Genomic DNA, 1,063,659 nt, shown 5'->3' on the forward strand with positions numbered 1-1,063,659 from the left:
TCTTCTTGACTTTCGCTATAAACAATTTGGCTTCACATTCTTTGATAGCCTTAGGATTCATTTTTCTGCAGCTCCTGCATTCCTCGACGTTGTGGTCCGAGGATAAACACCACAGGCAGTCATCATGCGGATCCGTGATAGACATGTGTCCGCCACACTCTCTGCAGGGTTTGAATCCGGTCTTCCTAGAAGTAGCCATTCTGACAAACTACGAGATACAAAGTTTTTCACGATGAAAATGGAGAGCCCTGAAAAAGCCGTTGAGCGTCGACGGCGCGGAAAAAAGGGAACTGACGTCAGCACGCCTACGAGATCTTTATGTGGCTCCAATGACGTCATAAGGTGCCGCATGCGGAGCCGTGCTATTGTGACGTCCTCGCCGACGTGGGAGCGCTAGAAAATAATTTTCCCGCGGAATGCTGGCGCAGGGGATATTCTAAAGGTGAGGAATCCACAGGCAGAAGTAACCATCAGAACGATAACTTTCATGTTGTAAATCTCAAGTGCCGGGCTGATTGGCTTTGTGTATGAGGTATTATGTTCCGTGTGCAACACCCCCGACAATTGCCTGTGTTTTAGGGATACCAAGTCAATCTGATGATTCCATTTCAGGTCATCCTGGATATTAACCCCTAGGTACATAAACTCTTTAACTTGTTCTAGCAACCGATCATTCATTTCAATACCCCCTTTATAGACCCTATGCTGGTTAAAGGCCATTAGTTTATTTTTCGACACATTGACCTCCAAGCCTCGCTACAAGCAGAACTCCTCAAAGATTGTTAGAGCTCTCTGGAGACCACCTGGGGTCTTGGAGATAATCAATGTGTCGTCTGTGAACATTAGTATATGGATTTTTTCACCTGCTAGTATTGGGGCATCTGTAGGGATAGAACTCATACAATTCACTATTCCATTGCTGTATAAAGAGAATAGCGTCGGAGCCATCACACATCCTTGGCGCACACCTCTTTCTACAGGGAAAGATTCAGTGACTTCGCCCTGCATGCCCCATCTGATTTTTGCATTGTTGTCCTTATGCAATCTAATGGCGAGTGTCAATAATTCTGGTGGCATCCCCATTTCTTGTAATATACACCATAGTTTGGCTCGAGGTACGAGGTCGAACGCTGACTTAAGGTCAACGAAGGCAGCATACAAGCTACCCTTGCCCAAAGTCACCGTCTTCCAATAGAGCAAGATGAAACTAAACACCTGATCAATGGTGTTAGTGAAAGCCCTGAACCCTGCTTGCAGTGGAGATAAGACCTTAAACTCGTCAATCCATTCTTGGACTTTATTAAGCACTAGTCTCCCCATTACCTTTTGCAGACAGTCTATTAAACTGATAGGCTTGTAATTCCCTGGGCATGATTTGTCCCCTTTCTTAAAAACCGGTATAATTTCAGCTCCTTTCCATGAGTCTGGGACTAGAGCTCCCTGGGCAATGGCGTTAGTCAGCAATAGAATGTATCGAGACCATCTTTCCTTGTCGTGGAGAAATACATCCCCAGGAATATCATCAGGGCCAGGTGCCTTTCACGCCTTTATAGATCTAAGTGCCACTTCTACCTCAGCCCTGCTAAAGTCCTTGTCCTGATAGAACGATCTAATGATATCACCCTCTTCTTTAGCTACATTTGAGGCATATTGGGGTTTAAAGTGGTTCACCCAATCCATCTGTGAAACATGATTTTGGGGCTGTCGGGCGTGCTCTCCTCTGTCTCATTTGTATACATTCCAAAACTGTTTGGGATTTCTCATGGCACATGCCTCCCTAAGTTCCTGCCATTTTTATCATCCCATATTTTCTTTGCCCTTATCTGGGTACCCCTATAGATAGACCTGGATCCTCGATCTACTAACTGGTCACCTGCTTTGATGGCTACCCCTAGAGCTACACGTGCCTCTTGACACACTTTGTTGAACCATTGCCCAGCTTTCCGATTTGATGCCTTTTTATATCTGCCCTGCTTGAAAAAATGAGTATGCAGGTGAGCAAAAAAATTGTTGTGGATGCAATTTGATTGCTCTAGGGCCAGGGAATTTGCTACACTATCCTAAAGCTCGCTTATAGGGCTATCCATACCCTTTTTGATGCTATCTAGCAATTCTGGAATCTCTAATATTTTTACCCCTTTAAGGCGTCTTATATCATTAGATGGAATAACATCACTAGGGGAATATTCATTTCCTAATTGGGTAAGTACCTTGTGCTTAGTTAGTTCCAGAGTCACACACAAGGGGTTATGGTCATTTTCTAACCTATCTCTAACCAACATATCTCTAATGGCATGCCATATTGCGAGACTAATCAGTACATAATCTATCCTGCTAGCACTATACCCATTATTAAAAGTTTTAGCCCCGGATCTATATGAAGGTGTACGGCCATTAACGGCCCGCAAACCCTTCACCATGCAAATGGAATTTGGATAGCCACATCAGTCCACTTTATTATGGGGTCAAGCTCCAACTTTGTGATGCCCCACTTAATATCTTCCTCTTCTGTAAGGTAACCCTCCTCCTTTGTAAGGGGCTCAAACGTTGAGTTAAAGTCACCCGCAACTATGTTCGAAACTTCCAGGTATGAGTCAATAAGATCGTCGAGAGCCGTCAAAACCCCTAACTTCTTCCCTCTAGTACCTCTCACATAGACTTTGTAGATGTCTATGTTCGAATGAGAGCCCATGGCCAATCTAACTGCCTGAATATCGTGACTCTGGGTTGGAAGCACCTGTATGTTTAACCCTAGCCGCACCCAAATTGTCAAGCCCCCCGATGGCCTCCCTTTTGCACCTTTTAAGGCCGGAATATAATAGTTTAAGTAACCTACACAAAAAAGAGGAACCTCTGCCCAAGTTTCTTGAAAAAGACAGATGTCATATCCCTCTATGAAAGCGTGCCACTCGGGAGAACCCATCTTCGTGCTCAAACCTGCGATGTTCCAGGACAGCAAGGAATCCTTGATCTGGATTATACATGAAAACAGTGGCCCGCTAAGTGTAAAGGGTGGTATACTGCCCACCTCCAACACGCCATCTGAGTAGAAGAATCAGGAGTAGTCTTTGGGGTGTGAACCTTCCCTACAGTAGAATGCTTAGGGTTCGAGAAGCTTTCCCCAATAATGGGACTGGCTTGTATGTGTTCTTTTTGCTTTGGGGGCGATTCTTTCCACAGTCAATCATTATTTTCAAGAGTAGAACTTCCCTGCATACTGGATAGCCTGTGTCTTGGCAAGTGGTCACTCCTACTACTCGGGGGGGACGTCTAAACTGGATTGATGAATGTCCTGGTGGAGTAGTACAAAACTCCAGTGCAAAAAGCTTTTCTACTAGATCTGCCCTTTTCATGGTAGGCTTGATACAGTCTTGATGGTGATCTGGTGAGGTTAACCTACAAGCTTTTACTATGTCTTCCCTTATCACTGAACGAAATCCCCTAACATGCCGTATCCAGTGATTAGCTTTATTTGTTACGGAGTCCACGTTCTCTATACCTCTGCTTGCATCAAACTTGGGTACATTTACCATAAAGATTCCATGGGTGCTAGGTAAATTAGATGGGTACTGTTCTCGATGCCCAGGCAGGAAACCTATCTGCGGTTGGTCGGTGTGAGAAAAAGTATTTCTAGTAAACAATGTCTGGTCCTCATTACTACTGCCTTATAGGGGTTGGTAGAGTTACTTACTACATAGTGTGGTAAGTGCTTGGTCATCGGTGGTGGTGTCTTTTTTGTATTTGACATTGCCTTTCCAAGATGAAGTGGTAACCTACTGGATGTGGCGTTAATGTCTATGGTAGAAGTAGCCGATGCAGCCAGTGGAGTAACAGAAGTGGCACCTTGTGGACGGACTAGGTGGCTACTTTCCTTTATATTTGCATTCCCTCTTCTGGTTGGATCAGATGTTAATAACTTAACCAATGAGGTTAGGTCCTCTATCATACCTCTCATGGACCCCATTTCATGCCTTAACATAGTGACTAATTGAATCATGTCCTGCCATTCCATATGATTACCTGGCACTACGTCTTTGCTTTGTATAGCTGGTGTCGATGATGTCTGGGCCATCTGTGACCTTCCCCCACCCCCACCCTCACCCTTCTTCATTGTTAGCTTGATCTAGCAAGGACTGAAATCTATTAGGCCAGGTGATTGTAGGGTCTATATGTTCAGTGTTAGACTTAGGCTTAGTCGGGCTGGTGTTTGAATGGAGTGCTCCCATAATATAGCATTCCCTGTCATCATTGTTAGTGGCCGGTCTTTTGTTATTTATATTGCGAAACATTGCAGGGATAGCGAGATTAGAGAGTTGGCTCGGCCCAGGTGTGTGTGTGGGGGGGTGGTTATTGCAGATAGGTAGTGTCATGGGTGAAGAATCTAAAATACCCTCACACTCACTGATTAGAGTATCAATACGATCCATTACACAGTTACTACGTGCACGTTTTTGAAGCTTCCTAGCATTTTTTCCCCTATTACCTAGACTTGCTCCAGTCCCTCCAACCTCACCCCCTTCCCCGCTTCCTTCTGGTATCTTTCTTTTCCCCATGGTCCTAGGTTATACAGCCAGGCCCCTTGTGGTTACTCGTCTCACCAGCACGAATGCTAGGACCTCGCTTAGCCTCAGGATGTAATTTGACTTCACGGGCACCAAACTAAATGCAATAATGAAAGGGGAAATAATAAAACGTTTAGGGTCAAATAAATCCAAAAAAGTCCAAACAGACAGTCCGTCAATATTTTACAAACTCAATAGGGGTCACGAGTTAAAACAGTACCTTCAAGTTCATACTAATAGTCTGGACGGTCCCAGCTCGGTTCCACTACCAAGCCACAAATGAAAGAGGGGTGGCCCTGCCCCTTCCTGTCAATGACGGCCCGCCCTTGGCCCGGGCACGGCCCGCGCCGCGGAGGGAGAGGCAGCGCTTTATGCGCACTGGTGGATTAGCGCCTCACCCTCACTGGCGGCACCTGTGAAGGCAGCAATGGACGCTGGGACTAGTAGTCCACTGCCAGATCAATGGATGCCTCAAGGGTGCTGGCGGTACTGACGTGTGTGTGCCCTGGGACTCCAGTCCCACCAGGGCTCAGCAACGAAGATGACAGGTGGCAGGTCGGCAGAAAAGCAGAGCAGGCTTATTATTGGCTGACTTTGTCACTCATTTGCTTGCTTCTTATTTGATAGCTTGTCTTCCTGTTCTTGTGTTTGTTCCTCTTCTTGTGTTTGTTTCTTCCCTGGAGCATAGCCTCTTTGCCATTTGTTCAATTAGTAGACTTGTATCTAAGGGTGAGCGTAACTGACATAATTCTCTCTAGCGTAATTACTTGTAATTACCGCAGAATTACTCATAATTATGCGTAATTATGTGGGAAGTGTATTCCAGCATTTAGCACTATTTTCTTAGTACAAAATGCATCCCCGCGTCCAGAATGGGCCCGATGATTAATTCTGCGCTAAGAAAATAGCACTGAGTGCTACAGGTTGCGAACAGCAGTAGCTAGCAGCTGCTCACTCCTTGTTTCTGTGCTCCTGCAGTAGGATTTCTGCCCCAAATTGCTCTTAATTACTCAAGTTGGCTTAATGAACGTTTCACACAGGCCTACTTGTATCCTGTTCACTTTTATGGGGCTACTTTTTCTTTTTGGTTAAGCACTCCATGAGCTGTCTCTATCTTGTGATTCTTTCCCTCCTTCCCAGTAGCAGTCTCCTGTGCTCTGTGTTGCTTTCTCCTTTGCATTCTGCTCACTCGCTGTCTTATGTGTTTCTCTCTGCTTGTGTGTGTACTTCTCCCCCACCGATTTTGCTGTCCTTCACAAGCTGGGTTTCCCTTCTTCCACCCGGCTTTATTTTTATTTTACCCTCCTGCCCACACCCGGTGTCTCATCCTCATCTGCTTCTCTGCTTTTACCAACCCCCTAGTCTTATTTTCTTCTTTTTTATATATTTACTTTTTGTTTTGTGGGCCAGTTAGAAAACGGCTTCAGGTTCATCACACCATTGTATTCCTTTTCTTTTGGCTGATGAAGCACAGCATTGTCAAATCCAATATGTCCTAAAGGTGAGACCTATTGGCTTTGCCAATGCTTGTTGCGATTGTATTAGGATCGACTAAAACAAAGATAAGTTTGACCCATGACTTTCAGGCTTTACCACATTAGCCCTTTTAGAATAAACCTTGGGTATGAACTTTCAGTTCTCTCTACTTATTACATAAGTGAATTACTTTGTTGGTGAAAGATATTGTTGGTTTTCCAGTGTGCATGTCTTATAGATTCTCCTACTATTATGCATTATTCTGCATACTATAGCAGCAGAAGATCAATCTCTGCATCAGGAAGACTGTCAAATGAGAAAAGAATGATGATCGAGGAACCATGCGAAAAATAATTTCTGAAGTCCGAGGACAGAAATGTGGTTGCTCGTTATCAACCATGATGTCACTTAAGACAGGAATTTGACCACGAGCAAATTGCAACCTCAAGGAGAGGAATTTATTTTCACCACGACCGCAATCCAGACCAAAAGTAAATATGTTTTTCTTGGGAGACTTTTAACACAGTGGTTCCAAGATTGTTTATTAGGAGACCATCTGAAATCTCTGGATCAACATTCCACCCCGGTAAACAATTAATGCCCAATCCTGCAATGTCGCAAATGGAAAGTCCTTTCAAGGGCAGGGGGGTCATCTTAGCAGGGAAGGAAGCTCACTCAGTGCTGAAAGTAAAATAATTGGCAGTCAGAGAAGCAAATACAACCCTCTCGGTTGAAGGTAAAAACACCAATCTGGACAAACCATCACACTATTTCTTCAACCTGGAGGGTGATCATGATAAGAGAGATTGAAAATAAAGACACTCCACCGCCTCAAAAAAAAAAAGTGGCTCTTCACCCAATATTAAAGCAATTTAAAAAACTATTCATGTTGAAAAGGGAAACCAACGCCTCTAGGCAGTAGTAACCCTAATACAGAACAAGCATTTGCAATGCAATAGGTCTCGCATTTGCGAGAGTATGAGCTATTGGAATTGTAAATGACAATTACTTTTTATTTCTGCGTTTGAAAACCTGCAAGCTGTGCGTAAACATGCACTTTGTACTTACAGTCCTTGCTTACGAGAAGCAAGGCTGGCAGTCTCTTTTTTTGCCAGCCTTGCTTCTCTTAAGCAAGGACTATACAGGTCTGTAAGAGAATCTGCCAACAGAGAATGATGCCAGGAGCCATGGGGTCCAAGTGGTAGCTTCCAGGAGGTCTGTAAGAGAGACCCTCTCACCTCAGATAGGGCATGATGCCAAGAGCAATGGGGTCCAAGTGGTAGCTTTCAGAGGCTGGGTTGGCTTTGGTGCCGCAGGCATGACAATGTTTGTTGGCGCACCCCAAAGACCTCTGTCGCTACGGATTCCCTCCCTACCACCCTTTAACAGCGCCCCTCAAGTGTCCAAAACCACTCTCTCTAACATGCATTTCTTTTGTTTTATAGCACCACTCATGCCAGTGTAGGGTGTCAGAGCACTTTAGATCAAACATACACACACTACACAGAGACAATGAATCTTACATGTGTAATAAGACGGGCGACTACAAGGTGTAGGAGTCACATGTCATCCATACTGGAAGGCAGTATATTTTAAGAGTGCTTGGTCTGAAGAAGCACAAACTCAGGATTTAAAAACAGAACACTATATTTGGGGGTTCTCTTTAATAGTAATAATAATCAATTTTTACCCAAATTAACTCTTTTTGTGACAATAGGATAATGAAAGGCTGGGTAAGACAACAATGTTCTAACCTATATCTTGCAGCGTGCATGCTGCCCTTTGATGACAGTTCATAGGTCACTGTGTTATATTAGGATTTTACCTTATAAACTCAAGTAACAAAAGGATCTCTGTGACAAACGCAGTAACGCATTGAACTATTTACATTATATGCACTTCTGTGAAGTGCATGGTATACGTTCTTTGCAGCAGGCATATTAACCCTCTGCGCGACCTTCTGAGCAATCAAAACTTCTATTAGACAACACTCCGATCTCTCTCCACCATGAATATTAATCACAGCATTATATTGAAATTTTTACTGTTGCCTGGAAATTGCCGGAGGCAAAGAATCTGCAGCAGGTGCTTTTACATCCACAATATATCGTGGAAACATGGCTTCCCCCACCCGAAGTCAGCGCCCGGTGCAGTGGCACCATTCGAACTACCCTAGTGCCGACCCTGGATTCAGAGGTCTACCTGGATACACACAGCATAAGTGAAGCACACAAGCTGTGGCCGATTGGGAGAGGGGGGCACTGACAGAAGCAGTGAACTGCGGACACAAACGCGCAATCCCCCTGCAATCCCTGTGTGACGGATAGCGCTGCTAGCATCACCAAACACCTTCTCCAGGAGCTAGCTTATTGCCAGGGGCCCTCTGGAGCAGCCCTCGCCACACTCGGGTCCTTGACCCCACACCCAACCCTGGCCGTCTCTCAAGACAGACTGGGGATTCGCCTGGCACCCTACTTCTAGCGGCCCCTCGAACACCTTACAAACATTCTTTAACAGACATGGTCTGTGGTTGGTCTGTAAAAAGACCAGGCTGTCGTAGGCTCTCAGCTCAATCAGCCAGTGGCCCCCTGAGTCGATGAGACTGAGAGGCCCGCTTGTGCCAGTGACGGCAATGCACCACCACCCCACTGCACGACACAGTGCCCAGCACTGGTGCCACCTAGGCACTCACACCGCTAACAGCCCGGGTCCACCAGCCGCATCCTCTACCAGAAACCGGAGGCCACTTGTACTGCGCCAAGAGCAAGGGGAGCAAACTAGCGCTGCCGGTGCTATTAACCAGTAAACTGGTACTTTTGTTACTGACCGACCTTGGAAGTATAAAAAGCTGAACTGGCCCAGCCGAGATCCTCCCTTCTAGATCAGTAAGAGAGACATGCACAGTTTATTAAGTATGTACATGCACCACTCACATTCGCAAGTATGCACGCACGCCAATACACTGAGTACTACCTGTGCACACACATTCTGACGTGCGCACACACGGATCATTAGCCACCCGCAGTGCACGTACTCAGTACTGAGGCAGCATTCTCGGCACGCCCACTCTTCAGAGGTCATGGGGAGTATACTCATTGTCCTCGTTTGTGTGCACACGTTCTTAGGAGAAGCATAAAAAAGGTCAGAGAGCATCATTGCGCAAGTGCATTACGCAATGCACGCACATTCACAAGTGCATGTGCATATGCCTGGATGGCTAAATGTGTGGATGTGTCTGAGGGTGAGTGGGTGGTTGGATGGGTGGCTGTCTGACGGTGGATGGATGAATGCATGAACGTGCGAGGGTGGGTGTGTGTGTGGATGGATGAATAGATAGATGGATGGAAAGACGGACAGATGGATGGATGGATGGATGGATTTATAGATAAATGTGTGTGAGGGTGGGTGGGTGTTCGGAAGGGTGGATGAATGAATGAATGTGTGTGTGTGTGTGGATGGATTGTCGGGCGGACTGGTTTGGTTCAGGTTCACCCACATCCCTCTGCACGCACTCAGTGCCATTTAGGATATATGGTTATGAATGTTATTTCCCCAGCTACTCCCTCGCTGTGATTTTTCTATAGATGCCTATTCCTTCCGTTGCGTGTTCACTGTAAATCTTCTCCGAACCCCACTGATGCTGGTGAGTCTTGGAATTTCCTGCATGCGCGGGTCCTACATTTGTAGGGCGCTGGCCCCAGACATTCCTAAGAGGTGCTATCTCCTCACGGCTCTTAGTCGGGCCCATTGCAGCTCACAGGTTCCAATCTTGTGCTAATATGACCACTTTCACATGACTCCTGGAAAGAATGAGCCGATTTCAGCGCTTCGCTTCCGCGTGGTTTGTCGCCAGCGCCCAGTACCGGCAGCCAAACAGGCTTTCTGCCTGAGGGCGAAAAACTGTAAGGAGAGGAGTTTTGTTGGGAGGAGGGGAGGTGAAACCAGAGGAAGTACAGAGGAGGAAGGGGGACACGAGCGTGAGGCCACGACAAAAAGCTGTTTACCGTCCAGGCGCGTGCACATCTCCTGTCCGAGATGATCTGGAGCTGACTGAGCCGTACACGTGCACATCGCCTGTCCGGGCGCGCACATGTCCTGTCCCCCTTTGCCCACCAAACCGACGACAATAGTCTCGCCAAGGCGAGCAGCGCATGTGCTGCGTCACTAGGCGAGACCTAAAAAGGAGGACTTTAATGACATCCTTAGTTTATATAAAAATTCAGCATAAAACAAGGCATAAAGGACGGGTCAATTCACAAAGGTAAATATACATACATACAACCTTATCTTCTTTGCTAACCGAAGAGCCCAATGGAGAAGAGTCTTTACTTCCATGTTTCGTTCCAAACCAATAAAGAACCACACACCTCCAGAATAACCATAATGCCCTCACCAGACTTCAATGCTGAACTTGCTGTGTCCATATACAACAACGGAAATATCCTTATACAAGCTTCGGACACAAATCTGGAACAATTTGACAAAACATCCATGTAGAATAGAAACACTGTAGCTAACAATGTACAGGCAACTCAGACTAATCAGAGTCCTTCTTCCTGGTTGAACTCTCCAGCCTTATCTACCGTCCCTACCTCCTCCCCCATTCCTACCACACCTACTAGGACCCAACACGACCACTCTCCTTCCACTATCACTGACCCCCATTTGGTAGGAACAAAACCTTGGTCCACAATGATAGAGTACCCTAGTCCATACGTTGGCGATTTTTCCCTCACCGCTCCACATCCGTCACTGACACTCAAAACTTACACCCCAAAAACGTACAGCAACAACAATGTGGATATTATTAGTTCAGCTTGCATCTCTTCCCCTACTTCACCCTCGTCCCAAGAAACACTCCACCCACCATTATGCTCACCAACACTCTGGTTTCTAAGGACCCTCTGCAGAAGACACCCAGAGATGAGGGCAACCTGACTCCTCGCTCCTCCCATACCCAATCGGTCACCCCTTGTACTTCGAACACTAGCACCCAACCTTCCAGCACCTCCCCATTGATCGACCTCCCCTACTACAAGGTATCCACTCAGTCGGTCACAGCTCCCTCCGTGGAGAGATTTCAATCTCTATCTACCCCCAGCACTGCCACCCACACCTTATACCCTTCCCCATTGAGAATAAGTTGACAGACCTCAAGAATGAGCTACAACTAATAACAAGCATTTGCAATGCAAATAGGTCTCGCATTTGTGGGTTAGAGCTATTGACATTGTAAATGGCAATGTTTTTTACCTACACATATTATTTTTGGAGCAAATGTATGTAGTGTGCAAAATCCCTTGGAAAGGTCCTGCACTTCATAATAAATATATTGAAAAAGATGCAAAGTGTGGATTGTGTCAACAATTGCTTGGCACGTACCTCATGGGTGAAGTGTCACCACACATACACACTGTGGTGCTTTACTAATGCGAAACTCATTAATAAATATAGTGCTTACAGACTAACCAACGCGATAGAGATTGGAGCATGTGAATCCGAATCTTTAATTTTCTAGACTATTTGACTCACTCTCCTGCGTCTTGGTTATCCTCCAAACACTGGGAGGCAATGAAGTTTGGCGAGGGGCAGAGGGGCTTCGGGGGTACATGAGAATGTATTAATTGCCTAGTTGTCAAATGTCACCCGGTGCTATTAGTTAAAATTGTGCAGATTTCATTAAGATATTAAGAGTACTTTACTCTCATCTATGAGAAAATCGACATTAACTAAACAAAATGCCAGAATGCGTGTCAGTTTTCACAGTGTTTAGACAGTACTGGTTGCTTATTTTCATTGCATTCATTTTTGTATTTACTCTTTTACACAGCATCCAAAGTAGGTTACCTAACCCAAAAGCCCCGAGTTGTTAAATGACCCTTAGAATGGAGTGTTTACAGTTGAGCAAATGTGTCCAAATGTAATTTTGTTAGTGCCATGGAATGATCAGCCAATGACGTACTCAATGAGCAGGTATTTACCTACACATTCAAAACGTACGGTATTGTGCCTGTTGTTCGTTTGTACACAACCACCTCTCTGTGTTTATTAACACAGAGCTTCATCTACCAGACAGTGCTCACAGAGGGGCGACTAAAGCACAGAACAAAATGTATTCATTTATCCTGAGTGTGAAGGCACCCGGAAGGCTTAGGTGCGTGCCCGGAGAGGCTAGGGATCGCAGCGCTTCTACAGACTCTGCCGTGCTCCTCTGCACCAGCAGGGCACAGCTTAGAATCTGCCGCTTTTGCTACGAATAGGTGAGGGGGATGAGGTCGAGGCATGCGGGAGTCGCCGGCAGATTTTCAGGTTATTGAAAGTGATGATTCTGACTTGAGACAATGGAGACTGACTTTGCCTGTTTGTCTGCAACAGTCTATTTCTCTACCATCTACCAGGCTCACTGTAATGCATCCATTCATCTCTCTTTGTTAGAGGTGCGGGAGCCAATATATCAATTAACAGGTAGAGCCAGCCGGAGAAGAGCCAAGCGTATACGAGCCAGTGGGCGAGCCGTGAAAACGATCGGCATGTTAATCATACAGTAAACATGATGTAAATGTGCGATAATGTCTCTTCAGAATTCCAAAAAGTGCATTTCTTTTGCGCATCACCTCAGTACACAAGATTATAGCACTGAACTGAGAGGAAGTTATTAAAAGTGCTCGTTTTAAGCATGAGTTAAAACACTGCCGCTCCTCCCGCCCTACAACAATGCTATTTGTGAACTAAGAGGTGTCAGTTGCCATGCATACCCCAAATTTTGCCTAGAGTCTTATTATATTTAGAGTAACATTAAAATCTAGTTCATTAGACACGAGAAGTTTTTGTAAAGCACGCATCTTGAACTCGCATATTTCAAGGTGGCAATAATAAAGATGAAAACGGAAGTGCCGGCAGGCAAGAAAACACGAACAGGAGTGGGGGGGGCGGGGGAGGGTGAGGGTGAGAAGTCACAGACTGGTTGAGGGGGCGGTGGGGTGGGGATTCAGGGAAGAAAATACTGTTAGGAGTAAAGGGGCCAATAACCGTGGAAGGATACAAATGATGAATGAGAAGGGACTAACAAGTCAGCATTTACGACAAAAGCCAATGGGCAGAGAGTGGGCGGAGCTTCCACAAAGCTTCCACACTACATTATATACTGCATGCCTCGCAAAGCGATGGCAGCGCATTCGCGCTGCAATGCTACGCGAGACCTAAAAATGTTTTATAAACCCTGGTGAGGGAAAAACTGCTAATTTTGTTTTTCCCCATTGTAGTGCATTAGCCCCATAGTCTAACATGGGAAGGCTTTATTAAACTTTAATAAAGTCTAACTCTTGACAGGAGTGAGCTAAATAGTTACTTTAAAGTGTCTAACTAATATTTAGAATAAATCCAATAACTTGCAGAGGTTAGATTTATTATAGCTGTGACAGAAAATAATTTGCGCTGAAATCCATCCTTCTAGGAACCTCTCCTGATTGGCCAACCTTTGACAGGCTGAGTCAAACTGTGCTGATGAGGTGTGAAGTTGCCTGCATTGAGACAAAGGAGACATCTGGTGGGATGAGAAATGCTGCTACCAAGCACAGGACAGGAAGGGGGTGGGTAGCCAAACTGGTCTTCAAAGAGGAAATTACAGTTTTGGGTAGGAACAGGCCCACCCCTTTTTCCTGCCCCCTCAGCTACATGGGAGCTCCAGTAATTTAATTAGTCGAGGGGCTGGAAGGGGAGTGCTAGAGAAAGTTAGTAATATCTGTAGGTTGGGTTAGCCAGACCTTAAGCTCCAGGAGAGATTTTCTCTGTTTGGGATTTTAAAGAATAGTGCTTTCTGGGACAAGAAAAGGCCACACTTTGGAGGAAGTTGTTGAATTGTAAGAATATTCTCTTTGCCCATCAGATTATAGAGCCCTTCATAGATATCCACCTTGTTACCCTTAGTCCAGCCATCCAGTAATTTTACTGAAACATCCATAAAACTCACCCATGTCTATGTTGCCTCTTATGTGTATTCCTAAATTTCTATTGATACTCCTCTGGGGTAAGACCAAATAGCTCTATAAGTGCTGACTTCATGTGAGTGTAAGATTCTGCCACCTCATCCTCTAGTATCAGGAGCCTATCTCTTCCCACCACTGGAGCCAGTTCCCACAGTAAGGAACCCCAGTGATGAGCACACACCCCTCTACTCCTAAGGGCATCCTCATAAGATGCCACACCCCTTGGCATATTTAGGGACAATTCCTTTGGGCAGTCTAGAATCATAGGCACCTACTGCAGTTAACTTATGTTTTTGTTGCTGCCACCATCCTCTTAAGATGTGAGGACCAGCTTAACCCTTCTCACCCAAGGGTATGTCTCATCTCCTCCAAGGCCAGTCTCCTTGCCTTCAGTCCCAGGAGACTTATTTGGGCCTCAAGGTTTCTGATGTTGTGCTCCTCTCACTGTCAAATATTGAGGTGAGCCTCTGGCGGATGCTAAGGGTCAAGGTGTTATCGTCCCTCCATCCACATCATTGGTGACCCTCCTGTCATCATCTTCTTCCCCACTCTCTAGAGTAATCTCATTCTCCAACAGTGCTTGGGCTCTGCCAGCCTCTGTTTTAGGCCGTGTTGGCTCTCTCAAGATCCTCTTTCTTTGCTGAGGCCTGCAGGTTGATCTTACTATCCTTGCACAGGATTCCTAAATAACTGATCCCGAGAGTAGACAGGGTGGTCAAGACAATCTCCATTTTCCCGACTTGTGCAAACTTTGCAAATCCTTTGACAAACCTTCACAAACTTTTTCAAAACTTTGTAAAAGTTTGCAAACTTTTAGAAACATTACTTATGATACTCCAGAACTTGGCAACTCAATTGGAAATTGCAAGAACTTCCATCGCGGTGTTCAACTTGGTGGATTCTTAATGTTTTTGACAGACTACCTCAATGGTACTGTAAAATACAAGTTCTGGAGCTCACCACTAGGCACCAATTTGAGAAAAGGGTTTATTATATGAGTGGTTGTTTGAGGTCACTGTGTAATATAAATTCACTAATCCTGTTGCTCAATGATGATTTTGCCTTAAATCAATGAAAAGACAAGAAGTGTTTGGCAAAACAAGAACAAGTGGGGTTAATTAAATGCAGCAGCTGGCAGAGTCTCGACAGAGTGCATCTGAAGAAAGTCTCTTGTTGTACAAGTTTCAGTTGACAATATATACATTTTGTGAGGTATAATAAATAAATTCTGCATTCTTGAAAAAGCATCTCAGTCATAAATTAACAAGTTTGGGCATCTGGTAAGGACACAGATGGCTCTCGACCTCGGGAAGAGCTAGTGTGGGCCAGTGTGTATGTGTCCAGATGTGTGGTGTGCAGAGCGTGTGATCACTGCATGTAGTGTGCATGTCATGTCCTGACTGGCTGAGTGTTCCTATCTACAAGTGGCATCTAGCTTTGTTTTATTTTTGGGGATTGCTCCCCTTTGGCCAAACATGTTTTATTGTGGTCAATTTCCTCAGATCTGTTTGTGGTGCAACTATCTATCTATGGGATTGATCAGGGTTTTCCCTAGGTTCACATATGTCTCTGGGCTAAGTGAGACCCCACTGGTGATATGTCACTCGATAGGTTTGGGTTGAGGTGGCAGGACCTGTGTTACCACGTATCTCTGACTCACGGTTGATGGGGAGGTCACCTTGGGTGAATCCGACAGCAATGATACACGTTCATTATAACTTCTGGAAATAATATGACAGCTATTGATATCATTTTTACCGACATTCTCAACATTGTGCTTACAGTTGTCACAGCATACATTGTCCTTACTGATACTGACATAGTTATGTGTGCCTAGAGCATGGTGTACATGGACATTGTTTCTACTGGTAACAAAATTGTTATGCGTGAATGGATTATGGCATACATTGACATTGTTACTACCGGTATCGACACTGTTGTGCGGGCATATATTATGGCATCCATTTGTATTGCATTTATGGGTATTGACATTGCTATGTGGGCACAGGTTATGGCATAAGTTGACATTGCATTTATTGGTATTGCCGTTGTCAGGCCTGCACATATCATGGTATTCATTGACATCGTATTCACCCATTTCAACAATTTGTCTTGGATCCAGTCAGACTTGTTTGCAAAATCTCAGCTCAAACCTGGGCAGCAATGGCTTCGAGCAGTCAAGCTTTCTCAATGGAACAAGTGCAAAGACTTTAGAAGTTCCAAAACAGTGGAATAAGAAAGAAACATAACACAAAGGAAATATTGCTCTATCTTTAGGAATTTTTAGACACCAAATTGAACAAAATCCACTAGAGAGTTCCAGAGATGTAAATTAATAAGCACATCATAAATCACTGATTTTCATTCAAATTGCAAACAAGCATTGGCAACTACAGCGGTTAGAGATTACTTAGAAAACGTTTGTAAAGTTGTAAACTACTACTCTGTCCCACTTGAGCAACCAGTTCCAGCAGGAAACAATTCACATGGGCCAACAAGGCTTTTCTCTATGTAGGCTGCTGCATGCAAGCTACATAGAGAAAATGGCACGGCTGGGGCGCTCTCCGCTGCGCCTCAGCAATCACAACACTGCCATTGCAGCGTTGTGATTGGCTTAGGGGAGCAGGAGGAGGGAGGCAGCCTAAAAGGTGCCAGGAGCAACAGGAGCTGAGGCGGCGGCGCGGAATGCAGTCGCGGAGGAAGGTACGTTTTTTATTTTAATTTTATACAGATTTCCACTTTCCTCCCCCCCACATCCCCCCGCCCCCCGTGAACCCACCCGCCCATTTTGTCGGCCGCGACTGAATAATTAACATGAGCCCTCATGGGTATTTTGAATGCCTTGTTAAAGCGAAGTCAAGTGTTTAACAAGCATTGGCATAGCCAATAGGTCTCGCCTTTGGGACCTTATAAGTGTTTAGCCACGCAACAGTTGATGTGGTTGCACCAAGGATATTGTGCTGCATAACTAAATACTTAGAAGGTCCCAAAAGTGAGACCTATTGGCTATGCCAATGCTTGTTTTACTTTCTTACCTAATCAAGCGACACAGCCATTGGCCTGCAAGTCATGACTCTCAGCATTTAGAATCTCTCAAAACAATAAACAAATTTCTATTTCTATCCATATTTAAAAATAAATACAGATAGTGAAATATATCGTTTTCTGTCTGTGTTCATCTGTAAAAATGGAAAACTGTCAGCCGTAATCATAATGCGACCTTTTCTCTTGCATGGAGACGTCAAATGACTAGGTTTAGTAACCCTACAGCAAGGCACTGGAACAGTGCGGCACTGAAGAACCAATCTGGGTGACGAAGCCACCTCAATGGTCCCAGTAAAAGCAAAACCTTTTCAATATTGAAGGAATAAACATTCTTTTCGCCCTGCTGAAATATCCGAATATTAAGAGTGTTTGGTTTCTGCTCAAGACAAAAGATAGAGGACATTGGGGCAAAGCTCTCTCTTATCTGCACACATCACTCAACAGAAAAAGAGTGACCAGCGAACTTCTGCAAAGTGTCAGGGGCTGCACTACAATCCACAGCCAGCACGAGAAGTCACTTTACGTCCATCTGAGCAAGGACCTTACATGAAATCTGTAGGAATATTTAATGGAGGCTGAACCCAGAGACGTATTAAGGCATGGGCAAATCAGGGCCCCCTGATAGCCAGCTCTGGGGCATATTATCAAGATAGGCGATAAAATTATCTCCACTTTAGCGGCAGAAAACTGCCGCTAAAACGGCGATAATGTGCTTGATAATATGCTCTATGGAATTCCAATCGAGGCCCATGTTAGATATGAAGGACATCTAACATGGGCTTCAATTGGAATTCCATAGAGCATATTGTCAAGCCCATTATCACCGTTTTAGCGGCAGTTTTCTGCCGCCAAAGTGGCAATAATTTATCGCCTGTCTTGATAATATGCCCCTCTGTTCGGCAAAGGTTTGTCCTGGTGACCTTGAATATTTCTTTAAGAGATTGTTTTAAATACTTTTTCTCAGTGATTTATTTATTTATGAAAGTCTATCACAGACATTTTGCTGAGAAATTTTGCATGTATATTTCATGCAACGCCCATAAATAACGTTTCTTTTAGATTAAAACAGGACTTCATATATGAGGAATGGGAGGGTGCCCGAGATTATTGGTGTAATATTAGTGAGCTGCTGCTGTTCTACAATATTGAAAACACGCATCAGTTTCCCTGAATATTAGATGTAAACACATTTAGTATTTGGACGAGGGCGCATGTTCGCTGCCAGTGGCCTAGCAAAAGAGGGCATGAAAAAGCTGCAAATGGATCATAAATTTAAAACTGTTCTGAACAGGGGCCCTCAAAATACAATTGGGTTCTGGCCCCCCAAATCCTTAAGATGTCCCTGGCTAAACCACTTGAGAACCCCCATAAATACATACAAACACTGCAGCCACACAATCACATAACTTCAGTCACCCCGAGGCTACAGCACCTTAGCCGTGGTACTTATTCCACAGCATAAATAATGAGTTGTTTGGACCAAAAATGTGAACATGTTACCAACAACAACTCCCAACCTAGGAAGGGCAGTGGGCTACATTTCTGCTACACACCGGTTGCACATAAACCTATCACAGCGCTCACTAGGTTGATACATTGTGTGTTGCGTGTTAAGATGTGATGTTGGTACTTCATAGAACAGCAGCACTGGAGCTTATAAAATAATTCAACTTGTATTTAAAAATATTAATAATACTAATAAAAACCTACAGACGATTCAGTACACAGCGTACCTTTTACGAGCTAATGCGCTACCTCCAATAAATCCAAGCAATGCTCTTAAACTCAGAGAGTACGGAAGACACTGTATCAGGGAGTGGTACAAAGCTAGCAAAGACTGCAGGGTGTCTTTGAACTATTCAAACCCGTGCCCCCGGTGGGTTAAGCGCTGTCGTTTACCAAACTTCAAAATATTGGTCAAATAGACACATCAAGGTACATTTCAGTTCGGTGTGTTCTCCCAATAGAAGGAGGGGAGGGGCTATTCCTCCTGTGTGAGTTCGAACAGGGCGCCGGGATCTGTAACAGACTTCTCTGTACCTGTGTACCTGTCTTCGAACAGTGGTGAGCGAGTGAGTAGAGACATGTTCTAGGAAGGTGGCCTAGTTGAGAGTTTAAATTGCCAAATGAGGAATGCTAGACCGGAGATTGTATTCTAATCTTTCACCACTTGAACACTCTGTGTGATCTTGGGAACATCCCTTCATTTCCCCGCGCAACGGAACACAAAGAAATAATAGGCGCTATGTGAATTTGAATAAAGATAATTCTTCCTAATAGTGATGTCAAGTTGCCCAAAGTTATCCAGTAACACATTCGTTATTTGCGTTTGCTTTGGAGTTGTTACTCGTATTTTTGACTCTACTAGTCCTGGATTACCTGGTGCTTATCGTGAAGAATGCACGGTTCTAAATCCAAAGCGAGCCTTCTACTCACCATGGTAATGTAGTTAAGTCAATTTCGTGCAATCATTGACACCAAAACTACAACTCCCAAAATGCATTCGTTCTCCCAAGCCCAGAATTTGAAAATTTTGCACCAACCCCTTACCCCTTAGACTCTCCTCTAAGAAACGCACCGAAAATTTGCTTCTAAGCAAGAAGAATTTATTTATATGTTTGCAGTAAAAAGATGACCTGGTACTGTTCACAAGACGGTGAAAGTGCAGAAAGTTTTCAGTTTATGAAGATATCAGCGGAACGTGACTCATCTGAAGTTTCCCAGTAAGTCAGCCCTCCAGGTACCTGCTCAGCGCCTCCCTCCCTCCGCCTCAAGGAGAGATTTTCCAAGCAGTTTACCTGCCAAGGTGTACTGAGAGTAAGAACACGCGATCAAGAACCTTTGTGATTACTCCAACATTTCCTCTTTTAGACGTGAACAGCTTTGAAAACCCAGGCAGGGAGAAGCCTGGTGTATTTCAATGGGGGTAGGTAAAATCGAACAAGCATTGGCCACGAAAGTCATCGCGATGATGCGCTAAAACACGCAAGGGATGCGCACGCAAGCGCACGTGCTTGCTGCACGTTCTAGCAAGCTGGCTAAAAAGCTGGGGGGAAAAATGCTTCCGCCGGCTACAGCTTGCCTGCGCACATGCACTGCAAGCTGTAGCCGGCGGTAGCATTTTTTGAAGCACTCTCTTACTCAAGTCTCTCCGAGCAGCGCATGCGCGCGGACTCAGCGAGACCTAAAAATGGAGCATCTGAAAGAGACTATTAGTTCCTTACCTTCAAATTACCCCCAGGCATTAGACTGGATCTGGAGAAGTTTTTTCGTAGCAGTACCCATGCGCGTCGGTAGGTGGCGTCGGTTGACTCCGCGTTTGTCGTCGTGATTGCTGGGATCACGTTGCGGTCTCTACTGAGAACGCCGCCCCTGCACGCTGATATCAATTCTTTCTTTCCTTTTTCGCGTCGGCCAGGGCAGATCCGGAGAGAGCGGTACCCTTAGTAATTTTTTGACTGGAGTTTTTTCGACTTTAGTTGATTTCTTTTTCCGAGTCGACTCCTGGTGCACAGAGGGATGTCACATCGACGAACCGGCTTCAAACCTTGTGACTCCTGTCATAAGTTGAGGTTGGTTACGGACCCACATCTCGTGTGCATTTGGTGTCTGGAGCGCGATCACAACCCGAAGTTGTGCTCCGACTGTCGGGCCATGAACCCGAAGTCGTTGCGGGAGTGATCCCGAAAGCTTCTCGAGGCCCGGCAGTCGGCTCCGTGCAGCTTGAGGTCCCGGTCGAGAGGTTGTGGGACCGGTCGCAGAGTCACCACCATCATTCCTTATCGAAGTCTTCGGGTAAGTCAACGCACAAAAAGAAGGCGAAGAAGCACCGTCGCTTTTCTCCTACTCCCTGTCCGTCTGGCGATGTAGGATGCGGAAGGTCGTCGTCCTTCGGCTCCGCCCACGGAGCCTGTTGGGTCGGCTCTGAGCGTCCCTCCCTTTCCAGGAGCCGGAGTGACCCCAGCCCAACTTTGTATCTTTTATGAAACACCCCACTCCATATTTGGGCAGCCTGACTGCAGGCATGCCTTCGGGCCCCGCGGGCTCGGCTGGGGGTTCTAGTCTTTCGATGCCGGCGGCTTTGGCCCAGCACCGCAGGGCCCCCAGGGATTTAGGTCTGGATGTGGATCGGCGCCGGTCGAGCTTACGACACCTCCGGCGCCGATTCCATTGACTACACCTCCGCCCCCTCCGCCACCGGTTGTGTCCCCAGCTGGCGTTGACCCTGGCTTCCCTCTCGACTTGTACACAGGGCCATACCGGGGTCGACCGACGGCGGTACCGGCGCCGACGGACTCGGGTACCAGCTTCGACAGGTACTTTTGTACCACTGTTCTATCCTGGCATTCCTTATCGCCCTGAGTGGCAGCCAGAAGAGGGTGAGAAGGACTAGGAGGGGTCTGTTGACCCTCTGGCAGACCAGCGTGATGAGTCGGACTGGAGAGAGGAACTGGGTGAGGCCAGTGGTCTGGATACATCCTCAGACCTTGGTATGCTTTCTCCCCCTACCGTGGCTACGGAGGAGGGAGCCTCCTATGCTGTGGTGTTGCATAGGGTAGCTCAGGCCTTGGGCCTCGAGCTTCCTACGGTGGCAGTCAGGACCAACCTCCTGACTGAGGTGCTTCAACCAGCAGCAGCCTCGTTGGAGCACCTGCTACCTTTCAATGAGGCCCTCACAGACATCCTTCAGGGCACTTGGTCCACCGCCCGGCTCCAGGCGACCCGACTTTCCTCTCCCAACACCATACCCCGGAGGGCTTGGTTGTCGAAACCTCAACTTCCCAGGGCGCGTTCCCTACTGCTCCACCAGCTAGGGAATCCAAGAAGCTGGACCATCTTGGGGAAGTTGTTTTCTTCCGCCAGCTTAGGACTGCGGTCGGTGAAAACGGCATGTCTCTTGGGCCTTTACACCCACTCTGTGTGGGACACGGTTGCGCAGGTGCTGCCACAGTGCCCGGAGGAAGCCCGGGCAGTACTCTCCTGTGCGGTCGCAGAGGGGAGAGATGCAGCAAAGTTCGCCATTCGATGTGGGCTTGACACTGCCGACTCGCTAGGTAGAACTATTTCAACGCCAGTTGCCCTGAGACGCTACGCCTGGCTGAAGTCCACTGGCTTCTCAGGCGATGTCCAATTGACCCTTATAGACATGCCCTTTGATTTTTTTTTTTTGTAAAACCTTTATTATTCACAGTTTCATCATCCTATAGTGTACATTCACCATCCAAGGTGTCGAATCATTTAGATAATAAGCACATGTTTCCAGTCAGTATGATTCAGCCGGCAACCCGGGGGTCCGGCGGCGTTGTACATGGTGGCATGCTTACAGGAGATTAGGTGTGCACTCTGTTAAACGGCAGGTCCCTGTTGCTTTTTGGTGTTTTGTTGTGGTGTTCCTTATTCGTGATATCAGCGACAAATAATGGGGCTGTATTCCAGCCCGCACCGCGGCCATCGCGGTCGCCGCCCAGGCCCCTATCTGGAGTTGTGCAGGACACCGTGGTTAGCCTCAAGCGTAAGGGCCTCCGGTCAGCACAGCGTCAGTGTCGTGCTCGCAATGCGGGCCGGAGCGCGGCAAGGATGTTTCGGTATAGCTCACTGAGACATAGGCGCTAACGTTTAAGTCCGGCGACTCCAGTCTGCAGTTTCGCAAGTCGGGTCCATGTGTGGGCTACGTGGCGCGCATCCGTCCCCCCAGCGCTTCGCCCCTCAAGCTGCTGATTAGCGGGGCACGTCTGGTATTCCATGCAGTGTGCCCTTGGCAAGATCTTGCTGCGCGCTCCAGACGTGCCCGTCCCTGGCAGGATGTGTGTGCCATCGCCGCTCCGCTGTCAGTGAGCGGGGCACGCTAAGTAGGGTAGCGCTTCGGGGACGTCAGACGACGCATCCACCGTCTGTCATCTGTGATTAGGTATGGATCTGGTCAGGGAACTTGACCAGTAAACAAACTGCTCCCTAATAGACATGCCCTTTGATGGCCATCACTTGTTTGGTGACGAGCCGGACAACATGCTTGAGCGCTTCAAGTATTCTAGGGCTACGGCCAGATCCTTGGGCCTCGTTACCACCTCTCGCCCCGCGCAGTCTACTTTTCGCCCCTTTCGTGGCTATGGAAGGGGTGCCCCACCACATTCCACCCAGGGCCACAGGCCAGCGCAAGCTTCCCAGCCTCTGCGCGGCCCGGGACGTGGGACCTAGTGCCGTGGGTCTCGGGGCCAGCGGGCGGGCCAGTCCACCAGTGCCCTCTCTGCAGCAGCCTCCAAACCTTCCTAGTCCGACCTTTCAGGGCCCCCAGTTGCCAGAGGGCGGCAGGATCCGCCATCACCTCCCCCACTGGCAAAACATCACGTCGGACAGGTGGGTTTTCAGATCGTCCGAAGGGGATACTCCCTCCCCTTCGAGACTGCCCCTTCTTCCATGCCACCTACACTCCATCGCATGTCGGAGGTTCACTTGGCCATTCTCTGTCAGGAAGTTACAGCCCTTTTGGCCAAGGGGGCTATCGAACGCGTCCCTCAGCCAGAAGTAGTTCATGGTTGCTACTCCTACTACTTCCTGGTACCCAAGAAGGTCAAAGGCCTGCGTCCTATCTTGGACATTAGGGACGTCAACGGCTTCTGCTGGAAGAAGTACTTCAAAATGTTGACATTAGCTCACGTTCTGTCTGCTCTCAACCCTGGAGACTAGATGGTAGCGTTGGACTAGCAGGACGCCTATTTTCACATCCCCGTCCTGCCAGCCCACAGACGTTACCTACGGTTCATGGTAGGCCACGAGAATTTTCAGTTTACCGTGCTCCCCTTTTGGCCTTACCAGTGCCCCTCGTGTGTTCACGAAAGTAATGGTAGTGGTCGCAGCTCATCTGTGCAGATCCGGGGTCCCAGTCTTCCCCTATCTCAAAGACTGGCTGTTGAAGGCGAGTTTGCCCCAGGCTATCGTCTTCCACCTTCAGACTACGGCAGACCTCCTGCACTCGCTGGGGTTCACTGTCAACGTGCCGAAGTCACACCTGATTCCCTCTCAGAAGCTCCTTTTCATCCGAGCGGTTCTGGATACAGCGCAGTTTCGGGTTTATCCTCCCAAGCAGCGAGTCTTGGATATTCGGGCTATGATTCCGATGTTTCAGCCTCTATCCCAGGCAAAGGTGAGAATGACTATGAGGCTGCTGGGCCTCGCGGCCTCCTGCATCCTGCTGGTGTATCATGCCAGGTGGCATATGCGGCCTCTGCAGTGGGACCTAAAGTTCCAGTGGGCACAGCATCAGGGGAATCTTTCTGATTGCATCCAGAACTCGGAGGGCGCTGCACGCCAATTGCATTGGTGGCTCACGAACCAGGATTGGGTCAATTGGTCCCTTCCCCAACCAGACTTCACAGTAGTGACAGATGCATCACTTTTGGGATGGGGCGGCCACATGGGAGAGGCAGAGATCAGAGGCCTCTGGCTCCGGCGGAGTCCGGGCTCCACATCATCCTTCTGGAGCTCCGGGCGATTCGTCTTGCACTGAAAGCATTCCTTCCCTCTGTCAAGGGAAGAGTCGTGCAGGTGTTCACAGACAACACCACCGCCATGTGGTAATGCAACAAACAGGACGGGCTGGGGTCATGGACCCTATGTCCGGAGGCTCTTCGTCTTTGGACATGGCTGGTAAATCAGGGCATGTCCCTGGTGTTTCAACACCTGGCAGGTTCCCTGAACGCCAGGGCAGACTGACTCAGCCGCAGGTGCATGAAGGATCACGCATGTCGTCGTCTCTCGGAGGTGGTGCAAGGTCTCTTTCAGCAGTGGGGAAAGCCTTGGTTAGATCCGTTCGCCACCGAAGAGAACGCGCAATGTCAGCAGTTCTGCGTGTTGGAATTTCCAAGGCGACACTCGCTCTACAACGCGAGTGGAATTGCGGTCTTCTATGCGCCTTTCCGACTATACCACTTATGCCCCGCGTGCTGAAGAAGATCTAGCGTGACCGGGCCAGAGTCATTCTTGTGGCCCCGGATTGGGCACGAAGAGTCTAGTATCCTGAGCTATTGAACATGGCCATCGATCCTCTGATCAGACTGCCTCTTCGGGAGGATGTTTTGTTGCAACAGCAGGGGATGGTCCTCCACCCGAAAGTGTCCAGCCTCCACCTCCTTGCATGGAGATTGAGCGGCGACAGTTGACAGCTTTCGACCTTCCTCCCAAAGTCTGTAATGCAATCTTGGCAGCCAGGCGTCCCTTCACTAAAACCGTATACACCTACAGATGGAACAAATTTGTAACATGGTGCACAGCAAAGGCTGTAGATACCCCTTCTGCCCCTCTATCAGAGGTTCTCCTCTTTTTTATTTCTTTGGCCCAGCAGGGCTCTGCTCTGGGCACCCTCAAAAGCTATCTTTCAGCCATTTCGGTCTTCCTTCGCCTTCCTAATCAGCCTTCTCTTTTCAAGTCCCTTATTGTAAATAGATTTCTTAAGGGCATTACTCACCTCTTTCCTCCTATTCTTTTCATAATGCCCCAGTGGGACTTGAAGCTGGTCTTAACTTACCTTATGTGTGCTCCTTTTGAGCCATTACATAATTGTCCTCTCAGACTCTTGACTCTAAAGACTGCTTTTCTGGTTGCCATCACCTCTGCTCGCAGGGTGAGTGAACTTCAGGCTCTTTCTTCTAAACCTCCTTTCCTTGCTGTTCATCCGGACAAGGTTGTCTTTAGAACTAGACCTTCTTTTCTTCCCAAAGTGGTTACCTCTTTCCACATAGGACAGACCATCACTTTGCCCACCTTCTTTCCGCCCCCGCATCCTTCCAAGGAGGAGGAGAGACTCCACCATCTGGATGCAAAACGTTTGTTAGTCTTCTATTTGGATCGCACAAAACAATTCCGGGTGGACGATCAACTCTTTGTCGGCTATGCGGGCGCCAAGAAAGGTCGGGCCATGCAAAAACGGACCATCTCTAGATGGGTTGTCCTTTGCATTAAGATCTGTTATTCCTTTGCGAAAAAGGAGCCTCCAGTGGCACTGCGCGCCCATTCCACCAGGGCAACGGCAGCCACTACTGCTTTTGGACGTGGAGTCGCCCTTAGTGATATCTGCCAGGCAGCCACGTGGACATCTTTGCACACGGTCACTAAACATTATTGCCCGGATACTCCAGTGCAGAGAGACGGCTTCTTTGGCCGTTCAGTTCTCCAGGACCTTCTGGTGTGAACTTGGTTTGCAGACCCACCTCCTGAGTTGGTATTACTGGGGTATCTATTCTAAGGTAAGGAATCTATAACTAATAGTCTCTTTCAGATGAACACGTTACTTACCTTTGGTAACGATATATCTGTAAGAGACATATATTAGTTATAGATTCCTCACCACCCCACCCATCCTCCCCGTTCTGCGAACTGACTTCTAGGGTTAGGGACTCCCTTTCAAGGCCCTAGTTTTGTGCACCAGTGGTCAGTGTCTTGCATGGCTCTGCGCTTCTGCCGTGGAATGTCGTGTGAAGAACTGACGACGGCGCGCAGGGGCAGCGTCTAAGTAGAGACCGCAACGCATCCCAGCGATCATGACGCCGACGACAAACGCGAAATCGAATGACGCTACCTACTGATGGAGCAGGTAGTTCAAAATTTTGTATACCTCCTCTATTTTGCACGAAAGTATTAATTGAATTACCTACTAATAATAATTTACTAATGGTGTGCTGTGATTTATTATAACTAATCATTTGCATGCACAAATTACACGTGGGAACTTGCTATTTGCATGGCAAAATAACTCTAATAACTAAAATACGTACGCATATTAATAGTAGTATATGTGGTAATTAGATATCGCATGATTTATGTTGCTTTTGTGATGTTTGCATCTTCGTAGAGGACCGTAAAGGTGAATATATTGCTTTAAATGTCGCTATATGCTAGGAAAATACTAATACATGAAGGGATTAGTAAGGGTATAACATTGGAAGTATCATTTCTTTGTATTAATTATCCTTTTGTGTTTGTTTCGCTTAAGCTGACATTTGGGCCTATCGAAATATGGCGGCAGAAACCGAGTTCAGAAGTGGCCACCGTCTCGTGAAGCGCGAAGTCTACTGCGCAGACTCGGCTGGCTCCGTGAACTTCCTAACGACCTCTATACACCCTGTCCCTGTCAAGGATAGGATATTGGTGGACTGCCAAGACCCCGAACTCCAGAAACTGGTATAAATGAACAATGGACTCTTACAACTAGAAGTCGAAACTTTGCAACAATCATTATTGGATCATCACCGGAAACGTATCAGCAAAATCCATGTGAACGTGGACTAACCAAAAATCAGACGTTTGCCCCCAACCAATAGAAATCATTCTCCGCCCAAAAATGTGTCATGTTATCCCAAAATTTATTATAAAAGAGTAGTAGAATAGGGAGGGGCTAGCTACTTTTTCACATTCGGCGGTTACTATGACTGCACACCCTCTTTGACCCCACAGACGATGACGGATGCTGGCATAACTTCTGGTCCTTTGACGATCTTCGGGACTGTACCGTGCTGAGCGAAGGACTTTCGGACTCAGCGTTCTGGCCTGCTTATTTGGACAATTTAACGACAAAATTCGGTTATGCAGAGCAAATGAATTAGAGAAAACCCAGATAGCCAGAATAGGTAAATATGATGTTCTGTGATTTAACTAAATTGATCTAGAAATTCTAAACTTTGAAGAGACAAATGCTAATATTAATTACAATGACATTTTAGAAAACAAATATTGATTAACAGAAATTATGAGTTTGTGGTTCTTCGTTAAAGAGAATTAAGGATTCTGAGTCTTAAATGTGTTTTAGCTGGTTCTAAATCACCATCAACCAATCCAACTAACTGGTCTGTCGACCAAGTGGGCAGAGTGCCTTGATGTTTAGGAATCTATAGGTGACGAATGTTAATGTATATTTTGTAAAGTAACTTTTCTTTCCCTATAGGTTATAAGGTACCCCACCCACATGTCCAGAGCATCGTTCCCCCTCCTGTGTGCATACATGTGAAAGAGAACGTGCAAGTGTTGGTGTTATGGGCCCTACCAATGAATGCGTGTGTGAATGAGTTAGTGTGACGGCGGGTCTGCGACGCAGGGAGGATAACTGTTCTTTCTATTTCTCCCGGCTTTTGCGCTGGATCAGTTTTTCTGGTAGCAGGATGATGGTTTTATTGCATTGGTTTGGTGATTATTGCTTATAGATTTGATTATTGCTTATAGATTTAGAATATGGATTATTGATTTTGGATGTTGGATAAGTATTGGTTTATGTATTAACACTCTATGTTGAGTCGCGTTGTGTTCCATGTTGTTTGACGACTTCTGGGATGTAGGAAGTCGGAAGTTTATAACGATTCCGTAGTAGGGCAGAGGTAAGCGCTGCTCTCTGGAAAGACGGGATTGTTGTTGCCCTGTAGGTACACGGGGAAAACGTGTGACGATTGAAGTTGCACAACGCATTGTCTGGGTTCGATTCGGGAACATCGTCGTGTGTTGCCATTAGGGATATTTTCTGTATGAGAGAAGTGTATGAAAGCGAAGGTCATCTGTGAAATTTTAGTCTTAAGTACCAGGAGTCCAAAAGGCACTCAGATTACGCTTATCACTGGAAAGGTAATAGGTGTTCTCTAAGCTTGAAAGAAGGGTAAAGTAGAGGGATGTGCTACTTTATTAACGAATGAAATAATTCTGTAGTAGGGCAGAGGTAAGCGCTGCTCTCGGGAAAGACAGGATTCTGTGTGAATGAACTACATTTTCCGTATGAATGTGTGTAAATGAAATAGCATTCAGGTTAATTGTGAAACTCTGGTTCTAATTCTCAGGAACATTGGGTCTCCAACAGGTGTTTTATTTCTGGAGAAACGGTTAGCTAATGCTTGCTAGGAGGGTGAAGTAGAGGGAAGTGCTACTTTATCAACGAATGTAACTATTCCGTAGTAGGGCAGAGATAAGCGCTGCTCTCTGGAAAGACAGAATTCTTGTGAAAAAGGTCAAGACTATTCTTTGTTAGCGAAACAGACTATGGTGACGTTTTTATGTCGTTACTAACAGAATTTTAGTAAAAGTGAATGTAAAAGGTTTGCCGATAAATTTTGTAAAGGAGGGGTCAGCAGAAGCAGTAGCAGCAAGAAAAGCTGACGTCAGAAAGACCGCGCTGGGATTGGACAGTCAGTAAGTGACATAGACGCTCCGGATTGGTGCGTTAGTGAGAGTCGCGCTGGGATTGGAGAATTGAAAAAGTGACATAGATGCTCAGGATTGGTGCGTTACTGTGAGTCGCGCTACGATTGGATGAAACAAACAGAACAGTCGTAGAAGAAATCTAGCGATACAGAAAAGAGAAAATGATGTATTACGATCCACCAGAGAAGGAGAAAAAGTCCTGGTTCGGTAAAATCAAGAACTTATTTAAAAAGGACAAACCGATTGTGACTAGAGAGGGACAGTTGCTCCCTCCAGCGAAATCACCTGCATCTTTTATGATTATGAAATATGGTTATCATACATGTATTTGGTTAGACAATTGCGCAAAATATACAGCAGATGGAGTTTTGGCATGTCCAGAACATGGTTCATTTAATCTATCCGATTTGAGGAATTTGAGAGAAAGAATGATGAAATTAGAACCGAGACCTAGACCTACACAGTTTGAAGCATTGACAGAAAGGAAAGATGAGATGTATGACAGAGAACGGCAACGAAGTGGCGGAAGGTATAGATATATGTTTGGTAGATCATATGGACAAGAGAATCATGATGATAGAATGAAGAGATGGCGAAGTGCAAATATGACCGATGGGTTGTTTCCTATGAGAAATGTTGAAGAAACCACTAGTAGAAAATGTACGGAAAAGAGAAATAATACAGGATCAGAAAGTTAAAAGTATGGTGTGCATGAGTCGGAGGATGATGTGCTGGAAGACATGTTTTATAAAAATCCACCCCGTATCAACCAAATTCCACATTGACACCGTGTGCCCCAGTAAAAGAATCGCCACAGAGTATAAAATTTGAAACAGTACCACATTAGGCAGGAAGAAATAATCCTTTCAGAGAAACAGAAAATAACTCAAGTAAAATGGCTAATGAAAATTCGGATGAATTAGCTAGAACTACTTTAGACTTGACTGAGATTAGAGAATTAACACAAAATATTGAAGCTGTAACTGTTCCTGTAACAACAGGACCTGTAAGGCCGATTTTTGATAAACAGAAGGATAGTGAGCATTGTCTGACGATTCCTTATAATGGAAACCGAGGGGGGCGTGGCCAAGAGGGCGGCGAAGGAGGACGCATAGTTTAGAGTTCCTACCTGCCGCCTGCCGAAAATAGCACCAGCGGGCCTCTCCGGGGGGCGATATCTTCCTGGGTGACTGCAGTGGAGTCTTACTGGCAGAGGGCTGTTGGAGCGGGCCCTGCAGCCCCGCGATAGACGCTGAGAGCTGCAGCACCAGTGCGGCCTCGTGGGCGGCCCTGTCCCTCGGCGCGGCAGTGGGTGGCTTCTAGCGGTGATCTGGCGTTCAGGATCATCGGGGCCAGCCTCTTTCTGCCCGGCTGCTACGACGGCAACCCAGACGACACGCGGGTTGCCCGCGGCGCTGCTCAGCCGCCTCCAGAAGCAGGATTGCCAGAGGCGCCGGACTAGAGACAGAGCGTTGGGCCCTACCGGTGCGGCTGCTGGGACTGAAGTGGTGACCGGGACTCTGCGAGCCTGGCTGTGGTCCCGTAGGGGCGCCTTTGGATGGCGGCGGGCGCTCCCGCGGCCCGACGGAGGGGAGCGACAGCACAGTGAGTACCAGCGGCAATCGGGGCACGATCATCTGGGGCGCGACACCTCCGGCCTCTGCCTCGGTACGGAGGAGGCTCCTGGGCGCAATCGGTGTGGGACCCCTGGATCCAGAACTGACGGGTGCAGCGAGGTCTGGGCCTCACCCGGGTCGCCTGAGGAGGGATAGAAGCCTGTGGAGCCCCGCATCTGGAGGGGGGAGTGGCAGACTCGGCGACCGGCGGCCGCATCGGGAGACGGCCCTCCTGGAGACGGCGTTTTGCCCCTATGTCCACCGGTGGAAGTGGTCCAGACAGGAGGGGCGGTGCGTGGCCTGGAGAGCTGAGGCTGCTGCTGGTGCTCCCCCTGCTCCTTGGGACAGCCTGCGGTCCGGTGAGTGGATGCTCCTTGGGACAGATCCGGTGTTGGTCCTGAGGCGCCCCCGTTAAGACTGATTGTAAGCACTCTGACACTGAACCTGGGGCCCGGGGCAGTCCACTGGTTGCTGGTGGGGGGCCTGTGTCCTAGGGGCTGCTCCAGCCGCCAGAGCACCTGACTTTGCTGCGCCCGGGCCCGGACTTTGCTTACAGGCATGCTGTGGCCCACCCGGGGAGTGTTGAGAGGCGGCAGGATAGCCATGGGGTCGCTGACGGCTTCGAGGGCTCCGAGAAAGAGCTCCACTTGGTTCTGGAACGCTGATCGCTGGGCCGGCCTTGGGACATCTTGTGGAGTGGTGACCTTGGCCGCAGCTTAGGACCGTGCCTCCTATTGGGGAGGGGAGAGAACGGAGCGTAAATCAAGGAGATCTGCAGCGTCCGGTACTGATCAGCGGTGGTTTCGCTTGCTGGACACCCAGGGGACAGGCGGGGGCCCTCCTAGCACGAGCCTCTTTCTTGTTGTAGCGCTGAAAGTGCAGGGGCATGTCCACATCCAGGACACAAAATGGGAAACCTTTGACAGACATATTTGGCCGCTCGTCCAATCCTAACATGGCGGCAGCAGCGCCTGGGAACGTGACCCCCAAACCCCCAGCGTCTGCAGAGGATGAATCGATAACGAAGGCGTTCTTAGAGTCGCTGATTCGCACTCCGCGAAGACATTCAGTCAGTAAAAACAGAGTTCGCAGCAGAGGTCAAGTAGATGAGAAGGGATATGGATGCTATCGGAGAGCGAGTGGCCACTCTGGAGGAGAAAAGCAACACTGATGTGACAGAGATCACAGCGCTCCAGCAGGAAGTCATCAGGGTACAGGACCAACATATGGACATTCAATCACATCTGGAGGACTTGGAAAATAGGTCCCGTAGACATAACATTAGGATCCGGGGGTGAAGCCAGCGGACAACACCACGGATCTGTTTGCTTTCTCCAACAGCCTCTTCCGACACATCCTCGGTGACTCCCATACATCAGACATTATCCTGGTCAGATCACACAGGGTTGGGCCGCCTAGGGCACCCAATGCCCCGCCAGCAGACATATTGGTCTGTGTACAGGACTTCAGGATTAAGGAAGCCATCCTCACTAAGGCATGGTCATTGCACCCTATCTCTTTCTGCGGTCACTCCACGGTGCTATACCAGGACTTAGCTCTGATCACCCTGCAACGCCGCCGACAATTCCGCCCTATAACTGAGCATCTTCGGCAACTGGGGATCCCATACTCATGGGGTCACCCCTTCCGCCTCATCTTCCGCTATAATCGAAAACTTCACCAACTCCGCTCCCTGATGGACACTTGCCGGCTGCTGGGCATTGCCCTATCGAATGACGACGACGCACACAGCGCTGGATCAGGACCGGAGGTCTCTCCGTCGGGATGGCAAAGACAGAGCAGGCGGAGACGCCCCCGTAAACAGCATCAATCTGAAATTGCCAGGAGCCAGCAGGCGACCATCACGGCTGTCTCGGAGGCCCTCGCGGGCGAGGGATCTAGCAATAAGTGACACCCAGGGGGATATGTGTCTGCTTTTTCTGCCTTGGTCCGGATCTCTTGCATGCTTCCACAGGGAGTGTAGGTGGGCGGTGGGTGGAGTGGTGCTCTTCCCCTTGGCCACAACACGGAGCCCCCTCTTTTCTCTGACCAGTCATCTCAGGATGGCGGACAATGTCAACTGACTTTATACAATCGAACTGTCCCCAAATGGTTGTTGTATTGGAGCCGAGTTTCAGGGAATTTTGGGGCCTTTCTATTTCCCCCCTTTTTTTTCTTTTTTGGTTGGGTCCCCTCGTCCACCCCTTTCCCCTGCGCTCTGCGTCTTAGCTATTTGGAGGGATGGATTATCCTTCCATATGCCCACAGTTCTTGGTCTATACAACTGTCCACGATGTAATAAAGCTCCCGCCTTCTGCTACATTTCATGTCACGCAACCCAGTCTGTATCTTGACGTTTAATGTGCGCGGCCTAAACGACCCCATTAAGCGCAGGGCAATCCTCCACTACCTGGAGCACTCTAACTCCGACATATGTCTCCTTCAAGAGACGCACCTTATCCCCAAGGACCACCATAGAATGAAGTCACATGCCTTCTCCACACAAATGTTTTTCTCTAACTCTACTAAATCAGCTGGGGTTGCCATACCTGCTTCCCGCTCCTTCCAGCGTAGGGTGGTACAGAAAGAGGCAGCACTCAAGGGTCGTTTGCTCGCATATCAATTTCAGGCGGCAGGTGTTTCCTTTATAGCAGGCTCCTTCTATGCTCCCAATGAGGGGCAGGAAATTTTCTTCCACAACGCTCTTACTGAAGCGATGGCTAACTCGGAGAGGTGTCTATTGCTGGGGGGGGGGGGGGGGATTTGAATATGGTATTTGATAACATTCGCGACCGCTCGTGTCAGCGCTCAAGTCAGGCTGGTGCTCTCTCCTCGGCGACCTCGGCGCGTCTCCAAGACCTAGGCATAGTTGACATTTGGCGCCACTTTCACCCTTACAGTCGAGCATACACCTTTTACTCGGGAGCACACAAGACATACGCCAGACTAGATTATCTCCTCGGCTCTCCCCAGATGCAAGCTCTTGCGTGCGACTCCGAGATCCTGACGTTACAACAAACAAATGATGGACGGAATGCTGACAATGCAGACATTCTCCCCCAGTCAAGAGATCTGGGTTAAATCCATTGTTCTTTTGCCCACTACACCACCCCAGTTCAGACATGGCCATATGCAAATCAGTCTTGACCCTGTGCCTCATGGGAACAGTCCAGCCCGAACTGCCAAGCCATGTCTTCCCTGGACCGGAATCAAGCATCCTAGGACCGGTTTCTGGCTATCAGCCGTCATCAGCCAGCATAGCTTGACTCCAGTGGCATAGTGAGCACGGGTCCCATGTCTGGGAATGCCCATCCCACTTAGGGCGAAAAGCGTTACAACAAACAAATGATGGACGGAATGCTGACAATGCAGACATTCTCCCCCAGTCAAGAGATCTGGGTTAAATCCATCGTTCTTTTGCCCACTACACCACCCCAGTTCAGACATGGCCATATGCAAATCAGTCTTGACCCTGTGCCTCATGGGAACAGTCCAGCCCGAACTGCCAAGCCATGTCTTCCCTGGACCGGAATCAAGCATCCTAGGACCGGTTTCTGGCTATCAGCCGTCATCAGCCAGGATAGCTTGACTCCAGTGGCATAGTGAGCACGGGTCCCACGTCTGGGAATACCCATCCCACTTAGGGCGAAAAGCGTTACAACAAACAAATGATGGATGGAATGCTGACAATGCAGACATTCTCCCCCAGTCAAGAGATCTGGGTTAAATCCATCGTTCTTTTGCCCACTACACCACCCCAGTTCAGACATGGCCATATGCAAATCAGTCTTGACCCTGTGCCTCATGGGAACAGTCCAGCCCGAACTGCCAAGCCATGTCTTCCCTGGACCGGAATCAAGCATCCTAGGACCGGTTTCTGGCTATCAGCCGTCATCAGCCAGGATAGCTTGACTCCAGTGGCATAGTGAGCACGGGTCCCACGTCTGGGAATACCCATCCCACTTAGGGCGAAAAGCGTTACAACAAACAAATGATGGACGGAATGCTGACAATGCAGACATTCTCCCCCAGTCAAGAGATCTGGGTTAAATCCATCGTTCTTTTGCCCACTACACCACCCCAGTTCAGACATGGCCATATGCAAATCAGTCTTGACCCTGTGCCTCATGGGAACAGTCCAGCCCGAACTGCCAAGCCATGTCTTCCCTGGACCGGAATCAAGCATCCTAGGACCGGTTACTGGCTATCAGCCGTCATCAGCCAGGATAGCTTGACTCCAGTGGCATAGTGAGCACGGGTCCCACGTCTGGGAATACCCATCCCACTTAGGGCGAAAAGTGTTGGCCGATGGATTTAACCCAGATCTCTTGACTGGGGGAGAATGTCTGCATTGTCAGCATTCCGTCCATCATTTGTTTGTTGTAACGCTTTTCGCCCTAAGTGGGATGGGTATTCCCAGACGTGGGACCCGTGCTCACTACGCCACTCAAGCTATCCTGGCTGATGACGGCTGATAGCCAGAAACCGGTCCTAGGATGCTTGATTCCGGTCCAGAGAAGACATGGCTTGGCAGTTCGGGCTGGACTGTTCCCATGAGGCACAGGGTCAAGACTGATTTGCATATGGCCATGTCTGAACTGGGGTGGCGTGGTGGGCAAAAGAACGATGGATTTAACCCAGATCTCTTGACTGGGGGAGAATGTCTGCATTGCCAGCATTCCGTCCATCATTTGTTTGTTGTAACGCTCCGAGATCCTGACAGCATCTCTCTCAGACCATTCCCCGGTCATCGCCTCCTTTCGGTTCCCCCCTGCGCGGCCGCCGATGAGACACTGGCGACTTCGCGACACACTGCTCCACCGGGTTTCCACTGTTGATCAAATCAAAGTCGCCATCACAAATTACCTTGCCCTCAATAGTACCCCGGACACCTCCTTGGCAACACAATGGGTGGCTCTCAAGGCGGCATTGCGAGGGGAATTTATAGCTATTTCCACTGCTGAAAACCTAGAACGTAGTCGCAAACGAGCCGAGCTCACCCAACAGGTGGCCGAGCTAGAACAGATGCGCCAACGCACGGGGGCAGCCAGGGCTTGGCGCCAACTCTGCGTGGAAAGGAAACAGCTTGCGGCACTCAATCAGGACCGAGCCGAGTATGCAGCTCTCCACCTCCGTCACTCCTTTTATATCGGGGGCGATAAATGTGCTCGCCTTCTCGCACACAAGTTACGAGAAACTAGGCAATGACAGGGAGTGCAGACCATCAGTTCCTCCCGGGGGGAGCGCACCACTGATGACACGGCAATTGCGGAAGCCTTTAGAGACTTTTATGCAACACTGTAATCAGGCGACACTTTAGATGTACAGCACTGCAGCGATTATCTGCAGACGGCAGCGACACCCGCTCTCAACAAAGCACAGACTGACTACCTCGACAGGGACATAGGCACGGAGGAGGTTATTGCAGCAATTTCCCGAGCTTAAGCTGGGCAAGTCGCCTGGGCCGGACGGTTACACGGCGGCCTTTTATAAAACTTTTTGCGCACAAGTAGCGCCCATACTGCGGGATTTGTTTAACAGCTTCGCAAATGACGGGGCTATACCAGAGGAGATGGTGGAGGCATCGATAGTAGTTATTCTGAAGCCCGGGAAAGATAGGACACAATGCAGTGCGTACAGGCCGATTTCCCTGTTAAACGTTGACATCAAGTTGTACACCAGTATTCTCGAGACTCCGCTGGCGCCATATATGGCCCAACTGATAGGACCGGATCAAGCTGGCTTTATCCCGCAACGGCAAACGAGCGACAATACTAAGAGAATCCTCCACCTGATAGAGAAGGCGTCCCGTACTACAGGGGAATACATGTTGTTGGCTATTGACACCGAAAAAGCCTTCGACAGAGTCCATTGGCCCTAACGAGAGCAGGTCCTGATCCGATTCGGCTTTGGTGATAAATTGCGCTCTCGGATACTCACCTGTTATCGCCTGCCCAAGGCGACAGTTCGAGTAAATGGCCAGATGTCCTTGCGTTTTTACATAGGCAGAGGCACTAGGCAGGGGTGTCCCCTTTATCCCCTCCTGTTCGCGCTCTATATGGAGCCGCTGGCGCTGAGGGTTCGCAGCCACCCCCTCATTACAGGCATTAGTTTTGGAGGCGACACCCACACCATCAGCCTCTACGCTGATGATATTTTGCTCTCCCTCTCTAGCCTGATCCCGGCAATGCGCGCTCTCTTCGTAGAGCTGTATTGCTTCGCGCGGGCTTCCGGCTTTAAGGTCAACATTGATAAATCAGTTGCATTAGATATATCCCTCACCACTGGCTCGTTTGCAAGAGGAACACGCTCTCCAGTGGTCGATTCCGGCCACCGCTGCCGTTTACTACTCCAATCTTCGCTCACTCCTCCGCGAGGAATTGGGAAAGTGGAAACACCACACTTTATTGTGGTTAGGTAGAATAGCTGCCATTAAAATGACCATCCTCCCCCAAATCCTGTATCTCTTCCAGACCCTTCCCCTTCGGCCTCCCTTAGGGTGGATTCAACTGACACAGGCTGAACTTGCGAATTTCATCTGGCAGAGCCGTAAGCCTCGGTTCAAACATGCGATCGCGGTTCTCCCACCGGAGAAGGGGGGCGTCGGGATTCCGGACTTACAGCTTTATTTCAACGCTGCACAGCTCCGCTACCTGGTGGAATGGTACCGCCTCGAATTGGAGAAACACTGGCTGTTTCAGGATCAAGCGGTGGCAACTATGCCCCTACAGGGCATCCCCTTTCTTTGGGAAATCAGGTAGACCGCCCAATCTATATGCTTCATATATCACGGGGACGATTATGGAGGTTTGGGACCGCACTAGCACTGCCCACGAACTGACTTCCTTTTCCTCCCCACTGACGCCCCTCTTTAATAATCCTGAATTTCACCCTGGCACTGATCCTAAGGCCTTTGCTGCATGGCGTTCCTCCGAATGTCGTTCCCTTGGTCATCTCTTTGATTTAGATGGGATCCTCTCATTCCCACTGCTTAAGACACATTACGGCATCCCTGAATCGGAACGTCTACAGTACCTACAATTTAGGCATTGGGCGCTTCACCCGCAAATGAAACCCGGTGCCCAGCACCTACTGACTCCATATGAAAAATGGCTTATCACCCGCACCTCTGATAAAAAGCTTATTTCTGACCTATATAAACAGCTGCTACTGAGCGCTACTTACACCTATAACGCAGGTCGATTGTGCTAGGAGGGGGAATTGGGACGCACCCTTAGCCATAAAGAATGGGATGGTATCTACCACAGGGCACGGCACTCGGCATACCACATGGGCCTCACAGAGACATTGACTAAAGTAGCTACCTACTGGTATTACACGCCAGAACGCCTACACCAATTTGACACACGACAAAGTGCCCTGTGTTGGAGGGGTTGCGGTGAGGTGGGCACACACACATCTTTTATGGAGCTGCGATCGTATCCAGCCTTACTGGTCTCACATATTAGATGAGGTGGACACCCACTTTGACACACAAATCCTGCAATTCCCTGCGCATGTCCTCTTGGGCTTACCTAACCCAATCATATATCCCCTAAAATCTAGGAGGGGTCGGTTGATAGCTATCACACTGGGGGCAGCCACTCAGAATATTCTCGCGCACTGGAGTTCTACTCACCCACCTACACACTCCGGATGGCTGCAGAGGCTTTGGCAGGTACTGGGCATGGAAAAGCTCACCCTCACTCTTGCGGGCAGAGGGTCTGAATTTCCGGAATTGTGGCGACCTTTCTTGACACTACTCACGGCCGAATTCAGAGAACTGACATGCCCCCGTTATCTCAGACTTCTCCGACTTGCTGACACACAAATCCCGCAAGCAGGCCCCTCACGCACCCTCAGACAGGCGCGCTGATTCTCGGGCCATTTTTCTTCCTTACCCCCTTTTTTTTTTCCTTTCATCTGTCCGTGGAACGGGAGGAGGAGGTAGAGTGGGTGTCTTTAGGTTTGTTCTGTGTTCCCTATCCCCATTCTTTGTTTTTCTTTGTAGACCCGCTCCGCGCATCTTACTTTTGTAATGTTCTTACTTGCAACACTAGATGTCCTTATTGCACTGTCTACAGGGAGCTGGGGGTCTCTTTGTTGTTTCTTCAAAACTAATAAAAGATTTAAACCATAATGGAAACAGAGAAAATGAAATACAAAAACGAGATACAAGAGAAAATTTGTGAGGACAAACGGTAGGAATTTCTGAACAAAGTACTCTTATAAATTTGACAGTAAATCAGAGTTTAGTAAATAGAGCAATAATGACGACAGAGTCAGTACCAGGATCACCAAAAGGATTAGAACAGACACGAAATGAAATGATTCCTTTAGGTCCTACTTCTGATGAATTAAGTGAATGGCTAAGAAGTTTACAACAAAAAGATGCTGAGCCTAAACCTTTAGATATGTCCAAATTAAAAATAGTATTAGAGGAATTAATAGTAGGGACTATTCCTACAGAAAACTTAAAGAGCTATCAGGATGAAGAATTAATGTTTCTATGCAAAAGCATAACATGGAGAGCCAGAAATTTACATGAAAGACTAGAAGTGGCAAATGAAATGGGAATTGATTTTGAAAAGGTAAAGTCATTACAAAAACCATATAGAGTAGATTTTTCTGAAAAAGACATTGAAAATTTAAATACGACAGGACGAATGATTCAGATTAAAGATTTAATCATATTACTGAGAAAATGGGGCGATGTAGCCAAATGGAAAAGTAGATGGTTTCGAAAACGAGACGATGCAATGAATAAAATGTTTGCAGCTTACCCAGTAAGAGAAAAAGAAAAAGTAGTAACTGAATGTCCCATGAGAGAGATTCTAGGTGGAGGTACGCGTCCCCTGGACTAGACAAGATATTTGGTCATTTACCAATGATTTTCCCCGACTGCGCGAAAAGCCAGTCGAGTGGTATAGGCAGGTAGACAGATTTGTAAAATTATCAAAAGTTCTATGGATTGACTTGAATAGTCTTTTTGATATAATAGTACCAGCAGATTTATGGACAGAATGTAAGGTAATGATTAGCTGGCCTACACAAGAATACCCTAGAGTTCCAAAAACAGGTGCCCCTGATTAAGAAGTAATGAGAAAATATGAACAAGTAATCACTTTTCTGAAAAATAAAGTACCTCCTAAAGAAACTGATTGGGTAAAAATTGATAGAACTCATCAAGAAGCGAAAGAATCGGTACAGGCTTACTATGAAAGGTTGATCCTTGCCTTTAAACAGTATAGTGGTGATGAAAACTTGAGTGAAAAAGATTTGAGTCATTTTGTATATCGATTTGTGTACAGGTTACGACCTGAAGTAAGTGAAATGATTAACCAGCATACAGTAGATTGGCAAAATAAAAAGATAGATGACGTACTAAGACATGCAAAATATTTTAGTGATGACATTGAGGCAAAGCAGCGTAAATTAAAAGAGAAAGCCATGTGGGCTCAAGTAAAAGTGGCAGAAAGAGAAAGCTCAATTGATTGAACAGGCAACTTGTACGGGTATGAAACCAAAATTTAAAATTGGTAAAGGGATAGGACAATTTAACATAGATGAAGCCAAAAAGAAATGGCCATGTCATAATTGCGGAAGAATAGGGCATTGGAAATCCGAGTGTAAATTTCCCCCGAGTGCTAATGGTGATAATGCATCATTGAATTCACAGGTGCAGAAAGAGGTGAGTTGTCAACCGGAGCAACAGCAGCAGGTTGTTCCCCAACAGAATCCGGCGCCAAAACCGCCTTTTCCACAGAGCGTAAATCAGCAGAAATACAGTAATGAGACAGGATTCTTCAACGAAGAGCAGTTAACTAAGCTGCCGCGCTCTAGTGCTGTTTCGCAGTATTGGCTACGACGCGATGAGAGTGAGTCAGAAGAAGGTTATTGACGGTGCCGAGGGGAGGAAGAATAGTGCCTTCTTGGCGCAACTCTAGAAGTAGACCACCATTTGTGGATGGAAAGGTAAATGACGAAATCATTACTTTCATAGTAGATACTGGTGCTACTCGTTCAACTGTTAGGTCAGCTGATGTTAAAAATCTTCCTCTCTCGGACGAAACAATCCAAGAAGTTGGAGTATCCAACAGACAGATAAAAACATATCTCACTGATCCAGTAAAAGTTAACTTAGGGAAATTTTCTGAAATGCACCGCTTTGTCGTGTGTGATTCAAGCCCTGTAAACTTACTAGGGAGAGATTTGCTGTGCAAGATGAATTGCACCATATTTTGTACTCCCGATGGTATAGCATTTGAGACTCCAGATGAAGATGTACTGTATAAAATGACTATGGCTAATATGGAACCTGAGATTACCGAGGCATTTGCTGTATTTAACCCCGAAGAGCTGCCTCAAGAGTTGAAAAAGACAGTAAAGGCGGAGGTATGGGATTTCACAGGAGAAGATGTGGGATTAATGAAAAATGTAGATCCCGTAAAAGTTGCTGTAAAAGAAGGAGTAAGTTACCCAAAAAATCCCCAGTACAAATTGACACCAGAGATAATTGCAGAAGTTACTCCTATAATAGATAGAATGATCAAACAAGGTATTTTGAGAGAAATAATGAGCAGTCCATGTAATTCACCAATTATGGGCCTGAAAAAGCCTAATGGAACATTTAGAATAGTGCAAGACCTGAGAAAAATAAACAAAATCGTTGTCATGTTGTCTCATTGTACCAAATCCATCTGTGATTTTGTATCAGATTCCCCATGATGCAGAATGGTATACAGTAATTGACCTGTGTCATGCTTTCTTTTCCATCCCATTGCATCCCGACAGTCAACAGATTTTTACGTTCCGGTTTGGCGAACGTATCTTGGCATGGTGCCGAATCCAACAGGGGTACACAGAGAGTCCCTCAATATTCAATCAGATATTGAAAAAGTATCTAGAAGATTTAAAAATGCCTAAAAGTTCAGTTCTGGTACAATACCTAGATGATCTGCTTGTGGCATCAAGAACTCGAGAAGCTTGTGTAGTAGATACCATTGCACTGCTGAATCATTTGGCAGATGGAGGGCTTAAAGTATCCCCATAGAAATTGCAATTCTGTCAGAAAGAAGTACAATATTTAGGCCTCAAAATTGAAAAGGGACTGAGAAAAGTAACCGCAGATAGAATCAAGATAATAAAAGGAGTGAGAGCCCCAATGACGCAAAGAGAAGTGAGAATGTTTCTTGGAATGGTTGGATATTGTCGTCAGTGGATAAGTAACTTTTCCCTGATTGCAAAACCTTTGGTACGCTTAACGAGACGTGATGTAAAAGACCCCATTGAATTAAATAAAGAGGAATTAACGGATTTTAAACAATTGAGAGACAGTTTGTGTGAAGCACCAGCACTTGGTATGCCTGACTATGATAAATAGTTTGAAATCTATTGCAGTGAAAGAAATGGATGTGCACTTTCTGTATTAATACAGAAACATGGAAAACTAAGGAGACCAATTGCATATTTCTCAGCAATATTAGACCCAGTAGCTGTAGCATTGCCAGGTTGTTTGAAAGCTGTAGCAGCGACTTGCAAGACTTTGGAACAGAGTGAAGGAATTGTGATGGGATATCCTGTGAGAGTGTTTGTACCTCACGATGTGGCAATCCTTTTAACAAGGAGCCGCACCCAGTTCATGACGCATAGTTGTCTGACTAAATATGAGAAAAGCATCCTAGGTGCAACAAATGTGAGCCTGGTGAGATGTCTGAAAGTGAATCCTTCAACATTACTACCTGATGCTGAGAATGTGGAAGTCAGAGATGATTTGGATCACGACTGTTTGGAAGTGCTTGACTTCTGTACCAAACCCCGACCTGATCTAAAAGATGTACCTTTGACAGAAAGTGACTATGTGATGTTAATGGTTGGTTAACGCTTGAGAACAGATGAGGGAATTCTGAGTGCAGCATATGCAGTATGCACAGTACCAGCTGTATTAGAAGCATTGTGTCTGAAAGGAGTAAAATCAGCCCAAGTTGCTTATCTATTTGCCTTAAAAAGAGCATGTAAGTTGGCAAAGAATGTGAGAGTGACTGTGATAACCGATAGTCAATATGGCTTTGGTGTAATGCATGACTTTGGACAAATTTGGTCCCAAAGAGGATTTTTGACCGTGAGTGGAACTCCTATAAGGAATGCTGAAGTGGTTGGAAAATTGATTGAGGCGATACAGCTGCCTAAGCAGTTAGCTGTTGTGAAGTGTGCAGCCCACACAAAGTCCAACGATTACATATCGGCTGGCAATCAGTTTGCAAACGATATGGCTCAATATTGCGCACAAAATCGGAATTCCATTAATAGGGGAAGAGAAGGAGAAATGAATTCATGCCCCTTGTTGTTTACTAACACTGTGAATACATGGGAAGAAGTAAGGCAGTTGCAGGAAGAAGCAGGAGATGAGGAAATGGGTAAAAGCAGGATGTGGACCACGGGAAACAGATCATGTGTGAGTTTATCGGGATGGAAGACCAGTTATGCCTGATAGCATGGTGTCTGCCATGGCACGGATGTATCATGGACAAGCACATGTAGGAAGAGATGCGATGATCAGACTTTTAAAAAAGACATAGTATAACGCAAAATTTAGACTTGTAGCTGAAAGTCTTTGTCAGAGATGTCTTACATGTCAGCAGTTCAATCCTGGAAGAAAAACAGTGGTAAGACTGGGAACGATAGGTCGAGAAGGAGGGCCTTTCACCAGAATGCAGATTGACTTTATTGAAATGCCCCCCTGTAACAGGTTGAGGTATGTTTTAGTGATTGTTTGTTCTCTCGATGGGTGGAAGCATACCCAACGAGAAGAAGTGATGGAATTACAGTAGCCAAGCTATTATTGAGAGAGTTCATTCCTAGGTTTGGTTTTCCAGTCACGATTGAATAAGATAGGGGAAAACATTTCCATATGAAATCATGAAGTTAATTTGTGAAGCATTGAATGTACAACAGACACTACATTGTGCCTATCGCCCAGAGGTTTCTGGTGTGGTGGAACAAGTAAATGGCACCATTAAAAACAGACTGGTAAAAATGTGTTTAGCCACAGGTTTGAAATGGCCTGATGTCTTGCCTCTGGTACTCATGATTATTAGATACATTCCAGATAGGAATACAGGTCTGAGTCCCCATGAAATTGTCATGGGAAGAGCAATGTGACATGTTTTCATACCAGTCAACAAGCTTTTGCCTATATCTGATGACTTGGTGTTGGATTATTGCAAGGGGTTGACTGATTCCGTTCATTCTGTGTTCCATCACGTTGGATCGAATGCCACCACTCTTGAAAAGAAGCCAGCTCATGATTTGAGCCAAGGGGACTGGGTGAGAATAAAAGTGCACAGAAGACAAAACTGTTTGGCCCCACGTTGGGGATAACCACGTCAGGTGATCTTGACTACGACAAAATCAGTAAAAGGTGCAGGAGTGAAGAACTGGATTCATGCTAGTCACCTTGCGAATTCCAAACCCAGTGGATAATAAGGAAGGAGGATACTTTGAAGAATCAGATACAAGCTCTGAATCAGATACTGAAGAAACAAGAACAAGACAAATTCCTGAAAGGGGGGAATCAGAACAAAGCCCAGTTATTGCACCAGAGAACTTTCATTTAAGAAGAAAGTTACAGATTTCTGACACCAGCTCAGAATCAGACACTGAACCTGTTCAAGCACATAAGAATGAGAGTAAAAACAGTGAAGAAACTGTAAAGGAAATTCTTGATAACACAGTCCCGAATGAAAGTTCAAGAGAAATTCCACCGGAAGTAATAAAATTAGATGGTAAGGTACCATATACAGAGAGTGAGAGAAAGATTTTTGCGGAAGACCCCTGAGGAGTTGTAGGGAACTTACACATCCAGTTAGAGGAAGGGACGGTTAGTCAGCAGGAAGATTGTGTGGAAGAACCACAAGGAGGGACAGAAGTGGGTAATAAAACAGAAGTTGTGGAAAGAACTACTGAAAGTAAAAGTCAATCAGAGGACAGTGATGAAGAAGTACCAGAAGGTCGAGTCCTGAGAAAGAGAGCATGGAGAACTGAGAAAAATAAAAAAGGCAGTAAGTTGAAAAGGCCAGCAAGGGATGAAATTTGGCCCAACAAGATAAAGAGATTAGGATACAGATTGACACAAGTAAATTCATCTAGGGCTGAACAGGTGAATGAAGTGTCTAGCCAAGAGAAATTGAAAGAGGTGGAACAAACAACGGCAGAAGAAAATAAGAGAACGAGAAAACCTAACCAGAAGTACAAGTCGCCGGAATGGTCATATGTGGCACTGCCTGAAGTAAAAGAAGAGGCAGACAGTCAAGGTGATCTAGAGGTGACTGTACCAGGAGTGGTTGAGGAAGACGAAGAATCAGAAATCCTGAGAGTTATCTTGTCCGACATCGGAGAAGAGACGGGGATGTTCAGGAAATTCTGCAACAAGATTAAGAAAGAAAAGTGAAAGACGATCAAATGCCAAACTGAAAAGATTAAAAGTGTTCAAAATGGTGAAACAATAAATTACTGGAAAAGACATAAACTGAAAAGAACCAAGTAGGTGCTTAGAGCCTTAGGTTAGACAAAACTAGTAGTGAAGTAGAAGAGGCTAAGTCAAAAGACACTGTTCATTTTTCGAAATGGCAAACACAGAAAATAAAAAATCTAAATGTGTGTTCCTTAGAAGATGGTTCAAAATGTGTTGTTGTTGTTGTACAGAATTACTAATGCTTCTGTGGAGTGTGCTCGCTTTAATGGTTTCATTTAAGGTTACATTAGAAACAATAGAAGGACATAGTGAGAATAAAACTAATATAGAAAAGATTCAGAAGGTATATCCGACTAAAATAGATAGAAATTATTTACATAAAGACAGGTCTATAACTGATTTTTCTAACAATATATTTTCAAAATATTATACGAATATGTGAAGACGATGGACGTGAGGGATTGCTACGTCTGCATGCAGTTGCCTGCATCTGTATCTGAGGGAGTGACTTACCATCACCTCCCAGTAACATATGGAATAACATGTAGTGTACTAGCAAGTTTATTTTACAAGATAGGGAAATTAGAATATTATTTTTCAGCTGTAGATAATGTATTTTCACAAGTACCTGTAGTTAATACGTTGAATAAGGTTAAGCCTGCTAAAGTGTTAGGAGAATTTTTCTTAGAAACCAAACAATTAACATTAGAGTCAATATTTAGAAACAATCTAACTTGCAGTTTAAAGAAGGAAGAGAATGTTTTCTTGGATATGGTTGAAGAAAGGAGATTAAAAATGCAAAGAAAGGTACCTGAGGGAAAAGAGGAAAAAACAGTCTGGGATGTTCAAAGAGAAAAACATTTAAAAGGAGAAGCTAGTCAACAATGGCTTTAGATTGGCCTCAGAAAGGGAAGTTGTGTATTAGAAGAAATCAAACTGCATATGATAATTACTTTGTAGGCACAAGTGATTGCCATGATACTTATAGAATCATGGGTGGATGGGGATTTAAAGGAGGAAATGATCCAGTTTTTCCTGGACTATATTTTATCTACGGGAACAAAGCATATTATCGATTGCCAGACCACTGGTATGGCACATGTTATCTAGGCCTGGTTTTCCCAAAGATATTCGATGTGGGAAGAGGAAAAGATGGTGCACATGAGTTAGGTAGTCAACTAACATGTAGAAAAAGAGAATGTTGGTCAGAAATTGTAGGAGAAGGTATTTGGGAAAAGATTGGGAAAAGTTTTCTACTATTAAGAACTTTTTATTAAAGTTAGGTAGTACCTTTATTGGTAAGATATTATTTCCAGTAACGTGTGATTATTTTAGTATTAATTTTAAGACTAGGATGTTTATGTAACAAGAAAATTACGAAAACACATAAAAAGAGAAACCGTAAAAAACAAAGAGAAAGAAAGAAAAGAAAGGGAATTTGAAGAAGTAGAATTAGAAGAGTGGAAAGACAATATGTATAGAAAAACAGTTATGTGAACTAACAAAATAATTAAGAGAATTGAACTAATTTCTTATACTAAATTTTTTCAAAATTTAAAGGTAGTGTGGTGATGTTAAAAATCACCAATGGGGGATTGATGGAGCAGGTAGTGCAAAATTTTGTATACATCCTCCATTTTGCATGAAAGTATTAATTGAACAACCTACTAATAATAATTTACTAATGGTGTGCTGTGATTTATTATAACTAAGGCTCCCTGTTTTCCGTTTTTACTGATTTTTACAGATAAATACAGACAGAAAACTTTGATTTTTTTGTCTGTATTTATCTTAAAATGTGGATAAAAACGGAAATTGGGTTGCTTTTTGAGTAATTCTAAATACGGTCTGCCATGACTGCCATGCGAGTAGATGTATAGATTGATAGGTGAAAGGGTTGAAAAAGAAAGACATTTTAGTAAAGAGGCTTTAAAAGCAGTAAATATGCACATGGTTGATACTGAAATGTGCACATTTTCATATAAGTGAATAGATTTATCTTCTGCGTGTGTTCACAGCACTGAAACCTGGCAGGCATTCAAGCATATTTATCGGGTAAATAAATGCGGAAATACACCAGTTTCAGCTTAATTTTTCTACAAAACCCAAATAAATATGGATAAATACAGATAAAATTAGCAAAAATATAAATACCATAAAACCGGGAGCCCTAATTATAACTAATCATTTGCATACACAAATTACACGTGGGAACCTGCTATTTGCATGGCAAAATAACTCTAATAACTAAAATACGTACGCATATTAATAGTAGTATATGTGGTAATTAGATATCGGCTGAATTGTTGCTTTTGTGACGTTTGCATCTTCGTGGAGGACGTAAAGGTGAATATATTGCTTTAAATGTCGCTGTATGCTAGGAAAATACTAATACATAAAGGGATTAGTAAGGGTATAACATTAGAAGCATCATTTCTTTGTATTAATTATCCTTTTGTGTTTGTTTCGCTTAAGTTGACATTTGGGCCTACCGAAATATGGCGGCAGAAACCGAGTTCAGAAGTGGCCACTGTCTCGTGAAGCGCAAAGTCTACTACGCAGACTCGGCTGGCTCCGTGAACTTCCTAACGATCTCTATACACCCTGTCCCTGTCAAGAATAGGATATTGGTGGACTGCCAAGACCCGAACTCCAGAAACTGGTATAAATGAACAGTGAACTCTTACAACTAGAAGTTGAAACTTTGCAACAATCATTATTGCATCATCACCGGAAACGTATCAGCAAAATCCATGTGAACGTGGACTGACCAAAAATCGGACGTTTGCCACCAACCAATAGAAATCATTCTCCGCCCAAAAATGTTTCATGTTATCCCGAAATTTATTATAAAATAGTAGAATAGGGAGGGGCTAGCTACTTTTTCACATTCGGCGATTACTATGACTGCACACCCTCGTTGACCCCACAGGTGATGACGGATGCTGGCACGACTTCTGGTCCTTTGATGATCTTCGGGACTGTACCGTGCTGAGCAAAGGACTTTCGGACTCTGAGTTCTGGCCTGCTTATTTGGACAATTTAACGACAAAATTCGGTTATGCAGAGCAAATGAATTAGAGAAAACCCAGATAGCCAGAATAGGTAAATATTGTTCTGTGATTTAACTAAATTGATCTAGAAACTTTAAACTTTGAAGAGACAAATGCTAATATTAATTGCAATTACATTTTAGATAAACAAATATTGATTAACAGAAATTATGAGTTTGTGGTTCTTCGTTAAAGAGAATTAAGGATTCTGAGTGTTAAATGTGTTTTAGCTGGTTCTAAATCACCATCAACCAATCCAACTAACTGGTCTGTCGACCAAGTGGGCGGAATGCCTTGATGTTTAGGATTAGGAATCTATAGGTAACGAGTGTTACTGTATATTTTGTAAAGTAACTTTTCTTTCCCTGTAGGTTATAAGGTACCCCACCCACATGTCCAGTGCATCGTTCCCCCTCCTGTGTGCAGACCTGTGAAAGAGAACGTCCTAGTGTTGGTGTTATTGGCCCCACCAATGAATGCGTGTGTGAATGAGTTAGTGTGATGGCGGGTCTGCGAGGCAGGGAGGATAACTGTGTTCTTTCTATTTCCCCCGGCTTTTGCGCTGGATCACTACCGACGCGCAAGGGTACTGCTACGAAATTCTCCTGATCCAGTCTGACGCCTAGGGGTAATTCTAAGGTAAGGAATCTATAATATGTCTCTTACAGATGTATTGTTACCGAAGGTAAGTAACTTGTTCTTCAGAACCTATCACTCCACTCCATAAAATTGGAGAAGTGCTGGAACCTCTTCATATCCTCCATGACTAATCAATCTAGCCACCCTACCACCGCCAATCATCACCTGAGTAAAAACTTGTCAGTAGAAAGCAAGTTAAATTTACAGTGGAAAACACGGCCTCTTCCTAATCACCGCTCTAGACCACTTAGGAACATTGAACATCTGTCAGAGAATGATATGCACTCCCTTCTGTTATCTTACAACGCCTTGCATAGCAATTCTTCACTTGAAACCCATTCAGAGAGGCTAGTGTCAATCACAGAACCTCGAACATGGTCAATTTACTTGCTATCACTACCTCTCACCTTGAAGCACTAGTAACTAAATCCCACATCAAATCGATGCTTCTTAACTGTAGGTCGGTGGTAAGACATGCTGCTGATATCGCCGACCTCATTCGCCCTCATTCGCCCTCAAGACCTGGACCACCTAATCTTAATGGAAATCTGGCTTAATGACTCCTCTTCACCAGTTTTAGACATCTGAGTTCCCCCCGTGTATGGCATCATTAGACTAAATGGGCCTTTTAAAGTCGGAGGGGGCTTAGCCTTCATCTTTCGATCTCTTCTCACCCTAAAACACACTAAAACTGATCCAATGTACTCTTTTGAGAACATGGGCATAGAACTCTGGAACAACAACAACTTAGTTTGTATTCTACACACGATCTATCAACCCCCTGGTGATAATCTTCTCTTTGTAGAACAAATAATGGAGACCATATCCTCCTGTTCTGAAGAAAACCCGATTCGTATCTCCCTGGGTGACTTTCAATCTTCACTGGAACAACACGAATGATCCCTTACTGTGCACTTTAAAGGCCTCCTCTCTGATCTAAACCTCACCCAATCCTGCAATGATCCTACCCACATCAAGGGATCCACCCTAGACTTAATCATTGCGAAAAACAACGTTATTCAATTAGATGCCATCTCACCCTGTGGCCTGTGGGATCATTACTTAATTTCATTCAGCAACTTGGAAAGGGTGGCGTTCAGGCAAGGTCAACCTCGTAAGTCCAAACAATGGTCAAGAGACTGGAGGAACATCAATTTGAATGAGCTAACTAGCATCAGTAAAAAACTACTTCTCCCGCCCCCTAACCAGACAAATCCCGAGGACCTCACCGATCACTACATTCATTCCATGACTAATATTTTCGACTCAATTGCTCCAAACTCAAAAGCATTCCCAGCAAAATATCCAAACCCTGGTTCAATTGCTCCTTTAGGGCCTCATGTAGGTAGCGAAATACCGGTCGGTAACGGCCGATTTTCGGTAAATATGCCGTTACCGACCGGTATTCAGACAAGTGAGATGTAGGAGTCCAAAAACCACTTTTCGGTAAATATGAGGCGGTAAATACCGATTCATAGTTACCGAATTCTAAAATACCGATTCATATTTACCGAATACATAATTAACGAATCGGTAAATATGAAGTGGTAAATATGAAGTGGTAAAAATTTAAAATGACATGTAGGAGCAGTCGGTAATTAAGAAATCCAGGAAAATCAGTAAATAAGAGTCGGTAATTAACACGGATTGAAAGCAGGTGGTAACCATCAACAATGCACATAAGCAATCCCAAAATGCAACAGCGTGGACAACATGGCCGCCATGTACGTCATTGCAAGGCGCCTACGTCTACAGGCAGCAGGACTGAGGGTGTGGCGACGGGAGGAACAAATCTACAGACAGCGCATCACACTATTACAGCTGACTGATGCAGAGATACATGAGAGGTACAGGCTACACCCCGAAACCATCATGGACCTGATAAGGGACCTGCACCCACTCCTGGACCAGCCAACAAGAAGGGCGCACGCCATACCACCACATGTGCAGGTGCTCTGCAGCCTACATCTACTGGCATCCGGCAGTTATCAGGTGGTGATAGCTGCGGTGGGTGGTGTATCCCAGAGTTGCCTGTCCCGTTTCTTCAGGAAGTTCCTGGATGCCATGATGCAGAGAATGCACCACTACATAAGCTTCCCAAACACACAGGCTGCACTGCAGAAAACAAAAACAGACTTTTATCACATGGCACAGTTCCCCCATGTCCTCGGCTGTATTGATGGTACACACATCCCAATCTGTCCACCAGCTGATACAGAGCACATCTACAGGAACAGGAAGTCCACCCACTCCATCAATGTGCAGGTGATCTGTGATGCAGGGAACATCATCACAGATATTGTTGCAAAGTTTCCTGGGAGCACCCACGACTCTTACATCTTCCAGAATAGTGGGATCTACACACGACTGAGTGCCGGCGAATTCGGAGAGGGATACCTGCTGGGTAAGTAACAGTGACGCCCCTTGAAACCTGCAAATCAGAGTGTATAGAGGCATGTAACAGATTGTTCCCTTTTACTCATCCAGGCGACAGTGCATATGCATGCCGTTCATTCATCCTCACTCCCTACCTACACCCAGCAACCCAGAGTGAGAGACGATACAACGTGGCCCACAAAACAACACGCAATGTGGTGGAGCGCACGTTTGGACTACTGAAGAGCAGGTTCCGCTGCCTCCACAAGAGCGGAGGCGCACGCCAGTACAAACCCATCACCTGCTGCAAGATTATTGCCACTTGTGCAATGCTGCACAACCTTGCCACGAAAAAAGGTACAGATGTGGAACTAACATATTTTGAGGACAACGAGGATGAGTCAGGCCAGCCAGAGGGCAGCGCAGCTAGAGTGCCAACTGCAATCGATGGGAGAGAGAGACGGGCAGAGATCACATGCAACTATTTCTGAGTAAGTGAGGGGACACAGCGAGTTGTGAGAAGTCATGACGTAGTTTAATGTGGCACCACGCCATGAACACATGAACAGGCCAATCTGGCAATATACCATCTATACAAGGAGTATGTCCAGGGTTACGTCACCCAATGGGAAGTGGCTAAGCAGGGCCACATCAATGTTTGCGCATACGCGCTGCAGTGGTGGATTGCACGGCCTGTGCATCCTCACTAGAGCCAACCCCAAGCCGCCTGCTGCTCCTGCGTGCTTCGGGGACGGGGGGTGTGATGCTGCTGCTGGTGTCGATGCTCTCCGCAGCATCCCCTGCAGCAGTTGTCGACGCCTGACTAGTCAATAGCACCCCTAGTGCACTTGTCACCTGCACCATCCCCCGAGACAGGTCGCTGCAGCACTGTGTTAGGCCCTCCTGCATCGTCACAGAGCGCCGGCAAAGTAGGGAAGTCGCAGTTGCCAGACGGTTGAGTGCCCTGCTGGTAGTGTCCCTTCTCTGGCGTTCCCGGCGCCGTGCTTCGATGTCAGCATCTAATTTGCTGCACAACTGCTGGATTGACTGGGACATGTCCCGAATGCCCGCAGCCATGCCGCCAATGTTTGTGTCCATGTTGACTAAGCTTGTCTTCATCACCCGCATGTGCCTCTGGACTGACATAACTGCCTTTGATTGCAGGCGCTGTTGCTTCAACATTTGGCCCTCGAGCCCCAAGAAGACACCATGGCCGTCAGTGGGTGCTGGTGGACTCTGGACACGCGACCTGCGGCGCCCTCTTGCTCCCGTCTGTGCTGCCTGTGAGGTGTGGGGCACAGTGGGATGGCTCCCTTCCTGGGGCCCGGTGCGGTCTTCTGGGCCCATGCTGTCGTCTGACGAGGTGTCGAAGGCTCGTAGCCTGGCTGCTGGACGCCTCCTCATTCTCACACCTGCAAGCGGAGATGTGGCCGGTGATTCGAACAAGAGTGGCGATGCTGGCTGTGGTTGTGGTGATGCTGGCTCTCGGTGAGGTGATGCTGGCTCTGTGTGCGGCGAGGCTGGCTGTGTTGGTGGTGCGGCTGCCAGTGGGCCTGCTCCCTGGTCTGAACTCGTGCTGGCTAGAGGTGATTTTTGTGGCCGGTGTGCCGTCTCCCCTGCAGCATGCCCTGTACTGCATGATGTCACATCTGTGGACAGAAAAACAACATTGGCTCAGTGTCCCCGAAGGGCTGCATTGCAAGCGTCACAATAAATCATTTCACATTCCAATCTGTCCTCTGTCTCCTTGTGCCTCGAGTGCGTGACATGCCTTGTTGCCCTGTGACATTTACGTCATGGTTAGTGTTGCCCTGACTACATCTCCCGGAATGCATTGCCTGTCTGCACTGACACGTGTGGACTGCAGTGTGATTCTCGTTTCACAATGGGGGATGTGGGATAGGGGTAGGGGAGGCTACATTGCTGTGCTTTCGTCTTACCTTGGTGTGTTGCGGCTCTGGCAGAGCTGTCGGCGTCCCCAAGACCCACGACGCTCTCTTGCTCGATTGTGGCCGCCACCAGCTCCTCCAGTTCGGTGAGGGCAGGTGCCCTGTTGGTTCCACCTCCGGTCTGGCTGGCCTCCTTCTGGATGTCGCCCATCTTCCTCTTGGTCACAATCCTCAGGTCATACCAGCGCTTTTTGAGGACCTCAATTTCCCTGTGGGTCACTCCCACAGCATTGACCTGCGCCTGGATGGCCAGCCATATGTTGCGCTTTTCGGCCTCAGGCACTTGCAGGGATTGCCTCCCAAACAGCTTCTGGTGCTGCTTCACCACCTCCTCCACCAGCACCTGGAGTTCCTTGGGGCTGAATTTGAGCTTCCTCCTCCTTTCCCCTCCGTCTTTCTGTGTTCTCTGGCTGGACATGCTGTTCGTTTCCCGCTCGCACATGCAACTGCTCCCTGCCTCTCCTCTGCACTCCAAGCCTCTCCAGGGTCGGCTAATTATGTACACCTGCCTGGGTGTGGCCACTTCGGCTAATTGTGTACACCTGCCTGGGTGTGGGCAGTTCCTGGTTGGGTGGGCTGTCGTTGCACAGGATTAGCTGTTTCGTCAAGTCATGTGATGTTATTTACCGAATCCGTACATACCGATTCGGTATTTTCCGATTCGGTAGATACCACCTCGGTATTTTCCGATTCGGTAGATACCACCTCGGTATTTTCCGATTCGGTAATTATCACCTCGGTATTTACCGAATCGGTGAATTCCGATTCGTATTTACCGACTGTTACCGAATCGGTAACTGTTACCGAATTTTTACCTACATGTAACTTACCGATTCTAATTTACCGATTCGGTACGGCTCGGTATTTAAGAACCGGTAAAATTTATTTACCTACATGAGGCCCTTAGTGAGTAAAGACGCATTCTTAGGATGGAGGAGAGATCCTGGAGAAACTGGCCTTTTGTTGCAAACCTCAAGCAACTGCGGATGACAAAAAGCACGTACAACAAACATATCTATAGTGCCAAGATCGATCACTTTAGATCACAGCTCGACCTCACCATAAATAGGCCAAGAAAACTCAAACAGCAAGCCAACCACTCAGTTGACCAACAGTCTGCACTCAATGACTTAACCCCAAATAGCGAGGAATTCTATGCACACTTCCTGGAAAAGCCAAGAAAGATTGAATAAGAATTACTACACATCACAACAAATACACATTGGGTGTCCCAGTCGACTACCTCTCCCTCACCCCTGTTGATTTCCCCTCTCTCCGATTAATTGTATTGCTCGCCTAAAAACCAAGTTCTGCGTAATACCTTCAGACTCCCAGGCGACATTGAGATATATAATACTATTACTTCATTAAAACCCTCAAATCATTTCAATGATCCTCTATCCACCAATCTCTTCAAAGATCTTTTATTCTCTATGCTACCACTCTGGTTGCAAACCGACCGTGAATCTCTCCTGCAAGGATTGGTTCCAATTGGGTCAAGTTTTCCCCATCCCAAAAAAAACGAATGCGGACCTAACGGATCCTAACAACTTCAGACCAATTTCCAACATAATGACTTTAGCCAAACTACTTGAGAAGTGTGTGCACACACAATTATGAAATCACATTGAACGATTTCAACTCCTCGACCTTCACCAATCAGGATTCAGATCGGGACATAGCCATGAAAGTGATCTGATGCATATCGTTGACGACACCTTGAGACTTTTAGACCAGAATGAAAGCTGCCTTCTTATACTTCTAGATCTTTCCTCGGCGTTTGACATCATCGAACATGACCACTTTATTGCTCTGCTGGAAAAAAGGATGGGGTTAGCAGGCCCAGTCCTAAATTGGTTTTCTTCATACCTACACAGTAGAACTCAAAGAATTAAAATATGCCATTCCTTTTCGAACAGTGCCCAAGTCTCAATAGGAGTGCCTCAAGGTTCAGCACTTCCACCCGTGCTCTTCAACCTGTTCATGTAACCGCTCACTGAAATTCTGAATCATTCAAACATACATTACCACATGTACACAGACGATACTCAATTGTACTTAAAAATCTCTACTCCGGAGGACACCAAAACATTTAACGCTACCCTTGTGAAAACGCAAAATAGGTTAGCCCACAATCATCTTATGCTAAATACTCTAAAAACTGAATACCTCCTGATCTCCCCTCGCAATCACTCTACCACCATTCATGTCTAGCTCAGGCAACTAACGGCCCTCAATGGTACTCCTCTTATTGTGGACTCAACTAGATCATTAGGCATAATTCTAGACAAACACTTAAATATGCAAGACCACATCAGAGCAACAACCAGAGAAGCTAATCACCAACTCAACACCTTAAGGAAAAGCAAACCCTTCCTTCCTCCCTCATGTAACGCAACTTATGCTCCTGTAAAGCGCTCTGATACCCGATACCTGTGGGTCAAGTTTGCGCTATATAAAAAAAACTCTGTATCGGCCACTTCAGATGGAAGCTCAAAATCAGTCAGTTGATACCGCTCAGTCTCCATGTATGGAGCCTGAGCATTTGAGGTTTTGGATGAGGGTTCTAACTACCCTGCTACAACTGCAGTAGATCTTCTCTGTCCAGTTTGAGAAGAGTGGGCCTAACACTGATTCCAATAGTTCAGCATACAAAATCCTCCTTCTCCAATCCAGGGCAATAATGATTACCCGAGACCCATCTCTTTTTGAGCCTTGCTACAGAAAGTGCGGAGCAAAAACGAGAGATGCTTCCATTTGAGGAAAGAAGCAAATAGGTTGATGCATAGGTGCGCCATAAAACATTAAAAAAAGACCACTGCTTTCATGTCAGGCTGTAGCTCTCATTCTTAGTCCTCCAATAATGACCTGCTCAAGTCTTCAATCTGGATGTTCAATGCTCCTATTAGGTGTGTTGCAGCTGGCAAACCCTGAATATCTAGAAGTCACAGGGAAAGGCCTACATTCAGACAGTGTTTCTTATCGCTCCAATGGAAAGGTACACTGTGTTGGAATGAGATGGCTCATGTGATGAGTCCGAGAGAACACCAACTGACAAAGGCATTCCAGAGTGTATATCAAGTAGTGTGCAAAGAGGTTTAGGCTACCTTCATCAGCCTATTATCTAAGTACGGAAATATGTGGATACCCGACCTGCTGAGGAAATAGGTCACAACTGACAAAACCTTGGTGAAAACCTACAGAATGGTTGTGAGGCCAAAAGGCAGTACTTGCAGTGTTGGGATCCCACAGGGAAGGCAAACAAAAATGCTTGTGAGTAAGCAAAAGTAGGATTTGAAAGTAGGTATCCTGTAGGTCAAAGGACACCATCCAGCCCTGTCACTTGAGAACCAAAAGAATTTGGCTAAGGGACAATATCTTGAAATAGTCCTTCCTGAGCAAAAAGGACCTCCGGCCCCCATGCTTTTGGGGATCAGGAATTAATGGGAATAGGCTCATGTTCCACTCTTTGCTAGATAAACCACTTATACAGCACGTTCTGGTGCAGAGCATGAAATCTCACTACCAAGCTTGAGTCATGCTCTGAAAAGCAAGTCTGATTTGAGGAAGAACGGTTCAGAGGAGTTATCAAAAAGGGGAGACCATACCCCTTGCAAATCAATTGAATCAACCATTAATCTGTGGTAATGATATCCACCAATGGTCCAGACAGGCAGAAATCATCCACCAACTGGAAGATGACCCACTAAAGCATTTTTATAGCCAAAACACTGGCAGCGGTTTAGAATGTGTGACTGCTGCTGTTGATGTCTGCTTTTGTGTCATCACTTTTCACATAATCAGTGGAAGAACTGCTGCATTCTTTGCACCAGTTCAGACAGTGGTCTCTAGAGGCTCAATTCTTGAGAAGCCACAAAAGGAGATACTGCTGACAGGATTGTCTCTCTGGAGAAGCTAGCACCAGGGTATGAGCTGCGGGTCTACTAACCAGGAAGAACTCAGAGGAGGATTCTGCCTTTTCTCCCACAGCAAAATTCTTTACATTTAAATAGCATGTTCACAGGGCAGCATGGAAGCTACCAAAGAAGGCTGTACATGTACATAAAGATGCCTTTGCATGATCATGGCCATGAACCTAGAGAAAGCCATGGCATCAGCTGAATCCAGGCTGCATTAAAGGGGCTGTTTCAAGGCATCGAGGCCATCTCATACCAGTTGTGAAAACTATTCTTCCATATGCTCTATATGCTAGTGCTAGTTGTTTTAACCATCTGCCAAACAACACAGCAGCTGCCGGAGTGCAGAATGAGGCTTCCTGACACAAACACCTTCCATCCCGTGGTATCCAAATACTTGGACTCTGGATCAAGTGGGGCATTGGGAAGAGCACTGGGGTTCAGTTCTACAGAGGGTGCATGAACATCAAAGGCTTTTCAATGAACACAGATCCAACAGGAATTTCGGATCCGTCGAGGTAGACTTCGGTCTGCATTCAATCTTTCAATGGATTATGGGGCTGAAAGGTTTTTTTCTCCAAGCAGCAGAAAAAGGGTTCAAAAAGGTCGTTCATGAAAGGCACAAGAGGCTTCGAAGTTTTATAAGAAGGCTGTAATATTTCAGTCAGAAAATTGAAATTTTCTTCAAAGCATGCCTGGACTTTTTTTCTGGCAGAAATGAGTGATGTGCAAAAGTTGCATGATTTCCTTTTGTGTAATTATATGAATTTTTAGAAAATTTTGCAAAATTACACAAAATGGAAATCCAGCCTTTATTGCCATATTTAATATAAAATGCATCCCCACATCTATAGCGCTAAAACAGAAGAGCCGTAAATAACAGCCACTCGTGTTTTGGTAGTTTACGTTGTTCCTCTACTCTACAAGATTTTTGTTTGAACGGTCTTTAATTTCCTGACCAGGCATATTGGTCTAATTTCTGTAAATTTGTGTAATAACATAAGGCAAAATGCTGGAACTTATGTGAGATTGTGCTGGCCTAAATAAAATTTCACCTGGGCCAAAGACGACAACAGGGTCTTATGGGCTGGCACTCTCACACAGATGGAAAAGGCCCAAGAGGAGGCGGTGCCAAGACCAGACCCTGAGGTGGTGTGGAGTGGAGAGGCATTGAAACTGGAGTTGTCCAAGGTGCCATACTGAAGAGATCAGAAATGGTTTGGCAAAAGACCTCCACCTGCATGGGGTTGACCAAAGGAGCTGGAAACTCCATCCTGAGTTTCATTAGAAGCGGAACTAAAGAAGAGTAATCTGGCATCAGGTAATGGCACCGCCAACTCTTTAACCAGTCTCGATAGTGAAAGCTTTCCCTGGAGGAAGAAGTTGAGGAACCTTTGGAAGATCGCTTTTGATCCTACAGTTTATCTGAAGAATGTGAAAGAGACCATTTGAGAGTCTCATTAAGGGCTTGGGACAAGAATACCTTGGCCTCCTGATCCTGAAAGGTGGCACAGCAAAGGGTAGTGACCCAGCGCCAGACCCCACATTCAGATGTTGTAAGTATCATGAAGAGACATCTGTTTGTGATGTATTCTGCAAGGTATAAACCCTGACACCTTGAGAGGTGACAGTTGACCTAGGCCTGCAGGGAAAAGTTATTGTAGAGAAGTTATAACCGAAGAGGAACTTCAGACCAATGCCAGGTAGGGAAAAACAGGAATTGATACCAGTGCACCAGGTAGCTTCATTTATACCCCAATTTCACCATGTCCAGAAGCAGTTAAAATCACGACAAGAGTCAGCCGGTATTACTTGGCTATGCTGGATAGCTATTTTTGGGAGAAGCTTTCTGGATCAACTAAGGCATCTGAGATATGTATAAGGTGAAGAATTTGCAACTAGAAGTATCCATCAGAAATAGTAAATAGACTACCAACCCTTTCATATGATTATAGGGATGATAGCTAGTATCGGGCCCTCTTCTAATGCAACTGTACAGGAAGATGTTCTGGTCTCTGCATACCTTTAATCATGTGACCCTGAAAACTGCATCTTCAAAAATGGGGTAGAGAGCAAACCGCTGATGGAAAGGGAAGTATGGGTGGAGGAGGCCTAAAGAAGTTATGGAGTTATCATGAGAACATATGAGGTAGAAAGGGTTTGGGAAAGATTTCTGGAAGAGGATCCCAGAGCTTGAGAAACCTACAATGGCACTTTCCCGGGCATCAAGAAAGCAGGGAGGTGAAGGAGGAAGGGTTTTGAAAGGAAGAAGCAGCTGAAATCACTACAATGGGACAGCAATAGTAAAAGTATCAAGTATATGTTCTCTACTACACATGGGGAGGAGCAAAAGAAGATAGCTGGGATCATGAGATAAACCTCCAGGCATTAAGTTCATGAGAAATTTGCCACTTCCTACGGTAAGGCTTTAAGGTGATGAAAAACCAGCCATTTCCTATGGTCATGTATAAGGGCACACCATTAGTGAATCTTCACTTTCATCCTTTTTTAATTATTGTATTCAATTCATACTCTTTCATTAATGATTGTTCATCACCAATTTTCATTCTGTTACTTCATGTTTTTTTTAAAATGCAAATTGCAAACCACTCAATATGGTAAAAATTCCCTACACGTTTGGGGACGAGTCCTCCGGCAAAATCTGATTCACCACTAGAATTTAAACTAAAAATAAAACCAAATCGGGGGCTTCGATGAAAACAATATACTTCATCAAAACACCAAATTTCCCGTTCTACATACCATCACAGTCTTATTATACGATTACATCTGAAGGTCCATATTCTACTTTCCTCCACTTGCATATGTAAGCAAGTATGGCCTTTATGCAGCCATGGTCTGTTAACAAAACATAATTCACATGCTCTACCTTATCATACCTCACTATATCCTTCCTTTGCGTCAATCAGTCTTCCTCTTTTGTCTATTTTAGTTCCCTATACATTTTTTCTATGACCTTACTAGACCTCTCATTGTTAGTTGGTGAAGCCTTCATTTTCAAAATTCACTACAGGTTAAATCCAATGCTTTCAGATTTATGTTCTGAGTCTGAGTCTCATTGTTCTCGAAGTCTGTCAAACATAGATCTTTCGATGACTATAGGAAGTTTTCTATAACAATAGAAGGCCTTCTGGGTACTCAACAAGTCCATTATAATCATAATTCGTTTTTTAGTCGTTCTCTCTTCAGATCTGCCAGAATAGTCAGTATTTTCACCGCACAATAGAGACAAAATCAGCTCAATGAGTGAAAACACAAGCAGATTCAACACGAAAGTGTATCATTCTGTGGAACATGTAGCATAACTAAAATACATTTCTTTGTTTAATTTACCAAATTGTCTCTTTGAAAAAGTTGCCCATCTTTTTCTGTAGTTCTTTTTTAGGTCTCGCCTGAGACAGCATATGCCCTGTTGCTTGTAAAACATTTTGTTAGCTTAAAGGGGGCTTAGATCCTGCCCATTGCTTACCACTGGTTAGCTTCTTTGTCACTTTTATTTGCTGCGTCCTGGGTGGTCCAGTGTCCTTCTGCTGCTTGCGCTTTCTTTCAGGTGCGTTTTTAAAAATGTAATTGCAGCATGCGTTTACAGGCCGTATGCCCCCGTTCCGTGTCATTATTTCTCCATTATTTTTGCTCTCCTGATCGTCGTTTACCTCTTTGTCCTTTCTTGCCCGTTGTGGCCAGCACCCTCCCACATTTTTGCTTGCACGTACACGTCTACCATTGTTGTTGCTTGCCCCCTTTCCCCCTCCCGTCGTTGTTGCTAGCCCCTTTCCCTTCTCTTCCCATTGCTGTTCTTTGCCCCCTCTCTCTGCTCCGGTCATCGCTGCTTGCCTACGCTTCTGTCAGAGTTGCTTGCCCTCCTCCTTCCCCCGCCAGTAGGTGCTGCTTGCTCCCCCCCATCCCACCCCCACCCCAGCCACAAAAAAACAGATGTGACATGTCCTACACTGGCTACACTTCTTTTCTTCTAGTTTTCAGCCATGATGAATAGCAACCACATTGCTGTGCAACATGACCCCCCAGACATCCCCTTGCAGGGAGGTGCAGTCACTGACTGCACCCTTCGCCTGCAAGGGAAGCTCTAATCCCCATTAAAAGGGAAGGGGGTGAAAACCCGGAGTGGCTGCAAGTCCATGAATGCGCTGCCTGGGGGCAGCCCATTCATCCTAATAGGGCGCACTTTCATTGTTTGCACCGGGCGCACCTTTTAATAGGTGCGCCCGGCGCAAACAATGAAAAAACATAATACGGCCCCAAGTTTGCATTGCCTATAATGCATTCAAAGCATTGGTTTTCTCAGGATATGACCGCCAGTACCATTGGGCAGACACAGCAGTGTTAAACAAATAAAACTTGATTTCCTGCAGGTGTTGTACTAAAATGTTAACTGTTTTGATATAGGTTAACTGCAGTGGTTTCCGAACTTTTACAACCTGCGGCTCCCTTGACCTGTTGGATGTTGGGCTCTGCACCCCACCATGTTACTTTTTGTAGACGGTGGGGGGAGGTGGTGCGTTGGGGGGGTTGGGCAGGGAATGTAAGCCCGGACTCGGGAGTACTTCCATTTTTCTCCTTGAAAATAATTGGGATGTAGCTGATGAAGTTATTATGATCATATACTCAGGGTGTTTTGTATCACTAAGCCTCCAATAAAATATTCCTAGTTACACTTCTTTGCCCATGCCTTTTTTAAGGAACCCACTTGAACATTTGTATCCCACTTACAGTACTAGATAGCCCCCCTATCCATGTAGGCCCTATTGCCAAAGTGTTTCTGCACTAGAAGAATATTTGCATGCACTTCCATTTCTACTTAGGTCATATGTGCCAACACACCTGTGTCAGCACGGTGACTTGACTTTTTAAACCAAATACAGCTTTATTTTTGCGGTCTCCTCCCAAAACACGCCTCCAATTCAATGCAAGCCAAATAAATGCCTCAGATTTCTTTTTTTTAAACGCCCCCTCTTTCTTGCTTTCTAATGCTGGCACTATTCTGTATATGATATTTTACTTCTCTGTGGTCATGGAGCGAGCAGGCCTGTCTGGAAATGTGTGTGTACTGGAAGAAATGTGTACTGGAAGTACCTATGGTTCAAGTACATGTGTTAATACTTAATAACACTTAGTATGTTTGAGAGACAGGTCAACTTTACATTCCTGTTAAATTGCATTGGTGTAGAATGCATTTGGAAAAAAACTAAACTACTGCTTACTTTGGGAGTGTTGGAACATGGGGATCCAGTGAAATATGGAGGTCATCTCCCTCGACTTGCCATCAATTGAGCACTAAGTTTCCAGCTTTAGGCATGTCACTTACAAATTATCGATATCATGGGTTTAAGTGTTATTAGTTTAACTGAAGCCAACAAACCCTTCAACATTAAATGCAATTAAGTGCTGGGTGCGTGGCTCCCCAGGCTAGTTTTGGTGGCGCACCAGGGAGTCACGGCACACAGATTAAGAACTGAATGCAAGCCTCAGACAGTCACAGAGAACTTGTAAGCAAGTTAACATTTCCTCTGAGATTTAAAAAAATTAATTGGTAACGTAATAATTCAAAGTAAAACTTTATTTGTGCAAATGCTGCAAAGTACAGTTGCAATGGTACTTAAAACATGAAGTAGCCCTTTTTAAATATATATTTTATACATTTTTCGAGGCAATACAAGAGGTAACTTATACAAGACACTTTAATGTTAGCATTTACTTTTCCCATTTAAAGGTGTTATCTATTTACAAAGGTTTAATCATTGAACATATTCAATATTTTGATGTCAAGGCATTAACTCAAAAATGAAGCTTGCCAGTCAAAAAGTTAACAATGTTGATTCGATATATATGTTCCTTCTGCCTAAATTCCGAGTGGGCAAGTAATTCAGGTAAGGAAACCAACTGATGGAAATTCTGTTACTGCAATTATGGAATAACTTCCGTTTTTCTGCAAGGTAAAACAGAAGCTTTCCCTTCTGCTGCAAATTTCACACAGGGAAATATCATGGGTCAGTGCGAAAACACAGCTTTCGTGATATGATATGCTTTTTTCGATACAAAAATATATCATAAAAGCAGAATCAGTCCTTATACAATTCATAAAAGCAATTTGACATAGAACTAACAGTAGCAATTCATTGCAAATTGATAATTAAAAGGTAAAATTCATTTTATAAAAAATAAATGAAATGGGGAAAAAGTATCTTAAAAAGTAATACACAGCAGTATGGTACAAAACAGTTCGTGTAAGCCTAATCCATATTTTTTGGTGTCAAAAACTTCGAAATTAACACCCATGCACATCCCAGGTATTTAGCTACCCCACAGATCACAGTGAGGGAGGTAGTATCTGTCCTGAGGACACGTAGAACAGACAAATAATTTCTTGAGCCCAGCAATATACAAACAGGTTTTAACCACTAACTTCTTATGTGTCTGTATACTGGGCAGGCAAACATAAAATGGGCAATGGATTCGGTACGAGCTCCACATCCTGGGCATGGCGCTGCTGCTGTTACCAACGCAGATCGGTCGATCCCCCTCCAGCTCGCTATTAGGTCATTGATGGGGAGAGTTCCAATTCTCAGTTTCATATACAGGGACCTATCTCTAGGGGTTTGGATAAAATCGAGATATGCTTCCAGCTTCCAAACAGGCTTGTTTCCATGAACCGCTCAGTCAGGGTTCCCCTGTCCGCATTGGTCTCTTGAACCACCTCCACCCAATTCCAATAAGCTTTTTTTATAACCTGTTTGGGAGGCGGGGTCTGGCTAACCCATGCCTTCCCTAGACCTATGTCAAATAGTAGACCCCTAAGATTTAAAATCCATTTGACCCTCTGGCCTATATCCGCTTGGATGATATCGCTAAAAGCTGCTGCATAGTAGGAAAGCTCTGGGGTCGATCTAATACGGGCCCAAAAAAGTAAAGGGCGGAGGCGTACAATATCTTTGATTGAACGTCTGCCCAGATCTAAATACAGGGGCTTTAGTGGAGTAAAGATTGGGAGGGAAACCAGACCTCTAAAAAACTTGTTCTCCGATCTTACTAGGTCAATGATGTTCTCAAAACCCCATAGTTCGGCCCCATACAGGGCTGAGGGGAGTGCTTTACCTTCATAAACCACAAGGGCCGGGGATATTGGTTTACTTACAGAGAGTTGTTGTTCTCTTAAGATCGCCCCGGATACCCGCTTGTGGTTTAGGAGCATTTTTGTCAGGTGGGAACTCCACTTCATTTCGCTGGTGACCCGAATGCCCAAATAATCAAAAGACTCAACTAAGTCTAGTGGTTTTCCTTGTAGGGTGATGTTATTTCTAAACCGCTTCGAAGGGGATATGGTCAACAATTTTGTTTTGACGGTATTAATGATTAGGCCTCGACCGGAGCAGAACAGGCTAAATCCATCCAACAGCTTTTGGAGACCACTTGGGCTTTTTGACAGCAGGAGGGTATCGTCGGCGTACAGGAGGGTCGCGATTTTTTCACCCGCCAGGACTGTTGCGTCGGCCGGAAACTCCCTCAAATGGTCTACCACCCCATTCACAAAGAGGGAGAATAAGGTCTGCGCCAATACACAGCCCTGGCGTACCCCCCTACTCACCTCGATCCTCTCCGTTAGTTGTCCCTGAGTCCCCCACCTAATTCTGGCATAGTTGCCCTCATGGAGGCGTCTAACGAAATCCAGGACCATGGGGGGGGGGGGGGGGGGGTACCCAACTCACGCAACACCTGCCAAAGCCTGGGGTGCGGGACCAGGTCAAAAGCGGTCTTCAGATTGATGAAGGCCAAGTACAAACTGCCTCTCCCTAAGACCACGGTCTTCCAATAGATCATAAAGAATCTAAAGACCTGATCCATCGTACCCACTCGCCCCCTAAAACCAGTCTTGAAGTGCGACTGAATATCACCTTCCTCCATCCACAGTCTCAACCTCATAAGGAGCACCCTACCAACCACCTTTTGAATCACATCGATTAGACTAATCGGCCTGTAGTTGGCAGGGTCCTCCCTATCCCCCTTTTTGTAGATCACGACCACCTCCGCCCCCTTCCAGCATTCAGGGACTGCATGGCCTCTAGCTATAACATTCATCAGCCATAAAATAAACTGTGCCCAATATTTTCGGTCATAAAAAAGGAGATCACCAGGTTTGCCATCCTGACCCGCCGCTTTGCCCGGGCTACCTCCTGTAGGTCAAAAAGTTCTACCGATAACGAATCTCCCAATGTATAGGGGTGATGCTCATCACCTGTATATGAAGCATCCGCCTTACCAGAGTATAGGTCATAGAAATGATCAAACCATTGTTGCCCCTTAATATGGTTAGGTATCGGCTCAGATCCTTTACGAGTCCACTTATTGATTATCTCCCAGAACGGGCTTTAACCTGAGTTGACAATTATCTTTCTACTCAGAATGAGGATCTTAGTGTTTAAGGTCACAATCAGCTGCTAACATTTTAAAGAAAATTTACCTTTTGATCATTTGTCTTTTAGATTACACTTCAAAAATGTCACACTTCTGTAGTAAAATGATTTCTTTGTTTGAGTACTTTATTGAGATTGAGATTCCGTGTCACCTCAAGGGTTCTGCTTAGTCACTAGTGAAGGCAACCTGCTCCTACCACAGAGAGGGGTAACGAAAAGAAATATCTTTATTTTTTCTTGTTGCTTCCTATTTCCATGCGTAATACATTCTGCATCACTCATAGAAAGAGGAAATTGCCTCTAAGGATTGTTTTTGTGCTGGAAGGTACTCCAGGAATTTTATAAAGAGAATGATAAGTTCTCAGTAATTAACACTTCACAGAAAGTCTGGCTGCGGAAGTCTTCAGAAGTAGATTGAGGGCACACAGGCACAAGGGCTACCAACCTTTAACAAGTGCATATAATCAGTCTCTGTGAAATATAAATGTAAGTGTATGATTGAGATATGAGATGTTTATTGCAGAAAATTAACGTAAATCAATAAGTTTCATTAATAAAGAGAAAATTCCCTAAGTGGCCACAAAGCGGATGAGTTAAAAACCAGGTCTGCAATAAAGAAATTAACCAGGAAACAATGGAGTTGTGGCTCTATCAAGAGGTGAAGGCTGCTAAGCGAAATTTCTGCCCGATTGTTCATGAAAAATATGGTAGTTGGTAGGGAGCCACCAGGAATGAAGGATGCAAATCTTAAAATTTTATTTAGGAATTACTGATACAGAAGATAAACCTTGAAGCCCTCCATGAGGTTTAAAGATAGAATTTCAAATCTGAAGGCAGTAAGGTCAGAGGTCAAACACTGACCGTTGATTGGGAGGGGGGTCTAGGAGGAAAATTTCAAACAGTAGAAATAACGACCTTTTGTGACAAACTAAGGGGTATGTGTACAGGCCCCTATTGGCATCATGTCACTTTCAGTAATGTTGTAATGGCGATAGGGCCCTCGCCTTATTTACAAGGCAGCGTTAACGCGGCTTAACGCTGCCTTGTAAATAAGGGCCCCTTTCCATCCATCAGTTTTTGTACTATTTAAGAAATATTTTTCCCATGGTTCCAGCATGGTGGAGTTTCACCCACTATTTTTTATATATTTTCTTGACTTCTAATCAATTGTTAATGAAATAAGAATCATAAGCCCCTCATAAGGACTTGGGGACTGCAGTGTACAGACATTTCCCTATCTGTACTTGAAAAAACTGTTCGCCAAATTTGTTGCTGCTGCAAGCTCCAGGGGAAACTGGATTGTACAGAGCCGGTCGGGCCCAATGAACACCTATGTTGATCATATCTTAAATATTTCCATTCAATCAAAAGGATGGCATCAGTCTACAATTGGAAGCTATAGTTGAGAAGAGTTATCAGTGCAGCACTATTCACTTCAAAATATATTATAATTGTTGTGTTTTCAAATGTAAAGTTAAGGTACAAAACATTTGGGCCTGGTCAGGCAGAAAAATGCACTCAGCAGCTGGTGGTTTCAGAAGGCCGGTGGCTTCAGTTTGGAAAAGAAAGGAAGCATTATGGATCAAGACACTATGAGACCGAGGTCATTAATTTCTGCATCCTTCTGTGTGGTTAAGCAAGATATCATTGCCGGTAAGGCCTATTTGACTTTGGAAATAGATGCTTGCAGTTTGATTATTGCAGAAGAGTCGTTTTACTGAATACAGCATGCTCAATGCAAAGGTGGTGTTGGGAGCACACCAACTTTAGAAACAGATATGCTTTGAAGTATGTCTAGGTTACGCGCTGTAACAGACGAAGGCATCTTTGAAGTTTCTAGCAGGAAGATAACTACATTTTTGGAAGACTTCTTATATAATAGTTACTTTAGAAACTGTTCAGAATTATTTGGCTGCCGCATTGCAGTCTCCATACACATAAAATCTACGGGGACTTCAGCTCAAGAAAACTTCTTCAAGACACTGTAGGAAACCTCTTGGGTATTATGTTGCATTTGTGCGTTATTTGTGTATTGGTACAGATGTGCACTTCAAGTCAGCCATTGTTGCCGTTTATTTCAAAATGAATAAGGCCCAAAACCATTGTAAAGATTTCCTCTCACCTAGTATTATCATTCTAATGTAAGGCCATTACCTGGTGCCTCCTTCATTTGACTAACACCTGACATGATGGTTGAGAAGCAAGTACAATGCTATTAAACTAGCGAACCTATTGTGGTAGACAACTCTTTAAAATGAACTGATTGAGTGGCGAGGCATCAATACTTTTGAAGGCAACCAACATCTTGCACATTTAAAAAACATTAGCTAGGATCACACTCTACAAATACCAACAACACATACATACATGCCAGTGGTTAAGCAGGAGAGTACAGGCATCACAAGTGAGGCGCAATCTGCATACGAGCACTACAGCTTATGTTATTTTCAGATCCATATTTGGATCCTAAGACCTTGTTATGTCACCTATATAATGTTGGTGTATTTTATTAAGTAAGTATTGATGATGATGATTAAGTAAAAGCAGGAGTAGTGCAAAACATTTTTTTACATTTAAAGTGCATGAACATTATTTTATGTAAGCAGCAAATGGCATCACTTCTCTCTTTCATTAGATAGAAAGTACATTTCAATTACAATTTGGTAATTTAAGGTTTATGCTTCAATGTACCAAAAAATATTTTAATTATAGTGCAAAACACTTAATGGCACTTATTCATTTGCTCATCATGCTACGTTTATCCATGGTCAAGTTCTCCATGTGGTAATATTGCAAAGGAAGAAACATGTCAATTTAGTTAGACCTGATTTATCGTTGGGTGTTAATTCTGTTCCAAAGGGAAATTCCTGTTTTCATTCAGAACAGAATTAAAGGTTTCCAGGTTCTACCACACCTGGAATTACTGAGTGTGGTAAATGCTGCATAGTTTAACCTGCGAAAACCATGTGGTATATTTGGCCAAGAAAATGGTCTGGTTCAATGCAAGAAGACATGTGGACAAAAATAGGACAATTTTGCACCAACATGTTATTCTCCATCTCATATATGCACAGCAATCGTACAGTGATACCACATGCAAACTGACATTTTAGGTAAAGATTTACCATCATACAATTGTAGTGCAAATCGAAATCAGGCCCATAATGGTGACAGGATAAACATGAAGGATAAAATCTCAAATGAGCACATTTCCAGTTATTCCTACACAGGACTCTTCTGTAGCAATGGAAACGTATGAATAAACACATACACCAAATTTCAGCCCCAGATAATTTTGATTCCTACATTTGTATCCCTACATGAATCCATCACCCTTTCTACATTGTTGAGGAAAGTGTGGACATAGTTTTTGGATTTGTTGGGGGTCTAAAGGGAGGTTGGTACTGCCAATGGAGAAACAACTTGCACTGTAAGAACTGGGTCCAAAATAATACAACATTTATAATGAAAAATAGATGGACCTGCACCGAAAGCAGAAAAATAGAATTTATAAACCTAAGAATGCAGATCTAGATAATCATAATGTTTAGACAAACATATTTGGAAATAAATATGAACAAATACATCATATAGCAGAGATTAGTTGTGTCTGGGCCCAGCTCCGATTTCAATTCACCAAAAATCACAATAGTACATTTTTCAATGTCCGTTGGAAATAAAATCTCTCAAACTTGCATGCTGGTTTTCTTTTTTTAATTTCCTTCAATGTAGAAAAGAACTCCAGTACGGAAACAGAGAAAATTGTCTCCCTGAACAACATATTATTATTATTATTAAACTTATATGGCACAACAGCTACCCAGAGGTTTCCCGGTGCCTACGGAAAGAGAAAGGGCAAACTCTAGTGGTTAAATAACCATGCTTTTAGGCCTTTAGGGAACTTGTAAATAGCTTCGTGGCGGAGTAGAAGTGGGATTGAATTCCAAAGTGAAGGAGCCAAGTAGGCAAAGGACCATCCGCCCATACGTGCTTGTTTGATTCTGGGGACTTGAAACTTTACCTGATTTGAGGATCGACGAAGACGCGTAGGGAGGTACGGGTGTACCAAAGCATTGAGATAGAGTGGTGCTGTACCTGCTTTAATCCTATGCATGTAGCAAAGGGCTTTAAACCTGGAGCGATTTTCCATCCGGAGCCAGTGGAGGTCGCGGAGTGGACCTGCAATAGAGGCCATTCTAGGTAATTGGCATAGAAGTCTCGCCGCTGAATTTTGGACTACTTGCAGCTTCCAAAACACCTCCTTATTTGCACCTAAGTACAGGACGTTGCCTTAGTGCAGTCTGGACACGATCAAGGCCTGGAAAACTGTTTCTTGTGTAGAAGGTGGCAGCATCCAGAGTATTTTTTTGAGCCATTTCAGAATTGTAAAACAGGTTGAGGCGACCTTAACCGCTTGCTGTCGCATAGATTGTTGATCATCTATGATTATGCCGAGGTTGCGGACAGATTGTGACGGTTGGGGGAGATCACCCATTTGAGGTGGCCAATGTTGGGGGCCCCAGAGAGCTTTATTTCCACCGAGGATTAGGAGTTCAGTTTTTCCTCCGTTTAGTTTTAACCTATTAGTATGCATCTAGCCAGCTATCTTTTGTAGCCCTACCTGGAGAGAGGACACATTGGAAGTCTCCTTGGTAGACAAGGAAAAGATCAGCTGGGTGTCATCCGCATATGAATCTATAATTAGCCCAGCCTCTTCAGCTATAGTAGCCAGGGGGCTAACATAGATGTTGAAAAGTAACGGGCTAAGTATAGAGCTCTGCGGCACTCCATACGGGGAATCATGGGCCTTAGAGCTTGCCGTCTAAGAAGAGACCTGAAAAGTCCTGCTTGACAAAAAGCTTGACAGCCACTTGAGTGCTGATCCAACAATGCCCCTAGAATGTAAGACTTGTAGAAGGGTAGTGTGGGACACAGTGTCGAAAGCGGCACTCAAGTCAGGTAGTATGAGTGCCACAGTATCTCCCATATCAAGATGTTGGCGAATGGTTTCAGTGACTCCCAAGAGCGAGGATTCAGTGAAGAAGCCCGAACTAAATCCTGATTGAGATGAGTGTAGGATACTTTGGGAGTCAGAAAACTGCGTCAGCTGAAGGTTGATATGTTTTCCAAAATGTTGGAGAAAGCTGGGAGTAATGAGATCGGGCAAAAGTTAGATAGAACTTCCGGATCAGCATTTACTTTTTTTTCGCAAGGGAAGGACCATGGCATGTTTCCAAGCCACTGGTACAGATGCTTCACGTAGGAGTTCCATAATGACATTAAGTGTAGGTAATTCCAATTTTAGAAGAATGGGAATGGGAAAAGGATCCTTAGGGGAGCCAGATTTGATGCTCGTTAGAATGCGGCAAAAGGAAGGAGTGTCAAGAGGCAGCCAATTTTCAAGCGTATTGCCTGGTCTATCATTGTTGTCCTGTATCAAGGGCAGGGGAGTACAATCTGATGATGAGGCGATCGTCTTAGGTAGCAACTCCCCATTAGTTGTCTTAGTGTTGAATTCTAAATAGATTTTATCGATTTTATCTATAAAGAACTCTGCCAGATCTTCGCATTGCCCTTCATTTAACCCCGGTTGCTCTGGTTGGCAAGTTGCGCCTGACAGTTCTTTCACCACTTTAAACAGGATTTTAGGGCTGTTTTGCGACAGTAAAATGATGTTATTAGCATGCTCAGCGCGAGCGGCGTTACACAGGGCATGATAGCCTTTTATTGCTAGTTTATAAGTATGTCTTGATGCCGGTGCATAGTCTTTCCTCCAGCGTCTCTCCAAGGCTTTACATTTAGTTTTTTCAGCCTTTAGTTTTTCAGAAAACCAGGGAGCAGGAGGTCGATGATTGCTCATTTTCTTATTAGACAAAGGAAGACATGCATCAATAGACGACGTCAGCCAGTTTTGAATAGTGTCAGCATCTGCTGTATTGACTGTGGTGTTTACAGGAATGGTATTCTTTAGATGAAGATTAAAGCGGTCAGCATCTAGCTTTTTGCAATTTCTGAACCCCGCTTTGATGGAGGAGGAAGAGGAGTTCTCACGCCACATTTCCTGTTTCACCTTAAAGCCAACCGCGAAATGATCTGACCATAGTATAGGGAGAGCTACCTGGCATGAGATATTAGCTAAGTTAGTAAAAATCGGGTCCAATAGATGACTTGCCTTATGGGTGGGGCCTGAGTTACAAAGAAGAACATTCATGGCAGCCAAATCAGTAGTGAGAGTGGAGCTGATAGTGCAAGTGGGTTCGTTAAAATGTATGTTAAAATCTCCTAAAATAGGAAAATTAGTAGCTTCTAACAATTGAGGGGCGATAAGATCTGGGAGCGCAGCAGCCCATGCACCTGCTACTGGGTTGCAACCTACTGGGCTGCCCCAAATTTTCTTTCAACTTATTGGGGCATATTTACAAGGAGCAAATGCCACCAGAACAACACTTTTTCCAACGTTATGGTGGCAGTAAGTCCTTCAAACACAAAAATTGGCGTGTTACCCTCAGAAAAATGCGGTTTGTTTATTCAGAAGGTCAGCAGGTTACTGCCAGAGAGCCAATAAGTTCTCTTGGTGCTGCTAGTTGCTCTTTACCTAAATTCAAGGCAATTCCACAAATTGGACGACGATGGCTCACTCACATCATGTGACATGCTTCATCATTTGCCACCTCATCCCACCCTGTTGAGATATTACTACCAGGGCGGACTGAACCTAAAAATGGGGTTTTTCTGAGGGAGTTCTTAGATATTTCTTCTTCAGGACAATGATTTACGCCCAGTTAATGAATTTAAAAAAACAGAGGATAAACCACTAAAGTATCCTTTAATTTGGTGGTATCCCCGGTTAGTTAAAAGATTACCAAGGGGTAAATACAGGAGGCATACTCGGGTATAATGGCCTGTATGCGTCACTGTACAAAACTTATGCCAACATGTTCCTGCCTCTATTCAGCCGCATGTCTAAGGCATTCATCAGGGCTGTGTCTATGCCCCCTACACTGCAATTAGTAAGTGCTGGGTAGGCTTAGATGTAAAAAGGAGGACCTACCTCTCAACTGGTATCATAGTTAGTGATAACCTAGAGCCATTTAGCTAGGTGCTTCATGGTCTGTTCGGTGTGGGTCTCTCCTGTAGTCACACTTTTGTCAAGGTCAAGAACCCACTCATCATCTCACCTGCCCCATCGAACAGCCGTCTGGTGCCGTGGCATTAAGTCCTTTGCCTTATTTTCAAGGCGGCGCCTTGTAAATAATGTCCCTATTCCCGCAGCACTTAGCATGAAAGGTGCGTGCAATGGGTGTTGCAGTGGGCATTCCGTCACAACACCCATTGCTTTTTGACAGGGCCTCATATTTACATGGTATGGGGCACCACCAAATATATCGCCAGGGAATAAATGCCTGGTCTTAAGCAGGCGATACGAGGAGAAATGTCTCATTTCTCCTCTTAATTTGCTTTTTTCCATGTGTGCTGCATTCTGCAGCACACATTGAACAACAAATCACCTGTAAAGATTGTTTATGTGCAGGGGGAGGTGTCCCTTCTGCACATTAACAATCCTTCCTGCTGTGCATGGACACTCTTGCAACATGGCGCAAGGGTGCCGGCACTGGTGATAGGCAACTTTTTTAGCACCAGCGGAAACACAGAGGTGCGCAGCATTCTTGTAAATATGGCGTATCCTTGCGTTTTGAAACTGACAGAGCGCTGCGTTACCAATTTTGGCATAACACAGCGCTCTGCCAGTTTCCAGTAAATATGCCCATTTGTTTGGTATTCATATTCTCAGAGTGTACTGAGAAAACTGTACCGCGATCTATGTATGCTGTGGTTGTTTGATAAACAAGACATCAGTCTGCCAAACTTCGGGAGGAAGTCGGGGATACCAGCGTTGAGGGGAGGAGTGTAATCTGGTACAGGAAACATGGTTTGAGACCAAAAATTATTTATTAGGAGTAATTAAATGCAGGGTGTTTGACATGTACTTTTAGCAAAATTCTGTGAGGGGTTATCACAGGAAATGATGTAGAGGCAGGGAGGCGAAAACTGTTCATTTCATTGTCTCTAGTGTAACGGAATCCTGTCTTCAGCGGGGGTACTTTGGGTGAAGACTAGTGTAATCTACGTTATTGATGCCAAAAGGAGCCTGTGTTGTAATCCAGCAGCATACTGTTAATCTATTTTTGGGAGTCTAGGTAAGGGCATACAGCAGCCATTAAGTAAAAAAAACATGTAAGTCACGATCACTGAGACTCTATCAAGAACGTTTAGAGAAGAATGTTTAACAAATGGAGTTTAAAGATTGAAATATTAAGACTTTGTTGATATGAGGTGTAATGAAGAGCCACTGAGGAAAGATCATCTCTATGATATACTCTTTTGGTGACAAATCTATGGTAGGGGCCTTAAGTAGGATAGGACACACCCAAGGCAGAGGATTTAGTCAGTGCATACTAATACATATTAGTTTGATTTCTTGTTGTAGTGGCAAATTCAATCTCAATTTATGCACTTCGGATTTTTGGGGAAAAAGGTTGGGAAGCACTTTGCATTTGGGTTGGCACTTTAAAGTAAAATAGATCTGGGAATTCCTCACATTAGAATATTCCCCCAGGTGCCAGCCTAGATCTAAAGATTCTTTGTAGCTGTGCTCCGTGCAATGCTAGATGGCATCATGCGGCTCTGCACTGACTATACCGCCATGTAAGTAACAAAGTGGAGCTGCATCAATGCGTCACCTCTGCGTACAGATGTCAATTTATTTTATTTTCCCATTCTGCACACTTAGATAATGAGTGTGAACAATTGTTGGTAACAGCGTGCCAAATACTAATTTAGGACCTTTCCAATTGCTAATAAAGTCCACTCCGGAAAGCGGAGGTGGGAGGACAGTGGGGAATCTGTGGCTAAATAGCAAATCCACGAGAAAGAGCATCATTAAAGGTAAGTTACTTGTTCTTATGATGGATAATTCTAACTACAGATTCCTCACCTTAGAATTGATACCAAAGCACTAAGTTGAAAGGTCTGTAGAGGAGCTTAGACCAAAAAGTCTTGCAGAGTCCGTGAGGAGACCTTTCGGCTAGACCTGGCTGTCAAGGCAGTAGGAGTTCATGAACGTATACACGAAAGCCCACATGATAGCCTGGCAGATGTCAAGGCGACAGTCCTCATGCCAACGCAGGAGTAACAGACTTGGCCTTGGGGGACTGGGCCGTCAGACCTTCCAGGGCCTCCTTCTTGGCCAGTGCATATTGAGGACAAGGTCCTCTTCTGCACAGCCTTCCTTCTGTTTTCTCCAGAGAACTCAACAAAAAAGTTAATAATCTACTGGATAGTCCTTGGTATGAACTATGTAAAAACTTAAAACCCTGTTGGGGTCCAACTGATGTAGCCTCTCCTCCCCTTTTGAGGGGGTGAGGGTGAGCAAAGAACGCTGGTGACTGCCTAACATGGAAGGGAGTCACAACTCTTGGGAGGAAGGATGCTTGAGTCCTCAGCACTAATTTGTATGGGGAAAAAAAGTGTTGTAAGACGGTTGCACTGACAGTGCCTACAGTTCACTCCTACGACAAGCTGATGCAATTGGAACGAGAAAAACAGTCTTCAAGGTCAGGAGATGCGGCGAACAGCTATGCATAGGGCTGCAAGGTGTACACACGAATAATGTCAGGACCAAGTTAAAGTCCACTGTGGAATCGCAAAGGGCTTTTGGAGGGAATAGTAGAGGGCATTCCCGTAGTCCAACTTGCTGGTGATGAGGGCATGAGTGATGGTCGAGAGCAATTTTAAATGTTTTCTCAATATCTCCATGGTGTGGAAGCATATCAGATGTGATATGCGGGATGTGATGGATCCCCAAACTGGGAAGAAGTGCAGGATTCTGCCTTCCACTGGGCGGGCTGAGGGCAAGCTAAGAGGGCTGAAGTCCCTGCCAGAGGGCACATTGTTTGCCAGATCTGTGACAATGGCCTCGAAAGGACAAGGTTGTCTGCTGCATCACTGGCTGAGAAGAGTATATCAGCAACAGAAATAGAGGGACTGGGAGAAATGAAAGTCCAGCACAAGCTCCTGACTTATAATACTCAAACAACAACGTGCTGTTTCTAAAAATGATACAGATTAACACCATTTGTGTACCCTAGTTGTTGCCAGGTTAAACAGAATATTTTAATTATCGGAGCAAGAGCCCTAACCCACCCCGAGAAGTAACATGCTTCATCATCAGGCTAGCTCCTTGATGGGCCGATGATGGAATGCTCAACTGGCCCCTATGTACAGGCTCTTTGCCCTCTCCTTACGCTGCTGCACTTTAGGCAGCCATGACCCAATGCACACACCCCTGCACCAAAGTGCAAGGCTGCTTGCGTTGTCTGAAGCATAGTTTTGTGCTTTAAAGTGGTCCTTTCTATTAAAAAAGAACCCCTCTGACATGAGGCTTTTCCCAATTTGTATTAGTGCTGTACAATGCAGTACACGAGGAGCAATGAAAACATTTCTCCTTGTTATGCTTGCCTCGAGAAGGTGTTGAATGTTAGCGAAAATCCCTGTCAACAACTCTTTGTAGAAAGGAATTTGCATCAAAACCCATGGGTAGGTGCAAAACCATAGGTAGGTGCATGGGAACGCCCATACACCACCCGAGGAATGCCCCTTTGAAGCAAACTAACGCCAGGCAACACATTGCACAACTTTGCGTTACTTGGGGTTGCTATCTAGTGCAAACTGAGATTTGCGCTGGATTGTAAAGCACACAAACCTTACATCTGGTTTGTGCTAGAAAGTACCTCAAACCCAGCTCAAGCGTTTCTACATCTGGGCCTCAGTGCGCCTCTCTACAGCTTCTGTGCCTCTGCGATTATTTCTGTAATCAAGCGGCGCACAAAAGCACACGAGGAACCGACCCAATGTGACCCCTCCAGCGCAAAATGTGCTCCGCATGCAAGTTCTATTATTGAAGAGGCCGCACAAGCATTCACGGTGCTTTGTAAGATAGCAGAGTGCCCCGGAGGCCCAAAAGGATGGTGCAAACACCCGTTGCGCCCATGGGCACTTACTGTAATACAGTGACCTTGTGACCAGCTCCTATGAGGCGCGGGCTGGAGCCTTTTACCCTGGGATGGACCTGCTCAGCAGCTCCTCACATTCTGCCTACAACTGAAAACCTAACAACTACACACTCTTCCTTTCAAACCACTCCTCAATATTAGTCTACTGCAGGCTTCATCAATCACATGAGAAGTCTTGACGAGCTCCTGTCACGTCTACGCTCACTCCAGTCTTCCATGTCCCTCCTCCTTGAGAACTCAATCTTAAAAACTGCCTGAAAGGCTCAACAGCACACTGCATGGACAAAATACATCAGAAATCAGGGAACTTGTTATCCTCCTCTCTATTGCATGCCCAGTGGTAGGGCAGAGGTCCATATGTAATCTATGTAAAGATGCACCGATTGAAGCAAAATAGAAAATTATCAGCTATCAACAAATAATTGAGAGATTTTAGTTCAGTACCCACGTTATTCACTGACATCATTTAAAAATGCAAAGTTATGCAATGCAGATGTAAAGGCTTGTGACATGTACCAAGGCCTCGGTAATTTATATATTTTCAATTGATTTTTGGGAGATTTTTAAAACTACTTTAGCTATGTAGATATGTGGAAGCCCTTAGCATGTTTTTACAGACGTCGGCTCCCTTTCCGTCAAGCTTGATAGTATATCTTGTGCTAACGGTCTCCTCGTTGGCGTTTCTGAAAGCATTCTCTGGAGCAATTTCACCTGTGAAAAGAAATAGTATACATTTATTGTAGAAATCATGACACGGTATACCAGCATTCGAATTTTGATAATTAGTCCCAAAACCCGTTACCTCCTTTGGATACTTTGCTTTAAAGTCATCACTGAATTCTCCGTTTCGTACACGGTCCCAATCCTAAAAATAGAAAAAAAAATTACGATTGTGTTACTTTCCAACCAAAACTGTCTCGTAGACTATTCCAGGAAGTGGGATCAAATGTTGCAGCGTGAAATAATCGCACCAAAGCTGACCGCATATGTATTGCGCAAATTACACCCTAACTATATTTTCACGTTTATTCCCATGTTACTTTTACCCAACTCCGGTAAGGCTAAGCCAATTTACAGAGTTAAAACGGTAAATGAAGTGCATTAGCCCACTAAACTACAGACAAAGGTAAATACCAGTGGCCTTTCAGCCCTACAAACTATTTACAACTAACTGAGCTCTCCCATAAAATATATAATGTTTGCGTCCATCATGGTAAAATCACGGACATTGTGCTGTTATTCAAATTTAGATTGCTATACAACTGTACATTCTGATCATATTTGCATCTGAAAGACTATCACATTTAAGGCAATCCATGATCTGTGATGAGTTAATTAATACAATTAAAAACATACATCATACAGGTAGAGAAAAACAAGTGAATACTCAGGCAGTTATATTTAGGTAAGTTGCTGACTGTTCCTTACTGCATATTCAAAAAGTATTTATTTCTACAAAAATAAGTGTTAGGCAAGAACAAGTTATAGACCTACAACAACAGTTTTCCAAAATTGGTACCTTTAAATGGTGATGCAGGCAAGTACCCTTACGCCCAGGGGTGGGTTGACACTGATTTAATGCCAGATATATAGATGTGTTTCTGTAATGCTAATCTTGGAAGCCCATGAGCAAAATACTCTAATGGTGTTTGCATATGGAGATTTAGGGCCTTAGTTATTGTTTAGATGATCGGGCACTTTGTCAAAACGTGGTGGCTTTACCGTCTGGAAATATCTGAAAGAGACACGTTAGTGATAGATTCCTTACCTTAGAACTACCCCCAGGCGCCAGACTGGATCCGGAAAGTTTTCCCCAGCAGTACCCCTGCGCAACGGAAGGTGGCGTTGTGCGGCTCCGCATCCGTCGTAGGCGTCGTGCTCGCCGGGATGACGTCGCAGCAGCCACTTAGATGCCGCCGTCGTGCGCTGACCTCAGTTCTTTCTTTTTCCGCGCCAGCAAGCGCAGATCCGGAGAGAGCAGTACCCCCAGTCAATATTTGACTGAGTTTTTGGGGACTTTTTTCTCTGTCTTTTTTGAGTCTAGTGACTCCTGGTGCTGTAGGGATGCCCGGTTTCAAATCTTGGGAAGTTTGTTCCCGCATGATGTCGGTGATGGACCCGCACGGCGAGTGTCTCAACTACCTGGGGCACGACCATGACCCCACGTCGTGCCCCGACTGCCGGGCTATGGCTCCGAAAACTTTGCGGGAGCGGTTCCGAAAATTGCTTGAGGCCCGGGAGACGGCTCAGTGCCATTCAAGGTCCCGGTCCCGTGGGAAGTCGAGGGACCGGTCGCGGAGCCGCCACCATTGTTCGACGAAGTCTTTGAACTCGGGGTCAGGTAAGACGAAGCACAAGAAGTCGAAGAAGGGACGTCGCTCTTCGCCTTCCCGTAGTCTGTCGCGCGACATGGCTGAGGGTGCGGGCGGTGCCACCCCGCGGCTCCGGAGGAGCCTACGCAGTTGTCGACGGTCTACCCGCCTTTCCCAGGTCCGTCTGCGACTCCGGCCCAGCTGCAGGGCTTTCTGTCAGCCAAGGCTCGCCTATTTTGCCCATCGGGCCCCGCCGGCACGCATTCGGGCCCCACGGGTTGGACTGGGTGTCCTCTCCTCTCTTCCGTCGATGGCTCCTGCCCCGGTGCAGCGAGACCCCCATGGATCCATGCATGGATCCCAGCCGACGTCGGTTGACCTCATATGACCTCCACCGACGTCGACGTCTACTGCACTGCCGCCTTCCGCCCCCCACCCGGCCGATGTCGTCTCCGGCTTCCACCCCGACATGGAGACGGTGCCGGACCGGTGTCGATAGATAATTTCTATCCCTTTCTCCTTCTTTCTCCTTCTTTCCCGCCTGCCCAGTAGGTTACGGAGGACGGGAGGACTGGGAGAGGTCTGAAGACCCTCTCGCAGCCCAATGCGAGTTAGACCCGGACTGGGCAGAGGATTTGGAGGACGCAGGTGGACTGGATTTTTCTCCAGAACCTGGCGCACTGTCTCCTTCTACCGTTGCTACGGAGGAGGGTGGTACTTTTTCAGTGGTGTTGCGTAGGGCAGCCGAGGCTCTCCGCCTCGAGCTCTCTACTGTGGTTGTCCGGACTAACCTTCTGACAGAAGTGCTTCAACCGACAGCTTCCTCTGCAGAGCTGCTGTTGCCCTTTAATGACGCACTTTCGGACGTTCTTTTGGGCACCTGGTCCAGTCCCAACACAGGGGCTCCTGTGGATAGGAACATGGCACGACGACATCACCCGGCCCGAGCGACCCCATTTTCCTCTCCCAACACCCTACCCGTGAGAGCTTGGTTGTCCAAGCCTCTGCGTCCCTGAGCGCATTCCCTTCCGCACCTCCGGACAGGGAATCCGAGAAACTGGAACAGTTGGGAAGAAGATTTTCTTTTCCACCAGTTCAGGGTTGCGGTCTGTGAACACCGCATTCATCTTGGGCCGCTATTCCCACTGTGTGGGATACGGTGGCGCAGGTGTTGCCTCAGTGTCCGGAGGAGGCCCGGACAGTGCTCTCCCAAGCTATTGCTGAAGGGAGGGATGCAGCCAAGTTCACGATTCGTTGTGGCCTTGACACCACCAACTCGCTGGGCAGAGAGATTTTCACGACAGTGGCGCTACGCCATCATGCCTGGCTGAGGACAGGGGATGTCCAGAACACTCTGATGGACATGCCTTTTGATGGCACTCGCCTTTTTGGTGACAAGGCAGATTGTCCTTGGAGCGCTTTAAGGACTCGCGGGCTACGGACAAGTCCCTGGGCCTTTCGGCCATGCGCACTCCTTCGGCTTCTGCTTTTTGCTCCTTCGTGGCCATGGAAGGGGCGCCCAAACACGTTCGTTTCAGAGCCACAGACCTGCGCAGCAACAGTCTCAGCGCAGCCGCAGAGGTGGGACCCGCTGAGGTTGGTCAAGGGGCCAGCGGGCGGGTCAGCCCACCACCACCCCTGCCACCCAACCTTCCTAGTCCAGTGTTTCAGGCCCATCAATCGCCAGTGGGCGGCAGGATTCGCCATCACCTCCCCCGCTGGGCTCCATCACTTCGGACAGGTGGGTTTTACAGATAGTCCAAAGGGGCTACTCCCTCCCCTTCAAGACTACCCTTCCAGCCATGCCACCTCAGTTCCACCGCATGTCGGGAAATCACTTGACATGTCTCCAGCAGGAAGTTGCGGCCCCTTTTGGCCATGGGGGCCTTTGAGCACGTTACGACGCCAGAAGTGGGTCATGGTTGTTATTCCCACTACTTCCTGGTTACAAAGAAGGACAAGGGCCTGCGTCCTATCTTAGACCTTCAGAACGTCAATCGCTTCCTCCGGAAGGAGAAGTTTAAGATGGTCACACTTGCTCAGGTCTTGTCTGCCCTAGACCCGCAAGACTGGATGGTAGCGTTGGACTTGCAGGAAGCTTATTTTCATATCCCCGTCCTGCCGGCGTTACCTGCGGTTCACGGTAGGCCACGAGCACTTTAAGTTCACCGTGCTCCCTTTTGGCCTTACCAGCACCCCTCGGGTGTTCACGAAAGTAATGGCTGTGGTCGCAGCTCATCCGCACAGATCAGGGGTTTCAGTCTTCCCCAATCTCGACGACTGGTTGTTGAAGGCGGGCTCTCCCCAGGCAGTCGTCTCCAACCTCCAGACTATGGCTGACCTCCTGCATTTTCTGGGGTTCTCCATCAATGTGCCGAAGTCGCACCTGATTCCCTCTCAGAAGCTCCTCTTTATCGGAGCGGTTCTGGACACTGCGCAGTTTCGGGTTTATCCTCCCGAACAGCGAGTCTGGGACATTCAGGCTATGAGTCCGATCTTTCGGCCCTTGTCCTGGGTTTCGGTCAGGATGACCTTGAGGCTGCTGGGCCTCATGGCTTCCTGCAGCCTGCTGACCAATTATGCCAGATGGCATATGCGGGCTCTGTAGTGGGACCTGAAGTTCCAGTGGGCGCAGCATCAGGGGAACCTGTCCGAGTACGTCCAGATCTCGGAGGGCACTGCAGGACAATTGCAGTGGTGGCTCACGAACCAGCATTGGGTCAGCTGCAGATCACTCTCCCTTCCCCAACCGGAGCACACAGTGGTGATGGATGCGTCCCTCCTGGGATGGGGCGGTCACTCTGGCGGAGTCCAGGCTCCATATCAACCTTCTGGAGCTTCGGGCGATCCTACTTGCACTGAAGGCATTCCTTCCCTCTGTCAAGGGGAGAGTAGTGCAGGTGTTCACAGACAACACCACCGCCATGTGGTACTGCAACAAGCACGGTGGGGTGGGGTCGTGGACCCCTATGTCAGGAGGCTCTGCGTCTCTGGACATGGCTGGAACATCAAGGCATTTCCTTGGTGGTTCAACACTTGGCAGGTTCTTTGAACTCCAGGGCAGATGAACTCAGCCGCAGGTGCATGATGGATCACAAATGGCGTCTTCACTCGGAGGTGGCGCAAGGTCTCTTTCAACAGTGGGGAGAGCCTTGGTTAGATCTATTCGCCACCGAAGAGAACGCGCAATGTCAGCGGTTTTGCGCATTGGAATTTCCAAGGCGGCACTCCCTCGGCGACCCTTTTCGTCATGAGTGAAGTTGCGGTCAATTGTACACCTTTCCGCCTATACCTCTTCTACCCAGAGTGCTGAAGAAGATCAGGCGCGACCGAGCCCAAGTCATTCTTGTGGCCCCAGACTGGGTTCGAAGAGTTTGGTATCCCGAGCTACTCAGTATGAGCGTGGATCCCCAGATCTGACTGCCTCTTCGGGAGGATATTCTGTCGCAGCAGCAGGGGATGGTCCTCCACCCGAACCTGTCCAGCCTCCACCTCCTTGCGTGGAGATTGAGCGGCGATGGTTGATCCCATTTGACTTGCCTCCTGAAGTCTGTGATATCATTCTGGCAGCCAGGCGTCCCTCCACTAAATCGGTATACGCCTGCAGGTGGAACAAATTTGTGGCATGGTGCACAGCAAAGGCTGTAAATACCCTTTCTGCTCCTCTTTCAGAAGTCCTTTTGTTCCTTCTTTCTTTGGCCCGGCAGGGCTCTGCTCTGGGCACAATTAAGGGCTACCTTTCTGCAATTTCAGCCTTTCTCAGGCTCCCTGATCAGCCCTTTCTTTTCAAGTCCCCTGTTGTAAGTAGATTTCTCAAAGGCATTACTCACCTTTTCCCTCCTGTTCATTTTGTGATGCTGCAGTGGGACTTAATCTGGTTCATACTTATTTGGTGTGCGCTCCCTTTGAGCCACTTCACAACTGTCCTCTTCGTTTATTAACTTTGAAAACTGCTTTCCTGGTTGCCATCACCTCCGCTAGGCGCGTGAGTGAGCTCCAGGCTCTTTCCTGTAAACCTCCTTTTCTGTCTGTTCATCCGGACAAAGTTGTGCTCGGCACTCGTCCTTCCTTTTTGCCAAAGGTTGTTACTGCCTTGCATATCGGGCAAACTATCACCTTGCCTACTTTCTTTCAGCCTCTGCACCCTTCCAGAGAGGAAGAGAGAGTCCACCGTCTGGACCCAAAACGTGTGCTTTCATTTTACCTGAATCGCACCCAACAATTCCGGGTGGATGACCAGCTCTTTGTTGGCTATGTAGGCGCCAAGAAAGGCCGGGCTGTACACAAAAGAACTATCTCCCGCTGGGTCGTCTTGTGTATTAAAGCCTGTTATTCTCTGGCAAAAAAAGAGCCTCCGTGGGGCTGTGCGCCCATTGTACCAGGGCAACAGAAGCTACAACTGCATTGGGACGTGGTGTCCCCCTGCAAGACATCCGTCAGGCAGCCCCGTGGGGTTTACTAAGCATTATTGCCTTGACAGCCAAGTCCGGAGAGACGGCTCCTTTGGCTGTTCTGTTCTAAGTGACTCTCTGGTGTGATCTTGGTTCGCAGACCCACCACCGGGGTTGGTATTGCTGGGGTATCCATTCTAAGGTAAGGAATCATCACTAACGTGTCTCTTTCAGATGCATAAGTTACTTACCTTTGATAACGATATATATGTAAGAGACATTAGTTAGTGATAGCTTCCTTACCGCCCCACCCATCCTCCCCAGTCTGCGGACTGATTTCTAGAGTTAAGGTCATCCCTCTCAGGGCCCTAGTTTCAATGCACCAGTGGTCAGTATCCTGTATGGATCTGCGTTCCTGGCGCGGAAAGTCATGTACAGAACTGACGTCAGCACGTGAGGGCGGTGTCTAAGTAGATGCCGTGACATCATCACGACGCCTATGAAGGACGAGGAGCCGCACGACGCCAGCTTCCGACGCGCAGGGGTACTGCTGACAAAAACTTTCCTGATCAGTCTGACGCCTGGGGGTAATTCTAAGGTAAGGAATCTATCACTAACTAATGTATCTTACAGATATATCATTACCGAAGGTAAGTAAATTGTGCATTACAAGTACCATAGGCTATAATGCATTTGTTATACAGTGGACAGTCCATCCACTACATTTGTGATAGAGTATCCCTTCCACCAAAGTGTAAATAAGGCTTTTAGTATTGGAAACGTCTACCGATTATGAATCTCTGAGCTAAACTTTTAATCTCAATTGAGAACATAGAGCCAGAAATTGCTTCCATCGAGCTGCTGTAGCAGGGAAAACATCCTGTGTGAAGAAAACCTTATTGCCAGACCACTGAAGATTTCCAACTTTGTTTGCTGCTGAAAGGACTTGCATAAGCTCTGTGAATTGGAGATAAAGGATAATGGATGTAAATTTGAGGAGATGGAAGATCTGGGTCCAAGATGATGAGCCTGTTAGATAGTTAAAGAAGGCGTAGCTGGTAAGTTCACTATTGAAGGGATTGCTATTTGCAAGAAAGTACTCATGTTGGAGCCCTCTAAACCTTCTGGGACATCAACATGTCTGGGGTTGTTCCTATTTTCCAAGTTTCCTGTCAGTCGTTTAAGCTGATCAATGTTTTTTACCATTTGAGTCACATCAGGGGTAGAATCCTCAATATTGCTCACCCGTTGTTCAAGCATACTGATCCTTTGATCGTGAGAGGACCATTTGTCCTCAGTTCTTTTGCAAGGAAGCATTAGTGTCAACAATAAATGGTTTTCCTTAACATCCACCAGAGTCAAAGGGGGAGGTGATTTAGGAGGAGAATTGAGATCTTTTTTAGGCCGCTCGACAGACATAGAATTAGTGGACATCTCTGCGATAGCTCCATAGGCCTTTGAAGAAGGCCAGCACTCCCTCCCATGTTCCGAAACACCCTCCATGAGTTCTGATTCTGAGGAAGGTGTAATGGTAGAGACTAGAGTGGGCTGTTGAAAATTGATTTTATTCACAGATTTAAAAGGAGAAAGAGATTTCTTGCCACCTTGCGATTTGTGAGGTCTCCCCATGCAAAGGTTCAAAATATATCTGATGATATGAGGGGAGAACCAATAGCACAGCAATGACCAGGATGGTATGTCATGAAAATAAATAAAAATATCAACAAAGGAAACTATGCAGCAAACCTAGTATCTGCATAGCATTAAACTGTACTCAACAGTAGCAAGCGAAGTAAAGTAGTAAGAAAGTCAGTCACATCTTCCGGCAGTAAGATTAAACTTGCATTGAGCGGTTACGAAACCGCCCTAAAATATTTAGAAATTATTCAAGGGACCGAAGAGGATGAAGATATAAACATTAATTTAAAGTGCTTGTGAGAAAACAAAAGCCATGAAATAATGCAGCAAGAACGAAAAAAGCCATCTTCCCACGAAGGCGCCCAAGCTTCGACGGCTCAGATAGCAAAAGGCATAATCTGCCTTTTTCCCTTATAGACACCAGAGCCGCTGAAAAGCTCTAAAGAGCAGTGGCCATCTTTTATGGCATCTTGCCACGCTCCCTGAAGCAAACCTTTTAAGAAAGCATTCAGCTCATTTAGAGGCATAATCACAAGGAAAATGGCGAAGCGTGTCGTTAAGCCAAGAAGGCTAACAACATGCTCACATTAGAAACGCAGGGCTGCACCATATTTAGATGAATATGGTGCAGCCCTGCATTTACCCCTGCACTGGCGCTAGATTTAGCAGCCTAGTGCCAACGCAGACACCCTTGCACCATAGTTGCAGGGGCATGATTGTTTATGTTCAGGAATATGTACCTTCCTACACATAAACAATCAAAGGCGTTTTGCTGTTTCCATGTGTGCTGCACAACGCAGCACACATGGACACAGCAAAAATGAGGAGAAATTAAATATTTCTCCTCGTTTCGCTAGGGTAAGACCAGGTGTTTCCTGGTCTTAATTTTGGCACTGCCCCATATTTAACCTACCCTTGTAAATATGGGGCAGCGTCACAATCAATGGGTATTCCGATGGAACGCCCACAGCAACACTTATTGTCCTTCCCTTTCACCCTAAGTATAGCGTGAAAGGGTGCCTTATTTAACCCCTTCGACGCTCATGTCGGTTGCGCTGTGCGCATGACGGAACCGCTCCGTCATGGCCCCGCCCGCGCTCAGAACCTTCAGCACGGCGCGGAAATCCGCGCCGCGCTGAAGGGGTTAAAAGGCAGTGTTATGCCACGTTAAGTGGCTTAACACTGTCTTGTAAATAAGTCAAAGCCTGTATCGCCACCACAACGTCTTTAAAAGTGAAGGTGGGGTGGCGATAGGGGCTTGTAAATATGCCCCTTAATATTGTTGGAGTGGAAGAGATAAGAATTGAAACAGGACTGCCAGCCTTGTAAGCTGAAATATACATCTTGAGAATTTAGTTTTTGCCAAGGCTCTTGAATTGAATCATAGAGTTCCTTCAATAGCAGCCATATGCTTGGGTGAATATTTTATTGATAAGCGATTAAGGCTCAACATCATTACATTATGTAAAAGTGAAGTATTGGTATAAGTATAGAACTGTTCATTAACAGGGAATTTGCACTTGCTCTCAGGAAGGACATATAAAAAGCAAAGGTTGACATGAACCCTTTTGCTAGCGACTTACACTATTAATCTAACAAATCCTAAAACAAACTCACAACTTTACCTTTCACTTGTACAACTGCACTGGATAAAAGGAAAAAATATTCAAAATCACTATTTAAGCAAGTTGGCATAAGGACCATGGAAAATGCCTTTATCTATTTACTCGTGACATAGGAAAGGCTGCTGTAGGCGTAGCACTGTTTAAAAATATATATTTAGTTAGGATATCCGAATTAAAAAGGCTCATATATATTTTATGGTAACAACAGAGCTCAATCGAATAATATAAGTGTATTGTAAATAAGTTCAAGTATAATTTTAATTTGTTAGGTGATGCTAATATGTTAGGTGATTAAAATCTGCGTATGCTTATCCTACTGGTAATAATATGCATACATTTTATATTGTAAAAGGATTTAACAAAGTTAACAATAAAGGCAATTTTAACTGGTTCACAGAGCTGCATATATCCCTTATGTAAAGCAAGGATCTGAATCTGGATGCCATTCAACAGCTAATAATACCTGAATACCTCAAATAATAGGATAAATATCATGATGTGCTGAAAAAGCCCTGGACCTCACTGCCTCCCTCCCAGAGCATGGGGTAGCAAAACAAGGACAATGGTAATGAGACTTTGTCCAAGCTTTTGAGCTGTGGCATCTATCATGGCCACCCATGCCTCTATAGTTTCAGGTCTCAGTGCTAGCACCGTTGTGTATCTAACCTTTTGACTGCACTTTTACCATCCATTACTGCTCTCATGCACTAACGTGCTAACAACTGTGAAGAAGTGTTACGCTGAATCTTCTGTACTCGTGTTCAGGACCCCCTCCAAACTCTTACCTCAACCTTCCTTGACATTTTGATCTGCTGCTCCAAAGCTGGAACTCTCCCTTTTTCTGGTGTTTGACCCAAACTGATTGTATTTATTTGGCTTTATCGTCTTGGCCAGCCACGTGTCATCTCCCCATACCCTAAATATGTCACTTATAATCATCATATTTTACTGACCTGTACTAAATTTTGGATTTAACCGCTAAATAAGAAACAGCGCCTCTTAAAATCAGATACGGTGTTACAGGCAAATACAAGGATAATTGAAGTGTAGAACATTGCAATTAAGAAAGGAATAGATAGAGGAGGAGCCAAGATGGCGACCGGGACGGCAGCGTAGGCTCCCGGCTCCGTGAACCTCCACATCCCGCACAGATATCCTGCATGTGTTCCTCAGCCTGCGCTACATGCCCGTGTTGGTGATCGAGAGCGGCAACCGATCGTGTGATCCTGAAGCTTCCAGCGGCGGTACCGCCCGAGAAATGCTCATTTGAAGTTTGCGGCCTGTGCAGCCCTGGAGCCGGGACCTCGGGTGGACAACATGGCCGGGCGGCAGTTCAACAACAGCGGCCATTGGTGGCCGGGTGGAGTCGGACTGCCGAAGCGGCGCGAATATTGGCCTGAATCTCGCAGTGGTCGCTCCTATCACCGAGAGTAGCGTGACGGGTGCATACATACCCGGGGTGACGATTCCAGGGGTTTATCGGCAATCGCCTGGACCCTCGCCAGTGAACTGATCGGACGCGGCCTGTGGCTCGTCCCGATTTGCGCGGGCTGCTCCCGGTTTTCGCGGACACTGGCCCAGGGGGAGAACGACTGTTGCCTGTGGCCGCACACTGTATACACATTTTGCCTGCCTCCGGACCTTTGTTTGCAGGGATATGGAACTTGCTGCGCCCGTGCCTGAGACCCGGTCCCCATCTGGGATGGCCCTGCCCTGCGGCCATCTTGATGGGATGGACTCTGTCATCCTGTACACTGGGTCACAGCAAGATTGGGAGTGTGTGGCGCAAAGGAGCGTGGCGGAGCGAGCGCGGGGGACCGTGCTGGGGTACGGTGACCTTCTAGATGCTCTCGGAGCCCTTCATTCCACCCTGATCCACGGCGCCCTGGTATTGGGGAGGAAGCTGGATGGTATTGCGTCAGCGTCGGAAAAGTTGCGGTCTGCCTGTCCCCAGGTACATAAGGCTCTGTCTCACCTTCCACAGGAGGAAAGTACCGTGACCGCCTCTGTGGATAAGGGACGGATGGAAACTTTGGACACTGTGGCAGCGTGTGGTCGGCTGGCTGTGGGGTCGGTCTGTTCCGGAGGTTTTGGACTTGAGCAGACGGTGGTGACTTTGTCCCATGCGCGGCCTCCGGCGACCCAGGCAATCTTCACGCAACGATCGCCTGCTCTGGCCGATTTCTCCTTCCTGGACCTTGTGTGCGGCGCGGGCCCTGGGGCAGTACTGGGAAAGGTGATCTTCCATGACGATGACTGTGCTGATGTTTCGAAACGTCCTCCCCACATGTGTGTGTCCCTTCCTAGTCTTCTCTGGACGCTCCTCTTCCTTGTAACTTTGGACATGATGGTGGGTCGATGGGTATGCACTGGTGGATTCGCAAAGAGTGGCCAAGGATAAGGTTGATCCTTCCGAGGTGGTCAATTAATAGGCGGGCGGGCTGGGGGGTTGTGTGCTTTCACGACGTAACTAATAGTGTAGCCAGTGCATAATGCTCCCCATTTCTCTTAGATGTGGCCGAATTTTTGCTGTTTACTGTTTGCGCTGGGGAGGAATATATTGTGCGGGAGGGAGAAGCCGGGGGCATGGTTGAAGGCCCTCCTCTAGTTTATTATTTCTCTCTCCCCTTTTCTGTTAGGGGGGGTTTCCTCTCTTTCCCCTTTTTCTCTGTTTCTTCTATATTTCGGGTCTGGTTCTGGGGCGACAGGCACGCTGCGGGGGGGGGGCCGTAGTCATCTGCAGAGGTGCAGGGTGGGGGGGTGGGGGAGGGGATTCTTTAGTCCTTTACTTTGTTTCTATGGCCTCCTTTTTCTTTTCTTATTCTTCTTTGTCTTTCTTTTTTCGGGTCAGTACGGTAGGTTTCCTTCGTGGCCAATCATTGTTTTTTCATTTGTGCCTCATTTCAGTGGGGTTTTCTGGGTCCCAGGGCAGGAGACTTCAGGCGCAAACGGCTCGTGATATTCCTCCACATCCTGAACCTTCTGTTTCTGCGCCATTGACTTGATAGCTTGCCATTTATTGTTGACGTTCATTATTCTGCCTGCCTTTTTCGCTGCTGAGAACTTGATTGGCACCTGATCCTTCTATCCCTTATTGTAAAATGAAAACCTTTTATATCCTGGTTCCCCTCTTGGGCTATTCGGTGGACAAGAGAATACTAGCATGGAAAATCTGCTTCCCGAGGTGCTACATGTGATTAAAATCTGTTTGCTGTTATTTTCACTGCTTAGCGGCCGGCCCCGAGGGTTGTAGGCCCATACTTGTCTTTATTTGCAATGTCAATAAAGGTTTTCAAAAAAAAAAAAAAAAAAAAAAAAAAAAAGAAAGGAATAGATCTGAAAGTAGTTCAACATTCCAAACATGAAAGAAACACAATGTCAAGTTATCAGAAAAAGTGTTACCTATACCCAGGGTTGATGAACTTTGACTTAACTGCAGGGTACTGGCAGATTGGCATGGACCCAGGAGCCAAAGAAAGGTAAATGCTACTTACCAGTATGCATCTGTTCTTGGCATGTAGAGCTGCTGCAGTCACATTATTGCATTAGATCGCCGCCTAGTGTTGGGTCCGGATGTTGCACGTTGTTGTCTTGGAAGAGTCTTCGGGATCTCACGAGATAGGTGACTCCTCCCGTGGACTACAGTGCGCATGGACAGCTCCTCCATCGTCAGATTGTTTTTTCGCCATTGTGGCAAAGATGGAGGATAGTAATAGAAAGAAAGGTGTCCATGTAAATGTATCTAAATAAGATAGTACTGCAACTGTGCTCAGCACCAGGGAGGAGGGTGGGCATGTGACTGCAGCAGCTCTACATGCCAAGAACAGATGCATACTGGTAAGTAGCATTTACCGTTCGAGGCATATGAGCTGCTGCAGTCACATTATTGCATAAACTGTATAGCAGTTCCTCCTCTAGTGGTGGTTACCGGTGGCAGTTGCAGTAGTTTGGAAAAGTGTTTTAAGGACAGCCTGACCTACAGAAGCGTGTTGTTTGGCTTGCACATCAACACAATAGTGTTTAGTGAAGGTATGTATGGTAGACCATGTAGCTGCCTTACAAATGTGTTCTAAGGGGATATTCCCTAGAAAAGCCATGGATGCCCCCATTTTGCGCGTGGAATGTGCTCTTGGGGGAATAGTTAATGTGCGTTTAGCTTTTTAGATAACATATTTGTATGCACTTAACTATCCATCTGGCTATCCCTGCCTTTGAGATTACCCTTATGAGGTTGACAGAAAGACACAAACAACTGTTTTGTCTTTCGAAATGGTTTAGTTCTGTCTATGTAGTAGAGTAGGGCCCTTCTGACATCCAGTGTGTGGAGTGCCCTTTCCGCTACTGACTGTGGTTTTTGAAAAAAGACAGGTAACTCAATTGATTGGTTAATGTGAAAACTAGTTATGACCATTGGTAGGTATTTAGGGTTTGTCCTGAGAACTACCTTATTTTGGTGTATTTGCATGAAAGGTTCTTGAATTGTTAGTGTCTGCAATTCACTTACTCTTCTGAGTGAAGTAATTGCTATTAGAAATGCCACCTTCCATGTTAGGAACTGTAATTCGCAAGAATGTAGAGGCTCAAAGGGTGGGCCCATAAGTCTAGTAAGTACAATGTTAAGGTTCCAGACTGGAGAAGGTGGAGCTCTTGGAGGGATTACTCTTTTGAGCCCTTCCATAAACGCCTTAATAGGTGGTATGCGGAAGAGAGACACGTGTTGTCTGTTTTGAAGGTATGCTGCAATAGCAGCTAGGTGTAATCTTATAGATGAATATGCTAGATTACATCTTTGTAAGTGTAGCAGATAACAAATTATGTTTTGGACAGAAGCGTCTAGAGGATTGATTTGATTATTTTGGCAGTAAATAACAAACCTTTTCCATTTGTTTGCGTAACAGGCTCTGGTAGTGGGACGTCTTGCCTCTTTGATGATATTCATACAATCAGGAGGCAGGTTAAGGTATCCGAACTCTAAGACTTCAGGAGCCAGATTGCTAGGTTCATTTGATTGGGGTCTGGGTGTTGTATCTCTCCATGGTTCTGTGTGAGTTGTTTTGGAGAGAGGTGTAGTCGTTGATGAGGGACGACAGAGTTCTAGGAGTGTTGTGTACCATGGTTGTCGTGTCCATGTGGGAGCAACCAGGATCATCGTAAGTGTTTGTTGCTTTAGTTTGCGTACCACTAATGGAATGAGTGGGGTTGGCGGAAAAGCGTATGCAAATCTGCCTGACCAGTTCATCCATATTGCATTGCCCTTCGACTGCGGGTGTGGGAACCTGGCGGCGAAGGATGGGCATTTTGCGTTTTCTTTTGTGGCGAACAGATCTATGTCTGGGTGTCCCCATGCTTGAAAGAACGGGAGTAGGACTTCTGGGTGAAGTTCCCATTCGTGGATCTGTTGACTGTGTCTGCTCAATAGGTCTGCAATCTGGTTGTTTACTCCTGGGAGATGTTCTGCTAGAAGATGGATGTTTTGTGGAATGACCCATCTCCATATGCTTTGCGCTAGGCGTGAAAGCTGCAGAGAGTGTGTCCCCCCCCTGTTTCTTTATGTAGAACATTGCTGACATATTGTCCGTCCGGACTAGGACAGTCTTGTTGGCTATGTGTTTTTGAAAAGCCTTCATTGCCTGAAATATTGCCAGTAATTCTAGGTAGTTTATGTGGTGTATCTTTTGGTGCGGTGTCCATAGACCGTGCACTGTATGTTGAAGTAGATGGGCTCCCCACCCTGTGAGTGATGCGTCTGTTGTCAACACTACCTGTGGAACTGGCTCTTGGAACAGTCGTCCTTTTGAAAGGTTTTGTGTGTTCCACCACTGCAGAGAGCGATGGGTACGACTGTCTACCAACACTAGGTCCTTTAGTTTCCCGTGAGCCTGGTTCCATAGTGTTGCTAAGCATTCTTGTATGGGACGCATTTGTAGCCGAGCATGTGGGAGTATGAATATGCAAGATGCCATCATGCCTATGAGTTGCATTAACACTCTTGCTGTCAAGAGAGTCTGAGGTTGGAATTTTTGGATCATTGCTTGAATGTTCTGTATCCTGGCTGGAGCTGGGTAAGCCTTTGCTACTGTGGAGTCTATTGTTGCTCCCAGATACTGCTGTATATGGGAGGGTTGTAGATGGGATTTTGGGTAGTTGAGGGAAAAACCCAGATTGTGTAATAGATGGATTGTGGTCACAGTGTGCTGCAGACATTGGTGATGTGATTTGGCCTTTATCAGCCAATCGTCTAGATATGGAAACGCATGAATATGTTGTCTCCGTAGATGTGCTGCCACTACTGCTAAGCATTTTGTGAACACCCTTGGTGCTGTTGTTACCCCGAAGGGTAGGACTTTGAATTGGTAGTGCTGTCCCTGCACTACGAATCTGAGGTATTTCCTGTGTGCGGGATGAATGGGTATATGAAAGTATGCGTCTTTGAGATCGAGCGTGGCGAGAAAGTCGCCTTGCTGTAGTAGTGGTAGTACTTGTTGGAGTGTGATCATGTGAAAATGATCGGAGTGTATATAGTGATTGAGGGGACGAAGGTCTAGAATGGGCCTGAGGGAGCCGTCTTTTTTGGGAATTAGGAAATAGAGGGAGTAAACTCCCTTTCCTTGTTGCTGCAGAGGAACTGGTTCTATAGCGTGCTTTTGTAGCATTGCTAAGACCTCTTGTTGCAATAGTATGGTATGTTCCTCTGACATTGGTCTGATTTTGGGTGGTATGTTGGGTGGGGTAGATGTAAGTTCCAGACAGTAACCAGAATGGATAATTTGCTTCACCCACCTGTCTGTTGTGATGGATTCCCAGACAGGTAGGAACTGTGATAATCTGCCTCCGACTGGTGTTAAGTGGTCTGGAGGCAGGTGTAGGAGGTCACTGTTTAGGAGTGGTGGAGGTACGGTTGTTGTTGTTACCTCTGCCTTTAGAATTGTTTCCTCTATATCCTCCTCTGCCTTTTTGAAATGTGTTTTGAGAGGTAGTTTGGAAGGGTTGAGAGGTTTGTGTGTTATTCCCTCTCCCTGTACCTCTATAGGAGGATCTACGAAAGGAACGTTTGGATTGGTAAGACTGCAGTGCACCCATAGATTTAGCGGTGTCAGTGTCGTTTTTCATTTTGTCTAGTAGGACATCTGTTTGAGGCCCGAACAGGAAATCTTGGTTAAGGGGTTGATTGAGAATAGTGGTTTGCACCTCAGGTTTGAAACCTGATATGCGAAGCCAGGCGTGTCTTCCTAACATTACGCTTGTATTGACTGTTTTAGAGGCTGTGTCAGCTGCATCTAGAGCACACTTTATCGAGGCATTAGTGATGAACTTTCCTTCTTGGATAAGATCAGTTGCCTGTTGTTTATATGGGTCAGGGAGATGTTGTAGCAGCTCCTCTAGTTTGTCATAGTGTGCCCTGTCATATCTAGCTAACAATGCTTGTGTGTTAGCTATTCTCCAGGTGTTGGCTGCTTGTGAAGCCACCCTTTTCCCTGATGCCTCTAGTAGTTTGGACTCTTTTTCTGGTGGTGCAGCATCACCAGTGGTTTGTGAGGTTGCCCTCTTTCGTGCGTTGGCAACTACTAAAGAGTCCAGCTGTAGTTGACCCTTGATGTATGTAGGGTCGGAGGGTGCTGCTCTATATTTCTTTTCCAGTCTAGGGTTGAGTATCCTAGCCCTAATGGGGTCTTTGAATATTTCTGGTGCATGTTTTAGAACCCCTTTGAGCATGAGTAAAGTGCGGACACTTCTTTCTGTGGTTGGGAAGGTGTCCAGCAAGAAATCCTCTTCTAGAGGGTCAGCATGCATATCTACCCCGTGGGAACTAGCAGCCCTGTCCACTAACTGATGAAATGCAATGGTGTCATCAGGAGGGGATGGTTTTGAAGGGTATGGTGTGGGGTCTAGAAGAGGTGTGTTATTGTCTGGTGAATATGGGTTTCCCCATGTGTCCAGATTGGGATTTGGGTCATCAGGATCGTTATAAGGGTCCTGTGGATCATTATATATGTCGTCATCTGGGTCCCCAACGGGCTGTGGAGGCATGGGGGGTGTGTATGGCACATAAGGCAGAATAGGAGAGAGAGGAGGAGGGGTGACAGGCCTAATAGGAGAAGTAGCAATGTCCTTCCTTTTTAGAGGAATAGGAGAGGGTAATGCAGGATGAATTTTCCTCTTGTGGAGCACCACATGACCTGTGTTAGGGTCTATGATGATTCTTTTCTGTTTTGGATCGATAGGATCCGGAAAAAACAGCTCCTCCTCTGTATTTGGTGGTTTCGGCACCGAAGATTTTTGGTGTTTTTTGCTGGGAGTGGAAGGATTTGTAGGCTTCGGCTTGGACTTATTTGGCTCGGGAACCTTGTTTTTGTTGGGTTCGGGAGCTTTTTGACTTCGACGTCCTTTTTCGGATCGACCATTTTCTTGGGTTCGATCTGTTTTTTAGGCTCGGTGACCTTTTTGGAGTCGTTAGTCTTTTTCGGGTCGATTTTTTTCGACTCGAGAAGCTTCGGCTCGACGTTCTTGGGAACGGTCGATTCTTTCGGCGCCGGAGCCAGATGTGTTTTTCTCGGCTCCGAAGGCATTTTGGGTGTAGGGAGATACGGTTTGCTTGGTCCCGAGCTACCGGAAGACTTTTCTGTTATCTTCGGAGCCGGGCCCGAGGGTGGGGCTTCCGAAGGGATGTTTCGATCGTGACGAAGGCCTTGTGGAGATGTCTTGACCGGAGCCTTATGTGGGGTGATAGGGACAGGGGCATCGGTACTCACGTGCTGTCCTGATGGGATTGGGTCATCTGAGTCCGATTCTTCGACTGTGACGAGCTGTAGATCGTCCGAGTCCTCGGCATCCGAGGGGTCGTTGAAGATATCGTCCGGTTCCGGTGCCGCTGCTTGCTGATGCATCGCTTGTCGATGGGCCCTTCGGTTCCTGATTGTCTTTTCAGAACGGAAGAGTGCGCAGGCTGAGCAGTCTTCTTCTCTATGCTCCGGAGATAGGCATCTGTTGCACACCGGGTGATGATCCGTGTGTGGGTATTTAGCACCCCACTGGGGGCATTTTTTGAAGGGGGTCCTTTCCATGGGCCCGAGGCCCGAGTGGCGTCGATAGGCCCGGAGGCCTGCGTCGATGGAAATATGAGAAAATAAAGTCTCGTAAAGTTCTAGGGTATCGACCGGAGAGCAATCCCGTCGAGATACTTGGATTTGCTGTGAAGAAAGTTGAGAACTTCGGAGTCGTAGTTGGCGTCGCAGAAGTACATCCGAACCCGATGGCGGAAAAAAACAATCTGACGATGGAGGAGCTGTCCATGCGCACTGTAGTCTAGGGGAGGAGTCACCTATCTCGTGAGATCTCGAAGACTCTTCCAAGACAACAACGTGCAACATCCGGACCCAACACTAGGCGGCGATCTAATACAATAATGTGACTGCAGCAGATCATATGCCTCGAACAAACAGCATTCCCCACACCTTATGGGCATTATCAGTTCACTGTTATGCCCTTAGGTTTAAAGAATGCCCCTGCCACCTTCCAAAGGTTGGTGAATCAAGTCCTTGATGGGTTGGAGAACTTTAATGCAGCATATCTTGATGATATTGCTGTCTTCTGCTCCCCCTGGCAGGCTCACCTGGTCCACCTGGGGAAGGTTTTATAGGCCCTGCAATCTGCAGGCCTTACTATCAAGGCATCCAAGTGCCAGACAGGACCGGGTACTGTTGAATACTTGGACCACCTTGTAGGTGGAGGCCAAGTGCAACCATTACAACCCAAGATCCAGACAATTCTGGGAAGCTCCAACCACCCAGACACACCCAAGGCAGGGCATTCCTTAGCTTGACTGGGCATTACAGGAGGTTTGTGAAGGGGTATGTTGTGCAAACTGATGCCTCTGAGCTAGGGATAGGAACGTTCTTATTCCAGACCAATGATGATGCCTAAGACCAGCCTGTTGCTTTTATAAGCAGGAGGTTACTCACCAAGGAACAGCATTGGAGTGCCTTTGAGAGGGATGCCTTTGCTGTGGTTTGGTCCCTGAAGAATGTGAGACCATACTCGTTTGAAACTCACTTCCGTATCCAAACTGACCACTGACCTCTCAGATAGCTAATACAGATGAAAGGTTTGGACCCAAAACTTTTGAGGCGGTCCAGCTCCCTGGACTTTACACTGGAACACAGAACTGGGACTGCCCATGCCAATGCAGATGGACTTTCCAGGTTCTTCCACTTTGACAATGAAGACTCTCTTGGGAAAGGTTAGTCTCATCCTCTTTCGTTTGGTGGGGGGGATGGTTGTGTAGGAAAGTATCTTTTATTGCATGGTTACCCCCCACATTTTCCTGATGCACTTTAACTGAGTAAACACTGGATCCCTGCTAATCAGGTGCCCAGTGCCTGTGTTCTTCCCAAAACTGTACCTGTGATTCCCCAACTGGCACACCTCTGGCTACCTTGTAAGCCCCTTGTGAAAGGTGCCAGTGGTACCAAGGGCCTTGTGACCAGAGATGTTCTCTAAGGGCTGCAGCATGTATTGCCCCATCCTCAGAGACCCCTCACTAAACACATACACACTGTCATTGCAGACTGTGTGTTTTGGTGCAGACAAAACTTCATAGTCGACATGGCACACATCCCTGGGTGCCATGCCCACCAAACACGGCCTGTGGCATAGGTAGGTTACCCCTCTAATAGGCCTCACAGCCCTAAGGCATAGGCCTGTAGCTAGGTAGGTCAACCCTCCAGCAAGCCTCACAGCCCCTGTGGCATAGGTAGGTCACCCCTCTAGCAGGCCTCACAGCCCTAAGGCAGGGTGCACAATACCATAGTCCAGGGCACAGCTTCATGAGCAATGTGCCCCTACAGTGTCTGTGCCATTCCTAGACATTGTAAGTGCAGTGGAGCCATATTGAGTAAATGGGCTGAGAGTCTGTCATTATGAACTCCACCGTTCCATGATGGTTTTACTGAATGCTAAGGAGTTTGGTATCAAACTCCTCATCATAATAAACCCACATGGATGCCAGTGTTGGATTTATTAGAAAATGCACTCAGAGGGCATCTTAGAGATGCCTCCTGAAAAACGACCAACTCCCTTGAGTCCAGCTGACTGGTCTGCACCAGCCTGCCACACACAGACATGTTTCTGACCACCTGAGGTGGGCGCTCCTGTGGTTCAGGGACAAAAGCTGCTTGGGTTGGAGGTGCTTAGCATCTACCAGGAACAGCATTCAGGGTGGTGAGCCTCAAAGGCTTCCTGCCCTTTGATATGCTAGACAGGGCCTCTTCAGCTAGTGGAGATGCCCACCTTGACCAAGTCCCACTTTTGGTGGCAAGATCAGCGGGAAAAGTAGTAGTAAGGAGAAGTGTGTCCATTCTCTGCCAGGACCACCCCTAAGGTGCCCTGGACCGAGCTGACCCCCTCCTTAGGAAATCCTCCATCGTGAATGGGAGGATTTGACCCAATTAGGTTAGGGGGATGCCCCCTGCCCAAAGGTAGGGGCCATTTTAAGGATGTAGTCACCCTAAAGGCAAGTTGCCAATATGCTACCATCTGTCAGTGCCTGTAACACCTCTAAATTTGGTATTCAGGGGCATCCCTGAACCTTGATCGTCAGATTCCTGCAGCCTAAGAAGAAGACGGACGAAGGTGACGCTGTGCAGCAAAGCAAGAATATACCTACTGCCTTGGCCCCAGCCCAACAGGTCTGTCTCCTGCTTCTTGAGCCTGCAACTTCCAAGAACCTGAAGAAGACTGCCACTCTTCAATAAAGATCAGATCTCCCGAGGCCCTGTCCAGAAAAACTCCATCCTCAAGGATTCCTGATCCTGGTGGATCTACGACCACTGCCCACTCTGCACCCGACGACCACTGACCGAGTTCGAGTGGCTCACCCGTCCTGGGAAGTCTCTCCAGCAATTTTGACATCATCTCCATCGGTGGCTGACCTCTCCCGGACCCCACGAAGTCGCCTGCAGCCTCAATACGAAGGGTCCCCCTGAACCAGACCGGCTTCAACCCCGATCTGATACCAAAAAGTACCCCTGCATCCTCAGCCCTCCTGCCTTGGGGAGCTCAACCGACGGTTCCTTGACCTGCCCCAGACCTCCAACTTACCTGTCCATCTGGTGGTCACCTTCAACCACCCTCCTGGTCCGAGCCTGCAGCCTCTTTGAGCGACCGACAACCTCCATTGAAATGCATCGGGTTGCCAGCTGCTGATTTTGTACCCTGCACCCGGCAGCTCCTGTGCCGCTGGTGGTGTAGCTTTGGTGCAGCCTTGTGGCCCCCTCCTGTGCTGATCTTAACCCTCCAGGGCATGTGCCCTGAAACTACGGGTACTAACATCACTTACTTTTATTTTACCTTAACCTTTCTGGTATCCAAGTGCATGCAAGGACCATGCAACAGTTCTTTGGTACATGTTTTATGAATAGGATTATTTTAAACTGCATGAACTTTGGAATTGCCGCAAGGCAATTTTATTTCATGTTTCAGAGTCCCACAGGTGTAAGCACCTCCCATCTTTCACCAATTATCTTTGTTTTATTTGTACACAAATGAGATACAGTGAGAAGCCGATACATCTTGGATCTTTACGCGGAATGCCAATTAAATCTGGACCTTCATTGTGCTTGACAGAGCTAATGGATGGCTTTCTATCATACCTAGAGGACCTTATGAATCAATTTTGGAAGCATGTAACCTACGTCGGCCTGGTAATATATAATCGTGACAGGAAAGCCCACTAGCACACTCATTTCATGATTATGATTTATTTGGAGTTGCCCTTGCTTCCTTTTGAGAAGCTAAAACGAAGAGGGAATTTTTCTAGTTGGAGCCCAAAGTGCTCAGGTGATCGTTAACCTCTCCTTTTTCATGAAAAGGACATAACAATACTAGTATCTTTATATATACTACATCCATTCCAATCTATTGTAGTTTGATATACAATTAACTGGGTGCCAAGATATACGATTTTATAGACACAAGCCAGGCAGAAGTGCATTCTACCTTATAGCGGTTGCCACTGAAGCTTTATTATGCTCTAATTTCTTATTGCCTTTAACAATGCTAGCAGCTTTATGAAGTATAGCTTTCAGAAGTGCTATGGCTGATTTGAGCAAATCGCATAGTAGTCCGTTAACTTCATATAGATGAAAAAGAACCACTGCTTCAACAACTGGTGTGAAACTTGTGAGAGGAACAGAAGAGCTATGGTTCCTTAGAAAAAGGAGATGGATGAATCTAGTTTTGAGAATTTTGCAGATATGATGTGTCATACTATGTTCCTGGTCAATTATGTAACTAATAGGGGAGAGGTACCAATCTCTGCAAGAACTCCATGCCATTCGTAAACAGTACACAAAGCATCTTTGGAGTGCATTAGAAAGAATTTAGGATTTAATTTTAAGTAGCATGAGGCCAACAAAATTATGGTATTTTCTAGTATGATTTTTAGGTATAGAATGCTAGTGTGATTGGAGACTTTGAGGCATAGTTCTGTAACATCTAAATACTGGCAACAACTGTCATGTTGCCGTGCAACATTAGGCTTGGTAGCTCCATCGAAAAGTTAAATGAGGGCGGTGTAGAGAATTGAGCCTGAGGGAACACCACATTTAATTAGAAGAGAAGGAATGCGGAAGAGATTAATTTTACAAACTGACCCCTCGATGGAACCAAGGAAAATAAGCATTTCAGCACTTTACTCTCAATCCTCATTCTGGATGAAAAGATATTTAATATGATCCTAAGGTTGATGGTGTTTAATGTTGATGAAAGATACAGTACTAACTGGAGACAGACATATTGTTCATTCAGAATATTTAGAGTATTTTTAATAAATTGAAGAATTGCTCTTTCTGTGTTGCATTTGGGGTGAAATTCAGATTGAAAAGAGTTGAGTAGGTTGTTGGTAGTGATGTTCAAAAGTTGTACAGAAATATCTTTTTCAATGGTTTTTACAAGGGAAGAAAGTTTGGAAACTGGCCTTACTTAGGTTTTGGAAGATTGCCAGGTTATGGTTTTGTTCCTAAGCAGGAAGGGTTTGTAGACAGTTTTAGGTTGAATAGAAATGTATTTTTTTCAAAGGAGTACATGCAGATTCTCAGAATGGGGTGCAGAGGGCTAAAGCTTAGGGGCATGCTTTATGTTTCCCCAAATCAGATTGTTACCGTAAGAGTTTAATGAAAGTGATGATCTGTAAGAGAGAGTGGGTAGCCCGTGGTTTTAAGAATGACCATTTTGTGATCTTCCTTCTTGAAATGGTAAAGGAGTAGAAGGTATTTTTTTTATTCTTTGTGTATGAATTATTAGTAGTTTCTAGGACAAGCAGATAGCCAAGTGCGAGGCGAGTGTAGCTAAGCTTCAAAGTTTGGGCTTTTTTTGGATGGAAGCAATGACTATTGGTCAGAAAGAATATTCCTGGGTGGTTTGAAGTATTGCTCATTGGTTTCTTGAAATCTCTATAACTTAGGTGCTGGTTATAGAGAGTGTATAAACTGTTCTTGACCATAAATGTGGGCAAGTGTGAACTTGACATTGAGTAATGTTTATGGTTAGTATGACTAGTTTCACTTTACCAGCTGAGCTAGCTCTCAACAAAATGTGTCTTGAAGACTGACAATACTACCGGATTGGTTCCAGTTTCCATTAAGATTAAGATGCTCAGAAATCACTACTTTCTTCTTTTAAGCTTATGCTGGAAAAAATTTATTTTCCTGCCATTTAGCTTCAGCAGCCCTAAGTTTGGTGTTTAAGTGATCTCGTTTGTAATTATATAATCAGTGCCCTGGTCTTGCTATTTTATTGGCTCTGAATGCCTTAAGTGCCACTAGCTCTTCTGCAATGGGAGGCTGGAAGGTGTTACAGAAACATAAAAATGCTTAACCTGAGAGAACGAGGGGCATTCTTCTGGGATTCTAGTAACACCTTAATATTGTGACCTCAGAGTCTTCTGGTTTGACATTAGGATACTAATTAAACAGACAATTTGTGCCAGGGTAGATGACTCCTGAAGTTGAAAAAAGTTAGGTAAAAGGGCTTGGCTATACCCTTATCTTCTCAACACATAGCAAGTAAAGGGCTAAAAGTCAGCCGTCAGTTTGATTCAAGTCATGTGTTGGAGAGATGACCTGTTGCGTAAAGACTAGTGCATTGAGGTGGCTTAAAAAGGACACTAATCATATTCAATATTCAGCCTACATATTAAATGAATCTAGAATGTGAACCTTGGGATCAAGATCAACTACTGAGTTTATAAAGTCATCCCCAAGACCTTTCCATTGTCAGGGAGTCTTGACATGGAGATAAACAGCAGTGATGTGTTTGGGGATACAATATACTATCATGTGACTCCCACACACTGCATGATATTTGCCCAGCAGAATAGGTTTGCTGGTTAGATGTGTTTAATACCACCACTATGGCTACACCCTGTTTAGGGAAAAGAAAAGAATAGTTACATACCTGTGCTGCATTTAAGTCAATGCTCGAGTGCTCTTTTACCAATGCAGGTCATTACATCAAAGGAGGAGCTCCTCCCTAAATATTAATTCTCACTTGAGGTTTAGTTTTGTGTTAACTTTATTTACCACTATACATACACACACATCACCGATTGACCAACTGGCCATAGGGACTTCCTCCATAGTCCCCTCAAGACCTGTATAGTGGAACAGTGGTCCTGATGAAAGCCCCAAACCTTAAAGACTCTTGGTAGTGGGCTGAAACAGGTTATTCTGACTTTTAGGTAGGACTATTCCTCTGACTTTTTTAACTTTACTGACTGACGAGATTTTGAAGTTTCTGGTTTGCTATTAGGAATTCTTATTTTTTATGATTTTGGTGCATCACGCTTTTCTAGTAACTGAGGCTCACCACTGTGACAATGTTTCCCACACTTAGGGGGATGATGTCACAGAGTCTTATTAGCAAGAGAATGAAGACTCATGACCATATTTTGACATTAACCAACTGAGGGAAGTACATTTACCTCCACTTAGGGACAGTGTTAATTGGAGTATTGGTTCATAATTTTCCTTCCCTTGACTCAAATTCCTCCTTAAAACAAAAATGGCTTGAGATGTGAGCTTGATGGGCTCTTTGTACGATAAAGGAGTGCTTGATGCAATGGGATGATGGTCAATGATAAAATAGTTAATAAGATGCATTCCCTGTCCCAATATGCAGCATGTGAAGCAAGGCGCCTCTGACCTATCCATGCCATTGAATCACTTTGCTTTTAAATCAGCTGATACATATCTGTTTATATTAAATGACCTGTGATGCAAACCCATCTTGCCCAATATCAGACGCAACCATACCGCTTACCATCAAGCAAATCAATTCTGTACCCATAAATTGGCGTGTGCGCAATCACACACATACTAACTCAGACATAACAATACCTATTGTGCAAACATCCAAAACCTACATAGAGAGGTCGGCAAACAGAGAATTATACACACACACCACTCAATTTCAAACATAAACAGACAAATATAAAAACCTATCACCATTATGGGCAAGAGGCCTCAGCGAGTTAAGTGCTCAGTCCTGCATTTTTTTTTAACTTGTAGGTCACAGGTTCCTTTTAGTTTTAAAAGAAGATTATTCTATTCAAACAAAATACCTCATGATAATGCATTCAAACTGGTATACGAAATACAATTTAAGGGAAAGAAGAAGGAGGGGAAACAAACAATAAGGATGATGTGATAAGGAAAGCATACATGGTTTATAGTAAACGAATCGGATAAAAAGACAAGACATTTGTAAGCATTGAAAGCAATTTATAGATAAGAATAAATCACTGTTGTAAAGCGCTCCGATACCCCCGGGTCGTGTCAGCGCTATATAAAACTCATTAAATAAAATATGGACGTAGGGTCAATGTTTTCCCCTTACGTCCATGTTGCTCATGTTGTGGGACTTGGGTCACGGTGACACATTGCCGATTGCGGCACAGGTGGCGCCGACACTACAACGGGGACACACGCATTAGTTACTTCCTTGCCCAGCCCAGGACGGAACCACGCCCAGCGCCCTGGGGTCATTGCCCACACCCTTACGCTGGACTGGCATACGCCAGGCCAGCCCACTCGGCTTACGCTCACAGGGGGGGGGACCACAATGCTACATGTCCCAGCTCTTCCCTGTTGTGATCTGCTGCCCACAGGTCTAGTTGTCAGCATGCCACAGCCACTCCCTCACGGCTGGCTTACACCCACACCACACCCATCCAGCACAGCCGTCACAGGACATGTGACCCTGCCAATATAAAGGGCCTGGCGCACGTGCTGGACGCCATTTCCACTTGGTAATTGGGTGTCTCTGTGTGCTTCTCATTTCTGCATGAGGCCCTAGGGCCCTGCCACAGCACATTGCACAGTGTCGGGGGTGACATGATGGCGTCCGCACCACGAGACTCAATCATAAAGGGTCCATGTCTTGCGGTGCACAGACTTGGTGGCACCGGATAAACTGCGCCAGGCACAGGCACACCGCCACGGGACGGTATCTTTCGGTGCACTGAGGTAGGGGCACCTTAAGTGCTGAGTGTGTGTGCAGCCTGCATTGATGCGCCGTCCTGGCGGTCCAGACTGGTGAGGATTAGTGTGCCCCCTGCTGGACCACAGTGTAGACCTGAGCCAGCAGGCAGTGCGGGCCTCTCGTCACGTGGCGCTGCTTAGCGGTTCACAGAGTTAGTGGCACCTATAGGGCTGAGTGGGTGTGCAGCCTGCGATGATGCCGTGTGCACTGATATGGTCTCTGCCATTGCGTGATCAAGACCCAGAATCAAGGGTGTGACCTGTTGGCCCGCGTGTGGGGCTGCATGATGTGGAGGGTGCCATGGTCGCGGGACCCAGACTTGGTGCTCCCACCAGCACGTGGTGTGCCCTCTTGGAGACACGACGGTGTTAGAAGGTGAGCAGTGCACGGGCGGGCAATCACCACTGGGCGGCGGGAGGGGCTGGGGTGCGGCAGCCTGTGTGCGCAGGGGCGGGCAAGCGATGATGGCATGTGCAACTGTGTGGACTCTGCCATTCATGTCTCTGTGAACTGTTGCAGACAAGGGACCTGGGGGACTGCAGTGTATACCGGCACGTGGTTGGAGACACACCGGTGGCAGCAGGTGAGCAGTGTGGCGTGGGTCCGCAGTGTCGGCACTCCCTTTCTCTCTCACTCTTTCTCATTTCTCTCTCCCTCTCTTTCACTTCCTCTTTCTCTCTCCCTCCCTTTCTCTCTCCCCCTCTCTCTTTCGCGCTCTCTCTCTCTGTACTTTGATGTGCGCATGACACGCCTTCTTATCTGTATTTCTGTCTTGCAGGATGTGCCTTACAGAATGCCCAGAGAAGACCCGCCGTGCCTCTTCAGAATTGTTGTTTTTTGTTTAATCTGTAATAAACGTTTTATTTGGCTCATATGATATGAATGTATGATTTCCCTTTTTCTGGCCACACCTGTATATTAGGTGTTGTGATTGTGTGACTTCAGGCGATTTGTTTGGTTCATGGTTAGGTGGAGTTGATCTATATCATCTACGTCCAATGGGCGGGGGGGGGGGGTCTTGGGGGTGGTGGCTGTGGGTGTTGTTGCCCTATTGGGGCTCCGGGCTGCATTTTCAGTTGCTTGGCGGCATCTGTTCTTCATGTTTGGCTATGGGCTGTGCTCCCTTGGCTGCTGCCGGTTGTCGTCCGACTTTGCACCGGGTCAGAGCAGGTGTTAGTTTCTTGCTGCTAACGCGCCTTATCGCCTGTTTTATGATCTTTTCACAGATCTGGCTGGTCGTTGAGAATGTTGAGGTATGGTGTTGTCACAGCTTTTTGCTCGGGAACGCCTACTCTGCATCTAATTAGCGTTAGTTGCCGGAGTCATCCGTGGCAATGTATTCTGCGGCTGCTATCGCAGGTAAACGGGTGTTATTGGCTGTTTGCACCAGCTTGTGAATGGGGCGATACATTTATCACGACTTTGGCTGTGCTAAAGTGCCGATAACTCGGCGATAGGTCCTTAAGAATTTGCCCCAGTGTTCGGAAATTGTTAGCCTGCAATGTAAACACTAAAGAGCAGACTGACTTCTCAAAATACAGTCTAATACTCCTACAATTTCTCTGCACCCTGCCCCCCCCCAGTGAATCAATTATTTAAGCAGTTGGTGCCCACAGCACCCTACATAATGCACCTAAAGTGTTCCTCATTTTAAGTGACATCTACAACACCCTATGTCATACATGCAAGGTGCCTCCCCCTCTTTTTAGAGACTGCTCCTAAACACCCTGACAATTGTATTCCAATGATATTCCCTGATAACACCCACCCTAAAACCCACAATGGCATTTCAGCACACCTGTCCCAGCAGCTTCTTAATCCCATGCAGCTTTTGGACCACCAGATCTGGCTACAAATAATCACCCACACAACTTACTGTTGGGCATCACAGTTCCCTCCCCGAAGGACAGGACTATATCGACATTCATCTACACAACCAGGAGAGATGGAGATGGGATCCTTATCCATCAGTCCCATATCAAATTACCTAATTCACCTCATGAGACATGCTCCAGTCCATTAAACACAGGTGTAACCTTCACAGCACTATTTAATTAACAAGTCATCGTAATGTGCAGGCTATCAGAATTCACTGATAGTTTCTTTGAAGATATTGATAATATTCTCGACTCTGCTGATCATTTCCACACCCCACCCATGATCATTATCGACTGTCGACCCTGTTTGGTCAAACCTCAAGCTGTTCCCTTCAAAGCAGACATGCTAAGCACCTTTTCTGATAGTAAACTACCAGACCGTTTCATTGTCTCTATCCCGCTTACTCACTCTCTAAACACCATTTACCATTTGCTATCCAGTCTCTCCATCCTCTTTCTCACATTAATTTGAATCTCCACAACACAACCAAATCTAAGACTATGGCATATGTACTGAACCCACAAGCACAGGCACACAAGCACAGGTTTATAGCAAAAACTTTATTTATAGTAACATGCAAGACATCCAAATCAATAACTTACAGTACCTCTTCACCTCCCTCAATCATCTACTGCATAAATTACCTCATATCAAAAACTCTCTAATGAATCCTCCACTCAGTACTCACGCTCTATTATTAATCACATTCAATAACCGTTTTAACCGTAGACTTATCAAAAAGCTTTACTTAGCATCTAGGGTTTTAAATTGCGTCCAATATTATTGCTGAAAATGCGCGCAGCTGAACCCAACTCCCTATCCAACTACCAACATGTCTCCAATCTCTCTTAAATATCCAGTGCTGAACAAACTCAATAACTAATTCACTCTGCGGAAACAGCTGTGTCATATATCTCCCGGCGCCCTTCCCTCTGCAAGCTATTGCCACTTCTCCTACAGAGTCATCCAACTTAACCACTAAGCAGCGTTTGGCACAGTGGATCACTCAACCTTCTTGTGACTCTTGCATTTCTAGACATCATCGGAAAGGCAAACGTTCACCTATCACTATACCCTTTAATTCTCAGCTGCGTGGTGTGCCTCTAGATGAAACAGAAACCCCTGCCTTTCGCTGTCTTGTTAGGGTTCATCCAGGACCTTGTTTACGTTTCATTCTACATCACCATTCTTCATGAGTTCACTCATTCTTTGGCATTTAATATCCCAGCTACACCTTCTCCTCAAATAGAAAATTGTTCACTTCCTAATGGCAGTTTGGTATACCCTAATGATAATTCTTCGAAAACTGAAATTATCTACCTCCCTATAGTGCATATCTTCCTTCATCTCCATAAAGACTAACATCTTGACACATTGCTCCTCAGGAAGTAGCTTAGACTTTTCCATCATTAATAGCATGAGGCTGGAGTCATTGATCAGCTACTCATCAAAAGCGACCTGGTTCCAAATGCTTAACATGCGCACAATCAATAATCATTTACCATAAACAGCCACATCCCGTATCAGCAAGAATGTTGTGATCAAATTGAACTATTAACAGATTACCAGAGGATCTCTCCCCAAATGCTTTTGCTACCCTCGATAATACTATGAATTTTGCTACTCACATTCATGAACTCCTCCCTCCCAGCACCTTTCATACTCATCAACAGATTATGGGACTTCTGGTTACAGAATGAACTGAACCATCATAATCAATAAAGCTATAACAGGAGTGGAGACCTAGATGAACCATCTTCATCAATTGCTTGGGACGAAGAAATGAAGACACAAAGAAAAGTTTCTTGTCCTATACTGAGATCACTCTTCCCGCTTAAGACATCCTGGATACCCTGCTCCAAACCTTTCTACTTGCAAGCAACCTACCATGTGATACTGCTCTACATGTGTAGTACTACTGGCTGTCATGACACTTTTATTGTCCTTAAGGAGGTCAGCTGCTATTGCCATGATTCATACAATGCTTATTTGTACATTCATGGGCATGATTTCCTATTTTTGTATATTGTATTTATTACTTAATTTAATTCATGAACATTTGAATGTGCTATGGTGTAATTTATAGATTGTACTATTTTTTTAGCAGTTCGAGCATAACAGTGTCTCAGAAGATAGTTGGCGTACAATTAATATTTATTTGTTAACTTTGAACACTGTACTTGCCCTTCTGTTCGAACACTTGTTTTCCACTGACTTACTACCTTTTTCTTTCTACCAGGCTTTGGGTGCCATATGGGATTCAGGTGCATGCTCAAAGCCTGATGACAGCATAGGCTCCCAACAACTTGAATCAATATCTGCTATATTATACCACACTACCTATTTGACAATACCACCCATAGGCCTTAATTAGTTGAAAGAGACTTACAATCTTGACAATCCAATGAAGGCTATGACCTTGCTGTCACTACACACCCGCAGGGCATCTAGAGAAGGTTCCTACAATGCAATTAAATCTGAGGCACGAAAAAACATAAACCTTTACATACCGGAGGACCAGCATCAACCCTTAACCAGACTTCATAGTCATGTTAGCTGACATCAGACTGAATGGGGCAGTTAAAAAGAGAAAATATTTCCAAAGTAAACCCATTTATATGTCAGCAAAATTATTCAGATTTTAAAGGTGAGGCGAGTCATATTTTCTGCGCATCACAGGAAAAACTAATTTCAGAAAACCACAGTAGGAAGAAAAAAGAGTTTAGCAAGGAACAGAATATAATCTTTCTGTACTATATGTGTCAAGCGTAAAACGTAGCCATCTGAAAAGGTTTCATTCAACTTTCTAAAGATCAAATTATGTATGTGGCCATAATTGCAAAGCTAATCCTGAGAAAAGGATTAGAGATAGTACAAAAAGATAAAAATGTGGCACATAATGAACTGTTTGGCAGAGAATATCTGTGGCCTATACCACTATAGCATATTACACTACCATCTCAAATACCTTTGAGTTTTACCAGTGCTTTTTGTTTTGTATTTCTAAAATAAGGACTGAAACAAACCTACCAAGCTGTACTCTGTTCTCAGAATATCTCCTTTCCTGCTTTTAAACAGTGGTAATGTTTCCATGAAATTTAGAGGTACAGTGCACAAGGCAGTTAGTGCAAGGAACTACTCACCTTATATTTTTCAGTATCAGTTGAATATAGCCGTAGTAGTTCAAATAATATTAATCCTAATGCAAAAATATCAACTTCCGTTCCATATTTGCTTGAACAGTTCTGAAAAGCGATAAAGTACAGTTGTTAATAAGAAAGTGTCTCTTTGAAAGAATGTATCTATAAATGTGGAAATATTAATCAATACATCACATTTACTATATATGTTATTTGATCTATACTACATGGTGAAATCACCATGATTACAAATACAAGGGATCCTGCAAGAGCAATGCAACTTTAGTCTTCATGAAAGGCAGGCGGTTCTGATGGAAACTATAGAGAAACTGCATGCAGTGAATGCAAGAGACGGGGCTCAGCTGCTGCAAATGTTCAGTGGCAGAGCAAGCCTGGATTAAAGCCAGAATCTTGAAACTTAACACAGTTAAAGTGAAGGAAATTGAGGAGTCAGGGGGAAAAAAAGATCCTGGGGGAACAAAGTCCATGCAATAATTTGCTAAGCATGAGGTGAGTCACCAGGTGATGCAAGTGTACATGTGTTTCTCTGCCATGCACAGCTATGATTCAACAGCTTTTGATACCGTTTATGCTCCCAGCACTGTGTTTCAGAGTACACAAAAAGCTGAGAATGGGAAACAGACAGACCATAGGAGTAACTGAATTTATTTGCACAACTTCAGCTTCTCCCATTCCTGTGCAACAACGGCTTAAGTCAATGTTCTGACTCAGCATTTAACCTTCACATACATTCAGTACTTAACTTTTTATTTGAGTTTCTTGCTCTGCAGCTAGACACAGCACTGTATCATCAGCTATTTCTTTTGCTAGGTTGCCAGAGAGGCTTTTTTTAACCTTATAATATCTCAGACTAATAGCTATTCCTTTCTACTTGCTCATTAAAGAGAGCACAGTTGCGTAGGGATGGGGTTGAGGGCTCCTTGCCATAACGCACCCCACTGCCTCATTCCTCTTCAGATGCTAAGCTGAAGAGAAATTACAAAATGTATTCATTACAAAATCTGCTGGCCAGTCTGAAGAGAACCAATGAAGTGGGAACGCTGCCACCCTCTTCACCACTACCCACAAATCCCCTAGTACACTAGGTAAAAAGCTTTCTTGGCATCAAACAACAAAATCTCTGGGAGGATTCATTGTATATTGAGCTTGGGGTATTGTCTCAATTGTAAAACATGTTAGGAACTAGCTTACTTCACAGAATGAACCCACCATGATCTGAATAGTTGATTCCCTTTATAACATTGTCCTGTGTTAATGATCACATTTTCAAAAGTATATGATCATCTAAATTAAGCAAATTAATCAGTCGATATGCACTGTACTGAAGTTGACACTTAATTGCTTTTAAAAAGACTACCAGATTCCCTTTCTTGAAAAAGGCAGAACATAGTCTACTGTAGAACACTAGGGTGCCGATTACGATCCGGTAAAAAAATTGCCCGTATGACTCGTATCCGGTCTTTTTACCGTACGAATCGTACAAGTGCCGTACAAACTGCCAACTACGATTCGCATGGGAAAAAGTCCATACGAATCGCATTGGGAATTATTCCCCACACGTGCTCGGGTCGGAAAATGTGTCCGACACGTCCTCGGACGATTTACCGTACAAATGTGAAAAGTGAAGTCCGACCGCGGAATCACGATCCATCCCGTGCGTCCGATGTTACAACCATATGGAAAAAACACCGTCCGCACCGAACTCCCATAGCAACCATGGAGACATGTGCCCGCATACGCGCCGACCCCCCCCCCAGCCCCCGTATGTACGCGCCGTACCCCCCCCAGCCCCTGTATGTACGCGCCGACCCCCCCCAGCCCCCGTATGTACGCGCCGACCCCCCCCAGCCCCGTACGTACGTGTCGAACCCCCCATGTATGTACACCCCTGTACGTGTCGAACCCCCCGTGTATGTACACCCCTGTATGTTCGAGTCGTACCCCCACCCGTGTATGTACACCCCTGTACGTGTCGAACCCCCCGTGTATGTACACCCCTGTACGTTCGAGTCGTACCCCCACCCGTGTATGTACACCCCTGTACGTGTCAAACCCCCGTGTATGTACACCCCTGTAAGTTCGAGTCGTACCCCCACCCGTGTATGTACACCCCTGTACGAACCCCCCTGTATGTACACCCCTGTACGTTCGAGTCGTACCCCCACCCGTGTATGTACACCCCTGTACGAACCCCCCTGTATGTACACCCCTGTACGTTCGAGTCGTACCCCACCCGTGTATGTACACCCCTGTACGTGTCGAACCCCCCGTGTATGTACACCCCTGTACGTGTCGAACCCCCGTGTATGTACACCCCTGTATGTTCGAGCCGTACCCCCACCCGTGTATGTACACCCCTGTACGTGCTCTCAATTGGTATTTCACACTCAATGGCAATTAGGCAAGACAGTGAGATACAACTGAAATAGTTCTCTTTGACCTGTCTAGTTTTGCGGACTACAATGGCATGTCATTCTGCAGATATAAGATTTTACATTTTCCCAGATTAGTGGAAATATGTCAATGCAGTCCCCTATTAATGACAAAGGATTCCAATGTACAAGAACGTGTTCAAGAACTGTAATATTCTAATATAAAGTTGTATTTTCAATTTAGCTGAATGTTAACCACAAATGACGACAGCGCAGGATTTTACACTATAAATTCCCTCTATGCCTCCTGTACAACTTTAAATCAAATACAGCGCAAGATATGAGCTAAATGTATTTTCTACTTATATTTCCTTATTTTAAAATACAAACCTGACTAGACTCAGAACAAAAGATGTGAGTGTTTAAATAACAGGACAAAGTTAGCAAAGCCCTCGATATTAGAATGCAGTAACTGTATTCAAAGATGCAACATTAATGCTCAAACACTTTTTAATGTCGAATGCACCCAACATTTTAATGAGAACAAGTGAAAACAAGTACCTTTTGTTCAGGGCTCATGTAAGTTGTTGTTCCAACGCCTTTGGTCCGATCCCGATCAATGCTAATTGTGGTTACAAGGCCAAAATCACCTATTTTAATGTTCATTTCCTCAGATAAAAATATGTTTGAAGGCTAAAACAGACATTCAGAAAAAGATTTTGAGATTAATAGAATTCATTGAAATTAATATACATTTTTAATTGCATAGTTTGTTACAACATTGAAATTTATTCTGCGACGTAGTAGAGCTAGAAAATTAAATTGACGCTTGGGACTGACAAGTGAAACAGGCATTGGCAAGGTCAATAGGTATGGCTTTATTTTCAGTGCATAGTAAAATATTGCAACTGCATTAAACAAACAGCAAAAATCTATTGCTTTGTGTATGCAATACATCTGTGAGATCTATGAGATAAAGATTGCTATGTGTGATGATTCAGAGCACCTTTACAATGTCTACCAGTCCCCCATGCTTTTGCAACACAAGTACCTGAAAGGAGGCAGATTGATACATCAAACAGCATGAGGTGAGAGAAAAATACGCCTTTGAACGGATCCAAAACAGACTCTGTATATTTTAAATAATTGACAACTAAAGATTTTGCAGTTTAGTTCTGGCAAAACTGTTGAGTTCAAATGTGTTTACAGAAGGCTGTTAAAGTGAAATGACCACACAGCCTGACCAGATTAGTTCATTATAATCAAATTATTTTATAGTTTGCGTTCAAATATTATCATATTACATCTTATTTCTTAGGTGCCTTCAACACAGACTTCTTCAGCACATTATCCACGATTCAAACTTTCATTCGAACTAATGTTATGTTTGAAACTCATTCCACCTCCCTTGGCTTAACCACTTCCACTCTCCAGAGTTGTGTGGCATTTTACGAAAACTAAATGTTTTTTAATTCTCCCATCACAATCGTGCATTTGGCGTCCTATTTCCTGCCACTTCTTTCAAGATATCAACTACAGAGATAGAAATGGTTGGCCCACAAAATTCTCTAGGGTAACTTGTGTAATGCTCTTAATTTTGGTGCTGAGAGCATGTAAGAATTATCCTCTATGGAGAAACTATTCAACCGGTCGTTACCACTGTTTAGTAAATGTATGTTCATAAGTATTCAATGCATGTCACCTTATCCACCACCAGCAAGCTCCACATATGATATTGGAACTGCAATATATAACATTTTGCTCCATTAGCAGGTGACCACTTCCTGTGATGCCAATATACTGGTGTGATTAGTTTGGTTCTGAAGGCTATCCGGTATTATTCGCCCATGATCAGTAATCATAGTAAACTGACCAACGTTTCCTTGGAGGCGGAGGTCAACACATTTCTGCTTAGGGTGTGACATGGTAAGACTACCTAATATGCATCACATGTCAGCAATTTCATCATCTCTTACAACTACTTGACCTACTAGAGACAATTCTCGTGAGCCTACCCTCTTGTTATGCATTTAATGTCCATGCAATGTTGTAGGGAGCTAGCCTGACCTTGTCTAGGACTTTACAACACAATGTTTCTCTCCAACAAATAGGGGCCGACTTATTTTTTCATTTCATATCTTATTATATTTGTTCAGATTGCACAGATGTTACAGTAGGTTGAGAATCTGAAGTGAAGAAACATTCAAATACTTCAGGTTACTACTGCCAAAATCTGACCCAAAACACTTGTATATGTTCTCCAGCCCAGCCTCGGAGTATCATTTGATTAATCTTACCTAACTGCCGGGACGCTGTGGATCTGATCTTCGCTGCTGTACCCTGTGACGCTTTTGAGGCGCTACACCTCGCCGGACCCGCTCCGCGGGTCCCGCTTCGTTGCTCCTTGCTTGGGACTTGGTCGGAGAAGGGGCTGGTTTACCAGAGACTGCTGTGGGTGGCTGGGAGCTACTGCAGGGCTGCGAGTGGTGCAATCAGGGACTCCATTTCCCAGGAGTCCCTGTAAGCCTGACCAGAAACACCTGGCCCGCTCTCCCTGCTTGCTCCGCCCCCACCTACGGAGCTAAAACCCCTTGGCCCAGGAAGCCTCTTTGGGACATTAATCTTACCTAACTGCCGGGACGCTGTGGATCTGATCTTCGCTGCTGTACCCTATGACGCTTTTGAGGCGCTACACCTCGCCGGACCCGCTCCGCGGGTCCCGCTTCGTTGCTCCTTGCTTGGGACTTGGTCGGAGGAGGGGCTGGTTTACCAGAGACTGCTGTGGGTGGCTGGGAGCTACTGCAGGGCTGCGAGTGGTGCAGTCAGGGACTCCATTTCCCAGGAGTCCCTGTAAGCCTGACCAGAAACACCTGGCCCGCTCTCCCTGCTTGCTCCGCCCCCACCTACGGAGCTAAAACCCCTTGGCCCAGGAAGCCTCTTTGGGACATTAATCTTACCTAACTGCCGGGACGCTGTGGATCTGATCTTCGCTGCTGTACCCTATGACGCTTTTGAGGCGCTACACCTCGCCGGACCCGCTCCGCGGGTCCCGCTTCGTTGCTCCTTGCTTGGGACTTGGTCGGAGGAGGGGCTGGTTTACCAGAGACTGCTGTGGGTGGCTGGGAGCTACTGCAGGGCTGTGAGTGGTGCAATCAGGGACTCCATTTCCCAGGAGTCCTTGTAAGCCTGACCAGAAACACCTGGCCCGCTCTCCCTGCTTGCTCCGCCCCCACCTACGGAGTTAAAACCCCTTGGCCCAGGAAGCCTCTTTGGGACATTAATCTTACCTAACTGCCGGGACGCTGTGAATCTGATCTTCGCTGCTGTACCCTGTGACGCTTTTGAGGCGCTACACCTCGCCGGACCCGCTCCGCGGGTCCCGCTTCGTTGCTCCTTGCTTGGGACTTGGTCGGAGGAGGGGCTGGTTTACCAGAGACTGCTGTGGGTGGCTGGGAGCTACTGCATGGCTGCGAGTGGTGCAATCAGGGACTCCATTTCCCAGGAGTCCCTGTAAGCCTGACCAGAAACACATGGCCCGCTCTCCCTGCTTGCTCCGCCCCCACCTACGGAGCTAAAACCCCTTGGCCCAGGAAGCCTCTTTGGGACATTAATCTTACCTAACTGCCGGGACGCTGTGGATCTGATCTTCGCTGCTGTACCCTATGACGCTTTTGAGGCGCTACACCTCGCCGGACCCGCTCTGCGGGTCCCGCTTCGTTGCTCCTTGCTTGGGACTTGGTCGGAGGAGGGGCTGGTTTACCAGAGACTGCTGTGGGTGGCTGGGAGCTACTGCAGGGCTGCGAGTGGTGCAATCAGGGACTCCATTTCCCAGGAGTCCCTGTAAGCCTGACCAGAAACACCTGGTCCGCTCTCCCTGCTTGCTCCGCCCCCACCTACGGAGCTAAAACCCCTTGGCCCAGGAAGCCTCTTTGGGACATTAATCTTACCTAACTGCCGGGACGCTGTGGATCTGATCTTCGCTGCTGTACCCTGTGACGCTTTTGAGGCGCTACACCTCGCCGGACCCGCTCCGCGGGTCCCGCTTCGTTGCTCCTTGCTTGGGACTTGGTCGGAGGAGGGGCTGGTTTACCAGAGACTGCTGTGGGTGGCTGGGAGCTACTGCAGGGCTGCGAGTGGTGCAATCAGGGACTCCATTTCCCAGGAGTCCCTGTAAGCCTGACCAGAAACACCTGGCCCACTCTCCCTGCTTGCTCCGCCCCCACCTACGGAGCTAAAACCCCTTGGCCCAGGAAGCCTCTTTGGGACATTAATCTTACCTAACTGCCGGGACGCTGTGGATCTGATCTTCGCTGCTGTACCCTATGACGCTTTTCAGGCGCTACACCTCGCCGGACCCGCTCCGCGGGTCCCGCTTCGTTGCTCCTTGCTTGGGACTTGGTCGGAGGAGGGGCTGGTTTACCAGAGACTGCTGTGGTTGGCTGGGAGCTACTGCAGGGCTGCGAGTGGTGCAATCAGGGACTCCATTTCCCAGGAGTCCCTGTAAGCCTGACCAGAAACACCTGGCCCGCTCTCCCTGCTTGCTCCGCCCCCACCTACGGAGCTAAAACCCCTTGGCCCAGGAAGCCTCTTTGGGACATTAATCTTACCTAACTGCCGGGACGCTGTGGATCTGATCTTCGCTGCTGTACCCTGTGACGCTTTTGAGGCGCTACACCTCGCCGGACCCGCTCCGCGGGTCCCGCTTCGTTGCTCCTTGCTTGGGACTTGGTCGGAGGAGGGGCTGGTTTACCAGAGACTGCTGTGGGTGGCTGGGAGCTACTGCAGGGCTGCGAGTGGTGCAATCAGGGACTCCATTTCCCAGGAGTCCCTGTAAGCCTGACCAGAAACTCATGGCCCGCTCTCCCTGCTTGCTCCGCCCCCACCTACGGAGCTAAAACCCCTTGGCCCAGGAAGCCTCTTTGGGACATTAATCTTACCTAACTGCCGGGACGCTGTGGATCTGATCTTCGCTGCTGTACCCTATGACGCTTTTGAGGCGCTACACCTCGCCGGACCCGCTCCGTGGGTCCCGCTTCGTTGCTCCTTGCTTGGGACTTGGTCGGAGGAGGGGCTGGTTTACCAGAGACTGCTGTGGGTGGCTGGGAGCTACTGCAGGGCTGCGAGTGGTGCAATCAGGGACTCCATTTCCCAGGAGTCCCTGTAAGCCTGACCAGAAACACCTGGCCCGCTCTCCCTGCTTGCTCCGCCCCCACCTACGGAGCTAAAACCCCTTGGCCCAGGAAGCCTCTTTGGGACATTAATCTTACCTAACTGCCGGAACGCTGTGGATCTGATCTTCGCTGCTGTACCCTGTGACGCTTTTGAGGCGCTACACCTCGCCGGACCCGCTCCGCGGGTCCCGCTTCGTTGCTCCTTGCTTGGGACTTGGTCGGAGGAGGGGCTGGTTTACCAGAGACTGCTGTGGGTGGCTGGGAGCTACTGCAGGGCTGCGAGTGGTGCAATCAGGGACTCCATTTCCCAGGAGTCCCTGTAAGCCTGACCAGAAACACATGGCCCGCTCTCCCTGCTTGCTCCGCCCCCACCTACGGAGCTAAAACCCCTTGGCCCAGGAAGCCTCTTTGGGACATTAATCTTACCTAACTGCCGGGACGCTGTGGATCTGATCTTCGCTGCTGTACCCTATGACGCTTTTGAGGCGTTACACCTCGCCGGACCCGCTCCGCGGGTCCCGCTTCGTTGCTCCTTGCTTGGGACTTGGTCGGAGGAGGGGCTGGTTTACCAGAGACTGCTGTGGGTGGCTGGGAGCTACTGCAGGGCTGCGAGTGGTGCAATCAGGGACTCCATTTCCCAGGAGTCCCTGTAAGCCTGACCAGAAACACCTGGCCCGCTCTCCCTGCTTGCTCCGCCCCCACCTACGGAGCTAAAACCCCTTGGCCCAGGAAGCCTCTTTGGGACATTAATCTTACCTAACTGCCGGGACGCTGTGGATCTGATCTTCGCTGCTGTACCCTGTGACGCTTTTGAGGCGCTACACCTCGCCAGACCCGCTCCGCGGGTCCCGCTTCGTTGCTCCTTGCTTGGGACTTGATCGGAGGAGGGGCTGGTTTACCAGAGACTGCTGTGGGTGGCTGGGAGCTACTGCAGGGCTGCGAGTGGTGCAATCAGGGACTCCATTTCCCAGGAGTCCCTGTAAGCCTGACCAGAAACACCTGGCCCGCTCTCCCTGCTTGCTTCGCCCCCACCTACGGAGCTAAAACCCCTTGGCCCAGGAAGCCTCTTTGGGACATTAATCTTACCTAACTGCCGGGACGCTGTGGATCTGATCTTCGCTGCTGTACCCTATGACGCTTTTGAGGCGCTACACCTCGCCGGACCCGCTCTGCGGGTCCCGCTTCGTTGCTCCTTTCTTGGGACTTGGTCGGAGGAGGGGCTGGTTTACCAGAGACTGCTGTGGGTGGCTGGGAGCTACTGCAGGGCTGCGAGTGGTGCAATCAGGGACTCCATTTCCCAGGAGTCCCTGTAAGCCTGACCAGAAACACCTGGCCCGCTCTCCCTGCTTGCTCCGCCCCCACATACGGAGCTAAAACCCCTTGGCCCAGGAAGCCTCTTTGGGACATTAATCTTACCTAACTGCCGGGACGCTGTGGATCTGATCTTCGCTGCTGTACCCTGTGACGCTTTTGAGGCGCTACACCTCGCCGGACCCGCTCCGCGGGTCCCGCTTCGTTGCTCCTTGCTTGGGACTTGGTCGGAGGAGGGGCTGGTTTACCAGAGACTGCTGTGGGTGGCTGGGAGCTACTGCAGGGCTGCCAGTGGTGCAATCAGGGACTCCATTTCCCAGGAGTCCCTGTAAGCCTGACCAGAAACACCTGGCCCGCTCTCCCTGCTTGCTCCGCTCCCACCTACGGAGCTAAAACCCCTTGGCCCAGGAAACCTCTTTGGGACATTAATCTTACCTAACTGCCAGGACGCTGTGGATCTGATCTTCGCTGCTGTACCCTATGACGCTTTTCAGGCGCTACACCTCGCCGGACCCGCTCCGCGGGTCCCGCTTCGTTGCTCCTTGCTTGGGACTTGGTCGGAGGAGGGGCTGGTTTACCAGAGACTGCTGTGGGTGGCTGGGAGCTACTGCAGGGCTGCGAGTGGTGCAATCAGGGACTCCATTTCCCAGGAGTCCCTGTAAGCCTGACCAGAAACACCTGGCCCGCTCTCCCTGCTTGCTCCGCCCCCACCTACGGAGCTAAAACCCCTTGGCCCAGGAAGCCTCTTTGGGACATTAATCTTACCTAACTGCCGGGACGCTGTGGATCTGATCTTCGCTGCTGTACCCTGTGACGCTTTTGAGGCGCTACACCTCGCCGGACCCGCTCCGCGGGTCCCGCTTCGTTGCTCCTTGCTTGGGACTTGGTCGGAGGAGGGGCTGGTTTACCAGAGACTGCTGTGGGTGGCTGGGAGCTACTGCAGGGCTGCGAGTGGTGCAATCAGGGACTCCATTTCCCAGGAGTCCCTGTAAGCCTGACCAGAAACACATGGCCCGCTCTCCCTGCTTGCTCCGCCCCCCAGCTATTACCTCTATTTCACAGACCCTCCTTACCGCAGCGCGGGAGCGCGCGGGAGCAGCCCGGGAGAAGCCCGGGACAAGGGCGGGACCGTTCTTACCCGTTCCTGACCGTTCAAGACCGGACCGGGCCCTCCCTCTTGGTCTCAGGACACTAAGGTGCCAATTTGTGACTTTGTTTACCATGTCGGGACGCGAGCTGAGAAGTAAAGCTTCTCTTGTGGGGGGTTCTATTGCAGGAGGTATGGATACATTTCTAATTAGGGCCAACAATTTGATTGAAAAGGAAATTTCTGTATTAGAAAAGCGTTTATCACATGAACTAATTTCTAAAAGATCATCCCAAGGAGCGATCGCCCTAGCTAAAAGCCCAGACAGGAACCCAATCCCAGTTATCACAGTAACACAGCCAATAGAGCCCAATACTACCACAGGAAGGGGGGGAAATGACTCGCAGGAGTTAGACATTCTAGTGAACGAAATTTCGCCTGAAATTGATTCACTCCTGTCTAATCATGGCGTCGCCCCTGAAAAGGATACTACACGGGCCCCTATTGTTAGCATTGTAAAACAAGGGACCATTCAAGGGACCAAAGAAGGGGCCATTCCAAAAAGAAAACGGGTTTATAACAAAAAAGATAGGAATAAACCTAAACTAGCTAAGCTGCAAGGTGGTAGCTCCCAACCACCTAGGCCGATCATAGAACCAAAGGATGCAGGGATTGGAATGGTCGATTTAACCGAACCTATCTCTAACAATTCTAGGCCAGCACCTCTGGACCCTGGACTGTCTATAGAAAGCCTGGGAGCACTATTTAAATCCCTTTTACGACCTCTTGAGGTTAAACTAGAACAAATCGACCTTAGATTAAGTAACATCGAGACAAATGCAGCTGCGCTGGTGGCAAATCCAAGTGTGACCTCCAAGCAAGACGTTGCTACCATCCCAGTCTGTGTAAATAGGGGGACTATACCATCTATAGATTTGAGTATGCCTAATAATAATAAAACTGGACTCCCTGGGCCAAATAAACCGGTGCCACAGGAAGTCCCTAAGCTGACTGTTGCTTCTTTGGTGGATGGGTGCGTTATTTCTGAGAATAAAGCGGATGGTAAGGTGGTTCCTCCAGCCTTAGTCAGAGAGTGTAGTAGGAACAGACCCCGATATCCGGACCTCCCACCCGATTCTAACCGTTTCACGGTGGTACTGGCAGGAGCACCGGCACTAGAAGAGGAGGAAGGTGAATCTTTCAGCTCCCTAAAAAGTAAAGTGATCCGCTGGCTAAATTGGAATAGACCTTTGCCATCCCACTTATCTAGTGAGATCCTGATGGTAAGACGGATATCTTGGCTGGGGAAATCGCCTAAAACTATAAATGGGGACTGTATAATAGTCAATTTCAGGGACCCTAGAACTGTTGCCCATGTTTGTGCTGGATTTAATAGGTCCCTGGACTCTACCATTCAAACCCTACCACTGTCTTTTTTCTATCCACCAACTAGCATGGAACACGGGAGAGGCCACGAGGAGTGGACGAGGGTTAATTAAAGGGGACACCGTAGGAGATATATTAGCAGGCCTGGTCCTATGTTTGCCCATGATCATTTCTGCGACTATAACCGCTTTAGCTGCCTTGACGCAGTAGATTGACTGCCCTCCGATAGTCAAATCATGGGTGACTGCTTTGATCAGGATAAAGGGCCCCTAGCGAGTAGCCTGGATAAAGTAGATGAGGTTCTGGGGGAGCAGATGCCTTTAGAGACCGCACAAGTTGAGAGTTTACCCCAGTCGGTACCCACTAATTCTTTGGTACTTAATAAATTCCAACCAAGAGATGAGCCAGTCACCAGGTTATCGCCCCCTCTTCCCGTGAGAGAGCATATTGCTCCTAAGGTTAATACCCTAGGTAAAGGTTATAATTTAGTGAGTTGGAACTTCGCAGGATGGCGGAAAAAGATAGAATCCCTAGGTTGGTAGGAGTTCATTACTATGCATGATATACTCTGTCTGCAGGAGACGTGGCTTACAGAAGAGATCTATCTTGATGGATATGTCACTTTTAATTGCCTGGCACAGAGCTCAAACATGGGTAGAGCAAAAGGAGGGTTGGTGATTTTGCTGTCAGTAAGTCTCCCGGTGCGAGTCAAATTCTATACCACAGTCGGCTCACACTCTCGGGTATTATGGTTGCAGCACAGTGGAGGGCGTAATGTCCTAATCATTAACCACTATAATAATGTATTTGATCAGGCCACTACCCTAGTAGTTGATGAACTCGACTCAGCAGTCGACAGATTATGTGGGCTAAATCGTGTCTCCTTTGATATTCTGTGGGGAGGGGATTTTAACATACATATGTGCCCTGATTCATTTACGAAGGTGTGTGGCTTTGAAGGGGACGGAGGGGTGGACCGGGCCCATTTTGTGCATACGGCTTATGGGGAAGCTCTTAACACTCTTATGCAAAAACTGGATGTGTTAATACTTTTGCCAGGTAAAGATAATGAGGGCAATCAGGTCCCAACCTTCGTAGGAAGGAATTCAGCCACAATTATAGACTATCTATTAGTCTCAGAAAGTATTAATACTCTGTGTAGCATCCCGGAAATCCTAGATTTGGCCCTTAGTGATCATAATTGCATCACGATGCAATTGTTCTTCTGGGGGAGAAAGGATAGAGTAGTGTGTGGGACTGTTGGGGATATTATCCCCCATAGACCAAACGGCACAAGGATTAAATGGGCCAGGCATAACGCAGAGCAGCTGTTGACTAAAATTGTGGTTGCCTGTCTCCAGGAGTTGGAACGCTGCCTCGATACTGATGTGGGTACCACTAGAATCCTTGTTGGGTTTGACAAAATAAATGAGATAACCAAAAAGATCTTGACAAACAACAAGGCTAAGGTACCAAGGGCTGCTATAGGCTGGTTTGATGGAGCATGCACAAAATCCTTACAAGAATTAAAAAAAGCCCTCACTTGCAACCCCAGGGATAGGGATGTTGTCAGTTCGCTAAGGTGTATTTATAAGGAGCACTTGATCCGAAGAAAGCAGGAGTTAAGGGAAGAAGCATGGGAAAACTTGTCTAAGGCAGCTGTGCTCAAGGATACTAAGTTATTTTGGAATACTGTATATAGTCCCTTTCTCCAGAATGAGGTTTACCCAGTATTATCTGCCCAGGTTAGCGAGGAAAACTGGGTCTCTTATTTTTCTAGTATTTTTAATCCATGGGGGTCAGCTCTGGGGAGTGCCGTGCCTACTGATTCTAGTCCTAACACTTTCCTTAATATTACCATCGCTGAGGTGGATAATGCCATCCGGTGTAGTAAGGGAGGTAAGGCACCCGGCCCTGACGGGGTTCCGATTGACCTTTACAAAGCTGATGTACAGCTATGGAGTCCTTTTTTGACCAAGGTCTTTAATGCAGTTGCCATGGCCACCTTCCCCCGGTCCTGGGGCGAGTCTATAATCATTCCAATATACAAGAAAGGAGAGAGGGGCGAGGCTAAGAACTATCGCCCAATCTCACTTCTTGACTCCTCCCTGAAAATAATGAGTAGGGTGTTATTGTTGCAACTGGAGGAATGGGCAGAGGTCAATGGAATCCTTGCTGATTCCCAGTTTGGGTTTCGCAAGGGGCTGGGCACGATTGAACAGTGCATTAACCTAGATTAGATTATAGGTAAATATACGCGTGCAAAACAGGGCTCTTTATTCCTCTGTTTTGCGGACCTTTCAAGTGCATTCGATCTGGTGGACCATGCATTACTGTGGACAACCCTACTGGATCTGGGTGCACCATCTGAAATTATTTATTTCCTGGCACGACTGTATAGTAAATTGTCGGCTAGGATTCGTTTTGGTCAAGCGGGAGAATGTACCCCCAATATTAGAGTGGATTGCGGTATTAGGCAAGGCTGTGTCCTTGCCCCCCTTCTTTTCTCCCTTTTCATTAATGCCATTGAGTCCGAGTTGAGACTGGTTAATGCTGATGCCCCAACCGCTGAAACACTAGCAATTCCAGTATTGCTTTACGCAGACGACACAGTGCTTCTATCTAGAACCCCTGTCGGACTGCAGAGACTCATGGATATATTTTTGGATTTTATTAAAGGGAGAAAGCTTAAGATTAACAATTCAAAAACTTTTATTATGGCCTGTGGGAAGAAAGTAAAAAAATTAAGATCCTTTGTGTTTGATGATCAAACTATCCAAGTGGTTGAGAAATTTTGTTACTTGGGTATCACTTTTAATAGTGGTGGTATATGGGCTCAGGAGATGTCTAATGTTAGGGCAAAAATGCGAAATGTGCCTTTGGTATCTTTAAATTTGCTTCCAAATTGGGAAGTAGGCGCATATATGACATGTTGTATATTTATCGCCACAGATATGTATCTTTGGCCCTTTATGGTTCAGGCGTGTGGGGACATTGTCGCCACGAGGCTTTACAAGTGGAGGAAAATACATTTTTAAAAAGGCTCCTCTGTCTACCATCCTCAGCCTCTACCAGACTGACCCACCAGGAGGTCGGATTGGAACACCTGGCAGACCTCACAGGATTAAGACCCCTACTGGTTTGGAGATCTATCTGGTCTAAGGAACAAACTGGCTTTACGAGGAAAATTATCAATGATTGCCTCCGTTTAGATAAATTTAGACTGATCCCATGGCTTAATTATACTATCACTACGTTTAGAGATGTGTTTAATTTGAACGTCTTTGAAGACCCTGCCTGCGCTATTGATATACCGAAGAAGGAGTTAAAACATGTTTATTTGGGGGGTAAAGTTAAACTACGTAGTGATGCCACATGCCAGTTCTCTACCCATATATATTACCATTCTTATAATATGGCTGAATTTGGCTTCTCAAAGTATCTAAAATTGGTCACTAAACACTCTCATCAGCATGTCCTTACTAGACTGCGACTAGGGATAGTTCATAAACTGGTAGCTTACCCTCAAACTAAGAAACATACCTCTACTCCATGCCCGTGTGATGGGATTTCGAAACAAAGTCCTGAGCATTTTTTGTTGATTTGCCCATTATATTTGTGTTTTCGTATCACTTACCTGAAACCACTTTTTAAAAAATATTCTGTGCTCACTGCGAAATCCGCTATGAGCCTTCTATTTGCACTTGATGAACCTGATGTGTGTTATTTTACTGCTGTATATATTTTAAAATCTGTATCTGCAAGAAAAAGTATGTCCTTTTTATCTTAATGTGTTTAATCTGTTTCTAGTCAAACCCATTGGTTTCCGTCTTCCCATTGTCATGAATTTTATTGTGCTTTTATGATTGTTTTATAAAATGATCGATTAAAGTTTTTTTGAATTGAATTGATTAATCATTTCCTTTCTTTAATCAAATGTCAGAGACAATCAAAGATAACAGGCAACTTGTATTCAATACAAAATACATAAAAATCTATACAATAATCTTAGAAATTGGGTTTCTAGTTGGCTAGGGTATGCACCTAAGCCAGGCAGAACTCACCACTCTAGTAAAGGATAAGTCAGTTATACACACCAAAGATAACCTGTGCTCACCCTCTGGTAGCATGCCACAGAGCAGTCAGGCTTATCGTCAGAGGCAAAGTGTATAGCATTTGTGCAACACACTTAAAAAGCAACACAATGAATACACCACAAAAGCGACTCCACACAGGGGTATGAAAAATATCTTATTGTATTATAACCACATTAGGACCAAAACTTCACAAATCACATGAGTAGTGCAAAAAAAGAAAGACTCCTATGTTGCAAACGACAAAGAACATAAGTAAACTTTTGGAAAGACGCTAATATCACTTTTCATGCATGCAACCCCTGAATACTTTCCCAGTAAGTTCTAAAAGCAAGTAACACCCAAGTAGTTTTCAGGGTATGCATGTGTGAAGTAGAACATTTGCGGCATCCATAAAACATGGAGGACCTGCGCTCCTATTACCCTTTATACTGTAATTTTCCTCTGAGTCCCATTGCAATGATTGCATTCACAAACAAAACGTAGAGCACGGGAGCATCTGCACACCTGGTAATCTCTATGAAGTCTCACAGAAGTACTTTGTCAATTCAAACAGTACCTAGAACTAGCAGTGTTAGCACGGGTGTAATAAGCGAAATGGAAAGGTTTCAGGCACTCCTATAAGAAATATCCACATTATCAGCCAAAACAACTGTGGGACCAGTGCTAGTGCATGTCAGGGACAATAATTGCTCCTTTGTGCTGTGGCGCTAAACTTCAGGGGCACGCAAAAAACCTTGCTCGGTCCCTCGAGGTACAGTACCCAATTTCCAGAGACACTGAGTCAAGAAGCAGGTGATGCTATGGCACCCTTCTCCCCTCCGAGGAGTAGGCGGGGCTCATCGCTCCTCGGCAAGTCGACCACCCAGCACGCGGTGTATATCGGTCAAAGCTGGCCTGGACTGAGAATGACCAACAGGTACCTGATCTCCATTCTTGCACTGAGTGGGTTGAACAGGGCACACCTCTAACACGAGAGGCCCCCAGGCTCCTTAGCAATGTGTACTTCCCGCAGCACTGGTTTAGCTAGCGCACCGGCTCGAGGGATGCGCTTGTTTCACAGTCAATTCACTGTTCGGGAATGAAGCACTGCTCTCGCCGAGAAAGCCTTCCATGAGCGCACCTACAACAGGGAGGGAGGGGCATGTCGCCACCCAAGTCCTTATGTTGTGCTACCTCTTCAGGGGGAGCGCTGCCTTCGTGGGGCGAGAGGCTCTGCTGCTCTGGGGATTGTATAAAGTGCTCAGCCCATGCAAATCTTTGGAGCAAGAGAACTGCTCCACACACTGGTTGCACTGCGAGGCGCAGTCAATCACGGCTCCCAGTTTAGGACGCACTGCTACTGGACACAAAGGCAACAGATTCCCACGGCAGCGGTGTGTAAGTGCAATCTTTGAGGGCCCTGAGATTGTAAAAACTGGGGGCATGCCAACTAGCCTTTGGAGAACACTTGGGGGCGCATAAGGAAGCAGCAGTCAGCATGCCAGCACATAAGTCCTATTGCAGAGTGGCAGTCCCCCCAGCAGGCAGTAGGACAGCACAACAAAGCAAGCAGTCCAAAGGTGGTTGCTCCTGGCAGCACAGCAGTCCTCTGGCAATGTGCAGTTTGTAGAGCCAGCAGTGTCTGGGTACAAGTCCACGCAGTGTCTAACAACATGGGGTCAGAGCCCCTGTACTTGTACTATAAAATGTCTTTGATCAAGGGGTGACCTCAAAGGAACCCTTGGAAGCGCGCAACAAAAGGTGGTTGCTCCTGGCATCACAGCAGTCCTCTGGCAATGTGCAGTTTGTAGAGCCAGCAGTGTCTGGGTACAAGTCCAAGCAGTGTCTAACAACATGGGGTCAGAGCCCCTGTACTTGTACTATAAAATGTCTTTGATCAAGGGGTGACCTCAAATGAACCCTTGGAAGCGCGCAACAATCACTTTCAGTCCAGCCCTGCCCCAAGACAATCAATAGGGGGTAAATCAGCCCTTTGTGTGAGGACAGGACACAACCTATTTAAATGTAAGTGCGAACCACCTCTCCCAGCACAGGAAGACTATCAGTATGTAGATGAATGCAGATGTATCCCGTCAGACCCAGCCGTTCCTGTGGCTGTCTGAAAAGTATGCGCCAAGAGTAGCTGTCACCCATCCAGATGAATACTGGAGTCAGGCGGTAAAGTACAAAGTCATAAGCACAGAGAAATGCCCACTTTCTAAAAGTGGCATTTCTTAAATAGTAATGCATAATCCAACTAAACCAGTGAGTAGGATTTATCATCACTATTCTAAATATATAACAAACATTACAACGCCACTCCTTTCTGATCAGGAATTACCAATTAAAAGTATATAAGGGTATTCCCAATGCTAGCCTATTAGAGGAGTAGCCCTCCCAGCAGTGAAAACCAAATAGGCTGCTTGTCACTACAAGGAAATGACACACATAAAAGCACATGTCCTACCTTTTACTTACTCAGCACCCTGCCCATAGTGTTAGTTAGGACCTACCTTAGGCGTGACCTATGTGTAGAAAAAGGAGAGTTTAAGGTTTGGCAAGTAGTTTCAAATGCCAAGTCAAAGTGGCAGTAAACTGCGCACAAAGCCCAGTCGGTGGCAGGCCTGAGACCGGTGTGAGAGGCTACTTCTGTGGGTAGCATAAGCAGTGCTGCAACTCCACTGGTAGCATTTCATTTACATGTCCTGGGTATATGGGATACCATTTTACAAGGGACTTACAATTAAATCAAATATGACAAACAGGTGTTAACAAACCATACCTGGTTTAGAGGAGGGAGCACATGCACTTTAGCACTGATTAACAGTGGTAAAGTGCCCAGAGTCCTAAAACCAGCCAAAAGAAGGTCAGAAATATAGGTGGAGTAAGTCAAAAGGTTTGGGGATAACCTTGCAGAAAGGGCCATATCGAACAAATAACATACACATTTGCCTCCCTATTATAAACAAAATACTGCTGATTTGAGAAAATGACCCAATCTAAAACATACATCAGTGCTAGGAAGTAATTGTAGAAGCGAAGAGCAACTCTGCATTGCTTAAAATTGCATCTCCTAAAAGAGGTAATAAATACAAAATCCTAAAAGATTGATAAAACTTACAACATAGAGTAAAGTGCATTGTTATCAGAGGTACATTTAGTCCCTTCAAGTTTTCCCTCAGGAAACATAGCATTTAGCAAATGGTACCAGCTCTAAATCTCAGCAATATAGTTCTCTCCCAATTGTTGTGCACGTAAAACAGGTACGGTTCAGGGCCTAGATTTATTCTTAAATATAGTTTTGGACTAATGTCTTGTTCATTTCCATGTTTTTTCTTTTGACGCAACGTCTGTCCATAAATAAACGCTTCACAGAGTGTTTATCATTTTTACTTATTAACATAGAATTGTCAAATAGGGCACATTTTCCTGAATCCATAAATCTTTGTTTCACATATGCAAGCCAGGGAAAACTCTAATCTGATCACAACAAACACAGTCATTGATTATATTATGACTAAAGGAGGCCCTATGAATTGCTCCACACAAAATGTCCTAAAAGAAAAGGTCACATGATAATGATATCTTAAAGACAGGGCAAGGCCAGTTCCTTGTGACAGAAATAGTGAGGGGATGATTGGGGAAGTGAGAGGAGACATCTTCAAAAGCGGTTCTCTTCTGCATGTAACGCGTGACAATCTCCAAAACCCCAAACGCTACTGCCATTACAGGCAGTAAGAACACATTGCTTAGTGTATATTTCGAAGAGAGATACATGCCTTTGTATTAAAAGCCTAAATACAAGGCTCATCTATGGAAAACGTCTAAATAATCACTATGATGGAAATATAAAATACATCAGAATATGTACATAATGCTTTGACTTATGAATTCTCAGGTGTTAATCATAACCGTATATGTATACATTATGACTGCTGAGTACGAATGATGAGATGGATGTGGTGTGTATGTTGTTTGTTCTAGTTTTAATGATGAAATATTGAATATATTATTATCAATAAATAACAACTTTTTTACTTTTCAATATAAATTTGTCTCTGTCTCTCCTTGTTTTAGAATTGTATTGGTTTATTGTGATATTCCTAAAGGAATTTACCCTATGTATTATTTCCCTTCCTAGAGGAACTTTCTATTAGTACCAGGGGGCCATTTATCTTTACGCAAAATAATTATAATAAAAATTAATCATAATCAGATTCAAACAATGAGCACCAGTCAACAATAGTGCTTGTATCCAAGGGCAATTAAAATCCAAGGGAACTACCCTTACTTTGATCTCTAGATTAATTCATATAGATAAGCTGCCTTTAGGATACCCAGATATAGAGGGAATTGCAGAAACAGAATAGCAGGAATAACTACTAAATGCAAGTAGGAGTGTGGATCAAGTCTCTTGCATAATGACAAAATCATGCTGCTCAATCAGACTCGTTCAGTCATTCTCGGTCAGTGTATTATGTATACCTGCAACATAAAGTCAGAGAATTGTTCCTTGGAATTAAGATTTATTTGTGATATACTTAGATTTCAAAGAATTACAATTAGATAAAGTGACAGAAACAGCCATTTTGAAACTACAATATATATCCATTGTAGTAGTAACCTTCTCAGGGCAAGATGTTTGACGGACCCTGCTGTCCAAGGTCTTAACTCTAGTGTAAACTGAAAGTCAATCACACCCTATTGTACCTCGAAAACAGCAAATTAGTTGGAGAGAGGCCACCTAGCAGAATTGGATACAGTGTGCAACGTATGCAACCAAGGGACGGGGACCTGGACCAGATTAGAAACATAAGGAAGTAAAGTAGGAGAAGGCTTATAAAAATAACCCAGTGGAAGTGGAACTATCTGGGAACAATCAGAATAAGAAAAATTTGGACAAGCTAAAAGATCATACTCAATGTTAGGGTCTCTAAAATTCATAACAACACAATCTCCAGGTAGTGCTTTAGGGGATAATCCAATCTACTCCACCCTCCTAGCCACAAGTATATCATTGGCAAACAAAAGATTAAATCCCATATGTTTACATAACCACCGCAGCACCTTGTGAATCAACTGACCAGTAGTCTCTTCCTGATATACCTTGAGTTTTGAAGCATTAGACAAGATTAAAACATATGGGCAGGCTGACGGGGGCAGATTCAATATCACCTGAGAACCCTCTAAAACGTGCCTATCATATGAATCCTGTTGGGAAGATGCAGCACAATTGATACTAGTGGAGCGCAATGGAATAGCAGGAGCAGGTGTTGGGTAAGGGATTTAGGGAGGAGGAAGGCATTTAAACATTTGAGGGAACACAACAACTGTGGAGTTGGAACTGAAGTCATAGTATTAACAGAATCCTTCAACTGAGAGCCAGATTGTACACCAGACATGTTACCTTTGACACTGTGAGAATCAGCTAAAGGTTCTGCATGGGGGTTAACAAAGGCTTGATGTGGAAACAGTTTAGCCGACCTAGTTTCAATTCTTTCCAAATGATCTGATAAAGGCCTAAAATGAGCTTTCACAGTAGATTGAAGTCTAGCACATTTTTCATCTAAATAAATTGGTACTATCATACTATCCACAATATCCACAGTAGATCAAATATTACTAGTAGTTTTACAAGTCCTAGCCTTTCTCTTCTTCGTAGGACCACCTCTTATCTTTTTAACTGGAGGTTCATTAGGTGAATGGAGGTCATTACTATTTGCTCAACTACTTCCCAGGATCTCCAACTGGGCAGGCGAGTAGATCTAATCATTGCTGGCAGGTGCACAAGGTCCTACTACATCATCAGGCTGAGCACAAAGCAGATAACCACGCCCCCTCTATCGATAACCATTGTTCAGTTCATGCAATCTCCTTTGAAATTACCCCTAGTACATGCTCAACATAGGAGTCAATGGTTGCAACGGCAGCTACAGGGGCAGCACAGCTCATAGTATTCCTCTAACCCATGCTTACAGTATGCCTCTAACGGGGACAATGGTTGTGGATACTTGGATGTGAAGCTTGGGCATTTTGTGTTTAGGTGTGTGGCGAACAGGTCTATGTCTGGGAAGCCCACATTTGAAAGAATGGGAGGAGAACTTGAGGGTGTAGTTCCCATTCGTGGATTTGTTGTGTCTGATCTGCCATCTGATTGTTTACTTCTGGAAGGTGTTCTGCTTGGAGATACATTTTGTGATGTATGGCCCATTCCCAGATGGTCTGTGCTAGCTGTGACAGCTGGAGAGTGTGTGTTCCCCCCTGTTTTTGTATGTAGTACATTGCTATCATGTTGTCCGTACGAATCAAGACAGTTTTGCATACTAGATGAACTTGAAACGCCCTTCAGCGCTAGAAAAATTGCTAGCAGCTCTAGATGAATTATGTGAAGCTGCTTCTGCTGCAAGCTCCACATGCCCTGAATTGGGTGGGTTTGGAGATGAGCTCCCCAACCTGTCAGTGATGCGTCTGCTGTTAGTATTATCTGTGGAACCCGGTCGCTGAAGGGCCGCCCTTTTAAAAGGTTTTGTGTGTTCCAGCACTGCAGACAGCGATGGGTGAACGTCTACCAACACTAGATTTGATAACAGACCCTGAGCCTGGTTCCACTGACGTGCTAAGCATTCTTGTAGGGGACGCATTTGAAGTCTTGAGTAAGGAACTATTAGAATGCAAGACGCCATCATCCCCAGTAACTGCATGAACACTCGAGCTGGTAATGACTGTTGAGGCTGAAACTGAGAGAGCAGGACCTGTATATTACAGACTCTGGCCGGAGTGGGGTAGGCTAGAGCTTTTTGTGTGTAGCTCCAAAATATGGGCAACATAAATCAAGAATTCGAAAAAATTTGCAAACTGCACCGCTAATGAATCATTGGCATTTGAAGACCCATACAGAAAAGGAGCTAAGATGGACCATCATTTTAAAAGTAGAACAAGAATACCGAGGTGGAGACCTTGATTTGAAAATATTGAAACGTGAAGCGATGCTCATTATGAAATTCAATACGGCAGTCAATGGGTTGAATGAACTTTCAGAAATTTATGAACTTTAATTTGCACCACTGTCGGGTCAATTTGATGGGTCAAAACCAGCTGAGTCACTTGTTCATATTTTCATTTTCCACAAACTCAAGAGAACAATACTACTCATAGAATGTCAACTTGCGCACATCATATAGATGTATGTATATTAAGAAGAGTAATATCAATATGGTAATTCTTTGTGATCTATTTACGACCACTACATAATAAACGCATTTTAATAACGTAGTACAGACATTCAAAAATTGCCAAACCGGGTCCGATATTACTTTAGGATATTTATAAGCTTTAAGCACTATTGTAATAATTAGAGAAGGCATTCCGCTTCCTCTTCCATTTCATTTATGCCACATCTCTTATAAATTGATAACGAGCGCATACATTTTTGCAAAAAAAAGCGGGCCAATTTTTTTTTTTTTTTTTTTTGAAACCGTTTATTGCAGTTTGTAAAAGTTACAGGTATGGGCCTACAACCACCCGGCCGGCCGCTAGAATGACGAAAGCATATTGCATACATACAGTAAAAGTCTCACGGCAGTGCAGAGTAGTAAAACAGGAGTAATCAATGGTGCAGGCCACACAGCTCCATGCCCACAGTGCGGTTCCCTTTTCTTGGAACAAAACAACACCAAAAAACCCACACCCGCAAGGCAACCCGCGATCCAAAGCGACAGCACATGCTCCATAAGTGGGGGATCCGAACCAGCAGCAGAACTCTGGAGAGGGGAATGGGAATAGATCAGGGACTGGGGGACCGCGCGCCCGCGGCCGAGGGAGGGGGGCCGTCTAGGGAGACGGAGCAGGCGAGGCAGCCGGTAGCAGTGGTGGCTCACAAATACCCCCGCGGTAGGCGTTCCAGGGGCCCCAGAGTTTCACCCACGCCCCAGGCTTACCCCTCGCCACATACACCACCTTTTCACGAAACATACACCAATCCATATGCTCTTCCCAGGCCGACACCGCAGGGGGCCTCTGGGATCCCCACAATTGAGCAATGTCACGCTTGGCTATCATGTATCCCAGAGTCACCCACCGCGTCTGCGGGACCGAATAGTCATTCGGTTCCCATACATTCAGCAAGCATCTCCTCGCTTCAGGCAGCAGCGCGACACGCGTAACCACACGCAGGACCTCATGCACACCACGCCAGAATCGCTCCACCCTCGGGCACTCCCACAGTATATGCATGAAAGTCGCCAACGCACCACAGCCACGCTTACACATTCCGTCACCAGCAAAACCCATACGCAGAAGCCTTGGCCCCGTCACGTAAACCCGGTGAAGGATCTTGAGCTGGACGAAACGAAGGCGAGCCGGGATGGCCACCTCTTTCGGAGAGGCCACCGCGGAAATCCAATCCTCGTCGTCCAGCTCCAGCCCGTCGGCAACCCAAGCCTCGCGGAGACTAGTCAGCAGGCACGATCTATCGTTGATCAGTTTTTTGTATATGAGGGAGATCGTGCTGTCCGGGACATGGCCATCTAGCACTCTGTCCTCCAGGGGGGAAGACTCCGGAATGGATGCGACATCCGGGAAGACGGAGCCCAGCGCATGGCGGACTTGTAGGTACCGAAAGTACTCACTGCCCTGCAGCTGAAACTCCGCCTGCAGCGTCTCAAAAGTTTTGAATCCCCCCCTCGTCCAGAGATCTCCCACCGTGCTGATTCCGATCGTGTCCCACTTCTCGAAGCCCTTCGACGTCCACAGGGAGCCCAACCTCTCAGACGCATACAGCGGTGACGCCCGGGTCAAACGGTCCTTCCACCCCATAGCTGCATTAGCCGCGTGCCAGACACGCACCATGACACGCGTCGGTCCCGTCAAACGGGATTCGGGCGTGCCAGCGTAAAGCGCTCGATTGTAATCGCCACCGGGCAGGAGCATCTTATCCATCTCAAATGCCGGGTTCAAGGCGGGCCCGTAAAGGCCATGATTAATTGCAGCTAGTTGGGAGGCCCAGTAATACCGTTTAATGTCCGGGAGGGCGACCCCCCCATCGTACCACGGGAGCGTCAATTTAGCCAGAGCAATGCGCGGCCTCCCGTCCCAGAACAGGCGCCGCTGGAGGCCCTCCACCTCACGGAAATAGCGTGCCGGGACCAAGTCCATAGTATTCTGGAGGGCGTAGAGGAAGCGCGGCAGGGACATCATTTTAAACAAGGCCGCTCGGCCGAGCGGCGAGAGCGGCAGACGCCGCCAGCGCACCACGTCCTCCTTCAAGCGCCGGAGGGGGGGTAGCAAATTCCGCTCATAGCGGGCCTCCGGGTCAAGAGTGATATAGATACCCAGGTACCGAAAACCTTGGGAGGCAATCTGAATCGGACAGTCCCGTGGTAGGACCGGAGCCTCCCCGGAAAGCACATAGACACAGGATTTCGCCCAGTTGATGACCAGGCCTGAGTTGCGACCGAATGAGCGCAAAACATCAACCAGGACGATCAGTGATTCCCGCGGGGAGGCGAGATACAGAAGGATATCGTCAGCATAGAGGGACACACGGTCCTCATGCTCGGGGGTCCAGCGGAGACCACGGATAGAAGGGTGCCACCGCAGCCACTCCGCCAGGGGCTCCAGGGCCAGGGCGAACAGGAGAGGCGACAGGGGGCAACCCTGTCGCGTGCCCCGCCCCAGCGCGAATGGGGCCGAGACTCGCCCATTCACTACCACCTGCGCCAATGGGCCCGAGTATAGCAATTTGACCCAGCTAATGAAACCCGGGCCAAACCCAAATTTCGCCAGCATCGCCCAGATGTATGGCCATTCAAGCGTATCAAACGCCATGGTGGCGTCCAAGGACGCCAAGATGGCCGGCTCCCGCACGAATGGGACACGCGCGAGCACCCCGTGCAAGCGCCGCAGATTGAGCGCCGTGTTGCGGTGCGGTATAAAGCCAGATTGGTCTTGGTGGACCAAATCGCCCACCACGCCAATCAACCGGTTGGCCAACACCTTGGCGAGGATTTTGGGCTCCGCGTTCAAGAGCGAAATCGGCCTATAGGATGTGACCCGTTCACGGGGCTTCCCCTCCTTGTGGATCACCACAATTGTGGCCAGACGCTGGTCCGGCGGGAGGGAACCCTGCGAGTGGGCCGCCAGGAACATCACGCGCAGGTGGGGCGCCAACACATCCGGGCGTAGCTTGTATAGCTCGATGGGAATACCATTGGGGCCCATGGCCTTGCCGGATGCAACCGAGCGAATAGCCAAGGCAATTTCGTCCGAGGTGGGAGGGGCGTCCAGCGAATCCCTGTCCTCCACCGTAAGGGAGGGCAGTGCGATGTCCCGAAGCAGGGCATGGGAATCTTCCTTCGAGCAGGGGGAAACCGGGGAGTAAACTTCGCGGAAATAATCCGCGAAGCAGGAGACAATGGCTTCCGGCTCAGTGACACATGCACCATCCACACTCTCAATCAAAGGCACCACGCGGCTCGCTCTCTCCCTCTTATCCAACCACGCAATCAATTTGCCAGCCTTATCACCCACATCATACAATCGCCCCTGCTGCTCTCTACTGAGGCCCCTGGCCGCCTCCGTGACGAGGGCGCGATAGGCCGCCTGCTTTAGGTGTAGGACATGCAACTTGGCGTCTGTTACCCCGCTCCCCAGGTCACCCTCCAGTTCTGCAATCTCGGCCTCTACCCGGGTCACCTCCTCCCGCTCGCGCCGCCGGGCATGGGAGATAAAGGAGAGGGCCTCCCCTCTAAGAACTACCTTGAAAGCCTCCCACAGGGAGATGGCCGAGGGGACCGACCCCACATTCTCGTCGAAATATCGCTGTAAGGATTTAATCAAATCGGCACGAATGGTGGGGTCGCGCAAATACCATGCATTGATTGGGGCCACCCTGCCATCCCCCCTCGGGAAGACATCGAAATGCAACAACAATGGGGAGTGGTCTGAGATACCCCGCGCCAGATGGCGCACCTCCCCCACCCTCCCTGCATGGGCCGCCGGGACAAGGAGGTAATCAAGCCGCGAGAGGCTACCATGGGCACCCGAGTGGAAGGTGTACTGTCGCAATGCGGGATGCTTTAATCGCCAGCAATCCACCAGGCCCAGCGTGTCCAAAAGGCCGGGCAGCCACGCCTGTGCCCGGGGGAGGTCCCTAGGGGGATGGCGATCCATAGACCCAGAGGCTACCGCATTAAAGTCCCCTCCAACCACCAGCAGGCCACTCGGAAGGTCCAGAAGGAGGCGCCCCAGGTCCGCAAATGTGGTGGCTTGTAACCCAGGCGGGACGTACACTGATATAAAGATAAACACTCTACCCTCCATTCTTCCCACCAGAACCGTGTAGCGTCCCCTCTCATCATGGCGCACCTCATCAATCTCCAACGGGAGTGAGTTCTTAATCATAATACCCACCCCCCGCGAGCCCGAGGTGAAGCCGGAATGGGCCGCCAAACGATATCCCCGCCGATTCATTGCATGAAAGGAGTTACCTATAAGGTGCGTCTCCTGCAGGAAGACAACATCTGGTGAAATACGTTTTAAGTACTGCAGGACCACACCACGCTTAATCCTATCCCCCAGGCCGTTAACATTCCATGACAACACAGTCAAATCCCTACCCCCCATCATACGTCGAAACAATCGGTCGTCCCCCATCGAGCATTCTAAAAACAACAACACAGTAGCGGGTTTGCCTTGCGGTGCTAACAAACAACACACCCCCCCCACCCCCCGGTCCCAACAGAACTCCCCCCTCCCTGCACCCCTGCATGAGCCCAGACAGCCCCCCCAAAGTGCAGTGTGCCTGTCGCCCCATAGCTAAATACTAACTAGTCCCCCAGAGGAGGAGGGAAGCCCCCAACAGACCCCGCACGACCTCCATAGGAGGGGAACATACGCAATCAATAAATGGTGAAGGAACAATGTCCAGAGCAAGGCCTATTCAGTCACCCCTCAATTCTGATCCGGCGGGCCCTCCTCGCCAGCCGCGCCCCCCCCGCCCCCCCGGCCCCGATCCCCAGGCAGAGTGTCCAGCCAGTCCCCAGCCGCCTCGGGCCGGTCGAAGAAATGTGTGCGACCATCCACCTCTACCCTCAGCTTAGCTGGAAAGAGCATTGAGTACTTGAGGTTCAGGTCCCTTAGGCGACGTTTAACACCAAGAAAGCTCTGTCGCTGCTTCTGGACCGCCGGAGTAAAGTCTGGGTAGAAATGTACCTCCATGTTGTCAAGCTTGACCGGTCCCTGTTGCCTGGAGGTCTGGAGGATAGCATCTCTGTCCCGAAAATTAAAAATCCGGGCAATGAGAGGCCGCGGCGGGGCACCAGTCTTAGGTCTGCCCCCGGGGACCCGGTGAGCACGCTCCACCGCAAAAAGCTTACTCAGCCCCCGGGGCTGGAGATGGGTCAGGATCAACTCTTCCACGAAAAGATCCGCCGCCTCCGCCTCTCGTCCCTCCGGCACCCCCACAATACGGACATTATTCCTCCGGGCCCGACCCTCGGAATCCTCCAGTCGCCGGTCCATCAGGGCACTCGCCTGTCCAAGCCGGCGCACCTCCTTCTGGAGGGCCACCACGTCTGTCGTGAGGCTCGTTGTGGTGTGGGCCAGGGAGTCGACTCGTCGTTTGTTTTGGACAAGTCTGCCCTCACAAGGCTCACATCCACCAGGACCGAGTCTATTTTCTGCGCTAAGGTGTCGAAACGCTGGTCCACCGAGGCCTTCATCTCTGCGATGGCGCCCATGACGTCCCGGAGGGTCAGATCCACCGGATGAGCAGATGCCTCCGTCGGGCCCACCGGGGATGCACGCGATGTCTCCGGAGAACCCTTCTGGAGCGTGTAGCGGTCCATACTGTTAGCCTGGTGCGCCGTGCCACGGCGAGTCGTCTTCACCTTCGCCCGGTCGCCATCTTGTTTGGTGGACATGCTGGCTCTTCCACCGTCGTGTCAAGCTCCCCGAGCGGGCCGCTATACCAAGTCACGGGTGCTAGGGGGGGGGGCGGGGGCGACCACCGAACCGCGGGTCAACCCACCGCCGGCGGGTCAGCTGGGCTCCTGGACAAGGCCACACCACCGCACCCCGCTCCGCCGCCCAACCCCGCTTGAGAGCAAGGAGGGCGCAAAAGCGAAAGTGCGGGGTACGCGAGTCGCACAGCCCCGCTCGCCGCTGTTATTCACTTTGTCCCCGGATCGCCCCACTACTCCAATCCGGGGGGCCGGCGAGGAGAAGGCCGCAACCTTCGATCGATGCTCCCACCGGTGTTCGGGGTCCGATTCGAGCCCAAAAAAAACGGGTGGCGCCTCAGCTCGGGTTCCCCGACACAGTCCCCTCAACAAGGACAGGATATCGCCAGGATTAATTCAGGAGGTCGCGGAGGTCCTCGGGAGCCTCGCACCTACGCGGCCATCTTGGTTGCGCGCTAGGCTCCTCCCCCAAGCGGGCCAATTTTGATACAAAAATGCCTTGCGATCGAAGTGTGAAAAAAGCGTCACAGTATTGACAACATTCGAGTTACATTTATCAAGATAGATGCTTCACACTACATCTCCCATGATTCTTGAGAGTTGCGTTTATGACGCGCCTCACGTAAATAGAATGCCGGCCATGTTCGTTCTAAACCAAACAGCCGGGTAACATTTGCGATTCCCTGGTGCCGCGAGTGATTTGTTCACCTTAAAGGTAAGATTACTTCACTCTAGTGGCCGTGTAGCAAGTAGATAGGAAGGCAAACAAACTCGCCAATAAATATAAATATCGGCGTCTCTCTCTCTCTCTTTCTCCCCCCAGACCTTTGAGGAAAGCTTGCTCCGTGGTCTTAAATCAAGTCCTATCGACGAAGACAGATTATTACAAAAGGTATTTCACCGGTTCTCACATCGTTAAGCCACCATGAACCTCTTCAAATAGCTTTACGAGCTTATGCTAAAACAAGCTTTTATATAGTTGCAGATATAATCGTTCAACATAAAGAATTGGTTCTTCACTACCTTCAGTGGTTCCAAGTAAGACTCTCAAAATTCCATCTGACATTAAAATTCCATCTGACATGACTAAGACATAGTTAATTCCTGTGAGAGAGGTTTTGTTGACGTTATTACAAATATGTTTTTAGGTCAAGTGTTCTTGTGAATCACCAGTAGTGCCTTTGCAAGGATTTTGATGCAGGTAAGGATTTAAGCGCATGAGCTACGGCTGCAAATAAGGTGTTTTGCAGTCATTTAGTAAGACAAAGTTATGTTTATGTCTTCTCAGCTACTCTCGTCCTGATGAGAATCCCCGCAAGAAGAGGGATTCGAAACGCGTAGACCTTGTTGTCTTAGGCCAATCTATATAAAAAAACAAAAAACAAATGGTGTATTTTTCTCATTTGGGATAAATTGATGTTTTTGATGGCCTTCTTGTTCAGTTTTTGAATTCAACATTTGATATGTAAATATGTTAATATGATATAAATGCTGTGTATATAGTGTGATTGGTTAGTGAGTGTAGTGTGTAGTGAGAAAATGTGGGATGATTGAAAGATGTGAATGGGGGCACTGTTAGAATGAATGGGTTATGAAGAATGTATAGAGATTCAAAGCAATATTTTTTGTGGTGTGTGTGAGAAAAAGGTGGCTCATTTTGATTTAAAGATGTCGGTTTGTATTTTTGGATAAAGAATTTTTGATAGAGAACTAATGTAGTCTGTGAAAAGCGTTTTGGATTAAATCCAACTGAAAAAGGCTAAGTATACCTTTAAGCATAGGAAGTGGTTGGGTAGCCCTCTGAGAGGAACTTAGGGTCTCAAACAAAAAATCCTCTTCTAAAGCCTCTTTATGCAGCTCTACCCCATGGTACTGTGCAGCCCTGTTAAGTAGCTCATCTGGAGGAGAAGACCTGGACAGATATGAGTCAGGGTCATTATCCGGCTGTGGGTCACTGTCATAATGGTCCCATGGGTCAGTATCCTGTGCGATATACTCATCCCCATCTCCATCCCCTGAATCCTGAGGGTCAGGTGATAGTTGTGGTGGTGAATGTGTGGGTGTGATGAGCAAATTTGGATCAGTGGGTGAAGGAGGCAGAATATAAGGTAGAAAAGGGTTAGTATCCACATTTTTCTTCTTTAGAGGAATGTGGTAATCGTCTTGTAGGCCCAATTTCCTTTTTTCAGGCAATTTGGCATGAATATGTCCAGTTTCTGGATTAATCCCCAGTTCTTTCTGTTTTGGATCCGAGGTGGTACGTCGGACCGAGGCTCTTTAGTTGAACTGGATTCTTTAGAGGAAGGTTTTGGCGTCAAAAGTTTTGGCTCCAAAGGTTTTGGCAACGAAGATTTGCTTTTTGATAACGGTGGAAGGGTTACCAGCACATGTTTCGATTTTGATGCAGAAGGTTTCAGGTCTACACCGGTGTGAGGATGAGTAGAGCCCAAGCCGGAAGTCTTGTGTTTGTGTTTCGGCGCCGAGCCGGAGGGGGGCGTGCTCGAATTTCTTTTTTGGTGCAGACCTTGGGCCGAAGTCAAGAGCGGGACCAGAGCCTTTTTGTATAAGAGATGGTAGGGGAAGGAAGTCTCTGTACTCCCGATCTGTTGGCCCGGTGTTGGAGTCGACTTCAGACATGGAGACGTGTTCTTCTTCCAATTCGGCTTCCTGCACGTGTGATTCTTCATCATCGGAATCGTCTCAGACTAGATCTGATGCGGACCGGCTTTGTTGGTGCATTTCGCGACGTCAAGCCCAACGGTCACAAAGCAACTTCTTCAATTGAAACGACCGACATGCGTCGCAGTCTTTCTCGTCGTGTTCCGGGGATAGGCAAAGGTTGCACACTTCGTGCAAGTCGGTGTGCGAAAACTTAGCGCGACACCCAGGACAGAACTTGAATGGAGTCAGTTCCATTGACTGCTATCGACACGGACGCGGGTAGGCCCAACGGCCCTCCACGAATCTTCCGATCGAAGGATTACGAGTGTAAACGATACGCAGAGAATGGGAAACGCAATCGATAAACAATACAGTCGAGGGTAGTGGATTGCGCATCAAAGGGAGCCCAAAAAACGGAGCCGAACCGGAGCGCGACAATTCACATACGAACCCGATGGCGGAAAAAAACAATCTGACTATGGAGTCGATGTCCATGTGCACTATCACAGAAAGGAGGAGTCACCTACCTCGTGACTGGAAAGACTTCTTTGAAGAAAAACAAAGTGCAAACATCCAGACCCAACACTAGATGGCAATCTATGCACAGCATGTGATCTACACCTCAAATGCCTCGAAAATGAAGTTATCCATCAAGATTAATAAGGTTTCATGAAAGTACGACAAATACATACTTTAACTCGACTGTTATTAGGTACCATTGATATGGCCAACACCTATAAACTTCCACTGGCAATACTAACCTTTGATGTGGCCAAAGCTTTTGACCGGGAGCACTGAGCTTATTTGTGGCTTTGCCTAGAAAAATACTTAAAAACCTTTGCTAGAGAATTGGTTAATTGTGGTTTAACAGATTGTTTTCCTTCATTTAGAGATACTCAGAAGGAGTGCGGAAGGGAGGACCAAGATATCAGCCTGTTTAAAATACACAGATATGCAAAAAAGATTAGCCTCTATGCAGATGATTTGATAATATACACGTCTGAGCCCAATACAGATTTGCGAAGATTAGAGAAACTGGTCATCAAATTTAGAAAAAACTGAGATAATGGTTTGGAACTTGGAGATACAGAATAACTTAGTAAAAGAGAAACTGCATTATCTATGCATTCTGATCAACTGTGAGTTAGATTGAATTGCAGAGGTTAATCTGAAAAAAGCTTCATCTGAGGAAACCAATCCCTCAAAAGGTGGCAGAATTTATCCCTAACAATATATGGCAGTGTAAATCTGGTTGAAAATAGTATTTTCCTTAAGCTCACTTTCCTATTTAATTGTATCCCGTTAACATTTTCGAAGACACTAATTCAAAAGATACAGGGAACAGTAGCGTTTCTTTTTGGGCATCGAGAGGGGTGAGAATATAATGGAAGAAGTTGAGACAAAAGGTTAGGGAGGGAGGCTTACAGTTAACAGACATTCAATTATACTGTATGACTTTCCAACTTAAAGTCATTTAGGGGTTTTCGAAACACAGTGGTAGACTCAGGCAATGGGGATATAGATATGGTGTTCTGAGTTCTGTTAGGATCCCAGGGTGACGAAGCTGGTTATCTATGTAAGTTTGGTGAACCAAAATACTTTATCAATATGCGGCTGCTGGTTTTAGCATCTGCTGTTGACCTTTGGACTAGCCTTTGGAAAACATGGTTAATATCATATTTTTCTGTTTATGAACCGATCTGGGACTTTCCTGACATGCTGGGGTGTTTACAAGTATGTCCCGTTGTGTGCCACAGGAATAAAAAATGGGGGGGATCTGCTGGACGGTAACTAACCCTGGGAGTAAGACTACGCTACGCTAGCATAGTTTGCGCAACTACGCGCTACACGAATTGCACGTAGCACAGTGCAAAAACGCGTAGCATAGCGGGCATTTTTTGCTTGCTCGCGGTCCTCAACGTCAAGTTGGCGACCGCGAGACTGTTTCCTTGTTCGCGATCAGTACCATCAAGTTGCCGCTCGCGAGCGTGGAAAATAAACCTCTCAGCGAGATTCTCAACGCGGGGAGGTCAGGTTTCTCATTGCGAGTGGTCGCTTATGCTCGCGACCGCTTGTGATGAGAAACTACCAGTCTGCATTGAGAAAACTGCCGCTCGAGTACAAATCTACTCGAGCGGCAGAAAATAACCACTTGCACTGTGCAAGATGCCGTTTGCAATGATTGCACTGTGCGGACAAGCATCCGGCACTGTGCAATCAGTGCGAACAGCATTTTCCCTACCGCACTACGCAGCTCGCGTAGCTTGCGTAGTGCGAAGTGCAATTTGTGTAGCGTAGCGCCACTACGCAAACTACGCCCAGGGTTAACATGCTAAAATCCTGGCCAAAGCTGAGCCTGAAGACTGGGGAAAATGTGTCCAAATTTAAATATCTACAATTATCATTTTATGTAGTGGCAAACAAAGATGAGCTGCAAGTTCCAGTTGATATCGAGGCCACTCTACAGCTTTTAAATTGCTAAATGGTATGGACTGTTGTGTCAAACTGAGGATCTAAAGTCAACACCGCCTTTTAGAATATGGGAAGGATGCCTGCTGATTGACAAGTTGGAGACCCTATGGCAAGTATTCTTTAGCAGTTTATATGACGTTGTCAGTCCCACAGCACTTAAAGGAAACCATTTGTTTACACTGCACAGGGCTTTTTGGACCCCGCATAAACTCTTGAAGATTTCCAGTATGATCGAGAGACGTTGTAAGAAGTGCAACTTAGCCAGAGTGGATGATTTGCACATGTATTTGGAATGCCCCTGGGAAAAACATTCTGGGGTAAGCTCAGTGGTTTCAGAAATGGCTAGCACATAAATCAAGGTAAGTCCCAATTTGGTCATGTTCAGAAAAATATAGGAGACAGAAGAAGAATCTGCTAACTGGAAGGGAAGAAACATAATTCTTTTTACTTGATATTATTAGTGAGACACACTATTTGTACAAAATTGATTGACCCTCACCCTCCTAAGCTGAGGGATTTGTTAACACAAGTGAAGAATGTTGCTCAATGGACTTATGATGTTGAGGGTTTAAGACTAAATCTAATTTGTGGTTCCCTGTGACTGAATGTTTTAGAGCCAGACATAAATGGGTCCAATGATTATTAATACCAGCTGTGCTGTGTCAGAGCAATGGCCTATGACCCTGCACAAAAGGAATAGCCCCACCACCTTGGCAGTGTGGTATAAATGTTTGAACGGCTAACACGGTCTGTTGGGTCAAGAAGGCTTGGTAATGAGAACAAAAAAAACAATGCATCAGTGACGGCAAAATATCTTCCTGGTGAGGCCAATGTAATCGTAGACTGGACGTTTAGACATATGGTAGATTACAACGACTGGAAATAAGGTCCACTGGTTTTCCAGTATCAGAAGACTATCTAGTGCCCATGCAAGATAGATTTTGTTTTCGCCTACACACTGAATTGCTAGCTAAATCAGTTTTACAATTAGCTGCCAGACCCGTACTCACAACCTGCAGATACCAATTGACAGGTCCCAGGTAGGGTAACACTTCATCCAAGATGACCTCCCCATCAACTCCGAGTCAGAGATACATGGTCAGGCATACCCTGCGACCCAAACCCAAGTCTACCGATTGAAATGTCACAGGTGGGGTTACACTTAAAACATGCCCCCAGGGAAAACCCTGATTGATCCCACAGATCGGCAGTTACACCACACACAGGACTGACGAGATTGGCCCCAATAAAACAAGTTTTGGCCAAAGGCGTATGTTACCAAAATTCCAAAAAGTTAGATGCCACATGTAGTTAGGAACACTCAGCCAATCAGGATATGACATGTACACTTCATTGGGTGAACACGCGCTTTCCACACAGCAACTGAACACGTACATACTGGCCCAAACTAGCTCTCCCCCAGGCCGAGAGCCATCTGTGTTCTTCTTATCATATGGTTGTACTTGTTGTTTATGACTAGGATGCTTTTCAAAGAATGTCAGATTGTTTTATTGTACCCCACAAACTGTTTATATATGCAGCCAAGACTTCTGTACATGACTTCTGGTACAAATATATATGTATATATATGAGAGACAGAGAGAGTGAAAGATAGACAGACAGAAACCGAGAGACAGAAACTGACAGCGGTTTACACCCAGGTTACCTTGAACCATTGCTTTTACTTACCTCTATATGGACCTGATCATTATATCGACCAGGCAACACCACCTAAATTGCTAGAGAAGGAGTAATGCATGTTGAATAATTTATCATACTTAATAAAATGGCCATGGTTGATGTAAGGGGCAATAACGGTTCTGAGGGTTTTTATCCCGACATACATATATAAATAAATGTAATAATTTTTTTACCTTGAGATCTCTGTGAATCAAGCATTTCGAATGAACATATTTCACTCCCTCGACGATTTGCTGAAATATAATCAATGATTCTGACTTGTCACTGTCCTTACCCCTTCTTTCATCAATCCAATTTTTTAAAGTTCCCTTTTCACAAAGTTCCATTTGGATGAAAAGTGCTTCACATAATATCCCACAATTATCACTGGATAAAAAGTGAAAAAATGATTCAAAAACATAAAGTACAAAAGTTGTAAATAAACATCTTTCACAAAACGTCTGCCACTTATATTGAATAAACTCTCAAAGAAATATTTTGGCAATATGCGTTAGTGTTTTTTTAAAATGCTTGTTAATGCTCCATTCTCTTCCTCATTCAGAATCAGAATGATTCACATGCAGTTCTGACCCCAAGCAGGTCATTGATAATAAACAAGTTACTTACCGACCACTACAGTTGTCTAGCATTGGTATGTTTCATCATGGATTCAAATGTTTGAATCATTTCCTGTTGTCGAGCTATGAGTACAAGAGTAACCTTTCAACAATAATAATTTCATTAAACTGCCTGAAAGGCATACAAAAGGTGGCTAGTCACCTAATCATCTCATTTAAAAAGGTAAAAACGTTGACAAAGGAATTGAAACTTAACTAAACTACACTACTGAATAACATAAGCTACCATACATCAGTTTTCGATTGCACAAGTTTGAAAGATATGTACATAGTGAGCCCCTAAAAGGGAAGGAGGGAAGGTTGCATGTGAATCTATGAATGATACCAACACCAAAGAACTGTATTTACAAATAGTTAAGTAGTTTCTTCTACTGTATTTGATCTTTCGTAGAGTCATATGCTTGAATCAGAATAGCACACAGGAGATGAACACACACATGCATGCACATTCTATGGTTGGTGAGAATTAGATAATGTTCACCTTATTGCTCATTTCCCTGTTTACTCTGGTGTAGCTTCAATCTCCAAACCGTAGTGCTTTATGAAGGTGTGGCAGTTCTTCTGTGTAGCTACCTTGCCTATGTCCTCAAGAGGTACCATGGCATACAGAGCCCCTGTTGCAGTGGTGCCTCTCACTGAGAGTGCTGTAAGAGCCCTGAATGGGGCCAAGTAAGTTTTGCATGGCAGAAAAATGATGGCTGCTGCTTACCCCCTTGCGAGTATCTTTGGAAAGGGCACATCTCTTGCAGGGTGTCACAAAAGGTACGAAAAACTCGTCAGTTTTTTCCAAGCACCTCAATTCTCTCGATGTACAGTTTGAGGTACGTGAGAATGGTAAGAGAATGATGGGATATATATGCAAGAGCAAAATGATCTAGGAAAAATGATGGTTCATTGGATGTGAAAGTCGAAGCGTATCTTCGGGATAAAATCTGGCTTAGTTTAAAGTAATTTTTGTATAATTGTAGAAAAGATTCCATCTATTTTTGTAAATGTCTGCAGTTCACTAAGCCTTTAGAGCAAGTGCGTGCATATCCCGCGGCAGGTCAGATATTTCAAAACCAAAGGAGAAGGCAGAGCAGTTGAAGTAGTTGGGGACTGTGGGTTGCCACCTCAGCACCAAAGTGGAAGGCAGAGCAAAAACAATCGTCACACCAATGGGGTTTTTGCCTCAGTGCCACAAGAGAACATGGCAGTGGCAGTGCTCTCAAGCTTAGCAGGCATGAGTTCCCCTCCCAGTCCAGGTACTTCCTTTGCTTTCTGATAACTATGGTCTTGTCTACATCACTCAAAAATCAAACCGGAATGCAAAGATAAATCCTAGACTGGGTTAGTGTTAGTGTAAGTGTCCCCAAGGTGGGATAGAAAGACAGCTGAGTACCAAAGTCACTGGTCTTTAAGGAAGAGGAAGCACAAACGCTTGACTCTCCTCAAACCAATAAGTTAACATCAATCCATGCCTCTTCCATCAGAACCTTAAGTTCAGTGATTTTTCACTGAACTTGGAAAGGTCCTTCTTGGGATTTTTTCTGGCATATATCAGCCCAAAACCTTAAAGAATTTTGTATTGAATCTTCAAAGCAGTTTTAAAACAGTGTTGAATGAAAGAAAACACCATCAAATCTTGAGAAAATGCATAAGTCTCTTTTTTTTTATAGTTCTCTTTCTTACTATTGGTTAAGAATTTTTCTATCAGTCTCAGAGATCTAGGCATTTTCTTTATATGGAAATGCTACTCCAGTGCCTTTCCTCTATTTTGTATGTTCCTGAGGAGAAGAATGCAGGGGGTCATGGAGGTCAGATAAACTCATTTACGGAGGTACCGTATAGATGTGCCTTTTTCTCTAGTTCAGGACAGTGTCTGAAGCAGAAATTGAACACAGGATTTAGATACGTAGTGCATGTCTCTTTTCAATGTACATTTTTTTTTAAAAGAGGTGAATGCTGTCACAGTTCTGCGGGACCAAGAGAGCCCTCCCCCCAAAAAACAAATCACAGCCTTCAGGCTGTACAAAGCTCTTTACAGTGTGGATTACAATACACTATGCAGTCCCATCAAATGGGCGAGCCCCCTACAATGCCCAGTCAGTGCTGAGTGCGCAGACTGTGCATAGAGGCCACTCCTTACAGAGACCTAAGTCCTATTAGGTAGGCAAGCCACTATTACACACAATGTGCGCTCGGTGTGCAGACTGTGTGAAGCGCCAACTCCCCCTAGACATGCAAGTAGATTTATCTGGGCAAGCCCCTAATATGCAGAGTTTGTGCTCAGTATGCAGACTGTGCGAAGAGCCCACTCCCGCAATAGATTGAAGCCCCATTAGGTGGGAGGCCCCTACTATGACCAATTGACAGTGTACAGCCCACATACTCCAGGCACCCAAGCTCCCTTATGTGTACAAGCCCCCACTACGGGCAGCCTGCACTGCCTACGGTGCGCTTCAGGGAGAGCCCACTCCCTCAAGATACCCAAATATTATTAGGTGGGCGAGCCAATGCTACAAAGATATGAAGTAATGCTGGTTCTGTAGGGAGAGAAAGTGATTTCCTACCAACTGAATATAGGACAAAATTAGCAAACAAAAACAATTATTCAAACATATGTGTCGTAACAGTAAATGGAAAAAGGGGAAACAAAGAAAGAACATACCAATTATGATTCAGTCAGAAAGAGTATATGGAAAGAATTACTTTTTTCTTTTGACATTTTATAGTGTATAAGTAACACTAATAGGCTGTCAAACGTAAAAGAACAATACAGCGCAAGTGCTGCGGTGAGAAGGTGCAAAAAGTGCTGGTTGTGAACAGGATATGTACAGTGAAGCATTTGCTGGTTTAAAATGATCATTTCCGAAGACATCCATCCCTAGGTACATAAATCTCTGCGCCACTTGGGATTAGAATTTCCTCATGACGTGGAGCAGGAAGAATGTGGTCAGGATTTTAACAAGAGCGTCGACGTTTCGACCCAGGTGTGTGCAAATTGTCAGTAGTCACGGCGGGTCTTCTTCAGGACAGAAGGATCACAGGGACAGCCCGAATAAAGGTGGATTGAAAATGACCGTCTTCAAGGTATGATCCACCGTGTGGTTGGATTCATAAATGCAATGAATCATACGAGATCCTGGTTGTAATTAATGAGTCTGGGGTAGCGAACAATCACTTCCAGAAGCGGCACAGCTGAAAACTCTCCAGGCGCTGCTCGTGCAATGAACCGCAATGCTACAAAGAGGATGGACTCTCTGCGCAGCTCTACCAGGAGAGCTCACTCCCTACACATAATCATGTCTACTTACGTAGCGAAGGGCCTTCTTCATACAGTTAGGTATGTTAGTAATTTTTTTTATGTAAACAAAACCCTGGAAATTCACTGGAAAAAAACAAGCTTAAAGTGATGTTGTAGTTAGGTGATAATGTCAGTCATAACGACACATTTGCAACCTGAACAAGCATTGGCATAGGCAATAGGTCTTGCCTTTGGGACCTTATAAGTGTTTAGCCATGCAACAGTTGATGTTGTTGCACCAAGGATATTGTGCTGCATAACTAATACTTATAAGGTCCCAAAAGCGAGACCTATTGGCTATGCCAATTCTTGTTTTATTATTTTTTAGAGGGCCTGCCAACTGCAGTTTGCTGCAGGGTTGCTCCTTTTACACAATGCATTTTTGGAAAGGTTTGTTTGAAAACATCTTAATATTAGCCATACACATCATGTACACAACTAAGCCGAATGGCAAATTTTACAGGACTGTCAATTAGGTAATATAACCGAAGGAAATAAACCTGATTAGCAATACAATTGTGTCATAAAATACATGAGCGTTTTTCACAAGGACAAATTAAAGTTTTCAGAGGAGCTGAAAAAACTGACATGAGACAACTGTGATTATCAAAACAATGATGGACGCAGACGACAGATTGGTCTGAAAAACCTGATCGCTTGTCCCCTGCTGCTAGTATGATACAGATAGGAGTTGTGGTTTGTAATCGCAGACACATTTAACCAAATATATTTACGCACACCATTAGAGAAAATAGTTTCCTCCCACGAATGTCGGCTAAACTAGTATAACGTGCCAAGCCAGGAATGTGTATCTTGAACTAAAAAAGTGTCAGAAATGAAAAAGGTCAAGTGATTTATGACTGATTTGTTGTTTATGCGGAAACATTCTCGAATAGAAGTCACAGAAAACCGACCCTTGCCCTTAACGACGGATGTAGTGGTTATTTTGGGGGGGAACAGAGAGGGTCCTCTGTGAAATACCATTTGTCGTTGACGATGTTCAAGGCAGGAAAACCCTGAGACCATAAGTGTTGGGAAGCCGAGGCATGCAACAGTGGGTGCAATATCGGAGCTCTTACCTTCATTGCATAGAATTTACCAGTGGCCTTTCTGCAAGCTAAGTACACCTTGCCAAATGCCCCTCGGCTGATGGGCTTCACAATGGCAAAGTCCTAGATGGGAGGTGGCCTGGGTACAGTGATCTTCGTACCCCCGCCTGGGGTCGCCATTCTCACCCCTGTCTCCTCTATGTCAGCAGCCACAGCTCCCATTATACAAGGGACCACTGTGTGCTACATACAACAACAAACCCCAGCGAACACCAATGTCTACCCGCCGAGCAGTTCAAAGCTCAAGGCACTGCCCATTGCACACTAGCCTATCAACGGGAGCCAGTAAACACAGAAGAACAATGCTCATAGGCTTGTATGGCGGCCATGTTCAACTGCTACTGGCTTCGCCAAAGTTTATCTGAAATTACAGAGACAAAGCAATAAGGTGGTTTTGGGAACGTAACCTAATTACACACATTAAGATTTAAAAAGCATGCGCTAAAAATAATTATGCTCCGATTTCTATATGAAAAGGTATTTAAAAACTAAAACCTTCTTTAAAACAGTTCTTGTTTAATTTAAATAGAACATTTTCAAATTCGTTTTGATTAGGCACGTCATCCTTCTGAACTCGCCGCTGCCCTTACCGAGAAGTCTCCTAGAAATCATATGTTTAGCAGCCATGGTCACCCTCTTCCTGTTCTGAGGCCTATGTCCTCGGCGAGACGCTGCTGATGTTGTTCGAAGTGGAAATTGCGTAGTTCAGTCAGTCTCAGTAAATAAAGACGCTGCCTGAGGAAGAACTATCAAAAACCAGCTCGCAAATGGAGTACATGCCTGGACGGTCAGTAACAGTTATTCTCAGTTAAAGCGGGCAAAGTATCAGGCTTGCATTTATCCGTTCCACCTGAAACTTAAGCTGTTGCGGTGCCACTTGGTCTGTCCTCCCACACTAGTGGAACAAGTGGGAGGGGTGGGGGGAGTGCACAGAATAGAAGAGACGCCCTGGGAATGCTTCCGGACGCGCAAGCGCGCAAAATAAACAAGTGTGGTTAATGACTGGAAACAAGCAGCAGCTGTTTTCAAGCACACTCGTGTTTGTGGAAGCATCCGCCTTGAGGGTGTGAGCAGTGTCAAATTAGCATGCGCGCCGCTGCCGCAAGGTGGATGCCGCCACAAGCACGAGTGTGTGCTTGAAAATGAGCAGAGCGACGGCTAAAGGCCCTCCTACGCAGCACATGCGCGCTGCGTAGGCGAGACCTAAAAAACACTGAAATTCACCCATAGTTTACTGAGATAACTATAACTTGCATCCCCGCTACATACTGTTTATGACCTCACATAATACATCACTCATGAACTGTTCAATGACCTCATGTATGACATTACTGATTACATCTCAAATGGTATTGATGGAGCAAGGACTCGTAGAAAAGAGACTTGCTCGTACGCAATCTGCTCTTTACCTAACTAACCAGTTATTAAGTTTGTTTTGTGTAAAACTAAAGCGCACCACATAAACACATGAATTAGTGAAGCTTGCCTATGTGTTTACTAACGTTAACAGAATGAACTAAGGGCTAAAATGCTTTAAATGGGGAACCTTTACTGTGCATGCGTCAACTGCATCTACGTATTATGACGTTCTAACGCTTGGAGGGAAATTCTTGCGCATGAGCAGAAAGCACTAATGTGGCGGCTTGAAGGCTCGCGTGCATGGCTTCTGCTTTGCTGAAAAGAAAACAAGCTATTATACTAATGCTAATGCGGAAAAAGTAATAATAAGTAAAAGGGAATTGAGTAGAGGTGGGTGGTATACAGTGTGACCACTTTATTCTTGAAACTAATATTGGTCTTTTGACTTTATCGTTAGTGCGCATTTGGGCCTCTCGTGTGTGTCTGAGCTGAGTCAGGTGGGTTTTGCGCATGACAACTGAAAGTCAGCCCGGTAGAATGACAAGAATGTCGGGAAAAGGACAAGGTCGCAGTATGCCTGAGCCTGAGAACCGGCAGTGATGAATCTAAATGAATGAGTCTACATGCTTAATTTAAAACATTTGTTGCAGATGAAATGTGAATGCGGGTGGGAAAATAAAGTTTGAATAAAGAATTAAGGGGATGGGTTTGCGAACAATAAGTTAATAGGAATGATGTTGTGTAAGCATGGTGTGATGATCAGCCTCCCCTTGCCTGACCAATTAGATTTTGAATTTTTACGATAAAGAAACATTAATGGGTGGAACATCCCGAACGAAAGGTATAATTGAGGTGACTTTAGTTAGCACAATAGCACAAGAAATGAAGAGTGCAAATTACTGAATGCTGCAGAGCGGAAATGCTGTCGGTGTAGCAGGTGATGCTGATGCTGGGAGGAATGCTGTGAGATGCTGATGAAGAATCAAATGCAGAATCTGAAGCAGAACTTACTTTCCTAATTTAATTGGGTTAGAAGAAGACTTTGCGGAAGAATCTCGAGGATGAATAGAGTGTCAGAGAGGGGTGAGGTGCAATCGTCGGTGTTGGAGAGGTAACTATTCCGTCCTAAACCCTGTCCTGAAGTCTTTGTCGCCTGAGCTATCCCGGGGGACCCTTACCAGCCCTTTGGCCAGGGGGTTGGTCTTCACACCATTCTTGGTAACTATCATTTCATGTATTGGCACATGTTCTTTTCTCTCTGTCATCTCCCTTTCTGAGTACAAGTCATTGCAAGAGTTCGAAGCATGTGTTTATGATTAATTGAATTTTCTCTCCTAACGAATGTCTGTGTTGTACTTTTGAAGTGGTTCACATGCTCAAAGTTTAGATAAAATTTTAAAATGCTAAAGGAGTCTGTGGTATTTCAATTTTAAGTATAAGTAAGTTAGCTTTATGTCATTATCACCATTAATTAGTTCAACTAATGGTCCATCGACCAGAGGAAATACATTTTTGATCTGTGAAGGGTTAGTGAAGGTGTTCTAGACTAATCATAAATATTTGTAAAAACATATCAACTTGACACCCAGCGGCTTTACTCAAATTGTGTGTTTGATGGGCCCAGGTGAGTATATGGTAGTAGAGTATCTGTTGTTGGTAAACCGCTGGATCAGTTTTCTGGTAGCAGAGCTTTGGTTATTATTGACTAGTTTGGTGATATTGATTATTGATTAATGATTTATGTTCAACAAAAGAGTTAGCGTCTTGTTTTATGTTGTCCAGAATTCGCAGGAAAATTGAATAGCGGGTGGCGACAGAAACCACACTGCAGTGAGGTTACTCGTCTGTTGGAATAACACTGAGAAGCTAGGTAGGGCTGGCAGTGTTAAACTAGGAACTATATCGTGTAACAGTAGAGTGTGAGTGATAGCAGAGAGTTCGCTGGTGAAACTTCGGTCTTATATTTCCTAGTAAGGGTAACACTGAAGGAGTAACAGGTTCTTCTGAGCTTGGATGAAGGGTAAACAGAGGTTTTTACTCGCAGTGAAAGAGGAGTAATTCTGAAACTCCAGAATAAGTTGAAATCTATCCTTTTGTTTAGTGGAACTGGCAGAGTAATGAATGTTTTTATGTTGTTATTAACAAAGAATTTAATGTAAAAGTATTTAGAAATACATTTTCGTATTACCTTGTGAAGGGAGCGTCAGCCGCTGGAGTTGTACTGACGTCACAGAGAGCTGCGCTGGGATAGGTTGACAGAGCAGGAGTGAGACAGAAGCAGCTTTGTAAAGGAGGAGTCAGCAGTGAGGAGCAAAACTGACGTCACAAAAGGCCACGCTAGTATTGGTTAAAACGAAAAGCGTGAGCTAGAGCCTGATCGGTTCGAAAGATACAAGCCGCGTTAGGATTGGTCGAAAGAAAATTGTATGTTGGATTCTGATTTGACTGCTGGTGTGAAACGCGCAGATAGAAGATTTTCAGGGTTTGCGGAATACAACTTTATATATCGTTCATCCAGAATGTATGGAGAAAAGAGAAAAATGTCGTTGATAAAGAGAATTAAGAATTTCTTTAAGAAAGATAAGCCAGTATTGACTAGAGAAAGAATTCCTATTCCGCCACCGAAAACACCTGCTTTCTTTATGATGATGGAAAGAGGATATCATACTTGTGTATGGTTGGAGAATTGGAAAGAGTATACAAAAGATGAGGGAGTGCTAGCTTTTCCTGAACATTGTGCGTTTAATGGGAGAATTCTTCAGAATTTGAGAATGAAAACGAATGTTTTGGAACCGCGACCTAGATTAACTCAGTATGAGGCTTTAGAAGAATGGGAGACTGAATCATATGAACGACAGAAGTGCATAGGTGGGAGATATAAAGGATTTTTCCCAAGATATTTGCATGAGTCACGTGAAGGTCAGATGAAACAATGGAGAAGAGCCATGGTATCAGAAGGGTTATATCCAGTGTTAATGGCTGAGGAATCGTCTGGAAGTAAGTGTAAGGAGAAAACGAAACACCCGAATGTGACAGAATATGGTGAGTCAGAAGATGAATGGATAGAGGATATGTTAACTAAAAATCCTCCCCCGTACCAAGAAGGACCCAGTAGAGTCACCCCAAGTGCACAAGTATTAGAAACACCCTTAGTTCCTCAAATTGTACACAATACCTCAGTCAATAGGGTACTTCATGAGAAAGATTGAGAGGCATTGAATAAAAATAGAATTTAATTATTACAGAAAATAAATCAGTTGAATTTAGGTGCTGAAGCTTTGACAGTACCAGTGACAATAGGCCCAGTCATTCCATTATATGGAGACAAAATTAGTTGTCCAAACCCACAAACTGTAAATAATCCTTTAAGTAATCCCAGAAAAGAGACCGTAATATCCGAAGGCCAAGTCAGTGAGTGCGATTCAGTCATTTCATTAATGGACCTTCCGATAAGGGAGCCTATAATTGAAACTCCAAAAAGAGTCACACCTGAAAGTTTGAGAGAAAAGGAGTCAATGGTAGCTATGAGGACCAGAAGCTTGACTGCGGTCACTCCAGAAGATTTGGAGAGGTGGGCACAGGGAATAGAAAGATGAAGTTCAGTTGGAAGAGATGATAGCTGAAAATAGACAGGTTGAACCATTACAGTGAGGAAGAATTGTTGTTTATATGTAGGAGTATAACCAGAAATGCAAAGTTGTATCATGAGAGATTGACAGAGATGGCTTCCGAGATTGGAGTTGAAATAGGGAGATCAAAATTATTGCAGAAACCATACAGAGTAGAATTTACTGATAAGGATTTGGAGAATATGAATGTGTCTGGTAGAAAACTACAGATAAAAGAGTTAATGACCATTTTGCAAAAATGGGGAGACATCGACAGGTGGAAAACTAGGTGTATAAGGGACAAGCATTGAAAATGCAATAGGTCTTGCCTTTGATTAAGTTAAAGCCATTTGCTTTGCCAATGGTATTGTATAGCAAAGCAAATGGCTTTAACTTAATCAAAGGCAAGACCTATTGCATTATGCTAAAGGGGACTAAAAATGACTTGTTTTATAAAGTTATTTCTGTCATGGCCTTGCAGCTTTACAGCGCAGTGATTCGTAGGTGCTATTGAACTACAACACAGCGATGCACATGTTATCGACTGAGAGAATTTCCAGTCTGCAAATCTTCTATAATATGTTGTCAAACTCCAGTATAATCCGCATTGATCGAGAACAATTAGCTGTCTTCCTCATTGATCCACAAGTGGAGACTCCCCCCAGTAGAAATGACGCTTATGGAGAAGATTACATGGCCACTGTTTTCAGAGGATTATCCATTCGCATCATTCTCTGTACGCTCTTTATTGTTTGACTGTATTGCATTACACATGTTGCTTCCTGCATCCCTCAGTATTTGTAATTCCTGTGCCTAATCAGACTACCAAAAGGGGAATTAGTGGGACTTTAGAGAGCATTTGGCACATTTCTGTCGATGAATGGGGTGCTTTAGCAGCAACGTTTTGGGAGATTGTTTTAATTGTATGTTCTCCTCCACTTCTCTCATGCCAGTGTAATCCCGCTTGTACCCAGCATGTACTTTAACATCGTTTTCATTATTGTGAGACCCATTATATTTTCATTCAGGTGGTGTTTCCTCCAAGTGATGCAAAAAACTAGTTACTGCAACAAAAGTGAGGTGACATCAGAGATGACTTTGTGTACCCTCTCCTCAGAGCAGACTGAAGGGTGGAAGAAGTAGACAGTAGAATATATGGAGAGGTTTAGGTATACATTCAATGGCAGAGAGTTTCAATCAAGAGATTTGTCTTTTACATCATTGGGATTCCTCGTTTAACATTGAATTACTTTGGAGCAATTAACATTTTACTGTGGAAAAATTGTAAAAAAACACACATTTATAACTGAAAATGAACAAAGTGATGAAACGCAACACAAAAATAGGGAGAGTTGTGGCGGGATGTAGGATTTTTTTTTTAATTGTGTGGAGCATTGCATAAAAGAGGAACTTGTGCGGTAAATAACTCTGACATAGCAATCACGAGACTGGAGTTGTTTGAAAAGAAGTCGCTTTTCTTTTTGAAGGACAGGCACCCCCACCATCCCTTTTATTTTCACACAGTTCATGAAACTGGAATTACAGGCTCTGAAATCTTTGTACCTCACATGTGCCTAATGCACGGTGTCAACACCCAGAGCATGGCCACCTGAAATAATACCATTACAAAGCCAAGCTAATCTTTTCAACAAGAAAAGGATTATTTTATCTTCTTGCAGATATAGCCATGACTATCAATCACTAAAACCTCCAGATAGAGGAAAACTAATATCAAAGCTAATGATTTATTTTATGTTAATGACTTTCTGTAGCGCACACAATATTGTTGATAATGGACTTTCTGCGTCGTGTGCAGTTACTGGGGCTAATAGAGAAATCTCTGCTTTACCAGAATGCACCTTTTTGAAGTAGATTATACTGTTCCTCTCCATGCCAAGAGTCAACAATGCCCAGCTAGAGCCAATCAGGGGGGCGCAGCCTATGATCTCCGTATAGAAGAAGTGAATGCCAGACAGCACATTTCCCACCCTTTGGAATTGTTAGACGCCTTTTTAGTTCCTTTAGCCTGCTTACACATTTATGTCATGAACATTGACTTATTGCTTTTTTTTGTAAATACGAGTTTTCAGTTTTGTTCGCAGGTTTTCTCCGCAGGCAGATTGACTTTTCCTGTGTTGTGTCTGTGCTTAATTGCAAATAAATACAAAATGAAAAGGCATTCGTCAAATGACAGCAGGTGCCTTATCTGCACTATGAATTTTAAGGCCATGTTTTGTGGAGGCAGTAACTTGTAACATCACATAACAATAAGGATGATTCCCTTACTAAAGTTCACCTAATGTGCTAATCACGTCCAGTGGTTAATAGAGGCCTCCCATACCACTCCCCTGATGGCTATAAAGGGCTATTATGTTTATGGCAGCAGTTCAGGTACAGCTGACGAGTGTTAATAATGCATCATTGTCCCACTAATAAAGGTCAGCACCTCAAACACCCAACCACCAAACGAACCTTGTTCCGGGTATTTATTAAAGCTCTAAACATGTATCTGCCCCTCTTGGTGTCTCCGGCATTACAAAAGCACTTCTGACAAAGGTTACAGAACCTTATCGGGTGTGTGAAAAAATGATCAGATATTGATGCAAATCTTTCCCCTGTAGCTTTTGGTGCTGCGTCAGTTGCCGATGGCCTCAGTTTTCATCCTGGTCACACATCTTAGTGACAGAATACATTTGTGAATCGATTCACCCTGACACTCAAAATTTCCATACTTTCTGTAGGGGCGGATGCAGAATATTTATGACAAAATGCTTGTTTAAATTTTGGGGTCATGTTTAATGCACCTCATTGTGGGTTGAAGCAAAAAGAGAGTTCTAATATCCCCTAACAGGACAAAATATATATATTTACATTTAAAACTGCATGGTTGTTTTTGAAGACAAAGTAACAGTGTGTTAGGCAACAGGAAAGTGATTGGAAGTTGGACACAGCAACCGACATGAGCAGTATGCAGAATTAATCAATTGTTTTTCCCAAAACTTAACTAGCCACGAAAGCTATAGGGAATAAACATAACCAAACGATACACTGCCAGGGGATTACGTCTTTCCAAAATGCTAAATAATTATGAATAAAACAAAAACAAACCTTATGAACTATTGACAAACTGAGGAGACGGGATACTTAAGAACATCCCAGTGAATGATAGGAGGCACGGTTACATTGACTTTAGCGCTAAACTATTATGAGAATCAAGAGGTAAACTAACAAATAACTTCAAAGAAGAGTGCCCCAGCGCAAAAAGGAAAATAACTGACTACAGCCCCATAATTTCAAACGGAGCGCGCAAAGATACAGCCAGACGTGTCACCGCATAAATAAGTGAAAGATATAAGCGGCAGATAAACACGCAAGTCAAGCCAGTGCGCCTAACCTTAGGGGCATTAATGGACTGTAGCCGTTAAGATTTCACACGGCACACGCAAACACATAACCAAAAGTAACATCGTAGCAAAAGAAGATTAATTCCCTACCTTGAAATCCCCAATCGTGAATCTTGATCGTATTTTATAACCAGTTACCATGGGCCGTCCCAAAAGGCGAAAGGGCGGTAACAACAAAGCCCGATATCCAATCACGCGCCACCGTTTACCATAATGGATTACGCAAGCCAATTGGAAAGAGGGGCGGGGATTCAAGTCCCTTTCTAAAAGTTGTTTACTATAGCTCTCACAGGTGAGGAGCACATGCGCGCTCCAACGCCAGGCAAGACCTAAAAAGGAGGAAGCACAAGCAAAAGAAACACCATCCAAGTTTTTACTAAAAGAATCAGGAAAGGCCGAAAGATTGTGTCCGATGAGAGAAGTTCCAGGAGGTGGAAATGTTCACGTACCAATAAGTAGACAGGATATTTTGTCATTTACAAACGATTTCTCTAGGTTAAGAGAAAAATCAGTTGGATGGTATAAACAGGTTGAAAGATTTGTAAAAGTTTCAAAGGTTCTGTTGAAGGATCTGGATGGTCTGTTTGATATTGTGGTACCTGCTGATTTATGGACAGAATGTAAGATTGTTACAGCAAATAAATGATGGATGGAATGCTGACAATGCAAACATTCTTCCCAGTCAAAAGATTTGGGTTAAATCCATCGTGAATGTATGAAATTGTTCTGCATTCTATCCATCAATAGTTATTTTTGCATTTGTCACTCCGAGTGGGACGGGCATGCTCAGACGTGAGTTCCGTGCTCTCCATGAAATGAAATGAATTTGTACTTGTATAGCGCACTTATACCCCGAACCGGGGTTTCCTGGCGCTGTACTCTTACCGCTGTGGAACCCTTCCTGGCTTTTCCCTGTGAAATGTCCACTCCTGTGCACCCCCAAGGTGAAGCCAGGCATCCCAGCGCTGTTGGGGCCGTTGTGGAGATTAAGCAAGCTATTGCCCAGAGTTGCAGAGTGGGACCCATGATTAGAATAGGCACCGAGGCGAGAATTATCAGGTCCGAGGAAATTGAGCCCAAGACCCGCCGAGGCGGGAATTGAACCCTGGTCCCGGGCCAGACCTCTGCATCAGGGTCTGCCGCTCTAACCATTGAGCCACACTTCTCCATGCCACTGGAATCAAGCTATCCTGGCTGAAGAGGGGTGAGACCCCGAAACCGGTCCTAGTATGCTTGTTTCCAGTCCAGGTAGGACCTGGCCTGGCAGTTTGGGCTAGACTGTTCCCATTGGGCACAGGGTCAAGACTGATTTGCATATGGCTGGGTCAAAACTGGAATGGCATGGTGAGCAAAAAAACTGTGGATTTAGGCCCAGATCTCTGTACTGGGGTGAATAAATGACATTGTTCTGCATTCTATCCATCAATAGTTTTTTTTGCATTTGTCACTCTGAGTGGGACGGGTATGTTCAGACGTGAGTTCCGTGCTCTCCATGCCACTGGAATCAAGCTATCCTGGCTGAAGAGGGGTAAAACCCCAAAACCGGTCCTAGGATGCTTGTTTCCAGTCCAGGGAGGACCTGGCCTGGCAGTTCTGGCTGGACTGTTCCTATCACCAGGCAGGTCGCTCTCCTCACCGCCACGCAGCCCCCCTGTGTGACCTGAGCACGCTGCTGCTGCTGCCGCTCGTATTTGGTTTGTGTCCAGCTTCTACTGCCTGCATTTTGCTCTACTGTATTTACTGTGCTTCTTTGGTTATTTTTCTGTTGTCCACCCTTGTGCCCCCATTTTTCCTTGTGTCCCCTTTTGCCTTCTGTGACCCCAGCCCGCTCCCCCCTTTGTGTTCCCACCGCTGCGTCCCCTGCGTCCCCGCCCCCCTGCAATCCCATTTGCCACCCCACCTCCCAGCTGCTCCTTCCTCCCACATCCTCTCATATGGAGGCCGCGCAGCGGTAGAGAGAGCGACCCTTGACCCTGTCACCAGGCAGGTCGCTCCCCTCACCGCCACGCAGCCCCCCTGTGTGACCTGAGCCCGCTGCTGCTGCTCGTATTTGGTTTGTGTCCCTCTTCTACTGCCGGCATTTTGCTCTACTGTATTTACTGTGCTTCTTCGGTTATTTTTCTGTTGTGACCTCCCGTTCCGCTCCCCCCTTCATGTTCCCGCCGCTGCATCCCCTGCGGCCCACCCCCCTGCAATCCCATTCGCCACCCCGCTCCCTCCTCCCAGCTGCTCCTCCCTCCCACATCCCCTCATATGGAGGCCGCGCAGTGGCCGCGCCGCTGGCTTGCCTAGGCAAGCCCATCTGCGCCCGTTCGCGCCTGGACCGCACCCAGCGCCAGGACCCCACACACACCACCACGCCTGTCTCCGCTACGACACCAGCACCCTCCACGCACTCAACGCCGGACGATCACGCACCTGCTGCCTGGCCGCCCGAAGCGCCCCCAAGGACCCTTCTCCTGCCGGAACTGCAGCTTCACCAGCATCCGACCAGCCAACCCACCCACCCACCGAAGAACCAAACTTCCTCAGATGCATCCTGCTTAACAACCGCTCCGCCCGCAAACAAGCCGTCGAACTCTGGGACCTACTCGACACCAACGCCCCAGACGTCGCCTTCCTGACGGAGACCTGGCTGACCCCCTCCTCAGCACCCGACATCGCCATAGCCATCCCGGAAGGCAACAAAATCACCCGAAAGGACCGCACCAACGGAGTAGGAGGAGGAATTGCCAGCGTCCCCAGAAACACTCTCAAAATCTCGACAGACGCCGACGACAACCTCAGCACTGCCCAACACCTGCACTTCCAGATCCACACCGACCCCAACACCACCCTCAGAGGCACCGTCATCTACAGACCCCCCAGACCCCGACCGCAGTTCAGCGACTCCATCGCTGACTTCATCAGCACACACGCCCTCACCTCCATGGACTAAATCCTCCTTGGGGACCTGAACTTCCACCTCGAGAACAACAACGACTCCAACTCTTCCACCCTGATTGCTAACCTCGGACTCAGACAACTCGTCACAACTCCCACCCACTCTGCCGGCCACACGCTTGATCCCATCTTCTCAGCAAGCACCCACGTCTTCTTCAACCGCACCACCAAACTCCACTGGACCAACCACCGCTGCATCCACTTAACCTTCCGGAAACCCACCAAACACCACGGCACCCAGCAGATGCCTCGCCGCAGCTGGAGCAAGGTCACCGAGGACCAGCTAACCACCACCCTCGCCCAGAACCCACCCGCAGACCCGAAAAACCCCGACGCCTCAGACAATGGATCGAAGACTGCGCCAACACCCTCGCCCCGCTCAAGAAGCCCTCCAACACCCACACCAGCAAGAGAGCCAGCTGGTTCACCGAAGACCTCGAGGCCTCCAAGCGAACCTGCCGAAAACTAGAAAAAAACTGGACACGCGAACGAACACCGGAAAGCTACACAGCCCATAGGAACGCCACCCGCCGACACCACCACCTCATCAGATCCGCCAAAAGGACCTCCTTCAAAGACCGCCTAGACAACAACGCACACAACAGCAAAGAGCTCTTCAGCATCGTGAAGGAACTCTCCAACCCCAGCTCCAACACCAACGACATCCCACCGTCACAAGACTTGTGCGACTCACTGTCCACCTTCTTCCATCGCAGACATCCACGACAGCTTGGACGCTGTCACCACCCCAGCAACCGCCGATACCCCCGCTCCCACGACCACCACCCGCACCAACCGCCTGCTCGCCTGGACCAACATCAACGACAACAACACCATCAAGATCATGAACACCGTCCACTCCGGATCCCCGGAAGACCCCTGCCCACACCACATCTACAACAAAGCCAGCAGCACCATCGCACCCTACCTCCGGAAAACCATCAACATCTCCTTCGAGACAACAACCTTCCCGGAGAGCTGGAAGCATGCAGAGATCAACGCCTTACTCAAGAAACCCAAGGCGGACCCCAAGGACCTCAAGAACTTCCGACCCATCTCCCTGCTCCCATTCCCGGCGAAGGTCATCGAAAAAGCAGTCAACAAACAACTGACCAGCTTCCTCGAAGAGAACAACATCCTGGACCCGTCCCAGTCCGGTTTCCGCAGAAACCACAGCACCGAAACTGCCCTCATCGCCCCCACCGACGGCATCAGGACCCTGCTCGACAACGGAGAAACCGCGGCCCTCATCCTTCTGGACCTGTCAGCCGCCTTAGACATGGTCTCCCACCGCACACTAAGAGTACGCCTCCACGACCCCGGAATCCAAGAGAAGGCCCTGGACTGGACCACTTCCTTCCTCTCCGGCAGAACTCAGAGCGTCCGCCTCCCCTCCTTCTGCTCCGAAGCCACCGAGATCATCTGCAGCGTACCCCAAGGATCATCCCTCAGCCCAACGTTGTTCAACGTCTACATGGCACCGCTCGTCCACGTCGCCCGACGGCACGACCTCAACATCATCTCCTACGCCGACGACACCCAGCTGATCCTCTCCCTCACCAATGACCCCCACACCACCAAAACCAACCTCCACGAAGGAATGAAGGCCGTCGCCGACTGGATGAGAAACAGCCGACTGAAGCTGAACTCGGACAAGATGGAGGTCCTCATCCTCGGATCCACCCCCTCGTCCTGGGACTATTCCTGGTGGCTGACTGCACTAGAAGCACCCCCTACACCCACCGACCACGCACGCAACCTAGGGGTCATCCTCGACTCCACCCTCTCCATGACGAAGCAGGTCAACGCCGTCTCCTCCTCCTGCTTCAACACCCTCCGCATGCTTCGCAGGATCTTCAAGTGGATCCCCACCAAAACTAGAAGGACGGTCACCCAGGCCCTGGTCAGCAGTAGACTGGACTACGGCAACGCACTCTACGCAGGAGCCGGCCAAACTCCTGAAATGGCTTTAACGCATCCAGAACGCCTCCGCACGCCTGATCCTCGACATCCCTTGACGCAGCCACATCACACCCCACCTGAGAGACCTGCACTGGCTCCCCATCAACAAGAGGATAACCTTCAAGCTCCTCACCCACGCACACAAGGCACTCCTCGACACCGGACCAGCGTACCTCAACAGCCGACTCAGCCTCTACACCCCCACCTGCCAGCTCCGCTCCGCAGACCGCGCCTTCGCCACCGTCCCCTGCATCCAAAGAGTGACCGCCGGCGGCAGATCATTTTCCCACCTTGCCGCCAAGACGTGGAACACCCTCCCCATCCACCTACGGCAGACCGAAGACCTCCTAACCTTCAGGAGACTCCTCAAGACCTGGCTCTTCGAACAGTAGCAGCGCCCCCCCCCCAGCGCCTTGAGACCCTCACGGGTATGTAGTGCGCTTTACAAATGCTATGATTGATTCCTATTGGGCACATGGTCAAGACTGATTTGGATATGGCTGGGTCAAAACTGGGATGGCATGGTGAGCAAAAAGACGGTGGATTTAGGCCCAGATCTCTGTACTGGGGTGAATGTGTGACATTGTTCTGCATTCTATCCATCAATAGTTCTTTTTGCATTTGTCACTCTGAGTGGGACGGGTATGCTCAGACGTGAGTTCCGTGCTCTCCATGCCACTGGAATCAAGCTATCCTGGCTGAAGAGGGGGAAACCCCGAAACCGGTCCTAGGATGCTTGTTTTCAGTCCAGGGAGGACCTGGCCTGGCAGTTCGGGCTGGACTGTTCCCATTGGGCACAGGATCAAGACTGATTTGCATATGGCTGGGTCAAAACTGGAATGGCATGGTGAGCAAAAAACGGTGGATTTAGGTCCAGAGCTCTGTACTGGGGTGAATGTATGAAATTGTTCTGCATTCTATCCACCAATAGTTCTTTTTGCAGAATGTAAGATTACCATTGATTGGCCAAGTGAGGAGTACCCCAGAGATTCTAAAACAGGGGCACCCTCAGATGACGTGATGAAGAAATATCACCAAGTGATTACTTTCCTGAAAGGAAAAATAACCTCCTAAAGAAACAGGTTGGGTGAAGATAGACGAACAACTCAAGAGCTAAATGAGTCTGTACATGCATATTATGAGCGGTTGTTACAGGTGTTTAAGCAGTATAGTGGTTTTGAGAACATTGGTGATAAGGATATGGGACATTTCGTCTAACGGTTTGTGTATGGTTTGAAACCGGAGATTAGTCAGATGATTCAACAGCATATGTTGTGCTGGCAGAGCAAGTCGATCGATGACATTTTGAAGTACGCGAAGTATTGCAGAGATGATATTGAGGCAAGGCGTAGAAAGTTAAGAAAGAAAATGATGTGGGCACAAGTAAAATTGGCAGAACAACAGGAAAATAAATTGAATATCCAGACTGATAGTCAGGTAAAAGAGCAGAATCAGAATGATCAAGTGGCGAATGGTGGTAAATTAAGAGGACAAATGAATAGAGAGGATGCGAAGAAGAAATTTTCCTGTCATGCGTGCGGAAAGCTTGGACAGTGGAAGAATGAGTGTAAGAGTATTCAGAATAATAATGGGCTAAATCAAAATTTAAATCCACAGACGCAAAATGAGGTGATTTTAAATCAGCCGCAGCAGGTAGTTACTCCACAGTATCAGGTGCCCCAGCTCCTATGCCAAATTTTGTGAACCCTCAAAGGTACAATACAGACGCCGGATTTCACTGAGGAAGTGGTAAGAAAAATTCTGTGGTTTCACAGTATCTTTTACAGAATAATAACGAAGAATCAGAGTACGAGCAATGACAGTGCCTGAGGGGGGAGGAAGAGGAGTGCATGCTTGGCGCATCCTTGACGGTAGATCAGTCAGGTCCATTTATTGACGGGAAAGTGGAGGGTAATGATATCACTTTTCTATTGGATACTGGTGCTACCTGGTCTACTGTGAGAACAGCAGACATCCCAAACTGACGCCTCTCGGGAGAAAGCATCCAAGAAAACAGAGTGTCAAATCAACAGATTAGAACCCCAATCACAAAGCCAATGGAAGTCAATATTGGGGATTTTAAAGACATGCATCAATTTGTAGTATGCGATTCTAGTCCAGTAAATTTGTTAGGGCGAGATCTGCTGTGCAAGATGAATTGCACAATCTATTGTACACCGGATGGTGTCGCTTTCCAAACACCTGATGAGGATTTTGTATATAAGATGTTATTAGCCAAACAAGGTACAGAAGTAGATGGAATGTTTTCCTTAATGACTGAAAGTGAATTGCCAGAAGAACTGAGAGAGACAGTGAATTCCGGTGTGTGGGATTTTACAGGAAAAGATATTGGGCTCATGGCCAATATAGACCCAGTAAAAGAAGGAGCAGTTTATCTAAATACACGACCATACAAAATGAGTCCAGAAGAGAAAGCAGGAGTTGCCCCAGAAATTGATCGAATGATTAAACAAGACATTTTGAAAGAAATAATGAGTAGTCCTTGTAATTCATCAATCATGGGACAAAAGCCTATTGGGAAGTACCGAATAGTGCAGGATCTGCGAAAGATAAATAAAACTGTAGTGCCTTGTTGCTCAGTAGTACCAAATCCAGCAGTGATTCTTTATCAAATACCCTGGAATGCAGGCTGTTTTACAGTAATTGAATTGTGCCAAGCCTTTTTCTCTATTTCTTTGCACCTAGACAGTCAGTATCTTTTCGCATTAAAGTTTGAAGACCGTGTCTTGGCATGGTGCCAAGTTCCTCAAGGGTATACAGAAAGTCCCTCAATCTTTAATCAAATCTTGAAAAAGTGCCTGGAAACATTAGTCATGCCCAAGAATCCGGTTCTGGTTCAGTACATTGATGACTTACTAGTGGGATCAAGATCACGAGAAGATTGTGTCACTGACACAATTGCATAAATGAACCATTTGGCTGAAGGAGGACACAAGGTGTCTCCAGAAAAATTGCAATTTTGTCAGCGAGAAGTAAAATATTCGGGCCATAAAATAGAAAGAGGAGTAAGAAAAGTCACCCCAGAAAGAATAAAGATAATAAAGCAAATGCAGATACCAAAGACACAAAGAGAGATGAGAATGTTCCTTGGAGTAGTTGGATACTGTAGGCAGTGGATTTTAGGATTTTTCTGCTGGCAAAACCATTAATTCAGCTGTCTTTGAAAAAAGCAAAAGATCAAATTGTTTGGAATGATGAGTGCATGGAAGCATTTGTGAAGTTGCGAAACAGTCTGTGTGAGGCCCCTGCTTTAGGCATGCCTGACTATACAAAATAATTTGCACTGTTCTGTTGTGAGAGAGAGAGTTGTGCACTTTGACTCAAAGACATGGACTAAGCCGATGTCCAGTAGCATATTTTTCTGCAACTTTGGATCCTGTGGCTTCAGCTTTAACTGGCTGCTTAAAAGCAGTTGCTGCTACTTGTATGAGTCTGGAGCAAAGTGAGTCGATTGTGATGGGACATTCAGTTAAAGTCTATGTTCCACATTCAGGTGAGATTCTTTTAACAAGAACTCGAACACAGCACCTTACCCCTAGTTGGATGACTAAGTATGAAAGAGTGATTCTGGTAGCAGAAAATACGACGGTAATCAGATGTACAATAATGAATCCCGCTACCCTATTACCAGACCCATGTTGTGAAGAAGTGAAGGATGAGGTGGATCATGATTGGCTGGGTGCGACTGAAATGTGCACCAAGCCCGACCCGATATAAAAGAAGAGCCCCTGACAGAGCCAGATCACGAACTATTTGTAGATGGCTCTTGCATGAGAACAGAGGAAGGAGGACTTAGTGCAGCCTATGCTGTATGTAAGGTTTCGGGAGTCATTGAAGCGGATGTATGATGTTACAACGCGAGTGAGTACAACGCGTGCCGTTACATCGCGGTCGTTACAACGACTGCGATGTTACCACGCTATGCCATTACAACGCAAGTCTTTACATCGACTTGCACTAGATGGCGTGCTAACATTAGTAAAGTGTAATTTACTATTTCAACTCCAGTCCACTTAACAGTAGGGAAGGTGTTGGGATAGTAAACTACACTATTTGTAATGTTAGCACACCATCTAGCGCAAGTCGATGTAAAGACTTGCGTTGTAATGGCATAGCGTGGTTATATCACGTTCGTTGTAACGATTGCGATGTAACCGCATCGCGGTGTAGTAACCGCGATGTAAAGGATGTTCCCCCATTGAAGCATCCTGTTTACCGGGAGTCAAGTCTGCACAAGTAGCTGAATTGGTGGCCTTAACAAAGGCATGCAAAATTGGGAAAAATTGGAGAATAATCATATTTACGGATAGTCAATATGGTTTCGGGGTTGTGCATGACTTTGGCCAGCTCTGGATGCAGGGGGATTTCTGACTTCTTCAGGATCTCCCATACGTAATGGCAAAAATGTAAAAGAATAATTGGAAGCAATGCAATTGCCAAAAGAAATTGCAGTGGTTAAGTGCGCTGCTCACCAGTCAAGAAATGACTATGTGGTGGCAGGTAACAGATATGCTGACCAAATTGCTCAGTATTGTGCAAAGAACAAATTAGCACTTAACCGAAAGATTGAAACAAGTGAAATCAGCTGCCAACTTATGCTTTTCTCACCTCTAGGGACACAGGATGAGGTTAGACAGTTGCAAGATGAAGTTGAGGCAAAGGAAAGGGAAATATGGATAAAGTCAGGTCGTGAAAGAAGGACAGAAGATGATGTATGGGTGTACATTGATGGCCGAACAGTCATGCCAGATTGCTTACTCTCTCAAATGGCAAGAATGTATCAAGGAGACACACATGTGGGTAGGGACGCCATGATCAGACTATTCAGACAAAATTGGTACAATCCATAGTTTAGGGTAGTCGCAGAGAGCTTATGCCAGAGATGCTTAATTTGTCAGCAGCTAAACCCAGGCAGAAAAAAAGTGGTCAGTTGGGGAAAAATTGAAAAGGCTGAAGGACCATTCACAAGGTTGCAAATGAACTTTATTGAGCTGCCTTCAAGCAACAGAATGAAGTATGTCCTTGTCCTAGTGTGCCTGTTCTCAAGATGGGTAGAGGCATATCCAACCAGAAGAAATGACAGTCTTACAGTTGCTAAATTACTGTTGAGGGACCTGATACCAGGCTTCGGTTTCCCAGTGACTTTGGAATCAGATAGCGAACCTCAAGTTATTAATGAAATAATCTGATTAATCTGTGAAGCATTCAAAATTGAACAGAAACTGCACTGTGCATACTGCCCAGAGGCTTGTGGAGTGGTTGAGCAATTAAATGGCAAAATCAAATCAAGATTGGCAAAGGTGTGTGCATCCACATCACTGAAATGGCCAGATGCATTGCCTCTTGTGTTGATGGGACTCTGAAGTATTCCTGACAGAAAAACAGGATTGAGTCTCCATGAAATACTCATGGGAAGTGCAATGAGACAAGCATTCGTACCTGGACACAAGTTGATAAATATAACAAATGATTTGGTATTTGACTATTTGTAAAGGATTGGCTGACCTAGTGCGTTCTGTCTCTCACCAGGTTGGAGAAGACGCAGTTGCAAGGCAGTCAACGCAGGCGCATGACTTGAATCCTGGAGACTGGGTGGTAGTGAAGAAACACACCAGAAAGTTGTGCTTAGCACCCAGGTGGGATGAACCACGTCAAGTCATACTGGTCACTACAACAGCAGTGAAGTGTGCAGGTTTACCCAATTGGATCCATGCGAGCCATACCAAAAGAGTCCCAGACCCCACTGAAAAAGGACAACAACTGATTGGACCAGTTGTGACTGCTGAAGGTTGTGAAGTCGGAGAATTTAGAGTGATAGATTCTGAAGTGATAGACGAAGAACAACCGAGCACAAGTCAGGGGGATTGGATACCAGTGATTGGCACACCAGAAGTTGTTATTCAAACAAGAAGAAGAACAAGATGAGAGAGACAGGAAAGTAGTGAGGACCAGATAGGTGTAGAAGAACACGCTCAGGAAGAAGAGAATAAAAATACTGAAAACCTTGAGCACGACCAGATAAGGAGAGAAGAACATACTCCGGCAGAGGTGAACAGAAACATTCACAGACCTGAGGAGGGACAGACAGGTGAAGAAGAACACGTTCAGGCAGAAGAAGAACAAATTGAAATAAGACCCAAACAGGACCAGATAGAAGAAGAAGAACAGGTTCAGGCGGATAAAATAACAGCAACACAACCTGAACAGGAACAGTCAGAAAGTGATTCTGAACAAGAAACGATTGTGCCTAAAAATACTGAAAATAAAAGAACCCTAGAAAAAGACGAAGAGGGTGAAAGTGCAGTGCAGATTAAGAGGTTCAGGAAAGGTAACAACTGGCCAGGCGGAGTGAAAAGATTGAAATACTATCTGAGGAAAACAAGAGAAAGACCAGAGCAAGTGAATGAAGTTACGAGTTAAACTCAGTCTAAAAAGTCAATTGTGAGAAACACACATAGCCCAAGATTGAGAAATTTGAACAATAAATACAAGTGTCCTGAGTGGACCTATGTGATTTTGGAAGATTTTGAAAATTTAGAATTAGGAGGAGAATCAGAGGAAGAAAATACTGCACAGATTGATGAAGGAATAGTGAGGCCTCCTTGAAAAATAAAGCTTGCGATTTAAAGCAAAAGAAAGAAAAGGAGAGAAATCTTCTTAAGTGAAAATGGCAGAAATGAAGTTACTGAGTGATCGAAACGTAGTTTAAAACAAAAATGCTGTGGAGCTTGCATATGTAGTATGCTATTAGTGATTTTAATATGGCTATTATCAACAGTAGTGGTGCCTTATTTTATGATAACAAGCAAGAAGAATGAGACAATACACGCCCCCCGGAACCCTTATATTTGAATGTGGCCTATAGGTGTTATCGACGGAGCCTCTACCTAACAAGACATGCCACACCTTACGCCCCTGCCTCCCTTTGGAAGGCACCCCCCACAGGTCCGGCAGTGTGCACAGCCGCTGACTTGCATCGTTGGCACGAAGCTGGGATACGGACCTTAGGTGATCTCTATCATGAGGGCTCACTGATTCCTTATGCGACACTAGCACCAAACGAGGACCTCCCCACAGGACAATTCCTCCTACATTGCTCACTGGTGGCCACCCTTACAGAGAAGTGGGGAGAGCTAGGCACTGAACCACAAATGCACCTCACTATCCAATATCTCCATGTCATGGGACGAGGCAGACACCTGGTACGTTGGTTTGCTGCTTCACTACGTCATCATGCGGCAATCAACCTAGATCTCCTCAGACGCAAGTGGGAGCATGACCTAGGACGCCAACTCTCAGACAAAACCTGGACACAGATATTGGCCAGCCTGACTCATATCCCACGAAATATGCGACTTAGGCAAATACAATACTTCATTACGCAAGGTGCATACTTAACACCAGCTAACATTAATAGATACTTCCATCGAGCTGACTCTGCCTGTCCCCGCTGCGTGACTCTTGATGCAGACCTGGTGCATATGCTCTGGGGCTGTCCAACCTCAGCACCTACTGGAGAGAAGTGGCAGATACACTCCGTGCCTGTACGGAAAGAGAGCTACCCTTTGAGTGGCAAACATATCTGCTACATGTCTTTCGTAGGACGTGCAATACTAAGGTCACCTCCCGGTTCTTAGATTTGGGCATAGCCACGGTCAAACGACTAATTACAAAAAGATGGAAAGCGTCAGATCCCCCACAAGTGCAGGCTTGGAAACGTTCCACCATTGCGTGGGCCAGAGCAGAAGGCATAGCGATCAAGCGGGAAGAAATAATGGGTCTCAGGAAAGTACCTATAGCTGAAAACTGGGATGCGATCCTGGCAACGCTACAGCAATCTACAGACCTGCCAACTCAGTCCCGTCAGACACCTGACCTAAACAGCCAACACCGTGCACGCGACCCTCACTCAGACCACGTTTCTGCAACAGATCATGTGCCACAAGCTAAACGTTACTGCTTTGATGCTCTTGCACATCATAACCTTATGGCAATGGAATCACTAAGGGGCGCCTTCGGAGGCATAAACACAGCATTCTACATACTCCAACCTACGTGAGCATTCCAACCCTACTCCAAGTTCAACACCCCATGTACACAGTTCTTGTCACATGAACAGCTTAATCAATCTATCTGCATCTAATTGACTATTTAAGCATAACCAACGCCGCACCATGTGCATATCTACTAGATGTATTAATTGTGGGGGAAATGCTGTACCATAAGTAACCTTAGCTTAAAGTACTATGTCGAAAACAGCTTTTGATACCTCACTGTTGTATTAAATGTATATTGATGTCGAGTGACACACATAACCTAATGTCGCTACACACTGCAGAAAAGATGCAACAACTGCTTATGTATTTGTTTACTAAATGCCAATAAAACAGATTAAAAAAAAAAAAAAAGAATGAGACAATTACTAATGGAAAAGCAGATACAGTAAAAGGAGACAGAGTAGAACTAGAAGCATCAGATGAGGTAGATTTTCATCACACACTATTAGATAACGATACGTCTTTAAATGCAGTCACAAAATTGTTTTTTCAATACGTAGACACAATGGAGATTAGTGATTGTTATGTCTGTATGAAATTACCAGCGTCAGTGTCAGAGGGAGTCACATATCACCATTTACCTCTAACATATGGTATGTCATGTAGTGTACTCACAAGTTTGTTTTATAAAACAGGGAAACTTCAGTACTATTATTCAAACTTAGATGTAGTATTCTCAGAAATTCCTATTTGAAAGAATATGAATCCAGTAGTTAGTGCTCCAGATGCACAGTTTATGGGTGAATTTTTCTTAACAATGAAATCAATAGATATAGTAAAAGCACACAAAGATAATCTAACATGTACATTACATGAAGAAGAGAAAGTGTTTTTGAAATTTGTTGAGGAAAGGAGACGGGATTGCCAAAGGAAAGCTGCTGAACATAAGACTGACGTACCACCCTGGGTTGAGAAAGAGGGAATTTATAAAGCTGGCAAAGCTTATGCTGCGATGTACCCAGACTTTGTGAAGAAATGGAAAACCTGACTCCATAGATTAAAGACAGATTATAATAAAGTATTTATTGGTTCCAGTGAATGTGAACATAACTTCCTGATTTTGGGAGGTTGGGGACTAAAAGGAGGAACTGATCCAGTATTTCCTGGAGTTTACTATGTGTGTGGGAATAATGCTTACTATAAGCTGTCTGCATGGTGGTACGGGAGTTGCTACTTTGGGATTGTACTTCTGAAAATTTACCACGTAAAAAGAATCACTGGAAGCAATGAAAACACTAATGGACTAACACAAAGAAAAAGAGCTAGTTTTCAGAAATAGTAGGCGATATATTTGATTTGATTGATACCTCCAGTGGGAGTCATCCTAAATTCACACAGAATTTGTAAATTGGCGACAGTAAGAGATCATCTTTCGACGGATACTGCTGGGGGTTTCTTGATGATTAATACAGAGATGGTTGCGATTAGGTCTATGGTTTTGCAAAATCGACTTGCGCTTGATATCTTATTAGCAAAGAGGGCGGAGTCTGTAGAATGTTGAAAGTGCAACATTGTTGTACTTACATTCATGATAAGAGTAAAGAAATTAAAGGGTACATTAACCCCTTCGCCGCGGCGCGAATTCTGCCGCGGCGCTGGGGGGTTTCCCGGTGAGCCCGGCGCCGCAATGCTCATGATGGAACCACGCCGTCATGAGTCACGGGCGAGCTGTGCTCATGACGGAGTGGTTCCGTCACGGCGCCGCCCACTTACGCTGAACGCCCGCACAGGCGGGGAAAAGGCGCCGCGTGGGCGGAGCGGCCGCCAACGGCCGCAGCATGACGGAACCACTCCGTCATGAGCACAGCGCGACCGTGGCTCATGACGGAGTGGTTCCGTCATCAGCAGGGAAGGGGTTAAGAATATTACCAGATTACACAAAATGTTGACACCACTGGAGGTTGACGGTGTATGGGAGAGACTAACAAAAAGTATTTCTTCAACAGGAACTTCTGAATTAGGGAAAAGTATTTTAGGTGAAATAATAATACCAATAGTAGGAATAATAATAATAGTTTTAACAATAATGATTTGGTGCAAATGTTGCAGAAACAAGGGAAGTGGAAGGAAATATGACATGAATGGATAAGAGGGAATATGATGAAATTCACATGGAGGAAATGAAAGCGAGAATCTATAAGAAGATGAGAGATTTTGAAAATAAAGATGAAAACGAGAAAGCAGAGGAGGAGAATGAGAATGAGAATTGCAAAAAGTTGGCATCTGGTTTGGGATGGGTAATTTTGTGATAGCTTTAAAATGCTAAAAGAGAGGTGATTGATGGAGCAAGGACTCGTAGAAAAGAGACTTGCTCGTACGCAATCTGCTCCTTTAACTTACTAACCAGTTATTAAGTTTGTTTTGTGTAAAACTAATGCGCACCACATAAACACATGAATTAGTGAAGCTTGCCTATGTGTTTACTAACATTAACAGAATGAACGAAGGACTAAAATGCTCTAAACGGGGAATCTTTACTGCGCATGCGTCAACTGCATCTACGTAGTATGACGTTCTAACGCTTGGAGGGAAATTCTTGTGCATGAGCAGAAGGCACTAATATGGCGGCTTGAGGGCTCGCTTGCATGGCATCTGCTTTGCTGAAAAGAAAAGAAGCTATTATACGAATGCTATTGCGGGAAAAGTAATATGTAAAAGGGAATAGAGTAGAGGAGGGTGGTATACAGTGTGACCACTTTATTCTTGAAACTAATATTTGTATTTTGACTTTATCATTAGTGCGCATTTGGGCCTCTCGTGTATGTCTGAGGTGAGCTGAGTCATGTGGGTTTTGCACATGACAACTGAAAGTCAGCCCGGAAGAATGACAGGCGGGTCGGGAAAAGGACAAGGTCGCAGTATGCCTGAGCCTGAGAACCGGCAGTGAAGAATCTAAATGAATGAGTCTAAGGGGCAGATTCAGAAGCCCCGTGCGCCACTTTTGCGCAGCCGTTGTGTCACTTCTGTGACGCAGTGGCGGCATAAAGCAAGCGCCATGCTGTGGGGGATTTACAATGTGACGCATCTAGGGAGATGCGTCACGTAGTAAAGCCCTGCGCCACATGAAACCTGCGTCAGGTTTCATGTGGGCGTACCGGCGCAGAGTGGGCGCAGGAACGCCTCAGAAACGTGCCTGAGTGAAATCTACAAGATTTCACTCAGTCACTTTTCTGACCCCGCTGCGTCAAAACCTTGCACCTGTTTGGAGCAGGCGTAGGGTGTGACGCACCATGTGGAAGATAGGCCGGGTTGCCACAGTGCTGGAGTTGCGTCACACCCGCCACACAACTCGAGCACTGCGCCAACCTTACGCGGGCAGATGCGACATGCATCTGCCTATCCTTGCGCCATGGCACGCTGGATTGTAAATGCGGCGCATCCGTGGTGGCGCAACGATGGCATTGCGTGTCGCACGTTTCTTGGCTCATCCCTGCTGATTTGCAGGGATGCACCAGGAAACGTAATTCTGTCCCTACATGTTTAATTTAAAACATTTGTTGCAGATGAAATGTGAATGCGGGTGGGAAAATAAAGTTTGAATAAAGAATTAAGGGGATGGGTTAGCGAACAATAAGTTAATAGAAATGATGTCGTGTAAGCATGGTGTGATGATCATGCTCCCATTGCCTGAATTTTTACGATAAAGACACATTAATGGGTGGAACAACCCGAACAAAAGGTATAATTGAGGTAACTTTAGTTAGCACAAAAGCACAAGAAATAAAGAGCGCGAATTGCTGAATGCTGCATAGGGAGATGCTGTCCGTGTAGCAGGTGATGCTGATGCTGGGAGGAATGCTGTGAGATGCTGATGAAGAATCGAATGCAGAATCTGAAGCAGAACTTACTTTCCTAAATTAATTGGGTTAGAAGAAGACTTTGCAGAAGAATCTCGAGGATGAATAGAGTGTCAGAGAGGGGTGCGGCGCAATCGTCGGTGTTAGAGAAGTTACTATCCTGTCCTGAACCCTGTCCTGAAGTCTTTGTCACCTGAACTATCCCAGGGGACCATTACCAGCCCTTTGGCCAGGGGGTTGGTCTTCACACCATTCTTGGTAACTATCATTTCATGTATTTACAGATGTTCTTCTCTCTCCGTCCTCTCCCTTTCTGAGTACAATTCATTGCAAGTGTTCGAAGTATGTGTTAATGATTAATTGAATTTTCTCTCCTAACGAATGAAAATGTCTGTGTTGTACTTTTGAAGAGGTTCACATGCTCAAAGTTTAGATAAAATTTTAAAATGCTAAAGGAGTCTGTGGTTATTTCAATTTTAAGTATAAGTAAGTTAGCTTTATGTCATTATCACCATCAATTAGTTCAACTAATGGTCCATCGACCAGAGGAAAGAACTTTTTGATCTGTGAAGGGTTAGTGAAGGTGTTCTAGACTAATCCTGAATATTTGTAAAAACATATAAACTTGACACCCAGCGGTTTTATTCAAATTGCGTGTTTGATGGGCTCAGGTGAGTATATGATAGTAGAGTATCTGTTGTTGGTAAACCGCTGGATCAGTATCACTGATGACATCATCCACCATACAGCTGTTCAATTTAGTCAACAAACATGCTTTTGAACTATGCAAATAAGTACCAAACGGCCCAGAATCATCTACGGCATAAACATATAAGTGCTTATATGAATAATTAGACTGTAGTCGAATGCCTGGAGACACACAAGTCCCATAAGTTGGCCAAGCCCCTACTGCGCACATTCTATGTAATATGCACATATTTTCACGGAGAGTCCACTACCTCCAGACATCCAAGCAACATTAAGTGCCCAAACATCTTTTACACACAGCCTTCATTCACCCTCTGCAAAACTCTTCAGGTCGAGCCCACTCCAGGCAGGCACCCAAGTACCATTAGGCGGTCAATCTCCTACCATATACAGTCTTCTTCGGCAGCAGAGCTCTTCACGGAGAGCCCACTCTCTCCAAGCACAGTTGATGTGCTAGCACGCATAATGAAGACTAATGAAAACTGGTGGGCGAAATTGTAGGCAGATGCGTGCAAACTAATTACATTAGATCAGACCTATCCTGAGAAGTAGAAAGGTGCAACAATAAAACCAATCTTTACAAAGGGTGATCCGGTAGACCCAAAAAACTACAGATTAATAGATGTGGGTGCAGAAATGTATAGCAAAGTATTGTTCCAGGCAGTCTCACAATGGTGCAAAGAGTTGCATTTGATCCAGTTGGAACAGGGCTGCTTCAAGCCTGGGCATTCTACTTTAGATTACTGCCTTAGCTATAGCCTATATTACAAAAAGCCTTAGAAACAGGGGGCTCTTTCTATACCTGCTTTGTAGATTTACAGGCTGCATTTGACCTGGCGGAACAAGAGATTTTGTGGGGCAAGTTGGAAAGTATCGAAATTCCAGGTACTTTACTTGGGATACTTAAAGAGCTCCCCAGTAAAAATTGGGCCAGAGTACAGTTGGACACCGATTTGTAGTCTCTCCCAGAAGATAAGCATTAACAATGGGCTAAGGAAAGGTTGTGTGATGGACCCAACTCTTTACTGACCTCCCAAAAACACTATCAGGTACTCACTCCTTTTCTCCTAAGATGGGGGGGGGACTCCCACATATCATGTCTGCTTTATGAGGGTGATCTTGTTATTATGGATCATACCCCAGTTGACTTACAAAGGAAAGTGGTGGAGTTTAAACAGTACTGCATGAAAAGGAATATGCTACTTACCAGTATGCATCTGTTCTTGGCATGTAGAGCTGCAGATCTACACACTTTTGCATAGATCGCCATCTGGTGTTGGGCCCGGATGTTTGCAGTTTGTTTTTCCTCTTGAAAAGTCTTTAGAAGTCACGAGGTCGGTGACTCCTCCTCTGGATCGTATTGCGCATGGGCTTCGGCTCCATCCTCAGATTGTTTTTCGCCAGCAGGGAAAGATGGAGCGTAGTAATAACAGTGAAGAAACCCATGTGTGTATATCTAAATAAGATAAACTGGAACAGATACAGGTAGCCGGGGAGGCGGGTGGGCGTGTGTAGATCTGCAGCTCTACATGCCAAGAACAGATGCATACTGGTAAGTAGCATATTCCGTTCGAGGCATATGAGCTGCAGATTACACACTTTTGCATAGATTATATAGCAGTTCCCAACCTTAGCGGCGACCACCCGTATCTGTTGCAGTAGTTTGAAAGAATGTTTTGAGTACAGCCTGGCCCACACTAGCTTGTTGCTTAGTTTGCACATCTACACAATAGTGTTTAGTGAAAGTGTGCAGTGTTGACCATGTAGCTGCTTTGCAGATATCATCTAATGGGATGTTCCCTAAGAATGCCATGGAAGCCCCTATCTTTCGTGTAGAATGGGCTTTAGGGGGAACGGATAGCGTTCGTTTTGCTTTGTGGTAGCAAATTTGAATGCATTTTACAATCCACCTAGTTATCCCTGATTTTGAGATGGGGTTGCCCTTGTGTGGTGGAGAGAAAGAGACGAACTGTTGTTTAGTCTTACGGAAAGGTTGTGTTCTCTCGATGTAGTAGAGTAAGGCTCGTTTGACATCTAGTGTGTGCAGAGCCCTTTCTGCAACGGTCTGTGGTTGCGAGAAAAATACTGGTAGTTCTACAGATTGGTTTAGGTGAAAAGGGGAAATGACTTTAGGTAGGAATTTTGGATTGGTACGGAGAACAACCTTGTTATGGTGCATTTGAAGAAAAGGTTCTTGTATGGTAAATGCTTGTATCTCACTGACCCTTCTAAGGGAAGTGATGGCTACAAGGAAAGCTGTTTTCCACGTCAGGAATTGTAGTTCGCATCTGTGTAAAGGTTCGAAGGGAGGCCCCATTAGCCTTGTGAGAACAATGTTTAAGTTCCACACAGGTGAGGGTGGTACTCTGGGGGGAGTTATTTTTTTTAGGCCTTCCATGAAGGCTTTAATGGCAGGTACTCTAAAGAGTGATAGATGTTGTCTGTTTTGTACGTAAGCTGCAATAGCTGCGAGGTGTAGTCGAATGGACGTATAGGCTAGATTACACCTTTGTAGGTGGAGTAAGTAGCCTATGATGTGTTGAATGGACACGTCCAGGGGATTAATGGTGTTGTTATGGCAATAGACAACAAAGCGTTTCCACTTGGCGGCGTAGCACGCTCTAGTGGTAGGTCGTCTCTGATGACATTCATACAGTCAGGGGGAAGATTTAGGTACCCGAATTCTAGGATTTCAGGAGCCAGATCGCAAGGTTGAGCTGAGCTGGGTCCGGGTGTCTGATCTCTCCATGGTTCTGGGTTAAGAGGCATGGTGAGAGGTGTAGTTTGTGGTGTGGTACTACAGTAAGTTCCAGCAGTGTGGTGTACCATGGATGTCTGGCCCACGTTGGAGCTACTAGGATTAGCGTGAGGGAGTGTTGCTGTAGTTTGCGCACCACTAGTGGAATGAGTGGGAGAGGCGGAAAAGCGTACGCAAATCTGCCTGACCAGTTCATCCATATCGCATTTTCTTTGGACAATGGGTGTGGGTATCTGGCGGCGAAGCTTGGGCATTTTGTGTTTTCGTGGGTGGCGAAGAGATCTATCTGTGGATGCCCCCACATTTGAAAGTACGGGTGAAGAACTTGCGGGTGAAGCTCCCACTCGTGGATCTGTTGTGTCTGTCTGCTGAGCAGATCCGCCACGGTGTTTTGGACTCCTGGGACATGTTGAGCCAGGAGAAAGATCTTGTGGGGTATTGCCCATCTCCATATGCTCTGTGCTAGTTGAGAGAGCTGTGGAGAGTGTGTGCCGCCTTGTTTTTGGATATAATACATGGCTGTCAAGTTGTCTGTGTGGATCAGAACTGCCTTGCCTGAAATCTGTGTTTGAAAAGATTTTAGGGCTAAGAAGATTGCTAGTAACTCCAGGTGGTTGATATGGAGTAACTTCTGCTGAGGTGTCCATGTGCCCTGCAAGGTGAGATGTAATAGATGAGCTCCCCAGCCGGAGAGCGATGCGTCTGTTGTTAGTACTATCTGAGGAACCGGGTCCAGGAACGGTCGACCTTTGGAAAGGTTTGTGGTGTTCCACCACTGCAGAGAGCGATAGGTGCGACCGTCTACCAACACCAGATCTGTCAGTTGACCCTGGGCCTGGTTCCATTGGTGCGCTAAGCACTCTTGGAGAGGACGCATCTGGAGTCTTGCGTGAGGTACTATGAATATGCAAGAGGCCATCATCCCTATTAGTTGCATGAACACTCGAGCTGGAAGGGAGTGTTGTGCTATGAATTTTTCGCGTAGAGCCTGAATACTTGTAATCCTGGCTGGATTGGGGTAGGCTAGCGCTTTTGAGGTGTCTATGGTGGCACCGAGGTATTGTTTTGTGTGGGATGGTTGTAGCTGGGACTTTTGATGGTTCACCGTGAAGCCTAGTTGGTGAAGTAGTTGGATTGTGGTGGAGGTGTGGCTTTTATCAGCCAGTCGTCTAGGTATGGGAAGACGTGAATGTGTTGTCTTCTCAAGTGTGCTGCCACCACTGCCAGGCACTTGGTGAATACCCGTGGTGCTGTTGTGACTCCGAATGGGAGCACTTTGAATTGGTAGTGTTGTCCGTCCACTACAAATCTGAGGTACTTTCTGTGAGCGTGGTGCACTGGAATGTGGAAGTACCCGTCTTTTAAGTCCAGAGTGGTGAGGAAGTTGTTTTGGGAGAGGAGCGGAAGTACCTGCTGAAGCGTTACCATATGAATATGGTCTGAGTGTATGTATGTGTTTAGGGGCCGGAGATCTAGGATGGGTCGTAGAGTCTCGTCCCTTTTTGGTATGAGAAAATATAGGGAGTAGACCCCCATATTTTGTTGGCTGACAGGAACGTGTTCTTTTGCATGTTTTTGTAGGAGGGAGATTACCTCCTGCTTTAGTAACCTTAAATGTTCTTGTGACATTGGGCGTTGCCTGGGTGGAATGTTTGGGGGGGTAGATTTTAGTTCTAGGCAGTAACCTGACCAAATTATTTGTGTCACCCATTTGTCTGAGGTGATGGTCGCCCAGACATGAAGGAAATTTTGGAGTCTGCCCCGACCGGAGTGGGATGGTCTGGGGGGAGCGGGGGGAAGTCATTGGGTAGGCTGTGTGGCAGAGCGGGCGTTGTTTGTTTTGCCTCTGCCTTTGTTATTGTTACCCCTGTAGCCGCCTCTTTGATAACCCTTTGTAAAGGTGGTCTGAGTAGGGGATTTGTATGAGGTGGACACTGTGTCTGAGGAGTAGCCTCTGGATGTACTCCGAAAGGAAGAGCGGTGAAAGGAGCGTCTGGGCGGGCGTGACTGGATTTTGCCGTATCAGTGTCCTTTTTCATTTTTTCTAAGGCCTCATTCACCTTTGGCCCGAATAGATGTTCCTGGTCAAAGGGATGGTTAAGGATGGAGGCTTGTACTTCTGGTTTAAACCCAGATATCCTTAGCCAAGCATGGCGACTGAGAAGGACGCTGGTGTTGATGGCCCTGGAGGCTGCATCTAGGGCACAACGTATGGAGGTATTTGTGATGGTTTTACCCTCCTGAATTAACTCATTGGCCTTAGCTTTATATTTTTCAGGGAGATGGTGCATTATGCTTTCTAACTCGTCATAATGGGCCCTGTCATATCTGGCCAGTAGCCTGAGTATTGGCTATACACCATATGTTGGCCGCTTGGGATGCTGTGCGTTTGCCTTATGCATCTAGTAGTTTTGATTCTTTGTCAGGTGGTGGTCCTTCACCTGACGCCTGGGAGTTTGCCCTTTTACGTGCGGTAGTTACTACTAAAGAATCTAGTGGTGCTGGCCCTCTGATGTAGGAGGGATCTGAGGGGGCAGGTTTGTATTTTTTTTCAATACGTGGGTTAATGACACTGGCTCTAACTGGGTCCTTAAAAATTTCTGGCGCACGCTTTACCACTCCTTTGAGCATGGGCAATATGGAGGTGGACCTATGTGCGGTGTCAAATGTGTCCAGGAGGAAATCTTCCTCCACGGGGTCGGTATGCAAGTCTACCCCGTGGTAATGTGTAGCCCTTTGCAGAAGATGGTTGAACCCCAATGAATCTTCTGGTGGAGATGGCCTAGAAGGGTAAAGATCGTCTTGTGGGACGTTGGGGATATCAGGGATATTGTAATCGTCCCATGGTTCTGGGGATCCTGTAAGGGTGGGGTCCCCTGTGGCACATCCCTTATATCATCATATGGTTCCCCCTAATCATCATCGTCTGGAGACGGGGTCGGAGAACGATGAGGTGGGGGTGGAGAAGGCGGAAGCGGTGGAGGTGGGGAAGGTGGAGGAGGTGGGGAAGGTATTCTGAACGGAGAGGTAGCAGAGTCCTTCCTCTTTGGAGGTGGAGGTGGAGCAGGTTTCTCCAAATGTCTCTTTTTGGTAGAGAGTGTCAAATGTCCAGTTTTTGGATCCTTGGTGAGAGTTTTTTGCAAGGGATCCGGTGTAAATAGTTCCGGTGAGGTTGTTTGGTCCGTCGGCGGCGAAGGCGTCTGGGCCGTTGTCTTTCTAGGCTGTTCCGTGCCAGTTTGTTGCTTGGAACCCGGCTTGGGAACCTCCGGTCGCTTGGTCGGTACCGAGATGGGTTTCGGCTTGGAAGTGTCGGTGCCGATGGCCTTATGTGTCTTGGTCGGTACCGAAGATGGCGTCGGTACCGAAGAGCTGGGTTTCGACCCCGAGGGTTTTGGTGCGGAGCTCGGTGTCGAGGTGGAGGCCGGTTTCTTTTTCGGTGCCGAAGCGTGTTTATCGGCACCGCTGGTAGGCTGGCTCGAGCCCGAGCCGCCGGAAGGCTTACTTGGCTTCTTCACCGGGCCCGAAGGTGGGGTGTGTGAAGCAGTGTCTCTGGTTTTGCCTAGGCCCGGAGGCGAAGGCGTGACCGAAGCCTTTTTCAGTGCCGGCGAGGGTGTGGGGGGGGGGGGGGGAGATCGGTACTCACGACCCTCTGCGCCAGAGTGATGTCCTCCACATCTGATTCGTCGGCCTCGGAAGCGCTGACGAGGTCCTCTTCGGTGCGATGCTGTTCCGGATCGTCAATGTCGTCTCCGAAGATGTCGACTGGAATCGACGTCGAGGAGTGTGCCATGTTCCTTCTGGCTCTTCGGTCCCGAATAGTCTTTTTGGATCGGAAAGACTTACACGCCAGACAGTCTCGAGCCTCGTGTTCAGGGGAGGGGCAGAGGTTGCATACCTCGTGAAGATTGGTGTGGGGAAATTTGGACCCACATCGAGGGCACTTTTTAAATGGAGTTCTTTCCATGAGCCGGGACCGGAGCTTGGTTAGGCCCGAAGGCCGCCGTCGATGACTGGAACCGAAGGTCTGTGCCGATGAGAAGGCGTGTCGATTGGGGAGATCGCGATCGAAACAATACTGGTGACAGGCATAAACTGCAGATTTGACGGAGGTCGGTTCGAGGATATTTCGTTTGGCAACGAGGACAATATCGGGATGGCATCCATTCCATCGCCGTCGAAGCATGGTAGAGAGATGCGACCGAGAGATGGAAGTAGGCCCCGAAGGGCGAGGCCCACTAGCCTCATGATCGACTTGGACCCCGCTCAAGCAAAATAACCAAACGTCTACCTGAGACAAAGAGTAGAAGAGACATGATTGAAATACAATACTGACAAAGGTGAGGAACCCGTGTGAACTAAAAAAGAGCAAAGCAACAGTGCTGATCTGGAGCGCAGGAGCACACACCTGAGCACAATGGCAGAAAGAACACATTCTACCAATGGAGCCGATGAACATGTGCATTACCAGCAAGAGATGGAGTCACTATACCTATGACTCAAAAGAATTCTTAAAAAAAAAAAAACTTGCACACATCTGGGCCCAACACTAGATGTCAGGAGTATGCACAGCATGTTTATCTACAACCACACATGCCTATTTCTTAAAAAAAAAAAAACTTGCACACATCTGGGCCCAACACTAGATGTCAGGAGTATGCACAGCATGTTTATCTACAACCACACATGCCTCCAACATACCATATCAGTCCACTATAAACAAATATGCACTAGTGCCAGAAAAATCCAAATTAATTCTTTGTCCCATACTGTTTCTTACCAAACTGAGGGACAGGAAAGTACAATGGCACGACTCCTGACAGCCAAGGATCAATAAGGCAATTCAAGGAGTTTGGAAGATTCTTACAGGTCCTGAGAAGGAAGTGCTTGTAACCAAACAAAGAGAGGTTAACTGCTGTGATAGCAGAGAATATGCACAGTCTACAATGTAGACAGGCGTAGGGCAGTGGCATGGAAAGGGGACAGCAGAATGATGAGACAGGTGACGAGAATGGTACAGATGCCTCAGTCTTCATGCTGTTACAGTTATTTTACAGAAGTATGTTAGCAAGCTGCAAGGTAAATGTCAACAAACCTCTGATCGATCATGTCAAGGAACAATAATCCAGTGGTTGACTGGGCTGCTTATCAGATGAAAAATGTCAAATATTTAGGAATAATAACTGTAAAGAAGCTTGAAGACACCTTTTGCTTGAATTACAACTCAAAATGGTTGGCGATTCAGCAATTTTTGGGGTATAATCACATACTGCCACTATCTTTGATTGGCAATGTCAATTATATCAAGATAACAATTCTTCTGAACTTAGACCTTTTTTAACACCTTCCTAGTTACATAATTAATAGCTTTTTTATAAGTTAGAAACCTGTATTAACAGAATGTTCTGGTAAAATACATGGCTAAAATCGCTCAGAGTAAATGAACACATAACTAAAACATCCTGCACGTGTCTGCACTTCTTGGATGAGCACAAGTCACTGATGGCAGTCCTCAAAAATAGCTATTTAATAATACCTGGATGAACCTGTCATCAAAACTAACTGATGCAGTGGTCTGATTAAGACACTTATACCAGATCATTAGAGCATATCTTAAACTGCAGCAGAGAAGTTACTAATTGCTAAGCTACTCAGAAGGTCATATTCCTTAGAACCTGATTCTTGGGAACCTTATCTGAAAAATGACTGTATCTGTTGTATTCCCAAGGAAAAAATCCCCACTGTATGAAGCCATGATGACAAACCAGAGAAGTGCCTCGAAATAATGACATGCTTTTTATTTCCATTGTCTGGCACTGAGGAGGCTCAGCTCGTTGGAGCGTATTGAAGAGTCTTGCAACAACCTAAATCATGTTTATCGAATTACAAAACACTTTAAGGAATTCAAAAACCTCTTGACAGTAATAGATAATACTTACCTTGAGTTAGTGGCTGTATCACTCAAATCAGGATAAAAATATGCCTTTTCTTGCCAGGAGGTGTAATAGCGAACAACATTTGGGTGATTGAGATCTGCTAGAGTTACTACCTCAGACACTGCTTTCCTAATGAAACATAAGAATAAATGATAAAAATATACACATAAGAATTGATACCTACATATAGTATTCGATTGTCACCGTTTTGGCTGTTACACATACACATAGGATGGATGGATGCATCAACATTTGGGCATTGAGTTAAAATATTGATTTAGGAAAATGTCTTCCTGTTTTACAGTGATGTATCGGCACCAAAGCAGCTTTTTTGATAAAAACATGATATATTAACATTATTTCAGAATAATTTACTGCACTGCAAAAATTATTATTTGCCTCAATCATTTCGGTACCCTCAAATGATGCCTAAATAATTGGAACCCAGTACAGACCCAAAAAGATTTTGTGGTGATATAACTGACACGCCTTTGTAGTTAGAAGGGACTCTGTTGTCCACCAAAACTTCCCTAAACGATATTGCAATTCCTTACTTTTAAACAAAGTCAGGCAGTGATCTAAGCAATTCACAAATGTGCTACTGAAAAATACCACCGTCTATGAAAACTTGAGAAAGCAAAAATTGGAATCAAATGAAATTTAACTGAGTTGCCTCAATGTCAGCTAGGAGATTAGAAGAGATGAGTTTTACATATTGTGGGTAAATATGGGTTATCTCTTTCTTTTGAACTGTAGCATCTTGTGAGAAGGGGGCTCTGAATGTACTGAAGTTTTTTATATAGTGCGAACATAGTACACATGAGCAATTCATATGCATGAGAAGTAAATCGTGATGTGAGTGACGAGGTTATTTGAAGAGAAGATGATAGACGAAATGGAAGCAGGGTGGATATCAATCAGATGTCAGAAGGTAAAGCCAAGAAGGAAAAAACTCAAACGAGTGCCTTAACTGTTTTGCTTTGAAGCGTTCCAAGTTATTCACTGCTTTAGTTTTTGGCTTCTCTAGTACCTCCAGCACTTCTGAGTTTGTTTATTGAGTCTTTGTGGTGCCAGAGATGAGGCAGTCGGCAGAATTCATTTAAATTTTAGTGGAGCTGTTATATATTTGGGCGAACATTCACAATTGTGTTGCTTTTATTAATGGGGAAGAGGACCTCATCATTGACAACAAGCTCACTATGAAATCACAGATCAATGCCGTCACCTCTGCCTGCTTCCTCACTCTGCACATGCTACGTAAGATCTTTAAATGGCTACCTCTACACACGAGACGCACAGTGACACAGGCCCTCATCACCAGCTGACTGGACTACAGCAACGCCCTCTACGTAGAAATCGCTGCACGTTTCTTACAGAGACTTCAGGCCATACAGAACGCCATAGCCAGACTCATCCTTGGTCATCCCGGCAAACCCACATCACACCACACCTCAGGCAACTCCACAGGCTCCCCATACAGAAGAGTGCCAATTTAGGATGCTGACCCATGCACACAAGGCTCTACACAACTAAGGACCCATCTACATTACCCAGCACCTAAACGTCCACCCACCGTCAAAAAGACTACGCTACGCCTCCCTTTTGCTTGCCCATACTCCCTGCATCTACTGAAGAAGAGGAGGACGCTCCTTCTTCCACATCAAAGCAAAGACCTGGAACAGCTTACCCATGCAACTTCGGACCTTCACCTCACTTTCAGAATCCTGAATGACACTCAAAACCAGGCTGTTCGCATAAGCCTTCGGGACCTGCAAGTACCTGGATAAACTAGTGGGTGTTTAGCCGCACTTTATAAATCCTGATTGACTGATTGAAGACCAGGTGTCAGACTGTGGATTTCTTCAGAAGGAACATGAATTTGCTATTATTTATTTTATTTTATTTATTTTGAAGTTTTTATATAGCGCGGACAAGACCCTTGCGGGTATCAGAGCGCTTTACAACAAATAAAGGAGATAGAGGAAATTGAAATAGTTATGCAAATATTCTTGGTTATAATAGTCAAACAATGGTAACTGTTCCAACATAACAAATATCTACAAGCCTGCATCTAATAAATCAAGTGAATTTGGCCAAGAGAAGAGATTTCACTTCATTTTTAAAGGATGCCGCATGAGGGTTCTGTCTTGTTTTTGGGGTAAGGCATTCCATATCCTAGGGGCCATCCCTGAGAAGGAGTGGTTATAAGTTTTCTTCTTGGTGAATCGTTGTGGTTTCAGTAGGTTATAAGAACTCCTGTTGGTTCTGTTCCCACCAGATGGTATTAATTTCTCTGCAAGGTATCGTGATGTTTTTTGATGCAATGCCTTGTGTGTCATACAGGCGATTTTCAAATGGATTCTGGCATCAAAGGGTATCCAGTTAAGGGCATGTAAGTTCGGGGATATGTGACAGTTTCTTTTGGAGCCTGTGATTAGTCTGGCGGCTGTGTTGATTGATGCTCTTAGTGGGTCTGTCGTTGATTTGGGAAGGCTGCAGAGAGCGACACTCCCATATTCCACTCTGGGGATTACTAGAGTTTGGACTACCTGTTTAAAGTCATTTGCTGGTATGAAGGGCTTCAGTCTTCTTAAGGTGTTCATCTTAGTTGCTAGGCAGGTGTGCTTCTGCATATTTAGCTTATTATCCAGAGTTATGCTCAGCGATTTGGCAGAATCGATCATGAGCGTTTGGCCGTCGAGTGCTGTTAAGTGCTTCATCCATTCCATTATGGTGGTTGTTTGGCTGGGGGGCGCTATTAGGAGGAATTCTGTCTTTAAGGTGTTTAATTTTAAGTGGTTATTTGCCAGCCAGGTCTACCTTTTTTGGAGTGCTGAGTTGAGGGACTTGATGTTCTCAAGTGAGTGTACCTTAATGTAGAGTTGTGTGTCGTCTGCATACATGTGGTATTGGACCTTTGATGAGTTGAGAAGCTCGGTGAGTGGTTACATAAACAAGTTGAAGAGTGTCAGGGAGAGGGAAGATCCTTGGGGTACTCCTAGAGTGACTGGAGTGGGTTTGGATAAAGATTGATTGGTCTTGAATCTTTGTGTTCTATTTTGAAGGAAGGAAGTGAACCAATTGAGAACCGTTCCCGATAGTCCCATTCTAAGTTTCAGGAGGACTAATAGATTGTCGTGTTTGACAGTGTCGAAGGCGGAGGATAGGTCCAGCAGAATTAGTAGACAGGCTTTGTTTTGGTACAGTATTTTTAATGCGTCATCAATTATGTGGGTCATGGTAGATTCGGTGCTGTGCCCTGATCGAAAGCCAGACTGGAATTTATCGAGCAGGTTGAAGTGATCAATGTGGTAGGTAAGTTGTGTGTGAACACATTTTTCTAATAGTTTGGCCAGTGTAGGGATGTTGGATATAGGGAGATAGTTATTTAGGTCTGCTGGGTCAGCCGATGGTTTCTTTAATATGGGGAAAACCTGACCAGTACTTAAGGGTGTCAGACAGGGATGCGTACTGGCACCCTTTCTTTTTAATTTATACACCAATGGCTTAGAGGCTGCGATGTTGGTTGGTAGTCAGGACCTGCCCATGATTGATCACCGTCCAATACCCGCTTTGCTTTACGCGGATGACGCGGTGATCATGGCCAGGACCCCACTCCAACTCCAACTTCTCCTCGATAGATATTGTGACTTCATGGCAGCCCTTGATCTAAAAGTAAACATAAAGAAAACGTTTGCCATGCATCTGGGGAAACGCTTTAGACATTCTGGCAGTATCCGGATAAATAATACCACTCTGGAGACCGCAACTTCATACCCCTATTTAGGTATTCAGATAGACAATACCTCTAGTTGGGGTTCTACCCTCCTGGCCAGAAAGCTGGGGCTCCTCAGAACTACAACAGCTTTGGTCACATTTGCGCAAAAACTAGGCCAGCGCCCCTCCCGGGAGTTGATTCAGATCTACAGGGCCAAGTGCCGCCCAGTGGCAATGTATGGGGCCGGGGTTTGGGGTCACGTTAATTCGGAAATTATCCAAAAAAAGAAAATGCTTTTTTGCGGTACCTTTTGGCCACTCCTAATAGTTCGCCAACTTATGGTTGCCATATGGAGTTGGGGGGAGGATTATATCTCTGATCTTATTGCAATCCAACCAATTCTTTTATGGCATCGACTATGGGTTACTTTAGAGTGTAAACTGACTTGTTTGCTTATTTCTGACTGTCTCACTCTGAAAGGTTGGAAAAATATCCCGTGGCTGCTGTATGTTTATAAATTCCTGAGAGATGTAAACCTGGAATCTCTTTTCATGCTCCCTGAGTCCTTAGCAGATATTTCACGCAAAAAGCTGAAAACTGCGTGCCTATCCCATTTACGTGAGCTTCGCTTAACATCTGAGATTCTAAAGCCTACAAATTTCCATCTTGCCACGGTACAAGTCTCATTTGGGATTCAGCCATATTTACTATCTAGTGCTAATCATTATGAAAAATATCTTTTAAGACAATTCAGGTTTAATACTTTTCATCGGTTGTTAACTTTCCCGAAGACAAAAGATTGGTCTAGTAAACTAACTCCTTGTCCATGTGATGGGCAATCAGAACAATCGCTATTGCACGTAGTCCTCTTCTGTAGTTACTATGAATTTCCACGCCAAAAATGGATTTTACCTCTATTAAAATTCATAGGCCTACGCCAGTGTCGCCCGGCACTCCTTGCTTTACAATGTTTGGACACTGAGTACAGCATCTTACCAACAGCCAGTTTTTTAAAAGCTTGTGTTAAATATCGTGCAAACCATGACCCTTCTTAAATCGCTAGATTGTAATTGTGATTAAGACTGAAAGAAATAATGTGTTATATACTACTTGTTGGTACAATCCGCGTATAAGAACCTTTTTATGATCTACATGAATTCCCTTGATTTTAAAGATTTGTTTTTAAACTTTTGTATACTTTTATGGACACAAAATTTGTATCCGAATAAAGTTTTAATTGATTGATTGATTGACTGGAGTGGGTTTGGATAAAGATTGATTGGTCTTGAATCTTTGTGTTCTATTTTGAAGGAAGGAAGTGAACCAGTTGAGAACCGTTCCCGATAGTCCCATTCTAAGTTTCAGGAGGACTAATAGATTGTCATGTTTGACAGTGTCGAAGGCGGAGGATAGGTCCAGCAGAATTAGTAGACAGGCTTTGTTTTGGTACAGTATTTTTAATGCGTCATCAATTATGTGGGTCATGGTAGATTCGGTGCTGAGCCCTGATCGAAAGCCAGACTGGAATTTATCGAGCAGGTTGAAGTGATCAATGTGGTAGGTAAGTTGTGTGTGAACACATTTTTCTAATAGTTTGGCCAGTGTAGGGATGTTGGATATAGGGCGATAGTTATTTAGGTCTGCTGGGTCAGCCGATGGTTTCTTTAATATGGGGAAAACCTGACCAGCTTTGAGGATGTCTGGGATGGTTCCTTGTAGCAGAGAGGTGTTTATAATCCTGGTCCATAGAGCCACTAACGTCGGTATGAATCCATTTAGGAGGGAAGCTGGGAGTGGGTCAGAGAAGTGAAAGGAGGGATTTAAGGCCGTGACTGTTTTTAGAATAGATTCCTCGCTGTAGAGGTCGAATGAGGGCCATTCTGTGTTGTTTTTGAGGTCGAGCTTTGCAGAGCAACTAAATGGGTTCCTGATGGGGGTCCTTGAGGCAATCGTGAGGGTTGGTGAGCGCTGATAAGTCATTCAGTAGGTCTATCTTTATGTTTTCAGTTTTTGTTGTGAAATAGGAAGCGAATGCCTCGCGACTGGGGAGAGATTCTGGATTAACTTGAGGTGAGTGAGAGACACCCTTAGATTGCGCTTTGATTGTTTCAAAGAGTCTTTTGGGGCGGTTCTTGGCTTGGTCTAATTGATTGCTAATGAAGTCGATTTTTGAACGTCTGATTTTTCTGTAATAGGCGTTTCTCGTTCTTCTGAGTAGTTTGAGGTGAGCAGCGGATGGTGCTGCTCTCCATTGATGTTCAATTGTTCTTAGCGCTCTTCTGTCTTCATTCAGCCTACCGTCATACCATGGGTTCGAGTCTTTAGTGGAGATACTTTTCAATTGTAGAGGAGCTAAATTGTCTAATAACACGTTCATAGATTGGAAGTAGTGATTAGTCAGATCGTGTACGTCCTGTAAACTGTCAGGTGAGGGCGTTAGGATAGGGCTAGCGGTTGCCAGTGAGATAGGACTGAGGTTTTTTAGGTTTCTCTTCCAGATTTTTGTTCTCTTGGGTTGGACATAGAGTAGCTTAACTGATTCAATGATATGGAAAGTGAGGATTTGATGGTCAGACTAGTCACATGGGAGGATCGATTCCAGTTGGGTGGAGTCTGCTTTGGAGATTACTAGATCTAGGGTTGAGCCTTTTTCATGAGTGGGGCTGTCACAAATTTGGGATAGGTTAAGGTCAGTCAAGAAAGTTTTGAGGCTATTGACCTCAGGGCCGTTCCAGTGGAGGTTGAAGTCCCCTAGGAATATCTGCGTGTTTTGGTGTCCAGCATTTGTGACTAGGATATCCATTATGTGTTCAATAAAGGTAAGGCTGTTTCCTGGAGGATGGTAAAATGAGTGAAGTGAGCATATTGTGTTGTTATTTCTACACAAAAATTTCTAGAGATTTCTAGACATAAATATTCACAGGAGGAGAAAACCGGGGAGATGAGACATTTCACGGAGAGGTAGTCCTGATGTATGCAGGCAATACCACTTCCAAGCCTATCAATTCTATCTAGTCTTGTGATGTGATAGTTAGGGGGGACTAGTATGTCTAGGATGAATCGTTAAGCCAAGTTTCCGTTAAAATTGTGAGGTCAGGTTCGTTGGTCAGTATGAGCTCATCTATATCAGCGGCATGACATGCGCCCGACCTATACTATTAAGTAGTATCAGTTTGCAAACATACACTTGCCGGGTCTGGTGGCTTAGTGGACTAATGCATCCACTGTAGGGGCCTGTGTCTGAACTCATGGTCACCAGTTCAAATCTCAACAGCTCCACTCAGCCTTTCATCCTTCTGGGGTCGATAAAATGAGTACCATTGAATTGGGTAAAAATAATCATATGTTATTCAGTGCCAAGATGCCCTTCTGGGTGAACGTGCATGTGCACAAATACACGTTATGTGATACACGTTGATATGTCTATGGATATAGAGTTGGCCATCAGTCAAACAACCTAGCAATTTGGCAATGGGAGATCATTGGTTGATCTGTAGTATACTAACAACTCCATTTGCTACGTTTGGAAAAACACTTTTTCAGTTGATAGATGTTAACAGAAGAAGACAACCTTATGAAAAGTCCTTTTTGATTTGCCTATAGATGGATGGAGACATCAAGCCTTAATATGCAAGCACCAATGCCTTCATTATAGAATTTGAAGGAACACCGAAGAAGTAATAGATATTATTGATACTATGCCACCAGGTAGTTTTGGGAAGTGGTTTTAACACAACATTCTGTGTTTAACAGAGAACAGTGAATAACAATGATAATCCGTTGTTCTGCACCCAGATGTTTTCCCTCATTCTACAGCATTTTGTCCTATGCACTGTACCATGTTTTGCATAAGTAATGTACAAATAAGTACCACTAAACAAACTTGACAAAATATTCTTTATTATTGAGACTTACCCACTGTGCAGTTTTACTTTCTTCACAGCATAGTATTTGGTGTCAACTTTGTGTTTTGCTTTGAAAACACATCCATATCCACCTTTGCCAAGCTCTGATATATCCTGAAACTTTTCTTTAAATCTAGAAAAATTGTAATGTATGTATTATTTACAGTTTAGGTCCCCAAATTATTCAGTCACATACACAATATCAGCAGTACAAAGATCACAGCAGTTTATTTAAAAATTAAATGACAGTCCTACTCTGCTCAGCTAAGCCAGGCATACATATATCTATTTATATTACACAGTGGCAGTCACCACTCTTCATTTTCAATGGAAAGTGTATCTGAACCAAAACTACATTTTTTGATTGACCTGTAACTTTGAGAACTGTGGAAGAATCTGCACAAAATGTGGGACTCGCTTAGCACTAGGCAGCTAAGGATGGGCATGCCAACCTTCTTGTAGTTCCACATAGAGGAAAAGCATTTAGGAGGGATGGGGACAACAAAAGTGTGCTTCCCGTTGTAGCTCTCAAAGGAAATGTTGCTCTTGCCTGCAGCAAAACGTGCTAAACTTATTTACGTCAAACTTAGCATAAGTGTAGAAATGTTCACTAAAAGCATGCTGTTATTGGTTTGGTGTAAATCTGTTGGGCACTTTTAGAGGTATCAGTGTTTGAAAAGGGTGCTTGGACGGCTCGGGAGGGTTAATATGTATATAGATTGTCAGATATAAAGCTATTTGTTTAATTACTTATGCCTTGTGCACCCTTTTGACGAATATGCATGAAATTTGTACCTTCTCTGTTGAGATTACTCTTTGTATTTTTAAATTCATGCAGATCCACTGGAGGTGGAAGAGATAAATGAGGAGCAATAAAAGTTTCATTTGCTAATAATCTGGCGCTGTTTGATGACTACATGAAATGTGACAGTTACCAAATTAAGCCTAATGTAAGGTCAGGCATGCCCTACAACCAACCTCCGCTGCGCATAGCTCCTGGGGGTTTGGTGTAGGGCCTAGCTTAAGGCCATGCACTGTGGAGAAACGGGACATGGCAAGTGTATGGGGTACATCATAAGGCACATGAAATGTACTGAAAAAAAACAGTTAAAGGTTAGTTGTGGTTTCCCAAACATGATAACTGGTAATTCCTGGGCTTTTTTCGATTTTGTGTTTGCTCAACTATAATTAGCCTGTGTTTTTTCCAGCAAGTATGTATATAATTTATTTAAGTCAGTTTGGTGCACACATTACAGTTGCTTTAGATAATTATAACTAGTACATTTTTGTGGTTTTGTTAGTTTAACACAGGATCTTTTAACTGACATTTTCACCTAAATATAACGCCCCTTTAACCATTGCTTTTTTCAGCGAATTTCTACGTTTTAATTCTTGTTACGTAAAATGTCCATCACCTTGGGTGGCGTGAAATTGGGGGCAGGGCCTGGCCTGTGGCCAGGGCTTGAGCTCAACCCCTTCAAGTGCCCTACCCACCACTGCGGGAGGCCTTTGGCCATGCACAGCATGCAACTGGGCACAGGGCCTGGCCACCCCTCACTGGTACCCACCGCCCCTACACATGGCCTTTGGCTCTGCGGCTGTGAGGAAGTGCAGCGGCAACAAATGATGGACAGAATGCTGAATGAATCAAACATTCACCCACAGTCAAGAGATCTGGGTCAAATCCATTGTTCTTTTGCTCACTACACCACCCCAGTTTGGACCTTGCCATATGTAAATCAGTCTTGACCCTGTTCCTCATGGGAACAGTATAGCCCGAACTGCCTAGCTGGGTCCTCCCTGGACTAGAAACAAACATCTTGGGACCGGTTTCAGGGTAACACCCCTCATCAGCCAGGCTAGCTTGAATACAGTGGCACAGCGAGTAAGGGACCCACGTCTGGGCATACCCATTCCAATTAGGGCGAAAAGTGCTGCAGCAACAAATGATGGGACAGAATGCTGAATGAATCAAATATTCACCCCCAGTCAATAATTCTGGGTTAAATTCATTGTTCATTTGCTCACTACACCACCCCAGTTTCGACCCAGCCATATGCAAATCAGTATTGACCCTGTTCTTTATGGGAACAGTCCAGCCGGAACTGCCAAGCCATGTCTTCTCTGGACTGGAAACAAGCTTCCTGGGACCGGTTTCGGGGTTACACCCCTCATCAGCCAGGCAAATTTGAATCCTGTGGCACAGCGAGCAAGGGACCCACGTCTAGGCATACCCATCCCACTTAGGGCGAAAAATGCTGTGGCAACAAATGATGGACGGAATGCTGTAGGAATCAAACATTCACCCTAGTCAGGAGATCTGGGTTAAATCCATTGTGTGCAGAAGGGTGCACGGCCTGTGCCCAACCTTCTGCAAATGCCCTACCTCCCATAGTGCATGGCCTCTGGCCGTGGGGATGGTGTAGGTGGTCGCAGGGCCTGATTGCAGTCAGGCAAACTTGCTGACTTCGTCAAAAGGTCATAACATCAAAAAATAAATAGTGGGACTATTGGCTTTATCAAGGATTGAGCATATCAACATATATGAAGCAGATTTCTCTTCTTTGTCCACAATTCACAAATAGCTTTAATCAAATGTATATTTCACTAACTCACATATTACAATGTTTAATAAAAGTGATTGTTGTTAAACTGTTTCTTAAAAAAAAATTTTTTTTTAAATTAACTCAACCTGTCTCTATGTCTTTCTTTTAGCATTTTGCAGCCCGTTGTTAGTCTTGGCATCTTTTGGCGTGTTTCCCCTGGATTTTTACTTTCTGACCTCCCGGTTTTAACTATGTTTTTGTTGGTTGTGTCTCTCAGCCCTTTCTCACTGCTGATCAGTGTTAAAGTGCAAGTGCTCCTGTTGTAAATTGTGTTATGGATTGGTGTTTCCATGATTGACATATTTGATTTACGTGTCAGTCCCTAGTAAAGGGCACTGAGTGTGCCAGGGCCTGTAAATCAAATGCTGTTAGTGGGCTGCAGCACTGGATTGTGCCACTCACACAAACAGCCTGTAAATGTAACTCTGGCCTGCCATTGCAGAGCCTGTGTGCAGTCTGGGACTGCCATGTCGACTTGGCAAGTGTACTCACTTCCCAGGCCCTAACCTTCCCTTTTCTTACGTCAGTCACCCCTAAGGTAGGCCCAAGGTACCCCTGTGGGCAGGGTGCAGTGTATGTGAAAGGTAGGGCATGCCCTGATAGTGAATTACTGCCAATTTCGTTTTTTACTATTGCAAGGCTACCTGTTCCCATAGGACAGAATGGGGAGTTTGTTTATAACATCTTATAAACATAACCCGCCCAAGGAACTACGTAGAAAAATAAAGTTTAGTATGCCTGAACTCAGAATTTAAAGATGCATCTTTTAGTGAAGGTGATTTTTACATTCCGTGTTTGAAAATACCACTTTTAGAAAATAGGTATTTTCTTGCTCAGCCATCCAGTAGGCCTCTGCGGGGGTTTTAGATTGCCTGTCTGGGTTTTGGATGACAGGGGCTGGAGAGGAGCAGTGGCTCCCGATAGTCTAGGCGGGTCAGGAAAGGGCTGAATAGACCTGGGCTGCATTTAGAGTAGGAGGAGAAGATTTCCTTTCACCTGAATGGGCCTTGTCTGCCTCTGACAATGCTGTCTCCATCTCCTACCAGGAAGCCACACCAGAGAGGGCAGAACTGGTTCTGGCTGGGCACAGACACTCTCTGCCTGAGAGGACAAAGTATTTGGGGCTATAAAAAGTGGGGCCTAAACCCCTAAACTTTAGAACTCTTGGACCAAGAATAGTGCCAAGAAGAGATGCTGGAGAAGCTGTGAGGAAGAACTACCACTTTGCTCAGTGCTTTGCTGTGTTGGCCTGCAGTGGCTGCTTCTGTCTTGGGCAGTGAAAGGACTGGACTAAACTTTCCACAACTTCTTTCTTTGAGTATCTCCAAGGTCTTAAGGTAAAGCTTATCCCCTGTTCAAGAAGGCTCAGGAACAGCAAATACTTCAAGTTCTTCTGCCCTTAGCACTGGGGACTGTGTGTTTTGTGCTGCAACAGAAGAAAAAGCAACCCAACGCCGTCTATGACGCCGCTGCCGACTCTGTGTCCTGAAGGCACCGCAGAGGGCACTGCCGCAATGTGGTACCACGAGCCTGGTTTCACCCAGGCCGCCACTGAGGTGCAGCTCGCACCGCGACCTGTGGGCACCGCACTCCACACTGCCTCGCTTCACAACGTCGCCTTGCTATCCCTGACGGAGATGCTTCACGCTGAAATCAACGCTGCTGCTTGCACTGTGGTTCGAGGGAACCGCTCGTAAAGTTACACAACGCACCGCCCTCTTCCGGCACCGCAGCCTTGGCCTACCGACGCCAGCGCCATCGACTCAAGTTCGTCAGCTAATGACAACGCTTCAGCAACGACGCCACCGCTGCCTGCACTGTGACCTACCAGCACCGCGACGAGCACCGCATCACTTCGCACCACAACCTGGGTCTCACCGACAATGCCACCTGACGCCACCACGAGCTGCTGCTTGCTCCGCGACCTGACTTAAACCGCGAGGAGTTCGATCTGCAATGCGTGTGACTTCAAGGGTCCGAAGACTCCTGCACCGACCTCCAGAACCTACGCCTGCAGACGCCATGCTTTCGGTAGCTCAACGAGAGGTCGCCGACGCCCTGCATTTCTAAACTACTATTTTGCGGGTCTCCCCGACACCATAGTTGCCCGCTACGCCGCGTTCAGCCAGAACTGTTTGGATTTGTTTGTTCCCGACGCCTTGATAGCCCCAGATGGACCTATCAAGTTCAAGAAACTATTTCAAGGTTATTTTGATAACTGACGATTTCTAAGTACTGTATTGTGGATTTTTTATAATTTTTGGTCTTGTCTCAAGTATATAAAAATATTGGATATTTTTAAGTCTCGCCTACGCAGCGCGCATTCGCTACATAGGAGACCTTTAGCCGTCGTTCAGCTCTTTTTCGAAGCACATACTCTTGCTGTGCTTCGAAAAAGAGCAGACGGCTCTCCCCAGCGCACGCGCGCCCACCACTCGTGGGTGCACCCCTCCACCTCTCTCTCCCACTGCAGCCTGCAAGCCTTTTTTTTTTAAAACCTTCAGCGCACCCTTGTCTTATTAGGTATCATCAGAAATGTCATTTGGGCTACATCGTGTCGAGTGTCGTGATGTTGGTAACATTGTGAGGCTATGTTTGTGGCGAGTCGCCATGGGCTTGTGCCGTGGGTAGTATCGATAATGTATGCCCCTTGTAATAGATGGGGTGGGATTTTGTTACGTTGTGCCTAGCCATGTCCCTTCTTCACCTGTTATATCGCTCACCTTCAATCCTTCTTAGATGCTCCTTCCGGCGTTCGTGGCAATTCTGACACCCGAACTGTACTTTTTGTGTTATTTTTCTTTTTTTCCTTTTGTAGTATGTTATTGTGTACGTTCCGGCGGGGGGCATCCTTTTGGCCCAGAATATATGGAAAATTCTGGCAGGCTTGTTCTGTGGCCCGCAGTGAGCAGAGGCTACATTGGGCTGTATGTAGCAGGTTGCGTGTAACATACAGCAGTATCTCATGTAGAATGAAGGACTTTTGCTCGAGTCCTGTTCCCAAGATGAGCTGCTGGTGTACACAACTATTGCACTCGACGTTTGAGTGTAGGAAGTATTATGCCTCTTGTTTCCTTCTCGAGGTTTGTGGTGCATTTCACACTTTCGACTGCGCTTATTCTCAACCGTCTTCAAATCAAGGTGTCCTGATCCATACCTGCAGAGACTATGAATTTAAGGGATGCCTGCTATGATCAGGGTTCAGTGGGTCAGTACAAACCTGACCGACTCATTTAGAGCCTGGCTGTAAATCCAGAGGTAGAAAATTGTCCGAATAGTAATATTGCTGCAGTGCGGAGTTGCAGTAATATCGCACAGTTCTGTTAACCTAATACTCCAAATCATATACAAGAAGGAAAAGAGTAATTGATTTAAAAAAAAATAAAAGGCCCTAGAAGGAAATGTTGATGCGTTTCCCACCCCTCCTACCCGGCCCTCATATTTTATTTTTGTTCGGGGCTGCTAATAGCCTCAGGTAGATGGAGATATGCCTGTCCCACGAGGCACTGCAAACCCTTGGAGAAAAGGAACGATGTAAAATTGTCGTTTACATGCAAAGATATCGGCTAGATTGCCTTTAATGGTCCCGGTGGACCTGAGTTGTTATCCTGTTTTCTGACTTGGACAAGCTGTGTGGTCAAAATCTCGTATCTGTCAACATCTATCACTCAGGCTAAATGCCAGCATTCAGTGCTAACACATTACAACTTAGAAGACACTCGCAACTGACAAACTGTTCAACCATTTGTGTTATCTTCTCAATGACAATAAATTATAATCGATGTGATTACAGCATTTGTTTGAAAATGGCATTAACTCCAAGTGTATCGAAAACGTATAATGTCTTTTAATGGAAGGCTGATTACAAACTTAGTGTAGAACTAAGCCTGTTTTCTTTGATAGCCAAGACCTTTAGCTTTTACTAAAACATGTTAATATCTTTGTGTGCGCGCATGTATGTGTATATGAATAAATAAATATATCCATCTTATAGGGGCTGTCAGGAAGCCCTCTCAATCTATTGGTCTGTTATTGCATCATTCACAATTATCTTCTGACCACTAATACATACAGCAGTGGGTCAGCGTAATTCACATATTGGTTAACTTAACTGTGAGTGACAACATTCTGCTTTTTCACATGGAGCTTATCTGCCCAATAAGTAGTTTCCTTTAGTGCTGGGGACTATAATGGCAAGGTGTGCTGGTTAAGACCAAAACATTTTTACTTTTAGCCAACATTTTGTATTGGCAAGGGCCCTGAAGCTCACTCAACAACAAAAGTTTACAAACACCGTAACAAAACAAGCATGTCAAAAGTCTGGCAGTCCACATCAGACCTGTTGACTTTCTCATCCTTTTTTAGGTCTTGCCTACGCAGCGCGCATGTGTTGCATGGGAGGACCTTTAGCTGTCGTTCTGTTCTTTTTCGAAGCACATACTCGTGCTTGTGGCGGCATCCACCTGGGGGGAGTGAGCAGGGGGCGCATCACAACCATGAGTATGTGCTTCGAAAAAGAGCAGACTGCACGCGCACTCCCTGTCTGCATATCGAGGACTTCTGGAGAAGGCAAGCGTCATTCATCGAAGAGTGGAGCTCTGGGTCTCACAGTCTCACAAAACCAAATTTGTTCTCCATGCACACTATAAATCTGTTCACCATAAGATACTGTTTCCTAGCAACAGTTTATTTTAGCAGAACCAGGCAGGGAAATCAACAGCTGCAGAGACTGAGTCACTTCTTGTGCCATAGATTTTGTCACTACGACTGCCTCTTCATTTGCAAGGGTTTCCTACCATGACACTACTTTAGAATCTGCTCTAACAACAGGTCACTAGGATGAGCCCACTTCACCTGTGACATTCGCCGGATCATGCACAGCTGTATGTTATGTGGTCAGGCCATACTTGTAATGTTGGTTGTTCTTTTCACACAACTCTTCTTCTGTCAGTTCTTAAGCTTTTCTTTACTCTTTCTCCTATCAGCTGACTCACATTTCACTCCACTGCCTTCCACCTCATTGTTAATACTTCCTCTTTAGTCACCATCTCCTATTTGTCGTACTGTTGTGCCGCTTGACTTGATTCACTATAATGTAAACACCCAGGATCCGTTTTTCTTCTTTCTCTGATTTACATCATTTTGTACGAAGTGTTTTTGCCTGGGCTTTCAAAATATCTTTTGCTAACATACCGTGAAACAGTCATCAGCTTCACCCATCGTCCATCTCAGCACTAATCCAATCCTCTGTACTTATTGTCAATACAGTTATGAATATATTTTCCACTTCTGCTGCAAGACTGCATATTATCCAGCTCTTTTTGATTTTTTTTTATTCCACTGGAGTTGCTCTGCTACAGATTCAAAGAAATGCATGGTGAGCATGTTTTGTTATAAGTGCATAACAAGCATTGTCATAGCCAATAGGTCTCGCCTTTGGGACCTTATAAGTGTTTAGCCATGCAACAGTTGATGTTGTTGCAACAAGTATATTGTGCTGCATAACTAAATACTTATAAGGTCCCAAAGGCGAGACCTATTGGCTAGGTCAATGCTTGTTCTAAACTGGTGTGGTGTCCTTTTGTAGTGCTTACACTGTATTACTGGTTATGTGCAAATGTTTTACACACTGCCTCTAAGATAAGGCTGACTGCTCGTGCCAGGCTACCAAGGGGGTGAGCAGGGGTTATTTTAGGAGTGTAACTTCCTTATCCTGACTAGAAGGAAGGGTCCCTACTTGGACAAGGTGCAAACCATTGCCAACTAGAGACCTCAATTTCTAACACCCATGAAAAGCAATCATGACCACTATCAGAAGAGGTCTCTGCACTCCAGCTGAAAAGCACAAAGATCCAGGTGGGAGTGCTTTAGAAAAATATGGTAAGTTTTAGTGGGGTCATGGATTTAATGACCCAGGAAAATTAGGGCCTGATTGCTATCGAGGTGGATGGGATACTCTGTCACAAACGTAACAGATATCCCGTCCGCCGTATTACAATTTTATTATATCCTATGTAACTTGTAATATAGCAGACGGGATATCCGTCACGTTTATGACGGAGTATCCCATACGTCAAGATCGTAATCAGGCCCTAACTGTTTTTTGTTTTAACATTGTTGGGGGGCTGGTGCACTTCCTGCAGCCCTCCAATAACATTAAAACATGTTTGGTGATGCCCCTGCCTCTTTTAGGCGGTCCACCAATACGAACATAGTTATTTTTAAAAAGCCTTAGGTATATGAGCTTGCTTATTTTGGTCAGTGCTCTTTACTAATAGTATAACTTATGCAATCCTCTTTCCCAATTTCACAACCATGCCATAGGCACTGGAAATAGAGAGGTGGGAGGTGCTGGAGCACCCTCAAAATAACCATGATGGAGTTCAGAAATGAATGAGCAATAACAGGTCCTTACATTTTGTTTTCATCATGTCACATTTGCTGTGCATTCAAAGACAAAGGTCAAATGTTAGGCTCTTTCTTCCAAGGGACGTTGGTGTTTACTTTCCTTTCTCTAACTGCAAAGTGAAAGAATTTATGTGACAATCTTGATGGGTACTGGGGGTTGAAAGGAAAGGCTGTGAAATGTAATTTCGTTCCAGCACACAACAAAATGTATATGCCAGTAAATGAACTACTCAAATATTTCAGAATATATCAGAATTAGAAAAGCACAAATGAAGCCCATTTTTTTGCAATTCTGAAGAGCGGTGGAAACAAATATTTTAATATGATCAAAACAAATCAATACACTAAGTGATGCTGATTTCCACACATTATTGTGTACATGCTGTATAGTTTTATCAGTAAAACTATGTCTGTACAAATGTAATGGTAATTTCAATTGAAGCTATGTTGACTGTAAGGGCAGTGTGCTACCAAACCATGCATACTCACTCACCACTGCCCTCTATGCAACTCTACTCCCCTCTATGTCAGACAATGAGACTCTACTCCACTCGACGCCACCCCATTCTACGTCATTCTACTCCCCTTCACGCTGCGCAACTCCACTCATAACACTTTACTCAACCGTACTCCACCCCTTGATGCTTTACTCCACTCTAGACCACTCCACCCCTATTCCACTCCACTCTATAAAACTATAATCCACTTTATGCCACTCCATGCCACTCCACTCTACTCTATGCTACTCCACTCTATGGTTCTCACAACACTTTACTCCACTCTACGACACTCCACTTTACTCCTCTATATCACACTCTACGCCACTCCACGTCATTCTACTCCACAATACTTTACTCCACTGTACGCTACTTCATTATACACCACTCTACTCCTCTCTATGACACTCTACTCCACACTGCTTCACTCTGTCACTCTTCTACACTCTATGCCACACAACAACACTCTACTCCACAATACTATACTCTCTGCCACGCCACTCTACACCACTCCACTCTACGACACTCCATGACACACTATTCCACTCCACTCTATGCAACCCTCCGCCACACCACTCTACTCCACAATATGCCACTAAATTCTATGCAACTCTACGCCACTTTACTCCACCCTACAACACTCGCCACTCCGCTCTATGACAGTCTACTAGACTGTACCCTACTCTACCCCAATCCATGCCGATTTACTCTACTTAACACCACACTACGCCACTCCATCAATGACACTCCAGTCCACTCTACACGATTCCACTCTATGCCACTCAGTTTTACTCCACACCACTCTCATCTACGCCACGAGCCATGTTGAAGAACAGTAACGCTGGTGTACAACATGGCTAAAACACATTGGTGAAGCCAATAGCTCTTGTATAAATGAGACCTACTAGCTTAACCAATGTTTGTTTTTAAGTGCTCTGCTTTTATTTGGGAGCCCCAGGGGTCCCGATCCCCCTCACCACTTAAATACTTAAAACGCAACACTGGAGTGGAATCCCTTTACTATTATTAATTTATACTAAACTAGGCTTCTCCAACGAGTAGCTATCCGTGTTTATTCCAGTCTAGTAAATTTGAAGCTTTTGCTTTGCTGAATTAATACATGTATACCAAAATTCAAGTGTGTGCATCATCTGAAACAAAACTGTGTGTACTTTTAGACCAATTTAAAGAGTAATATATTTAGAGCTGATATTTAAGTGAAAAATTGTGTGGCAATGGGGGAGATATATTACAAATGTTACCTTTGGTGCCAGAGGCGATGCCGCTATGGCTGCCATGTATTACCCAGGTAACGGCATTCCAAATTGACGAAGCTTTTTTTTAAATTGCTTTGTGTAATCCCGCTTGTGCTTGATGCAATGAACTGAACGCTGCTGGAAACCCTGCACTGAGGTGACCCCTGCTGGCAATCTTGCATAGAGTTTGACTACTGTAATCTTGTCTGATGTTGACATTATTATTACAAATAAAATAATATTAGTAGCTAGGGATCGTTTTCACTGAAAATAAGTAGCTTTTATTACAGAAAAGTAGAGAGGTCCCTTTGCTATACTGTATGAACCTCGGGAAAAAATCAGGCCATTATTACAATTGCTGTATAAAAAAGCTGTTCAAAACTGGGGTGAATGCATTCCTACATATACATTTACTTTAATCTTTGGGAAAGTGGGCCCTCCCCTAAATTAAGAATGCACTAAATTTACTACTACATTTTGAACACTCAAATAGGCATGTGACGGTGCATTGCAGGTCCTTCCTCCACACCCATTTTTTTTTTATCTGAGCAACTCAATTGATGTTTTGATTAGAATCGTAGAACTTCCAGTTTGACATATGCAGTTCCAAATCATGTAGGAGATCATAGTCCAGTCTCTATCAACAAACAAAATAAAACATAGATTTGATAAAAATATTGGACATACTCTATAGAGTCCAGCTCTTGTTGGTTCGGCTTGTCCACTGGCTTCACTGAAAAATTGGGCGCCAACGCAATGTCTTTTCTAGAAACAAAAAAAAAACTGGATATAAGGTATATTTTATTAGTTTGTTCTCATGCCAACTAGGCAATACAAACCACACATCTCAAAAGACATTAATAATAAAAACTAATAACAATCTTAGAAATACATTCGATCAACAATAAAAACAACTGCTATTCACATGCTACTAGGTTTCTCAAGTTCATAGGATGTGGATCGAGGCCAAAATATGAAAAACATGAGCACGAAAAACGTGCTAGAACAAATACAGTACATAATCCCATAACACATGCTAAAATGGATACAATACAGAGCTTCGATCCAATATTGGGTGTAAAACTACTTTTACACACAACCCAACCCAAACCAAGACTAAAAACAAGCATTTGCAATGCAATAGATCTCGCACTTGTTATATTTAGCATTATGGCGTTGTAATGTTATTGTTTTTTTAATGTGTTTTTTGTGTAGTGTAGTGGTTGTACGCGGGGTGTAGTGAAATTATATTAGTTGTATTAGAATGGTGGTTGTTTTAGTGGTGATAAATTATGTGTTGTGTAGTTTATTTGTGTAGTAAAATTATGTGGTATGATGAATAGATAGTGGTAACAGAGAAGAGATAGAAAGGAAGAAGGAGTGGTAAATGTAGTTTATGGAGGTAGTTGTTATTGATATTGAGAGACAGGATGAGAAATATTGTGTGAGAAAGAGAAAAAAGGAGTGCCTAGGTAATACTTGTTTAAAGAAGTATTTTTGTTTATTAGAAGATAGATTAATAAGAGGAATGGTGTCTGTTTTTTTAGTGATAGTTTGAACATAGTTGTGTATGAAACTGTTTGTAAAGAAGTTCAATTAAGTATTTTATTGATGTGGTGATATTGTATGGGATAGTGAGATAGACATGATAGTAGATAAAGATAAATGTGTAAGTGAAAGGGGTATTTGGAGGGAGGGTGGAATGTGATAGGTGTATTAGTTATAGTGTGAGAAGATTTAGGAAGGCAGGGTATGTTAGTTGGTAGTATAGAAAGGAGATAGGTAATGTGATGAAGGAAAGAAGGAATGATATGGTGTAGTGGTACATGTTGGCTAGTATTTAATGATGTCTTTTCCCAAATAACTAAGTAATAGTGTTTTTTCTTTTGTAGACACACACACAGCATTTAAAATATGTCCCAAATTGTTTATTCTAATAGCCCAAATAGTACCGGTAGTATAAACTCTAAAAGTTTAAATATATTAAGGGGCCTATTAGGATGGCGGGCGGATGGCCGCCGCCGGGCCGGGGCTGGAAACAGCAGGACCGGCGGCAGACATCCGCCCACGATCGCAACCCTGAAAAACGCCGGTCCCATTAGGATGGGGGTGAGAATCTCCACCCGCCACTTTTCCGCCAGTACCAGTCCGCACGCATGCCTAGCGGGCGGAACTGGACCGCTACAATGATGCCGGTGCAGGGCCAGGCTCTGCCGGCATGATTATGATGCCGGCGGTAGTCAGCCTTTCCGCAGCGGTGGAATCGCCATGGAAAGGCATGCGGAGAATGACTCCGGGGGCCCATTGTGGGCCCCCAATGTGTTGGGGGGGGTGGGTGCACTGGGGGGTACCCATGGTATTCCCTTACATGTCCGTGTACCAGGTGGCAAGCACTGTTCAGTGCCTGCCTGTTGGACCTAACGTCCTAGGGTAGCCTGGCTAAAGTGGAAAGGCCTATGCCCAAGAGACATGTTGTGCTTGCATCACACTCACTTCACACTCCAGCGTACCACCACTAAAAATGACGCTACACCAATGGTTAGAAAAGGTAGAAAAGCTTTATTTTTCCTTATTTCATGTACTTTTCTTCTGGTCAATGAATTCAATCAGTTTTATCTTATACACATTAGGATCAATAACATTTCATTATGACTGGTTTGGCATCACATGAATACTTTAAGCCTGGTATGGAACCAGAGCGCGACCCTTGGGAATCCTGAGGAGTGTCAACACAGTGGATGTGCAAGGCGCGGCACCAAGCAAATTATTAGAGCTTCAGATCATGTATTTCAACATAGCGCCGCACATTGTCTTTTAATAACACTATAAAACCTGGCCTTCATCAAGGCGCCGCACATAGCCATTTTATAGCATTCATCATGACACTATAAGCGGGGCACTGCACATAGCAATTCTTAAACGCGCTAACTCGGCAATGTCTTAGCATGAAAATAGTTATGTCAAGTCCTCACAGTATCACTTCAGAGCATAGCCCAAACCCAGAGCGCTAATCATTTACTCCATTGACACTCAACCTGCCTATTCTGAACCGGGTCATCCCTGCGAGTGAAAGGGGGCGCTGAGCGCTAAGTGAATTGCCACCCCGTTAATTGGAACCACCCCCGGCAGGGCTGCCCAAAAGAATTACTCACCACCGCAGCCCTGGGCCGTGTTTCTTGCTCCCTGTCCTCCTTGGGGCCCGCGGGGAAGACCGGGGCCCCGCCGCTGCTGTCGCCGTCTGAGCGAGGCGGCCCTCCGTGTGGAGAGGGTTGCTAGGTTACCAGGTTGAGTGTCAGTAGGCCACACGCCAGTGGCAGAAAGAACTAGGAAGGGGGCCCAGATGACATCAATAGGCGCAGAGATGACACGGCGCAGGGCCCCGGTTGATTCCCCAACAGTTCTGTGACAAGTTCTCACGGAAAGTTCTTGTGAGAAGGTCTTGTGGCGGGTTGAGGTCACCCCAGGGTCACAGGCTGGAAACAGGGCTAGGTCACGAGGTAGGGGGCAGTGTCAACCGAGGTGGGGAAGAAGCAGGCCCTAAGATCAGTCAGTTCCCCCCTCTGGCGCACCCACCTCCCCACTCAGGTGCCTTACTCCTGACTACCTCACCACGCACAAAATGGCCGTCGCCCCTCACCTCTATTTATAGCCTGGGCCCTAACTGTCCAGAAGGTTCTGGAACTTCTCATGCCAGCCTATGGCCCAGGTTCTGAGGTGACAGTTTAGGCCACCATTTTGTGGAGGAGCTCTCCCTCTCCCTCCATTTTAGGGAAGCACCTTGCGCCATATTATCAATTTAGTGACAATGGGGCGCCCAAAGCCTCTAAGTCAACACACAAAAAGAAAACTAGTGGACATGAAAAAAATTAGAGGGTAAGGGAAGAAAAAAATGAGGAGGGGACAGCCAAAGGGCTGGCAGGTCTAACACGCGTCCCCCCCAGCTGAAAGTGGGGAGAGCTACCCAATCCCTTGGGAGTTCTCTTCACTAAGGCGGAAATACCTGGAGAGACCGTCAGCATTGGCGTGGTCCACTCCTGGGCGATGTTCCACCCTAAAGTCCATTCCCTGTAGGGAGATGGACCACCTCAACAACTTAGGATTCTCACCCCTCATTTGCATCAGCCACCTGAGGGGCCGGTGGTCGGTCTGAACCAGGAAGTGCGAACCAAACAGGTATGGCCGTAGCTTCTTCAGAGCCCACACCACCGCAAAAGCCTCCCTCTCAATCGCACTCCACCTCTGTTCCCGGGGGAGTAGTCTCCTAGACAGGAAAACCACAGGTTGGTCCAGACCCTCCTCATTGAGTTGCGACAGCACTGCCCCGATGCCATGCTCCGACGCATCCGTCTGGACGATGAATTCCTTGGAGTAGTCAGGGGCCCTGAGGACAGGTGCCGCACACATTGCCTTTTTCAAGGTGTCAAAGGCTTGCTGACATCCCTCGGTCCAGATTACCCGTCGAGGGTGCTTTTTGGAAGTGAGCTCAGTCAAGGGAGCCACGATAGTACCATACCCCTTGACGAAGCGTCGGTAATAACCGGTGAGGCCCAGAAAGGCTCGGACCTCTGTCTGAGTCTTGGGGGGTTCCCAGGCCATGATAGTTTCAATCTTGGCCTGGAGGGGTTGCACCTTGCCCCGACTCACCAAGTGACCGAGGTACACTACCGACGCCTGCCCGATCTGACACTTACTGGCCTTGATCGTCAGACCCGCCTGCTGCAGAGCCTGAAGGACAGCCTGAAGGTGACACAAATGGTCCTTTCAGCTGCTGCTGAAGACAGCGATGTCATCCAGGTAAGCAACCGAAAAGGCCTCCATCCCAGAGAGGACCTGGTTCACTAGCCGCTGAAAAGTGGCAGGGGCGTTCTTGAGCCCAAAGGGCATTACACAGAACTGGTAGTGACCCTCAGGTGTGGAGAAGGCTGACCTTTCCTTTGCTCCATCTGTCAGGGAGATCTGCCAGTACCCAGATGTAAGGTCAAAGGTACTCAGATATTGGGCAGCTCCCAACCGGTCAATGAGCTCATCCGCCCTCGGGATAGGATGAGCATCGGTCTTTGTCACGGAATTCAGTCCCCTGTAATCCACACAGAACCGAAGTTCTGGGTTAGTGCCCGGCGGGGCAGCTTTGGGTACCAGTACCACCGGACTGGCCCAGGGACTACTTGAAAGTTCAATCACCCCCAGCTCTAGCATCTTGGTGACTTCCCCATGGATGCTAGCCTTCACTTTATCCGATAAACGGTAGGACTTGGACTTCACAGGTGGGCTGTCCCCTCTGTCCACATCATGGGTACACAGATGAGTCCTCCCCGGGATAAGTGAGAACAAGGAAGCTTACTGCTCCAAAACCTGGCAGCAGTCCCTCCGCTGTTCGGGAGTTAGGAATGGTGAGAGGATCACTCCCTCCACCGACCCATCCTTTTCCTGGGACGCAAAAAGATCAGGAAGAGGTTCACTTTCCTCTTCCTCTGTTCCGTCAGTCACCATCATCAAAGTGACCTCTGGTCTCTCTTGGTGGGGTTTGAGGCGGTTGACATGGAGCACTCGATAGGGCTGCCTGGGGGTCTTAAGGTCCACCACATAGGTGACCTTACCCTTCTTCTCAATCACCTCAAAGGGGCCTGACCAGCAATCCTGGAGGGCGCTAAGCTCTCCAGGCTCCATAACTCACACCTTCTGGCCAGGCTCCAGCTCCACCGGGTGAGCGTTTCGGTCATACCATTCCTTCATGACCGTCTGGCTGGCTTCTAGATTTTCGGAAGCTTGCTTCCACAACCGAGCCATTTGGCTACGAAAGGCCAGCATATAACTCACCACATCCGAGGGAAGTTTTCTGGGAGTCCTTTCCCATCCATCCTTCACCAAGCTGAGGGGTCCACGAACAGGGTGTCCGTACAATAGCTCGAAGGGGCTGAATCCCACTCCCTTCTGTGGTACCTCCCTGTAGGAAAATAGCAAACAAGGTAGGAGGACGTCCCATTTCCTCCGCAGGCTCTCGGGCAGACTCCTGATCATGCCCTTCAAGGTTTTGTTAAACCTTTCCACCAGACCATTGGTCTGGGGGTGATAAGAGGTGGAGAACCGGTAAGTGACTCCACACTCTTTCCACATAGCCCGCATGTATGCCGACATGAAGTTGGTACCTCTGTCCGACACCACTTCCTTGGGGAACCCCATCCGGGTAAAAATCCCCATCGTTACCCGCTGCCTGGGCTTCGGCCTGTCGCCGCAAACCCTCAAGGGTAGAGCACTCCTTCTGGGCCCGACACAGCTCCTCCCTCCACCTGCCATTCTGCAGGGGTAGGTAAGCCCTCCAGGGAAGTCACATCCCCCTCTGTAGACTCCGGGACCACTTCAGTCGCCCCATCCACCTTCTGAGGTGCAGATGCCGGGGCAGGCTTCCCCTGTCCCCGTTTACCCCTTTTGGCAGCTGGTTGGGCCTTTGTCCCAGGCTCCAACCTCTGTGAACTCCCTCTTCGGGCAGTCACGGACCGCGTGTTGGCACAAGTCCACTCGGGTGTCCCCAACATCTCCATGTGAGCCTTGAACTCGACCTCCTTCCATGCCGTATGTTCAAGGTCATTTCCCAGCAGTCAGTCGACCAGCATGGCAGGGCTTACCGCAACTCGTGGAGGACCCGTAACCCCTCCCCACTCAAAGGGAATCTGGGCCACCGGATAGTGACCCTCTCGGTTGTCAGCCATCACAACCGGGTGGACTACGTTGGGAACTACCTGCTCCGGGGACACCAGCTGACTCCGTACCATCGTCATGCTGGCTCCTGTGTCCCTCAGAGGCTCCACCCTCTGGGCATTGATGGTGGCCCATTGCCTGTACTTAATAGTATTCGAGGGCACATGGGTCTTAGGAACCATCTCACAATCCCCTAGGGACACTAAGGTTAGCCCTGCCCACTCACCTCCCTTATCTAGGGGCAACTCCTCCCCGAGCACTACGCTCGCCACCCCAGGGGTCTTTCCTCCAATGGGAGGGTGTGGTCTCTTAGGACACTTGGCATCCCCCTTGTAGTCCCCAATCTCGCCACACTCATAACAACGGACAACCCTAGGCTGCTGACCACGGTCAGGATAAGGGGGTTTGTGGGGGCCAACCTTAGAAGGGAATCCTAATCCCTTTCCTTGCGAACGCTTTTGGGGGCCTTTAGGGAACTCCTTCTTTTTGTCTCCCGCCTCTTTCTTCTGGGGGGCGCCCTGTCCAGCCGCTTGGAAATTCCCTCCAGTCCCTTTTGAGGATACCCGGGTACTTGCCCAGATATCCGCCTCTTCTGCAAGCTTCCTAGGATTAGTTAGCTTGCTGTCCACCAGGTGTTGGCGCAGCTCCGGAAAACTTTTCTCGAGGAGGTGCTCCCTTAAAACCAGGTCATACAACCCCTCGTAGTCCTTCACCTCACTGCCCTGTACCCAGCCCTCCAAGGCCTTCGTGGCGTAGTCCAAGAAGTCCACCCAATTTTGGGTGGCCAGCTTTTGACTACCCCGAAATCTCTGTCTATATTTCTCAGGGGTCAGCCCAAACTTTCTAATCAGGGCGACCTTCATGGTGGGGTAATTGGTCTGCTTTCTTTGTTCCAGAGCTAGAAGGGCGTCCCTTCCCAGCGGAGGCATATACCTATATCGACCACCCCCCCACTGAGCTTCGGGGATCCCATGGGCTCGTAAGGAGACCTCATAGGCAGCCAGCCACTTAGCAATGTCATCCCCGACACCGTAGCTGGCGACTACGTCCTTTGGCAGATAGGGTCTGGGCTCTCTGGTGATCTCTCTTCGTTCGCTGCCACCAATGGGACTGCTGGGAGTTCCAAGCTGTAAGGCCTTGAGTTCCAATTCCTTTAAATGGAGCTCATGGAGGAACCTCCTCTCCTCCCTTTCTTTCTCCAAGCGGGCTAGATCCATTTTGAACTGCCTCTCTTCCCTTCTGTCAGCTAAATCAGCTGAAGACAGGCTTCCCCCCGAAGCGCTACTACCCGCTCTTGAAGGGGCACTAGGTCCTACATCCATGTTGCCGCTCTCAGGGGGAAAAAGTGATTCTGTCCCTTCCGTAGTGTCCGGTCCGGGCCCCTCCTCCTCCCGTTTTCCGCTAGGGTGGGACATAACCCAGGCTCTCAAGCTAGTTTGGAGTTCTATTTTCTTCGCCCCCTGCTTGAAGAACACCCCCCTCTCCTGGCAGAATTCCTTTAGCTGGGTTACAGTATACTCTTCCAGCCTACCCAACTCAAACTCCATCCTGCCAGGTGGGCCCCAACACTGCAGAGAAGAACTTCACGATAGGAGACCCTTCCTTTAAGAAGAAGAGCACCACAGGACAGAACAATTTCGAAAAATTCCAATTAGGGAGACAACCTGGAGAAAACTCCAATACAAACAACAATCAGGTGTAGGTTGTGGCGCGCGCTAAACTGCCAATGAATGGATGCAAGCACAGACTCAGAATCCCACCGCTGAACACCAACTTGTTGGACCTAACGTCCTAGGGTAGCCTGGCTAAAGTGGAAAGGCCTATGCCCAAGAGACATGTTGTGCTTGCATCACACTCACTTCACACTCCAGCGTACCACCACTAAAAATGACGCTACACCAATGGTTAGAAAAGGTAGAAAAGCTTTATCTTTCCTTATTTCATATACTTTTCTTCTGGTCAATGAATTCAATCAGTTTTATCTTATACACATTAGGATCAATAACATTTCATTATGACTGGTTTGGCATCACATGAATACTTTAAGCCTGGTATGGAACCAGAGCGCGACCCTTGGGAATCCTGAGGAGTGTCAACACAGTGGATGTGCAAGGCGCTGCACCAAGCACATTATTAGAGCTTCAGATCATGTATTTCAACATAGCGCCGCACATTGTCTTTCAATAACACTATAAAACCTGGTCTTCATCAAGGTGCCGCACATAGCCATTTTATAGCATTCATCATGACACTATAAGCGGGGCACTGCACATAGCAATTCTTAAACGCGCTAACTCGGCAATGTCTTAGCATGAAACCTTGCCTTTCACTAACGTGCCAAACATTGTATTTCCTGGAAGCGCTAAACTTGGGGAGGACTCAGGGTAATATAGTTATGTCAAGTCCTCACAGTATCACTTCAGAGCATAGCCCAAACCCAGAGCGCTAATCATTTACTCCATTGAGGCGCTAGACATGACAAGTTTTCCCAGTGCTAATTGGGGCCTGAAATCCCTATTTTACACCCAGCCTTCAGTCAGAGTCTTCACCTAGGGTGGTATTCTGGATCAGAGATCCGAAGTTCGATAGTCACGGTGGAAGGAGGCTGTCTGCCGAGCTCCGGCGATATGCGGCCCCCCTTCCCCCTCTTCAAATCTACTTTGGGGGTTGGCTTCCAGTTAGCCCCTCTCCCGGGCCAGAACTTCTGCGGCCGTCGGCCGATGTAGGGGAAAGCCTGCTCCGGCCGTAGGGAACCCAGCAGACCCTCGATGGATCTCCCCAGGGGGAGAGACGAGCTCCGGGCCTCTCCCCCTCCTCCCCGGGGGAAGTTACCTTACTTGTTGGCCTCCCGAAGGCCCTGGGGATGATTCTCCAACTGGCAGGGGCTCGCTCCCCTGGGAGCCCCACCCGACAGCCTACCAGGCCTCCCGGCGACGTCCGGGACGAGGGCCTCCTCAGAAGTCGGCGTAGGAGCGCACCCGCAGCCGCTGAAGCTGCGCGACCTACGGGGCGTGGCCTCTTTCTCCTCAGAAGTCGGCGGGGGCGGCGTTTGGCAGTCCGCCCCCGTCAGATGATACAGATGCTGGCTTCAGACCTACGCGGCCTTCCTGGTAACCTAGCAGCCCTCTCCACATGGAGGGCCGCCTCGCTCAGACGGCGACAGCAGCGGCGGGGCCCCGGTCTTCCCCGCGGGCCCCAAGGAGGGCAGGGAGCAAGAAACACGGCCCAGGGCTGCGGTGGTAAGTAATTCTTTTGGGCAGCCCTACCGGGGGTGGTTCCAATTAACGGGGTAGCCTGCAGTTCTGGGGTGGCAAATCGCTTAGCGCTCAGCGCCCCCTTTCACTCGCAGGGATGACCCGGTTCAGAATAGGCAGGTTGAGTGTCAGTAGGCCACACGCCAGTGGCAGAAAGAACTAGGAAGGGGGCCCAGATGACATCAATAGGCGCAGAGATGACACGGCGCAGGGCCCCGGTTGATTCCCCAACAGTTCTGTGACAAGTTCTCACGGAAAGTTCTTGTGAGAAGGTCTTGTGGCGGGTTGAGGTCACCCCAGGGTCACAGGCTGGAAACAGGGCTAGGTCACGAGGTAGGGGGCAGTGTCAACCGAGGTGGGGAAGAAGCAGGCCCTAAGATCAGTCAGTTCCCCCCTCTGGCGCACCCACCTCCCCACTCAGGTGCCTTACTCCTGACTACCTCACCACGCACAAAATGGCCGTCGCCCCGCACCTCTATTTATAGCCTGGGCCCTAACTGTCCAGAAGGGTCCAGAAGGTTCTGGAACTCCTCATGCCAGCCTATAGCCCAGGTTCTGAGGTGACAGTTTAGGCCACCATTTTGTGGAGGAGCTCTCCCTCTCCCTCCATTTTAGGGAAGCACCTTGCGCCACATTATCAATTTAGTGACAATGGGGCGCCCAAAGCCTCTAAGTCAACACACAAAAAGAAAACTAGTGGACAGGAAAAAAATTAGAGGGTAAGGGAAGAAAAAAATGAGGAGGGGACAGCCAAAGGGCTGGCAGGTCTAACACTGCCACACAGTGCAGTGACATGCTTGACATGCTCCTTTTCACACCGCGGCGGTGCTACTGGCAGCAGCGACCACCGCAATGTTAATCGCCAGAATCCGACCGCCGCGGTCGGATTTCGATTGCAGAGCATCCTAATTGGACCGACGGTTATGCCCCGGTCCTTGCGGGTGGTCTTTTTCCGCTACCATGGCGGTCGATAGGCCCCTAAGTTGGCAATATTGTGGAAAAGTTATATTAGGAGAAATATTTTTTTGTGAATTTACTACTAGTGTGCGTATTAAATTCTTTTAGTTTTTTTAAAAACTGGTGTGTGTGTTTTTCATATATAAACTTTGCAGAATTGGGTATGTAATCTTTGGGGTTCTGTAAATTGTTTTGGTTAAAGGTTTTAAGGGTTACATTTGTGAAACCAAAAGTTGAGTTAAGAATATAAAACTGTGGGGGTGATGAGTGTGGAACGCACATCCAAAAGTGTGACGTAAACAGCCTTGGTGGGCTATATAATAATTGCAGTGGCACGGCGACGGTGCTTTTGAGTTTGTCAAAAAAAGTGTCAGAAGCTACTACATCTGTCTCATTAGCATATAGCAATTACCATGTGTAAAAAACTCTGTACCCTTGAAAGTTTCCCAAGGTACATTTCCACCTCTTAAGAAATATAAGTGGAACCTACTCCAAAAAATCAGAGCACTTCCCACAAATAAGCATGTGGGTGCTTGCGTGTGTGGAGGGAGGGTTTTCACAAGAGAGGCCTAATTGTGGGAAGTGCTCTGATGTTGTGTAGTGGGTTCCAGTTAAATGTCTAAATAAGTGGAGATATACGTTGTAAAAATTTCAAGGGTATGGAGTGTTTTCAAAATGGTAATTGCTATATTCGATAAACTATGTATTAACTTTAAGAACGAACTTAGGGTGTAAATATATTCATGATATAATTCTATAAGGGGAGCAGCCTGTTACACCTTGCCTGTCCTTTGGTACCCCCTGCTACTTCTTTTCACAGGATTCTTGGCTGAGTGAACATAAAATAAGCAGGGGTTTTAAAAAGTTGTTTGTAAATTCGCATTTCATCCTCTACACGTGGCTTAAGCAACTAATAGGAAGCCAAAAAGGGACAAACGTTGCAAAAGAGTTAATGCAAGGAAGTTCCTATAGGCTTTTGTTTTGGGCGGTGGGGGGGGGGGGGGGGGGGGGGTTTAGTTTTATATAGCGCACAACTAGACCCGAAGGTATCAGAGCACTTTACATGAGCACCAGTTGCTTGACAGACAGAAAGATTCATTTTTGTTAGAAACAGGGACATTAAGTGATTTGCCCAGAATTTTTGGAGTGTCCCTACCGAGACTCATACCCGGTTCCCCGGCTCCAAGATAGACTTCTCTAGCCGTTAGGCCACATCCTTTCCAATAGGCTTTAGGATGGCTCAGTGACTTCATTGTGTTTGGTGCACAAAAATACCTTGCTACTTCTTAAAGAAGGTTACCTTACTGAGGGAATATAAAGTAAGCGGCTCACTGACATAATATCGACGACAACAATATCGACCTACCAGAATATCGTGTCAAGAATATCGATGGACAAAATATCAACATCCTATCTCTACAAAAGTAAGTACAAAAATATCGAAACCAAAAAATCGTTGTTTAAAACATCGTTGTTCAAAATATCGTTTTTTTAAAATATAATATAAATTAAATTAAATAATAAATATAATTAATAAAAACGTAGTTAGAATTATGTAAAAAATTTAAAAAACTATAAATATAATATAAAATAAACACATATATAATAACAATATATATTTACTTAATAATATTAATAAAGAATTATATATATATATACATACATACACCTGTAAGATAAATATAAAAATAAATTATACATATAATAGAATAAAATATTATTAATATCTTTAAAACAACATTTTACACTACATTAACTAAAACAGTAGGGAAAATGTTGGATAGCGTAGGGCATAAAATTACTATTCCCACTCCAGCAAGTGCAACAGTAGGGAAAGTGTTGGATAGCGGATGGGAATAATTTACTATTCCCACTCTAGGGAATGCAACAGTAGGGAAAGTGTTGGATAGCAGAGAGGAACAATTTACTATTCCCACTTCACCAACTGCAACAGTAGGGAAAGTGTTGGATAGCGGCGGGGATAAAATTACTATTCCCACTCCAACAAGTGCAACAGTAGGGAAAGTATTGGACAGCGGAGGGGAATAATTTACTATTCCAACTCCAGGGAGTGCAACAGTAGCAAAAGCATTGGATAGCGGATGGGATAAAATTTCTATTCCCACTTAAACAATTGCAACAGTCGGAAAAGTGTTGGATAGCGGAGGGGAATAATTTACTATTCCCACTCCAGCAAGTGCAACTGTAGTGAAAAAGTTGGATAGCGTAGGGGAATAATTTGCTATTCCCACTCCACAGAGTGCAACAGTAAGGAACGTGCTGGATAGATTAGGTGATACATTTACTATTCCCACTCCAACGAGTGCAACAGTGGGGAAATTACTGGATAGCAGAGGGGAAAAAATTACTATTTCCACTCCAACAATAGCAACAGTAGGAAATGTGATGGATAGCGGAGGGGAATAATTTACTATTCCCACTCCAGCAACTGCAACAGTGGGGAAATTACTGGATAGCAGAGGGGATAAAATTACTATTTTCACTGCAGCAAGTGCAACAGTAAGGAAAATGTTGGATAGCGGAAGAGAATAATGTACTATTCCCACACCACAGAGTGCAACAGTAGGGAAAGTGCTGGATAGCATAGGGGATATTCCCACTCCAACTAATGCAACAAAGTGTTGGATAGCGGAGGGGAAAAATGTACTATTCTCACTCCATCAAGTGCAACAGTAGGGAAAGTGTTGAATAGCGGAGGGGATAAAATAACTATTCCCACTCCAACAATTGCAAAATAGGGAAAGTGTTGGATAGCGGAGGTGAATATTTTACTATTCCCACTCCAGCAAAATAATAAACATTAATTAACAAATACTTAAATAATAAAAAATAATTTACCTCTCACCAAACACCCCTATAAATAACACCACCACTATTGTAAAACATGACACAATTAACATAGTTGATTAACAATTATTAATTAAATAACAATAAACAAAAACATTTAAAACAATGAGTAAAAAATTAATTCATACTATTAAGACTAGAAAATAACAATAAATACATATCATCTGAAAAAAATTAAAATTATATTAATTTTTAATTACTTGCCACACTACTCCCCTCTACATACAGAGCTCACTCATTAAAAATGTACACAATTTACACATTTACTAATTATTAATAGCCAATTAATAAATAAATTATTTAGCACATTTAATATGAAATATTTAATACAAATTGTAATAATACAAATTAATTAATTAATTATAATTAAATTACTTCCCACCCTACTCCCCTATAAACCCACGACCCACTCTTAAAAAATAACACAATTAAGATATTAACCAATTAATTATTAATAATAATATCTGATTAATAACTAATAACAAAATATTTATCACAATTAACATAAAATATTAAATAAAAAAATATTAATTAATACAATTATTAATTAATTATAATTACATTACTTCCCACCCTACCACCCTATAAACCCACAATCCCATAACAAAAAAAACACAATTAACATATTTACCAATTAATTGTTAATAATATTAATAACCAATAGTAACTAATTATTAACAAAATAATTAACACAATCAACAATATAAATTATTAAATACACAAATATTAATTAATTACCATAATTAATTTTAATAAATTACTTCCCATCCTATTCCTCTATAAATTCACAACCCGCTACGGAACAAAAACGCAATTTTAATTTCTTAAAAAATTAATAATTTCTAAAAATGTATTAATAAAAATATTATAATTAAATTACTTCCCACCCCATTCCCCTATAAACCCACAACCAGCTACGGAACTAAAATATGCAAAATGTACTTTTAACACATATACTAAAATACTGAACACTAAAATAAATTTCGATATTATCAACAACGATATTTTGACTAATGATATCACTAACTTCGACATTAACAAAAACAATATTTCTTAACTGCATGTCGATATTCTGGTCAACAATATTCTTTCAGGTCGATATTGTGTCACATCGATATTTAAACATCGATATTATAGCATATCGATATTTAAACATCGATATTATGACTCTATACCAGAGTAGGCAACAATTTTAAACGTTTTTTTGAGATTCCTATGTTATCCTCTCCATGCAACTTAAGCAAATAATAGAAAGTCGATAAGGGGAAAACGTTGGAAAAGGGTTAACCCAAGGTAGCTGCGATAGGCTTCAGGATGGCTCAGTGAGTTAATTGTGTTTGTAGCAAGAAAGTAAACTGTTAATGCATTAAAATCTCAAGCATTGTCAGGGCCTACTTAAAATTCCATCCTGCCTAAGTTACAAACCTTAGAACGATTAAAACTGGTGAAAAGTAATACCTTTTATTTAACGTGCTTTGATTCAACAAATGCGGCACTAAGCAGGCTCGAGCCCCATCTGCATGTAAAAGTAACATACATCTTTCTACCAGTGTCTACCGCTGGGGCACTAACAACAAGTTATCCAATATCTGTTGTGGGTTTGACTCATCATTTCAGACTCAAAATGAACCACCTCAGATGCAACTGTTCTGGCTAGTATGTTTCACTCCAATAACTACAACAGAGTTCTCAGAGGGCCTCCCTGTTTAAAAGTGCACACAGGGGTGTGCACATACAGCAAAAACAGCATAACTTGTATACGGATGGCAGTCTGTTCGCTACAGTTTTTTTTATAAGGGCAGCACCATCTGTTTAAATATGGCAGCTTCGGTTGCTTCGCTGACACTCAAGATCTGGGATAAGGTGGCGATTAAGAAAGGCTGGACCTCCTTTCCCTCGCCGATGACTCCCATTGAGGATAACCCCCTGATTTTCCTCCAGGTCAGGAGTCTGCGTTATTTCAGCGATGGAGGGAGGAGGGCTGTAAAAGAGTGGGATCCATCTTTGACACAGAGGCGCTGATCTTGTTTGCTCAGCTTAGACAGGATTATGGCCTTCTACCCACTGATGAGTACCCCTACCGTCAAATATCGCACTGGATCACGATACCCTCCAATTACGCTCAAATGTCCAGACCTCTTACTGCGTTTGAGAAATGGATGCTTCGCAAATGAGACGACCGTCATCTCATACCTGAATTGTACACTATGCTCAGGGCAGGTCCCACTGGGCAAAGCACGAAGGCACAGGTCCGCTGGGAAACGGAAATAAAATGAAAACAAAAAACAGTGGTTCTGTTGGGAAATACACAAACTTCTTTCAATATATATTTAATACATTAATTAATAAACAGGTACACATTTAATGAGAGATAGCAAAACACACACGGATCCAGAGATTCAGAAATTGAATTCATTTTACTTCAACTGTGTGTATCAAAAATATATACACAGACATATTTACAGAATTGACCAACCAAGGAGCACATACAACATAAAACAAATACCACTGTTTTTTGTTTTCACTTTAATGCCCAGGTTCTGAGGGTTACTGGGTCACCCCATTATTTCTAATGGGAAACGGAAATAGGCAGGCCACTATCTCCTAAGGAATGGGAACACACCCTATACCGCACACATCACACAGCGCACAACACGGCTGGGGCCGAATCCTCCTTTAAGATTTTCTCATAATGGTATTACACGCCTATTCAAATCCACAGTTGGGACAAGAGCAAGACAGACCTTTGCTGGAGGGGATGTGGGATGTGTGGTACTTTGGCTCACCTGCTGTGGCACTGTCCAAAATTGCAACGATACTGGACAGAGGTCCTAGACAACGTAGATGCAGCGTTTGGTATCTCTCTGCCCCGTTCACCAGAATACACCCTCCTTCGCCTCTCTCACCCCAGGGTCTTCCCATTAAAATCCATATGGGGTAGGCAAATAGCCTTAGCGCTACTGGCAGCTAGCCAGGTCATCCTAGCCCAATGGGGCACGACGTCGGCACCCGAGCTGCTGTCCTGGATACACCGTCTGTGGTATCTCTTAGCTATGTAACGCATGTCTCTTTTCGTGGAGGGCAGGGAGAGGGATTTTGCTAAATTGTGGGCGCCTTTTCTGCAACTGCTAACATGAGACATGAGGGAAGTCATTTGTCCTAAGTATTTGCAGATTCTTAACTTGCTTCCACTGGAGAGGCTACCTGCTGCCAAGCCATCGGCAACGTAAACATATGGCTCTCTCAAAAAATAATATTAGAAGCTTAGATAAGCATAGCGAGGCAATAGCCGGTGCGGGGGGGGGTGGGGGAGGGACATACAGGTTTGGGAGGGATTTTACTTTGATATTGTTTATCGTTTGCTATGTTTCTCTGTGTTCTTCTTCCCTTTCATTCTCGAAATTTGGACGATGCAACTTAACGAGCACCAGCCCTGCTCACTACGTGGCCGGCCTCCGGTTTGTTGGCTTGAACGCTGTGTATTACTATCTTACGATCGCTCTGCCAGCCACTGGATGTAGGCAGGAAGCTGTGTCCAATTCCTTTGTCTTCCTCCAAATAAAAAGATTGATTCCTAAATATGGCCGTTTTGTAGTTTATTACACATGGTAATTGCTAAATGCAAAAAACTTGCGTCACTTTTAGTAAGGGCCACTGGCATTATATGATTTTGGAGCTGTTGCGTCTTCAGCATTATTATGAACTTGCCGCATTTGCCAGATAATCCATTAACTGCTGCATAAACTGCAGATTTCATAGAAAAATATGTTTGAAGCAAAAACATATTAAATGTTACTATAAACAAAATAAATTCTATTGCTGCACAGCCCTTTGAAACGTTCACTGATAACTGATCTATTGCTTGTGTTTATGTGTTAAAGTGATAGTAATAACATAAAACCCTAGTTCAAACACTGTGAACATGTAAAAAAGGAAAATCAATGAAGCAATACTATCACAAAATACCCCACATAACACCGCATAATTTGAATTTTCTTGCCATAAATTTTGTGAACCCTGCTGTATAATCTGGCCTCCCCTGATGCATAATTCCAGTGCCCCTTATAACTGCTATGCCTGTAAAAATAAGTTTGAACAAAGCACAATGCACATGTTACAGTGAGAAAACACCAAAGAAACCCGTCTGCTGCTCTGTAGGAAACAATTGGTCCCATTGGCACCTGGCAGTTGTAAAACATAAATAATTGCAAACATTTTACCTCAGATCAAGTGCAAATTGAAAATGTTAAAAACTAAAATATGTTAACTGACTCTTCTCCTGCCTAGCTATAAGAAAGGGTAGGTTGAAAAAGATGAGTTACAATTAGGTTAACTTAAAATAAAATTGCCAAATGCAAGCATGGTTAATACACGATATACAGAAAGCGCTACATGTAACATAGAATATTTCCCCCCCAAAAAACACTGGAATATTGTTTAAAAAAATGTAATTAACACAGCACATACAGTTTGAACTACATTTGAATGGAAAAAAGTATTTATAATGCTAGATATAGAACAGTACTTAAGGTAAAAAAAAAGTACCAAAACAAAATGTAAAAAAATACAGGAGAAATAACCTCAATTTGCTTTATACACTGCAATACTTTAACGCCTAATATGTGAAAAAGTTTGGTTACAATAATAGTTTGAGCACTACTTACTAAATAAAAATGTACTAAAGTAAATCTTAACGTATTCCTCACTTGTTTACCATTTCTATAAATATGCTACCTTTAGGTGATTTGTGTGTTTATGCAAAAAGTTCCAGATACTCTAACAAGGCTTTTGTCACCATCTTTAGAGAGCTTTTCTTAACCATGTGTCTATGAAAGTAACAAACAATTAAACACAGGCATGGAGGAGGTTTGGATGTTGGAGGGTGGAGAAAGGGTGACAGAGAGGAATACCGTGGTTAAGGAAGAAAATGCACCAAGCACTACATATTTTGACTGACAGTGTTCTAGGGCCAATGTGCCAAGGTTACAAACCTTTAAATGGCAACGATAATAAAATAGAAACACAAAAACTGTGCAGCAGCTTCATTTAAGTGTTTTCACAGTTTGCTGAGTGCTACACTCCCACTAGTCCTCCATACACTTTTGCAGAGACAAGCATATGTGGCACTATAAGAATGACATGCGCACTTGATCTGAAATGCAACATGTGAAGCCGCAGAGGCTAATACGGTTCCTTAGAATGATACAATTCTGCATATTTTGTTGATCACTGCTCCCTAGTACTGCATCTTTTATGCACGGAAAGCAGTTCCTTTGTAAAAAGTTATGTGTAAACCCAGATGTAGCAGGTCTCTGCTGCCATCTGGAAACAATAAATATTGCTTGTTTCAGTGAAAGGCTCTAGCAAAATAAGGGGCAGCTAAAACTACAGACCGACCACTGGAAAATGCTCTTAGGAAAGATTTAAAGGTCATAAGGTTTCCTTTGTTAACTATGAATCCCAATAAAGTCAGTTTAAGCTAAAAAATAATGTTGAAAACAACAATTGGTTCACAAATTAAAACACAGTCCATTCAACACAAAAGAGCCCTTTCAACCAAGAACCTGCAAACACATTGTGCATATAAAACTACAACTTGTTCGGAAACACAGTCCGTTGCAAAACATAAAACAAAATAAAGGCTGTTTGAGACTCGGTGGCAGCTTGAGTGGGAGCTCAGCCCTGAGCCAGGCAGAGCCTCTCCAAGGAACAGAACAGGAGCTGGTCGGATGCAAAACCATGGAGGTGGGGGGGGCGGGGCTGCTGGGATTTAGCTGCCAGATTGAAATGCCTGCCTCTAGGTTGTGGTGCTTACAGGGGAACAAAAATATCCCAAAAATGCCAAGCAGCGCTTGGAGAAAATGTAAGTAAACATTTGTAGGCTGCCTGGACCTTTATAAGAATCCTGCTTCGGCCTCTCATTAACCATATTCCAGAGATACAGCACAGCCTAAACCATTAGCAGAACACCCCTGTCGCAGCTGGTCTTTTCCGGCTTAGGAGGATTTGGGAGGGACAAATGCTGCAAAAAGATGAAAGCAGCTACATGCCTGAAGCACCCACAGTCTAACATGAGCAGGGTAGTACGAAAAGTAATAAAATAGTCCCCCTACTAACAGATAAGCACAACCTAACATACTGATACTGTACTTAGTCCCTGCTGCCTGGGAGGAACAAAGAGTAAAAGGAGGGACAAAGAGGCAGGACTGACCATTAGCAAGCAAGGATTTTTAAAGGACACTGAAACATACAAATCAAAAGGAAGGGGATGGCTTTTCGCCAACAAAGAAGTATACTAAAGTATACATGAGGTTGTACGCTTACGCTCGACCTAATAACAAGTAAATACTTTGGCGGCAAGCTTATCAGCAGAGAAAAGTGACTTACCAAGCAAACTACAATACAAGCTAACATGACAAAAATGAATAAGAATTCACGATTATTGACGAAAAAGAATTCATGAAGGGAGGAAATGCCTTCTGACCTCAAATGAAGCACGACAGGCAGAAAAATGCAACACTACATACACATTCTCACTCATTAAAATAAAGGAGCAATAGCAGCAGAAAAAAATAGTTCCAAAACAAAAACACATGTAAATTAAACACTGAAATGATGTGTCTACAATGAGCCTGCTTAACAAATATTGCAAATTGGAAGCTATAGTACACCTACCGTAAATGTACAGTGTAGCTAGCATAGCGGTACAATGCTTTAAATGGACTTGGTATTGTCTATGCTGCTATTGGAATTTGCACATTGCCATCTAACAATCAAATAGGCTGCAAAACCTGTTTCTTCCGTTTTAACAAAGGCCCAGATTAAGCTAATTGTGCCGAACTCAGACCTGCTTACTCTTAGAGGATGTTTTAATCTTGCACGCAGAATGCTTTTAATTTTTATGTCTGTTTGTTAAGGTTTGTTAAGGATTTTATTAACTGTACCATAAAATTCTTCCTCAGTATAACGGTACAATGCTTATCTGTGTCAATATTACAAAATGCCCATCAGTGAGGGGTAAGGCAGAAAATATTTAATTCAAGAAGCTTTAATGCCCTACCCTGCAGCACTTTAATTAATCGTTGTCTCTCCTCAGACTGCAGGAAAAAACTTTCCAAGCAGCTGCTGATAAGGATTAAAATGGCTGAAAAATCTTTAGAAGAAGCCTCCAAGGAAGCTACTTTCAGGATCACTTCAGGGCTTCTAACTCTCAGATTTGGCATTATGTTGGTTTAGCACGATTCATGATACAAGAAACGTAATGCCAAATCCATCGTTGCTTAGAATCTGTCTTAAAACAAATTCTGGGCTTGCATCTCGCTCTTTAGGGGAACTTTTAAAAAAAGGTTGACTACACACTTATAATTCATGGAGAAATTTGGTCCAGAACACATCATAACCCACAAAGACAAATTCAGTGCAGACATTTTTGTTAGCCCATTGCAGAATACGTTCACAGCTACGAGGTGCTTGCCGACTACAGCAAGAAAATGATCAGGCACTATCATGGTATATGACTGAAGTCTAACCTTATATGTCAACTTCTCGAACATTACTGTGATCACTCAGAGACTCCTAGGTGCATTTATAAAAACAGACTGCAAATGCTTCTTAGAGTAATCATAAACAAGTTATTTACCCTCGTCACTTTAGTCTAGGGCCCGATTCTAAACTGCACTTTTAAGTAAGTTTACACTTTTAAGAAAATGTACTACTTTCGGAATTCACAAACTGCACTTCTGTAGTAACTAACAGTTTTGTATTATGTCCTGCACTACACATGGTCAACCACTGGTACTGCGGCTTGCATTATTTTCTAGGAGCGGGTATTGCAGTAACAATGGCTGACCATGTGTAGTGCTGGACTACTACTGTTTTTTTAGTAGTAACTTGCACTTGGAGTTTGTGAAAATAAAAAAAGTAGTAAACGTACTTAAAACTGTAAATTTACTCCAAAATGTAAGTTACCTTTGTGAATCAATCAACAGGGTATTTACACAATTGGTTTAGACTAGAGCATCAACGCACCGTAGATTGTAGTTATTACTACCTTAAATCATTTGTCCTCATTTCAATGATTAAACAATTGCAACACAGGATGTATACTGGAAGTAGGTCTGGAAGCTAGAGTACGGGAAAGGAGTATTAGAGTTGTTCATTGTTCTATAGGCAGCTATTTCTACAACATTTTCATGGGTTACAACAAACATTTAGGCGCTATACTAGCATTGTCAAGAAATATGATGATCAATTGCAGATAGAGGCCTTTCCTATTTGTTGCTGCAGGCACAACAGGAAATGGGGTCTCACTCGGTGAGCAATTCACTGACGTTAAATCGATAATGACTCGTTGGAAACTACACATTGAGATCTACACTAAGGCTTGGAAGTGTCGGTGCCGAGGGCCTTATGGGGTTTGGTCGGTACCGAAGATGGCGTCGGGACGGAAGCGCCGGGTTTCGACACCGAGGGCTTCGGTGCGGAGCTCGGTGTCGAGATAGAGGCCAGTTTCTTTTTCGGTGCCGAAGTGGGTTTCTCGGCACCGCTGGCAGGCTGGCTCGAGCCCGAGCCGCCGGAAGGCTTACTGGGCTTCTTCACCGGGCCTGAAGGTGGGGTGTGTGAAGCAGTGTCTCTGGTCTTGCTTAGGCCCGGAGGCGAAGGCGTGACCGAAGCCTTTTTGGGTGTTGGCGTGGGTGTGGGGGGGGGGGTATAGTACTCACGACCCTCTGCGCCGGAGTGATGTCTTCCACGTCTGAGTCGTTGGCCTCGGAAGCACTGACGAGGTCCTCTTCGGTGCCCTGCTGTCCCGGATCTTCGATGTCGTCTCCGAAGATATCGACTGGAACGGAGGTCAAGGAGTGTGCCACGTTTCTTCTGGCTATTCAGTCCCGAATAGTCTTTTTCGATCTGAAACACTTACAGGCCGGACAGTCTCCAGCTTCGTGTTCAGGGGAGAGGCAGAGGTTGCATACCTCATGAAGATCGGTGTGGGGGAATTTGGACCCACATCGAGGGCACTTCTTGAATGGAGTTCTTTCCATCAGCTGGGACCGGAGCTTGGGTAGGCCCGAAGGCCGCCGCCGACGACTGGAACTGAAGATTTGTCGATGAGAAGGTGCGTTGATTGAGGAGATCGCGATCGAAACAATACCGCGATATGAGGTGAGGATTCCGCTTCGATCGTCGAACTGGAAAATGTTCGGAACCGGAGCGCGAAGATTACATCCGAGCCCGATGGCGGAAAAAAACAATCTGAGGATGGAGCCGAAGCCCATGCGCAATACGATCCAAAGGAGGAGTCACCGACCTCGTGACTTCCAAAGACTTTCCAAGAGGAAAAACAAACTGCAAACATCCGGGCCCAACACCAGATGGCGATCTATGCAAAACTGTGTAATCTGCAGCTCATATGCCTCGAACATAGTGTTTTGAGTACAGCCTGGCCCACACTAGTCTGTTGTTAAGTTTGCACATCAACACAGTAGTGTTTAGTGAATGTGTGTGGTGTAGACCATGTAGCTGCTCTGCAGATATCATCTAAAGGAATGTTTCCTAAAAATGCCATTGAAGCCCCTACCTTTCGTGTAGAGTGGGCTTTAGGAGGAACAGATAATGTACGTTTTGCTTTATGGTAACATATCTGTATGAATTTGACAATCCACCTAGCTATCCCAGATTTTGATATGGGGTTGCCTTTGTGTGGGGGTGAGAAAGACACAAATAATTGTTTGGTCTTACGAAAGGGTTTTGTTCTCTCTATGTAGTATAGTAGTGCTCTTTTGACATCTAAGGTGAGAAGAGCTCTTTCTGCAACTGTTTGTGGCTGCGAGAAGAATACAGGCAGCTCTACAGATTGATTGAGGTGGAAGGGAGAAATGACTTTAGGGAGGAATTTTGGATTGGTCCGGAGAACAACTTTATTAAGATGCATCTGGAGAAAGGGTTCTTGAATGGTCAGTGCTTGTAGCTCACTAACTTTTCGTAGAGAAGTAATGGCTACGAGGAAAGCAGTTTTCCATGTTAAGAATTGTAGCTCACATTTATGTAGAGGTTCAAATGGAGGCTCCATTAGTCTTGTGAGAACGATGTTCAAATTCCACACAATGGAAGGTGGTTCTCTGGGGGGAATTATTCTTTTGAGTCTTACCATAAAGGCGTTTATGGCAGGTACTCTGAAAAGTGAGAGGTATTGTCTGTTTTGTAGATATGCTGCTATGGCAGCCAGATGCAATCTGATGGAGGTATAGGCTAGGTTGCATCTTTGGAGGTGTAGTAAGTAGTTGGCTGACCTTGAGCCTGGTTCCATTGGCGTGCTAAGCACTCTTGGAGAGGATGCATCTGGAGTCTTGCATGAGGCACTATGAATATGCAAGAGGCCATCATTCCTATGAGTTGCATGAACACTCGAGCTGAAAGAGAGTGTTGCGGTTGGAATCTGGTGAGAAGAGCTTGGATGCTTGCTATCCTGGCGGGACTGGGATAGGCGAGCGCTCTTGAGGTGTCTATTGTGGCATCGAGATATTGTTGCGTGTGGGACGGTTGGAGCTGGGACTTGGCGTGATTTATTGTGAATCCCAGGTTGTGAAGTTGTTGAATCGTGGCGTGAGTGTGTTGTACACACTGATTGTACGACTTGGCTTTTATGAGCCAGTCGTCTAGGTATGGGAAGAAATGTATGTTTTGTCTTCTTAGATGTGCTGTCACTACTGCTAGGCACTTGGTGAACACTCTTGGTGCTGGGGTGACTCCGAATGGGAGCACCTTGAATTGATAGTGGTGACCGTCCACTACGAATCTTAGATATTTTCTGTGAGCTGCTGAAGTGTGACCATGTGTAAATGGTCTGAATGTATGTATATATTTAGAGGTCTGAGGTCTAAAATAGGCCTTAGAGATCCGTCCTTTTTTGGTATGAGGAAATAGAGGGAGTAGACTCCCTTGTTTTGTTGGTGCAGGGGAACTGGTTCTATTGCACTCTTTTGTAGGAGTGAGATTATCTCCTGCTTTAAAAGTGACAGATGTTCTTGTGACATTGGACGGTGTTTGGGTGGGATGTTTGGGGTGGTAGATGTTAGTTCGAGACAGTTGCCTGATTGGATTATTTCGTGGACCCACCTGTCTGAAGTGATGTTTATCCAGGCAGGGAGAAATTGGTGGAGTCTTCCCCCTGACTGGAGTGGAATAATCTGGGGGAAGTGGAGGGAAGTCATGGGGTAGGTGTGGAGGCAGAGCGGGAGTTGTTATTTTTGCCTCTGCCTTTGCTGTTATTCCCCCTATAACCACCCCTTTGGTAACCTCTAGCAAAGGTGGATTGTGTGGGAGCTTTGTAAGGGCTATCCGAGGAGTAGCCTCGATGTGTGCTTCTGAAGGATGAGCGACGAAAGGATCGTCTGGGAGCTTGCGATTGCAAGGCTCCCATAGATTTGGCAGTGTCTGTATCCTTTTTTAGTTTTTCGAGGGATACGTCTACGTTGGGCCTAAATAAGTGTTGCTCATCAAAAGGTTGATTGAGTGTAGAACTATGTACTTCTGGTTTAAAACCTAATATCCGTAACCAGGCATGCCTGCGCAAAAAGACACTGGTGTTGATTGCCCTTGAGGCGGTGTCTGCTCTGCTGCATCTAGGGCACAGCGAATGGAGGTATTGGTGATGGTCTTACCCTCATGGATTAGTTCACCGGCCCTGTTTTTGTATTTGTCAGGGAGGTGCTGCATTGTGGACCCAAGTTCGTCATAATGTGCCCTGTCATATCTGGCTAGGAGCTCTTGGGTGTTAGCAATGCGCCAAATATTTTCTGCCTGTCACGCTGTGCGTTTGCCAGAGGCGTCTAGGAGTTTGGATTCCTTGTCTGGTGGTGGTGCGTCACCTGACATTTGGGAATTTGCACTCTTCCTGGCGTTAGAGACTACTAAGGAGTCCAGTGGTGCGGGGCCCTTAATGTATACTGGGCCAGTAGGGGCAGCTTTATATTTCCTCTCTATTCTTGGGTTAATGACCCGAGCCCTGACTGGGTCTTTAAATATTTCTGTTGCGTGCTTAATGACCCCTTTAAGCATGGGCAGTGTTGCGGTGGACCTTTGTGTGGTGTCATAGGTATCCATAAGGAAATCCTGCTCTACTGGTTCTGTATGCAAGGCCACCCTGTGGTATTGGGCAGCTCGTTGAAGGAGCTGGTTGAACCCGATATTGTCCTCTGGGGGGAAGGCCTGGAGGGGTAAATATAATCTTGTGAGGTGTAAGGGACATCTGCACCTCCTTCTGCATCGTCTGATGTGTTATCATCATCATCATCTATTGGAGATGGTGGTGGTGTGGGAGAGCGGTGTGGTGGGAGAGGAGGAGGAGGAGGAGGAAGAGGAGGAGAAGGAATACTTAATGGAGAGGTGGCAAAGTCTCTCTTCTTTGGTGGTGGACCAGGCGCAGGCATGTGTAGTGGTCTTTTTTTGATACTGAGCATTAAATGACCAGTCTTAGGATCCTTCATGATAATCTTTTGTGTTGGATCTGGTCGAAATAGTTCATCTGTGGGAGACAGATCCGTCGGTGCCGAGGGCTTTGGTGCCGTAAGTTTTTTGGGCGTCGCCTCGGTAGCGGGTCTAGGTTTGGAACCGTTTGGTTTTGAAGTGTGTTTGGGAGTTGGAACCGGGTGCTGTTTTTTTATTCCGAGGTTTTCGGTTTGGAAGTATCGGGGCCTTTCGGTGGGCGGCTTTTAGTCGGCTCCGAGGGTGTTGTTGGTGCCGAAGAGCTGGTGCTGACCTTCGATGCCGAGTGCTTCGATGTGGGAGCAGCGGTCGGCGTGGATGATGTCGAAGACACCTTTTTCTTCGGTGCCAGAGTTGGTTTGTCGGTACCGAGGGTAGGCTGACTCGAGCCCGAGTCGCCTAAAGGCTTTGCAGGCTTCTTTACCGGGCCCGAAGGCGGGGCATGGGAAGCAGTGTCTCAGCGTGCACCTGGGCCCGAAGGTGGAGGTGGTACTGAAGCCTTTTTTGACAGTGTGGAGGGGGTGGGTGGGTCGGGGTTGATGTCTGTACTCACGGCCCTTTGAGATGGAGTGATGTCTTTGATGTCTGAATCGTCTGCTTGGGAGGCGCTGACGATGGCTTCCTCGACTCGACCCTGCTCCGGAACATCAACACCCTCTTGAAAGATGTCGTCGGGGATCGAAGATGACAAGCGCGCCATTTTTCTTCAAGCTTGTCGGTCCTGGATGGTCTTTTTGGAGCGGAAGGAGGCCCAAGCTGGACAGTCCCTGGCCTCGTGCTCCGGTGAGAGGCAGAGGTTGCACACCTCATGTAGGTCCATGTGGGGAAACTTCGACCCACTACGAGGACACTTTTTTAATGGCGTCCTTTCCATGAGCCGGAGATGAGGCCCTGGTAGGCCCGAAGACCTTAGTCTACGACCGGAATCGAAGACTTCGAGTGGAAGAGCGCGTGTGGTTGGAAACGCGATCGAAACAATACCGGCGAGATGGTAAGGATTGCGCGTCGAAGAGAAACCGTTAATGGTTCCGAGCTGGAACGCGAGAACACATCCGAGCCCGATGGCGGAAAAAAACAATCTGAGGATGGAGTGAAGCCCATGCGCACTATGATCCAAAGGAGGAGTCACATACCTTGTGACTTCCAAAGACTTTCCAAGACAAAAACAAGTGCAAACATCCGGGCCCAACACCAGATGGTGATCTATGCACAGTGTGTAATCTGCAGCTCATATGCCTCGAACACTAAATTACACTACACGTATCACTTTTTCAGTTATTCTAGTATACTAGTATAAATACATCAAACCTATACCATCATTATTTTCTTTTCTGTACGTTCAACACTTTTCTGATTTAGCACACCAGGGGAGTGCATATCCTACTGTTTACTCTCTCTCTTTCACCTTCCATTTTGCTTGTGCAAGTTTTACCCCACATCTCTCGCCACTCCTAGTCATCCACTGTTTCCCCACACCTTTTTCCACAACCTTTGTATTCCTCTCTCTTTCTCTCTCACTGTTGCAGGTCAGTGTCTTTCTTTTTCTCCCTCTCCCATCTCTCTTTCTTCATCTGACTGCTGAGCCAACTAGTTAACTTTCCTTCATTATGTTGTTTTCTTCCCCTTCCTTTCTCTGCTCTACTCCATCCAGCTGTAGGCAGACTTGTGTTTTCTTTCAGAAGGGTACGGATTACTACGTTTGCTCTACAGTGTGCAATGGTGTCGCTATCGGATTTCCTATATTTAAGCCTAGGGTAGACGAATTCTCCATGAGGTAGTGTAGGCTAGCAGTCTAAGATACTAGATTAAAACATTATCATTTTCAAGATGTGGGCTCGAGTTCCACGTATGGAAAGATTTTATTCTACATAAATATGCACAATCATTACCTTTGTGTAATTTCCAAGGGCCTGATAGTGTTCCTTTTCAAAAGCATACAAACACAATTCAAATACAAACAGTGAATAAGAAAACCAAAACTTACTTTGATCGACATTTTGTTTGGTCATTCTTCAAACTTTCCTCTAGTTTTGGGGTGCCCTATAATTAATAAAGTAAAAGTTTAGAACATGGACACATACAAATATTTGTAAAATCATTGTGAAATGCCACTTATGGAATAGTGTTTGGATTGTGTATGCTCCCTCTGATAAGGAATTCCTCTGCATATTATGGGAGCACAGATTCATCATATGAATTTAACAATTTATATAATTTCCATTTTCTCACATTATAGGCCTAACTTTTTTTTAAATTTTATTTTCGGATTAAGTACAATCAGTGAAGCCTTTTCGCCTCAGCATCTACCTAAAAACCATACCACTTTACTTTAATGGAGATGTCAGCTGTGTTACACTGTTTAGTCACATTCACCATTAAGTTTTTCTCAAACACAAAAATGCATTATCACACCGCGAAAGAGAGCCAACAAACTGCACATCCCAGCACTTGCTTCAATCACATATCAACAGCTTAACAGAGTAAGACAAAACTCTGTGAGACTATCCCCAATATCCATTGTGACCTAGCCCTGTTTCTAGGGTTTTCTGCCCATACGTATGATTATTCACGTAAATGAAAAATATACATTGGTCTACAATGCAACTGGGAAATTAGTTTCTTGAGGATCAATAACGGGCTGGTGAAAAGTTATTTCGATTTACACAAACAGGGTTGATCTTAATAAAATTCGAAGCAAAATGCTGTGGCACTGTTATCGTGGGCACACTAGATGGGAAGTTAAGGCCATGTGACAACGGCTAGGTCTAATGTAATTGTAAATTATTTTTATATAGTGCTTACTACACCTGACGATGCGTTGAAGCGAGTTGCGATGTGTAGCAGGCTACTCTGGAGTCCAATACTAGAGGTTAATTGTTGGCAGATTCATATATTTATTTATTTGTTTTGCTTTTTGCATCAGTTGAGTTAAGTTTGTGTTCTGGATTTTTTGTGTGTTCAGTAGAATTTAAAATAGGGAGAGAATGATGGGAGTGGATTTGAAAGAGGAAGTAATAAGTTGTATTTTGTAAGTAGAGGTTGTGTATGTCAGTTGGGTGATATCGGTAAAAAAAGGAGGGAAATTTTGCAAGGGACGTTTGGGGGTTCATAGCAGTCAGAAAGGTTTGAGACGAGTCAGAGAGAGGAGGGATGGGACAAAGGTTGAGAGGAACATTTCTTTTATTACAAAAAACCCTGAAATTAACTTAAAACATATATAGTGTTTATACGTTGTGGAGCCCATGTATCCCAGAATAGCATCCTCACATCAAGTTTAATTGTGCTGCTGAACCACAGAGAGGTTAGGGACGAGCCATGTAGTCGATGTTCTGGGTGTTTATCTAGAAGTAGGAGTGGCGCAACCGTGTCCACTATTATTTGCCTGGAGTGTTCCAGTGGGAGTTTTGAAATATTACGTATTGTGAAGGCGGAACTAAGGGGTAAGGGCGCGGTACAGTTGGATTTAATGCTTGTGCCCTGGGCTAGAGTATTGTGCGTAAGGGGGTAGTGTATGTAGAAGCACCACCCAGGTAGCCGAAGGAGAGAGCCAATGGGCTGGGGAAAGCAAGAAAGGCTAGCATAAAGGCAATAGAGAGCGGGGAGAAGAAGAGACAGAGCAATAAAATCTACAAGTAAAACTGTAACAACATCAATAATAACAACCTCTACCCATCCCCCACTCATCTCGTAGAATGCGTAGCAGGACACATTCCCCTATCCTTATTCTACGTAGGACACACTGAACCACAAGCTGGCCTCTCCCAAACCGGCCGGGTACCTACCCAGCCCTGTAGGATAGCTGGTTGATAACAATCGGAGAGAAAGGGTCACACTATAGGGAGTCAAGGCAGTATTAATGTGCTCTGGTGGTGTGCGTAATGGGTCATTGCAAGGGTCTCTTGGGACTCCAACAGTGTGGGATAAACAGGTGTCTGAGCACTATCACCAAAGAGAGACTAGGATCTACCGGGGTAAATGTGAGTGTGCTAGCAAAAGGTAGCACCCTTGGCTACTGAAGAAACATTGTAAAGCCCTGTGATATGCTGAGGGTGTAGATGAGTGTGAGGAAGTGGTGGGGATCACTCTAAATTGGGTGGGGCTTCCATTGAAGGACCGAAAGGGAAAAATAATTGGTAAAGGTCGGTGTGGGTAACATGTGGTGGGGACTCTATAGTCATACGTCCCTCCTGACAGTTGTTCAGTGGTCATAAGGGGTGTGCCCGTTAATAGCCTATACAGACATGGGGCAACCATCTTTCGGCCAAAAACCTCAACAGTTTAAACAGGAAACATTAAACATTATACTGATATCATCAAACATTTTAGTTAGCAGGAAGTATAGCATTCATGCTGTTAGACATGCATGCAGATCTTACGTAACTGGTGTGGTGTAACGAGGTATGCGTGTATTAGTGCAGTTCCAAACAGGATAGAAGGGGTTGGCCCACAGGTATAAAACAGGAAGTTTGTACTCGATAACATCAACTTAGGGCAGGATAGCGTCAGCAGTGGGGGCTAGATGCTACCCTGTGGGGTAGGTCAGTGAAGTTTGATCTAAGCCCATCAGACTAGGAAGTCAGTTTGATGGACCAGGAAGTGTTGGTGAGGAACTGTGACCTCTCAATGTAAGAATAGCCTTAGGGATGGGAGAGTCAGAGGACATTAGCAAACCAGGTGGACATTAAATGTTTATTACAGCCAGGACTGAAGAGTTGAAGAACTTTTGTAATATATAAAGGTATCTGGATTTGTGAAGACCAGAGCTTTTCTATGGAGGACGATCCAGAATTTCAAAGAGCCTGCAAATCTGTATCCCAATCCTTTTAAACTAAGCAATACGCAGGGCCTGATTCCCAACAGGCCGCCCCTTCAATTTGTCATTGTTCCTTTCTCCCGGTTTAATGACCGTTTCACACCAACAATATGAGCATCGGGACTATGGCTCCACCAATCCCTGGCACATGAATGAGAACTAAACCTGGTCTTAGTGCACCCTTTTTTCCACAACCTCATCCTTGATATTGCGCTTGGATGATCAGTGCAATGAGTTAGCACTAGCCATTCAGTGCTTGGTTCCCTTCAAAACACATGGTTCGATCCCCAGCGATCCTTTCCTTCAATCTGCCTTTTCTATTTCTAATTTCCTTTTTAACACTTTAGTCTCCCTCAGTTTAATTTTATCATATTAATAATCATACATTAGTGATCTGTTTAATTTAATTGTGCTGAGTGAACAATACAGGTCCTCCCATTTCCTGTCTTGCCACGCCTACCAACACACCCTTCGGCATGTCTGGCCTCAAGGACACAACATGGCTTCACTGCAGCATCCTTATCTTCCCACTCAGAAGACCTGAGTACTGTCAATTTCCCAACTAGGTGATTCTGTTACCGGGAGACCGCCCTGTATGGCTGTATCTTACCACCATACAATATGAAGCTTTTTATATCTAACATCTTTCAGCTGACAGTTTCTTAAAACACCTTATTTTAATGCCCCCTCCTCTTCTGAACCGGGAATACCACGTAAGGTTGAACTAAATGCCCCCGCCTTTATAACAAGCATCTGGCAGGCTTATCTCTCAGGTACCGGTAAGGACTAAAGTTCTTCTGTCCAATTACTCATTCCCCAAGGTTTAAATTCCCATACACAATTCTTATACCTCACCTGACTGTTGGATTTTTGTATCATGTATTTGCCATTTCTAAAGAAGTAAATTTCGATTCAGCAGAATTAAATTTAACTATGAAATACTGGTTGTTTCTCCTTAAAGATTAACTGTAGATAGAACTTTATACAAAACCTAACTGTTCTCGACTAGATTAAGTCTATAAAGAAATTCCTGAACTATTATATTGAGGTTTTGAAAATGAGTTCCATGTGAACACTTGTTCCACGATTTACAATTAACAGCCATCTTCATGTGGACATTTGAGTTTGCTCTTGTTGCTTAGATTATGGAAAGGAATACTGAGCACAGGAAGGAGGAGCACTTCCTTAACAGACGCGTACCTGTTACGCAGACAAGTGAGGACTCGAATGAGGATAATGGTACTTGACAACGTCTATAGACTTGAACTGTTGGGGACAAGTGTACAGTACTAGTTATAGTCTCCTATTGTTACACAGGGAGAATTGGGAGCAAGGACTTCCCTTGCCTGCAGCAAGCAGTGGTTTCACAAGCATTGTTCATGAGAACGCTGGACTCAAAGGCTCCTACATTCATAAATATTGTTGTTTGCCCCATGGTGGCTGTTTATGGTAATCAAATAACTTTACTTCTGATCACAAAGATCTTATAAAGTGCAGGATACAGCCTAGACTAAAAACAGCATAAAAATAGAAATCAATTTAGAGTTAGATTGCATAACACTAGATAAAACAATTTGGAAATAAAACTCATTATTCGAGAGTAGACAAGGAATTCTCATAAGGAAAATGCTACTTACCCAGTATGCATCTGTTCTTGGCATATAGAGCTGTAGAGTCATATGCTGTGCCTAGATCGCCATCTAGTGTTGGGTCTGGATGTTTGCACTTTGTTTTTCTTCTAAGAAGTCTTTCCAGTCACGAGGTAGGTGACTCCTCCTTTCGGTGATAGTGCGCATGGGCATCGACTCCATTGTTAGATTGTTTTCCCGCAGAGGGTGATAATGGAGTTAGTAAGAGTAGTAAATGGAGATGTCCATGAATGCATGTATCTAATTAAGATGTTACTGCAACAGTTATAGGTACACGGGGAGACAAGTGGGCGCATATGACTCTACAGCTTTATATGCCAAGAACAGATGCATACTGGGTAAGTAGCATTTTCCGTTTGAGGCATATGAGCTGTACATCATATGCTGTGCATAGACTATATAGCAGTTATCTCCCAAAGCAGTGGCTTACCTGTATCTGTTGCAGTGGTCTGAAATAGTGTACGTAAAACTGCCTGGCCCGCTCTAGCTTGTCGTCTTGCTAACACATCTACATAATAGTGTTTTGTGAATGTGTAAGGTGTAGACCATGTTGCAGCTTTGCATATGTCATCTATGGGTATATTTCCTAGGAATGCCATAGAAGCACCCATTTTGTGTGTAGAGTGTGCTCTAGGGGGAACTGTTAACATTCATTTAGCTTTTGCATAGCATATTTGAATGCACTTGAATATCCACCTTGCAATACCTGATTTTGATATGGGATTGCCTTTGTGTGGTGGAGCAAAAGCTAAAAAAGTTGATTTGTGTTACATAACGATGTTGTCCTTTCTATGTAATAAAGCAATACTCTCTTCACATCTAATGTGTGCAGGGCACATTCTGCCACTGAATCTGGTTGAGGGAAGAACACAGGTAACTCAACAGATTTGATTGATATGAAAATCAGAAATGACTTTAGGAAGGAATTTAGGATTAGTCCAAAGAATCACTTTATTTTGATGCATTTGTAAAAAGGGTTCTTCTATAGTTAATGCTTGAAGCTGACTCACTCTTGTGAGTGATGTGATAGCAACGAGGAAAGACACTTTCCATGTGAGAAATTGTAGTTCCCATTTGTGCAATGGCTCAAAGGGGGGACCCATTAGTCTGGTGAGAACAATGTTGAGATTCGACACTGGAGCAGGTGGACGTCTCGAGAGAATGACTTTTTGGAGTCCCTTCATAAAGGCTTTGATAACAGGTACTCTAAAAAGAGATAGATGTTGGCTATTCTGGAGGTATGCAGCTATTGCAGCCAGATGTAAACGTATGGGCATGTACGCTAAATTGGAATGTTGTAGATGTAACAAATAACATATAATGTTTTGTACAGAAGCATCAAGCAGGTTGATGTGGTTATTACAGTATATCACAAACCACTTCCACTTTGCTGCATAGCAGGCTCTTGTGGTAGGACGTCTAGCCTCTTTGATAATATTCATGCAGTCTGGCGGTAGATTAAGATAGCCAAACTCTAAGACTTCAGGAGCCAGATCACCAGATTGAGTTGACTGGGGTCTGGATGTCTTATGTCTCCATGGCTCTGAGTGAGGAGATTGGGTGTAAGACGTAGTTTTTGGTGAGGAACTACTGAGAGTTCCAATAGGGTTGTGAACCAAGGTTGACATGCCCATGTGGGAGCAACTAGGATTAGTGTCAGGGACACTTGTTTGAGTTTCTGAACCACTAATGGAATGAGTGGGAGAGGCAGAAAAGCATAAGCAAATATCCCAGACCAATTCTTCCATAGTGCATTGCCTTTGGACAACTGGTGTGAACACCTGGACGCGAAGTTTAGGCATTTTGCATTTAGATGTGTGGCGAACAGGTCTATGTGTGGGAATCCCCACATTTGGAAGAATGAGAGGAGAACTTGAGGGTGTATTTCCCATTCATGGATATGCTGTGTCTGACGACTGAGCAAATCTGCCATCTGATTGTCTACTCCTGGAAGGTGTTCATTGGTGGTGGTGGTATTGGCGGTATTACTGGTGGTTTTGGTGGTATTGGTGGTGGTGATAGTGGTGGTGGTATTGATTGTGGTGGTATTGTTGATGGTGGTGGTGGTATTGGTGGTGGTATTTTTGTTGGTTGTATTGGTGGTGGTGGTATTGGAGGTGGTGGTGATATTGGTGGTGGTATTGATGTTGGCGGTATTGGTGGTGGTATTAGTGGTGGCATTGATGGTATTGGTGGTGGTATTGGTATTGGAGGTGGTGGTGATACTGGTGGTATTAGTGGTGGTATTGATGGTGGTGGTGGTGGTATCGGATTGATGGTGGTGGCATTGGTGGTGCTGGTATTTGTGGTATTGGTGGTGGTGTTGATATTGGTGGCAATATTAGTATTGGTGGTATTGGTGGTGGTATTGGTGGTGGTGGTATTGGTGGCGGTGGTATTGGTGGCGGTGATGGTGGTATTGGTGGTGATGGTATTGGTGGTGATGGTATTGGTGGTTGTGGTGGTGGTGGTATTGGTGGTGGTGGTATTGGTGGTGGTCGTATAGGTATTGGCAGTGGTATTGGTGGTGGTGTGACTGGATTGGTGGTTGTGGCAGTGGTATTGGTGGTATCGATGTTGGTGGTATTGGTGGCGGTGGTGGTATTGGTTGTGGAGATGGTGGTATCGATGGTGGCGGTATTGGTGGTGGTGATAGTATTGGTGGTGGTGATATTGGTGGTATTGTTGTTGTTAATAAAACAGGCTTTTGAAAACAACCGTTAAGGTGGCTTAGTGCAGAGGACATGTAACACAGATGTGCTGTTGTCAGCTTCAGCTCATAGCACACGATTATGGACTAGCTGGAATTCACATGACTTAATTCGCTAATAATTTCTAAATCCATTTTCCTTAGGGTTGAAACGGAAAAGAGATAATGCCGGATACAAGATAATGCCGGGTTAAAGTGAGTGAAAGGGGCGCCCGTGTTAGGGGGGAGGCCGTGCTGCTTAAAAAACACAAGTGGTTTCAGCTAAAGCAGCGCATGTCCGACCTGCAGTAAGAGAAACTCAACAAAGTAAATAGTGCTTACAGAATAAATAGCAGGTCCAGGGGACCAACCAAAGTAAAGGGGCCAGTAGCCATGGGAGGTAACAAATGAAGACAAGGCCATACTAAGGAGCTACTAACAAGCCTATTAACGAATCCGAAGGCAGCATTTACAAAAGACAATGACACAAGCCAATGAAAAATATGGTCGGCTTCTCTCCCATACTCAACCACAGCAGAGGAGGAATGCATGCACGCTGCCGCTAGGCTCGACCTCAAAATAGGACCTTCAGACCCACTCTTCAGTTCACTACTGAACCTATGGAAGGACTCTCAGAGGACTGCCTGCTGCTGTGACCTGCTGTGCTCTCTGCCAGACTGCTGCTGCACCTGGAAGAACTGCTTTGCTGACCTGAAGCCAGCCTCGAACCCACAGAGTCCAGCTCTGCTGTTGAGTCCTGCATCTTCATCTGCACCCGGGACTACCAGAAGTGTCTCCCAGGGCTAGTTTGCTGGCCTCCTGTTCCGAGCCACAGGGACATAAAAAGGACATAAAAGGCTCCCACCATCTTGAACTCGCATCTGGATCGAACCATATTGAGTCCTGCACTCCTAAGAGGTGTCACACCAGTTCTGGACCCTTGGTTGTGGTTCTAGACGTGCCCAGATGGCAAAAACCAAAACTGAGGACTGAGAATGTGCTCTGAGAACCAGGAGGAGACAGGGAGCAACCTGCTCGGCTTTCCGCCCAAGGTGCATCGCTGGTGAGATTGACTTTGCGGCTTCTCCTGCTCCGTTGTTCACCACAGTAGCAAATCCTTTTGGTCAGCCCTGCGCCAAAGGGGAATCTGACCTCGTGGAACTATCTTCGGCTGCAGCCCTCTGCCTCGTCCAGCTGGAGATTTTTGACTTTCATTTGGATGACTAAGCCCGAACGTAGAAATCTTCACCGCGGCTTCGTCCCAAAGCCATTCGAGGATAACATTCCCTCCTCGGACACCACCTTCAGCCTTGCCCCGCTGAACTTTACCTTCTCAGATACTCTTTCTCAGAATTTCTCCAAGTCCAAAGGTAAGCTCTGACCAGGGCCAATCTACTGCTGCGATCCAAACCGCGCTCCAACGTGATCGGCTATAACATTCAACTTTGACCCAGTATCGTGCAACTGGAAATTCGTGGTTGGCACTTTGATCCCTTAGGGGCTAGTTTTTACTAAAAACTTTAACAAATTCATTACTCCAGTGCTACTGGATTTTCGTTATTTTGCTGTCAATTTATTAAAATTGACTCTGTTTTTCTAAATTGGTTTGAGATTTTACTTGTGTTGTGTCTTCACTTTATTTCTGTTTGAATGCTGCTTAAATACTTTACACATCACTCTAAGTTAAGCCTGAATATTTTTTTGTGTCAAACTACCAAGGGTTAACCACAGGCTAATTTAGGGACTTTTTGTGGTTCACTCTGCAAGGGATTGTGGTTGCTGCTTGACCAGGACTCACACCCCAGTCAACCAACAACCCAATTTATCACACATTCGGCCTCCTTATAATGCCAGTCGGACAAGCATTCGATCAATATTTTTACGGAATTGGGACCGACTGACAAGCAATCGGAGAACCCCCCCAAATTTTGATGTGACCGCTGTGTAGGCGGTCAAGATCATAACGTTTTCCATTGCAGCTTGTGCTGCGGCCCGAATAGGCAGCACAAGTCACAATGGAAAAACTGATGTTTTCAAACATCGATGCCCCGTGTGCCTGTCACCATGTGGTGCCTGGCACATGGGGCATTGATGTTTGGGGGCACCACAGGTGCCCACCCCCCGGGCCTATAGCATTAGCCCACGGGGGACAGGGGCCTTGCTAGGTGCCTCAAAAGTCCTATTCCGGCAGCCTTTCGGACCGCCATGAAAAGGCAGATGGAATGGGCCATCGTATTCCCCATGGCGGTGCCTAAGCAGGCACTGCCCCCTATTGTAGGGTATTACGTTTTAACCAACAGTCCGACAGGCTCTTAAGCGTCGGTCCCTCCGCCCGCTACCTCCGACTGCCACGCATCATGATGCGGTGGTTGGACCGCGGCACCAAATGTCAGATGGATTGCCACCAACAGGCCATCAGTGACTCATAATCGGGCCCATTGTCGTTTACCAATAACACCAAAGGATTACTGGGAAAGTCAAACAAACATAGCAAGCATATTACCTGTATATTACAACTTGTTATGCCGATTTCCTCAAGAGCCAACTGAGCAGCCTTCTGTTTAGCAACCTTTTTATTTTTTCCTTCAGCTTCCTTATACTCTTTGCCTCCAATTACTGCACAGCAAACAAACCTACAAAAACAGTAATGCGGTTAATTTTTCTGTTTATTAAATGCTTTTCATTACTACACTTTGCATTTATTTATCACGTAGTGCATCATTTTTGTTCCAGTCCTTACAACACAGAGTATTCCTCACTAGGACATTAAAATCTAGTTTGCTCTCGTGAGAAAGAAAATCTCATCTCTAGCTGTCTATCAGACCTTTCATTCACAATTCTATAATTTACACATAGATTGACCTTTGGCTCTGCCCCAAAGGACTATTTTTCTTTCTAATTAATCTCATGCTATTGGCTGTTTCATATACCATTTAATCTCCTTTGAATGAATGTACAAATTAGCATTCTATGAATGAATGAATAAATTAATCAAATACAAATATTTCAAAAAAACCAAACCAATCAAACAAATATGTTAAAACTATTTAGAACAGAACAAATACATCCCAGGTTAACAAATTCAATCTATTCATCTTTCCAATACCATTCATAAATTGTCCAAGTGCGCCTGTCATATCTGAGAATTTCATATTGATTCAATCGCCAACTTCTGTGTCAAAGTGCAGCATTTTAAAAAGACATGTTTAAGAATTGTTTTGCAAATATCCATAATCAAAAAACAGTCCATTAAAATATGTTTAAAAGTGTGTTTAGTATTAAGTAAACAATGGTATTTATCATGATTTTCTCATATTTTTTTTATAAAACGTTGGCAATTAGAAACTGCGGCCCAGCCTACTCTAAATTTTAAAGCACTTTCACGTAATTTGTGATCTATCAATTTATATAAATATGGGAACACTTCCTCGCATCCCAATGTTCCTACTGTTAGGACAATTGAAGGTTTAATTCACAAATATGTAACACTACAATACAGTGGTAGTGGATTTTTGCAGAAATATTTTACCAGGAAAAGGTTTCATAATATTATATCACTCATCCTTTTCACTAAATTATATTTTTAATTTAAGAAACCATCCACTGTCCCTATTCTGTGCTTCCTGCCAGCAAAAAATAAGATACTTCATTTAAATTGTGTTCCTATGACAATTTGCTAAAGAAGCCTAATAGAGATATTCTTGCAAGCTCTATCCATGAGGTCAAACAAATTTCACACCTGATCACCTGAATAATTGCCCCTTTTGGTAAATGTAAAGCATAGCACTTTCTAGTTCTTCCCAAGGAGATTTTGTTTTCAGACAAAAAAAATGTAGCTGCATATGTGAAAATGCAGTCAGAAGAGGGGATAAAGAATGCCCTGCATATTTCAAACAGAAACTTAATAGGGCCAACTCCCATAATGTGATTATTACTTTTAATAATACTTATATAATTCATTTTGCAATATTGTGTAAGGGCATGAATTTTCCTCTGTAAACCTACCTAAGACAGGGGATATGTACATTATTAATTTTAGGTGAGAAAGAGTGGTTAGTTTTAGAAATAGAGGGAAGATTGTTGAAATAGAGAGTAAACAAAGTTGGTGCAAAGACACAGACTTGGAACAGGCCATATTGTACAAATTACTTTTTTTCAAAAGTCACCCTAAAGTTTCATGCATTACCTGCACCTAGTTTGATATGTACAGTCCTTGAATTAAAGAGAGCAAGCCGAACTGCATTTCCAATGAGAACAGTTTGATACTCTGCCTACCGTGTCGAAGGCAGTCAACAATACACGTACAGATCCTTTGATTAGCTTTGAGTGACTTCTGAACTATCGATCACAGGGCGAAAGTGATCCACTGTTAAATGGTCTTCTCAGAAACCCCCTGCTCCATGGTCATAAGATTATTTTTGTTTGCTTATACTTGATTCTTGTAGGTGTAGGCTTTCAATTCTTTTTTTAAATATTGGTTTTACTACCTTCCACAACTTTGGAATTTCACTTACCTTTGAAATGTAACTGAAGAGAAAGGAAATACATTTTGCCCACCTTTCCATATTATTGTGGACCACCAGAACTGTGAGATTATAAGGTCCTACAGCACAGGAGATATTTAGAGACTAGATGCTATTTCTTACATTACTTACTGTGAATGATTTACCGGGTTCCTGATCATTCATATGTTTAACTGGTGAAAATGTTATACCTGTCATTCTTAAAAGGTTTTGGAGATGGCATTCCAATTTATACACAGGAATTATATTTAATAATGAGGATGTCTTTAACTCTTATATGCTATTCACTAATGTCCAGAACTGTTTTAGTCTCCTGTTTTAATTACTATATTCATTTTCTTCCATTCAGTGTCAAAATCAGCTATCTTCTTTTCACTTATCTGTGCTTTTTAACTCCTTATTAGTTTTTTTGTTCAGTGTTGATAGTCCCGGATATAAGCCTTTTTTCAGTTTTGCATTCTACTGATTTTCCTTTTTAACTCTTGATAATCTGAACCAAACCAATTTGCACTTTCAATGCTAACCTTCATGTTTGCAGCACCATACTTTTTTGGCCTATAACCTGGAGGCACGTAACAACCTTGTTCATTGTGTATTGGTACTACTGAAGTTTGCTCAGAATTTTATTGAACTCGTCTTCCATGCAATTATCAGCTGGATAATCATAAAGCATGTGAATATGAGTGCGGTCCACACATGAATCAATCTTCTTGAATATACAAGCTCTACTGGCAGACCTCTATCAAGGATGTACTCTTTCTCACTGTTAAGACAGATGGATACTACGTATTGATCACTCCCACAGTACTTAACAGCTTATGGTCTCTGAGCCAAAGAAACTGCCAAGTTAAAACCAAATATAGTCAATAAGGCAGATGTGATTTTCATAGCATAACGATTTATTAGCTGGAGAATCTAAGGGAGTATGCCCATTAAGACAAGTTCCTTTTCTTCTAACCATCAACATATAGTTTATTCCCCCTTGAGCAAAAGCAAATGCGGAAATTCATCTCTGGAAATTTAAAGGAATGTAATATATCCCCTAAAACTTTATCTGGTGTTATAGGCAACAGCTTCATATTGAAATCCCACACCATTTCTACAAATGATTCTCAATATTCTAACTTTAATCATTCAAGTTCTAATCCAATTTCTTCAATTTTTGTCAACATTGTAGACGTCTTATTATTATGCACATAAATATTCACCACTATCAGAGTTTCGTTAAACACTACAATTTCATGAATTACAATTAACTGGACATCTTTTGTGTTTACTTTCAACATTGTTACAGCCTTTATAATTTTTGTTGAAACTAGTACAAGTAAAGCACCAGATGTCTTTCATCACCAGTCTTAACAACTGTTCACACAGAAAGCAGCAAAACCTTCTACCCTGGGTATCTCCTGCAGCCAAGTTCCCAGGAGCATTAGAATTTGATACGGAGTTCACATTTCTAGCATATCATTTTCCTTAATTATTCATTTAGACCTAGGAACATTGAAGGTCACAAGTGTAATGTTGCAGGATCATCCTCATACTATGCTAACAGATTCATGGAGATGGCTGCAGACAAACATTTTCTTAAGTTAAAATATTATACTGGTTGAACGTTAGACACTTACACGGTGACCCTATCCAATTATTATTAATGTAGTTACTTCTTACAATGCTAAGTTGAAATGTTCAGAATAAAGCTATTGTCTATCTTGCCATTCAGTCTTTTGTCTGGGATCAAAATTATGTCTACAAAAAGATACTTGACCTGATATTTTCCGTGCATGGTTCTTCAAAAACTATGTCTTGTTGAGGTTGTTCTTAATTTTTACTGCCACTTTGAGAACCTGTTTATTTCAAGGCTGATTCCATTTAATACATCTGATACTTTTCAAATCCTATTCTTTACAAAAAGAGAAAAAAAGATAGATTTTAATCACCTCTCTACCATTTTGATTATTGATAAAAACCTATATATTCAAGATCTTTTGCGCTTATTTCTGCAAAGTCATGGATTTGTTTTAATAGGTTTAACATTTTAGAGCTATTTAGTGGCTGAAGCATCCTCACTTGTTTTCCTTTCTGGGAAATATCAAAATAGATATCTAGGTCTTTTTTAGGGCTTGCCTTATGCACTACATGTCCTACGTTTATTCTATGAGGTTCGACTATATAGGGTCCAATGTGATAATATCCTTAGAACAACTGAATCGCACTGCTTTAAAGCTACCCTTTTTTTACTTTTCAGAACATACTTACTGTCATCATCACTTTGTTTAACTTGCCAGACGGTGAACGTGTTCTCATTTTTTGGGGTTCACTGTTTGCATTATTTTTAGATCTTGATTTTACTTTTCTTAATGCCCAATTTGTTTTACCTATATTTTTTTGTAAGGTTTCTCATCTTTGCTAGATTTTGGAAATATAATGAAAGTATTTGATTTGATTATATATTCTCCTTACAATTACTGGTTTCCTTCAAATATATCAAATAAATCAGAGAGAGGCCCCACTTACCCTTCAAATATAGACAGATTTTGACTCTGATGCCTCAGCTAGAATCTGTTCAGTGTTTCTTCCGAATGTCCTGTTTTAGTGACAGTATAGCACTGGCATTGCCTGTGTGCTGACTTCCTAAGTTGCTCATAACTTCTTCATCTCCATCTATCTCATTTATCCCAGGTTGGCCACCACATAAGTGGATGGCAGTAGTAATGTTGGTAAACAACTGTTTACTTTTCGTAAATCCAAGGATATATCCTTAACATGACGAGATTGGTTCTCCTGATTCTTGATTACCAAATAAGTGGGTCTAGTACTTCTAGAAGTGCTCCCTGCATCAAAAGAATGCTGAGCAGGATGAAGTGGAAAAGAGGCCAATTTCCATGTGAGCTGAAGACGTAGAGCAATAATGATCCTTCACCCAATCAACTACAGCCCTGGCGTGAACTTCTGGGCTGAAATCCCAGTTACGTATGGGTGGTCCATGCGCCTTGCCGAAGGAGTATCTGTGACCGACCAGTTAGATACTGACCTGGAGCCTATTCTTCATCATTAACCTGTGACCACACTGAGGAACACAGTTTGTGGCCCAGAGCGATACTGACCTGGAGCCTATTCTTCATCATTAACCTGTGACCACACTGAGGAACACAGTTTGTGGCCCAGAGCGGTATTGAGGGTATTTTATTATGATTCACCAACTTTCATGTGCACTTAATTTTAACATTTTGGTCCTGACGAAGCGACATCGACCTCTTATAGGCGGTAGAAGCGCGAAACATGTTGACCTATGACTGACCTATGACCTATGACCCCTGGGCATAGCGTGCATCTAGGGTCATAATTTTCCAGCAGTCCAAAGCCTGCTAAGGGTACATCTAATAAAATTTGCTGCATGATGACCCTTTTTTTACATATTTTTCACACCATCTAGCACGCACTTCATTTACCCTCCATCAACAACCCACTCCCCACACACCCACATGCACCATCCGGCGGTCCTCAAAAGATCTCCGACAAAGAGACCCTTCGCGGGGCCCGTAGGGAATTGCAGCGCCGGCCCTACGAGGAGCAACCGCCCGATGATGAAGCATGACACCCTTCGGGGTGTGTGAGGGCAATAGAGGACAAAGAGTGGTCTTCCAGTTTCTTGAGTGGGTTTCTAATCTAGGAAATTTTCACACTCTGCTTTTCTTCCTCTTACTCTTTTTTAGGGCTTGGTGACTTTGTGCACCCGCCCATAGGAACTTTGTCCTCCTGGTGTTAGATACAAAGGATTTTAAACTCTGACTCAAGTAACAATACTGAGCCGTGGCATTACATGAGCTTTGGGCTGATATAGGATTTTCTCATAACATGACTTTGCCCTGATTAAATTCTGTTAAAAATAAATAAGGAGAGGAAAATAACTGAGATCCTCTTTGATTAGGTGATAAAACTGAAGATTCATTTGAAAAAAATGTTACTTCCTTTTGTTCAACGAGTTCCTTTACAATTTCTTCATTATTTGCCATTTCCACGCTATCTTTCTGAGTGAAACACTAACTGTATGATGAGCGTGAGTTTTAAAATGTATATTTACAAAGTTCAGAAAAGACTATGCTAATGGGGAAGATGTCACCTTTATTTGATTAAACTCTGTCCCCTAAATGAGATCTTGATCTATAACCCTTCGTTACATTGCGGTGGAAGCACTTTAGGAGATATATTCTTTCACCACCACTAATTTTCTTTGAGTGAAGACAATGGGGGTGGGGGGATTTACTTTGCACCTCCATTGCTCAGAAATGTAACTTTCTTGATATTCCCTTTTGAGATTAAGAGAGATGCTTTTTATTTTGTGACATTCAGAAATATTCTTATGTTTCCATTAATTCAGAAGCAGGTCATAATATTGGGGACTATATACGTCGAAGTATATGAGAAAATGCCATGAGCTGAGACTGCCTTCAGCTTTTACATCCTCTGCCCCAAAGACAAGATAACTCCCTAGGAAGTGGACAGCCCACTTTCTCTAAATCCTGCTGCTCATCCAGGCCGATCTTAAATTATAAGCACAGTCAAATAGGTGCCAGGAACAACTCCATGGGCCCAAACAGAGTCCTGAAAAGTGGGAGCAAATTCTCAGTATACCAGATGTAAAAACTAGAGTTAACTGGCTTCAGGTTCCTGGGCTACCGTATGCCGCACTGAGCACCACTACCGCCACAAAAACACAGAGCTGTGCCTTCATCACTTCCTTACACCATTGCGTGATATCATTATATCACCTTCTTCCCCACCTGTCGCCTCTCGAGTGGCGCCCAAGTAAACTGAAGCATATTCTCGGCTTCTCGAGACGTGGAACTATCAAAATGAGCTTGCAGTAATCATAGCTGGCAGTCCAGGGTCACAGGAAAACATCAGGCAGGAGGGTCCAAACGATTTCTGGCCGGTGGGTAGGCAGCATGATAGCCTGGTGGCCTGTAGCACCGGAATAGGGCCTATCGGCCTGCCGTGTAATGTACGTGCATCAGCGCAGCCGGGATGTGCTGGCACAACCACAGCTAGCCACTTCTGAAGTACTCTGCCATTGGTGAGCATCCTCAAAAGAAAACTGAATCATTGCACATTCAATTCTTTAGGTCATACATTTATTCAGTTTTTAAATCAACCTGCATTCAATATGTAAAGCAAAAACTGTTTGTACTATTTTTTTATTACTTAGATCACCTTAATGTCCTAGGATCCCTGGTAAGACACCTGAATATGCTGGAGCAAGCTCTTGATGTTACTGATGCACTTTAAAGCACTATACTTAGGGGCTGGGTACAGCTAACATCTAAGCAGCCATAAAAGACAGGTGTTGAAAATGGCAGATTTAACTCATTAGGTCCTGGCTGCCTTGTTTGGGATTTAGCAAGCCACTGTGAGCCAAATGGGTTTATGTCTTCTTCCAAAAATAATAAATAACTGAGTCTCAAACTGAGTCCAGGTGGATAATACTCTGACTGAAAAAAAAAATTGTGTCCCACACATAAAAAACATCTTTAGTAAGATATGAGATTACAAAAGTAATCTTGGCAGAATCATTATTAAACCATTGCGATTTTGCTAAAAAATGCAACTGACACTAGGCCATAAAAATTTGAAACTTATGGGGATCCCCTCAAAATTTGTCCCCAGGGGTTAGGGCCACATTTGGAGTGACATATGTATTATGACTCACTGTGACATTACCATTTGCCCCTCCCGTTACCACAGAGGCACTCGCTGGGGGTAATCGTTACACAACAAGAGTGGCGTATCATTACTTGAACGACGTGTTAATTGCTTCAATCAATTAAGCAAAAATCTAGCACCTGGCCAAGCCACTTTATGCTCTTCATGGATCTTACTAATAGCTTGGGACATGATGTGAACAGGACTCTCAAATAAGTCTATTAAGAGGCCTGGCAAACTGTCAGGGTATGCTGTAGCAGACCCACCGAAATCCCCTGCTGTCCCTTAATATCTGTGCTTGTGAACAAGACGGGACGTATCACCAGACATACAAAGTGAGAGAAAGAGAGAGAGAGAGAACATCTTAGTATGGCAGCCATATTGGGTCGCCCCCTTGTGTCAAAGGGAGCCATGCCTTGCAATTTAGGCTCACTAGTTCAGATCATCTGTGTGAGGGGGTGCAGCCCTCTCCTCTACTGGAGCATCAAAGCTGTGGCGTGGTGAGATTGGAGACAACTAACAAACTGGAAAAGCACAACTGCACAAACTTTGTCTCTGCTTTTCTTTGAACTGCTAAATTAGAAATAAATTAATAGTAAATCTTCGTTTGAGAACACTGAGCAAGAGAAGAACCTTGTTAAACCCCACGTGAAAGATTTTATGGTAAGACCGGAGGCTAATATTATGCAATCCTCTTTATTGCGCCACCCACAGCAGCATCATCAAAGAACATAGAACCACAAAGATCTTAGAATATTCCACAAAGAGCCGGAACCTCCATGACTCTTCCTTCTTTTTTGCTGCTGCCCCAGAGATAAGTACTATTTTGTTTGGCTCTTGACTTTTAATTATATTCAATGAGAGAAAGACATGTTGTAAGAAATATGTGTGCTATTTTATTATTATAAGAGCACTGGTTGAATGTGGGAGTAGATTTAGGTGTGTAAATGATGAAATAATTAATTAGGAGAAATTTTGTTTTTAGGTTGGAAATTAGTAATGAGAAAATAATTAATAAGGGGAAAGTTGGTATTTTGGTTAGATTATAGAAGGATAAGGAGTTAAATTGGAAGTATAGTTACACCAGTGAACAAAGTTAAAGTAAATTGAGTAAGAAGAAATGTTGAGTTGTAAGGAAAATTGGGTTCGATGATGAAACGCGTTTTAAAGTGAATTTAAGCCATACAAAATAAGACGCGAGGGAGATGTGTTTGTTTTGTGGAAATCTTGAGGAAATAAGGCAGTACATGAAACGAGCGACGAAGGTTTATTTTCGAGATAAGGAAGTCCGTTAGCTTACCGTTGCGCGCGAAGTGCGCGAGCTGCGGGAGGCCATTGTTTGTCAGGCAGAAGGCTGAGACAAGATCAGGCAGAAGGTGTTAGATCGCGCATGCGCGGAGGTTAATTTTGACGCATGCGCGGGTCGCGTGTCATTCCCTGAGAGGAAACTGACGAGTGATCGAGTAAGGAGTGTCAGTCAATCGCATATTTAATAAAACAAGCGTTTTTTTGGGCAGATAGTGGCTAAAAGCAGAGGAAACGAAGTCGAGTGTAATTGAGAGGATAACAGGAATTAAAGGAAATTGTGAGGAGTTTAGGAGGTCAGGAAGGGTAGAGTTTTTTCATTTGAATTTTTTTGTTCTCTTCATTATGAATTAAGAAGTTGGGCATTTTGTCATTGTAGGAGTTTTAGGTTTGGAAAATAATTATTTTATTGAAGGAATATAGTTTTGGAAGATAAAAAAAAAAAAAAAATGTCTGAAGGGAATGCTATCACACAGGCAAATTTGACTTTGGAAGAGAGGATAACTCTTATGTTAAATAAGTTTGCGAATGAATTAGATGACAAAATGGATAGGAAATTTGAGGAATTTAAAAGAGGTGGCAATTTTTGTCAGGAGGAGCATTTTTGGTCTGCAGGTGAGGGACCGGCGTTGGAAAAAAAGGGTGGAAAGGTGAACAGAAAAAGAAAAAATCTAGAAAATGATTAAATGAGTTGTAAAAAAGCAAAAACTGCCTACCCAAGCTCAGGTTTATTTCGCGATCGTGCAAAACAGGCAAGTGTCGAAGACACACAAGGTGGCCTAGGGAGAGGCCAAGGTAGTAGAGGACATACTACCATTCTATGTGAAGAGTCTTCGGGTAGTGCAGAAATAGAGTTGAGTTGTTCGTCGGAGTTTAACTCAGAGGATGAATTCGCGGTGAAAGAGTTAAAAAATGAGGATAAAAATACGGAAAGATTCTTAGGAAGATGGAGGGGTTAAAGACCCGTTGGGAGAGTCAATGTTTCACCCTATGTTGCTAAAGCACCCATTATCACCAGAATGGAGCCCGGCTCCTCATGTTGCGGAGTATGTCCAAATGTGGTTAAGAAAACAGATACCGAAAGACGTGAGTTTGAGACTCCGTTCTAAGTGTCCCAAACCAAATTTAACAAATAAGATTGCTATGACGCCCGAATTGGACGCAAAACTTATTGTGTTTATTGGGAAAGGGGGAAGAGACCCTAAAAAAGGACTAGATAAAGGATTAAGAATGTGCCAGGACAGATTGCTGGATTTAACTGGGCCACTTACAAAAATATTCGATATGGCTGAAGAAGCATATCTTGAAAAGAAAAGTTTGGATATTGAATAACTCAGAGAATGAGTTCAAAGAGCAGTATGCTTGCTGGGCAATGCGAATACAGTAATTTCTGTAGAAAGGAGGAAGAGTATATTACTTAAAATTGATCCAAAACTTGCGGAACTCGCAAATAATGAAGGAGGATCAGAGGCAAATGGTATGCTTTTTGGAGAAGCATTCATAAAAGATATGAGTAAATATGTGGGTGCATTTAGTTCTTTACAAAAATCTCAGAGGGAGATAAAGAAAGTATTTGACAGGTGTGTTTTTGGAGTGCCCGGGAGAAGCAGAGGTCGATTTCCCGGCCGAGGTCAAGGAATATCAAGGACCTCATTTTCAAGAGGGTTTAGACCCTACAATTACAATTACCAACAGTATGGTTATCAACCAGGGAATTTCTATCCCCAGAAGGAAAGAGGAAATTCTAGAGGAAGTAGACGTTCGAGAAGGCCAGGTAAGAGAAGACCGTTTTGTTACCCATGTAAAGTTGGGCGGCAGACTTGCCCGGTTTTACAAGAGTTGGTGCATGTTAACGGGAGATCCTTGGGTTCTACAGACAGTTTTGGGTTATCGTGTAGATTTCAAGGAAGAGCCGATTCAGGATCAGTGGCCTCAAATAATAAGGTTCAGTGCAGATTTGACGGAAATGGTCGAAAAAGAAGTAAGAGAGTTGATTTTGAAAGGAGCGGTTACGGAAGAGTTGGATATGTGTGCAGGGTTTGTAATCAACATATTCCTAGTAGAAAAGAAAGGAAAAGGAATGAGACCTGTGATAAATCTGAAGGGTTTGAACGATTGGGTAGTGTACCATCACTTCAAAATGGAGGGAATGCATATGTTGAGGGATGTGCTTCAGACGGGAGATTGGTTGACTCGTCTGGATTTGAAAGATGCATATCTGACTATTCCAATATGGATAGAACACCAGAGGTTTCTCAGGTTCAGGTGGAGGGGGAAGATGTGGAAGTTTGTTTGTCTCCCCTTCGGTCTAGCTTCGGCCCCGTGGTGTTTTACGAAAATGCTTAGTCCGGTTGTTGCTTTTTTGAGAGAAAGGGGAATTCGTGTAATTATTTATCTAGACGACATTTTGATCATGGATCAGGAGAAAGGGAAGGTGGAGGAACATACAAGGCTAGCAGTGGATCTATTGGAGGGTCTAGCATTTGTCGTCAACAAGGAAAAGTCTTGTTTAATACCATGTCAGGAGATTCAGTTTTTAGGGTTTGTGATAAACACAATTCAGGGTCAGTTGACACTACCCTTGGACAAAATAAAGAAAATACGGAAGGAAATCAGAAGGGTTTTGGCTTTAGACGTGATATCTTTAAGAATGTTGGCACGGATTATTGGTCTGTTGTCTTCAACAATTCAGGCTATTTTTCCAGGACCATTGAATTATCGAGCTCTTCAGAGATTGAAGGGCAGTCACTTAAGACGTGGTATGAGGTATTCTCAGGAGATTTCTCTTTCTGGAGAGGCAAGATCAGAACTATTATGGTGGCTGAAGAATATGGAAGCTTGGAATGGGAGAGCTTGGAATGGGAGAGTGAATCCGGAATTAACAATAGAGTCAGATGCAAGTTTAACTGGTTGAGGAGCACGTTGTGGTGCAGATTCGACAGGAGGCTTGTGGACAGTGGAAGAGAGTGAAATGCATATAAATTGTCTGGAACTATTGGCAGGTTCTTTTGCTATAAAGAGTTTCACGAAGGACAAAGCCAGATGTTCAGTTCTGTTGAGGATGGACAATGTCTCAGCAGTGAGAAATGTAAACAAACTAGGGAGACCGAGATCAAGGGATCTAGCGGACCTTGCCAGAGTTTTTTAGGATTATTGTTTGAATCAGAATATTTTGGTTCAGGCGGAGTATATACCTGGTCAGAAGAATGTTCAAGCAGATTGGCACTCGAGGAATCAGTCGGATTCGAGCGATTGGATGATCGACAAGCGTGTTTTTTGGAGGATAATGGGGTTGTGGGGCCCGTGTTATGTGGATCTGTTTGCGAACAGATGGAACACTCATTTGGAGAAGTTTTTCAGTTGGCGGGCGGATCCGGAATCAGCTGGGATAGATGCTTTCAGGCAGGATTGGAGGAATCTTTGGGGATATGCTTTCCCACCATTTGTGATGATCACCAGGGTAACCTTGATGGTTCACAAGTGGAAGGAGACGGTGGTTTTGATAACTCCTTTATGGAAGTTCCAAGTTGTTGTTGTTGTAGTCACTTTATTCGATATAAAAACAAATATCATAAAAGTATAATACAATGCATATGAAACAATTTAAAACCCACTACAACAGTGACTTTAATCTATATACAATTTTAAAAAAAGAACAAAAGCAATATCTATATACATACAGAATTTGCACATTCCACCATTACGTAATTTATTAAACAGTAGTATTCGTACAGGATCAAGAGGATGGATAGTTAGCTTATAATTGGTACATCTTTAAGAAGCTTGCGTCTTATCCTCCATGCCCAGCCCAGATATTTAGCAGTCCCACAGATAACACTGGGGGCTGATGTTTCTTAGGTCAAGATTCGCAAAGCCACCCTGGAAGACCTAGTGCCTAAGTTGTTACAAACCGGTTTCAGCCATCTTGATCTTGGTTGCCTGTATGCCTGGCAGGCAAACATAAAATGGCCAATGGTCTCAATGGGGGAGGCACAACCTGGGCAACCTTTTGGGCTTGCGATTGCCTTACTCCAGCTAGATTGAAACTTGTGGAGTGGAAGGGTACCATATCTCATTTTAAGATATAGTAACCTGTCTCCAGGAGATTCAATCAAATCCATAAAGGATTCCATACTGGGGGCTGGTTTCACATCCAGGTAGTTTACAGTTAAAGCACCCCTCTGGTTTCTTAGGATGTCAGTCGTAACCCATTCCCAATAGATCTTTTTTATCGTTGATTTAGGAGGAGGGAGCTGGCTCTCCCAAGCCTCTTCCAGGCCTAACTTCTGTAACTGTATTTTCAATTTCGATACCCAGGGAATCTTGCGCTCTGCTCCAAGTTTTAATAGCTCGTCCAGAGCAGAAGCGTAATGATGGAGTTCGGGGGACCTTCTGAGCCTTGTCCAATATAAAATAGGGCGTAGCTTAGCCACATTGCTGATGTTGTGTCTACCGAGATCGCTGCGGAGAGGAACTAGCGGGGTAGACAGAGGTAGCGAGACTAAGTCTCTAAAGAACTTATTCTCAGATTTAAGCAACTCTGTTAGGTTTTCGAAACCCCACAGTTCCGCCCCGTAGAGGGCCGCTGACATGGCCTTCCCCTCGTAGACCTTGACTGCTGCGGCTATTGGCCTACTATATGAGAGCCTCTGATGTTTTGCTATTGCCCCTGAGACTCTTTTATGGACAAGAAGCATTTTCGACAGATGGGGGGCCCATTTGAGCTTGTTGTTGACCCTCACTCCAAGATAATCAAAAGCCTCCACTAGCTCCAGTGTGGTATCATTTAGCTTGATGCTGTTCCTAAAGTTTTTTGAGGGTGATAGCGTCATCAGCTTGGTTTTTGATGTATTTATTTTCAAGCCTCTGATGTCGCAAAACTGGGAGAAACGGAACAACAATCTTTGTAGGCCCATAGGGCTTTTTGATATCAACAAAGTGTCGTCAGCGAAGAGCAGGGTGGGTGTTTTTTCCCCGCACAAGGTTGGAGCATCGGCCATGTCATCTCTCAAAAGGTCTGCCACCCCATTTATATAGAGAGAGAACAAGGTCGGGCTAAAACACCCCTGGCGCACCCCTTTCTCGACAGCTATCCTATCTGTGAGCTGGCCCTGGTGTCCCCACCTGACTTTGTCAAAATTGCCATCATGGAGGCGTTTGAGAAGGTCCAGGATTAGGGGAGGGATGCCCAAATCGCACAGTACCTGCCACAGCTGTAATTGTGGGACCAGGTCGAAGGCTGTTTTTAAATCAATAAACGCCAAATACAGGCTGCCGTTTTCAATAGTAACAGATTTCCAGTATATAGTACAGAATCTGAAGACCTGGTCAATAGTACCAACTCCTTCCCTGAAACCTGCTTGATAGTGACTCAAAATGCCCTCCTCATCTATCCAGGCTTTAATCCTGGTCAGGAGGACTCTGCCAACCACTTTTTGTAATACATCGATTAGACCAATCGGTCTGTAGTTGGCAGGGTCCTCCCTGTCCCCTTTCTTATAGATAGCCACCACCTCCGCGCCCTTCCACGAGTCCGGAACTGGGTATCCTACAGCTAAGTTGTTTAAAGTCCGAAGGATGAATTCTGCCCAGAGATCTTTATCATGGAGCAGAAGGTCGCCAGGGAGTCCGTCGGGACCAGCTGCATTTCCAGGAGCGATCATATTGATCGCAGAGAGGACCTCTGTTAGCCCAAACTGGGCCTCTATCTCCGAGGGTACCAAATACTCTAATACCGGGGTCTGTTCCTCTAGAGCCACTCTTTCCCTAAGTGAATAAAGATCAGAGAAATGTAGATGCCATTGGCTCCCCGTAATGTGGTTCGGGATTGGGTCGGCCCCTCCCCTGACGCTGTTGTTAATAAGACTCCAGAAAGGAGTTGAGTCTTTCAATAGGGCAGCGGCCTTTAAATCCTGCCAATGGGTTTCGTCCCACAAACGCTTCGCCTTCCTTATGGCTTTATAATAAGTTTTCCGGGCATTGACTATGGATGACTGTTCCTTAGATTTTATAGCTCGAGAAAGGATCTGTCTCTTTTCACTGCAGTCCTGTGAGAACCAAGGGTTTGCTGGCTTTGTAGGGGGGCGCTTTTGATCCCTCTTTTCATGTAACTCAAAAAAGTACCCCACCCTTGCCACAGTCTGTTGGTAAACTTCTAAGAAGTCATTGGGAGAGAGAGCCTGAAACGGACAGCCCATAGGCATTTCCAAGGCTACAGTGGCTTCTTCTACTAGCTTTTTAATTTTACTCAGATCCTTCTCTCGCTTCACTACCCTTGGCCACTTAAGGCGCCTGTTACAGTTTGTCGGGACAACCTCTCTTGCCCCAGGCCTCTGCTTAATTAAGGGCTCAATGGAAATGGTAACCGACTCGCGCCTGAGTTGCATGGACAACGGGCTGTGGTCGCTCTTGCACCGGTAGACCACTTCCATATCAATAAGATCCGGCCAGAGCTTGGTGCCCAACAAGATGTAATCGATGCGCGAGGGTACACCAGTTCTCGTAAAAGTAGGAGCTCCTAGGCCATCTGAGCGAGTTCGACCATTTGTCGCCCTCAGATTAAACTCCAGAGTTAGAGCGTTAAGTTGGAGAGCTCTCTTGGACCATTTCTTTATTGGCGGGAGAGAGAGTTGGGGTATGCCCTGCTTAGAGTCAACATCTCCAATGCCCAGGATGTCATCGCTGCTCAAGGGCTCAAAAGTACAGTTGAAATCCCCAGCAACGATGACATCCGCCTTGGCGATAATTGCTGTAAGTTCAGACTCGAGAGCTGTTAAAGTGGAGCTTGCTTGTGCACCAGAAGTCCCTCTAGCATAGATGTTAAATATCTCAAGGGGGCGTTGTTGGTCAACCCCAATAATAGATATATGCAGGAGATCAGAAGATGTAATTACATAACTCCTGACTGTCCAGTTCAAGCTGATGTTAACCCAGATTAAAAGGCCTCCGAGGGTCGTCCTCGTGTGGACCTAATTGCGGGGACAAAGAGGGTAGTGAATCCTGATCTATGCAGAGGGACCAGGCTCCAGGTTTCCTGAAAGAGGATGACATCAAACTGATCAATGAAATCACTCCAGACAGGATCTATAAGGTTCCTCTTAAGCCCCGCGACATTCCATGATAAAAACTTAATGACTCCCGAGGGGATGGACATTGAGGAAATCCCCACGTCCTTCACCATACTATCTTGAGACCCCTCGTCAGCTACCATAGTATCAACAATTTCACCCAAATCATTAGGAGACAAGTGAGGAGCAGGAGGGGTATTCAGGACTGGCCCCTCATTAAAATACAATGCAGGTGGATGTGGAGGAGATCTTGTGTGTAAATTAGAAAGTCAGTCCACCTGTCTTAGACCAGAGTCCTCACCCTCCCTTAAATAAGTCCAAACGGGAGACCTGCGAATCTGGATTGAGGCATAAGCGGGAGGGGATGACCTGTACTCGAGACATTTTTAAATTTTCTGCTAATATAGGATCCCCAAAGACAATCTCTACACAATCAGTCGAAGCGTCTGCCCGAGATAACCTATTTATCCTGGTGATATCCTCTCTAATAATCGATCTACACCCTCTGACATGTCTAAGCCAGTGTATAGCTTTATTGTGTAATGAGTCACTGTTTTCAGTAACGCACCGTGATGGCAGTTTCGGTACGTGAGTCATGAAAACAGAAGACTTAGCCTGTGCAGGATGGAGAATAGGCGGATGGGCTGGCATATGGAGTGATAGATTATGATTACCCCGTCTAAGAGGTAGAAGAGAGCTGGAGGGGCACCTAGTGAGTAAGTTTACATTTCGTGCGTTTGCTGGCTCAGAGCATCTGGTCATATCTGCATATGTCTTAGTAAGGCCATTTGTTCTAATAATATTATCCTCATTGTAAGCTCCCCCAGGTGCAGAATCAACATTTATTTTCGGGGGAATTAACTTGGGCAGAGCACACTTCTTCCTAAGAGGGGCAGCCCCAGAAGATGGTAGAAGAGCGAGGGGAGTCGGGGAAGAAACTTGACTTACTACAAGGCTCTCCACCCTCTTGTTAAGATCCACCACCAGCTCCTCTAATCTCTCAATTCTATCTAGAAGCGCCGCCAAAGTATCAACATCGGACCTGATAGAAGACGCAAAATCCACAGTAGGCCTGGCTGTAAAAGTAGTGGGGTGAGATAGATCAGGATCGAGGGGGGCGAACCTATTGGAACACAAAAGATGTTGAGGGGCAGAATCAGAAATGACTGGATCTACTTCTATGACTCTCGTAGTGCCCGTAGTCTGTACAGGGGTAACTTGGGAATCAGGGATTGTTATGATCGGGGCGGGAATTATGCTTTGTTGTTTAGACTGACGCTGGCTATGGAACATGGATGGAATTGTGTAATTAAAAATCAGGGAGGTTTCAGCTGTCTGACCTCCCGCCTGTCCGCCCGCCAGAGAAACCTCGCAGTCGTTGACAATCTCCTCAATTCTGGTGAGTACACAGTTCATGGCGGCATGAGTATTTTTCTTAGTTTTTTTTCCCCTTTTACTGCTGCCCACAAGACCTCCCTCAACAGCTTTCCTTTTACCCATAATGAAAGCCCAGTACCAAGAGGGATGGACACAAACTGGAAGGCTACACACAAAACGTTTGCAGGGCACCTGCTCGTAGATGGATAAATTACAATGTCACGGGCCCCCAAAGAGGAATGGAAAAAACCTTTAGACGGGACACAGTACCTTTGCCTCCTAGCTGGTTTGTAATCGTCAAAAACCTCGTGTTAGGGGGGTGGCTCGGCCCGGCCTCCTCTGGCCCCTGACGGCCACAGATGGCCCGCCCTTTGCCCGGGCTTAGCCCGGCGCAGTCCGCGCGCGGTCCCGCGACGCGGGGGATGAGATGGTTTAAAAGCCTCCAGGTGCGGGTGGTGGGCGGGAGCTTCCGGCCTCTGAAGCAAGTGTGCCTGGGAGTTGTAGTCTCCCTCCAGACCGCGGCCGCGAGGATGACAAGCGCGGCGGCGGGAGGGAGGCACAGGCAAGACCAGGCTACAGCGATGAAGGTTAGGTGCTGGGGGTCCGCACACAGGGCTCCGCGCTGCTTCGCTTTGTTAGGTGGATTGTCCGCCGCTCTGCCGAGGGTGAGATGGTTTAAAAGCCTCCAGGTGCAGGTGGTGGGCGGGAGCTTCCGGCCACTGAAGCAAGTGTGCCTGGGAGTTGTAGTCTCCCTCCAGACCGCGGCCGCGAGGATGACAAGCGCGGCGGCGGGAGGGAGGCACAGGCAAGACCAGGCTACAGCGATGAAGGTTAGGTGCTGGGAGGCTGGGGGTCCGCACACAGGGCTCCGCGCTGCTTCGCTTTGTTAGGTGGATTGTCCCCCGCTCTGCCGAGGGTGAGATGGTTTAAAAGCCTCCAGGTGCGGGTGGTGGGCGGGATCTTCCGGCCTCTGAAGCAAGTGTGCCTGGGAGTTGTAGTCTCCCTCCAGACCGCGGCCGCGAGGATGACAAACGCGGCGGCGGGAGGGAGGCACAGGCAAGACCAGGCTACAGCAATGAAGGTTAGGTGCTGGGAGGCTGGGGGTCCGCACACAGGGCTCCGCGCTGCTTCGCTTTGTTAGGTGGATTGTCCCCCGCTCTGCCGAGGGTGAGATGGTTTAAAAGCCTCCAGGTGCAGGTGGTGGGCGGGAGCTTCCGGCCTCTGAAGCAAGTGTGCCTGGGAGTTGTAGTCTCCCTCCAGACTGCGGCCGCGAGGATGACAAGCGCGGCGGCGGGAGGGAGGCACAGGCAAGACCAGGCTACAGCGATGAAGGTTAGGTGCTGGGAGGCTGGGGGTCCGCACACAGGGCTCCGCGCTGCTTCGCTTTGTTAGGTGGATTGTCCCCCGCTTTGCCGAGGGTGAGATGGTTTAAAAGCCTCCAGGTGCGGGTGGTGGGCGGGAGCTTCCGGCCTCTGAAGCAAGTGTGCCTGGGAGTTGTAGTCTCCCTCCAGACCGCGGCCGCGAGGATGACAAGCGCGGCGGCGGGAGGGAGGCACAGGCAAGACCAGGCTACAGCGATGAAGGTTAGGTGCTGGGAGGCTGGGGGTCCGCACACAGGGCTCCGCGCTGCTTCGCTTTGTTAGGTGGATTGTCCCCCGCTCTGCCGAGGGTGAGATGGTTTAAAAGCCTCCAGGTGCGGGTGGTGGGCGGGAGCTTCCGGCCTCTGAAGCAAGTGTGCCTGGGAGTTGTAGTCTAACTCCAGACCGCGGCCGAGAGGATGACAAGCGCGGCGGCGGGAGGGAGGCACAGGCAAGACCAGGCTACAGCGATGAAGGTTAGGTGCTGGGAGGCTGGGGGTCCGCACACAGGGCTCCGCGCTGCTTCGCTTTGTTAGGTGGATTGTCCCATCCTTCTGGAGATGTCGATAGATTGTCCAATATTGCTTCCAGTATTTCCAGGGATTTTGAGAGATGTGTCAGGGGAGTATCACGAGTTGGTTTTGACAGGTCAGCTGAGATTGATGGCATGGAAAATTTCAGAAGAGTCTGGGAAGTGCCTGGACTTTCGGATGAGGCTTCAGATCTTATTAGAGAATCATGGGCTACGGGAACACGGAAGATGTATAGACTGGCATGGCAAAAATGGTTTCGCTGGTGTTTGGAGAGGGGTTACGATCCCGTTTCAGTGGATGTAGTTTTGGTGATGAATTATTTAGCATCTTTGTTTGCCTCTGGCTTGGCGTATAGAACTATCAATTTACATAGATCGGCTATTGCTGCTGGTCATGATATGGTGAATGGAGTTTCAATTGGTCAGAGCGTTTTGGTTAAAAGATTGATGAGGAGTGTGAGGGTTGCAAAACCACCCGTAGAGAGATATTCATCTGTGTGGGATGTTAATAAAGTTCTTGTGTATTTAGAAAGTTTAGGGAGTAACAGTGGTTTGGATTTAAGGGTTTTAAGTGGAAAATTGACAATGCTTTTATGTTTATTGTCGTTCAGACGAGTATCAGATGTTAAAGCATTAGATGTGGAAACAAGGATTTTTAATCCAGAGGGTGTTTATTTTTATTTGTGTAGAAGAACTAAGACAAATTCAGATAGTATTTTTTATCCATATTTTGATGATCATGAACATCTTTGTGTTGTTCGATGTTTGAAGGAATATGAGAGGAGAACTTCAGGTGTTCGTCAAGTAAGTGAGAGGCAGTTGTTGATTTCTTACAGGAAACCTCACAAAGCAGTTTCAAGCCCTACTTTATCAAGATAGGTGAAGGAAGTGATGAGGGAATGCTGGGGTGGATGTGAGTAGATTCGGGGCGCATTCTGTGAGGGGTGCCTCTGCATCTAAAGCATTTATGCTAGGGGGTGCGTTTAAAGATATTCTGGGATGTGCAGATTGGTCAAATGATTCAGTTTTCAGAAAATTTTATTTTAAACCGATATTAAATGCAAGTTCTTTGTTGTTAGAGAGGCTTTGAACTTGCATAATATTAGCCTCCGGTCTTGCCATAAAATGTAGATTTTCATAAGCCTTGATGGACAGAAAATCTGGATTTTATTATCCCTCCTCTCCCAGCCCTTGATGGTAATGTTTTTTGTTATTTTTCAGGTCGTGGACAACAATGATTCAGGAAGAAGGATCTAATTCGATTTGAGATTATATGTTTCATGGACTTTTTAAGAGAATATATTGTTTTGAATTTATCTATGCAGCGCAAAAGAAGGAAGAGTCATGGAGGTTCCGGCTCTTTGTGGAATGTTCTAAGATCTTTGTGGTTCTATGTTCTTTGATGATGCTGCTGTGGGTGGCGCAATAAAGAGGATTGCATAATATTAGCCTCCGTGTCTTTAATAAAATCCAGATTTTCTGTCCATCAAGGCTTATGAAAATCTACATTTTCTTTACTGATTACAACTTGATACGAACTTAGAGAAAGTATTACCAGAGAACAGATTTAATGTTTCTTTTTATTTTGGACTTGCTATGAAATGTGAACTGCTAACTCTGCTGTGTGTTTGATTATGGAACTGAATAGATGGATAAAAAACACAACATTTCCAGGAACCCTTTCACATTGATGATGAGGTAATTCATTTACTGATCTGTGCAGAGATTGCGAAGTGCAGAAAGAGAGAGTGAATTACTTTAAAGAGCTCCAGGTGCCTAAGAAGTTATACACATTTTTTAGATAAAGACAGCTGTAACTGCAGAGTGAGGAAACTGCTGTTGTATTAAAGCTGGTTTGGAACTCGTTTTGATATATAAATATAAATACAGATCTGAGTAAGATAGCTTCTCCAACGAGCAGCTCGTCAGCTACTGGTAGCTCTCCAGCCCCCTGTGAGTAGCTCTTCTGTGTACAGCCCAGCATACTAAATGAGAAGCTTTTCTTTAGCCGAGTTAACATATGTATAGCACAACTGAAAAATGTATATTCAAGACGAAAAAGTGTGTACATTCAGAACTCATAAGCTGATGTTTGGAATAAATTGCTGAATTTAATGCTGCTATCTCAATGACAAACCATGCATCGTTGGGGGCAGTTATTACTACTGTTACTACCTTGGTGCCAGGGGTGACCAGTGCAGCGATGGCTATTATGTATTATCCACATAAAGGCATTCCAAATTGATAAAGCCTATTTCACCTTACTGCTGAGACCCTTTCCTTATGCACTGCTGTTAATCTTGCATTGTGTGCCACTAAGGTAATCTTGCCTGATGTGGTCGCTATTACAACACTAATAATATTAGTAGCTCGGGATGACTTTATTTTAACATAAGTAGCTCTTATTACAGAATAGGTTGGAGACCCTTAGATATTCAGAGAATGTGTTAACTGAGTGACTAATCATGTACGGGTAGTGAATACTTTTTACATTTCAATACAAAATAGAGTGACAATTTGAAGGCATCAGTAAATATAACATTCCTCAATATGTTACAATAGTATAGTCACCTCCTGCGCAATCAACTGGAATGAGAAGATCACATGCAACCCAATAAGCTTGTGACAACCCTGTTCTTGTCTGATCCTCAAAACCCTCTAAACTCCCTCCAAGCCCCCCAAACTTTATCCCAAGACAGATAAACAAGACTGATAAGGAGTGTAGTGAACTTTAGATGTATTTGTCTCTTGTAGCGTTCCTGGTCTCCTTCCCTGCCTTTCCTCTTCCTAATTCCCCTCCTCCTAACATAGCCACCTTCATACTCTGTTCCCTTATGAGGTCAGAGTTTGTGGTGCCTAGTGGTGAGACTGACTGAGCTTGCTTGGGCCAGTGCTGGACCAGACAGCTATTTCCTTTAACTACCTTCTTCTAGGCTTTGTCCCCATCGACAAGGATTATTTGGTGTGCAGGTTGGAAAGAGCAATTTATCTCTCATGAACTCCTCAACCAAGACACTGTTCAACATAGTAAGTAAATTCGGTTCTATGTCACTAGAATGGCTTGCCTAAATAACCCTCTCTCAAGCTGGCCACAAAATTAGGAATTGTCTCCTATGTCCAGGTTCTCTCTCTTGAAAACGGTCTTTCTACACTAACCATGTGATTTTCTGAGAGAACTAAGATTGTATGTTATTCCACCTCTTACCCTTATTTGCCAAACAGTCCCAAAATATGTGCTATTTCATATCTCACGTAGAACGAGAGGTGACAGCTATCTCTTTCAGAAAACCTTACCAGACTGTCTTGTCCCCAAAGTGATTTATTCTTGCTTTGCAGATCTTCAATAAAGTAAGAGAGTGGTGAGGGAGATGGATACGATTGGAGAGAGCCAATAACCTGTTGGTCAACATTACCGTTCCATGTCATTCCCTTCCTCTTGGGGTACAAACACAATCATAAGTGATGCTGATGGTAATTTGATATACAAAGTCCTAGGAGTTCACATAATGACTCATCAGGGGAATTCTAATTTAACAAACATTAGCAAAGTTAAAAATTAGCATCTATAAAAGACAAGTGATGCAACCTATTGGCTTTGTCAATGCTTGTTTCCACTGGATCACCGCATCTTTCTGGTGTGTCGTGGCACAAGGGTGCGCATGTATTGTTATGTCCACGCACTCATGTTACAGCCATCTTGTAAACTATTTCAAGATGGTGAGCAGATGTGTTATGATGTGCTTTCGGCCATTTGGGCCTTTTTATACATTACCGTTCCGACACGGCTGACAGTTATTTTGGAACCGTAAACCACAAATAAAAATAAAGTGCACAGGAGTGTTTGAAAGCATCGCGAGCGGCCTGGCAGCACTTCGGAGCGATCTGGCCCTTGAAGATTTTTTTTTTTTTTTTTTAACTGTTATGGTTTAGGAAGCAACATCAGGATAGGAAGCTCTATGACAAAGCGCAGGAGAGGAGGCGAAGCCCCGCTAAAAAGAAATTATAATACAAAAGAAAAAGAAAGAAATTAAAGCCATTGTGAACAGACTACTTTTCAGAAGTGTTCGCATCTGCGAAATGACATGGGCTGCAACCAGTGCCGATGGACAGACCTGTTGTCCAATGGCAAAAGCCAGCTGAACAATAGCAGCCAATGTATGTGTATGTTGTGTTTTGTGTTCCGCCGCCCGATATTATAATCAGGCCCATATTATCAAAGCAGTTTTAAAGTCACCACATGTCCTAACTACAAAACCATAACATTCATCATGTACACTGCAACACTATTCATAAGGAAAAAGAGCATCAGTCAATTGAAAAGACAATCAAAACAATCAATCGAGTTAAAAAACCTAAAAGTACATATTTCTTACGTTGGAAGGTGTGAGGGACCGTCCTGTTTAATCTCTTTAAAGAGATACGCAGTTCTCTTCAGTTGGCAGTATTCATTCAGTCTTTTAATGTAATTAGTGTCTCCATTTTCCAAGTCTGGGTTTGATGATTTAGATGAGTCACTAACAATCTGAGTACAGAACATAGGGAAAAATTAGTTTTCATGAGAATAGCATACCAAAATGTGACACAAAAAGGTTAGATATAATCAATAGTTTCACAATTAACGCTATTTATAAAAGTCATTAGAAAAGAAATTTTCAAAATAAAGTGCAAGATAATGCTTGCTAAATATCCTGGCAAGTTATTTAGCATTAAGTCAATGTCAAAATCAAAGCAGGAACTGTACAGTGGTGATCCCTTTTGTCATTAATTTTCTATTCAATTAGTAGAAAAAATACAAGTTGTCCATTCTGAAGCAATGGTTAATTTGCAGAATAAAAGAGTGACTATACTATTGCATTACTCATAAACAATACAAATCTATCAGTCATGAAGATCTCACAAATTCCAAGTTCTCTGGTCAATTTTTTAATATTATATACTGTCAATTTTTAAATATTATACACCAGTAAGTGTGATAAGGAAAATGTTCCTTAACCTGTAAGCATCTGTTTGTGGCATGTAGTGTGGTGGATTCACATGCTGTGCATACTGCTGTCATCTAATGTTGGGCCCGGATGAGTGAAAGTTGTTTTTCTCCGAGGAAGTCTTTTGAGTCACAAGGTAAAGTGACTACTCTTACTACTAATGTGCATGGTCACGATTTCATTGTTAGATTGTTTTCAAGCACGGCAAGTGAGGCGCCATGTGAAGCACAGCGATGTATAGAATGTATGGAAAGATGTCTGTGCCTAAGCGGAAGAAGAGATCTTAAAGATGACTGCAACAGTCACAGGTGTCTGAAGAGGAAGGTGGGTGCATGTGAATCAACACCACAACATGCCATGAACAGATGCTTACAGGGGAAATACCAATTTCTCTTTGAGGCATGTACCGCTGTGGATACGTATCCTGTGCACAGGCTGCCAAGCAGCCCTCCAAAATGCTGTGGCTAGCCTGTGGGTGTTTCAGTAGATCACTGGCTTGTTGGTGAGCTAAGACATTCACACAGACATGTTTTGTATAGGTGTGTGGTGTCAACCATGTAGCTGCTTTGTATATTAGCTCTTGGAGTATTTTCCAGAAAGACTATAGAGGCTCCTTTTTTCCCAGTAGAGTGGAATCGAGGAGCAAAGGTCAAAGTTCTTTTAGCTTTAGCATATTGTGTCTGGATGCATTTCACTATCCATCTGGCAATGCCTGATTTGGAGAGAGTTCTACATTTATGGGGTTTGGAGAATGCAACAAAGAGTTGTTGATTGCTCGTAAATGATTTAGTCCTGTCAATGTAATACATGAGGGATCGTTTCACGTACAAAGTATGGAGAACCCGTTTCACAACTGAGTCCACATGTGGGAAGAAGACTGTAGGTTTAATGGATTTATTAAGGTGAAACAGATACCACCTTATGGAGGAATTTAGGGTTAGTGCAAGGGCAACCCTATCCCTATGTACTTAGAAGAAAGGATCTTCTAAGGTTAGTACCTATAGTTCACTGACAAACATAAGAGTGAAGTGATGGCAACCAAAAAAGCCACCTTCCAAGAGAAGAATAGTAAGGGGCACGAGTGGAGAGGCTCAAACGGTGGACCCATAGGTTTAGTGAGTACAATGCCGAGGTTCCGAGTTGGGCCTGGTGGGACTCGAGGGAGAATGACGTTGAGACCCTCCATAAAAGCCTTAATGAGCGGAATTCTAATGAGAGAAGCACGTTCTCTGTTCTGGAGACAGGAAGCCACAGCGGCCAGGTGTAGCCATATAGAGGTGAATGACAGTCTGCAAACCTGGATCCGAAGCAGATAGCACTGTGGTTGTTAAAGGGTCGATCTGTTTTGAGTGACAGAAGAACACTAACCTCTTTCACTTGGCTATATGGAAGGCACAGGTAGTAGGTATGGGTGTTTTGTTGAGAATGCTCATGCATTTAGATGGAAGATTAAGGTACGCAAACTCTTGGAACTCAGGAGCCAAATTGCGAGGTTGAGAGGCCTGGGTGTCTGATTTCTCCATGGTTCTGCATGAGAAGGTCCAGCCTGTTGGAGAGCCTCTCATGCGGAACCAGTGAGAGTTCGAGCAGAGTCATGAACCAGGGCTGGCAGGCCATTGTGTGGAGCTACTGGGATGAGGGTGAGTGATGTCTGCCAAAGCTTCCGAACCACAAAAGGAAGTATTGGAAGAGGCAGAACTGCGTAGGAAAATATTCCAGACCAACTCATTCATAGTGCGTTGCCAATGGATTTCGGGTGTGGGAAACTGGAGGCGAAGTTTTAAGGGTTCTACATTTTTTTATATTTTATTTATTGTCTACATTAATTAATACATGTTTTCATATTGAATTGTTAATATTTTTTTACACTTTTATTGTGTATCTAATATATAAAATATCACCAAAAAAGCCTGTCGGTGCGGCCGGATCCTTCTCTGCTCCAGTGCAATGACCACAGAACCGCTACTACAATGTGTCAGCGTGTTTATTTAGCAAACACCGGCAACTAGATCCCAACGCGTTTCGGAGCCTTCGCTCCTTGGACACGGGTTAGGTTTGCATTACTATCGTTTCTCATTTAAAGAGACCACCACAAGTGCAACGTGCAAATAATAAATATAGAAAACAGATCCTTGTCAGTTTCAACTTCTCTCTGTATTAAGATACATTGGAGACAATTAAAAAACTGTTTCTCAATTAAATTGACTGTGATACCAAGGTCTAACAAGTATGGGAAAATAAATATTTTCACAAAACACATAACATCAATTATTCTCGTTACGCCAGTTTTATACACAATTTCGCCCTAGTGGGTGATTAATTTATAGGAAAATAAATATTTTCACAAAACACATTTTCATGTATTCTTAATGCGCCAATTTTTTACGGCTCTGGCAATATACACAATTCCACCCTAGTGGGCAATTAATCATTGCTGTAAACATTTTATATTCTACCCATACATTTATGACTTCAATCAATAAAAGCAATCCATTGCTGCTAAATACTGCTTGGACTTAAACTAATGGTCTATCCATCTTCACTGAGATGAAGATTGTGACTCAGGTCTGCCCCAGTGGGCAAATAACACTTTTAAGTCCAGAACCACAGTTAAAATAAAAAAATATTCCTACTGTACAACAGTAGCCAGATATAATAGCTCCTCAGCATTTCAATTATCTTCTCATCTGTAATGAAACAAACAAAGATCAGTGGTTAAAATAAATTTCACGAAAACTTGATACAATTATAATCTGTATTAACCTAAGATCAATATATTTTATGGAGATTTCAGAACAACTACTGCTACAATTATATAATCCCAAAAAAATGGCCAATTCTTCATCCAGGTTAAGGCCTGTTGGATGAAGGGTATTATATCTGATGATCATTTTAGATTCTAATCTTCTCAACTCCAAAGTCCTATTTCCATCCCTTTCCCTGGCTGGGATTTTGTCAAGGACATAAACTTTCAATAGGTTACAGTTCTGATTATGGCTAGCCTTGAAGTGTCAGGCAATGGGGTATTGCTTATCATTATTCTTGATTGCTCGCAAGTGTTCAAGCACCCGTTTTTTAGTTTTGTGTATGGTGCTAGCTATATAACATTTATTGCAAGGGCACCTTGCTCGCAAGTGTTCGAGCTCCGATTTTTTAGCTTTGTGTATGGTGCTACCTATATAAAATTTATTGCACGAACACCTGAGAGCATACACAACATGTTTAGTGTTGCAGGTGAGGTGTTTTGAAATCTTGTAGGCTTGTTGGTTTTAAGACAATTTAAACATTTTGCAACTCTCACTGTACTTACAGGCTTTACAATTATTACAGGTACAAAATCGTTTGATGTAATTTTTAGGTCTCGGCTAGCGATGGCTGCGCTTGCGCAGTCTCGCTCGCGAGAGATAATGACTTGGGAGAAGAGGGGCTTGAACCCGCCCCTCTTCTCCTCTGTTCTCCATTGGCTGGCCTAGTAAATGCTGGCCAGCCATTGGAGAAGAGGTCAGTCATTCACATTAGGCCACGTTCTTTTCGGATCGGGGGGGCGTGTTTTTTGCGAGAAGTCACAGGGAGGAGACAATAGCAAAACACGCCCCCGAATCCGAAAAGGACGCTGCGTTTCTCCGAGGCATTTCTGCTTTGCCTCGGAGAAAGGCGGTGGTGTGCCTTTTGCTCTGGTTTCCCTCTCGTATACCACCTTCTTCTCAGCATTCTTTCCTATGTTCAATATTCCCTCGCTACACCTCTTCCTCCTCCCCTCTTCCCGTCCATCCTTTCCCTCTTGTCTTCCCTCATTCCACCCTCTTTCTCGCCTCCCTTCTCTGGCCTGCTGTCTTTCACTCGTTCTCATTGCCGTCATCCCAGATGAGAGTCCCCAGGAATAGGTTTGGGTGAAAGCACTTAAGGGTCACGTGAGATTTCCCCAGAGAAGGCAAGCACTGTATGTACCCCCGCCCCCGGATGCCAGGGTTCATGCGGCCAGACTCAGCAGGGTATGGCTGCATCTCCAGCCTGCTTTGAGAACGACCAATCGTCTGACGCCCACAGAGCTGGTGTCTTATTGGTGGGCGTGTTGGTGCAGTTAGGTGTGTGCAGATAGATTGACTCGTAGAAAAGCGGAGGGGGCGGACCGTGGTTATGTTGAGGGGCTAGCTACTGTACTCATTTGCATCACGTTTTCAGAGAACGGCTTACTTACCCTTCCCATATTGCAGGGGGGCAAAAACTTGGAATTTCTTTAGTATATTCATGAACTGAATCACTTACCAATCTTCAAAAAGGTCTCCCACATCCTATTGTACGGTTCCCCCCTGCCGGAGGTGCTCGCATGTTTTGCTTTCCCATTTCATGAGGTGCAGGCAGAGTCACGTGACGGAACCCGGGCCCTCCACCCGGAGGGAAGCGTCAGATTCGGAAACCCGGGACTCGAGGGAGACTGCCACTCGTGGGGACCACAAGCCTCTGCCAGAGCTGCTTCTGTTCAGGACTCTACTGAGCATGTATCCACCCACCCACGTGCCCGACCACCAGAGCTAGCAGGCACTCAACCTACTGAGCTCTCCAGAGACACATTACTCAGCTCTTTCATCTCAAACTATGATCACAATTTATAATAAGGTTATTCAAACGTCACCACTAGTCACCGAAGCCCCCTTTACATGGTATCCGCTGTTTGTGTAATCCTCGGAATTATGGATGTTCATTTTGAACTCACAGAAAACTAAAATCCAGCCAGGATTTCAGGATAGCTACAATGAATATGAATGAGGCTAATTGGTAGATCTGGGCGAAATTTAATTAAGACAGCGAAATTCCTGAATCTTTACGTTATGTGCAATCCACAACATTTCTAGAAATTAAGCATTACCCACTTTCATGTAACTTTTTCTAACCGAGCAAGCACCTAGCTAAAAATTTCTCGCAAGATACCAGCAAGAGACTGTAAATAAACAAAATGTTTTGTCAAAAGATATTTTCTGCTCTAACTATTTTCCTGCCAGTATCTCGTGAGATTTGCATGCTTGGGTACAAAAAACACGCAGTGATGCGGGATCCCGGCAAACCACATTTGCTAGGTAAAGCATGATTTCGCAAAATGTTCGTGAATTTCACCAGAGAAAAAGTTACGCGATTTCGTACACCACCACCGATTTACACACACATAATTTAATTTGAGATGATGTGCATATAGAGAAGCTATTCAACTATTACCGTAACATCCTCCCAATGTAATCAATATTCATTATAAAGTGCTATGCATTAATTTCATCCCCAAATACGAGATCTTTGGCACATGGTGCTGGAAGTGCCGATCAGTCCCTTAGGCTGCCAGGCCTGCCGCCACGAGGGAAGGACACTACAAAAACACAACCCTACACTACATACATGTATGAGATAAACGTCAGTGTTTCTGAAGGGTGCAAAGCGAATTGGTTTGTCCCCGTAACTTAATAAAGGACGTCAAATTCAAAGGTTGTATTTGTGTGTGGTCTCGCACGTGCAGGCATGTGTAAAATAGGTTTACAATTTTAGAACATAAAACAAACATAGGTGCTCTTGGCTGAAAGGTCGTCCCTCCATTCGGTAAGGTAATTGCGAATGAAACAAGCATTTACAATGCAACGGTCTCGGCATTGTTAAAGTTAGAGCTATTGGCATTGCTCATGACAATGCCGTTTCTTTAAATGTTTTAAAAACAAAAACATAAACAAAAATAATGTCATGAGCAATGCCAATCGCTCTAACTTTACCAATGCCGAGACCATTGCATTGTAAATGCTTGTTATCTTTCTCACTGTTTACTAAACAAGAGCTCAAAGTATCTTTTGAAGATCTTGCCTTCCTGAAAGTTACTGCCGGATTGTCACCAACTGGTTTTACTAAGTCTGGATCTGCTTTAAGAACTTCCCAGTATTTTTTCAAACTTCTTTTGACATCCCAAACTTCTTTTGACATCCCAGGCTTGGTTATGATAAGCTGTGATAACGATACCGAAAACGGTCTTGGGTTTCTTATGTTCCCTTCCGGAGGGTGCCTCGGGGTGGACTGTCCCCATGAAGAGCCGGGTCAGTACTGAATTGCATGGATTTCTGAAAAACAATGCACTGGAATGCAGCCCCACACACTCGCCAGTGGTTGAGATTATTCTAAGCATCCAAACCATTGCCTTGTTTTTTTTACTGGTTGGCTGGCATAGCCCTATGTGCAGGAGGTTGATCTTGTTTCTCGCCTTGATTAAAGGTCAGTGGGAAATAAAAAATGGGGTGGAGTGGGCTGCGGAGCAGACGTTTCTATTAAAAAAATCTTTTTACTTTATGGGAAATTATCTGGAGTCAATCCGCATAGAGCTGCCACAGTATATATTGTCATTTATTCACTGTATGGAATATATGTTGGGAAAGGGTCTGCAGAATATATAGCTGGAAAGAAAGCTCCCTTGGTAGTACTGCTAAAACAATACCCACAATATTTCCTAATCCAGGCAGGCAATTAAGTTCCTAAGCCTGAAGCTCAGGTTATGCGCATATTTTTACCAGGAAACATCGAGGACTGAAACAAGATGAGATCTAGTTTCATAACTATAAAGTAACCATATGACGCGTACGCTCGCTGGTCAAGTATTTTTTTACGGTAACTACTATCTTTTGTAATTTAATGGAAAAGGTAAGTATTCTTAGTATTCTTTGTTAATAGTGAAGAAGGGCATTTACTAATGAAAGAAAGGCGGGAGAATTGCAGCGCTCACTGATTTACACAGAATAGAGACACATTGTTAGAAAACTCCACAAAAATGCTATGAAATAACCAATTACTTTTTTTTGTTTTGTTTTTAAGTCACGTCCTTTTCTTTTGACAGCTGTCATGACCGCACTGCGCAGTGAAATGTGGAAACAGTTTGCTTCCCAGTGCTAAGACCCCGCTGCCTGTCAGCCGGATTCACTCCACATTGACGGCACCGCCTCCATTTTGTGTCCGTCTGGCGGAACAGCCGCCACCAGATAGAGCTGCGTCTAATACAGCGCAGTCCAGGCACAGGGTTGGGGATAACTCAGAAGGAAAAGCGACGTCCGCGCCATCTTGATATGGAGCACAAATCTACTGAGTACGGGGAAAATATTACAAACAGACACTAAATGGGGGGGGGGATCGACGTAGTCAATAAAAAAGGAAAACAAGTCAAATCTCCCGTGGTGATTAAAAACTTACCTCTCCCTAAAAGACGTTAAAATCCAACGTAGTACGCATTTTAAGTAACATTCCCATTTGCCATTTAATTTGGCTGCCCCCCTACAAATCGCGCGTGCCTCATTTCGTAATCACAGCTGAAGGGGTGTTGCGTCGGTTTACTTCATAAGCAACAGAAATTACAGGAACACCGCCCTCCCTTTCTCTGAGTAGATAAACCCCATACACAAGTAACTGCGCCAGGGGCAAGCGTTATAAACACAAATACTAGTATAATAACCCTTTACCTTAATCACGACTTGTGCACAAGAAACTTTCCATACTGATTTTAGTTCAATGCGCAAGTACTTCAACGCACGGTTTCAATCTGGCTGCCAAGTCTGCATATGACAGTGTCCACCAAGACGACGCCATTGGCAGCCCGCCCACACACAGCATTTTGAAGGAAGTGCAATGAGAGCACCGCTCGGCAAGTCACTGGCTTTTCCTAACAACATAATCACAGCTGCCAACACCAATAAAGCAAAGTGCATTGTCAGAACTGAATTCAAATATCTGCCAATGCTATGTAATGAGCGATGTTAACGCACATGACCGTGTTAAAACCGAACTGCAATGTCATGAGAAACAAGCATTGGCCGCGCGCGAAAGTGAAAGCAGTGCAACACGGCGGGGGAGGGGCGGAGGAGCGTTGAGGAAGCAATCAAGTGAGAGGAAAGGCAGATAAAGCTGGCGGTTGCGCGCGTGCACGCGCTTGTGAACGCAAGCGCTAGGCCAGCCAAAGCAGCTTGTGGTAGCACTTTTTAAAGCCCCTACTAAATGTCTCTCCTATCAGCGCATGCGCTAGCTCAGGCAAGACCTAAAAAGTAGTACCCTAGATGTGACCATTGTGAGGATACACATAATTCAATAATAAGGATAGTTAGAAGATTGCTGCAGGGAGGGACCAATAGAACTAGAGGAAGGAAATCCACCTGACAAAGAGGAAACAAGTTATATTAGCAAAAAAGAAAAATAGTCATGTGCAATGAGCTGAACTAACGTTTACTCTAAGTGTCGGTATTGTACAGAATACGACTTTTAAAAACAGACAGCTAGAAGCTGTCTATAGATAAGACCTAAAAGTGACATTTCCCTTCAGGATAGTTGCGTGAAACTCACAATTGCAACATCCTCTAGATGACTAATTAAGACAGGTTTCTGATTATTTAGTGAAAAGCAACTGCTTCTACTGTGTACTTCAGCCAAAGCAGTTTGGATCACGTTGAATTGCCTTCATTTGACACTATACTGAGACACATTGGCTACTTTGGTTTGGCGAAACTATGTCTTCTATAAATTAGTTGGGTACAATAATAGATAGATAGATAGATCTCAGAGTGGAACTCAGAACCATTCCCATTACTCTCAGGTGGACATTTTCCATCCTGTGCTCAACAAATAAGTTTTGTTGCAATTGTTTACTGTACTTGCTTAAAAAATACAAAAGTTAAGGTCATGAAATTTAAAACCTTGCAATCAAGTTTACTTTCTATAAGTGTAGTTCAGTGTGGTTTTTAGTTTATGTTGAGGACTAACTGTTTTATGTTGCGCAGAGTGGTGAAGGGGTTAATAATCTGTGAAACTGAGTTGAGGTCCCTCGTAGGTACTTCTATAATGGCCTTGGCTCCATTCCGTGTCAGTCCTCTTGCTGATACATTTAGAGTCTCCCTTGACTTATGAAATGAGTAGCGTTGTCTTAGTATTTTGCTGAATTATATTTTGGTTCTGGCTAATTCCCTTATGTTATCACCTGTCGCAACTAGCTTTCTTTTCATGCATAATGGATGCTGATTTGAATCTGACTAACTACTTTTTGTCCTCTGTAATGATTATGGTTTTGACTTTGAATTTTATCCTGCAAAGGTTATCTTAATTTGCTGAAGGACTTACAAGGCCCCGATCCGGCACATCGGCCTTTTTAATTTATTTGTGAAAAGCACTTATAGGTTACATACAGTGCTCCCAGAAGTATCTGCCAGGCAACAGATGCCACAAGAAACAGTATAACAATACAATACCCAAAGCTCTCATCATATACCATCAGCAGGCCCAGAATCCCATGCCAGACAGCAGAAGCCACTCTGGAATCACATAAATGTGGTCCGAGAGCAAGGTAACTAAAACTCGAAAAAGGAGTTCAAATGTCCCAAATCATAGTTAGAAGGTTATACTTTGTCTAACTATTCTTGTCTCATTTGTTTTAATTCTATGAGCATGAAGACTAGAGTGGAGGATTTAAATAATAAACAAACAAGGCAGGTGGGACGGGCAAGCAACTCTGAAAACCACGGATGGGAAGAGAGAGGAAGGGACAAAAGAATGTGAGAAGGAAATAGCACATTGGGGAAGAGGGGGAAGTTATGTTTTTTTGTAAAACAAACTGTTCATCCCACTTTTGTGAACCCCAGTGCATGAATACAAAATTACAGAATGTGATGCGAAGGGATAGGATGCCTCAGAGGCAGGGTGGGGGGTTAAAAGTAAACTTGGCGGGAGTAGAGGGAGGAGAAGAAGCACACGGGGGAGAGAGAGAAGTTAGGCGTTCTTTAAAGCAGAAAAACAAACTGCCGTTCCGTTTTTTTTGAGCTTATGAGCATGATGACAGATTTGCAAGTGGTGATGGGGGGGCAATTTAAGAGATGCGAGCGGGTTCCATTTAAGTAAAGTAGGGCCAGGTTGCCGTAATTATGGGGGGAAGTGTGGAGCAATAAAGGAGCTGGGTGAAGGGGGATTGTGAATTATTTTTTAAAGCGAGTTGAGGTGCCTGCGATATCCCGGGAAAAACAGTGGACGGGACGGGGAGAGTCAGCCATTCAGTGGCACCAGCAAGGGATAGAGCGTAGGGATGGTTTAAATAAATTAATTTAAAAAACATGCCGAAGGGGATTAGGTGGGGGAAGCAACTCGGAGAGCAAGTGTAAGGGGAGAGTAAATCACAAGAAAGAGAGTAAACAAGCGGCCGCGAAAGTGAAAGTAATCGCGGTCAAGCGCGGCGCGCGCGCCCGCGCACATGCACTGTGGCTCTAGGCTGGCCTGGTAGCACTTTTTGGAGCCCTCTCAATAAGTCTCGCCAGACCAGCACATGCGCTGGGTCAGGCGAGACCTAAAAATGGGTGCTCAAACACTTGCGAGCAATCAAGAATAATAATAAGCAATTGCCCACTACCCGACACTTCAAGGCTAGCCATAATCAGAACTGTGACCTATTGAAATGTTATGTCCTTGACAAAATCCCAGCCAGAGAAAGGGGTGGAAATAGGACTTGAGAAGATTAGAATCTAAAATGATCATCAGATATAATACCCTTCATCCAACAGGGTTAAACCAGGATGAAGAATTGGCCATGCATTTAGGATAATATGATTGTAGCAGTAGTTGTTCTGAAATCTCCCTGAAATATATTGATCTTAGGTTGATACAGATTTTAATTGTATCAAGTTTTTGTGAAATTTATTTTAACCGCTGACCTTTGTTTGTTTCATTTCAGATGAGAAGATAATTAAAACGCAGAGGAGCTATTATATCTGGCTACTGTTGTACAGTAGGAATATCTCTTATTTTAACTGTGGTTCTGGACTTAAAAGTGTGATTTGCCCACTGGGCCAGAATTGAGGCATAATCTTCATCTCAGTGAAGATGGATAGACCATTAGTTTAAGTCCAAGCAGAATTTAGCAACAATGGATTGCTTTTATTGATTGAAGTCATAAATGTATGGGTAGAATATAAAATGTTTACAGCAATGATTAATTGCCCACTAGGGCAGAATTGTGTGTATTGCCAGAGCCATAAAAAATTGGCGCAACAAGAATACATGAAAATGTGTCTTGTGAAAATATTTATTTTCCTATAAATTAATCGCCCACTAGGGCGGAATTCTGTATAAAACTGGCCTAACGAGAATACATGAAGTTATGTGTTTTGTGAAAATATTTATTTTCCCATACTTGTTAGACCTTGGTATCAAAGTCAATTTTATTGAGAAACAATTTTCGAATTGCCTCCAATGTAACTTTATTCAGAGAGAAGTTGAAACTGACAAGGATCTGTTTTCTATGTTTATTATTTGCACATTGCACTTGTGGTTGTCTCTTTACATGAGAAACGAAAGTAACGCAAACCTAACCCGTGACCAAGAAGCGAAGGCTCCGAAACGTGTTGGGATCTTGTTGTCAGTGTTTGCTAAATAAACATGCTGACACATTGGAGCCGAGGTGCTGTGGTTATTGCACTGGAGAAGAGAAGGATCCAGCCGCAACGGCAAAGTTTTTTAATGATGATAATATATATAATATGGTATTTATAATACACATAATATATATGTGTATATATAAAAACACATATATATATATATAGTGTAACATAATAAAAGTATTTATTTTACATTGTTTTTTTTATATTTTGATAGTAATACATCTAAAATATTATAAAGATATATTAACTAAATAACTTCATTGTGTTACACTATGTAAATGTAAATGTAAATGTAGTGCATTTATATAGCGCTCCGCACACCCCCGAAAGGGTCTCTCAGGCGCTGTGCACATACCGCTGTGGAACCCTTCCTGGCTTTTCCCTGTGAAGTGCCCACTCCTGGGCACCCCCAAGGTGAAAGCCAGGCATCCTAGCGCTTTTTGGGGCCGTTGTGGAGATTAAGCAAGCTATTGCCCAGAGTTGCAGAGTGGGACCCATGATTAGAATAGGCACCGAGGCGAGAATTATCGGGTCCGGGGAAATTGAGCCCAAGACCCACCGAGGCGGGAATTGAACCCTGGTCCGGGTCAGACCTCTGCATCAGGGTCTGCCGCTCTAACCATTCAGCCACACTTCTCCTATATCTATATATTTCTTTCTATATATATATATATAGCAAATGCTACTTACCAGTATACATCTGTTCTTGGCATGTAGAGCTGCAGATCTACACACTGTGCATAGATCGCCATCTGGTGTTGGGCCCGGATGTTGCAGTTTTTCTCATGGAAAGTCTTTGGAAGTCACAAGGTATGTGACTCCTCCTTTGGATCGTATTGCGCATGGGCTTCGGCTCCATCCTCAGATTGTTTTACGCCAGCAGGGAAATGATGGAGCGTAGTAATAAACAGTGAAGATGCCCATGTGTGCTGTATCTAAATAAGATAACTGGAACAGATAAAGGTAGCCGGGGAGGCGGGTGGGCGTGTGTAGATCTGCAGCTCTACATGCCAAGAACAGATGCATACTGGTAAGTAGCATTTGCCGTTCGAGGCATATGAGCTGCAGATTACACACTGTGCATAGATTGTATAGCAGTACCCATCCCTAGCGGTGACCACCAGTATCTGTTGCAGTGGTTTGAAACAATGTTTTGAGTACAGCCTGGCCCACACTAGCTTGTTGTTTAGCCTGCACATCTACACAATAGTGTTTAGTGAAAGTGTGCGGTGTTGACCATGTAGATGCTTTGCAGATATCATCTAAGGGGATGTTCCCTAAGAATGCCATGGAAGCCCCTATCTTACGTGTAGAGTGGGCTTTAGGGGGAACAGATAGCGTTTGTTTTGCTTTGTGGTAGCAAATCTGAATGCATTTGACAATCCACCTAGCTATCCCAGATTCGGAGATGGGGGTTCCCTTTATGTGGTGGTGAGAAGGAAACGAATAGTTGTTTGGTTTTACGAAAGGGTTGTGTTCTCTCGATGTAGTAGAGTAAGGCTCGTTTGACTTCTAATGTGTGGAGAGCTCTTTCTGCAACGGTGTGTGGTTGCGAGAATAAAACAGGTAGTTCCACATATTGGTTTAGGTGAAAGGGAGAAATGACTTTAGGGAGGAATTTTGGATTAGTACGGAGAACAACCTTGTTATGGTGCATTTGCAGAAAAGGTTCTTGAATAGTGAGTGCTTGTATCTCACTGACTCTTCTGAGGGAAGTGATGGCTACAAGGAAAGCAGTTTTCCATGTTAGGAATTGAAGTTCACATTTGTGTAGCGGTTCAAAGGGTGGCCCCATTAGTCTAGTGAGAACGATGTTTAGGTTCCACACAGGTAAGGGTGGCAATCTGGGGGGAATTATTCTTTTGAGGCCTTCCATGAAGGCTTTTATGGCAGGTACTTGCCTGTTTTGTAGGTAAGCTGCTATGCCTGCAAGGTGCAGTCTAATAGATGTGTAGACTAGATTGCATCTTTGTAGGTGTAGTAAATAGCCTATGATGTGTTGAATGGACACATCTAGGGGATTGAAGTTATTGTTGTGACAATAGACCACAAAACGTTTCCACTTGGCTGCGTAGCAAGCTCTAGTGGTAGGTCACCTAGCCTCTCTAATGACGTTCATACAGTCAGGCGGAAGATTGAGGTAACCGAATTATAGGATTTCAGGAGCCAGATCGCAAGGTTGAGCTGAGCTGGGTCCGGGTGCCTGATCTCTCCATGGTTCTGGGTTAAGAGGTTTGGAGAGAGGTGTAACTTTTGGTGCGGTACTACCGATAGTTCCAGCAGTGTGGTGTACCATGGTTGTCTAGCCCAAGTTGGAGCTACTAGGATGAGAGTGAGGGAGTGTTGTTGTAGTTTGCGCACCACTAAGGGAATGAGTGGGAGAGGCGGAAAAGCATACGCAAATCTGCCTGACCAGTTCATCCATATCGCATTGCCTTTAGACAATGGGTGTGGATATCTGGCGGCGAAGCTGGGGCATTTGGCGTTTTCGTGGGTGGCGAAGAGGTCTATCTGTGGATGCCCCCCCCATTTGAAAGTACGGGTGAAGAACTTGTGGATGGAGTTCCCACTCGTGGATTTGTTGTGTTCTGGGCTCCTGGGACATGTTGGGCTAGGAGGAAGATTTTTTGGGGTATGGCCCATCTCCATATGCTCTGTGCTAGTTGAGAGAGCTGCAGAGAGTGTGTGCCGCCTTGTTTTTGTATATAGTACATGGCCGTCACGTTGTCGGTGCGGACTAAGACGGCCTTGCCTGAGAGATGCGTTTGAAAAGCCTTTAGGGCTAAGAATATAGGTAGTAACTCCAGATGGTTGATGTGGAGTAACTTTTATTGAGGCGTCCACCTGCCTTGCATGGTGTGATGTAGTAGGTGAGCTCCCCAGCCGGAGAGTGATGCATCCGCTGTTAGTACTATCTGAGGAACCGGGTCCAGGAACGGTCGCCCTTTGGAAAGGTTTTTGGTGGTCCACCACTGCAGAGAGTGATAGGCACGACCGTCTACCAACACCAGATCTGTCAATTGACCCTGGGCCTGGTTCCATTGGCACGCTAAGCACTCTTGGAGAGGACGCATCTGGAGTCTTGCGTGAGGTACTATGAAGGTGCAAGAGGCCATCATCCCTATGAGTTGCATGAACACTCGGGCTGGGAGAGAGTGTTCTGGCTGAAATTTGTCACGAAGAGCCTGAATGCTTGCTATCCTGGCAGGATTGGGGTAGGCTAGCGCTTTTGCGGTGTCTATGGTGGCACCGAGGTATTGCTTTACGTGGGATGGTTGCAGATGGGACTTCATGTGATTTACTGTGAAGCCCAGGTCGTGAAGCAGTTGGATAGTGGCGTGAGTGTGTTGTACACACTGGTTGTATGAACTGGCTTTTATGAGCCAGTCGTCTAGGTATGGGAAGACATGAATGTGTTGTCTTCCCAGGTTTGCTGCCACTACTGCTAGGCACTTGGTGAACACCCGTGGTGCTGTGGTGACTCTGAAGGGGAGCACTTTGAATTGATAGTGTTGACCGTCCACAACAAATCTGAGAAACATCCTGTGAGCGGTGTGAACAGGAATGTGGAAATAGGCGTCCTTGAGGTCTAAGGTGGCCAGGAAGTCGTTTTGGGAGAGCAGTGGAAGTACCTGCTGGAATGTGACCATGTGGAAATGGTCTGAGTGTATATAATGATTGAGGGGTCTGAGGTCTAGGATGGGCCTTAGCGTCTCGTCTCTTTGGTATGAGAAAATATAGGGAGTAAACTCCCATATTTTTTTGGTTGGTAGGGACTAGTTCTATCGCACTCTTTTGTAGGAGCGAGATTACCTCTTGCTTTAGTTGTGCTAAATGTTCGTGTGACATTGGGCGTTGTTTGGGCGGAATGTTTGGGGGGGTAGATGTTCGTTCGAGGCAGTAGCCGGACCGAATTATTTGCGTTACCCATTTGTCTGAGGTGATGGTAGTCCAGACAGGGAGGAAATTATGGAGTCTGCCCCCGACCGGAGTGGGATGGTCTGGGGGGAGCTGAGGGAAGTCATTGGGAAGGGGTGGAGGCAGAGCGGGAGGTGTTTGTCTTGCCTCTGCTTTTATTATTGTAGCCTCTGTAGCCGCCTCTTTGGTAACCCCTTGTAAAGGTGGATTGGGTGGGGGCTTTATAGGAAGTGGAAGCGGTGTCAGAGGAGTAGCCTCTGGATGTGCTTCGAAAGGAAGAACGCCGAAAAGAGTGCCTGGGAGGGTGTGATTGTAAGGCTCCCATAGACTTCGCTGTGTCCATGTCTTTCTTCATTTTTCCAGGGCCGCATCTACTTTTGGGCCAAACAGATGTTCCTGGTCGAAATGGTGGTTCAGAATGGAAGCTTGCACCTCTGGTTTGAAACCTGAAATCCTTAGCCAGGCATGGCGACGGAGGAGGACGCTGGTGTTAATTGCCCTAGAGGCGGTGTCAGCAGAATCTAGGGCATAGCGGATGGAGGTGTTGGTGATGGTTTTGCCCTCCTGAATTAACTCATTGGCTCTATTTTTATATTTGTGAGGGAGGTGTTGCATTATGGCTTCTAGTTCGTCATAATGTGCCCTGTCATATCTTGCCAGAAGCGCTTGTGTATTTGCGATGCGCCATATGTTGGCAGCCTGGGATGCAGTGCGCTTGCCCGATGTGTCCAAGAGTTTTGACTCTTTATCAGGTGGTGGTGCCTCGCCTGATGCTTGGGAGTTTGCTCTTTTTCGTGCTGTAGACACTACTAGGGAATCTAGTGGTGCTGGCCCTCTGATGTAGGCGGGATCTGTAGGGGCGGCTTTATATTTTTTGTCTATGCGAGGGTTGATAACCATGGCTCTGACTGGATCTTTAAAGACCTCTGGCGCGTGCTTGATGACTCCTTTGAGCATGGGCAGGATGGAGGTGGTCCTGTGTGTCGTGTCGAACATATCAAAGAGGAAGTCCTCCTCCACGGGGTCGGTATGGAGATCTACACCATGGTAGTGTGCAGCACTCTGGAGTAGGTGGTTGAACCCCAATGAGTCTTCTGGTGGGGATGGTCTCGAAGGGGAGAGATCATCCTGCAGAACGTTAGGAATGTCAGGAATGTTATAGTCGTCCCATGGGTCTGGGGAGCCTGTAGGAGTGGGGTCTCCTGTAGGTTGGTCATCGGGCTCATCCCCTATGTCATCATAGACATCATCATTGTCATCATCCGGAGAGGGTGTGGGGGAATGATGAGGTGGGGGGGAGAAGGAGGAGGTGGAAGAGGGGGCGAGGGTATTCTCAAAGGGGCGGTAGCAAAGTCCTTCCTCTTTGGAGGTGGAGCTGGGGCAGGCTTGTCCAGCTGTCTCTTCTTGATGCTGAGCATCAAATGTCCAGTTTTTGGATCCTTGATCAGTGTTTTTTGCAATGGATCAGGTGTAAAAAGTTCTTCAGAGAGTGGTCTGTCCGTCGGCGTCGGGCCGCAGTTTTTTTTTTGTATTAGAGTCTGCACTAGTACGATGTTTTGAACTGTGCGGCTTTGAAAGGGCTGGTTGGTTACTCGGCTCCGAGATGGTTTTCTGCTTTGAGATATGGGTGTCGGTGGCCTTGTGTTTCTTGCTCGGTTCCGAGGACAGTGTCCGTACCGAGGAGCTGGTGCTGGTTTTCGGCGCCGAGCGCTTCGGTATGGAGCTGGGTGCCGAGGAGGCCATTTTCTTTTTCAGCGTCGGTGCGGAGGAGTGTTTCTCGGCACCGACGTTGGGCTGGCTCGAGCCCGAGCCGCTAGGAGGCTTAATAGGCTTCTTTACCGGCCCGAAGGTGTGGCGTGGGAAGCAATGTTCTTGGTCGTACCTAGGCCCGGAGGCGAAGGCGTGACCAAAGCCTTTTTGGATGCCATGGAGGGTGTGGGGCGGGGGTAGATTTCGGTACTCACGACCCTCTGTGCCGGAGTGATGTCCTCCACATCTGAATCGTTGGCTTCGGAGGCGCTCACGAAGCCCTCGTCGGTGTGTTGTTTTTCTGGAGCGCCGACGCCTTCTCAGAAGATGTCGTCTGGGATCGCCGCCGACGAGTGGGCCATAGTTCTTCGTGCCCTTCGGTCTCGAATAGTTTTCTTGGACCAGAAGGATTTGCACGCCGGACAGTCTCGAGCCTCGTGTTCAGGGGAGAGGCAGAGATTGCATACTTCATGGAGATCGGTGTGGGGGAATTTGGACCCACATCAAGGGCACTTCTTGATGGGTGTCCTTTTCATTAGCCAGGACCGGAGCTTGGGCAGGCCCGAAGGCCGTCGTCGATGACTGGAATCGGTCTTGATCGATGAGAGCCGCGTCGAGTGGGGAGATCACGATTGAAAACAATACAGAGAAAAGGGGGGGAGGATTGCGCATCGATTGGAGATCTGGAAACTGTTCGGAACCGGAGCGCGAAGATCACATCCGAGCCCGATGGCGGAAAAAAACAATCCGAGGATGGAGCCTAAGCCCATGCGCAATACGATCCAAAGGAGGAGTCACATACCTCGTGACTTCCAAAGACTTTCCAAGAGAAAAACAACTGCAACATCCGGGCCCAACACCAGATGGCGATCTATGCACAGTTTGTAATCTGCAGCTCATATGCCTCGAACATATATATCTATCTATATATAAACAAACACGAACACATATATGTATACATATGTGTGAGGGTGTGTGTTTCTAGAAATATGTATTGATATATACTATTAAATATTAGTGGAACTTATTTAATTTACATTCTATTCAATGTATATATTACATTATTTAACATTTTCTACTTCAAACTCTATTTATATTTAAAAACAAATCGATAATTTTGAATATTTTTAGACAATATTAGTGTCAACGATATTTTTTCCAACATTTTTGGACTTACCATGGTAAGCATATAAGAATGATATTGTGGTAACAAATGTTTTGACACAATATTTTTGTCAACAATATGGTTTACCACGGTATGTGTCAGTGATGGCGAGAAAGAGACAGACAGCATTCTCATTTATATAATCTTCTGACACTTATTCACGTTTCGCTAATCAGTTTGCATCTCAGCAGTTTACCTCAGAGCCAACGACATTGGTAGTAAAAATTCTCTACTGTACTAGAAAATGGAACATTAAAAAATACAGGTAGCGATAGTCAGGTAGCTGTCTAACAACCTGTTCTGAAGCTTCATAAAAAATTCATTGTGTTGAACCTGCCCTCTCTGCAGGGCCACCCCAAACCTTTTGCCTTTTACCCTCCACTGTTTGCTCAATTTGTCTTTGTTGGCCTTAGGACTCTGCACATTAAAACTGCTAACTAGTGCAAACGTGCTTGTACTCTCTACTTTAAACATGGTTAAATTGGATAATACCCAATTGACATATTACTTGTAAGGCCCTTGCAGAGTGGTGTAACATATACTCAGGCCCTGTAAATTAAATACTACCAATGAGCCTGCAGCACTTACTGTGTCACCCATTTAAGTAGCTTTTTAAAACACCTCCCAGGCCTGCCATTGCAGACTGAATGCAGTGTTAAACTGTCATGCCAACTTTGCATTTAAACCCCCTTGAGAAGTCGTAAACTCCCCTTGTATTACGTATAAATCACCTCTAACGTAGGGCCTAGGTAGCCCATAGGGCAGGGTGCAGTGTAATTAAAAGGTTGGACGTATACTTTTAGGTTTTACATGTCATGGTATAGAAAAACTAATAAATTAGTTTTTCACTACTGAGAGGCCTACCCCTCCCATAAAATAAAACTGTGGATTCCTTATTACATTGAATACGCTGTAAATCCTAATAGAGAGCAGGTAGATATGTCATGTTTGGTGCCTTTGAAATTGTAATGATAAACTCTTTTTAATGGTAAAGTCTGATTTTTCATTACAATTTTGAAAATACCACTTTTGAAAAGTTGGCATTTTCCAGCCCTTAGCCGTTTGTGCCTGCAGCCTGTCTTGGGTCAAATGTCTGGGTGTAGCTGACAATTATACTTTGTGAATTCCTCCCAGGCAGTCACACAATATTGGGATTAGGTGTGCATCAATGGACTGGCAGGCTGTAGGGGTTGAGCTGAGCACAGCCCCACTTACAAATGAATAGCCTGTGCTCTGTCTTCACACAAAAGGCCTAACAACCCTGCATTGTCACTACAACCAGCTTGGAGCTAGGGCACGGGAGTCAGGGAATCCAAGCTTCTCCCACCGTCCCAAAAAGGGGCACAGGATATCAAAATAGGTTCTTCAGTGCCACTTTTCGGTTCACTACTGGACCTATGGAAGGACTCTCAGAGGACTGCCTGCTGCTGTGACCTGCTGTGCTCTCTGCCAGACTTCTGTGTGGAAATCTGAAATAATTTTCGTTAGCATAAGCTGAAGCCATTTTGGTTGCGACATCCATCTTTTTAGCTATGTAATTCTTTCGTCTTCACTGTTGCTTGCCCTTTTATTCTGCTTGAGGCATCAGCTTTAGTTAACTTCTTCTGTACTGAGCCAAAGTAATGTATGTGCTGAAAAAAGGCCTGTAGCTGCTAAAATGCACCTGATTAAAGATATAACTGTCAACTATTTTCTGCGGTTGTAAACAGTTCTGTTCCCCCTCCCACTTTGCTGACTAAGTCATCACCCACCTGCCCATGTTTGACGGTAACTATTTCTGTGTAGGCCTGTACCTTCTATTTATATCTACATGCTTACTCTGCAACAAAGTGTGATAAAAGCACCATGGTCTGTGTATTCAATGTACTACCTCCTGCAACACTTGAGGGTATTGTATGGATGTGGTCCCACTCATGAGTGATTAATAAATTTATTTGAATTCCAGCTTCAGTGCCAATCTCTATTTTGTTGGTCTACGAACCCATGGACAAGATAAGGGTGACCCCTGCACCGGTGTGCTCATTAAAAGGCACATTTCCACAGCTGCTGTACCTGGAAGGACTACTTTGTTGCCTACAGCCTTCATTGAACCCTCAATTCATCAATCAATCACAGCATTTATATAGCGCGCTACTCACCCGGAGGGTCTCAAGGCGCTTGGGGAGGGGGGGTCCGCTACTGCTCGAACAGCCAGGTCTTGAGCTGCTTCCTGAAGGCGAGGTGGTCTTGGGTCAGGTGGAGGTGGGTCGGGAGGGAGTTCCACGTCTTGGCGGCGAGGTAGGAGAAGGATCTTCCTCCTGTGGTGGCTCTTCGGATGCGGGGGACGGCGGCGAGGGCGTGGTTGGTTGATCGAAGCTGGCGTGTGAGAGTGTAGAAGTTGAGGCGGCTGTTGAGGTATCTTGGGCCTTGGTTGTGTAGGGCTTTGTGTGCGTGGGTGAGGAGTCGGAACGTGATTCTCTTGTTGACCGGGAGCCAGTGCAGCTCTCTCAGGTGTCCGGAGATGTGGCTGTGTCGGGGGATGTCCAGGATGAGTCTTGCTGAGGCGTTCTGGATTCGCTGGAGTCTCTTCTGGAGTCTGGCAGTGGTTCCGGCGTAGAGGGAGTTGCCGTAGTCCAGTCGGCTGGTGACGAGGGCCTGGGTGACCGTCTTCCTGGTCTTGGTGGGGATCCACCGGAAGATCTTACGTAGCATGCGCAGGATGTTGAAGCATGACGAGGAGACGGCGTTGACTTGTCTGGTCATGGAGAGGGAGGAGTCCAGGATGAAGCCCAGGTTGCGTGCGTGGTCTGTTGGTTTGGGTGTGCTGTCCAGGGCGGGGGGCCACCAGGAGTAGTCCCAAGCGGAGGGCGAAGATCCCAGGATGAGGACTTCCGTCTTGTCTGAGTTCAGTTTCAGGCGGCTGTTCTTCATCCACTCGGCTACGTCTTTCATCCCCTCGTGTAGGCTGGCTCTGGCGGTGGCGGGGTCGTTGGTCAGGGAGAGGATCAGCTGGGTGTCGTCGGCGTAAGAGATGATGTTGAGGTTGTGTTGGTGTGCGATGGCCGCAAGGGGGCTCATGTAGACATTGAAGAGGGAGGGGCTGAGCGAGGAGCCTTGAGGAACGCCGCATATGACTTCGGTGGCTTCTGATCTGAAGGGGGGGGAGGCGGACTCTCTGAGTCCTTCCGGCGAGGAAGGAGATGATCCATTCTAGTGCCTTCTCTTGGATTCCGATGTTGCTGAGGCGCTGCTCTAGGGTACGGTGGCAGACATTGTCGAAAGCCGCGGAAAGGTCCAGGAGGATGAGGGCTGCTGTTTCCCCGTTGTCGAGCAGAGCTCAGATGTCATCAGTGGCAGCGATGAGGGGGGTCTCGGTGCTGTGGTTGGCCCGGAAGCCGGACTGCGAGTGGTCGAGGGATCCAGTCGTCTCGAGGAAGGCGGCCAGCTGCTTGTTGACGGTCTTCTCGATGACTTTGGCCGGAAACGGGAGGAGCGAGATGGGGCGGTAGTTTTTGAGTTCGGTGGGGTCCGCTGATGGTTTCTTCAGTAGAGCGCTGAGTTCGGCATGCTTCCAGCTCTCCGGGAAGGTCGCTGTGTCGAAGGAGGTGTTGATGATGTCCCGCAGGTGGGGTGCGATGACGGAGTCGGCCTTGTTGAAGACGTGGTGAGGGCAGGGGTCGGTTGGAGATCCGGAGTGGATGGAGTTCATCGTGCGTAGGGTTTCCTCGGTGTTGATCGGGGTCCAGGCGCGGAGGGTGGTGGTGGGGGGTGCAGGTGCTGTCGTGGGGTGCGTCGGCTCTGTGCTGAAGCTGTTGTGTATGTCCGCGATCTTGTTGTGGAAGTAGGAGGTGAGGGAGTTGCAGAGGTCTTGTGATGGGGTGATGTCGTTGGTTCCGGCACTGGGGTTGGAGAGCTCTTTGACGATGTTGAAGAGTTCCTTGCTGTTGTGGGCGTTGTTGTCCAGTCGTTCCTTGAATGCGGTTTTCTTGGTGGTGTGGATCAGTTGGTGGTGTTTTTGAGTGGCGAGCTTGAGGGAGGTCATGTTGTCTGGTGTTGGGTCTCTGCGCCAGGCTCTCTCTCGGGCACGGCAGTTCCTCTTGGAGTTCTTGAGTTCGTCGGTGAACCATGGTGCTTTCTTACTGCCGGGTCTGCTGGGCGGGGTACTTAGTGGGGCGAGGTCGTCTGCGCAGTTGCTGATCCACTTCGTGAGGTTGTTGGCGGCCTGGCTGGGGGGTCCTGGCTCAAGGAAGCGGCGAGCTGGTCAGCTGTGATCTTGTTCCATCTTCTGCGTGCAACCTGTTGCTGGTGGTGGTGTATCGTGTTCTTTCTGTAGCTGAAGTGGACGCAGCTGTGGTCCGTCCAGTGGAGTCCGGTGGCGTGGCTGAAGGAGATGTCCTTGCTGGAGGAGAAGACGGGGTCGAGTGTGTGTCCGGCATAGTGGGTGGGGGTGGTCACGAGCTGCTTGAGACCGAGGGTGGCGAGGTTGTCCAGCAGGGTGGTGGTGTTGCGGTCGTTGTTGTTCTCCAGGTGGAAGTTGAGGTCCCCGAGGAGGATGTAGTCAGCGGAGGGGAGAGCGTGCGGGCTGATGAAGTCGGCGATGTCTTCGCTGAATTGTGTGCGTGGTCCCGGGGGTCTGTAGATGAGGGTGCCTCTGAGGGTGGTCTTGGGGTCGGTGTGGATCTGGAAGTGCAGGTGTTCGGCGGTTGTGAGGGTGTCGTCGGAGTTGCTCGTGATGCGGATGGTGTTCCTGTGGATGATGGCGATGCCTCCTCCGGTCTGGTTGCCGCGGTCCCTCCGGATGATCTTGTAACCGTCTGGGATGGCGATGGCGATGTCGGGCGCTGAGGAGGCGTTCATCCAGGTTTCCGTGAGGAAGGCGACGTCTGGTGATGTTGTGTCGAGGAGGTTCCAGAGCTCCACGGCGTGTCTGTGGACGGAGCGGGTGTTGAGCAGGATGCACTTCAGGCGGTTGCTGCTGGTTCTCGGCTTGGTGGGTGCGGTGCAGGTCCGGATGCAGGAGAACTTGCAGGAGTGGCAGCTGAAGGGTCCGTGGGTGCGCCTCGAGGTGGCTCGGTAGCATCCAGGGATCCCGCCGGTGTTGAGTGCGATGAGTTCGGTGGCGTCGTAGGTCAGTCGGGTCGTCTTGCGTCGGTGGGGGCCAGGGGGCCTGGCACTGGGCGCGGTCCAGGCGCGGACGGGCGCAGACGGGCTTACCTTTGGCGCGCCTTCGGCGCACAATCGGCGCGCCCGCTGCGCGTCAACGCTGCGCGTACGCATGGTCGCCATTTATGGCGAAGTGGGAGGGAGGGAGGAGCAGCTGGGTGGCGGGAGCGGGAAGGGCACAGAAGGAAAAGGGGGCGTGGCCGCACGCAGGCAGCGGGGAGCGGGGCGGGGGGCACAGGGGCAGAGAGGGAAACGGCACAGAACAACAATATGGGAGACAATATGGGAAACAGGCAATCTAAACAAACAATATGGGGGACAGTACAGTATGATGCAAAAAACGAAAGAAAGCAGACAGAGTCAATCACAAGCACGTTACTACGGCGGGGGGCGGGGTCATAGGGGCGGGCTCAGCGAGGCTGAGGTCAGCAGCGGGGAGGAACGCACACGCTACAGCTGGTGGCCGTGCGGCGCAGGGGTGTCCTGAGAGCAGCCAGCCCTGCTGTTGAGGCCTACAACTTCACGTGCACCCTGGCAGGACTACCAGAAGTCACTCCAAGGGATAGTTCACTGGCCTCCTGTTTAAAGCCACAGGCACAAAAAAGGCTCCCACCATCTTGAACCTGCACCTAGACCCAGCCTGATCGAGTCCTGATCCCCCAAGAGCCGTCCCACCAGTTCTGGGCACTTGTTTGTGGTGCTTAAGGTGCCAAGATGGCCAACAATGAAAACCGAGACACATTTTGACCCAAAATTTGACCTGGTCTTGTGCGACTAGATATCCGCAGTTGGCACTCTTTTAGGCACTTGTTTTTCCTAAAAATGTAAAAATTGATAACTTTGGTTCTACAAATTTGGATTTTTGTCATGTTGGTGTCAATTTATTAAAATGTACTCTGTTTTTCTAAATTGGTTTGGTATTTTTTTGTGCTGTGTCTTCACTTTACTTCTGTTTGAGTGCTGTTTAAATACTTTACACGTTGCCTTTAAGTTAAGCCTGACTGCTTTTTGTGCCAAGCTACCCAGGGAAAGGCACAGGTTAACTTAGCGACTTTTTCTGGTTCACCCAGCAAGTGATTGTGACTGTTGCATGACCAGGCTCATACCCCAGCCAACGAATAACCCGATTTCTCACACACTGTGCTTTGGAATAACACCAAAGGATTACTGAGAAAGCCAAACAAACACAGCAAACAAATTACCTGTATAGTGCCAGGTGTTATTCCCAGTTCCTCAAGTGCAAACTGTGCAGCCTTCTGTTTTGCAGCCTTTTTATTTTTTCCTTCAGCTTCCTTATACTTTTTGTCTCCAACTACTGCACAGCAAACAAACCTACAAAAATAGTAGTGCTGTTAATTTATCTGTTTTTTATTAAATGTTTTTCATTACTACAGTTTGCATTCATTTACCATGTAGTTCATCATTTTTGTTACAGTCCGTACGTCACTAGGACTTAGAAAACTGTTTGCTCTCATGAGAAAACAAATCTCTTCCCTAAAAGCTATGCTTTTTTTACGCCTAGCTAAAGACAGCTCTAGCGGTCTGCCAGACCTTTCATTCTCCATGCTTTAATAAAAACATAGATTGGGCTTTGGCTCTGTCCCATAAGAGTATTTGTCTCTCAAACTCACCTCATGCTATTGGCTGATTCATGTATCATTTAGCGCCCTCTGAATGAATGAATACATTAATCAAATACATTTAAGACAATTATCTCCACAAAATCAAACCAATTAAACAAATATGTTAAAACAAATATAAACAGAACAAATACACCTCCAGTTAACAAATCCAATCAATTCATCATTCTAATTGCATTCATAAATCATCCGAGAGCTACTGTCACATCTGAGAATCTCATATTAATTAACAATTCAATTGCCAACTTTTGTGTCAAAGTGCAGCATTTTAAAAAAGACAGGTTTAAGAATCGGCTTGTGAATCTCCAAAATTAAAAAAACAGTCCATTAAAATATTTAATAAAGTGCATTTAGTATCAAGTAAGCAATAGCATTTTTCATGATTTCCTTTTATTCTTGATAACACTCTGGCATTGTGAAACTGCGGTTACATGCTACTCTAAAATTTAAAACTATGTGACTGAAATTGTGATCCATTAGTTTATGTATATATGGGAACACTTCCTCACCTCCCAGTGTTCCTACTGTCAAGCCAATTGAAAGTTTAATTCACAAACATTTAACATCACATTTCAGCTATACAATGGCAGCATATATTTTACCAGAAATTGTTTCCATACTATTAAATAACTCCTCCTTTGCACTGAATTATATTTTTAATTAAAGAAACCATCCACTGTCTCTGAGTCTCTGGTGCTTCCAGCCACCAAAGATAAGATACTTCATATACATTTTTCTTACCGTGACAATTAGTTAAAGAAGACTAAAAGGGGTATTCTTGCAAGCTCTATCCATGAGGTCAAACAAAATTTACATCTGAATCATAGCCCCTTCTGGTAAATGTAGCCCTCTTAGCATAGCACTTTTTAGTTGTTCCCAAGGGGATTTTTTTTTATTCAGATATACAAAATTCAGCTCCACATTACACCATTGGTGGAATGTTTAGAGAAAATTCAATCAGAAGAGGGGACAAAGAGTGCCCAGGATATTTCTAACTGAATCTTAGTAGAGCTCACGCCCATAATGTAGTTTTTACTTTTAACAATTGGAAATGACCAGTCCAATTTAAGCTGTCTGTAAACAACAAGCGTAGATACTTCTCTATTCTTTCCTTAGCGAGAAATCATTTATATTATGGTTGCTTTTTAAGCTTTTTAACAAATAGCATCTCTGCTTTCTCAAAATGTATATTTATACAACTTATTTTGCAATATTGTGCATGAGTATACATTTTCCCTTGTAAACCTACCGCTGTATAATCAAGGAGAATCAATTATCGGTACAGAGAAGGCAGGGGATATATGCAGTGTCCATTTTGGGTGAGAAATAGTGGTTAGTTTTAACTATAGAGGGAAGATTGGCTAAGTAGAGCCTAGACAAAGTTGGTACAATAACACAGCCTTCGAACAGGCCATTTTGATCCAATTTTCTTTTCTAGAAGTCATCCTAAAGTGGCATGTACAGCATGCACCTAGATTAATATATACAGCCCTTGAATTAATGAGAGCAAGCCAAATGCTATTTCCCATGTCATCAGTTTCCTACTCTGTCTACTGTGTTGAAGGTAGTTCAGAAGCCAACAAAACACATGTTGATCCTTTTGAGTAGCCTCCAGTGACTTCTGAACTATTGCCCACAGGGTGAAAGTGGTCCACCGTCAAATGGCCTTCTCAGAAACCCCCCTAAATGTTTTCCTTATACTCCATTTATGTAGGTTGTTAAACAAATCTTTGCAAAAACCTTTAAACCAACACTGGTCAAACTTATTAGATTATAGTTTTTTGGTAGGTTTTCATCCCTTTTTTAAAATATTTGTTTTACTACTGCACCCTTGCACCCTTCCTTTCACATATCTTTGATATCCAATCGAAGAGGAGGGCAAGAAATTTGGCCCACCATTGCATATTATTGTGGACCACTAGAGCTTTGTGATTATAAGGTCCAGCAGCACGGCGGGGGGGGGGGTTAGAGAGTGGATGTTATTTCTTACATTACTCACTTCGAAGGATTTACCAGTTTCATTATCAATCACATGTTTAACAGGTGAGAATTTTAGAGCTGGCATTCCAAAGGGGTTCCGGAGACGACATTCCCATTTAGACATTATATTTAATAATGAGGATGTCTTTAACTCTTATGCGCTATTCCCCAATCTCCAGAACTGATTTCAATGACTATATTCATTTCTTGCCATTGAGTGTTAAAATAGCCTGTCTTCTTTCTACTTATCTGTGCTTTTAGTTTTTTAATTTCAGAGTTGGACGTCCTGGATATAAGGCTTTTTAATAGGTTTGCATTTTACAGATTTTTCTTTTAAACTCTTGGCAATTGGAACCAAACAAATTTGCACTTTCAATGCTTCGCTACGTTTGTGGCACTGTAATTATTTGGACCTATAACCTGGAGACATTTAACAACCTTGCTTTCTGTGTATTTGCACTAGCAAAGCTTGCTCAGACGTTTATAGAACTTGTCTTCCATGCAGTTATCAGATGAATTTTGTGAAAGTCAATAGGGCAGACATGAACCATGGCAGAAGGTTTTATTCGCTGGAGAATCTAACACAGAAAGCCCATCATCAAGGCAGACAAGCTCCTTTGCTTCTAACCATCAACATATATTTTCTCCCACCCCTGACCAAAAGCATACGTTGAAATGTGCCTTTGGAGATTTAAATTAATTTAATATATCCCCTAAGATTTCATCTGTTGTTGTAGGCAACAGCTTCAAATTGAAATCTTCCACTATTACTACAAATGATTCTCAATATTTTAACTTTAATCATTCGATTTCTAAACAAATTTCTTCCATTATTGTCACTATTATAGATGTCTTATTCGTATGCATATAAATATTTACCGAAATCAGTTTCATGTAACACTGCATTTACATGAATTACAATTATCTGGTCACATTTTGTGTTAACTTTGAACATTATTACACTTTTTATAGTTTTTGTTGAAACTAGTATGAGTAAACCACCAGACAGTCTTTCATCATCAATCTAACAACTGTTCACATAGAAATCAGCTAATCTTTCTACCATGGGTATTTCCCGCAGCCAGGTTTCCATTAGCATTAGATTCAACCTTTCTAACATAACATTTACCTTAATTATTCATTTAAAACTATGGACATTCCACCTCCTTGATTAAATGTTGCTGAATCACCCCCCATATTATGCTAACGCATTCCATGGAGAAGGTTGCAGACAATCATTTTATTGAGATAAAATGTCATACTGGTTGACAGTTTGATACTTGCATGTTGACACCATTCAGTCATTTTTAATGTCATCACTTATTACATTGCAAAGTTGTGTTGTTCAGAATAGTGCTATTATCTATCTTGCCCTTCGTTCTTTTGCCTGGGATCAAAATTATGTTCACAAAGAGATACTTGGCCTAATATTTTCCCTAAATTAAATGGTTCTCCAAAAATGTCTTGTTGGCGCTGTTCTTAATTTTTACTGCCTATTTGAAATTATGTTTTATTTCAAGGCCGATTCCATTTAATACATCGGATACTTTTAAAATCCTATTTCTTACAAAAAGAGGAAAAAAGAGAGATTTTAGTCACCTCTCTACCATTTGGATTATTGATATTGATTATTGATTAAACCTAAATGTTTAATATCTTTTGTGTTTATTTCGGCAAAGTCTGAAATTTCTAGGAATAGGTTTACAATTGTAGACCTATTCAGTGGCTGGAGCATCCTCACTTTTTTCCTTTCTGGGAAAAATCTGGTGATAACTACCCAACGTAACCCCCTCCTTCCTCTATGCTAGAATGGGGATAGGGGCTTAGACTTTATGTGTTGGAGGATCTAATTTTTTGTAGGGTTACTTTTGCCGTTAGAATAATAATGTTTTTTTTGCTCCACTCTGAGCTTTAATCTGCGCCAGAGTGTTGTAGTACGCCCTATGATGAAGCATGACACTATTTGGAGTGTGAGGGCAGTCTTAATACCATTGAGGGCTTCCCATGAAGAAGTGAGGATGATTTGATTTTCCTCTTCCTTTTTTTGGTGAGAGTTAAATTATCCCCAAACAACAGCCCCTTCATAACTGTTAGATCCTTTTATACCTTTCTCCTCAATGATTCTCCATGGAGAGGAGATGGGGGCTGAGATTGCAGCTCCTCGCTTCCATATTACTGCATGAACAATGCCTTAGTTAAAGACATACTGGAAAGGCAGCTAATTGTATCAAAGTATGCTTATTTCCAAATCAGGTTGGTGCTGGCTGGATGGTCTTGCGATGTTGCTTATTACACACAACTTCCTAAACTGCAAAAAGGAAGATTTTCTCTGTGCTTCATTTCTCTTATTTTAGTTAATACAAATAGAATCGACTTGTTTATAACAGAATGCGGTGATCTTGCACAGTATATTTGCTATTATCACAGTTTAAAATTTGTTTCCTAGGCCCTAATCATTTCACATACACACAATAAAGGATGTGTGGGCATGTTTATCATAGAATCAGGTTTTATTTGTATGTAAAATGCACAGGTCATCAGAAAAAGCCCAGAAACATCAGTTAGATCTCCATGAATGCTTTTTACTTTTTTTATTGCACCACTTCACATTATGATCACATGGCACTTGACTTCTTTTGCTGCTCACAACAGGCCTAAAGGTTCCATGTTATTCTGCTTTTGATTTTTAGTGCAATGGCTGGCTACCTTTCATCTTGACATTGGACACCTGCCCATTCAGCCAGCCACCAAGCCATTGCTACCTTTCAGCATCCTCTGCAGCTCCTTTTATTTTTGCTGACAGGCTGTTGCTGGTGTTCATGTTGCCTGGCAATCATTATCATTCTTTTGCCGGGATTTTGCTGAAAAGCACTGAAAGTCAACGAGTATTGCTCTTAACTGAAAATGCAGGTTAGACCTATTGACTTTGCCAATGCTGGTTTCATGTTGCAATTGTCCATGTCTGGATTAGTGCATAAAGCCCTTGGAGACCCACCGAGACCTCTTGTTTTGTGTAACTTTACAGGGGAAAGCATTGTTGTGCCCCGTTTTTAGTTCTACTTGAAAACACATTTTGGAAGAAAACATGCATTCTGCACAACTATAGACACTAACACCCCGATTGCTCAAAACTCAACCTCTTGTAAATCTCTTCCTGCAAATATTTTTGCCTGTATTTAAATCCCGAATCCAACCAAATTTACATCCCACATATATTAAAACTCGAGTAATTCTATAATTTGGGTAAATGCTTGACAGTGGGATTGGGGAAGGCCAACAGTCTGGTAGTTGTTTCGGGGTCTCTGTTTTGCAAAATAAGTTATTTCAGTATCTTTTTTCTCATGCCACACCTCTGATAGGTATGTCTATAAAGTCTTCTTTTCTTTTGTGTTTGGGTTTAAAGAAGTCATCCAGTGGAAAAAATCAGTTCTCTTTGCCCAGGTTTGCATCTCTGACAAACACCACCAATAAGCATTCTTGAAAGTTTAATTATGTAAGCTGGGATTTTGAGCCTCATTGTGACATGACAATCCATTTAAGGCTTGAGGCCTAAAGATGTGGTACTGTGGGACAGAAATGCATAGAGCTTGGACTAAGATGTGTTTTTAGCAACAGTCATGGCTGAGCTCTGCCAGTAAGGGTCAATAACACGTCGAGTCTGGTGGCTTAGTGGACTAATGCATCCACTGTAGGGGCCTGTGTTTGACCTTATGGTCACAGGTTCAAATCCTGGCGGATCCTCTCTGCCTTTCATCCTCCTGAGGTTGATAAAATGAGTACCATTGAGTTGGGTAACAATAAACATCTGTTATTCAGTGCCAAGATACCCTTCGGTGTGAACATGCACTTTACAAAAGGAATATGCTACTTACCAGTATGCATCTGTTCTTGGCATGTAGAGCTGCAGATCTACACACTTTTGCATAGATCGCCATCTGGTGTTGGGCCCGGATGTTTGCAGTTTGTTTTTCCTTTTGGAAAGTCTTTGGAAGTCACGAGGTCGGTGACTCCTCCTTTGGATCGTATTGCGCATGGGCTTCGGCTCCATCCTCAGATTGTTTTTCGCCGGCAGGGAAAGATGGAGCGTAGTAATAACAGTGAAGAAACCCATGTGTGTATCTAAATAAGATAAACTGGAACAGATACAGGTAGCCGGGGAGGCGGGTGGGTGTGTGTAGATCTGCAGCTCTACATGCCAAGAACAGATGCATACTGGTAAGTAGCATATTCCGTTCGAGGCATATGAGCTGCAGATTAAACACTTTTGTATAGACTATATAGCAGTTCCCAACCTTAGCGGCGACCACCGGTATCTGTTGCAGTGGTTTGAAATAATGTTTTGAGTACAGCCTCGCCTACACTAGCTTGTTGCTTAGTTTGCACATCTACACAATAGTGTTTAGTGAAAGTGTGCGGTGTTGACCATGTAGCTGCTTTGCAGATATCATCTAATGGGATGTTCCCTCAAAATGCCATGGAAGTCCCTATCTTTCGTGTAGAATGGGCTTTAGGGGGAACGGATAGCGTTCGTTTTGCCTTGTGGTAGCAAATCTGAATGCATTTTACAATCCACCTAGCTGTCCCTGATTTTGAGATGGGTTGCCCTTGTGTGGTGGAGAGAAAGAGACAAACAGTTGTTTGGTCTTGCGGAAAGGTTGTGTTCTCTCGATGTAGTAGAGTAAGGCTCGTTTGACATCTAGCGTGTGCAGAGCCCTTTCTGCAACGGTCTGTGGTTGGGAGAAAAATACTGGTAGTTCTACAGATTGGTTTAGGTGAAAAGGGGAAATGACTTTAGGTAGGAATTTTGGGTTGGTACGGAGAACAACTTTGTTATGGTGCATTTGAAGAAAAGGTTCTTGTATGGTAAGTGCTTGTATCTCACTGACCCTTCTAAGGGAAGTGATGGCTACAAGGAAAGCTGTTTTCCATGTTAGGAATTGTAGTTCGCATTTGTGTAAACGTTCGAAGGGAGGCCCCATTAGCCTTGTGAGAACAATATTTAATTTCCACACAGGTGAGGGTGGTACTCTGGGGGGATTTATTCTTTTTAGGCCCTCCATGAAGGCTTTAATGGCAGGTACTCTAAAGAGTGAAAGATGTTGCCTGTTTTGTAAGTAAGCTGCAATTGCTGCGAGGTGTAGTCGAATGGACGTATAGGCTAGAATACACCTTTGTAGGTGGAGTAAGTAGCCTATGATGTGTTGAATGGACACGTCCAGGGGATTGATGGTGTTGTTATGGCAATAAACAACAAATCGTTTACACTTGGCAGCGTAGCACGCTCTAGTGGTAGGTCGTCTAGCTTCTCTGATGACGTTCATACAGTCAGGGGGAAGATTTAGGTACCCAAATTCTAGGATTTCAGGAGCCAGATCGCAAGGTTGAGCTAGCTGGGTCCGGGTGTCTGATCTCTCCATGGTTCTGGGTTAGGAGGCATGGCGAGAGGTGTAGTTTTTGGTGTGGTACTACAGAGAGCTCCAGCAGCGTGGTGTACCACGGTTGTCTGGCCCACGTTGGAGGTACTAGGATTAGTGTGAGGGAGTGTTGTTGTAGTTTGCGCACCACTAATGGAATGAGTGGGAGAGGCGGAAAAGCGTATGCAAATTTGCCTGACCAGTTCATCCATATCGCATTTCCTTTGGACAATGGGTGTGGGTATCTGGCGGCGAAGCTTGGGCATTTTGTGTTTTCGTGGGTGGCAAAGAGGTCTATCTGTGGATACCCCCACATTTGAAAGAACGGATGAAGAACCTGTGGGTGAAGTTCCCACTCGTGGATTTGTTGTGTCTGTTTGCTGAGCATATCTGCCACGGTGTTTTGGACTCCTGGGACATGTTGAGCTAGGAGAAAGATTTTGTGGGGAATTGCCCATCTCCATATGCTCTGTGCTAATTGAGAGAGCTGTGGAGAGTGTGTGCCGCCTTGTTTTTGTATATAATACATGGCCGTCATGTTGTCTGTGCGAATGAGGACTGCCTTGCCTGAAATCTGTGTTTGAAAAGATTTTAGGGCTAAAAAGATTGCTAGTAACTCCAGATGGTTGATGTGGAGTAACTTTTGTTGAGGCGTCCATGTGCCCTGCACGGTGAGGTGTAATAGGTGAGCTCCCCAGCCGGAGAGCGATGCGTCCGTTGTTAGTATTATCTGGGGAACCGGGTCCAGGAACGGTCGACCTTTGGAAAGGTTTGTGGTGTTCCACCACTGCAGAGAGCGATGGGTGCGACCGTCTACCAACACCAGATCTGTCAGCTGACCTTGGGCCTGGTTCCATTGGCGCGCTAAGCACTCTTGGAGAGGACGCATCTGGAGTCTTGCGTGGGGCACTATGAAAATGCAAGAGGCCATCATCCCTATTAGCTGCATGAACACTCGTGCTGGAAGGGAGTGTTGAGGTATGAATTTTTGTCGCAAAGCCTGAATGCTTGCAATCCTGGCCGGATTGGGGTAGGCTATTGCTTTTGAGGTGTCTATGGTGGCACTGAGGTATTGTTTTATGTGGGATGGTTGTAGCTGGGACTTTTGGTGGTTCACCGTGAAGCCTAGTTGGTGAAGTCGTTTGATTGTGGTGGCGGTGTGTCGTAGACACTGATTGTATGAAGTGGCTTTTATCAGCCAATCGTCTAGGTATGGGAAGACGTGAATGTGCTGTCTTCTCAAGTGTGCCGCCACCACCGCCAGGCACTTGGTGAATACCCGTGGTGCTGTTGTGACTCCGAACGGGAGCACTTTGAATTGGTAGTGTTGTCCGTCCACTACAAATCTGAGGTACTTTCTGTGAGCATGGTGCACTGGAATGTGGAAGTATGCGTCTTTCAAGTCCAGTGTGGTGAGGAAGTCGTTTTGGGAGAGGAGCGGAAGTACCTGCTGAAGCGTTACCATGTGAAAATGGTCTGAGTGTATGTATGTGTTTAGGGGCCGGAGATCTAGGATAGGTCGTAGAGTCTCGTCCCTTTTTGGTATGAGAAAATATAGTGAGTAGACCCCCATATTTTGTTGATTGACAGGAACGTGTTCTATTGCCTGTTTTTGTAGGAGGGAGATTACCTCCTGCTTTAGTAATTTTTAATGTTCTTGTGACATTGGGCGTTGCCTGGGTGGAATGTTTGGGGGGGGGTAGATGTTAGTTCTAGGCAGTAGCCTGACCAAATTATTTGGGTCACCCATTTGTCTGAGGTGATGGTCGCCCAGACATGAAGGAAATTTTGGAGTCTGCCCCCGACCGGAGTGGAATGGTCTGGGGGGAGCGGGGGGAAGTCATTGGGTAGGAGGTGTGGCAGAACGGGTGTTGTTTGTTTTTCCTCTGTCCTTGTTGTTGTTACCCCTGTAGCCGCCTCTTTGGTAACCTTTTGTAAAGGTGGTCTGAGTAGGGGATTTGTATGATGTGGACGCTGTGTCTGAGGAGTAGCCTCTGGATGTACTCCGAAAGGAGGAGCGGCAAAAGGAGCGTCTGGGCGGGTGAGACCGTAAGGCCCCCATGGATTTTGCGGTATCCGTGTCCTTTTTCATTTTTTCTAAGGCCTCATCCACCTTTGGCCCGAATAGATGTTCCTGGTCAAAGGGATGGTTAAGGATGGAGGCTTGTACTTCTGGTTTAAAACCAGATACCCTTAGCCAAGCATGGCGACGGAGAAGGACGCTGGTGTTGATGGCCCTGGAGGCTGTGTCTGCTGCATCTAGGGCGCAACGTATGGAGGTATTCGTTATTGTTTTACCCTCTTGAATTAATTTGTTGGCCCTAGCTTTATATTTTTCAGGGAGATGGTGCATTATGCTTTGTAATTCGTCATAATGAGCCCGGTCATATCTGGCCAGTAGTGCCTGAGTGTTTGCTATACGCCATATGTTGGCCGCCTGGGATGCTGTGCGTTTGCCTGATGCATCTAGTAGTTTTGATTCATTGTCAGGTGGCGGTGCATCGCCTGACGCTTGTGAATTTGCCCTTTTACGTGCCGTAGTTACTACTAAGGAGTCTAGTGGCGCTGGTCCCCTGATGTAGGAGGGATCTGAGGGAGCAGGTTTGTATTTCTTTTCAATACGTGGGTTAATGACCCTGGCTCTAACTGGGTCCTTAAAAACTTCTGCCGCATGCTTTACCACCCCTTTGAGCATGGGCAGTATGGAGGTTGACCTATGTGAGGTATCAAATGTGTCTAGGAGGAAATCTTCCTCCACAGGGTCGGTATGCAAGTCCACCCCGTGATAATGTGTCACCCTTTGCAGAAGATGGTTGAACCCTAATGAATCTTCTGGTGGAGATGGTCTAGAAGGGTAAAGATCGTCTTGTGGGACGTTGGGGATATCTGGAATATTGTAATCGTCCCATGGGTCTGGGGATCCTGTAGGGGTGGGGTCCTGTGGCACATCCCCTGTATCATGATGTGGGTCCCCCTGATCATCATCGTCTGGAGACGGGGTCGGAGACCGATGAGGTGGTGGTGGGGGAGGGGAAGGTATTCTGAACAGAGAGGTAGCAGAGTCCTTCCTCTTTGGAGGTGGAGGCGGAGCAGGCTTCTCCAAATGTCTCTTTTTGGTAGAGAGTGTCAAATGTCCAGTTTTTGGACCCTTGGGGAGAGTTTTTTGCAATGGATCCGGTGTAAATAGCTCTGGTGAGGTTATTTGGTCCGTCGGCGCCGAAGGCGTCGGGCCGATGTCTTTTTAGGTTTTTCTGTGCCGGTTTGTTGCTTAGAACCCGACTTGGGACCCTCCGGTCTCTTGGTCGGCGCAGAGATGGGCTTCGGCTTGGAAGTGTCGGTGCCGGTGGCCTTGTGTGGTTTGGTCGGTATCGAAGATGGCGTCGGTACCGAAGAGCTGGGTTTCGACCCCGAGGGCTTCGGTGCGGAGCTCGGTGTCGAGGTGGAGGCCGGTTTCTTTTTCGGTGCCGAAGTGTGTTTCTTGGCACCGCTGGTAGGCTGGCTCGAGCCCGAGCCGCCGGAAGGCTTACTTGGCTTCTTCACCGGGCCCAAAGGTGGGGTGTGTGAAGCAGTGTCTCTGGTCTTGCTTAGGCCCGGAGGCGAAGGCGTGACCGAAGCCTTTTTGGGTGTCGGCGTGGGTGTGGGGGGGGGAGATTGGTACTCACGACCCTCTGCGCTGGGGTGATGTCTTCCACATCTGACTCGTCGGCCTCGGAAGCGCTGACGAGGTCCTCTTCGGTGCGATGATGTTCTGGATCATCGATGTCGTCTTCGAAGATGTCGACTGGAATGGACGTCGAGGAGTGTGCCATGTTCCTTCTGGCTCTTCGGTCGCGAATAGTCTTTTTGGATCGGAAAGACTTACAGGCCGGACAGTCTCGAGCCCCGTGTTCAGGGGAGAGGCAGAGGTTGCATACCTCATGAAGATCGGTGTGGAGAAATTTGGACCCACATCGAGGGCACTTTTTAAATGGAGTTCTTTCCATGAGCCGGGACCGGAGCTTGGGTAGGCCCGAAGGCCGCCGTTGACGACTGGAACCGAAGGTTTGTGCCGATGAGAAGGCGCGTTGATTGAAGAGATCGCGATCGAAACAATACCGCGAATTGGGGTGAGGATTGCGCGTCGATCGTCGAACTGGAAGCTGTTCGGAACCGAAGCTCGAAGGTTACATCCGAGCCCGATGGCGGAAAAAAACAATCTGAGGATGGAGCCGAAGCCCATGCGCAATACGATCCAAAGGAGGAGTCACCGACCTCGTGACTTCCAAAGACTTTCCAAAAGGAAAAACAAACTGCAAACATCCGGGCCCAACACCAGATGGCGATCTATGCAAAAGTGTGGAATCTGCAGCTCATATGCCTCAAACATGTTATTTTTATGTTGCATGTGCCAGAAACTGAGTGAATCTGAAGGTCAAGTTTAGTAGGCCAGATAAGCAATTACAAAGATACATCAGAAGGGAAAATGATCTGAAATAAATGTGGTGCATGAATGTGCAGATGATAGAGAAGGCTGGTCCTCCTTAATGTAAAAGGATATGCCTACCCATAGGACAAAAGACCCTAAGCCACTGAAGAGATATGCTTGATCATTGGGCCTGTTCCTCATCAAGCCAATAGACGTTATTGTGTGAGCAGGCTCTAAAAATCGGAGCTCAAATGGAGATATTTTTCCAGAGGTATGATTTTAATAAAGGGGAGCTTCAGAAGAGAAATGTTAAAAATTACCTGGAGGACATCCAGGGAACTTTAATTAGAGGCAGGGGTGCCTGTGGTAAAATTCAATTAAATTAAGTTTGTTGGAGAATTGCAACTGTTCCTCTCTTTCTCTTGTCAGCATGTTTTAGCGGTTTGTTATAAGCCCCATACGGGAACTGTACACTTCATCAGAAGCTCAAATATCACTGCCTGTACAGTGTTGAAAAGGATAAGGAGAAATTTGCGAGCAGAGCCCATGCCTGGTCGGTTATTAATGAATACAAACGTCTTAAAACCCACACATACTTGAAACCGGCTGTTTAAGAAAACTGAAAATCGATTTGATATATTTCCGTTTCGGCAAAACTCCAGGGGAAGAACATGAATGGAATACATCATCTACAAGAACACTCTGTAGACTGTGTAATAAAGGGATGGAAAACACTGTTCACATTGTGTGTGTATGCCACGGACTGATAAAAAAAGAAGAAATTTGTTGGAATCTTTTCTTAACGAGTAGGGAATCCACACTTGTAGGCAAGCTGACACTTCATGTCTAAGATCCACTGACCCAATGATCAACTGTCGATGTACAACATTTTTAAATATGGCTGGAAAAAACTACTAGATACAGCTGAGCATTGGTTTGGTACGTGAAACTGAATAAAATATTTAAAATTTACGCTGCCATATTTTGATTTGCTATAATCCCATGTCATATTTCCAACTCCCTGTACTACGGACTCCCAAAATCACTGCTGCATCGCCTTCAGGTCGTGCAGAACCAAGCAGCCCGTCTCATCTACAAAACTCCCAAATGGCAGTCGGCCAAACCTCTGCTACACATACTGCACTGGCTACCTATAGAACAAAGGGCGGCCTTCAAGCTGGGCTGCCTCACGTTCAAATCCCTCCACTGTTCCAGCCCCGCCTTCCTGACAACACTCATCAATCCACACCGTCCAACGCGCAATCTTCGTTCAGCTCTCCTCAACCTGCTTGCTGTCCCCAAAACCAAAACCAACAAATTCGGTGGCCGTCGGTTTGCCCACCTTGCCCCCAAATGTTGGAATCCTCTTCCCCTGACCATCAAATCCAGTAGCTCCCTCCTTTATTTCAGAAAACTGCTCAAAACCTTCCTTTTTCCTCCACTCGGCTAAACTCCGCCTTCTCTGACCCCAGACTCACCTCTGTCTTACCAACTGCTTACAGATAGGAGAACAAGGGGATGCCATTTCCCAGTTCCTCGTGGTAGTTGCATTCAGCTCTCTGTAGTCGATGCCTAATCGATATTCACCGCTCGCTTTTGTCACAAAGAAGATCAGTGCAACTACTGGAAATGTGGAGTGCTGAATGTAGCCTTTGTCACAAATTCGTCTCTAAATACGACCTAAGAACTTTGTCCTCTTTTACAGTCAAGTGATACATTGTACCATGTGAAATAGGTTTTCCTGATACTGGAACAATTCAGCAGTCATTTTTTTGCTGCAGACAAAGGAAGAGTCTCACCTCCCCTCAGGCCGGGGCTGGACCAGGCCGCTATTTCCTTTACCTACCCTCTTCTAGGCTTTTTCCAAATCGAAAAGGATTATTTGGTCTGTAGGTCTGAGAAAGCAATTTATCTCTCATGCACCCCTCACCCAAGATACTGTTCAACATAGTGAGTAACTTTGGTTCTATGTCACTTGAATCGGTTGCTTAAAAAAAACTCTCTGTCAGGCTGGCCACAGAGGTATTGTTTCTATCAAAAGAGTCTCTTCTGTCCAGGCTCTCTCTCTTGAAAATGGTCTTTCTACACTAGGAATGTGATTATTTATTTCTGAAAGAATCAAGATTGCATGTTATTACACCTCTTACCCCTATTTGCCAAACAGTCCCTAAATATGAGCTATTGCTTGTCTCCAGTAGTACGAGACATGACAGCTTCTCTTTATATGGTTTCAACCTCTCATTTCATTATCTTTTTCAGAATACCTATTGGATTGTCTTCTCCCTATATGATTGATTCTTGCTCTTCAATAAAGAATAAGAGTGGTGAGGGAGCTGTATACCTTTGGAGAGAGCTAATCACCTGTTGGTCAACATAATTGTTATATGTCAATCCCTTCTTCTCAGGAGTACAAACACTATCATAAGTAATGCTGATGGCAATATGATATACAAACTCCTAAGATTTCTTATCATGACCCATCAGGGGAATTCAAATTTATCAAGCATTGGGAAAGTTAATAATTTGCACCTATAGAAGAATGGTGGTGCAAACTATTGGCTTTGTCAACGCTTGTTTCCATTGGTGCACCACATCTTTCTGATGTTTCATGGCGCAAGGGTGCACATGCATCGTTATGTCCAGGCACACATGAGCACATGTGGCAGCCATCTTGTAAACGATTTCAAGATGGTGTGTGGATGTGTTATGATGTACAGATGTCCATTTGGGCCTTTTTTTTTACATTACTGTTCCTACATGGCTGACCGTTATTTTGGAACCCTAAACTAAAAATTAAGTGCACAGGAATGTTTGAAAGTAAAGCTAACAGTACTTTTGAGCTATCTGGACCTTGAGTTTTTTTTTTTTTTTTAAGTGTGACGTCTAAGCAGCAATAGAACACAGCAGGCAGGTTGTGGATACTCAGGATGGGAAGCTCCATGAGCGAGCAAATGACAGGAGGTGAAGCCCTCCTAAAAAGAAATGATAACACAAAAAGAAAAAGAAAGAAGGAATATGCTACTTACCAGTATGCATCTGTTCTTGGCATGTAGAGCTGCAGATCTATACACTGTGCATAGATCGCCATCTGGTGTTGGGCCCGGATGTTTGCAGTTTGTTTTTGTTCTTGGACAGACTTTGGAAGTCACGAGTTCGGTGACTCCTCCTTCGGTCCGTACTGCGCATGGGCTTCGGCTCCATCCTCAGATTGTTTTTCGCCAGCAGGGAAAAGATGGAGCGTAGTGATAATAGTGAAGAAACCCATGTGTGTTGTATCTAAATAAGATAGGCTGGAACGGATACAGGTAGCCGGGGAGGCGGTTGGGCGTGTATAGATCTGCAGCTCTACATGCCAAGAACAGATGCATACTGGTAAGTAGCATATTCCGTTCGAGGCATATGAGCTGCAGATTATACACTGTGCATAGATTATATAGCAGTACCCAACCCTAGCGGCGACCACCGGTATCCGTTGCAGTGGTTTGAATACAGCCTGGCCCACACTAGCCTGTTGTTTGGAGTGCACGTCTACACAGTAATGTTTTGTGAAGGTGTGCGGTGTTGACCAAGTGGCTGCTTTGCAGATGTCATCTAAGGGTATGTTCCCTAGAAAAGCCATAGAAGCCCCTATCTTTCTTGTAGAATGGGCTTTAGGTGGAACAGATAATGTTCGTTTTGCTTTGTGATAGCAAATTTGTATACACTTAACAATCCACCTAGCTATCCCTGATTTTGAAATGGGGTTGCCTTTATGTGGTGGAGAGAAGGAGATGAACAACTGTTTAGTCTTTCTGAAAGGTTGCGTTCTCTGTATGTAGTACAGTAAGGCCCTTTTAACGTCAAGTGTATGTAGAGCCCTTTCCGCAACAGATTGAGGTTGCGAGAAAAAAACCGGTAATTCCACTGATTGATTGAGATGGAAGGTGGAAATGACCTTAGGCAGAAATTTTGGATTTGTGCGAAGTATCACCTTGCTGTGATGTATCTGCAGAAAGGGTTCTTGTATAGTGAACGCTTGTATTTCACTAACCCTTCTAAGGGAAGTGATAGCTACGAGGAAAGCTGTTTTCCAAGTAAGGAACTGTAGCTCACATTTATGCATTGGTTCGAAAGGTGGACCCATTAGCCCTGTAAGAACCACGTTTAGATTCCATACAGGTGAAGGTGGTGCCCTGGGTGGAATTACTCTTTTAAGGCCTTCCATAAAAGCTTTAATAGCAGGCACTCTGAACAGTGATAAATGCTGTCTGTTTTGTAGGTAAGCAGCAATTGCTGCTAGGTGTAGACGGATGGATGAGTACGCCAGGTTACACCTTTGAAGATGGAGCAGATAGCATATGATGTGCTGTATGGAGACATCTAAAGGGTTGATTGTATTGTTACGGCAGTAAACAACAAATCTCTTCCACTTTGCGGCATAGCATGCTCGAGTGGTAGGACGTCTGGCTTCCTTGATAATGTTCATGCAATCAGGGGGAAGATTAAGGTATCCAAATTCTAAGATTTCAGGAGCCAGATCGCAAGGTTGAGCTGAGCTGGGTCCGGGTGCCTGATTTCTCCATGGTTCTGGGTTAAGAGGCATGGGGTCAGGTGTAGTTTGTGATGTGGTACCACCGATAGCTGAAGTAGTGTGGTGTACCACGGCTGCCTGGCCCATGTTGGGGCTACCAGAATGAGTGTGAGGGTGTGCTGCTGTAGCTTCCTTACCACTAACGGAATTAGTGGGAGAGGAGGAAAGGCGTGCAAATCTGCCTGACCAGTTCATCCATATCGCATTGCCTTTGGACAATGGGTGTGGGTATCTGGCGGCGAAGCTTGGGCATTTTTTGTTTTCGTGGGTGGCGAAGAGGTCTATTTGAGGATGCCCCCACTTGTGAAAGAATGGGTGAAGAACTTGTGGATGCAGTTCCCATTCGTGCATTTGCTGCGTTTGTCTGCTGAGCAGATCTGCGATGGTGTTTTGTATGCCTGGGACGTGTTGTGCCAGGAGAAAGATTTTTTGTGGAATTGCCCATCTCCATCTGCTCTGTGCTAAGCGGGAGAGCTGGGGAGAGTGTGTCCCCCCCCTGTTTTTGAATATAATACATTGCAGTCATATTGTCTGTGCGAATGAGGACTGCTTTGGCTGAAATTTGTTTCTGAAACGATGAAAGGGCTAGAAAGATTGCCAATAACTCCAGATGGTTGATGTGGAGTAACCTCTGTTGTGGCATCCATAGACCTTGGACTGTGAGGTGTGATAGATGCGCTCCCCAGCCGGAGAGCGATGTGTCCGTTGTTAGAATCACCTGAGGAACCGGGTCCAGGAACGGTTGCCCTTTGGAAAGGTTTGTGGTGTTCCACCACTGCAGAGATCGATGGGTGCGGCCGTCCACCAACACCAGATCCGTCAGCTGTCCCTGGGCCTGGTTCCACTGGCGTGCTAGGCACTCTTGGAGTGGACGCATGTGAAGTCTTGCATGGGGCACTATGAAAATGCAAGACGCCATCATCCCTATTAGTTTCATGAACACTCTTGCTGGGAGAGAGTGCTGAAGAAGGAATTTTTGTCGCAGGGCTTGCATGCCTGCGATTCTGGCTGAGTTGGGATAGGCTATAGCTTTTGAGGTGTCTATAGTGGCACCGAGGTATTGCTTTGTGTGAGACGGTATTAAGTGGGACTTTTGGTGATTCACCGTAAAGCCTAGCTGGTGGAGTAGTTGTATGGTAGTGTTTGTATTCTGCACACACTGGTGGTAGGACGGGGCTTTTATGAGCCAGTCGTCCAGGTAGGGGAAGACGTGAATGTTTTGTCTTCTGAGGTGTGCTGCTACTACTGCCAGGCATTTGGTAAACACCCGTGGTGCGGTTGTGACCCCGAAGGGGAGAACCTTGAACTGATAATGTTGGCCGTCCACCACAAATCGGAGGTACTTTCTGTGAGCAGGGTGTATTGGAATATGAAAGTATGCGTCTTTCAGGTCCAGTGTTGTGAGAAAGTCTCTCTGACAGAGGAGTGGGAGAACTTGCTGGAGAGTTACCATATGAAAATGGTCTGAGTGGATGTATATATTTAGAGGCCGGAGGTCTAGAATGGGCCGTAGGGTCTCGTCTTTCTTTGGTATGAGAAAGTACAGAGAGTAGACCCCTAGATTTTGCTGATGGACGGGTACCTGCTCTATCGCGTGTTTTTGCAGGAGGGAGAGTACCTCTTGTTTGAGAAGTGTGGTATGTTCTTGTGACATTGCACGGTGTCTGGGTGGGATGTTTGGAGGGGTAGATGTTAGTTCGAGACAGTACCCTGACCGAATAATTTGGGTCACCCATTTGTCTGATGTTGGAGTCTGCCCCCGACCGGAGTGGAATGGTCTGGGGGGAGCGGGGGAAAGTCATTGTGTGGGCGGTGCGGCAGAACGGGTGGTGTTGTTTTTGCCCCTGCCCTTATTATTGTTTCCTCGATATCCACCTCTTTGGTGACCCTTTGAGAAGGTATTCTGAGGAGGGGACTTGTAGGATGTGGAGGCGCTATCGGAAGAGTAACCTCTGCCAGAGCCGCGAAAGGAGGAACGGAGAAAGGAGCGTCTAGGGGTTTGTGATTGTAGGGCTCCCATAGACTTTGCCGTATCTGTATCCTTTTTCATCTTTTCCAGGGCTTCGTCTACTTTTGGGCCAAATAAGTACTGTTGGTCAAAAGGGTGGTTTAGTATAGACGCTTGGACCTCTGGTTTAAAGCCTGAGATTCTGAGCCAGGCGTGACGGCGAAGCAGAACACTGGTGTTTATCGCCCTGGACGCCGTGTCTGCTGCGTCAAGTGAGCATTTAATAGAGGTGTTGGCAATAATCTTTCTCTCTTGTATGAGTGCATGAGCCTTATTTTTATATTTGTCTGGGAGATGCTGCATGAGAACCTCCAGCTCATCGTAGTGCGCTCTATCGTACCTCGCCAGCAGCGCCTGCGTATTGGCGATGCGCCACATATTGGCCGCTTGCGAGGCAGTGCGTTTGCCTGACGTATCTAAGAGCTTGGACTCCTTATCAGGTGGTGGAGCCTCACCAGATGACTGAGAGTTGGAGCGCTTCCTAGCTGTGGAAACCACTGATGAGTCTAGGTGCGCAGGTCCTCTAATATAGGCAGGATCTGTAGGAGCTGCTTTGTACTTTTTTTGTATTCTGGGGTTTAAGACCCTAGCTCTGACTGGGTCTTTGAAAACCTCTGTGGCATGCTTGGTCACCCCTTTTAGCATTGGTAATATAGCGGTGGATTTATCTGCTATATCAAATGTGTCAAGGAGGAAGTCTTCCTCAACTGGATCACTGTGTAACTCCACCCCATGATAATGTGCCGCCCACTGTAAGAGGTGGTGGAACCCCAGGGAGTCCTCTGGTGGAGACGGCCTGGATGGATAGAGATCATCCTGAGGCACATCTGGGACATCGGGATTGTGATAATCCTCCCATGGGTCGGGTGTTCCCGGAGGAGTGGGGTCCTGCGGGGTATCTGTAAGATCATAGAATGGATCTCCGTGGTCATCAGGGTCTGGAGATGGGGTTGGAGACCGATGAGGCAAGGGTGGAGAAGGTGGGGGTGGAGATGGAGGGGGTGGAGGAGGAGGAGGAGGCGGAGGAGGAGGTGGAAGTGGTGGGGAGGGTACTCTGAACAGGGATGTGGCAGAGTCCTTCCGTTTTGGTGGTGGAGGAGGAGTTGGCTTATCCAAAAGTCTTTTCTTGGAAGACAAAGTTAAATGTCCAGTCCTGGGATCCTTAGTTAAAGTCTTTTGAAAAGGATCCGGTGTGAAAAGCTCCTCCGGCACCGATTCCTCTCTCGGTGCCGATGTTTTCAGAACCGAAGGCTTTGTTGGTTTCTCCGCGCCGTGCTTTCTCGGAGTGTCCGATTTTTTGGTCGGCGCCGAAGCAGGCTTTGACACGGAAGGGTCGGTGCCGAGGGATTTGTGTTTGGTCGGCACCGAGAGGCCCGGTTTTGGCACCGATGGCTTCGGAACGGAGCTTGGCTTCTTCGGTGCCGAAGAATGTTTTGGGCGCCGCTAGGAGGCTGGCTCGGTCCCGAGCCGCCAGGAGACTTGTGATGCTTCTTCACCGGGCCCGAAGGTGGGGTGATGGAAGTAGTATGTTTGGTTTTCCCTAGGCCTGGAGGCGAAGGGGTAACCTGAGTCTCTTTCGGCATGGGCGCGGGGGTAAGAGGGGGTAGAGTACTCACGACCCTCTGCGCCGGTGTGATGTCCTCCACGTCGGAGTCGTCGGCCTCGGAAGCGCTGACGACGTCGTCCTCCAGCTCGGTGTGCTGCTGTCCCGAAGTTCCGGTGTCTTCTCCGAAGATGTCAGGTGGAGCCAAGGTCGATGAGTGCGCCATGGTGCGTCGAGCTCGTCGATCCCGAATAGTCTTTTTCGAACGAAAAGACTTGCAAGCGGGGCAGTCTCGGGCCTCGTGTTCGGGAGAGAGGCAGAGGTTGCACACCTGATGCAGGTCGGTGTGGGGAAATTTAGACCCACATTTTGGGCACTTCTTGAAGGGAGTCCTTTCCATCGGCCGAGACCGGAGTCGAGATAGGCCCGAAGGCCGCTGCCGATGCCTGGAACTGAAGAAGTGCAGAAGAGAGAGATGAAGAAGTCGATTTCGTTTAAGAATCTCGATGGACGAGGATTTTTCGTCGAAGGTCGAACTGGAAAAGTTCGAAGCCGGAGCACGAAGTATTACATCCGAGCCCGATGGCGGAAAAAAACAATCTGAGGATGGAGCCGAAGCCCATGCGCAGTACGGACCGAAGGAGGAGTCACCGAACTCGTGACTTCCAAAGACTGTCCAAGAACAAAAACAAACTGCAAACATCCGGGCCCAACAACAGATGGCGATCTATGCACAGTGTATAATCTGCAGCTCATATGCCTCGAACAGAAAGAAATGAAAGCCATTGTGTGCAAACTACTTTTCAGAAGTGTTCACATCTGTGAAATGACATGGGCTGTTTCCAGTGCTGATGGACAGAGCTGTCGTCCAATGGCATAAGTAAGCTAAACAACAGAAGCCAGTGTAAGTGTATGTTGTGTTTTGTGGGTTGTGCACGAGTGTGGTAAGTGATGACATGATCGCATGTCAGCTAGCTAATGTTGCCTATAGGTGAGACTTAAAAGCACATAAATGGCGTCCGACCTACCCTGCATGGAGCAAATCTGGATAACACTAAGACTGATGGCGGCCAAACGCAACATTGCACGTCTGTTGGGAGCGGAAAAAATAACACAATTAAGAGACTGGGAAAACGATATGGACTTGTGCATGATTGCAGAAAAGGTGGTGTCTGAGGGATGGGTATGTCCCCAAACATATGGGGAAAATGGAATGAGCACAGAGACTATTGCCAAGACTAGTGTTGATTCTTTGGTTGCGGATCAACCTGTCTCAACTGTATTTGCTGGATGGGTGGGGGAGGACTCACAGGTGGGTGTGGAGTGATGGATCATTGTCTCTAATGGACTAAGTCGTTACAAGGCAGTGTATTGTTATCTTTATTTCCTTTACGATTTGTTGTTCTAAAGCCTACAATAAACGAGAACTGTAAAAACAAACACATAAATGGAATTTTGAAAAATAAAAGATTTTTTTTTTATTGTAGAGGGTGGTTTGACTGTATCTAAAGTGAAGTCCGAGTAGTTTAAGAAACTGTGATGAGGAGACAAGGACTTCAGGCGAACAGACTACAGGTATAGAATCAGAACGGCATTACAACAAAGTGTCCTGGCAGTTGATTCCTGCATACAAATAATATAAAGCTGTACATTTTGACACTAGAAATGCACAAACAGAGAACTCAAAAATTAAGTCTGCTAAGAGCTATTTTGTCTGTAGGAAGCAAGAAAAATATGTAAAACACACAGCACTGGATGAAAAGTATTCTGAGACGTAGTGAGCACATTATGTCTTTGAGAATAACAAACGCCTGACACAAATAAGGTAAGTGTTTCTTATAAAGTACATCAGAGGAGCAGTCAAGCGTCTTCGTTTCCAGGCACCCTCGGGCCTAAGACATGGCACACTGGTTGATTTATTTTTGTCTGGAAGATTTTATTTTGCCCTGAAGTATTCTCGCTTGGAGCTAGTCGGTTTAGCTGTGATTGCATTATCTCCCGCTATTATTTGGTCAATCAGATCTAAAACACTAGTCCCAAACTAAACGGAGACCATAACACCACATAGTTTTAATAAAATCCTAAATTATTCTTTAAGCTTCAGTTGTGTTCTTTGCATTCCCTTCTGCTCATTCAAGTGCATGACTACAGATGGTTACATGGTATGGGCTGGAGGGTTTCTTGATGGACTAAGTGACTTAATGAAAATTGTAGCTTCATCTAATAATCTGCAAAATTACTGATTTCTTTGTGAAACAGCTGCTTAAAAAACAACTTTCCGTTACTGTTATTCCCTAATACCTGGACAGATGCATCACTTAAAAACCTTAAATTAACAAAGTGTGCATGGGATTAAGTCTTTGCAAGGAGTAATTTTTAAGAGGCAACCCTGGTTAAACTGTCTAAAAATGTGTAAAATCTTACTTGAGCATTATACATATTCCCACGAAATATGCACAAATGCTATTCTATTTGTCAACTTAGTATCAAAGCAGCTGTAAGGTCACCTAGGGGTCACATAGGGTCTTGGGCCAAGGTCAGCGGACACGATAATTCTCGCCTCGTGCCTAATCTAACCATGAATCCCACTCAGCAACTCTGGGCAATAGCTTGCTTAATCTCCACTTACGGCCCCATCAGCGCCGGGGATGCTTGTCTTCACCTTGGAGATGCCCAGTAGGGACCATCTCACAGGGAAAGCAAGGATGGGTTCCCCAGCAGCACACAGCGCCGGGACACTCTTGGGAGTAGCCGCGCGCTCAGCAAATACCCAGTAACATAACATAACATAACCTCCTGTCCTAACTACGAAACCAAAACATTCATCACCTACACTGCAACACAACTCTACTCATAAGAAAAAACAGCATCAGACTGTTGAAAAGACAATCAAACAATCAATCGAGTTAAAAAACATAAAAGTACATATTCCTTACGTTGGAAGGTGTGAGGGACCGTCCTGTTTAATCTCTTTAAACTGATGCAGAATTCCCTCACCAAGGCAATATTCATTCAGTCTGCTAACGTAATTAGTGTCTCCACTTTCCAAGTCTGGGTTTGATGATTTAGATGAGTCATTAACAATCTGAGTACAGAGCAGAGGGAAAAAATTTGTTTGCATGAGAATGACATAGCAAAATGTGCAGAAAGGTTAGGTTTAATCAATATTTTAAGCAACAACGCAATTTACCCAAACCATAAAAAAAGAAAATGTGAAACGTACGTGCAGGCTAATGCTTTCTAACTGTCCTGGCATGTTATTTAGCATAAAGTCAATATCAACATCAAAGCAAGAACTGTACAGTGGTGATCCTTTTTGTGTCTGATTATTTTATTAAATAAGTCATAATAGTAAATGTCTTTATTCGGTTAAATGCTTAACTATAAAAACTATAAAATATATTATTCATACAAAAACTATACATAAACTCATAAAATCTCGATTCATTGTCTTAAGTAAAATAACACAAGTAGTTCATTCTGAAGCAATAGTTAATAAGGATAAAAACAGTGACTACAACATTACATTACTCAACCAACTGAAACAAAAACAACCAATAACCACAAGCATCAAAACATTTTATTTCAAAATAGAAAAAAGAGAAGAGGGAAAATAAGGAATGGGGAAAAGGGGGTAAATTGATTTTGAAATACAATGCACCTACTAAGTAGCAGATTTTTCTTAATAGCTACAGTTCATGAATAAGAACATGTATTTAGCAAAAAATAACTTAACAATTCATTGTGTAACAGATATGAAGATATAATAAGGAACAATAAAAATCCATCAGTCATGAAGGTTTGACAACTTTCTGTTGTCTGATCAATTTTCAAATATATACCAGTAAGGAAGATAAGGAAAATGTTACATACCCTGTAAGCACCTGTTTGTGGCATGGAGTGCTGTGAAATCAGATGCTGTGCATACTCTTGCCATCTATTGTTGGGCCCGGATGTACGAGTTACTTACCCTCAGTAACGATGTATCTGGTAGAGACGTTGTCTAGCCGCAGAATCCTTAACTAAGAATATCCCCAGGCGCCAGACTGGATCCGGAGATTTTTTGCAGCAGCACCTCGGCGTGCCGGAAGACGGCGCCACATGACCCCGCCCTGACGTCGTCCAAATACGTGACGTCAGCAAGGTCATTCAAGTCCCTACCGGCGCGCTGACATCAGTTTTCTTTTGAGAAACTTTTCCATGGTACAACGCGGAGCCACCAACAAAAAAACTGTGAAAGTATGGGAACAGTGTGCGAGGGATAAAAGCCCATGAACAAAGAAGGAGGATGGTTGATGTAGGAAAGTGGCTCTGTATATACTGTTCCCAAATAGGTAGGTACAGTGTGTACAGAGTCCACAGTCCCCAGAGGTTTGGCAGAGGCTAAAGTTAGATATAACCTTACTCTCTAAAGTGGTAGCTTGGTCGAGCAGTAAGGCAGTATCAGAGGACAGTGTAAAGCATTTGTTGTACACACTCAGTCAGCAAATGGTCTCACACACTCAAGAACTGAACTCTAGGAGGCCAATGATTTGTATATAACAATATATGGTTGTTTTATTTTAGAACCAACGTTAGGTATCAAAATATACTTTCTCAGAATGAGATGCTATAGTTAAACACTTTGCAATAGGAAATTGACTTTCGAATGCAATAGTTACAGTTTGTTGCAATAGGCAACACAATTTCAAACAAAAATAATACATTGAGCTCAATGGGAATTTCAAGTTAAATGCAATTGATTACTTTTAGGATTACTTTTCTAACTCCAGGACTGGATCCTAGATTCTGTCCTGGGACAGTTCCTCGAAACAGGTGAGTAAATACGATTTAGTTACTGTTGTGATTTTTAAGCAATATTTTGGTATTTTAAAAGTTGACACTTAGAAACTTTTTATAATGAAATCACCAATGTTATCCTATAGGAGGAAATTCACTTAGCAGGTAAGTGGGGTTATTGTTACTTTTTCTAGCTCAGTGTTGGCTCCTGGATCCAGCACTAGTGTACCACCTGTAAGCAGTTGAGAGAATGCGTTTACATAATACAGGTGATTTTTAACGAATATTTGTAAGTTTGCAAAATCGACACAAACTTTTTAAGCAAAAACCAGGCAATGTTATCCTATTGAAGGAAATTCAAGTTGCAGGTAAAGTATGTTCTCGTTACTTTTGTAATCCAGTGCTGGGCTCCTAGGCTCAGTACTGGGACATCTATCTAAAACAGGTAAGTAATTACGTTTTCACAGTTGGAACGATTTTGAAAGAATATTTGTAGTTTGCAAAAATCGACACTTAGAAGGGATCGTACAGGGGGACCCAGCCGAGACACGCCCTGACGATACCACATCCCCGACGTCCCGGGAGGGCAAGAACTCATTTGACACCGGGGGCGAACCTGCCGGCGAGTACGTCGGGGACCCCACAGATAGCGGAGGCCCCGAGGACACCCCAGGAACGGGAGAGGACCCAAGTGAGGCCTGCAAGGCCTTGGCATAGGCCTCCATTTGGGCCCGTGTTGCCCTCACACTCAGATAGGGTGGGTAGGGAAAGGGCGTCTTGTGGGGGTGCGGGACCGGAATGTTCCGGGAACCAGCGCCCCTGAGGGAGGTGGGAGGTGGAGGTCGAGGACCTCGGTGACATACGTCTCAACTTACCAAGAAGTGGTGAACGACGGCCTTGGGCCCCTTAAGGTGAACAACGGTGGAACTGCGTTGAAGAGGTCGGGAGACGAGACGACTCCGACTGGGACAGCCGTGCCGAAAGAACCTTCATCAGCGCTCCCGCCGGGACTTCGGTTTGAGCTGTTGGCAGGCATCGCAGTCCGTGGAGTCGAGGTGCTCGCTGAGACACCACATACAAATAAGATGCGGGTCCGTCACGGACATTTGGCACGAACAGGAAGTACAGAATTTAAAGCCCGAGGGCATCTCACACTGTTCCAGATGCAAAAGCATCAATGAACGGTCTGAAAACACGCCAAGGGAACCGCTCACTCCGGATCCGCGTTGTACGCGGAAAAGAAGGAAACTGATGTCAGCGCGCAGAGGTGCTGCTGCTTCCGGATCCAGTCTGACGCCTGGGGATATTCGAAGTTAAGGAATCTGCAGCTAGATGTCTCTATCAGACGTGTGCAAGTTGCTTTTCTTTGAAGAAGTCGCTAGAGTCACGAGGTAGAGTGACTCTTCTTCATGCTGGTAATTTGCATGGTCATAGACTCCATTGTTGAATTGTTTTTCTGCATGGCCGGTGAGGAGGCCATAGAGGCTCTATTTTTCGAAGAGGAGTAAGAACGATCAAAGTTCTTTCAGATTTAGCCTAGCATGTCTGGATGCATTTCACCATTCATCTGGCAGTGACAGATTTGGACAGAGTCCTCCCTTTATGGGGTTTGGAGAAAGCAACAACGACTTGTGTATTCCTAAATGGTTAATTTCTGTCAATGTAATACATGAGGGCTCACTTCAGATCCAAAGTATGGCGAGCCTGTTCCTCAACTGAGTACGGATGTCGGAAGAAGACGGAGTTGATTAAGGTGAAACTGAGAGGCCACCTTAAAGAAGAATTTAGGATTGGTGTGGAGGACAATCCTATCCCTATGTACTGCAAAGAAAGGTTCTTCTAAGTTTAGTGCCTTTGGCTCACTGAAACGTCTGAGTGAAGCGATGGTGATCAGAAAAGCCACTTTTCAAGAAAGGAATTGTAGGGGGCAGGAGTGGAGGAGTTCAAATGGAGGACCCATGAGCATATTTAGTACAATTTTGAGGTTCCAACAGGGGCTGATGCGGCCCAAGGAGGAATGACTCTTGAGACACTTCATGAAAGCCTTAATGACTGGAACTCTAAAGAGAGAACAATGTCTGTTCTGGAAATAGGTGGCCACAGTGGCCAGGTGTAGCTGTATAGAGATGAATGCCAGTCTGCAAAAATGCAGTGAAGCAGATAGCAGACACTGTCCTGCACTGTGGTTGTTAAAGGGTCGATCTGTTTTGAGTGACAGTAGAATACAAACCTCTTCCACTTGGCCGCATAGCAAGCACAGGAAGCAGGTCTGCATGCTTCCGTGAGAATGCTCATGCATTCAGGTGGAAGATTAGGGTATGCAAACTCTTGGAGCTCAGGAGTCAAATCACAAAGTTGAGAGACCTGGGGTTTCGGTGCCTGATTTCTCTATGGGTCTGAGTGAGAAGGTACGGCCTGATGAGAAGCCTCTTGGGCGCAACCAGTGAGAATGTTATCAGAACGTGAACCAGGGCTTATGGGCCCATGTGGGAGCCACTGAGATGAGGGCGAGACATTTGCTGAAGCCTCAAAACCATAAATGGAAGTAGTGGGAGAGGCAGAAAAGCGTAGTTAAATATCCCTGATGCAATCATTCATAGTGCACTGCTCCTGGATTGTGGGTATGGGAACCTGAATGAGATGTCTGGGTATCTGGCTTTTTCTACTGTGGCAAAGAGGTCTATTTTTGGCAAGCCCCATTGCCGGAAGTACTGGAGGAGGACTTGTTGCAGCATCCCGCGGAGCTGGTCGGCGAATTGTTGCCCATTCACAGAAGGTACTCTGCTAGCAGATAGATTTTGTGATGAAGAGCCTAGCACTAAATGCTCAGGGCTAAAGAGCTGGGGAGACCGGATGCCATCCTGTTTCTGAAGATAATACATTGCTATCATATTGGCCTTCCAAACGAGCACAACCTTGCCCGTTAGGTGAGATAGAGAAGCCTTCAGCACTAAGTGACTGGCTAGGAGCTCCAAGTAGTTGATGTGGAAGCCCTAATGTCTGGGCTCCCATTGGTCTTGAACATACAGATCCTGCAAGTGTGCACCACATCCTGTAACAGTCTTCAGAGGAACTGGGTCAAGGAAAGGCCAACCTTGAACAGGTTGTTGGTATTCCACTACTGCAGAGAGCAAGAAGTGTGACAGCCAATGAACACAATGATCCTCCACTAGAAACAACTGTTGTACTAGACATTTCTGCACCAGACGCATGTGTAACCTGGTATGGGGTACTATGGCAATGCAGGAGGTCAGCATGACAAGGAGGCGCATGACTGCCTTGACTGAGACCTGACGATCTGGTTGGAAAAGAGGGCTCAGTGCTTGACAGCACAGGATCCTGGCAGGCTTTGGATATGCCATCCCAAACTCCAAGCTGAGAATTGCCCCATGGAAGGGTTGGATCTGGAGGGGCTGTAGGTGGGAAATGGGGGTGTTGATTGTAAGCCCTAAGTCGTGTAGGAGGTTTATCATAATCTGTGTGTGTTTGCGGCAGTCTTGCTTAGCCAGTCATCCAGGTAGGGGATGACATGAACGCCCTGTCTGCGCAGATGAACGGCCACCACATCAAGACATTTCATGAACACATGGGGTGCAGTGGTGACCCAAACTTCTTTCAGCAGTTACACTTTAATAAAATATTCCCATGTTAGCCTACGGAGCTATTGTGCTACAATGGGAACAACGAAAAGGGCAGTCTTTTCCTCACCAGGGCATATAAAACATCTTTTATAATATCCCTGCTTATAGTTACAAGGCACTGTACCCCTGGGGCACCTAGGTGTAACCCATGGGGTGACTTATATGTAATAAGGTAGTTTGAGACTTTGGAAGTAACTTTGATTTCAAAGTCGAATTTGCATATAATTTTAATGTAAAGGCAGCCTGGAAATCAAGGCTGCCTTTAAAATGACAGCAGGCAGCACAGTAAGTGCACACTTAAATGCATTCATTCTACTGGGCCTCTAAACCTACACGCCCCATTATATACTAGGGACTTACAGCTAGGCTGTTAGTACCAATTGTAATTAAACCTAATTACCATATACAACGTAATAACCTGCATCCGTGCCCCACTGTTTAAAAGACCTGAGTCAGTGCATGAGTAACAGGCTTCCCCTGTTCACCTTGCCACCATTGGTGAAGCATGTGTGTCAATCTGCCATATAATAACAACTCTCCCCCCCCCCCGGTAGTCCCTTTGTGTTGACTAATATTTGGAAAGGTGGGACAGTTTCTCCATCATATAGGTCTCCCAGAGTAGTTATCCCTACCTCGAGCTACTGTTCCAATTCCTTATCTGTGAGCGACCTGCCAGTAGAGGGAAATTCCAATATTGGGTGCTATGTTTCAGTATTGTAATTGCTGTCTTCAGCAGTAGGTGGAGGTCATGGAGGTTTAGCAGACAGGAATAGAAATCTATGCAGGTCAACCCCTTGTAAGCTGGGCCGCATTAGTTGGGTCTTTCTCTGGATGTGTCCTGCCAGTCAGTGAGCCAGCCATTGGAGTTGCGCTGCATTGTATTAGCCCTTAGAATCTGGAGCTCACATACAACCTTGATCTGTTGTACGTCTTTGTTTAGCAAAACAAACTCTACATTTCCCCTGGACCCAAATCAGTTCGATCAGTAAGGCATTGAATCACTTAAAGTAGGATGTAGGTATGGGCACTAGTAAGATGACAAAGTAATATAAGAAGCTCGAAAGCATTCCCATTTTTCCCACTGCTTTGTGACCTGAGGTAGAGTGGGCACCACCTAGCCCAAGTTACCCTCCAGCAAGTCGTAGTGAGTATGATACATATTAAAGCTAAGGTATCGAAATGTGTGTAGCCCACCGGATTTCCCTATTCCCAAGGACTGCCAATGTAGTAGGTGAGGTGCGTCCTAAGGGAAATAAGTACAATTTGGAATTATTTTGTCATAGCCCAGAGGTCACCCCGAAGTCTTGTAGGATTTTTTGCATTGGGGTAAGGTCCAGAGATTATGGACATAAAGTAGTATATCGTCGGAGTAGAGTGAGATTATTTCTATTGTTTGTCCCAGTGGTATTGCCCAGGCACAGCCCTGTTCTCATAACTTAATGGGCAGAAGTTCAATGGCCAATGAAAACAGCAATGGGAACTGCGGGCGTCCTTGTCTTGTGCCCCACTTTACTGCGTAACGTTCTGAAATATAGCCGCCCGTTTTAGGGGGTGCTGTACAGAGGAGCCAAATTCAATGGGTCATAATGTCATACTGTAGCACTTTAGAACCTCCATGAAGTATGTTCAGTCAAGGGTATCAAAAGCCTTTTCAAAATCCAGGGATAGACACGCTGCTTGCGGCTACATCGTATGCGTTTCAAATATCTGATAGAACTATAACATATAGAACGAGATGCTATTGCAAGAGATTAAGCCGTTCTGATCTTCGTGTATCAGGCCCGTTAGGAAGGGCAAAAGTCTATCTGCCAGCAGTTTACTATGAATTTTGTATTCTGAGTTTAGTATAGAAATTGGTCTGTAAGAGGGCAATGATTGAGCATCCCAGCCAGGCTTCAGTGAACAGATAACTACAGCCACATTCAGAGATGTCGGCAATTCACCCTTCTCTGCCACACCTGCGATATAACTTTAGTAGCCATGGGACCAATAGGGTCATATACGTGTCATAGAGTTCATTGGGGAGGCCCTCCGTGCTGGCATTTGCCTTGTACTAGTGCTCGGATTGCTCTTTTTATCTCCTGTACTGTGACTAGGGTGGCCAGTGTTGTGGCCGGTGCTTGTGATACCTGCAGGAAAGCCACATCTTTTAAAATGTCTCAACTGAGGCATTATTACTGCACTGTGATGCAGAGTATAACGTGGAGCAGACTTGGTTAATCTCATTTTGTTTTCCCACTCGTCTCCCATCTTTGATCATGATAGCTGAGATGGGCGTTTGCGGGTTGAATTGGTTTTAGTATCCACGCCAGGAGTCAACCAGCCTTTCACCCTCTGTGTGGGATTTGTCTCTGTAGGTTGCATGGTCCAAACAGTGTAGATGCTCAAGCAGTCTGCTGAATGTTTGTCCGACCTCATTGAGAGTGTTGGTTTGCTTCGGAGTCTGCATTGCTGCGTGCTCCAGTGCCAAAAGCAAGCTTACCACCAATCCAATATTCGATCAGTGCATACTAGGAACGCCCAATGTCATCCAAATGTGTACTCCTTGCAGCACTACCTTAGAGGTCTCCCATTGTATCAATGGGGATGAGGCAGTATTATCGTTATCTTGAAAGTAGTGGATGATATTCTCCCCTATTTCTTCCTTAAAACCTGGATATTCCAACCATGATGGTTGGAGTTTCCAGGTAGGGATATGATTAGGCACCATGCCCCATTGCATACTGCGTGCGAGGAGGGTAATGGTGAATGGGAGTGATCAAGGTCTGAATCTAATACACTATTTAAATCCCCACCCAATATCCAGGCTATAGTTACCCAGTCGACCAATGTTTAAGAGATGTGATTGTTCAAATTTCATCACTGTATGACATTTGAGATAATTTTCAGCAAGGTTAGAGATCACAAACCTCAACAAATTACATTATACTTTAATCATGATCAATATCACTTAAACAAATCAATTTCCTGATTGGTTCTTTGATTGTGATATACTGCTAACCTAGATTGTAAATTACTTTCCACTAAATTCAATAGACTTGCTTCTCACTGCAATCATACTAGTCATTGTCATTTCATTAAAAATACCACAAGATTGGTGCAACACTATCTAAAGAATCCGATTCATAAAAACAAGACCTTCTTGTCAAACAAGACAACTATAGGTGATCAACAAACAAAAAACATGAGACATCAGGAAGCAGCTTGGGCTCAACTAATTGGGGCAATTAAAATCAAATAATATGAAATCAATGTGAAATCATGTTGGGCTCTGACTGGTCAAGGAACTGAGGTGCATAGAACAAAAATATATTATTTCATTTGATTTTGAATCTTCTGACTATTCTAATACTTCATTAGATATATCATAAAACGAAATAATGACTGATCAAAAATTGTAGATCTTTACATGTAGCAAGTCTAACAGGCACATGCATCAAGCATAAAAATAGCGATTCCTTATTTGCGATTTTTAGGGACTCGCAAATAAGGAATCGCTATTACCTATGCATGATGCAGATAGCGATTAAATACCGATTCACAAATAATCGCTAAACATATTAGTGATAAACCAAAATTAATCGCAAATCCCGTGAAACACAAATTGCGACCTCGCAATTAGCGATATCGCTACTTGAGAGATCGCTAATTGCGAGATCGCAATTAGCGAGATCGCAATATTATCGAGTCACATTGGGAGCAGGCTGATGACTTCACAACCAGGAAGTCAGTCAGCCCATGCTGCAGTCTGGGCCCAGAGGAAGTGAGAGCAGGAAGCAGAGTTTTGGGGGAGAGCTGTGAAAAGGAATACATTGTTTCCAGACACCTGCATATACCAAAAATGGCCCTAAAGTCAGCAGAAGAGGGGGCAGTGGCCAGAACGCGAAAGATCAAATTCAGTGAGAGGGAACTAGAGTACTTCATTGAAGAGGTGGTAAAGAGCCATGATAAGCTCTTTGGGAAGCTCTCACTAAAAGTTCCAGAGGCAGAAAAAAGAAGGATCTGGAACCGGATCAAGAACAAAGTCAATGCTGTGGGTGTGACACACCGCAGCATAGAAGAGTTGAAAATAAGGTGGTATGACCTGCAGAGCCGTGCCAAGGAGAGAACTGCACAGAGGCTGAAGTAGGCGAAGAGCACTGGAGGAGGACCCTCAACAGTCCCTGACAACACAGCCCTGGTGGAGGGCACAATCCTGCCAGAAGCTGCTGTGGGAGTAACGCAGTAGGATACATCCGATGCGGCCTGCAGTACACAAGGTAAGAGGCACTATAATATACACATCAATGTAAATACAAATTGTGCCCATACTGTAATTAAAAGCCAATCAGCTGTAATCAACTCCAGTCCACATTTCACATAGTTGTAGTCCCCAGAGCCAAATTGGTAGTCAAATACCACATTGTGAGGCCATAGTTTGAAAAATGCATTTCAGTCAGTGATTACAGACTGTGAGAATTTAAGAGCAAACAAAATTTAATGTGGCAAAACATTAGCACCAACACGAATTAATATTGCACTGTTTCACACCACAGGTGCAGAAGAAGTAGACACTGATGACAGTGAATGCGGGGAGAGCACACAGACCACTGCAGAGACTGCAGTTGCGATACCTGTCACACCATCGAGCACATCCCAGGCCCCCCCAAGACGCAGGGCCACAGTCCCTACTCTTCAGTCAATGGAGAGCGATCAGGATCCTGAAAGGGCCCCTGCACCAAGCCAGCCTAGTGTGAGGACCACCACCACACCTCAGGCACTGGTCCGGATGACACAAAGACGCAAGTCAAGGGGCCACATAGCAGCACAGGAGGCAGCAACTCCAAATGTGTGGGGAGGTGTGGAGTCGCAGATGATGAGGGTGCAGCGCCTGCAAGCACGACACATGGGAGCCATCAACCTGCAAATGACGAAGATGAACAAGAACATTTCAGTCATGGCAGATCGCGTGAGTGAACTGACTCAAGCAGTTTTGGAAGGCAACAGGCACACTAATGCCACATTGCAGGAGCTTGCGCGTGTGATGCAGGAGGGACACAACACAGAGAGGAGTAGGCATCGCCAATTCATGGTGCGCTTGGCTGGCTATACCAGATCGAACAATAAGTTGTGCAACGCGACTGCACTGCTGTCACGGAGGTCGGTGGCAATGCAAATTGACATGGGCATTGTTGTGGGGATGTGGCCAGGGCCCTTGGCCAAGTAACCACTGCTGTTGAACAGCTCCAGGCTGGTACTGGTGGACTCAGCAATGTCACAGGAGATGAGGGGAGTGAGGGGGCATCCAGCCTTACAGCATGTCAGCGCCTGTCAGCACTGGCAGGAGGGGCAGTACACGTCGTTCAACACCTACACTTGCACCCATGGGTGGGGATGCAGATGCAGGCGAAATACGTCTTGGTGTGCGTGGGAGGAAGCGCTGAGCACAAACATACCTCCGGACGATCTTCCATGGTGGCGTAACCATGTTCAAGACATTCATAGTGACTGGGAATGAAGTCCAAAACTTTATTTAATTTGTGCTTTGGTACATGCAGTGAATGTGCCCTTAAGCAACATCTATGTTTAGCCACACACCACTACCTGCTCACGTGCAAATTAAAACTTTGCAGGTCAAGAATGCGAGTCTTTTGTCTCATTATTACTTACCTCTGAAGTAATGTTGGGTGATCTCTGCACGTTTCCTCTGCCCTTCCGCTGAGCTTGCAGGATGCAGGTGTCGTGGGTGTACAGGGGGCTGGTTGTCCTCAGTGTCGTACGCCTCTATGGGTATGCCTCTCCTTGTAGCTATATTGTGCAACATTGCACTTGCTGCCACTATCCTACAGCAGGTTTCCGGCTGGTACAGCATCGCTCCACCAGTTTTGTGCAGGATGCGGAGGCAACTTTTGAGCAATCCAAATGTCCGTTCGATCACATTACGTGTCCTGATGTGTGCTGCGTTGTACCGCTGCTCTTGTGGGGCGGCTGGGTTCAAGTATGGAGTCATGATATAGTTCCTCACGGCTTATGCACTGTCACCTACAGGGTAGTAAGCACGGTGTTAGTGTCAGGTATGCATTGCCATTTCAGATTAAATTTGTGTTCATAAGTATATTGTCTTACCTAGCAGGTGTCCTTCGCCAAATTCCCCCCTGAGCAGGCGTGTGTGAATGCCACTGTGTCGGAAGATGTATGAATCATGAGTGCTCCCAGGATATTGCGCTACAATGTCGGTTATGATGTTTTTCCCATTGCACACTGCTTGGACATTGATTGAGTTATACGATTTCCGGTTACGGAGGATATACTCATTTACTGCTGGTGGACATATGGCTACGTGGGTGCAATCTATGCATCCAATCACATGAGGGAACTGGGCTAATCAATAGAATTCGAGTTTTGTTTGGCTCAATTCCCTTTGGGTTGTGGGAAGGTGATGTGGTTGTTGATCAGAGTCATCATGGCAGCCAGGAAGGATCTGAAGAAACGTGAGAGGGAGCTTTGTGATACCCCTCCAGCTACTGCCACTACCCCCTGGAAACTTCCTGATGCAAGTAGGTGCAGGCAACATAGCACCTGGACATGGGTAGGGATTGCATGGGTCCTACGTGTCTGGCGCTGCATTAGTGGTTCCAATTTGGCTATGAGGTAAAGTTTCATAGCAGCGTTCATCCGGTACTTATCATATATGTCCTCAGCAGTTTGTCCCAATAGAGTGATGCGCAGGCGGAATATCCTCTCCTGGATTCTCCTTCTGGCCTGGCCTGCTGCATGGATCCTCATCCTCCTCGCAAACACGTAGAGTGCCGCCATTGTGTAAGGCCTCTATGGCCTCATTGGTCAGTTTAAATAGCCCTCTGCAGCTTATCAGCTGTAGGGATTTTTTTTTTTTTTTTACCACCTGCTTCTGATTCCCCTTAATCTGCACCTGCTAAATAGCGAAATTCATGGGAATCGCTATTTGCGATTTTTCATGCATTGTGAGTTTTTTTTGCGATTCTTTAATTGCTCACGATTTTTTTTCCTCGCAAATAAGGATTCGCTATTATCTTGTTTCCCGGTATTAGCGATTCGGTATAATTGCGATTTTTTGTTATTTGGTTGATGCATTGAGAAAGGCTAAAATGCGCTCACAAATAGCTATTCGCTAATTTTGCAAGCACATTTTAGCTTGATGCATGTGCCTGTAAATCTTATACCCATTGATGTAGTAAAATGTGATCTCACCTTTTGGAGACTATTACTATGTCTATTATTATTATTATTATATTTAAGTTTGTAAAGCGCTCAGCTACCCGTAGGTTTCCCGGCGCTAGAAACCAAATGAGAGGGGAAGAGTCAGAAAGGAAGGCTGTTACATATTGAATAACCAATTTTTTACCTGTCTGCGAAACTTAAGGTAGCAGGGTTCAGTTCGCAACCGGAGAGGAAGGGAGTTCCAGAGTGAGGGGGCCAACCAAGCGAAGGAGCGGCCACCCATTCTGGATCTTTTGATTCTAGGAACCGAAAACAAATGCTGATTAGATGATCGCAGAGTGTGGGGGGGACAGTAGTGCTGTACCAAGGAGTTAAGATAGAATGGGGCCAGACCAGCATTTATTCTGTACATGAAGCAGAGGGCCTTAAATTTTGTCCGGCTTTCAATGCGGAGCCAATGCAGAGTGCGTAGAGCAGGGGTCTCCAACCTTTTCTGCAGTGAGAGCTACTTCTGATCCGTGAAAATGATTGTGAGCTACTAAAGGCCAAGCAACTTGTGAATCGTTCCCTAAGTCTCTTCACGCGCAGCTTCATTGACAAGGGATAAACAGATACCCATTAAGTGTCTGCAATGCACAATATGTAACCAGAGAGCCTGGTATAAGTTCTGGCTTTCCTCTTCAACAAACTGCATACTCCTGACCTCTGCCCTAACCAGCTAAGAAGACTACAACCATAAGAAACCATATGGACGTGCAGTGCTGTTCAAAACTGCAATCATACTAAAAACCATAACCTGCACATCTGTCTCTCACACCTTTTCATCCACCAAACTACTACGTTCCATAACTCGGTAATCGAACCTCGGTGGTCATCATGCACAACATGGAACACTTCCCACATAGGCTCACAAAATAAAGACAACACCTTTCCCACCACAAACCCTACACATGGATTGGCTTGCAGGGTAGTAAGCAGTATAAAGTAACACATGCTGCAATACAATTATTTTATTACATCATACCTACTTTTTATACTTTATCACAGGACTAGACCTTGAAATGCCTGAGTTCAGGGTTTGCACTGTACAAATTCTCCCCTAACAGACCATAAATGTGTCCATGTAATAATAACCTATTCCACATGTATGGTTCACATGACTTGCCACTTAGTTCATTATCATAGAATTGTCATCCAGGATGGTGGGAGTCCATGATTATTTCATGATTAAAAGCTATTGCTTCAAAAAATGCCTCTTAATCTTCAAATCCTGGTCAGTGGATCACGACACTCACCAGAGTCCTGAACATACAGCTGTATAAAAATATGCTTCCTATTCGAAACGAGGTGCATTTTTCTTGAACTCTCATAGCTCCACTTCCTGCCCATCAAATAATAAATGGACAGAAACAGTGTACATTGCTGCAAATAAGTATATTATTTTGCTTAAGGATTTCTGGTCCTGGGCGCGGAATCAAATTTTGTACTTTAAATCATATTTAAATTTCATTTGGTAAAATGTTTTCAACCAATTCACCAGCTTGATTATAAAAGTTGGTTCTTGAGCAATAAAATGGTCACTACAATATAACTGTGAACCTGGGATGCAGGAAATCCTTAATCCACTCCACATCATCTGATAATAAACTTCTCCATAACCATTCAGGAACAGAGTGTGATAATATACCAAAGACTAATTGTGATACTTATCAGTTAATAGAAAAAAAGAACATAGGGACTGGGTGGACCAAAAGTGCAGGACAGGGATACAAAGAGTTTGAATGATAAAAAAAGTCTACGTTTATTTATTCTCTTCTCTAAATGTTTGGAAAGCCTGTGTGAAATTAATTGGTATCTAGGGTTTCCAGTAACCAATAGGCAAGTGTTTGCCTCTGTAAATGAAAAAGCTTCCTTAGCAGAAAGGCCAAAGACAGAATGGGCATGGCACCAAAATACGTTTATAACTACCATAGCAGGTTTGATGCAGGATTCGAAGAAATACACACTGCTTCAGGTGACTTTAAGTGCCAGATTCACATAAAATTTATATTCCTGGCATATGTTAAGACAAAAGCAATTTACACCTGGGAGCCTACGTAAACCATGCATGGGTGAGTGATGCAAAAACTAGATGTAAATGTACTTTATGTGAATTTGATAAGCTGGAGGCGAGGTGGAAGAATCGGTTTTGTGTTTTACAAACAGGATTTTTATAGTAGCAGGAGGCCCTCGAAATAACGGTGCAAAACACACAACAGAACAGAAAGGTGGGGTCTGAGGGGTCCGGTCCAGACTGGATTACAGGAACAAAGATATGCTTAGGAAGGTTGGGTAGGAACATGCACACGAGAGATGATGATAGCAATTTGTAAGGTGCATAGTTACTCTAAGAATGTACAGGCACGAGGCAGCATAGATCGGAAAGTGATCTGAATGCTACGCAGCACACTGTACACATATTTCATCTGTATCACTGGGCGCCTTGCGCACGGTGCACAGTGTGGGTGGAATGTTTCTGAATGGCACAACAAATCATCAGTTTCCATGTTTGAATTCTGAAAATGAATTATTTCTAGCACGCCGTGCCAGCTGCAGGAACCTAAAGTTGTGGAGGGAATCTTTGAGCCATGTGTTAATGCTGTAAAATTGACAAGCCCTGGTTCCCCTCATCTGCTTCTGCCGCCTTTCTATGTCTGGTTCACAGCAGCAGGTGGTGGTGGTGTGATCTCTCACTGGAGGTGACATCTCCTGCCCCAGCCCCTTTCTCCCTGCGCTCTCCTATGTGGCCGAGGAAGGAGGTGGGAGGGAGGAGTGAGCCCAGCCAGACCCAGAGGCTGCTGCATCCCAGCAGAGAGGCACTGCCTGCTCAATGAGAGCCAGGGGAGGCAGAACTGTCAAAGACTGGGGCTCTCTTCTCCACTCCACTCACAGACCCCGCACACCGCAGGACCGCCGTGAAGACAGCCGCGGACTCATTGCTCCTCAACTGCTGTTCAGGAATTACAACAGCTCGCCTTTCCCTCGTGCTCCGATTGGTATCATAAGAAAAGTGATTTGTTTGGCTAATTAAAAGTTTGCTTTATCTTGTAGCAAAGAGCCACGAAGCAGCAAATCTGAGCTTGGGAAATTAATAAACGAGAACAAAGGGTATAATAAATAAAATATAGCGAGGGCACCCCACGCTCGGCAAAATGAAAGATGTTGACAAAAGACAATGTCAGATAAGACCCGTCACGTGTCAGGAGTAGGATGGATTGCGAAAAGGCACCCCGCGATCTCGAGAGGAATCTGGATTTTCTGTTTCTCCTTGCGGAAAGTCACGTGGGGAGATAGTATGCTCAGTCTTATTACCCGAAGAATAAGGCGGCAAAGCAGAGTTAAAAATGAACAATTTAGCTCAACAAGAGCTACATAACAGCCAAAGCCATTCGGAAGGAATTTGGTCCAAATGTACATGCTTGAAGTACTGCTCATATTTTATTTATTTTAGATGCCTCGAATAACGGCATGCACAGGCATCTATTGAAAAAAAATAAAGGTCCTCTTGCCCACATACCTGCTGTCTGTCTGGTTCTGCTTAAGGTGGCGGACACTGCATCTCCTGTATTTGAGCATGGAGATCCAATTATGCTATCAAGGTTGCCGATCCGGCCGCAAAAGTGCACAGGATCATAGAAGGGAGACATGCAGGAAAAGGCGCGCATCGTGGTTCTCCGAGGGCAGCAAACACTGCCCATGCGCTGGCTGACATCACCACTTCACCCCGCCCCAGATAGGCTCAAATAGCAGCTGCTTCCTACGGCGGGAGAGAAGCAACTTCAAAAGACCTAAAAAACGAACAAAACGCCAATGATAGGCTACAAAAGTGGAAGTCAGATCGCGAGCTACTGACAGGGCACCTGCGAGCTACCGGTAGCTCGCGATCGACTGGTTGGAGACCCCTGGCGTAGAGAGTTGGAGGTAGGGGATGTATTGGGTAGTTTACAGAGCAGTCGTGCTGCCATATTCTGGACTGTCTGTAGTTTACGAATCACCTCTTTGCAAGCTCCCAGGAGAAGAATGTTCCCGTAGTCCAGTCTAGAGGTAATTAAGGCCTGGACCACGGTTTTCTGAGTATCCTGGGGGAGCATCCAGATGATCTTACGCAACCACTTAATGATAGTGATGCAAGTGGAGGAAGTCTTAACCACGTGGTTTTTCATAGATAGCTGGTCGTCAAAAATGACGCCGAGGTTGCGAGCTGTTTTAGATGGAATAGGTAAAGTGCCCATTTGAGAGGGCCAATGTTGGGGTCCCCATAAGGTGGTATTATGGCCAAATAGAAGAAGCTCTGTTTTCCCCCCGTTCAATTTCAGTTTGTTATCATACATCCAAGCTGCGATGTTACTGAGTCCTGTGCAAAGGGAAGAGGGGGAAGAGTGTGAACCCGTGGAAAGAGAATAAATGACCTGGGTATCATCGGCGTACGAGTAGATAGTGAGCCCGGCTTGCTCCGCAATAGTAGCCAAAGGTCTGACATACAAATTAAAGAGCAAGGGGCTCAAGATGGAGCCTTGCGGAACACCGTACGCCGATTTATAGATTTGGGAGGCAGATGAGGAAGAAAAGACTTGGAAGGTACGGTTAGATAAAAAACTAACGAACCAATTGAGGGCTGAGCCGGTGATGCCAGATGATCTAAGGGCATTAATAAGAATGGGGTGGGAAACCGTGTCAAATGCGGCACTCAGATCAAGCAAAATGAGTGCCACGGTTTCCCCCCCATCCACACGGCAACGTATGTTTTCAGAGACCCCCAATAGAGTAGATTCCGTCGAGAAACCTGACCTAAAACCGGATTGGGATGGGTGTAGAATTCCCCTGGATTCAACATGGGAACAAAGTTGAGAGTTGATGTGCTTTTCCATGATTTTTGAAAAAACAGGGAGAAGTGAAATAGGACGAAAGTTAGAAGGAATACTATGGTCGGCATTGGCCTTTTTTAACAAAGGCACTATCATTGCATGTTTCCATGCAGAGGGTACTGTAGCTTCTCTAAGGGAGGAATTAAGAAGATCCATAATAAGTTCAAGGGACGAATTATCCAGCATTTTTAATATTTGAGGGGGAAAGGGATCCAACGGGGAGCCGGATTTGATTTTACTGATAATATCAGAGAGAGTGTTGATATTAAAAGAATCCCAAGTATCGATCAACTGTGAGGCAGGAGGACAGGTATCTCGTGAGACCCCTCTGAATCACAGGAGGTCGTAAGGTTAGATACTGTGGGGGGGAGGGGGGGGTCTGCTGAGCAGGGGTAAAGAACCTATCCTCTAAAGTCACTCGATCAGGAGATGTAGTTAAGGCTGGTGAGTGAGACGGAGAAGGAGGGGGGGCAGATTTTTCAAAATCGGAATATATGGTATCAATTTTGGCGATAAAAAATTCAGCCAAAGAGTTGCACTGTGCGGTATCAAGACAAGGTGGTTTGGGCTGACACAAGGCACCCGAGAGTTTTTGAACTACCTTAAAAAGTGCTTTAGGACGATTTTGTGCCTCAAGGATAGTTAGGTTGACATGTTCAGCTTTTGCAGTTTTCCATAGGGAATGATATTTAGCTAAGGCAGCTTTGTAAATTTGTTTAGAACACAGATCATATTTTATACGCCATTTGCGCTCGAGGTTTTTGCAGATGGTTTTTTCTTTTTTTTAGAGCAGCAGTAAACCAGGGCGCAGGCGGGTGGTGAAAGTTGTGTTTTTGCATGCGCTGCGGTATGCAGGCGTCGGCAGCATGTGCCAGCCAGGCTTTAACAGCATCAGCTGCATCAATGCTAGTAACTTCCGTGAAAGGTCTAGAATTTTCAAGACAGGAGTTAAGTTTCTTAAAGTCCAAATTATTCCAATTTCTGGATAGTTTAGATTCTGTAAAATTAGAGAGGATGTTAGGTGGACAGCTAATGGTAACAGAGAAAGTCACCATATAATGGTCAGACCATACAATAGGTAATGGAACCTCACATGTGATGGTGTCTAAATTAGAAAGAATGGGGTCCAGCAGGTTCCCTGCTTTATGAGTAGGACCAGAATTATGTAAAATAATATTTAGAGCAGCCAAATCCAGTAAAAGATTGCTGCTGGTGGAGCAAGAAGGATCATTCAGGTGCAGATTCAGATCACCAATAATTGAAAAGTTTGTCGAATGCTGAATTAGAGGTGCTACATACTCAGGAAAGGTGGCGGCCCAGGAACTCGCTGGGCCTGGGGGGCGATAAATGAGCATCCCAGAAAGAGTAAAATTGGGAGATAGCGAAAGTTTGAAAAGACCGGCTTCACTGTTAGGAAGTTCGAAATCTTCCCATTTGCAGGAATACAGTCTATTATAAATGATGGCTATTCCTCCACCATCCTTCATTAATCTATTTTTACCAACATAAGTGTAATTGTCAGAGAGAGCAGCAGCAATATCCGGGCCAGAGTAGTCTTTTAGCCATGTCTCAGTAAGGAATAAGGCTACGGGTTCCACCGAGACGAGTAGATCAAAGATCTCTCTCTTATGTTTGACTAATGATCTACAGTTTAAGCTAATCAGCGTCTGAGTCTGAGGCAGGTCTACAAATGTAGGTTTCAAGCGTGATGGCGGAAAATCAGATGAAGCTATATTGGTTAGGGAGGGGAAGGATGTAAGGGAGAAAAGGCAAACCGGGCAGGTTAAAGGAGCACAGTGAGGATTCATAGTAGTACAGTGAGAACACTGTAATGGCCTGAAGCTAAGGAGGGCCTCCCTAGAGTAAGTATGAAGTGAACCAGGGAGTGTAATACCAGGGGTCATAGCCCCTAGTCCCGGCCCGTCGCGGACGGGCGCAGACGGGCTTGCCTTAGGCGCGCCTTCGGCGCGCAAACGGTGCGCCCGCTGCGCTTGTCCGCTGCGCTTCCTAAAATTGCACATTTATATATGTGACAGAGGACGGCAAGGGGGTGTGTGGCCTAAAAAGGGGCGTGGCCAGCGGCCTCGCTGGTGATGGCGGCGGGGTGTTCCGTGAAAGCGCAAGGTCCCGTGTCAGCGCTAGAACAGCTGCACAGTGACCCCAAGCAAGTGAGGATCGATCAGGTAGGTTTAAAATCACACACTAATTTTAAAAGATTACAAGCGCAGCCTACTCCCGGCTTTCTGCCTCAGGAGAAATGGTATCTGAAAGCGCTCGTATTCGGCGCTAGTTAAGTATCATGGGCGGGGGGGGGCCGTGGCCTAAAAAGGGGCGTGGCCAGCGGCCTCGCTGGTGATGGCGGCGGGGTGTTCCGTGAAAGCGCAAGGTCCCGTGTCAGCGCTAGAACAGCTGCACAGTGACCCCAAGCAAGTGAGGATCGATCAGGTAGGTTTAAAATCACACACTAATTTTAAAAGATTACAAGCACAGCCTACTCCCGGCTTTCCGCCTCAGGAGAAATGGTATCTGAAAGCGCTCGTATACGGCGCTAGTTAAGTATCATGGGCGGGGGGGGGGGGGGGGTGTGTGGCCTAAAAAGGGGCGTGGCCAGCGGCCTCGCTGGTGATGGCGGCGGGGTGTTCCGTGAAAGCGCAAGGTCCCGTGTCAGCGCTAGAACAGCTGCACAGTGACCCCAAGCAAGTGAGGATCGATCAGGTAGGTTTAAAATCACACACTAATTTTAAAAGATTACAACTATTTACACAAGTGGACATCTTATCTTCATGGAAAGGTGCAATAATCGATCCAAACCATTCTTGACTGCAATGGCAGGATATTTGGAAAATATTTATTCGACTAATTATATTCATGGCTTATGTAATGCAACTTACTCTTGTTCAGTCAATTCAATAGGTTTTGAATAGGTTGTTCTACTAACAACAATAGCATTACGAGGTTCTGTAATTCTCGAGACTGACTCCATTTTATTGTGCCACCATTTTGTGTCGCCCTCACGTAGGCCTGTGAAGGTAGCCTGGCGAACAAAGTGGCCTGGCCTTCTTAGTCCATGTATACATTAACTAGGTTTCTTTCTGACTCTGGAATGAACTGTAAGAAACTGACCTCTTCACCTGAAACTGACCTCGCAAAGCCAATTTCCCTGATCGATCTTTGTCTGAGATTGCCAATCAAGATACTGTACATGTAATCATGCCATGCCTTGCAGTGCCATCTAGATCAGATTAACCTTTGTGAACTATGTAATTATAATGTTTTGCCCATATCCTGCTAAAACCCCAAAGGCTACTCACCTGCTGACCCTCCAGATTTTCCATTTGTTTAGGAATGTAATTGGTACAACTCCCTTACATGCCTGGGGCAGGATAAAGAGTATATAAGACGTGAAGTAAGACCATTCTATGGACTACCTCATTCAGTTGCTACGGCTTCTGTGTGACGTAGTCACACTCATTTGAGTTTAATGAAAATGTTCTTTTATATTTCAGCTTCTGTGCCAAATTCTTTATTATTGGTTTGAATGGACTAAGTATCAGTGAGACCCCTGAGAAGGAGATTTAGTTTCTTCAATTACCCTCAAATTGTTAGTTAACAAAGGAAAGGTTTACTCGGCATTTCTGTTCCATCGACTACAGTACAGTTTGATAAAGTCAATCAAGGCTGTCTGTGGGACAAACAACTAAAATGGGGAAACCAACAGTATGTTATTACATTTTCTAATCTCTCCAACGATGTCTACATTAAATGGCTTAAAGCAGGGTTGCACTTTGGTGCCCTTTCTCTTTTCCCTTCACATTTCAGATACACTATTTTGATTCGATTATGTAGCAAAGCAATACTCATCTAGTCTACATGGATGATTTAGTTATCTTTTCATTAACTCCAACTGACCTGCAAACCCAACTTTTCATTTTACATGAATATAATATTGTAAATAATCTAATGGTTACTCTAGGGAAAACAAAAGTGATGACCTTTGGTAAACTTTTCAAACAGGCGTCTTGGGCAATAGATGGAAAATAAATTGATCAAGTAAATAAATAGAATTACTTGGGATTAACCAGCAACATAAATATATCATGGATGACCATACTTCAGCTTAGAAATCGAAATTATGTATTATCACAAAATGTATAACGATATTCTCAAATATTTATGGAGGTCGCGTTATTAGACAATTATCGCAATCAATTTGAAGCTCATTCAATCCCACCTATATGCCTCTTTAGCTCTTAAAATGAAAAACAGTCAATGAGCTGGATAAGAGCTACATGAGAGAAATAAGATACTAACCACATTTACATTCTGCCACTCAAATTTGCAAACTACGCCTAGAACATTGATAACTTTAAAAAAAAACAATGCTAAACTTTTTATGTGATGTGGCAGAGCTAATGGAAATTTCTCAAAAAGATTATTTATCGAAGAACTAAGAGCGAATGTTGGAACGATCCAGGATCTGAAATCAGCAAGTACTGAGAAAGTTATTACTGAAAACAAATTACCTTCACTAGCTTTGTTGATGAATATGATCTGCATGGAGTGGAAGGAGGTCACAACTAAAACTTCGAAGTTAAACAATGGTATGAATAAGCTATCTATGCTGAAGAACTATAAACATTCAGAATGCGTAACTGATACTTATTTAACATCAAATCGGGATATCTACATTCCAATCTACAGGCTGCATGTAACATCAAGTATCTAATCATGTATCTAAAATTCAGACTAATGTATACTCCACTAGGGAAATCTGAAGGATCTTGAAATGTGAAATGTCTAACCTCGAAAAGACGTAGGCTTTGCGGCTATAAAAATGAAATAATTGACCACATAATTTGTAACTGATCCTAAGGAAAATGTATGTGCCGACATCATTCAATAAGGCAAACATCAGGTCAGTTAAGGTAGTAACTAAGTACTGCTTTTCCTCAAAGAATCATTATTTTATTGGGACGCTTATAACATTTTTAGATTTTGCCTACACCTTTCTACAAAAGGCTACTATTTTAGATGTTTCTGTGTGACTTATACCTTCATGTCTTAATCAGTCCATATAGATTCTTAATCTCTTTATATATAATATACCCACTTTAAATGATTTGATTTATTTTAATGTCTATTTTATAGTAATTTATATATTTTCTATACAATAAGCTGATTGCTACTACTATTGTTCTGTCTCTAAATAAAACTACATATAATAATTTATTGTTTATCTCATTTCATCTAGTTTTGTTTATTCATGTACTATTTAAGCGTCATTATCCAGGAACCAAATATTATTCTCTATGAATTTCGGATCCCTTTAGTTGTTCCTCATAGATGCACGATGAGTAAGTTTCCATATAAATAAATTTCTTATTACAGAGTCTATCCAACCAGCTCAGAGTCTCTACATTAAGCCTTGTGGTATTCAGGTGAATTGTTCACTATCACTCTAAGAAAATACATAGAATTGAATATAGCTTAATGACTGAGCAACAGAATAATTTTTACAAGGGCAAAATTAGTAGCATAACAGAATTCAAGTGAATTTTGAGGCATCAAGAGCCCTAAACATTTGCATTGAGAAACATCGGGTAAATGTACGTGATACGTTTGCTATGTGAGACTGACTTTGACATGAAAAGGTACAATCTGCTACTATATGAAACAATATAAGAATGAGCTTTGGAATTTATGCAAAAACAAAAGGCGTACAAACACAAAACTTCCACACACACAAAAAATAAAATTCCATACATTTTTGCCATAATTTCGTTAAAAAATAAATTGTAATATTCTTACTTTACAGCATTATTATTTTTATCATGGAAATCGTTAGATTATAAGCATTTTAGTATTGAGATGATCAAAAATTAAATATATCACTTTCAAAGGTTATCACATTAACTCACCAAGTTCTGAGGTGTGTTAGAACTGCGAGCCATCAATGATTCAAAAGTATTTTTGGCTGCAAGCTTTTTTGCCTCTTTTTTGTTTTTGCCATTGGCTTCAGGAAATTTTTCGCCATTTACTATGTACCAGCATGAAAATCTTAAAATAAAAAATAATTTAATTAAATAAAACACAGAAATCACAGTCCAAATGAGAACATTTTAGAGATGTGTAATGAAGTTAATTTTAAACTAGAATACATTTCATTTTTCTTCACAATTCAAATATAGAACAAGTATTTGCAATGCAATAGGTCTCGCATTACTAAAAGTTTGAGTTATTGGTGTTGCATAATTATTTGCAAAGCCAATAGCTCAAACTTTCAGGAATGCGAGACTTATTGCATTGCAAATGCTTTACCTTTGGTATAATCGCGGCACCCGCGCTTTACTTTTAATGTTATAAGTAAAGCGCGGGTGCCGCGATTATACCGAAAAGTAAAGAAATAGATGTTTTTTTCTATTCCTTTACTTTTGGAATAATCGCGGCACCCGCGCTTTACTTATAACATTAAAAGTCAAGCGCGGGTGCCACGATTATACCAAAAGTAAAGAAATAGAAAAAAAATCTATTTCTTTACCTTTGGTATAATCGCGGCACCCGCGCTTTACTTTTAATGTTATAAGTAAAGCGCAGGTGCCGCGATTATACCAAAAGTAAAGAAATAGATGTTTTTTTCTATTTCTTTACCTTTGGTATAATCGCGGCATCCGCGCTTTACTTATAACATCAAAAGTAAAGCCCAGGTGCCGCGCTTATACCAAAAGTAAAGAAAAAGAAGTGGCGCGCACATCACGCCTGTGTCTGGGCATGATCATAGCTCCTCCCACGGCCTATTGGTGTCTATTACGCGCTTGGTGCGCGTAATGGACACCAATAGGCCATGGGAGGAGCTATGCGCGCGCCTCGGGCCAATTGCGTGCAGTCTTTTAGAATAAGACGCACGCAAAGGCCAATGGGGGAGCTGAAAAGGAAACGCACACGCATGATTGTGTGCGATTCCAGGGTCCATTTCTGAACCCCGGACAAAAGGACTCTCGCCTGCGCGAGCACTGCTGCAACGCAGGTCGCGAGACCTAAAAACATAATTAGGAGCATTTGTACTGACTTAAAAGATTTTAATATCGAAAGCATAATCGGATTTAATTATATTTAAATGGAGAGTTTCGATTGGTTTACTATTGGGAGCAAAGGTAACTTTCATAAATAGTTTGCCAGTTGTGACTTAAACAATGGGAGCTACCTGTTTACACGGACATCTTTTTATCATCTGAAGTATTTTCAAGCGGGGAAATAAAGCAAAGCACTGTGGAACTGCTATGACACTTCAATCAGATGATATTGGCCACTCCCAGTAGATTGACGCGAAAGGAGCACTGTTCCCGCATCAGTCAAAACCAGCACCTCAATAAAAGGAAGTCTGCATTTTGGCACATTTACACTGAGCTAAAAGAATGATGTTGTATTAAAATTTCATTCATGCAGACTGGATATTGGAAGACATAAATAAGAGTTTATTTTAAACCTACATTCATTTTCTGGTGGAAGTATCCCTAGGGAGCCAGGCAGTGACATTGTAGGCCTCTGGGGAATGTTTAGATCAAAATCACAGACCCAACTCATTGAGGGCTATATGAATGGATACCTGAATAAGATATGTCTCTCGATATACCACAGGAAAACATACTAGACATACATTAAAGAGGCAGCAACATTTTCATTCAAAACAATTTCCAGCACCTCAAAGTATCAAGGAAGAGTCAAGGCAAAACATTGGCTGAAACATTCTCGACAGTGCCAGTTTTAGGATGGTCCTTAGGAATGAGAGAATTTCATTGCTGCTGTGGCTCATGAGAAGTGTTTAGAAGAGGATGAGGAAGAAAGTAGTTATTTATCTGTAACAATAGTTTTGACCGTAACACTCGTCTAGAATCATGTGCCATGCATTATTCTGCCCTCCAGCGATTGAGTTTAGAAATTTTCTTCTAATAAAATAAAGTTTTAAATTTTAGAGTTGACCATATGTGGAGCCACTATGCCCCTCTGATATTGGTTGTGAGCCAACAATGCTCAAGATCAGTATGTGAACATCATCTTTAGATAATTTTTATTAGTCCTGTGTGGTGTGCATATGAACCGTAACTGTTTTATATGGACATATACATATATTTGTTAATCACTACCCTCCTTCAGCAGGTGGGTGGTACATTTACGTTTATGGTTGAGGCTGTAAACATTAGGTAGTTGCAAGCAAATGGTTTAATGCTGTACGCCTTACTTGTGCCTCTTTTCTTTCAAGAACTTTTACACCATAATGTTTGGTGACTTTATGAACTGAAAACCACATAGTTTCAGTTCATGTGTCATTTATTGGCAAATTTCTAAATGCATGCTTTCTTTTTGAATGAGCTTTATGTCTCCTACTCAGAGGCTTACTCGCTAAAAAGTAACATACCTGAATTGTTTCTACAATCTGGCTGACAATAGTTACACTTGTATTGATTTACTCCTCCCCATTAGATGGGTTGGAGCCAAGACAAACTGTTTAGTCTTAATAATTTTGTCTCTTCAATATGATACACTACTTGTTCTAGTTAATGTTTGGTGAAAGGATGTGTAGGGCAGGACTATTCTCATTGGTACAGGACCGACACTAATTTAAATACAGCTGGTCTTGGTCTAGAGTGGCATAGTGGGTTAAAACCTATGGTCGAATTCCTGCACCAAGGGATCACCAATTGCGGAGATTAATTCAAGCATTCCTTCCATCACTTCGTTGTAAGTTCTACATTAATCAGACTAGTTATTTAATTAACTTTTTTCAAAACCCAACAACAGTAGCTGGAAGGGCATTTCATACTTTGAACATTAGTAGAACACAGTGAAGAGACAAAATTAAGGGAAACACAATTTTTCATGTACTGAATAATGTAAAAACATCTAGCATAAGAAATATGTAGCAATTAGCTAACAGTCTTTAAATATAATACCTGGAAGATTGCAATTCCTGTATAAAAGCCTGTCTTTAATTTCCTACATTACAGTCGCATTGTGACATTTCTAGTCAACAGTAATAACAAAATGACATAGCTGCTCAACTGTAATATATCATTATAGCTGCTGCGGAGGGCTATCCCAGGTATTAAAAGCCTTGAATCTGGAATTAGGGGCCCAAGTTGCAGGCAATGGCCTATAATGAAGGAGAGGGTTATTGACAACTGTCCGACACAGATGGTCATATGTCCCACATAGGGCCTGATTCCAATATCGTTCAGAAGGTCTCCGAAATGGATTCGGCTTTCCCGGATCCGATTCGTAGCCCTTGTTCCCGACCGAATCGTACACAGGTCCGAATGACTAAGTACAAAGTGAAGATCACGTACGCGTCTACCGAATTGTTTCCGAACCCGATCCTCTCTGTACGACTCGTTAATAGCCGAATTGTGCTGCGCAATGGAGCCGGATTCCAAACGAGCAAGTACGATGCACAATTCGAACAGCCGCATCGACTCGGTCTCAGTGAGACGAAACGGCTGTTGGAATAATCGTACTTCAGGGGGCTGTAGCAGGGCCCACTTCACCCGGGGCCCTCCAAATCGGTCATGGGGGGGGGGTGCCCATGGGTTCCCCCGATCCCAACATGCACAGTGTGGCGGGCACCATGGGGTGCCTGCCACAGGGTGTATGCTTTCCCCTCCCACCTCTGTTTGCAATGAGAGCATGTGTATGCGTTCAGTGTAAAGGCTCCCACAGAGTTCAATGTGAGTCCGAGCGAACCGAGTCAGTCAGCATACGGATGCATCATACTCGCTTGTTCAGACTCCAGCAGTCCGATTCATACGGAAAGCATTCCGGATCCAATTCGGTCGGGATGCTTTCCCTATGAGAGCGAAATCAACCCCTAAGTGTCGAATGTTCTAAATTAAAAAGTGAAAAACAGTGAAACAAACATAGGAAAGTTGGAGTAGAAGGCCTGTACTAGCCTTTATTGGCCCTCAACTATCTTCAATAGAGCTCTTAACATTATAGCGTTCTAATAAGGTATCATGGCTGAGTTGCGACATCATAGTGCCTTTTGTCAGCAGCCAAGGTAAAAGGCAAGTCACAGAACTCCTCGTCATTTGCAATATCCTTTTAAATATATGTAGGTGGATACCTTAACCCACTTATATTAACTATTAGAGTGTGAATATGAATTAAATAGAAAATTAAACAGAGCTACCAGTACAAAACAAAATAAACATGTATTGAGCACAAGTATTGGCCTTGTTCTGGTCAAGCGCATTAAAGTTAAATAGTAATCAAGGAAAACTGGATTGTATCAAGTGGCTTCTGAACCAACAGATGGGAAGATCAGGTGTACAAAGAACATTTACGAGAAAAATTATGTTTTTTTTAATATCAAGGTTATATCAAGAAACCTTAGCATACTGATGAACGATATTTAAAATAGATGCATCAGTTTCACTAATAAATAAAAGAAAATGGGGCACTAAACCAGTATCTGCAATCCCTATTAACTAACTTTATCTTCAAATGCAAACATTTACCTTCTCCGATTCCTCAATATTTTCTTTTCTCCCTTCAGAATGCATACAAAACAACAAGTACATTGCTTTGTATATTGTTGTATTCTTACATCTTGCACGTGGAATAAAGCTGTTATGAAGAGGGTTGAAATCTTGAGTGTAATGGGTCAGAAATTTTTTGGGGGATTGCCGGTTAGATTTTCAACTGATTACAGATGTTAAATACTACAGGCATAGATAGACTGCTGCTAGATGGAAGCAGAACATTGTTATATCCTGTGTCTCCTAGTTCCTTGCTGCTCAGCCTGTGTGAGTGTGATGTAAAAGAATGTGCATGAGTGCATGGTTTGGATGAGTGGTCAGTTGGAATGAGTGAGTCTGAGCAGCAGGATGCTGCTCCCAGTGGGGCCTGTACCATCTTACCTGTGATAGTTACAAGCAAGTGGCATCATATTTCTGAATCTGATCATTGAACACTGACAGCCTTCTCCCCAATTACACATTTTAAATAGGCAGTCCATGATAAGTACACCAACCACCCCATATTTTCTCATGTTTCCGAGGACAGCCTTGAGCTTAATAAATCGGTTGGTCTTGGTGCGCGCACCAATCAACACCCCTCGACCACACCACCAGGGAGGGGGCAAATTGCATATACATTCAAATGGATGAGATAATAATCTGTTATGTGTCAAATGTATACAATGTTTCTACTTATTTGAAATGCCAATAAAAACATATTTTAAAAAAAAACACCTTATTACAATACCAACACATCATATTAACATAACACAAACAGCACAACAACCATAAAAACATAATAACCACAACAAAACAAGGACATCGCAGCAATAATACACACCACAAAACAAGTATGTTGCTGCATTATTGCAGTGTTGGGGGCTCATCTGGGATTCCATAAGCATTTTTTAAATATATAAGAAATCAGGCCCTCTCTGTTTTGTGAGGAAGTGCCATGGCTGTGTAGAGAAGCATTGGCAATGTGTGTGTCTGTGTCTACTAAAACATAATAATGTTATTGTGAAAAAAAAAATGAAAAAAAGAGTGCTGTATGAAGATCATTAACCTGGACCAACGGCAAGCGTGTGGAAATTGCCAGTTCCCTTGGGGCCAGACATACCTCCCGCCAGAATTCGTCATCCAGCTCACCCACCTAGCCCTCTCGTTTTGAAGAAGAGATCTGGTGTGTTGATCATAAGGGGGCATTAGAGCACAGAAATCACAATGTTGCCCAGACCACCAGTCATTAGTTTTGCCTCAAGGAGGCTATATTCAGGGATCTGTGCATCCGCCGGGAGGTGAGTCAGGAGAACATGACACTGCCGGAGATAATGGAAGAATTGTGTGTGAGAAAGGCTGTATTGGTCCTGCAGTCTTGGACGGATATCAGGAGCTCACGTCGGCGAACATCACCCAGGTAGGTAATACTTATGTGGTCCCACTGAGAAAACACACAAGACCAGTCACCTGCAGGGCCGGCTTTAGTACTGGTGGTGCCCTGCGCGACAATGTCTGTTGGCGCCCCTCCAATGGCCACCTCTGCCACGGATTTCCTCACTAGCACCCATTAACAGTGACCCTTAAGTCTCCATAACCACTGTCTCTCAGATTCATTTAGTTTTATAGCACCACTCGTACCAGTGTAAGGTGTAAGAGCACTTTACATCACACACACACATTGCACAGAGACAATCATATGTGTGTAAATCAGTGTATAGGAAATGTTACATCAGACAGTACTACAAGGTGTAGTGTAGGAGAGACATGTCATCGATACTGGTAGGCAATATAGTTTGAGTCCTTATTCTGGAAAAGCGCAAATTCAGAATTTAAAACCTAACATCATTGTTAGAGGTTTCCTTTAATAATAAGAATTGTTTTCTACCCAAATGAACCCTTTTCACAAGATTAGGGTGATGAAAGACCGGGCAAAAAAATATATACCGCTAACATATACCTTGCAGTTTGCATGCAGCTCTTTGGTGACTGTTAATAGCCCAATGTTCTATATTAGGATTTAGACTTATAAACGACGAGTAACAAAAGGAGCTCTCTTACAGAAGCAGTAACCCATAGACCTATTTACATTACATTCAGTTCTTTACCTGCATGGTACACGTTCTTAGCAGCAGGCATTTTAACTCTCTGCACTACCTTAGGATTAGTCAAAACTTCCACTCAACAAACATCTCGTCTGTTTCCGGGAAGACTATTAATCACTGGAGTGATCTTGAAATTTTAATTGATGCCTGAAAATGCTTGAGGCCAGGAACGCGGCAGCAGGTGCTTCTAAAATGTTAAGATACTTGTAAAAATGACGCCCCCACCCCAAGTCAGCACCCGGTGCGATGGCACCGATCACACAGCCCTTGAGCCGGCCCTGGTCACCTGGCCCAGCCAGGTACCACGCCACAGCGGTGTCATGTCTGTGAGGCAGCAAGTCCATTGAGTGAGGTGCAGAGCCGTTCTCCAGCAGAGTAACATCACTCAAGTGCAGGACGGTGTCATCGAGGACATAGGACTGCCATAGAGTAGATCGAGAAGCCCATCAAAGCCTATAAGGTGTAGTTCGAGATGATAGGCGGGATCAACCCAGCCCCCGGAAAACCATTCATTTAGAGGGACTAGGTGTGCTGTGAGGTAGTATCCATAGAGATCTGGAATGCCGAGGCCTCCATCAAATGGTGATTTGCGGGCCGACGCAGAAGCCACATGATGTCGTCCACTTTCCCAGATGAAGGATGTCAATTTCGAAGTGAAGGGTGCGAAACCACGTATGGGGAATGAGATAAAGGTAATTTGCCAGGACATATAGATATCGGGGTAAGCACATCATTTTGACCAGAGCAATGCGCCCCATCGGGTTAAATGGCAAGCGACTCCACTTGCGCAAGTCGGGGTCTGGTGTCGCTGCAAGAGGGCGAAAGTTAAGAGATCAAGCTAGGTCTGGGAGGCAAGAGATGTGGATCTCCAAGAACATGAAGGAGTTCCATTTGATCGGGTTATCAGGGCACCAGTGTCGCTCCATAGCATTACCAGTTAACGGCTCTAGAACAGATATGCTGGCATTCTCACACAGGCCCAATACCTCTGCATATAATCGGAGGATCTCAAGGCATCTAGGGCCTGTCGTCTGTGGCACACTGAGGTAAAGCAGGACATCGTCCGCATACAGGGTACTGTAGTTTTACATGCCACTCCCCCACTGCCAACCCCAAACCAGCGCATTGCATCTCATAAGGTGTGCCAGTGGCTCTATGGTGAGAGTGAAGAGCAGCGGGGACAGGGGGCAGCCCTGACGCATTCTCATGCAAATCGGAAAAGGCAGAGAGGTAATGCCATTCACCCAAACTTTAGCAGTGGGGGCACGGTACAGCAGCCTCACCAGCCTGCAGAAAGTAGGTCCAAAGCCCGCTTGTTGGAGCATGGCCTCATGGAAGGACCAGGAGACCATGTCAAAGGCCTTTTGGATATCAACTAGGAGGAGAGCCAGTATGTCCCGCAGGTGGGGCGCCTGAGAGAGGGCCAGCTGCACCCTCCGAAAGCAGTGGCGGCTGCTACCAGGAATAAAAACGCATTGGTTCGGGTGTATGAGATCTGAGAGGGTTCGACTCAACCTGGTTGCCAGTGCCTTCACAAAGATTGTGATGTCTTTGTTGCTGAGGGAGATCGGGCGATATGATGACAAGCGATCCAACAGTTGTCCTGCCTTGGGTATAACCACAATGATGGTAGTATCGAGGTCTGGGAGAGAGGAACCAAGCTTCAGCGTAAAGGGACAATCAATGTGGGGACAAGAGATCTGGGTACCGTTTAAAAAACTAGATGGGGAACCCATCAGAACCAGAGGTCTTACCAGATTGAAGATCAGATATTGGTTGTAGTTCCTCACATAAGACGCCAGAGCCATCTCTAAGGGCTGGGACTACCCTGCTAGAAACCTCCTGAGTTGCCAGCCAGTATAGTAGTTTGCCCAATTTGTCTCCCGAGGCATATACTCTTTGAATAGAAGCCTTCCAGCATTGCCATGCCTCCTCTAGTGAAACCCAACGCAATTTGGCTCTCACGCCATCTCCACGGACAGCCAGCTACCCCTGATTCGAAGCCGCCCGTCCGCCACTCCAAATCAAGGATCTGCGTCTCAAGCTCCATTATATGTGTCTGCCGCTCTCTATGTCGCACATACCCTTTGAGACGACCCCGCAGTGTGGGTTTACTCTCTGCCCATAAGGTCCTGGCAAAGGGCACAGAGCCCTGATTGTTTTGGAAGAAGGCTTGTATCTCCGCCTACACAAAATCTATGCATTCTTGGTCATTAATGTGCCATGCATTGAATCTCCATATAGGACGAAGGGTGCTGACGGGAGCACGCCAGTCAAGAAGAGGAGAATGGTCCGATACGCCTCTCGGTAGGACCCAGACACTGTACCTACAGCAAATCACATGCCAACAACCAGATTTTATGGTCTGCTGATGAGTGTGTGTAGGAGCATCGTGCAGGATTACAACAACGCCAAGCGTCACAATTGGCCATGGAGTCCGCCCAGGAAATGAGGCCTGCACAGCATATAAGCCTGCCGGGCTGCGGGGTGTCTGATGTGTCCCGTGGGGGGTCGGGAAATTTGTTAAAATTCCCTCCGATCACGGTTGTCCCTGGTGGGAGGACTGCAATGAGGGGCTGAACTGCCCGCAGTGTGGGTTGTAAGAGTTGCAGAGGAACATAGCAGGAAATGATGAAGCTCACGTACCGGCCCTGGGGGGTCCCCATGAATATCAGATACAGCCATTGGGAAGGTTTTGTGTAAGAGAAGCTCCAACCCTCTCAATCCCCTAGAGTAGCTGGCATGACACACTCGGTCAAGAAAAGAACATTGAGCTCCCACGAGATGTGTCTCCTGAAGAAGGACTGCATCTGGTCTGGATCTCTTAACATACCTCAGAACCGCTGATCTTTTAATGCGGTCCAAGAGACCATTTACATTCCAGGAGACAATTTGAACCATTTAGGAGCGGAGGTAGATAGTGGCATGGACGTACCCGGGTCCCAAAAGCAGGACTGGTCAGTACTTCAAGATTCTGCCCAGAAGTAAAACAGACAGTGGAGAGTTTGTGTGGTTAGTACCTGAAAGAAAACAATTCAAAATTACAATTCTATCTAGAACAATATACCCCCCCCTCCCCATACTTCGACCCTGGTAGCATCTGTCACCCCTATGAAGAACATATTTAGCTAAATGAAGGGGAGAAATCACACAGTGATGAGCTTTATTTGCCCATGTAAGGATAATCTTGCCTGACTGCAACATCTCGTAAGTTGATAATAGGTCGCTATGTAGCCTTTAATGAAGAAACTTCCCCTCTCCCCCAATCAATTCGGCAGTCCAGCCAGTAGATAAACGTTACCACCTCCGGCGCGGTCCAGAGTGTGCCGGTTTCACATCGCAAGGCCCTATTGGTGTCTCTGTTGGTGAGCTCCAACCTCTAAGTCAATGAGCCGGGCAGACTTTCAGTGGATTTGAAGATCGCCGGATAGTTGGAGAGAGAGGCCTTGTGATCCACAGGCCACAGTGCCCCAATCACTGCAGCTGGATTTAAGGAGATCTGTTGTTTGCCCCGTGTCGGCCATGTCTTGCGGGATCTGGTACGTCTTCTAAGGGGCACTTGGACGGGAAAGAGCAGGAGGTGCTCCCCTATCGCAGACACTTCTGGGTTCTCAGAGCCACAGCCTGCTCAGGGCTGTCCAAGAAGTAGGTGGAGGAAGCAAATATAACTTTGAGTCAAGCCGGAAAGAGGAGCATATAGCGCAGGGGGTGCGCACGCGTCACCTCTGATGCCGGCTTCCAGTAAGCGATCCCAGGTGGGCTTTTGTTGTGAGACCGAGAGTTCTGTGAGCCCGCTCACCAGCCGCCGAGTAGTATCATGGCAGCAGCCATCTTGCTTGCTCCACTCCCCAAAACGTTGGCTGCGCTACACAGTCACCGCCAGCCCACAGGTCACAAGAAAGGGGCTCAGGGGGAGCCCACTGTGCTGCAGCTGTGTGGGAGTCAGGCGGAGGGTGTCCGATGAGGTATTAGTGATGTCAGGCAGGATGTTCATGATGGCAGTCTGGCGTCGGGAGCTCAGTTAAGAGCCAACCGCCGTCTTGGCCTCCTTAGCCATGCCCCCGATCTATTGTTCACTTAAAAGGGGGCCTAGAGCCCGCTCATTACTTACTATCAGTTGTCTTCATCGTCAATCTCATTTCCTTGATTCTAATTGGTCAGCGCAACTGAGTTCACTTTCAACTTGTGTCCCTTCATCTCTTCGACAGAGCGTGGTCCAAATATTGATTTATTTCTTTATAGGTGCCCTTCCACCGGTCGTGCTCAGACTTAGGTACTGTTTTTAATTCTCTTCATGCTCCATTGCTTGTTGCAGTCAACCATCCAGCCTGGTTGCTTATTGCCCCTGTTGCTTGTTGCCCACACTCCTCCCACCCTGTTGCTTGTTGCCTTATCGCTTGTTTACATATAGTGTGACCTCAGCACATTGGCACTGGAGCACTATACGTGATCACCTGTTACACTACACAAAGTCTAATTCATTTATTAGGCAGCGGTGGGGGATTGAATGATGTGCTCAGGCTCAGAGGTTAACTCCGGGAATTGAACCCGGTTCCCCAGTTTCAATGTCTACAGTTCAGGCCATAACGTCACATCCATCACGCTGCCCTCTTTTCTTTCAAGTTGCTTTAAAAAAAAAAAACTAATTGGTGAAGCCAATAGGTCTCGCCTACGGCTTTCTCAATTTTTTAGCCCTGTTGTAAAGCATGTTAGAGATGTCCCGACTACAATGAAAAAAGTATAGATGAAGTTATCTGCATTTTAACATAGTAAGAACATTCTCCCCGTCAACCTTTTAGTGGGTTGAAAATATAAGGACTGATAAACTCTTAATTTTAGAAGCTGGAAAAACACTGAAGAATACTCACTGTAATTCAAAAAATAAACACTCAAAATAGGGTAGCCTACCTATGAATAATGTCTAGCTCTCACACCGAGTATGACACCATAAGGCTGGAAAACAAACTCTAAGAACTGTCGAATGATGACTAAATAAAGAAATAAGGAAAACAGAGATGAAGATGAGACTTACCCAATAATGAATGAAAAAGAAGGAAATGTAACTGTGTAGTTGGAGAGACTAAAATGTGTGAACAAAATTACATATAGAGCACTGAAAGAAACATATATACACAAGTGGGTAGCATGAGATTACCATAATGAAGGCACTATTAAAAGTTTCTCCCCCAATGGTATAGCTTGCAAATTTTGTAAACCGGGCTACATTTGTCTTTATAACAGCAATCTATGCTTTATCAAGTTGACTTACTTGTATAAATTTCCCAGGTCCTTCTGTGGATTTATCAATGGTCTTGTAGTTAGAGGAAAGGAAATACTAAAAACTGCATGAGTGAGTGTGAATTCTTTCAAATTATCCCCACATTTCACAACCCTTAGTTTAAAATAATGAAATAGGAAACAATCATACTCAGTGGCAATGTACTTACTGAGGACAGGGAACTGGGCAAAAGTTTCTTACAGAGGGTATAGCCAAAAGCAAATATCTGCTGCATATGGGCAATAGTTGTGTGCACTGAATTTAGAAGCATAAAGTACTAGGTGCATGATCATGATGTGGCAAAGTACATGGCCTTATGCTGAATGTGTTCATTCAAAAGTGATAAGGGGCAGGGAAACAGGGAACATGTGTAGCCAAAGACCATGCTTTGAGCCTAGCAATTACTTGCATGTATGCCCGATTTCAAACACAGTGGGTTTGGCAGCAGGGATACTGGGTAAGAACTGCACCCCATGCTTCCTAAGCATTGCCCAACATCATATGCAGTCGCTGCGGCAAAGAGACTGACCCAGTGCATGGTTTAAGATTGTGTGTAGCAAACTACACTCAGGCTAGGGAACTGATTGCAGGGCGTAACTAAAGATCACACCCAACGCTCTGAGTGTACAGTGGCTTTTAGAAACAGGAGCACTGGACACAAGATGATGCTAGTACCTGTGATTTGAAAAGACCAGAAATACTTCTTTGTACTGATTTTAGCTGTTGAGAGCTATTGGAGTGCAACTATTAGAGCTCCAGGGGAAAAGACAAGTTTTCTGTCCACTAATGTAACAGTATCATATTCCTCCGGTATTATTCATCTATGCAAGTTCGATCCTGCACCGGTATGATTTCTACAGCACTGCATAACTTTTAAAACCTCCTGTGGTACATTAAGAGGTGGTTTCTCACCCTAATACAGTATTTCCTTTCTGCCAGTTCTTCAAACCTTCTGTGACTATTCCTGCCTCTACTACTAACATTTGACCATTTCCTGCTCAAATAAACCTTTAAGTCTTTTCTGGGAACTGCTATACTTTTTATTCCTTCTATTTCTTGTCACACTCTTCATGTTTTTCCCAATTTTGATTTACACGTTACCTCCTTCATCCATCCATTCTATATATCATTTTTAAATCTATATCAGCCGAAATGACCTCTCTCTACCTTCTTCAATGAACTCAATGTTTGCCTCTGAACCGCCCCCCCGAGTATTCTCCTATGCTTGTCCATGTTGACTTCAATCTCCGCTTACATTCTTCACATGTTAATTATCCTTTTCTTTCATGCAACTTCTTTTTCTTCCCTCCTATTTCTCTGGTTCTTATCTTGATCTCTTCTTCTGTCCCCCACTCCAGTACACAATCTCAACTTTTGTTCCACCTCCTCTGTCTCATCTTTTCTACTAGCTGTCTCTGATCATCCTCTTTGTTCCTTCCCTTTTGCTTTTCAAATTATTTCTGCTGTCCCATCACTTTACAACTCTCAAGCCAAATGCTTTCAGAGTAATCTTCACTCAGCACATGTGTGTGCTTTAGCTCTCTCCACCGCCTCTCTCCTGCTTCACTTGTGGCCTGGACCAACCATAATGTAGACAAAGACCCTATGGGTCAGAAGTACGATATTTCAATTTTGCATTTCTAAACAGTGTATCCTAAGAAAATCGCTATTTAGGAAATTCAAAATAGAATGTAAGAAAATACAGAGTAGGAAACGATATTAGGCAATCGCTATTTAGGAATACCAAACCATTCGTTCAGGCCCATAGGTACGAATGGTTTCACATTTTCTTACATCTCCTACTAGGAAATCACAAATTAGGAACGGCTTAAGGCACCCCTTGATGCACCTCAAAAAGTGGTGCACATGTAAAGCGTACAAATACCCTAAGTGCATGTTTTCGCTTTATAAAACATCTTGGAGTGCTTTTTTAAAAAATTGCACATTACGTGCGCCCCCCCTACCCGGGCCAAGAGGGGTCTCGGGGACCCCATCCCTTGGGCCTGTAAAATAACTGAAAGGGAGGGGGGGTGCGCAGCCTCCTCCCCAAGCCGGGAGAGGCCCTAGGATCCCATCCACCAGGGCGTTAAGTATACTGAAGGGGAGGGGGCCCCACCTCCCTGAGCAACAGAATGCCCCCACAGACCCCCACCCCTGGGGCCAGCTCAGTGAAGTAGTCTTGGAATCCCCAATCCCCGGAACACCTTCTATTTCCCTGACCATGAGCAGGGTAGAAGGCGGGACTGTGTGGGCACTGGGCCTCCCCCCCGCAATACCTAAACATTGGACATGCTGTGGGTTGGCCCAGGTGGGCACTCGACTAAAATAAAAAAAACAAAGGAGAAGTTGCGGTGTGCTCAGGGTGGACATGCCACTATTTAAAAAAGGGAAAATCCGCAAGGCTGCGGGGACCCTGGGCTTCCCCCTGCAGTACTTAAAACTAATTAATAGCCTGGGGTGCCCCAGGTGGGCACCCCCCAGCTGGGCCCTGGGGAAGCCACTATTTTTTTTAAAATGCTACTTGGTTTGCAGTAACCCTGGGGCTCCCCCACCACGGCCCCTCCAAAAAAAAAAAAGAGAGAGAGTGGGTGTCCCATGTGAGACCGGGAATCCCATAAACAATTTTTTTTAAATAAAGTCAATAATGAACGAATGGCCACAGTTGATCATTTATCATTTACTGCATTTCTAAGAAGTACCCCAAAATGCCCTGGGAGGACTATTTAGCCATATTTTGTTTTGGTGATGTCCCTAAACGGACAACACCATTTTTTTTATGTTGCAGTGGGACTCTTTGAAGTTCTGCAGCTCCCCCGCAACACAACAAACAAGCATTTGCAATTCAATAGGTCTCGCATTAATTAAGTTTGAGCTATTGGCATTGCGAAATCTTGCAACACCAATTGCAACCAAAGTCTATAAATTGTAGGCCAAAAAAATGTGTATGTATTTTTGTAGCAATGGTGGCATGCTGCGCTTTAGAAGAATATGTTGAAAAGTAAAGTGTGCCATACTGCGATTGCTACAATAGTTAATTGTGGACGCGTTAACAATTGATGTGTGCCTTGATGGCTGGTGGTGTGTGTGTCGGTAGAAATTGTGCACTGATGGCTGGTGGTGTGTGTGCCTGGTGGTAGTGTGCACTGCCGGCTGTTGGTGTGTGTGCCTGGTGGAAGCGTGCACTGACAGCTGGTGGTGTGTGTGCCTTGTGAAAGCGTGCACTGGCGGCTGGTGGTGTGTGCCTGGTGGAAGCGAGCACTGAGTGTGGTTGTGTGTGTGTGTGTGTGTGGTTGGTTGTGTGTGGTTGGTTGTGTGTGTGTGGTTGTGTGTGGTTGTGTGCTTGTGTGTGTGGTTGTATGTGTGTTTGTGTTACGGGGCAGCAAAGGGGACAGAAGGAGAAAGGCACAGAATCACGGGGGCAGTGAAGGGGACAAAAGGAGAAAAAGGCACAGAATCACGGGGGCAGCGAAGGGGACAGAAGAAAAAAAGGCACCGAATCACGTGGGCAGCGAAGGGGACAGAAGGAGCAATAATGTACAAAATCAGGGGGGCAGCGAAGGGGACAGAAGGAGAAAGACACAGAATCACGGGGGCAGCGAAGGGGACAGAAGTAGAAAAAGGCACAGAATCACAGGGGCAGCGAACTGGACAGTTGAAAAAAGGCACATAATCAGGGGGGCAACTAAGGGGACAGAAGGAGAAAAAAGGCACAGAATCACGGGGGCAGCGAGTGGGACAGAAGGAGAAAAAAGGCACAGAATCACAGGGGCAGTGAAGGGGATAGAAGGAGAAAGGCACAGAATCACGGGGGTAGCGAAGGGTGCAGAAGGAGAACACGTTAGGAGTGAGGTGGCCGGAAAGACGCCAGTACATAGACACTATTAGTTTCATTTCTGCAGAGTGTGTCTGTAGTGAGATTCTGGAGCAAGGAGGGAGTGTGAGAATGAGAGAGGCACTAGACATGAAGAAGGGAATAGAGACCATAAAGAGAGTCTGAACAAAACAATAATACAATGGAGAAACGAGGATGACAGAGTACAAGGAAGCCATATCTTCCAAGCAAAAGTTGCAACTATCCATCAAAACAGGTACCTTTAAGCAGAACTGACGTCATGTACTTTATACTTTTGCTGTGTAGTCGCGTTGCATTTCTTCTTAATATCCAAGACTGTCTTTCAGCGAGATTGTTTGAATTTCGTGTTGTTTGAGTGATATTTGTTTTGATGGTATACTCTTTGAGATGTAGTGTCCTGGCGTCCATTTATGACAAGCTGGCTCATTAGCCACTGCTGCCAAGACCTGTCCCTAATCTGGAGGTCATGGGATAAAATCCTGGTAGGGCCCACTCTGCCCTTCAGCCGTCTGAGTGCTATATTATTATTCTTACTGTATTGTCGCATTTCTACAGCACTTCATGTTATTAAGAAGGATCTACCTGCTGATGTTCTTGTGAATGGCCTAGTGCTGAGCATGCATCCAACGTTATTAGTAATTCTGCAACATGTAGCATTTTTTTATTTCAATCGAATTATTATGTTATCCGAATAAAAAGGTTTCACTGATAAGGCAATGTTTGCAGGCCAGACACTTTGCAAAAATACAGATCAATTAGCAATAATTGAAAATCTGTGTGTGTCCATTCCTCTCTGTAAAGGTGGAGGCGGGGTCATAAGGAGTGTGAAGCTCATGACGTAGTTGTTAAATGGCCCTAGGGGTTCTATGACTGACATTTACAACTGTAAAGCCAAGATCACTTTGCATTCTGGACTGTTTTATGCTAATTGCAAAATCATCATATTATATGTCAACCCGCAGCAGCTTTGGCCTGACCAAGGGGTACCCAAAATGCTCCTGTGATGATTTCTTTCAATTTTCACGTTTGTCATAATGTTTCAATGTATTGACATAAAAAATGCGATGAGAACATTAGTTAGTTGTGTGTGTTGTTGTGTGTGTGGTTGTGTGTTTGTGTGTGTGTGTTGTTGTGTGTGTGGTTGTGTGTGTTTAAAATACCACTTTCTGCATGCTGTTGTATTATTGTTGATTGACAGCTACAGTAGCCAATCAGACGTTTCATTGTAAAGACGTAACCAATGAACGCCCGTGTGAGTTCCGGAAACCCCCGTTCACATAGTGATTTCGGAAGGAGTAAGACGCAGCGAGACGCCAGACGGCAGCGAGTAAGTTGTCTTTAAAGGGAGGAATGCTTGGAGCAGAGGGGAATGCAAGGGCCAAAGGAGCGGATGATGAATGAAAGTAACGAAATAGGAGACCAACTGAAAGTGAGGCGGGAGATGCGAGCAGAGCAAGGCTGGGCGAGAAGGGAAGGTTTGAATGCTTTTAGTAGAGGGGAATGCGAGGGGCAGAGGAGTGGATGCTGAATGAAACTGACGAAAACATGACAGTGTTGTGTTTGTATATCCCACTCTTGTTGCAAATTGTATTCTAATACACTTACTCTTACATCGACTCTTACATCAAGTACAATCTGTAGGCTAATGCAGGAAGGGCCCAACCGAGTGGTTATATTTGTACACTTCCAAAAATGCAGTCTAAACCTAATTTTGAGTAATCTGTGGGTAACACCTTTCGTAATGCACAAAAAGTGACTGCAGCAGAGCGTCTCATTGCGTCTGTGGTCTAATGTAATATGTGGACGCTGTTTGCATTCCAATTTAATCTGTGGTTAACAACTGATCTAATTTACAACGAGTGACTGTGGCAGAGCGTCTCATTGCGTGTGTGGTGTAATGTAATATTTGGACGCAGTTTGCATGCACATTTGAATTCTTAGAAAATGGAGAGAGATGCGACCAGACCATCAAAAGGATGGGGTACAAGGGAGTGATGGAATCCTTGTAGCAGAGGGGAATGCAAGGGCCAAAGGAGCGGATGATGAATGAAACAGACGAAAAGGAGACCGAATGAAAGTGAGGAAAAGGGAGGAAGGAGATGCGAGCAGAGCAAGGCTGTGCGAGAAGGGAAGTGTGGAATGCTTGGATCAGAGTCAGGGGCGGCTGGTGGATTTTGGAAGTTGTGAGCCGTAATTTTTTGTACCCTAGTATAATGAGCGAGCGAGCTCGAAGTTGAAAAGGAGGGTGTGGGGGGGGGGGATTCTGCAAGAAATTTTGAAAAAAATGTATTCAAATTGTGGCTTTTACGCCACATTTTTACTGCAAATTGTTTGATAAAAGGGATCCAAATATAGCATTTTAAAACACAAGTGTGAAGAAAATATTAGACATATAAAAAATGTGCCCAATGCTCAGACTGTTCTGCTTGCAAAATGACCCCCAAGCCAAGCACACCCAACCAACGGAAACAGGCCAGCATGAAAAGAGGAGGCTCTCTTATACTGCTTGATGCCATGTGTGCAGTGTGGCTACTGTAGGACGTTAGGGAAGGCAGGGTGAACAGACCAAAAGTCAGTGGCCAGATCAGTGCCTCTGATAAACTGGTAGGGATGAGATGGTGTCAGACATATGTCAGACCTGTGCCGCTGGCAGGGTTGGTATGGTGTCAGTCATATGTCAGATCAGTGCCTCTGACAGCCCGGGCAGGTTCAGCTCCTTTGTTTACTTCATACAGTCTGTGGGAGTTACTGCGGTTGCAGCCCTGACTTGCTCTCCCAATTCTTGTGTTGGAGGTGGTAGTTATTTTGAATAACCTGCCTGGTCCAAACACTGCTCTTCCCTATACTGACCCTTTAGAGGTTTTGAACCTGGCACTACCCACATGAGCTAAGGTGGGTAGCCGCCCTTGTGACCCGTGGATGCATCTGGTAAACATGGGGGCGATGCGGTCTTTTCTCTGTACTGTTTTTCTGAATTCCTGGTACTGTAGTCAATGCGTTCTGGGTTATGTCACAATAGTGCGGGATAGGGTAAGCTGCGATGGGTCCGACAGGCCCAGCAGATATGGGTACTGCAAAGAAGGAACCTAAGATCGCCTTCAGGCCGCACATTATTGCAATGCATTTGTGCACATGGTGTGCACAGCAGTGTGCAAGCAAAGCTGTGTACCAGCCAAGGTCAAACTGTGAGCTTACTTGGCACATTCTTAAACTGTTTGAAGGATGGTGTCTTCATTTGTTTAGAGTTTTACCTCAAAATGAAATTACTTAAATATTAAAAGAGAATAACTGAAAACTCAATCTAGGGTTTGAAAGGAAATACCTTTAACACACAACATAATACAAATGTCTGTAAATGAACTCTGCAAATATATCAGAATTAGCAAAGCACAAATGAACCAAATTGTTTTGTAATCCTGAAGTTTGCTGTAAACAAATATTTTTAATACAATCAATACAAATCAATACACCAGGTGATGCCATTTCCACACATGTTTGTTTTGCCAATGCTTGTTTTTCCAATAAATAGACCACAGCAGACACACTAACATGCACTTGTCCTCCCTCCAAATCAGAAACCTTCAATGGCTTTTGTCGCAGGCCAAAATTACCTTAAAGATTCTCTAAGGCACCAATAAAAGGACCAGGACACAGCTACCGCCTGAAAGAACTTAAAACAGTACCAATCACATCCACTCTGATTAAGCCACTATCCTACAGATCCACAGGAACACAAAGAAAAGCAAAGGAGATACGTGTTTTATGGAGGGTGGTCCACATCTCTGGCTCACCTTTCCTCATTAGATGAAGGGCTACAATGAAAATCCACATATCCCCATTACATCACCAGAGTTCTAGATATAGCATGTAAATCTGATCCCAAGTAAGAAGTCTATCATATGTTGTGAGCGAATAAAAGCAAGCATGCCCTTTTTGTGTGAGGGTTTTAAATAGCACAAACTAGACCCGAAGGTATCAGAGTGCTTTACCTCTACACCAGTTGCGTTACAGATGGACACATTCCTTTTTTTTTCGTTAGGCAGGGGGAAAATAAGTGACTTGCCCAGAATCACAGGATGTTGAGCGTCCCTGTCGAGATTCGAACCTGGTTCCCAAGCTTCAAGGTTGATTACTCTAGCTGTTAGGCCACACCCTCCCCCTGTCCTTCTAGCTTCTACCACACAACTTTTAATGATAAGGTCAACAAAACCAATTCCACATGCTCCCTCGGCCTCCCTCCTGTGGTCTATGCATGGACCACAATATCTCCCCAAATCTCTCCCTGTTCTCACTCCGTCTTTTTGCATTCCCCAGCTCTCTTGTGATCTCTTACCATGTTCACTCTCTCATGCAGCCTGTCCCCCTCTTGCTCTCCTCAGTGGCTGTTCTGCCGTATCTTCCACTTTCTCCTCCTCTTCTTTCCTCTCTTTCACCAATCTTGCGTCCTTTCTCCTCTTGTTATTATCCTGTTATCCCACCTCTCCCTTGCTCGCTCTGTTGCTCTCATGCCTGATCTTCTTTCGCCCCTGCTCCCTCTCCTGCGATCTTGCTGTGCTGTTTCTGTATCCCTCTTTCTATCATGCACTCTCCGGCTCTTTAATCTCTCTCCTGATTTAGCCGCCTTCCTTCTTCTCTCTCCATATATTCCTTCCTGTCTATATTGTTTTCTGGTTTTCTTCTTTACTTGCCCGCTCTCCCCCTCGTGCACTCCCTCAATTGTTCTCTCTTTTTTCTCCTTCTATCGCGCCGTCCCCTCACTTCTCACCCCAATTGTACCCGTCTCTCTCCTGCGCTCTCTCTCTATTTCCTCCTTGTGAGAAAGTGGCTCTGTATATACTGTTCCCTAATAGGTACAGGGTGTACAGAGTCCACAGTCCCCCAGAGGCTGATAGAGGTCAAAGTTAGGTATGACCTTACTCTCAAAAGTGGTAGCTTGGTCGAGCAGTAAGGCAGTACCAGAGGACAGTGTAAAGCATTTATTGTACACACTCAGTCAGCAAATGGTTTCACACACTCAATAACTGAACTCTAGGCCAATGATTTATATATATAAAATATATGCTTGTTTTATTTTTAGAACCACAAAGGGGATAAAAATATACTTTCTCAGAATGAGAGGTTGCATATAAATACTTTTTGTCTTAAGCAATGAATTTTTGTAAACAGTCACAGTTGGTTGCAATAAACAATCCTATTTCCTAAACATCACAATGCATTGAGCTCAATGGTACATTCAGGTTATTTGTAATAAATTACTTTTCAGATTACTTTTGGAATTCCAGGTCTGGCTCCTAGAACCAGCCTTGGGTCAGTATTCAGAATCAAGTGATGAAAGTCGACTTAGTAACTGTAATGATTTTTAAATAATATTTAGCTATTTCAAAAGTTAGCACTTAGAAAATATTTCAAAGAAAATATTCAATGGATCTCTATGGCAAGAAATTCACATTGCAGGTAGAGTACTTTATCGTTACTTTAGTAATCCAGGACTGGGTGCCTAGACCCAGGACTGGGGTCCTTATCAAAAACAGGTAAGTAATTTCGTTTGCAGAAATGGTACGATTTTAAAAGAATATTTCAAATTTGTAAAAATAGACACTTCGAAGAAATTTCACAGAAAAGCAGACAATGGTTTCCTATGGGAGAAAAATGAGTTAGACGTAAGTATAGTTGTGAGTACTTTTCAGGGTCAGGGCTGGGCACCAAGATCCAGCACTGGGAGCTCACCCAGGAACAGGTGAGTAAATTCGTTTTTGTCACTTGGCTGATTTTTGGTGAATTTTTACAGTTTTGAAAAGTTCACACTTAGAAGATTTTTGAAGAAAAAGCCAGTCAATGTTACCCTATGAGGAAAATGAAGTTAGCGGTTTAAGGGTAAGTACTCGACTGGCAGAGTTGAAATTCCGGGCATAGACTCAGGGGTCCCCCAGTGTCAGGTAGGTACAGTTGGTTCACCCTCAGCGGTTTCAGGGCGGCCGGGTGCAGAGTGAGTTAGGCCCAATGTTATCCTATGAGGGATAGGGGGGCCTTGGTTGGTGGCTGCTGTCTGGCAAGCCACGCGTCTGTGGGAGCTGGGCTCCTGGTCACTTACTCAGGGCAAGTGGGGAAGTAGGTTAGTGTAGAGAGGGCACTGCCAGGGCCACTCGGGCGGTTGGGTGCAGGGTGCTTTTGAGCCTTCGGGAGCTCAATGGAAATCAATGGGAATGTTCCGGTTTGGAAAAAGGCTGCAGGCTCGGGGACGAGGATGTTTCAGGTGCCACCACCACTTCGAGAGGTAAGTTGGGTAGTTGTAGGTTAGGTGGGTACCCCGGGATTGGGCACAGGGGGCCGCAGGGCGCCGGGTGCAGGGGTGCCTTTTGACGTCGGGAATCTTACCCTCTGGTTGATCGCGGCTGGGGTGGCACTTGGTTCTGAGGCTGCAGGCTTCTTCCGGGATGTCGAGGGGGGTCCTTGGGTGCCGGACTCTGGGTCACAGTCGCCGTGGGGTCGTCCTCTGGGTCTTTGTCAACTCCGGCACTGGCCAGGCTTGGCTGGTGCAGAGTGTGTTGGGTCCGCGGTCCCGGGCTGGTGCCAGGGATAGCAAATAGGTTTCTTGAGTAGAGCCTCTACTCGTGGGAGTCCCAGGGAATCAGAGTTCAAAGGTAGCCAGGTCCTCCGGGGTTTTTGAGGTTGCTGGCCACAAGAGATGCCGCGCTGAAGCAGGAGCAGGTTCGAGGGTCGACAGGCCGGTAGGGCTGGGGCCAAAGCAGTTGGTGTCTTCTTCTTTTTAGCAGCTGCAGGGCAGGTCTTTTTTCTTCTTGCTCTTCTTGTAGGTTTCTATCTGGAATCTGTCGAAGGAAGGTTCAGGGTGCCCCTAAATACTAGATTTAGGGGCGTTACAGGTAGGTGAAGGCCAGGGACCAATGGGTCCTTGTCCTGGGGTGGGTACAACCCCTATCCTGCCTCTCTCCTGTGGGAGGGGGGCAGTAGCCTAATCCTGATAGGGTAGGGCCCCCCATCCTCAAGATGGCGATAGCCCGGAGATGTGCTTCACCTCGCCTCCCCCACCTGAGGGGTGGGGTGGGCAGGCTGGCACATTCCCTGTCCTTGTATGGGGTTTCCGGCCAAGCTTCCCTCCAGAGTGGGGGGTTGCAGAGGCCTGGGGAATCTCCAAGAGGCGGCATGCCTTTGAAGCTTCCCTTGGCTCATCCTGGGGGAGGAGATTTATCACCTCACCCAGGACGTGCATTGTTGCAGGCCCGGGAGAGCAGGGGCTCTCCCACCCAGGGGTCCAGCAACGTGTCTGCTGTGTGGCAGCCTGGGCAGCCTCAGAGCAGACGTGGATTGCAGGTTAGCTGTAAGGGGGCATCTCTAAGATGCCCTCTGGGGTGCTTAGTACATTAAATCCCACACTGGCATCAGTGCGGGTTTAATGTGCTGAGAAGTTTGAGACCAAACTTCCCAGTCTTCAGTGTTGCCATTATGGTGCTGTGGAGCTCGTGTTTGACAAGCTCTCAGCACCGTGTACTTGTAAATGGCAGCACTGTACTTACAGTGCCCAGGAATGGACCTGGGTACTGTAGGGGCACAGGGCTCCTGCTCCTGTGCCCACACCATAGGCATAAGGCACCCAGCCAGAGGGGTGGCTGACATATGCCTTGGCAGTGTAGGTGATGGGCATGGCACACAGAAATGTGTGCCATGTCGACTCTATGTTTTGTCCTGTGCCCAGACACTCAGCCTGCAAAGGCAGTGTGTGTGTGTAAGGGTACAGGGCCTCTAAGGGTGGCACAATTAGTGCTGCAGCCCTTAGAGGCCTTCCCTGGTCACAAGGCCCTGGGTACCTAGGGTACCATTTACTAGGGGCTGACATGTGGCCAGGGTTTGTCAATTTGGAGTTTGTATTTTAGGGAAGGAACACAGGCCCTGGGTACCTGATTGGCAGGAGCCCAGGGCACAACAAGGAAAAGTGCATCAGCTATTAGGCAAAAAAAAAAAAGGGGGGGGTTACTGCAACAGAAACCCACTTTCTCACACTCCTCTCTTCCTATCTGTCAGGTGCTCTGTTATCGTCTTTTTTCCTCTCCCTCACGCTCTCTTGTTGTTTTTAATCTCCCTGCCCTACAACTCTCCTTCTCTCTCAGTCACTTCCGCTGCCTCTCTGTTTCGCCTGCTCTCTGCAAAACTCTTGTGTTCTTTCACTACCACATTTATGTCTCTCCTGCTGGTCTCCCGTCTGTATACTCTTCCTCTCCCCCACCTGCTCCCTCTCTCCTGCAGTGCTGGGACCCTGGCAGCCCCTGCTTCCTCCCCGACCCCTCTGCCTTAACGCACGATGCTGGTCTGAGGGCGCCATTTCTCCTGGCCAAAAGAAGTCAAGGCCCAAGATGTTAAGGATTATCGAGACCTACAGCAAATATTCTCCATTAATTGAATATATGCCTATTTCATGCCTGTAGTGTTTTCTGCGCTCTGACTTACATAATGTAAACAAGCTCAATACGCAAATGTGAGGGGGGCTATGCAGCACAGACACACCACAAAAAAGAACCCAAGGACGCATGGCAGGAAAGGCCTCACAAATTAAACATTTCAAATTTCCTGACAGGAAAGGCCTCACACACACAAACGTCTTAACTAAATTACCTTTATCTCGGGATCTGACAGCAGAGCAAGCACTCAAGAGCAGTTGGTGAATAAAAGCTTTGGAGAGGGCTCGGTCATTTTAAAACAGTCTCTCTCGATCAATATAATGTACTGTAAGTAAATAAATTACTGACGGAGCCGCAGTCTTGACAAACAAGCATGGGCCGGCCAGGAAGCAGCTTCCCGCCAGGAAGCAGCTTCCCGCTCCACTCCGCTTTTAAACGCGGTCTGCACTTGGGCAGACTGGGCCAGCTCCTCTCACACAGCACTTCTTAAGTGTTACCTCTCGTGCCAGACAAGGCAATTTAACAGCCCCTCTCGCTGCCACGCGCAATCTGTTAATAGGCTGCCTTATTTCCCCCCGGAACTCCCGGAACAGTTCCTGCCTCACCGGCGTTTCCGATGCCCTCGATAGAACTTCGTCCCTTCCATTTCTCGCAGGCTAACTGTTACTGTACGCAAAAATCCATGTTTGTCAAGTGCGGGCGTGATAGATGCAGAACGTGCAAAAGGAGGCATTTAATAAAACAGGCTATTTAGTGTAAGGGCAGAAGAGAAACCAAGGATTTGAAGCGCTGCAAAAGTTAACGCGCTACCCAATTTGCCGCCTCCATACGCACACCTCATTGTTTAGAAAGACGTCACCCCATAATTACGGCACCATTGCACTGGCCGATGCCTCGCTAGAGCTAGCTTCTGTTTTCTTGCTGGACGCGCTCGGATGCAGTTCTCCAAGAAAATAGTGACAAAAAACGGTCAACAGACTCGCTCGTTTTTGCTACTCACCAATTGAACGTTCTCGTGCCAGGCTCCTCTGCATGACTGGACGGCAGACAGCATGGCGTAAGCCTGGAAAATACTGGATTTGAACTCCTCCCCAGGACACAAGCCCACCAATCATTTTAGTTACAAATGAACAACTATTGCTGGGGCTCGTGGAAGAAGGAGGCCACTGACACACCCCCCTCCTACATTGTTTAAGCTGACTGCCCGGCCCCCAGCCATTGAAATGAATGTAATCTTTCGACTCCTCCCTGAGCTACGTGAATAACGCCCAAACTAAAACATTATTCTGGCAGTGATACACTGACCAGGCCCACCAGTGTGCCGTCACTGCCCTGCTTTCTGGCTGCAGGTCGAAGAAATCTTCGCCCAGCCAAGATATGCACAGAGTCAAAGGCCATCCTCCCCCACCCCCTCAAACAAAAACCCAGATTTACATGTTAGTTCACCGAGCAGCCAGCACAATTAATTGCTAGCTGCTCGGTGTTCTCGGTGTTCTATCTCGCATTTTGTTCTCTCCCCAGGGGGGCAGGGCGACGCCCATCTCGCCCCTATACACCAGCCGCCCCTGATCTCCCTCCTCCTCTTGAATTGGTTTTGTTGACCTTATCATTAAAAGTTGTGTGGTAGAAGCTAGAAGGACAGGGGGAGGGTGTGGCCTAACAGCTAGAGTAATCAACCTTGAAGCAGGGGAACCAGGTTTGAATCTCGATAGGGACGCTCAACATCCTGTGATTCTGGGCAAGTCACTTATTCTCCCCCTGCCTAACGAAAAAAAAAGGAATGTGTCCATCTGTAACGCAACTGGTGTTCAGGTAAAGCACTCTGATACCTTCGGGTCTAGTTTGTGCTATTTAAAACCCTCCCACAAAAAGGGCATGCTAGCTTTTATTCGCTCACAACATATGATAGACTTCTTACTTGGGATCAGATTTACATGCTATATCTAGAACTCTGGTGATGTAATGGGGATATGTGGATTTTCATTGTAGCCCTTCATCTAATGAGGAAAGGTGAGCCAGAGATGTGGACCACCCTCCATAAAACACGTATCTCCTTTGCTTTTCTTTGTGTTCCTGTGGATCTGTAGGATAGTGGCTTAATCAGAGTGGATGTGATTGGTACTGTTTTAAGTTCTTTCAGGCGGTAGCTGGGTCCTGGTCCTTTTATTGGTGACTTAGAGAATCTTTAAGGTAATTTTGGCCTGCGACAAAAGCCATTGAAGGTTTCTGATTTGGAGGGAGGGCAAGTGCATTTTAGTGTGTCTGCTGTGGTCTATTGAAAAAACAAGCATTGGCAAAACAAACATGTGTGGAAATGGTATCACCTGGGGTATTGATTTGTATTGATTGTATTAAAATATTTGTTTACAGCAAACTTCAGGATTACAAAACAATTTGGTTCATTTGTGCTTTGCTAATTCTGATATATTTGCAGAGTTCATTTACAGACATTTGTATTATGTTGTGTGTTAAAGGTATTTCCTTTCAAACCCTAGATTGAGTTTTCAGTTATTCTCTTTTAATATTTAAGTAATTTCATTTTGAGGTAAAACTCTAAACAAATGAAGACACCATCCCTCAAACATTTTAAGAATGTGCCAAGTAAGCTCACAGTTTGACCTTGGCTGGTACACAGCTTTGCTTGCACACTGCTGTGCACACCATGTGCACAAATGCATTGCAATAATGTGCGGCCTGAAGGCGATCTTAGGTTCCTTCTTTGCAGTACCCATATCTGCTGGGCCTGTCGGACCCATCGCAGCTTACCCTATCCCGCACTATTGTGACATAACCCAGAACGCATTGACTACAGTACCAGGAATTCAGAAAAACAGTACAGAGAAAAGACCGCATCGCCCCCATGTTTACCAGATGCATCCACGGGTCACAAGGGCGGCTACCCACCTTAGCTCATGTGGGTAGTGCCAGGTTCAAAACCTCTAAAGGGTCAGTATAGGGAAGAGCAATGTTTGGACCAGGCAGGTTATTCAAAATAACTACCACCTCCAACACAAGAATTGGGAGAGCAAGTCAGGGCTGCAACCTCAGTAACTCCCACAGACTGTATGAAGTAAACAAAGGAGCTGAACCTGCCCGGGCTGTCAGAGGCACTGATCTGACATATGACTGACACCATACCAACCCTGCCAGCGGCACAGGTCTGACATATGTCTGACACCATCTCATCCCTACCAGTTTATCAGAGGCACTGATCTGGCCACTGACTTTTGGTCTGTTCACCCTGCCTTCCCTAACGTCCTACAGTAGCCACACTGCACACATGGCATCAAGCAGTATAAGAGAGCCTCCTCTTTTCATGCTGGCCTGTTTCCGTTGGTTGGGTGTGCTTGGCTTGGAGGTCATTTTGCAAGCAGACCAGTCTGAGCATTGGGCACATTTTTTATATCTCTAATATTTTCTTCACACTTGTGTTTTAAAATACTATATTTGGATCCCTTTTTTAAACAAATTGCAGTAAAAATGTGGCGTAAAAGCCACAATTTGAATACATTTTTTTCAAACTTTCTTGCAGGAGCAGAACCCCTCCCCCCCCCCCCCCGCACCCTCCTTTTCAACTTCGAGCTCGCTCGCTCATTATACTAGGGTACAAAAAATTACGGCTTACCACTTCCAAAATCCACCAGCCGCCCCTGAGGGAGATGCGAGCAGAGCAGTGCAATAAACAACGCAGAAGGATGTCACCATGTGCCTTGCGCTCGGCTGGCGCCTCGGGCATGTTTACTGCAAACACATGGGAATGCAAAGGCATTAACTCACCGCGATGGCTCTGTGTGCCTCCAAGCCCTGTGGCGCCTGTTGTCTGTTTCCAGAGCGAATTAAAGATTCAAGCACCCGAGAATGCGTGAGACATTCTGCTAGTATCTTATGTGTTGTCTTAAAAATCTGACCAATGTCCAATTTCTAAAACATCCTTAAAAAACATGACAGTGTTGTGTTTGTATATCCCACTCTTGTTGTAAATTTTATTCTAATACACTTACTCTTACATCGACTCTTACATCAAGTACAATCTGTAAGCTAATGCACGAAGGGCCCAACCGAGTGTCGTTATATTTGTACACTTCCAAAAATGCAATCTAAACCTAATTTTGAGTAATCTGTGGGTAACACCTTTCGTAATGCACAAAAAGTGACTGCAGCATAGCGTCTCATTGCGTCTGTGGTCTAATGTAATATGTGGACGTTGTTTGCATTCCAATTTGGATTAATCTGTGGTTAACAACTGATCTAATTTACAACAAGTGACTGCGGCAGAGCGTCTCATTGTGTGTGTGGTGTAATGTAATATCTGGACGGAGTTTGCATGCACATTTGGAATCTTAGGAAAGGGAGAGAGATGCGACCTGACCCTCAAAAAGATAGGGTCCAAGGGAGGGTTGGAATGCTTGGAGCAGAGGGGAATGCAAGGGCCAAAGGAGCGGATGATGAATGAAAGTAACGAAAAAGGAGACCGGCTGAAAGTGAGTGAAAGGGAGGAGGGAGATGCGAGCAGAGCAAGGCTGGGCAAGAAGGGAAGGTTTGAATGCTTTTAGTAGAGGGGAATGCGAGGGGCAGAGGAGCGGACGCTGAATGAAACTGAGGAAAAGGAGCGGATGATGAATGAAAATAACGACAAGACAAGCTGCGAGGGGCAGAGGAGCGGATGCTGAATGAAACTGACGAAATCTGTAAGCTAATGCAGGAAGGGCCCAACCGAGTGGTTATATTTGTACACTTCCAAAAATGCAGTCTAAACCTAATTTTGAGTAATCTGTGGGTAACACCTTTCGTAATGCACAAAAAGTGACTGCAGCATAGCGTCTCATTGCGTCTGTGGTCTTATGTAATATGTGGGAGCTGTTTGCATTCCAATTTGGATTAATCTGTGGTTAACAACTGATCTAATTTACAACGAGTGACTGTGGCAGAGCGTCTCATTGCGTGTGTGGTGTAATGTAATATTTGGACGCAGTTTGCATGCACATTTGAATTCTTAGAAAATGGAGAGAGATGCGACCAGACCATCAAAAGGATGGGGTACAAGGGAGTGATGGAATCCTTGTAGCAGAGGGGAATGCAAGGGCCAAAGGAGTGGATGATGAATGAAACAGACGAAAAGGAGACCGAATGAAAGTGAGGAAAAGGGAGGAAGGAGATGCGAGCAGAGCAAGGCTGTGCGAGAAGGGAAGTGTGGAATGCTTGGATCAGAGTGGAATGCGAAGGCCAGAGGAACGTATGCTGAATGAAACTGACGAAAAGGAGACAGAATGAAAGTGAGGGAAAGGGAGGAGAGAGATGCAAGCAGAGCTGCACAAGGCTGGGCGAAAACGGGAGGAGTGAAATGCTTGGAGCGGAGCTAAATGAAACTGACGAAAAGGAGACCGAATGAAAGAGAGGGAAAGGGAGGAGGGAAATGCGAGCAGAGCTGTGCAATAAACAATGCAGAAGGATGTCACCATGTGTCTTGCGCTCGGCTGGCGCCTCGGGCAGGTTTACTGCAAACACATGGGAATGCAAAGGCATTAATTCACCGCGATGGCTCTGTGTGCCTCCAAGCCCTGTGGCGCCTGTTGTCTGTTTCCAGAGCGAATTAAAGATTCAAGCACCCGAGAATGCGTGAGACATTCTGCTAGTATCTTATGTGTTGTCTTAAAAATCTGACCAATGTCCAATTTCTAAAACATCCTTAAAAAAACATGACAGTGTTGTGTTTGTATATCCCACTCTTGTTGTAAATTTTATTCTAATACACTTACTCTTACATCGACTCTTACATCAAGTACAATCTGTAAGCTAATGCACGAAGGGCCCAACCGAGTGTCGTTATATTTGCACACTTCCAAAAATGCAATCTAAACCTAATTTTGAGTAATCTGTGGGTAACACCTTTCGTAATGCACAAAAAGTGACTGCAGCAGAGCGTCTCATTGCGTCTGTGGTCTAATGTAATATGTGGACGCTGTTTGCATTCCAATTTGGATTAATCTGTGGTTAACAACTGATCTAATTTACAACAAGAACTGCGGCAGAGCGTCTCATTGCGTGTGTGGTGTAAAGTAATCTCTGGATGGAGTTTGCATGCACATTTGGATTCTTAGGAAATGGAGAGAGATGCGACCTGACCCTCAAAAAGATAGGGTCCAAGGGAGGGTTGGAATGCTTGGAGCAGAGGGGAATGCAAGGGCCAAAGGAGCGGATGATGAATGAAAGTAACGAAAAAGGAGACCGACTGAAAGTGAGTGAAAAGGAGGAGGGAGATGCGAGCAGAGCAAGGCTGGGCAAGAAGGGAAGGTTTGAATGCTTTTAGTAGAGGGGAATGCGAGGGGCAGAGGAGCGGATGCTGAATGAAACTGACGAAAAGGAGCGGATGATGAATGAAAGTAACCCAAAAAAAAGGAGACCAACTGAAAGTGAGTGAAAGGGAGGAGGGAGATGCAAGCAGAGCAAGGCTGGGCGAGAAGGGAAGGTTTGAAAGTTTTTAGTAAAGGGGAATGCGAGGGGCAGAGGAGCGGATGCTGAATGAAACTGACGAAAAGGAGTGGATGATGAATGAAAATAATGACAAGACAAGCTGCGAGGGGCAGAGGAGCGGATGCTGAATGAAACTGACGAAAAGGAGTGGATGATGAATGAAAATAACGACAAGACAAGCCCAGCGGAGCAAGGCTGGGCGAGAAGGGAAGGTTTGAATGTTTTTAGTAGAGGGGAATGCTAGGGGCAGAGGAGCGGATGCTGAATGAAACAGACGAAAAGGAGTGGATGATGAATGAAAATAATGACAAGACAAGCTGCGAGGGGCAGAGGAGCGGATGCTGAATGAAACTGACGAAAAGGAGTGGATGATGAATGAAAATAACGACAAGACAAGCCCAGCGGAGCGTGGCGCGCGCGCTTGGCGGGGGTGGGAGAGCGCATTCCAGGCGGGTGAGCGGACCCTTTGAAGTACATGCCAAACGGATTGCATGGCGGCACGATGCACGTGATTGTGCGTGTGCTCGCCATGCAATCCGCTTTAGGGAGCACTTTTGGGAGCCCCTTACTATAGTCTCGCATAGCGATCGTTTACGCGATAGCTATGCGAGACCTAAAAAACTGTAGGTCTCCTGGGTCATTAAAAGCATGACCCCAGGAGAACTTATATTTTTTGTGCATTTCTCAGACGGGAGCTTTTGCTCTACAGCTGGGAGTGCAGCTGTAGAGGCCCACTGAGGTCGGAAATAATATCATAATGGGTATGTTGCGCAGTACCTACTAAGGGAATAATTTTAAAGGGCACCAAATAGCCTACTAAAGGAAAACTGTTATGTACTCACACTACAGTTCCCAGCATGCAATATTCATTGAACTTACCTGTTGCCAATTAAGGAATGCAATAAATAACATGCTGGTAATGGTGCCTTCTTAAACGTGACTGCGCCCGTACTGATATGCCTGTGAACAAGGAGAGTGTGACTCCGAAACGCGTAAGGCAGAGAAGATTTTCCGTGGTTGGGATGCCTGTTTGCCTTTACTAATCTGGCTTCGAGTGCACGTCCAAACCGAGGGTTCTTTGTTGTGAAAAAAAAAATATATATATATATATATATATATATATATATATATATATACACACACACATATAGATGTGTGACCAAGCCAGTAATGCCGAAACGCGTTACAGCGATATAAAATAAAAGTGCGAGAAAAATCACTGGAGTGTCATACCTTTGTGTTGGGATCCGATTCTCATCTGAAAGTTGGAACTGGACGAAAAATACATATACATATATATATAAATATCCAAACAAAATCCCAAAGTTTTGGTCGCAGCGGCACAACACAGGGGATGGTATGAAAGATACTTTTTATTGCAACATCAAAGTCCAGATGACGCGTTTCGGCTGCCGGACTGCAGCCTTGTTCACACACACACACATATATATATACATATATATATATATAGAGAGAGAGTGTTTCTATTTTTACAAAAGACTTACGTTCGGTCATGAGCAGGTCCAGTTGGAGTGCCCTCAACAAAATCCCATTCTAAGTTATCCTTCTGACACTTTGCAATGAGCTGTTCATGGTAGTTCTGGATTGGAACATGATTATTAGCCATATTGTCTTCACACGATCTACAAAACAAATATTATCATAGTCATATGTAAGCTCATGAGTATCTACCAGTTCAATTAATGGTGTGAGTTATTATTTCTTGCTGTAACGAAGAATCACTTGACATATTAAAATGATGAACCTGTTCCAAAGAATACAAGGTTTACTTAATAAGTATGCAAAATATAATTAGAAGCAGAACATAATGATAAGCTGAGACACAATGCCAAAAGAATGCTTATTACCACCCAAATATGGTGGGGGGAGGGGGGTGGAAGAGAGAGGGAGAAAGAGAGAGATTTTCAATCATAAACCCACAGTCAATTTATAGCTAGGAATTAAACCCCCCAAAAATCCTACAATCTCCCAATTAGAATTAGTTTTGCAATCCTTAAAATGCACAACAGACAAGCAGATCATAACTCAAACACCAAATGCAGCACTTATAACCATACCCACAATGAGGAAGATCACATCCCAAATGACTTAATGGAGCTCATGGGTGACATGACATATGTTATTGCTATAAACATTATCAACGACCTAGAACGGATAACCATGTCTCGCCTTAAGCAGATAACTATTTGCATATGTGCGATACCCGCAATGGACTGGCCAGAGACTAATTACAAAACATTTTTATTTTGAAATGCCTTGGTTCTTATTACCAACTTTGACAAATCCCAAAACTTACAGGGACCTGGCAGTGAACTGTCATGCCCAATTATGCAAGCCAAATACATTTTTATATAACTGAGAATATATATCACAAAGAATCCTAATAAGTGCTGGGAGCTCAACTTGATGCTTTTGCTAGCTTCACTGGATAAGGGTCTGCACAATTGTGACTCCCTTCCAACCTCTGTACTAGATTAAATGGCCTATTTAAAATGTTCGCCTTTCCCTGACTGCTGTATGTCTTTTAAAATTATCCCTTTCAGTTGTCCAGTAAATTTGTTAAGAAGTTGCATGAATACTGCTGTTCCTTTATAGGAGTGCAGGTTGTCCTCCAAGTAGCATTCATTAAATGTGTTCAGTTGGTTTATGATGGAGCACTGGCAATGGTGGATATAAAACTATATTATTAGGCAGGTTATCGTAATCAATGATTGTCTCTTTGGACCGGCGAAGGATCCAGCTATCTGTATAGATCTAACTAAAGTTGTGAATTCCGACATATACCCTCAACTCTTCCTCCTGCAGCTAGAGTTTTCTTGGACTCCTGGTGTAGAGGCCTACATTGGGTGGGTTCGGATCACAGGCTGACTCAGAAGACTGTTCTATGGGGTGTGACATGGCTACCACATACGACCAGACTTCTTGACTTCAAACTGTAGGATTTCATAAATATATCAAAATAAGGTGATGTTCATGGACATGATCATATGAGGTCCTCTCTGTCTTTGAAGAATGTGTTTGTTCTGCATGAATCAATTTAAGTATTTACAAATACACTCTGGAGGCATACTAACTAAATTTGGCTGCAGACCCTCAGTTCAATTTTGTGCGGGGTCAACTCAGAGTCAGCTCAAAATCGCAGGTATATCGTAACATAGTCTTTATTGCAACCACAGTTTCAGAACTGCGACTACAGTGGCAAAAGTTCTTGACCCCATTAGTTGAGGACGAATGCCATACGGCTATGATGGCTTCTTGTGAACTGGGCATCTCTCTTACTCTGTACATAATTCAATGCATGTTCTTCCACAGGGTGAATTACAGACCTGCGTGGTCTTTGGAAGATGAGCAGGAGCCCCACCTTGCCTTACATGCAGACTGGAAGTTTCTTCCACGCTATCTGCAACTGCCCAAGAATCCAAAGATATTAGATTATGGGTTGACATACACTGTCTGCCCCATTAGTCTGGTGGGTGGAATTGCCCCCTAAATTCACACTACTGTGAATTTAGGGGGCAATTACACTACAACCAAATAAGCGGCACTATCTCGAAGACTTCTTCCATCCAAGAAAGCGGTACAAATGAGGACCACGGAGCGAAATCAAACATGGTGGGAACTCAGTCCCCTCAGCTTATGATGATCCCGGCAATACAAATGATCCACACGAGTAACGTTTACTCAAGGGACCAAACCTTGAACACCAGGACGGACACTCAGCCCACTGCTAATAGAGAGAATTACAAGAAGAACCATAGAGCAGATGCCCCAAACAGGGTAAGGGCCGATGAATCACCAACAACAGTGCTGATAAACTCCGGGATTAATGAAGAATTGCAAGCCTCAGGGGCCAACCACAGCAGCTCTCGACAGGAGGAATCAAAGATAATTTTGTTCATCCCGGATTTTAAATCAAAAGGGAGAGGTGACATCCTGAACAGAGGCAACATCTTGCGATTACTAACTTACATCAGCAATTTGGCACAATTGGTCTCACGTGATCTGGAGGCTGTAGAATTTGAATCTCACAACCATCTGTCAGAACAAGAGATATCACAAACATTGTGGGCCACACAGGAAATAACAGAGAAAATAATGGGGGAGGAAGGTCAACTAAATGCCTGGGGGATCAGATTAAAACGCCAGAAAGAAATAGGCTACCCAGAGCCTCTGCTCCACGAACCACAATCACATGATGGTCGTAAGCCAGGTCTCATTGGCGACACAGGGAAAACTTACTTGGTACTCAAAGATGCACGCAGCGCAGAATCCAACATTTGGAACCCTAGGCTAGCAGGCGACAGTGACATGCTAAACAAATGGTCCTGGATATCTCGCACCATTAATTCCCGGTCCTAGAACAGATGACAGGGCACGAGACAAGCCAAAAAAGGCTTCCAATTAAAATTCTGTTCATGGAATATTAATGGGCTAGGGTCCAAAGCTTTGGATAAAGATCTTCTGCTCTATTTTCAAAAATGTTATATCATCCTATTGCAAGAAACCAGGTTGGTTGAGCCATTGAATCTGCAAGGATATAAATCTTACCATCTTCCGGCCTGCAGAAGGGTTAAATTTGGACACCCGAAGGGAGGACTCGCAATTTACACTGTCATCAAAAGTATAAACACAACCAAGGAACTAGCAAACAAGATAACACAGCTAACGGCATACAAGCAATCAAGCTGGAGATAGCAGGTCTCATCGATAACCAGCAGTTAATCCTTGTAAACATTTATCTTCACCCGCGTGACAAAAAAGCTGGCGCTAAGTTATTGGTTACCGGGCTATCGAGACTACTTGAAGAAGAGACTTCCCCGAATCTTATAGCCTCTGGAGACTTCAACATGCTCCTAACAGGGCCTCACGAAAGAGATGACAAAGTGGAAGAGCAATTTCAGGCCTTGGGGATTCCACATCAGGAAGCTAGCAAGTGGGGTAAGCAAACCGGCTCTGCTAAGGAGCTTCTCAAGGATTTGGAAAATCTGAACCTGGTCGCGTTGAACGGGCGCTTTCCGGGAGATTGTTCACCAGCAGCTATGTTTCATAACGCTTTAGCAAACACAACAATTGACCATACCTTTACGTCAATATTTCTGTTAAATAAAATAGTAGACTTCAGGATAGGTAGCTCAGATGACAGCGATAATTTGCCACAAGAGTTCACTCTGGATGCTCATAGGACGGCATCTACCCAGCAACCGGTCGGTCCAGGCACGGTGTTTACGGACAACTGCAGAAGAATCAAATGTAAATTAAATAATTTGGAGAACTTCTTGGCCAAGGCAAAAACCTTGTGGGAAAAAAATAAGCTGGTAAACAAAGACATCCTTAAAAGTTGGGCTAAATTCACCGATAGCCTTGGCATGCTCCACTCAAAAGAAGGGACAGGTGCATTTGGAGCACTTAAAGCTCAGCAAAGATCCCATCCCACACGGTCCAGCACACAAAGATATCATCTATCAGGTGCCCAATTAACGCAACTAAAGCAAATAAAGAAATAAGTAAATAGAGCTGTACGAAATCTTCGCCGAGCAGGGCCAGACGCCAAACTGCAAGACGAGCTAAGATCGTTAAAATCAAGCAAAAAGAAATGTATCTGGCCAGCACACCGCGGGATTGCAGAAACAGCACGGGCCAAAATTCTTCATGATTCCAAGGCAAATAACAGTGAGAGGTTCTGGTAAACAGTGAACAGATTACAGAATCCAAGGGCCCTAGGAATAAACTCTCACATTACTGAAGATGATTGGACCAAGTATCTACTTTAATAGTGGGCAAACAAATAATATACATGAAGCTCAGGAGTTCAGTAGACCCGGCTCAGGTCAACTAAAGCAAGACAAAGAGATTATCAATGCCTTCATGACTAAACGGATCACGAGCAGAATCTCCAAGGGCAGAGTTGAGGGTGTGCCAGGCCCCAACAGCATACCACCAATCCTATGTAAGCGAGACCCAGATTACTGGGCAGCCGCACTCCAGCCACTCTTTACACACATAATGGAGGCAGAAAGAATACCAGATTCCAGTAAGGGATCCATCATCTCCCCGATACATAAGAAAGGCAGTAAAAACAATGCGGATAACTATAGATTAGTTCCATTAATAGACAATGATGCCAAATACTATGCGGGATTGCTGCTGGAAGAACTTTTAGAATGGGCATCCGAAACAGCAGCTATTCCAATTAAACAATCTGGCTTCCAGAAATGCATGGGCACTTCGACAAACATTTGGCCATATCACTCCTAATGGATGCCACAAAAAAACATTAACAAACCGCTTTATGTTTGCTTTATAGACTATTCATTTGCCTTCGACAATATCAACAGGAACAAACTCTGGGCAAAACTCTCTAAAATGAAAATCAATAGCAGACTTTTGAACCAGTTGATTTTACTCCATACGGATAAATGGATACAAATTAAACTGGGCGCCGGTGACTGCTTATCAAGGAGAATACCAACAACCAAGGGGCTGAAGCAAGGGTGCCTGTTAGCGCCGATTTTGTTCAACTCGTTTATGGCGGACCTTTCGCCCAAACTGGACAATTGTAACCACCACGCCCTAAATCTCGGAGGCCTCTCCCTCTCGAACTTGCTCTATGCAGATGATCTTGCCCTTATTAGTCGTACTCCAAATGGCTTACAACGTCTGATAAACATCACAAGTAACTTTTCTAGCAAGAATGGAATAGGCATAAACTTGGGCAAAACTAAAGTGCTGGCCATAAATCAGAAAAATAAATCACATTGCTTCCAATGGGAGCTGGACGGTCTGAACCTCGACATCGTAGAAGATATCAAATACCTGGGCATAACTTTAGACAACAAAGGTACATTCCTCCCGCAAAAAGCAACAATAAGGAGGTAAAGGAACCTCAATAGCAGTCGCATTAAAAAACATTAAACAAAAAATAAGCGGCCCGAGCTTTACCTCCTTACTACAGGTACTTCGAGCGAAACTTCTCCCTACCATTACCTATGGAAGTGAGTGCCTTAGAGGAAGAGATGCCGGTATCCTAGATAGGGCGGTGTCAAAGGCAATGAGAATAATATTTAACCTCCCACGGTATACATCACCGGCCCAAATAAGACTAGCGTTCGGTCTACTAAAACAGCAAATAGCACATAAGGGAGCCTATGCAAAATGCTGGCACAGAATAAAGGAAAAAAGATTCAATTGACTGCTTGGCCTTGAAGGACCACTGGGATACCACTGGGGCACATAAAAGTTTCAAGGAGCAGGTCAATATAACAGTAAAAACACTGTCCCTTGTAGAGGATAAAGCAGCACTCTCAAAAGGGCACATGGATGGTTTGTTATCCAGAGCTATAACAACTGATCTCCCCAACCTTACCTAGGTGCCGGCTTTACCAGAGCAAAAACAGAAAAATATCTGCAACTAAGGATGGGCATTTTACCAACAATGCTGCATCTGCCCTCATGGAAACGGACTCAGTTAACAACATCGTGCAGATTATGCAGAGAGGCAAAGGAAGACATTTTACACCTCCTGTGTATATGTAAGAGCCTAGACAGGGAACGAAGATATATGCTAAAGCCTGCTCTGAGAAGGATACAGATAAGAACATGCAGACAGGCAGTGAAGGCCTGCTTCGAAGGAGGGGACATCCGGCTGGCCTGCTGCTTGGTTAGTTTCTTGTACGCAGCAGGAATAAAGCTCAAGACGGCGGAGCAGGAACAAAGCCAATGATCAGTCTCTAGCCACACTACCCCTGCTAGGCAACTAGGCCATTATAGGCTTATAACACAATCATTTAAGTCTGCGATCTGCAAACTCTGGTGCACTCCTAAGGACTTTAGACACTTTATAATTACTATTTTGACATCTCGGGGTCTCTCCTTCTTTTTACTTAAAGTCAAATTATGGGTTTATGCTCTAACTTTTATGGCGAAAGCATAAACAAGTCTTTTATTTCTCATGCTTATGAGTAAAAGCGCTACAACTATTTTATTTGGAAAATGGTTTTAAACATTTTATGCTAATGAGAAAAAAAAGGTTCATTGATTTTATGCAGGAGAATCCAGAACTGCTAAATGGAGCTTTCCCTGGATATACCTGCACAGATGATTTTGGAATGGTGGTCCTAGTATTACACATGTATAAGACAGTAACAAATTAATTTTATGTTTTTCAATTTGCTGTATCTTCAATAAGTGATTTTATGCAATGGTTTTTATTAACTCAGTATACAATAAAATGTGTACAAATTTGTACATAGGTGTACAATGGGTTTGAGCAGGGTTCCACACACTAGACACCACAGAGAGTTTTTGGTGGGGTAGCTTCCATAGAGGATATCTGAAGTATTTGGGCCCAGGGTCAGTCAGCACCCAAGGAATCTTAACGAATCCAGACATTTCTAAAATGAAGAGACCCATGGGAAACTAAAGAGAATTCACTTGTCTGAATCTAAGCACATTTAATTAACCAGAATGCCCTGCATATAGCAAAGTAGCAATAAATAAACATACATTTCCCACTTTTCTGAGACAGAAAACTCCAGAACTAATAGCAAATGGTAAAAGTCCCACATTGTAATGTTCCCATACTTTCCTTGATAAAAACTAGTACCTGCCATGGATGGGTATGCCCAGATGCGGCTCTAGTACTCACTGTGCCACTGGACCAAGCCATACCTAGCTGATGAGCCCTAATAAGAGAATAACTGGTCCTGGGTTGCTTGTGTTCCAGTTCGGGCCAACCTGGCCTGGCAGTTCGGGCTGGACATTTCCCATTGGAGGAGGGTCAACACTGCTTTGAAAATGGCTGGGTCCAAACTGAGGTGGCATGGTGGGTGAAAAACGATGGATTGTGATGCGGCCTTAGCAGTTGTCAATGAATTAAATTAATTGAAGCATTTCATCCATCACATTGTTTTTGATCATAGGGTTCAAGCACGGGTCTCCTTCTTGAAATTAGTTGGATGTGATTAATGAAAATATGTTCTGATGCTTTCTTGTGTAGCCTTTTTTGATTATGCAATTTTGTAAACCTATGTCGGAAATACATTTGTTGCGCTGCTGGTATACTTTGTGTCCCTGCCCCACCCTACCCCGCTTTTTATTAGGTCGTGCCAACGCGCATGGGCTGCTCTGGTGATCTGCTGTTGTGGATTAGGAAATAGAAGCCCTGCCCACTCTACCCATATTTGCCATTGGCTTGTGTCATTGTCGGTCCTAAATGCTGGCTTCTGATTTGTGATAGGCTTGTTTGTCCCTCCTTAGTACCGCCTCATCTTAATTTATCACCTCCCATTGCGACTGGACTCTTTATTTCGGGGGTTACGCGGTACGTGTCATTTAGACTGTGAGCACTATTTTCTTTATCCAGTTTCTCTTACTGCAGGCACGACGTGCTTTGGTGCCTTCTTAACAACCCGGCCCTCCCTCCCGTTGTCTGTGCCTTCTTAACCCCCCCTCCTGTTGTCGTGCCTTTTCCCCCCTCCCGCCCTCCATGATGCCTACCATTTGCAATTGGTCTAGTATTTACGCGAGTTTGAGCTATTAGCATTGTAAAAGACAATGCCTTTTATTTATGTTTTGGTTTTTAAAACATATATAAAACGCATTGTCATTTACAATGCCAATAGCTTAAACTTGCGTAAATGCAAGACCTAACGCTTTGCAAATGCTTGTTTATCCTTATATCATGGCTTTCCTTTGATCTCGCCTGCTATATTAGGAAAACCAATTTGCATCTCCTAATGTTTACAAAAACAAATGTTGTAATATTTGATTAACCAATAACAGAACACTTGCACTTGGATGCCAGATGAATTGTAGCACTACTAGAAGAGATATATACTGCGTCACTCATATCAAATACGGTCATACGGAAACACTGGCACTGTAATACTACAACACAATCACATCTGCAGCTGGAAGACTTGTCCCATTTTGTATTTAAATCCCTTGTCTGTAAGTCATGGTTGACAGCATTGAGAAGCACTCAAATAACCTCTGTTTACAGTAATTCCCACATTTAACAAAAAAATGAAGACAAAGAGTAAACGGGCTTGTGGGAAGTGGCAACCCCAAGGCTTACCAGGCAACTGGTCGATCTTGCACAACCGAGAGTCCTAGCATTTTAGTCTAGACTACTTTCCATAATTGGACTGGTGCCACAACGCCTCACCTCACTGCACGGCAGCATTGGACGAAAATATCTCTTAATAGCAGTGCAACTGTTTCAAGATAATTTCTAGACTACTGCGTTGCACAAATAAAAAAAAGGGACAATTTCTGAAATGACAGCACTGTTATACTCGCAATAAAGTGTCACTCAAACATAAGCACGTTTAAACCCTGGAAACGTCACACTTAAGCCTAATGAAATCCTGGCACCTTCGCTATGATTTCCTATATATTTCACAGTTTATATTTGGACGCATTTTTTTCATATCTTAACGTTCCTATTTTAATGCGAATAAAATAAATTAGACATGCACACTGCTGATATGAATGATAGCGCAACAGCGGAGCACTGCAACTAATAGAGCCTTGAGCATTGCATATTGTGTGCGATGACAGCGCATTAATGCAAAACACAACCTGGAACAGAGGAGCTCCGAACCACGGAAAACACACAGGGAAAGGCTTACCGGCGCAGGCGCGATCGGCATGCAAGAAAACCTCCAGACGGGTCTGACAGAGCACCCAGAAAAACACAGCTCCACAAGCAGCCGATCAACATCAGCATTTACCTATAACACCACCTGAAGACCCTCGGCAGAACTCAGCCCAGTGCTTGCCTGCGGTTTATCCGACTTACGACTTCTCCGCCTTCCTTAGTTTCGATTCTTAAGAAACTAACTGAAGGCAAAACAAAACAAAACTGAAACTGAACCTAAAGAGCAGCCAATAGGGAAGCGAGGCTATTATGATTGGTGCGCTAAAGGTTAAGGAGGGGCTTTTTAGGTCTCGCCTGAGACAGCGCTTTAGCGCTGCTCTGGCGAGACTTGTAGTAAGCGATTTTTGGAAGTGCAAACAGTGGCTTTTCAGGCCTCCAAATACAGTGCATGTGCCCGGGCGCGCGCACCATTTGGCAGCCTGAAAAGCACTGCCTGATCACTTGCTTTGATGTCCTCAGTGAGCCGCGCGGCCACTGAGGACATCAAAGTGCACACCATTTGCCACCCCCTTTTTTTTTCCTTTGATCCCTATCTTTCCCTTCCTCAATCTCACCCTCTTCCTACCTTTTACAACTGCGGCCCGCACCACTGCGCCCGCCCCCACTCCCCCCTCCCACTCCCTCCTCGTCAGCTTCAGTGCGCTCTTGTTCTCTGTCTCCCAAACATCATCCAGCAACGATGCCATGGCTGGTTTCACTTTCTTTCTTGGACCCTTCCCCGGTTCCCTCTTAAATCCTACCCCAGCATCCTCCCTTTCAAGCCAGTTGTCACATAACATTTATTTTTCCAGTAATTTTCACTATATTGAGAAATGCGGTGGGTGGAGTTCACAGTGTGGGGGAAGGGCTTTAACCTCGTGCTGGATTCCGCACTGGAGTGCTCTGGCGCACGTCACATACACAACACCGAATCAGTGGAGGCGCTGGGAGATCTTATGGAGTCTTATGGGTGACAGGGCGTGTGGCAACACGAGACTCTCAGAGATTGGCATCACGGATGAGTAAGGTTGTGCGCCATCCCTGGACTCATGGAGTTGTGCTGAGTGTCGTTGGGTCGGGTCCGCGCAGCTGGCGTCCCTCTCAGTCTGATAGTGAGAGTACGCTGCTGCCTGCACAGGATGGGGCAATTTAATAATATTAACCCGGCCGTGGCGCATGGTTGGACCGGTGGGAGTCTGGCACAGCATCGACCTCACCTCCCGGACAGTGACTCTCTCAGGGTCAGTCAGTAGGTCCGAAAGCATAATGGCCGCACGGCATCATGAGAGGCTCCGCATCGGGCGCTGCGGGGAGACTGCACGACGCAGTGCTGCACAGCTGTGCGCCCGCGACCACCTACTCCGTGCAGCTCAGTCACGGTGCGCCGCGGCCGCTGGACCCCCCGGCGCTCAGAGAGACAGTGCCTCCTGCCTGACTGGAGTAAAGTTCACAATAACAATCAGCAAGTAAGTACTTTCTGGTCAGTCTGCCACAGTACTGACTTTACAGTACTGTTACCTTAATGTCACACAGCACCACACGCACTGCTGATTTGATCATGCCGCTGCCCTGCGTCCGGACCTGGTCACAGACGAGAGGTTGCACTGACTGTCATCATGGAGAGGCTACTGCGTGGCTCACTGATGTATTGATAGTTTTTATACTTTACAGCCTGCCGCTCTGCTCACTGTAGTGCCGCGGCGGGCTAGGCTCCATTCAGCGGACTGTTGATTTAAAGCACTGACTAAACTTTAAATATAATTTCGGGCCCTGACAGAGGGGCCTCCAGTCCATGCGCGACTTGTCAGTGCTACTCTGCTGTGCAGGAAACCACACTCACACTGGCACCAGGCAGGGGTATTTTTAAGTCCTGCTGTGCCGCCCTGCTGCCTGAGCCTCACCAGCCCTGGCCCCAGGTAGAGATTTCCATCGTCTGGGCGGGCCTGTGATGTAACGCATTCTTCACCTGCCCTGGCTCCATGTGTGACCTATAGGTGGGCCGGCGGCGGTACGGGAGCGAAGCACTACCATGCACAGTTTCAAACCGCATAATGGAGGCTGCCTCAGTTGATAGCCTGCACTGGAGTCGGCGCCTGTATTTGTAAGAGTGATCACTATCTGTAGTGAGCTGTGCGTAGTCATCAACCACGGGCGGCAGCATGAGCACTTTAATAACATTTATACATTTTATTTCAAGGTGGTATGTCGTGATTATATTACAAGTGGTGGCGTAGGTGGCTGAATCAACTTACAAGCGTTCATGCTGTGGTGCCTCCCTGATGGTATATGCTGGCGGGGATTGAGCCACAGGCCAGCAGTGTTGCACGTGCGCTAAAGAGAAGGCAGCCGGATAACATATACCTACTCTGCTCCCTGGTTCGCAGCTCTCTGCAGGCCTCGCTGTTTGCTAACACCTGCCTGCAGTGCTTCACTGACTATGTAAGTTAGTTGCTAAGTGCGGTAGAAGTGGTAGGAGGATTACCCTAACCAGCCCTCTCAACAACTCTAGAAAAGGCTTCTGCTAGACCCCATCCTCCCAGACAGAAGAAAGTTGGCTGCACTGTAGAGCCTGGGAGACTGCGCAGCCCAGGCCAGTGTGAGGATGCGACCAGCTAGTTTCAGTTGCGTCTGTGAACAAACATAACTCAATTATCCTGCACTGCACGTCAAGTCCGCGGATGTAAAAAGTGCATTACTATGAAGCCAGAAGATCAAATGGACAGTTATATCTGAATGTGCAAGTAAACAATACAGCACAATCAGAAAAATGAAAAAATGAAATTTCAAATTATAAAATAACAATACAACTGTAGAAACGTGGAGTTAAAAGTTTAATCTTCTCGCCACGTAAAAAAGTTAATTAGATTTCACATCGGGTAAGACAGATCTACAAAGGCAAGCTAATAGTGCTGTAAACCTACTGTATTTTCTTTCACGCTGTGCGGATTGTCAACATACGTGGTCATAATAGGCACTTTAAAGATGGTGGACGAAGAGCCATACCCTTGTAGTACTGAATCAACAAAAGGGATCTCATTTTGAATAAATCGCACTAAACACTGTGAAGGCTTACGCCAAGTTTTTCAAAGATTTGTAAACAGGGCAGAGGAGAATCTGTACAGGGAACACTTTGGGCATGCACTCCCTGCCTCCTAGGCAACAACTCATCTCAGACGTCATCCGGTGGGATATATAGTTTTCCTGTATACAAGTGCTTTAACACGTCATCGTGCTTTCAGAGGCGTGATATACTGAGGGCACTCATGGTCACAAAAACACTGACTGATAAGACCTTACAAAAGTGCATATTGTGAAAGCTGGCCTATAACTTGTTACCTCATCTCGTCAACCAAGATTATCCCAGTTTCTCGTATAGTCCATGGGCCTAATTCGCCCTCCCTGTCAAATCATTATTTTTTGTATGCAATTTTATATAACGCAAACACGACCCAAAGGGGTTCTAGGGCTTTACATGAGCACCGGCTACATTACACAAGGTCATATTAGTCTCTTTTATACACTGAATTGTGCAGGATCACAGAATGTTAAGCCAATGCTGCTGAGACTCAAACATGGTTCACCAGTTTCAAAGTTGGTAACTCTGGCCCTAGCGCATTCCAAGTCAACAGCAATTTAAAGCCTGAAAAGATCACTGGATGCAGACTGCGCCTCGCTCTTCGCTGGCTTATGAAGACAGCAAACATTCAACCCCACATAAATCAACTCAGCGCTACACAATTAAGTGGCACGCAATGTCACAACACACAAATGCACACCACAAAATTCAACTTTTGACCTTCGCATAATTTCACACAACACAAATCAACACAATTCAACTCCACATCATTCGACATGCCACATAAATACCATCCATCAAATTCAACTCCACACATTTCCACTCTGCTCCATGCCACATAATTCCACTTCACATAACACCACTCCATGCAAAATAATTCCATTACACTCCACGCAACACAATTCAACTCCAGATAATTCCCCTCCACATAATTACACTTCAGCCTACATACTTACACTTCACACCACATAATTACACTCCACATATATCCACTCAGCTCCAAAACACATAATTACACTCAACAAAATTCAACTCCAGCATGCCCTGTATTTACACTCCACATAATTCCACACCATACCACACAATGCCACGCCACACAATTCAATGCAGCACAATTCCATACCACATAGAATAATAACACTCTACTCCATACCACACAATTACACTCCACATAAATCTACTCCATGCCACATAGCAACACTCCACATAAATACACTCCACACCATGCCACATGATTTCGCTCAACATAATTTCACTCAATGCCACACAATTCCACACAACACAATTCAACTCCACACAATTCCATTCCACAACACTAAATTCTACTCCACAACACATAATTTAAATAGATACTACATACATCCAATCCACACCATAGAATCCACATCATGCCACACAATTCTACATCATACTACATAATTCCACTCAATACATGCCACTTTACGACACACAATACCACTAGATATAAGCCCACTAAACTTAATACTGCATAATTAATATCCACATAATTCTATAGCACACCATACCACATAAATCCACCTCACATAACTCCACTCAATGCCACACAATTCCAAAACAAACAATGCCACTCCAACCCACATCATGTCACACCACATAATTGCAATCCACACAATATAACTCAACATCATGCCACATAATTCAACTTCACTACATACCACTCCACGCCAAACAATGCCACTCCACGTAAATCCACATCATGCAAAATATTTACGCTCCATATAATTCCACTCCACACCTTGCCACATATTTACACTGCACATATTTCATCACCACCCCACATACATCCACTCTACTTAATAAAACATGGCTAAAGACATTGACAATGCCAATTGCTCTCAGAGTGCTGTCTACATTATTTAATGTATGCAATAAAAGTCTAGCAAATAAAAAATTATCACTCTATAATAAACACATACGGTATGGTGCTGTGTTCTTTTGTTCACTGTTTAGCAAAAGTTGATTATTCGGAGGCAGTGAGTTGCAGTTATCAAAAAGTGGTCTCAAACACTGCCAAACTGCTGTTCTTTGGGGGAGTATTTCACGTAGTGGTATCAGCAAAGCATCCTACAATGTCATAGTTTACTATTTAAGTGTGGTAGCAGATAACGTTGAATATTATTTCAATTGGAAAATTTAAAACAAATGTACTGTTATCAAAGATGAATCATTAACATACTTTTAACTCCCAGAACATAAACGTCCATGCCTTTCTCCCAGTAAAACTCTGTTTTATTACTTTGGTGATTTGAGGATCACTTATGGCATACTGCAATGCAATTTGGTCCCACACACCGCAAATTAACTCCAGAAACTAATCCACATATTTAAATACATAACACACTATCTCATTCTATATAATTCCACTACAGTTCATACCATTTAATTTCTATCCACATAATGCCACAGCACACCAGGCAACATGTTTTCACTACACAACTCCACAACAAACAATTTAAATACAACCCATCTCTACATTACACTTCAAAAAACCTTATCTTTCCCACACAAGCACACTGCCCCTCTCATTCCCTCCCACTACCACTAACACCTCTCATCTCACAATTCCACTGCCCTTTCACATCCCTCCCTCAAACTACCTATGTCCTATCTAAACTGCCTGCTCACACATGCTCCCTTCATATACATCATCATACTGAGTACAGGTCCACTTCTCACCCGCCCTTAGTGCCCCTCCCCATACTATCTCTATCTCTATCTCTATCTCTATCTCTCACTCTCTCACTCCTCTCTCGCACGCACGAATCCAGCAATTCTCATATTCGTTCACTTCAAGTCTTTCAGCACAGTTTCTTTACCATAACTTTTTTTAAAATCCAAACCACAAACACACACTCTCCTCCTCTTCTTTGTGCATCTATAACCTTCTCTCTCCTTCATTCTTGCTTTCTCACACACTCTTTCTACTACTCTATCTAGTTTATTACGCTGTGTGCTTTTATCATTGGCTGCTCATGGGGAAGGGTGGGGGCACTGGGCCACGTCGGTGGTGGAAAAATAACAGTAAAAAAACAAGCATTTGCAATACAATAGGTCTCGCATTACTGAATGTTTGAGCTATTGGTGTTGCATTATTATTAGCAATGCCAATAGCTCAAACTTTAATAATGCAAGACCTATTGCATTGCAAATGCTTGTTTATTTCTTTTTTTTACAGATCCGTAAATAGTGCAGTAGGTTAGAAACAAAATTCCAGCCCGAGAAGGGAAAGAACCGGCAGCTCTGGAAGTGCGGGAGGTCGAGAGTATCAACTAACAAAGTCCACACGTAACAAACACGGTTTTACCTTTTTCGCGCGCGCCTAGAGGCACTTCAACTCGTGACAAACCTCCTAATGGGGGAACTGCAGCTTCTGGTCGGAGAAAAATGTTTAGAGTCCTTCACATCTTTGCTTTCTGCTAGAGATGAGCGTGCCAGAAAATAAAGGTCTGGCTTGGGGAACGAAGAGCCAGTGTGCGAGCCGAATTATCACATGGTCCGTGACTGGCTACCCACCCCTCCCAGCTTTCCACACCACCTTGAAGTATTGACATAAGCAAATTATCTTTGGAAGGCGGGGGGTCAGGGACCCCCGGCCGTATTTATTATACAAAACAATAAAAGGATGAATATCAACATTACATCAATTATGTAAGAATAAGCAAAATTCATGACATTAGATTTACAGTATTGTAGACAAATATCAAAGGCTAACCTTAACAAACGTCTAATACAGCGTGTTTCCTATCCGAATCTAACATCCTGCCTGAATTTTGCATTCTAATATTTCTGGCCGGACGGCAAGGTCGCTATCCGGTGTCAAGTCCTACTAACCACACCCTTACTCACAGGTGCGCATGCGCGACAGGGGACCGCCTACCCCGTCGGCATCGTGAACTCCATTTAACCAACAAGGAAGGCCCTTACACTCTGCGTCATACACTGACGTCATGGTGTATGTGCGGGGTGGCTACCAGCCTAAGGAAAGCGTGACTCCCTCCCCCGCATTCTTAGCAGCTAGCGGATATTCCTGCCCCTGAAGTTCTAGGAGGGACCAGTGGCCCCTCCCCCTGGGCCGCCCCCTCCGTGGATGGTGACGCCCCCCTTAGGACCTTAAATTGCTGCTCACCGATCATGACCTTACCGCCTGACCAACCCTAATAAATACGACGATGAACCTAGGGAAAAGAACTCGCTAAAGGACAACTACACTAAACTAAAACTAAATCATATAAATACAACGCATGCTGTACTAATGGGAAAAAGGCCTAAGTACACACAATATTACCTTTTTAATGACAACATAATCACAGCTATATAACGGGAAAAAGGCCTAGGTACCCACAATATTGCCCCTTTAATAACATAATCACAGCGGTATAACGGGAAAAAGGCCTAAGTACAGACAACATTCCTACCTAACCACAACCAATCCTACCTTTCAACGGGAAAAAAGGCCTATGTCAAACTTAAATAGCACCCCTGACTAGCATTGTTCAGTAGCTTGTTTTAGGGCTGGTGGGTGGGGAAAAATTAGACGCCCGAGCGTGGGGCACACGTGAGACGCGGGGAGCGAGCCAGGGGCAAGAGGGCGCCCCGCTCGCTCCCCGCGCCTTATATCGGGGATTGCCTGTTGGCCCAGAGGGCCCGCTCCCCGGCCGTCCCGCCCCCCTGCCCTGGAAGCTGAAAAGCTGCTTCCGGGTCACGGGGGAGGCATCAACCTATCGGGGTTGGGGGCGCGCCGCGCGCGTCATCGCCCCGCGACTCACCCCCAACACCGAGAGGCCGGGGGAGGGGGGGTGCCGCACCGCCATGTGGGCATGAGGGCCGAGTGGCCCCCACTTTACAGAATCGTTGGCATGTAGATTGTGCAACAAGCGTCATACACAAATATGACAAAGGCTCGTCAAACTTTCCAAAAATGTAATTCCTTAATGTGGACGTTTTCCTTTTCTAATGCAACTGTACAGGAAGATGTTCTGGTCTCTGCATACCTTTAGTTATGTGACCCTCAAACCGGCATCTTCAACAATGGGGTGGAGAGTAAACCGCTGATGGAAAGGGAAGTATGGGTGGAGGATGCCTAAAGAGGTTATGGAGTTATCATGAGGACATATGAGGTAGAAAGGGTTTGGGAAAGATTTCTGGAAGAGGATCCCAGAGCTTGAGAAACCTACGATGGCACTTTCCCGGGCATCAAGAAAGCAGGGAGGTGAAGGAGGAAGGGTTTTGAAAGGAAGAAGCAGCTGAAATCACTACAATGGGACAGCAATAGTAAAAGTATAAAGGATTTGTTCTCTACTACACATGGGGAGGAGCAAAAGAAGATAGCTGGGATCATGAGATAAACCTCCAGGCATTAAGTTCATGAGAAATCTGCCACTTCTACGTTCAGGCTTTAAAAGTTGATGAGAAACCTGCCATTTCCTATGGCCATGTATAAGGGCACACCATTAGTGAATCTTCACTTTCATCCTTTTTTTAGGTCTCGCAGGTTGCGTCTGCGAGACATTGTGGGCAAGTATATTTCAGAAGGGGGCTTTAAGCCCCGCCCCTCATTTTCATTGGGTAGCGTCACCTTTTATGGTAAACGGTGGCTTCCCTTTGAAAATGAGGCTTCTGTGTTACCGTCCTTTGTCCTTTTGGGACGGCCCATCCGGACTGGGTCTCCTGCTTCACGGGTGTCGTGAAGCAATTTTTTATCTCAGAGGCGCGTTATGTAAACAAGCCTCTGAGATCCAGTCCTGATGGGCCTCCCTAAAGGAGACAGGGCACCGCGTGTTTATTTTTGCATTGTGCTTTCGCTTTTACTGAAAGTGAAAGCACGGTGCAAATATAAACAGCGCTATGGCGAGCGCTTGTTTCGGGTTTGTAAATGCGGGAGATGTTAGCTGAGCACAAGTGAATACGTTGCTATATTTGACCCTTTGTGTCTAATTTTCGTGGCGCCCTTTTCGGCTTGTTGGCACAAACACGAAGCAAGCTCATGCTTGACAATACAATGCCCTTATTAAATAAAGCACGGGCTGCGGACACCGCATGGGCACCGCGGCGCCCCCTCCCCCCTCTGCGCTGCCTGCGGCCGCGGCCAGCCGAGAGGACCCTGGAAAAAAGCCCAAGTAGATCCATCCTGGCGAGGTGGCCGGCTGGGGCTTCGTGATCGGAGCCGGCCCTGGAGACTGTGAGGAGCGCACTGCTGGTGCGACGCCCCCTCCCCCGGCTTTACCGGCGACTGGATCCTGAGCCGGGGTGCTAGAGCCGTGCTTCGCTGGTGGCGGGCTAGAACCGACGTCTTCACCTCGACGGACCCCCTCATTGTGGCTGGCGTGCATTGGATCCTGAGAGGAGGTGGGTCCTGCACTACTGCCGCAGCGTCCTTCTGCCCGTGGTGCCAGCGGCCGGTGCTTTGCCGGGGTGCCTTGGGCCGGGTGAGGCCTCTCCTGGGCTTGGAAGCCCCCCCCTAGTGGCAGTTTGATAAGGGCCTGGTCCTGGGGGACTGCGAGAAATACCTCTACACCAGGTCGGACCCCCGCCCCCGGCGGCGCATACACCCTGCTCCCGGTTGGCATGGAGGTCTGGGGCCTGTGGGGCCCACCTGGGCCTGGAGACACCTGGTGTGGCGGTCTGGGGCTCGGCTCCGGGAGATGCTGTCACGTCACCATCCTCCCCCCCCAGCCGCATCTGCATGAGGTCCTTTGGCGATGGGGCTTCGGGCAAGGGGGGTCATCCCTGGGCCTAGACTCTGCTGGAAGGGCCCGGTGAGCCGCGTGGCGGGCAGCATCACCTGCAAGCCTTGGCCTATTGAAGCGTGGGGTACCCGGCGGCGACATCTGGTCGAAGACGTGACTAGGGGTGCTTTGCCTCGCCGCGCGGTGGGTGCTGAGTCCTGCCGCTTATCTCCCTCTCTTTGGTTCCACGGTCTGCTATGCTCCTGACTGCCTTGGAGTTGCCCCACACGCCGCCATGGGCAAAAACAACACCGGCGCGGCGGCGCCTAAGCAGCCCACCATCGACCAATATGCCACGGCCTCCCTGGCCGGGAGGGAGGTGCCGGGGGCGTCTCCTCGGACACAGCGATGCTCCTGGAGGCCATCACGCAGTCTCGCACAGCCCTCGAGGCCCAGATTGGTGCGGTGGGGTCCGAGGTGGCGTTTCTTTGCCAGGACCTTCGGAGAGCGGTTGACCGCATCACGGAGGCCGAGACAAGGGTCTCCACTGTCGAAGACACTGTTTCTGCCCTCCAGACGAAGGTCGATAAGCTGGCCGTGGTCGCTAAGGAGCTTGCGGCTAGGGCCGAGGACGCGGAAGGAACGGCCCGCCGCAATAACATCCGCCTGGTGGGCTTTCCGGAGGGGTGCGAAGGATCCTCAATGGGCGGCTTCCTCTCACACTGGCTCAAGGCGCTGCTACCCGCTGAAGACATCTCCTCTTGCTTCGCGGTGGAGAGAGCGCATCGTGCCCTGGCTAAGAAGCCACCACCAGGTGAGCGTCCACGCCCGGTCATTGCTCGCCTCCTTAACTACGCAGACCGTGATGCCATACTGCGCTTCGCCAGGACACATAAGGAGAAAATGGTCTTTGAGTCCCATCCCATCATGGCCTTCCCGGACTACACCCGGATTGTCCAGCAGCAGCGTCAGTCCTTTGTAGCTGCGAAGCGGCGCCTGCGGGACCTGAACCTCTCCTATGCACTTATGTTCCCCGCCCGCATGAAGGTCATTTATAATTCCAAATCCTACTTCTTTGATACTCCAGAGGAGGTCTTTGCATGGACTGACGAGCGCCAGCACGTTAAACCGCACACTCATCCTCCTCTTGACTCAGACTCCTCCCAAGGCTCGCACCGGAGTGGCCAGCAGGGTGGAGACGCCACTCATCGGCGACATTGTTCCCGCTCCAGCTGGTGCTCCCAGGCCAAGAGGGACACCTCGGAGTGAGGCTAGCTGGGGCAGTGATAACATCTGATGTTCTACTTTCCTCTCATGTCGGGTGCGGCAATGCACCAAGATTCCTGATATTATGACTGACGGACCCTTTACGCTATTTTTGGAGGGAGTGGACCCAACACGCCTTCCTGTTTTAAGTTTTATGGGTGGGGTGGGGAGGGGGGATCCATTGGAGGGTCCGCCAGAGTCTTCTCGTTGGGGGGCCAAGACGAGATTCTTCCGCGACAGGTACTCCGAGTTTCAGGAAGTATGGGGGTTTGGGGGGTGGCGGGATGGGTGGGGGGGTTCTTGGCAGTTTGTTTCATGGTTATTTTCCATGTTACATGCACCGCAACGTCTCACATGCTCCCATGGTCATCCGCGCTTTGCTCCACCTTTGGCTCATGTCACACACAGCTAGGGACATTCCCATGGGCGACCTGAATGTTGTGTCCTGGAATGTACGGGGCCTGCTAAATAAGGTCAAGCGAGGGGCGGTATTGACCCAAGCTAAGCCAATGTCTTGCTACTACAAGAGACCCACTTACTAGGCAACAAGACCTGTGTCTTTCCCGATATGGCTACAGCACAGTATACCATTCTGATTTCTCCAGGGGGGGCACGCGGTACGGCCATGCTTGTTCACCGCAGAGTCCCCTTCCAGGTCACTCAACACTGGTCTGACCCCGTGGGCCGATTCATGGCCGTCTCCGGTACTCTGGCGGGTGAGCAGATAACGTTTGGGAGCATATACGCTCCACCCCCCTTAGTCAGACGTTTGTGGATCGGCTGACGCAACTCTGGGGAGAATTTCCTGATGGTTTAGCTATACTCGGGGGAGACTGGAATATTATCATGGCCCCTTTAGACAGATGGAGGGCGTAGACTCCGACCACCCCGCCTCCCAGGTCTAAACTCAACATCCTGGCATACGCTCTGGGCTGGACAGACACATGGCGGGCCTTTCATCCCCTTGAGGCAGGATATACATATGTGTCATCTGTACACCTCACACTTTCAGGTTTGGATTACATGTTACTCCCACGTAGCTACACACACAGGGTGGTATACACCTCCATCCTCCCGCGCGGTTTGTCGGACCACTCGCCTACCCAGCTCAAACTTCGTCTGCAGATCAGTTGTCCCTCCTACCACTGCCGCATGTCCCCGTGGTTGCTTCGAGATCCTGAGTATCAGGAGGCGCTTCACCGCGCAACGGTGGACTATTTTGCTTTTAACGCTGGGTCCATTCCATCCCGCATAACACTGTGGGAAGCCTTTAAAGCCACGCTACGAGGGGTAGATATTAGCTACCGTATGGGGGAGAAGAAGCGCCGCCTGGCACAGATTCAGGACTTGGAGGAGCGACAGCGCGTTCTTCAAGACTCGGTGGTGGGGGCCTCGGACCTGGGTGCCCGCCGCAATCTGCTCCATGTCCAACAGCAGTTGCACCAGCTGCTTACGGACAATGCCAAAGAAGCCTGGCTGGCGACTCAACACCGGATATATCAGTGGGGGGATAAATCCAGTCAGATGCTACACAGGCTCTGTCAGGCGAGGTCCTCCCCGACGCAGTTCCCGGTACTTAGGTCCCCTACAGGGAACCTGTGCGCCTCCCCGGAGGCAGTAGTACAGGCCTTCGCTGATTTCTATGCTGTGCTTTATAGTGATCGTGAGGAGCTCACTGAACCGCTTATAGACGCCTTTCTAGTGGATATCCCTCCGAAGCGTCTCTCGGATGCGCAACGGGACGCCCTAGATGAGCCCATCTCTTTAGACAAATTGCAGTCCGCCCTCACCAACACCCACCCGGGCCACGCACCAGGCCCCAATAGGTTCCCCTGCAACTTCTTACGCCCCCACATGGGGACCCCTGGCCCCCATCTTCTCGGCGTGCTGCACAGGGAATTTTGCCCCCGGATTGGCGCCATGCCGAAATTGTTGTTTTCCTCAAACCGGGCCGTCCACCGAAGACCCGGGCTCATATCGCCCCATATCATTATTAAACTTTGAGCCGAAACTGTCAGGGAAGGTGTTGGCTGATTGCCTCTGCAAGTATATCCTCGACCTCGTCCATCCGGACCAGTCGGGCTTTATGCCGCAACGTTCCACCAGGCATAACATAAGACGCGCACATCATGCGGTTGCCGAAGCATACCGGCTGGGACGCCCCGCAGCGGTCCTACTAGCCGAAATTGATAAGGCATTCGATTCCCTGAGCTGGACTTACCTTTTTAAACTATTAGAGGCTGTTAACTTAGGGCCCCGCTTCAGAGCATATGTCAAACTACTGTACACAGATCAAACGGCCTCTATAAGGGTGGCCGGGTATTGCTCGACCCCCTTTCACATTCGGAGGGGAACTAGGCAGGGATGCCCTCTTTCCCCGCTTCTTTTCGCTTTGGCGATTGAACCATTAGCAGCGTGGGTGCGCCTAGACGCGGTCTATAGGGGCTTGGTTTGGTCACCTGAATACTCAGATAAAATTGCCCTTTACGCAGACGATGCGCTATTCTTTTTCTCTTACCCTTGGGTCACCGGACCAAGGGTGTTGCAGATTCTGTGGGTGTTTGGTGAAACGACGGGGCTACACGCCAACCCGTCCAAGTTGACGCTCTTTCCTATTTGCGGTGATGAGGGGTGTCAAGATTGGGCCTCACAGCTGGTCATTGCAGACGTAGGGTTTAAATACCTAGGTGTCCATATCACCAGATGCCCCACAGTGGCGTGGTCGCTTAACATCGCCCCTCTGCTTCCGGTGGTCCGGGAGGTGATGACGGTATGGTCCCATCTTCCCCTGTCTATATACGGCAGGTCAGCAATATTTAAAATGGTGTCCTTGCCACGCTTGCTGTACAGATTTTAAAATTACCCATATCCTATCCTGCCGTTATGGTTCCGTCAAATAAATGGACTCCTGAATAGATTCCTCTGGGGCGGTGGGGCGCTTCGAGTGGCTCTGGCGACCTGTGTCCAATCGACCTACTGTGGGGGCATCGCGGCGGCAGACGTGTGGTCGTACTATTGGGTGTCCCAGTTGCTGGTCATCAATGATTGGTGGTATAACCCACAAAATGATCCGGCCTACGCGGTGGAGCAACTATTCCTGGAGGAATATCCACTGTTAGATCTCCTGTACAGCAACTCTACTTTGGAGGCCCTTCCCCTGGCCTGTCGCACAGTAATCCAGATATGGAGAAGTGTTTCTCGGTCCATGGGATGGTGGAGTATGCTAACGGGCGAGACTCCCCTCTGGCGGGGCACATGCCTCAGACAGGTCTCGGCCTTGTCCTGATTCCGTAGATGGGATACTCTAGGGATCTCAACGCTGGGGGATGTGATGCACGGACCCACACTTAAATCCTTTCAAAGGCTGTAGGAGGAGTTTGACCTACACAAGTCCCAATTTCATAAATACCTTCAGCTCCGCCACGCTTTGTCTCCCCTGATTAAAAACCTTACGGCACTACCAGAATTTTACCCGCTGGAGGGTAGGCTACTGATGGGGGATCTGGGAGGACACAAAATCCGCCAACTGTACCAGTCCCTGACCACTCATTCCAAGACAAACATATACCGGACAAGGGCAGCGTGGGAGGCAGACCTACCGACCCTCACAGATGATGACTGGACTGAGGCCCTCGCCAGCCCCAGGGGTTCAGCAGTGTCCTCTAGATATAGATTGATCCTGTTCAAATATCTTCACCGAGTGTACTACACCCGCCTCCGTCTCTGGAGGATGGGGGCTATTCCATCCCCCACCTGCCTCAGATGCAAGTCGGAAGAAGGATCCTTTTTACACACGGTCTGGGGCTGTACTACACTACAACATTTTTGGTCGGGGGTATTGTCCGGTCTGGGGCGGGTGCTAGGTTGGGACCTCCCAGCAGATCCTCGATGAATCCTTCTCCACAGCACAGAAGAGATCGGGGGGAACCGTTATAAAAGACATTTACTATTTCTAGGACTAACATTGGCCAAGCATGATATAGCTGCTCAACATTGGAAGTCCTCCATCCCCCTGGGGGTGGCAGCGTGGAAGTCGGCATTGGATAAATGTATGTCAGCCAAGGTGGTGGTGTTTCAGGCTCGGGCTGCCCGCAAAAGCATGGGAAGATCTGGACCAGGTGGGCCACTTTCCGGGGCATTGACCTATCCATCTTTCCAACATCAGTGAATCCAGACCCTATCAACAGACTTATCATTAATGACTCTCCAGTCTAATTTGCGACTTGGCCAGCGTGGAGACATGCCTATACGCATATATAGTGTTTCATGTGGGAGGTGCGGTGCAAGGGAGGGGGGAAGTGGGGGGGATGTTGGTTCGAATGTTTTACTGATCCTCAGGCGATACCCTCACCAGCAGGCTATGTACCTATAATCTGTAATCTGTATGAATATTGTTTGTGGGGGGTCCGCCCCGTTGGGTATAAAAATCTCAATAAAATTTGTTGTAAAAAAAAAAATAATAAAGCATGGGCAGTCGGCAGACAAATCAAACGCAGAGCGGCAGCCCCTTATCAGCTGGTGGGACAGCGCAATGGTTCGAAAGCAATGGCTTTCTATGTAGAATGGTTATTTACGTTTGTATCGTGCGTTTTGCCACCGGTCCTGCGTTCCCAGAGTCACACGCCGTCTGTATGTTCAGTGTGTGATGATTGTTTTTATCCAGTGCTTGCCTTTGAGGAGCTGACGCAGTCTGTGCCGCCCTGCGTGCTGTCTTCCCGCGCTCTTTAAAATGAAGCGCATCGAAGGACCTACACACGCGCAAGCTCTACAAACAGCAACTCAGAAATTAAATAGATATTCAGGTCTAAGGTAAAGTTTTCAATCATTGTAGGCCCGGTGTGTTTGTTCGTTGTAGCGCTCCTTCAAAGCACAGCAACACCGGAGCAGGAGCAAGTGAACAAGCTCGCATTCTCGTTCAATACTATTTCGAACCGGTGGTTAGCTTTGAAACCTAGGACAGGGCATTTCCGAAGTGAAGGATAATATAACGCCATCCCTCCACTGTACGCCCACGTGTTCCTCATAAACACATACAATTAACCCCTTCGCTGCTAGGCCTTTCCCCCCCCCTGTGCTAAGCCTTTTTTTGGCTATTTGGGGTAGTTCGCGCTTAGGCCCCTGTAACCTTTTGACCATGTAAGGTATCCACGCCAATTTTGCATCCTTTTCTTCCAACTTCATGGGGATTCTAAAGGTACCCAGGGTTTGTGGATTCACATGGAGGGGTCCGAGAATTTAGCCAAAATACAGCAAATTTTTTTTTGGGGGGGTAAAATGGGATAAAGTGCTGCAAATGAAAGCGTCTGGGTTTTTCCCCTGCAAATGGTATCAAAAAGGGTTTGTGGGGCTGAAATCACCATTTTCCCAGCATTTAGGGAATGACAGACTTTTGTCAGAAATCCAAAATGTTTTACACAGTTTTGGCATTTTTCTGGGACATAGCCTATTTTTGCTATTTTTTGTGCTTTCAACCTCCTTCCAGTTAATGGTCTTAATGGGTATGAAAGCAATAATGGATCCTGGAAAGCTATACATTTTTGAAAAGTAGACAACATTCTGAATTCAGCATGGGGTCACTTGTGTAGATCCTTCAAGGTTTCTTTATAGAAAGTAACAGTTAAATATAGGAAAAATTGTACATTAGTTGAAAAAAACAGCTTTTTGTGTCAACGTTTTCACCTGTAACTTCTTCTAATTATGACAGCTGTTTGAAAGTAATATACCGTTACATCTGCAGGACCTTACTGGTTGTGGGGATATATAGGACTTGTAGGTCCACCAAGAACCCGACGAACCCAGAGCCAAAAACTGAGCAGCGACTTGCAATGGTATTTTATTATGTAGCGGGTATATAGCAATTACTCTGGGAAAATGTATACATGGAAAAATTGGTATGAAAGACACCACACCTATATATTTCTGAAATGGGAACAAATATAGAGTTTAGAAACAGTAAATATTTGCACATTTCCGAAATTGGGAACACTCATACTAGCATCAGAATTATCAGTCATTTTTCAAAATAACTTCTTTTTTACACATTGTCTTTCATTTGGAAGGCAGGAATGCATTGAAAGTCAATAGGTAATAACAGTTGCTTTACAAATCTGAATTACCCTAAGTCTCCCGATAAAAATGGTACCTCACCTGTGTGGGTAGGCATAGTGCCCACGACAGGAAACGTCTCAAAACGCAATGTGAACACACCACATTTTCACAATGAAAAATTACCCTTTTTTTGCAAAGTGCCTAACTGTAGTTTTTTAACCCTAGCTCTGCCGGAACAGAGGGAAACCTAGCAAACCTATACATTTTTGAAAACTAGACACCCAGGAGAATCCAGGATGGGGTGACTTGACTGCCTCCCACCAGGTTCTGTTACCCAGAATCCCTTGCAAACCTAAAAAATTAACAGAGAAAACACATTTTCCTCATATTTCAGTGGTGGAAAGTTCTGGAATCTGCGTGAATCCACACATTTCTACCCACCCCGCATTTCCCAAAGTCTTCTGAGAATAATGGTACCTCACTTGCGTGGGTAGGCCTAGTGCCCACGACATGAAACGGCGCAAACGCAACGTGGACACACCACAATTTCACAGTGAAAAATGACCCTTTTTGGCCAGGTGCCTAGCTGTAGTTTTTTAACCCTAGCTCTGCCGGCACCTACGGAAACCTTGCACACCTATACATTTTTGAAAAATAGACACCCAGGGGAATCCAGGATGGGGTGACTTGACTGACTCCCACCATGTTCTGTTACCCAGAATCCATTGAAAACCTAAAAAAAAAACACATTTTCCTCACATTTCTGTGGTGGAAAGTCCTGGAATCTGTGTGGATCCACAAATTTCCACCCACCCCGCGTTCCCCAAAATCTTCTGAGAAAAATGGTACCTCTCTTGTGTGGGTAGGCCTAGTGCCCACGACAGGAAACGGCACAAAATGCAACGTGGGCACACCACAATTTCACAGTGAAAAATGACCCTTTTTGGCAAACTGCCTAGCTATGGTTTTTGAACCCTGGCTCTGCCGGGCACCTAGGAAAACCTAGCAAACCTATACATTTTTGAAAACTAGACACCCAGGGGAATCCAGGATGGGGTGACTCGACTGCCTGTCACCAGGTTCTGTTACCCAGAATCCCTTGCAAACCTAAAAAATTGTCAAAAAAAACACATTTTCCTCACATTTCTGTGGTGGAAAGTTCTGGAATTTGCGTGGATCCACAAATTTACACCCACCCCACGATCCCCAAAGTCTTCCGAGAAAAATGTTACCTCACTTGTGTGGGTAGGCCTGGTGCCCGTGACAGAAAACGGCGCAAAACGCAAGTGGACACACCACAATTTCACAGGGAAAAATGACCCTTTTTTGGCAAAGTGCCTAGCTGTAGTTTTTGAACCCTAGCTCTGCCAGCACCTAGGGAAACCTACCAAACCCACACATTTCTGAAAACTAGACACCCGGGGGATTCCAGGGAGGTATGGCTTGCGTGGATCCTCCAACGTTTCCTTACCCAGAATCCCCTGCAAACCTCAATTTTAGCTGAAAAAAGCACTTTTTTCACACATTTTTGTGTGGGAAAGTTGTGGCATCACCGGGCTGATACAAATTTCCTACCACCCAGCGTTCCCCCGGGTCTCCCAATAAAAAAGGTGCCTTACTCGTGTGGGAGGCCCAAGTACCCGCGACAGGCAAGGGCCCAAAACATATTGAGGCGACATGAAAATTGCCTATACCAAACAACCTGGTTTTGCATGTGGGGTCACCTGGAGTTTTGGCCTCGTGCTCGGCGGCCATCTAGGGAAACCTACCAAACCCACACATTTCTGAAAACTAGACACCCAGGGGATTCCAGGGAGGTATGGCTTGAGTGGATCCCCCAAACGCTGGGTGGTAGGAAATTTGCGTCAGCCCGGTGATGCCACAACTTTCCCACACAGAAATGTGTGAAAAAAGTGATTGTTTCAGCTAAAATTGAGGTTTGCAGGGGATTCTGGGTAAGGAAACGTTAGGGAAATCCACGCAAGCCATACCTCCCTGAAATCCCCCTGGGTGTCTAGTTTTCAGAAATGTGTGGGTTTGGTAGGTTTCCCTAGATGGCCGCCGAGCATGGGGCCAAACACCCACGTGACCCCCCCTTGCAAAACCAGATTGTTTGGTGATAGGCAATTTTGATGTTGCCTCAATACGTTTTGGGCCCCTGCCTGTCGCAGGTTCTTGGGCCTCCCACACGAGTGAGGCACCATTTTTTATCGGGAGACGTGGGGGACGCTGGGTGGTAGGAAATTTGTGTCAGGCCGGTGATGCCACAATTTACCCACACAAAAATGTGTGAAAAAAGTGATTTTTTCAGCTAAACTGAGGCTTGCAGGGGATTCTGGGTAAGGAGATGTTGGGGGATCCATGCAAGCCATACCTCCCTGGAATCCCCCGGGTGTCTAGTTACAATAAATGTGTGGGTTTGGTAGGTTTCCCTAGATGGCCGCCGAGCACGGGGCCAAAAACCCAGGTGACCCCCCTTGCAAAACCAGGTTGTTTGGTGATAGGCAATTTTGATGTCGCCTCAATACGTTTTGGGCCCCTGCCTGTCGCGGGTACTTGGCCTCCCACACGAGTGAGGCATCATTTTTATCGGAAGGATTTGGTGAACGTGGGGTGGGTGGAATTTTGTGGATCCACGCAGATTCTAGAACTTTCCACCACAGAAATGTGAGAAAAATGCTTGTTTTTGGACACATTTTTAGGTTTGCAAGGGATTCTGGGTAACAGAACCTGGTGAGAGCCAGTCAAGTCACCCCATCCTGGATTCCCCTGGGAGTCTAGTTTTAAAAAATGTATAAGTTTGCTAGGTTTCCATAGGTGCCAGCAGAGCTAGGATTCAAAACCTACAGCTAGGCACTTTGCAAAAAAGGGTCAGATTTCACTGTGAAAATGTGGTGTCTCCATGTTGCGTTTTGGGCCTTTTCCTGTCGCGGGCACTAGGCCTACCCACGCAAGTGAGGTACCATTTTTCTTGGAAGACTTTTGAGAATGTGGGGTGGGTGGAATTTTGTGGATCCCCCCAGATTCCAGAACTTTCCACTACAGAAATGTGAGGAAAATGTCCTTTTTTGGACACATTTTTAGGTTTGCAAGGGATTCTGGGTAACAGAACCTGGTGAGAGTCAGTCAAGTTACCCCATCCTGGATTCCCCTGGGTGTCTAGTTTGTAAAAATGTACAGGTTTGCTACGTTTCCCTATGTGCCGGCTGCGCTAGGGCCCAAAATCGACAGGTAGGCATATTGCTAAAAACAAATCCGTGCCTAGTCTGCTTTCTGCCGCCCTGGGGCGGATATCGGGGGGTGGGGCTGCCCCGATATGCCCCCAAGGGGAGCAGAAACACTGTGGCTATTTGTTTGGGGGGTGGGGGCATTGGTATGCCCATTCTGGGCAGCCCCCACCCCCACACATAAAAAAGCCAGCGTAATCGTTGGCGTCTAGTGGGCTTTTTGCCCCCCCCCCGGGGGGGCAGATTGGGGGCTACTGCCCCATCTGCACCCCAGGGGGGGGCAGGAAGGCTGTAATTTTTGCGGGGGAGGGGATGGGGGCATGGGCATGTCTGTTTTGGGCAGCCCCCACCCTAATTCAAATTTGCCCCAAAAAATCCCTGGCGACTAGTGGGCTTTTTGCCCACCCGGGGGTGCAGATTGGGGGCTAATGCCCCCATCTGTCCCCAGGCAGAAAGCCTACAAGACACCAGAAATTTAGCAAATTTTAATTAGGGTGGGGGTTGCCAAGAACGGGCATCTGCCCCCCAGGGGGGTAGGAAGGATATAAATTTTGCGGGGGAGGTGGTGGGGGCATGGGCATGTCCGTTTTGGGCAGCCCCGCTCTAATTCAAATTTGCCCCCCCAAAAAACCCTGGCGTCTAGTGGACTTTTTGTCCCCCACGGCGGGGCAGATTGGGGGCTAATGCCCCCATCTGCCCCCCAGGGGCGGCTGAAAGTCCACTAGACGCCAGAGAGTTTTTTGGGCAAATTTGAGTTAGGGTGGGGGCTTCCCAAAACGGGCATGCCAATGCCCGCACCCTAATTAAAATTTGCCAAATAAATCCCTGGCGTCTACTGGACTTTTTGCCCCCCGGGGGCAGATTGGGGGCCAATGCCCCTACTCGCCCCCCAGGGGGGGCAGGAAGGCTGTAATTTTTGCGGGGGTGGGGGTGCTGGAGCGGGTAGTGCAAAATTTTGTATACCCCCCCCCATTCTGCATGTTTATATTAATTTGAATAATCAACTAATAGTAATCTTATTAATTTGTTTGAAGTGAAAGACTTACCAATTACACGTGGGATTTGCACTTTGCATGGTAAACTAATTGTATACTAACATATGTACGCATACTAATAGTAGAAAATGATGATATTGCATGATATATGTCGCTTTTGAATGTTGCTATTCTGCTAGATAATTGCTTACACATAAGGGAATTAGTGAGGGTTTAACATTTTATTAGCCATTTCCATTTGTTAATTACGTTTTTGTGTCTGTTTTGCTTAAGTTGACCATTTCGGCCTATTCCAATATGGCTGACCGAGACGTATAACGTGACTGCCGTTGACACATGAGGTTCTGGGTGAAGTGCGCATGCGTCACCGCCAGCAACAATGGCCTCATCCTGACCCCAGGAGCTGAAGTTCCTACCAAGGACTTTAAAACCAGAACCAGCAAGTGCGATGACTTCATTTAGCGGACTATGTGAGAACTTTACCGCTTGACCCCATGTCCACCAATGGGGATTGTCGAAACCCTAAATCTTGATACTTTTTGACATTATTTTCATTATAAAAGTAGGTAGGGAAGTGAACTAAAAAACTCTCTCTTCTTTGCCGAACTTGATTTCCTGAGGTTATGCTGACGGAGAGGACGGTGACACTGCTGGACAGCTGTTATCCTGAATCTTTGAGAGACTGAATTGCGGCCTAACTTTGATGAAATAAAGATTTGTCTACGACTTGACTGACTTAGAGGACGACTATTAGCCAGATTAGGTAAATATGATGTTCTGTGGTTTGCATGATGATTTCTAACAATTTGCAATTTTATTAGATAAACGATATTTGATTAATTGATAAATGTGTTGTGTCGATTATTGCAGAAACTAGGATAATAAGAAGAGTATAGATAAATGAATTAAATCACTAAAACCATATATAACAACTATTTGATTCATCACCAAATGAGGGGAATACCACAAGGTTGGAGTTAACAAGGTATTCAATGCATTTAGAGTTGAGGTAAACGATATTCCTTTCATGTCAGCGTTTGGAAACGTATCCCTCTCGGGAAAACAGATCAATGAAGTGTGAGTGTTGGTGTTATGGGCCCCACCAATGAATGTATTTGATTTGATGTGCATTGTGATATTTGGTCTGTGACGAAGGGAGGATTTGATGTTCCACGGTGCAACAGTTTTTCTGGTAGCAGAGTTATGGTTTTATTGTTTTGGTTTGGTGATTATTGCTTGTAAATTGCTTATTGATTATTGGGTATTGATTGATATTGGTTTATGTACTAACACTCTATGTTGAGTCGCGTTGGGTTTTATGTTGTTTGCACAGCTTCTGGGATGTAGGAAGTCGGAAGTTTGTAACAGTTCCGTAGTAGAGCAGAGGTAAGCGCTGCTCTCGGGAAAGACGGAATTGTTGTTGCCCTGTAGGTACACAGGGAGAAACATGTAACAATTGAAGTTGCACGACGCATTGTCTGGGTTCGATTCAGTGACATCGTCGTGTGTTACCATTAGAGACATTTTCTGTGTGGGAGAAGTGTGTATGATAGCGAAGGTCACCTGTGAAATTTTGGTCTTAGGTACCAGGAGTCCAAATGGCATTCCGATAACGCTTATCACTGGAAAGGTAACAGGTGTTCTCTGAGCTTGCTAGAAGGACAAAGTGGAGGGAAGCGCTGCTTTGTTAACGTATGTTATAATTCTGTAGTAGGACAGACTGTTCGCTGTTCTCGGGAAAGACAGGATTCTGTGTGAATGTACTACATTTTTCTCGTATGAAAGTGCGTGAATGTAAAGGCATTCGGGTTAATTGTGAAACTCTAGTTTTATTTCTCAGGAGCATTGGGTCTCCAACTATGTGTCTTAATTCTAGAGAAATGGTTAGCTAATGCTTGTTAGAAGGGTAAGGTAGAAGGATGTGCTACTTTATCAACGGAAGTAACAATTCCGAAGTAGGGCAGAGGTAAGCGCTGCTCTCGGGAAAGACGGAATTCTCGTGAGAAAGGTCTATTGCTATTCCTTGGTTAGCGAAGCGGACATTGGTGGTGTTTTTGTGTTGTTATTAACAGAATTGTAAATTTCGAAACAAAACGTACCAAGATGATTTTGTGAAGGAGGGGTAGACAGGAGCAGGAGCTGCCGCAGCGGTTGCTGACGTCAGAACGACCGCGCTGGGATTGGACAGTCGGTCAAAAACGTAAGACGCTCCGGATTGTTGCGTTAGTGTGCGCTGCGCTAGGAGTGGAGAACTAAAGGGTGACGTAGACGCTCCGTATTGGTGCATTAGCGTGTGTCGCGCTGAGATTGGAGAACTGCAAAGGTGACATAGACGCTCCGGATTGGTGCGTTAGTGTGAGTCGCGCTACGGTTGGACAAGAATAGCGGTACAGTTGTAAGGAGAGACTAGCGATACACAGAAGACAGGAAAATGTATTACGATCCACCAGAAAAGGAGAAAAAGACCTGGTTCGGTAGAATTAAAAAGTGGTTTAAAAAGGACAAACCGATTGTAACTAGGGAAGGACAGTTACTTCCTCCACCGAAAACCCCCGCATCCTTTATGGTTGCAAAATATGGATATCGCACCTGTATTTGGTTAGATAATTGGGTCAAATATACCGAAAAGGTGTTGGCTTTTCCAGAACATGGTTCATTTAATTTGGCAGTTTTGAGAAATTTAAGAGAGAAAATTATGAATTTAGAACCAAGACCTAGACCGACACAATTCGAAGCATTGACAGAGTGGGAAGATGAGATCCATGACCGAGAAAGACAGAGAAATGGTAGAGGATATAGGTACATGTTTGGCAGGTCATATGGACATGAGACTCGTGATGATCGAATGAGAAGGTGGCGGAATGCGAGCATGACTGAGGGTTTGTTTCCCGTAAGAACTGCAGGAGAAAATGAAGGAAGAAAGTGTGTAGAAAAGAGGCATAATGTGGAATCGAAAGGGTATGGAGTAAATGAGTCAGAGGATGATGTTCTTGATGACATGTTCTATAAAAATCCACCCCCATATCGACCAGAACCAGAAATATTAAACCCAAGTGCCCCAATGAAAGAAACAGTATGAATCATAAAATCGGAACCAGAGTTCCAAGATTTGGGAGGAAACAATTCAATTAGAGAGGTAGAGAAGAAGTCCGGAGGTAAATCAAAGAAGAAAATTCAGCAGAATTAGCAAAAACGACGCTAGAATTAACAGAGAAAATAAGAGAATTGACTAAAAATCTGGAAGCTGTAACAGTCCCAGTAACGATAGGTCCAGTGATGCCTATTTTTGATAAACAGAAGGATAGCGAACACTGTTTGACGGTCCCGTATAAAAGTAATAAACAGGTTGAACAACCAAGAATGAGTCAAAATGATAATCCATGGAGACAGACTTATGAGTATGATTGAACCAAATGTTTCACATAACCCGTTTGTAGGCCAAAATTGTGCAGAAAGGCGTATGACAATAGTGGTGTCAATATCAGAAACACAAAGGGATTTTGGACTAGGAAATGTAGAGAAGCCAGTAGGACCATCTACAGAGGAATTGAGTGAATGGTTGAGAAGCTTGCAAAAGAAAGACAAAGAATCTCAGTCAATAGATGTGGCCAAACTACGAATGGTACTGGAAGAGTTAATAGTAGGAACTATCCCTACGGAAAGTTAAAAACTTACCAAGACGAGGAGTTGTTATTTCTGTGTAAAAGCGTAATCTGCAGAGCAAAAAGTCTCCATGAAAGATTAGAAGAAGTGGCAAATGAAATGGGTATTGATATTGAAAAGGTAAAAGCCCTACAGAAACCATATTAGGTAGATTTCACTGAAAAAGACATCAAAAACATGAATACCACAGGACGAATAGGTCAGATTAAAGAGATAATTATTTTGTTGAGAAAATGGAGAGATGTGGACAAATGGAAAAGTAGATGGTATCGAAAACGAGATGAGGTTTCGGATAAGACTTTTTCAGCTTTCCCTGTGAGAGAAAGAGAAGGTTGTGACAGAATGCCCTATGAGAGAGATTCCAGGAGGAGGATATGTACATGTCCTATGGACTAGGCAAGATATTTTATCATTTACGAATGACTTCCCTCGACTACGTGAAAAACCCGTCGAGTGGTATAGACAGGTGGACAGATTTGTAAAATTGTCCAAAGTATTGTGGATTGATCTAAAGAGCTTGTTTGACATAATAGTACCAGCAGATCTATGGACAGAGTGCAAAATCACGATAGATTGGCCGACACAGGAATACCCAAGGGATCCAAAACCAGGGGCTCCAGACCCCGAGATAATGAAGAAATACGAACAGGTTATGGCGTTTCTGAAAAACAAGGTACCTCCTAAAGAGACAGACTGGGTAAAAATTGACAGAACACATCAGGAAAGCAAAGAATCGGTACATGCCTATTATGAAAAGTTAATTTTAGCTTTTAAACAATTTAGTGGAGATGAAAATCTAAGTGAAAAAGATTTGAGTCATTTTGTATACAGGTTTGTATATGGTCTTCGTCCAGAAATTAGTGAGATGATAAAACAGCATACCGTAGAATAAGAAAATAGACGAAGTACTGAGACATGCTAAATAATTCAGTGATGAAATTGAAGCAAAACAGCGAAAATTAAAAGAAAAGGCTATGTGGGCACAAGTAAAGGTAGCAGAGAGACAGGAAGCTCAATTAGCAGAACAAGCAGGGTCAAGACCAACATTTAATCCTGGGAAAGGTAAAGGAAATATCGAGGAAGCTAAAAAGAAATTTCCATGTCATAATTGCGGTAGGATAGGGCATTGGAAATCCGAGTGTAAATTTCCTCCGAGTACTAACGATGAAAATGCATCATTGAATCCACAGGTGCAGAATGAGGTGAGTGGTCAACAGCAGCGACAACAGCAGGTTGTAACACAACAGAATCAGGTGCCCAAACCACCATTTCCACAGAACAAAAATTGCCAGAAGTATAGTAAAGATACTGAATTCTACAACGAAGAACAGGTAAATAAGCCGCCACGCGCTAGCGCTGCTTCGCAGTATTGGCTGCAACGCTATGAAAGCGATTCAGAAGAGGGTTGTTGACGGTGCCGAAAGGAGGAAGAAGAGTGCGTACTTGGCGCAACTCTAGAAGTAGACCAGACAGGCCCATTTGTAGATGGAAACGTTAATAATGAAAATATTACTTTCCTAGTTGATACTGGTGCTACTCGATTAACTGTTAGATCAGCTGATGTCAAGAATCTTCCTCTCTCGGATGAAACGATCCAAGTAGTTGGTGTATCCAACAGACAGATTAAAACATACCTTACAGAACCAGTGAAAGTTAGCATAGGGAAATTCTCTGAAATGCACCGGTTTGTCGTGTGCGACACCAGTCCTGTGAACTTGTTAGGTAGAGATTTATTGTGCAAGATGAACTGCACTATATTTTGTACTCCAGATGGAATAGCATTTGAAACACCAGATGATGATGTGCTGTATAAAATGACAATGGCAAACAGGGAGAAGGAGGTTACTGGAACCTATGCTGTATTTAACCCTGATGAATTAACCAAAGAATTAAAACAATCTGTTAAAGCAGAAGTTTGGGATTTCACCGGAGAAGACGTAGGACAAATGAGAAATGTAGACCCAGTAAAAATAACAATATAAATTGACACCTGAAATAATCGAAGGAGTTACTCCTGTGATTGAGAAAATGATAAAACAAGGAATTTTGAGAGAAATAATGAGTAGCCCATGTAATTCACCAATAATGGGACTGAAAAAGCCTAGTGGGAAGTTCAGGATAGTGCAAGATCTGAGAAAGATAAACAAAATTGTTGTACCATGTTGTCCCATTGTACCAAATCCATCTGTGATTTTATATCAGATTCCCCATGACACAGAATGGTATACAGTAATTGACCTATGCCATGCTTTCTTTTCCATCCTTTTGCATCATGACAGTCAGCAAATCTTTGCATTTCGTTTCGGTGAGCGTATTTTGGCGTGGTGCCGAATTCCACAGGGGTATACAGAAAGCCCCTCACTATTTAATCAGCTATTGAAGAAGTCTTTGGAAAGTCTAGAGATGCCTGAAAATTCTGTATTAGTTCAATACATCGATGACCTGCTTGTGGCATCGAAAACCCATGAAGCTTGTGAGGTAGACACGGTAGCCTTGCTGAATCATTTGGCAGATGGAGGACTAAAAGTGTCACCATCGAAATGACAATTTTGTAAGAAAGAAGTACAATATTTAGGACACAACATTGAAAAGGGAACGAGAAGAATAACCATAGACAGAATCAGGATCATAAAAAGAATGAGTCCACCTATGACCCAAAGAGAAGTGAGAATGTTTCTGGGAATGGTTGGATATTGTCGTCAGTGGATAAGCAATTTTTCATTGATCGCAAAACCCTTGGTACGAGTGACAAGAAGTGATGTGAGAGATCCCATTGACTTAAACAAAGAGGAATTGACAGCATTCAAAAAATTGAGAGATGGATTGTGTGAAGCGCCTGCATTAGGTATGCCTGATTATGAGAAAGAATTCGAGTTGTATTGCAGTGAGAGAAATGGATGTGCACGCTCTGTTCTAGTACAGAAGCATGGAAAACTGAGGAAACCAATCGCATATTTTTCATCCATGTTGAACCCAGTAGCTGTAGCCCTACCTGGGTGTTTGAAAGCAGTAGCTGCTACATGTCGAAGTATGGAACAGAGCAAGGGAATTGTGATAGGGTATCCTGTGAAAGTGTTTGTACCTCATGATGTGGCGATCCTTTTGACAAGGAGTCGTACTCAGTATATGACACACAGTCGGCTGACTAAGTATGAAAAGGTCATATTGGGTGCAACAAATGTAAGTCTTGTGAGATGTGTGAATGTGAATCCTTCAACACTGTTGCCGGATACAGAGAATGTGGAAGTAAGAGATGAAGCAGATCATGACTGTTTGGATGTACTTGATTTCTGTACAAAACCACGACCTGACATAAAAGATGAACCCTTACCATAAAGTGATTTTGTTATGTTTGTTGATGGATCTTGTTTGAGGACAGATGATGGGGTGCTGAGTGCAGCATTTGCGGCATGTACAGTTGCAGCAGTAATGGAAGCATCCTATTTGAAAGGAGTAAGATCGGCCCAAGTAGCTGAGCTAGTTGCTTTGATGAGAGCATGCACGATTGGGAAAAGTGTGAGAGTGACTGTGATAACTGATAGCCAGTATGGATATGGTGTAGTCCATGACTTCGGCCAGATATGGCTGCAGAGAGGTTTTCTAACCTCAAATGGAACGCCGATTAAGAATGCTGAAGTGGTTGGAAAGTTGCTTGAGGCGATACAGCTGCCTAGGCAATTGGCTGTTGTAAAATGTGCTGCCCATAGTCGCAGTGGTGATTATATTGCCACTGGTAACAAATTCGCGAATGACATGGTGCAATACTGTGCATGAAATCAGAATTCAATCAATCGGGCTAAGGAAAGGGAGGTGATTTCTTGTTTCCCAATGTTTACTAACACTGTGGGAACATGGGAAGAAGTAAGACAATTGCAGGAAGAAGCAGGAGAGGAAGAGACAAAACAGTGGGTAAAGACAGGATGTGCACCAAGAGAGAAAGATCATGTGTGGGTCTATCGAGATGGAAGACCAGTCATGCCTGATAGCATGATGTCTGCCATGGCACGGATGTATCATGGACAGGGACACATAGGGAGATACGCTATGATTAGATCCTTTAAACAGACTTGGTATAATGGAAAATTCAGACTTGTAGCAGAAAGTCTTTGTCAGAGATGTTTAATTTGTCAGCAATACAATCCAGAAAGAAAGACAGTAGTGAGTCTAGGAACCATAGGTCGAGAAGGAGAACCTTTTACCAGAATGCAAGTGGATTTCATTGAAATGCCTCCCTGTAACAGGTTGAGGTATGTTCTGGTTATGGTATGTTTATTTTCCAGGTGGGTAGAGGCATTCCCCACAAGAAGAAATGATGGGATGACAGTGACTGATTTGTGAAGCATTAAATGTACGACAAAAACTACATTGTGCCTACCGACCAGAGGCTTCTGGTGTAGTGGAACAGATGAATGGTACTATCAAAAACAGGATAGGGAAAATGTGTTTAGCCACAGGTATGAAAGGGCCTGATGTCTTTCCTCTAGTACTCATGACTATTAGATCAATTCCAGACAGAACTACAGGGTTGAGTCCACATGAAATCATCATGGGACGAGCCATGCGCCACATTTTTATACCAGTCAACAAGCTGATGACTATAACTGATGACATGGTGTTGGAATACTGTAAAAGCCTGGCTGATGCAGTTCATTCTGTGTTTCATCAGGTTGGAGCGGATGCCACCACCCTTGAAAAGAAGCCAGCCCATGATCTAAGCCCAGGGGACTGGGTAAGGATAAAAGTCCACAGAAGAAGAAACTGTTTGGTTCCCAGGTGGGGAAAGCCAAGACAAGTCATCTTGACCACAACAACAGCTGTGAAGTGTGCTGGATTGAAGAATTGGATCCATGCAAGCCATACTTTGAGAATTCCAAATCCAGTCGACAGCACAGAAAAGGAGTATTTTAATAAATCAGAATCTAGTACTGAGTCAGATGACGGAGAGCCAAAAGACAAAGAAAACCCTGAAAGGGGGGAAACAGAGCCGAGTCTAACTTTTGTCCCCAGAAGTAATTCCCTGAGGAGCAGGTTACAGATTTCTGATACCAGTTCAGACTCAGAGACAGAACAAAGAGCACAATCTTCCAGGAAAGAAGAAGGGAAGAACAAAGAAAAAGACAGTGAAGAAACAATAAAAGAGATTCATGAGAAAGAAGTGCCAGATGAAAAATTGAGAGAAATTCCACCTGAAACAAGACACTTAGATGAACAGGTGCCAGATACAGAGAGAGAGGGAAAGATTATTGCGGAAGACCCCGAGGAGGTGTAGGGAACTCCCACATCCAGTTAGAAGCAGGGACAAGTAGTCAGCGGGAAGATTGCGTGCCGGAGATTCGAGGAGGGACAGAAGTAGGGAAAACAAAAGAAGTGGTGGAAAAAGAAACTGTTGAGAGTAAAAAGCAAGTTGAAACAGAGTCGGAAGAAAGTGAAGATGAAGTACCAGAAGGCCGAGTTCTAAGAAAGAGAGCTTGGAGGACTGAAAAGAACGATAAAGGGAGTAAATTGAAAAGAGCTGCAAAGGATGACATTTGGCCGAATAAAATAAAGAGATTGAGATATCGGCTGACACGAGTAAATTCACCAAGAGCAGAACAAGTGAATGAAGTGACGAGTCAAGAGAAATCAAAGGAAGAAGAAACAATTGTGGTTAAAAAAAGTAAAAGAACAAGGAAACCTAACCAGAAGTATAAATCACCGGAATGGACATATGTGGCCCTGCCGGAAATAAAAGAAGAGGCGGATAGCCAAGGAAATCCAGAGGTGGTTGTACCAGAAGGGGTTGAGGAAGACGAAGAATCGGAAATCCTGAGAGTTATCTTGTCCGACATTGGAGAAGAAGCGGATGTTCAGGACATTCTGTATACCGAAAACGAAGGAAAAGTGAAAGATGATGAAATGCCAAACTGAATGAGATAAGAAAACAACTGATGGAAAGACAATAAAATACTGAAAAAGACAAAAACTGGTAGAACTACGTAGGTGCTTAGAGCCTTGGGTTAGAAAACTAGTTGTGAAGTAGAAGAGGCTAAGTCAAAAGACACAGTCCATTTTAGCTAAGATGGCAAACATAGATAGTAGCAAAGGTAGATGTACATTCTTTAGAAGATGGTGTAAAATGTGTTGTTGTTGTACAGGATTATTAATGCTTCTTTGTAGTATACTTGCTCTACAAATTTCATTTAAAGTTACTATAGATACATTAGAAGGACATAGTGAAAATATAACTAATATAGGGAAGATTCAAAAGGTAGTTCCGACTGGAATAGATAAAAACTTTTTACATAAAGACAGGTCTATAACAGATTTTTCTAATGTATTTTCAAAATTGTTGTATGAATATGTAAAGACAATGGACGTAAGGGATTGCTACGTATGTATACAGTTACCTGCATCTGTATCTGAAGGAGTGACTTATCATCACCTTCCAGTAACTTATGGAATAACATGTAGTGTAATAGCTAGTTTATTTTATCAAACAGGTAAATTAGAATATTATTTTCCAGATGTAGATACTATATTTTCGCAAGTACCATCAATTAACAAACTAAACAAAGTAAAACCTGCAAAGGTATTAGGTGAATTTTTCTTAGAGACTAAAGAACTAACATTAGAATACATATTTAGAAATAATTTGACTTGCAGTTTAAAGAAAGAGGAGTAGACATTTTTAGATATGGTTGAAGAAAGGAGATTGAAAATGCAAAGAAAGGTTTTGGAAGGGAAAGTGGAGAAAACAGTTTGGGATGTAGAAATGGAGAAACACTTGAAAGGGGAAACGAGTCCAACTATGGCTTTAGATTGGCCTCAGAAAGGGAAATTGTGTATTAGAAGGAATCAAAGAGCATATGATAACTATTTTGTAGGGAATAGTGAGTGCCATGATACATACCGAATCCTGGGAGGATGGGGATTTAAAGGTGGAAAAGATCCCGTTTTTCCAGGACTGTATTTCATTTGTGGGAACAGGGTATATTATCGTTTGCCAGACCATTGGTATGGCACATGTTATGTTGGCCTGGTTTTTCCAAACATTTTTCATATGGATAGAGGAGAAGATGGTGTACATAGTCAGGGCTCGACAAATTCACTCGACCGCTCGCATTTGCGAGTTAGATTAATTCAGGACGAGCTATTTTTAGGTCCTACTCGCCCTTACTGGCGAGTAGGAATACAAACTGACACTTGACCTCTGCCTCTGAAAACAGGGGAAATGTGACAAGATAGCAAGATTTAAAGGCATCTTTATTGCTCACAAAGTAAATGAGCAATAAAAATGCTTTTAAATCTTGTTAACATGTCAAGGAGATTTTGTAGGTTACTAGACCTGCAGGTCTAGTGCATTTTTAATGATTTTTCGAGCCCTGATAGTTTAGGTAGTTATTTAGCACGTAAAAAGAGAGAATCTTGGACAGAAATTGTGGGTGACATTTTTTGAGCATTGATACCCGCAGTGGGAATATCGCTGAATGCAAACAAAATTAGAAGACTTTCAACAGTAGTGGATCGCTTGTCAACAAGCACCGCTGGAGGATTCTTATTGGTAAATACTGAAATGGTTGCTATGCGCGCTATGGTAATGCAAAATCGACTTGCCCTTGATATTTTATTGGCAAAAGAGGGTGGAGTCTGTGGAATGCTGAAAGTTCAACATTGTTGTACCTACATACCTGACGAAAGTAGAGATTTGAAAATTTATATTAAAAATATTACAGAATTGCATGACAAAATTGCACCACTGGAGGTTGAAGGTGTTTGGGAAAAGATTGGAAAGAAACTATTGGCTATTAAAGATTTTGTAGTAAACCTAGGTAGTACATTTTAGGTAAGATTTTATTTCCATTAACGTGTGATTTTCTTAGTATTAATAATTACACTAAGATGTATTTGTAGTAAAAAGAATACAAATCAGAAAAGATTAAAAAGAGAAAATTTAAGGAGAAAAGATAAGAAACAAGAAAGAGAATTTGAAGAAATAGAATTAGCAGAAATAAAGGAGAGTATGTATAAAACAGCAAAAAGAGAAGAAACAGGAGAAACTGAAATCTGGGATACAAAATTTTTGTTGGTGTGGTGATATAATCACCAAAGGGGGGATTGCTGGAGTGGGTAGTACAACATTTTGTATACCCCCCCATTTTGCATGTTTATATTAATTTGAATAATCAACTAATAGTAATCTTATTAATTTGTTTGAAATGAAAGATTTACCAATTATATTAACAAAAGAATTACACGTGGGATTTGCACTTTGCATGGCTAAACTAATTGTATACTAACATATGTACGCATACTAATAGTAGAAAATTATAATATTGCGTGATATATGTTGCTTTTGTGATGTAATTGTAAGTTGCGCATCATTGAGTGAGTATAAACGCTTTGAATGTTGCTATTCTGCTAGATAATTGCTTACACATAAGGGAATTAGTAAGGGTTTAACATTTTATTAGCCATTTCCATTTTTTAATTACGTTTTTGTGTTTGTTTTGCTTAAGTTGACCATTTCGGCCTATTCCAATATGGCTGACCGAGACGTATAACGTGACTGCCGTTGACAAACGAGGTTCTGGGTGAAGTGCGCATGCGTCACCGCCAGCAACAATGGCCTCGTCCTGACCCCAGGAGCTGATGTTCCTACCAAGGACACTCTGGGAGCTTCACCAAGGAAAATACAATGGACTGTCTTTAAAACCGGAACCAGCAAGTGCGATTACTTCATTTTGTGGACTATGTGAGAACTTTACCGCTTGACCCCATGTCCACCAATGGGGATTGTCGAAACCCTAAATCTTGATACTTTTTGACATTATTTTCATTATAAAAGTAGGTAGGGAAGTGAACTAAAAAACTCTCTCTTCTTTGACGAACTTGATTTCCTGACGTTATGCTGATGGAGAGGACGGTGACACTGCTGGACAGCTGTTATCCTGAATCTTTGAGAGACTGAATTGCGGCCTAACCTTGATGAAATAAAGATTTGTCTACGACTTGACTGACTTAGAGGACGACTATTAGCCAGATTAGGTAAATATGATGTTCTGCGGTTTGGATGATGATTTCTAACAATTTTCAATTTTATTAGATAAACGATATTTGATTAATTGATAAATGTGTTGTGTCGATTATTGCAGAAACTATGATAATAAGAAGAGTATAGATAAATGAATTAAATCACTAAAACCATATATAACAACTATTTGATTCATCACCAAATGAGGGGAAAATCACAAGGTTGGAGTTAACAAGGTATTCAATGCATTTAGAGTTGAGGTAAACGATATTCCTTTCATGTCAGCGTTTGGAAACTTATCCCTCTCGGGAAAACAGATCAACAGATGCCAGGGATTTTTTTGGAGCAAATTTTAATTAAGGTGGGGGTTGCCAAAAAGAGGCATGCCAATGCCCCCACCCTAATAAAAATTATTAGGGTGGGGGCATTGGCATGCCCGTTTGGGCAGCCCCACCCTAATTCAAATTTGCCCCCAAAAAAACCCTGGCGTTCCTGGAGCGCCTGCGTTGCCTTAATTATTCAGCCCACACGGCCCGCACTCATGCCAAAGCTGACAGGTCGGGCTGCCTGTTGGCTTGGCTGCTCAAGCAGGAGAACACACATGCCCCCATTGGGGCCCTACGCACGCCTGAGGGGTCAATGGTAAACGCGTCGTGAGATACACAAGGTGATGTCTGACCATTACGCGCAACTGTACCGATCTGTGGGGCACTGCTCTGGGCCCGAACTGGATAGATTCCTCGAGACTGTCCGTCTGCCCACCGTTTCCGAGGACCACCAAGAGGCGCTTAACGGTCCCCTCACTTTGGAGGAAATCGGAGAGGTGATCGGTTCCATGGCCTCTGGGAAGGCGCCGGGGCCGGATGGCCTTCCCGCTGAATATTATAAGGCCTACCGGGAATCCCTGGTGCCAAAATTGCATGCCCTTTACATAACAACTCTCTATGAGCATACCCTGCCCCCTTCAATGCGCGAGGCCTACCTGGTGTCCCTGTTCAAACCAAACAGGGACCTCGAGAATCTGGGATCATACCGACCCCTGGCTCTACTTAACGCGGATTATAAAATATTCGCCAAGGTGTTGGCGGAACGCCTGGCGGCGGTGGTACCTGTGTTAGTACACAGCAACCAGAATGGCTTTGTACCTAAGCGCAGTACTTCATTGAACTTGCGGCGGTTCTTCAGGGTGGCGCCGGACAGCGTGCAGGGGTGGCCTAGGGCGGGTTGTCTTGTGCTGGACCTCGAAAAAGCCTTTGATTGTCTGGAATGGGGCTATCTTGCAGCAGTGCTGACACGCTATGGGCTGGGCATGGGGTTCCTCCAGATGGTCGCGCTCCTGTACAGGAATCCCACAGTGAGGGTGAAAACTGGGCCCTATATTTCTGATGCAGTGCCAATTTGCAGGGGTAACAGGCAGGGGTGCCTGCTCTCGCCCCTCCTGTTTGCGCTGGCAATTGAGCCCCTAGCTGCGACACTACGCACAACACTTGGAGACAGTATCCCGTTAGGGGACGCGACACATCAGGTGTCACTGTACGCGGACGACCTCTTGGTCTTCGTGAGAGATGTGAGTAACATCCTGGGGCCCAGCTGGAGCGCATACTGCTCAATTTCACCGCTCTCTCAGGGCCTTAGGGTGAATGCCACCAAGTCCTGCCTTTATGCGTTTGGTGGAGACATCCAGGACCTGGGCTATATCCTGGACGGCACGCGTGTACAGTGGAAAGCAGACACTTTCCGATATCTAGGAGTTCAGATATATCGCCTACCGGCGGACCTCCTTGAGGGAAACCTGGGCATGGCAGTAACAGCAATTAAGTCCCAAATACGATTCTGGAACATGCTCCCACTAACAGTCACTGGTAGGGTAGCCTTATCTAAGATGGTGATCCTTCCCCGCCTCCTGTACTATTTTGCCAACCTACCAGTGTACATCCCGGCGGCCTTTTTTACTACACTCGCTCAGTCGCTCCGGGATTTCCTTTAGGGTAATGCGCGTCACAGGGTAGTGTTGCCCAAGTTGTACTTGCCCACCGACCAGGGAGGCCTGGCTGCACCGTGCTATGAACATTATTATCTGGCGGCGCAGCTGCAATGGATAGCCCGCTGGCTAACAAACAGCGGCCGCGAAGACACCGTGTCCACAACACCTCCTCTCTCTCTGACTGTCATTACCAAGCTTTTTCACCCTGCCACGAAAGCCCCACCACCGACACCACTCCTCATGGTGGCGGCCTACAAATGCTACCGCCGCAGTTTATACCTTACCAGATCTCTGGTCCCCTACGCTCTGGCCATACCACTGGAAGGCTCCTCCAGCGGGCTGGAAGCGCTCACATCTTCTGAGCTTGCAGAGTGGCACGAAGCGGACATACAGACCCTGGGAGACCTATATCGCGTCGGCAACCTCATGACGTATGAAACCCTGGTTGACAAAGCAGGGCTACCACCTGGGCAATTCCTCAGACACCGTTCCCTGATTGCGACACTGGCTGCTAGCTGGGGAGACATGAGGGTGGAACCGAGCCAGCACCTCACCATGCAGTATCTCCATGTTATGGGACGTGGTAGGCACTTAATTTGGTGGTTTGCAGCATCCCTATGCACACATGCAGCGATTAGCCTGGAACCACTTCGCCGCAAAATGGGAAGCGGACCTAGCGCGGCCACTAGAAGACAAGGAATGGGGCAGGTTACTACAGAGTCCAACGCGCATACCCAGAAATATGTGGTTCCGCCAAATACAGCTGTTTATACTTCACAGGGCGTACCTTACACCCGAAACAATCAATAGGTACTTCCACCGCACAGACACGGCCTGCCCTCGCTGCGCGACGTTGGGAGCGGGGTTAGTACACATGCTGTGGAGCTGCCACAAGCTACAACCCTACTGGGAGGTAATTCACGTGGCACTGCATACATGCACGGGCCGTACCATACCATTTGAATGGCCAGTTTACCTGCTGCACCTCTTTCGCAGAACGCTGTCTACGAAAGTCACCTCCTGCTTCCTCGACTTGGGGTTGGTGGTGGTTAAACGACTACTCACTAAACATTGGAAGGCGCCAGACCCGCCGCACACACAGACGTGGCGGTATTCGCTCCAGGCGTGGGCCAAAGCGGAGGGAATAGTTCTCCTGAGGGAGGAAACATTGGGACTCCGGAAGACGCCTATTGTGTCACAGTGGGAAGGTTTATTACAGGCCTTGACGCGGATGGGGGGGGACACTGCGGAGACATCCTGTACATGGAGGAGGCGCTTTCCTGGGGATTGCTGAATAGGCCACCGGGGATCAGCTGCTGCCGCGTAGATGCCTGTGTCCTATCTGATGCTTAGGATGGCTAGTGCCGGGCTCCCTGTGTGGTGGTGCCTGCCCGTGGGGTGCCGTGGGGGGGGGGGAGAGCGGGGGCGGTGGGGGAAACAATGCGGGATACACATTTAAATGTCAGACTATGCTGCTGTTCTTGGTTATTGGGGGTCTCTTGAGTTTCGCCCCCCCTTTTTTAATGTTCTTTCCTTACATCTGTACATGCATGTATCCTGAAGACTCTGTACACCGTATCACTGGACCTATAGCTCCAAAGCATGAAGCAGTTTATAGTATCAAGATCCAAATGGCTCCTAAGCCAACAGTGACACTGTTGTATGTTTGGTGGGGGGGGGTTCCTGATCCAAGGTCATGCTTGCCTGTTATCACCTAATACTTTATGGTATGGTCATTGTTCTTTGATGTCTGTTGCCTGTCTACAAGACGTGATGTCTGCAAAACAATAAAACAGATTTATAAAAAAAAAACAAAAAACATGGCATCTAGTGGGCTTTTTGCCCCCCCCCGGCGGGGCAGATTAGGGGCTAATTCCCCATCTACTCCCCCAGGGGGGCGCTGAAAGCCCACAAGACGCCAGGGAGTTTTTTTGGCAAATTTTATTAGGGTGGAGGTTTCCCAAAACAGGCATGCCAATGCCCCTACGCTAATTAAAATTTGCCCAAAAAATCCCTGGCGTCTACTGGGCTTTTTGCCCCACCCCCCCGGGGGGCAGATATGCTGTAATTTTTGTGGGGGAGTGGTGGGGGCATTGGCATGCCCATTTTGGGCAGCCCCCACCCTAATTCAGATTTGCCCCAAGATATCCCTGGCGTCTAGTGGGCTTTTTGCCCCCTGGGGGGGCAGAAAGGCTGTAATGGTTTTGGGCAGCCCCACCCTAAAAGAAATGGTGCGTAAAAAAATCCCCGGCGTCAAGTGGACTTTCTGCCCCCCCCCCCTGGGGGGGCATATTGGGGCCTACTGCCCTCAGAAAGGCTGTAATGGTGGCGGGGGTGGGGGCATTGGCGTGCCCATTTCAGGCTGCCCCCACCCTGAATAAAATGCACCAAAAAAATCCCTGGCGTTTAGTGGGCTTTCTGCCCCCCCCCCCCCCCCCGGGCGGCAGATTGGGGGCTACTGCCCCATCTGCTCTCCGGGGGGGGGGGGGGCAGAAAGACTTAATTTAGCCCATTTTGTCATGGGGGGAGCAAAGGCCCTTGCCCAAGTGGCCGCTCCCCCCTCCCTGGTGTCTAGTGGGTGGATCCCTGCTTGGGAATCGCCCTCCACTTTCCAATGATACCTCTCCTGTCTTTCTACGTGCCCGGGAGGCTGAGATAGCCCCCTGAGCACATAGAAAGTGAAACTGAAATGAGCCTTTTGGTTTCTGTGCAATGAAGGTCACATGGGTGAAATAGAAATCCCTCTGCTGTCTGCAGCAGAGGGATTTCGTGCCCCTGGCCTCATGATGTAACCATTCCGCCATGAGCATCGTAGGGGTTAAAAATATAGAAAATATAAGTCTGCTATTTTGTTATATTGCAATATGTTGTAATTTTATGGTTTTGTAGGCTGTATGGTTATATTTCCACATTTTTTAATTTCGATTAATTATGCTAATCCTAATATTGCTTGCTCATAGCGCTACCTGGCAGACGCTGTTACTATTTTAACTGCCCTCGTTCTGTCGTTTAATTTAATTATTATTAGATTCACTTTGACCCTGATTTTAGCAGTTCACAATTGCGTAAAATAGCCTATCGTTGTCCCTACCTGTGCTCTTACTCCCGGACCGCATCCTTGCATTTTAAAATTTGGCTGCTTTCACCGCCATTTCGGCGGCCCGGTCCCCGCGCTTTGTTTATCTGGGACGCCATCTTGAGTTGGGGTGGGAAGCACTCTGCAGCCATTCGCTGGCACCGTCACGTGATCGGGCCAGAGGCTGTATCATAGCGCTTACTTAAGGTGGGTGCAGGAACATTTCGCTCCTAATATTGCTTGCTCATAGCGCTACCTGGCAGACGCTGTTACTATTTTAACTGCCCTCGTTTTGTTGTTTAATTTAATTATTATTAGATTCACTTTGACCCTGATTTTAGCAGTTCACAATTGCGTAAAATAGCCTATCGTTGTCCCTACCTGTGCTCTTACTCCCGGACCGCATCCTTGCATTTAAAAAATTGGCTGCTTTCACCGCCATTTCGGCGGCCCGGTCCCCGCGCTTTGTTTATCTGGGACGCCATCTTGAGTTGGGGTGGGAAGCACTCTGCAGCCATTCGCTGGCACCGTCACGTGATCGGGCCAGAGGCTGTTTCATAGCGCTTACTTAAGGTGGGTGCAGGAACATTTCGCTCCTAATATTGCTTGCTCATAGCGCTACCTGGCAGACGCTGTTACTATTTTAACTGCCCTCGTTCTGTCGTTTAATTTAATTATTATTAGATTCACTTTGACCCTGATTTTAGCAGTTCACAATTACGTAAAATAGCCTATCGTTGTCCCTACCTGTGCTCTTACTCCCGGACCGCATCCTTGCATTTTAAAATTTGGCTGCTTTCACCGCCATTTCGGCGGCCCGGTCCCCGCGCTTTGTTTATCTGGGACGCCATCTTGAGTTGGGGTGGGAAGCACTCTGCAGCCATTCGCTGGCACCGTCACGTGATCGGGCCAGAGGCTGTATCATAGCGCTTACTTAAGGTGGGTGCAGGAACATTTCGCTCCTAATATTGCTTGCTCATAGCGCTACCTGGCAGACGCTGTTACTATTTTAACTGCCCTCGTTCTGTCGTTTAATTTAATTATTATTAGATTCACTTTGACCCTGATTTTAGCAGTTCACAATTGCGTAAAATAGCCTATCGTTGTCCCTACCTGTGCTCTTACTCCCGGACCGCATCCTTGCATTTTAAAATTTGGCTGCTTTCACCGCCATTTCGGCAGCCCGGTCCCCGCGCTTTGTTTATCTGGGACGCCATCTTGAGTTGGGGTGGGAAGCACTCTGCAGCCATTCGCTGGCACCGTCACGTGATCGGGCCAGAGGCTGTATCATAGCGCTTACTTAAGGTGGGTGCAGGAACATTTCGCTCCTAATATTGCTTGCTCATAGCGCTACCTGGCAGACGCTGTTACTATTTTAACTGCCCTCGTTTTGTCGTTTAATTTAATTATTATTAGATTCACTTTGACCCTGATTTTAGCAGTTCACAATTGCGTAAAATAGCCTAGCGTTGTCCCTACCTGTGCTCTTACTCCCGGACCGCATCCTTGCATTTTAAAATTTGGCTGCTTTCACCGCCATTTCGGCGGCCCGGTCCCCGCGCTTTGTTTATCTGGGACGCCATCTTGAGTTGGGGTGGGAAGCACTCTGCAGCCATTCGCTGGCACCGTCACGTGATCGGGCCAGAGGCTGTATCATAGCGCTTACTTAAGGTGGGTGCAGGAACATTTCGCTCCTAATATTGCTTGCTCATAGCGCTACCTGGCAGACGCTGTTACTATTTTAACTGCCCTCGTTCTGTCGTTTAATTTAATTATTATTAGATTCACTTTGACCCTGATTTTAGCAGTTCACAATTGCGTAAAATAGCCTATCGTTGTCCCTACCTGTGCTCTTACTCCCGGACCGCATCCTTGCATTTAAAAATTTGGCTGCTTTCACCGCCATTTCGGCGGCCCGGTCCCCGCGCTTTGTTTATCTGGGACGCCATCTTGAGTTGGGGTGGGAAGCACTCTGCAGCCATTCGCTGGCACCATCACGTGATCGGGCTAGAACGCTATTTGACTGACTGGCCATGACGCGCAGCGTGTACGCGCATCGGGGACGCCATAGTGACGCCGGAGTCACGCCAGAGTCCAGCCCGTCTGCGCCCGTCCGCGCTGAGGACGCGCTGGACGGCTGGACTCTGGATGCGAACGGGGTTGAGGCTTCCTCACGGAGATATACGCGTCAGGAGATACTGCGCCTGAAACCTCGTTATAAGAGATGTTCACACATCTATGAACCAGACGAGTTTCTTTGCCCTTTACCTTGCGATTGTCAGTATACGTGTTCATTGGGCAAATTCGCCTCCTTCCCCTGCCGCCCCCCTTGTAATCCCCCTGTCGTTAATGGTCCTAGGACAGTGGGAGTAGATGGCATACTGATCAATAGTCGCTCTTTGGTCAAGAATAAAATAATGTTCAGAGAGATGGTTTTGGATAGAAAGCCGGCATTAGTATTCATTACTGAAACCTGGGCTAAAGATTCATCTGGCCCCGACCTGATTGAAGCGGTCCCGGAAGGATATTGCCTGGCTAGATTAGATAGACAGGGACGATCGGGAGGGGGGATAGCCATTCTCTATCAGGATCACCTGCAATGTCACACGGTGCCTGTACCGGATCTTCTGGATGGTATTCAGGCTTTCTTCTTTGGGATAAAGGAAGGGCGCTACCCCCTTTTCAACGGAATATTACTGTACCGACCTCCTGGCCCTAGGGCCAACTTTTTGTGTAATCTTTTGCACTATTTGGAGCCTTACTTTGGTCGAGAAAATGTTTCCATTCTTGGGGACTTTAACTACCACTTAGAAAGGTATGATTTAACAGATACTTCCTGTCTTATTGATGCCCTGGCGTCGTGTGGACTCACGCAGCGAGTCCGCGGGGCTACCCATCATGCAGGCCATATCCTAGATGGTATTTTCTCCAATGACCCTCGTCTGATCGTTAAGGATCCGGTACATCTGTCCTGGTCTGATCATCTTGCGGTCCCGTTCCTGTTGGAATGCCCTCAGAATGAGGGTAGTAAAGCAGGGAAACACACCATGGGGACTAGCAGAAACCTCAGAAACATCAGGCCTGACTCCTTTATTCCCTGGGCTGGTAGTCTCTCCACCGCGGACCTGGATAGTGTTCAGACTGCGGTCGGGCATTTTGGACGAGTTATTACGGAGGCCTTGAACGAACTGGCCCCACTACAGACTCGTCGTCGTGCCAGGAAGAGACCCTCTGCCCCATGGTACTCAGACTCCCTTAGACTTCTTAGACAAGAAGTTAGGAGGATGGAGAGGCTTTGGCATGCTAGCTGGGATCTTAAGAATAAGGAAGCTCATAGGATCCTGGTCAGGAAATATAAGGCTGAGATAGCGGAGGCCAAACAAAACTATTTCGTGGCCATAACAACTTCCCTTTCCTCGCCAATGGAGCTTTTCAGAATTGTTGACTCTCTGGTCAACCTTCAAACATCTGATCCAGTTATTCCCTCGCAAGATCTGTGCGATAAAATTGCTTCCTTTTTTCATACAAAAATACAAGATATCCATCTAGCTCTTGAGTTACAAAAAGCTTCGATCAGTGGGCCCCCTGGATTGGCTGAGGGGGACAACACTACATCTGGTGTCTCCCCTCTGAGTACTTTCGACTCCTTTCCCCCGCTGGCCCTACAAGATCTGGAGATTCTCCTCGACAAAACCAACTCTGGCTCCCCATTAGACATCTGCCCTCTGAAGATCATTAAGCAGTGTAGGGAATCTCTCTTACCACCTTTACTAGAAATTATGAATCGGTGTATGCGAGAGGGCATCTTCCCCTTGGAGTGGAAGAGTGCAGTAGTCAAACCTCTGCTAAAGAAAGCTTCCCTTGATCCGGAGGTCCTAAAAAACTTCCGTCCGATCTCCCTGCTCCCAGCCCCTGCGAAGATGCTTGAGGCACATCTTAACAAGCATCTCGCTGCCTTTGTGGAAGGCTCGGGCTGCTTAGACTTCTCCCAGCACGGATTCAGGAGGGAACACAGCACTGAGTCGGCCCTCACCATTGTGCTTGATAAAATCCGCACTAGAGTGGATGGGGGCCAGACCACCCTCCTGGTCCTGTTGGATCTAACTGCGGCCTTTGACACCTTCTCCCCCTCAATACTTATACATCGTTTGAGGGAGGTGGGGGTCAAGGACGCAGCCTTGGATCTGATGACCTCCTTCCTAAATGGAAGGGAACAAAGAGTCAAGCTGGGAGAGTTCTTATCTCCATCCCGATCGGTGCTGTGTGGGGTCCCGCAGGGGTCGGCTCTTAGTCCGACCCTATTTAACATCTATGTGACCCCACTGGCCAGGCTAATTAGATCTTTCGGGATGGAGGTAATCTCTTATGCAGATGATACCCAGATCCTCGTCTCTCTCTCCCATTCAGACGTACCAACCGCGTCCAATTTTAGATCTTGTATGGAGGCAGTTGGTCAGTGGATGGTTCAAAATTCGCTTAAGCTGAATGGGGAGAAGACTGAGGTGATGGTGTTTGGAGGGAATCAGGATACTTGGTCAGCCAGCTGGTGGCCTGATTCGTTGGGATTATGCCCTTCCCCCACGATATCTGCCAGAAATCTGGGGGTGATGATAGATCCTGCCCTTAGCATGGGCGGACAGGTCAGTAGAACTATCTCTACCTGTTGGGGCCTAATTTATACCCTACGAAGAATTAGGAAGTATCTCTCCCTTCAGTCCAGAAAGCAAGTAGTGGTCGCCCTTATCGGCTCACGACTGGACTACTGTAATGCGCTGTATGCAGGGCTGAACAGAGGCCTGATGCAGCGCTTGCAGGTAGTCCAGAATGCTGCCGCCAGATTTGTTCTGGATGTTCCTAGACGCTCCTCGGCCACTTTGGCGAGGAGAACATTGCATTGGCTACCGGTTGAATACCGGATACGGTTTAAAGTCTTGTGTATGACTTACAGAGCCATTGCAAGGAATAATGATATGGGAGTTGGTTCTATCATCTCTTACTACACTCCTGGAAGGGACTTGCGTTCCTCTAGGAAATTGCTTCTCACAGTCCCCCGTATAAGAAAAGCCAAATGGGGTGGTAGGGCTTTCTCTACTCTGGCTCCTAAATGGTGGAATGATTTATCTTTGGATCTCAGGTCATTGCCCTCCTTACAGAGATTCCGAGGTGCCCTTAAAACCTGCCTCTTCCTGCAAGCCTATGCGTAAGTTGATATATTGATATTTTTTTTTTGATAGGCGCCTTGATACCTGCGGGTTATTGTTTTGCGCAATATAAATTTTCTTCAATTCAATTCAATTCAATTCAATGCTATGTTGTGACACTTTAGTCTACTTAATAATGGTTTATTTAATCCCCTTTAAGGACAAAGTTGTGAAACCAATTGGTGTGTCCATTTATTTTGGTCCGTTACGTTCGCTATTTACACTACATTATCGAAATTAAAGGGTGTTCATAAACTTAGATAACGCACTCCGATTCTCCAGGGATCAAAACAGTTGTTTGCGCATCCGCTCGCACCTCGCGAGTGCCTCTGCTTTTTTACATCTCTAGGAACTTTTTTCTCAAAGAGAGCAAACAGATGCTTGCGTACTGCACTGTTTTGGGATTTAAAAAACATAGCGAGCCAGCTATACACCGGTGCTCAGGTTCTCACTCGCTCCCTACATTTATTTCAGGAAAAATGCTCGTACCCGCAAGAACTATAACAACTTGTTTTCACGAGTTGTTAAGTAATAGGAATAAAACAAAACAATGTCCACACGTTCAACCAACGAACACCAGTGTGCGTTGCGTTCACACAGTTATTAGACAGCTGTGCGTGCCTTGGATGGTTTAGTTGTTTCAAACAGATATTAAATATGTATTTATTTCATATCCTACTTGAACAGAATAATTTTTTTTAAAGTAGCATCCCGCACTTTTTAAATGCGCAAATAAAACATGTGCAGTACCTGCTTTTCGCATTTTCAAATATCATTAAACAAATTCAAACACTAGTGAAATCCTCCAGAAATAATACAATTTCTCGGTTAAAATTTGAGGTATAACGTTGTTGTTTTAAAATAAAATGTACCTCTTGATATTTTTCCATATTTTTAATTTAAGGACCCGAGAAGATAGTTAAAAGGAAAGTAAACACTATACAATATACAATTTCTTACTGAACTTCTCATAGCATCCTGCCAGTCTCTTCAGGAATACTCATCCCTTGACCGCTTGTCGTATTTTCCCACCCCGACTGAGTGGGTGGGACCGGGAGGAGGTACTACCCATCACTTGGTTAAAGTAATACATCTTTAAATGGGTTCTTTGCTGATAAACAAATGCTTTTTTATGTAAAAGCGCCCAAAACAGTACTTTCATTTTAATAGCAGGCGAGCCCCTTTCTTTAGACGCTGCTCATCTAAAGAAAGGGGCATGATGTGCAAGCGCGGCATGTGGCGCTTGGAAACAAAAAATATTTGCAATGCTATAGGTCTCGTATTTGCGAGAATTTAAGCTATTGTCATTTGCAATGCCAATAACTCAAACTCTAGTAAATGTGAGACCTATTGCATTGCAAATGCTTGTTTATTATTGTATGCCATTCATATTGTTTAATTAATGATTATTCATCACCAATTTTCATTCTGTTACTTCATGATTTTTTTAAATGCAAATTGCAAACCACTCAATATGGTAAAAATTCCCTACACGTTTGGGGACTAGTCCTCCGGCAAAATCTGATTCACTACTAGAATTTAAATTCCAAATAAAACCAAATCGGGGGCTTCGATGAAAACAATATACTTCATCAAAACACCAAATTCCCCGTTATACATACCATCACAGTCTTATTATATGATTACATCTGAAGGTCCACATTCTACTTTCCTCCACTTGCATATGTAAGCAAGTATGCCTTTGTGCAGCCATGGTCTGGTAACAAAACATAAGTCACATGATCTACGTTATCATACCTCAATATATCCTTCCTTCGCGTCAATTAGTCTGCCTCTTTTGCCTATTTTAGTTCCCTATACCTTTTTCTATGACCTTACTAGACCTCTCATTGTTAGTTGGTGAAGTCTTCATTTTCAATCTTCACTAAAGGTTAAATCCAATCCTTTCAAATTTATGTTCTGAGTCTCAGTCTCATTGTTCTCGAAATCTGTCAAACATAGATCTTTCGACAACTGTAGGGAAGTTTTCTATAACAATAGAAGGCCTTCTGGGTACTCAACAAGTCCATTATGATCATAAATCGTTCTCTCTTCAGATCTGCCCCCATCGTCAGTATTTTCACCGCACAATAGAGACAAAAGCAGCTCAATGAGTGAAAACACAAGCAGATTCAACACGAAAGTTTATCATTCTGTGGAACATGTAGCATAACTAAAATAAATATCTTCATGTTTAATTTACCAAACTGTCTCTTTGAAAAAGTTGCCCATCTTTTTCTGTAGTTCTTTTTTAGGTCTCGCCTGAGACAGCATATGCCCTGTTGCTTGTAAGACATTTTGTTAGCTTAAAGGGGGCTTAGAGCCTGCCCATTGCTTACCACTGGTTAGCTTCATTGTTACTTTTATTTGCTGGATTCTTGGTGGTCCAGAGTCCTTCTGCTGTTTGCGCTTTCTTTCAGGTGCCTTAAAACAAATGTAATTGCAGCATGCGTTTACAGGCCATATCCCCCTGTTCCGTGTCATTTCTCCATTATTTTTGCTCTCCTCATCGTTGTTTACCTCTTTGTCCTTTCTCGCCCGCTGTGGCCAGCACCCTCCCACATTTTTGCTTGCGTGTACACATCTCCCATTGTTGTTGCTTGCCCCCTTTCCCCTCTCCTGTTGTTGTTGCTAGCCCCTTTCCCTTCTCTTCCCATTGTTGTTCTTTGTCCCCTCTCTCTCCTCCAGTCATCACTGCTTGCCTACCCTTCTGAAACAGATGTGACGTGTCCAGTTTTTAGAATAGCAACCACATTGCTGTGCAACATGACCCCCCAGACATCCCCTTGCAGGGAGGTGCAGTCACTGACTGCACCCGCAAGCAAAGGGATCTCTAATCCCCTATAAAAGTGCAGGAGGGTGAAAACCCGGATGGCTGCAAGCAGCCTCTCCAGGTTTTCACATGAATGCGCTGCCCTGGGGCAGCCCATTCACCTTAATAGGGCGCACTTTCATTGTTTGCACCGGGCGCAACTGTTAATAGGTGCGCCCAGCACAAACAATGAAAAAACATAATACGGCCCCAAGTCTGCATTGTCTATTATGCATTCAAAGCATTGGTTTTCTCAGGATATGACCGCCAGTACCATTGGGCAGACACAGCAGTGTTAAACAAATACAACTTGATTTCCTGCAGGTGTTGTACTAAAATGTTAACTATTTTGATATAGGTTAACTGCAGTGGTTCCCAAACTTTTTTGACCTGCGGCTCCCTTGACCTGTTGCACGCTGGCCTCTGCTGCACACCATGTTACTTTTTTTAGATGGTGGGGGGATATAAGCCCAGCCTTGGGAGTACTTCCATTTTTCTTCTTGAAAATAATTAGGATGTAGCTGATGAGGTATTATAATCATATACTCAGGGTGTTTCGTATCATTAAGCATCCAATAAAATATTACTAGTTACACTTCTTTGCCCTTGCCTTGTTTAGAGAACCCACTTAAACATTTTATCCCACTTACAGTACTAAATAGCACCCCAATGCATGTAGGACCTATTGCCAAAGTATTTCTGCGCTTGAAGAATATTTGCATGCACTTCAATTTCTACCCAGGTCATATGTGCCAACACACCTGTGTCAGCACGGTGACTCGACTTTTTAAACCAAATACAGCTTTATTTTTGCTGTCTACTCCCAAAACACGCCTCCAATTCAATGCAAGCCAAATAAATGCCTTAGATTTCTTTTTTTTTAAACGTCCATCTTTCTTGCTTCCTAATGCTGGCACTATGTTGTATATGGTATTTTACTTCTCTGTGCTCATGGAGCGAGCAGGTCTGTCTGGAAATGTGTGGGTACTGGAAGAAATGTGTACTGGAAGTACCTATGGTTCAAGTACATGTGTTAATACTTAATAACACGTAGTGTGTTTGAGAGTCAGGACAACTTTACATTTCTGTTAACTTGCATTGGTTTAAGAATGCATTTGGAAAAAACTAAACTACTGCTTACTTTGGGAGTGTTGGAACGTGGGGATCTAGTGAAATATGGAGGTCATCTCCCTCGACTTGCCGTCAATTAAGCACTACATTTCCAGCTTTAGGCATGTCACTTATAATTTATTGACATCATGGGTTTAAGTCTTATTAGTTTAAGTAAAGCCAACAAACCCTTCAACATTAAATGCAATTAAGTGCTAGGTGCGTGGCTCCCCTGGCTAGTTTTGGTGGCGCACCAAGGAGCCACGGCACACAGATTGGGAACTGAATGCAAGCCTCAGACAGTCACAGAGAACTCGTAAGCAAGTTAACATTTCCTCTGAGATTTTTCAAATGAATTGGTAACGTAATAACTCAAAGTAAAACTTTATTTGTGCAAATGCTGCAAAGTACAGTTGCAATGGTACTTAAACAAAACTTAAAGTAGCCCTTTTTAAATTTATATTTTATACATTGTTCGAGGCAATAAAAGAGGTAACTTATACAAGACACTTTAATGTTAGCATTTACTTTTCCCATTTAAAGGTGTAATCTATTTACAAAGGTCTAATCATTAAAAATATTCAATATTTTGACGTCAAGGCATTAACTCAAAAATGAAGCTTGCCAGTCAAAAAGTTAACAATGTTGATTCGATATATATGTTCCTTCTGCCTAAATTTCGAGTGGGCAAGTAATTCAGGTAAGGAAAACCACTTATGGAAATTCTGTTATCGCAATTATGGAATAGCTTTCGTTTTTCTGCAGGGTAAAACAGAAGCTTTCCCTTCTGCTGCAAATTTCACACAGGGAAATATAATGGGTCAGTACGAAATTACAACCTGGAATGTGAAATCTGGAGCAAACATGGTTTTCACCTGAGTTGACAATTATCTTTCTACTCAGAATGAGGATCTTAGTGTTTAAGGCCACAATCAGCTGCTAACATTCTAAAAGAAAATTTACCTTTTGATCATTTGTCTTTTAGATAGCATTTCAAAAATTTCACACTTCTGTAGCAAAATGATTTTTTTGTTTGAGTACTTTATGGAGATTGAGATTCCGTGTCACCTCAAGGGTTCCCTCTTCTGCTTAGCCACCAGTGAAGGCAACCTGCTCCTACCACAGAGAGGGGTAACGGAAAGAAATATCTTTATTTTTTCTTGTTGCTTCCTATTTCTATGTGTAATACATTCTGCATCACTCACAGAAAGAGGAAATTGCCTCTAAGGATCGTTTTTGTGCTGGAAGGTATTCCAGGAAATTTTGTAAAGAGAATGATAAGTTCTCAGTAATTAACACTTCACAGAAAGCCTGGTTGCGGAAGTCTTCAGAAGTAGATTGAGGGAACACAGGCACAAGGGGTACCAACCTTTAACAAGTGCATATAGTCAGTCTCTGTGAAATATAAATGAAAGTGTATGATTGAGGTATGAGATATTTATTGCCGAAAATTAACGCAAATCAAGAAGTTTCATTAATGAAGAGAAAATTCCCAAAGTGGAACAAAGCAGATGAGTTAAAAACCAGGTCTGCAATAAAGAAATTAACCAGGTAACAATAGAGTTGTGGCTCTATCAAGAGGTGAAGGCTGCTACGCGAAATTTCTGCCTAATTGTTCATGAAAGATATCGTAGGTGGTAGAGAGCCACTAGGAATGAAGGATGCAAATCTTAAAATTTAATTTAGGAATGACTGATCAACCTGAAGTTACTTAACAAAATAAAACCATTCATCCCAACCATCACTGACCTCAAACAAGCCACCCAATCACTGGTGCTATCCAGACTCGACTATGGGAATGTCACCCTCACTGGTACAACAAAATCGCACCTAGCGCCCCTCAAAACTACTCTCAACGCAGCAGCTAGGATGGTCACTGGAATCAGGAAATACTATCATATCTCACCAGCACTCAAAGAACTAAAATGGCTCCCAATCGAACTACGTGCCAGATACAGAACTGCCTGCCTCACACATAAAGCCCTGCACACAGGAAAACCCGAGTACTTGGCAGCCAAACTCAAGAGGGCTGGTCAGACAAGGAACCTCAGGAGCTCCTGTACCCTACTATTCATCCCCATGAAAACGCGCAAACAAAAAACTGCTGCTCGGTCCTTCACCTGAAATGCAACCAAAATCTGGAACGCCATTCCAGTCGGTATCAGGACTATCCCGTCCTTCACAAAATTCAAAAAACAACTTAAAGTCCTTTTCCTCAACCGCTCCCTCCCGAATGGATAGCTGCCATCAAAACGCTATTCCCTGCTCGTCGTCTCTTTCTGACATTGTAGCTCTAAGACATTCCTCCTCCCTGCTATTCGACCCCCAACTGCTCCTACCCCCCCCCTTAATTGGTTCAACCCCAAGACTACGTGCACTCTATGAGGTTATCTCAGGACTCACAGACTACCTCAATGCTGCTCAGCACACTTGGATTTCCGAACCTATTATGTAGAATCCTGCTTTATTGTATCAACCCCAAGATAACGTTCACTCTATGAGGTTATCTCAGGACTCTCGTATCACCTCAATGCTGCTCAGCACACTTGGACTGCCAAACTTATATGTAGAATACTGCTTATTGTATGAATCTTGCTAAAAAAAAAAACTGTTGTAAAGCGCTCCGATACCCTCAGGTCAGGCTAGCGCTATATAAAACTCCTTAATAAATAAATACTGATACAGAAGATAAACCTTGAAGCCCTCCATGAGGTTTAAAATTAGAATTTTAAAGCTGAAGGCAGTAAGGTCAGAGGTCAAACACTGACAGTTGGTTGGGAGAGGGGTCTAGAAGGAAAATCTCAAACAGTAGAAATCACACGACCTTTTGTGGCAAACTAAGGGGCATACGTACATGCTCCTATCGACATCATGTCACTTTCAGTGACGTTGTAATGGCGAAAGGGCTCTCGCCTTATTTACAAGGCAGCGTTAACGTGGCTTAATGCTGCCTTGTAAATAAGGCCCCCTTTCCATCCATCAGTTTTTGTACTATTTAAGAAATATTTTTTCCCATGTTTGCTGCCTATATTTCACCAGCATGGTGGTGTTTCACCCACCATTTTTAATACATTTTCTTCACTACTAATCAATTGGTAATGAAATAAGAATCATGAGCCCCACATAAGGACTTGGGGACTGCAGTGTACATACATTTCCCTATCTGTACTGAAAGAACTGTTCAGCCAAATTTGTTCCTGCTGCAAGCTCCAGGGGAAACTGGATTGTACAGAGCCGGTCGGGCCCAATGAACACCTATGTTGATCATATCTTAAATTTTTTCATCCCATCAAAAGGATGGCATCAGTCTACAATTTGGAAGCTACAGTTGAGAAGAGTTATCAGTGCAGCACTATTCACTTCAAAATATATTATAATTGTTGTGTTTTCAAACTTAAAGTTAAGGTACAAAACATTTGGGCCTGGTCAGGCAGAAATATGCACTCAGCAGTTGGTGGTTTCAGAAGGCCGGTGGCTTCAGTTTGGAAAAGAAAGGAAGCATTATGGATGAAGACACTACTAGACTGAGGAACGTGGTCATTAATTTCTGCATCCTTCTGTGTGGTTAAGCAAGTTATCATTGCCGGTAAGGCCTATTTGATAAAAGACTTTGGAAATAGATGCTTGCAGTTTGATTATTGCAGAAGAGTCGTTTTACTGAATACAGCATGCTCACTGCAAAGGTGATGTTGGGAGCACACCAACTTTAGAAACAGATATGCTTTGAAATATGTCTAGGTTACGCGCTGTAACAGACGAAGGCATCTTTGAAGTTCCTAGCAGGAAGATAACTGCATTTTTGGAAGACTTCTTATATAATCTTTACTTTAGAAACTGTTCAGAATTATTTGACTGCCACATTGCAGTCTCCATGACCATAAAATCTACGGGGATTTCAGCTCAAGAAAACTTCAAGACACTGTAGAAAACCTCTTGGGTATTATGCTGCATTTGTACATTATTTGTGTATTGGTACGGTTGTGCACTTCAAGTCAGCCATTGTTGCCGTTTATTTCAAAAGGAATATGGCCCAAAACCATTGTAAAGATTTCCTCTCACTGGTATTATCATTCTAATGTAAGGCCATTACCTGGTGCCTCCTTCATTTGACTAAGACCTGACATGAGGGTTGAGAAGCAAGTGCCATGCTATTAAACCAGTGAATCTACTGTGGTAGACAACCCTTTAAAAAGAACTGGTTGAGTGGAGAGTGAGGCATCAATACTTTTGAAGGCAACCAACATCTTGCAGATTTGAAAAACATTAGCTAGGATCATACTCTACAAATACCAACAACACATACCAGTGGTTAAGCAGGAGTGTACAAGCATCGCAAGTGAGGCGCAATCTGCATATGAGCACTACAGCTTATGTTATTTTCAGATCCATATTTGGATCTTAAGACCTTGTTATGTCGCCTATATAATGTTGGTGTATTTTATTAAGTAAGTATTGATGATGATGATTAAGTAATAGCAGGTTTATTGCAAAACATTTTCTTACATTTAAAGTGCTGTTAAAATTATTTTATGCAAGCAGCAAATGCCATCACTTCTCTCTTTCATTAACTAGAAAGTACATTTCAATTACAATTTGGTAATTTAAGGTTTATGCTTTAATGTACCAAAAATTATTTTAATTATAGTGCAACACTTAATGACACTTATTCATATGCTCATCATGCTACGGTTATCCATGGTCAAGTTCTCAATGTGGTAATATTGCAAAGGAAGAAACATGTCAATTTAGTTAGACCTGATTATCGTTGGATGTTAATTCTGTTCCGAAGGGGGGAGGAGCCAAGATGGCGACCGGAGCAGACGCTTGAGCGCCCGGCTCCGTCGGTCCGTGGCCTCGGACTACTATCCTGATGCCCATCCTCGCCGATTCTCGAGGTGCACCGTGTGCGAAGACGCGCTGACCGCGCTGCTGCTTTCCCGGAGTCTCAACCCGCCCGGATGCCCGAGTTCTGGGTGCTTTTGTCCTCGGCACTGAAACCCTGCGCCCTTACGGCCTTTGCCGGCCTCCTGGAAGCTCCGCAGTTACCGGACCAGCTAGCGCTAACCTGAGCCCCGCGGTCCCGATCTCGCCTCGCACCATGGATCGTTGCCGGATGAGCCCGGGGAGAGACGGCCGGACACCTTCTGCACCCTGTGCCTGACGGGCTGGAGCTGTGGAGTGGGCCCCGGTGCGGTGAGTCTCCTGCCCCGCTCTGAGGACCGAGCTGTGGGGGGCTGCTGCCCCCTTTGCCTATTGCCTAGCCAGCGGCGAGGGGGACCGGCGAGAAGATAAGCGACTGTCGGCCTTTCCTGTTGCGGCGTAGACCTGAGGGGAATTGACCCCTTGCCACGACCCCCCCCCCCCTGGCCATTGCACCGTATAGCGGCAAAACATGGCGTGGAGTGCCTGCTCGCGGCTGGGGGGTGATACTCCGGTCTCGCCCGCTGCCCACTTCGCCCTCCCTCTTCCGGACACCAGCTCCACAGTGCCGTCCCGGATTGCTGCCGATGTTGGGGCCCAGCTTCCGCTGACATGCGGCTCCGTTCTGGCTGTCCTGCGGGACTTTCAACTACAGATGTGCGCTGGCCTGCAGGCGCTGAGTGAGAGGTTTGACTCCATACTGTCGGCTGCGGGCCGTGAGCGCACTGTTTGTCATCCACAGGGCGTGGGTCCTCCGGTGCTCTTGTCCTCTTGCGGGGACGCAGCGGCGGTGTATGATTGTGCTACACTGGTGCCTTCATCTAGCGCTCCCGGCGCCCAGGGTCCACCGCTCTCCACCTCAACTGCGGATACTTTGTCCCCCTGGTCATGGCTGCCTGCTTCATTGTTCCCTGCCTCATCGCGTCCGCGAGGCTATCCTGCTGAGCGATACCTAACGGCTTCGAGGGACCGTCCGCGGTGGCCCACTGCTGCCTTTTTGTGGAACTCCTGTACCTTACTTGCCAGGTTTGGATTTTATGTGGTGCAACAAGGGACCTCAATCGATGGTCGGCGGCCATTTCGTGATCCTACTTCCCCATCCTCTCACAAGCGGCCATCTTGTCTTTGTCTGCTCGGGACACGGGGCCTTCACGCAGGAGCTGGTTTAATCCCAAGCCCGCGATCGGGCCAGGGCTAGACTGACTTCTATCGCTATGGTTTATGGACGGGCTGGCCTGGGACTGGGACTGTATGTATGTTTTGCGCGCACTTGTCGCGACTTGTATCCCTTGCTTAAACTGTGGTGCCATGGTATCTTTGCATGCCGTTTTTTGGCGTAGAGGGCTCTCAGTGTGTGGGGGCCATAACTGGCTGATGGTTCGGGGCGCTCTGGTGTCTAGTGGGCTCCTCCCCACCTTCTTTTCTGTTTTCTTCCCTTCTTTACTCTGTTCCTACTTTCTCTCTTCTCTATATTTCGGGTTCCATGGGCGACAGGCACTATGCTGGGGGGGGGGTAGGCCGTAGCCTCCGCATTGGTGTAGGGTGGGGGGGTAATACTCTGTTCTCAATTAGTTCTATGGGCCTTTCTTCTTTTATGTCTCTGTGCTCTACTTTCTTCGATTCGGGGTCCGGGTGTGGGGTGGATCGAGTGGGGGCGGCTCTGGAGGGGCGCGTACTTGCTCATGTGACTATCCTGATATATCTCTGCACCGCCTCACTGATTGAGATTTTACTCCCATTGTTGTTCTTACTGATGTTGCTGCTCGCCCGTGTGGTGAAGCTATCTTGCGGACTCGAATCTACTTTGCTCTTATCCTTCATTGACTTTTTTCTCTGATAAAATTATCAAAAAACTTAAAATTAACCTTCACTTCTCCTTCCCCGGGTTTCAAAGATATCTCCAGTATGTGACTCATAACCTGTTGTTAATCCTGACCGTTGATGCACGGGGGCTGTAATGTGGGTATCAGTGCTTTACTGTATCGTGGCCGGCCTGACGGTTGTAGGCCCGTATTTGTTCTTTTAAGATGCACGAATAAAGGTTTTTAAAAAAAAAAAAAAAAAAATTCTGTTCCGAAGGGAAATTCCTGTTTTCATTTAGAACAGAATTAAAGGTTTCCAGGTTCTACCACACCTGGAATTAATGAGTATGGTAAATGCTGCATAGTTTAACCTGCAAAAACCATGTAGTATATTTGGCCAAGAAAATGGTCTGGTTCAATGCAAGAAGACATGTGGACAAAAAGGGGACAATTTTGCACCAACATGTTATTCTCCATTACCAGATTATTATCTCATATATGCACAGCAATCGTAAGGTTATACCACACGCAGGCTAAAATTTCACTTAAAGATTTACCATCATTCCATTGTAGAGCAAACATAAGGCCCATAATAGTGATAGGATAAACATGAAGGATAAAACCTCAAATGAACACATTTCCAGTTATTCCTACACAGGACCCTTCTGTAGCAATGGAAACGTATGAATAAACACATACGCCAAATTTCAGCCCCAGATAATTTTGATTCCTACATTTGTATCCCTACATCTCTACATGAATCCATCACCCTTTCTACATTGTTGAGGAAAGTGTGGACATAGTGTTTGGATTTGTTGGGGGTCTAAAGGGAGGTTGAATTTATAAACCTAAGAATGAGGATCTAGATATTCATAATGTTTAGTCAAACATATTTGGAAATAAATATGAAAAAAATACATCATATAGCAGAGATTAGTTGTGTTTGGGCCCAGCTCCGATTACAGTTCACAAAAAATCGCCATAGTACATTTTTCAATGTCCGCTGGAAATAAAATCTCTCAAACTCGTGTGCTGGTTTTCTTTTTTATTTTGCTTCAATGTAGAAAAGAACTCCAGTAAGGAAACAGAGAAAATTGTCTCCCCGAACCTGGGGCCCCAAATGGTCTTTCAACTTATTGGGGCATATTTATAAGGAGTAAATGCCACCAGAACAACACTTTTTCTAACGTTCTGGTAATATTAATTCCTTCACACAGAAAAATTGGCATGTTACCCTCAGAAAAATGCTGTTTGTTCACTCAGAAGGCCAGCAGGTTACTGCCAGAGACCTAATAAGTTCTCTGGGTGCTGCTAGTTGCTCTTTACCTAAATTCAAGGCAATTCCACGAATTGGATGATGATGGCTCACTCACGTAATGTGACAAGCGTCATCATTTCCCACCTCATCCCACCCCTGGTGAGATATTACTACCAGGGCGGACTGAACCTAAGAATGGGGTTTTTCTGAGGGAGTTCTTAGATATTTTTTCTTCAGGACAATGATTTAGGTCCAGTTCATGAATTTAAAGAACCATGGGATAAACCACTAAAGTATCCTTTAATTTGGTGGTATCCCCGGTTATTTAAAAGATTATCAAGGGGTAAATACAGGAGGCATACTCGGGTATAATGGCCTGCATGCGTCACTGTACAAAACCTATGCCAACATGTTCTTGCCTCTATTCAGCCGTGGGTCTAAGGCATTCGTCAGGGCTGTGTCTATAGCCCCTACACTGCAATTAGTAATTGCTGGGTAGGTTTAGATGTAAAAAGGAGGACCTACCTCTCAACTGGTATCATAGTTAATGATAACCTACAGCCATTTAGCTAGGTGCTTCATGGTCTGTTTGGTGTGGGTCTCTCCTGTAGTCACACTTTTGTCAACGTCGAGAACCCACTCATCACCTCACTTGCCCCATCGAACAGCCGTCTGGTGCCATGGCATTAAGTCCTTCGCCTTATTTTCAAGGCGGCGCCTTGTAAATAATGTTCCTATTCCTGCAGCACTTAGCATGAAAGGTGCGTGCAATGGGTGTTGCAGTGGGTGTTCCGCCGCAACACCCATTGCTTTTTGACAGTGCCTCATATTTACAAGGTATGGGGCACCACCAAAAATATCGCCAGGGACTAAATGCCTGGTCTTAAGCAGGCGATACGAGGAGAAATGTTTCATTTCTCCTCTTAATTTGCTCTTTCCATATGTGCTGCATTCTGCAGCACACAAAGAAACAGCAAATTACCTGTAAAGATTATTTATGTCCAGCAGTGCAGGCACCCTTGCAACATGGCACAAGGTTGCCTGCACTGGTGCTAGACAGATTTTTTGGCACCAGGGGAAACACAGGGGTGCGCAACATTGTTGTAAATACGGCGTATCCCTGCGTTTTGAAACTGACAGAGCGCTGCGTTACCAATTTTGGCATAACACTGCGCTCTGCCAGTTTCCAGTAAATATGCCCATTTGTTTCGTATTCATATTATCAGAGTGTATTGAGAAAACTGTACCGCGATCTATTTATGCTGTGGTTGTTTGATAAACAAGACATCAGTCTGCCAAACTTCGGGAGGAAGTCAGGGAGACTGGTGTTGAGGGGAGGAGTGTAATCTGGCCATCAACAAGGAAACATGGTTTGAGACCAAAAATGATTTATTAGGAGTAATTAAATGCGGGGTGTTTGACATGGAATTTTAGCTTTTTGCAAAATTTTGTGAGGGGTTATCACAGGAAATGATGTAGAGGCAGAGAGGTGAAAACTGTTCATTTCATTGGCTCTAGTGTATCAGAACCCAGTCTTCAGAGGGGGTACTTTGGGTGAAGACTAGTGTAATCTACCTTGTTGATGTCAAAAGGAGCCTGTGTTGTAATCCAGCAGCATACTGTTAATCTATTTTTGGGAGTCTAGGTAAGGGCATACAACAGCCGTTTAGTAAAAAAAAACATGTAAGTCATGATCACTGAGACTCTATCAAGAACGTTTAGACAAGAATGTTTTTCAACAAATGGAGTTTAAAGATTGAAATATTAAGACCTTGTTGATATGATGTGTAATGAAGAGCCACTGAGGAAAGATCATCTCTATAATATACTCTTTTGGTGACAAATCTATGGTAAGGGCCTTAAGTAGGATAGGACATACCCAAGGCAGAGGATTTAGTCAGGTCATACTAATATATGTTAGTTTGATTTCTTGCTGTAGTGGCAATTTCAATCTCAATTTATACACTTCAGATTTTTGGGGAAAAAGGTTGTGAAGCACTTTGCATTTGGGTTGGTACTTTAAAGTAAAATAGATCTGGGAATTCCTCACATTAGAATATTCCCCCAGGTGCCAGCCTAGATCTAGAGATTCTTTGTAGCAGTGCTCCGTGTAATGCTAGATGACATCATGCAGCTCTGCACTGACTTTATACTGCCCAGTAAGTAACAAAGTGGAGCTGCATCAATGCTTCACCAACGCTGGGGTAACTGACTTGGCCTTGGGGGACTGGGCTGTCAGACCCTCCAGGGGCTCCTTCTTGGTCAGTGCATATTGAGGACAAGGTCCTCTTCTGCACAGCCTTCCTTCTCTTTTCTCCAGAGAACTCAACAAAAAAAGTTGATCATCTACCCTGTTGGGGTCCAACTGATGTAGCCTCTCCTCCCCTTTTGAGGAGGTGAGGTTGAGCAAAGAACGCTGGTGACTGCCTAACATGGAAGGGAGTCACAACTCTTTGTAGGAAGGATGCTTGAGTCCTCAGCACTAATTTGTATGGGGAAAAAAGTGGTGTAAGACGGTTGCACTGACAGTGCCTACAGTTCACTCCTACGACAAGCTGATGCAATTGGATCGAGAAAAACAGTCTTCAAGGTCAGGAGATGCAACAAACAGCTATGCGTAGGCATGCAAGGTGTACATATGAATAATGTCAGGACCAAGTTAAGGTCCACTGTGGATCGCAAAGGGCTTTGGGAGGGAATATGAGAAGGTATTCCCTTAGTCCAACTTGCTGGTTATGAGGGCATGAGTGACGGTCAAGAGCAATTTGAAATGTTTTCTCAATATCATCAGGGTTTGGAAGCATGTCAGATGTGATGTGTGGGATGTGATGGATCGCCAAACTGGGAAGAAGTGCAGGATTCTGCCTTCCACTGGGCAGGCTGAGGGCAAGCTAAGAGGGCTGATGTCCCTGCCAGACGGCACATTGTTTGCCAGATCCGTGACCATGGCCTCGAAAGGACAAGGTTGTCTGCTGCATCATTGGCTGAGAAGAGTATATTATCAACTGAAATAGAGGGAATGGGAGAAATGAAGGTCCAGCACAAACTCCTGACTTATAATACTCAAACAACAACATGCTGTTTCTAAAAATGACACAGATTAACACCATTTGTGTACCCTAGTTGTTGCCAGGTTAAACAGAATATTTTAATTATCAGAGCAAGTGCCCTAACCCACCCCGAGAAGTAACATGCTTCATCATGAGGCTAGCTCCTTGATGGGCCGATGATTGAATGCTCAACGGGCCCCTATGTACTGGCTCTTTCCTCTCTACTTACGCTGCTGCACTTATGGCAGCCATGAGCCAACGCACACACCCCTGCACCAAAGTGCAAGGCTGCTTGCGTTGTCTGAAGGATAGTTTTGTACTTAAAGTGATCCTTTCCAGTAAAAAAGAACCCCTCTGACTTAAGGCTTTCCCCAATTTGTATTTGTGCTGTACAATGCAGTACACGAGGAGCAATGAAAACATTTCTCCTTGTTATGCTTACCTCGAGAAGGTGTTGAATGTTAGCGAAAATCCCTGTCAACAATTCTTTGTAGAAATGAATTTGCATCAAAACCCATGGGTAGGTGCAAACCCATAGGTAGGTGCATGGGAACGCCCATACACCACCCGAGGAATGCCCCTTTGAAGCAAAGTAATGCAAGGCAACACATTGCACAACTTTGCGTTACTTGGGGTTACTATCTAGTGTAAATTGAGATTTGCGCTGGATTGTAAAGCACACAAACCTTAAATCTGGTTTGTGCTAGAAAGTACCTCAAACCCAGCTCAAAGCGTTTCTACATCTGGGCCTCAGTGAACCTCTCTACAGCTTCTTTGCCTCTGCGATTATTTCTGTAATCAAGCGGAGCACAAAAGCAAATGAGGAACCGACCCAGTGTGATCCCGCCAGCGCAAAATGTGCTCTGCATGCAAGTTATATTATTGAAGAGGCCGCACAAGCATTCACGGTCCTTTGTAAGAGCAGAGTGCCCTAGGGGCCCAAAAGGATGGTGCAAACACCCGTTGCGCCCATGGGCACTTACTGTAATACAGTGACCTTGTGACCAGCTCCTATGAGGCGCGGGCTGGAGCCTTGTACCCTGGGATGGACCTGCTCAGCAGCTCCTCACATTTTGCCCATAACTGAAAACCTAACAACTACACACTCTTCCTTTCAAACCACTAAACCACTCCTCAATATTAGTCTACTGCAGGCTTCATCAATCACATGAGAAGTCTTGACGAGCTGCTGTAATGTCTACTCTCACGCCAGGCTTCCATGTCCCTCCTCCTTGAGAACTCAATCTTCGAAACTGCCTGAAAGGCTCAACAGCACATTGCATGGACAAAATACATGAGAAATAAGGGATCTTGTCATCCTGCTCTCTTGCATGCCCAGTGGTAGGGTAGAGGTCCATATGTAATCTATGTAAAGATGCACCAATTGAAGCAAAATAGAAAATGATCAGCTGTCAATGAATAATTAAGAGATTTTAGTTCAGTACCCATGTTATTCACTGTCATCATTTAAAAATGCAAAGTTATGCAAAGCAGATGTAAAACTGCTTGTGACATGTACCAAGGCCTCGGTAATTTATATATTTTCAATTCGAGTTGATTTTTGGGAGATTTTTAAAAATACTTTAGCTAGCACCGATATGTGGAAGCCCTTAGCATGTTTTGACAGATGTCGGCTCCCTTTCCGTCAAGCTTGATAGTATATCTTGTGCTAACGGTCTCCTCACTGGCGTTTCTGAAAGCATTCTCTGGAGCAATTTCATCTGTGAAAAGAAATAGTATACATTTATTGTAGAAATCATGACACGGTATACCAGCATTCGAATTTTGATAAATAGTCCCAAAACCCATTACCTCCTTTGGATACTTTGCTTTAAAGTCATCACTGAATTCTCCGTTTCGTACACGGTCCCAATCCTAAAAATAAAAAACATTTTTAAGATTGGGTAACTTTCCAATCAAAACTGTCTCATAGACTAGTCCAGGAAGTGGGATCAAATGTTGCAGAGTGAAATAATCGCACCAATGCTGACCCCATATGTATTGCGCAACTTACAGCCTAACTATATGTTTGATGTTACTTTTACCCAACTCCTGTAAGCCTAAGCCAATTTACAGAGTTAAAACAATAAATTTCTAGTTTTGTAATGATCTCTGCAGGAAGTGCATTAGCCCACTGAACTACACACAAAGGTAAATACCAGTGGCCTTTTAGCCTTACAAACTATTTACCACTAACTGAGCTCTGTCATAAAATATATCATTTTTGCGTCCATCATGGTAAAATCACGGAAATTCTGCTGTTATTCAGATTTAGATTGCTCCACACCTGTACATTCTGATCATATTTGCATCTAAAAGACTATCACATTTAAGGCAATCCATGATCTGTGATGAGTTAAGTAATACAATTAAAAACATACATCATACAGGTAGAGAAAAACAAGTGAATACTCAGGCAGTTATATTTAGGCAAGTTGCTGACTGTCCCTTACTGCATATTCAAAAAGTATTTATTTCTACAAAAATAAGTGTTGGGCAAGAACAAGTTATAGACCTACAACAACAGTTTTCAAAAATTGATACCTTCAAATGGTGATGCAGACAAGTACCCTGATGCCCAGAGGAGTGGGAGGGGGGGGGGGGCTTGACACTGATTTAATGCCATATATATATAGATGTTTTTCTGTAATGCTGATCTTGGAAGCCCATGAGCAAAATACTCTATTGGTGTGTGCATATGGAGATTTTGGGCCTTATTTTTAGTTTAGCTGATCGGACACTTTGTCAAACGTGGTGGCTTTACCATTCAGAAATATTACAAGTACCATAGGCTTTAATGCATTTGTAATACAATGGACATCCCATCCACTACATTTGTGATGAAGTATCCCATCCACCAAACTGTAAATAAGGCCTTTAGTATTGGAAAAGCCTACCGATTATGAATCTCTCGGAGCTTAGCTTTTAATCTCAATTGAGGACATAGAGCCAGTGGTTGCTTCCATCGTGCTGCTGTAGCAGGGGAAACATCCTGTGTGAAGAAAAACGTATTGCCAGACCACTGAAGATTTCCAACTTTGTTTGCTGCTGAGAGGACTTGCGTAAGCTCTGTGAATTGGAGATATAGGATAATGGACGTAAATTTGAGGAGATGGAAGATGATGAGTCCATTGGATAGTTAAAGAAGGCGTATCAGGTAAGTTCACAATTGTAGGTATTTGCAAGAAAGTAATCATGTTGGAGCCCTCTAAACCTTCTGCACATCAAAGAGTCTGAGGTTGTTCCTTCTGTTCCTATTTTCCAAGTTTTCTATCACTCAATTAAGCTGATCAAAGTTTTTTACCATTTGAGTCACATCAGGGATAGAATCCTCAATATTGCTCATCCGTTGTTCAAGCATACCTATCCTTTTATCGTGGGAGGACCATTAGTCCTCAGTTCATTGCAAGGAGGCATTTGTGTCAACTATAAATGGTTTAAGGGTTCTAATTTCTTCCTTAACATCCACCAGAGTCAAAGGGGGAGGTGATTTAGGAGGAGAATCAGGATCTTTTTTAGGTCGCTCGACGGACAGAATTAGTGGACATCTCTGAGATAGCTCCAGAGGCCTTAGAAGAAGACAAGCACTCCCTCCCATGTTCCGAAACACCCTCCATGTGTTCTGATTCTAAGGAAGGTGTAATGGTAGAGACTAGAGTAGGTTATTGAAAATGGATATTATTCACAGATTTCAAAGGAGAACGAGATTTCTTGCCACCTTGCAATTTGTGAGGTCTCCCCATGCAAAAGTTCAAAATAAATCTGATGATATGAGGGGAGAACCAATAGAGCAGCAATGACCAGGATGGTATGTCATGAAAATAAATGAAAATATCAACAAAGGAAACTATGCAGCAAACTATGGTATCTGCATAGCATGAAACTATACTCAACAGTAGCAGGCGTAGTAAAGTAGTAAGAAAGTCAGTCACATCTTCAGAGAGTAAGGTTAAAATTGCATTGAGCGGTTAATAAAATGCCCTCATATATTTAGTAATTATGCAAGGGACCAAAGAGGATGAAGATATAAACATTAATTGAAGTCCATGAGAGAAAACAATAGCCATGAAATAATGCTGAAAGAAGGAAAACAGCCATCTGTCCACGAAGGCACCCAAGCTTCGACGGCCCAGACATCAAAAGGCTCAGGTAGCAAAAGGCATAATCTGCCTTTTTCCCTCATAGACACCGGAGCCGCTGGAAAGCTCTAAAGAGCAGTGGCCATCTTGTTTGGCATCTAGCCATGCTTTCTGAAGCAAACCTTTTAAGAAAGCATTCAGCTCATTTAGGGGCATATTCACAAGGAAAGTGGCGAAGCGTGACTTTGAGCCAAGAAGGCTAACAACATGCTCCATCACTTTAGAAACGCAGGGCTGCACCATATTTAGATGAATATGGTGCAGCCCTGCATTTCCCCTGCACTGGCGCTAAATTTAGCAGCCTATTGCCAACGCAGAGACCCTTGCACCATAGTGCAAGTGTGTCTGCGTTGAAGGGGTGTGATTGTTTATGTGCAGGAAGGTGTCCCTTCCTGTACATAAACATTCAAAGGCGTTTTGCTGTTTCCATGTGTGCTGCACAACGCAGAACACAAGGAAACAGCAAAAATGAGGAGAAATTAAATATTTCTCCTCATTTTGCCAGGGTAAGACCAGGTTTTCCCTGGTCTTAATTTTGGCACTGCCCCATATTTATGCTACCTTTGTAAATATGGGGCAGCGTCACAATCAATGGGTATTCCGATGAAACGCCCACAGCAACACCCACTGCCCTTCCCTTTCACCCTAAGTATAGCGTGAAAGGGTGCCTTATTTACAAGGTAGTGTTATGCCACGTTAAGTGGCTTAACACTGCCTTGTAAAGAAGTCAAAGCCCGTATCGCCACTACAACGTCTTTAAAAGTGACAGTGTGGTGGTGATGAACGAGTTACTTACCTTCGGTAACAATGTATCTGGTAGAAGACATAATCTAGCTGCAGATTCCTTAACTTAGAATATCCCCAGGCGTCAGACTGCATCCGGAAAAGATTCCGCAGCAGCACCTCCGCCCTGACGTCGTCCACGGACATGTGTCAGTGGAGCCATATATGCCCCTCCTGGCGCACTGACGTCAGTTTTCATCAGAGAAACTTTTCCGCATCAGAGCGTGGAGCAATCACCAAAAAACTGTGAGAATATGGGAACAGTGTACAAAAATGAAGAAAAAATTGAATAAATTGACAGGTGAGACAGAGCAGTGCTCTGAAGAGCCACCCCGCAAGAGCGAATGCTCAATCAACATTAAAGGAAGACAAGGATGTGGAAAAACAGCCTGGCAGAGGATAGAAAGTCCGCATCCAGAAAGTAAAACTGTGAAGGAGAACAAGTTCGGAACACAAGATTAAGGAGAGGTCACCAGAAGACGTCACCAGAAAGAGACGTCGCAACCCCAATACAATACCCATAAATGTACAGAGCCAATAGATCTGAAGTAAAAGGCCGCAGGGGTGGCAAAGACCACAAGGCAAAGGAGAAGAGGAGAGCGGGATGGTGGGAAAAAGCGTGAATAGATTTCACACCGTACAATCCAGGCCGAGGGCTGGAATGAACACATAATCTATCAACATACCTTCTAACGTTGAGAATGGGCGGAATGGAGCAGAGAAACAGAACAAAGCAGTCCTGAAGCGGAGCGTGAACAGCCCAGAAGCGCAGAACAGCAAGAAGATAACGGCCCCAAAAAGGGGCATCAAACAAACCAGACAATACATAAGAGCTGGCGGAACAAGCAAACCGGGCGAAGAATCATGGACACCGCATGAAGAAAAGAGCCTGCACGGATCCGCCTGGTAAGGACACATAGCCGATATAGAGCAGGAGGAAAAACATTAAAACCATGGAAACGTGACCTAACAAGAGTCTAGAGTATGCTGAAATTACTTGCAGTCATGTGGAAACTGAGTAGGACAATGTCCAAAGCAGTAAGTCACCCATGCCCCTTGCCAGAGAGGAACAACAGTCCCCTGCAAGACAGAGTAGGGGAAGAAAAATAGTTACGACAGTGGAAAAAGTGAGAACAAATGTAATACCCCAAGAAGCGAGTATTCCAAGGAAAACACACCCCTTTGAGAGTGCACAGCATGAACCAAAGCAAAGCATGGAAACCCCTGTACAGAAACAGCAGGGATTATGGAAACCGCTGTAGGATTAGTGGTCAGAAGGAGGCCATGACCACGCACAGCAGAGAACATCTGTTAATCCACTACCTTGGAGGACAAACCCAGAAGTGGCTGTTCGTCCAAGGTGCACCAATAAGCAAGCCGCACAGCGGCAAATAGGGTGTCAGTTGTGAAAAAAATGTGACAATAAGGTGTCCCGCCAGGCGTGCGAGATAGACACCGCACAGCATGGAACCTATGCCAGGTTCCGATGCCCCACAGACGGATCAACCCAGACATGCAATAGAGCAATGCTGTACAAGGATCACTGTAGGAATAAACAAGTGGCACCCAGCCGGACGCCCACGGGGAGACTCCATAGGAGCGGGCAAAGGCAGAACCTAATGCCAGCAAATACCCCACATCGGGTAAGGCTAATCCCCGGTAGAGGTGTCCTCTTGGGCTAAGCACACAGTCACAGGACTGAAAAACAAGAGAAACAGCCTACGACTGTACGGAACGAACATAGAAATGGCTAACTAGCCATGAACAGGCATAGAATATGGCACCAAGATTTACTGCAGCCCGGACAAGATACGGGAGGTGGTCAAAAAGATCAACCCCATTGAACGACAGATCTCTGAGGGCATCCCGAATATGATCAGGGAAGCGACTGTCGCGCAGCCAAGCATGGCGGCGTAAAGCCACAGCGCGAGCAAGGACCCGTCCCATAGTCAGTTGCATCAAGGGAAGACCGAAGGGAGAATTGGGCCATGCTCCTGCCATGCAGCAGAAGACAAAGCAAAATTGTCCGTGGCCCTTCTGAAACAGAAGGGAAAAGGTTTGCAACTGAGTCCCAAAGAGCTGAGGATGCGCGTGCAAACACACAGGCCGGATTTAAAGCCTGGGCACCTGTGCTGGCAGAGGCGAAAAGCCGGCGACCACAATCATCCAGCCACCTAGACTCCCTGGTATGAGGTAACAATGGCAATGTGGGTGAAGACTGTAAATTAAAAGCTGCCTGAACAACTAGGCCCTGAGCTGTTGGGTGAAGAGACAGGCAAAGAGGATTAACCGGAGCAGGGCGGTGCCTACGAGCAATAGCCCGATCAACAGGGTCACCAGAAGAGAGTCTGGACCAAGTGCCACACGGGATGTCAAATAAAGAGTCCCCAAAGGGTAGCAAAGGCTCTACCTCGATAGGCTCCAAATGGAGCAGATCCAATAAAGGATCGGAAAGTAGAAGCACCATAGGAGGCTGAAAGCCGAGTACAGCAGCCACCCCAAGAATAGCGTGCGTGAAGGCAGCACTGGATTCAGTCGGTAGGAGACGGTTGAAGACTAATCCTGCCAGTAGACATTAGGGGTGGAGAAGCCAGAGACTGACCCGAAGGCCAGGCAACAATGGGTACTTGCACCATGGGCCCTTGATCTGGGGAGTCCAGGGAAGCATCATGTTGTAAAGGAGGAGGCGTAATAGCTAGTACCAGCGTCGACCGACACTGTGCAGGAGACCTATCGCTGCCCGAAGAGTCGGGAGGAGCAACAACCTCAACCAAGGGAAGAGGAATCGACGTCGGTACCGGCGTCGATCGACGCCACGTCGGAGTCGCCTGGACGTCGACAACCTCCAGAGGGGATTCGACCTGGATGCCGTCCGACGTCGATCCCATCGCAAAATGTGCACGTTTGGGCAAGCCGGGCAACGAGCTGGGCGTAGGGCCGGGCGTCGGGGCAGGGTCCGCCTCCGACATCGACGCAGGAAGCTGCTCAGGGCAATGCAAAGACTGATGGGGTGGGCTGGACGGGCGACTGGGAGGACCCACTGGGCCGTGTCCCGTTGGCGCTGTAACGGCTCCGGAACCGGAGTCTATGCACACAGCCAGTGCCGGGTAAGAATCTGCCGGCGATGACCCAACATGTGTCCTCCACCTCTTTGGGGCCTGAAGGAGCTCCAGGGAGAGGGGGTGACCTAAAGTAAGACTGGAGTGCTTCAGAATAAGCCTCCATTTGAGCACGCGTCGCTCCAACTCCTGGAAAGGGGGGGTATGGAGGAAGCGACTGCCGGGCGCCCTTACCTGGCATAGAGAGTGCTTGCGCTTACCTGCCTTCGAACGACGGTCGCGGGAACTACCTCTGGAACGGGCCCGATCCTGAGAGGGAGAGCGGCGACGCAAAGTACCTGGACCGGACAGCCGTGCGGCCAGTAGTTTCATACGACGCTCTCTCAGGGACTTGGGCTTCATCTTCTGACAGGCGTCGCACTCCTTGGAGTCATGGTGCACGCCGAGGCACCACATACAGATGAGGTACGGGTCAGTGCCAGACATCTGATGCGCACAGGCTTCACAAGCCTTAAAGCGGGAAGGTATGCACACTGTTCCCATGACACCAACGGTATCGAGAACGCCCAAAGGAACTACTGGGTTTCCAGGATCTGCGCTAGGACGCGGAAAAGAAGAAAATTGACGTCAGCGTGCCGGGAGGGGCATATATGGCTCCGCTGACATCATGTCTGTGGACGACATCAGGGCGGCACCGCCCCCCGGCGCACAGAGGTGCTGCTGTGGAAAATTTTCTGGATCCAGTCTGACGCCTGGGGATATTCTACGTTAAGGAATCTGCAGCTAGATGTCTCTATCAGATAGGGGCTTGTTAATATGCCCCTTAATATTGTTGGAGTGGAAGTGATAAGAATTGAAACAGAACTGCCAGCTTTGTAAGCTGAAGTATACATCTTGAGAATTTATTTTTTGCCAAGGCTCTTGAATTGAATGATAGAGTTCCTTCAATAGCAGCCATATGCTTGGGTGAATATTTTATTGATAAGCGATTAAGGCTCAACATCATTAAATGATGTAAAAGTGAAGCATTGGTATAAGTATAGAACTGTTCATTAACAGGGAATTTGCACTTGCTCTCAGGAGAGACATATAAAAAGCAAAGGTTGACATGAACCCTTTTGCTAGCGACTTACACTATCAATCTAACAAATCCTAAAACAAACTAAAAACGTTACCTTTCACTTGTACAACTGCACTGGATAAAAGGCAAAAGTATTCAAAACCACTATTTAAGCTAGCTGGCATAAGGACCATGGCTAATGCCTTTATTTACTCGTGACATAGCAAAGGCTGCTGTAGGTGTAGCACTATATTTTTAGTTAGTATATCCTAATTAAAAAGGCATATATATTTTTTATGGTAAGAACAGAGCTCAATCGAATAATATAAGTGTATTGTAAATAAGTTCAAGTATAATTTTAATTTGTTAGGTGATGCTAATTTGTTAGGTGAATAAAATCTGTGTATGTTTATCCTACTGCTATTAATATGCATACATTTTATATTGTAAAAGGATTTAACTAAGTTAACAATAAAAGCAATTTTAACTGGTTCACACAGCTGCATATTTCCCTTATGCAAAGCAAGGATCTGAATCTGGATGCCACTCAACAGCTAATAATACATGAAGACCTCAAATAATAGGATAAATATCATGATGTGCTGAAAAAGCACTGGACCTCACTGCCTCCCTCCCAAAGCATGGGGTAGCAAAACAAGGACAATGGTAATGAGACTTTGTCCAAGCTTTTGAGCTATGGTATATATCATGGCCACCCATGCCACTATAGTTGAGGTCTCAATGCTATCATTGTTGTGTATGTAACCTTTTGACTGCTCTTTTACCATCCATTACTTCTCTCATGCACAGACGTGCTAACAACTGTGAAGAAGTGTTATGCTGAATCTGCTGTACTCATGTTCAGGTCCCCCTCCAAACTCTTACCTCAACTTTCCTTGACTTTTTGATCTGCTGCTCCAAAGCTGGACCTCCCCCTTTTTCTGGTGCTAGACCCAAACTGATTGTATTTATTTGGCTTTATCCTCTTGGCCAGCCACATGTCTTCCCTCCATACCCTGAATATGTCACTTACATTCATCTTATATTACTGACCTGTACTAAATTTGGGATTTAACCGCTAAATAAGAAACAGCGCCTCTTAAAATCAGATATGGTGTTACAAGCAAATACAAGGATAATTGAATGGTAGAATATTGCGATTAAGAAAGGAATAGATCTGAAAGTAGATCTACATTCGAAACATGAAAGGAACACAATGTCAAGTTATCAGAAAAAGTATTACCTATACCCATGGTTGATGAACTTTGACTTAACTGCAGGGGACTGGCAGATTGGCATGGACCGAGGACCCAAAGAAAAAACAGCATTATCCACACCTGATGGGTATTATCAGTTCACTGTTATGCCCTTTGGTGTAAAGAATGCCCTGCCACCTTCCAAAGGATGGCAAATCAAGTCCTTGATGGGTTGGAGAACTTTAATGCAGCATATCTTGATGATATTGCTGTCTTCCACTCCCCCTGGCAGGATCACCTGGTCCACCTGAGGAAGGTTTTATAGGCCCTGCAATCTTCAGGCCTAATTATCAAGGCATTCAAGTGTCAGCCTGCCAGACAGGACAGGGTACTGTTGTATACTTGGACCCCTTGTAGGTGGAGGCCAAGTGCAACCATTACAACCCACGAACCAGACAATTCTGGACTGGGAAGCTCCAACCACCCAGATCCACCCACAGCTTGACTGGGCATTACAGGAGGTTTGTGAACGGGTATGTTGTGCAAACTGATCCCTCTGAGCTAGAGATAGGAGCGGTCTTATCCCAGACCAATGATGATGGTCAAGACCAGCCTGTTGCTTTTATAAGCAGGAGGTTACTCCCCAAGGAACAGCATTGGAGTGCCTTTGAGAGGGAGGCCTTTGCTGTGGTTTGGTCCCTGAAGAATGTGAGACCATACTCGTTTGATACTCACTTCCTTATCCAAACTGACCACAGACCTCGCAGATAGCTAATGCAGATGAAAGGTGAGGACACAAAACCTTTGAGGCGGTCCAGCTCCCTGGACTTTACAGTGGAACACAGAACTGGGACTGCCCATGCCAATGCAGATGGACTTTACAGGTTCTTCCACTTAGACAATGAAGAATCTCTTGGGAAAGGTTAGTCTCATCCTCTTTCGTTTGGTGGGGGGGGGTGTAGGAAAGTACCTCCTATTGCATGGTTACCACCCACTTTTTCCTGATATCTGATGCACTTTGACTGAGTATACACTGGATCCCTGCTAATCAGGTTCCCAGTGCCTGTGTTCTTTTCCAAAACTGTACCTGTGATTCCACAATTGGCACACCTCTGGCTCGCTTGAAAGCTCCTTGTGAAAGGTGCCAGTGGTACCAAGGGCCTTGTGACCAGAGAGGTTCTCTAAGGTCTGCAGCATGTGTTGCACCACCCTCAGAGACCCCTCACTAAATACATACACACTGCCATTGCAGACTGTGTGTTTTGGTGCAGACAAAACTTCAGAGTCGACATGGCACACCAAACACGGCCTGTGGCATAGGTAGGTTACCCCTCTAGCAGGCCTCACAGCCCTAAGGCAGGGTGCACTATACCGTAGGTCAGGGCACAGCTTCATGAGCAATGTGCCCCTACAGTGTCTGTGCCATTCCCAGACATTGGAAGTGCAGTGGAGCCATATTGAGTAAAGGGGCTGGGAGTCTGTCATTATGAACTCCACCGCTCCATGATGGCTTTACTGAATGCTAAGGACTTTGGTATCAAACTCCTCATCATAATAAACCCACCAGTATTGGATTTATTACAAAATGCACTCAGAGCACATCTTAGAGATGCCTCTTGAAAAACGACCAACTCCCTTGTGCCCAGCTGACTGGTCTGCACCAGCCTGCCACACACAGACATGTTTCTGACCCCCTGAGGTGGGAGCTCCTGTGGGTCAGGGACAAATGCTGCTTGGGTTGGAGGAGCTTCACATCTACCCCCAAGCAGGAACAGCATTCAGGGTGGTGAGCCTCAAAGGCTTCCTGCCCTTCGATATGCTAGCCAGGGCCTTTTCAGCTAGTGGAGATGCCCCCCCTTGACCAAGCCCCACTTTTGGTGGCAAGATCAGCGGGAAAATTAGTAGTCAGAAGAGGTGTGTCTATTCACTCTGCCAGGACCACCCCTAAGGTGCCCTGGACCGAGGCGACCCCCTCCTTAGGAAATCCTCCATCTTGAATGGAAGGATTTGACCCAATTAGGTTAGGGAGATGCCCCCTCCCCAAAGGTAGGGGCCATTTTAAGGATGTAGTCACCCTAAAGGCAAGTTGCCCATTGGCTACCATCTGCCAGTGCCTGTAACACCTCTAAATTTGGTATTCAGGGGCACCCCTGAACCTTGATCCTCTGATTCCTGCAGCCTATGAAGAAGATGGACAAAGATGACGCTGTGCAGCAAAGCAAGAATATGCCTACTGCCTTGGCCCCAGCCCAACAGGCCTGTCTCCTGCTTCTTGAGCCTGCAACTTCCAAGAACCTGAAGAAGACTGCCACTCTTCAATAAAGACCAGATCTACCGAGGACAGCAGCCCTGTCCAGAAAAACTCCATCTTCAAGGATTCCGGATCCAGGTGGATATGTGACCACTGCCCATTCTGCACCCGACGATCACTGACTGAGTTTGAGTGGCTCACCTGTCCTGTGAAGACTCTCCAGCAATCTTGACCTCATCTCCATCAGTGGCTGACCTCTCCTGGACCCCATGAAGTCGCCTGCAGCCTCAGTACGAAGGGTCCCCCTGAACCGGACCAGCTCCAACCCCGATCTGATACCAAAAAGTAACCCTGCATCCTCAACCTTCCCACATTGGGGAGCTCAACTGACGGTGCCTTGACCTGCCCCAGACCTCCAACTTACCTGTCCATCTGGTGGTCACCTTCAACCACCCTCCTGGTCCGATTCTGCAGACTCTTTGTGCGACTGACAACCTCCATTGAAATGCATTGGGTTGCCAGATGCTGATTTTGCACCCTGCACCCGGCCGCTCCTGTGCCGCTGGTGTTGTAGCTTTAGTGCTATTTTGTGGCCCCCTCCTGTGCTGATCCTAACCCTCCAGGGAAGGTGCCCTGACACTGCGGGTACTAACATCACTTACTTATATTTTACCTAACCTTTCTGGTATCCAAGTGCAAGCAAGGTCCATGCAACAGTTCTTTGGTACATGTTTTATGAATAGGATTTTTTTAAACTGCATGACCTTTGAAATTGCCACCAGGAAATTTTATTTCATGTTTCAGAGTCCCACAGGTGTAAGCACCTCCCATCTTTCTCCAATTATCTTTGTTTTATTTGTAGACAAATAAAATACAGTGAGAAGCCGGTACATCTTGGATCTTGACGCGGAATGCCAATTAAATCTGGACCTTCATTGTGCTTGACAGAGCTAATGGATGGCTTTCTATCATACCCAGAGGACCTTATGAATCAATTCTGGAAGTATGTACCCTACGTCGGCCTGGTAATATATAATCGTGCCAGGAAAGCCCACTAGCACACTCATTTCATGATTATGATTTATTTGGAGTTGCCCTTGCTTCCTTTTTAGAAGCTAAAATGAAGAGGGAATTTTTCTAGTTGGAGCCCAAAGTGCTCAGGTGATCGTTACCCTCTCCTTTTTCATGAAAAGGACGTAACATTACTAGTATCTTTATATATACTATATCCATTCCAATCTATTGTAGTTTTTATATAGAATTAACTGGGTGCCAAGATATACGATTTTATAGAAACAAGCCATACAGAAGTGAATTCTACCTTATAGCGGTTGCCACTGGAGCTTTATTATGCTCTAATTTCTTATTGCCTTTAACAATGCTAGCAGCTTTATGAAGTATAGCTTTCAGAAGTGCTATGGCTGATTTGAGCAAATCGCACAGCAGTCTGTTAACTTCATATAGATTAAAAAGAACCACTGCTTCAACAGCTGGTGTGAAACTTGTGAGAGGAACAGAAGGGTTAAGGTTTCTTAGAAAATGGAGATGGATGGATCTAGTTTTGTGAATTTTGCAGATATGATGCGTCATACTATGTTTCTGGTCAATTATGTAACTGATAGAGGGAAGGTACCAACCTCTGCAAGAACTCCATGCCATTCTTAAACAGTACACAAAGCATCTTTGGAGTGCATGAGAAAGAATTCAGAATTTATAGGATTTAATTTTAAGTAGCATGAGACCCAAAAAAATTATGGTATTTTCTAGTAGGATTCTTAGGTATAGAATGCTAGTGTGATAGGAGACTTTGAGGCATAGTTTTGTAACATCTGAATACTGGCAACAACTGTCATGTTGCCATGCAACATTAGGCTTGGTAGCTCCATCGAGAAGTTAAATGAGGACGGTGTAGAGAATTGAGCCTGAGGGAACACCACATTTATTTAGAAGAGAAGGAATGCGGAAGAGATTCATTTTATAAACTGAGCCTTAGATGGAACCAAGGAAAATAACCATTTCAGCACTTGACTCTCAATCCTCATTCTGGATGAAAGGATATTTAATATGATCCTAAGGTTGATGGTGTTGAATGTTGATGAAAGATACAGTACTAACTGGAGACAGAAATGTTCTTCATTCAGTATATTTAGAGTATTGTTAAGAATTTGAAGGATTGCTCTCCCTGTGTTGCATTTGGGGTGAAATTCAGATTGAAAAGAGTGAAGTAGGTTGTTTTTGGTAGTGATGTTCAAAAGTTGTATAGAAAAATCTTTTTCAATGGTTTTTACAAGGGAAGAATGTTTGGAAACTGGCCTTAGGTTTTGGACGATTGCCAGGTTATGGTTTTGTTCCTAAGCAGGAAGGGTTTGTAGTCAGTTTTAGGTTGAATAGAAATGTACTTTTTTCAAAGGAATACATGCAGATTGTCAGAATGGGGTGCAGAGGGCTAAAGCTTAGGGGCATGCTTTATAATGTTTCCCCGAATAAGATTGTTACCGTAACAGTTTAATGGAAGTGATGATCTGTAAGAGAGAGTGGGTATCCCGTGGTTTTAAGAATGACCATTTTGTGATCTTCCTTCTTGAAATGGTAAAGGAGTAGAAGGTATTCTTTTTAAATTCTTTGTGTATGAATTATTATTAGTTTCTAAGACAAGCAGATAACCATGTGTGAGGCGAGTGTAGCTAAGCTTCAAATTTTAGGCTTTTTTTGGATGGAGGCAATAACTATTAGTCAGAAAGAATATTCTTGGGTGGTTTGAAGTATTGCTCATTGGTTTCTTGAAATCTCTATAGTTTTAAGTGCTGGTTATAGAGACTGCATAAACTGTTCTTCACCATAAACGCGGGCATGTGTCACCTTGACATTGAGTAATGTTTATGGTTAGTATGACCAGTTTCACTTTACCAGCTGAGCTAGCTCTCAACAAAATGTGTCTTGAAGACTGACAATACTACCTGATTAGTTCCAGTTTCCATAAGGATGCTCAGAAATCACTACTTTCTTCTTTTAAGCTTATGCTGGAAAATAATTATTTTCCTGCCATTTAGCTTGAGCAGCCCTAAGTTTGGTTTTAAAGTGATCAAGTTTGTAATTATATCATCAGTGTCGGGTCTTCCTTTTTCATTGGCTCTGAATGCTTTAAGTGCCACTAGCTCTTCTGCAATGGGAGGCTGAAAGGTGTTGCAGAAACATACAAATGCTTAACCTGAGAGAAGAGGGGCATTCTTCTGGGATTCTAGTAATACCTTAATATTGTGACCTCAGAGTCTTCTGGTTTGACATTGGGATACTAATTAAACAGATAATTTGTGCCAGGGTAGATGACTCCTGATGTTGATAAAGTTAGGTAAAAGGGCTTAGCTATACCCTTATCTTCTCAACATGTAGCAAGTAAAGAGCTAAAAGTCAGCCGTCAGTTTGACTCGTCATGTGTTGGAGAGATGACCTGTTGCGTAAAGACTAGTGCATCGAGGTGACTTAAAAAGGACACTAATAATCTTCAATATTCAGCTTACATATTAAATGAATCTAGAATGTGAACCTTGGGATCAAGATCAACTACTGAGTTTATAAAGTCATCACCAAGATCTTTTCATTGCCAGGTAGTCTTTACATGAAGATAAACAGCAGTGATGAGTTTGGAGATGCAATATACTATCATGTGACTCTCACACACTGCATGATATTTGCCCAGCAGAATAGGTTTGCTGTTTAGATGCGTTTAATCAGATGTGCCATGCCACCACTATGGCCTACACCCTGTTTAGGGAAAAGAAAAGAAATGTTACATGGCTGTGCTGCATTTAAGTCAATGCTTGAGTGGTCTTTACATCAAAAGAGGAGTTCCTCCCTAAATATTCATTCTCACTTGAGGTTTAGTTTTGTATTAACTTTATTTACCACAATACATTCAGCCACATCACCGATTGACCAACTGTCCATAGGGACGGACCTCCTCCATAGTCCCCTCAAGACATGTATAGTGGAACAGTGGTCCTGATGAAAGCCCCAAACCTTAAACACTCTTGGTAGTGGGCTGAAACAGGTTATTCCGACTTTTAGGTAGAAATATTCCCCTGACTTTTTTAACTTTACTGATTGACGAGATTTTGAAGTTTCTGGTTTGCTATTAGGAATTTTAATTTTTTATGATTTTGGTGCATCACGTTCTTCTAGTAACTGAGGCTCACCACTGTGACAATGTTTCCCACGCTTAAGGGGATGATGTTGCAGAATCTTATTAGCAAAGGAATGTAGACTCATGACCATATTTTGACATTATCCAACTGAGGGAAGTACATTTATCTCCACTTAGGGACAGTGTTAATTGGAGTATTGGTTCCTATTTTTCCTTCCTGTGACTCAAATTCCTCGTTAAAACAAAAATGGCTTGAGATGTGAGCTTGATGGGCTCTTTGTACGATAAAGGAGTGCTTGATGCAATAGGATGGTCAATGATAAAATAGTTAATAAGATGCATTCCCTGTCCCAATATGCAGCATGCAAAGCATGGCGCCTCTGACCTATCCATACCCTTGAATCACTTTGTTTTTAAATCAGCTGATACATATCCATTTATATTAAATGACCTGTGATGCAAACCCATCTTGCCTAATATCAGATGCAACCATACCACTTACCATCAAGCATATCAATTCTATACCCATAAATTGGCGTGTTCGCAATCACACACATACTAACCCAGACATAACAATACTTATTGTGCAAACATCCAAGACTTACATAGAGAGGTCGGCAAACAGAGAATTACATAAACAGACAAATATAAAAAAATATCACCATTATGGGCAAGAGGCCTCAGCGAGTTAAGTGCTCAGTCCTGCATTTAGTTGTAACTCATAGGTCACAGGTTCCTTTTAGTTTTAAAAGAAGATTATTCTATTTAAACAAAATACCTCATGATAATGCATTCAAACTGGTATAAGAAATACAATTAAAGGGAAAGAAGAAGGAGGGGAAACAAACAATAAGGATGATGTCATAAGAGAAGCCTACATGGTTTATAGTAAGAGAATCAGATTAAGAAACAAGAATTTTTTAAGCATTGAAAGCAATTTATAGATAAGGATAAATCATCTGTAAGACAATAGGAAGTCATGGAGCCTGAAGAACTTCTGCATTAGGTTGACGTTAAAAAAAGGGTTTTGCATGTTTACCTAGAACATTTGTGATTGGGGACCATAAAACAGTGTGCTTTGAGTTAAGTGAAACAGAGTAAATATACACCATATCCAATCTATGATTTTAACAAACCACATCCCACCAAGCTTGAAAAGATAATTGGGTGAAGGCCTTCCACTTCTTTACTATTTGCTAAAGACAACTGCCAGTAATAGATCTACACTTTGTATCCGCAGTGAAACATCTTCACAGCCATCAAATAAACTACTCAAGAAAATACTAACAGAAAAATGTACAGTTGAATTGAAAATAGAATTGATTTGATTCCATATCTGTGTGTCCAGAAACTATGAACTAGAGGACAAGTGAATAACTGGTGTTTTATGTGTGGATGTTGTGAGAGACAAGACCAACAGGTATCGGGAAGATCTGGGATACTTATGATACAGAGTAGCAGCTGGGAAATCAGCTGGTTTTCTTACAAGAAGGAGGCAGGAGAGAATTACACTGCCCAACACCCCTTGCGCTCTGGTGCACATAAAACAGCACCGCCGACCTGCGGTGCGGGACGTGCCCGGGCCAAGGGCGGGCCGTCCATGCCCGGAAGAGGCTGGGCTGGGCCCTCCCTCTAAAGTCCGTGACAACATAAGGTACAGTGCTTAGTCCTGTTATTACTTGTTAGTAACACCTTCCCGTTATTGCTGTTATTTCTTGCAACTGTATTCAGCCCCTGGGTTGAGTAAGCGTGAGGGCCAGAGTGTCTAGCTGGCTAGCTGGGCGGAAGTATTGTGGGGACACTTGACTCCTTTCTAATCAGGGCTACCTCAGTCCTAGCACACGAGATTGAAAGGACGGAACACCGCCTATCTTTGGAGCCCATCTTCCAAAAAAGATGCTCTCTGGGGGGGCACGACATCTCACAGCATGGTAAACCAACCTCCCCTACCAGATAAGGAAGCTGAAACAGAAACATTTACGGGATCTATACCCCAACACCCAGTACTGACAAGCACTACAAGAAGAGCATCCACTAGGGCAGCAGCCGCGAAAAAACCCCTGGGAACCACCCCTGAGCCCGCAGTAAAGAGGAAAAGGGGCGGGGTCCACAGTGTGAAACCAGCGAAAGCACCGAGATGGACAAAAACTGGGGGAAGCGGCGAAATAGAATCAGAACAATGTGGACTAAATTGCCCGAAAACACTAACCCCCACTCCATGCCCTTTGATGAACGAGGCCATGTGGCAGAGACTAAAAACTTTGGTTTCCACTATGCTGAATCCCATTTTATTAAAGCTAAGCCAAATTGAAGAGAAATTAGCTGGCTTAGAATCCAAGGCTAAAAATAACTTCCGTGCACTGGAGGCATTATTTGTAAAGACTGGATCTATGACTGGCCTAGAGCCCCAAACTCACCAAGAGACATGCAGAACAGATTCGACCACACTGCCCACAAAGACGACGTTTGTTCTCCCTGATCTGGCCAATCCTTCATGTGTTAACACTGATATCCGTATTGGTACAACCGCTGGCAAAACTCTCCATAGCCACCCAAGTCATCTAAGCATGAAACACTCTAATGAAGTGGGGGACACAATAAACCGGCAAAGGAACCACCCTAACACAGTACCTAGATGCCAAGATAGAATCCCGCTGGGGGGGGGGGGGGGCAGTCAAGCTGATTACCAGAGGGATGAAAGATCCGTTCCTGGGCTATTGGTGACTGGAACTCAGACTTGAAATCTCCCCCCAGCAGCCGCTTCCCTGGTACTGGGTAACATACCACCATTGAGTGTGGGCCAGATAGAACCGACAGCCCAACTAATGTCTAAGGCCCTTCACTGGATAACACAAAATTTGAATGAGGTGAGGGGCAAAGGCAGGAGCTTACCAAGTCAAACGATTATGGCAAGAAGAGTACCCTGGGTAGGCCCTGCAAGGAAAGAAATCCCGGGAGACTGTGTGGTCTTAAATTTCAAAAATTTATTTGTTTCCTTTTAGAACAACTAGGTAATGGCTTTTTTAAAAGTTCCCACATTACTGTGTTACCACTGGGATTTTTCTATAGACCCCCATTCCCACTGGTAACAGGGGGCTATTTACAGCACAGGGAGGGACAGATACGGGGGTCCTCATGGGGGAACCTTAGGACACCAGACTTGAGGCTAGCGAATAGATTTGCACCCCTATCTGACCCAGAAGCATGTGACTGACTACAGTTAGCAAAATCCAGCTCTCAAGTTAATCGTGAGAGTCAGCCCATTTCGGCCCCTGTTATTAGTGGGAGCCTAAAGTCACCCAAATTACAAGAGGGGGCACATAAAACTGTTCTTAAAATAGCCTTGTGGAATGTGGCTGATATTGTTCCTAAACTGAGTGAAAATAACTGGTTAAATGTCTGGCAAGATCATGAAATTGCATGCTTCCAGGAAACATGGGCGATGGGGCCAGTGTTCATAAACGGATACCGCTCCTTTCAGACTTTAGCTAAACCATCTGTCTCGGATGGCTAAGGGGGGCTTCCTGACTTTAATTTGAAATGACCTACAGGTAAAAGTAAAAAAGTGTGATCTCTTAAATTCAAACTTCCATATCCTCATGATGGAGGTACAACAGGAAGGGATATGGTTACTAATAAATTTCTACAACAACAGGTTTGGTCCAAACATGCATTCCATTGTGGGAGAGGTTGACAAGGCAATAAATAGATAACATTGAACGCAACATTAAGAACGAGAATGTCAATGTCATTTGGTTGGGTGATTTTAACATACACCCCTGTAATTACAATGCAATCCCCATCTGTGGTCTAGAGGACATGGGGGGAAATCCCATACATCATTTTACCCACAATGAGTATGGAAATTGCCTAAATAGGTCATTAGCCTCCTTAAACATGGAAGTAATTAGCGATCCAGACCCCCCAACCGGTAACTCAGTGGGAACTTTCCACCAAAATGGGGTTGAGTCAACGATAGACTATATATTATTAACAAATCCCCTCAGTACAAGGGCAACCAAGATAGGAAACTCTTTTTCGATTTTTAGTGACCATGCCATTTTATCCCTAGAGCTAGAGGTATTTATACGGGACCCACATAACCACCAGTTTGTTGGAACCCCAATTGTGGCAATAAAAACGGAGTCCAACTAAAATGGGCCCATATTGATAAAATAAAGATGATCCCAGAAATTATAGCAAACACACGGGATAACATATTATTATGTCAAGAACCAGAAGCTGTTGCAGGGGAAATGGTGTCTGCCTTTCGCGACATCTTAGAGAAGGTAAAATCGGCCCTTACATGCACAAAAGGGCCAAACAAAGCAAAAGGTAGGGGCTGGTTTGACTCTCAATACACAAAAGCAAGGAAGGCCTTGAAAATCAGACCCAGAATCCTGGTCCATTAGAAATATTGCAGGCCTCATATAAACTGGCATGAATAAATAGAGAACAAGCTATTAAGGAGGAGCTATGGGTGAACCTCGACAAGGCAGCTAGAATGGGAAACAGCCGTGATTTCTGGAAGCTAGTAAACGCACCATATTTAAAAAATTCTAGCAATCCCTCAATAGATACAAATGTAGATGAGGAGGCATGGGATTCCCATTTTGAGAACATTTTTGCCCCAAACCCTCACTCCCCAACTTCCTCTGTGGCCCTGGAGCCAAATTCCCACGCTCCTCTTTCTTTTTCACTTACTGAAGTTAAAATAGGGCTGGAATCATGTAGTATGGGAAAGGCCCCAGGACCGGACGGCGTCCCAACTGATTTCTTTCAGGATAACCCAGACTTATGGGTACCCGTCTTAACGAACGTCCTGAATAGAATAGCTTTGGTAGGTCCCCCCCTTCATGGTCAACGGGTGTCATTGTCCCAATCTATAAAAAAGGAGATAGGGCCAACCCAAAGAATTATATACCAATTTCCCTGCTGGATACAACTTCGAAGCTCATGGGCCGCCTCCTCCTCTCTAAGTTAGAGGGGTGGGCCAAGGAAAATAATATCTTAATCCAGGCCCCGTATGGTTTCCAGCAGGGATCAGTGCTTGAATTTAGCACTGACCATAGAAAAATACACCAGAATGAAGGACGAAAAGATCTACATGGCTTTCATGGACCTGTCGGCTGCGTTCGACTGTGTGGTCCATGCTAAGCTATGGAATATAATGGAGGCAATGGGGGTTGAACAACTCCATATTAAACTTCATTAGACAGCTGTACTCAAACGCCACGGCATCAGACCGCTACACCAAGAATGGAGACTGTACGCGTCCATTTAAAATTGCTAGGGGAGTAAGACAGGGCTGCGTCCTCACCCCAGTCCTCTTCTCCATATATACAAATGGAGACGAGGAAGCACTTACCGTGGCCACTCGGGACATCCCCGTCTTTGATTCCCAACCGCTACCAATACTGGCTTATGCAGACGACGCGGTGTTAATCACCAGAACAGGACCTGGCCTACAACGTCTGACAACTGCGTATGTCTCCTTCATAGATTCAATGCACCTGAAGGTAAATCAAACTAAGTCCTTTGTAATTATAGCTGGGGCCAAAAAAAGAGATAAAACTCTGTATCTGCATGCGGACATTGAAAGATTAGAGGTGGTGGACACCTTCCGCTTCTTGGGGGTTCTATTTGATGAAGACCTATCATGGTCAAAGTTGGTGGAAGGAAGAAAGCTGGTAATGGAGAGGCGTACCTCGGCTGTTAAATCTTTTTCCCAAAAACTGGGCGCAAGACCTTAACTACCAATAACAAGCATCGGCATAGCCAATAGGTCTCGCCTTTGAGACCTTGTAGATGTTTAGCCAGACATATTGACTTTGCCTATGTCTTTAAGCTGTGCTGTACAGAAGTCTGCAGCATGCTGAAAAGTTATAATAAAGAGCTCTATAAATCTGAAGACACCAGTGAATCCCTGTCAACACCACGGAGTCCCCCAAACAACTTCAACCAGGGGCGATTCTTAACTCACCTTGCCAAATCCTACTCTGGCTAAAAAATGGCTCCTGCGTCACAGTCTGAGAAGGCTCTCAGGTAAGGAACACACGCCCCATGAGAATACAATGAAGTAATAAACCCTGCTTTCCATAGTTTTATTGCACCCATATTTCAAAGTCAGAAACACCGCGAAGCTACTAAGTTGACCAAGCTGCAACATACCACCATGATACAAGAAGCTAAACACAATGGAAACAAACAGTTGTGGTACAGTGGGGAAACGAACATCAAAGAAAATTTCTGACTTTGTGGGAAACAGTAGACGTGCACCGCTTCTCTCACAAACTCTATACCACTCAATAACCACGCATCATAAATACTCGGTTCCAAACTGCTAATAATTACACCAAATCCCATGCAGACACAGATTCATCCTCGCTGATGTCCCTCTGCCCCACCAGATGGAGTACCCGTGAGCACCCTCGGTCTCACTGCGCCCACCTCACCTTGCCGTCTGATTTCCTCATCACCTTCTTACACTTCCCATACGACCCACTGCCCATGGTGTGGAGCTCCTGGTAATCCTCCAGTCGGGAAGGCATAGCTATGATGGGGTGCAACTAGAAACTCAAGCTCCCCACGTAGGTAACATGCGAAGCGATGGTAACAAGTACTGCAAACCTTGAAAACTGCGCCGCCTCTGGGTCGCGCGTCTGATTGGACGACGACAGTGCGGCTCACGACTCTCTGATTGACGGGCCGACACAAACAAGGAAGGTCGCTAGGCAGAGAAGAACGCTGCGCGAGCAAGGGCGCGCACCCTCAAAGTTGAAGCATCGAAACACAGCCGGGCACTAAGCCGATTATCCCCACCTCTTCCTGTACAGACCTTTTAGTAGAAACGAAAGAAAGACCCACGTCGACGCCCTACATAGGCACCATGTGTAGACCAGACAAGATTTTTTTTTTTTGTAGTTCTTATATAGAGCAAACTTGATCAGAAGGTATTGGAATTCTTTACAAGAGACTCATAGTAACCTTGTGGTGTGGCAGATTTACGCAGCCAGATTCGCAAAGCCACAATAGATAACTGAGAAAAATCTCCTTACAATGGTGTGCTCTTCGTTTTTTTAATTGAATTTGTGAATCCTGAATTGAACAATCGCTCCGACGTCACGTGAACAAGACCCTACAGGTCGAAATGCGACATGTCCTTTTGCTATTTTGAAATGAATCCTCGTGCGCGCGGGTGTTTGGGTAGGTTTTATACAATGGTTTCCATCAAATAATTACTGTCAACATATAGAAATATGTGGCGCTCGATTAAGGAGCCTCCCCAAAGCACGAGTTTGCTGAAGCCGGACAGCGTTTCCCTTACGGGACCGAGCAGGGGTAGCATCTGTTTGCAAGATAATTACAAACAAATGGCGCCAAAGCTCGCTCCCGCAAGGGAAACGCCAAACATGCACACGTTGCAATTGAAAGCAATGCAAAACGTGCAAGTTTTTGGCTGAAAAAGCCGATAGGTTCCAAGAGGTCCCCTCCTAAGCAGCGCATGCGCGCTGGTAGGCGAGACCTAATAAAAATCTACCAGGTCAAAGTAAAGGCAGCAGTAACGTACGGGGCTGGTGTCTGTGGTGTGGTAGTGCCAACATTACTGCAAACCACCGAGAATAATTTTTCCAAATCCATAGTGGGCCTCCCTCTTTCCTCCTCAAATTATATTCTACACTTGGAATTGGGTTTGCCCTATATTTCAGATTCAACACACCTAGCCCCAATCCTTCTGTGGCATTCAATTTGCCGGAGGGACACAGTGACACTTACACAATCAATAATAAAAGCTGCTTAAGTATGGATAAGTAGAAAATGTCTAGGTGGCTCAGCTATGTGGAGTCAGTACTGAAGGAGATTGGCCTCCCTGAACTGTTCAAGGACCCACTGGCTTATAGAAAGGTTTCTAAACAAACGGTCACCAACATGTTCTTACTGATGTCTGTGTATAAGCGAAAGGAACACCACAGACAGAAATACGTGATCTGTATATACTGCCAAAATCCTCCATTAATAGAGGGGGGGTACTCCTATTTTTAAATGTTACAAGGTCGCAAAATAGATTTATATTATTGAGGTTCCGCATGAATATGATCCCTTTGATGTTAGGTTATCCAGAAAAAATATATAACCACTCGGATTTAAGTGGGTGTCCATGTGATAACCTTTCCCCACAAACTGAATTGCACCTAGTTTTATTTTGCAGGCTCTATGAGAAAGAAAGGAATGACTACCTTAAACCAATCTTAAAGCAAGGGAATTTTTATCAATGCCAGGTGGCATTATATTTTTTTTAATTGTTACCTGACCCCCTGATTGCTATTCGGTAGCTACATTCTTATGGGCCTGTATGAGAGAGAGGAAGGGGAAGGCGCCAAGAGCCTTGAGCTTGACATGCAGTAACTTCATAGTAGAGCTTTAAGCATATGAAATGATTTTATTGTAATAGGGTCTTAATTCTAAAATCAATGATGAATTATTTGCTGATTTAAAAAAAAAAATACGATTATGTATTTATCTGTGTTTTTTTGATCATTTTAACCACATCGAATAAAGATTGACATTGAAAATTGATACAGAGTAGAAGGAGGTATGAAGAGACTGTTTGTGTAGTTTTAATTTGATTTTATGTATTTATTTATTGTTCAGTTAGTTAAAACCATAACAACATTACAAACACTAATTTTAAAAAAGAGCAAATCGCATAAAAGTTACGTCTCTAAAAACATTTAAAAATGTATGTATTTATAAAATATACTTCATGTTTTATCATTACTAAGATTTAGCTTTCAGTTCTTGTTCGTTAGTACGTTAAAATGTAATCAGTTTACAGTTCATTTGGGGGTCAGTGGAGTCCAGTCCTCTTATGATAGCTGTTCTGCACGACTTTATGCCTCTGCCCAGAAATGCTTGCCGTAATATTGTGTAGTGTCTGCTGCAGGAGAAGGTTTTCACAATTTTGTCCATATTTTTCTCCATCTGGAGATAGGCCAAGTTATTCCCAAATTTCTTTCCGAGGCTAATTCAGTATCTGTCTTACGTCTATCAATAGGAGTTTGTAGTAAAATATTTTAAATTGTAGATGCTTTTGGCACTGTAATTAGAAGATTACCCAATCTAGGAGTGGAGATTGTTGAACTTGAGGCTGAAGCTGATTATATATGCATCAGATATAATAGTTTGTAATATCTAAAATTTATTTTGAAAGGAAGATGGAAGATTAAAATGTGTGATGCTTGAGGAAATATCATAAATTAATTATTAACAAATAATTGTTTACCCCATATTAGACCTTTTTTTCTCCATGTTTTCCAATAAATAGGGTTAGATTTATGTAGAATGTTTTAATAAAAAGGTTGTATGATAGTTATGGAAATTGGGATCATTTAAGCCAACATCCCATTTTTGTCATATTAGTTTCAATAAGGACATGCAAGTTTTTTTTTGAATTTTATAAAAAAGAGGAAAGTATGGAAATATTTGTTTAAAAGACTTGGAGGGAATATATAATGGGATACTAGATATTGTGTATAAAACTATGCATACTAACATCATCTTTATGGTATCAAGATGGCCCCACCGGGAGAAATGTAAACGGTGCCAACAGTTGATTAAAGTTGGTAATTTATTTATACAGTTGTCTAGACTTAATGAAATCGAGGTTTTAATAGATTGCGAAAACCATAACCCTGGGTATTTAATTTTAGGCAAATTCCATGAGAAATTGGTAAACAACAAATCTTGTCTAAATGTACATTTATTAAGGGGTAGAATTTCACAATCATCATGATTTAATTTATAAACAGAAACAAGAGAATAAGAAGCTACTTCACTTAAAAAAGCTGGCAAATGTGGTTGTAAAATAAGTAACTGAATGTCATTGGCGTAAACTGCTAATTTAATCTGTTGGTCGCTACATTAAAACATGTAAAGTTGGACTTTGTCTGATTTTGGTGCTAGATTAAAAAGAAAAGGTGAAAGAGAACACCCTTGACGAACACCTCTACCCAAAGTGAAATAGGGAGAAGTAAGACCATTGGTGACAACAGCCGCTTGGGGAGAAGTACATAATGTGTCACAAGCTCTAATCTTTCTTTTTAATTGGGAATTACCCACTCCATTTTACAGACATACCTACAAGATAATGTTGTCTGAGCACGTGTAGTTTCCAGATCTCTATTCAAAGCTATCCATATTTTGTACCCCTACAGCCTGGACACACAAGAGAACATACCTGTCTATTAACATTCACCTGTAAAAACAGGGGGAAAAAATGAAAAATGTTTAGGTCTCACCTGGTACAGCACATAAGCTGTCACTCATTAGGTCTCGCCTGACACAGTGCATGCACTGTTGCTTGTTAGGTCTTGCCTGAGACAGTGCATGCTTGACACTTGCAAGACTTTTGTTAACTTAAAGGGGGCTTGGATCCCGCCAATTGCTTACCATTCTTGGCATCATGGTAACTCTTTTTTGCTAGCTCCTGATTGGCTGCAGAAAATGGCGGAAAAAAAACATTGACAAAGCCAATATATCACGCATAGGCGAGTCCTATTAGCTTTTCCAATGCTTTTTGAAATTACGTTCTATAAAGAATGGAAGCACATATTCAGCCGAGTATACTGGGCAGCCAATCTAGATCAGGGAAGTTTGCCATCTTGACAGGAATAAGGAAGTACATTATTTTGCTTTGATAAGGAACAGCCTTAGAGTTAATATTAGTCATCAAATATTGTTAATTTGTACCTATGGCGGAAACAGGCCTCTTGTAACTGTACACATACATTTTCTCCGTACACAAAGAAGGTCTTGGAAATAAATATGTTGTTCCACCCCCTCCCCCCGCATGATACATTAATGGGAGGAAATTGGCACGAAAAAATCTCACAAGCAATTTTTTCCTACAATCTCTTGGACAGTCTAGCACGATGAAGGGAGGTACCCTCCCACAGAGAGGTTCTGTATCGTGTGCAGAATCAGACAGATATTATATTTTTAACTTTGATTAAAGCTCCTTGTTTATTTCCAAAGAAACAGAAGGTTGGGTCATACTTTTTATACAAACCTGGGACCACTTATTCTCACATTGTTTTAATGGCTGAGGCTTAAAAGAAATGTCACCTTTGGAATAGTCCCTTGCAAAAATAAAAGAATAAGAACAAATTCAACAGCAAGTTAGGAGGAACAGGGTCCATCACAGACAGATGAACCACAAAATATATATTTCTTAAAAGGAAACTGCTACTTACCAGTATGCATCTGTTCCTGGCATGTAGAGCTGCAGAGTTGTACACTGTGCATAGATCGCTATCTGGTGTTGGGCTCTGATGCTTGCACTTTGTTGTTGTCTTGGAAGAGTCTTTTGTAGTCACGAGATAGGTGACTTCTCCCTTAGACGATAGTGCACAAGGGTATCGACTCCATCCTCAGATTGTTTTTCGCCATGATGGAAAATGATGGAGTCAGTAAGAAATAAAGAGATGTCCATGTGAATGTATTTAATTAAGATAGTACTGGAACAGATACAGATTCCGGGGAGGCGTGTACAACTCTGCAGCTCTACATGCTAAGAACAGATGCATACTGGTAAGTAGCATTTTCCGTTCGTGGCATATGAGCTGCAGATTTTACACTGTGCATAGACTGTACAGCAGTGTCTCCCCTAGCGATGGTCACCTGTATGTGTTGCAGTGGTTTGAAAAAGTGTTTTAAGAATATCTTGGCCTACGGAAGCCTGTTGCTTAGCCTGCACGTCAACACAATAGTGTTTAGTGAAAGTGTGTGGTGTAGACCATGTTGCTGCTTTACAGATGTCATCTAAGGGAATGTTTCCTAAGAATGGCATGGAACCCCTAGTTTGCGTGTTGAGTGTGCTCTAGGGGGAATTGTTAATATGTGTTTAGCCTTCTGGTAGCATATGTGAATGCATTTTACTATCCACCTAGCGATCCCAGCTTTGGAGATGGGGTTACCTTTATGAGGTGGTGAGAAGGCTACAAACAGTTGTTTTGTCTTTCTAAAGGCTTTAGTTCTGTCAATGTAATAAAGGGGCCCAGTGTGTGAAGAGCTCTCTCTGCTACAGAGTCTGGGTTTTGGAAAAACACCGGTAACTCAACTGATTGGTTGAGATGAAAAGCAGAGATTACTTTGGGAAGGAATTTTGGATTTGTTCTAAGAACCACCTTGTTACAATGTATTTGTACGAATGGTTCTTGTATGGTTAAAGCCTGGATCTCACTTACTCTCCTGAGAGAGGTAATTGCAACAAGGAAAGCTACTTTCCATGTTAGGAACTGCAGTTCACATTTGTGTAGAGGTTCAAATGGGGGACCCATGAGCCTGGTAAGAACAATGTTTAAATTCCACACCGGAGAGGGTGGCAGTCTGGGGGGAATTATCCTTTTAAGGTCCGCCATAAATGTTTTAATTGCAGGTACTCTAAATAGTGACAAGTGTTGTCTGTTTTGTAAATAAGCGGCAACTGCCGCTAGGTGTAATCTTATGGATGAATATGCTAGATAACGCCTTTGTAAGTGTAGTAAATAGCAAATGATGTCCTGGATTGAAGCACCCAGCGGATCGATGTTATTGTTATTACAGTAGATGACAAATCTTTTCAATTTTGCTGCATAGCAAGCTCTAGTAGTAGGACGTCTGGCTTGTTTAATGATGTTCATACAGTCCGGTGGAAGGTTAAGATAACCGAACTCTAGGACTTCAGGAGCCAGATCACTAGATTCAGTTGACCTGGATCGGGGTGCCTTATGTCTCCATGGTTCTGCGTTAGCAACGTTGGGGAGAGACGTAGTTTTTGGTGTGGAACTACTGAAAGTTCCAGTAGTGTTGTGAACCATGGTTGCCGTGCCCATGTGGGAGCTACCAGGATCATCCTGAGAGACTGTTGTCTGAGCTTGCCTACTACTAGGGGAATCAGTGGGAGTGGCGGAAAAGTGTAGGCAAATCTGCCTGACCAGTTCATCCATATCGCATTGCCTTTGGACAACGGAAACCTGGCAGCGAAGGTTGGGCATTTCGCATTTGCATGTGTGGCAAACAGATCTATGTCTGGTTGACCCCATATTTGGAAAAATGGTTGAAAAACTTGGGGATGAAGTTCCCATTCGTGTATTTGCTGTGTCTGTCGACTTAGCAGATCCGCAATCTGAATGTGAACTCCTGGAAGATGTTCTGCCAGAAGGTATATGTTTTGTGGAATGGCCCATCTCCAAATGTTTTGCGCCAGCTGAGACAGCTGCAAAGAATGCGTGCCTCCTTGTTTTTGTATGTAATACATGGCTGTCATGTTGTCCGTCCGGACTAGGGCAGTCTTGTGATGTAGATGTACTTGGAATGATTTTAATGCTAGAAAGATTGCCAGTAATTCGAGGTGATTGATGTGGAACACTTTCTGTTGAGTGGTCCGTTTGCCTTGAATTGTGTGGTTTAGGAGATGGGCTCCCCTGCCGGTGAGTGATGCGTCTGCTGTTAGCACTATCGGTGGAACCGGCTCTAGGAACGGCCGCCCTTTGGAAAGGTTTTGTGTGTTCCACCACTTCAGAGAGCGAGGTGTGCGGCTGTCCACCAACACCAGATCTGTAAGTTGTCCTTGAGCCTGGTTCCACTGACGTGATAGGCATTCTTGTAAGGGGCACATCTGAAGTCCTGCATGAGGTACAGTAAAAATACAAGAGGCCATCATTCCTATTAGTTGCATGAATACCCTTGCTAGGAGGGAATGCTGTGGCTGAAATTTGGTGATTAGTGTTTGTATACTGGTTATCCCGGCTGGATTGGGATATGCCAGAGCTCTGGATGTATCCAATGTGGCCCCTAGATACTGATGTATGTGTGAGGGCTGAAGATGTGACTTGGTGTAGTTTACTGTGAATCCCAAGTCGTGTAGCAGCTGGATGGTTTGATGAGTGTGAAGAACACACTCGTTGAATGACTTCGCTTTTATCAGCCAGTCGTCGAGGTATGGAAAGACATGGATTTGTTGTCTTCTCAAGTGTGCTGCAATGACTGCAAGGCACTTTGTGAACACCCTGGGTGCGGTGGTCACCCCGAATGGAAGGACATTGAACTGATAGTGTTGTCCATCCACTATGAATCTTAGATATTTCCTGTGAGCAGGGTGTATGGGAATGTGGAAGTAGGCGTCCTTGAGGACTAGTGTGGATTTAGCTGTCTTCGTGTCCTTTTTCATTTTCTCTAGCGTGGTGTCTACAGCCGGTCCCAAAAATGTTTCTTGATTGAACAGCTGATTGAGGATAGTTGTCTGTACCTCCTGTTTGAAGCCTGAGATGCGTAACCAGGCATGTCGTCTGAGTAGCACACTAGTGTTAATGGACCTAGAGGCTGTGTCAGCTGCATCAAGGGCACACTTGATTGATGCATTGGTTATTAATTTGCCCTCTTGAATTAAATCATTTGCCTTGGTTTTATATTGCTCAGGTAAATGTTGTAATAGGGTTTCTAGTTGGTCATAGTGAGCCCTATAATACCTAGCAAGTAATGCCTGCGTGTTGGCTATCCGCTAGTGATTAGCTGCTTGGGCAGCAACTCTCTTGCCGGAGGCATCTAACAACTTAGACTCTTTATCCGGAGGTGGCGCATCACCAGAGGTCTGAGAGTTCTAGCATTAGTTATCACTAGTGAGTCTAAAGGTAATTGACCCTTGATATCAGTGGGATCCTCAGGAATGGGTTTATATTTTTTGTTAATCCTGGGATTGAGAAGTCCTTGAATATGTCGGGCATGTTTAATGACACCCTTTAGCATTGGTAGGGTTTGTACAGTCTTTTCTGACTGTTCAAAGGTGTCTAGAAGAATGTCCTCGTCTGCAGGGTCAGAATGCATCTGAACACCATGGTAGAGAGCAGCTCTATTTACAAGCTGACCAAAGCCAATATTGTCATCTGGGGGAGATGGCTTTGTTGGATATGCCTGGGGATCAGGGAGGTCTGGAGGATCTATTGGGTCATCATAATCATCCCAATCGTCCTGTGGTACATCCGTGTCATCATCCGGGTCCGTGAAAGGGTCTTTGTTGCCTCCCCCACCCCCTAAATCATCATCATCCTGTGGTGGTGGTGAGTGTGGTGGAAGTTTTGGAGAATGTGGAGGAGAGACAGGCTTAGGAGGAAGAACAGGAGAAGAGGGTTGTATAGGTGAAGTGGCACAGTCTTCTCTCTTCACAGGCACTGCAGGAGTGTCTGGTGTGTCCTGCTTTCTCTTCTTGAGTGGAACAGCAGCCACATGTCCTGTTTTGGGGTCTATGTGGAGAGTTTTTTGTTTTGGATCGATAGCATTCGGTCGAAAAAGTTCTTCCTGTTCGGTAACCGCTTTCAGCGCAATTTTTTCAGGTCTGAGCGGGGTTTGGATTTCTGCTCCGAGGACTTGTGAGGTGGTTTGGGGTCCTTCAGCTTGGCTGTGGAGGCGGAAATCTTTTACAGTTCCGAATGCTTTGGTTTCGGATCCGATGTCTTTTTTTTCGGCATGGAAGTGGTCGGTGCCGACGTCTTTTTGGGAGTAGGCTGCGCTCCAGTCTTCGGTGGCGAAGGCGCCTGCGGGACACTGAGATGCGGTTTGCTTGGTCCCGAGCTACCGGAAGGCTTGTCCCTTACCTTCAGAGTCAAGCCCGGGGTCGGGGCTTTTGAAAGCTTGTTTTCGGTGGCGACTGGGGCCAGCAGGCGAAGTCTTGACCAGGGCCTTCTTTTTTTCGGGTGGAGTTGGGGTAGGGGCAATTGTACTCACTCGTTGACCAGGAGTGATGTGGTCGTCTGAGTCGTCTGCTTCGAACACGATTTCCAGGTCCTCAGAATCCTCCTCCGGGACATCGGGGCCTTCATTGAAGAAGTCCACTGGTACCGGTGCTGCTTGCTACGCCATGATGTGTCGTCGGGCCCGGCGATCATGGATGGTCTTTTGGATCTAAAAGAGGTGCAGGCCTGGCAATTGTTCTTGTCGTGCTCAGGCGAGAGACACAGGTTACAGACCTTGTGGTGGTCACTGTGTGAAAATTTATCTCCACACTGGGGGCATTTTTTTAAATGGAGTCCTTCCATTAGCTGTAGGCCCGAACGGCGCCCATAGGCCCAGCACCCCGCGTCGACGACTGGAATCGAGTAGTTGAGGTGCGCTTCGAAAATCACACGATCGAAAACAATACCGTCAAGTTTTAGATAGTTTGCGCGTCGAAAAGGTTTGGAGAATATGGTGCCGAACCGGAGCACAGAAGTTACATCTGAACCCGATAGCGGAAAAAACCAATCTGAGGATGGAGTTGATGCCCATGCGCACTATCGTTTAAGGGAGTAGTCACCTATCTCGTGACTACAAAAGACTCTTTCAAGACAACAACAAAGTGCAAGCATCCGAGCCCAACACCAGATGGCGATCTATGCACAGTGTACAATCTGCAGCTCATATGCCTCGAACACTATGGGGCACATGCATCAACAATGCCATTTGCGATTCCTTATTAGCGAAAAATAAGGAATCGCTAATAAGGAATAGCAAAAGGCTATGCATGTAGGAATCGCTATTCAAATAGCGATTCCTTAACTTTCCTTAATTGCTACTAGCAAATTGCGAGTAGCAATTAAGGAATGCCATCCCAATCATTCCTATGGGCCTCCAGGCCCATAGGAATGAATTGGAGATTGCATGAGCAAATAGCGAGTACCAGTAGGTTCTCGCAAATTGCTCATGCAATTTCAAGGGTGCAAGGGTGTCAAAATGACACCCTATTGCACCCCTGAAATTGATATGTGCACATATGTTGCACACACACATGCTCTAAGGGCATGTGTGTGCGCAACATGAAACTTTGAAAAATGCACAAAAGTGCATTTTTCAAACTTTTAGCAAATTACCATGCAGTTCATCTTCATGGTAATTTGCTCCCCCTATTAGCGAATTCGCTAATTTTTTAACTTTCATGCATTGCATTTAAGGAATCCCAAATTGAGATTCCTTAAATTAAGGAATCTCAATTTGGCATTCCTTAAATGCTATCGCTATTTAAGGAATCGCTATTTAAGGATTCCTTAAATAGCGATTTTTGCTTTTGGGTTGATGCATTGGGATTGGGTATTTTTAACTCAATACCGGGAGCTATTAGCGAATCGGTATTTTACCGACTGGATTTTGGCTTGATGCATGAGGCTGATAGTTCGTAAATTGTTAGCCTGCAATGTAAACACTAAAGAGCTGACTGGCTTCTCAAAATACAGTCAAATACTGCCACCCTTTCTCTGCACTCTGCCCCCTCCCCCCGTAAATTAATTATTTAAGCAGTTGGTGCCCACAGCACCCTACATAATGTACCTAAAGTGTTGCTCATTTTGAATGACATCTACAACACCCTATGCCATACATACAAGGTGCCCCCCTCTTTTTAGTGACTGCTCCTAAACACCCTGACAATGGTATTCCTAAAACCCACAATGGCATTCCAGCACACCTGTCCCAGCAGCTTCCTAATCCCATGCAGCTTTTGGACCACCAGATCTAGCCGCAAATAATCACCCACACAACTTACTGTTGGGCATCACAGTTCCCTCCCAAAGGACAGGACTATATCGACATTCATCTACACAACCAGGAGAGATGGAGTTGGGATCCTTATCCATCAGTCCCATATCAAATCACCTAATTTACCCCATGAGACATGCTCCAGTCCATTAAACACTGATGTAACACAGCACTATTTAATTTACAAATCATCGTTATGTGCAGGCTATCAGGATTCACTGATAGTTTCTTTGAAGATATTTATAATATTCTCGACTCTGCTGATCATTTCCACACCCCACCCATGACCATCATCGACTGATGACCCTGTTTGGTCAAACCTCAAGCTGTTCTCTTCAAAGCAGACATGCTAAGCACCTTTTTTGATAGTAAACTACCAGACCGTATAATTTTCTCTATCCCGCTTACTCACTCCCTAAACACCATTTACCATTTGCTATCAAGTCTCTCCATCCTCTTTCTCACATCCATTTGAATATCCACAAAACAACTAAATCTAAGAAGATGGCATACGTACTGAACCCACGAGCACTTAGGTTTATACAAAGAAGGAAAATGCTACTTACCAGTATGCATCTGTTCTTGGCATGTAGAGCTGTAGATCCACACACTTATGCATAGATCGCCATCTGGTGTTGGGCCCGGATGTTTGCACTTTTTTGTTGACCTGGAAAGTCTTTGGAAGTCACGAGATAGGTGGCTCCTCCTTTGGACAATAGTGCACATGGGCATCGACTCCATCGTCAGATTGTTTTTTCGCCAAGAAGGGAAATTATGGAGTTTTGTAAGAAACAGAAAAGATGTCCATGTATGTTGTATCTAAATAAGATAATACTGGTACAGATAAAAGTAGCCGGGGAGGTGGGTGGGAGTGTGTGGATCTACAGCTCTACATGCCAAGAACAGATGCATACTGGTAAGTAGCATTTTCCGTTTGCGGCATATGAGCTGTAGATCACACACTTATGCATAGATTGCAAAGCAGTACTCCCCCTTAGCGGCGATTACCAGTGTCTGTTGCAGTAGTTTGAAATAGTGTTTTAAGTACAGCTTGGCCCACACTAGCTTGTTGTTGTGCCTGCACATCTACACAATAGTGTTTTGTTAATGTGTGCGGTGTAGACCATGTAGCTGCCTTGCAGATATCATCTAAGGGAATGTTCCCTAAAAATGCCATTGAAGCCACTATCTTTCATGTAGAGTAGGCTTTAGGGGGGGATAGATAATGTACGCTTTGCTTTGGTATAGCAAATTTGTATACGTTTGAGAATCCACCTTGCAATCGCGGATTTTGATATAGGATTGCCTTTATGTGGTGGTGAGAAGGATACAAAAAGTTGTTTTGTTTAGCGAAAAGGTTTTGTTCTGTCAATATAATAAAAGAGTGCTCTTTTTACGTCTAGAGTATGAAGAGCTCTTTCTGCGACTGTTTGTGGTTGCGAGAAGAATACTGGCAACTCAACAGACTGATTGAGGTGAAAAGGGGAGATAACTTTAGGAAGCAATTTGGGATTTGTCCTGAGAACCACTTTGTTATGATGGAGTTGTAAAAATGGTTCTTGAATAGTTAGTGCTTGTAGCTCACTGACTCTTCTAAGAGAAGTAATGGCCACAAGGAAAGTGACTTTCCATGTAAGAAATTGTAGCTCGCATTTATGCAGAGGTTCGAATGGAGGGCCCATTAGTCTTGTGAGGACAATGTTTAAATTTCACACTGGTGAGGGTGGTACCCTAGGAGGAATGATTCTTTTAAGGCCTTCCATAAATGCTTTAATGGCAGGTACCCTGAATGATGACAAGTGTTGTCTATTTTGTAAGTAAGCTGCTATGGCAGCGAGGTGTAACCTAATAGATGTGTATGCTAGATTACACCTTTGAAGATGTAGTAGGTAACATATGATGTGCTGAATAGACACACTTAAAGGATTGATGCTATTGTTATTACAGTATATTACAAATCTTTTCCACTTGGCTGAATAGCAGGCTCTAGTGGTGGGGCGTCTAGCCTTTTAGATAACATTCATACAGTCAGGGGGTAGGTTAAGGTAACCAAATTCTAAGACTTCAGGAGCCAGATCGCTAGGTTGAGCTGTGCCGGGTCCGGGTGTCTGATCTCTCCACGGTTCTGTGTTAAGAGGCATGAGGAGAGGTGTAGTTTGTGGTGTGGGACCACTGATAGTTCCAGCAGTGTTGTGTACCATGGTTGTCTGGCCCATGTTGGAGCAACTAGGATGAGTGTCAGTGTGTGTTGCTGCAGTTTGCGCACCACCAATAGAATGAGTGGGAGAGGTGAAAAAGCGTGCTCAAATTTCCTTGACCAATTCATCCATGTCGCATTGCCTTTGGGCAATGGGTGTGGATCTCTGACGGCGAAGCTTGGGCATTTTGTGTTGTAATGTGTGGCGAAGAGATCTATCTGTGGCTGCCCCCACGTTTGGAAAAACGGTAGAAGAACTTGTGGATGAAGTTCCCATTCGTGAATCTATTGTGTCTGATGACTTAACAGATCCGCTATGCTGTTTTGGACTCCTGGAACGTGTTGGGCGAGGAGAAAAATATTTTGAGGAATAGCCCACCTCCATATGCTCTGCGCTAATTGAGTCTGCTGTTAGTACAATCTGTGGAACCGGCTCTAAGAACGGCTGCCCTTTGGAAAGGTTTTGTGTGTTCCACCAGTGCAGAGAGCGATGCGCGCGGCCATCCACCAGCACCAGATCTGTCAGCTGACCTTGAGCCTGGTTCCACTGACGTGCTAAGCATTCCTGTAGGGGACGCATGTGGAGTCTGCCATGAGGTACTATAAATATGCAACAGGCCATGATCCCTATGAACTGCATGAACACTCGAGCTGGAAGCATGTGTTGTGGTTGGAATTTTGTAATGAGACTTAGTATGCTTGCTATCCTGGGTGGACTGGGATTTGCAAGGCCTTTTGAGGTGATAATTGTGGCACCGAGATACTGTTGGATGTGGGACGGTTGTAGGTGAGACTTTGTGAGGTTTATGGTGAATCCTAAGTCATGAAGTAGTTGGATTGTGGCGTGTGTGTGATTTACACACTGGCTGTATGACTTGGCTTTTATGAGCCAGTCGTCTAAGTATGGGAACATGTGAATTTGTTGTCTTCTTAGGTGAGCTGCAACTACTGCTGGACATTTTGTGAAGACTCTGGGTGCTGTGGTGTATCCGAATGGGAGAACCTTGATTTGGTAATGCTGACTGTCCACTACAAATCTGATATATTTCTTGTGAGCGGGGTGAATGGGAATATGGAAGTAGGCGTCCTTGAGATCTAGGGTGGCAAGGAAATCGCCTTGTGAGAGCAGAGGAAGGACCTGTTGAAGTGTGACCATGTGAAAATGGTCTGATTGTATGTAAAGGTTTAGGGGTCTGAGGTCTAAGATGGGTCTCAGGGTTCCGTCCTTCTTTGGAATGAGGAAGTACAGGGAGTAAACTCCAGTGTTTTGCTGATGCAGGGGAAGAAAACAAGTTACTTACCTGTAACTTTGGTTCTCCAGTATTGGTAACTTTCATAGATTCCCATAGCTTGTATCATTCCCCGTCGTCGGAATGGGAGCCTCGAAAAATAAAAAATACCATAGCAGTAGGTACAAAAGAGAAAAAAAGGCTTAGGCTTCATCTCATTTTGTAGCATAACCACCTCTTTTTGTAAAAGAGACCAAAATAATACAACAACCAATCAGATTAGCCTCACCCCATAAAAACCTCCTGAGAGAACCTCAGAGCCTCAGATTTTCGTAGCCGTTGTGGGACAATATAACAGAATATGCTGAATGCTGAGCTTTCCCAGGGGAGGAGGGTGGGCGCATGGGAATCTATGAAAGTTACCAATACTGGAGAACCAAAGTTACAGGTAAGTAACTTGCTTTCTTACTCCAGTATTGGAACTTTCATAGATTCCCATAGCTTATATCAGAATAGCTAGCAGTTAGGAAATAATGGCACATTTTGTGTAATAATACATTGTATCACCTCGCTGTCATGGTTCGTGTGCTGGCCCACCCCCATTCTCCTGTCACCGAGTGCCGTTGAGCGCATGCATTCTGCCTCATGTGGGACGCGATCTCCTCACTTCCGGTCTCCTGGCTGTTAGCGGTCCAGCAATCCTTGCTGGAACCGTCTTGACGTCACTAGCGCTTCCGGGGGAATCCGCATATCAGCAGCGGCTTCCCCTGGTTCGGCGCTTGGCATTGACGCCAATCCCTATTTCGGAAGCCTACCTTGCCTCCAGAACGTTTCCAGGTAATTCACCGCGCTGGAGCGCTTGTCCGTTTGTGTCTACTGCCGCGCAGGAGTGCTTCTCTGTTTGTAACGCTGCCATGCTGGAGCGCTTTGTGGTGCACCCGTGAGCACTTGTATGTTTTTGCAATCACCGCGCTGGAGCGCATTAAAGTCTCCTCGTGACTCTGTTTGCCAGTGTTAGAGCGCTTGTGTGTTTCTGTAAATCACCGCGCTGGTGCGCATTTGTTTTCTGCTCGTGACTTTGTTAGCCTGCATTACAGCGCTGGAGCGCCTATGTTAATGCCAGTGTCTCTGTCTGGTCTCACTTTCGCGCCAGTACTGGATGCCAAGCCCCAAGCGCAGGGGGGCTTGTTTTTCCCTCTGTCCTTAACTTACCATATCGCGCAGGAGCGCTTATTTGCTTTGGTTTTCCTTGTATTAGAGCGCAGGAGCGCTAGTTGATTTTCTTTGTATCGTAGCGCAGGAGCGCTTGTTGAATTTCTGTACTTAGCGCAGGAGCGCTGATGATTGTGGCAAGACTTCTATTCTTTACTCTTGATGGGGACAGACCTGTGATATCCACGCTTGAGGTAACTGCTGGCTCCAGCATGAGTGTGTGTTAGTGTTTAGTAACAGGGTTGTTGTGCTGAGTGTAATGAATATGCTACTTACCAGTATGCATCTGTTCTTGGCATGTAGGGCTGCTGACATTCATATCTGTGCATAGATCGCCGCCTAGTGTTGGGTCCGGATGTTTGCACGTTGTTGTCCTGGAAGAGTCTTCGAAGTATCCTGAGATAGGTGACTCCTCCCCTGGACCACAGTGCGCATGGGCATCCTCTCCATCCTCAGATTATTTTTCGCCATTGTGGCAGGGATGGAGTAGATACAGAAAGTGATGACCATGCTATACAGTAATTCTGAGAGCTGCAGCTGCTACAGGCGCCGGGGAGGAGGGTGGGCGATATGAATGTCAGCAGCCCTACATGCCAAGAACAGATGCATACTGGTAAGTAGCATATTCAGTTCGAGGCATGTGGGCTGCTGAATTCATATCTGTGCATAGAATACATAGCAGTACCCCCTATTAGCGGCGGCTACCAGTGCCAGCTGCAGCGGTCTGAACAAGAGTTTTGAGAACAGCCTGTCCTACAGCTGCCTGCTGTTTTGAGTGTACATCTACACAATAGTGTTTGGTAAATGTATGTATAGTGGACCATGTGGCTGCTCTACATATATCATGCAAAGGAATGTTTCCCAGGAAAGCCATGGAGGCCCCTAACTTACGTGTTGAGTGGGCTCGTGGGGGGATCGTTAATGTGCGTTTAGCCTTTTGATAGCAGATTTGAATACATTTAACGATCCATCTGGCTATACCTGCTTTGGAGATGGCGTTGCCTTTGTGTTGTGGGGAAAAGGCAACGAAAAGTTGTTTTGTCTTCCTAAAGTTTTTGGTTCTGTCTATATAGTACATGAGGGCTCTTTTGACGTCTAGTGTATGGAGCATTCTTTCAGCGACATTTTGTGGATTCTGAAAGAAAACAGGCAGTTCAATCGTTTGATTCATGTGGAACTGCGATATTACTTTAGGCATGAATTTGGGGTTGGTACGTAGTACGACCCTGTTTGCGTGAACCTGTATGAATGGCTCTTGAATGGTTAGTGCCTGGAGTTCACTAACTCTTCTCAATGAAGTGATTGCTACTAGGAAAGCTACTTTCCAGGTGAGGAATTGAATCTCACATGAGTGGAGAGGTTCGAAGGGTGGACCCATCAGTCGGGTGAGGACCAAGTTGAGGTTCCACACTGGTGCTGGTGGGTGTCTTGGGGGAATCACTCGTTTAAGTCCCTCCAAGAAGGCTTTGATGGCAGGCACTCTGAATAAAGAGATGTGCTGCCTGTTTTGGAGATAGGCTGCTATTGCGGTTAAATGGATACGTATTGAGGTGTAAGCCAGATTGCATCGGTATAGGTGTAAGAGGTAACAGATTATGTTTTGAATGGATGCGTCTAGCGGGTTAATGTCATTGTTATTGCAATAGATGACAAACCTCTTCCATTTGGCTGCATAGCAAGCTCTGGTAGTGGGTCTCCTAGCTTCCTTAATGATCTCCATACAGTCAGGTGGCAGGTTTAGGTAGCCAAACTCTAGGACTTCAGGAGCCAGATCGCCAGGTTCAGCTGTTGCGGTTCTGGGTGCTGAATTTCTCCATGGTTCTGCGTCAAATGCGCGGGTTTGATCCGCAGCCTTTGATGCGGCACCACGGAAAGTTCCAGAAAGGTGGTGTACCATGGCTGGCGTGCCCACGTTGGAGCAACCAGGATGAGTGTCAGTGAGTGTTGTCGCAGTTTGCGTGCCACCAGCGGTATCAACGGCGCTGGGGGAAAAGCGTACGCAAATCTGCCGGACCAGTTCATCCATATCGCATTGCCTTGCGACTGTGGATGTGGGAACCTGGCGGCAAAGCTTTGGCATTTTGCGTTTTCGCATGTGGCGAATAGGTCTATCTCTGGATGACCCCACTGTTGGAAGTACGGTTGGAGTACTGACGGGTGTAGCTCCCACTCGTGCATCTGGTGGCTGTGTCTGCTGAGCAGATCCGCCATCTGGTTGTCCTTGCCTGGGAGGTGTTCCGCCATGAGGAATATGTCCCTCTGAATGGCCCACTTCCACATGCTCTGAGCCAGATGAGACAACTGTGGAGAGTGCGTTCCTCCCTGCTTCTGTATATAGTACATGGCAGTCATGTTGTCCGTCCGGATCAACACAACTTTGTTGCACAGGTGTACTTTGAATGCCTTCATGGCGAGGAAGATTGCCATCAGTTCCAGAACGTTGATGTGCATCTTCTTTTGTTGTATTGTCCATAGTCCCTGCACTGTGTAATTGAGTACATGAGCTCCCCATCCCTCTGAGAGACGCGTCCGCTGTCAGTATTATTTGTGGAACAGGCTCGTGGAACGGTTGGCCCTTGCAAAGGTTTTGTGGATTCCACCAATGCAGAGAGTTGTATGCCCGACCGCTCACCAACACTAGATCTTTTAATTGCCCGTGAGCCTGATTCCATTGACGTGCCAAGCACTCCTGAAGCGGGCGCATATGTAGTCTCGCGTGTGGGACTATGAAAATGCAGGAGGCCATCATGCCTATCAACTGCATGAACACTCGCGCAGGAAGGGAGTGTTGGGGTTTGAACTTGGAGATCAGCATTTGCATGCTGTTGATCCTCACTAAATTTGGCTGAGCTGTGGCCGCTAGAGTGTCTATGGTCGCACCTAGGTACTGTTGTACGTGTGCGGGTTGGAGATGTGATTTTGGGTAATTTAGTGAGAATCCCAGACTGTGAAGAAGGTGAATGGTGCGGGACATGTGGCTGGCACATTGCTGGGCTGACTTTGCCTGAACAAGCCAGTCGTCCAGGTAAGGGTAGACGTGAATGTGTTGCCTCCGTAGATGTGCAGCCACAGTAGCTAGGCACTTTGTGAAAACTCTGGGTGCTGTTGTCACTCCGAAGGGAAGGACTTTGAATTGGTAGTGCTGCCCCTGAATAGTGAACCGGAGATATTTTCTGTGTGACGGGTGTATGGGTATGTGGAAATACGCATCTTTGAGGTCTAGCGTGGCTAGGAAGTCTCCCTGTCTGAGCAGCGGGAGAACCTGCTGTAGGGTGAGCATGTGAAAATGCTCTGAGAGAATGTAGTGGTTGAGGGGTCTCAGGTCTAGGATAGGTCTGAGTGACCCGTCCTTTTTTGGTATTAAGAAGTACAGAGAGTACACCCCTGTTCCCTGCTGGTGGACGGGCACGACCTCTATTGCGCCTTTTTGCAGCATACTTAGCACTTCCTGCTGTAATAATGCTAAGTGCTCTGAGGACATAGGACGGTGCTTTGGCGGTATGGTGGGTGGAGTGGAGGTTAATTCGAGGCAGTAACCGTGTTGGATAACATCTTTGACCCACCTGTCCGTGGTGATGGTATTCCACGTGGACAGGAACCGCTGGAGCCTTCCCCCGACAGGTGTTATGTGGTCGGGGGGAAGGGAGAGGGCGTCACTGTTTGTTCTTGGGGGAGGACCTGGTATTGCCGTAACCACGTCCTCTGCCTTTGGTGCTGGAGCCACGATATCCACCTTGGGTGTTTTTATCGTAGGAACTTTGTGTGCCCCCTTTATTGTAGGTTTGCTGTGCCCCCTGTCCTCTACCTGCTCCTCTATTTCCGGGGCGACGAAAGGAGCCACTACGAAATGTCTGCGTTTGCAGAGCCCCCATTGACTTTGCAGTGTCTGTGTCTTTTTTTATCTTTTCTAAGGTGGTGTCAACCTCCGGTCCGAATAAGTAGTCGGGGTTGACTGGCTGATTGAGGATGTTATTTTGAACCTCAGGTTTGAATCCGGAGATTCGTAACCAGGCGTGTCGTCGTAGCATGACGTTGGTGTTTATTGCTCTTGCAGCTGTGTCTGCGGCATCCAGTGCACACTTGATGGATGCGTTTGTGAGAAGTTGTCCCTCCCTGATGAGGAGCTCCGCTGCCTCTTTGTACTCGTCTGGTAGGTGTTGGAGTAGGGTCTCTAACGTGTCATAGTGTGAGCGATCGTAGCGAGCTAGGAGCGCCTGTGTATTGGCAATGCGCCATATGTTTGCTGCCTGGGCTGCAATCCTTTTGCCGGAGGTCTCTAGAACCTTGGACTCTTTGTCCGGGGGGGAGCATCACCAGTTGTCTGCGAGTGTGCCCGTTTGCGAGCATTAGCAACTACGATGGAGTCCAGAGGTAACTGGCTTCTAATGTACGTAGGGTCCCCAGGTGCGGGTTTGTATTTTTTCTCGATCCTGGGGTTTATTACCCGTGCCCTGGTGGTTTCTTTGAAAATGTCCTTTGCTGGCTTGAGGACACCTTTCAACATGGGCAGAGTCTTTACAGTCCTCTCTGAGGATGCGAAAGTGTCCACCAAGAAATCGTCTGATTGTGTCCGAGTGGAGTTGCACTCCATGATTGGCTGCGGCACGTTCGATGAGGGCGTTGAATGCAGCAGTGTCCTCTGTGGGAGACGTTTTTGCGCTATAAAGTTGCGTGTCCTGTGTATCCAGAGCGGCACCTGGGTCTACAGGGTCATCCCAGACTTGATCAGGGTCCTGCTGGCCCTCAGGGTCCATATCCCCGGGGTAGGTGGTGTCGTCACCCATGTAGTCCTCCACTGCATCCGTGTCGGAGTGCGTCGGAGAGAAGGACTGTGGATCTGGGTAAGAGGTGTGGATGCGTTCATAAAGAACTGGTTCCGATTCCGCCGGCATTTTTTGCTTTAGCGGGATCCTGTAAGAGTCCAAAGCCTGCCCGGAAGTGATCTTCCGCTTTCGGAGCATGAGCCTGCCGGTGTCAGCGTCGATGAAGTGGGACGGCGATGTCCCAGTAGGAGAGTGTTCAGTAGATGGGGACCTTGTCTGGGTAACACGTGTTCTGATCTCGAATAGTTTCGGCGCCGTGGATGGCGGCAAACCAAAGGTGATGTTGGCTGGTGCCGAAGGTGCCTTTTGAGCCTTTTTTCGGCTCGGAGCCCGACGTGGCCTGGAGGGCTGCCTTTTCTCTGATGCGTTGCAAGGACGCTGCAACTTGTCGCACCTGGAACGCCGACGGTTCTTTGGCGCCGAGTGGTTCCGTAGAGGTAGGTGTGGACTTCTTTGGAGCCACAGGGTCATCGAGTCGAGGAGAGGTAGTAGCTGTCGACGGCGTCGATGATTGGACCGTAGTCGCTGCTTTCGAGGTGGATTGCGATGCAGCGGCCATTTTAACCTTGGTGGTCGGTGCCGATTGTTTCGGTGCCGGGGGCCGAGGTGCTTTGGCAGTACCGAAGGCTTTCCTCTTTGGGTCGGCGCCGACATCGGCTGCAGCGAGTTCGGCACCGAAGTCCCTTTTGGTGCGGTCGGAGCCGACGGGTTTGGCTGGCGTCGAAGGTGTGGTGGTCCTCGAGCCGACCAGTGTCAGTTTCACTTTCGGTTTCTGTTGAACCGGTGCGACGATTGGTTTCGGTTTCGTGGAAGGGAAACCAGTCTTTTTGGGTAATAATGGCTCTCGCTGGATGTCCGTGGCCGGGCCAGAGGGCGGGGCCGAAGAACTGCGGGATTGGTCTTGGGTAAGGCCCGAAGGCGATCCCTCGACCGGAGCCGTAGACTGACACACTGGGATATCCTCCATTTGGACGGGTAGGCCCTGCTCTTCACCAGAGCTACCTTCTTCGGCCCCTAAGGCCTCATCGTAGTCTCCTACCTCATCGTCGGCTTCTTCCCTGTGAAAAAGCTCTTCATCTACATCTTCCGATCTGGAACCGTGTTCGGAAGCGGGGCTGGAGGGTATGTTTTCCACGCTTTCGACATCTTCGTCCTCGGTGCTGAAGATGTTGGTCGGGGCCGGTGCCGCTTGATGCGCTTCCAGTCGCGCGGCTCGTCGATTCCGGAGAGTCTTCTTGGATCTGAATCGGGCACAGGCCATACATTTCGATTCGTCATGATCCGGTGAGAGGCATTTGTTGCACACCGGGTGGACGTCGATATGTGGGTATTTCGCGTGGCAAACAGGACACCGCTTGAATGGGGTCCTCGATTCCATCGTCGATGTTTGGTCGATGGTCGGATATAATGGATCCGAAAAGTTGTTAAAGTCGCTAAACTAGCCTGTAAACTGTCGATACCGATCGGGAACAGTACCGACGAAAACTAAAGGCCTTTTGGCCTGAAAACTAAATTTTCCTAACTTGAGTCAAGATAAGCACATCCGAACCCAATGGCGGAAAAAAACAATCTGAGGATGGAGAGGATGCCCATGCGCACTGTGGTCCAGGGGAGGAGTCACCTATCTCAGGATACTTCGAAGACTCTTCCAGGACAACAACGTGCAAACATCCGGACCCAACACTAGGCGGCGATCTATGCACAGATATGAATTCAGCAGCCCACATGCCTCGAACCAGGTGTTCCCTTGTTTCCCTGTCCAGCTGGTGCCCAAGGTTCATCCAAACAGAGGGACGTCCACTACTATCTTCCTGACATCATCCGGCCGTTTCTAGGCTACCTTCCCCGCTTCCTAGCTTGTTGTCCGATCCAGAGTCGGGTAAGGTGGGCGTGGGGGCGATAGCTCATGTCGTCTCTGTGAGATCTCTCCGCAAGAAGCAGGTAACTTGTGGGGTACCCGATACTTGCATGTATATCAGCATGAGAAATAAAAGTTACCAAACATCAGTCAGTAAACACCATCAGATACAAAATGTGCGAACCAATAACATGAAGGAGGGTTAGAAGGGAAAGCTCACCGCTCACTGAAAGAGATTCCTTAGGACAGCCTGTCCCACTGCAGCATCGCTCCTCGTGGAAGATTCCAAGCAGTAATGTGTCGTGAAGGTATGGGCACTGCTCCATGTAGCTGCCCTGCAAATGTATTTGATCTGTACTCCAGCCTACAGAGCAGCTGAAGATGAAACTGATCTTGTCGAGTGAGCCAGGACCCGCCCTTCTAGGGGCTTACCAGCCACTTGGTGACAGTAGTAGATCACGCTGGCAATCCATCGTGCAACCCCTTGTTTTGAAAGGGAAAAACCTTTACGAGGTGCACTGAAGGCGACAAAGAGCTGAGTAGATCTCCTGAAGTCCTTGGTGCGTTGGATATAAAATTTTAAACACCTTTTAACATCCAGAGAATGAAGAGACCTCTCCGCTGGAGTTGTCAGTCTAGGGAAAAAAGACTTCAAAATGATTGGTTCATTCAAATGAAAATCCGAAGGAACCTTTGGGATGAATTTTGGATTTGTCCTCAGGATAAGAGTGTCTTTTTTGAACTGCAAGAACGGATCCTTAATAGTGAGAGCCTGAAGTTTACCAACCCTCCTGGCTGATGTTAAAGCGAGGAGGAGGGCCACCTTCCGGGTCTGGATGTACCACTTGGCCCTGGGACATCGTCAATAGAGAAGGAATTGGACACAGGTGAAGTGGATGATTCTGGGAGAGCAGGAGAAGCTCTGTAAACCAAAACTGGCGGGCCATGTCAGTGCCACTAGAATCATTCTGCAGTGTTCTGCTTTGAGCTTCCTGAGTAGTCGTGGGATTAGCGGAATTGGAGGAAAGGGGTAAACAAAGGCGCCTGACCAGGCCATCGAAAGCACATTCCCCAATGATCCCTGATGGTGTTCCCTGCTTGCGTAGAACTGGCATTTCCTGTTCTCTGGAGTGGCAAACAGGTCTATGGAGGGTCTGCCCCAAAGATTGAAAACTCTCTCCAGAGTGAGCTGATTTAACTCCCACTCGTGGCTCACAGATTTGAGACGACTTAGCGTATCCGCTGTCTTGTTGAGGGCACCCGGACGATGTTCCGCCCAAAGTGAAATTTGGTGACGGATAATCGACGCCCAAATCTCTTGCACTTCCTTGGACAGCAGAGGAGACCTTATTCCACCCTGCTTGTTCACGTAATGCATGGCCGTCGTGTTGTCTGTATGGACCAGGAAAGTCTGAAGGAAAGCCTTAAAGCTAGACAAATCGCTTTGAGCTCCAGTAGGTTGAGGTGGAGAAGACGTTGTTCGGGCCGCCAGCGGCCGCTCACTTGAAGGTCTTGCAAGACCGCTCCCCAGCCTTCCAGAGAGGCGTCCGTGGTAAGTATCAACGGAGCTGGAGTGACTGTGAAGGTGAGACCCTTTGAGATATTGTCCATCCACCATCTGGCTGACTCTTTCATAAGAGGAGTGATGATTGCTTTGTCGTCAAAAGAGCCTTCTGCTTGGTGCCACTGTAAGTCCAATTGCTTTTGGAGCGGGCGCATACGAAGTCTGCAATGCGGAATTAAGGGAATGCAAGATGAGATTGATCCTAGAAGAGATTTGTATAGGCGAACAGACAGAGACCGTCTTGTTTGCAAACGACGGGCAGAGGTGATCAGTCTTTGCTGTCTTTCTTCTGATGGAAAAACTTTGCAACAAACCGTGTCCAGAATAGCCCCCAGGAACTTGGCCGACCTGGAAGAACCGAGGACTGACTTGTCCTTGTTGAGTTGAAGTCCCAGATGACTGAAAAGTTGAATGCAGCTTTCAACTGCTTTTGAAGCTACCTGAGAAGAAGGTGCTTTCACCAACCAGTCGTCGAGATAAGGAAAAACCTCTAGCAGGAGTCTCCAACCTTTTCTTTAGTGAGAGCTACTTCTGTTCAAGGAAAGTCTTCCCGAGCTACTAGAAAATGTTATAAGTGTAAAATAGTGACAACACTATGACCACCCAAAGCAAGATTTTCAGTAGTTACCACTCAAGTATACCAAGGGCGGTTACCAGCAGAAATGCTGGGGAAAGTTTCATCAATATTAAATGCCTCCCCTTGACTTATGAAGTAACATTCAAATCCTGACATGCCCAGTGGCACAAAGGACATAAGCACAGCAGTACGGCTTGCCAGCTCAGCTTGAATTATCATTCACCAGTTTCTGAAAATGCACATTTTTCTAATACCAATTTCCACTGTGGGCAAATAAACTAAATTTTCCAGAAGAAACTCCATTTGTGAATACTAAAACTGCCTTTAAAATATCAGTTTTTCAGAAATGCAGTCTCAAAACACCAGCTTGTCATGTTCATCATGTACTCCCATGTACAAATGCCTCATATGGACAGACTACTTTGAATTCCCAAGTATTGCAGTCATATGCCATGGATGCTCACCATAGCACCATGGATGCCTGGATTATGTCAGTAATGACCACCATTATACTAGCGCCACAGTTGTGCCAAGGATGGAAACCATAAGGATCAGGGATAATACCATATATCAGTCATGACATTAATATGCCAGGAATAAGGTACATATAGGCCAGTCATGCTCTTAGTAGGTCTATGATAGCTGCCAGTATACCATAACTAGTCTAAAAATACTAAAATAGTCAAGGATGACCATTATTATGCCATTGGCATTATGCCAGGAATGGACACAATTATGCCAAAGATAACAATCTTTTGATGGGGCTCGCATATATATTTGGTGGTTCTTGGCACCAAGCATAGTTTCAGGAAGCAATAGTTTTTATTATGGACACACACAAAGATGATAAATCTCTTAATTTTCTCTGGTCTGGATCATACCCTGTTCTCCTCAGGTCTTGAGCTAATCATGCATCTAACGGACACCGTTTCACTCTGACTTCTGCAGTCCCGCACTTTGGTGGGTAAGCACTGATTACAGCTCAGTCTACTGCTGCCATACTTTTTTGATGGTGCACTGTTCACATTCATGTTGTAACTGATAAAGGAGGGACTACAACCTGGTCAATCTCCTTGTGGCTTAATTATATTGAGATTGGATACAGACTGTCATGTAGCAGGTCCTATAATCCGACACGTGTGTTGGAGTGTTAGTATGAGTAACTGTCATACGTTTGGCTGGCTGTCACTCTAAGGGTCTTTAGATGATCAGTGATGCCTTCTTTAATAGGCACCTACTCCCTGAATTTGATACTTGGCTTGACTTCACCTCAGAGAGCTCCTTTGAAGGTACTGGCGAGCTACCAGTAGCTCCAGAGATACTCATTGGAGACCCCTGCTCTAGCGATTGTTTTCTGAGAAACGCTGCGACTGGGGCCTAGACCTTCGTGAAAATCCGCAGTGTGGATCTGAGTCCGGAACGCAGGACCTTGAATTGAAAGTGGCTCTTGGCTGATGTAAAGCGTAAAAACCTCCTGTGGGCCGGGTGGATGGGAACATGGAAGTATGCGTCCTCGAGATCCAGAGTAGCCATGTAATCCCCTGGATTGAGAAGCCGCAACATTTTTATGAGATAGGTGTTGAGCTCCCTCGGGTCTAAAATTGGGCGCCATTTTTCTACGGTCTTGCGAACGAGGAAGAACCGGGAATAGATTCCTTTGCCTCGTTGAGACAGAGGTACTGGCTCTATCGCTCCTTTGAGAAGTAGTTGGTGAGCTTCTAGACGTAGAAGGTGTAGATGTTTGGATTCGGTGGTGCGAGGGGCTCTGGAGGGTGGACCGTGTTGAAACTCCAGTGTTTGGCCACTATATTACAGACCAAAGACAATATCTGCCGCAAACCAGGCAGGAACAGTCGCAGCAGGGCATGGTGGCTATGCCATCTTCACTGATTGCTGATCTACAATTCATGTTGCTGGATTATAGGAAAATATTTCCATCTCATTCCTCCGGCCAACAGTCAGGGAAAGTGTCTCCACATCCACCTCCATCTTCTGCTCCTGTTGCTTCTCTGCTTCCACAAGCTCCGGTTCCGGATCAAATGGAACATCAACAAAATGTAGTCACAGTTCAAGATGACTCATCGGATGATGACCAGGGCACAATCTCAGTCCAAGATAGGGAATGGGATGACTATATAATTCCCGATCCCGCTTCTCCATCTCCGGATCCGGCGGATTCTCCTCCAGCAGATATAGGGTGTTTCCACAATTTAATGGAAATAGCTTCCAAACGTTTAGATCCTCCCATACCATCAGTACAGTCAGAATGTTTTCTTTATGATTTTAAAGAGCCTTATAAAATGTCTGTTCGTTCTATCTCAATTGTGGGCCATGTCTGGGATGAGGGGATAAAGGTAATGAAATCTCCAGCTACCGTCATGCCTGTTCTTCCTCGACTAGAGAAAAAGTACAAAGCTCCGGAGGATTGCCCTGCTTGTCTGGTTAGCCAACCGAAAACGGACTCTGTAATTTCTCAAGCGGCCCAAAGGAAGTCAAAGACTCCATCGGCGCCCCTTACCACACCACCGGATAAGGAGGGTAGGCGTCTTGATAATGAGGGTAAGAGGTTCTCTTCTCTGTCCAGCCTCCTGGTCAGGGCTGCTAATGCCTTGGCGATTCTGGGACGATATGATCGCCAGATGTGGTGCAACTTATCTCCGTATTTGGACCAGCTACCAGAGGGCTCGAAGGCTGAGGCAAAGAAAATCCTGAAGGAAGGAGAGCGTTCTTCGGAAATTATTGATTGCGCAATGGACATTTGTACCACTGCTTTCGGCTCTTTGGCAGGTGCGGCAGTCCTTAGACGGCAAGGCTGGCTTCGGGCCACCTGGTTTCGCCCGGAAGTCCAAAATAAAATCCTAGATCTGCCGTTCGATGGTGAGATGCTTTTTGGAAAGCATGTGGATGATGCGCTGCAGGATATAAAAAAGGACATGGAAACAGCGAAGTCCCTTGGGACTTTGCAATACCGCAAAGTACCTTTCCGTGGTGCGAGAGGAAGAGGTTTTTCTTCATACAGAGGTGGATACCAGCAGCAGCGCTATTCCTCCTATTCACAACAATCTCAGTCTTACAGGCCCTAGTATTCTCAAAGACAGGGCCAATCATCGTCTTTCTCTCGCCAAACCTCTAGAGGACGACAAGGGCGCCAGGGGAGAGATTCCTCTAAGCGCCAATAGCGGCTTCCCGGCTCGGTCTACTGTTCCTTCACCCCCTGTAACACCAGTGGGGGGCAGGATATCACAGTGCCTCCACAACCGGCAGCTCATCACATCAGATCGGTGGGTCCTCAATATCATCTGATTTGGCCAAACACTGGAGTTTCAACACCGTCCACCCTCCAGAGCCCCTTGCGCCACCGAATCCAAACATCTACACCTATATAATAGTCCTCAGAGTCTGAGTCCTGATATTTGACACGTAATTGGGATTGGCTATATGCATCCCCGTAAGGACCCTCATCTTCATCTGAAAAATACCTCCTCAAAAAGGAGTGCCAAAGGTAGTGGTGTCACTCTACAAGGAGAAGTCATGTCCGGTGTAATCTGGCATCTTTTTATTGAAATTGCCACACTTTGAATCGTCGACGAGGTTGTCGACGGCGGAACAGTCGACGACGAAGGAGTGATCGTCGACAGAATCGTCGTCGAGACCGTCGTCGGTATCATGCTGGAAGCTGTAGATGTCAACGTAGTCATCGACGCCGTCGGCGACACCATCCTCGAGGTAGTCATCATCGTCGATGACATGGAAACTGGTACTTCAGGTTGCAGCGTCGACTAAGTCGTCGTCGACGAAGGCACTGGAAACGACGAAGCTCTCGTCGACGGGCCTGTCGGTTGATTCTTTGACGCCGTCGTCAACGTACCTGATGCTGTCGTAGTCGACGGGCGGATTTTCTTGTCAGCTTTCCCCTCAGGCAGGACGGAAGCTGTTTTTTTTTTAACAGTTTTGGCTTCTCAGAAGGTGGAGGTGAAACCGAAGTCCCATGGCTCGCCTTCTTAGTAGAATATGCCTCAGAAACCAGTCCTTCCCTCTCCTTTACACCTCGGTGTGGAGATTTGATGGGACTGCGCCTGTCAGACCTATCAGAGGTCTTTTGTAAGGCTTTGGCAGGGGGGGTCAGAAGAAGTTGAAGGTGAAGACCTACCCCTTTTTTTAGATCTCCTCGAAGATGTCGCAGAGGAGGCATCATCACGGTCAATAGATACCGGGTCTTTCTGTGACTTTAACTTTTGCAACCAGGTGAGCAACCGTCCATCACGGTCTCTCAAGGTCTTTGAAGAGAAGGTCCGACAGATCTTGCAGTCGTTGGCCATGTTGTCAGGGTACAAGCAATAAATACAGTCCTTATGTTTGTCCTCCACATAAAGCCTCTTTTTTGAACAAGTAGCACAGGCTTTGAATAAAGCCTTCTTCTCCTTGTCAGACATCCTGAAAAAACACTGAAGAGAAACAATTGAAACACAGTTGAAAATACACAAGTTGAAGAGAAATCTGAGCAGAGCTCAGTGGAGACTCCCTTGCACAACGTAGGGTAGAAAATCTGAAGCTCTGAGGTTCTCTCATGAGGGTTCTATGGGGTGAGGCTAATCTGATTGTTGTTGTATTATTTTGGTCTCTTTTATAAAAAGAGGTGGATATGCTACAAAATGAGAGGAGGCCTAAGCCTTTTTTCCTCTTTTGTACCTACTGCTATGGTTTTTTTTATTTACCGAGGCTCCCATTCGGACGACGGGGAAGGATACAAGCTATGGGATTCTATGAAAGTTCCAATACTGGAGTAACTGGTTCTATTGCATGTTTTTGTAGGAGGGAAAGCACTTCTTGCTTTAGCAGTGATAAATGTTCTGTTGACATTGGGCGCTGTCTGGGTGGTATGTTTGGGGGAGTAGAGGTGAGTTCTAGACAATAACCGGTTTGAATGATTTGTCTCACCCACCTGTCGGTAGTGATGTTGCTCCAGACAGGAGGGAATTGTAGCAGTCTTCTCCCGACCGGAGTGGAATGGTTCGGGGGGAGTGGAGGGAAGTCACTGGGTGGGGGTGGAGGCGGAGCGAGTATTGTTAGTTTAACCTCTGCCTTTGTTATTATTGACTCTGTAGCCTCCTCTATGATAACCTCTGGTAAAGGTTGTTTGGGTGGGACTTTTGTAGGAAGTGGAGGGGTTGTCAGAGAAATAACCTCTAGAGGTGCCTTTATAAGAGGAGCGACGAAAAGAACGTCTGGGGGCTTGTGATTGTAAGGTTCCCATTGATTTGGCGGTGTCTGTGTCTTTTTTAATCTTTTCTAAAGATGAATCTACAGCAAGGCCAAATAAATGGTTGGTTCAGTATGGAAGTTTGTACTTCTGGTTTAAACCCTGAAATGCGTAGCCATGCATGTCTACGTAAAAGAACACTTGTGTTGATGGCTCGGGAGGCGGTGTCTGCCACATCTAGAGCACAACAAATGGCGGTATTGGTTATAAGTTTACCCTCCTGAATGAGGTCATTGGCTTTTGTCTTGTACTTTTCTGGAAGATGTAATAGGGTCTCTAGTTCGTCATAGTGTGCCCTATCATATCTAGCCAGCAAGGCTTGTGTGTTTGCAATTCGCCATATGTTGGCTGCTTGTGACGCTGTTCTTTTGCCAGAGGTGTCTAATAGTTTTGACTCCTTAACAGGAGGTGGAGCATCGCCTGATGTTTGGGAGTTAGCACTTTTCCTGGCGTTGGAGACCACTAAGGAATCCAATGGGATCTGACCTTTGATATAAACAGGGTCAGCTGGGGCAGATTTATATTTCTTTTCTATTCTGGGGTTAATAACCCTAGTCCTTACGGGATCTCTGAACACCTCAGGTGCGTGTTTAATTACCCCCTTTAACATAGGGAGAACAGAAGTGGATCTTTGAGATGTGTCACATGTGTCCATTAGAAAATCTTCTTCTACAGGGTCTGTGTGGAGATTTACCCCGTGGTAACGTGCAGCCCTGTGTATGAGCTGTGTGAACCCCATAGTGTCTTCTGGAGGGGAAGGTCTAGAAGGATATATATCATCCTGTGGTACATCAGGGACATCTAGTGTGCCATAGTTGTCCCATGGGTTCCCTGGGGAATCAGGATGACTGGGTTCCTTTACAGGTTCATTGTCTCCTCCGTCCCCTCCGTCCTCAGAGGTATCATCATCATCGTCCTGTGGTGGAGGAGATGGTGAGGAAGTGGAGATGGGGTAGGAGAGTGGTGCGGAGGGGGAGGCGGGGAGGAGGTGGAGAAGGAACTCTAAAAGGAGATGTGGCAATGTCTCTCTTCTTTGGTGGTAATGAAGCTGGTACAGGCGTGTCCATTTTCCTTTTCCTGGAGCTGAGTATGAGTTGACCTGTTTTGGGGTCTTTTAGAAGAGTTGTTTGGTTTGGGTCAGGTAGGAAGAGCTCTTCTTGTGGAGGTTGTTGCTTCGGTGACGATTTTTTCAGTTCCGAATGTTTACGTGCCACCACTTCTGGAGCTTGTTTACATTGCTTAGGCTTGGGATCGTGAGGTTTCTTTGGTTCCGAAGGAGTCTTTGAAACCGAGTGTTTGTTCTACTCCGAGGGTTTTTTCGGTTCTGAAGGTTGATTGTCTGTGCTCTTCGAAGCGTTTTTTTGGTTGGTTCCGATGGTTTTTCAGGTGTGGAGGTTTCGGTACCAGGCGGTTTCGGTGCCGAATGCACCAATGTGGAACTAGTCGTCAGCCCGGACGGGAACGGCAGTTTCTTTTTGGGTGCCCGGGATGGTGTTTCGGCATGGACAACAGACTGACTCGATCCAGAGTGGCCTGAATGCTTGTTTGTCGACTTCTTTGCCGGGCCCGAAGGCGGGCGTCTGAAGTTTCGTCCAGGTGTGCACCTATGCGTGAAGGTGTTACCGCAGCCTTTTTGGGGGTGGGTGGGGGGAGGGGGTCGACGTCAGGACTCATGACCCGCTGCCCTGGAGTGATGTCTTCAATGTCGGAGTTGTCGGCTTCGGAAGCGCTGATGACGCCTTCTTCGACCCGCTCCTGCTCTGGTACATCGACGCCCTCTTGGAAGATGTCGTCCGGAATGGATGTTAAGGATTGAGCCATGTTCCTTCGAGCTCGACGATCCCGGATCGTTTTCTTGGAGCAAAAAGAGGCACAAGCTGGACAGTCTTTGGCCTTGTGCTCCGGCGAAAGGCAGAGGTTATACACCTCATGTAGATCTGTGTGCGGAAATTTGGATCCACATTGAGGACACTTTTTAAAAGGAGTCCTTTCCATGAGCCAGGTCTAATGGCATCGACGACCAGAATCGGCGGTTTCGATTTTGTAGAGATGTGCGTCGAATAGGGAACGTGATCGAGACAATACTGGAGAAAGGGTAAAGGATTGCGCGTCGAAAGTTATATCGGTAGCGGCACTGAACTGGAGCGCGACGAACACATCCGAACCCGATGGCAGAAAAAAGCAATCTGACAATGGAGTTGATGCCCATGCGCACTATTGTCCAAAGGAGGAGCCACCTATCTCGTGACTTCCAAAGACTTTCCAGGACAACAACAAAGTACAAACATCCGGGCCCAACACCAGATGGCGATCTATGCATAGGTGTGTGATCTACAGCTCATATGCCTCGAACCTTTATTTATAGTAACATGCAAGACGGATCCAAATCAATAACTTACAGTACCTCGTCACCTCCCTCAATCATCTACTGCATAAATTACCTCATATCAAAAACTCTCTAATGAATCCTCCACTCAGTACTCCCACTCTATCATGAATCACATTCAATAACCTTTTTAACTGTAGACTTATCAAAAAGCTTTGCCTATCATCTAGGGTTCTAAATTGCGTCTAATATTATTGCTGAAAATGCCCACAGCTGAACCCCACTGCCTATCCAACTACCAACATGTCTCAAATCTCTCTTAAATATCCAGTGCTGAACAAACTCAATAACTAATTCACTCTACCGAAACAGCTGTGTCATATATCTCCCAACACCCTTCCCTCTGCAAGCTATTACCATTTCTCCTACAGAGTCATCCAACTTAACCACTAAGCAGCATTTGGCACAGTGGACCACTCAACCATCTTGTGACTCTTGCATTTCTAGACATCATCGGAAAGGCAAAAGTGCACCTATCACTATACCCTTTCATTATCAGCTGCATTGTGTGCCTCTAGCTGAAACAAAAACCCCTGCCTTTCACTGTCTTGTTAGGGTTCATTCTGGGCCTTGTATACGTTCCATTCTACATCACCATTCTTCATGAGTTCGCTCATTCTTTGGCATTTAATATCCCAGCTACACCTTCTCCTCAAATAGAAAATTGTTCACTTCCTAATGGCAGTTTGGTATACCCTAATGATAATTCTTCGAAAACTGAAATGATCTACCTCCCTAGTGCATATCTTCCATCATCTCCACAAAGACTAACATCTTGACACATTCCTCCTCAGGAAGCAGCTTAGGCTTTTACATCATCAACAGCATGAGCCTGGAGTCATTGATCAGCTACTCATCAAAATCCATTTGGTTCCAAATGCTTAACATGAGCAGAATCAGTAATCATTGACCATAAACAGCCACATCCCTTATCAGCAAGCATGTTATGATCAGATTGAACTATTAACAGATTACCAGAGGGTCTCTCCCCAAATGCTTTTGCTAACCTTGATAATACTATGACATGTGTTACTCACATGCATGAACTCCTCCCTCCCAGCACCTTTCATGCTCATCAACAGATGATGGGACTTCTGGTTACAGAATGAACTGAACCATCATATTTAATAAATCTATAACAGAAGTGGAGACCTAGATGAACCATCATCATCAATTGCTTGGTATGAAGACACAAAGACAAGTTTCTTGTCCTATACTGAGATTACTCTTCCCTCTTAAGACATCCTGGATACCCTGCTTCAAACCTTTGTACTTGCAAGCAACCTACCATGTGATACTGCTCTACATGTGTAGTAATACTGGCTGTCATGACACTTTTATTGTCCTTCAGGAGGTCAGCGGCTATTGCCATAATTCATACAATGCTTATTTTTACATTCATGGGCATGATTTCCTATTTTTCTATAGTGTATTTATTACTTAATATAATTCATGAACATTTGAATGTGCTATGGTGTAATTTATAGATTGTACAAATTTTTTAGCAGTGCGAGCATAACAGTGTCTCAGAAGATAGTTGGCGTACAATAAATATTTATTTGTTCACTTTGAACACTGTACTTGCCCTTCTGCTTGAACACTTGTTTCCACTGACTTACTCTATTTTTCTTTCTACCAGACTGTGGGTGCCATATGGGATTCAGGTGCATGCTTGAAGCTTGATGACAGCATAGCCTCCCAACAACTTGAATCAATATCTGCTATATTATAGCACACTACCTATTTGCCAATACCTCCCATAGGCCTTACTTTGTTGAGAGAGACTTACAATCTCGACAATCCAATGAAGGCTATGACCTTGCTGTCACTGTCTGTCACTACACACCTACATGGCATCTAGAGAAGGATCCAACAATGCAATTAAATCTGAGGCATGAAAAAATATAAACCTTTACATACCGAAGGACCAGCATCAACCCTTAACCAGACTTCATAGTCATGTTAGCTGACATCAGACCGAATGGGGCAGTTAAATAGAGAAAATATTTCCTAAGTAAACCCCATTTATATGTCAGCAAAATTATTCAGATTTTAAAGGTGAGGCGAGTCATTTTCTGTGCATCACAGGAAAAACTGATTTCGGAAAACTACAGTAGGAACAAAAAAGAGTTTAGGAAGGAGCAGAAAATAATTTTTCTGTACTATATGTGTCAAGCGTAAAACATAGCCGTCTGAAAATGTTTCATTCAACTTTCTAAAGATCAATTTATGTATGTGGCCATAATTGCAAAGGTAATCCCGAGAAAAGGATCAGAGATAGTACAAAAAGATAAAAATGTGGCACGTAATGAACTGTTTGGCAGAGAATATCTGTGGACAATACCACTATAGCATATTACACTACCATCTCAAATACCTTTGAGTTTTATCAGTGATTTTTGTTTTGTATTTCTAAATTAAGGATTGAAACAAACCTACCAAGCAGTACTCTGTTCTCAGAATATCTACTTTCCTGCTATTAGACAGTGGTAATTTCTCTGTGAAATTTAGAGGTACAGTGTACAAGGCAGTTAGTGCAAGGAACTACTCACCTTATATTTTTCAGTATCAGTTGAATATAGCCGTAGTAGTTCAAAAAATATTAATCCTAATGCAAAAATATCAACTTCCATTCCATATATGCTTGAACGGTTCTGAAAAGCGATAAAGGACAGTTGTTAATAAGAAAGTGTCTCTTTGAAAGAATGTGTGTATAAATATCAATCAATACATCACATTTACTTTTTTTTTTTTTTTTTTATTGATGCACTTAGATGTTACATAATACATTAGACAGAAACATATATTACCAACAAATAGACATATGCTAAATCTTCAAAGCAACCAAAGCCAAGTAGAAACATATCAGAACATGAAACAGGGAGGCATTATGTACATACATTCGACAATACAATACAATATACATCAATCTCTTGGTCTTCCGACAATCCAGTCAGAGATTGGAGACCATATCTTTTTACCGCAGTCCTGTTTTTTCCTCCCTTTCTGAGCATATAAGGATATTTCGATGTTATATATACCCAATAATCTAGATAACCATAGCTGGAAAGAGGGGGCATTTATATCTTTCCACCCTGAGGTGATTAATATCCGAAGTACTGCTACAGTTAAAAAGACCAAAGCTTCCTCAGATTTCCCAAGTTTTAATCTATTATCTATACCCAATATCATCAGAGAAGAGGACCATTCAATCCTTCGACCAAGTACCTCCACCCAGAATTTCGCTATCTCTCCCTGAATAGCTGATAACGAGCTACAGTTATAAAACATATGCATCAGATCTGCTTGAGCCGAATTACATCTGGGGCACCTGTCATCAGCTTTAACCCCCCACATAAAAAGCTTTGCTGGAGTAAAATATAGATCAAACAGGGTTTTATAATGCTGGGCCCTCAAGTTCGTAGAACGGAAGATTTTTTTATTCAAATAAAGTGCCATATCTAGATCCACATCGGGGTTATCCAGCTTCCGTACAAGAATATTCTCCATTTTCTCGATATCGCTTTGTAGTTCATCCAGCAAAGACAGATAGACAGTTTTAATTATTATACCCCCTGTTACCAGCATATCGATCAGAGGAACTTTTGAAGCTATTGGCCATCTGATTCTTGAAGCTTTAATGACACTAGCCAACTGAACATAAGAGAGCCAATGACTTGAAGGGATAGCAGCTCTACTCTGAAGTGCTTCGAAGCCGATCAACCCTTCTGCCCCCACTATATCTCCTAATGTGCTAATTCCATGCTCCTGCCAAATCCGGAAATTCCTCTCAAGACCTCTCCCCCGAAATAAGCTCGAATTACTAAGGTGGAGATGCGCATGAATTTTGGGAATTTTAAAGAAGCAAGATATAACTCTCCAGAGTCCCCATACTCCTTCCAATATCTTAAAACGTGGTCTTTTATAGTACCTACGTTCAACCTCACACATCAGGAGACCATATGCTTTACTTCCAACTAATAGCTCATATATAGATGGTGGGGTCTGTAAATCTCCCTGCCCTGAATCATTGGGTTGAGTAGATTGAAAAAGAATAAACATTTCCGCCAGCAGGCAGGACCAGTGATACAATCTTAAATTAGGTAAGGTGAGCCCCCCCCTATCCCACGGGAGTGACAAAAGGTTTGTGGAACGTCTGATTTTCCCGTATTGCCAAACAAATCTAATGAATATTGACTCTAGCCACTTAATAGTTTTTTCCTCTACTAACAAAGGTATAGCTCGAAAGAGATATAAGATTTTTGGAAACATTGTCATCTTGAGAACGTTGACCCTGCCTATCAATGAAAGATGTAAAACATCGATTCTTTTGAGATCTGCTTCTATCATTTTCCCAAGTGGGATAAAGTTCTCTGCTGTAATCCTATTGACTGCTGCGTTAATTCTAACTCCCAGATAGATTGCTGAATCCATATATCTAGAGTCGGCTTTATCTATATTTGCTGTGCAGATAATTTGAGTTTTAGATTCGTTTAACAAATACCCAGACTTATTGCCAAAAATTTTAGCCATCTGAACCAAAACCCCAAGTGCCTGTTGCGGGTTTGTTGTGATCACCGCCAAATCATCGGCATATGCCATAATTTTATTTTCAAATCCATTATGTATCACTGGTTCTATCAGGGGGCTGGCTAAGATCTCCCGGATGAGAGGGTCGATATAAAGAGCAAAGAGGATAGGGGAACAAGGACAGCCTTGGCGCGTACCTCTCGTTATATAGATTTTCTCAGAACACTCACCCATGACCACAATCCGGGCAACTGGATCACAATACATTGCCCGCAGAGCTGTAATACAATTCTTGCCAAAGCCCCTACCGATTAAAATCCGCCAAAGAAAATTCCACCCCACACGGTCAAAGGCTTTCTCAGCATCGAGCAGGATCATGGCCATCTCTCCTCCCATTGCAGACTGAATATCAAATAAAGCTATTGCCCTCCTAATATGGTCTGTAGTACCACGCCCAGGTACAAATCCATGCTGCCATGGGGAGACGAGATCACCAATGACCCTGCCCAGCCTTTTAGCCCAAATTTTAGAATATAGCTTCGTGTCTGAATTTATTAGCGAGATTTGGCGATAGGAGCCCGGTTTTTCCCTTGGTTTCCCTTTCTTATGGAAAACCACTATGTTTGTTTCTTTCCATGATTCCGGGACCACTCCTGTACCCATTACCCCATTAAAAAGATCACTAAGAAGCGGGGTAATCTCTGCCTCAAAACATCGATAGACCTCTAAAGGTTTTCCGTCAGGGCCTGCTGCCTTGCCGATGGCTGACTCCTGCAGGGCTTCCGCTATATCCCTCCCGGAAATATCCTTCTCTATCTCTTCTCTAGCAGTATCCCCTAAACGAGGGCCATTATCGACAATCTCCTCTGTCCAAGGTTCATTTAATGTAGTCTCTGTATATAGTTTTTGATAAAAATTCTTAAAAACCTGGAGGATATCTGAAGGGTCTGTATATTCTATGCCATTTTCTTCCATCTGAGATATAATGTTTTTAGACTTGACCTGCCGTATTTGTAAAGCTAATATTCTACCTGCCTGTTTACCTGTTTCGTACCGTTTAGCCCTAGATGATTGGTACTCCAACATTGCTCTCTGAGTAACCTCCTTCTGTAGTTCAGCTCTAGGTACCAATAGTAACCTATAGCTCTCGTTGCTAGCCCGGCTTTGAGCGATATCAGAGGTATGTTGTTCCTCTGCAGCTGATAGGTCCTTCAAACATTTTTCGACCTTACTCCTATCCTCTTTTCTCAACCTTGCTGCACAACTTATTGTTTCACCTCTAAGAGCGGCCTTGAAAGCCTCCCAAACTCCATTTCGTGATGCGCTATATCTATTGGCATCAAAAAAATCAACCACCCATTTCCTGATATGATCGACAAAGCGGGTATCCAATAACAGCTTCCTTTCAAACGTCCACCGTGTCCGAATTTTTGGTACTCCTACCATTTGTAATGACAAAACCAAAGGGTTATGATCCGACAGGAACTTGGGAAGTTTAGAGATTTCTACCTTGTTAATTTCTGAGGAGGATATAAAGAAATAGTCCAGTTTTGAATATTTTTGAAAAGGGTTTGAAAAATATGTAAAGCCAGATTTAGAAGGTTCTTTCACACCCCACACATCAATCATCCCATGTGAATCCATAAGAGCTTTTATAGCCCTAAAAACTCTCGGTTTTCGTCCAGTATAAGTTATGTTACTGACCCAATCAACCGAAATATTCACATCCCTACACATTATTATAGGGGATAGCCAGTTTACCAACTCTATTTCTAGGAAATCAAAAATCTCAGGGTCGTCACAGTTTGAGCCATAGACAACACACAGTGTCAAGCCTATTACCATCTCCACCAATAGCCATCTCCCACTGATATCGGTTTTAGTTCGTCTAACACCACCCATGGAGGTCCTGGCTAAAACAGCGACCCCTCTAATTGTTGATGATTGAGTAGTGCAAGCTAATAGCTCAAAGCCATTAATATGCATAAGACTTCTTCGAGCCCAGGGGAGGTGAGTTTCTTGCAAGCACAAAACGTCGAAATTATTAAGCTTCACAAACAATGCCAATTTGTTACGTTTCCTCCAGTCGTTCATCCCCCCTATATTAACTGAGCAAATTTTAATACATGTCATCCCTAAAGTATATACATATAACAAAAACCATCTGACCCTTTGGCGATTTAGCACTAGTTTTAATCATCCTGACCTGCCTAAAAATATAACAGATTTTTTCCTTTTCTATAAACATCATACTGCATCTGAATTTTCCATTTTTTGTTGACCCACCACCCTTACCCACCCCGCCCCCCCCCCACCCTGTGCCACCCCCCTTCTTGAGAAGCGCTCAGACCTAGTCTGTGCTTAGTATGGTGCGCGTGATTTGCAGTGACGACTGGCTGTTGAAACCAAGAATGTAAGCAACAACAACAAAAGAAATTGCTCTTAGGTACCGTCGAGGCCCCACCATTATTGTAACCATCATAGTATCAATGGTCGAACCCCCATCGTCTTATTTTAAACAAGGCGAGTACTAAAAGACAATCTAGAATATAAACCCTCCTCCGGCCTACTTGACATACTATTCCATTTTGTCAAGAGAATCCAAGTATTCTTTTGCCTTGATTTCTGAGGAAAAAAAGATCGTCTTCCCTGCATTAATTATTTTCAGCTGCGCCGGGTTTATCAAATAAGCTTGTAACTTTTTATCCTGGAATAGGCTTATCATCCCTCTTAGTCTCCACCTACGCTCTACTGTCGTATGGCAGAAATCAGGACGGACAAAGAAAGAGACCCCTTCGCCGCTTCTTTTGGAGTCTGGTCTGGCTTTTTCTGCAATGGATTGCCTCAAAATAAAGTTACCCAAGAAAACCAACACAGCCCTAGGCTTATCGCCTTCCTTGGATTTTTTACATCACATTTACTATGTTATTTGATCTATACTGCATGGTAAAATCACCATGATTACAAATACAAGGACTCCTGCAAGATCAATGCACCTTTAGTCTTCATTTAAGACAGACGGTTCTGATGGTAACTATGAAGAACATGCATGAGGTGAATGCAAGAGATTGGGCTCATCTGCTGCAAATGTTCAGTGGCAGGGCAAGCCTGGATTAAAGCCAGAATCTTGAAACTTAACACAGCTAAAGTGAAGGAAATTGAGGAGTCACAGAAAAAAAATAAAAAAAGATCCTAGGGGGATCAAAGTCCATGCAATAATTTGCTAAGCATGAGATGACTCACCAGGTGATGCAGGTGTACATGTGTTTCTCTGCCATGCACAGCTATGATTCAATAGCTTTTGATACGGTTTATGCTCCCACCACTGTGTTTCAGAGTAAACAAAAAGCTGAGAATGGGAAACAGACAGACCATGGCAGTAACTGAATTTATTTGCACAACTTCAGCTTCTCCCATTCCTGTGCAACAACGGCTTAAGTCAATGTTCCGACTCAGCATTTAACCTTCACATACATTCAGTACTTAACTTTTTATTTGAGTTTCTTGCTTTGCAGCTAGACACATCACTGTATCATCAGCTATATCTTTTGCTAGGTTGCCAGTGCTGCTTATTTTTAACCTTATAATATCTCAGACTAATAGCTATTCCTTTCTCCTTGCTCATTAAAGAGAGCACAGTCGCGTAGGGATGGGGTTGAGGGCTACTTGCCATAACTCACCCAACTGCCTCATTCCTCTTCAGATGCTAAGCTGAAGAGAAATTACAAAATGTATTCATTACAAAATCTGCTGACCTGTCTGAAGAGAACCAATGAATTAGGAACACTGCCAACCTCTTCACCACTACCCACAAATCCCCCAGTACAGTAGGTAAAAAGCTTTCCTTGCATCAAACAACAAACTCCCTGGGAGAAATTGTATATTGAGCTTGGGGTATTGTCTCAATTGCAAAACATGTTAGGAACTAGCTTACTTCACAGAATGAACCCCCCATGATCTGAATAGTTGATTCCCTTTATAATATTGTCCTCTGTTAATGATAACATTTTCAAAAGTATCTGATCATCTAAATTAAGCAAATGAATCAATCGATATGCACTGTACTGAAGTGGACACTTAATTGCTTTTAAACAGACTATCAGATTTCCTTTCTTGAAAAAGGCAGAACATAGTCTACTTTAGAACACTAGGGGCCCGATTCACAGAACGAATCTGAGACAAAATCCTAAACCTACTACTTTTGGTATTCACAGAAGGCACTTACTACTTTTGGTATTCACAGAATGCAGTTAGATTACTACTACTAAATGCCTTCAGTGAATACCAAAAGTAGTAAGTTTAACCAAAAGTAGTAAGTGCATTCTGTGAATACCAAAAGTAGTAAGTTTAGGATTTTGTCTCAGATTAGTTCTGTGAATCGAACCCTAGGTTGGCAAGCTACAACACTGGAGCATCTGGCTCTATGTATATTTGTTTTGCATAATTTGTTCCAAGTCAGTACTCATCACATGATTTTGCCAAAGGGAACGTCCTGATGGCTTTCTCAATTGCGATCATTTCTAATGGTTGACTTATTATTTCACACTCAATGGCAATTAGTCAAGACAGTGAGAGACAACTGAAAAAGTTCTCTTGGACCGGTCTAGTTTTGCTGACTACAATAGCATGTCATCCTGCAGATATAAATACGGATTTACATATAAGATTTAAAATGTTCCCAGATTAGTGGAAATATGTCAGTGCAGTCCCCTATTAATGTCAAAGGATTCCAATGTACAAGAACGTGTTCAAGAAATGTAATATTTAATATAAAGTTGTACTTTTAGTGTAGCTAAATGTTAACCACAAATGACGACAGCGCAGGATTTTACACTATAAATTCCCTCTATGCCCCCAGTACAACTTTAAATCAAATACAGCGCAAGATTTGAGCTAAAGGGTATTTTTTACTTATATTTCCTTATTTTAAAATACAAACCTGACTAGACTCAGGACAAAAGTTGTGTGTGTTTAAATAATAGTACAAAGTTAGCAAAGCCATCCATATTAGAATGCTGTAACTGTATTCAGAGATGCAACATTAATGCTTAAAACTTTTTAATGTCAAATGCACCCAACATTTTAATGAGATCAAGTGAAAACAAGTACCTTTTGTTCAGGGCTCATGTAAGTTGTTGTTCCAACGCCTTTGGTCCGATCCCAATCAATGCTAATTGTGGTTACCAGGCCAAAATCACCTATTTTAATGTTCATTTCCCCAGATAAAAATATGTTTGAAGGCTAAAACAGACAATCAGAAAAAGATTATGATATTAATATGATTCATTGAGATTAATATACATTTTTAATTGCATAGTATGTTACAACATTGAAATGTATTCCGCGACATAGTAGAGCTAGAAAATTAAATTGATGCTTCGGACTGACAAGTGGAACAAGCATTGGCAAGGTCAATAGGTATGGCTTTATTTTCAGTACATAGTAAAATATTACAAGCGACTGCAATATACAAACAAAACAAAAATCAATTGCTTGGTGTATGCAATGCATCTGTGAGATCTATGAGATAAAGAATGCTATGTGTGATGATTCAGAGCACCTTTAGAATGTAAAACAGTCCCCCATGCTTTTGCAACACAAGTACCTGAAAGGAGGCAAATTGATACATCAAACAGCATGAGGTGAGAGAGAAATACTCCTTTGAACGGAACCAAAACAGACTCTGTATATTTTAAATAATTGGCAACAAAAGATTTTGCAGTTTAGTTCTGGCAAAACTGTTGAGTTCAAATGTGTTTTATAGTTTGTGTTCAAATATTATCATATTACATCTTATTTCTTAGGTGCCTTCAACACAGACGTCTTCAGCACATTACACACGATTCAAACTTTCATTATGGCATTCTGAAAACTAACATTTTGAGCCAGTTATTTAGGTGCTAGAAAACACAGTGCACAAGAATAAAAAAAATAAAGGGCAAAAGTTACATCCTACCTTTGGAATATCAGCACACAGGCACGGAGCAGGGATGCCCCTCAGTCATGCTTCTCAAAGAAGTTACTTTGAATTGTGATAGCCACATGGGGATAACTTTGCTCAGACAAGGGACTACAGGTTTAAGGGTCAGAAGTTGTGTTTTGTCTTTAGCAATCGTGTTTTGTCTTTAGCAAACTAGCACGGTTAAAAGCAAAATGCCCACACAGGAGGGTTTATTTCTGGCAGGCTTGCTCTGGCACTTCGACCTTAGTAGACATTCCGAAGGAGGGTCAGCATCGTCTATGGGCCATGTGTAGATCCTGACACAGAGAGGGGCAATGAAATAAAGTTTGCATTAATGCGCCATCATGTTAAACAGCACAATAGCTAAGGAATTGGTAGTTGGTCATTGGATTGATGTTTTCTAGTTAGCTCAATGTGGCTGTACATCAAAATTTACAGAGGTGGTACAGTCCAATATTATTGGACATGGCCTCCTTGGTGTGGTTTCCCCTAGTTATTTACCTCCTACAAGTCTGTCCGTGCCCAGCTCCCAAAAGAGGAAAGTATTGTCGACAGGAGGTCACCTGCTTAGGTTACCTACTGTTGATGGGGGGTAGGAGACTAGCTCCTGGGCAAATTAAGGGTAAGCAAAGTTAAGTAACACACTGGTTTTTTTTGGGTGGTTTTTGTGCTTGGTATATGTATTATTGTGTCCTTTTCTCTTGGTTTATGTGCCTATTATGTGTAGTATTGTGAGCTATTCTGTGTGGAAATTACGCAGGGCAGCTTGTTGTTGTGTGTTCTCTCTCTCTCTCCCCCTCTTTTTTGAGCCTGTCTAAGCTGTCTAGGAATGGCCATGAGACAATCTGTTGGGCTCGCTTTAGTCATTCATGTCACAGGATGCTGTGAATATATGTTGGTGGTTTTTGTTCCAAATTCCCAGGTGGCAACACCATTATTGTTGATGTTGTCACAGCACTACATAAGTCGCAGAGGCAGCACAAGCCTCTTATTAGTTAGTCTATGTACTCAAGCTGGCAGCCTTGCTAGAGCTGGTGAATAGGTTTCTCCCCTGAATATGATATTACATGGCCCAGATCGTGAAAAGTATGATGCATATGGTTCACAATGCTAGGAAAGATGCCCATATGCCATTTGCACACATTTTTTAAGAACAAAATGTTCTTTTGCTTGTTTTCTTGTCTGCCACAAACAAGTTCTGCTGGAAAATACATGTACCTCTTAGGGTATGCTTAATATATCAGTTACTCATGTAATATGGATCTCGGTTACATTCACAGTTTTAGAGTTTCCCACTAAACTTTTAATATGAGAGCATGGTCATAAGCGCAAAACATGGTTATTCTTATGCAAGGAAAATAATTTTAGAGGAGTCTGCAGTTTTGCACAATAGTGAAGGTTCACTAAGTAGAAGCTGTATCGTGATGACTTATAAGTCCAAGTTTGTTAAAAGAATAGTTGTTTTAAAATTCCTTTTTCTTTGAGGTTCTTCAGAAGAATAATATAGGGGCATCTCTGAAATTGAATATCCTCTTTTGATTATTTGTATGTTGTGTCTGAAGATTTAAGTTATGTTCACTAACAGATATCTGCTGCCTTACAACCATTGCCAGAGGGGCTCAGACATCAGATCCTGCCTGGGGATTCAGTGCAAGTCCAGCTTGGAGATGAGGTGAAGGAAAACTGCACTGGTGGTGCTGGCAACTATAACAGCGGTGAAGGTGGAAGGCCGGAAGAAACGTGTACCCCTACCACTGTCGGATAATTCTTGGGTGAAAGACGGGGTCACAAATCAGGACAGAGAGCTGATTCCTTGCTTTGTTCCTTTTTTCCTGATGCCCAGCTGAGAGAGGCACAGACCGACAAGGGCGGCAAGGAGGCTTTGCTTGAGGTGACCGTCGTTCTGTGAATCAAGGCCCTGAGTCCCGGTCCCCAACTGAAAGTGAGCCTGCACCTCTGTTTGTTGATCAGGAGGAATCCTGGGGTGATCGGTACAATCTGCGGCCCCAACGAAAGGGCAGTGCTCCAGCAGAGCAACACAGGAGTTAGGGAAGGACTTGAGTTCAGGGTACAGGTGCTGTGCCTCTGGTGCCTGTTAGATGAGAGTGAAGAATACTGGTGCACTACCTGAGACACTGGACAGGATCGTTGAGGGTATTTGCCCTGGAGGGTGGTTGCCCTATACTGAAAGAAAGACTTTTTCCTTAGCCTGGGCCATGATTGTTTTTCTGGGTTGCAAGTTGTTCAGCTCCATGAGACACTGGACAGGATCGTTGAGGGTATTTGCCCTGGAGGGTGATTGCCCTATACTGAAAGAAAGACTTTTTCCTTAGCCTGGGCCATGATTGTTTTTCTGGGTTGCAAGTTGTTCAGCTCCAACGTGGGAGAAGTGAACACTTGATGAATGATAAGAGCCTGCCTGTGAGGCTCAGACGGACACAGGGAGAAAACTCCCCTCTGGCTGATTGTACAGCGGCTTCAATTCCTCAAGTACTTTTTGTTTGCAATGTACCCCTTTGGTTATCCCATATTTGAGGAGGAGCAGTCCTTTGCGGTTCCTCATCCTAATTACCATGGCCCCGGTTTGGTCCTCCTGGTCCCCCGAAACAAAGATTGTTTTTGTGACAATTATTGTGCTTGTTTTAATATTCGTATTTGGAATACAGTTTTTTCTGCAAGAGAAACATCTTGTGTACACTATGATAAGTACTACTCCGCCCTCCCCCTGAACATATCATTGGTACTCTAGCCCTCATAAAGAAGAACACTGGAATGTTTATCAAGATAATGTTTTTATTTAGACATTGCATCAGACATGTGCTGTTGGCTATTTCAAAAACTGAATAAAATAGGCACTGAAATCCACCAGAATTTAGGGATATGGACTTGGACTGGATGGCTTTGGACACTATTTTCTGTCTGGGGCTGGAAGTTATTATCAGCCTTATATATAATGGTTGCGATCCTTTTTTTCCTGCTGCCTTTGTATACAATGTGACCCAATGCTTTGTTTCTTATGTATTTCTACTTGTACCTCGTGTATACCAGCTAAACGAAATGTTCAGAATATAAATGCCCGACTAGTAACTGACCAAGAAATAGGAGAATTAATGTTAGTTAATATAGGTGATAACTTTCATGTTTCTTCTAATTCATAGCGATGTCTTCAGCTAATGCTAAATGGGACGTCTGTGGAAATTGCAGATAATCTGTTAGCATGAGCCGAAGCCATTTTGGTTGTGGCATCCATTTTGTTAGCCATGTGCTTCTTCCGTCTTCACTGTTGCTGGCCTTTCTATTCTGCTTGAGTCATCAACTGTAATTAACTCCTTCAGTACTGAGCCAGAACACTGTGTATGCTCAGAAAGGCCTGTAGCTGCTAGAATGCACCTGTTTTAGAATGTAACTGTCAGGCTGTTTCGACTGATGTAAGCAGTTCTGTCTCCCCTCCCACTCTGCTGACCAATTGATTTCTATCTGTCTATGTTAGTCAATAGCTATTCCTGTGTATGCCTCTACCTCCCATTTTGAGTCTCCATGCTTACTCAGCTGTAAACAGGGTATATAAGACCCTTTGTTTCAGTATTCCATGGACTACCTCCTACAGTGCCGGAGGGTGCTGTATTGATGTAGTCCCACTCATGAGAGATTAATAAACTTGTTATTTGATATTCCAGCTTCTGTGCCAATCTCTTCTTTGTTGGTTTAAGGACCAGTGGATAGATAAGGGTGAACCGCTGCACTGGTGAGCCCTAAAAAAGCTCACTTCCACAACCTCAAAGGAACCCTTAGAAGCGCGCAATAATTACTTTCAGCCCAGCCCTGCGCAAAGACGATCAATAGGGGGTAAATCAGCCCTTTGTGTGAGGGCAGGACACAACCTATTTAAATGTAAGTGTGAACCACCTCTCCCCGCACAGGAAGACTATCAGTATGTAGATGTATGCAGATGTATCCCCGGTCACACCCAGTCGTTCCTGTGTTGTGGCTGTCTAGAATTTATGCGCCAAGAGTAGCTGTCACCCATCCAGATGAGTATTGGAGTCAGGCGGTAAAGTACAAAGTCATAAGCACAGAGAAATGCCCACTTTCTAAAAGTGGCATTTCTAAAATAGTAATGTTTAATCCAACTAAACCAGTGAATAGGATTTATCATCACTATTCTAAACATATACCAAACATTACAACGCCACTCATTTCTGATCAGAAATTACAAGTATATAAGGGTATTCCCAATGCTAGCCTATTAGAGGAGTAGGTCTCCCAGCAGTGAAAACTAAATAGGCTGCTTGTCACTACAAGGACATGACACTCATAAAAGCACATGTCTTACCTTTTACTTACTCAGCACCCTGCCCATAGTGCTACTTAGGACCTACCTTAGGCGTGACCTAAGTGTAGAAAAAGGAGAGTTTAAGGTTTGCCAAGTAGATTCAAATGCCAAGTCAAAGTGGCAGTAAACTGCGCACACAGTCCCTTCGGTGGCAGGCCTGAGACCGGTTTGAGAGGCTACTTCTATGGGTAGCATAAGCAGTGCTGCAAGTCCACTAGTAGCATTTCATTTACATGTCCTGGGTATATGGGATATCATTTTACAAGGGACTTACAATTAAATCAAATATGACAAACATGTGTTAACAAACCATACCTTGTTTAGAGGAGAGAGTACATGTACTCTAGCACTGATTAACAGTGGTAAAGTGCCCAGAGTCCTAAAACCAGCAAAAAGAAGGTCAGAAATATAGGCGGAGGAAGTCAAAAGGTTTGGGGATAACCTCGCAGAAAGGGCCTTGTGCAACAAATAACATTAAAATTCAAATTTTGCCTCCCCATTATATTTTGTGCCACTTCACGACACAGATACATACCTTTGTATTAAAAGCCTATAGACAAGGCTCACCTATGGAAAAAGTCTAAATAATCACTATGATGAAAATATAAAATACATCAGAATATGAACATAATCCTTTGACTTTTGAATTCTCAGGTGTTAATTATAACGGTATATGTATACATTATGACTGCTGAGTACGAATGATGTGATGGATGTGGTGTGTATGTGGTTTGTTCTAGTTTTAATGATGAAATATTGAATATATTATTATCAATAAATAACAATTTCTTTACTTTTCAATATAAATTTGTCTCTGTCTCTCCTTGTATTAGAATTGTATAGGTTTATTGTGATATTCTTTCAGAAGTTGCCCTAGGAATGTACCTTATGTATTATTTCCCTTCCTAGTGGAATTTTCTATTAGTAGCAGGGGGCCCTTTATGTTTACACAAAATAATTATAATAAAAATTAATCATAATCAGATTCAAACAATGAGCACCAGTCAACAATAGTGCTTGTATCTAAGGGCAATTAAAAAAATCCAAGGGAACTACCCTTACTTTGATCTCTAGATTAATTCAGATCAATAAGCTGCCTTTAGGATGCCCAGATATAGAGGGCATTGCAGAAACAGAATAGCAGGAATAACCACTAAATGCAAGCTGGATTGTGGACCAAGTCTCTTGCATAATGACAAAATGATGCTGCTCAAACAGGGTCGTCCAGTCATTCTCGGTCAGTGTATTATGTATACCTGCAACATAAAGTCAGAGAAATGTTCCTTGGAATTAAGATTTATTTGTGATATACTTAGATTTCAAAGAATTACAATTAGATAAAGTGACAGAAAAAGCCATATTGAAACTAGAATATATATCTATTGCAGTAGTAACCTTCTCAGGGCAAGATGTTTGACCGACCCTGCTATCCAAGGTCTTAACTCTAGTGTAAACTGAAAGTCAATCACACCCTATTGTTCCTCGAAAACAGCACATTGGTTGGAAAGAGGCCACCTGGCAGAATCGGATACAGCGTGCAACGTATACGGCTAAGGGACAGGGACCTGGACCAGATTAGAAACATAAGGAAGTAAAATAGGAGAAGGCTTATTAAAATACCCCAGTGGAAGTGGAATTATCTGAGAATAATCAGAATAAGAAAAAATTGGACAAGCTAAAAGATCATGCACAATGTTAGGGTCTCTAAAATTCATAACAACACAATCTCCAGTTAGTGCTTTAGGGGATAATCCAATCGAGTCCACCCTCCTACCCATAAGTATATCATTGGCAAACAAAATATTAAATCCCATATGTTTACATAACCAGTGCAGCACCTTGTGAATCAACTGACCAGTAGTCTCTTCCTGATATACCTTGAGTTTTGAAACATTAGACAAGATTAAAACATATGGGTAGGCTGAGGGGGGCAGATTCAATATCACCTGAGAACCCTCTAAACTTGCCTATCATATGAATCCTGTTGGGAAGATGCAGCACAATCGATACTAGTGGAACGCAATGGAATAGCAGGAGCAGGTGGGTTGGGTAAAGGATTTAGGGAGGAAGAAGGGATTTAAAAATTTGAGGGAACACACAACAACTGCGCAGTTGGAACTGAAGGCATAGTATTAACAGAATCCTTCAACCGAGAGCCAGATTGTACACCAGACATGTTACATTTGGCACTGTGAGAATCAGCTAAAGGTTCTGCGCGGGGGTTAACAAGGGCTTGATGTGGAAACAGTTGAGCCAACCTAGATTCAATTCTTTCCAAATGATCTGATAAAGGCCAAAAATGAGCTTTCAAAGTAGATTGAAGTCTAGCACATTTTTCATCTAAATAAATTGGTACTATCATACTATCCACAATATCCACGGTAGATCGAATATTACAAGTAGCTTTACAAGTCCTAGCCGTTCTCTTCTTCGAAGGACCACCTCTTTATTTGCATTTAAAAAACCTTAGAAATTCACTACAAAACCCAATGTTTACAGTGACATAATAGTTAGGGTCAGATTTTATTCATGCAAAACCAGAGAAATTCAGCCGTTATAGCTAGCCAGTTAACTATAACTCGCGCCCCTGCAATGCACTGCTTATGACCTCACATATTACATCACTCATTACATGGTCAGTGTCATCACTGATGACAACTCACATGACATCATTGATTACATCATCCAGTGACTGACTATAAAATGTTTATGAATGTTAAATATATATACAAAGGTGTACTGGTGAATCAGTGGGTGTATGAGTGACTGTGTGGATGACTCAGTGGGTGCGAGACTTACTGTATAAGTGAGTGATTAGGTGTCTCAGTGAATGTATGGGTGAGTGATTGGTTGTGTGAATGTGTGTATCTGTCAGTTCATGTCTAAGTGGGTGTATGAGTGTGTTAGTGGGTATGTGAATGGCAATATGTGTGATTGGTTGTCTGACTACCTCTATGGGTGTCTGTGTGCGTCTGTGAAGATGTCTGTGACTGCCTGTATGAATGAGTGAGTGGGTAAGTCAGTGGCTGTATGGGGTACTGTGTGCATGTGTGAGAAGTTGTATGGGTGAGTGAGTGTCTGTAAGACTGTGTATATGATTGCGAACATGTGCCAGTATGGGTGAGTAACTGGGTATGTGAAAGGTAGTGTAGGTGAGTGATGGGGTACATGAGTGACTGCATGCGTGAGTGAGTGAATGTGAGTGGCTATATGGATGAGTGCATGCTTCTGTCAGTGACTGTATAGGTGAGTGAGTATGTGTTACTATTTGTAAGTGTGTGTATGTGTAACTGGGTGAGTAAGTGGCTATGTGATTGATTGTATGGGTGAGTGTTTAGGTGTGTAAGTAGTTCTAGGGGTGAATCACTCAGTGTGTGAGTGCCTGTATGGGTGCATGAGTGGATATGTGAATGGCTGTATTACTAGTATGGCTCTGTGAATCGGTTTGTGAATGGTTGTGTGGGAGTGGCAGTGGGTGTATAAAATATTCTATAGAGATGTGAGTGGGTGCGTCATAGATGCTGTGGATGATGTCATTTGAGATGTCATCAGTGATGTCACTGACCGTTTAATGAGTGGTGTAATATGTGAGGTCATAAGCAGTGCATTGCGGCGGTGCGCATTATAGTTAACTCAGCTAACTAGAACGGCTGAATTTCTCTGTTTTTGTATGGGTAAGATCTGACCTTAACTATAACGCCTCTCTAACCTTTGATTTTTTGTGTGACTGTATATATATTATATCACCAAGCACTCTTCCATTCCGCGCTTCTTCCACCAGCCACGGCAAAAAGAGCACGGACCACGATTCTTCAAATACCGATACGTTTTATTGTCCTGTCGGTTACATCGACAACACAGCAGCCATTACGCGTTTCATCCCTGCATGGGGACTTGATCACATGACGCTGAACCACCAATAGTGTTACACTTTTAAAGGGGTTGGGCACTGTTTGTTCAACAACTTTTTTTAAAAATTTTATTTCAACGTGTTTTTCACTTCTTTCGAATTGTCCTTTCACTGTTTACTTTATCTATCAATGTAGACATCTTTATGTCTCATTTAATCAGATACAAAATATCTAAACAGAACCTCCACTGAGGCAATACAATCATTCATGTAGATAGTGGATAACTTAGTAGCACGCCAATTATCATGAATCATTGCGTCTGTACTAACCCTGGTTGCAGTTTCAATATACACTTTAACCTCCACATTCTTTTACATCAATTATTTCCTCATAAATGATTATGATAATGCATACTGGGCAAAGTTCAAATAAACAGATAGTATTTCATGACTCAAAATAAATATATAAATATATAAATAGATCAATCCATAAATTTATAAATACATACAAAAAAACTATATATATATAAAAATCTATGTAAAAGTTTAGTAATAATACCAAATTTCCATAAATATAACCATAAAACAGTCTTCAATACCAAAATGTAATAAAATCACCGTTTTGTATGTTTTAATAAAATCCAAGGTCGCCCACCCATCTGCTCCACACAGGGAATAATAGGATAAATCCTTACTTGGGAATTGCGCAATAATTAATTGTTATGGATTCATTTTATGTGTATATTGAGATAATCATACTCTGTTTTAATGTTTTCCCCTAAACAGTTGGTTCGTTACCTAATTACTTCATGGTTGGAACCGAAGTTCCCTCCGTTAATTAGTTGGAATTAGCATACTGGGATCAAGGGGCTCACTGGGGTTCCGTATCCTGAAAGGAAAAGCAAGGAAAAGACAAATCGGGTTGCCTGCTGGAAGATGTCCCCGGGCAAGCCTCGCCCAAAACATATTTATAGTTTCTTTAGTTTTTATTTATTTTTATATTAATTAATATCTATATATGTCTAGATGTGTAGATGTGCAAAATGTGCTTCAATTTAAAACTACTAGATAAAAAAGTGATAAGTGCTGGTAAACAAAGAGAGAATATATATATATAAAAAAATAAATATATATATATATGTACATATATAAAAAGGAAGCTAGTCTAGATGTTGTAGTAGCCCAGTAGTTACTATAATATCAGCCGATATATAAATAGTAAAGTACTGCTGGAGCTTAAAATTAGTACAAGCAATTAATTAATATTGATCTGGCTCCATATCAAAGATTGGAACAGGGTTACAGCAAGGAAAAAATATATGAATATATGTATATCTTATAAATTGGTACCATCGCATTAACGTGACCGTTACAGACTGGCGTGAAGCTCCTCCGAGCTGTTTAGTCCATTTGGGTGCTTACTATCTAGATTTAAAGTATAGTACATTTCCAATATTCTGAGCGTTTTTTCTCTGTCCCCCCCTCGCTTGTTTTTAGGGACAGAGTCAATGAGGAAGTAACTTAAATCTTTTGGGTTACCCTCATGTTTCGCCTGGAAATGCCGCGCCACTGGATACGCCTGGTCATGGTTTTTGATGGCACGTATGTGTTGGAGTATTCTTTTGTGCCCTGGTAGGATGGTACTCCCAATGTACCTTAATTTGCATGGGCACTCCAACACATATATCACATGATCAGTCTTACAGCTCAACGATTTGGTGATTTCATTATTGGGGCCCCCAAAAGGTGTAGTGTAGTTTGTTGTAGAGACCCCATATTGGCAGGCCTTACACACCTTGCATTTGAAGAATCCCCGTCTTTGTGACAGCCAAGATCCCTTGGTTTCCACCACACAAGGGTCATTATCTACCAACATATCCTTCATAGATACTCCTCTTCTGTATGTGATAGCTGGGCGTTTGGGGATCATTTTACCGATTATGGGGTCCTGTCTTATAAGGTACCAATTTTTATTGATAATCTTCCTTACTGCTTCCTTCAAGCGGTTATATTAAAAAATAAATCTGAAATTATTGATTGACTCATCGTCTGGGGCACCGTGTTTTGGGGTTTGACTAATCAGTGTCCCTCTATCAACCTGATTGCATTTGTCTAAGGCTTTTTGTAAGCATTTGTTGCTGTAACCTCGTACCTTAGAACGGCCAATGCATTCCTGATGGGCTATTTTTAGGGTTTCGCTATCACTGCAAATACGTTTGATTCGTAGAAGTTCCCCATAAGGAATGCTTTGAATGAGGTGCTTAGGGTGGGAGCTGCTGGCATGCAGGATTGAGTTCCCTGCCGTTGGTTTTCTATGTAATTTTGTTTCCACTCTCCCATGTTCTATATACACCTCTACATCAAGAAATATTACCATCGTTTTGCTGATGTTGGAAGTAGATTTGAGGTTTAAGTCGTTAATGTTGAGCTGATCGATAAAGTCCCTAGCTCCTTGTTCTGTTCCTTTCCAAACCAAAAAAAGGTCATCAATGAACCTAAACCAACATCGAATGTTGTTTTCAAAAATCTCATTGTATTTAGTCATGAGTACAAGCTCCTCCCACCAGCCCATGTGTAAACATGCGTAGCTGGGAGAGAAGCTTGCACCCATTGCCACCCCACGTAATTGTTGGTACAGCACGTCCTGAAACATAAATATATTATTTGTTAAACACAGCTCAACCATGTTCATCAACATTTAATTGTGCTCCGCATAGGTGGTTCCTCTTCTTGCTAGGTAATATTTCAGTGCTCGTAATCCGTCACTGTGTTTGATTGATGTATATAGCGAGGTTACATCCAAAGCAATCAAAAGAAAGTTCTCATGCCATTCAAGATTTCTTATTTTAATTAGAAAGTCACCCGTGTCCTTAATATATGAAGCCAAATTCTGAACAAAGTCTTGTAAAAAGAAATCTACGTATTTGGACGTTTTTTCAAATATGCTATTACGTGCTGATATGATCGGCCTCCCAGGCGGATTGATTTTATCCCTGTGGATCTTGGGTATAAAGTACATAATGGGGATTACAGGCTTTTGGGTCCACAAATATTTATATTCTTCTGTTGTTAATAGGCCCATCTCTCGCCAGGCCATTAGTTTTACTCGGTATGTTGAATTTACTGAGTTCCACATTACTCTATTACTTGTCCCATAGCATGATTTATCGTCCAAGTGGCTCATGGCTTCTTTCAAATAGTTTTCTCTTTTTAGTAAGACTACATTTCCGCCTTTGTCTGCATTGCGGACTACTATTTCTTTAGTATTTTTGATTTTTGTCATTAATTGGTGGTATTGCAGTTCCTTGGTATTTTTTCTGGCCTTAGTTACTTTGTAAGTTGATTTGTTAAGATTTTTTAGATCAGCAATCACTTGCTCCTGGAAGCTATCAATTGTGTCTTTAATAGATAAAGGATAGAAGGTAGACGGTGGTTTGAAAGGGGTTTGGCATTTCACGAATCGCTCTGTGTTCATTTGAGATGCACTTGACGTTGTTACTTCACTGGTTAGATCACTCTCTTGCTGTAATTGATAAAGAGTATCAACTAATTCCTGTGAGTCTTGTATCATCTCGGTCTCATTTAACGGATTTTCTGTAGGTGTTTATGTAGTCAATGCTATCCCTTTCAAAGATTTGTTTGATTGCACATGGAATTTCTTTAATGCAAGTTTTCTAACACTTTTATAGACATCAACTCGAGATTTTGCATAGTTAAAAGAACTTTCTGGATAGCAGTGCATTGCGGCGGTGCGAATTATAGTTAACTCAGCTAACTATAACGGCTGAATTTCTCTGTTTTTGTATGGGTAAGATCTGACCTTAACTATAACGCCTCTCTAACCTTTGATTTTTTGTGTGACTGTATATATATTATATTTATATATATATATATATATTCACTGAAAAAACCATAGATTTCATGCACGTTATAGTTAGGAATTGGCATTTAAAAAAACCCTAGAAATTCACTGAAAAAACCATAGGTTTCAGGGGCATTATAGTTAGGTGGACATTTCCCTCGTATAAAACCCTAGAAATTCCCCCGTTATAGTTAGTTCAGCTAACTATAACTCGTGCCCTCGCAATGCACTGCTGATGACGTCACATATTACATCACTCATGACATGGTCAGTGACATCACTGATGACATCACTCATGACATCTCAAATGACATCACTGATGACATCATCCATGTGATAAATTAGTGCATCTTCTCACACCCTAATATAACCTTTGATACACCCACTCAAAATTACAGACAACCATTCTCAAAACCATAGATACTCCAATACCAATAACTACATACCCACTCATTGACTCTTAGGTCTACACACACATCCACTCACTCACCTGTACAGTCAGTCATACTTACAGTCACTCAGTACAGGACTATCATATGCATTTATACACCTATATAGACACTCACACACTGCCAATCATCCATAGAGGTACTCACACACCTAGTCAGTCATGCAAATAGTTAATCACACTCCCATTTACTCACCTATACAGTTATACACACACAAGTTCACTTACTCATAAAAATACTACCACATTCTTACGCTCTTATACAATTACTAATATAAGCACACATTCATCCATACAGCCACTCTCACAATCCCACTCTCACATATAGCCAGTTATATACTCTTACACACATATATACTGCCTTTTACATATGTAGTTACTCACACATGTATCACTGAGATATACATTCAATTACTAACACACCCATACATACACTCACCCAACTATACAGTCCATCACAGATGCACTCTTAAAACCATGCACCCATAGAATCACCCACTCACACATCTATGCACAGAGTCACACACACCCCACCCACACAAACACTCAGGCACCCATACAGATACTCAGAGAACCAATCAATAACCCATATATACACTCATATAGCTATTCACAAAACCATGCAACCACTTATACACCAACAGACAGACAGATACAAACATTCACACAGTTTAGTCACTAGTCTGCAGTAAGATACGTTTAATGACTTACTTATAGAGTCAGTCACGCACCTACTAAATCATCCATTCACACACTTATACACCCACTCATTCTTCCATAGCCCTTTCCCTATATATATTAAACATATTTAAACTTTACAGAAACACACACTCACTGGATGACGTCATCAGTGATGTCATCAGTGATGTCATTTGAGATGTCATCAGTGATGTCATCAGTGATGTCACTGACCATGTCATGAGTGATGTAATATGTGACGTCATCAGCAGTGCATTGCGGGGGCGCGAGTTATAATTACCTGAACTAACTATAACAGGGGAATTTCTAGGGTTTTGTACGAGGGAAATGTCCAGCTAACTACAACACCCTTGAAACCTGTGTTTTTTTCAGTGAATTTCTAAGGGTTTTTTAAATGCCAATTCCTAACTATAACGTGCATGAAACCTATGGTTTTTCAGTGAATTTCAAAGGTTTTTTAAATGCTAATTCCTATCTATAACTTATCTCTAAAGCTATGATGTTTAATGATTTTCATTGGATTTCTACATTTTTCTATTTCAGTGTGTCAATTCCTTTAATTATGTTTTTTTAAATACTTTAGCACCATTTTGTTAATTTATTTTTGCAATTAATTCTTTTAAAAATTAAAAATATTATTTATTTTTAATGTTTTTAAAAAAAAAAATATAAAAAAAATTAAAATATATTTTTATATTTTTTAAAATATTGGTTAAACTATATTTTCAATACTTTATTATTATTTGTTTTCCCATTTTTTTGGGGATTCGTGCACCCTATGTGCACTGTTCTCGATCCCTGCGCGAAAGCATCCGCATACGGTATGCGTTAGGTACGCGTTAGGATGTGCGACTCCAAATTTTTCCGTAACAAAAAAATAGCCCCTATCACTAATTTTTATTATACCCGGGGACCCCATCCCCCGGGGTTTATTAAAAAATGTTGGGGACTGTGGGGGGGAGCCCCAATGCCCCCACGGTCCCAGCCGCCTCCCCGCGTCCTTCGGGAGCCGGCATTGCTTTTCCACATGGGGAGCTGCTAACATGCAGCCCCCGTGTGGAAAAGCAATATCGTTTGGATTTTGAAAGAGAGAGCAGGTTTTCCTGTTCTCTCTTTCAAAATCCAAACAAAGTTTGCTATGGGAGGGCGGGAGACTCCCGCTCTCTCATAGCAAACAACAGTGTCCTGGGGGTGGGCACCCCAGGACACTGTAGGAGCTGGCCCTGTGGGGTGGCGGTCCCCAGGGCCCTCATGGGCTCCAGGAGGGGGGCCACGCAGCCCCCCTCCCCCATTCATTTTGAAAGATTTTGCCCCCGGGATTTGGCCCCCCCGGGGGCTAATTACTAACGAAGCGCGGTAGCCCGCGCTTCGGGTTTTTTTTTCCGGCCAGATCCGCGCACCCTGCGCGCATTTCGCCGTTTTTAAATTTTTTTTAAAAAGGGGGCCCCAGAGGGTCCTTTTGGGACCCCCTGAGCAACACTAAAGGGTCAGAGTATTTCTACCCTGCCCCCTTTACATCTTTCACACACTTATTTCCCTTATCAGCCTCGCTTCTACCGAGGCACGAAATGGCTGCCAACAGTTCCTGGTTTCGAATGTAGACAGACACTTGACAGCCAATTAGCATTCAGCGCGTGATCGGGAGGGTGCGCGCGCAGTTCGCAGAGGGTGCGCTTAGGGTGCGCATAGGGTGCGCGGATCCTCCGAGGCCATAGATATATCTATCTTTTTTACTCTAATTTTCTCAGGAACTACTGAACGGATTTACACCATTTATGCAAAAGGCACGTGTCTGAACTGAGGACTACCTCTTTGCCAAATTTGGTGTAATTCCGTTCACCAGTTCGGGCTGTAGCTGCGTCAACAGGTCCTATGGGAAATTGCATGGGGAAAACGCGTTTTGGGACCCCCCCCTTTTTCTCAGCCCCCGCTTGACGAATCACCACGAAACTTTCAGGATAGGAGCGGACCGGAGCTGGCCAAAAGTTTTGAAAATTTCGCAAAGATTCATCAACCGGCGCTAGACTTATTGGGAATGTTGCAGATTTCCTATGGAAAATAGGTCCTAACTATAACTACCTACTGGCGACCGCCAGTAGGTAATATGTGTGTGTATATATATATATATATATATATATATATATATATATATATATATATGTATATATATATATATATTTATTCTATATGTGTGTAGATGTCTGTGTGTGTTATATATTAAATATTAGATTCAGTTTATTTAATTAAATAAAACTTATAATCGAAAATTTTAATTATTCAACCACATAACTTTGAATCCATTGTACTAATTAATAAATAAATATAAAAATGATAGTTAGGGAGGGAATTGTTTTCACACATTATTTTAAATAATAATTATAAATGTAATTAATACATTATTAATGTAATTACTTATTAAACATTTAATTTGATGCTTTTTAGGCTGTAAGATTTAATTTTCTTTTTGTTCTAGGTTAGTGATAATTATTTTAAGTTTAAACACCCAACAGCCCTACTGATGCCAGCCTTACTGAAGACAAGAGCAGGTGAAAAGTTCTGTGCTGCTTTGTTTGGGTGCTACCACAATCTGTGTATATGTTTTTGAAAGCTGTAGTTTCGGGGGGGAGTGCCCTGCACTGAGGGGTTTCTCCCTTGCTGGAAAGAGGTATCTGGTAACTTACCATTTTCATTGTTATACAGCATTGAAAGTCAGAACTACCAAATACAGTTGAGGTCCACTGAAACCCTTTAATGGAAGTGAAATATCATGATGATAGGTAAGCACCTCCCTGAAAACTGAACTGTGTAAATGAAAATAGATTATCTCATTAAAACATTGTCAGTATTTTACTGTTAAATGAAGATTGAAAAATAAAATCAAAGAAGCAAGGACTACATGTATCATGATACTTCAGTGCCTTACTGAATGTAACCTTACGGAAGGAAAATCCTTGTGAAAATGCCTGTGCTGTTTTGTCTGAGCGCTACCACCATCTCTTTGTCGTTTTGATTTCTTTCCACTTTTGTATTATATAGTTAAATTGGTCCCAATCTATGATAAACATGTTGTCCACAACAGTTTTCTTTGTGTTTAAAAATTGTTGACTCACAATTACTGAATCATTGTTCTGTCCGATTTACAATGCTACTTATTTTAAAATATTTTTATTACCTTTAAATGTAGTCGTTTTTAAGGTATGCAGAGGCAGTTACTACATACAATATATATTTTTAATGTGTTTTATCATTTCCTTAACTATAACTCTATAGAAACTTGATTTTAAAGTCATGTCACATTCCTACATGGAGGTGCAACTACTGACTAAAGGAAGTGGAAGAATCAAAAGAAAAAAATAAGTAACAACCTTTGAGTGGAAGGCCAACGGCAGACCTTGGGCGGCAAAGTGTATGTTATTCCAGAGCTGGACCCAAACATGTCCACACTCATGGGAAAATGTCCCCAGGACCCAAACATTGGTTTAGATAAGTCCTGGCAAGAATGCCTGTACAAACTACTGGATCTGGCAAGTCCTCTAAGAAAGATTTTGGAAATGGCACTAACACCAAAGACACCAGCTCAATGATTAGCCATTACATTCAGGTGGAATTGGCCAGTGGGCTATTTGTTTCCTGGGCATTGCTAATTGCACTTTGTTGAGAGAGGGACGAATCTTAATCAGACTGGATCACAAACTGGGCTACCTTGCGACAACTTAAGGTTGGCTCTTCCTGAGAGATTCCTACTGGGGATCCCATTGCAAAAGATCCAGGGCATGTTTGGTCTACTTTCACAGACTTGGATAAGAAGATGTTCAGCCGTCACCTTTTTGTCAGAGACTGATATGGTAGGGGCCACACCTCTGGCCATTGAAGTTTTCAAAGGTTTTAACACAGGCAAGCTGTTGTGTAAGTTACGACTATGGCGCAGTCTACAAGGTGTGCTTTTCCACCTACGAGTGAACATGGTTCAATGCACCAGCAATGAATGTGAAAGACAGATTACTGAAGCCCCACAAAACATTATTTGATGTGTAATTGACAAAAAAGAATTGCTTTTGGGTCACAAACAATCCCATAAAGGGACCAGGGGCACAGTGGAAACAGCAACAAACCTTACTTTGTTATTCACTGTATCACACACTCTGTACTGAGAACGAATACTTTTAAGTTAAAAGTATTTATGACTACAGGAACAATCTGTTTATCAGCACATCTAAAACAACTACACAGAATATTATAAAGACAGCAAGTAGGCACGTTATGAATAACAAGAATATAATGAACATTTCCAACATTGTTAAAATGTCATGAGAAAATATAATCTATATCATGACACCCTAATATCTATTTCTATGCGCTATATCAAGAAAGCATGGAAGGCAGTCTCGAGTTTCTTAGGGAGAAAAAGCTATCTTTATCAGTGGAGGTGCGAACACAGCGTTCCCCATGAAGGGCAAACACACACTGTGGTAGCTGTCAGTCAGTCGTCCTCCAGGACTCAGCGTTATCAGCTTCAGGCAAAATGTAACATCTGCAAAGTGCGAAGTGTGACGGCAGTAGTTGAGAATGTCTCTGGCAGAATCTCTGGAGATAATCTAGGCAAAGTACCTCTCCTGACAAGTGGTCAAGTAGTCGTCCTTATATACTAAACCTTATCAGAAGTTGGAATTTCGGATATAAGTTTAAGAATGTCCGACATTTATTATGTGCATCAAGATATGCATCCTAGATGTTTCCTTACCAACATAGGACGTCATTTCAAACTACACTATTTTAGTTATATGTCTGTATGTGCTCTTAATTAACCTTGACATGTTGGAGAGTAGAAATTTGACCCAGACAAATGTCGTATTGTTGGAAAAAAGGAATCTTGACTACCCAGAATTCACACAATTCCTACAGCTGTACACTAAGGCGTTTAAAAAAAAAAATAGAGATAGATGTAGGAAAGAATAGTTTGAGACTCCTAGAAAGCTTATATAAGGGGAATGATCATTCAATGGGTAAAAGACTATAGAATGGAAGTATGAAAGCTTTAGGATGCTTTGCAGATAGAGATATAGCAACTAGAAAATCTAATCAAAGACCCAGTTAGTTAGGTACAGTTAATATAAACAGCTGAAAAAGGAAGTAACTAGTTGCAGGCAAGAATATAGGAGACTCATAGAAAATAAATAGGAGAAATGGGAAGCCAGAAAGATAGAGCAGTTCGAATTTGGGGAGAAGATTGGTAAGATGTTGGCATGGCGTGCAAGAACCTAGGCCACCCGCAATATTATCAAATGTACCTCAGAGATTTCCATATCTTGGAATTCTCTTTGACCACAATGATTCATGGGTCCAGGCAGTATCAGCAAAAAACTAGCGTTTTCAAGGACTACATCCGCCCGCGCTAATTTCTCAAAAAAACTGGGCAGGAGACCGCCAGTAGAGCTTATCCAGATTTACAAAGCAAAATGTGTCTCCGTGGCCATGTACAGGGCAGGGGTGTGGGGTTTTGCTGATGTCCACCCGTACAAATTGTGGAAAACACCTTTCTACACTACCTTCTGACTGTACCAAATGGCACATCCTCATATGTCTGCAATGCAGAGTTGGGCTTACCATACATCTCTGACCTTATAAAAAATGGAGCCTATACTTTTATGGCATAGGATTTGGACAAAGAAAGAGACAAAGCTAAACCGAGATATTCTAATAGATAGCTTGAAGCTGGAAGGAGCCCTAAAAACCTAATGGTTAAAGTAAGTCCGAGATTTCATGGGCGATCTAGGCCATACAAAATATTTTACTGATCTGAATACAATGCGGATGGTCACAAGAACGGATTTTTAAAAAAAGGGCCTCCTGCTATTAAATACAAACAGAATGTCAAGTGAGATTATAAAGCCCACTGTCAAGCACAATCAGTTGATTTTAACAACTTTTAATATACAACCGTATTTAACATTGGTACCTGGTGGCTATGATAGGGTTTCCATAAATGAATGACTGGTCCCGAGAAATGCAATAGTGTCCCTGTGACAAACACTCAGAACAGTCAACCATCCATGTTGCTCTATTTTGTAGATTTTTTAGTGAATTAAGGACGGTATGGATTGTCACACTCTTAAAATCTTTGGGGATTAGACAATGTCGCCCGGCTTTTATTTTACTACAGTTGTTGGCTAATTAACATAGAGTCTGGAGGGTAATGATGTTTTTTAAGAAAGTACTAAGCCACAGGAAACGCATTGTAATATAAACACTGAGTTTCCATTGAATCTAATGAATACTATTCTTAATCATGAGTTTTACAATAAATTGTATATAAGTTACTCTTATCCTTATTCTGTGTAATGAATGCATGTTTTTTATGTGCCTTTATGATTGTCTGAAATAGCAATCGAATAAAGTTGTTTTGATTGATTGATTAATTGATTGGTTATATGTCTGTATGTTCTCTTAATTAACCTTGACATGGTGGAGAGTAGAAATTTGACCCAGACAAATGTCGCATTGATGGAAAGAAGGTATTTTGAGTACCCAGAATTCACACAATTCCTACAGCTGTACACTAAGGCGTTTAAAAAAAAAATAGAGGAAGCTGTGCGGAAAGAATAGATTGAGACTCCTATAAAGCTTATTTAAGGGGAATGATCATTCAATGGGTAAAAGACTATAGAAGAGAAGTATGAAAGCTTTAGGATGCTTTGCAGAAAGAGATATAGCAACTAGAAAATCTAATCACAGACCCAGTTAGTTAAGTGCAGTTAATATAAACAGCTGAAAAGGGAAGTAACTATTTGCAAGCAAGAATATAGGAGACTCATAGAAAATAAACAGGAGAAATGGGAAGCCAGAAAGATTGAGCAGTTCGAATTTGGGGAGAAGATTGGTAAGATGTTGGCATGGCGTGCAAGAACATAGACCACCCGCAATATTATCAAAAGAAACTCAGCGAAATCCACGGCACTTGCTGGGAAGGAGCGGGAGTTGGTACAGACGGAGGAAATCTGAGATGCCTTCCAGAGATTTGATCAACACTTATTCAAGGATGATATGCTTACTGAAAACAAAGCATTAGAAAGTGGTTAGGATCAATGCAAATGCCATGTCTTTGAGGTGACACCAGAGGAGAATCAGGGCAGGAAATAACTGAAGATGAGGGCAGGGGAAACTATTAAAGGAATTAGCAAGGGGAAGGTGGTTGGGCCAGATGGGATATCGGGGAAACTCTACGAAGGCATAAGTAGGGAGATTTGACCTGTATTAAAATCATTTTTTAATGGAATATTATTCTCAGGACAGCAGTCACCACATTCATAGTATGAGGCAACCATCTCAGTTATTTTGGAACCAAATAGAAACCCTGAGGAATGTGAGTCTTTGTGACTTATATCATTTTAAAATATATATTATAAATGTTTGGTGGGATAATGGCAAAAAGGTTGGGAGTGGTAGTAATGAAAATGCTACTTACCCAGTATGCATTTGTTCTTGGCATGTAGAGCTGTAGAGTCACATGCTGTGCATAGAGGGCTATCTAGTGTTGGGTCCGGATGTTTGCACTTTGTTTTTCTTCTAAGAAGTATTTCCAGTCACAAGGTAGGTGACTCCTCCTTTCAGTGATAGTGCGCACGGGCATCGACTCCATAGTTAGTTTGTTTTCCGGCAGAGGGTGATAATGGAGTTAGTAAGAGTAGTAAAAAGAGATGTCCACGAATGCATGTATCTAAGTAAGATGTGACTGCAACAGGTATAGGTACACTGGGAGGCGGGTGGGCGCATGTGACTCTACAGCTCTACATGCCAAGAACAGATGCATACTGGGTAAGTAGCATAATCCATTCGATGCATGTGAGCTGTAGATCACATGCTGTGCATAGACTACAGGGCAGTTATCTCCCAAAGCGGTGGTTAACCTTTAGCTGCTGCGGTCATTTGAAATGGTGTATGTAAAACTGCTTGGCCCACACTAGCTTGCTGTCTTGCTAACAAATCTACACAATAGTGTTTTGTGAATGTGTGATGTGTAGTCTATGTTGCAGCTTTGCATATGTCATCTATGGGTATATTTCCTAAGAATGCCATAGAAGCCCCCAGTTTGCATGCAGTGTGCTTTAGGGGGTACTGTTAATGTCCGTTTGCTTCTGCATAGCATATTTGAATGCACTTGATTAGCCACCTTGCAATTCCTGATTTTGATATGGGATTGCCTTTATGTGGTGGAGCAAAAGCGACAAAAAGTTGCTTTGTCTTACGGAAAGGTTTCGTCCTTTCTATGTAGTAGAGCAATGCTCTTTTCACATCTAAGGTGTGTAAAGTATGTTCTGCCATAGAATCTGGTTGAGGGAAGAACACAGGCAACTCAACAGATTGGTTGATATGAAAGGCAGAAATGACTTTGGGTAGGAAGTTAGGGTTGGTCGGAAGAACCACCTTATTCTGATGTATCTGTAAAAAAAGTTCTTCTATAGTTAGTGTCTGAAGCTCACCCACTCTCCTCAGTGACGTGATAGCTATGAGGAAAGCTACCTTCCATGTGAGAAATTGCAGCTCACATCTGTGAAATGGCTCAAAGGGTGAACCCATTAGCCTGGTGAAAACAATGTTGAGATAGCACACTGGAGCAGGTGGATGTCTCGGGGGATTGACTCTTAAGTCCCCCCATAAACGCTTTGATGACTGGCACTCTTAAGAGAGATAGATGTTGTCTATTCTGGAGGTATGCAGCTACTGCAGCCAGATGCAAACGTATGGATGTGTACGCTAGATTTGAACGCTGCAGATGTAACAAATAACATATATTGTTTTGAACAGAAGCCTCAAGTGGGTTGATGTGTTTGTTAGTGCAGCCTATTACAAACCGCTTCCACTTCGCTGCATAGCAGGCTCTAGTGGTAGGACGTCTAGCCTCTTTGATAATATTCATACAGTCTGGTGGTAGATTAAGGTAGCCAAACTCTAGGACTTCAGGTGCCAGATTGAGTTGACTGGGGTCTGAATGTCTTATTTCTCCGTGGCTCTGTGTGAGGAGATTGGGTGTAAGACGTAGTTTTTGATGAGGAACTACTGAGAGCTCCAACAGGGTTGTGAACCAGGGTTGACGTGCCAACATGGGAGCAACTAGGATTAGTGTCAGGGAGGTTTGTTTGAGTTTCCGAGTCACTAATAGAATGAGTGGGAGAGGCGGAAAAGTAAAACAAATATACCTGACCAATTCATCCATATTGCATTGCCTTTGGACAATGGGTGTGGATACTTGGATGTGAAGCTTGGGTAATTTGCGTTTAGGTGTGTGGCGAAATGGTCTATGTCTGGGAAGCCCCACATTTGAAAGAATGAGAGGAGAACTTGAGGGTGTAGCTCCCATTCGTGGATTTGTTGTCTGACGACTGAGCAGATCTGCCATCTGATTGTTTACTTCTGGAAGGTGTTCTGCTTGGAAATACATTTTGTGATGTATGGCCCATTCCCAGATGGTCTGTGCTAGCTGTGACAGCTGGAGAGCGTGTGTTCCCCCCTTTTTTGTATGTAGTACATTGCTGTCATGTTGTCTGTATGAATCAAGACAGTTTTGCATACTAGATGAACTTGAAACGCTTTCAGCGCTATAAAAATTGCTAGCAGCTCTAGATGATTTATGTGAAGCTACTTCTGCTGCAAACTCCACATGCCCGGAATTGGGTGGGTTTGGAGATGAGCTCCCCAACCTGTCAGTGATGCGTCTGCTGTTAGTATTATCTGTGGAACCGGGTCACTGAAGAGCCGCCCTTTTAAAAGGTTTTGTGTGTTCCACCACTGCAGAGGGTGCGGCCGTCGACCAACACTAGATTTGATAACAGACCCTGATTTGTTTCGGTTTTTATTACTTTTTGTGGGCTAGCCAAACTGCGGTGAGTAGACGAGTATGGGTGTACTGGATGCAATTTTCCCTAAAACGATTTATTGGTCTGCTATGTATCCTACAAGGGAAACCATTGAATAATGTCTGCACTCACACACGTTCCCTTCGAGATCATGATGACAAGGTGTTCGCTAACGGAAGTTTGGCTTGGACAGGGGGGGTGGTTGGGAGGGAAGGAAAAGTTGAGTTGGTACTATTTGTTTTTGGTGTTGATTTCGATTTGGGCACACATGGCACACCTCCAGACTAGGAATAGTAAAGATTTCTGGACGCACTATGTAAATGATCCTGAGAGTAGACAGATTGTGCATTAGGGACAGGGATGACGCAGATGCGCATCGAGTCTAATTCACAATTGCCTCCGATGTCCCCGATTAACCCGTTAACGCTGCTTACGTGGAATGTACATGGACTGGGGGATAAAATAAAGAGAGGTCTGGTCCTACAGCATCTAAAGAGATGCGCGCCGGCGGTGGCCTTGCTACAAGAAACACATTTAGTGGGCTTGACATGTAGGGCGCTGGATCGATGGGGGTTCCGTATGGTGGTACACTCTGAGTTCTCCTCTGGTTCAAGGGGTGAAGGTATTTTAGTGCGTAAACAGTTCTCACTAATAGTAACACATACTTATACAGATGATCAGGGTCGATTTGCGGCAATTTCCTGTCAATGGGAAGGGAAACTGTTTAATATCGTGTCAGTATACATCCCCCCGGCCCTTCACTCAATAGCTCTCCCGGCGCTTAGCGCATTTGTGTTAGGTCTTCCTGCAGGTGCGATACTGATTGGTGGGGACTTCAATGCGGTCATTGATGAAACCAGGGATAGATATTATCCCAGGCAGCACACGGCTGGAACTACGCATCTGGGGGGCTTTGTAGATGCCCTCGGGCTAACCGATGCGTGGAGATACAGGCATCCAGAAGTGCGACAATACACGTTTCAATCGGGGGCACATAACAGCCTTTCCCGCATTGATTATTTTTTTACAGCCGCAGACCATCTTGCGAACGTGGTGGCCGTTGAGATCCGCCCTAGGGGTATTTCGGACCACTCGCCCTTACTGCTAACATACACGAATCATCATAAAGCGCGGAAGAGGGTCTATCCCGTGTATCTGGGGTACTTACAAATCCCTAAGATTTCAAAAGACATAGTCGCTGCGACACAACATTATTTCCAAGAGAACGCTTTCTCAGTCCAGTCCCCAAGTATTCTATGGGAAGCATATAAAACGGTGATCCGAGGGCAGGCCATTTCCTCTGTAACAGGTCACAAGAGGGCAAAACAAGCTGAACTCGATATCATAGAGACCGCCCTGATGGATGCTACAGAGCAGCACGCACAGGATCCATCGGTGGAAAAGTCCTGAATCCTGCGTGCTAAGCAATGTGAGTTCCGGGAATACCAGCTGGAAGCAACTAGGGCTCGGTTCCAAGCCACGCGGCATATGATATATGAGATAGGGGATAAGGCTAGTAAACTTTTAGCCTGGCTAGATAAAAAGGAGCGAGCAAACAGAACGATAGCACAGTTGTGGAAACCGGATGGCTCATTGGCGGCTGCACCGGAAGAAATAGTGAATATTTTAGCCGGATACTTCCAACAGATCTTCAAGTCGCGGACGACAATAGAGACGGCGGACGCTCAAACGTATATTAGGGATATTAATTTGCCTAAACTATCCCCAGAGGAAGCCCTCACCCTAGAAGCCGCCTTAACGGTCGAAGAACTGCAAGTGGCTATCAGCTCCCTACAGTCGGGAAAAACGGTGGGACCTAATGGTTTACCCATAGAACTGTATAAAAAGACGGCAGCAACGACTGCCCCTTATCTTTTAAATATGTATCTTGAGAGCCTCGAAGCAGGGGAACTCCCACAAAGAGCAACGCAGGGCTACCATCGTGACAATTCCGAAACCTGGTAAACCCCCTGAGGAGTGCGCCTCTTACCGTCCGATCTCTTTAATTAATGCTGACGCTAAAATATTAGCCAAACTGTTGGCGACGCGGCTGACCCCACATCTCACGACCCTAATTCACCCGGATCAATCTGGGTTTATGCCTAATAGGAGCGCGGCTCTCAACCTGCGGCGGCTGCAGGGAGTAATGGCCCGGATGTCCTCTATTCAGGAGCCGGCGGTTATCCTTTCCCTTGATGCGCGGATGGCTTTTGATATGGTGGAGTGGCCATATCTTTTTGCAGTCCTTAGGCACTTCGGATTCAGCCCGAAATTTTGTGCGTGGATACAGTTGCTCTACACTAAACCATTGGCACATGTAGTGGCCAATGGTCACATCTCCAGAGACTTCTCGCTGGCGCGGGGAACGCGCCAGGGGTGTCCACTGTCCCCGTTGCTCTTCGCACTGGTGTTAGAGCCGCTGGCGGCATGGATCAGGTGGGAGCCACTGATTTGTGGACTCCAATGGACGCAAAACTGGGAAGACCGCATTTCTTTATATGCGGACAATGTACTGCTATATCTGACGTCCCCTGGCCGCTCCATCTTAGTGCTTTTAAATATCTGTGAGTTATTTGGTCGGATATCTGGATACACTATTAATTGGTCCAAGTCGGTCTTGTTTGTACTGCGTGGTCCGAGGCCTTCGCTTCCGAGGGATTGCCCGTTGCAGGTTACGGAGGCCACCTTTAAATATCTCGGCATTCATATTACACCCACACACGATGACTTCATTCGGAGAAATCTTGGACCCCCCTTGGACCGGTTTCGGCGTGATGCGTTGGTCTGCCGCGGTCTGCCGCTGTCAATGCTGGGAAAGGCAGCACTTTTTAAAATGATTGCACTCCCACGTTTTTGTATGTCCTGGAAAATACTCCGTTTCCCGTGCCATTGAGTTACTTTAAGACAATTGCGTCTGAGGTTTCCGGTATGCTTTGGGGGAGCAAACCGGCACAAATCAGGCAGGATAAGTTGATCAGGAGCTGGTATGACGGTGGTATAGCCCTCCCTAATACACAGTTATACTACTGGGCGGCCCAGCTTAAGGTAATTAATAGTTGGTTGCACACTCCTCATACCGACCCAGCGACGTTTCAGGCGGATAGGCAAGGACTGGGGGAGGATGGGGTCATGTCAGTGCTATATAATAGAAATAAATCCAGACGATTAATTGGGCCCACAGCACACACAGTCCACATATGGCATGAGGCGCAAGCCAGGTTGGGATGGAGGGGTTTATCACCCAAATGACACCACTCTGGACCTCTCAGCGGGTTGGGCGCCTAAAGAATAGCAAAGGTTTTGATAAATGGGATGCGATAGGCATATCAACGGTGGGTGATCTCTGGAGGAAGGGTGAGGTAATCCCATTTGAACGCCTGCAGACCCAATACAAACTCGCTTCGTCTGAACTTTACAGATACACGCAGGTCAAACATGCGCTGCAGGCGGTTCTACCGGTTGGGACCATCTTGGCAGAGGCTTCACCTCTGGAGGATAGGTTACTGACTGACTATATGCATAAAAGAGCCACTTCTCTAACCTATCGCAAGTTAGTAAACAACTTGCCAGACCCCACATTAGCGCTTCGACAGAAATGGGTCGCAGATTTGGGAGAAGTGGATGATGCAGAGTGGCAAGAGGCACTATCGTCCCCTCGAGAAGTCGCAATACCGGCACGCTTGCGGTTGATACAACTCAAAGTGCTTGACCGCACGTATTACACCAGAGTGACCCTCTTCAAAATAGGGATGGCTGTACATCACTTCTGTCTGCGGGACTGTGGGGAGGAGGGTACTTTCTATCATACTGTGTGGGAATGTCCGAAGATTAGGGCGTACTGGGTCAAGATAATGAGGACAGTGTCTCAAACTATGGAGGAATCGTCGATCCCCGAGCCGAAACGGTGCTTACTAAATATTTGGGAACCGAATGATCTAACCCACCCGACACAGGACTGGGCAACACTAGGAATCATGTTTGCTACAAGGAACATGGCGAGGAGGTGGGGATCCGGTGAATCGCCCACATTGCAGGACTGGTGTAGGGATATGGATGAAGCTATGGTGGCGGAAAGAGCGGTGTATGTGCATCGGGGGTGCCGTCAAAAATGGGAAAGAATCTGGGGAAAATTGAATAAATTCAGAGGGTATATATGCGAACCACCACGACTGGAGGCGAACCAAATGTCTGATTAGGAGTGGGGGGCGGAAAGTGTCGGGTTGTTGTACTGTGGGGTCACGGTTGATGCTCTGGTAGTCTTGTATATCTGTTTGGTTGACAATACTAAAGAAGGATTGGTGCGGATGGAGAATAACTGTTTGTATGCCATGTGTTTTTGTCATGCTTATTGTTTTCAATAAAAAAGAATTTAAGATGACAGACCCTGAGCCTGGTTCCACCGACGTGCTAAGCATTCTTGCAGGGGACGCATTTGAAGTCTTGCGTAAGGAACTATTAGAATGCAAGACGCCATCATCCCCAGTAACTCCATAAACACTCAAGCTGGTAACGAATGTTGAGGCTGAAACTGAGAGAGCAGGACCTGTATATTACGGACTCTGGCCAGTGTGGGGTAGGCTAGAGCTTTTTTTGTGTTTATAGTAGCGCCTAAATATGCTTGAGTGTTGGATCGTTGGAGATGGGATTTGGACAGATTTACTGTAAATCCCAGATCGTGGAGCAACTGCACTGTTTTCAGTGTGTGGCGTACACAGCTGTCCTGCGATCCGGCTTTTATTTATTTATTTATTTATTTTGAAAGTCTTATATAGCGCGAACAAGATCCTTGCGGATATCAGAGCGCTTTACATAACAATAACTGTAAGTTGGAACAAACAATAGTGTGCAGGTAACAGTCATATAAAAACAACATTTGGAGCAAGAAATCTTAGGAGGATTAAACAATTAGTGCAATTTAAACAAGCTTTAAAGAACTTGGGACATGGATGGCAAGTGTTCATGTAAATTTTGCCATGAGCAAAGCTTTAACTTCTTTTTTGAACGATGCGGAAGAGTCATTCAGTCTGGTTTCAGGGGGGAGAGAGTTCCATATTTTGGGCGCCATCCCTGAGAAGGATCGTTTATAGGTTTTCTTCTTGTTGAACCTTTGTGGTTTCAGTAGAAGTTTTCCAGCATTTCTAGAGGACCTTAGACCACCAGAGATAGTCAGTTTCTGCGTGAAATAGCTGGGGGTGTTGTGATGTAGGGCTTTATGAGTCATGCACGCAATTTTTAGATGGATTCTAGCTTCAAATGGTAGCCAGTTCAGGGCTTTAAGGTCAGAGGAAATGTGAGCACTTCTTTTCGAGCCAGTGATGAGTCTAGCTGCCGCGTTGATAGTTGCTCGTAGAGGGGCTGTAGCAACTTTTGGGAGGCCACATAAGGAGACACTTCCGTACTCGACATGAGGGATAACTAGAGCTTGTACTGCCAATTTGAAGTCCTCGAAAGGCAGGAAGGGTTTCAGCTTCCTCAATGTGTTTATCTGGAAGTTAGCTCCCTTTGTAGCGTTGCTGATGTGTTTTTGCATCATAAGGTTGCTGTCGAGGGTAATTCCCAAGGATTTTGCTGAATCCATGATGGTTGGTTGAACGTTGAAGGCGGTAAGCTGTTTGATCAGGTCGAGCATTAAAGGGACTTTGACCGGTGGTGCTATGAGGAGGAATTCTGTTTTTAGCGCGTTCAGTTTGAGATGATTATCTGAAAGCCAGGACTGGGTGGTCCTGAGAGTGGAGTTAAGCATATTAATGTCTTCTAGGGAGTTGATCTTGAGATATAGTTGTGTGTCGTCCGCGTACATATGGAATTGTACGTTAGATGCGTGCAGAATTTCAGTGAGAGGTTCCATGAATAAGTTGAATAAGGTCGGCGAAAGTGAGGACCCTTGCGGAACCCCAAGTGTTACAGGAGAGGAATTGGAGAGCGTGTTGTTGACCTTGAATTTTTGTGTACGGTTATGGAGGAAGGAGGTAAACCAGTTTAACACTGTGCCTGACATACCCATTCTGTGCTCCAGAAGATCAATTAGTTTCTGGTGTTTGACCGTGTCAAAGGCTGAGGAAAGGTCTAGCAGGATGAGTAGGCATCGTTCTGGTCAAGGATTTGTAGCGCATCATCAATAATGTGTGTCATGGCTGATTCAGTGCTGTGACCTGCTCTGAAACCGGATTGGTGTATATTTAGGAGTTCAAAGTGATCTATGTGGTTGGTTAGTTGTCGGTGAACACATTTTTTCAGCAGTTTGGCGAGGGTGGGAATATTGGATATGGGTCGATAGTTGTTAAGGTCCGTAGGGTCAGCATTGGGTTTCTTTAGAATAGGTGAGACTTGACCTACTTTGAGGGAGTCCGGGATGCAACCTTATTGAAGTGAGCTGTTAATGATTTTGGTCCAAAGTGGAAGAAGCCAAGGGGCAAGGTCTTTGACTGCATTGGCAGGGAGGGGGTCAATGAGGTGATTGGCCGGTTTCAGGGAATTTAGGATTTTGCCTAGGGCGTGTTCAGTGTACAGATCAAAGGAGGACCGGGCTGCCTCATTTTTAGGGCCAGGCTTAGGGTGGGGTTGTCCAGACGTGGTTGGAAAAGAGGTGGAGATTTCTGTATTAGGAGCAGAGTGTGGTAGTTGGTTATTGAGGAGATCCTTCGAGATGTTGTCAGTCTTCTGATTAAAGAAAGTAGAGAATTCTTCACAGTTAGGTTGAGGGCGAGCTAGGTCTTGTAGCCGTTGGAGTGCATCCTTGGATTGATTTTTGATTAATTCGAAAAGTTTTTTAGGGCGGTTTTTAGCTTGGTTTAGTTGATGGCTGAAGAAATCCGCTTTAGTGCGCTTAATCTTTTTGTAGTAAGCATTTCTCTTGTTAAGTTTAAGGTGGATAGCTGAAGGGACTGATCTCCAGTTGCGTTCAAAGGATCTGAGGGCCCGTCTGTCCTCATTAAGGAGCGAGTTATACCAAGGCTTGGAATCTTTAATGGGAGCTCTCTTAAGTTGCAGAGGGGCTACCTCATTAATTATCGTAGTCATAGCATTGAGATAGTGGTTGGTGAGGGCATGAACATCAGAGGTGACTAAAGGGGGCTGGAGCAGATTGTAGCTGGAAGAGGGTAGTGAGTTTGGATTGAGTTTTTTCAGGTCTCTTTTCCAGATCTTTGGTTTTGTGGATTGCGCTGAAATGGGTTTGGTGGTTCCCTTGATATAGAAGGCAATAATATGATGGTCCGACCAGTCACAAGGTTGGATCGAATCCACCTGGATGATGTCAGATTTGGCGATTATAAGATCAATGGTCGTCCAAGTATGGGAAGACGTGAACGTGTTGTCTTCGTAGATGGACTGCGACTACTGCCAAGCATTTGGTGAAAACCCTGAGTGCGGTCGTCACTCCGAATGGGAACATCTTGAATTGAGAATGCTGGCCTGCTACCACAAACCTGAGGTATTTGCGGTGTGCAGGGTGTATTGGGACATGAAAGTAGGCGTCCTTTAAATCCAGAGTGGAGAGAAAGTTGCCTTGCTGAAGGAGAGGAAGCACTTGTTGGAGTGTTACCATATGAAAGTGGTCCGACTAAATGTACAGATTTAGTTCTCTGAGGTTCAATATAGACCTGCGAGAGCTGTCCTTTTTGGGAATTTGGAAGTAGAGGGAGTACACACCTGCCCCTTGGTATTGCAAAGGGACTGGTTCTATAGCCCCTTTCTGTAACAAAGAGAGAACTTGCCTCAGAAGGGTGAGATGTTCTTGTGACATGAAGTGTGATTTTGGTGGAATGTTTGGTGGAGTGTTAGTAAGCTCCAAGCAGTAACCAGATTGGATAATTTGAAGAACCCATTTGTCTGATGTAAGTCTATTCCAAATGGTTAGAAATTGAAAATGACGTCCCCCGACAGGAGTGGAATGATCGGAGGGTAGTGAAAGGAAGTCATTGTTTGGTATTTGCACGGGAAGTGCGTGTTGATTACCTCTGCCCCTTCCCTTTCCGTTGTTTCCTCTATATCCACCTCTAAAATAACCTCTTGAAGAGGGTGGTTGATTGTTGCCCTTGTAAGAGGAGGAGGGATCTCTGTGGGTGTATTTTTGGAACCACCCCTATAAAATAAGCAACAATAAGATCTCCTGTTAGAAGCTGACTGTACAGCCCCCATGGACTTTCCTACCTCAGTATCCTTTTTCATCTTTTCCAGATAGGTGTCAACTGCTGGACCAAAGAGATGTTCTTTGTCAAATGGTTGGTGGAGAATAAGAGGCTTGCACCTCAGTTTTGAATCCTGAAATTCTCAACCAAGCATGCCTACAGGGCAGTATGCTAGTGTTTACTGATCTGGCTGCTGTGTCTGCTGCTTCTAAGGCGCATCTGATGGCATTTGTTATGAATTTACCCTCCTGAATAAGGTCACTATCTTTGGATTTATGCTCATCAGGGAGAAATAGAATGAGCTTTTTGAGCTCATCATAATGAGCTCTATCATATCTAGCTAATAAAGCTTGAGCATTGGCAATGCACCAATGATTGGCTGCTTGCGACGCTATACTTTTGCCTGAGGCATCAATTAATTTGTACTCTTTATCAGAAGGAGGGGCTTCCCCTGTGGTCTGGGAGTTAGTTCTCTTACAAGCGTTGGAAACCACAAGAAAGTCCAAGGGCAACTTACCTTTAATATATACGGGGTCAGTAGGTGTAGGTTTATATTTTTTCTCTACCCTGGGAGTAATGATTCTTGCTTTAACAGGTTCTTTAAAAATATTGTCTGTATGCTTAAGCATACCTTTAAGCATAGGAAGTGGTTGGGTAGCCCTCTGAGAGGAACTTAGGGTTACAAACAAATAATCCTCTTATAAAGCCTCCTTATGCAGCTCTACCCCATGGTACTGTGCAGCCCTGTTAAGTGTTAAGTAGCTCATCTGGAGGAGAAGGCCTGGACAGATATAAGTCAGGGTCATTATCCGGCTGTGGGCCAGTGTCATAATGGTCCCATTGGTCTGTATCCTGTGGGATATACTCATCCCCTGCATCCTGAGGGTCAGGTGATAGTGGTTAGTGTGTGGATGTGATAAGCAAATTTGGATCAGTGAGTGAAGAAGGCGGAATGTAAGGTAGAGAAGGCTTAGTATCCAAATTTTTCTTCTTTAGAGGACTGTGGTAATCCTCTTGTAGACCCATTTTCCTTTTTTCAGGCAATTTGGCATGAATAGGTCCACTTTCTGGATTACTCACCAGTACTTTCTGTTTCGGATCCGACGGTGGTACTTCGGACCGAGGCTCTTTATTTGAACTGGATTCTTTAGATGACGGTTTTGGCGTCGAAAGTTTCGGCTCCAAAGGTTTTGGCACCGAAGTTTTGCTTTTCGATAATGGTAGAATGGTTACCAGCACATGTTTTGATTTTGATGCCAAAGGTTTCGGGTCGACACCAGCGTGAGGATGAGTAGAGCCTGAGCTGGAAGGCTTGTGTTTGTGTTTCGGCGCCAAGCCAGAGGGCGGGGTGCTCGAATTTTATTTTCAGTGCTGACCTTGGCCCAAAGGCAGAGGGACCAGAGCCTTTTTGTATAAGAGATAGTAGGGGAAGGAAGTCTCTGTACTCACGATCCGTTGGCCCGGTGTTGGAGTCGGCTTCAGACATGGAGACGTGTTCTTCTTCCAATTCGGCTTCCTGCGCATGTGATTCTTCATGTTCGGGGTCGTCTCCGACTAGATATGATGCGGAGCCGCTTTGTTGGTGCATTTTGTGACATCAAGCCTGACGGTCACGAAGCGTCTTCTTCAATTGAAACGACTGACATGCATCGCAGTCTTTCTCGTCGTGTTCTGGGGATAGGCAATGGTTGCACACTTCGTGCAAGTCGGTGCGCGTAAACTTAGCGCAATACCCATGACAGAACTTGAATGGAGTCAGTTCCATTGAGTGCTATCGACCCGGACGCGGGTAGGCCCAACGGCCCTCAACTAATCTTCCGATCGAAGGATTACGAGTGTAAACAAAACGCGGAGAATAGTAAAAGTGATCGATAAACAATATCGTCGAGGGTAGTGGATTGCGTGTCAAAGGGAGCCCGAAAAACGGAGCCGAACTGTAGCGCGACAATTCACATTCGAACCCGATGGCGGGAAAGAAACAATCTAACTATGGAGTCGATGCCCATGTGCACTATCACCAAAATGAGGAGTCACCTACCTCGTGATTGGAAAGACTTCTTCGAAGAAAAACAAAGTGCAAACATCCAGACCCAACACTAGATGGCCATCTATGCACAGCATGTGATCTACACCTCAAATGCCTCGAACATGATTTAATCCATCAAGATTAATAAGGTTTAATGAAAGGACGACAAATGCATACTTTAACTCAACTGTTATTAGGTACCATTGATATGGCCAACACCTATAAACTTCCATTGGCAATACTAACCTTTGATGTGGCCAAAGCTTTTGACCGGGAGCACTGAGCTTATTTGCGGCTTTGCCTAGAAAAAATTGGTATTCCAACTTCATGTATATAGGCTTAAAGGTACTATACTTAAAAACCTTGGCTAGAGTATTGGTTAATTGTGGTTTAACAGATTGTTTTCCTGCATTTAGAGGTACTCAGCAGGGTTGCCCCTTTTCCCCTCTATTGTTTAACTTATATATTGAACCCCTAGCTCAAAAGGTGAGGGAGGACCAAGACATAAACCTGTTTAAAATACATGGATACTCAAAAAAGATTAGCCTCTATGCAGATGATTTGATAATATACACGTCTGAGCCCAATACAGATTTGCGAAGATTAGAGAAACTGGTCATCGAATTTAGAAAAAACTGAGATAATGGTTTGGAACTAGGAGATACAGAAAAACTTAGTAAAAGAGAAACTGCATTATCTAGGCATTCTGATCAACTGTAAGTTAGACTGAATTGTAGAGGTTAATCTGAAAAAAGCTTCCTCTGAGGCAAACAAACCCCTCAAAAGGTGGCAGAATTTATCCCTGACAATATATGGCAGTGTAAAGTTGGTTGAAAATAGAATTTTCCTTAAGCTCACTTTCCTATTTAATTGTAGCCCATTTATATTTTCGAAGACACTAATTCAAAAGATACAGGGAACAGTAGCGTTTCTTTTTGGGCATCGAGAGGGGTGAGAATATAATGGAAGAAGTTGAGACAAAAGGTTAGGGAGGGAGGCTTGCAGTTAACAGACATTCAATTCTACTGTATGACTTTCCAACTTGAAGTCATTTAGGGTTTTTCTAAACACAGTGGTAGACTCAGGCAATGGGGATATAGATATGGTGCTCTGAGTTCTGTTAGGATCCCAGGGTGATGAAGCTGGTTATCTATGTAAGTTTGGGGATCCCAAATACTTTATCAATATGTGGCTGCCAATTTTAGCATCTGCTGTTGACCTTTGGACTAGCCTTTGGAGAACATGGTTAATATCATATTTTTCTGTTTATGAAACGATCTGGGACTTGCCTGACATGCTGGAGTGTTTACAAGTAAGCTTATATGTCCCGTTGTGTGCCACAGGAATCAAAATTGGGGGGTTCTGCTAGATGGAAACACGCTAAAAACCACGCCAGACCTGAGCCTGAAGACTGGGGAAAATGTGTCCAAATTTAAATATCTACAATTATCATTATAGGCAGTGGCAAACAAAGTTTAAAAAGGAAATTTCTAAATGGTATGGACTGTTGTGTCAAGCTGAGGATCTAAAGTCAACACCGCCTTATAGAATATGGGAAGGATGCTTGCTGATTGACAAATTGGAGACCCAATGGTAAGTATTCTTTAGCACTTTATATGACGTTGTTAGTCCCACAGCACTTAAAGGAAACGATTTGTTTACAGTGCACAGGGACTTTTGGACCCCGCATAAACTTTTGAAGATTTCCAGTATGATCGAGAGACGTTGTAAGAAGTGCAACTTAGCGAGAGCGGATGATTTGCACATGTATTTGGATGCCCCTGCTTAAAAACATTCTGGGGTAAGCTCAGTGGTTTCAGAAATGTCTAGCACAGAAATCAAGGTAAGCCCCAATTTGGTCATGTTCGGAAAAACATAGGAGACAGAAGAAGAATCTGCTAAGTGGAAGGGAAGAAACGTAATTCTTTTTACTTGATATTATTAGTGAGACACACTAGTCGTACAAAATTTTTGACCCTGACCCTCCTAAGCTGAGGGATTTGTTAACACAAGTAAAGAATGTTGCTCAAGGGACTTATGATGTCGAGGGTTTAAGAGTAAATCTAATTTGTGGTTCCCTATGACTGAATGTTTGAGAGCCAGACATAAATGGATCCAATGATTATCAACACCAGCGGTGCTGTGTCAGAGCAATGGCCTATAACCCTGCATGAAAGGAGTAGCCCCACGACCTTGGCAGTGTGGTGTAAATGTTTGAACGGCTAACACTGTCTATTGGGTCAAGAAGGCTTGGTAATGAGAACAAAAAAAACAATGCATCAGTGACGGCAAAATATCTTCCTGGTGAGGCCAATGTAATCGCAGAATGGACATCTAGACATATGGTAGATTCCAACGACTGGAAATAAGGTCCAATGGTTTTCCAGTATCAGAAGACTATCTAGTGCCCATGCAAGATAGATTTTGTTTTCGCCTACACACTGAATTGCTAGCTAAATCAGTTTTACAATTAGCTGCCAGACCCGTATGCACAACCTGCAGATAACTTCCTCCAGAACTGGCACAGAGGTCTTCATTGTGCCCGCCCCTCCTTTAATAATGATACTCTGAGACCTCAGAAATGAGCATTGGTTTTAGTGATATTGTGATGGAGGCCAGATGTCTGGTTTCCAGCTTTGTTGGAATCAATAGTGGCACATATGGCCCACCTACCTCAGTCTCCTCAGTTTCTGAACAATCCAGAATGATATTATCACCCCCCTATAACATCAAACCAAGTTCACCTCATTTGCCTGGCATCTGGAGATGCTGGCAAGCCCTGTGCCTTTCACAGTCAGGAACCTTTGACATCAAACAACTGGAATGGAAAGAGGCTCTTGGCTTTATCTCGGACCCTGTATATCCACATGGTCAATAACTACCTGAAAGTGCCCTTCCCCTTGGATAAATTTGCGTAAATAGTGCCTATGGTTAACTACAGCTTGCAGCAACCAACTTTGCCAATCTTTCTCTTCTACAGACAAAATTCTTCTTTTTAATAAAGCTAAGCTAAGTGATTTTCTAGTATATTTTTATAATTATAACTGACTTTTTTCTCTTCTTTATACCACAGACAATATAAGAGAACAGTCCAATATTTCATGTTTCACTTACTATTTTCAGTAAACATTTTCCTTTTGGGCGCCTCAAACTAAATATGTAATGTAAAAATATATATCCTGTAGCTTGTGTGATATGATTTTATGTTGCCTAACTTTATAAACCACTCCACGTTCAGACTTGTGGTTTGAGAGAGGATGATATATCGATATATATGCTAATATAGGTGAAAACGATGTTAATGTACACCCTGATGTATTCAAGCCTAACAACGGCACTACCAATAAATGCAATGTCGATACACGCCGTAACCTATGCGTGCATAACCATGTCAATACCAGTAAATGCAATGTCGATGTGTGCCATAACTTATGCATGCATAACGATGTGAATACCAGTAAATGCAATGTTGAAGTTCGCTGTAACAACTGTACGCTTAATAATGAGAATGTCAGTAAATGTGATATCAATTACCGCCGTATTATATATACATGCAAACACAAACTCGTATCATTGCTGTGAAGTCCACCCGATATGACCTCCCCATCAACTCTGAGTCAGAGATACGTGGTAAGGCATGCCCTACGACCCAAACCTCAGCCTACTGATTGAAATGTCACAGGTGGGGTTACACTTATAACATACCCCCAGGGAAAACCCTGATTGATCCCACAGATTGGCAGTTACACCACAAACAGGACTGAGGAGATTGGCTCCATTAAAACAAGTTTTGGCCAAAAAGCGCATGTTCCCAAAATTCCAAAAAGTTAGATGCCACATGTAGTTAGGAACACTCAGCCAATCAGGATATGACATGTACACTGCATGGGGTGATCACGTGCTCTCCACACTGAGCAACTGAACACATACACACTGACCCAAACTAGCTCTCCCCCAGGCCGAGAGCCATCTGTGTTCTTCTTATCAGATGGTCGTACTTGTTGACTAGGATGCTTTTCAAAGAATGTCAGATTGTTTTATTGTACCCCACAAACGGTTTATATGTGCAGCCAAGACTTCTGTACATGACTTCTAGTACGAGAATATATATATATATATATATATATATATATATATATATAGAGAGAGAGAGAGAGAGAGAGAGAGAGAGAGAGAGAGAGAGAGTCAAAGATAGACAGACACAAACCGAGAGACAGAGACTGACAGCGGTTTATACCGGGGTTACCTTGAACCATTGCTTTTACGTACCTCTATATGGACCTGATCTTTATATCAACCAGGCAACAGCACCTAAATTGATAGAGAAGGAGTAATGCATGTTGAATAATTTATCATACTCAATAAAATGGCCATGGTTGATGTAAGGGGCGATAACGGTTCTGAGGATTTTTATCACAACATACATATATATATATATATATTACCTACTGGCGGTCGCCAGTAGGTAGTTATAGTTAGGACCCCTTTTCCATAGGAAAACCTCAACATTCTATTTTGAATAACTTTGGCGCCGGTCGATGAATCCTCGCGAATTTCTCAAAATAGGTGGGGCGCTACGCTCCGCTCCTAACCTGAAAGTCTCGGGGGGATTCGTCAAACGGGGGCTGAGATAAAAGGGGGGTCCCAAAACGCGTTTTTCCCATGCATTTTTCCATAGGACCTTTAGAACGAGCTACAGCCCGAACGGCTGAACAGAATTACTAGAAATTTGGCAGAGAGGTAGTCCCTAGGTCAAGGAAGTGCCTTTTGTAGGTTTGGTGTAAATCTGTTCAGTAGATTCTGAGAAAATAGCCTTTAAATCAATATATATATCTGAGCCCGCTTACGGTACGCTTACCGTACGCTTACCGTAAGCGTACGGTGGCGTGCGCGAGCGCGATTCTGATTGGCTCTTAGATCTTAGTAAACATTCGAATCGGCCGAAACCAGGAAGCGGCGTCCGCCATTTTGTCTCTCGCATTGAGAGTTATTTCTCAAACTTGATGCCCAAAAACATGTTACGGGGCATTTTTGACAACTCCCTCCCACACAGTCATGTTGAGGGAGTCCCCAAACATCCCCCAAGAGCAAAAACGGTTTTATTTTTTTTTCGGCAATTTCGCCGAGTACGCTTACCGTACGCTTACCGTACGCTTACCGTAAGCGTACGGTAAAAAAAAAAAAAAAAAAAAAACACTATCCACACTTACCCCCCCCCCCCCTGTGCTTTTGGTGGCCGTAGGCCACCAAATGTACAGGGCTTATTAATAGGTAAAAAAAACTATTTTGGCAACATGAAATTATAAAATCGAAATAAAAAAAACACTATCCACATTGACCCCACCCCCTGTGCTTTTGGTGGCCGAAGGCCACCAAATGTACAGGGCTTATTAAAGTTGATAAAAACCGTGCACGGAACGCACTGCGTTAAGTGGGCGCGCACGCCTCGAATGGCGTAAAGTAACTTAGCATTTAAAAAACCGTACAAATTCACTGAAAAAACCATAGGTTTCACACACGTTATAGTTAGGAATTAGCATTTAAAAAACCTTGCAAATTCACTGAAAAAACCATAGGTTTCACACATGTTATAGTTAGCGGAAATTTTACTGATAAAAAACCAGTGAAATTCCCCCGTTATAGTTAGTGCAGGCAACTATAACTCACGCGACCGCAATCTTCTGCTGATGACATATGTGTCTTTATGAAAAAAAAATATTTGTAATATATGTATAGCTAAAAATGTATGGAAGAAGACATGGGCAAATAAGTGTCTAAATACAGTATTAGCATCAGCAGAGGATTGCGGTCGCGTGAGTTATAGTTGCCTGCACTAACTATAACGGGGGAATTTCACTGGTTTTTTATCAGTAAAATTTCCGCTAACTATAACATGTGTGAAACCTATGGTTTTTTCAGTGAATATATATATATATATATATATATATATATATATATATATATTCAGTGAAAAAACCATAGGTTTCACACATGTTATAGTTAGCTGGACATTTTACTCGTAAAAAACCAATGAAATTGCCCCGTTATAGTTAGTTCAGCTAACTATAACTCGCGCGCCCGCAATGCACTGCTGATGACGTCACATATTACATCACTCATGACATGGTCAGTGACATCACTCATGACATCACTGATGACATCTCAAATGACATCACTGATGACATCACTGATGACATCATCCAGTGAATGTGTGTTTTTCTGAAAATTAAATATGTTTTATATATGTATATCTCAAGGTCGATGGAAGAATAAATGGGTATATAAGTGTCTAAATGGATGATTTGTTTTTGAAAAATTGATTGTGTAACTGACTGATTAAGTGTATCATAGTGAATACATGGCTTAGTGAGTAATGTTTAAATATGTAAATATCTGTATCAGTCTCTCACTTTGTGTATAAGTGGCTGCATGGGTTGGTGAGTAGCTACATGGGTGTCTATATAGGTTATTAGTTGGTTTTTTGAGTATCAGTCTGAGTGTCTGCATGGTTCGGTGGGGGGTATTACGTAGTGCATAGGTGCATGTATGTGTTGAACAGAGCATGTGTGCAGGACTGCATGGGTGGATGAGTGTGTGTATGGGTGTGTTAGTGAGTGAATGACTGTCTCAATAGTGTCTTTATGAGTAACTACATATGTTTAAAACTAGTATATGTGACTATTGGTGTATATATGTGATTATATGTGAGAGATTGAAAGAGTTCCTGTATGAATAAGTATGTGTTTCTATAAGTGATTGTTTAAAAGACTAAGTATGTGTAAGTTTCCGTAGAAGTAAGTGTGGTGGTGTGTGTATAACTGTATATGCAAGTAAATGTATGTTTGATTCTTTATTAGCATGAGTGACTATGTGTGTGAGTTGCTCTATGGATGAGTGGCATTGTGTAACAGGATGTATAGGTGTATGAGTACATATGATGAGTGAGTACATGTATGAGTGACTGTATTGGACTGTTGGTGAATGAGTGGATGTGTATGTGGATCTTAGAATTACTGAAGAGGTTGTTGTAACTGTTATTGGTATGTCCATTGTTTTGTAAATTTTAGTCTCTATTTTTGAATGTGTGTGTCAAAGGTTATATTAGGGGAAGAGGAGGTCTGCCACTCTATCACAAGGATGATGTCATCAGTGATGTCATCAGTGATGTCATTTGAGATGTCATCAGTGATGTCATGAGTGATGTCACTGACCATGTCATGAGTGATGTAATATGTGACGTCATCAGCAGTGCATTGCGGGCGCGCGAGTTATAGTTAGCTGAACTAACTATAACGGGGCAATTTCATTGGTTTTTTACGAGTAAAATGTCCAGCTAACTATAACATGTGTGAAACCTATGGTTTTTTCACTGAATTTCTAAGATTTTTTAAATGCTAATTCCTAACTATAACGTGTGTGAAACCTATGGTTTTTTCACTGAATTTCTAAGGTTTTTTAAATGCTAATTCCTAACTATAACGTGTGTGAAACCCATGGTTTTTTCAGTGAATTTGCAAGGTTTTTTAAATGCTAATTCCTAACTATAACGTGTGTGAAACCTATGGTTTTTTCAGTTTATTTTTTTCGTTTTTTTAAATGCTAAGTTACTTTACGCCATTCGTGGCGTGCGCGCCCACTTAACGCCACCAAAAGCACAGGGGGTGGGGTCAATGTGGATAGTGGTTTTTTATTTCGATTTTATATTTTTATTATAATTTAATGCAATTTTTTTTTATTTCATTTTTTGTAAGCCTTTTTTTAATAATTTATGTACTATATCCTGCATTTTCGAAAGGTTTTTTTTAATGCATTTTTTTCCGTGCGCGTACGGTAAGCTGACGCTACGCGCTTGTAAAATACGCGTACGGTAAGCTGACGCTACGCGCTCTGGACGTAATTAGTGCAGCGCGCCTACGTGATACGTGCGTGCCGTACGCGTATACCCGGAAGCAACGTCGCGGTTACGCAGGGGCGTGTAATGCGCATGCGCGATACGCGATACGTGCGTGCCGTACGCGTACACCCGGAAGCAACGTCGCGGTTACGCAGGGGCGTGTAATGCGCATGCGCGAAAGTGACGTAAGCGCTGCGTAAGCGCACCGTAAGCGTCACGTGCGCGCACGGTAGGCCATGTGACTTACAAAGAACACTTTTTATTGGTTGAAATTACTTTCACTTCCAGAAACTTCCCACACCACACCCATTCCCCTCTTTACTGCTTGAAAGAACACTTTTCATTGGTTGATACTACTTTCAGTTCCAGATTCTTCCCACACCACACCCATTCCCCTCATTTCTGCTTGTGATTCTCTAGGAGCAGGAGCTGGATTGACATTGGGATACAATGGCAGAACAGCAGAGCTCTTCTGAGAGTGAGGCCAGCAGCACCACCATGATCCAGAGAAGGAGGAAACAAAAGACTTCTTTTGTATGGGAGTATTTCACTTTTCCAGAGGGGGAGAAAAAGGTCAATGCTCCAAAGGTCACTTGCATACTTTGTGATCGTGTTTTATCAAGAGGAAATCCAAGTAGGAAATATTCCTTTGGAAATCACTCTATGATGAGACACCTTCAGGACAGACACCCAAGGACCTTTGCTCGACATACTGGAGAAAACTCTTCAGTAAGTCACCAGAGCCCAGCCTCAGATGCTCAGCCGAGTACATCATCGGCAGCTCAGCTGAGCCCTTCCTCTGTTGTTGGAGCATCACCTTCTTCTTTTCCTTTGGACATCAACCCTCGATTTGCGAGTGTTGAAATGAGGTGTACAAAATGTGGTGGTCTTATTGCTTTTGGGGAGGTCAGTCTTCCCCTTATTAACAATAAGATAGACCAGCATGTTTGTAGACGCTCATAATACTCCCATTCTTTCTTTCCTCCATCCCTGTATGAACCCAACGGCTCTTATAAGAGCCAACCTTACCTCACAATTTTTTTTATTTTTTTTTAAGCTTCCCTTTTCGCAAAAATTTTTTTTCCGTGCGCGCACGGTACGCGTAATTCCGCAGGTCGCCGTGCGCGTACGCTACGCGCATACGGCGATTTTTCGAAAAATATTTTTTTTTTATTTTTGCCCTTGAGGGTCCTTCTGGGACCCCCTGACCAAGGCTAGGGGGTCAGGAACTGTCGAGCCTGCCCCCTTTTCACATTATCCACCTTTTTTATTCACCCCCCTGACAGTTCGAGAGAGAAAATGGCGGCCGCCGCTTCCTGGTTTCGACCGATTCGAATGTTTACTAAGATCTAACAGCCAATCAGAATCGCGCTCGCGCACGCCACCGTACGCGTACCGTAAGCTTACCGTAAGCTTACCGTAAGCGCAAAGTAAGCGCACCGTAAGCTTCCACAGATATATATATTGATTTAAAGGCTATTTTCTCAGGATCTACTGAACAGATTTACACCAAACCTACAAAAGGCACTTCCTTGACCTGAGGACTACCTCTCTGCCAAATTTCTAGTAATTCTGTTCAGCCGTTCGGGCTGTAGCTCGTTCTAAAGGTCCTATGGAAAAATGCATGGGAAAAACGCGTTTTGGGACCCCCCTTTTATCTCAGCCCCCGCTTGACGAACCCCCCCGAGACTTTCAGGGTCGGAGCGGAGCGTAGCGCCCCACCTATTTTGAGAAATTCGCGAGGATTCGTCGACCGGCGCCAAAGTTATTCAAAATAGAATGTTGAGGTTTTCCTATGGAAACGTGGTCCTAACTATAACTACCTACTGGCGACCGCCAGTAGGTAATATATTACCTACTGGCGGTCGCCAGTAGGTAGTTATAGTTAGGACCACGTTTCCATAGGAAAACCTCAACATTCTATTTTGAATAACTTTGGCGCCGGTCGACGAATCCTCGCGAATTTCTCAAAATAGGTGGGGCGCTACGCTCCGCTCCTACCCTGAAAGTCTCGGGGGGATCCGTCAAGCGGGGGCTGAGATAAAAGGGGGGTCCCAAAACGCGTTTTTCCCATGCATTTTTCCATAGGACCTTTAGAACGAGCTACAGCCCGAACGGCTGAACAGAATTACTCAAAATTTGGCAGAGAGGTAGTCCCTAGGTCAAGGAAGTGCCTTTTGTAGGTTTGGTGTAAATCTGTTCAGTAGATTCTGAGAAAATAGCCTTTAAATCAATATATATATCTGAGCCCGCTTACGGTACGCTTACCGTACGCTTACGGTAAGCGTACGGTGGCGTGCGCGAGCGCGATTCTGATTGGCTCTTAGATCTTAGTAAACATTCGAATCGGCCGAAACCAGGAAGCGGCGGCCGCCATTTTGTGTATTTCACTCTGAAAAAAAAGAGTGAAAACAAGGAAAGGGGGCAATGAGGAGAGTTACAGACCCCCTAACATTTGTAAGGGGGTCAAAGAAGGACAGAAAAGTACAAAAAAAACATTTATTGATTTTAAAAAAAATCACGGGGTACGCGTACGGTAAGCTTACGGTAAGCGTACGGTAGAAAAATTTTTTAAAAAAAAAAGAAAATCAGATTTAAGTGTTTAGATATTAGGGGGCTCTAAAAAGAGCCGTTGTGTTTATGAAATGATTTTTTAGTGGTACCTACAAGTAAGTACCGATGCAGAGTCTAAGGTTCAAGAGGAAGACTCTGTTCCCTTCATCATTGAAGTGCACACCATCTCCTCTATAAATGTCTTGCGTGTCATAACGCAAGTTGTTGTGGTAAATGGCACCCATACCATAGTCACGGAGGAAAGCAGAAACAGATTTGTTGACGTGCTTTCTTGCTTTGTCATCGCACCGCGTGCCCACCGTGCGTGCACGGCACTAACTGCGTAAAGTGGGCGCGCGGTGCGCGAAGCGCACCGTGTGCTCACTGTGCGCGCACGGTGCGCGAAGCGCACCGTGCGCGCACGGAACGAACTGCGTTAAGTGGGCGCGCACGCCACGAATGGCGTAAAGTAACTTAGCATTTAAAAAACCGTACAAATTCACTGAAAAAACCATAGGTTTCACACACGTTATAGTTAGGAATTAGCATTTAAAAAACCTTGCAAATTCACTGAAAAAACCATAGGTTTCACACATGTTATAGTTAGCGGAAATTTTACTGATAAAAAACCAATGAAATTCCCCCGTTATAGTTAGTGCAGGCAACTATAACTCACGCGACCGCAATCTTCTGCTGATGACATATGTGTCTTTATGAAAAAAAAATATTTGTAATATATGTATAGCTAAAAATGTATGGAAGAAGACATGGGCAAATAAGTGTCTAAATACAGTATTAGCATCAGCAGAGGATTGCGGTCGCGTGAGTTATAGTTGCCTGCACTAACTATAACGGGGGAATTTCATTGGTTTTTTATCAGTAAAATTTCCGCTAACTATAACATGTGTGAAACCTATGGTTTTTTCAGTGAATACATATATATATATATATATATATATACACATTTATTTATATTTTACCTTGAGATCTCTGTGAATTAAGCCTTTCGAATGAACATATTTCACTCCCTCGACGATTTGCTGAAATATTACCAATGATTCTGACTTGTCACTGTCCTTTCCCCTTCTTTCATCAATCCAATTTTTTAAAGTTCCCTTTTCACAAAGTTCCATTTGGATGAAAAGGGCTTCACATAATATCTCACAATTATCACTGGATAAAAAGTGAAAAAAAGATTAAAAAACAAAGTACAAAAGTTGGAAATAAACATCTTGCACAAAACGTCTACCACTTATATTGAATAAACTCCCAAATAAATATTTTAGCAATAAGCGTTAAAAACAAGTGTTTATTTTTAATGCTTGTTAATGCTCCATTCTCTTCCTCATTCAGAATCAGAATGATTCACATGCAGTTCTGACCCCAAGCAGGTCATTGATGATAAACAAGTTACTTACCAACTACTACAGTTGTCCAACATTGGTATGTTTCATCATGGACTCACATCATGGATTCACATGTTTGAATCATTTCCTGTTGTCGAGCTATGAGTACAAGAGTAACCTTTCAACAATAATAACTTCATTAAACTGCCTGAAAGGCATTCAAAAGGTGGCTAGTCACCCAATCATCTCATTTAAAAAGGTAAAAACGTTGGCAAAGGAATTGAAACTTAACTAAACTACACTACTGAATACCAGAAGCTACCATCAGATTTCGATTGCACAAGTTTGAAAGATATGCACATAGTGAGCCCCTAAAAGGGAAGGAGGGATGGTCGCATGTGAATCTATGAACGATACCAACACCAGAGAACTGTATCTACAAATAGTTAACTAGTTTCTTCTACTGTATTTGATCTTTCATAGAGTCATATGCTTGAATCAGAATAGCACACAGGAGATGAACACACACATGCATGCACATTCTATGGTTGGTGAGAATCAGATAATGTTCACCTTATTGCTCATTTCCCTGTTTACTCTGGTGTAGCTCCAATCTCCAAACCGTAGTGCTTTATGAAGGTGTGGCAGTTCTTCTGTGTAGCTGCCTAGCCTATGTCCTCAAGAGGTACCATAGCATACAGAGCCCATGTTGTAGTGGTGCCTCTCACTGAGAGTGCTGTAAGAGCCCTGAATGGGGCTTAGTAAGTGTTGCATGGCAGAAAAATGATGGCTGCTGCTTTCCACCTTGCAATTATCTTTGGAAAGGGCACATACCTTGCAGGGTGCCACAAAAGGTACGAAAAACTCGTCAGTTTTTTCCAAGCACCTCAATTCTCTCGATGTACAGTTTGAGGTACGTGAGAATGGTAAGAGAATGACGGGAATATATGCAAGAGCAAAATGATCTAGGAAAAATGATGGTTCATTGGATGTGAAAGTCGAAGCGTATCTTCGGGATAAAATCTGGCTTAGTTTAAAGTAATATTTGTATAATTGTAGAAAGGATTCCATCTATTTTTTAAAATGTCTGCAGTTCACTAAGCCTTTAGAGCAAGTGCGTGCATATCCCGCGGCAGGTCAGATATTTCAAAACCAAAGGAGAAGGCAGAGCGATTGGAGTAGTTGGGAACTATGGGCTGCCACCTCAGCACCAGATTGGAAGGCAGAGCCAAAACAATGGTCACACAAATAGGGTAATTGCCTCAGTGCCACAAGAGAACATGGTAATGGCACAGCTCTCGAGCTTAGTAGGCATGAGTTGCCCTCCCAGTCCAGGTACTTTCTTTGCTTTCTGATACCAATGGTCTTGTCTACATCACTCAAAAATCAAACTTCATGCACCGGAATGCACAGATAAATCCTAGACTGGGTTAGTGTAAGTGTCCCCAAGGTGGGATAGAAAGACAGCTGAGTACCAAAGTCACTGGCCTTTAAGGAAGAGGAAGCACAAACGCTTGACTCTCCTGAAACCAATAAATTAACATCAATCCATGCCTCCTTCTGGGTCTTTCTTCTGACATATATCAGCCCAAAACCTTAAAGAATTTTGTACTGAGTCTTCAAAGCAGTTTAAACGGTGTTGAATGAAAGAAAACACCATCAAATCTTGAGAAAATGCAAAAGTCTCGAGCTTCATCGATCTGTTATATCTCTTCTGCGGGGTTTGGCACACCCACCAGTTGCCATTGGCTGTTTTCTGGGTCATTTACAAATGCTGGCTTGTTATTGGTGCATTTGCTTAAATGTCCCTCCTTTGTGGGCTTAGCTCCCTCACTGGCCATTTCACTAAGAGGTCATTTTGTTTAGCCATCACACTCTACAGCGTGTGATGGCCCCCTCCTCCCCCCAACTCGCTCTCTCATTGGATATCCTCTGTCACATGACATTGTCAAAACCTATTAACGCTGGTGTTAATCAAGTGCATTTCCGTAACACCAGCGTTAATAGGTTTTGACAATGTCATGTGACAGAGGATGGTCTTATCTTGGCGGGTCTCATGTGGAAGCTGCTTTCTATGCCGTGTCCCTCCTGTCCTGTTAAAACCCCCCGTGTGCGCTCGAAGGGAGCCCTGTGTTTGAAGTCTTGTTTCCGGCTACCACAGGCCGGGCCGGGTCAGCTTTTAATTTTGAGTCCCTCTGCTAACAAGAACTTCCTTCTGGTAAGTGGGTGACCGAGAGCAGTGCGCATAAAGGTCGATCAATGTGCTCAAGCGTGACAGGAGTCTTCATCTGACATCTAAGCCACAACACTGTTAACTCTGTCCAGTTTATCAGCGGTTTTTGGCAGTCGACGACTATTGACACTTCCGTCTGACTGCCGTAGCTGGTGCCCTCATGTTCATGAAAGCATGCATCATATGAAAGTCAGTGTTCCTCATTTGGAGTACAAATAAAAGTGTTTTTTTTTTTTTTAGCCCCTGTTCTAGTTCAGGCACGTTTGCATCGCCTCGTAGCCCAGACACTTTTACTTTTCACCTTTTCCAGGTGATTTTCACCCTCATGTTATATAAAGTGTTTTTTACCTTACTTCTATTCCAGGTGCTTTCCACCCTCCTATTAAACAGTCTGCTTTTAACTGCCTGACAATACAAATTTCTTTCCACTCTATGGCTATACAAGGTCTTTTTAACTCCACTACTATATCGCTTCATTTTGGCCTTTCTATTATTCTAGGTACTCTTAACCCTGCTTTTAGTGCTGGCACTTAACTCTTCTACAGTGGCGGATGCTTTTAACACTCCTGTATAACCTGGTGCCCTGGAATTGTGCAATTTTGCACCTGCAGCATTTTGAGAATAATTATGCATTTGCCACATGACACATTATTTTGAGCATAATCTGCAGATATCAGCAAAAAATAAAGTGTATCTCAAACAGATCAAACGTTACTAAAAAGGTAGTAATGTGTTGCCACGCAGTGGACGGCCCTTTGCAAAGGTTGAGAGACTGGACATCTTTCTCTTGCTTATTTTTGTATTTGGGCATCAAAGTGGTACTAATGAGGTTAATCCTTTGGCTAAATCATGTTAACATGTGTAAACATGCCGAAATAATAGGTTAATCGTCACACAAAATGTGCCGCATGAGGCCGCATATTTTGCCTTTTCTTGACCCATAATTTATTCAACTCTACCACATAATTTGGCCCTCCCCTGCCTGAATAGTTCCAGTGGCCCTGTCTATAACCAGTGGGCTTGAACCTTCCTGCTATTGGATGTGCTATTAACTGTTTTAAGCTTTTCTTCTGTAAAGTGCACTTTCATTCTCAATCCACACAGGATGCCACTTACTTCACTTTCTCAGTTGTGCAAAGGACAAACACACAGTAGAAAACCGATTACCTTGATGCCATTTTCCCACTGGTTTATTAGCTAATGTTACATAAGGCCAATGTCTGTGTCTCCCTGGAGACTCACTAACACCGCATTAATTCATTTATGACCAAGAGTTTGGATTTGAAATGAAATACTGAGATCACATTCTGTCCGCAGGTTTTTATAGTGACATGGCCTTCAATTGAAACTTCTTTTCATATCTCTCCAACTCTTGGCTGACTGTTAATGACACAGTGTCTGATATAATAAATGCAGTCATACACCAGAAGAAGGTCTGGCATGTTTCAAGTAGCCTTGCTGGTATTAACAGCACTAATGCTGATGTAAATTGTGTTGTCATCTAACATATTCGAAAACCACTAGCTTTCACTTGAAGCTAAATGGTGGAAATGTGTAATAAAATGAGAAATCAAAGTGCTGGATTCCTGCTAATATTCAGAGACTATTTGCCATTACCATGACCTTGTGATTTTTCAAAATCAATCGCCTCTTTTTAAACCACATGTAAATGCTCACCTAGAACTTCGTCAATGTCCCAAAACAGTGCTCCCAAAACGTTTTAAGATCTACTGCCCAATTTTTAGAACAATTTTTCGGGACCCACCTAGCTTTAATGGATAAGAGGAGGAGCTGATGTTTTCATGTACTTCTATTTCTTTTAAAAATATATTTTTAGGTCGAGCCTGGACAGCGCATGCGCTGCTGCGAGGCATGCAGTATTGGAGCATGGCTTTGAAGCCCTGCCCACTCTCCGCCCATATATTTAAGTGGCTTGTGTCATTGTCCTTCGAAAGCGCTGGCTTCTGAGTCGTTATTAGGCTGGTTAGTCCCTCCTTGGTACCACCTTGTCTGCATTTGTAACCTCCCATAACAACTGGACCTTTTACTTGTCTTGTTAAACGGCCTGCTTTATCTTGGCTGTGAGCACTATGCTTAAAGATTTGCCACTATAACACCCACTATGTTGCAGCACGCCACCCTGTTTTATTTTAATTATAATTACTAATGGCAGTTCGTTTTAACTATAGCGTCTGAGTTTCTTTATTTTTTTTAGCAGCGCAGTACGCTTTAAGTATAGCAGCTGCGAGATTTTTTTTTCTTTTGTTTTTTACTAGCGCCCATGCACATTCATGGAGGCCGCGCTGCTTTCTTTAGACAAGCAAAAGATACACAATTGATGGATGGAATGCAGAACAATTCACAACATTCACCCCCAGTCATTATTTTGCTCACTATGCCACCCCAGTTTAGACCAGGCCATATGCAAATCAAATCCGTCTTGACCCTGTGCCTCATGGGAACAGTCCAGCCCGAACTGCCAAGCCAGGTCCTCCCTGGACCAGAAACCAGAATCCTAGGACCGGTTTCAGGATTTCACCCCTCATCAGCCAGGATAGCTTGAATCCAGTGGCACAGTGAGCCCGGGACCCACGTCTGGGCATACCCGGTGGACTTAGGGCGAGAAAGCAAAAGGCACACAATTGATGGACGGAATGTAGAACAAATCAAAACATTCACCCCAGTCAAGAGATCTCGGTTAAATCAATCATTCTTTTGCTCACAATGCCACCCCAGTTTCTTTAGACAAGCCACATCTGAAGAAAGGTGCGCGGACGCTATTAAAGGAAAAGCACAGCATGGGTGGTTTACAAAAAAAAAATCTGTTTGTCAAGCGCATGGGCGCTAATAATTTTCAGTGTAAAAGGTCTTGCGTTTGCGAGAGTTTAAACGATTACATTGCCAATAGCTCAAACTCTCGTAAATGCGAGACCTATTTCATTGCAAATGCTTGTTTTATAGTTCTTTCTTACTATTAGTTAAGAATTTTTTTATCAGTCTCAGAGATCTAGACACTTTTGTTATATGGAAATGCTAATCCAGTGCCTTGCCTCTATTTTGTATGTTCCTGAGGAGAAGAATGCAGGGGGTCATGGAGGTCAGATAAACTCATTGACGCAGGTACCGTATAGATGTGCCTTTTTCTCTAGTTCGGGACAGTGTCTGAAGCAGCCCTGTGAAACTGAACACAGGATTTAGATACGTAGTGCATGTCTCTTTTCAATGTACATTATTTAAAAAGAGGTGAATGCTGTCACAGTTCTGTGGGACCAAGAGAGGCCCCCCCCCCCCCCCCAAAAAAATCAGGCTGTACAAAACTCTTTACAGTGTGGATTACCAATACACTATGAAGCCCCATTACATGGGCAAGCCCCTACTATGCAGTCAGTGCCGAGTGCACAGACTGTGTATAGAGGCCACTCCCTCCAGAGACCTAAGTCCAATTAGGTAGGCAAGCCACTATTGCACACAATCTGCGCTCGGTGTGCAGACTGTGTGTAGTGCCAACTCCCCCTAGACACGCAAGCAGATTTATGTGGGCAAGCACCTAATATGCAGAGTTAGTGCTCAGTATGCAGACTGTGCGTGGAGACCACTCCCGCAATAGATTCAAGCCCCATTAGGTGGGAAGCCCCTACTATGACCAGTTGACACTCAGTGTACAGCCCACATACTCCAGGCACCCAAGCTACCGTATGTGGACAAGGCCTCACTACGGGCAGCCTGCACTGCCTACAGTGCGCTTCAGGGAGAGCCCACTCCCTCAGGACACCCAAATATAATTAGGTGGGAGAGCCAATGCTCCAAAGATATGAAGTAATGCTGGTTCTGTCGGGAGAGAAATTGCTTTCCTACCAACTGCATATAGGACAAATTTAGCATACAAAAATAATTATTCAAACATTTGTGTTGTCACAGTAAATGGAAAAAGGGGAAACAAAGAAAGAACACAACAATATTGATTCAGTCAGAAAGAGTACACTGAAAGAATTACTTTTTTCTTTTTACATTTTATAGTGTATAGGTGACACAAATAGGCTGTCACAAGTAAAAGAACAAAACGGCGAAGTGCTGAGGTGACGCAGTGCAAAAAGTGCTGGTTGTGAACAGGATATGTACAATGAAGCATTTGCTCGTTAAAAATGATCATTTCCGATGACATCCTTCCCTAGGTACATAAATCTCTGCGCCACTTGGGATTAGAGTTTCCTCATGATGTGGGTCAGGGTGAATGGGGACAGGATTTTAACAAGTGGGTCGACGTTTCGACCCAGGTGTGTGCAAAATGTCAGTAGTCACGGCGGGTCTTCTTCAGGACAGAAGGATCACAGGGACAGCCCAAATAAAGGTGGATTGAAAATGACCGTCTTCAAGGTATGATCCACAGTGTGGTTGGATTCATAAATGCAATGAATCATGTGAGATCCTGTTGTAATGAATGAGTCTGTGGTAGCGAATAATCACTTCCCAAAAGCGACACGGCTGAAAACTCTCCAGGCGCTGCTTGTGCAATGAACCACAATGCTACAAAGAGGCTGAACTCTCTGTGCAGCTCTTCAAGGAGAGCTCACGCCCGACACATAAACAAGTCTACTAACGTAGCGAAGGGCCTTCTACATACAGTTAGGTATGTTAGTAATTTTTTTATGTAAACAAAACCCTAGAAATTCACTGGAAAAAAACAAGGTTAAAGTGATGTTGTAGTTAGGTGTTAATGTCGGTCATAACGACACATTTGCAACCTGAAAAACCACTGAAATTCACCTGTTATAGTTTACTGAGATAACTATAACTTGCATCACCGCTACATAGTGTTTATGACATCACATAATACATCACTCATAAACTGTTCAATGACCTCATTTATGACATCACTCATTACATCTCAAATGGTATCACTGATGACATCATCCACCATACTGCTGTTCAATTTAGGCTACAAACATGCTTTTGAACTATGCAAATAAGTACCAAATGGCACAGAATCATCTAAGGCCTAAACATATATGTGCTTATATAAATAATTAGACTGGCCAACATTTATAATAAATTCAGTGAAATCATAGGGTCTCCCCAATACCATCTTTAGGCACCCGGGGAGTTCTTGATTTACATTTGAAGTTGGTCGACGCATTATCCCTCCTTCTGAGTAAGGTTTATAAAAAAGAAGGGAATAAAACTATGGATCAGGTCGAACTAGAAAATCAATGGTATAACCAAGATTGTAGGGTTGCTAAATCACAATTAATCCGCGCAGTAAAAAATGGGAGCCAATGTGACATAAAAAATGCAAGACTGATTTACAAAAACACCCTGAATCAAGCTAAAAAAGTATGGGATGCTAATCTATGGGATGACTTACTGAGTGCAGCTAAGTTACATGACCAAAGTACGTTCTGGAATCTAATTACTAAGGGAAACAAAAAGGGTAGATCACCCAAGGATATTTTTCTGGACGAACTGACCTGGTGTGATCACTTTTCTAAACTTTATACGATTAGTAAGGATGATTTGTCCCTAGTTAATGTAGACGTTAATCCAGTTAGTAGTACTGTACCACTACATTTTACTTTAGAAGAAACAGTCCAGGCATTATTAGCTGTAAAAATAGGTAAGGCCCCTGGCCCTGACAAAATTCCTGGCGACTTATTGAAACACGATGTCAAAGTGTGGGGGCCGTACATTAACTTTTTAAGTAACTCAATTGTGGCCGGTACACCAATTCCAGAATCATGGAAAGGGGCAGAAATTATAACAATTTTTAAAAAAGGTGATCGCCATGATCCTAGCAACTACCGCCCCATTAGTTTAATCGATGTTTTACAAAAAAATTTTGCCAGACATATTTTAAATAGGATTTTAATTTGGATTGAGGAGACAAAACTATTGTCCAAATACCAAGCCGGCTTTAGATCTAAAATAAGTACAGTCGACCAGGTGTTTAGATTTATGTGTATTTGTTGGAAATACATAAAGATCAGACAGGGTAGTCTTTACATTGCATTTATAGATTTAAGGGCTGCTTTTGATCTCGTTCCCCGGAAGTTGCTGTGGTCCACACTAAAGAAGCTAGACATCCCTGGCGAGCTACTTAATGAACTCATCAAACTTCATACAGGGAACTATGCAAAAATCAGATGGGGAAAAGCTGGAGAACTATCTAAAGCGATTCCTGTAGATAGAGGGGTGCGTCAAGGATGCGTATTAGCACCCACACTGTTCTCACTGTATGTTAATGATATCCCAACATACCTGAGGAACTGTGCCCACGACTCCCCAAAGTTAGTTGGTGAATTAATTACCTCCTTACTTTTTGCCGACGATACTATCCTTATCTCCCAGACCCCGAGAGGCTTGCAAAATTTGGTTAATACTTTCCATAATTATTGCGTGGAAAAGGGGCTAGAAATTAACCCAATGAAAACAAAATACATGGCCATAAACCCAACCAAAACGTTTAGGAAAAACTTGCTCTTAGAGAACCGCATACTGGAAAAGGTAGAAAGCTTTAACTACTTGGGTTTGATATTAGATAACAAGTTGACCTGGCAAGGCCAGCAGAATAAAAGCTTACTGTCCCTTAAACAGAACTCTTTCCCTATCCTAAAGGTGCACGGAGCAAGTAGCTCCAAAGCCATTACACCAGCACTGGAGGTTTTTAAAGCCAAGGCTCAATCAGCAGCCCTTTATGGTGCCGAGATATGGGGATACAGTAATTCTACCAAATTTGCGTTGATAGAAAATACATTTGTGCGTAGTCTACTTAAAATACCGACTCGTACTCCAGTTGTCCCCTTGTTTTTAGACATCAATCTCAAAAGAACAGAGCACTTAGCTTCATTAAGACCATTATTGTACTGGATTAGGATATGGTCAACCCCTGAGCTGATAGACTATAAGGATGGGTTGATCGAACTAATTAAATTGGACGTGTATTTGAAAACCCCATGGCTGAAATATATTTGCACGTCGTTTAAGAGATTAGGGCTTCTTAATTTTTGGGAGGAGCCCCATAATTTGACTCAGTTTTCCAAAAAACTCCTCAAGGATACCTTTTGGTCCCAAGTTATTGGTGAACTAACTCTGGGCTCTCGTATTGGTACTTTGACCCAGAATTTTTTAAACGTAAAAGATTCACCTAATTTCGAGGAATTTATGGATGAGATTGCTCCTCCCTTAGCAAAATCTCTTTATCTACAATTTAGGTATGGGGTTTTATTGATAAACTCCTACACATGTAGGTGGGCTGGGGAAAATGGAACGGATTCGTGTACTATGTGTCCCCTTGGGGCTAGGGAAGATATTCCCCACATTCTTTTTTTCTGTCCGGCTTACAAGAAACCAAGGACTTCTTGGATCAAACCCCTTTGTAGGAATATGGGGGTTGAGTCATACAAAGTAGCGGAGCGCATATTAAAATCTAACTCCTCCCAAGTAATGGTATATGGCATAAGTAGATATTTATTCAATGTGTACTTTATTAGGAAACGTTGCGGTTATAAACTGTAATCGCAGAAAGAGGAACTATGGACTACTCTAGCTACCAGATCATCCTCAAGTCTACCTCACTTTTAGTATTACTTATTATAAGAATTCTGGCTTTTAGCTAATTTAATGTGTTATTTATATTTTATTTGGTATTGCTTAATCATGGACAAATATCCACCTTTATCAATTGTATGTAATTTGTTTATCATGGACTTATGTATTGTGTTTTATGTGTTGACTTTTATGGCTATTGTTAGCCGAAATAAAGTATTGACTGACTGACTAATTAGACTGTAGTCTAATGCCTGGAGACACACAAGTCCCATAAGGTGGCCAAGCCCCTACTGCGTACATCCTATTCAATATGCACACATTTTCACGGAGAGTTCACTACCTCCAGACTTCGAATCAACATTAGGTACCCATACAGCCTTCACCCTGTGCAAAACTCTTCAGGTCGAGCCCACTCCAGGCAGGCAGGCACCCAAGTACCATTGGCGGTCAAACTCCTACTATATACAGCCTTCTTCGGCAGCAGAGGTCTTCAAGGAGAGCCCACTCTCTCCAAGCACGGATGATATACTAGCACGCATAATGAAGACTAATGCAAACTGGTGGGCGAAAATTGTAAAATGCGTTTAAACTGTTTACATTAGATCGGACCTATCCTGAAAAGTAGAAAGGAGCAACAATAAAACCAATCTTTAAAAAGGGTGATATGGCAGACCCAAAAAACTACAGATTCATTAGATTAATAGATGTGGGTGCAAAAATGTATAGCAAAGTATTGCTCCAGGCAATCTCACAATGATGCAAAGAGCTGAATTTGATCCTGTTGAAACACAGGGCCCCTTCAAGCCTGGGCATTCTACTTTAGATTACTGCATTTGCTATGGCCTATTTTACAAACATCCTTAGAAACAGGGGGCTCTTTCTATACCTGCTTTGTAGACTTACGGGCTGCATTTGACCTGGTGGAACAAGAGGTTTTGTGGGGCAAATTGGAAAGTATGAAAATTCCAGTGAAAATTGGGCCAGAGTACAGTTGGACACTGACGGTAGTCTCTCCCAGAAGGAAAGCATTAACAATGGGATAAGGAAAGGTTGTGTGATGGCCCCAACTCTTTTCGCCCTGTACTTAGCTGACCTCCCAAAAACACTATCAGGTACTCACTCCTTTTCTCCTAAAAAGGGAGGGCTCTCACTTATCATGTCTGCTTTATGAAGGTGATCTTGTTATTATGGATCGTACCCCAGTTGACTTGGAAAGGAAAGTGGTGGAGTTTAAACAGTACTGCATGAAAAATAAGTTAATGATTTATTTAGATAAAACCACAATTATGATGTCAGGTAAGAAGAGGCACAGCTTTGAATGGTCTATTGAGCAGTCGAAAATCAAGGATACCTCAGAATATAGGTATTTAGGGATGCCTTTTACTAAATCCCTGAGTTGGTCTTCCCATTTAGGGACATTAAAGGCAAAAGTATTATCAACCACTGGTGGTTTACGGAAATTCAAACAAGAATTTTGCGGGACTTCCGTCCAACCAGTGATAGCAGCTTATGAAGCACTAATTCTTTTTTAAAATTTATATGGCGTTTAAGTGCTGTGCTTAGATAAAACTTTACATTAGGATAAGGTAGATAAATGTTGCTTAAAAAACCTTTTATCCCTTCCAAAATGTATAATAGTACCAGCTATTAGGGTAGAAGCTGTTCAATCCTGGTCCATAACTATGGTTATATGAACACTACAGTTTTGTAGCAAGTTGCTAGTATCAGAGCAAACTAAGATAGCTATCCTGTTCCTCTCAAATTGTTGCCCCTGTAGGACCCTCTAAAGTAACCCCTTGGAGAGAATCGATGTCCCTGTGTGAGCTGGCAGGACGTAGAGGCCTTTGGGGAGGTGGTCTTCGAGTCTCCACAATAGCCTGTGCGGTAAAAATAGACGCGGGAAGCATGTGTGTGAAGTGCACCAAACGCCTTAGCTGTCTCCGTGTCTTTCTTGATCACTTCTAACATTTGGTCCACCTTTGGGCCAACAGATGCTAGCCATCAAAAGTCATATTTAACAGGTTCTGTTGAATGTACACCTTGAAGCCAGAGACACAGAGCCAGGCATGTCTGCGTAGAAGAATGCTGGCATTAACCTCCATGGCAGCGGGGTCTGCAGCATCTAGGGCATAGCAAACAACAGTGTTCAATATCTGCTTGCCTTTAGAAACTACTTCATGTCCCCTTTTTCTGTGCATCCCTGAAAAAAGGGCAGCTGAATTGGCGATACACTATTCGTTGGGCGATTGCGCGGCCACCCTTTTGCTTGTCTATGCGCTTACTCTCCTTGTCCGGTTTGCCTGAGAGTAGGCTCGGTTAAGCGGCTTCATTGTGCTCTGGAAACGGTCACAAACTGCAGATTTAACGGAGGTTGGTCCGAGGATATTTTGCTTGGCAGCGAGGACAATATTGGAATGGTGTCTATTTCATCACCGTCGAAGCATGGTAGAGAGTCGTGACCGAGAGATGGAAGTAGGCCCCGAAGGGCGGGGGCCTCTAGGATCGTGATCGACTCGGACCCCGCTCAAGCAAAATAACCAAAAGTCTACCTGAGACAGAGAATAGGAGAGACATGATTGAAATACAATACTGACAGAGGTAAGGAACCTGTGTGAACTTAAAAAGAGCATAGCAACAGTGTTGATCCGGAGCGCAGGTGCACACATCTGAACCCAATGGCAGAAAGAACACAATCTAACAATGGAGCCAATGATCATGCGCATTACCAGCAAGAGGAGGCGTCGGTATACCTTGTGACTCAAAAGAATTCCTCAAAGAAAACAACTTGCACACATCTGGACCCAACGCTAGATGCCACGAGTATGCGCAGCATGTTTATATACAACCACGCATGCCTTGAACATATCATATCTGTACACTATAAACAAATATGCACTAGTGCCAGAAAAATCCATATTAATTATTTGTCCCATACCAAACTGAGGGACAAGAAAGTACAATGGCACGACTCCTGACAGCCGAGGCTCAATAAGGCAATTCAAGGAGTTTAGAAGAAACTTACAGGTCCTGAGAAGGAAGTGCGTGTAACCAAACAAAGAGGGGCTAACTGCTGTGTAGTGTAAGCAGACAATTTGCACAGTCTACAATGTAGACAGGCATGGGGCAATGGCATGGAAAGGGGACAGCAGAATGATAAAACATCTGAGATATTACTTCTATACTTCTTTCATGTTATTTTCCACAGGTTTTATTATGGCGGCTGTCAGAACCCCCACAAACATTCCAGGTGACGAGAATGGTACAGATGCCTCAGTTCCCAAGCTGTTACCGTTATTTTACAGAAGTATGTTAGCAAGCTGCAAGGTAAATGTCAACAAAATTGTAATAATGTCAAGGAACAATAATCCGGTGGTTGACTGGGCTGCTTATCAGATGAATAATGTCAAATATTTAGGAATAATAACTGTAAAGAAGCTTGAAGACACCTTTTGCTTGAATTACAACTCAAAATGGTTGGTGATTCAACAACGTTTGGAGTATAATCAAATACTGCCACTATCATTGTTTGGTAATGTCGATTATATCAAGATAAAACTTCTTCTGAATTTATACCTTTTTTAACACCTTCCTATTTACATAATTAATAGCTCCTGCATGAACAGAATGTTCTGGTAAAACACATGGCTAAAATGGCTCAGAGTAAATGAACACATAACTAAAACATCCTGCATGTGTCTGCACTTCTTGGATGAGCACAAGTCACTGATGGCAGTCCTCAAAAATAGCTATTTAATAATACCTGGATGAACCTGTCAACAAAACTAACTGATGCAGTGGTCTGATTAAGACACTTATACCTGATAATTAGAGCAGATCTTAAACTGCAGCAGAGAAGTTACTAATTGCTAAGCCACTCAGAAGGTCATATTCCTAAGAACCTGATTCTTGAGAACCTTATCTGAAAAATGACTGTATCTGTTGTATTCCCAAGGAAAAAATCCACAAAGCCATGATGACAAACCAGAGAAGTGCCTCAAAATAATGACATGCTTTTCATTTCCATTGTCTGGCACTGAGGAGGCTCAGCTCGTTGTGGCGTATTAAATTGTCTTGCAGCAACCTATATCATGTTAATCGAATTACAAAACACTTTACGGACAACAAAAATCTCTGGATAGGAATGGATAATACTTACGTGGAGTTAGTGGCAGTATCACTCAAATCAGGATAAAAATATGCCTTTTCTTGCCAGGAGGTGTAATAGCGAACAACATTTGGGTGATTAAGATCTGCTAGAGTTAGTACCTCCGACACTGCTTTGCTAATGAAAAATAAGAATAAATGATACAATTATACACATCAGAATTGATACCTACATATAGTATTCGATTGTCACAGTTTTGGCTCTTACACATACATTTATTTTATTTTTTTTGCAAATTCTTTTTATTGGTATTTATTATTACAGTTATTACACATATGTATTTTTCCGCATTAACATGGTACATGTGCATCCAATCAGCTAGTATCGTTATAGGCATTTGCAATTACTTCAAGTTCATGTAGATGCTGTATGCGCTATAGCAGGTGTTTGCCAAGTAAAAGAAAAAAACCCGGGGGGGGGGGGGGAAATCAAACTAGGGGTCGTCATGGAGTTTTGGGTGGTACAGCCAGTCTAGGGTACGCATAGTCCCTCAAGTATCTGAGTGGCGGCACAGTTGTAACTCACTATGGAGAATATGGGCGCGCAGGCGGGCACGCGGAATAGGTGAATGGGTCGGGGTAGTGGGGGCGGAAGACTAGCAGGTCCCAGGAAGGTGTGAATAATCAGGAGGGGTCTCCAATTGTGTGGGCGTGCACAGTAGACAGCTGTGTGGCGTCGGGGGTTGTGATCGAGTCATCATGGGACTGAGACGGTTTGAATTGGTGTAGCAGGAGCGCCCATTCCAGGGAGATTGGGGTTTTTCGTATGCCTTTCGCTTCCTCCTCTCGTAGTGCATCCTCCTCGGCTGCAGCCCATTTGAGTACCGCCCCCACCCATGCTGCAATCGGGGGGCCTGAAGGGGAGCTCCAGTGCATAGCTATGCAGCGTTTAGCCAGTAGGTGAGCTAAGGAGACAAAGCGTATGGGCAGTTTATGATGTTTCCTCCGACCGATTATACCTAACGCACAACACTCCCATGTGGCTAGATGGGTAAGTCCGGTGAGATCTCGGAGTGTCATGTGGATAGATGACCAGTAGGCCTGGATACCTGAGCAGGCCCAAAACATATGGTGGAAATCTGCGTCTTGCGCCTGACAGCGGGGGCAAAGGAAAGTTGTAGCAGGATAGAAATTCTGCTGGCGTGCTGGTGTCAAGTAGGCCCTATGTAGAATGTGAAATTGTATATTCCTAAAACGGGCATTCCTGGATACTTTTTTGGGGAATTTGAGCGCCCTTTCCCACTCATTGTCGTGGAATGACCGTCCCACCTCCTTCTCCCAGAGAGTCCGTAGGGGTTCTAGTAGTGGAGGTGTCAATTCCCTAATTGATTTATACAGCCATGTGGTGAGATGGCGGCCCGCTCCCATTCGTAATATCGTGTGGAGGACTGGGTGTGTGGGGGGCTCCCCCGGTGTCAGATCGTAGTACGGTCGGTAGTGGCTGAGGAGTTGACGGTGCCGCAAGAATTGACCTGGGGGGAGGTCGTAGTCGTCAACAAGTGGTTGGAATGGCCTAAGTTGTCCCTCTTCGAATAGCATTTCTGCTTCAGTGACATCTCTGGATGTCCATTCCTGGAGCATGGCAGGAGTAAAGAACTGGGTATTTTTAGGCCAGCCCACCAGTGGCAGTAACGGTGTATATGGGGGTCGGTCTGGTGTCATGCGGTGTATGCGTTGGATACATTTCCGGGCCACTTCCACCTGGAGGGGATAGGTCCCGGTGGGACGGGATCCCGGTATGAGTAGGCGGTGCAGCTCCGGCGCCGCCACCCGGCCCGCGACTGTGTATGTTTCGGATGTGTACCTGTCAGCCGTCCAGTAGGAAAGCCACTGAAGCTGCGCCGCCAGAAAATATGCTTCGAATAATGGGGCGCCGAGGCCCCCCTGTGTCGTGGGTAGTTTTAATTTTGCCAGCGCGATCCTGTGTCGTCCTTTGCCCCATATTAGGGAGCCAAGAAGTGAGTCCAAATCCTTAAAAAAGGATCGGGGCGGGATTACTGGAAGGTTGGTAAAATAATAGAGTAGTCGTGGAACCAGAATCATTTTTGCGAGAGCTACACGACCGATCGGGGCCAGTGGGAGACTCCGCCTGAACCCGATGGTGGATCGTATACTGGCGAGCGCCCTACGATGGTTACCCTCAAAGATGTCGGTGGGTGAATGATATTGGCGAATCCCCATATACCGCCCGGAGTACTGCGTCGCGGTCCCGAAAGTGGAGGAACTTAGCTAGTAGTGGCCTGGGGGCTGCTCCAGGCATGGGTTTTCGGGCAGGCACCCTATGGGCTCGTTCAATTGAGAAGAACGCTGTTCGGTCTGCTGCTGGGGTGAAGGATTTGAGTCATGTGTCCATATAGTCTATGGGGTTTGCCCCCTCGATGCCCTCCGGCAGTCCCAGCACTCTGATGTTACAGCGTCTCGAGCGGCCTTCCAAGTCCTGTGCTCGCTCCTCCACCGCGGATAAGGTGAGTGAGAATTCCTTGGAGTGTCGTCTGGTGTTCTTTTAGCGTAGGCTGCATTTCCTCCAGTGTCCGTTCCTCCGCCCTCACCCGATCAGCAAGTTTGCGGTGATCGTCTCGGAGGAGATTGACATCCGTCGCCAGCGTACCGAGTCTTTCTTCCATCGATAACCGGGACAGTTCAATGGCGGCAAGGACTTTGTCTAATTTGTCCGAGATTGACAGGTCTGGTGAGGGTGCGGTATTAGGGGACCAAGTTGAGGTTTTCGGCATATTTTCCGGGGCAGTTTCCGGTACTGCGTTGTGCTGTGCAGGCTTTGGTTTCCCCATCTTCATCTTATGTGGGGGCGGGGGAACCGTTACCGTTGGATGGGACTTGCAGGTCCCGGAAGGTGCAGTGCTTCAGTAGATGAGAGAAGCAGGGGCCCTGCGATCTCGGCAAATGGCGAGGGCCTGCCCCCGCAAGGAGACAGTCCTTGATAGTATTCCGGTTCCCACTCCCGCCAGGTAGCCCTAGCAGGGGGAGGTGTAAGCTGATCCGGGTGTGGGGAGCGCCTCCACCGGGGATGGGGGGTTGTGGGTGATTTGCTCCGATCGTTAGGCCACTCTCTTGAGATAGCGCGTTCTCTCGGCGGTACCAGTGGAGCAGATGTGTGGTGGAGGTTCACAGGTGTCACTCTAGTGGGCGGAGGGCTCGCCTCAAGCTGATTGAGGGGCCATGGCCGCCACCATCTTGCAATCAGGGCCCTCATGGAGGACTCACTGTGGAGCCAGGTGTCGCATAGGCGGCCATATTGGGGTCAGGCAAAGGGTGTTTTCGGGCGGTGGAGGGGCCCGGGATCCAACAGTCGTGGTCTCTCCCGCTCCCCACTATGCACCGGCCATACCGGGTATCCGAAGCGTCCTGTGTGGAGTCAGAGTTCGCCGAGCGCCGACCCCCTCCAGTGGCGTGATCCGTCGCGTCGGTCCGCCCCGGCCCCCAGTGCTGCCCGAGCCCAGGAAGGGGGGCCCAAAGGGTGATCCGCTGTGTCTCTTTCTGTGGTCCCACCGCCGCTGTGGGTGCGGGTTCAAAGCCCGGCCCCGCCCGTACCCAGGCCTGAGGCGCAGTCCTCCGCCGATTCACCGTAGGCTCGCGGTGTCCAGACGCCGCGGCGAACCAGGCGCGACGCGCCAACACCCCCGGCTCCGTCCCCACACTGCCGCTGGGCCGTTCAAAGGGCCGCCGGCGCCATCTTGGGAGCCGGGTTGCGGCACGGAAGGCTCCGTGTACTGTGGCCCCGCACAGGGCTGCGGCCGCAGGCATCCTCAGGTCTCCGCACACTCCGCACCCTCATCAGATCAGGTTCCGATGGGTCTGGGGCCGTTCGTCGGCCTCAGTGATGCTCTAGGTTTGACATTAAAGGCGCCCGAGCCCGGAGCCTCAGCAGTGCTTGTCCGCCATCGTGGCTTGCGTAGCCACGCCCCCCCGGCTGTTACACATACATATGGGATGGATGCATGCATCAACATTTGGGCATTGAGTGAAGATATTGATTTAGGAAAATGTCTTCCTGTTTTACAATGATGTATCTGTACCAAAGCAGCTTTTAGGTTAAAAACATGATATATTAACATTTCAAAATCATTACTGCACTGCAAAAATCAATAGTTTGCCACAATCATTTCGCTACCCTCAAATGATGCCTAAATAATTGGAACCCAGTACAGACCCACAAAGATTGTGTGGTCATATAACTGATAAGCCTTTGTAGTTAGAAGGGACTCTGTTATCACCCAATACTTCCCTAAACAACATTGTAATTCCTTACTTTCAAATAAAGTCAGGCAGTGATTTAAGCATTTCACAAATGTGCTACTGAAAAACACCAGTCTATGAAAACTTGAGAAACTGAGTTGCCTCAATGTCAGCTAGGAGATTAGAAGAGATGAGTTTTACATATTGTAGGTAAATATGGGTTATCTCTTTCTTTTGAACTGTAGCATCTTGTAAGAAGGGAGCTTTGGATCAGGTAAACAACGTAGTTTACACAAATGTACTGCAGTTTTTTATATAGTACGAACATAGTACACATGAGCAATTTATATGCATGAGAAGTAAATCGTGATGTGAGTGAAAAGGTTATTTGAACAGAAGATGATAGACAAAATGGAAGCAGGATGGATATCAATCTGATGACGGAAAAGCCAAAAAGGAAAAAACTCAAATGAGTTCCTTAAATGTTTTGCTTTGAAGTGTTCCAAGTTATTCACTGCTTTCGTTTTTGGCTTCTCTAGTACCTCCAGCACTTCTGAGTTTGTTTATTGAGCCTTTGTGGTGCCAGAGATGAGGCAGTCGGCAGAATTCATTTTAATTTTAGTGGAGCTGTTATATATTTGGGCGAACATTCACAATTGTGTTGCTTTTATTAATGGGGAGAGGACATCATCATTGACAACAAGCTCACTATGAAATCACAGATCAATGGCGTCACCTCTACCTGCTTCCTCACTCTGCACATGCTACGTAAAATCTTTAAATGGCTACCCCTACACACAAGACGCAGAGTGACACAGGCCCTCATCACCAGCTGACTGGACTACAGCAAAGTCTTCTACGTAGAAATCGCTGCACGTTCTTACAGAGACTTCAGACCATACAGAACGCCACAGCCAGACTTATCCTTGGTCATCCCCGACGAACCCACATCACACTTCACCTCAGGCAACTCCACTGGAAGAGTGCCAATTCAGGATGCTGACCCATGCACACAAGGCTCAACACAACCAGGACCCACCTACATCAACCAGCACCTAAACGTCCACCGACCGTCAAAAACACTACTCTCCACCTCCCTTTCGCTTGCCCATACTCCCCGCATCTACTGAAGAAGTGGAGGACGTTCCTTCTCCCACATCAAAGCAAAGACCTGGAACAGCCTCTCCATGCAACTTCGGACCTTAACCTTACTTTCAGAATCCTAAATGACACTCAAGACCAGGCTGTTCGCATAAGCCTTTGGGACCTGCAAGTTCCTGGATAACCTATTGGATGTTTAGCCGTGCTTTATAAATCCTGATTTATTGATTGAGGATAAGGAGTCAGACTGTGGATTTTATGTCTTCAGAAGGAACAGAAGGTTTAACTTTTGCAAAAACATGAATTTGCTATTAAGTAGTACCAGTTTGCAAACATTCACTTGCCGGGTCTGGTGGCTTAGTGGACTAATGCATCCACTGTAGGAGCCTGTGTTTCACCTCATGGTCACCAGTTTAAATCTCAACATGTCCACTCAGCCTTTCATCCTTCTTGGGTCTATAAAATGAGTACCATTGAGTTGGTCAACAATGATCATATGTTATTCAACGCCAAGATGCTCTTCTGGGTGAACGTGCACTTTACAAATACACGTTATGTGATACACGTTAAGTTATGTCTATTGATATTGAGTTGGCCATCAGACAAACAACCTAGCAAATTAGCAAATGGGAGATCATTGGCTGATGAAATGAAAAATTCAGGTATGTAAATGAGCAGGTACTTCAGGTTTTCAATGAGGGAATCTGTAGTATGCGAACAACTCCATTTGCTACGTCTGGGAAAACACTTTTTCAGTTGATAGACGTCAACAGAAGAAGACAACCTTATGTAAAGTCCTTTTTGATTTTCCTATAGATGGATGGATGGAGACATCAAGCCTTAATATGCGAGCACCAATGCCTTCATTATGAGATTTGAAGGAACATCGAAGAAGTAATACTGCAACAGATATTACTGATACTATGCCACCAGGTAGTTTCGGGAAGTGATTTTAACACAATATTCTGTATTTAGAAACCAGTGAACAGTCAATAACAATGATAATCCGTTGTTCTACACCCAGATGTTTTTCCCTCATTCCACAGCATTTTGTCCTAAGCACTTTACCATCTTTTGCAGAAGTACAGTACAAATAACTTTTACTAAACAAACTAGACAAAGCACTCTTTGTAACGGAGACTTACCCATTGTCCAATGTTACTTTCTTCACAGCATAGTACTTGCAGTCAACGTTGTGTCGTGCTTTAAAAACACATCCATATCCACCTTTGCCCAGCTCTGATATATCGTGAAACCTTTTTTCAAACCTAGAAAAATTGTAATGTATGTATTATTTACTGTTTATGTCCCCATATTATTCAGACACATGCACAATATCAGCAATACAAAGATCACAGCAGTGTATTTAAAAATTAAATAACAGTCCTACTCTTCTCAGCTAAATCCGGCATACATATATCTATATATATATATTACACAGTGGCAGTCGCCACTCTGCCTTTTCAATGGAAAGTGTATCTGAACCAAAACTACATTTTTTGATTAGCCTGTAACTTTGAGAACTGTGGAAGGATCTGCACAAAATTTGGGACTCGCTTAGCAGAGGGTAGCTAAGGATGGCCATGCCAACCTTCCTGTAGTTTCACATAGGAGGAAAAAATTTAAGAGGGATGGGGACAACAAAAGTGTGTTTCCCATTGTAGCTCTGAAAGGAAATTTTGCTCTTGCCTGCAGCAAAAAGTGCTAAACTGATTCATGTAAATCTTAGCATGAATGTAGAAATGTTCACAAAAAGCATGCTTTTATTGGTTTGGTGTAAATCTGTTGGCACTTTTAGAGGTATCAGTGTTTGAAAAGGGTGCTTGGACGGCTCGGGAGGGTTAACACGTACATAGGTTGCTAGATATAAATCTATGTGTTTAATTACTTATGCCTTGTGCACCCTTTTGACGAATATGCATGACATTTGTACCTTCTCTGTTGAGATCACTCTTTGTATTTTCTAATTCGTGCAGATCCACTGGAGGTGGGAGAGATAAATGAGGAGCAATAAAAGTTTCATTTGCTAATAATCTGGCACTGTTTGATGACTACATGAAATGTGACAGACAGTTAGCAAATTAAGACTAAAGTAAGGTCAGGCATGCCCTACAACCAACCTCCGCCGTGCATAGCTCCTGGGGGCTGGGTGTAGGGCCTAGCTTAAGGCCATGCCCTGGGAAGAAAAGGGACATGGAAGGTGTATGGGGTACATCATAAGGCACATGAAATGTACTGAAAAAACACAGTTAAAGGTTAGTTGTGGTTCATCAAACATGATAACTGGTGAATTTCTAGACTTTTTTCGATTTTGTGTTTGCTCAACTATAATTAACCTGTCTTTTTTCCAGCAAGTATGTATATAATATATTTAAGTAATTTTGATGCACACATTACAGTTGCTTTAGATAATTATAACTGATACATTTTAGTGGCTTTCTTAGTTTAACACAGGATCTTTTAACTAACATTTTCACCTAAATATAATGCTCCTTTAACCTTTGCTTTATTCAGCGAATTTCTATGTTTTTTTAATGTTACGTAAGATGTCCATCACCTTGGGCGGCATAAAATTGGGGGCTGGGCCTGGCCTGTGGCCAGGGCTTGCGCTCAACCCCTTCAAGTGCCCTATCCACCATTGCGCGAGGCATTTGGCCAACAGGTCCTGGCCACCCCTTACTGGTACCCCCCGCCCCCCTGCACATGGCCTTTGGCTGTGCTGGCTGTGAGGAAGTGCTGTGGCCAACAAATGATGGACAGAATGCTGAATGAATCAAACATTCACCCCCAGTCAAGAGATCTGGGTCAAATCCAGTGTTCCTTTGCTCACTACACCAGCCCAGTTTGGACCCAGCCATATGTAAATCAGTCTTGACCCTGTTCCTCATGGGAACAGTCTAGCCCAAACTGCCTAGCTGGGTCCTTCCTGGACCAGAAACAAGCATCCTGGGACCGGTTTCAGGTTAACACCCATCATCGGTCAGGCCAGCTTGTATACAGTGGCACAGCGAGCAAGGGACCCACGTCTGGGCATACCCATCCCACATAAGGCGAAAAGTGCTGCAGCAGTAAATGATGGGACAGAATGCTGAATGAATCAAACATTCACCCCCAGTCAAGAATTCTGGGTCAAATCCATTTTTCATTTGCTCACTACGCCACCCCAGTTTGGAACCAGCCATATGCAAAACAGTCTTGACCTTGTTCCTCATGGGAACACTACAGCCCAAACTGCCAAGCCAGGTCCTCCCTGGACTAGAAACAAGCTTCCTGGGACCGGTTTCGGGGTAACAACCCTCATCAACCAGGCAAGCTTGAATCCAGTAGCACAGCGAGCAAGGGGCCCACGTCTGGGCATACCCATCCCACTTAGGGCGAAAAATGCTGTCGCAACAAATGATGGACGGAGTGCTGAATGAATCAAACATTCTCCCCAGTCAAGAGATCTGGGTTAAATCCATTGTGTGCGGAAGGGCGCAGGGCCTGTGCCCAACCCTCTGCAAATGCCCTACCTCCCATAGTGCATGGCTTCTGGCCATGGGGATGGTGCAGTTGGTCGCAGGGCATGCTTGCAGTCAGGCAAACTTTCTGACTTCGTCAAGGGGTCATACCATCAAAATATAAATAGTGGGACTATTGGCTTTATCAAGGATTGAGCATATCAACCTATATGAAGCAGATTTCTCTTCTATGTCCACAAATCACGAATAACTTTATTCAAATGTATATTTCACTAACTCTCACATTACAATGTTTAATAAAAGTGATTGTTGTAAAAAATGTTTCTTAAAGTATTTAGTGTCTCTGCGCACTTTCTCACTGCTGATCAGTGTTTAAGTGCAAGTGCTTCTGTTGTAATTTGTGTTATGGATTGGTGTTTCCATGATTGGCATATTTGATTTACACGTCAGTCCCTAGTAAAGGGCACTGAGTGTGCCAGGGCCTGTAAATCAAATGATGTGAGTGGGCTGCAGCACTGGATTATGCCACCCACACAAACAGCCTGTAAATGTAACTCTGGCCTGCAATTGCAGAGCCTGTGTGCAGTCTAGGACTGCCATGTCGACTTAGCAAGTGTACTCACTTGCCAGGCACTAACCTTTCCTTTTCTTACATGTCAATCACCCCTAAGGTAGGCCCAGAGTACCCCTGTGGGCAGGGTGCAGTGTATGTGAAAGGTAGGACATGCCCTGGTGTGTGTGGCATGCCCTGATAGTGAATTACTGCCAACTGTGTTTTTCACTATTGCAGGCGCTACCTGTTCCCATAGGACAGAATGAGGAGTTTGTTTATAACATCTTATAAACATAACTGGCCCTAAGAACTAGATGGAAAAATTAAGTTTAGCATGCCTGAACTCAGAATCTAAAGATGCATCTTTTAGTGAAGGTGATTTTTACATTCTGTTTTTGAAAATACCACTTTTAGAAAGTAGGAACTTTCTTGCTCAGCCATCCAGTAGGCCTCTGCTGCGGTTGTGGATTGACTGTCTGGGTTTCGGATGACAGGGGCTGGAGAGGAGCAGTAGCTCCAGATAGTCTAGGTGTGTCAGGAAAGGGCTGAATAGACCTGGTCTGCATTTAGAGTAGGGGGATGAGATTTCCTTTCACCTGAATGGGCCTGCTCTGCCTCTGACAATGCTGTCTCCACCTCCTGCCAGGAACCCATACCAGAGAGGGCAGAACTGGTTCTGGCTGGGCACAGACACTCTCTGCCAGAGAGGACACAGGATTGTGGGCTATATAAAGTGGGGCCCAAACCCCTAAACTTTAGAACTCTTTTGGACCAAGAAGACTGCCAAGAAGAAGAGCTGGGAAAGCTGTGAGGAGGAACTACCACTTTGCTGAGTGCTTTGCTGTGTTGGCCTGCAGTGGCTGCTTCTGTCTTGGGCAGTGAAAGAACTGGACTGAACTTTCTACAACTTCTTTCTTTGAGTATCTCCAAGGGCTTGAGATAGAGCTTGCCCCCTGTTCAAGAAGTCTCAGGAACAGCAAAGCATTCAAGTTCTTCTGCACTCAGCACTGGGGACTGTGTGTTTTGTGCTCCAACAGAAGAAAAAGCAACCTGACGTCGTCTACGACGCCGCTGCCGACACCGCTGCCGACTCCATGTACTGAAGGCACCGCAGAGGGCACTGCCGCTACGCTGCACCGCAACCATGGTCTCACCGAGGCCGCCATCTGACGCCGCGACCTGTTGGCACTGCACTCCACACTGCCTCGCTTCACGCCGCTGCCTTGGTATCCCCGACAACGATGCTTCACGCCAAAATAGACGCTGCTGCTTGCACCGTGGTTTGAGGGCACTGCTCGTAAAGTTACACAACGCACCGCCCTCATCCCGCACCGCAGCCTTGGCCTGCTGGCGCCATCGACTCCAGGTCATCAGCCGACGACAGTGCTTCAGCAACGATGACGCCGCTGCTTGCACCGTGACCTGCCAGCACTGCAACGAGCACCGCACCACTTTGCGACCCTGGTCTCATTGACAACGCCATCAGATGCAGCCACCGAGCCGCTGCTCGCACCGCGACCTAAGGGCATCGCACGCCGCACTTTGCACCGCAGCACCCGCCGCCCTCCGACGTCAGCAATCCGGATTTCAACGCGAGGAGTTCAATCTGCAATGCGTGTGACTTCGAGGGCCCGACGACTCCTGCACCGACCTCCGGAACCTACGCCTGCGGACACCGTGCTTTCAGAAGCTCAACGAGAGGTCGCCGACGCCCTGCATTTCTAAAGGTACTGTTTGCGGGTGTGGTGTTCTTTTGTAGTGCTTACACTGTATTACTGTTGGTTATGTGCAAATGCTTTACACACTGCCTCTAAGATAAACCTGACTGTTCGTGCCAAGCTACCAAGGGGGTGAGCATTGGTTATTTTAGGAGTGTAACTCCCTTATCCTGACTAGGAGGAAGGGTCCCTACTTGGACAATGTGCAAACCATTGCCAACTAGAGCCCCCATCTCTAACACCCATAAAATGCAATCATGACAACAATGAGAAGAGGTCTCTGCACTCCAGCTGAAGAGCACAGAGATCAAGGTGAGAGTGCTTTAGAAAAATATGGTACTTTTTAGTGGGGTAATGGATTTAATGACCCAGGAAAATTAGGGCCTGATTACTATTCAGGTGGATGGAAAGCGGCGGACGGGATATCTGTTACGTTTGTGACGGAGTATCCTATACATCAAGATCGTAATCAGGCCCTTACTGTTTTTTGTTTTAACATTGTTGGGGGCTGGTGCACTTCCTGCAGCCCTCCAATAACATGAAAAAATGTTTGGTGGTGCCCCTGCCTCTTTCAGAGGCCCCACCAATACAAAAATACTTATTTTAAAAAAGCCTTAGGTATATGAGTTTGCTTATTTTGGTCAGTGCTCTTTACTAATAGTATAACTTAAGCAATCCTCTTCCTCAATTTCATTCCCATGCCACAGGCACTGGAAGTAGAGAGGTGGGAGGTGCTGGAGCACCCTCAAAATACCCATGATGGAGTTCAGAAGTGATGAGCAATAATAGACCTTTACATTTTGTTTTTATCATGTCACATTTGCTGTGCATTCAAAGACAAAGGTCAAATGTTAGGCTCTTTCTTCCGAGGAACGTTGGTGTTTACTTTTCTTTCTCTAACTGCAAAGTGAGAGAATTTATGTGACAATCTTGATGGTTACTGGGGGTTGAAAAGAAAGACTGTGGAATGTAATTTCGTTCCAGCACACAAAAAAATGTATATGCCAGTAAATGAACTACTCAAATATTTCAGAATATATCAGAATTAGGAAAGCACAAATTAAGCAATTTTTTTTGTAGTTCTGAAGAACGGTGGAAACAAATATTTTAATATGATCAAAACAACTCAATACTCTAGGTGATGCTGATTTCCACACATTATTGTGTACGTGCTGTATAGTTTAATCAGTAAAACTGTATGTCTGTACAAATGTAATGGTAATTTCAGTTGAAGATATGTTGACTGTAAGGGCAGTGTGCTACCAAACCATGCATAATTCACTCTATGCCACTGTACACCCCTCCACTTCACTATATGTCATTCCACTCTATGCTACTCTACGCCTCTCCACTCTAAGATTCTGTACGCCCTTCCACTCTATTCTTCTCCACACCACTTCCCTCTATGCAACTCTACTCCCCTCTATGTCAGACGATGAGACTCTACTCCCCTCTACGCCACCCCATTCTACTCCCCTGCACTCTACGCAACTCCACTCATAACACTTTACTCCACCGTACTCCACTCCATGATGCTTTACTTCACTCTAGACCACTCCACCCTACTCCACTCCAATCTATAGAACTATAATCCACTTTACGCCACTCCACTCTACTCCACTATATGCTACTCCACTCTATGGCCACTCACAACACTTTACTCCACTCTACGACACGCCACTCTACTCCTCTACATGACACTCTACGCCACTCCACTCTGTCATTCTACTCCACGATAGGTTACTCCACTGTTCGCTACTTCATTATACACCACTCTACTCCTCTCTGACACTCTACTCCATGCTGCTTCACTGTCACTCTACTACACTCTATGCCACACAACAACACTCTACACCACTCTGAGCCACACCACTCTACGACACTCCATGGCACTGTATTCGAATCCACTCTATGCAATCCTACGCCACACCACTCTACTCCACGATATGCCACTAAATTCTATGCAACTCTACGCCACTTTACTCCACTACACATCACTCGCCACTCCGCTCTATGACAGTCTACTAGACTGTACGCTACTCTACCCCACTCCATGCTGATTTACTCCACTTTCCACCACACTACGCCACTCCATCAATGACACCCCAGTGCACTCTACACAATTCCACTCTACGCCACTCCACTTCACTCCACACCACTCTCATCTACGCCACGAGCTATGCTGAAGAACAGTCACACCGATGTACAACATGGCAAAAAACATTGGTGAAGCCAATAGATCTTGCATAAGTGAAACCTACTGGCTTAACCAATACTTGTTTTTATAAGTGCTCTGCTTTTATTTAGGAGCCCTAGGGGTCCCGGTCCCCCTTACCACTTAAATACTTGAAACACAACACTGGAGTGGAATCACTTTAGTATTATAATTATTACACTAAACTAGACTTCTCCAACGAATAGCTCTACGTGTTTATTCCAGTCTAGTGAATTTGAAGCTTTTGCTTGGCTGAATTAATACATGTATACCTAAATTCAAGTGTGTGCATCTGAGACACAAATGTGTGCATTTGTAGACCAATTTAGAGAGTAATATATTTGAAGTTGATATTTAAGTGAAAAATCGTGTGGCAATGAGGGAGACATATTACTAATCTTACCTTGGTGCCAGAGGCGATGCCGCTATGGCTGCTATGTATTACCCAGGTAATGGCATTCCAAATTGACAAAGCTTTTTTTTTAATTTGCTTCGTGCAATCCTGCTTCTGCTTGATGCATTGAACTGAACACTGCTGGAAACCCTGCACTGAGGTGACCACTGCTGGCAATCTTGCATAGAGTGTGACTACTGTAATCTTGTCTGATGTTGACTTTATTATTACAAATCAAATATTATTAGTAGCTAGGGATAGTTTTCACTGAACATAAGTAGCTTTTATTACAGAAAAGTTCAGAGAGCCCTTTGCTATACTGTATGAACCTCGGGAAACAATCAGGCCATTATTACAATTGCTGTATAAAAAAGCTATTTAAAACTAGGGTGACTGCATTCCTACATATATTTTTACTTAAATCTTTGGGAAAGTGGCCCCTCCCCTAAATTAAGAATGCACTAAATTCACTACTACATTTTGAACACTCAAATGGGCCTGTGACGGTGCATTGCAGGACCTTCTTCCACACCCATTTTATTTTTATCTGAGCAACTCAATTGATGTTTGATTAGAATCGTAGAACTTCCAGTTTGACATATGCAGTTCCAAATCATGTAGGAGATCATAGTCGAGTCTCTATCAACAAATAAAATAAAACATAGATTTGATTAAGATATTGGACATACTCTACAGAGTCCACCGCTTGTTTTTTCAGCTTGTCCACTGGCTTCACTGAAAAATTGGGCGCCAACGTAATTTCTTTTCTAGAAAGTAAAAAAAACACATATAAGGTATATTTTATTAGTCAATACAAACCACACATCTCAAAAGACGTTAATAATAAAAATGAATAATAATCTTAGAAATACATTAGATCAACAATACAAACTGCTGCTATTCACATGCTACTAGGTTTCTCAAGTTCAAAGTATGTGGGCCGGGGCCAAAATAAGAAAAACATGAGCACGAAAAACGTGCTAGAACAAATACAGTACATAATCCCATAACACATGCTAAAATGGATACAATACAGTGCTCCGACTCAATATTGGGTGTAAAACCACTTTTACACACAACCCAACCCAGACCAAGACTAAAAATAACAAGTAAATACTTTGGCGGCAAGCTTATCAGCAGAGAAAAGTGACTTACCAAGCAAACTGCAATACAAGCTAACAGTAGAAAAATAAATAAAAATCCACGCTTATTGACTACAAATAATTCATACAGGGAGGAAATGCCTTCTGACCTCAAATGAAGCACTACAGGCAGAAAAATGCAGCTCTACATACACGTTCTCACTCTTTAAAATAAAGGGGCAATAGCAGCAGAATAAAAATAGTTCCAAAACAAAAACACATGTAAATTAAACACTGAATTGAGGTGTCTACAATGAGCCTGCTTAACAAATATTGTACATTGGAAGCTATAGTTCACCTACCGTAAATGTACTGTGTAGCTAGCATAGTGGTACAATGCTTTAAATGGACTTGGTATCGTCTGTGCTGCTATTGGGAATTTGCACATTGCCTTCTAACAATCAAATAGGCTTCAAATCCTGTTTCTTCCATTTCAACAAAGGCACAGATTAAGCTAATTGTGCCAAACTCAGACCTGCTTGCTCTTAGGGGATGTTTTAACCTTGCACGCTGAATGCTTTTAATTTATATGTCTGTTTATTAAGGTTTTTATTAACTGTACCATAAAATTCTTCCTCAGTATAACGGTACAATGCTTATCTGCGTCAATATTACAAAATGCCCATCAGTGGGGGGTAAGGCAGAAAATATTTAATTCAAGAAGCTTTAATGCCCTACCCTGCAGCACTTTAATTAATCGTTGTCTCTCCTCAGACTGCAGGAAAAAACTTTCCAAGCAGCTGCTGATAAGGATTAAGATGGCTGAAAAATCTTTAGAAGAAGCCTCCAAGGAAGTTACTTTCAAGATCACTGCAGGGCTTCTAACGCTCACATTTAGCATTATGTTGGTTTAGCACGATTCATGATACAAGAAACGTAATGCCAATTCCGTTGTTCCTTAAAATCTGTCTCTAAAACAAATTCTGAGATTGCATCTTGCTCTGCAGGGGAACTTTAAAAAAAAAGGTTGACTACACACTTACAATTCATGGACACATCATAACCCACATAGACAAATTCAGTGCAGACATTGTTGCTAGCCCATTGCAGAACACCTTCACAGCTACGAGGTGCTTGCCGACTACAGCAAGACAATGATCAGGCACTATCATGGTATATGACTGAAGACTAACCTTATATGTCTACTTCTCGAACATTACTGTGATCACTCCGAGACTCCTAGGTGCATTTATAAAAACAGACTGCTAATGCTTCCTAGAGTAATCATAAACAAGTTATTTACCCTCATCCCTTTAATTATAACAGTCTAGGGCCTGATTTTAAACTGCACTTTTAAGTAAGTTTCCACTCTTTAGAAAATGTACTACTTTCGGAATTCACAAACTGCACTTCTGTAGTAACTAACACTTTTGTATTATGTCCTACACTACACATGGTCAACCACTGGTACTGCGGCTTGCATTATTTTCTAGGAGAGGGTATTGCAGTACCAGTGGTTGACCATGAGTAGTGCTGGACTACTGCTGTTTTTTTAGTTGTAACTTACATTTGGAGTTTGCGAATACAAAAAAAGTAGTAAACGTACTTATAACTGTAAATTTACTCCAAAATGTAAGTTACCTTTGTGAATCAGTCTGTTAGTATTCAACAGGGTATTTACGCAATTGGTTTAGAGTATCAAGGCACCATATATTGTAGTTATTACTACCTTAAATCATTTGTCCTCATTTCATTGACCTAAAAAATTGCAACACAGGATGTATACTGGAAGTAGGTCTTCAAGCTAGAGTACAGGAATGGAGTACTAGAGTTGTTCATTGTTCTATGCGCAGCTATTTCTACAACATTTTCATGGGTTACAACCAACATTTAGGCGCTATACTAGCGTTGTCAAAAAATATGATGAGCAATTGCAGATAGCAGAGGCCTTTCCTATTTGTTGCTGCAGGCACAACAGGAAATGGGGTCTCACTCTGTCAGCAATTCACCGACGTTAAATCGATAATTACTCATTGGAAACTACACATTGAGATCCTAACGGGTGATTAGCTGTGCTTTATAGGAATCTTGATTGATTGGCTTAGTGTTCAGTTCCTAGAGTGTGCTATTATAAGTTTGTAGATAATATACAAAAAATTATGTATCTTTTCAAATATATAGCCTCTACTATGGAAAACTAAATTACACTACACTTATCACTTTTTAGGTTATTCTAGTATACTAGTATAAATACATCGAACCTATACCATCACTAAAACGTCCCTGATAGTCAGATTTGGTGCTCCATTCCTGGTTATGCCTGAGCGGATGTGGTGAGGCGAGCGACAGTAGACGGAGCGGGAGACACGCGTGCCGCAACTGCCCCGACCCGACCCAAAAACAGGAAGTATACGGGAAAATAACCTCCGGTCAAGCCAGGGACCGAGACCGGCTCGGTGAAGCAGCGGCAGACCAGTCCAGCCCGAGGCGAGGCCGCAGTGTTTCAAGGCTCCAAGGCCGGCGTGCGTGTGGTTGGCTGCTGGTTGGCTGCTGCTGCTGAGGAATATTGTCTGCCAGTTTGGCCCGCTGTTTTACTGGTGACTGGGCAGCCTGCAACATTGCTGCCAGTGTCGACTCGGCTTTGAGACCGGCAGGTGTGTGGCTGAGGAGCTGTTGCGGAGGAGTGTGCACCACGGGAGTGGTCTGGAGCTGCATTACCGCATTGAGGTCAGCCCTTTCCCGGCTGTGCACCGAGCCCTGAGCATCAAGCCTGAGTGGTCGTCTTGTGGAGTGAAGCGCTAAAAGAACCATGGCTTCTCTAGGTTGGTAGCATACAGTTTATATTTTTGTTTTATGTCGTTCTTGTTTTGTACAGCCCGGAGTCAGAGGAGGTGAGGCGGCGGCAGGAGATTCAGCGGAGGCGGCATGCTTAGCCTAGCCTGTAGGGTATATAAAAAAAAAAACACAAGAGACGAACTGAGGATGACAAGTAGATCAGCAAAAACCTCGGTCCAAAAGAAGTAAAGTACAAGCAGCAGAATTCAAAGGAAACCAAGGCACCCCAAGGAGGCCTGTATCGGGGGTGGTACAAGTCCAACTACAGGTAGACACTGTGGTGTCAGAGCAAAAAAGAGAAGTTTGGATAGGAGTTTTGCTCGTGATACTCCAATAAAAGCCGCTCAAGAGCTACATCAAGGAAACTATCATAAGATTTAATGGGTTCACCAGCCTTGAAACAGCAGTCAATTAAGGAATGCTTTGAGAGCTAAGAGAATTTGGCCAGTTTAGGCCCTAGAGAAAATGTCAAACCGAAATAAGATTGGCATGAATAAATCCAAGGCACAAGTTGCACCTCCACCGATGATTCAAGCCAAGGAAACCTCATTACCTATACAATCCACACCAGACTTGCAGAGCACTCAAGGAGGCAATAATATTAGAGGAGATCTTTCGACTACACCAGGTGGCTCACTCATGTCTTCCTTGCTCAGAGTGGTGGATAAGGAGAAGGAGAATGAGAATGAGAATTCAATGATAAATGATAAAATAGATGATAAAATAGACGTAGTAAGCAATATAGGAAGTAATAACTCAACAAACTCGGAAACGGGTTCGATATATGGACGTGAAGACCCGAATATATTAGGGGATGAGGATATTATCGATGATTCAGAATCCGAGCAAGTCGAGGTCTCATACGAGTCATTCAATGCTTCAATGTCGTCTGGTCAAATGTTGGAGCTAGATTATTTAGTTAATTCATTAAACTCAAAATCGAGCTTTAACTCAATTACATTGAGGGCACAGTATAATACCACACAAAATGTTGCAGGTTCAAGACGATGTAGAAACCAAGATCAGGGAATAAAACAACAGGAGATGGAGATGGGAAATAATGAAGGCAAATTGACAGGAGATGAAGAGATGCCTCCAAAATTCCCGGTACTGTCCGTAATGGGGGCAATAAGAAGTACACTGTCACAAATGTCTGATATTGTAACAAGTCAATCAAACCTATTGACAGAACAGGTAGACTATCTCAGACAAATTGCAGCAGAAATGGCATTATTAAAGGCAAATTCTGCAACATTGTCATCAATAAAACAGGACATGAGCGAACTAACTAAAGCCTTAAAACATTTGTAGCGCATGGATGATATTGTCAACCTACTAAAATTATTACCCCCAAAAAAATGGGGAACTGTGGATTGAACTGTACTAATAAAAATGCACTTCCGGATATTGGAGAGATGATTACGGAAACAGACAAAGAAATAAGCAATGTAATTGGAGATAGCTTCGAACATAGAAAAGATGCTGCGAATATATTGGGAGAGGTAAAAATAAACAAGACAAACATCTTTAGTGGAATACGAGTTGATGGACACCAAGAGGACTTTGCTCTTTATTTGAGTAAGAGGCGACTTAACAAATTAAGAAAACTTGAGAGGATAAATGATATCAAACAAACTATGCCTGATGCTCTAGTGCCAAAGAAAAGTGAGAAGTTTCCAATATTTAACAAGTCAACAAAAAAGGCAAAAGAAAATAGCGATAATAATACTGATGGGGCTCATAAGTCCGATGTAAGAAGGCCAAGCCATGAAGAATCATGTCTTTTAGTGAATCAAGATAAAGCGACAGTATTAGAAAATAAAACATCAGAGCAGAAATTGGTACCAAGAGTGACAAACAGGGCCGTATTAACATCACTTAGCTCACCTCAAACCAAGGCATCAACAAATACTTGCCTTGTAACAACAGTACCATCTATGATCAATGCAAATATTCAAAATGAGGATAGACCTGCACCTTTCCTAAGAAACAACAAAGGACTATTGAAACAAATTATGGTGTGCATATTAGGGATAACTAATAAAGGTAAGCCACACCATTAAAAAGTGGTTTTTATCTTTTAGCAATTTAAAGTAAAGTTGGCTCTGTATTTAGAATGTGAAAACCTTCGGGATATATATATTTTTAAATTATTCCAAATAGCATATTTTTGCACACCCCGTAGGTATTACATTTACGCCTTGAAGGGATTCATAGAAATAGAAGGGTGAGAAAACTAAACAAAGACCCTCCCAAAAAAATTCTAGGGGTAAGTTTATTCAGGCCGTTCTATATTTGAAATGAGACAATATTCAGAGGGTCTGATTATAATGGAATTCTCTTCCCTCATAGTACCATCCGGCACCAATGAGACTGTAAAAACCAGACGAGGAACCCGTCCAAAACTTCATTGGAGGCAAATATAAGAGCTTCCATATAAATCAATAGGTATGTAACGGGTTTACTATTAATATGAACGAGACCGGTGTATTGAACTATTATGTTTGAGTAATCTTTCTGTGTTTTAAATTAACGAGTTTAAGCCTATTGGATTTTTGGCCTAGACTTTTCATCCAGGCAGACTTATTCCTAGGTTGCTAAATATAAATCATGAATAATGTAACACAAGAATGTTTAACATTTTTTTTTTCTAATAAAGTTTTTTACATTCTATTCAGATTTTTAATATTGAACTATTGTCCTGAAGAAGGTGACGATCCACCTTAGCACCGAAACGCCATGTCGACAGTTGTTCTTCATGTATTTACTGCACATATTGTTTACCTTTTATTTAAAAATATGATGAATATATGATTTTAAATGTGTTTTTAACTATGTCAATATCAATTGTATAGAACATGATCTTTTGAACAAAATATTGATAATACATTACTTTGAATTCATATGTTTGATTAGAAATTGATTATTCTATGTATGATTTTATATATTTTTGGCTGTAAATTTAGCAACCTGGTAACATTTGTCTTATTATATCTCAGTGTATGGCCTTACTTTAACTAAGGTAACCAATCCAATTAGAGGATTGAATCCTCATGTTTTTTGTGTTTGTTTCAACTAATACCAATAACCCAAACTGGATTTCGCACAGGGTGTTCGACACTCGATAATATCACTTCATTGGCCCTGTTAGGAAAAAAAGCAAGCATATAAAAAAGATAACGCTATACGCCTGTTTTGTGGATTATTCCACAGCGTTTGATATGGTTAACCGACAAAGGCTGTGGAGTAAATTAACAGCATGGGAAATTGATCAGAATCTTTTGAATCTTATTGTTGGCCTGCATTCGGAAACATGGCTTCAGGTGAAATTGGCTCATGATAATACACGGTCGCCAAAAAATGGATATCATAAATGGTCTTAAGCAAGGCTGTGTCCTTGCACCGCTGTTATTCTCTCTCTATATTTCAGACATAGATTTGGCGCTAAGTTCCGATATGGGTGTGGCACCTAAATTAGGAGGTAAAAAGATACCATACCTAGCATATGCGGACGACTTAGTAATTTTGTCCCTAACTTCGAAAGGACTCCAGTACCAAATGAACCAACTACATACTTATAATATAGTGAACAATTTGATAGCCAATTTGTCAAAAACAAAAATTGTGACGTTTGGTCAGAATATAAAACCTATAAAGTGGACACTAGGAGAAAATTTAATGGAGGTAGTGGAACAATTTAACTATCTCGGCGTAATTTTTGACAACAAGTTATCATGGTCAAGCCATAAAGTGAGTAAGAATGCAAAATCAACTGCTATTACTAAATCAATCTCGAGATTCATGAAAATATTTGGAGGAAATGCTATTAATCCATCACCATTACAAATGAAAATGATTCCCTACTTATTATATGCATCTCCAGTAATGAATAATAAAGTCATTGTTGAACTTGAGAAATGCTTTATGAAATGTGTACGCACCATACTTCATTTACGACAGGCAATTCCACATTGCACCATAAGATTGGAATTCGGTCTAAAATCTCTGGAACTGTTGCATAAGAGAAGTTGTGTGAATTACATTATTGATTGTGCCAATGCTGATCCGTGCACATTGAAGCAATCCAGAGCAAAAAAAGTCAGAGAGTTTCAACTATATAATGTAATGATGGAAATAGGATCTTATGACCTGCCTGATATACAGGAGTTGGGGCGAATGACTAGGGATGTGTGGAAAAATCTAATACGCAATACGCTAACTACAAAGCAGTGGAACTCAGATCTTCTACAAGCTGAGAAATATAAACATATGGACCTAGTAATTGATACATATACCATAAAGGCTCAAGAATACTTGGGATAGAATCTACCCAGTTACATAAAACAGAAATACTTAAGGTTTAGACAATTCTACATACTGATTGGGGCGTTTGAAGGGACTTGCAACCAGGCACTTAAAGATATACCAGCATGTCGGCTTTGTGGAATTAGTAAGGAATCTCTTGAACATTTAATTTGCATCTGCCCAAAGCTGCTGCACATAGGGAGGAGATATTTACGCCCCTTGTTTAATAACACTAAAATAAGAACAACTGCAGAGGCCGTACGATACTGTTTCAGGCTCAAAGAGGGCAGTGCAATTATAAGGATGGTACTGTTTTTATAGAGCATGTCTATAAAGCATTGATTGTTCAGATGGCTTTTGTAATATATAGATATATAGATATAAATATATATATCCACAAACGCAGGTAGCCCCAAAGGAGTGTGGCCTCTGACATCTATTAGCTCATGTATTTTTTTCATATTTATTGGCAAATTGCAAGCAGGCAGCTAACAGGGAACAGGCATCAATATCAGGCCAACGCCAAACGCGTTTCGGGAGTCCTTTATCCCTTCCTCAGTGGCGTATATTCAGGAGTGAAAGCAAGTTCATCGCACACCTGTCTAATTTAAATTCCCCGCCCCAATGGGCGTGGCCCTCTCACGGCCTTCTGGTCGTTGTGGTGCGAAGTAATAATATCCCCAGTGGGCATGCTTTTCATCACGTAAATAAATTATATTTCGTTACCCGTGTAGGTTGATGTCGAATCCTGACAGCGACCTGCCCCGCTTTCCAGACCTCAATGTAAGCACCAAGGCAGCACCACTCTGCAAATGGTGCCGAACTTGCATGTCTCCCGTGATTGGCAGCCCTCCTTGGGGCCGGCAATAAATACGGTATTATGAAATATGTATGCTCTTTTTATAGGGAAATGTAGTCACTGAAACCATTTTATTTTTATCTGCTCGCATTTTTGTTTTTGTTTTATTTTAATCAAATTAATAATACAATAAAGTATTTTATTCATTCATTCATTCACTATACCATCACTATTTTCTTTTCTGTACTTTCAACACTTTTCTAATTTAGCACACCAGGGGAGTGCATATCCTGCTGTTTACTCTCTCTCTTTCACCTTCCATTTTGCTTGTGCAAGTTTTACCCCACATCTCTCTTGTCACTCCTAGTTTTCCACTGTTTCCCCACACCTTTTTCCACAACCTTTGTATACCTCTCTCTTTCTCTCACACTGTTGCAGGTCAGTGTCTTTCTTTTTCTCCCTCTCCCGTCTCTCTTTCTTCATCTGACTGCTGAGCCAACTAGTTATCTTTCCTTCATTATGTTGTTTTCTTCCCCTTCCTTTCTCTGCTCTACTTCATCCAGCTGTAGGCAAACTGTTTTAGGTCTCGGCTAGCGAAGGCTGCGCTTGCGCAGTCTCGCTCGCGAGATTTAATGACTTGGAGAAGAGGGGCTTGAACCCGCCCCTCTTCTCCCCTGTTCTCCATTGGCTGGCCTCTTGAATGCTGGCCAGCCATTGGAGAAGAGGTCAGTCATTCCGATTAGGCCCCGTCCTTTTCGGATCGGGGGGCGTGTTTTTTGCAAGAAGTCTAATTATCCCCCCCCGAATCCGAAAACGCCGCTGCCTTTCTCCGAGGCATTTCTGCTCTGCCTCGGAGAAAGGCAGTGGTGTGCTTGCCTTTTGCTCTGCCTTGTTATCCCTTACAGTTAGAGATACGCCGGCCACTACTCCGCGGGTATATTGTACCCTTCTTGCATTTATACCCAACCCTGGTTCTAATCACAACAGCCGACCCAGCAAGATTTTCCCGTTGTACTTCCGGCTGCACCGACCGTACATCGTTCCACCACATGTATTTCTGGGTTGATCAGAAAATAATAGCGTTACCGTACAGTGGCCGTTACTCGGTTCCTAATGCCCTGAATTCCATTGGTCCGCTACTCTGCCAGTCAGCACGCCGTAGCATTCGACTGCCTGCGTGCCTGGCATCCCGTGTCCACTTCCTGCTCGCCGTTTGTGATTGGTCGCTTCCACCCTGCAGGGTCAGGATCCAACAGAGTCTGCATTGTCCGGAGACCGACCCGGACATGGGCACCCGGGACGACGAGTACGACTACCTGTTCAAAGGTACGGGGACAAGGGACCTTGGGAGGGGGGAGGCGGTTGAGAGGGCTAGGAGGGGTCGGAGTAGCGGGTCCCCAGCCGCTGTGCCTCTGCGACTAGTACCGGGAAGGAGGCGCAGCGGTGTGGGGATGGGGGATGTACAGTCGCCCTGACACTGCTATTGTATAGAGAAGATTAAATCATCACTTGAAATACAGGGGTATTCCACCGTGGCATGTTGTAAATGTTCGTTATGCGGTGTCTTTAAAGTGGTCATTTTAAGGAATGCAGATGGGCACGGGACTGCGGGTGGGGCCTAGGGCGATCTAAGAAATGGCGAATCCTGGACTCTGCAGAAATACCATTATGAGGTCTGGGAAGGAGGCATTGGTCTTGTAGTGGTATGGCGTAGGCGGCGGAGGCACTATTGAATCTGCATTGCATCTTTATTGTTCCACATAGGTGCCCTCGTGGTCTGTGCAGAGGGGCATTCTGAAGTCAGGAAACTTGCAGCCTTGATTTTTCAGGAGTGTCTCAGCTTCTGCTGGAAGGCTTCCTGGGGTCAACATTGGGGCTTCACCGGATCTGCAGTTGCTCGATTGGGTATCTTTACATAGTGGAAGTAAGACACGAACTTATCTAGTGCTTGAGATTGTGTTTTTTTCCCCAACGGACCCTAGCAACCAGGTCATGCTACGCTAACCTACCACGGCTTTTGCTGAGATAATTGGTGTGTTAGTGGTGAGAATATCTGGTTTAAGGACTTGCTCCGGGCTCCTTTAAGTTATAGGAACACCAGAATGCCATCATCATCCGAGATGGCAAGACTGCCGGTGACTGACAGTTCCATTGACTCGCTAACCTTTCTTTTATGCTCAATGAAAGGCTACAGGAAACAAGTGTGTGCTTAAAAGAGGCACACGTTTAACCATGATGCACACCGATGTAATATGGGTGCGTTGGACTATAAGTTCTCATGAGTAGGTATTTTATGAAAGTGTAGCTACAATCATCTTAGTACTACGATAATTATTTTACTGATCCTTTGTTTAAGTATTCTGTATTGATTGTTGCTATCCAAGGTTGCAGACGCTCCTGTAGGTACCACGAACGTACCAGAATGTTTTATCCAGAGAAGCTTCTCCTTAACATCTAGTTATGCGGATTCCGTTCCATGGTGCAAGAGCTAGCTTTTTTGAGGTTGAAAACCTTTTACAGCTTTACTTGGTGGGACAATATAATTTTTGTGATTTTGTCAAAGTATGGGAGAGTTGATATCATGTTGTAATTGTTTGGTTCTAGGTTTTTGCATTTTAATCTTTTTTTAAATTTTTTTTTTTAAAGAAACTGTGTAGCCACAACATAAACTGTCGGCCTTGGCAGCATGGCATGAGTTCAGTTAGGAGGATGACCGTATGATGGCCTTGCAGTCTGGGTTACATCTGTTTAGAGGATTGGCCTAAAGGCTTGAAAACCTAGTTCTTTACAGACTCATCCTCCCTCCCTCCCTCTGCCCCGAGGAGCTCAGAGGTCACATGTTCACACACGTTATTGCTCTCCCCTGCCAGACAGACGCAGGCTCGTCACCGGTAGCTTGCCAACACCATGGAACGCGCAAGCAGTGTGGCAAAGGAGGGCTTTGGTTTTCAATTTTAAATATGCGGGAGGAAGAACTTGTGTTTCATTCCGTAATATTGCAGTAACTAACTGAACTTAACACGTTCTAAAATGTCCGAGCGGTAAGCATACGTGAAATCGAGAATTGTTCAAACATCTACTGGGTGGTAGACCTTTAATATAGCAGCCATCTTGGGATGGTATATATTCGCAATTAAATCAGGATCAAAACTGCTTCACAAAGAGACCATTGTTCTCACCGATGTTCCTTAAGTCGATACTGTTTACTTTAATCCGAAACAACGCTACACAAGCGGCCAGCTCTAAGAGTAGTTACTGGTTACTTGTCTTTTCCTGTTGCGACTATTCCAATCTAAGATGGCCCCCGTATACTCGCCGTTCCATTCGTCAATGCGTCACGCATTTTTATTGGCATCATAACCAGCATATCGGACAGTAGCTTTTCTTGTTGCGCCGCCTCTTTTCCCACGCCTGCCCCAATGAGTGAAGGAGACAGGGGACTGGACTTCACTTCCCCGCGGTGTCTCGCGGTTGAATTTCGTCGAGGAGGAGCATGAATAAGAATCTGTGAGGTAGTGAGAAGAGGCGGAGGGTGTGCTGCTTGGCCGGGGAGAGTGCGGCTGAGGCAGCGGTGGGGAGTACAGCCTGGACCCCTCCCTCTGACCATCAATGAATTAGAGGGTCCTTGCGAGCTGCGCGGGCCCCCGGTCTTTTGGGCACTGCTTTGTGTGTCCTCTGGTCTGTAAAGGAGGAGGAGCGGCCGCTCCATGAGCTGCACGGCGCTGCTGGTGAGGGGGGCCGGGCCGCTGAGGTGAAGAGAAGCGGTGGTATACGAGAGAGGCTGGCTGTCCCTCGGAGAGACTTTCCCATCATGGGCACCCCAACCCGTATTCTCCTTTCCTCTACCCTCCCTTCTCACGTACCTGTCCCACCCACTACTCCTTTTCCAGAGGCACATTAACATCACAATTAGTGTAGTCCAGAGATTGCCTCATACGCTCTCTTCCCAACCTCTCCATAAACAAGCATTTACAATGCAACGGTCTCGGCATTGTTAAAGTTAGAGCTATTGGCATTGCTCATGACATTATTTTTGTTTATGTTTTTGTTTTTAACCCCTTCAGTGCCCATGACGAGCTGGACTCGTCATGGGCCGCGGTGGCGCTGTGCCCATGACGAGTCCAGCTCGTCATAGACCCCGCCCGCTAATGCAACGGCCGGCACTGGGCGGGGAAAGGGGCGGGCACTGAAGGGGTTAAAACATGTAGAGAAACGGCATTGTTATTTACAATGTCAATAGCTTAATCAGTGTGTGTGTAGGTGGCTCTGTGTGTGGGTGCAAATGCAATAGGTCTCGCATTTGAGAGTGATTAAGCTATTGACATTGTAAATAACAATGCCGTTTCTTTAAATGTTTTAAAAACAAAAACATAAACAAAAATAATGTCATGAGCAATGCCAATAGCTCTAACTTTACCAATGCCGAGACCATTGCATTGTAAATGCTTGTTTTCTTTCAGAAGGGTACTGATTACTACATTTGCTCTACAGTGTGCAATGGTTTTGCTATCGTATTTCCTATATATAAGCCTAGGGTAGACAAATTTTCCATGAGGTAGTGTAGGCTAGCAGTCTAAGATACTAGATTAAAACATTATCATTTTCAAGATGTGGACTCGAGTCCCACTTATGGAAACATTTTATTCAACATAAATATGCACAATCATTACCTTTATGTAATTTCCAAGAGCCTGATATTTTTCCTTTTCTAAAGTATACAAACACAATTCAAATACAAAAAGGGAATAAGAAAACAAAAGGCTTACCTTGCTCTACATTTCGTTTGGTCATTTTTCAAACTTTCCTCTAGTTTTGGGCTGCCCTATAATTAATTTAAAAAAAAGTTTAGTACATGGACACATACAAATATTTGTAAAATCATTGTGAAATGCCACTTATGGACCAGGTCGAGTAGTGTTTGGATTGTGTATGCTCCCTGTGATAAGGAATAGATAATACATTCCTCTCCATATTATGGGAGCACAGATTCATCATATGAATTTAACCATTTATATAATTTCCATTTTCTCATATTATTGGCCCAACATTTTGCTATTTTCTTTTCGGATTAAATACAACTAGTGAAGTCTTTCCTCCTCAGCATCTACCTAAAAACCATATCACTTTACTTTAATGGAGATCTCAGCTGTGTTACACTGTTTAGTCTCCTTCACCATCAGGTTTTTCTCAAACACAGAAATGCATTATCACACCGCGAAAGAGAGCCAACAATCTGCATATCCCAAGACTTGCTTCAATTACATATCAACAGTTTAAGGCAAAACTTCGTGAGACTATCCCCAATATCCATTGTGACCTAGAGCTGTTTCTAGGGTTTTCTGCCCATACATATGATTATTCACATAAATGGAAAATATAAATTGGTCTACAATGCAACTGGGAAATTAGTTTCTTGGGGCTTAATAGTGGGCTGTTGAAAAGTTATTTCGATTTACACAAACGGGGTTGATCTTACTAAAGTTCGAAGCAAAATGCTGTGGCCCTGTTATCGTGGGCACACTAGATGGGAAGTTAAGGCCTTGAGACATGGCTAGGTCTAATGTAATTGTAACTGTAAATTATTTTCATATAGTGCTTACTACACATGACGATGCGTTGAAGCGATTTGCGGTGTGTAGCAGGCTACTCTAGAGCCCAAGATTAGAGGTTAATAGTTGGCAGAATAATATATTTATTTATTTGTTTTGCTTTGTGCATCATTTGGGTTAGGTTTGTGTTCTGGATTTTTTGTGTGTTCAGTAGAATTTAAAATAGGGAGAGAATGATGAAAATGGATTTGAAAGGGGAAGTAAGAAGTTGCATTTTGTAAGTAGAGGTTGTGTATGTCTGTTAGTTGGGTGATGGGTAAAAAAAATGAGGGAAAGTTTGCAAAGGACGTTTGAGGGGTTCATAGCAGTCAGAAAGGTTTGAGATGAGTCAGAGAGAGGAGGGATGGGACAAAGGTTGAGGGGAACATTTCTTTTATTACAAAAAACCCTGAAATTAACTTAAAACATATATAGGGTTTATACCTTGTGGAGCCCATGTATCCCAGAATAGCATCCTCCCATCAAGTTTAAGTGTGCTGCTGAACCACAGAGAGGTTAGGGACGAGCCATATAGTTGATGTTCTGGGTGTTTATCTAGAAGTAGGAGTGGCGCAACCGTGTCCACTATTATTTGCCTGGAGTGTTCCAGTGGGAGTTTTGAAATATTGCGTATTGTGAGGGCTGAACTAAGGGGTAAGGGTGCGGTACAGTTGGATTTAATGCTTGTGCCCTGGGCTAGAGTATCGTGCGTAAGGGGGTAGTGTATGTAGAAGCACCACCCAGGTAGCCGCAGGAGCGAGCCAGTGGGCTGGGGAGAGCAGGAAAGGCTAGCATAAAGGCAATAGAGAGCGGGGAGAAGAAGAGCCAGAGCAATAAAACCTACAAGTAAAACTGTAACAAAATCAACAATAACAACCCCTACCCATCCCCCACTCATCTCGTAGAATGCGTAGCAGGACACATTCCCCTACCCTTATTCTACGTAGGACACACTGAGCCACAAGCTGGCCTCTCCAAAACCGGCCAGGTACCTACCCAGCCCTGTAGGATAGCTGGTTGATAACAATCGGAGAGAAAGGGGCGCACTATAGGGAGTCAAGGCAGTATTAATGTGCTCTGGTGGTGTGCGTAATGGGTCATTGCAAGGGTCTCTTGGGACTCCAACAGTGTGGGATAAACAGGTGTCTGAGCACTATCACCAAAGCAAGACTAGGATTTACCAGGGTAAATGTGAGTGTGCTAGCAAAAGGTAGTACCCTTGGCTACTGAAGAAACATTGTAAAGCCCTGTGATATGCTGAGGGTGTAGATGAGTGTGAGGAAGTGGTGGGGATCACTCTGAATTGGGTGGGGCTTCCATTGTAAGACCGAAAGGGCAAAATAATTGGTAAACGTCGGTGTGGGTAACATGTGGTGGGGACTCTATAGTCATACGTCCCTCCTGACAGTTGTTCAGTGGTCATAAGGGGTGTGCCCGTTAATAGCCTATACAGACATAGGGCAACCATCTTTCGGCCAAAAACCTCAACAGTTTAAACAGGAAACATTAAACATTATACTGATATCATCAAACATTTTAGTTAGCAAGAAGTATAGCATTCATGCTGTTAGATATGCATGCAGATCTTACGTAACTGGCGTGGTGTAACGAGGTATGGGTGTATTAGTGCAGTTCCAAACAGGATAGAATGGGTTGGCTCACAGGTAAAAAACAGGAAGTTTGTACTCAATAACATCAACTTAGGCAGGATTGTGTCAGCAGTGGGGGCTAGATGCTACCCTGTGGGGTAGGTCAGTGTAGTTAGACGTTAGCCCATCAGACTAGGGAGTCATATTGACGGACCAGGAAGTGTCGGTGTGGAACTGTGACCTTTCCCAGTGGGATCTTGGCAGCTCAATATAAGAAAAGTCTTAGAGATGGGAGAGTGAGAGGACATTAGCAAACCAGGTGGACATTAAATGTTTATTACAGCCAGGACGGAAGAGTCCAAGAACTTTTGTAATGTATAAAGGCATATGGATTCGTGAAGACCAGCACTTTTCCATGGAGGATGATCCAGAATTTCAACGGGCCTGCAAATCTGTATCCCAATCCTTTTAGACTAAGCAATACGCAGAGCCTGATTCCCAACAGGCCGCCCCTTCAATTTCTCATTGTTCCTTCCTCCTGGTTTAATGACCGTTTCACACCAACAATATGAGCATCTGGAGTATGGCTCCACCAATCCCTGGCACATGAATGAGAACTAAACCTTGTCTTAGCGCGATTCCCACTGGCACGTTTTTGACACCCTTGTTTCCACAACCTCATCCTTGATATTGCACGTGGTTGACCAGTGCAATGAGTGAGCACTAGCTATTCAGCGCTTGATTCCCTTCAAAACACAGGGTTTGATCCCCAGCGATCCAGTCCTTCAATCTGCCTCTTCTTTTTTCCAATTTCCTTTTTAACACTTTAGTCTCTCTCAGTTATTTTATCAATCAATCAAACATTTGTAGAGCGCACTACTCACCCGTGAGGGTCTCAAGGCGCTAAGGTGGGAGGGGGTGGTGGTGTTGCTACTGCTCGAACAGCCAGGTTTTGAGAAGTCGCCTGAAGGTCAGCAGGTCCTGGGTCTGTCGCAAGAGGATGGGGAGGGTATTCCAATACAGGTCCTCCCGTTTCCCGTTCAGTCTTGCCACGCCTACCGACACACCCTTCGGCATGCCTGGCCTCAAGGACACAACATGGCTTCACTGCAGCATCTTTATCTTTCCACTCGGAAGACCTGAGCACTGTCAATTTCCTACCTAGGTGATTCTGTTACCGGGAGACCGCCCCGTATGGCTGTATCTTACTACCATACAATATGAACCCTTTTATATCCAAAATCTTTCACCTGATAGTTTATTAGAACACCTTATTCTAATGCCCCCTCCTCTCCTGAACAGGGAATACCACGTAAGGTTGAACTAAATACCCCGCCTTTATAACATTATTATCAAAAACAATGGCTCCTGTGGACTAATAGCAACTAAATCTTGATATAGTAATGCTCAATGGCAATGTAATGGGTTAATGTGATGTAAGAAGGAGAGGCAGCCGAACACACCTTAAATTTGTAATTCATAAACAGTTATTAATACAGCGTCTGTCCATCTGTTCGGTTCAATGACGCTGTTCTGCTCTGAGACGGTCCAGGTGGAGGCAAAAACAGATTTACGATCGAGTAAGAAGCCCTAACTGTATGTAAGCAATTCTTATTATTAGCGAAACAGAAGAGCCGCCCCTCGTGCCCAATTGAACCACCATGTTCTAGCATACGTACAAAGACCCTGAAATACTGGTTGTTTCTCCTCAAAGATTAACTCTAGATAGAACTTTATCTATACAAAACCTAACTGTTCTCGACTAGATTAAGTCTATACAGAAAATCCTGCACTATTATACTGAGGTTTTGAAAATGAGTTTCATGTGAACACTTGTTCCAAGTTCTACAATTGATACCCATGTGGGCATTTGAGTTTGCTCTGAATGAGGAGCACTTTCTTAACAGACGTGTACATGTTACGCAAACAAGTGAGGACTTGAATGAGGATAGTGGTACTTGACAACGTCTATAAACCTAAACTGTTTGAGCCAAGAGTACAGTACTAGTTATAGTCTCCTATTGTTACACAGGGAGAATTGGGAGCAAGGACTTCCCTAGCCTATAGCAAGCAGTGGTTTCACAAACATTGTCCATGAGAACGCTGGACTCAAAGGTTCCTACATTCGTAAATATTGTTGTTTGCCCCATGGCGGCTGTTTATGGTAATCAAATAACTTTATTTTCGATCACAAATATCTTATAAAGTGCAAGATACAGCCTAGACTAAAAACAGCATAAACATAGAAATCAATTTACAGATAGAACGCATAATACTAGATAAAACAATTTGGAAATAAAACTCATTATTCGAGAGTACACAAGGAATTCATATAAATATAGTTTAAAAAGGAAGTACAAAAGGAGAATTCATATAATACATTTAAAACACTTGATCCATAATGCATGCCAAAATCTTGCCAGACCAAAGACTACCACCCTACGTGTATCAGTGGCTAAAATTCTCAGAACCTCAAGATAATGGCCTGTTCCAATTAGTTTACAAAGCAGAACAATCTACTTGGCCCTCAAATTTCTTTAATGGGGCAAAAGAATAACAAGAGGACTGTGGATTTGGGACTAGCCTTACATGCTGGACACTGGTCAACAGAGGGAGCCTCACGAGGAGTAATGCTGCAGCGATGACAGTAAAGGGCTTACGGGAATGGATGTCCAGATGGGAATTGTTAGATAATTGGAGGCTGCAAAACAAACAACTGAGAGAATACTCCTTTTATTCCGCACTTTATGACCTACACACTAGATTAGATATGTTCCTCTGCTCTAGGCATGTGGCAACTAAGCTGGTGGGGGCAGAATACTTAGGGAGCTCCATCTCGGACCACAGTCCCCTCCTATTGAAATTTACTCCAACCACAGAGAGAGTGCCTATTCAACTCTGGAGACTGGTTCCCAATCTACTCGAAGACAACTGTTTTAGGCAGCAGCTGTCCAGCGCCATCACAACTTATTTTGAACGAAATCAGGGTACTGCAAGCACTCCCTTAATAGAATGGGAAACGTTTAAGGTGGTGGTAAAGGGGCAATGCTTGGGACAGACAGTGGACACTAGACGGGAGATCAATCAGGAGCTCCAGACATTAGAAACACAAATACAGACACTGGATAGCGCCTCTGGGAAAGACGAAGAGGATAAGAAACGACTGTCAGATGTTAAAAGTAAATACAACGAAACCTGGGAACGGCTGAGACTCCTAGATTTCTGTACCTATCAGGAGAGAAGACATGTTGAAGGGGGGAAGGCTGGGAAAAAGCTAGCATGGCTGATACAACCTGAGAGCAGGGGCTCCCCAATCTCTAATATACTAACACCAGAGGCGTTGACATTCTTTTATGCCAAAATTATTAATGACACCTTCAAGGGACTATTATGATAAATTATAAGGTAAACCAGGGGTAGTGCAGGAAGATAATATGGTGACCTACCTGATGGGCTTGGGATTACAAGTTTTAGATCAGGCGACTCAGAAAAGTCTAGAGATGGTGATCACTAAACAGGAAATTGGTACGGCAATCAAGGAAATGGCTAGAGGGAAGACACCAGGGCCAGACGGTCTCCCGTCCTAATTTTATTATACATATGTAGCGCTTCTTGCCCCTCATCTGGAAAAAATGTACGCTGCGGTACTCTAGTTGGGCAACCTCCCAACTTCCATCAGGGAGGCGCTGTTGGTTCCACTGCCTGAAAATAAAGTCGATTTGACCGGTACAGCGGACTTCAGACCGCTGTCAATGCTGAATCTCGATTTTAAAATCCTTAGTAGGGTGGTGGTCACCAGACTTATGCCACACATGCAGAAATTAGTTCATGCAGACCAAAATGGTTTTATTCCCACCAGGTTGACCTCTAACAACTTGAGGAGACTGTACCATGTTCTATTTCACAAAGATCTGACAAAATACCCAGATGCTTTGGTGGTGGCGGTCGACCTGTAAAAGGCCGTTTGATTCTCTGCGATGTGATTTCCTGTTGAAGGTGATGAGGATGATGGACCTGGGAGATGAATGGCTGTGGTGGGTTAGTTTGTTATACACAGAACCCACATCAAGGGTGCACATGGGCGGAGTGGTATCCCCACCTTACTCTATATATAGGGGGACAAGACTGGGCTGTCCGCTGTCACCACTGCTCTTTGCTCTGGGGATGGAGCCCCTGGCGGCACGCTTTAGGAGTGAGGGAGAGAGCCATTGAATAACACTAGATGGGTCGGTGAATATTATTTTGTTGTATGCAGACGATATCTTGTTATACATCAGAGATGGATCGCAGGGCATACAGAGAGCGTTTCATCTCTTAGAAGAATTAGCTATATTATTGGGACTCCAAGTTAACATTCGGAAAGCCCACATTTTCCCAGCAAGACCCACATGGACTAGACCCATGGACCTACCGTCGGACTTACCTGGTCACCGTGCTCTGTCAAATATTTGGGTATTCGGATATTCTATAGCCAGGCGGACCTCTTGGAGGGAAACCTGGGTAAGGCATTTGGGGCATTAAAAGCAAATGTGTCTTTCTGGCGATCCCTCAAACTTTCTGTTATGGCACGAGTAGCGCTCTCCAAAATGGTTATGCTACTACGTCTGCTATATTACTTTGTGAATCTCCCTGTGGTGATCCCTAAGAGCTGGTTCAGAGATATGGATTCCTTGCTGACGGGACCTAATATGGGATGGTGGTCGGAACAGGGTGTCTCTGATGGTCCTAAGCCAACCGTTGATAAGAGGGGGAGTAGGTCCTCCGGATTTTGAGGCATACTACCTGGTGGCACACCTCTAATGGTTGGCACAGTGGCTAGACGGGAGAGGGATGGAGACACTGGTGTTGCCAAATCAACCCCCACACGGGTTGCTACTACCCAGGATGCTGAATCCCAAGTATAAGATCTAAAATATGGGAGTGATGTTAAAAGTAGCCCTGAGATGCTGGGATAGATGTACAAAACACTGAGCAGGTTTAGCTCTCTATGCACCGGACCTACCTATAGTAGGACTGCCTCGGACAGGTGATGGTTCCCCTTTCACTCAAGGTCAGTTGAGTGAATGGCAGAGGTGGGAGTGACCGTAGTCCGGGACTGTTATCAGGATGGAGAATAACTCCCCCTTCCAGAATTTCTGGAATACCATGAAATGGGGCCGGGCCAATTCTTAAATTACCATAATGTCAGGAGTAATCTGGACACACTCTAGCGCAGGTACACATATGAACCCAACACACACCTGGCCCTCCAAGAACTGGTGACATTGGGATCTGCCAGACACCTGCTAAAATGGCTATATGTGGCGATAATGGAAATTACAGAACCAACATTGACTCACCTGCAAGAGAAAAGGGAGGACCTATTTGGTAGACCACTGACCGGTGCGGAATGGAAGAAAGCCATAGGGAGGCCTAAGAAGATCTCCAGGAATGCCACTTTTAAATGTAAACAATTCAATGTACTCCATATACTTACCTCACACCACATAGGCATAATATTATGTACGGGGTTGAGGTTAAAAAATGTCCTAGATGTGAAGCATTGGATACCTACTTTACACACATGCTCTGGAGTTGCGCAGTAATACAAGCTTATCGGCAAAAGATCATAGAGATCGTAAATGGAGTCCTGGCACGCACCTTGACAAGTCTCCCGGAAATTTGCATGTAGGACTATTCCCGAGGCCTGAAGACCAAAGAATTGGGCATATATTCATTGACCTAGCTTTGCTTCTATCCAAAAGGCAGATTGCCTGATGATGGCGATCGACTATGGGCCACAGACTGTCTGTCTGGGAGGGGGAGGTCTCGAGCTGAGGAGAGGGCATTGGCCAGAGAGGACAAAGTGACCAAATGGCGTAAACCCCTAGCTGAACGATAGTCTGAAGTAATGAGGGCATGGGAAACTAGAGAATCAGGAGATGTTGAGAGCTCAGCTGGGGACCTTCTCCCTGCGGTGGACACCGGGCCCAACACCAATCGCACGCCACCCTAGTAAGTCATGGGGGCTTACCAGGCCACAAGATTAAGTACACAGGCAGCGGAATCATTGACAGGTGGCACCTCGGCCCCCATACTCCTCCCCTGCAATAGGTGAGAGACTGGAATTCTGAGTAAATTTGTCGAACAGGGAAATATGTGAGAGTGGACCCCAGGTTAGAGTAGCCGTTATTGGTTGAATAAGTTTATCATAAGCAAACCAAAAAAAAAAGAGAATCAGAAAGGAAATAAAGAGGACATTAGCAAACACTACAAACTCCGTACACAGAATATTATTACACCAGAAACATGTTTATTATTTTTAATAGAACAAGAGCAATTAGATAGGGAAGATTATGTACAGTACATGGAAACAATTTGAAATATGAGTTGTCAGTCTTTTGTTCTCCTGCTTTCCCCTTTGTATGCAGAACAGTTGTAATGAACAAATAATTAAATACATGTCCCAGAAACAAAAATGTAAGATGTAAATTGAGAAAAATGCTGAAAAAAATGAAATTTGTATCGGAATTGTATAAATAATTTACGTGCCATGGATGGAACAAATTCGTCAATGGTTTCTTCATAAAATGGAATTATTTTAAAACTCATAAAATCCTGCCCACCGGCTTAGTTATCTCCTTCTCTAATATGGTTTCCCAATATAACCTTTTAATACTGCACTTCGGTATATGGGACAGCCTTTCAGGAGTGGATCAATACTCCTCCATCCCAAGTCTCTTAAGTAGTTTTTTCAGGGAGCTAAACCATGAAATGGAATACATTTCCAGTGCCGGGGCCACTTTCCTGGACACTGTGTTTTTATGGATTTTACTTATATGAGCGGTCTGCTGGATTAGTGACAATTGAGCTTTTTCAATGTGGGGGGCCCAATTTAGATAAGATGTTAGGCGAATACCCAGATAGTCGAAGGCAAATACTCACTTTAGGGGACTACTTCCTGCATTCATGGTTCTATTACATGATTTTTTCCAAAGGTAACACAAAATCATCTATTTCATTTTGGACTCGTTCAGTACCAGGCCCTGTATCTTACAAAAACCCAGTAAAATCATTTAACAGTTGTTGGAGGCCTTGGGGGAATTTTGATATTAATAAAGTGTCACCTGCAAAGAGTAGTGCGGGAACACTTCTCCCTTCTACCTTCAGGTGTCAGACCTATCCCTATCCAGATAATCTACCACCCCATTGATAAAAAGAGAAAATAAGGTGGGCGCTAAAACACATCCGTCTTACTCCACGTTTAATAGAAAACTGCTGAGTGAGTTGGTTATTCCCCCCACCTGACTTGGGCTGTATTTTTTGAATGCAGATGAATTAAAATCTCTAATAAATTATGGGGTTAGCCCATCTCTGCAACAACTTCCCATAACTTAGCTCGCGGTACTAGGTCAAATGCAGTGCGTAAATCCACAAAGGCAACATATAACTTACCACCTCTAATACTAACCTCCCACCAGTAGATACACAAATAGTGAAAAACCTGGTTCAATGTGCTAATATTTGCACGGAATCCTGTTTGGAGGTCACTCAAGACGCGATGCTCCAAAGTCCAGTCCTGAACCCTAGACAACACCTGCTTGCAGAAAATGTTCTGCAGTGAATCAATTAAACTTATAGGTCTGACTTATAGGACAAGACGGAAGTCCTCATCCTCGGCTCCAACCCAACAGCCTGGGACGACTCCTGGTGGCCGACGGCACTGGGGGCGTCCCTGACACCCACCGACCATGCACGCAACCTAGGAATCATCCTCGACTCAACGCTCTCCATGACCAAGCAAGTCAACGCCGTCTCCTCCTCCTGCTTCAACACCCTCCGCATGCTCCGCAGGATCTACAGGTGGATCCCGAATGATACAAGAAGAACAGTCACCCAGTCCCTCGTCAGCAGCAGACTCGACTACGGAAACGCCCTCTACGCAGGAGCCCCAGCCAAGCTCATCAAACAACTACAACGCATTCAAAACGCCTCTGCACACCTCATCCTCGACGTACCACACCACAGCCACATCACCCCCCACCTAAGAAGCCTGCACTGGCTCCCAGTCGACAGGAGAATCTCCTTCAAACTCCTCATCCACGCACACAAGGCACTCCACAAGACCGGCCCAGCCTACCTCAACAGACGACTCCTCTTCTACATCCCTAACCACCAGTTCCGCTCCGCCGACCTCTCCCTTGCCACCGTCCCGCGCATCCGAAGAACAACCACCGGTGGCAGATCCTTCTCCCACCTCGCCGCCAAGACCTGGAACACCCTTCCACTCAGCCTACGATAGCCCCAAGACCTGCTGACCTTCAGGAGACTACTCAAGACCTGGCTGTTCAACCAGTAGCGGCTCTCCCCCCTTTTTTCTACCCCCAGCGCCTTGAGACCCTCGCGGGTAAGTAGTGCGCTCTACAAATTCTGTGATTGATTGATTGGTTGATTGGTCTGTAGCTGGCCAGGTTCACTCTATCCCCCTTCTTATAAATAGGGATTATTTCTGCTATATTCCACGAGGGGGGAATGTTCATACCAGATAAAATAGCATTTGATAAAATACTAATATATTTCGCCCAGACAATTGGGTCCTCTCTATATTCAAATCACTTGGAATTCGGTCAGGGCCTGGGTCTCTAGTCAGGATGATATAACAAATCACCACCTGAGTTACTTCCAAAGAGAACTCCAAGTCCTCCTTGGCACCACACAAAGTTTCCACCTATGATTCAATTTAGCTCTTGGCCTCATTACTACCTAGTGCGTAGAGACCCACGAAATGGGTTACCCACTCTTCAGGTAGAACTGTGAACTCCACTTTGGTCTCTCTTCCATTGAGCCAGTAGGCTGCTTGTTTCCAAAACGAATTTGAATCCTTAAGTGTTAATGACTTTTGTAAGGATAACCAGAGAGAGCTTTCCCATATTTATTTGGCATGCTCAATTGCTCTCCTATATCTTTTTCTACCACCAGATCAGAGTGGACATTAGATTTTGTGGCCTGTACAAGATCAGCCTTAGATGTCCTACAGTCCTGGTTATACCAAGCTGCCTGGGGTTCTTGCTTTGTGTCTTAACCTGCTTGGATTTCAGCTCCCGACGCAGTTTGCCCAGCAAATCCCTGATCTCGTTAAATAGGATTTCGTGTTGGATGATCAGTTTTTCCGCTACTTTATCTTTGGGGAGTTTGGACATCTCTTCCACCAACAAACGTGATTCAGCTTTAACTGCTTCCAGGGCATCTGGCTGTTCCTCCACTCTGTCCCATCTAATTGCTCTCAAGTTGTTCGTAATGGACAGTTCCCCAGGTCCCTCCTACCTCTCATATCGTGTTCAATTTCAGTTTCGCTCTGATTTATTAGAGAAAGGATCAGGGCATTATGGTCGCTATCTAATCGACTGGCCACTGCCATATCGTAAACCAATGGCCAGAGATATAGGGCAACCAGGCAATAATCAAACCTTCTAGTGTGACCTGGTCTGTTAAAGGTTAGGTTCCCATTTTGATCTGATTTTGTTCTCCGGTTGGTGGCTCTCGGAACGTGCTGTAGGGTAAGAGCCAACATCTGACTTCCTCTTTTTGTCCTTCTAACTGGAGGAAGATCTAAAAATAAATACCCTGTTAGATATGAGAATCCTCTTAAATGCACAATAAAGTGATGTGTCAATATTGGAATGAGGATTGACCATTTTATAGAGAGAGGGTGCAGCTGAGTGACTTGCATGTTGGAATCCGGGTGCCTACCCTTGATTTGGGTTAGGTGCCAAGAGTTCAAGTGAAGTCCTCCGCAGTGTAAACACAAACTGTCAGATTGGCCTGCATGTTGAGGTGCATTAGTTAGTTAGTGTGACTGCATTGTTGCGTTGGCCCTATTATAGACGCGCTGCCTAGGAATTGGGTAGGGTAAGCCCGGAAGTTCAATGTTATGGTTGTGTTTATTTTCTTAGAGAACACACGCATATCACACCTAGATGTCCTATCTAAATCTTTATGGACACCTTGAATACCTATGGCGAGAACTTGAGGATGACTGTACTCAGTGTCCAAAGATGAGTAAATATAAGATAATCAACTGGAATTTTTGGGGACTGAACAAGCACAAAACACGCTTTGGGGTGGGGGGGTCGCAATGCTGCCAAAGACAGATTTGTCTGGCAATAATATCGCAAAAATCATAAAGAATGGAGAGGTCAGTTGTATGCTATGTCCTACTCTAAATTTTCCAGAGGGGTCCTGATAGGGATAGCACCTGGAACTCCCTTCTAGATAAAAGATGGCATTCTAGATCTGGAGAGTAAAGACATTTTAATAATGGGTGCATTTGATGCCCAAGACATACATTTGGCTAATTTATATACCCCAAACACAGACAATGTGGAGTATTTCAGGAATATCCTTAGACTAAAAACCCTTATATGCAGTCTGTGGTTATTTAAGTGTGGGACCTAAACTGTGTCCTTGACAGGGCGTGAGATTGACTCCTTCCCAAATGGAATAGTAAGCCAGTTATAAGGGAGAAGGGATCGAGGTAATCAATTGATGATTATCTGGCATTTCCTACGCCGAGAGGATAAAATATACTCCTGCTTTTCACCACAGGAACGTATAGCAGACTTGATTATTTCTTGGTGCAAATACAGCACAGTTACAAGATATAGGGGGGTGGCTTACCTGGAGCGATACTAGTTAGTTCAATATTTTGACTCTAAGGGGCCGATTCCGATCCGGGTCGGAAGGGCACCGAACGCAATCCGGCCAGAAAAACTACGAGTCGTACGCGTGTTTTCCGGCCGACTCGTACAGCTGTACGAGCGAGCAAGTACGATGCGAGCTACATGAAATTCACCAACCGAGTCGTTTCCGGGTCCGAACCGCTCCGTACGTCTTGGTCGGAAGCTAACTGTGGCGTGCAATGGATGCGATTCACGACTGAGCCAGTACGATGCACGCGTCGGACAGACTGTGCGAGCCGGAGTGTCCGGCTTGCAAATTGTCCAGGTGGTTGCCTTTGGGGGTCCGCGTCGGACCCCCTGTCACCCGCAGCCCTACGACTCAGACACAGGGGGAGACCCATGGGTCTCCCCAACACAGACATGTACGGTGCGGATGGCACTGACGCGTACCCACTGTAGGGGGCGCACTTGTCCGCGACGTACCCATTCAGTCAATGGGAGCCCATGTACGCGTCGTACGACCGGCTCCCATTGACTTCTATGGGAGTTCGACAGAACCGAGTCGGGCAACATACGGCCGCATCGTACTCGCTCGGTCGAACTAGAGGACTCTGGCTCGGTCGGAAAACACTCTGGATCCAGCTCAGTCGGAGTGCTTTCCGACCCGGATCGGAAGAGCACCGAACGCTATCAGGCCGGAAAAACAACAAACTGTAGGCGTGTTTTCCAGCCGACTCATACAGCTGTACGAGCAAGTACGATGCGAGCTACATGAAATTCACCGACCGAGTCGTTTCCGGGTCCAAACCGCTCCATACGTCTCGATCGTAAGCTAACCGTGGCGTGCAATGGATGCGATTCACGACCGAGCCAGTACGATGCACGCGTCGGACAGCCTGTGCGAGCCGGAGTGTCCGGCTCGCAAATTGTCCGGGCGGTTGCCTTTGGGGGTCCGCATCGGACCCCCTGTCAACCGCAGCCCTATGACTCAGACACAGGGGGAGACCCATGGGTCTCCCCAACACAGGCATGTACGGTGCGGATGGCACCGATGCATACCCACTGTAGGGGGTGCTCTTGTCCACGACGTACCCAATCAGTCAATGGGAGCCCATGTACGTGTCGTACGATCGGCTCCCATTGACCTCTATGGGAGTCCGACCGAACAGAGTCTGTGAGCATACGGCCTCATCGTACTCGCTCGGTCGGACTGCAGAACTCCGGCCCGGTCGGAAAACACTCTGGATCCGGCTCGGTCGGAGTGCTTTCCGACCCGAAACCGGAATCGGCCCCTAATTGGGATGCTAAACTGAATTGGAGGCTATGAAAGTTGGATCACTGACAGAATATCGACAGTCACAATATCGAGGTACAAAAATATCGATGTCCAGAATATCAAAGTCCTATCTAGATAATGTTAAGTACAAAAATATTGAGGAAAAATTATTGTTGTCAAAAATATTGTTAAAAAGATTGTTTTTTTAAATATTTACAGAATAATGTAAAATAAAGTAAATAATATATATAATTATAAGAAACAGTTACTTATTTTAAAATGTTTCAAACTATAACTAATAGATATAATGTAAACATAAATTAAACATATAGGTATAAAATATAATATATATACTTAATAATACTTAACAATAATTATTTTAATAACTTATAAATTGTTAAAAAACGTAAAAATTATAAATACACATATACACATACACCAATAATATAAATAAAAATATCTATAACAAATTAAAAAATTGAAATATTTTTAATCTTTTTAAAATACATTATACACTACATTAACTAAAACAGTAGAGAAAATATTGGATAGCGTAGGGGTAAAAATTAATATTCCCACTCCAGAGAGTGCAACAGTAGGGAAAGTTTTGGATGGCGTTGGAGTAAAAACTACTTTTCCCGCTCCAGAGAGTGCAACAGTAGGGAAAGTGTTGGATAGCGTATGGATAAAAATTACTATTCCCACTCCAGAGAGTGCAACAATAGGGAACGTGTTGGATAGTGTAAGGGTAAAAATTACTGTTCCCACTCCAGAGTGTAACTGTAGGGAAAGTGTTGGATAGCAGAGGGTTAAAATTAACATGCTTATCAATTAAATAATTGTTTTAATTAAATAACCAATTAATAAATAATAAATAATAAATTATTTATACAAAATAACAAATACAAATAATTACTTCATTGTAATTAAATTACTTCCCACGATAAACCCACAACCTGCTCCTAAAAAATAACACAATTAATATAATTATCAATTAATAAAAATGAATTACCAATTAATAATTAATTAACAATAAATTATCAATACCAATAAATACAAATTAATAATTACTTTATTAAAATTAAATTATTTCCCACCCTATTCTCCTATAAACCCACAACTCACTCCTAAAAAAAATAACACAATTAATCATCATCATCATAGTCTTTATTCGAATTAAAAAATAATTCATACAAGACACAAACGAGTACATAAAACAGAATTATGAAAAATCTCATTCACTAAAAATGTATAAAATCTTTCAATAAATAATTAAAATTTAAAGTTTAAGAAAAGAATTAAACATTAAAGCAGACTTAGGATGAAGTGCAATACACATACATGATAAAAACAATAAGTAGAGCAAAAACTTTTAGCAGATGACATCAGTAGTTGGGGCCCTACGAATGTGCCTCCTCAGTACCCTGGATGGCATTACGTCTTAGAGACCATGCCCAACCCAAGTATTTGGCTAAAGCAATCGAGTGGACAGGCAAAGTGCTTGTGCATAAGACTCTAATAGCTACAGCAGAGCTCCTTGTGCCCAGTAATTTACATAAAGGTGAAAGCCAAAATCGTCTGGGGTTAGCGTATACAGGGCAAACGAACAAGAAGTGGGCAATGGTTTCTTCTTTAACACCACAAACAGGGCAGGTACCTGTACTTACACCAAACCACCCACTAGTTAGAACCCTGAGTGGGAGGGTGCCTGCTCTGAGTTGAAAGTAGAGTTTCCTGTCTCTTGGTGTGGTGATCAAATCCCAATAAGGTTCGAAAAGAGGGTTGGCCTTTGCCTCTAGAAATCTGCTGGTCATCGTGGGAGCAATAGAGTCACTCCACACCCTATGATTTACCCGTTCCCAGAAAAGCGATTTCAAGAGCTTTTTTGCGGGAAACACAGCAGCAACTGGGTCGTTCCATAGACCCTCCAACCCCAGGTCTTTCAAGGATTCACGGAGGTTCCTGAACCACCCAATCTTGTGGAACTTATCGGCCTGCATTACATCCAAGATGCCCATTGCGTAAGTCCGAAGCTCCGGTGTAATCCATAGTCTCCTCCAGTATAAAACCGGACGAAGTTTGGCCAAGTCCTTAATGGCCTTTCTACCTAGGTCATAACGCAATGGGACCAGAGGCGTGCTTTGTGGAAGGCCAGTTATACCACGAAAAAATTTGTTTTCGACGGCTGTTAGGGATGATAGTGCATCAAAACCCCAAAGCTTTGCCCCATACAGGACTGAGTTTAGGGCCTTTGCCTCATATACTTGTAGCACAGGTTTAACCGGCTTAGTGAGGGATTTTTTGTGCTCATTAACCAGCGTTCCCGTAATCTGGGAAAACTTCAGCGTGGCCAATTCCAGATGTCTGTTCCACTTATTATTGTGAGACACATGTATGCCCAGATAGGAAAAGTTTTTTACCTCCTCGAGAGTTTGGCCGTTCATTATAAGCTTGCCTGTTCTGTAACTTGGGTGCGGTTGAATGTCATAAGTTTAGTCTTGGACACATTGACCTCCAAGCCATGGTCTTTACAAAAATCTTCAAAAATTGACAAAGCCCTTTGCATGCCACACGGGGTTTTAGATACTATAAGAGTATCGTCGGCAAACATCAATATTGGAGTAGAAGCTCCGGCCAACTTAGGAGCATCAGTGTTGACTTGAAGCATGTAATCAACTACTCCGTTGATGTACAGGGAAAAAAGTGTGGGTGCCATGGCACAGCCTTGGCGCACCCCTCGCTCAACAGGGAACTCGGGGGTTGTATCCCCCGGGCCTCCCCATTGTATTTTTGCAAAGTTAGGCTCGTGGAGCCTCCTAATTAAGGTCAATAGTTCCAAGGGGAGCCCAAGCTTTTCAAGGACCCTCCAAAGTTGCTCTCGGGGGACGAGGTCGAAGGCAGCTCTTAAATCCACAAAAGTGACATAGAGACTGCCTTTGCCTAACGTAACAACCTTCCAGAGCAATTGTTTGAATCGAAACACCTGGTCCACGGTGCTGGTAAATTTGCGGAAACCAGCTTGGAAGCTAGAAAGGATCCGATTATCTTCGATCCAAGAGAGTACCTCATTCAGTACCATCCTCCCAATGACTTTTTGAATTGTGTCAATTAGGCTGATGGGCCTGTAATTACCTGGTAGGGTTTTATCACCCTTTTTATAAATTGGGATAATAATAGCACCCCCCCAGGATTTGGGCACTGGGGCTCCTTCAGCCACAGCATTCGCTATTAGAGCGATATACTTGCTCCAGGAGGTCTTGTTATTAAGAAAAAGGTCGGATGGGACACCATCCAAGCCTGGGGCCCGCCCAGCGGCTACACAGGCCAAGGCAGCTAGGACATCCTTGGGGCTAAAGGGACCAGACGAATAAAAAACATATGTAGTTAGCCCCAAGTTTCTATAGAGAGGGTCGCATGCATATTGGGGTTTGAAGTACCCCAGCCAATCTTCTTGGGTAACATGGTTAGAAGGATTTTCAGGCGAGCCACCTCTGTTCCACTTTATCACATTCCAGAACAGTCTAGTGTCCCGGGCATGGCAAGCCTCCTTCAAGTCAAGCCAGTACGATTCGTCCCATCTTTTTTTTGCTTGGGTGAGGCACTTCTTGTAAGAGGATCTGGCTAGTTGAATATATAACTTGTTTCCGCTAGAGAGGGCTTGTGCCAAAGTTCCTCTAGCACGTTTACATTCTTTACCGTACCACCTCAATCGCTTGCACGACGGCTTGCTACCCTTTCTTGGTTGTTTGAAAAAAAAAAAACACGTAGACCCTCAAAGAAGGTCTCGTGTAATCTGGTTGCTTGATCATTATTATTTTTGACCCTCAGAACATCCTCCAGTCTTGCATTGATTACAGAAAGTTCAGTGTCAATGCTAGCCATTGCTGAGGCATTAGTCTTTACTTGGGTCCACTTTAACCTCCGCATGTCATTGGTTGGGACACAGCCAGTGGGAGCCAGTATTGGTTCCTCGCTCGCCGAGTGGGGTTTCCCCCACAAGCTGTGGGAGACACAAATAGGATTGTGGTCACTCTCTAATCTTGGCTCGACCACCATGTCAAGAGGTTGGCACCACAGCCCCAAGCAGCAGAGGACGTAGTCGATCCTGCTTGCTGAGCGGCCATTGTCAAAGGTGGGTGCTCCCAGCATATCTCCTTGGGTTCTGCCATTCAAGGCCCTTAAGCCTCTCTCGAAGCAGAGTGCATTTGCCTGCACTGCTACCATAGACCACCTTTTGATAGGGGAAAGTGAAAGGGCTGGTATGCCCCAATGTCGGTCCTCTTCGGGGTCAAGGCCCCATTCTGAGTCCGGGTCTAGAAGGGGTTCAAATGTGACATTAAAGTCACCAGCCACGATGAGGTCCCTATTACACAATTTAGTCTCTATTAGGCTGGTCAGGATGTCCAGTTCCCTTGACTTTTTACCTTTTGTGCCACGGAGATATATGTTATAAATATCCAATGAGCCCCTGTGATCGAGAATTAGTCTCACTAGTTGGATATCCAGGGACCCCGTGTCAATCATGACAGCTTGCGAGAATAAGTCCTGGCGAGCCCAAATAATTAGTCCGCCCATTGGACGGCCTTTCGGGCCTTGGGTTGCTGGGACGTGAAAATTCAAGTATCCCGGCATGAACCGAGCCTCACAGGTCCATGTTTCCTGTAGAAGGCAAACGTCGTAATTATTAACAAAACTAAACCATTCTGGTGAGTCAATTTTAGTCTTGATGCCAGCTACGTTCCAAGACAATAGAGTGCCTAGATGGTTACTAGGCAAAGTAATATGGTGCGCAATAATCTGGCTAGGTACGTTTGCCCTCTCTCCCAACCTAAGCGGGGGCGACGGTAGGGCCCTGGGTATTATATGCGACCCTGGCGTATCCAGGGGGGTGACAACATGACCAGCCAAGAGTATACTGCCATTTGCCCTCGGTAACTTAGTAGGTGAGGCAGTTATCATACTGTGGGATTGTCAATAACAGAAACCTGGGGTGTAAAAAAAGTTTAAATTATGGGCCTCTATCCCTGTTCTAGGCCCGTAGGGTGTATGATCAGTGATGAACCTTGGAAGGCGTGGATCTTCAAATTGACAATAATGCAATCTCCCTGGATGTTTTTGGGTTGAGAGCCTACCCATTGTACTCTTCTAACAAATAGAATCCGCCCATTCAAGTAATTAGGGATTGGTCTATGCATATTAAGCCAGTGGGTCGCTTTATTTTTTAATTGCTGAAAGGATTCAGTTTTATTAATGGGGAGTTCGGGGACACCGGTTAGTACCACAACATAGGGGAGGGATTCAGGTGGTAAGTGTATTTGGGTTAAAGATGGCCTAGGAGCATTGCCTGGGGGGACTTTATCGGTAGCCATTCTCGTACCCACTGATTTCTTGGTGTTGGTGCCCAAGGGTGCGTCGCTTGGCCGCCCCTCCCGCCCCAGTGACTGGTTGGTATTTAGCACTCCCTCCCGCCCTAGTGGCTGAAGCATATTTGGCACTGGCGTAGGTAAATCTATACCTGGGCCAATACCTATGTTGGTTGAAGCAGGGGGTATGTCAGTTAGGGACGATGCAACGAACATAGGATTTGTGCCATGAGGGCAATTGATTTTGGCAATATCCCTAGTAGACAGCTTGACAACATTCTTAAATTGTCTAGAATAGTTGGTTCCAAATTGTCAACTTTATCTGCGACCGTTTTAATCCTTTCCAATAGTGGTAAGATTAAGGAGCGGACAGTGTGTTCTAACTGGGAGACCATGTCATTAATATCTGGCAGGGAGGAAGTATGTGTGCTAACATCAGTCATAATAGGACAAACTATAGGGCTTAAAGTATCGGGGGGTGCCATATTTTTAGATGACTTAGATATTTTCGCCAACCTAGCGCCATCCATGGCCCCACCCCTTTTCCTTTTCTGGTTCGCTGGTCTAGAGGATCTGGCCCCAGCCCTAGTCTCGGGGCGAGTGACATTAGGCTTAGATATGGCCACAGCGTCCACCTCTGGTACAATGTCCGTCATCACTGGGGATTCTGATAACCTCCCGGGGGTGAGGACAAAGTATGTAGTATTTCAGACTCTATAAGCGAAGGTACATCCCCCCGTGCGTGCTCTCTGCGTTTATTTGGTGAATTCACAAGAGCTAACGAGCCCAATGAAGAGCGTCTGGCAAACGAAGGATCTATAGATCAATCAATCAATCATGGAACTTATATCGCGCACTACTCACCCGTAAGGGTCTCAAGGCGCTTGGGGAAGGGGGTCTGCTACTGCTCGAACAGCCAGGTCTTGAGCTGTTTCCTGAAGGCCAGGTGGTCCTGGGTCATCCGCAGGTGGACGGGTAGGGAGTTCCAAGTCTTAGCTGCCAGGTAGGAGAATGACCTTCCTCCAGCGGTGGCTCTCTGGATGCGAGGGACGACGGCGAGGGCGAGGTTAGCGGAACGTAGCCGGCGGGTGGGCGTGTAGAAGGTGAGGCGGCTGTTGAGGTACCCTGGGCCTAGGTCGTGGAGGGACTTGTGTGCGTGGGTGAGGAGTCTGAACGTGATCCTCTTGTTGACAGGGAGCCAGTGCAGGTCTCTCAGGTGGCACGAGATGTGGCTGCGTCGGGGGACGTCCAGGATGAGTCGGGCGGAGGCGTTCTGGATACGCTGAAGTCTTTTCTGAAGCTTGGCTGTAGTACCGGCGTAGAGGGTGTTTTCCGTAGTCTAGTCTGCTGGTGACGAGAGCGTGGGTGACCCTCTTCCTGGTCTCGGTTGGGATCCATCGGAAGATCTTTCGGAGCATGCGGAGGTTGTGGAAGCAAGCTGAGGAGACGGCGTTGACTTGTCTGGTCATCGATAGGGAGGAGTCCAGTATGACGCCCAAGTTGCGTGCGTGGTCCGTCGGTTCAGGTGCGGTGCCTAGTGCCGGGGGCCACCAGGAGTCGTCCCATGCGGAGGGTGATGGTCCCAGGATGAGGACTTCTGTCTTGTCCGTGTTCAGTTTCAGGCGGCTGATGTTCATCCATTCAGCGACGTCTGTCATCCCTTCGTGCAGGCTGGCTTTGGCGGTGTCGGGGTCTCTGGAGAGGGAGAGAATTAGCTGGGTGTCATCGGCGTAGGAAATGATGTTGAGGTTGTGTTGGCGTGCGATGGCAGCGAGGGGTTTCATGTAGATGTTGAAGAGAGTGGGGCTGAGCGACGATCCTTGCGGGACGCCGCAGATGACTTCGGTGGCCTCGGAGCGGAACGGAGGGAGGCGCACTCTCTGTGTTCTGCCGGAGAGGTATGAGATGATCCATTCCAGAGCCTTCCCTTGGATGCCGGTGTCGTTGAGGCGTTGGACTAGTGTGCGGTGGCAGACAGTGTCAAATGCTGCGGAGAGGTCTAGGAGGATGAGTGCCGCTGTTTCGCCGTTGTCGAGCAGGGCTCGGATGTCGTCGGTGGCTGCGATGAGGGCGGTCTCGGTGCTGTGGTTGGCTCTGAATCCGGACTGTGATGGGTCGAGGGATCCGTTCGTCTCGATGAAGGCTGCCAGTTGCTTGTTGACGACCTTCTCGATGACTTTGGCGGGGAAAGGAAGGAGCGAGATGGGGCGGAAGTTCTTGAGGTCGGTCGGGTCCACTGTTGGTTTCTTCAGCAGAGCGCTGAGTTCGGCGTGCTTCCAGCTCTCCGGGAATGTTGCTGTGTTGAAGGAGGTGTTGATGATGTCTCGGAGGTGGGGTGCGATGGTAGAGGCTGCCTTGTTGAAAACATGATGGGGGCACGGGTCGGTCGGAGATCCGGAGTGGATGGTGTTCATCATGCGTGACGTGTCTTCGGGGGTCACCTCGGTCCATGTCTGGAGGGTGGCGGCGGGGTGCGAAGGTACGACCGATGGGTGCGGGGGTGAAATGTCGAAGCTGTTGTGGATGTTGGCGATCTTGCGGTGGAAGTACGAGGCGAGGGAGTCGCAGAGGTCCTGTGAGGGAGTGATGTCGTTGTTGCCGGTGCTGGGGTTGGAGAACTCCTTGACGATGTTGAAGAGCTCCTTGCTGTCATGGGCGTTCTTGTCCAGTCGTTCCCGCAGAGATTTCTTCTTGGTGGTGCGGATGAGCTGGTGATGTCTGCGAGTGGCGAGTTTGAGTGCTGTTCTGTTGTCGGCGGTCTTGTTGAGGAGCCAGGCCTTCTCGAGGGTGCGGCAGGCCTTCTTGGAGTCCTTAAGTTCGTCGGTGAACCAGGGGGCCTTCTTGCTTCTGGGCCTGGTGAGGGGGTTCTTCAGTGGCGCGAGGTCGTCGGCACAGGAGGTCAGCCACTGCGTGAGGTCGAGGGCAGCTGTGTTAGGGTCCGTGGTCCTGACAGGTGGGCTCTGGCTGAGGGAGGTGGCGAGCTGGTCGGCGGTGATCTTGCTCCAGTTTCTGTGGGGAGCCTGCTTCGGGTGATGGTGGACCGTGGTAGAGAGGCGTCTTTCGGTGATAGCAATTTCATGTTCGAGTACCGAGACAATTAATATAATTAGCAATTAATCAATTACCAATTAATTAACAGAAAATTAATTATCAATACCAATAAATACAAATTAATAATGACTTTATTATAATTAAATGACTTCCCCACCCTATTCCCCTATAAACCCGAAACCCGCTACAGAATAAAAACGAACAATTTAACTAAAAATAATTAATAGTTTCGAAAAATTATTATTAAATATACTATAATTAAATTATTTCCCACCCTATTTCCCTATAAACCAGCTACAAAACTATAACGCAAAATGTATTTTTTTTAAATTAATAACTTTTAAAAATGTAATACATATATTAAAAAAAACATACTTAACAAAAAATATAGAACACATACATTTAAAATACACACTGAAATACAAAACATCGATATTATTAACAACGATATTTTTACAAACAATATTACTGACTTCGATATTAACAAACACTATATTTCTTACCTTCATGTCGATATTCTGGTCACCGATATTCTTGATGTCGATATTCAGTCCATTCGATATTTCCAACTCCATATTTTTGTACTCCAAAAATAAAAACTCGATATTATGTCTGTGCACCATGAAAGTTGTAATCAGTGGGGAATGTATGTCTAAAACATATGGCATAAAAAATGCACTTAGAAAATAACGTACTCTCCTTGGAGAAACGCTTAGCAAAGATTGATGCTAGTCTCCCTTTCTGCCGGGATAGATTACCTGAGTGGACAAAACTCAAACAATCATTGGTAGATACATGCGATTAATTTCAAGCATCACACTTGTATTTCCTGTCATCAGAGACTGTATCGGAAGGGTGATAAATCATGCAGGCTATTGGCATGACTTAAAGAGAGAGAGGTGCAACAAGCCTCAATTATGAAGATTACAGATTCACAAGGCAAAGAAATTATAACACAAATACGCATTAATGAGGTGTTCACTTTACATCTGAGAGAGCTATAAAGACAGCCTCTGGATTGTGATTTTCATCAGACATGTAACTACCTAGCTGGGCTCGGCAACCACTAGAGTCAACGTCGAATAGCGGGAAGCCCTTTACACGCCACTCACTAAAGAAGAAATAACGGTTGCCATTGAATCCTAGACTAAGGTTAAGGCCTCAGGAGTAGATGGCCTACCTGCTGAATTTCTAACATACGCAGGTTATTGCATGTACTTCATGTAACACAGGTAGGGGAAGATGAATACGCATTGGCATTGTGAGACACTGAACAAGCCTTTGACACTGTGAACTGGGATTATGTGTGGGAGGTGCTGCAAACTATAGGCATCGGACAGGGTTATATCAAGTTGATTAAAGTATTATGCACTTGCCCATTGGCACGAGTGCGCACAGGACAATTAGCCACAGAGCATTTTGAACTGCAGAGAGGGACTCAACAGGGTTGCCCCCTCTCTTATTTGCACTTGCAATTGAACCGCTACCACTAAGACGTGGGGGGGGGGGCATTACAACTTTGGGGGATACTAGTTGGGAGATCTACCCATGTGTTATCCTTATAAGCGGGTGAGGCACTGATAAATCGTTGGCAAGCAAACTACTCTATATCAATCTTACTGAATATATTAGACGATTTTGAGAAGGTATTGAGGAAATGTGTTGGACATGACAAAGCAGAGTGTTACAGTCTGAATATGGAAGAGTGGTGGAGTACCGTCCAACTGTGTGTCATTGGTAGGGCAGCCCTGGCAAAGATAATTTGTCTTCACAGATGCCTTTATATATTACAGTTATCCTTGGAACAAGCGTTCACATGGAACTCATTCTCAGAGTATTTGTTCACAGATCTTTCTGTGTAGCATAAATCTTTATAACAACATGTGAGTCAATCAAAAGTAATCTTGAATAAGGAATTTTGAGAAAGATTAAAGCACAGCCAATATTTATGACAAACTGCAGTCAGCCGAACCGAGTTTCGTTAAACGAAAATTATTTAGAAGAACAAATTGTGTTTCTCAAAAGAAATTAATCATTGTATCTCAATTATGAAAACCAGTCTGTCTTTGTACATGTGTGGACGGCGTTTCAACCCTTGGAAGAATAAAATGGTCTCATCAGGACTAAAATTGCCTGGGGTTGGCTGAGATAGAGGAAATCTGATCCGCAAGGAGGGGACCACTAAGGACTAGCAAAAATAATTGTTCTTGGTCAATGAATGAGTATCTGATATAGGCTTATAAGGGGCGTCAATTTCCTGCTAAATCCCTCAACAGAGTAAGGAGCATCTACAATAGGCTCTCTTCAAAAGACACAAGGTTTTGCATGGTTAGATTGAGATAGCGATTCAGATGGGCTATCAGCAAGATGGCAATAACCTTATAGGGCAATTAAATGCTCCTAAGCAGACCACCATGCGGTTTTCTGTACGAGGCTGCTCTCCCTGTAGATTTCATCAATCTTACTGAATATATTAGATTTTCAGGAAGGTATTGAGGATACGTGTTCCACATGTTCTTCAGGTATCTTTGGTGTGTTTTGCAAATATCCCCTCTCAGGCAGGGAGAAGAGTGCGGGGAGTGCTGGTCGTGTGGTGGCTTCCTTGTGTACAGCAGTGAGCAGCAGCTCCTGAATAGAATTTCCTTGTGTGTGATTCTTCAACTGTAAAAGAAAACGGATGGTTCGGAGGTCTCTTGAGGGCACACAAAATCTATTGGTCTCCCTGTGGAATGTCTTCTTTTGAGAAAAATTATCTGATTTGTGGTCATGTCTGCCAACTCCTTAAGCGTTGGCTCAACATCTTGTGATTCTGGGCACATCACGTAATCTCCCACGCATATAAACAATGCTTGTGACATTTATGTAATGTTACTAGTGCGCCTGAAAAACATTCTGCTTTTGGTCGAGTTTGCTGTAAACTACAGCAAAATTAACGAAAAGGTAAAAACAAAGCCTAATTTAAGGAAAGACAAATATTTACTCATTTCCGGGCTGAGCTATAGAAAGTGAAACCAGAAAACCTGGAAAAATTGCGGCTTCCCGAATTAAAATGTGTGCTTTTACACAAATATTTTATGTCACCAAAACTTTTTTTCTTCATTATTGCACATGAAAGCACTGTCAAATATGTGAGTTCAGAATACAGCACTGGCTAGGTTATAGTGCTTTTTTTACAAGACTTTCAGCCATGCTGAACAGCAGCTGTGCTGCTATTCAACATAGCTAAAATACATTGTTGACACCAATAGCTCTCAGGTCGAATTCTAAAGCTAACATCATCTTGGGGACATTTAGAAAGCTTCCCTGGGAATGCATTCCACCCCTTGTTTACGATTGGCTTTGTAGTTTGTGAGTCACATTTGCTTGTTTTCTATTTGCACGCTCTATTTGTTTTAGGCTGTCCAGCTTGAGTTTGTTCCTCAAATTGCCCAAACCCTGTTTACTGTATTCTTCCACCAGTACTGGAGTTATGTAAACAGGTCTTTAAATCTTTCTCTTTTCTTGTCACATTTGCTGTGCATTCAAAGACAAAGGTCAAATGTCAGGGTCTGTATTCCAGGGAGCTTGGGGTTTACATTTATTTCTCTGACTTCAAAATGAGTGGATTTGTGTAACAATAATTCTGGATACTGGGTGTGTGCTTGAGGAAGGCTGTACAATGTTATTTTTTTCTAGCATACAACAAAATGTAAATGTCTGCAATGAACTGTGCAGATAATTCTGCATATATCAGAATTAGAAAAGCACAAATGAAGCACCTTTTTGGTAATTCCAAACTGTAGTGGAAACTAATATTTTAATATGATCAAAATAAATCACTACGCTAGGTGATTATATTTCCACAGATTATCGTTTGTGCACTGCAAACTTTTATCAGTAAAACTAAGTCTGTGCAAATGTAATCGTAAATTTCAAATGAAGATGTGTTGTCTGTGATGACAATAGGCACCACACCATGCATACTTCACTGTACCCAACTGCAGTCTATTCTGCACCAATCTCTACTACGCCTGTGTTAATGCACTCTACTCTGCACCAAATCCACTCTATATCACTTCACTCCATGCCTTGCTATTCTACACCACTCTACTCGATGCCAATGCACTCTACCCCACACTACTCTACTATGCACCGCTGCTCTATACGCCACTCTACTCTGCACCAATGCAATCTATGACAGTATACTCTGCAACACTGCACACTCTGCCACTGAACTCTACAACACTGCACTTTTCACCATTTCACTCTTCACTGCACTCTACACCATTCTACAACACTGAACTCTATGCCAACGCACACTACACTGTACCACTACACTCTATGCCAATTCACTTTACGCCATTCTAATGTAGTTTACAATCTACTCAGCGCTGCTGTACTCTACTGTGCATGACTTCACTTTACTCTGAAACAATCTACTCTATGCCACGATACTCAGCACCACTGCACTCGGTGCCACTCCACTCACTGCCACTCCACTCCACTCTACGGCACGGCACTTTACTCTGTGAAACTGCACTCTACCCTGTGACACTGCACTCTACGGCAATCTACTTTGCACCACTGCACTCTAAGCCGCTATACTCTACTCTGCAAAAGTATACGCCATTGTGCTCTATGTCACTCCACTCTACACCACTCTATTCTACTCTGCACCACTGTATTCTACACCACTGCTCCCTACGCCACTCTACTCTGCACCAATGCACTCTACTATACACCACTGCACTCTACAACAATCTACTCTGCAACACTGCACTCTATGCCACCGAACTCTACATGACTTTATTCTATGCCTTTGCACTCTACTCTACCCCACTTGGCTATATGCCACTGCATTCTACGCCACTACACTCTTCATTACTCCACTCTAAGCCCTTCCAATCTACCCTGCACCACTTCACCCCACTTCACTCAACGCCACTCTACAACACTGCAATCTCAGCCACTGAACTCTATGGAAATCCACTCCACGCCACTGTACTCTACACCATTCCACTATAGTCTACACCACTCTACGTCAATGCTCTCTATGCAACTACACTCTGCGCCACTCCAGTTTAAGCCACTTCATTCTATTCTGGAACAATTTACTCTGAACCACTGCACTTAAGCCACTTTACTCCACTCTACACCACTGTGCTCTACTGTGCGCTGCTCTCCTCCAGGCCACTGCACTCTACACCACTAATCTGTGCCACTGCACTCTACCCTGTACCACTACAGTCTACAACACTTCACTCTACTCTGAAACAATCTAGTCTACCTCACTGCACTCTATGCCACTCTACTCCACTCTACACCACCACACTCTATGCCATTGCACTGTACTTTGCACCACTCTACACTAAACCACTGTGCTCTGTGGCATTGCACTCTACCCTGTACCACTAAACTCAATGCCACTTCAACCAACTCTGAAACAATTTACTCTATGCAACAGCACTCTGTGCCATTCTACTCCACTCTACACTACTCAATGGCACTGCACTCTACCCTGCACCATTCCACTCTGAAACAATCTACTCTATGCCACTGCACTGTACTCCACTCTGCGCCACTCTAGTTTACAACACTTTAATCTACTCTGCACCACTCTACGTCACTCTACTCTAAACCACTGCACTCTATGTCAATTTGCTCAATACCACTGTACTCACAACAAATGCACTCTACACGGCTGCACACTACACCAACTACTCTTATCCCCTGCACTTTACTCTATTATAATCTATACAGCAATACTATAAACCACTGCATACAACGCCATTCTACACCATTGCGCTCTAAGTCACTGCACTCTATGCCACTCTATTCTGCACCACTCTACTATGCACCCCTGTACTCTATACCACAGCACTGCACAATTCTATTCTGCACCACTGCACTCTGCAAGACTTTACTCTCCGCTACAGAACTCAATCCCACTCTACTCTGCACCACTGCCCTCTATGCCACTCTACACTATTGCACTCTACGTCCCTGCATATGCCTCTCTATTCTACTCTGCACCACTGCACGCTATGCCACTGTACTCTATGCCACTGCTCTCCACACCACTCTACTCTGTACTACTCTAATCTGAACCACTCTACTGTATGCCACTACCCTATGCCACTGCACTCTACCCTGCACCACTCCATTCTACGCTACTTCACTCGACTCTGAAACAATCTACTCTATACCACTCTACTCCATTCTGCGCCACTCAAGTTTACAACACTGCACTCTACTCTGCACCACTCTACGTCACTGTGCTCTATGCCACTCTATTCGAAATCACTGAACTCTACGCCAATTTGCTCAACACCACTGTACTAAAAATAAATGCATTCTACATGACTGCAGGGCCAGATTTAGCGCTGGTGTCGCCTTGTGCGACAGTGTTTGTTGGCGCCCCCCATGACCACCTCTGCCATGTATTCCCTCACTAGCGCCCTTTAAAAGTTCCTCAAGTCTCCATAACCACTGTCTCTCAGATTCATTTAGTTTTATAGCGCCACTCATACCAGTGTAAGGTGTCAGAGCACTTTACACCACACACACATTGCACAGAGACAATCATATGTGTGTAAATCAGTGTATAGGAAATGTTAGTCAGACAGTACTACAAGGTGTAGTGTAGGAGTGACATGTCATCGATACTGGTAGGCAATATAGTTTACGTTCTTATTCAGGAAAAGCACAATTTCAGAATTTAAAACTTAACATCCTTGTTAGGGGTTCTCTTTCATAATAAGAATTGTTTTCTACCCAAATGAAAGCTTTTCACAAGTATAGAATAATGAAAGACTGGGCAAAAAAACATATAGCTCTAACTTACACCTTGCAGTTTGCATGCATCTCTAGAATGACAATTAATAGCTCAATGTTCTATATTAGAATTTTGACTTTTAAACATCAAGTAACAAAAGGAGCTCTCTTACTGAAGCAGTAACCCACTGACCTATTTACATTATATGCACTTCCTTATCAGCATGGTACACGTTCTTAGCAGCAGGCATTTTAACCCTCTGCGCTACCTTGGGATGAGTCAAAACTTCCACTAGACAAACCTCCAGTCCCTTTCCAGGAAGTTGATCAATCATTGGACTTCTCTTGACATTTTAACTGATGTCTAAAAGCTGCTGGAAGCCAGGAACAAGGCAGAGGATGCTTTTAAAATGATAAAACCCATTTTAAAAAATGACGCCCCACCCCATGTCAACGCCCGGTGGGTCGCACCGGTCGCACCGCCCTAGAGCCGGCCCTGCATGACTGCATACTAGGCCAACTACTCTGCATCCCTGTACTCGACTCCACTACTCTATGCTGCAATACTCTAAGCTAATGCATGCTAAGCCACTCTACACCACCACTCTCTCAGAAACTGCAATCTATGCCACTCTATTTTACGAAGTACCTCTGTACTCTACAGCACTGCTCTGCACCATTACACTCTACTCTACACCACTCTGCTCTGTGCCACTCTACTCCACACCACTGCACTCTGCAAGACGGCACTCTCCGCCACAGAACTGAATACCACTTTACTCTGCACCACAGCACTCTACATCATTGCGCTCTATGTCACTGCACTCTACACCTCTGTTATCTACTCTGCAGCACTGCACTCTACGCCACTACTCTCTCAACCACTCTACTCTGTCCACTGTACTCTATGCCACTCTACGGCACTCTATATCACTACACTTTACACCTCTACACTCTGCATCACTCCATGCCATTCTAATCTATTCTGCGCACCAATGCACTCCACATCACTTCACTATACCCCACTATACCCTGCACCACTAGTCCACTTTACGCCACTTCACTCTACTCTAAAACAATCTACTCTGCGACACTACACTCCACCCTGCACTATTCCACTCTATTCTGAAACAATCTCCTCTACACCACTGCACTCAGCGCCATTGTACTTGGTGGCACTCCACTCAGTGCCACTTCACTCTGCACTACTGCACTCTATCCCACTACACTCTATGCCAATCTACTCTGCACCACTGCACTCTATGCCCCTATACTCCACTCTGCAACAATATACACCACTGCACTCTACACCACTGTACTATATGCCACTGCACTCTATGCAGCTCTACTGTAGTCTCCTGCTCTCTACTACAGTCGTCTCTGCACCACTCTACTATACACCACTGCACTTTACAACAGTCTACTCTGCAACACTAACTCTCTGCCACTGAACTCTATGCAATGCTACTCTACATCATGCAACTCTATGCTACTGCACTCTACTCGGCACCACTAAACTCTACTCTGCACCACTCCACTCTACTCTTCAACACTGCATTCTCCACCACTGAACTCTGTGCCACTCTACTGCACTCTATGCCAGTCCACTCTAAGCCAATGCACTCTACACCACTCTACTTAACACCACTGCACTCTACGACCCTGTTCCCTCCACCACTGAACTCTATGACACTACTGTACAAAACTCTACTCTGCACTACAGCACACTATGCCAATGAATTCTACTCTGCACCACTCTACTCTACGCCACTGCTCTATGCCACTGCACTCTACCCTACACCACTCCATCCTATGCCACTGCACTCTCTTGCACTCAGTGCCACTCCAGTTTACAACACTGCACTCTATCCCACTGCACTCTATGCTGCACCACTCCACTCTACTCTATGCCACTATGCTCAATGCCACTCTACTCTACGTCATTATGCTCTTTGCCACTCTACTCTAAACCACTGCACTCTCCGCCAATTTGCTCAAAGCCACTGCACTAAAAACAAATGTATTCTACACTACTGCACACTCCACTTACTACTCTGCATCTCGAAACTTCACTCTACTTTATACTGCAATACTCTAGGCCACTGCATGCTACACCACCCTACACTGTTACAGCGTTGCACTGTATGCCACTGAATTCTATTCTACTCTGCACCACTGCACTCTACTCCATTTATCTGCACCATTCTACTGTGCACCAATCTATTCTATGCCACTGCACTGTACACCACTCTGCACCATTACGCTCTAAGCCACTTCACTCTATGCCACTGCAATCTACCCTGCACCACTCCACTCCACTATATTCTACTTTGCTGCACTCTACACCACTGCACTCAACGCCAATGCACTCAACACCACTTGAACAAAAACGATGCACTCTAGACCAATCTACTCGGCACCACTGTACTGTACGCCACTATACTCTACTCTGCAACACTCTTCAGCACTGCACTCTTTTACTCTGCACCACCCTATGCCATTGCACTCCACATCAATACACTCTACACAACTCTATTCTACACCAGTGCACTCTACTACACTTTACTCGGCAACACTGCACTCTACACCACTGAACTCTCTGCCACTCTTTTCTGCGCAACTGCCCTCCATGCCACTGCACTCTACTCTGCACCATTCTACTCTACTGCTTCTGGGTGACTGTGGACGCAGCTGTATGCAATGGTGGAAGAGACACTCTTATAGAGGAGAGGAACATTTGCTCCAATGTTGACGCCCGCAGTATGGAGCACAGCAGGATACCAGCCTCGTTGTAAGGCTCTCTGGGCACTGTGGAGGACGGCGGTCGGCTCAGCCTATGCCACAGAGCATTGCCTCTAGAGCGGGGCCGAGCATGTTAATCTAGTGTTAATCCACCGTAGAGGAGGAGAGAGGCAACTTTCTAAATTTACACAAGAGGCTAAATGGGGAGACTCTATTTTTCTGACTGAATTGCAACCTGAATTTGTCACTCTACTGCACTCTAGGCCAATGCACTCCAGGCCACTGCAGTATACGCCACTCTACTTCACTCTACCCTGCACCACTGCACACTATGCCACTTCACTCTACTCTAAAACAATCTACTCTATGCCACTGCAATGCATGCCACTCTACTTCACACTGCACCACTCCACGCCTCTCTACTCTGTGCCATTCTACTCTGCATCACTACTTTATGCCACTGCACTACTCCACTCTATGCCACTTCACTCAACTCTGAAACAAACTACGCCACTCCATTTTATGCCACTGCACTCTACGCCTCTCTACTCCAGTCTGAGCCACTGCACTCTACACTGTGCCACTCTACTCTACTTTTTACCAATCTACTCCTCTGCACTCTACATCACTGCACTCTATGCCAATGCAATCAACACTACTTTACTCAATGCACTGCACTCTACGTAAACTATTCTGCACCTCTGCACTTACACTACTATACTCTAACCTGAAACACTATGCCACTGCACTCTACGCCACTGCATGTTACGCCACCCTACTCCTCTCTACGCAGCACCCTCTACACACTCCAATCTTCTCTATGCCACTCCACAACACTCTTATGTCACTCCCCTCTACAACACTGTACTCCACTTTGACACTACTCCACTCTACGCCACTCATCTTTACTCCACTCTACATCCTTCCACTGTACAACACTCTGCTCCCTCTAGCACACTCCACAACACTCCACTCTACAACACTCCAATCCACGCCACTCTCTTTTACCCACTAACTTTTAGCCGTTCTAAACAGCAGCCACACTGATGTACAACATGGCTAAAACATATTGGCAAAGCCAATAGCTCTTGCATAGGTGAGACCCATTGGCGTTGAAAATGCTTGCTAAATCTTTGAATCATTACTGTTGCAACGTGGGCCTCTTACACAGTTTGTGGTGCTTGCGGCCGGCATTCTTGTAGGTAAACGTATGATTTGTACTCCTTTTACAAAGAAAAAAGCCAGTTGCCATTACCAGAGGGACAGGAGAGTTCACCTTGTTCTGTTTACTTAGTGTGCCTGCAATAACTCCATGTGGCCCTTACAGAATCTCTGGGATTGCTCCCATTTAAACGGATGTTAGGCTCCTGTCTCTGTGCCCAAGGCAAGTACTTTGGGAGTACCCGAATTAAGGACTGAAGGTAGGGGGCAGTTCCTCTATTTTCTTTAGATAGATTTGTATCTATTTAAACTTTTCAGGTCCTCTTTCTCCTTATACTGCTTTAGACTATTTGTTTGAGTCCCAGGGGCCAGGACCCAAAAGTATATATAAAACGTTGGCCTCCTGGAGCCAGTGTGGTCATCAACACCTGATGATAGCATGCTGCTGTCCTTCAGCCTCTTAACAGATATCTGCATGGAGTTAGGAACAGAGGGGCACAGTTCCTGTTCTTTCCACTTTCAGAAAGAGAGAGAGATCTGCAAGAGATGGCGAAGTCCCGTTTTGAGGATTATAATCACTTGAGTAGGAAGAGCTCTCTTTCTTAGAGTTCTCCTCCACCTTCAGAGAGATCCTACTTGTCCAGTTCTTCGCCTTCTTCTCGCTCCTCTTTGGCCTCTCTGGATTATAATGAGGAAGAATCAGGGTTTGCTGGCAATCTCTCCTCTCTTAGAAGGAAATATACCTTAGAGGAGGATCTCAAACCAGTAATCTCATACCTCTCTTCTAATCTTCAGTTACCAGTAGAGGAAGATCAACCTGGCACCAGTGGGGAATGGTTCAGTCCGTTCAAGAGGCCATCCTTTCCCAATGTTCCTGTAATACCCGCAATTCAGAATTTTTGTGCTTTTTTTTACGCAACATCTCTTTATTGAAGATTTGTCGTTAAAAGACAACAGCAAATGCCATGGTGCTTTGAACACTGGAAGGCCTTAATATTCCAGTACAATAAGTTAATAGAAGCCACCATAGCTGATGGAAGCAGTTGTATACTTGTATACTTCACGTATAGTAGTAAAAAGGGGGACAAAGAGTATAAGTATAGCAAGGGCTAGCGCATCACAGTTAGAAAACCCCCTCCCAACAGTGTAACAGAAAGAAGTGTAGAAGACATTTTATATTCTTCTCTAACATGGATGAGCTGCCCAGCCTTATGATACTAAATGACTACCAAAGGCCTGTAGAAAGTGCACAGAAGAGAATGAACTGGCCTAGTTTTACTGTAAATAAGCTGCCATAGCAATGCAAGGTTTGCTCAAGGACATCATCCACGCAGCATGTGATACTAGCTTAGCGACAGGCATTGGGCCACACATATCTAGAAGTGGCAAAGCTTAAGTGTCCCTGAATGGACAGATATTACATATCTTTTTGATAACATTTACCCTTATTAGTAAATTGCATTAGCTTGGGAAGCCTAACTGTCACAAACAAAGGACATGTGGGTAGCAACAGTGTTGGCCTCTCTGATTGGCTTGGTGTTCTATAGTTTTGTAATTTGCCAAGTCTGATGTTGGGCAGGCGACGCCCCTGTCCGCTATTTCTGAGAAACTGTCTTAATCGTGTACTTTTAATGGACATGTATTGCATTAATCGTGATGCCTTTTTTTGTGGTTTACAAGAATAAAAGATTGTGTGAGACTTCCCCTTGTTGGACATTCAGCTGCCAGCTGTCTGTCCCTGTGCTGCACGTAAGACATTTTCTCTTTCATCATATGTGCTGACAGAGTTTCTACGGAAGGAAGGAGAAAAATAATGTGCACAAGAAAGGAAGCATACCATTCTAGGCTACAGCTAACCATCCAATGTAGTCCCACGTCCCTGGAGGGGCCAGGGGATGGGGCCAGTGGGGAGAAGGGGAAGATGACCAAGACGTTAGACTAGGAGCGGAGGCTCAGTCAAAGTACTGGAGAGCTTTAAGTCTAGGTGGCGTAAGGGCATGTGTATTCTAAAGGGGAAACATCTTGTAGAAGAGGTTGCCAAATAAGGGTGAAAGTCCCCTCTTTGTGGATTATTCTATGAGAAAGCAATTCCATCGCTAGGATTTGCCACAGGGGGAGGCAGCAGGCAGTTTTGAGTGCAAAGCTATAAGTTGCTAGGCCACCCCCAACATGTGGGAGATTAGGTGTCATCCGGCATGGCTTGTAGGTGTTGTGGTCGAATACCGATAAGGACTGTCAAATAGGAATCCAGGATCAGGAAGCCTATTGTCCCCCTAATATGGCTGAGGATTTCTTCCCAGAAGGTGGCAATGCGGGGCCATATGTGCCGAAAGTCTCCTGGTGCTGAGGTACATCATGGAGAGTTGAGGGAAAGATAGTGTGGAGCTGGTGGGTGTGATGTACCAGCGCGTCATGACTTTGCAAGCCGTTTCGCGTTGGGTATGCTTTTAAAAATCCACAGGATGTCACACCATAGGTGTTCCAATTGTTTCATGGGCAGCTCTTCCCCAATATCAGTGTGCCATTATGATTGGTAGGGACGTGGATGGATGGGGTGGAATGTTGGAGGACCTGGTATGTGCACTAGAGATGAGCCCACGGCAGTCGTTGAATGACCTAACCAAGGTTTCAAAAGCACTTAGTTGGTGGGTGGCCCCATGTGCATTGGTTGGGGAGAGGGCCCAGTGGTGTAACTGAAAATTGCAGTCTGGTGGACTCAGGGAGACAAAAATCCTGGCGACATTGTTTCAATGACTTGATGGAGTCCCCTTCAGAAAGGTCCTGAAGAGTGCATCAGTTCAACCTCCCTCCATTGGCTATATAAATGGGGCTACAGAGAGTGTTGGGCAAAGGAAAAGCAGTAAGACCTCATTTTACCGCAACTTTGTCCCATATTTCTAGGACCGTTTTTGTGGGAATGGCAATGTAGTCACTTCGTGGCCTTGCATGTCTGGGGTGTCATGCTAGGTCCCAGAGGGGAGCGACAAGCCACAGCACGGTCCATATGAAATTAATTCTTGTCACTTTCACGTACCCACTCGGAGATGAAGCGGAGGTGGTTAGCCCAATAGTATTCGAGGAGGCTAGGACATCCCAACCCTTCTCGGTCCTGAGGGAGCATCAGTACTGTGTTGGAAAAGCAAGGGTGCTTCCCCCCACCCCCAATAAAGTAGCAAATGTCCAGTTGGAGGTGCAGGATCTTATCTGGAGGGATTGGTGTAGGTAGGCATTGGAAGAGGTATAGTATTTTTGGCAAGAGGGACATCCTTACCACATTTAAATCGCCCAGCCACAAAACCTGATGAGGTTTTCACCGGCGAGGTCCAACAAGACAGCCTTCCCGTATTCAGGCGAGTTGGCCATCGACCAGGTAATCAAGGTTGGAGTAAGTCGAGGGCCCAGATATTGGATAGATCAAGGGGACCAATGGAAGGGTATATGGGATTGGACCGCAGGGAGGTCCACTGGGGGATTAGTTAAATTCAAGGCTTAGGATTTGGCCTGATTGATCTTGAAGCCTGAAACTACCTCAAAAGTCTGGAGTGGACACACGAGTGCCAGAAGAGATTTCTCTGGTTGAGCAAGAGTCAGGAGGGCGTCAGCGAATAAGGTGATCTTGTGGACATGTCCCCTAAAGGGTATCCCAACTATATCATCCATTTGCCGGATGGTGGCCAACAGCGGTTCCACCACTAGGGAAGATAGGAGGGGCAAGAGGGGGCAGCCCTGCCTGGTGCCTCTACATAGATGAATAGATTGGGACAGGCCTCCATTTACATAAATTCTCACAGTCGGGGAGGTGTAATCCTGTCAATCATCACAGGGCCTAGTCTTATCTTCTGGAGTACGGCCTTTAAGAAGGGCCAGCTGAGCCTATGAAAAGCCTTCTCCACATCAAACGAGAGAAGGCAGGCAGGGATAGCGCGGTAGTGCGATTTCTCCCCTAGGTGGAGCAAGTGGCAAATTTTGCCCACTCCCTGCCTGTTGTGGATGAAGCCAACCCGATCCGGGTCTATAAGAGTTCCAGCCTGTTAGCTAACATGTTAGTATACAGTTTTGCTGAGGTGCTCAGAAATGCTATAGGATGTTAGGAGGCACAGAGCGAAGAGTCCTTGCCCGGTTTTGTGATCAGAGAGATCTCAGCCTCGGACATGGTGGGGGTGAGCCCTGAAGCAGCTGTGAAGGCGTTAAACAGGGCCAGCAGTTGATCTTGCAATTGCGGGAGAAATTTAAGATACAAAGCTATATGCAGGCCATCAGGCCCTAGGGTCTTACCAAGAGAAAGGCTCGTCAGGGCCTGCTGGAGCTCCTCCAAAGAGATGCGAGCTTCAAGCAGCTCTGTGTGAGAAATGTCAAAGAATTATCATTGACATCCCGCCAGATAATTGGAAATGGCATCAAGAGGGGCTTCTTCGCTTGCTTTGAGGGCCTGGTAAAAATCATAAAATAACTGCTGTTTAGCTGTGTAGGAGGTAGCCTATACTCCCAGCACCTATTAAGAGTGTGTTGTGAATATGTAAATCCTTTAAGAATGTCAGCATGCAGTTAACATAGGAACAGAAACATATAGGTGACTCATGGTATTCTGTTATTTTTGTCTTTATGCAGGGCACTCACACACGGTTGGCTCTACACAGAGAATAGGCATTGGTACCCTATTACGAACTCCAAAGACGAGGCCTTCCAGTTATCTTCAGCAGCTTTTTTATTTTATCCCATTACCCGTTTTCCCTGTGCGGTGTCTCTTTAGAAAGCTGTCTAAAACTCGCTCTTAGGAGATACCATAGGGGGGAATGGTTAGACAGGCTTCGAACATCGCCCCTGCTGGTCGGATATTTCAGGTCAGTGGTATTTCAATCTGACTCTCTGACACCAGTGCATGGCAACTTTGACCAGCCAGGGGAAGTCACTTCCCAAGAGTCTGGATCTGAGTGACAGACTGATAAAGAGTGTAGGATCGAAGCCCACCGGACCCCAAGGTCCACGGCTATCATGGCATATTTCAACTGTGCTTCTCTAGAGACTTATAAAAAGTGGCCTAATCACTAATACCTTATGTCAACATCTTTTAAAACACACTTTTATGCTGCATCTTCACCATTCTACTACTACTCACAGTCTTGAGCCTACCACATAAAAAACAACAACATCTCTTTGTTATACATCATGCACCTTCAAATGTATAAGACATATGAGAATACATATACAAGTAGAGACATACTTCAGAGACAAGTCCATGCACATCTTAAAACTTGACAAACTGCACTTCCAGTTTGAAAGTGACATCTAAAATTATGCAGTATACTACAAATGTACATATCCACACATTAAAACAGAATCTATTTCAAACAACATTTAAATACAATAAAACAAGCTACAATACACATCTCTACATTTAATAATATATTTCAAACATCCCAGTTCTTGAATAATTTTTAAAGTTTAAAAATAAAGCTTTTACGTAATACACCTAACAAATTTATAACTCGCCTTCTAATTTGATTTGCAGGATATGGAATATCACAAACTCATAAAAGATTTTCTTATGCACACAATCAATGTAATGCACCACTATCAACAAGGTAAAACCAGTAATGGCAAAGTTTCCCTCTCTTTCTCCACACAAATAAATGTACGTAACAAATCACATTGCTTCCTACATAATTTCAAATTGTAAAACACATTTCTATTGGTTAGACGTATGGACCCTTACCAACTGACTTCTCATAGTGCCCAAACTGGTTCTTGAATCTTTTGGAGTCGCGACTCCACTGTGCACCAACACGATGGAGCCGCAAATCCATACGAGAGTTCAAAAATATATTACAAATAAAAATACCACTATTTTTTAAGAACACACCACTTCTAAAGATAGCACTGACTTCGGAAATTATACTTTAATAACATATCACTTACAATTTCACATTTTAAGTATACAGTTAAGTTTCAACTCTTTCCCCATTCTGCTTAATGCCAGTTTCTATAGTAACAGTTCAAAGAACGTTCAACTGAACTGACAGGTCACAAGTTCACCATATTTTCAAGTTCAGCACACAAAGTTACAAATGCAAACAGCAGGTGTGGTTGACGTTTGCAAAATATGACCTTATACTATCTACCATACCTTTCTAACATTTTTTACTAACCAATAAGAAACATGCTTTTTAAAGAAAGTAACATGAATGTACAATGTTCTTAAACAGCCAATCAATTCTCTACTTTCTTTAAAAACAGCATCTTGTCCACCATTTTAGATACCTCTCATTCTACCAACTGACTACCTCAGCTACAGACATCTTTTCATTACTTCCAGACATCCCTTCAAGATGCTTACAGTATAGATTGTTGGGCACAGCTATGTTTTCTGGTGCAAAAGGTATGCTAAACGCAGAGGTATTGACAAAGACCTAGCTTTGGAAAATGTGGCTATTAAATGGATTGCACAGAGAGGATTAAAGTGGCACCAATTGATGCCTTTGGTTAAAACCTTTTGCATCTCGAACCCACTGACCTCATCATTGTGCACTGTGGTGGTGTCAGGAAGGCTTTTGCCTAAATTGCACAGGAGCAGAACGTTATCAGTTCCCAATGCCCCTGCTACAGTATCCCAGTCATCCATGGTAAACTGATGTAAGTGAATCACTGTGGAACCCCCAGGGGGGAAAGGGGATGGGACAGTGAAGAGACAGCCACACTTCTTTACTCTGGTTCCTCTTCTGAATGTTCACTTCTCTCGCTTTCTTCTTTTCTTGCAAGATTGTGTTATTACATTGGAACTATGACTGTGTGATCCCCGTGCACTCGAAGGTATATAGGCGATTTAACTATGTAGTTTCGGCGCACCTTGTGAAACACGAAGTCCCGGCGTGTCTTTATCAATGCAAATGTGTTGTAAGAAAGAAAATCTTCTCACTGACAAGGGCACACTAAATATACGATGAAACACGCTGGTTTCTTCATCAGTTTTTTTTTTTTTTATTCAAGATTTTTTATGAACTCCAAATGATAAGTATCAAAGCTTTATCAATTCATATTGACAATCATATTCATCGGTTATTCCAATGCGGTGAAAATAAAATTTCATGACAAACTTAGATGTCCACCCAATGCATTTCGGGTCAATTAGAGGTATGACCCTTCTTCAGGGGTCTAAAAGTAAATGAAACAGGACCATTAGCTTCACTCAAACATACAGTCTAATACATGTAAATTAATCATAAATTTTAAATGCATATAACCACAGATTAGATTACATTACACATGATCGTTAACACTTTAGGTCAAACCACAGAAAGAAGTTAAACCGCTTTAAAAAATGTAATAAAGAATGCCTGGTGGCTGCAAAAAATATTTTTTAACAATGAAAGCAAAAACAAACGACATTGGTAGTGCAACAACCTACATCTGGTAAGGAAACATCAACGAAAATGGTGGTATCGACTATACTCAGCGCAATTATAACTGACAAGGTTTAGGGCAAAGAAACAAAATTTAAAACACTAGAAACGATCACTAAATAAACTTACTCGGGACAAAAAAGGTCTCTGCAGCTATTGGAGTAACACACTCGGCATGTAGCGTTCATGCCGGAATAAGTGGCTAGTTAAATTGTACTGGATAGGTCTATTTATATCACATGGTGCAGAGATAAAAGTTACGCTGTCATTGGCTCACTAAGTGAACCAATGAAAATAGAAGGCTGTGTATAGACCAATGGTTACGCGCACAAAATGTAAAGCTGTCATTGGCTCCCAAATGAACCAATGAAAATGAAAAAGCTATGAGTGAACCAATCGTTGCACGCACATAAGGTAAAAATAAAACGGTAAAAAAATTGGTAAAACAAACTAGGAATTCAGTGCTTCCACAAAAAGTGTATGTGTGAAAAGCGTACAATAAAGTTGCACATACGAAAAAGAAACAATTATTAAACAGAGTCAACAGATCCATGTCTATAAAAAACATGATGTAAGGACCAAAAGGGTACCCATTACCAATGCTAAATGATGAAAATTCAAGTTATAGAAAACACATATATTCAATACGATCGTTAATCCCAAAAGGATGGGAACAATTCAATTTCTTAATCCAAAAATATTCAGCTCGCAGTCTTTGTTTAGTGGGATCCATGTCGCGGCGTTGTGGAATCGTTTCAAGTATAGTGAAGCGTAGTTGTGATATTTGGTGACCCGCTTCCATCCAATGATTTGCTACAGATGATTTTAAATTCTTCATTCTGATATTGCTCTTATGTTCAGTAATACGAACTTTCACTTTTCGCTCAGTTTGTCCAACGTATACTTTGCCACATGGGCATTTAATGGCGTAAATGCAATTCGCTGTATCGCAAGTACTTGTATGATTGAGGGCTATGGGGTAACCCTTAGTAGGATGGGTGAATTCTTTGCCAATAATGACATTGCCACAATGAATGCAGTTTTGGCATTGAAGCATGCCGCGCCAATTTTGTGTTGATTTCTTGGGAACATTCAACAGTTCTTTAAGATTTTTAGAGCGTTGAAAAGCAAAAGTGATTTTATCATCATATAGATTATTCAGATCTGGTTCCATTTGTATGATTCTCCAGTGTTTGATGATGGCTTTCTGCATTTTATGTGACTCAGTGGAGTATTTTAATACACATACTGTTTTCTTCATTTCTTTGGAATTGGTGATGCGTTGTTGAAGGAGGTCATCTCTAGATTGCAGCGATATTTTGTCAAGGGATGTTAGTAAAACACTTTCAGGGTAACCTCTCATTCTGTATTTCATTGTTTGTTTCTCAAGGGTGATTTTTAAATCTTCTTGATTAGATACAATGCGTTTCATTCTTATGAACTGAGAGGTAGGTAGATGTTTCTTCAATAGTTCTGGATGAAAACTTTGGAATAGAGTTTTTGTCCGTCTTTTTAATATGAAGTTGAGTGGAGATTTGATTTTGATCAAGTTTCACAATGACATCCAAAAATGCAATAGATTTTTCTTCAATACAATGAGTGAATTTAATCCGATCATTATGCATATTCAAGTTAGTGATGTTGTTTTCAAGTTGTGTACGAGATCCCTTCCAAATCACAAATAGATCATCAATATACCTCTTGTATATTACAATGCCTTCTTTCCATCCAGAATTCTCAAGTATATGATCTGTCTCAAATTTACTCATGTAGATGTTAGCGTACGAGGGAGCCCCCCCGAATCCCATGGATGTACCACTGGCTTGATTGTAAAAATTACCTTGCCAGTCAAAATAGCTGCAGTATAATGCAAACTGCATCAGTTCCAAAAGTAACAATTTTTGAGAATCCTCTAGGTCACTCTTTAATAAGCTCCACTCCAAGGCTTCCAAGCCTTCATTGTGAGGTATGGAAGTGTACAATGCGATAACATCGATGGTACACAAAAAATATGTCTCATTTTCATCAAGTACAATTGATTTCAACAGATTCAAAAATGCCGTAGTGTCTTTGATGTAAGTGAAACTTTTTTGTACAATAGGTTGTAGAAACTTATCTACAAATTTTCCAATGGGTTCTGAAATCGACCCACAAGCCGATACAATGGGTCTGAATGGTGGACAAGCCATGTCCTTGTGTATTTTAGGCAGCATGTACAGTTGTGGCCTTCTGGGAAAACTTAGTAACAAAAAATTCTTTTGTTTTTTTGCAAATCCAATTCATTTCAAAAGCGTGTGTTATAATTTTGTCAAGGATTTGTTGATATTCAGATGTAGGATCAGACTCTAAAGGAAGATAAATATCTTGATTGACAACATGTTGATTAACACTCTTGATGTAAAATTCTGTGTCCATAACCACAAGGGCACCGCCTTTGTCGGCCTTTTGAAAAGTAAGTTGTTTTTGTGAACTCAGATTTTTGAGAGTGTTCCATTCTTTGGAGGATAGATTCATCTTCTTAGGTTTAGTGAACTTGATGTCTTGAATATCTGCTAATACTGATCGTTCAAAGGCTTCGATTGTTTTGTGGGTAAATGGCGCACAAAAGGTACTTTTGGGTTTGAAATCTTTATCCCAAGTCTCAATAAGTTTAGGTGGTTGTAAATCTTTGAAAAAGAATTTTAATTTTAGAGACCTGAAAAATTTAAACAAAGCGATTTCAGTTTCTGCTAAGTTGGAACGATAAGTGGGAACAAATGTGATGCCTTTATTTAACAATTTGATTTCAGCTTTAGTTAAAGTTTTTGAGGAGATGTTAACAACGAGGTTGTTTTCGACATCTGGCTCCTGGTCCTTACCGCGATATTTTGATCTATTTCTTTTGCCCCTTCGTGTGGTTCTTCCACTGATGGTGGAGAGTTTGCGGCAGGACTGATGTCTAAAAAAGATGATTGTTGGGTGATGGTGCTTGTGGACGGTTTTCTTGAAGACGTGGTAGATTTGTTAATTGGACCTCTTGATGCTGAAATCTCCGAGTCAGATACTACGCTTTCTTGAGATGAAGATGTTGTTGTCTTTTGTGTTTGTTCTTTTGGCTGCCATTTCCTTTGATTGTATACTTCTGCCCAGGAGTATACTTCTTCAAGTTTATAGTCTGATGTATCTCTACGATACTTGCGGATTTTTCTTTCGTTCACTTCTTTGGCATATTTGTCTAATTTTAAGTTGATTTCTTCCAAAGTTTTGGTTAAGTCTGGGGTTTTGTTGATTTCTGTTTGTAGGGTTTTGATTTCTTCTTCTAGTTCGATTAACGCTTTCGATAATTCTTCCACAATCAACAAAATCAAATCTAATATTTTTTGCAGCCACCAGGCATTCTTTATTACATTTTTTAAAGCGGTTTAACTTCTTTCTGTGGTTTGATCTTAAGAGTTAACGATCATGTGTAATGTAATTTAATCTGTGGTTATATGCATTTAAAATTTATGATTAATTTACATGTATTAGACTGTATGTTTGAGTGAAGCTAATGGTCCTGTTTCATTTACTTTTAGACCCCTGAAGAAGGGTCAGACCTCTAATTGACCCGAAATGCATTGGGTGGACATCTAAGTTTGTCATGAAAAAATTTTTTCACCGCATTGGAATGAACGATGAATATGATTGTCAATATGAATTGATAAAGCTTTGATACTTATCATTTGGAGTTCATAAAAAATCTTGAATAAAAAAGAAAACTGATGAAGAAACCAGCGTGTTTCATCGTATATTTAGTGCGCCCTTGTCAGTGAGAAGATTTTCTTTCTTACAACACATTTGCATTACATTGGAACTGCAATAAAATTATGTTTAAACAACTTGACACTTTTACTCTTTTAAAATTGTCATTACTTATATTCTTAATTATCCTTAAACAAATTTAATTACACCTACCCGAGTTTCTTGTGACCTATGCCTCTTCTTTCTTCTTTGTAATATTTTCAGTTTTTTTCTGTAACTGTATATGCGATATGTATGAGATTAGTATTTCTACAGTTCTGTTCTATGTTCATTTATTCCTTTCTTTCTTCCAGGCTCCTTTTCTCATACAGAAGCTACCTCCAAAGAACTTCTACTTCAGAACAGGTAAGTCTTTTTTTTAGAATTAGATAGAACTTTGTTTTTGAGTTCTAAACCTAACCCTATCGCTTGTGCAATTAAACTTTTTCTTTTTATTATTTACAGAATAAATGAATAATTTCCTTCAGGAACGCTCTTCCCTAATAATGTGTAGAACTGAGATTTAAAAAGACAATGGCAAAAACTCTTCCAAAATAACCTTTAGCAAAGTGGAGAGCCAGAGCTATTTGTGCTGACTCTTCCCAGAGAAGAACACTACTCTTCTAGGATTAAATGCTCTGTCCCAACTATGAGCATGCGCTATTCTGTGGTTCCCAAAACCTCCTATTTTTCTCTCTGACACTTCCCAACACAGACAGGAATACAAACAATAGCTTATGGACTTGGTCTCATACTAGACGCTACTCCAGTGACAGGAATCCTGGAACGCGATGGGAGAAACGTTGAGTTTATGCGCGATGAAGATTCCCTGACTAACTTTTGCACCGCTGTACTCTGTAACGTCCTCCTTCTCGAACTCTTCAGGGGATGTGCGCACTTCTGTGGAAGCTTTACCTGGACATTCCAAATTGCCACTAAACACTGGAACACTAGCATGCTGCCCCAGTGGTCGCTTCTTGGCGGCCATCTTGGATTTCCTCTTGGCTCTAATCCTACATGAGTAATATCCATTGCTTAACTTCATGGTATCCTTTAACCTGATTAAGCTAATGGAGAAACCTTTCGTATTTGGAGGCAGAGTGGTCCTAACAGGTGGCAATTACCTAGGCATATTGACTGGGGTTGGTCTGGAAATGCTAATGAAGGACACCTTTGCACAACTGATGTGGATTTTGCCTCAAACGGTCTTTGTATACTCTAATATATGCCAAAGACAGATCAATTCTGTCCACAGATTAAGAATGCTAGGAAGAATGTAATTAAAGCTGTTTCTGCTTACCTTAGAGACCATAGGATGGTCTCCATCTATAACAACAATCTACGTTTTGATATGGATGACATCTACAGAAGTGATGGCATACACTTCACAGATCAAGGAAACCGAGTCTTGCTCAACAACCTAAAGCTGTGCAGCCGCACTTACATGTAGCTACAACAAACTCATAATGAAAACAAGGGCTCTTTTTATCTTTTTAGAGCCACCCTATAACTAAGCCTGGGCAAAGCACTACGCTACGCTCGCGTAGTTTTCGCTACTTCGCACTACACGAATTGCACGTAGCACAGTGCAAACACGCGTAGCGTAGTGCAGTGGTCATTTTTTGCTTGCTCGCGGTCCTCAACGTCAAGTTGGTGACCGCGAGCAAGCAAAATAACATCCTGGCAAGACTTTTTCCTCGTTCGGGATCACCAAGATCAGGTTGCCGATCGCGAGCGTGGAAAATAAACCTCCCGGCGAGCTTCTCAACGCGGGGAGGTCAGGTTTCTCATTGCGAGTGGTGGCGTATGCTCGCGACTGCTCGCAATGAGAAACTACCAGTCCTCATTGAGAAAGCTGCAGCTCGAGTAGAAATCTACTGGAGCGGCAGAAAATGACCGCTTGCACTGTGCAAGATGCAGTTTGCACTGATTGCACAGTGCGAACAAGCATCCGGCACTATGCAATCACTGCGAACAGCATCTTGCACAGTGCACTACGCAGTTTGCAAAGCTACGCGTAGCTCGCGTAGTTCGAAGTGCACTTCGTGTAGCTATGCGTAGCGCTACTTCGCAAACTACGCCCAGGGTTACCGATAACACAAAAGTGAATCAATTTTTTTTTACACATACATACTCTTTTTTAATTTTTTGTGGATTTGCGCACCCGTCACAAATCTTCAAAAGCATGAATTCAATATACTACAGCACAATACACTTTTCAGCTTAATTTTTAATTTTATATATTTTTACTAACTATCAATTTTAATCTTGTATTTAACTTCAATCACACTACCTCTTTAAAACAACTTCACAACTACAACACCCACCTTCTAAATTTTATACTACTAAATTATTTATTTGAGGTGGATTTGCGAATCCAACGTGACGCTACACGGGGGCGTGGAGAGCCGCTTGGGGTCACGACTCCAAAATAGAAAGAAACAAATAACGCCCCACATCCATTATCCAGTATTCGCCCCGCGGACCCGTTCCCTCGGGGCCTGCCAGCATTTATTTATTTTTTTTAATTATGGAGGGAGGCTGCGTGGCCCCCTCCTGAGTCCAATAATGGGTCCGGAGACCCCATTCCCCGGGGCATTGCCTCTTTTTAAAAAAAATAGTACGGGAAGGGGGCCACGTGGCCCCCCTTCCTAGGGCCACTTTTGGCCCCGGGGTCCCCATCCCCCGGGGCCTGGCCTCCTTGATTGGGACCGTGGGGGGAGCCCCAATACCCCCGCGGTCCCTGCCGGCTCCCCGGCTCCTGCAGGAGCCGGCATTGCTTTTGGACGCTAACATGCAGCTCCCCTTGACCAAAAGCAATACTGCTTTGCTTCTTGGAAGCAAGAGCATGTTTCCTGATCTTGCTTCCAAGAAGCAAAGCAGTGTTTGCTATGGCAGGGTGAGAGCCGTGATCCCGGCCTGCCATAGCAAGCTGCAATGTCCCTTGGGTGGGCACCCCAGGACATTGCAGGAGCCGGCCCTGGGGGGTGGCAGTCCCCAGGGCCAAGGAGGGCTCCTGGAGGGGGGCAGCGCGGAACCCCTCCCAACGTAAAAGATTGCACCGGGGAGTTGGTGGTACCTAGGGTTTGGGGGGGGCCTACGAGGCCCTCTACCCATAATCAAAGCCCCGGAGAGGTAGCGGTCCCCCTGGGGCTTCGGAGGGCCTGCGAGGCACCCCCCAAAAAACAACAAAAGCCTTAGGGAGGCGGCGGTCCCCGGGGCTTGGTTGGGCCCGCAAGCCCCCCCCCCATAATTAAGCCCTGGGGAGGTGGTGGTCCCCGGGGCTGCGGGGGCCTGCGTGTCCCCCCATGTAATCAACATAGCCACGGGGAGGTGGCAGTCCCCGGGGCTGTGAGAGCCTCCACAGGGCCCCGCATAAATTTAACAAATACCCCCGGGACCTGGCCCATTCGGGAGCTCATTAAAACGAAGCACGGGAGACCGTGCTTCATTTTTTGTTTTCTTTTTCCGGCGGGATTGGCGCACCCATGTGAGTTGGCGAGGACACATCCTACTGCACGCCTTTTTCCTGCTCACTGACCGCCCATTATGCGCTGTGAACTTCACACAATATCTACTGCAGACACATATTGTGGTGTAGTTGGGCACTGTAGGTTCACCATTCGGTGATCTCTGCTCCTTTTTCCCTAAAAGCTTGCATTCTAAGCCGCCAAGGGTAACCCCAGCCTCTCCTTAGGTTTCCTTTGTTCCCCCTTTCACGCCTCGGCTTGGCACCCATCTTTGGTGTCATCCGTGTCTTAATAAGTTACCAGTAGCATTACAGTGTTTGTGAAGCCTGTTACTCTGCGGCCAACAATGTTGATCTGTTTTTTCCAGATCAATACTTATGTTATGTTATATGCATTCCTAAAACGCAGCGGTTACCCGAAGGTGTCCTGGCTCTAGCTACTATCCTCTGAGCACAGAATGTTGTAGAGATGCAACACATTAAAAAGCCAGGTTTTTAATCCCTTCCTAAATGCCAAGAAGTCAGTGGCATTTCTAAGGTGGAAGGGAAGGTCATTCCAGGCCTTTGCAGCGCAAATGATAAAGCTTCTCCCTCCCCATGTGACTGTCACCATCTCAGCTCCTAGGGAACGAAGGGTTCTTTTGGGAATGTACCATTGAAACCACAGCTTCAGATAATCTGGTCCTGTTCCTTGTAAGGCCTTGAAAACGGTGCATAAGGATCTAAAACATACCTGTTTTCTGTTTGATAGCCAATGAAGTCTTTTGATTTCCTCGGAGAATATAACTTTTGGTGTACTGGTAAGCAGTCTAGCCATCGCGTTTTGCAACAGTTAAAGTTTATTTAGACGTCGATCTTGAATATTTAGGTAAAGACCATTACAGTAGTCCAACCTTGATAAGATAAGCAATGTAACCCTCTGTCTGATGGCTGTCCAACCGCAGGAATGACATTATTTTCTTGATCATTCTAAGAGAATGAAAGGTGGCTGATGCAACAGCATTAACCTAATCACCAAAGTTTAATTTGTCATCAGCTATGACTTCCAGGTTTTTAACTTTCCTAACGGTTTAAGGAAGAGTGACCAGTTTTTCCGGCCACCAATTAGGGGTCCAAAAGTTGGCATTGTTTCCAAACAGGGTGATCTCAGTTTTGCCCAAGTTGAGCTTCAGGCTCATCCACATCCTGACTGCTTCCATACAGTCATGGATCCTTTTACTTTTTCCTGGTTCCTGTCCTGGAAGCTAAGACACAGCGATTTGTGTGTCATCTGCGTAGGAAGTAAGACAGAAACCGAAGGAGCTGATCAAGGCAGCCAAGGATGATACATAAGCATTAAAAAGTGTACAGCTAACGGATGACCACTGCTGTACTCCACATTGTAGGTAAAAGGGTTTGGAGTAAAATTTGCCCAGGGACACAATTTGTGTTCTGTCAGTTAGGAAGGCTTTTAGTAGCTTCCAAGCTTTACCCTGGACCCCACATGCCGACAGATGATCCATCAAAAGGTCACGGTGTACAGTATCAAAGGCCGAGGAGAGATCCGACATGATTAATGCTGCTTGCCTCCCTGATCCAGGGCTTCCCTGATTTCTTCTGTGGATTTTATGAGTGTAGACTCTGTGCTTTACCCTTCTCTGAATCCATATTGAGTGGGATCCAGAGTATGATTTTCACATAAAAAGGCACTGAGCTGCGGATTCATTGCTTTCACAACCAATTTCGACAGCAGTAGAAGGCAAGAAATTGGTTTAAATTTATTGGGATCCTTAGGATCTAGATTGTGCTTTTTCAGCAACGGAAGTATTGAAGCTAGCTTCCAAGTCTTGGGGAAGTTCCCTGATTCAAACATGGCATTAAACAAGGAGGTCAGTGATAAGGCATAAGGTCCCAGGGCTAATCTGACCACCGAGACTGGGCAGGAATCATAGGGGGAGCTTGATCTGGTCGATTTAAGAAGCATTTTTGTGTCATTTGTTGATAGTGAAGCAAATTTATCAAACATGGGAGGAAGGCCAGTAACTTGCCTAATTCCCTCAATTAGAGCTTCTGTCCCTCCCAATATAGGGAGGTTAAAGGCCGAGAAGATGACATCCACCTTATTAAAAAAAAAAGTGGCGATCTCCTCACATAATTCCTGGCTCGACTGAATTTTAGGTGTACAGGGGGAGACCAAGCTAGATACAGTTCTAAAAAGTTCTTTAGATGACCTTTTGGCTAGTTTAATTCAGTTTGCAAAAAAGGTTTGCTTTGCATTGAATAAAAGTTGTTTATAGATCGTAAGGCTCAATATGTATATCTCTTTCTCAGCTTCCTTATATTCTTTCCTCAAATTCCGTTTTGGGCGCTTGCAGATTAGTTTTTGGTTCCTAAGTTCCTCCATGTACCAGGGAGCAGTTGGTTGAGATCGTTTGGGATGCACAATTTTCACTGGGGCTTATTTTACGCATGCAGTCTCCACCCAGTTTGTATGCCAGGTAGTGGCCTCCTCCACTTCTGTGGGCATCGGGCAGGCAGTTGCCATAAGCAAATCTTCTAGTTCTGCTCCCTTGATTTTGTTCCACGCCCTTATCTCTAGCTGACTCTTAGGGGCCCCATGTTGTCAAAAGGATCGGGATGGGCCAACTCAAATTGTATAGCTGCATGGTCTGTCCAGGCGAGGGGCAACAACCTAGTGCAGGGTAGTTGTGGACGGTTAGAAAATATTCCATCCAGAATATGCCCTGCAACATGGGTGGGACCTGTCAAGTGTTGTATTAGGTCGGCACTACTCATATCTATCAGGGCTACTGTATCTGGTTCAGTAGGTGCTTCCAGGTAATAGTTAAAAGTCCCCCAGGATGGTAAAAGAGTCGGCACAAAGCCCCTCTTTAAGCAAGTTTCCAATTAAGGTTAGAAACGCATTTTTTGGGTCCTGCTGTTCTGTACACTAAAATGCCCTTAAAAGAGTGATGGGGAGATAAGCCAAAACTAAATGAGAGTGCTTCATAGACTGTGTGAAAAACAGCCTTAAGTGAGTTGTGATCTATTACTGTCAGCCCCCCCCTAATTGGCCAATTTAGTGTGTAGCAGAGGAATACAGGTGGAGTAGCCTTGACTAAGTCAGGACCTGAGGCTTCGTCTGTCCAGGCTTCTTACAGTTTTTTTCTATGCCTTATCATGAACTACAAGATGCTCATCTTTGCAAAGTCCTTTCAGTAGTTAATGTATGTATGTATGATCAATATTCTCATTTTACCAACACTGAGTACATACAGCCAACTGTATATACCTTTTCTGCACTTATGACTGTGAATCACAGCCACACTTGCTCCCCTCGAACCTCTTTTTAGGTTTTGGCACCCTCCTCGAGTGCGCCGAGGATGAGTTGCCCCTAACTCCCCCCACAAGTCGGGTAAGCTTTGGAACAATATTTCCATAATTACCGTAGCCACAGTATTTTTATGAACTATATGAATTGGCACGGCATTCAAGGAGTGTTATTGTAATGTCTTTTATGCTCGTCATTAACTAGTTTTTTTTTATAGGGACGCCGTTGAACATCAGCCCGCCATGACTGATGCACTAATTTATCAGTTGTCTGTATCTTTTTCACACTGACCGAAGTTGGTATGGTGTCTAGTTTTCACACACTTTTCTTTTCATTTGGTCCTAAAGAAAGCCATGGCACCTCTGCGGAAAGCACCAAGGCTGAAACATGTTGACAATATGACCACACCGAACCATGCAAGGTTGAATTTGCCAGGCACGGCTCACACACCAATTTTAGCCCTGACCCCCGTATGTGCAATTAAAATTGATTTTTTTTTATTTTTTTTTATAAGAAACCTTTATTACACATTAAAAAGATACAAACAAGGGCCTACAACCACAAGGGCCGGCCGCTAGAAAGCTCAGGAGCCAGCAAGGCAACGCCATACATTCAAATGAGCCAGAAGCAAAAGCTCCCGAAAGTTCGTAAGCACGTATAACAGGCCGCAGCCATAGTCCAAGGGCGATCAAAAAGGACGGTTTCATATTTTCTATTAAAAAACAAACAATAACACACAAACAAGGCAATGAGAGTCTGAAATAGCAGCGTGCGCTCCCCAGGACGGGGGAAGATCCACATTATCTGGAATAACTCTTGACAGGGGGCGGTAGTGGGGGGCGGCGGAGAAGAGGACAAAGCACACACAATCACGTAGAATGCGCGGCTAGGGGGACAAAGCGACGTCGACCTCTCGCGGCAGAGGCGGATCGCAGATATTTCCATGATAGGAATTCCATGGACCCCACACCTTAGTCCACCTCCCCGGCTTGCCTCTCGCCATATACACCGTCTTTTCCCTGAACATACACCAATCCATATTCTCCTTCCATACCGAAATCGTAGGCGGCCTCGGGGAACCCCACAACTGTGCGATATTGCGCTTAGCCACCATGTACCCCAAAGTCACCCACTGCGTCTGCGCCGCATTATAGTCATTTGGTTCCCAGACATTCAACAAACACCTCCTGGCCTCTGGTAACAAAGCGACATGCGTGACCTCCTCCATTACAGTATGTACCCCGTTCCAAAAGCGTACGACCTCCGAACATTCCCATAGGATATGAAGAAAGGTACCCAACAAGCCACAGCCACGCTTACACATTCCATCCCTCGAAGAACCCATACGTATCAAACCAGGCCCTGTGACGTACACTCTATGGAGTATCTTCAGCTGCACAAATCTAAGGCGGGCCGGGATCGCCACCTCTTTCGGGGAGGCCACCGCCGATACCCAATCCTCATCGTCCAGTTCCAATCCGTCGGCCGTCCACGCCTCCCGCAGATGGGTCAGCAAGTCCGTACGATCATTAATAAGTTTTTTATAGATCAGAGAAATAGTGCTGTCGGGCACATAGCCAGCTAACACTCTATCTTCCAACGGGGAATATTCTGGGATAGCAGCAACATCCGGAAAAACCGAACACAGCGCATGGTAGACCTGTGCATATCGGAAGTACTCCCTATCATTTAATTTGTATTCAGTTTTGAGCATTTCAAACGTTTTAAAGGACCCTTTCGCCTAGAGGTCACCCACCTTACTTATACCAATCATATCCCATTTCTCAAAGCCTTTCGTTTTCCACAGACAACCCAAGCGCTGGGAGGCATACAACGGCGTCGCTCGAGTCAAGCGATCCCTCCACCCCATCGCAGCATTCGCCGCATGCCACACGCGTACCGCAACTTGCGTTGGTCCTGTCAACCGTGCATCCGGAGTCGCCGAATACAGTGCCCTATTGTAATCCCCGCCCGGAAGTAATAACTTATCCATCTCGAAGGCCGGATTCAAAGCAGGACCGTATATCCCGTGGTTCACCGCCGCCAACTGAGACGCCCAATAGTATCTTTTAATATCGGGGAGGGCAACACCCCCATCATACCAAGGGAGTGTCAACTTAGCGAGAGCGATCCTCGGTTGCCCGTCCCAAAACAGTTGGCGCTGAAGACCCTCCACCTCACATAAGTAACGGGCCGGCACGACATCTAGCGTATTTTGTAAAGCGTACAAGAAGCGAGGCAGCGACATCATTTTAAACACTGCCGCCCGTCCGAGCGGCGAGAGCGGAAGCCGTCGCCACCTCGCGACGTCGGCCTTCAATCGCTGGAGTGAAGGGAGCAGGTTTCGCTCATAGCGGACCGCGGGGTCCAGTGATCTGAAGATTCCCAAATATTTGAACCCCAATGTAGCAATCTGAATAGGGCACCCCCGCGGCAGGAGGGGGGCCTCGCCCGAGAGGACGTAAACACATGACTTGGCCCAGTTGATAACCAGGCCAGAATTACTACCAAAGGAATTCAATACGTCCACCAATACAATTAGCGACTGTCGAGGAGAGGTGAGATACAGAAGGATGTCATCCGCATAAAGGGAGACACGGTCCTCAAATTCCGGCGTCCATCTAATGCCCCGCAACGACGGCTCCCAACGCAACCAGGCAGCGAGAGGCTCTAAAGAAAGTGCAAAGAGGAGGGGCGACAACGGACAGCCCTGTCGCGTACCTCTCCCCAGCGCGAAGGGAGCCGACACCCTACCATTCACCACCACCTGCGCCAATGGGTCAGCGTATAGTAATTTTACCCACCCAATGAATTCAGGGCCAAACCCGAATTTCGCTAACGCAGCCCAAATATACGGCCACTCTAAAGTATCGAACGCCATGGTAGCGTCCAAAGACGCCAAGATGGCCGGCTCACGCATAAACTCCGCTCTAGCAAGCACGCCATGCAACCGCCTCAGGTTCAGGGCGGTATTACGATGAGGTATAAAACCGGACTGGTCCTGATGAATCAAGTCGCCCACGACCCGAACCAGACGATTGGCCAGAATTTTGGGTTCCGCGTTCAACAACGAGATAGGCCTGTAGGAGGCACAGCGGTCTCGTGGCTTCCCCTCTTTATGTATCACAACTATGGTGGCAAGACGTTGGTCAACGGGGAGGGAGCCCGCCGCCCGTGCAGCGAGGAACATGTCACGGAGATACGGTGCTATCTTATCCGGACGCAACTTACATAGTTCAATGGGGAGACCATTGGGACCCATGGCCTTACCAGAAGCGATCGAGCGAATGGCCAGAGCAATCTCATCCGGCGACAACTTCGCCTCCATCAATATGCTATCAGCCTCCGAGAGGGACGGCAATGCAATGTCTCTAAGCAACAGATGAGAGTCCTCCTCCGAGCGCCCAGAGACCGGAGAGTATACCTCACGGAAGTAATCCGCGAAGCAGTCAACAATTTCTACCGGGTCAGTCACACACACGCCATCCACTCTCTCCACAACTGGCACCACTCTACTCGCTCTCTCCTTCTTGTCCAACCAAGCAATCAACTTTCCGGCCTTATCTCCCACATCATACAGTCGTCCTTGTTGCTCTCTACTCATCCTTTTAGCAGCATCCGTGACCAGCGCTCTATAATCTGACTGTTTAAGGCTGAGAACGTGCAATTTCTCATCCGTAACACCCCGCTCCAAATCCCCCTCCATCTCAGCTATGTCAGTTTCCAGGCGAACCACCTCTTCCCTCCCGCACCTCCTAGCATGGGAAATAAGAGACAAGGCATGCCCCCGGATCACCGTTTTATAACCTTCCCATAGGGAGACAGCAGACGACACTGACCCTACATTATCGTTGAAGTAGTGATCAATGGACTTAACCAGTTCCGCGCGAATATTAGGGTTACGTAAATACCAGGGGTTAATTGGCGCTACTCTTCCCTCTGCCCTAGGAACAACCTCCATCTGCAACAATAGAGGGGAATGGTCAGAAATACCTCGGGCCAAATGACGCACCTCCCCGATCATTCCAGCCTGGAACGCCGGCATAAGCATATAATCAAGTCTCGAGAGACTCCCGTGGGCCCCCGAGTGGAAGGTGTATTGTGTCTGCCCCGGGTGCATCAGTCTCCAGCAATCTATAAGTCCTAAAGTATCTAGAAAGCCACCCAGCCAGGCCTGGGCTCTAGGGAGATCCCTGGGGGGGGTGACGGTCCTCTATACTGGATACAACAGCGTTAAAATCACCCCCTAACACCAGAACCCCCCCAGGGAGTCCCAGAACCAAACGCCCCAAATCAGCAAATGTAGCAGTCTGCAATCCCGGTGGCACATAAACAGCAACGAGCGAAACAGTTCTACCCTCCCATCTCCCCACCAATGCTGCATATCGCCCTCTATCATCGTGGAGCACCTCGTCCACCTCCAACGGGAGAGAGGCCCTGACCAAGATACCCACTCCCCTAGAGCCAGAAGTGAAACCAGAGTGAACAGCAAGGCGATAGCCCCGCCTATTCAGGGCATGGAAGGAGTTCCCAATCAAATGTGTCTCCTGCAGGAAAACAATGTCTGGTTTCAAAAACTGCAACACCACCCCGCGCTTGATCCTATCCCCCAGTCCGTTCACATTCCACGAAAGTATTCTCAATCCCCTACCCCCACCCCGCTCCCGTACATGATGCCCACATTCCGGAGAACACAACCAGGACAAATTAGCAGCTAACCTCACATTGCCTTGTGAAACAAACAAACAGTCCCCAACACCCCCCCTCCCCCACAATATCCCAACCACAACTCCCCCCTCCCTGCACCCCTGCTTGAGCCCAAACAGCCCCCCCAACTTGCAGTGTGCCCGTCGCCCTAACATATACTGAACCACCAAAAGAACCCCTGAAGGAGGAAAGGGCCCCAATATGCTCCCCACAACCTCCGAGCATTTGAAGGGCATATTGCACCAAACTTGAGTCCCATAGAGCTAAGGTACAAAACGTCCCCAGTCTAGTCCATCACCGGGAACCAAAGTTCTAGTCCTGCTCCGCCGAACCCTCGCCACTCTCCGCCGTCTGACCATCCCGACCTCGACTCCGAGGCAGGGTATCCAACCAGTCTCCAACCGCCTCCGGCCGGTCGAAGAAGTGCGAGCGATCCTCGAACTCAACCCGCAACCTGGCCGGAAATAGCATCGCGTACTTCAGCTCCATGTCCCTCAAGCGCCGTTTGACGCCCAAGAATCCCAGTCGTTGTTTTTGGACCGCGTGCGTAAAGTCTGGATAAAAGCTGACGTTAGAGTTGTCAAACTTCAGCGGCCCATTCACCCTCGACGCCTGAAGGATAGCATCTCTGTCCCGAAAGTTAAAAAGTCGGGCAATTATAGGCCGCGGGGGAGCACCCACTTTCGGAGCACCACCCGGAATTCTGTGAGCCCGCTCCACCGCAAAGAATTTACTCAGCCCCTTGGGTGCGAGATGGTTGACCACCAGATCCTCCACAAAAAGGTCAGCAGCAGGGTTCTCCGATCGTTCCGGTACCCCAATTATACGAACATTGTTCCGCCTGGCCCTGCTTTCGGAATCCTCAAGTCGACGGTCAGTTAGGTCACTGGCCAGCCGTAACCTACGAACCTCCGTTTGCAGGGCGGCCACGTCCACAGTTAGGCTCGACGCAGTTTGGTTCAAAGCCGTGACCCGCTCATTCGTTTTAGACAGATCCGCCCTGACCAGATTTACATCGATCAGGACCGCATCCAATTTACGAGCCAGGGTATCAAACTGCTGACCCACTGCAGCCTTCATCTCCTCAATGGCGCCCATGACGTCTATCAAAGTAAAGTCAGCAGATAGGCCCGAGACAGCCTTGGACCTTTCCGGCGATTTATGCGACCCACCAGGGGATCCCTTTGTCTGCGCATAGCGGTCCATGTTATTAGCCTGGGTGTAAACTCCCCGCCGGGTATTCTTGGGTTTCTGCTTGTCTCCGTCCAGTCTCGCCGCCATCGTCCGGTGACCACTGAGATCGGCACCTGCCTGCACAGGAGTAGGGACCAGCCAGCTAATTCAAGGGACCACAGCCGTCACGGACTGTAGCCTGTGTATAGTCCGAGATCCAGGCCAAACACTCCGCCATCCACGCTCCTCTGGAACATCAAGGTCCCTCAGCCGATGTCAGCAAACAGGTTCGAAAACGAAAGTGAAAGTGTGGGGTACATGACAGGCCAGGCCCTGCATACCGCTGTTGTTCACTTCGTACCCGGGCACCTCACCAACTCGAGTTCGGGACCAAGGCAGGAGCAGGCCGTAAACTTCAGATCGCAACCTTTCCGGTTCCCCGAGCCCGATTTGAATTTGGAGAACGGATGGCACCTCAGCTCAAGCTCATCAACAAAAGCCCGTCAACAAAACCAGGATTAATTCAGGATAGACGTGGGAGGTTGCGGAGGCCCTCGGGAGCCTTGAGCCTACGCGGCCATCTTGGTTTCGCGCTAGGCTCCTCCCTCCTAAAATTGAGTTTTAACATACCAGGGAGTTAGTTTTAACTTCACAACCACTATCTTCACACACTTCCTCCACACCCGGCTCATCAGAAGGTTTTAGTATACCTCTTGTTACCTACAACTAAAACATCCCTGAGCTCACAGTGAGGGGGTTATAGCCCGCACTGTGACCAGGCTGGCAGTGCGAGGAGGTTCCCGATAATGAAGCATGCCACCCACGGGTGGATGAGGGAATTCGTCCTATAAAAGGGAACCCCCCCACTCCTCTCCCATTTGTCATTGACCCAGTGTGGCCTGTTTTTGTATTGTTAGATTGTAAATGACAATGCCTTTTATTTATGTGTTAATTATCAAAACAGATAAATAAAAGGCATGGTCATTTACAATGCCAATAGCTTAAACTCTCACAAATGCGAGACCTATTGCATTGCAAATGCTTATTACATTCTATTTCCGAACTATACCGTTCCTAGTACCTTTGTTTTTTTTGTTAGTTTCTACAGTTTTTAAATGTTATTTCCTAACTATAACGTCACTGTAAACTATGTTTTTTAAGTGAATTTCTAATGCCTTATTTACATTTTATTTTCTAACTGTAACCAACAACCTTTGACAGTGAATGTGTGAGTGAGTGCATGCATGCCTCAGTAGGTCTATGAGTGGGTCTGAGACTGTCTGAGTGGGTCTGTCAGTGGGAGTGTGAGTGTCTGAGTAGATCTGGGAGTGGCTACATAAGTGTCTCACTGGGTTTGCCAGTGGGTACGCGAGTGTCTGAGTGGGTCTGAGAGTCTGAGTGGGTCTGTGGGTGGGTGCGTGAGTGTCTGTCTGAGTAGGTGCGTGAGTGTCTTGAGTGGATCTGTGAGTGGGCGTCAGAGTGTGGGTTTGCGAGTGCCTCAATAAGGGTGTGTCAGTCTCTGAGTGGGGGCATGAGTGTTTGAGTGGGTCTGTCAGTAGGTGCATGAATCTCTGAGTGAGTCAGTGAGTGGGTGTGTGAGTCTGAGTGGGTTTGTGAGTAAGTACATAAGTATCTGAGTGAGTCAGTCTGTGAGTGAGTGCATGCACCCTTGAGTATGCAAGTGTGTGCTTGAGTCTGACTGGGACTGTTAGTGGGTGCATTTGTGTCTTTGTGAGTGGATGGATGAGTATCTGAGTGGGTGAAGAGTTGATGCGTGAGTGTCTGAGTTGGTTTGTGAGAGGCTGTGTGAGTTTCTGAGTGGGTCTGTGAGTGAGTCTGAGTGGGTCTGTGAGTGAGTGCGCGAGTCTGAGTGGGCCTGTCAGTGGGTGCATAAGTATCTGAGTGGGCCTGTCAGTTCGTGCATAAGTATCTAGATGGGTCTGGAAGTGGGTGTGGGTCTCAGTGGGTCTGTGAGTGGGTGTTTTAGTCTGTGAGTTGGTCTGTGAGTGGGTGTGTGAGTGAGTGGCTCTGTGAGTGGGTGTGTGACTCAGTGGGTCTGACTGGATGCATGAGTCTCTGAGTGGGTCTGTAAGTGGGTACGGGAGGGTCTGAGTAGGTTTGTGAGTGGGAGCTTGAGCCTCTGAGTGGGGTCTGTGAGTAGGTGTATGAGTGTTTCAGTGGGTCTGTGACTGGGTGTGTGATTCTTATTTCTGTCCTCTGTTTTGCCCATCTTTTGCTCTGTTTTGTTTTTCTGCTAATTTTTCTCCCAATGTTTTGCCTCTTCCACTCGTTTTTGTGCCCTCTGTTCTGCCTTTTTCTGTTTGTTTTTCTATACTCCATTTTGCCTTTCCTGCTCTTTTTTCTGTGCTCTGTTTTGCCCTTTCTACTGGACTTTGTGCCCTCCCTTCGGCCTTTTCTGCTTGTTTTTAGGCCTCTATTTTCCCTCTGTACATGGGAGGGAGGCTGTGCAGCCCCTCTCTAGTCAATATGTGTCAGATCAATGGAACGACTTCCCCAGGAGCAGATGACAGGTCCTCAACTCCCTCTCATCCAAGCCAGTGACAGATGGAATAAACAACTGCCTCTGGACTTAGCCAAGGGGGAAAGGGGAAGTGGATGACAAACAAAAGAGAGACTGCCTCCGGACACTGGAACTGCTAATGGTATCTTCTGTTCTTATGAAGACTCCTAAAAAACATAACACACAAATTAAGTCTTCCCTAACTCTATAGGTAGTTTTAAGCTTTCTTCACTGGAACTACTTTTACCTTTTGTGTCGGAGAACTAAGCCACTCTCTATGCTTGTTTGTCTATTGATTACTTGATCAGCTTTCTGAGGCTGTTGGTCTTTTAAGCCCACTAGTGGTATTACTCCGTGAACTTGTGAGCCCCACAGGTGAAAAAGCTGAAATCTCAATGTCTTTATTCTGGATAAAATTATTGTAGAAGAAATTGCTTCGCTGCTTGCCTTTGATATTAGTCTGAAGTCACTTCACAGTTCAAAACTCCCTCTTTGAGAGCTACTCTGAGTCAATAAGTTCTAATTTGTACTTCAGCAGATTATTTCTTCTCCTTGCTTGCATAAGCTTTTAGATGATAAAAACAACACTCTTACTTGACTGAGGAGAAGGTCTCTCTTCACAGAGACGCTTCTCCGAAATATTGCTGGTGACGTAGTATCTCCTTCTGAATTCACTACAAGGATTCTCTTGTCAATTCGGTCGACTTGCTGACTGAATTTTAACTGAAAAAATAATAAATACCAGAAAGCACGTGAGAAAATATTTCCCGTGCAACACAAACTGTTCTGTGAATACTTTCCTTTGAAAAAAGGAACCTGGAACCCACGAAGATAACTCTCTCAAAAGATTTTCTCTGAAGGAACGAGCCTCGAAAAATAAGGCAACCGTTATCTTGAAATTCTACAGTTGAAGTGCGCCGCGCGAACCTCGCGCATGCGCATTGAGACCTGTGAAGAGTCTCGCGCCTATAACAACTAGACCGAGTACTCTTCCAGGAAATGATCTACAGAATTTAACTGGAAGTGGAAGGGAATCGCAATCCAAGCAGAATGGATCTAAGCGATGTCTTCCAAGTGGGAGTCAATCTTCTCCAGAGTGGGTATTTCCAAGGACACTGTCTTTTAGAGTGCAAACGTACATTCGCAGAATCATCTTTCAGTCTGTTTCGCTGGATCGTGACAGTACCCCCCACCAAAAGACGTCCCTTCAACCTTGGCTTAGTAGGATGTTTCTGGTGAAAGTCTCGAATGAGCTTGGGAGCGTGAACATTAGAATGTGGCTCCCAAGATCTTTCTTCAGGACCAAAACCCTTCCAACTGATCAAGTAATACAATTTACCTTTTCTAAAGGTTGAGTCTAGAATCTTATGGACCTCAAACTCCTCCACTGAACCTACATTAATGGGTTTAGGGGTAGATCGGTACCTCAAATTTGGTGGACTTTTCTTTAACAAAGAAACGTGGAACACTGGGTGAATCTTTAGATAGGGTGGCAACTGGATCTTAACTGACACTGGATTTATCATCTTCTTTACCTTAAATGGGCCAATGAACCTGGGTTGGAATTTACGGTTTTCTTTTAGTTTTAGATTTTTGGTGGACAACCAAATCTTGTCTCCTGGTTTAAAAGCGGGACTCTCTCTTCTCTTTTTGTCAGCCTGAAATTTATAAGAGTCTTTAGCCTTTTTGATATTTTCACCTGCCTGACGCAATGAATCTTGAACCTTATTTACCAATTCTTCTACTGCAGGTACTGATCCCTCATCTTTTTCAAAAATTAAACTCGGGTGCCTACCATAGTTTAAATAGAAGGGGGAGTAACCAGTAGTGGAATGTTTGGCATTGTTATAGGCAAACTCAGCAGACCAAATTAATTCAGACCACCCAGCTTTCTGATCCATCAAATAGAGCCTGAGATACTGTTCTAAGTCTTGATTGACTCTTTCGGTTTGACCATCAGTTTCGGGATGGAAACTGGTGGAATAGCGTGCATCAATGCCTAGCCTCATCGTGAAGGCCCTCCAAAAGTGGGAGACAAATTGAGAGCCTCGATCAGAGACTACAACCTTTGGAATCCCATGCAGTCTCACTATGTGTTGAGTAAACAATTGAGCTAATTGAGGAGCCCTGGGGATTTCCTTCAAAGGGACAAAATGTGCCATCTTAGTGAATGTGTCTACCATAACTAGAATGGTGTTAAAACCCTGACTTGGAGGGAGGTCTACAATCAAATCCATCGAAACAGTGTGCCAAGGGTGAGGTGGGGTAGGCATTGGCATCAACAACCCTTGAGGAGCCCTTCGATCTGATTTCCCCTGCAGGCATCTCTCGCAGGTGGAAACATACTGTCGTATTTGTGATTTCATCTTTGGCCACCAAAAATTTCTTTCAACCAACTCCAAGGTCTTTTGAACTCCTTTATGACCAGCTAGAGATTCGTCATGGCATAGTTTCAAGGCTCGATCTTGCAGTCTTTTAGTCGGAAGATACAAACAATTTCGGAAATAAGGCAGTCCATCTCTGATTTCTCTCTCTGATTCTTCATTTGCCCACTGAATCATTTCTTCAAATGGCATGGCCCTTTGGATTTCACTTGAAAAATCTGTGTTGAGAGAGGCTACAATGATCTTCTCTTCCGGAATTATAGCCTGTTTCCTTTGATCAGTTTCTAAATGATCAGTATTTATTCTGGAAAGAGCATCTGCTTTAACATTACTGGTCCCAGGTCTGAAGGTGATTACAAAATCGAAATCTGCAAAAAACAATGACCAACGTAACTGCCTGGCCGTCAATGTCCTGGCAGACTTAAGGAATTGAAGGTTACGATGATCGGTGTAAACAGTGACCTTATGCAAGGCCCCTAGCAAATAATGCCTCCATTCCAAAAAGGCACTCTTGACTGCTAACAATTCCTTGTCTGCAATTGAATAGTTGCATTCAGGAGGAGATAACTTCCTGGAGTAGTAGGCCACTGGGTGCAATTGACCTGTATCCTTATGACGTTGGGACAGTATTCCTCCTATGGCAACATCTGAGGCGTCCGCTTCGACATAGAATGGTTCATCAGTTCTTGGATGCAGCAGGATTGGGGCTTGAGTAAAAGATCTCTTTAGGAATTGAAAAGCCTCTTCTGCTTCCTCATCCCAAACAAACTTGACTCCTTTTCTTAACAAACGTGTGATTGGACTTACTTTGTGGGAAAAATTTGAAATGAACCTCCTGTAAAAATTTGAAAAACCGATGAAACTTTGGATTTCTTTTACACTTTTGGGAGATGGCCAATCTTGTACTGCTTTCACCCTAGTCTTATCCATGCTTACACCTTCAGGGGATAGCACAAACCCAAGGAATTCCACCTTATTCACATGAAAGGCGCACTTCTCCAGTTTCACATAGAGATGATTTTCCAGCAATCTAGTTAAAATCAATCTGACATGGGTTACATGCTCTTCCAGACTGTCAGAGAAGATCAATATGTCGTCGATATAAACAACGGCAATTCTGTCCAAAAACTCCCTGAGAACGTCATTCACAAAATGCTGGAACGCCGCTGGAGCGTTACATAACCCGTATGGCATCACCAAATATTCAAATAAGCCATGACGGGTACGAAATGCTGTCTTCCACTCATCTCCGGGGGCAATACGAATCAAATGGTAAGCCCCACGTAAATCCAATTTTGTGTAGACCTTTGCATTTTTCACTTGATCCAACAAAACTGAAATTAGCGGGAGTGGATAACGATTTTTGATTGTCACTTGATTCAGGGCTCTGTAATCGATGCAAGTTCGAAGTTCTCCATCTTTCTTCGGAATGAAAAATAAGGGAGACGATACTGGAGATTTAGAGGGACGAATAAATCCATTTTCCAAGTGTTTGTCCAAATAACTTTTAAGATATTGATTTTCAGTTTCAGTCAATGCATAGATTCTACTGCAAGGCAACACGGCCCCTGGCTCAATGTCAATTTTGCAATCGTAGGGGCGATGGGGGGGTAGCCTTTCTGCCTCTTTTACATCGAACACTGAAGACAAATCCTTGTATTCTTCGGGAATTTCCTTGGTTTCCAAAGAGCAAATTAAAGCAGGACGACCAGCTAACTTCCGGGCAGGAGAATCTTCCGTTTGATGGGATTGCTCACAAAAGCAGTTTTCCTTGCAAAAGGTTGAATCCATGGTAATGGTTCTCCTAGCCCAATCTATGCGTGGATTGTGTTCAGTTAACCAGGGAAGGCCCAAAATTAATTCAAATTGAGGAGCATCAATCAAGTTAAAAGTCAACAATTCCGAATGTCCATTCAATCCAGTCAATTGGATTAATTCTGTTTCATGAGTGATAGGTCCCGAAGATAGGTTAGTTCCATCAACAGCTGTGACCACTTCCAAAACCTGCTTTTCAACAAATCTTATCCCCTTGCGACGGGCATACTTGATGTCACAAAAATTTCCAGTTGCCCCAGAATCTATCATCACTGAGACTCCGCTAATCTCCTGATTTCGAAATCTAGCCGTAAAGGAAACTACCACATGAGGTGAGGATGATTGTAAAGTATTTACCACTTGCTGCAAATTTGGAGTTGACTTTGAATCTGCTTCACCCTGGGCAACTCTCTTCACAGGTGAAGCTGACCTTTTCCCGGCAGAGAATTCTTTGGTTTTTTCGGACAATCCTTGACAAAGTGACCAGAGAGGCCACAATACAAACACAGGTGACTAGATCTTCGCCTTTCCTTTTCTTCTTTGGATAAGGGTCCTCGTATAGACCCTATCTGCATAGGTTCCTCGGTCTGGGAGTTTTCTACTGACTTGTGACCTTCCGTCTTCATTCGATCAAAACGTGGTGGAAGCGGGCGAACATCTCTTCTTTTTTCATTTCGACGCTCACTCAAACGATGGTCTATCTGCAACACCAAATCGATTAATTCAGATATTTCGGTGGGCCTCCTAGGAATCTGAGCCAAAGCATCTTTTAGGTCATCCTTTAACCCTCTATAAAAAATTGCAGCTCTTTTGTCTTCAGGCCACTTGGATTCCACCACTAATTTATTAAATTGGGCCAAGTAGGCAACTAAATCTCGATTCCCCTGCTTGAGCTCCAATAACTCGTTGTCTGTGGCTTGGGAGGCTGAGCGTCGATCAAATATTCGTAAGAATTCTATCTTGAAATCGTTAAAGTTGTATAACATTGGATCATTCTGTGAGACTAACGACATGGACCAAGCTGCAGCATCACCATTCAAATACGACAGTATGAAAGCCACCTTTGATTGATCCTCTGCAAAGATGACTGGCCGACACAAAAAATGCAGGGAACACTGAGTTAAGAATATTTGTGCTCTTTGTGGATCTCCACCAAATCTTTCTGGGGGCGCCAGTGGAATAATTGGTGAAACTGCATGAATAACTTGAGTTGAAATATCTGAAGGAGATAGATTGCCTGATAATCCTTGAGATCCCTTAGATCCTGAACCTGATGCAACTAACTCGTCTAATCTTTGCCTAGTCTGAATTGATTCCTGACTCGACCTTCTAACTTCCTCTCTCAATGATTTATTATCTTCTAGGGCACAATTAAGTTGCTTCTGCATGCCTTCTAAAATAGAAGTTAGGGTCTTTAAATCTATCCCTTCCGCCATACTGCTCGGGGGGAAATCTAAACCCTCAAAAATGAGGTTTTTTGGGCACTTCAATCTGTCAGATCAATGGAACGACTTCCCCAGGAGCAGATGACAGGTCCTCAACTCCCTCTCATCCAAGCCAGTGACAGATGGAATAAACAACTGCCTCTGGACTTAGCCAAGGGGGAAAGGGGAAGTGGATGACAAACAAAAGAGAGACTGCCTCCGGACACTGGAACTGCTAATGGTATCTTCTGTTCTTATGAAGACTCCTAAAAAACATAACACACAAATTAAGTCTTCCCTAACTCTATAGGTAGTTTTAAGCTTTCTTCACTGGAACTACTTTTACCTTTTGTGTCGGAGAACTAAGCCACTCTCTATGCTTGTTTGTCTATTGATTACTTGATCAGCTTTCTGAGGCTGTTGGTCTTTTAAGCCCACTAGTGGTATTACTCCGTGAACTTGTGAGCCCCACAGGTGAAAAAGCTGAAATCTCAATGTCTTTATTCTGGATAAAATTATTGTAGAAGAAATTGCTTCGCTGCTTGCCTTTGATATTAGTCTGAAGTCACTTCACAGTTCAAAACTCCCTCTTTGAGAGCTACTCTGAGTCAATAAGTTCTAATTTGTACTTCAGCAGATTATTTCTTCTCCTTGCTTGCATAAGCTTTTAGATGATAAAAACAACACTCTTACTTGACTGAGGAGAAGGTCTCTCTTCACAGAGACGCTTCTCCGAAATATTGCTGGTGACGTAGTATCTCCTTCTGAATTCACTACAAGGATTCTCTTGTCAATTCGGTCGACTTGCTGACTGAATTTTAACTGAAAAAATAATAAATACCAGAAAGCACGTGAGAAAATATTTCCCGTGCAACACAAACTGTTCTGTGAATACTTTCCTTTGAAAAAAGGAACCTGGAACCCACGAAGATAACTCTCTCAAAAGATTTTCTCTGAAGGAACGAGCCTCGAAAAATAAGGCAACCGTTATCTTGAAATTCTACAGTTGAAGTGCGCCGCGCGAACCTCGCGCATGCGCATTGAGACCTGTGAAGAGTCTCGCGCCTATAACAACTAGACCGAGTACTCTTCCAGGAAATGATCTACAGAATTTAACTGGAAGTGGAAGGGAATCGCAATCCAAGCAGAATGGATCTAAGCGATGTCTTCCAAGTGGGAGTCAATCTTCTCCAGAGTGGGTATTTCCAAGGACACTGTCTTTTAGAGTGCAAACGTACATTCGCAGAATCATCTTTCAGTCTGTTTCGCTGGATCGTGACAATATGGGAATTAACATGGGAAATGTACTTTTTTTTTTACCACCCCTCCCCCTTTTTTCTTGGCCTGTGCCCGACGGATCACCTCAATACTTTCCATGCTCAACTAGAATCATCTGTGCACTTGTTTTTGGAAGATTTTGTGAAGATTCATCAACCGGTGCCACAGAATAGGCAAGTCAAAAAACGCTTTTGGGGAGGAAACATAGTCCTAACTATAACTACCTACTGGTGACTACCAGTAGGTAATAGACACACATATATATGTGATTATATAAATATATATTTATACACAGTAGTAAATATTCATGGAATTTATTTATTATAGCCTTATAGCTCGCTGTGGGAGGCCATACTGGCCCCAGGGACCACATCCTTCGTGGCCGGGCACTAACTGAGGAAGACAAACTGACTTTTGACCTCTGTCTCTGAAAGCCGAGCAAATGTGACAAGATAACAAGATTTAAAGGCATCTTTATTGCTCACAAAGTGAATGAGGTCAAAAGTAAGTTTGTCTTCCAACATTTACTTTTCTTTCTGTGACTGAAATTAGAGGATTTTTTAAAGTAAACTATGTGACAATCGCGTTGAGACCAGGTCACGGGACAAGTGCATTACACTTAGGTCGAGTGGGTTTTTCAAGTTACTAGACCTGCAGGTCTAGTAACATTTTAATGATTTTTCAAGCCCTGAAGTATAGGAGCATGATATTGTGGTAAACAATATTTTTTGACGCAATATTATTACTAAGGACTTGTTGCTGGCAGTATGAGTCTTTTATGGGACTCCTGGACTTCTCAGTTAATTTCGCAAAGTCCTATGTAAAGGTAGTGGGCCCCAAATCTACAATTAGTAAGACCTTAAGGTATCCAAAGTCAAGGCCTTCCCTTATCTGGGAGGTTTATTTGACTGTAAAAATTGTTGGAATCCCCTGGTGGAGGCCAAAAGATCAGAGTCTGTAAAAACTATGGGGGCGGCTTTTAGTTTTGCACATAGGCTTGGGTCCAGGGCACCGAGGGATCTTTTAAAAATCTATCAAACAAAGTGTATTGCACAGTTGCGCTATGGCAGTGAGGTTTGGGGGAAGCGTTAAGGTGAATCGGATTCAGTCTATGGAGAACAACGCAAGTTGGCCCAGGTCCCCCAGTCCACCCCTGCGTTTTCTGTGCACGCCGAATTTGGGCTTGATTATGTCTCGGACCTAATCGTCCTAAGCTCACTCCTGTGTTGGATTACGATTTGGAGCAGGCAGAGGCGGCTCATCCATGTGGGCGGAGGAGCGTCTCCCCACTCCTTTCTCACAGTACGAGAAGCAGAAACATAAAATGGTATAAATTCCATTTTATGTTTCTGCTTATCGCACTGCAAGATGGCAGAAGAAGGGTTTGGTTGGGGGCAGGAGGGTGGGCAGTCCTACTCAAGGGCAAGGGAGGAGTGGCTAACCCAATGTTGCAGGCCGTGACTGTTTGGTCGGCCCCTGGGGGCCGACCAAACCAGTCATGCGCACTCTCCTTGCAGCCGACATAGTGAAAGTGGCCTCCCCTTAGACGCCTGTGTAGTTGGCTTACCAGCCAATCACAATGCTGCCAAGGCAGTGTTGTGATTGGCTTTGGGGAGGGAGGCTGCCTGCCTGATTTTTTTTTAAAATAAAACCCCCACACCGCGCGATCCCCCACGCGACCCCCACCCGCGTGTCATGCCAGCCACGACTAGGAGGAGCTCAAGTTAAGTCTTAATTCTTGAGGACAGTCTGTCTCTGGAACGGGAAACTAGTATACCATGGTTTGTTCATGTTAAGGCATCCTTTTTCTTCCTAGGTAGGCCTGATATTTTATGAATCCAACTGTTCTCTCCGCCCACGAGTTGGGGAGTGTCAAAAGATTGTTCCTAGAAAGCTCCCATCAGAAGCCAGTAGTCAGGGGCCATATGCTTCTTAAAACTGTACAGGGGATGAAGCCACACCTGCACTCACAGAATGACAGGTTTTTACTGGTCAGGTTCAAGTTTAACAAATTGCATAATTCTTTCGCTTCCCCACGTGGGTGGGTTCGGCCTGAGGAAATGGCACTCTGCGGCTGCGACAATGTGTCTCCGCCGGATTTGCTCCATTTTATAATGTTTTGCTCATACTTCAGTTGGCTGAAATCATTGCACTTTAAACAAGTCAGGTCCACCTTGTTGTATTTACAGATGCTATCCACAGAGCATGTGATTTTTACAGTTTTATCCTTTTTACGAGCTGCCTGGGCGTCTCGGAATACGAGATCCGATTATTTGTTTTATGTGTTCCTTGTCTCTATTAGTAGTGTTATTGTCTGTTTTTATTGTTCTTCATGAAATTGATTTTATCATTATGGATCTGTATTCTTTTATGGTGATTTTATTTACTGAATACAACTTTGATTGATTGATTGATTGACACAATATTTTTGTCAACAATATTGTTTACCACAGTATAGTGTCAGTGATGGCAAGAGAGAGACAGAGGGCACTCTCATTTATATCATCTTTGGACTCCTTACTCACTTTTCACTAATCAGTTTGCATCTTAACAGTTTACCTCAGAGCTAATGAAATTGGAAGTACAAATTCTAAACTATACCAGAAAATGGAACATTAAATAAAAATAAAATGATAGTCTGATAGAGGACTAACAACCTGTTCTGAAGCTTCATAAAACAAGCATTGTGTTGTACCTGGCCCTCTCTGTAGGGTCACCTCTAAGCGTTTTGTCTTTTACTCTCCACTTTTTGCTGAATTTCTTACATGTCCTGGTAGTGAAAAACGACTACATTTGTATTTCATTACTGTTAGGCCAACCCTTCCGGTAGGATAACATTAGGGATTCTTTATTACATTTAATAAGCTGTAATTCATAATTGGGAGCAGGTCGAAATGTCATGTTTGGTACTTATGAAATTGTAATGATAAACCCTCTTTAATGGTAAAGTCAATTCAGATTTTTCATTACAATTTTTAAAATGCCACTTTAAGAAAGTTGGCATTTTCCTTCCAATTGTCATTTGTGCCTGCAGCCTATCTTGGGTCACATGCCTCGGTGTAGTTGACTGCTAAGACTTTGTGGCTTCCCCTCAGACAGTCACATACTATAGGGATTAGGTGTGCCTCAATGGGCCATCTGCTGGCAGAACTGGGGGTGGAGCAAAGCACAGGCCCAACTGCAACGGAATAACCTGTGCTCTGCCTTCACACAAAGGGCCTAACTACCCTTCTTTTTCACTGCAGCCAGTTTGAAGCCAAGGCAGGGGAGTCACATACTAGAGGGATTAGGTATGCCTCAATGGGGCAACTGCTGGCAGAATTGGGGGTGGAGCAAAGCACAGGCCCACTTGCAACTGATAACCTGTGCTCTGCCTTCACACAAAGGGCCTAAATACCCTTCTTTTTCACTGCAGCCAGCTTGAATCCAGGGCAGGGGAGTCAGGAAATTCCATGCACTTCAAAGAACGTTTCCAGACTCTTCTCCCACCTTCCAAAATAAGGGCACCAGGATATAACAATCATTTGCAATGCAATAGGTCTCGCATTCACGCAATTTTGAGCTATTGGCATTGTAAATGCTAATGTCTTTTATTTATATTTTGGGTTTTAAAACCTAAATAAAAGGCATTGTCATTTACAATACTAATAGCAAATACTCTCCCAAATGCAAGACCTTTTGCAGTTCAATAAAGGGCCTTCTCGACCGCTTGTTAGATTGTAAATATCAGAGGGAGAGACCGGCCTGTGACATCTTCAAAGTAGTGATATATAGTGCAGTTGAAGAAGATGTGCAAGTCTTGTAAATTACACAGAGACAAAGTGTTAAGTGAAAGTTACATATGATCCAAGCTATAAACACGAACAATGCGCGCCAACACCTTTCGCCTGTGATTACACAGTCGCGCTCAGGAGGAAGAGCGGGAGGGGGGCCATTTCCTGCCCCCTTTGTGATTTGAGTGTGCAGTGTGGCATTGCATAATGTCATTGCGATCTTTAGCCTAATATAAAACACTCCAGCTGTAGTAGGGCCCTGGCTACACCTCCTGGTGCACAGCGGGCTATGCTTTATGGCAGGCATGGAGGGAGGGAGGGAGGGAGGGATGGATGGTATCGGCTGCCGCTCCGGCTATTACTAGTGAACGAGAGGCGCTGAGGTGGCGGTATTGGTGGTGGTGGTATTGGAGGTACTGGTATTGGAGGTACTGGTATTGGGGGTGGTCGAATTGGTGGTGCTGGTATTGGTGATGCTGGTATTGGTGATGGAGGTATTGGTGGTGGTGGTATTCGTGGTGGAGGTGGTATTGGTGATGATATTGGTGGTGGTGGCATTGGTGCTGGTATTGCTGGTGGTATTGCTGGTGGTGGTATTGGCAGTGGTGATATTGGTATTGGTGGTGGTATTGGTGATGGTGGTGGTACTGGTGGTGGTACTGGTGGTGGTATTGGTGGTGGTGGTATTGGTGGTGGTGGTATTTGTATTGGTGGTGGTGGTATTGGAGGTGGTGGTGATATTGGTGGTTGTATTGGTGGTGGTGGGGGTATAAGTGGTGGTATTGGTGGTGGTGGTCATATTGGTATTAGAGGTGGTGGTGGTATTAGTGGTGGTATTGGTGGTAGTATTGGTGGTGGTATTGGTGATGCTGGTATTGGTGATGGAGGTATTGGTGGTGGTGGTGGTATTCGTGGTGGTGGTGGTATTGGTGATGATATTGGTGGTGGTGGCATTGGTGCTGGTATTGCTGGTGGTATTGCTGGTGGTGGTATTGGCAGTGGTGATATTGGTATTGGTGGTGGTATTGGTGGTGGTTTTGGTGGTGGTACTGGTGGTGGTATTGGTGGTGGTGGTATTGGTGGTGGTGGTATTTGTATTGGTGGTGGTGGTATTGGAGGTGGTGGTGATATTGGTGGTTGTATTGGTGGTGGTGGGGGTATAAGTGGTGGTATTGGTGGTGGTGGTCGTATTGGTATTAGAGGTGGTGGTGGTATTAGTGGTGGTATTGGTGGTAGTATTGGTGGTGGTGTTGGTGGTATTGGTGGCAGTATTAGTATTGGTGGTGGTGGTATTGGTGATGATATTGGTGGTGGTATTGTGATGGTGGTGGTGGTGGTATTGGTAGCGGTATTGGTGGTGGTGATATTGGTGGTGGTATTGGTGGTGGTATTGGTGGTGGTGGTATTGGTGGTGGTGGTGGTATTAGTGGTGGTGGTATTGGTGGTGGTGGTATTGGTGGTTGTGGTAATGGTGGTGGTGGTATTGGTGGTGGTGGTATAGGTATTGACAGTGGTATTGGTGGTCGTGGTACTGGATTGGTGGTGGTGGTGGTACCAGATTGGTGGTGGTGATATTGGTGGTGGTATTGGCAGTGGTATTGGTGATGGTGGTAGAGTTGGTGGTATTGGTGGTGGTGGTATTGATTGTGGTGGTATTGGTGGAGGTTGTGGTATTGATGGTGGAGGACTTGGTGGTAGTGGTAGTATTGGTGGTGGTGATATAGGTGGTGGTGTTGTTGTTAATAAAACAGGCTTTTGAAAACAACCGTTCAGGTGGCTTAGTGCAGATGACATGTAACAAAGATGTGCTGTTGTCAGCTTCAGCCCATTAGTACACAATTATGTGCTATCTGGACTTCACATGACTTAATTTGCTAAACATTTCTAAATCCATTTTACTTGGGGGTGAAATGGATAAGAGATAATGCTGCATACAAGATAATGCCAGGTTAAACTGATTGAAAGGGGCGCCTGTGTTAGGGGGGAGGCTGTGCTGCTTAAAAAAACACAAGCGGTTTCAGCTGAAGCAGCGCATGTCCGGCCTGCAGTAAGAGAAACTCAACAAAGTAAATAGTGCTTACTGACTAAATAACTGGTCCGGTGTAACTACCGAAGTAAAGGGGACAGTAGCCATGGGAGCTTAGAAATGAAGACATGGCCGTACTAAGAAGGTACTAACAAGCCTATTAACAAATTCGAAGGCAGCATTTACGAAAGACAGTGACACAAGCCAATGAAAAATATGGGCAGAGAGTGGGCGTGGCTTCTCTCCCATACTCTACCACAGCAGTCTCGCAGAGCGAGCAGGGCATGCAAGCTGCCGCTAGGCTCGACCTAAAAATAGGACCGTCAGACCCACTCTTCGGTTTACTACTGGCCCTATGTAAGGACTCTCAGAGGAATGCCTGCTGCTGTGACCTGCTGTGCTCTCTGCCAGACTGCTGCTGCACTTGGAAGGACTGCTTTGCTGACCTGAAGCCAGACTTGAACCCACAGAGTTTAGCTCTGCTGTGGAGTCCTGCATCTTCATCTGCACCCAGGACTACCAGAAGTGACTCCAAGGGCTAGTTTGCTGGCCTCCTGTTCCGAGCCACAGGGACATAAAAGGCTCCCACCATCTTGAACTCACACCTGTACCGAACCTGATTGAGTCCTGCACCCCTAAGAGGTGTCACACCAGTTCTAGATCCTTGGTTGAGGTTCCAGAGGTGGCCAGATGGCCAAAAAACAAAACTGAGGACTGAGAATGCGCTCTGAGAACCAGGAGGAGACACAGAGAGCAACCTGCTCGCCTATCTGCCCGAGATGCATCGCTGGTGAGATTGACTCTGCGGCTTCTCCTGCTACTTTGTTCTCCACAGTAGCAAATCCTTTTGGTCGGCCCTGCGCCAAAGGGGAATCTGACTTTGTGGAACTATCTTCGGCTACAGCCCTCTGCCTCGTCCAGCTGGATATTTTTGACTTTCATTTCAATGACTAAGCCCGAACATAGAAATCTTCACCGCGGCTTCGCCCCAAAGCCATTTGAGGATCACATTCCCTCCTCAGACGCCTCCTTCAGCCTTGCCCCGCTGAACTTTACTTCTCAGACACTCTTTCTCAGAATTTTTCCAAGTCCAAAGGTAAGCTATGACCGGGGCCAATCTACTGCTGTGATCCAAACCACGCTCCATCGTGGTTGGCCATTACATTCAACTTTGACACAGTCTCGTGCAACTGGAAATTCGTGGTTGGCACTTTGATCTCTTAGGGGCTAGTTTTTTCTAAAAAGTTTTAAAAAATTCATAACTCCAGTGCTACTGGATTTCTGTTATTTTGGTGTCAATTTATTAAAATGGACTGTTTTTCTAAATTGGTTTGGGATTTTACTTGTGTTGTGTCTTCACTTTATTTCTGTTTGAATGTTGCATAAATACTTTACACATCAACTCTAAGTTAAGCCTGAATATTTTTTGTGTCAAACTACCCAGGGTTAACCACAGGCTAATTTAGGGACTTTTTGTGGTTCACCATGCAAGGGATTGTGGTTGCTGCTTGACCAGGACTCACACCCTAGTCAACAAACAATTCAATTTCTCACACATTCGGCGTCATTATAATGCCAGTCGGATGAGCATTCGATCAACAGTGTAGCGGAATTGGGACTGACTGACAAGCAGTCGTAGGACCCACCCCCCCAAACTATGATGCGACCACCATGTAGGTGGTCAGGATCATAACTTTTTCCATTACGGCTTGTCCTGCAGCCCAAAAAGGGTCGCAGCACAAGCCACAATGGAGACACTGATGTTTTCAAACATCCATGCCCTGTGTGCCTGTCACCATGTGGTGCCTGGCAAATGGGGCATGGATGTTTGGGTGTGCCACCGGTGCCCCCCTGGGCTTATAGCAGAAGCCCACGGGGGACAGGGGCCATGCTAGGGGCCCCAAAAGTCCTATTCGGGCTGCCTTTTGGCCCGCCATGAAAAGGCAGTCGGAATGGGCCATCGTATTCCCTATGGTGGTGCCTAAGCAGGCACCGCCCCCTAATGTAGGGTATTACGTTTTGACTGACAGTCCAACAGGCTCTTAAGCGTCAGTCCCTCCGCCCGCTACCTCCAACTGCCACACATCATAATGCAGTGGTTGGACCACGGCACCAGATGTCAGATGGACCGCCACCAACAGGCCATCAGTGATTGTCCATCTGACATCATAATCGGGCCCACTGTTTTTACCAATAACAACAATGGATTACTGGGAAAGTCAAACAAACATAGCAAAAATATTACCTGTATATCACAACTTGTTATGCCGATTTCCTCAAGAGCCAACTGAGCAGCCTTCTGTTGTGCAACCTTTTTACTTTTTCCTTCAGCTTCCTTATACTCTTTGCCTCCAACTACTGCACAGCAAGCAAACCTACAAAAACAGTAATGTGGTTCATTTATCTGTTATTTATTAAATGCTTTTCATTACTACAGTTTGCATTAAATTATCATGTAGTGCATTATTTTTGTTCCAGTCCTTACAACACAAAGTATTCCTCACAAGGACATAGAAATCTAGTTTGCTCTCGTGAGAAAAAAAATCTCTTCTTTTGGCCCAGCTAAAGGCAGCTCTAGCTGTCTATCAGACCTTTCATTTGTAATCCTATAATTTACACATAGATTGACCTTTGGCTCTGCCCCAAAGGACTATTTGTCTTTCAAATTAACCTCATGCTATTGGCTGTTTCATATACCATGCAGTCTCCTGTGAATGAATGAATGAATAAATTAGCATCCTATGAATGTATAAATAAATTAATCAAATAAATGTATTAAGACAAATATCTCCAAAAAACCAACCTAATTAAACAAATATGTTAAAACTATTTAGAACAGAACAAATACATCCTGGGTTAACAAATGCAATGTATTCATATTTCCAATAGCACTTATAAATTGTCCAAGGGCTCCATTCATATCTGAGAATCTCAGATTAATTAATAATTCAATTGCCAAATTCTGAGTCAAAGTGCAGCATTTTAAAAAGACATGTTTAAGAATCATTTTGCAAATATCCATAATCAAAAAACAGTCCATTAAAATATTTTTTAAAGTATGTTTAGTATTAAGTTAACAATGGTATTTTTCATGATTTTCTAATTTTTTTGATTAAACCTTGGCATTCAGAAACTGCGGTCCAGCCTACTCTAAATTTTAAAGCACTCTGAGGTAAACTGTTATCTATCAATTTATATAAATATGGGAACACTTCCTCACATCCCGATGTTCCTACTGTTAGACCAATTCACAAATATGTAACACTACAATACAGTGGTAGTGGATTTTTGTAGAAATATTTTACCAGGAAAACGTTTCCATAATATTATATTAATCATCCTTTTCACTAAATTATTATTTTTAATTTAAGAAACCATCCACTGTCTCTCACTATTCTGTGCTTCCTGCCAGCAGAGATAAGATACTTCATTTAAATGGTGTTCCTATGACAATTTGCTAAAGAAACCTAATAGAGATATTCTTGCAAGCTCTATCCATGAGGTCAAACAGATTTCACACATGATCACCTGAATAATTACCCCTTTTGGTAAATGTAATACTCTTGGCATAGCACTTTCTAGTTGTTCCCAAGGAGATGTTGTATTCAGATATAACATTTTAATTTTTATTTTTTAATTTGTTTATTGCATTTTTGTTAATATAACCAAATGAAACCAAAAATAAACAGAGGAACATGCCCACAACTGGCAAGAAGAACATCAATGGGTTACATAGTTGCGGTGCGAAGCACCAAGGGACATATCGTTCTCCCATTTAAAGAAAAACACATAAATCACAACATCAGGGGGGCATGTCAAAGCGGAGGATGGTGCGTCAGTAGGGTAATATCAACTCATACATTCACAGTAAGTCAATAGGGTTTAGCACAAGGCCAATAGCAGATATTTGTCCAGCAGCTGGTCATTACATTAATCAGCACAGGTAAACAAGGACACTTCACTCCAGCCCATACCCGGTTCTGTCCCTCATTTCATCAACAGGATGAAGCAGCAAGAAGTCCTTAAGTGGCTGCCAAATATCACGAGGACGGGAGGCGACAGGTAGAAGTGTTGTGTAAGTGTCACTAGTTGTATTACAATAGATTAAGATTAATAGATTAAGTCATGGACTTTTATAGTGGGTGTTTGTGTTCTGCCCCAATGCAAGGAGATCTGGCGTTTTGCCAAGAGGAAGGTAAGTGCTGAGAACCTGCCGATGCTTCTCTTAAGGGGTTTAACGTTTCCCAGCAGTGCCATGAGTGGTGAGGGCTGCAGTTTGTGGTCGACCATAAGGGATAGCTGGGGAAAGATGGCCTCCTAGTATGTCCTAACGGGTGGGCAACTACAAGCAAGATGCATGAAGTCCGCATCTAGTGTCGCGCATCTGGAGCAGACACTAGGGGTGGTGGGGTTTATCGTAGCGATTAATTTGGGGGTGATATATGCTCTGTGGAGATATTTAAAATGTAGCAATTTGTGTTTATAATTATTTGAGACATACCAGGTTTGTGCACAACAGTAAGTCCATATGTTATCTGTCAGAGTCTCACCTAGATCCAGCTCCCACGCTCCCCTGGCCCAGAGCCCCACAGGGGGGGGGGGCACCTGGACTGGGAGAGATAATATAGTCGGTAGACAAGGTGCATACTATCTGTGGAGGTGATCAAACAACGTGGGAGGTGGGAAGTCTTCCGGCTCCGAGTTGACTGTAGGCAGTGTCCAAAAGGGCACTGCGCACTCTATGTAAGAGGAACCTGTCCATATCGGATGCGGAGCCACGTGACGCCAGTTCAGTAACCGTCCCAGGCCAGGAGGCTTGAAATAGGTCTCCCACCAAGCCGGTGAGAACCAACCAGCAGCCCCTCTGGTGGTGCGCACATGAGGGACTCTGACACCGTTTCACAATTTTTCTGTCTTCACATATACCTCTATATTTAAGGATATGTTTGCTGAATGAGGACTGAAACAATGTTATTAATAGTTTGGGGTGTTTGACACTGGATGATTGTTACCTGTATATTTAACAGAGGATTGAAGGACATAAAGTTAGTGTACTTCTCCTATCCAGTTTCACACATATTGTGAGCCCCGTTATCTGTCAGGTCTCCAGTGGTTTTGTGAAGAGGGTCCATAGCAACAATGAGCAGGAGGGGGGATAGTGGGCAGCACTGGTGAGTGCCTCCGACAGCGGGAACTGTGTCGTCATTATCCCATTCAATTTCAGTCTGTCGACTGGACTGGAGAACAAAAGGCGAATCAGATTTTAAAAAACGAGTGATATACCCAACATTTGCATTACGGCATATAAGAAGGTCCACTCCAATGAATCTTGGCATCTAACAATACAGCCGCCGCCAGAAGGGACTGCTCCATTTGATTCATTACTGAGAATAATGTACGTAAATGTATCGTCCTCGATCGGCCAGGTATAAAACCTGCTTGAAAGGGGCATAATACGGTGTCAACTAATAGCGAAAGGCGGGTGGCAAGAAGTTTGGCGAGGGTTTTATAATAATGGTTCAGAAGCGATAGTGGCCTGTATGATTAGCGCTGGGTGGGTGACTTACCAGGCTTCAGCAATAGAGTCACTATGGCTTTGCGCCTAATCGGGGAGAGGGAGCCACTTTCAAGGGCTTTGGCATAGACTTCAACTAGTCGTGGTGCAAGAAGATCCTGATAAGCTTTGTAGAAGCCTGCCGTGAGGCCATCAGAGCCTGGGGTGCGACTACTAGCTAAGTCTTTGATCGCTTGCTTTACCTCATCCGCATCGATTGGGGATGCCAAAAGTTTGCATTGTCCATCCTAGAGGCAGACCACGGCTATTTCCTGCAAGTAGTCAGGCAGGGCCTGCCCACCAGGGGGATAACGCGTCTCGTACAGCCTCGTGTAGTAGGTCAGCAGGGCTTCAGAGATATCTGTAGTGGTTATTAAGGGCTCCTCACTATCCGAGTCTAGTTGCGTGATATATGTTGATTGAATCTGCGGGCGGAGGAGACGAGCCAGTGTTTTACCCGGCCGGTCCCCCTCTACATAGACTCTGGCCGCGGCATATTTGCCAAGGTATTTGATTTCGCTGGCAGCTCAATCATTAAACTCCACCATCAATGCAGATCGAGTACGGATAGAGGCTGGTGAAGGGTCAGTGAAAGAAAGCGTGTCGGCCTCTCTCAGCTTCTGTTCGAGTTTGCTAAGTTCCCCGCGAATTGTACGGAGCATGCTTTGGGGAAACCCTCCGTCCAAGTCGGATCCGGAGGGATTCCCGACCAAGCCGTGCCCCTGGAGTCCGACAGAGCGAGTACAATGCAGCAGTATGCTGATAGACTCGGGTCGCTCGGACTCCCATTGAAGTCAATGGGAGCCAGTCGTACGACGCGTAAATGGGCTGCCATTGACTGAATGGGTACGTTGCGAGAAAGGGTGCCCCCTGTAGTGTGTACGCGTTGGTGCCATCTGCACCGTACATGCATGTGTAGGGGGGACCCTTGGGTCTCCCCCTGTGACAGATTCCTAAGGCTACGGATGCAGGGGGGCGCTGTACAGCCCACCAAAGGCAGCTTCCCGGACGTGTTGCGAGTCGGAGGTTGCGGCTCGATCCGGCCGCCCGACTCATGCATCGTACACGCTCGTAAAAACGTCTCCATTGCGTGGTACGATTCATGTCCGTACGGGTCATACGGAGCGGTTCGGAACCGGATACGGGTTCGGTCGGCGCTTATGCGTTCATTCGCATCGTACTTGGACGTCCAGACTTGTGTACGACTCGGTCGGAAAATAAGCCTCTGAATCGGATCCGCTACTGCCGAACCTGATTCAGGGGCCTTCCAGACGGGATCGGAATCGGCCCCTTAGTGTTAGAGAGATGGATACTACGTAGTGATCGCTCCCACGGTACTTAACAGCTCATGGTCTCTGAGCCAAAGAAACTGCCAAGTTAAAACCAAATATAGTCAATAGCAGAAGGATTTATTAGCTGGAGAATTTAAGGGAGTACGCCCATTAAGTAAGACAAGTTCCTTTTCTTCTAACCATCAACATATAGTTTATTCCACCCTTGAGCAAAAGCAAATGTGGAAATGCATCTCTGCAAATTTAAATGAATTATATATATTCCCTAAGACTTTATCTGATGTTGTAGGCAAAAGCTTCATATTGAAATCCCATACCATTACTACAAATGATTCTCAATATTCTAACTTTAATCATTCAAGTTCTAATCCATTTTTTTCAACATTGTAGATGTCTTATTCTTATGCATATAAATATTCACCACTATCAGAGTTTCGTTAAACACTACAATTTCATGAATTACAATTAACTGGACACATTTTGGGTTTACTTTCAACATTGTTACATCTTTTATCATTTTTGTTGAAACTAGTACAAGTACAGCACTAGATGTCGTTCATCACCAGTCTAACAACTGTTCACACAGAAAGCATCAAAACCTTCTACCCTGGGTATTTCCCGCAGCCAAGTTTCCAGGAGCATAAGAATTTGATACTGAGTTCACATTTCTAGCATATAATTTTCCTTCATCATTCATTTAGACCTATGGACATTCAAGGTCGCAAGTTTAATGTTGCAGGAGCATCCTCATACTAAGCTAACAGATTCATAGAGATGGTTGCAGACAAACATTTTCTTAAGTTAAAATAATATACTGGTTCAAAGTTAGATACTTACATGGTGACCCTATCCAATTATTAATGTAATCACTTCTTACAATGCTAACTTGAATTGTTCAGAATAAAGCTATTGTCTATCTTCCCATTCAGTCTTTTGTCTGGGATCAAAAGTATGTCCACAAAAAGATACTTGACCTGATATTTTCCGTGCACGGTTCTTCAAAAACTTTGTCTTGTTGAGGCTGTTCTTAATTTTTACTGCCACTTTGAGAACCTGTTTATTTCAAGGTTGATTCCATTTAATACATCTGATACTTTTCAAATCCTATTCTTTACAAAAAGAGAAAAACAATAGATTTTATTCACCTCTCTACCATTTTCGATATTGATAAAAACCTATATATTTAAGATCTTTTGCGTTTATTTCTGCAAAGTCAGGGATTTGTTTGAGTAGGTTTAAAATTTTAGACCTATTCAGTGGTTGAAGCATCCTCACTTGTTTGCCTTTCTGGGAAATATCAAAATAGATATCTAGGTCTTTTTTAGGACTTGCATTATGCACTACATGTCCTACGTTAATTTCCATGAGGTTCGACTATATACAGGTCCGATGTGATAATATCCTTAGAACAACTGAATCTCACTGCTTTAAAGCTCCCCCTTTTTTACTTTTCAGAACATACTTACTGTAATCATCACTTTGTTTAACTTGCCAGACTTTGAAAGTGTTCTAATTTTTTGGGGTTCATTGTTTGCATTATTTTTAGATCTTTGAATTTACTTTTCTTAATGCTCAATTTGTCTTACCTATATATTTTTGTAAGGTTTCTCATTTTTGCTTGAGTTTGGAACCTATATGATGAACGTATTTGATTATATATATTCTCTTTACAATCACTGGTTTCCTTATATATCAAATAAATCAGAGAGAAGTCCCACTTACCCTTCAAATATAGACAGAGTTTAACTCTGATGCCTCAGCTAGAATCTTTTCAGTGTTTCTTCCAAATTTCCTGTTTTAGTGACAGTATAGCACTGGCATCACCTGTGTGCTGACTTCCTAAGTTGCTCATCTCTATCTATCTCATTTATCTCAGGTTGACCACCACAGAAGTGGATGGCAGTAGTAATGTTGGTAAACAACTGTTTACTTTTCGTAAATCCAAGGATATATCCTTAACATGATGAGATTGGTTCTGCTGATTCTTGTTTACTACAATAAGTGGTTCTACTACTTCTAGAAGTGCTCCCTGCATCAAAAGAATGCTGAGCAGCATGAAGTGGAAAAGAGGCCAATTGCCATCTGAGCTGAAGATGTAGAGCACTAATGATCCTTCACCCAATCAACTACATGGTCAAAGGATTTTAAACTCTGACTCAAGTAACAATACTGAGCCGTGGCATTACATGAGCTGAGCGCGTGTTAGACCTGGTACCATTGGCGTGAGTCTCCCTTCCATTTTTTCTGATTGCCTCCTCTGTTTTTGATATGTTTTGCTGGTTTAGATGCTTTGGGCACTGTGCCATTGCCATTCAGTGACACAGTGCAAGTGCTCCCTATGTTAAATTGATGTATTGATTAGTGACTCCATGATTGGGTTATTTGATGTTCTTGTCAGACCCTAGTACAGTGCATCTTGTGTGCTCTGGGCTTGTAAATCAAAAGCTGCTGGTGGGCTTGCAGCACTGGTTGTGTCACCCACAGAAGCAGCTTGTAAAGTGTGTCTCAGGTCTGCCATTGCAGCGCCTATGTACAGTCTGGTACTGCCATGCTGACTGACCAAGTGCACCCACTAGCCAGTCCCTAAACCTTCCCTTATCTTCATATCAGACACCTGTTAGAAATGGGATCTCTGGTTGGCTAAGGCTTGCGCCAAAGCCAGGCAGAGACCACCACTCTAAGTCAGGGCTGGGGAGTTACACGCCAAAGATAACCCCTGCTCACCCCCTTGGTAGCTTGGCACGAGCAATCAGGCTTATCCCAGAGGTAATGTGTAAAGCATTTGCGCGCGCACACAGCAACAACACCCTAGGCCCACCACAAAAGAAACTCCACACCAGGTTATGTATATAAAATAGCCTTTGTATTATAATAAACACATTAGATGATAATCACATAATTTACACGGTGCCAACTGGCACTGGGCGGAATTTTATAGGGGACTATTTACACAAGACAGGGCCACCTGGACCACTGTCAGAATTAGCACAAATCACCAAAGGTAAATGTAGAACATATACCAACTGTAACACAATTTATAACGGTAGAGCACAACCAGTAACTACTGGCGCAATAATGACCTCAGCATTATCACAATGGAATCAGGTATAAAACCTATCCTGTATACATCACAGGGGCATAAACACATTACGCAATCTCTCACAAGACTAACGCATTAGACCCTACCTCCTAAGTATAATTACACCAGGGGCGTACATCACACAGGGAAGTATACTCTCCCTAACATAAACCTAAACAGGTAAAACAACCTCCTATGCAGAAATCATATCTAGAGGTATAAAACACAGGGTGCGCAAAACATACTACACACGGTACATTTCCTAACACCCAAAGCATTAAAACACAATAGTACTTCAATCACATTAGAGTCCAGGTTGCGCCAGAACCTAAACGTAGCAGCTGCCCACTACTTGCTGGGCAGCTGGGGACAAGAACAGGGCCTAAACGCTGCAGCTGGCACTAAGTCCTGCGCAGCTGTGGAAGTTAAATATGAGGCATGGGCTCTCAACGGCCCTTGAAACCAATGTGCCCCACGTTGGAGCCATCTGGCTCAGAAAACAAACATGTCCCCATGGAGCGCACGGGCTCCTGAAATCAATATGCGCCAACACAGAAAAAGAACTTGCCACAAAGCACTATGGAGCGCACTGGCGTTTTAAATAAAATATGCCCCCGATGCAGTGACGCACTAAAAATAACTGGACCCCCAGCGTTGGAGCCATCTGGCTCTAAAATAATGATGCCCCCGTTGGGGCGACCCGCTATTAGACGGGGCAGCCCAAAAACCCTAAACACGGTGCCTTCACTGGCACGTAAATCACGATATGCTCCCTTCCTTGGAGCGGGAGAGAAATGCAGCCCGGTCCCCCCCCCAGCCCTCACTCACCAGCTCTGGGGGTATAGGCAGCAGTCTCTGCTTCAGCCGGGCCCCCTCTTCACCCGGTCCCTCTTCTGGGATCGGGGCTCTTGTTGGATATGCTCCCTTCGCTGGAGCGGGAGACTCTTCTGCATAGGCGGGCTGCACGGGGAAGGCTCTTCTTCATATGCGGTGGGCGCAGGCACCGGCAATGTGCCTCGGGCCCCCTGAGCCGATGTCACGATACCAGCGGGGCTCTCCCAGGCTCATGGGAGCCCCGCACTGACTTCTGGCTGTACTCCTCTTCACCCGGGTCCCCTCCTGGGGCCCGGGACTCTTTAGACATACGCGGGGCTCCCTCAACTCACGGGAGCCCCGCGAGGCATACACATCTTCTGGGCCGTCTTCTCCCGGTCGGGCGGAAATGACTGCGAGGCCCTGCCCCTGTCCCAGGCAGAAGTGCCTGGCTTCCGGTTTTCGATCGGGCCGGCGGCGGTGATCTTCTTCGGGCGCAATGCGGGGTGGGCACCCGCTAGTGAGCCTACCAGCGGGGTGGGCACCCACAGATTAGGATGTCACAAAAAAATGCGGGGTGGGCACCCGCGGACCAAAGCAACATAAAGCGGAGTAGGCTCCCACTGTTTGTAATTCGAGCCAAAGCGGGGTGGGCACCCGTTCGATTACGGCAATGTGGGGAGAATCCCTACGCAGGGGATTCCCTCCGGAGCGATGGGCAGCTTGATGCTGCGAGGCTCTAGCACTCCCCTCTCCTAGGGGAATTGAAAGAAAGCGCACACGAGGCGCTATATGCAGTCCCAGTCCTCAAGGCCATGGAATCTAAAAAGCAAAGCGCTCACAGGGCGCAAGGAGCCCTAGATCCAAAAGCACAAGTCCTCAGCAATCAAAAAAAATAAGTCCTTAGGAATGAAGGGCAAGGACAGTCTCCCAACCATCCTCAGGCCAGGCAGGAGGGTCCAAAAGAAGTCCTCCAGCATCCAGGGCATCCGGGGGCTGGGCAGGGCCCAGGGAGGCAAGCCCTCCCCTGGGCCCCAGCAGCAGCACGCCCCTGGTAGATTCAAGTCAGAACACAAGACCATTTTCATGGGGTCACAGCCCCTCTTTTATACACAAAATCCTTTGTCTCCAAAGGTGCAGCGAAGGGGCGAACCAGATGCAACTGGTTCCTGAGCACTTTGTTTTGCTCAGCCTCTCTCCCTATTCACAGGACAGGCCAGGGACATCAGACGCACCACAGGGGGTGGAGCCAGCATTGTGGCGGGAAAGCCCAGCCCTATGCAGGTCCCAGGTGTACTCCTCCCTGCCATCAACATGCAGATCTCGCCATTCACCACCGGGGCAGACCCATCCTGACTCCTGGTGCCAGGCACACCAGCCAATTACAAGCCAGACAGTCCCTTCACATTTATTACACAGATATGCCAGCTTCTAGAAGTGGCACTTCTACACTAGACACAGTAACGCCGCACACATCATTGCGCAGCATTCAATCTCACGAGTTCGCACTTACCCTGCACTCCTCTCACATCAGGACTTAACACGGTCACTCAGATCCCCCATGCATTCCTATGGGAGGGCAGGTCAGTCTCACTAAAACATACACAGTGTGCATGCAATTTCCACTGGTACACAGTGTAAAAGCGCCTAGAGGCCTAAAACCACTAATACAACATAGGAAAAAGGCTAGGATAAATGCAAAAAGTTCTAGGGGTGAACTTGCCAGAAGGGCCAAGTCCAACACTACCCCCTTCCAGCCAAAACGCAGGGCAGACCAATCACCACCGTGATGGCCTTCCCTGCTTGGGGCGATAGAACACGGACGCAGGCCCGCACTGCAGGGACACCCTCCGGTTCTACGCCATTCTGAATCAACGTGGTTCCATCTGAAAAAAAACTCAGGCCCAACTAGGCTACCCCACTGGTACTACCTAGTTGTCCACGGCCAGGCCCTAAGCCACCCAGATACCACTGGTCCTTGCCAAACCACAGAGTGGGGGGCAGTAACCTCAGGCATACAAGCCATTTTCCACTCTACCTCTCAGTGTAGTTCCAAACTACCACCGATCCTTCAACCTAGGGGCCGCACCCTCAGGCTGACCAGAGGTCACGGGCAAGAATGCCCTACCCTACCACTACTTCTGGGGCTCCGCTCCCTCCCAGGGAAGCACCCACCAGAACACAACTCTCCCACCAGTCCAGGACCTCTCTCCATCAACTGGTCTACCACGTGGGATCCACCGGGGTCAGAGGCGAGGATTCCCTCCCTCTGCACTCCCTTCCACTGTAGAGCAAGGACTCTTCACTTACAATGAGCCCCACCTGCCCTCAGGACTACAGCTGCCCTTACGTTCAGATCCGGAAACACCGACTACTGGCTCCCCAACCGAGGGACGTACCCTTTGGTCAGATGCCTGGCGAACCAGGACTTAACGAGGGTGACACATAACTAATGGGTCGTGTGACAGTCTGCCTGGTGCTGATCTCACGACCTCCTGTCCATCTGACAGTGCGTGCAGACCCCCCAGGACAGAAGTGGCGACACCATGGTCACTCAGTGGCGACTCAGCCCTCCCAGCTGGTCCCGGACCTACTGGTTCCCACTGGGGACTCCCTCCCCCTCTCACCCCTCCCTCTGGACTTCCGCACCCTCCCAACTGTAGCGGTACCGCCAGACAACAGAACTACTGGAGCTCTGCTTACAGACACTCCACGTCCTCTAGACACTGGGAGATCCTACACAAGTTGAAAATTAAGTACACACACAGTTCCTTACTCCTTTCTTGGGCAGTCAGGCAACCACTGCAGGCCACTTCCCCCAGTTTCAGGGATAGCCTCTCCTTAGTTTCATCTGGTTCCTCTACCCAACAAACGTTTCTCCTTGTTTCCTAAAGTGATCACTCCCAAATGCCTCTTCAGATCCTAGAACACGGGAAGATCCTCCTCAGATAGCCTATTGGTACAGCCTAGGCCCCCGACCTGATGTTCCCTAAAGAAACCATCCAGGCCCTGAGACTGGGTTTCGGGCACCTGGAGACACGCAGTCCCACCCACTCCTTCTCCGCAGAGTCAGGACATGAGCCCCTACACCGAGACCTAGCTGGGCTACTCTGAACCTCTTCCACCACGCTGGGCTGGAAACCACCTCAGCCACTCCTTTTGGAATCACTCCCCAATGCAAGCTCCCTATTTCAGTGAACTCACACTCACCCTCCCCAGACTGGTAAGACAGTTTCTACCACCCCTGATTTCTCAACCTGACCACCCCTACGTGACACAGGTACCATTACTCTGGGAAGTGGGAATGGGAATATATGCACTGGACACACATCTGCTGCCACCACTGGATTCAACCCTTACTGGTGAATCCAGAAAACACACTACAATTAGGGGATGATCTACCCTCCCGTTCTAGTGACTCCATACCAATTAAGTCCCCACTGTAGGCCAACCCAAGAAATAGCAAACAGCACAGGGGCAGTTACCTCCTCCAGCTTCTACTGCAGGCCAACCCAAGAAATAGCTGTCTGCACAAGGGCAGTTACCTCCTCCGGCTTCTGGTTTCTGTCCTTGGCAGGACACCCAACTCAAAGTGCACAAGAAACACATTTCCATAGAAATGACACTTAAAACAACTTAGAACAATAATCCCTTTCCATGTGACTATCTAAAATGCAGAATTTTGCAGTGTAGCCAGTTGTCGCTGTGGTACTGCGCAAACTCAAGTCCTAATCCCACCGTTGATCACCAATGTTAGAAATGGGATCTCTGGTTGGCTAAGGCTTGCGCCAAAACCAGGCAGAGACCACCACTCTAAGTCAGGGCTGGGGAGTTACACGCCAAAGATAACGCCTGCTCACCCCCTTGGTAGCTTGGCACGAGCAGTCAGGCTTATCCCGGAGGCAATGTGTAAAGCGTTTGCACGCGCACACAGCAACAACACCCTAGGGCCACCAGAAAAGTAACTCCACACCAGGTTATATATAAAAAATAGCCTTTGTATTATAATAAACACATTAGATGATAATCACATAATTTACACGGTGCAAACTGGCACTGGGCAGAATTTTACAGGGGACTATTTACACAAGACAGGGCCACCTGGACCACTGTCAGAATTAGCACAAATCACCAATGGTAAATGTAGAACATATACCAACTGTAACACAAATTATAACGGTAGAGCACAACCAGTAACTACTGGCGCAATAATGACCTCAGCATTATCACAATGGAATCAGGTATAAACCCTATCCTGTATACATCACAGGGGCATAAACATATTACGCAATCTCTCACAAGTCTAACGCATTAGACCCTACCTCCTAAGTATAATTATACTAGGGGCGTACATCACACAGGGAAGTATACTCTCCCTAACATAAACCTAAACAGGTAAAACAACCTCCTATGCAGAAATCATATCTAGAGGTATAAAACACAGGGTGCGCAAAACATACTACACACGGTACATTTCCTAACACCCCATGCATTAACACAGGGTGAGCAAAACATACTACACACGGTACATTTCCTAACACCCAAAGCATTAAAACACAATAGTACTTCAATCACATTAGGGTCCAGGTTGCGCCAGAACCTAAACGTAGCAGCTGCCCACTACTTGCTGGGTAGCTGGGGACAAGAACAGGGCCTAAACGCTGCAGCTGGCACTCAGTCCTGCGCAGCTGTGGAAGTTAAATATGAGGTATGGGCTCTCAATGGCCCTTGAAACCAATGTGCCCCACGTTGGAGCCATCTGGCTCAGAAAACAACCATGTCCACATGGAGCGCACGGGCTCCTGAAATCAATATGTGCCAACACAGAACAAGAACTTGCCCCAAAGCACTATGGAGCGCACTGGCGTTTTAAGTAAAATATGCCCCCGATGCAGTCACGCACTAAAAATAACTGGACCCCCAGCGTTGGAGCCATCTGGCTCTAAAATAATGATGCCCCCGTTGGGGCGACCCGCTATCAGACGGGGCCGCCCAAAAACCCTAAACACGGTGCCTTCACTGGCACGTAAATCACGATATGCTCCCTTCCTTGGAGCGGGAGAGAAATGCGGCCCGGTCCCCCCCCCTCAGCCCTCACTCACTGGCTCTGGGGCTAAAGGCAGCAGTCTCTGCTTCAGCCGGGCCCCCTCTTCACCCGGTCCCTCTTCTAGGACTGGGGCCCTTGTCGGATATGCTCCCTTCGTTGGAGCGGGAGACTCTTCTGCGTAGGCGGGCTGCGCGGGGAAGGCTCTTCTTCATATGCGGTGGGGCAGGCACCGGCAATGTGCCTCGGGCCCCCTCCGCCGACGTCACCATACCTGCGGGGCTCTCGCAGGCTCACGGGAGCCCCGCACTGACTTCTGGCCGTACTCCTCTTCACCCGGGCCCCCTCCTGGGATCCAGGACTCTTTAGACATACGCGGGGCTCCCTCAACTCACGGGAGCCGCGCGAGGCATACACAGTCTTCTGGGCACCCACAGATTAGGATGTCACAAAATAAACGGGGTGGGCACCCGCGAGGTACAAATAAAATGCGGGGTGGGCACCCGCGGACCAAAGCAACATAAAGCGGAGTAGGCTCCCGCTGTTTGTAATTCCAGCCAAAGCGGGGTGGGCACCCGCTCGATTACGGCAATGTGGGGGGAATCCCTACGCTGGGGATTCCCTCCGGAGCGATCGGCAGCTAGATGCTGCAAGGCTCTAGCACTCCCCTCTCCTAGGGGAATTGAAAGAAAGCGCAGACGAGGCGCTATATGCAGTCCCAGTCCTCAAGGCGATGGAATCTAAAAAGTAAAGCGCTCACAGGGCGCAAGGAGCCCTAGCTCCAAAAGCACAAGTCCTCAGCAATCAAAAATAATAAGTCCTTAGGAATGAAGGGAAAGGACAGTCTCCCAACCATCCTCAGGCCAGGCAGGGGGGTCCAAAAGAAGTCCTCCAGCATCCAGGGCATCCAGGGGCTTGGCAGGGCCCGGGGAGGCAAGCCCTCCCCTGGGCCCCAGCAGCAGCAAGCCCCTGTTAGATTCAAGTCAGAACACAAGAACATTTTCATGGGGTCACAGCCCCTCTTTTATACACAAAATCCTTTGTCTCCAAAGGTGCATGGAAGGGGCGAACCAGATGCAACTGGTTCCTGAGCACTTTGTTTTGCTCAGCCCCTCTCCCTATTCACAGGACAGGCCAGGGACATCAGACGCACCACAGGGGGTGGAGTCAGCATTGTGGAGGGAAAGCACATTGGCAAAACTTTCACCCCCAGTCACAGATCTGGGTTTAATCCATCGTTATTTTGCTCACCACGCCAACCCAGTTCAGACATGGCCATATGCAAATCAGTCTTGACCCTGTGCCTCATGGGAACAGTCCAGCCCGAACTGCCAAGCCATGTCTTCCCTGGACCGGAATCAAGCATCCTAGGACAGGTTTCGGCTGGCTGGCTGGCTGAAGAGGGGTGAAACCCCGAACCCGGTCCTAGGATGCTTGGTTCCAGTTCAGGGAGGACCTGGCTTGGCAGTTCGGGCTTGAATGTTCCCATGAGGCACAGGGTCAAGACTGATTTCCATATGGCTGAGTTCAAACTGGAATGGCATGGTGAGCAAAAAAACGATGTATTTAGGCCCAGATCTCCTTACTGGGGTGAATGTATGACATTGTTCTGCATTCTCTCCATCAACTGTTGTTTTTGCACTGATCTTAAATTTTAAGCATAGTCAAATAGTTACCAGGAACAACTCCATGGTCCTAAACAGAGTACTGAAAAGTGGGAGCAAATTCTCAGTATACCAGATGTAAAAGCTAGAGTTACCTCGCCTCAGGTTCCTGGGCTACCGTATGCCACACTGAGCACCGCTACCGCCACAAAAACACAGAGCTGTGCCTTCATCACTACCTTACACCATTGCGTGATATCATTATATCACCTTCTTCTCCACCTGTCGCCTCTCGAGTAACGCCCAAGTGGCTTCTTCCTTACCTGTCGCCTCTCGAGTTGCGCCCAACTAAACTGAAGCACTTCTCGGCTTCTTGAGATGTGGAACTATCAAACTCAGTTTGCAGTAATCACAGCTGGCAGTCCGGGCTCACAGGAAAGCATAAGGTAGGAGGGTCCAAAAGATTTCTGGCCGGTGCGTAGGCAGCACATGATAGGCCATATTCCGGTGCTACAGGCTACCAGGCTATCGGCCTGCTGTGCAATGCACATGCTTTGCCGCGGCCGGGATGTGCTGGCACAACCACAGTTAGCCACTTCTGAAGTACTTTGCCATTGGTAAGCAGCAAGCATCCTTTCTGTAAACTCTCCTTTGGAGTTCAGACAATGCAGTGCGTATTGGACTATTTTACAACTCAAAAGCAAACTCAATCATTGCACATTCAATTCTTTAGGTCATACATTCATTCAGTTTTTAAATCAACCTGCATTCAATAGGTAAAGCAAAAATTGTTTGTACTATTTGTTATTACTAAGATCACCTTAATGTCCTAGGATCCATGGTAAGGCACCTGGATAAGCTCTTGATGTTACTGATGCACTTTAAAGCGCTATACTTAGGGGCTGGGTACAGCTAACATCTATGCAGCCACAAGAGACAGGTGTTGAAAATAACTGATTTAACTCATTAAGTCCTGGCTGCCGTGTTTGAGATTTAGCAAGCCACTGTGAGCCAAATGGGTTCATGTCATGTTCCAAAAATAATAAATAACTGAGCCTCGAACTGAGTCCAGGTGGATAATATAAGACTCTGACTGAAAACAAATGGTGTCGCCCACATAAAAAGCATCTTTAGTAAGATATGAGAGTACAAAAGTAATCTTGGCAGAATCATTATTAAACCAATGCGATTTTGCTAAAAAATGCAACTGACACTAGGCCAGAAAAATTTGAAACTTATGGGGATCTCCTCAAAATTTGTCCCCAGGGGTTAGGGCCACATTTGGAATGACATATGTATTATGACTGACTGTGACATTACCATTTACCCCTTCCGTTACCACAGAGGCACTGGCTGGGGGTTATCGTTACGCAACAAGAGTGGCGCATCATTATTTGAACGACGTGTTAATTGCTTCAATCAACTAAGCAAAAATCTAGCACCTGGACAAGCCACTTATGCTCTTCATGGATTTTACTAATAGCTTGGGACATGATGTGAACAGGACTCTCATATAAGTTTATGAAGAGGCCTGGCAAACTGTCAGGGTTTGCTGTAGCAGACCCACCGAAATCCCCTCGTGTCCCTGCTGTGTTCGTGAACAAGACGGGCCGTATCACCAGACGTCGAAAGTGAGAGAGAGACAAAGAGAGCGAGAGAGAACATCTTAGTATGGCAGCCATATTGGGTCGCCCCCTTGTGTGAAAGGGAGCCATGCCTTGCAATTTAGGCTCAATAGTTCGGATCATCTGTGTGAGAGGGGGTGCAGCCTTCTCCTCTACTGGAGCATCAAAGCTGTGGTGTGGTGAGATTGGAGACAACTAGACAAACTGGAAAAGCACAACTGTGCAAACTTTGTCTCTGCTTTTCTTTGAACTGCTAAATTAGAAAAAATTTTAGAGAAGAACCTTGTTAAACCCCACGTGAAAGATTTTCTTTACAGATTACAACTTGATACGAATTTAGAGAAAGTATTACCAGAGAACAGATTTAATGTTTCTTTTTATTTTGGACTTGCTATGAAATGTGAACTGCTGACTCTGCTGTGTGTTTGATTATGGAACTGAATAAATGGATACCCTTTCGCATGGATGACATTTACTAATCTGTGCTGAGACTGCGAAGTGCAGCTAGAGAGAGTGAATTACTTAAGAGAGCTCCAGGTTCCTATGAAGTTATACACATTTTTTGGATACAGACAGCTGTAACTGCAGAGTGATCTGAGTAAGATAGCTTCTCCAACCAGCAGCTTGTGCTACTGGTAGCTCTCCAGCCCCCTGTGAGTAGCTCGTCTGTGTACAGCCCAGCATACTAAATGAGAAGCTTTTCCGTAGCTGAATTAACATATGTATAGCACAACTGAAAAATGTATATTCAAGACGAAAATGTGTGTACATTCAGAACTCATAAGCTGACGTTTGGAAAAAATGGCTGAATTTAAAGCTGCTATCTCAATGACAAACCATGCAGTGTTGGGGGCAGTTATTACTACTGTTACTACCTTGGTGCCAGGGGTGACCAGTGCAGCGATGGCTATTATGTATTATCCACATAAAGGCATTCCAAATTGACAAAGCCTATTTCACCTTACTGCAGAAACCCTTTCCTTATGCACTGAGGGTGATCACTGCTGATAATCTTGCATTGTGTGCCACTAAGGTAATCTTGCCTGATGTGGTCGCTATTACAACACTAAAAATATTAGTAGCTCGGGATGATTTTATTTTAACATAAGTAGTTGTTATTACAGAATAGGTTGGAGACCCTTAGATATTCAGAGAATGTGTTAACTGAGTGACTAATCCTTGAGAGAATAAACATGTACGGGTAGTGAATACATTTTACATTTCAATACAAAATAGAGTGACAATTTGAAGGCATCAGTAAATATAACATTCCTCAATATGTTACAATAGCATAGTCACCTACTGTGCAATCAACTGGAACGAGAAGATCATAAGCAACCCAATAAGCTCTTGACATTCCTGTTCTTGTCTGATCCTCAAAACTCTCTAAACCCCCTCCAAGCCCCCCAAACTTTATCCCACTGTTTGGGCATCCCCTTCCCTGATACACAACATGCTCTGCTCTTTGACACCAGTCCATATCGGACATCCATTCCCATATGGTTGTGGGTTTTATCCTGCCCCACAATTTCATACATTGTAATCCTGATTTCGCACCATCTACTCTCAAAACTGGCAGGCCTATGAAGGAGCACTAGAAAAGGTATTGCACAAGACAGATAAACAAGACTGCCATTCCTCTTCCTAATTCCCCTCCTCCTAACATGGCCACATTCATTCTCTGTTCCCTTATGAGGTCAGAGTTTGTGGTGCCTAGTGGTGATACTTACTGAGCTTGCTTGGGCCAGCGCTGGGCCAGAAAGCTATTTCCCTTAACTACCCTCTTCTAGGCTTTGTCCCCATCGACAAGGATTATTTGGTCTGCAGGTTGACAAAGATTATTCGGTCTGTAGGCAGGCGCGGATCGTCCATTGGGGCGTTGGGGCGTAGCCTCCCCGCCCCGCGCACCCGCCCGCGCTCGCAGCTCCCTCGGTGTCTCTGAACTTAGTTTACTTAAGTTCAGAGACGCCGAGGGTGGGGAGAACTAACTGACAATGCATGTCAGTCAGCATGACGTCGGACCGTGGGCGGTCCGGCGTCATGTTGACTGACATGCATTGTCACAAGCCAGGGAAAGGCAGCACAAGTGCGCATGAGTGGGCATGGAGATTAATTTTTACTCCGTGTCCAGTCATGCGTACTTGTGTTTTTACTGCCTTGCGCATGCCCATTAGGAGCCCCTCGGTCTCCTAATGGGCAGGCGGCGGGCTTAGCGTAAGCTGTGCCCTCAGCCAGGATTGGCTGAGAGGGGTTGGCAGGCCCCTCCAGTACCGTTAGTGAAGGCGCCCAGGGGATCAGAGGTCTTAGAGGTGGCGTGGACCCGTGGACCGGCTGTGAGGTAAGTTTTTTTTTTAAATATTTCATTCCCCCCCCACCCGTGCGGGTTTTACTCAGTGCTATTCATTAAAAAAAATTCTCAGCTAATATTGCCAATTGTGCGTGCTCCTCTGTTTTTTATGTATATTTTCGGTGCCTTTTTAGAGTCTAGTTTCGATTTACCATATCAAAATATAGCACATTTAGGCTAATGGTGGTAGTTATTAAAGCTGTGCGGTCTCTAAAATAATATAGATCACATCATATTCCTTCCATCTCCATCTTGGTGAGCAGTTGCTATTGTGCACCATTTAATTTATGAATATATATGTGCATATGATTAGAATTAAGCAAACATATGCTTGTATGCAGATAGTTCGCTTCGGAAGCTGTCCACTCAGGAATGATTAGTGACAATATGGAGGAATGTGTAAAACTTCGAAAACCGAGATGTCACACTTTTATTTTAAGATGGCTTCCTTGTTGACAGGCCGTGAACAGAGTTTAGTACTGTGTTATGTGTTTTCTTTTAATTCCTTTATGCCCCCTGCTCAATGCCTAAGATGTACATTGTTTTAGTTGATAACAACTGAAACGAGCATTTGCAATGCAATGAGATGCTAGTTATGCCCATGGCAGCTTCACCCAACCTGTGCCTACCAACAGCAAACACACGATAAACGCGCCGTGCACAGACCTGCAAACAAATGCACAAGCCAAACCCAATGCACACAGGATGCATAGAGCTAAGACTATATACATTGCCACTACACCCCAGCACACAAACACCTCACGCTCTCTGCATACCACCAGACACAATTCTACACGCATAACCTACAATCTAACCCCCCAAATAGGTCTACAATCTGCTATAAACTACCAACAGAAAGTCAAATGATGTCTGCTCACTGCCCCATGAAATCCAAGCGGTTTACTTGCAGTTAAATGAAATAAGGCATTTGTTTATTGAAAGGTTGTTTGTGCATTGCTGATTGGATATAATGGATTGCTGCTTCCAAAGTGACAGAAAAGTCGTATAACTTTTGGTGCCGGATTGAATGCATTGTAACAATGAGTGAACACATTTTCACACGGAACTGGGCAATTTGTCAACAGTGCTAATGGATCATGATTGTTAATGTCAAATTAAGAGAAGGTCGTCCCAGATAAACATCTCTGTTTTTTGCTGTGTGAAAGGATGAGCGCTCCACAGGACTGTGTTGTTGTTGCTTAGCTGGGTGGTCAGTTGTCCATTTCCGGCCCTTGCAGGTACTTTCCCCACGGCATCTCTTGCCGAGTCTCTCTAGCAGTGATGCAGTATTGTCCCACAAAGTGGGTGACATCGTGTTCGAGCTGCCTGTTTAAGTTGGTTTGGTCAAGGACACGTACTGTTTGTTGAGCTTGCAGTGCTTTGCCTGCTGTCTGGCTCTGGTGCCTTGTCTGTCATCAGACCTCAAAGTGGTTGACACCTTCCTGCTTTCTCAAATTTGCTTGAAAATGCACCATTTGCCCACTATTTTTTCAAAGTTTTCACGGGGAAAAACCCCTCCCCCCCCCCCCCACCGAGCCCTCCGTAGGTGGTTCAGGCTCGCTCGCTACTCTCGCTGGCCGCAATAAAGTACAACAACTGTTTTACGCCCCGCCACTTTCAAATGTCACCAGCCGCCACTATCGGTAGGTTGGAAAGAGCAATTTATCTCACATGAACTCCTCAACCAAGACACTGTTCATCATATTAAGTTAATTTGATTCTTTGTCACTTGAATCGCTTGCCTAAATAACTCTCTCTCAAGCTGGCCACAAAATCAGGTTTGTTTCTATCAAAAGAGTCTCCTATGTCCAGGCTCTCTCTCTTGAAAACGGTCTTTCTACACTAAGAATGTGATTTCCTGAGAGAATAGGAGAGGTGACAGCTATCTCTTTCAGAAAACCTTATCAGATGGTCTTGTCACAAATATGATTGATTCATGCTTAGCAGATCTTCAATAAAGTAAGAAGAGTGGTGAGGGAGATGGATACATTTGGAGAGAGCCAATCACCTGTTGATCAACATTACCATTCCATGTCATTCATTTCTTCTCCGGTTACACACACTATCAGAAGTAATGCTGATGGTAATTTGATATACAAAGTACTAGGAGTTCACATAATGACTCATCAGGTGAATTCTAATTTAACAAACATTGGCAAAGTTAAAAATTTGCATCTATAGAAGACAAGTGGTGCAACCTATTGGCTTTGTCAATGCTTGTTTCCATTGGCGCACCACGTCTTTTTGGTGAGTCATGGCACAAGGGTGCACATGTGTTGTTATGTCCACGCACTCAGGAGCACACGTGACAGCCATCTTGTAAACTATTTCAAGATGGTGAGTAGAGGTGTTATAATTTGCTTACGGCTATTTAGGCCTTTTTTATACATTACCGTTCCGACATGGCTGACAGTTATTTTGGAACCGTAAACTACAAATAAAAATAAAGTGCACAGGAGTGTTTGAAAGCAAAGTGAGTGGCCTGGCAGCACTTTAGGGCGATCTGGTCCTTAAAGATCTTTTTTTTTTAAAACTGTTACGGTTTATGAAGCAACATCAGGATAAGAAGCTCTAACTGGCAGGGTAGCACTATCCAAGATGGTGATTCTCCCCAGGCTCCTGTACTACTTTGCTAACTTACCTATATATGTTCCTGCGGCCTTCTTTGTCACACTCACTAAACTACTTAGGGACTTTCTCTGGGGGAACAACCGACACAGAATGGCACTAACAAAACTATACCTGCCTACCAACCAAGGGTGGCTAGCTGCGCCTTGTTTCGAGCACTACTATTTGGCTGCACAACTGCAGTGATAGCCCGCTGGCTTGCGGATTAGGGTCGTGATGACACGGCCTCCACTCTGCCCCCACACTCCCTGGAGCAGATAATTAGACTCTTCCACCCAGCCACTAAAGCCACAATGCCGACACCGCTTCTAGTGGCAGTGGCGTACAAATGCCCACCTCAGGAGCCTATATCTCACCAGAGCTCTGATCCCCTATGCACCGGCAATACCATTGGAGGGTTCCCCTAGTGGGACCGGGGCGCTCACATCTCTTGCACTCACGAACTGGCGAGAAGCTGACATACAGACCCTGGGAGAGCTATACCGAGATGGCACACTTATACCATACGAGTCCCTGGTTGAAGACGAGGGACTACCGCCGGGGCAATTCCTAATGCATCGCTCACTGATCGCGACACTGACTGCTAAATGGGGAGACATGTCCACAGAGCCATGCCACCACCTCACCATACAGTACCTCCACGTCATGGGGTGAGGTAGACACATGGTCCGCTCGTTTGCAGTGTCATTCCGTACACATGTAGCGATTAATCTGGATCCCCTTCGCCGCAAATGGGAACTAGATCTAGGGAGACAACTGGAGGACAGGGAGTGGGAAAAGTTATTGAAGAGGCCAGTACGCATACCCAGAAACATGAGATTCCGACAAATACAATTGTTCATTGTACACAGGGCATACCTCACACCCGAGACGATCAACAGGTATTTCCATCGTACGGATGCAGTATGTCCTAGATGTGCCTAACCCGGGGCTGGGCTAATACACATGCTGTGGAGTTGCCACAGACTGCATGCATATTGGCACACAATCAGCGAGTTATTACGCGCATGCACAGGTCCCAACACACCCTTTGAATGACCCGTTTACTTACTGCACCACTTCCGTAGAACTCCGGCCACAAAAGTAACATCCCGGTTCCTTGACCTAGGACTAGTGGTCGCCAAGCGGCTACTAACCAAGAGGTGGAAGGCACAGGAACTGCCACACACACGAGCGTGGAGGCACTTGCTTTCCGCATGGGCCAGAGCAGAGGGAATTGCCATCCGGCGGGAAGAAACGCTAGGATTGGGGAGGGATCCCATAGCAACCTAGTGGGAGGGACTGTTCCAAGCATTACAGCAAACTGAGGAGGTGGAACCCAGGGGACAATCCGAGGGTTAGGGATGCGAGCCTGTAGTGGGTGCCGTGGGCTCCGGCTGTGGACAACTGTAATGTTCCATGTATACACATATACTAATTGACACTAAGGGTGGGCACAGCCGAAGCCAATGAATGGGGGCAACTGTCAGGTTGACGAAATGGGGTGAGACAATGGGGGAACGGGGGGGATGGGAGGCGGGCATATTCACATTAACATTGGTCAATGTTGTGGTTGTTGGTTTTGTTTGTTTTAAATACATAACATCTGTTCAAAAGTCCATACTGTTTGATCTGAAAGGACTTTATACAACGGACTAATGGAACCATGCTATTATTAAACTGTAACCTCTATCAATTGTGAAATGAACTGAGCACTAGAGTCAAACCCGCTTCTGACCAGCAGCCACCATATGTATACTTGAAATGCTTAAACCTCATGTAACACTAGTATGTTTCAACTATCGGTAGGTGATCCAATGTATAGATGGCTCTCAAAACATGTTGCCTTTCATGAATATGTAAACTCAAAAGTCAATAAAAACAGATTTAAACAAAAAAATCAGGATAGGAAGCTCTATAAGCAAGCGCAGGAGAGGAGTCGCATCCCTGCTAAAAAGAAATTATAATACAAAAAGAAAAAAGAAAGAAATTAAAGCCATTGTGTGCAAACTACTTTTCAGAAGTGTTCACATCTGTGAAATGACATGTTATGTTATGTTAAATCGACTTGATATAGCGCACAAATCACCCTAGGGCATCTCGGCACTGCTTGTGGATCAAAGACAGGAATCGATGAGGATGTTATTAAAATAGGTGGGCTTTGAGTTGTTTCCTGAATTTACAGTTGTTTGGACAAGAACGTTCGTGAAGAAGGAGCTTGTTCCAGTACACGGGCGACATAGGAAAAAGCCTTTCCACCGCTGCGTGTAAGGCGAATGGGGGGGACCCACAGCAATGCTTTCGAGCCAGATCTTAGATTACGGCAGGGGGGATACGCTTTTATTCTTTTCTGAAGGTAGAGTGGGCTTTTGCCCTTTAATGCATTGTATGTGAGACAGCAGATTTTAAAATGAGCGATTTTCTTCACAGGCAACCAGTGTAGTTCTTTCAGCAGAGGCACTGAAGATGTGCCAGAAGGGCAGTTGAGCACAAGCCTTACTGGCGTATTTTGGACAACCTGAGGTTTAGAAATCAGTGTTTCACTGACATTGGCCAACAGGGCCATAGGCTGTATCTAGTAATGATGGACAGACCTGTTGTCCAATGGCAAAAGCCAGCTGAACAATAGTAACCAATGTATGTGTATGTTGTGTTTTGTGTCCCGCCGCCCTGCATCATAATCAGGTCCATAGTATCAAAGCAGTTTTAAAGTCACCTCCTGTCCTAACTACAAAACCAATAACATTCATCATGTACACTGCAACACAACTCTATTCATAAGAAAAAAGAGCATCAGATAGTTGAAAAGACAATCAAAACAATCAATCGAGTTAAAATCCTAAAAGTACATATTACTTACGTTGGAAGGTGTGGGAGACCATCCCGATTAACCTCTTTAAAGTAATACATAGTGCTCTCATGCTGGCAATATTCATTCAGTCTTTTAAGGTAATTAGTGTCTCTATTTTCCGAATCTGGGTTTGGTGATTTAGATGAGTCACTAACAACCTGAGTGCAGAACATAGGGGAAAAATTAGTTTTCATGAGACCAGCATAGCAAAATGTGACACAAAAAGGTTAGATTTAATCAATAATTTCACAAACAACACTACTCATCAAAGTCATTAAAAAAGCTAATCCTTTCTAAATATCCTGGCAAGTTATTTAGCATAAAGTGAATATCAAAATCAAAGCAGGGACTGTACAGTGGTGATCCTTTTTGTATTTAATCTTTCTATTCAATAAGTAGAAAAAATACAAGTTGTCCATTCTGAAGCAATTGTTAATAAGCAGGATAAAACAGTGACTATACTATTGCATTACTCATAAACAATAAAAATCCATCAGTCATGAAGATTTCACAACTTCCAAGTTCTCTGGTCAATTTTTAAATATTATATACTGTCAATTTTTAAATATTATATTCCAGTAAGCGTGATAAGGAAAATGTTACTTAACCTGTAAGCATCTGTTTGTGGCATGTAGTGCTGTGGATTCACATGCTATGCATACTACTGTCATCTAATGTTGGACCCGGATGAGCGCAATTTTATTTTGTTCAAAGAAGTATTTTTACTACTAATGTGCATGGTCATCAACTTCATTGTTAGATTGTTTTCATGCACGGCAAGTGAGTCACCATGTGAAGCGCAGCGGTGTATAGAATGTATGGATAGATGTCTGTGCCCAAGCGGAAGAAAAGATCTTAAAGATGACTGTAACAGTCACAGTCGTCTGGGGAGGAAGGTGGGTGCATGAGAATCTACACCACTTTATGCCATGAACAGATGCTTACAGGGTAAATAGCAATTTCTGTTTGAGGCATGTGTGGCTGTGGATACGTATCCTGTGCACATGCTGCCAAGCAGCCATCCCAAAAGCTGTGGCTAGCCTGTGGGTGTTTTAGTATATTAAGAGAGTGTAGAGTGTTTGCTTGTTGGTGAGCTGAGACATTCACACAGAAATGTTTTGTAAAGGTGTGTGGTGTAAACCATGTAGCTGCTTTGCATATATTAGCTCCTGGAGTGTCTCCCAGAAAGACTATAGAGACTCCTTTTTGCCCAGTAGAGTGGAACCCAGGAGCAAAGGTCAAAGTTCTTTTAACTTTAGCATATCATGTCTGGACAGTTGCGGCTGGTGACATTTGGAAGTGGTGAGGCGTAAAATGATTCTCATACTGCACCGTAGCGAGCAAGGCTGTACAACCTAAGGAGGGTTTGGGGGTGTTCTCCCCCCAAGAAAATTTTGTTGAAAAAAAGAAAGTGGACAAATGGTGCAGTTTCAAGCAAATTTGAAAAAGCAGGGAGGTTAATAAAGCAATTGTGAAAGTTCAGTTATTACATTAATAAAGAGATGTCATATAACATAGGTAGCTGCTTATTCAGTATAACCACAGAGCTTCATAACAGACTTCGAGAGACAATGCATTTCTGAGTACCTCACGGATGTTTTTTATTTAACAAACAACTAAACAGGTCTCACAATAGCAGCATTCAACATATTGTTCACTTTTTGTGAATAAAATCAGCACGTCTGTCTTTAAGAGCAGCAAACTTTTTAATAACTTGAATGTTATAAAGTCTGGTATTCTTTTAACTAGGTCTCTCTCTACAGAGAGCATAGCTAAAGCATTCAGTCTTTCCTGAATCATGGTGTTCCTCAGGAATGTCTTTATTGTGTTCAAAGTGGAAAAACATCGTTCCGACTCTGCTGTTGTCATTAGAGTGGTAATGACTATTTTAGTAAAGCCACTGTCTCTGTAAGTGACTTTTCCATGTTAAGGTTCTGAACTACAGCAAGCAAAGAAATTGCAACAGTGGCCTGCCAATATACATTCATACTGTAGAGTACAGTTAATTCAGTTCTCAGAGCCTCTTTCTTAAGCATAGGGTAAGTTTCCACAGCCTTATTCAGTGCTTGCTCAGGGAAGGAGTTATCATATTTTGCAAACAGATCACTTTTCAGTAATGTGGCACTCACCAAATGGTTTGTAAAGGAAAAACGTCCCTTTGCCTGCACAATTATAGTGTCACATATCTCTTTTGCAATTCAGACCAGACTGCTGATGTTTTTTCTGCAGTTGGAGAAGGTAGAATCATTTGGCAGTCTGCTTTCTAAATTGTCAACCCCTTCTCTGACTTTGTTAATGCTGGTGACAAAGTCAGTGGTAGCTCTTTCCACACAGACCGTATCTATTTCACGTTTTTGTAAACTCTCATATAGTACGTCAACATGAAGCATTATGTCATAAAACAAAAACAGCAAAAACTGGAACTCCCTGTCTTGCAGTGTTCTAGCAAAGCCACAGGCCTCACTCCGAGTTTTATATTCAAAGTCATCATTGGCTTCTATGGTGTCTAAACATTTTTCAAGGTCAACCCTATGTTGGTATATTAGGCTGATTGTACGTATGTGAAAATTCCAACGAGTTTGGCCTCCCTTTGGAATCCTTCTGTTGACAATCGTATGAAGTACCTCCTTTCTTTTGGGGGAACGTGAGAAGAATGCTGCCATTCCTCGTACGTCCATAAAGAATATCTGTGCCTCAGAGATCTTTCCTACTGCTTGTTGCATAATCAGATTAAGTTGGTGGGCATAACAGTGCACATAATGGGCATTAGGGTACACATCTCTAATTTTTTTTTTCACTCCACCGGAGGTTCCAACCATTAATGCAGCACCATCATAGCTTTGTGCAATCAGTTTTTGTTTTTGAGGATGCTCTGGAAAAATCAAGTTTAGTTCTTGTAGAATAGCTGAAGAAAGTCAGTGTTTTTCAACTCTTGCACGATATTGCTTTTTATGTCTAGCCTAGCGACGCAGCGCATGTGCTGCTCGCTTAGCGGGATCTATTGTCGTCGATTTTTGTTCGGAAGGGGGACAGGAGATGTGCACGCGTACGGACAGGAGATGTGCATGCGTAGGGCTCGTTTCAGCACAACGCGCACATGGCACGCTTTCACTTTCCCTCCCTCCCCCGTCGGCTCCAGATCATCTAGGAAGCTCCCGGGGACCCTGCACGGCGTCAGCAGTTACGCGCGCATGGCGTGCTTTCACTTTTTAGGAGCAGCCGACCAAGGTGATGTTCAGGAAGAAGCCGCCGTCAACACTGCCCGCAGGAGTACGAGAGGGATGACGAGGAAGCGTGCTTGGATATTCGTGGAACCCCGCAGGAGAGGTGCTTTTCTTTTTGTATGGCTCTTGGCATGTTGCAGTAGATGGTTGGACATAACGATTTTCATTTACAGGAGCCAGTGAAGTTTTGTGGGAGGGCACACTATACTATTACAATTCTTGCTTTCCACGATTTGATAAACAGCTTTTTTTTTTTAAAAACCAGTAAGGAAATGGCGTCTACCTGCGTCATACATTTCAATGCTGCTGCCGCTCACGTTACATAAGACGCCACTTCCGCTTAACAGAAAAAGTCACACTTTTTCGCCGTCATTAGGTTACCCCTTCGCAGACGCACAGCAGCCACTCATCAAAGCACTTCATAGGAAAGGCGCAAACGCTAAGCCTTTGCTGCACGATTCCTTTCCTCAGTGGTGAGATTGCGATCCTAGCCTAATTAGACCTCGTTGAAATTTAATTTACGCAAGAGAAATCTCATGTAATTTCACATTAAGATTATTACACGAACTTTGGCGTCGCTTACATGGGACAGAGCAAAGCTATACATACTTGTCGGCTGTGCATGGCTCCTTCTCCCGCCTTGGCTACATCTTCGTTCCCCGTGTCATAGACTGCAGGGTGGTTGCCGCAATATTCTTCCACGTGGTCTGTCAGACCACTCACTGATCACTCTTACATTGCGCATGGGTAGAGCGCCGCAGCCATTTCGGTGGCATCTCTCGGCATGGAACTTTCAGAGAGACGACTATAGAGAACATATGGCGGGAGCCATCGACCACTTCTTATCAACTAATGTTGGGACAGTAGAGACTGCCTCTGGGAGGCGATGAAGCCTACGCTTCGAGGTGTGGAGGCGAAGCTGTTGGAATTGGAATTCAGCAGCAGGAAGGCTCCGGTCGACAGGCTAGCCGCCAACTTCTGTTGACGCAGCAAGAATATTCTCACACTCTGCTGGATGAGGCCCGACAGGCGTGGCTGGTGACCTGCAGTAGGATCTACCAGTGGGGGGATAAGTCCAGTAAACTACTGCATAGGTGATGTCAGCGGTTGCTAAATTCTCAGTCGCTCCCGGGCATTCTGGGTCCAGATCGGTCCACCCTCTCGGACCCCTCCGTGATAGCGGACAGCTTTGCTGCGTATTATGCAGATCTTTATCCCCTCAGGTAATGCCTCCCGGTGGAGGAAGTCGGCCGCTTTCTTGATGATTTGCCGCCCAGGACCATCTCCGACGATGTGCGCGAGGAGCTGGATCTTTCGCTCACGGAAGAGGAGCTGGGTGCGGCATTGGGCGAAATGCAGCCCGGGAAGGCCCCTGGGCCCAATGGCTTCTCATGTGAATTCTTTAAACGTTATTTCTTGCAATTGGGACCACATTTCAGGGGAGTGGTGGAGGAGGCCAGGGAGCGAGGTTGCCTGCCCCGTGATTGGAGACACGCAGAGATCGTAGTGTTTCATAAGCCCGGAAGACCTCCGGATCAATTGCGTCATATCGCCCCATCTCTCTTCTTAATGTGGAGGCTAAGGTGCTGGCCAAGGCTCTGGCCAACCGCCTCCGTACACATATTACATCTTTGGTTCATCAGGCCGGGTTTATGCCTCAGAGGGCGACCCGGCACAATATTCGCCGTGCCCATGTGGTGGTGGCTACCGCCCAGGGCTTGGGGGAATGAGCCGCGCTATTGCTTGCGGATATGGATAGGACATTTGATTCCCTCAGCTGGGTGTATTTATTCGCTCGCCTCCATAGGTAAAATTTTGGACCACGCTTCTTGTCTTATATAACTCTCATATATACAGACCTGACTGCGTCTGTACGGATGGCGGGTTCTGTCTCCTCCATGTTCTCTATCAGACGGGGCACTAGGCAGGGGTGTCCGCTATCCCCCTATTTGTTCGCCCTAGCGATGGAACCCTTAGTGTCCTGGGAACGGATAGATGCCCAAGTGACTGGTCTGGAGTGGACGACGGGCCTGTCGGATTGCATTGCTTTATATGCGGACGACGTCCTCTTCCTTCTTACAGATATCGACAAGACGGGACCGCGCCTTCTGCGCATTATGCAAATCTTTGGGGAGACCTCGGGTCTATATATAAACCCTCGCAAATCTACTCTATGGGTCATTGGGGGAGGGGCGGGCCCTGGTTTCTGGGCCTCCTCTGTTCAAGTGGCCTCTGGGGGCTTGCAGTACTTAGGAGTGTTCATATCGGACTCACCACTCATCTCATGGGAAAGGAATCTAGCCCCTGTATGGGATCGTGTGTGAGAGGATTTTAAAGTCTGGTCTCACATGCCCCTTTCAATATATGGCCCGCCAGCCATCTTTAAGATGGTGTCACTTCCCCGCCTCCTTTACCAATTACAAAACCATCCATATCCGATCTCTCCCGGATGGTTCCGACGGGTTAATGCGGCCCTGTGTCCGTTTTTGTGAGCGGGAGGAATGGCGAGAGTGGCCCTGCGGACGTGCTTTCGGTCCACGTATTGTGGGGGTTTGGCAACCTCTGAAATCCTGTCCTATTATATGGCCTCCCACCTATTAGTCCTCAACGAGTGGTGGTATGGGGATAGGGCGGATCCAGCCTACGTGGTCGAGAAATGTTGTATGGGGGACCACACTCTACATATTATACTTTATTCGGCGTTGTTACGCAGCTCCTTGCCCCTGGCTACGAAACTTGTCTTTCAAATCTGGCGACATGCGCTGCGGAGGACCGGGTGGTGGAACAGGCTAACTCGGGAGACTCCCCTTTGGCACAATGGGCGACTGCCACCACTGGCTACATTGTCAGGTTTTCGAGGCTGGGACCATATCGGCATTTCTACTCTTGGGGATGTCATGCGGGGCTCGGTTCTGAAGTCTTTTCAGGATTTCCAAAAAGACTTTCAAATGCCTAAAACCCAATTTTTCAGATACCTACAGTTCCGACATGCTATCACCCCATATATCGAGGGGTTGGGGTCCTTGGCTGAGTTTAGTCCCATAGAGGCTAAGATATTTGTGAGGGACCTCCAGGACCGCAAAAATCTACCAGTCCTTGGTCACGCATTGCTCCCCCACACTACAGAGACTTAGAGAGGTCTGGGAGGAGGACATAGGCCTGCTGGAGGAAGAGGACTGAGTGGAGGCCCTGGCCTCCCCACCGGGGGCATCCATAGCAGTGAGCCTTCGCCTTATCCAGTTTAAATATCCCCATCGGGTCTATTTTACGAGGGTCAGACTCTTGAGGGCGGGATTGGTGGCCTCCCCGGTGTGTCTCCGATACCAGCACGAGCAGGGCAATCTACTGCATACTATCTGGCACTGCACTGCCCTAGCACGATTTTGGCGGGGAGTTTTGTAGTGCCTCTCTGAGGTGCTGGGATGGGACCTCCCCAGCTCCCCAAAGCTGGTCATGCTGCATGTGATGGACGACATGGGAGGGAACATATACAAGCGCCATCTTATGCTACTGGGGTTCACCTTGGCTAAGCGGGACATTGCTAAAGCATGGAAGGCTCCGAGGGCGCCCTCGGTATCTGTTTGGAAAAATGGCATGGATTTTTGTATGGGGCTAGAAATCCCTATCTTTGTGGCTAGGGGGTGCCCGCTTAAGCATTATAAAATTTGGCGGCGATGAGCAGAGTATCGAGGCCTGGAGTTGGAACCCATTTCAGTAGCCAGGCTCACAGACGTGGCGTCCCTCCCGGTATAGGGGATATGTAATATTGCTTGGAAGATGTGGGGGTACAGTATCTGGAAAGCTGGGAATGTTTCCTCTGGTGCTGCTTTTGGGTAGGCGTGGGTGCGATTGGGAGAGGGGGTTTAGGGGGTTTGTTCCTCTTTATTTCCTTGGGTACTATTGCAACTGTATTGCCCTCAATTTGTCCTATTTTGCTCCAGAATGTGTCAAAGTCATTTCTGTATACATCTTCTTTGCATGAGTTGCTGGATGGCAGTGCTCTGCAATATCTTTGTTATTTGACAAATAAAATCTGTCTTTAAGAAAAAAGATTATTACACGAAAAGCCCGAAATCCCACCATTACACCTCGCAACACCCTATGGCGAGAGGACGTGAACAAGGCGAGTTAATCCAACGTAAGCAGCTGGTGTTTCCCTCACTGGCAACTTGTGCTATTTTTTCACAGTAAAATGTGTCCTTTTGCCCTAAACGGATTTAAGGACACATTTCACGAACAAGCCAAATACCAGACCGGCATTTTGCAAACTAATGCTGAATTTCTGCCCTTTTCACATAATTTCCTTAAAGAATGATATACGAGTTTCGCCCAGGCTAGTTCTGATATCCATCCATGCACTAACTACTTCCCCAAACTATGATTTATCAATAATGGCGTCCTTGTTCGGCACGTGTGGGCAGGCTAGAAACAGCTAATGCCTAACGAAGGTCACGTAGTGCTACAGTCTGGCCGCTTAGAAGCAACCAGTATGACACGCACTTCAACTAACCAGCTTCTAGGCACTTGCTCATTTGAAACAGATAAAAAACAGAAGACTAAAAAGAAAAGACACAAGAGAATCAAAAAGGTGCGTTTTCATAAGAGGGGAGGAGGGGTTCTGAGAAGAGCCATACAATCTGTGCTGCCCCAGCCTTGGTTTAAGAACCCGACCCCCATGTTAACAGACTTTACGCACAAGGAGCAAGTCTCCCTGGAAAGCTTCCTCGGACTCCTAGACTCTGCCCTTTTACAAACCGACCCTGCCGCTCTCTGAACAGTCACTCAAAGGAGGTGTGTTGAGTTCCGCTCACGTCTGGGAGCTTGGCAGAGTTTGGGAGAAGGTGAAAGAGGCCTAGATTCTCACAGAGCGCTTTCCATGCAGGGAGAATAGTCACAGCCTAGAGAATGCAGGTCCAGAGAGGCTTGTGGTTAGCCCTAAGCACCAAGGCTTGTCAGTACACTGCACTAACCACAGCACTTGAGCGGTGCCCTTACCAACCTTGGGCTAAGCCAGAGTGCACTCCCAGGGCCTCACTGCCTTTGGACACGTGAGGAGGGTGCCTCTCAGATGGACAGCAGCCTCGAGACGAGGGGTAAGGTTGTGCCAAGGGTTAACCCTTCTTACTAGGAGTGGCAGCTTTCACCATACCGACGAATCTTCGGCTTTCTTCCTTCTTGCATGCCTGAGAACCTCGCCCTGTCTACCAGACCATGACATGCAAACTAGACATCATTTCAGAGACCAGAGTGTCGGCAGGATCGGCCTACTTAAAGATGGCAGGTCCAAGGCATAAACCCCTTACAGAAAGGGTGCCTGGCCCTGCCCCTCGACACTGAACTCTGAACCGTGCAGCATTGTTGGTGGTGACACCTTCCTCAACGAGCTGTCTTCGCTCTTAGGACTGGGCCCTCAAGCTGCTTCACAGCTAGAGCAGTCTAGCAAGACGTTGGTTGTTTGTTTCTCTAATTTCCTTAAATGTGGTATTTTGGCCTAATCTCGCAAAGCACTTCTACTCTCCTGCATGGCCCAAACTCCACAGGTATGCAAACATAAAGGGTCATTAAAACAGTAGTCATCAGGGCTCTTTCCATATTTTCGGATTTGAATTTATGTGTGCCATGTATCCAGTTCTCTGTACACGCATCTGAAAGGTTTTTGCACCTGTTTAACCCGATCCTGGCAAGCGTCTTGCCTACACTTTACAATTCCCTTTGCCCAGTCCCGCATTGCCAACAACCACGATCAAAAGAGGTTTTGCAATATGCGTTTGATGACGCATGCTTGGGTTTTTAGACCAATCGTGAGACCATTCTCCGGGTGGCCCATTGAACACTGGTTGCAAGTAATTAAGGGGATGGCCTGCAGAATACTGGCTGCAGATTCCTTACAGTTTGGTCTGGGTCTGCCAGTGATGGTTCTGTGACACCAGAAGCACCGTGTTGTAGCAGGCCCTCAATGCACACTAGAACACTATACATCACAACCAATCAGCTGACAAGTTAGAGCGCTGTTGACCAGTGTCACCTCAGCGGAGCACGGTTGCTGGTACCACATTGCCTTGCTGTATGTTCCATCTTTTCTGTGTGAAGGCATTTGTATGTCTGTGCGATACACAATATACCAGTGCGTTACACCGCGACTTTCACAAATGGTGGTCACAATGAACGAATACACAAATCAAAAGGTTCTCCTCTACATACCACAGGACTATTACTGAATTTGGGGTCGGTAGTTCTTCAGGTGAGGAATACGTTTGCTTTCATGCTGGGGGAAGCATTCTTTCGCAAACAGCTGACCAGTAAAAATATCTCAGAAACTTGTGTAAAACGTACAAGCCACAGACTCAAATTTAAGGCGGAGTCCGCCGTACCCATAGTGCAAGATTCACTTTTGGGGAGGGTGCGGGGGGCAGTTTCCCATATTTTTCACAGCAATAAACACGCCCACTACAACAGTGGAGTCTCTGAAGTCAAATCTAAAACTTGTGGAGCAGAAAGAAAGCACAACCACCTTGGTCCTCTGTTGCACTCACTCTGCAGTATCTCTGAGAGGGAAGAAGCACAGCTGATGTCAAGAGTCAGGGGAAGGGGTTGTGCACTTCTGTGAAAAAAAGAACAAGCATTTGCAATGCAATAGGTCTCGCATTTGCAAGAGTTTAAGCTATTGGCATTGTAAATGTCAATGCCTTTTATTTATGTGTTGGTTTTGAAAACAGATAAACTTAAGGCATTTTACAATGGCAATAGCTTAAACTCTCGCGAATGCGAGACCTATTGCATTGCAAACGCTTGTTACAATCTCTAGCATGCACTCAAGCAGTTCATTTTGTATTATCTTAGAGGTGCCCTTGAAGACTGTAGCACTTGCTAGATGTGCCTCATGGGAACAGTCCAGCCCGAACTGCCAAGCCATGCCTTCCCTGGACCAGAAACAAGCTTCCTAGGACCGGTTTCTGGCATTTCAGCCGTCTTCAGCCAGGCTTGCTTGAATCCAGTGGCAAAGTGAGCAAGGGACTCACGTCTGAGCATACCCTGCCAACTTATGGCAAATAAAGCAGTACAAAAGGGGGTGGTGATGGACGGAGCATCAGAACCAATCAAACACTCACACCCAGTCAACAGATCTGGGTTTGATCCATCACCATTCTTTAGCCCACTCTGCCACCCCAGTTCAGACATGGCCATATGCAAATCAGTCTGACCCTGTGCCTCATGGGAACAGTCCAGCCCGAACTGCCAAGCCATGCCTTCCCTGGCCCAGAAACAAGCTTCCTAGGACCGGTGTCTGGCATTTCAGCCGTCTTCAGCCAGGCTTGCTTGAATCCAGTGGCAAAGTGAGCAAGGGACTCACGTCTGAGCATACCCTGCCAACTTATGGCGAATAAAGCAGTACAAAAGGGGGTGGTGATGGACGGAGCATCAGAACCAATCAAACACTCACACCTAGTCAACAGATCTGGGTTTGATCCATCACCATTCTTTAGCCCACTCTGCCACCCCAGTTCAGACATGGCCATATGCAAATCAGTCTGACCCTGTGCCTCATGGGAACAGTCCAGCCCGAACTGCCAAGCCATGCCTTCCCTGGACCAGAAACAAGCTTCCTAGGACCGGTTTCTGGCATTTCAGCCGTCTTCAGCCAGGCTTGCTTGAATCCAGTGGCAAAGTGAGCAAGGGACTCACGTCTGAGCATACCCTGCCAACTTATGGCGAATAAAGCAGTACAAAAGGGGGTGGTGATGGACGGAGCATCAGAACCAATCAAACACTCACACCCAGTCAACAGATCTGGGTTTGATCCATCACCATTCTTTAGCCCACTCTGCCACCCCAGTTCAGACATGGCCATATGCAAATCAGTCTGACCCTGTGCCTCATAGGAACAGTCCAGCCCGAACTGCCAAGCCATGCCTTCCCTGGACCAGAAACAAGCTTCCTAGGACCGGTTTCTGGCATTTCAGCCGTCTTCAGCCAGGCTTGCTTGAATCCAGTGGCAAAGTGAGCAAGGGACTCACGTCTGAGCATACCCTGCCAACTTATGGCGAATAAAGCAGTACAAAAGGGGGTGGTGATGGACGGAGCATCAGAACCAATCAAACACTCACACCCAGTCAACAGATCTGGGTTTGATCCATCACCATTCTTTAGCCCACTCTGCCACCCCAGTTCAGACATGGCCATATGCAAATCAGTCTGACCCTGTGCCTCATGGGAACAGTCCAGCCCGAACTGCCAAGCCATGCCTTCCCTGGACCAGAAACAAGCTTCCTAGGACCGGTTTCTGGCATTTCAGCCGTCTTCAGCCAGGCTTGCTTGAATCCAGTGGCAAAGTGAGCAAGGGACTCACGTCTGAGCATACCCTGCCAACTTATGGCGAATAAAGCAGTACAAAAGGGGGTGGTGATGGACGGAGCATCAGAACCAATCAAACACTCACACCCAGTCAACAGATCTGGGTTTGATCCATCACCATTCTTTAGCCCACTCTGCCACCCCAGTTCAGACATGGCCATATGCAAATCAGTCTGACCCTGTGCCTCATGGGAACAGTCCAGCCCGAACTGCCAAGCCATGCCTTCCCTGGACCAGAAACAAGCTTCCTAGGACCGGTTTCTGGCATTTCAGCCGTCTTCAGCCAGGCTTGCTTGAATCCAGTGGCAAAGTGAGCAAGGGACTCACGTCTGAGCATACCCTGCCAACTTATGGCGAATAAAGCAGTACAAAAGGGGGTGGTGATGGACGGAGCATCAGAACCAATCAAACACTCACACCCAGTCAACAGATCTGGGTTTGATCCATCACCATTCTTTAGCCCACTCTGCCACCCCAGTTCAGACATGGCCATATGCAAATCAGTCTGACCCTGTGCCTCATGGGAACAGTCCAGCCCGAACTGCCAAGCCATGCCTTCCCTGGATTAGAAATAAGCTTCCTAGGACCGGTTTCTGGCATTTCAGCCGTCTTCAGCCAGGCTTGCTTGAATCCAGTGGCAAAGTGAGCAAGGGACTCACGTCTGAGCATACCCTGCCAAATTATGGCGAATAAAGCAGTACAAAAGGGGGTGGTGATGGACGGAGCATCAGAACCAATCAAACACTCACACCCAGTCAACAGATCTGGGTTTGATCCATCACCATTCTTTAGCCCACTCTGCCACCCCAGTTCAGACATGGCCATATGCAAATCAGTCTGACCCTGTGCCTCATGGGAACAGTCCAGCCCGAACTGCCAAGCCATGCCTTCCCTGGACCAGAAACAAGCTTCCTAGGACCGGTTTCTGGCATTTCAGCCGTCTTCAGCCAGGCTTGCTTGAATCCAGAGGCAAAGTGAGCAAGGGACTCACGTCTGAGCATACCCTGCCAACTTATGGCGAATAAAGCAGTACAAAAGGGGGTGGTGATGGACGGAGCATCAGAACCAATCAAACACTCACACCCAGTCAACAGATCTGGGTTTGATCCATCACCATTCTTTAGCCCACTCTGCCACCCCAGTTCAGACATGGCCATATGCAAATCAGTCTGACCCTGTGCCTCATGGGAACAGTCCAGCCCGAACTGCCAAGCCATGCCTTCCCTGGACCAGAAACAAGCTTCCTAGGACCGGTTTCTGGCATTTCAGCCGTCTTCAGCCAGGCTTGCTTGAATCCAGTGGCAAAGTGAGCAAGGGACTCACGTCTGAGCATACCCTGCCAACTTATGGCGAATAAAGCAGTACAAAAGGGGGTGGTGATGGACGGAGCATCAGAACCAATCAAACACTCACACCCAGTCAACAGATCTGGGTTTGATCCATCACCATTCTTTAGCCCACTCTGCCACCCCAGTTCAGACATGGCCATATGCAAATCAGTCTGACCCTGTGCCTCATGGGAACAGTCCAGCCCGAACTGCCAAGCCATGCCTTCCCTGGACCAGAAACAAGCTTCCTAGGACCGGTTTCTGGCATTTCAGCCGTCTTCAGCCAGGCTTGCTTGAATCCAGTGGCAAAGTGAGCAAGGGACTCACGTCTGAGCATACCCTGCCAACTTATGGCGAATAAAGCAGTACAAAAGGGGGTGGTGATGGACGGAGCATCAGAACCAATCAAACACTCACACCCAGTCAACAGATCTGGGTTTGATCCATCACCATTCTTTAGCCCACTCTGCCACCCCAGTTCAGACATGGCCATATGCAAATCAGTCTGACCCTGTGCCTCATGGGAACAGTCCAGCCCGAACTGCCAAGCCATGCCTTCCCTGGACCAGAAACAAGCTTCCTAGGACGGGTTTCTGGCATTTCAGCCGTCTTCAGCCAGGCTTGCTTGAATCCAGTGGCAAAGTGAGCAAGGGACTCACGTCTGAGCATACCCTGCCAACTTATGGCGAATAAAGCAGTACAAAAGGGGGTGGTGATGGACGGAGCATCAGAACCAATCAAACACTCACACCCAGTCAACAGATCTGGGTTTGATCCATCACCATTCTTTAGCCCACTCTGCCACCCCAGTTCAGACATGGCCATATGCAAATCAGTCTGACCCTGTGCCTCATGGGAACAGTCCAGCCCGAACTGCCAAGCCATGCCTTCCCTGGACCAGAAACAAGCTTCCTAGGACCGGTTTCTGGCATTTCAGCCGTCTTCAGCCAGGCTTGCTTGAATCCAGTGGCAAAGTGAGCAAGGGACTGTGCATACCCTGCCAACTTATGGCGAATAAAGCAGTACAAAAGGGGGTGGTGATGGACGGAGCATCAGAACCAATCAAACACTCACACCCAGTCAACAGATCTGGGTTTGATCCATCACCATTCTATGAGGTTCTGCCAAAAGAGAAGGCTGTGCCTCCCGCTGCACTGCGATGACTCTAATTTATATTTTGGTCCGTCCGTAATGCTTTGTGGGGGGAAAAAATGAATTAATTAAGCAAAGAGGGATTAATGGGAGAGAGAGAGTGTTCTCTGGCACGTCATGTGCACTTTCAAACTGTTAGGCCTCACCTCCCGCTAAACCTAGAAAACATTTTGGGGAGTTCGCAAAATGCATGGCAGGCCTAGGCCACAAATTTGAATGTACTAAGAAGCCTTGACTACTGAGTACAAAATCTGTACGTGAAAATGGGGGCAGCTCGGCAGCTCCTGCCATCCGGGGGGCGGCCATTTTAGCCAGTACTGTACTGGCTAAAATGTCTGCCCCCCGGATGGCAGGAGCTGCCCCTGTTTCACGTACAGATTTTGTACTCAGTAGTCAAGGCTTCTTAGTTTAGGCCTAGGCCGCCGCCTGCCATGCATTTTGCGACCTCCTCAAAATGTGCAGTACTGGTAGTACTGACACTGGCGTGTGTGTCTGTCCCATGGTCTGGAAGAAGAGAGCTTGTGAGAGCACTGTAATGACACTTTTGAAAAAACAGTCATATGAATAAATAAAACGCAGTACTGGCCCAGTACTGCGTTTTATTTATTCATCTGCCTGTTTTTTTTAAAGTGTCTGGTACTTCTCAAAACTGAGCAGCGTAGTTACAGTAACATGTACCAGCAGAAGCCACGGTGGCACAGCTCGGTATTTGCCTGGATGGCTGGCTTAGAAAACGTACTGAGTTCAACAGTCTTCAGCAGCAACAGGCGCTCTGAGACAGACCAATGAACGGCTTTGCAAGTAGTTGCTCTACTGTATTCATGGTGTTACCAATGTTAAAGTTACCTGTCAATAATCAAAGTACAACGTATGAGGTTTGGTGCATGTAGACGCCACCCACCATGTAGACAACTTACATAGCCCTTAACTACTAGAATGTAAAATATAGCAGCAGTTTCCTTACCTTAAACGCTGGGGTTGTTGACTGTTGTAGAGGTGCAGGTGCAGCAAAGGAGGTTGCTACCTCTTCTTCTTTGCCTTGAGGCTTTACCAGATGCTGAAAAGCAAATATAACAAAATTTAGTTGTGTCAACCAAACACATAGACTGTTAATCGTAAATAACCATAGGCCTCGGATCATACATAAAACAGATTCATTCTGTGACTTCAGTGTCAAGTTGTGCAGACGTTTCAACCCATTGTACCATACACATTGTCTTACTTGTTAAGGTATGAGTCGAGATCTTAGCGACTCTTGGAATTGGAATGTAAGAAATCTGCTTCGGAATCGATTCAGGCAACAGATGCCCAAAAATATGCTATTGTGGGTGTCATTTATTCTTTATTCTAATGCCCATTTATTTGAAATAAAGCAATCTTTTTCTTTTTAAATGCACCCCGTTTTCCTTAAAGGAAAATGGGATGCGTCCAAAAATGAAAATGAGGATATAGGTACTCCCTTGCCAAATCCCCATTTGCCATACATTATCATAATTTTTTTTTTGTTGAAACATTTTTTTATTAGTTTCCAAATCAACAACAACTGTTCATTACATCACGGGTTCCCACGTGCCGTAAGAGCAGCCCCCCTCCCAATCCCAACTCGTCCCCCCCCTCCCACCCCTATGTCAGTGCGCCCCTGTCCCCCATTGCACCCTTGATGTGCCCCCCCGATCCTGGAGTTCAATGGCAGTTGCTCACCTCCTCTCTACGTAAGCAAATCGTCCGTCGTATCTAGGCCTCTGGTAGTTGTCTGGGGGGCCGCCCTCCTCCCCTTCCCAGCTCAATCCCCAGGTCCCCTCGCCTCTTGCCGATCCGATGCGCTCCCTTCTTCCTCTTCCTCTACCTCAGACATCAGCCCCTGGAGCTCCACTACTAACGCTTCCCATGCCCTTGCCGTCGCTAATGCTTTCTCGTCGTCACCCCTCAGAGCCATCTGCACCCGGAGTGTACCCTGCGCCCCCGCCCATCTCACTAGCGCTGCCCTCCACCGCACATAGCTAGGCCCCCCCCTGGATTTCCAGTGCAGGGTCAATTCTCTCTTAGCTAATATCAGCCCCAGATCATAGAACCTGCTAGTGATCTTCGTGCGGCGGGTGTGGGGAAACCATAGCAACAAGCACGTCCCCATCTCCGGAGTGAGAGTGCGGTCTGTCACCTGATTCAGGCAATCCACTACCTCAGCCCAATAATCGCCTAATTGTGGACAGGCCCAAAACATGTGGCGAAAGTCCGCCTCCTCTCCCCCACATCGAGGGCATGGAGACTGCGCGCCGCCAAAGTATTGCAGGATCTTGGCCGGCGTCATATACGCTCTATGTAATGTGAAAAACTGAACGAGCTGTAATCGTGCATTCCGAGTCCCCTTCCAGGCCCTCCGCACTAGCGTAGACCATGTGGTTTCCGGTATCGTTTTCCCGAGGTCCCTTTCCCACTTTTCTCGCAGGGCGGTCAGAGGTTGCAAACCCTCCGTCGATAATCTGCGGTATAAGCACGTGATGGCTTTGGCCGTCCCTGCCGCCATTACGACATACTGGCAACCCGCCGCGGTCGGGGGTTCCGACAGCCCCATGTTCCAATGCTTCTGAATGCTTGCCACCAACGCCGCATGGAGCAGAAAATCCCCCTGCGGGAGCCCATAGGCGTCCAGCAATTCCTGGAAAGACAATAACGCACCGTCCCGGTAAAGGTCCCCTACCATCTGTATTCCCAGCTCCTCCCAAATCGCTAGCCCCGACCAATCTCCCCCATGCGGGAGCGCTGTACACATCCCAAGGGGGATTTCCGGAGCGTACGGGCGGACTATAGCTGCTCGCCTCTGGCACCTATTCCAGCACTGCCGCAGGGTGCGTTCCTCCAGGGTCAGCTGGGTCAGATCCAGTCGCTGCTGGAGAACAATAAAGGCCAGCACATGCCGTGGGATTAACCTGTCCCGTGGGCCCTCAGGGCCTCGATACTCCCGGGCCACCGCCTGTGTGAGCCATTGGAGCTGCGCCGCCAGATAGTACCATTCAAAGTCGGGGGCTGCCAGGCCCTCCTCCGCTCGTGGCCTCCGCAACGTGGCCAGCGCCACCCGTCGCCGTCCCGACCCCCAAATGAACCCCGTCGAAAGAGCCCGCAAGCGCGCAAAATATGACGCCGGGATCCATATAGAAAGTGTGCGGAAAAAATAAAGCAAGCGTGGCAGCGCCACCATTTTCAGCAACGCCACCCTCCCGGCACACGAGAGCGGGAGTGTACTCCAAAATCCCATACTACCCCGTAGTCCCCTGAGCGCCCTGCCGACATTCCCCTCCAACAAATCTGCCTGGGTATGATAAATGTTAACCCCCAGATAGCGCAAGCAGCTGCTCTCCCATCGGATATCTCCCACCGCCCGTGGTGTCCCGCCGCCCCGCGACAATGGGAACAGACACGTCTTACCCCAATTGACCTTCAGGCCGGACATGCGGCCGAACTCCTTCAACAGCGTCAAAAACAACAGCAGGTCGTCTGCATAGAGGGAGATGTAGTGGGCGTCCCCCCTCAGGGAGACCCCGGAGTAAGCACCCCCCTGTCGGGCGTGAGCGGCCAGCGGTTCAACAGCCAGCGCAAACAACAGAGGGGAGAGGGAACAGCCCTGCCTCGTCCCCCTCCGCACATGGTAGGAAGCCGAGACAGTAGTCCCCGTCTTCACCCGGGCCGTGGCCCCGCTATAAAACAGGGTGGTCCAACGGACAAAGTCCTCCCCCAAGCCGAACGCCCGCAACACTCGATACAAATACGGCCACTCCACACTATCGAAGGCCTTCTCTAGGTCGACCGACAGTGTGCAGGCCTCCGGGTAGTCGTCCCGGTCCAGCTCCATCACTCGCAGCAACCGTCGAATGGAGGTGGCTGTGCTGCGCCGAGGAATGAAGCCCGCCTGATCCGGGTGAATCAAGGCGGTCATGTGGGTCAATAGACGTGACGCCAAGATTCTACTCAGGATCTTGTAGTCCACCGTCAGCATAGAAAGCGGGCGGTATGCTGTGCGTGCACCCGCCTCGCCACCGGGTTTCAGCAAGGGTATCACGATCGCCTCCCGAGCAGAGGCGGGCAACCGTCCCAACTCCCATGCCTCGCTATACAGGGCCTGCAGCTGCTGCGCCAACAGCTCCGGGTAGGCTGCATAAAACTCGACAGGCAAGCCGTCCGCCCCCGGGGTCTTGCGACGAGCCATATGCCTAATTGCCACTCGGATTTCGCTCAGTGAAATCGTGCCCCCAAGGCCCTTTCCAGCGTCCGAGTCCAGTCGAGGCCGGCGGGCTGCCAACAGAAAATCAACAAGGCCCTCGGGTTCCTGCGCCATTGTACTATCATATAAGCCAGCATAATAGCTGGCGAACCGCATATTAATCCCCACCTGGGAATAAACCGGGACCCCCCCCTCCTCTACCAGTAGGAGTATAGGGTCACCGCGCGCCGCCGGGTTCGCCAACCATGCCAGAAGGGAACCCACCTTATCCCTTTCCGCATGTGCTCGGACCAGATAAGTTCTATGATCGTGACAACGAAGCTGTTCCAGGGAGACTGCCACTCGTTCTCGCGCTTCCACAACCCCGGCCACCTCGCTGTCCCCGTCTTGAAACGCCCGCTCCGCTTCCCGCAGCCGCGTCTCCGCTCCGTCCACCTCTTTTAACAAGGCCCTCCGCACCCCGGTGGTGGAGGATATGCAAACTCCCCGGACTACCGCCTTAAACGCATCCCATTCCGTCACTCGGGTCGTCGCCGTCCCTGTATTCTGCCCGAAATACTGCGTTATACAATCCCTAATCTCCGCCTGGAACACCGGGTCCTCAAGCAGCAAGGGGTTAAGGCGCCACGTAGGGATCGCCTGCCGCTGTCTAGACCATCGTAGCATCCCTAAGCATTGGTTATGGTCCGATATGGTCCTGGCTAAATATTCACTATGCCGCATCAAGGGTTGAACGTCCGGTGAGCACAATATGCCATCTAATCTGACGTGCAGCTCATGGGGAGACGAATAGAAGGAGTAGTCCCTGTCATGCGGGTGATGCGTACGCCACGTGTCCACCAAGCCCCAAGTATCTTGCCAGACCCGCCTGCTTTTGGCCACCCGGCAAACCGCCGACTGTGCGAGGGGCGGATGAGACCTGTCCAACTCTACATCCAACACTGAATTGAAATCCCCCCCCAATACCACCGCCCCGTCAAATATTCTGCCAGTTGACCCGACAGTCTGGAAAAGAAAGCGGCCTGATCAACATTGGGGGCATACACACTACACAAAGCTATATCCCTTCCATCCAGTCGCCCCTGCACCGCCACAAACCTGCCCTCCGGATCCACTAACGTCCTGAGTTGCTGAAAAGGGACACCCGCCCTCACCCAGATCAGAGCACCCTGGGCAAACTTCGAGAATGTCGTGTAATACAGTTGGCCCCTCCAGCGTCTACGCAGCGCCTTCCCCTCTTCTTTGTCCAAATGGGTTTCCTGAAGGAATGCTACCTGTACCCCTCTCCGCACTAAATACGCATGGACTTTATGCCGCTTCACCATTGAGGTGAGCCCTCTCACATTCCAAGTCATAAATCGCAGTTCAGGGGGGTTCCCCATCCCATCGTCGAACCAACCACCCACGACGGGACCCCCGAGGCACACTGACAAACCCCAACAACCGTATAACTACCCAACTCCCCGAGCTCCCTCCCCTCCCCAGAACAGGCGCTAAACTGTAGGTACCCATCCAAATACTACCCCCAACAGCAACCAAACCCTCTGGTAGCCACCAGAGTCTCACTTCGTCCGTGAGGTTGAGGTGGTGGCTCACCGCCAGACGGGCTTGACAACAGTCCTTATCAAAGCATCCTTGCCCAGACACAGCCAGTCGTTCCCCGGCGCTCCACTCCGTTCAGGCCCCCCCACCCCCCCTTCTTCACGCCCCTCACGACCAGCCACAAAGCGCCCTCCCAGAGCCGGTTGCCCTTCAACCCCGCAGGACCCCGCCATACCTCTCTCTCATTGTCTCGCAGCTCCCCACTATCTGTGCCCTCCCAGCCGACGTCCGGTAGCACTCCAAACCTTCAAGCGTCCAGCAACTCATCAGCAGTCCCAGGGGTAACATCAGGTAACTCCTCCGCAGCACCATCAGAATGGGAGTCCTCAGTGCTCCTCCGGGAGCCCGATGCTTCGCTGAGCTGGGAGGCCACCGCCCCGGAGATCTCCGAGACCGCCTGCAGGGTAGCCCGCCGCTCCAGCACCGTCTGGGAGGCACCAGGCGACCGGACCCCCGCCTGTCGTGCCCTGTTGCGTCTGCTACGGCGGGGCTTGGCCAGTGCCCCCATCGGCCTCCCTCCATCCGAGTGCGCCGCCGCCCGGGTTCTGGTCGCCTCCAGCCAGCTCCAGGCCGCCGCGGGGTCAGTGAAGAACGACGTCGCTCCATCCAGCACCACTCGGAGGCGTGCCGGGAACAACAAGGAGTACTGCAGCCCCTCGTCCCGCAGTGCCTTCTTCACAGCCTGAAAGGAGGAGCGTCTGCGCTGGACCTCCATGGGGTAATCCGGGAAAATGGAAACCGGGACATTCTGCACCTGGAATGGGCCCTGCGACCGAGCCCTCTGTAAAATGATGTCTCGGTCTCTGTAGTGCAGCAGGCGGGCCACCACCGGCCGGGGCGGACGGCCCGGGTCCGGGGGCCGAGCAGGCACCCTATGCGCCCTCTCCAAGGTGTAGAACCGCGTGTGCCCCTCCGGCACCACCACCTCCTGCAGCCAGGTCTCCAGGAAGGCCAACATGTCACCCCCTTCAATTTTCTCTGGCAGACCCACCACTCGGATGTTGTTGCGGCAGTTACGCCCTTCAGCGTCCTCGGCCCTCTTTTCCAGGACCACTACCCTCCGCAGGAGGTCCGCCGTCTGGGTATCCGTCGCCTTCTGGGCCGGGGCCAGCGAGTCCAACCTGTCCTCCGCAGTTTCGACCCTATCCACGAGCTTCCGGTGATCCGCCCGAAGCAGCCCCAGATCCGTGGACACCTGGGCAATGTCCGCCCGCAACGCCGACTTCGTGTCCGCTATGGCCAGGAGGATTTGGTCCAGCTGCCGCTGCTGGAGGCCCACCGCCGCTTCCGCACTCAGTCCGACCTCTCGGCCCCCGACAGTGTCCCCTGCGGAGTCCGCCGGGGCTCCTCCCAACTTGGGACGCGGCTTGCCCATGATCCCGCACCCGGTACCTGCAGGCCGGCACGAGGCCTCGTTCACGAGACAGCTGGCAGCACCCAGGCCCCGCGTGCCCTGCGTCTGCTGCGGGGACCCTCGCCGCTCCGCTGCCGGTCAAGTCCCCCACCGGGGTGTCACTGCTGACCTCCTCGGGGCACCACGATACTCCAAGCCCCCACCGCACACCAGCGGCCGCGTCCTCCGCCGGGTCTGAGGCCCACAGCCCCGGGTCAGAGAGCTCTGCGCTTCAATGTCGCTCGCTGGGCCAGTCGCTACTCCTGTGGCCTCGCCCGCCTTCCAGCCGCACAGGATCCGCCGTCCTCCCCCTCCGCTCTTGGCAGCCTCACCGGCGCCGCAGGCCCGGCTCCTCTCTCTGGCACGCCGTTCCACCTCGGGGGTGATCCCCAGCGGCAGCGCCAGTTCGTGACCTGCAGCTGCGAGCCTCCCGCCGTGGGCGTCCACCGCTGCACTCCGTCCTCCACCCGCAGGCGATCGGCACTTCCTGTTGCGCCTGCCGGGGCCCCCCGCACTTCCGGCCGGCCACCAACGTACTGTGGGCCGCGGCCGCTCGTCGTCTCACAGGCCGCCCAAGATGGCCGGCAGCCACCCGCCTCCACCTCGGTCGCAGTCGCGGCTCCCGTCTCTGGCCCCGCGAACCCGGCCAGCGGTCTGCCCCAACAGCACAGGGCAGGTGGGGGGAGCCCTCCAGAAGCTCCGGAACGCCGGGGGCACCACTTTGTACAGGATCTTAGCCGGGCGGGATGCGGCGCTCTTCGCTCACGCGTCAATGCCCGTCGGCTGCTACGCCACGCCCCCCCCATACATTATCATAATATGCAAACTTACCTGAACATGCGTGAAAATTGTTTGCAAGGTATGCCCTTGCATACAAACGACATGCAAGAAGCCAGCTCAATACATTTTGTATACAATTTCTAAAGTCGTGAAGTGAACACTGCTGCTAGTGAAGCGTAGTGATGCCATTGTCGACTAATTGCCTCCTCACTGATGTGTTTCAAGGCATACAGGTTTCTAAGTAACATAACATAACATGTGTATTTGTAAAGCACACTTTCACCCATAGATCTCTTGGCGCTGAATAACAGATGTTTATTGTTACCCAACTCAATGGTACTTATTTTATCGACCTCAGATGGATGAAAGGCTGAGTGGACCCTCCGGGATTTGAACCTGTGAACATGAGGTCAAACACAGCCCCCTGCAGTGAATGCATTAGTCCACTGAGCCACCAGACCCGGCTAAGTGCACCCACCTGCAGCCCACACAGGATCTGGATGACCGTGGATTGAGTGAAAGAAACAAACGCCTCCGGCTTTTGAAAAACCCGGGAGTTAAGGAATCATTGAACCTGCCATGCAGTGATGCGCAGTTTAGAGCAGTATTACTGTCAGTAGGCATCAGGAAAGGATATGTGATACTGTGGGCTGTGTGTGTGCTCTGCTGCGAAACAATACCTCCAAAACTCATCATTAGGCCCTCAATGTGTGGAGGTGTGTGATGTTGAAGTTGAACCACATGCATCACACTGAAAGTGCACATGCTGGAAATGTGGGTTTACTGGAATTTCACGAACAGATACAGTTTTTACAGCTCTGCAGATGCGATGTGTGCGTGAGAGTTGACTGGTGCACTTTTTATTTAATGACTTTGTACTACGTCCAAGACAGTGCTTTTTCCACTTGTGTACATGTATTTCCTTACTATGGCTGCTGCACTGACACACTTAGAATTGCAATTCCATTTATAGTGAAATTAATTGTCATTGCATTCATTTATATAGCGCTTACTAGTACCCCAGACAAGGTGTTGAAGTGATTGCCAGTGTCGTGCTTCTGCTTGCTTCCCTGAGGGGCATATCGAGTATCCACCCAAGTGAGCAATGTGCATGTTTAGTGTGGCCATTGGCCAATGTGCCATGCGAGGCCAGCTGAGGCCTATCAAGCAGAGAAATGACGGGGTTGGGGTGGAGGATAGGATCGTTCACAGGCACAGCCCCAGTGATGGTGCGTCCATTGGGTCGCTGGAAACAAAATAACAATATCTCAACTAGAATCACTCTAAAGGACAATTAGACATGTATGTGTAAAACATTACGTGAAAAGAAGAAGGGAGACTCTGGAATGATTTTGAAATGTGCAAATGGCATCATATAATTGTGAACGAAAATTCAAAATTAGAAAGAAACAGTTGTAGCAGCACTGTAGGCAAATAAAATGCGTAAACAACCCGAATTGGGCTTGGTGCTCGAAATGTGTACGTGACACAAAGGTGGCGACGCAAGTGACAATTGTGAAGTCAGAGAAAACGGCGCATGGTGCAAATGTGAGTAATTATATACAGTGAAAGTTGAGGCTCTACGCAATGGTTTACAATGTTGGATATAAACGATTGAGAGCAATTTGAGTAGAACCACAGAAGGAAGTGCGCCAGCAGTTGCGCTGAGGGGTTGAAGACGTTTCGATCCTATCAATCAGGATCATCTTCAGGACCGGGTTGTGAATAATTGCAGTGCTGGAAGGGCACGAATCCGCAAAGGCGTGTGGTCGGGAGGGGCGTCAACGGTCTCCAAAGGTATCCGGATATCCTGGTTGTGGAAACCTTCAGGTCAAGGGTGAAAACATATGCCATGTAAAGGAGGACATCGGCGGGGTAAACGATTACGGCTCCTCGGTGTCCCGTGTGATGGGCACTATGGCAGGGAGACCTTATGTGGTAGACTCAATCCAGTGGTGGGCAGTCATTCACGGACTCGCCACGTTCATTGGGGCTCTGGGGCATTGCCCCACTATGCCACATGGCCCCATTTGCATCGCATTACAAATCTACTAGTTAACGAACGAGTAGACACTGACGATAAGGCTGGTCAACGGGCCATGCCCGAAACAATCAGGCAGCTGTAGGGGGTGTGGGGCTGCGGCAGCACTCAGCAGGGTTTGGCTGAGACTGACACAGCGCACTAAGCGCAGCGCAGCAGCAATAGTAGTGCACATGGTCGGTTTTGGGCTGGTCGTTTTTGCGACCAGCACGAACATGCGCACTAGCTTTCCCCTTAGGGGAGCAAGGGTTGCTTCATGCCGCAGCCCCGGTCTCCTAATGGGCGGGGAGTCTCCCTGCTCAAGTCAATCCTGTCGCTGTAGGATTGGCTGAGAGCCACCTTCACTGCGCAGTATGAGAGGCATAATACAGGCATTGGGTGCCGCGCGAGGGTGGCACTTGGTGGAAACGTATGGCCAATCACTGTGGTTTATATGAAGCCACGCAGACAGTGATTGGCCATTTCCTTCATGAAGACGCGCCACACAACATGACACACCTCGTGTTCTTCAGTGCCTGCCTGTGCCCAAGTGTCTACTACTGTACTGCTCGTCGTCCTCCTGGCTGGTGCTCGGGTCACTCACCAGATTGACGTCATGTAAGTCAAGTGTGCAATGCATGTATTTTATTTGCACTGTGTGTCAATTCAAATCATTTATAATGTGTAAGATCATGATGATCATCGTCGAGGGTCTGCCAAAAGAGAAGGCTGTGCCTCCCGCTGCACTGCGATGACTCTAATTTATATTTTGGTCCGTCCGTAATGCTTTGTGGGGGAAAAAAATGAATTAATGAAGCAAAGAGGGATTAATGAGAGAGAGAGAGTGTTCTCTGGCAAGTCACGCACTTTCAAACTGTTAGGCCTCACCTCACGCTAAACCTAGAAAACATTTTGGGGAGTTCACAAAATGCATGGCAGGCCTATTCCACAAATTTGAATCTATTAAGAAGCCTTGTCTACTGAGTACAACATCTGTACGTGAAAAAGGGGGCAGCTCGGCAGCTCCTGCCATCCGGGGGGCGGCCATTTTAGCCAGTACTGTACTGGCTAAAATGTCTGCCCCCCTGGATGGCAGGAGCTGCCCCTGTTTCACGTACAGATTTTGTACTCAGTAGTCAAGGCTTCTTAGTTTAGGCCTAGGCCGCCGCCTGCCATGCATTTTGCGAACTCCTCAAAATGTGCAGTACTGGTAGTACTGACACGGGCGTGTGTGTGTGTCTGTCCCATGGTCTGGAAGAACAGAGCTCGTGAGAGCACTGTAATGAGTTCAGCAGTCTTCAGCATCAACAGGCGCTCGGAGACAAAGTAGTGCAGTGTCAGCAGTTAGCTGAACTCCGTGGCTGCTGTTAGAGTACGGGTACGACTCCGGAAGCGCTCCTCTCAGAAGGAAGAAGGCACTGTGCGAGTGCGACAGAGAGCCCTGGCACTTCTCAGCAGGAATCAGGCAGTGATGGGGGAGTCACAGGCTAGCAGGAGCTCGCTGCCTACTTTGGAGCAGGGGTTCGGGGTTCGGTGTGTAAGTAATGTAAGTTACATTACACAAGGAAAGATTCATTTTTTGTTGTTAGGCACGGGGAGATAAGTGATTTGCCCAGAATCACATGATGTTGTTGAGTCGACCCCGAGACTCAAACCCCGATCCCCAGCTCAAATTTGAAAGTAGGCAGCGAGCTCCTGCTAGACGTATTGTAACTGGTGCTCAATTAAAGCACTCCATATGAACTCAACCAGAAGATATTGCCAATATCTATGATGTTATATATTCCAGGGACCAGGCCGGTCGGACCGTTCATCTCTGGATAACCCAATGACCTCCCATGCCGCTCCTCCCTCAGATTCTGATCTTTAACGTTCGGCCATTGCGTTATTCTTTGTGCTCACCACCACCATGCAGCCCCCCACAGCAGATACGTACAAACAGGGCAGGCACACACCACAAAAGCCTGACCCTAGACCAAGACATAAAACAGACAGAACAAGACGTGGCCTCCATTCACAAATTTTGTTTCAAGATATTTTGCAGTAGTCTTCCTTCACAAGCAGTCATTGGGGGTAGAATGGCGTACACTCAGCACAACAGCGCCTACTTTGTCTATGACTTAAAGCTTCTCTGTTAGGCGCTGCATAGAATGGTAGTTATTATCCAATGCTAAAGGAAGTCTGGATTGAGCCACTAGATGGGTGTAGATATGGGTGTAGCTCAGTGCCCCAATCGCATTGAATACGGGGACGCACTGACTTAGTGGCAAAAGAATAAGTGGTCACCACATAGCGCCTCACTAGGGCCAAAAGCACGGCACAAGGTTACCGGCGTGATTGACCAAGTGGTTGTGGGTGCGCCGCTCGCGAGCGGATTTTAACCCGTGGTTATTTCGGTGTTTTGGAGTGTACCTATGTCTCAAATCCACCGATAGTTCATTGTTAAGCTGATTAGCCTGCAGCACACTGAGCTGGGCACCATAACCAAGAGTTAGGCCTGCAGGAGAAGTAGCTGAAGGAACCATATAGGAATAGGTCCAGGTGTACTTCGGGGGGCATTCCCCTGCAACCAAAGACAGATTTCGGGTTGCTTCAGTGAAGACCTTCCACCCGCGCTTTAGCCAGGGCGGCTTGTGGGTGGTTTAGTTGTTATATAGCAAGGGTGCGGTCGTTCAAAAAGTTTGGTAAACACCACGTAGAGCCTCATGGCGTCAGGGCATTATTGACCATGCAGCATTCGCAACATTCAGAATAGGGCCGGTATTTGCACCAAAGTTTCCGGTTGGTTCCCACAGACTTGTCCGCCCCCGAGGTTACCCTTTAGGGGTAGAACTTGAGACTAGGGGGCATCTCCTGCTCCGGCGTCACAAATAAGCGTTAGCTACGCGGGGATGGAGTACCATGCAGGTCTTGCCACCACTGGGTTCCCCCCAGTCGATGGGATCATTTTAGGTGGGACCACGAAGTTTACGGTTCCTGGGAAGCTTCCAGCCGTAGGGCAGTTAGCAACAGATAAAGTATCAGCGTGTGGGTATCAGACATCTGCTTTCTGGGAGCACCGTGCCCTGGGAGCACGCGCGTTGCCCTAATTCTGAGGCCTACCCATAAAGGGGCCAAGTAGCAAAACAAGTAAATAGGCTCCTTAGGCGGGTCTCGGGCCTTACAGCTGGGTGAAACCACCATCATTTGGAGATAGGCCCAGGTAAAATAGGGCCTTTCTTAATGTTTAGAGGACCATTGCGGTTGGGGGTATCCCCCACCGGATTCACTGGTCACGTACCGCTGCTGCGGGAGACTGGGATCCGGGTTTACGGACACGTTACCGCGCTAGGGGCGCTGCCAGCAAACATAGGGTGCTGCTGTCCCAGTAACTGGGGTGTCAGCGGGGCAATCGCAAGGGGACAGTATGTCAATAGTACATCTGTCACGCCCAGGGTGCACTAAATCTCCACTTCAACGGAGCAGGAATTTGGCACCGCTGGGGATGCTCTGGGTTTGTGGTGGGGGGCACCCCCCGCCACCCTCCTTCTGAGGAGCATGATGGGAGGGGCGTAGTAGGACTTAGTCAATCCTCAATGCTTGAACTTTACTGACAGCGTGCAATGTTTAAGCCAGACAGATTCCCGTAGCTGGTATACCTAGGGGGTTACATCACTGAGGGATCTGTAGGGGCTTAATTCCCATAAGGAATAGGGGATGGTGGGCAGGGGCAGGAGTCGCCCCTTGCCCATGGTCACGCGCTGGCAGCTAGGAGCACTCCTGTGCTCCAGGTTTAGCAATCAGAGGGGGCTGGCCAAAGGTTAAGTAAAACCCTTCTCGCCTTCATAGCCTAAGAGGGCAGGCCCAGAATTGTGAAGAGGGTAACCTGCCCGCATGGGGGGCGAATAGTTCTTGGCACATCTCCCCAGGCCCAACGGTTCCTTTATTTCAGCAGACCCTATCCGATTAGGATAGCGTCTCGGGCCTTGGGGGCTTAGATGGGGCCATCTACAACACCAGGAGCTATAGCTCACTGGTAAGTCTTGGGCCTGTGGATATAAGGGATCTCACAGGGTTTAAGTCCCGCTAGCGCTGTCACACTGTCATGAAGTGGCAGAAATTCAAACTCTTCTTTCTGCTAGGATGGTTCCCTTCCAGCTAGTTGCAGGAAGCCCTAGATAGGAGAGGTGGTAGGTAAGACTATAGCGGGTTGGTGGGGGGCCCTGGCTGTGACGGTCAGCCGCCTCCAGGGCTGTGGCGGAGTTACAGGGCGATCTGGAAGCAGGCCGGTACAAAGAGTACCTCTGCGTGGCACCAGAGGTGGTGCCTGAGCCAAAACGAGGAGCCTCATGGGAGGTCCCGGAAGCCGTGTCGGCGCCCCGCTAGTCCTGCGGGCGGTTGTGGGCCTGAACAACCGGGGGCTTGCTATGCGACGCTCCGCCCCGATAGGGGGGGCGTGAGTAGAATTACCAACGGCATGTGATCATAGAAAGAATCACCTGGAGGGCAGCAACGGCGGGCATCGCTCCCGCGCTGCCCGGCTCATCAGGCGGGCAGGCGACCCAGTTGGTTGCCTGCCCTTGGATCGCCCGTAAGATAACCCACCCATTACATATTCTGGAATTATGTAATAAACCTGCAGTATTTTGTTACCCAACACCAACTGTCTTGTGTGTGTCATTTGGGTAACCTATTATGGGGGAGGGGGGACAGCGGGGTGCCCCTGGGGGTACTATGCCGTTGACTGCGGCCCCCGCAGGGGGCCAATAGGCGGTCGGTGCCTTAGTGGCCCCGGGGCACCGGTCACCCCTCCCCACCCCCTCCCACGGGGGAGCGGGGACGCAGACCGGAGCCCCCCTCCTCGGGCTTGGCCGGAAGAGACGCGCAATGCGTGTCACTTCCTGGCCCTGGTGTGAGGGGGAGGCTATTTAGCCTTCCCCCACCCTTCCTGGCGACCTCTTTGTCGCCCACCTCGCCTTTTCCCTCCCTACCGCTTACCCGGCGTAGGCGTTGGGTGGGGGGGTTTTTCTGAGCGTTGTAATGTTTTCCTTTTTTGTTGCAGGCGGAGTTACAGGGCGATCTGGAAGCAGGCCGGTACAAAGGGTACCTCTGCGCGGCACCAGAGGTGGTGCCTGAGCCAAAACGAGGAGCCTCATGGGAGGTCCCGGAAGCCGTGTCGGCGCCCCGCTAGTCCTGCGGGCGGTTGTGGGCCTGAACAACCGGGGGCTTGCTATGCGACGCTCCGCCCCGATAGGGGGGGCGTGAGTAGAATTACCAACGGCACGTGATCATAGAAAGAATCACCTGGAGGGCAGCAACGGCGGGCATCGCTCCCGCGCTGCCCGGCTCATCAGGCGGGCAGGCGACCCAGTTGGTTGCCTGCCCTTGGATCGCCCGTAAGATAACCCACCCATTACATATTCTGGAATTATGTAATAAACCTGCAGCATTTTGTTACCCAACACCAACTGTCTTGTGTGTGCCATTTGGGTAACCTATTATGGGGGAGGGGGGACAGCAGGGTACCCCTGGGGGTACTATGTCTATGACTTAAAGCTTCTCTGTTAGGCGCTGCATCATGGAATGAGGTCTCCAATAAGGAGAGCGCCCGGGCCGGAGAGCTGGGCACGTATTCAGTGAGCCTCAACATCATGAACCTTGATTCATTTGGTAATAAGTCCTCTGATCTGACCAACAAGACATCATAGTGCCAATATCGGCAACACTCAGTTCTCATACAGCAACATACATAAATAAACCACACAACACCTTGTTAGTGGAGAAAATTGCTGCAGGTTTATTTGCATAACAAATATGCCAACATGGTTGGTTATCTTACGGGCGATCTGAGGGCAGGCCAGCCCCTATGCCGCCTGCCCACCTGATGAGCCAAATTACACCGTGGCTGTCGCCAATCGGTGGTTACCAGTTTTGGGAGGGGCCACTTCTCCTAACAGTGGACAGCTAGTCCACGCACTTACTGACGCCCCACAGGCGGGGGGGAGGAGCGTTCCAGGCCTCCCCGGTTGTTCAGGCCCACAACTGTCCGTAGGACTAACGGGGTGCCGTCGTACTTCCAGGGGACAAGCTAAGACATCCCTGGGTTTCCTTGGCTTAGCACCCTTAATGTGCTGCTGCATCTAGTACCCTTCTGTACGTTGCAGACTCTGGATCACCCTGTAACTCCTCCTGCAACACAAAACAATAAGTTAGATTCTTCCCCTCCCATTACCACTCTCTGGCCGTCTACAGGGTAAGCGGTAGGGCGGGAAACAGCGAGACGGGCAGCAGACAAGAGGCTGCACTGTGGGCGGGGGAAGGTATTTGTACCCTTGACCTCCCCCCACGGCCGCAAGTGATGCGGCCCACTGACCCCCTGGTCACTAGACCGGGGCACTAGTGTGCTGACTAGTGTGCCTTCCTGTGGCACTAAGGCGGCCGCCCTGTTGGAGGGTCCCCTACGTGGCCCCCCAGGCAGCCTTGGCATAGTGCCAATATCGGCAACACTCAGTTCTCATACAGCAACATACATAAATAAACCACACGACACCTTGTTAGTGGAGAAAATTGCTGCAGGTTTATTTGCATAACAAATATGCCAACATGGTGGGTTATCTTATGGGCGATCTGAGGGCAGGCCAGCCCCTATGCCGCCTGCCCGCCTGATGAGCCAAATTACACCGTGGCTGCGGCAATCGGTGGTTACCAGTTTTGGGAGGGGCCACCCCTCCCATCAGTGGACCGCCAGTCCACGCACTTACTCACACCCCACAGGAGGGGGAGGCGGAGCGTTCCAGGCCGCCCCCGGTTGCTCAGGCCCACAACCGTCCGTAGGACTAACGGGGCGCCGTCGTACTTCCAGGGGACAAGCTAAGACATCCCTGGGTATCCTTGGCTTAGCACCCTTAATGTGCTGCTGCATGTAGTACCCTTCTGTACCTTGCAGACTCTGGATCGCCCTGTAACTCCTCCACAGCTCTGGGGGTGGCCACCGTCACAACCAGGGCCCCCACCATGGTAGGCATCTTACCTACATCCTGCTGATTCCCGGGCCTCTCCCAGGACCAGCCAAAACCAGTCCAAGCCTATACTGGACAGGAGGCCAGCATGCCACTTCTAGACAGGTGCCCCCATCCTTTCTCAACTCCCTGTGGACTTAAGACTGATAAAACCAAACGCCCCCCAGCAAACTTACACCAGGGGGAATTCAATTCTGGCAGCAGGACCCTCCTATCCTGGAAACTCAACTCATTGCCTCCCAGCTGTCAGACCCCGGTGATGAGCGGGGAGGGAGACCCCCCCCCCCCCCACTGCCCGGGCCGCTGCTTCTACAGAAGCTGTTCCAGTGCCTGCACACTTCACCACCCCTCCCAGGGTGGCTTCCACCTGGATGTCCCCTTAAACGCCTTGGGTTTCCCATCGCCCCAGTTGTAAGCATGTCCTGCTGAGTTTGCAACTCGAAGGGGGGACCCAGAATCCGTGGTACCTGCCTCGCCCAGACCTTCATGTATATGCGCCCAGGATGACCTAAAACAACTGGTATGGTGTTGGTTCACTGTTAACCTTGCCTGGCTGAAGAGCGATAGCTTTGACAATATTACTCCTGACAAGATGTGCCAATGCGGGTGGAAGTAAAAGTTAACAAGCCTGCCTTCATTCCTCTCACCCAGTTATTTGTGTATAGCACTTGTCGGAGTATGTCCATCACATTCTGCCAGTCACCACCCCAAGTGACGCCTTGCCCTCCCAAACTTCTGTTAGTATACCAGGGAGCAGACAGGCAGTGTGGACTGGAGGGGAACCAAATGTATAGATACCTGCCCTTTCTTGAGTACTGGAAATGCCAAGTGTCCTTCACTACTTAGTAGCCTATTTGTGCTTAACCCAGGGGAATTCCCCAAAATTTAGCCCATAGCACACTCGTTGGATGACAACTTCCACAGCCTGCATTGCTGCCAGCCAAGGCTAACGGGCGGGAGAATTTGCCCATGTCATTTTTACTCTACCCAATGGTACTCGTTTCATCGACCTCAGAAGGACGAGATACTAAGTGGACCTACCAGGATCTGAACCTGAAACCAGAGGTAGGTCGAACCCAAGCCTCTTTCAGTTCTGCCGCTCCACATGCCTGAGAACATGTATCCCAGGGCAGACTTCAGGCACCTTAACCCATACTTGGACATGCCTGAGCTAAAAACCCATCTAAATGGCCTGACAACTGGCTAACCACCAACATTGCAGTCCGAATGTTCGCTGACTACTCCCAAGGAAAATTCGCTTAACTGAAGCAACTGGTAACATGCCATCAATTAATCAATATAACCTTAACTCTAACTGCAAAATGTGCTCTGGTGCTTGTCCGTATTAGTGCTCCCTCCGATCCCTATCAGCCCTAACCAGGCACCGTGCACCCTCTTGGGACTGGCACACTCACGCCCCCGCTGACAGAAAGTGCCTATTCGTGTGTAGCCCATAACCTCACGTTTATCACTGACGGTATACCAGGGTATGTGAAACTCAGCTAGCTCTACGCTGAGTGCGCGTTATACCCTCACAGGTATGTCTTTGCCAATCCCGTTTCTGGCTGCAGATCTGATGACATTGCCAACCCCAATCCCGGGCGAAATAGCAGGAAGCCATACTGCTACCCATGTGAGCCGCTGCTGGTGCTAATGATGGTACCAATATCACCGGTAAATTAGACGCTGTACTATAGCCTTAGAGGGCCATTGCATCACCTTCTTAAAGTCCATGGCTAACCTACTCACAGTATGGCCGAGGCAAGAGAGGCTATCAATTTAAAGCCCATTGAGATGATCGTTAGATAGACCCAACAGGGAGTGAACCTGTGAAAAGAGGTAGGGACCACCACCACCACACCCTGCCTGTGAATCAGTCCAGGTTTACTTTGCCCTGTGCGGTAGTGCAGCCAAAGTTCACCGGCATCTAACCTGTGCAGTGTCATGTTCTGTGCAGTCCCCCTCATGCTTCCACTGGGCACCTCTGCCTGATGTGTGTGGTCCCCTTACATGATGACAAGATGAAGCATGCAAACCTGCCCCCAAACTCAGCGGAACACCCACATGTGCGAGCTAGCCACCGTCTGCAAAGCATGCCACCCATATAGTGCTTTACTTTCTTTTGCTCGGGGGGGGGTAGTCCTGTCTAGAGGTGTGTGTATAGAAAAACATGTGTCCTGGAAGTACCTATGATATAAGTACAAATGTCATTACTTCATAATACCTGGTGTGTTTAATAAAACTAATAACAAGTCTAACAAGTCAATCAGGCATCTCTTGTTTACTTTAGGCCTGTTGGATTGAGGGGACACAGTGAAATATGGAAGATATCTCCCTTGGCATGCCATCCTTTTAGCACCATATTTACAGCTTTTATACACGTCGCTTAAATCGTTGCCATAATGTGTTCAAGGCTAATTAGTTTGAGTTCTGCTCTTGTCAACATCCCCTCTAACCAACAGAATTGAGTAACCACTCATGTTTGTTTCTTGTACAAGTCGTACCCGGTAACCTGGCACTATTATACCAAATTGAGCTTTTCACAAACTTCCTATCAAAAGTATATCATGTTGCGCAACTTGGGACACTAATACCTCATCCCTACGTACGTTCAGGCCTGGAAACACTGCCAAAGGTAGCCTCACCTTAGTACCTGTTTAACCATTAAATAAATACTGTATAAGGGAACAAAATATTACCAGTGCACCTCGCCATAGGCCTTCCATCCTGTCGTTATATATAGGCTGTTGCCTGTTTGAGCTGCAACCTCTATGACTATTGCATTTCACTGCAACTTGTCTGGAGATGACGGATTAGCAGCAGGTCCATGGGAATAGGCCATGAGGCGTGGCATTGCATAGTACCAGTGACTTGGCTGTGAGGAGCTGCCATACCACTGTTGTTGGCACCTGTAGTGCGAGGTTCGGCTGCCTCCCCAATAAAATGAATTGGCACAAAGTAAAGACCCTCATGTGTACATGTGCAAAGCTGCTAGGTTGGCAGTGGGCAACATGCCAACATTCAATTAATGTCATTACGGATCCATAATTGACTGTCCTACCCGTTACTAAAGAACTCTTAGGAGACAGACCTTACAACAATGTGCTCCTGGGTTTCTCGCTGTGCATCAATGAATAAACCTAATTGTGCCAAAAGACGGCAGAAGGTTCAATGCCGTAAAGTATGATAGGTGGCCATGATCCATGATAGTTCCCGGAAAGTGCGATGCTCGCAAACCATACACGGGGAAACCAGTTGCACGTTGTCAGCTACTATAGAGCAGGGTCTGAGTTTGTAGAGCCTCCCCAACCCAACAGCTCACATTGTGACTGGAGTGTGCCTTTAGTAACCTCCGAGTAAACATCTGCAAGTGGGTCAATGTGGCAGGAACCACTCTAATCGAGCACAACCTGCAGGAGCTGCAGTTATGATTGCATTTAAATTTAGTTTGCAGAGATTTTGGTCCCAAACCACCCGAAACTGCAGTGTGATAGATGTAAGAGTGTTTGCTGAGATTTAGGCCCCAACAATGCAAGACTGTCACTGGCCCTCAAAGGAAATTCCCAAAACATCTGTGGACCTGCCTGCCACCTCTTTAGGCTCGCACGCAGCGCCAGCTGAGACATCTCCCTCCTGGCTTCTGAACCAGCTCTGGCAACGCAGCCCCCCTGATTACTTGGGGCCCTGGCTACTGAGATTACGAATACATTTTTGGGTCTCTCATTCGGGATTTTCTTCGCTACACACCTATGTACGGACATCCAACACAAGCCAAGCTCTGGGTTTTGGACAACCCCACAAGTTGACCAACAATCTATCCCCGATTGACCCAATGGTGAACATGTTATAAAGAATTATTTATCGTTGGCCGCCCAAAGGAGCATCCTACGCTGGGGATATGTAGGCATCACATGATTTCTTTTCAGTATCTGTATTGTTCCTAATATCCTTCTTTGTGCTATTCTACCTCATGTCAGACTGCCTGCGAATACAAAAGCTGGGCTGGCATCCCCACACCAGCAAACAGCCAATTCTACACAACACCCGGGGGAGCCCTTAATAAAAGGCGAGGATGGTGGAAATGCACAAGATATGCAGCGGCCTTCTAGTGTGCTGACTAGTGTGCCTTCCTGTGGCACTAAGGTGGCCGCCCTGTTGGAGGGTCCCCTACGTGGCCCTCCGGGCAGCCTTGGCAAGACCCAGAACCAGTACCCAACCTTAGAGCACTCCTGCTGAACGGAAAGGCAGCATCAGTTCGAAGCATGAAAAAGAGGTGGCAATAGGAAACAGATTAGAAGTGGACACAGAAAGAAGGGATAGGGAAGGAACACATGTAAAAGAATTAAGAAAGCTTAGCCTGCCTAAAAACTGCGCCTCCACCGGCCTCTTGGATGCATATTTCCCGGCGAGTGTTTCTGTGGTTGAAACTTTATGTTCAATTTGAACGTCTTCTGCCTCTAATAGGAATTGTTTACCCTCTGTTACAGCAGTACTGTGTGTACACATAGATGACACATACACACACCCCTTCCTCCTGTCCCACTCTTAGATGCGGTGTGCGCTGCCATCTGCCATTGCTCGTACAGCACTCTGACTGACTCATTTATGAATGAGAGCTGTTTCTACGACGCTGGTATATAGCAACTGGCCTCGACTCAGTCTCCTTGTAGTAGTAAGGGGAAGGTCAACATTTTTGTTTTCACAGTGTTCTTTGGGAATAGAAGGTCCAAACGATGAAAAATAAATAAAAAACGAAATAAAGCAAGTCCGAGTGTTTGCAAAGTGGCTACATTGATTTTATTCACACCCAAACATATTAACGCTACTTTACAGAGTTTGCCACTGAAGCAGTACTTTTGTTTCCTTGTCTTTTTTTTAACAGCATTGTTTTCCCGGGTGAGGAAGTGCACCAATCGTGGGGTACTGCAATGACTGATTGATGGGTGGATTGGTAACCATGTTCTTCCTGCTTACATTTCACATGCTTTACTTTGCTTTGGATGTTGGTACTTTTTATTTAGGCAGCATATTGCTCTCTTGTCTAGTGCGTAATTTGAATGGAGTTGCAAGTATATTATGGTTCTAAAAGCACTCGCTACCACCTTCCTGGCCTGTAGCAATTTTCAGAAACAATAAAAATGTCATGATAACGCTGATGGTTAATGTTTTTCCTAGAGAGAGATCAGAGTTTTGTCTAGTGGACGTTTTGACTCATGGAAAGGTAGCACAGAAGGTTAATGTGCCTGCTGCAAAGAACATGTACCTGATGCGGATCACAAAATGCACATCATGTAAATAGGTCAGTGAGTCACTGCTTTTGTCAGAGAGATCCTTTTGTTACTTGCAGTTTTATAGGTTAAAATCCTAACATACAACAGTGAGCTATTAACGGTCATCTAAGAGCTACATGCAAACTGCAAGGTAAAAATTAGAGCGTTATGTTCTTCCCCCAGTCTTTGTTTGATATCTTAATGTTTCAAAAATAAATTGTTATATTTTTATTTTCAGCACCTGGTAAAGCGTGACAAGTTGACAACCACTACCTAATTTTTGGGCAATTTTTGGGCGAAGAACAAGAGGCCCCAACCTCCTCTGCTGCTCTTTCACCCAGGCTACAACCCAGCAAACACCAGCGTTAAAGGTAAGGGAAAAGATGCTATATTTCTTTAGATTGGAGTTAGGGCTATGTATGTGGTCACTCTACATGGTGGTTGGGGTGGGTGCCCATTTTGAACATTGTAGCCTCAGTGGATGGAATTTACTAATAGCCGTAGCCCTGTGCTTTGGCCAATAACGGTTGTTTAAGGCACTATCTGTCCCTTGCCTTGTTAAAGGCCCTCAACTTCAAGCAGTGTCCGTTTCAGTGCCTTCAGCAACCAGTATGGCACACAGAGGCAGCAGGCAGTAAGGCTGTATTTTTAGCAGTCATGTTGTGCAAAGGAGAGCTGTTGGAGATATAGTGCGATAATGTACAAGATATATGTATTTATACTGAAATTTGATATTATTGCACCAAACCTTATACGCTGTACTTTGATTATTGACAGGTTTCTTTAATATTGGTAAGGCCAGCTTCGGCATGATGAATACAGTAGAACAGCTAATTGCAAGGCCATTCTTTGGACGGAAACTTGAAGAGAAACTACATATAAAGCAATTAGGACCTGATCAGCCTGACCTAAAACTAAAACAAGTTACCCAGGACAGAGGAAAAATGTACAAACGTACATTCTCAAACACCTGGTACACAAAAGCTTACAGGGTGCGCGTCAAAATACTCTCTGTTCTGCTTCCCTTGCTTGCTGTTTAGTGGTGGACAAAACAAGGAGTGATAGACTTGAAGCATTTGTCTGATAAAATAAAGAAAATAAAGAAGCATGCACACACAAGAAGCCATATGGAATGCCTGACCAGACTGGGAATGTTGGGAGACACGATTGAGCACCACATAAGCGATTTATACCACCAAACAATACAGAAACACAATGAAGCAGTTGATAGGAATAGACACATTCTATCAACAATAATTGATTGCATTAGTTTCTGTGGTGCTTTCGAACTGGCATTGCGAGGCCATGATGAATCTGAAAGTTCGTCAAATCCTGGAATATTCAGAGGCCTTGTGGATTTAATAGCAAGCATAGACAAGGGAATGGAAGCACATTTAGCAAGTGCTACAGTCTTTAAGGGCACCTCTAAAATGATACAAAATGAACTCCTTGAGTGTATGCTAGGAATTCTGAGAAGCCATATTGTCCAAGAGGTGCAAAACACAGACTTTGTGGCTATTCAGGCTGATGACACCACTGATGTGGCCACACAAACACAGTCCGTATTAGTCTTTTGGTACTTTGACAAAGACAGTAAAGTTGTGGAGAGGTTCTATGGTTTCGCACATTTAAGAGACTCTAGTGTAGAAACCATTACTTCAGCTGAACTGCGTCAACAGAACTTCATTTTTCCAGAGCAAAGAAAAAAAATTAGCGCACAAAGCTATGATGGTGCATCCGTAATGAGTGGAAGCCTTGGTGGAGTACAGAAAATAATTAGAGATGTGTACCCTAATGCTCATTATGTACACTGTTAAGCGCACCATCTTAATCTTATTATGCAACAGGCAGTATCAAAGATCTCCGAGACACAAATTTTCTTTCAGGATGTAGGAGGCATGGCAGCATTCTTCTCACGTTCCCCAAAAAGAACGGAAGCACTTCAGGAGATTATGGACAAAAGGCTTCCAAGGGGATCATCACCTCGTTGGAACTTTAACATACAGACAGCCAATCTAATCTATCAACATAGGGAGGCCCTTGAGAAATGTTTCGACGCCATAGAAGCCAATGAAACCTTTGATTACAAAAGTCAGAATGAAGCCCGGGGCTTTGCTAGAACACTACAAGATAGAGAGTTTCAGTTATTTCTGTTTTTATTTCATGACATAATGTTTTTTGTCAACATATTATACGAGCAGTTACAAGCACGAACCATAGATACGGTCTCTGTGCAAAAATATACCAGTATGTTTGCCACCAGCATAAACAAAGTGAGAGATGGGATTGACAATTTAGACAGCAAACTGCCAGAGGATTCTACTTTTTCAAACCGCAGGAAAAACATCAGCAGTCTGGTCCGAATTGCAAAGGAGATTTGTGACATTATAATTGTGCATGCACAAGAACGTTTTTCTTTCACATAACATTTGGCGAGTGTCACATTATTGCAAAGTGAACACTTTGCAAAATATGATCAATCCTTCCCTGAGCAAGCTTTGAATTAGGCTGTGGAAGCGTATCCTATGCTCAACAAAGGGGACCTGTGAAGTGAGTTGACTGTACTGTATGGAATGAGTGTATACCGGAAGGCCACTGATGCCATTTCTTTGCTGGCTTTAATTCAGAAACTTAATATGAAAAGGTCACTTACAGAGACAGTGGCTTTACTAAAAATTGTCATTACCACTCCTATGACAACAGCAGAGTCGGAACGATGTTTTTCCACCTTAAACAGAATTAAGACATTCCTGAGGAACACAATGATTCAGGAAAGACTGAATGCTTTAGCAATGCTCTCTATAGAGAGCGACCTAGTTAAAAGTATCCCAGACTTTAACGTTCAAGTTATTGAAAAGTTTGCTGCTCTTAAAGACAGATGTGCTGATTTTATCTACAAAAAGTGAACAATATGTTGAATGCTGCTAGTTTGCAACCTGTTTAGTTGTTTGTTAAATAAAAAACATCTGTGAGGTACTCAGAAATGCATTGTATCTCAAAGTCTGTTATGAAGCTCTGTGGTTATACTGAATAAGCAACTACCTATGTTATATGACATCTCTTTATTAATGTAATAACTGCACTTTCACAATTGCTTTATTAACCTTCCTGCTTTCTCAAATTTGCTTGAAAATTCACCATTTGTCCACTCTTTTTTCAAATTTTTCTCAGGGGGAGAACCCCCCCAAAGCCCCCTTAGGTTGTTCGGGCTCGCTCACTACGCTCGCTCGCTACGGAGCAGTATGACAATTATTTTATGCCTCACCCCTTTGAAATGTCATCGGCCGCCACTGCACAGCCCCTGTCAGCCTCCATCCATTTATTTACTTGTTCCATTGGTTTTGACAGTTGATGACTCATTGCAAATGTTACGGTTACTGGGCACCTTATGTGACTATACCTATAAGCCTTATAGGTATAGTCACTCACTTCACGGTGGTCAAGGGCCTCCCGCTGCTCTGAGCGGGCACTCTGTCAAAGTATTGTTGAACGGGGGTAGGGGGTGTGCGGATACACAGCAAGGGCAACCTCGCAGACCCCATTTGCGGCACTGTTCTGGAATTTAAAACAAACATGGAGTGCCAAACCTAGAACTTTAAGCTTTTACTCAAATCGTGCTTCCACTGTTACATTTGTGAACGTAGCAACCCATTAAATGATACTTTCGCCCAAATATGCAGAAACGTACGCATGCATAAAAGAAGAGACATACACACACTACGAACCTCACAAATACACAACACTCATAAAGACACACTGACACTCGCTTTTCGCATCAGACCGACTTGACAGCCCTTTCTCCCACCCTATGAAAAGACAAAAAGTGCAGGTTTTAGCTCACATTCTCACCCCATATTGCTTCGAATTTAAATCCTTCAACAATGCCGGCTTTGAGAAAATCGTTGGAATTGATGATATGACTAAAAATGAAAATTAACGGATGACGGATCCCCCTGGTTGAATAGTATTTTCGTGCAATACATTTTTAGTTAACAAAACTTTTCTACATGGCTTGTGCGGGTGATTCAGGGTTTTTAAGGTGTGCCACTGTTTTAGCGCATGGACAGTTTTGCATACAACCATTTTTTCCCTAACCAAAATCTCACGTCTTCTTGTGTACACATCAATATATCAAAGGACGGAACACCTTGCCAGGCCGTGCTGCTCACTTTTAGCACTTTGTGTGGTTTACATTAAAGTCACATTCCTGGTCCAATTACTGGTTCAAGCCAGTAAGCCACCCTCTCACTTGCCAAATATCGCAGGGCACCACACGTACCGAATTGCAACAGCACAGATACCACTTTGCATGTGTTACAATGGCACAACTACGTTTAGACCGACAACTGTGGCAGAGTTGTGATGTCTAGTAGCAGTGGATTTTGTGTGTTGTTTACTCAGGCCATGATTTTTGTGCTCACGGTGCAACTGAAAGCCCTGCGTTGCTTCTTAACAGGCTGCGAAAAAAGGGCTTTCTGCACTTTATTTGTTAGGTTTGTGTGTGTGTTTTGTGAGACTGAGTTGTCCAAAAAGGAGTCCCCACGTACGCACACACGACCTCCTGTTAACCTTAAAAAACACATCACACTCAGCGGGTGAACTTACTTGATATCTTATTCTTCCCACACCTCAGGACCATAATATCTCAGCACCAACAGCTCCAAGGCGTGATTCACGAATCAATACTGCGTAACACAGGCATGGTTTCCTTCACACCTGCGATCAGAAACACTGCACAGATCTGGCCACACACACACGGCTACCCTTAGACATAGACACACAGCACAGACCACACCTCTCACACACCAACTGCCACCCTCAGGCCTACAGCACAGATGAGGTCTCTCGCACACTATTTGCAATTGTAACGCTCACAGCACATACCCCCAGCCTCTCGCACACCAACTGCTACTACTGCGCAGATCAGGCCTCGCTCTCACACAGTACTGTACCACACTACCTGTGCTTACATTGCAACTAGTGTGACGTGGAAGGGCTGGAGATGCAGTACTGTGGGGATATGTAATAGAGAACAGACCTGCTAAGGCCGGGCAATGGGGAGCAGTAGAGCCGATCTAAGAATGATCGATGTATTTAATAATTGATGATGATGAGAGATTGATTAGTCGATGAATCAATCTGATGATTTTGACTCGTGTCACGGACCGGACCGGTGTCTCACTAGTCTCGACTCTCCACTCTAGTCTCGACTACTGAGAGGCAGAGTGGCCGATTTGCCCAGCAACGGCAGAATGGCCAATCACTGCATGGCTTAATAATAAGCCATTACACTGATGTTAAATGCTAATTCCTAACTATATCAGGCCTGAAACCTATGTTTTTTTCAGTGAATTTCAAAGGTTTTTTAAATGCTAATTCCTAACTATATCAGGCCTGAAACCTATGTTTTTTTCAGTGAATTTCAAAGGTTTTGTAAATGACAATTTTTAATGTATTAATTGTTATACTGATTATTTTGATACTGATTTACTACATTTTGTAAACTGTTTATTTTTAGATATTTTAATTTTTTAATTACATTATACATTACAATACAAAATATACTTTCTCAGAATGAATTACTTTAGTTTAAATACTTTGCAAATAGGCAATAGACTTTTAAGCACAGTAGTTACAGTTGTTGCAATGGGCAACACAATTTCAAACACAATGCAACATTGAGCTCAATGTGAATTTCTAGTCAAATGCAATTAGTTACTTTATGGATTACTTTGCTAACCAGAGGACTGGATCCTAGATTCAGTCCTTGGACATCTCCTGTAAACAGTTGAGTAAAAGCCTTTTGGTTACAGTAGAGATTTTTAAGGAATATTATTGTATTTTAAAAGTTGACATTAGAAAAATGTTCACATAGAATCACCAATGTTATCCTATGGCAGAAAATTCACTTAGCAGGTAAGTAGTGTTATCGTTAATTTTTCTTACTCAGTGGTGGATCCTGGATCCAGCACTGGCCAATCTCCTGTAAACAGTTGAAAGAATGTGTTTAAGTCATACAGACAATTTTTTAGGAATATTTTTCGTTTGTGAAAATAGGCACTTTTTTGGTGAAAACCACACAATGGATTCCTATGGAAGGAAATACAAGTTACTGGTAAGTACGCTTAGAATTACTTTCAGAGTCAGTGCTGGGCAAAAAGATGCAGCCTGGGTTCTCTCCTGATAACAGGTGAGTAAATCAGAATTCATAGTTCGGCTGATTTTAGAGGAATATTTGTAAGTTTCAAAAATGGACACTTAGTAACTTTTCTGGTGAAAACCACACAATGGATTCCTATGGAAGGAAATACAAGTTACTGGTAAGTACGCTTAGAATTACCTTTCAGAGTCAGTGCTGGGCTAAAAGATACAGCCTGGGTTCTCTCCTGATAACAGTTGAGTAAATCGGAATTCGTAGTTCAGCTGATTTTAGAGGAATATTTGTACATTTCAAAATTGGACACTTAGAAACTTTTCTGGTGAAAACCACACAATGGATTCCTATGGAAGGAAATACAAGTTACTGGTAAGTAGGCATAGAATTACTTTTCAGGGTCAGTGCTGGGCTAAAAGATGCAGCCCTGAGTTCTCTCCTGATAACAGGTGAGTAAATCGGAATTTGTAGTTCGGCTGATTTTAGAGGAATATTTGTACAATGGTGAAGGAAGGGGGTGGGACCTGAGGTGACGTGTGCAAATACACCCTGTGGCGCGTTTTAAGTTGGGGAATTAATTCCTCTTCAATCCAGAGGTCCCCTGGTGGCCAACTAGCCCACCAGGTACCTCCAGTATGCGCCAGGGATTTGCGTTGCAGAGAGGTGTTCAGAGGCCATGCCCCTTTTTACAACACTCTGCAACGGAGCTCCGTGGCGCTTACTGGAGGTACCTGGTGGGCTAGTTGGCCCCTAGGGGACCTCTGGATTGAAGAGGAATTAATTCCCCAACTTAAAACGCACCACAGGGCGTGTTTGCACACATAGCACCTCAGGCCCTGCCCCCTACCTTCACCACTGTGCAAACGCGCCCCGTGGCGTGTTTTAAGTTGGGGGATTAAATCCCCTTGAATCCTGAGGTGCCCACCAGGTACCTCCAGTATGCGCCAGGGAGCTGCATTGCAGAGAGGTGGCTCAGCACACAACTTGAATACAAATATAATGGACAAAATTATTCGTCATAGTCAATGTATAAGCAAATGAATAGTGTATCCCCAAAGATTCACGATAAACTTCAAAGTCTTGAAGGTGAGTTTTCTTTATTTGGTAATTCAGATTTCCATTTAAAATTACAGCATACAATTCATTGCCAATTCATAGCCGACGCGTTTCGTCCCAACGGGACTTCTTCAAGGCTATAAAAATACATATATAAAACATACATTATTATATACAATTAAAATTATCAAAAAATGGAAACAAATTGATCAAATAATAGGTCCATTTGTTTTATGTTGGAAATTACTATATAGGATTAACTGAAGTAAGCTTCACCAATAGAACTTTGGCCCATCATTGGCTTTTAATATCAAATTGACCAATCTTAATCAAATTAAAAGTGAATATAATAACTAGCAGGTCAATAATGATGATAAATAAATTTGGCCTGTTTTGCTCAAAAAGATTAGGGACATCGTGTCAGAACCTCAAAAATGTCTTCAAAAATTGCATTAAAAAATTGTTGGTAAAATAAATGTTCTAAACTGTTAGATTACATGGCTTCAAAAATTATTGCGTAAATTTAATTCACATTAGGCTGTATCCCCCAGTCTGCTTAGATTCACAGATTATATTGGGTACAATAATTGTATTAGGACTATACCTCAGGTCTTGAAGTAATAACAGTTTTTTCTCTCTTTTATCATTTTTTGATAATTTTAATTGTATATAATAATGTATGTTTTATATATGTATTTTTATAGCCTTGAAGAAGTCCCGTTGGGACGAAACGCGCATACTGGAGGTTCCTGGTAGGCTAGTTGGCCCCCAGGGACCCCCAGTATTCAAGGGGAATTAGTTCCCCCTCTGCAAACGCACCAGGGGGCGCGTTTGCAGAGTGGTGTAAGGAGGGGGCGTGGCCTCCGGCCCGATCCTGGTCTTTTTTTTTTTCTTCTTTTGTTTTTTTTTTTTTGAAGTGGGGCTATATAGCCCCCCTTGAAGTGGGGCTATATATCCCCCCTTCTTTTTCAATTTTTGTGGCCCTGGGGACCCCATCCCCCAGGGCCTGCCCCCAACTTTTGTTTATTAAAAAACAAAAAAACAAACCAAAAAATCTATAAAAAAAAACAAAAAAAAAAATCGGGAAGGGGGCCGCGTGGCCCCCCCTCCTGAGGCCATAATTTGCCCCGGGGACCCCATCCCCCGGGGCATGGCCCTTTTAAAAAATGTTTTATTTTTTACGGCGGGGGGCTGCGTAGCCCCCCTCCTCTGGCCACTTTAAGGCCCCGGGGACCCCATCCCCCGGGGCCGGCCATTGTTTTTATTTTTTTAATCTGGGAGTGGGGCCGCGTGGCCCCCCTCCTAGGCCACTTATGGCCCCGGGGACCCCATCCCCCAGGGCCTGGCCTCTGTTGGGGACCGTGGGGGGGTCCCCAATCCCCCCACGGTCCCAGCCGGCTCCCCGCGTCCTGCGGGAGCCAGCATTGCTTTTCCACATGGGGAGCAGCTAACATGCTGCTCCCCATGTGGAAAAGCAATCAGCTTTGTTTCATTGAAGCGAGACAAAAAAGTCCTGATCTCCCAAGAGGCGTCCCACCAGTTCTGGCCCCTTGTTTAAGGTGCTAAAGGTGCCCAGGTGGCCAAAAACAAAAACTGAGACATATTTTGACCCAGAATTGCTCTGAGAACCAGGAGGAGACAGGGACCAACCTGCACGTCTATCTGTCTGAGGTACATGATCATTCAGACTGACTTTGAGGCTTCTCCTGCTACATTCTTTTCTGCAGCAGCGAATCATTTTCAGCGGTCCTTCCTCAAAGGGGTATCCGACCTCATGTAACTGTCTTCCAGGCCCAATCTACTTCTGGTGTCCATTGTGGTCAGCCATAACTTTCGACTTTGACCTGGTCTCGTGCAACTAGATATCTGCAGTTGGCACTCTTTAGGCACTTGTTTTTCATAAAAATTGATAACTCTGTTTCTACTCATTTCGATTTTTGTCGTGTTGGTGTCAATTTATTCAAATGTACCCTTGGTATTTTTTTGTGTTATGTCTTCACTTTATTTCTGTTTGATTGCTGTTTAAATACTTTACACATTGCCTCCAAGTTAAGCCTGACTGCTCTTTGTGCCAAGCTACCCAGGGTTAGGCATAGGTTAACTTAGTGACTTTTTCTGGTTCACCCAGCAATTGATTGTGACTGTTGCATGACCAGGCTCACACCCCAGCCAACGAACAACCCAATTTCTCACACATTGTGCTTTGCAATAACACCAAAGGATTACTGAGAAAGCTAAACAAACACAGCAAACAAATTACCTGTATAGTGCCAGGTGTTCTACCAATTTCCTCAAGCGCCAACTGGGCAGCCTTCTGTTTTGCAGCCTTTTTATTTTTTCCTTCAGCTTCCTTATACTTTTTGTCTCCAATTACTACACAGCAAACAAACCTACAAAAATAGTGGCACTGTTAAGTTATCTGTTGTTTATTTAATGTTTTTCATTACTACAGTTTGCATTCATTTGACATGTAGTTCATACATCACTAAGAGTATTCCACATAAGGACTTAGAAAACTAGTTTGCTCTCATTATAAAAAAAAATCTCTTCCCTATAATCCATGATTTTTTTACGCCTAGCTGAAGCCAGCTCTAGCTGTCAGCCAGACCTTTCACTCTATATTCTTTAATAAAAACAACGATTGGGCTTTGGCTCTGTCCCATAGGAGTGTTTGTCTGTCAAACTCATCTCATGCTATTGGCTGTTTCATGTATCATTTAGCCTCCTAAGAATGAATGAATGAATTAATCAAATACATTTATTAAAACAATTTTCTCCATAAAATCAAACCAATTAAACAAATATGTTAAAACAAATATAAACAGAGCAAATACACCCGAGTTAACAAATCTAATCAATTCATCATTCTAATAGCATTCATAAATTATCCGAGAGCTACTGTCACATCTGAGAATCTCAAATTAAATAACAATTGCCAACTTCTGTGTCAAAGTGCACCATTTTCAAAAGACAGGTTTAAGAATCTATTTTTGAAACTCCAAAATTAAAAAACAGTCCATTAGTATGCTTAATAAAGTGCATTTAGTATTAAGTAAGCAATAGCATTTTTCATGATTTCCTTATATTCTTGATAACACTTTGGCACTGAGAAACTGGGGTTACAGGCTAACTCTAAATTTTAAAACTATGTGACTGAAATTGTGATCTATTAGTTTATGTAAATATGGGAACACTTCCTCACCTCCCAATGTTCCTACTGTTAAGCCAATTGAAAGTTTAATTCACAAATATTTAACATCACAATTCAGCTATACAGTGGCAGCAGATATTTTACCAGGAAATGGTTTCCACAATATTAAATAACTCCTCTTTTGCATTGAATTATCGTTTTAATTAAAGAGACCATCCCGGTCTCTCACTATTCTGTGCGTCCAGCCACCAGAGTTAAGATACTTCATTTAGATTTTTCTTCCTATGACAATTAGGTAAAGAAGACTAATAGGGGTATTCATGCAAGCCCTATCCATGCGGTCAAACAAAATTCACACCGGAATCATAGCCCCTTTTGGTAAATGTAGTACTCTTAGTATAGCACCTTTTAGTTGTTCTCAAGGGGATTTTTTTATTCAGATATACAAAATTCAGCTCCATATTACACAATTGGTGGAATTTTTAGAGAAACTTTTGTCAGAAGAGGGGACAAAGTGCCCAGAATATTTCTAACTGAATCTTAATAGAGCTCACGCCCATAATGTAGTTCTTACTTCTTAATAATTGGAAATGACCAATCCAATTTAAGCTGTCTGTAAACAACAAGCGTAGATACTTGTAGCTTTTAACCACCTCTATTCTTTCCATAGAGAGAAATTATTTATATTTCGGTTGCTTTTTACCAAATAGCATCTCTGCTTTCTCGAAATGTATATTTATACAACTCATTCTGCAATATTGTGCAAGAGAATACATTTTCCCCTGTAAACCTACCGCTGTATAATTAAGGAGGATCAATTATCAGTACAGAGAAGGCAGGGGATATGTACATCATCCATTTTGGGAGATAAATAGTGGTTAGTTTTAAGAACAGAGGTAAAATCGGTGAAGTAGAGACTAGACAAAGTTGGTACAATAACACAGCCTTCGAACAGGCCATTTTGTGCCAAGTTTCTTTTCCGCAAGTCACCCTAAAGTGGCACGCACAGACTGCACCTAGTCTAATATATACAGCCCTTGAATGAATAAGAAACAAAGAGATAATATCCTGATCAATAAGTGTCCAAAGTAATCAGGGGGGGATTTGGCTACTGAGCCATCGACGCACCTGTTGGTGCAATATCTACACGTAATGCTCACAGGGTCACATGTGGTGCACTGGCAGCTGGAGGCACTTCTCACGCACTTGATGAGACCGATGACACGACTTAAGGACAGATGGGAGGCAGACAGAGGTCAGCCTTGGACGGACAGGGAATGGGATGCCATATTGGAGAGTGCTAGGAACATACCCAGAAACTCGAGGTTCAAGCTCATCCAAACGTTCATTACACAAAGGGCATGTCTCTAGCTTGACATGATTAATAGGTACTTCCACATCACCACTTCCGCATGTCCACGCTGTCAGCATGTAGATGCAGATCTGCTCCACATGCTGTGGACTTGTACATCCCTTCAGCATTACTGGCAGGAGGTAGTCACAAACCTAGCTTTATGCACAAACACGTACATGCCCTGTCGTGGGAGTTGTGCCTTCTTGGGCTGTACGCCAGATCATAAAAGAATAAAGTTACTTCGAAATTTCAGGACCTGGGTCTCATCACTGCAAAACGTCTCATAACTAAGAAATGGAAAAACGCAGTCCCCCCGGAGATACTTGGTTGGAGGCGTTCATTCATAGTATGGGCTCAGGCGGAGAGTACAGCATCGCATAGAGAGGAGATAGCTGGGCTTCGTAAGTTCCCCATTGCACAAGTCTGGGACACGCTGCTAGTCACCTTCCAGGCTGGCACTCTGACAGCAATTGATGCCACCCGTTAGCCAATCAGTGATCAATTCACCAGCCCCCCCCCCCCCCCACTACTCAGCTAAGTAGATTTGACACGTCTCAGAGTTTGCGGAGTAGACTTATGTCGCTCCCCCTTGCCTGATATGGATGGTTCCCCACACCCCCCCATCCGTCCTCGGACACAGGGATTCTCCTCATTGATGGCTGCTCTGCCCTGATATGTGTGATGTGACAACTATCCTTTGGGTGTGCGGATATGTGGTAGTGTTCTGATGATATCTATTTAGATGCAGTCATGCATGGTTAATACTAATTGGGTTTTGTGGATGGCAGGTGTTTTTTTATGTTTTAAGTTTTTAGTTATGTTTAGAATATTTTGGAAAATATGCTTTATTGCTACTCATTAGTGATCGATATATGTGCTCTGCCGTTATTTAAGTCCTTTATTCTATTAAACAGTGACTTGCCGATAAGACCCGACCGACTACGCACTGGATGTACCCGGTGCACATACACGAGCTTCTGTTAGGACTGTTTCGATAAGATGCGCTATGAGTAAACAGTAGATAGCAATGACATTAATTGGTAATCTATAATGTAGCTCAACTGTGGGCAATAGAATACAGAGGTGCTCATGCATATGTTCAAGTATGATATAAATGTCAGTATCCAGCTCATCCCACCTCAAACTCAATGGAGACAAAACGGAGCTCATGCTGCTGGGCAACCAAGCAATCTTTAACCCTAACACTCTGTGGCCGATTTGCATGGGGCCTGTCCCAACTCCCAAAAAAGAGATAAAAAGCCTGGGCATCTGGCTTGACCACGTTCTCACCTTTAGAACCCAAGCCAGGGAAACCGCCGCCACCTGCTATGGTCTACTCCGAACCGCTCGAAAAATACTTCCTCTCCTACCCTGCCACTCGAGAAAGCTCCTTATTCAGGCGTTTATCCTCTCCAGACTTGACTACTGCAATGCCCTTTACCTGGGTGCTCCCAATTCAGTCATTTCTAAACTGCAGGTGGTTCAGAATTCAGCAGCAAGACTTCTCAAATTAACAAAAAAACGATGCTCAGCCAAACCTGCCCTAAGATCACTCCACTGGCTTCCGATACAGAAAAGAATACATTTTAAAACCCTACGTATCGCGCACAAAAACCTTCAGGACAGGGGCCCTCCTAATCATAAAAAATCTGATTAAACCATATAAATCCACCAGAAGTCTCCGCTCGGATGAGCTTCACCTGGCTGAGACCCCTACGATCAAGAGGACGCCGACAGGTGGACGCCTCTTCTCCTACAATTCCGCCAGGCTCTGGAACTCCCGTCCTCTCTGTATCCGCCAGGAAGCGAATCACCTGACATTCCGCAAACATCTGAAGACATGACTATTTCCGTAACTCCACACGATCCCCTAGTCGCCTTTGCAGCACTGGGATGCCTCCGGGTAGCCATGAGCTATACAAAAGCATTTTTCATTTCATTTCATTATTAGGGAATAGCATAAATGTGTTGTTTTTATACTGTTGTGATGGTTAAAGCTATTCTGCACATGGGATTTGCATTTCTGAAGATCACATCGAATGCTTTTGTATGGATACGTGATGTCAGCCATGTGAAAACAGTAAAATGCCAATAAAGATATTTAAACAAAAAAAAAGTGTCCAAAGTAATCAGAACAGTACACACGGTCGTAGCCACAGAATTCTTCTCCTGTTCTTTATTTTCATATGGTGGATTAGTTGACTGGGGGTGAGTGCTTGCAATGTTCAACACTCCGTCCATCATCCCCTTTGGTTTTGCTTTGTTCGCCCTAAGTTGGCAGGGTATGCCCAGACGTGGGTCCCTTGCTCACTTTGCCACTGGATTCAAGCTAGCCTGGTAGATGACGGCTGATTAGCCAGAACCCCGGTCCCAGGATGCTTGTTTCCGGTCCAGGAAGACATGGCTTGGCAGTTCGGGCTGGAATGTTCCCATGAGGCACAGGGTCAGACTGATTTGCATATGGCCATGTCTGAACTGGGGTGGTGGAGTGAGCTAAAGAATGATGATGGATTAAACCCAGATCAGTTGACTGGGGGTGAGTGCTTGCAATGTACGTGTGGGCTTTTGTCTATGCAGTTGGTGACGGCGGCTGGCCGTTATCTATATCCTTGAGCATTCCGATTTGTTTACTGTAACTCTACACAACTCAGCGCATCCTATTCCCTACCACCCCTTTCATTTTCCTACTGTTATTTGAATTATTGAGAGAAAGACAAATTGCATTTACCATGTCATCAGTTTCCTACTCTGTCTACTGTTTTGAAGGTAGTTCAGAAGTCAACAAAACATGTGTCAATCCTTTGAGTAAACTCAAGTGACTTCTGAACCCCCACAGAGTGAAAGTGGTCCACCGTCAAATGGCCTTCTCAGAAACCCCCCTAAACGTTTCGTTTATACTCCATTTTTGTAGGTTGTTAAACAAATCTTTGCAAAAACATTTAAACCACCATTGGTCAAATTTATTAGCTTATAGTTTTTTGGTAGGTTTTCATCCCCCTTTTGAAATATTTGTTTTACTACCGCACCCTTCCACGACTTTGGAATTTCACATATCTTTGATATCCAATTGAAGACCCACCATTACATATTATTGTGGACCACTAGAGCTTTGAGATTATAAGGTCCTGCAGCACGGGGGAGATTAGAGACTGGATGCTATTTCTTACATTACTCACTGCAAAGGATTTACCAGTTTCATGATCAATCACATGTTTAACAAGTGAGAATTTTAGAGCTGGCATTCCAAAGGGGTTTTGGAGATACATTCCCATTGATACTAAGACGTTATATTTAATAATGAGGATGTCTTTAACTCTTGTACGCTATTCACCAATCTCCAGAACTGTTTTTTGGCCTCCTTTTTCAATTACTATATTCATTTATTGCCATTGAGTATTAAAATAACTTCTACTTATCTGTGCTTTTAGTTTTTTAATTTCAGAGTCGATCATCCTAGATATAAGCCTTGTTTTTAGGTTTGCATTTTACAGATTTTTCTTCTTAACTCTTGGCAATTGGAACCAAACAGATTTGCACTTTCAATGCTTCGCTACATGTTTGTGGCACTATAATTTCTTGGACCCATAACCTGGAGACATTTAACAATCTTACTTTCTGTGTATTTGTACTAACAAAGCTTGGTCAGAATTCGATAGAACTTGTCTTCCATGCAGTTATCAGATGAATTAGCATGAAGCATTTGAATGTGAGTGCGGTCCACACATGAATCAGCCTTCTTGAATATAAAAGCTCTACTGGGAGAACTTTATCAAGGATGCACTCTTTCTCACTTAAGCCCTGATTATTATCGCAGGCCCGATGGACCATCGCCCGCTATCACGGTGGTCAGGAGACCACTCAACAAGCAGGCAGCGGTCCAACCGCCCAATTACGATGTGACCGCCGGGCTGACGATTGCAAAGTGCTCCTTTACTTAGCGGCTTGTGCTGCAGCCCAGGAATAGGTTGGCAGCACAAGCCGGCATGTAAGAGAACTTCCTGCACATCCATGCACCATATGCCATGCACCTTGTAGTGCATGGCTGATGGTACATGGAGGAGTGTGGTGGCACTACATGTGTCCCCAGAGCTACTCAACAGTGGCCAACGATGGAAGGGGACCCTTTTTGGGGCCCCCAAAATCCGTTTTCACAAGCCTTTTCACTGCGGTCTTTACGACATGAAAAGGCTATCGGAAAGGGATATCGTAATCCCAAAGGTGGTGCCTGCCTCAGCGCCGCCTCCATTCCGTATTGCGATTCAGACCGCCGCCCCAACGGGATCACTGATCCTGTCGGAGTTGGTGATCTGCACTCCACCTGCTGTGGGTCTGACCGCCGGCACTGAAGTGCGGCGGTTAGGCCAAAGCGGTCGGACCACCACTGAAGGCCTAACGGTGTGCGGTCCGACTGCCATCAAAATCAGGCCTATAGTGTTAGAGAGAGGGACACCACCTAGTTATCACTCCACACTGTATTTAACAGCTTATAGTCTCTTACCCGACCAAACTGCCAAATTACAACAAAATAAAGTCAATAGGGCAGACGTGATTTCCTGGCGGAAGGTTTTATTAGCTGGAGAATCTAACAGAGTACACCCATCATTAAGACAGACACACTCCTTTACTTCTAACCATCGACATATATTTTCTCCAACCTCTGAGCAAAAGCATACGTGGAAATTCGCCTTAGGAGATTTAAATTAGTTTAATATATCCCCTAAGATTTCACCTGTTGTTGTAGGCAACAGTTTCAAGTTGAAATCTTCCACAATTACTACAAATGATTCTCAATATTTTAACTTTAATCATTCGTTTTCTAAACAAATTACTTCCATTATTGTCACAATTATAGATGTCTTATTCGTATACATATAAATATTTTGCAAAATCAGAGTTTCATTTAACACTTCATTTTCATGAATTACAATTATCTGGACACATTTTGTGTTCACTTTGAACATTATTACACTTTTTATATATTTTTTTTAACTAGTATGAGTAAACCACCAGACAGTCTTTTATCACCAATCTAACAACCGTTCACATAGAAAGCAGCTAATCTTTCTACTATTGGTATCTCCCACAGCCAGGTTTCCAGGAGCATTAGAATTTGATATTGACTCAACATTTCTAACGTACGAGTTACTTACCTTCGGTAACGATGTATCTGGAAGAGAGGTTGTCTAGCTGCAGATTCCTTAACTTAGAATTATCCCCAGGCGTCAGACTGGATCCGGATTTTTTTTGCAGCAGCACCTCTGCGCGCCGGCGCCACCTGACCCTGCCCTAACGTCGTCCACGGACGTGGCGTCAGCGAGGTCATATAAGTTCCTCCCAGCACGCTGACGTCAGTTTTCTTCGGAGAAACTTTTTCACGGCACAACGCGGAGCCACCAACAAGACTGTGAAAGTATAGAAACAGTGTGCGAAGAAGGAAAAATCCGTTAAACAAAGAGATCAGATGACACATAACATCGCCATAAAGGACAGTGTCAGACACTGTATATCAATAGGCCAAGAAGTAAAAGCAGAGCATCGTTCTGAGAAACAACCCCGCAAAGCGAAGCGGAGACCCTCCCCAGAGGCCTAGCAACAATGGAAGAACATCCCGACAGACAATAGAAGACTGCCATAACAACGCAGAACTGTGCCAGCCAACAAGGGCGGAGCACAGGAAGAACAACAATCCACTGCGAGATGACATTACAAGGAATGGCGCTGCCCCCTGTAGAGATTGAAGGGCCGAGGCACAGCCCAACAGATCCCAAGGAAGGCGCCTGCAGAGGAGACAAGAAACCCCAAGCCTAAGAGGAGGCGGGAGGGAGGGAAAGAATAGGAGAAGATCCCACACTGGAAGAACCAGAGTGGAGGAATACAGAGAAAGGGAAAAATGAATCCCCTGTGAAGGCGAAGCGAAAAGCACCGCTCCGCCGGAAGAGAAGCCACCCAGAGGGAGGCGGCTGCAGAAGGCAAAGTCTGAGAGGCTCGCACCAACTTGAGCACCCTGGATGGAGACCAGCGCCAACTGAAAAGAGGCAAGGTGGAGAACCCCACCTGGAAAGGTCCTCGCAGAACGGGGAGGATGGGTGGGCGTTAAGGAATCTGCGGCTAGACAAAGTCTCTAACAGATACATCATTACCGAAGGTAAGTAACTCTTGCATCTGATAGAGACATCTAGCCACAGATTCCTTAACTTAGAATAGATACCACAGCCGTACCCCAAGGGGGGAGGTGGGTCTGCGACAGAACAACAAAAAGCGCCTGAGAGCACTGAGCCGACAACAGGATGACGGACCAAAAGGAAAGCTGTGGCAGAGCAGCCAATCAGCAGACCTAGGAGCTTGGAAGAGCAAAAGACAATGGGAGCCAAAGGCACCACAAGAGGACCCGAAGGGCACAAGACCACACCCGTATGAATACGGGAAAGAATAACGGCACTAGACCATATCCAAGAATGGAAGAAAGAGTTCATAAGGAAGGAAGAGAGAAGAAGAACCACTCCTAGAGCCCAATGGGGCGCTAAGCTGGCACCAACCAAAATCTAAGGGACAATATGGAGTAACATTATCAGAGCCTACCCGGCGGGCCTACGCAAGGGAGGCTGGCCAGGCAGCAGCCAAGAGGCGAAGGGCAAGAGGCAGGAACTGAGCAACGTCCCAGAAGCACAGGCGTGAAACATAAGAAACGCCAAGTGCAAAACACAGTCACAAGAAAATATAGTTGAGACGAGCATGGGACTGCCAACAAGGCAACTGGAAGGCCAAGGGGAAGACGCACCCAAAGGGAAACAGAGAAGCAGGGCGCAGCACCCAGGACGACCTCAGAAGAGGAACTGTCCCGCAGGCCACAAGACACTGATAAGGGTGACACCCGAAGGAAGAAAGACACATCTGAAGGTTGTGTCAACGAGGCACCAAAGGTGCCTATAGGAACTGTGAATATGTGCACACAGAGCTGTGGAGAACAACATCAGATCCCAGGAACCACCACCTCTGACCGGGAGGAGAAATGCACCCCCACAGAAGAGAGGGACTGTATAGGGAATGAACAGGACAGACAAGACCCCCTAGAAGAAGAGCATCCAGAAGAGGAGGCTAAGCCCAGGGAGCGGAACCATGGGAACCTTTGTTGCCGAAGCAGCATGAAAAGGCACCGAAGTGTACCATAAAACGTGCAAAGGAAAGCGCCGCCGTGCAGAATGACGGCAAACCTGAGAACAAGGCACCCGCCGCGCAGAACGACGGCAAACATGAGTACAAGGCACCCAACTGCTCCCCGAAAAACGGGGATATAGGACTTGGACCAGACCTCGCCAGATAGGCGGAAGTGTATGAAAAGGATACCCAGTGGGCAGCAACATGCTATATATATATATATATATATATATATAGATATACTCCAAGAGATCACTCCACTAAAAAGCAATCGGAGGACACAGCGGGGATACAGGCAAAGTCCATTTATTGGCAACAGGATGGGATGACGCGTTTCGGCGGGGGTTTGCCTTTATCAAATGCCGTTCATATCGGAAAACTGCCTCCTCCCTCTTTTTAAGCTGTCCTGCAGTGCTCTCATTCGTGAGAGTCCAGCTAACCCCCGTTGTTCAATTGGAGCAATTTTGAAGTCCTGACTGACGAACTACAACTCCCAGCAGGCAGCAGCGCTGGGTGAGTGTCTTCTTTGGGGGGTTTTATATTTTCATCTCTGTAGATGCTGGAAATTCTGCCAAAAAGAGCTCGTGCTAGATTATAGAAAGTCCCGATATAGTCGGGATAGGAGACAGGATAGGACAGGATAGGACAACCTGAGACCTGCCAAGCATAGGCTTATGGTGGGGGACGAAAGCCCGCAAGGAGGCACTGAACCGGCGTGGGTAATAAACAAAAGGACCCCATCAAAAGGCAGGTCAACAAGGCGCTCCTGATTATTCTCCGGGAAGACGCCATCCCGCAACCAAGCATGGCGGCGTAGTGCAACAGAATCGGCCATAGCCCGGCCTAAGGAATCTCAGGTATCCAGGGGCGACCGAATAGTAAATTCTGCCAGATAACGTCCGTCATGGATATGAGGTAGGAGGTCAACACGAGCGCCCTCAGAGGTGGAAGAGATAAGAGACTCGGCAGAGTTCCAAAGGGCAGAAGTAGCCCGAGCCAAGACACATACTGTATTGAGGGAGCAAAGAGCCGTGATAGTGGAGGCGAAAATATTACGACCCCACGACTCCAGCCATCTGGACTCCCGGGAGGGAGGAAGCAGCAGCGGAGGCAATGATGGAAAGGCAGCTTACAGAACAAGTCCCTGAACGCCAGGATGAACAAACAAGCAGACCGGATTGTTTGGGGCAGGGCGGTGGCGTTGAATTATGGAACGAGCCACCGGATCACCCAACGCCGGCCGAGCCCAGGTCCCCAGAAGGGCATCATAAAGGGAGTCTTCGAAAGGCAGAAGCGGCTCTACATTCCCTGAACCGTGGTGGAGAACATCCAACAGGGGCTAGATAGGCAGGGGAACTCAAGGGGGCTGCATACGCAGAATGCGGGCAGCCATGGAAATAAACCCTCACAAACGCAACACCAGCCTCAGTAGCCCTCCAAGGAGGGGACATCTATAATGATGTTCACAAAAAGAAACTTGGCCTGATATTTTCCCAAAAAGGTTCTCCAAAAATGTCTTGCTGGCGTTGTTCTTAATTTTTTCCGCCAATTTGAAATTCTGTTTTATTTCAAGGCCGATTCCATTTAATACATCTGATACTGTTAAAATCCTATTCTTTTCAAAAAAAGAAAAAATTTGAGATTTTAGTCACCTCTCTACAATTTGGATTATTGATATTGGTTATTGATTAAACCTATATGTTTTATATCTTTTGTGTTTATTTCGGCAAAGTCAGAAATTTCTTGGAATAGGTTTAATATTTTAGACTTATTTAGTGGCTGGAGCATCCTCACTTTTTTTCCTTTCTGGGAAAAATCTGATGATAACTACCCAACTTAACAACCTCCTTCCTCTATGCTAGAATGGGGATAGGGGCTTAGACTTTTTGTGTTGGAGGATCTTGTTTTTTGTAGGGTTACTTTTGCCGTTAGAATAATAATGTTTTTTTGCTCCACTCTGAGGTTTAGTCTACGCTAGAGTCTTGTAGCACGCCCTATGATGAAGCATGACACTATTTGGAGTGTGAGGGCAGTCTTAATACCATTGTGGGCTTCCCATGAAGAAGTGAGGCTGATTTGATTTTCCTCTTCCTTTTTTGGTGTGAGTTATATTCTCCCCAAGCAACAGCCCCTTCATAACAGTTAGATCTCTTTATACCTTTCTCTTCAATGATTCTCCATGGAGAGTGGATGGGGGATGTGACTGCAACTCCTCGCTTCCACATTACTGCATGAACAATGCCTTAGTTAAAGACATACCTGTAAGGCAGCCAATGGTGGCAAAGTCTGCTCCTTTTCAAATCAGGTTGGTGCTGTGCTGGATGGTCTTGCGATGATGCTTATTACACACAACTTCCTAAACTGCAGAAAGGAAGATTTTCTCTTTGCTTCATTTCTCTTATTTTAGTTAATACAACTAATATCAACTTGTTTATAACATAATGTGGCTATTGCTACTATCACAATTTAAAATGTGTTTCCTAGGCCCCAATCGTTTCACATACACATGATAAAGGATGTGTGGGCATGTTTATCATACAATTAGGTGTCTTTTGTATGTAACATGCACATGTCATCAGAAAAAGCCCAGACACATCAGTTCGATCTCCATGAATGCTTTTTTTTTTTTTATTGCACTACTTGACATTATGATCACATGACACTTGTGGTCGGTCCCCTGGGTGTCCCGTGATTTTTTTTGCTGCTCACACATTTAGCAAGCCTAAAGGTTCTATGTTATTCTAATGTTGCTGTTTAGCGCAATGGCTAGCTACTTTTCATCTTGACATTGGGCACCTGCCCGTTCAGCCAGCCACCAGGCCATTACTACCTTTTGGCAGCTCCTTTTCTTTTTTGCTGCCAGGCTGTTGCTGGTGTTCATGTAGCCTGGCAATCATTATCATTCGTCTGCCGGGCTTTCGCTGAAAAGCACTGAAAGTCAAAGGGTTTTGCACTTAAAACGAAAATGCAGGTTAGACCTAGTAATTTTAAAAATGCTTGTTTCATGCTGCAATTCTCCATGTCAGGTTTAGTGTATGAGGCCCTTGGAGACTAACCTAGAACCAATCCTGCCAAGTATCATGCATCGCGTGTGACACTAACGGATTTCAGTAGGGTGTTCCGCATCACCGCACTGAAATGCTTTGTCACACACTTTTAATGCCACTGAAACTTGCTACCGCGCTGGTGCTAGGGCGCCGGCTCTGCTCCTCCAGACTTGCAGCCAGCAGCTCTGGCAGTGTGGCTCATAAACAGTTACATTCTTGTGCTTCTCAGCTCTGTCTGAGTGAGTCACTGAGAGTGCTGGCTGCAGTGCTACAATGTTACATTTGCAGCCTCAGCCGCCTGCCAGCCTGGTTACATTAATTAATTAATTCCCGGGCCACCTGCAGCGCCGCACGCCAGGCTGTCTTCCAGTCCACACTCTGCCGATTAAACACCCGGGGTGGGGCCTGCCCATAAATCCCGATGTGACCTCACACGGTCCTGCAGCAAATGAGGTCGCCAGAGAAGAAGCGGCGGGGGACTTGTAGTGTGCGCTTGCCACGGCGCTGCAGCAGTATGCTGCCTCGGATGCCGCTGGCTGCGCATAAATTAATAATTATACAACACTCAGCTGGCCACAGTAGCGGCGTTCCGGGCAGCGGGAGGGATTCATCGCACACTACTGTCAGTGACAGCATGATGGCCCGCCGGGCCTTGGCGCTGCATGACTGGCATGATCGGCACGGGGAGCCTGCCAGCAGTGGTGCAGCTCATCATGTGTGCCAGTGGGGTACCACAGAGACCCCGTGCGGCTCACCGCCACGGCCGCCGGACGACCGTGTAGTCAGGCTTGACTGAGAAGACCCGCATTGTTCAAGTAAGTTTTTACTGTCAGTTTTTCGTACTTACTCAAGTTTCCCCCACTGCTGGGCAGGCACTGCTGACATGGCTGGGCGCGCGCGCAGGTGATATTTCTTATGTACCGCAGTCAGTTCTTGACAGACCCTGTGACAATCATTTTACCAAACCCTAACCGCTGTTCCTAAACCTGCTTGTTACGCAGAGCCAATGCTCATGCTGCACTGACTTGGAATCGCGGCTTCATTTGATGTGTGGGTAAGTAACTTCATGAGGCGAGGTTTGGAGGAGACGAAGGGAGTGTGGTGGTGGGGAGAGACCGAAATTAAAAACATTTGGTCGTGCCCGCAGAGACGTTCTGCTAAACATAACACATGTTCTTGCCTGTTTTCTCTTGGCACCTCATTCTGGTATTTGGCATTTGTTTACAGTACAGTCAGGTTACAGGAGGGAGCACTACTGGGTTAGTGCCCTTCCATTTCTGGTGCTCTGCAGCAGTTTTAAGAATTTCTTGGAGTTTCTTTTTGCTTAAATGGCTGTAATTTCTGATATTATTCTATTATATTATATTCTGATATGTAAGTTTCCCTTGTCTTCATTGCATGATTTTTGCTCGCGAGAAAGTGTCACTCATAGTCGTTGAGATGGCACTCATAATTTCACTGAAATTATAAAAATGTCACATATGGCAATCTGAAACCTTGGCAGCTATGCAGACCTCTTGATTTGTGTAACTTTACAGGGGAAAGCATTTTTGTGCCCCATTTTTAGTTCCACTTGAAACATTTTGGAAACAACATGCATTTTGCATAACTATAGACGCTAACACCCTGATTGCCAAAAACTCAACTTCTTGTAAAGCTCTTCATTCAAATATTCTGCCTATATTTAAGTTCCAAATCTAACCAATCTCACATCCCACATATAATAAAACTGAAGTAATTCTATAATTGGGTAAGTGCTTGACAGTGGGATTGGGGATGGACGACAGTCTGGTAGCTGTTTTGGTGTTTCTGTTTTGCAAAAGAAGTTATTGCAGTATCTCTTTTCTCATACTACACCTTTGGTAGCCTGACTGCAGGTATTTCTATAAAGTATTCCTTCCTTTTGTGTTTGGGTTTAAAGAAGTCATCCAGTGAAAAAAACTAATCAGTTCTCTTTGCCCAGGTTTGCATCTCTGACAAACACCACCAATAACCATTCTTGAAAATGTAATTATGTTAGCTGGAGTTTTGGGCCTTATTGTGACATGACAATTCATTTAAGGCTTGAGGCCTAGAGGTGTGCCACTGTGGGACAGAAATGCAAAGAGCTTGTTCTTTTAGCAACAGTCACGGCTGAGTTCTGCCAGCAAGGGTGAAGAACATGTCGCGTCTGGTGGCTTACTGGACTAATGCATCCACTGTAGGAACCTGTGCTTGACCTCACGGTCACAGGTTCAAATCCATGTAGGTCTACTTAGCCTTTTATCCGCCGTTGAGTTGGGTAACAATAATCATCTGCTATTCAGCCCCAAGATATCCTTTGGTGTGAAGGCGTGCCTTACAAAGACACATGATATGTTTATGTTACATGGGCCAGAAACTAAGTAAATGTAAAAGTCAGGTTTAGTAGGCCAGATAAACAATTACAAAGCTACAACAGAAGTGAAAATTATCTGAAATAAACATGGTGCACGAATCTGCACATGACCGAGAAGGCTGGTCCGTCTTAATCTATAAGGATATGCCTACTCATACGACACAAGACCCTAACCCACTGAAATGATATGCTTCATCATTGGGCCTGTTCCTCATCAAGCCAACAGACCTTACTGTGTGGGCAGGATCTAAAAATGGGAGCTCATTATTGAGATATTTTTCCAGAGGTATGATTTTAATGAAGAGGAGCTTCAGAGGAGAAATGTAAAAATGTCCTGGAGGACACCCAGGACACTTTTATTTAGAGGCAGTGTAGCCTACGGTAAAATTTAAATTAAGTTTGTTGGACAATTGCAATTGATCCTCTCTTCCTCTTGTCAACATATTTCAGCTGTTTGTTATAAGCCCTGTACAGGAACTGTCGGCGTCATTAGAAGATCTAATATCACTGCCTTTACACTGTTATTGATTTAACTTAACACATGTGTATACGGTGCGAAGTCTGTGTCATGTTAATCCATGTGAAAGTGCACACTGAACTGATGTAAAAGAAAAATGATAATAGAGATACTGGCTTTTTCAATCAAACCAGTTAATTGCTTCCACCTGTAGTAATATAATTGTAACTTTAAAGCCGAAATAGGGGTTGGCAATGGCCAACTATAATGAATTACTCATTCAGCTATGAACACAATTATTTGTGCTTTAATACTCTATATGAAGTATGCTTTTTGTATACTTTCAAAACTATATATGTTGCCACTTCATCCCACTGAGCTCCCTGCATAAAACCATAACTATGCTGGTATCATTCAGAAAGAATAGTGAAACCCTTGTGATTAGACAGAGTTCTCGTACCTTAAAATAAAAGGGTGCTGGCTGCATGGTACTGGTGCCTCAGAACCCCTCTGTAGTCACAATCTAGTTAAAAAGTAATGTTCAAGTTAGAACTTACTTTCAGATTCAGTTACAATATATTGTAAAATGAAATTTTCAATAAAAGGGTTTTTAAGAAATTCCTACTTTTGGGGGCGTGGCTAGCGCCCGAAGATGATGGCGGCTCATCTGTAGCTCTCCCGTGTCGGCGGGAGCGGAGGCGGCCTGAATGCGTCACCTTTAGCATTTCCCGACTTAAAAGCGGAGGCGCGTCTGTCGGAAGACATGGGGTGTCGGAGGCTTTCCTTTCTACGCTGATACAAGACTCGTAGGCACTTTTATCTGCTTTTAACTTTCCTCACAGGCTGTGACTCGGCTTCGGCCGCCATTTTGTATGCTCGCGCTGACGGAGCTCTCTGACTGAAGCGTTTTGCTACCTGTAACCTGCACTTTTCAAACGCAGGCAGGGAGGGGAATCTGACATATTTCATGACATGTGTTCCCATTTCTTGGACTATTTAGCTGTTATGGCGCCTGAATGTCACTCTCAGATGCTTTATCAGCAGAATTTTCCTTAGTGCTGGATACAATGAAATATAACACTCATCTCTTCCATACTTGAGCTACCCTGCATTATTATTGGGAACTTTATTTTTTAACTGTATTCATGCCTTATTTCCTTCAGCGGGGAAAGTGTGCTTTACTGCCAGTGAGAGGCTACCATAATAACTGCAATCCCTAACCACAACAGCTTAAATATAATTATTTTTCTCGACCTGACCTACACCTGAGGCTGTGCGAGGAGTGATATGAGGAGTAATTAATTTGTTATGTATAATGTTGATAACCTCAGGTGATATGAGAGAGCGCCACTTGTCATTTCATACATGACTATTGCAGCGACTACATAGCTTGAAGCTTCACATCCACCTTCGGAACCTATGATATGATGTTGATTTTGGCACTCAAATAAACACAGTTTTTTACCTCACATATTGAGCCTATATATTATGTGGCGCATTAAAAGAGATTATTACTTTGGCGCACTACCTCCTCCATTATTCTCTGCTTAACATATTACTCCTCATTTCTGCAGAGCATTTTTAAAAAATCCAAATGCAGCTCATCCTCTAAATAAATACTGGTATTTGAAGCAACCAACCTCACAAACTTACTTCAAGCGTCAGTCTGCTTACTATTACTAAATGTTCTGAATATCTACTTAGCGGCATATCGCAAAAGAGGAGAAGGAACAACAACAAAAATTCCTGATAACTTCAAAGATGATACTCTTCATGGGAAAACTCCGGAATTTAAAGCTGGCTACTTCTTCTCAATTATCTGTGAACTCAGATTCGGATTCTCCTCCTCAGGACATGGAAGACGCCACGGCACCAAAATCAGATTCAATACGAGGAGCCATTCCAAAAGCGCGCAACAAGGGAAAGCTGCCGTCCTCTCTTGCTTCCTCTAAGCGCCTGAAGAAGGATCCACCATCCCCAGGGAGTAACTCCTCATCCACTTCCATGGATCTCATTTTGGAAGAACTTTGTGCGTTCAAGCCCTTTATGGAAGCCACCACAAAGAACATGCAGGCTATGCAGGAGAAATGGTCATCTCTGGAGTCACGTGTTCAAACTTTAGAAAATTCCACAGACTCTCTGCAATCTTCTTGCTCCCATATTCCGTCATTGGAGATGGAGATACTTCTACTTAAGCGTCAGACAGAGGATTTGGAAAATAGAAATTGTAGGAACAATCTACGCCTTTATGGTCTTCCAGAACTTACAGAGGGGTCAAATCCCACAGTCTTCTTCCAATCCTTTCTTGACAAGATCTTAGATGCTCCGGCTTTAAATTCCGTTAACATCCAACGGGCTCATCGCCTTGGCCCGAAGGTCGCTAGTAAGCCTAGAGGTGTCAATATGTTATTCCTGCAATTCACTGACCTCCTACAGGTCCTTTCAGCTGCCAAGCTCAAGAAGCAAATTATGTGGGAAGGTCATCGCCTCTATCTTTCACAGGATGTCTCCAAGGCCACTGCAGATCGAAGGAAATGCGACCTCAACTACGGGCCCTGAATGCTAGATATGGACTTCTACATCCTTGTCTCTTCAAGGTCACATATAAAGACAGAACAACCACGTATGAAGATCCTGCAGCCTTGCTGGCGTTTCTCCAACGACAGGGTCCAGATGTTATGGATGTATCCAGACCTGGTTGACAAGACCTGCTACTTCTTCTTGGAACTCGCTGTGTTATGATTCTGTTGTCTCTCCATTATCGCTGATGTTGTGAATCCCTTACAGTCTCTTCCTCCGACAGCCGTTTCACTCTCATGTGTCCCTTCTGTGGTTCAATTGTATTTTTTTTTTCCTGTTTCCCTGTGACACGTCTTTCCCTTCAATTGTATATTTCTCTTGTTTCTACAGACATCTCCTTCCTCCCTCCTACCCTGATGTGCCTTGCTACTTTCTATACGCTACGTTTTTGGATCCATGGTATTTAAGGTTTGTTGTCCGCTCTGGATGTTGTCGTCGCTGTCTCCCGGCGTCATCGCCCCATCCTCGTTCTTGAGTTTTTCGTTCCGTAAGTATGTTTTTTAGTCGTTCGTTTCGAACATGTACTGTCTTCTTGTTTTTTTTTGTTTCTGTCCTTTTTTCTACACTTGATCTCTTACCATTTGCTCTTTCCTCTCTTTCTTTCACCTCCCATTTCCCCTTCTTGTTCTTTCCTTTCCTTGAATTCAGTATTATTTTCATAGTGGTTCCTTCCTTCTTCCCTTTCCTTTTCTTCCTCTTTGCTTTCTCTCCTTCTGCCCTCTCTCTTTCATCAATTCGTTACAATTCTCTCAGTTTTTCTCAAGTTATTTTTTCTGCAATAATGAGCATGTTGCTGTTAGTTGCTGTTCCATTCCGTGTTACATCGTGGAACGTTAAGGGTTTAAACAATCCCATTAAAAGGCAAAGGGTGTTATCACATTTAGCGAGACTTAAGTCTGATGTCGCCCTCCTTCAGGAGACTCATCTCTCTAAAACTGAGGCTCTGAAACTCAAGCGTTGTTGGGTGGGTCATGTTTTTTGCTTTCCCACAGTTTCCAAGAAAAATGGTGTTGTGATTTTATTACATAAAAAGTTAAATGTTTCCTCAATTTCTCACGAATGTGATGTTGATGGTAGATGGGTTATTGTTACACTGCTTATAGATAATATTCCTATCACTCTTTTTAATGTGTATGCCCCAACTGGGATCGACAGATTATTTTGGCCCTCTATTTCAACCAAGCTGTCCTCCCTTTCTGGAGATTACATACTTCTCGGGGGAGACTGTAATCAAGTGGTTGATCCCTTCCTCGATCGTCACTCCAATGTTAAATTTGTCCCCTCTAGGATGCACTCTCAATTTGTTAACACCTTTCAAAATAATGCTTTGGTGGATATCTGGAGATTGTGTAATCCTGACCTTAGAGAATACAGCTTTTACTCTCCTCCACATCAATCACAATCCCGCATTGATCATATCTTCCTAAGTAAATCCCTATCCCAGCACGCTATACGCTCTGACATTGGTTCCATCCTAATCTCAGACCATGCTCCGATTCATGTGGACCTTGACCTACTTCCTTTTTCCCCTCACTCTGGCAGATGGTGTTTCAACAGTGATTTGCTTTTGGAGCCTACTTTTTGTTCTGAGTTTACTGCCTTTGCCACTGAATTTTTCCTTCTCAATCATACCCCTGACTCCTCTTTTGTTACTGTTTGGGATTCTTTTAAAGCAGCCTCTAGGGGTTTTATTATTAATTTTGTAGCCCGATGAAAGAAACTTCGAGAAGCCAAGTCCGAACGCATTTTAGCTAACATTAAGACTTTAGAGCTTGATTATCATGCTTCTAAATCTGAGATCTCTATTAGAAAGCTTATTGATGCGAAAATTTTCTTCAATAAGTTTACAACTGATGCTGCCTCTAACCTTTTGCTAAAATGTAATTCCAGGTATTATGGGGGTAAGAACAAAATGGGAAAACTTTTGGCCAAATACTTAAAGATAAGAAAGGAGTGTACAATGATTGAGGCCATTAAGACTTCCACTGGGAACTCTTGCTTTAAAGATAAAGGCATTCTTTCTGAGTTTGTTAAATTCTATGACAATCTTTATACCCCTGAACCCATCCCGGAGACTACGGATCTTCTTTCATATTTTCATTTGCTTCCCTCCCCCCCGGCTTCTCATGTTGATTTTATTGCCCTAGAGCGGGACATTTCGCTTTCTGAAATCTCCCATGCTGTTTCTAAATTGCGGCACGGTAAATCTCCAGGCCCAGATGGTTTCACTATTGAATTTTACAACCACTTCGCCTCTCTACTTCTCCCTAAACTGTTACTATTATTCCAATCCTTCCTTGCAGCGGGTTCTTCCAGCGGCTCCTTCCAACAGGCTTTAATCTGTTTAATTCCCAAAGAAGATAAGGACCACTCGTTATGCAAAAATTACAGACCAATTTCCCTGGTCAATACGGATTATAAATTTCTGGCTAAAATCTTGGCATTGCGCATGGACCCTCTTTTACCCGATCTTGTTAGCCCTGAACAATCAGGCTTTGTCAAGGATCATCTCTCATCTGACAATTCCCGTGTTTTTCTTAATATACTTAGCAAGGCTTCCTCTCTATCGCTTCCCTTCGCGGCTATTTCTTTTGCACGGAGAAAGCCTTTGACAGGATTGGGTGGGATTTTATGTTTCAGGCCTTACGCTGGATCGGCTTTTCTTCCAAATTCATCTCTATTATTTCTTTACTCTACTCTAATCCCCAGGCTTCCATTTTCGTCAACGGGATGACCTCGGATTATTTCTCGTTACACAGGGTGCGACAAGGCTGTCCTCTATCTCCCCTACTTTTTGTTTTAGCCTTAGAACCCTTTCTTACCAAAATTCGTCTGGACAACAGTATTTCTGGGTTTAAATTTGGTTCACGTCAGGTTAAACTCTCGGTCTATGCTGACGATATTCTTTTTTACTGCTCTGATCCTGTGTCCTCTATTCCCTCTTTTCTCCAGGAGGTGTCTTCCTTCTCCGCGGTCTCTGGTTACCGCCTAAATGCTGATAAGTGTGAGATTCTACCTTTAAACCCTATTTGTCAAAAGCATCTTTTTTCCCAAACGGGTTTCTCATGGCAACCATCTAAGATCAAATATTTGGGTGTTTGGTTCGCTCCTCGCTTGTCTGACACGCTCAAATGTAATTTTGATTATGTCTTCAAGAAAATGGACACGGCTATTCAATGTTGGAACCCGCTCTTTCTGTCCTGGTGGGGTCGGCTCAATTCTATAAAGATGATGTTATCCCCTCTTCTTCTTTATACCATTTCCATGCTTCTAGTACACATTCCAGTTTCCTTCTTTAAACGGATTGATTCCTTGTTGCTGAAATTCTTATGGAATGGCAAGCGGTCTCGGATAGCTCTGGCTTCATTGCGCAAGGATAAGGCCCAGTCTGGTGTGCGTTTTCCGGATTTCAGAGAATATCATCGAGCTGTCTCTTTGAAACAATCTACCCGTTGGTTCTCTTCTGATCTTCCGCACTATCCGCCCGTCTGGTTAAATATGGAATCTTCCTTTCTGTTAGAAGGGCGCCCTCCGGGGAGTCAGATGGTGTCAGACTGACCACCCCGAGAGCCACCGTTCCGTAGGAAAGTAGCCGAGCGCCGCTGAGAAGCCTCCTGGGCGAGGTCCTTCTCCTATGATCGTACCAGCCAAGCAACCCCACCACCACAAAGGGACACAACCAGGGTATCAATTCTCACAAGTCTTTATCGGTAATCAAGGTAAATTTCTGTGGCAATATTTACAGGTGGATCGAGGGATCCAAAAGAGTCTCAAAGTCTTGTAGAGATGGGGTAGCGGGACAGTCTCAGTACCAGCCTGGTACGGGAACACCCTGCGCCCAGCTCTCAATCCTCGAGCTGGGGGGTTTCCGGGAGCTGGGACGTCGTCCGCAGGGCTCGGAGGATTGCCTCGATGAGGTCGAGCCGCAATGAGGTCAGCAGGGCTCCGATGGTTACTTCTGCGAGGTCGAGCCGCGACGAGGTCAGCAGGGCTCCGATGGTTAGCTCAGCGAGGTCGAGCCGCGACGAGGTCAGCAGGGCTCCGGTGGTTACTTCTGCGAGGTCGAGCCGCGACGGGGTCAGCAGGGCTCCGATGTTCCGTGAGGGTCTTCTTCTCAGCAAGGGGGGAGCCGCGACGCAGTCAGCAGTGCTCGAGTTCCAAGTTCCAGGCAATGAGTCTCTCTCCGTAGGGTCAGCCGCGATCCGATCAGCAGGGCCCTTGACTCCAGGATACAACTGCCGTCCTGGTTTTGGGCTGCCCCAGATATAGGGCTGGAGCCCTTTGATGTCCGGACCCTCGCGCCTGGGGGAGTCGGAGGGGCCGGGATGAGAGAGTCCAGACACCCAGCGGGGGGTGGAGCCAGCGCCTAGGGAGGCCGGAGGGCGATCGGAGCCAGGCGTCGGGGGACGGCTGGGGGCCCCATCAAAACTCTCCTCCTCCGGGATCTGTGGAGTGGCCACTCGACCCCCCTTGGTCGGGTCTTGGCGCCCCGATGTCGGGGCTTCGCTGGGACGGAGGCCGGGGCAGGCCGCGTCGCGAAGGCTGGTGCGGGTAGCGGGGTATGATCCAGGGGGACCCCGAAGGGTGGGGGCTGCCCCCGTCGGGTCAGGTAGGAGGGTTCGAAACCACGCCACGAGGCCGGGTCCAACACTTTCTATCCCCCTTTACCTTTCGCGAGTTCTTATCCTTCACGTCTTCTTTAGTTCGCTTTCGTACGCCTGTTATTTCTCACTCCCGTACTCTCCTTCTCCCTTACATACTATCATCTTATCCCTCCCTTCTTTCCATTCACGTACAACCGATATGGCACAACTCTCTTTTTAAAATTCGTAATCGCACCATATTTTGGAAAACATGGCATTCTCGAGGATTGTGCTGGATCTCTCAATTAATTTCCCAAGATACTCCTCTCTCTTTCCAGGAACTTCAATCCTCTTTTTCACTGCCCTCTTCTGCTCGATCGCAATACCATGCCCTTCTCCCAGTCCTTATCTTATATCTTCGCTCCTTGGCATCATCTGCCGATATTCCTGTGGATCGCAAAGCTACTTCTTTATTATTGGAGACGTCTCCCTCAGCCTCTGCTATTTATAATTCTTTCCGATACTCCACCGACAGACTAAAATCTAAAATTGAGAATGCATGGGAATTGGATCTTTCTCAGGATTGGCCAATACCTTTTTGGGACAAAATATGGGCTAAGATTCATAAAGCCTCTAGAGCTGCTAATACTACCCAAACCTTATTTTTTATTTATAACAGAACTTTATGTACTCCACATGCTTTGTCCCGTTTTTCACCTGACACATCCCCTATTTGTTGGTCTTGTTCTTGCCCCGTCGCAGATCTCAAACACATGTTGTTTGATTGCCCTCCTATCTCCAAGTTCTGGCACCTAGTTTGGACGCAAATACAAAAGATATTCCAACTTCAAATTCCCTTTTCCCCTTCACAAGTTTTTCTAGGTTCCCTATCACCGAGTCTCCTGCAATCTCCCTCCCATTATCTATTACTTGACCTTCTAGTTGCTGTGGCTTTCCATACCATTACTTCTAATTGGAAACAGGCTGCAAATGTCTCTTACCATGCTTGGTGGAATGCAGTTTGCTTCCATCATCGCCTAGATACTAATTACGTATCTCCAGTTTCCCTAGCAATTAAACGCGACCTGATCTGGCTCCCTTTGGTATCCTATCTCTCCTCCTTTGCTCCAGCACACGCTTCTCCAAACCCTGATACAGTTGAGGTGCGTAAGCCACCATGAGTTTCTAGTTTCTTTAATGCCTTTTTGCTATAAAATTACGTTCTACTATATTATATGATATTTTTCATTCCTGTACGTAGTTCTGTTCATGTAAACTTCATGCTTGTTTTATTTGCTTTTATTGAGAGTTTCTATTGAACTGCTTATTTTTTGTATATGCTTATCATAATGATTATACCCTGTTCCCCTCCCTTCTCCTTCCCTTCTTTATTTCTTCAATAAACTCAAACTTTAAAAAAAAGAAATTCCTACTTTGTCAAGAGGTGATTCCTAGCTGTTTCACACGGTTGCTGCAGTGCCCCGGCCTGAGAACGATGGAAGGCTCCACTCTCTTACTTGCATGTAAATGAAAAACACCAAAGAAAGGCGTTGAGCATTTACAAAAAAAAACTGGAGCTCTCATGATAGAATATCAGTTTTCCGTATGTTGAAACTACCCATTATTCCCTGCACTAGCATCTCTACTGAGCTTATCTATGGATTCGGCGCATGCCCATTGACATGGTTGTATTTTCAACTTCCCTACTTTCTGAGATTAGGGAATGGCACATGAAAATAAAGATCGCTTTATCAATCATGCCCAGAGAAAACCTAAGCTTTGCTAAAGACAAGCACGCAATTATTTTTGGTTATATATGTTTACATATCCCATATCTTTGTTGTATGCGCTGTTGATACCATTCTTATGTTTGTTATTGCTTCCTTTCTCCTTTTCCCATTTGCAGGCCTTGTATTTAATCTGCTTTTTAGTTTTTACCATTCCCAACTTTTCCTTGTCTGTTAACTAAAGATTAAATAAAGCACTCTGTATGAGGATTACTAAAGTTATCTTTATTGGCAATGAGTAACAATTTGGCTTTAAAAAGATTATTGAATATATGATCAGTATTGTCTTAAATCATTTTTAGGTTGAGCATTCGAGACCTCTTGTATATACTTTAGTATATACTTATTATATAATTATATGTGTATATACTTTTTGGGCTCTGGAGATCAGCCCTAGGACCTGTCTGCTTCCGTTTAGGGACTTTTTTTTTCTGTTCAGCTTCCTCTATTTAACTGTCTTGATAGAAAACGACCAGCAGAGGTCAGTAAAATACCAGAATCACTTTAGCATTCTCTAGATTCCATTCCATAGAAATTGTCTTCCACGAGCACCCGTAGATTTTATATTAAAAGTAGTAGTTTTGGACTATACCATTTCCAACTAAAAGGCAATATTTCTCTCCATGTGTTCCCATACTGGCGTGTCGTGTAGTTTGGTGTTTACTTTCCCTCCATGTTAAAGTACAGTAGATGTTTCAGCACCCAGGCGAATGTGCTGCATAGCTAAATACATATAAGGTCCGAAAGGCGAGACCGATTGCATTGCTTGTTATCGTTTATGCTATAGTATTATGGAATATTTGTTCTGAAAAATATCATATAGTTTGGAGCAAGAATTTAAAAGGCAATCACAAATTGTAAATGCCCAACTCTACATTTTGTATACAAAAATGCAATATTTCTTCTTGCTGCAGAACAAGGCAATAAAGTTGTTGGCAGTATGGGAGCTGACTGAACCAATTATAAAAGAATACCAAACATATATCTGTGTATGGTTTAAGGATGTTGTAATATTTAAGCAGAGGGATGTGTAGGCTCACTTGTAAGCTGCCAGTTGGACAAATAACAATCACAGTAGGGAAAAGGCATCAAACTAGGTTTTGACATTATTATCTCGAGTAGCTCAGGGGGGATATTTGAATACCGATTTGATCTACATTTAAAATCTTCAGGGGTCAGTTAAGTAAACTTGCCCTTATAGATATTTTCCACAACACTATTCCACTCACATTGTTCCTCACAATTTCAGATTTTTGATAATGCTGGCATCAGACACGTGCACTTCACCAGCAGTAGAGGCCTAACAAACCATGTTTTCTGCTTATCAAGCAGGTATGTAGGTGGAGATAGTTCCTGCATCTTAAACCAATGAGATGTCATGTTTCGCTGTAAGTACCTGCCATTTGCTGGTGAACAATTGGGAATGTATCACCAAACATAGAAACCATGCAGGAAACAGGGTAGGGCATTAAAGAGAGAAAGTCCGGACTGGAGTCAGTTCTCCAAGATGTCCTCTGTTTCAGGGGACAGAACCATTCTGTCTGGATGTAACAGCAGGAAGGAAATCAGTCCCGCTGGAAGATACAAAGCATATGGCAAGTATAATATACCAGCTGTTTGGTAAGAATAAATAATAAATGGGCCAAAGGTATACACGTTCCAGCTGTGGATGGTACAAACACAAATTGGGAGCCAACCTAAAATCCAGCCCAGATCTCTGGACACTGCTGAACACATTGGTATGACTACACAAGAAATGAGACAAGAGACAACACAACCAACAATACAAGGAGAGAATAGGACTAAAGGAACTCTAAATAGAAAAAATAACAAGAACTATAAAGGGAAAAATAACAGTCAAGGGACACCAAAAAGAAGGGAACTAAGTGAGAGTCAGCAAATCCAGTGCAACACGTTGGCAGGTAAAGGAATGAGTTCCTATGAGGACTAAATATGGATCTACCTTCCATGACCCGGATATGACACCGACCCAGGCAGGGTCGGTGTCATATCCGGGTCATGGAAGGTAGATCCATGGAGTGCAAGAGAGTCAATAAAGGTTAACAGTCTATTGTCCACTTCCCAACCACCATTTTATTCATTTTCCAGGACCTCCAGCAGGTCTGTATCTTGCCTTAATCATGGCAGTACCTTCCTCCCAAACCCGCCACTCTTTGGGGGAAACTGTGGGGTCCTGTGTTTAATGAGTGAACAGAAAAATGGTGTGCTCCCCAAATCTTAATGTAAGGAATTGTTGTAAGCTCATTCAGTTGATGCAAACCATTGGTACCATGCAGTAGGATGGCCGGTCAGAAACCAGTGCTCGTATTGGTCAAATGATCGGTTTAATGATTCCACCTGACTATCAGCTGGTGGTCGGTAACTCAGAGATGTAAAGTTCTTGATACATATTCTTTTCATTAATTAAGCCCAAAGAGTGATGTGACCTGTGTTCCTCTGTCTGTGATAATTACTTCGGGTAGACCATGCAGAAGAAAGATGTGAACAATGAACACTTCAGCAGTTTCAAGCCAAAAGGCAATTTTTTCGATGGAACTAAAATTCCCTTTTTAGTGAAGTAGTCAATGACTACCAAGATAGTTGCACGTCTGGGTGTCTGCAGTGACTGAAGAACCTCAGATGCAGGTCTGTTTGAAACTTTGGCTTCTACACAAATAGAACATCTGTTTATATAGTCCTTGACAGTAGCCTTCATGCCAAGTCACCAAAGACACTTGAAATTAGTTCTATCATTCGCTTCCAGCCTGAGTGGCCTACTGCAGCAAAGTCATGGTATCACCTGAGACATTTAGCCTACAGACTTTTTTGAGAAGATATTGAGTCATTTTTATACAATTAACCTTTCAGGATGTATCCTTTCTGTGGTTTTTGTTCAAGATTTGCATAACCTCTCTGAACTTTCCTGAAGAATTCTCTGATGTCATTAGTGAAGTGTCAGAAAGGGCAAGTATTATTTGGGTTTTCTTCTATAGTCATTAGTTTCACGTCTTTTTGTTTAGATGGTGCATCAGCTTTTTACTGATGATTGGCAGGTCTGCAAGTTATGACATCGTCGAACCAGGAAAAGAGCACAGTCCACCTAGCATGATGAGAATTAGGACATTTTAAAGTCATGAAGTACAAAACGTTTTTGTGAATGTCCAAACTGTAATCTTGCGTTGAACTCCTTCCAAATGATGCTTTCAATGTGAAAAGGCCTCCTTTATCGCCAGGACTTCATGGCCATAAATAGTATAGTTCTCTGTGTCCGTAAATTTTGGGAATAAAATGCCACAGGATAAAGTTCATTATTCAAAGGATCTCTGTGTGATAATACTGCCTCAATGGCAAAGGGGAAGGACTTCAAAGAAGCAGTTTGTAGGTTTGGTTTACAGGGAATGCTTCCGTAGTCATGAGAGCACTTCTCGTACTTGACACTGATGTTCTTTCACGGTCGAAGAGTAAATAAGTGTGCCATCCAAGTATACTACTGTATATACATCCACAATGTCTCTAAATAAATCACTTCAAAATGCTGGAAAGCTACAGGGCTATTACAGAGAGCAAACAACAAAACCAAGTATTCAAAATGCCCATACCAGGTGTTAAATGATGCTTTTCATTCACCCCCTCACAAATACTTCCTAAGTTATATCCTGCTCTGAGATCTAATTTGAAGAATATATTAGCAGATTTGACTTGATCCAGAAGTACAGATAGGAGAACAAGGGGATGCCATTTCCCAGTTTCTTATGGTAATTGCAGTAAGCTCTCTGTAATCATTGCCTAGTTGATATTCGGCACTTGCTTTTGTCACAAAGAAGATCAGTGCCCCTACTGGAAATGGGGAGAGCTGAATGTACCCTTTGTCACAAATTCTTCTCTAAATACGACCCAAGAACTTTGACCTCTTTTATGATCAAGTGATGCCTTTTACCATGTGAAATAGGTTTTCCCCGACACTAGATCACTTTACCAGTGATTCTTTTGTTGCAGGGGATGTCTCAGCTCCCTTCTTGCTGAACAATTTGCAGGGGTTCTACAGCAGGAATCCTAATTTCATTATTATTGTCAGGTGGTTTGATAGACCAGGTACAACAAGTATAATTTTATCACTCATAATTCCCGAGTCGCTATTTTGCTTCGATTTGTAATATTAAATCAATTGAAACTAAGGATGTGATTGGTCGGCTTTTTGCTAGCACCAAGCATCCTTAAACTCATATTTAAGTCCCTGATAAGAGGCTGCAGCTGCAAACTGGTCCATTCAGCAGCCTCAAGAGTCAGGTGTTGAAAATGGCTCATGTACCTCATGAGGTCCTGGCTGTCTTGCTTGAGAGTTAGCAAGCCACTGTGAGCCAAATGGGTCCCAAAAATAAATAAATAACTAAGCCTTGAACTGAGTACAGGTGGATAATATGGGACTCTATTTGAGGCAAGATAGTGGCTGCGTGAGCGTTGTGGAAAGCCGCTCTCCCTGCCACGGTGATATTATTCACTCGATTGAGAAAAGACTGTAATCTGGCAATTATGTTCTCAACTTACCCATAGCTATTCCGACTGATGTCTGGGTAAAAACTTGGTTGCGGGACGAAAAGCTGATGAGGCTGCTAGCGGAGGTTGGAGCTCTGACGGCACGAGCATTGAGGACTTTTCTCTCGGCGGCAATTGGTGTTAAACTCGAGGTGCTTCGGAGGTCCAGAGAAGCTCGCAGATCCTTTGTTACCGCGGAAAGATTGCCAGCGACTAGAGCGGTAGAGGCTGAGCGATACATTGAAGCCGCTGAGACAGGGCTGACAGGTCTGGGACAGTGCAACATGCCGGCGAAAGTGAAATCCTTGGTGAAAGACAGCGGTGCTGCAGTAGGAGCCAAAGGGATATTCTTGACTCGTCGTGCGGCTACTGAAGGGAAAAGCCTGAATCCGAACCTGAACCTGAGCGACACTCAACATGCGGATCTGAATAAGGACGGGCCTAACAACGTCAAACACGCAGGGGAACAGCGCCCCAGCAAAATGGTTACTAGACCCAAACAGCAAACAGCAAACTGGAATGTTCACTGGACGGGGCTCTACAAACACCATGGAAGAAAACAACAAGCAAAGGTAAAGGCAACCTTCTTTCAAAAACAAATATGGACAGTTCTTGAAAATTGGTCCTGACAGGAGGGGTGCAAAATATTATCTTTCATAACACAGGAGAGACTTCCCCAGAGGGTGTAGAGTTGGATAAATCTGTCGCTAGACCTGCCGCTTTACCTGTAAAAAATCCTGAAAGTACTACGCATAGAAGAGGAGATTCCAAGGGCTGAGTGTATTGCACAACAAGGTGAAATTACTGATATTACTGATATCATGCAAGCTACAGGTGAAATCCCCTACATACAAGCCCTAAAGGGAAAACATGAAGCTAATATCCAGGCGATGGCAAATTTTCAGTGACACCAGATTACGACAAGTTTTATTCTACCAAGAAGAAGAGTACAAGATGGTCGGACAAAGACAAGGGCAAGGGCTTTACCGCGGACTACAGCCAGTCAAGCCAGTTAAAATGGGATTACTCCGCAACCATTTCTGATCAACAAACTACGACTATAGGATTACTGATGTACTTTGGAAGCTGGAGGACTTTGAAAATCGACAACGGCGGCACAATCTCCGACTACTTGGGATTGCAGAAGAAGGTGACGATACTCTGAGTGAAAACAAATGGCATCGCTTACATGAAAGCATCTTCAGTAAGATATGAGAGTACAAAAGTAATCTTGTCAGAATCATTAATAAAGCATTGCAATTTTGCAGACAAAAGCAACTGACACGAAGTCAGAAAATGTTGAAACTTATCGAGGTCTCCTCAAAATTTGTTCCGAGGAGCTAAGGCCAAATTAGGAGTGACCTATGTATTATGACTCACTGTGACATTACTACTTACCTTATCTGTTGCCATAGAGGCAATCCGAGTGGGCTATCGTTGCGCAAAAAGAGTGTCATTACTTGAACAAAGGTTCAATTGTTTCAATCAATTAAGCAAATAGTTCACACTTGGCGAGCCACTTTATGCTCTTCATGGTTCTGACTAATAGCTTGGGACATCATGTGAACAGGACTCTTAGATAAGTCTATTTAAAGCCAGGCAAACTGTCATCGTATGCTGTAGCAGACACACCTGAAAGCCCCTTCCATCCCTTAATATCTGTGCTGGTGAACAATATGTAACTTATCACCGAAAGAGAGAGAGAGAAAGTCTTAGTATGGCGGCCATATTGGGTCACCTTCTTGTGTAAAAGAGAGCCATGCCTTGTAACTTAGGCTAAATATTTCAGATCTTCTGTGTGAAAGGGGTGAAATTCTCTCGTATGCTGAAGCATTGAATTTGTGGCCTGGTGAGATTGGAGAAAACTAGACAAACTGGAAGGAGCACAATTGCACAAACGTTGTCTCTGTTTTTCTTTAAACTGCTAAATTATAAAGAAATTAATAGTAAATTTTAGTTTGAAAACACTGAGCACGGGAAGAACCTTGGTAAACCCCACGTGAAAGATTTTATTTACTGATTACGAGTTAATACGAACGTAATTAATGTATTACCAGAGAACAGATTTAATGTTTCTTTATATTTTGGATTTGATATGAAATGCGTACTGCTAACTCTGCTGTATGTTTGATTATGGAACTGAATCGATGGTTAAAAAAACATTTTGAGGGATCCTTCCACATTGATGAAGAGGCAATTCATTTTCCTAACTGAGCAGATATTTCAAAGTACAGCTAGAGAGAGTGAATTACTTTGGAGAGCTGCCGGTGCTTATAAAAATTATACACACTTTTTGGATAAAGACAGCTGTCACTGCAGAGTGAAAAACTGGTGTTGTATTAACAATTGTTTGGAACTTGTTTTGATATAAAAATAATAATAAAGATCTGAGGAAGATAATTAGATAATATATTCAGAGAATGTGTTAACTGGGTGACTGATGCTTGAGAGAATACATTTGTAAATGTGTGTGCTCATTTATGCTTTTAAATTTCAGATATTGTTAATCCTGATTTCCAACCAACTCCCTTCAAAACTGGCAGGCCTATGAAAGTACACTAGAAAAGGTATTACACAAGATAGATAAACAAGACTGATAAGGACTGTACTGAACTTTATATGTATTTGTCATTTGTATCATTCCAGATCTCCTTCCCTGCCTTTCCATTCCTAATTCCTCTTCTCCTAACATGGCCACATTCATACTGTTCTCTTTTTAGGTCAGAGTGGTGAGACTTACTGAGCTTGCTTAGACCAGACAGCTATTTCCTTGATCTACCCTCTACTAGGCTTTTTCCCCAATCGACAAGGATTATCTGGTCTGTAGGTTTGAGACAGCAATTTATCTTTCATGCACTCCTCACCCAGGATACTGTTCAACATAGTAAATCAATTGGGTTCTATGTCACTTGAGTCACTTACTTAAAAAAACTCTGTCAAGCTGGTCACACAATTCGGTACTGTTTCTATCGGAAGAGTCTCTTATGTCCAGGCTCTCTCTCTTGAAAACGATCTTTCTACACTAGGAATGTGATTCTCTATTTGTGAAAGAATCAAGATTGCATGTTATTCCACCTCTTACCCCTATTTGCCAAACAGTCCCAAAATATGTGCTATTGTTTGTCTTACATAGTATGAGACATGAATGCTTCTCTTTATATCGTATCAACCTCTCAACTCAATATCTTTTTCAGAATACCTTATCGGACTGTCTTGTTCCTATGTGATTGGTTCTTGCTCAGTAGATCTTCAATAAAGAAGAAGAGTGGTGAGGAAGCTGGATACCTTTAGAGAGAGCTAATCCCCTGTTGGTCAACATCACTGTTCCATGTCAATCCCTTCTTCTCGGGGGTACGCACACTATCATAAGTGATGCTGATGGCAATATGATTTACAACTTCCTAGGATTTCTTATGACCCATCAGGGGAATTCTAATTTGGCATAGTTAATAATTTGCACCTATAGAATAAATGTGGTGCAAACTATTGGCTTTGTCAATGCTTGTTTCCATTGGTACACCACATCTTTCTGATGTGTCATGGCACAAGGGTGCGCATGCATTGTTATGTCCACGCACACATGAGAACATATGGTAGCCATCTTGTAAACCATTTCAAGATTGTGTATAGATGTTAATGTTAGTTTATTAGTCAATTAAAACCATAAACAAAATCACACAGTTAAAAAATACATAACGAATAAAAAATAAAATAGATAAAAAGCGGGTATGTCATACAACTTGTACAACCTCGACTCTTCACGCTACATATCCTTTGCTTTCTTCAACTTTCCTTCCTAGAGATTTTAGTCGGAATACCAAACACTAATCTATGTTAGATAAAAGTGACTAAACAGGAGCTGATCGTTACCCTGATGTCTAAAAAAGCAGGCTTTCCACACAGATAACTAAAATGTCCCTTTTAAGTAAATTAATATATGTAGTTAAAATACCTATAAGCGGGACTGAGGCATGTATGAATACGGTGCCAGATGGACTATGAGACCCACTATTAAAAGCAATTATGCAAGAATTCACATCATTAAAAATACAGAAATAGATAAAGTAGTTATCTGAGTCTATGAATGCAACATACAAAGCTAGCGGTATCCCACTGGGACAGCACCGGATTTAAGAGTAACTCAATATGTCTACTGGTGGGAGATTCCATCCACCATGAGTGTGCAATTTTGGTTAGCACCCGCTAGCACAATGCCGTTCCAATTACTGGAATGTACATATAAGAAAACAGCACCAAATGCACCACTCAGCTTATAAAATAAGTTCAAATTCTTAAAGTTGTTCTTTTTCAAAAACTTCTTCTTTATTGTGCAGTTTGTCATGCAATCTTTAAAAACTTCCAAAAACAGCCAAAGCAGCCGACGCGTTTCGTCCACCTTTGGACTTCTTCAGGGCAAAAAAAGTGGGATGAATGTCATCGTCTTTAGGTTCTCTTTTGAGTTCTTCAGATCCCTCACTACTTCAATTAGTAGTGTAACTTAGAGTGGTAATCCAAGTCCTTATTTCTTCAAAGCATATGATTCAATGTAGGAAGGTTCAATATCAAGAGACATCAGATGAAGGAAGGCACCGATCCTGTCTGCTACCAGACAGGATCGGTGCCTTCCTTCATCTGAAACTAGATACGGAATCGGGTATCTCAGTACAGGATATACTTTTCCTTATCATTGGATGAGTTACCATATAGATCCACCGTCACACTAATATACAACACTGATGTCTCTTGATATTGAACCTTCCTACATTGAATCATATGCTTTGAAGAAATAAGGACTTGGATTACCACTCTAAGTTACACTACTAATTGAAGTAGTGAGGGATCTGAAGAACTCAAAAGAGAACCTAAAGCCGATGACATTCATCCCACTTTTTTGCCCTGAAGAAGTCCAAAGGTGGACGAAACGCGTCGGCTGCTTTGGCTGTTTTTGGAAGTTTTTAAAGATTGCATGACAAACTGCACAATAAAGAAGAAGTTTTTGAAAAAGAACAACTTTAAGAATTTGAACTTATTTTATAAGCTGAGTGGTGCATTTGGTGCTGTTTTCTTAGTTATCTGAGTCTAACGGGATAGGGAGCTACTAGATTCAGTCCCTAGCAGCCCGTCCTTCACAGTTTCTGTGCATGCTAGGTTAACATCAGAGGTTTCCGAGTTATTACAATTTAGAATTACATTCAGGGACCCCCTCCAGATTACACATCGCGTATCCTAGTAGCTGATAATTTTCTTAAAACAGATCAATAACTGAGTCGGTCTAATGTTCAGCATGGTGTTGTTTGGATCCATGGACTCCACCAGTGCATGCCTGCAGGACCTAATTCCCCGTTCAAGGAACTCCCTCCTTAATAGAAATCTTCGCTGAACCATCAGAACAGGACAAACACAGACTATGTGAAGCAGAGATTCAGGCCCCTGGTGGCATAGACGGCAGGACCGGTCTTCACTTAGACCCGACATCCTCCATTTTGGCATGAGGTCTAGCATGGGTATTTCTCCAAATCTTGGAGCCAGAAATGACTGTTTGATCTTCTGGTGGTAAGGTGCAGCTAGCAGGGCTGATTCTCTTAGAGTGGAATATGATTTAAACACCAGTCACCTGTGGCGACGTTTTGACAGGGTTTCTTTGTCTGCCATCCAACTGTGCAGTTTAATAGATTTATTTACTAGCTTCTTGAAGGTTTGCCTTTCAGAACTAATCCCATGGGCTTTAGATCGTGACCTTGAATAGATCTGGCCAGTGACGAGAAGCCATAATTAAGGGCCTGCGCTTTTGCCCTAATCGCCTCCTTCTGGGAAACAAAGGATGAATTTACGTCTATTTTCAACTCTAGGAATACTTAGAGTTTGACCGCCTCAATTTTGTTTCCGTTGATAAACCATTTTCGATTGATCTTTGAGGGACAATTGCACACCATCACACTTGTTTTTGAAAAATGTATTTCCAGGCCATTCTTTTCAGTATAAGCTCCCAAAGTGTTGAGCAGCCTTTGGAGTCTCGTGTTGCTGAACAACACCAGGTCATCTGCGTAGAGGATATGTGACATTTGTTGAACTCCAACAGATGGAGTGTGGGCCTCTGTTTGTCGAGCTCAGTGGAAAGATCTGTCAAAAATAAGTTAAAAAGAAGGGGGATAGGACACAGCCCTGTTTTACGCCTAAGGATGTTGGGACCTTTCTTGACACGTAAGAGCCATCTCCGATTTTGATTTTGACCCAGGTGTCGGAATATACCAGCCTAATTGCTTGTAGGATGCTCGATGGGATGCCCCATCGCTGAAGCTTGGCCCATAATTTGGCCCGAGGGACACCATCAAAAGCTGCTTTAAAGTCAACAAAGCACAAGTAAATGGGTGCCCTAGTTGCTTTCGCTCTATGCCTGATTAGTCCCAGGGCCATTAGATTGGTTGAAGTACCTTGGCCCCTTTGGAAGCCAGTTTGATTTAAGAGAATTCTTCCATTGCCATACGACCAAGATTCCAGATCATGTATCAACGTTGAAAAATATTTTAACTCAACATCCATCAGTGCTATTAGCCTATAGTTGCTAGGTGAACAAGCCAAGCCCTTTTTTTAAATGGGATGAAGGATGGAGCCCCTCCAGCTATCAGGAATAACATTGTTTTCCAAAATAAAATTGAACATTGATGCTAGGAAAACAGCCCATTTTGGGGAAAGATGTTTGAATAAAGCCTGTGGTAGCCCATTCGGGCCGGGGGACACAGTCGGACGGGGACTTTTTGATGATCTTCTCTAATTCAGCTGCTGTTATTTTCCACTGTACCACAAGTGGTTTTATTAGGACAGAATGTACTAGCGGAATGACTCAAATCGCTCTTGAAGTGTGACTTTAAATAATATACCCAGGGCCTTTCTCGTTCCTATTAATTATATATTAGAATCTTTTCGAGTCGTGCATTTTGGAGCCGTGTCATAACTGAGCCCATAGTGTTTCCTGTTTTACTTGTTTGTACTTCCAGATCTCTTTTTTTAGCCGCCGTCTTTCATTACGGAGCTGTTGTACTAGGTCCAGGTCTCCTGGAACTTGCCGTGATTGCCGAAAGAGTCTGCCTGTTTCCTTTCTCATGTTCCGAATTTGAACAGGCAGAATTAACGATTTGCCATGATCAAGTCGACTTCCCTTCTTGTGACTCATCTCACTTTGGATTTTAGTCATATTTTTGGCGCAAATCTCCCGAGTCCCTATTGGATTGAGCTCACATTGGGCTAGGTCCTGTAGACTTTTGACCCCATTCTGCGCTAATGACTTAATGGAGCCAGGGCTCCACTTCAGGCGTTTCAGATTTTCTGAGTGTATTTCTCCCGACAACGTACGAAAAGCCTCAAGTTTGCGCAAGGATGTGTTCACCTTGATGACCTGAGGGTTATGATCGCTTTCCACACAATGGCATATCCTATAATTGCAGACCTGATGGTAAAGGGGCATTGAAACAAGGGTATAGTCTATAATTGAGACCGTGTCACCCCAAACCCTTGACCAGCCAGGTGGATTGTCAGATGGTTTTCGCCCATTTAGTACCAGCAGGCCCAATAGTTCTCAGGCTTTTATGTGTTATGATGTACAGACGGCAATTTGGCCCTTTTCTTTTTACATTACCGTTCCTACATGGCAGACAGTTATATTTTGGAACCATAAACTAAAAGTTAAGTGCCCGGGAATGCTTGAAAGTGAAGCTAGCTGCCTGGCAGTACTTTAAAGCTGTCTGGCTCTTGAAGATTTGTGACATCTAGGCACAATAAAACAAGGCAGGTAAGTGGTAGATAACCAGGATGGGAAGCTCCATGAGCGAGCGCAGAAGAGGAGGTGAAGGCCTACTAAAAAGAAATGATAATACAAAAAGAAAAAGAAAGAAAGAAATGAAAGCTGTTGTGTGCAAACTACTTTTCAGAAATGTTCACATTTGTGAAATTACATGGGATGTATTCAGTGCCGATGGACAGACCTGTTTTCCAATAGCAAATGTCAGCTAAACAATAGAAACCAATGTATGTGCATGTTGTGTTTTGTGGGTTGTGCACATGTGGTAAGTAATGGTATGAACTGGGGGCGTGGCAAAGCAATATGGCAGACAGGACGTGAGCTCTCTATGCTCTCGGACAGTCAGCCAAATAATCCTAATTTTATCCTGTCCGGTGACGCCCTTTGGCGCCATCCAGCTCTCTGCTGTGTTCCCCCCACTCTGGAGTGTTCGCCTGTGGGGTCTGAGCTGCCATGAAGACGCCCTGCGGCCGAGATGAGGCCTGATCTACTGGAGGCGGCCTGTTGTGAGACCGGGGATATTGACCCGAGCCCTGCTGATACCGATGCCTGCTGTGGAGCCTGGGTTTGTAGTGCTCCTTGCCCACCCTGCTTGGCCCCATCTCAGGCCTAACTGTGTGAGGAAGCACCCCACTGGCATCGACGACTCCTCTGTGGGCCGTAATCGAGCAGACGGCCTGCCATGAAGGAGGCAAAGAAGGCCCCGAATCCCTCCGCCTGGGGAGGAGTGTGAGGCACCGAGAGGGAGAGAAGATTCCCTCGACTACGGGGCCTGCTCTGTGCCAGCTGGGGGTGGTTCAAGGGTTCGGGGGCCCTCCACTGGAGTTGTGTTGGTCTGGGGACTGGCCCCGATCCCCACTGGTGGCCCTGACAGCCGGGGTGTCTGTGCCGTGGGTGCTCGCCGCCTGCTCTGTCGGGCCTGGTCCGAACGGGCAGGGAGAGGAGACCCTGCAGAAGCTGCTAATCCCCTAAGGTACGTGCCAATGCAGACGGCCCACCACTTGGCAGACCTGGAGTTATCCTCCTGGCTGATCGTGGGGAGCTTCTGAATTTATGACTGGTGCTGACAGGAGAGGAGCCCGCAAGGTAAAGACAAGGTTTTGTCCCCTGCCGGCCCGCCTGATGCGGCGCTACCCCTGAGGGAACACTCCTTGTAGGCGCTGTTGGGCGGACCGTCCTATGGGGAGGGGCGCGTGGACACAGAGCCTGCACATGGGCAGGGATGCCAGCAGAGCCCACCTGCGGGATCAAGGAAAAGATACTCCTGAACTTTGGTGGAGTCCCTGGGGCTCAAGAAAGAGGGCATCTGTGACGAGGGTGCAGAGGTGAGAGTGCTGGGTGAGAGGGAGGAACGTAGCAAACCGCCCCGCAGACTTCATTGGACCTCCCCCCCCCCAGTTTTCCAGTGGAATTCGAGACTGGTGGAGGCGCCTATGTGGTTCTGCGGGTCGACTGCCTATGGGGACCTCTCTGTTTGCCCTCCCTCTTGTTGGATTCTCCCCCCTGTCTCCGGAACTGTCCTGAACTGACCCTTGAGGCCATGTTGTGGGTCCAATGCACGTGACTGAGCTCCACTGGAGGAGCCAGAGCTGAGGACTCTTGACTTCCGAGCTGCCCCCTCTCCTAGCATAGAAAACAGAAATGACCCAGTTGGACAGGTTGCACAAGGGCTGCCCACCCTCAACGGACTTGGCAACGAGGGGTGCTAGTGGACTTGCTTTGGCGGGGGTCCCTTTGGGGGTTTACAGATCCGGACTGCCCAGTGTGTCCTGCTACCATTCTGCGCAGAGGCTACAAGATAGGGAAGGATAAATAGGTTTGCTCCTCAGTCTCCAATACAATAACACAGTATACCACCCAGCAACTCCCCCCACAGCGTATCACAAGACAGACGGGCCCTGACGGAGAAGGTGACGGTAGCAGCTAGCCATCTCACGCAGAGATTCTTGCGGCCATTCAGGGCTCCAGGACCGCCTAGGAGAAACAAATCGAGACGGTGTCTATAGACGTTAACCTACTAAGAACCAAACTACGTAAAGTGGCGGATAAACTGACCACAGCTGAGAAGGACATACTAAATCTAAAAAGAGAGGTGGCCTCACTCAAACAACAGGTGGCGCAGATGTCTTCCCAAGGGAGCACTGGAGCGCAGGGCTGCGGAGGGGGAGGTCCGCGCCCAAAGTACAAATATCAGAGTCCTGGGGATCCTTGAGCGTGCCAAGGAAGGCAGGACTGAAATCTTTCTGGAACATTGGATACGCACCAAGTTATGCCAAAAGGGCCTTGTTATGTTCCATATAGGTATCCTAATATAGGCTCAGGTAGTCACCTTACCCTTCACCTACTACCTTGCTGAAGTAGTCAGAGGTGAAAAGGACTTTCATGCCGACGCACTGATGCGAGACGCTGAGGCTCCTGCATGCAGACACTCCAGTCCACAGTAGTCTGACATCCCTTGCGGGGTATCCATCTCGAAACCAAGACGGGGTCCCACAGTCTCTCACTTCAGGTAATGAAGGAAAAGAAGGAAAACTGACGTCAGCGCGCCGGGAGGGACTTATATGACCTCGCTGATGTCACGTACATGGACAACGTCAGGGCGGGGTCGTGTGGCGCCGTCCCCCGGCGCGCAGAGGTGCTGCTGCAAAAAAGTTTTCCGGATCCAGTCTGACGCCTGGGGATATTCTAAGTTAAGGAATCTTTGGCTAGATGTCTCTATCAGATAGCCCTATTACTGGCACTAATAAATACGGATCGGGAATTCCCCACAATGATTGTGTGCGATTCTTTTATTGTTCCCAGTCATACCATGAATATCTCCACTACTGGGGTCAGAATTGGTTTAAAGACTCAAAAGGTGGCACAATAAAGCATAAAATGCTATGGGAACAGGTAGCGGATTTGAAAAACGAACTACCAAGAACTCACGTGATACACACGCTGAGTCATCAACGTGATGGCGTTCACATTGAAGGGAATTCATTGGCTGATTAAGCCGCAAAGGAGGCAGTACGTACTGCTGCCCTAGCTGCAATCACTCGTTCAAAAACGAAAATAGACGGATAGATAATGGTAGCTATCATTGCTTCACGCAAAAACAGCGCAGCCTTACCTAAAGGTTTCCCACCCAAATACTCCTACAAATTAAATGCAAACAACATTCCTTATGCTCAGATTCCAGGAGTGGGGGATAGAGTAATTCCAAACATGGATCGCAGATTGTGTTTAATACTAGCTGCACACGAGGGTCTAGGTTCTGCACTTGCAGGGATTACCACAACAGTTTCATTATTGAAACAGCGATATTGGTGGCCTGTTTAACAAAACAGACGAAGAATTTAGTCTTAAAATGTGACATCTGTCAGCAGATGAAGGATTCCACCATGGCGCGTCCAGTGCAGACACCTGTACTAGTATCCGATAGACCACTGGCATGTGTCTATCTGAGCCACTTTGGTCCCCTACAATCGGATGGGACTTACAAATATATCTTGGTGGCAGTGGATTCATGCTCGAGATTCCTATAGCTATGGTCTCAGCGCTCGGCTGACGCTTGAACTGTTATAAAAGATTTGCGAGTCTTTATAAGGACATAAGCAGTTAGCACAATACATTCTGACTGTGGCCCCGCGTTTAGCTCTCGGGCTTACAGGGAAGCCAAGGAAGATTTGGGTGTAGCATTGCGGTACTCCTCTACGTACCATCCTGAGGGAAATTCGGTCGGGAGAGGAAAAACCGGTACTTAAAGCAGTCTTTAACAGCGAGAGTATTAGGTTCGGGTGGTAGTTGGGTCAATCACCTATATGGGGTACAGCGTGCCCTCAACAATATGCCAAGAAGGGAGCACCTCACGGAGCGCACCAAACAGCAGTTGGAAGCCACAAGACACAAGATATATGACGTCGGTGATAAAACTGGGAAGTGGCTGGCATGGCTAGATAGAAGGGATAGAGGTGCAAGATGGATAGCGCAGCTTAGCTCCGGGGAGGGACAGATAACAACTGAACCACGCGTGATAGTGCATATCCTTGCGCGACACTTTCAAGCAGTCTACTCCTCAGCCTCCTCCATGACAGTGGAAGAAGCGCTGGCATATGTGAAAGATCTTAATATGCCCAAACTTAGCCCTGAGGCGGTGAGCGCCCTGGAGACAGATCTCACGGTAGAAGAGATACAGGCGGCAATCGAAACACTACAATCAGGTAAGGCAGTAGGACCGAACGGCATACCGGTCGAACTCTATAAGAGGACGGTCAGGACTATTGCCCCTCATTTGCTCAACATGTTCACTGACGGACTCCAGATGGCCGAACTTCCGCCGGATCAACGCACGGCCACCATAGTGGCTATACCGAAACCGGGCAAAACCGCTGATAGATGTACCTTCTACTGTCCCATATCACTGCTCAATGCGGAGGCTAAGATCCTCGCGAAACTACTGGCGACTAGGCTAACACCACACTTGCCGGAAATCGTGCACCCGGATCAGTCTGGTTTTATGCTCGGCAGAAACAGGGCCCTCACTTTGAGGCGCTTGCACGGCGCACTGGCTCGAGCGGAATGTTTACAGGAACCGGCGGTGCTGCTTTCATTGGATGCGCGAATGGCGCTCGACATGGTCGAATGGCCCTTCCTATTTGCAGTGCTACTGCATCTGGGCTTTGGGCCAAAATTCTGTGCCTGGGTCCAGCTCCTTTATACCAAACCAAATGGCTCACATTGCTGCTAATGGACATATGTCCGGAGATTTCCCCCTGACGCGTGGCACGCGCCAGGGTTGCCCCCTGTCGCCACTGCTCTTTGCCCTGGTGCTGGATCCTCTGGCGTCGTGGATACTTTGGGAACCCATGATACAGGGACTCAAATGGTCGGATAGCTGGGAGGACCGTGTCTCCCTTTATGCAGATGATATATTGTTGTACCTGTCCTCCCCGCGGCGCTCCATACTGACACTGCTCAATATTTGTAGGGTTTTCGGAAGAGCGTCGGGATATACCACAAATTGGTCCAAATCAGTAATGTATGTGCTGCACGGCCCTCCACCACGACTTCCCGCGGACTGCCCACTCCGGACAGCGGTGGGGTCATTTAAATATCTGGGTATATATATCACTGCGAATCCAGTGGACTTCTTCAAACGAAATCTGCAACCCCCAGTGGACCGCCTCAAAAGGGATGTAGTCACTGGGGTGCGCTACCGCTGACTCTGTTGGGGAAAGCAGCGCTATTTAAAATGATGGCCCTACCCCGCTTTGTATACGTACTGGAAAATACGCCATATCAGGTACCACCCGCGTACTTCTGCACAATTGCGGCACAGGTAACTGGCCTTCTATGGGGTAACTGGCCGGCACGCATTGCACAACCCAAACTGGTCCGCGGCTGGTATGACGGAGGGATAGCGCTCCCCAATATCCAACTCTACTACTGGGCGGCACAGCTGAAGGTAATCAATCAATGGCTCCATGCCCCACAGTCAGACCCCGTGTTTAAGGCAGATAGGGACGTACTGGGCACGAGGGGTGTGCTGTCACCCCTGTACGACGGAAGACTGGCCCCAGTGCTCACCGGTCCTCTGAAGCAGACCATTGCCATTTGGCATGCGGCCCAGGCCAGGCTGGGGTGGCGTGGGGTTATGACCCAGCTTACGCCTTTGTGGGATATAAAGCGATTAGGGAGACTCAGGAACAGCAAGGGCTTTGACAACTGGGACAACATCGGGATCTCCACGGTGGGCGACATGTGGCATAAGGGTGAAGTAGTCCCATTTGCACGCCTTCAACAACAGTATGAACTAGCGCCTTCGGAATGGTTCCGCTATACGCAGATTAAGCACGCCTTAATGTCAAAACTACCACCCGTCACTGAGGTTCCAGAGGCGTCGCCCATGGAGGACAGGTAGTTGACAGATTATATGCAAAAGAAGGCCACGTCACTCACATACCGCAAACTAGTAAACAACCTGCCAGACCCAACGGGACCCCTGCGAGAGAACGGGTCCCACGATGTAGGTGAGTTTGACGAGCCGGAATGGCGGGAGGCACTGGCTTCGCCGCGGGAGGCGGGCATACCCTCGAGGCTTAGGCTGGTGCAGCTCCGGATTCTACACCGCTCATACTACACCAGGCACACTCTACATGGAATAGGCAGGGCACCACACCCGTTCTGTTTACGCGGCTGCGGGGAGGAGGGTAATTTTTTTCATACAATATGGGAATGCCCCACAATCCAAGAATACTGGAAGCGGGTGATGCAGACATTGTCACAGTCGGGGGGAGTGTCATTAGTGCCGGAACCTAGACGCTGTATGTTGAATGTATGGGAACCCAATTTTTTTTTTTTTTTTTTAAACATGTTTTTATTGCAGCATTTTAAACAAAACATCCAGCGGGGAAACCGGCATCCGCGTACAATCTCAGATCACACCCCTCGTTGTAACAATGCACACAGCCGTTTAGCCCACATCCCGGAGGCCGGGCGGCGTATTTAGACAGTAATTCGAACTATCACAACGATCACCTCATAGCGATGCCCGTTCCGTGTCCCATGAGAGCCTCTGCTTTCGTTCCTATCAGCTTCTCTCCCCAAATCCAACTCGTCATAACACTACCTCCCCACCAATGTATGGGAACCCAATGACCTCACTCGTCAGGCTCAGAGTTGGGCTACGCTGGGGATCATGATAGCTAAATGAAACATAGCCCAAAAACGGGGGAGGCACCATCCCTGGCCGCATGGGGAAGGGACATGGACGCAGCCATGCTAGCTGAAAGATCGGTGTTCATCAGGCAGGGATGCCCTCGTAAATGGGGTAAAATATGGGGGGCATGGAATAAATTCAGAGGAGACATATGCGATCCACCACCGGCGCAGGAAGATGACACCTCAGACACAGACTGATAGGAGAGACCACGGGGCGGACGTATGGGGCGCTGAAATCAGATATGTAAAGTTGCAGAGAGGTGATTTCAAGGGGCTGATTGCGATATCATGTGATGTACTGTTCTATGCTGTGAGAACATTGTATACACAAATGTTATTCTGTACTGCTCTCAAGGAAATACAAATCTTCATTAAAAAAAAAATAATAATTGTGTTGTGAGCTTAAAAATCCTTGCATTAAAACATGTCGCACTGCATTGGCTGACAGTGATTTTTTTTGTGTATATGTTTGAACGCGTTGTTATATATACTATTGAACCCTTGTGTATGGTACTGTTGTCCTGCGCAGTGGGTGCCCCCAAGTGTCTTTTTGGCTACTTTATAAAGACAGTGGTAATCCCGTGATGATAATGCAACGTCCCTCTGTTTCTTTGTTTCTGTGTATATGTCTGTCTTTTACTGTCTCTGTTCAGTTGTCTGTATAACCTTTCTCATTGCATTTGTTTTCCTTTATCTTTGTCTATCCCTGTGTATGCTTGCGTATATATCTATACCTGCCCTCTCTCACTGTCTGTGTCTTGCTCTCTCTGTTTGTATACACAACTATTTATGTTGCTTATTTGAGTTTACTTGTTCGTACGTTTTTCCCTTTCCATATCCTTCTGTGTGCACTTTTCAGGGCATGCTAAATGTACAACGTTGAGAGCATAAACAACCCTCCGGATACGCATGAAAATAATTTTTTTTTATATAGTTATTTTATTGCAATAGTTTGGAATGGAACCCTGTTTTCTGCAAGTGAGGTTTATTTATAAGTGCCCCATGAAATAAATGTTGCTAAGTGTTCTTGTGTACGGCTATGCTAAGGTAAAGTTGGTGCCAAGCAGAGGCGTGGCCCGCAGCCTCTGTTTGGGAATGACTCTTAATAATAAAATGTTCTATTTACATACCACTTTTTACAAGCTTTTTTGTACTATAACATTAGGTGCTGGTATTATTACCTAACGTAATGGTAATGCGCTAATGCTTTTTGAACAGTGGGAAGGATGAAAGTCAGAGTCAGCCCTGCTTTTATTTGTACCTGTGGCTGCTGCGTGCACACAGATTTCTTCAGTACACGCGTTTCCTGTTCGTGGACTTAAAAAAAGACCGAAATTCTGACCTAAAAAGTTGTTTGTGGTGGTATTTAAACAGTAGCAGAAACATGCCAAAGGTTAGCTTTTCGCTCTGCAGCAAAGTGTGCAAAAAGGAAATAAAATGCGTTTTGCGACTTTTTTAATACACTCTACCATATTTAATCCGTGGCAGGCACCGCGACCCTTATATATACGCACACAAAACGCACACTGACTTCAGGGAACATAAATTGGGTTTGCAAAGAATCTAAGCCTGTGAGGTGGAACCAAAAATCACCCTGATGTGAGCGGGTTACCAAGACTTGAGTTTAGTTGTTGCTTAAAGTGCATACATTTGCTTTATTAGTGATGAAATATGTTTTTAGTATGCAATTTAATTTGAAAAAACATTCCGCTCATATACGAATGTATTCACATATTTCTAATATATGTATGCAGAAGAACTTACGTCTTAACCATGTTATACCAGCTGCTGTTGCAATGTGTTTATACCATCCCAATCCTAAATTCTCTGCCAGTTTAATTTGGTACCCTATTATTAGTATTGTTCATATGTACCCTGCAGTTTAGTTGTACAAAAAAACAATTTAAATAAGTACTTCTCAATGCAGCTCTATAACCTGCCTAATACATATGTTAAAGCTTCCACCCACGATAATGTAAAGCATAACTAAAAACTTATATGGTCCCACAGACGAGACCTATTGGCTATGTCAAAGCTTGTTCTGCAATGCAATGGATGTCCCAGTCACCAAGGAGATGGAACGCACGCTCTTAGAGCACCAATACCGTGATCCCATGGTAATCCATTTGGGCACACCTCGTCTTCGAGAACTGAACAAGTCTTGGTTCTTGACATTTAGAACAGACTGGATCGACTGTATTCTGCCTGTCCTCATATGCCTGTTCTACGGACAAGAATGCATGTTGGATCTCTGTCTAACACTTCCAACAATTGCGCCACCGGAAGTTGATGCTTTACTGGACCCGATAACGGCTCATGTTCTGCAGTGTCCTCAGCGTATTCCAATGTTGATGTCTGCATTCTTAGAGCCATCACGGGGTGCTTCAGATCCTGTCGGGAAGGAAACCGGCTCCTCAACAAACACTCAGGCCTCAGATGACACTAATACATCCATAGCACTGGCTGTGGTGAATAGGGAGGAACATCTGTGCTCCATTGACCTGATCTACGAGGTGTTGCAGGGACCGTCGTCTGTGATTGCAGGCAACAGTGATGTTGCGTCTTCCAGCCAGGACACATAAATATTTGGCTCATCGTGTGCTGGGAAAATTCTGCGTTTTTTAAAAACATATTTTCCATAGGAAATCTGCAACATTCTATTCCCAATAAGACTGGCGCCGGTTGACGAATCTTCGCAAAATTTTCCAAACTTTTGGCCAGCTCCGGTCCGCTCCTATCCTGAAAGTTTCGTGGTGATTCGTCAAGCGAGGGCTGAGTAAAAAGGGGGGGTCCCAAAACACGTTTTCCCCATGAAATTTCCCATAGGACCTGTTGACGCAGCTACAGCCCGAACTGCTGAACGGAATTACACCAAATTTGGCAGAAAGGTAGACCTTGGTTCAGAGTCGTGCCACTGCTGATGACGTCAGATATTACATCACTGTATTTAGACACTTATTTACCCATTTATTCTTCCATTAATCTTTAGCTATACATATATTACAAATATTTATTTTACAGAAAGACACATATATCATCAGTGATGTAATATCTGATGCCATCAGCAGTGGATTGCGGTCGCGTGAGTTATAGTTGCCTGAACTAACTATAACGGGGGAATTTCATTGGTTTTTTTCGAGTGAAATGTCCAGCTAACTATAACATTTGTGAAACCTATGGTTTTTTTACGTGAATTTCAAAGGTTTTTTAAATGCTAATTTATTTATCTTTTTTTTTTTATGGCATTTATAGCTTGCGCGCAACATGCGCGCACCTTTCCGATTTTTTCTCACCCTTCCGGGTCCTTCAGGGACCCCCTGACAAAGGCTAGGGGGTCAGAAACTCTCTACCCTGCCCCCTTTTCACGTTCTTATATGTTTTTCTTTTTTTTTCAAAGGTTTTTTACCGTGCGCGCACGGTGCGCACACCCCGCGATTTTTCAAAAAATAAAATGTTTTTTTCACCCTTGGGGGTCCTTCTGTGACCCCCTGACAAAGGCTAGGGGGTCAGGAACTGTCCACCCTGCCCCCTTTTCACGTTCTCCACCTTTGTTTTTCACTGCCTCAGACTGCGAGAGACAAAATGGCGGCCGACACTTCCTGATTTTGACCGATTCGAATGTTGAAACAACCAATCAGAATTTCGCTCGCGCGCAGCACCATTCGCGTATAGATATTTATATGCTTTTAAATGCTATTTTCTCAGTAAATATTGAACAGATTTACACCAGACCTGCAAAAGGCACTTCCCTGACCTGAGGACTACCTCTCTGCCAAATTTCAAGTGATTCTGTTCAGCCGTTCGGGCTGTACCTTCGACTAAAGGTCCTATGGAAATATGCATTGGGAAAACGCGTTTTGGGACCCCCCTTTTTTCCTCGGCCCCCGCTTGACGAATCACCCCGAGACTTTCAGGGTAGGAGCTGAACGGAGCGCCCCATTTGTTTTGAATATTTTGCGAGGATTCGTCAACCGGCGCCAAAGTTATTCAAAATAGAATGTTGAGCTTTCCTATGGAAAAAAAAATCCTAACTATAACTATCTACTGGCGACCGCCAGTAGATAATATACACATACATATATATAAATGCATATGCATATATATATGTGCATATGTGTGCATGTACAGAGAGGTAGAGGTGTATAGGTAGAGGTGTAGAGGTAGAGAGGTAGAAGTAGAGAGGTAGAGAGTAGTAGAGAGAGAGGTAGAGAGAGGTAGAGAGTAGAGAGCGAGTAATAGAGAGTAGAGAGTGAGTAGTAGAGAGTAGTAGAGAAAGTATCAGAGAGTGAGTAGTAGAGAGTAGTAGAGTGAGTAGTAGAGAGTGAGTAGTAGAGAGTGAGTAGTAGAGAGTAGTAGAGAGTGAGTAGTAGAGAGTGAGGAGCAGAGAGAGAGTATTAGAGAGTGAGTAGCAGAGTGAGTAGTAGAGTAGTAGAGAGTGAGTAGTAGAGAGTAGTAGAGAGTGAGTAGTAGAGAGTAGTAGAGAGAGAGTAGTAGAGAGTGAGTAGTAGAGAGTAGTAGAGAGTCAGTAGTAGAGAGTAGTAGAGAGTCAGTAGTAGAGAGTGAGTAGTAGAGAGAGAGTAGTAGAGAGTAGTAGAGAGTAAGTAGTAGAGAGTGAGTAGTAGAGAGTAGTGGAGTAGTAGAGAGTGAGTAGTAGAGAGTAGTAGAGAGTAAGTAGTAGAGTGAGTACTAGAGAGTAGTAGAGAGAGAGTAGCAGAGAGTGTGTAGTAGAGAGTGAGTAGTAGAGAGTAGTAGAGAGTGAGTAGTAGATGGAGAGTAGTAGAGAGTGAGAAGTAGAGAGAGTAGTAGAGAGAGTAGTAGAGAGTGAGTAGTAGAGTGAGTAGTAGAGAGTAGTTGAGAGCGAGTAGTAGAGAATGAGCAGTGGAGAGTGAGCAGTAGAGTAGTAGAGAGTGAGTAGTAGAGTGTGAGTAGTAGAGAGTGAGCAGTAGAGAGTGAGTAGTAGAGAGAGAGTAGTAGAGAGTGAATAGTAGAGTAGTAGAGAGTGAGTGGTAGAGAGTAGGAGAGAGTAGTAGAGAATAGTAGAGTGAGTAGTAGAGAGTGAGTAGTAGAGAGTGAGTAGTAGAGAGTGAGTAGTGGAGAGTGAGTAGTGGAGAGCGAGTAGTAGAGAGTGAGTAGTAGAGTAAATAGTAGAGAGTGAGTAGTAGAGAGAGAGTAGTAGAGAGAGAGTAGTAGAGAGTAGTAGAGAGAGAGTAGTAGAGAGAGAGTAGGAGAGAGAGTAGTAGAGAGAGTAGTAGAGTAGTAGAGAGTGAGTGGTAGAGAGCAGCAGAGATTAGTAGAGTGAGTAGTAGAGAGTAGTAGAGAGTGAGTAGTAGAGAGTGAGTAGTAGAGAGTGAATAGTAGAGAGTAGTAGAGAGATAGAGTAGTAGAGAGTGTAGTAGAGAGTGAGTAGTAGAGAGTAGTAGCGAGTGAGTAGTAGAGAGTAAGTAGTAGAGAGTGAGTGGTAGAGAGTAGTAGAAAGTAGTAGAGTGAGTAGTAGAGAGTGAGTAGTAGAGAGTGAATAGAAGAGAGTAGTAGATAGTGAGTAGTAGAGAGTAGTAGTAGACAGTGAGTAGTAGAGAGTAGTAGAGCATGAGTAGTAGAGAGTGAGTAGTAGAGTGAGTAGTAGAGAGTTGTAGCGAGTGAGTAGTAGAGAGTGAGTAGTAGAGTAGTAGAGAGTGAGTAGTTGAGAGTGAGTAGTAGAGAGTGAGTAGTAGAGAGTGAGTAGTAGAGAGTAAGTAGTAGAGAGTAGTAGAGAGTGAGTAGTAGAGAGAGAGTAGAGAGTCAGTAGTAGAGTAGTAGAGAGTAGTCAGTCAGTGTCAGTCAGTCAGTGTCAGTCAATCAGTGTCAGTCAGTGTCAATCAGTGTCAGTCAGTCAGTCAGTGTCAGTCAGTCAGTGTCAGTCAATCAGTGTCAGTCAATCAGTGTCAGTCAATCAGTGTCAGTCAATCAGTGTCAGTCAGTCAGTGTCAGTCAATCAGTGTCAATCAGTGTCAGTCAGTGTCAGTCAGTCAGTCAGTGTCAGTCAGTCAGTGTCAGCTAGAGCAGCTCTGCTGACCTGGTTCTCTGGCTCTAAAGCAGCTCTGCTGACCTGGTTCTCTCCCTCTAAAGCAGCTCTACTGACCTGGTTTCTCTGGCTCTGCAGCAGCTCTGCAGACCTGGTTCTCTGGCTCTAGAGCAGCTCTGTTGACATGGTTCTTAGGCTCTAGAGCAGCTCTACTGACCTGGTTCTGTGGCTCTAAAGCAGCTCTTCTGACCTGGTTCTATGGCTCTAAAGCAGCTCTCCTGATTTGGTTCTCTGGCTCTAGAGTAGCTCTGCTGACCTGGTTCTCTGGCTCTAAATCAGCTCTGCTAACCTGGTTCTCTGGCTCTAAAGCAGCTCTGCTGACCTGGTTCTCTCCCTTTAAAGCAGCTCTGCTGACCTGGTTTCTCTGGCTCTACAGCAGCTCTGCTGACCTGGTTCTCTGGCTCTAGAGCAGCTCTGCTGACCTAGTTCTTAGGCTCTAGAGCAGCTCTGATGACCTGGTTCTCTGGCTCTACAGCAGCTCTGCTGACCTGGTTTTCTGCACTCACGATGCACGCACCCGACTTCGCGAAAATATATTTAAAAATAATATTAAGTACAAATATATTATTTTGATGAATATCTTACATAATCTCTTGCCTTAATATGTATATTAAAGACACATACATATCCTTTTGGAACATACATTTTTTTTGCGCCAGTCGCGCACCCAGCGCGCCCCAGCACGTATATATGATGTCACGCGGGACCCGCAACCGTGCAAACATCTCGTACCGTAATGCGCATGTGTGGCGAATGCGCGGGAGCAGGAGTCAAAGACTGGTCGCATACCAATCGCGCATATCACGTGATATTAAATGTATATGAGGTAACTGAAAAACACACAGCCGTCGCACACCATATGCGGATCCTTCATGACTTTTCTAAAATGGCAGCTAGAATGTGCGCACCCACCGTGATGTGTACACTTTGCATGCGCGACTCCGAAAAAAATTAGATTTTTTTTAAAGAAAATAATATAAATATATTAAAATAAAAAATGAAAACAAGAAAATTAATCAATATTTCAGTTTAAAAAAAAAAAGAAAATGTGTGCAATTTATTTAATGAATAAAATATTTATAAATAAACAGTTAAAAAACTGTAGAAAATCAGTACCAAAAAATAGATATAACTACTATCACACTTAAAAGTTAGCATTTAAAAAACCTTTGAAATTCACTGAAAAAAAACATAGGTTTCAGAGACGTTATAGTTAGAAATTAGCATTTAAAAAACCTTAGAAATTCACAGAAAAAACCATAGGTTTCAGGGGTGTTATAGTTAGCTGCCCATTTCACTCATACAAAACCATAGAAATTCCTCCGTTATAGTTAGTTCTGCTAACTATAACTCACGAGCCCGCAATGCACTGCTGATGATGTCACATATTGCATCATTCATGACATGGTCAGTGACATCACTGATGACATCACCAGGGGGCTGCGTTGCAGAAAGGTGTTCTGAGGCCACGCCCCCTTTTACACCTCTCTGCAACGCAGCTCTGTGGTGCTTAATGGAGGTACCTGGTGGGCTGGTTGAACCCCAGGGGACCTCAGGATTCAAGGGGAGTTAACTTCCCAACTTAAAACGCGCCACAGGGCTCGTTTGCATAGTGGTGAAGGTAGGGGGCGGGGCCTGATGTGATACTGTGCAAACACGCCCTGTGGCGCGTTTTTAGTTGGGGAATTCATTCCTCTTCAATCCAGAGGTCCCCTAGGGGACAACTAGCCTACCAGGTACCTCCACTAAGCGCCACGGAGCTGCGTTGCAGAGTGTTGTAAAAAGGGGTGTGGACTCTTAACACCTCTCTGCAACGCAGCTCCCTGGTGCATACTGGAGGTACCTGGTGGGCTAGTTGGCCGCCAGGGAAGCTCAGGATTCAAGGAGACTTAATCCCCCAACTTAAAACATCCCACGGGGCGCGTTTGCACAGTGGTGAAGGTAGGGGGCGGGGCTCCCTGGCGCATACTGGAGGTACCTGGTGGGCTAGTTGGCCCCCAGGGGACCTCAGGATTGAAGAGGAATTAATTCCCCAACTTAAAACGCGCCAAAGGGCGTGTTTGCACACGTCACCTCAGGCCCCGCCCCCTTCCTTCACCATTGTACAAATATTCCTGTAAAATCAGCCGAACTACGAATTCCGATTTACTCACCTGTTATCAGGAGAGAACCCAGGGCTGCATCTTTTAGCCCAGGACTGACTCTGAAAAGTAATTCTAAGCGTACTTACCAGTAACTTGTATTTCCTTCCATAGGAATCCATTGTGTGGTTTTCAGCAGAAACTTTTCTAAGTGTCCATTTTTGAAACGTACAAATATTCCTCTAAAATCAGCCGAACTACGAACTCAGATTTACTCACCTGTAATCAGGAGAGGACCCAGTGCTGCATCTTTTAGCCCAGCGTTGACCCTGAAAAGTAATTCTAAGCGTACTTGTATTTCCTTCCATAGGAATCCAATGTGTGGTTTTCAGCAGAAAAGTTTCAAAGTGTCTATTTTCACAAACTAAAAATATTCCTCTAAATTCAGCCGAACTACGAATTCTGATTTACTCACCTGTTATCAGGAGAGAACCCAGGGCTGCATCTTTTAGCCCAGCACTGACCCAGAATAGTAATTCTAAGCGTACTTACCAGTAACTTGTATTTCCTTCCATAGGAATCCATTGTGTGGTTTTCACCAGAAAATTTTCTAAGTGTCTATTTTCACAAACTAAAAATATTCCTAAAAAATTGTCTGTATGACTTAAACACATTCTTTCAACTGTTTACAGGAGGTTGGCCAGTGCTGCATCCAGGATCCACCACTGAGTAAGAAAAAGTAACGATAACACTACTTACCTGCTAAGTGAATTTTCTGCCGTAGGATAACATTGGTGATTCTATGGGGAAAAGTTTCTAAGTGTCAACTTTTAAAATACAATAATATTCCTTAAAAATTACTACTGTGCATTTTCCTTGCACCGGTCCAGCGGATGGAGATTTGGGGCCTACGTGAATGCCAAGCGTGGTACTGCATACTAACTGTATAGCGATGGTTCTGGTGGTGTCTGGCGGTGGTGCGGTCGGGGGGAGGGGGTTGGGCGTTGGGAAGGGAGGGGGGTGGTTTTCTTGATAGATGCCGTATGAATAGCTCTCCATTGTTCCTCTATACGACAAGATGTCAAGTGTTGTTGCTATTTACTATGTGGCAGTTCCCCTGGTTTGTCAGGGGCCTGCAGCCCTTGCCTACTTGATTAATAAAAAGTGATGTTAAAAAAAAAATTACTACTGTAACCAAAGTGCTTTTACTCAACTGTTTACAGGAGATGTCCAAGCACTGAATCTAGGATCCAGTCCTGTGGTTAGAAAAGTAATCCCTAAAGTAACTAATTGCATTTAATTAGAAATTCACATTGAGCTCAATGTTGCTTTGTGTTTGAAATTGTGTTGCCCATTGCAACAACTGTAACTACTGTACTTAAAAGTCTGTTGCCTATTTGCCAAGTATTTAAACTAAAGTAATTCATTCTGAGAAAGTATATTTTGTATTGTAATGTATAATGTAATTATAATGTAATTTAAAAAAATATATCTAAAATTAAATAGTTTTAAAAATGTAGTAAATCAGTATAAAAAAAATCAGTATAACAATTAATACATTAAAAATTGTCATTTACAAAACCTTTGAAATTCACTGAAAAAACCATAGGTTTCAGGCCTGATATAGTTAGGAATTCTGAGGAGCGTAGTCCTCACTCATGGGGGCTTCCGCTGGGTATCTTATATTATTCCAACGGCTAGGCCAGGCCGGGTGGCCAGATTCACTGGGACGTTCTATAGCCCCGTTTGGGCCTCAGGGGATGCTGTGCACGTCCTGGCACAAGCGTGGGGAGGGCATAGCCGTATGCACTGTTGCATATCATTTGCCCGTGGGAGAGGGGGTTCTGGGGATTGTTTTCACAACACGTTATTTGTTGTTTTACGCAGCATACGATAGGTATGATTGTTATGTATGACAATGGGCCTGAGAGTAAAATGGCAGAGCATTACCACGGCAATGGGGACTAAGTTCATCAGCTGGAGTGTAAGGGGTTGGGCACATGCACCAAGTGTTATAGGGTTCTGTTTTTTCTCCGGAAGAACCACATATCCATGGCATGCTTGCAAGAAACCCATCTTGACGACATGGGGGCTCAGAGATTCTTGAGAAAGTGGAGGGGTCAGATATTTAATTCCTCCTACTCTACTTTCGCAAGGGGCGTGCTGATATGGGTAGCCCCAGGTACGCCGTTTGCATTGCAATACAAGGAAGCCGACATTAACGGTCGATACATCCTGCTTAGGGCTAAACTAGATGGACGAGATATAGTTATTCTGAACATATATGCCCCAAATGTAGATGACCCCGACTTCTACCAGTCCATACAAGATGTATTAACATTGGATATAGGTGCCCGATTCTCTGGATGGGAGACTTCAACTGTATACTAGACCCTGATCTGGACAGGTACCCTTCTCACCTAGGCACTAGGCCTCAAATGACTGAGAGACTCTGGGAGAAAATGGGGAACCTGGGGGTATAGGACATTTGGAGGGCCAGACACCCCAGTCAGAAGTTGTACACTTGGTAATACTCCACTCATAACACACAAAGTAGACTGGACAGGATTCTGGTTTCGACAGCAGACTCTGACCTAAGCTCTGAGGTGACCCATCAGGCCCAATCCTCTCCAACCACCCTCCAGTTACTTGTACACCTCCCTAGAATGTGGTGGATGGCGTAGGACATCCTAGAAGACACGGTTGGAAGGGAAAATATATTGCATATCTTAACTGACTATATGACAATTAACTGGGAAGAGGCAAGCATTTCTAAGGCCATGAAATGGAAGGCACTGAAAGCTGTGACACAAGGGGCTTGTTTGAGTCCAACATACGGGGTCCGCAGGCAACTAAAACGTGGCCTTGAGGTAGATGAGTCTGCACTGGCGGAGGCTCAAGCACAGGACCAGGCTGGTCTGACTGATTTGGCCCAAAAATGGGAAATACGAGCACTCATCAGTGATATTTGGAACAGGCTAGACAGGTATACATTTGGCCAATACCGACAGTGCTTGCATAGAGTGGGTGACTTGGAGTAGATCCTCTGGAGGGAACAGACCCTGCCCCGATTGTTGCTCTTCGTGTGTCCACAGGCGCCGTAGTGCACACCAAGGCTGCAATCCTGCAAGAGCTGCAGCAACATCTCCAGACAGTGTACACTGTGGACCCAACAGTAAGGTAAGACCGTTATCTCTCATACCGAACCTGACGCACCTCCTCGCGCAGGCCTTAGAGGAGCTTGAAGCTCCACTGACCATCAAGGAAATGCGAGCATCATTATTAATGCTCCCACGAGCTAAGTCCCCAGGGGGAGATGGGTTCCCGCCTGAGTTCTACTAGGCATATTTGGACATGGTGACTTGGGCACTGATGCAGGTCTAGGAGGAAGCCTTTGATAAAGGAATCCTCCCCCCTACTATGAGGCAAGAAGAAATCTGCATGGTATTGAAACCGGGTGGGCACAGCTGCGAACCATCCTCCTATCGCCCAATTACCGTGATCAACACGGACACGAAAATATTGTGTAAACTCCTTGCTTCTTGCCTTGGACCGCATATGCCACACCTTATACACGATGACCAATGTGGCTTTATTCCTGGATGCAACACTGGCATAAACCTGCGTCGACTGACCCACATTATGCAAGAAGTGAAACACCGGAAGGAGGAGCTTGTACTCGTGCAAATAGACCTGGCAAAGGCTTTTGATACAGTTGACTGGGGTTACCTTCTAGAGGTCCTTAAAGCAAAAAGGTTTGGGCCCCATTTCCACAGCTGATTAAAATACTGTACACTGAGCCACGAGCATGTGCGAGGCTGGGCAAGGATCGCTCCAAGGGATGGGTCTTGGAGCGAGGCACGCGTCAGGGATGCCCGCTCTCACCCCTCCTTGCCCATTGAGCCCCTGAAGGGTGCGATTGCGGGTAGAGATGGAACAGTGGGGTATTCGGGTGGAAGAAACAAATTATTTGATCTCCCTTTACGCGGATGATGCCCTTTTTAGGGCTCGCACCTGCGTTGCAGTGCGCAGCTCTGCTCGCGCAGCGAGAGCCCTTTTGTATAGGGTCTTGAAAGCTGACCACACGCTTGTGCGTGTGATCAGCTATCGCCCATTCCCGACAGTGGCTAGCACGCGCAGCAGTGCCCGTCCACCTTGCTGTCGCTGCCGCACTCCCTCCCCCCCTCCTCTGTGGTGCACGCGCACCATTAGCTGTTGACACCAGCGATCGCGATGCTAACGCTTTCAGTGCCGCTTGTTTTCTTTACTTTTGGTATAATCGCGGCACCCGCGCTTTACTTTTGATGTTATATGTAAAGCACGGGTGCCGCGATTATACCAAAAATAAAGAAATGGAAAAAAACATCTATTTCTTTACTTTTACTATAATCGCGGCACCCGCGCTTTACTTTTAACATTAAAAGTAAAGCGCGGGTGCAGCGATTATACCAAAAGTAAAGAAATAGATTTCTTTTTTCTATTTCTTTACTTTTGGTATAATCGCGGCACCCGCGCTTTATTTTTAATGTTATAAGTAAAGCGCGGGTGCCGCGATTATACCAAAAGTAAAGAAAGAGAAAAAAACATCTATTTCTTTACTTTTGGTATAATTGCGGCACCCGCACTTTACTTTTAACATTAAAAGTAAAGCGTCGGTGCCGCGATGCTGGTTTCCACAGTTGCCGACATCTATTCCCTGGCTGTTAATAATTTACAGGAATATCTTCCAGTGGCAATGAGCCACGTACTCTTCTCAACATTCCCAAAAGCATTTTCAAACTCTCCATCTATTTACGCACATGATCTCTGGGAAACAAATTTTCTAATGCCTGAAGTCATAAAGAGATTCGCATATTGTCAGGATCTACGTCTAAATATGGCCTTCTTAATTCAGCTGAAACGTGCGGAGTCCAAAACGGGATGTGGTCATGGCTGCTTGCAGGCAGCGCCATATGCACCCCTTAAAGTTCGAAACAGGACGGCACATGCAGAGTCTTGGCAGCAACAAAGAGACAGTTAAATCTCCATCCTCCAGTGCCTGCCTATTTTTATAATCCAGGGCAAACCACTTGCCCTTACACTGGAATCTCACCCAGCCTCTTGCATTCCTGAATATGTCATCATCTCTCTTCACAAGTATGCCCGAGACAACATTGCTACTTTCCACAACTTAGAATACATTTCAAATAGCTGAGTCCTGAGGTGGTTGCATATGTGTTACTTAAAACGATAACTTATTTATCCTTTAATTATAAATGAATATGATATGTATTTATTTTAATTAAAACTAGTTGGGTGCTTTACATAGCGCTGTGCAGTGCCTCACTTACTTCAGAGCCAGCTAACTTGTCAAAAATAAAGTTGTGTGGTACTGAGCACTTTCATTTGAGAGAACTGCGAGATGCCATTTTCGAGTTTTTTGGGATATATCACAAAAAAGCAAACTGAAGCTAGAACCTTATTCGTCACCTTACACCTAAATACAGGGGTCTCCAACATTTTCTGTAATAGGAGCTACTTATCTTAAATAAAAAAATCATCCCGAGCTGCTGATATTCTTAGTGTTGTAAAAGTGACACACCAGACAAGATTACATTAGCGGCCATCTCATGCTAGATTGTCAGCTGGTCCCCCTCAGCACAACAGGCAGAATTGCCAGGAGTAAACAAGCATTTGCAATGCAACAGGTCTCGCCTTTACATTAGTTTGAGCTATTGGCATTGTAAATGACAATTCCTTTTATTTATGTTTTGGTTTTTGAAACATAAATAAAGTGCATTGTCATTTACAATGCCAATAGCTTATACTTGCGTAAATGCGAGCCTATTGCATTGCATATGCTTGTTTACATGGCTTCTATCCAGAAAGCCATACCCAGGCTCCTATAGCACTTGGAACAATTTGGCAAGGTCTCTAGACTGCGACTTAACTGACAAATTTCCCTGATTTTCTCCCCGGCATGCATGGCTACAATGCCCTTGGAGGGTCTCCCAAATCTAGAAATTAGAAGGGAGCGAGCACACTTCCGGTAACTTGGCATCCAGATTGCACTAGACAATGCCCAGTTAATAGCTCTGAATGTGGACAGGGTCATAGATGTCATGAGACGCTCTGTGACCTTCTTGAATATTCTACCGCTTTCCTTAAAGGGCAGACTCGCAGTATCAAAAATGGTGATGCTACCTCGCTGCCTCTTTGTGCTCCAGAATTCACTCTGCCCTATCCCCACTCAAATCTTTAAGCAGCTGAACATTATCCTCGTCTCCTTATTGTGGGCAGGAAGGCACAGCAGAGTGGAGCTGACACGCAGATATGAAAAGCGGGGCCTCGAGGTCCCATGCTTTGACCTAAAGTGCGTTGCCTCCCACCTCCAACATGCTTCCCACTGGTTGGAGGAAAGGGACAATTGGGAAAAATTACTCCGAGTGGACCCAGATAAACTCCCAGTGGTGCTGATGCAGCGCTTGGGGGTCATGGCAGACTTCCCAAATATAGAGCGCCAAACTGCGAATATATGGCAACAGTGCGTGGAAAAGGTACTGAGACATGCACCGTTTCACAGAGAGCTTCCCATATGAATATTGTCCCCTATAAGAGACATGAGTGTCCACATGTCTTTCCAAGCTTAGAGGGATGGCGGATACGAAGTCCTCGTGGACCTCTACCAGAGTCAAACATTTATAACATATGAACAAGCATGTGACAGCTTCGCCCTAGATCAGGGTCACTATCTATACTACATGGGGATCTTGGTGGTTGCCAGAGTTACCTGGCCAGAGTACCCCATAACACGCAGCCATCACATACTCTGGGCTGTGGTGTAGTTCCTATTTCCCTTATAGGCTCTGCGCATTGGAATAATATACACCAGTGGTTCCCAAACTGGGGTCCGGGGACCCACAGGGGTCCGTGACACATTCCCAGGTGGTCCGCAGGGAGCAGTTTTAAAAGCACTGCAAAGTTCCTTGCATAATCAGTAGTTTTTGGGCAGCAATAAAAGTGTCAAGATAACTCAGGTGATTAATGAATTTGATGGAGAGAGATGAGGGTTTTGCCCAGTGGCAGCTTTGACTCATATTAGGAAGCCCAGATGGTTAACATGCCTGCTGTAAAGAATGTCTACCATGCATTAAAAAAAAACCAGTATTTTGTTTTGTACATAGCTCAGTGCGTTCCTGTTTTTGCCACAGAGACTCTTTTGTTATTGTGCAGTTCGTAAGTTCACTGCCATCAAAGAGCTGCATGAAAACTGCATGGTACAAATTAGTAAGTTATGCTTTTTCCCAGTCTTTCATTATCCTGATGCTGCTAAAAAGGTTGGCTTGGGGAGAAATAAATCCTTATTATCAAAGTCAACGCTAACCCCTGTGTTATTTTCTGAATCCTGAGTTTGTGCTTCTCCAGACCAAGCACTCTTAAAAAATGCCTACCAGTATGGATGACTTGTGAATCCTACACCTTGTAGTACCCTTTGCCTTATGTAACATTTTCTATTCACCGATTTACACACGCATGATTAATTGTCTCTATGTGTGTGATGTAAAGTGCTCTGACACCCTACAGTGGTATGAGAGGTGCTATCAAACTAATTAAATACATGTGACAGTGGGGCTATGGAGAGATGAGAGGCACTGTTGGAGGGCAGAAGTAAGGGAATCATTGAAGATTGTCAATCATTAAAGATTGACAAAAGATTGTTGTATCCTGGTGCATAGTAAGGTCATTATTTACTATGCTTTGAAAGCTAAAACAATTCAATATATAATGACAAATGTGTTGTAAAAACACAATTTTAACCCAAATTTTCTTGATGGAGAGGCCCCCAAAACCCCATTTGTAGGGGTCAGGCTCACTCGCTGCACTGTACGGGGACAGGTCTGACGACATTTGCCAGAGCAGCTTTAACCTTCCTACTAGGATTTTTCGTTTTTTGCAAATATTTTAAATATAAAAATACAAAAATCTTTAGTAATTCAAGTCTAGTCTTTGTTTGATGTGCACATGTGTGTAGGTTTTTTTTCTTCAAATTACAGTTTTAATATTTGACATTTAAATCCTACAAATTGCCTGGGGGTCCCCGGCTTCTAGTAGTGACTCAATGGGGGTCCTCAGGAGTGAAAAGTTTGGGAACCACTGATATACACTATAGTTTTTGCATAGGACTAAGGTCAGTATGCTCCTATCGAGTACATTAAACTTAATTACTTTGTGTGCCAGCTAACTCGGAGGTCACTAGAAACTTCTCGAATAAACAAGAAGGGATTCGTTTCTGACAACCGCATAATCATGACAACTTTGTTTCCCTTAGAATCGGAACGCGTCTCAGAATCGTGGAAACAATAGATAACAGTTTCATTCAGTCAATCGCGCATGCTTAGTATCTCCAGAGTTACACAGAAAATAGATAGACGGGCGTTTCAATAAAAGGATTTATTGAACAGTCTTGTTTCTCGTGTAAGAGATATGAGCTGTTACAATCATTAGACAGTAAGCAAGATATAATACGCACAGTGTAAGCAGTAAGAAGAAATAATACTGCAATAGCATTGTCTTTCAGCTATGACATATATTCATATATACATACATAAATAAAACAGGCTAATAAGTGAATATTCGTCTGATGCTTCTAAATAGTTCTACCCCAATGTACCTAACATAAGTGTGGTGCGAGGTAAAAGTGGGTGCTGTTTTCTATAGTATGGTATATACTAAGTTTTGTATGCCAATAGTCCCTCTAGGTTCTAGTCAGCTCTATACCTTTAGAATGAGAGAGGTGGGAATCTCTTTCCGGGTTGCAAAATCTAACACCCCGCGAAGGGAGTGAGAACACTGGAAGCTGGATTCTCTGCAAGCAGGGATGACAGTGTCTGGTCAGTGCGTCAGGCCAGGTATATGGTCTCTTCCGAACTTGCCGTGGCGAACCATGCATGTCAAGTCGTGCCGAGCTGTGCTGTGATTTGCCATGGTAAGGGTAGGTATATTTATACTTGGAAGGTGTTTAGGAATGCTAGCATTGACGTAAAGTCGGGCAGAGGAAGACGTCATGGATGAACCCCTAAGGAATAGTAGTTCATGCATAATAGATAAGTTCTTGGAGAAATCAATAATCCTAGCTAGAGAAAGTCCCGACGGCTTAAGGGTCTGGTTTCTAAGAACTCGTTGTGACGTGGGATGGATGGATGTAGGTGACCGTGCCTGTATTTGGATTGCATGGCTAATGCCTAAATAAGGACTGGGATTCTATGCCTAAATAAGGGCAATGCGCATTGTGCCTATATAAGGACATGATTCAGGGAAACCTATGTACGGGCATGTAAATCAAAACACAACAGAGCCTGCTGCTTACATACTGATCCGGGCGCAGGATGATATCTATCCTCTACAAAGCCACGAGGCTAGATTCAACTGCCCCTACCCCGCGGTCAAGAGTGGCATGGGAGAGGGACCTAAATGAACGAATTGGGGACAAGGCTTGGACAGCCATATGCACGCCCACATACACAGTTTCCTGTAACGCAAGGTTTAAACTGATCCACTATAATTTCTTACGCCGTACCTACCTTACACCGGTTAAACGACAAAGAATCTCACAAAACAATGCTGACACGTGCCCTAGGAGCAGAAAAGAGGGGGCAGATTTCCTGCACCTTGCTTGGGCATGTCTGGAGCTGCGGAAGTTCTGGTCTCGAGTTGTAGCAAAGGTGCGCCCAAGTACAGGTCTCCCCTTAAGAGAAGAGCCAATACAATGTCTGTTGGCCTATATACGACGCCCAAGAAACGGAAATTAGCTGTAGCTGATGATGGTCCTGGCTAGACGCAGAGTGGACATAATTTAGATGGGGCTAAGAAGAACGGACATAACAACATGGCTCAGGGATGTGAGGGAGTGGGCCCTAGCTGAAGAAATCCATATGAAACTACATCGTAAAGACGATAAGCTTCAGGCAGACCTCATTTAATGGCGAGAACCTTTTAACTCCGACCTCAATTCTGATAACTCGGAGAGCAGTCAGAATGATATTGAGCTGAGTGAGAGTTGAGCGGATTGAGACGAGAACGAACGGGGACAGTAGTGGGAGTGTGCAGTTTTGATGTATGCCCTCCAAATGCTTACTTGTAAACACGGTAATGCCTTTTTATTATCCCTCATTGTCACTTGTAATATTACATCTAACAAAATGTTGGCTTTGGAATATCAAGTGTTGTGCACAAGATGTCTACGTAACAATGTCTGCTGCAATGTTTGTTGAAAAAAATCAAAAATAAAGTTTATAAGAGACTTAAAAACACATTAATGGCGTTGGACCTAACCTGCATGGAGCAAATTTGGATAACAATAGGACTGATGGTGGCCAAATGCAACATTACACGTCTATGGGGAGAGGAACAACCATCGCAATAAACAGACTAAGAAAATGATATAGACTGGTGTATGACTGTAGAAAAAGTGGAGTCTGAGGGGATGGGGATGTTCCCAAAATCATTGGGGAAATGGAATGAGCACAGAGGCAACCCCGTACATCTATTGCCAAGACTAGTGTCGTTCTTTGTTTGCTGATCAACCTGTCTCAACTGTATTTGCTGGATGGGTGGAGGAGGACCCACAGGTGGGTGTGGAATGATGGATGATTGTCTCTAATTGATAAAGTTGTTGCATGGCCGTGAATTGTTATCCTTATCTTCATTATGTTTTGTCATTCTAACGCTGATAACAATAAAACAGAACTGTAACAAGAACCTCATAAATGGAATTTTGACAAATAAAAAATAATTTTTCTTTTCTTGAGGAGGGTGGTTTGACTGTCTCCAGCGTGAAGTCTGAGTAGTTTAAGGAACTGTGATAATGAGACAAGGACTTGAGGCGCGCCGATTACAGGTATGGAATCAGAACTGCATTACAACAATGGGGATTATTTTGATGTCAGGCGGAGTCTGTGGAGGAAACGGAACCGCCTAATCAAGATGCAACCGTAAATGGTGCGGTCGCATACTCCCATTCCACTATGGGAGTTTGTGTTCCAGCCGTAACACAAGCTCCCATAGAGGAATGGGAGTCTTTGTTTATCTCTGCACCCCATGGCAGGCACTTCTAAGTGGCTATCACAAGGTGCAGGGATGAACAAGGGGGTACCTATAGCATCCCCTTAGCCCCCAACCCAAGACCAAAACCAAAAGGGGGCCCTGCTAGGGGCCCTCAAACACTGTTTCCGACAGGGTTTTCAAGTCAGAAATGCCGGGATGGAAACCCTGCAGGAAACTGTGCATCGTAATCCAGAAGGCAGAAAAGCCCTCCATTTGGATTACAGGCCGTTCTCCGACTGGTAGACGGGCTCCTGGAGGCCGTAGGAAGCCAGCCAGAATGATCGGCCGATTTCAATTCTGACTGGCTGTATCCTTATCAGCTGGTCGAAACTGAAACCGAAAATGAGGCCTGTAAAGCCTCCGACCGCAGGACAGAGGCTTTATGCGCCTCATCGTAATTGGCCCCGTAGTGTTCTGCCATTTGATTTTTGCACACAAATATATAAAGCTGTACATTTCAACGCCAGAAAATGCACAAATAGAGCACTCAAAGATGAAGTCTGCTAAGAACTATTCTATCTATAGGGAGCAGGAAAAAATGTAAAACACACAGCACTGGATGAAAATAATTCTTTGAAGCAGTGAGCACGTAAAGTCTATGCTAATAACAAGCGCATGACCCAAATAAGGTAAGTGTTTCTTATAAGGCACATCAGTGGTGCAGTAAAGCATCTTAATTTCCAGACACATTCGGTCCTAGGACATGGCACGTTGGTTGATTTATTTTTGTCTGGGAGAATTTATTTTGCCCCGAAGTATTCGGTTTATATGCGATTGCATTATCTCCCGCTATTATTTGGTCAATCAGATCTAAAACACTAGCCCCAAACTAAACTGAGCCCATAACACCACATTGTTTTAATAAAATCCTAAATTATTCTTTAAGCTTCAGGTGTGTTCTTTGCATTCCCTTCTGCTCATTCAAGTGCATGACTACAGAGTAGGGGTGGGCGGAATTTGCGGAATTGCGTTACGCAAATCTCCGCGAAACGGTAAAAAATCTCCGTGAACACTCAGAAATTCCGCGAACACGCGGAATTGCTTGTTCGCGATGCTTTTTTCCTGTTCGCAATTGCTGTTTGCGTGCTCGAGAAGAAATATCTCGCGAACATGCATTTTGAGAACGCGAACAAGCAAAAATTTCGCGAAATCGCGGAAAGCAGACTTTTGAGCAATTTCGCAATCCCCGCGGAACGCGAAATTACGCAAATTACGCAAATTACGCGAGCGGAACGGAATTTGCCGCCCAGGCCTACTACAGAGTCACATGGTGTGTGGGGTGTAGGTTATGTGATGGACTAAGTGACTTTATGAAAATTCGAGCTTAATCTAATAATCTGCAAAATGACTGATTTCTTTGTGAAACAGCTGCTGAAAAACAACTTTCTCTTAATGTTATTCCATAATACCTAGACAGATGCATCACTTAAAAACCTTAAATTTAGCAAACTGTCTGAAAATGTGTAAAATCTTACTTGAGCATTATAAATATTCCTACGTGATATTGACAAATGCTATTCTATTTGTCAACTTGGAATCAAAGCAGTTGTAATGTCCACTCCTGTCCTAACTACGAAACCAAAACATTCATCACGAAGATAGCAACACAACTCTACTCATAAGAACAAAGAGCATCAGAAAGTTGACAAGACAATCAAAACAGAGCAATCGAGTTAAAAAACCTAAAGGTAAATGTTCCTTACGTTGGAAGGTGTGGGAGACCGCCCTGTTTAATCTCTTTAAACTGATGCACAGTTCCCTCGTGAAGGCAATATGCAGCAAGTCTGCTAATGTAATTAGTGTCTCCATTTTCCAAGTCTGGGTTTGATGATTTATAGGAGTCATTAACAATCTGAGTACAGAACATAGGGAAAAATAGGTTTGCATAAGAATGACATAGCAAAATGTGCAGAAAGGTTAGGTTTAATCAATATTTTCAGCTATTTATAAAAACCATTAGAAAAAAAGAAAATTATAAACTTAAGTATAGGCTAATGCTTGCTAAATGTCCTAGCATGTTATTTAGCATAAAGTCAATATCAAAATCAAAGCAAGAACTGTAAAGTGGTGATCCTTTCTGTGTTTAATTTTTTTAGTAAATAAGTAGTAACAGTAAATGTCTTTATTTGGTTAAATGCTCAACCATAAAAGATATAAAATATATGAATTATACAAAAACGATACATAAACATCTAAAATCTTAATAAATTGTATTAAATAAGTAAAATAATACAAGTAGTTTATTCTGAAGCAATAGTTAAGAAGGAGGATAAAAACAGTGACTATAATATTATATTACCAAAACAACTGAAACAAAAACAACCAATACCCACAAGCATCAAAACATTTTGTTTAAAAATAGAAAAAAGAGAAGAGGGAAAATAAGGACTGGGAAAAAGGGGGTAAATTGGTTTTGAAATACAATGCACCCATTAAGTATCAGATATATTTTCTTAATAGCTACAATTCATAAATAAGATCATGTATTTAGCAAAAAATAACTTAAAAATTACTTTTGTAACAGAGATGAAGATATAATAAGGAACAATTAAAATCCATTAGTCATGAAGGTTTGACAACTTCCTGTTGTCTGGTCAATTTTCAAATATATACCAGTAAGCGAGATAAAGAAAATGTTACTTACCATGTAAGCACCTGTTTGTGGCATGTAGTGCTGTGAATACTCTTGCCATCTAGTGTTGGGCCCGGATGTGTGCAAGTTGTTTTTCTTAGAAGAAGTCTCTTGAGTCACGAGGTAGAGTGACTCTTCCTCTTGCTGGTAATGCGCACGGTCATCGACGCTGTTGCTGGATTGCTTCCCTGCATGGCCGGTAAGGACGCCATAAAGGCTCCTTTTTTCCATGAGTGGGCTCGAAGAGGAACGGTCAAAGTTGTTTTAGATTTAGCATAGCATCTCTGAATGCCTTTCACTATCCATCTGGCAATGAGGGAGTTGGACAGAATCCTCCATTTATGGGGTTTTGAGAAAGCAACAAAGAGTTGTTGTGTATTCCTAGGTGGTTTAGTCCTGTCAATGTAATACAGGAGGGCTTGTTTAACATCCAAAGCATAGAGAGTCTGTTCCGCAACTGAGTCCGGGTGTGGGAAGAAGACAGGGAGTTGATTAGGGCGAAACTGAGAGGCCATCTTAGAGAGGATTTTAGGATTAGTGCAGAGGACAATCCTATGACTATGTACAGAGAAGAAAGGTTAGTGCCTGTAGCTCATTGAAACATCTGAGTGAAGTGATGGCGAACAAAAAAGCCACCTTCCAAGAGAGGAATTGTAGGGGGCAGGAGTGGAGGAGTTCAAATGGAGGACCCATGAGTATATTTAGTACAATTTTGAGTTTCCAAGCCGGGGCTGATGGGACCCGAGGGGAAATGACTCTCGAGACCCTCCATGAAAGCCTTAATGACTGGAACTTTAAAGAAAATCTCTGTTCTGGGGATAGGAGTCCACATTTGCCAGGTGTAGCCGTATGGAGGTGAATGCCAGTCTGCAAACCTGCAAGTGAAGCAGATAGCAGGCACTGTCCTGCACTGTGGCTGTTAAAGGGTTGATCTGTTTTCTGTGACAGTAGAACACAAACCTCTTCCACTTGGCCGCATAGCAGGCACAGGAAGTAGGTCTGCGTGCTTCCTTGAGAATGCTCATGCATTCAGGTGGAAGATTAAGGTATGCAAAGTCTTGGAACTCAGGAGTTAAATAACAAGGTCGGGAGACCTGGGGACTGGGTGCCTGATTTTTCCATGGATCTACATGAGCAGCTCCGACCTGTTGGGGAGCCTCTTGTGCAGAACCAGTGAGAATTTGAGCAGGGTCATGCACCAGGGCTGGTGGGCCAATGTGGGAGCCTCTGGGATGAGAGTGAGACATCTGCCGAAACCTCCAAACCACAAATGGTAGTAGTGGGAGAGTCAGAAAAGCGTAGGTAAATATCCATGACCCAATCATTCATACCGCACTGCTGCTGGATTGTGGGTATGGGAACCTGGAGGCAAAGTTTGGGTATTTAGCATTTTCTGCTGTGGCAAAGAGGTATATTTCTGGCAAGCCACATTGCCGAAAGTACTGGACGAGGACTTGCGGTTGGATTTCCGACTGGTGGACTTTGTTGCTGCATCCTGCTGAGTAGGTCGGCAAATTGTTCCCCATTCCCGGAAGGTACTCTGCTAGCAGCAGCCAGCCTGCTTTGGCCGTTACAGCCCCCAAGAACCACAGCAGCCACACGCTGCCAACGCGATGCACCCGGAGGTGCACATAACGCTTCAGGGCTCCCCCAAGTCAGCCAGCCTGGTTTTGCTGCCACCAGGGACCACAGCCCCCAAGGACCACTGCGGCCACCAACACGACACCCCAGGAGGCACACATAACCATTTCAGGGCTCCCGCAGCGCGGGATGTGCCCAGGCAAAGCCCGGGCCAATCCACGCCTGGCCTGGAGGAGGTTGGGCTGGGTCTACCCTCTTGGTTTTCTGCTCTCTGAGATATTGGCGTTGCAATCGCCTTACGAAGATTATTCTGATTCCTGTTCAGTAAGTCTGCTTTTAATTTTGTGTTCTTAGCTCACAGTTTGTCTCTAGTGAGACCGGGATTTCCCTTAAAAAAAGAAAACGTTTTGTCTGTGGAGGGTGGAATAACTTTTGCTCTGAATTCAGATCCAACTCCCAGCTGGGTGTCTGGGGACACTGAACCCAAAATCTCTGTCAGTGCGCAAACAATAATGGAATTATCTCCGGCCACGAAGTCACCGCCCTACCATTCTCCATCCCCGTCGACTGGATCACCAGGCAAAAGGAAGAAAAAGATGAAACACGCTGTGCCTCTGCTGGGAGCAACTACCAGATCAAAAAAAAGAGACACTACATGGAAGGACCATTAGCAATCCATTAGTACCTACCACTACGTCAAAAACTACACCTATGCCGCCAGACCATACAGCCTTATCCATACAAGATATCGAGATTTTAAAAAGTCGTTTTGAAATTTATTATCTAAAAATCTTTATCCAATCTTGGTGAGACTTGACAAACTTGAGGCTAATGTGGGAAATATTCAAAAGTCGATTACTTGTCTAATGGCTGGGGCAGGAAAAGACGGGTTCACAGGTTCAGAATGCCCGATTTCTGGGGGGACACAAGAATCTGCAAGACAAAATATGTGTGTAGGAAGTTACTGTAGCAAACCCACACAACCTCCTCCTGTAGTTACCCCTCAAAAGAAAGGTTATGTTTTTGGGAAAGAAGTGACCAAAGACAGAGAATTGAAACAAGTTGGCCAATCATTTGGGGGTGGGCATACTAGTAGTAGTCTAAGGCCAAGTGTGCACAGTTCTTCACAAAATGGAAATTATATCATAACTATTGGACAGCCATCTTCACCAAATAGATGATGTTTCTGACACAAACGATTCCTTAAATAAGGTGAATCTGGATCTTCCACCGGAATGTTGCCCATATGTGGTAATTCTAACTAATGTCCCCATGCTCCAGGGGAATCTTATAGAAACCACTAGTCAATTGAAAAATAAAGTTTGTCACCGGCTATCCCATAACTCTTGATTTTACAAACTCTAGCTATCCTGATATTCTTTTCGTTAGAAGAGTGAGCTGGATTGGTCCCCTACGTAAGTCTACTCAAGGGGACTGCATTGTAATTAATTGCAGTTCCCCTGTCCTAGCAGAAAAACTGATTAGAAGCGGGAGGAAGTCAAGTGGGCGGGGCATTGATCAGGGAATTGGCATTATGCCCCTGTTTATTTTTTGTAGACATCTTAAGCCCACTGGCCTAATTATTACACCTAATGCCCGTACAGCCCAGAATCTGCAGCTGTGTAAGGAGCAATTCTACCTTGTAACTCGTAATAGATACCAAGCACTCACAGAGCAGACTGACTAAACTTGGGTAGTGCTAAATCTATGATGATCCATGCCTCGGTCCTAACAAGCCACTCTGGAGGGGGATACTTTAAATACCATCTCAACTGAAATAGAGGACCGAACCCCAGTTGTTCTGCCTGACTTTCATGCTCCTACCCAAGGCTCAATGAGTGAAAACTTCATAACAGGACTCCCGCTCCAGGGAAGGACAAATGATGACCAGCTATTGAAAATTATCTCGTGAAATGATGCTCGGATTATGTCCAAACTTAATGACCCGGAGTAGGGTGAGCTAGTGGACAGCAGTCACATATGTCTGCTTCAAGAAACTTGGGCCACTGAGCATATACACAGGGTTGGGTACACCACGTTCAGTATTGAAGCTAAACAATCGCCAGCTGCGCGACCAGCTGGAGAGTTGTTGATCTGGATTAAGACCACATTGGCTTGTAAGATCAAGCGGCTAGACATAGGTCAACAGGAGATCCTTGGTTTAGACCTGATATTGCTTAAAGGGAATACTCATGACATTAATAAACCTATATAATCGATTTAGTAGTCACCACAAGACTTTAGACACTATATTAACACTCACGAACCTTCTAGAGAGCTCAAGAAAAGAGTATTATCTTATCATAGCTGGTGACTTTAACACAACATATGAAACTATAGATTTTGTACAGGAAGTAGTGCTGGAGGAAGATCAAGCAAGAGGGGTTAAGAGGCTCCAGCTACCACCCATTAAAAGATGTACTAAGGTTGGTCAGCAAGTCCCGTCGTTCACTCTTGCCTTTGTGGTACGTGCTTGTGATGGGCAGACACTCTAAGGCGCAGAAGCAAATTTTACATTTAAAAAGGGAAATGCCAAGAGCAGGATTGATTTTATTATGGTAGATCTCGACCTTTGGCCAAAAGTCAACAACATGATTATTTTAAATCATCAGGATAGTGACCATAATGCTCTATACCTGAAGCTCACTGTCATTCCTATTCCTAAACAGATTCACAAAGAAAACGGGTCTTCAGCACAACGCAAGCAAGCGCAAAATCTTGGGGAGTGCTACCTTCTTTTCACCTTCTCCCGCTCGTCGCCAAATTTATGTAGTGAACAGGAAGACAGCAGTGGATCCGATAAGTAGATTTATTGCAGGAAAAGAAGACAGCTTAAACAGCCACCAACCGGACCAGACACCAAGGCATCCATCTTCTCCAGCACCGTGTACAAACTCCCCAAGATTCCCCTCATGACAGCCCTACATTCTAACATTACATGCTTACATTATAGTATCACTACATACTAACATTGTACTATAACTTACATTGAAATAGTACACAGAGCACATCACTTTACAGCAATGAGCTCACGGTTTAATCCCCGAGTCTTCAGACCAGTAGGGGTGAGTAGTTCGCTTCCCACTCCCTGTATAGTATAAACGCATACTAACACTACTTACAGTTATACTACAGCGGCAAGTATGCTACAGCGCACACAGCCCATCACTTTACAACAATCAGCTCGGTTTGATCCCTGAGTCTTCACACCGGAAGGCGTAGTACTTCGCACAGTAGAGCTCAGTAGTTCGCTTCCCACTCCCTGTATGGTATAAACACCTACTAACACTACTTCCACAGGTATCCTACAAACACCAGAGCACATCACTTTACAGCAATGACCTCCTGGTTTAGGCTCTAGGTTTCATACCCGACTGTAGCACCATGTCATCTCAGCACCATGTCACTCTGAGCAACGCCGCACTTTCAGACCGGTAGGTGTGATTACTTTGCTTCACACTTTCCTACAGTGCTCCTATCCTCCTGTTTCCAACTCTTTTCGCCCTTTTTCCCCCCTTACTCGCTTCAATGGAATCACAAAATGGCGGCCAACGCTTCCTAGTTGCAACCGCTCGCAGCGCTCACAACCAATAAGCAGCAAGCTTGTGCTTGTAACGCCTCAGCCAATCAGATGGCAGAACTCCCAAATATCGATATCTGTAAATTTCGATATTTCTCCAAAACTACTACATCAAATAAACAAAAGTGTGCTTTCTAGACAAAGACCCTTCTCCCTGACAAATTTGGGGTAATTCCATTCACCCGTTCGACCTGAAGCCTTGTCTAAAGTTTCCTATGGAAATTAAAATGGAGAAAACATGTTTTGGGACCCCCCTTTTTTCTTGGCCCCCTTGACAAATCACCCCCAAACTTTCCACATAGGAGCTGATATGAACAAAGAATTAGTTTGGAAAATGACATGAAGATTCATCAAACGACGCCAAAGTTATAAACAAAACAAAAAATGCTCTTCCTATGGAAACTTGGTCCTAACTATAACTACCTACTGGCGACCGCCAGTAGGTAATATATATATATTATTACCTACTGGTTATAGTTAGGACCAAGTTCATGTGATCAAGGTCGTGGGAACGCGACCGAAACACGTCATGTCAGGTTGCACGGAATAAAGTTGCACTGAATATTGAACTTTGGTAGCACGCTGTGGTCTGTACCTGTGTGTCTTCTTGGTGACTACGGAGAACGGGACGGTGAATATATAAATATATCTATATATATCTATATATCTATCTATATATATATATATATATAGATATATATATCTATATATATATGATATAGATATATGTATCTATATTCACTGAAAAAACCATAGGTTTCAGGGGCGTTATAGTTAGCTGGACATTTCCCTCGTACAAAACCCTAGAAATTCCGTTATAGTTAGTTCAGCTAACTATAACTCGCGCACCCGCAATGCACTGCTGATGACATCACATATTACATCACTCATGACATTGTCAGTGACATCACTGATGACATCACTGATGACATCTGAAATGACATCACTGATGACGTCATCCATGTGATAAATTAGTGCATCTTCTCACACCCTTTGATATACTCAATCAAAATTTCAGACGTCCATTCTCAAAACCATAGATACTCCAATACCAATAACTACATACCCACTCATTGACTCTTAGATCTACACACACATCCACTCACTCACCTGTACAGTCACTCATACTTACAGTCAATCAGTACAGGACTATCATATGCATTTATACACCTACATAGACACTCACACACCACCAAACATCCATAGAGGTACTCTCACACCTAGTCACTCATGCAAATAATGTATCACCTATACAGTTATACACACACAAGTTCACTTACTCATAAAAATAGTACCACATTCTTACGCTCTTATACAATCACTGATACAAGCACACACTCATCCATACAGCCACTCTCACAATCACACACTCTCACATATACCCACTTATATACTCTTACACACATATATACTGCCTTTCACATATGTAGTTACTCACACATGTACCACTGAGATATACATTCAATCACTAACACACCCATACATACACTCACCCAACCATACAGTCCATCACAGATGCACTCTTAAAACCATGCACCCATAGAATCACCCACACACACATGTATGCACAGAGTCACATACACCCCACCCATACAAACACTCAGGCACCCATACAGATACTCAGACAAGCAATCAATAACCCATAGAGACACTCATATAGCTATTCACAAAACCATGCAGCCGCTTATACACCAACAGACAGACAGATACAGACATTCACACAGTTTAGTCACTAGTCTGCAGTAAGATACGTTTAATGACTCACTTATAGAGTCAGTCACGCACCTACTAAATCAGCCATTCACACACTTATACACCCACTCATTCTTCCATGGGTTTTCCCTATATATATATTAAACATATTTAAAATTTACAGAAACACACACTCACTGGATGACATCATCAGTGGTGTCATCAGTGATGTAATTTCAGATATCATCAGTGATGTTTATCAGTGATGTCACTGACCATGTCATGAGTGATGTAATATGTGACGTCATCAGCAGTGCATTGCGGGGGCACGAGTTATAGTTAGCTAAACTAACTATAACGGGGGAATTTCTAGGGTTTTGTACGAGGGAAATGTCCAGCTAACTATAACGCCCCTGAAACCTATGGTTTTTTCAGTGAATTTCTAAGGTTTTTTAAATGCCAATTCCTAACTAGAACGCCCCTGAATCCTTTGTTTTTTTTCAGTGAATATATATATATATATTTTGCGCTGCTACATGATTTTGCTGATTTGCACACATGTTGCGTATTTTGCACTAATGCACTTGCACTTTATTTCCAGTACTGTTGCTCCTAGGAATAAATATATACAGTGGGGCCATTTGTCTATTCTAGGACTTTTCCTTTACATTGGTCCTATTTGCTTTTTTGCTTTTTTTGTCTATTTTGTATATTTATACACAATATGATGTGTGCCACATAGGCTTGTATAAATCTAAAGGCACGAGCACTTTATCTAGGATGCATCAGTATGACAATGCAGTATTCACGACTGTCTATTTACAATTTTAATTTTCTACTGGTTTTAAGAGTTATGTGCAATAATCAAGCAATATTTTTACATGTATTTATGCAGTGACTTTTATATGCAAACTCATTGGCAGTGTGTAGTATGCGGCTCATTCGTTTAAAGGAACTATTTTTTCTATATAGGATTTATCCAGACGGATTGTACGTAATAATAATCCACTTATTTTATATCATGTATTGTATGGGGTTTTACAAGGTTATTGTTTAGGTTTATCCGCTGGCATTGATCTTTCTTTTATGGAAAGTTTTTATATATAAATGTTGTAACTCTGACTCCTCTCAGCTATATATTTTTTTCATGGCTAAAGTTATGGACTCGCGAGCACATTTTTTTACTTCAGGGTATTGCTTTATTGTATAACCACTATGGTTCAATTCAGCTTGATGTGGCTATTCGTCATGGTGCAGTATTTGTGCACAGTGTACGTAGTATTTTTTCCATTACCTTGTATTTTTACCCTTGATGTAATATGGAGGTTTGCTGTTCTGTATGCCGCACTCCTATTGGCTCATGTAAATGGGAGGAGTCTACAACTTACTATATCTGTTGTGTATGGTCCTAATGGTGTCATGTGATCAAGGCCGTGGTAATGCGGCCGAAACGCGTCATGCCTACTGACTCCAAGGAATAAACCTTTTCTACGACAATTTTCAGCGTGCTGTGGTCTGTACCTGTTCCAGCTATCTACTGGAGTCTGGGAACTCCTCTTGTGATATATATATATATATATTCACTGAAAAAACCATAGGTTTCACACACGTTATAGTTAGGAATTAGCATTTAAAAACCTTGCAAATTCACTTAAAAAACAATAGGTTTCACACATGTTATAGTTAGGTGGATATTTCACTCGTAAAAAAACAATGAAATTCCCCCGTTATAGTTAGTTCAGATAACTATAACTCGCGCGCCCGCAATCCTGCTCATGACGTCACATATTACATCACTCATGACATGGTCAGTGGCATCACTCATGACATCACTGATGACATCATCCTTGTGATAGAGTGGCGGTCGCGCGAGTTATAGTTATCTGAACTAACTATAACGGGGGAATTTCATTGGTTTTTTACGAGTGAAATATCCACTTAACTATAACATGTGTGAAACCTATGGTTTTTTAAGTGAATTTGCAAGGTTTTTTAAATGCTAATTCCTAACTATAACGTGTGTGAAACCTATGGTTTTTTCAGTGAATTTCTACGGTTTTTTAAATGCTAAGTTATGTATGTATTATTATTTTTTTATATATTTATTTTACATTAAACTACGTATTAAATTTTTTTATTTTTTGGGGGGTTTTTCACCGTGCGTGCACGGTGCGCGCACCCCCGCGATTTTTCTAAAAAAAAATTACAATGTTTTTTTCTGCCTTCGGGGGGTCCTTCAGGGACCCCCTGACAAAGGCTAGGGGGTCAGGAACTCTCTACCCTGCCCCCTTTTCACGTTCGCCACCTTCCTTTTTCACTCTCGCACTGAAAACAAACAAAATGGCGGCCGACACTTCCTGATTTCGACCGATTCGAACGTTGACTAACATGTAACCACCAATCAGAATTACGCTTGCGCACGTTAAGGTGCTCGCACGGTGCGCGGCTATGGATATGTATGTGCTTTTAACTGCAATTTTCTCAGGAACTACTGAACAGATTGACTCCATATATGCAAAAGGCACATCCCTGACCTGAGGACTACCTCTCTGCCAAATTTCAAGTAATTCTGTTCAGCCGTTCGGGCTGTACCTTCGACTAAAGGTCCTATGGGAAAATGCATGGGGAAAACGCGTTTTGGGACCCCCCTTTTTTCTCGGCCCCCGCTTGACAAATCCCCCCCGAGACTTTCAGGGTAGGAGCTGAGCGGAGCGCCCCATTAGTTTTGAAAATTTCGCGAAGATTCGGCAACCGGCGCCAAAGTTATTCAAAATAGAATTTTCTGATTTCCTATGGAAACACGGTCCTAACTATAACTATCTACTGGCGACCGCCAGTAGATAATATGTATGATATAGATATATATATATATATATATATATATATATATATAGAAAAGCGATAGTATCCCTGCACCTCCACAGCAGCGGCGAACAGAGACGCGGACCCAGCGAAATTAGGTGAGATGGAGTTTATTTGTTCTTAAACCTCGAACCTGGCGCGTTTCGGGCTACGAAAGCCCTTGCTCACAAGTCAGTTTGAAGCATGCTCATCATTATTTTTAAATACTTAACAGTGATTAGAGTGCTGACATCACATGATGTGTAGACATAGAAGACACACTGCAAAAACGTAACTGTTATCTTTAGTCTGTTTTCTAACATGGACTGCTTAAAAGCGTGAATGCTTATTATGGAGTCAATTCATTATATAACACAATCGTACAGTACTAATGTATATAAATAGTTCTAAAACCTATAAATTATACTAATAAATAGAGTTTTTATAAAATGTCTATATAAAAAAACTTTTAGTAATGATTGTATATATAGTGTTTTAAACCAAAGGATTTGTAAAATCAATGCAACAATTCAATTGGTAAGAACTAAGTTTCGTATTGGAAAATATCCTCATGACTCCATGTTTTACATAACTGCTTCAATGCTGTATATTTGTTGCCCATTCAATTTATCTGTCAACAGATCAATCGTAGCAGTGTCACTTATACGGATAAAGAGTGCTAATAAACTGATCCAAAATGGATCATCATAAAGTGCTAGTGCAAATAGGAATGTGCAAAATACATAATCAATAATATGTGTAAGCAACCCTAAAAAACATCAAGGTAAAAGACAGTAAAAACCCATATTTAACAAAGTTAAAACCCGGGCTAAAATCTGACTAAAACCAGTTGATGCTTCCAATAATACATACGAAGTGGAAAAAATAATCACATTTGGCTATATTGAAAGAACTATACATTGTCTAAAAGAGATAAATACCGACATTGTACACACTTAGATAACTCAGTCCTTAAATAGATAAATAAATAAATGAATAAATAAGGGACTAAACAACTCACTGTGTGCTTAAAATCAGTTGTCAAGACACCTGTAGCTATCGTAAGACCCAATGTTAGTTACAGAAAGTGGTACATTTCATCTGTATTGTTTAATCCATTGGGAGTCTTACTGTCTAATTCTATGATCATTTTAGATTCCAGTTCTCTTAATCTCTTCTCCCTATTGCCTCCACGTCGTGACTTGGGTACACTCGCCACCACAAAATATTTTAGACAGTTTAAATCATTGTTATGCACCAACTTAAAATGCCTAGCCACTGGGTATATAAACACTCCACAACGACCGTCCACTCCAATCCAATTAGTTCAGCTGCACTTTCCCCTGCTTCCAAAAAAAGACAGTGTAGCACCAGGTCCAAGTACTTGATGAATTTTTTGTATAAACTAAAGTGCCTCTGCAACACCCTACACGGAAAGCCTAGCCGTTTCGGCTCACGCCTTCAACCGGGCTATTCCATCTACCCCACACTCAGTGTTTAAAAAGCAACAAAGGACTAGTTTGTCCACATCCTGCACTTCCTGTTGGCAACATCTAGAATGTACAATAGATACAATCGTCATGGGGTTTCAGCCATATTGAAGCTCCTCAAAGGGTAATAGAGAGCAAAAACACTAATCCAAATTTCAAATACTACATCCATCAGAGATGGAAAGGACATAAAACACTCAAATAATTTCACTATAATACTGGAATAATAGATTATGCCAGTACTATTGTAATAGCTTTAGAAGTGTTGTCATGGCACTATGAATGTTCTATAAACTCCATGGTGATGCATTGTTTGTGCTTGAAGCACAAACTCATTTCCCTGGAAGCTGTTGATGAGATGAGCAGGAATAAACACGTCTTCAACTACTAACTGTCTGTAGTTGTGGTCACTTCAATTGGCGACGTTTTTTGGGATGTACTGCTCATTCTCAGTTCGCACCCACGTGCATCTGTGGAGTTGTGCTATTTTTCTATTTATTTTTTTTTTTGACCGGCGCATTCTATTTTGAAGAAACAGTGGTTAATCCTCATTCAAGACTCTTATTTTGTGCCTAAGAGGTTCATTCAACCGATGGGACGTCCCGTCTCGGTTTTGAACCCATTTGAGGTCTGGTTCATTTTTGGCTCGACAGCTGAATCTTGTTGCTGCTAACTACGTTTTGAAACGCTGACTGGATCGTCGTTGGATCGTCGTTGGATCTTTATGCCCTGAGCGTGTACATGAGCATCTGCCTATTCTATACAGCTGAAGTATCTCAGAAGGCGATTATTTTTTTTTCAAGTGTGTTGGTAAAGCTCATGGACATGGCGCATACACCGATGTTGTGATTTCCATGGGAGCAGTACTGAGTGAGTTTAACAGTGAGTAAAGGACCTACAATCAACTTAACAAACTTTTATTCAAGTCCTTGACATTGACAGTTGCATCTATTTTCGTTTGTAAACCGCTCGTGTACTCACTGCCGTTACTGAAGTCACGCGCTCTGCCAGGATTCCATTGTTCTTCTGCACTTCTGTCCTTCATTGCAGTGCAGCAGGAGCGTGCCGTGAACCACACGACTTACGTCCCGGTGCGCACTGACGTCATCGTCAACACGCATTCAGAGGCTTTCTGTGTTCAAGTCAAAGACGTTGCTGTTTCCACATAGAGGCTTCATTCGTCGGACTTAAGGAGTGTCACCGAAGTCTTTGGGGTATTAAAGCAGTCAAGCACAGTCATACGGAATCGACAGTTGTGTTTTAGGTACTTTTCGTTTATGATGTGGAAACAGTAAGCACAACCAAAAGACATATTTTTTTTTTTTTCGTGTTGGTTTGAATCATTTTATTCAAGCCAATATTGCAGCGCCATCTATTGGACATCTATTTAGTTTCAGCATTTTATTCATTATAGTACTGTTGGTCAAATACAGAGTATTCTTTCAAGTTTTGTTTACTTAGATGAAAATAAGCACATACTAATGTTTTAAATCATACAATATATTACATTAGAATTTAAATGTTACTCTTGTAGCATAGGAGAAGGGAAACGTACATTGCTTGTGTAAGTTGTGTGGTTTGAGTTGGTTACTAGTTTTTCATCCACATTTACATCATGCAAAATGTACAGGCACCCGCTCCATTTTTACAGCTTCCAGGGGACCCGCCAGTAGAGTGGAAGGTATGGTACAGGGCTTTCACAAAGTATTTAGGGGCCATTGGTGGTCTCAGATTTAGTGCAGAACGTAAAAGATTTATGCTTGAGCATAATTTGGGGTTTGAGGGCCAGGCCGTACTTGAGCATTTACCTTTGCCAGAAGTAGCAGAAGGGGCTGAACCACTCAATGATTTTGACCAGGCAATTCAAATGCTTGAAAAACAATTTGATGTAGAAAAAAGTTTAGTCGTAGCTAGACATAAGTTCTTTACAAGAGAACAACAAACGTCGGAAAGCATTGTATCGTATGTTGCTTCTTTACGCATTTTGGCATCTGATTGTGAATTTGAAGCTTTCACATCCCAACTCATAAGAGATCAAATTGTGGTACGGTGTAGGGACAAAAAGGTTCAACAAAAGTTACTAACTTTGAAAAACCCATCCCTTGAAGAAACAATTTCCATTGTCAAAAGTATAGAATTATCACAAACATCGTCAAATGAGCTGAGATCAGATAAAGCTACTGTTGGTGCTGTAAATGTAAGCAAGAATAGTGCAGATAAGAACAGTGTATCTGATAAGAATACCAGTGAAAAAAATGATATTGAGGTTAAAGGGAAGTCACAGGTTGCAAAACAAGATAGGAAACAGTTCTATCCACAAAAGAAGAATATGTGTTCTAAGTGTGGCTATGCCACACATTTTCCTAATTCACGAGTCTGCCCTGCTCGGAATGCATTGTGTAGGAATTGCGGTAAACAAGGTCATTTTGCCAAAGTATGCAATTCTAGAAGGAATGTCAGTGTGGTGTGGGAAGAGTGCGACAATCTAGAAAACAACACAGAAGTTGTTAGTTCCATGAGAGATCTCATGTTGGTAGTAAAGGACGATTGTGAGGATTGCGCAGACCCAATTGCCGATATAGTGGTTGATGGCAAAGTCTTAAAATTGCTTGTTGATTCGGGAGCACGGATGACTATGATTACTGAGGAGTTGTTCGAATCTGTATGGGGTGACAGACATTTAGAACCTCCTGATAGAAGTCCCGTGTCCTACGAAGGAAGAAAGATTCAACTTAAAGGCTTCTTTGAAAGCACTTTAATGTTCAAGGGAAAAACTATCACGGGGAAAATTTATGTAGCCATCAAAGGACTAGATATCTTGGGGTGGTATCACCAAGCTTTGTTTAAAATGACCCTTAGGCCAGGTACCAAGGATCCAGTTTCTATTGTGAACGAGTCAATAAGTAATGAAGAATATACTAGTTGGGGGAGCAGTTTTCCCAAGGTTTTTTCTGAATCTCTAGGGTTGATCAAAGGTTTTAAACATTTTATCAAGGTAAAAGATGGAGCCATTCCATGCAAACACAAACTGCGCAATGTACCCCTGAGTGTTAGAGATGATTTGACTAAAGAGTTGGAAAAGATGTGTGAAACAGGGGTGATTGAACCAGTTGAGTCGTCTCTTTGGTTAAGTCCGTTAGTCGTTGCTCGGAAAAAAAATGGCAACCTCAGAGTCTGCATTGACTTACGCAGTCTCAATAAAAATATCTGGGTAGATTCACACCCGTTACCCCGTATTGATGACATAGTGTCAAAGTTTCAAGGTTTCAAATGGTTTTCTAAGATAGACTTGTCTTCAGCATACCATCAGGTGGAGTTAGATGCATCATCCAAACATTTAACGGCTTTTGTTTCCCCGTCTGGAACTTTTCAGTTCAAACGAATGCCTTTTGGGCTAGCTTCCGCTGCTTCTGTCTTCCAGCGCGTCATGGAAAAGGTTCTGATGGGTGTGCAGAATACAGTGGTTTTCCAGGATGATATTTTCGTAGCTGGTATTTGCAAGTTTTCGCATGATAAGAGTTTGACCGAAGTGTTGAACAGATTGCAAGATAAAGGTATTGTAGGGAACTTAAGTAAATGTGTTTTCGGAGTCCAGTCTATAGAGTATCTAGGGCATTGCATTTCAGGCGAAGGTATTCTTCCTAGAGCTGGGTTAATTGAAGCCATTGTTAAGGTTCCTTCTCATAGATCCAAGGAACAGGTGTCATCTTTTCTTGGCATGTGTGAATTCTATGCCAAATTTATTTCTAATTTTTCAAGTAAGACTGCACATCTTCGAGAGCTTTTGAAGAGGGGTACCGTGTTTCTTTGGGATCAGGAATGTCAAGATGATTTTGAGAAAATAAAAAACGAATTGAATCATTGCAATATTCTAACTCCATACGATTCTGCTTTAGAGTCTATTGTATCTGTGGATGCTAGTCTGGATGGTCTAGGTGGCATGTTGACCCAAATGAAAGGTGGGTCAGAACACACAGTTGGTTTTATTTCCAGATCATTGCGTCCCAGTGAGAAAAACTATTCTGTGATCGAGAGGGAGCTTCTTGCTTGTTGCTGGGCAGTTGAGAGATTCAAAGGTTTTCTCTGGGGTAGATCTTTTAAGCTTATGACTGATCATAAACCTCTTGTTCCGATTCTTAATGGTGTGTTGGTAAAAGATCATACGCCCAGGATTGCTAGGTTGAGCTCCAAGCTTCTTCAGTATAATTTTGTTGTTGAACACATTCCTGGAGGAAAGAATATTAGACCAGATTTTCTTTCTAGATTACCGTTGCCAGAGACACGAGAAGAATGTGATGCGGAAGAAGATGAGGAATGTTTGATTGCAAGCATTGATGTTTGCAAAGAGGGGTGTTTCAAGGAGGTCGAATGGTTTGATGCAGTGGAAGCAGACTCTATTCTTAAAGAAGTTAAAAGATATATCATTCAGGGGTGGCCAAAGGAGAAACACTTAGATTCTGATTTACAACCTTTTGCTAAAGTGGGTGATGAACTAACCTTGGAGGAAGGTGGTATGATTTTGCGTGGTGACAAATTTGTACCTCCAGTGAGTTTGAGAGATCGGATAATCAAGGCTGGTCATGAAGGTCATTTGGGGCAGACGTGTACTAAACGCAGAGTTCGTTCTGTATATTGGTGGCCTTCAATGGACCGGCAAATAGAGAGTATGGTGGAAAATTGTTACACTTGTTGTTCTAGTGACAAAGTAATAAAGACGGTTATTCCTCCCAAAGTAAGAGTTGAGTTACCTTCTGGGCCTTGGATGAAGTTGGCTGTAGATTTCATCGGTCCATTTAATGCTTTATCCAGTAACTATAGATTCGCTTTAGTGGTAGCGGATTATTACAGTAAATGGTGGGAAGTGTGTTTTATGACTGAGCCTAACACGACCAGGGTTATCAAGTTTTTGGAAAGTCTGTTTGCAAGAGAAGGATTTCCCAAAGAACTGGTGTCAGACAATGGAGTGCAATTTGTCTCCAAGGAAATGTCTTGTTTTTTGAGTCAATCTGGTATTCTCCACAAGCGTGTAGCTCTTTATCACCCACAGGGTAATGGTTTCATTGAGCGCATGAATCGAATGTTGGTTGAATGTGTGCAATGGGCTGTCTCTGGTAATATGGATATCGGGGGAGCTGTGCAGAGCATGTTGTGGGCACATCGAACTACACCGGGTTTGGAGTTTGGGAAAAGTCCCTTTGAATTATTGAGAGGGAGAATTGCCACGTTTAACATGTGTCCAGCCTGGATGAGACAGTGGGGGTCATTGTCTAGTTCAGGTTTGTTACCCTCACACGTGGGTCATAAAGCTTGTGTTGAAGAAGATACTTCTTGTCCATATGAAGAGATTTCTCCTAAAGAGAGGTGGTCTCACAATATAAAAGAAGGGGATTGGATTAAGATAAATATTCCACACAATGTACCTAAAGGTTTTTCTAAGTTCAGTCAACCTGTTTGTGTAGATTCAGTCTCGCGGCATGCTGTGAGGGTCAAAGGGAAAAATTGGTGGAATGTGTCTAGGGTTTATAGGATCCCTGATAAGGTTGCGGTACGAATGGGTTTGAAGTTAAATTCTGTACCAGGTATTGGTATTTCTGTCCGAGAGGGTGGGAAACTTGGACTGAATGGGGAGAGTTTGTCTTGTGATGGTTCTTCACAAGGTATATCTCCAGAGGGATCCTCTATATCAATCAGGAGGAGCACACGCAAAAGATTTGTTCCCAAACGTATGGATTTGTAATGTGTTATAGTATGTAGATGGTTTAAGTTTGTTCTGTAATTTTGGTGAATTAATTTTGTCTTTCATACTTCTTTTATTTGCAATGTATTTATCTAGGGTGAATTTATTTGTTATTCATTTTTATTTAAATGTATTCATTTTGTGTTACTATTTTGCTTTTTTGTTTGCTTGTTATTATTTATGCAAAGAAGGGAGATATTGTAATAGCTTTAGAAGTGTTGTCATGGCACTATGAATGTTCTATAAACTCCATGGTGATGCATTGTTTGTGCTTGAAGCACAAACTCATTTCCCTGGAAGCTGTTGATGAGATGAGCAGGAATAAACACGTCTTCAACTACTAACTGTCTGTAGTTGTGGTCACTTCAACTATATCCAGAGAACACATATAAAACCTAACGGGAGATTCAGAGTTGTTGCACATATTATAAGGAATATTTGAGCAGATGTGCCATCAACTGGTGACAAAATTACTTTGCAGATCGTACATTTTACCAATAATTTTCATATATGCATACAAACACAAAATAATGGTACATAACCTGGATCTTGCAAGTGTGCTTGTCATAAATTTGAGGTGCTAATGCTTCTTGTCATCATCATATTGCACATTTCCCATAAAATTCAGTTACTCAATTCTATTGCATTTCTTTAGCCAAACTGGCTGTGGTTAGAATACACAGTTTATGACACTGTTGAACATACTGCAACAGCATCATAGATTATAAAGTGCAAATGCTTCAGTAAACAACCCACTCTTGTTGTGAATATTGTGCAAGTGTACTTATCATAAATATAAAGTGCTTATACTGCTTGTCATCCTAATGTATATTCAGTGAAAAAAAACAAAGGTTACAGTGATGTCACCGACCATGTCATGAGTGACGTAATATGTGAGGTCATAAGCAGTGCATTGCGGGGGCGTAAGTTCTAGTAAGCTCAGCTAACTAAAACTGCTGAAATTCTCTGGTTTTGTATGAGTGACATCTGACCCTAATTATAACGTCCCTGTAACCTTTGGTTTTTTCAGTGAATTTATAAGATTTTTTAAATTCTATTTACAAACTAGAACATCCCTTTAACCTTTGTTTTTTTCAGTAAATATCTTTGGTTATTTTAACTAGTAATTGCGTTTGCAGAGTGGTGGAGAAAGTTGGCTGGGCCTCTGACCAGCTCTCAGGAATCCCACTGTGTAGGACTTGCAGGAGGTACCAGGATTGCTTCTTAGCCGCCAAGGTCCCTCAGGAGTAAAGGGGACTTCATCCCCCAACCACTAGTGCACCACGAGCCGAGCCGTGTTTGCAGAGTGGTGGAGAAAGGGGGCGTGGCCTCCAAAGACCTCTTAGCAATCTCGCTGTGTGTGACTTACTGGAAGTAATAGGAGGTGCAAACGCGCCTCCTGACGCACTACTGGTTTAGGGAAGCAGTCCACTTTAGCCCTTGCTCCAGACATGCCCTTACTCCCTATTGCTTGGTGAGTCCCCTGGACCTTGCTGGTCCACACCGTAACCTGCTTTACCTTCCTGCATGGGTTGCAGTTGCCAAGGCTTGTTGGTGCCCCAGCCAGATACCGACCCCTCAGCACTCGACTTCCCCATAGAATTGTACAGAGTCCATGGTCGTGTTAGCACACTGCACCCGTCCTCCGTGGGGTCCCTGTTTACTCACCTTGGGTGGTTCCTTGGGGTCCCAGCGATTCTACATGTTCTAGACACTGACCCAACCTCAGTCGTGGTTCTTATACCCACTATTTTAGTATATAGTTTGGTCTCCCCCGGGAGCCCACTGTGTATTGTGCTACTTACAACTGTTTCTTTGCTAAGGTATTGTGTGCTTTGTGTTGTATCCTTGTGTAGAGGATACTAGAGAGTGTTATATAAATAAATACATATTTTTATACCTACTGTGTGGATCTCCTTTCATTTGGTTAATACTAAAGGTGATATTCTGGTAAAAACAAGCTGCTTTGCATTCCTTCAAGACTAAGCCTGAAGGCTGTGCTCCACAGCTACCACTAGGATAACTTTCTAAAGGTTATCTTTGACCTCATACATCATAAGGGTCATTTGGACTGGTGCAAGGTGCCCACTTTAATTAGTGGAAAGCATATACCAGGCCAGCCTCTCACATTGGTATGCAGCGGTTAAGATTCAAGCCTGCATTGTTTTATCAGATAAATCTTTCTACTGATTAACTAAAAACCACTAAGTACTAGGTACATATAATACCAGCTTAGAATAAGTAAGTTCTACTGAACTTAGGGTTGGGTAGTCAAGGGTCTAGCACACTCTTTCTCCACCCTAACAGAGTTTAGTTTCCCACTAGGTTGGGTAAGTGAATACCGCTGTCATAACCGAGATGGCAGTTTTGTACTAAACCTGCATTAGAGGGGATAAATTGAAACATTTCTCAGTAGTACTTTTAGCGAGCTCTTCTGGCCACTATTTACACTGATGAGGTTGCTACATCTCTCTGACATGACACCTGTCTTGGCAGTCTCGGGTGTATGGACATAGCAGTAAATTCTGCTAGGACTATATGCTTCTCGATTGTCCTACTTTCATTTCTTGTCCTTGGATCATTTTCATGATCCAGTCCCGATAGGGAGTCTGTAATCACCAATACAAGACTGCGCCACTTATTATTATTCAATTGGGAGGTGGCAGTATCACTTCACCCTCCCCTGTCCTTTTTTTGTCTTTTTTAACTTTTTCCTTGAATGCCTAATTACGGTTGCTACATCCCGTTATGGTGACCCTTATCAAGGGTTTAGCTGTCTATTCATAATTAAAATGCTGCAGGGTTTCGCGCATGCGTGGGTCGACTACACTGCTAACTAGCGCGTGCGCGAAAGGTTTACGAAGTGTTTACCTGAGACGCGATATATGCTGTATTTTTGCGTATATATCTATTCGCCTGTGTTCTCACCACGTGGCTACCTGGAACTGGCTTTTACTTTTACCTTTATATTTATCACAACCTTTCGAACAATAGACGTGTTTTTGTATACACGGCGCAACCTCAGAGTGTCCACCGCTGACGCCTGCGCATTGGGCATTAGACATTCGTTTAGCCTTTGACGTAATGCGTCTCAACAAGGCGCATGCGCTTTTCTGCTCACACGCTAGTGTTTTCGAACAAACATTCACAGCTGACTTCCATTACAGGCAATCACGTCAATCGCGAGCGCTATAAATAGAATCCTCCCCTTCCTGCCGGTACCTCCCAGACAGCTCGTGAGTCAGTCAGAGGTATCGACGGACAGGTAAGGTTGGAGGTGTTTGGGCCTTAGCTGAATATCCTAGTAAGCTTCTTTTGGATGTAATTTCACTCCAGACTGAGTTTTTCAAGAAATGTGGACACATTCAGCCACTATAGTAAGCCTTTTACTCTTTTACTTATTTACAACATCTCCCCTAATCACATAGGTAATAATTATTCATAGTTTTTACTTGTTATCTGGCTACACCAGATGACTGACAGGGGTTTGCAAACAGACATCATCAAATTATATAAGATACACCTAGGGAGTCTCGAGGTTTTGGACTTTTTAATAGTGTAGGTTTCTTTTTGAAATGTTTAAAAGTATGCGTGTTGAGTTTTGAGCAGATGGGTATCAATTCGCAATCTGTCTGGCTTCTTTCTCCACATTTAAACAGAGCGGTGCCTCCTTCTCCGAGCAGTCAGCCGGGTGAGGTGAGGCGGTTCTCCCACATAAAGCTGGATGAGTTTCTTCATTTTTTTAAGTTACATACAATTGTGTTTACAAACATCGTTAAGAGTTTCTTTGGTAATCAGGGCGATGCTGAAACAGCTCTGCCAATTGGCGACTAGTAGTTCTGTTCTGATGTGCATGATGTCCATTTCCTATGGTTTATGTTTAAATCTTTTTTCCAGGAATGAAGACATTGTCCTTACGCTCAAGCACGAGCCTGTTTTATCTGGTAGGGTGGCAATTGCCACTATCGTACCCAACACTCACATTTGGTTTGCATGGGTTTTGATCTTTCACTTTGTGATTAGTTTGGCAGTAGCACCTTTTTTTTGTGTGTTTTTTGGTCCTGAAGAAAGCCGGGTCGAGTGACCATTACGGCTGAAACATGTCGACCACACTTTAATACGAACCAAGAATTAGCCTGTAAAAATTCAAATCAGACTATAGGTTCTTTTAGATATGAAACTTGGTTGATCCATATTAAACACATTTTTTCATCAAGTATTCATTTTTAAATTCACATCACTCACTAGCACTGCACATCACTTGAGCCCTCGATTTCTTGGGTACACACCCTGGCAGGAGTTCATTTTCTTTCTGGGTATCACTGGCCTGCGCACCAGGTAGAGTCCTTGGTGATCTGTGACCCCGGGCTCAGACAGTGATTCCTTAGAGTTCCAAATGACGATGCTCCGCCAATAAGGGTGGGCTGATGGACTCTCACCTCCTGCGAGGTGGTGTCTCAACTACTTGTAGGATCTCATGCATTTCTCCACAATAACTATTGGTTAGCCATTCTGTTCTGAACGGACTGTGCACCTTCTGTTGGTTTTTTGTATTGTCTAGTTGGGATTGGAGGTGTATCAGTCCTTAAACCAAGTCCCCCCTTTTCTTGACCCTCTTATAAAATTGTTTTTTGGTAAGTGAATACACCACACCACACTTAGTATGTCTTCTAAAGGAGAAGCCACCAGTGGCTCACTGCCTTCTAGATACAATGAGTTTACATTCCAGGAATTGAAAGCCATATGTGTCTCTAAAAAGTTGGAGACAGGGAGAAATGCCAACACTCAACGTCTCATTAAGGTGTTACTATTAGATGACCTTAGGAAGACCCCTGGGTTAGATGAACAGGAAAGAGTGTGTGGGGCAGGGAATGAAGACAGGTCAGGAGGTGACACCTAATATGACCTAGATTCAGATCCTGGCCATGAGGATCAAGATGATTCCCACCTGGACAACTCAGATCTTCAGGGAGATGGTGGAGAAGGCCAAAATGGCCCTCTCTTCACTCCTCCTGGAAGAGGGCAGAGTTTATCAAGTAGATCTAGATCTCCCTCTGCAGAGTCACATCACTCTGGACAGTCTGTAGGGACCTCTGTATCTAGCAAGCGGGACCATTCCTTAGACAGGGAGTATCAACTGCTTGAACTTGAAAAAGCCAGGCTTAGGCTCAGGCAAGAGCAGTTGACCCTAGACAAGGAATCCCTAGAAGTCCAGAGAGCTAGAAAGATATTGGGGCTAGAGTCCCGTGGTGGCAGCAACAGTGTCCCTAGAGTTAAGGAACATTATTTTGACAATAGGAACCTTAGCAAGATTGTCCCTCCCTACCATGTTGGAGATTACATCTATAAATGGATAACTGCTTTAGCAAGGACCTGTAAAGTTCAGAGGGTCCTTCAACGGCAGTGGGCAGCTATCTTGTGGCTCTCCTTTGCTGACAAAGGTAGAGATGAGCTCCTCACTGTTAGAGAAGAGGATGCTGACAATTACTCAGTACTGAAGAGTGCTCTCATTGATGGGTTTGGCTTAACCAATGAACAGTATAGGATTAAGTTCAGAGACACCCAGAAGGCACAGAATCAGGACTGGGTAGACTTTGTGGATAGTGCTATTAAGGCGCTGGAAGGCTGGTTGCTTGGCAGCAAAGTGAATGATTTGAAGGTTTTGTACAATTTGATTATGAGGGAGCAGATCCTTAATAATTGCCAAAATCAGTTGTTGCATCCTGGTTGCCTCCGATCTGACTTCTCCCCAAGAATTGGGAAAGAAGGCAGATAAGTGGGTCAGAACCAGGGTGAAGCAGAAAAACCAGAACTCTGGCTGTGACCAGAAGAAGCAAGATTCTAAAACTCCAGATAAGGGTGGGGACAAGGGTAAAGATCAAAAGTCTTCATCAGGGCTCCAAAAACCTGCATCTGGGGGCGGGGGGAGTCACAATCCAAAAAGGGAAAAGGCAAAAAGAAACCTTGGTGTTACTTATGTGAAGAAAAGACCCATTGGACAAAAGATGTCAATTGTCCAAAGGCCAAGGATTCAACTCCAACCACCACTGCTCCCAAGGCAACTGCTCCCCCTAGTACAGTTTCAAGTGGTGGTACAAGGGATTAGTAGGGTTAACCTTCGGCTCTGAGATGGGTTCTGGACTAGTCAGAACTCCAGCTCAGGCTGTGCTTGTCTGTGATGGTGGTATAGATGTTGCCACCTTATTTGTGAGCCCCAGTAACCTTAACTTAGATTAATGGTAAGGAGGCCATGGCATACAGGGACACAGGTGCAAGTGTCACTATGGTGATCGTGTGGACCCTGAACAGATCATACTTGGTGAGATGTACCAAGTGACCAATGCTAACGATGTCAGGATAGACCATTCCTTGGCAGTTGTTAATTTCAGCTGGGGAGGGGTAACTGGCCCAAAGAAGGTTGTGGTTTGCTCAGACCTCCCTGTGGAATGCTTGTTGGGCAATGATTTGGAGACTTCAGCCTGGGCTGAAGTGGAACTCAGGACACGTGCAGCAATGTTGGGCATCTCCGCAGATGTGTTTGCTGTGACCAGGTCACTGGCCAAACAGATGTCTTCTGAACAGGCCCTGGATTCTGAAAAAAATGGACCAGGTGCCTTCCAAGAGAAGGAGCAGGAGGGGTAAGGCTGTGTCTTCCCCCCTCCCCAGGCTAAGAAAGTCTCTTGAGGGAGATGTCCCCAGTGCCTGTGAAGGAACTGTCCCAGATGAACTGGACCTGATCAGGTTGATTTCTAGTGGACATGGGTCCTTCCAGGGCAGATCTGAGTCAGGAGCAGCAAACCTGCCCCTCTCTTGGACTCCTCAGCCAGCAGGCTGCTGCTGAGGCTGCTCGGTGTATCAGTGGGTCCCACAGGATCTATTGGGATGAGGGACTCCTTTACTTGCATCAGGACGGAGGTCCAAAAGATGATGGAATTGGGAGTAATTGAACCCTCAGATAGCTCTAAGGCTAGTCCAGTGGTCCAGGTGCCCATACCTCATAACCAGAGTGGTAAGTGAGAAATTAGGTTTTGTGTGGACTACAGGGGGCTCAATGCAGTCACTAGGACTGATGCTCACCCTATTCCTCGAACAGATGAACTCATAGACACGGAGGACGGGTGCAGTGTGCTAACATGACGGCGGGCTCTGTACAATTCTATGGGGAAGTCGCGGTTACAATTTTAAAGTTTAAGGACCCTTCTTGGTGGACTTCGAGGAAACCCTTTGGAACTTTGGAGAGGAAATTTAGTGCTTGCTAAAACATTTGCCAGCTTAGAAAGACAGAAAAATCTTCGGGTCTACACACGGTAAAATAAATATAAAATTTTGACAATTTCTAAGGGAAATAGAATTGTCATCCATGTGGTTCAGGTGAAATTGGAGCATTTCACCTGAACCACAAGGGAGACGCCGATGGGGAAGAGAGAAGAAATCCTTTACCCTTATTCTGTTAAGGAGATTTAATTATGTCATTTGACTTATTCATTTCTGATATTTGACACTCTACACACTAAAGTAGTCTTCAAAGAAATTCTTTGTTGACCAAGGGGTCAAGATCTCTAACCAGAATTAACTATGTCCTGAAGATGGTCTCACAGATTTGTTTCAACGAAGACCAAAACGTCGACAAGGATTCCATTCTCCTTAAAATTGTTTAAATTAATTTACTTCTGGGTATTTGTCCCTGTGTTTAGGACAGACTCATTCTTTTCTCTGTGGAGATGGATACACACATTGAGAATTAAGATACTTTTCATGTATTGAATGTATATATGTCCTGTTGTCAATGTGATTTCATTTTTTGTCTCTGTATTTCTCTGTACCCTATACTAGTCTTGTGAACCTTATGACGTGTGTCATTTTATGACTTTTTAGAAATATATTTTTCTGTATCACCTACAACCCGGTTGCTGGAAGTAATTTACCAATCCAATCGGAAATAATCTTTGCTCTTTTTAATGTTATTAGTTATCACTTGATAGAAATACTCTCCAGAAATGTTCTTCATTTTGTTCTTTAATAAATTCCTTGTAGGCAGCTTTATCCTACGCTACCTATCACAGTTCCAATTTCATCACTGTAAGAAATTTGAGATAGTTTTCAGCAAGGTTAGTGATCACAATCCTCAGAAAATATTATTATATTTTAATTATGAACAATATCACTTAAACAAGTCAATTTCCTGATTGGTTCCATGATTGTGATATACTGCTAAACTAGATTTCAAATTACTGTCCACTAAATTCAATAGACTTACTCCTCAAGCAATGATACTAGTCATTCAATTATTTCAGCAAAAATACCACACCAAAGATTGGTGCAACACTATCTAAAGAATCTGCACTCATTAAAAGGAGACCTTATTGTCGACCATGAAAACTATTGGTGATCTACAAACAAAATACATGAGACATCAGGAAGCAGCTTGGGCTCAACTAATTGGGGCAATTAAATCAAATATGTGAACTTATGTTGGGCTCTGACTGGTCAGGGAACTGAGGTACATAGAACAAAAAATTATTATTTAATTTGATTTTGAATGCGCATATTGATTAATCTTATGACTATTCTAATACTTCATTAGATATATCATAAAAAGAAATAATGACTGATCAAAAATTTTAGATCTGAACATGTAGCAGGTCTACATATTATACCCATCGATGTAGTAAAGTCTGATCTCACCTTTTGGAGACTATTACTATGCTAACTATTTACACAAGTGCATATCTTATTCTCATGGTAAGGTGCAATAATCCATCAAATCAATTCTTGACTGCAATGGACTAATTATTTTCATGGCCCATCTAGTACAACCTACTCCAGTTCAATAGGTTCTAAACAGTTTGTTCTACTAACAACGATAGCATTGCCCTCAAATTATTAGTTAGCAAAGTAACAAAGGTAAGGTTTCCTCTACATTTCTGTTTCATCGACTACAGTACAGTCTAATAAAGTCAATCGAGGCCGACAGTGTGACAAACTACTAAAATGGGAAACTAACAGTATTGTTGTTACATTTTCTAATCGCACTGCATAACAAAACCTGTAAGAAAATCAAAACTCACTAACAACAAGTCTGTCTCTCCAAAGATGTCTACATTAAATGGCTTAAAACAGGGTTACATTTTGGTGCCCTTTCTTCTTTCCCGTTACAGTTCAGATCCACTATTTTGTTTAGATTTTGTAGCAGATTTACTGCCGAAATTGGGCAGGCAAACGAATGCTCATCTAGTCTACACAGATGATTTAGTTACCTTTTCATTAACTCCAACTGACTTGCAAACCCAACTTTTCATATTGCATGAAAATAATATTGTAAATAATCTAATAGTTAATCTAGGGAAAACAAAAGTGATGTCCTTTGGTAAACTTTTCAAACAGGTGGCTTGGGCAATAGACGGAAAAGAAATAGATCAAGTAAATAAACAGAATTAGGGGCGCTAGGTGGCGCGCGACCAAGATGGCTGCACACCTGTAAGGCTCTCGCCAGCCGGGCGGACAAAAATACTTTAGACCCATCCTGAGATGCATTAAGGGCTTCAATTGTACTGGAATCGCTGCCGGAATTCCTGGAGGTCACATTGGTGAAATGCGCCCTGTATCGGTGCCGGGAATCGAGCGGCAGGGAGCAGCATATCTCGGCGCCTGACACCACGCTTGGGGCCTGGTACTGAGAAGCGGCGGCGATATCTGCGCAAGCCCGCAGCCTGACGCAGGAACGCGGGCCTGTGCCCAGAACCAACTACAGAGCGGGACGCGGCCAACGGCGCTCTTACAATATCGGTGGCCACAGAGATGCATAGCCATACCACGGAGCTGAGGTATTGCGGAGGGAGAGAGTGATATGAGCCTGCTGCTTCTATAACATTGGGTGGCTGCCCCTGCGAAACTGCCGAGCTGAGTCGGTCTATTGCATTGCCTGAGACCGGATCCTTGTGCGGTCTTGCCGAACGCCCAGTCGCCTCCTAGTGGAGTGTGTGTGGTGGGGAGAGGCTCGCTTCTGCTGGGACGGCTGCGGCGCTGAGGGTCCTGTGAGGGAAGATAGAGCCAAACCAGCGAATATACTGGCGCCCAGGGAGACAGAGCGAGCCCTGTACTACTGAGAGCACCCTGTGTCGCTGCATACTGAGCCCTGAGGAGCGTGAATATATCTGCCTGCCAACATACCCCAGAAGAGCATTTTTCCCATTATGAAGGATCAGCAGCTACTGCCCACAGGCCTGGTGTGGGGGTTGAGCGCAGACCTCAAAGCCTATCCTCATATTGCCTGATTGTGCTGCATGATTACCCGCTCCAGCGCAAGAGCTAATGAAAGGCATCGGACCCATCCCTGCCAACCAAAACGAGACTGAGAGGTACAGATCGGTGGCGGACATTTTGCGGCGCGTCTCTGGAGCCTAGGAGCTACTGCTTCCAAAGGGTCTGGGGCACATTCCATCCATGTCTAGAGGAGCAATATCAAAATCCAGTGTATACAATGGGTAGAACTGACACGAAAGAAACCAAAATACCCTTCCAGTCGCGCAAGGCGTCTAAGCCTGGCTCTGCGGATCATGCGGACTCGGACACAATGGAAAGCCCGGAAGAAGACTGGAAGGCTCTACTGCTAAGCATGAAAAACAGTTTGACATCTATTGATACGAAAATGGACACCATGAATGCGCGGTTGGACTCAGTGGTGCACAAAGTTGACCAACATGATCAACGGCACAAGGAGACAGGAACTAGAATTTCTGACCTGGAGGATGGGGCCACGGAGAACAGGGAACAGGTTTCGCAAATGGATAAGCTCCTCAAGATTATAGCTGACAAAAATGAGGATTTGGAGGCCTGCTCTAGGCGGAACAACGTTTGCATCCTAGGACTGGCGGAGTCGACCAACATGGGCTGTATGGAGACTTCTGGTCGACCTGTTTGGGAGAGACTCTTTCTCAACCCATCTGACGGTAGAAAAAGCACATAGATCCCTGAACGCGCGCGCGCCCAGCTCCAGGTGCACCTCCACGCCCGGTGATAGTTAGATTCCTTAACTACCGGGATTGGGATACAGTCCTACGCCTAGCCCGTGAGACGAAGCAGGTTCACTACGAGAACACCACCCTCACCTTCTATCCGGACTTCACACAAAATGTACAAGAGACGAGGCGCAAATATGCTGCTATCAAGAAGAAGCTACAGGCTCAGGACATCCCATACGCGATGCTGTACCCAGCGCAGCTTCGCATTACTCACCGAGGAAAACAGTATTTTTTTCAAAATCCACAACAAGCGGAAGACTACCATAAGCGTTGCCGCCAGATGTCCCCTACAGAGCCAGCCGCCCGCTCACGATCCAGATCCTAATCTCCAACGTCGGCTCCTGACTGATAGTTGGTTCATCACCTTGCTGCTTTGATGATCTGTTCTATAAGGACCTCCGACGAAAGTAGATACTTGATGAACACCAGTGATCTTTTGCATAAGAGATTCGAACCAATGGCCCGCCCTGTCAAACACCTTCCTCCCATGCACTCTGCTAGTCTGACGAAGGCTTGGCGGCAAGTGAGTGCGACAAAGGAAGGGAGATGGCAAGTCGTGGCCCCCTAGTACTTCCCCCAAGTGGGTGATCCCCCATGTAACTTTTTCTAAGCTTTATTGAACGTTTGTTTTAGATTGTGTTTGATCAGGGAGGGTAATAATGCCCAACAAGTTGGGGATGTCGGTGTGGGAGGGGGGGAGGCGGTCCTTGCCCGGTAGTGCCTGACTTAGTTCACCAGTCCAGCCATCACAACACAAGAGTACTACTAACATATCTAATGAAGGGAAAATGATGGACATTCCAGACACCAATAACAAGATGCTCATCCTATCATGGAACGTCCGAGGTTTGAATAACCCACGGAAGAAGTCCAATTAATACGGTCCCAATGTGGATGACTCACAGACCCTAAATATGTTATGGAGTAGGATCCAGACTCTTGGTTCCACTTACCTGCTCTGGGCGTGGGGGGACACTTTAATACGACTATGTGCCCACAGATGGACAGATCCCAAGCTACTACATTGCATTATACAGCTACTCAAAAGCCGCTAGCAGATCTGGTGGCCACCAACTATCTCCTTGACACATGGCGGTACAAGCATCCTACACAAAAAGAAGGTACACACCACTCCGCAGTCCACTCCACATGGTCCAGGCTGGACTACCTGTTCGTCTCAGTGGGCATGGCACATTGGGTAGAAGCAGTTACTCACCTAGCACGAACATATTCGGACGACTCGCCCGTCAAATTGGTGTTACAACCTCCAGCGGATCAGTCCCCTTATGCTAGATGGCGTCTTAACCCCGCGCACCTCCTAGACATGGTCTTCACGACTGGGCTTGAACAGGAAATTCTAAATTATTTTGCGTGCAATGTTGAGTCAGCGCCTAGCCTCACTACGGTCTGGGAGGCCTTTAAGTTTACGATTAGGGGGATGGTGTATTTCTAAAGGAGGGGGGATCCTTAAGGACACTCGGAGGGAACTCAGCCGGCTGGAAAGTGAAATTAAAACACTTGAGAGGGATCTTACTTCTACAGGGGAGGGGGAGATGACCCGCGCCAAATTGCGTGACAAGTTGACAGAGTACACAACCACAGCGGAACGAGAATGTAAATTCCGGGGGAAATATTATGTAGCGAGGATGTATGGAGAAGGGGATCGTCCGGGGAAGGTCCTGGCAAACCTAGTGCGCCCACCCAAGTTCTCCAACTATATAGCCGAAATGCAAGACTCGGAAGGAGAGATTCACAGAAACCTTCCAGATCAATTGCAAACATTTGTGGAGTTCTATAAAGCATTATACACCTCACAGAGGGGGCAGCCACTCGACCTCCCACAGTATTTTGAGGATACAGCCTTGGCATGGCTTGGTAATACTCAGTGGGAATTTCTGAGTGCCGACTTAGAAATAGATGAAATTACCACGGCCATAATGCAAATGAAATCAGGGAGTACGCCCGGGTCGGGTGGCCTCTCTATAGAATTTCACAAGACCTACGCGGTGCAATTGGCCCCCATATTGAAAGAGGTCTTTTATGAAGCAAGAGAAGAGAGTTACCTCCCGAGAACCATGAGAGAGGCTCAGATAGCCTCCCTGCTCAAATCAGACAAACCCCCACTCCCCTGCGAGTCCTATCGCCCCCTTTCGTTACTAAATTGTGATACAAAGATACTAGCGAAAGTACTCTCCAACCACCTTAATCTCCTGATGGAGGGGCTGGTCCTGCCGGACCAAGCTGGATTAATCCCTAATCGCGCAACATCACACAACCTTAGAACGTTATTGGCAGTCCTGCAAGACATAGATCCCAATAGCTCGTGGTGGTGGTGTTTCTTGATGCCACCAAGGCATTTGGGTGCACATGCATCAACAAAACAAAAAACGATTCCTTAATAGCGAGAAATAAGCAATCGTTATTAAGGAATCGCTTTCGTGCATGCATCAACAGATTCGGTAAATATTAGCGATTCCTTAAAAATCGCTATTTTTACTGAATAATCAATAGCGGGGCATGCAAACACCGATTAGCTATTAGCGAGTTCGGTAACACCGAATTAGCTAATAGCGAATTCGGTATTAGCGAACTCGCAAATGACCGCGTCGCACTGGGAACGTGCAGATGACATCACCAACCAGGAAATACTGCAGCCCCACCCTCATTGCCTCGACACAGGAGCAAACAGGAGCTGGGACTGAAGACTGCCTGTGCAGAGTGAAGCCACACCGACTGAGCTATCCTCCAAAACAAAACCTCATGGAGAAGGAAGCACCATCCAGCACTGAGGCTGCACGCAAGCGCAAGTTCTCAGACAGGGAGCTGGAGCACCTGATAGAGGGAGTCAGCAGCAAGCACGATCGCCTTTTTGGTAAGCTGTCCCTCAAGGTGCCTGAGGCGGAGAAGCGGCGCATATGGCTGCGCATCCGGGAGAGGGTAAATGCTGTTGGTGTGACGCAGCATTGACGACCTCAAAAAAAGATGGTACGACCTGAGGAAGCGGGCTAAGGAGAGGATTGCGGAGAGGCTCCGGGAGGCATCCGGAATGGGAGGCGGGCCTTCTACAGTCCAAGCCAACACTGCCCTGGAGGAGCTGGTGGTAGGGACGATCGAGCGTGAGGCCGTCGTGGGAGTGACCCAGATGGATACCTCCGGCGCAGCCACAATTGCCCAAGGTAAGATGCATGCCTGTGCCCACACCCAGCATAGCCTAAATCCATTCCCATGCCCCCAGCAGGATCTGAGTGTGCATGCAGCTTTGGCCCACACAGCTTTACTCTTAACACTAGTGCATCATGGGAGTTGTAGTCTAGTCAGCCCAGTGTGCATGTGCAGGTGTAAATACAATTACGAATCACCACATCAGTTGAACATGGATATAGACTGTTTATTTAGTGGATCACAGAGGGACATGTATGTTTACAACACTACGTAGGTGTAACTATCCCACTAACCATGCACTGTTTCACACACAGATGCATCTCCTGGGGATTCGGACGACAGCGGGCAGCTGATTATTTCGGAGACTCCTGCGGATTCCGACATGGACACAGCGCAGGATGCGCATACATCACCTCCACCTGCCACCCCACCACCAGCACCACCAGCACCACCAGCACCAGCACCACCAGCACCAGCTACACCAGCTCCAGCTACAACATCCACTAAAGCGCCGAGGCGCAGGTCCCAAGTTGCGTCCTTGCAGGTGATGGGAACACCCTCTACACAATCGGGACAAAGTCTGCGCAGCATCACACCGCCTGCTGCACCACCTGGACGTGCCAGACTCCCACAGCGGCGCAGGGCTCGGCCAAGTTCTGTCTCCTCAGGCGACTTTGATATCCCCCAAAATGCTGCAATCGAGGAAAGGATGCTGCGTGTCCAGCGCCTGCAGGGACGACACATGGCAACAATAAGCTCAAACATCGTGCGCCTTGCAAGGGAAATGCGTGCCATGACTGCGGCGGTGAGGGACATGACCACTGAGGTGGCAGAGGGCAATGGGCACCTGAGGGAGGACATCCATGAGCTCACCCGTGCCATGAGGGAGGGCCATGAGTGCGAGAGGAGGAAGCATCGTCAGCACTTGGTGCGGTCCGCGGCCTCTACAAAGGCCATCACACGGATGAGCAATAGCACCGCAGTGTTGGCACGCCGCTCGGTGTCCTTGCAGGTGGACCTTGGGCACTTTTGCGGGGATGTTGCCAAGGCTCTAGGGCAGATGACCGCTGCTGTCGAACACCTGCAGAGCGGCACATTCAGTGCTGGTGCATTGGGAGGGGAAGACGGCAGTGAGGCTGCCTCGAGTGTGAGCAGCGTGTCAGTGGCAGAGGCCAGCACCAGGCGCCGCAGTTCGCAGGGCTCCACGGGGACAGTCCGTGGTGAGGCGTCGGAGACACCTGAGCGGAGGCTTGGCGTACGTGGCAAGCGCCACTAGACAGATTTACAGCCATACCTGACCGTGGTGGGGCAACCATGGTCCTCCCCTTCCTGAGGCTGCACAGCCGTGACTTTAACGCACATTTGTTATAACAGTTTTCATGGGGAGCATTATTTCCATTGCTTGTTTGGTTGCACATACCGCAGTGCTACTGTGCATTAAACAGTTGCACCCCCAACGAAATAGTAATGTATCATTCTTACCTGATTCAGAAATGATGTTGCATGATGTATGTCCGCCTCCTATGGCCCTCTGCTGTGTTAGGGACGTGTGCCTGTCGGTGTTGGGCGGGTGGTTTGTCATCCCGGTGGTCGTCATCCCTGTCCACCTCTATGGGTATCCCCCTTCTGGTCGCAATGTTGTGCAGCATTGCACATACAGCAATAATCCGGCAGCAGGTTTCAGGTTTGTATAGCAAGGCGCCGCCAGTCTTATGTAGGATTCTAAAGCGACTCTTCAGAATCCCAAATGTCCTCTCTATGACATTCCTAGTGCTTATTTGTGCCGCGTTGTAGCGTTGTTCCTGTGGGGTTGCTGGATTGATGTATGGGGTGAGTATATATTCACGCAGGGCGTAAGCACTGTCACCTAGAAGAGAGAAGCAAAGACTTAGCAATGGTGATGTCCATACATGTGTGGTGTTCATGTGGGGAAGAGGTATGTGTACGTACCAAGCAGGAGTCCCTCTCCAAATTCTCCGTTGAGTAGACGCCTGTGGATTCCACTGTGGCGGAATATGTAGGAGTCGTGTGTGCTCCCCGGAAATTGTGCCACTAGGTCCGTTATGATGTGATTGGCATCGCACACAACCTGCACGTTGATTGAGTGGTATGACTTGCGGTTACGGAATATGTACTCATTTGCTGAGGGTGGACATATGGGGATATGCGTACAGTCGATGCATCCAATTACATGGGGGAATTGTGCCACCTGGTAGAATGCCTGTTTGTTGCGGTCCAACTGCTGTGGGGTTGTGGGGAAGCTGATGTGGGTGTGTATCATTGTCAGCATGGCATCTAAGAATTTCTGGAAGAAGCGTGAGAGTGCGCTTTGCGATACGCCTCCGGCTACCGCAATTACCTGCTGGAAACTTCCTGAGGCCAGTAGGTGCAGGCTGCATAGGACCTGGACGTGCGCAGGGATTGCATTGGTCCGGTGTGTCTGGTGCTGCAGTAATGGTTCCAGGTCTGCAATGAGGCGCATGATCATGGCACGATTCAGTCGATACTTCTCGTACACCTCGTCCTCATTCTGGCCAAGCAAGGTGATGCGCAGTCTGAAAACTCTCTCCTGGACCCTTCTCCTGCGCTGTCCTGCCGCATTGATACGCATCCTCCTTGCAAGCACGTAGAGGGCTGCCATTTTGTGGTAGCCAACAGGGTCTCCTTGGCCACATTTAAGGGTTTGGTGATTACCACAATCAGTTGCACATGTTAAAAAAAAAATTTTTTATTCACATGACTTTTTTTTTTAACTTTACCTCCAGGTTCTGATTCCCCTTATTTAGCTCATGCTAAATAGCGATTTTTGGGAATTTCGGTATTTGCGACTGTTGTTGCATTGGGTTGCGATTCGTTATTAGCCATTGGCACTTGCCGGGAGCTATTAGTGATTTCGGTGATTGCTAATTCGGTATTTAGCGATTCTGTATTTTTGCATGTTGGTTATTTGCGATTCGGTATTTTACCGGATTTTATTTAGCGATTCGTTATTTGCTCACATTTTGGATTGATGCATTGGGATTCTGTTTTTCTTACTCGCTAACGGGTGAGTTTTGCGATTCGGTATTTTACCGACTGGATTTTTGCTTGATGCATGTGCCAGTTGATTCGGTGGAGTGGGACTACCTTGTTGGCACTCTAAGGTATATGGGGATGCCCCCTGCTTTTCTGGGCTGGGTGCAGCCGCTTGCCACTGTGCTGTTAAAAGGAGCCAGATCCACTAGTTTTGCCACCTCCAGAGGCACAAGACAGGGCTGTCCTCTCTCCCCCATTTTGTTTGCCCTAGCGTTAGAACCCTTGGCTGCGAAAATAAGACAGCATGATAAAGAAAGGGCATTGGTGTATCCCTTTAGACAGCTTATTGTCTCACTCTATGCAGATGATATAACACTATACATCAAAAATCCCCAAGACAATCTTAATCCTGTTTTGCGGGAAATAACAAAATTTGGCGCCATCTCAGGTATCCAGATTAATTGGGCTAAGTCTGCGGTATTCCCATTAACAGAATCGACTAAGCCGCATCAATTAGACTATCCCTTGGTCTGGAAGTGTGATGAAGTTAAATACCTGTGAATCCGCTTAACCAGAGATAAAGAAGAACTTATGCGCAATAATTATGGAGCTACGATAGATAAGGTGACGGACACCATTATCCGGTGGCTGACTCTGCCTCTCTCGATGACAGGGAGAATCTCGCTAGTAAAAATGGTTCTCTTACCAAACTTTTTATATCTTTTCATTAATATTCCATACAATCCCAGGAGTTTTTTTTTTTTTCAGTACATTAAAAACGCAAGTCACCCAACTGATTTGGGGGGAAGACAGGCGCGGCTTAGCCTCACCACGCTGATGCTGCCTTACACCCAGGGGGGTTTGACATCCCTAATTTTTAGTACTATTACTACTGCGCCCAAGTGCACTTTGCAGTGTATTAGTTCCACCTGCCTCCCTTTATGCCGCATTTGGCAGTGGAAGATAGCTATATGGCCCCTGTTCCACCCTCGGGCTACTTGTTTATGGCAGGAAGAGATCGAGAGCGAGATCCGTCCACGGTTGACTGCACCAATATGGCCTGGAGAAAGATCGTAGCCAAACTAGAGGCCACAGTGATATATTCCCCTAAAATGCCCTTGGTACACCACCCATCATTACAGGTCACCTACGAGGGGTTATGCCGTCGGGTTCTAGAAAGACTCGACTATGCTGCATGGGGAGAGCTCTATATAGGAGGCATATTCCGAACCCGGGAGCCATTTTTTAGCACACGTGACCCTACTACCATTGACTTATTCATGTACATAAGAATGGGACAGGGACCTAGCAATACCCCTCACAGACGAGCAGTGGGAATTCTGCTGCACACAGACAGAAGCTCTCACTGCTAGCAGCCGGCTGAGACTTATTCATTATAAGTTCCTGCATAGACTATACTACACTCCTGCTAAACTCCACAAATTCAAGCTAAGGAAGGAGGACAAGTGTGCGCGATGCGGCAGGGAAGGGGTGGATTTCTATCACTTAGCATGGCGATGTCAACAGATACAAGATTATTGGTTAAAGGTGTTCGAGGGCATGCCCCGTATGTTAGAAATACCACTACAGCCGACCCCATTGATAGCACTGCTGGGCTATACCCAGGATATAGTTACAATACATATAAAGTACCTAGCACTAGGCTTCCTCATAGCTAAGCGCAGAGTAGCTTGCAAATGGGGGTGGGGACATGCCCCTAAGTTTAAGGACGGGATACATGACTTGACTACCTGGCAGGAACAATCGTTATGTTACGCCAAGCCGAGCAGAGAGCGGATGCAGAAGCGGAACAGGAGGAGGCGACTGACCGACCACGGCCCGAGGGGTGAAACATCATGCATTCCTTCCCCCTCCGGGAGGTGGTGGGGGGATCCGAATTTCGGAGGCTGACAGAAGGGGAGAGGTGTGATGAACAAGTTGGGAAGTGTGTATTTTTAAACTATATGTGTGGGGCTACAGCTGGACCTGTCCCTCTTTGAATGGATGTTTTCTATGAGTACGGGGTGCCACATTCCTCTGAATTGCAGACTAAGTAGTGATGTGCCTCATTTTTCTCAAGACAGTATAGGCTTACGAGGCTGGGTATGGGTTTTTTTCTTTTCTATGTGTGTTGTGCTCATCTGTTACCCCTGTGGGGTTTGTTTGATGCAAATTGAAACTTTATTGACCGCTTAATAACTCAGTACTATAAAATTTGATAATACAATAATGTCATTTTCGACAAAAAAAAAAAAAAATGAACAGAATTACTTGGGATTAACCAGCAACAATAATATATCATGGAGGACCATACTTCAGCTAAGAAATCGAAACTATGTATTATCACAAAATTTATAAAGATATTCTCGAATATCTATGGAGGTCGCGGTATTGGACAATCAATTATCACATTCAATTTGAAGCTTATTCCATCCCTCCTACATGCCTCTTTAGCTATTAAAATTAAAACGGTAAATGAGCTGGATAAGAGCTACATGAGAGAAATAAGATCCGAACTGAACTCACGTTCTGCCACTCCAATTTGCAAACTACGCCTAGAACATTGACAACTTTTAAAAAACAGCAATGTTAAACAATGTATGTGATTGTGGCAGAATCAATGGAAATTTATTAAAAAGATTATTTATCGAAGAACTAGGAGAGAATGTTGCAACAACAAAGGATCTGAAATTAGCAAGTACTGAAAAAGTTATGTAACCAAAGAACGCACCTGACAGTGGAACCCTCTATTCGACAGCACCTGAGCTGCTATCCCTCTACTACTCTAACCCCTCTGTACTCGCTGGGGTATGTGTGCACACTGGATCGCACCCACTGTCACAATGCAAGTCCCATTCAAGACCTAACAATTTAAACATAAGCACAGGTGCACCACATATTAATATCAAGGAAGAACAACTATAAAGTCTATTTCCAACATGGATATTCTTCCAAATTTCCTTTTATTCCAAAATCAATAGTTTTTTAAAACAAAGTCATGAGCATCTCTGTTCACAACGACACAGCCGATGCGTTTTGTCCTTGAAGTGGACTTCATCAGTAGGGGACGCTGGACGATGTGAGTTTGTAGAGTAAAAAAATAGTCCAATGAGGATTCAACAAGGGCTACAAGAATGTATATAAAGACTATTCGTCAAAGATGGTCCATATTATGATTAAATATAGGCTGGGATGTACAGGTTCCTTATCATGTAGGGAACGTGTCAATAAAGGTATATACGGAAGATCCCACTGGTTAAATAGGTCACAAGATATAATAATTCTACATCAGACGAATTTTTTCGCCATGTAGGATAATATAAAGGGCAGTATCAATGGTCACTGTGGTGTAAACAGTCAACCCATCCGTATACCTTCAAAGTCTCTTAAGTAACATGCCCAAATTCAAAGCTGCAACCAATATAAGGCTAGCATAGAATACTCGAAATGCCGGACGTCACAATCGACGAATGAAAAAGAACGTCCAGCGTCCCCTACTATTAAGAGGAAGCTGGTGTATACTCTTGATATGAAATAAACCCCCTTTAAAATGGGGATTGACCTATACAACATGGATCTGGTTATCGACTGGCTCCTTTTCTCACAAGAGTGACTTTCTCTCTGAATACTCAGTGCCCTGAAGAAGTCCGCTTAAAGGACGAAACGCGTCGGCTGTGTTGTTGTGAACAGTGATGCTCATGACTTTGTTTTAAAAAATCATTGATTTTGGAATAAAAGGAAATTTGGAAGGATATCCATGTTGGAAATAGACTTTATAGTTGTTCTTCCTTGTTATTAATATGTGGTGCACCTGTGCTTATGTTTATACTGAAAAAGTTATTACTGAAAACAAATTACCATTGCTTGCCTTCTTAATGAATATGATCTGCATGGAGTGGAAGGAGGTCATAAGGAAAACTTCAAAGTTCAACAATGGTATGAATGATCTATCTATGATGCAGAACTATAAACATTCATACCATATAACTGATACTTGTTTAACATCAAATCAGGAATATCTACATTCCAATCTACAAGCTGCGTGCAAAATCAAGTATCTAATCATGTATCTTAAAATTTAGACTAATGTATACTCTGCTAGGCCAATTTGAAGGATCTTGAAATGTGCAATGCCTAGCTTCAAAAATAAAACCATTGACCACATCATTTGTAACTGATCCTGAGAAAAATGTATGTGCAGCAAGCATTCAATAAGGAGTAAATCAAGTTGGCTAAGGTAGTAACTAAGTGCTGTTTTTCCTCAAAGAACTAATATTCAATTGGGAAGCTTATAAAATGTTAAGATTTTGCCTACAACATTCTACAAAAGGCTACTATTTTAGATGTTTCTGTGTAACTTTTGCAAACACAAAATTGTGTTTGCTTTGTTCGCCCTACGTTGGCAGGGTATGCCTAGATGTGGGTCCCTTGCTCGCTTTGCCACTGGATTCAGGCTAGCCTGGCTGATGACAGCTGATTAGCCAGAAACCGGTCCCAGGATGCTTGTTTCTGGTCCAGGGAAGACCGGGCTTGGCAGTTTGGGCAACACTATTCCCATGAGGGACAGGGTCAAGACTGATTTGCATATGGCTGGGTCTGAACTGGGGTGGCAAAGTGAGCTAAAGAACGATGATGGATTAAAACCAGATCTGTGACTGGGGGGGAGTGTCTGAAAAGTTTCAGCGCTCCGTCCATTATCTCCTTGTGTTTATTCTGTGTGACTTTGCCTTGAAGTCTTAATCAGCCCATATAGATAATTAATATATATATATATAATATGTCCACTTTAAATGATTTGACCTATTTTAAAGTCTGTTTTATTGTAATTGATGTTTTTTTATACAATTAATTTCTTGCAACTACTATTGTTCTGTCTCTAAATAAATCTATATATAATGATTTATTGTGTATCTTATTATATCTAGTTTTGTTTATTTGTGTACTATTTATGCATCATTATCCAGGAACTACATTTTATTCCCTATGAATTTTGAATCCATCCAGTTGTTCCTCAAAGATTACGAGTATGTTTCCATGTAGCTAAATTTCTTATTACAGAGTCTATCCAACTAGCTCCGAGTCTCTGCATTAAACTTTATTGTATTTAGGTGCATTGTTCACTATCACCGTAAGAAAATATATAGGATTAAATGAAATATGGCTTAATAACTGAGCAACATAATCATTTTAACAAGGGCAAAAATAGTAGCATAACAGAATTAAAGTGTTTTGAGGCATCAAGAGTCCTAAACGCTTGCGTTGAGAAACATTAGGTAAATGTACGTGATACATTTGTGGATGTTAGACTGACTTTGACATGACAAGGTGCAAGCTGCTACTATATGCAACAATATATGAAGCAGAACTAAGCATTGGAATTCGTGCAATATCAAAATATGTACAAACAAAGAATTTTCCCGGGAAAAATATTAAGATTTCATAAATTCTTGACATAATTTAGTAAAAAAATATATTGTGATATTCTGACATTACGGCATTCTTATTTTGATTATAGAAATCATTAGATCATAAACATTTTAGCACTGAGATTATCAAAAAGTAAATATATATCACTTACAAAGGTTATCACATTAACTTACCAAGTTCTGAGGTGCGTTAGGACTGCGAGCCATCAATATTTCATATGTATTTTTGGCTGCAAGCTTATTTGACTCTCTTTTGCTTTTGCCATTCGCTTCAGGAAATCTTTCGCCATTTATTATGTACCAGCATGTAAATCTTGAAATAAAGAATAATATACTTTAAACAATGAATCAATTTTGAACTATTGTGTTTGATCTTTTTTTCACAATTAAAATTCAGAAAAACATAATTAGGAGCCTTTGCACTGACTTAAAAAAATATATATATCGGAAAGCAAATCTGTTTTTTTGTGTGCAGAGTTTTGATTAGCTTACTATTGGGACAGAAAGGCAACTTTCATAAATAGTTAGCCAATTGTTACTTAAACTATGGGAGCTACCTGTTTAAACTGGCATCTTTTTATCATCTGAAGTATTTTGAAGCATGTGGAAATAAAGCAAAGCATTGTTAAACTTCTGACACTTCAATCAGATGATATTGGCCACTCCCAGTAGAGAGAGGAGAAAGGAGCACTGTTCCCTCATCAGTCAAAGCCAGTTCGTCAATAAAAGGAAGATTGCATTTAGTCAGATTTGCACTGTGCTAAAAGATTGATGTTGTATTAAAATTGCATTCACACAGACTGGATATTAGAGGACATAAATTAGAATTTATTTCAAACCTACATTCATTTTCTGGTGGAGGTTTTCCTAGGGGGGCAAGCAGTGACATTGTGAGCCACTGGGGAATGTTTAGGTTAACATCTCAGACCCAACTCATTAAGGGCTACATGAATGGATACCTGAATGAGATACATCTCTCGACAGTCCACAGGAAAACATTTTTTGTAGAGTGCCTACTGATAATGGGAATACATTAATCAGGCAGCAACATTTTCACTCAAAACTATTTCCAGCATCTCAAAGTGTCATGGAAATGTCAAGGCAAAACATTGGCTGAAACACATTCTCTGACACGTTCAGGACGGTCCTTGGGAATGAGAGAATTTTACTACTGCTGTGACTCATGAGAAGTTACTAGAAGAGGATGAGGAAGAAAGTAGGAATTTATCTGTAACAATAGTTTTGAGTGTAACACTCTTCTAGATTCACATGCCATGCATTATTCTGCCATCCAGCGGTTTAGTTTGGAAATTTTCTTTTAATAAAATAAAGTTTAACTTTTTAGTGTTGGCCATGTGTGGAGCTACTATGCCTCTGATGATATTGATTGTGAGCCAACAATGCTCAATATTAGTATGCAAACATCATCTTTAGATACATTGTATTAGTCCTGTGTGGTGTCCATATGAACGTAATTGTTTTATATGGACATCTACATATATTTGTTAATCACTACCCTCCTTCACCAGGTGGGTGGTGCTTTCAAGTTTATGGTTGAGGCTGTAAACATTAGGTGAGCAAACAAATGTTTTAATGCTGTATGCCTTACTTGTGCCTCTTTTCTTGCAAGAACTTCTACACAATAATGTTTTGTGACTTTATGAACCGAAAACCACATAGTTTCAGTACATGTGTCATTTATTGGCTAATTTTCAAAAGCTTGCTTTCTTCTAGAATGAGCTTTATGTCTCCTACTCGGAGTCTTACCCACTAAAGAGTAGCATAACTCAATTTTTTTCTACAATCTAGCTGACAATAGTTTCACTTGCTATTGCTTTACTGCTCCCCTCCACATTAGATTGGAAGGAGCTAAGACAAACTTTTTAGTCTTAATCATTTTGTCTCTTCAATATAATACACTACTGTTCTAGTTAACGTTTGGTGAAAGGATATGCAATGCAGGACTATTCTCATTGAAACAGGACTAAGACTGATTTGAATACAGATGGTCTCGGTCTAGAGTGGCATAGCGGGTTAAAACCTATGGTCTAAATTCCAGCACCAAGCGATTGCCAATTGCTGAGATTAATTCAAGCACTCTTTCCATCACTTCGCTGTAAATTCTACATTAATCAGACTAGTCATCTACTTAGCTTTTTTTGAAACCCAACAACAGTAGCTGGCATTTCATACTTTGACATTAGGAGAACAATAGTGCGTCACACTGAAGAGACAAAATTAAGGCAAACACCATTTTCCATGTACTGAATGAATAATGTAAAAACATCTAGCATAAAGAAAATTTAGCAATTAGGTAACAGTCTTTAAATATAATACCTGGGAGATTTCAATTCCTGTATAAAAGCCTGAATTTAATTTCCTATATTACAGTCGCGTTGTGCAATCTCTAGTCAATTGTGATAACAAAATGACATAGCTGAACTGTAATATAGCATTATAGCTGCTGCGGAGTGCTATCCCAGGTATTAAGAGCTCTGAACCTGAGGTATAGGCATTAGGGGCCCAAGTTGCAGGCGAGGGCCTATAATGAAGAAGAGGGCTATTGACAACTGTCCAATGCAGATGGCCATATGTCCAGCTAAGTGTAGAATGTTCTAAATTAAAATGGGAGAAACAGTGAAACAAACAAAGGAAAGTTGGAGCTGAAAGCCTGTACTAGCCTTTATTGGCCCACGACTATCTTCAATGGAGCTCATTATAACAGTATAATAAGGTATCATGATTGAGTTGTGACGTCATAGTGCCTTTTGCCAGCAGCCAAGGTAGAAGGCAAGTCACAGAACTCCTCGGTTATTTGCAATAACCTTTTAAATATATGCAGGTGGATACCTTGACACACTTAAATTAACTATTAGATTGTGAATATGAATGATATAGAAAATTCAATAGAGCTACCAGTACAAAACAAAATAAACATGTATTGAGCATAAGTATTGGCCATGTTCTAAATAGTCAAGTGCAGTAAAGTAAAACAGTAATCAAGGAAAATTGGATCATATCAAGTGGCTTCCAAAACAACAGACGGGAAGATCAGGTGTACAAAGGACATTTAGGACGAAAATTACGTTTTTTTAATATCAAGGATATATCAAGAAACCTTAGCATACTGACGAACGCTATTTAAAATAGACGCATGAGGTTCACTAAAGAATAATAGACAACAGGGCACCAAACCAATATCTGCAATCCCTATTAACTAACCTTATCTTGAAATGTAAACATTGACCTTCTCTGGTTCCTCAATATTTTTTTTCACCCTTCAGAATGCATATAAAACAAAAGGTAAATTGCTTTGTATATTGTCGTATTCTTACATCATGCAAGCAGAATAAAGCTGTTAAAAACAGGGTTGAGATATTGAGTGCAATGGTTTCGAAAACATTTTTGGGATGGCCGATTAGGCTTTCTGGTTTCAACTGATTACCGATGTTAAATACTTACAGGCATAGATAGCTGGCTTTTCAGTGGAAACAGAACAAGCATTTGCAATGCAATAGGTCTCGCATTTATAAGGGTTTGAGCTATTGGCATTGTAAAATTACAATGCCTTTTATTTATGTGTTGGTTTTAAAACAAATAAAAGGCATTGTCATTTACAATATCAGCAGCATAAACTCGCATAAAAGCAGTGTGCGGCGTGCAGCAGTGTGCGGAGTGCAGCAGTGTGCGGAGTGCAGCAGTGTGTAGCGTGCAACAGTGTGAGGCGTGCAGCAGTGTGAGGCGTGCAGCAGTGTGTGGTGTGCAGCAGTGTGTGGCGTGCAGCAGTGTGCGGCGTGCAGCAGTGTGCGGCATGCAGTAGTGTTTCGTGTAGCAGTGTGAGGCATGCAGGACTGTGTGGCGTGCAGCAGTGTGCAGCAGTGTGCAGCAGTGTGCGGCGTGCAGCAGTGTGCTGCGTGCATCAGTGTGCTACGTGCAGCAGTGTGCTGCGTGCAGCAGTGTCATGCAGCCGTGAGTAATGCAGCAGTGTGCAGCAGTGTGTGGCGTGCAGCAGTGTGCGGCGTGCAGCAGTGTGTGCCGTGCAGCAGTGTGTGGCGTGCAGCAGTGTTTCGTGTAGCATTGTGCGGCGTGCAGCAGTGTGTGGCGTGCAGCAGTGTGTGGCGTGTAGCAGTGTGCGGCATGTAGCAGTGTGCGGCATGCAGCAGTGTGCGGCGTGCAGCAGTGTGTGGCGTGCAGCAGTGTGAGGCGTGCAGCAGTGTGCGGCGTGCAGCAGTGTGCGGCGTGCAGCAGTGTGCGGCGTGCAGCAGTGTGTGGCGTGCAGCAGTGTTTTGTGTAGCAGTGTGAGGCATGCAGCACTGTGTGGCATGCAGCACTGTGTGGCGTGCAGCGCCGTGCAGCAGTGTGCGGCGTGCAGCAGTGTGCTGCGTGCAGCAGTGTCGTGCAGCATGCAGCAGTGAGTAATGCAGCAGTGTGTAGCAGTTTGTGGCGTGCAGCAGTGTGCGGCGTGCAGCAGTGTGTGCCGTGCAGCAGTGTGTGGCGTGCAGCAGTGTTTTGTGTAGCATTGTGCGGCGTGCAGCTGTGTGTGGCGTGCAGCAGTGTGTGGCGTGCAGCAGTGTGTGGCGTGCAGCAGTGTGTGGCGTGCAGCAGTGTGCTGCGTGCAGCAGTGTGCGGCATGCAGCAGTGTGCGACGTGCAGCAGTGTGCTGCGTGCAGCAGTGTGTGGCGTGCAGCAGTGTGTGGCGTGCAGCAGTGTGTGGCGTGCAGCAGTGTGAGGCGTGCAGCAGTGTGTGGCGTGCAGCAGTGTGAGGCGTGCAGCAATGTGAGGCGTGCAGCAGTGTGAGGCGTGCAGCAGTGTGTGGTGTGCAGCAGTGTGTGGCGTGCAGCAGTGTGTGGCGTGCAGCAGTGTGAGGCGTGCAGCAGTGTTTCGTGTAGCAGTGTGAGGCGTGCAGCAGTGTGTGGCGTGCAGCAGTGTGAGGCGTGCAGCAGTGTGTGGCGTGCAGCAGTGTTTCGTGTAGCAGTGTCGTGCAGCATGCAGCAGTGAGTAATGCAGCAGTGTGCAGCAGTGTGTGGCATGCAGCAGTGTGCGGCGTGCAGCAGTGTGTGCGGTGTAGCAGTGTGTGGCGTGCAGCAGTGTGTGGCGTGCAGCAGTGTTTCATGCAGCAGTGTTTCATGTAGCATTGTGCGGCATGCAGCAGTGTGTGGCGTGCAGCAGTGTGTGGCGTGCAGCAGTGTGTGACGTGCAGCAGTGTTTCATGCAGCAGTGTTTCATGTAGCAGTGTGCGGCGTGCAGCAGTGTGCTGCGTGCAGCAGTGTGTGGCATGCAGCAGTGTGTGGCGTGCAGCAGAGTGTGGCGTGCAGCGGCGTGCAGCAGTGTGCGGCATGCAGCAGTGTGAGGCGTGCAGCAGTGTGCGGCGTGCAGCAGTGTGAGGCGTGCAGCAGTGTGAGGCGTGCAGCAGTGTGAGGCGTGCAGCAGTGTGAGGCGTGCAGCAGTGTGAGGCGTGCAGCAGTGTGTGGCACGAGCATATGGGGTGTTGTTAGAAATGGGATTTCTGGTTGGCTAGGGCTTGCGCCAAAGCCAGGCAGAAACCACCACTCTAAGTCAGGGCTGGGGAGTTACACGCCAAAGATAACCCCTGCTCACCCCCCTGGTAGCTTGGCACGAGCAGTCAGGCTTATCACGGTGGCAATGTGTAAAGCGTTTGCGCGCGCACACAGCAACAACACCCTAGGCCCACCACAAAAGAAACTCCACACAAGGTTATATATAAAAAATAGCCTTTGTATTATAATAAACACATTAGATGATAATCACATAATTTACACTGTGCCAACTGGCACTGGGAAGAATTTTACAGGGGACTATTTACACCAGACAGGGCCACATGGACCACTGTCAGAATTAGCACAAATCACCAATTGTAAATGTACAACATATACCAACTGTAACACAAATTACAACGGTAGAGCACAACCAGTAACTACTGGCGCAATAATGACCTCAGCATTATCATAATAGAATCAGGTATAAAATCTATCCTGCATCCATCACAGGGCCATAAACACATAATGCAATTTCTCATAAGTCTAACGCATTAGACCCTACCACCTAAGTATAATTACACTAGGGACGTACATCACACAGGGAAGTATAATCTCCCTAACATAAACCAAAACAGGTAAAACAACCTCCTATGCAGAAATCATATCTAGAGGTATAAAACACAGGGTGCGCAAAACATGCTACACACAGTACATTTCCTAACACCCAACGCATTAGTATATAAATCACAATAACACCTAAATCACATTAGGGTCCAGGTTGCGCCAGAACCTAAACGTAGCAGCTGCCCACTACTTGCTGGGCAACTGGGGACAAGAACAGGGCCTAAACGCTGCAGCTGGCACTAAGTGCTGTGCAGCTGGGGAAGTAAAATGAGGCATGGGCTCTCAATGGCCCTTGAAATAATGTCCAAAACGTTGGATCCACCTAGGCTCTAAAACGATATGTCCCCCAGTACTGTGGAGCCACACGCGGCACCTAAAATTAATCTGCGCAAAACGTTGGAGCCATCTAGGCTCTAAGAACGATATGTCCCCCAGTACCGTGGAGCGCACTGGCTCCTGAAATCATTGGGCCAAACAGAAAGAGATCTTGCCCCCAGCGTTGGAGCCACGGGGCTCTTAAAATAAACATGCCCCCGTTGGAGCCAACTGGGGCTCGAGAAACAATCGTGCCACATGGGAGCGTCCCGCAACGGCGGGACCGCTCTTGCCCCCCACACGGTGTCCAAAGCGGGCCCCCACTCACCCGCTGCCTCTGGGATTTCTGGCTTCTCCGGCTGCTCCTCTCTTCGTCGGGGGCGGAGGGGAGAGTCGGTCTCCTCTTCACCCGGTCCCTCTTCTGGGACCGGGACTTCACCAAGGCCGCACACGCGGGGCTCTCTCTCCATCAAGGAGAGCCCCGCCAGGAATATGGAAATCTGTGGTGGTACGCGGGGCTCCCTCGTCATCACGGGAGCCCCGCAGGGGAAAACGGGTACAGGCGCTGCTTGCTCCGGCCGCCTCGCTGGACAGTTCTCTCACGGGGCTTCCCTTCCCGAAAGCCCCGCCCACGGAGTCCCTGCCTTCCCTGTCTTCTGGGTCGCGCTGGGCAGCGACCCGGAAGAGATACGATGTGCAGCTCGGGCCGTGGCGGTGATTTCTTGCCAGTAACTCGGGGTGGGCACCCGCAAGTAAAATAACGGCCAGTAACGCGGGGTGGACACCCACAAAGCTCCTCAGAGAAGGCGGGGTGGGCACCCGTCTTTTAAATAAAGAAACAAGCGGGGTGGGCACCCGCAGGTAAAATAACGGCACCAATATGCGGGGTGGGCACCCGTCTTTTAAAATACAGAAAGACTCGGCAGAAACGCGGGGTGGGCACCCGCAAAGCATCAGAAGAAGGAGAGGGAATCCCTAGGCTGGGGGATCCCCTCTCAGCAGCGGCACGCAGTCCAGCGCTGCAGGGAGAAAGTAAAGCACTCCCTAGAGAGTAAAATCAAGCGCTCACCAGGCGCTAGGGCTAAGTTCCTTGGGGAAAAATAAATGGAGCACCAAACTCCCAGCAAAGACGTCTTCAGGGCAAAAGGGGCTGGCAGGGCCCAGGGAGGCCAGCCCTCCCCTGGGCCCCCAGCAGCAGCACGCCCTGCAGGATCAGCACCCAAGTACAAAACATTTTCATGGGGTCACAGCCCCTCTTTTATACACAGAATCCTTAGTCTCCAAAGGGGCAGGGAAGGGGAGAACCAGATGCAACTGGTTCCTGAGCACTTAGTTTTGCTCAGCCCCTCTCCCTATTCACAGGACAGGCTATGGACATTAGACGCACCACAGGGGGTGGAGCCAGCATTATGTGGGGAAAGCCCAGCCCTATTCAGGTCCCAGGTGTACTCTTCCCTGCCATCAACATGCAGCTCTCTCCATTCACCACCGGGGCAGACCCATCCTGACTCCTGGAGCCAGACACACCAGCCAATCGCAAGCCAGACACTGCACATTTATTTTACAGATAGGCCAGCTTCTAGAAGTGGCACTTCTACACGAGACACCGTAACGCCGCACACATCATTGCGCAGTACTCACTCTCACGAGTTCGCACATACCAAACTCGACCCTGCACTCCTCTCACATCAGGACTTAACACGGTCACTCAGATCCCCCATGCATTCCTATGGGAGGGCAGGTCAGTCTCACTAAAACATACACAGAGCGCACGCGCTTTCCACTGGGACACAATGTAAAAGCGCCTAGAGGCCTAAAACCACTAGAACAACACAGGACAAAGGCTAGGCTAATGCAAAAAGTTCTAGGGGTGAACTGGCCAGAAGGGCCAAGTCCAACACAACCCCCTTCCAGCCAAAACGCAGGTCAGACCAATCACCACCGTGATGGTCTTCCCTGCTTGAGGCGATAGAACACGGACGCAGGCCCGCACTGCAGGGACACCCTCCGGTTCTACGCCATTCTGAATCAACGTGGTTCCATCTCAAAAAAACAACTGAAAAAAACTCAGGCCCAACTGGGCTACCCCACTGGTACTACCTAGTTATCCACGGCCAGGACCAGGCCCTAGGCCACCCAGATTCCACTGGTCCTTGCCAAACCCAGAGTGGGGGGTAGTAACCCCTGGCATACAATCCATTCTCCACTCTCCCTCTCAGTGTAGTTCCCAACTACCACTGATCCTTCAACCTAGGGTCCGCACCCTGAGGCTGACCAGAGGTCACGGACAAGAATGCCCCACCCTACCTCTACTTCTGGGGTTCTGCACCCTCCCAGGGAAGCACCCACCAGAACACAACTCTCCCACCAGTTCAGGACCTCTCTCCATCAACTGGTCTACCACCTGGGATCCACCGGGGTCAGAGGCGAGGACTCCCTCCCTCTGCACCCCCTTCCACTGTAAAGCAGGGTCTCTTCACTTAAGATGAGCCCCACCTGCCCTCAGGACTACAGCTGCCCTTACGTCCAGATCCGGAAACACCGACTACTGGCTCCCCAACAGAGGGACGTACCCTTTGGTCAGATGCCTGGTGAACCTGGACTTACCGAGGGTGACACATAACTAATGGGTCGTGTGACAGTCTGCCAGGCGCTGATCTCACGACCTCCTGTCCATCTGACTGTGCGTGCAGACCCCCAGGACAGAAGTGGCGACACCACGGTCACTCAGTGGCGACTCAGCCCTCCCGGCTGGTCCCTGACCTACTGGTTCCCACTGAGGACGCCCTCCCCCTCTCACCCCTCCCTCTGGACTTCCGCACCCTCCCAACTGGAGCGGTACCGCCAGACACCAGGACTGCTGGAGCTCTGATTACAGACACTCCACATCCTCTAGACACTGGGAGATCCTCCTCAAATGACCTATTGGTACAGCCTAGGCCCCCGACCTGATGTTCCCTAAAGAAACCACCCAGGCCCTGAGACTGGGTTTCGGGCACCTGGAGACACACAGTCCCACCCACTCCTTCTCCGCAGAGTAAGGACGTGAGCCCCTTCACCGAGACCTAGCTGGGCTACTCTGAACCTCTTCCACCACGCTGGGCTGGAAGACACCTCAGCCACTCCTTTTGGAATCACTCCCCAATACAAGCTCTCTATCCCAGAGAAATCACACCCAATCAACCAGCAAGCTCCTTATTTCAGAGAACTCACACCAAAGTATTCAGCAAGCTCCTTATTTCAGAGAACTCACACCAAAGTATTCAGCAAGCTCCTTATTTCAGAGAACTCACACCATTCATCCACACACACAAACACCCCTGACTGGTAAGACAGTTTCTACCGCCCCTGATTTCTCAACCTGACCACCACGTAACACAGGTACCATTACTCCGGGAACTGGGAATGGGACGTTCACATTCATCCAGCGCATTACACATTCATCCCCAACCCTCCCAAAACTGGTAAGACAGTTTCTACCGCCCCTGATTTCTCAACCTGACCACCACGTGACACAGGTACCATTACCCCGGGAACTGGGAATGGGAATACATGCACTGGACACACATCTGCTGCCACCACTGGATCCCACCCTTACTGGTGAATCCAGAAAAACATTTCCACAGAAATGACACTTAAAACAAATTTAGAACAATAATCCCTTTGCATGTGATTATCTAAATGCAGAGTTTTGTAGTGCAGCCAGCTGTCGCTGTGGTACTGCGCAAACGCAAGTCCTAATCCAACCGCTGATCACCAATGTTAGAAATGGAATTTCTGGTTGGCTAGGGCTTGCGCCAAAGCCAGGCACAAACCACCACTTCAAGTCAGGGCTGGGGAGTTACACGCCAAAGATAACCCCTGCTCACCCCCTTGGTAGCTTGGCACGAGCAGTCAGGCTTATCCCGGTGGCAATGTGTAAAGCGTTTGCGCGCGCACACAGCAACAACACCCTAGGCCCACCACAAAAGAAACTCAACACAAGGTTATATATAAAAAATAGCCTTTGTATTAAAATAAACACATTAGATGATAATCACATAATTTACACTGTGCCAACTGGCACTGGGCAGAATTTTACAGGGGACTATTTACACCAGACAGGGCCACATGGACCACTGTCAGAATTAGCACAAATCACCAATTGTAAATGTAGAACATATACCAACTGTAACACAAATTATAACGGTAGAGCACAACCAGTAACTACTGGCGCAATAATGACCTCAGCATTATCATAATAGAATCAGGTATAAAACCTATCCTGCATCCATCACAGGGGCATAAACCCATTATGCAATTTCTCATAAGTCTAACGCATTAGACCCTACCACCTAAGTATAATTACATTAGGGGCGTACATCACACAGGGAAGTATAATCTCCCTAACATAAACCAAAACAGGTAAAACAACCTGCTATGCAGAAATCATATCTAGAGGTATAAAACACAGGGTGCGCAAAACATGTTACACACCGTACATTTCCTAACACCCAACGCATTAGTATACAAATCACAATAACACCTAAATCACATTAGGGTCCAGGTTGCGCCAGAACCTAAACGTAGCAGCTGCCCACTACTTGCTGGGCAGCTGGGGACAAGAACAGGGCCTAAACTCTGCAGCTGGCACTAAGTGCTGCGCAGCTGGGGAAGTAAATTGAGGCATGGGCTCTCAATGGCCCTTGAAATAATGTCCAAAACGTTGGAGCCACCTAGGCTCTAAAACGATATGTCCCCCAGTACTGTGGAGCCACACTGGGCTCCTAAAATTAATCTGCGCCAAACGTTGGAGCCATCTAGGCTCTAAGAACGATATGTCCCCCAGTACTTCGGACCGCACTGGCTCCTGAAATCATTGGGCCAAACAGAAAGAGAACTTGCCCCCAGCGTTGGAGCCACGGGGCTCTTAAAATAAACATGCCCCCGTTGGAGCCATGGGGCTCTTAAAATAAACATGCCCCCGTTGGAGCCAACTGGGGCTCGAGAAACAATCATGCCCACATGGGAGCGGCCCGCAACGGCGGGACCTCTCTTGCCCCCCACACGGTGTCCAAAGCGAGCCCCCACTCACCCGCTGCCTCGGGGATTCCTGGCTTCTCTGGCTGCTCCTCTCTTCGTCGGGGGGGGGGGGGGGAAACGGTCTCCTCTTCACCCGGTCCCTCTTCTGGGACCGGGACTTCACCAAGGCCGCACAAGCGGGGCTCTCTCTCCATCAAGGAGAGCCCCGCCAGGAATATGGAAATCTGTGGTGGTACGCGGGGCTCCATCTTCATCACGGGAGCCCCGTAGGGGAAACGGGTACAGGCGCGGCTTGCTCCAGCCGCCTCGCTGGACAGTTCTCTTGCGGGGCTTCCCTTCCCGGAATCCCCGCCCACGGAGTCCCTGCCTTCCCTGTCTTCCGGGTCACGCTGGGCAGCGACCCGAAAGAGATACGATGTGCGGCTCGGGCCGTGGCGGTGATTTCTTGCCAGTAACGCGGGGTGGGCAGCCGCAAGTAAAATAACGGCCAGTAACGTGGGGTGGACACCCGCAAAGCTCCTCAGAGAAGGCGGGGTGGGCACCCGTCTTTTAAATAAAGAAACAAGCGGGGTGGGCACCCGCAGGTAAAATAACGGCACCAATATGCGGGGTGGGCACCCGTCTTTTAAAATACAGAAAGACTCGGCAGAAATGCGTGGTGGGCACCCGCAAAGCATCAGAAGGAGGAGAGGGAATCCCTAGGCTGGGGTATCCCCTCTCAGCAGCGGCACGCAGTCCAGCACTGCAGGGAGAAAGTAAAGCACTCCCTAGAGAGTAAAATCAAGCGTTCACCAGGCGCTAGGGCTAAGTTCCTTGGGGAAAAAGAAATGGAGCACCAAGCTCCCAGCAAAGACGTCTTCAGGGCAAAAGGGGCAGGCAGGGCCCAGGGAGGCCAGCCCTCCCCTGGGCCCCCGGGAGCAGCACGCCCTGCAGGATCAGCACCCAAGTTCAGAACATTTTCATGGGGTCACCGCCCCTCTTTTATACACAGAATCCTTTGTCTCCAAAGGTGCAGGGAAGGGGCGAACCAGATGCAACTGGTTCCTGAGCACTTAATTTTGCTCAGCCCCTCTCCCTATTCACAGGACAGGCCAGGGACATTAGACGCACCACAGGGGGTGAAGCCAACATTGCGTGGGGAAAGCCCAGCCCTCTTCAGGTCCCAGGTGTACTCCTCCCTGCCATCAACATACATCTCTCTCCATTCACCACCGGGGCAGACCCATCCTGACTCCTGGAGCCAGACACACCAGCCAATCGCAAGCCAGACAGTCACTGCACATTTATTATACAGATAGGCCAGCTTCTAGAAGTGGCACTTCTACACGAGACACCGTAACGCCGCACACATCAGGACCTAACACGGTCACTCAGATCCCCCATGCATTCCTATGGGAGGGCAGGTCAGTCTCACTAAAACATACACAGAGCGCACGCGCTTTCCACTGGGACACAGTGTAAAAGCGCCTAGAGGCCTAAAACCACTAGTACAACACAGGACAAAAGCTAGGCTAATGCAAAAAGTTCTAGGGGTGAACTGACAAGAAGGGCCAAGTCCAACAGGTGTGAGTTATAATGAAAGTTAATTGTTGTAAGAGGGGATGCAGGAGGTGAGGCCGAGCGCGCGCTGGCGAAAGCAGTCTGCTGCTTTCAAGTCCGATGCCAGATGCCAGCTTCGCGCTTAAATGCCTCACATGCACTGGCCATAAACCGCATTCCTAAGGTCTTGTGCCCCTTACTAAATCTCTCTGAATGCGTGAGGCGGCGCATGCGCAGGAAGTAGCTGGTGGCAAATGGAATGCGCGTGGTTGTGCGCTTAACCGCCACCCGATCCGCCTGGGAAGCCTTTGGGAGCATTTTCTGAAGCCCCTGCATAAGTCTTGCTGCGAGATCGCTTACGCGATAGCCAGGCGAGACCTAAAAACTACTAACTTTTGCTGCTAGATGGAAGTAGAACATTACTTAAGAAAAGTGATATCAGGCTGCTGAAAAGGAATGACATTCAAAGAACTTAACTTTGTGCTCATTTTTAGGTCTTGCCTGAGACAGCGCAGGTGCGAAGATCTATTGTAAACTTTTTTTTATAACCAGGTTTTATCAGGCTTAACAGTACACAACATCATCCACAGATAGTTACTTGCAAGTGGCATCATATTTCTGCATCTGATCATTGAACATTGACCGCCTCCCCCCAATAACACATTTTAAATAGGCAGTCCATGATAAGTACACCAACCACACCATATTTTCTCCTGCTTCCGAGGACACCATTGAGCTTAGTAAATTGGTTGTTTTTGGTGCACGCACCAATAAGCACCCCTCCGCCACTCCACCAGGCAGGGGGCAAAGGATGTTGCCAGCAGAGAGCATTATACCGGTTGGTCACCAAGGATGCCACCCCTATAAAAGTCCTCTCTAAGTGAGATACGCCAACTCCCTCCAAGAGACCCAAGAGCACCTCCCGGGGGCACAAGTCAATTTGAGGGCCTAGGACCTCAGAGATCTCATGGCTCACCACCCTCCAGAAGAGTGTCAAGAGCGGGCATGACCATGCCACATCGTAAAAGTCAACAGCTGGTGCGGAGCTGTGTGCACATACCGCCTGCCCCATTTGGCCCATCCATTGTAGTCGCTGAGGAGACAAGAATGTTGCATGAAGAAAATTAACCTGGACCAACCGCAACCGTGAGGAAATTGCCAGTTCCCCTGGGACCAGGCATGCCTTACGCCAGAGTTGGTCATCCAGCTCACCTACCTAGCCCTCTCATTTGGAATGGAGATGTAAGAGAATATCTGATGCGTTGATCATTAGGGAGCAATAGAGCACAGAAATTAAATTGTTGCCCAGATGACCAGTCATTAGTTTTGCCTCAAGGAGGCTATATTCAGGGATCCGTGCGTCCGCTGGGAGGTGAGTCAGGACAGCATTGTGCAGCTGGAGATAACAGAAGATTTGTGTGTGAGAAAGGCTGCAATGGTCCTGCAGTTCTTGGATGGATATCAGGAGCCCACGTCGGTGAACGTCACCCAGGTAGGTAATACCTATGCGGTTCCACTGAAAAAAACATGCAAGACCAGTCACCTGGTCCAGTCAGGTACCACGCCACAGCGGTGTCATGTTTGTGAGGCAGCAAGTCCATAACAGTGAAGTGCAGAGCCTTTCTCCAGCAGAGTAACGTCTCTCAAGTGCAGGACGGTGTCATCAAGGGAAGAGGACTGCAATGGAGTAGATCGAGAAGCCCATCAAAGCCTATAAGTTGTAGTTTGGGATGATAGGTGGGATCAACCCAGCCTTTGGTAAACCATTCATTCAGAGGGACTAGGTGTGTTGTGGGGTCGTATCAATAGAGATCTGGAATGCTGAGGCCTCCATCAAATGGTGATTTGCGGGCTGACGCGAAAGCCACATGATGTTGCCCACCAGTCCAGATGACGGATGTTGATTTTGAAGTGAAGGAGGGACACCACGTAAGGGAACGAGATAAGGAAATTTGCCAGGACCTATAGCCATCGGGGTAAACACGTCATTTCAAACAGACCAATGCATCCCATTCGATTAAATGGCAAGCGACTACACTTGCGCAAGTCAGAATCCAGTGTTGCCGCAAGAGGGCAAAAGTTAAGAGATCAAGTCAGGTCTGGAGGCAAGGGATGTGGATCTCCAAGTACATGAAGGAGTTCAGTCTGATAGGGATATCAGGGCACCAGTGTTGCTCCACCGCATTACCAGCTACCAGCTCTAGAACAGATTTGCTGGCATTCACACACAGGCTCAATGCCTCTGCATATAATCGGAGGATCTCAAGGCATCTAGAGCCCGACATCTGTGCCTCACTGAGGAAAAGCAGGACACTGTCTGTGTAAAGGGCACTGTGGTCTTCCTTGCCACTCTCCCACTGCCAACCCACGCATTGCATCTCATCAGGCGTGCCAGTGGCTCTATGGTGAGAGGGAAGAGCAGCAGGGACAGGGGGCAGCCCTGACACATTACCATGTGAATTGGAAAAGGCGAGAGAGAGACCCATTTACCCAAACCTGAGCAGTAGGGGCACTGTACAGCAGCCCCACCAGCCTGCAGGAAGTAGGTCTAAAGCCCACTCACTGGAGCATGGCCTCCTGGAAGGACCAGGAGACCATGTCAAAGGCCTTTTGGAAATCAACCAGGAGGAGAGCCAGGACGCTGCGCGCCTGAGAGCCAGCTGCGCCCTCTGAATGCAGTGGTGAGTACTCCTACCAGGCATAAAGATGCATTGGTCCGGGTGTACGAGATATGGGAGGGTTTGACCCAACCTGGTTGCCAGTGCCTTCACAAAGATTGTAATGTCTACGTTGATGATGGAGATTGGGAGATATGATGACAAGCAATCCGCCGGATTTCCTGCCTTGGGAATAACCACAATGATGGCAGAATCGAGATCTGGGGGAAATGAACCATGCTTCAGCGTAAATGGACAATAAATGTGGTGACAAGAGATCTCAATACCATTTAAAAAACTTGATGGGGAATCCATCAGGACTAAATGTCTTACCAGATTGAAGATCAGATATTGTTTGCCCTACCTCCTCCACAGACAGCGGCATATCCAACTCTTGGGCCAAGAAGCGAGGGATAGATGGTAGAGGATTATCACCAATAAGGGGTTGGCCAAGTTCAGCCGGAGGGGTTGGGAATGCCACATACAGTCTCTGATAACAAGTCGCAAACGCTTAAGCAATTGCAGGTAGTTCCTAACATAAGGTCCCAGAGCCATCTCTAAGGGCTAGGACCACCCAGCTGGATACCTCCTGAGTTGCCAGCCAGTATAGTAGTTTGCCCAATTTGTCTCCCAAGGCATATACTCCTTGAGTAGATGCCCTCCAGTATTGCCCTACCTCCTCTAGGGGCACCCAACACAATTTGGCTCTTACACAATCTCCACGGACGGCCAACTGCCCCCGATTCAAATCAAAGATCTGAGTCTCAAACTCCATTATCTGTGCCTGCCGCTGCCGCTCTCTATGCCACACATACCCTTCGAGGTGACTTTGCGGTGTGGGTTAACTCGCTGCCCATAAGGTCCTGGCAAAGGGCACTGAGCCCTGATTGTTTTAGACGCACAAGTTACTTACTTGTGTAACGATATATCTGTAAGGGACATTAGTTAGTGATAGAATCCTTACCTTAGAATATCCCCAGGCGTCAGAGTGGATCCGGAAAGTTTTCGTCAGCAGTACCCCTGCGCGTCGGTAGGCATCGTCGTGTGGCTCCGCATACGTCGCTGGCGTCGTAGCAGCCTAGATGACGTCTTTGGAGCTACTTAGATGCACCCACGTGCACTGACGTCAGTTCTGTACACGACTTTTCCGCGCCAGGAACGCAGAGCCATGCCAGAGACAGACTATTGGTGCAATAGAACTAGGGCCCTGAAAGGGATGACCTGAACCCTAGAGAACAGTTCGCAGAACGGGGAGGATGTGCGGGTGGTAAGGAATCTATCACTAACTAACGTCTCTTACAGATATATCATTACACAAGTAAGTAACTTGTGCATCTGAAAGAGACACGTTAGTGATAGACTCCCTACCTTAGAATACATACCCAAGCAATACCAACCCCGGTGGTGGGTCTGCGAAGTGAGATTACACCAGAAAGCCACGGAGAAACAAACGGCCAAAGAAGCTGTCTCTCCGGACTTGACTGTCAATGCAATAGTGCTCAGTGAAAGTATGCAGCGAAGCCCAAGTGGCTGCCTAACAGATGTCCTGCAGGGGGACACCGAGTCCCAATGCTGTAGTAGCTGCTGTCGCCCTGGTAGAATGGGCGCGCAGTCCTACCGGCGGTTCCTTTTAAGCCAGAGAGTAACAGGCTTTAATGCACAGGACAACCCATCGGGAGATAGTCCACTTGTGCACAGCCCGGCCTTTCTTGGCGCCCACGTAGCCAACAAAGAGCTGGTCATCCACCCGGAACTGTTGCCTGCAGTTCAGATCGAACGAAAGCGCACGTTTTGGGTCCAGACGGTGTAGCCTCTCCTCTTCTCTTGAAGAGTGCGGAGGCGGAAAGAAAGTGGACAGAGTGACAGTTTCCCCGAGATGAAAGGCAGAGACTACTTTTGGTAGAAAGGAGGGACTCGGTCGAACACAACCTTGTCCGGATGAATCGCCAGGAAAGGAGGTTTACAGGAAAGAGCCTGGAGCTCACTCACCCGCCGAGCGGAGGTGATGGCCACCAGGAAGACAGTTTTCAAAGTCAATAACCGCAAAGGACAGTTATGAAGAGGCTCAAAGGGAGCACACATCAAGTATGTGAGAACCAGGTTCAAGTCCCATTGAAGCATCACAAAAGGTATAGGAGGGAAAAGGTGAGTAATGCCTTTGAGAAATCTATTGACAACAGGGGACTTGAAAAGAGAGGGCTGATCAGGCAGTCTAAGAAAGGCTGAAAGAGCAGAAAGGTAGCCCTTGATAGTGCCCAGAGCAGAGCCCTGCTGGGCTAAAGAGAGGAGGACCTCAGAAAGAGGGGCAGAAAGAGGATCTACAGCTCTCGCTGTGCACCATGCCACAAATTGTTTCCACCGACAGGCGTATACAGTTTTAGTGGAGGGACGCCTGGCTGCCAGAATCACATTACAGACTTCAGGAGGCAAGTCAAATGGAATCAGCTGTTGCCGCTCAATCTCCACGCAAGGAGGTGGAGGCTGGACAGGTTCGGGTGGAGGACTGTCCCCTGTTGCTGCGACAGGAGATCCTCCCGAAGAGCCAGTCGGATCACGGATCCACGCTCATACTGAGTAGCTCGGGATACCAAACTCTTCAAGCCCAGTCTGGTGCCACAAGAATGACTTGGGCCCGGTCGCTTCTGATCTTCTTCAGCACTCTGGGTAGAAGTGGTATAGGCGGGAAGGCGTACAATAGACCGCAACTCCACTCACGATGAAATGCGTCTCTGAGCGAGTGCCGCCTTGGAAACTCCAACGCGCATAACTGCTGATATTGCGCGTTCTCTTCGGTGGCGAACAGATCTAACAAAGGTTCTCCCCACTGCTGAAAGAGACCTTGTGCCACCTCTGAGTGAAGACACCATTCATGATCCAACATGCACCTGCTGCTGAGTTTGTCCGCCCTGGCGTTCAGGGTACCTGCCAGGTGTTGAACCACCAAGGAAATGCCTTGAGGTTCCAGCCGCGTCCAGAGACGTAGAGCCTCCTGACATAGGGTCCACGACCCCGCCCTGCTTGTTGCAGTACCACATGGCGGTGGTGTTGTCTGTGAACACCTGCACTACTCTCCCCTTGACTGAGGGAAGGAATGCTTTCAGTGCAAGTAGGATCGCCCTGAGCTCCAAAACGTTGATATGGAGCTTGGACTCCGCCGGAGACCAGGGGACTCTGATCTCCACCTCTCCCATGTGGCAGCCCCATCCCAGGAGGGACGCGTCCGTCACTACTGTGTGCTCCAGTTGGGGAAGGGAGAGGGATCTGCCGCTGACCCAACGCTGGTCCGTGAGCCACCACTGCAAGTCCTGTGCAGTGCCCTCTGAGATCTGGACGTAGTCGGACAGGTTTCCCCGATGCTTCGTCCACTGGAACTTCAGGTTCCCCTGCGAGCCCGCATATGCCATCTAGCATGATTGATCAGCAGGATGCAGGAGGCCATGAGGTCCAGCAGCCTCAGGGTCTTCCTGACCGAAACCCAGGACCAGGGCCTAAAGATCGGAATCATAGCCCGAATGTCCCTGGCTCGCTGTTCGGGAGGATAAACCCGAAACTGCGCCGTATCCAGAACCGCTCCGATGAAGAGGAGCTTCTGAGAGGGAATCGGGTGCGACTTCGGCACATTGATGGAAAACCCCAGCAAATGCAGGAGGTCGGCCGTAGTCTGGAGGTGGGAGACGACTACCTGGGGCGAACCCACCTTCAACAGCCAGTCGTCGAGCTAGGGGAAGACTGAAACCCCTGATCTGCACAGATGAGCTGCGACCACCGCCATCACTTTCTTGAACACCCGAGGGGCGCTGGTAAGGCCGAAAGGGAGCACGGTGAACTGAAAGTGCTTTTGGCCCACCGTGAACCGTAGGTAACACCGGCGGGCTGGCAGGATGGGGATATGAAAATAAGCATCTTGCAAGTCCAACGCTACCAGCCAGTCTTGCGGGTCTAGGGCAGACAAGACCTGAGCAAGCGTGAGCATCTTGAACTTCTGCTTCCGGAGGAAGAGATTGACGTTCCTGAGGTCTAAGATAGGACGCAGGCCTTTGTCCTTCTTTGGAACCAAGAAGTAGTGGGAGTAATAACCACAACCTACTTCTGGCGTCGGAACGAGCTCGATGGCCCCCTTGGCCAAGAGGGCTGCAACTTCCTGCTGGAGAAGTGCCAAGTGATCCCCCGACATGCGGTGGCACTGAGGTGGCATGGCTGGAGGGGTAGCCTCAAAGGGGATGGAGTAGAACCCACCTGTCCGAAGTGATGGTGCGCCAGTGGGAGAGGTGATCGCGAATCCTGCCACCCACTGGCATCTGGTGAGCCTGAAACACCAGACTAGGAAGGTTTTGAGGCGGTGGTGGCACGTGCGGTGGTGGATTGACCAGCCCGCTGGCCCCGGAACCCACCACGGTGGGCCCCACGACCGCGGCTGTGCTGAGACTGCCGCTGCGCAGGCCGACGGTTCTGAAAGGAACGCGCTTGGGCGCCTCGACCCTCACCTCGAAAGGAGCGAAAAGCAGACCCCGAGGGAGTACGCGTGGTGGCGAGACCCAAGGACTGGGTTGTAGCCCGAGAATCCTTAAAGCGTTCCAGGGTGCTATCCGCCTTGTCACCAAAGAGGCATGTGCCATCAAAGGGCATGTCCAACAAAGTGTTCTGGACATCCCCGGAGAAGCCAGTACTTCTGAGCCAAGCGTAACGGCGGAGCGCCACCGTTGTGGAGAGTGCCCTGCCGATGGAATCGGCAGTATCAAGTCCACAACGGATAGTGAATTTAGCAGCATCTCTCCCCTCGGTAATGGCCCGGGAGTGCACCCCCGAGCTTCCACAGGGCACTGAGGCAGCACCTGTGACATGGTGTCCCACACAGAATGTGGATAGTGGCCCAGCAGGCACGCAGTATTCACTGCCCGCAACCCGGAACTGGCAGAAGTGCGTAGTTGAAGGGCAGTAGCGACTCCGCAGAGGAGGACGCTGGCTGCAGCACCTCAGTCAGAAGATTGGTCCTGATAGACACAGACGGGAGCTTGAGGTTAAGAGCCTCAGCCGCCCTACGCAACACCACAGAAAGAAGGGGACGGTGTACCAGGGTATGGAGAAAAATCCAGATCGCCTAGAACTTCCATATCACCCTCCCACTCTGGCTCATCCTCGCATTGAGCTGCGAGAGGTTCCTCAGACCCCTCCCAGTACTCCCCTTCATCTATGTAAGAGGCCGGTAAGGTCGAGGTGCCCGGGGAAATGGGATAAACTCCCCACCTGGAATTAGAATCATGGGGTAATAGACCAATCCAGGTTCGACGCAGTCCGGCATCGTATCTGGCGCTGGAGCCGGTGGTGCCGCAGGGTATCGTGCCGGTGTAGCCGGAGCCAAAGGCAGCAGCACGGGGGCAGACCCACCCAACAGGTCCATGGGGTCTGAAGGCGCTCCTGAGGGACCCGATGGAGCGAACAAATGGCCCATGGCCGACAGGAAGACCTATATTTCGTCCGGAGTCACGTGCAGGCCTGGGAAGGGCGGGTAGACCGCAGGCAACAACGGAGGCTCCATCGGAGCCGTGGGGGAGTGACCGCCCGCCCACTCCACCACATCCCGCAACTAGTGAGGGGTAGACGAAGAGCGGCATCGCTTCTTCGACTTCTTATGGTGCCGTGACTTACCTGTCCCCGATTCTGACGAGGGATGGTGTCGGCTCCGCGACCGGTCCCTCGACCTCCCATGGGAGCGGGACCTCGATCGGCGCGGAACCGATTGCCGGGCCTCCAACAACTTTTGGGAACGCTCCCGCAAAGCTTTCGGCACCATGGCCTGACAATCGGGGCATGCCTCGGGGTCATGGGCGTGCCCCAAGCAGAAGAGACACACGTTGTGCGGGACCGCCACCAACATGTTCCGATGGCAGGTCCTACAGTACTTAAACCCAGGCATCCCTACTGCACCAGGAGTCAAGTACTCAACAAAACAAGAGAAATAAGTTCTCAGAAACCAAGTTAAAGTATTAACTAGGAGTACCGCTCTCTCTCGGATCTTCTCTTGCTGGCACGGAAAAAGAAAGAACAGAAATTACGTCAGCATGCTTCTGAGTAGCTCCGACGACGTCATCTCGGCGGCTACGACGCCAGCGACGTGCAGGGGTACTGCTGATGAAAACTTTCCAGATCCAGTCTGACGCCTGGGGATATTCTAAGGTAAGGAATCTATCACTAACGTATCTCTTTCAGATGAAGGCGCGTATCTCCACCTCCACAAAATCTGTGCATTCTTGGTCAATTGGGTGACATGCGTTGAATCTCCATATAGGAAGAGGGGAGCTGATAGAAGCACCCCAGTCAAGAAGAAGAGGAGCGTGGTCCAATATGCCTGCAGTAAATCACATGCTAACAACCAGAGAAGATCAATTCAGGATTCAATTTTATGTGCTGTGGATGAGAATGTAGGAGCGTCGTGCAGGATTCCAACAACTTCGATCTTCACAAATGGCCATGGAGTCCGCCCAGGAAACGAAGCTTGCACAGCAGGTCAACCTGCCGGGCTGCTGGGCATCTGATGTGTAATGTGTGGGGTCGGGAACTGTGTTAAAATTCCCTCCGATCATGGTTGTCCCTGGTGGGAGGGCTGCAATGAGGGACTGAACTGCCAGCAGTGTGGGTATTAAGAGTTGCGGATGAACATAGCAGGAAATGAGGAAGAGTTGATTTGCCCCCCGGTGCCCTTCTATGCTCATGTTCCGCCCCTGGGGGGGGGTCTCCATGAACAACAGATATCGCCATTGGGAAGGCTTTGTTTAAGAGAATCTCCACCCCTCTCGATCCTCTAGAGTAGCTGGCATGATACACTAGGTCAAGGAAAGAACATCAAGTTTCCAGGAGATGTGTCTCCTGAAGCAGGACTGTATCTGGTTTGGATCACTTAACGTACCGCAGAACCACTGATCTTTTAATGCGGTACAAGAGACAATTCACATTCCAGGAGACAGTTTTAACCATTGGGGAGCAGAGGTAGACAGTGGCAGGGACGGGACCGGGTCCCTAAAAGCAGGACTGGGATGCTGGTCAGTACTTCAAGATTCTGCCCAGAAGTAAAACAGACAGTGGAGAGCTTCTGTGGTTAGTTCAATTAAATAAAACACACTAAAATAACAATTATCTAGAACAACCTACCCCACTCCCCATACTTCGACCCTGGTAGCATCTGTCGCTCTTATAAAGAACATGTTCAGCTAAATGTAGGGGATAAAAAATCACACGGTTATAAGATGAATTTGCCCATGAAAGGATAATCTTGCCCGACAGCAACATCTTGTAAGTAGATAATAGGTCGCTATGTAGCCTTTATTATGTAGCCTTTAATGCAGAAACTTCCCCTCTCCCCCAATCAGTTAGGAAGTCCAGCCAGTAGATAAATGTTACCACCTTCGGTGTGGCCCTGAGTGTGCCGGTTTCACATCGCAAGGCCCTATTTGTGTCTCTGTTGGTGAGCATCCAACTTCTAAGTCAATGAGCTTGGCAGACATTCAGGAATTTGAATATCGCCGGATTGTCAGAGAGAGAGGTCTCATGATCCACAGGGCACAGTGGGCCAATCCCTGGAGCTGGACTTAAGGAGATCTGTCGTTCGTCCTGTGTCAGCCCCGTACTTCTTCTGCGGGTCACTTGGGCGAGAAATAGCAGGTGGCGCTCCCCCATCGCAGACTCTTCTGGGTTCTCAGACCCCAACCTGCTCAGGGCTGTCAAATAAGTAGGTGGAGGAAGCAAATATAACTTTGAGTCAGGCCGGAAAGAGGAACATATAGCACAGGAGGGGCGCACTCCTCACCCTGGGTGTCAGATGCGAGTAAGCGATCCAGGTGAGTTTTTCTTGTGGGACCGAGAGTCCTGTGAGCCCGCTCACCAGCCGCCGAGTAGTATCAAGGTGGCCGCTATCTTGCTTGCTCCCCTCCCCAACACATTGGTTGCGCTACACAGTTATCGCCAGCCCGTGGGTCACAAAATAGGGGTTAGTGAGAGCCCACTGTGCCACAGCTATGGGGGGGGGTCAGACAGAGGGGCTGTCAGGCAGGATGTTGGTGATGGGAGTTGTGCATTGGGAGATCAGTTAAGAGCCAACCGCCATCTTGGCCTCCTTTGCCATGCCCCCGATCTATTGTTAATTTAAACAGGGGCCTAGAGCCTGATTATTACTTACTATTGGATGTCTTCATCAGCATTCTCATATCCTTGATTCTAATTGCTTAGCGCATCTGGGTTCACTTTCTCCTTGTGTCCCTTCATCCCTTCCATAAAGCATGGTCCAAATATTGATTTATTTCTTTATAGGTGTCCTTGCACCGGTCCAACTTAGACTTAGGTACTGTTTTTGATTCCCCTTCATGCTACATTGCTTGTTGCCTGGTTGCTTGTTGCCCCTGTTGCTTGTTGTCCACACTCATCCCACCCTGCTGCTTGTTGCCTTACCGCTTGTTTACATATAGTGCAACCTCTGCTCACTGGTACTGGAGCACTATACGTGATCACCAGTTACACTACACAAAGTCTCATTCATTTATGGGGAGATTAAATGATGCTCAACAATAATATATATGAGGGTCCTAGGGGAACTAGTTTAAGGACTATAGCACCTTCAATCCCCAAAAGACACAGAAACAAACTAGCAGAAGGTCTCCGCGTCGTCTTCAGCAGCTCTGCGTCGTCTTCAGCAGCTTTATCTGATCTCCATTGGTTGCCTGTCCAGCAGCGTATTCTTTTTAAGGCCGCTTGTATTGTGTTCAGGGCATTGCACGGTCTAGGAACTCTGCCACTCCAAAACCTTTTCATTTGGTATCAGGCTGCCAGACCCTTAAGATCCTCCTCGGCTTTTTTGATAAAAGTTCCTAAAATCGCCAGAGTGAGGATGGGTGGAAGCGCATTTGGCTATGCAGCAGCTAAGCTGTGGAACACTCTTCCTTTGCTGCTAAGGAGTAAGCAAGAACTAACCTCCTTTAAAAAAGAGTTGAAGACCTTTCTCTTTTCAAAACCAATGTAGTGCATTAGATCTGATGAATTACTGAAGGTCAAGCGCCAGGATACCCTTGGGGTGGCAGCTGCGCACAACAAGAATTCAATTAAATTCAAGTCCAAAAATAACGAACAGAAAGCCGCTTAATGCTGCAAACAAAGTGAAAACCTCTTCAAATAGTCAATACATCACTAAGCCAGAAGTTTAAGAGTCCATCAGCCCACCCTTATTGGCGGAGCTTCGTCATCTGAGACTCTGAGGGGTAAAGGTCTGGGCCCACATTATCGAGCCAGCCGGCCCTGCTGGGTGCCCGACCCAATGATCCCAAGATGGAAAAATCTCCTGCCACAGTGTGTAATACAACTTTTGAAGACTCAAAAAAATATATATGCAGTGCTCTAACGTGAAAGTGCTTTAAAAATGACTACGTGGTCAAAAAATATGTTTATTCAGGATTGACCAGGTGTCATATCTAAAAACCAAAATAGTCTTAAACAACTACGACTATTTCCTGACTTGGTCTCGTGAGGTCGACATGTTTCAGCCGATATGGTCGACTGACCCGGCTTTCTTCAGGACCTAAATTGATGGTAATCAAGGCTACTGCAGGCTATATTCAGTGAAAATAGTGTAAAGAAACAAAGATTCTCTAAGATAATTATGATGTTATCATAAAGTGAGTGTGTGGCTACAGCCACCCTACCAGAATAGCAATCTGTACTCGTTATAAATAACCCAAAACGTGGTTACAAATCAATAAAGTTTTGAAACATGGATTTAACTCACCCAGCTTTCTGTAGGAGGAAAGCCTCACCTCACCCGGCTGACTGCTCGGTGAAGGAGGCACCGCTCTGTTAAAATGTAAGGACAAAGAAGAACAAGTTGCACACAGATACTCGTAACCACGTTTTGGGTTATTTATAACTAGTACAGTGCACAAAAGGGCACTGGAGGACAGAAGCCGTTGATGCTGTATACGTCTGTGTGTGAGACCTTTTTAATGGTTTGATTCTCATTATTCCTTTTAGGAAAGAAGATAAAGCTTTTGTACCCAAGCATAGAGATTGCTACTCTGGTAGGGTGGCTGTAGCCACACACTCACTTTATGATAACATCATAATTATCTTAGAGAATCTTTGTTTCTTTACACTATTTTCACTGAATATAGCCTGCAGTAGCCTTGATTACCATCAATTTAGGTCCTGAAGAAAGCCGGGTCAGTCGACCATATCGGCTGAAACATGTCGACCTCACGAGACCAAGTCAGGAAATAGTCGTAGTTGTTTAAGACTATTTTGGTTTTTAGATATGACACCTGGTCAATCCCGAATAAACATATTTTTTGACCACGTAGTCATTTTTAAAGCACTTTCACGTTAGAGCACTGCATATATATTTTTTTGAGTCTTCAAAAGTTGTATTACACACTGTGGCAGGAGATTTTTCCATCTTGGGATCATTGGGTCGGGCACCCAGCAGGGCCGGCTGGCTCGATAATGTGGGCCCAGACCTTGACCCCTCAGAGTCTCAGATGACGAAGCTCCGCCAATAAGGGTGGGCTGATGGACTCAAACTTCTGGCTTAGTGATGTATTGACTATTTGAAGAGGTTTTCACTTTGTTTGCAGCATTAAGCGCCTTTCTGTTCGTTATTTTTGGACTTAAGACCTTCTGCTAGTTTGCTTCTGAGATTAAATGATGTTCTCAGAGGCCAACTTAGAGAATTGAATCCAGTTCCCCAGTTTCAATGTCGACAGTTCAGGCTATAATGCCACATCCATCACGCTGCCCTCTTTTTTTTCAAGTTGCTTTAAAAAAAATAAGTTATTGGTGAAGCCAATAGTTCTCGCCGATGGCTTTCTCAATTTTTTGGCCATGTTGTAAAGCAGAACGGCTGGTCAATCAATAAGGGGGTTTTAAGCGCACTACTCACCCGTGAGGATCTCAAGGCGCTGGGGATGGGGGGGGGGACAGCAGTTCCGTTCAGTCGAAGAGCCAGGTCTTGAGGGTCTTCCTGAAGGTGTCCAGGGAGGGGGCGCGTCTGATGTCGATAGGGAGCTCGTTCCAGATCTTGGCCGCGAAGTAGGTGAAGGCTCTTCCCCCTGTTTTGGCTCTGCCGATGCGCGTGGTTTTGGCAAGGGCGAGGTTGGTGGAGCGGAGGTTTCTTTTGGGTACGTGGAAGGTGATTCTCTCATTGAGGTATTGGGGTCCTGTGTTGTGGAGGCATTTGTAGGCGTGGGCGAGTATCTTGAAAGTGACTCTCTTCTCGACAGGGAGCCAGTGGAGGTTCTGTAGGTGTTGGCTGATGTGCTCGTGTCGGAGGATGCCAAGGACTAGTCTGGCTGCAGTGTTCTGTATCGTCTGGAGCTTGCGGAGTAAAGACTTGTTGATGCCAGCGTAGAGGGTGTTTCCATAGTCCAATCTGCTGGTTATGAGTGCATGGGTGACTATCTTCCTTTACTCGAGGGGATCCATTTGAAAGTCTTTCAGATGATGCGGAGAGTATTGAAGCAGCTGTATGCGATGGCGTTAACTTGCTTGTTCATGGAGAGGGAGGAGTCGAGTACGATGCAAAGGTTTCTGGCATGGTCTGTGGGGATCGGAGGGCTGCTGAGTGCGATGGGCCACCAGGTGTTGTTCCGTGCTGACGGGGTGGTTCCGAGTATGAGGACTTCTGTCTTCTCCGATTTGAGCTTCAGGCAGCTGTTGCTCATCCAGGCCGTGACATCCTGCACTCCTTCCTAGAAGTTGAGCCTGGTGGCGTCCTTGGTGAGGGAAGAGGATGAGCTGGGTGTCGTCGGCGTAGGATACTATGCTGAGGCAGTGCTGTCTCACGATGGTGCTGAGGGGGCCATGTAGATGTTGAAGAGGGTTGGGCTGAGTGATGATCCCTGGGGTACTCCGCAGTTGATTTCCGTGGGTTCGGAGATAAAGGGTGGCAGTCTGATTCTTTGACTTCTGCCGGTGAGGAACAAGCTGTTGTTTCGCCAGTCCTTCTCGAGGCGTCTGCAGGTGCGTCTGGCTTTTTGGAGGTCGATGATGAACCAGGTGGCCTTCCTGTGGCGCTGTCTGTCGGAGTTGCGTAGCTGGCAAGCTTGTCTGCGCAGTTGGAGATCCAAGTGTGAAGTCCCCTGGCTGCAAGGTTGGCGTCCGTTGTGGCAGTGGGGGGGGGGGGGGGTCGCGGTTGAGGGTGGAGTTGAGCTGCTCCTCGGTGACTCTGCTCTAGTTTCTTCACAGAGGGAGCAGAGTTGGTCTGGGCAGCTTGGGGTTGTTGACGAAGAAGTGTACACAGTGGTGGTCAGTCCATGGGGGGTTGCGTGGTGTGGCGGAAGTTGGTTCTGTTTCCCCCTGCAAAGATGGGGTTAAGGGTGTGCCCTGCCTTGTGGGTGGAGTGGTGACGAGTTGTTTCAGTCCGATGTTGGCAAGGTTGTCAAGGAGGGTGGTGGAGTTGTGGTCGCTGGGGTTGTCGAGGTAGAAGTTCAGGTCTCCGATGAGTATATAGTCCATGGAGGCGATGGCGTGGGGTGCGAAGAGGTCCGTGTGTAGGCGAAAGGGGTGCAGGGGCCAAGGGGTCTGTAGGCAAGGGTGCTGCGGAGTGTGGCGTTGGGGCTGGTCTGGACCTGGAAGTGCAGGTGTTTGGCAGCGGAGAAGGCGTCGCTTGACATGGAGAGGCGGAGGGAGTTTTTGTGCGTGATGGCAAGTCCTCCTCCCGGGTGGTTGAGGCGGTCCTTCCTCTGGTTGTGTCATAGCGCTTTTGATTGGATGCAAAATAGCCCAGCAGAATGTTCCTTGTTCAGGTGTACACAAGTTCGGAACTTTATGTGTGAGTTAGAGCTCAGCAGAGGTTCCTGCGATGGGTTATTGCCCGTTTATTGTCCATATCAGAGGAAAATACAATTTTGCAGTTTCTGAAATCTTTGGAATATATTTTCCACCATTTCGGTAGGTGATTGAAGTTTGCACACATCGTGATTTTAATGTGAAAGTAACAGTTGTAAACTAACTGGTGTGTTACAATGTTTCATTATTCTGAGGTAGCAGTAGTTATCTATCAGGTAGGCATATGCAGAACATTTAATCAAGCTGAAACATTTGAGTCAGATAGGAAAACCGAGACCACAATGTTTCCAGGCCAAAACATTTCCAACAATATCACCGACCACAATGTTTCCAGGCCAAAACATTTCCAACAATATCACCTTTTAGTGAGCAGACTTTGAGAATGGATGTGATCTCCCACTACATAATATTCAATGTTTTATCTGGGCTCCTTCTAATTTCCTTACTGAACACTCAATGCTAGTGTTTAGCCTAATTTTAAGATCCAATGTCTGCAAACAGGATGAAAAACCATGACTTATTGTTCCAGTTTTCTTCTTGCCTGCTTCAACATAACTGGTTTGGGGTAGCTTGTGTCTACACCCTCCCAATATTTGCAGATAGAAGAATAAAGGTATAAGAGAAACACAATATTTCTTTCTTTTTTTTTTCAAAACTCTTTTTATTAAGTCATCTGATATAGTGTTTGTGTACATTACAATCCAATGAAAACATACAATTTTCTATATCTTGAAAACCGAGCAGGTGACTATTATATAGTTATGTTATGTTATGTTATGTTAATTTAATGTTTTATAGCGCACGGCTACTCCATAGAGTGTCCCGGCGCTTTTATTGACAACCTGTGGCAGAGTAACACAACTCAAATAAAGAAAAAAATAAAACAAGCCCAGCAAAAGAGAAAAAGAGTGAATTAAAGGGCAAAAAGCCAAGTTTTAAGGCCCTTCCTAAAAGTCAGCAAATTAGTAGTGCTGCGTAATGCCAAAGGCAGAGTATTCCAACACTGTGGCGCCAACAGCTTAAAAGAGCGACCTCCAATGCGAGCCCTTTTTACTCGGGGGACCACAGCAAGGAACAATGATTCAGACCTCAAAGATCGGGCCGGATAATAAAAGGCAATCCTCCTTTGGAGGTATTTTGCTCCCGAAGCGTGGAGAGCCTTATGAGCCAAAGTCAAGGCCTTGAAAACTATCCGTTTCCGGATAGGCAGCCAATGAAGTGACTGCAAAAGACCGGAGGCTCTGGCTCGCCTATACAGGCCAAAAATGGCCCGCGCGGCCGAGTTCTGGACCACCTGCAGTCGTTGCAGGAGATATTCCGGTAGGCCAAGATATAGGACGTTGGAGTAGTCCAGTCTTGAACCAATTAAGGCCTGCACCGTCGTCATCCTATGATCTTCTGACAGCAAGGGAAGAAACTTGCGGAGCATCCTAAGGAGGCCAAAGCATGTTCCCGTAAGACCAAGGATCTGAGATCTTAACGTCAGGCCATTATCAATCCTGATCCCCAAATTCTTAGCTAGCTGGGACGAGCACGCTGGAGGAAACATATTAACAGGCCACCATTCCTGCCAGTCTGGGTCAGATGGACATCCGAAGAAGAGTACCTCAGATTTATCTGAGTTGCACTTGAGGCTGTTAAGCTGGAACCATTTAAAAACTGCCCCAAGGCACTCGCGGATACTCTCTCCATCAAAATCTTCTCCTTTCCTGCACAAAAAGAGGAGCTGTGTATCGTCGGCATAGGATACTATTATATAGTAGTTGAATAATAAGAAACTAAACATTGCGGGACCGTGAACGACAGCCCCAAACATTGTAACACACTGTAAAACAGAATCCCGATTATACCCTGCACGCCCATCGATATACCTCAAGTCTATCTGAGCAGCCATAAAGCCCCATGTTACAGCCCTATAAGGTTTCGACGTCCGCAGGGTGCAGAGGAGGTGACTCCAGTTCAAGGTCCCTAAAATTCGCCCACCATTTCCATATCTTATATTGTTTCTGAGGGCACCCTCTTGCTTAAAAAATAGGTTGTTCCTGACCCATACACCAGTCGAGACCTACTCACAAAGCGCTCAATTTGGGTGGGGAGGGATCCTTCCATGCTCTAGCAATGTCCCTTTTAGCCAGGGTGAGACCCAAGAACAGTAAATGCCTTTTGTATATATTAGCCCCTATCTCATCCGTTATATGCAACAGAACAAGCCTAGGTGAAGAAGGCACAACCCACCCTAATACTTCAGATAGACAGCAAATGACCCCCATCCAGAATCGGCCCAAGGCTGTACAGTTCCATGTTGTGTGGAGCAGTGTACCCTCCTCCTCATGACAACTAAGGCACATGGGGGAGTCTATCATCCATGCCCTCCAAAGCCGATACCTAGTAAAATATGTGCGGTGCAGGTATTTAAATTGGATAAGCCTGAGACAAGAGGCAATCGTCGTGAATCTCGGGGATTCCAAGGCTTCTTGCCAGTCATCCCAGTCCAAGGGGCCCAGGTCTGTCTGCCATTTATCCCAGAGGGGATCTAAGGTCGTGGACAGATTTGCCACTAATGTTTGGTATATCTTCGCAGTTTTATGATCACCCAAGTCCACCATGAAAACTTTCGCCTCAATAGGGTTGAATTGGGGAAGAGAGTCCAGGTGTGAAATGTATGGGGATAAGGCATGTCGCAATTGCAGGTATTTGTAGAACTGAGTATGTGGCATAGCATATTCGAGCCTGAGGTCTTGAAACGATTTCATAGTAGTGCCGCTCATAATGTCACCCAGCATAGAGATACCGATGGCGTCCCACTGTTTAAATCCCGCTAGTGCAGTCACTTGAGGCATAAGGCCGCTCTGCCAGAGTGGGGTCTCCCTCGTCAACCGACGCAGCCACCCCACCTGATGTAGTGAGTCTGTCCACACACCGAAAACAACCTGGGTAGCGGGCGACAGCCTGCGCAACTCCCTTGGCGCATATTGCAGTCTGTGCGGCAACATATCGCCCATCAGCCATTTCTCCACTCGATAAGCCGGGTCAGTGCTGATGCCGTACCACTAATCATTTAGAACCAATAGGTGAGACTCTGCGTGATATGACTGGAGATCGCGGTCGCTATACCCCCGCAAAAGCTGTACTGGAAGCACGTCCTGAGGGACACCCTGGCAGCCTGGTTGTGCCACAAGAAGTGGCTCAGCCTAGAATTCAGCTGTCGGAACCCGGAAGGTGCAATCTGAAAGGGATGATTCTGTAGCTGGTATAGGAGGCGAGGGAGGGAAACCATTTTAAATATCGCAGATCTGCCCAATATAGAGAGGCAGACGCGACCACACCTCCATCTCCGCCTGTGTACGTGACCAAATAGGGGCGATATTTCTCTCCCATGATACCGATTGTGTGTCTGAAACATATACACCAAGATATTTCAGCCCGGCCGTAGCCACCGTCACCTCCGCCGCCCAGGAGCCCATATCCGATCCCCCGCACACAGGCCAAAGTACAGATTTTTTGGCGTTCATATATAAGCCGGTGTGTTGGCCGAAGATCTGCATGATGCAGAGAATATGTGGATCTGTCCATTGAGGATCCATAATAAAAAACAGGACATCGGGGGAGGAGCCTAGCGCGCATCCAAGATGGTCGCGTGAGCACAGGGCTCCCCGGACCCTCGCTGCTCCTCGGAACTTATCCTGATTTTATCCTGATATGGTTTACGGAATCTGGAAGATGAAGGCTGGCTGAACACTGACCTCCTTTCAGAAATCGAATCGGACCTGGGAATCCCGATTTATCGTGGTCTGAACTTTTGAGGCCCAACCGACGGCTGTGCCCGGTGCGAGGGTAAACTGTGGAGCCGGGGCGTAATTGAACAACAGCGGCAGCAGCGCTGTGCCAGTGGCCGCTCCATCACTTTCGGTTTCACTTTTGGACTTCAGAGGGGCTGGACGGCGGAATTGCTTGGTGCGGCTGGGTGTTTACTTGGCCTCTGCTTGAGGCCTTTGTCTCCGCCTGCTACAAGTGTGCCCATTGCCTTTGGTCCCCTCGCACCGCCACATTGCGGACTCTGGTGCGGCGCCCGTCTGCTGTGCCGGTGCCCCTTCGACCCTTGATCGGCGGTCCCCTTCGGCGAGCGTGGCCCACATGGGGGGCAAGGGGGGCCCCGAGGGGCGTAAGACTAAGACTTCCCTCCGTGGGGGACCGGTCCAGACGAACAACATGGACCGCTACACTCATGGCAGAGGGTCCCCTGGAGCGGCCGGTGCCCCCCCAGACGATGCCGGTGGTGGCACGTCCGTCTCCCCGGAGCTGTCCCTGCAAGACATCATGGGCGCCATTAACGGCATCAAGGAGACCATCGCCACGCAGTACGAGGCCTTGGCCCGTAAAATCGACAGGGTGGCTATTGATGCCACACTAATTCGGGCGGATCTCTCTAAAACCAACGAGAGGGTTCAAGCGCTGGATGTGAAGACGTCCACCCTAGGTGCGGATGTGTCGGACCTGCGGACCACTCTTGGCGACCTCAAGCTGGCCAACGATCAGATGGCCCGGCGGCTGGAGGACTTTGAGGGACGAGCCTGACGCAATAACATCCGTGTCATAGGCGTTCCGGAGTCCTCCGACAACCGCCCGGTTGACCTCCTGGTCGAGGAGCTCATCCTCAAACAGCTCGCCCCCGCGGGCCTGAGTAAGTTCTTTGCCGTGGAGCGGGCACATCGAGTTCCGGGCGGTCGGCCGCGACCGGGGGCCCCCCCCGAGGCCTATAGTAGCCAAACTTTTCCACTACAGAGACCGAGATGCGATTCTGCAGGCCTCACGGGTCCACGGCCCGGTTCATCATGAGAACTCGTCTATTAACTTTTTTCCGGACGTCACCCAACTTGTCCAGAAACAGAGGATGGGTTTCCAGGGGGTGAAGCGTCGTCTCCGTGACCTGGGCCTTAAGTACTCTATGCTTTATCCCGCAAAGCTCCGTGTGGAACACGAGGATCGGACTGCCTTTTTTGACTCTCCCGCGGCTGTGAGTGACTGGCTGGACTCGCTGCCGGACAGGGGTGACCGGCCTGGGCCCTCTGCCGGTACCGAGGGTGACGGGTCCCCTTCGGAGTGACTTTTGGTCCTTGACTTTGCCAATTTGTACTGTTCGGCTGGGTTTTACTTCTTTTGTTCATTTTGTTTCACTATGACCTGTGTGGGGGGCGGGCGGGGACGGGTCCCTTTCCTCCTCCGGGGTCTTTTCGTAGAATGGGGTTTGTAGGGCGACAGGCACACTGCAAGTTGGGGTGGTTTTTTGGACCGCAGGGGTGCAGGGTGGGGGGAGTTGGATTTGGGGGGGGGGTTGGGGGGTGGGAGGGGTTGTTTTGATGTGTGTTTTTTGTTTTCAAGGCGAGGTACTGATTCTGGTCCAGTTTCGGGTGTTGCGCTATTTGCTGGGGGACCTTTGATCTACTGGAGGGGATGGGGGGGGACGGGTTGAGATTGATGTCATGGAACGTCAATGGATTGGGGGACCGTATCAAGCGGGGTGTTGTGCTGCAGTATTTGCGTCGTCTGACTCCTGATGTGGTGTTCTTACAGGAGACGCATCTGGTTGGTAATGTTTGTCATGCCATGAACAGGGGGGGGATACCGCCTCGTGGCCCATTCTGGTTTCACCACTGGTTCTAGAGGGGTGGGCATTCTCCTGCGATCTTCACTTCCGTTAGAGATCACCAGGGTAGTCCCGGATGATAGAGGGCGCTATGTGGCTTTGACTGGGAGGTGGGAGGGGCAGTCCCTTTCCTTGGTCTCAGTTTATGTTCCCCCGGGCCTCCAGAACTCCACCTTCTCAGACTTGGGTCGCATGCTGCTTGAGCTTCCGGACAGTCTTTTGCTTATGGGCGGGGACTTCAATTCGGTGGTTTCGGGTGACCGGGATCGTCACCCGCCCAGGGCCCTCCCCGCTGCCCAGGCATGGCTCGGCGGACTCTTGGAGACCTTTGGTCTGGTAGATAGTTGGAGATTAATGCATCCGACACAATGTCAGTACACCTTTCACTCTGGGGCGCATGGGAGTCTTTCCAGATTAGACTATTTTCTTATGCCCGCGGCCCAGACTGCCCGGATTCGAGAGGTTAAGCACCTGGCTCGAGTATCTCTGATCATTCCCCACTGTGGCTGCTCTTTGACACCGGGACGCGGTCTGCAGGGCGGATCGCTCCCATTAACCCTTGGTACCTGCGAGACCCCACGACTCGCGATAGCCTGGTCAAGTCGATTGACCAATATTTCCTTGAAAACGAGGGGTCGGTGTCGTCCTCAATGTCCCTGTGGGAAGCTTTTAAGACCGTACTCCACGGACATGCCCTCTCCCAGATAGTGGTGGCTAAGAAGATCAGGAATGAGGCGGTGGTGAAGCTGGAGACTGACATATCGGGGCTGGAGGCGGCCTTGGAGGCGGGTGTCACTCCGGATGGGCTCCATGCCCTCAGCTTGAAGCAGTTTGAATACAAGTCTCTTGTCACTGACGCTGCCAAGACTATGTATAGGGAGCAGCAGGGTAGATTATATGACGCCGGGGACAAGGCGGGTAAATTGATTGCTTGGCTGGATAAGAAGGAGAGAGTGAATCGTGTGTCCCGGAGCTTAGGGTTTCGGATGGAACGTGTGTGACTGAGCCTGGTGAGATTGTGGAGTGTTTTGCTGACCACCTCCGGGCGGTGTACTCCCCGGTGACTGATAGGGATGAGGATGACTCTCGCCTTCTGCTGCGGGATATTGCTCTGCCCGGCTTGTCCGTCGAGGACCGTGAGCAGATGGACGCCCCCTTGTCTGTTGAAGAGATTGCCACTGCGATTCGCTCCCTTCGCTCTGGCAAGGCTATGGGCCCCAACGGCCTGCCTATTGAACTGTATAAATTACGCCCGGATAAAATCGCGCCTTTCCTCCGTCGTATGTTTCAGGAGTCGCTCGAGAAGGGTTCCCTTCCCGCTGACCAGCGTCTGGCTACTATAGTCGTGATCCCCAAGGATGGTAAGCCACGAGACCGCTGTGCCTCCTACAGGCCTATTTCCCTATTAAACGCCGAGCCCAAGATACTGGCTAAAGTCCTCGCCACTCGCTTGCTGAGCGTTATCTGTGATCTGATACATCCAGATCAATGCAGCTTCATCCCTCATCGTAATACCGCTCTTAACCTGCGGCGTCTCCACGGCGTCCTCGCTAGGGCGGAGTACCTCTCCGAACCAGCCGTACTGGTTTCTTTAGATGCCACGATGGCCTTTGATACTATCGAGTGGCCATTCCTCTGGGCTGTCTTGGCTAAATTTGGCTTTGGGGAGGGATTTCTTGGCTGGGTGAAGCTTCTTTATGCTGGACCAATGGCTCAGGTGGTTGTCAATGGGCGGGTTTCTCAGCCTTTCGCTCTCGGAAGGGGTACTAGGCAGGGGTGCCCGTTGTCCCCTCTGCTCTTTGCTCTCGCCTTGGAACCGCTCGCTGCCTGGCTCCGCTGGGAGCCCTCGATCAGAGGGATCCGGTGGGCCCCGGGCTTCGAGGACCGGGTCTCGCTGTACGCGGATGATATTCTTTTGTACCTCACCTCGCCGAGGCAGTCGCTTAATGTTCTCTTTGACGTCCTTACTTCCTTTGGGAGAAATTCGGGCCTGACGATTAACTGGTCCAAATCTTGCGTGTATCCTATCTCTGGTGGCCCTCCTCTCTTGCCGCCTCGGCTTCCGATCCAAATATCTCGGTCTGGCTTTAAATACCTGGGGGTGTACGTTTCGTTGGATCCGGTGGTTCGCTATGAGCAGAACCTCATGCTTCCACTTCGGCGTTTGAGGGTGGATACGGCTCGGTGGTGTAAGCTGCCCTTGTCCCCGCTTGGTCGCGCAGCGCTGTTTAAAATGATGTCCCTTCCCAGATTCCTTTATGCACTTCAGAACTCCTTCGACGTCATTCCGGTGGCCTACTTTCGGGAGGTGGAGAGCCTGCAGAGGAGACTGGTGTGGGACGGGCGGGCGCGTATCGCTTTGGCAAAGCTTACTCTCCCCTGGTACGACGGGGGCATTGCGCTTCCTGACATCAGACGTTACTATTGGGCCTCCCAGATATCGGCCATTAACCATGCCACGTATGCGCCTGGCTTGAACCCGGCATACGAGATGGATAAATTCCTGCTTCCCGGCGGTAACTATAACAGGGCGCTTTACTCCCGTTCGGTTGGAAGGACCCTTACGGGCCCTACTAGGATTGCGGTAAGGATCTGGAAGGCGGCGAATGTAGCCATGGGCTGGAGTGAGCGTTTAACGTGTGCCACTCCTTTTTTCGCCTCAGACCGCTTGGGAAGCCTCTGGACAACGAAAGGCTTTGAGCACTGGGACACGATCGGTATTAGCAGAGTGGGAGACTTATGGGTTAAGGGCGCAGTTAAAACCTTCGCGGCGCTCCAGAGCGAATACGAGCTTACTGAAAGGGAGTTCTTCCGTTATGCCCAGGTTCGGCATGCCCTGCTCTCGGTCTTTGGGGAAGGGACCAAGGTCCCGGTTTCTTCGCCCCTCGAGGACCGCATACTTGATGGTCACGTGCCCGACAGTACTATCTCTCTGATTTATAAAAAACTGATTAATAATCGGGCTGACCTCTTGGTGCGTCTTCGGGAGGCATGGACGGGAGATGGGGTGGAGTTGGACGACGAGGACTGGCAGTCCGCACTGTCGTCCCCTAAGGAGGTGGCCATCCCGGCCCGTCTCCGTCTGGTCCAGCTTAAGATTCTCCAGCGTGTTTACGTGACGGGCCCCCGTTTGGTTTCGATGGGGTTTTCTGAGGACGGGCTCTGTAAGCGGGGCTGTGGGCTGAGTGCCACCTTTCTCCACATCCTATGGGAGTGCTGCGAGGTGGCGGGATATTGGCGCCGGGTGCATGAGGTTATGGGACAAGTCACCGGGGTTGCTCTGTTGCCGGAGGTGCGTCGCTGTGTTCTGAATGTGTGGGAGCCCAATGACTATAATGAGACTCGGTGGGCGGCCCTGGGGAACATGATTGCAAAGAGAGATATAGCGCAGCTTTGGGGTTCCCAGCGGCCTCCCTCCGTGTCTGTATGGAAGGAGAACATGGACTGGTGCATGTTCAGGGAGAAGACTGTGTATGTGGCTCGTGGTAAACCGGGGGCATGGGGTAGAATCTGGTGGCAGTGGAATGAGTATCGTGGGAATATCTGTGCTCCCCCCCTGGTGGATACGTCCGAGGTTGCCTTGTCCCCCTGATCCTTGATGGTTCCTTGCTTATCTGGAATATCCGAGTATAGACCTGGCTCTCCCGTGAACCCCCCCCTGCCCTCTTAGTCCTCCTTCTTCTTGACCGCTATCGGGTGGTCGGATGTAGAGTCCCCCTGCTGTGATACGACGCCCATTTCTTGTCGTCTCGCCTCGCCTTTTGTTTTTAGTTGTTATGTATGTTAAATGTATGTATCCGGATTCCCGTATGTGCAGTCGGAGCTTCTGTAATGTGCGGAGCCCCCACGGGCCAGTTATTGACTTTAGCGCTGTGTGATCCTTTTTGATTCTAGCGGCCGGCCCAGGTGGTTGTAGGCCCGTACTTGTATCCTTTTTTACTGCTCAATAAAAATTTTCAAAAAAAAAAAAAACAGGACATCATCAGCATACAGAGCGATCTGATCCGAGAACCCACCCGGCCATTCAAATCCCGTAACCTGTGCGTCAATACGAACCCAGACGGCTAATAGTTCCATAGCTAGGGCAAATAGATACGGGGAGAGGGGGCAACCATGTCGGGTGCCACGCCCTATAGGGAATGAGTCGGACACCGCGCCAGCGACTCTGACCGAGGCCAAAAGGTCAGTGTAAAGAAGTTTCTTATCTTGATCTCGTCTTCTGCTCCTCACTCCAGTACTAATCACGATCTCATCTTCTGTTCCACCTCCTCGGTCTCATCTTTTTTACTAGCTGTCTCTGACCATCCACTTTGTTCCTTCCCTTTTGCTTTTCAAATTGCTTCTGCTGTTCCATCACTTTACAACGCTGAAGCCACATGCATACAGAGTAATCTTCACTCAGTAAATGTGTGAGTTATAGCTCTCTCCACCTCCTCTCTCCTGCCTCACCTGTGGCCTGGACCAACCATAATGTAGACAAAAACCCTATGGGACAGATGCACGAAATTCCAAATTTGCATTTCCTTAATAGCGAGTCCTAAGAAATCGCCATTTAGAAAATGGAAAATGGAATGTACAAAAATAGCGATTTCATGTTAGCGATTCCTACAGAGTAGGATTTTCTATTAGGCAATCACTATTTAGGAAATACCAAACTATTTGTTTCTATGGACCTAAAGACCCATAGGTATGAATGGTTATGCATTTCCTACTTTCTCCTAATAAGAAATCACAAATTAGGAAATGCTAAAGCAAGGGTGACTATCAGCCTAAGTCCCACCTTGATGCACCCGAAAAAAGTGGTGCACATGTAAAGCACACAAATGCCCTAGGGGTATGGGTGCGCTTTATAGCACTTGGTTACCATCGACTTAAAGTCAATGGTAATTGCATTTCCTAAATGCCCATTTAGGAAATGATTTGTACATGTGCTTAGAAAATCGCAAATAGGAAATCCTATATACTATTTCCAATTTTGGTGTCACAAAATGCGATTTCTTCTGGGTAGGAATCGATATATGAGATCCCAAAATGACCTTTGTACATACAGAATGGCCATTTAACATTTAACGGCCCAAAATAGTCTGTTAAGAAATGCTAAATGCTTTCATACATCTGGGCCTAGGTCTTTCACCCTCTGTATCCTTTAATTCTAACTTGAAAACATCCTCAATCGCAGCTTACTCCTTCCACTCACTCTTTATGGGAATCCCTGCGTAAAGCACAGCGGTGGCTGCCTGACAGAGCCTGTTCTGTCATCTCTTCACCCTGGCCATAAACCTGCCTCTTCATCCCACCAAATAATCATACTTTAAAAGTCTTATCACCTCTCTTGATCCCAATCCTAGCCATTTCTTCTGCACTATCAATCATCTCCTTGCTCCGTCTCCCAGATCTCCTTTCTTGCTCTGCTCTTTCTGCTTCTTTTGCTAACTTTTTCACCCTAAAAAATGATCTTTTTAACTTCCTGCTCTCCTTTAACACGGTCTTCTCCAGCAACAAACCTCTCCCTTTGTTGGTTTTCCCCCACTTCGCATTCTAAACTTATTGGGTGGGACAACCCTACTGTTCTACAGGTCCCACTGACCCCATCCGTGCCTATCTTATTCCTGATCTCTAGCCTCTTCCTTAATTTCTTGCCTCTTCCTTTAATATCATGCTTGTGTGTAGTTAGTTTCCTTTATCTTTTAAACATATTATTATTCTACCACTACTTATTCTAATTCCATATGTACCTCCTCACCTTTCATTTTTAACTTCTCAAACATACTGTAGACCACAAACTCTCTGCTCTCTTTGAATCTACCTCCATGATTCTTTCTCTTCCACCACGAGTCCGCCCGCCCACTCAACAACAGACTTTGCTTCATGCTGTTTGTAATCACTGTAAGTCTATTTGTCTCTTTAAATGATCCGACATTCCCATTCTTTTGGACATGATCTATATTATGCAGAAAATTATTTTAAAAAAGTGGTTTAGGTGGTACTAATATTGGCCTGGCAAAAAAAACCAAATATAAACCGAGAGGTGGAATAGGAGCAGAAACTTCCAGCGTTTTAATGAAAGAATTCCCTGACCTGTAAACAGCAAAGAAAAAAAACATATCGGAGAATAATACATTCTTGTTGCAGCTCTCCAAAATATTTGAATAACTTGTGCTCAAAAAGATGATGTACATATCGTAGAAAGTATGGAGCCATTGTAGATTGGCTGTGATTCTACAGGAATCAGGAAAGAGAGGATTACTCCATATAGGTAAACATGCCTGATATTTTCAAACTTTTTGGTAGCTAAGCATAAACGAAAGCGATCAGAACAAGTTGAATACGTTTGGGGAAAGCACCATCTTAATTACATTGATGTGTCAAATCAATATTATGGGGAAATTCTACCATTCAATACAGAAGTAATTAAATCCAGAACAAAACAGTGCTATAGCCTTTGCATAGGTGGCTCTGTGATTAGGAGTAAGCATCACACACAGGGAGCTCACATAACTCACTTTATGGGGAACCACAAATGCCTTATTTGCAGAGTAAGAGTTTAGTTGTAGCTAGTATTACATTTTATCTGGAAACAATGAAGAATTTGTGAACTATTTATTCAATAGCCATAAGGTAGTGTACAACAGGAACAGGTAACGATCAAAATGTCACCATACTCTCCTACTGCATTTATTCTTTCTCCCACCTTCTCCATCTAGTTCCAGGACTACCCCAAGGGTTAGTTGTTGACCCCCACCCCCAATTTCGTCTCCTAACCTCGTCCCTTCCAAGGATCATCAATTGTTTAAACCTTACTCGCTACCTGTATGCTGATGACTCCTGGCTCTTCATCACCTCTCCCTCTAAACTGTCTCTGCTTCATTTCACCATTTTCTCTAATCCCTTGGCAAACAATTCCTCTAGATTTTCAAATTAGTTATTAACTGTGAAAAACGAAACGTCTTCTCTACTTTTAGCTTCCTTCATCACACTTTTACCCTCTCACTTTTGTCTTTTTCCCCTTCATATCTATTATTTTCCCCTGCACATAATCTATCTTTTAAGTTTGATTCTACACTCTTTCTCCCTGATCATTACCACTATTTCCTGTTCTGACTCTTATAACATTTAAGCATTCGTAAGATTCATTCGGTTCTGACTTTCCAGGCCACTAGAATTCTTATTCTTTTTTCATCTTGATTTTTGTTTCAATGTACTGATTGCTCTTTTGCTAAACCAATAGCCCTATCTGTCTTAAACTCTGCTGTGTTTTCTCAAAACCTTCTCTCACTTCTTGGCTTTCTGCCAAACTCTCTTACCTTTGCTGGCTACCTTTATGTTCATCTTAATGTTGCTTGCTATTAATTGCCTTCAAAAGTATTGACGGTCTGACCTCACCTTCTCTGGCTACTTTTTTCACCTCTATATAACTTTTTACTCCATATGTGCTGTCTCCCAATTTAGTTTCTTCTCTCTTTTTTTTTTTTGCAGAGTTTTATATAGGCGAACTTGACCCGAATCCAATCAGATATCAGATCGCTTTACACAGCACCAGTTACGTTACATTAGGACACACATTCATTCTTTGTTAGGCAGGGGGAGAGTAAGTGATTTGCCGAAAATCACAGGCTGTTCAGCGCCATTACCGAGACTCGAACCTAGTTCCCCAGGTCCGAGGTCGAGCGCCCTAGCCGTTAGGCCAACTCCTCTCCCCAAAATTCCTCTTTCCTCCATAAGCCCTATCCTAATTCACATTTATAGCTCTTTTTTACCTATCAACTATGGACCTCTATCCTTATTTTTGTATGTTCCTTCTCTTCCTTTCACATTTCCAGCCATTTTTGATATCCCATTACCTTCACAAGTTATACTTGGCTGGAAAAGAGCACTATTTAAATACAAAATCATACTACTTGTGATGCAATGTTTGGGATACAAACATCCCAAACAAATGAAATTCCCCAGTTAAGGTATGAAGAAGTTTTCACTCCAAACTTCTCCAGACACTAAATGATTTCATAAAACGACAAGACGTACAAATCACATCACAAATGGTATTGTCGTGGGAAAAAAGTATGGATATGTATATGCTGGGGGAAAAGACGACATACAAAGCACGGGGTTGCCCCAAAAAGTTCTGGAAAATATGGAAGCCATGGTTGACACACTATGGATTGTCGCTCTCTGATTCACAGTGATCTCTAGCGAAGGACTTGTGGGTTATGCAGCTGAAAGATGCTCCCAACAAATGTGTAAGATTCTAGAACAGTTACTTGATCACCCGCCACTTTTGTTTTTGTATGATACCGATGTCTCGCTGAGGGTGCCACTGTGTGCTGCTATTAATCAATGTCTTTGTAATGTATTAAAGAAAATGTTAATAAATACATTTTAATAAAAAAAAAAAAAGATTTAGGAAACAAATGGTATTGTCAACAGAATCACTGCAGAATGTTGTTGGTTTTGAGGTCAGAGACACAGGGTCATAACTATAGGCGTTGTTTAGAATTTGGCTGACTGGGTACTCCATCACAAACAGGGTTAATATCTCTTCTGCATTATTACAAATACCAGTGTCTATATATACATATTTTCCAGTAGCGATCGTCACTGAGAAGTTATAGTTAGGAAAGTGTTTCCACAGGAAATGCCTTTTTTGTGTTGCTTATAACTTTGGCGCCGTTTTACGAATCTCCACGAAACCTTTAAAAAAGTGCTTGTTTTTGCCTAGTGCACACATGGATGGTGATACGTCATGCGGGGGCCAAGAAAAAAAGGTGGGTTTCCCAGTTCATTTTCCCATAGGAATTTTTAACACAGCTACAGCCTAAACCTCTGAACTGATTTACACTAAATTTGGCAGAAAGGTAGATATTGGTCCAGAAAGAGTACTTTTCATGATTTGGTGTAGATCAGTTCAGGAGCTTTTGAGTAATTAATGCTCAAAAACGTTGTTTATCTCAGGACATTGGGGCTCCACAGATCCCGACAGATCTCAAACCTTTTGCTGAAAGAGATAATATATTTATATATATATATATATATATTATCTACTGGCAGTCGCCAGTAGATAGTTATAGTTAGGACCGTGTTTCCATAGGAAATCTCAAAATTCTATTTTGAATAACTTTGGCGCCGGTCGACAAATCCTCGCGAAATTTTCAAAACTAATGGGGCGCTCCGTTCAGCTCCTACCCTGAAAGTCTCGGGGTGATTCGTCAAGCGGGGGCCGAGAAAAAAGGGGGGTCCCAAAACGCGTTTTCCCCATACATTTTTCCATAGGACCTTTAGACACAGCTACAGCCCGAACGGCTGAACAGAATTACTTGAAATTTGGCAGAGAGGTAGTCCTCAGGTCAGGGATGTGCCTTTTGCATATATGGAGTCAATCTGTTCAGTAGTTCCTGAGAAAATTGCAGTTAAAAGCACATACATATCCATAGCCGCGCACCGTGCTCGCACCGTGCGAGCACCTTAACGTGCGCAAGCGTAATTCTGATTGGTGGTTACATGTTAGTCAACGTTCGAATCGGTCGAAATCAGGAAGTGTCGGCCGCCATTTTGTTTGTTTTCAGTGCGAGAGTGAAAAAGGAAGGTGGCGAACGTGAAAAGGGGGCAGGGTAGAGAGTTCCTGACCCCCTAGCCTTTGTCAGGGGGTCCCTGAAGGACCCCGAAGGCAGAAAAAAAAAATTAATTTTTTTTTAGAAAAATCGCGGGGGTGCGCGCACCGTGCGCGCACGGTGAAAAACCCTCCAAAAAATAAAAAAATTTAATACGTAGTTTAATGTAAAATAAATATATATAAAAATAATAACACATACATAACTTAGCATTTAAAAAACCGTACAAATTCACTGAAAGAACCATAGGTTTCACACACGTTATAGTTAGGAATTAGCATTTAAAAAACCTTGCAAATTCACTTTAAAAACCATAGGTTTCACACATGTTATAGTTAGGTGGATATTTCACTCGTAAAAAACCAATGAAATTCCCCCGTTATAGTTAGTTCAGATAACTATAACTCGCGCGACCGCCACTCTATCACAAGGATGATGTCATCAGTGATGTCATGAGTGATGCCACTGACCATGTCATGAGTGATGTAATATGTGACGTCATGAGCAGTGGATTGCGGGCGCGCGAGTTATAGTTATCTGAACTAACTATAACGGGGGAATTTCATTGGTTTTTTACGAGTGAAATATCCACCTAACTATAACATGTGTGAAACCTATGGTTTTTTAAGTGAATATATATATATATATATATATATATATATATATATATATATATATATTCCAGTAGAAGGCTGGGAGCCGAAACGCTTATGTCACCTTGGTTTAAATAAAACACTTTTGGAATTACCTACCGGTTGTGGTGCTGTGATCCTTCGCCGAAGCTCCAGTGATGAATACAAGCCCCAGCTAGGCCCGCAAGAGACAAGGGTTCGCTCTTCTGTAACGAAATCTATAAGGAAGTTGGCACGGAAACTGCAAAGTACAAAAACAACGTTTATTAACCCTTAAGGGTGGTCCTACAGTCCACACAACACTCTTCAGTATTGCAAGGAGTAGCACACAGAACTGGCGTACATTGTCCCCTTTTATACACAACAGAGGGGCTCATGAGTGGGTGGATACCACATGAAGTCGAAGAACATTACCATTTAGGGTCATTCTTGATACCAAATCAATACATGGGCGGAGCTAACACACTCCTTGGGCCCGCGAAAACACATGGTCAAGCAAAGCTAATTATAACAGATGTGGTCAAGTCTGGGCATGCGCCAGATGGACGAGAGAGAGCTATTTATAACTGTTGCTAGGCAGATTACAAGAGCAACTAACACAGAGGTCGGACTCTCCTCGTGGTGAGCACGTGGCAGCATGTCAATACAAAATGGAGTTCGGACTTCGGCCAACATAATGAGGAAGACACGATAAAAGGGAAACACTAATGTTTTCAGTGAATGCTTAATCACATTCTGCCTTAATTTACAACAGACGACCCTTTCAGCATTTACTGAAGACATCCGGTTTCCAAGAATAATCATCGTATATGTCAATTATCATCATTCCTTTAACCTCTTTAGCTAGACCCTTCTGGCGGGCAACATCGGCAATAGCTTTCTTATCTGGAATGCAAAATGAAATGCATACGGAACAGCACAATGGTCCACATTGAATACACATACAGAAAAGGAACAGAACTGCTATAATAATGCAGAGACCAGTTAAGACCTTCCATCCCCAGGCAGTAACCAACGCCCAAAACCATCCAGAAAAGGACCAAGTGCCGTTTTCCGTGTGGATTTCAGCTGCTATTTTATGCAGCTTATTAATGGCGTTATAAACGGATGGCGTATGATCAGGGATGAACACACAGCAGCTACTTCCAATAATTTTACAGGCTCCTCCTCGATCAGCTAGCATTACATCTAACACCATACGATTCTGCAATGCAACAATCCTGGTAATCTGTAATTCTTCCGTAAGATTCCCAAGAGCAGCAGCAGTCTGATTAGTCACAGCTTCTACCACTCTTGTTAATCTTCGGATCTTCCTACTATTCAAAGCAGCTCCAACAAAGAAAAACAGTCCTAAGTTGAAATCAATATACTGTTGCAAGCTAGTATCAGTCTGATCCACATCATCAGTCGATAAAGTACGTTTATATCTATTTACAGTCACATTATTCAACAACTTCAAATCCTTATGATAGGACGCGGGTGCTAGAAATACAGGAGGTAATAGGAATGATACATAGCATACCCCAGACCACCCAGCCGGCAAACGGTAATAACCTTTATTTCCACATACGAAATAGGTATTATGGGATGCTAGGAAGGTGCTGTTGTTCAGCCCATCGATATTTAATACGGTTATACAATCACTGACACCGACAGGGATAAAACCCACACTCTGGACACACAGGTCCGCTTGGGCTTGGGCCACTTGGATCACAAATTTTTCCTTCCCCACAGTGTCTCTGGTATTCGTGAAGATATAGGGAATGGATTCATTGTCCGGTCGGTACTCTTCCCATTCCCAAATTGTTCCATTCGCTTGTGGATATCCACTCTTATCCTGATGGCATTCTTTATTAAGTCTGAAAAGCAATCGTCCCACTGTCGGTTTTCGAGTAGCAAACAACAGAGTGTACCATGCTCTACAAGAGCCATTGTGAGAGAAAGGAAGGGGTATGAATGGCGTACCTCCTTTCTTCTGATGGGCTGGCATCATCCCACATATCCAACAGTTCGTAGCATTTGTAGCAACGTGGGTGTGATGCAGCATCTGAATGAAAGTGTTATTCAAATAGGATTGTCGATGCTTCAACTCTTGGTATGGCAATGTGTAAAAGTAGTGCTCCGCAGGCACTGGAGTCGTCAACACAAGTGTCTCTCGGGCAGGAGTTGCCTCTTCCACAAACCATGTGGTTATACCAATGATAGCTACTGTTAGCATGAACCCCAGTGCACAAAGAATTTTCTTCTTCTCCATGTCAAAGGAGAACAATACCCTGGTATCTTCCTGAAACTAAAAAAGTCTGTCAGAACTCTTCCCCTTGGGCAGCGGTTGATTTCTTCACCAGCGGGCCAAGACGGGTGTCACTACACTAATGCAGGGCTGATCCCCCCCCCTTGCCTCATCGGCTCTCCGTTTCACTAACCCAAGGGCCGTTCTGACAGTATGTCCCGGTACTGGAAACCTCACTTCCTTGGTCGCAGATGATATCGCCTTCCTCCAGAAGTCGTGTGGTCCGAAAAGAGCTCCTCAGTGTCGTTTAGCCCCGCAGCACAGCCTGTCTCTGCCGCTAGGACTTCTCGTTGATCGGTCAGCACGGCAGACTCCACCAATCCGGGCGGTACCTTTCGACAGTGCAAGGAATGGATCCAATTCTTCCTGTTCGAGACTCGCACTGCCGTCCTCGTTGCAAGAAGGACTTGCTCAGGTCCGACCCATCTCGGCTCCAAACTGTTCGATCTGTCGAAGACCTTTATCATCACATGATCTCCGGGCCGGAGACCATGTCCTTCGCCAGTAGACCGATCAGGGAGCGCCTCTCGGACCTGTTGATGAATGGAAACCAAGTTATCCGTTAACTGTGCCAGATAATCACTCATCATCACACAAGGTACATCATACACAGCCTTAGGCCTTGGTGGACCCCAAATATTCATTGGGCGTCCAAATACAATCTCATAAGGTGTAAGGCCGGTTCGAGAGTGTGGCACCGACCTAATTGACAATAACGCCAGTGGCAAGGCGTCTGGCCAAGTCAAAGATGTTGAAGCTTGAATTTTGGCGATCTTAAGCTTCAGTGTACCATTATATTTCTCGACTAGTCCTGCAGACTGAGGGTGGAACACGGCGTGGAACTTCTGGGTGATGCCTAGGCCCTTCAAAACATACTTTATAACATCTGCTACAAAGTGAGGGCCATTATCACTCCACAGAAGTCTACAGACGCCGTATCGGGGGAAAAACTCTTTCAGCAACAGCTTCGCTGTAGTCATTGCAGTATTGTCTTTCGCAGGGTACGCCTCAACCCATTTACTGAAGGCGCAAACCACTACTAGAACATACTTCAAATTGTTACAGCGCTCAAGCTGGATGTAATCCATCTGCAGAACCTCAAAGGGTGCAGTGGGTGTCGCAAATCCTCCTGCTGGAGTTCGCGTACCTTTCCCTGGGTTATACTTCAGACAGATCATACAGGTCTGCACCACCCTCTTTGCTGTGCTAGCAATCTCTGGATGCTCCCAGACTTGGGTAAGCAATTTCACAATTGCGGAAGCTCCAACATGTGCTAGCCCATGTGCCATCTGGACCATAGGTTGTACAAAAGCCGTGGGTAACTTCCATCTATCCATCTGCTTATTTCTCCAGCAACCCTCGTCATCCAGTTCTCCTTCGCTAACCCATTGTTCCCGCTCTTTGTCAGAAGCGGTCTTTTGTATTTCTCGCACTTGCTCCTTTGCATCATGCCATCTCTCCACCTGTGACTTCACTACATACATGGCAGTAGTGCCGGGCTGCATCGCGGTCTCCCGTGCTACTCGATCCGCTAACGCATTCCCTTCTCCAACCTTATCAACCACTTTCCTATGGGCGCTACACTTAACAATGGCAATTTTCTTTGGGTATGTCAATGCAGTTAAAAGATTGTGGACTAACTCCCCATGCATTATCTGCACCCCATGTGACGTTAGAAACCCTCTCTCCTTCCAGAGTAGGCCGAAATCGTGCGCTACTCCGAAGGCATAGCGGCTGTCTGTGTAAACATTCACACACAATCCTGTACTAAGCTCACACGCTCGTGTTAACGCTATCAGTTCCGCTGCTTGGGCTGATTTCTGTGGTATGCGTGCTGTCTCCACTATCGTCTGTAACGTGGTAATTGCATATGCTGCTGAAGTCGTACCATCTGGTAGCTTCAGGCATGATCCATCTACCCACAACTCTCCATCTACATCTGAAAAGGGCGTATCCTGGAGATCAATACGACCCTTTGTTTGTTCCTCAGTCACAAGAATACAATCATGCGCTTTCTGCGCCTCAGGCTGGGTCTCGGGGTATGGCAACAATGTGGCCGGGTTTAATGTCACGCACCTTTTTATCGTAATATGAGGAGCTAAAAGCGTCAACTCATATCCCGTTAAACGGGCACTGGTCAAATGCTGCGTCTTTGTTTGATTAAGCAGGGCATCAACAGCGTGGGGAACTAACACCAACAGTTTATGGGACAATACAATTCCTTCACTCTGCCGTATTGACACAGCTGTCGCCGCAACCGAGCGAAAACACCCCGGCAATGCTCGGGCGACAGGATCAAGTACAGCCGAAAAGTATGCACAAGGGCGCTGCTTATCACCATGCATCTGTACCAAAACTGATAATGCACATCCATCTTTCTCATGCACATACAACGAAAAGGGTTTTGCATAATCAGGGGTCCCTAACACTGGTGCTGAACAAAGGGCCTGTCGCAATTGCTGAAAAGCAGCGTCACATTCATCTGACCAGGGGATCGGGATGGGCGTGTCTTTTGTCAAGAGCGCTAGTAATGGCTTAGCTATGTGTGAAAACCCCAATATCCACTGTCTACAAAAAGAAACAAGACCCAAAAATGCACGCACATCCTTCTGCGTGGATGGTCTCGGTGTGTCCAAAATTACTTGTATACGATCTGGTGTGAGTGCACGCCCCTCCTTAGACAAAAGGTGACCCAAATAAGTCACCTTTGGTCTACAGAATTGCAATTTCTTCCTAGAGACCTTGTGATTGTGGGATGCTAAAAAGGAAAGTAAGGCTATCGTACTTTTCTCACACAACTCCAGGGTGTCAGCCGCCAACAGGATGTCATCGACATATTGAATGAGGGCGACCCCCTCGAGTAAGACAAAGGAATCCAACTGTCGTTTCAAAGCCTGACTGTAAATACTAGGGCTTTCTGTATAGCCTTGGGGAATTCTACAAAAACGATAAGATCTATTGTTTAATGTGAACCCAAAAAGAAATCGGCTATCAGGGTGAATGGGAATAGAGAAGAAGGCATTTTTCAAATCAATCACCGAGAACACGGTCGCCGTAGGCGGGACCAAGGTAAGCAACGTCGTGATATCAGAAACCACCGGGTACTGAGGTATCACGATCTTGTTCACCTCCCTCAAATCAATTATGAACCGATAAACCTTTGCATCCGTGTCCTTTTTCAGAATAGGGAGAATCGGACTGTTACAGATATTATAGGGAACTTCTTCCACTACCCCCACTGCGATCAAGTCTTGCACAATCTGTATGAGAGCCTCCTCGCCCTCCTGGGAAATACGATACTGTGGGAGGCGTGGTAGCACCGCCCCCTCCTGGACACTAATGTGGACCGGAGGAATCACCATTTGTCCGACATCTGTGTCCGAAGTCGCCCATAAAGCTTGGGGGAGGGTAGCCAACAACGCATCCTCTGAGATCGTACACATCCGCCCAGATCGGGGGTAGTTGTCATTTAGAATCACCCTCACACCCTCAGGGGAACAACGAATTGTAGCCCTAAAGTACTTTAACATATCAAGGCCCATAATGTTATCCGGTGTGTACGGAGCAAGCAAAAACGGACAAGGCGCAGAAAAACAATCCACTTTAAACGCAAGGGGCTGTGAAAGAGGGCTTCGGGAGAGTGTACCGTCAAACCCTACCGATGTAACTATTGAGCCGGATGGGGGAGCCCCCGGAACCAAGTACCTAGACAATGCACTACGTGTCGCTCCTGTATCCACTAGGAACTGATCAGTAGAACCTAAAACCTCAGCCGATACATAAGGACCCGTCTGATCGACCGGCACCTCAACTGATTCGGACCCCCATCCTACGCATTCCTATGCATGCTGAGAATCATGATATCCCGAGTGATCGATGTCCGATACATGATACTGATGCTGGCGATCAAAAACATTTGAGCTATCTCGGTGCTGTCCAGCGGTATCGAAACGGGCATTATCGTTGGAATTCCCTCTAAAGTTCGAGAAGCCCCCTCTACCTCTCGGCCCACCCGGAGTGTGCCCCTGACGCGAAGCACGCAACGCTGGGCAATCCCTGGCCCAATGGCCCAACTGCTTGCAATACGCACACTGGTTCCTATTCAAATCAGATCGGCCCGAAGGGGGACCATAAGATCCGCCCCTTCCTCTATTATTATTACCCCGGCGGGGCGGGCCATATACTTGTGCTAACATCACTTTGGTTTTAAGATCTTTCGATTTCTTCTCCTCCTGGCCCTTCGCCTCGTGCTCCTGACGCTCATAATACTGAGCGATGGTCAGAAGGGCCGTCGGTGTCGCAGAGGACCAAGAACTCTCACTCGCTTTTAACCGGGCCGCAACTGCCGGCAGCAGATTGGCCACATATTTGTCCGCGAAAAGGTGGCGGCCCGTGTCGTCAGTAAGCGACTGGCCACTAAAATCATGAAACGTCTCCTCAAAGCGCGTAAAGAAGTCCGCAACTGACTCGTCAACTTTCTGTTTACATGCAGCTAACATATTCCAGTCAATCTTTTTAGGGGGGATAATCGTCTTCAACTTAGCCACAATAGCCGCAGGGAGATCTAAAATATTCTGGGGTGGTTTCTGTGCGGGCTTCCGTTCCCTATCCTCATCCTCAAGGTCGGACCACCGGGCCTTGAAGGCAACCGCATCATCTACCTTTCGGACAGAGCGCCACGTATCCGGCGGTAGGATAAGGCCAAAGAACAGGTCTATATCCGCTAAGGTCATAATGCAAGAATTCAAGGCCCCCTCGACTTCTTCATAGAAGGCCGCTGGATTCTTGCGGGGGTCAGGCAATGCATTTTTTAATGCCATAACATCGGCCCTATGCCAAGGAGTATAAACCCAATTATACACAAAATATCCCCTAGCATCGGCGGAGTTAATGTCCGAGCTAGTCCCTGCTCCTTTCGGAGGGACATACAAAGGTGCCGCCTCTCGCATCGGTTTAGCATGCACTACATTATCCTTATCTGACTGGGAGGTGGATGAGTGGCCCCCTGCCGCAACTGAATCCGACCGCTTCTCCTCCTCCGCTCGTTGGCGTGCTTTCTCTCGAAGGGCCAGCACCTCGTCCCGCAAGGCGAACAGCCGCCGAGCCGCCTCAGGAGCCTTAGAGGGAGAAAAAGCACCGTTACGTATTGCTCTGGCATCCGAAGACACTTCGTCAGGCTCAAAAACATGAGAATATTTTCGGAAAGCATTAATCACTTCATCCGCGAAATGACCCAGAAAATACACTTTATCTCTCTCCTGCCATGGCCCCCAAATTTGAAATAATTCCTCCATAGATACCTTGCCTTTAAGCGCACGGAAGGAAATTTGCCGAAGCTCAGCCATTTGCTCGGCCGGCAACATGGACCGTGTGTCTACCTTACCCGAAGCCGGGTCAGAATCCTGCGGCCGCGGAGCGGATGCGCCAACATAAGGGGGCGGAGAGCGATCTAGCAAATAAAAATCATCATCAGGATTATTAAGGACAGGATAAAGCGGCTGGCGAACAACATATTGACCCGAAACTTGTAGCCTACGCTCTTTCTCTTGTCTGTCCATTTGCTCTTTGTCCTCCCGATGCTTCGCTTCCTGCGCTCGCATATGATCATTCTTGCGTTGCTCCTTATCAGCCAGTGCTTTCTCACGTTTCTCTCGCTCACGCACTTCCTTCACCCATAATCGCACACACTCAAACATATCCTGACGAGCACGTCGCTTACACATACACTGTTCCACATACTCAATCTTACGTATATCAAACGATCCATACAAAGGCCATCGCAACTCAGGATCCTTCCTAGTATATTTCCTCCATAACGTGCTGTACATTATGGAAGAAAGACCATGCTTCACGTACATATCCCTATTAGGAGTCCCCTCTGGGGGAGCTGGAGCAGATTCCTCGAGGTTCAACCGGTTATCCAAACAGCAGCACCACTTACGGAGTGCGCTAAAAGCAGGCATGCTAGGAATAATGCAAAATATGCAGTATTATCAAGAAAAATGGCACTTAATCGTTGCGCCGTTCCAAGTTTACACAGCTCCGGAGAAATTTCTCCACATTACCTGCCTATATGTGTTGCAACGCATATATTTTCACAAAGACAAATTCAAAATATGACTAGTCACCATCAATCAAACTCAAATAGCCAGACCAGGCTTCAAAACTCGGAGCAAGTACCGTACAACGGTTCTTACCAATCAAGAGTCCAGGTTCCAACTGCCAAGCTCCACAATCGCCCAAACGGCTCTCACGGCAGGACCGACAGAAGAGGTCTCAGTCGATGACCGGCGCTACCCAGATGGTCAGCTCGGAAGGGAAGGAAGAAAAACCTCGGGATGCCAGGGCTAAGACGCCGCTGGCAGTGATCACGTCCCCGGCCAAACTCCTCACCTTCGTCGCGACCAGTCCTTCGAGCATCCGAGTCGCCGATGAGCCCCACGTGACGGGCGCCAATTGATGAATACAAGCCCCAGCTAGGCCCGCAAGAGACAAGGGTTCGCTCTTCTGTAACGAAATCTATAAGGAAGTTGGCACGGAAACTGCAAAGTACAAAAACAACGTTTATTAACCCTTAAGGGTGGTCCTACAGTCCACACAACACTCTTCAGTATTGCAAGGAGTAGCACACAGAACTGGCGTACATTGTCCCCTTTTATACACAACAGAGGGGCTCATGAGTGGGTGGATACCACATGAAGTCGAAGAACATTACCATTTAGGGTCATTCTTGATACCAAATCAATACATGGGCGGAGCTAACACACTCCTTGGGCCCGCGAAAACACATGGTCAAGCAAAGCTAATTATAACAGATGTGGTCAAGTCTGGGCATGCGCCAGATGGACGAGAGAGAGCTATTTATAACTGTTGCTAGGCAGATTACAAGAGCAACTAACACAGAGGTCGGACTCTCCTCGTGGTGAGCACGTGGCAGCATGTCAATACAAAATGGAGTTCGGACTTCGGCCAACATAATGAGGAAGACACGATAAAAGGGAAACACTAATGTTTTCAGTGAATGCTTAATCACATTCTGCCTTAATTTACAACACCAGGAACTGGAAAGGTGGTTGAAGGAATATCAAATATATATATATATAAATATATAAATATATATATATATATATATATATATATATATATATATATATATATATATATTACCTACTGGCGGTCGCCAGTAGGTAGTTATAGTTAGGACCACGTTTCCATAGGAAAACCTCAACATTCTATTTTGAATAACTTTGGCGCCGGTCGACGAATCCTCGCAAATTTCTCAAAATAGGTGGGGCGCTACGCTCCGCTCCTACCCTGGAAGTCTCGGGGGGATCCGTCAAGCGGGGGCTGAGATAAAAGGGGGGTCCCAAAACGCGTTTTTCCCATGCATTTTTCCATAGGACCTTTAGAACGAGCTACAGCCCGAACGGCTGAACAGAATTACTCAAAATTTGGCAGAGAGGTAGTCCCTAGGTCAAGGAAGTGCCTTTTGTAGGTTTGGTGTAAATCTGTTCAGTAGATTCTGAGAAAATAGCCTTTAAATCAATATATATATCTGAGCCCGCTTACGGTACGCTTACCGTACGCTTACGGTAAGCGTACGGTGGCGTGCGCGAGCGCGATTCTGATTGGCTCTTAGATCTTAGTAAACATTCGAATCGGCCGAAACCAGGAAGCGGCGGCCGCCATTTTGTGTATTTCACTCTGAAAAAAAAGAGTGAAAACAAGGAAAGGGGGCAATGAGGAGAGTTACAGACCCCCTAACATTTGTAAGGGGGTCAAAGAAGGACAGAAAAGTACAAAGAAAACATTTATTGATTTTAAAAAAAATCACGGGGTACGCGTACGGTAAGCTTACGGTAAGCGTACGGTAGGGAAAAAAAAATAAATAAATGAAAATCAGATTTAAGTGTTTAGATATTAGGGGGCTCTAAAAAGAGCCGTTGTGTTTATGAAATGATTTTTTAGTGGTACCTACAAGTAAGTACCGATGCAGAGTCTAAGGTTCAAGAGGAAGACTCTGTTCCCTTCATCATTGAAGTGCACACCATCTCCTCTATAAATGTCTTGCATGTCATAACGCAAGTTGTTGTGGTAAATGGCACCCATACCATAGTCACGGAGGAAAGCAGAAACAGATTTGTTGACGTGCTTTCTTGCTTTGTCATCGCACCGCGTGCCCACCGTGCGTGCACGGCACTAACTGCGTAAAGTGGGCGCGCGGTGCGCGAAGCTCACCGCGTGCTCACTGTGCGCGCACGGTGCGCGAAGCGCACCGTGCGCGCACGGAACGAACTGCGTTAAGTGGGCGCGCACGCCACGAATGGCGTAAAGTAACTTAGCATTTAAAAAACCGTACAAATTCACTGAAAAAACCATAGGTTTCACACACGTTATAGTTAGGAATTAGCATTTAAAAAACCTTGCAAATTCACTGAAAAAACCATAGGTTTCACACATGTTATAGTTAGCGGAAATTTTACTGATAAAAAACCAATGAAATTCCCCCGTTATAGTTAGTGCAGGCAACTATAACTCACGCGACCGCAATCTTCTGCTGATGACATATGTGTCTTTATGAAAAAAAAATATTAGTAATATATGTATAGCTAAAAATGTATGGAAGAAGACATGGGCAAATAAGTGTCTAAATACAGTATTAGCATCAGCAGAGGATTGCGGTCGCGTGAGTTATAGTTGCCTGCAGTAACTATAACGGGGGAATTTCATTGGTTTTTTATCAGTAAAATTTCCGCTAACTATAACATGTGTGAAACCTATGGTTTTTTCAGTGAATATATATATATATATATATATATTCCAAATGCAAGACACCCACAATTGGAGACCCACTCGTAGCGTGGTTAACATCTTTATTTCACCAAGCAGCTTCGCAAACAACTTAGTGAGCACAGCAAAGTTCAGCCACTTTCTTCTCCCTACGCGTTTCTGGCATCCTGTTGCCCTTTGTCACGGGAATGGCATCTTGCGATCGGCAGCGAAAGGTAGGTAATTATAGTGTTATTAGGTTCCGCCCCATGGGCGTGTCAGCCCAGTGCTTCATGGTAGTCTGAGTCTTATGCAAATTCAAACCTCTCGTAGGTACCGCTGCTGTTTGATCTTTACTCAGTAAAAATATTTCCTCATTGGGTATGCTCTGCCTCACGCTGTTGTCGCTGTGCTGTTCTTTGAACTCGGTGAAACTCCACGTTTCTCCATGCGCGTCGGTATCGTACCTTCGCAGGACCCGCACTTCAGCAGGGAGGGGTTCTCCGCGACCTGGGTAGGCCGCCCATATTCCAAATGCAAGACACCCACAATTGGAGACCCACTCGTAGCGTGGTTAACATCTTTATTTCACCAAGCAGCTTCGCAAACAACTTAGTGAGCACAGCAAAGTTCAGCCACTTTCTTCTCCCTACGCGTTTCTGGCATCCTGTTGCCCTTTGTCACGGGAATGGCATCTTGCGATCGGCAGCGAAAGGTAGGTAATTATAGTGTTATTAGGTTCCGCCCCATGGGCGTGTCAGCCCAGTGCTTCATGGTAGTCTGAGTCTTATGCAAATTCAAACCTCTCGTAGGTACCGCTGCTGTTTGATCTTTACTCAGTAAAAATATTTCCTCATTGGGTATGCTCTGCCTCACGCTGTTGTCGCTGTGCTGTTCTTTGAACTCGGTGAAACTCCACGTTTCTCCATGCGCGTCGGTATTGTACCTTCGCAGGACCCGCACTTCAGCAGGGAGGGGTTCTCCGCGACCTGGGTAGGCCGCCCATATTCCAAATGCAAGACACCCACAATTGGAGACCCACTCGTAGCGTGGTTAACATCTTTATTTCACCAAGCAGCTTCGCAAACAACTTAGTGAGCACAGCAAAGTTCAGCCACTTTCTTCTCCCTACGCGTTTCTGGCATCCTGTTGCCCTTTGTCACGGGAATGGCATCTTGCGATCGGCAGCGAAAGGTAGGTAATTATAGTGTTATTAGGTTCCGCCCCATGGGCGTGTCAGCCCAGTGCTTCATGGTAGTCTGAGTCTTATGCAAATTCAAACCTCTCGTAGGTACCGCTGCTGTTTGATCTTTACTCAGTAAAAATATTTCCTCATTGGGTATGCTCTGCCTCACGCTGTTGTCGCTGTGCTGTTCTTTGAACTCGGTGAAACTCCACGTTTCTCCATGCGCGTCGGTATCGTACCTTCGCAGGACCCGCACTTCAGCAGGGAGGGGTTCTCCGCGACCTGGGTAGGCCGCCCATATTCCAAATGCAAGACACCCACAATTGGAGACCCACTCGTAGCGTGGTTAACATCTTTATTTCACCAAGCAGCTTCGCAAACAACTTAGTGAGCACAGCAAAGTTCAGCCACTTTCTTCTCCCTACGCGTTTCTGGCATCCTGTTGCCCTTTGTCACGGGAATGGCATCTTGCGATCGGCAGCGAAAGGTAGGTAATTATAGTGTTATTAGGTTCCGCCCCATGGGCGTGTCAGCCCAGTGCTTCATGGTAGTCTGAGTCTTATGCAAATTCAAACCTCTCGTAGGTACCGCTGCTGTTTGATCTTTACTCAGTAAAAATATTTCCTCATTGGGTATGCTCTGCCTCACGCTGTTGTCGCTGTGCTGTTCTTTGAACTCGGTGAAACTCCACGTTTCTCCATGCGCGTCGGTAACGTACCTTCGCAGGACCCGCACTTCAGCAGGGAGGGGTTCTCCGCGACCTGGGTAGGCCGCCCATATTCCAAATGCAAGACACCCACAATTGGAGACCCACTCGTAGCGTGGTTAACATCTTTATTTCACCAAGCAGTTTCGCAAACAACTTAGTGAGCACAGCAAAGTTCAGCCACTTTCTTTTCCCTACGCGTTTCTGGCATCCTGTTGCCCTTTGTCACGGGAATGGCATCTTGCGATCGGCAGCGAAAGGTAGGTAATTATAGTGTTATTAGGTTCCGCCCCATGGGCGTGTCAGCCCAGTGCTTCATGGTAGTCTGAGTCTTATGCAAATTCAAACCTCTCGTAGGTACCGCTGCTGTTTGATCTTTACTCAGTAAAAATATTTCCTCATTGGGTATGCTCTGCCTCACGCTGTTGTCGCTGTGCTGTTCTTTGAACTCGGTGAAACTCCACGTTTCTCCATGCGCGTCGGTATCGTACCTTCGCAGGACCCGCACTTCAGCAGGGAGGGGTTCTCCGCGACCTGGGTAGGCCGCCCATATTCCAAATGCAAGACACCCACAATTGGAGACCCACTCGTAGCGTGGTTAACATCTTTATTTCAACAAGCCGCTTCGCAAACAACTTAGTGAGCACAGCAAAGTTCAGCCACTTTCTTCTCCCTACGCGTTTCTGGCATCCTGTTGCCCTTTGTCACGGGAATGGCATCTTGCGATCGGCAGCGAAAGGTAGGTAATTATAGTGTTATTAGGTTCCGCCCCATGGGCGTGTCAGCCCAGTGCTTCATGGTAGTCTGAGTCTTATGCAAATTCATTACCCAGGTCGCGGAGAACCCCTCCCTGCTGAAGTGCGGGTCCTGCGAAGGTACGATACCGACGCGCATGGAGAAACGTGGGGTTTCACCGAGTTTAAAGAACAGCACAGCGACAACAGCGTGAGGCAGAGCATACCCAATGAGGAAATATTTTTACTGAGTAAAGATCAAACAGCAGCGGTACCTACGAAAGGTTTGAATTTGCATAAGACTCAGACTACCATGAAGCACTGGGCTGACACGCCCATGAGGCGGAACCTAAAAACACTATAATTACCTACCTTTCGCTGCCGATCGCAAGATGCCATTCCCGTGACAAAGGGCAACAGGATGCCAGAAACGCGTAGGGAGAAGAAAGTGGCTGAACTTTGCTGTGCTCACTAAGTTGTTTGCGAAGCTGCTTGGTGAAATAAAGATGTTAACCACGCTACGAGTGGGTCTCCAATTGTGGGTGTCTTGCATTTGGAATATGGGCGGCCTACCCAGGTCGCGGAGAACCCCTCCCTGCTGAAGTGCGGGTCCTGCGAAGGTACGATACCGACGCGCATGGAGAAACGTGGGGTTTCACCGAGTTTAAAGAACAGCACAGCGACAACAGCGTGAGGCAGAGCATACCCAATGAGGAAATATTTTTACTGAGTAAAGATCAAACAGCAGCGGTACCTACGAAAGGTTTGAATTTGCATAAGACTCAGACTACCATGAAGCACTGGGCTGACACGCCCATGAGGCGGAACCTAAAAACACTATAATTACCTACCTTTCGCTGCCGATCGCAAGATGCCATTCCCGTGACAAAGGGCAACAGGATGCCAGAAACGCGTAGGGAGAAGAAAGTGGCTGAACTTTGCTGTGCTCACTAAGTTGTTTGCGAAGCTGCTTGGTGAAATAAAGATGTTAACCACGCTACGAGTGGGTCTCCAATTGTGGGTGTCTTGCATTTGGAATATGGGCGGCCTACCCAGGTCGCGGAGAACCCCTCCCTGCTGAAGTGCGGGTCCTGCGAAGGTACGATACCGACGCGCATGGAGAAACGTGGGGTTTCACCGAGTTTAAAGAACAGCACAGCGACAACAGCGTGAGGCAGAGCATACCCAATGAGGAAATATTTTTACTGAGTAAAGATCAAACAGCAGCGGTACCTACGAAAGGTTTGAATTTGCATAAGACTCAGACTACCATGAAGCACTGGGCTGACACGCCCATGAGGCGGAACCTAAAAACACTATAATTACCTACCTTTCGCTGCCGATCGCAAGATGCCATTCCCGTGACAAAGGGCAACAGGATGCCAGAAACGCGTAGGGAGAAGAAAGTGGCTGAACTTTGCTGTGCTCACTAAGTTGTTTGCGAAGCTGCTTGGTGAAATAAAGATGTTAACCACGCTACGAGTGGGTCTCCAATTGTGGGTGTCTTGCATTTGGAATATGGGCGGCCTACCCAGGTCGCGGAGAACCCCTCCCTGCTGAAGTGCGGGTCCTGCGAAGGTACGATACCGACGCGCATGGAGAAACGTGGGGTTTCACCGAGTTTAAAGAACAGCACAGCGACAACAGCGTGAGGCAGAGCATACCCAATGAGGAAATATTTTTACTGAGTAAAGATCAAACAGCAGCGGTACCTACGAAAGGTTTGAATTTGCATAAGACTCAGACTACCATGAAGCACTGGGCTGACACGCCCATGAGGCGGAACCTAAAAACACTATAATTACCTACCTTTCGCTGCCGATCGCAAGATGCCATTCCCGTGACAAAGGGCAACAGGATGCCAGAAACGCGTAGGGAGAAGAAAGTGGCTGAACTTTGCTGTGCTCACTAAGTTGTTTGCGAAGCTGCTTGGTGAAATAAAGATGTTAACCACGCTACGAGTGGGTCTCCAATTGTGGGTGTCTTGCATTTGGAATATGGGCGGCCTACCCAGGTCGCGGAGAACCCCTCCCTGCTGAAGTGCGGGTCCTGCGAAGGTACGATACCGACGCGCATGGAGAAACGTGGGGTTTCACCGAGTTTAAAGAACAGCACAGCGACAACAGCGTGAGGCAGAGCATACCCAATGAGGAAATATTTTTACTGAGTAAAGATCAAACAGCAGCGGTACCTACGAAAGGTTTGAATTTGCATAAGACTCAGACTACCATGAAGCACTGGGCTGACACGCCCATGAGGCGGAACCTAAAAACACTATAATTACCTACCTTTCGCTGCCGATCGCAAGATGCCATTCCCGTGACAAAGGGCAACAGGATGCCAGAAACGCGTAGGGAGAAGAAAGTGGCTGAACTTTGCTGTGCTCACTAAGTTGTTTGCGAAGCTGCTTGGTGAAATAAAGATGTTAACCACGCTACGAGTGGGTCTCCAATTGTGGGTGTCTTGCATTTGGAATATGGGCGGCCTACCCAGGTCGCGGAGAACCCCTCCCTGCTGAAGTGCGGGTCCTGCGAAGGTACGATACCGACGCGCATGGAGAAACGTGGGGTTTCACCGAGTTTAAAGAACAGCACAGCGACAACAGCGTGAGGCAGAGCATACCCAATGAGGAAATATTTTTACTGAGTAAAGATCAAACAGCAGCGGTACCTACGAAAGGTTTGAATTTGCATAAGACTCAGACTACCATGAAGCACTGGGCTGACACGCCCATGAGGCGGAACCTAAAAACACTATAATTACCTACCTTTCGCTGCCGATCGCAAGATGCCATTCCCGTGACAAAGGGCAACAGGATGCCAGAAACGCGTAGGGAGAAGAAAGTGGCTGAACTTTGCTGTGCTCACTAAGTTGTTTGCGAAGCTGCTTGGTGAAATAAAGATGTTAACCACGCTACGAGTGGGTCTCCAATTGTGGGTGTCTTGCATTTGGAATATGGGCGGCCTACCCAGGTCGCGGAGAACCCCTCCCTGCTGAAGTGCGGGTCCTGCGAAGGTACGATACCGACGCGCATGGAGAAACGTGGGGTTTCACCGAGTTTAAAGAACAGCACAGCGACAACAGCGTGAGGCAGAGCATACCCAATGAGGAAATATTTTTACTGAGTAAAGATCAAACAGCAGCGGTACCTACGAAAGGTTTGAATTTGCATAAGACTCAGACTACCATGAAGCACTGGGCTGACACGCCCATGAGGCGGAACCTAAAAACACTATAATTACCTACCTTTCGCTGCCGATCGCAAGATGCCATTCCCGTGACAAAGGGCAACAGGATGCCAGAAACGCGTAGGGAGAAGAAAGTGGCTGAACTTTGCTGTGCTCACTAAGTTGTTTGCGAAGCTGCTTGGTGAAATAAAGATGTTAACCACGCTACGAGTGGGTCTCCAATTGTGGGTGTCTTGCATTTGGAATATATATATATATATATATATTACCTACTGGCGGTCGCCAGTAGGTAGTTATAGTTAGGACCTATTTTCCATAGGAAATCCGCAACATTCTATTCCCAATAACTTTGTCGCCGGTTGACGAATCTTCGCTCCTATCCTGAAAGTCTCGGGGTGATTCGTCAGGCGGGGGCCGTGTTTTCCCCATGCAATTTTCCATAGGAACCTTTAGTCGCAGCTACAGCCCGAACTGCTGAACGGAATTACACCAAATTTGGCAAAGAAGTAGTCCTTGGTTCAGACTCGTGCCTTTTTGTTAAATGGTGTAAATCTGTTCAGTAGTTTTTTAGATATTAAAGGAAAAGAATATATATATATATCTGGGCGGAGCCTAACCATACATCTCATTGTGAGATCTGATTGGCTGTCTGCACATCATCCAAGAAGTGTTGGCAGCCATCTTGGGACCAATATACATGATAGCACCTCATTAAAAAGCATTGCAGTTAATAGAAGGTTTTAAGACTTTAGTTACATTATAAATCATTTGTTGATGGTACCATACTCATTTTAGGAATTGTGGTGTGTTCTAAGGTGATTTTATCAAGTGAAAAAGCCTTCTGCTGGGATATCATGAATCATGTTTGAGAGAAAAGTATTTTCTCATGCTTTTCCCACAGAGGTTTGGAAGGTGATCTATAAGCTAAACTGAGAGCATGTTTTCTGTAAATTCACATTATCTTTCTCAGTCATGTGAGAATGAAGTCTGACATTCTCAGTAAAACATGTACATCCAACAAGGGCAGAGACTGTCAGTTGATGCCTTTGTGTTTTACTGCAGCTTCCCAGAGTGTTCTAAAGAACAACTAGAGCGCTAACAGTCTTACTTATGACAAAAGTATGGAACACCTGAAGCCATCTTGATTGGAATAATGTGGTAACACTTAAAACATTTAATTTGCAAAGGAACAAACTGAGGGGCTTCATTTTGCCATAGAAAGTATGATTAGTGCTGCAGAAAAATAAATTAGGGCACATTTTGACTTCTCATATCCTCTTCTATTTCATTAAAAAATTCTACCATGCAGACTGAAACATGCACTTTGAATACCAGCAGCAGACTTCCCTGGTGAGCAGTAGCTTTACTACAGCGATCTAATGAGCAACTAGAGTGCTAACATTCAGAATTTATGGCAAATGTGTAACACATCTGAATGCCCTCTTGATGGAACCAAAGTAAACAAGCATTGAAAATGCAATAGGTCTCGCCCTCGTTTAAGCTAAAGCAATTCTGTTTGTAATTAGGTGGCTTTTTAGCTTTGTTTTTATTAGTGGTTTTCAAACTTTCATGTACATAAAATGCCTATGTATATGTATGCATGCATTTATATTTGTATTTATATAGATATGCAGATTATATATATGTATGTATCTTATCTACTGGCGGTCGCCAGAAGATAGTTATAGTTAGGACAGTGTTTCCATAGGAAATCTCAAAATTCTATTTTGAATAACTTGGGCGCCGGTTGACGAATCCTCGCGAAATTTTCAAAACTAATGGGGCGCTCCGCTCAGCTCCTACCCTGAAAGTCTCGGGGGGGATTCGTCAAGCGGGGGCCGAGAAAAAAGGGGGGTCCCAAAACGCGTTTTCCCCATGCATTTTCCCATAGGACCTTTAGTCGAAGGTACAGCCCGAACGGCTGAACAGAATTACTTGAAATTTGGCAGAGAGGTAGTCCTCAGGTCAGGGATGTGCCTTTTGCATATATGGAGTCAATCTGTTCAGTAGTTCCTGAAAAAATTGCATTTAAAAGCACATACATATCTAAAGCCGCGCACCGTGCGCGCACCGTGCGCGCACCCTAACGTGCGCGAGCGTAATTCTGATTGGTGGTTACATGTCAGTCAACGTTCGAATCGGTCGAAATCAGGAAGTGTCGGCCGCCATTTTGTTTGTTTTCAGTGCGAGAGTGAAAAAGAAAGGTGGCGAACGTGAAAAGGGGGCAGGGTAGAGAGTTCCTGACCCCCTAGCCTTTGTCAGAGGGTCCCTGAAGGACCCCAAAGGCAGAAAAAATCGCGGGGGTGCGCGCACCGTGCGCGCACGGTGAAAAACAATTAAAAAAAATTACAAATTTAATACGTAGTTTATTGTTAAATACATATATAAAAAAATAATACAACAAACATAACTTAGCATTTAAAAAACCGTACAAATTCACTGAAAGAACCATAGGTTTCACACACGTTATAGTTAGGAATTAGCATTTAAAAAACCGTGCAAATTCACTTAAAAAACCATAGGTTTCACACATGTTATAGTTAGGTGGATATTTCACTCGTAAGAAAACAATGAAATTCCCCCGTTATAGTTAGTTCAGATAACTATAACTCGCGCAACCGGCACTCTATCACAAGGATGATGTCATCAGTGATGTTATGAGTGATGCCACTGACCTTGTCATGAGTGATGTAATATGTGACGTAATGAGCAGGATTGTGGGCGCGCGAGTTATAGTTATCTGAACTAACTATAACGGGGGAATTTCATTGGTTTTTTACGAGTGAAATATCCACCTAACTATAACATGTGTGAAACCTATGGTTTTTTAAGTGAATAAATATATATATACACATACATACATATAAATGCATATATATGCATATATATATGTGCATATGTGTGCGCGTAGAGAGAGGTAGAGAGGCTAGAGGTGTAGAGGTAGAGAGGTAGAGAGGGAGAGGGAGAGAGGGAGAGATAGAGAGGGAGAGGGAGAGGTAGAAAGGTAGAGAGTAGTAAAGTAGTAGAGAATGAGTAGTAGAGAGTAAGAAGTAGAGAGAGTAGTAGAGAGTGAGTAGTGGAGAGTGAGTAGTAGAGAGTAGTAGAGAGCGAGTAGTAGAGAGTGAGTAGTAGAGAGTGAATAGTAGAGAGTGAATAGTAGAGAGTGAGTAGTAGAGAGTGAGTAGTAGAAATTGAGTAGTAGAATGAGTAGTAGAGAGAAAGTAGTAGAGTAGTAGAAAGTGAGTGGTAGAGAGTAGTAGAGAGTAGTAGAGTGAGTAGTAGAGAGTAGTAGAGAGTGTGTAGTAGAGAGAGTAGTAGAGTAGTAGAGAGTTAGTAGAGAGTGAGTAGTAGAGAGTGAGTAGTAGAGAGTAGTAGAGAGTGAGTAGAGTGTAGTAGAGAGTGAGTAGTAGAGAGTAGTATAGAGTAGTAGAGAATAGTAGAGAGCAGTAGAGAGCAGTAGAGAGCAGTAGAGAGTGAGTAGTAGAGAGTGAGTTGTTGAAAGTAGTAGTGAGTGAGTAGCAGTGAGTGAGTAGTAGAGAGTGAGTAGTAGAGAGAGAGTAAGAAAGAGAGAGTAGTAGAGAGATAGTAGTAGAGAGTGAGTAGTAGAGAGTGGTAGAGAGTAGTAGAGTGAGTAGTAGAGAGTGAGTAGTAGAGAGTAGTATAGAGTAGTAGAGAATAGTAGCGAGCAGTAGAGAGCAGTAGAGAGTGAGTAGTAGAGAGTGAGTTGTTGAGAGTAGTAGCGAGTGAGTAGTAGAGAGTGAGTAGTAGAGAGTGAGTAGTAGAGAGTGAGTAGTAGAGAGAGAGTAGTAAAGAGAGAGTAGTAGAGAGAGAGTAGTAGAGAGTGGTAGAGAGTAGTAGAGAGTGAGTAGTAGAGTAGTAGAGAGTAGTGGAGTAGTAGAGAGTGAGAAGTAGAGAGTAGTAGAGAGTGAGTAGTAGAGTGAGTAGTAGAGAGTAGTAGAGAGTGAGTAGTAGAGAACAAGTAGTAGAGAGTGAGTAGTAGAGAGTAGTAGAGAGTGAGTAGTAGAAAGTGAGTAGTAGAGAGTAGTAGAGAGTGAGTAGTAGAGAGTGAGTAGTGGAGAGTGAGTAGTGGGGAGCAGTAGAGAGCGAGTAGTAGAGAGTGAATAGTAGAGAGTAGTAGAGAGTGAGTAGTAGAGAACAAGTAGTAGAGAGTGAGTAGTAGAGAGTAGTAGAGAGTGAGTAGTAGAAAGTGAGTAGTAGAGAGTAGTAGAGAGAGAGTAGTAGAGAGCGGGTAGTAGAGAGAGTAGTAGAGAGAGTAGTAGAGTAGCAGAGAGTGAGTAGTAGAGTGAGCAGTAGAGAGTAGTAGAGAGAGAGTAGTAGAGAGTGAGTAGTGGAGAGTGAGCAGTAGAGAGTAGTAGAGAGCGAGTAGTGGAGTGAGTAGTAGAGAGAGAGTAGTAGAGAGAGGGTAGTAGAGAGTAGTAGAGAGTGAGTAGTAGAGAGTAGTAGAGAGTGAGTAGTAGAGAGTAGTAGAGTGAGTAGTAGAGAGAGTAGTAGAGAGAGGGTAGTAGAGAGTAGTAGAGAGTGAGTAGTAGAGTAGTAGAGAGTGAGTGGTAGAGAGTAGTAGAGTGAGTAGTAGAGAGTGTGTAGTAGAGAGAGTAGTAGAGAGTAGTAGAGAGTGAGTAGTAGAGCGTAGTAGAGTAGTAGAGAGTGAGTAGTAGAGACTAGTAGAGAGCGAGTAGTAGAGAGTGAGTAGTGGAGAGTAGTAGAGAGTGATTAGTAGAGAGTGAGTAGTAGAGAGAGAGTAGTAGAGAGTAGCAGAGAGTGAGTAGTAGAGAGTGAGTGGTAGAGAGTGGTAGAGAGTAGTAGAGTGAGTAGTAGAGAGTGAGTAGTAGAGAGTGAGTAGTAGAGAGTAGTAGTAGAGAGCAGTAGAGAGTAGTAGAGAGTGAGTAGTAGAGCGTGAGTTGTTGAGAGTAGTAGCGAGTGAGTAGTAGAGAGAGAATAGTAGAGAGTGAATAGTAGAGAGGGAGTAGTAGAGAGTAGTAGAGTGAGTAGTAGAGAGTAGTAGAGTAGTAGAGAGTGAGTAGTAGATAGTAGAGAGTGAGTAGTAGAGAGTGAGTAGCAGAGAGAGTAGTAGAGAGTAGTCAGTCAGTGTCAGTCAGTCAGTGTCAGCTAGAGCAGCTCTGCTGACCTGGTTCTCTGGCTCTAAAGCAGCTCTGCTGACCTGGTTCTCTGGCTCTAAAGCAGCTCTGCTGACCTGGTTTCTCTGGCTCTAGAGCAGGTCTGCTGACCTAGGTCTTAGGCTATAGAGCAGCTCTGCTGATCTGATTCTCTGGCTCTACAACAGCTCTGCTGACCTGGTTCTCTGGCTCTAAAGCAGCTCTGCTGACATGGTTCTCTGGCTCTAAAGCAGCTCTGCTGACCTGGTTCTATGGCTCTAAAGCAGCTCTGTTGACCTGGTTCTCTGGCTCCTAAAGCAGCTCTGCTGACCTGGTTCTCTCCCTCTAAAGCAGCTCTGCTGACCTGGTTTCTCTGGCTCTAGAGCAGCTCTGCTGACCTGGTTCTCTGGCCCTAAAGCAGCTTTGCTGACCTGGTTCTCTCCCTCTAAAGAGTTCTGCTGACCTGGCTCTCTGGCTCTAAAGCAGTTCTGCTGACCTGGTTCTCTCCCTCTAAAGCAGCTCTGCTGACCTGGTTTCTCTGGCTCTACAGCAGCTCTGCTGACCTGGTTCTCGGCCTCTAGAGCAGCTCTGCTGACCTGGGTCTCTGGCTCTAGAGCAGCTCTGCTGACCTGGGTCTCTGGCTCTAGAGCAGCTCTGCTGACCTGGGTCTCTGGCTCTAGAGCAGCTCTGCTGACCTGGGTCTCTGGCTCTAGAGCAGCTCTGCTGACCTGCTTCTTAGGCTCTAGAGCAGCTCTGCTGACCTGGTTCTCTGGCTCTACAACAGCTCTGCTGACCTGGTTCTCTGGCTCTAAAGCAGCTCTGCTGACCTGGTTTCTCTGGCTTTACAGCAGCTCTGCTGACCTGGTTCTATGGCTCTAAAGCAGCTCCGCTGACCTGGTTCTCTGGCACTACAGCAGCTCTGCTGACCTGCTTCTCTGGCTCTAAAGCAGCTCTGTCCACTCCTACAATCATCCTGATATAAGCATGTCCTTATCTAATCACTCTGCTTAAACATAAGCGCATATAAACGTATTCTGCTGTCAACTACTAGCACTCTAGGAACATAGTCACTGTCTATGCACTTGCAGAATGACTCCGGCATTAAGACAAGCAGTGGTACAGTCAAATGTGCACAATATATGCGGTCCCTTAACTCCTTGCATACTACTGAGTCAGTCCTGCAAAAGTCCAGGTAATAGTCATGCTTGTCAGGAATCACACTGTGAGTCTGTGTCCACTCCTACAATCATCCTGATATAAGCATGTCCTTATCTAATCACTCTGCTGAAACATAAGCACGTATAAACGTATCGTGCTGTCAACTACTAGCACTCTAGGAACATAGTCACTGTCTATGCACTTGCAGAATGACTCGGGCATTGAGACAAGCAGTGTTACAGTCAAATGTGCACAATGTATGCGGTCCCTTAACTCCTTGCAGACTACTGAGTCAGTCCTGCAAAAGTCCAGGTAATAGTCATGCTTGTCAGGAATCACACTGTGAATCTGTGTCCACTCCTACAATCATCCTGACAGAAGCATTTCCATATCTAATCACTCTGCTGAAACATAAGCGCTTATAAACCTATCCTGCTGTCAACTACTAGCACTCTAGGAACCCAGTCACGGTCTATGCACTTGCAGAATGACTCAGGCATTGAGACAAGCAGTGGTAAGTCAAATGTGCACAATGTATGCAGTCTCTTAACCCCTTGCAGACTACTGAATCAGTCCTGCAAAAGTCCAGGTAATAGTCATGCTTGTCTGGAATCACACTGTGAGTCTGTGTCCACTCCTACAATCATCCTGACAGAAGCATGTCCTTATCTAATCACTCTGCTGAAACATAAGCACTTATAAACTTATCCTGCTGTCAATTACTAGCACTCTAGGAACCCAGTCACTGCCTGAGACAATACCTAAGCACTTGTAAATTAACTGAGCACTCTGTTTGCAGAACTGTCATCATTCTAGTTACTAGTGATGTTCTTATAGAATGACCTAGGCACCAACACAAGTACACATACAATATTCTGTGCACAATCCCTACAAACCTCTAAGCAGATACATACAATTGGTACACTCCACTAAATACTGAAGTAGTACTCATGCAGCCTAGGATACCTCCTGTCAGTCTCATGCAGTTTGTCAATCACCCATTCAGCACTATGTTCTTATGGTATCACTCTACCAATACCTAAGCACTTATGGGGCAGATTTACAAGCCCGCTGCACCACCAGTACGTCACTTTTTGTAACGTAGTGATGGCGCTGGGGACTCCTCCATATTTACAAGGAGAGGAAAAGCCACCCTGTGTGGCTTTTCCTCTCATTGAAAATACGACCCATTCAAACGCAGCACTTTGCGTTGAAGTGGTGTTTCATGGGTGTTGCTGTGTATGTTCCCACACAACACCCATGGAATAACACATCTCAAGATTTACGAGAAAGGGTAAATCTGTAGATACGTGTGAATTGTGCGCCACCCTAGAGGTGGTGTAGCGAGGCACAACAAGGAGAAATGTTTTCATTTCTCCTCGTTTTTTCCTTTCAATGCATGCTGCATTCCACAGCACACATTGAAGGAGGAAAATGCCTTTAGTGATTGTTTTTGTGCAGGAAGTAGTCCCTTCCTGCACAAAAACAATCTCCCCACGACACAGATATCCTTGCACCATGGTGCAAGGGTGCCTGCATCACTGCATGGCTGCAGTTTGTGTGCTAGTGCAGAGGGAGCACAGAATTGCGACATATTCATGTAAATATGCCACATCCCTGTGCTTCAGAAGTGCCGCAGCGCGGTGCAGCTAAAGGGCTTGCAGTGTCGCGCTGCAGCACTTCCTCATAGATCTGCCCCTATAAATTCACCATACAGTACTAATGCATTCTTTCAGTCAATCATGCTCTACACATACATTCAACCAAACTTTCAGACATTACCATGCAATTATAGCTCTTTTTTTTTTAAACCAGATAAGGTAGTTCTGAACTTTTTTTTCTTCTGTTTTTTGTTTTCTATTTTTTTTGTAGTTTAACAATTTTTTACTTTTTTTGTGTTTTTTAAAATTTGAACAAAAAAGGAACTAACTGGCACATGCATCAACAAAGACTTTTGCGATTCCTAAATTGCGATTTTTAAGGAATCGCAATTAAGGAATTGCAAAAGCCTATGCATGTAGGAATCGCTATAAAAATAGCGATTCCTACAAATTCCTTAATTGCGACTCACAAATTGCCAGTCGCAATTAAGGAATGCCGTCCCAATCATTCCTATGGGCCTCCAGGCCCATAGGAATGAATTGGAGATTGCATGAGCAAATTGCGAGTACCAGTAGGTACTCGCAAATTGCTCATGCAATGCTCATGCAATGAAATTGATCTGTGCACATATGTTGCACACACACATGCTCTAAGGGCATGTGTGTGCGCAACATGAAACTTTGAAAGTTTCAAAGTTTTTGCAAATTACCATGAAGTTCAACTTCATGGTAATTTGCTCCCCCTATTAGCGAAATCGCTATTTTTTTAACTTTAATGCACTGCATTTAAGGAATCTCAATTTGGGATTCCTTAAATTGAATTGCAACTTAAGGAATCGCTATTTAGAGATTCTTTAAATTGCGATTTTTGCATTTGGGATGATGCATTCCAAATGCAAAAATACAGGTCGCAAAGGGGCATTCTGCTGATCTGCCCGTTTGCGAGCAGTTTTCTCGTTGATGCATGTGGCCCTAAGTAAATAGTTAGCTTTTGGAATTCAACATCATTCCAAAAACAAAAAAATAAAAAGAATTTGCATTTGTGGTTCCGTTGAGCTGCACAAATAGCGTCCACTAACTGTTCACCATAACAGATCATGGTTTTGCACTTAGTGCAGTGCTGCTGCAGAAAAGCAAATTCTGGGCGAATGTCTACTGGTGGTGCTGAAGTGAACGCTCCGGAGGTGCTAGCAATGCCTGGTGGTGGATTTTTTGCTGCACGCCTCATTTCTTCTCGTGCCAGATTCTTCGGGTGAATGGTCCGCAGATGTTTATACATACTTGCTGTTCCACAGGAGTATTTCTTGTCACTGCCTCGCGACAGGACCCTGTCACACAGCAAGCATGTGACTTTTCTTGTGTTGACCTTTTTTCCTCCGGCAGGAACGGTGACAAATTTCCATACCACTGATTCAGGCCTCTGCTTGGGAGGATCTTCCTTCAAGATATCTTCATCTGAAGAATGATGAGGAGTTTGCGAACCAGATGCCATTTCTCCAATGCAATTTTTTTAAAACACCAGAAAAATTCTAAAACCAGCACTGGAAGAAGAAGAGATGTCTCTCATCAACTGCTCCAAACAGAATAATTAAAATGGGTGGGGTCCTTCAATAGTTACAGTGGGAAATGTTATGAACCAATCAAATCTTTTTTTTTTTTTAGGTCACATGGGATCCGCGCACCGTGCGCTCACAAATCGCGCACCCGACGCGACTTCGCGAAAATATATTTACAAATAATATAAGTTTATTAAAAGTAGAAATATATTATTTTTATGAATACATTAGATAATCGTTTGCCCTAATATGTACATTAAAGACACGTACATATCATTTTAGAACATAAAACATTTCACGGGAGTCGCGCACCCCGCGCCCCAGCAGGTATATGACGTCACGTGGGCCCGCCACCACGCAAGCATCGCGTACCGTAATATGCATGTGTCACAAATACGCAGGAGTCGTGGACCGGTCGCATACTGGTCGCGCACACCACATAACATTGTATGTATATGACGTGACTGAAAAAAAACACGCACTCGTCGCTCACCATACGTGGATCCTTCACGACTTTTCCAAAATGGCAGCTAGAATACGCGGACCCACTGCGGTAGGTACGCTTTGGGTGCGCGACTCCCAAAAAAAATTCGGAAAGAAAATTATATAAATATATTAAAATAAAAAAAATAAAAAATAATGAAAAATATTTCAGTTGTACATTTTTTTTGGGTTTGCAATTTTCAGAAAAATATATAATGTTTAATAAATAAACTATTTATAAATAAACAGTTAAAAAACTGTAGAAATTCAGTACAAAAAAAGAGGTATAACTACTATTGCACTTAAAAATTAGCATTTAAAAAACCTTTGAAATTCACTGAAAAAACCTAGGTTTCAGAGACGTTATAGTTAGAAATTAGCATTTAAAAACCTTAGAAATTCACTGAAAAAACCATAGGTTTCAGGGGCGTTATAGTTAGCTGGACATTTCACTCATACAAAACCATAGAAATTCCTCCGTTATAGTTAGTTGTGCTAACTATAATTCGCGCGCCCGCAATGCACTGCTGATGATGTCACATGTTCCAACACGGAGGCTTCTCATTGGAGCATCATTATTGACATCTCAAATGACATCACTGATGACAGCACTGATGACATCATCCAGTGAATGTGGTTTGGTTCGTTATTTAAATATGTATTATATATATATAGCAATTTGCATTGAAGAATGAGTGGATATATAAATATAAATATCTGGATGGAGGATTTAGTAGCAGTGTGATTGACTGTTTACTTGACTAATTTATAGTGTCTCACTAAATATATTGGATAGTGACTAAACTGTGTGAATATCTGTATCACTTTGTAAGTTGTTGAGTAAACTGCTGCACCAGTTGGTTACTAGCTACGTGAAAGTCTATATTATTGATTGATTAGTTAACTGAGTATGTGTATGGGAGAGTGAATGTGTGTGTGGTTCGGTGGGGTGTGTGTGACTGCCCAAAGATGTGTGAATAGTTGATTCAGTAGATATATGAAGTTAAAACTACATGTTATAACAGTTGTTTGGGTGAGTGAATATCTTTATGGGTGTGGTGATGAGCCAATACATGTCTCAATGGTACATGTCCAACAAACTAGGAAAATAAAAGCCAGTGTATGTGTCAGTTGTTGTATATAAATTAGTATATATGGCTCAGTCATTGTATGAGTGACTGTATGGATAACTGTATACTTGTAATAGTGTTGTTATAACATACCAAGTATGATTTATTATCTATATGAATAGATGAAGTGGTGTTTTTATAAGTGTATAGGTAAGTAAAAGTAAGTATGATCCCTTATTTGCATAAGTGAGTAGGATGACTTCATAAGTGATTAGGATGTGTGCTGGTGTGTAATGTCGATATAGATGTATAAGTGATAGTGTTCTATTGATCAATGACAGCATGTATGAGTGAATCTATAGGTAAGTGATTAGATGTGTGTATAGATCTAGGAATCACTGAGTAGGTGTTTAGAAACTTGTATTGGTGTGTCAATGGTTTTAAATCTGGCACTCTGTATTCTACAGTGAGTGATGAAAGGTTATACTAGTGTATGATGAGGTGTATCTGATTGTCACGTGGATGATGCCATCAGTGATGTCATCAGTGATGTCATTTGAGATGTCATCAGTGATGTCACTGACCATGTCATGAATGATGTAATATGTGACATCATCAGCACTGGATTGCGGGCGCGCAAGATGTAGTTAGTCCAACTAACTATATCGGAGGAATTTCAATGGTTTTGTTCGAGTGAAATGTCCAGCTAACTATAACACCCTTTAAACCTATTGTTTTTTCAGTGAATTTCTAAGATTTTTTAAATGCTAATTCCTAACTATATCAGGCCTGAAACCTATGGTTTTTTCAGTGAATTTCAAAGGTTTTTTAAATGCTAATTTCTAACTATATCAGGCCTGAAACCTATGTTGTTTTCAGTGAATTTCAAAGGTTTTTTAAATGCTAATTCCTAACTATATCAGGCCTGAAACCTATGATTTTTTCAGTGAACTTCAAAGGTTTTGTAAATGACAATTTTTAATGTATTAATTGTTATACTGATTTTTTTGATACTGATTTACTACATTTCTTAAACTATTTATTTTTAGATATTTATTTTAATTACATTATAATTACATTATACATTACAATACAAAATATACTTTCTCAGAATGAATTACTTTAGTTTAAATACTTGGCAAATAGGCAACAGACTTTTAAGTACAGTAGTTACAGTTGTTGCAATGGGCAACACAATTTCAAACACAAAGCAACATTGAGCTCAATGTGAATTTCTAGTTAAATGCAATTAGTTACTTTATGGATTACTTTTCTAACCCCCGACTGGATCCTTGATTCAGTCCTTGGACATCTCCTGTAAACAGTTGAGCAAAAGCGTTTTGGTTACAGTAGTAATTTTTAAGGAATATTATTGTATTTTAAAAGTTGACACTTAGAAAAATTTTCACATAGAATCACCAATGTTATCCTATGGCAGAAAATTCACTTAGCAGGTAAGTAGTGTTATCGTTACTTTTTCTTACTCAGTGGTGGATCCTGGATCCAGCACTGGCCAACCTCCTGTAAACAGTTGAAAGAATGTGTTTAAGTCAAACAGCCCATTTTTTAGGAATATTTTTAGTTTGTGAAAATAGACACTTAGAAACTTTTCTGGTGAAAACCACACAATGGATTCCTATGGAAGGAAATACAAGTTACTGATAAGTACGCTTAGAATTACTTTTCAGGGTCAATGCTGGGCTAAAAGATGCAGCCCTGGCTTCTCTCCTGATAACAGGTGAGTTAATCGGAATTCGTGGTTCGGCTGATTTTAGAGGAATATTTTTACGTTTCAAAAATGAACACTTAGAACATTTTCTGGTGAAAACCACACAATGGATTCCTATGGAAGGAAATACAAGTTACTGATAAGTACGCTTAGAATTACTTTTCAGGGTCAATGCTGGGCTAAAAGATGCAGCCCTGGCTTCTCTCCTGATAACAGGTGAGTTAATCGGAATTCGTGGTTCGGCTGATTTTAGAGGAATATTTTTACGTTTCAAAAATGAACACTTAGAACATTTTCTGGTGAAAACCACACAATGGATTCCTATGGAAGGAAATACAAGTTACTGGTAAGTATGCTTAGAATTACTTTTCAGAGTCAGTGCTGGGCTAAAAGATGCAGCATTGGGTTCTCTCCTGATAACAGGTGAGTAAATCGGAATTGGTAGTTCGGCTGATTTTAGAGGAGTATTTGTACGTTTTAAAATTGGACACTTAGAAACTTTTCTGGTGAAAACCACACAATGGATTCCTATAGAAGGAAATACAAGTTACTGGTAATTACGCTTAGAATTACTTTTCAGGGTCACTGCTGGTCTAAAAGATGCAGCCCTGGGTTCTCTCCTGATATCAGGTGAGTAAATCGGAATTCGTAGTTCGATTTTAGAGGAATATTTTTCAAATGGTGAAGGAAGGGGGCAGGGCCTGAGGTGACGTGTGCAAACACGCCCTGTGGTGCGTTTTAAGTTGGGCAATTAATTTCTCTTCAAACCTGAGGTCCCCTGGGGGCCAACTATCCCACCAGGTACCTCCAGTATGCTCCAGGGAGCTGCATTGCAGAGAGGTGTTCAGAGGCCACGCCCCTTTTTACAACACTCTGCAACGCAGCTCCGTGGTGCTTTTTATTTTGGGGAGAGGGGCCACGTGGTCCCCATCCCCGGGGCCTGTCCTCCATTGGGGGCTGTGGGGGGGTCCCAATCCCCCCACGGTCCCAGCTGGCTCCCCACCTCCTGCGGGAGCCGGCATTGCTTTTCCACATGGGGAGCAGCTAACATGCTGCTCCCCATGTGGAAAAGCAATCTGCTTTGCTTCATTGAAGCGAGAGCAGGTTTCCCTGCTCTCGCTTCAATGAAGCAAAGCAGTTTGCAATGGCAGGGTGGGAGCCGCGAGGCTCCCGCCCTACCTTTGCAAACAGGAATGTCCCGGGGGTGGGTACCCCGGGACACTGCAGGAGCCGGCCCTGGGGGGTGGCGGTCCCCAGGGCCTTCGTTGGCTCCAGGAGGGGGGCCGCGCGGCCCCCCTCTCACATAATTTAAAGCCGTAACGGACCCCCTATTTTAAATAATTAGTGCCCCGGGGAGGTGGCGGTCCCCGGGGCGTGTGGGGGGGCTCGAGCCCCCCCACACAGGTTTTTTTTTTAAAACAAACAAGCCCCGGGTGTGGCGGTCCCCGGGGCTGCGGGGGGGCCATGAGCCCCCCCGCAGACATTCTCTTAAAGCCCCGGGGGATGGCGGTCCCGGGGGCTTGGGGGGCCTTTGAGCCCCCCCACCCATCTATAATGAAGCCCCGGGGGTGGCAGTCCCTGGGGCTGGGGGGGCTGAGAGCCCCCCCACGTATTTCACAAAAGCCCCGGGGGGTGGCGGTCCCGGGGCTGGGGGCCCCCCATCACTATAAAAAATTGCCCCCAGGACTTGGCCCCCCGGGGGCTAATTGTAAACGAAGAGCGGGTGACCGCGCTTCGTTTTTTTTTTCCTCAGCAGACCCAAAGCGCATCCGTGATTTTAAAAAAATAATACAACTTTTGGGCCTTGGGGGTCCTTGTGGGACCCCCTGAGCAGGCCTAGGGGGTCGGGGTGTTTCTACCCTGCCCCCTTGTCGCGTTTTGCGCCTTCTTTCAGTTTTCTTGTGCCTCAGTTCTACCGAGGCACAAGATGGCTGCCAACACTTCCTGATTCAGAGTGTTGGCAGTCAATTAGCATTCAGCTCGTGCACGGCAGGGTGCGCGCTGGGTGAGGGGAGGGTGCGCGGATCCTCCGAGGCCATAGATATATCTATCTATTTAACTCTATTTTTCTTAGGAACTACTGAACGGATTTACACCATTTAAGCAAAAGGCACGAGTCTGAACTGAGGACTCCCTCTTTGCCAAATTTGGTGTAATTTCGTTCAGCAGTTCGGGCTGTAGCTGCGTCAACAGGTCCTATGGGAAAATACATGGGGAAAACGCGTTTTGGCACCCCCCCTTTTTTTCTCAGACCCCGCTTGATGAATCACCGTGAAATTTTCAAGATAGGAGCGGACCGGAGCTGGCCAAAAGTTTGGAAAATTTCGCGAAGATTCGTCTATCGGCGCCAACGTTATTCCAAATAGAATGTTGCGGATTTCCTATGGAAAATAGGTCCTAACGACTGCCAGTAGGTAATATTATATATTATATATATATATCCCCAATGATAGCTTTTTCTAGTTGAAATGATTTAGTGCATAACAGTAAAAGAAAACCTATGACGTGAAATTTACAGACAATTTTTACAAAAGACTTACGTTAGGTCATGAGGAAGTCCAGTTAGAGGTCCCTCTACAAAATCACATTCCAAGTGATCCTTCTGACATTGTAAAATGATCAGTTCATGGTAGTTCTGGATTGGAACAGGATTATTAGCCATATTGTCTTCACACGATCTACAAAACAAAGATTATCATTGTCATATGTAAGTTCATGAGTATCTATAAATTCAAATAATGGTGTGTGTTGTTATTTCTTGCCGTTACGATGTGGCTCGGAATTAAATCCCCCAAAATTCCTACAATCTACCAAGTAGGATTAGCTGTGCAATCCTTAACTTGCACAACAGCCATGCAGATCATAACTTGCACACCAAATGCAGTACTTATAACCATAACCACAATGAAGCAGATCACATCCCAAATGACTAGAAGGATCTCATGTGTGACATGACAAATGTTCTTACTGTAAACATTATCAATGACCTTGAATGGATAGCCATGTCTCGCTTTAAGAAGAAAACTATATGCATATGCGCGATACCCGCAATGGACTAGCCAGTGACTAATTAAAACACAATATTTATTTCGAAATGCCTTGGGTCTTATGACCTACTGTGATAATTCCCATAAAGAACGAGGAGCTGGCAGTGAACTGTCATGCCCAATTATGCAAGCCAAAGATATCTTCAAATAACTGCTGGGCAGATCAACTTAGCGCTCTTACTAGCTTTGCTGGATAAGGGTCTGCAGAGTTGTGTCTCCCTTCCAACCTCATTCTAGGTCAAGTGGCCTATTTAATTAAAATGTTTGCCTTTCCCTGAATTCTGTATGTCCTTTGAAATTATGGCTTTCAGGGGCCCAAGCAATTTGTTAAGAAGGTGCATGAATACTGCTGTTCCTTTATGGGTGTGTATGTTGTCATCCAAGTAGCATTCATTAAATGTGTTCAGTTGGTCTATGATGGAGGACTGGCAACGGTGGATATAAAACAATATTATTAGGCATCTTACTGTAATCAATTACTGTCTCTTTGGACAGACGGAGGACCCAGCTATGTGTTTAGTGCGTACGAAAGTTGTCAACTCCGACATATACCCTCAACTCTTCCTACTGCAGCTAGACTTTTCTTGGACTCCTGTTGTAGAGGACTACATTGGGTGGGTTTGGATCACAGGCTAACTCAGAAGATTATTCTATGGTGTGAGATATTGCTACCAAGTAAGACCAGACTTCCTGACTTCAAACAGTGGGATTTCATAAATATATCAAAATTAAGAGATGTTTATGGACATGATCATATGAGGTCCTCTCTGTCTTTGGTGAACGAGTTTGTTCTGCATGAATCAATCAATCAATCAATCAAAGTACTTGTAAAGCGCACTACTTACCCGTGAGGGTCTCAAGGCGCTGAGGGGGGGGGGGGGGGGCGCTACTGTTCGAAGAGCAAGGTCTTGAGGAGTCTTCTGAAGGGGAGTAGGTCTTGGGTCTGCCGTAGGTGGGTCAGGAGGGTGTTCCAGGTCTTGGCGGCGAGGTAGGAGAAAGATCTGCCGCCGAAGGTCGTTCGTTGGATGCGGGGGACAGCGGCGAGGGCGAGGCTGGCGGAGCGGAGCTGGCGGGTGGGGGTGTAGAAGCGGAGTCTGCTGTTCAGGTAGGCTGGTCCGGCATTGTGGAGTGCTTTGTGTGAGTAGGTGAGGAGCTTGAAGGTGATCCTCTTGTCGACGGGGAGCCAGTATAGGTCTCTCAGGTGGGGAGTGATGTAGCTGCGGTGGGAGATGTCGCGGGTCAGTCGGGCGGAGGCGTTTTGGATGCGTTGTAGTTGATGCAGGTGTTTGGCTGGGATTACTGCGTAGAGTGCGTTGCCGTAGTCCAGCCTTCTGCTGACGAGGGCCTGTGTCACTGTTCTTCTTGTTTTGGTCGGGATCAACTTGTAGATCCTGCGGAGCATGCGGAGGGTGTTGTGGCAGGAGGAGGAGACGGCGCTGACCTGCTTCGACATGGAGAGGGAGGAGTCGAGGACGAATCCTAGGTTGCGTGTGTGGTCGGTGGGTGTCAGTGCTGTTCCCAGCGTGGTCGGCCACCAGGAGTCGTTCCAGGCTGAGGGGGTGGGTCCGAGGATGAGGACCTCCATCTTGTCCGAGTTCAGCTTCAGATGGCTGCTCCTCATCCAGTCGGAGACGGCCTTCATTCCCTCGTGGAGGTTGGTTTTGGAGGTGTGCGGGTCCTTGGTGAGGGAGAGGATGAGCTGGGTGTCATCGGCGTAGGAGATGATGTTGAGGTTGTGTTGGCGGGCCATTTGTGCGAGGGGGGCCATGTAGATGTTGAACAGCGTCGGGCTGAGCCCTGGGGGACGCTGCAGATGATGTCGTGGCTTCGGATCGGAAGGGTGGGAGGCGAAAGCTCTGGGTTCTGCCAGAGAGGAAGGACATCCAGTAGAGGGCCTTCTCTTGGATTCCAGCTTCTTGGAGGCGTGTCTTTAGAGTGCGGTGGCAGACCGTGTCGAAGGCGGATAACAGGTCCAGGAGGATGAGGGCTGATGTTTCGCAGTTGTCTTGTTGGCACCTGATGTCATCTGTGGCGGCGATGAGGGCTGTCTCGGTGCTGTGGTTTCGTCTGAATCCGTACTGGGAGGGGTCTAAGATGTTGTTGTCTTCGAGGTGGCGGGCCAGTTGTATGTTGACTATTTTTTCGATGACCTTTGCCGGGAACGGGAGTAGGGAGATGGGCCGTAAGTTCTTGAGGTGCTTGGGGTCCACCTTGGGCTTCTTAAGGAGGGCGCTGATTTTGGCGTGCTTCCAGCTTTCCGGTAATCTTGCTGTTTCGAAGGAGGTGTTGATGACCTTTCGTAGTTGGGGTGCGATGGCTGTGTCTGCTTTGTTGAATACGTGGTGTGGGCACGGGTCCGACAGAGATCCTGAGTGGATGGAGTTCATGACCTTGCGTGTCTCGTCGTGGTTGACGTTGGCCCAGGAGGTCAGGCGAATGGTGTGGGTGGTGTTCGGAGGGGGGGGTGGGTTCTGGCGGGACGGTCATGGTGTTGAAGCTGTCGTGGATGTCAGCGATCTTGCGGTGGAAGAAGGTGGCCATTGAGTCGTACAGTTCTTGCGAGGGCGGAATGTCATTGGTGTTGGCGCTGGGGTTGGAGAGTTCCCTCACGATGCTGAAGAGCTCTTTGCTGTTGCGTGCGTTGTTCTCCAGGCGGTCTTTGAAGGAAGATCTCTTGGCTAATCTGATGAGGTGGTGATGTCTGTGGGTGGCGTCCTTGTGGGCTGCGTGGCTGTCCGGTGTGCGTTCGTGGAGCCATTTCTTCACCAGGTTCCGGAATGCTCGTTTGGAGGTCTGGAGCTCGTCGGTGAACCAGGTGGCTTTCTTGCTGGTGTGACTGTTGGAGGGTTTCTTGAGAGGTGCGAGGGTGTTGGTGCAGTCGTTGATCCACTGTCTGAGCTTGCGGGCGGCGGCGTCTGGGTCGGTGGGGTTGGTGGGTGGGTTCTGGGCGAGGGTGGTGGTCAGCTGGTCTTCGGTGACTTTGCTCCAGCAGTGGCGGGGCAGCAGTTGGGTGTGGTGGTGCGTGGTTGGTTTCTTGAAGGTGAAGTGGATACAGCGGTGGTCGGTCCAGTGGAGCTCGGTGGTGTGGTGGTAGGCGACGTGGGTGCTAGTGGAGAAGATGGAGTCCAGTGTGTGTCCGGTGGCGTGGGTGGGTGCAGTGCCGAGTTGTCTGAGGCCGAGGTTGGCGAGGTTGGCGATCAGGGTGGAGGAGTTGGCGTCATTGTTGTTCTCGAGGTGGAAGTTTAGGTCCCCGAGGAGGATGTAGTCCATGGAGGCCAGTGCGTGGATGCTGGCGAGGTCGGCGATGAAGTCGCTGAACTGTGCCCGGGGTCCGGGGGGTCTGTAGATGAGTGTTCCTCTGAGGGTGGTGTTGGGGTCGGTGTGGATCCGGAAGTGCAGGTGTTCGGCGGTGTTGAGGGTGTCGTCCGCGTGGTTGGAGACCTTGAGGGTGGACTTGTGGACGATGGCTATTCCTCCTTATATTCCATTGGCGAGATCCCTGCGGGTGATCTTGTAGCCGTCCGGAATAGCGATGGCGATGTCGGGCGCCGAGGAGTCGTTCCACCAGGTCTCGGTCAGGAAGGCGACGTATGGGGTGGAGGTGTCTAGCAGGTCCCAGAGCTCGACGGCGTGTTTGCGTGCGGAGCGGGAGTTGAGGAGTATGCAGCGAAGGTGGTTGGGTCCGGTCCTGGGAGGTTTGGTGGCTCTATCGCAGGTGAAGCTGCAGGTGTGGCAGGAGAAAGGTCCGTGGGTGAGTTTCGGGGCGGCCTGGAAGCAGCGGTGGTCTCAGCCGGCGTTGAGAGCGTGGAGGGTGCTGGCGTCGTAGCGGAGTCTGGTGGCGTGGCGGTTGCGAGGTCAGGGGTTCTGGCACTGGGGGCGGTCCAGGCGTGGACGGGCGCATACGGACTTGCCTCCGGCGTGCCTGATGCGCGCGGCCGCACAGCGGCCACCATTTAAGGCGAGGTGGGAGGGAGGAGCAGCTGGGAGCGGGGCGGCGAGTGGGATACAGAAGGCAAAAAGGGGGCAGGGCCGCAGGGGAGCAGCGGCGGGAGCGGAGACAACGGCGAGGGGTACAGAAGGCAAAGGGGGGATACTGAAAAAACAGGGGGCACAAAAGGAACAGTCAAAGGGCAATGATTCAGTTACAGTACAAATACAAATATCACAAAAAACACAAGTATGGCAGAAACAACGAACCAGCAGAGCTGCTCAGCGCAGCACAGCAGCGGCGAACTCACGAGGCAGGAGGCAGCAGGGGGGAAGGCACAACTGGTGGAGCTGTGCGGCGTGGGGAGCGACCTGGCCTGAATCAATTTAAGTATTTCCAAATGCACTCTTGAAGCATACAAATTGAATTTGGCTGTACTCCCTCAGTTCACATTTGTGCTGGGTCAACTGAGAGTCTGCTCAAAATCTCAGGTGTATATTGACCCAGTCTTTATTTCAGAACTGCGACTACAGTGGCAAAAGATCTTGGCCCCATTAGATGACAACGAATGCCACAAGGCTATCATGGCTTCTTGTGAACTTGGCATCTCTACTCCTCTGTACTTAATTCAATGAATGTTCCTCCACAGAGTGTATTACAGACCTGCCTGGTCTTTGGAAGATGAGCAGGAGTGTAATAAAGTCGCCACACTGGATAAATGAATAAGTTCAACAGAGGCTTTATTGTCAAACCCCATCCATCGGTGGCGTCAGCCAACTGCCTCAGGTAAGAACCCCATCAACAGAACACTCCATGTTCGAACATGAAACCACGCTACATCACAAGGAGCCTATCCCCAACCTGCCTTACATGCAGACTGAAGGTTTCTTCTACACTATCTGCAACTACCCAAGAATCCAAAGCTATTAGGTTAAGGGTTTACATACACTGTCTGCCCCATTAGTCTGGTGGGTGGAATTGCCCCCTAAATTCACACTGCTGGGTATCATGGAGGATCAGGAGGAATACATATGGGGTACCTGTTTTCTCCTTTCCAAAAGAGAGAGCGCTACAAGTTTTCGATCCGCCTCTACCCTGCCCTTTCAGGAATGCTTGTGAGAGAGAGAGATAGAGAGAGAGAGAGAGAGAGAGAGAGAGAGAGAGAGAGAGAGAGAGAGAGAGAGAGGGAGAGAGAGAGAGAGAGATAAGGCAACACCAGTTGGTGGAACAAGTCTACAGAGCATGGGAATGTTTGAATAAACATGCCAAGGTTTGGGGTTGTATGTGGGAAATGTGTGTATGCGTCATAGATTCTATGTATTATTGTGGTCTATAAGGTGCGGACACAGCCTCTAATATTTTGATTGCGCTAATCATAGTACTGTCTTAGCAAATGTTTTATTTATATACACTAAATCCAAATAAAATGGTTTTTAAAACAACATTGTCAATGAAACTATTATGGGTACAGTAGGATTTCTTTGTTTCGGTACATGTTGTTATTTAATGATGTGCTGTCATTTTTTTCTGAGTTAATGGCATACATTGTGTGAGGTCATAGGCATTGCAAATGTTGAGTGAGTTACAGTTTATATGACTGCTGTGTGAGTTATGGATTATGGAGCTAACTATGCCGGAGGAATTTTAGAAAGTTTTTTTTAAACACACAGTAATTTGTCATGGGTAAAGGAAACCATATCTTCACTTTAACTGTGATTTGTTTGAGTGCATATTGTTTTTATATCATATACTTCATACTTTCTTGTTGTGCACAATCCTGGTGCACAAGAGCCAGGCCAAGACATTTGTCCAACCCCCGGAAACACCCACCTAGCTGCACATGGCCTTCAGCCTTACACATTGCGGCTTGGCTGCAGGGTCAGGTCTTTGGCCAGGTCCTTACTCATCTCCTGTTCTCCCATTTGTGCCCTAACTCCACTCTGCACAGGATTCGGGCGGTGTGCATCAGGGGATGGCCAACCAGGCCACGTGCTCAAGTGCCATTCACACCAAATCTGTGATGTGTATGACCAATGGCCATCCACCGCTGAAGTGTGGCCCTCTGATGTTAAAAGAAGCTGTATGATTTGATGAATCTGGACCAGATTCGTGGATTCCTAAAACCATAGGAGGATCTGCAGGTTCACAAGAAGGATCAGGGTCTACAAATCAAGATCAGAATCCTCTAGTCCTCTAACAAAATGCACTTTTTTTAGGAATAATTTTAATTGTGAGCGTCCGTTTTGGAGCCCACCACATGGGCCTGTGAGTCATGGCATGGTATGCTTACCCTCCCCCCTTATGTCCTTTTCTATTTTTCTCAGCACTGTGCATTGATTTGCAACAGACATTTTGCGTAATGAACTAGGTGAAAAATGTCAGGGTGCTTTGGTTTTACTTCATAACCAAAACATCTTTAACTGTATTTTGGTAAGGGAATTTCTGTGGGTCTTTTAAAAACATGCTAACCCTTTCACTGTGTTGGGTGTTTACGCACCTCTATGCCAGAGCCCTTTTCCAGAGAATCAGTATTAAATTGGGTAAACTGGGTACCTCTTTTATCTCTTTGTTCACCCATACAAAATATGTTTTTTGACACATTAAGGGCTCTGAAGTGGTGCAATCATGCATCATCATCCCATTGCAGCAGAAAGATATAATTAAAAATGATGAGACTGTTTCATATTTGTAAGACATTTGCTCAAAGTTTTCTTGCATCCATCAGATATTGTGAAACACTAACCAAGGAAATATTGCTCTGGATGTCTGCAGTCTTGCAAGACCAAATGTATGTGGGATTTCTATTGAATGTTCTGTGCACAAACCATTGTAAATCATTAGCAGAGATCACTAAATTGTTGCAGAGTCAATTTTGTGGTATACTGTACATTCGATGACAGATATCAAACTCTGACTATATAGAAACTAAGAAAACTATTTCTAGTTGTGTGCCATCATAGGAGTCTATTGGTGCAAGTTAAACCTACCTTGCTGACTGGCTGGCTGGAAGAACAATTTAGCCTTCCGAAACACGGCAGTTCCCTGCAGTATTCCTCACAGAGTAACATATCCAAGTTTTGACACCAATCTGTGTACCTTTATGGTTCCTGAGCTTGGGTAGTACACATAGATAGGTTTTTCTATGGCTTTGGGGAGCCAAAAAGAGATAAACGGGAAAGCAGTGCATTAAGGAAATTTGGAAAATTTGGAAACCAATTGCCAACAGATTACAAGTTTAGGGTTCCTGTTTATTTTTTCTACGATATCATCCCTGGTTGTATGGAAACATATCACAAACATGTATTTTTAATATTGATACATCCTATGGTTTCTACTGCTAGGTGTCCAGCCTTTCTCAACGTTAGCAATTTCTTTCACATAACATGATAGTTACCTCAGTCTCCCTCATGCAAGAACATATCCTTGACAAAGCTTGACCCCATCTGTGTTATTCTGCATCTCCGGAGGATGGGGGAACCAGACCTATGAATGATTTCTATGGATTTAGTGTGCCTATACATGAAAAAAAGGGTGCATGGCATTTGGGAAATTTGGAAAGCAAAATGCCATTTCGGATATTTTTTTGTGGTTGCAGGTATGAACACTGGGCTGTATGAAAAAATTCCACAGCCACATACTTTTACACCTTAGGATTTCTATCACTGGTTTCCAGACCTCCCTCACCATTGATTAGCTACTTGGGAGATGACATTAAACATGATCTTTGTAAGAGATACAAAGAAATGGTGATTTCTGCCAGTTTCCATTTGTGCAGGAACATATTCCTTGCAAGGTTTGACCCTCTGCCTATCTTTGCACTTCTGAATTCCCAGAGGGCCAACTTGGCGAACAAAAATGGGTTTTCTATGAGTTCAGAATGGGTGCAATGCATTTAAGAAATTTGGAAAGTAACTGAAAGTGGAACGCTGGTTTAGAATCCCGTCTTAGGTTGCAGGTACCATATTATGGCTGAATGCACGCACACCACAACCATATATTTCAACATATACACAGGGCTTTAAGTGACCGGGTCCTGACGGTGCTCAGCACCGGCAGTTCTAGAAAGCTGGTGCTGAGACAAGTCCCTATCGGGATCTCCATTTTAGCCCTCACCCTCAGGATGAAAAAAAATATTAACTCTGAAACAGTACCACTACTTAAAGCCGTTGATGTAACTTCAAAGAGACTCGGTACAGTTCTTTCAGTCTCATCATTTCAGAATGGAAGCATTTTCAATGTTATATACAACAAATCTATAGTTGTTGCTTATTTATCTTAAGGTACTAACAACCATTAACAAAGCCAGTAGTACTGGCTTGTTGTAGGAGTAATGTTACTTGTATGATAAATCTGGATGCTATGACAAGAGCAGCAAAATACCAGTCGGGTGGGACACTATGCTAAGCACAGATTTTTAGCTAAGTGTTTTAAAAGCCACGCCCTTAATTATATCGGCCCGTCCCTTTGATAGACCCCCACAGTTTTTTCACCCCACTTCAAGCCCTGCAAAGATTTGAATGGGTGGATACCAAGCCTCCCTCACCCTTATTGTCTGGCCGGGATAATACGTTGAACAAGACGATTGTCAGATTTTCAGCAATTTTCTTCTCAAAACATAGTAATTCCCTTCAGTCTTACTCATGCAGGAAGATATTCCTGCCAACTCCTTATCCACATCTGTGTTCTTCCTAGTTTCCTTAGTGTGGATTACAGGGCATGCATCAGTCTTCTATCAGTTTAGCAGAGATATACATACTTCACATCAAGGAACACATCAAAGAACATTTTTGAGGGGTGAGTATATGCAGTATTTGGGTCTGGGGTTGGCAGGCATCCAGGGAAGCCTACCAACCCCAGATATTACTAAAAAGTCCCGACCTTGGGAAAACCAAGGTGATGTGGCTTGTAATGATCCCAGTAAGTTTAATTAGCAAGAACTTCCAGCAAATGCCATATAGACAAAAAATAATCACAACTTCTCAATTTCCATAACAGAAAACTCCACAACAATTGGCAAACAGCAAATGTCCCCCATTCCAACTTTCCCACACTTCTGTTAACACTAGTAACTATAAAGTGTGGATGGCCCTGTTCAACAGGACAGGAATAGGCCAAAATGTTGGCATATTTGTTTTACTTGTAATTTCCTAGTAAAGTGGTGACACTACCTGTAAATTAAATGCAACGACAGGGCCTGCAGCACTGATTGTGCTCCCCCTTAAGTAGTACTTTAAACCTGCATCAGGTCTACCTCTGCAGCCACTGTTTGTGCAGTTTTAAACTGCCATTTCAATCTGGCAAGGTAAGCCTTTAGCCAGGCCCAAACCTTCATTTTCATTGTCCTAGGGTGGGCCTTGGACAGCACAGAGTGTAATGTATTTAAAAAGTGGGAAATGTACCTTTTAGTTTTACATGTCCTAGTAGGGAAAATCTGCTTTTCACAAGTGCAACACCTACCTCTCTCATAGGATAACATTGGAGTTATCTTATTAAATTTAATAAAATAAAATGTACAAATGGGAGCAGGTAACCGGATCGTTTGGTGTCTTTCGAATTGTAATGAAAAAGTCTAACTCATAGTAAAGTTGGATTTTAAATTACAATTTTGGAAATGCCACGTTTATAAAATTGGTATTTTCCTGCCTTTGCCATTTGGTGCCTTCAGCCTGTCTCTGGGTCACATGACTGGGTGTAGTTGACAATTGGGTTTGATGTATTCCTCCTAGACAGCCACACACAATAGAGAGCGTAGGTGTGCCGGGATGGGTCATCACTGGCAGGATGGGAGAGAGAAGCTGGGCACAGACACACTTACACTTGAATAGGCTGTGTCCTGCCTCCACACAAAGGACTGCATACCCCCTAAAGTTAGTCAGCAGTCAGGACCAGGAAAGCGGGGCAACTGTGCACTTCAAAGGCCAGTCTCTTGAAGCTTCCCCCCAATTTAAAGGCACAACTGGGTGGAAATACTGGACCTCATACACCAAATCTACAGTACACTTCTGGACCTGTGGATACCCTGCCAAGAAGAAGGACTGCAACTCTACTGGACTGCTATTCAGAAGGACTTCTGCCATGCAGTCCTGACCTGCTGCCCTCTTGCCTGGGTGAGAAGGGCTGGACCTGTATCTCTTGAACCCAGAGCCCCAGAGTGACTGCAAGGCTAGCTGACCACCTGATCTGAAGCCTCAGTGACACAACAGGATTCCAACAATCTTGCACCTGCATCTGTGGTGTCACTCCAGTCTTGAACCATTAGAGATGGGTCTACGGTCTACCAGCATCTGTGGATCCAATGGAACCAATGCATCTCCTGTGTAGCACAGCCCAACCCCGAGCAAATCCAATGCATCACCGCTGCTGCGTGAATTGGACCTATCCCAAAGAACCACATCGTCAATTGCATATCTCCGGTTCTACTGATTGCATTATTGTTCTTTTGGTCTGGTTTCATTTATTAAAAAGTACTCTATTTTTCTAACTTGGAGCGGAATCCTTTTTGTGTGGTGTTTTTCACTTTATTACTGTTTGAAGTGTTGCACAAATACTTTACACATTGCCTCTAAGTTAAGCCTGACTGCTCTATTCCAAGCTACCAGTGAGTTGAACACAGGTTAATTTAGGGTTGGTTTGTGCCTCACCTTCACAGGTATTGTGGTTGCTGCTTGACCAGGTCTCACACCCAAGTCAACTAACAACCCAATTTCTAATGATCTATATTAAATCTTATTGCATGGTAATGCTGCTGACATTCTTCCATTATGGCTGCTTAGCATTAAATTGGCCTTAGGTCCATTAAATATTTCTATGAAGTCTGGCACCTAATCCTGTATTTTTGCCCTCAGCATATTGTTGCCATGTAAATAAGCAAAACTGCAGAGTCCAAACATACAATTTGTTGTGCCGTTGGCTAGAAATAAAGTATTCGCTGACGGGTCGCAAATGACGAAGCCATCAGATAGCTGTTCACAACAGTTCCCCAGGCTAGAAATAAAAATGCAGCCATTGTCAGACTTTCAATTCCCTGGACTGCTAGTGGCCGTTCTCATATCAAGGCAATTCTTCAATAATATCTGCTATGTTCAGAAAACAAATGTGTTGCTCCTAATGTTTACAAAAACAATTCTAGTAATTAGAAAATGTTGTAATATTTGATATAACTTCTGAGAATACAAAACATCATTCTATTCTCCTTTATAATTAGTGCTCCTGGTTTTAAAGTGCTAAAGGCCTTATGTAATAATATTCTAAATAGGAAATCGTAAATTGTGACAAATACAGATTTGCAATTTATTTTAAATGCATTATAATGGATTTGGTAGAAGTGGTTGCAATTAGCGCATCGACTTCTACCATATGCATTGGTATTTTGTGAACCAACCTTTTTGGTAATAGGTTGATTCACAAAATACCATATAGTAGTGGGTCGCAATTCAACCTACCTCATTAATATGCATGAGGTAGGTAGCAAATTGCGACTCACTACGATTGGCTAGAGTCATAGGCATGGTAACCTCCTGGGGGCAGCACACCACCATGTTTGTAATAATGCATTCTTTTTTTTTCATGCAGAAGGTTTTTCTCAATGGAAAATGGGATAAAGAAAAAATTGACAACTTTATGTTTTTTTACAAGTAGGCAGTGGTCCTAGTGACCAATGAATTATCCTAAAAACACTATCCACATTCAAAAAGGGGAAGGGGTCCAATGTGGAACCTTACCCGTTTGTGAATGGATTCCTTCCCCTTTGACTTGGTGATAAAATATTAATGTCCCGCGGCTGGACTTCGGTCACAAACATTATTACAGAATTTAAGGATTTGGTAATAGGAAGGGACGCCCTTTAAACGCCTGTTCCTAATACTATTCCTTATTTACTCAAAAATCATGTTACTGAATCGAAGTTGGGTTTGGTACATTTAAAAATGATATTTTGCGTTCTCACAGGCTCCTATTTGACCTTTGCAACCGTAATAATACTCTGTTCGTGAGGGCTTATATTTTTACAATAAATATCGTGCGTGCACAGCTGGAATTCTTCTTAAAAGGTTATCAAATTTACCGTGCTCCCTGGGTATCACTCTCTGAACCAGAGTGTATTGATAAAAGAACTGAAATGCATCCCCATTAACGTGGGGTATGTACCCTGGGCACTGGTCAACAATACTCGTGTGAGGCTCCAAATGTTTAAAAAAAAAAAAAGAATCCAAAAAAGTTCCAAGTCAGTATCAAGTTGTATTGTTAATTTACAAAGCAATGACTCAGTGGGGAAAATACAATACACATATATGTTTTCTTTTACAACTCATGACCATAGTAGTATGTATTGTATGTATTAACGTTATCATCTTCACGCACCGTGACGGTGCTATTTAACACCACAGGGACATCATGGCCGTCCTTTTTAGGTCTCGCTAAAGAGTGATACCCAGGGAGCACGGTAAATTTGAAGAATTCCAGCTGTGCACGCATGATATTTATTGTATATACATTGGTCTGAACACAGCACGTAGCACGCAATGCGCAACATGGCAAATGAACAAATATCAAATTTAACTGAATTAAGAGCCGAAACCTTTGCTTTCGCCAAAGATGCAGCAACTAAGATTTATGCACTCATACAAGAAGAAATCACGGCGTTCGCACTCAGTCGCACCAAGGAACAGAACATTCGACAATTACTTTATCTTTCAAAAAAAGAGATAAATCAAAGATTACATGCCAGCACCATGATTAAATATCATAAAGTGCAGAGGATCCCGAGGGGACTGAGAATCCCCTTGAAGCCATCATTATGCAAAAATTTACAACAATTCAAGGACCGCTCGTTCGCTATTTTGAACAAATGCTCTTTAGACTTGATCTTAATAATAATAGAGGAGTTATCCAACATTCCAGAGGAACTCACATAGAAATATCCACTGTCAAAATCGAATTAGAGAAATCCATGTCTGCTGAAGATTGGGCCAAAACATTAGAAGATATCAATAATCAATTATCGAGACACACCCAAGTGGTCAACGATAGGAAAATCCGTAAATTTCATAGGGATACAATTAATTATAAACTTGGGGAAGTTTAAACATGGGCAGAAATATACGCTAGACGGAGCAAGAATAAACCTTACACCCAGACCACGGATACATCCTCTTCTGGAAGTGACATATCCAGTCAACCTAGGAAAACACAGGATTCAGTCATACCAGCAATCGCTTCGAGTTCAGCCACTACAACTGGAGTACCTTTTTTAGAATTAGGTCCCGCCGACAGGGATAACCCAGGCGGAGCAAAAGAATGGGAAAAAGAAAAAGAAAAGGAACAGCCCCAGACGCGAACCATAACTTCGAAGAAAGACAAGAGCAAGCAGGGAGGACAATGAATAACTTAGTCATCAACATTTCAGATCATCAATTTTCTAGATTGGAATTGAGTACATTGCAAAAGGGTACTTCGTTCGTACCAACCAACCACACTAACAGTCTGGAATTAGACATTAGTTTCTTTAAACTTATGAGGAAATTACGTTTACGACACTTTTTTGAAAAAGTGGTTACTGAACATCCAGACACTACTGAAGTAGATCCACTGATGGGGTTAAAATTGAAAAGCACCTTCATGGCTCCTATTAGCCATAAATGTTTGGACGTATTTGAATCACTGGTAAAACAAGACCTGTCGAAACTCAATTTCCAAAAGAAACATAAACAGAACAACCTCACCCCGAAAGAATTGGGTATCTTGAGATCCATAGCACATAAATCAATTATCATTTGTCAAAAAGCAGACAAGGGAGGAGCACTTGTGATTTTAAACTCCAGCCATTATGATGAACAAGTTGAAATCCATTTATCTGATGAACATACTTACATGAAGTTGGGTATGAACCCGACGGAACAATTTACTGAAGTTTTGAAATCAATTGTTCAAAAAGCTTTTGATTCAGGTATAATTAATGATGAAGTCAAGAGGTTCTTAATTCAAACCAATCCTAGGAGTCCGACAATGTATATGCTGCCAAAAATACATAAAAATGTCTTCAATCCACCATTTCGCCCAATAGTGTCGACAAGAGGTAGTATTCATGAACCAGTGGGCAAGTACTTAGACCGTTATCTACCACCTTATGGAACCAAAATGAGAACATTCATTAAAGACACAACTGACTTTTTGAACAAAATCAATCAAATTTCTATTAGTGAAGAAGAAACAGTTGTATTGTTCACGGTTGATGTTAAATCCTTATATACATCCATCCCACATCAATTGGGCATAGAAGCCACGGAACATGCTTTGCTACACACTGACCACGAAGATGGCATGATAATCTTTCTTATGGAACTGTTACAATTCACTCTACTACATAGCTATTTTAAATGGAAAAACGATTGGTTCTTACAGAAGACAGGAACTTCAATGGGCAATTGTGCGGCCCCATCATATGCTAATATCTTTATGGGTTGCTTTGAAGAGAAATACATTTTGTCAGTACCAGAATGGAGAGCACATCTCAAGATATTAGTGAGATTTATCGATGATATTTTCATCTTATGGAATGGGTCAGTCACAGAACTCACAGAGCAACTTGATAAACTCAATCAGGTAAACGAAAGGATTCAATTTATACATGAGATTCAGGAACAGTCAATTAACTTCTTGGATGTAAGAATCACAAAGACCTCCAAAGGTTTTGAAACAGATCTTTACAGAAAAGAAACGGATAGAAACAATACCCTCTCATATGGAAGTTTCCATCAACAGTCACTGAAACATCACATGCCTTACACACAGCTATTAAGGGTGAAAAGAATGGTATTGAATCCAGAGACTGGTGTTGAACGCATTAATGACATGTTACAACGAATCAAGGAACGTGGTAACCTGGAACATATACTGACTCAAGCTCAAACTCGCTGTGCACTCAAAACCAGGAATGAATTGTTAATACCAAAAGAGAAACCTGCACAAAACCGCATGACTGTGGTTTCCAAATGTTCTACTATGAGTGGTCCCTTCAAAAGGATCATCAAAAAACACTGGTCGATATTACAGTTGGAACCAGACTTTAATCATATCTTTGAACAGGAACCTATCTTTGCTTACACCAGAGGAAAGAACTTGGGAGAGATTATCAAACATCTCATCAGTCAACCGCTCACAAAGGAACTGTAGCATGCTGGAATTGCAATAATTGTCACAACATCATAACCGGCTCCTACATAACACATCCCATGAAGGGACACAGAATCAAATTAAAAGTGACAGCTACATGTGACACATCGGATTTGGTGTAACTATTAAAATGCCCCTGTGGAAAAGCTTATGTAGGGCAAACCGAAAGGAAGATAAAAACACGTATAAATGAACATAAAAGTAATATCAGAACCAAACATATGAAGTCGACAGTAGCTAGCCACTTTTTAGAAGCTGGACATAACATCAGCCAACTTAAATTTTGCGTGTTGGAAACTATTGTCAGATGTGAAGGAAGAGATAATTGCAATTAGCTACTACACCGTGATAATCATTGGATCCATCTCCTGAACTCTCTGAAACCCCATGGGGTGAATGAACGTATGGAGTTTCAATGTTATCTATGATTTATCTCTTATTGGATTTATTACATTCTTGTAACCTCATCTTAATTTTCATGTTACTTTTGTTACCTCATTATCATTCCTTAAATTCTGTTCTGACTTCTTGGCTATTCTTTCTTCTATACTCTTTCTTTGACTAGTTTTTCATGCTATTCATTATTCATAATTTTTTAACCTCAGAGATTATGTCGTTTATTAATACACATACATGTTTTCTTTTACAACTCATGACCATAGTATGTATAGTATGTATTAACATTATCACCTTCACGCACCGTGACGGTGCTATTTAACACCACAGGGACATCACGGCCGTCATTTTTCTATCGGGTTATCCACTAATTTCACTGTTTTACAGCACCAGTACGTTGCCATTGTTGATAACTTCCACATACTTTTTAGTCCTACTTTTATTTCCATGAGTTTTGATCCATGGCTCTTAAACCAAAGCATGGAGAGTTTTTCATTTACTCACCGACCACGCTGTTCGCGCTATGACCTTTATTTACGCGCATTTAGCTTCATAAGTAAGTAATCTTGTCATTTGAGCATGCTTTGACTATCACTCTTGGTTCATTGACTTGCATTCATTTATTTTTTCGCGTCCACTGGAGAATTTTTCTTTTGTTTATTTCACCTTCAGAATCCTTTGCCTGTTACTCTTGGTGTTATTGGTTTATCGCACTTATTGACTTGCATTCATTTATTTTCATCGCGTTCACTCGAGAATTTTTGTTTATTTACCTTCAGAACAGCTGATGACACGGGTCATCCGTGTCATTTATTTAAAGATGTATTGTCTCATTTCACCTAGATTTCACGTGGTGTATACGCTTTTTTTTTAATCACGCACGTATATCTCACTACTCACCGTTTATGCACACATTACCATTACGACCCCGTGGTCCTTGTATATTGAAATGCGCCTTTCTACTTTTCCAGATTATCCCCAGATGAAGGCCTTGTTGGCCGAAATGCATTGGGATATGTGAAGTTTCATAATTTGCGATTTACAATTAATGCATTATGGGAGATGAAGTTTAATTTTCCCCACAGAGTCATTGCTTTGTGAATTAACAATACAACTTGATACTGACTTGGAACATTTTTGGATTATTGTTTTTATTGAACATTTGGAGCCTCACACGAGGATTGTTGACCAGTGCCCAGGGGACATATTCCACGTTAATGGGGATGCATTTCGGCTTATATTTTTAGACATTTCCATCAGCATTTATCCTTCTTTATTTTTTCTCATATTTTTCCATTTATCCTTATTTTGTATTCAATCAGGGCACGAGTCAGGGGTACACGCAGGTACACGGCGTCCGCCCATTATTTTCACAGGGTGGACACCGTCCTCCCTGCCAGGAAGTTGGGCCCTACAGAAATATGTTGAACTTGTCCCAGTATAAGACACCGGGACAGGTTCAGCAATGCCTGCATGTTGTCTTCTTTCCATTCCAGCAGCAATGTGCAGGCAGCGAGGGGACTGTTTTTTTTTACCTCCAGCCAAGCCGAAGTTAAGGGGCCATCAGGCCTCCTTTTGTTTGAATATCCTGACTGGAGGTGTCCTGGAACCTCACACTCAAATGTAAATGCACTGGAGGGGAAACAAAGGCACACAGATTGCCTTCTCTTGACAGGTGCTTAAGAGAGGCATGCTTTTGCCTTTGATCTGTCCCTGTATATAAATGCAGCCACTGTAAGACTGTCAGATGGGGTGCTCTGTCCCAGTATTTACACAAATCACTTAAATAGCACTATTTTATTTCTTTTAAAGCGCTACGTCGTGACGTCATGGCATGCGTCAGGATGTCACTTGCATCGTGTCTGACTTGGTCAGTCCCCCCACTTCTTTTTATAGGACTTGTGCCCTGTATTTAAATCAACAATGGGACATGTGCACTTGAGTACAAGACGGACTTTAGTGCTAAAACAAGCAATATATAAAGTAGCACACATATCCACCAAACATTTAAATGAAAAATGTAGCATTGAAGCACAAACATATGCACACAAGCACCCGGAAAGCAAGTTAAATTTTTTTAACTCCCTGACTGTCAGTCTGCACGGTTATTGGCTTGGTAGCTATGACTGAAACACTGAAAATCATTCAAAGACGACCTATTTTCATTTTTTCCCATATTTAATAATAAACACAGACAGGGTTGGTCTTAGGATTTTTTGGACCACAAACCAAAGGGGACATGCGAGGAAATGTAGTTTTAGGAAGTGACTATTAATCCTTTTTGGAATTGTTGAAGCAGCTTGCATGAAACTACTATCATGGTGAGGATATCGGACACGTTGATAAAAGAATGAATAACCCAAGGCTTGTAAGGCTCTATTAAGTGGACACATATTACATTGATCATACTGGATGGAAAAATTAGATGGAGATTTTTCTAAAACAGATATATTTACTCCAATGTTCCCCAATTGCATCCTGATTAGCGCATGATTAAAACTCCAAGATAAATTGTCATAGAGACAGTATCGCAATACCATGGTGTCCAGAGATTTAGTGCAAGATAAAGTATGCAGCCCTGAAGATTGCTCAGCCAGAAAGATATGAAAGCAATCAATGCATAGTGGAAAGCCTGTATCTCAGAATATCATAAACACACATATTATTTGTCATGCATCTTTTCCTAAATATAGTTTAAAAAAATATTGCCTCACAGGGGTAGATTTTGTGTATTAACTTTAATGGGATAAAATGTTTTTTTCCCCATTAAGGCCAATATATTTAAGTCAAATGATATTCTGGTGCCACAGCAGTGGAAAATAGCTTGAAAGGCTCTAGAGAGATAACGAAAATTCTGACAGATGTACTCCTAAAGATTTACAATTCGCATAATGTTTTTGTTAGGATGGGACTGCCCCCTGCATGGTATATAGTAAGATCACCTGGCAGGAGTGCCCTGACTGCAGGTATCTGGTATCCTGTTTTTGAGATTTTTGGCCCCAGGCTCACATTAATCTAGTGTGCACATAGGACTAAGCCTGTTCTGTGACCTGAGCATGGTCTTCGACTTACCCTGGACCTTTGGGGCTGCACCAAGCGCACTTTCCATAGTAGCAGTGGACTACAGTGCTTGTCACGGGTTCTAGTACAGTAGTGGCAGCATGTTTAGTAGTCCGAGTGTGACCAGTCCTTTTTATGTGGATCACAGAAGTGGTGGCCTAGTGACCACTTGTCTGAAGTTCCACTGCTACAAGCTACCCCACATCTTCGTGTTGAGAGAGAGAGAGAGAGAGAGAGTGAGTGTGTGTGTGTGTGTGTGTGTGTGTGTGTGTGTGTGTGCGTGTGTGTGTGTGTGTGTACAAATTCAGGTGAAATCCGACAGACACCTCACAATACCAGACTGGAAGCAACTACCCAACTATTTACTAGTGAATACATTTATTAGGGGGGGTTGTATCACCCTCCACCCCCTGAAGCTATGCCCCTAAAGGCAATGAGGCATCTTGTGAACTTGCCATCTCTACTAAATTGCACTCGATCCAATCCAAGTTGTTTGCTTTATATAACTGACCTGTCTATGGAATAACCTGTCCCTGTTCTACCTTAGATGTCACACACACACACACACGCACAGATTGTAGGTTTCTTCTGTAATATCAGAGAGAGTGGTAGCACCCAAAAGTAATGGCCTAGGGTTTCCAATACTCTATCCGCTGTCTCAGACCGGTAGACTTGTCCCTCACATTTTCGCTGCTCGGTATCAAGAAGGAGAATGTCTCTCAATAATATGCGGTGTACCCTTGTCAAACAAGAGATCACCATCTGCTGCCATGCCCTTTCAGGAATGGTGGAAGGGGGTGGATAGTTGCTCCCTATTGGTTGAACTGGTTTACAAAGGAAGGATAACCAAATAAACATGCCAACATTTGGGGTACTTGGTGGGTAAGTTTTCAAATTTGTGGATGCCTCATAGATTCTGTGTCTTGCGGTGCAGCCACTCTCTCAGGGGTATTTTGATCTTGCTGATCAACTTTAGTGTTTCAATTAGCGTTTTATGTGTGTACATAAAATAACTCTTTATCAATCAGATAATCAAGGATACATTATGATTTATTTGTTTGGGTATGTGTTCTTATTTAATTATATTGTCGGGTTTTCTTACTTAATGGTATACATTCTGTGAGGTCATAAGCACAGCAATTGGTATTTAAATTTTAGTTTTCATCATTTAAAGAACTTAGGGAGTTTAATTCCAATCCTTCCTTGAACTTTAACCGTGGTTTTTAAAGTGGATTTCAAAGTCGTTTTTATAAAAAATAAACTCTACTTCACTTTAACTGTTAACTTTTGAATTTTGCAGCATATACTGAATACTGCTTTGTTGTGCACAATCCCTGCTGTGTAACACTGTGCCAATCCCTTTGACTAACACCTGCATATTCCCAACCGTACTGCACATAGCCTTAGGCCACGCACAGTGAGGCTTGACTGCAGGGTCCTGCCTTCGGCCAAACCTTCACACTCACCATCCATCCTCTCACTTGTGCCCCAGCTCCAAAGCACACAGAATTTGGCCATGTGTACTCTGGTCACCCACCAGGCCATGTGCTCAAACCCCCCTTTGCACACCAAAAGCCACAATTCACAAACCCCTTTGAACACCAAAAGTCACAATTCACAAACCCCTTTGAACACCAAAAGCCACAATTCACAAACCCATTTGCACACCAAAAGCCACAATTTACTAAGATTTTCATTTTTTAAGGAGATTTAGGAAGATCTTTTAAACATGTTAACACTTTCGCTGCTGTGAAGGTGGGGCACCTAGAGCTGTTTTGTTAAAAGAAATGTTGCCATTAGGTTGTTAGATTCTTTCATCTCTTTGTGCATCTCTGCAATCTAGTTGATGTTTTTATTCCACGTTCTTGACTACGCATTGGTAAAAAGGCCACATCAATATATCAATGAAACCTGAAAATGTAATAAAGAATGTGGAGACTGTTTCATTCTTTTAAACAGATTTGCTTAATATTTTGAGGCATTTATCAAATGGAATCATGGAATGCTAAGTGAATGTGGCTGTATATGTCCGGTGATAATACCAAATATGTGTGGGTTTTCCCTGGGAATATAGTGTGAAAAATACGTTATACAATATAAGAGTAGATATCTAAATTGTAGAAGAATCACTATTTATAGTGCACTGTTCATTTGATGACAGTTATAAAACCCATGACTATATTAAAACTATAAACCAAATTCAAATTTTGTGCAACCATAGGAGTTTAGTGGTGCAAGTCAATCCTCCCTTGCCCCGACTGGCTGGCAAGTAAAACAATTTAGCATTTTTTTCCGAAACATAGTAGCTTCCTCCAGTATACCTCTTACAGGAACATATTCCTGCCAATGCTTACCCCAGTCTGTGTTTCTCTGGGTCTCTTAAACATGGGGGTACTAGACATGTATGGTTTTTCTATGGTTTCAGGAAACCCACAGTTGAAAAACTGCGCACAGTGTATGTGGGAAAACTGTAAAGCAATAAAGAGCAATATAGCAGGTTAGGGTTCCTTTTTTTGGGGGTCAAAGGTATCACTTTGGGATTTACGGAAACATGCCAACACCATATACTTTTAACAGCTACCTACAAAACAATGTATGTATCTGGATACAAGATCTTCTTTGCTCTGATTGGCTGGCTGGTAAATTATGCTGAACATGATGTTTGTCAGATGTTTAGTAACTTTTTTCCCCAAAACATGGCATTTCCCTCCATTCTCTTTATTGCAGGAATATATCCCAGACAATGCATGACCCCATGACTCCATCTGTGTTCTTCTGGATCTCCTATGGTGGGGGGTGGCAGGCATATAGGGTTTTTCTATAGGTTTGGTGTGCCCACAGGTGATACACTAGGTGGAGTGTATTTGAGAAATTTGGAAAGCAACTAAAAGTGAAATGCCTGTGTAGGGTATACGAACCCTGGACTGTATGGAAATACACCACAACAATATATTTTTAACATCTACACTGAGTTCCCAACTGCCCTTACCATGATCGGCTGACTGGTTTCCTTCCAGTTTCATTCATGTAGGAACATATCCCTGCCAAGGTTTCACCACAGCTTTGTTCCTCTGGATCTCCGGTCGGGTCACCAGAGATGTATGGGTTTTCTATGGGTTCAAGAAGCCCATAGATAGTAGTGCTTTTTGGAAATTTGGAAAGCAGCTGAAAGCGAAAAACTGGTTTCGGGCGCCTGTCATTTGTTCACAGATATCACTCTAGACTATATAGAAACACACCACGGGCATATATTTTTTAACATTTACACATCCCAAAGTTTTTTTTCCACTGTGGGCCAGACGTCCCTTACTCCGACTGGCCGACACAAAGATTTTTTAGAATTTTAGAGTATTCCGCAAAACCTGGTAATTCCAGCCATTAACCCTCACCCAGTAACATATACCTACCAAGGACTGACCCCCAACGTTGTTCCTATGGATCTCCTGGGCATGGGGGTAATGGATATGTGTGGGTTTTCTAAGAGCTATGAGTGACCACAGGTCATAAACGGGGTGCAATGCATCTAGGATCTTTGGAAAGGAAAGAAAAGTGAAATGCAAGTTTTGGGAACAAGTTTTTGGTTGCCGGTGTGACCCGCGGGCTGCATTGTAATATAATCATAACCATCTATGTTTATTTTCTGCACATTTGTAGGTTTTTCTTACTGGAAAATCATGTTGAACTTGAGATTTGTCTGATTTTTTCATTTTTTCCCCAAAAACAGTAATTTTGGCCAGTGTTCCATGTGCAGGAACACATGACAAGGCTCGACTCCCAACTTCACTACTGAAGGGTCAGAATGTGGGGGTACGAGACATAAAGGAGTTTTGGGTTTTCAATGACATCAGGGTGCACAATGGCAATAGACTGGGTGCAATGCATTTGAAAATTTGGAAAGAAACTGAAAACAAAACGTTTGGTTAAGGATCCAATTTTCTGTTGCAGATATCACCAGCGGGCTGTATGCAAATTTATCATAACCATACATTTTCACATCTACACAACCTGAGATTTGTATCGCTGAGTGCCAGATCTCCCTCAACCTTTTGGCTGGTTGGAACAATGCTGAAAATCTGACAAACGTCATTCATGTTTATTGCAATATTTTTTCTCATAACATCGTAATTCCCTTTAGTCTTTCTCACACAGATAGTCCTGCCAAGGCTTGATCGAGATCTGTATTCCCCCTAGTTTACGGAGTGTGAGAGTACCAGATATACATGGGTTTACAAGGGGTTTAAGCAGGGATCCACACACTAGACACCACAGAATGTTTTTGATGGGGTAGCTTCCATAGAGAATATCTGCAGTATTTCGGCTTGAAGTCTGTCAGCACCCAAGGAATCTTAATGACCCCAAACATTTCTAAAATGACGAGACCCATTAGAAACCAAAGAGATGTCACTTGTATGAATCTCAGCACGTTTAATTAGCCAGAATGCCCTGCAAATATCAAAGTAATGATACATAAACAGAATTTTTCCACTTTTTTGTGACAGAAAACTCCAAAACTAATAGCAAATGGTAAAAGTCCCACATTATAATGTTCCCAGACTTTTCCTGATAAAACTAGTACCTGGCATGAATGAGTGGGCCTATTTCATGGGGCAGGAAAAGGCAAACAATTAACTATGCTGTGGGAGGGATGGGCGAAACACAAATCTAGGAGGCCTGATTCGCTTCTCTATTTTGGCGTTTATTTCATTTGTGCATTTTTAACAGAAAAATAAATAATCAAATTACATCTTAGAAGGAAACAAGATAGTCTTGAGGTGGTTATTATGGTCTTTGGATTCATCTTCTCCCAATGATAACATTCTTTTTTTCCTTTGTTTTAGAATTGGGCTTTTGTGGTGACTCGTCCCCGGTTGGTCAAGGAAAAAGACAGGGAGAGTCAGGTAAGTAAAAGGTCTGGCGGATTTTGTTTAGGAGGGACGGAGACTATCACCACACCCATGGGTGTTGGGTTAGATTGCCTTCTAGGGTGAACTGTAAACCACTACACACCCTACAATCTTTTAGTCTAGTTCTCTCACTTTATCTACTGGATTGTGAGGATGGGGAAGTGCACAAGAAGATTATGTGATTTCATGCTTTGCTTAACTTACGGTCAATTCATTTCGTTTTAAGAAAAAATTAACTACACCCTTCTTTCTCCGGGTCTACTTAAAGGCTTTCATCATCCTTTCATGGGATAGTCCTTTCTTCTATCCCAACCTTGGTTGTTTCATTACCAGTAGGTCATGCCTTCTTCTTTGATGCCCTTTTCATACACCAAATAACGAAAGAGGAAAATTCAACCAGAAAAAAAAGGAAGGGGGAATACATTGGTCCTAAAAGAAAATCACTGGGCGAGGTTGCTTTTTTCTGATACCTCCATTCCAATAACTATAACAGTGCCTCAATCTGGCCTCTCAATTCTCACCCGTCTCTATTTGCTCCCTTTTCCCCTCTCCCAAACTGCCCCTATGTCTTCCCTCCCTGCACCCAAACGTATCAGGAAAGCCGCAACTCTCCTGAGTTGCGGTGAGGAGTCACGCTTCCCACGGCGACCAAAACTCTTCACTCCAGGTTTTTGGCGTGGTGTCATTGTGGGCTGGTCTTCTTTCTTCATTTCCTTGCACTGCACTTTTGTCGTCCTCCGCAAAGCTAGTCCAGCTCCTGTCTCTCCCAATGCCGTTCGACTCCACGCTACTCTTCTCGGAGTCTTCTGGGTGCTTCCCCCTCTTCTCCTCTGCCAATCCGTTTGTACTCCACTGGCTCCCCACCCTCCAATTGTCACTGGTCGTCGGCGTCTGAAGCCCTGCCTTCTTCTTTCATCAGCAGCTTCTTGCGGATGACGTGAACCCTTTCTTCTGCTCTTTTTGTACAGGAAAGGAGTTGCTGGAGCCGTTTGTCGTGCTGGACTGAAAGAGGTAGGTGGGGAGTGATTCGGGGTGTGGATTAGGACTTCTTAGGGTTAACAGATTGGGTTCAGGGAGCGGGACCTTGTCTATTTCACACATGTGAAGACGAAACTGACAGTAGACTAACATGGTCACATTTTTGGAATGTTGCTGTCCATCACGATAGGCCCAGCCATACAAATGAGGTACTGTTTTATCTATAGAAACAAGGCAAAACTTGGTGATGGGACTTTGCTGTTCTTCATAAATTCCAGAACTTGCTGCCACATAAATGTGAGAGACTTCTGTTTATTGAACAAAAATTCAATGTTCGTGAGGCTTTCTGGGTAACAAATTGTGGTGACTCAGCAAGGGGCCAGACACTGTTTGGATTTTTTCTTTGCTGGGTGCCCTAGCTAGGAACCGGTCATAATCTATGGTCCGCAATTCCACAGCTAGCACGATTAGCACAATCCAAGGCAACAGAATAGCAAATTAAATTTGGAAAATGTTATATATATGGAATATATATTGTTGAGCATATGAGGCCTAGCCAAGGAATGTCTCAATACGAATGTAAACATTTTTACGACTCTCCTCAGATGTTGCATGTTTCATCAATAACTCGAGGTTGTTATCCAGTAGGACTTCTGAAGAACAAGAACACTCTGGACCACAATTCCACCCACCTCACACGTAATGCATGGCATGACATCAAAGTACGTAATTGTTTGAAGATTGAGTATCCAGCTAGTCTGTGGAATATGAGAGAGCAGAGGAGCTAAAGCAGTATGTAAATATCGGCAAAAAGCTGCCAGAGAATGCGAGCGAGGGGCCGATAACGACGGCCCGTCCGGTTTCCAGAACAAGTTATTAAGACTGAAGAATGGAGAGCTAACAAAGAATCTAGCAACACCAAAACATGGATGCAGCGAAGTAAGTGCAAAATAAATGTGGCATTAATTTCAGAGGTGCATTATATGCAAACAAAGAAGTAGATGGGTTTCCCCAAACCCCTCTTTCCTACCAAAAATACTTCATTTTTTTAAACTTTGCTTGTCATTCTTTACAGATCAAAGATCAAATGAAAGGGTTCATTACACAAACAGAGGCGTGATCACAATGTTGATACACCCAGGGATGGGTCTCAGATGATTAAACGTTTGATGATTAGTTCCCAACCAATACTCTTCTTTCTTTGCTCTATTTCTTTACAGTACTATTGATAAGTGCAGTAACTGTCCTGACGACAGTCACAATTTGGGGCCTGGTGAAGATCTCCTTGAATTAGTGTCCAATACCTAGGAGATGGAAACATGTAAGCCCTGAATCTATGAGTTGTGCAGTGCAATATGGATGTCAAGGCCTCAGGATCTAACTAATTATGGAGGCCAACACGAACTGAAGGCACAATTATCATAACATTATAGGGAACTGCATCTATTGTGGGACTCAAGTAACATACAAGTGTTATCAATCATTGAGATAACTAAGAAAATTAAATGATTCCTCTCAGGTTTGATGATTAAATTGCAAAACGTCTGTCTACCTACATATTCAGATCCACAACTCTACCACAGAGAACAGAGATCCCATTCCAGGCGTCCTATATTAGGCAATTTATTGGCAAACCAGGTATAAAATATATGCAAAGGCCCAACACGTTTCAAACTTTACAGTCCTTGATCACTGGCCAAATGGTTGACAATCTTTACAAGCCACGTTTTCAGACCTCTCAATCGCATAATTCCAATTCAGCTCATATGAGCGTCATAGTGACTCCTCCATCACTGGTGCATTATGGTATTGAAAGTTCGCTGCTTGAAAGGTTCATTGATCATCCTGTAATAGCTAAGTATATTGTCACCAAACATGTTATGCCACATTACCCAGATTGCCATTACAATATTACTTTAGCAGAATGTTCCATAAAAAGGGCAGTTACATCAAGCCACATGCACTCGCTTCAATCGGTGGTGGTGCGTCTCCCGGCTGGTTACCGTTATATTCAAATCCACAACTCTTCCAAACTAATATAGGACGCTTGGAATGGGAGTGCGTCTCTGTTCAAATGGCAATCTGGGTAATGTGGCATACATGTTTGGTGACACTATACTTACCTAATACAGGATGATCAATGAACATTTCAAGCAGCCAACTTAAATACCATAATGCACCAGTGATGAAGGAGTCACTATGCGATCGCGTGAGCTCAATTGGAATTATGCTAATGAGAGGTTTGAAAACGCTGCTTGTAAAGATTGTCAACCAATTTGGCCCATGATCAAGGACTGTAAAATTTGAAACATGTTGGGCTTTGCATCTATTTTGTACCTGGTAGTTTAATATAGGACGCCTGGAATGGGAGTGCGTCTCTGTTCTCTGTGGTAGAGTTGTGGATCTGAATATAACGGTAACCAGCCGGGAGACGCACCACCGCAGATTGAAGTGGGTCCTTGTGGCTTGATGTAACTGCCCTTCTTATGGAACATTCGGCTAAAGTAATATTGTTATGGCAATCTGGGTAATGTGACATTACATGTTTGGTGACAATATACTTACCTATTACAGGATGATCAATGAACATTTCAAGCAGCGAACTTTCAATACCATAATGCACCAGTGATGGAGGAGTCACTATGACGCTCACATGAGCTCAATTGGAATTAGGCTAACGAGAGGTTTGAAAACGCCGCTTGTAAGGGTTGTCGACCATTTGGCCCGTGATCAAGGACTGTAAAGTTTGAAACGCGTTGGGCCTTTGCCTAATATAGGACGCCTGGAATGGGAGTGCATCTATATACATATATATAAGCACCTGATATTTGGAGTCCGTGCCCATTCTATTTGATGTACGAATACATTTGGGTTTGTTTTTTCAATATATATAAGTTTCATGTCATGTCTGAGTGCGCACAAGTGCAATGCAAAGTTAGTAATTTGTTGTTGTCACTACATGTCTGAATATTCAAATGTTACATGTTTAATACTCACTTTTTACAACAGTTATATTAGTCTCACTGTTAGTAATTGGGAAATGAAGCTTTTTTGTCTCAATCTTGTATTATCAACATGAAGAATACTGTCCACATATGACTGTTAAAAATGTTGTGACAAAATCTATGACTGACAAGGATGACCTACATGACAAATATTTTTGGATTTTAATCCCTGCTGTTCTAAATAGGACTTCCCAGATTTATACAAATAACGTGAGCCCTGGCATACACCAAGATTGTATTATCAGAGCTCTTATACAAGTCAGAATTTGATTCAAAATTCCACATCCCTTAATCAGCTCTTAGAGTTGATTAATTGGCAATTTCACACTCCCAGTTGGCAAGGACAGCACTTGGACAGCCTCTGCCAGTTAGCAATCACTCTGACCAACTCCAAAAGCCCCAGAAATGGTCCTCAGTCATCCTTCCCCTGGACTTCAGAGATGCTGAGGTAGCCATCACAGACCTAATTCTGGCCAACTAAAACACCCTCAACCAGCCCTGAAACACCCTTAGCTGGCCTTCAGAAACTCATAGTTGCGCATCCCAACCCCTTAAACTGACTTCAGATATCCCCAGCTGGTCCTGAAGACACTTTCAACCAGCCATCAAAGCCCATCAGACTTCCTGTGTTAGTCCCCTGGGATTCCTAATAGGCCCTTAGGAGACCCTAGGAGGCTCTTACATTCCCTCAGACAGCAGTCATAGACCCTGAGCTGGCCCTCACAAACCTTCTGCCCCAATTTTTCAACTTGCATACCCCCTCTACTGGCTATCAAAGCTTAACTGTTACAGTTTCATGGCCCTGCTAATTGCTGCAGATTTCATGTAAGCAAATGTTTACTGATAATGTCTTGTAGCAGGATTGTAGATAGACAAATGCATGGCAATTAGCAGAGCTAAACAACAGAACCTTTTCCTCAACTGCTAACAATTGATGTCTTACAGTTACATGGAGACGATTCATACAAGAGGCTCTTTCCTCATTGAAGGACTGCGCTAGAGGACCCCACCTTCCCTGCATAGCACATTGATCAGTTAGAACTGGTCGCTCACCTACTGACTAGAGTGACTTTCCTGAGGGTATAAAGCACCAATAACAGCTAAGTGGAGTTCCGTCTCAAACCTACCCAGTCCAAATGATCATCGTCCAAGCCTCTGCATTCTAACTATGAAAGTAAAGTTCCTCGGCAGTGAATGCACAAGCAAACACAACTCCAAATATTGCGGTCCTGCCCGGCATTGGAAACTTCCTTCCCTTCAATGCAGATGACAGCTCCGAGACTCCTCTTGGACCAGCTGAAGGGCCTGCCATAGCATTAGTGTGGCCACTCGTATCCTATTGAAACTGCTCTACCACTGCACCGTAAGAGGTGCTGCCATCATTACTCTATGGTTCCAAAGGACAAGAGATAGTATAATGTCTACAAAGCATTAAGATTGCAGACTGAAGAATAGTTTCTACCTATATTATATCTTCATGCTTTAGAGGGCGGTACTAGCTGCGGTCATTCTCCTCCAACTCCTGCTTGTGTTTAAGTCAGTCGTGAGTTCAGGGAATATTTATTTTCTCAAGCAAGTCTGTCATCTAATCCTGTATCGTTTGCCCTCTGCACATTCCAGTAATATTAAAAAGTGAAACTACAACTTTAAATTAACAATCTGCTATGTGTGTGGCTGAAAATCCAAAACTGGCTGAAAATTGCACAAATGATGGACCATATGTTCACAACAGTTCACCAAGTTAGCCATGACACAATGTAGCCACTGACAGGATGTAAACTCCTTGCAGTGTCAGTGATATTATTAAAGAAAGTAGGGTTTACTCAAAACCTACCCACAGGGGTTGGGTATGTTACAAATAATTCAAAAAAAATTCTGCACACCACAACCTGCATCTTGGGGCATCCCACTTCAGCCATGGGCTTACTTCACTGTGATTGATGGCATTCTGCTCAAGGAGCACATCTGCACGCAAAGCAATTCCCTTCAGTGCCAGGAACTACAATAATAAATGTGCACTTTTTCGAACTAAAAAATATGTTGTGCTTTAAGGCACTGTTTTTTGTTGGTAAGGGCCCCACAGATTTCCAAACGATAAAGCTTAACAAAAGCCGTGGACAAGCAAAATAATCTTTGGCAAAGCCACAAGGCTAGCACACAATTTGAAACGTATTTGCTTTGTCAGTGCATGTTTGATTATATATTTTTGTAAACATATGCTTGACATATATTTGTTGTGTCGCTGGTTCTTTTTGGGCCCCCACCTTTTTTGCTCTCTGTTCTATTGTGTACTTATTGTTAAGTTTCATGTGATTTGTGATTATTTAATATCAGAGTATTCCTCCCAGGGATAACCTTGTTGATTACACAATAACAGACCAATGGATGAAAATGGCTGGATGAAAGCCCCCATAAGAAAGCATATTACAGATATCATTTTAGTGACATGAAAATGGTCTAGGCTATTTAAGACCTAAAACGGCTACACAAAAAATCCAAAGCTGGTAAATTTCAATCAATTCAAGGAACTCACTGGAGGTTTGTTTTTCTGTGAGCTCCCCTAATTGGTTAAAAATAAGGCATGAACTTGGGCTTTTTTTTTTTACTTTGTCCAAAACAAAATTGTTGCAACCAATTATGCCGCTCACTGGGCAAAAGTGGAGAGAAATGAATACTATACTATACTATACAAGAGTGTATTTCTGTGGTGACTGCGATAACTCTGTAATATAGGAACAACTTCTACCCTTACAATTTGACTTTCGTGAAGTCCGTTTTGTAGACCGGTTGGTGCTTGGCTTACACAGTCCTAAAGATACTCCTGTTGATAGACTAAAGGGACTGAAACTTCAAAATGTTCGCCTTCACTGTGGCTACAACGTTTTCAAATTCTATTGTGCCTCATCCTTTCAGGATACTCTTAGAACACTCTATACTAAACAAAAAGTGATGAAAAAAGTGATGGATGGAATGCTCAAATTAATCTCAGCCACTGATAATCACTCAGATCACAGTCCAATCTATTGTTAATTTCCACACTGTGCAATCTCAGTTTAGATCCAGACATATGCAAATCAGTCTTGACCCTGCTCCAGTTGAAACAGTCTAGCCCTAATTATTAGGCCAGGTCCTTCCTGAATCGGAACACAAGCAACCCAGTACATGTTTTGCCCTAATTAGCACTCATTAGCCACGTATTAATTCGTTCCAGTGGCACAGAGCGCACAGGACCCACATCTGGGCATATCTTTCGCACTTAGGGTGACACACTGTAGTAAACACAAAACAAATTGGTGGAATGCCACTGACAATCACTTGGGTCTCATTCCAATCCACTGCTAATTTACACACTATGCCACCTCAGTTTGGACCTAGACATTTGCAAATCAGCCCTGACTCTGCTGTAATAGGAACAGTCCAGCACGAAGTGCCAGGCCAGGTCCTCCCTGAACCAGATCACAAGCCAACACCTTGTTTTTGATCATAGGGCCCAAACCGGCGCTCTCATCTTCAAAACGTGTTTTATGTGATTAATGAATAGATGTTCTGATGCTTTTTCGTGTAGCCTTGTTTGATTATACAATTTTGTAAACCTATGTCTGAAATACATTTGTTGTGCTGCTGGTATACTTTGTGCCCCCCCACCACACTTTTTTTGTATCCTTATATCATGGCAGTCCTTTGAACTCACCTGCTATATTGAGAAAATAAATGTGCATCACTTAATGTGTTCAAGAACAAATGAAGTAAAACAAAATGTAATATTTGATTAACCAATAAAAGAACACTTGGCCTTGGATGCCAGATGAATTGTAGCACTTATAGGAGGAGATATATACTGTGAAACATAGGCCCTGTAATACAACTAGACAATCACATCTGGAGCTGGAAACCTTGTCCCTTTTTATATTTAACTCCCCTGTCTGCCAGTGATGGTTGACGGCATTGAAAAGCACTCAAATAAACTCTATGTTTAAAGTTTTTTCCCCAATTTAACAACAACAACAAAAAAAGACCAAGAGCACATGTGCTTGGGGAAGTGGTAACCCCAGTGCTTTAAATGGGCCGGTACTGAGTACTGGTACTTTTTAGGTCTCGCCTAGCGACGCAGCGCATGCGCTGCACGCTTGGAGAGATCTATTGTCGTGGATTTTGCTTCCGAAGGGGAACAAGAGATGTGCGCGCGTATAAACTTGTCAAAGGAGAGCCTGGAAGAGCGAGCCAAATGCTGAAGCCACGTCCCGCACAGCCCCACTCGGAGGAAAACAACCCGCACACGAGCCCGGCACTTCAGATGACAGAACGAGTGGTCCACGTGTACTTTGGACGGGTAGAAACAACGGCGCGTACCTAGCTCCAGACAGAGGAGAGAGGCTCCAGACAGAACTTAAAGGGACAATGACTGCTTGGATATTGGTGATCAAAGTTGCTAGTTTTTCCAGCAGTCTGCAGTGGCTTCTTCTGTAGCCAGGCTGTCCACCGCGCTCACTTTCTTTAAAATGCGCCTCGGGCTCACTTACGGAGTTAGCCTGCCCCCTACCAGCTTCCCTACGCCCTCTAACTCACGGTAGAGGAAAACAGGGCTCTGAATTGTCTGCCCCATTCCAGAGGGTCCATTGCAACACGCATTCACCCGCCTATCTCGTCCCGTTTGTTAGACAATTGGCTGGAAACATGCTGCTAGGATTTGCTGGATGTTTTTATATCTGGTGCGCGTGGGGGGATGGGTTGTATCATTATGGCTTGGCTGACATTTGATTTGTTTTTTTTTGTCTACACGCTGCCACACATCATTTGCATTCCACAATACCATTGTCAGCATGCCCTTGCATATCTCTTCTTCTTTATACTCCTCTTGCCATCCTCATATTGGGCTATTACATGAATTGCATAGCCCTAGAGGATTTTGAGCTGAAGCCAGGACTCGAACCACTTGATTCTACGCTATCATATAGCACGTACCTGTCAGTTAGTTCCTCGTTTTTATGGGGGAAGAATTCAGTGATTTGCCCAGGATCACAGGATGTTGAGCCGCGGCCGGGATTCGAACTTGGTCTTTGGGTTTCACAGTCGGTAGCTCTAACCACAAGGCCGCACCTCTTTCGCCTCAAATACCACAGCTTGCGCAGAACCTGCAGTGTGAGGATGAGCCAGACACTACATCTAGACGGTATATAAATCCGTGATGAATTGATTACAGGTACGGGTTAACCTGGGGGCCCTGTTTGTAGGTGACATATTATTGCCTCAGGACAGATTGCGGGACAGTTCGTTTCCAATTTATTATGATTGCGGGCAAATTGCTTGGTAGACTGCTTACAAACGGCGTGACAGGCGTGTGACAAATTGGAACTCCAAGTACACGACTGAGTCTTTAATCTTATAAGCATACCACCGAGTAGTGTGCTACCAGTTTCCAAGCACTCCAGCGCCTCCTCAAAGATAGTGCTATGTGAATGTGACTACAGAACAATTGTTATAATAGCCTATTATAACATTAGTAATAGGAGACCAGAGTCTCTGCGACTAGAAGGGTAGTGCGTGCATTGTCTTTGCGTTCGCACATTGGGATACATTTCCTCCCTGAACGCCGTGCCCCATCCTTTTGTCCAAACGTGGAATCCATAGAAACTGAAACATTGAATCGTGCCATTTTATCAAATCTGGCTCTCGGCGGCCTCAATGAACAAAGGGGCATATTATCAAGCACGGCGTTAAAATTATCGCCGCTTTAGCGGCAGAAAACTGCCGCTAAAGCGGCGATAATGGGCTTGATAATATGCCCTTGTGAATTCCCAAAGACGCCCATGTTGACACCAGAACATGGGCTTCTATGGGAATTCTCTGCGGCATATTATCAAGCCCATTATCGCCGCTTTCGAGGCAGTTTTCTGCTCGCTAAAGCGGCGCTAATTGTAACGCCGTTTCTTGATAATATGCCCCTAAGTGTCTCTATAACCCTGCAGCTGTTAGGCCTGACACTGTTGACGTAACAAGAATGTCTGATGCTTCGACACACGTTGGGTTGGGCAAAGGCATTTGGGAAGGACCGGCAGCTCCGGATGTGGTAACAGGCGAAGTGTTTGTGCCTACACTACATTCCTGCAGCAATTTCCAAGAAATCTCGTCTTTGTAAGCCGACTCGTGTAAACCCTCCCATTCAGAGCAGCCTTGCTACAGTACTGGGCGAAATAGCCGGATGATACTTCTTGTGATCTTGAGCAATTACTATGGGTGGGCCAATAAATGGACTGGATTTCCCCCACTCTCCGGTGTTGCGTATATGGGGCACTGTTGGTTAACTGTGGGGCTAGTAACATCCGTCCATTTGCAAGTTGTGCACACAGAGTCCACGGGGAAATTAGGATTTTACCCAGGGTAATTCCAAATCCGTTTCGTGCGGTAATCATCCTTATTCCCCTCCATGCTTTCACACACAGATGTTCGTTTTCGGCTTCTGCTTTAAACATCTGAACCCTGCAGGTGAAAGTAAAGAGCTCCGGCGCACCTCGTACTGCTGCTGGGGCCGATGCATGCTGCCCCATCGGATTCAGGCGCCCACTCGTAGTGAGCTCTGGCGTGAACCGACTTCTTCAACGAGACCCTTCCCTAGAGGTTAAACTACTGCAGATTCCTACCTTGAGGGTGACTCCTGCTCCAAGGCTGCTGCCTTGATGTTAAACCGCCGGAGCAAGATTGTGCGCGGAGTGTAAAAGCTATTGGCATTGTAAATGACAATGCCTTTTTTTCATGTTTTACAAACGAGAACAAAAATAAAAGGCATTGTTATTTGCAATGTCAATTGCTCAAAGTCGCGTAAATGCGAGCCCTATTGCATTGCAAGTGCTTGTTATTTTGAGAGGGAGAATACCTGCACTTCTCAAGAAAAACATAATACTTTCAATTGGAGAGTACCGGCACTTCTCAGAAACGAGCAGGTACTCTGGTACAGAGTACCTGCACTTCTGTTTTTCCATTTCAAGCACTGGGTAACCCCAAGGCTTACCTGACAACTGGTGGATCTTGCACAACCGAGAGTCCAAGCATTTTAGTCTAGACCCCTTTCCATAATAAATTGGACTGCTGCCCCAAAGCCTCCCCCCCGCTGCACGGCAGCACTGCACGAAATAACCTCTTAACTGCAGTGCAACAGTTTCAAGATCATTTCTAGACCCTGCGTTGCACAAATAAAACGGGACACTTTCTGAAATGACAGCTCTGGTCTACTCGCAATAAAGTGTCATTCAAACATAAGCACGTTTAAACCCTGGAAACGTCACACTTAAGCCAAATGAAATACTGGCAACTTCGCTATGATTTCCTATATATTTCACAGTTTATATTTGGACGCATTTTTTTCATACCTTAACGTTCCTATTTTAATGCGAATAAAATAAATTAGACATCAACACTGCGGATATAAATGATAGCGCAACAGCGGAGCACTACAACTAATAGAGCCTTGAGCATTGCATATTATGTGCGATGACTGCGCATTAATGCAAAACACAACCTGTAACAGAAGAGCTCCGAACCATGGCTAATACACGGGGAAAGGCAGGCAGTCAGCTTAGCAGCGCAGGCGCGATCGGCATTGCAAGGAAACCTTCAGGCGGGTCTGACAGAGCACCCCAGGAAAACACAACCCCACAGATTGCAGACCAACATCAATATTTACCTATAACACCACCTGAGGACCCTCGGCAGACCCCGGCTCAGTGCTTACCTGCGGTATATCCGACTTGCGATTTCTCCGCCTTACTTGGTTTCGATTCTTGGGAAACTTAGGCAAGAACAAAACTTGAACTGACCCTGAAGAGTAGCCAATGGGGAAGCGAGGCTATTTTGATTGGTGCGCTAAAGGTTATATTAGGAGGGGCTTCTTTAGTTCTTATTTACAGATCCGTAAATAGTGCAGTAGGTTAGGAAAAGAATTCCGGCACCGCAAGAGAAAGAACCGGCCGCTCTGGAAGTGCGGGAGGTCGAGAGTATCAACTAACAAAGTCCAAACGTAACAAACACGTTTTTATTTTTTTCGCGCGCGCCTACAGGGACTTAAACTCGTGACAAATCTCCTAATGGGACAGAAGGAACTACTGCTTCTGGTCGGGGAAAAAAGTTTGCAGTCCTTCACATCATTGCTTTCTGCTAGTGTACTAACAAGAAAATATCAATAAAGTTTGTTTAAAAAAAAAAAATCATTGCTTCGGGCAATAAGCACGTCCAAAGCCCAAATCTGGGGTAAAAGGCCACTTTATTGGACAGGCAGGCAATTCTACACATATCCTGAAAAATGGTCATATACAGATCATATTTCAAACTACATATCCCCGCCTAACACCCCCGCCCCTAAACAAAATACCCCAAAGCAACTATTACCCACATTGTTCGGCCTAAACCTCCTACCCAAACCCCTATCTACATATCCTGCCTACCTCTTGCCTCCAACCTCGCTCCCTTGCTTCCCCCTGTCCGAAGCTATTCCTAATGCCCCCAACCCTTCCTGCCTGTCTTGCTCTCCTCCAACTCTGCCACCTGTCCAAGCGACAGCCACCAAGTAAATATATATATATATATATATATATTTTTTATTATTTATTTACAAGAAAATTGAGATGAGAACATATTGAGGGAGGGAGGGAGGGACAAAAATGATCTCCCCTACCTCTCCTCACGAAGCGGTAAGCGCGCCACAGAGAGTTCTAGACCCCCAGGCTCGCGCTAAACCGCCTAACCAATCGGAATTGCCCGCGCGCCCCTGGGCCGTACTAACGCCCGAAGCTACCCGGGGGTGGACAATCTGTGATTGCCACCCCCAGGAGCCCTCATGGGGCAATAAGCATGTCCAAAGCCCAAATCTGGGGTAAAAGGCCGCTTTATTGGACAGGCAGGCAATTCTACACATATCTTAAAATACAGGTCATATACAGATCATATTTCAAACAACATATCCCCGCCTAACACCCCCCGCCCCTAAACAAAATACCCCAAAGCAACTATTACCCTCATTGTTCGGCCTAAACCTCCTACCCAAACCACTATCTACATATCCTGCCTACCTCTTGCCTCTAACCTCGCTCCCTTGCTTCCCCCTGTCCGAAGCTATTCCTAATGCCCCCAACCCTTCCTGCCTGTCTTGATCTCCTCCAACTCTGCCACCAGGAAAAACCCTAACTCAGGAGTTTTTCCTGTCCCCCCCCGAATTGTTTGGGTTACCCAATTTGTCTGGACCTGCCTTATTATTTGAAGCAAAACATAGCACCAATGTCGCCAAACAGGTGAACAAATTTTATTCATTGCAAACCATTGTTAAAAACTGTAAAAGCAACTGAAAAAACACTGTCGCCAAACAGGTTATAACATAAATTCTATCACTTATCCAAGGAAACTACCACCATAATCTAAACTACAAAGGGAGCACGGGAGGGGAAGTGGGCGAGGGGGGTGGGGGTAGGGGGGGATGTGGGGATGAAAAAGAGAGGGTAATGCAGACAATTACAAAAGCAAAAACACATTTTGTTTACCAATTCCAGCTAAAAATTGGGAATGAAGAATGAACATGCACAAAATGCAGATCTATAAAGGAAGCTACCACTTGAACAGCAATAACTCGACACCATGTTTGTATTTCAAGGACCTTAGAAATCATCTCTTTTATGTTTAGAAGATAAATCTCATTCCCAATAAAGGACAAATAAACCCCATCATGTCTGAAAAACTGGTAGTCCTCTTTTAAAATTTCATTATGGACTAGCCAATAAAGTCTGTTAGAAGAACAAAAACGCTGCATTTCTCTATTTACTTTCCTTCGCGCTCTTTCAATCGCTGTAAATCTCTCCGCCCCTCTCCAAATTCTACGTGGCATCAGAGCTGTCAGGACCAGCTGAGATTTGGACCAAGATTTTGAAAAAAGTTCCAAATCGGATTTCATTTCTATTAGTAGCCCAAGCCCTGATAGCTGGACTAGGTCGTTCTCCCCTAGATGGATCAAAACAATTGCAGGTTTGTTCTTAAAAGACAGTTCACTCATAAGAGGTACAAATTGGCCCCACTTCATGCCACTTTTTACCCACGAAGAAATAGACACATCTTCAGAACTAAAACCTAAATTTCTCCCAAAATGTCGTTTTGCTGCCTGTTTTGCCGCCCATTTGACGAACGAGTGTCCAACTATCCAAACTTGTCGCGGAGACATTGATAAACTTGCCATCAGACCTGCAAAGAAAAAACAATTAACATCTCATATTTTAAACTTCGTATTCCAAATTTCTAATATAACGCAGACAACAATCTGAGGACCAACTTCCCAACTTCTTAACGTCACTAATGGAAAAACCCCATCTGGCAGCTTCTGAAGCCGTCCCAAAGCGAAAGGAATGTGTACCAAAATTGGCGGGATTCTTCCCCAGCTTTTTTAAAGACTTCCGCAAGACTGCTAGGAACTGGGTGACTTTTAGCTGCGATCCGTCCAAATGACAGAAAACAAACTTCGAGAATGCACCTCCTAAAGATAAAAAATCTAACCATGCCTGTTTGGGGCATAAAGGACCGCCGATATGTTGCAGAATCACTCTTGAACCTTTCCCTGTTTGGTCTGTTTTTGAGCGTTCAAGAAAAATTTCGATATCTGAATGAACCAGGGATACATTTTGTGTCTTAAGATCCCCATACATAGCAGTACCCAGTAATTCAGATATCCTAAATGGATGTACGATGTTACAACGCGAGTTTTTACAACGCGTACCGTTACATCGCGGTCGTTACAACGACTGCGATGTTACCACGCCATGCCTTTACAACGCAAGTCTTTACATCGACTTGCACTAGATGGCGTGCTAACATTAGAAAAGCGTAATTTACTATTCCAACTCCAGTCCACTTAACAGTAGGGAAGGTGTTGGGATAGTAAACTACACTATTTGTAATGTTAGCACGCCATCTAGCGCAAGTCGATGTAAAGACTTGCGTTGTAATGGCATGGCGTGGTAACATCGCAGTCGTTGTAACGATTGCGATGTGCGATGTGCGATGTAACTGCATCGCGGTGTACTAACCACGATGTTAAGGATGTTCCCCATCCTAAATGCTCCAAAAAAGAGCCAAATCATGCATAACTTGAACAATTGTGTTTCAAAATCTGAAAAACAAACATCATATAAAATGATTGTTAACTTATACAATAAGCTTAAAGATATAGGCTCCCTTTTGTCCGACCCTCTCTTTTTTGTTTTCGCCCAGCCTTGCAGAATCCTCCTACCCATTTCCCCGCCGATGGCTCATATCCCCAAAAGAACTTGCCGTAAAAGGATATACCTGCCAACTTGCCAGCGATAGTCGTGGGGGAAATGTTTTTGTCTATATTGAGCATAATAAACTTAACAATGTCTGCTCTGTGGTGACACAACCCTTTGCTATTGTGAGCTCTATATAATGCGCCTGAACTTAAAAATTAGAGCCACGCTCTTCTGTATGCCATTTTCGTGCTTTGTGCTAGTGAATCTTCAATGAGTAGGTGAGCCTTCATGTTGCCAGATCCCATATCACGCTGGGTACCTGAGCTTTCCGTAGATCCGCTCCGGGCGCCAAACCACGGAATCTCTCCCACTGAAAACGAGATAGGGCATCTGCGATGTTATTCTCAACCCCTGCAATATGTTTTACTTTGAATATTATATTCAACTTTAAACAGTCAAGCATGAATATTTGCAGTAACTTTAACAGTTGTCTGTCCTTGGCTTTCTGACCGTTCACAAGATCTACTACGGTCCTGTTGTCTACATTAAAAAGAACTGTTCTATTTGCCAGTTTATGCCCCCAAACAGTCAGAGCCACTATTAAAGGAAACAAGTTGAGGAAAGCTATGCTTTTCTTCTCAGCAACTCATCTGGCAGGCCATCTTTCTGCACACCAACTCCCTTCCCAAAAAATTCCAAACCCGTTGGCGCCAGATGCGTCAGAGAACAATTGCATATGCCAGACAAAATTCTCGTCCAGTGACCAAAGAGTGACGCCATTAAAGTCTTTTAAGAACCAAAGCCATACTTCAAAATCTGCCCGCATGCTAGCAGTTATTCTAATCCTATGGTGTGGTAGCTTGATGCCAGACATGAAAAAACTGAGGCGCCTACAAAAGGCTCTGCCTGCTTTTATGACTTTGCAGGCGAAATTGAGATGACCTAACAAACTTTGAACTTCCCGTAAAGTCAGTTTTTCTGCATTACTTGCATATTCCAAAAGTTTAGTTATTTCCAAAATTTTCTTTTCAGGAAGTCTAGCTTGCATGCACGTAGTGTCTATTTTAATACCCAGATAAGTCAGACAACAGCTGGGGCCCTCCGTTTTGTCTTCTGCCAAAGGAACGCCCATGTCCTGAGCGAATTCCTTAAAATCCTTCAGAGCTATCCCGCAATTTTGTGAGCCAGCCTGACCCATGAATTAAAAATCGTCCAGATAATGTGTAACTCCAGTGTGCCCTGTTCGAAAAGAGAAACACCACTGTAAAAATGAACTGAAGGATTCAAATAGCCTGCATGATATCGCACATCCCATAGGAAGGGTTTTTTCTACAAAAAACTTTCCTTCAAAAAATATGCCCAGTAATGAAAAGTCAGAAGGGTGTACCGGTAAGAGCCTGAAGGCTGACTTGATGTCACATTTAGCCAATTCAGCGTTCGCCCCAGTATTTCTTATTATTATCAACTCTGAATCTACCGAAGAAAATTGGACCATAGAGTCCTCCTTAGCAATAAAGTCGTTAACAGAAAGACCCTGAGGCCAGGAAAAATGTTGGATCATCCTATATTCCCCCTTTGCCTTCTTAGGCACTACGCCTACCGGTGAGACCATGAGATTGTCTAACGGCCAAGATTCAAAGGGGCCTGCCATCCTCCCTTCCTTTACCTCTGTCATCAATTTACTTCTAATGATGTGCGGAAATTCGTTTGCTGATTTTAAATTTTGGGCGAACCTACGGCACCTGGGCCCTTGGTAACCCAATTTAAACCCTTTCCTGAAGCCCCATTCTAATAATGTTGCCTCTTGTGTGTCCGGGTAAAATTTTAACCAATTACATAGTTTGTCCAACTTGACCGGAATAGAAGCCCTTGTGACCAGGTTGGGACACAACACCTCTCCCTCTGTTTTGAAAAACTCGCCCTCCCCAATTTGATTGCTCTCCAAAGCACTGCATAACTGCATGCTTTCCCCCGCACTTTGAGCATTCGTGCTTGTATTTACAAGGGTTTCGTACGCAATATCCTTTATTGAAGTTCCAGCAGGCGCCAGATACCATTGACTGTTGTCTGTTCCAGGATCCCACCCCCCCAGGGTGAGCCGGTTCTGAAAGGGCCGATAGGAAACCACTAAGCCACTGGCCGTATGCATGGAAGGTGGAGGCCTTTGAGGGTACATCCACTGAACCCAAAGTTCATTGTCCACCTCCCCCCAAAGTTTGTCGGGTATTAAAACTAATCTGGCTCTAAACTCCTCATCATAATGTAACCAGGCATAACCCCCAAATTCCGTAGCGGCTTTCCTAATTGTGTCCAGATATTTAAAAAGCGACACCGACCTGTCAGGGAATTTTTCGCAGTATACGCTTGCGAAAATAAGGAATGCTGATGTCCATGTATCAATATTGGTCGGAACCCTTGGCCTCCTTGCTAACTCCCATGATTCTTCTTTTGACCCTTCTTTTGCTTGAATTTCTCTATGTAAAAGTTTAAAAACATCAATAAATTCCCCTTTCCAGATTCTCTCTTTAGTAGCTTTGCTTAAATGTGCGCCCAGTGGCATGGACAAACCCATATAAGGTAAACGTTTTATTGATGATGTAGCCTGAACGTCAGCTGTTTTAGCGTAGCTGTCAGAACTTATTAAGACTTTCATCCACAATTTCACCTTCTTCCAATGACTCAATTTCAACGTCTGACAATTGCGCGTCTACCACCCCGCTATTTCCTACACTACCACCCTCATACTACCACTTGGCGGCTCTCCATCCCCTATACCCCCATCATATGTTCTCCAATTTAAAGCTTTTTTGTATTTAGCCACTCTTTGTGCGTCCAACGAAGTGGGGAATTTTGCTTCAAAATCCCCCTCCGCATCGCCTCTTATGTTGCAGGACGTTAAACACCTGACCGGACGTTCTTCACCACCCCTTCTTGTGCCTGGTTGTATTTCGCCCACGTTGTGTTGCAAAACGCTTGAATTCGCAACCGGAAAATCTCTGTGACCTTGTAGTTTTAATAACCTAATGTCATCATTTATCTCCTGCGGTGTCCACACCCATTGTCCATCCTGTTCGCGCTTTCTGGAATGTGCGGTCCGACTAACAAAAATCCTGTCACCACTGTCCAATAATAAATCATTGTTCTTGTCTATATTTGAAGGCCTGGCCAAATTATTCATATCGTGTGCGCCTTTTTTGAGGAGATACATACTCCTCGTCATATGCACTGGATGCTTTCTGTGCCTGAAACATGGAGTCGCCTTTTTCACTGGAAACTATAGGAGACAAAACCCTGACAGATGACGTTTTATTTGAAAAATTAACATTTTTAAGCTGTTTCTTCCCAAATATGCAAATGTCATTTTTTGCCACCAAAACCTGTGGCTCTTGTAAAGCAGGGCTCTGAACTTGCTGACTTTGCCCCCTAGGTGGAGTATTTTCATTATTTATAGGAGCCAGCAGCTCTGTTTCTGAATAAAGGCCTTTTTTCTTATTTGTTTTTGTATTTAAATTAGACCCAGGAGCCCTGCGTGTACGTGGCCTGCCCCTCCCACATTTTTCTCTGGCAGCCGATGACCCAGGAGGGGAAAGAGAGACCTTACGCTTTGGAGCCGTTGAAGCTCCTGTCAGGGCATGATTTATGCTGGCAGTGGAAGCTGGGGAATCGTCACTGGATAAACAAACAGTGACAGCTGCTGAAACCCCGCCCGCCGCCGGCCTCTTCGGTTGTACACGCCCCACCCATGCCTCGGAGAGTACACCAGGGACGAGGAGGTCTTCCCGCCCTGCTGCACATAAGGTGCGTAGCGCTTCCCTCACGGAGGCATCCTCCTCCATAATTAGTATAAAGCACTAAAATTGAATTCTAAATGTTTTAGAAATGCCCAAAAACGATCTCCCCTAACTCTCCTCACGAAGCGGTAAGCGCGCCACAGAGAGTTCTAGACCCCCAGGCTCGCGCTAAACCGCCTAACCAATCGGAATTTCCTGCGCGCCCCTGGGCCGTACTAACGCCCGAAGCTACCCGGGGGTGGACAATCTGTGATTGCCACCCCCAGGAGCCCTCATTCTGCTAGAGACGGGCAAGCCAGAAAATAAAGGTCTGGCTTGGGGAGCGAAGAGCCAGTGCACGAGCCGAACTATCAAAATCTTTGGCATGTACATTGTGCAACAAGCGTCATATAAAAATATGACAAAGGCTCGTCAAGCTTTCCAAAAATGTCATTCCGTAACGTGGACGTTTTTCACTTAAGTGCATAAGGTTATTTCATTGCATTTGAGTTAGTGACCAGATTTTGAGAAGGAAAAACCGGAACAGACTAGATATAAAAGTATGACTCAAAGCCTTTCGATTTTGTGTAGCCTTGTAAATGTGTACACACACACACATGCACGCGCACACACACTCACTCTCTCCCTCTCTCTCTCTCTCTATATATATATATATATATATATATATATATATATATATATATATATATATATATATATATATATATGCTACACATTTACAACCTATGCATGCATAACATTGGCTTGGTGCCGATATCGGCAACCACCCCCGCTTAGCAGTAATCGTTCATGCTGGGCTAAATAATCAGTCCACACAAATTTTGTTGGAAAACAGAGCAAAGAGGATGGCCAGTGGGTGAGGAAAAGTATAAATACCTGTCCCTAGCCCACTGCATGCCAGAAATGATGCTGCAGAGGCACCGGACATAGGAGGGACTACCATGGGAAGGGGGCCCAGCGACTGGTGCGCGGGGATGTGCCTAATGCGGGCTTAAGAGGGCAGCCCTCTTACAGGGGCCCACTGCGTGCGCAGTCTCAAAAACCAGGACATGTATTTAAAATTAAGAAGAGGGTCGGGACACCGGGACAGTCCTTCGAAAACTGGGACTCTCTGGGCAAATCCAGGACGCCTGGTCACCCTAATTTGAGTCTTATTTAAAAACCTTCATGGATCAACCTCCGTGAGGGCGAATTCAGAGGCAAGCCAGTTGCCATGACTCCCATATATCCTCTGTAATTACTATAGCTGAACATAGCTGCCTAGTTTTCATTTTGCTTATGTGTGACATTTCTTTAATTTCAGTGTGCTAATGTTTGACGTTTCACTTCCTAGGGTGATAACTCGGGAAACACTTTATCGTAAATAGATGAAGGAATTAACGAGGTAGATCTTACATATTATAGTAGCCATTTTTTAGGTCTCGCCTGAGCTAGCGCATGCGCTGCGCTGGGGAGACTTTTAGAATGTGGGCTTCAGAAAATGCTACCACAAGCTGGCCTCAAGCTTGCGGTTACGCGCGCAGGCGCACACTTACGAGCAGAGGCGCCAACTGGCTTTCCTCGTCATATTTATTAAGCGCATCGCTTGCAGCGCGCGATCGCGATCACTTTCACAGCCGCGCGGCCAATGCTTGTTTCACTTCCTTTTTGCTAACATCACTTTTGCTCACATTGCCAGCGACTTTGGTGGCAACCATCTGGTTCCCTCCCCATGGCATTTCCGAATTAATTGCCACAATGGGCCTTTCAAGACATATTTTCCTCAAAACACAGGAATAACATAGTTTGTTATGTTTCTTTATAGAAAGCGCATTCCTGGTCTGAATGGCCTCTTAATGCTGTGAATTTAGCAAAAACAATAGTAAATCTCTGAGTTAATAATCAGAACAGCAAAAAAGGGTCTGGAAGTGACTTCTCACGATATACAGACTCACACAAAGCTGCTTTCTAACAAACCTAAATATAGATTTGTCTAATTAAAAGAGCAGTGTTTTGTCAGCAACCGTTGTTACCTAACAAATGGCTTCAGTTGATAAGTGTTACAATAAAAAGGCATATCTCACATATCCAAAACTCTCTGACCCACACAGGATTAAAGCATGACTATCCATTCCCTAGTCAATCACACTCTCTCACATTCTACACTGGTGAGAGCTGGGTTAGCCAATCACACACTCACCCTCTACAATCCTAAGAGCTGGGTTGGCCAACCACACAGTCACCCTCTACACTAGTGAGAGTTGGGTTAGCCAATCACACACTTGCCCTCTGCACTCCTGAGAGCTGGATTAACTAACCACACACTCACCCTCTACACTTGTGAGAACTAGGTTAGCTAACCACACACTCACCCTCTACACTCGTGAGAAATGGGTTAGCCAAACACACGCTCACCCTCCACACACGTAATGGCTGGTTTAGCACTGGCACCTAGTGGGATTCACACACAAGGAGTACATTCATTGTTTCAACAGTGACATTCCTCATTCTAATTTATGTTTTACTGGGAGGGATTCCTGATTCTTTGGACAAACATTCTCCTTTTTGAATCCAATCAAGATAATGACAAATAAAACGCTTCCTTCGTTGCAGGGGAATGTGTCTCTTAAGTGATATGAGATGCTGACATATATAACAAGCATTGGCATAGCCAATAGGTCTCGCCTTTGGGACATTATAAGTGTTAGGCATGCAACAGTGATGTTGTTGCACCAAGAAAATTGTGCTGCATAACTAACTACTTATAAGGTCCCAAAAGTGAGACCTATTGGCTATGCCAATGCTTGTTATACAATAGTTTGGAAAGTACTGTGAAACTACGGCACATGATCAAAGTGCTCGTGCAAAGTCTCTAACTGATTTTCAGGTTCTAACAAAGTTGTCTGAATGCATTTGTGGTGCCATAATAAACTTAATTTTATTACTGTCTTGTGAGCTAACTCTCAAGAAAGGATGCCTTGTGATTCAGGATTGCTGCCAAGCTAACTACGAGCCACATAAATTACCAATCAAAGGCTTTGCTGACAGCTTTACAGGTAGTGGGCAAATTGAAAAAGAAGAAAGTTCATTACAATGTATTGTAAATGTGTTTATTTATTGAACGTTGTGTCTTCCAATTCAATTACAGTTATCACAGATAAGATGGATGGTTGGAGGGAGGTTGGCAAGCCTGGAGTAATCCGTGTTTGACTTTGCTTGTGAGTCTACACGCTTCACTGAGACTGACCCTGCGTTCAGCAGCGCACTAAGTATCATATTTATGAGGCCAGTGGCGTCGCACTTGCACCACGCAACGTGGTGCATGCGTGACACAACTAAAAAGATGAGATATATGAAGCCACGCAACACCACCTTGCGTGGCCCTGAGTGGCTTCATTAATATGGAGTAACGCAATGCAGAGCAAATCAGTGCGTTGCTCTGGCCTGTTAAGGTGTTCCATAGGCTTTGCGTCGGTGTTCCCACGCACCACTCATAGTTTTTGACGCATTCCTAGATTTACCAACAGTGGTAGACCTGGGAATGCACCAAAAAGATGCGCTTTGAGGTGTAACAGGGAGAAATATCTTTATTTCTTCTTGTTATTTTTTCTTTTTATTTGAGCTGCATTCTGCAGCACACACAGAAAGACGAATATGCTTCTCAGGATTGGTTTTGTGCAGGAAGGTACCCCTTCCTGCACAAAAACAATCCTGCATGCAACACAGGCAACCTTGCATGTTGGTGCTAGGCAGCCATAACAGTACCAGCGCAGGGACAAAGGCTGAAATGTACCATATTCTTTTAAATATGGTGCATTCCTGCCCTTTCCCTGTCACACAGCAAGGTGATGTGCTGTGCTATGCGACTTTCCCATAAATATGCCCCTAAGTACTCTGCCATTTAACATGTTGCTTACCAGCTGAGCATTGTTGCTCTTTGCAATAGCCCACCCAGGCACCTTGCAGGCATTGACTTGTTGGGGGGAGCCCACCCCTGGGATTCCCCAGCCATTCCCTTTACCTCTCGGGGACACAATAGCGCACCTGTATCTTGCTGGTGGTGTGGGAGCCTGGAGTTAGGGATCACGGGCCCCTGTGGATGAAACCTAGCCCAGGGCTTGGGGTCCCCACATGTGCCCTCCCAGAGTAGGAAGAAGGCAATTACTCTTTGTGGCAATCCCAGGTCCTGGCCCACCCTGGGGGGTTTTGAGCAGCTGGGCAGCAGAGCTCCAAGCACTCTGTGATCGCGCTGGGGTGGTCAAAGATCAAACTCTTCCCCTGCTCACATCTTGGGCCCCGTTGGGTGCTTTTGTACTATTTGGGGCTCGTTTTGCTCCTGGTGGTATGTCCTAGCCACCAGGAGAGCTTTCTTAGTCCTCTGGGTCTCTAATGTGGTGAACTTTGCAGAGAGTTGGTTCCTCTGGCTTCCTTCACCAGCCTTTTCCCTTTTTCTCCTCTGGAGGTTCTCTACTCCTTGGGGCAGAAGTCCAGTTCTTCAACCAACTATTCCTTAGGGAGTGTAAGGGGACCAGCTTCCCTGTTCCTCGGGAGAGCCACACTGGTCCTGGGTTCCACTGTAGTCAGAATCCTTATTCCGTTGTATGTCAGGGGGTTCCTCCTTCCAGTTGTCCATGGCTGCCCCTTCCAGTTCCAGTATCTTCAGAAAAAATACACAACTGAGAGAGCTCGCCCCTTATGCAAGAACTTTTAAGTGAGGGCAGACAGTTCTGGAAGCTAGGCACCTCTGGCCATTCTGGGGTGCCACATAACCTCTCCCCATCCCATCTCTCCTGCACAGCATGCTGGGACAATTCAAAATGCTGTCACCCAGGAGTCACTGGTCACAGCTCCGCCCCTTGATGTCATCACTGCCGGGGGCTTTCCCACCAAATCTACAAATGTGAGTCCCTTCCTGTGTTGGCTCCAGATGTCTGGGCTCCCTCCTTTGCTCAGTGGGCTTGGCCTGGCCCATCCCTAGTACAGGGTGACAGTGAGTGATTGATGCAGATCCTTCATCCCCACCTCTTTCCTCCTCAGGGGCTGAGTGAAACGCTGTTAATTGCTCCCTTTGTGTGGGGATGCCTTTGTTCCTTCTGCTGGTGAGAAATGAAATTAATGTGGCAGAGCAAGGTGACAAAAGGCCTGGGCGCTGTTCCTGAGCTGAGCCTATGAAATATGACAATCCTGGATGACCCATAAGTTGTACAGATATCGTCTTGGAAATCTCAGATGTGAGTTGGCATACAGGTTCCACTCCATTTTGATATGTCACTGGTCTCTGTAGACCAAAGGGAAGCAAAACTGCACTTTAAGGCAGTCATCCCCTTGATGTATAATGGAGTGTTACTGCAGACATGATAGTACACCAGACTTACATTCCCTGTGAGTGTACACTAACATTATGAGGCCTACCTTATATCTATAGGCAGTCCTACAGTCACCTCTGTGCCAAGCTATCTGTGCGCAGTTATCAGGCTGTGTATGACAGGTGTCTCACACACGCAGCCCTCACATGTGTGCTCACGTGTTCACCTGTAACCAGCCAAGACCTCCTCAACCTTGCTGCTTCGCAGCTCCCTTATCTTAAAAGGCAGACACTGGCGGTAAACATATGCAGCCCGTTTACCGTGGGTGAGTCACCAGTTGTGAGGCTCACCCACAGTAAAAAGATCAAAAACCAGATGATGAAAAAGCGAAAAATCCAGACGCCTTACACTAGGCCATTATTTTGTTTCACAGTGCCTCCTTTTTCTTGTCACTTAGGAGAGCCCCTTGAAATACATGAGTTTTCGCTATCTGCTATACAAAAATCTCTTGTGTTTGATTTAATAGACTATAATGTTGCACTATTTATAATAAAAACCGAGGGCACATATCTAGTGTACAGGACAACTTACTTGCATCCTGGTTCATTAATGGCGTTGTTGCCACGGTGGAGGTTGGTGGGCTACCATTGTTGGTGGGGTCATTAATGTTTCTAAGTTCATATTTAAAAACTATCACTGCTAATAAATGGCACTTAATGCAGCAATATTATGTAATGAACTATGGTGCAAAGCGCCCACATTTTATTTACACAGCCTTTCTTTGAATTTTGAAGAGATGTTATCATATGTTTACATGATTTTCACGTCTCTGCTTGTGTAGAGGCTCTTGGAGTCAAGCCAAACCCTGGGCTTGGCTGTCCCTGTTAATGTTGTGATTCAGACACCTCTATATACATGAGTTTTTTTGCACAACGACTATCCTGAATTCATGTATTTAAAGGTGATTAAAAACGTAAACGTAGGAAATTGGGTTACTGGTTGAGGGAGGTGTAATCCTACTCAACCAGCAACCAGGACCACAGCTGGGCTAGCACAGCACCTTCAGGCCCATTTCAAAGGGTCCAGGGCTGGGGTGGCACCACTTGGAGGGAAAGGCTCACAACTGGCAGAGTCCAGGTGCTGGGTTTAAGGTGGTTGGAACCTTTTCTGTCCCTGAGGCTTTGATTGGAAGGCCAGGCACCTAGCCCTTGGAGTTACTGTGGTGGTCCTGGGTTCAAGATGCATGTCCAGTCTTTCTCACTCAGCATGTTAGCAGTCCTTCTCGCAGAGCAGCACAGCAGCTCTTCTTAGTCTTGCACAGGTGCAGAGGTGTACTGAAGAGTTAGGTGAGAGGGTCATATACTTATACCTGGTACTAGCTTTGAAGTAGAAGTTGCTTCTGGATGTTTCCACCCCCAGAGGTGTTTGGAGTTTCCTGCCTGGGGTCACAAAAGACTAGTGTCAAACCCTTTGTGAGTGTGCCGAGGCAGAGTCTTTGTGATGTACAAGTGTGATAGGTGACAGCTCCTCCCCCTCATCAAGTCTCAGATGGCCCATTCTGCCAACAACTCTCCCGTTTGTCTCACTGGGAGCAATACACAAAGACCAACTACCGACTACACCAAGTTACGTGACACAGTAGACAGGCTGCAGGCACCAAATAGTTGAGGGAAAAAAATGCCAGCTTTCTAAAAGTGGGATTTTCTGACTTAAAATCTCACTTTACCATTAAAGAGGGCTTTAAATATAATTCCATAGACACCAAACTCGATATTTCATCTGCTCCCAATTGAAATTTATCACTTATTAAGTGTAATAAGACAACCTCAAGTTATCTTATAGGAGAAGTAGTGAGAAATGAATGTAAGAATCATTTACTACCAAGACATGTAAGAGCTAAAAATACATGTCCAACTTTTCAAATACACTGCACCCTGCCCTGTGGGTGCATATAGGTCCTACTTTAGGAGTGACATATATATATTAAAATGGAAGGTTTAGGCCTGGCAAAATCTTTACTTTGCCAGGTCGAAATGGCGGTTTAAAAGTGCACAGACAGGCTGCAGTGGCAGTCAGGGCCGGCTTTAGGGCAGTGAGGCTGGGGCAGCCGCACTGGGCGCTGACCTGTTGAGGGGGTGCCGACCTCAAGGGGGTGACTGTGTTTAGCAATAGCTTATGATGGAAGAGAGGAGTGGCACTTTTGCCCGTGGTAGTGAGAGAATCCGAGGAGGTGGTCAAGGGCGGCGGGGCGCCAAAAATGATTCTCGCACTGGGCACCGCCAGCGCTGAAGCCAACCCTGGTGGCAGTTTGAGACATGTTTAAAGGGCCATGTAAGTGGGTGGCACAATAAGGGCTGCAGGACTTCTAGTAGCATTTAATCTACAGGACCTGGGTACATGTGGTACCACTTTACTAGGAACTTACAAGTAAATTAAATATGCCAATTGGATGTAAGCCAATTTTACCATGTTTAGAGGAGCAGGCACATGGACCTTAGCACTGGTTAGCAGCTGTAAAGAGCACAGAGTCCTAAGGTCAGCAAAAAGGAGATGATCTAAAATGGAGGAGTAAGACAAAAGGTTGGGGGAAGACCACTGTAAGGCTGGCAGGTCTAACAGTAAGGGGAAAGAGAAAACATGCTGAGAATACAGATCTTCCCAAATGACCCAAAATGGAATCTGGGTAATGATGTATATGAAAAAAAACAATGGTTCCCTTGGAAACATCTAAAATTTGGTACTAGAATCTGTATGCGTTATCACATACACAATGTAAACAAGCATCATACAAAAGTAGTTTTAGAGGCCTGAAAGAAGGGGATTTAAGGTGCCCAGAGGTCCCCTGTTGAATAGTAAGAATCTAAGGCGGGTGAGAAACTCTGGTCTGAAAATTGGGAGAGTGCAATATTTGGTTTGATTGAAGAGCCCCCGAAGAGTCAGGTGAATGTTGAGAGGCCCAGAAGGGTACAAACCGAAGCAGTCAGCAGGCTGCAAATCAATATAAGCTGTGGAAAGACCACAGAGGGTCAGAGAAGAAGCAATGGTTACATTGCAAATCAATAGGTGAACCGAGCGCTGTAATGCAACCATTACGTCCTGTGTTCATGGGTGAAAAGAAAATAATTAAGGAAAAGATAACGCAGCGAAGTAAAGTAATTGCCTAGGAGTCACAGTTTGGTCAGTAGGAAAACTGTGATTGATCCAGTTTTCTTGTTACACCCAGGGCTTTAAGTGGACTGGGTCCTGCAGGTGCTCAGCACCGGCAGTTCTGAAGAGCAGGTGCTGAAACGGTTCCCTATGGCGCTCTCCATTTTTGCCCTCATGGTGAAAATAAAATCTTAACTCTGTAGCAGTATAACTCTTCACTGCCTTAAATGTAACTTCAAAGAGACTCGTAGTAGTTCTGTCACAGTCTCAACATTTCAGAACTGAAACATTTCCAATATTATATACAACAAAGCCATAGTTATTGCTTATTTATCTTATGCAACTAACAATCATTGACAAAGCCAATATTCATGGCTTGTTGTAGGTGAATTGTTACTTGTATTATTTAACTAGATGCAATGATAGAAGCAGCAAAATACTAGTCGGGAGGCACACTATGTTAAGCACAGATTTTTAGCTTAGGGTGTTCATAAGACACACCCTTAATTAAATCAGCCACGCCCCTTTAAGAGACCTCCCAGTTTTTTGCTTCCACTTAAAGCCCTAGTTACATCTCATGGATTTCACCTACTCATTGGGTATCTCTCTTTTCATTACTCAACAAATTGTCAGGAGAATCCCAACGCCTCAGAGAAGGCAGTTACACATATGTCCAAAACAAAGGGGGCTTGGAGAGCCGACAAAGGTTCACATGTTCACTGAGAAACAGATGAATGACAGTGTAGTAATCAAGTCCAGGCTGATTGAGATGTTTCATGAGGATTTATTCAGGTTGGTTACAAGATGAGTAATACAGTAGTATTCAGTAGTGGATCCGGCCCACCAGGAGCAGCCAGCAAGGCGCTCAGCCCTTCTCTAACTGTGGATTTCATAGATGAACATTCCATATTACATCATCTCCACAGTGTTCCACTGATGGAGCAGTGACTGGAAAGAACAGCACTATAACAAGATACTACATATCCTCCTTTCTTCCAGAAGGAAAAAGAGAAAAGAGAGATAAAGAATTAGATGTAGAACTTAGAAGAACAAAATAGAGAGGAGAGTACTAGGGAGAACAGGTATAACAAGATACTACAGACAGGACATGGCTGCAGACAGAATTCCACACAGAGCCAACAGTGTCACAGAAGTGAATATGGGCTTTTTTTAATTCATTTTTATTACATTTTGAGGTGTGGAAGCAGCGGTCCAGATGGGCTTCTGGTGAAGACACTCTGGTGTGCTGTCACTGTGTAAGTGCATGGGGAGGGATGTTATGTTACATAGTGATTGAAAGATCACTAGCATTACACTCCTCTCTGACCACTTTCACAGCACTCCACAGTGTGTGTGTTCGCTATCATTCTGTGGCAACGCTCTCCCAGCCCCTTCAAGTGGTAATCGAAAATACAAAATGACTAAGCACAGGGAAGCACCTTCGCTGCTGAGGAGAGTGATGGGCTTGAAGATTTAGTAGCAAACAATACAAATTAAAGCTTGTCTGGATAGTCCTACAGGGTATCAGGCTCATTGCTACAGCCAAGCATCTGGCTTGACCCAGGCTTCAGGTTTCAGTAGCTCGCATAACTAAATTTTCCACACAGAAATATATTCATTTTAAGACAAACCTTAAGTAGAGAACTCATGTCTCACTAGTTGCGAATCAGACTCCCATATTTGGTGTGTGAGCCGAGCTCTCTGTTATAACAAGTTAAATATCGCACATCACACCTGATGGGAGGAGAGTACACCCTTGTAAGATGGAATTCAGTTCAGAGCTGTTGTGTGCAGATCAGCTTCTGGGAGCTGTAGAGACTCCAGGGAACAATTTCATCATGGGCTAGCATAAATCGCAACTTTTCCAGGTCACTGGATGAGATACTCAGATAAGCACTTAGAAATGTTGAACGCGCTGAGGGAACTCTTCTACGGACACCTCAGTTGATATGAGGGGCCACTTGGGACATTTATGAGTGATGCTCCACTACTGCTTTCTGCCAGGGCCTACTTTATTTAAGTTTTGGTGTTTTTCGTATTCATTTTAAGAATATTTAGATTTATTATTCTTTTACTGCTCATGTCATCACTGATATCAATGTGTGTCATAGATGGCCAATATGGTGCTCGTTCCTCCATGAGGGCCGGGCTCTCTGGTTGAGACTCCATCGCCATCCTCGCTACTGGCACTCTCTACTGCCCCTAGGAGTGAGGGAGAGTCTTAGAAGTACCTGATGTGCCTCTGTGGGGCCCTGAGTGCCACCGAGGTGCCATCGTTTCAGCCTAATCATCCTCAGCCTGTACAAGGTGGACGCTCGCAACATGGCGAATGCCAGGAGCTAGTCAACCAAAAGGTGCTGGTCCTGGGCATGCGACTCCTGGTAACGGCCCTTCCAACAGGGTTGCACAACGCACCACTGCTCTGGTGTCGGAGAGATGAAGTGCAATGAGGGATCGTAGGGGTGGTATCCGTAGAATGTCCACCCCCGGGTAGCTTTGAGCGGGTGGAAGATTCCAGCCTGGGCAGGTTGCGGGCATTGTTAGGTTACGGCAGAGGGCGGGGCTTAAATGACAGTTTATGTTGTTAACCAATTCTAGTCAGTTTAGCGGTAGTCGGAGGTAAGAGCTAAACAAATTTTGCTATGCGGCAGAATTAAGTCGCTTTGATGTCGAATTAATTAAATATGGCCGAGAAGGCTACAGCTGTTAGGGAAGCTCTGAGGATTTTATGTGATGCGGGCAGGGAAGATCTATTGAAACCATGCGTGTTGTCTCAGGCGTGGGCAGTGGCATTTGAAAATGGTGAGTGTGCGGTGTTGAGTGAGCGTAGCGAGCAAGCCCCAATGCCATAGGGAGGTTTGGAGAGCATTCTCCCCCGAGAACACTTTGAAAAAAGAGTGGGCAAATGGTGCATTTTAAAGCATATTTGCGAAAGCAAGGAAGTTAATGAAGCAATTTTCATAGTGTTGTCATGTAGTTCCTATAGTACCCATGCAGGACCTGCGCGTTTGGATAACATAAACTGTAGGATTGGTGACAGACTGGTTCCGTGCACCCCCACCTAGAAATGTTATCCTGTTTGCATTTAAGCTAGCTCACAGTGCCACTAATATCTCCTTTTATCGGGGAGAGATTCGTTTCTGGCAACCTTAGAACATGACAACCCTGATCCCTCAAGATCGTGGACCAATGTACTACTTTTCGCTCAGTCACTCGTGCTCACTTATTTTATCTTAGAGATGCACAGAATAAACAGTCTGGGCGTTTCAATAAGGATTTATTGAATAGTTGTTATTCTTGTGTAGAATATATGAGCTGCAACAACCATTAGACAGTAGCAGAATTTGGTAAAGTTTAGAAGAAAGGAAAATCCAAATTCTTTCCCAGCACATGATGAGTCAATTATAGATTAAATGTCCTGGCTGGGAGACGCAACATTATTGCTGCTTGCTGCTGCAGGGGACGGTCCTTGTAACACCTCGCAGAGTACATCTATGGAGCATAGATGAAATTCAGTACTGCCAATAGCTGGTGTAGAGGCAGCCGGTGCTGTAGTCGATGCCTGGGTGCTAGTGGTGGAGCTGAAGCCCACCCCAGTTGTAAAAGGCACCTGCGCATTCTCGAGGAATGCAGTCATCAGTATAGGAATACGCTGGGGACATTGCCGAGCATGAGACCGCAAGGGTTCCAGCTGGTATTCAAGTCCGCAGGCGTGTCCGTTGCAAGTGTCAGACAGAGGTCCAACACGCATTCGTCACCGCAAAACAGGCATCGAAGAACAGGTAAGATACAGTCCATCCAGGTCTAAATGATAGGAATAAAGAGGCGCTCAGTTCCAGCAGGTGAGGTGTGCCCAGATTCGGTACCATGCGTTCATGGTATTTCAGCTCCAGGAGCGGTTTTGCCATCTCGTTGGTGATTGGGCCGTCCATTGCATAGCAGATAAATGACAATCAGGATTCCCGCTATTGACAGCAGGATCAGAGGTAGACCTCCAAAAATGCTTCCAAATACGGAGTGTATGAAGTTTGGAATAACTCCGAGGATTGTCTGAAAGGTGCTAAGAAATCCTGACCCTATGGTCTTAAATAGGTGTATAATACCACTTGTATCAGACATATTGAAGATACAACTCACCATTTCGGCGAAATGAATGGGGCAGTTTGTACGTATAAGTGACTGTATCTCAGTCGAGGTCCTTGCAATTTGAAGATCAAAGGTCTCTCGAGCGGAGGTTAAGGGTACGGTTTGCTGTAAAAGCATGGCTTTCAGTCTGCTCAAAGTATCAAATTGTATAAAAGAAACATTCAACGAAGGCCATAACAGCGCCTCCCTGACTGTACTTGTTGGGGGAAACAATACTTGCATACAGCAAGTAACCCTAGAGTTCACAGTGACCAGATAAGCAATGCCCGGAAGCATACCACAGCAACCTTGATCATTCAGCATCAAGTAACTCCCATTCGAGAGCAACTCGAACACCGGCTTAATCACAGCAGCTGGAGTTCCTTTCATGTGGCAGGACAAGTGTGCTACTGACCTATTACAAGCTCCGTACAATGAAATGTCCTGGCACATGAGAGAACCGCTCAAACCGTTTTTGCAGTTTGTACCACTTAGAAACACTTCTCGATCCCCACTCCCACATCGAAATCTATATGGTAAATCCCAGGATTCCTTAATGTGATCCTTACCCATTTTTTCATATTTTCCCACCTGCCTCTGTTCAAGGCAATGTAGAAACTGAAAAGTAGTGACTGGTAGAGTTATGTGGCCATGGATGAGCCATTCAGTAGACGGAGCTTCCAGTGGCAGCTGGTGGAATTTTAAACTGGGGAGGCTGATGCAGAACAAATCAACGTATGCGAGCGAGTGCAGCGAGCGAGCCCGACGGCAATAAGGGGTGTTTTGGGGGGGGGTTCTCCCCCGTGAAGAATTAAAAAAAAAATTGGCATCTTTTTTGTGTGATTTTCAGCACTATTTCTCTGGGCCTCGCACCAGTCTTTTTTTCCTGGCAGCACTAAAGCGGATGCTGATGCAGGCGCGACACAGTAGTCTCCTGAGGCTTGAGCTGGGAGGTAGTGTTCGCGCTCTTTACTAATATTTAATTTTTTTAAATACCTATGCTTGCTTTTACTGTACTGCTCATTCGATTTTTAGCTTGCTTAAGTTTGCTGTGCTTTTAAAATGCCGCATTCTCTTACCTTTGCTGCTTGTTCAGGGTGCTTGGGCCAGGTGGTGAAACCGGATCGGCACCCCAGCCTCATTAGCGGAAGCCGGGGAGACGCCATCTTGGGGGAACTCTGGGCCTCGCACCAGTCTTTTTTTCTTGGCAGCACTAAAGCGGATGGTGACGCACGCGTGACACAGTAGTCTCCTGAGGCTTGAGCCGGGAGGTAGTGTTCGCGCTCTTTACTAATATTTAATTTTTTTAAATACCTACGCTTGCTTTTACTGTACTGCTCATTCGATTTTTAGCTTGCTTAAGTTTGCTCTGCTTTTAAAACGCCGCATTCTCTTACCTTTGCTGCTTGTTCAGGGTGCTTGGGCCAGGTGGTGAAACCGGATCGGCACCCCAGCCTCATTAGCGGAAGCCGGGGGGACGCCATCTTGGGGGAACTCTGGGCCTCGCACCAGTCTTTTTTTCCTGGCAGCACTAAAGCGGATGCTGACGCAAGCGCGCAGCGGATGCGCCGCAGGCACGCCAAAGGCACGCCTAAGGCAAGCCCGTCTGCGCCCGTCCGCACCTGGACGTCGCCAGACGCCAGGCATGCTGCCAGTTCTACTTCTGAGACGTTTAGCTACACCAGGGAATCTCTGTTATCTATTGGCCAACGTATAAATCCCTGTAATCCACATCCTAGATTAGTGACGGAGGGGCCCTTCTGTTGCTACAGGTGTGGGTATAATTCTTACTCTGTACTGCCCCCATCACCCCCTGACGCTATTAAGATCCCCCTGAAAATTCTATATCTGAATGTGCGTTCTCTAGTCAAGCACTACAGCGAGATCTATGATCTAATTGAGAACGAATCCCCTGATGTGTTCTTAGTCACCGAAACTTGGCTCAATGAGGACACAGTAGCCGAACCCGGCCTCACACTCCCCATGGGATTCAGCATTCGAACCATTAATAGAGAGACCAGAGGTGGGGGTTTGGCGGTGATTTTTAAATCCCACCTTCACTGTATTTTTGTTAAGGAAGACGTGGTAGGGTACGAGTGCGCCCGCTTTACCATCTTACTTAATGCTCATTTTTCCTTCTCTGGCCTCTTGGTTTATCGCCCCCCTGGTTCCTCATCAGAATTTAAAGTAGCGATTATGGAAGCTGTCCACTCATTGGCTATGAGAACAGCTAATTTTAGTCTAATTGGCGACTTAAATATTCATTTTGATCATTGTTCAGACTCGGAAATCAGCACTTTGATTGCAGATCTTGAAGCCTGTCAATTAAGACAACTGGTAGTGGGACCCACACACACAGCTGGACATTTATTAGATCCAGTTTTTTCTAACATCCCCTATCTCCAGGTTAAACCCCCCAGCCCGGTGTGCTGGTCTGATCATTATCTTATATCCATTTCCCTCCCCCAGGTGGGGGTAACGCCCAGAGCTGCTTCTATGGCTACTTTCAAACGCTGTTGGCACAAACTTAAGCTGGATGATTTGCTGGCCCTCCTGGCTTCCCGCCCCCCTATCCTTGATACCAACCCTGAGCAAGCTTATAAAACTATTTGTGAGTGGATAGATGTGGCATTAGACTCTCTCATTCCTGCTAAATGGTCCAAGGGCCGCAACTCCGGCTCAAACCCTTGGTACACGGATTCCCTAGCTGCCATGCGGACTGTTTGTAAACAGCGAGAACGAGCCTGGAGGAAGAATTATAGCCCTTCAGATAAAAGGCAGTACCAGGACGCCATTAAATGTTATCACAAAGCTATACAGTCAACTCGAGCCGCCTTTATCACCAACGAGATAGCATCTAGTAACAACCCCACGAAATGCATTTTTAAAATACTCAGTGATTTTAAAAAGAGGAAGGATCCGCCTACCTCTATCATCACCTCCGAGCAACACTGTGAGGATCTAGCCTCCTATTTTTTTCAAAAAGTAGAAGCCATTTATAAATCCTTCCCTAACTGCCCTAGGGTTCCGGAGAGCCCTCTAATACCAAAATCTAATACTATACTGGAGGTTATTCTTTCCATCTCCCAGGAGGGGTTTCTTGCTTTGAGAACCAAAGTTAAATCAGGCTCTTCTCTTGACCCCATGAGGCCGGCTCAATTTAGAGACTGCCTACCCGTACTTCTCACACCTCTACTACAGACCATTAATTCTTCCTTTAGAAAGGCAATGGTCCCCTTGGCCTGGAAGCAGGCCAAGGTGCTTCCACTGCTAAAAAAAACGTTACTGGACCCCACCAAGCCTGAGAACTTCCGACCGATTTCTCTTTTACCTTGGGTTGCTAAAGTGGCGGAGGCCACGTCAATAAAGTCCTTTCTGACTTTTTAAATAACAATAAGATCCTAGACCTGTCTCAGAATGGTTTCCGCGCCGGCCACAGTACCGAAGCAGCACTTTTTGCGGTAAGTGAGCATCTGCGGTCCATCCTGGATGAAGGTCAAACAGCTGAACTCATATTGCTCGATTTGAGCGCCGCGTTTGACACAGTCTCCCATCAGATCCTACTGCGCCGTCTAAAAGAAGCTGGAGTAAAAGATCTTGCACTGGAATGGTTCCGATCTTTTCTGTCAGATAGATCATTTCAGGTTTATGCCCCCCCTTTCGCTTCTTCCACCCAGCCCATTGAACAGGGGGTCCCGCAGGGCTCGGCTTTAAGTCCGGCTCTGTTCAACCTCTATGTTCAACCCCTGGTAGTAGTCGCGTGTGACCATGGTCTTACCATGGTCTCTTACGCGGATGATATCCAGATAGTGGTGGCTCTTTCGGATGATCATGCCAACGATGCCACCCAGTTTCGGAAGGTGTTACATTTCCATAATGTTGTATTTTATATGCATGTCCACTTTAAGGCATGCGACATGTATTTGTATTTATGTGAGTTCCAGGGTGCCATGTGGAGCTTCTGGGGCAAGGCATTCCAGGACAGTCAGTTTCCATCTGGTGCTTGACTGCTTGGGATGTTATGCCGTGCTGATAATAAACATCACCTATTTTCCAACTTATTTGCGGTTATATCTTACAAATTGGCGACGAGCGGAACTACTCCTGCCATAATTCAGCACGGGAGCGGAGTATTTTACCCACAGTTTCGGATTTCTATGGACATCTATGCTGGTGATTTAAGCTGCGCAAATCGAGGAAGGAGATGGCTGCTTAAGAGAATTTCATGTCTTCAAGTCAAGGAAACAGGCGGACTTGCTTAATAAGGAAGTTTTGTTTTGGGAGGAGAATCGTGGTCGTGAGTGCGAAGGAAGAAAGTAACAGGTCGTTTTAATCCTGTCATGGCTGGCGGAAGGGTGTACTGTTTATAGCAAGCCGTGAGTGCACAAGCTCTGTACAGGTACTATTTTTCTTTTACAAGACTATCAAATTTGCTACACGACTTACGGTTAAGCCAAGCATCTTTCGAATAGAGCGTGCACCTTCACTACGCGTTGCTGCTCGCACCAACGTAGCGTCGCGCACCTGCCACGCGTCACTGCCTGCATCAACACTGCGTCTTTGTTGTGATATTCTATTCAGCATTCCACAACGAGCGCGTCATCACGCACGCACTACGGACACTCAAAAAGACCAATTTGTTACCTAGCAACATAAATAAACAAGCGAAGAGTGGATTGAAGCCGATTCATCAACGAGGACGCTGGAAAGGGACAAAATTAGACTACAGGCCAGCAATTTAAAAGCCGGTTCTATTTTATTACTTCCATTTGAGTACCTTACGTTAAATATAATTGTGCAGAATGTTTTAAAGAGTGTATAAATGTTGAAAGTATTGTTCTAGTGACAGTAGCAGTATGATGCATTGATAAAATTTTGTCATAGTGCTAAGTTCCATAAAACTACACATAACTAGTACTCTATTTCAGCAGAAGTTCATAGTTAATAACAAACATGCAATTTGACGCTCCTGCAAAATTTCTTCAAAGCAAAGGTGACCCACCGTTACCCTGGTCTAGATGGAAAGAAGAATTCTTTAATTATATGAAGGCTATCGTTGGGGAACGCATGGGGGCTGAAAGAAAAAAAAGTATTTTACTTCACTGCCTGGGTTCTGAGGGCCAAGAAGTTTTCAGATTCCTACCCCCAAATAATTCCTCAAGTGGGTCAAGGAGACAATGTCAATGTGTATACGGAAGCCTTATCTAGGTTAGAGAAAAGGTTCAAACCAACGTCCAACATTGCGTTAAACAGATTCAAATTTTATACTAGAGCACAAAAAGACGATGAATCGTTCGATGACTTCCTAACTGCATTGAGATCCTTAAGTTTACATTGTAGTTTTGGTAACATCACCGATGAGATGATCCGTGATCAGATTATAGTGCATGTGAAAAATAAGAAAATACAAGAGAAATTATGGGTTATGGGTGATCCCAAGCTTGAGGAAGCTATAGCCATAGCAAAGTCAACAGAATTGTCAGAAAAATGGATGGATGTTGTCAGTCAGAAGTCAAGTAAATCGTCCACTGAAGACGAAATTTGTGTACTCAATCCAAAAGGAGATACAAAAAACCCAAACAATACACAAGTAAGGTTCAAATCCAATTACAACAATTATTCAAGTAGAAAACAAGAACACGCTGGGAGTCCATTTGTTTGTTATAGATGTGGGAGCAAAACACACATCGCCTCATTCCAAGGATAAAGAATGTAGAGTATGTGGTAGAACAGGACATTTCAGCAGTGTTTGTAGGGACAGACGTTTCAACTATCAAACACGTAATACCACAAAGGTTACTGCTGATACCGCCAAAATTACTTCTGTCAAAGAAATTCAAGATATGGACAAAGGTTTTGTGGTTTCCATCATGCATACTGGATTTGAGAAAGAGAAATGTATGAAGTCTCCTAAATGTTTATTTGATGTTTCAGGCTCAGAATTGGAGTTAATGGTAGATTCAGGTTCTCCTTGGACAATTATTAGCAAGGAGTACTTTAGAGAAAAATTGCAAAACTGCTGCAATTTCAATGACATACAGCCATCTGATATCCAAGCTGAAAGTTTTGATGGGTCAAAAATTGATATGGAAGGGTATTTTACGGTATCCTTAGGTTTTAGAGGTAGGTCTGCGTACATCAAATTGTACATTGCCACCAAAGGTGTAAATGTATTAGGGTGGCGAGACCAGTGGGAATTAGGTATCATGCTTAATCCACGGGCTAAGGACCCTGTTTCATTATGCAGTGAACGAGACATGGGCATGACCACCATGGTAAACCAAGTAGCAGAATCCACAAGGGGTAGGTTACTTATTACACACAAATTTGATAAAGTTTTTTGCGATAAGTTGGGAAAATTAAAACACTTTTCACATAAGATTGTCCTGAAGGAAAATGCCATTCCAGTCAAACAAAGATTAAGAGGGGTACCAATCAATGTCAGGGATGAACTAAAAGACATGTTACATGAACTGCTGAGAGACAATATTATTGAACCCATTGAGTCGGCTGAATGGGTTTCTCCCATTGTTTTGGTACGCAAACCAGATCAAAAATTACATGTGTGTGTTGATCTGAGAGCCCCCAACTCAAATATAATTATAGATTGTCACCCGCTCCCCAATATAAATGAATTGGTTTTGTTGTTTGATGGTGCTAAAAAAAATTCTACCCTCGACTTAAGGTCTGCGTACCATCAAATTGAGCTCACGAAGGAGTCAAAAAAATATACAGCGTTCATAACACCTTTTGGTTTGTTTCAATACACTAGAATGCCATTTGGGCTTGCTTCGGCAGCCTCTGTATTCCAGAGAGTTATGTTCCATATGTTTAGGGACATTGAGAATTATGTCAAATGTTTCCAAGATGACATCTTAGTCTTCTCCAAAAATGAAGCTGAACATGAATTACATCTTAATGAGGTGTGTAAAAGGCTAGAAACATCTGGGCTTACTCTCAAGGAACACAAATGTAAGCTATTTAAGAGTTCGGTGGAATATTTAGGCCATACTCTGTCTGGTAATGGTTTAGTTCCTAAAAAGTCAAATGTTGAAGCTATTTTGAATGCACCGGCTCCGTCAAACAAAGAACAATTGTTGTCATTTTCGGGCATGTGTGAATACTATAGCAAATTTGTTCAAAATTTTGCTACCAAAATGGAACCGTTAAGGAAGTTGTTGAGGCAAAAAACTGCATTTGAGTGGGGTGACGAACAGAACAAGGCTTTCTTAGTTATCAAAAATGATGTTGTAAATGCTCCCACACTTAAACCGTTTAACATGAAGAAAACATGCATAATTTCTGTAGATGCCAGTTTATATGGTTTGGGCAGTGTGCTGTCGCAAAAAGATGAAGGAAAGGAATGGAATGTAGCGTTTTCCTCCAGAACTCTTAACGATACGGAACGCAGATATGCTGTTATCGAGAGGGAATTGTTGGCATGTGTTTGGGCAGTGGAACATTACAGAATGCATGTGTGGGGGAGCAGATTTGTGCTCAGGACGGATCACAAACCGTTAGTCCACATTTTGTCGGCAGGTGGTGGTTGGAATTCGACAGCTAGAATAGCTCGGTTAACATCTAGATTATAAGAGTACAATTTTACTGTTGAATATTTTCCAGGTAAGAAAAATGTCACGGCAGATTGTTTATCACGACTTCCATGTGAGGATTCCAATGGCAGTGTCAACAGGGTTGATGAGTTAGATTTTGTTCTAAGTGTTTGTGACGTTTTCCCTACATGTTACAAAGAAATCACAGAAGAAACTTGGAAGGAAGGCCAAGATAAGGATGATAAATGGGTTTCTCTTAAGAAATATGTAATGGAAGGATGGCCCAGGAAGGATCATATAGCTTCAGAACTTTTGCCGTTTTTCATGGTGGCTGATGAATTGTTTTGTGATGGAGATTTCATTTTCAGAGCAGGGAAATGTATTCCTCCACAGGGCATTCAAGAAATTATACTCAAATTAGCACATAAAACGCACCCGGGCATCTCTGCTATGAAGCGTCTGTTAAGATCGTATTTTTGGTGGCCAGGTATGGACAGGTTGGTTGATCGTACTGTGAGGGAGTGCAGTGATTGTTGTTCTAATGACAAGATGTTGAAAGTCAATATTCCTCCTTTAAAAACTGTTAAATGGCCAAAGGAACCGTGGAGAAAGGTGGCTTTCGATATCTCAGGTCCTTTCTACACGTTGTCTGAAAATTCACGTTTTGCCTTGGTCATGATCGACTACCATTCTAAATGGCCTGAAGTCAAATTTGTGGCAAAGGCAACTACTAGTGCAGTGATTAATTTATTTAAGGAGGTCTTCTCACGGGAAGGGTGCCCTTCTACTCTGGTCTCAGATAACAGTGTAGAGCTGGTGTCAGGTGAGATGGAGAAGTTTCTTAAAGGTTGTTCTATTCAACATATTTGCAACTCTCTTTATGAACCCCATGAGAATGGTCAAGTTGAACGGTTCAATCGGGTGTTAAAAAACTTTGTGATGGAAGCTTTAAAATTAAAGGGAGATTGGTTGAGTGCACTTAGAGAAAGACTTTGGGTATATCGGATTACTCCACATTCAACCACGGAGATCAGTCCTTTCAGATTATTAAAAGGTAGAGATCCAGCTTCGGAAGTGTGTCCTTGGTGGTTTAAAGTTAAATGTAAGGAAGTGTTGGAGCACAAAGATGATGTACAAGAGATTGCTAATAGAATTGAACAGAAACAAGGAAAGACCAAAATGTGGTATGACAACAAATGGAAAACTAAAGCACATAATTGGAGGGTGGGTGATTGGATTAGGATTCTAAGACCCACTTTAATCAATAAAGGTGCTAGTAAATTTGGCAGACCCATACAAATAAAAAAAGTGTTCAAGAATAGTGTAATCACTCAGGATGGAAAAGTGTGGAACTCCAGGAGGGTAGCGAGGTGTCCAATGCAATATGGCAGTAATGAAAACAGGTACACCAATGGGGTCGGTGAGGATAGTAAATTACATAGAGCAGGAATGGATGAATCGGTTGCTTCTAGAGTTAAAAATGATGTGCGTGTTAGAACAGCACCCAGATCGTTTAGTGATTATGTTTAGTATAGTTCATTTTACTGTTTGTTTATTTAATGAGGGGGATGAGTTACATTTCCATAATGTTGTATTTTATATGCATGTCCACTTTAAGGCATGCGACATGTATTTGTATTTATGTGAGTTCCAGGGTTCCATGTGGAGCTTCTGGGGCAAGGGATTCCAGGACAGTCAGTTTCCATCTGGTGCTTGACTGCTTGGGATGTTATGCCGTGCTGATAATAAACATCACCTATTTTCCAACTTATTTGCGGTTATATCTTACAGAAGGGTCTTGAGGCGGTTGCAAGCTGGATGACGGAGAACTGTCTCCAGCTCAACGCCAGTAAATCGGAGGTGCTACTGGTGGGGAAGGATAAGGGGCTCTGGAACACTCAGTGGTGGCCTCTTTCTTTGGGCCCTGCCCCTACCCCTAAGCAGGTGGTAAAGAACCTTGGGCTTTGGTTCAACTGTACCCTGGGTTTTCAAGATCACACCAAGAAAATCGCAAGCACCTGCTTTGGTCTTTTACGGGGTCTGAGGCCTATTCTAGGGTTTTTCAATTCGACGACACGTCAACTAATAGTCCAGGCTACCATTTTATCTAGACTCGATTATGTGAATTCCTTGCTGCTAGGCGCCAATAAAGCGGAACTGAACCGTCTTCAACGTGTCCAGACTACAGCCGCACGAGTCTTACTTGGACTCCCAAGAACGTGCTTTGGGGCGGGTGCCCTACGCCGCCTCCATTGGCTCCCTATCTCAAAAAGAGTAGAATTCAAGACCTTATGCCTCTCCTTCAAAATTTGTAAGTTTTCTACACCTGAGATCTTGTCGGGCCTGCTTACTCCATATGTCCCTGCCCGCATATTGCGCTCATCCGAGCAGATCCTGGCTACTGTCCTTCGAGTTAAGCGAACTAGAGCTGGGGGCAGATCTTTCCGTCTTCTCACCGCCAACCTGTGGAACTCCCCCCCCTTGAAGATCCGCAGCTTAGACTGTCTGATATCCTTCCGAAAGGCTATCAAAACTTATCTTTTTCCCATGGCCTAACCTGACTCCACGGAAACTGCTGTCAGCGCCAGGACGCCCCTTCGCTGGGGCAGCTGTGCGCTCTACAAATGGTTTTAACATAACATAAATGGACTAAAAATTCAGGTCTTCTAGGCATTCATAAAAGAAAAGTCATACATTATTTCAGAGAATGTTTGGGTTGCCAAGCAAGTCTGACTTCTGAAGAGGGCTAGGGTACTAAGCAATACTGCTTTGGCTCTACCCTTTCCAATAGAAAACACTAGTTAGCGATGTGAACAAGTTCAATGGACAAATCTGGAGTCTAGGGAGAGCCCCTCTCCTGAGAAAGAAATTAAAAAAGATTAGCAAATGGTGCATTTTTAAGCAAATTAATGCAGTGATAAAGCAAGGCTTATTAAGCAGTGGGAACGCATAGTCTTGAAATATTAAACATTAAAAACTGCCCCGTATCTTCTTGCAATAATTTGTTCAACAGTTACTGTAATATGTAAATTGTTCTGCATGACAACTTTAGCCCTTTAAAATGTATGCTTGCCCAGTATCTTGCACTGCATGCAGCATTAACTTTGGAAAAATATGTTCTAACCAGCCTTCGGGAAGCACCCACAGCTGCTGGCTGTAACCAGTCATTTAGAAGTATGTGCAGACAGGTCTTTAAGTGAGATGAAAAAAGTGGGTGCTCCCTATAAATGAACATGCCAAATACATTTCTGTGATTCCCATAGTGTGCCATCAGACCGGTATTTTGGTTTCTCTCTGAGATGTAATTTTATCCAGATTAATGGCACAGCAACTGATATACGCCTAAAGTCTGTCAGTATGATTGGCTTGGTCACTGGGTGTTAGCTGTTTAAGATAAATGAGTAACAACAATGATTATTACGACCACCACCCGCACCCACCGCCTGCTCGCCTGGACCAACATCAACGACGGCACCATCAAGATCATGAACACCGTCCACTTCGGATCCCGGAAGACCCCTGCCCACACCACATCTTCAACAAAGCCAGCAGCACCATCACACCCCACCTCCGGAAAACCATCAACATCTCCTTCGAGACAGCGACCTTCCCAGAGAGCTGGAAGCACGCAGAGATCAACGCCTTACTAAAGAAACCCAAGGCGGACCCCAAGGACCTCAAGAACTTCCGACCCATCTCCCTGCTCCCGTTCCCGGCTAAGGTCATCAAAAAGGCCGTCAGCAAACAACAAGACCAGCTTCCTAGAAGAGAACAACATCTTGGACCCATCCCAGTCCGGGTTCCGCAGCAACCACAACAACGAAACTGCCCTCATCGCCGCCACCGACGACATCAGGATCATGCTCGACAACGGAGAAACCGCGGCCCTCATCCTCCTGGACCTGTCAGCAGCTTTCGACACGGTCTGCCACCGCACACTGAGAACGTGCCTCCACGATGCCGGAATCCAGGAGAAGGCCCTGGACTGGACCACCTCCTTCCTCTCTGGGAGAACCCAGAGCGTCCGCCTCCCCCCCTTCCGCTCCGAAGCCACCGAGATCATCTGCAGCATACTCCAAGGCTCATCTCTCAGCCCAACGTTGTTCAACGTCTACATGGCACCACTCGTCCACGTCGCCCGACAGCACGACCTAAACATCATCTCCTAAGCCGACGACACCCAGCTGATCCTCTCGCTCACCAAGGACCCCCACACCACCAAAACCAACCTCCACGAAGGAATGCAGGCCGTCGCCGACTGGATGAGGAGCAGCCGACTGAAGCTGAACTGGGACAAGACGGAGGTCCTCATCCTCGGCTCCACCCCCTCGGCCTGGGACGACTCTTGGTGGCCGACGGCACTAGGAGCACCTCCTACACCCACCAACCATGCACGAAACCTAGGGATCATCCTCAACTCCACACTCTCCATGGCAAAGCAGGTCAATGCCGTCTCCTCCTCCTGCTTTAACACCCTCCGCATGCTTCACAGGATCTTCAAGTGGATCCCCACCGAAACTAGAAGGATGGTCACCCAGGCCCCCGTCAGCAGTAGACTGGACTACGGCAATGCACTCTACACAGGAGCCCTGGCCAAACTCCTGAAATGACTCCAACGCATCCAGAACGCCTCCGCATGCCTGATCCTCGACATCCCCCGCCGGAGCCACATCACACCCCACCTGAAAGACCTGCACTGGCTCCCCATCAACAAGCTCCTCACCCACGCACACAAGGCACTCCACGACTCTGGACCAGCGTACCTCAACAGACGACTCAGCCTCTACACGCCAGCCTGCCAGCTCCGCTCCGCAGACCACGCCCTCGCCACCGTCCCCCGCATCTGAAGAGTGACCGCCGGCAGCAGATCATGCTCCCACCTCGCCGCCAAGACGTGGAACACCCTCCCCATCCGCCTACGGCAGACCGAAGACCTTCTAACCTTCAGGAGACTCCTCAAGACCTGGCTCTTCGAACAGTAGCAGCATTCCCCCCCCACCCCCCTAGCGCCTTGAGACCCTCACGGGTATGTAGTGCACTTTACAAATGCTATGATTGATTGATTGATTGATTGATAAATAATTAACATTGAAAATGTTTAAATTCTGAAATAGTGAGTCTGTGAATTAAATAGCATTGAGGCCTGTGGAAGGAGTTTTGCCCTTCAATTATGTGTGCTTTATGTTAGATATGTATCCTCTTTTTCTTTGCATATCTTGTCCATATGCACATCTTCAACCCCCTTTCTTTCCTCTTCAACATCCTCTTCCTAGAATGCCCTTCCTCACTGATCAACAGCCTTGTACTGCAAGAACACAAGGGTATAACAGAGTGCAGGCATGCTCCGATTGCTAACTCCTTAGATAAGACAAGCAGGAGTTCTGTCAGATGCTCCAAACTGCAATTGCCACTGAACAAGGCTTAAACCCAGAGCACTGTGTTATGGACTGCACAAGTCGAAGATGAAGACTGCAGAAAATATCCAAATAAGAGGCAGATATGGACTCAGAGAACAGCTTAGCACGAAAGAAGCCAAAATAGACACGTGTTGGGAGTGGGTGAAAACAAGATGAGTGTAAACCAGCCAGACACACACTCTAGGTTGCATAGAATTTACATTATGCACAATTGTAACATGTTGCCCTCCCAGACCCATATGTCGTACTATTCTGTCACACCTTGTACACAACCTAGCCCATTATTCTGTGCTGCGGTCCCATGCTCTGTGCAGCCCATCGTTCTGTACTACAATGTGTAATGCAATGTGCTGCATAGTGAAGTCCCACTTGTTTCTTTGTGCAGTGCCATGCCCTGCAAGGCACAGTTCCCTCTCTCTCTCTGACCTGCGTAGACTCGTATTCTGCATTGAGCATTCATGTTCACGCTGTTCTGTCACATTTTCCAAACATGCTTACCCTACATTCCACACAGGGCTATTTTCAATTCCATGCTGCATTCTTCACATCTACACATAGCACATGGTGTAATCACCCAAAATCAAATTTTTAAAGGAGTCTGGTCTCTCACATGTGCTGACCACCCCTATGCTCTGCCCTGCACTGTCCAACAGTCTAGTCTGTGCTTTTAAATCCAACCCTCTGGACTGGACCATACCATGTGTAGCGCCGCACATCCCTTCATGCAGCACTATTGAACCGGAGCTCATCGGCGGTTCGCGCGTTATACGCGAACATTGGAGGGAAGCCTCTGCGGTTTGAAGATGCTGGGCATGCCCTGAGCCCACTTATGCCGCCGTGGCGGTCTTGTTTCCGACTCTGCTGTTCATTTTAGTCCCGGTCGCGGCTTCGCAACGGCCGCGACCGCCATTTTGTTTTTTACATGCCCGGGATCCCCTCAGCAGCGCTTTTCAGCGCGCATTGAATTCCCGGCTGTTTCAACGAACCTGCATTATTCACATCACTACCAGCGACACGGATGCCACAGCCATGTATCTCCAGGTGATTTTTTTTTTTTTTTTTAAATTCTTATGGCTTTTCCATGACTTAATGGACATTTCTTGTTCTCCTCAAACCCGGCAGCCATTTTAGGACTTCATTCTGCTTCTCCTGGCTCTTGGAATTTTTGTCCTTTTTGGCCTGGCATATTTTCTCGCCAACTCTTTTTAGTTGCCTCTCTTTTATTTTTCACGTTCTTTGGATTCCGCAAAGCGCCTGTTTTGCTTTTAGTCTTACGGTGTGTTCTCAGTGAACCTGCACTTCATAGACGCGTCGATGGCTGATTGTTCCAGCAAGGTCCACAAGCGCAATTATATTAAGGACTCCAAGCTTTTCATGGAACTGGCCCATTTAGAAGCTTCTCAGTCTCTCCCTACCAATGAGATGACGTCGCATATGGAAGCCTCTTCACAGCCTTCAGCAAAAACGATGCCTAAGAGGTTGAAAAAAGATCCACCTTCGCCTCCCAAGTCTTCTTCGGTCATCTCGATGGAGTTACTTCTTGAAGAGATACGGGCCTTGCGCCCTTTTATGGAAGAAAACAACGCTAAGTTGCAGGTTCTTACTGACAATTGGGCTTTGATGGATGAAAGAGTGTCGTCAGTGGAGCGTGATGTCTCCTCTCTTCAGGACTCTGCAGCTAAAGTCACCCATCTGCATGCGCAGGTCTCCTCTCTCCAGAAGCAGGTGGAGGACTTGGAAAATCGAAACAGGCGCAACAACCTTCGCCTTTACGGCCTGGTGGAAGGATGCGAGGGGAGTGACCCTATCAATTTTTTCAAGTCATTTCTTCCCAAGCTCTTACACTTGCCCGAGGACGCACCGCTCAATATCCAGCGTGCCCACAGGCTTGGATGAGTTTCCTCCTCTCTATCCGCGCCAGCGAAGCCCAGAGGTGTAATAATGTATTTCCTGGAATACACAGATCTGCTGAAAGTTCTTTCAGCAGCCAGAGCCTCTCCTCATCTCACATGGTCGGGTTCCACTTTGTTCTTTGCGCAAGATTATTCCAGAGCCACTGCGAATCGTCGTAAGGCCTTTTTGGACCTGAGACCTGACCTTCGTTCCATTGGTGCCCGATACGGTCTCTTCCACCCCTGCTTATTTAAAGTCACCTACAATAATAAAACTACGACATATGAGGAGCCTACGCGACTTCGGAGTTTCCTGAACTCTTGCGGCCAGGCTGACATGGAGCTTTCTGGGCCTTCTTCTTCTCTCCCACCGTGACTTTTTACCGAAGTTGTATTATGATGCTCCAGCTTCATGTGTTCGCTGATTTTTCTAACTCAAATGTTCTTAGACTTGTATGTTCCCTTGATGAGTTTATACTTTTTACCGAAATGTTTGTTACTTACGTTGTAGTTTCTTGGTTCGCCCTATTCATTGTTTGCCTTATGTCTCTGTCGTTTGCCGTTGCCTAACCCTGTTATTTTTCTTCCCTCACAGCTCATTGTTCCGCGTTCCGCCTTGTTCCTCTGGTCGGACGTCTCACTGACCCCGAGTGTCCTGCCTTCTCCAGTTGGCCCTACCTTCCTCCCCTCGTCTCCACGTACGTCTTTGCATATTCCTGTTCCTGATCGTACCTCCCCTAACTTACCCCTTGTAAGTATTCCTCATATCCTTTATGATATGTCTGTTTTTGTTCTGTTTCTTCTGACCTTGATTTTTCCTTCCATGTTTTCAGGTTTATTGGTGTCAATACCTTCTTTACGACCTTTTTCTTCTTCTCTCTCTCTTTCCCCCTTTCTCCTCACCCTTCATTGGCTCCCTCGGTCATGCTTCTTTCTCTTTATACATTTTATCCCCTTGTCACTTCACTTCTCCTTTGACTTATACTTACGTTCCTCTCCTTTTGGCCGTTCTCTCTCTCATCCTGCTTCTTTATTGGTCTCTTTGCGCATGTTCTTTTTTCTCTTTCATTGGACCTTTCTTATTATTATCTCCGGACTTTATTTTATTGTTTCACTGATCTTAGTAACACCCTGGCTTTCCTCTATCTTTATGGTATCGCTCAGTCTTCTCTTACTCTTCTTGCTCCTGTCCATTTCATTTCTTCTCTATTCTTTTTCTTTCTTTCTTTTTTCTACGTTTTTTATTTTTCGCGAGGCTTTTTCTCAATGCTTTAATCTCTTTTTGCATTACTCTTTCAATAATCTTTAATGTCAGTACGTATTGTATCCTGGAACGTTAAAGGTCTTCATTCTCCTATTAAGAGGCAAAAAATTATTTCTCATCTAGCCAAGTTGAATGTAGATATTGCCTTCTTGCAAGAAACACATTTGTCTGATATTGAAGCTGCTAAGCTCAAGAGGGGTTGGGTTGGTGATGTTTTTTCTGCTCCTGCTCCTGGGGATGGTAAAAGAAATGGTGTGGCTGTGTTAATTCGCAAATCTCTCTCTCATTCTCTCTTGACTTCTGAGTCAGATCCCGAGGGCAGATGGTTGTATGTCAAACTTTCCTCGAAGGGTATTCCCATCTTCCTTCTGGCGCACAATGGCTTCTCGTATTTCTGAATACGTCGATGATAATTTTATTATGGCAGGAGATTGCAACTTACCCCTTGACCCCTTTTTAGATAGACATTCCAAAGCATCCTATGTCCCTAATAAGTCTCACAAATTGTTTGTTCAGGCAGTATCCCAGCACAAACTTGTTGACGCCTGGCGTTTATGCAATCCTACTACTAGAGAGTTTACCTTTTACTCCCCATCCCACCAATCACAGTCCCGCATTGATTACGTTTTTCTTTCCCATCATATCTCTCAATCCCTCACTCACGCCGATATTGGCCCCATCTTGTTCTCTGATCATGCCCCTGTTCTGGTTAACATTGATGTCTTACCCAAATCCACTGGGCCAAAACGTTGGCGCTTTAATAACACTCTCCTTCTTGATCCCAAATTCATAACCTCCTTTGTTGAATTTACCACAGAATTTTTTGCCATCAATGATACACCCAATGTGCCCAAGCATGTTATTTGGGACGCTTACAAAGCTGCAGCCAGAGGCTTCATCATTGATTATGTGGCTAAAAAGCGTAAAATTGCTCGCAAGCGTACTAGTGATCTCCTCCTCACGATCAAAAAACTGGAGCATTCTTTTTATACCTCCCACTCGCAGGAAAGTTTGACTACTCTTATTGAAGCTAAGATGCAATTTAACAAACAATCCACTGATGATGCTTCGTTATATCAGTTGAAATCTAGTTCAAAATTTTATGGGAGTAAGAACAGAGCGGGGAAGGTTTTAGCCAATTATTTAAAAGTTAAGCAACACAAACTGAATATTGAGTCTGTTTTTGATGTTAATTCTGTTTTAAGGCGCACAGATGCTGATATTTTAGAAGAATTCTCCCGCTTTTATTTCATGCTTTACTCATCTGAAACTCACCCTACTCCCCAATCCCTCGCTACCTTCTTCTCCAGCATTCAGGCTCCCCCCAATTTTCCTGTTGATTTATCCATTCTTGAAGCGCCCATCTCCAGTTCCGAACTACACACTGCACTTCAGTCACTTAAGAAGGATAAAGCCCCGGGTCCGGACGGATTTACAGTTGAATTTTATTTGCAATTCTCTAAATTACTATTACCCAGATTACACTCTCTTATTGATTCTTTTATCCTTAGTGGCACCTCCTCTGGCACTTTCTCAGACGCCCACATATGCATAATACCCAAAGAAGGAAAAGATACCCAGTATTGCAAGAATTATAGACCAATCTCTTTAGTTAACATTGATTACAAGATATACGCTAAATCTCTTGCTGTAAGACTAGACCCCTTTCTTCCTGAATTACTGAGCCCAGAGCAGTCTGGATTTGTTAAAGGTCGTTTCATCACAGACAATACTAGACTTCTGTTTAATGTCCTGTCCAAATCCTCACGATTCCAGGAATCGTTAGCAGCAATTGCTTTGGACGCAGAAAAAACGTCTGACAGAGTAGAGTGGACTTTCCTTTTTTCCGCCCTCAGATGGTTTGGGTTTGGTCCCAATTATATTTCCTTTGTTTCTTTCCTTTATTCCAATCCCAGAGCGGCGGTCTGTGCTAATGGCCTAGTCTCTTCTTTCTTCAACTTAGGTAGAGGAGTTCGTCAGGATTGTCCCCTCTCCCCCTTCCTTTTTAATCTGGCCTTAGAACCCTTCCTCTCAAGACTCCGCCAAAATCCTAATCTGCATGGTTTCCAATTTTCTCAAACAAACATCAAACTTGCTGCCTATGCAGATGACATCCTTCTCTTTGTTTCCAACCCTGCCATCTCCATTCCTGCATTTCTAACTGAAGTTCATGAATACTCCCAAATTTCCGGTTATAAGTTGAACAACGACAAATGTGAAATTTTACCCCTCACAAAATTTACCTTCAAAGCCGATTTTGCTGCGTCCAATTTCACTTGGAGTACCTCACATATCAAATATCTTGGTTTGCACATTACCCCCTCCCTTCCCGACACTGTCTCGTTATGCCTTAGCAAGTGTACCCAGAGATTGTCTGACCTTACTTCCAGATGGCACCCGCTTTACCTTTCCTGGTGGGGTCGTCTCGACACGATTAAAATGATGCTCTCCCCAATAGTTCTTTACACTATTTCCAATATTCCAGTTCCTATTCCAGCTAAATTTTTTAGGAAAATCAACACTATTCTTTCCTCTGGTCCGGCAAAAAAGTGCGTATGTCCTTGTTCAGACTACGACTCCCCAAAGCAGAGGGTGGGGTCAACTTTCCAGATTTTCCCACTTATCATAAAGCTTTCCTTCTACGACAAGCTTCCCTTTGGTTGCGAGATCCTGCTGATTCTCCCCCTTTATAGTTTGTTATTGAGCGTCTTTCTCTATCCCCCTTTACTTTCGCTGAATATCTCTCATTTTCTCGTAAACCCCAGCTCACTTCCACTCCCATCCACAAATTCACTACCAAACTTTTTCTTTCCACTTCCCCAAGCCCTCCTTCCTCTGTAGCTGACTTTCTGAATACCACCATTTGGTATAACAATAGCATCCTCATTAATCACAAACCCTTTTATTGGAAATCTTGGAGACAAAAAGGATTGATCTGGGTATCCCACCTCTTTTCTGGCTCTGATTTCTTACCTTTCTCCGTTCTTTGCCATAATTTCAATCTCCCCTACTCCTTTGCCCGTAAGTACCTCATGCTCAAGAATGCAGTTATGTCCACCTATGCCCAACTCTCCAACTCTCCCGCCCAACCCGATCCTCCCAACCCTACTCTTCGCCTCCATTCCTTGCTTCGCACTCACAATACTGCCTCCTTAATTTACCACTCATTTCACAAGACTCTCACCCCCAGGCCAAAATCCACGGTAGAGGAACAATGGGAGTCTGATTTTGACATCTCTTGGCCCACCTCTCTTTGGGATAAAGTGTGGACCAAACTTCGCAAATCATCCAGGGCTGCCTCCCTCACGCAAACCCTTTTTTTTTATCTACAACAGACTTCTTTTTTCACTCCATATGTTGAATAAGAGGTTTCCTTTAATCCCTGATCATTGTTGGTCCTGCTCGACACCCAAGGCTACTCTTTTCCACATGCTTTTTTCATGTACTGCTGTGTGCAATTTTTGGAAACAAGTTTGGGCTCAGATTAATGCCATTTTTCACACTGCATTTCCCTTCTCCTTTGCCAATGTTTTTTTAGGAAGTCTCTCTTCCTGCTGGGCAGATGTTGATTTTAATCTGCAGATTGTTGACTTGTTGCTAGCTGTTGCATTTCAGCAAATTACTGTAAATTGGAAAAATTTCGCTAATATTTCTTTCAGAGCATGGTGGTACAATATATGTCACAATCACAGGCTAGATACTGTTTTTATCTATCCCCTTAGTCTGGCTAAAAAGCGACATGATCTTTGGCTTCCTGTGACCTTGTACCTTGATATTTGTGCTAAGCGCTCATCTTATTTGTCTCCCTTTCAGCAGGAGGTCTCCAAGCCTCCCTGATTGACCTTTTTTGTTCCTTTGCATTTTCTATAATCCATTTTACTGCATATTATTCCCTGTACTGCTTTCTGTTATATAGCCTCAATTATTTGTTATCTCTCAATCTCATGTTTATTTCCACAGACATGTTTATTCTACCTCTTATATTGCTGTTATGTTTTACTTTTTCTTACGTATCGACACCTTTATTTCTCTAATAAAGATCTTTTGAACTAAAAAAAAAACGCTCAATCCACGCTCCACAGTAACACATCCTTCAACGTTTAGTCAAACACTTAAAATTCACCTTGCTGCAATGCAACTGAATTTGCACAAAATCACTCTGTGTAATTTTTCCCTAAAACAACCCTCCCTCTAAGTGCACCAAAATGATGAAGGTGAAAACACAACGAGCCTGCTGGCTGACGACAGTTGCATGCACGCGGTTTATAGAAGTTTTTCAATGCCCACCACACTTGCATATTTACTGCCCGCTGTTATTGCTAGTGAGCCAACAGGTCAGAGTGCTTGATAAAAATATTGCTAAAAACACAAAAAACTGTTTATAGAGCAGTTCGATGACAGGGAATGAGAATCAGCAGGGTGGGGGGGGCTGAATGAGAGAGCAAGTAGGTGAGGTGAACTGAAGGGTGTCTGGGGGTGCAATGGAGAGACTGAGGAATCCAGAGTGAGGGAAAGAAATAGTTGAGTAAAAGAGGTGCATGGAGGTGAGAGTGAACACAGGAGCGTGAGAACTCTAAGGAGGGCCATGAAGAAGGGAGAGAATGACAGTGTGGGGTGTTCAGAGACTTATGTGAGGAGGCGAGGGGGACACGAAAGGCAAATACGGACTATAGAAAGAAAGGTGAAGATGGGGGGGGGGAGTCCGGGGGTGATGTGGAAGAGAGAAGTAAGCAGTAGTGCACTGAGCGAGGTTCAGAAAGGAGCGTGAGGAGTTTCCATAATAGTAGTAATAGTAGCAAGTGTAGTTTGACATATAGGGGGCAGTCACGTGAAACATGCTGCATAGGTTTGCCAACTCGTCCTATAACTGCAGACACCATGTTCCCATTTCTGGACACATCTGCTAGAAATCATTGTTACCGGTGCGTTAGCCTATTCGATTTAATGGAAGCCAGCAAAGACTACAACTCCTGTGATGCTTACATCGTCGAATGACTAAGACTGGAAAGAAATGTGATGGGCTGGACATGAGGCAAGCCAAAAACCTAATGTGGAGAAAGAACAGTGCCACGCACCACTCTCTTATCCCCCGAATTCTTTACAGTCGGCAGATTTGTGCCCATGTGGGCCCATGGCTTGGCCAGACATACACAAAGCACAGTCCCCCACATCCACCTAAAAACAAACACACACTCACATAACTCCCTAGCCACTTCTGCACACATACAGGCTTGCACACACACATACTTGCACAATCACTCACACGTGTGTAGTAACTTACACGGTCCAAATTCACTCATTGGCTAAAACACACTCGGTGACTGAGACGCACTCATACATAGAAATAGTAACCGATTAGACATAATGCATGCAGTGATTTATTGTACTCCACTTCAAGCCCAAGGTAGCACACGCGCTTCAGTCTCGGTGTGTTGTGCTGCTTCAAAACAACCCATTCCTTGTTCTTTCTAGCAGTGTCATTTTATTTCCGACAGGGCACAAAACAGAGCCCAATAGAGACCCGTTTCGAGGCCTCCTTTAAAACTGCCGGTGCTCAGCACCGGTGAGACCCGGCCCACTTAAAGCCCTGCCTACTCCATTAAAAAGCTACTCTATGCAGGTTGGTGTCTACTGCACTGACCACACGCTTTGTGCATGCAGGTGTCTGCTGCCCTACCATTGTGTGCATGCAGGGGCCTGGCTGCTGCACTAGCCTGCCCCTGCGTGTGTGGGTTCAATAACAGACTACTGTGTGCAGGCATGTGTCTTTTCCATTAGCATGTAACTTTGTGTAGCTACATCAGCATGGCACATGACACTTTTCGTCCCCATCTCCGCACACTTGTGCGGGCAGGTACCTGCTCCACGCACCTTCCGCTGCGCAGGCAGGTGTCTGCATCGCTAGCTGGCCACTGTACGCAGGCAGGTGCTGCCAACCCCACCATGCACCAAGTGCAAGCAGTTATCTAGTAACGCGCACAGCCCACGCCACGGGCAACCAGCAGGCATCTTCCCTAAGGTCTGCGGCACCAGCGAGTAAATAGGTGCCAACTCTCCTCGGGGTCAGCGTAAGGAAAGAGGTGTCTGTCTCCCTAACGCACACCCCTTGGTGCGCCAGTCCTGCACAAATTCTCCTCCGAGACTCGCTACAGCCAGAGGAGCTTGGCCGGTCCCCTCCGCTGTGCTCCGTAGCATGGTAGCACCAGTGACTGCGCCCTGTGCCCCTTCTAAGTGCACGTATGTGTGTACCCAGTACCCACAATGCGCTAACGGTTGTCCCTGCACACTTTGAGCAAATATATGCCCGCTCCCACAGCGCCTTCTCTTTGTGCTCATGCAGTGGTGACTTGCAATACTAGTGGGTGGGGGCCGGGGGAGTTGGTTTAAAATTAAAATAAAAAACGTACCTGACCCGGGTCCGTGCCGCCTTGGTGCCTTCTGCCTCAACTTCAGATCTGGAACAGCCCAGTCACAACCCCTCTCAGCCAATACTGACGCTGCTCCAGCAGCACCAGGATTGGCTTGAGCAGGGATACTCCCCGCCCATTAGGAGACCAGGGGCAGCGGCAACAAGCAACCCTCGCTCTCCTAAGGGGAAGGCTAGTGCGCATGTTCGGGCTGGTCATAAAAATGACCAGCCAAAGCCGAACATGCACACTAGTGCGTTCACCCGCTGTCAGTCTGAGTCAAACCCGCAGTGCTGCCGCAGCCCCACCCCCTTCAGCGTGACAGCTAGAGAACGAAGAATTTATATCTTTAATTATAACAATGAATGGGGCTGTGCTGGCATTAGTGGGGCAACGCCCCAGCGCCCCAATAGACGCACCGCCCCTGGGAGCTTCCACTACAGTAAATGGAAGTCGGTCCAGTTTTTCAATACGCAGCATTGTATATTTAGCTCCCCTTTGTGCCATTTCAACATGTTTATCTGTTAGATTATATTCAGAACACAGAGACGTACTGTTTATAAAACACTAAGGCACAAAGCCTGCACGCAAAGATTGCAGCATCCAGCTCAATAACATGATAGAACGTAATTGAGATTGCCCGTGTTGTAATATGGCATCTTGTTCTAGGATGTCTATCGCAGAAGGCACAATGTTGCCTAAAGAATATATTCTGGAGGACAAAGTTGTTAACCCATTGTCTACCACAGCTAGCGATTTTTCTAAGTTAATGTGTTCTATTTCCCGTATTCTCTCTGCAGCCTCTTGTTGAGATATTCTACAGATTTCATTATAGACAGCATAAATGCCAGCATATATGAAAAGTTTCTGACGTTGTTTCCTGGGACCTTTTAAATAATCCCTAAGATCCGTGTCTTGTGAGAGTAAGGATAAGTGTTGCTTCACTTTTGTGAGTGTTGAGGTTTTTACCCACTCAAAGCACAACTTCCCAACACTATAGGATGTCATTACCCCTGGGTGTTCTCTTTGTACATAACGTGGATCTGGCCTGTAGACGCTAAACCCTTAGGTAATACCCAAGAATCTTTTATGACATATGTTCGTGTCTAAGGGCCAAATCACCCATTCTTTCCAATTTGGGTCTGTTCTATTGTACTGTAAAATGTCATCTACTGTTGCCCGATCCTGGGTTGTCGAATTTTGCCACCCCTGTGATGGTGTTGGAAACCGAGATGTATTAAGGTCTTTTATCTTGGCTTATCCAAGACAGGATGTCTGTTGCACATTTTCGTTTAGAAATATCATCTGCTGTGGAATGAGGCATGCTCTAAATAGTGCTTCTGTTCCCTGGACTTGCCAGTGCCTAGAACCCCAGACTGATTTTAAGTCTATTGTGTCCTTCTATAGGTCAAAGCCCTGTTCAGACAATTGGGCAATAAAGGTAGCAGAGTAAATCTGTTTGGTGTTAGCATAATTTTCAGTGCCGATGTCGGTATAACCTTATAATAATATGAGGTCGGGTCTGTTGCGTTAAATCCTGAAAAATATGAAAATTTCTGTGCAAAAGTTTGTGAACTACTTTTTGGTGGAGTAGGACAATGTTCCCATTGATGGTGTTCAAAAACATTTCTAGGTGAAATAGATTTGTTCAGAAAATGATGACCATAATGTTGGTAACAGTACAAAGTGTCATAGTCTGAATTACTTTCTAACATTTCAGTGTTTGTGGTCATGTCCTCGCCATACAAAACACCAAATAAATAAATAAATAAACGAGTTCCATAGCATTGTTGCATAGTCCTTCATTCCGCACAGGAGGCTCTTCAAATGTGATGAGTCTTTTTGTTTGAACTTCTTGTATTGTAGCTAGAGGGGGGCGTCTGCTACTGTGGAGTCCACAACGCCTACTATTCAGTATCGGCCACATAGTGTGGTTTGATTAAGTCAATTGAGACAAATCTTTTCTCCTTTTTCCTGGCAAGAGGCAGCAAAAGTACAGTTCTTGTTTCTTGTACTGCTAAGAGCAGTACAGGTTTTCTGTAGGATGGCCCAAATTCTTTCTTGTCTGCTATTTTTTCTCTGACCAGATCCCCGACTTTTGGGATCCAGACAGGTCTTGCCGTAACTGCCTTGACTTCCACAGTGGCGGCCTGTTTGGTGTGGATGTTACTTTGTCTTGTCCTGGATTCATTTAGATCCTGTAAAACAGCCAACACGATCATGGATATCAAATGGTTTCTCATCTGCCACTGCGCCTTCAAAATCAAGATCAGGTACCAATATTCTCATCCCAAATAGGACCTCATATGGTGTGACACCCCCTAGAGAACTTCTTGGCTGATTGTTGAGTGCTCTCTGAACCCCATATAAGTGATTAACCCAACTACCGCCCTTCCCTAATACCCTAGCTGTTAAAGATTGCTTTAAGTCCCGGTTTTTCCTCTCCACGACCGAATTTCCCTCAGGATGATACGGAGAGGAGTACCGCAATGCTATGCCCATACTATCCATGGCGTCTTTGTAAACCCGAGAATTAAACGCCAGGCCATGGTCAGAATGTAACGTGCCAAATGTGTATGTCCCTATAAAGACTCGCAAATCTTTAATAACAGTTCGAGCGTCAGCCACTGCCACCAAGATATACTTGTAAACCCCATCGGATTGTAAAGGGCTGCAGTGGTCTAGATAAACACAAGCGAGAGGTTTGTCAGATTTTAATAATGGTGTCTGTGCCAGGCGTGTTATTGTGAAGCCTTTCGTTTGTTGCCAAAGTCGCAATTTAAGACATATTCTTTAGTTTGTTTCGCTAGACATGTCCTCCAATAGTGCTGTTTCAACAAAGAAATAGTCGCTGTAACGCCTGTGTGCGCAGAACCCAAACCCTTGTGTCTTGCAACAATCAAACCTTGTCTACGATCCATATTCAGTATTACTCTATACCCCACTCCAGCAATCTGAGCATATGGAATGTAGTGTGCATCTAACTTGTAGGAGTACTTGAGTGGAAATTTGTAGGTACTGCTGAGCTGCCCTTGCGAGAAGCAATGACAGCCACCATTATCTCGCCGTCTATCCTTGTTTTAGAACGAGTGATTGCAGCAACGGAAGCCTTTTGTACAGCTCCCTTTGCCGCTTCATCAGCCAATGTATTTCCTTCAACATGAACGCCATCACGCTGATGACTAGGAGGGAGAGAAGGCGACAGGCAGGGGAAAGAGAGGAGGAGAAAGGAAGCGCAAGTTAATAAAAGTGGAGAAAAGAGGGAAGAGAAAAGGAGAAAGTGAGTCAGAGGGGCAAGACAGACAAGAGAGGACGAGAGAGAGAGAGAGAGAGAGAGAGAGAGAGAGAGAGATATGGGGAGACGAAGGAAATAGAGATAGAAGAGAAGGAGTAGTGTGGCAGAGGAAGGGAAGACCAGAAAGGAATAGGAGAGGGTGCAAATAAAGTGATAGAGAGACAGAGTCAGAAAGAGGGAGCCAGGGGCAACATGAGAAGGAATGAATGTGGGAGAAAGGTAGGGAGATGAAAAAAGGAAGACGCAAAAACATGTGTAACTGTCTCTGGAAGATGAGACAGTGTTTCAAGGGCCTCGCCTCAATAAGAAGAGAGACCAGGGTGAGAGGACAGCTCCGAGTCGAATACAAGGAGGCAGGGCAAGGTTGGCCCTACTACATCGTCCTTTAACAGCAGGCCAGCCCAGACAAGAAAATGAAGTGAGGCACAGACACCACAGCTGCTCTATGAGACCCGACAGTCAGCAGCCCTAAGGTATTTGCTGCCCTTGACAAAAGTGTCCTAGAGAGCCACATCTAGCGTGATGCATTTCAAGGTGCATCCAACCTCATACTTGCAAACCTATCTCAGAAGACAGAACCACCACCCTGTGCCCCTGATCACCCACCGCACAGCTTCAGGAGTGAAGCGGTTCCTTTAAGAAATTAGGATCAGGATCAGGAAGGTGAAGCAATGAGATTCAGAAGGGGCTTCGGAGGGCAGCGGCAAGAGTGGAGGGGGCCTTAAAGCTAATTTACCGGCAGCACTGACTAGAGATACATATAGAAAAAAGGCAGTAGGTGAATGCTGCAACGTCATCATGATTGGCCTCCATTACAGCAGAAGCACACCATTGCAATACTGTCAAAGAGCGTGTTGCAATACAATGCTGACAACACGGCTTTACAAATAATTATTCCTATGCAGATGGAAGACAGCACTAAAAGAGCTGTTGACAGTGAGCCCTTTCTTCCCATTTTATAGGCAAACAAGTCAAAATGTCTCTGCCTGTACGTAAGGCTAAGTGACCATGGCAAGGGTTATTCTCGGACACGTTTTAAATGTGTTAACTGTTTGTTAAGTGCGGCCCTGCCTTGAACAGCATGGTGCCGCGCATCATGCTATACCTACTAACTACCATACATTCATAGTCCTCCTGAAGCAATATGCTAATGCACCCCGCAGGCCTGGGAAATGTCCCCACCTTCCCCATACAGGCCTTGCCAAGATCAAGATGTATCCTGGCGTTGGTTCATGTGGACTAAACAAGGGCCCAATTACAACTATTAAATGAACTTGGCCAGGGCCCGGCAGCTGTCAATTTTATTTTATTCTTACCTGGGCTGGAGAACACAAAACACATGATGTCCATGAGTCCTAACATGCAGTGCTGTGCGCAAGCAGCCATTAGGACTGGCAGCCAGCACTGCAGTATATCATGTGGCTGGCTCAACACAGACACAAACGCAGTGTCCTAAAATGTCGTCCAGGATTTTGAGGCTCACTGCATGGATGCAATTTCTTGGCTTTCCGCCTCCCACACCTCTTTCCAACTCGTCACAGGGTGGTGGGGTCCCACCCTACACCATGTAATGAGTTGAGAAAGGGTGTGGTGACAATGCTCTCCACTCCCTGATTGGCGTGGAAGCTCAGCAATACCGGGTTGGTATAAAAAACGCCCGGGGCTAACTTTACCTCTATGCCATCAGGGGGTGGAGACTGGGCCGTGATGTTAGGTCTTTGCGGAGCTGATGACCTCACAGGCCTCAAGGCTGAGAGATTGCCAGCCCGGCAAACACCTAAACTTTAGGCGTATGGACCAAAAGAAGCGGGTAGCTGCTCGTGGCGTAGCAGCAGCCATATTAGCCTGCTCGCCATCCGAGATTTCCCCTAAAATGTTTAAAATACATGATCTGGGGTAAAGCACGGAATTAGACAATGCTTCAGGAGGAGAAGCTGGGCTTACCTCGTCGACGCTCCGGCTGGCCTCATCGGTGAAGCGAGGGAGAGGACATGTGCGTACACGCACTCTCAGAGCCAAACACCCAGTTAGTGAGAGGCAGGCTCAGGAGGCTTTCCTAATTAAAGGGTGAGCGTTAGGAGGACACGCCTTTTCATTATTGCCCCCTAGAGAAAGACAGTCAGTTGTTACTGTGAAAGGCAGCAGAGTTGCTACACCGCAGGGTGGCTATGCTAAGCTAAATATACCAATATTTAAAACTAAATTTAAAAATATTGGAAATGTTACTTCACTACCGGTGACGGAGAGATCATTAACACCTGTAATATGTGGTATACATGGTGAAAACATTGTAGATATGTTACATTCTCCTGGTTTGAAAGCAGTAATGAGAGGGGGAGAAAGTGCTAATGAACAAAATACATTCGTTACTCAGGATAATACAGGTGTAGATAATCATAAAAAAATAGTCAAGAAAGACTCAGTCAGCAAAAAAAGGAATATAAAGACATCACAAGTTGGGAAATGGATTCGGGCTCCTGGTGAGGCAGAATTAAAACAAGAAACAGAAAATAAAGGAGAAAGCAGAAATGCAGCGTCTGCAAGTTTTGGCGACTTGCGGAACAACATAGGGAAAATTCTGCATGGTAAAACCAGATGCAGTAAAAATTGCCGGCTGGGTCAAAGGCGTCCTGGTGTCACCGGCCCGAGGAGAAGGATGAGTTTCCAACAACCATCCCGACAGTGAGGGAAAAGAATACATCGCAGCATTAACAAATAATTGATTGGAAATGTATTGATGGTGGTGTGGGAGATGAGAAGTGCCCGGGTGTGAGTGCGGGAAGAGGGGAGGTGCATTGGGAGGGTGCATTAGATTATGCAGAAGAGCTCGAAGACGTGGAAGAAAGGGAGATATTAAATGAATATGAAGAAGAGGATTGTGGTATGGATGAAGAGGACGAGCGGGGAAGGGGATCTCTCATTATTTTTCCAAAAGTCATGTTTTACAGAAAAAATAGGCAATGGGGAAGTTGTTGAACAGACATAAAGGCGGTAAAAGATGTCAAGCAGGGGAACTCAAAAGGCGGACTTCGCCAGATGTATCCAACACATGGAGATCAGGTGAGAGTCAAGGGTGGAAGAATTTGGGTGCTGGTAAATCAGGTTGCAAGAAAATGAGAATGGCGGAACATATGTTATTGGATAAAAATGTGGGTACAGAAGCCACTTCAGAAGATTTAGGAACAATTAAGAAAAGTAAAGAGAATAAGACACAAAAAGATGATGAAGAAAAGGGAGTCAAGAGATAACCATGTCAGAGGGAGAGAAGGACAAGAAAGATAATGAAAAGGAAGATAAGAATAAAAGGGAAGGTTTAAAACGTTTACATTATATGGAGGCGCATTTAAGTAAGCCAACTAAAGATAAAATTTGTAGGGGTGAATTTGTTGATGTATACAAATTGCTTCATAGAGTAATTCAATTGAAAGAAGGGTCCAGGGTAGAAGCCTGGGAACTGGTGAAAAGAATAAATGTGCCCACAACAATTGATACATGGATGTCTGCCTTTTTAATATTTGCTAGTTTCTATTGCGAAAGGTTTCCAGAACGTGTGGTGGCAATATTCAAATACATTGACACCATTCGTAAAGCGCACATGGAATTTAGCGGTTTTGATTGGTTGCATTATGACGAAGAATTTCAAGCTTGTTTAGTTCTGATTCCGGAGAAACCTTGGAGGGAGGTGGACAATGAATTATGGGTCCAATGGATGTACTCTTAAAGACCGCCTCCCACTATGCATACAGCAAGTGGTTTAGCAGTACCTCACCGGCCTTTTCTTGCCAAACCCACATGGGGTGGGATTTTGGAATAGAGCTCAAAACCCCAATTCGGGTGCATGCTGGAATTTTATTAGGGGATATTGTCCAAGGAACTCATGCAGATACAAGCATGAATGTTCAAAATGTAGAGGAAAACATGCCGTATTGCAGTGTTTTGGAGACCAAACACATTGGGGAGGTAACAGCCAAGGCAGAGGGAGAGGTGGAACCTTTCAGTCTGGTTACAATGGCTTCTACTCCAATTGATTTAGAAAAGTTATGTTTTTGGCTGAAAATGTACCCTAACAGGGAGGATGCGTTACGACTGGAGTGGAGATTTAAAAAAGGTTTTAAATTAGGTTACCAAGGTCCAAGAGTTCGTAGGTTTGCAGAAAATCTAAAGTCAACAAAAGAACATCCTCAATCGGTTAAGCAAAAATTGAGCAAAGAAGTTTCCGAAGGAAGAATGGCTTGTCCTTTTGCTTGGTGGCCTTTACCTAACCTGATGATATCCCCACTAGGAGTAATACCTAAAAAAGGCAGAGGGTGAATTTTAGATGATTCAGCATCATTTGTGGCCTCAAGGATGGTGGGTAAACGATTTCATAGCAAAGGATGATAGTGCAGTGCAAATTGCATCAATGGATGTAGCTATTGGTTTGAGCAGAAAGGTAGGCCCAAAAGCGCAATTGGCAAAATGTGATATTAAATCAGCATTTAGATTATTTCCAGTCCATCCTTTAGATTTTCCATTGTTGGGTATTCATTTTGAAAATCAGTTTTATGTGGATAGGGTACTTCCTATTGGATGTGCCACGTAATGCAAGCTTTTTGAGGCGTTTAGTACATTTTTGCAATCGTGTTTTTTATTCATGTCAGATCACGGTAATGTCACATATTATTTAGACGATTCTTTTTTATAGGTGCAGCTGGTACCCATGAATGTAAAAGGGCACTTATTCAATTTGAAACTATGGTGCAAGAGTTAGGAGTACCTCTGGCTCCTGCTAAAACTGAGGGTACTAAAACATGTTTAATCTTTCTGGGCATTGAGCTAGATACTGTCAAGATGGAAGCAAGACTGCCAAGTGGGAAAGTACAAAAAATTGTTAAACTACTTAAGCAAGCCAAATTGTCTCCTAGATTATGCTTGAAACAAATTCAATGCTTGCTAGAGTATTTGAATTTCGCTTGTCATGTGGTGAAAGCTGGAAGAACCTTTTTTAGGTGTCTAGGTTTCGCTATGTCTCAAGCCAGTTTGCCACATTATAAGAAACAAATTTCGGCTGCAATAAGGGCAGATTTTGATGTTTGGTTAATGTTTTTGAGAGCATTCAATGGAGTGACAATGTGTCTCTTGAGTTCGATTTTGTATGGATGATACACATTTTTTCAGACGCAGCAGGAGCTAATGGTTTTGGCCTGTTGTGGGAGGGCTGGTGGTGTGCAGAGTGGAGGCCAAAAAAGTGGATCAGTGAACGATGAAGTATAGCCTTTTTTAAAATTCTTTCTGCTCTTAGTAGCACTGGCTTGGTGGGGTCCTAAATTGGCAAACAAGACAGTCATTTTTAACATCGACAACAAGACTATTGTGGATTTGGTCAATGGTCAAAAGGCGAAAGATAAACATCTACTAAAGCTTTAACAGAGATTTATGCTAGGTTGTTTGATGTTTAATATTATTTCTAAAGCCAAACATGTCCCAGGTGCATATAGCAATATTGCAGACGCATTATCTTGTTCGCAGTTTGGTGCCCGGAGCGGATCTGCAAAAAACACATGTTCCACAAGAGGTATGCAAACTAGCAGAATGAGAATGCTTCAGTTAGTTGAAAAATCACTAGCAATGTGTACCATGGCAGCCTATAGAGGAGCATGGGTAGAATTTTTAAAGTCAGGTGCATTACATAGGTCCCAAAGTTTAGAAGGTTTAAGGATGCGCAGAGATGATGTACGACGCTCCATTATGGCCAACTTTGAAAGGAACACTGCAGCTTCTACAATTGCTGGGAAATTGGCTGGGCTTATTGAAAGTTTTTCTGGGGTTACGAGCCATTGGCAGGTGAGATGGGAAGGCGTCTATTGCAAGGTTGGGCAAAGGAAAAGAAAAGAGGTCAGTTTATTAGATACCCAGTGTCCTTGACAATGTTACTTCACATAATCAAGAGCCTCCTGGTGATATGTTTTTCTCTTTTTGAGCAATTATTATTTTAAGTTATGCATATGTTGGTTATTTTTTGGAGCTTTTAGAATTGTTAGGTAGAGGTCAAGATGGCGGCTAAAAGTTAAAAATTGTGTCAGCTTCTAAGGAATCAATACTTTTGGATCATTCTAAAGCTGATCAAGCAGGCAAGGGAATGAAAGTAATATTTAAGAAAATTAGTGGCACCCTATATCCAATGAATGCTTGGCAAGACTTCAAAGCTGCAGGCGGAGCAAATGTTGATTTTGTTTTTAGGCACCACGATGGCTTGCAGCTTATAGCTTCACAAGTGCTGGGAGTGTTGAGAAAAGCTTTGCATTTTATTGGGGAAGATCCTGTTTGCTTTGGTACGCATTCTTTCAGGAGAGGTGCTGCATCTGAAGCATCGAGGTTGGGTTATTCTATTAAATAAGTGAAGAGTTTAGGTCGATGGTCATCTGCTTGTTGTTTACGTTACATTAGGAACATTGAGGACTCTTAACTTTTATATGTGTGTTAATTTCTTGTTTCTTTTTCAGGTCACATATATGGTCCTGCAATGGATTACGTTTCCATTTGAATAATTGGACACTTATAAAATGGGCAGTGAAGCGAGCAGAAAAAGGGCATTTTGGGAGACATTTGGGTTGTCACTGAGAAGAAATAAAAATTGATTGGTGGGGAAAGGGAGGTATGAAATGACACCCCCTCACCTCCTCAATGGGTATAAAAAAAGGGGGGGTTATGTTTTAGGCAATGGGATCTATATTAGGATATTTGGGGGGGGACAGAAAAAACGCCTGGCAGGATTTTTTCTGGTGGTAGAAATAAGGAGCTCGAGACAGTCAGGAAGGGTTGGGGGCATTACAGAGTAGGTTTGGGCAGAGGGAACACAGGGGAGTGATGACTAAGGCAGGATGAAGGCAGTGGATGAAAGAAAGGGGATGGTTAGGATGATATGTTAGAAGAATGTTTTGAGAATTGTATATTGTTGCATAGGCTTAAGGGTGGGGGGGTGTTAGGAAATGATATTGTTTTAGTGAGGCTTTGTTTATATTTTATAAATGTGAATCGCCATACCTGTCCAAATAAAGCAGCCTTTACCCTCAATAGGCCCAGTTATTGTTCCTCTTGCCCGATGCGGGAGGAGCAGGCATACAAACCAGCAGTAGAGCACAGCAGCATTGCAGAGAACGTCGCCTGTACATACATCCCCGGTTGCAGAGGGGAATTTACTGTGCAATTGCTCCACCTGGATTGCTGGGAGCCCTGCAGGTCCTGAGGTGAGCATTTGACCTGGGCGAGCCAATGAGGTGGTGGGGCCCCTGATCTACAGTTCCTGAGGGCCACTCCCTAGGCCCATCCTGACCCTAATGGGTGCAGCGCTACCGGGTCACTACCTAGCATCTGTAAATCCTGGGGCCCCATGCCCCAGGTGCTTACTGCATCATGCTGCCTGTCCCCCCCTTGAGTCGGTGGGTTGCTGGACTGAGGGAGACATGCCCCTATGCGCGAAAGTTCGGGGCAGACAGCAAAGAGGGCCTGACTGCATGTACTGCTAAAACCACAGGCGGTTCTTTGAGCAAGTGGGTCGGTGACACAATTTTGCCTGCTGTGTAACTGATACACCCTGCAGACTGGCATACTGCCCTGGCCTGGAATACTGGGAGCCCCTAAAGTCCTGGGGTGGGCATGTGGCACTGGCCGACCCTGTAATGTGGTGGAGGAACTGGACTAACGTGACTGGGGGTCACCCCACGGGTCTGCCCTGGCACTCGTGGGCTGTCTGGCATATGTGAGTCCCGGGGACTTGCTCCTATGCGCGTATTACATCATGCCGCCAATTCCCCTATGAGCCACGGGGGTGCCGGACTGAGAGGGACTTGCCTCTACGCTGTCATGTCTCTGTGGTGCCCACAGGGGAGCTCAACTGCTTGTGCTGCCAAGTCCACGGACGAGTCCTTGTGCAAGCAGGTCGGTGGCCCTCACCTCGCCTACTGTGTGACTGGTGTTCTCTGCTGGCTGGCATACTTCCTAACCCGGCGGCATGGAGCTGTTACAGCCCCTGAGGACCCACCAACAACATAAGCAGAGAAGACAAGGGGAAGTATCATGGAGCACAGGGGGCCCTGCACAACCCAGGCACAAACAAAAATAGAAAAATTCATAACTCCTCCACCCACAGCTGCCAAATCTATTAACTAAAACAGCACCTATGCAATAAGACCTGGGATTCCCGACACCTCAGAAATCATGCAAGCAATGCAAGTATACCGTAAAACACTGTAAACTAGAATTGGAGAAGTCGGTGTATGTCACTCTCCTGAGAAAGGACTTATGCAACATTGTCGAAAGAGTAACAGGAGCGGATGGGCGCATCTCGGATCTGGAGGACTCAGTCACTGCTTTGTGGATGGCGCAGAGGAGGCACCTTCAGAGATATTTCTGGAGCCATGGATTTCGTCATGGATCCTGAAGGACAACTATCATCTTGCTTTATCATTGAGAGGGCACACAGATTGTTGGCAGCAACGTTTCCACCGGGCGAACCCCCACCCCATGATTGCTAAAATTGTAAACTATATAGGAGGAGACGATATTTTCAATGGGGCCAGGGAGAAGAATATAGTATGATTCCAATCCTCCAAGATCCTCATTCTTCCGGATTATTCTTGGAAAGTTCAATGGCAGCATAAATCATTTGAGGTAGTCAAGCAAAAACTGAGAGCACTGAACATAAAATACATGCTTCTATTCCCAGCCAGGTTCAAGGTCATCCACTACTCCAAATGACTTTTTTTTAGATCCCCGAGGTGGCCTAGAAGTAAGAGAGAAGCGGCTCCAATGTCACAACTCTGCGTCTCCATGGGGACACTCAGCCCAGAGAGATGACAGGAGGGGAGAATGGGGGTTATATTGGGATGCTTTGGCCCCATTGGCCGCGCAGGTGGGAGTTGTGATTTGATCCCAGTGTGCAGATGGAGCGGACTGTTTACCAGATGGGATTCAAACCGGAGAGACCATGGTGAGAGGGCGCTACACTCAACACCCTAAAAGCCTCATGCCATGGTGGCATTTAATATAATATGGAATGTCAATGGCATGAATGATTGCATTAAGCACAGCACAGTGCTGGGATTTGGGAAATGCCATGCACCAGATGGCTTACTCCAGCAGGAGACATATCTCTTTGGTACCCGGTGTCCCATCTAGGCCAGGTATGGCTATGAGAGGTATACTATGCTAGATACTCCAGGGGCTCCCAGGTAGTTACCAGCTTAATCCACAAGCACTTGCCCATAGTGGTCTCCCACATTGTGTCCTATCTGCAGGGTAGATGTGTCATAGTAGAGGACTTTATGATGTTTGGCAGGTCTGGAATCCTGACTCATTGGTGTTTACCCACACATCAGCTGCGCACAAGACAATGTCTCACATTGACCTTCTCTTCATGCCCACCACTGATCTGCTCTGTATCACGGGATGTGCATCCTTTACCCAATCTCGACCATTCTCCAGTGATGGTCCAAATTGGGGGTACACGGCCTGACGAGATCTCCATCTGACGGCTCAATGCATAGCGACAGATGAATAACGAGGTAACAGACTTTCTCACAAAAGTTGGAGGTATTCTTCGCACTGAACAATTGTTCAGTGGAGTTACTTGGGACCCTGTCGGTAGCTGGCAAAACATATATGCAGATTATTTCTCAATTTCACTTTAAAGCTAGGAACAAGCGAAAGCAGCACTCGATAGAGGGGTCAGAGGCCCGCATTGCTCTCACAAAGGAACGGTTGGGGGAGGAAGAAACGGAGTCATGCTAGGTAGAGATTGACCGGACATCACTGAGGCAAATGTGTCTTGATTTTTTTTTTTTTAAACAGACTTTTATTAAGTTTCATGTAAATACACACGCAACCCCGCCGCCCATTGACTGGGCAACAGTGAAAACCAGAAGTAAGTACCACCAACAGCCCAGCAATCTCAGTCTAGACCCACATCCAATGTCCCATAAAGTGTCCACAATACCCTGCAGCCCGTCTTGCATGAACGATCCAGTGCAACAATGTGGAGCAAAAGACCCCCCCACCCTCCCCCCCTCCCACTCAAAAACTTCCCCAACAAAGCCTCTCCCCAGCCACCCTCCCAAGCATGTCGCAAGCCACTAAGTTGTACAATAGAGCAGATATGCCTCTCATACCATCTACCACGCTCCCCAGCACACGGGGTACAGCAGTGAGTTGGTCAAGAACATCAGGGGAAATCTCCTAACCTGGTCCCATGGGCCTCCCCCCACCCCATCAGGCAAATGTGTCTTGATGAGGTACAGCTCAGCTGGATTGCATCCCAGTGCAGAGTTTATGGGTGGGGAGACAAATCCAGAAAACTCCTATACTTGCTGGCAACACACAGTGTAGTCAAGAGGGTGATCCCCGGCACTATGGACATAGAGCGGGGGAGGACAGCTGAGACCCAGGAGGATTGCATCCATGTTCACCGAGTATTATCAAGCCTTCTGCTCTAAACATGTGAGGTCCTCACAAAAATTCTCTACAACATTGATAGCGTACTTGCGGCTGCCCACCCTGCCATCATTGGACAGGGCCAACCTGGGACAACCTATTACTCTTGAGGAGATACACGACCCTCTCTCAGACATGAACCATGGCAAGACACCGGGTCCCGGCGGATTCCCGGTTGAATACTACCAGAAACTCCATAGGTCATTATTTCCCCACTTGTATACTGTACAATGAAGCCATAGCAAGGGGCCATTTCCAAGAAGGACTGAGCGTAGCAACAACAGTGGTTCTACACAAGGTGGGTGAACTCCCAAGGACTACACATCCTATCATCCAATTTTAGACCAATTTGGTTTTATGCCCCAACATTCATCCGTAAGGTACACATGTTCGTGGCACACCAACATCAGCTCACAGGTCCTTGCGCTTTCTTCCTCATTGACTTTGAAAAAGCTTTTGATTCCCTTGACTGGAACTTATTGGGAGACGCATTGTGATTCCTGGGCTTTGGGCCCCACTTTATGTTTTATGTAAGGAGATCATAAGCCGGTCCTACGGCATAAGTATGGGTCAATGGGGTTCTATCACGGGCCTTTCAATATAGCGTGGCACCAGACAAGGGTGCCTGTTATCCCCTTACCTCTTCACCTTAGCGATGGAGCTGTTGGAGATATAGGTGTGATATGATGCACAGGCTCAGGAGTTCCAGGGGGGAGATGGCCTAGAAGACTGGATGCCTCATACACGGACGATGTCTTGGTTTTTGTTTCTGACCTGGAGACTACGGGGTCGAGACTGCTCCACATGTTAGAAAAATATGGGCGGGCCTCTGGCCTATTTGTTAACTGGTACAAATCCCTCCTGGTTGCCTTGAGTGGGGCTACAGTGGAGACGGCCTGACAGACCCAAGTGCCAGTCTGCAGGTTCAGCTACATGTATCTAGGCATACATATCTCCGTGCTCCCGACACTCTCCTGGTCCCTTAGCTTGATGCCACTGATCAGCAAGATGCAGAGAGCTCTAGGGAGCTGGAACCTCTTGCCACTCAACATACTGGGGAGGGTAGTTCTCTTCACCATGATGGTCCTACCAAACTTTGTATATGTTCTACAAACTTTCCCACACCCGCTTTGCAAACAGTGGTTCACAGGGATACAGACCAGGGTGCGCTCCTTCCTTTGGCCTGAGCAGGAAAGGTGCATTGTCTTAAGGTAATGTGTGCATTCAACCTTTGATGGGGGCCTGGCAGTAGCAGACGTACAACTATACCAGTAGGCTTCTCAGCCTGTATGACTGGCTTAACAGAGGCTGGGAATATCCAGCCAACAGGGTGAAATTGGCACCCATGGGTTGAGATATCTTTGTTGGCTATATGGAACACCCATGCCCCGCACCACACCCAACCTCACTAGAGTGGTGTCTTGGTGTGGAGATTGTCGTTGTGTTGAACTGGCTGGGAGGAGCAGGATTACGCTTCAGATTTCCTCTGGAGAGAGAACTTGTTCGGCCGAGCAGCTGACTTTGTTGGGTTTGGGAAATGGGATCTGATAGGCATCTCCAGATAGGGGGTGTGTATCAGTGGGAACATAATTGGTCCTCTGAAGACCTGCAGATGGATTTCAACCTTCATTGGTCCCAAGTCTGATAGTTCATGCAACTTCGCCATGTCCTGCCTTCCCACCTCTCATATATTAGTGAGGCATCTGAATTCAGCCCTTCATGGGCCAAGAAAGGGTGGCATCTCTTGAGTTTATGGATCCTTATTCATTATTTCAAGGGACCTATTTGGTCCTTTGAGAGCTCACGGGAATCATAGATAGGCCCTTTAGAGGACAGTGACTGAAGAGAAGCTCTTATGGCACCAAGAGAACTGGCGATTTCCTCCAGGTCTTCTCTGATCCAATTGAACTTCCTACATACTATGTATCTAACACCACTGAGACTTTGGGGGGTGGGCCGGCGCTCATCGTCTGCATGCTCTCACTGTGGGGAGGAGGCAATCGATTTCTTCCATGCGGTCTGGGATTATCCAATGAATAAGAGCCATTGGGCCTCTATTTTTTGTCCCTTATTCCGAGTGTGGCAATTGCCGATTGAGTTATCTTCCCATAGAGGTCTCTCTGACCTAATGGAGAACCTGGGGGGGAGCAGGAGTGACCGTTTTCTGGTGGGCCTGGGGACACTGATTGCCAAATGAGACATAGCACAGATGTGGAACTCAGTGAACCCGTCTGCTGTGGCAGCATAGTGCAGGCCAATAGACTGTTGTGCAAAACTAGAAGAGCCCATTTACACTGTGAGAGGATACCTCCACAAACACAAAAATATTTGGAGAAAATGGTGTGGGTTACAAAGTATTGCATGTTTAGTATGTGTGCAATTTTTACTCTAAGACTGTCACAGATCATCTGCACTGTACGCTTTATGTTTTTTCTGACAAAATCAATAAAAAGAAGGTTGATGAAAAAAATATGCTAATTAGTTCCCATGCCTGCAAGTGCTTAAAGATTGAGAACTATATATTAATGCTGTTTATATACAGATTTATATACTGACTTATAGAGTGCGAACTCCACCTAAAATGGGGTTCAGGGCAGTGCAAAATCAGAGTGCAAGAAGCAGGACTAGAACAATGAATCACAATAAGTGAAATTGCCAATGAGAGGATATCAAAGGACTATAAAATCAGGAGTGAAACAAAAGTGCCTAAATATAGGTTGAAACTCTGGCATTAAAGAATCTCATTTAAGCTCTAATTACAAACTGAGGTTTAAATTAACATCTCTGTGCAAATAGACGTTTCCACTGTGATAGGAATTCTGAGTAGTATGATAATTACCCACCCATAGTATTTTTTTTCCCTAAAGGTTTTCGAAAGTCAAACCTGCTGAAATTTATGGGGGTTGGGGAAAGCCTGGAAAAAAGGCAAAACTTGCAGAATTCATTGTGTTAAATACTGATTCTGCATGCTATGCCTCATTTCCAAGTTCAATACTCAGAATAGTAGGTATTTATCCAATCCGGTTAATACCTCACTCTATCGTAATGGTATTTGCCAGTTGTGGTAAATACCCCACCCTTTTTTCCACCAATCAGAATCAGGACCTTAGCTTCAGATTAACTAGAGTAGAGAATGGTTGCATGGTGCACAACAGTTAGACAAGAAATGAGCATAATCATGTTTCTAAGCAGTTTATGAAAAGGCAGCAAATTAGCCATGCAAATCATTAGATAACAGAAAGAAGACTATGTTGAAAAATGTCATGATAAGATTATAAATAAAGGATGTAGGTTAGGAAAGTCCAAAGGGTTTAAAGTAACGTGTATATGAAAGGACTGCAGTAGCTTAAAGGTCAAACAATGTATTGAAAGACGATAACTGTTGTCTTTGCCAATGCTTATTTAGTGCTCGTAAAAACCTGGCAGTAGCACGATCAACAGCTCAAATTGAGGCACGCCCGTTTTCATGGACCAGTGAGTGTGACAGAGCCATAGTCAAATCAGGAGATTGTCATAGGATCACAGCTAGTTTCAGATACTGACGAGAGAGAATATTTTTAAGTGTTCTGTAATAACTTGACAGCTAAGACTTCCCGCCCACCTGTGCTAAGTCCTTTTTTTTATGTTGGGATAGCTCGTGCCTCACCATCATAACGTTTTTCCACAAAAGTTATCCACACTAAAATTGCATACTTCTTTCCAACATCCTGGGAATTCTAAAAGGTACCCTGGGTTTGTAGATTACCCTGGAGGAAACCGAGACAATAGCCAAAATATAGTTACATTTTAGTTTTTGTGGGAAAAAAGTGCTATACAAGAAAGCGTATGCTTTATCTAAAAATGGCATCAATAAAAGGTTTTGTATGCTAGGATCACATTTTTTTCCAGCTTTCAGGAACACGTAGAGTTGTATTAAAACAAATACCATGGCTTTTGTATTTTTGTGAGGGGTAGTTTATTGTTCCTATAGTAGTTTAACCTACTTGCAGTTTATGGTAGAAACAGGTATTAAACCCATGGGTGATCCCGGAAAGCTATACATTTCTGACAAGTAGACATAATTTTGAATTTAGCAAGGCTTCATTTGCGTAGATCCCTCAAGGTTTTCACAAAAAACAGAGGGCCGATTACGATGTGGTTCAGACCGCAACTGATGGCTTGTCAGTTGCTGTCCGAACCGCATCTACTACTGGGTTCTGACCGACGCATTACGATGCGTGTAGTGGAGAAAGCAGTCAACAGGCCGGAAAGCCCTCATAATCCCTTAAGGAAAGTGTTTCCGCTGTTGGATTATGATGTAGATTTCTGACAGCATTTCCATGTCGGCATTTCCGACATGAAAAGGCTGTCAGAAAGCAACATTGGGGGTCCTTAGCAGGGCCTCCTTCCCCCCTGGACCTCGGCACCTGTACAGGTGCCCTCTTGAACTTCCCTGCACCGGGTGGCGCCTGCCACACTGTGCAGGGATGTTCACAAACTCCTATATCTCAATGGGAGCTTGTGCTTCGGGCGGTTTCCGCTCGCCGCACAAGCTCCCATTGAGAAATGGGAGTTTGCGGTCAAATCCAAATAATGCGGTCGAAACTGATCCAGCGGGTTACCAGTCTGTGTTACTCATATTCCATATACTCACCTGGGCCCATAAACATTCATACAATAAGCTAGTAGTACCGCTGGGGTCAATTTTGATTTACCTGCGAGATTGTTTACCTTTACCAAATTCTTACCAACTCGATCTCCTTGATAATAAATTTCCTCTGGTCAATGAATCTAGTTGCTGAGTTATTTTAAGTAGAAAATTACAGTAAAGTTTTATTCTCCATTCGATCTAATCGATAATTTAGTGAGTCAAAGATCAAATACATATTACACCATTTTCCGCCAGGAAGAAATCATGTCAGGTTCGATATAAGTCTCAATTTAAATTATCATGATGACAGTACCTGAAGAGGGAGAAAACAGAGAGCAGTACAAGGACATACTACACAGAATTATAGTTACCTAGGATAGTTTGAGGACCAAACCCCTGGCCTAGGAGTCAGGTGAAGTTCTCCAGAGCAGGTTGGGAGATGAAGGATAAAGACAGGTTTAGGACCGGGAAGGTGACCTCTTCTAAGTACAACGCCTGCGTCGCACCCCTCTCTGGCACTACTCTCCTCGATATTTCTTCTGCGACTCCCCTTCCAGATGTTTGGCTTCTTCGATCAATATTTTGGTCTCTCGAGCAGGGTCTCTGGCATCTGCAGTTGGCGTAGGGTCTGTGGCTGTGACTGTCTCTCTCTGCCTCTCACATCTAACTAACTAAAACTACCTTAGTTATACTATTCTACATGTATGTACCACCCCCAAATGTTTCAATATCATGAAAACCCCTACTTCTGATTGGGCAAGGCAAGGGGAAGAGGTCATCACACCATACTAAAATGTAAAAAAATTCTTTAGGTTCATTGTTCAATGTTCCCGCCCCTTAATTCACTTTCCCAAGCTTTATTCCCACCCGCATTTCACATTAAGGTCAATACATTGTATATAATTTGTACAAATTTATTTTCCTCTGTCTGGGTCGATGGGTTAAGTTCCCAAGAGATTCTTGCCAGTGCGACCTTGGCTGAGTTTCAACTTTGTCATCACAGTTCCGGGCAGGTTTGAGTGCGCTTATGCACAGATCAGGTGGGGTAGGAATTTCAGTCACCCTCCGAGGCCCAAATATCAACTAATAGTAAAGTCAGAAAAAGACATGTTACAATACGAAATAAAATGAATTCACTGTCTACCACCTATCACTACTCTAATCCCATTTACTTATATATATCTTTCGCATTAGCAATTTTGTTGAACTTATAAGGTTTAGTTTAAGCAATGCATGTGTTATGCTCCTCCCCCCCCGAACATCGTGCGTACCGTGTACACCTCTGACATCGCGGAGAGGCGGCGGGGGCATACGGCAAGAAATCAAAGCAAAGGCCCTTTGGGGGTGGCTGACCGAGTGGTGGGGGCAACTCGAAGACAATAACAGAGACGGACAGCCCGGACAGAACATGCGCCAGGCAGCAGGACTACAGTTCCCAGGTAACCCAGCTCGCCGTTACTGACGCCGATCACGTGGGCGTAACCCGGAAGCGGCTCCTGTTTAAAACGCCGCTTGGCGTTTCCTTCGCTGCTGGTTATTCCTGGATGCAGCCGAGGACTTCTAAGCAGTATTTCGATTCCCCGATCTACAGACCACCCGTGTAGGGTAAGGGTGCACCTGCACCATCGTGAACCTTGTGAGCCGACCGGCTCTCGTGACATTAACGCGGAGAACGCGTTGCTCTTGGCAAAGTCATATGCTACGGGCGTTGTTTGTATTCCTGTGAGCTGAGCACCGGTACATTGACATGCCTCTGCAAGTCTTGAGGGGGTTAGGTGATTAGGAAACCAGTACCCCTGTTGAGGCATTATAACCCTGTGACCAGCGCAACTTATGGAGTTGAAAGACGTATTTTAACTCACCTTTCCTTGTATGCTTTAACAGGGGGTTAAAGAGGCGGCAGTCTGCTCTTCCCCTGTGACGAGAAGCACGGCATTGACTCTGGTGTGTATGGGTACCGGGCGAGGCTGGGAGTTGGTGCATGGTGGAGTTGTGAAGGGTGCATGTACTTACCAGGTCTCCTTTTTTCCATAGAAACCATAGTGACATACAGAACCTATTATTGATTGTGTGAAGTCCAGGATGATTACACCTGGAGAACACGAGTTTATTTGAATTACAGGTGTGTTAGATACAATACCCCCACAGGCTGGAGTTACCTCCATTAAGGGCCAGGAGGCTAATGTTTTAGTGTCCTTTTCTTTTCAGATCTCCCTCCCTGCTGTTCCCATCCTTTCCTTCCCCCGCTTGACCATCCCGCTCTCCTGTGCTTTAACAGCAATCAGGGTTGGGGCTGTCGAGAGAGGGACCCCTTTTGGCATCGATCCGCTCCCGAGGAATCTTCGAGGCAACAGAATAACCAGCCCACGAATTGACTTCCTCCTGGGCGGGTCAATGCAAACATGACAACACTAGATGAGGTATTGGGTGCCCTGTCACTAGTACAGCAAGAGCTAGCCGCCTCTCGGGAAGAAACAGCGGCCTTAAAACAAAGATTCGAAAGGATGCAACGAAATCCCTTCGATGCAGGTACAGGAAGGTTTCCCTCAGGGAGCTTTTCAGCTTCAGCCACGCCATTTAGCGTAGAATTACCAACGCCTATTCCGCTTGCAGCACCAGAACGGTTCTCAGGAGAAGCCCATAAGGTCCAGGTGTTCATTACACAAATTCTCCTGCACTTTTCTTGTAAGCCTAAGGCATTCCCCTCTAACCAGTCTCGGGTGGCCTTTACTATTTCTTACTTAAACGGCGATGCTGCCCAGTGGGCCGTTCCCTTAGTAAGGCGAGATGATCCCCTGTTGTACGACTGGGACGCGTTCCGTGAGGAATTTGAACGAGTGTTTGATCGCAGGGCAGCCACCTTTACAGCTGACCGCGAGTTGCTAGAATTACGACAAGGGAACAGGGACCTAGTAGCCTACGTAAACGCCTTCCAACGGTTGGTTACGGAAACTGAGTGGCCAGATAGTAAACAAAGCGCACTGTTTTATCAGGGCCTTAAAGATGACCTCAAGGACGCCCTAGCGACGATCGACCCTCAACCCACCTCCTGTAAAGCTCTTATAAGTTTAACCCAGAGGTTAGATCATCGCTTAGTAGACCGCCGTGAAAATAGAAGACGAGGAGATAAACCCACACTCAGGTATGACAGAGCTAGAACAGTTCCAGGAAGTTATACTACAGCACCAGAACCCATGGAAATAGGTTCGGTACGGGCCCCCCTCACTACAGAGGAAAAAGAGCAAAGACGCAGGAATGGATTGTGTTTATACTGCGGTAAGAAAGGCCATTACGTGAAGGATTGTGTAGCAAAACCTAAAGGGAGGGACAGAGAGCTGTTACCTCGTATGGGAGGCGAAGGCATGAAGGCGGAAAACCCCAGGGCTCAAGAAGTCAAGAAGGAAGGTTCTTGGGCATGAAAACAATCCCTTCGGTTCAAAACACCGTTGAAGGACCGACATCCCACTTCCATGTGAGGCTACACGTGCACCTGGAGGAAAGGGAGTGTTCTTTTACAGCCATGGTGGATTCAGGAGCCACAGGCCTATTTATGGATAAAGAACTAGCTACCTTATTGCAGATACCATTGATACCCAAATCCGAACCGGAAATAGTGATGACCGTGGATGGGCGGCAACTGCTTTCTGGCCCCATTCGGCATTGTACCAAAGATCTGGTAATCTCCTGGGAAGACCAACACTGGGAAACACTCAGTTTCAATGTCATACATGCACCCCAGTATGGGGTTATCTTAGGTCTTCCATGGCTCAGAAAGCACAATCCAGCCATTGATTGGGAGAAAGAAGTAATTGACTTCACATCACCCTATTGTAAGGAACATTGCCTCCATAGCCACAGACCAGGGAAAGAACCTTTCCCAACACATGTGATAGCCACAGCTGAAGAAAAGGAAGTCCTTTTACCGTCCCACTATCAGGATCTTAAGGACGTATTCGACGAGGACCAAGCCAATGTATTGCCACCGCATCGCAGCTACGACTGCCAAATAGATTTGATACCAGGGGCAGTGGTGCCATGTGGAAGAGTGTACGCCCTCACCGAGCCAGAAAATAAGCATCTGCGCCATTATCTGGACACATACTTGCACAACGGATTCATAAGACCATCCCAATCACCAGCAGCTTCACCACTCTTTTTTATACCAAAGGCAAACAAAGAACTTAGAGCCTGCGTGGACTTTAGGGCGCTGAATAGCATTACCATAAAGAACCGGTATCCCTTGCCGCTTATTCCCGTGCTATTAGATCAAGTACGTCAGGCGGTAATATATACCCGCTTGGACCTAAAAGGCGCATACCACTTGGTACGGATGCGCAAAGGCGATGAATGGAAAACTGCCTTTCGTACCAGATATGGGTTGTTTGAGTACTGCGTTATGCCCTATGGACTATGTAACGCCCCAGCCGCATTTCAATACTTTTTGACAGATGTACTTCGGGAATTCCTTGATATCACGGTCATCGTATACATCGATGATATTTTGGTGTATTCAGAAAGAGAAGAAGACCACATTGAACATGTTCGGGCAGTGTTGCTTACTCTTAGAAAACATCGCCTATATTGCAAGATAAGCAAATGCGAGTTTCAGGTGAGAAAGGTAGAATTCCTGGGAATAATTCTATCAGCTGAGGGACAAGAGATGGCGGTACGGAAGATACAAGCCGTCCTAGATTGGTCACCTCCCAAGAATGTGAAAGAGCTACAACGTTTTCTGGGATTCGCTAACTTTTATAGGCGTTTTATCCAGCAGTTCTCACAGGTATCAGCCCCCTTAACAGGACTACTGAAGAAAAACGTTGCCTATACATGGACTGAAGACACCCAGAAGGCTTTTGACAGGTTGAAAACCGCCTTCACCACCGCCCCTGTTTTGGCTCACCCTGACACTGAAGTGCCCTATATAGTAGAGGCAGATGCATCGGATGTGGCGGTAGGGGCCATCTTATCCCAAAGAAATAAGGATAACGGGCAACTACATCCGGTGGCTTATATGTCCCGTAAGTTGAACACGGCAGAAACCCACTACACGATAGCGGAGAAAGAACTCCTAGCCATCAAAGACGCCTTTCTGGAGTGGAGGCATCATCTAATGGGAGCCAAACATACGGTCACGGTTTATACGGACCATAGAAACCTGCAATTTATGAAGTCAGCCCGCTTGCTTACACCGCGTCAACTACGATGGATGTTGTTCTTCGCTGAGTTCGACTTCATAGTGACGTATAGACCAGGGGCTGAGAACCGGAAGGCAGATGCCCTATCTCGCCGTGACAATTCCCTTGCTGTAGAACAACCTGAACTGCACGCCATCATTTCCTCCGATAAGGTTATCTGTGTAATCCAAACAGATAAATTCCTGGACCAAGTGAAACAAGCCATGAAAGGTGTAGCATGGAAGAAATGGATGGAAAAAAATACCGAATGGCAAGTAAAAGATGGCCTTCCCATGAGGAAAAGTCAGTTGTTAATCCCAACCGCTATTTTAAGGAAAACTGTCTTCAATTGGTGTCATGAGAATCCATGTGCAGGACACGCAGGGATTGAGAAAACCATGGAGAAAATATCACGAAACTTTTGGTGGCCCAAACTCAGACAAGACATTACTGGAAGAATCCAACAGTGCACAGTGTGCAGCCAGGCCAAGGCAGACCACAGGAAACCCTCAGGATTGCTGCAACCGTTACCCACTCCTGAAAAACCTTGGGAAAGCGTATCTATGGACTTCATTGTAGGATTACCTAAGGACCAAGGTTACACAGTCATCCTGGTGGTAGTGGATAGCCTTACAAAGTTGGGTCACTTTATTGCATGTACAGGTCTCCCTTCGTCATCTCAGTTGGCAACGATATTGCTTACAAACATCGTTCGTTTTCATGGCCTACCCAGAGTCATCATCACAGATAGGGGCCCTCAATTCACCAGCAGGTTTTGGAAAACTTGGTGCACAACCCTGCACATTTCAAACAATACATCCACGGCGTTCCACCCCCAAACAGACGGACAGACAGAGCGTCTTAATCAAACGTTAAAACAATACTTACGATGCTATGTCGACCAATCAACAGAGGAATGGGTGGATCTACTATGGTTGGCCGAGGTTGCTTATAACGATGCCCGGCACAGTTCTAGTAATCTCACACCATTCTACTGTACTTATGGATTTCATCCTTGCTTCCTCCCCATGGCAAAACCTCACGGCAATGAAAGGATACCTAAAGTACACGAACAAATTACGCTCATACAAGAGAACTTGAAGAACGCTAGGAAGAACTTACAAAAAACTAAGGACCTATACAAAAAACAGGCTGATAAACATCGTAGGGCGGGCCCAGACTATAAGAAAGGCGATTTCGTGTGGCTTTCTACAAGAAATTTACGATTTCGCAAATACAGTATATTTAATCCTCGATACATTGGGCCATACCGCATATTGAAAAGAGTCAACCCGGTGGCGTTCAAACTTGCCTTGCCCTCACACATGAAAATCCATCCGGTTTTTCATGTTTCCCTTCTGAAACCTTCAACCAGACCACAACAACCACCACAGAACCCAGTATTAATAGACGGGGAACCCGAGTACGAGGTGAAAAGAATCCTTGATTCCAAATGGAGACGCAAGACCTTGTGGTACCTTTTGGCATGGAAAAACTACGGACCCGAAGAAAATTCATGGGAGCCAGCGGCGAATATACACGCTCCTCGCCTAGTCGCTCTTTTCCACAAGAACCATCCGAATAAACCTGGTCCTCGGAAAGGGGCCCCGAAAGAAGGATGTGCTGTTATGCTCCTCCCCCCCCGAACATCGTGCGTACCATGTACACCTCTGACATCGCGGAGAGGCGGCGGGGGCATACGGCAAGAAATCAAAGCAAAGGCCCTTTAATAACAGAGACGGACAGCCCGGACAGAACATGCGCCAGGCAGCAGGACTACAGTTCCCAGGTAACCCAGCTCGCCGTTACTGACGCCGATCACGTGGGCGTAACCCGGAAGCGGCTCCTGTTTAAAACGCCGCTTGGCGTTTCCTTCGCTGCTGGTTATTCCTGGATGCAGCCGAGGACTTCTAAGCAGTATTTCGATTCCCCGATCTACAGACCACCCGTGTAGGGTAAGGGTGCACCTGCACCATCGTGAACCTTGTGAGCCGACCGGCTCTCGTGACATTAACGCGGAGAACGCGTTGCTCTTGGCAAAGTCATACGCTACGGGCGTTGTTTGTATTCCTGTGAGCTGAGCACCGGTACATTGACATGCCTCTGCAAGTCTTGAGGGGGTTAGGTGATTAGGAAACCAGTACCCCTGTTGAGGCATTATAACCCTGTGACCAGCGCAACTTATGGAGTTGAAAGACGTATTTTAACTCACCTTTCCTTGTATGCTTTAACAGGGGGTTAAAGAGGCGGCAGTCTGCTCTTCCCCTGTGACGAGAAGCACGGCATTGACTCTGGTGTGTATGGGTACCGGGCGAGGCTGGGAGTTGGTGCATGGTGGAGTTGTGAAGGGTGCATGTACTTACCAGGTCTCCTTTTTTCCATAGAAACCATAGTGGCATACAGAACCTATTATTGATTGTGTGAAGTCCAGGATGATTACACCTGGAGAACACAAGTTTATTTGAATTACAGGTGTGTTAGATACAATACCCCCACAGGCTGGAGTTACCTCCATTAAGGGCCAGGAGGCTAATGTTTTAGTGTCCTTTTCTTTTCAGATCTCCCTCCCTGCTGTTCCCATCCTTTCCTTCCCCCGCTTGACCATCCCGCTCTCCTGTGCTTTAACAGCAATCAGGGTTGGGGCTGTCGAGAGAGGGACCCCTTTTGGCATCGATCCGCTCCCGAGGAATCTTCGAGGCAACAGCATGCGTATTAACATGTGAGTTTCAAACGGCCATTTTAGAAGCTATTGCGCAGCTGCAAAGTTTTCCCTCCAAGCATAGAAAACGTCATACTACGTAGATGCAGTAGAAGCATGCGCAGTAAAATCCAGTGTTTTTGGCAGCCATTTTAGGACACTCTGGTTACTTGTTAGTAATACACATAGAAAAGCTTCCCCTAGATACGGTATATTGTGCGTAATGCAATATTAGTATTTACAAAACAGGTTGATTATAGTGGTGCACATTATTTGAGCGGACTGCGTCCGAGCAAGTCTCTTTTATTACGAAACCTTGCTCCATCAATCCCCTCTCTGGTGGCATTTTATGCCATCACTAATTTCCACTACTAAATCAGATGCCAACTTTAGCATTTTTCTATTTCAATTTCTTCTTCAACTCTTTCATTTCTTTCGTTTTCCCTTTTGTGTTGTAACCCTCTCATTCTTTTGTAAAAATCTCCCTTTATTTCTTCCAGCTGTATTTCTTCGTATTTTCTTTTCTTTCCCTGTTCGTTCACTTCATACCTGTTTTTTTCCCTGCAACATTTGTGCCAAAAGATAATTGCAAAAACTAATAATGTTATTCCCATTATTGGCATTATTAATTTACCTAAAATGCCTTTACCTATGTTAGAAAACCAACTACCTATGGTAGAAATACTATTTGTTAATTTCTTCCATACACTGTCAACTTCCAGTGGTTTTAAATCTTCTTCTAATTTCGTAATATTTTTAATATATCCTCCAATTTCAACACTTTTATCAGGAATGTAAGTGCAACAATGTTGCGCTTTCAATATTTTACAGACTCCGCCCTCTTTTGCCAATAATATATCAAGAGCAAATCGATTTTGCAAAGCCATAGATCTGATCACAACCGTTTCTGTATTGATCATCAAGAACCCTCCAGCAGTGTCAGTAGATAACCGGTCCACTACTGTAGAAAGCTGACAAATTTTTTGTGAATTCACAATTACTCCCACTGAAGGTATCAATGCACTGAAAATGTCATCTACTATTTCAGAAAAACTAGCTCTTTTTATATGTGTTAGTTCCTTTATGTCTTCATTGCTTCCAGTGATTCTTTTCACATGGTACACTTTCGGAAAAACTATTCCAAAATAGCAACTCCCTTACCAATGATCAGGCAATCTGAAATAAGCTTTATTGCCACATACATAATAAATTCCAGGAAATACTGGACCTTTTAGTCCCCATCCCCCGATAATCAAGAAATTATGTTCGCATTCACTGAAACCAATAAACACATTGTTATATTCAGTCTTTAATCTATGGAGGCAGATCTTCCCTTTCTTTTCAAAGCCCAGGGACATAGCAGCATGAGTCTTGCCAGTTTTTTAAATTTCATCTTTCTCATCCCACTGAGGTATCTGTGGTTTCGGTTCAGAAGCCCTTCTCTGGAAGTCCTGTCTCCTTTGTTCGACTAAATTAAAAAATATCTTTTCTTCTTCGTGTAATTTACATGTTAAATTGTGCTTATGTGCTTCAACTATATCTATTGTCATCCTTGTTAGAAAATATTCTCCCATAAACTGTGCATCTTTAGTACTAAGAACTGGGTTCATGCTCTTTCGCATACGAACCTCGGAAAAAATAACGTCTACATTAGAGTAATAGTATTGTAGTTTTCCTGTTCTATAAAACAAACTTGCTAAAACACTACAAGATATACCATATGTTAATGGAATATGATGACATGTCACACCTTCTGCTACTGATGCCGGTAATTTCATACACACATAACAATCACTAACTTCCATAGTGTCCACATACTGTACTAATTACTTTCTAAATACAGTTAAAGCAGTATCATTGTCTGTCACAGTGTGTGATATGTCTAAATCATCTGGTGCTTCTAATACTACCCTATTTCCTTTAATGTTAGCTACTTACTCATGTGTTCTCATGTTATTCTTTTCTACTGTAGCCATTATATAAGGAATGGAAACTGTTAGTGCTAACCAAATTATAAGTCCTAAAAATATACTACATATACATATTCTACAACATTTCTTTACACAATTTCGTTTCGGATTTCCAGCAGTTCTATTGTCAGCCATTTTCTTTATGGATAAGAAGATTTCTCTCCTTCAATTTAAAATTTAATCTGCGACGGTATCTTTGGGGAAACAAAATTTTCTTTCAGGTTGGTCTCACTTCTTCATCAATTTGTTCTGCATTTAATTCCTCATCACTCTCTTCATTTATTTCCAAATTCTCGAAATCCTCAAGAATAACGTACATCCATTCAGGATCTTTGAATTTAATTTTCAGTCTTTTCAATCTTGGGCTTCTTCGTTTGGGTTTTTCAGTTGAGGGCCCAATTTGACTTGAAACTTCGTCTACTTGTTCTGGTTCTTCTTTTATTGTTTTAAGGTGGTATTTCAGTCTCTTGATAATACTAGGCCAATTATCACCTTTTCTGATTCTTTTAGCTTGCACTGCACTTTCACTTTCTTCAAGTCTTCTTTTGTTCTCATTAATTTGTAGCACAACTTGGTTATTTTTGTCTTCCGAATCTCTCTCTATCTGACCTTGTCCAGGGCTTATTATTTTAATATCCTCTGCCTGGATGTGTTCTTCTTCCCCAGTCTGACCTTGTTCAGGGTTTATTTCAATTCGCTTTTCTTCTTCTTCTACCTGAACCCGTTCGTCTTTTCCTGTCTGGTCCTGATCAGGTCTTACTGCAATTTGGCTTTCTGCCGCCTGAACGCGTTCTTCTAAACATATCTATCCCTCCTCAGACTCAGGGGCTGTGACTTCAATTTCTTCTGTCTGAGTAGATTGTTCTCTCCTTAACTGGTCCTGCTCAGGTTCCCTAACAGTTGTATTTTCACTTTTCTGAGAGTGTTCTTCTGCTCCTATCTGGTCCTCACTCTTTTCCTGTCTAACTAATCTTGTTTGGCTTCTGGTTCTTACAATTACTTCAGGTATGTCTACTATTGGGATCCATTCATCCTGACTGGTGCTCGGTTGTTCTTGGTCAGCTACTTCAGGATCTCTTATTCTTGATCCTTCAGCTGTACAACCTTCAGCATCCCCAGCTGCTTGAGTCAGTTGAGGTCTGTTTTCGTCAGGTGCTGGTACTCTTTTGGTATGGCTTGCATGTATCCAATTAGGCAAACATGCACATTTTACTGCTGTCGTTGTAACCAATATAACCTGATGTGGTTTTTCCCACCTTGGTGCTAGGCACGATTCTCGAGTGTGATTCTTCACAACTACCCAATCACCGGGGTTCAGATCATGTGCTTGGTTCGGCTGCCTGGCGACTGCGTCTTCTCCAACCTGGTGAGAGATAGAACGCACTTGGTCAGCCAACTCTTTGCAATACTTCAGTACCAAATCATCAGATATATTCAACAGCTTGTGTCCTGGTATACATGCTTGCCTCAATGCTCTTCCCATGAGTATTTCATGGGGACTCACTCCGGTATTCTTGTCTGGAATACTTCTAAGTCCCATCAGAACAAGAGGTAAAGCATCAGGCCAGTCCAGTGGGGTGGATGCACACACCTTTTCCAGCCTTGACTTAATTGTGCCATTCAATTGTTCTACCACTCCAGAAGCCTCTGGGTGGTATGCGTAGTGCAGCTTTTGTTCAATTTTAAATGCTTTACAAATTAATCGAATTATTTCATTATTAAAATGAGACCCTCTGTCTGATTCAATAGTTACTGGAAAACCGAATCTAGGAATGAGTTCTCTCAATAGAAGTTTGGCCACTGTCAAGCTGTCATTTCTTCTGGTGGGGTATGCTTCCACCCTCTTTGAAAATAAACAAACTATGACAAGTACATATTTCAATCCTCGACAAACAGGTAACTGAATGAAATCTATTTGAAGTCTTACAAATGGACATTCTGCCTTTCCAATTTCCCCCATACAGACTATTGTTTTCTTGCCTGGATTCATTTGTTCACATGTCAAGCAACTCTGGCAAAGACTCTCTGCAATATTCCTGAACTTTGCATTAAACCAATCTTGTCTGAAAAGTCTAATCATAGCATCTCTGCCTATGTGGGTGTCTCCATGATACATCCTAGCCATCGGTGCAAGCATACAGTCTGGCATTACTGGTCTGCCATCTAAATAAATCCATACACGGTCTTCTGTTCTTCTCTGACAACCAATTTTCTCCCACTCCTCTCTTTCTTTTGTCTTCACTTCATCTTGTAGTTCTCTTACTTCTTTCCATGTTTCTAATCCTGAGAGTAGCATAAGTTGGCAGCTGATTCCACATATTTCAATTTGCTTGTTTACTGCTGTTTTATATTTTGCACAGTGTTGGGCAACCTGGTCAGCATATCGGTTACCTGCAGTCACATTGTCATTTCCTGACTGATGTGCAGCACACTTGACCACTGCCACTTCTTTTGGCAATTGGATTGCCCCAAGCAATTCTTTCACAAAATTACCATTTTTAATGGGAGACCCTGAAGAAGTCAGGAAGTCTCTCTGCATCCATAGCTGGCCAAAGTCGTGCACAACCCCGTAACCATACTATCAGTGTAAATGGTTACTCTCCTATTTTTCCCACTTTTGCAAGATTTGATTAAAGCTATCAATTCGGCTACTCGTGCAGACTTGACTCCTGGTAAATAGGATGCTTTGACTATTCCAGCCAATGTACACACAGCATAAGCAGCACTCAGGCCTCCTTCCTCATGGCGCATACACGAGCCATCTACAAAGAGCTCATGTTCGGCATTCTTCAAAGGCTCCTCCTGTATGTCTGGACAGAGTTTGGTACTGAGTTCTGTCACGTGAACACATTTGTGTTCGACTTCATCTTTCACTTCTTCATTGTATGCATCTGGTAACAAGGTAGCTGGGTTAAGAACAGTACATCTGACTATGATCACTTTTTCAGCTCCTAGTATAATTCTCTCATATTTTGTGATTCTGCTAGGGGTAAGATACTGAGTTCGAGTTCTTGTTAAAAGAATTACAACGGAATGAGGGACGTACACTTTTACAGGGTGTCCCATCACAATGGACTCACTCTGTTCCAGACTCATGCACGTTGCGGCCACAGCTTTTAGGCAACCAGGCAATGCAGTTGCTCCAGGGTCCAAGGTAGCCGAAAAATATGCCACAGGACATCGCATTAGACCATGTCTCTGCGTCAAGACTGAGAGTGCACAATTATCTCTCTCACAACAGAACAAGTCTGGCATACCTCAAGCAGGTGCTTTGCGCAAACAATTTCGTAATTTCACAAAGGCTTCCATGCTTTGATCATCCCACTCTATTGGGTCTTTTGCTTGTTTGTTTGTCATTTGTATCAGGGGTTTTGCCAATAGAGAAAACCCGACCATCCATTGTCTGAAATATCCTACGACAGCAAAGAACATCCTTATTTCTTTTTGGGTTTGTGGTAATTGCATTTGTCTTATTATTTGTATTCTCTCAGAGGTCACTCTCCTTAGTCCTTGCTCTATCTGGTGTCCCAAATATTTAACTACTGTTCAGCAAAACTGTAATTTCTCTGGGTACACTTTATGTCCACTTTTGGCTAGCTTGTTCAATAAAGCAATGGAATCAGTAACACAGTCATCTCTTGTTTTTGATGCGATCAATAGATCGTCAATATGCTGTACCAAGACTCAATCCCTAGGCAGGACTAAGGTTTCAAGACACTTTTCCAAAATTTGGTTAAAAGTCAAAGGACTTTCAGTATACCTTTGAGAAACGCTATTCCAAACATAAATACGATCCTCAAATTTGAAAGAAACTAAAAACTGACTATCAGGATGCAATGGAATGGAGAAAAAGGCATGGCATAAATTAATTATGGTAAACCATCCTGCCTTCCATGGTATTTGGTACAAAATCACTGCAGGGTTGGGTACTATAGGGCAACATTGCACAACAATCTTGTTTATTCCTCAAATCCCTATATTTTCCGTTAGGTTTCTTAATGCCAATTATAGGCGAATTACAGGGACTACTCATTATTTCTTTTAGAATGCCTTGTTCGACCATTCGATCAATTTCTGCTGCAACACCAGCTTTTACTTCAGGACTCATTTTGTATTGTCGGGTATTTGGATAAACTGCACCTTCTTTTACCGTCACCTTCACAAGATCTACATTTTCCATTAATCCTACTTCTTTTCCTGTAAAATCTCACACTTCAGGATTTACAGTTGTTTTGACCTCATTTGGTAAGTTATATTTGGTCATTATGGAAAACAATTAATCTACTTCAGTTCCTTGTTTGGCTAGCATGATTTTGTATACTCCATCTTCATCTGGAGTCTGAATTGCAACACCATCCGGTGTGCAAAATATGGTGCAATTCATCTTGCACAGTAGATCCCTTCCTAATAAGTTCACAGCACTGGAGTCACACACTACAAACTTATGCATCTCTTTGAATTTGTCAATACGTTCCTCCATTGGTTTTGTAATAGGGGTCCTAATTTGTTTATTAGAAACGCCCACTACTTGGATCGCCTCTCCCGTGAGGGGTAGGTTTGGGATGTCTGCTGTTCTCACAGTAGAACGGGTAGCACCAGTGTCCAACAAAAAGGTAATGTCATTTCTTTCTACCTTACCATCAATATATGGACCTGACTGATCTACCGGTAAGGATGTGCCAAGTACACACTCCTCTTCCTCCCCCCTCAGGCACCATCATAAGTTATAGTCATCAAGGTAAGAGTTCTGTAAAAGAAACTGCGATGTTACAAATGTTTTCTTACCACTTCCATCTTGAAATCCACTGTACTTGGCTTGACTCACAAAATTTGGCATGGGGCAGGTGGCAATTGACTCTGTAGGTTTACAACCTGCTGCAGTTGACTCATTATCACCTCATTCTGCGTCTGTGGATTGAAATTTTGATTTGGGTCATTATTATTCTGTATACTTTTACACTCGTTTTTCCAATGCCCCAATTTTTCTAACCCATGACAGGGAAACTTTTTCTTTGCCTCTTCTCTGCTCAATCGCCCTTTTGGTTTACCCCCGTTATTCTCACCATGACTTTGCCCCTTTCCTGTATTTCCGGCCAGATTATTTAGCTGAAGTTCTTGCTGTCCTGCTAATTTCACTTGTTCCCACATCACTTTTTCCTCTAAATTCTTTCGTCTATTGTCAATTTCATCTCCACAGTATTTGGCATATTAGAGAATCTCATCTATGGGCTTCACTTGTCAGCACAACATGTGCTGTTTAATCATTTGGGATATATCCTGCCTTAACCCTGACACAAATCTGTACATGAAATGAGTCATGTCCTTTTCCCCAATACTTTCAAATCCACTATACTGTTTAAACACCTGTAAAAGGCGCTCATAGTAAGCATGTACAGACTCATCCTTTTCCTGGGTTTTTCTATCTATCTTTATCCAATCTGTTTCTTTTGGTGGAATTTTCCCTTTTAAGAAAGTGATTACTTGGTGATATTTCTTCATAACCTCTTCTGACGGGGCTCCTGTCTTTTCATCTCTTGGGTTCTCATCACTAGGCCAATCAACTGTAATTTTACATTCTGTCCACAAATCAGCAGGCACCACTATGTCAAATAAACCATCCAGATCTTTCAACAAAACCTTCTAAACCTTCACAAACCTCTAAACTTGCCAGTACCATTCCACTCGCGTTTCTCTCAATTTAGGGAAATCATTAGTAAATGATAAAATATCCTGTCGGGTCCATGGGACATGTACATATCCCCCTCCTGGAACCTCTCTCATTGGGCACAATCTTTCAGCCTTCTCTGTTTATTTCATCAAATATTCAGATGCCGATCGATTTGTCTGTGCTTCTTCCTTTTTCTTTGTCCATCTGACTTTCCATCTGTCTAAATCTCCCCATTTTTGCAATATCGTCATCAACTCCTTAATCTGTAATTTTCTTCCTGACATATTCATGTTTTCCAAATCTTTATCAGATTTCTGCCACACCTTGGATCTCCCTATCTCTATTCCCATTCCAGAGGCCAAATTTGTCAATTTTTCATGAAATATTTTCGTGTTTCTGGTTATGCTTCGGCAAATGAACAGCAACTCTTCTTCACTATAGGTGTTTAACCTATCCAGTCCTACATTTCCAGCTATCATTTCTTCTAATTCAATTCTTAATTTGAAAATGTCTAATATTTTCGGTGCTGGGTTTGGTTTTTCTATTTCTTTTGCCTATCTTTCTATTTCTTCTGGGGTTACTATTGTGGCACTTTTCGTCCCTGTGGAAGTCTCTATTCGTACTTCTTTCGAGCAACCTGGAGTGTCTCTTCTCGGGGTGTCATTTATTTGCCCTCTTATCGGCAAGTCCATTAATGAAATCACTGACTCTCATTCACTGGCTTGGTCATCAATTATTAATTTTTCTTTTCTAGGTTCAATGATGGGAGTAGTTATGACAGGTGTTTTAGGACAATTTGATTCATCCCCATACAGTGGGACAACAAGACCTATAGTTACTGGTATAGTCAGAGCTTCAGGATGCGTGTTTAACTGGGTAATTTTCTGTATTAATTCACTTCTATTTTATTTATCGCTTCTTTTTCTCTTTCTTGGAGCACCCTTTCCATTGTTTTTTCATGTACAACCTCCGGAACTAAAGGTATAGCTAGGATTGGGGCACTCGGGGTAGTTCTATTAGGTCTTTCTTGATAAGGCGGAGGATTTTTCATTAAAATATCTTCTAAATAATCATCTTCTGAGTCTCCATTACCTGTCATTGTTAAATGTTTTGTTTTCTCTGTACATTTACCTCCTGTCTCTTCCTGAGCCATCAATACAGGATATAATCCCTCTGTCACCATGGCTTGTCTCCACTGTTTCATCTGCCTATCTCGGGTTTAGCGGGGAAACTTAGGATAAAATCTGCTCATGTTTCTGTCACTTCTTGATCTATCACACTCAAATGCTTCAGTCTCCCATTATTCTAATGCCTCATACTGTGTTAATCTGGGTCTGGGTTCTAATTCATTCATTCTAGTGCATAATTTATGTAGAATTCTTCCATTAAATGTTCCAAACTCTGGAAATGCTAGTTTTCCATCATCTTTGGTATATTCTATCCAATTTTCTAACCATACACAGGTATGATAGCCTCTCTCTATCATCATGTAGGATGCAGGCGTTTTCGGGGAAGGAATGAGAATTCCTTCTTTAGTTGGGTTTATTCTTTTTAGAATAATTTTTAATTTTCTGCATAAATGGCATTTTCCTTCTCTCTCCGTACATTTTGCTTGATCTTCCTTTTATGTACTGTTCGTGGGCAAATCCTAAGTACCTTCTGTCTGGGCGATTCCCTATCAAAGTAGGATCGTATCTCCACATGGAAGACCCACTATCAATTATTATTATGGTTTCTATTTTCAACCAATCAAATGATTGTTTTTATTTTAATAAATTGACCAATACCAGCTTGGCTTCTTATTTTTCTCACCAATCAGATTCTGTTTCGCTATGAGTTTAGCCAATACTAGCGCGGCTCTCAGTGACATCAGTATCACTCCTTTCTACTGACCCCTCCTTCATAATTCTTCGCATCAATCACACGCCGGCTGTTCCAACCAATCCCAGCGCGGCTCTCTGTGACGTCAGTGCAGCAATCGCAACTGACCCCTCCTTTACAAGGTGATGCAAAAACTTATTTTCTCACAATTTTACATGCATTTTCATTAATTAACAACATAGAAACATTAGCTACTTTGTCAGATTCTCTAAATTTCAAGAATAGGCAATTTCTTTTGCTGCGAGTAAAACCTTTCCGTTTACTCTTCACACAGTACGAGTAAAACCTTTCTGCTTACTCTTCACTCAAGCATCAGAGAACCTGCTACTCCTTCAGTATTACCCTCTCTAGGTGATATAAGACCAAAGTTTCACCAACGAACTCCTTTGCTACCAATTGCTCTCACTTTCATGCGAAGAAATAATCCCTAAATCAGTGCTTCTAGTTCTGCGTAACTTTCAGCACCTTCTCTGAATCATGACAAGTAACCTCACTACGGTCTGGCTTCCATTCGCCACCCGCTATTCAATATTCCCGGGAATTTCCAGACAACATAAAACAGAATACACGGGTCTAGTTAATACATAAAACAATAATTCAATCCACAATATTTTCTACCTAAGTAACTAGAACTAAAAACCATAGCTCTGCTACCAAGAAAAACTGATCCAGCGGGTTACCAGCCTGTGTTACTCACACACCATATACTCACCTGGGCCCATAAACATTCATACAATAAACTAGTTGTATCGCTGGAGTCAATTTTGATTTACCTGCGAGATGTTTTACCTTTACCAAATTCTTACCAACTCGATCTACTTGATAATAAATTTCCTCTGGTCAATGAATCTAGTTGCTGAGTTATATTAATTAGAAAGTGACATTAAAGTTTTATTCTCCAAATAACTACAGACTCAAAGAGTTTTCAGAGTTTTATCTAATCGATAATTTTGTGAGTCAAAGATCAAATACATATTACACCATTTTCCTTCAAGTCAGGTTCGATATAAGTCTCAATTTAAATTATCATGATGACAGTACCTGAAGTGGGAGAAAACAGAGAGCAGTACAAGGACATACTACACAGAATTATAGTTACCTAGGATAGTGTGAGGACCAAACCCCTTCCCTAGTAGTCAGGTGAAGGTCTCCAGAGCAGGTCGGGAGATGAAGGATCAAGACAGGGTCAGGACCGGTAAGGACACCTCTTCTAAGTGCAAAGTCTGCGTTGCACCCCTCTCTGGCACTACTCTCCTCGATATTTCTTCCGCAACTCCCCTTCCAGATGTTTGGCTTCTTCGATCAATATTTTGGTCTCTCGAGCAGGGTCTCTGCATCTGCAGTTGACGTAGGGTCTGTGGCTGGGACTGTTTCTCTCTGCCTCTCACATCTAACTAACTAAAACTACCTTAGTTATACTATTCTACGTGTATGTACCACCCCCAAATGTTTCAATATCGTGAAAACCCCTACTTCTGATTGGGCTAGGCAAGGGGAAGAGGTCATCACACCATACTAAATGTAATAATTTTCTTTAGATTCATTGTTCAATGTTCTCCCCCTTAATTCGCTTTCCCAAGCTTTATTCCCACCCGCATTTCACATTATGATCAATACATTGTATATAATTTGTACAAATTTCTTTTCCTCTGTCCGGGTCGATGGGTTAAGTTCCCAAGAGATTCTTGCCAGTGCGACCTTGGCTGAGTTTCAACTTTGTCATCACAGTTCCAGGCAGGTTTGAGTGCGCTTGCGCACAGATCAGGTGGGGTAGGGATTTCAGTCACCCTCCAAGGCCCAAATATGTACTAATAATAAAGTCAGAAAAAGACATGTTAGAATACGAAATAAAATGAATTCACTGTATACCACTTATCACTGCTCTAATCCCATTTACTTATATATATCGTTCGCATTAGTAGTTTAGTAGAACTTAAGAAGGTTTAGTTTAATCAAAGCATGCGTATTAACATGTGAGTTTCAAACAGCCATTTTAAAAGCTATTGCGCAGCTGCAAAGTTTTCCCTCCAAGCATAGAAAACGTCATACTACGTAGATGCAGTAGACGCATGCGCAGTCAAATCCTGCGTTTTTGGTAGCCATTTTAGGACACTCGGGTTACTTGTTAGTAATACACATAGAAAAGCTTCCCCTAGATACAGTATTTTGTGTGTAATGCAATATTAGTATTTACAAAACAGGTTGATTATAGTGTTACACGTTATTTGAGAGGATTGCGTCCGAGCAAGTCTCTTTTATTACGAAACCTTGCTCCATCAGAACCACCAACCCGAGGTTCGTGGTTTCCCAATCCGTGGCGATGTTGGTTGGAGGCAACTCCGACCGACATCGTAATCAGTCCCAGAGTGTTGAAATAAACAACGTAATGAAAATGCGAAGGAAAAAAGAGCCATGTGAGACAAAGTTTACATCTGTAATTTTTTTGTCACAATGGTGATTTACAAATACAATATAGCATTATGTTCGATAGACACTTGTACTCCTGGGGATATATAGGATTTGTAGGTTCTCCAAAAATACGCGACACCCAGACCCAACAATTGAGCTGCACCTCACAATGATTATTTAATTGTGTACCAAATGTACAGCAATTCATATCGTAAAATTTAATGATTGACAAATGGGTATTGTGTATTGTTAGAAATTGGGTCTCTAGTTGGCAGCAGTTTGCACCCTGTCCAAGTAGGGACCCTCACTCTAGTTAGGGTAACCCTGCTCACCCCCTTGGTAGCTGGGCTCAAACAGTCAGGCTTATCTCAGAGGCAATGTGTAAAGCATTTGTACATACACACCCAGTAATACAGTGAAAACACTACAAAAGGACACCACACCAGTTGAGAAAAATAGCCAATTTGTATCTGAATTAAACAAGACGAAAATGATAAAAATAAAACTTACAGATGTAAAGATATCACTTTTAAAAGGTTAAATAAGTTCAGTCCATAGAAATCTATAGATGCGTTTCTTTTAAAACAAAGTACCTCCGATGCATTTAAATTCAGAGACAAAATAGGCGCAGATGAGGTGAGGTTCCAGAAAAGCAAAGCAATGCATCGGTTCCTTACTCCAAGGGGGGGATGCATCAGTTCCTTACTGCCAGGAGGGGTGATGTGTTGATTCCTTACTGCAAAGTAGAGGAGGTGATGCATCGATTGCCGGATACATAGCCTCGGTTCCTTACTGTGACCCAGCATCGATGAAAAGACAGCATAGAGGGAAGATGCATCTAAAATCCAGACACGCTGTGTAAATGCGGCAAAGCAGGCACTGCGTCGATTCTTTAGCAGCAGTGCAGGGACTGCATCAGAGTCGGAGTAGGGTGCCACGGATGTCGGTGACAGTACTCAAGACTCACAATTCAGTGATCTTTCAGTCGGGAATCAGGCAATGCGTCGGTTCTACAGCTGCATGGCTGCGCTGCATCGAGAAAACAGGTGCTGAGAGTCGATGCATGCATTATCTCACCATTTCCAAGGGCCCAAGGACTGGATATGGCACCACTTGGCAACTCAGGGCCCTCGGCAGAAAAGCACCGGCACTGGTAAGTGAAGTCGTTGATATCCCTGAGGCGTCTTAACAGGAGGCAAGCATGCACAAGCCCTTGGAGAACCTTGGAAGAAGAATGTAGAAAGCAAAGTCCAGTCCTTTCACTCCCAGGACAGAAGCAGCAAGCAGCAGGCCAGCACCACACAGCAACAGGAGTGCCAGTCCCTCCTACAGGATCCAGCACTTCTTCCTGGCAGAATGTCCTTTAGTCCAGAAGAGTTCTGATTTTGGGGTGTCAGAGGTCAAATACTTATCCCCCTTTCTGCCTTTGAAGTAGGCAAATGTCAAAGGAAAGTCTTTGCAGTGCACAAGACCCTGCCTTTCCCTGACCTGGCTCCAGGCACTCTACAGGGGGGTAGAACCGGCTTTGTGTGAGGACAGGCACAGCACTATTCAAGTGTTAGTGACAACTCCTCCCACCACTCTATCACAGGAAGGCCCATCAGCCTGGCGATAGGCCGTCAGGAAATGCATGGCACACCTCAGCTCCCTTTGTGTGACTGTCTAGAGTAAATGCACAAACAGCCCAACTGTCATCCTAACCCAGATGTGGATTCTACAGACAGACAGAGACACAGAATGGTAAAGCAAGAAAAATGTCACTTTCTAAAAGTGCCATTATAAAACATGCAATTTAAAAACCAACTTAACCAAAAAGATGTATTTTTAAATTGTGAGCTCAGAAACCCCATACTCTGTTGCCAATTGGAGGATACACTTGTAAGATGTTACATGCAGCTCCAATGATAACCTTTGGGAGAGATAGGCCTTGCAATAGCGAAAACCGAAATTAGCATTATTTCACTATTAGGATATGTAAAAAACCACAGTATGTGTCCTGCCTTTTAAATACATTGCACCCTACCCATGGAGCTAGTTTGGGAGTACCTTAGGTAGGGGTGTCTTACATGTAGTAAAAGGGAAGGTTTGGGTCTGCCAAGTTGTTGCACTTGCTAGGTTGACATGGCAGTTTAAAACTGCCCACACAGACAGTGCAGTGAGACATGATTGAAGGGCTACTCATGTGGGTGGCGCAATCAGTGCTGCAGGCCCGCTAGTAGCATTTGATTTCAAGGCCCTGGGCACACCTGGTGCACTTTACTAAGGATTTACTAGTAAAGCAAATATGCCAATCATGGATAAACCAATCACCAATACAATTTAGACAGAGAGCATATACACTTTAGCTCTTGTTAGCAGTGGTAAAGTGCACAGAGTACTAAAACCAAAAAAAACATTCCAGAAAAGATAGGAGGAAGAAGGTAAAACGTTTGGGGCTAACCCTGCAAAAGGGCCAGGTCCAAAAGGTATGAAGGGAAAGTATTTATGAAATGTACACAAGATATTGAGCTTAGGAACAGTGGGTATTTGTACACCGCTGAATTTGTGGTTATCCTAACTATCGTGAGTCAGAGGGCATTTTGCAAAATGTCTTCTCTTTTACACACTGACTTACATTTGGAAGCCACAAATGCAGAAAAATCCAATTGGTAATAGCAAATATTCTACTATTCTGCATTCCCACATGTCTCCCGAAAAAAAACCTTACCCCACTTGGGTGGCTTGGTCTAGAGCCTGTGAAACAGAATTTCCCAAAACACAACCTAGAGACATCACATTTCACCCATCAAAATCAAGGCTTTTTTTTTTACAATGTGAGTAGCGGTGGAATATGGGCCCTAGCTCATCTGCCATTCTGGGAAACCTAATAAACCCATATTTCTGAAAACTAGGCTCCAGTGGAAGTCTAGGATGATGTAACCTGTATGGATCTTATGAGTTTATTTTTTTTACACTGAAGCCCTTGCAAACCTCAGACTTTGAAATGTTTGAAAACTAGACACCAGGGAGTGTCCAGGGTGGTGTGAGTTGTGTGGTCTCACAATGGTTTCTTACCCAAAAGCCCTTGCAAACTGCTAACTTTGGCTAAAAACAGACATTATCCTCACATTTGTATGAGGTGAAGTTCTGGTACCTGCAGGAATCAACAAATGTCCTACCACTCAGCATTCTCATACTCTTTCAATACAAATGGTGCCCCATGACTGTGGGTGGGCTTAGCACTCACGATAGGAGTGGCCCAAAAGAGCTACATGTACAGATTAAATATCTCCACGCAAAACTAATGCTTTTTTGCTCTGCAAGTAGCTGTGGATATTGGGTCTGACTCAGCCACCAACCAAGGAAAATGCATAATTTTAGGCAACGTTTTATGTTTATAGGGCATTGTGGGTCAGAAAATATTGTGGCAGCCATGCAAGGTACAACACAATAAACTCCCTCAGGTGTCTACTTTGCAAAATGTCTGAGTACGATAGGTTTCCATAGGTGGCAGCCGAACCTGGGCCCAAATCCAGCTGCTATCCCTATTGCTCACGTCTCTATGATGCGTTTTGGCGCCTTTGTCTTGAATGTGCTAGGCCGAGCCATACACGGGAGTTTTATTGTGAGAAGTGTGGGAACGCTGGAGAATAACCTTAGTGTCTAGTTTCCAGAAATGTCTGGGTTGGTAGGGTTCTCCGGGTGGCGGGCAACCACAAATAGTTTGGCTATTCAGCATGGCAAGTGGGTCGATATTGAGATTTACCCACACTCTACTGGCCCATATGTAAAAACAAGGCTCAAAATAATTAAAATTTCAGGTGAGCAGAAAGACTGTTGAGGCTTTAGGGATGGGACCTGATGTCAGGGCGAGCCAGACACCACAACCTTATTTTATAAAATGTACTCATGGCATCCAGTGGGGTTTCTGCCTTCTTCCTCCGTGGAGCAAATTGGGGCAACCGGGGGGGCATAAAGAATGGTTTGCCCTTTTGTGCTGGTGGTATGGCTCAATGCCTGGATGGGGCACCTGCACCCCTTTGTTTTGCCCAAATGTAAAATCCCAGGTGTCGACTTGAATTTCTGCTCCCCAGGGATGGTTTTTTTTTTAAGCTGCCTCCACGGGGGGCAGAAAGACTGTATTGCCGCCTTGTGGGGTGGGAGCATGGCCCTAGCCCAGGTGGGCCGCACCCACCCAGATTTTTTTGGGGGAAATCTATCACTGGTGTCTAGCAGGCTTTCTGTGTCCTTGGTGTGCACACTAGGGCATACCACCCAATCTGCCCCAATGGAAGCACAACGATTATAATGCCCCCTTTTGGGGTGGGGCCATAGCCCGATGCAAGGTAGGCTGCTACTAGCCCTTTTTGGAAAAAAGAATTTCCATGGTGTTTGTAGGAGAGTAGGGTCTGCTTTCTATGTTCACCCCCACTTTTTGCTTTTGCTTTACTGGTTTTCGACTTAGATGTGGCTGTGGGCCTGCTAATCAGACCCACAGCCCTGCTGTTCTCTCTCTAAATTAATACTATGTACTTTAGGTGCATAACCCATTTGGATAGGATCACCTTATTGGCCCCTGTACAGTGTACCTTAGGTACCCAGGGCATAGGTGTACCCTAGGCCTACCAGGGGCTGCAGCATGTATTATGCCACCCCTGGCCTGGCCTTCCATTATGACACAACTGGCTGATCACTCAGCTGGGGCAAGGTCGTGTAATCACCCCTTGCTTAGGTGTAGTATTCCTATACCTATCTTATATATAGACACATGTGTACCTATCAGCCACTCCTATGGCAGGCCTTAACAATCCTGGAGGCAGAGTGCTTGGTAACATGTGAGATGGTGCTCTAGCATGAGCTGAGCCTGTCTGCAGCTTTCGGAACCATGTCCTTACAGCTGTTCTATGATATAGCCTACCATATACTCTTAAAGTGCCTTATAATCTTAAACGGTTATGGTAACTATGGTTTGGCTGTATCAAAACATGTCGTGTAAGGTGTCTAACACTTTGGAATAATATTCCCATCCCATTTCTGGGGATGAGAATATTATCCCTCCCTTCTAGAGGGAGAAGACATGTTGAAACCTACTTACCCGGTTAAAGTTAACCAGAGCCCCAGCATCACAAGATGGATGCTGCTGCCACGACACAAGTCTGACCTCCTGCTGCTGGGAGTGATCCCGGCAAGGGAGGCTTGGACAATAGGTTTCCTGCCTTGGGAGGTGCGAGCACCACCCCAGACAGGCCTTAGTGTTTCGGGGCAGGGAGGGATGAATGAAACGAGACACTGCCTGGGGAACACAAGGTGTCCCATGCATAGTCCAGTTCAAACCGGTGCTGGGGCACACCAGCCCCAGTCCTGGTGCGAAACTGGACAAAGGGAAGGGGGTGTAACCACCCCCCTCCCAGGTCCCACCCATAAGGCGTGACCTAGCAGGCAACCCAGCCCCCCAGATTAGTATAAGTGTGGTAGCTGGGCCCCAGGAGATTAGATTATCCTGAACCTGCAACTTGAACAGAAACTCTGGACCTTCGACATTCGATGAAAGAAGAAGACTGAAGAATCTCCCTTGTGGCCAAGGAGTGGCTACCCTGTGCGAACAGGAACCATCAAGAGACTTACCCTTTGCTTTGCTGAAGTTCTACGAGGGACCGACTGCAGAGCCCGACCAGAGCCTTGACTTCCAGACTTCTCCGACCCTGATCCACATCCACAGCCGAGCTGAGATCCGTGGAGGCGACGAGAGACGTGGGACCGGCTACCTGGGAAAAGTGGCGAGTATCTTCCAGCGCAGCTTCTGAGGTACCCTCGAAGTTGTGCACCGGGGATTGAGAAGCCCCAACCCCAAGCACCATCTGCACCGAAGATCAGCCCCCCACACTCCACGAGTCCTGCGTGGGGCCCTTCTGCATTTTCCTGCTTGCCGCGTCTGTCCGGTTGCTTGCCCGTTGGCTAGCGGCCTTTGCGACGACACACCTTTAAATCTTCACTGCTGGTTTGGCTCCTCCAGACTGGCTCCCGCTCCTCTGCAAAAGAGAAGCACCCAGACCTTCCTGGTCTGCACCAGAAGCAAGTCCTCCATTCTTCGTCGGTTCCGCTTGCCAAGGCTTGGTGAGTCCTAGTTCAACTTCGACGCCGCCGACAGCAAGAGCCTTTGTGGGACAGCTCGCCTCCTGGTCCTGGTCATCCTCGACATCTCCTGGCACCCGTGGCTGCTGCGACAAGCTTCACCCTTCACCTGCAATCTTCACGACATCGCCTGGTTCCTTCCTGGTTCCACGTGGTCACTGGCTAGTGACCTTGACTCTGTCCCTTCTGCTTGCAGGTACCCTTCCTTCTTGATCCCGGCCTTGGGATCCACTGGACACTCTGCACTGATTGCCTGTCAGCAACTTTCCTTCAGGCATCCATAGAAGTCCACGACGAAACCCGGCGCAAGTTCACACCTATGCACCCGCAGCCTGTGGGCTAGGTAACTTGGGTACTTCGGTGCTCGCAAGGGTAGTGACTATCCTAGGGTCTAGTTTCCGAGTCTCGACTTTCTAGCCTTACCAGAAGTGTCCTAAAACTGCTTATTTCAGAACTGTACTATTTCTATTGATTATACGCATTACGCGTGAGTGTTTCCACTCTGCACCTGAATCCCGTGGGCCTCCCACTTCCTAACTGTTGGTAGTGTAGTGTAGCCCCAGCGATTCCCTAGGCCTAGGCCTATCCTATTTCCGTGACAGTGGTCCTTATACCACTTCTTTAGTATATGGTTTGCGTGGCCCCTAGGGCCTAACTGTATTACTTACCTGTGTGACTTAATGTATGCTTAAATAAGACTGTGTTGTACTTACCTCGAATCTCATAAAGAGTGCTGAGGGTTTGACTAGAATAAATATACTTTATTTTATATATATATCTGTTGTGGTGTCCTTTCATTTGGTATTCAAGGGGTTATATATGGTATCACAGCTGGCTTCACATGCCATTCAGAGTTTAGCCTAAGACTGCTCTTGTCCATGCTACCCCTAGGATAGCTGGTCTATAAGGTTGACTTTACAACCAATCACCATAAGGGTTGTTTGGACTGATATAAGGTGTACACTAGAACTAGTGACATCATACATCAGGCCAACTTTTCACAGTGTTGTATCGGCTTTCTGTCCCAGCGGGGACATATTGGGGTAAATATCCTAAAACGCCGGCCGGGGGTGTTGAAAGACAAAAAATATTGGGGGTGAGAGAGAGCACACAAACTTGGCTAATGGGCTGTTCCCTGAACAAAAATAAATCCCTGGTGTCTAGTTGAAGCGTCAATCGATCACACCCCACTGTTACCACCTAGCACTTTGCAGAGCAAGAGAGCTAGCCCTGGAAAGCTGATTTTCTCAGCTTTTCAGCGATACATCTCTTTAGGCACAATTCCTTGAGAGTTTGGAGAATGGGGCTGTTTTCTGTACCCTATGTGCTCCCCAGTGAATCCAAGTAACCATTTCCTGGGTTCCAATCCTGCAAATAACATAGGCACATCAATTACACAGAAAGGAAGGAACAAGAATCCATCAATAAAACACTTCTTCGAAATTGCACCAAAACCCCCGAGTGGGCAGCAGCAAGTACGAAGAGCAAGTGGCGCATCAAAAAACGCGCAGCTGGAGCCAAACGGCATCGACACCCCCGGCTTATCTGGGAAGGAACAAGCATGAGAGGCAAATACAAGCAAGGATAACTGTATTGGACTCACCAACTCATGCGAGCAGGCATGAACCCAGCTGATAACGACAGCAACAAGGGTAGCTGCCCCAGCGTTAACAGCAGCAGCAAAGGCCCACACCGATCAATTAAAAACAAGGAATGTCAAACCAAATAAAGAAACAGCAAATAGAATAAGGCCAGCAGCGCAGCAACGCGTCAGTGGATGGCGCATGGAAAAAGAGCAAACCTAGGACTTCGCAGAAAGGGCAAAACAACAAAATATGACATCCTCACCAGCACATACCGAACAAAGGGATGCCAAGCTAGATTTGGAAACCGCAAATAGAAAAAGGCCAGTGAAACAGCAAAGCGTTAGCGGAAAGTGCACGGCTCCAGAGCGAAGCCCGAACACCATAGAAGGGGTAGAAAAACAAAATGTGACAGTCTCAAGTGCAGGGGAAAACAAAAAATCCGTATGCACCGAACACCTAAATAAGCTTCGAATGGAGACGTCCAAGGCAATTCTGTTTATTCCGGAGTATAAATCCAAAGGACGAGGAGACACCCTAAATCGAGGCAACATTCTGCAAATACTATCAGCTATTAGCAGTCTGGCAGGGATTAGCTCACAAGACCTGGAATCAGTAGAATTTGAAACTTTGAAACATCTCTCGGAGCAAGAAGCAACCAAGTCAGTTTGGGCAACTGGATAAATAGTGGAGAAAATTCTCAAGGAAATGCACCTGGGGGATCCGACTGCATCTCCTCCAAGCAGTCGGGTATCCTGATCCACTACTCATCCCCCACCGAGAGCCTAAAACAATGGAGCAAGGAGTAGGAGAAGTTCTAGGCCCGTCATCTCCGTACTTAAGGGGGCACGTAGTACCTCAGCAGAGACCTTGGAGAGAAATAGTTTCATCAATCAGGACATCCAGGGCCAAGGAGGACCTGACACACTACAGGATTGGTCCTGGATAGCAAAAAACATAATCATGAATAGGGAGCCCCTCTGACAGGGACTAGAACAGGAAACAAACATTCCCAACCTAAAATTTTGCTCCTGGAACATTAACGGCCTTGGAACTAAAACAACGGACTGCGCTCTGCTGATGTACCTTCAACAATTTGATCTAATTCTGCTCCAAGAAGTGTGGCTGGCAGACCCACTTCACCTGCTAGGCTTCAAAACATACCATTCCCAGCAACTAGAAACTCAAATTTCGGTAATTTTAAGAGAGAACTTGCGATCTACGCCTCGTTTAAAACCATAACGACGGTCAAGGAACTAACAAGCACAAGCACTGCAACAAATTAGATAAAAACAATTTTGCTGGACATAGGTGGTTTTAAAAATAAAGAGCAATTAATACTTGTTAACACCTATCCTCACCCCCGGAACAAAAGAAATGGTGCAAAACATCTGATGGCAACTTCGAACTTTATCGTCTCCGGCGATTTTAATATGTTTCTCACAGGGAGAGGCGACTTAGACAGGCCAGCAGAAGACCAACATACAGGGGGGGATCCCTCTTCAGGATAAGTGCAAGTGGGGAAAGCTAACAAAAATCTCCAAAGAACTGTTGAAGGATCTAGAAAGTTTGTCCTTGGTAGCACTAAACGGTTGATTTACGGGGATCGTCCCCAAGCTGCAACTTTCCACAACGCGCTTGCCGACACCACAAGAGACTATACTTTTTCGTCTTTACCACTTTATTATCTGATAAAAGACTTTAGGATTGGAATACAAGACCACAGCGATCATCAACCCCAAGTGTTCACACTTGCCACACAAGTACCAGCGCTCACTCACCCAACTGCTGATTTATGTACAAACGCTACATATAGCCATAGGAGAATAAAATGTAACACACGTGATCCAGTAAAACTCTTGGCAGAGTCAAAAAAACGGTGGGAGGATAACACACTACAACATGACAACATCCTAACAGCCTGGGAATGCTTTACTGAAAGCTTTGGCCCATCTAACTGTAAAGCAATCTTGACAATTGACCAAACCAGAGCAAAAAACCAAACAAGCACCACTGAGCAGGCTGGCAAACAAAGAATTCATTTATCTGGAACCCACTATGCCAAGCTAAGACAAATAAGGGGCGAAATAAACAAAGCAATGCGTAGCCTCTGTCAAAGTCGCTCTGCCAATAAGACCCGGCTGGAATTAAGGAAACTCAGGGCCCGAAAAAATAAAATCATTTGGCTAGCGAAGAAAGAAACCATGGAAACAACATGGGCAAAACTGCTACACGATGCAAAATCAAAGAACAGCTCCAGGTTTTGACAGACAGTCAAGAGCATTGAGAACCCAAAGGCACCAGGGATTATTCACACATAACGGAGGACGCCTCGGTAAAATATCTACAGGGTCATTTTAACACGGAAGATGGCGAAAACACACAAGATAAAGTGGTACATCAGAGCGAGTGGCAATCCCTAAAGCATCGTGGCCCACAGCCTACACCCTTCTTCTCACTTAAAATGATTGTGGACAGAATCTCAAAAAGCCAAAACAAAGGAGTGCCTGGCCCTAACGGGCTCCCCCAATAGTGTACAAGCAGGACACAACCTATTGGGCCGAAGCATTACAACCAATCTTAAACAACATTTTGGAAGCCGGAAGAATCCCAGATTCCTGGAAAGGATCGATCATCTCACCTATCCACAAGAAAGGTAACAAGAATGAACCAAAGAACTATAGACTCATTGCGCTAATTGACATTGAGGCCAAATATTATGCCGGACTACTACTCGCAGAATTAACTGACTGGGCAGGGGAAAACGATCTAATCCCAATCAACCAAACAGGCTTTCAGTAAAACCTGGGGACAACTACAAACATTCTCGCTCTCTCACTTTTAATTGACACCACAAAAGCAATTAACAAACCTCTATTTGTTTGTTTTATCGACAACAAAGCTGCTTTTGATCGTGTTAACCGAGGGAAATTGTGGGCTAAGCTATCCGGGTGGAAAATAGCTCAAACCCTTCTGAACCAGCTAATCCTGCTCCACTCCAAGACATGGGCTCAAATTAAGCTGGGGTCCGGCGACAGTCTGTCGAGGAGGAATCCGGACCACTAAGGGGCTAAAACAGGGCTGTGTTCTTGCCTCCCCCCTGTTTAGCCTTTTTGTGTCAGACCTCTCGAGGGAACTGGATAATTGCCATCACCACATCCCGAATTTGGGTGGCCTGTCACTTTCAAACCTACTATATGCCGACGACTTGATACTGATCAGCCGAACCCGAGTTGGCCTGCAGCATTTGATAAATGTCACGAGCAACTTTGCCATAAAGAATGGATTAAGCATAAACCATGAGAAATCTAAAGTAATGATCTTTAACCAACGAAGCACCAAGAACAAACTCAGATGGTGGCTGGGCAGCAGGCAACTGGAGATGGTTAAAAGTTACAAATATCTGGGAATTATCTTTGATAGCATGGGAACGTACCACCAACAAAAAGTGGCTATTCAAGGAAGGGGAACCATTCTGGCTGTTATGGTAAAAAACATCAAGCACAAAATAACTGGCCCCAATCGTATCCCTCTACTGGAAGTACTCTGGGCAAAGCTTCTACCTACAATCACAAATGGCAGCGAATCAATGAGAGGGAAAGATGAAATAACTCTGGGTAAGGTGGTCTCCAAAGCTGCTAGAATAATATTCAATCTCCCACAATACAGTTCTCCAGCACAAATAAGGCTGGAGCTTGGCCTACAAAAGCAGCAAATAGCAAGGAAGGGTGCTTACGCCAAATGCTGGTACAAAATAAAGAGTCCAAAGTCTGGCTCCTTAAACTCATACTTGTGGAAAGAGATGACTAGGAACACTGACTGTCCCGCTATGGTTTATCTTCAGTCAGGATTAAGGCTGCTCGCTTTACAGGACTTGTGGAAATCCAGTCTTCCTCATAGCAGTTTTAAAGCCTTGGTGAACAAATCGGTGAGGATTATTCACCTAGAAAAAGACAAAACAGACATAAATAAGAGGGCACACAGCTGGTTTGTGATTCAGAGCTACTCGAGAAGCGTTCCTCATCCATATTTAAGTACAAGCTTCTCGAGAAGTATGAAGGAAAGCCTTCTGGCAATGAGGCTGGGGATTCTACCACCAAAACCACATTTACCACCATGGAAACGCACACATACAGCCCTTAACTGCAGACTATGCGATAACCCCCGAAGAGGACGTCCTACATCTATTGTGCCTCTGTAAGAGCTTAGATTTTGAACGAAGACAGCTTCTAAAGCCGCGTCTGAACGAAAATCGAATACGGTCATGCAGACAGGCCTGCTTCGAGGGTGGTGACATCCGGTTAGCCTGTAGCTTTGTACGTTTTATGAAAATTGTAAAAACAAAACTAAACCTGGCAACCCCTAACCAACTGGCTTGTATCCTAGGTTACTGCTAACTTATCTGGTATCTGTTCACTGGGAAGGACCCCTTTTAGACTTACCCTTAACCTGGCAAGGATTTTATATTTAATCACACAGATACTTGAACCGGGGTGAGCTTTAAGGAGGACAGTCCCACAGCAGTCATTGTGTGCTTAAACATGATACACATATTAACATATATCTTCAGTACTGTATGCAAATTTTATACGTCTGTATTTTTTTAAACCACTGCGATTTTAACGGATCGAGCACTGTTTTACGTTATAGGTGTTTTTATATGCAGCTTGCTAAGATTTTTATTAATCAAGCATTAAAGATTACTTACTTACTTACATCAATTACACATTTGCGTCATTTGCAGACCATCATACCCTTCTTGGCCAGAGCGAGAGAGTCTCCTGCTCCGAGCCATGTGGGGTGTGACAGGGGAAAGGGGGCCCTGGAGCAGAACACAACAACTGTTGCTCCTGTGCTGGGGGTTTGCACGTCACCTCCACAACCAGTTTTGAGCACTTCGCAAATTGAGGTCGCGTCCACAACGCCCAAGAGATTAAGGTTTTTAAATTCCTACATTTATAAAGCTACAAACCAGGAGACTTAGCTAACCTAGAGTGTGCACTCTTCACCTTAGGTATGCTGCATCAACAAGCAGGGGCATCTTAAGGATTTTGGGCGCCTTGAGCCAAACGTATTTTGAAGGGCCCCGTTTCGAACAGCTTTGAATTTATGATACAATTTCAGCTTTTTCATGTTGTTTTAAGTTAGGTTATTGACATTGCACAGGTACACTAGTGCAAATTCTAAATGTGTTTCTATTTATTATTCCGGGATAGTGATGTGTTTTTTCAGTTTTGTAATATAACAGCAGCTCACTAATATTATTGGAAATAATCTCTGTGAGCCACTGCTATTTCTAAAATGTGCGGTTCTGTTTCGATCTGAAAGGAATTTTTTTTATGGATGTTGCATGGTGTTGAAAAACAAACACAATATTTCTCTGCATAATGTCTGTGAAAGACTCCCACTCATCACCCATATTAAAAATAAACTAAAAGAAAGTGGTATTTAAAACAATCTATCTTTAAGATTCATTCAAGGTCATCAGGGCAGGACTGAGTGGAGAAAAGAGCTGAATCTAACAGGGGGCCCCCCCTAAAAGGCTTGGGTCCTGGGCCAGAGCCCACTTTGCCATGCCTTAAAACGTTTCTGTCAACAAGGTAACTTTGGAATTTAGCAGGAGTTGTCATTTTGGGAGTGATGTCAGCAGATGTTAGTGTTGTTTGTACATTTTCTAGACTTGAGATGAATGAAAAAAATTATGGTTTTAGTCACTTGTGCATGAATCCCTTTTTCAGTGATTTTCATTGACAAACAAAGATACCGGTGGCTTGTTCAGTTCTGGAGACATGTCAAGCTTTGTTGGCATCCATTTGATTTTCCCATCCCGTTGCAGAGAAGGTTGTGCACCTCAGTCACAGCAAGATGTCAGCCGGTTGACAAGTGGAGTGTGCTAATCCCATCAGTGCCATGCTAGTGTGTTTCATATCTGCAAATTATTGCTATTCAGATTCACAACGGATGCAGCTTGAGGCAACTCCCAAAGCTCCAGTTATTTATTCAGTCTACAAGGATTCCTTTAATTATTTTTACACCAATATTAGTGGAACAAAAAAAAAACCCTCGTCCTAATATGAACCATTAGTGGAATAAAAAAAACCCCTTATCCTAATATGTCTGGGATATTGAAGGTGTGAAAGACAAGAATGTAGGTGGCTAGAGACCTACATGCATAGTGGATAGACGTTTGAAACAGTCCATACAGTAACACTTGGATCACTGCAAAACTACCCGAGTACTGACTGAATCATTAGAGTACTACAAAAAGAGTGACTCTGTGACTCTTTTTAAGATTTTGGATTCTAGTGCAGTGAATAGATTAGTACTTACTGCCAAATGAGTCAGTGGAGGTGTGCAATTAAAGTGACAGAGTGTTTATTGGAGTTTATACATACTGACAGAGAAATTGAAGGTCTGAAAGGCAATTGTGTTGGTAGTTAGAGGCCTCCATGCATAGTGGAAACACGTTTGAATCCATCCATGTGCTAAGGCCTGTCTCACTCCATTAGTACTTAGGTACTGACTGAATGATTAGACTATTGCAAGAAACGTACCTGGGTGAATTTATAAGTGTTTCAGTTTTGGCGCAGTGAATGCATTACTACATGGTGCTGAATAAGTCACTGGAATAGTGCAAGGGGAGTGACAGGATGTTTGCTGGAAGTACACGGATACTGACTGGGGAATTGAAGCTGTTAAAGACAAGTGTATAGTATGTTAGAAGACTGCATGCATACTGCATAGACATTTGAAGCAGTCTATGTGGTAATGCATGGTTCACTACATGAGTACCTGGAAACTGACTAAATCATTAGACTACTGCTAGGAGAGTGCCTGGGTAAAACGTTTAAGTTTTTCAGTTTTGGCGCAGTGAAGAGATTAATACATGGTACTGGATCAGTCACTGGATGAGTGCAAGATGAGGGACAGGATGTTTATTGAAGTATATAGATACTGACTAGTTAATTAAAGAAGTGAAAGACAAGTGTGTCGGTGACTAGAGGCCTGTATGCATACTGGATAGGGGTTTGAAGCAGTCCATGTTGTAAGGCCTGGCTCGCTGCATGAGTACTTGGATACTGACTGAATGATTAGAGTACTTCAAAGAGAGTGCCTGGGTGAATTTATAAGTGTTTGGGTTTTGGCGCAGTGAATGGTTTAGTACATGGTGCTGAATGGGTCACTAGAGGAGTACATGGGGAGTGACAGGGTGTTTGCTTGAAGTGTATGGATACTGACTGTGGAATTAAAGGTGTGAAAGAGAACTGTGTAGATGGTTAGAGAACTGCATGCATAGTGGATAAGCATTTGAATCAATGCATGTGCTAAGGCCTGTCTCACTCCGTTACTACTTGACTATTAACTGAATGTTTACAGTATTGCAAGGACAGTTCCTGGGTGAATACATAAGCAATTACTGCCTTCTAATTCTACCAAAACTTGAGAACAGGAAAGTTTTTAAGCAGTTATGCGCATTCAAAGATATGAAGTACCCAAATGCTTCTCTCACAGTGGTTCCCAAATGCACACAGACTCACAGTGTGATTCTAGACAAGCAACACTATCCCTAGGAGTTTACCAAAACTCATTCACTACTGTGGAAGGGGTAAGGGGACTGCACACAATCTACATATTTCAGTACTGCACTTTACTGTCAATGCCTGACTCATTTTATCAATGCATAAGCAATGACTGACTTCTAATGCTACTAAAACTTGACAACATGACAGGTTTTAAAATAGTTATCTGTCAGCAAATACATGATATTACCAAATGCTTCTCTCACAGTGGTTCCCAAATGGACACAGACTCACAGTGTGATTCTAGACAAGCAACACTATCACTAGGAGTTTACCAAAACTCATTCACTACTGTGGAAGGGGTAAGGGGACTGCACACAATCTACATATTTAAGTACTGCACGTTAGTGTCAAAGCCTAACTCATTTTAACAATGCATAGGCAAAGACTGGCTTTTAATGCTACTAAAACTTGACAACATGACAGGTTTTAAAACAGTTGTCTGTCAGCAAATACACGATGTTACCAAATGCTTCTCTCACAATCCTTACCCAAATGCACACAGACTCACAGTGTGATTTAAGGCAAGCAACACTATCCTAGGAGTTTACCAAAACTCATTCACTAGTCTGGAAGGGGTAAGGGTACTGCACACAATCTACATATTTAAGTACTGCACTTTAGTGTCAAAGCCTGACTCATTTTATCAATGCATAAGCAAAGGCTGGCAATGCTTCTCTCACAGTGGTTCCCAAATGCACACAGACTCACAGTGTGATTCTAGACAAGCAACACTATCCCTAGGAGTTTACCAAAACTCATTCACTACTGTGGAAGGGGTAAGGGGACTGCACACAATCTACATATTTCAGGACTGCACTTTAGTGCCAAAGCCTGACTCATTTAGTCAAAGCATAAGCAAAGACTGGCTTCTAATGCTACTAAAACTTGACAACAAGACAGGTTTTAAAACAGTTGTCTGTCAGCAAATACACGATGTTACCAAATGCTTCTCTCACAATCCTTACCCAAATGCACACAGACTCACAGTGTGATTTTAGGCAAGAAACACTATCCTAGGAGTTTACCAAAACTCATTCACTAGTCTGGAAGGGGTAAGGGTACTGCACACAATCTACATATTTAAGTACTGCACTTTAGTGTCAAAGCCTGACTCATTTTATCAATGCATAAGCAAAGACTGGCTTCTAATGCTACTAAAACTTGACAACAAGACAGGTTTTAAAACAGTTATCTGTCAGCAAATAAACGATGTTACCAAATGCTTCTCTCACAATCCTTACCCAAATGCACACAGACTCACAGTGTGATTTTAGACAAGCAACACTATCATAGGAGTTTACCAAAACTCATTCACTAGTCTGGAAAGGGTAAGGGGACTGCACACAATCTACATATTAAAGTACTGCACTTTAGTGTGAAAGCCTGACTCATTTTATCAATGCATAAGCAAAGACTGGCTTCTAATGCTACTAAAACTTGACAACATGGCAGGTTTTAAAACAGTTATCTGTCTGCAAATACATGATGTTACCAAATGCTTCTCTCACAGTGGTCCCAAATGCACACACACTCACAGTGTGATTCTAGACAAGCAACACTATCACTAGGAGTTTACCAAAACTCATTCACTACTATGGAAGGGGTAAGGAAACTGCACACAATCTACATATTTAAGTACTGCACTTTAGTGTCAAAGCCTGACTCATTTTATCAATGCACAAGCAAAGACTGGCTTTTAATGCTACTAAAACTTGACAACATGACAGGTTTTAAAACAATTGTCTGTCAGCAAATACATAATTTGACCAAATGCTTCTCTCACAATGCTTACCCAAATACACACAGACTCACAGTGTGATTGTAGACAGACAACTATCCCTTGTACAAAACACATTTACTAGTCTACAAGATCTACGGTGACTGCACACATTGCAGAAAATCTACTACTACAGCTTAGTACCAAAATGTTTCTCTCAAAATGATTCCTAAATGCACACAGACTCACTGAGTGATCCTAGACAAACAACACTATCTCTTGCACTATGCCAAAAGACATTTCTTAATCTACGAATACTACATTTTAGTGTAGAAACATGACTCATTTTGCAAATTTATAAACAATGACTGATTTCTAATTGTACCAAAATATAAAAACAGCACAGTTATCTGTCTGCAAACACATGAAAAACACAAATGCTTATCACAGAATGATTTCTACATGCACACACACTGTCAATAAGATTGTAGACAAAAAAAAGTACTCCCTGCACTTTACCAGGAGAAATACATTAGTCTGATTAAAATCAAAATAGACCACATACATCCCCTCACAATTAAATAACTCACCTTTCAAGTTGTTTTGTAGATTAAGAAGTATATCAGTCACACACCAGATTTTCTTATACAGAATCTCTGCACTGTGCACCTGTCAGCAAAACCAAAGAATGGCAAAGTTTCCCTCTCATTTTCCACACATATACATGTAAACATCAAATCACATTCCTTCCCACATAAATTTAAAAGCAAACACACATTTCTATTGGTTAAACATTTCAACCCTTTCCAAATGACATAAATTTGAACCCTACCCTCAATCTGCCTTCTGCCTGTTACAATAGAAACAGGTCATGGAACACTGAACTGAGCACACAGGTCACAAGTTCAGCACACAATGTTGCTAATCAAAACAGCAAGTGTGCTTGACTTTTCAACATATCAGCTTATCATATATAATGTTCCTTTCAATCACTTTTTGTTAACCAATAAGAATCATGCGTTTAAAAAACAGAAACATGCACACTACCTTTCAGTGTAGAAGATTGTCAAACAACCAATGATTTCCTGTCTTTTTTCAAAACTGCATCTTAGCCACCATTTTAGAAAAATCTTACTTTTCAAACTGCCATTTCATTTAGAGAGACCATCTGAGTGCATCCAGACCTCCGTTCAAGATGCTTAGAGTGTGGATTGTGGGACACAGCTATATTTTCTGGAGCCAAAGGTATGCAGAAAACAAAGGCATTCACAAAGACCTAGGTTTGCCAAATGTAGACATTAACTGGATTGGACAGAGAGGGTTAAAGTGGCACCAGTTGATGCCATTGGTAAAATCCTTTATGCATATCCAACACCCTGACCTCATAATAGTGCACTGTGGTGGCAATGACCTAGGCACTTTGACTGGGGTAGGTCTGGAAATGCTTATGAAGGACACCTTTGCAGAATTGATTTCACTTTTTCCCAAAACTGCCTTTGTGTATTCTAACATATGCCAAAGGCAGAAATGGAACTGGTCCAGTCATTTTTGTCCACAAATTGAGAAAGCTAGGAAACATGTGAATAAATCTGTTTCTGCTTTTCTCTGAGACTATAGAATGGGGTCTATTTACAATAACAATCTGCGCTTTCATATGCAAGAGATGTATAGGAGAGATGGAGTACACTTTACTGATGAAGGAAACAGAGTCTTCCTCAACAACTTTGGATTCTGTATAGGTACTTACTTATAAGTACCAAAAGCTCTCAATGAACACAACGGCTCTTTTTAGAGCCACTCAAGAACAAAACACTTAAGCTTGATGTTTATCTCCCAAAAATGTCATTTTTTTCCCCTTGAATCCAGGCACCCAACGCGATAGGAACCGCGCACCCCGCGCGCATTTCGCCGTTTAAAAAAAAAAAAAAAGGGGGCCCCAGGGGGTCCTTCTGGGACCCCCTAAGCAACACTAGAGGATCAGAGTATTTCTACCCTGCCCCCTTTACATCTTTCACACACTTATTTACCTTACTTAATCAGCCTCGCTTCTACCGAGGCACAAAAAGGCAGCCAACAGTTCTTGGTTTCGAATGTAGACAGACACTTGACAGCCAATTAGCATTAGCGCGTGATCGGGAGGGTGCGCGCTCGGTTAGGGGAGAGTGCGCTCAGGGTGCGGGGAAGGTGCGCGGATCCTCTGAGGCCATAGATTTATCTATCTTTTTTAGTTTCATTTTCTCAGGAACTACTCAACAGATTTACACCATTTATGCAAAAGGCATGAGTCTGAACTGAGGGCTACCTCTTTGCCAAATTTGGTGTAATTCCGTTCAGCAGTTCGGGCTGTAGCTGCGTCAACAGGTCCTATGGGAAATTGCATGGGGAAAACGTGTTTTGGGACCCCCCTTTTTTCTCGGCCCCCGCTTGACGAATCACCACAAAACTTTCAGGATAAGAGCGGACCGGAGCTGGGCAAAAGTTTTGAAAATTTCGCGAAGATTCGTCAACCGGCGCCAGACTTATTGGGAATAGAATGTTGCGGATTTCCTATGGAAAATAGGCCCTGACTATAACTACCTACTGGCAAGCGCAGTAGGTAAGATATATATATATATATATATATATATATATATATATATATATACACATTATCTACTGGCGGTCACCAGTAGATAGTTATAGTTACAGCCTAGTTGCCATAGGAAATCTCAAAATTCTATTTTGAATAACTTTTGCGCCGGTTGACGAATCCTCGCGAAATTTTCAAAACTAATGGGGCGCTCCGCTCAGCTCCTACCCTGAAAGTCTCGGGGAGATTCGTCAAGCGGGGGCCGAGAAAAAGGGGGGGTCCCAAAACGCGTTTTCCCCATGCATTTTTCCCATAGGACCTGTTGACGCAGCTACAGCCCGAACTGCTGAACGGAATTACACCAAATTTGGCAGAGAGGTAGCCATAAGGTCAAGGAAGTGCATTTTGCAGGTCTGGTGTAAATCTGTTCAGTATTTCCTGAGAAAATAGCATTTGCGTGCACCCTGCCGTGCGCGAGCGCAATTCTGATTGGTTGTTAGATGTCGGTAAACATTCGAATCGGTCGAAACCAGGAATTGTCGGCCGCCATTTTGTCTCTCGCAGTCTGAGGGGGTGAAAAAAAAAGGTGGAGAACGTGAAAAGGGGGCAGAGTGGACAGTTCCTGACCCCCTAGCCTTGCTCAGGGGGTCACAGAAGGACCCCCAAGGGAGAAAAAAACAATTTTTTTTTTTAAATCGCGAGGTGCGCGCACTGTGCGCGCACGGCGTGCAGCTCGCAATTTAAAAAAAAATTAAAAAATCACGGTGCGCGCACGGTGAAAAACCTGAAAAAAATAATTAATAAATACATAACTTAGCATTTAAAAAAACGTACAAATTCACTGAAAAAACCATAGGTTTCACACACGTTATAGTTACGAATTAGCATGTAAAAAACCTTGCAAATTCACTTAAAAAACCATAGGTTTCACACATGTTATAGTTAGCTGGACATTTCACTCATAAAAAACCAATGAAATTCCCCCGTTATAGTTAGTGCAGGCAACTATAACTCACGCGACCGCAATCCTCTGCTGATGACGTCAGATATTACATCACTGATGACATATGTGTCTTTATGAAAAATAAATATTTGTAATATATGTATAGCTAAAGATTAACCCCTTGGATGCTCATGACGGAGCGGTTCCGTCATGAGCATCGGCTGAGCTGTGCTCATGACGGAACCGCTCCGTCATGAGCACAACCCCTGGGGGAAGCGCTGGCGCTCCCCCCCTGGGGCATCGATCGTGCCCCCACAGAGGGGGATGGCAGCGGAAGAGCTTCTGCTGCCACCCCCGAGCCCCCCCACGCTTCCTGATGACGTCAGCGCGCACAGCGCGCGCCGGCGTCATCAGGAAGCGTTGGACGCGCTGGAATTCATTTCTTCCAGCGCGTCCAACGGGGAGGGTGAGTGTTTTCTTGCGGTGTTGCGGGGGGGGGGGCCGAATTCCAGTGCCTTGAGGCATCGGGGGAGAGGAAAGAGTATTTCCTCTCCCCTGATGTCTCAATGCTGGGCATTCCTGTCCCACGATCACGCACAGCGTCGCGATCGTGGGACAGGAATGCCCCCACTAGACCCCAGGGATCTATTATTTGGCCATTTTGGGAGCGACCCCTTGGGCAAGGGTCGCTCCCCTGGGGGAGAATATGCGACAGACTTTTCTGCCCCCCCTGGGGGCAGATCGGTCCACTTTCGGTCCGTTTCTGCCCCCAGGGGGGGCAGAAAAGCCCACTAGCCACCAGGGATTTATTTATTGTTGTATGGGAAGCGACCCCTTGGGCAAGGGTCGCTTCCCTGGGGGCTAATTTTTGGACAGACTTTTCTGCCCCCCCTGGGGGCAGATCGGTCCACTTTCGGTCCGTTTCTGCCCCCAGGGGGGGCAGAAAAGCCCACTAGCCACCAGGGATTTATTTATTGTTGTATGGGAAGCGACCCCTTGGGCAAGGGTCGCTTCCCTGGGGGATATTTTTTGAACAGACTTTTCTGCCCCCCCTGGGGGCAGATCGGTCCACTTTCGGTCCGTTTCTGCCCCCAGGGGGGGCAGAAAAGCCAACTAGCCACCAGGGATTTAGTTATTGTTGTATGGGAAGCAACTCCTTGGGCAAGGGTCGCTTCCCCGGGGGATATTTTTTGCTCAGACTTTTCTGCCCCCCCTGGGGGCAGATCGGTCCACTTTCGGTCCGTTTCTGGCCCCGGGGGGGGCAGAAATGCCCACTAGACACCAGGGAAGTAAATAAAAATGGAAGTGACCCCTTTTGCAAGTGTCGCTTCCAGGGGGCAATTTTTATAATATGTATTTGGCCCACCCGCCCCGGGACAGAGTAGCCTTTTTTTTCCTGCTGTTTTCTGCCCCACCTGGCACATAACCCGATTGACCATTTGGGTAGTTACATAGCATGTTGTAATGTTTCTTGTTATATTTTTTGTGAATTGCAATAGTAATGTGTTTTTTTTTACTTTTTTGTTCTAGGTGAAGGCTTTTGCTCTTTTCAGTTTGCCGTGTTGTTACTGGTGGTTCTGCTGTTTGTGTAGTTTGGTAAGAGACTCTTTTTTGTACAATGTAAATGTGTTTGATTTCTCTGCATGAATTTTTTTTGCAAATGGTGTAATAATAGCAGTATGTTTGTTTTTTGAGTGTCAAAAACTTTTTGCATTGGTGCTCGATGTGTATTTTGTTGTCTTGTGAGTAATTTGTTTTTTTTTCTTCTTTCTAGTTTGATATCGTTGGGTTTTGCTGTGTCACTGCAGAGTTGGTTTCTGGTGAGTGCAGCTGTCTCTTGTAATTGGATTGTATCGTTTTTGAGTACATTGATCTTAGTGATAAAGGTACACATTTCTTTACTTACTTGGTTTGCACATTGTTGGTTGTTGTTGACTTGTTTGTGCAGTCTTCTATCTTAGTAAGTATAATGGCTAGCCGCAGGATTACTGCTCAGCAGGTTGTTGGTTTGCTGTTTGAGTCTTCCTCTGACCATGGTTCAGAGACTGACTCTGCATCTGAGGGAGAGGAGGCAGGCGACGATTCTGGCAGTGAGTTTTCTCTCCGTATGGGGTCATCGGATGATGAAGATACTCTTAGTGCGGATGAAGTGCCTGTGTTAGAGGAGGAGACTGATGTGCCGATAGTGCGGCAAGAGGCATCTGGGCTGCCGCCTGGGGCTGCAAGGCTTCCCGTTGGTGTAGTGCGGCAAGAGGCTTCTGGGCTGCAGCCTGCGGCTGCAAGGCTTCCCGTTGGTGTAGTGCGGCAAGAGGCATCTGGGCTGCAGGCTGGGGCTGCAAGGCTTCCCGTTGGTGTAGTGCGGCAAGAGGCATCTGGGCTGCAGGCTGGGGCTGCAAGGCTTCCCTTTGAAAGTGATGACCTCTGGGTTGCCCCTGGCATGGTGCAGCCGGCATTGCCAGAGTTTACTGGTGTTTCAGGGTCTAGAGTGAATATTGAAAACTTTTTGCCGGTAAATTTTTTTCAGTTGTTTATGGACGATGTGTTTTTGGCAGAGATTGTTGAGCAGACTAATTTGTATGCCGAACAGTTTTTGAGGGACAACAGTGCCAGTCTTAAGCCATACTCTAGAGCTACCCGGTGGACTCCCACAAATGTTGAAGAGATGAAGAAGTTCTTGGGTTTAACTTTTTTGATGGGCTTGCTAAGGAAGCCATCAATGTCTTCATATTGGTCTAGCAGTCCCTTGATGGCAACGTCTATTTTTCCGGCAGTCATGACTCGTGACAGGTATTTGCTTCTGCTTCGGATGATGCATTTTGTTGATAATGGTTTAGCGTTGCCACGAGATCACCCTGACTGTGACCGTCTTTTTAAGATTAGGCCTGTCCTTGATCACTTTGTTGATCGATTTTCTGAGATTTATGCCCCTGGGAAAGAAATTGCAGTGGATGAGTCTTTGGTGTTGTTCAAGGGCCGCTTGGTTTTTAGGCAATACATTCCTAGTAAGAGGGCACGCTATGGAATAAATATATGCTGTGTGACAGTAGGACTGGATATGTCTCTAATTTCAGGGTGTACACCGGTAAGGAATCTAGGATTAACCCCCCTGGTTGTCCGTCCACTTTTGGAGTGACTGAGAAAATTGTTTGGGAACTTGGTAGAGGATTTTTTAACAAAGGCCACCATTTATATGTAGATAACTTCTACACTGGTGTGCGGTTGTTCAGGGAATTGGCCAAAGTGGACACTCTTGCTTGTGGCACAATCCGCTCTAACCGTAAAGGTTTCCCGAAAGAACTGGTTTGTCAAAAGCTTGGGCGGGGACAGTGCAGTGCGTTGCGTTGCCAGGAGCTTCTTGCTGTGAAGTTTACAGACAGGAGAGATGTCTACATGCTGACTACCATCCATGATGAAAGCACTGCACCTGTGACTGTTTGGGGTCAGGTCGCTGAAGCGCGCAAACCTGTGTGCATTTTAGACTATAATAGGCACATGGGTGGTGTTGACAGAGTAGATCAGAGGTTGGAACCTTACACTGCTCTTCGTAAGGCTTACATTTGGTACAAGAAGTTGGCTATCCATCTTTTCCACTTGGCAATGTTTAATGCTTTTGTTGTGTTCCAGGATACTTGCCCTGAGTCAAAGATGACTTTTGCTAAGTTTCAGGAGTCTGTAATTGGCAGCCTTGTTGTAGTGGAACAGGCAAGTGTTCCTAGAGTTGGAGTGGTGGAGGATGTTGCTAGATTGAAAGAACGCCACTTTCCAGATCACATTCCTCCCACACCCGCAAAAGATTTTCCCAGTAGGAGATGTAGAGTCTGTTGGCGAAGAGGTTCGCGGAAGGAGAGTCGTATGTACTGCCCCGACTGTCCTTCTCATCCTGCACTGTGTCTCCCTGCTTGTTTTAGAGCGTACCACACGCAAAACAATTTTTGGGAGCATTCATGAGTGGTAAAGTGAACTGCCTGGTCTGTATTCTTTGGATAATTTGATTCTGTTTCAAGGTTGGTGTTAGTGCAATGTATTTAGTTGCTGATTTTCTGTTAGAAGATTTGTATCTATTTGCGATTTGTTTTTGTTTTTATTTTTTTCTAAAAAAATCCTAAATGTGATGGCGGTGTGTGTAGGCTTGCGCTTGGCTGTTGGTGTGTGTGGACTGGCACTTGGTTGGTGGTGTGCGTGGAATGGTGCTTGGCTGGCGGTGTGCGTGGTCTGGCGGTGTGCATGGACTGGTGGTCTGCGTGGACTGGTGCGTGGCTGGTGGTGTGCGTGGACTGGAGCTTGGCTGGCGGTGTGCGTGGAATGGTGCTTGGCTGGCGGTGTGCGTGGACTGGTACTTGGCTGGCGGTGTGCGTGGACTGGTGGTGTGTGTGGACTGGTGCTTTGCTGGTGGTGTCCATGGACTGGAGCTTGGCTGGTGGTGTGCGTGGACTGGAGCTTGGCTGGCGGTGTGCGTGGAATCGTGCTTGGGCGGTGGTGTGTGCGGACTGGTGCTTGGCTGGTGGTGTCCGTGGACTGGAGCTTGGCTGGCGGTGTGCGTGGATTGGCAACTGGCTGCCGGTGTGCCTGGACTGGCGATTGGCTGGCGGTGTGCCTGGACTGGCGATTGGCTAGCGGTGTGCGTGGACTGGTGTTTGCCTAGCGGTGTGTGTGGACTGGTGCTCGGCTGGCTGTGTGTGAGTAGTGACTTTCTGCTGGTCACTACACACACTGCTAGCTGAGTGCCACTCCACGCAATCCATCAGCCTGTGTACTTGCTGTGTCTGGATTGTGGGCGTGTGAAAGTGATGGGCCCTTGAATGGCGCTGTGTGCTGGTGTGAGTTTTGTTATGTGATGGGCCCGCGGCTGGCGGTGTGAATGGTTTTGTATGTCTCACACGTATGAAAGGTGGATGAATGGCCTGTAAAGAGGTTGGTGCCTTGTCGTGGCTTTACAGCTCACGAGCTGTGAGTCAATGGTTCAGTTTCTCGCCCTTTCAATTATTACCAGTGCATTTCATTTCTGTGAAATCACTTGCTAATACAATTGTATCTACTGAACCATCACTCACCCTCGTGCCAAATCCAACCAGTATGTGTGTGTGCTTGCGGATTAGATGGCTGTGCAGTAATATTTGTCTTTCTGAAGCAGGGTGTACCTTGTCCCTTTTTGGTGAATTTTGTAATGTGTTGCTTTTGTGCCTGGTGGTGCGAATGGTCTTGTTTGTATCACAAATGAAAGGTGTGTGAATGGCCTGTAAAGTGGTTGGTGCCTTGACGTGGCTTTACAGCTCACGAGCTGCGAGTCATTGGTTTGGTTTTTTGTGAATTTAATTATTGACAGTGCATTTCATTTTTGTGAAATCTCTTGTTAATAAAATTTAATACACTGAACCATGACTCGCCCTCGTGCCAAATCCAACCAGTATGTGTGTGTGTTTGAGGAATAGATGGTTGTGCATGAATCTTTGTCTTTAGTTTCTCTGCCAAGTTACACTTTCCATGCAAGAATAACCCACCAACTGTAGATATTGTCGGAAACCCATGGGAGTTCATGGTGATGTCTCTATTGTGAATTACAAAAAATGTTTTATCCCCAATGTCCTGCAAACCTCAAAATGTCTGCCACATTTTCTTTGCAATATTATTCCAAAATTCTCACGCTGTAGGAACAATAGATAATCTGGTTTTGCAAGGGGGGTCACTTTGGTTTTTGGCCCGGTGCTCGGCGGCCATCTAGGGAAACCTACCAAACCCACGCATTTCTGAAAACTAGACACCCGGCGGCTTCCAGGGAGGTATGGCTTGCGTGGATCCCCCAACGTTTCCTTACCCAGAATCCCCTGCAAACCTCATTTTTTGCTGAAACAATCACTTTTTTCACACATTTTGGGGTGGGAAAGTAGTGGCATCACCGGGCTCACACAAATTTACCACCACCCAGCGTTCCCCCAGGTCTCCCGGTAAAAATGGTGCCTCACTTGTGTGGGAGGCCCAAGTACCCGCGGCAGGCAAGGGCCTAAAACGTAGTGAGGCGACATCAAAGTGGCCTATGGCAAAACCACCTGGTTTTGCAAGGGGGGTCACTTTGGTTTTTGGCCCGGTGCTCGGCGGCCATCTAGGGAAACCTACCAAACCCACGCATTTCTGAAAACTAGACACCCGGCGGCTTCCAGGGAGGTATGGCTTGCGTGGATCCCCCAACGTTTCCTTACCCAGAATCCCCTGCAAACCTCAATTTTTGCTGAAAAAATCACTTTTTTCACACATTTTGGGGTGGGAAAGTAGTGGCATCACCGGGCTCACACAAATTTACCACCACCCAGCGTTCCCCCAGGTCTCCCGGTAAAAATGGTGCCTCACTTGTGTGGGAGGCCCAAGTACCCGCGGCAGGCAAGGGCCCAAAACGTAGTGAGGTGACATCAAAATGGCCTATGGCAAAACCACCTGGTTTTGCAAGGGGGGTCACTTTGGTTTTTGGCCCGGTGCTCGGCGGCCATCTAGGGAAACCTACCAAACCCACGCATTTCTGAAAACTAGACACCCGGCGGCTTCCAGGGAGGTATGGCTTGCGTGGATCCCTCAAAGTTTCCTTACCCAGAATCCCCTGCAAACCTCATTTTTTGCTGACAAAATCACTTTTTTCACATATTTTGGGGTGGGAAAGTAGTGGCATCACCGGGCTCACACAAATTTACCACCACCCAGCGTTCCCCCAGGTCTCCCGGTAAAAATGGTGCCTCACTTGTGTGGGAGGCCCAAGTACCCGCGGCAGGCAAGGGCCCAAAACGTAGTGAGGCGACATCAAAGTGGCCTATGGCAAAACCACCTGGTTTTGCAAGGGGGGTCACTTTGGTTTTTGGCCCGGTGCTCGGCGGCCATCTAGGGAAACCTACCAAACCCATGCATTTCTGAAAACTAGACACCCGGCGGCTTCCAGGGAGGTATGGCTTGCGTGGATCCCCCAACGTTTCCTTACCCAGAATCCCCTGCAAACCTCATTTTTTGCTGAAAAAATCACTTTTTTCACACATTTTGGGGTGGGAAAGTAGTGGCATCACCGGGCTCACACAAATTTACCACCACCCAGCGTTCCCCCAGGTCTCCCGGTAAAAATGGTGCCTCACTTGTGTGGGAGGCCCAAGTACCCGCGGCAGGCAAGGGCCCAAAACGTAGTGAGGCGACATCAAAGTGGCCTATGGCAAAACCACCTGGTTTTGCAAGGGGGGTCACTTTGGTTTTTGGCCCGGTGCTCGGCGGCCATCTAGGGAAACCTACCAAACCCACGCATTTCTGAAAACTAGACACCCGGCGGCTTCCAGGGAGGTATCGCTTGCGTGGATCCCCCAACGTTTCCTTACCCAGAATCCCCTGCAAACCTCATTTTTTGCTGAAAAAATCACTTTTTTCACATATTTTGGGGTGGGAAAGTAGTGGCATCACCGGGCTCACACAAATTTACCACCACCCAGCGTTCCCCCAGGTCTCCCGGTAAAAATGGTGCCTCACTTGTGTGGGAGGCCCAAGTACCCGCGGCAGGCAAGGGCCCAAAACGTAGTGAGGCGACATCAAAGTGGCCTATGGAAAACCACCTGGTTTTGCAAGGGGGGTCACTTTGGTTTTTGGCCCGGTGCTCGGCGGCCATCTAGGGAAACCTACCAAACCCACGCATTTCTGAAAACTAGACACCCGGCGGCTTCCAGGGAGGTATGGCTTGCGTGGATCCCCCAACGTTTCCTTACCCAGAATCCCCTGCAAACCTCAATTTTTGCTGAAAAAATCACTTTTTTCACACATTTTGGGGTGGGAAAGTAGTGGCATCACCGGGCTCACACAAATTTACCACCACCCAGCGTTCCCCCAGGTCTCCCGGTAAAAATGGTGCCTCACTTGTGTGGGAGGCCCAAGTACCCGCGGCAGGCAAGGGCCCAAAACGTAGTGAGGCGACATCAAAATGGCCTATGGCAAAACCACCTGGTTTTGCAAGGGGGGTCACTTTGGTTTTTGGCCCGGTGCTCGGCGGCCATCTAGGGAAACCTACCAAACCCATGCATTTCTGAAAACTAGACACCCGGCGGCTTCCAGGGAGGTATGGCTTGCGTGGATCCCCCAACGTTTCCTTACCCAGAATCCCCTGAAAACCTCATTTTTTGCTGAAAAAATCACTTTTTTCACACATTTTGGGGTGGGAAAGTAGTGGCATCACCGGGCTCACACAAATTTACCACCACCCAGCGTTCCCCCAGGTCTCCCGGTAAAAATGGTGCCTCACTTGTGTGGGAGGCCCAAGTACCCGCGGCAGGCAAGGGCCCAAAACGTAGTGAGGCGACATCAAAGTGGCCTATGACAAAACCACCTGGTTTTGCAAGCGGGGTCACTTTGGTTTTTGGCCCGGTGCTCGGCGGCCATCTAGGGAAACCTACCAAACCCACGCATTTCTGAAAACTAGACACCCGGCGGCTTCCAGGGAGGTATAGCTTGCGTGGATCCCCCAACGTTTCCTTACCCAGAATCCCCTGCAAACCTCAATTTTTGCTGAAAAAATCACTTTTTTCACATATTTTGGGGTGGGAAAGTAGTGGCATCACCGGGCTCACACAAATTTACCACCACCCAGCGTTCCCCCAGGTCTCCCGGTAAAAATGGTGCCTCACTTGTGTGGGAGGCCCAAGTACCCGCGGCAGGCAAGGGCCCAAAACGTAGTGAGGCGACATCAAAGTGGCCTATGGAAAACCACCTGGTTTTGCAAGGGGGGTCACTTTGGTTTTTGGCCCGGTGCTCGGCGGCCATCTAGGGAAACCTACCAAACCCACGCATTTCTGAAAACTAGACACCCGGCGGCTTCCAGGGAGGTATGGCTTGCGTGGATCCCCCAACGTTTCCTTACCCAGAATCCCCTGCAAACCTCAATTTTTGCTGAAAAAATCACTTTTTTCACACATTTTGGGGTGGGAAAGTAGTGGCATCACCGGGCTCACACAAATTTACCACCACCCAGCGTTCCCCCAGGTCTCCCGGTAAAAATGGTGCCTCACTTGTGTGGGAGGCCCAAGTACCCGCGGCAGGCAAGGGCCCAAAACGTAGTGAGGCGACATCAAAATGGCCTATGGCAAAACCACCTGGTTTTGCAAGGGGGGTCACTTTGGTTTTTGGCCCGGTGCTCGGCGGCCATCTAGGGAAACCTACCAAACCCACGCATTTCTGAAAACTAGACACCCGGCGGCTTCCAGGGAGGTATGGCTTGCGTGGATCCCCCAACGTTTCCTTACCCAGAATCCCCTGAAAACCTCATTTTTTGCTGAAAAAATCACTTTTTTCACACATTTTGGGGTGGGAAAGTAGTGGCATCACCGGGCTCACACAAATTTACCACCACCCAGCGTTCCCCCAGGTCTCCCGGTAAAAATGGTGCCTCACTTGTGTGGGAGGCCCAAGTACCCGCGGCAGGCAAGGGCCCAAAACGTAGTGAGGCGACATCAAAGTGGCCTATGACAAAACCACCTGGTTTTGCAAGCGGGGTCACTTTGGTTTTTGGCCCGGTGCTCGGCGGCCATCTAGGGAAACCTACCAAACCCACGCATTTCTGAAAACTAGACACCCGGCGGCTTCCAGGGAGGTATAGCTTGCGTGGATCCCCCAACGTTTCCTTACCCAGAATCCCCTGCAAACCTCAATTTTTGCTGAAAAAATCACTTTTTTCACACATTTTGGGGTGGGAAAGTAGTGGCATCACCGGGCTCACACAAATTTACCACCACCCAGCGTACCCCCAGGTCTCCCGGTAAAAATGGTGCCTCACTTGTGTGGGAGGCCCAAGTACCCGCGGCAGGCAAGGGCCCAAAACGTAGTGAGGCGACATCAAAATGGCCTATGGCAAAACCACCTGGTTGTGCAAGGGGGGTCACTTTGGTTTTTGGCCCGGTGCTCGGCGGCCATCTAGGGAAACCTACCAAACCCACGCATTTCTGAAAACTAGACACCCGGCGGCTTCCAGGGAGGTATGGCTTGCGTGGATCCCCCAACGTTTCCTTACCCAGAATCCCCTGCAAACCTCATTTTTTGCTGAAAAAATCACTTTTTTCACACATTTTGGGGTGGGAAAGTAGTGGCATCACCGAGCTCACACAAATTTACCACCACCCAGCGTTCCCCCAGGTCTCCCGGTAAAAATGGTGCCTCACTTGTGTGGGAGGCCCAAGTACCCGCGGCAGGCAAGGGCCCAAAACGTAGTGATGGGACATTTGGGATAGGCAATGTTGATGTCGCCTCACTACGTTTTGGGCCCTTGCCTGCCGCGGGTACTTGGGCCTCCCACACAAGTGAGGCACCATTTTTACCGGGAGACCTGGAGGAACGCTGGGTGGTGGTAAATTTGTGTGAGCCCGGTGATGCCACTACTTTCCCACCCCAAAATGTGTGAAAAAAGTGATTTTTTCAGCAAACATTGAGGTTTGCAGGGGATTCTGGGTAAGGAAACGTTGGGGGATCCACGCAAGCCATACCTCCCTGGAAGCCGCCGGGTGTCTAGTTTTCAGAAATGCATGGGTTTGGTAGGTTTCCCTAGATGGCCGCCGAGCACCGGGCCAAAAACCAAGGTGACCCCCCTTGCAAAACCAGGTGGTTTTGCCATAGGCCATTTTGATGTCGCCTCACTACGTTTTGGGCCCTTGCCTGCCGCGGGTACTTGGGCCTCCCACACAAGTGAGGCACCATTTTTACCGGGAGACCTGGGGGAACGCTGGGTGGTGGTACATTTGTGTGAGCCCGGTGATGCCACAACTTTCCCACCCCAAAATGAGTGAAAAAAGTGATTTTTTCAGCAAAAAATGAGGTTTGCAGGGGATTCTGGGTAAGGAAACGTTGGGGGATCCACGCAAGCCATACCTCCCTGGAAGCCGCCGGGTGTCTAGTTTTCAGAAATGCGTGGGTTTGGTAGGTTTCCCTAGATGGCCGCCGAGCACCGGGTCAAAAACCAAAGTGACCCCCCTTGCAAAACCAGGTGGTTTTGCGATAGGTCATTTTGATGTCGCCTCACTACGTTTTGGGCCCTTGCCTGCCGCGGGTACTTGGGCCTCCCACACAAGTGAGGCACCATTTTTACCGGGAGACCTGGGGGAACGCTGGGTGGTGGTAAATTTGTGTGAGCCCGGTGATGCCACTACTTTACCACCCCAAAATGTGTGAAAAAAGTGATTTTTTGAGCAAAAATTGAGGTTTGCAGGGGATTCTGGGTAAGGAAACATTGGGGGATCCACGCAAGCCATACCTCCCTGGAAGCCGCCGGGTGTCTAGTTTTCAGAAATGCGTGGGTTTGGTAGGTTTCCCTAGATGGCCGCCGCGCACCGGGCCAAAAACCAAAGTGACCCCCCTTGCAAAACCAGGTGATTTTGCCATAGGCCACTTTGATGTCGCCTCACTACGTTTTGGGCCCTTGCCTGCCGCGGGTACTTGGGCCTCCCACACAAGTGAGGCACCATTTTTACCGGGAGACCTGGGGGAACGCTGGGTGGTGGTAAATTTGTGTGAGCCCGGTGATGCCACTACTTTCCCACCCCAAAATGTGTGAAAAAAGTGATTTTTTCAGCAAACATTGAGGTTTGCAGGGGAAGCTGGGTAAGGAAACGTTGGGGGATCCACGCAAGCCATACCTCCCTGGAAGCTGCCGGGTGTCTAGTTTTCAGAAATGCGTGGGTTTGGTAGGTTTCCCTAGATGGCCGCCGAGCACCGGGCCAAAAACCAAGGTGACCCCCCTTGCAAAACCAGGTGGTTTTGCCATAGGCCATTTTGATGTCGCCTCACTACGTTTTGGGCCCTTGCCTGCCGCGGGTACTTGGGCCTCCCACACAAGTGAGGCACCATTTTTACCGGGAGACCTGGGGGAACGCTGGGTGGTGGTAAATTTGTGTGAGCCCGGTGATGCCACAACTTTCCCACCCCAAA

General features: G+C 45.2%; 2 protein-coding genes across 3 annotated transcripts; both read right to left on the reverse strand.

Annotated features, from left to right (window-relative positions):
- Positions 1–77,192: 77,192 nt before the first annotated feature.
- Positions 77,193–377,706, reverse strand: EIF2AK2 (eukaryotic translation initiation factor 2 alpha kinase 2). Of its 2 annotated transcripts, none has more exons than XM_085611364.1 (16): positions 377,557–377,706; positions 368,308–368,445; positions 336,098–336,236; positions 312,613–312,761; positions 289,319–289,448; positions 264,114–264,262; positions 240,382–240,511; positions 230,712–230,767; positions 203,157–203,234; positions 191,713–191,835; positions 184,083–184,208; positions 144,691–144,883; positions 112,255–112,386; positions 109,304–109,405; positions 77,584–77,646; positions 77,193–77,492 (listed from the first exon to the last, which is right to left on the reverse strand). In XM_085611364.1, exons 2-16 carry the CDS (start codon positions 368,427–368,429, stop codon positions 77,382–77,384), a joined length of 1,803 nt encoding a protein of 600 aa, XP_085467490.1. In that variant the 5' UTR covers positions 368,430–368,445; positions 377,557–377,706; the 3' UTR covers positions 77,193–77,381. The 2 variants fall into 2 exon arrangements, with proteins under 2 accessions (XP_085467490.1, XP_085467489.1); XM_085611363.1 differs by having other exon boundaries at positions 377,455–377,689.
- Positions 377,707–438,135: 60,429 nt separating this feature from the next.
- Positions 438,136–950,707, reverse strand: LOC146817879 (interferon-induced, double-stranded RNA-activated protein kinase-like). The gene is made up of 17 exons (XM_085611365.1): positions 950,654–950,707; positions 914,981–915,118; positions 838,676–838,814; positions 798,028–798,176; positions 733,840–733,969; positions 703,055–703,147; positions 688,044–688,192; positions 663,464–663,593; positions 588,768–588,823; positions 575,670–575,747; positions 567,785–567,907; positions 561,337–561,462; positions 547,040–547,232; positions 501,562–501,693; positions 494,475–494,576; positions 438,459–438,521; positions 438,136–438,367 (listed from the first exon to the last, which is right to left on the reverse strand). The coding sequence occupies exons 2-17, from the start codon at positions 915,100–915,102 to the stop codon at positions 438,257–438,259; spliced, it is 1,896 nt and encodes a 631-aa protein (XP_085467491.1). The 5' UTR covers positions 915,103–915,118; positions 950,654–950,707; the 3' UTR covers positions 438,136–438,256.
- Positions 950,708–1,063,659: the final 112,952 nt, after the last annotated feature.

The sequence above is a fragment of the Triturus cristatus genome, chromosome 6 (genome assembly GCF_964204655.1).
Source record: "Triturus cristatus chromosome 6, aTriCri1.1, whole genome shotgun sequence".
NCBI classification, from domain to species: domain Eukaryota; kingdom Metazoa; phylum Chordata; class Amphibia; order Caudata; family Salamandridae; genus Triturus; species Triturus cristatus.

Excerpts from the sequence above, each read along its gene's own strand:
- EIF2AK2 (XM_085611363.1), bottom strand. The coding sequence starts at position 377,552 with ATGCTGATGTTGATCGGCTGCTTGTGGAGCTGTGTTTTTCTGGGTGCT. Across the intron at positions 289,449-312,612 it reads GGTCCCTCACACCTTCCAAC|GTTTGTTTGCTGTGCAGTAG; the intron begins GTAAGGAATATG and ends CTATTTTTGTAG. Across the intron at positions 191,836-203,156 it reads CAAGAGCTGGACTCTATAGA|ATTTAAAGAAAAGTTTCAGG; the intron begins GTATGTCCAATA and ends CAATTTTTCTAG.
- LOC146817879 (XM_085611365.1), bottom strand. The coding sequence starts at position 915,102 with ATGGCTAATAATCCTGTTCCAATCCAGAACTACCATGAACTGATCATT. Across the intron at positions 501,694-547,039 it reads TAATTCACAGAGATCTCAAG|CCTTCAAACATATTTTTATC; the intron begins GTAAAATATAAA and ends TGTCTGTTTTAG. Across the intron at positions 438,522-494,474 it reads CTGATACTGAAAAATATAAG|GATTGGGACCGTGTACGAAA; the intron begins GTGAGTAGTTCC and ends TTTTATTTTTAG.